This window comes from Schistocerca gregaria, chromosome 7 (genome assembly GCF_023897955.1).
Source record: "Schistocerca gregaria isolate iqSchGreg1 chromosome 7, iqSchGreg1.2, whole genome shotgun sequence".
NCBI classification, from domain to species: domain Eukaryota; kingdom Metazoa; phylum Arthropoda; class Insecta; order Orthoptera; family Acrididae; genus Schistocerca; species Schistocerca gregaria.
In genome coordinates, this window is record NC_064926.1 from 289,958,787 (window position 1) to 291,112,219 (window position 1,153,433).

The 1,153,433-nt window shown below is 42.1% G+C and overlaps 1 protein-coding gene and 1 pseudogene across 1 annotated transcript; one reads left to right on the top strand and one right to left on the bottom strand.

Moving 5' to 3' along the window:
- Nucleotides 1-324,150: 324,150 nt before the first annotated feature.
- Nucleotides 324,151-893,081, bottom strand: LOC126281673 (protein O-mannosyl-transferase TMTC1-like). Its single transcript, XM_049980827.1, has 16 exons — nucleotides 892,647-893,081; nucleotides 626,922-627,099; nucleotides 596,392-596,465; nucleotides 511,405-511,536; nucleotides 505,064-505,136; nucleotides 499,829-499,932; nucleotides 484,569-484,758; nucleotides 453,820-453,941; nucleotides 437,134-437,307; nucleotides 417,472-417,585; nucleotides 387,655-387,795; nucleotides 349,460-349,671; nucleotides 347,347-347,482; nucleotides 341,410-341,557; nucleotides 329,862-330,134; nucleotides 324,151-325,673 (listed from the first exon to the last, which is right to left on the bottom strand). The coding sequence occupies exons 1-16, from the start codon at nucleotides 892,979-892,981 to the stop codon at nucleotides 325,581-325,583; spliced, it is 2,499 nt and encodes an 832-aa protein (XP_049836784.1). The 5' UTR covers nucleotides 892,982-893,081; the 3' UTR covers nucleotides 324,151-325,580.
- Nucleotides 893,082-1,147,165: 254,084 nt separating this feature from the next.
- Nucleotides 1,147,166-1,147,283, top strand: LOC126282561 (5S ribosomal RNA; annotated as a pseudogene).
- The last annotated feature ends 6,150 nt before the right edge of the window (nucleotides 1,147,284-1,153,433 follow it).

Consider the following 1,153,433-nt stretch of genomic DNA (forward strand, 5'->3'; position numbering starts at 1 on the left):
CAGCACCTCCACGTGAATTACGTGATCCGCCCCTCTAAACTTTAGCATGCTTCTGTAGCACCACTTCTCGAATGTTTCTATGCTCTTGTTAAACGTTTTATCGTCCATGTTTCACTCCCATACATGGCTACACTTCATAAAAATACATTGAGAAAGGACTTCCTGACACTTAAATCTATACTCGATGTTAACAAATTTCTCTTCATCAGAAACGCTTTCCTTGCCATTGCTAGTCAACATTTTATATCCTTCCTACCTCCACCATCATCAGGTCTTTTGCTTCCCAAATATCAAAACTCGTCTAGTACTTTAGATGTGTTTCTTCCTAATCTGACTCGCTGAGAATCACCTGATTTAATTCGACTACATTCGATTATCCTCATATTGCTTTTGCTTATGTTCATCTCTCATAAAAAAGTAAACTGAGAGGTGTTATGATTATACTTAGTTTTAATATACTGAAAGTTAGCCCACAAAGAAAAAAAAAGGAGTACCAAAAATTGATAGAAATACAACAAATTAAGCGCTCTGTGCACTTGCATGTACATGAGCACGCATTGGTGTGTATGTGTGTGTGTGTGTGTGTGTGTGTGTGTGTGTGTGTGTGTGTATGTGTGTGTGTGTGAACAGATATGCTATACGCATAATAGAGCAATACGTTTTCTTTCATATTTCCATGACCGAAATGCGGTCTTTCTGTATTACGTGTTGTTCCCTGGTGAAGACCTTACAGAATTGGTTTACTATAGTGTTTTGAGAAAAGAACCTAAGGCCGTAAGTGCACTGGTTGTTGTTAAATTCTGAGTACCTGTAAGAATGTGTACAGAAAATTGCATACATTTGAATTGGGAATAATGACCCATGAAAGTATTACTTTGACGCTATCTGAGTTCATTTCATACCAGATTAGCACAGGGAACAGTTACTGCACAGAAGAGTTAATCAGTGGACTTAAATGACTATTTAAATACCCCTTAACTGTCCAGTTTCCTGTCAGTGAAACGACTATTTGACCAACGAAATGTATAAATGCTCCATCTTACACACGAAGAATATGCGAGGAACATACTTGGCCCACAACTTGAGCTTAAATACTATTCCATATGAAGAATAAACGAAATAACGCTGAAAGGCTTCCGCGAAATCTTTAATTGCTGAAAAAATCTGAAGGCAAACTTCCGTTCTCAAACCTGGAAGAATTATACGAAAAGCTACTAACAGTCTCTTGCTGAATAAATAACTGTCGACTGTGCTAGCAAATATCGCTCCATAAACGCATTTCCTGAACGTTGATGGCCGTAGTAGAACACACACTACCGTCTCATTTATGTGGTCCATGAGCACGTGAGAGGTAAAATAGAATCGTTAAACGAACGCTGGTAATTTAATAATGAAAAAGAGTGTAAATTATTTTTAACTCAAAACATAGGTACCGTAGTAGGTTAGAAAACGTAGTCAGAGTTAAAAGAACCGCATGACATTCCATACAATTATCTAACAAAGATTTTACTCATGAAATATTTATGAAATCAATGAAAATACTAAGAGTCTCTACACGACTGTCGAACGGTTTTATATATAGTAGTTCGTCTCGTTTCAAATGCGTGTTATAGATAAAACTTATTATTGCCCATACGGCTAGAGTCTGGATGCTCCACACTACAAAAAATGTTGAATAGTATCGCTCATAATGGCTCAAAACGTACGAAAATACTTCGCACTAAAATAACACGCGAGGCTGCGCTTTCGAGTATCTAACTTATAACTTGTAATACGTAACCAGGGAATACAGGATGCCAATCTCATTCGCAGCCTTAACAAACAAACCCAAGCTGCAACGGCCGGCCAGTCACTCCATAAAACAAACATAAACCACCCACAGATAAGAACCAGACAACACTCTTTGTGTCTCACTCTAATAACGAACACGTTGCATTTGCATAGGTTCGATGATATCGTATTGGTTGAGACATACAGCTGGCCAAAGAGCGTCGTTTGGACTCCCAATCTCGACTGAACGAAGACTTCCTTCGCCACCGTCATAGGTTATTGGACAGAGATTTAGGAAAATTGCTCGCACGATTCTCACCTTATAAAAGACTCGGATATTATGAGAAAGTTAAATCTGACATACGATAGAGACTACTTTCGTTTATTCATTTTGTCTAAAATTGTGTGTGCTATTTGGTATATATTCATGTAAATGCAACATAGTGTTGTCATAGTACGATACCTTCAGACAAAAAGCTAAGAAAAGTTTTGTCACCCACATAAAAAAGAGTGTTTTCATATATGAGCTACACATGAACTGTTGAAGTGTTTTATGTGAAAGTTTTTTACCATAACCTACAAGTGAAAAAAATTGCTATTTTGACACACGAAAAGACACTGCCAGAATGAATATACAAACAAAAGAAAGGCACAAAGCAGTCAGATTTAAATATAGTGTCATCTGTTTTTGTCAACAAGTAAACGGAAGTATTTTGGTTTCTCAGCGCCTGCAGTTCCAAACACGTATGTAATATTTCTAAACACTGACAGAAGAAGTTAGGTAGTGCACGACTGAAGAAACTGAAAGAATGAAATAGCCACAAGACCTATCAGCGTCGAAAATAACAATATACTCTGATACTGTATAACAAAATAGTATAACTAAAAAAAAGTAACTGGAAAAATTTTACGGAATTTTTAAATATTTATTGCAAAGGTATCTGGTCATACGTGAAGGACACAAAAACTGTATTTCATGGTAGAGCAGTATTGTGTAGTTTCTGGTGTTACATAACGAAGTTGCTGTGAAATTAGACTTTAACAGTAAAACGTGAAGTCTATTGATATGGTTGCTAGGAGAACCCTAGGGTCATATTCAAACGTCTAAATGGAAAATGTTTTCCTATATATAGTGTATACTGGCACCTTATCTTCAAGAAAGTGTGAGAGGTGCGTGTTACGTGTATCTGATATGTGTAGAGGACAGAAATATGTTTGTTTTTGCTGGCCTACATCTCTGGAAGAGCACAAAGGGGGTGCGATCTTAATGTCCATATACGAAGTACATATTAACATCAACAGCATCACATGTCCTTATTCTGTGAGACACTGTTGGGAAGGGCGGAATTTAATTCAAGGCGTCACTGCAAAATGTGGTGACCGTGAATTCTGCCGCACAAAGCTCATTTCCTTTGCTGAAATGGCAAAGCAAAGGAATAGCATCCGACACCGGTTGCGTACCCAGGTGGTTATACATACAAGTGCCGGCCACTACTGACGGCGATTAACTTGGTGACGATACCGGAACCTGTGTACTGAACCAGGCAAGGCCACTGCCACATTAAAAGTAATTTTGCTTGTTCAGTCGAATGGTACTTCGTATTACTGGATATAATTAAATTTAGACCAATTTAGACAACAAATAATTAGTAAATGTCATTACATTAGGTCAGATTTACTCTTCCAGACGGGACGCATAGCTGAGTGAATGTTTTATAGAATGCTTTTAAATTATGACATTCACTCTGGCCGTCAATAGAACGAGATGTCAGCGTCAGGATTTCCTAGGGGGTGGGAGTGGGGGTGTTGTGGGGGCCGATGGGGGGGGGGGGGTAATTGCTGACATCGGAAGCTGAAGCTGATCTAACCTCGTTAATGGTACGATAGTGGATTTTGTGCTATTGTATGTTATTGGGCTCTATATTATTATTTTTCTCCACGTTCAAGACGTAATGTGGACACGTACTTTGAAAAAAGAAAGACAGTAGATTTGGTAAAAAAAGGACCTAGGTATTCCGTACCAAATATTCTTTGATAAGCTTGTATGCATATCTTTTCTTTATCATGTAAATGTCGATTATCTAAAAAGTCTGGAAGAGATTTTTCCTGTTCTTTCAATTTCTCACCATCTACACTTTCACTATCGCATCCGTCGTAAATTTCGCTTTCCTTTCTCACTGACAACTTCTTAACTCTGATAGTACTGGGTGGGCCATTAGTCAATTGTCATTAGCAGTCCTTAGATTATGTTTCTGCTAGGTACAGTGGTAGTCAGCTGTGACCTTGACTAGCACGTGGTACCAATTCAACAGATGGCATTACTAGTCTGAGGTTACATTGTTCTTTGTTGTCTAAGAAACAATGACTAGGAAGTTAGTTACACAACAGCGTATATTAGTCTTGTAAACGTGGCAATAATTACAAAAATGGTTCAAACGGCTCTGAACACTATTCGACTTAACTTCTGAAGTCATCAGTCACCTAGAACTTAGAACTTATTAAACCTAACTAACCTAAGAACATCACACACATCCATGCCCGAGGCTGGATTCGAACCTGCAGACTGTACCGCACGGCCACTTCGGCCGGCCCATAATTACAGTTATGTTTGTGATTTGTTTGCGGAACGTATTCCAAACATCCAAAACCCATCTCAACAAGGTTTTAGAAAATTAAATTTTAACATTTGATACCGTATCGGTAGCGAAGCTTCCTCGTTCAGGTAGGCCATAGGCTGTTATTACAGAAGTGAATCTCAACGTTTTTTCGCAATTTTAATGGAGTCCCCGACTAAGTCGCAACAAAAGCGTCGAAGGAGAATTCAATAACAAGATAAAGTCCACGAAGGATTTCGAAAAAGCTGAAATTGAGACAATATTGGCCTACTTTACTTAAAGATCAAAATGATGACCACCCAGAATTTTGCGAGCCATACACATTCCGACAATAATTCGATCCCAAGTTTAACATACATGTTCTTTGGACTGACTAAGCAACATTTAAACTGAGTGACGGAGAGGAAATACAGAACTATGTTTATAGATAGTGATTCCGAAATCAGATATTGGATTGTAAGATGTACCCAGAAGCAGACATAGACTCAGATCACAGTATCATAGTAATGAAGAGTAGGCTGAAGTTAAAGATATTAGTCAGGAAGAATCACTGCCCAACGAAATGGGATACGGAAGTGCTAAGGAATGACGAGATGCGGTTGAAGTTCTCTATGGCTGCAGATACAGCAATAATGAATAGCTTAGTAGGCATCACAGTTGAAGATGAATGGACGTATCTAAAAAGGGCCAACACAGAAGTTCTGAAAGAAAACATAGGTGTAAAGAAGGTAACTGCGCAGAAACCACGGGTAACAGTAGATATACTTCAATTGATCGATAAAAAGAGGAACAACAAAAATGTTGTAACAAACTCAGGAATAGAGAAATACAAGTCCCTGAGTAATGAAATAAATAGGAAGTGCAAGGAAGCTAAGACAAAATGGGTGCAGGAAAAATGTGAAGCTATCGAAAAAGAAATTATTGTCGGAAGGTCAGACTTAGCGTACAGGAAAGTCAAAACAACCTTCGGTGACAGTAAAAGCAAGGGTGATAACATTTAGATTGCGACGGGGGCTGCACTGTTAATCGCAGAGGAGAGAGCGGATAGGTAAAAAGAATACATTGAAAGCCTCTGTGAGGGGAAAGATTTGTCTGATGTGATAGAAGAAGAGACAGGAGCTGATACAGAAGAGATAGGGGATCCAGTAATAGAATCAGAATTTAACAAAGCTTTGGAGTACTTAAGATGAAACAGAGCTGCAGAAATGCATATTATTCCGTCAGAATGTCTAAAATCTTTAGGGGAAGTGGCAATAAAACGATTATTCACGTTGGTGTGTAGAATGTATGACTCTGGTGACATACCATCTGACTTTCGGAAAAGCATCATCCACACAATTCCGAAGACGGCAACAGCTGACAGGTGCGAGAATTACCGCACAATCAGCTTAACAGCTCATGCAACCAAGTTGCTGATAGTAATAACATTCATAAGAATGGAAAAGAAAATTGAGGATGCACTAGATGACGATCAGTTTGGCTTCAGGAAAGGTAAAGGCACGAGAGAGGCAATTCTGACGTTGCGGTTAATAACGGAAACAAGACTAAAGAAAACAATCAAGACTCGAGAGAGGCACGAGAGAGGCAATTCTGACGTTGCGGTTAATAACGGAAACAAGACTAAAGAAAACAATCAAGACTCGTTCATAGGATTTATCGACCTGTGAAAAGTGTCCGACAATGTAAAATGGTGCGATGTGTTCGGAATTTTGAGAAAGTAGGGGTAGATGAAGTTAAGGAATTCTGCTACCTAGGCAGTAAAATAAACAATGACGGACTGAGCAAGGAGGACATTAAAAGCAGATTAGCATTGGCAGAAAGGACATTTTAGGCTACGAGAAGTCTGCTAATATCAAACATCAGCCTTAATTTGAGGAAGAAATATCTGAGAATGTACGTCTGGAGCACAGCATTGTATGGTAGTGAAACATAGACTGTGGGAAAACCAGGACAGAAGAGAATCGAAGCATTTGAGATGTGGTGAAAACTAGGTGGACTGCTAAGGTAAGGTATGAGGAGGTTCTGTGTAGAATCGGAGAGGAAAGGAATATGTGAAATACACTGATAAGGAGAAGGGACAGTATGATAGAACAACTGTTAAGACATGAGGGAATAACTTCCATGGTACTAGAGGGAGGTGTAGAGGGCAAAAACCATCGAGAAAGACAGAGATTGTATTACATCCAGAAAATCATTGAGGACTTAGGTTGCAAATGCTACTGTGAGATCAGGACGTTAGCACAGGAGAGGAAGTCATTCGTGGTGGGCTTCATCAAACCAACAACAATCTACAGTCATTCTACGAATCTCAGTCTAAATGGACACAGAGTAGAACGTATCTGGACAGAATGTATAGGCAGGCTTTTCAGTGGTGGGCTAATCGAGTTTTCTTTATGTAATGGTACTGTCACTTCCATAAATTACCTACATATGCTTTAAGAAATCTCGTTAGAATTGAAAAATAGTCCACTTTTTCGTATGTCCAGGCGGTTAAAGAAAATCTGATAAGACAACAGGATGGAGCTTACTTGCATTACAGAGCTATGGTGAGAAACTTGGTAAATGAAAACTTTGAAGAAGGGACTAGCCGACAGGGTACTATTTAATGGCGTCCACTTTCCTCAGATATCATACCCATGGATTTTTGTGTCTTGGGTTTACTACAAAATGAGTCAGTAGACTTGAGAGAAAATTCGTAAATAATTATTGAAAAGATATAGCATTATCTTAGTACACACACACTTTGAGCGTCAAATGTTATCTTCAAGGAACTGTTAGCAGTCGTTAAATGTTTCAGGAAATTCAGACGGTTGGCTGCATTGTAAGAGTGTTAATAGCTAGCAGTGGCTTAAAACGCTTTAAAATTTTTAATTTTATGTTTTTAAGTTATCCATTTATTGGTCACACACTTCGTTCCATTCAAGACAATCGTTAATTCCATAAACCTGATGACCATGATTCTTGTCTGGTTTTGAATAACATTTATGTGCTCTGATGTTCCATATTGATCTCACACATTATGTTATTGTGTATTGATCCTCTGAAGAAATATATTCCTTGTATCTCCTGTTTGCCTATAAGTCAGTCGAGTGTGATACATTATTTTAATCACAAATATGGACACGAAAAATACTTTTATTGACAGATCTTCAGCCTACTATCACCAGAGTACCCTTTATTCAGTCATCGAGTTTTAGCAGTGTGTACCTTATACTTGTTAACCCTGTGTTTCTTTTTTTCTATGTTGAAGCAGCTTCTTAGTAACACACTTGGAATCTTAATCATAATCATGTGTTCCTGTGTCCCTGCCTGTTGTGACATGTGATGCATTGGTTTATATGTTGTACCTAGAATTTGGCGCACTTGTTTTAATTTGTCATATTTGTCATAGATCACTTTATTTACATCTCTGCCATGTAAACAGACAGAAAAAGGAACTGTGTTTGGTAACTGACGCTCGTGGTGTTGCACATTCTTTTCATACGACTGTACTAAAAATGTTGTAGTTACGGCTGCTTTTACCTTTAAATTATCTTTACATGTGGTTATTTATATCGACTGGATATCTCCTAGTACTGTCTTTAAGTTTAGATGTGCTTTAGTTTCTCATTCTGTGTTCTGACTACAATGGCTAGTTTCCTTTAGTGCGTCCATGACGAAGGCTGTTGATGACTGGAGAGTATTGTTCTTCTATGTGATTACTCAAACCGACAGTTAATACGATTTTGTAGCTCAGCATGATTGACATGCAACTTGCATTAGCCAATTTTTTGTCCATTACTTTTTGTATTTCGTGTACTCATGACATTCTGCTTATAAGGTTTCGTAATTATTCCTGTTTTATTATATTAATTCTAGTGCCAGATGATGACCTGCGACCAAACCCAATAGCAAATGAATAAATTGATATATGGCAGCCATGTGTCATGAATTGCATGAAACACTTTGGACGTATTTTATCGGTTCATTAAACTCTACTTGTACTTCATTGTAGGTAATAAATTTGTATTTTCATGAGAATCTCGGTTAAACACCGGAATGAGAAAAGTGACAATGATACCGTTATGTGCCGTGTAAAGGCACCCCCATTTCAGGGTGACATCGCCAGCCCAGCCGTTTAAGTACAGTGTAAGTCGACCTTTGAGCTTAACATACAGTGTCTTACAAGAGTTCGCAGCTGCAGACGCTGAAACTCATCTTGGTCTTTTTACGACGTAATGAAACATATTTCTAGGGTTTCAGTAGAATGACGCACTGCATGCCGGTTATATGGAACCCGGAGACACATTTATCCTCGCAGACAGCACACCTAAAGATTCCGGGTGGCAGTTCACCTTACCCTACTTGTTAGCTTTCCTCGGCAAATGAGGAGCGAAGTCAGAGTGGAAATGGAGCGCTGCAGCCGATTTTCTCTGAGAAACAGGAGAAGCAGTCAAGGAACAGGTCGGGTAGGTAGGTGGGGACGAGTGGAGGGGGAGGGCGAGGTTAGGGGGTGGGAGTGGGGGCCGAGGAGGCGGGCGGGATTCGGAGTGTAAGTGGTGGATCAGAGGCAGCGAGGTGATGCAGTGGCCCCCGCGCGGCGGAGCAGTTCCTGGCACACACAGCCCGGCGGGGGTGTGGCGCTGTGTAGCGAACACACCTACAGGCAGGTTGCCGGCTGCGGGCAAACAGTTAACTGTGCCGCTCCCGCGGGACCGCCAGATTTATCTGCCCGCTCGCAAAATATACGGCTGCCGCCAGCCAAGTCACTGCCAACTCTGTACAAAGCGTCCATCTACTGCAACTGTCCATTTTCGTGGGGTCAATTCCACTACAGAGAAAAAACAAACGGGAGGGACGGCTAGCTACCAAGGGACTTCTCAGTGAATGCCACACAACGACAATCTTTCACCACAGAACGAAATGATACCCTTGCGTCAGCTAACCTGTAATCCGTATGTTCACGAAACTTAAGTTGGGAGCCAGTCGTGTTTCGAGCTGCTGGCTGAGACTTGACGATAATGCCTCAGAAGGGGATAAAAGGATAAACTGCTACGGGGCAAAGAGGATAGGAATGTAGAGAACATAATATCCCTTTGACACATAGTTAATTAGGGTAGAAAAATCAGAAAGAACTTCATAAAGAAAGTTAGACATTATTAAGATAGGCCAAGTGACTTTTACGGAATGCTACACTGCATCTCTAATTGACCCAGATATACGACACTATTTTTCTACGTAGTATTCACATCTCTTGACATGAGCTTTCTAGCCACAGAAAATTCTGCGAAAGACTAGTCCTCCGGCTAATGAAAATGCGAATGATTCCAAATTTTTTGCAAATGTACTTTGTCCAATCAAGTAGGCGATGGGGCCACATTTTCTCTTATAAACTGCATTAATATCTTTTATGAGAGACCTTTTGTGATCTTCAAAGACAAAAAAATCCTAGAAATAATCATTCCTATCGACGAACAAAGACAATGATAATCCCTCAGGCCAGTGATTTTTGATTTTAGTCATCGTTCAGTGACTCTGTATTGTGAAAGTTTAGTCTAATTCTTACACCGAAGTGTTTACAAATTAGTGTAGCCGGACTACGATGCTGACAAAGATAGGTTCAGTTTCTGTTGAAAGAATAATTAATGAAGGAGGACAGATGAAGCTCGGATTGTGTGGAGGCTGAAAAATCCCGTTCCAGCCGTTTCGAGACGAGCTCTGAAAATAATAAAAAGCGCATGTACCCCAAAAGTGCTTTTCAGATACTATATTTCGTCTGTTAATATGAAATTAAACAGAGTTAGATAAATAACACAATCAAACCATGGAAAAACGTTTTTACAGAAAATACCTTATTCCTGTGTTTTTTATGGTGGAAACTCCAAATATGATACTTAAAAAAACTGTATCGCCTACCATTTCTTCACATTTTACAGTTAAATTTATTAAATTCTGCGATTTTTAAAGAATTTAACAGCTTTTATATAGTTAAAATAATTTAAAAAAAGAAGTGTAATGAATGTAGATAACATTGGTAGTACTGCCGAAAGGATTTACTGCCAGAAAAACATTGATTCTATTTCCATGTTAATCGATAGTGTTTTGTTTACTGTCAACCTAACCTCACCTTTCCGTTTCCTGTACATGTATTCAGTACAACGTAAATGTGGTTGTAAAAAGTCTGATGACAATTTTGGTTATATTGTTGGTGAATTTGTGATTAAAAAACACCAAAGAAGCATTACAGACTTAGTGAAAAAGGTTTATCTACCATACTTTGGATCTAAAGTTTGTGATCAAGATAAATCTTGGGCACATCATAAGGTATGTTACGAGTGCGTTGAAGATCTGAGAAAATGGTGCAAAAAGGTGAAAAAAGCCTTTAGATTTGCTGTTCCTGTGATGTGGATGGAGCCAAGAAATCATTTAGATGTTTGCTACTTTTGCAGCGTTGATATTACTGGTCATGATTCGAAAAACAGGAAGGTAATAAGCTACCCTAACCTTCCGTCTGCCCGACCAGTAGGGCATGGTGTAGATTTGCCGGTTCCTGAACCTCCAGATGATTTAAATTCTATTCCAACAGTAGTGGTTTCGTACATACAATCTGATTTAGATCTACATCTACATATATACTCCGCTAGCCACAAATCGGTGTGTGGCGGAGGGCACATTTTCGCCAAACTCATGTTTCCCCCCTCTGTTCCACTAGCGGGTAGCGTGAGAGAAAAAAGACTGTCTGAGCGCCTCAGTACTAGTTCGTGTTTCCCTTATCTTTGAATGATGATCATTACGCGATTTGAAAGTTGGTGGTAATAATATATGCTCTACATCCTCGGTGAAGATTGGATTTTAGAATTTAGTGAGCAGCCCTTTCTGTTTAGCGCGTCGTCTACCTGCAAGTGTGCCCCAATTCAAATTTTATTTGAGATTTGTAACGCTCTCCCGATGGCTAAATGTACCAGTCACGAATCTTGCCGCTCTTCTTTGGATCTTCTCAATATCTTGAATGAGACCCAACTGGTAAGGGTCCCAGACATACGAACAATACTCCAAGACTGCACAAACTAACGTATTGTAAGCTATTTCCTTTGTTGAAGGACTGTATCACTTCAGGATTCTACTAATAAACCGCTGTCTAGTGTACGCCTTACCCGTTACTTGTGTAATCTGATGATTCCATTTGAGATCATTTCGAATAGTCACACCCAGATATTTGACTGATGTTATCGCTTCGAAAGACTGATCATTTATTTTGTACTCATTAATTAATGGGGATTTTCGCCTTGTTATACGCCGTAGGTTACACTTACTACTACTGAGAGATAACTGCCAGTCATTACACCACGCATTTATTTTCTGCAAATACTCACTGATTTGTCACAACTTTCGTGTAAATCCCCAGATTGTCCACGGAGCAATGCGGGAACCGATGTGTGAACGTCTTAATCGTTAGAAAATCTCTTTCTCCTCGGATGTTCTTTCAGTTTGTCATGTGCTTAAACCCCTTCTTGAGTCTTACCATAAGATCGGTTGCCGTACGTCAGTGAATGTCCTCCACCTAATCAATCTCGGGAGCATACTTACCGTAGCCGAGTGAGCGCATCTATCAAAAGGTTAGTGAATTCGAAACGAGATACCAATGAACAGCAGTACGGCGAACGGATGTTTGGTGATTACATATGTGTGTGGATGGGAATGTGACACAACGTGCAAGAGTACAAATGGAAATCGTATTCAGTTTTAGGTGGAAAACTGGTGTGCTTCGCAAGCATCGTCAGTTTTTCGCTACTTTGAAATGATGAGCTCACAGCTAAGCTAATAAAATTTCTTAGGTGCTGTATAGACATTTTATGACTCTTGCGGTACCAGGAACATTCGTCTGAGTGATTTAAACCAGATTAGTGGCATTTGCATTTAGTTTTATTCTTACACTGAAAATATCTGCACAACAGTGGAAATATGGACGGTACGCGTTGTATATCTGGTTTTAAAACAAAAATTATCGTTCACAACGCTATTGGCCTCATAAATATTTGCACCCAAGACTGCATCTAGAACTGCTCAGTATTTGTTGTACGTTAACAGTGACAAACGCAGTATGACTGGTTTGTCTTTGTCGTAATACATCTCGTACGTGAATGAGAATCTCAGCTACCCAAGCACTACTCACTCGTCGTCCTCACAGCTGTAGATCTGGCAGTACCTAACTTTACAGAAGCCCTCCTGCGAACCTTGCAGAACTAGCATTCCTGGAAGAAAGGATACTGTAGAGACACGGCTTAGCCAAAGCCTGGGGGATGTTTCCGGATGAAATTTGTACTCTGCAGTAGAGTGTATGCTGATATGAAATTTGGAAGGTAAGAGACGAGGTACTCGCAAATGTAAATCTATGAGGACGGGGCGTGAGTCGTGCTTGGGTAGCTCAGATGGAAGAGCACTTGCCCGCGAAAAGCAAAGCTCCCGACTTCGAGTCTTGGTCCGGCACACAGTTTTCATCGGCCACGAAGTTTCATATCAGCGTCCATTCGCTGCAGAGTGAAACTCTCATTCTGGAAACATCCCCCAGCCTTTGACTAAGCCATGTCTCAGCAGTATCCTTTCTTCCAGGATTTCTTGTTCTGCAAGGCTCGCAGGAGAGCATCTGTGAAGTTTGGAAGGTAGGAGACGAGATACTGGCACATGTAAAGCTGTGACGACGAGGACTGAACCGTGCTTGGGTAGCTCAGAAGGTAGACCACATTCCTGGGAAAAGCAAAGGTCCCGAGTTCGAGTCTCGGTCCGGAACACAGTTTTAATCTGCCCGCAAGTTTCGTCTCTTACATGGTTTCGCAGAACATGATGGACGTTTCTCACAACGATGTGTTCCTGCAGCAACGGAAGCCACATCACTGTACTGTTGCCTCCGAAAGTTGTTGCATTATTCGGAGTTTGTGTTGCGCTCGTCTGTGAATGCATAATACCAAGTTTTTCACTGTCTTTGACACATTTTTCATAGAAGCAAAGGTTATTGGAGCAAGACACTAAACAAATTATACTTCCCTAATTACATGGTAACGAATGGCCTCAGGCCACATGCCGATGTTACGAATAAGCTCTCGACAATGGTGTTCCGACTCATCGCGTATAGTTTTTAAAGTTGTTCATGCCGGCGTATCTGCTACTGTTTCTGCTTCGTGTACTAACACCTTTAATTGCGTGAGAACTGCAGAAGAGCGTTCGGTGTGATATCTGGCGGCAACGACCTGGGTAAATGTGTTTGCTCTGTGAAGCGGAATGTCCTGTAACATTGTAACATTATCGTAACTCTGGCACTACCTTCATCAGTGGCACTCCAACAACGAAGACACGAGGTGTGTGTATTTCAAAATAATACACACAGATAGCCATTTAGCACACAGGAAGTGCTGACAACATCCTTTGTGGCCGGTTACAGGAGGTATTCAGCCAGGTATGGATTCAGAACATGAAGATATCAGAGTAAATTAGTTATGTTCAACGTTCATTACGTTAGGATTATACACTGAGCAGACATATTAATGTGAGCACCTGTCAAAAGCCTTAATATCTATCTTTTGCCGATGATAACCTCACTGTTGGGTGCGTATAGCACCAACCACCAAACAGCATTTTGCAGTGTGGCTCTCTGCGAGATATGCAGGGAGAGAGCCAGTGAGGTACTGGTAGGTACCGACAGAAATGTGAAACCATGGGAATCCAGTGCAGCGTCCAGCTGCGCTGGGTTTCTCGGTTGCGGACTCCTGTACGGAACAGTATGGCCGAGGCTGTCCCCCAGATTCTAGATTAAGAGATCAGGAGTTTGGTGGCAAGGGGAGTAGGGTAAACTCACCATGGCGCTCTTCAAACCACGCACGTTTACTATGAGCTACACTACGTGATCAAAAGTATCCGGACACCCCAAAAATATACGTTTTCAAATTAGTTGCATTGTGCTGCCACCTACTGCCAGGTACTCCATATCAGCGACCTCAGTAGTCATTAGACATCGTAAGAAAACAGAATAGGCCGCTCCGCGGAACTCTCGGACTTCGAACGTGGTGAAGTGATTTGGTGTCACTTTTGTCATACGTCTGTACGCGAGACCTCTACACTCCTAAACATCTCTAGGTCCACTGTTTTCGAATGTTGGTGATGTGGAAACGTGAAGGGACACGTACAGCACAAAAGAGTTCAGGCCGATCTCGTCTATTGACTGACAGAGACCTCCGACAGGCGAAGAGGCTCGTAATGTGTAAGAGCAAATATCAAATCTTTCGAATGGCTCTGAGCACTATAGGACTTAACATCTGAGGTCATCAGTCCCGTAGAACTCAGAACTGCTTAAACCTAACTAACCTAAGGACATCACACACATCCATGGCCGAGGTAGGATTTGTACCAGCGACAGTATCAGTCGCACGGTTATGGAATGAAGCGCCTAGAATCACTCGGCCACAGCGGCCGGCTATGCAAACATCTATCCAGACCATTGCACGGGAATTCCAAACTCCAGGATCAACTGAAAGTGCTATGACAGTTAGGCGAGAGGTGTGAAAACTTGGATTTCATGGTCGGGCGGCTGTTCATGTGCCACACATCACTCCGGTAAATGCCAAACGACGCCTCGCTTGGTGTAACAGATGGAAAAGGTCGTCATCTGCCAGCGTATGTAGTGCCAACAGTAGAATCCGGAGGCAGTGGTGTTATGGTGCGGTCATGTTTCTCATGATGGTGGCTTGCACCTCTTGTTGTTTTGTGTAGCACTATCACAGCACAGGCCTACACTGACGTTTTAAGCACTTTCTTGTGTCCCACTGTTGAAGAGCAGTTCGGGGATAGCCATTGCATCTTTCAACACGATCAAGAACCTGTTCATAATGCATGACCTGTGGCGGAGTGGTTAGAGGACAATACCATCCCTGTAAGGGACTGGCCTGCACAGAGTTCTGACTTTAATCCTATAGAACTCCTTTGGGATGTTACGGAACGCCAACTTCGTAGCAGGCCACACCGACCGTCATCGATTCCTCTCCTCAGTGGAGCACTCCATGAAGAATGGACTGCCGTTCCCCAAGTAACCTTCCAGAGCCTGATTGAATATATGCCTGCGAGAGTGGAAGCTGTAATCAATTCTATAGGTGAGCCAACACCATATTGAATTCCATCATTACCGATGAAGGGCGCAACGAAATTTTAAGTCATTTTGAACCAAGTGTACGGATACTTTTGATCACATAGTGTATTTAGAATGTGGAACTCTTCAGCCAACAGGAAGAACAACTGCATGTTGGCATTGACATGGTCCTCAAGGACAGATGCCGTCTGCTCTGGACCCTTCCGACGACTTCTGCGGGGTGTTTTCTTTCAGAAGTTTCACGCTGTACACGCCAACGTCAGTCTCTCCGATGGAGTATAAAACGTGATTTGTCTGTAAAGGCCTCCTATCGCTATTCAGTGGACGCCCAGCCGAGGTATTAGAGTGGAAATTCCACCTTTCCGCTCACAACAGCAGTCAGCATAGATGTATGAAATAAGTATCTCCTGCAGAGGGTCACAGGCAGCTACCACGTCTATTCGGCCGCACACATCTCCACAGCCCGTGGTTCACCAAAGCTGCCCCAGCGCCGTTTTTATGTAGCCCCACTATTCCATGTACAGTATTCTTAAACTATGGCGGCACGCGAAGGTCTTACCAACTTAAATGGTTCTGAATTGCTTCCACCCTTAGGCCGATTGCCAGTGATCATTCCTCTTTGGACATCGGAAGAATCGCTCCATTTCCACATCACATCAATGACTGCACTGTTTGCCACGTTACCACCCACCCCCTGCCACGTTTTATATACATGCCCCTGCTAGTAGTTCCAACTACCGTATGTGAGTGGTTACTGCACGTTGACTGACTTCGTATGTAGACGGTGGTTACATCAGTGTGAATGGACTGTGTAGGTCTAAAAGTACAGGCGTGTTTCTAGTTCCTGTACGCACACCGTAACTCCTTCTAAACACATGCACACGTTGCTATTTCAGAAATTCGACATACTTTTTAGCAACGAGAAGTGCCGCCATAAGGTAATTATATCTCAAGTTTTTAGAGCAACAGTAATTGACAGCTTGCAAGGAAATCATTGAAAATAGTTTCACAATTTTAAATATGGCTGACAGTAGCAGCTGCAAATAAATATTCAGTGAAGACGTATGCATAAGTTTCCTGTGGAAATTTTGACCACGTTTCAGTACCACTAAGGGTATCTTTTTCAGCAGGAAACTCACGTAATTTACATAATGTTAAAACTGTAAATGTTCCTGATGAGCTAAGACGTTCAAGTCAGACAACGGAAAATATGGAATAAAGTCCTGTATTGAAACAGCAAGGCAACGGCCTTGCCGCAGTGGATACGCCGGTCCCCGCCAGATCACCGTGCTCACGCGCTGTCGGGCGTGGCCGGATCTTTGATGGCTGACCATCCGGGCTGCCACGCTCTGTTGCCATTTTTCGGGGTACATTCAGCCTCGTGACGCCAATTGAGGAGCTACTCGACCGAATAGAAACGGCTCCGGTCAAAGAAAACCATTGTAACGACCGCGAGAGCTGTGTGCTGACCACACGCCCCTCCTATCCGTATCCTCAGCTGAGGATGACACGGCGGTCGGACGATCCCGATGGGCCACTTGTGGCCTGAAGACGGAGTGCTTTTTTGAAACAGTAAAAATTGCTAGACGGATACCGCTTATTTAAGGAGCAAACACTGAACATTCTGCTCGTTTTACAAGCTGTACCTGTCAAGCTTTTTTTACTGTTTCATTGGAGGACTTCATTGCTTATTTTCTGCTGTTTGCCATGGGCTTCTTAGCTCTTAAGATATGTTTACAATTTTGGCGTCAGGAAATTTAAGTGACTTTCCTTCTGAAGGAGATACCCTTAAAGATACTGAGACATGGTCAATTTTTTTTACAATAAACTTGTACAGTCGGATGGCTGTATACTTCATTAATTTAAAGATAATGAAAAGATTTACGTAATATGATGTTAGCAGCGAGAGTAGCTACATTCGTCTCCAGGGCAGATTCATAATTTTTACTTTACTATCGTTATTCATCAGGTTCTGCTTGGAAGAAGCGTCGACTGGGAAAGGATAACTAAACTATGTAACGAGTTTTCAGCGAGGTAACGAATTTTTAAGTTGATGCTACGTGGAGTCGCACGCTGAAACTCCCAGAGTTGTTAAAGCGAACACGAGACTGCGTAGGTCCGCGCACGTGTTTTCGCCACACGTAACATTCGCGAATTAAGGCCACTTCTTTTAGCAGTTCGCCCGCGCCCTTCAGCAGTTTCTAAAGGTGCTCTCATGAGCGCACCGCGGCGCCGTCCTCGTCTGGCGTAATTCAGCGCCGGCCTTCACAAACGCGGGCGTCCCGTGCCGTGCCACCAGCGGTCCATTCACCGTCGCCGGCCGCGGCGGCGCCTGTTGACTAAATTCCGGCGCCGCCGCCGGGCCTCGCCAAAAAAACCGCAGTAACTCATTTATGCCGGCGTCCAGTCCATATTTCTCCCCGGGGGCCACCTCCGGCTGCAGGAGTCCTCAGGCGGGCCGCCGTCCGGCAAAAATTCCTCATCTGGTCGCCTTCTGACGAAGCCGTTAACCTGCCTGTGATGTATGGACTCGTCTTCGCGGTGAAAACACTACGGATAGTCATTTTTCGGTGCCATCCGCCAAGAGCGAATAAATAAAAAAGTTGCGTGTCTGGTGCAACGAGACATCAACAGGACATGCTGTATCTGCGAAAACTGAACCGCTTTATACACTCTTGTCACAACGCACTCGTTATTCACAGACAAAATAAGAGTGATTAGTTATAAGCAATAATGTAGAAAAATTCTGAATAGCATTGTAATCAGTCACGTGGTAGCTATAAGAAAAATAATAGTAAACTGCTCCACAGAACTTAGTGACGAAGGAGATAAAGGACAATATTAATTACTCGGTGGAATCCAGTGAAAGTCCAGGAGCATGGTGCTTGAGAACAGCATTAAAGTGTCAATTAGGAGCAGCTACGGTAAACTGTGAAGATGTTCTACATTTCAACGTCTCCCAGAGACAACATCAGACTTCTGTGTACATTGGAAGGCAGGAGATGAGATCCTGGCGGAAGTGAAGCTATGAGACGGATCGAGAGTCTTGCTTGGGTAGTCCAGACGGTAGAGCATTTGCCCATGAAAGGCAAAGGTCCCGAGTTCGAGTCTCGGACCGGCACACAGGTTTAATTTGTCAGGAAGTTTCATATCCGCAAAGTGAAAATTTCACTGTGGAAACATCTCTCAGGCAGTGGCTAAGACATATCTCCAAAGTATCTCTGGCACCGCGCGCCAGGGATTTGAATCCCCGCCAGACGTCATGGACGTCGAAGACCCTTAGAGGTCTCTGTACCATTGTGCCGTAAGCTGTGGCGGCGCGCGCCTCCTGGCCCGCATTTTGAGTGAGGGCGTGACAGGGGAACACGTGGTTGCATTGGCCAATAGCGCCGTCCCCGATAGCGTATTTAAGCGCCTACCTGTCACTCAGCCTGCTCCTGCCAGTCGGCGTCAGCTTCAGTTTCCGCGCCAGCAGCGTGGGACTTTGGTCATCGTCCGTCTTCGTCTTCGTTCGTCTTCGTCTTCGTCCGGCCGCAGTTTTCTTCTTCTTCTTCTTCTTCTTCTTCCCCTTTCCATTTTGTCCTGTGTACATTTCTATATCCTTGTCATCATGTCAGCTCCCACCACCACTACGACCACTACTACCACAGCCATAGTCTACACGTCCCCCTCTGCCGTCACCACCACCGTTACATGGTGTGCCCAGTCACACCCCCCTCTTTCCATCCCTCATCTTCTCACTCTCCCTTCGCTTTCGCTCTTTGTCGCCCCCTCTCCAGCTTCTTCCTCCCACTCCTCTCCCTCTGATCCTGTCCCCCCACTCCCCCAGCCTGTTACTGCGGCTCCAGCTAGGGTGGTGGCCGGTCGGGCCACTGCCCACGCGCAACTCTCCCCATCGCCTTCGCCGTCACCGCCACCGCCGTCGCCTTCACCGTCACCATCTCCGGCGCCATCTGCTGCGTCTACGTCGGGACCTGCCCGTTCCCACCACCTCCCTATAGCTCCTATCCCTCATGTCACGACCCACCCTTCTGCCGCCGTTAAACGCCCTATTGGACCCGCTACCTCCTCTGCTCCCAAAAAGGCCCCGCCCCATCCTCCTTCCCCCTCCCAGGGTGCCATGGATGTCGCCCCACCTGCCCCTGCTCCCTCCACTTCCTCCTCCTCCCCCCTTTCTTTATACAAATACCTCATCTCCCGTCATCTTCCCTTCTCGAGGCCCGGAATCTCTCCCTCCTCCTCCGTCAACACGTCCCTGGTGCCCCCATCTCTCTCCTCACTCCCAGATGGGATTCCGTTCTCATCTCCTCCCCCAGCCCTACCCTCCATACTGACATCCTCTCCCGCCTCCCCATCACCTGTTTTGGCCCCAATGCTTCCCTCACCCCTGCTCCTTCTCCATCCCCCAACCGCCAACCCCAACCCCCGCGTCGTCCGCCGACCCTCACCGCTCTGATCACTCGGCTCATTCCGACAATCACAGACGAGGAGGTGTTGGCAGAGCTCAAGGCGCATCCCACACTGGAGGTGCGGGCGGTCCACCGCATTTTAAACTCGTCCGGCTCCACCCGCCTTATGCGGGTTTTCTCTGAGGATGCCCCCTCCATTGACCGTCTATTGAAGGAGGGTGCCCTCCTCTTCCACCAGCGCTATAAGGTCGGCCCCTCCCATTCTCCTCCTCAATCCCTGCGCTGCCAGAGGTGTCTGCGCTATAACGCACACCCAGCAGCTGAGTGCGACGAGGCCCCCACCTGCCGCATTGTAAACAAACGCACTTCCTCTGGCAGTGCCCTAACCTACAATCCCCTCCCTCCTGCAATACCTGCAATCTCCCCCATCCCACCTACTCCAAAAAGTGTAAAGCCCGACCCCCTCCGACCACTCCTGAACTCACTGTACCTGTCCATCCTCTGGACGCTCCCACCCCTCCTGGCAATTCCCTTCGTCCCCCCCCTCCCCACCGCTCAGGACATCATCAGGCTCCTCACCATTGTCTTACAAAACGTCCACCCTTTCCAGCGCCCTCACACCCTTCAACAGGTCTCCCTCGCCGCACGTTCCATTTTCCACTTGAAAGTGTATGCCACCTACTCCAACAACCAGGCCCATTTCACCTTCTCCCATCTTGACACCCTTGTCTAAATCCCTGTCATGGCGCGACAGCACCGTATCCCTTTCAACAACACCCGCTCCATTCCCGCCAACAAGAACCTCTTTCTGCACACCCTTGCCACCCACAGTGTGGATGCCTTCCTCCTCAATGAAACTTTCCTCCAACTCCACCACACCGTCCACACGTCGCCCTACCTCCTTCACCGCTCCGATAATCCCCTGCCGATTGCGCGTGGCTGAGTTGCCATTGGTCACCACCGCCAGATCCCAGTACAGCTCCAACCTCTCCTTCCTGACCCCACCGAACACCTGATCGTTAGTCTCTTCTTCCTTGGCCTTACCGTCCCCTGCACCACCATCTATGTTCGACCTAACGTCCCTATTCCCTTCGACTTCCTCTCCCACATTGACCGTACCTTCTCCTCCTACGTGATCGCCGCCGACCTCAACATCCATAGTCGTTCCGCCGCCCAGTTACGGCGGTGGCATCAGTTCCTCTCCTCCCTTCAAGGGGACCTCATCCCCATCCCCCAGCACACCCGTCCCAAGTCCTACTCCACTCCCGATGTTATCCTTTCCTCCCCTAACCTCCTTGGCCGCATATCGGTGGATGTCGTGGAACCTATTGGTAGCGACCATCTCCCTGTCCTCCTCACCGTTTCCGACAGTCGTAGCCCCCGCCCCAACCCTCGTAATGACCCTCCCCCAAAGTATATCCATGACTATTCCCGTGCCAACTGGAATGCCTACCGGGATACCCTCTCCACCCAGGTCGATAGCCACCCCTTCACCTACCGCCACCCTGACGATGTAGCCCATGTCGCCTTCTTTCTGCAGCAGACCTTGTCTGAGGCCGTGGAGGCCCACGTCCCTACTGTCGCTATCCACCCCCACCGTCCTACCTTACCCCCACAGGCCGTCCTCCTCCTCCGTGAATCCCGTCGTCTCTACCATGCCTTCCTCCACACCCGTGACCCGGACACACTCCGACGCCACCGGCAACTCCAGCGACACATTCGTAAATTACTTGCGGCCAAGAAACGCCGGGACTGGCGACAGACATGCACCCGTTCGAATGCCACCCTACCTATCAACTCATCCAAGTTCTGGTCAGCCTTCCGTCGCCTTACCGGAACTAAGCCCTCCCCCTACTATCCTCTCCTCCATGATGATCACCCATTCCCTGACACCTTTAGTAAGGCCAATCACTTTGCCTCCTACCTCTCCGATGTCTTTTCCATCCCTGCCGATCCCCAGTTCAATTACTCCCTCTCCCGGATGTCCACGATCGAACTGACACCTCTGTCCCTCCACTAGCGCCTGCTTTCCAGTACTTGGACAACATAGCACACACAGAACTCAATGCCCCTATCACTACAATCCGCACCTGGTCATGATCGTGTCACCTACCATCACCTTCATGAAGCTCCTGTCTCTTTCCTCTCCACCCTGGCCAGGCTCTACAATGTAGTCTTGTCCACCGGTTACTACCCCGACCTGTGGAAAACCTCACGTATCCTGATGTTCCTTAAACCTGGTAAACCGCCATCCGCCGTCTCCTCCTACCGTCCCATCAGCCTTACCTCGATCTTCAGCAAGGTCCTGGAATCTATCCTCACCCGCCGCATCCACCAGCATCTCCGCCAGCACCGCCTCCTTCCCATCCCCCAGTGTGGCTTTCGGTCATCCTTCTCTTCCGATGACCTTCTCCTTCAACTCACTCATCTCCTTTCTGAACAGCTTAATTCCCGTCGCTCTGCAATCTTCCTCTCCCTGGACCTCGAACGTGCTTATGACTGTGTATGGCATTCCGGTCTCCTCTTCAAGCTCCAAACCTTCGCCCTTCCCATTAATTACGTCCGTCTGATCGGCTCCTTTCTCTCCCGCCGTCCTTCCTACGTCACCATCCATAACACAGATTCCTAAACCTTTTTTCCCTCCGCCGGTGTGCCCCAAGGCTCCATCCTCTCCCCCCTTCTGTACCTCTTGTATACGGCGGATATGCCGCCGCCGTCACCCCCCGCCCACCTTCTCCAGTTTGCCGATGACACCGCCTTCCTTGCCCTTGCCCCCACCCTGCAGCGCTCCCAACACCTTCTCCAATCCCATCTTGACCGGTTCACCGCTTGGTTCAACCAGTGGTTGCTCAAGGTCAATCCCTCCAAAACCCAGGCGATCATTGTAGGCAAAACCACCCCTTCCTTCCGCCTCCTTGATTTCTATCTCACCGTCTATGGCCGTCCTATCTCACTCACCCCCACCCTCAAGTACCTTGGCGTCACCCTCGACCGTTGACTCTCCTGGACCCCACATCTCCAGACAATCCAAGCCAAGGCACACTCCCGTCTCCATCTCCTCAAGCTCCTTTCCGGTCGTACGTGGGGTCTAGACCCCTCCACCATACTCCACACCTATAAATCCCTCATCCGCTCTATCCTTTGTTACGCCCATCCAGCCTGGATCTCTGCCCCCGCTACCTTTTACAAATCCCTCCAAATCCTTGAACGCCATGCTCTCCACCTCGCCTATCGCATCCGTCTCTCCTCCCCCACGTGGATCCTGTATGATCTCATTCCATTCCCCCACCTCCTCCTTTTCCTTGAGAGGCTAAGGATCCAGTACACATCACGCAAACTCGATCCTCCTCACCCGCTTGTCTCGCCCATCCTCTCCCCCCCCACCCGCTGCTGCGCCTGTATTCCCATGTCCCACCCGGTCACCATCTCCCTACCCTCCTTGCCCTCTCCCAAGGTGTCTTCCGCCAGCTCTCCCTCCCTGATGATGTCCTCCTTCCCTCCATATACCCCTCCTACCAACTTTGATCCTGCTCTCTTCCTGTCTTTGTTCCTTTGGGCATCCTCCCTCCCTCATCCCTTTCTCCCCACTCCTCCCCCAGGCTTCCCCTCCCCTGTCCCTCTACTCCTCCTCCCAGGTCCTCAGCCATTGGCGTCTTTGTTCTCCCCTCTCCACCCCCACCACCCCTCTTCCCCTCTTGGCAGGTCCCCAGACTCGCACACGAAACGTGGACTTTCGTGCGCCGGAGATCATCGCCATCAGTGTCTCGTGTGTGCCGTCGTGTTTAGTGTTCAGTGTTCACCGTCGCACTCCATCGTTCACCCGTGCCCTCGCCGTCTTCCGTGTTTGTGCGTCGTGTCACCAGTTTTCAGTGTGGACTATCGTCAAGTGTGAATGGCTCCGTGTTTGCCTTTCTGTGACAACTGCTTTCTTGCCCACCGTTCTGTAACCTATGTGTAATCTTTCCGTATTTCCTCATTGTGTATCCTCTGGCTGAAGAGCAGCATAGAACGTTGCTGACAGCCTGCCTGTTGTACAGGCTTTAAAATAACAATAAAGAAAAAAAACTCAGCCTGCTTCACCGCCTAACCTCTCCCTTCCTCCCTCCTCCCCCCACCCCGATTCCTTTTCTATTACCCTCCTCTGACTTCCCCACTCCCTGTCATGTCTGCCCAGCACCCCACACCCCTCTTGGTGTCCTCCTCCTCCATCGGTTCCTTTCCCCTCTTCCCCCCTTCGCTTTTCCTCTCCTTCCCTCCACTATTTTATTTTCCCATCATCTGTCCAGTTTCCCCCCACCTGGTCTCGGCTGTGGTATGTCATATTTGCCAACCTTTTAGTGCAGTCTTCCAGTAAATGTTGAGTGATGTTCAGTGTTGTCTCATCTTTCCAAATGCTGCCAACAGAAACCATGCTGTCGCTGGGTGTGAATTTTATAACTTTTGCGAACAGAAACCAGACTGTAGTCTTGTTTTTTAATTGTCTGTCTATTATTTTACCTGTCTGATTCATATGTATTTTATTAGCATCACCATCCCTTTGTTCTATGTTTTAAGTTCCACGATTTTTTCGCCATGTTACCACTTACGTCTCCAATTTTATCGCCTGTATTTACTATATATTCTCTTCATCTTTTAAAACAAAGTCTGTAGGCTGAAGAGCGGCATCCTACGCTGCTGCCAGCCCGCCCCCTTTGGGGGGGTAATCGAAGTTCAATAAAGGAAAAAAAGCTCGTCCTGCCAGTCTAGCTTCGCGTGCGTCTCAGGACATATCCCCTCAGACAGACTATTGACTATCGTTTTTCTATACGAGTGGATGTGATTGTCTTGTTTGGTTGGTGACTCTGTTGTCGGGTTCTTGTTGGGTCTACAGCTCCTCCGTTGGTCGTGTCCGTCCTCTTCCGTTGTGTTGTTGTTCACGGGCTGCTTCGCTGGTCCCGCCGCGTTTTCGTCACAACAACCCCGCGACCGTTCCCGTCGCCGTTACAACAGTATCCTTTCTTCCAGGAGCTCTAGTCTTGGAAGTTTCGCACGGGAGCTTCTGTGAAATTTGGAAGGGAGGAGACGAAGTATTGGCGGAAGTAGAGCTGTGAGGATGGCTCCCGAGTGGTGTTTGGGTAGCCGAGTGGGTAGATCACTTGCCTGCAAAAAGAAAAGTTCTCAAGTTCGACTCTCAGTCTGGCACACAGTTTTAATCTACCATTAAGTTTCATGTCAGTGCACACTTCGCTGCAGATTGAAAATTTCATTCTGTTTGAAAACAGCTTAAAACGTCAGTAAAATTTTTTACTATACAGGTTAAAATTATGAAAAGGGTACTGCTCAGAAATCGGAACTGTTTAGTCCGACTGATAATGTTTGCCATTAAATCCTCATAACTGTGTATATGATGAGCACAGTTTCTCATAAGGAGTTGTAATAAGGAGACAGTTGTGTGTCGTTATTGTAATTAAGAAAGCCAAAGCCACTAATTGAAGGTCCAATAGAAATGTCTTTCTTATGGTTTTTGGGAGTCCGTAAAGACTCCAACAGAGACTAAATCATTGGCATTTCCTTTATCAGCTGGAGAATCCGCCATCTATCCCGTAGGATTAGTGCAAATATTGCCTGGCCAGTCACAGTTTTTTCATGTTTTGCAGTTCACTAGCACATAGTATGGGAATAATTTTTCACTGCAGCACTCTGCCATGATTAACGTGCTTTGCCTGCAGGTATCATCTTTATTATCATCAGTCACACTGTGTTATCTTTGTAACCTACATTATGAAAAGCAATTCCGACAAATTTGTGCTACTTTTAGTGGTCTGCGACATATTACCAAGAGTGTCATTGTCAGAATCTCGCTCCACGCCACTACTTAAATATCCTAAGAGTGGGCAGCTGCACAGCGTCGTGCCTCTGCGGCATGGGTCCGTGTCGTCCGCGCCCGATCGCGACGTTGTTGTGGCCACTGCGTAGCTCGGGGGGAATAGGAAAAGGTCTCTTGGTCTTCAGTTTTAAGTACAGAGTGGAGAGGATGTTTTCATCATGGTAAACAGCATTGGTGCTGTGGTGGAATCGTCACTGTGCTGTGGTCAGTATTAGTGGACAAGTGTCCAGAGTAAAGGAGCAACTGTGTGTTGTAACCAGGCGTGGAATAGAAATTTCGGAGTTTTTGGAATTTCAGCATTTACATGTGGCAATAGGAAGCTTGTAACGCCGGAAATGCATATCCCCCTATTTCCATCTATTGTACTATGAATTTTTTCCTTATTTTATTACCTGAAGATATGACATTTTGGTGCCTTTATATATTGCAATTCTTTTACAATTTGTATATATATATTTATGCAATTATGACGATGTATAATTAGTTTGTTTTGTAAATATTATTTGTATTTTTTCGCTGGGTCTTGCCTAGGGAAAACTATGCTATCGAATGATTACATCGATAGGTCGTGTGGAGAACCAAAGTTTGTAGGATCTTTGGTAGGGTTAACTCTGCCCCATTGAGCGCGGGCAGAGAGAGTCTGGCGGGAGAAGGGCAGTGGAGCAGGTGTGTTGAGTGATGCTCCCGCGCGTTTCCGCGCTTTCGGGGTTTGGCAGCATGTAATTGCGCTCGACCTGCTGTGATAGTTTCTGACACTGTGTCGCGAACAGGAAGCATTAGCTGGCGCACATCAAGAGCCCGTTTCACCTGGGACCGTGTCGAGAAGAAGGCGCACCAACATCCAGCTTCTGCAACAGCGGCGTCCGACAATGAGTGACTGTCGCCACCTCCCCGATGGACGACTGCAAACCTTTAATCAACCAACAAGGAAGATTAAAAGCACGTAAAGTTTTAGAACTGTATGGCAGACCTCAGCTTTTCAAACTGTTAAATTTTTCTCACTAAATTACAGCAACGTAGTATGAAACTTTGTTGCTCATTGTCCCAATTGCATTACCAAGCAGGGTCCCTTCCTTTTCCGGAATGAACCCGAGTGTCGTTGAAATTCAAACGCCAGCATTAAAGTAATATCATTCGATTTCACTGCTTTAATTTCAAAGTTCAGATAAGGTATTCATAGCTGGCTACAATATTTAGATTACACAAGCACAAATTAAGAGTGCGAGTTTTGGTACCATATTTTAGCTTACCTGTGACTGCAGCTCAGCTTGGTACGTACTGAATTTTACTATTGTTAATGGTTCTGAATCATTTAATTAAGGTTCAAAGTTAAATCTCTTATTTCTAAATTGCTTAGATTCAAGCAGCTTTTGAAATGATTGTTTAGGTAGCCCAAGACTAACCTTATTTTATTGAATTTCGTAGAGCTTCAGAAATAAAGTTCACTGTTAATTTCAGTCACTAAATTAACTTTCAATTTCCCGGTTTTATTAAATCTTTTGCTAAATTAAGTCAGAGTGTAGCGAAATTAATTACGTCTCACAAACATTCAGTTTTCACACAGCACGTGTCAACCTTCAGTTGCCACGCTTTTAGTGCTAATTATATGTGCATTAATCTTTCATTTTCAGTTATTATAGTAGTTGTCCATAGTACTGGCGACCGTAATTTTTCCCAAATCTCAAATATCCAATTAACGCCAATTAATTGTTAACGTAACGACCACACATTTATTTTCTTTATTAATTTTACGCTTTTCTCAAAATTAATTTCCACCGATTTCATGTGAATTTTTCCTTTCAATTAGATGTAACCCTTTCCTCCCTCTTTACCGACAAATTAGCTTCGGTGACGATTGCTTTTCCCAAATTTCCATTAGGTGCTCGCGGTTTAATTATTCACTATCATTAAGGTCGATAAGTGAGGGGGAGGTTACAAACTGACTAAAAGTAAGGTTAACGGTGTTTTATGGATTGCTTATCTTTTGCGTTTAAACTTCAGGCAAGGGTAAGTATGGAAGCATGGCATTCATGGATGTTTACTTGTTGTCATTTTCTTATAACTAGATTAGCTTAAAGAGTTGTAATTACGTATGTTAAATTTTTTACCCATAGCGCTGAGTGTGAGCTAATAAGTGCTCATAATTGTATGGCCTGACACCATACGCTAAATTCTTGACAATTATTTATTCCTATGTTCCCGTGAGACATGGTACGCTACTCTCTCACTTTAACAACATTGTAAGTCACTTTAATATTCGTATTTTAGGTAGCAACATCGGTGTTACGCGGTACTACATTTGGTATTCGTGGCCGATGACTTTTTTACATGCGGAATTGTGGCCAGAATGTTCATATAACCAGTAGAGAATTTTACCCAAGGCGCCGTAGTGAGGCAATGGACCACAGGAAGGGATAGGTGGATTGGGGGCCATGAATTCTAAGTGCTGCGACTAGGCTGTATGAGGGACTCTGGGGAGGAGCCTTCAATCGATCGTACCTGCAGAGGGGTTCTGGCCATAGCACTCTCCGCCTTCCACTTAGGGTCTGATAGGAGGACATCAGTGCACAAAATATTTTATCTGACCAGGCATCAGTCGGTCGTGAAGGTGGCCAGTTAGTGGAAAGTGGGTGGGAGAAGCCATTTAAAAGAAACTGCTACAAACAGTGGAAAGTGGGTGGAGGAAGCCATTTAAAAGAAACTGCTACAAACAGAGCATTTGTGCAAACAGTTGGAAGGTCATAAGACTCGTTGCATTCTAATGTTACATGCTGGGATTACATGGACAAAACAAATGATGCGCATGTTTAGTGGAGGCAAAACTGTGACACTTCCCAATCAATAGGAAGCCGTCAAGCCTTTTAAACGAGTGGCGAAAACATATATCTCATAGGCACGACAGTCTAAGAAGCTCAAAAGCATTCTTTCAGAAATTGGTCAGTCAGCCCATAAGGAATATATTTCTCTTTAAATGAGGGACTATGGTCCCGTATAGGTAGATTTTTTTTTCTTTGCCTAATCATGGCCATGCTTACCGTGAGAACAAAGCCTCCCTAGTCAAAAAATTTCCTTTCTTCAAACAAGAGAGATTTGGAGTCGTGAATTGGCTTCTTTCAGGATATGGAAAGTGGAGGCTTCCTCCCGCAGCCGGCCGCTGTGGCCAAGCTATTGTAGTTGCTGAGGTTTGGTGGAAATTGCTTGTGATTCCTTACCATCGTCTTCTGGACCTCTCCTTTTGCAGAACTTCACGTCTTTCCTTACTGGGTCAGATTTGTGGTCTGTCTCTTGTGGTATACGAGGAGCCAGTAGCAGTTTCAGACTATACTGACAGTCGAAATTCACATCATCTCGGATGTATCGTGCGCCGCAAGGGTGAAATTATCCGTCGTGAGTTAGCCGTCTGGCGTTTGAGAATTCCAGTATGCACAATTGCGCCTGTGAGTTTCCTGCGTTTTGATAATGAGAACGCCAGACCACGAAGTTTGCAAATACTCGTGGACGCGTCAGAACATTACATCTGCCAAAGCACGCGACTCCTTACCCACAGGCGCCGTTTTCTGCTACCGCCTGAATCATGGTGAAAGGATGAAACGCTGCTCAGCTGATGTAGGGTTGTTAAATGATATTGACGGCTTCCCGTTATCTGCTGAACCATACTTTGCGATATACCTGATCGTAGTTGATTCCATTTGAATAGAGTTGGGGCTCACAGGGGATTGATGGAAAGAGTCAGATTGACTTGTAAAAAGGATCAAGTCAGCGGAGAAATTGCCGTTTTCTGCTACCGCCTGAATCATGGTGAAAGGATGAAACGCTGCTGAGCTGATGTAGGGTGGTTAAATGATATTGACGGCTTCCCGTTATCTGCTGAACCATACTTTGCGATATACCTGATCGTAGTTGATTCCATTTGAATAGAGTTGGGGCTCACAGGGGATTGATGGAAAGAGTCAGATTGACTTGTAAAAAGGATCAAGTTAGCGGAGAAATTGTATAGCTTTCACCTCTACGTATACTTGGACAATCAAACACCATTCCTTTTATGATCTGTGTTTATCATCAACTTAAGATGCAATCTTGTTAAATTAATTATTTTGATTATTAGTTTGACTTCTGAAAGCAGCCACAGCCATTGACAACAAATATACCATAAGTAAATTCACTAATTTCATGTATAATAATTAAGGGTGTAACTAATGAAGTTTATTGAGATCATACGAGTAAAACTCTTCTTTACGTAAAAATGATAACATTTAGCCTCACTCATTTTTAATTAAAGCAAGTGATGCTTGCAGCCTGTTAAAATTTGTTGGTGGCTTATGACCGTTTTACAATTTTCGTACCAGTCGATGTATGTCTGTTTATTGGCTCTTCGTTTATGAGCGTCAGGACATTGCTTTCCTGACTATGCTAAGTGCGATCTGAATTATTCTGGTGTCGCTAGTCATGCCCATTGCCTGAATTCTTCATACTTTTTGTTAGTAAGGGGAAAGACGTACTGTATTTGTTAGTCAATAAGGTCCAAGAGTTCCTACTTTAACTAAATAAGAGAGAAATGTTCTCTGTTTTAAATGTTCCTTCTGTAGTGTCATTTATTTAAGTTCTTGGAAAATATGGATGAATGTAACGTTTCTAACTAACGCATAAATAAGAAAATTTTGTAGTGGAAGAGACAACAGTAGCAGATCTGTTCTTGGAGCTTTATGTATGTTCTGTTTGAGTAAATATCTAGGTAACTGAAATAGGTTATGTGCTAGTTGCTGAAGCATGACTGAAATTAAGATCATTTGTGTTTGGTTTGATCTAGTGTTTTAATCGTGCTAAAGAAGCTTGGTAATTTCTAGATGAAAATTCACTTAAAGGAGCTAGTAAAGTGTTCAGATGTTCTTGGAATGTGCTTATGGTAGGATTTTAATAAATGTTTTAACTATAACTAAATTTTGGTATAATTCCTTTTAATCCGGCAACAGCGACCACAATTGGGATTCTATCCCTGCTACACCCTGGTAACAGAGAATGGTTCTGGGTTGGTGAGAGGGGTACCCTACTGGACTAAGGAAATTATTATTTTAACTGCTGTTTTTTTAATTGACTCTGGGAGTTACACCGTCATAGGTGGATGGTATACGCAGTTACTACTTGTGTCTATTGTTTTCAGGATGGCAGCAAAGGAGCTGACCAGCGATGCTGATCTCAGGATAGGTGGGGTGCATTACGAGTTGTCCATCAGAGACGAGGATGTAAGCGCGGTTGTCACCCTGATGATGCGACGATTGTGCGATGTTATGGACAAGGTGGTAACGGTCCTGAAGTAGAAGCCGTACGAGGTGAGTGCTCTGCCGCTTGCACTGCTGCTGTGTTGCTTGAGCTCCATTCGTCGGCGGTGCTTTTAAATTGGGCTTAGCCGTCTCGGAATCAAGCAAGTATTTAAGGGTGCCAGGACTACGTTGTAACACAGGATTACTCATTTGCATGTGTCAGTGTGTCGGAGTCAAATTATCATCCATTGCAGGTGCAGTTATAGGAATGAATGACATGAATTCAGCAGTTACAGGACTGGGTAGTTAAACCTCTCAGTGACATATAAGGCAATTGGTAAACGAAACCTTAAATATGGTCCCATGGGTGAAAACTAACATAGAGGGAAGTTTCAGTAAACAACCAAATCTCCTGATGACACTATTACACGCGGGAGCGAATTATCAATTCAGTAGACCAAGTTTATCGGACACTGAATTATCTATTGGTGCTGCAAGAACGTGGTGAGGGCTAAGTTTTCCTAGAAACTGGTTGTATCAGATGCTAGTTCCGATGGCTGCGATAGACAGGAGAGTCTAGTGCGACAGGCAGTCCAAAAAAACCACCGATTACTAATTTCAGACGTGACATTAGCGGTTGTTTCTTTTCGCCACGCGCACGTCAGAGTTGATTAGTAGGGAATATTATTCAGTGCAAAAGAAACGACAGCTTATCTGAGAATTACATGATGAGAGTATCCAGGGTCCTGCGCGTTCTCTTATTAGGCTTTAGTGAATGGGTGATTGTTGAAAACATCTTGTGGGCACGCATCCGAAAGACAGATCACACTTTACATTCTGGAGTAAGTCAGTCGGTTTTTGAACAGTTACATGAACAGATTAGCTTGGGGGAACCTGATAGGCACGTTAACCAGTCCAATGATGATGAGGGGGAACTGCGGCAAGAAGTAACGTCAAGTACCCGCTAGATGGAGGTCGGCCTTGCTGTTATAGATGTCAGCGACAAGTATAGTTGATGAATGACTGTACTCTCCCTCGCAGCGGAATAGTTGTTTCACATAAGCAGCGGGGAAAACTAAATTCTGTAGGCGCATCGTAGCCGAGTTTTGCGCATAGCGTGCCATTTGTGCGTGCCAGTTCTAATGAGGAAGTGCAGCGGGACTTAGCGGTTTGCAGAAGCTCGCGTAGTTTGATGAGTGAGGCATGGTATAAAGAGAAGAGGTGCATTTGTAAATTACTGATCTAGAGGACGTACTGGTGACTATTACGGTGGCTGGTTCTAGGAATATGGTTTGACAGGAAGTGTTTGGGACTAGGTTCAAGTTGCAAATTTCACTTGAGAGATAGATATGAGGGTGACACGTGGTGTGACTTGGTCGATAATCCTGGGGTCCTATTATATTCATCAGGTATCTTCATCCAGGGTGGGAGGAAACATACGGGACACTGTCCTTTTCCCATTACCATTTAGATGCACAGGAACGAACGAGATCAATGGCAGGAGAGGAAGGAGTAACTAAGGTAGGGGGTTTCAAATTTCATCATCTCAAGGCAAAACAATGTCGGCGAATTCGGGAATTGTGTGATGATTTCCGGGACGTGTTGTCCGGTCGATTGGTAGAAGTACGCGAGAGGGGGGAGGCGGTAAGAGTATGACATCGAGTGAGATCCCCTTCCTCACCGACTATCACCCTCTCGCTTAAAATAGCTAAAAGCTGACGTCAACAAAATGTTCAATCAAGGCGTTGTCCATCAGAGACGAGGATGTAAGCGCGGTTGTGACCCTGATGATGAGACGATTGTGCGATGTCATGGACAAGGTTGTAACGGTCCTGAAGTTGAAGCCGTAACTGCTTTCATTACCGACTGGAATCTGCATGAACATAATAGACTTCCCTTTGGGGTATCGACAGATGATGACGTGCTTTCTCGTATATTTGACAGGATGTTCCCAGGGCTAAAGTTCCACAGTATCTACCATTACCTCAATGGTGCGGCGATATTTAACGAGAATTTTGAATAAAATTTGTTTCATGGTAGGCAGACTCTGGAGTAACTCCGGCAGGAGGGTCTTACCGTTAAGCCATCGACGGTGAAGTTCGCTCAGCCAGAAATATCTTTCCGGGGGGCACTTTATTTCTGAGGAAGGTGTCCAGGAGGATCAGGAGGTACGAAAGCCAACAATTCGTATCGTTCTCCGAGAAATGTGTAAGAGATGGCGTATTTCGTAAGAATGACTAATTTATATCGTTACGTCGTCACAAATTTCGCTCAAGTTGCTGCTCCTCTGAACGAGTTCACAACCAACGGCCGGAAATGACTGAGGATCCTTCCGGAATTCTGCTTTCAATGGTTTGAAGGCAGGGTTAACAGGTGCTCTTGTGCTCGCGATGTCAGATTTTAATAAGTAGTTTATTGTACAGACCAACGCTTCGCTCACGGGAGTAGCTGCTATTACAAGAGCTGTAGTGTGCCTTTTGCAATATTCACCATTATCGAGGTGAAACATAAATAAAAATTACTGTATGTAACTCAAATTGAATTGCAAACATCGATTTATCTGCGAAAGGTAATAACAGTAACTGTAAAAATATATAATATAAATCGATAGATGCAGAAAAGACATTATTGTTATTGTATGAGATTATAATGTGTAACTAATTAAAAGAAATATTATCTTTGTATGCTCATTCTTCTGTCTAGTCGGTTTTGTTCTGTTCGTTCTGGCGTTAGCTGGAATAAGGTACGCGAGCTATTGTGCTGCGCTAGCATTTGTTTCTGTCGTAATGTAATTGCAAATATTTAATGGTGTAAACTGTGTCCTAGTAAGAATATATTAGTATAAAGTGATCACCGTGTGTTATTTTGAGAAACTACTCCACATTTATCATATGAAAAGAATATTTAATGAAAATTATTTAGCATGTTTCCAGCTGCTGCGAAGCGAGTAACAGTGATCTCTGACTGTTAACAATTAGCCGCCATGACGCGGCACATTTAAAAATATTTTTTCACAGCACAATGTCTGATAGCGGTAGCGTAAGAAATTATGTAAAAATATTCAGTGAGATTAATTGAAGGAATCCAGTGAAATAATTTTATTAAAACTTGTCTATTTTCGGTGATAGTGAACTGGAGCTCAGTAATACTACGCTACTGCATTTACATTAATATGCAGGGAGCCTGGCGCTCGATAAAACGACATATAATACGTAATCGGCAACCAACGAAATTCATTATTTTGCTTATAATATCTCTTTTGTATTTTTTCTTGAAAGCTAAACGTAAAAACTAAATTCACTAAAAATCAGTATCACGATAAATCAAATGACAAACAAATTTACTAGGAGAGTGTTTCCTCTAAATAAATAGTATACCTTTTTAAAGAGATATAATAGAGTGCATGGGCGTTCTTGAAACAGGAAGGTGATGTCTTGTTCCAGCACGATAGTGCTTTCCCATACACTGCAACGGAAACTCAACAACGTGCCCTGTGAGACGTGCAGGAACTGTCCTGGCCAGTACAATCTCCTGAATTGTCTTCAGTCCAGCAAGTGCGGGATATGATGTGACGAGATGTGACTCATGCGACTTGTCGAGCAATAACTCTTACGGAACTACATGAACAGGTGAAGCAGTCATGACATAAGGTATCCCAGGACAGTATTCGTACACAGTGATGGGATGGCGAGGCGCGGGGACTCGAGCTCACCGAGAATTTCTCGAGCCTCTAGTTCTCAAGCAATTCTCGAGCTCACGAGAAATGGCTCGGTGGCGTGTGCCGCTGCGCGCCAGTTGGCTGCCACAACATACGCCGCGCCGCTGTTGTTTTATGAATTGAATGCCGCCGCTAGACAAACACGCTCGCTGCTCGCTGTGCTCGTAACTAGTATGTCTCAGGTTTAATTCTAATCAATATGGACACTCGAAAACGAACGTCATGGTGCTGGCAATACTTTACGGAGGATGGAGATAATGTTACTTGCAACATTTGTCGTAAAAATCTCCGTAATGTATCAAAAAATACAACGGGCATGATTAGACATCTTAAACTGCACAATTTATCGCGCAACAAAACAGCGACGTCCGTGGATGCAGATGCTCATTCTTCTAATAGTGCGAGGCAGACAAAATATCCAGGTACGTGTGGTGCAAAACATGAATTCCGTGCCAAAGTTCGGATAGCTTCCAAAGCGGTCCGCCACGCTTTAAAAAAAATGATAATCTACAACATACCCCAAAATCAAACCTATACTATCCTAGCTTTTGCACGATACGATATGTAATTTTATTGTACTAGTTGTCGAGCATACTGTAGCCTCTCGCAGGAGCACTGATCTAAATCTTACGTTTCTCTTCATAGAGGGAAGTAAACGGCAACAACAGCTAGATGAAGCACTAGTGGCCATGATAACAGACGATTTTAAACCGCTTTCAATCGTCGAGGACACTGGTTTTCGACGTTTTGTTTCACTGTTGGACCCACAATACTCGATACCAAATCGAAAAAAGTCAATCACGAGTACGATTACAATAAACAGAAAGAGGCTGTAAACTTGGCCGTGGAAGACTCTACTTGTGTTTCTTTAACGACCGATATTTGGACCTCACACAATAGTGAAGCATATATTGCTGTAACTGGTCATTTCATTAACACTAATTGGAGATTGAAAACTTAAGCTCTCGAGACATTCCGTTTCCCGGAAAAGCATACAGCGCTAAATATTAGTGAGGCGTTAGATAACGTGATTTCAAAATGGAACATTGAAAACAAAGTTGTAAGCATCACAACAGACAACGCCAGTAACATGAGGGCGCCCGCACAACTTATTCACAGTGGCAACATAGATATGCAACATGTGCCTTGTTTAGCACACACTATCAATTTAGCTGTGAAAAGTTCTTTGAACAGCAACAGTGTGCTCTGCATAATGCGGGAAAAGGTCAGAAAAAATTTTAGCTATTTTAAAACAAGTTGCAATGCTAATGAATAACTCCATGAGATCCATGATCTAATGAAAAATCCTGTTTATAAATTGATTCAGGAAACCGAAACCCAATGGAACAGTACGTCTAGTGGAGCAAAAGGAATGCATTGCAGCCTGTTTACCAACTTTGTATTCAGGTGTAGAGAACCTCACAGCTGACGAGTGGCGAATTTTTAGCGAATATTTATGTGTACTAGAGCCATTTGAAGTGGTAACAAGTGAAATCTCAACTGAAGACTACACCTCTCTTTCGAAATCTATTCCAATAATCAGACAGCTAATCATAACCGTATGCAATGGGAAGTGGGCTACCACGACAGCGCAAGAGCTACAGCAACGTCTGCACAACTCACTAATAGCCCGGCTAGGCTTAATAGAAACAAACAAAGTGCATGTCGTTGCCACAGTTCTCGACCCAAGATTCTAAACGTTACCATTTACGAATCCCATTCACTCAAAACATGCCGTTGCAAGCCTAATTACAGAGTGCACAAACGTGGTAGAGACCGTACGATCTCCTCATTCGACTGCTAACGACACTAGCCACGAGTACCACGTCGTACAAAACGCCAGTAGTTCCTTATGCGCTTCTTTCGATGAAGAGGTTTCCAATAAAAATCTAATGAAAGGCGGTTGTGATAGCATAGACCTGGAGGTTTAACGATATTTGGAAGAACCGTACCTACAACGCACGGATAATCCTTTACACTACTGGAAAAAAATAAAAACAGTTACCCGGGTCTATCTGTCGTGGCAAAAAAATATCTTGCAATACCTGGAACTTCTGTTCCCAGTGAAAGAATATTTTCGAAAAAAGGACTACTTATAAACAATCAAAGAAGCAGACTAAAAGGCCAATTGGTTAATAAAATCATATTTCTAAACAAAAATCGACGGCAGTGTAGCAATGCGATGTAAAAATGCCTTATGCTGAACAACTTTTGTTTACAGAATGAGATTTTCACTCTGCAGCGGAGTGTGCACTGATATGAAACTTCGTGGCCGATGAAAACTGTGTGCCGGACCAAGACTCGAACTCGGGACCTTTGCTTTTCGCGGGCAAGTGCTCTACCAACTGAGTTACCGAAGCACGACTCACGCCCGGTACTCACAGCTTTACTTCTGCCAGTATTCGTCTCCTACCTTCCAAACTTTACAGAAGCTCTCCTGCGAACCTTGCAGAACTAGCACTCCTGAAAGAAAGGATATTGCTGTGAGTACGGGGCGTGAGTCGTGCTTCGGTAGCTCAGTTGGTAGAGCACTTGCCCGCGAAAGGCAAAGGTCCCGAGTTCGAGTTTCGGTTGGGCACACAGTTTTAATCTGCCAGGAAGTTTCAACTTTTGTTTACTTTGTTTCTTCTGTAAGTGAACTCATGTACGCAGTTTCTTTATATAAATGGCTATAGTACCTCTCTTTTACGTTTAAGCACACATGCATACATGCAGAATGTACAAGGTAATTCATTTTGTAAGAATAAAGGTCCTGTTTTATGCGAATTCTGTGCCTTGTTTTAAACAACATTCTGTAATTTTTATCTTATGGGTCATATACTAATACTTCCGTAAACATTAATAACGGTAGTACAGTTAATATCAGTCATAGAATTTCAAAGTTTTCCGAGCACGTACGTACGATGAGTACGATCGCTGCGGCTCAGTGCTTCGTGTACTGAAGGTTTGCGCAATTTCTCAGAGAGCGCAGCTCTGTAAATTTCTCGAGCGTACCCGAGAAATTCTCGAGAAATTGCCTTCGCGTCGCGCGTTTCTCGAGCGCGATCATAGCCCATCCCTAACCGTACAGGCCGTACCATGGATTGTAAGAGTACATTCAGTCCGTGGATGCTATACCAAGGGTCAGTACCTGGTACCTTCGAACTGCTTCTGCTATCGATGTGGAAATGCAGTCATTTCATGTACTCCATATGAACTACTGCAATAATAAATTTTGACTGAATCGGAAACCTCTAAAAGGATGTACTAATTTTTATTCAGAAAGAATAAAAATATATAGCAGTATATTGCTTAAATGAAGATATTGCTACTTTATGAAAGCTTCTGCACTGACAGCAATTACTACTGCATATTCTTTACAAAATGTCAGCAATTTTCTTTAACTTCAGGTTAGGATTATTTTTGTTAATGTATAAATTTCTGGTAAGCGAGCTGTATAATTTTTTCAATGCAAATGGAACTTAGCGGACATAAGAGCTAGCTTGCCTGTCACAGCAACGGACTCAGTACAGGTTCAGACGAGCATGCGTGTGTGTGTTCGAACGCAGTCGGCGAAAGTTGGGTGGCTACACGATTATAACTAGCCCTTTCATTAATAACAATCTGATTGGTTGTGTTCTAACTGCTGGTACAGATCGCGTTTCCAAAAATATGGGGCGTTGTTTTGAGAAATAATAGATGTTACACTTACGTATTTCATGTCTACTGGCAAAGAAAATATATTTTCGAACGCAGTTTGTGTCTATGTAGTATTGTTGATCCGAAAACGACAGCAACGTTCTGTTGAAACCAGTCATCAGCTCAAAATAAAAAAAAAAAAATGTGATCTCTTTCTTAAAATATTACAATCTGCACATGGCCTTCCGATCAGGTTGCCAGTAATACACAGGGTGGTCCATTGATAGTGACCGGGACAAATATCTCACGAAATACGCATCAAACGAATAAACTACAGAGAACGAAACTCGTCGAGCTTGAAGGGGCCCTACAGATGGCGCTGCCATCGGTCAAACGGATATCAACTGCGGTTTTAAAAAAAAAATAAGAACCACATTTTTATTACATATCCGTATAGTATGTAAACTAATATGAATGCTTTAGTTGGACAACTTTTTTTTCCTTGCGATAGATGGCGCTGAACAATCACAAACGTGTAAGAACGTGGTATCACGTAACATTCCGCCAGTGCAGACGGTATTTGCTTCGTGATACATAACCCGTGTTAAAATGGACCGTTTACCAATTGCGGAAAAGGTCGATATCGTGATGATGTATGGCTATTTTGATCAAAATGCCCAACTGGCGTGTGCTGTGTATGCAGCTCCGTATTCTGGACGACATCATCCAAGTGTCCGGACCGTTCGGCGGATAGTTACGTTATTTAAGGAAACAGGAAGATTTCAGCCACATGTGAAACGTCAACCAATATCTGCAACAAATGATGATGCCCAAGTAGGTGTTTTAGCTGCTGTCGCGACTAATCCGCTCATCAGTAGCAGACAAATTGCGCGATTATTGGGAATCTCAAAAACGTCGGTGTTGAGAATGCTACTTAAACATCAATTGCACCCGTAACATATTTCTATGCACCAGGGATTGCAAGGCGACCACTTTGAACGTCGTGTACAACTGGGCACAAGAGATATTACGGGAAGATCACAGATTTTTTTCCCGCGTTCTGTTTAGCGACGAAGCGTCTTTCACTAACAGCGGTAACGTAAACCGGCATAATATGCATTATTGGGCAACGGAAAATCCAGGATGGCAGCGACAAGAGGAACATGAGTGACCTTGGCGGGTTAATGTATGGTGTGGCATTATGGGAGGAAGGCTAATTGGGCCCCATTTTATCGATGACAATCTAAATGGTGCAATGTATGCTGATTTCCTACGTAATGTTCTGCCGATGTTACTACAAGATGTTTCACTGCATGACAGAACGGCGATGTACTCCCAACATGATGGATGTCCTGCACATAGCTCGCGCGCGGTTGACGCGGTATTCAATAGTATGCCTCGTGACAGGTAGATCGGTCGTCGAAGCACCATACCATGGCCCGCACGTTCACCGGATCTGACGTCCCCGGATTTCTTTCTGTGGGGAAAGTTGAAGTATATTTGCTATCGTGATCCACCGGCAACGCCTGACAACATGCGTCAGCACATTTTCAATGCATGTGCGACCATTACGGAAGGCGAACTACTCGATGTTGAGAGGAATGTCGTTACACGTATTGCCAAATGCATTGAGGTTGACGGAAATCATTTTGAGCGTTTATTGCATTAATGTGGTATTTACAGGTAATCACGATGTAACAGCATGCGTTCTCTGGTTCTCAGGAATGATAAGTTGAGAAAGGTACATGTATCACATTGGAACAACCGAAATAAAATGTTCAAACGTACCTACGTTCTGTATTGTAATTTAAAATCCTAGCTGTTACCAACTATTCGTCTAAAATTGTGAGCCATATGTTTGTGACTATTACAGCGCCATCTATCACAAAGCGAAAAAAGTGGTCCCTGTGGGCTCACCGCGACACCACACTTGCTAGGTGGTAGCCTCTAAATCGGCCGCGGTCCGGTAGTATACGTCGGATCCGCTTGTCGCCACTATCAGTGATTGCAGACCGAGCGCCGCCACACGGCAGGTCTAGAGAGACTTCCTAGCACTCGCCCCAGTTGTACAGCCGACTTTGCTAGCGATGGTTTACTGACTAAATACTCTCTAATTTGCCGAGACGATAGTTAGCATAGCCTTCAGCTACGTTATTTGCTACGACCTAGCAAGGCGCCAGTATCCGTACTATTTATATTGTGAATCATGTACCATAAAGAGCGACGTTCTTCATTAATGGATTAAAGTTAAGTATTCCACCAGCAATGTCCGTTTTCTCAATTCTAATTCCGTTGTCATGTTCCAGACCTCAGGCCAGCCTGCGTGCGCTAAAACGCGTGCATTTCGGCCTCCTGTTGTAACGGTGTTGGCTCTCCTGCCAACCACAACAGTCCCACTAACACATTCATATTTTTTTTACGTGCTACACGAATATGTAATAAAAATGGGGGTTTCTATTTAAATAAAACGCAATTGACATCCGTTTGACCTATGCCAGGGCCATTAGCGGGCCAACCATAGCGCCATCTCGTTTCCCCCTTCAAGCTAGGCAAGTTTCGTTCTTCGAATTTTTTTAGTTTGACGCTTATTTCGTGAGATATTTGGCCCGGTCACGATCAATGGACCACCCTGTATAACAAATCTTACACTTGGGGCGCCTCTTCCAACTTGGCGCCCCACACGCCGACTCGTGTCTCTTTGACCTTAGACCCGGTCATGAAAATGGAAGGCTTTTTCTGTGGACCTTGTAAGAATTGCGACCATACGAGACACTCAACGGACTCTTTACATCGCGTCAACTGGCGTTGACTGCATCTATTCTCTACCCATGGTGAGACAGAGTGTTCAGGTGTTACATTAATACAACAGGACACGTAAATTGAAGAGCACCAGAAATCAGAAACTGACGAAAATTCACTCATCATTGTCTTACCTGTTGCCCTGATAGAACCCTCCGTAATCATCTTAGGTCAGAATTTACAAAACGTTGTGAGAAGATGGGACGTAACTTTGCCATTGATCTTGCACATTGCTGCTAACACGAGGTACGTTAATAATCTCTGATGTAATCAGTTTTAAGATGATGACGCCATCTCCATTGTAAATGCATCAATGTAGTATGTAATTGTTGCCTGGGATATCCCACTAGGTCCCACTGGTCCCTTCTTTGAGGATATGCGTTACAGTATCGCATGTCTGTGGAGTGTGGGTAAGTGTAATGGATGTGCGTGGACTGTAGGGTTATATTTATGTCGTATGATGATGATGAGAGAAGGAATGGTGTGAAACATGGTGCTGGCACATAGCCTACTTCTCTCGGTTAGCACTCAGGTTGCAACCGTGCTTAACGTCTTTACCCAACGGACGGCTGACCATCAGTACAACTGTCATATGCCACACTGGCACAAAGTCTGGTAATCATTGACTGTGTACCACTGCCTCTTCACCCCCTGCCGGCGAAATACTGGCAAGGAGCATTTCCTCCACCACCAGAATAAAAAAACATGTTACATTCGACTAGAGCATCATTGCACAGGCGTCTGTTAGCTCCCTCAGCAACGAAGGCAGGTAACACATCATAAACATTCAGTCACTCAACTATTTCTAATAATCTGCCCCACTTTATTTTAGTATGTACATTTCTCAATCTAATATAATTTTGATAAAAGAAAAATGACTTCGTTAAGTGATAAGTTTCGGTATGAAGTTACTTCTTCAATGTAATAAGACTAAATTTTTGAATATTATTTCCAATATTAACACAATAGTATCTCGAACATTCGACCACAACGTAACTATTGCTCAATACAGGAATAATTTTAAACACTTTATTAGTGGAATACCCCATCTGATGAATAACGACTTTCAACACATGGTGCGGACGATGTTTATTGCGAACAGAGCCCAAATAAGTTCGTATTCTTCCTTCATTTTCTTCATCAGATTCGTTCCTCCACTGGATTTACAAACATTCGTACACAGATTCCAAAAACAGACAGTTGTACATATTAAGTCTGATAGCTTTTAGTGTTACATATTAAAGATACAATGTGAACTGCACCCAAAGATTGAAGCAAGCCAGAAACAGGAATTGCACCGTTACAATAGATATCACGAAGCAACTTCTACCTGAAACTGATATGCACATTTGGACTCAGTTATGGGTAGAAACACATGGATACCTTTTCCATAAGATCAATAGCCGTAAAAATCAGTTTATCGTTCGTGAAACCTTCACAAAAGCAGGGAGACATACCGTTCATAGAACTCTTGGAAAGAGGACAATATCAGCCAACAAAAATCTTAATTACAATTTACATTCAGAGTGTCAATAAATAAAGTAAGTTCTCTGTTAGATAATAATAACATCCATCACTTTGTTCGGAAACGTTCGGCAGATTGGCGTGTTTAAAAAAGTAATAGAGTAATAATTGAAGAAAAACATTAAGCGAAAGAATGAAACATGTGATCGGAGCAGATTATAGTGCCGTTTGTGTGTTAGAGGTGTTAATCCTAGAGCCTCTATTAACAGGAAACTGAATCGCACAGCTGCCCTCCATTAGGGACCATATCGACGACCCCCCTGTCCTGAAGAGGTTAATCTAGAGGTGACGAGGACCCTCGGGCCGAGCAGTGTCGGGACAGTGGCACCTGAGTGAGCATCGAGAGGGTTTTCATTAAGTTGGTACTGAGTGGAGTACTCGGTGGAGGACCTCCGTGGTCTTGGCGCAGCGTTCGGATCCGATTGGGGCTGTTGCCTCTCATTTACCGCCACAGCTGATTAAGATTCTAAACCCAGTTTCACGTTCCATTGTTCCATATACTTGTCAACTCTATTCAGTTTATATTTTTCCCTACTTATATCAAAAACAGGCCTCCACAAAGTTTTATGACCACCGTCCACATTTTTTTTCCTACTTGCATTTCTAAATTATTAGACGAGTTTCTTCGGGTAAGTATTTTTATATGACTTTATAACTGTTTTGTATTTGCACTTGCCTGAAATACCCAACCTCCCTTATCGTACTCGGATACAAAAGATATCCTTTTCTCAATCTCCGAATGATTCTCACTTACAAACCATGTATCTTTTAATTTTCCCTACTATTAAGGTATATTCGCGCAAAGTCTCCTTAGATATGAGGTTATCTTTAGGTATATTGATGCTCACCTTATCTTCATGTTTTGAGTACTACTTTTAATCCCTTTGCTATTATTACTTTTGAAATTTTCAATCAAAACTGTACATTACTAACACTTGTGAAACCTTAGTCTTCCGTCTTTACTGCTTCTTGGTAGAGTTCGTACCACACACACACACACACACACACACACACACACACACACACAAATTTTAATCTATCAATTTAATTTCCCCTGCGCATCAGTAGTTACAAATATTGAACTGTTTTAATTTATTATTTTCCAACTTAACAGTGATCGACATTCCTTTCGCGTACCAAGCTGCGTTACAAAGAAGCAGAAATGTGTTCTACAGTTGCAGTGTTTTGCACCGTATACTTTTGCTGAAGATTTCTTTCGCTCCAATCTCATCGGCTTATCATGTCTGCTGTGGTAACTTTCTGTACTCATAAAGTAAGAAATCAATACACTTCTCACAGTTCGTAGCTACAACTCAACCTTTTTCCACTGGTTTCCTTTTGTGCATAATTCTACTGATCTACACAGTCTCCTAGTTTTCTTTTGATAATTATAATCTGAACAACCTGTTTTCTCGTTATCTTAGACCAAACGTGCTATGGTATGTGAGAGGCTGTTTTCTAGATATTTTTTGATCTCTTGTCAACATCTCTATAGATGAAACGTTCTATGGTACCTCAGAACCTCTACGTTGGCTCATTATTTTTCTTTATATCAATTTCCATATTCTCTTTCTTCTATATCTACATCTACTTGGTTACTCTACAATTAACCACTGAGTGCTGAGGCTTCATCGCAACATCTTCAAGTTATTTTTCCACTATTCCAATCTTGAACAGCCCACGGTAAAAACGAACTCTTAAATCCTTAAATACTTCCGAGTTAACTCTCATTTCTCTTATTTTATTATGGTGATCATATCTTCCTACTACGCGGGCGCCAACAAAATGTTTTTGCGTCCGGGTGAGAAAGTTGGTGACTCAACTTGCATCACAAGATCCTACTGCAAAGAAAAATGCCTTTGTTTCAATGATTGCTTCCCCAATTTGCGTATCATATCCGAGGCCCTCTTTCCCCTATTTTGGGGTACAACTTCTTGGGATGTCCTCCGCCAATCCTACTTGATGAAGGTTCCACTCCCTGCAGCAGTATTCGAGAAGAGGGCGGACAAGGGTAGTATAAGGAGTCTCTTTAGGAGACCTGTTAGCTTTTTTTTCATTTTCTAAGTGTTCTGACAAAAAAATGGTAGTCTTTCCACGCTTTTCCCCCCTAGAATATCTGTATCCTTTCCAATTTGAGTTATTCGTATGTGTAATACCACAGCTATAATACAGTTAAAGCTGCTAGACCACGAAGACGGCGAGCTACAGACGCGACACTTAACCGACAGGAGTACGATGCTGTGATATGCAAATTATTGGATTTTCAGAACATTCACGCAAGGTTGGCGCAGGTGGCGACGCCTACAAAACGCTGACATGAGCAAAGTTTCCAATCGATTTCTCATACACAAACAGCAGTCGACCGGCGTTGCCTGGTGAAACGTTCTTGTGATGGCTCGTGTAAGGAGGAGAAATGCGTACCATCACGTTTCCGACTTTTATAAAGGTCGGATTGTAGCATATCGTGATTGCAGTTTATCGTATCGCGACATTACTGCTCTAGTTGGTCGAGATCCAATGGCTGTTAGCAGAATATGGAATCGGTGGGTTCAGGAGGGTAATACGGAATGCCGTGCTGGATACCAACGGCCACGTATCACTAGCAGTCGAGATGACAGCCATTTTATCCGCATGGCTGTAACGGATCGTGCAGCCACATCTCGATCCCTTAGTCAGAAGATGGGGACGTTTGCAAGACAACAAACAGTTCGAAGACGTTTGCAGCAGCATGGACTAACAGCTCGGAGGCCATGGCTGCTGTTACCCTTGATGCTGCATCACAGACAGGGGCGCCTGCGATGGTGTACTCAACGACGAACCAGGGTGCACGAATGGCAAAATGCCACTTTTTCGGATGAATCCAGGTTCTGTTTACATTATCATGATGGTCGCATCCGTGTTTGGCGACATCGCGGTGAACGCACATTGGAAGCGTGTATTCGTCATCACCATACTGGCGTGTCACCCGGTGTTATGGTATGGGGTGCCATTGGTTACACGTCTCGGTCACCTCTTGTTCGCATTGACGGCACTTTGAGCAGTGAACGTTACATTTCAGATGTGTTACGACCCGTGGCTCTACCATTCATTCGCTCCCTGGGAAACCCTACATTTCAGCAGGATAATGCACGACCACTTGTTGCAGGTCCTGTACGGGCCTTTCTGGAAACAGAAAATGTTTGACTTTTGCCCTAACCAGCACATTCTCCAGATACCTCAACATTTTAAAAAAACTTCTGGTCAATGATGGCCGAGCAACTGGCTGTCAGAATACGCCAGTCACTACTATTGATGAAATTTGGTATCGTGATGAAGCTGCATCGGCAGCTGTACCTGTACACGCCATCCAAGCTCTGTTTGACTCAAATGCCCAAGCGTATCAAGGCCGTTATTACGATCAGAGGTGGTTGTTCTGGGTACTGATTTCTCAGGATCTATGCACCCAAATTGCGTGAAAATGTAGTCACATGTCAGTTCTAGTATAATATATTTGTCTAATGAAAACCCGTTTATCATCTGCATTTCTTCTTGGTGTAGCAATTTTAATGGTCAGTAGTGTATATAAGTATTCATTTGAATCCACAGCCCTTAGATTTATCGTACAGCCGATATACAGTGGGTTCCTTTTAGCACTCTTGTGGATGACTTTGCATTTTTCATTAATTAGAGGCAGTTGCCACTTTTCTGACTATACATATATCTTCGGTTTTGGTTACGTGATGACTTTTCAGGACATAAATGACAGCATCAACCGCAAACAATACAAGAGGGCTAGTCAAATTGTATCCTAAATCGTTTTTATAGATCCGTTACAGATAATTTGTTCTGACGACGCCAGATATCATTTCTGCTTAACTGGGATATTTTTTACTACGAGCTGTGACTCTTCTGACAGTGAACCACTAATTCAACAGCACAACCGAGACTCTACTCCATAGGCACGCTGTCTCATAGAAGTCGCTTTCCAGGAACATTGTCAACAGCCTTCCGATAATCTAAAAATAGAGAACCAATTTGACATTCCCTATCGGTAGTTATCATTACATAGCGAAAATAAAGAGTTAGTTATATTTTACACAAACTATACTTTCTGAATCAATGTTGGCTACTTGGCAGTAGTTAGTTTCGTGATTATTCATGATGTTCGAGCACGATATATGTTCCAAACTCCTACTGCAAATGGAAGTTAGTGATATGTGTCAGTAATTAAGCAGATTACTTCTATTTCCTTTCTTTCGTATTGGTGTGAGTTTGGCAACATCCAGTCTTAGGTACGGATGTTTCGAAAAGCGAACGGTTGTATTTTAGTAGTATGTATGGAACAGTGGTATCAGCCTATTTTGAAAGGAACCTGACTGATATACAGTCTAGACCAGAGGTCTTACCTTTATTAAGGGAGATAAGCTGCTTCGCCACAGCGAAGGTATCTAGGTCTGTGTATCTCGTTTTTGCAGTTCTAGATTCTAAATCTGAAATACTTACTTCGTCTTCTTTGATAAAGAAATTTCGAAACACCGTGTTCATTATCTCTGCACTTTCATCAGTAATACTGCCATTGTTATGAGGTAGCGAAGGTATTGCTTGCGTGTTGCCGCTGGCATTCTTTAGATCTGGAATGCCTTACTCGTTGTTTCAGTAAGTGTTCTGACCTGTTTTGTATACCATGGGGAATCAATACCATCTCTCATTCATTTATTTCATACATGTCGGTCAACTGCCGTTGATACTATTTCTCTGAATGTTAGCCCAATTTTTTCTACCCGTACGTAGTCTGGCTGGAAGGAATAAAGACTTACTTTTAGGAAGACATGAAGATATTTTTTATTTGCTTTTCTTGAATAGATACATTTACTGTTTATTTTTGGTGGATTTCAATGTTACTGTAGCTACAACAAACGTGCTATCAGTATTCTCTGTATCCGTCATGATGTTCCCTATTTGCTCAGAATTATTTGTTGTTAAAGGTCAAGTATGTTTCCGGACTCATACTCGGAGTAGACTCTGAAACTAACTGTTGAACAAAGTTATCGGAGAAATCATTCAGTACGATTTCGGGCGACGTTTTGTGTCTACCACTGACTTTAAACATGTACTTTTCCCAGCATATTGCCGATAGTTTGAAGTTACCACAAACTTCATTTGCATATGTGGGGTACCTGTTTAAAATGAGACTTAAGTTTTCTTTGAACTGTTTTGTAATTGTACCATCTAGTATGGGAATCGGTAAAAGGAAGCAGTTATTGGTTTTGGGTTGCTGAGTATAGCCATTACCCACAAAAACTCACAGGAACTAAACACTTCAGCTTCTCTACAAGGTAAACTACCTCTGACGGCGATAAAACACTCCACTACGAACTATCCTTTCTGAACATTGTTGTGTGCTTCGCAAAACATTCGACTGAGATTACCTCCGGCTTTAGACAGCTTTCAGCACCCATGACGATTTGAGTTTCACTTCTTTCTATTAGCGCTGGGAGATATGGCTTTTTCCCCAACACATCTACGGTTAACAACTAAAATACCGATTGTGACAAGGTTTGCCGTCTTCCTGTGTTTGATCAGCACACTTTCTGTACTTTCTTGGGATCTTCTACCTAAATAACCCACGTGTCCCTCGCACACAGCCACCACTACCTCGGTAACCGCTTCGAGGAGGTGAGTATAGTGGACAACCGGCCTATTTAGCGGAACTCAAAACACCATCACGCTGTGGCGCAAGTCAAGAAATCTGTAGCTTCCACTGGTGCCTCTTACTCTGAGCCTCTATACGGCTCTGCATTAAAGAATCACAGTCAGTCCTGTCGGCGATGCTACTTCATGGTGAACTCCACCTTCATCTCGCAACCAAAACTGGCAGTCTTTACCACTTCAGCTAGTTACCCAAAACCAGAGAGACTCTCTTCCAGTCCAAAGTGACACACATCGTAAGTGCTGACATGAGACACTACCAAAATTTTTTTGCACCCCGCGCTCTTAATAACATCCGGAAGCACCCAATCCCTGTCAGAAGGAACCGTCGCTACTGCGACTACAGCCGTTATGAAATACAGAGCGGTCGTTTTGGCCGATTTGGCAAATCGTGCACGAATCACGGCCTGACAAGCTTCCATTTGTCCTCGTCCATGCGTCACAACCTGCACTCGTACACATTATCTAATTCCCGCACGGGGGAGGACATGCTTTCGCTGCCTGGTAACGGCGAATAAGTACTTTACAGTTCCTTTGTTGTTAAGAATTTCTAACGCTTTTCTTTAAACTTCTGTGATTGTTCATTTTAGAAATAACCATTCCTCATTACCTGAACCGAGTACTGATGTATTCGGTATCACAAAATCTATAGCCTCAGAGAATTTAAAGCGCTTCGATTCATTCCTTATTACTTCTGTATCCCGTTTCTTTTCACATTAATTCCTTTTGACTAATCTTTCAAGCCTTAGCCTACTCTTCAACATTACTACATTGTGATCTGTGTCTGTATCTGCCCATAGGTACGCCTTAGAATCCAATATCAGATTTAAGAATCTTTTGCTAGGCCCTGATGTAATCTATCCGAAAGCTTCTCATATCTCCTGGCCTTTCGTAAGTACACCCCTCCTCTTGCGATCCTTGAACAGAATATTCAATACTACCAGCTTAAATGTATTGCAAAACTCAATCTTTCTGCTCTCTCATTCCTACTACTATTCCCATACTCTCCCGCAACTCTTTTTTCTATTCCGTCGCGTAGGATCGTATTACAACCCTACATTACTATTATATTTTCATCCCCCTTGCTTGCGACGTCGGCTTGAATATCAGAACCATCGTTGCCAATGCTGGTTTTCTGTCGATTGTGATGGGAACAGCTCTATCACTGAACTGTTCATAGTAACATCCTCCGCCATACCTCCCTATTCACAACGAATTCTACTGCCGTTATATCATTTCCAGGTGCTTTTGTCACTACCCTACACTCATCTGTTCATAAATACTTGTCCTTTTCCTGTGTCACTTCACTGTCCCACTCTATTTATAGTTTGAGACTTTACAGTCTTTTTTCAGATTTTCTAGCTTCCCTATCCCCTATCACGTTTTAACTTCTAACATTCCCAACCTCGACTCGTTAAACGTTATCCTTTCATTGGTTATTCATCTGCTTCTCGCCGTCACCTCCTCCTAGGTGATTCCCCTCGAAAAGGTGCGAACGTTGGATATAATCCTTCGTCATAAGAACAAACGTGATGTAAACAAACGTAAGTGCGATGATTGGTCAGAAGGCGTAGCACACGTACACTGGTGTTGTTACGCTCTCGGAAGTAGGTCCTCCTTATCCCTTAGATATATTATTACTAAGTTATGTTAAATGAAACTAAGATATTGATATGTATTAACAGCCATAAAAGTTTTTCTTCATCACGCCTTAGCTACATAGTTTTTATTTCAAATATTGTGTCAGTCACAGCATCTGCACTTTCGTGCTCTGATTGTCGCGCTGTTAACGTATGGAAGTGGCTCAGGCTAATTTCTGTCTCGCAGTGAAACACGCTTTTGGAATAAGGTTAAAAAGTGCCTAGAAATAGACTGTTCTTCATGTTTTTCATAAATTTACGAAGATAATAGGCTTTGAAGCTACTGCATCTAATACGGTTTATTCCCAGGTATGTGTTTCATGCATAGCGCAGTCGGTAGCATAACGAAATGCGAGTGAACTACAATTCAAGGTTCGTTGGTACGAATCTTCCCAGTGTCATTTTTTTCTCCTTCAGTTTCAAATATTGATTATGAAACTCATCATAATTTTTTATCAACAATGCACGTTCTCTTGTTTCTAATTACATATTGGACGCGCAATTACTGTTTTCATTTGAAATACAAATTCTTAATAATCGATGTTTTGTGAAAGACTTTTCATAATAGTCGCTTGAATTAAGGAAATTTTACAATTTAATTTTTAAGGCAAAAGTGAAAAATCATATCCTCTTTATTTGGACTATGTCCATCGTTTTATACCACAGAAGTAGATAACTATTGTAGAAACATGAAAAACAATCATTTTCACAGCAAAGAGCACATCATACAAATGCTGCATTTCTACATTTACCACTGTATTATTGCAATATGAACACAGCAGAGCTGATCAGGAGCCAGGTTGAGGGATTTGGCCCGAGAAGTAACAACACTGTTAAGCTTCCAGACGTACTGGAATTAAAGCGCGCAGCTTTTTTTACATGTCACTGCCGAACGATGTCGGGATATAGAACGGTTCGCCATAAAAGAAGAAAAGAAAATGCGGCGTGTGGTTCGATTCAGTTGTGTTGACAGGCTCGTCATCAACGTAGCAGGTCCGCCCCGAGAGCAGAGTCGTTAGCGTGACGGATTGCCGTCCTACGGGCCCGTGTTCGATTCCCGACTGGGTCGGGGATTTTCTCCGCTCAGGGACTGAGTGTTGTGTTGTCTTCATTATCATTTCATCCCCATCCGGAGTGCAGGTCGCCCAATGTGGCGTCGATGTAATAAGACCTGCACCGAGGCAGCCGGTCCAGAACTGAAATATATTTCACGGATTCGGATGAGGAAGGAGCTAAGAGATTACCAGTCGACTGTCTGTAATCAGTGACTTCAGTACTAAACAGCACGGTGAAATCCCTGCAGTACGCTTTTGCATTACACACAGCTCGCGCAGAAGAATTACCGTATGTTTAAGCTACAAACTTTAATCACTCTTCTTTGTGATTAGAATACTATGTCAGGAGAGAACGAGTGCATCTTATGCTTTCCACCTGGTCACTTAAGTAGCACGCGGTAATGCTGGAGTTTCTTCAAATGTTATACCACTCTCTTTAAAACTTAAATGACATTCGAAGCTGTATTGTTTCTTTTCCTGTCTCTTTTTACGTCTGAACTGCTACTGCTCACATCATTGCAGCTTAGATGGACCGCTGGCTGGCCAATAATGTCCATGTTTAAAGCGTCGGTAAAGCTATTGTCTCGCATTATCGCTCAGTCTATGTGCGTGTAAAACAGTATGAATCTTATCCTTACGATCGTACTTCACTGTACTGGTCACAGCTTTGCTTCCGCTCGACGCGAAACGAAATGCAGTGAGGTTCAAGGGAACACAGAAGAATGCATGGCGTAATGTTTACATCAGGTTTATTGTTATCATGAACAGAGTGTAGTCCGGAACCTTTTGACCATGGCGAGATCATCGTGACTCTTTTTCACTTACAGACGACGTGTCGTGCGGGTACACATGAAGTGTCTTTATTGCAATGTTTTCTATTTCCTTCTGCAGCCTCATACCGTTGATCATTGCTGATTCGTATGCCTTTTAAGAGGAGTTTACCGCTCCAAGGGCATGAGTGTCCTAAACCTCTGTACGCTCCTCCGTCGTCTTTGACAAGGCCGTTGGTGGAACGAGGGTGACTTTTTATGCCTGAAGTCTTCGGCCGGCTTAGGTAATGACTTTTATTCAAAGTATAAGCAGTTACCAGGTTCAAACCTGGCCTGCAGGTAGTTCTTCGTACTAGGCAAAGACACTACCCCAAAACTACAGTTACCGAACAACGTACAGTACTATAAAACATATTGTGTGTTTCCTGAAACCTTGGGGTACCTTATTTCTTGATCTAGTATTTTTGGGGCTCTTCGAAAACATTTTACCGTAATTAGTGATATAGTTCTGGCTGTGGAGGTTGTTTGGTGCTTTGAGCATGTGATCATCAAACTTTTTTTTTATAGGTATGCCTCAAGCTACTGCAACAAGCCTTAGCTTCTTCCAGACTTTTCTGTGCGGTAAACAGTGTGAGTGTTTATCAGTCCTTCTTCAGATGTCTGTTATTCGTTTTTAATAATGGTTCAACTTGTCTGTCCTTTCACTTAACCTCATCGTTGTGTTTCATTCTGTTTTCACTCTGCGAAATGAATCACAAGTAGCAGAAACTAGTCTCTGCATTCCTCTGGGGTGGATTACAGGTGTGGTGAGATTTACTGTGTGTTTCAGATGAAGGTCCAAATTAATTTGTGTGGTAACAGAAGTCTTAACACTCGTTTTCCTGAATACAGAGTCTCTGTCTATGAGCTATTTCCTAAATAGGAATGGAAGTTGGTTAAAAGAATTAGGACAACGCATGTATCAGCATCAGGTATGATAGAAGGAAGTATGTACCGGTGTCCCAATGTTTTCCACTGAGTTATGCAGACGTCATTTGTCATCTATGGACGTTGTATTCAACCAAGCACATGCAGTGTGACATCATAATGCAGTGTGCGTTACTAGTGCGACCTCTTGGTTCCAAAACCGATGGATTTGCGGTCGTGTTTCTACACATGCCAAAGAGTCAGCATCTGTCATTCATAGGCTGTGGACACGCTAAGGGAGACAGGTCAGTACACAAGGCAAGTTGGGCAGCGTGACCGAGGCGTTACAACCCCACGTGAAGTCCAATACCGGGCCGTCTCTGCACTGCAGCGCCGTACGGATACCACTAGAGCTCTGCAACGCGGCCTCAGGAGGACCACCAAAGCTGATGTGTCCGACTAGACTGCAATGAACACGTTGCGAGAAATGGCTTTGTTGCCAAGACGTTCCGTTCGAGTACCACATTTCACACCACAATACCAAGCAGTAGGCCTTCACTTCTCCCGTTTCAATATCAACTGGCATCTTCGACACTAGCAAAACGTGTTAATCACAGAGGCGTCCATATAACCTCAGATATAAGGTGATGGCCGTGTTCGTGTGCAGAAACTAGTGGTGAGCGGTATCGCCCAAATGTTGTCCAGAAAATCGACAGCTTCCCATGGCTGGTTGATACTGTGGGGAGGCTTCATTATTAGTAGTCATACAAATCTTGTTATTGTCCACGATCGTCTTACAGACGGGCTTACATTGAACAGATCCTGTTGTAGCATGTGGTGGTTGCGAAAAAAAAAGTTCAAATGGCTGTGGGACTTAACTTCTGAGGTCATCAGTCCCATAGAACTTAGAACTACTTAAACCTAACTAACCTAAAGACATCATACACATCCAGGCCTGAGGCAGGATTAGAACCTGCGACCGTAGCGGTCGCGCGGTTCCAGACTGAAGCGCCTAGAACCGTTCGGCCTCTCCAACCGGCGTGATGGTTGCAGCATGTGGTGGTAGCCCTCAGTTACTTCTAATGAAGTACGAGGCGAGTTTTTCAAGTAAGTACCGTTTTCAAATTTTCTTTTTATGTGAAAGCCAGTACCTTAATCCACGCACTGAAGCCATTACAGTCTGATTCTTCCTTGTTTACGTTGTGTACTGAGTGTTTAAGATGCTTCAGATAATCGTGAGTCCCACGGACTGTGAAGTACGGGCTGTTATAAGATTTCTTAGTGCTAAGGGCCTAAAAGCGATCGATATTCATCGTGAGATCTGAGCAGTGTACGGAGAAAATATTAAGAGTGATGTAATCTTAAAAAAGTGGGTGAGAGCATTTAAACATGGCCGCACAAACGTGCATGACTAACAACGAAGTGGGCGTCGTTCGGTCGTTAATGAAAGTTTGGTGAAGGAAGTGGACAATAAGGTGAGAGAAAACAGACGCTTTGCGATTTCCTTCTTGCGGGGTGACTTTACTATTGTTTCTCGTAGTGTCTTGTATGGCATTGTGCACTTGAATTACCGAAAATTGTGCGCACGTTCGTACCGAAAATGTTTACGGGTGTGCACAAAACCAAACGTTTAGACAGTGCATTGACTTTGCTTCAGCGGTACCACAACGACGGTGATGATTTCCTAAGCCAAATTGTTACGGGCGATGAAACATGGGTGGCCTACGTCACACCAGAATCAAAGCAAAAGTCCATGGAAGTTGAGCAAGGGTATCGTTTTGCTGCAAGACAATGCCCGTCGGCATGTGGCGAATCAGACCAAAGGTCTCACTCATCACATCTTTTCGACGGGAAACTCTACATCATCCTCCGTACAGCCATGATCTTGCGCCCAGTGACTACCATCTGTTCCTGCACTTGAAGAAACACCTGGGCGGTCAGCGTCTTCAAGACGATGACGAAGTCAAAACAATGGTGATGCAGTGGTTAACAAGTCAGGTGGCAGACTTCTACGAGGAGGTTATTCAAAACTGGTACAAAGTTAAGACAAGTGCGCAGTATTAACTGAAATTATGTAGAAAAGTAGATTAAGGTACAGGCTTTCACGTAAAAATAAAATTAGTGAGATACCTTAGCACGTATTTTTTAATTTCAAAACGGTACTTACTTATAAACACGCCTCGTACCTACGTGGCGGGCGTCAGCAGGAATGCCTTGCGAACTCTGGAGATTGCAGTAATGGAATGGTCGGCGTTGACTCCCGATCTAAACTTCATCGTGCCTATAAGGTACATGCTTGACAACCGTGGTCACCCTGTTTTACCACAGACTATCAAAGAGTTAAGAACTCTCATAGGCGCCGGCCAGAGTGGACGAGCGGCTCTAGGCGCTTCAGTCCGGAACCGCACGACTGCTACGGTCGCCGGTTCGAATCCTGCCTTGGGCATGGATGTGTGTGATGTCCTTAGGTTTGGTAGGTTTAAGTAGTTCTAAGTTCTAGGGGACTGATGACCTCGGATGTTCAGTCCCATAGTGCTCAGAGCCAACTCTCATGGGTTCTCATTGAAGATTTAGATGGAGCGGGCCACGGAGGCGTCAGACAGTAATAAACTATCACTGAGGGAATACATGTCATTGAAGCGTTCAGTGTCGAATGTGAAGCTTCTGTTATGGCAGGTTGAATGGTTGATTCCATTTTTTTTTCAGCATCTGTCGAACATTTCAGATATTTTTATGTGAAAGATCGATAATGTAATGATGTTTTGTTGTGTACTTAATTTGTAAAAAGATATGGGTATAATTTGGTAACATACCCAGTCCTCAATTATTGCTGAGTGGAGTATGGCAGACGCCCAAAGTCATGTTCCCATAATTCTCACAAACAGGGTATATTAGTGTGTACTGGATTCTGAAGGACAACGTTCCAGTTAGCTTTATGGTAGACCTAGGGTTTTTTCTGTGATATTTTGTGTTTTTCTGTTAACATGTATTGATTCAAAGGGGGAGTTTTTGTCCTGTGTAACAAGAACTTCAATTCTTGTTGTTTGCTTATGTGTGGCCCGTGTTAAGATAAATCTCTTGTGATGTCTGTGCTTGTTAGTCTGATGTTAACTGGCAAAAAGATAACTTTCCATTTATCTATTTATTTTTGAACTGTGTGGTAATTTCATTTCACTTTCCACAGTTAACTCAACATTTTTACAGAGTAAGTTAAAATCTGTAATTTCATCAGTGTCAATGACAAGTAGAAATGCCTTATTACCGTGTCCCTTACAGTAATATTATCTCAATTGATTTTCGATCGTAGATTAATGAAGGCATCTGCGAGAAGGACTAATCTCAGCAAACGCCTTCTGCACTTATTTCTGCACATTCTGACCACGTTGTGTCTCGAACCGCTTGCTATAATGAAACTTCCTGGCAGATGATAACTGTGTGCCGGACCGATACTCGAACGCAGGACCTTTGCCTTTCGCGGGAAAGTGCTCTACCAACTGAGGGATCCAAGCACTACTCACTCGTCGTCCTCACAGCTGTAGATCTGATCTGGCAGTACCTTGTCTCCTAGTTTCCAAACTTCACAGAAGCCCTCCTGCAAACCTTGCAGAACTAGCAGTCCTGGAAGAAAGGACACTGCGTAGACATGGCTTAGCCACAGGCTGGGGGATGTTTGCTGTAATCTTTCCTAACGATTTTTTCTTTAACAGACTCTACAAATCTAACCACCATTAAAATACTACAGGATTCTAAATGCACAGTAAATACTGAATAAATAGTAAATGATGTAGTATGTCGATTTATTACACTAAAAAATAGTAAAAGTCTCTCGACAAATAAACGTGATACCTACGCTCTTTATGTTGGTTTCATTATGAGAAATAGGTCCAAAACTCTTCCACGCACTTATTATAATTTGACCATTCATCTATCTACGTCATAACACGTGGAGGATATAGACTAAATAGAACGGATGGAACTGCGCTTACGCGTAGCACATCCAAGGGTCGGAGTGAACTCTCCTTCCATGCATAAATAGAAAACTCATATGTAAATTGAAGCTTCCTGACAGATTAAAACTGTGTGCCGGACTGAGACTCTAACTCGGAACGTTTGCCTTTCGCTGGCAAGTGCTCTACCAACTGAGCTACCCAAGCACGACTCACGCCCCGTTCTCACAGCTTTACTTCTGCCAGCACCTCGTCTCCTACCTTCCAAACTTCACAGAAGATCTCCTGCGAAACTTGCAGAACTAGCACTTCTGAAAGTTTCATATTAGCGCACACTTCGCTGTAGAGTGAAAATTTCATTCTAGAATCATCCCCACGTCTGTGGCTAAGCCATGTCTCTGCAATATCCTTTCTTTCAGGAGTTCTAGTTCTGCAAGTTTCGCAGGAGAGCTTCTGTAAAGTTTGGATGGTCGGAGACGAGGTACTGCCAGAAGTAAAGCTGTGAGTACCGGGCGTGAGTCGTGCTTGGGTAGCTCAGTTGGTAGAGCACTTGCCCGCGAAAGGCAAACGTCCCGAGTTCGGGTCTCGTTCCCCCCCACAACAGTTTTAATCTTCCAGGAAGTTTCAAATCAGCGCTGTAGAGTGAAAATCTCATTCATATGTGAATTGTTTGTTTCTTTATGTAATGCCTAGGAAATAGCTTATTAATTCCGTCAGTGCAAGAACATGAATCATTTATAACTTGTGAGTATGGTCGGTTGGTTTTGGTTTCACTTTTGACCCAAAAGATAGAAATATTCAAAAACTAGGCTCATGAGATGGCTCATGAGAAGATGGTGTGTGTCAAACTTAAGTGAAGCGTGTAGAGTAATTTATTTTTGTTGCATTCCTGTAATCATTGTTCTTTGCCTACAGTTTGACAATCTAATCACAATACTTCCTCGGGTAACTTGAGACGCCAACAGAATCTTTCAACGCAATATTACTTCTAACAACGTATTAATGTGAAATTTACCTGTGGTGATTGATAGCAATCGGTGGTCGACAGCAATCAGTCATTTTGGGAAAAGAGGAACCTACGTTGTAGATATCCTCACTGCACTGCTCCAATTTAGGAAATCATACCAGTAACCAATATGGATATGCATGTGAGGATGTTGTACGTATAATGACACATTATGCACCTAACGACAAAAAGAGAACGTTATGTGTCGTAATTGTTAATGGACTGCATGTTCTTGTCCTCTATAAGGAAGGAGAAAACATTATCAGAGATTTAAGCTTAACTATACAAGCCTACTGGGAAAAAAATGAGCTTCTCTTTCACAAAACTTTAGAATTAGTTGTAATAAAGACAATCAGATGAGTTTTGTATCTGACATATGCGTGTGGTACGTTAATAATGATATTACAGTTCAACAAAAAAGATAATAATACATGTAATTTGTTCTGAATAACATTATATACACATTTCATTGGAAACATCATATGTAATAAAATAGAATGACATGAAAATGAAAATTTTTGCCACAGGATTCAGGAATTTCACGCAGAATGTTTGTGGAAAAACACAGACATCATGAAACACATTTAAATCTGCTAAAAGTTGCAGTTTTGCTTATATCTGCGTTGAATTATGAAATTCGCACAGAATGTCGGCACAAGTATGCAAAAAATCCGGAATCCAGGAATGCTATTGTCAGTGCACATGTCACGGCTACTTTTCTACGAAAAGCTTGATGCAGTAAAAGAGGACTTTTTGAATAGCTTTAGGGTATTGTTCTTGACGTACGTATATTTCATGTTATAATTGCTACCATTGCCAGTGAGCCAATCTATGGAACAAAGAATGCAGTTCGTCGACCTCGTTAATATAAAGAGGTGAAAGGCAGAAAGATATACAAAGTGTGTACGAAATACGTACAACGTTATTCCAACATTTTTTTTCATCGAGGAAACTAACTTGAGTCACACACAGTGCTCGTTTACAATGCACTTAATCTCTGCAGTTGCTGAAAATGTCGATCCTGTATTTTATATTAACTGAAATATAATAGGAGTGAATTCCTTTGCTATGCTTAATTTTTCTTCGAAATGAGGAGAATAAGTTTCCTTCGGCTGGTTGCCATAGATGAATGACAGCAAGTAATGGATGGTTAAACCAATGATGTGTCACCATCACTTCCACTTACAAGAATTATTCAACTGTTTCAGAGGTTTATGAAGGGTACGTCAATGCACTTACCGCCCAACACATGCAAACTTATTAACGTTAAGTAGAGCAAGGACACATTACAGATTGTTTAGGTAATAGGATTTTACATTTTATGTACAACAGATTTATTATGTCTGTAATAATTGTCAGTACTAGTGATTCATTTATGAATTTGCTAATCTATATCCCGAAAAAAGAGAAATATTTTACTTAAGGAAATTGGAAATTAAAAGGAAGTTACATAGGAACTTTCAAACAAACCATTATATCATTATTTTATTTATTTTATTTTATCGATATTTGTGACATATAATACGTAACCTATCCACTAATAACGATAGCACTGATGGTAAACATGGAGAAGAATAACTATTGCGACATACAGCCCATACAATCAATGGAAATTTTGCCATGTACATGCTTTTTTCAATGTGTCTGTTGCAAAACAAACTTGGTTCAGTCATAATCGGCTCTCAGCCGTCACACAATTTCTCGACATTCCCCACATATCAAAGATTATCACCGAAAATTAGTGCAGATAGCTCATAAGAACGTAGTACCAGCAGCGAGATTCGATCCAGAGACGTCACTCTTATGAGACTAAGCGTTTACTCGCTAGGCGGCGGACTCGAACCGCAGTGACCCTACAAAGCATACAAGCATGCCTAAGGTTTTCAAACTCAATTTCTTTGAAAACGCTTGAGAGTTGCATCTTCCGGGTTAAATGCAATGAAGCCCTAGTCGTGCTCTCACACACTGTCAATCATATCGATGATGGGGAGTTAGTACGGTCTCCTCAAGGCCTTATAGGAGAAACGTTTCAGCAGTACATTGATAGGACGATTAGCATTCCGGAACAGCTAGGTCACTGCAAATGACTAGAACCCAGTTCACTCCAGAAAGGACGCAGACTCCTGTTAAGCACCAGCGAACGTCTGCCGCACCGTGCACCAGCGACATGTCACATCAACGCACTGCCGCATGCCATGCGGATTTCGCGCTAAAGATGTGATTAAAATGGAAACGAACGGGAAAACTGAACGATCTGAATATTATATCGGAATTATAGGGAATGATATTATCTCTATCTTTACTCTCGACGGGAAGATTGTTGTGTGATAAGCCTGTAGTTCAATTCATCTACAGACCAAAAGTTTCTTTTATTGAAGCAATTGTGTGACCTAGCAGCATCGTCGTTAGCAGCTGCACGATCCTCGTCGTATTTCGATAGTAAACCCTCAGATTTTATGTGTATGTAGAAGCATATTATGTGAGAGGTACCTATGGTTGAATCATTTATGGTTAGTGAATTTATTGCCATTAATGTTATTTACCTAAGATTTTCCGACGCGCATCGGAACCTTTCACACTCTCTTTGGCTGTACTACGTGGCAAATATTAACTTACAGCCTATGTTACTTCTTGCACGTCTTTCTCCTGCTAATTAACCCTGCTAATTATTTCCATTGTTTTATGCGTCTGTTTCAACGAAAATTATTTTCACGTATACTGATAAACTGTAACCGTTGACCAGACGTATTGTACGTCCTGTGGGTCTAATCACATAACGATGTCTAACGACTGATACAGAAAATAAGAAAAAAAAATAAAACTGAAAATTATGGAAATGATGTAAAGACTACTTGCGAATAGTACTTAAGTTTCGAGAGAAGTGAGAACGCCAGATATGAGCACCTTAGTCGTGGAAGACCTCCAGAACGTAGAGGTTTGGTACATTGACTGATAGTTGTCACTTGCAGAACATACAGATAAGCGAAATTGCCTCTCATTGTTTTGTTACACTACTGGCGATTTATCATTATAAACAACTACTGCCTTCAAATTAAGAGGAGTCTACTGGGTCACCAGAATATGATAAGGATAGGAATATAAATTAAAACGAAACGAGTACACTATAAACTATGCATGTCTCTGATAGGCTTTATAATGCGGATCGCTGTGTGGAACCGCAGAGCCAAAGATAAGTGCTTCTGGTCTGAGATGGTAGCGTTGGAGTAAGAGAGCACAGGGTACTCAGTTGTAGGTAGCTGTCTCTAAGGGAATGACGATGAAATGGACAGTTTTTGCGGTGTGGTGTGTGAAGCCACCAAGTGTTAGATCAATTTACGTATGTCAATATTGTTGAACTAGGAAGCAGAAGTCTTCATGCAAGCAAGGGAAATATGTTAAATAATAATGATTTCGTTTTTGCTAGCGCGTTGTTATAGATAAGTTGGCTGATAATTTGTAATTGTTGAGTAACCCCAAATAGTACGTAAACATATTTCTTAAAAAGGCTAGTCAGATATTTCATTTTGTAACGTTTCTAAGGTTTGTTGACAGAGCTATAGGTAATTTGATGATTTGCATTTATGCTGACTTATTGTCATTGTCATTGTTCGCGAATCAATTAGTAAATATGACGTATTTTTCTGACCAAATCCAAATGTCAGATTTTATTGAAAAGACAAACTTGACTTGCAATATGATTTGACAAAAAGGCAAAAAAACTCAGTGTTCGTAATTCACCATAATCAGTACCGCCTCCTTGTCCACGTCATGTGTTTTTCAAAGAAGATGGATTTTAATAAACGTTTTCATTTATCAGCCAAAACAATTTCTTGTACATTTCAAAGTATTACAGCCAGCATTGCACATCGCTGAACCTGTAGCTAGTATATTTTTTGATTTTCATGAGAGACCATAATATACTGCGTTTCTCCGTTGCTGCTCTAGAGATAAGACAATTTACTTGTTATGAGCACAGGGATCAAATTTATCAGTTTTGAACTGGGCCACAGGTCGCAGTGCCTAAGGGGCTTAAAACAGTTTGCAGTGACTTTATTTCTTTATTGTTATTGGGAGCTGCATTGCCCAATCGATTCGTACTAAGTTTTGCTAACAATGATACTCAACAAGCACATCACTTGCAATTACAACACGCTACACGATAATTCGAGTACAGTACCCATTCTTAAGTTCATACATTCGTTCAACATAACGGTTAAGCTTTTTATATTTCTAAAAAAAAAGTTACAACATATCTCAGAACATGAACGCTAGCTGTTCTGAACATGTGTCCGGAATGAACGACGTGCGTGTGACAACTGGTAGTCCCAGAACAAAAAAACAGAACCGCATCGTATCCAAGTCACAACAGATTATCAGAGTTGCCTCCATGGAATGAAATACCCGCAGGTTACACATATTCGTACTTTGGATTCTAGGACGGTGTGGCAGTACGGTTCAAGGCGCTTCAGTCTGGAACCGCATGACCGCTACTGTCGGAGGTTCGAATCCTGCCTCGGGCTTGGATGTGTGTGATGTCCTCAGGTTAGTTAGGTTTAAGTAGTTCTACGTTCTAGGGGACTGAGGACCACAGATGTTAAGTCCCATGGTGCTCAGAGCCATTTTGAACCATTTTGGGTTGTACGACGCTGGAGGGCGCTGGGGTTCGTCTCAATATGCTGTAGAATTTCAGCCTCCAAGTGTCATGTACGTCCGACGCCTCCCTGACCCTTCGTCTGACCCAAAGGAGTCATGATCACACCAAATTCTGTAAAAGGGCTTCAAATGTTGCCTCAACGGTGTCCATCTGCATGGATGTACACAAACACCATATCGGCTTGTTCGCGACACGAATACCAGACCATTCTGCTGTTTACAATATTATGCGCCAGTCACACAGACTAGAACATACAAGTAACACACGGCATTCGTCAGTGCCGTCTACCATGGCAAGAGATGCATTTGTGTTGAGAACACACATTCATACGACCTTTCTTCCTGCGTTTCGAGTTATATATCAGAACAGAAGTATCCATACATAAATCTGCAATGAGGAATTGACCATTAGATATCATGAACTCAGTGATTTCGAATGTGAACCATATCGCCTGAACAACAGATCCATCAATAACATATCAGGATTTCTAAAAGTGTCGAAGCAAACTGTTGCCGACGTGTTTCTGGTGTGGAAACGCGACGGAAATACCACACCTAAACCGAGAGCAGTTAGAGCTTATCTACTGTCGAACAGTGACTATCGAGCATTGGAGAGGGTCCTTGTACAAAATCGCATGTAATCATGGGTAGGAATCGCTTGTCAGTTCCAATGTTCTGCAAGCGGCTCAGGTAGCACAATGTTTGTGCGTAGCTAGCTAAAATATACTGGTATAAAGCTCGATTCGTTTTACACAAGTCACACAGTTCTGTTTACACCAAGCAGCGTTTGAGGAGATGTAAAGAGCGATGTCACTGGACTGGCAACTAATGATGTGGTGAATCACGCTGTGGCACTCCTACGGAGAGGTTTGGGTTTGGCGAAAGTGTGAAAAACCGTACCTATTTTCATGTGTACTGCCAGCAGAGAAGTACAGAGGACTTGGTGTTACGGTAATGGGTCGCGTTTCGTGGTTGAGGAGTAGACTCCTCATTGCACTTAAGAAAACGCTAGATACGAAAGGATGTGAACACATATTACACAAAAAAGTGTACTGTGTACTGTAGAGGAGCAGTTTGGAGACGACTATTGTTTGTATCATCTTGACAATGCAACTTGTCATAAAGCAGCATCTGTTAGGCAATGGTTTGTGAAAAACAAAATCTGTAGAAAGGGTTAGCCTGCCCAAGGTTCTGAAGTGAACCAAACGCGATATGTATGGGATCAGTTAAAACGTCGACTTCGCTTTAGACCACAGCGTCCATCATTTCTACTGTCTCTCATTTCAGCTCTTGTGGAAGAGTAAGCTATCATTCCTCCACAGACCTCCAGATTCCTCATCAAAAGAGTTCCCAGGCGAAGGGTGGACACATATTAATGTCCATTACTAGGTGTCCGGATACTTTTGATTGGGTGGTTTATTATTATTATTATTATTTTTATCAGGTAAAATTGGACTCTTTTAGTTCCCACAAACCTATCATGTTTCCACTTTTCAGAGTTTCCTAGCAATTCTCATTTTTTCTTCAATTTTCTTTGTTCCTGGCCTAGCGGTGACTGCATGCTGTCAGTATTACAATCTTGCTGATTTTTGTCGGTATGTGTTTCTGTTCAAAATGTGTTATGGAATTGGCATCGCGGTTGTACGTTACTTCTATCTAGACGAATATACCTGTCTTCTCTAACAGCCAGCTGCCGCAGCGAGTGAAACTCCGAAGGCATTCGGGGCCTAAATTGCACGTGGACTGCCTGGCAGCCGCATCGGCCGGAACGCTGTCGTACGACTCGCACGCAAATCTCGGCGCAGGGAGTTTCTCAACTTGGAGCGGGAGCTGCACTAGCAACTCGCCTGCCGATGATAAACAGATGCTCCTCACCGAGAGGAAAGTTTCCTCGTTGCTGTAAAATTCTCCGAGTTCTGAGCTATTTACAGCAGACGTCTGTGAAAACTTCTGAATGAAGCGCGGCTGTTGGTAAACTACTTAGCGAAATTGGTCTCCCAGCACGTGTCAATATTTCGAGCCTCAAGTCGGTTTAGTGAGGAACCGTCTATCGCCGGCGACAGGTAGCTCTGACACGTAAAATCCCGCCGACGGAAGTAACGGTTGAAGGTACTTGAAATACGGAAATACACGTTCCGCTGTCAATGATCGTAACAAAATAACGTAACTAAGGAACGAAGTAACCTCATTACAAATTTTCATGTTTAATTTCGGTAAATGTTCGTATGCTTGCTGAAAATCGATAAAATTTTGATCAGATTTGAGAGAGTTGGTTCCGTCACTATCACCATCAACCATTCCACGGATCTGTAAGGACTCTTGTAATTGATGAATCGATTTTGACATTTGTCTCAGAAATTTCCTAAAAAATTTCGTTCATTAATTTAGCGTTTTTGTTTTTGTGATTGGCACGACGTATTTGCAAAAATAAGTTATAAATGTTCTCCAATTCAAAGATCATTGAGACTTTAAGCTCTGCATTTTCTATAGATACAGTTCTACTGCGGTACTGAAATACTGCTGAATCACAAGATGAAAATGAAATGGTGTGGCCACTGGAAACGTCGATGAAGGTTCGAGTAAACGGTTCAGTACAATTCTTATGTGGAAGGCGCCAATACTGCTTACAGATTCATCTTGAAACCATAGCTGTATAGCGGCTGCTCCCGGTGGGGGTTCGAGTCCTCCCTCGGGCATGGGTGTTTGTGTTTGTCTTAGGATAATTTAGGTTAAGTATTGTGTAAGCTTAGGGACTGATGACCTTAGCAGTTAATAAGATTTCGCACACATTTGAACATAGTGGTATATGGACCAAAAGCAAGATAGCGTCTAGTCAAAATTGAGAAGTAGCCAACTGGACGAAAGCCACACAGACAGGGAAAGTGCTGATTGAGAAGTGTAGATCTAGCACAAAGTGATTTATACCTTTTCGGCAAGCAGACCAACATTATGGTGGAGAAGAAAATTCCCTAAGGTGAAGGCTTTCTTACTCCCGTTCTCGAATGCTCCTCCATGACAAAGTAGCGTATTTCTTTCGTTGACGGACAAAACGATTGGTAGAGGGTCCCAACTGTTGTTGTCAGAGACTTGTTGAGTATGTTCAGATACTGTGTCAAGTAAGTGTGTCACTATGAAGCGTAGTGAGGGATGCAGTAAATATTGCTTTGCGTCTCATGCAAAGGGCGTTCAAAATTTTTGCACAATCATCACTAATTTCTTTAGTTTTTGCAGGAGCAGAATGAAAATGTTTGTGAACATTTGGCTATAAGTTGGTGTGTAAAAGAGTTTTCTGTTATTTGAGGTGAGCCATAACGCACCGTGAAGTAGATGTCAGGTGGCGACAATGGTCGGTGACGGAGTTCCTCTTCAAGACCGGCGATGACTCTGCCACATCGATTCAGTGGAAGTTGCTCTCTGTTTATGGGGAGGACACAGTGGATCGCAGCAGTATCCAGTGATAGTTGCACAGGTTTAAAGAAGGTGATTTCTCTCTACTGGACAATCCACGATGCGGTACACCATCGACGGCAGTGAGTGATGTGAATAAGGAGACCACTGATCAAATCATCAGAAATGTCAGATGTCTGACGACACAACAGTTTGCTGAAATGACTCGTTTGTCATTGGGTAGTGTGGTATCGCTGGTACAGTCACACATCTGACATTTCTGGTGATTTGATCAGTGGTCTCCTTATTCAGATCACTCACTGCGGTCGATTGTGTACCGCATCGTGGATTGTCCAGTAGAGGGAAATCACCTTATAAACTTATGCAACCACCGCTGGATGCGGCTGCTATCCACTGTGTTCTACCCATAAACAGGGAGCAACTTCCTGTGAATCGATGCGGCAGAGTTCCCGCCGGTCTTGAAGAGGATCTTCATCACCGACCGTTGTCGCAACCGGACGTCTACTTCACGGTCCATTCTTTCTCACCTGTAAACAAAAGTCAATACTTTTATAAATCCACTTATAGCTAAATGTTCCGAACATGTTAACGAAAAAATTCATTTTCCTCATGCAAAAAATTGAAAAAATAGAGACGACTGTGCAAAACTTTTAGCAAGCCTTTTGTAATAACGTGTAACTTACTGTTTGAAGTCCACTCGTGTAATCTGATACGGTGATTTCCGTTGTCATGAGCGCTTTCGTCGTTCCTAAGCAGATCACTATACCTATGAATAATGTAGTCCTTCCCATATTCTTGTAGCTAAAGAATAGGCCTTCTAAAAATGATTTCCTCTCCCTATGCGTTACATCACGTCCAAGGGACTGCGAACATGACAGCTTTCCCCTATCTTATCGGTATTCATCAAACTGGTCATACGTCAAGGAAATCAATTTATAAGTTGGCATGTAAACCGTATGATTATAGATTAACAAGTGCAGCAAGTATACTGCCTTTTGCACCTGAAGTACTTTCTATTTTCATCGCTCGCGTAGATAGGTTTACGTATTCTCAGTCTCAGTTTATTGAAGTAAGTGTGCCGTTTGCCTCCTTCTTCTTACTAACTCATCAATATCTAATAGGATATATTGCTTTACTTTCCACCTCCCCAAATCATGCTTTCTTTTACTATAGTTAATGACTCTTTGATGTTATTTACGGCGTCAACACAGCGTTGACAATCTTTGATGAAGGATAGAGTACAGACAAATCCGATCTGTCTTAAGAAAGTACAGCAGAGAGTCGATTATCCGAACCAACTGGGTGATGTGGATATCGAACTGCATACCTTTGTTAACCACACATTTAAAAACTACATGTATTTATCATAACATGAAACTCTCCCATTCTTACAAAGGAAAATACAGTAGGAATATACGTAGTGCAACCTGGTACACATAAAATGTGACACATATGCATCTTTAATGTACAGTATGTATGTATAGCTGGCCGGAGTGGCCTAGCGGTTCTAGGCGCTACAGTCTGGAGCCGCGCGACCGCTACGGTTGCAAGTTCGAATCCTGCCTCGGGCATGGATGTGTGTGATGTCCTTAGGTTAGTTAGGTTTAAGTAGTTCTAAGTCTAGGGGAATGATGACAACAGCAGTTGAGTCCCATAGTGCTCAGAAACCATTTTTTTTGTATTTATAGAAATAACGCTTTAAGATACCTTTAATTTTGTTGTGTCTCAGGAACCTTACCCGCTTACGAGCAGCTATGTCACATACGTCTTTCAGGGCGGATAACTGTTAATGGTTTCTTTCATGTAAAGCTTCAAAACATCGCAAGGCAGAATATAAACACGTAAATGCTTCAGAAGCAGCAGGTGTATTTTCATCTTAATTTTCTGGACCGCTAGTCGACGAGATACTGTCGGCGACAGATGTATCAGCCACGAGGATTACAGTTTCGCTACGCGGCTTGATTTGGAGCCCTGGGTATGCTTCCTCGATACTCATTACATTCACTGCATTTGAGTTCTTTTAGCACAAAGAGCATTTCGGACATTTCAGTGAGACTTTCCGTCACACCAAAAATTTTATACTGGGATTATTTCACATTCTTGTCCTACACACTATCCCATGCTGCTCCGATCATGGAGTATGCATATTCCGAGCCAAAATTTACTATTTTTTTAACGTAGTTTCTTGTCCCTCTTTTCGACAATAACTCACGTCCGGTGGAAGAAACAAAACAAACATCACTTTCATGACCACAACCTTTTAACAAATTGTAAACGGTTGCTGTTGCCGACAATTCAACATTTGCGCGAGGGTCCAGGGTGTTGCTTGGGGTGGCGGGAGAGCCTTGACGTACATTATCCTCGTTGTGGTGCATTATGTGTCCTATTTCTCGCGATACTGCATCGTCTGTTGTACTGTCCTCTACTCTCTCTCCGTCTTCAAGCTGGGTCTCTACCTCAATTCGGTCAATGTCTCGATCTGCCATTGATAATCTTTCCGAATCCCTTATTTTCTGTTTTAAAAGCAATTCACGCGCCCTACTTCGCGTCAGCATGCGCTCGTACGATCTCACGCGTTTCATAAACTTTTCGTTCACACGACTTGACACTTATTATACCCAAGACTGACAATCCATTCACTCACTTGTTGGGTCAGAACCAACTTGTCAACAGTTATCCACCAACTGCGCCCTTGCGCAGTAATTCTAACAATATTAAACATTATAACTTAATTATGCTATTGTCTCTGCTAGAATGTTTCACTTCCTATTGAATACTTTTTTACTATCTGTCGCTGCAGCTACTGTTTTCAACTATGTATACCTTTCAGAAAAAAATTTATTACGAAAAAATTTTTTACAGGATAATTTTCTGACCTAGTTGGGCATGTGGTCGACCTTGAAGCATGGTATTTTACCATCCTGGTAGGGTTGTCATTCACTATCATTCTATGTGGCATCTGTTTCTTCTAAGTCGTGTCTCCCTACCACTTTCGCGCAACGATGCTCTGAACGCGTTTTTTAGGGAATTGACTAGTTTGAACCTGGGACCTGTTGCTGGTGAGGAGACACCATACCACACATGACATGTAGAGTTCATAAGAGTTCAGTGAGACTAGCTATGATATAATCAAATACTTAATGAGTTCAGTGTCAGCTCCACTGCACTCCCTGTAAAAGAATCTTAATACTAACTAAATTTAATGGAAGGGGTTCAAGGCCTTCCTATGTTAAGTTTACCATTGGAAATTTTATTCTACTCACAAAACATTGTTTTTAAATTGCACTATTGGTAAAGGAAATATTTTAATACAGGATGATAAAAACCAACTGCGTTCAACAAAAATGTGAACGAATATTCCCTGAATGGGTTTCTAAGTTCTACAATGGATCGAAGGATGACCTATGCCATATCATATCTATAATCTAGATTTAAATTAAGTCCCATAAAAGAGAAAAATATCAAAATGGTCTACAGTGATCCTCAGTTATCTTTAATTACTTATCTATCATATCGTAAATTACAGTGGCCTATGTGGCTTCTCAATAATTATATAACAGAAAAATCATTGCGTTTCAGATTTTTACTTCACGTAGCAAATGTGAACACCTTCAGATTCAACTGACGATCGACTCTAATGTTAAGTAAAAAGGGGCTGTAACAGATGAGACTTCTGCAGTTCTGAGTGAAGCTTTATGGACTGTTATGCGGCATCACATGCGTTCATTACCCTGTCGTTTTTTTGGCAGCGTCAGGGGGCGGCGGGCTTCGCAACTCCATACAGCTCGCCGCCTCGGAAGCAACTCTCTCCTAACTTCTCCTTACTACAATTTACCGAAGTTGGTTTAAAAAAAAACTATCTGGCTGTGTTTCCATATGACCAGTCAGGATCTCAATGTTAACCTTAAGCTCCGCCTGGAAAAATTCTGCCTATCCAATGAGAAACGTTAAGCTTTTCGTGGTGGGGCAATGTTATTAACGTTTGCAACGTAACAGAGACGGGAAAATGTCTCACGCTACAACTTGCAGCTGGTGTGGCCCTTTTAGTGTTATCGTAAGATCTATACTGTTCTTCTGGAATGCTCTATTTTTTAACATGGGCTGGGGGGTGGTCCTGGCGGTTGGCTGGCGACGTCGGTGTCCGTCCCTTATCGTAGGGCCTTCTAGCTTAACACGGTTCAGCTCTCGGCTTCTGTTCTTGTTTCTACCCTCGGAACTGCATCTGTTTCACGTTTGGAAGGTATGACATGCCTTTAGGCATTCTTGTGTTAGTCTGTGGTATTGCATTTGCTCACTCGTTAATCGTATTACTTTGGTTAATTTAATGTTACGATTTATTCGGAGCTATGTGACATACTGCTGGATTTGCTTATCATGTCAGGGTTTGCATGGAAGGTGTTGGATTTGCCTGACACCTTACAAGCCATTTGAACCATGTGTAGAGGTGGATAGCCGTAGCGGGCATTGTGGACATGAAGTCGCCTGCAGCGTGCAATGTGCCCCTTGCTCACGCCCCACCATACGTGAAGCAAATGTGTATATAAAAAAAGGTAGAGGGAACGCACCAACTTTGAAGTCTTGTTTACAAGCACAGTAGAGAGACTGTAGCGACGCCAGCGCTCGAAGCAGTTACATTTCACTTTGCAGTGAACAGAAGACGAACGACTCTCATGATCAAATCTACGCGAGGCCATACGTTTGATGATATTTATTTGATGACAGGCGAGATTTCACCAAATTCCGTATTATACCATCAAATTTCTTTGATTTAATATTTCGCATATCAACTTTGACAAAGGAAAATGATAGTGTAATACCGGCCTAAGCAACCGCCTGCTTCGTGTCTCGACAGGCAGCAGTGTGGTATTAACAGAGGCCCCATCATCTTCGCTGTAAGACGTTTACCACCGATAACTGGAGGAATGTGGGCTGAGAGTAAATTAAGAGAGACGAAGGTAATGAGGAGCAGCAGAAATGAAAGCAGCAAGAAGCTTCGCATCAGATTTGGTGATCATGAAGCAGACGAAGAAATTTTGCTAGATAGATAGCAAAATAGCTCATGACGGACAGAGCACAGAGGACATCAAAGGCAGATTAGCAGTGACAAAAAGGGCATACCTGGCAAAGAGAAGTCGGCTAGTATCGTGTGTAGGCCTTAGTTTGAGGGAGAAATATCCGAGAACAAATGTTTTGAGCATAGCATTGTACGGTAGTGAAACAAGGACTGCGGGGAAAACAGAAAACAAGACAATCGAGGCATTTGTGCTGCTGCAGGAGAATGCTGAAAATTAATTCTACTTGTAAGGCAAGGAATGGGGAGATTCTCCAGAGAATCGGTGAGGAAAGGAATCTACTGCAAACACTGATAAGAAGAATGAGCAGGAGGATAGGACATCTGGTAAGACATCAGGTAATAACTTTCATGGTACTAGAAGGAACTGTCGAGATTATAGCTGTAGAGGGTGAAGACTGAGGGTAAATACAGAGATTGGAATAAGCCCATCATATAACTGAGGACGAATGTTGTCAGTGCTACTCACTGAGATGAAGAAATAGGTACAGGAGAGCAGTTCTTGGCGCGCCGCATCACATCAGTCGTACATGCCCGAGAAATTCATTCATCGGCTTTCGTGAAAGATGAACTTTGTTTGGTATGTGCAGAAATCACGGGCAGACTAGAATGACTTACAAGTAATTGACTTAATTTGATGAGCCCTCAATGAGCAGACTTTGCTAGGTGATATATCCACAGCATCGTACGGTTCTTAATATTATGTGTTTTAGGCTTGAGTTCACCCGGGTGTTTTTTAAAGATTATATCGACTGTGATAACCTACAATGCAAAAGTTCTTTGCATCACTGTTATCTCCATCTATTGGGTTTCAGCCATGTTTGCAAATTAAGAAAATTATTTCTCCTACCTCTGTACTCAGAATTAACTTCACAACTTGCAGTCTTAAGTGAAGGCGCGAGGGAGTTCTTGTTTATATTTCATGTACATATTCTTTTAAGGAAATAGCCTGAGTATTCTCAGTTTAAAATTAAGCTGTGTAATAGACCCTTTTCTTGGTATGAGGCTGAATTTCACTTGAGAGTCAACGAGTGTCGTAACTATATATCTCTGGTATATTTCACATTCTTTGAAAGACGTTCCTTTTCTGATTTTCTGCCTTTACGCGTGTTAGCTGAGCATTCGACTAACCATACTTTTTACACCAAAGATGCATTTTGGGGACATGTGTTAATTAAATAGTTTTTGTTTGTTTTAACAGTCAATGAAATCATTCGGTGATTTATTGAACTTACGTAGTGGCAGAACCACTTGGCTGAAATCAAGGTATGTGCACCTCGCTATTTCTGTTCTAACTTAAAATTCAAATATTAAATATTTATGAGTGATTCCCTGCATTTATCTCAGCACGCTTTTTTTAAATTTTATCCATTTATTTCACAGTGTTCTTATAGGAGCCCACTGCCGTTTCTGGTGATTAAATGCTTAATCACAGTTTATTATGAAAGAATATTTTCAGTTAAAACTTCCGGGTTAAGAGGCCGTGGTCGATGTATAAAAGTTCCACTCAACGTTTCGTCTCAATCGGCGGGATACATCTGGTGCCCTCTATGCGCTCTATAAATGCGAGAGTATCTGGAGCCTTACTGGCAGTAGCCGGACGACCTCAGAAGATGTCTCCCACATATGGAGACGAAAAGTTAGGTGGAAATTTTATACACCGACCACGGTCTCAGCCCGTAAGTTTTAACTGAAGCCACCACCGGCCGTGAACGTTTGTTCATACGTTTATCTGTTTTAATAATAAATGAGCTCGAACCGTACTTTCTTTAGTTTATGTTGAAATAGAAAAGCAGGAGTAGTTGTGAATCTCTACCATTTGATTTTTCATGTTAAAATGCTCAGTTTATAATCAAAATCTGTACTGTTGATAGCCGGCCGTGGTGGTAGAGCGGTTCTAGGCGCTATAGTTCGGAACCGCGTGACTGCTACGGTCGCAAGTTCGAAACCTGCCTTGCGCATGGATGTTTGTGATGTCCTTTGGTTAGTTAGGTTTAAGTAGTTCTTAGCTCTATGGGACTGATGACCTCAGATGTTAAGTCCCATAGTGCTCAAAGCCATTTGAACTATTTTCTGTACTATTGATATCAACGAACTCAGTAGAGTCCTCAGACCTTGGATGTTACATCACACATAATAACTATTAGGATTAAATGTTTAAAAATTTGTGTGTCTTTTCCATTTAAAGTACTAATTTTTTCCGTGACCTGACACCTTACCACTTCCGGATCCTCTGTTTTTCTCGTATTTCATTATATGTCCGTAAATGGGTAACGCCACACACTGCATTTAATGAAATACAGGTTTGAATAAGTGTACAACATGAGTTCAAACTGTCTGTTCGGCTCCCCACTAAATGTTTCATACCTTAGCAGCAATGACTGATCAAAACGGTCGAGCATCCCAGACAGTTCAACGACGTTTGCTGCAGCATGGACTATCAGTTCGGAGACCGTGGCTGCAGTTACCATTGACGCTGCATCAGAGACAGGAACGCCTGTGATGGTGTACTCAACGACGAACCTGGGTGCACGAATGGCTAAACGTAATTTTTCTGGATGAATCCAGGTTCTGTTTACAGCATAATGATTGTCGCATCCGTGTTTGGCGACATCGTGGTGAACGCACATTGGAAGCGTGTTATCGTCATCGCCATACTGGTGTATCACCTGGCGTAATGGTATAGGGTGCCATTGGTTACAAGTCTCGGACACCTCTTGTTCGCATTGACGGCACTTTGAACAGTGGACGTTACATTTCAGATGTGTTACGACCCGTGCTCTACCCTTCTTTCCATCCCTGCGAAACCCTACATTTCAGGAGGATACTGCACGACCGCATTTTGCAAGTCCTGTACGGGCCCTTGTAGATACAGAAAATGTTCGACTGCTGCCCTGGTCAGCACATTCTCCTGATCTCTCACTAATTGGAAACGTCTGGTCAATGGTGGCCGGGCAACTGGCAGGTTACAATACGCCGGCCACTGCTCTTGATGAACTGTGGGATCGTGTTGAAGCTGCATGGGCAGCTGCACCTGTTCACACCATCCAAGCTCTGTTTCACTCATTGCCCAGGCGTATCAAGGTTGTTATTACGGTCAGAGGTGGTTGTTCTGGGTACTGTCTTCTCAGGGTCTATGCACCCAAATTGGGTGAAAATGTAATCACATGTCAGTTCTAGTATAATTTAATTTTGTCCAATTAATACCCTTAAATCATCTGCATTTGTCCTTGGTGTAGCACTTTTAATGGCCAGTAGTGTATGTAAACACAGTGTATTTGACGAGTACACGTTGTAATAGTGAAATATGCAGCTAAATTTTATAAAACTGAAATATAGTGGCGAAAATGATAATAAGTGTGCAACTAAGTGGAAAAGCTGTCACCACAGCGTAAATGTGATAATGGTGCTTCATTTTTATGTAAGTACAGATATATTTTCGACAAATGCTGTTTTGCTGCTTACATTTGTCCCACTTGTGTCTGTTTAGTCACCAACAAATATTTTTATTGTATTTTTACAGTGATCTCCAGAAATTTAAAGATGTACATGAATGTATAAACACATGAAGATGGGCACAAGCCCGAAACCGGTCATGCGACAAAGAAATAATCTTTTATTTGACTGGTAACGGAAATTTTTCTACTCCCTATAAACGAACAGTCACGGAGTTCAACAGTATCCACTACGGATAAAATTCATCCTTAAATTCATTTCATTTCCAGAAATGCGACGTTGATTCAAGCAGCCGGATTAGCTCTCATAAAAACTGCAGTTAGTTCCACTACACCCACTATATGCTGCGAAAACAATAAGGAAGAGGCATCAAATTGAGTGAACAGGATCTGGAAAACCTGTTCAAAGTTCACCGTAACTGTTTATGCGCATCTATAATAAAACGCGCTTGTGCTGCACACTGTAGGTTTTAATGGTAACTGCACTACCTCCACAAGCTACTTGGATCAGAAACTGCATCAGCTGTGTGTGTTTACGGACGTATAGGTCGTACAAGCCAATTACCTACTGATACAGCGAAAACTTTCGCTAAAAAACAAATCTCATGTCGGTTCTCATAGGCCCAAATTTCAAACTTAAACAGCACCAACAAATTTGGCACCCTCTAAGAAAAACCCGTGTGTATTTAGAAGTATTGTTAGAACTTAGATGAACAATTCCTCGAAATTCGCATTCTCTAAAATTATAAAGTTAAATAATATTTAATATTCGGATGTAATAATTTATTTAGATGCTAATAATACTGCATACAGGCAACGACAGTGCTGTGCACTTGCCTGTGAAAGGCCCCGAGTTAGAGTCTCGAGCAGGCACACAGTTTCAATCTACCAAGTAGTTTAGTATAAGGACACATTCCACAGCAGAGGGAAAGTTTTATCCTGAATAATGTTCTTATTTGTCTATGAATTTCAAAATGTTACAGTTCTACTGGTACCGGTGAACTCCGTATGTTACAGCCCAACACTATCATCTCACAAATGATTATTTCTTTGCCACTCTTGTCACTCCACAGTGCACTAATGAAGCCCACTAATTTTCACAAAAAGGTACAGATAAACATTCGTGACACCTGGAAGATGCGGTAAGTCGTGTGTAACGTAGTCTGGAAACACTATTTATCGCCGGCCTATTTCGCCGAGCGGTTGTAGGCGCTTCAGTCCGGAACCGCGCTGCCGCTACAGTCGCAGGTTCGAATCCTGCCTCGGGCATGGATGTGTGGGATGTCCTTAGGTTATTTAGGTTTAAGTTGTTCTAATTTATAGGGTACTGATAAGCTCAGATGTTAAGTCCCATAGTACTCAGTGCCATTTGAACCATTTGAACCACTATTTATGGATATTGAACTCGTTTTCCGCAACTCTTTGTAGCACAGTTATCATTGGAAAGGTCGCGGAAATGCTGGTTGACTATGAAATACCTTCCAGACGGTTCGACAAACCTTTCAGTGTGAAAACTGGAAGTAAGGAGTGGTGAAAGAATGAAACACAATACTGTCCAGGAGATATAATCTGGTTTACTGACGGGTATAAAACAGACGAAGCCGCTGGGGCCGAAGTATACGGGTTACAAACTAGAATAGAAAGCACAGACACTCTATGGAAGCTGACACAATATCCCAGGTGGAGATATTCAGAGTCTGAGAGCAGAAGAATTGGCGAAGGTATTAAAATATTAAAAGGCCAGTAGCATCTACATTCTTTCTCGCAACCAAGCAGATTTGAATTATCTGTCATCCACTCCAGCACGATCAGAGATGTCAAGAATCCCTAGTAAGGCTGAGGAAAGCAACGGGCAAACCTGCTGTGGGCACTGTTCACTCAGTTTCACGGGATCTCTCTTAACCGTCACTAATCTTATCTGTGGAGCTGGATCAGTCGCGTCACATAACCCTACCTATATTTCCAGATAGGTTGTATTGTTCATATACACTCCTGGAAATGGAAAAAAGAACACATTGACACCGGTGTGTCAGACCCACCATACTTGCTCCGGACACTGCGAGAGGGCTGTACAAGCAATGATCACACGCACGGCACAGCGGACACACCAGGAACCGCGGTGTTGGCCGTCGAATGGCGCTAGCTGCGCAGCATTTGTTCACCGCCGGAACCGTGTCAGCCAGTTTGCCGTGGCGTACGGAACTCCATCGCAGTCTTTAACACTGGTAGCATGCCGCGACAGCGTGGACGTGAACCGTATATGCAGTTGACGGACTTTGAGCGAGGGCGTATAGTGGGTATGCGGGAGGCCGTGTGGACGTACCGCCGAATTGCTCAACACGTGGGGCGTGAGGTCTCCACAGTACATCGATGTTGTCGCCAGTGGTCGGCGGAAGGTGCACGTGCCCGTCGACCTGGGACCGGACCGCAGCGACGCACGGATGTACGCCAAGACCGTAGGATCGTACGCAGTGCCGTAGGGGACCGCACCGCCACTTCCCAGCAAATTAGGGACACTGTTGCTCCTGGGGTATCGGCGAGGACCATTCGCAACCGTCTCCATGAAGCGGGGCTACGGTCCCGCACACCGTTAGGCCGTCTTCCGCTCACGCCCCAACATCGTGCAGCCCGCCACCTGTGGTGTTGCGACAGGCGTGAATGGAGGGACGAATGGAGACGTTTCGTCTTCAGCGATGAGAGTCGCTTCTGCCTTGGTGCCAATGATGGTCGTATGCGTGTTTGGCGCCGTGCAGGTGAGCGCCACAATCAGGACTGCATACGACCGAGGCACACAGGGCCAACACCCGGCATCATGGTGTGGGGAGCGATCTCCTACACTGGCCGTACACCTCTGGTGATCGTCGAGGGGACACTGAATAGTGCACGGTACATCCAAACCGTCATAGAACCCATCGTTCTACCATACCTAGACCGGCAAGGGAACTTGCTGTTCCAACAGGACAATGCACGTCGCATGTATCCAGTGCCACCCAACGTGCTGTAGAAGGTGTAAGTCAACTACCCTGGCCAGCAAGATCTCCGGATCTGTCCCCCATTGAGCATGTTTGGGACTGGATGAAGCGTCGTCCCACGCGGTCTGCACGTCCAGCACGAACGCTGGTCCAACTGAGGCGCCAGGTGGAAATGGCATGGCAAGCCGTTCCACAGGACTACATAAAGCAACTCTACGATCGTCTCCATGGGAGAATAGCAGCCTGCATTGCTGCGAAAGGTGGATATACACTGTACTACTGCCGACATTGTGCATGCTCTGTTGCCTGTGTCTATGTGCCTGTGGTTCCGTCAGTGTGATCATGTGATGTATCTGACCCCAGGAATGTGTCAATAAAGTTTCCCCTTCCTGGGACAATGAATTCACGGTGTTCTTATTTCAATTTCCAGGAGTGTAAATATTCCAGCAAAATTTCTATTTTCTGCAAACTTTCAGGGCTCGATATTTGACAACCATGCTCATCCACGGTACCACTTGGAGTATCAAATACACTTAGCTATATTTCTCCCTTGTTCGAAGGTTAATTAGATAATTAACATGCATAGACAGCAAGCACACAGTCTTTAGGATTTTAAATATTCTTTAATATACAGGTTCTTTACTAACGAAGTTCTAGTTTCAAAATGAAGTAAAGAGAGAACCTCTGCTCAGAATGACGTCAAACATTAAAGGAATGTTATCGAAGATAAACAATGTCATGGAAACAAAAAAGGAAACTAAATTTTTACCACTACATGGTGCTGTAAGCAAAAAGTTATGCAGAATAAAAGACACGGGAAAATGACTGTTCCTCACCTTTCAGCTGAGATGCTCGGTTTCACTGTATCACTGGAGGATCGCCCTGAAGGTAAATCACTTTTATAAGAACTTCGAATTTTGACCAGTACCTATGCAGAAGTTTCGGACACTCAAGAGTACGACGAAAGGCGTCGGTCCATTGTCTATGAAGAGCCTCGAGAAAATTAATACGAAATTCGAAAAGACTGTTTATTTTAAAGGGCAATGTTGCAGATCGAGGGAAACTACTGACCCGATATCTGTATAAAATGTGGCCACAGCATTGCAGGAGGGGTCGAGGGGTCATGTGCAAACACGCAGTGCAAAGGAAACTGGCCGAACTTTGGACTTCCCTGTGAGCACGGTACGTGAAATTCTACGAAAAATGCTGTTATTGGCCAAAATCACTCATACTCAGGAGGTGCTTCATGCTGACCTGTTAGTTAGGCAAACGTTTGATATAGAATTTCCTGTTCGCAAGGAATTGGACTATGAATAGCCAATTAACGTTCTAGGTTGTTGAAGCCAGTTCCGCCTCCAAGGAGATGTCAGTACACAGAATTGCAGAATATGAGCAACGTAAAATCCGCTCATGCGTCAACTGGTACCGCTTCATTCTGCAAAAGTAACTGAGTGCTGTGGATTTACCGTATGGCCATATTTTTTATTCGAGACGAAAGTTCCTGCGAGTCCTGATAACTGTAGGTCTACCATCACTGTAAACCGCTATGAGAATCATTTGTGCATCAACATCTTGCCAGCTCTACAACAGCATGGGGGTGGTACCATTATTATGAAAGATAGCGCTCCGCACATTCCAAAACTGGGAAAGCAGCTGCTGCGGAGGAATTTTGTAAATGCTGGAATTATCAGTCGTCATTTCCCTAAAGTCAGTCCGTCCAGAACGCCTAATCTTAATCCGGGAGACTTCAGTCTGTGATGCTAGCTGAAATATGCTGTGTTCAGTGCTCCGATTACAAACTTAGCTCAACTGAAGGCCCCCATTGCGGAGCGCATTCTGAACGTGACCTCTGAGACACTCCGATCTGATGTGGAGCACACTCTTTTTTGTTTCAGCTTGTGGTAGAAGATGGTGGAGAGCATACTGAATATGTCTTGCGGCAGTATCACGCAAGTTATTTCACGAAGCTATTTCACTGTTGCTATATCTGCGGTTTTTGGCCTCAGGACAAATAGAAACCGATACCATTGCTGCTTTTTATTCTGCTTTTGGCCTCAGGACAATTAAAAACTCATTATTCCGATACGTCGTGCTAGATTGGCTTACCAACTGACAGAGCCACAGCTGTTGACTGCCGAACTTGTGCTGGAATTATTGGTACGAACGAGACTTGCTGTCGTAAAGGATGGTGGGAAAACGCAGAATCCGTCTTTGAATAAGACTGTGTACCGTTTCATTGCCTCTGCCATCGGATGTTCTAGTTGATTAGCATGAGAATTGTGTAAATTATATTTAGGAGTATACCTACGATTATAGATCATGTTTTATTCTTCCCTTCTCAAGCAAACAAAACGGAAAGTGACAAACATGCATATGAACGACACCTCCTTCCGTATTATAGTATTATACAGCTAAGTTTACATGTGTGTGTGTGTGTGTGTGTGTGTGTGTGTGCAGAGTTCACATGTCTTCAGCCAAAACAGATACGCACAAATAAACCATCCTTTCGAGAAATACGCAAAAGCCAAACAAAACTTAAAAATTTTTCTGTAAACAAGGTTAGTCAGTTACAGTCATAATCGAAAGTAGTAATAGGTGTCCCATTCAGTAAACTAATACCTACAAAATTCATGTCATTACAATAATTATTGTGTGGCTCGAAGAAAATCTAATGTGAAGAGAAACACCATTAATCGCGCAAGGAAGCCTATGGGTTTGTGTTATTAATTTCGTTATACGTGCTTTATCACGGGGTTTTTCGCTATTGAATTTTGCGTGATTCACACATGTATTCGTGCCATGCAAACTGAGGTGTCTACATGTAAATTAACCCAAAAACGTAGTTCGCTTCAATTTAAAATTATGTGTTCATATCCCCAGTTATGGTGCCATGTGTTATTTCATATGTTTCATATGTAGAAGTATAGTCGCGACAATTCATTGCCATGTCAGCTGTATATTTTATAGACTTATTCCTAGAATGTGATTCGACAACACGCCTTATTAAACTTACATATTTCATTAGTAGTGGAGCTCCAACCTGGATTTACTGATGTTTCAAATGCAACAACCAAATATGAAATATCAAAATCCTGACTCATAACGTAAACATGAAGTATAATAAAATCGAAATAGTGATAATACATATATACCTGAAAGAATACCATACTGTTATGCACAACTACGAAATACTGTAGAAGCAGTAGTGCTATTTTCAAAGGTCCATAATGGATTCTCACTGATTTTCAACAATGCTTTATGACTGTAGTAAATGGAGAGTAATTTTTTAACTAGTTTCTTTCACGTTTGCTAATAATAAAAACCAATGGGAATTCCTCCATTTGAATTCCTTTTTGAAGCGACCTCTGTCAATGTGACCTTATCACCCATTTTAAAAGTGTTTTACTGACACGTTCACGTTATATATATTCGTTACCCATATTTTTGTGACGTTTAAGTGTTCTTTGATGAGTTGTTCCTCAGCGACGTGATTCGTCATGTTAGCACCCGACATATTGTTACAAAACTATGGAAATATTATTGTTTTTATCTCTGTTTTAATATCCGAATTAGCCTACAAACTAAAGTACTTCGACAGAAGTAGTAAGAGTGACCATGTTCCGTATACATCAGTGCATGTGTTCTTATCGAAGGCTACTGTATTTCTTTCGAGTCACCAAAAATGATGATATGTACTCCAGGTTCAGCGTTTAGACGCTGAGATGGCTTCGTTAAATGCTACATAGATCACGTATGTCTTGTATATTTTTATTTATCTCTTCAATTTTAGTATTTTGTGTCTGTATTTCCAATATGATTTCACGTGTTCCCCAAAGAAGCGTAATGAGAGATTTTAGTAGTCACACTATAATAATCAAATTTGATAAACGTCATGAAAAGATTATTCGCAGAGGTTTACAAGATGGAAAAATTTTGGAAATTTGTGGTAAGGTCTTATGGGACCAAACTCCTGAGGTAATCGATCCCTAAGCTTACGCACTACTGAATTTAACTTAGACTAACTTACGCTAAGAACAACACACATACCCATGCCCGGGGGAGGACTCGAACCTCCGACAAGGGGTGAGCAGCGCGGACCATAATAAAGCGTCATAGACTGCGCGGCTACCCCATATGCGGCTTACAATATGGTATCGTCATAGGGGAATCCATACAGACATGGATGAAATGATGTTCTTCACAACTTTGTCACTGATAATACCCTTGGACGTTTCCACCCTTGTCTAAGGACGTTGGAGGGCTGTATCCTTATTGAACGTGATCGTACTCCTTTCAAATGCAGCGCTACCGCTGCTATTACTTTAGTGTATATATTAGAAACAACAGTGACCGTTCAAAACTATTCTACGAATTATGAACGTGATCCGAAGCACGGAAGCGTACTTACATTTTTCTTCTACACTCCTGCAACCACCCTCCTGTGCTGCGATCACACGGGAATTCAACATAAACATGGGCGTGAAGAAAAAGACAAAATCTCTTTCTAAGGCGCCCAGTTCGGCAACACCCTCTGTGCCACCACGCACCTATGTTGAGCACGTTACAAATGTACCCTTGAAGGTAGGCAAACCGCACCAATAGGATTTCGAACGGGCACGTCCATAGAGGCAATGGACGATACTGTGGTAGGTAGCAGAATTCCTTAACTTCATTGACTTCGTGACCATCAATCCTGATGTTAGGTTTCTCGCTGTTCTCATTTCTACTACTTCTCATTACCTTCGTCTTTCTCCGATTTACTCTCAAACAATACTGTGTACTCATTAGACTGTTCATTCCGTTCAGCAGATCATTTAATTCTTCTTCACTTTCACTCAGGATAGCAGGAAGTAGATGTGTACTGCGTACCTAAAAAAGCTGAAGTAAGATCTTATGTAATTCAATGTATACACATACGCAGGTTTGTGAGAACCCTGTATTAATTTTTAAATGGATACATGTCTTAGAATTTAGACTTCTTTCTCTATACCTGATGCCCATTTCACTTAGAATCTAGTCGAGGATAATTAGAACATTGTTATCATGAATAATTCATGATACCTTCTATATCCTTGAGGACCTCGTCAGTATAGATATGGTGCAAAACATGTATCTGTCTCCAGCCTACAATTTTGTCAAAATTAAATCTTTTTTCCAACAATACGTATAATAGCTAATTAGGCTCTGGTTCATTTTTCATGGCGTATAAAAAGTAAGTGGTTTATGTAGCTGTTATGCATTTAAGAGCCTTTAACAAGGTACGGTCTGTGAGAGGAATAATCTGGTTTCTACAGGTATCTAGAATTTTTCAGTAGTTTACCTAGTAACCATAATCAGGAGACAAGGGAGAATTAGAAAATCAGCCCTGAGTGAGTGGACTTAAATCGTGAAGCATCTTGCTGTCTCGTCTACAATCATTCCTTCCGTAAATATAGGAGGGAACGCCTGCTTAGTTAATAACTCATTGTACGTACCTGTGAGCTCATTCCCTATTACATCCCATATGCGCACATAAAATTCAAACGTGAGCTCATCGGGACCAGCTGACTAGCTTTTCGGAGCGTTGTTTTTATTTCGTCCTGAGTTATATGTTCGATTAGACGGGCATTATCCTCCTCACGTCGCCATCGAGGACACAGAAGACAGCCCAACTGCAGGGAATTATCGCTGGCATGCTTCCTGTGAGACCCAAACTTCCCACGTACTGTCCACACACTACATTTGCAGTGGCCCTACCCACTATACTAATTAATGGTGGCAGTCAATCTACCGATTCCCGGCCAAAGTGAGTACATCCGCACCGAAGAAGATCACTAGCCGGTAAGCCTTAACTATATGAAGATGGTATCTGTTCTTTCTGACATGTTTGGACATGTCCGAAAGAACAGGTACCATCTTTCTATATTCATATATTAAGTTATAAAGTCAACTGCTATGGGTACATCTGGAAAATCGCTGGAGCTGGAGGCATATTGACAGTAATGCGTTGTCTTTCTTCAGCGAGTAAACAAGAATCAGCAAGGTCGATCTTAGAAAAACATTCACCTCCAACAATCTTTGAGAAATCCTCTTGACGTCGTGTGTGTCAGGTTTCCATCAGAGTTTGGGCATTGATCGTCGACTTAATATCTCCACAAAACCGCACAAAGCCATTTGGATTTTGGACCACCACCAGGGGCCTGGCCAAAGCACTTGATTTGCCTGGTTCTACGACTTCAGACGACTAGACCGTACCCGTGGTCTAGGGGTAGCGTCTCTGATTCAAAACGTCTTCGCTCCCGGGTTCGATCCCCGCCACTGCCTAAATTTTGATAAATAATCATGCTGATTCCGGCATAAGGAGTCAGCCTCATTCTGCCAACGGCCTTGTCAAAGAGGGCGGAGGAGCGGAGAGAGGTTCAGGGCACTCTCTTGTCCTAGGGGTGGGAAATTGCCCCTAAAGGCGAACGAATCAGCAATGATCAGCGACATGAGGATGCAGAAGGCACTGCATTAAAGACACGTAACGTGTATCCACAGGACATGTGGCCTGTAGTTCAAGAAGTGTCATGATGATCTCTCCATTGACAAAAGATTCCGGAATAGTCCCCCATACGGATCTCCGGGAGGGGACTGCCAAGGGGGAGGTTACCATGAGAAAAAGATATAATAATCAACGAAAGGATAACGTTCTATGAGTCGGAGCGTGGAATGTCAGAAGCGTGAACGTGGTAGGGAAACTAGAAAATCTGAAAAAGGAAATGCAAAGGCTCAATCTAGATATAGTAGGGGTCAGTGAAGTGAAGTGGAAGGAAGACAAGGATTTCTGGTCAGATGTGTATCGGGTAATATCAACAGCAGCATAAAATGGTATTACATGTGTAGGATTCGTTATGAATAGGAAGGTAGGGCAGTGAACAGTTCAGTGACCGGGTTGTTCTAATCAGAATCGACAGCAGACCAACAACGACAACGATAGTTCAGGTATACATGCCGACGTCGCAAGCTGATGAACAGACAGAGAAAGTGTATGAGGATATTGAAAGCCTAATGCAGTATGTAAAGGGGGACGAAAATCTAATAGTCATGGGCGACTGGAATGCAGTTGTAGGGGAAGGAGTAGAAGAAAAGGTTACAGGAGAATATGGGCTTGGGACAAGGAATGAGAGAGGGGAAAGACTAATTGAGTTCTATAACAAGTTTCAGCTAGTAATAGCGAATACCCTGTTCAACAATCACAAGAGGAGGAGGTATACTTGGAAAAGGCCGGGAGATACGAGAAGATTTCAATTAGATTACATCATGGTCAGACAGAGATTCCGAAATCAGATACTGGATTGTAAGGCATACCCAGGAGCAGATATAGACTCAGATCACAATATAGTAGTGATGAAGAGTAGGCTGAAGTGCAAGACATTAGTCAGGAAGACTCAATACGCTAAGAAGTGGGATACGGAAGTTCTAAGGAATGACGAGATACGTTTGAAGTTCTCTAACGCTATAGATGCAGCAATAAGGAATAGCGCAGTAGGCCACACAGTTGAAGAGGAATGAACGTCTCTAAGAAGGGCCATCACAGAAGTTGGGAAGGAAAACATAGGCACAAAGAAGGTAGCTGCGAAGAAACCATGGGTAACAGAAGAAATACTTCAGTTGATTGATGAAAGGAGGAAGTACAAACATGTTCCGGGAAAATCCGGAATACAGAAATACAAGTCGCTGAGGAATGAAATAAATAGGAAGTGCAGTGAAGCTAAGACGAAATGGCTGCAGGAAAAATGTGAAGACATCGAAAAAGATATGATTGTCGGAAGGACAGACTCAGCATACAGGAAAGTAAAAACAACCTTTGGTGACATTAAAACAACGGTGGTAACATTAAGACTACAACGGGAATTCCACTGTTAAATGCAGAGGAGAGAGCAGATAGGTGGAAAGAATACATTGAAAGCCTCTATGAGGGTGAAGATTTGTCTGATGTGATAGAAGAAGAAACAGGAGTCGATTTAGAAGAGATAGGGGATCCAGTATTACAATCGGAATTTAAAAGAGCTTTGGAGGACGTACGGTCAAATAAGGCAGAAGGGATAGATAACATTCCATCAGAATTTCTAAATTCATTAGGGGAAGTGGCAACAAAACGACTATTCACGTTGGTGTGTAGAATATATGAGTCTGGCGACATACCATCTGACTTTCGGAAAAGCATCATCCACACAATTCCGAAGACGGCAAGAGCTGACAAGTGCGAGAATTATCGCACAATCAGCTTACCAGCTCATGCATCGAAGCTGCTTACAAGAATAATAAACAGAAGAATGGAAAAGAAAATTGAGAATGCGCTAGGCGACGATCAGTTCGGCTTTAGGAAAAGTAAAGGCACGAGAGAGGCAATTCTGACGTTACGGCTAATAATGGAAGCAAGGCTAAAGAAAAGTCAAGACACGTTCATAGGATTTGTCGACCTGGAAAAACCGTTCGACAATATAAAAGTAGGGGTAAGCTATAGGGAGAGACGGGTCATATACAATATGTATAACAACCAAGAAAGGATAATAAAAGTGGACGATCAAGAACGAAGTGCTCGTATTCAGAAGGGAGTAAGACAAGGCTGTACCCTTTCGCCCCTATTCTTCAATCTGTACATCAAGGAAGCAATGATGGAAATAAAAGAAAGGTTCAGGAGTGGAATTAAAATACAATGTGAATGGATATCAATGATACGATTCGCTGTTGACATTGCTATCCTGAGTGAAAGTGAAGAAGAATTAAATGATCTGCTGAACGGAATGAACAGTCTAATGAGTACACAGTATGGTTTGATAGTAAATCGGAGAAAGACGAAGGTAATTAGAAGTAGTAAAAATGAAAACAGCGAGAAACTTAACATCAGGATTGATGGTCACGAAGTCACTGAAGTTAAGGAATTCTGCTACCTAGGCAGTAAAATAACCAATGACGGACGGAGCAAGTAGGACATCAAAAGCAGACTCGCTATGGCAAAAAAGGCATTTCTGGCCAAGAGAAATCTATTAATATCAAATACCGGCCTTAATTTGAGGAAGACATTTCTGAGGATGTACGTCTGGAATACAGCGTTCTATGGTAGTGAAACATGCACTGTGGGAAAACCGGAACAGAAGAGAATCGAAACAGTTGAGATGTGCTATAGACGAATGTTGAAAATTTGGTGGACCGATAAGGTAGGGAATGAGAAGGTTCTACGCAGAAACGGAGAGGAAAGGAATACGTGGAAAACACTGATAAAGAGAAGGGACAGGATGATAGGACATCTGCTAAGACATGAGGGAATGGCTTCCATGGTACTAGAGGGAGCTGTAGAGGGCGAAAACTGTAGAGGAAGACAGAGATTGGAATACGTCAAGCAAATAATTGAGGACGTAGGTTGCAAGTGCTACTCTGAGATGAAGAAAGCACAGGACAGGAAAGGAATTCGTGGCGGGCCGCATCAAACCAGTCAGTAGACTGATGACCAAAAAAAAACTACTCCAGCGTCGTGAAGACGACCGAGTTGAGCTCAGCGGCTTCTGTAAGTAGACGAAGAGGATGAGCTCGACAGAAGTGTAAAGAAAAATACGCCTCAGAATTGCTGGCGCACCCCACGTCAGTCTAAAACAGACGCGTGAAAGAGGCACAAAAGTCATGAAGCTCGTGAAAAGGGATTTTTTCCGAGACAACCTGAACTTCGTCCGTGGCAGAGTACTCAAAGAGCGGGAAATAGAAAATATTGCCAGCGGAATAACAGTTGATAACATAAGCGTTAGTGACCGCGTAACCGTCTTTCATGTTGCCGTAGCTACGAATTGATTTCTGAGAGTACTAGAGCTGTCACCATAAGCAACCAACTTGCGAGACGTCGGGGTCAACGCCGGGTAACGCAGATGAGCGTACGTCTGGAGACTGACCAGGGAAACCGCCGCTCCCGTATCCACTTGGAAACGGTCGTCCAGACGAGCAATCGTGAGATCAATAAACGAGTCGCGGGCACAAGGACTGCTCTGGGGAGCGAGGGCCTGAAATTCAGGTACCGTCATGTGGTAAAAGTCAGCAGTGCGTTTGGACTGACTGAATGCCCGACAGCAGAAAGTTCGGAGATATCCGATCTCTTCACGACGTGTGCAGCGCGGGCAGCGACCAGGGCGGTCTGCATGTTGATGCGTTACAAAACAGTCAGGACAAGAAGTCAGACGCGGCCGATGTGTCTGCTCAGAGATCACTGGTACTACCAAAACTGATGAATCACGACGCCGCCGTCGGGAAGAAGGCTTCCGAAAATTTCGTCCCCATGGTGGTAGTTGAACCGCTGCAACCTGGGGACGAGCCTTAAGACGTTCATTTGCTGCCTGTGCGATATCGAAAGAATGCGTGATGTTCAGTATGTCGTCCAAGGAAGGATTTTCTAGTGCGACGGTTGCAGTGCGAAATTACGGTTCTGGAGCTAACTGGGCTACTACGGTACGAATCAGGTAACCATCTTCCCAGACGGGTTGGGCAAGTGAAATTACAACGACGACTCATACCTTGCAATTCCTTCACCAAAGAGCGACAGGACAGTCCGGGTTGCCTGTGGTACTGGTGGAAATCGAGGCGAGATACGACCGCGTGGAACCGTTGTGAATAACATCTCTACAGCAAACGAACCCATTTCCTCGAAAATGTGTGCTGACTAGGATAATCCGGAGTTAAGGAAAACGGGATGGACCGGGTCCACAAATCAATTGGTTATTATCACAAGCAAATAACAATGTATTGTTAAGTTAAAATTAAAATAGAAGAAATAAATACTGCAATTCAAATCTTAAAGCCACAGTTTGGGGAAATATAAGATGCTTTTAATAGTAATAATAGGAAGAAAAGAACCAACTAAGTTATTTTCCGATTTGAACCCTAAAGCCACAGTTTGGAGACATTTGACTACAAGGTTGCTTTTTTCAGACTACTGTAGTCAAACGAAGCCACTTAATACTCATCTTGTGTAAGGTGCCGGTGCTGCATGGATGCAAGAGGTACGTTGAGACAGCAGTTTCTAAACAAACAGTCGGATTGCGTATCCGGCAGACGAAGAGGCTGCGAGCAACGTGAAGCGGCAGTCCATACAACAAAATTAATTGCGGTGTCACTAACCAACCATCGGACGGCCACAAAGTTGCCCCGTTCTCCACGAATCGAACGACACACCCCACACACCACTCGTCCAACAACCAATTTCCTGTGTCTGACGGATGCGGCGTACGCAGACCAACTTGGCTGAAACAGCCCAACTCAGCTCTCACACAGAAACTTGGCTCAAACAGGCCGACTCAGCTCTTGCGTAGGAACCCGATGTGGCAGACATTTCGGCTCTCACAGTGTAACCCAGCTGCCTTCCTACCCAGAGACACACCACTCCGCCAGCACTTCCTCCTAGGTCAGCTTCCACAAATGACGTTTACTGAACAAATAGTAAATCGATAGCAAACTCGAGCCACTGTCGCCAGACAAGACCCAAGCGAAGTAAAACAGTGTGCCACGGCCAAATTCAACCGAGTTTGAGGGAGGAGCTAACTTCTTAAGTAAGAAAAGTGTCTCCAGGGAAGCCAAGGAGAGGAGGAGTGACCCTTGGAGATCATCATCAGAAACCCGAAGAGCGGCGAAGTGTTGTTTTAGCCGCAGCAAATTTGTGTCCCAATCCTCCTTGGTATCGTTAAACGGCAGAAATGTGATTGGGTGGGACCATCTGGGAGGTGACCACAATCGGGACTGGTTGTGAAACTTTTATCTATAATCTCCCTGATAGAAGCAGAATTTCCTGACGCGAAAGGTCGGTTCACTCTGTAATGGTTCTTCATTTACGTGACCATTACGGCACTCCAACCCCAGTTCTCGATACCAGTAATATCGTACTACTTTTCTGCGAAGTAACAGACATATTTTTGTGACAATATTCACATTTGTTTTTATTAATGTATAGGTACTGCGATGTATCGATATATGACAGTGACATGGTTCTGTGAGACTGTCATAATCTTTGACTTACTTGTAACAGTTTTAGCTCGAATGCGCACAGAGCAGTCTTTGTTTCACTTTGCAGAAGTTAAGTTGTTATTTCGCTTTGTAAAAGAACAGTAAAGCCTTTTGTTTGGTTAAAGTGGAAATTAAATATATGAATATTGATACAAAACTGTTTTTTTGATGATGTGACAATTAAGAAGAAGTATATGTGAATTTACAAAAAGTTTAATAAAAATGTGGATCGTGAACACCAAGTCAAAAATTATTTCTACCATACCACTGTTCTGATCTGGGATTGTTTGATCATTAAGAATTTCCTGAAAAACGCATTTGTTAGGTTTTCAAATATTGCTAAAATACAGATCTGGACCTTCTAGCAGTCAAAGTGGAATCACCCTAGAATCAACAAGATGAGCCATAACAACTTCGACGAAATCTACGTGGGAATCCTTTCAAGATAAGTCCCAAAATCAATGACTTTTTTACAGTGACTTCATTATTTCCATTCTGACGATACCATCCACAGTCAATAACATTGTTGTAGCCGATAATGCGAACATATGCTGCGTGAGCAACATTATTAATCTGTTTTCTAACCTACTTTAAAAGTGGTGGTATTGTTAGAACTGCTGGAACTGATGTTGGAACTGCTGTTGCACATTCCTGCTTCAGGAGCAGCTATTGTTCACGAGTTGTACAGGTTTTGCGCCCATAACGCACTGTTGGCCCTTTACCTCGGCACCAGTCCCAGGAACCGGGATCAAGAGAGACCGGAGCTCGTCGGCCGACGGTCCGACAACGTCAGCGTAGAATCACCGGTTCAACGCAGACACAAGCAACAAGGGCGACTGACAACACAGACCACGAGGTGAAATACTAAAACCAGAGAGCAAAACCAAATCGGATACAAAGACGTAAATACTATCAGTGACCAGAGTAACGAGCGTTGTCGGAATACGACTGCGGTCTGAAACCAGGCGCTGCTTACAGGACTACGTTGAGCGCCGAAAGGACGTCGCGTCGGGCGTGGCCCACCCACAATTTATGTCCAGCCTGTATCATGCTCCGAGTACTGTATCTAGGTTGACACTGATGGCCCCAGCAGCTTCTCAGCGTTCAGGTGAATTCTAGTGTAGGATGTCAGAAATTGTATCGCATTCACCTCCTGTGACACCCTCCTGTTTTATCGCTGATCGACCCATTCAGTGGCAAATGAATTGCAATTATCTGTTGAAAGCGCCAGAGATTGCACCAAAGATCATTATTCCGCCTCCACTGGTGCAGTGGTAGTTCAGAGGTTGTCGAGGCGGTAGTAGTTCAGACGATGTCGAGTACAGTTGTTTTTCTGTTGGGCGAGAGAGTAGATGATTTTCGGTTGGTGTAGTGTATAGACAGAAGATGTTGCAATGATCTTAGTGCATTTTTCGTCAATATATATACTGAGGTAAAAAAAATATTACAGGTTTCTTTAATGACAATGCCTCTTGGTCACAGGTTCAGTCAACAAAGCAGCTTTTATAGTTGCAGAGGACTTAATTAATCAATTGTGTTAATGGAAATTTCTTGTCATTCGTTATTTTTATTTTATGCAGTCAGATTGCGTGCTAATACTACTCAGAGACACACAACTACTAAAGTTATTGCATTTATTCATTATTCTTTTTAATTAAGCCCCCATGGACTGTGCCACAAAGAAATCTCAAAGTCACAGTTTCCGCCTTATTCACTAAATTTCTTTTCTTGTCCCTAAACTGAAAGTACATCTCAAGGATTCACATTGAGAAAGCTGTGACCTACAAATAAAAGATAATTCCCAAAGGCGAGCTCAAACAGAAACTGATATCTTTTCCTTTGGTGCGTATCACTTCAAGTGGATCGTATTTGTCACTTAGTAAATAGAAAATAGTAATTTCTTTTATGTCGAATTTATCATAGCCTTACCCGCGGAAAAAACGTACCACTCTGTGTTCAATCCATACTCATGCCCAAGGTGAGATGCGAACCCACGATCTGCCTCCAAGAGGCAGTGACTTCATCCTGAGATCAGGCAGTTTCCAAACTTTGGTCTCACGCGTAGTTTTGCCCTTATTGCTGCTGACGGCTACTTGAGTACTGCAATTTGTTAGGAACACCACAATTTGTGGATTCACCTCATACGTATTTCTTCAATTCTATTATCGTAGTTTATCGGCCCAGTTATATTTCAACTTAGCTCTGTAAGACTGTTTTTAGAAACTATCGTTTTTTGTACTTAAGTTTCCCCATAGGCTTATTTTCACATCTGTACAATGATGCATTGTTGACATAAAGTTTCAGAAATTTCTTCCTTAGTTGTGTATTATCTTACCGCAGGAGTCTGTAGATCTCATAATGTGTCTTGTCCGATTTAAACGTTTGGTGAATTGTTAATGTCCGCTGCACTACTATTTTTCACAACTCTTCTTCGCTTGTGACTCCACAGTTTGCATCCTTTCCCAATTTTCTGTGTGGAGTAACAAGTCGATTCAGTTTAATATATGCTTCTTCGAATGCTGTATAACAACTAACAACATTCAGACTTTAATGATAACGGCCTTTCAGAATTCACACAGGAATCAGACAGGGCAATTGTCTGTCATCCATCCTGTTTAAAACCACATTGGAGAAAGGAAGATTGTAACACGATTGTAATACGATGGAGGGATAGAGGAGTACTTGTGTAAGGGTGAAAACTCGTTACCTATGTATTGGAATATCTATCATTCACGGAATTCTAAGATTACAAGCTACAAACATAAAACACTCAAAACATGCTTACGAGTACTCCTTTCTGGTTGCAAGAAAGGTGGTACCTAATAAACGATAATAGCATCCATTACATCAGTTTGGAAAACATCTGTTAATTTACACGCAGTGCAACTGAAAGAAAAGTCTTTGAGGCATTTTGTGACAAAGTCATTTATACAGGAAAAAGATCGTTACAAATCGGAGCCAAACATCTTCGGGAAGCACACAATTTGCGAATAACCTCTCATCCATTAGGATAACTCACTTCTATCTCTGCAAACAGTTTTACGGCCAGCTTGTTTTCTCCAGGCCCTATCTTGAGGAAAGGTGGTAACCAGAAGGGATTAAGTGAAAACAGGCAACGAAACAACTAAAAAGGTGAACCTAAGATGTAGGTTAAAGCAAAGTCTGTACACCATGAATAATTATGGCGTACAAAGCAAAGATAATATCGTTACACACATAAGTGCAAATCAAAGTGCAATATTTTTCAGTATGTTTCATCTCAAGGAAGGAAAGCAAATTGTAAAATGCAAAGGTAATGTCGTTACACACATAAGTGAAAATCGAAGTGCTGTAGTGTTCTGGATATTTCGTGTCAAGTAAGAAAAGTAAAGTGGCTCTCGAAGTGAAGGGGAAAAGAAAAAAACGGTACATTTTAGGACATGAAGGAAGAATAAAACTGAATATCTCCACAGACAAATTGAGATGGTACACGATCTTCAAGAGAAGGCTTTGATTCTGTGGGCATATTATAACAGTCATCAACAGTAAAGCAAAGAAAATTTTCAACTGTATGTGTTCATGGCTTATTTCATTTTAAAAAGCTCTGTTAGACCATGTCAGCTAAAAGTATTCTGTGAGAAAACGAGTAACCTCAAAATTCGCATAATTATGATAAAATCTTAAATCTTAAAACTTAAAACAAATGTTTGGTCCGAACCAAGGAAATTTGGACTAAGGAAGTGTTACGAATCTCAATGACATCTAAAAGGAAGAAGAACAAAACCAGAGTACACCTGATAAGAAAGAAAAACTTCAGTGGACAAATGAAATTCTGAGAGGCTGAAAGTAGATCATATCACCTGTTCTATCCCGTCCGATACAGACGAAATAGAAGGGGGTCAGAGGCACGCGTGGTCGTGTAATTCACAGGGGAACGTAGACGACAGAGTTATTGTAATGCTCCATCATCGTCTGCATACAGCAGTGCATTCGATATACCTGCCTGTCAGGGAACGTTTCGACCACAGGAGCGCCGGCCGCGACAGCGCCTGGTCCGCTCTCTGCCTCTCTCCAGCGGCTGCAGCCGCCGCGGGCTGCCTTCTAATTGCAGCACTCGTCTCGCGCCGTCCACAATGGAGCCAGCTCGTCCCATTGTTCTCCGCGACGTGCGAACTCTTTTCTTCTCGTCTCCCCGCTGCGCCCTTCTTCCTACTTGACACAGCGGTCGTTACGATGGCCTATGTGCTTCCTTCTTTCGCCGGCTCATTTCCTTGTCTCTATCCGAACTGTTGTGAACATCGAACATAGTCACCTGCCGAATTGTGCTTTCTTTTCGAAAATAATACTTTATTTTCGAAGTGTTATAATTTTCACGTCTACTTCGAACAGGTACCTATGATTAATTGTAATTTTGTTCCATTTATTATGAATAGTTCGGAAGTAATTTATCTTGATATCGAATGATAAAATAATTTAATTTAGTGCACTTTGTGCGGATCATTTTCGCGAAATGTCACTGTAATTTGCACTACATTAATAGGTTTGCAAAGAAAATAAATTTTCCCTGTGCTGGCAGCTATGGCCGAGCGGTTCTAAGCGCTTCAGTCCGGAACCGGGAAATTGCTATGGTCGCCGGTTCGAATCCTGCCTAGTGCATGGATGTGTGTGATGTTCTTAGGTTAGTTAGGTTTAAGTAGTTCTAAGTCTAGGGGACTGACAACTTCGGATGATACATGTTTTATGGGGTTTTAGCGCGCAAAACTTCTAAGGTCATAAGCGCCCAGTATAGGACCACAGAATGCTGGGACCGCGAAGGGTAAAACACAGTTGCGAAGTCCAGTACAAAAGAGAAGAAAAAGAAAAAAAACAAATCTAAAACATCAAGACGATACGGAAGAGTATCTAAAAGACGTCGACAAGACACCGGAGTCACTAGGTTGAAATCAAATCTCTTTGCCATATTGCTGCTTTAAAAAAAAAATTTAAAACGCGATCCACAGCTCACACGTCAACCGCTAAAATGACCGACAAAGCGGGTGGCAGCCCGACCCTGAGACGTGAGTGGTTAAAATAGGGGCAGAGGACCAGGAAATGTCTGACTGTTCATGTCTGGCTACAGAAAGGACATCTGGGTGGAGGGTTGCCACTCAATAAGTGGCGGTGACTAAAGCGGCAGTGCCCTATTCGCAATCGAGCTAACACTGCTTCCTCATGGCGTGACGTCCGGCAGGAAGTCGACCACGCTGTTGGGAGAGGTTTGACTTCTCTGAGTTTGTTCCCATGAAGGGAGCACCAATGGTCATGCCAAAGTGACGTGATACGCCGATAGACAAAAGTACAAATATCTTGCGAGGGAACAGAGTAAGAGGCGGGCCGACCGAGATGAACTGCGGCCTTGGCTGCACAATCGGCAGCGACATTCCCAGGCACGCCAACATGGCCACAAACCGACATGAACATGACTTGGGCTCCCCCATCCGGGAACAATTGGAGGAGTCCTGGATCCGTCGAACGATTGGGTGGACTGGATCGGTATCATCTATAAAATTGTTCAAATGGCTGTGAGCACTATGGGACTCAACTGCTGTGGTCATTAGTCCCCTAGAACTTAGAACTAATTAAACCTAACTAACCTAAGGACATCACACACATCCATGCCCGAGGCAGGATTCGAACCTGCGACCATAGCAGTCGCACGGTTCTGGACTGCGCGCCTAGAACCGCGAGACCACCGCGGCCGGCGGTATCTTCTAGACTCAGAAGGGCACTGAGGGAGTCAGAGCAGATCACACATCGAGTGACGTAGTGAACAGCCCGACAGAGTTCAAAAGTCCCATATTTGAAATTTTCCCTGTGAAAACGTCGCTGTATGCTGGCTACTTTCGTAACTCGATTTTTTGAAAACAACACAGTTTCATAAAGAACCTCAACTAAATGTAACTTTTTACTTGGAAATGTATCTATGGGGAACAATCAGTTGTCATGCAAAATTACTTTTTTTAAAAAAATACTATGTAACAGCATCTTTAACTAGTTCGATGAACCCTCTCCCAGGCACTTCAGTGTGAGCTACAGGGTAGTCTTATTTATTGCTCTTTCTGATCTATTGTGCTAGATAATGATGCTAAAATCATCAGCAATGACCACAATTTCGGTTTAATCAGTATAAGTTGGAAGGTCATTTATAAGCGACAATAACGGCAGTGGTCCTAGAACTGATTCCAGTGGTTATTATGAGTAACATAATTATTTTTTAAGCTAACACATGATGTTTCAACATTTATAAACCTGGAAACAGAAATCTTTAAGCAACAACGATCTGAAGTGTGAAAGAAATTAACGATTTATAGATGAAATTGCCCTGTCATAATGATTTGTATGGTACTCTCATTTTCGCTACCATACTGGAAGGAAATAAAAGTTGTAAAGCAGAGAAATGGTGCTTTCTCCTAAAGCAGAAGGCAGTAGTGCCGTAATCTACGAAATTGTAACTTTGCTCAGTTACGAAAGAGCATTTGTCACACATTCATTCAACTTAGCCTTTGTTAGACGAGAAAAATTGGTAAGCACGAAGACGTTTCTAAAAGAAAGCTTCGAGTTTGAACCACATCTTCACCTTTTGTGATGAATCTTGGAAACCTCTCTCGACACTGTTTGCATGACACCTAACCATTTTTGGAGCTTTCCTCCAGTAATATCCTCAACCTCCAGCTCTTGCTAAATATATGTGTAAGTCGGCTCCCGATAGTTAAGGAGCTTCTAATTTGTTCTTATTAAAGAAAAAAATAGAAGCATTTGTCTTAAGAATTGTACTCTGAGTCCCTACCAGCATGTCGTTTTTTCAGAGCACATGTATCGCCATCCGCGAAAAAGAGGGTGTTTCTCCTAAGAAACGTCAGGCGTGTTTTCTCTGGTGTTTCGGCAGATATCTGCTATTTTGTTTTTGCAGCGAGTAGCTGGAGTCAGCCGAAAAAAATATTGCTCATCATGTCTTTCGTGAGAGGTCCAGTACCGGTGAGACGCGTCAGTTTGAGTCTTGTTGCATGCAAAATGATTTCTGATGTGGCATTTTACTTGTCCATTAGACAGAGTGGTGTCAAAGAAGTCTGTTACGATATTCGTTTTACCATTGTGTAGGGACTGTAAAACAGGAGTAACGAGTACTCCAGCAGAGGCAACACTGCAATGAGCCGCCCTGACTGCTATTGCCATGCAGATGCGCGCTGCTCAGTCGCTACTAGAGTATTGATTATTCATCGGGCTTCACTATCAGTAAAACTAATATCGCGCTATGCTAAACTACCAGTGGTCCGTCGAATGAGGATTTAAAATTCATATGTAACAATAATTTCGTTCGAAACGAAAAGGCAGACACTAGGGAACGTATGAAAGACGTGAAAGCCGAATTTGTTTCTGCTGACGCCAGCTACATCTTGCGAAATCGAAATTGCAGTTATCTGCTGAACATCAGAAAAAGTGCACCTGATATCGCACAGCAGAGACATCCAGTACAAACTATACAGGGTGGGTCATTACCTGTTGCCACCAAGAATAACTGCGGAAGTATGGTATGAGCTGAAAAGTTTGTGGGACAAAATTTGTATGTGACAAAGGGGACCATAATATGACATTTGTTTCTGTAGCTAGGTGGGCTCGCTCCAGAGATATGAAGGACAACATTGTTTTCTTAAATGTAATCCTATAGTTTGTTAATTATTTTCTGATACAGGCTAACGAGACGAATCGATTGATGTGTAACAGTAAGGTCTTTGAAGGTCAGCTAAGGTCACAAGGGTGGCATGAACGTCCATTGGTATCAATACAGTGGTGCAATCTTCTTATCATGGACTGAGTGGTATTCCTTACCACATCGGCACTTATCGTAGCACATGATCTGGCAGTTATCTCTCGCAAATCTTCAGGTGTATTTCAAACGTCTATATAAACAATATCTTTTACGATTCCTCACAAGAAAAAATCCAGAGGCGTCAAGTCTGGCGACCGAGCTGGCCACGACACATCTCTTCCACGTCCAATCCAAAGATCTGGGAATTGTCTCTACAACTCATTTCTAGCCATCAGCGAAAAATGTGCTGGACACCCACCGTGTTGATACCACATTCTGAGCATCGTTCCTAACGGTATTTCTTCCAATAACAGACCTCATGTTTCCTGCAGGAATGTTGTGTACTTCCTACCATTAGGATTTACTTCGATGAAATAGGGGCCTATAATTCTGTCCTCCAGAATCTCGCACCATACAAACTGCAAACTGCAAACTGCCGCAGCCAACATGGATTTTCAGTTGCCCAATAACGCATGTTATGCAAATAAATATATCCATGGTTCGTGGATGTAACCTCGTCAGTAACTAAAATCAAATTAATAAATGTACCATCCCTCTGCATCTGAAGTTGAGCCCATCGGTACAATTCAATGCGACGCATACAATCCGTACCAGTTAATTCTTGGAGGAGACTGATGTGGTAAGGATGATATCTATGGCGAAGCAGAACACTAACAATTCTGTTCTTGCTCATGCCGGATTTCCTTGCGATTTGACGCGAACTAACACAATGATCTCGAACCATAGTGGCAAGAGTACCACTTTCCGTTTCCTCGTTAGTAATTTTTCTTTACCAGATATGTTTTCGAAGTGTTGAAGATTCAGTTGTTCTCAGTTTCTCATACACATATTTAAGTGTACTACGTGTAAAATGAGAACGCTGAGGAAAATCTTCAGCGTGTAAGTCTCTAGCTCTCACTGAACTTCGTTGGCATTCTCCGTAGATGAGAAGCATATGGACTTTTTCTTCGAAGGAATGCATCATTCACATTCGCTTGATTCGACGATACTAATCTTACCGTTCCTATTAGTGATGTACTGTGTAACCGTCGAATGGAGTTTACATGTCAATGGCACGTTAGACGGATACGCCGTATTCAGCGAATACTTACTATTTGCTCGATATACGAGAGAGAATTGTCAGAGCATGTGCTTCTATAAGTCATATAGTGATAAGGAATACCATTCAATCCGTGATATGAAATTCCAGTACTGCATAGCTGCCATTGGTCATCATTTCGAACACCTTCCGTAAATGGACGTTCATGCCACCTTTTTGTCCTTCGTTGACATTCAAAGACCTTACTGTTACACATCACTAGATTCCTCTCTATAGCTGCTGTCAGAAAATACGTACCAAACAATAGCACTCAATTTATAAAAAAGTAAGTTGACCTTTATATCTCTGACGCGACCCCATTTAGAAACAAAAACCCAACCTCATATGATGGCCCCCGTTGTTCCATGCAACAGTTGTCCCACGAACGGTTCAGCTACTATCTTATTTTCGGAGTTATTCTAGGTGGCAATAGTGACCTAACGTGTATGTAGAGTGACAGAATGCCCCTAACCGCTGTCGTTTTATGCAGCCCACAATTTTATAACTGAACGTTATCAACTACAAGCGAGATTTTCACATTCTCGCACTCGCTCCTCGAAAACTGTTATTCCAAAAGAAAAAACTGATTGAAACTTGTAGGAGATTTAACTCAGTTGAATTCTGTACTGGTGATATGTGTTTGCTAGAGGCTATAGTTTTCGAAGTGTTCAAAAAAAATTATGCAAAACAGACCTCAAAACGTACGCTCACTCCCACACTTAGGTCCCACCGGTCAGGTTTCTAATATTTTGTTCATGGCTCTGCCTCATACCACTGTAGATATATTTGCGACTGCACGAATTATTTACCATGCTCGACCTCTTTTGATGTTCATTGCCCGGCACTGTGACACCACCAACTAGGCCGAGCATTTACAAATTTGTGAATTTTAATAGTACAAAATAAACAACTACATCGTCGTATTCGTCAATCGACTACGACGCTACTGTGCTGATGAAGATTAAGTTTGGTTCAAAATGTCGAAATAATCAGTTTTAGCGTAAGATTACAAAAGTACGTTTTATTCATTACCCTCATGGGAACTTTTAAACCAATAATATTGACGAAGTAGCCAGCTGTGCTGGTGGCGTAATGGTCAAATCTATAGACACTAAATAAATTGCATACCGGGAGAAGTTAATGTAATTACAAATTTTGGTAGAATGGTGAGAGGGAGTGCAACAAGCAACATACTAAAAATCTACGTGGGTGTAAGTGTGAGGTGGAGGAGCATTTTGAAGGTCTCTTCTGTACTTTTTCTTGAATAACACGAAAACCGCAACGAAAACGTATCCCAGCACAAAATTTTACATAAAATTTCCTACGAAGAGTCCCTGCGTATATTTCCTGGAGGGCTAATAGCTCGCGGATAGCAAGCAATGAATTATGACAATCTCCGACGTGGTTTATGACGGCCAGGTATAACGTTTCTGGTTACATAAAATTACAGCGGAAGGGGCAGCTGAATCACCACCTGTACATCAACTAACTTCCTTAAGTGATTTCCTACACCTTGAATACTGTAAGTTCAGGTTAGGAAAAATCTGCATAATCCGATATTGTGGTTCACAGCTTTAGAAACCAGTTTTTTTTTTACCTCATGTTTCGTTTAATGCGAGATCACTCTAAAGAAAAACATGATCCAGCAACAGCCACCGAGCTTCCAACACTGAAAACTGTTATTAACTTCTCTGTGTTCGGTGAGCACTGTTGCTCCACGACTTTGTACGAATTTCCGAATAGTCGCTACAGTTGCTAAATTCTACTCCATTTGCTCACCTACCGATTTCGCCTTTAATAATGAAGCCATTTTGTAGATGAATATTAAAATTGTCCTATTATCTGTGTTTAGCTGGCATTGCGGTGCCAGTTCCACCACCAAATGCGACCTTGCAGCGAGTGGTCTTCTATGTAAAGATGGTGAAACAGATTCTTCATCTCTTGTATCAATAGCTCCATACTTTACAGAGTTATTACTGTATCTATAGCCAACTGCCTTGCTGCAGTGATAACACCGGTTCCCGCGAGATCATAGCAATTAAGCGCTGTCGGGCTTGGCTAGCATTTGGATGGGTCACCGTCCGTGCCTGCCGAGTGCTGTTGGCAAGAAGGGTGCACTCAGCCCTTTGGGGCCAACTGTGCACCTACTTGACTGAGAAGTATGAGAACCGGTCTCGAAGACCGACAACGGCCGGGAAAGCGGTGTGCGAACCACATTCCCTTCCGTATCCGCATCTAGAGTGACGCGTAAGATTCAGAATGGTTTAAATGGCTCTGAGCACTATGGGACTTTTAACTGCTGTGGTCATCAGTCCCCTAGAACTTACAACTGCTTAAACCTAACCAAAGGACATCACACACATCTACGCCTGAGGCAGGATTCGAACCTGCGACCGTAGTGGCCGGGCGGTTCCCGACTGTAGCGCCTAGAACCGCTCGGCTAATTCGGCCGGCTGACGCGTAAGGGCTGAGGATAACACTCGGGCCAGTCAGTACAGTTGAGCCATCAGGGCGTGATGGCAAGGCGTTTGTTCGTTTTATTGCGTTATCTGTGTCCTAGTTTATGGAACTTGATAAAGAGCAGAAATTGAAAATTAGGAGACATAATATGGAGCTTGTGAACTCTATTCGTATGAGTACGGAGGACGAGGAAGAGTTTGTTTGTAAAATAGAGGAATGTGGACAGTCGAATACTTTTAATTTCAATGAATAACGCTACCAAATGTCACTTTAACTTCAGACTTATTTGGGTATCCCATTCATGAGTACCCTGCTTGTATTATAGATGAGTTTTCGGAGTTTCTGCTGTACAGATATGTGTAACTTTTGAAGCAACAAGAACTATTTGGAGGGGTATGAACTATTATGATAGGAATAAATCGTCCTCTTTAAGTTCATGCCCTTCAATCCAGATGATTATGAGAGACTTGGTGTCAGTATAAACACAGAAAATTACATCCAAATCCAATTGTAAATATGACCAGAAAACCCTATTTGCTTGTTCCTGCAGACGGTGGTGATTTCAGTATTTCGGTTTACCAACTGGAATATAAGTTTGCTGCATAAAAATGACGTGATGAAGGAGCTGCCACACCAAGTGTCAATAATTACCATAAGCTACTGTCTACTAAGGGAGGGTCTGCTATTTCACGGCTTCAGTTTCTAGGTAATGTCTTACCTGCGAAATTTTGAACAGTATTGAGTTCCGCAGGCTTTGGGACATCCTGGATGTCTCAAATCCTGAAACGCAAGATTATAAAGACAGTGGACGCTCCTAGAATAAATTGGAGTTCATGGTCGCACGTAAGTAGTTTTCCTTTCTTATTAATATAACTGACTTACACCTTAAAGCGACAATTTAAGCTCACAGCAGATGTCTCAGGTGATACCCATCTGTAGCAACGGATGCGTACAACACAATCTATCGACATTACTGAACTGTCGCTACAAAATCATTTTAGATTACTACTAGCACCCATTTTCTGAGACACATGTACCTACTGCTCCAGTAGTGTTTTCTACTACGTTACTTAGATTTACTCTTCATGAGTTACTTTTCTGATGGTATTCGATGAAAATTATCCCACAGGAACTCGTATAAACTCCTGAAATTACAATTTGCTAGAAATTCTTTGTGTATTTTGTGCTGCTTTCTGTGATTTGAATGACTAAGATTCCCGTTACTTACTATCAATGACGATAGACCTCTTTCACTTATGATAATGCCTGGTTATAAGCTTTTCCCTATACACCCTTTCGGCGTTTTCGGATCTACGATTTGCTGCACCATACATTATACAGACATCTGAAACTTATTGTAATGAGAAATTGGTCCAGTGACGACAGCCACTCATAAATTATACACAGTCGTTAACTAATTTATGGACCCATCATAGGCAACTGTCCATTGACTTTAGAGGCAGCACCAGCAACATCGACACAGCAGTCATTTGTTATGAGATTTAAGCAGTTCACAAATTAGACCCTCGCAAAATTTCGGGCGAATTGCCGGATCTCAGTAACTTCGATGCAGCGTATTTCTGTGTGTAAATACGAGTATATGGGCAGCAAGTTACTGACGTCTGACAGTTCACCTGATATTTTGTGGAACAATTTATGCGCCGGAAACGTTTGAACATGCTCCGTATCGTTTCAACTAAATGCTTTAATTGTTTTTTTTTTTTTTCGAAATAATCAGCCTGGGATCATCTGACGTCTGGATAATTTTGGTTCTCCAGGTTTGAAGGACTCCGTATACAAGAGAAAACTTTCACAACCAGGGTCGACTTTAGTAACATTTCTGTTGTAAATCAAAGCAATGTACGCTTTTGGCTGCTTTTTCCGAATGCTTAACTTTTAATTTATCACCATTAAAAGGTACAATTAGGTTTTAATCAACATTGCGAATAACGCAATAGTTTAAGCTCCGGATTCATGTTTTGGAGTCCAGCATCATGTGGATTTCGTGAGGCAAATCCTTCGGTGGCCAACTGTTAATTTCCCAAGGTCCTCGCTTACATAACCGACGGAATGATCTGACAATCTCGGCGCCAAAGGGACATTTTAGTCTCTTCAACAATTTGCATTCAGTTGTATATCTTCTTCACTGTAGCCCAAGTATTTCACTAGCAAGACGACAGTGTCTCTGAATTTATGAATCCACAATGTTCTCCGAGTGTTCACGTTACCTTCTTAACACGTTTTCATTAGGTCTGTCTGTTCGGTGGAAATTATACCATTGATTGTAAACTATCTTCCCGATGAGGTAAAGATGTAATACGTTCAGCATAGCTCAGAACTGGATAATAAAGAAATATTAACTCGCTTTCGTGTCTGGTGTGTGGTGCGGATTACTTTGTACACGACTGCTATTTCCTCCTTTTTTTCTAATTTAGTCGAAACGAGAAGAATGTTTGCTGGTAAGCCGCCGTGTCAAATCTGTCTAGCTTTTACTTTCGCTGCCTCCTTACGAGATAAACACAGGAGCAAGCAATTCATTAATTGTCTCAGTTGAACAGGAATTGAAATAAACATGAAAATTGCTCTATACCTCATATATAATTTCATCAAAATGTTTGAAATCTACTGATAAATTTTACACCCTGAAGACCTTAACGAAGAAAAGGATTATTAAAAAATCAATTTTTAATATAACGCGTTTTTAAACTGGATTAAAAAAGTATAAAATAATTTCTCCCAGCCCTGGACAGCTTCCCACACACCACAGATATCCCGGAATGTATGTGATTGTAAACTTTTGATAACTATGAATGTTAATGTGGTTTTCAGTCCTGAGACTGGTTTGATGCAGCTCATGCTACTCTATCCTGTGCAAGCTTCTTCATCTCCCAGTACCTACTGCAACCTACGTCCTTCTGAATCTGCTTACTGTATTCATCTCTTGGTCTCCCTCTACGATTTTTACCCTCCACGCTGCCCTCCAATGCTAAATTTGTGATCCCTTGATGCCTCAAAACATGTCCTACAAACCGATCCCTTCTTCTAGTCAAGTTGTGCCACAAACTTCTCTTCTCCCCAATCCTATTCAATACCTCCTCATTAGTTACGTGATCTATCCACCTTATCTTCAGTATTCTTCTGTAGCACCATATTTGGAAAGCTTCTATTTTCTTCTTGTCAAAACTATTTATCGTCCATGTTTCACTTCCATACATGGCTACACTCCATACAAATACTTTCAGAAATGACTTCCTTACACTTAAATCTATACTCGATGTTAACAAATTTCTCTTTTTCAGAAACGCTTTCCTTGCCATTGCCAGTCTACATTTTATATCCTCTCTACTTCGAGCATCATCAGTTATTTTGCTCCCCAAATAGCAAAACTACTTTACTACTTTAAGTGTCTTATTTCCTAATCTAATTCCTTCAGCATCACCCGACTTAATTCGACTGTATTCCATTATCCTCGTTTTGTTTTTGTTGATGGTCATCTTATATCCTCGTTTCAAGACACTATCCATTCCGTTCAACTGCTCTTCCAAGTCCTTTGCTGTCTCTGACAGAATTATGATGTCATCGGCGAACCTCAAAGTTTTTATTTCTTCTCCATGGACTTTAATACCTACTTCGAATTTTTCTTTTGTTTCCCTCACATGCTTGCGCAATATACAGATTGAATAACATCGGGGATAGACTACAACCCTGTCTCACTCCCTTCCCAACCACTACTTCCCTTTCATGTCCCTCGACTCTTATTACTGTCATCTGGTTTCTGTACAAATTGTAAATAGCCTTTCGCTCTCTGTATTTTACTCCTGCCACCTTCAGAATTGGAAAGAGAGTATTCCAGTCAACATTGTCAAAAGCTTTCTCTAAGTCTACAAATGCTACAAACGTAGGTTTGCCCTTCCTCAATCTATCTTCTAAGATAAGTCGTAGGGTCAGTATTGCCTCACGTGTTCCAACATTTCTACGGAATCCAAACTGATCTTCCCCGAGGTCGGCTTCTACTAGTTTTTCCATTCGTCTGTAAAGAACTCGCGTTTGTATTTTGCAGCTGTGACTTATTAAACTGATAGTTCGGTAATTTTCACATCTGGCAACACCTGCTTTCTTTGGGATTGGAATTATTATATTCTTCTTGAAGTCTGAGGGTATTTCGCTTATTTCATACATCTTGCTCACCAGATGGTAATGTTTTGTCAGGACTGGCTCTCCCAAGGCCGTCAGTAGTTTCAATGGATTGTTGTCTACTCCAGGAGCCTTGTTTCGACTCAGGTCTTTCAGCGCTCTGTCAAACTCTTCACGCAGTATCGTATCTCCCATTTCATCTTCATCTACATCCTCTTCCATTTCCATAATATTGTCCTCAAGTACATCGCCCTTGTATAGACCATCTATATACTCCTACCACCTTTCTGCTTTCCCTTCTTTGGTTAGAACTGGGTTTCCATCTGAGCTCTTAATATTCTTACAAGTGGTCCTCTTTTCTCCAAAGGTCTCTTTAATTTTCCTGTAGGCAGTATCTATCTTACCCCTAGTGAGATAAGCCTCTACATCCTTACATTTGTTCTCTAGCCATCCCTGCTTAGCCAATTTGCATTTCCTGTCGATGTCATTTTTGAGACATTTGTATTCCTTTTTGCCTGCTTCATTTACTGCATTTTTATATTTTCTCCTTTCATCAATTAAATTCAATATTTCTTCTGTTACCCAAGGATTTCTACTAGCCCTCGACTTCTTACGTACTTGATCCTCTGCTGCCTTCACTACTTCATCCCTCAAAGCTACCCATTCTTCTTCTATTGTATTTCTTTCCCCCATTCCCGTCAATTGCTCCCTTATGCTCTCCTTGAAACTCCGTACTACCCCTCGTTCTTTTAGTTTATCCAGGTCCCATCTACTTAAATTCCCACCTTTTTGCAGTTTCTTCAGTTTTAATCTACAGGTCATAACTAACAGATTGTGGTCAGAGTCCACATCTGCCCCTGGAAATGTCTTACAATTTAAAACCTGGTTTCTAAATCTCTGTCTTTCCATTATATAATCTATCTGAAACCTGTCAGTATCTCCAGGCTTCTTTTATGATTCTTGAACCAAGTGTTACCTATGATTAAGTTGTGCTCTGAGCAAAATTCTACCAGGCGGCTTCCTCTTTCATTTCTTTGCCCCAGTCAATATTCACCTACTACGTTTCCTTCTCTCCCTTTTCCTACTACCGAATTCCAGTCACCCATGACTATTAAATTTTCGTCACCCTTCACTATGTGAATAATTTCTTTTATTTGATCATACAATTATTTAATTTCTTCGTTATCTGCAGAGCTAGTTGGCATATAAACTTGTACTACTGTGGTAGGTGTGGGCTTCGTATCTATCTTGGCCACAATAATGCGTTCACTATGTTGTTTGTAGTAGCTTACCCGCATTCCTATTTTCCTATTCATTATTAAACCTACTCCTGCATTACCCCTACTTGATTTTGTGTTTATAACCCTGTAGTCATCTGACCAGAAGTCTTGTTCCTCCTGCCACCGAACTTCACTAATTCCCACTATATCTAACTTTAACCTATCCATTTCCCTTTTTAAATTTTCTAACCTACCTGCCCGATTAAGGGATCTGACATTCCACGCTCCGATCCGTAGAACGCCAGTTTTCTTTCTCCTGATAACGACATCCTCTTGAGTAGTCCCCGCCCGGAGATCCGAATGGAATATTTTACCCAAGAGGATGCCATCATCATTTAATCATAGAGTAAAGCTGCATGCCCTCGGGAAAAATTACGACTGTAGTTTCCCCTTGGTTTCAGCCGTTCGCAGTACCAGCACAGCAAGGCTCTTTTGGTTATTGTCACAAGGCCAGATCAGTCAATCATCTAGACTGTTGCCCCTGCAACTACTGAAAAGGCTGCTGCCCCTCTTCAGGAACCACACGTTTTTCTGGCCCCTCAACAGATACCCCTCCTTTGTGGTTGCACCTACGGTACTGCTCTTTGTATCGCTGAGGCACGCAAGCCTCCCCACCAACGGCAAGGTCCATGGTTCATGGGGGATGGATATACATGTAACATATACGCCGAAATCTTGTGGCGCATGCATACATACTTGATGCAAAAATAATTCTCCTCCTTACTATTTTCTACTGCTTGCGCAATCGCCAGTTTTCAGCCTTTAGCCTGACATTATCAGGAAAAGAGACAGTGGTCATCTAGTAAAGGTATCAGATTTTTTTAAAAAGTACGAAAACTTCTACCGCATAAAACGCAGTTTACTTTATACTGCTGAAACATGGTGGCTAGTTTCGGTTGTGTTTAATAACCATCCGCAGATCTGTAAACCATCGGAAAAAGAAGTAGCCTCAGAAGAACATACAGTTTAAAAATGTTAATGCCGACACAGTATACTTATAGAGATCCTGATCCCTTAGTAAAAATAACATGTTGCACAGTGAACAGACTGATACAGTTTTACTTTTGCAACTGCCCCGTTCCCCTCTTTTTTACCTAGGTCTCGAACAATTATCGTACGTATTTGAAAGCTACACTATCGTTTTAATGTCTTTTGACAGTTCTATAAGATTTGCCTTTGTGTGTGGAATCTTGTTGTGTGGGTTGGATCCAATTCTTGTAATTGTGTCTCTTGCTGTTACTGCAAAATTTAGAGATTATGTAGATTAACGCACAACAATTAAGTTTCTAAGATATTTGTCGTTTATTCTGCAGGGTGACGACCTCGCTTGCACTTGAAGACGCTTTTAATGTCAGTATTTGCTTAGTGTGGTTTGGTTTTTTGAAACGAATGCATGTTTTCCATAACCTCCACTACTGATACACATCCGCACTTGCAACTTGAACGGTACGTTACTCTAAAAGCAGTAAACTATTATCCATACAACGCTGCAAACTCGACTCTGTTGTATGTTCGTTTTACTAATTGAGAATCCTCTCCCTATGTGTATAACGTCAGGATTTACCATTTTTAAGCTAAATAATTATTACGTTATTAATAATTTTTCTGAAGTGAATCCTTTTTCAGTTTCTTTACTGATATGAGACTGGTTATTATGTCCAACCGACACCAGTCATAATGTTTCCATTGTCTAAAGTAAACCGGGCTTTAGGCAGTAAAAGTATATATATATATATATATATATATATATATATATATATATATATATATATATATATTTTCTGGACAATCTCTAGGGTTAGTAGGAACAGTATGGGGCTAAGAGAAATTATTTTATACTCTTTAGCCCTATTTAAATGCGTGTTAGGTTAGTAATTGATTTTTACGTAAATAATTATTTAATTTCCATTTCCCAATAAATAATTATTGTTCTTGTAATATGCTGAGGAGACCAGTCCGTTTCTGCTCTCGTATGTTTCTAAGAGAATAACACTATTCAACCGAATAATTACTTAAGTGCATTTAAGTAAAAAGAAAACATTGCTCTGGCTTCTAAGCTGATCAACAGGGGAAGGGAAGTTGTCTTCTAAGGACGTAGCGTCACTTATGTAGATAATTCAGGCAGAACCCTGTTGTTCCAGTGTGACTCTGTCAATTTTGCAGAAGCTTGGGGCGTGAGTAATTTCCCCTGGTAGCTACAAAAGGATCAGCAAGAGAAGGGGACATCAAGTATTCACTGCTGTGCTTCCCCGTTAGAATAAATAAGTCGGCAATTTTCCTTCAGCAGCTCAGCCGTTTTGCCGCCGAGAGGGCAACGAATTAAAAATAAAATTGCTGAAAACAGCTGCACTCACTTAAAAGAAGAACAGTGGCTCTGTACCAATCTTTTTCATTACAGCCATATTTTCTCAACCAGTTTCGCTTCCTATGGGAAATTAAAAATTTTTGATAATATTCTGTATTCAGTTTCCTTTGTCAAACGAGTCCTTTCTGTGCCACCTCTTTCGATAGTCGATATTCTGAGTTTTTTACGTTCACTCTATGCTCACATGAAATATTGCAAGCAATTTCAATACATGTTATACTCTATACTGAAGTTTTACTCCTCGTTCAAAGCTAGTTTTTCCCATACTTCCAACTATACTATAATCATATTTATTGACAGACAAATTATTCTTTTTCTGCGTTTCTAATTAATTCGTCCATCGTTCATATAATTTTAATCCCTCTGAAACTAACGTAGGCATGAAGAAGCATTGTAGCGTACAAGTTCATTGCCACGTAGACTTCAGTTGTAGATGCTCAGCACGCGGAACATAATTAACTCAAAAATAGGGACATATTTCCAATTGCGTGTTCTTAATTTGAAATGTGGTATTTCAGAATAGTTCATATTAGACAGACCGAGTTCTGGTTACCTTTTATTGGCCGTTTTTGTGTGTGATAGAAATAAAAGGAGCATGTTTAGTTTAAAATAATGACTTCTAGTCAACTGCAAAAGAGAAATAACATTTAGTCCCATCGAAACGATAAACAGAATTTTTGAAGAGGTGACATTTGAATTTATGGATACTAAGTTACGGTCTAAGATATATTAAGTGATATCAAATTGGAAAGGGCTTTTGGCACAATTCGACTAAAAGTAGGTATATGTGATTAGTGCACTCACTGTACCATCGAATAATCTAAGGAACAGACCCCACATATATATAAATAAGGTGATGACAGCCATCTATCCATTCAGAGCAGATGCAGACCAAGCTCGAATTCCTGGAGAGTAGTCGAGATACCGTAAGTAATGAGACTAATGAGCTGGAGCACTGCATCTGTAGTGTGTGCTGTAAGTTGGGTATTTAGGTCCGGTGGGAGGTGTGCTAGCGTAGTCTGTACAGTTCTGCAGGTCACTGTCTGGGTAGCGTAGTGATCAGCACATCTGCCTCGTGAGCAGGAGACCCGGATTCGAATCCAGGTTGGCACGAATTTTTAACTTGTCCCATTGGTATAAATCAAGGCCCACAGGCAGTTAATGTCTTTAATTTCTTTTTGTATCGAAGAAAGTAACCGTTGTTTATTAAAGGGGGGCTAAAATGCTAAACGGATAACAACGCCTGAACACATTTGTAGGTTCAGACACATGCAGGTTTTAAAAATGACACAGATATTAAATGACTCAGGCAAGGTATAATAGCATGCAGAGCCTCAAGAAACATCTCGTCGGATTGAAGAATACAGTAATCAAGCACTGTCGCAGTTGTATTCATCAGGCTTATGATAAATCATTGTTGAATATGTGGCTCAATTTAGTCTCTAATACATCTCTAGTTTTAGTTAGCACATGACTGTTATTTTGTTTACAAGTAATCCACCGAATTCCGTTATTTTCATCTCAAACAGAGATCGGGTAAGCAACAAACTTTTCAGGGATGTATGATATTTTCTGTATTTCAGTTTGCTCCGGTATGACGTAAGACCCACTTTTTTGTTTATTTACAACATGTTCCATTACAATATTTGTCATACTACATATATGTATTGTGTGTGTTTGTGGAATGTAGTATAATGTTTGTGATGTATGATGATGATGATGAAGTTGAGAAGAGAGTGTGAACTCCTTTGCTGACACATAGCTTATTGCACCCGAAAAGCACGTATGAGACCACCGAACAGTGTCCGCATCCGACGGACGGATTACCATGAACAGTGTCACACGCCCTCACTTGATGGGAAATTGTGAAGATGTTTGGTTTTTATAAGAGGACACTGACCCAAAGTCTGGTGATCAGGAACTTGATCAGGAACTTTACCCCACAGTCTCTCCTCCCCTTCCCGCCCAAACAATAGGTTATTGTAAAAGTGTAGAAAAGCGTGAGTCGCCACTGTTGAAAGCCTCGTCATCCAAGTAGGGTTTGGAATGGTACGCCGTTCTGTCATATTAACACATGTGACGTTCTCATTTGAATGGAACTCTGAGAAAGGACACACTTGCAGCTTTTTACCGGACAGCACATACGTATTCGCCAAAGATAAGTTAAGACAAACACGGAAGATCTAAATCAGGATGACTGGCGTCCATACTGGATACAGGTACAAGGCTCGCGTTTTCCTACAGTTACATGGTATTGGATATCCTGATACAGTGTACCTATTTTATTTAGATGGACAGTGGCACAATGTCGCAGAATACGACGTAACGCAGTCATGAAATATTAAAATGAAAAGAAAACAAAAAATGAAAAATTTGAGAATGTATTCTTACTGAACAACGTCATAGAATTGATAAAGTGATTTAGTTAAAGAATTTAGTTCATTTTATAAGTTTTTGTAGTAAGAAAGGAAAGAGAAAAGTGTCAACCATGACTTATTAGAATCAATTATCGTGATATTCAACTGGAATGATTTACGAGAAAGATAAAACAGAAAAACTTTTTGACGTGAAATAGCTTGTATATTTTATGTATGGACAGATCTTGCTCTTTCCATTGTCCACTTGCGGCAGAAAACGACAGTAGCAGAGTATAGTACATTCAGGCCTTTAGTTGAATATGTGTACTGCATAATTTATCATATCTTGCATTTGAGAGAACTGACTTTCCATAACATATTTAACAGGACCTAAAATAATCCTAAAAGTCTTACGGAAGAAAAATATATGAATGTGCTTTAATATGTGCTGTTTGGAACCAGAAACCCTTTCAGTTATTGTGAAATCCTATTGACAATATAAGTATCAGAGTGCTGCAATCCTCTTAGACACTTGACAAAGAAATACCTGTAGCACGAAAGTCTTTCTTCCACCTTTCTTCACCGAACTGGTGGCATCACACAGTTTCAAGTAAGAAATAGTAGTCATTTATAACAATTAAAGTTGGTCTGTTGGCTGTGAACGAGGAGGTACGGAAAATTATTTTCTATACAACCTAAAGCTGTAACAGCTAAAGTTAAGCATCCACCTACGAAATTGGTTTATGCTTTACGGCGGCATGTTCCCTTGCATTTGTCTACAAATCTCGCAGTTTATGAACCTTGAGGAGTTCTTCAGCTGTACGGCAAGTCCTCATGCGGCGTATAATGTCTTTCAAATAAGAAAACCTGTAATAGTCAGCTACTCTACAATGTCAACACGATGCACATTGTTATTTCACTATCTGATATGTGGAATTTCAGTGGGTCTGGCTGTAGCTACTATAAGGGAATTCAAAGGGAAACGAGTGACGGGGTGTGTTACGAAAACCGTTGAAGGGATCATAATGCCTTTGGCTAGGGAGGATGGTGTGGTCCCCAATAACAGCGGTGAAACACCAACTCGCCGCAAGAGGGCAAGAGCAGGCATCCCATTGATGACACACCGAGCACGTGAACGCACCGACCGTCCACCGCACACACTAGTGCTGAAGACAGGGAAATTAAGGTCTGGTAAGAACAGCAAGGGAATGTAGTGCGAATTTTACAGCGGAAAGACTACGGGGAACGGAAATTCGTCGAAGAATGCCACAGGTGTACAGAGAGCACTGCAAGTCTGTTGCAAGAGTCAACGCGTGGTACAAGCGATTGAAGGAAGGAGTGATGTAACTGTCCATTGAAGCAAGATTTTCAAGAGCGCACACCATCACCGATACCGCTGTCTCATTATTGAAGACCGGCGATTTACGTTGGCAGCTACTCCTAACTGCAAAGGACGAGCGGTGCCCTCTTCACACTTGTGCCACTTTTATTTCCGTTCCCCACAGTCCTACAGCTGTAAGGGAACTCACCACACACCTTTCCACTTCTTTTGAAAACTTAGTCCTTCTGATCTCAGCGCTACTAAATACAGAGGACCATCGAAGCGTGCACGTGACAGAGGACCATCGAAGCGTGCACGTGCTCGATCTGTCGTTTCATCATGTGTGTGTGTGTGTGTGTGTGTGTGTGTGTGTGTGTGTGTGTGTGTGTGTGCCCGTGACCGTCTAGCGACGAATCTGGGGCCTCAGGGCTCCAGCAGGGACTTTACCAACTTCCGCAAACAATGGCATTACAATCCCATCAGGGGTTTACGTTTTGCAGCCTCCGATTCGTTTCTTTTTTAATATCCCTTATAAATGAAGAAAAATCCTTGCATAAGATATCTGTTCTGCACTGTCGATTTGAGCACAAAAGTTGTGTCCTCAGCTGCTCCAATTTCTCTCTCTCTCTCTGTGTCCCACTCTCTCTCTCTCTCCCTAGTAGTCATTTTTACAATACAGCTCGTACACATGACACACTCATTTTGAAAGCGAGCTTGATGAATGCGTGTCAGAGGATGGTCTGGTAATGATATCCAGTAGACAAAACTGAAGGGTAAATTATTGTCCATATTTTTCTCAATAAATTCCAATATAGGAGAATTACAGTGAGGGTGTTTTTTACTTTGCAGAAATACACCAATGGGTACCAAGCAAGAGAGAATGGACTAAGCGGTGTTTATTTATGTATTTTGTTTGGTGTGTGCAACGTTTCCCAGCATCCTTTCCCTTGTGTGACCAGGGCTGTATAAATATTATGTGATGTAGCAGAAACCTTTAGTCAGAGGTTGTAGCATTGCATGAGTAAAGTGGTTCTTTGGTAGCATACTACCAACCCCTAAACTCGAACAAATTTGGCAAAAGAAAGTGTGCAAGTCAGCTCGGAGAGGTCGCGTAGGCACGAGTATAGGCTCTGTTAGGTTGGGGAACCACCTCCTTCACCAACGTTCGAATGAGCAACGGTTAGGAGATGTGGCAACAGGTCCAAATTCCATTTGTTCCTAGGTAGCGGCGCTGGACAGACGGAAGACACTGCTCTCGACTTACGGTAATGTTATAAAAGCTATTAGAATGTTTCAAATCTATTCGTTACTAAAGTCCAGATGTTGAAATCAGGCGTGAGTCTACCACGAAAACCCCCATAAGGGAGTTTATTTTCGTAATTTTGTCAGATTTCAGTAAGAACGTTGCGTTTGTTCCTTGGTCAGGCACGCTCATGGGCCTTAAGATTAGCGTCGTAATACTCCTCGATGCGTGACAGAAGTTAACTCATTTAATGTATTTCAATGTGGTGTTTCTTTCACAGTAATATTTTGTTGGATTTTTTTTTTTTATTTCTCATATGTTTGCTTTGTGTACTTGGTTTCCCGCCACGCGGTCGGCGGGAGCAACCGCCTTATTCGTAAAGTGCAGATTTGGTCGGAAAAGGTACAGTAGGCTGGTCATGGGCTTAAAGACTTGCAAAATTTCCTCCCTTATGAAAGTAAATGTTCTACCCCACCCCCTCCCCCCTTGCTCGGTAACGTGGTGTTGTTTTCGAATGCAGGATTACAAAAATCGGCAGTCATAGTCAAGTGCACCACTTGCTACCCCCTCTTCAGCGTACGTTTTAATGAAAATTGTAATATTTAGGCAGATACTATTCCCCCCTTACCGAATTCACTATTGGTGTCTTTGCTGAACTTCTTCTGCGTGACCTGTAGTAATTCAACGTGATATTAATAGAAGGCTCGGGTTTAAGTATAACTGTGCGCCTGCATAAAATCCCACTGAAGCCAGGTCAGCGCTCCCCTCTCACTTTTCCTAATTAGGTGGCGAAAGTAAATGATGTTAACTAGATAGACCAATTTTGATTATGTGTAATATGAGAGCCCCGGCTATTGCATAAGAATGGGCAGTAATTATTCCAATAAATGCACGGCTAGTTTTCGAAATACAATAGGCATTAAATAAACATAAATGAATCTATATCCTCGACTGATTATTTTCTCCCTTGACCATAGACAACATTAAGTATAGGTGAAACCTAAAGTTAGTCACTACCTCTGTCGCATGCTAGGTCGAGAAATGAAAGTAAATATAAGCTCTGTCCTGCATATTAAACACTGCGTAGGTGCATTCTGTAGTGGTTATAAAGACTGCGTTATCTACTTCCTTCAGATTTTTATCGGTTGGTGAAACCCACCCGCTAGAAATTATTAAAACCCCAGCTGTAACTCACAGGGGCCGGTAATTTCGTGGAACACACGAATTTGTTAAACCAGTACTAGAGAGGGTAACTTGCAGACGCTGTAAAACGTGATAAGCGACGGTTATCTACCTACCAGGTCGAGTTTTACCTGTACCACCGTTAGTAAGATTTCGTTGCAAAATAAAATTGCGACTAAATACTAAAGCCAGTAACTGTCCCTGATCGTGATGACTGTTTTTCCCACCGACAGAAGTCGGGAATATCGTTCCTATTTAACATGTATTTCGCATTCACTCCTTCATTCATTCAGACAGCAAAACAAACGATAATATTATCAAATAACAGATACAGTAACAGTTGTGTAGGTTAAATACGATCTTTTGTTACCGTAATGAAAGACTGCTTAACATCAAACGCGCTTCGCTTTACTTTAAAGTATGTTCAGTGGTCATTGTAACAATATCTTTATTCTCTTACAGCTTTGATTGCCAGGATTATGAACAATTCGGATGCCTTACCTACTACTACAAACAGAGTTGAATACTATTGTTACTCATGAGTTTTTTGTTTATGTCATTCTTCCTGCTCTTCCACATGTAGAGTAAAAATAACATTGTGTACATCAGTAAGTAAAGCAATCGAACCGTTAATGATCCTAGCAAACAAAATAGTAAGACCAAAAAATATTGTTACAATGACCACTGAAGACGTCTTAGAGTAAAGAAAAACACATATGGTCATAATAAGATTCCTATTACGGATTCAAAAGACAGTGTTGAACCTACAAAACCTTTAGAACTGCAACAATGGGAGAAACACTGAAAAGAAAAGAAGACAACAATAACAGTATCTGGCTAAAACTAAACTCTTACGCAAATTATAGCTTTATATTCAGATCGCAGTGTACTGGCTTAACCGTCAAGTATTTAGTTCAAGTTCTTCTCTGGATCTTACACAAAATATGTAATATGTCTGGCAGCTCTTTATCAGCGGAGCAATAGATTCTGTGTTTTGGCTTATTACGTGTATTTCAAAAGTTAATTTGGATATGAAACAAACACTAACACTCTCTTTAATTATTGTCATTACAAGAGATTATACAAAGTTTCATATCAGCTGGGTTATTAGAAATTTCTTTTTTAAATCACGGTTCCAAACGTAATGTTTGTTCTTTCTTTAGCACAAGGGCAAAGCTTGCAAGGAAACCGCACGAACTTCCCCCCAATCGATTTCATTCTTTATTCACAGGGTGCGTGTAGTACGACTAGGACTTGATGATATGTAAACAGAAAGTCGCACTCTCAACTTCTTTTCGGAGAAAACTAGATTGGAAGTTTTAGGTATGCTTATATTGTCCGTATGGTCGCCTATGATCGCCGAGCCTGCAGCCAAGCGAGTAAAAGCTTCGTTTCACGAGCGGTAGGTCTGTGTTTCGAATTTATCATCCGCTACATTGTTGCTTTCATTTCCATGTTATTGTAACAACAGTTTTGCTGTTTTTCTGAAATTGTAATAATTTGTTTGTCTGTTCTTCCGCAGCGTTAAAGCTATTTCCATACTAAAATTAATCGAAGTAGATTTAGCGGTTTCATCGTGAAAACAAACGGATAGCGTTAGTTTCCCATTTATAGTATTAGCATGGGTAGATAATTTTTATGCAAATGACAATGCAGGTATTTTAATGAAGTAGACGCTAGGAGATCACAGTTTGAAGCACTCTGAGTTCGAAAATGGTCAGAAGGACTTCCTAGAAAAGACATGCCATTGAGAGGTACAGATAAATCATGTTAGTATAATATCGACAGTAACTGATTATTGGGCTGGCACTGATGGCAGTGTAGCAGGAGTATAATAATATTTCTGCTACAATGGCCCTGGCGGACCCAGCTGAACCGACCGAGAACAAACATTAATGATCTGCTGCGGCTGGAAGCGTCTCAATATGTCATCACCCTCTGCCAGTGGCGTCGTTGGAAGCGATACGGAGGGGCTTGGGATCAGCACAGCGTTTCCCTGGCCATTGACATTTAGCCGCTACTAGATCAAGTAACTCCTCTGTTGGCTTCGTGAGGCAGAGTGTACCTCGTTCCACTTCACACACCTGGGATAAATCCCTGGCAATACCGCGAATCGAACGCATGGCCTCCGCATGCCAGCCCATTGCTCTGACCGCTGACCTACGAAGTCTTTGGAAGGGACATGTAGTTAAACGGAGTTCCCTATATCTGTATTAAGAGATATAAAGCCTGTTGGGAGATTAAATAAATTATAAAGGAAGCAACTTACGTTGACGTTTCTAGATTAGGGGGCTTAAATGAACAACAGGAGCCTATTTATGCTAAGCTTATGTGTTACATTGTATTACAAAGAGATGAGGTTACTGAATTTCTGCTGCTACTGATAAGAAGAATAAACCTCTAAGGTCATCAGTCACCCGTTCATCCTCCACGAGGGAATCGATATACTCCAATCTGTCTGTGCCTGGAGTAAACTGTACGTGCAAGTGTCATAAAGGGTTCTAAATGTTGGCTCAAGTATTTGAGGCGGGACGTGCGTTCACCTTGTGGGATGTGGAAAACCACCTGAAAACTAAATCCAGCCCATCAGAATAGCTATCAGCGCTCCTCCTCGTGCACGGGAACGGACACCTTAACGTGGACGGCTATCTGGCAATGTGATCGGAAGAGTAAAGCTAAAGCACAAAGCAGAGAGTGTTGACAGATATTAACTTTTCGCTCAGAGATTAATTCAGTGTAGGAATCGTACATGAGGAGAATGCAGTTGAGTCTACCAAAAAACCAAACTTAGTCCGAAGAATGGTACTTTACTTCGGAAGAATATATGAATGAGAATTTAGTGGAACTGATGAAAAGGTTGATGAAACCCCAACGAATTGACAGAGAAGAGTGACAAGGCTGCTCATACCTACTATGACACTAAAACAAACTGTTTTGAGCATACCAGTTAATACAATTAACTTTGAACACCGTATGAGAATTGTTGCTGAGCTCTTATAAGAACTAGACACAGGATTGTGATTTTGTGTTCAATGCAGCGACATTGCTTATTCACATTAGTGAACAAGGTACAGTCATAGTAATGTGACCATTACCAATGTTCGACGTCAATATGCAATAGACGACCACTCACAGAGGGCAGGTGGCAGCACTAGCGGTGGAGGGTATACACAATGTGTCGGGCACATGGATTGGACAGTGGAGTCGTAGTCGTAACGCGGAAACGGAGCGGTTTATCTGACGTCCAAATGGACATCCAGCTAAGCTTTTACGAAACGCCTAAAACTGTAAACTGGCACGTGACGCCATGATTGTAGTATACCGTGCATGGCAAAATGGCACTACCCAAAACCAGGGAAAGGGCAGCTGTGGTACACCACGGGCGACAGATGACACGGGTGAACCCATAGACTTACTAAATAAAAACTAGACCGCGCATTGACGCTAGTGTCGCGTCCCCACATTGAATGTGATATAAGCCGCCATTTGCAGGGAAACAGTGCGTAAACGGGATTCGTACGTGTGCTGCTTTTAATTGTAACAGTAAGAATGGAAGCAAAGACTAAGACGGAAACAATGTCACATTTCACAGGTCAGCCACTTCTGGTTGTTTGTTACTTTCTATTACTTGTATATATTATTTCCATGGAGGAATAATACATCATGAGCGTTTGTTTTTGTTTAGGTTTCCCCTTACAAATGATTTTCTAAATTGGAAATGGATTGTTGATACTCGGAGAGAGAGCTTCCAACCGACATCAAATCATTTGCTGTGCTCTCTTCATTTTGAAGAGAATTGTTACATGGAAAATTATGTTAATAGACGTCAACTAAAGGACGATGCTATACCGACAGTATTTGGATTTAAAACTCACTTGCAAAAGGTATAGTGTTTGCAAAGCGAATTAATGCAAGTGCTAAATGTAGGTGGTAAAATAGTCCCCCATTCGGATCTCCGGGCGGGAACTACTCAAGAGGATGCCGTTATCAGGAGAAAGAAAGCTGGCGTTCTACGGATCGGAGCGTGGAATGTCAGATCCCTTAATCGGGCAGGTAGGTTAGAAAATTTAAAAAGGGAAATGGATAGGTTAAAGTTATATATAGTGGGAATTAGTGAAGTTCGGTGGCAGGAGGAACAAGACTTCTTGTCAGGTGACTACAGGGTTATAAATACAAAATCAAATAGGGGTAATGCAGGAGTAGGTTTAATAATGAATAGGAAAATAGGAATGCGGGTAAGCTACTACAAACAGTATAGTGAACGCATCATTGTGGCCAAGATAGATACGAAGCCCACAACTACTACAGTAGTACAAGTTTATATGCCAACTAGCTCTGCAGATGACGAAGAAATTGAAGAAATGTATGATGAAATAAAAGAAATTATTCAGATAGTAAAGGGAGACGAAAATTTAATAGTCATGGGTGACTGGAATTCGGTAGTAGGAAAAGGGAGAGAAGGAAACGTAGTATGTGAATATGGCTTAGGGCTAAGAAATGAAAGAGGAAGCCGCCTGGTAGAATTTTGCACAGAGCACAACCTAATCATAGCTAACACTTGGTTTCAGAATCATGAAAGGAGGTTGTATACATGGAAGAACCCTGGAGATACTAAAAGGTATCACATAGATTATATAATGGTAAGACAGAGATTTAGGAACCAGGTTTTAAATTGTAAGACATTTCCAGGGGCACATGTGGACTCTGACCACAATGTATTCATTATGACCTGTAGATTAAAACTGAAGAAACTGCAAAAAGGTGGGAATTTAAGGAGATGGGACCTGGATAAACTGAAAGAACCATAGATTGTACATAGTTTCAGGGAGAGCATAAGGGAACAATTGACAGAAACAGGGGAAAGAAATACAATAGAAGAAGAATGGGTAGCTTTGAGGGATGAAGTAGTGAAGGCAGCAGAGGATCAAGTACGTAAAATGACGAGGGCTAGTAGAAATCCTTGGGTAACAGAAGAAATATTGAATTTAATTGATGAAAGGAGAAAATATAAAAATGCAGTAAATGAAGCAGGCAAAAAGGAATAAGACGTCTCAAAAATGAGATCGACAGGAAGTGCAAAATGGCTAAGCAGGGATGGCTAGAGGACAAAAGTAAGGATGTAGAGGCTTATCGCACTAGGGGTAAGATAGATACTGCCTACAGGAAAATTAAAGAGACCTTTGGAGATAAGAGAACCACTTTTATTAACATCAAGAGCTCAGATGCAAACACAGTTCTAAGCAAAGAAGGGAAGGCAGAAAGGTGGAAGGAGTATATAGATGGTCTATACAAGGGCGATGTACTTCAGGACAATATTATGGAAATGGAAGAGGATGTAGATGAAGATGAAATGGAAGATACAATACAGCGGGAAGAGTTTGACAGAGCACTGAAAGACCTGAGTCGAAACAAGGCCCCGGGAGTAGACAACATTCCATTGGAACTACTGACGGCCTTGGGAGGGCCAGTCCTTACGAAACTATACCATCTGGTGAGCAAGATGTATGAAATAAGCGAAATACCCTCAGAATTCAAGAAGAATATAATAATTCCAATCCCAAAGAAAGCAGGTGTTGACAGTTGTGAAAATTACCGAACTATCAGTTTAATAAGTCACAGCTGCAAAATACAAACTCGAATTCTTTACAGACGAATGGAAAAAGTAGTAGTATCCGACCTCGGGGAAGTTCAGTTTGGATTCCGTAGAAATACTGGAACACGTGAGGCAATACTGACCTTACGACTTATCTTAGAAGAAAGGTTAAGGAAAGGCAAACCTACGTTTTTAGCATTTGTAGACCTACAGAAAGCTTTTGACAATGTTGACTGGAATACTCTCTTTCAAATTCTAAAAGTGGCAGGGGTAAAATACTGGGAGCGAAAGGCTATTTACAATTTGTACAGAAACCAGATGGCAGTTATAAGGGTCGAGGGACATGAAAGGGAAGCAGTGGTTGGGAAGGGAGTGATACAGGGTTGTAGCCTCTCCCCGATGTTATTCAATCTGTATATTGAGCAAGCAGTAAAGGAAACAAAAGAAAAATTCGGAGTAGGTATTAAAATCCATGGAGAAGAAATAAAAACTTTGAGGTCGCCGATGACATTGTAATTCTGTCAGAGACAGCAAAGGACTTGGAAGAGCAGTTGAACGGAATGGACAGTGTCTTGAATGGAGTATGTAAGATGAACATCAACAAAAGCAAAACGAGAATAATGGAATGTAGTCGAATTAAGTCGGGTGATGCTGAGGGAATTAGATTAGGAAATGACACTCTTGAAGTAGTAAAGGAGTTTTGCTATTTGGGGATCAAAGCAACTATGATGGTCGAAGTAGAGAGGATATAAAATGTAGACTGGCAATGGCAAGGTAAGCGTTTCGGAAGAAGAGAAATTTGTTAACATCGAGTATTGATTTAAGTGTCAGGAAGTTGTTTCTGAAAGTATTTGTTTGGAGTGTAGCCATGTATGGAAGTGAAACATGGACGATAAATAGTTTGGACAAGAAGAGAATAGAAGCTTTCGAGATGTGGTGCTACAGACGAATTCTGAAGATTAGATGGGTAGATCACATAACAAGTGAGGAAGTATTGAATAGGATTGGGGAGAAGAGAAGTTTGTGGCACAACTTGACCAGAAGAAGGGATCGGTTGGTAGGACATGTTCTGAGGCATCAAGGGATCACCAATTTAGTATTGGAGGGCAGCATGGAGGGTAAAAATCGTAGAGGAAGACCAAGAGATGAATGCACTAAGCAGATTCAGAAGGATGTAGGTTGCAGTAGGTACTGGGAGATGAAGAAGCTTGCACAGGATAGACTAGCATGGAGAGATGCATCAAACCAGTCTCAGGACTGAAGACAACAACAACAACAACAAACTTAACATGTGTTGTTAGGTGCTGATTATACTTCTTAAATGGTCAAATATTTGATGAAGTGTTGCAAACTCAACCACTTTCAGAGGTGTTATCAGTGTTAAAAACTAATGTGCGAACGGAATTCCTACGGTATTGAAAGTGATATGGGTTATTACAATTAATCATACAAAAATTCGAGTGTAGACAATACTGTGCTAAAGAAAAGTAAGCGTGCATAGTGTACACAGTATTCGGCAAAAAGCAAACAGGACCTGACAGGAAAGTTATGTGAATTAAATAATAATCGTACTGTCTGCTACTTTAAAAGTTTCATGTAAACTCCCTCCGCCTTGTCAGGAGAGAGCCTTAAATTCTTTAATTTCGCATATCTATGCAGACGTATTTCGGAAATTAGGAAACTTCATTCATTTAAGTATACTTTTAAAACAGACACGAATACTCAGTATTTTTTTTAACAAACGTGTTTTTGATTTGTGCTTCAATTTGCTCTTGTTGCGCCTCATATACTTCAAACCACAACCCCAGTATTAGGATTCATCCCTGTAAATGGCGGCAGTCAGCTGCTTCAATTGTGGGACTGTTGCCTCACTCTCCGCTACGGCGTGGTAGTGGCTTGGGTGAACCACGGCTGCGGAGACGTGTACGGGAGACTGGACGTGCAACTGTTCCGCAACTTATCGCCCAGATGAACCAAAGGCCTACCAAAAGAGTCTCCTCAAAAACCGTTCAGAATCTGTGGGACCACCTCGATCGGGATGTTCGCGCCATTGATCTTCAACCGAGATAGCTAGCGCAGTTGCCACATCCCTGGCACTATGTTCCAGAACATCATTGACTCTCTTCCTGCATATCATGCAGCGGTTCGCCGTGCAGAAGGTAGTTATTCAGGCTTTTGACACACGGTCACATTAATGTGAGTGACTGCGTATAACACTCAATACGTGAACAACTTTGCAAACATGAGGCTATTCAAGCCTGGACATCGCTATAGAGGATATCATATTTTAATTAACATGCATACGAAATTTATAGCACCAGTGGCACCTCCCCCCCCCCTTTTTTCAACACAAAAACCTACATGAAATGGTCATAAAAGGCAGCAAATACCGGGAGGCAATACAGTTTATGTCGTCTGAAACAGGATGACTTATAATCTGAGAACTACTGATCATACGGCTCTATACTTTTGACCCCATCCACTACTTAGCTCTTCCTTTTTTTTTGTATTTTTGCCTGCTGTTACTTATATCTGCATTAAATATTGTACATTTCGAACAGTAGGTTATGTTGTGGAGGCTATCGTTACAGTGAGATAGAATGGGTGGCGTATTATGTATAAAACCCTCTCCGTTTCTCTCATATATTTAATATGTTGCAATTAAGAACATTTAGGTCGACAGAGAGGTTTCTACAAATTTTACTACTTTTGATGACAGGAAATGCAACTTCTGATCAGGCACACATTCTGCGAGAATTACTCTCTTTTGCTCAAGTTGCCATGTTTAGGATACCCGTGAAATAGTCTTTAATTTTACGGAAAGTTTGAATTTTTTCAATTTTTTTCAGACGTCGGATAGGAAGAGACAAAGAGTACTGCCATTAAACAAGTTGACTTGTTAAAATCCGGTGCCATTAAACAAGTTGACTTGTTAAAATCCGGTGTGTTAAGATCTTCGTGAAACCAACTGCAGATGTGTTGCAGAACCATCAACTGAGACGAAGACATATCAAGTCACGTACAGCCGCACAACATTATTAATGCTTTTTCACGATAATATATCTTCACCACGACGTTCGCATTGTTTTGGAAATCTCAAAACTGTGAGTAGTTTCTGAATGAAATAGACACTTAAAAAAACCGTAAGTGGAGTTTAAACGATAACCTACATATAAGTCAACCCTGAAAACTAAAATAGCACCACTACGTGGAGTTTGCTTGATTGTACGCGTGGTAAACAAACTTAATTGTTCAACAGCCAACACTGACATTGTTTGGTGGCACCTGGGGTAGCATATGTGATGGATGCTGTTATTAATTGGTAACCTATGTTGTGAGCCCTAGTTATCCAAGCCGTAGTAAGGGTGCTATAAGTTGATCAATAGCCCCAAAGTACCGGTAATTGCATGTCGGGAGCATTCGGAACACTTGGTTTCTACTGTAATCTGATTCAAATTGCTGGTAACCTCAGCGATCTAGCTGTTGCATGATAAACGCTGTTTTTTTTTTCAAACAAGTGCGAATTACTATGATTAATAACAACATTTGTACACTCTGAATTGTATTGCACAGCCTTAATGTAATGTTATTTGCTACAAATAAATAGCGTATGTGAATATAAGCTCTGTAATGTGCATTCACGAATCCATATTTCGTCCGTGCCAAAATTAATGTAACAGTAGCTGATAGGTACGATTCATGCACGCCCTTGAGTTTTCAGTGCTGGAAGATAAACAAGAAAAACACCGCTGCCGACGCGCTACTTACCCTGCGCAACCTGAGAAATTAACAAATAGCTGCGGGAAAAAGTGTGAATCACTCTTTGTTTTAAGTTATTGTTTACAGAGAAGGCAACTCTGTAACCGTATGTTATTGGGGCACGGGAAGGACGTGCCATTAAATAGGGAGTTTTCAAAATTACTTGTAATGACTGCCCCAACTATTATGTTGGACAGACAGGTAGACCCATTAAAGTAGGATATAAAGAACACATGCTAGGTAAAAATGGGAAATCATGTACAATTCCACGTTAGCTGAACATCTATTGCTATTACAACATTCGCCACGTAAACTGGAAGACGTAGATTTGCTACACGGAGTGAGTAAGAGTTACATACTGGCTGGACCTGTCCGAAGAACTAGATATTTTAAAATAGTTATCTCAAAAAGAATGATTTATTGATAAGTAACAAGTGCAGCTTAGAATCAAATAATTCTTGGATAGTTTCAAACCCCTTTTTGCTCTAACGTAATATAGCCTAGCTGACTAGAATCTAGTTTTCTTGTCTGTTGATGCTGATGAGATGCTACTTTCCTGTGTTATTGGGATTTTACGTATTTATGATGACTGTTGTTCGCGGTTTTTGATATGTATGTGTAGCTTAATGATTCTGTTACGTTTTTTCCTTCATGACGCCGGATGGTTTCGATTTACTACAACAGTAGTTTTCGTTTTCGCTAGTGTGTATCCTTAGCCTTTAATTTGCGCGAGATTCTCGCGCGTCACACTAATGCCCCTCTCATTAGATATGTTCCTTCGCGCAAGCTTCATCTGCTTGACACTAGGACACACACAAATTGGTGTTCATATTTTCTATTGTATGCAGGTGTTTTAAATGGTTCTGACCTCTTTTATTTATTAAGACAGATGATTTGATGTAACATAACCTTTAAAATTATGATGCGCATGAGTATGTATCCCGGGTTTTAATGTGCGCGATTGTCTCGCGCATCCCACAAGTGCCCTCTCTCCGTGAAATTGTCTGCCCTAGTGCTTCCACACACTCTTCACACTATTTCACAGGCTAACTACTGCTACTATGCCGTGTTCGCATCGACCGTCTCTTCATAATTATGTTGTACAGATGGAGGTGACATTTTAATATTAACTACTGGCGACGACTTTGGCACGATTATTTTATGCACCTCCACCCGATGATGTGATTTTAGTGACTAAATGTTTTTGTGCTTGTAATATTTTGGTAAATTTCATGGTACTTAAAGCTGTAAGTGTTTTTTTATCTCAGTTATGTTGCTAAGTTTATTGCTAACGAAATTGCCTCGTTGCTCAGGTGTATTTTTGTTTCTGATGATGGTATATTTAGATATACCGAAACCGTGGTCAAGGATTTCAATAAAACATTATCTTTGGCTGTTATCAATTACCGTGAATATTTTCAACAGTTGCTGCTTCAGAAATGGTTCAAATGGCTCTGAGCACTATGGGACTTAACATCTATGGTCATCAGTCCCCTAGAACTTAGAACTACTTAAACCTAACTAACCTAAGGACATCACACAACACCCAGCCATCACGAGGCAGAAAAAATCTCTGACCCCGCCGGAAATCGAACCCGGGAACCCGGGAGTGGGAAGCGAGAACGCTACCGCACGACCACGAGATGCGGGCAGTTGCTGTTTCAGTCATGTTCAAATTGTTGTACAAATAAACGCAGGTTACTGCCAAATTCACGAAAGTGAATTAAAATTAACCACATCTATAAATATTACCATCTCTATAACAGTTTTTGTATGTTACTAACCAGGAAAACAGTACTCTTCAGAGGCTCAAAGTTAGTTGAACTCTTTTGATACTGCCATTAGTTGCAAGATGAATATTACTATGACATACAACCGAGAACTGCGAGCTACCCGAATTCTACACTACTGGCCATTAAGATTGCTACACCAAGAACAGATGTAGATGAGAAACGAGTAATCATTGAAAAAAATATATTATACTAGAACTGACATGTGATTACATTTTCACACAATTTGGGTGTATAGATTCTAAGATATCAGTACCCAGAACAATCACTTCTGGCCGTAATAAAGGCCTTGATTCTCCTGGTCATTGAGTCAAGCAGAGCTTGGATGGCGTGTACAGGTACAGCTGCCCATGCAACTTCAGCACGATACGACAGTTCATCAAGAGTAGTGACTGTCGTATTGTGACGAGCCAGTTGCTCGGCCACCATTGACCAGACGTTTTCAATTGGTGAGAGATCTGGAGAATGTGCTGGCCAGGGCAGCAGTCGAGCATTTTCTGTATCCAGAAAGGCCCGTACAGGACCTGCAACACGTGGTCGTGCATTATACTGCTGAAATGTAGAATTTCGTAAGGGTTAAATGAAGTGTAGAGTCACGGGTCGTAACATATCTGAAATGTAACGTCCACTGTTCATAGTGCCGTCAATACGAACAAGAGGTGACCGAGACGTGTAACCAATGGCAACCCCATACCATCAAGCCGGATGATACGACAGTATGGCGATGACGAATACAAGCTTCGAATGTGCATTCACCGTGATGTCGCCAAACACGGATGCGACCGTCATGATGTTGTCAACAGAACCTGGATTCATCAGAAAAAATGACGTTTTGCCATTCGGGCACCCAGGTTTGTCGTTGCGTACACCTTCGCTGGCGGTCCTGTCTGTGAAGCAACTTCAAGGGTAACAGCAGCCATGGTCTCCGAGCTGATAGTCCATGCTGCTGCAAACGTCGTCAAACTGTTTGTGCAGAACGTACTTATCCTGCAAACGTCCCCATCTGTTGACTCAGGGATCGAGACGTGGCTGCACTATCCGTTACAGCCAATGCGGATAAGAAACCAGTCGTCTCGACTGCTAGTGATAGGAGGCCGTTGGGATCCAGCACGGCGTTCAGTATTACCCTCCTGAACCCACCGGTTTCATATTCTGCTAACAGTCATTGGATCTCGACCAACGCGAGTAGAAATGTCACGATAAGATAAACCGCAATCGCGATAGGCTAGAATCGGACCTTCATCAAAGTAGGAAACGTGATGGTACGCATTACTTCTCCTTTCGCGAGGCTTCACAAAAACTTTTCACCAGGCAACGCCGGTAACTGGTGTTTGTGTATCAGAAATCGGCTATATACTTCCCTTATGTCAGCACGTTGTAGGTGTCGCCATCGGCGCCAACCTTGTGTGAATTCTCTGAAAACTAATCAATTGCATATCACAGCACCTTCTTCCTGTTGGTTAAATTTCGCGTTTGTAGCACGTCATCTTCGTGGTGAAGCAGTTTCAATGGCCAGTAGTGTAGATTCCGGCTGCATGCGGCCCGTGGGCAGCATTTTGAGGATCACTATAGTGTGCTCTTTTCGCAGACGTATTCATTAAAGAGTGCAGTTTACCGGTTCTGTGATTTTCTCGCAGTCGTATCTATTAACAGAACGTATAAGTAAACAACACTTACAATATCCGCAGGTATGGAATTATATATTTATTGTTGATCAACAGTTCACGTAGATGTATTACTTGAGTTTCTTTATTTCTTGGCGTTAACAATATAAGTTGGCACAGAGTGAACCAAAGTTATTGAGTTTGTTTATTATGTTACCATTTCTTGCCGTTACCAATTCAAGTTGGCGATGAGTGAAGCAACGTTATTAACGGGACGGGCTTGGTAGTACATGTGCGATAGTTTGAGATAGTGAGTGAACATACGATCCGCTCTTGGAATCGCTCTTCTTTTGTACTTCTATCGATTTCCCAAGACGAATCTCCTGGGGAATTCATGGTAATTATAGCTTTCCACACTAAACGATGTATATACAGGGTGTTTCAAAAATGACCAGTATATTTGAAACGGCAATAAAATCTAAACGAGCAGCGATAGAAATACACCGTTTGTTGCAATATGCTTGGGACAATAGTACATTTTCAGGCGGACAAACTTTCGAAATTACAGTAGTTACACTTTTCAACAACAGATGGCGCTGCAAGTGGTGTGAAAGATATAGAAGACAACGCAGTCTGTGGGTGCGCCATTCTGTACGTCGTCTTTCTGCTGTAAGCGTGTGCTGTTCACAACGTGCAAGTGTGCTGTGGAGAACATGGTTTATTCCTTAGAACAGAGGATTTTTCTGGTGTTGGAATTCCACCGCCTAGAACTCAGTGTTGTTGCAACAAGACGAAGTTTTCAACGGAGGTTTAATGTAACCAAAGGACCGAAAAGCGATACAATAAAGGATCTGTTTGAAAAATTTCAACGGACTGGGAACGTGACGGATGAACGTGCTGGAAAGGTAGGGCGACAGCATACGGCAACCACAGAGGGCAACGCGCAGCTAGTGCAGCAGGTCATCCAACAGGGGCCTCGGGTTTCCGTTCGCCGTGTTGCAGCTGCGGTCCAAGTGACGCCAACGTCCACGTATCGTCTCATGCTCCAGAGTTTACACCTCTATCCATACAAAATTCAAACGAGGCAACCCCTCAGCGCCGCTACCATTGCTGCACGAGAGACATTCGCTAACGATATTGTGCACAGGATTGATGACGGCGATAAGCATGTGGGCAGCATTTGGTTTACTGACGAAGCTTATTTTTACCTGGACGGCTTCGTCAATAAACAGAACTGGCGCATATGGGGAACCGAAAAGCCCCATGTTGCAGTCCCATCGTCCCTGCATCCTCAAAAAGTACTGGTCTGGGCGGCCATTTCTTCCAAAGGAATCATTGGCCCATTTTTCAGATCCGAAACGATTACTGCATCACGCTATCTGGACATTCTTCGTGAATTTGTGGCGGTACAAACGGCCTTAGACGACACTGCGAACACCTCGTGGTTTATGCAAGATGGTGCCCGGCCACATCCCACAGCCGACGTCTTTAATTTCCTGAATGAATAGTTCGATGATCGTGTGATTGCTTTGGGCTATCCGAAACATACAGGAGGCGGCGTGGATTGGCCTCCCTATTCGCCAGACATGAACCCCTGTAATATCTTTCTGTGGGGACACTTGAAAGACCAGGTGTACCGCCAGAATCCAGAAACAATTGAACAGCTGAAGCAGTACATCTCATCTGCATGTGAGGCCATTCCGCCAGGCACGTTGTCAAAGGTTTCGGGTAATTTCATTCAGAGACTACGCCATATTATTGCTACACGTGGTGGATATGTGGAAAATATCGTACTATAGAGTTTCCCAGATCGCAGCGACATCTGTTGTTGACAAATTTGCAATTTCAAAAGTTTGTCCGCGTGAAAATGTACTGTTGTCCCAAGCATATTGCAACAAACGGTGTATTTCTATCGCTGCTCGTTTAGTTTTTATTGCCGTTTCAAATATACCGGTCATTTTTGAAACACCCTGTATTTGTAAGTGAAAAGGTTGAAGTTAACTTGTTGGCTCAGGCGAGGACATTAAGCGACTTATAAGGTGTTAAGCAGTGCAAAATTGGGTCAAAGGACCCAGAAAACAGTGATAGTGGTCCTGATACACTCAAGAAATCTTCAGCGGCCTTTTTTAAATGCACAAATATAAATCAAAAATTTAGTTTTGGAAACTAATCCTGAATTTAACGATTGGTGGTAAATTCATGAAAGGAACGCTGAAAGGAATAGATGTAGAATCCATAACAAAACTTTTGCCACTGTACTAGGATGGGTTAAAAAACATTCCAAGTGAAAAACATATAAAAATAGAGATGGTGGTGCCATCTAAAAGCCGGACAATTTTGATTACGTAGGATTCGTGCAGAACACAGTCTTCCTTTCAGTGCTTTAGGTCACCTGGAGGGCGTAGTTACGAGTTGCTTTCCTAATTCTAAAATCACCAACGCTGTACATTTGATTCGCGCTGAATGTTTCCAGATTGTAAAGAACGTGATACTAGAGAGTCATAAGAACGAACTGCAGAAAAACGGAGAGGCACAAATCTCAGGGTTCTTATTGAGAAGTCAACAGATGTAGCATCGGTTAAAACGTCGTGTGTCGTGGTTTGGTATTTGATATAGACACAAAAGAAACTGAAAGTGATTTTTTGACTTTTTGTGAAATTTTTAAGCACGGTGATTATGGTAAAGCAAACGAAAATGCAATAAGCAAAAACTTTTACTGTAATCTAATACTTTCATTTTCTGAATACAATATTTCTGAAAACGATATAATAGGATTTGCCTCTGATGGTTGTAGTTCTGCAAGAAAGTCCGTTGCTACCCGGTTAATTGAAAACTGTCCTAGACTAATTATTCTCAAAACTATACTTCATTTATTTACATATGTGCCAGAAAGGTTTGTAAATTTCTTCCCAGACGTAGTGAAGACCTAGTCAGGAACATTAATAACCGTTTTAAAGCTAGGGCGAAGAGAAAGACAAAACTACACGAATTTCAAAATTCGTAATAAATGTAAACGTAGGTTTTCGCGGCCATTGTCACAGTTAATAAAATCCTTCTTGGTTTGTGACTGCATTGTAAACTATAAAATTCCGACATTTCGGTGACTATTGTAAGACGCCTTCCTCGGAATGTATTGCTAACTGCTGTTTGGGCGCTAGTTTAATTACTTATATACTATGGAGCAGTGCCCTCATTGGATATTAGGGTGAGACGAAGAGTATTAGATTTCCTTTTATTGGTCTTGACATTGCATCTTGTCATTGGCAGAAATAGGCGTTTTCCATTGGAGTTACTTTATTGTCTGCCACTGGTGGAAATCGGTGAATAGGTAACTGAGCGGCGGCTGGAGCGTAGCGATTTTTACTTACTGCGTAGTATCAGCAAGGGCCCGCCAGCATTGTGTGTACCCACCGCCACTGTGGTCTACCGCGCGCCTGTTACTTTGTGAGAGCTGTCCTTCCTTCAAGCTGTCACTGGCAAGCCAAGACTCTGAGAGTCGACACTTGTTTTCTCTGTTCTACCGAGTCGCTTGGCTATTTCTATAGCCTCTCTGATCTTACTCCTCAAGCTAAATGGCTATTTCATCAGTAAGCGGGTCTTCATCCTGCACTGTTCCTGGTGTTCTGCCACCGCTGATTTGTTGTAGAAATATTTGCATCCATCACAGGAAAGATGGCTGTCTTCGCGGGTCGCTGTAGTGAGAATTTTAGAGCAGTGGAATGCATTGTGACTATTTTGATTCTAAACAGCTACAGGAGAGGCTGGTTGAGGCAGAATAAATTCACTGTTCCGTCAATGACAATTTTTTTAAATTATTTTGTTTGAAATTTCCTGGCAGATTAAAACTATGTGCCGTACCGAGACTCGAACTTGGGACCTTTGCCTTTCGCGGGCAAGCTACCCAAGCACTACTCACGATCCGTCCTCACAGCTTTACTTTCAGCAGTATCTTGTCTCCTACCTTCCAAACCTCGCAAAAGCTTTAGGCTCATATTTTACTTAAATTCACACATTTATATTTTCAGAGAGGTAAAGTTTTTACTAATGACTTACATGAAAAGATGGCACAAGGGTGCAAGGAAATATTGCTTTGCTGCATGGACTGGCAGTACGTCGTAAGTAATAAATTGACTGATATTGACTCTAAGAACAGGTCAAAGTGTTTAGGAATTGAAGTTCGGAAGGCAGTTCATAAACTAAAATACTAAAAATGTATAATGAACGGGAAGCCGTGAAAGACTTGAACTGAAGAGCAGATTTACCTTTGATGATGATTTATTGCCTCTGCTTGTAACGCCTGAAAGACCTCCTTAAAAACAAAGAAAGAGGTAAAGAACTCCCCCTGTACCTCTTATGTAGGAATAATGGTTCTAATGGCTCTGAGCACTATGGGACTTAACATCTATGGTCATCAGTCCTCTAGAACTTAGAACTACTTAAACCTAACTAACCTAAGGATATCACACAACACCCAGCCATCACGAGGCAGAGAACATCCCTGACTCCGCCAGGAATCGAACCCGGGAACCAGGCCGGGGGAAGCGAGAACGCTACCGCACGACCACGAAATGCGGGCTATGTAGGAATAGGCTCGTTACTTCCACAGTGAACGAATGTTTCCTTGCCAGCCATTGCATGAGCAGCAGAAGCACAACCAAAAATTGATTGCTACTGAAATAATGCTCAATGGCATAAAGAAAATGCAGCTATATTCGCTGTCATCCATTACAGATCTTCCGTTCTTGACCCTCCAGAGGAGGAAGGTAATAATGATGATGATGTTGTTGATGATGATGATGATGCAATCCATTTATAAGTCTTCTTCCAAGGTAACCAAATAACGCAGCCATATTTTATATAATTTTGTGAACCATATTTAATTTTTATAAAATATATCCGAATAAAAAAATAAAAAGGAACAGTACTAAAATGTGGAGAAGTTAACATAATATAATCGGTCACGTTAATTTTTATGTGTTGGCAGTATTAAACCCCGGCCTAGGCCGGCCACGATTTCTTCCTAATGCACGGCCACAATCACAATAGCGCTCGAATTCGGTTATTCTGGACGATAAGCATGTTAGTGACAGAAAGTTAAGAAAAGAATTGAAATGTTCCTTGAAGTTTGTTGAAAAAGTAGCTAAGGGCTTACATTATGAAATCTGGATGATGATAGGATACGTAACATGCGCTCCATTTTAAAAAGAAGCACGTTTTTTACTCAACTCTCTATTTCTGGCGTTATATCTCCTGTACTATTTGGTCTCAGAAATATTATGTTGGAGGTGCATTCAGTGATATATGTAGGTATTATAGGCAAAATGTTTTTAGCATGGCATTAGTAGTAGAGAAGTGATAGATTAAAACGTCACGGCTGATACTGAAGTTTCACTGCACGCCAATATAAGCAGCAGCTAGATTTTGACACGTCGTACCTCCCTGACCCATGTGCCTTACAGTGACATAATTTGGCAGGTGAAATCAGTGATTTGTGTAGATACTGTCTACAAAGCGTGTCGCAAATAATACTATTAGTAAAGAAGTAAAATATTAAAATGTCATGGCAGATGCTGAAGTTTGACCACATGAACAGGTAAAACGTAGTAAGAGATAAACTTTTTTCCTTCCGTCATTTTGTGGGGACTGTCAGCGAGAAAAAGTTTCGTAAAGGTCTGAAGTTCCATGTGAAGTTTGGGGGAAGTTGCTAAGTGTTACACTTTCGAGTAATGGATGAACATAGTCGACAATCAGCATCGAGGAAAATACCTACTTTCTAATTGTAATGCTTAATGTGTTGAGTAGAATATGAAACATGTTAAATATTTAAACTAGGTCAACAATCACTCGAAATACTGAAAGTGAACTTTTTGTTTTTTGATTGGCCACCTCAAATAAAAAGACCACTAGAGACACCCAAAAACGGATTTTATATTGTATATTGCAGTTACGTACGATCCCGTCACAAAATGTACGATAATTTCCTTGCAATTATGACGTCCATTAACACTGAAAGTTTGGCAACGCTGTACCGAAGAATAATCATTGGTCTTAGTGGCTGGTTTGACACATCCCGGCAGGAATTACTTTCATCTGGCAATCTTTTGATCTCAGAATAGCACCTATAACCATCGCCCTCTTTCTTTGATGTACATGTTATAGTGGAAGTGGAACTTTCAGGGGATGTATACAATCATTGGTGATGGTGCACCTCCACTGACCCATATAGTGAAAGTGGATTACTAATTCCAGTTTTGGCTAGCAGTACACAATCAGTAGGGATAGAGCACTATCACTAGTGAGAGTATACCTTCACTGCCAAGAGGTAAAGAATGTGAACCAAGGTTGAACTTCGATTTGAAAACATAATCAAATTACAAAAAGCTCATCGTACTGCAATAACAAAACACAGTCACATTTAAAAGTTGCAATTTGGAACATGTTGTTGTTGTTGTGGTCTTCAGTCCTAAGACTGGTTTGATGCTGCTCTCCATGCTACTCTATCCTGTGCAAGTTTCTTCATCTCCCAGAACCCACTGCAGCCCACATCCTTCTGAATCTGCTTAGTGTAGTCATCTCTTGGTCTCCCTCTACGTTATTTACCCTCTACAGTGCCCTCAAATACTAAATTGGTGATCCCTTGATGCCTCAGAACATGTCCTACCAATCGATCCCTTCTTCTGGTCAAGTTGTGCCACAAATTTCTCTTTTCCCCAATCCTCATTAGTTATGTGATCTACCCATCTAATCTTCAGCAATCTTCTGTAGCACCACGTTTCGAAAACTTCTATTCTCTTCGTGTCCAAACAATTTATCGTCCATGTTTCACTTCCATACATGGATACACTCCATACAAATACTTTCAGAAATTACTTCCTAACACTTAAATCAGTACTCGATATTAACAAATTTCTCTTCTTCAGAAACGCTTTCTTTCCCATTGCCAGTCTGCATTTTATATCCTCTCTACTTCGACCATCATCAGTTATTTTGCTCCCCAAATAGCAAAACTGCTTTACTACTTTAAGTGTCTCATTTCCTAATCTAATTCCCTCAGCATCACCAGACTTAATTCGACTACATTCCATTATCCTCGTTTTGCTCTTGTTCATGTTCACCTTATATCCTCCTTTCAAGACACTATCCATTCCGTTCAACTGCTCTTCCAAGTCCTGTGCTGTCTCTGACAGAATTACGATGTCATCGGCGAACCTCAAAGATTTTATTTCTTCTCCATGGATTTTAATACCTACTCCAAATTTTTCTTTTGTTTCCTTTATTGTTTGCTCAATATCCAGATTGAATAACATCGGGGAGAGCCTACAACCCTGTCTCACTCCCTTCCCAACCAATGCTTCCCTTTCATGCAACTCGACTCTTAATAACTGCCAATCTGGTATCTGTACAAATTGTAAATAGCCTTTCGCTCCCTATATTTTACCCCTGCCACCTTCAGAATTTGAAAGAGAGTATTCCAGTCAACATTGTCAAAAGCTTTCTCTAAGTCTACAAATGCTAGAAACGTAGGTTTGCTTTTCCTTAGTCTTTCTTTTAAGGTAAGTCTTAAGGTCAGTATTGCCTCACGTGTTCCAATATTTCTACGGAATCCAAACTGATCTTCCCCGAGGTCCGTTTCTACCAGTTTTCCCATTCGTCTGTAAGGAATTCACGTTAGTATTTTGCAGCTGTGACTTATTAAACTGATAGTTCGGTAATTTTCACATCTGTCAACATCTGCTTTCTTTGGGAATTATTATATTCCTCTTGGAGTCTGAGGGTATTTCGCCTGTCTCATACATCTTGCACACCAGATGGTTGAGTTTTGTCAGGACTAGATCTAACAAGGCCGTCAGTAGTTCTAATGGAATGTTGTCTACTCCCGGGGCCTTGTTTCGGCATAGGTCTTTCAGTGCTCTGTCAAAATCTTCACGCAGTATCATATCTCCCATTTGTTCTTCATCTACCTCCTTTTCCATTTCTATAATATTGTCCTGAAGTACATCGCCCTTGTATAGATCCTCTATATACTTCTTCCACCTTTCTGCCTTCCCTTCTTTGCTTAGAACTGGGTTTCCATCTCAGCGTTTAATATTCATACAAGTGGTCCTCTTTTCTCGAAAGGTCTCTTTAAGATCCCTGTAGGCAGTATCTATCTTACCTTTAGTGAGATAAGCCTCTACATCCTTACATTTGTCCTCTAACCATCCCTGCTTAGCCATTTTGCACTTCCTGTCGATCTCATTTTTGAGACGTCTTATTCCTTTTTGCCTGCTTCATTTACTGCATATTTATATTTTCTCCTTTCATCAATTAAATTCAATATTTCTCCTGTTACCCAAGGATTTCTACCAGCCCTCGTCTTTTTACCTACTTGACCCTCTGCTGCCTTCACTACTTCATCCCTCAAAGCTACCCATTCTTCTTCTACTGTATTTCTTTCCCCCATTTCTGTCAATTGTTCCGTTATGCTCTCCCTAAAACTCTGTACAACCTCTGGTTCTTTCAGTTTATACAGGTCCCGTCTCCTTAAATTCCCACCTTTTTGCAGTTTCTTCAGTTTTAATCTGCAGGTCATAACCAATAGATTGTGGTCAGAGTCCACATGTGCCCCTGGAAATGTCTTACAATTTAAATCCTGGTTCCTAAATCTCTGTTGTACCATTATATAATCTGTCTGATACCTTTTAGTATCTCCAGGCTTCTTCCATGTATACAGCCTTCTTTTATGATTCTTGAACCAAGTGTTACCTATGATTAAGTTGTGCTCTGTGCAAAATTCGACTAGGCGGCTTCCTCTTTCGTTTCTTTGCCCCAGTCCATAATCACCTACTACGTTTCTTTCTCTCCCTTTTCCTACCCCCTAATTCCAGTCACCCATGACTACTAAATTTTCATCTCCCTTCACTATCTGAATAATTTCTTTTATTTGATCATACAATTCTTTAATTTCTTCGTTATCTGCAGAGCTAGTTGGCATATAAACTTGTACTACTGTAGTAGGTGTGGGCTTCGTATCTATCTTGGCCACAATGATGCGTTCACAATGCTGTTTGTAGTAGCTTACCCGCATTCCTTTTTTCCTATTCATTATTAAACGTACTCCTGCATTACCCCTATTTGATTTTGTGTTTGTAACCCTTTAGTCACCTGACCAGAAGTCTTGTTCCTCCTGCCACCAAACTTCACTAATTCCCACTACATCTAACTTTAACCTATCCTTTTCCCTTTTTAAATTTTCTAACCTACCTGCCCTATTAAGGGATCTGACATTCCACGCTCCGATCCGTAAAACGCCAGTTTTCTTTCTCCTGATAACGACATCCTCTTGAGTAGTCCCCAGAGATCCGAATGGGGGACTATTTTACCTCCGGAATATTTTACCCAAGAGGACGTCATCATCAGTTAATCATACAGTAAAGCTGCATTCCCTCGGGAAAAATTACGGCCGTAGTTTCCCCTTGCTTTCATCAGTTCGCAGTACCAGCACAGCAAGTCCGTTTTGGTTATTGTTACAAGGCCAGATCAGTCAATCATCCAGACTGTTGCCCCTGCAACTACTGAAAAGGCTGCTGCCCCTCTTCAAGAACCACACGTTGGTCTGGCCTCTCAACAGATACCCCTCCGTTGTGGTTGCACCTACGGTACGGCTATCTGTATCGCTGAAGCACGCAAGCCTCCCCACCAACGGCAAGGTCCATGGTTCATGGGGGGAGGATTTGGAACATAGTCATATTATAAAATTCAGTTGTTGCAGCAAGGATATGTGCACCATGGCACTTAGAGCAGCGCTACATATTTTTTTTTTTTTTTTTTTTTGCACAAGTATCTCAGAATGTGACATTTGTGTTGCCACTTGCATTGGAGGAATCTCTGGCCGCCTTCTGTCATTAACAACTTACCACCGTCCTCAGGGAAACAGTTTTCTCTGGTCGAACCTCCTCCTCTGACATTCTAAGAGTGCATGTAATGAAGTAAGACCTGAAAGAAAGTGCTGTCGCAGTCCCTCCCTCAAATATGTAATTGTCTCGAGGATGACACACAAGATCATCGAACCTGCGTCTCGCGATCCTCTTCGAAGTCAGGAACTGAAACTCTCACTGTCCTTAATTTTTCAACCGGTGCCAAACGATGATCTGAGCACTGCTGCTTTATTTGTTCTTGTTATTCTAAGCATTTGTAAGCCTTAGTGTTGCGATTCTTTCTAGCACGAGATGTGTCGTCAAAATCAGTCAGGAAGTATTCATCATTGTCTGGAACACGTTCTTTCTCTCAGCCTCTTTTGCTGTTGGTCTGTTATCTTCCTACAGTATTATCCTGCAACGACTCAGTTCCTTCCTCTCTACTAAACTCACTTAATTCATTATATTTTCAAAGTGGTCCTCAGAGTGACTGTTCGCCAATGCCTCACAGGTAAACTAGGAACAGAAAACATATTTATGAGGACATCCAAACATCGCCTCATATGAGTACCTTTTAATTAAAAAATGCACAGTGATCTTGATCATTAGCTGCACAAACCTTAGTACATAACTCCACTCTGAGGTCTTGTGCTCCTACATTCATATAGTTAGGATATTTCCTGTCTTGATTTGCACGCTCTACGCTGCCTTGGCTCTGGCTGTAGTTAGGTCTACTGGCCACGCCATGATTTTTACTGACCGGTCGGACAACCCTACACAATCCTGAAATAACCTCATGAAAGACAAATTAACTGTAGAAGATGATCAATGTATGAAAGTGACAACGCCTCAGAAATAAACAAAACGAAGGAACATGACCTACATGTGTCGTGTGAAACTACGAAATGCTGAGTTGTGAAACGTATGTAAGAGACTACAACCTCAGAAGCACATGAAGTGAAGAAATATGATCCGTGTGTCGTGTCTAAGTATAAAATGCTGAGTTGCACACTGTTGAGGGGCATACTTATTTCATATGCTTAAAATGAATGTCCAATACGAGTTAAAGGACTAAGTACAAGACCAACTTCAGATCATAGCATATGTAGAACATATGAAAAAACCCCACAAGGAACTGTTCACGACGAAAAACATTCATGAGCGAATGGATCCGTATACCACGTACTGCCATAAAACAATAACACACAGGGATACTGAGTAGTCCGCGAGGATACATTGCACCATAAAGGCGGGCTCAGCAATATATGCATGAAATATCAGAAAGGCTTTTTGACTAGCAGGTTGCTGAAACAGTACTCCTACGTATGAAACATAAGTGAGCACAAGTAAGTAAAATGAGATGTAAAGTAGCATATAGTTATAAATACATGTAGTGTAATCAATACAAATCTCGGTGTCTCGATGATATTGAAGCCAAAAGCCATTACATTCATGGAATTAATAATTTAATGGAAAATACCGGCCGTATATACCTTGTAAAAGTTAATCAACATTATTAAATGACCAGTGCGGGGGCCACAAAACGTGCCACTTAATAAACCACAAGTAATTCCTATTCGTCTGTTAAATGTAAAGCTGGGGACGCTTGTGACAGCAATCTACAAGTTGGCAATACATACACTAATACAACAGAGACACTCGCAGTGCCACGAGGAGCTTAAGTGAGGGTAATACAAATCTATGTAAAATCGAAGACAGGTACATAAACACTGATTATGTCACATGTGACTAAAGTAATTGAAACTTGAAGAGAAGGAGACATTCAAAGATACCTAGTTTTAATTCTAGGACTGTCATATCATATACAGTTCTATCAGAAAAAAAAAATGGTTCACATGGCTCTGAGCACTATGGGACTTAACTGCTGAGGTCATCAGTCCCCTAGAACTTATAACTACTCAAACCTAACTAACGTAAGGACATCACACACATCCATGCCCGAGGCAGGATTTGAACCTGCGACCGTAGCGGTCGCGCGTCTCCAGACTGTAGCGCCTAGAACCGCTCGGCCATTCGGGTGGGCTCTATCAGCAAGCATCTAAATAGAGATCAGTGTCAAAAACTTACATATCAGCTAGCTTCCTGACCAGCAACCCACTCGAAAAGTAGATGTATTAGGCACATATGGAAGTCGCTAGAAATTATAAATTTTTTAGACAAATGTTACACGAAATGAAGTCATTTACCTTGTGGGACAGAATATTAATTAAGTACTGACATTTGTCCATACGTGAGTTTGATAACTTTTTTAAATTTTTAGAACTAGTTCTGTCACACAATTACTTCTCATTTAGAGGCGAATTTTTAAAGCAGCATAATGGGATTAGCAATCGTGCGTCACCTGTCGGGAACACTAGCTCAAATTTTTATCAATCATTTGGAAGAAAAACTATATAAAGCTGTATATGAAGAAAAGCCTATATAATAAATAAAATCATAAGGATGGCCGTAGGCGTTTCATTTTAGTACAACAATTAAATTCGTCCCGACGTCGACCATATTGAAACAAAGGAAAACGATCTTGGGACAATTGGACACTTTTTTATAAGTAACGATCGTGGTAACTTTACGACTAAGAATACGTCTATTTTTGATATTCTCAAGTATGATTTGAAACAGAGAATATTGTGCGTAAATATGGACCCGCACGCTATTACTCTCGTCAAAAAACGACGACCCGTGAACGCCTACTGTTATTTGATTGAAATGTAAACCGTACGCAGTTGTTTTCTCGGAAAAATCGTCACGGGCGTTTTGACTTCGTGTTATCAATGCGATCGTTCTGTAAAGAGATAATTCAAGACAATGTGACACGCTAGTTAAACAACATCCCAATGGAGGACTTGTCAGACACTTATATACGCTTTAGCGAAGAGATAGCATGCAGAAGACATAAAAGCGACGTCCACACTTATCCGGCTGCAGGGAAAACGGTGCCCGAATGCAAGGCTGTCGGGTACGTGATGTTACCCTGGTACGGCTGCCGTGCAAACTGCGCGCTACCTTCCTCGAGTGTCGCGACTCCAGCACTTCAGATACATACTCCTAAATACCGATTTCTCAATATTGACATTGATTAAGCAAATGTGTCGCAACAAATTACTGCCTTGGATGATACTGCTGAGACGCCACAGGCAAAAAGTATACAAAAGACGCTGTGGATGAATCCAATCAATACCAAAATAGATGCTGTTGGCTGATTGTTATACACCTAAGGACGTGAGAAATAATGATCTTAATTTTTCAACTATTTTAGGACAAGTATGCAAATTTTGACGATCTACGTGTCAGAAGAAAGGATTTAATTCTCTCCTTCTGAGACTGTATCCTGCCTTGGCAGTGACATTTGAGTGGAAAAAGTGAAACATAGTAAACTTTTTTAATTTATTCCTGTTTCAGATTACTTCAATAATATTACGTATTATAAAGAGATTTTACAACAAAAGACGTATGTATCGAGAGAGATAATACTTAAATTCATAACGAATTTTCAGAAACACTAAATCTTTAACTTCAAAACAGAATGAGTCAACTGATGTGGTTTTAGAGTTGTTTGAGACATTAGGGAACGTGCAAAACGTGTCTGTGATTTCTTGGTAGCGGAATTGTAGGGTAACGTGCTGGCTATCCTGCGCTGAAAGGAATTCCCGCGATGTGCTAGGACAAGCAGCCACACTTGGCGTTTTTTTTCTCTTATTTTTAATTTTAGAAATGATTTCTAAAAGGAATTCCTCAGTCACATTGTCGTAGGATGGAATTATTCCCTTCAAAAAGACTTACGCCAATGTGGCTTTTGTTTCACAGCGCTAATAAGTTCATCTGGATCTGAGTTCCTTATTCGGTTTAAATTAGTGATGCTTTACTTTGATGTGATTAGTACTTCTAGGTCTACTTCCACCATCAAGCAAGTATAATTTCACATGAAAGAACACACAAGCAGTGAAAAGATTAGAACAACAAACGTCAAATACAGTCAGATTTGATAGCCAACAATGCAACTCCGTTGGTCGGTTTGGTTTGGCTCCTCAGGCAGCCAGCTGTGGTAGTGGGGGCTGCAGGCTTCTCACAGCCGCAGAACGGCATCCGGCACGGGCAAGTGTGAAATGTCTCATACAAAGCACCTCCCCATCAACCGGGTACCGGTGCCGTTTACGATGCAACCGGACAAATGTGAAATGACCCTAAAACTACCTCATTAACGTTTCTCTTCTATCAATCCAGTCAATAAACTTGGCCGTAATGACTGATGACGCATAGAAAATGTCTGTGAATGCACAGCAAAATTAGCTTCAGGCACGAGTTTTGGGAGGAAACTTAAGAACATTCTTTCACCACGGCAAAAACGATTACTTTCCTAGTCAGAACATGTAACACTCTAGAGATCGTACGCGAAATATCCGACAGCTATTTCGGTTTATTCTCTTGGACAATATTCTTTCACCACGGCAAAACCGATCACTTTCCTAGTCAGAACATGTAACACTCTAGAGATCGTACGCGAAATATCGGACAGCTATTTCGGTTTATTCTCTTGGACAATCCTTTACTCCAATTAATTAGTGTGTGTTTGTATGTGCATTAAAGCGAATTGTTAAATCAAATTAAGACCAAATTAGTAGGTTTGATTTCGAAAGTTATTTATACATTTACTTGTTAGCTCTTAAAACTGGGTATGCTTCATATTATAAAATTAGGATCGATAAGACAGGTGTTTAAAGATGGTCTTACATTTAGTATGCAATTTAGCTCAGACAAATAATTATCTGTCGTACGATGGGACTTTTCAGTCTGCTCGTAATGTAGCTGTGCCTCACGAATAATGTAAGGATTCGCCAGTAACGACACGTTGGACGGATTCCGCGTTAATCGACATGGCAGTATCAAGGAGCACACTACTAATGCTGTTTTTCGAACATTATGAGGCTGTTTTTCCGACTCATCTGTATTAAAAATCACTTTTGTACCTTTAAATAAACGTGTCATTCATCATAGGAACTGTAGGTCCCCTTTCCATCGTTGGAAAGGTGGATAAATTAGGGACACGCAAGTCACTATGTGGCGTCGAGCTACACGAAATCATTATTAGTACTTAAACTTATATTCGGAAGGGTATTAAGAGAAATAACGCGTAGAGTGCTGTGTATGCAAGCTTCCAGGTTGTGCTGTTGTATTCAACCACTAACGGCAACTGTGCAAAATCCTCAATACCACGTCTGTTTAAAAAAATCCGGAACTCTGTCCACAAACTTTTTCACTCAGTGGCATGATCTCCTTCGAAAGACTGTCCTACACAGTTGATACACCGCTCCCAACGTCGTTTGCACTACCGGAACCAGGCTTGGTACGTTTCTTCCTGGATCGCGCAAAGCGCCGTCTGCGAATTTTGGTTTATCTCGTCTATCGTTGCAAATCCTCGACCTTTGAACGGGGTTTTGAACTTTTGAAATAAATAGTAAGTCCGCAGTGTCTAGGTCAGGACAGTACGAAGGAAGAGGCAGCAACGTGGTTTCGTTTTTTGTGCAACGGTCACACAGCAACAGAGATGAATGTGCGGCTGCATTATCGTGATGCAGGAGCCATGAATTGTCTCGTCACGTTTCAGGCCGTTTCCTTCTCACATTTTCTTGAAGAAGTCGCAACACGTCCCGATAGTACCATCGATTAACAGATTCTCCCTGTGGCACAAATTTTAAATGAAGTAAACCTTCAAAGAAAGGCAAAGAAAACTGTCAGCATGGCTTTGACATTTGACCTGACCTGACGAGCTTTTTCTTGGTCTTGGAGAACCGAACACTTAATCTTGGTCTCAACAACGCGTTGGTTATGATCCTCCTAAGGAACATATCGTTCTCATTTGCGCGATCCGAAAACTCTTCACAGATCGCGAGAGGAAGATCTTTCCTGTCTTGACTCATGAGTTGAAGGACGAACTTAGCGGCAACACGATGCATTGCGGTAAGACGATGCATTCTAAGATGCTGTGTCAGGATTTCATGACATGATCCAACTGAAATGTTCTATCCTTCTGAAATGTCTCGGACTGTCATTCTTTGATTGGCACGCACAATTTCGTTGACATTCCTGACATGAACGTCGTCGGTAGAGGCCAAAAGGTGTCCTGAACGAATACAATCTTAACTTTCGTCCGTATTTTTTTTTTAACGGTGTGAACTATTCTAACAGCGAGTACAGCTTAAGCATTCATCACCGGAGGCTTCCTGCATCATTTGGCGTGTCTCTGCGAAGGTTTCCTTGAGTTTCGTGCAAAATTTAATGCAGGCTCGCTGCTCCTCTAGTTCTGCCATCTCGAAATTCCCTAACTGTGTGACACAACCGTCTACTCAATACGGCAATGAAGAATAACTAACAGACATACGTCAATGAAACATCCGGTAGTTACACATTAAACACAGGCGTGTGCTGGGTTAACAACGCCATTTCGCTTCAACACACGACTGGTGCGAAGTTGCGAATATTCTGGTGATTTTTGAACAGACTACGTACGCTGCAAGGGTCAGTCGTGATCAGAAAAGTGTTCTCTCTTATTGTGAGCTCATTGTGTCGGAGCTGCGTGAATTCGAACGTTGGCAAGTAGCTGGTGCTCTTACGATAAGCGCTTCTCTAACCAAGACAGGCCACGTGTCTGATGTTACAAGAGACCTGTAGTGATGATTTATGCCGCTGACAGGGAAATCGGAAATAACATTATTTGTTAGTCACAGCGCGGACGGTAGTGTGCGGCAAGTGATGGCGGTGGACGGGCATTTAAGAGGTATGTGAAGAAAAGTGAGAGGATGACAGCTACAAAAGTCACTGCAGAACTGAATGTAACACTCGTGAACCCTGTCAGCAAAAAAAAACAATACGAAGGTCACTCAAGAAGCCGGGAGTTAGAAGCTAAGCTCGAATTCTCAAACCATTAACTAGAGATTCAAAGGCGTGCAACAGGGAAAGGACGCACCGACACAATAAATCCTGGACTGTGGAGCAAGGGACGAAAGTCATTTGATCGAATAACTGTTGCTTGACACTCTTGCCAAATTCTGACCGTGTTTACATCCGAAGAAGTGAAACATGGCAGAAATTCGATTATGATTTGGGCAGCCACATCGTGGTGTTACAACGGCCTCATGGTTACTCTGCAAGTCACGCAACTGCCAAGGATTATGCGATCATTTTAGCTTATCAGGTCCACTCAATTATAGAGTGTTTGTTAACCAATAATGATGCTGTGTTCCAAGTGAAGAAAGCCCTATTCACACGTTTCTCACTGCTCAGGACTGGTATTGTGCGCAACAGCATGAATTGTCACATATCCTCTGGCCACCAGTCACCAGATCTCACTGAGTCCTTGTTGACTACTTTGGAGAGAAGGGTGCATAATTGCTATCCACCTCCATCATCGTTACCTGAATTTGCAACTAGTTTTCGGGAATAATGGTGTAAGATTCCCCGGAAAATGATATAGGACTTGTGTTTATCGATTACGAGACGACTGTAAGCTCTGTGAAAGCCCACAGTTTTTCCCTATAGTCCACTGGATATGCCAGTGTCTCGTGTATGTGGTTTTTCCTTACTCCTTTCCGCCCTCTGTAGCTTGCCTGGTCACCACAATAACAACCAGTTGTGGAGATATTGATATTTACAACCGCCTAGATGATGAAAAAAGGGTTAGCTCAATAGTATTTTGTATTTGTTTAAGTAACACTGAATTTTCCCTGAGGTGTAGAATAACGTGGTACTTTGTTCGGTTCCTTCGCATCACATCCGACTTAAGTATAGTAAACTGATTACAAAACACTCCTACACAAACAGCACCCTTTACTGGTGAGAGAGGTACGAAATACCTTGATGTTTATAGCTAGAAGTACGGAAATTTAATTTATAATTTTGGATGTTGCAAGATTACTTTTAATCGAGGAATTCAGCAGTAAGTTGTATAATTGCGGTTTAAAATTCTTTCTAAGGTCCCATTGGAGGTAATGTTGCAACACGCTCATCCACAGTGCATGACGTGCACTTTAACATTTAGTACGTGTTTGAAACTATTTTATCTAGTAGTCTTTTACAACCGCATACGAGGACCTGACGCTCGCTCGCATTGTCGAAACTATCTCTTCTCCGTTGTTAGTTGCTGGCTGTTGATTCAGAGAGACGGAATAAACAGCTCACGAAAGACCTTCCTGCTTTCAGAACTGTACCTTGCAGTAATTTTAAAACGTACTTCACGAGAAGGAGGGAATGTTCTCTGTCAATCGATTCTCCTATTTTCAGTAAGCTGTTTATGCCGTGTTTTAGTTTCCTTGAAGCCGGCGATGGAATGTGTCAATGCGCAGTAGAAAGGCAGTTGTCAGGCGCGCATACATTCAAATACAATGGAGTATTCAGAGCGTTGTGACAACGGAGGAAGAAATCGCACCCCGAGAGAAGCGAGAGAAGCACTACACGAGGAACGACGGACGATATTACCGCGGCCGCTGTCAGGGAGCTAAGAAATGCTTTCCTTCCTTTATAACTCGTTTTACTGACGTATCGATTGTTTGTAATGCCTACAATAGAGTGCAAATCAACGATAAGAGTGAGGAAAATTTTACGTCGTGGCATAATGAAATATTTCCTAGTTAGTGGTCTCTCACAGCTGAGAATCGAGAGATTTGCGTACAGAATAAATGTGTTGCCATTAGTCCCAGTTAGTGGTCTCTCACAGCTGAGAATCGAGAGATCTGCGTACAGAATAAATGTGTTGGCATCAGTCAGGCAAGTACTCTATGTCTTTAATTAATCGCCTTTTTTTCCTAGCCAGATTTTAACACTGAAGCCCTTTCTTCACGTCGGCCACATTACAGATCCTAAATATGCAGACAAGTAGTTAATATTCACAGACAATATATACAAATAAATAACATATAAACGACTTACATTACTATTATTATCATTTACTGTGTGTAACATTATGATAAATAATTTATATTTTTATTATAATCTTCCTTAATAAGTATTGAGAATGGAATGGAATCAGCAGGTACAAAACAGAAAACTAGAAACAACAAAATAAATATAAAAAAGGAAGAAGGAGGCAAACAGAACTGACAGTCTGTATCCATCCAGTGTAAGCATAGGAAGTGAAAAATTATTTCTTGATTAAATGCGTACCTTTTCGTATTTAATGAGGCACGTCATTTCACAGTTCAGTGCTTGCAACGCAGAAAGTGTTCGCGTAGGTGAGATAATTAAAATTTAAATATATGGTTGTTTGTGCATGTAGAAGATGTAAGGAAGCATCATTGTTATTTCATTGAGGTTTCGGGATAGCAACCAGATAATGTCAACAACCACTCAGCTATCTTCAACTGAGTATTTTGCAAAATCAGCTTTGCACTGAAGGCGGCTACAACAACAACAACAACATGTTGAATTTTTGCTTGAACTGCTTTTAATTGATGAAATGACACCTTGCAGAGTGCAGTTTAATCAAAATCAAACCCATGAAAGGACTGAGCCCGGCTTTTAAGTACGCATTATTCACCATTTGACAAACATAAATACCAAGAATTTATGGGATAAGCAACATTCACCTTAAACTACAAGTAAGAAGAGAACAATAGTTCGGATACAAACAACAATTTAAAAACGAAACAGGGCTTTTTATTAAATAATAACATTTTATAGGCAATTCATAAACTAGAAATCTTTAACGTCCAATAACCACCAAATGTTATGATCATTTAAACCACAGATTGTATATATTCTAACAAAAAGTACAGCTTGGGAAAATAGAAACAGAGCACAAATAAATGAAATGCAGTTCCTTTAAATTTTGACAAGAAAGTTCCGAACTTGCCACACAGGGCTGACTCAACATTGAAATAATCATGACCTACAATGCAACAGCTTGGATTTTAGAATTAAAAAATATTACAAAATTGAAATTTCAGAATTAGATGCTGCCATCATATCTTCAGCGAGAAACGTTCTGGCGCCGTAGCTAACCTCCAAAGTCCATGAGTGAAGAAACTAATTACAGATTTGTTGCCGTGGGCTCCTCTTCTCCAACTTTTCACTTTTCCTTTTTTTTCCCTTTTGAAACGTTCAGTACCAAGGAACTCTACCACTCATGCTAGATCTGTCTCAGTTAAAAGAATGAGCAGTTCAAAACAGGGCAGCTTCCCACAGTAATTAAAACACTTTGCCATGTTTAAAAACATATTACGTTGTTGAAAGAATTAAGACAACGGTTACATAAGAGAACTACTAGATTAAAATTACGAATGTTATCCCATGGGGACCTACACTGACCGCTTGGGCGTTTAGAATGAGGAAAACCGCTGTTACATTAAAGAGTTAACAAATCACAATGACGTAACTTGGCGAGCGCAGACTTCCTTGACGAAGGTAGTGTAGGCAGACGTGACGTTTATAAGCGCAGTTGTTTATATCCCCTATGTCTGACAGAATTCGCATTGCAAATAGAGATTTGTTAAGACACTTTAGCTGTTCTGTGGTGGTTTCCTCGCAGTTGAATTTATTATGCCCTCATCTCGTGGTCGTGCGGTAGCGTTCTCGCTTCCCGCGCCCGGGTTGCCGGGTTCGATTCCCGGCGGGGTCAGAGATCTTCTCTGCCTCGTGATGGCTTGGTGTTGTGTGTTGTCCTTAGGTTAGTTAGGTATAAGTTGTTCTAAGTTCTAGAGCACTGATGACCATAGATGTTAAGTCCCATAGTGCTCAGAGCCATTTTTTTAAATTTATTATTAAGCTATGGTCCGCAAAGGCAGGATGCAGATAGTACGAAGTGGTGGTGATATGGTTAAGAGCGTTCTCAAAACAAAACCTTTTAAATTATTTGGAAGTGAAAGTTTACTGTTATCACTCACATAAGAGACCTAGCTGATCAAAAGGTGGAAAAAATACAGAAGGCGGTGAAAGGTCAAAGGAGCTGTAACCTTGTTGCACACAATCTACCAGCAGAAACGGAAAAACGCATCGACAGCCACCAGGATTGGCCTCAGCACGAGTATGAAGGAGAGGTCTTTTGTAATCCAAAGAAAGTTTCTCTATAGTGCCAATCTCCATAGTATGCTGCAAAAGCTCCCAAAGAAAGTTATAATATGCCATAGCACTCTTGCAGTTTTCACTTTACCACACCAATCTCCGAATAGCCTTATAAAACGTAGACCAAATAATAATCTCCTTAACCTTAGAAATGGTTTTCTAAATACTCAATCGGCCACCCACCATGGCATCGTGAAAGTAAAGGAATGCGGAAATGACAAGCTCCACCAACAAACAAATCACAGGTTCGCACTCGCATTGGCGACTATAACAAAAGAGGCTTTTGTGCATACTACACTCCTGGAAATTGAAATAAAAACACCGTGAATTCATTGTCCTAGGAAGGGGAAACTTTATTGACACATTCCTGGGGTCAGATACATCACATAATCACACTGACAGAACCACAGGCACATAGACACAGGCAACAGAGCATGCACAATGTCAGCACTAGTACAGTGTATATCCACCTTTCGCAGCAATGCAGGCTGCTGTTCTCCCATGGAGACGATCGTAGAGATGCTGGATGTAGTCCTGTTGAACGGCTTGCCAAGCCAATTCCACCTGGCGCCTCAGTTGGACCAGCGTTCGTGCTGGACGTGCAGACCGCGTGAGACGACGCTTCATCCAGTCCCAAACATGCTCAATGGGGGACAGATCCGGAGATCTTGCTGGCCAGGGTAGTTGACTTACACCTTCTAGAGCACGTTGGGTGGCACGGGATACATGCGAACCTGCACTGTCCTGTTGGAACAGCAAGTTCCCTTGGTGGTCTAGGAATGGTAGAACCATGGGTTCGATGACGGTTTGGATGTACCGTGCACTATTCAGTGTCTCCTCGACGATCACCAGAGGTGTACGGCCAGTGTAGGAGATCGCTTCCCACACCATGATGCCGGGTGTTGGCCCTGTGTGCCTCGGTCGTATGCAGTCCTCATTGTGGCGCTCACCTGCACGGCGCCAAACACGCATACGACCATCATTGGCACCAAGGCAGAAGCGACTCTCATCGCTGAAGACGACACGTCTCCATTCGTCCCTCCATTCACGCCTGTCGCGACACCACTGGAGGCGGGCTGCACGATGTTGGGGCGTGAGCGGAAGACGGCCTAACGGTGTGCGGGACCGTAGCCCAGCTTGATGGAGACGGTTGCGAATGGTCCTCGCAGATACCCCCGGAGCAACAGTGTCCCTAATTTGCTGGGAAGTGGCGGGGCGGTCCCCTACGGCACTGCGTAGGATCCTACGGTCTTGGCGTGCATCCGTGCGTTGCTGCGGTCTGGTCCCAGGTCGACGGGCACGTGCACCTTCCGCCGACCACTGGCGACAACATCGATGTACTGTGGAGACCTCACGCCCCACGTGTTGAGCAATTCGGCGGTACGTCCACCCGGCCTCCCGCATGCCCACTATACGCCCTCGCTCAAAGTCCGTCAACTGCACATACGGTTCACGTCCACGCTGTCGCGGCATGCTACCAGTGTTAAAGACTGCGATGGAGCTCCGTATGCCACGGCAAACTGGCTGACACTGACGGCGGCGGTGCACAAATGCTGCGCAGCTAGCGCCATTCGACGGCCAACACCGCGGTTCCTGGTGTCTCCGCTTTGCCGTGCGTGTGATCATTGCTTGTACAGCCCTCTCGCAGTGTCCGGAGCAAGTATAGTGGGTCTGACACACCGGTGTCAATGTGTTCTTTTTTCCATTTCCAGGAGTGTATATCCATAGACCTACTCTCCTTGTAACAACCTCCTTAATAGCGGAAATTCTAGAGTGAAAATCTTGCTTCTCCTTTAGATTAGTAAAGAAGTCATTGAACTGCGTCATCAGCCCTGTTGCCCAATCCTCGGAAGCCATGTTCCTCCCCCCCCCCCCCCCCTTCCGCTCCACCTTGATCCTGGTCACTCTGAACCTCACTTTCGAAGGCATCCGCCACCTGATTGGCTGGACTCCTAAAATACCTGACGTTACAAACGAAAGGCGGAATTCCAAATAGCGCAATTCGCTAATAGCCGTTTTCAAAAGTGGTTCAAATGGCTCTGAGCACTATGCGCCTTAACTTCTCAGGTCATCACTCGCCTAGAACTTAGAACTAATTAACCTAACTAACTTAAGGACATCACGCACATCCATGCCCGAGGCAGGATTCGAACCTGCGACCCTAGCGGTCGCTCGGTTTCAGACTGTAGCGCCTATAACCGCACGGCCACTCCGGCCGGCTACCGTTTTCCGGGAACAAGCTAGAATATATCTCAGCGTCACGTTATAATTTTACAAGATACATTTGTCGAGGCATACGGAACTGCCAATGCTTTCCATTTATTAACGCAATATTTTCTCTTAGAGTTAACAGCTTCCTTGAAACTAGGCTGTAGGACGCCACTCGACGTTTTTTGTCACAGAAGAACGACATCTATCCCACAAGTCTATGTATCCATTAGGACAGCAACTGGGTTATTTAATAGGAAGAAGGGGGGAGGGAATTACGAAGACCCTTTTAATTGCCTCAAAAGACGCCTTGATTCCTGTCCCGGTGGATGGTTCAAATGGCTCTGAGCACTATGGGACTCTACAGCTGTTGTCCCGGTGGAAACCAACCACTTTCGTACGATGGTCATTCAGGGGTCTTAGCTAACTGAGCAAAATTTTGAACAGACTTAAGAAAACAGTTGCAATGGCAACAAAGTTAGTCGTATCACTCTTATTGCCGGCGCATGAATTCACACAAACCGATAGTGCGATCCTGAGCGGTCGTAATACCATCAGCAGAAACTAAATGATCCAAAAATGACATCTGCATCCCAAAGGCGCTCCACCTGTTGCAAATAAATCACCACATCGGCAAAATTGTTATACACACATTAAAACTTCACACTAGCTAAGACACAATCTAAAAGGCGGGACAAAACAACCGGCCAGAATATAAATTGTAGTCTATGCAGAAAACGCTAATACGTTTACAATCCGTGGATCTTGTTGTGGTCTCCAGTTCAGAGACTGGTTTTATGCAGTTCTTTATGCTACTCTATCCTGTGCTAGCCTTTTTCATCTTCAAGTAACTACTGGAACCTACATCCTTCTGCATCTGCTTAGTGCATTCATATCTTGGTCTCCCTCTAGGAATTTTATCCTCCACGCTGCCCCCAATACTAAATTGGTGATCCCTTGATGCCTCAGAACATGCCCTGCCAACCGACCCCTTCTTCTAGTCAAGTAGTGCCACAAATTCCTCTTCTCCCCTATTTTGTTCACTACCTCCTCATTAGTTACGTGTTCTACCCATCTAATCTTCAATATTCTTCTGTAGCACCACATTTCGAAAGCTTCTCTTCTCTTCTTGTCTAAACTACTTATCGTCCATGTTTCACTTTCATACATGGCTACACTCCATACAAATACTTTCAGAAAAGACTTCCTAGCAATTAAATCTATACTCGATGTTAACAAATCTTTCTTCTCCAGAGACACTTACCTTTCCATTGCCAGTGTACATATAACATCCTCTCTACATCGGCCGTCATCAGTCATTTTGCTTCCCAAATAGCAAAACTCATTTACCACTTAAATGTCTCATTTCCTAATCTAATTTACTCAGCATCATCTGATTTAATTTGACTACATTCCAGTATCCTCCTTTTGCTTTTTTTGATCATCTTCTATTCTTGTTTCAAGACACTGTCAATGCCGCTCAACTGCTCTTCCACCTCCTTTGCTGTCTCCGACAGAACTGCAATGACATCGGCTAACCTCAAAGTTTTTTATCACTTGTCCATGGATTTTAATTCCTACTCCAAATTTTTCTTTTGTTTCCTTTACTGCTTGCTCAATATACGGATTGAAATCCTTGGACAAATGAATCTAATAATATGCCTGATGACGAGTATGACCAGTAAAGAACTAAGCGCCAGTGAATCACGTAAAACATATATGAAAATCAGACAAAGATACAGATTCTGCTACAGTCTTTTCATTAACTTAGCTGTAGTCAGCCACTGGACAGTACTGCCTACTCCTGGCTACAGGTATCAGAAATTTGGGCGACACACGTGGCGATATAGAGGATCTGCTCACACCATCATGCAACATGCCATCAGCTAAAGAACAGTATTTCTTCATTTTCGGAGAGAACAGCCATAATAGGGCTTGCCGAAGTGGCGTCTCATTAGTAAGGAGACTTTTTTTTCTTAATTTTATTCGTTATGCCAACCTTGTCATTTAAGACCTGTGGGAAACGACTAGGAAGCTGGAACAACTGATTGGCCTCACTCAGACTCATGTGTCTTTCTTCACATTTTTCAGAGTGATACTACACGCAACAAACTGAAAATACCTCTTTATTTTGTAATTAAAGATCTACCTACAGAATTTTTCCTGACAAAGACAACTCAAACTTAACCTATTGATTTATTACCCACAATATACAAGCCCAACGCAATGTGACTGCTATACATTGACAACATGACTTCCAATAATTAACACAAAAAATGACCCTGAATTGCGAGAAATCCTAAAAATTACACAAAGCCAAAAACTATAAAATTAAAGAAATATGAAACTACCTACAACTCTCTTAACTGCCTAAGCTCATTTCAATCACGAATCCAAGTAGTGGAAATCTCAATCTTTTTCGTAAGTCACTTACCTCACAGAAAATCTTCATCACACGAACCACTATACAGTAAAGGTATGAGCTCTCTGATTCAGTTCGATGGTTCCTTATTCTTCAGTACAAGAATAGGTTTAAAGCAATGGAGTCATGAGCATTTCATTCCGTACATTCTGGAATAAGTGTGTCTATCCCAATACCGAAAATTCCCTTGACAATGAAGTCTGAAAAGCTTATTAATTTCTTTCATAACGTGTTCAGACGGTTTACAATGTGAAGAGTACAATGAAATAAAACAGGTTTGATTTTGCGATTCCGAAGCATACGTGACCAAATAGCAGATCTGAATTGACATTGTCAATGTGTCCCACTCCACGCAAGTAAGTTTTTAACAAAGGCGATGGATACAGAACGTCCAGTGGCTTTGTGTAACGGTGTGAACGAAACCAATTTTCGAGTAACTTCAACAACGATGATAACGTACGAAAATCCATTCCATGTTTTAGCAAGGAGTCCCAGAAGATCAACTGCAGCTAATTCTCTTAATCTAGTTGGAATAATAGGAAGCAATATAGCACGATATGAGGTGGTAGACGGTTTAGCTGTCTGACAAAGTTTGCAAATAGACAAAACTCTCCAAATTCTCTTTTCCATGATGTTAAAATATCAGCTGGTCGGAAGTATATAATAACATTTTTGTGGACCAAAATGTGCGTAGCTGAAATGAATGTACCAGATGAGCTTATTAACTAAAACGTCACGAATACAAAGTACCCACAGTTTCTCATCAACAGTGCAACGTTTAAAGAGTATGTTACTTCTAACTAGATAATAATGACGAATCGGCGTGGGTGTCTTTTCATGCCATTTACTTTTAAAATCTTTCCAAATCAGATCCTTGCTCATGAGAAATGTCCTTTAAAGATGCCCTGACGGAGTTTTCAAAAGCTACTTTTTAAATGTAAGGAATACTGAAATTTCTCTCAAGCTTAGCTTCTTTGTTGCCTTTCTCAAGGCCAGCCGGTGCACGTGACAGTGCGCCCGCAACAATGTTTTCCGTTCCGGGAATGTAGACTATGGTGAGCGAAATTCTTGCAGAAATACTGCCCAACGTTTGAACCTCTCATGAATAAATTTTGAAGACATAAGACACTACATTGCTCGATGACCAGCATAAACTCTTACATGTTTGCCAGAAAGAAAGAAACGAAATTTCTCAAATGCCAAAACGATAGCTAAATCTTCCAAGTCAGCGATGGAATGAATTTTCTCAGATTTTTTTAGCTCGCGTCTGGCAAAAACGATGGTTTTCTGAACGGTAATGTCATTTTCTATCACTTCTTAAAATAAATGAGCAACAAGACCATCTTCAGAAGAGTCCGTGCGTAGATAGAAACCCTGTGACACATCTGGGTGAGCTAAGATCGGAGCTTTAAGTAGAGCTTCTTTCAAAGAATCGAATTCCGACTTTGCCTGTTCGTTGCAGTTCCGAAGAGTGTTTTTGCCAATGAGAGATTAAAACGTTGGAGTAACTAGAATTTTCATATTCAGAAAACGATGGTAAAAATTCATGAGAACTAGAAAACTGCGAACTTTTCCGTTTGTGGATGGAACAGGAATAACTCTGATTGCTTCCAACTTTTCCAGATCCTGCTTAATACCCTCAGAAGAAATTATGTGACACAAGGATTTGGCCTTTGTCGTACTGAATTTATATTTTTCCAAGTTAACTGTAAGTCCACATTCAGCAAAAATACGCAAAAAACTATTGAGGATAGGATTATGTTGTGCCAAAGAGACTTCCGCTATTAAAATACCGTCCGCGTACGAGGTGATGTGTCGTTTTAAAAACTCAGATAATACGGAATTCAGTCGAAGAATGAATGCTGCCGAAGAAATGTTAATACTAAAAGGAAGTTTCAGAAATTGTTAACGAACACCGAAACGAAGAAAAGCCGTATACTTTCAACATTCTTGATGAAGTTCAGTTTGCCAAAAGCTGAATCTCAGATCAATAGAAGACAAAACTTTTACGCCATTGAAATTCTGAAGAAGTTCTTCGAACGTTTGCGGCCTGTCTAATTCTGGAATGATTATGGTATTTATTTGTCTGGAATCTCAGACAAGCTTGATCGACCTGTTTCTCTTCTCAGCATGTAATGGTTTATTGTATGAGCTTACCGCTAGGTCAATAATGCCCTCGTCAAACATAGATTTTATTTCCGTTCTAACACGGTCCCTATAACGTGCTGGAATGAAGTAAGGTCTGACGCAAAATTTTTTTGCTCCCGAACACGAAATTTGTACTGAAATCCTGTAATTGTTCCTGTTTTGTGAGTAAAAACTGTGGAATGTGAATGTAAGACGTCGAAAAGGTCCTGCCTATTAGTGTTATTACAGTTCTCAATTGTTTAAATTTTTTCCTGAATCACTTGCAAAGTGATCATTAGCGTCCAATTCTGTCGGAAGTTCCAAACTGTGATCTGACAAAAGGTAAAGCCGATTGATTTTCTCGTCATAGTTGGAAAGCCAATGTCAAAATTTCGAAGCTGTTGACTTACTTTCTTTCTCTAAACTTGTTTCATCGTCGTAAAAGTCTAAAATTGCAATATACTAATTAAAAAAATTTACACCTAATATAAAATCCGTCGACAATAGTGGAACAATAACAAAATTCACAATAAATTTTGGTTTTGACAAAGGTGTTCTAAGTTAGCTTGTGTTCAACTTTCTCAAACTTCCATGCGATCATGAAAGCTGTCCAACACATACTAAGTATTATTTCGCTAGTTGGTAGCCTAGAGGACAACACGGTTAAGTCATCTACGTTCCTACACTCCAACAAGCCTCTCCATTCAGGCAGCTCCTACCGTTAATAGGAAAAGTGAATCATCCCTGTACAGGAGCGCTTCACGCCAAGCACACACAGGTAGCATCATCATCCTTAGAAATCGGTCACATACATATTTTGTCCTTGTACATAGAACTAAAAGTTACGATCGTTGTTTTAGTTGGTTGCGCCCGGTGGGTAAGTGGTAAGCGTGACAGAATATGAAACCTAAGGGCCCGGATTCGATTCCAGCCTGAGTCGGAGATTTTATTCGCTCAGAGACTGGGTGTTTTGTTGTCCTAATCATCATCATTTCATTCTCATCAACGCACAAGTCGTCGAAGTGGCGTCAAGTCGAAAGACTTGCACCCGGTGAACAGTCTACCCGACAGGAGTCACTTGACATTTACATTTTACGGTTTCAGTTGAACAATATTCGACAATGAGCGAAGTATCGCAAATACACTCTATTGACGGCTCTGGCTCTGGAAACAGAAATATTAGTACCATGCTTATGACTTGACATACTCTTCCTTTTGCTATCACAATACTCGGTACTCGATGTCAAATCCATACCTTCTTTACAAATTGATATAGTCATTTCCTTGGCACATGTCACAATACAAATATATACTTTATAACTTGATGCTTAAGGCGATTGTGTCACATACCCTCTACTACTATTGCTGGTGATACGAAATAATACTGACCAATAATCAACATTGGGTGGATATGTCTCATAAGTTTTTCTTGCTAGTGCTGCAACTGTGTCTTAGAAAGAAAGGTTTAATAGTCTACCAAACCTCCAGATGTTAAAAAACCCGATCCCAACAACTAGTGTATGTTGCTGTCACAAGCAGTCTTGGTTCTACATGTGCACACATGTATCCATGTTAAAACTATATTGGCTTCATAACTCCACGTGTGGCATTACCTACGAATCACATGGTTTTTAGAGATAAATACCGAGATGGTGATCTACGGAGTGTATATTATCAGACCAACAGTCCGGTTACACGTAGCCCACGATGCAATCTAGTCATAAAATCGCTGAGTTGGGAAAGGAACGTGGAACGTGGTATGAAACCACTGTTTGCAACATTCTCACGCCACTGCCACTAGATATTTCTCCAGTATTTGTAACATATTCTGGCTCGATATCACGCCAGAGTTTGTGCGATATATCCACTGAGTTATAGGCGATGACTGATTGAGAAGGATCAGAAACAGTAGCAGACGGTGTGCTGCTTGAGGGTGTAAGAAATGTACACTAGCTCTCCAGATTATAGTGCTACGCTATCTGCTAGATATGATGTATACAACTTGGAATCAAGTCTTTCCTTTCAACCACATACCTGCGATGGATATTATGGAGAATTCTTTTAATGATTACAGCCACAAGTGAATCATATTTCTGGGAACCTCATGTCTCAAAACGAGTCACCCTTCTGGAACCTATTTGCTACAGTAAAATTGCCGCCACTTTTTAGGTAGCCCCTATGCATCCTGCAACCGCCCCCTCAGACGTTGCGCTACCAGCCCTGCAGCTTTGCGCACGTGATCGTTCCAACGTAAGTCGTAACTGAGTAGGAGTCGGAGGAAACTATATATACCACCTTCTGCAACGGATGTAGAAACAGGCAAAGCTGAGTTACTGCCACAGAACTGTGTTTTGACCATTTGATGGAAATGAAGCCCGCTCCTTCAACACGAGGCAGTATAAAGGACAGTATAGGAACTGGGTGCTGCTGCATTATGATGCTTCTCCAAACTACAAGCAGGTAATGTAGATCCACGTCCCTCATGGCCCATTCACGTCTATCACTCCAACATTCTGTCATCATTAATCTATTCCATCCACCAGAGAAAAATTAAGAACTATAAACGCATCTCTCTCCTCCAATACATTGAAAACAAATACTGTATGCGTGCCAGCATCGAGCACAAGTGACAATCCTATTAAACATACAGGTATTGATCCACTGCACAGGCCAGTTTAAAGTTTCATCACCTGTACTGTAGGAGAATGACCGTATCCCGCAGACCATACTGTAAATTGCAAGAGATGCATGTCACCCTTCATCGTCGTTTGAAATAATGTTTGTTTTCTGCTGTAACACGCTTTGTACACTGCCATACATTTTGTTTTCCCGTCACGACTTCGAGGTGTGCGTCAGGTTAAAAACTGACATTAACACGCTCTGGTCCATTGCCTCTCGCTGAAAACTAAACGTCACATGGTGTAAATCATCTTGTTACTCAGGCTACCGTAACACGATGCACACACTGGGTGATTTTAAATAACAGAGAGTTACAACATAAGGAAACTGGAAAAGTTTGGTGGCCTTATGGAGTGTTTCCAAACTGCTGTTCAAAAGTGATTGATGACATCTACATTTATATTCATCTGTCTAACTGACGGAATGGCTGATGGCTCAGCTTTCCATTTCGACTGATCTATCATATTACAGTCGTGTATGTGATCACCGTTTCGGTGCTATCCGTCCTGAGAAGGAGTAGACCCTCCACCAAAACTCTTTCTCCGTCTCAAGGAAGCGATGTCAGTCAATCATTATGTGGTAACCAACAGTGTACCAGTAGACAGATGGAATGGAAAAGACACTCTAGATGCACTGAATTAACAAGGATCATAGATGATTATATGAACAGCTTTACCAATTTTACAGTAATTTCAACACCAACCAATGACGTGACAGCATGTTTCCCACCTTCAGTAACATAGCTAGACCCCCCCCCCCCCCCTCGCCACTTTGCAAGTATCACTGTGAATGTGGATAGATGACTGCGCAGTACGTCCATTAATTGTTAATTCTCAAAAACATCCACCATCAAAGTATATCAGACAGCACATAACATATTTCGAACACTTCGATCATAGTGCTGCTGATGAGACTCACAGAGCATTCTCGCAGTCTTAGGGCAAAATTAATGACAGTAAGACCTCACTCATAATGTCATTGACCAATCCACCCTGCAGCACCATTACAAATTTAATCTTTAGTCGACCAGAAGTAGACCGCTAGATTCCACATCTCGTTAATGAATGGAGCTTGCCGATTCCTTTCCCATCCAAGTGCACAAGATTTATGTAGATGCGCCCATGTCGAGGAAGTTAGCACTGCTTATCGATGTAAAGTAACAGATTTGAAAGTGTTGTGATGTAATATCAGAGAGTGTAGAAGAATAAGAAATGGGCGATTTTTATGCGCAACGGAGCTCCAGATGGCTGAAGTCTGAAGCAGTTTTATGTAAATCAACAAAGCTATCAACTTTAAAGTATTATTCTAGAGTCTACGATCAGTACCTGGAACGTATTGATAATAAAGAACATAAACAAATGCACTACTAAGGCTACAACGGTCCACACTTAAAATGGACTATATTGTGAGATCGGTTGCGTTTCCGACCTATCAGTCATATGGCGTGTAGTGCTGTTAATATTCCAATCTAAGAATTATATTTCAAGTGCGTAACATACGTCCTTCTTCCCTGTTTCTCTACGAAAAACTATGTTATCAAACTGTAAGAAGAGAAAACTACTTCCTTAATACATTGGCTCTGTGTGATACGAGCACAATTTAGCTTTCGAGAGATGTACAGCGTCCACAGTTCAAATCAGATCACGCTTCAGAAATTATACTATGTCTCCATCAGCCCTACATAAAATTATGGTTAGTAACGTGGCATACCTCTTACAAGAAAACAGATAAACACACAGCAACAGTGTCCGACATGTGAAAATTACAAGTCATTCAGCCACTAACTCTGTAAACAGCACATCTGTCTTGCAAATGTATACACAGGGATTGCAGTGCCTCACAATCACCTATCGCTAACTTAGTTATGAAGCTGAAGTTTTGATTTTACACCCAAGATGCGACTGGGGGATGAAGTACATCGCATAAATCACAGTTTGTTTAGAGGAATGTGTCACGTTTTATCACACGTAAGATGGAAGTCCTCTGATGACCGACAGGTTTGGCGTTAACGATCGCAAGTAGACAGTGGTTTGAATCACAATCAGAACACGTGGCTGTATACGAGTCAAGCGCAGGCTTTGTCTCATGACTGATGCATCCTCACAGAACTGACTTACAGCAACTTCTCCCTCTCTACAATGCATCATCAGTCTAAAATAAAATCGTACAATCTGCTGGACATAAGTCTTTATTTGAATGCACTATTTATTTAAACAACGCTGTCCACTCTCTGTCATCCTTTAACGCACATGTATGTAAGCTTAAAGGCAGATGATTCCCTGTGTTCCTGAAAAGCGACAAATACAGTAGTCAACTCACGGGTATCACTGGTACCTCAATAGACATACAATATAATGCTGCCTCGACGAAAAAAAAAATTACCAATTCCCTGATTCCCTTCGCTTCCATATCGAAGTTTTTTTGGAATTCCTTCTGGTACCACATACTTGCTCTCGTGTTCAAATTTCTCTGTGCCAACCAGAAGATACACAAGTACTTTCTTATTTTCCCTACATTTCGGTGTATTTTCTATTAATTTATAGCTGTCCCCCCATGATTTTGTGCAATTATATCCATTTTTGTTAGTTCCATCTGTACGATCATTACAAAACCTCTCGTTCTGTTTTATAAAATTGCTTGTAAATATACATCTGCCAACAACTAGCCCAAATGCATTGATTGGGAGGCACAGTATGACACTCTACTGGATTATATACAGTCACCTCCACATTTGGAGAGCGTTTGCTCTCTTTTTTGTATGTCTAAATATATCCATATGTTGCAGATAGCTCCCAGGCCCTGCAGTAGACTCGAGTTAGCGTTCGAGTGTGGATCCTCTGAGCGTTATATCCAGAAATTTGTTGCGATTTGGATTCACAATATACTGCGCACAGGATAGTGTGGTAAGGTCTATCTGTCACACACAATGTATGGAGCAATGTTGCGATGCAGATCGACAATATACCACATTTGAGATAACATTCGAATATGCATCTGCCGTGCACTGTTCGGAGGTGGATCCACCACATATCACATCTGGGGTAGGGCCTGCAGGTGGACCAATCACGTGTTACGTCCGAACACGTGCTCTGTGTTCGAAGTATGGTCCACGAGCGGGGAACAGGATCCTGGGAGTAGTTTACAGGTCTGTAGGCTGTGTGGTGTGACCGCAAGTATCTCAGAGCGTGTGTTTTGTATCAGATAATAAATAAATTACCTCAAATCCATCCCTAAATAAATTGTTCCAAAGTAAATAAAGTACACTCCAGTGCAGGCTGTCATTTTCCTCTCCGGACAGCCATCTTGGGTTATGTCACAGAATGGACAACAGTGCCCTCTGGTGGCAGTACAGTGTACTAGGTCAGTTGGACTCCAGACCCCATGGCGACTAGACTTGACGGTGGTAGTGCCTTTAATTTTTTAAATAAATAGTGCATTCAAAATAAAGACTTATGCCCATCAAATGTCAAGTCCTCTTCCGCCCTTTCCTAGGACAAGGTGGCTGTCTGATGACTAAGGTTAGTGGAGGTAAGTTAGGGGAGTTAGCCCAAGTGACCTATCTTCCCTCTATTCTCTTATGTTAGTAGCGGTGTTTTGCATTATCCTGATGTAATTTGAACTTACCGCCATTTTCAGGGGGAGGGGAGGGCGAGGGGGAGGGTTTGGTTCGTGGAGGTAGCCGAATTGACTTATCGTCCCGCCGAATATCAAACTTCCTGCCAAAATCCGCCATCCTGGGTGACGTCATCAGATCACGTCATGGCCGCCATCTTTGATAACGTCATCGCCGCCATCTTGGATAACCGTACTTTGGGACACCCCCCTTGTCCTTCTGTCCTCCTACTATCGTTATTATACTGTGTTTTACTCGATCTTGTGCATCCTGAGACCAATGTACAGAAAGGAAGGCATGACAAAAGTCTCCTTCAGTGTGACAGTCGCAAATAACCGATCGCATTCCTACAGCTGGTTCATTTTATAAGTAGGCATTCTCTAATGATCAGTTAGAGGAAAAGAATAAGAAATTGATGAAGCCAAGCTATTGGGTGTACGTCAATACTAGAATTTTTCAATGTTTTAAATTTATGCGTTGTGATAAAGAGCTTATATTCAAAGTGATCCTGTTGGCGAGTCTCAAATCGGTCATTGTTACGTCGTGTCGGCGGTTCCATCTCAAGGTTCGGTGGACCCAGCCTGTTCGTTTCAAGATCTGTGAAGGTCCTTGTATTATTACCGCGTGACTTTTCCGAAATTCTAAATTCCTCTTTCAGTGTCGGAGCGCAAGTATTCTCTGAAATATCTAATTCTTTTATCATCTGTGCTAACTGAACTTCACGTATTTCTCTTTTGTGTAGCGTATAATTTGTTTCTAACTATTTAAATTTCCTCGTACTCCTCTGTGTCAGTGAAGGTTACTGATCTTGTATCATTGAAGTCATCATATACCTTCGTAGATAAATTTGCTGACTAAACCGAAAGTTCGGCTATCTTTTCGACAAAGTGCTGATTTCTCTGAGGCATGTTTTAGAGTGTCCATTTGTGTCGCAATCGTATCTAGTGCGTCCTTCAAGTTTTCCTGATTTTTTACAAGTTGCGCAACCGTATCGGTAGATGCAACAAATTCAGTTTTAGGCTGCAAGATGTCGTGATTTTCGTATACAGTGACCTGCAGTTCTTTTATTGCTGCTTCATGATCCAGTAATTTGTCGCAAAAATTTGGCTGAAAATGCTCACAAATTCGTGTTTCTACATCTTCAGATATGTGTCGATATTTCGATTCGATTTTTTGTATCTCAGCGGTTAAGTCTTCACCTGTTTGTTCAAGTGCTTGTTTCATTTCGTCAGTTGTGTCTAACTTTTGAAGTTGTTAACGTGATTGTTTCTGATTTTGTTCCATTGTGTCTAACGTTTGAAGCTTTTGGTCTGTTTGTTCAAATTTTTGAATTAATTGCAATAACAATGCATTAGTGGCTGAAACATGTTCCTTTGTGTCTTATGTCAGTGTGTTTACATCGGCAATAATCGTATTTTATGAAGCAGAGAGTGTGTCTTGACTTAACTGAGAAAAGTTTATTCCTGAAAAACCTGAATCTACAGCATTTGCAGGATTTTGTTCCGTTATTTCTCATTCCTGAGACGATCTGTTAGCGACCGATCGATCGTGAAAAGTTCCCTGTTCACTGATTGTTTGAATTTCTACCATGTTATTTACTGTATGGTCCATGTCTCTATGCACTGTTACCAAGATATTGTCTTGTACAATTGCCGGTTCGTTGCTGGATGGTGCTAACTAGCTACGCTCGTCATCGCGGTCATTTCTCAATTTGCTTTGTAGCCTAGTATTACGCTTTTCTCTCACCATGATTATCACACTATTTTTCACAATAACACACAAAAAACAATTAGAAAATCAAAAATAGGAAGAAACATGAAAATGGAACTGAAAGTAATAAATATATAGTTAGTTGCGAAAGCTACTGCGGGATACTTAGTGCTAATGGTCGACAGCTTCATACCCTCCAATATATTATCATCTATTTGGGCTTCGGTACCTGCAAATTCAATGCTGTGGTGCTGTCCGAAGTTTCTCAATATACCTTGTCACAGTTTCATTGGTGGCCTGAACACATCAAAAGTGTATTCGCTCGAGTTCATTTTTAAAGCGGGGTGAAAGCTTGAACTCAACAGTACGCTTTTATCCACCCTTCAAAGCATCTTTCTCTTACAAAACTAGGGAAAATATAAGGCTTAACACGCCACATGTCAAAGGATACATAAACTGAAGCAGAGTATCATATGGCTTGCCCAAACCGTTAGAATAGAATATAAACTTAACAGTAAGTCGCAAAATGGACGCTGGCCAATTCAGATTCTCCAGTGAGATTAGCTTAGTAACTGGAATAAAAAGCCCTTAGGGTGACACAGTATGTTAAAGTTACCCCAGCTATCACCTCACCACTGCCTTCGAGCAGTAAAGCGGGCGTCGTTTACAACGGCGTCCGAGTTTAGGTTCGTTCTGCGCATCTCACGTCACAAAACACAGTCAGCCAATGAACAGAGAACGACTTTGCCAGAGCTCGACTGCAGTGCAGAGCACGGACGAGTGTCTTCAGTTTTAGAAACGTTCAGTGATAAATAAAGTAATTGAATAAAAGCAATGTCTTGATGGCAGACTTTCTTTTATAGAAAGTTTGGAAAAAGCATTCTTTATACCAGTTGCTTCATATTCTATTAACAAGCAGTAAGTCTTCTAATTCCTGTAGCACTTCGACGAAACGTGAGTAATTCAAACTCATACCAAGTGTTTGTCGGTATTTTGCGTGATATTTTCGATACTCCCAGGAGTCTTGTTGAATTACGAGCTGCCTTAGCGTAATGGTTAAGGTGTTTGACTGCTAAGCGAAGGTTCTGAGTTCAGACCTTGTTCGGTGCTTCAAAACAATATCGAAGTGTCTTACTTCATGAATTTTATTCGTTTGAATGTAATTTTTTGATATTTCTAGTGCTTTGTCTCTTCATTATAATCATAATAAGTGTTCGGTTTTTCTAATTGTGTTCTCCAATATTTCTTTTCACAGCAATTAAAAACAATGAAAAGACACACATACAATATTCATGTTATCTATTTTGCTTGTATATCTTCTCTTCCGGAGTCGCTGTTTTACTATTCATATTGAGATATATTCTTTTGTGGCAGTATTAAAAGTATTATTTAGAGTAGAATTTCGGCTCGTACGTTGCCGAGCTACTTGATTGTCTGACGCTATTCTTTGCTTCGCTGCTTTGGCAGCATCAACGTATTCAATGTTTCGTCGACTGATCTATGTTTTGACAAGTATTTGCTGTCAGTTGTGATAAACAAATTGTTTGCGCACGGCGCCTCACTGACAATATATATTAGTTTCTATATTTTATTACAGCCACAATTCAGCTTTGTGTACTTCGCCAACTTTGTTATAATCAGAACGTTTTAGCAAAAAGCGAAATGACTCTGGTATAAATAAAACTTTTATTACAGTCGCGAGAGACGGACTATTTCTCAATATTACTTACGAAACCTATCTGGTACTTAAATTAAATGAGATAATTTTATACTGTAAATGTTGTATTAAATTAAGGTATCTTGTCCACATTTCATTCTTGACATTGTGGCAATTAAAATCGACCATACGGAAGGTATACGCAATGGACTTTTACCTCTGCAAACTCTTCAAAATTTCGTGCAATGGTTTACTACATTTAATGCTGCACAATAACTGCATTGAACATCGAAACTAAATGAAGTCATTTATGGGGGTAGGTATCAGTCAAGAAGATGAGTATAAATCAAATTTTTGGGGCAAATAGTTTCGTGAAATCGAATGATAAGTGTGTCAAAGCAGTCGGAACGCCATGTGTCAGCACAGACAAGCAGTGCCGTGCTACAAATCGCTCACAGCGCTGAATGCGGGGAGCACGTCTCAATAGCAGCGAAAGAATTAATGCGGCCGTGGTGACTTTACCTCATAAACTGCGCGCTCCCCCCTAAACGTAAGTTAGCGAACTAAGCTATATTATGGCGCTGCTTCTCTTGGCGCGTGCGTCATTTTCAACCGGCAACGCAGCAATCTCCCGAATCCGGGCGGGCATGCGCGAGCTGCCAAGATAAAACAATTGAACTATAGTTGTCCAGAAGAAGATTCTTGGCCGCTACTCACCGTTCCCAAGTCCTCTAAACGAAAATGGCCTTATACTACATTTAAATGACGAATCTGCATATGGAAATCTTAACCGGGTTTCCCATTTCAGAATTAAGTTTGCTGCTGAACATCGCTCTAACCGCTGTTACAGTGATTCACATGGGCTTGGACCATAATAAGTTTGGTTATGGGTGAGTTGACTACATTTTTGGCATAAGCCTGGTACGGTATCCAGCTCATGTGGCACCTGCCTCGCCAATAGCATCCAAGGTGAGATTTAACGAGCTGTCCGATGCTGTATGCAAACGAGCCACTAACACAGTGACACTTCCATCGGAAGGTAGCTGTGTACCCAGGCCTCAACGGCCCAAAGATCTTCCTTAAGGAAGGAAATAACAGGACAACGGCGCAACACCATGCTTGGCAATACTCCTCCAAGTAGGACATAGTTTATTACTACAGTGAACTAAAAAGCAAATACAATAAAAGAAACAGCAATGACTAAAAATAATAACTCGGGAAATGGTAGATGGTGCAATAGGGAAAATTATCACTTAATCCTGAAAACTTAACTTCCCCTGGTTATTTCTGTCTTCAGTCTAAACACTGGTTTGATACAGCCCTCCACGTCCCATAGCAACTAAAAATACTGTTAAAAGAATGGGTACCAAACTGGCATAAAGTAACTTGCCTCTTAGGCCCTTAGAACGATACAAAACAGCAATCACACACAAGAGCAACTAGATTACAATTACAAAAGTTAGCGAGCGGCGACCTACATTGACCACGTAGGCCTTTACATTGAGGGAAGCCGCTGTTACTTGAGGCAGTTAACAGACAACAACGACGCAACTTGGCGAGCGCCGCTCTCCTCGGCGAAGATGGTGCAGGCCGGCGCGGCGTGTAGAAGCACAGCTGCGAAGACACTAAGGTCCAAGTGTCCCGTAAGGCGTCATACCACACCGTCTATGACGCTGGAACAGACTAAAGGCGCGTCTGTGTCCGGCCCACTACTACACGCTCAGCGCAGCAGCTGTTACAGCGCTCAGCACTTTTGGTATCACGAAAGATGATAGGACAGAAAAATAATTCCTGAAGTACTGCCGAGCATGGACTAAGAAACCTAAACAGCCAGAAATTCGCTTCTCATCTCCGTTAGAAAGGTACCGGTAACACGATTGGTGGGGCAGCCAGTCTTACACGGCCGGAAATATGACGCTCACTTCTTAACGTTCGATCTAACCCTTTGAGAAGTGTGTCGGAGACAAAATAATCACTGGGTGAACAACAACACGGGGACTTAAATCTGCTGCCACAAATCTGCTACAGTGCGCAACTGGTTTATCGCACAGTAAATCAAAAAAAGAAAATGGCTCTGAGCACTATGGGACTCAACGGCTGTGGTCATTAGTCTCCTAGAACTTAGAACTACTTAAACCTAACTAACCTAAGGACATCACACACATCCATGCCCGAGGCAGGATTCGAACCTGCGACCGTAGCAGTCGCACGGTTCCGGACTGCGCGCCTAGAACCGCGAGACCACCGCGGCCGGCAGTAAATCAATCAGTTCCGGAAGACTTGAGTGAGCTCTGCAGTACGAAAGTCGTTGTACACACACACACACACACACACACACACTTCCCTTGTCCAAAGTCAGTATGCCTCGCCACAAATTCGAGCCACATGACCACTTGACACCATGCACCACCCGTCCCAGCTCCCTGCTCCCCTCCGCAACGACTCTCTTCACCGACCGCGACACCACAACCACGCATCCTAGGTGTACAGCGCACCCTACACCGCAGCTGCGAACTCATGCCAACGAATCGGGCAATTTGTAGAAGGAAAGGAAGCCGACACGGCTTAGTTGGAAATCAGTTATTCTTCGTATCAGTTATTCTGCTGCCCAAATAGCAAAACTCATCTACTATTTCAGTGTCTCGTTTCCTAACCTAATTTCCTCAGTATCAACTGATTTAATTCGATTACATTCACTTCTCATTTTGTATTTTGATGTTCATCTTACGTCCTCCGACTCTGTCTATACCATTCAACTGTTTCAAGACCTTTGCTATCTCTGATACAAGTACAGTGTCCTCGGAAAATGTGAAGGTTTGTATTTCTTCTATATGAGCTTTAATTCCTTCTCCACATTTTTCTTTGCTTTCCTTTAGTGCATGCTCAGGGTATAGGATAAATAACATCGAGAATCCGCTAAAACCCTGCCTCACCCATTCTCAAACGGTGTGTCCGTTTCATGTCCCTCGACTCTTATAACTGCCGTCTGATTTCTGTGTAAGTTTGTAAATAGCATTTTCCTCACTGTATATTAATTCTGCTACAATCAGAATTTCAAGTAGTATGTTCTAGTTGACAATCCAAAAAGTTTTATCCATATCTGCAACACCCATGAAAGTAGGTTTGCCTTTCCTTAGATTATCTTCCAGGATAAATCTTAGGGTCAGTATCGTCTAGTGTTCTCCTACATTTGTGTGGAATCATAAGTAATCTTACCCGAGGTTGACATCTATGAGTTGCTCCGTTCAAAATAATGGTTCAAATGGCTCGGAGCTCTATGGGAGTTAACAGCGGAGGTCATCATTCCCCTAGAACTTAGAACTAGTTAAACCTAACTAAACTAAAGACATCACACACATCCGTGCCCGAGGCAGGATTCGAATCTGCGACCGTAGCGGTCGCACGGTTCCAGACTGAAGAGCCTTGAACCACTCGGCCACTCCGGCCGGCAGCTGCTCCATTCTTCTGTAATCAAGTTGGGTTAGTATCTTGGAAACATATCTGCTTCAACTGCTAACTCGCTAATGGTCACACCTATCAGCACCTGCCTTCTTTAGAATTGGAATTGTCATTCATCCTGAAGTCTGAGGATAATACCACTCTCTCATACATCTCCCAAACGAGATTATATAGTTTCGTTGTGGTTGGCTCTCCAACGAGTATCAGCAGTTCTGAGGGACTGTCATGTACTCTGATGGAGGGGGGGGGGAGGGGGAGCTTTTCTTCTACTTAAATGCTGCAGTGCTCTGTCAGATTCTTCTTACACTGTCGTATCTTTTATCTCAAGTTCACCCACACCCTCTTCTCTTCCTATAATATTGACTTCTAGCACATTTTATATGTTTAGCACTTATGTGTATTCCTTCCACATATCAGCTTTCCCTTCTTTGTTTAGCACAGGTTGTGAGTGTGTATGTGTGTGTGTGTGTGTGTGTGTGTGTGTGTGTGTGTGTGTGTGTGTTTTAAATTGGTGCTTAAATATGATTTCGACTCTCAATTTCGGTGCCCTAATGACATTTCGACGCCTAAATATGTGTAACTAGAAAATAATGTGTTAAACAGGAAATTAAACTTGATGATTACGTTTGAATAAAGTAAAACAGTTAAAGAAACCTACTGAAGCTTATAACTGTAGAAAACATGTTGACTGAAATACTATGTTATGTAGGATTGCACACACATACGTCGTCCGAATTACTATCAGCTACTGGCAGAAATTAATTAATTCCTTTTTCTTGACCTACACATGCTGTAAGGCAAAATGGAAAACCAAAATGTTTCCACATCTAAGTTCTTCAGTTGTTCCTGTGCGGTGTTAGAGTGCTATCTCCAATTCTTAAATACAAAAGGGGCATTGGCATTTCAGTTTAATCAGATCTTAGCAACTGCATTACTCCACTCATGCATTTACCTTACTGGCAACTTCTGGTTAAGGGGTACTATTTCATTTCTCATTGTCTATTTCTTTGTGTCAACAGTCATGGCCTTACCTGCTTATCGTTATCAGCAGGAGCTGACAAACGTTATTTACTGTCAGATATAGTTAATATCCCAATAGTTTATCGCTAGTCTTGTGTGAATTTGAAGTATAGTAGCCCTCATTTCTTTCCTGCATGATTGTTTTTGTTCACTATGCTATTGCATCAATGTGTCATGCTGCTTCCACTGTATGGGAACAAAAGATGACAAAAAATTTTGCCTGAAAGATTAAGTCCATACCCTAGCATTTGTCAACCATAATGTTTGGCTGAGATTTGATGAATTTAGACATGAGAATAAAATGGTTTCTTCTGGAAATTCTCCATGAATAGTACACATTAAGCTATAACATGGATCACAAGCAGTGCTCATGCGCGTCCTGCAGTGTTACTGCACAAACTTTTATGTTTTTGTGACTATAATGCATTGAATTTTTGCATGGGAGAGAGATCTAGCTACACTGATCTACTAAACTATACCTTATTTCATTAGTGACGAACCCAATTTATTCGGATTTTAACAGTTAATATAGACAATTTACACGTGAAAATATTTCATAAGATGGTTCAGATGCATACAAAGTATGGTATAACACTCCAACTTCGGTTGTGCACAAGTGCTGCTTAACCCACATGTTTTATCAGTAGTAGCAACATGAAAATCATGTATTTCTTAAAGCTTACATAAAAATGCCATGTGTATCTTGTGCTTCAAACCTTACATGTGTTGTTGAATAATACAATTATGTCTAGATGCAGAGTCTGATTTTTTTGCATAATAAGAAAATCTAAAAACCTTGTCAATGTTGCAGTCTCTCTCTGCATAGCTGCTAATCAAATTGGAGAGAAATTCTGCCTTATGCAGGACACTTTTGTTTAACTTTCACCCAGACATGTTTCATCATTTTTTGTGCTACCTGCTGTAGCTTTATTTGTTCATTTTCCTTCTGAAAAATTGTTACCTTTTAACCCAAAAAAACTTTTTGTACATAATATTTACACTCGTTAAACGAGCGATTGTTCTAAAATATTTTTACATTACTTCATACAATACAAAGTAGAGACATGTCACTGAATTGAGGCGTTCTGTGTTGTTCACTTATATGTCTAAAGTTTCCAGTTGTATAGTGTATTTGCAAATAATGTGGATGTATGCATTTGTTTACATAATTCACTTGAAGCTTTTATCATCCATTTTCGACCGAGAATCACTATGTATCATGTTGTTGAGCATCTTACCGTTTTTGATGTTGTGGTGTTCATGCTTTGTGTCAAGGTAACATTCCCATTCATACTAAACAACACGATATATAGAAGCGTCAGTCAGAAGTGCATTATAATCATAAATATAAACTAGTATTTTGCTGTTTGCATATGACAGGCTGAACACTGCGTAGTAGACTATAAGCTACTATCACAAATTTCCATTTGATTCGTGTGAGAAACGTAAACATATACATACATCCATTTTATTTCCAAATTTACTATAAAGCGAAAAACATTACACATGTCGTAAATAAACAACTTCACTTGTGAATCATCGGTCTTCCTACTGATTCCATGTAGCACGCAGCAAATTCCTCTTCTGTGCGAAACTCTTCATCTCAGACTATCCCTTGCAGCCTTCATCCTTGGTTGTTTGCTGGATTTATTCCAATCTGTGTTCACCTCTAGATTTTGTACCCTCTGCAGCTCCCTCTAATTCCATGGAAGACATTCCATGATGTCTTAACAGGTGTCCTATCATCCTGTTCCTATTTCTTCTGAGTTTTTTTTCATATATTTCATACCTCCACGAGATTCCAGAGATCTCCGCATTCCTTACCCTATCCGACCGCCTAATTTTCAACATTCTTCTATAGGAGCATATCTTAAATGCTTCTGTTCCTGTCTATTCTGGTTTTCTCTCAGTCTACGTCTCAATAACATCCAATACTGTCCTGAAAACGTACACTCACAGAAATTTCTTCCTCAAATTAAGGCCTATGTTTGATACTAGCAGACCTATTGTTAGCAGGAATTCCCTTTTTGCCAGCGCTAGTGTGCTTTTTATGTCCTCCCTGTTCTATCCGCCATGCGTTGTTTTGCTGCGAAAGCAAAAGAATTCTTTAATGTAATCTACATCGTCAACACGAATCCTGATGGTAAATTTCTCCCTGTTGTCATTTCTGCTACTTCTCATTACTTTCATCTTTCTTCTATTTAATCACTTTACATACTCTCTACTCATTGAACTGTTTATTCCATTCAGCAAATCCTGCAGTTCTTCATCACTTTAATTGATAATATCAATGTCATAACTGAATCTTATGGTTGATACAATTTCACGTTAAATTTTAATCCACTCTTGAAGCTTTTTATTTCCTTCCTTGTTTCTCCGCCGTATAGACTGACCAGTAGGGGTGAAAGACTACATACCTGTCGCACACCCTTTTTAATCCGATCATTTCGTTCATGGCCTTTCACTCGTGTCATTCCCTCTACGCTCCTGTACGTGTTGTACGTTTCCCACCTCCGTCCTAACGTTCCTTATTTTCCTCAGAAATGCGAATGTCTTGCGACATTTGACATTATCGAACGCGTTTTCCCAGTCGACAAATCCTATGAACATTTTCTGATTTTTCTGTAGTCTTGTTTTCATTATCAACCGCAACGTCAGAACTGCCTCCTCAGAATTGCCTCTATGGTGCCATTCCCACATCTGAAGTGAAACTGATCGTCATCTAACAGAACGTAAATTTTCCTTTCATTTCTTCTACGCATTATTCTTTTAAGATACTTGGATGCATGAACTGTTAAGCTGACTGTGAGATAATTTTCGTAACTGCTGGCTCTTGCAATCTTCGGAATTGCGTGGATGACGTTTTTGCGAAAGTCAGGTGGTATTTCGACACACTTACACATTCTACAGACCAACATGAATAGTCGTTTTGTTACCACATCCCCAATGATTTTAGAGATTCTGAGGGAATGTTATCTATACGTACTGCCTCATTCCGTATTGTCTTCCAAAGCTCTATTAAATTTGGCTTGTAATACTGGATCCCCTACCTTCTTCCGCATCAACACTTGTCTCTTCTTCTATCACTTCTTCAGACAAGTCTTCTCCTTCATGGAGGCCTGAAATGTACTCTTTCAACTTATCCTCTCGTTCTTCTGCATTTAACAATGGAATTCCTTTTGCGCTTAATGTAATGCTCCTTGCTTTTAATTTTACTAAAGGTTGTCTTGAGTTTTCTGTACGCTGAGACAGTCCTAATAATCACTTCTTCTTCCATTTCTTAACGTTTTTCATTAATCAGATTTTCCGTGGCTTCCCTGCACATCTTATTGGTTCCATTTCTAAGTGTCTTATACTGCTATATCCCTGAATTTCCGAGAACATTTTTGTACTTGCTTCTTTCGTCGTTCAACTGAAGTCTCGTTTCCGTTACCCTTGGTTTCTTCACAGTTACCTTCCTTGTACCTACGTTTTTCTTTGCAAATTTTGTGATTACGCTTTTTAGAGATATCCATTCCTCTTGAGCTGAACTATAAATTAAGCTACTCCTTATCGTAGTATATATAGCCTCAGAGAAATTCAAGCATATCTCTTCATTCCCTAGTACTTCCATACCCTGCTTCGTTCCACAGTGGCCATTCCCGAGTAGTGTCTTCAGTCTACTCTTCATCACTACTACTTCGTGGTCAGAGTCTATATCTGCTCCAGGCTATCGCTTACAATCCAGTATATGATTTTGGAATCTCTGCCTGACCATGACGTCATGTAACTGAAATCTTCCTGTATCTCCCAGCCTTTTTCAAATATACTTCCTCGTCTTGTGCTGCTTGAACAGAGTATTCGCTGTGACTACCTGAAATTTGTTGCAGAACTCTATTAGTCTTTCTCCTCTCTCATTCCTAGTAACAAGCCCATATTCACCCGTAATCCTTCCTTCTACTCCTTCCCCTAAACCATGTTCCAACCCCATATGACTTTCCAAACTGTACTTCATTAACCGTTCAAAATAACCTAACTTTTCATCTTCTGCTTGCGACATCAGCGTGTATACCTGAACTATGGTTGACACAGGAAATGGTTGAAATGGCTCTGAGCACTATGGTACTTAACATCTGAGGTCATCAGTCCCCTAGAACTACTTAAACCTAACTAACCTAAGAACATCACACACATCCATGCCCTAGGCAGGATTAGAACATGCGACCGTAGCAGCAGTGTGGTTCCGGACTGTAGCGCCTAGAACCACTCGGCCACAGCTGAAGTTTTCATAGAAAGCCTCAATTCAGAGACATGTCTCAACTCTGTATTGCATACAAAACGACGTAAAAATATTTGACAACAATCGCTCATTTTACAAATGTAGATATTTCGTCCGAAAAGTTTCAGTAAAGCTTAAAATGTAACAGTTTTCCAGAAGTAAAATGACCTCACTGAAGATAGCACAAATAGTTCTGAAACATGTCTGGATAAAAACGAAACATCAAAGATATCTTGTGTGATGTGGAATTCCACTACAGTTTTCTTAGCAAGCAGGGAAGGAGGAACTACAACATTCAGAAAATGATTTTTTCTAAATCAAGTCAGATATTTTCTTGACAGTTCTTCAACAAATTCCGGAAGAAAAACATCAAACCTCAAGAAACAATATTTAATACTAAATTCAACAAAGCATGTTTCGCCTATAAAATAATATCCAGCCATGCATAACTGTAAACATGTCATCTGTAGCAGAACAGACAAAACGTATGACTGAAATAACTTGGACAAAACAAGAAATCTCGTCTTTGTTTTCCAGTAGATTGGCACTGAATACTAAACTATGCACATTGCTCATAGAAGTGGCAGATTATAAAATACACACCATTTTTAATGAATTAATGCATCCAGTTAGAACATATACAGATACCATAACAAAAAGAAAAGAATGGTATATCACACCGATATCCATCAATCACAACATCAGTACAATAACACACACCATGTAAAAGAGCATGATTAGTCTGATGACATAAATTTACCTGATGAACGAAACAACCTGCTTGATAGTGGTCCCAAACGTAACATACACACAAAGGTGCCACGCAGGATAGTGGTGAGTATCACAACAGAAACGAAACACATAATAAAGCAAACAAAGGACTGAACAAACCTGAGTTCAGCCCTAACATTAAAAAGAGAGGTAGGTACCGAGGAAATAAAGCACATTATGGAAACGAGCAAAACTACCATAAAAGAAAACACCATAACAACTGAAGAAAAACTTACAGGAAGCTACAGTATAAATTAACACAAGAAAATGTCACAATCACAAAAACTGGCAAGGGCAACCAGACTGTACTCATGAAAGGGAAGGGATACATTGAAAAAGCATTAGAATTCATACAGAGCAACAAGATCACAGAGTTTACAGAGGTTCTGCAAATACGAATATACCAAAGAAATTTAAGAAAACTCTGAAAAGTATAGAAACAATCTTCACATGTTACAGATTGAAAGAATGACAGAGAACCATCCTAAGAGCCCCACTCTAAAAGCATTGCCTAAAAGTCACAAACCATGGATCACTATACACATGCTGATTAGCGTTACCAAAGGAGCAACATACTACGTAGCCAAACAGACACACAATCACTGGAACAAAAAATATACAAACACACAGAAAACAAAAGTCTAAGGAACTGAAGTGACTTAATGAAAAAATAAGAAATGATAACATACTAAACACAGTAACATTAATTACATTTGACATAATTTCAATGTAGACACACACATTCAAATGGAGGACACCGTAAGCATCATGTACAGAAATATCCATATCCATAACAAACCTACAAGAAATACTAGACGTACTCAAGCTCATCATAAATCAAAACTATTTCACATTCAACCACGAATTTCTGTCTCAACAAGGAGGACTGTATATGGAATCCCCTGTCGGGGCTCTCCTAGCTGACATTTTCATCAGCCAGATAGCAAACTATATATTCAACTAAATACTAATACCAGAGTAGTGCAAAATAAAATATTAGTACACATATGTAGACAATGTGATTTGCCTAATAGATGAACCACAGTCTCACATAAAAGAATTTCCTGAGTACATAAGCACCATCCACGCATAAATGCCTTTCACCATTGAAACACAGACAGATGAAAAGCTCAGTTTCTTAGATCTACCATACACAAAACAAATAACAAACATTAGTTCACAATTTATGGGAAACTTGCAACCAGCAAATGTCAGCACCTTCATAACCAATCTTATCACACCGTAACTCACAAAGATGCCAGCTTCAGAGATTTACTACACACACTGAACAAAACACACGCACGAACAAACATGATTGCACGAGAGAATGGGAGTGATACTAAGATTGTAGACAAAATAAACAACGAAATATAAAATCAGGCAATACATAATCATGAAACCACACACACACACACACACACACATACACACTAACACACAGACACAACACTACTCACAACAAATCATGAGGTAGTAAGCAACAAATGGCACATTTTCACTTCCAACAACAAAGACACACACAGGGTGGGCAATATACTAAAGAAATAGGACCAACGGAGCACACGGAACCAACAACACTACACATAAGAGACTTGGAAGAAATGCCACCAACACTGACAAATACAGCCATTCTTGTATACATCAATGTACTTGCAACTGTGTACCAATACACGGTACAAAATATTAAGGCTTCCGACGACAAGTCGGACACAAAACGAAGTAAAATGAATATTTTTAAACTTTAATCACGCGGTGACTCTGAAAATGCTCGTATAATGAACAGGCAGAACGGTAATTTGTAATGAAACAAAATAATAACCGCACAAACCGACTCTATAGGATAACTGTATAGAATCTATATACGTATATATTTGTTCTTTTAGTCGCTGGGGCAACAAACCAAAAAGACTAGCGTTATTACACTCACATTCTGTTCTGGTCTTGAAGAAAACGCACTCTACCGTCGCCATTTCGCATTGTAAGTCGTGAATTTAAAATAATACGTTGTAATTTACGCTAACGGCGATTTCTCTTTCATATATACAGAGACCTTCAACCAGAAGTAAAAATAAGGTTCATTTTCAAGGTTTTCAGTGCTCTGGATGAACTACAAGAACGGTCGAACGATTGACCATTCTTGGTAGACACCTTGCGTAGGAATAATTTAAGTAGAATGCCATTGCGTTCCGTCATCAACGGCCGCTTCAAAAGCCTCATATCATAATTCGTAAAGAAAACAAAGGGCATAAATTAATTTTTTGTATTAAAATAAAACCTAAAACTTTCAGTTCAGTACAGACATTAGCCGCTTCTCGGCAAAACAAAGATTATTCCGTTTTTTAAAAAAGAAAATACTTTTTTTTAATTCGAAAGTTTAATTAAATTTCGCTACCGTAAAAACATCCTGCAGCAATATTTTAATGTGATAACAACGAATATAATCTCCGACATTACGTTTACGTTTTTATCTCTGTGAACGCTCCACATAGACGTCAATTTCAACAGATTCTAAAAGCGCCTCAAGCAATCCTGTATTAAGAAGACGATGAGTCGCGTGCTGTTAAATAGTGAGGGCTCAGAGAACTATTTTACGTAAGTATAGATTCCGCTCCGCTCATATTCTCATCATTATTTCCTGTGTCCGCTCCGCCAAATAAAGTGCTATACACACGTTCTTGCCGGGCGTAAATATCAACAAAGTTAGGCGTTAAAATTTTCTTACATTCTTTTCGTCACATTCGTTGAGGACACCGTAAGCACCGTAAGTATGCTTGAGCGGTGTCCAGACTTGGTCGGTAGCGTACAAATGGCACTCAGCGTGGGGCTCGAACAAAACATATATTGCGATTCGGTAACCAACTTATAGGTCAGAAACACTGCTGTAGCGAGTGCAATAATTGTTGAAAAATTGATAATACCAGATTATGTTTACGTATATATAATAACAATTTTTTAAAGTGTGTAATTCAGTACGTGTTCTCTACCATGTACTTATTATAACTACAATCCATTAGTGAGCATGGAAACCCGAGCTGCTGGACTGGTATAAACTGCAGTGCCATAATGTTATTGTACAAAACAGATGTCGCAACCTTAATGTGGGGTGACGAGTAACAGAGATTGCTTACCAAGGTAAGGATGCGATTGAGTGAGCTCCCTAGTTCAGTGTTAGGTAACTTGGGGCCATGCAGAGTGCTTACTGATTAAATAAAGCGTGATATTCAGTAGTTTGATTAGTGCAATCGTCTACATAAGTTTAAAAAGATGTTTGTTTGAATACAGTGCTAAAGTTCAAGTGTAGCCACATTCTTTCTATTGACATCGATATTTTGTGAAATAAGCTACGCCGTCAGCTGTGTGGCTACAGATCATTTAAGAGTTGTGTTCGAGAGTAATTTTAATTTTTCTTGCCAAGGTGCTACGACTAAGTTTTTCAGTGTGAGTTTGTTAGGATATAATGTATTATTGTGTGTACAGTGTATTTGTTTGTGTTAGACTATAGTGGTTTCTTTTTCTGTTTCTGGTATCTTTTGGGGGTTACAGTGTTAATACAAGTATGGTTAAGACCAACAAAGAGAGAAAACTAGTCATGGACGACACAAGAGAGATCGATGGCGAATCTGTTTCAGCAATCCACAATTTGTAAACTGAGCAGAGCAATGTAGAGGAAATATTGCATGTTGCCAGCGGTCAACAGGTGGAACAACATACAGGCGTCAGCTCAGCTTACGACTCAAACTAAGCAACATCAGTTGTAGGCGCAGCTGATGTGCTACCACAGCCAGCACTGGTGAATGATTTTCTAGCCGTGTTGCTGGAAAATCTCCAGTTGAGAGAACTTGGAAGAGAGAAAAGCGAAAAAGAATAACGTTTAGAAAGATAGAAACGCATAAAATAAAAACGTTTAGGAAGAGAGAAACACAAAAAGAGGAGCGCTTTGAAAGAGAAAAGGCTCTAATAGCTTAAGTGAATAGTATATTAGACGCAGAGCGTGCGCTAAATGACAGATCGATAGTTAATCAAGTTAAAACGACAGTATCAGCTTGGAACGTGATGAACCTTTAGTCGGTCGACTAAACAAGATTTTAGATGAACGAGATAAAGTCATCGTCTCACGTCTGAAGGGAGAAATAGATGGTTTGTGGGATTGGTAGTACAAAGCAAAGGTATTTCAAAGAGCGTTTAGAAACTTGACGAGAAGGTAACAAAACTAGACAACGCAACAAGTACTGGATGGTCAGATGGCATCGCTTGCTAAAAATGTTGATCAAATTGCTGACAGTATAGAAAGAAAAGTGGAGCAAGAAGTAACGAATTCGTTGCAGGGATTAAATTTAGGGGCTCAGTGCGAGAGCTAGGACTCGAACACGCTCTTAAACCTTGAACTAAGTGAGATGCAGCAGCGCACTTTTGCTTTAGAAAGGGAAAGTAGTCGTAGGGAACATAGTACCCCACCAGACGTTAGTATCCGGCACGGAAACGTACCTGTGAATATGTCAAACGGTGAGCGGTTGGCTTGCGATATTGCCAAACAGTATAGCCCGTGATCTTATGGGAGTATTGTTGGTGCGACAATTGTGGGTGCAGCGTCCACTGTCGCACAGGTAAAACATGAGGAGTCGATAATTAAGCACATGCACTTTCAGATATTCACCGAGGAACGAAAGTCAATTCACCCAGTGATATTTATCAAGAGTTTTAGATATGTTTTACCACTTTAGTGGACGGAGAAATAGAAAACACAATTTGTGAGTTCTGTTATAAACGGAAATGCGGCTCTGTGCGCAATGGAGGCTCCAGACAAATGTCAGGTATATTAAGACTTTGAGAAGATGTTTTTAGTTCGCTTCCGGTCGTCATGTGTACAAGAACGACTCAAAAAAAGCAGGTGTATAACCCGAGCCTCTCCGTCCTCCGGAAACATACTCTCAGATATTTAAACAAGACACGATACTGGGCTTAACTCATGCTTCCGAGAGATGTATTGCGTATATTAAAGGGCAAGTTACCAATTTCAGTCAAGGAAAAGGTGCCCAATACGGACCTCGAACAATTTATGGCCACCATAGATTCATTGAATTTAATAGAGCCATGCAAACCGAACTTGGCAATGGTGGGCCAGGATCGAACAGTAGTAACAATAAGCAAAGAAATCTGAATGCAAAAAGTCACAGAAAAGTGGACAGAATAGAGAAAGTGATTACCATGCCGACCACAGCAGCAACAAACAACATAATCACAGTGGTTCGGCTGGATACCAATAAAATGGAAGTAGTATCCGTTCCCCGAATAAAAACGGATATTTTAATAGGAAAAGAACGAAGGAGTTTTAACACATCCTTTGCTAACAAAAGTATGCGAATTTCAAATGAGCAGTGGCACAAATCTGGCCTGCGGATTGGCAGACACGCCATGTTTTTGCCGACTGGAGCGTGCCGGTGAATAACATAAATGTTATACCAATGCCGCCGCCACCTACGCAGCAGCATGGGACACCACAACCGCAATACGTGCCACAGTAGCTACAACAGAAACAAAATGAAACAGTACGCATTCTGTAAGTGGTTGAAGAGCCGCAACCCGGATTTTCGGGGGCAGTGAACTCCAACTGACTTGTGTAGGCCTTCCACATGGGGTTGGTATGGCACAGGGGGAAAGGCAGGTAAAGCGTGCAAGCATTTATATTGAGATGTAATGATTGTGAAAAACTCAGGGAGGATATCATTGCTGAATCGAGACAGACATAGCAACCAAAAGTTGAGTTAGTACAAGCTGCTATAAGACTCAGACAAACGGGATACCCGTGACTGTCATTATTGATACAGGAGCAAATGCTTCAGTTATGGATCATGAATTTTATAAATCCTTAGACCAGGTTAAGAGACTGCCAATTTTACCAGCGCAAAGCTGTGAAATTGTGTGGGGCCTTACGTGGCCAGGTGCAGACCATTAAAAATCAGGTACAGGCCATCCTAGATATAGAAAAAGAAGCGATGAAATGCTCATTCTTGGTCGTTTGGAACTTATCAGTATCATGTATCCTGCGTTTGGATACGTTGCGTGTGAAGAACTCCTAGATAGACCCCTCTCGTGCGACATGCATCCTGAAAAATTACAATCAGGTTACTGAACCAGCACTGATAAAGATTGCTGCCACATATAATAATTACTGTAGGCAGGTTCAGGTAGATATCTCCAACCTAGATATCAAAAAACTTCTACAGAGGGACTTACAAAAAGGTAGTCCACGGTACCGTCTCTGAAACAATCGAAGAAAGACAAGGTATTGAAGTAAAGGGGATGGAATCGAATTACTTGACCGTAGTCTAAAGAATTAAGTGGCTCACCTGCTAAACAAGTATAGTCAGGTATTGTCCGAGAAACCTAGTATAACAAGTGGATACACTTACGACATGAAAATTGAACCACATGATACTTATTGCCAGGCCACGTATTCTGTGCCATGGGCTAAAAAGCAAGCCCTACCAAAAATATTCAACCAATGCTTAAATGGCAAATAATAGAACATTCATTGTCACCAAATAGCAGCACATTGCTCGCAGTCACAAAAGCAGATGGGGGTATGAAGTTAGTGCTGGATGCCCAAGACATTAATAAAATCATTATATCTGTAAGAACCCGACCTGAGAACCTAAACGAACAGACTCAAAAGTTCCAAGCAGTTAAATTCCTTACTATTATCGATCTCAAGCCGTCCTAGTGGCAAGTGTTACTAACAGAGGCCTCGCGAAAATATACAGCCTTTATATTTGCCAGTGGTAGTTAACAATTCCGAGTGCTGCACTTTGAGCTTAACATAATGGCAGGTGTCTTTATTGAGGCTCTTGATACTGTACTCGGGCGGACGTACTTGAAAAGGTGACTTTGTATGTAGATGATATATTAATCGCCACTAAATTATGCGATAAACGTTTAGAATTATTAGACCGGGTGTTAGCTAGGTTCGCAGAGACGGGAGCTACCGCCAACATGAAGGAATGAAAGTTTGGCCGGTCTGACGTAAAGTTTTTAGGACATATAGCGTCACCAATAGGCATTATGCCTGATCCAGGCAAGTGGGAAGCTTTTCAACATTTGCCATACCCCACTACGAAGAAACAATTGAAGGCATTTTTGGGGATAGTGTCATTCCTTAGGTGTTTTGTGCCAGTGCAGCTGCTTAATAATGAGGCACTGCTACGATTGCTACGTAAAAATAGACCATGGTTGTACACGGAGGATTGTAGAAAGGCCTTTGACAACATAAAACATACATTGTTGGAATTAAAAATCCTTCACCACCGAGATATGGCCAAGGACTTTTATCTGGCAACAGATGCTTCCTTTTCTGGGCTCGGAGGTCGCCTAGTCCAAGTAGGAGAAAATGAGGGACACCCTGAAGTGAGAATAATTGATTTCACAATCCGCATACTAACTGCACGTGAGCGTGAATATTCGTCTACTGTATAAGAAGCTCTCGCTGTAGTGTGGGCACTAAAGAAGTATCACTACTACATTTATGGAAAGAGGGTGATTATCTTCTGCGACCACCTAGCTCTAAGTTACCGACTTAAACGCCGATTATTACACACACGTTTAATTAGGTAGGATCTTGCATTGCAACCCTAGGATTTCCATTTTAGGCATGTCAAGGGATGCATAATCCAGGTTACCAGAAGGTTCGCCGAAATTCACGTAATTCATGGAATTATCAACAGAGTATAAGATCTTGCTGATAAATGACGCAAGGGGTAAACAGGCGTTCTTACGCATGTGCAATAATACACAAATCCAACAGCAGGCAGACTCTGTAAAGAACAAAATAAAGACTTCGCTCGAAGAAAACCCGATTGGGAGCTTATACAAAAACTATAAAGTACATGATCTCTTGTATCATAGGAACCGAGAGGGATCGGAACAATGGTGCATAGGTAGTCCTGCAGATGCTATCGACAATGTAATTTTATACACGCACCACCTCTGGGTCATTTTGGCATTTGAAAATGTTCGGAGAAATTTTCAAATATTGCTACTTTCCGAACTGGAACCGACGTTTCGGAAAACTGGTACGCTCGTGTGTAATTTGTCAGAAGGCAAAACCTATAAATACGAGCACTCGCAACATTCTACACTCGATAATCCCAAAAAAAACCACTCCAAATAACATCAGTCGATGTCACAGGACCCTTACCGGTGGGTAGAGGCGGAGTCAGGTACATCGTAGCCCTCTATGACATATTTTCAAACTATGTAAAGATGCATCCGAGAAGAAACTACACGTCGGCCACCATAGTCATAAAACTGGTCGCCGACTACATTCCGCTGGTCGGAAAACACGTGATTTTGTTCTCAAACAACGCGGCATATTTTAAAAATAAAAAAAAATGGAATCAGTTTCTGCAAGAGGCAGGCATCAAACACATAGTAGGTAGTATCTGTTCCCAACAGTACAGATGCCATTGATGACGGTGCAGCTTCTCTAGGATGAAACAGGAGTTGATATACATCATTGGGGACATGTTGAAAATGTGTGTCCCGACTGGAGATCGAACGCTGGATCTCCTGCTTACATGGCAGACGCTCTATCCATCTTCGCGACCTGGGACACAGAGGAAAGCGTTCCTGCAGGAAATTATCCCTTGCACACTCCCCGTGAGACCCACATTCGCAACACGTCCACACCACTACATTCGTAGTGCGTCTAATACATGTTTTCCCTTCACAATAATTACTAATGGCAGATTTATCTACCAAGTCCCATACGAGTTGGGGCATAGTGTTTGCGTTGGCACAAGAAGGTCAATGGCCGAGTAGTCATTCTTGAACTCTGTATGAAGGCAGTATCTGTTCCCGAAAGAACAGATACAATTGATGACCTTGCAGCCCCGACTGTGGCACACATTTTCAAGATGTCCCCAATGATGTATATAAACGCCTGTTTGCACCTAGGGTGTCCATTTAATTATCGTTTCATTCTAGAGAAGCTGCACCGTCATCAATGGTATCTGTTCTGTCGGGAACAGATACTACCTTCATATATAGTTAAAATATGGCTACCCGGCCATTGACCTTCTTGTGCAAATGCAGACGCCATGCCCCAACTCGTACGGGACTTAGTAGATTAATCTGCCACGAGACTGAGTGTGACGGGCAAACATCTATTAGGCCCACAACGAAAGTAGTGGTGTAGACATGTTCGAAATGTGGGTCTCAGGGAACGTGCAAGGGATAAGTCCCTGCAGGCGCACTATCCTCTGTGCCCTCGGTGGCTCAGATGGGAAGAGCATATGCCATATAAGCAGGAGATTCCAGGTTCTAGTACCGGTTGGAGCAATCATTTTCAACATGTCCCAATGATGTATATCAACGCCTGTTTGCAGTTAGGGTGTCGATTTAATTGTCATTACATATTAGTGTCCCGTTTTATTCCGAGTATCAATCCCATGGTACCATGTTTTCCTGAGCTTAGTTGGTTCATAAGGATATATGCCCCACATCAGCATACAAACTGGGTAGCTGTACTACCACCTTTTCTTTTGTAAATAATTATAATAACCTACCACATGAATCGATTGTGTATACACCGGCCTAAATCACGACATCATCAGTTATGCTATATGATTAGGTGAAACGTTTCCCTAGAATACCCAGGTATGACTCGTAGGAGGAAAGATTACAACTAGTCTGGGTGACCTTGGAAAAACAAGCTGACGTAAGGCAGTGGAAACAGAACGAACGGTTAAGCAAGGTACACAAGTACCACGTGATAGATTTTGTATTACTGAGGACACATCCAAAAGCACCAAGTATAAAAAAAGTTAACCAAAAGTGGCAATACACACATCCACATCGGATTATTAACATACCATATGAGGGATGTTATGTTTTGGCAAATCCTGAGACACAAAAGGTGCTTGGTCTCTACCCGCACAAAGACTTGAAATCCTTTGTATCAAAGGAATGAATATGATTAATCATCGTAAAATGAAGATCACGACCAAATTAGTTACAGTAGTGTAAGGTTATTTAATTAGTTTCGGTTCATTCTTGTATTTTTCTAGTGCGTGTATTGTTATTGTATGTCTGAATTTTTATGTACACTCCTGGAAATTGAAATAAGAACACCGTGAATTCATTGTCCCAGGAAGGCGAAACTTTATTGACACATTCCTGGGGTCAGATACATCACATGATCACACTGACAGAACCACAGGCACATAGACACAGGCAACAGAGCATGCACAATGTCGGCACTAGTACAGTGTATATCCACCTTTCGCAGCAATGCAGACTGCTATTCTCCCATGGAGACGATCGTAGAGATGCTGGAGGTAGTCCTGTGGAACGGCTTGCCATGCCATTTCCACCTGGCGCCTCAGTTGGACCAGCGTTCGTGCTGGACGTGCAGACCTCGAGAGACGACGCTTCATCCAGTCCCAAACATGCTCAATGGGGGACAGATCCGGAGATCTTGGCCAGGGTAGTTGACTTACACCTTCTAGAGCACGTTCGGTGGCACGGGATACATGCGGACGTGCATTGTCCTGTTGGAACAGCAAGTTCCCTTGCCGGTCTAGGAATGGTAGAACGATGGGTTCGATGACGGTTTGGATGTACCGTGCACTATTCAGTGTCCCATCGACGATCACCAGAGGTGTACGGCCAGTGTAGGAGATCGCTCCCCACACCATGATACCGGGTGTTGGCCCTGTGTGCCTCGGTCGTATGCAGTCCTGATTGTGGCGCTCACCTGCACGGCGCCAAACACGCATACGACCATCATTGGCACCAAGGCAGAAGCGACTCTCATCGCTGAAGACGACACGTCTCCATTCGTCCCTCCATTCACGCCTGTCGCGACACCACTGGAGGCGGGCTGCACGATGTTGGGGCGTGAGCGGAAGACGGCCTAACGGTGTGCGGGACCGTAGCCCAGCTTCATGGAGACGGTTGCGAATGGTCCTCGCCGATACCCCAGGAGCAACAGTGTCCCTAATTTGCTGGGAAGTGGCGGTGCGGTCCCCTACGGCACTGCGTAGTATCCTACGGTCTTGGCGTGCATCCGTGCGTCGCTGCGGTCCGGTCCCAGGTCGACGGGCACGTGCTCCTTCCGCCGACTACTGCCGACAACATCGATGTACTGTGGAGACCTCACGCACCACGTGTTGAGCAATTCGGCGGTACGTCCACCCGGCCTCCCGCATGCCCACTATACGCCCTCGCTCAAAGTCCGTCAACTGCACGTACGGTTCACGTCCACGCTGTCGCGGCATGCTACCAGTGTAAAAGACTGCGATGGAGCTCCGTATGCCACGGCAAACTGGCTGACACTGACGGCGGCGGTGCACAAACGCTGCGCAGCTAGCGCCATTCGACGGCCAACACCGCGGTTCCTGGTGCGTCCTCTGTGCCGTGCGTGTGATCATTGCTTGTGCAGCCCTCTCGCAGTGTCCGGAGCAAGTATGGTGGGTCTGACACACCGGTGTCAATGTGTTCTTTTTTCCATTTCCAGGAGTGTATATGTACGTTTATGTGAACAATGACAATATAAAGTGAATTACTAATGAGGACAGTTTACTTCGTGTAAATTTCATAAAATCACAATCTGAGTAAGGAAATGGAAACTGAGTAAGGAAATGGAAGCAATTTGCACGGTCCCTAGGTGACTAAAATGCGCCTGCAAATCCTAAAAATTATCAAAGAATTTTAAAATAACCATAATGCCAGAACTGTCAAACATAAGTATTGAACTTCAGCTTCTATCACAGTGGAAGATATGAATCCTTCACAAGTTAAATACTTAGGAATAATGTACTTGGATCCTATTGTCAGAAAGCAAGGTAAACAATAGAGAATGAATCAGTGTTGACAACAACGACGACTGTGAAATATACTGAACGGAATAGTTCAGGTCATCAACTGGTCGAACTTTCTGCTCGAGGGGACACTGGCTAGATGAATCTTACCAAAATATAGACTTTTATTGTGAAGTATGTACCATGAGGGATACATAATGTAAAAGTGAAAGTACTTCTAATGGGCTCTTCACACGTAGAACATACAAACTGTGTGCGAAAAGTGCTTTCAAGTGTCGAACAATTTGGACGCTAAAGTAGCGACGGTAAGAGGTCGACACCTTTTTATAAACAAAAGACAGATCTACGAAATTTGTAGGTGGAAAAAAGCTGTGAGCAAACAGCAAACCAGAGTAAGGAGTAACTTTGGCCGGTGGCGGTGGCCATGCGGTTCTAGGCTCTGCAGTCCGGAACCGAGGGACTGCTACGGCCGCAGGTTCGAATCCTGCCTCGGGCATGGATGTGTGTGTGGTGTCCTCAGGTTAATTAGGTTTAAGTAGTTCTAAGTTCTAGGGGACTGATGACCTAAGATGTTAAGTCCCATAGTGCTCAGAGCCATTTTTGAGTAACTTCGATACACAGGAAAGACTATGAAGATGTTAATAGTATGTAAATTATGGCCAAAGTCCGTAGCGTCTGGAAAAATCTAAGCATTAATGTGAAGTTTCACGCACAAAATAGTTGTATGCAGTGTACAAAACTGTGAACATAGTACATGCATGTAAGTGTTAAATGTATTGCCAGACTGTGGAAAGTGTAAATCATAACGGACCACAACGACTATATGAAAGCTCTAGGAAGTGGAAATGCAGTGCGTATGTGACGGAAGGCGTTGACAAGCTACGAGCTGTGCATTTTATCTATCAGTGATATGGTAGAATCCTAATCATAAATGATGTAAAGTACTAGTCGAGTGACGTCAAAAATAAAGTACATACACCAACAATAAGAATTTGACACCCGATCGTCTGCCCATCATTCCAGCGGTATTAAAGTCAGGCGAATAGGAGCACCGTATTAATGTGATGTAAAAATCCATAAGCACTAATTATTGAAATAATCTTTAGCATTGACTGCGAGAGACGCGAATGAAAAAGTTTTTGTGCTATATATATCCCCTAAAAACTATGTTAAATCTGTAAAGTGGACGTACATCGGAAGATGATGCAATATAAAAGTGATCGAACTTTGTCAAATTAACCATCAATTGCATATTTTCATATTTAAGGCCCGATAAACAGATTTAAATATTTAACTTGTAAATATTGTGTGAAACTTTTTTCTGAAGAAATGATCGTCAGTAGTACATGGTAACCAAATGGTAACTTCATTCATAATCAGTACTTCATAGTAGAGGACGTGTGAACAGTTTGAAGACTCCGGGCGGTTTTTTAAATCCTTTTTTAACCCGGTTATTCCCGTCACCAGTAACTTAAATAGGGGAGTAAAGTTTTTGCTTAGAGGTATTATTCAATCATACCAAGCTGTTCTCACTCGTCAAGTAGTGTAATGGCGAAACATAGACCAATGCCCATAGTAGAAATAGCTGAAACTTTGTAAAAAATGGCAGGATGGCAATATACAAAAGAAATAGACTCATAGCACACAGAGCCAACAACGCAATACATAAGAAACCCAGGAAGAAAAACCACCAACACTGACAAATGCAGTCATTCTGGTATACATCAACTAACTTGCAACTGTGTACCGATAGGCGGTTCTAAATATTAAAGCATCCTACGGCAGGTCGGACACAAAACGAAGTAATATGAAAATTGTAGAACATTAAATTACTGAAAATATCACGCAGGGGCTCTGAAAATGTTCGTATATATAACTGTCAGGACGGTAACTTGTAATGAAACGAAATAATAAGGGTACGATCAAACGAAAGATAGCTGTATAGGATCTATACAGCAATGTTACTGTTCTTTTACTCGCTGATGCTAGAAACGCAAAAGGCAAGCGTTATTATACTCACTCTCTGTTCTAGCATTTAAGAAAACGCACGCTACTGCGGCCATTTCGCATTGTAAGTTGTGAATTTAAAATAAATATTATAATTTATGCTAACTTTATTTTTCATTCATGTATGTTGTCCTTCAGGCAGAAGTAATAATAAGGTTTATTTTCAAAGTTTCCTGTGCGCTGAATACACAACAAGAATGGTCGAACAGTCGACGGTTTAAAAGACTCGCATCATTATTCGTAAAGAAAATAAATGGAATAAATCATTTTGTATTAAAGAAAAAACTAAAAACTTTCAGTTCATTACTGACATTGGCCGCTTCTCGGTAAAACAAGGATGACTCCGTTTAATACTTTTTTTAATTCAAAGGATTCTTTTAGTTAAATTTCGCTGAAGGAATATTTTAATTTGATAACAACAAATATAATCCCTAACATTAAGTTTATGTTTTTGTCTCTATGAACGCTCCAAATAGACCAAAATTTCAACAGATTCTGAAAGAGCCTCACGCAATACTGTATTGACAAGGCGGTGAGTCGCTTGGTGTTAAATAACCAGAGCTCTGAGAACTATTTTACGTAAATACAGATCCCGGTCTGCCCACGTTATAATTATTCTTTCTCGTGTCCGCTTCGCCAAATATGTGCTCTATTCATTCCCTCGTCGGGCGTAATTATCAACAGAATTAGGCGTTAATACATTTTTACACTCTTTTCATCAAATTCGCCGAGGACGCCGCAAGTATACTTGAGACGATGTCCCGACCCGGAAGGTCGCGATAAAACTGCCGTCAGTCTGTATGTCGGTCAGCACGGGGAATTCTAGAACCCAGTATTGCAAACATCTCGGAGCACTGAAAAAAATTGTAGCTCATAGTTAACATTTGCAGCTCGCGTGGTTGGTCGTGCGGTCCAACGCACGACTTTCCAGGCGGGAAGGAGTGCCGTTCCCAGGCACGAATCCGCTCGGAGGATTTGTGTCGAGATCTGGTGAGCCGGCCAGTCTGTGGAAGGTTTTTAGGTGGTTTTCCATCTACCCTCTTTGCTACAGCAGAACAACTACATAAAAAACACCCACCCCACAAACTGCTTATGTCCAGCATCTAAAATCGTATACCCTTCTCCCCGTAGTGCACACCATTAATTCCACATGCCTATCCACAATCTCTCTCTATCTCTCTCTCCCTCTCTCGCTCGCTCGCTCGCTCCCTCTCGCTCACTAAATCTGGGAAATACGAACACAAACACACACACACACACACACACACACACACACGAACGCCCACACTAAAGACCAAAAACGTCAGCAGTGACATGTAATGGCGACAAAAGATCTGTGCTTGGGGAAGAAATTATAAAAAATGCATGTTTGACGCCAGTATATCTAAAACAGTGAGTAATGTACCAAACAACAGGTACATAGTGATTCTCAGTCGGAGGAGCGTAATGAAAGGAAAAGTAAAATAACTTTCTCCTTTTTGCCAGTGAAAAGCTTAAGATTGCGTGATAGACTAGAAGCTACTAAAATGAATATCCAATAACTGCATGTACGGTATGTGAACAAATCTATACATCCACTTCATTTCCAATTGTACTGTAAAACTAGAGACTTTAGAAATATTGTAAATAAACAACAGATCTCCTGAACTCAGTGATACATGTCTCAACTCAATAATGTATACGAACCAATGTATAGATATTTGACAGTAATTGCTCATTTCACAAAGGTAAATATATTCTACCAAAAGTTCGTTTAAGTTCACACTTAACAATTCTGCAAGAGAAAAGTAAAAAAAGAAACAAAAAAAAAAACACTGGAGATAGCACAAAAATTGGCCTAAACAACTCTGGGGGAAAACGAAGCAGCAAAGATGTCATGCGTAGGAAGGAATTTATCTAAAAGATATATGTAATTGTACGTACATATTACATTAAGCAATTTCTGCTTGTGCATGTGTGTGTGAAGTACTCCAAATCATTGTTATTATAAGAAATAATGTTGTCTGTGTGGCATGTATTGTAGACAAACGATGATGGTGCTGGGACAGCAACCAGCAACAAATTTACTTTCAGTTACTTTATTCAAAGGGTACCGTTACCGGTTTCGTATCGTTATGGTTCATCTTCAGACGGTTTACACGCTTTCCTTATAACATGTGGTGCGTTTTTTTACAGATTAATTGTCCTAAAATATAAATAATCGATAATTATAACATGCCACACACAGATGCTTGCGTTCCAGATTTTCGTTGGCTTTGACTTACGTGAAATGTCGGTCTTGAGGGTTTGTTTTCATAACATTCGTCCAACAGATGTGGATACATTCCCACTGCATTATTATTGTTGCACACGTAAATTTCTCTCACTAAACACTTTAGATTTGTAACTGAAAAGATTTCTACTACCTACCACATATTTTGATACTCAAAAAGAGCTTACAAACATAAGAGTATCAAAGATGCTATGGTACATCATAACATTTGATGATGTCCAATATTTGGAACAGGATCATATATTCACATATGCAACTGAAATGACTCCACACTAGTACAGAGACATTGATATTGATTCATTAATTATAAATTTGTTCCACTATTTTTATATTTATTTTTTTATTACCATGTAGGCAAAGTAGTACATTATTTAATTACATTTAGCATCATGAGGATTATAGTAATATAAATTTGCTATTTGATCTGCAGATAGGCGTAGGAATATTATTTGCTTTGAAGGCTGGAAAACAATTTTTGGAAATTTTTCAGGAAAGGGTTGTTGGCTAACTCTTTTCGTTAAGGATATAGTCGGGGGTGCTGTTTTCATGTGTGTATTTGTATTTCTACTAATATATTCATAGCGGTCCCTTTTTTGCTAGATGTAAAAACGGTGTCCACAGCCAAAGATTCATAAAGAAAATTGTCCCATTGTTAAGTCAAGAAACAGCCATGCATACTTTATAAGCCGTAAACTAAAAGACCTCATTACCAAATACTATACATTTGCAAATAACTGTACCATACACAACACTTATGAACTCATGAGCTTAGTTAAAGACACCCACATCCCACCTACAGCTAAGTTAGCATCACCACACATAGTCAACCTATACACGAATATCCCTGTCAAAGAGACTATTAACATTATAAGAAACTAACTGCTTAAATATAAGAAAATTAGTATTGCGGAGACCTGTGAACTCATAGAAATACTTTCACTTATTCTAGAGCGTAATTACTTTAACTTCAACAACAAACTGTACCAACAACCTGATGGTTTGGCAGTGGGAAGTAGCTTAGCTGTGATATAGGCTAATATTTACATGAACCATATTCTTCTCAACCAACCAGCACATCTGAATCAACATAATCTACTACAGAAGATAAGTTGATGATACAATCTTGCTTTTCGATGATACAAACAATGACATAGATACATTAGCAGCAGATCTCAGCAAAATTGACAAAAATGTTAAATTGACAGTTGAACATGAAGCTAATAAAAGCATTAACTTTCTTGACCTGGAGATCTGCAATAGGAACAATAAACATCAATTTAGTACTGGCAGAAAACCTTTCACCACAGATGTCAGTATTGACAACTCATCTTGCCACCCCCACCAACATAAAATTGCATATTTCAGAGTGATGCTACACTGAATTAAAAAAGTAGCAATGAGTAACACAGACAAACAAAAAGAAATCAATATAATAAAACAGTTGCTCATACTAATGGTTATAAACCCATAATAATAGAAAAACTCCACAACAAAATGCAGACAAAAACCACAGATCCACTCCACAGCAGTCACTTGAAACCAAATCAGTGTGCCACAGAATGCAAACCTAAATATGCTACTCTCCCATAGATCGGCTCACTATCATTTAAAAATAAAAATATCACAATCAGCTTTTCCACAAATAATAAATTACAACAAAAAGTAATCCAAGAAATCAATACCTCCAAAAGTCCCTACTGTAAATCAGGAATATACAAATTCAGATGTGATACAAGCCCAAAAATCTACTTTGGACAGACAGGCAGAAGCTTTGAAATTATATAAAAAGAACACGTTGATGCTTTAAGACTTGGAAACTTGAACAAATCTGCATTTGCAGTCCTTATTGCTGAAGAAAACCATTCAGTGAGAAACATTGAGAACAACTTAAAAATTTTACATCCAGCAGAAAAAGGAGCCGCTATGAATATATTAGAAGAAATACAAATATACACACACAAAAACAGCACCCCAGCCTATATCCTTAATGAACAAACGGAGTTAACCAACACCCCTTTCCTGAAAAATTTCCAAAAATTGTTTCCCAGCCTCCAAAGCAAATAATGTTCCTACACCTATCTGCAGATCAAATAGCAAATCTATGTTACTACAATCCTCATGATGCTATATGTAATTCAATAATGTACTATTTTACGTAAATAGTACTAAAAAATAAAAATAAAAATAGAGGAGCAACTTTATAATTAATGTAACAATATCAATGTCTCTGTACTAGTGTAAAATCATTTCAGTTGCATAAGTGAGAATATGATCCTGTTCCAAACATTGGACACCTTCAAATGTTATGATATATCACAGCATCTTTGATACTCTTATGTTTGTAAGCTCTTTGTGTGTATCAAAACATGTGGTGGTAGCAGAAATCTTTTCAGTGACAAATCTAAAGTGTTTAGTGAGAAAAATTTACGTCTGCAACAATAATAATGCAGTGGGAATGTATCCACATATGTTGGACGAATGTTATGAGAACAAACACTCCAAACCGACATTTCACGTAAGTCACATCCAACGAAAATCTGTTACGTAATCACCTGTGTGTGGCGTGCTTATAATTATCTATTATTTATATGTTAGGACAATTAATCTGTAAATAACGCACCAAATGTTATAAGGAAAGCGTGTAAACCGTCTGAAGATGAACCATAACGATACGAAACCGGTAACGGTACCCTTTGAATAAAGTAACTGAAAGTAAATTTGTGGCTGGTTCCTGTCCCAACACCATCAACACTTGTCTTCAAATAACATCCACGGCCCTCAACCATGTCATCATATGACGAAATTGTGGCAAACATTGTATTTTCGAGACAGATCTTTCACGTCTTTTTTGTTGCAACATTATCTTTGGACATATTTCATTTTTGTGTTATTCCACCACCGTCCTTGGGTAGGATATGCAGTTTGTATACATTTTGTATTATAAAATCCATTTTGTGTGTTATGAAAATAAAGTAAAGCAATCATTCGTGTGAAGAGTACTTTGCACCACAACGCCTCATTAGACACAGTCAAGTTGGAGGCGGAATGCCGTTGCCTTCTGCTGACCTTGAACTGACTTGCACTACCAGTTATACGGGTCATGCGGGTTAACGTGGTTTCATTTGGGTCTTTCCTTTTACCAACACTACCAGAGGTGAAAGAAATGGTAAGTGACAGCTAAGTATCTTAGGACGCTTGACTGGTAATTGGACGCGCGACTTCTGCATTTGTAGTGCAGCAATTGTCCTGCTCTTGTAGCAGAGTGGTCATCTCGACGGAATGTTATGCGTAACAGCCCGGGTCCGGTTCCCAAATGGCTCGGAGGAATTCTCCGGTTAGGTACTAGTTGTTGTGCAGTCCTTATCATCATCATTTCATCCCCATCGACACACAACTAGCGGAAGTGGCGTCAACTCGAAAAACTTGCTCCAGGTGAACGGTCTACCCGACGGGCGGCCCTAGCCACACGGCATTTCCATTTTAATGCAGCACTTGACCACTGAGTCATGGAGGCAGATGCAGTTAAAATATGATATTACAACCAAAATCTAGTCAAACACTTTCTTCCTTCCTTATTTAAATTCTGTCTGTTTTAGTTCATTTGTCGTTTGGTTATGCTGTCGATGGATGTGCGTGCGTGCGTACGTGTGTGTGTGATTTTATATTGCATATTTTGATTATTGTTTGGTGATATTAAATAGTTAATTATAAGAAATTGTTTATAAACCATTTAGTGAGCTTAGGCTCCATTGTTCTGCTATGTAAGTATTGGACCCTTCCTAGAAAAATATTTCTATTTCAAATTCAAATAAAAAGCAATATTTACTTGTTAATATCACTGACGACATTTATATAATCTAGGATATGAACGTTACATTCTGCCTCTCTAAATTTGTGCTTGCTAAGGTGAAGCAATAATGAAAAAAATTTAGACTGTGAGAATTATTTTTCTGGAACACCATTAATATAACGTTATGTGCATCTTCATGTTTTTTTATGACACAAAAAACGCTCCACTTTGTTTCAGGCAAGCACCTGCAAAAATTCCAGTTTTCTAATATTTTGACGTCATACTGTTCAGCAGTCTTGAGAGAAGATTGACAGATGAATTCTGAAGATTGCCGAAAGTTTCATGGCCGAAAAATTAGAAATCGTCCAAATGGCTCTGAGCACTATGCCACTTAACTTCTGAGGTCATCAGTCGCCTAGAACTTAGAACTAAGTAAACCTAACTAACCTAAGGACGTGACACACATCCGTGACCGAGGCAGGATTCGAACCTCCGACCGTAGTGGTCGCTCGGCTCCAGACTGTAGCGCCTAGAACCGCACGGCCACTCCGGCCGGCGAAAAATTAAAAGAAAAATTTTGTTTTGTGCGGCTGCACACTTATTTATAGACTTTACAATCATATGATATATATCAACCTTGACGAATACTCAGTCTGTGTGTGTGTGTGTGTGTGTGTGTGTGTGTGTGTGTGTGTGTGTGTGTGTGTGTTTGAGTTTCAACTGACGTTTTTTAAATGTGGAAATGCTACGAGTTACATCCTTTATGAAAGTTTCTGAATAAATAGTTGAGAAAATTATCCTTAAAAATTTCAGTTCCTTTGAATAGTTTGACCGCAGCCAACATGATGACTCTGGCGTTTCATTGTGAATTTATTTTAATAGTTTCTGAAATACTATGATGTGACTGGCTGTTTCGTTTTAATACCGTACTGATATTAGCAGGAGTGGCGAAGGAGCTGGTTGTGGGGATGGGAACTGGAGAGACGTGGGGTGTCACATGAGGATGATAAAGACATCGCAGATTAAGATAGCGTAGCTTCGTCACATGGTGGACAAGCGACCATGGCTTGCCGCCATCTTGGGTTTCTTAATTTGTTACCATCGCCACTGACTGCACCGTCACGACAGCAGTGCCTTCTGCTGGTGGAAACTTCAACTATGTGCCATAGCTGGTAACTACACTAACGTAGGACTTTTTTTTAGGGCTAAAAGAATTACAGAGACATAATGACACGTGTACTCAGACATTATACTGCTGCATGTGAGGGGGGAGTTTTCTATGGATTTTGGTCCTGAGTACAAATGTTGACTCTTAGAATTAGTCATGGCAGAGTGACCCATGGTCCTTAACGGCCCTGCTGCAGCCACCATGTACAGAAAGCTGTTGCGCTCCAGAGTGCGAAACCCAAGCATGTCGCAGCATCCCCAAAGCAACTGCTTAATGTTATAAGCAATCATTTTTGTTGAAGGGTTTGCCTTAAGGTATCAAGAGCTCACTGGAAACTTAAATCTCATTGACAGGACGTGGATTTGAACAGACGGGCTCTCGAAAACTTAGTTTTGGACGAAGAAAAGAAGGTGCAATAATCATTCCACCCATTATAGTAGCTGACATATCGAGGCGAATAAAAGAAGCTGCTATAATCCTGCCACAGCTGGTGACATATGTAACACATTTGTTCTTACTTTCCAATGCCACACACAAGTTCAGTACCTTTAATATTCAGTCTGATTCAAATAATCTTCACTTAAGTGCACTAATTACAAATAAAAATCCATCTTCAAAGCAGAACAGGGTAACAAAGCTGACCATTCAATGGACATGTTGCCCAGAGTGAGCTATAATGAAAGGTAAGAGATAAATTCAGTCGGATTTATAAACACTGTTTAAGTTATTAAAACTCATTGGTACCGACACGTTAAGCTAACTAAAACGTACAATTTTGTACTTATATTTTATGGTGTTTTCACTTACGCTATCGACGTTTCGCGACGTTTTACTATCCTCAGGTATCACATCTGGTATTGGACTTTCAAGAGAACCTCCACAACGTACTCGCGCTTAATAAACGAATCTGTGGAAAACCTTGAAAAAATTGTCTATTGTCCATGGATATTCCCTACCCTGTACTGAGGTAACCGGATAAGAGTTCAAGATTGAAGATGAATATTCAAAAATCTGAGCATAAGGGTTTTATGAACAGCCTCTTTCTTTACTTAACTTAATTTCTAAAGGTTCCTCCAAGGAAACTGTCAGGTTCTTGCTTCTCTCATAACTAGATTTGTGTGAGGGTTCTACCACATATCATTCAAGACTCGTATAAATGTCATCGTTATCACTGTTTTGACCCATCGGTCATCCATCCATTACGTACTCGCAGTATACACTTTCGTCTATTTACATGCAGTAAGTACGGTTATATACATTCAGGGACAGTCATTTGAGCAACTCATGCAGTTAAAAACAACGTGTTCAGTTCTACCTTCATGGAAGTTCTGAACGTAATCCGTAATCAAACCCGATACTAAGTAAGCACACAGAGCACAATTATACTGTATACCTTATGAAAGTCACCAAGTATGTGACGGGCATTTCGGCGTCCGTCCAGTGCCTGGAAACGAACCGCTCCACTTTCTCCAAGTTATTCTATGTTTCAGTAGAAGTATGATCACTGAGCGACATTTCAGACAATTTTCATCCGTTCAGTAACGTTAGGTAGCACCGAAATTCTTAGGAACATTCGTCAGAGGAATAAATTAATTTCTATTGTATAATTCACTGAAAGTTTCTTGTTTCTCTCTTTAAGTTTATTTGCTGTGAAAACTTCTGCTCGCTCTTCGGTCAAATTTCTTGTGTGACAAAATATCGTCATATTTTAATCGCTAATAACTACGAAATTAAGAATGCGTGAACAATATTTGAGCCCGAACGGAAAAGTCATGTCACGTTATTTCGGTTGCGATGACACCGTGACACTATAGGTGCTTTTCCGCCTCTGTTGCAAATTAGCTTTGTGTGAAGCTCTAAATTGATGTAGCGTGGAAATGCGGTAAGTTACACTGCGAAAAGTTGCGATGCACTAAGAGGACCCAAAGTGCTACCACAAAAATATTCGCCGGAATGTAAGTGAAAATTTGTATTAAATTAAAATTCGAAAATACTGGAAGACTTCGGTTCATGTGACTCAAAAATACGCCCAGAAATGTAAAGACCGCAAGTCTGAGGAAAACTAGTGTCCAAAGACATCCAAAGAACCTAAAACGTCGAGTGCCGAGCGAATGCAACAGCTATGGCAGAGTCGAAAAGCAAATGAGAAAACAATGCATCGCTATTGCGTAGCTGGCCCATCGCGCAAACAGCGGCAGATGCCGATCCAGATTCGTGATTTATCTATTCCCTGACCATTCTACTACTTGGTGTGGCTATTGCCTTAGGAGGAAGATGATTAACTTACATACTAATTCGAAATACTTGTTATGATTTTATCTCAGCGTTTTCATGAAGAAACAACGGCGAGGCGGACCTGCGGAAACAGAAATTTTTAAAGCTGACATTTACGTGCTCACTCAAAAGAGCGGTCCCACATATGTCTAATGAAATATTCGTTGTCGATGTGTATCAAAAGTGACACTAAAGCACGAAGAATAAACAGTTCTCAAGCAGCACTTTGTGTTATTGTGACGCAACACAGCAGCTCAGTCGCTGCAGGAGTGTTGTTGATTCTTCTTGTTTAAGTGTCTTCGTTTTGGTTCTGTTTCTAGACACTGTGCCATTTATTTTCGTTACATAAGTGAGAATGGTGACTTTGCATGTCTAGAAACACGTAATACATAAGTCGTGTCGGCTGCATCGATTGCAATCTGTAGATAGTATTTCTGGTTCGTTTTCTGTCTGGTCGCCGGGCGGCGCTCTTGCACTCGGTCTTCCATTTTGAAACGTTTTCGAAGCAGGTGAGTGAGGAACGGACAGCCATGAAGTCGGAATGAAGTCGAGAGGATCAAATGAGTGTGGTCACTCGCCGTTGGACGGTACCTTCACTAATTCGCGCCGAGGGAACCATTGGAGTGGGAAAGACTTTACGGTTAGGCCATGCTCTGAAGGGGTACCTACTTCCTGTTGCAGTCCGTGTTGTGTGATCTGGTTTGGCGGCGTTAGCTGGCTCTGTTGTTACTGCCCTGCCCGAAGTGATTCTTCCCTGAGTAGTGAATTTTTTCAAAAGGTTCAAATGGTTCTGAACGCTGTGGGACTTAACATCTGATATCATCAGTCTCCTAGAACTTGGAACTACTTAAACCTATCTAACCTAAGGACATCACACATATCCATGCCCGAGGCCGGATTCGAACCTGCTACCGTAGCGGTCGCGCTAGTCCAGACTGAAGCACCTAGAACCACTCTTCCACCAGACCGGCAGTGAATTTGTGCTTTCCTGGAAGTTAGATACGCCATAGTATGATATGCACCGCTTGTAGAAACTGTTTCAGCCTGGCCACCTCTCCGTTCGCTGAGTGCCCTGTTCTGCTGTCCTAAAAAGTAACTAAGATGGTGTCCTCGCTTGTGATGACCATGCTGATAGTTTTTTATTTTTTGGTTTTAATAGCGCTTCTCCTTTGCAAATGATGCTTAACATTATTGCTGTCACCGTCTGTGCAAGTGGTGGCGCTGGTGCTACTGGTAGCGTCACTATAATTTATAATTGAAGTAGTCTTTAAATAATGTTTTAGATACTGATCTAGCCAGATCTATATGAATAACAGGTGCAATGCCGGAGAACTCTGAAAATTACCGTGCTGGCACCGTTGGGTGTTGTAAGCCGAGACTGTTGGAACCTGGTTGCGTGTGCGGCCGTCTTTTACTAGTATGTGGCGTAGCCACTGCCTAGGAGAATGCTTCGATAACGAATTTTTACTGTGCAGCAGTAAGTGCACTGGTCGTATCTTGTGGTAGATTGGAACTGTGTGGCAGACACTCTGTCAGTAAGTTTCCAGACGTTCTTTATGTGATTCTGTCATCTCTGCATGTCGGTCCATCTTAATGGGCACATTTCATATATGTGCTTACATACACGCCACTTCACTGCCGTGACATAGATCAACGGTAGAGTGTCACACGACAACCTAAAACCAGTTCTAAACTGCCTACAGGGGTCTAAAGCAACCAGCGTGCTTTTATAACGGTCTGAAAAATAATTAGTCTGATGACCTTATACGAAGACTGAATGAAAAGTAATGCCTCCACCTTCTTTAACTGGGTTTGGATGGGAATATTTTAATAAACCAAAGACAGAAATAATCCTTTGAATGCAATCTTAATTACCAATATTCATTTTTCCACATAATCACCAGCTAATTGGATACATTTCTGTCAACAATGAACAAGTTTTCTGAAGCTATCATGGAAGACGTCGACACTCTGTTTCCGCAACCAAGTCTGACAGTTCCCTCAACCTGTTCATCAGTAGCATAATGATGTCCCCGCAGACAGTCTCCTGTCACAATTGAATGGAGAAAGACGTCACCTTCATTCTCGTAACGCGAGAGGTGTTCCTGAAAAAGTTCAGGCTTGTGCACTTTCGTTTCAGGAGTCAGCATCCGAGGTAAACATCGTGCACAGGTCTTCCAACAGTCAAACAAAGCCATAATGTGACCCACACGTTCTTGTGAAACGCCGATGGACCGTGATTTATTTTCAAAAAATATTTCAAGAATTTATTTTATTTACTAGAGGTTTACCAAGAACATTAACACTATGCAAGCATGGAAGTAGTTGCCAGGGAGCAATTGATGAAATCATAACGAAATTCCTTTTAACAAATGGGAATTTTATTCACTTTAGTAGTGCCTAAAAGGATTTTTAAAAGAAACAGATTTAAAATTATAATCAGAAAACACCCTCTAAGTATTAAAGTTACAATTTATTCAGAGGCAGAAGGAAACAAGTTTTGACTGTATGGGCTTTCGGGTACAGAACCTTGCTGCTCACTTTTGACACGACCAGTCCGCAGCTCGTGGTCGTACGGTAGCGTTCTCGCTTCCCGCGCCCGGGTTGGTTCAAATGGCTCTGAGCACTATAGGACTCAACTTCTCATGTCATTAGTCCCCTAGAACTTAGAACTAGTTAAACCTAACTAACCTAAGGACATCACACACATCCATGCCAGAGGCAGGATTCGAACCTGCGACCGTAGCGGTCCCGCGGTTCCAGACTGCTGCCCCAAGAACCGCACGGCCCCTTCGGCCGGCGCCCCCGGCTTCCCGCGTTCGATTCCCGGTGGGGTCAGGGATTTTCTCTGCCTCGTGATGAGTGGGTGTTGTGTGCTGCCCTTAGGTTAGTTGGGTTTAAGTAGTTCTAGGGAACTAATGACCATAGATGTTATGTTCCATAGTGCTCAGAGCCATTTGAACTTTTATTTTTAATTTTTTTTTTATTTTAAAGCCATAGTTACGATCGCTCACAACAGCCTCTGAAAGACTATACTGGTGCAAATCTGCAACACACCAGATAACTTTAAACTTAGAGTTTTAGGAATTTACTCAAGCACACAAACTATGGACCCTGGACCCGCCGTAGGAGGGATGTAAATGGTACAAAATACTGACAATTAAAATATTAACCTTGCCACCGAAGGTGCAACTTGATTTTAACTTCTAAGAAAAGACTTACAATGAGAGGGTTGCAACTTTATATACTAAAATTATCGTTTAAATAAAAGCCCATGAATGCAATCTTATATAAAATTCTACATGGTTGGCCAAACAATATTTAAGATGATCCACAGTACACAGATATCGCCTCTCCAGATCATAGGCAATAATATTACAGTTTGCAAAGATCAAAACATATTTCAGATATTAGGCCGTTATACTCCAAGCAATAAATTCGTTAACACACCAAATCCTTAAAACATTACACAGGCAGCTACTAACGTACGGTAGATTGATAGGGAGATTACCAAACAACCCGTACCGCAGGTTGCTCTAACGCGCCCCTACTCCATAAGGGCCGGCCGCGGTGGTCTCGCGGTTCTAGGCGCGCAGTCCGGAACCTTGAGACTGCTACGGTCGCAGGTTCGAATCCTGCCTCGGGCATGGATGTGTGTGATGTTCTAAGGTTAGTTAGGTTTAAGTAGTTCTAAGTTCTAGGGGACTGATGACCACAGCAGTTGAGTGCTCAGAGCCATTTACTCCACAAGGGAGAAACGGACCACCCAAATTGTAAACAACCTCCTTCCCGCGGGTGGGCAGACGGAGAAGAATGGTGGGACGACCCCAAAGCAAAACGGCTAGTGACCTCACCAAGAGAACAAGTAGTATTTTACTAGAGTATATCAAACAACATTTCACCAATCACTTAACTTCTAATAAACTGCGATTTCTCGAGAAGACCTAGCGCAGCACCCCCAAATCGCTCTTCCGAACCGACCGCTGCCAGCAGCTTCAACGGACGCAGGAAGGCGCGTTGATCTCCTGTCTCACGGCGTGGCAGCTCGCACCGGCCAGACTGATGTCGTGGGTTGACTCCTGTTGCTCTCGTGTCGACCGCGAAGTCACTACCCCTCGCTATACGCCGCGGCCCACTGGACTCACGTGGCGACCTCACATGCGCCGACGCTCAAGATGGAAAAATCATCTTGTCTCACAGTGCACGACCAACCAACCGATCGATCCAACCGCCAATGACCATTGCCTGAGCAAACTCGAGCAGAATGGCGGCTTAAAGCGCAGACTCAGATGAAAGAACTAAGCCCCGACCGGACGACCACTCGCTGTGTTCTCTTACTGGCCGAGTGGAAAAACTCTAATTTTGCCGGCTGTAATGGCTGATCCGAACGACAGACACACTAGCACTCCGAACGACCGACAGACACTAACTGCCTAACAAATATGGACGAGAGACAGTCTAGCAATCTGGGGACGAGAGACTGATCCAGACTGACCCACTAGAGAACTCATAGCGCTCCTTAATTGCACGTGAACAGGCAACCTTTCCTCTTTCCCGCCAGAGGGAGACACCAAAGCTGCGACTCCCACAGCTGCGCCACACCCATAAAAAAAAAGGGCGACGGCTTCGCACTACATGCTGCGGCGCGCTCTACAAAACAGCTATTTTTACCACGGCTCAGCCGACTGTGCTTGCAGTTTCTCTCTGAGTGATACTACGATTATCCTAAATCAAACTGTCTGCAGTTTGCTTGCGAAACTCGGTGGCTGCTGTCACAGGACGTCCCACTATTTGTTTTTCACGCATGTCAGATGTTCCTGCCTCAACATTTTTAAACGTATTCGCCCAACGACGCACAGTACTCCCATCCACAAATCACTAAAAACTGCTTTCATTCTCTGATAAATCTCCTTTGGGTTGACAACTTCTGCTGCCAAGAATTCAATGACTGCACGTTGCTTAGATCGCACTGACCGAACGTCTACTCAGGGTTCGATACTATATAGTGTAACAACAACACCGTTGAATGCTAAGGCTTCCCGCCAACTGGAGCTGTAGAGAAGAGGCTACGGAACAAGCCAGTGCCTGCCGCATACCAATGCTGCCAACCGTTGAAGAGTTAGGAAGGTAGAGGCATTATTTGTTGTTGTTGTTGTGGTCTTCAGTCATGAGACAGGTTTGATGCAGCTCTCCATGCTACTCTATCCTGTGCAAGCTTCTTCGTATCCCAGTACGTAATGCAGCCTACATCCTTCTGAATCTGGTTAGTTTATTCATCTCTTGGTCTCCCTCTACGATTTTCAAACTCCACGCTGCATTCCATTACTAAATTGGTGATCCCTGATACTTGAGAACATGTCCTACAAACCGGTCCCTTCTTCTAGTGAAGTTGTGCCAGAAACTCCTCTTCTCCCCAACCCTATTCAATACCTCATTAGTTACGTGATCTACCAATCCAATATTCAGAATACTTCTGTAGCACCACATTTCGAAAGCTTCTATTCTCTTCTTGTCCAAAGTATTTATCGTCCATGTTTCACTTCCATACATGGCTACATTCCATATAAATACTTTCAGACACGCCTTCCTGACACTTAAATCTATACTCGATGTTAACAAATTCCTCTTGTTTAGAAACGCTTTCCTTGCTAGTGCCAGTCTATATTTTATATCCTCTCTACTTCGACCATCATCAGTTATTTTGCTCCGCAAATAGCAGAACTCCTTTACTACTTTAAGTGTCTAATTTCCTAATCTAATTCCCTCAGCATCACCCGACTTAATTAGACTACATTCCATTATCCTCGTTTTGCTTTTGTCGATGTTCATCTTATATCCTCCTTTACGACAGTGTCCATTCCGTTCAACTGCTCTTCCAAGTCCTTTGCCGTCTCTGACAGAATTACAATATCATTGGCGAACCTTAAAGTTTTTATTTGTTCTCGTTGGATTTTAATAACTACTCCGAATTTTTCCTTTTGTTTCCTTTACTGCTTGCTCAGTATACAGATTGAATAGCATCGGGGAGAGGCTACAACCCTGTCTCACTCCCTTCCCAACCGCTGCTTCCCTTTTATGTCCCTCAACTCTTATAATTGCCATCTGGTTTCTGTAAAAAGTTTAAATAGCCTTTCGCTCCCTGTATTCTACCCGAGCCACGTTCAGAATCTACTGTGATTAGGAAGGCATACTTTGAGTTTGAAGGTTTTCTTCGATTTTGAAATGGAAACGCTTCCACAACTTTGAACGGTGTTTTAAGAATGATCATACAGATGCCTAATGGTAGGTAAAAATGAGAAGAGATTAAATGCAGTACCAGCTGCAGCCCCCATGCTCTACCTCTCGGTGCGTCCCATTGTGCACTGTCTCTGTCGTACTATGCAAGCAGACGACACGAATGCTGTACAGTGGTTTCCGTGCCACAGCAGAGCTATCGGCTTTGAAGAGAACCGGTGTCGGCCGCGGCTGAGCCGCTGCGGCGCCGCCCGCCTCCGCCGCAGGCCAGACGAGCGAGCAGCGGATGCGCGCGGGCAGCTGCGATCCGTGCCTCGGAACGCGCCGCCCGCCGGATTGCCCGCGCAGTCCCTCCCTATACATATTAATAGGCTTAATGTGCGAACTGGGCGCGCCGGCACGCCCACCGATGGTGCCGAGCGGGCCCGCGCGCCGACGGCCGCGCCGTTCATCTCCTTAATGAACCGCCGGTGTGGAGCAGCGCCCGCTCACCGCCGTTTTTCACTGGTTTACAGCGGCTTAGAGCTCCCTTCAAAACGCTATTTACAGTGTCCTACGTGCCACCGAATCGTCTGGCGCATCTTTTGCAACGCAGATGAGCAAAATAGTGCCTTTTACGGTACCGTTCCCTTTGAGATGGTTCTTCTTATTGAACTAACTCTAGGAACGTGTTCGAATGATCTATATAGTTCACTTTTCATGTTAAAAGAGGAGAAATAAGTGCATTTAGGAAGACCCTTCAACTAATAAATAAACCTACTACAAAAACTGAACGACCCTTGCGAGAAACGTTGCTGCGTGCCGGGGCTAGCAGTGTATTTAACACTAAATTCTTCTAGAATTTTCATATGGAAATGGTGCTCTAAGCTCCCCTTTTCTAACTCCGACTTTTGCTGTTGCACATGGATTAAGAAGAAACGCGAACTGACTCTAATCGACCCTGCAAGTTGAGTAGAAAAGAGTTTGCCATCTGCAATAATTTAATTTGATGCAAATTAATTTGATAAATAAGTTTCATTAACGTGGTGAGAAATGAAAGGGTTGCTCTACCGATCTAGAGAATCAAAGTTCTGTCCAAAAGAACAATTTCATTTAGTATGACTAAACTCAAAATAATAAAAACAACACAACAACATTTACAACACGTCAAATTGGATTTATCAAATAAATGATGTGAAGGTGAAGTTGTTCGTAAACTAGCTTGTGACGTTTATGACAAGTGGTATGTGGAGCCAATTCCTTGCAACTGAAATCTTAGGAGAAACACCCACCCAACCCAACATTAATTGCTGTTACAGTAGTGAGAACTCAGACAATGAACATCTAAGACAGAACCACGCAAGAAAAGACGGGAACAGGCACGCTCTGCTTAACTCTGATTATCACATAGCAAAATTCCCTAGTCTGCCAGTGTTGCGGACATACATTACCAAGCTGTCTTCTTAACTACAAGGACACGATGTGGCGTGCGGCTGGTTGCTTCGACGTCCAGTCGTGGTGATGATAAGGTCACGAGTTTACCCCGAAACAAATTATCCTGGTCTGTTTGTTCCAGACTAAAGACTTCCTAGCAATACAAAGGCGCCTCTGAGGGAGACGAAGAAGGCTCGCCACACAATCACTGACGGTACAATGATTGATTTTAATAATCGAAGTCACACAGTAACTCCGATACAATCAACTTTAGCCAAAACTGGTCAAGACGGACAACATAGGCCGCTTGTAAGCAGAACGCTCAATTGCCAACTGTACTCGGAAGGTACGTTGAAGTCGAAACTTCAGCAACTTCGTCAAACAGCTACAACGCCAACGGAAGGCACGCTGTCCAGACCAGCGAGAGCTCAGTCATGCAACCTACTCCGACTGAAAGGTGAGAGCCGACCCCCTCAAGAGCATCCGTACAAGCCGAACACAGAACATTGCCGCCCCCACGACAATGGCCGCGGTTAAAAGTTCCCATCAGCAACTAGAAAACCGGTGAAAAATTCCACTCTATTGCCGACGCACTACTATTTCACCAATGGAGGTACTTGGAGCCAATTTCTGCGCCGAATTTGCTACGACACGGATCTATCCCGTGAGCAAGCCATTAACAGTTATGATTTCGCAGAAAACGCGGGAATTTGCCCGTCAAGACTGCCTGGGAACACAAGTCATATCCACACCTCACTGGTAGCCTGCCAGAAAGTGTTCTCACTACGTTTCTGCGAAATAACGGAATCTTTAGCCCAACCGCTCCGTCAGGCCCCCGTGGGTGCGTCGGTCCCGCCCTTATGACAATGTCGGCGCCTGGAAAGCATCCACTGGACTCCCTCACACCCGTCGTCTTCACCCTTTCAAGATCAGCAGAACCTGCCTGTCACAGGATCACCCGTGTGAACACAGACGCTGCGTGGGAAGTCCGCGTGTGAAGGAATAGCAACTTTTCACCGCATATAATTAGAGAGGAAAATCGAATTACTCAGTGTAAGATTGAAATATAAGGGGGCTCATGCCACCTCTCAACGTAGTGTGCGTGTTTCTAAGAACTTCAGTTCTGGTCTGGAACTTCAGCTCTGGTCTCGAAAGCTGGCCACATACCCCTCAACATACGCATCCAGTGACGCCTATCGACTAAGGATGACACAGTGATCAGTCGATACCATTGAGCCTTCAATGCCTGTTCGGACAGTCCGTTCTTTGTTATTTTGCTTTTTCTGCCTGCGCGCTGTCTATGACACGGCGAACGGTCGATACCGATGAGCCTTCAGGGCCAGTTTGGGCAGTGAGTTTTTTGTTTCTCGTATCTCGCCTGTGGGCTGATGAGGATACGGCGTTCGGCCGATACCGTTGCGCCTTCAAGGCCTGTTCCGACAGTGCGTTTTTTTACGCGTGTGGGGTGAGGATGACGGGGCGATTGATCGATACCGTCGAGCTTTTGAAGCCTGTTCGGACTGTGCGTTTTTTGTTTTTTTGTTTTTTCGCTTGTGGGGTGAGGATGACACGGCGATCGTCGATACCGCTGAGCCTTCGAGGCCTCTTCTGACAGTGAACATTTTGCTTTTCGTTTCTTCAGCTGTTTTCTGAGGATGACACGGCGGTCGGTCGATACCATTGAGCCTTCAAGGCCTGTTCGGACTGTGCACTTCTCCTTTTCTTTTTACGTGTTGTCTCTTCAATTTCTTTCTCATCTTTCTCAGAAGGCGCTGAGTGCTTTAAAGTTCAATCCTGCACTTAATTTGTGAACTGGGGTATTAGGAAGCACTTACTCTTAAAATATTGTCATTGTTACTATGAGTGTTCATCTGCCATCTAGCTCTTTTTCTTATCTGAAGTTTTGAAAAGCAAACATTCGTTCTAATTTAATTGTTCATAAAAAGTAATTCTTAACGTGAGAAATAAATATTTACGTAGAGAGTAAATAAGTTGCAAAAAACCAAAAATCTGTGAAATTTGTGTAACAAACGTTTGTCAAAAATGATGTTACACTTATCTTAATAGCATTAATAAAATAATTACATTGTTTAACATTTCAGAGTTTTAACTGTTACTGTAGAAAATGTTCTTTAATATAATTGTGTGTGTACCGTATTTCCTTTTCCAGTCATTGTTTGATGTAGTATCAAAAGAATGGGTTTGCAGTGAGCAGGACTACCCGGTATGAATAGCCTTTTAATTGTATTTGTACAAGTAAAGGAATATTAATATTGTTTGTTCCCACCAAAGTAACGGGTCACACAGCCTGGTAGTCATGCTAAGTATTTGTCGGTTTCTATAATTCTAGCTGCTTTTGGGTTTTGTTTTGCACCTATAGCCACAGTTTATGTATAGAATTTCGCCCAAATCTGTAATACGTTTAGTGCAGCCAGGTCAGAGGGCGTAAAAGCAAACTTTTCAAAATTCGGTCAAGGAATGCTCAGTGAAGAATTAATTCATGTTCCTGTGATATCAGCTTGTCACTGATATCCTGTAGCAGTTTAATGCATTCCGTTCCGGTATTTGATCCGACGTAGTTCGCACATTTCGGAACTGGAGCCTGAAATGAATAATATGAACTAACCGAACGGTTTCGGTCTTCCGATTAGACGCAATTCGCATAATTCACCGTGAGGAATCAGAACAAGGGAGACTGAGTCTTGTGTTTTGTACTCAGTATCAAAGGAAGGAAGATTCATGCATGCACATTATGGCTTCCTGGAAATAGGGACAGCTAGGAGTAAAGGAACGGAAGTTCATTGAAAGAAAAACGGCTCCCAACAGTTCATTTCTCGTAATAGCTCATTTGAACTAGTTTCTTCATAAACTACATATCCGTACTTTCCAACAGAAGGTTCCTTTGCTTTTCCTTGGGGACCATACAAAAATTAGTCACGCATTTGATACCCATGGCCGGATAAAGCGCAGCTCCAATCTTTCCCATGCATTATGGTCTTCAGACATATGTATTCATGTAACTTCTCTTGTCTGCTAGGGACATCCATACTTATATCTGTGTCTACATCTATATTCCACAAGCTACTTAACAGTGTGTGGTGGAGAGCGCTTCTACCAACTCCTCCACCTCTACTGTTCGATTCAGGAATGACGTGAGGAAAGAATGACTGCCGGTAAATGTATTCTTCGATTTTTCGCGAGACTTATGGGGGAAGAAATATGTCGCGCGACCCTTCTTGGAGCACACGCAACAGAAATTACAACAGTTAATCTTTACGTCATGCACAATGCTTTGTATATTGCCTGTCACTGGAGTTTGTTGATCACGCTCTACTGCAGACTAAACTATCCCGTGATGAAACGTGAAGCTGTTCTTTTGATCATCACTGTCTCTTCTGTTAATACTACATGGTAAGAGTCCATCACTGATGAAGCATAATCAGGAAAAGTCAACAGTTTCTTCCGCCTTAGTTCCTTCTGCATGATTACTCATAGATACTTTACGGTACTTAAAGCTTACTGTGATTTTTCGTGTGGAGTATAAACCAACAGGAATGGATCTAGTTTCCTATTTACGGACAACATGTTACCTTTATTTACATTCCTGGTCAACTGCCAGTCCAAAAATCAATCGTCCACCCTCGGTAGGTGCTCCTTCTTGAACATAATTTATTCACCCTCCCTCCTTCTTGAACATAATTTATTCACCCTCTTCCTAATTCTTCTTTCCTTCCTCAGAGATTCTCACATTTGACACGGAGAGGGCCAGTGATATCTATTTACTTGTAACTATGGCAACTAACAGTTAGAATAATAATAATTAATTGAGCGTGCCCTTCGAAACACATCAGCGTTAAGGATTATTTTTAAACATTACCAAGCATTTGTATTATTCAGATTGGTGAAACTTAACTATTACAACTATTTTATAAATAACCACAGCTGCTTGTGCCATTATTGAAAATGAGCGAACAGTGTATTTCACAATTTTTTTTTAATTTGTTCACAAATCGGATTTATAGTTTAAGTGCAACTGTTTCAATCTACACCGCTTTTATATTTGGAAGATTATAACGTACAAATGCTGAAAGAACAATAGGCAACGTTAAGAGACTGTTATCTTGAAACTTATCGTGCAAAAGGGAAATAACAGGGACAACAAAGCAGACGGTTCAGAATTGTGACGTTTGCACGTTTAGTGTGATGAAGAAAGCAGAAGCGGTGTTGATTACATCTTTGAAACATGAGCTTGCAGATCCTCTTGCAGCTGCTGCTGAAACCGATGTTCCATCTTGAATGAAACCACAGCGAAAATGGTGCCTCACCCAAGTAAATTGATTTGACGGATAACAACACGTCCATTGCCCTTGTTGCCAAATTGCGATACTCATTCCGAATCTGCACCCAAAAGGTTTCGATAGGTCAAAATTTACATTCATTTAGAAGAGTTCTGTTAGCTCTTCCTGTTCTACTGCTGACAGATGGTCGGTAATGACTGTGTCGAATGTACTGTGGATCCAGCCATATTGAAATAAAGGATTTGTAGCCTGCCCCGGAAATCTTGACGAAGATTTTATGGATGTATACAGCAGTTCTACTACATCTACTTACCTTTAGCTTTCCTTCACGAAATTATTCAGACAGGAAAAAAAAGTTTCTAACGGTTCTGACCACCATGCGACTTGACGTCTGAGGTCATCAGTCCCCTAGAACTGAGAACTACTTAAACATAACTAACACACATCACACACATCCACTCCCGAGGCAGGATTAGGGATTCCAACCTGCGACCGTAGCAGCCGCGCAGTTGCGGACTGAAGCGCTCAGAACCGCTCGGCCACCGCGGTCGGCTCAGACAGCAAACCATCTCCCAGTTACCCTTCTCCGTCTGGGTTTTCCTAAGGCGAAGTTTTCTCTTAAACGGAAGCACTTAGGAAGATGATATTAATATTTCGGCTTTGAAGTGTTACCGTAAGATCATTCAGTTTCTCAAAACATTTGTCAGGTAGCACAATATCAGAAACCACTTTTCATCCATAAAAAGATGAAGTACCTCTTTGAGCTCCACAACGCGACGAATAACTTTACCAGGATGCAACCAACGTATCTCCATGGGCAATAGGAGCGGACTATCAGCAGAACTATCTCCTCGCAAAGAGTGCTACATGATTAAAGTGTGTGCCTTCATAAAAATTTACAACAGTGACTGCAACGTTCGGCACTTCATTATTTCCAGTTGCACAACTTTTAAAGTCAGTGCCTCCCTGTGTATCATGCTGTAAGTGATTTTTACAGTAGAAAGTTCCCAAACAGTCTTGTCGTGCACCCCTTAGTAGTTGCAATAAATGATGCTGCCCACCCCAAAGGTATGTACACCAATACAATTTGTCTACGACAGGTGGTCGGAAAAACAGTAATTCACAAGGATGAAGATATCTTCCTCTGCAGTCCCCTCTTCAAAGAACATTAGAAAAAAGAAAGTCGTCATGTATCTCACTTTCATAACAGCAGGGTACAAAAACAAGAGGCTGGGAAAGACTTCCGATGTTATGACTGTAATAAAAATTTGCAGGACGAATTTCGAAGTATCATGAAGACGTGGTAGCAACTGATTTAATGACAGTAGCTGTTGTGTCAGTATGAGGCCTCACGGTATATTCTGAGAGGGGTGCCGGCAGACTGTCGACAAACTTCCTCCAAGATGCATGATTTTGCACATTTTGAGAGCCTCTGTGCACCACGCTCCCCCCCCCCCCCCCCTTTCCCTGCGCCACAGGTGGCGTACCCAACAACAGTTTGAGCACGCCGGCTATTGACAAAAAGCGTCGTTCGCTTATAGTCTCACAGAAACTCCTACGTTATCCACCATTTCATTAACATAAATTAAAAGAAAGAAAGACCCTTTAACACTTCCTTCGGTTACTGCCGAAATTACATTAGGGGATTTTTGTTCCGCTACAAACTTGTTGAGTTCTTCACCCAAGGATGTCTTATATCTACTTACACATCTGGGCCGATATTGAATACCCGATGAGCTTCTGTTTTGTTCAAACATCAGTAAAAGAAAGAATTTGTTGTGCCTCATTGGTCTGCTGCTGGTCATCCAAGTGGACGCTACTTCGGCAACTTACGTGTCCCCAGCCTAACCTACATTATCCAACTGGGGAGAGGATCTACTGTTTAACATGGAATCCGGACCACGTGCCCTTTCTGGCGATTTCTCACATAATAGTGAGGTGGAGGCTAAGTTAAAACGCAAACTGAAAAATCTTAGGTCCGAGGGGCATTCGATTTCCAGTCAAGCACTTTACCGTATTTTTTTTCCTGCTGCGTTTGGTCTGGACTGACGTCACATGACACTCCTTCACGTTCGTCGTTCAGTACTTTAATTTCTGTTTGTTACAGAGGTCAGCCAGTTCTCTGACCGAACACGCTGAGCTATCTTGAAAACTGTTAGCCCACCATGCCGAACTAATTAATAACAGTGCGGAACTGTAGCGAATGCTTACTGGAAGTAAAGGAAAAAGGCATCAAACAAAGAGCGCCTTTGTCTATGGTCCTGCGTATCGCATGGGCGAATAGAGCGAATTGTGATTTGTAAGGTCTCTGTTTGCGTAATCCATGTTGACTGTCCTAAAGTAGATGTTTGTTCTCAAAAAATGTCGTAATGCGTGAGAATAAAACATGTTCCGTAATTCTACAGCAAACTAACATCAGCGATATTTGCTTTTAATTACCCGCGTTTGTCCGGCGGCCTTTATTGAAGCCGGGAATGAACTGCGCTTTTTGCCAGTCTCTATGTACCTTTCGTTGCTACAGACACCAACGATAACCTACTGCTAGAAGAGGCGTAAGCTGTTTCATCTAAATTCTGTAGAACTTCACTGGTGTCTCATTAAACCAGCTGTCTTTCCACTTTCGAATACATTTAGTTTACTTTCTATTCCATGGCCATGTATCTCAATTTTTGCCACTGCGGAATTCATGTACACACCTCAAGTGGACCCACATTTTCATGTTTTGTATAGCTAGAGGCAGAGTAAATTCTTCGTCCTACTACAGGGTATTCAAAAAGTATCTCCGCAGTGCCATATGATTGTTAGCCGCACGTGCTGTATGATGGTTTGCCTGCCTGGGTTAATTCCCTTCAAGTGGACTCTCCCAACACTCCAAAAGTAGTGACTGGCGTATTGTGAAGAGCCAGTTGCACGGCCACCACTGACCAGACGTTTTCAGTTGTTGAGAGATCTGGAGAATGTGCTGGCCAGGGCAGCATTCGAACATTATCTGAATCCAGAAAGGCCAGTACAGGACCTGCAACACGCGTTTCGTTTGTCTCAGCCAGCGTCAGTAGTATCGTTGGTGTGTGTCGTTACGTGTTGACGTGAACGTTTAAGTGTAGTTCCTTTGTTCGTTTCTTTCGTTTTTGTCACTGTTAAAATGCTAACCATTGAAGAACGTATGTTTTTTGCCGTAGTAGTGTTCAAAGCTGGCGGTAAATACACAGTTTCAGTTCGTCTAACCCTTCAATCAGTTTTCCCGGAGGCAACAGTCCCACATCGCGATACTGTGCGAGATATGATAAACAAATTTCGAAGTACGCATTCAGTGACAGAGGCACCGAGAAGTCCTAGAGTTTTCTCTGAGGATAAACTGCCCTATATTTCTAATAAAATGTTCATGAGACCGAACAAGTCAGTAAGAAAACTCGCCCAGGAATTCGATGTTAGTGTGGGAACGGCCCACACAGCAGTAAGGAAAAAATTAGAACTTTTCCCAAACACAGTGACAGTCGTGCAAGAAATGAAAAATACTGATCATGGCAAGAGTCTGCATTATTGTCAATGGTTAAAAAATTCCGTTATACAAAATGAAAGGGATATTCTTAATGAAACCTTTATTACTGATGAGGTGTGGTATCATTTATCCGGAAACATGGACACGCCAAATTCACGGATGAGTACTGCAAATCCATAGTGCATTCATAAATTACCACTTCATTCTGTGAAAATATGAGTTTGGATTGCAATTTCTAGACGTCGCATTGTGGGTCCCATATTTTTCAACGAAACAATAAACGCACAACGATACTGCAGTGATATTTTGTACCCATTCGTAGGAGAACTTGTGTTAAGTGAAATACTAAACGATTACATTCAACAAGGTGGCGCAACCGCTCATACAGCTGGCGTTTCAGTGTCACTAATTGTTCTTGGTGATTGCATACTTTCACAGTGACTTTGGCCTCCACGATCGCCTTACCTGACACCACCTGACTTTTTCTTCTTGGATGCAGCGAAAGCAACTATATATAAAAACCGACCTAAATTCATCGATGAATTGAAAACTGCAGTATCCACTTTCACTGCTTCTGTTAAAGAAGAAATGTTACAACTTGTCTCTGGAAATATGATCAAATTAATTAAATTGTGCAATCATCAGCAGGTGTACACTTTCTACATTTAAAGTGAAATTTTGTAAGAAGAAATGAATATTAAATAAATTGATAACTTGTATATCACTGGGTTTCGTTTCAGTATTCATTGCGGCATACGCCACACTCGGCTTACAATCATACACCCCGTGCTTGTCTCGACCACCTAAGTTTCATTAACATGCGCTGACGAGCCAAAATATTATGACCACCTGCTTCGTAGCTCGTTTGTCCGTCTTTGTAAGGAAATACATCACTGATTCTGCGTATCAGGGATCCGAGAGTTTGTTGTTGGTAGGTTTGCGCAGGTATGTGGAATTAGATGTCTACGCACAGGTTCGCGTAACTGGCCGCTGATTTGCGTATTCGGCGATAGCGCTCGATAGCGATCTAGATGGGTTCCATAGGATTTACATCAGGTGAATTTGGTAGGCGATACTGACAATTACACTGCTGAAAGATGACATCGACGTCGCGGAAACCACCTAGCATGAAGGGACGCAGGTGGTTCGCAGCTGTAAGCGTGTCTTCAATTACAACCAGAGATTCCACGCAAGTGCCTGTGTCCTTGGCACGCTTCACGTTTAAAGCTTCTGTTCATGTCAATATCGGGGTTTGTGGAGATGACCATCAAGATAGTAACGAAAATGTGATTCACCCGAAGAGACGACACGTTTCTATTGATCGGCGGTCGAATCCCGATGGTAAGGTACCGACTGCAATCATACACTACTGGGCATTAAAATTGGTACACCAAGAAGAAATGCAGATGATTAACAGGTATTCATTGGAGAAATACATTATACTAGAACTCACATGTGATTACATTTTCACGCAATTTGGGTGCATAGATCCAGAGAAATAAGTACCCAGAACAACCACCTCTGGCCGTAATAACGGCTTTGATACGACTGGGCATTGAGTCAAAAACAGCTTGGATGGCGTGTACAGCTACAGCTGCCCATGCAGCTTCAACACGATACCACAGTTCATCAAGAGTAGTGACTCGCGTATTGTGAAGAGCCACTTGCACGGCCACCATTGACCAGACGTTTTCAGTTGGTGAGAGAACTGGAGAATGGGCTCGCCAGGGCAGCGGTCGAACATTTTCTGAATCCAGAAAGGCCTGTACAGGTCCTGCAACATGCGGTCGTGCATTATCATGCTGAAATGTAGTGTTTTGCTGGGATCGAATGAAGGGTAGAGCGACGGGTCGTAAAACATCTGAAATGTAACGTCCACTGTTCAATGTGCCGTCAGTGCGAACAAGAGGTGACCGAGACGTGTAACCAATGCACTCCATACCATGACGCCGGGTGATACGCCAGTATGGCGATGACCAATACACGCTTCCAATGTGCGTTCACCGCGATGTCGCCAAACACGAATGCGACCATCATGATGCTGTAAACAGAACTTGGATTCATCTGAAAAAATGATGGTTTGCCATTCGTGCACCAAGTACACCATCGCAGGCGCTCCTCTCTGTGATGCAGCGTCGTGGGTAACCGCAGCTATGGTCTCCGAGCTGATTGTCCATGCTGCTACAAACGTCGTCGAACTGTTCGTGCAGATGATTGTTGTCTTGCAAACGTCCCCATCTGTTGACTGAGAGATCGAGATGTGGCTGCACGATCCGTTACAGCCATGCGGATAAGATTCCTGCCATCTCGACTGCTAGTGAAACAAGGCCGTTGGGATCCAGCACGGCGTTACGTATTACCCTCCTGAACCCACCGATTCCATATTCTGCTAACAGTCATTGGATCTCGACCCAGGCGAGCAGGATTGTCGCGATACGATAAACCGCAATCGTGATAGGCTACAATCCGACCTTTATTGAAGTCGGAAACGTAATGGTACGCATTTCTCTTCCTTACACGAGGCATCACAACAACGTTTCACCAGGCAACGCCGGTCACCTGCTGTTTGTGTATGAGAAATCAGTTGGAAACTTTCGTCATGTCAGCACGTTGTAGGTGTGGCCACCGGCTCCAAACTTGTGTGAAAGCTCAAGCTAATCATTTGCACATCACAGCATCTTCTCCCTGTCGGTTAAATTTCGCGTCTGTAGCGCGTCATCTTCGTGGTGTACCAATTTTAATGGCCAGTAGTGTAATTTATGCTGTCGTTGAGTCAACGTGTGAACCCCTAGGGATGGTCTGCTGGGGAGCCCCATGTTTGGCAGTTTATGTGAACGGTGTGCGTGCACTAGCATTGTGGTCTTCTGGCATAGATGTCACGGATCACAATCTGTCATACTATACAAAGTAGACAAGCCTTCGAACCCCACTTTCTATGAACAACAGTACGCCTAACTATTTAGCACCTAGCGGTAGTTTCGCTGTCCTTCTACCTCCATCCATAGCTGCTCATGACATTAGTACGTCAACAATCGAACGGCCTCACCTGCCGTTCATAGGCTCCGCGTAATGATAATCTGCGCTTTGTGAAAGTCGCTTGTCTCAGTTAATTTCACCAACGGCAGCCAATATCTTCGCTACGGTGATCCCTGTCCGTGTCGGCTCCGATTAACTACTTTTGTTACCGTGCCACGTGCCCGCGAGGCCACGACGTGGGTCCTACGTCGCGTCACTGGTCATAATATTCTGGCCTGAATGACCTATTCCTCTCTTGTATCTGATTAAATTTTTTCCTTGTTCGTCTTGTTTCTATCCAATCGTCTCTGAGCCACCCTCAGTTTCTGAATATTTCTCTTATAAAGGCCCATTTCTCACAGCCCTAAAACAGAACTCATAACAAACATTGACTATATTACGTTCCAGACTCGCCAGGGACTTAGTACAGCAAACTGTACTTTGTTTTCCAAAAACACTCTTCAAGGTCTTCCCCTTCTATTTATATGTTTGATTTCCATCTATTTTTTGTCTTAAGTTGTCCTAAATACAGCTACTTACCTTATTTTTTATTACTCTGCTTTTTATGTACATTCGAGTCAATGTATTGACTATAGATTATCCCGATATTTTATACTCATCTTAAGGTCCTAATTTCTAAATTTCTATTTGTTTCGTTTTCAGGGGACAAAATTCGTCAACTAAAAACGCGAAACTCTTATTATTCGAAGATATCCCGAATGATGCTCGCAATCTAGTGTAGAATAATTGAGACCAAACACATGAAGGGACGTCCAGCACAATATTATAAACCCTATTCTAATTTGTATTCCAGTTTAGTAAAAAAGCACAGTTACATTTATGCGAGAAGAACGACTTATTTATGACCACGTTCCTCATATAGAAATAGAAATATTTCATTTCTGGCAGATAAAACGTGAGAGAAATATGTAAATTTTGATGGCAATATCCAGAGTACGAATAAAGGCTTGCCTCGGAAAAGACACGCTACGAATGCAACGGCACAACGTGGGATCAACAAAATTTTCTTCCGTACTCAGTCAGTGTAACTACATATGCCATTGCGCGTCATGATCTTTTGATGTAACAGGCCCTAGTGGCTATTGAACAGCATTATTGTTAGAAGATTCGCTGAACGTAAAAATTCTATACTGATTGCTACGTAAAAAAGTGATTATGAATATTAATTCGAGCATCGTAAAAGCGGATTTGAGGTTCGATATGTGGCGAACACAGCGCATGAACGACGGAACGCGGTAAGGAATCGGTCGTTCGACCTTCAGACAATGTGTGCGCAGTTTCCTGGTTCATGTACCTGAAACATAGATAATCAGAAATAATCGTTATGGTAATGACAAAGGTTTTTACAATAACTGGGGACGTCAGCTATTTTGGACAAAATAATTAATATTCGATAAATCAGATATGACACTCAGCTAAGTTGTGCCTCCTATTGCATTGAGAGCTGACATCTAAGAGACTAGTCAGAAGAGGATGTCTTCGCTTTCTAAAGCGCAGTTTGCCTAAAAACAAGAGTGCTATACAGAGGTTAACTATTAGGCCTCATGCCTATTGCCTGAAAGTCAAAATCACTTCTTCACTCTTCAAATTGTTCAAATGGCTCTAAGCATTATGGGACTTAACATCTGAAGTTGTCAGTTCTCTACACTTAGAACTACTTAAACCTAACTAGTCTAAGGACTTGACACACATCCATTCCCGTGGCAGGATTCGAACTTGCGACCGTAGCATCAGCGCGGTTCCGGACTCAAGTGCCTAGAACCGCTCGGTCATCACGGCCGGCTCTTCACTCTTGGATATTATATATATATATATATATATTTTTTGAGATGCACTTACAAGTGGATTATTTCTTTGTAAAAATAATAAAAATCAAAACATCATTTTATGAGGTACGCTTCTGAATATAAAATACACACATACATTTTAATGCAAGTATGTTTCGACTTAGCAAAATAAGTTACACATTCATATAGCAAGCCAAGTAAATTCTATTGAATGCTGTGTTACACTTGGAAGTGACGCAGACAGACGAAGTTAGTTTTCAACGTACTGATCATGTGTCTGTAAACTACAGTCAGAACGATGTAATAATCGCTCAGTAAGACGGCAGTACAGCTCACGATCACAGAAGTTTGCGAGACGTGTCCGAAAGAGCATAATCCATCTTCGTGTAGTTAAGGCTAACCGGCCATTGACCTTCTGTACGGATGCACACGCCTTGCCCGAACTCTTACAGGACTCGGTAAGGTTGTCTGTCGCGATTAATGTGTATAATGGGCAGGAGCACTACGAATGTAATGTGTGGACATTACGTTGTGAATGTGGAGCTCACGGGGAGCGTGCAAGGGATAAATCCCTGCAGTCGCACTATTCTCTGTGCCCTCGGTGGCTCAGATAGTTACCGGCAAGGTAGCTGAGCGGGCTCGTCCAGAGGGTTAGATGCCCTCTGTAATAAAAAACTGAGTCAACGGCTCAACACTGCACTTGAATTGGTGTCCTGGGACATCGGCATCGAAAAAATGCAACGAACAACATCAACCAAAAAAAAAAAAAAATAATAGAGCGTCTGCTACGTAAAGAGGAGATACCGGATTCGAGTCCCGGTCGGGTCACACATTTTTAACTGTCCCCGTTGATCTATATCAGCTCCTGTCGGCAGCTTACGGACTTGATTTAGTTATCATTTCATTCTAGAGAGCCGCACGGTCACTAATGGTATCTGTTCTTTCGGACATGTCCGAAAGGACAGATACCATCTTCATACACTGTGTGAATGTCTTCGCCGTCGGAAAGTTGCTCATTGCTGCTTATTGGTTCCTCGACTGGCTATACATTTGTGGTCTATGTCGATGTTCTTTCTTCTCGGTGAACATCACGCACGTATGTGTGACCTTGGTCAAATTGTTGGAACAACTCCTGTATGTCTGGGAGATAAGGCACTTTGAACCATTGTACCACCAGAATGTCACGGTAAATCTGTGTGCAGTTTAGATGTTTTGCCCACAAAAATCGTTCTGTCCGCGTACTTCGACACTGTAGTACGTTTCTACTAGCCGCGCTACGTCACTTCCAAGCTTGCACATGATACCCGTACCTTAGCGGAGCTATGTCTACAGGGAACCCAGACACGTACGATCTTTTGGAAACACGCCACACTTGTTGCACAGTGGTGGTCTCTGACGAAATATTTACTTAGTTTTTGAAGTCCCGTCGTCCATATATTCGAAAACTGAGTTCAAACGGCACATTGTTAGCACGTTCATGAACGTCCAGAATTGTTACTCATGAGAAGAAAGTAGTTAGGAGTGGACCCTATGGTTGGACGTCTATTGGTTTCGTGTTCTATATCCTTTAGCAGTACTCTGTTTTTCTTTTTTTTCAAATATAGCTTTGTTTGAGGAAAAACTTCAACAAATACTTCCAACATTTCTTGCTGCAGATGAAAGTATTTTTATCAACAACCCATTTTGTTTCGTGCGCCAGCAGTCCTTCCGACTTGCCCCTACAGTTTCTGTCGGAACGAACATCCGGGTTTCTAGATGGTGCAGTGCCAACTGTGGAACTGTGGAACTCGTGAGGGCGGGGAGATGGGGGTTGGGGGGTGGGGGTGGGGGAGGTTGGGGAGTAGGGCCGTAGGTCGGCGGGTGACTGTCGAGTACGTTTCATACTACTTTTTTGTAGGAAATGAAGCAGTCGTGATTTGGTGGCACTCACTGCAAGGGTGACGAGAAACGAGATTATCGATTAGCTATAGCGCTGAGCTGATGTTTATGGACGTGTTAGTGACAGCAGAATCTCACAGTTATGGCGAGAACTCTTTATAGAAATGTATTTGTGTACTTTCAACATTGCAACCCAGTCATCCATCGTGACAAACTAATATATAAGAAAGTATCAGCCTCGATTACGGTAATGAAACCAACTCTTACTTAAGTTTCAGCCCAAATACTTGAGCCTTCTTCAGACGATATACCTGAATCTATAATATTTCTAAGAGGGCATGGTCCAGAAATAAAACTAAAACAGCCTGAATAAGCGTAGCCACGTGTTAAAAGTGCGGTGCATAAGTTGTTAACTCAGTATTTATGTACTGGTTGAAGGAATGCTCTTTTTATTATTATCAGTCGCCTACTGTGCAAAATAATACAAGTTTGTTTCCTTCAGACCCATCTGCTGTTGTAATTGTGTTGCAAGATGTCTAATGGATCCTACTAAGTTGCTGCTGGCCAATTAGCCTGATGTATTGAGCTCAACAAATACGGATCGTATTATCTCGTAACTGGTCCGTAGTCAGAAAATATGGTAAAATTGTTGAGTCATTGTTCCCGAGTCTTGGCACTACTGTCTATGACAAACTTAAGCAAATTTAATAGGCATATTTTCGTAAAAGTAAATAATAATAAAAATTTTGTCACACTAAACTATCAAGTCACCTAAACATTTTGCTGTGCCAAATTTCTGGCAATGATCTCAATTTTTAAGTTTCATTTATCAAATAATTTAAAACTATTGGAAGTCTCGCCTTGGCCACTTGACCTCATACATGGTCTTAGGTATCACTAAAGCTGCCTTAGAAAATAAGACTGCACCTTTAATAATTCTGAATATTCTACATTTAATGTCATACGTGGTTGCATGGTAAATTTGCTCATGGCCCGTAATTAAAAGTTATTCCGCTGAAAAGGCGGTTAACTGAAAGCTAGCGAATTTTTAAATAGTTGTTAGAATAACAATTTGTGCCGTGACTATATTCCATCAGACAAAAACTTTAACTTGTCTTCAGTGAATATTTGTAGTTGTGTATTGGTATCACTTATTATAATAAAGTTTTAAGATGTGTTTTCTTATTATTGTTTGTTATGTTTTCTAGTCTTTACATTTATGTGCTAGGTCCTTCATACTTTATTGCTTGGTGAAAGTTTCCAGTACTTTCTGTTTGGTATATCCAATGGGGCTTCATCTAAAAGATCAAGCGTCTTCCTTATTAAGAAATTTTTTCGGCTGCCTGCATTTCGACTACCCACTCTTTTACAGAAGACAAGTAACATTACTTTAAAGCTATTCTTGACCACCCTAATGCATACAGCTATGAGAGTAATTAAGTCTAACTTTAGATAAATACACTGAAGAGCCAAAGAAACTGGCCTAATATAGTGTAGGGCCCCCGCGAGCACGCTGAAGAGGCTCGGTACGACATGGCGTGAACTGATGTATGAAGTAGTGCTACAGGGAAATGGCACCATGAATCCTGCAGGGTTGTCTATAAATCGGTAAGAGTACGAGTGGGTGTAGATCTCTTCTGAACAGCGCGCTGCAAGGAATCCCAGGTTCATGTCTGGTGAGTTTGGTGGTCAGAAAGAGTGTTTAAACACAGAACAGTGTTCCTTTAGCCATTGTGTAGCAATTCTGGACGTGTGGAGTGTCGCATTGTCCTGCTGGAATTGCCCAAGTCCGTCAGAATGCACAATGGACATGGGTGGATGCAGGAGATCAGACAGGATGCTTACTTATGTGTCAGCTGTCAGAGTCTTATCTAGATGTATCAGAGGTCCGATGTCATTCAAATTGCACACGATAATCCATTACCAAGCCTCCAGCAGCTTGAACAGTCCAGTGCCGACACGTAGGAGCCGTGGATTCATGAGGCTCTTTTCGTGCCGATTCACGTCCATTCGCCTCGATACAATTTGAAATGAGACTGTTTAAAAAAATGTGTGTGAAATCTTACGGGACTTAACTGCTAAGGTCATCAGACCCTAAGCTTACACACAACTTAACCTAAATTATCCTAAGGACAAACACACACACCCATGCCCGAGGGAGGACTATAACCTCCGCCGGGACCAGCCGCACAGTTGATGAGTGCAGCGCCCGAGACCGCTCGGCTAATCCCTCGTGTGGAAATGAGACTCTTCGGAGCAGGCAACAAGCTTCCAGTCATCAATTGTCCACTGTCGGTCTTGACGGGCCAAGGAGAGGCGTAACGCTTTGTGTAGTGCACTCATCAAGCGTACATGAGGGGCCTTCGGCTCCGAAAGCCCACATCGATCATGTTTCGTTTAATGTAGAGCACATCAAAACGCTGCTCAGTCTCGCTCGCTTCTCGCCGAGCACGCGGCTCATTATCGCTGGCACAGGCGCTGTGGTGGGGATGACTGACGTCACGCTACGAAACCGAACTGTGACGAGGATTGTCGAATAGAAGTGCCGGCCCGAGACGGCGAGAGCGCGAGCCGGCCGAGAGACTCGCATTATCGTAACGTAGCGCTGGGCAGTAAACTGTCACGGGACCAAACTCAGCATGAGTGGTTCCGGAACCGGGACTAGTGCAATGACTACCATCACAAAAGATGTTGTGTTGAAGAAACTTGCTGATGGGACGTACATTCTGATAAATAATGTGGGAGTAAGGAATGGCAGTGTCAGTTGGGAAAAATTTAAGGTAAGCCCTTCAATTATTACTAAATAATTACAGAATAGAGCTTCCGAATTCTACACGTGATAGTATTTGATTAATCGAATCGCTTCGTTGTCTAGCATTTTTAATGAGTTGATACGTTCGTTGTGTGCATAAACGAAAAGAAAAATGGTCTTCGTGAAACATACATGAAGGTGTTTATTACGACTGATTCAGGTAGTTGTTGAAAGAGATACACATCGTCCTGTTGGTTACGTTCAGTGCCAAAATGGAAGTTGTGGAGCATTGCTTGCTTACAAAGGAAGCACAAATGGAATGAACAGACATAAGTGTAAAGATAATCGACACTTGTCAAGCGTTGCAGCTCCCAGTGCTGATAAAATATCTATTAGGGACAAATGTGTTTTAATGTGTGCAACAGACCTCCGACCATTTAATATGGTAAGTGGCGAAGGATTCATAAGCTTCGCTCAGGAACTGATGAATACAGGAGCAAAATATGGACAAATAACCACCCAAGACGTGCTACCTTCTCCAAGGATTGTAGCTCGACATATTAAGGAATTGGCTGATGAAGTCAGAAGTGAATTTACTCCAGTAGTGAAAGACACAATTGGTAAAAATCAGTGTTCAATGACGTGCGATCTGTGGACAGACAGTTATCGTAAGGCCCATTATCTGACTGTCATATCCAGCTATATTGATGAGTCGACGGACAAATTGATACTAAAAAACAGTGTACTCTTAACTACGAGGTTTCCAGATGTTGCCAAGACTGGTGAACATATCATTACGGAAATATATGAACAAATGACAGAGTTGCAGATAACTTCCTCGGAACTAAGACAGATTACTTTCGTTACAGATCAATGCACTAACATAACGAAAGCACTAGAAGCCCACAAATGACTCCCATGTGTGATGCACTGTATTAATACAGCACTGAGGCACACATTCAATGAAGGTTTCTTAATGGATGAGATTCCTGCAGTGTTTGACTCCATCCTGACTGTACGCTTTATGAAGCGATCTGGTCTAGTCGCGAGATTAAATAAAACCTTACACCATGATGTAGAAACCAGATGGAACAGTGTGTACATGAAGTTAGACTCATTCCATTCACAGAGAGACCAATAGAGACCGTTTTGCGTGATTCAAACAAACACGAGGTGATGACGTCGTATCAGAATGGAAAGCGTTATTCAATTTCTGAAGGTTTTCAAAGAGGCCACGGAAGATTTGGAAGGAGACAATGAGCCAACACTGCCATTTGTAGTGCCGTGGGTTTTGAAACTAATAGGTCTCTGGGAAACTGGAACTGACGATGTTACAAGGTGTAAGCTAAAGAAATGGGCAGAACTGTTTATAAAACAGAAAGTTCTAAAGGAACTACATGACATTCATTACGTGGCAACGTTCTTGCATCCCTGTTTCAAGGAACTATTAGTTTTTCCAGAAGAAAGAAGAGAAAAGATTCATCAAGATGTGCGAAACATGTTAAATAACGTTGTTGATACGAACGTAACCAAAGATGTCATGCCTTCTCCCACAAAAAATTTCTAAATTGGCCATCATTCACTTCAAAATCGAAAGATGAGATTGAGAAATATATGAACATGGAGAGTCCAAACGATGAGTTCACAGACCTTCTTTCATGGTGGAAAATAAATTCGTGTACCCTGTCGAAACTCAGCAAAGAAGTTTTCTGTATACCTGCCAGTAGTTCCTCGAGTGAAAGAAATTTTAGTAAGGCAGGGTTGGTGAAGACTCAGGATAGAAGTTGTCTAGATTCCGATCGCGTTATTGACATTCTCATCATCCATAACAGTAAGAGAACCAAATAACCTAAATTTGAATCACAGAAGCTAAGGCAACTGACAACTCGTCTTCTGAGGTGTGTACATAATCAAATATAATACTGAGTAGTGATAAGTAATGACTGCACAATTACGCAGTGAATATTACATACTTCATACTAAGTAAAGTAAATTGTTTTATAACTATGGTACTAACATGTGGTAAACAAATTCGTGTACCCTGTCGAAACCCAGCAAAGAAGTTTTCTGTATACCTGCCAGTAGTTCCTCGAGTGAAAGAAATTTTAGTAAGGCAGGGTTGATGCTGACTCAGGATAGAAGTTGTCTAGATTCCGAACACGTTAATGATATTCGCATCATCCATAACAGTAAGAGAACCAAATAACCTAAATTTGAATCACAGAAGCGAAGGCAAATGACAGCTAGTCTTCTGAGATGTGTACATAATCAAATATAATACTGAGTAGAGGTAAGTAATAACTGCACTATTGTTGTTGTTGTTGTTGTTGTGGTCTTCAGTCCTGAGACTGGTTTGATGCAGCTCTCCATGCTACTCTATCCTGTGCAAGCTTCTTCATCTCCCAGTACCTACTGCAACCTACATCCTTCTGAATCTGCTTAGTGTACTCATCTCTCGGTCTCCCTCTACGATTTTTACCCTCCACACTGCCCTCCAATGCTAAATTTGTGATCCCTTGATGCCTCAAAACATGTCCCACCAACCGATCCCTTCTTCTAGTCAAGTTGTGCCACAAACTTCTCTTCTCCCCAATCCTATTCAATACCTCCTCATTAGTTACGTGATCTATCCACCTTATCTTCAGTATTCTTCTGTAGTACCACATTTCGAAAGCTTCTATTCTCTTCTTGTCCAAACTAGTTATCGTCCATGTTTCACTTCCATACATGGCTACACTCCAAACAAATATTTTCAGAAATGACTTCCTGACACTTAAATCTATATTCGATGTTAACAAATTTCTCTTCTTCAGAAACGCTTTCCTTGCCATTGCCAGTCTACATTTTATATCCTCTCTACTTCGACCATCATCAGTTATTTTACTTCCTAAATAGCAAAACTCCTTTACTACTTTAAGTGTCTCATTTCCTAATCTAATTCCCTCAGCATCACCCGATTTAATTTGACTACATTCCATTATCCTCGTTTTGCTTTTGTTGATGTTCATCTTATATCCTCCTTTCAAGACACTGTCCATTCCGTTCAACTGCTCTTCCAAGTCCTTTGCCGTCTCTGACAGAATTACAATGTCATCGGCGAACCTCAAAGTTTTTACTTCGTCTCCATGAATTTTAATACCTACTCCAAATTTTTCTTTTGTTTCCTTTACTGCTTGCTCAATATACAGATTGAATAACATCGGGGAGAGGCTACAACCCTGTCTCACTCCTTTCCCAACCACTGCTTCCCTTTCATGCCCCTCGACTCTTATGACTGCCATCTGGTTTCTGTACAAATTGTAAATAGCCTTTCGCTCCCTGTATTTTACCCCTGCCACCTTTAGAATTTGAAAAAGAGTATTACAGTCAACATTGTCAAAAGCTTTCTCTAAGTCTACAAATGCTAGAAACGTAAGTTTGCCTTTTCTTAATCTTTCTTCTAAGATAAGTCGTAAGGTCAGTATTGCCTCACGTGTTCCAACATTTCGACGGAATCCAAACTGATCCTCCCCGAGGTCCGCATCTACCAGATTTTCCATTCGTCTGTAAAGAATTCGCGTTAGTATTTTGCAGCTGTGACTTATTAAACTGATAGTTCGGTAATTTTCACATCTGTCAGCACCTGCTTTCTTTGGGATTGGAATTATTATATTCTTCTTGAAGTCTGAGGGTATTTCGCCTGTCTCATACATCTTGCTCACCAGCTGGTAGAGTTTTGTCATGACTGGCTCTCCCAAGGCCGCCAGTAGTTCTAATGGAATGTTGTCTACTCCGGGGGCCTTGTTCCGACTCAGGTCTTTCAGTGCTCTGTCAAACTCTTCACGCAATATCGTATCACCCATTTCGTCTTCATCTACATCCTCTTCCATTTCCATAATATTGTCCTCAAGTACATCACCCTTGTATAAACCTTCTATATACTCCTACTGCACAATTACGCAGTGAATATTACATACTTCATACTAAGTAAAGTAAATTGTTGTATAACGATGGTGCTAACAGGAGAACAGACTCAACTGTAGTGCAATATCTTCAGAAATGGGACTGCTGAATTAAGGTTTCAGATTAATTTGCGAAACTATAATCTACATTATTCGTTTTGAAAATGTACACTTTCTTTTAATAAAATGAATTTATTATTGTGTACTACGGTCATTTACATCGCTCGAGTAGAAGAAAATTGGTTGGGTATAAGACGCTACTTCCTCACTAAATAACAGATTTATTCCAACGTACTGCTTAGCAGGTGGATCTGTTCCTCAGCTGCTGCTTTAAATCGTTTTTCTTTTGGGTGCTATTGTACGACTGCCGGTACAACAGTCTTTGGTTGGTCAGTTAGTTAAATTTTCGATAGATCATTTGAATGATTGTTTTATGGAAATGATGTGGAGGCTACCACCTTTCCAATAGACATTCGTCCATGGAACAGAAGGAGTTGTCCAGGAGACGTTATTTTTAAAATACACTCCTGGAAATGGAAAAAAAAACACATTGACACCGGTGTGTCAGACCCACCATAGTTGCTCCGGACACTGCGAGAGGGCTGTACAAGCAATGATCACACGCACGGCACAGCGGACACAGCGGACACACCAGGAACCGCGGTGTTGGCCGTCGAATGGCGCTAGCTGCGCAGCATTTGTGCACCGCCGCCGTCAGTGTCAGCCAGTTTGCCGTGGCATACGGAGCTCCATCGCAGTTTTTAACACTGGTAGCATGCCGCGACAGCGTGGACGTGAACCGTGTGTGCAGTTGACGGACATTGAGCGAGGGCGTATAGTGGGCATGCGGGAGGCCGGGTGGACGTACCGCCGAATTGCTCAACACGTGGGGCGTGAGGTCTCCACAGTACATCGATGTTGTCGCCAGTGGTCGGCGGAAGGTGCACGTGCCCGTCGACCTGGGACCGGACCGCAGCGACGCACGGATGCACGCCAAGACCGTAGGATCCTACGCAGTGCCGTAGGGGACCGCACCGCCACTTCCCAGCAAATTAGGGACACTGTTGCTCCTGGGGTATCGGCGAGGACCATTCGCAACCGTCTCCATGAAGCTGGGCTACGGTCCCGCACACCGTTAGGCCGTCTTCCGCTCACGCCCCAACATCGTGCAGCGCGCCTCCAGCGGTGTCGCGACAGGCGTGAATGGAGGGACGAATGGAGAGTCAATATTTTTCCCACCCAGTGTGTAACACGGAAACATTCTCAAAATATAAACTATTTCGAAAACACCCACCTACATAGGGAGAAATGATCATCACGACAAAATAAGAGAAATCAGGACTCACACAAAAAAACAACATTTGTTAAATGCAAATCTATCTCAGTTAAATACATTAGATTATTACATATGCAAAAAAAAAACTCTATTAAGAAAAATATTCATCATTAAATATTCATAGAAGCGCCAAAGAAACTGGTATAGAGGTTGCGTATTCAAATACAGAGATTTCTAAACAGGCATAATACGGTACTGCGTCGGCAACGCCGACATAAAACCGCAAGTGCCTGACGTAGTTGTTAGATCGGTTACTTCTGCCACAACGCAGGTATAAGTGACCTGTAACTTGGTGTTATAGTTGGAGCATGAGCGATGGGACTCAGCATCTCCGAGTTTGCGATGAAGTGGGAATTTTCTCGCACGTCCATTTCACTTGCGTATCGTGAATATCAGAATCGTGTAAAACATCAAATCTCCGACATCGCTGCGGTCGGATAAGGATTTTCCAAGAACGGGACCAACGACGACTGAAGAGAATCGTTCAACGTGACGGAAGTGCAAAAAAAAAAAAAAAAAATCGTTAAAATGGCTCTGAGCACTATGGGACTTAACATCTGTGTTCATCAGTCCCTTAGAACTTAGAACTACTTAAACCTAACTAACCTAAGGACATCACACACATCCACGCCCGAGGCAGGATTCGAACCTGCGACCGCAGTAGTCGCGCGGTTCCGGACTGAGCGCCTGAACAGCTAGACCACCGCGGCCGGCACGGAAGTTCAACCGTTCCGCAAATTGCTGCAGATTTCAGTTCTGGGTCATCTGCAAGTGTCATCGTGCAAACCATTAAACTAGAGGCCGTCTACTTTCGCCGTATTCCAGTTCGTTCTCGTAAGCGAGACTGAGCAGCGAGAATGCTGCCTGCGAGATTATCGTGTTCCGAGAGGGCGGTCTCGAAAACGTGGCGACCCGACACTCTCGGCTGGCCACCTGCAGGGCCACCGGTCGCATGGGGCCTTTCCGAACGCGGATCGTACTGTGTGCGGCTACCCGACTTACAAGTGTACTAGTAAGGAACATGTACGTGTGATATGCCACAGTTGTGATGGTATGTATGAATGCATTTAGAGAGATTTAAGACACTTTTCGGTCGACCTAATCAAAACTGAGACATTCGAACAAATCCAGTATACGTAATTACAAAAGTAAAGCCGCCAAAGTTGACTGAAAATATACAAACCACAGCAACAGGCATAAGAAAAAGCTACAAAAAGTCGGATCCACCTGATGCTAAAGCTGAAAGAACCTTAACATTATGATGCTTGAACCCAACAACGAGAAATGCGCTACGGAACGATGTTCTGAGGTAACTCATCACTTAGAAAGAAAATACTGATAGCACAATAGAGACCATTAAACATAATATGCGATGTTCACTCGCGGAAATCATGTAGGTACAATAATCTTCAAGGAGGTTGGCATTTTAACTGCGCCGTCAAAATACATATATTTACTAATGACATTCGTTGTAAACAGCCCATCACAGTTTGAGAAGAACAGTGTTGTCCATATGGAGAACACTAGAGGGAAAAAAGATCTTACCCATTGTTAAAGCTGTCAGTGGCTCGGAAACGAGTTCAATATGCAATAACAAATATCTCTGGTTACTTGCGCAATAACATAAAATGTCTGTCAGGTAGCAAAGTGAGTTTTAAAAATACACTCCTGGAAATTGAAATAAGAACACCGTGAATTTATTGTCCCAGGAAGCGGAAACTTTATTGACACATTCCAGGGGTCAGATACATCACATGATCACACTGACAGAACCACAGGCACATAGACACAGGCAACAGAGCATGCACAATGTCGGCACCAGTACAGTGTATATCCACCTTTCGCAGCAATGCAGGCTGCTATTCTCCCATGGAGACGGTCGTAGAGATGCTGGATGTAGTCCTGTGGAACGGCTTGCCATGCCATTTCCACCTGGCGCCTCAGTTGGACCAGCGTTCGTGCTGGACGTGCAGACCGCGTGAGACGACGCTTCATCCAGTCCCAAACATGCTCAATGGGGGACAGATCCGGAGACCTTGCTGGTAGAGATGCTGGATGTAGTCCTGTGGAACGGCTTGCCATGCCATTTCCACCTGGCGCCTCAGTTGGACCAGCGTTCGTGCTGGACGTGCAGACCGCGTGAGACGACGCTTCATCCAGTCCCAAACATGCTCAATGGGGGACAGATCCGGAGACCCTGCTGGCCAAGGTAGTTGACTTACACTTTCTAGAGCACGTTGGGTGGCACGGGATACATGCGGATGTGCATTGTCCTGTTGGAACAGCAAGTTCCCTTGCCGGTCTAGGAACAGAAGTAATATCCGGCGTTCCCTAAGGTAGTGTTATAGGCCCTCTATTGTTCCTAATCCAAATTAACGACATAGGACCATCTGAGTAGCTGTCTTAGACTGCTTGCAGATGATGCTATCATTTACCGTCTTGTAAAGTCATCAGATGGCCAAAACGAATTCGGAATGATTTAGATAAGATACCCGTTTGGTGTGGAAAGTGGCAATTTACCTGAATAATGAAAAGTGTGAGGTTATTCACATGAGTCCTAAAAGAAATCCGCTACATTTCAATTACGCGATAAGTCACACAAATCCGAACACTGTAAATTCAACTAAATACTTGTGGATTACCATTACGAATAACCTAAACTGGAACGATCACATAGATAATGTTATGGGTACAGCAAACCAAAGACTGCGCTTCATTGGCAGAACACTTAGAAGGTGCTACAGGTCTACTATAGGGACTGCTTACAGCACGCTTGTGCGCCCTATTCCGGAGTATTGCTGTGCGGTGTGAGATCCGGATCAGGTGGGACATCGAAAATGTTCAAAGAAGGATAGCTCGTTTTGTTTTATCTAGAAATAGGGGAGATAGTGCCACAGACATGATGCGTGAATTGGAATGGCAATCATTAAAACAAATGCGTTTTTCTTTGCGACGGGATCTTCTCGAGTAATTTCAGTCATCAGTTTACGCCTACTATTTCGTATGTCCGAGAGTGCAACGGTAGAGAGACATATTGAACCCTCGGCCGGGCACATTATTGTGAATAGCAGAGTAATCACATATACGTAGATGTAGATGAGAAGAAATCAGAACACAGAATGGAAAGTAAGGATACTTGGATTACTCAAACTTAAACTGTAGTGAGCGGGTTGGGAATTGGTTTTGAGAGGAACCCAGTGAAAATTACAAAAATTTACATCATACCCATTGAATTACAAACCCATATCCCTAACCTCAATTTGCAGTAGGAGTTTGGAGCATATACTGCACTTAAACATTACAAACCGCCTTGCAGAAAATGACTTGTTGATACACAACCAACACGGTTTCAGAAAATGTAAAACAGAAGTTATATCTGGCGTTCCGCAAGGTAGTGTCACAGTCCCTCTGCTACTCCTGATTTACCTAAATGATGTAGGTGATAATCTGAGCAGCCCCCTTAGATTGTTTGCAGATGACGCTGTAATTTACCGTCTAGTAAAATCATCAGACGATCAATTCAAATTACAAAATTATCCAGAAATAATTTTTATATGGTGGTAATTGGCACTAAACAAAGAAAAGTGCGAGGTCATCCACATGGGTACTAAAAGAAACCCGATAAATTTTGGGTATACGATAAATAGGGCTGTGAATTCGAATAAATACCTAGGAATTACAATTAAAAGCAACTTGAATTGGAAAGACCACATTGATAACATTGTGGGGAAGGCGAAACAAAGACTGCGCTTTGTTGGCATAACAATTAGAAGATGCGACAAACCCACTAGAGAGACAGCCTACATTACACTTGTCCGTCCTCTGCTGGAATATAGCTGCGCGGTGTGGGATCCTTACATAGGATTGACGGTGGACATAGAAAAAGTGCAAAGAAGGGCAGCTCGTATAGTGTTATCGCGCAACAGGAGTAAGAGTGTTACTGATTTCATACGAGATTTGTTATTTCTTTGCGGCGAGATCTTTTTATGAAATTTAAATCACCAATTTTCTCTTCCAAATGCGAAAATATTTTGTTGACACCCACCAACGTTGGGAGAATTGATGATCATAATAAAATAAGAGGAATCAGAGCTCGAACGGAAATATTTAGGTGTTACGTTTTCCAACGTGCTATTCGAGAGTGGAATGGTAGAGCAGTAGTATTGTGGTGAGCGATGATGTACATAAAACGGGCAGCTAAGCCATACTTCGTCGGTCATGCGCCTTGTTATACTTCCAAAGAGAAGATTTTTTATCACGGAACATGAACGGAGTTTCTATAATATTTAAATACTATGTGTCTTGAAAATGGAAAACGTCAGTATCCAGTAGATTTTATTTGAAAATATACTTGACGTTGTTTAAGTAGGCTGTTCAGGTTTTTATGCTGGTAACGCCACATAGCGCTCTGTATGAAAATCATTGACTGTGATGTGTGCAGTCTTTGGCTGGTTTGCATTGTTAGAATATTTGCTATTGTAGTGTTGGTCAGTTGGATGTGGACAGCGCGTAGCGTTGCGCAGTTGGAGGTGAGCCGCCAGCAGTGGTGGATGTGGGGGGGAGAGATGGTAAGAATTTTGAGAGTGGACGATCTGGACATGCGTCCGTCAGAAAAAGGAAATATGTTAGACTGGATGTCATGAACTACATTTTTTGTTCTCTATCAAAATCTTTCGTTTGCTAACTATGCCTATCAGTAGTTAGTGCCTTCAGTAATTAGAATCTTTTATTTAGGTGGCAGTATTGGTGCTCGCTGTATTGCAATAGTTCGAATAACGAAGATTTTTGTAAGCTAAGTGATTCATGAAAGATATAGCTTATTGTTAGTCAGGGCCGTTCTTTTGTGGGGATTATTGAAAGTCAGATTGCGTTGCGTTAAGGATATTGTGTGTCAGTTTAGTGATGATCAGAGTAAGTAAAGAGAAAAATGTCTGCGTACGTTCAGTTTTGCTTAGGTGTTTGAAAATCAAATAACGTAGAAGTTTTATTAGCACAGAAATTTAAAATTTTCCAAAGGGAACGTTTCAACGTGCTTAATTTGATTTCATCTTTTGATGATTGTTATGTGGATGGACTGTTAACGATATAAGGGACGATCAAGAAGTTTCCATTCGATGGCCGTACAGTCCAGAATCGGTGCGCCAATCTGGCAACGGCACCGTGAGCACTGACCCGATCATCCCACCGTGCACGTTGTTGAAGATAACCGTTTGGTAAAACATCGTGTCCTGCTACTTGAAGATTTCTGTAACGGTTTGCTACACATTCTCGTCTGACAGGAATCGTCACACCTTGAAGACCGTTTTTTAAGGGGCCGACAGCCTGACCGTCGCCTGGGAGAGACCAGCAATACATGGCGAGTATTTGAGCGTCTCCCGCTTGAATTAACGAAACTTCTCCGTTACGATCGACTGACATCTAGTGTCAAATGGTTTTCGAGAGACATGCTGCCCCATACTAACTCTTCATTCTCCAATAGAAGTCTACCGGTGCTTGTCCTTCGGCACTCAAGAACAGAATAAGAGACCGTTGCTCTTGTTTGAACGCATATGGCAATGATGTCATCATAGTTAACGTTTTTGCATTTACCGCACGCACGTCGGAAAGACACTGATGCCACACAAGTCCCTTGCATGTGTGACGGTGCTTATATACCCGCATCGAGGTCGCGCTATGTTGCATTTACGTTGCAGCAACGCCCTCAATCGGAACATTTTGGGTTGCCTCTCATAGTATCTACAAGAAGTTCTCTAATGCAACACACTGAAATTTCAGTGAAATATTTGTTCCTAGATATATGACCATGCTACTTTGCAAAATGTCTATGAGAGGAGATTGGCCACCGGCACTATGTTCCATGGCCATGTTTACATTTTATGCGCGTTGTCTTACACTATGTTGTTATGACTGATGACCAGCCAGATAACTTGATGATGCGTTACTCGGTTGAAATGCGTGGTTCTTGAACCAGTAAAGAGCATTATGGAACCTATGATTGTTTTTTAATGTGAAATGAAACATGTTATCACATTAGGAAAAAACCTCAATTTCCCGGAATAGTTTTTGTAATATCGGGAAAATATTACATCACATAAAAAGTGAATGCAAAAGGAGTAAGAAAATATATTAAATTCTAATACGAGACGGAAGTCAGTGTGACATTTTAGAGAATCCCACAGTTAAAATGTTAATATTTAATCACTCAGTGCCTCACTTATCTAACCATAACTAATCCTTGGACATCTTGTATCATCTTCTTTAACTGATTCTTACCTTACATCAAATGACCTGCGATATTTTGTCTTCCGTTCACTTAATACCATCCACCATATCCACTAGTAGAATAAGCCTTAACGTACCCTTTTGGAGTTTTCTATGTTCCATACCAAGTTCAGCTTTCTGACATTCCACGTTCCAACTATAAAAATGCTACCCTTTCTTTGCTTTTTCAATCTTCTTGTCACGGTCGCCTCTGTCTTGACAATCTTCTTTTCGGAGGTCCGAAATGCGTACTAGTCCTCAATATTTTGCCAAACGAGTGATCATTACGGCATTTCGTCCAATTACAAGCCATATTTCCTGTGGTTACACACTATATGGCTTTAAATGTGTAGTTTCCAGAGCATTCTGGGTCCTCATGCTGTTGCCTGCTGTTCAGTGTTTCGCCCTTTCACTAATTTTCGTACCTGCAAGCAAGAGGGTGTTCTGAATCTCTACGCGCTATTCACCGTTTCTTCGACGAGGCCGCTGGGAAAAGGAAGTTAACTGCCTATAGCAGAAGTGGGCGACCGCTATGACTGAATTTTATATTCGGGATTTAGAAGTCGTTGGTTGCGATACGCATTGACCCGCACTTTCGGGTCAGTGGTGAAAGACTATATTAGTAGACCATGGCAGCATTTTGAAAACCGCTATAGAGTGTTGTCATACATCACCTTTCAACACCAGTAATTTACCGCACGTTTCACCTGCAGAGGGGACATGGAGGTGCAACTGATTGTAAAGGAAGGGAAGATTACACAGGGAAGTGGGCCCTGGCAGTAGGCACAGTGGCGTAGCTGTCCTATAAAAGGTTAACGACCGCTGCCCGGCCCACAACAGGGCGCTCTTTTCAACAGCAATCAGCGAGAAGTGTCCTCCCGCTCCCAATCTGGGCTGCGGCCCCGAATTATTCACGCCGTGACCCAACTAAGCCGCTGCGGATCGAAAGCTTCATTCATTCTGCACAGCAAGAGCGTTCGTTGACAACTGTGTGACAGTTCGCTTCCGTCCGCCTCTGGACTACAACAGTCAAGCTGTTAAGCGCATTTACGTTAAAATCCCTGGAGAGGTAGGGGGATGAAGCAGAGCGGAGAAGCAATAAAGCGAAGAAGTGCTATGGGGATTAGTTTCAGTCACGAACTGCTTGTGACTGCTTCACTTCTTGAGCACGAAAGCGATCACATGAGGTGCGGGTTCACTCATCCAAAAGAACAATAACAGTTACGCATAGTGTGTCGCCGGCATATAACTGATTGGATCAATCCTGATTACTTTCAAGTGCTTCTCGCAGATTCAGACAATGCTCAGCGGCGCATTCTCATTGTTAATCAGGATGTGCAGAAAAGTAAATCGAAATTTTTAGTCCCTAAAACCGTAAACTCCTTTTTCTTCCTTTTTCTTTTTTACACCAGTGCTATAACTGGTTTGATGCGGACCACCACGTATTTCTCTCCTGTACCAACCTTCTCACCTCAGAATAGCACTTACTAGTTACGTCCTCAATAATCTGCTAGATGTTCTTTAGTCTATGTCGTCCTCTACAGTTTTTACACCTTACAGCACCCTCTGGTACCGTGGAAGTTATTCCCTAATGTCTTAACAGGTATCCTATTATCCTGCCACTTCTTGTTGTCATTGTTTTCCATAATTTTTTTTCTCGCTGATTCTTCGGAGAAACGTAGTGGCGCCAGTGAACACACTAAGAAAATGAGACGCCACTATCGTATTGCAAGATGCCAAGCTATGATCGGCATCAACGCGAGCCGAACACGGCTTACCCACAGTTGCACTATATTATGTTTATTTTAAACCTTCACCTTGATTTCGGCTGTAATAATGTAGCCTTCTACAGAAGTCCTAAAAATGATCAAAATAACATCTAGACCAGTCATACAATCTACACATAAACTTCAAAATTAGGTAAGTGATAACATTTTATTTATTTGCACACTAATAAATGGAAAGAGTCTTAGCCCAGTGGCTGCGTCAAAACCAATAAAATACCTGCAATAGACATAAGCCTGTTTGCGACATAAGACACGAGACTCTCATATGCAAACATAACTTCAGCTTACACTACACGCTCTAATAGCTTATAGGGATAATTCTACCAGCCGACGGTAGTCGTTGTACATTGTGTTACCTCCGAACAGAAAAATAAAATAGTGTAACCTCCCCACAAAATAAAATAATATGAATAATACTCTCATTTAGCGTAACTACCCAACACTGAAAATATAATACAATGTGACAAACCTATAACCTTTTAATAATTGACTGTGAATTTAACGTGGTAAATTTTGGACGTCAGCAGTGTTGCGCCATGGCCCTGATATATCATTCTGAGTAAACTGAAAAATCTTACCTTAATTAGATCGCCGGATAACGCGTATATATCTGCTCGTATAAGAAATTTTCCTGGCGCAGCTAAGTGCAATGCTGGCCGATAGATTTGTCTTATAAAAAAGGAAAGAACTGACTTTTCTTTTCAATAATCGGGATTGCCAAGGATTGGAGAAATTAGTGAATTCTTTAAATTGAGATAAATGTCAAAAGTTACTTATTATGAGAAAGATTATTATTAACAGATTTTTTTTAAACATTTACATGGGACTTGATGTAACAATACTATATATGCGCGAGGCTTCTTTTACCTTATCCTGCAATGCTCAGGCTCTGCCATCGCTGCACACGACCGGCCCAGCCAACACGATACACCAGACACGACTGCTCGCTAGCAACAACTTACTCCTACAGCTAGACAGTTCCTACTGCAGTCAATACTGCTCTTTGGTCTCAGATTCTCTTCTAGCTTACATGCCGCTCGGCAACCCTAGCCGGCCGTTGTACATAGGCACACTACATTATTATACTAGAAACCATAGTCTAGTTTTTAAATAAACATAATTTAGTGCAACTGTGGGCTGTTTTTATTCGAGACCATTTCTTAACGGTTGCTGTTGTCGCTGCCATGAAAAAATAATTTTATTTCTCGTTCTTAATCGTCAAAGAGTTGAATGATGTCTAGAATCCTTTTGTGTTCAATATTTCAATAATGTTATCTTGCTTTTGGTAAACTAACAAAAATGGTTGGAGTGGGCCTTAATGTGCAGAAGGTGTGGGTCCCATCCTCGTCAGGTGCTTCAAGTTTTCTGAATTATTGATCGAAATGCCTTTGATCATTGTTTTTGTTAAAAAATTAAAAATACCGTGTATTCAGTGATCGTATTGGCGATAAGTTGTCCATCTTTCTACACAGTTCTGGCTTGCTTCCTTTCATATCGATACTTGTGGTCTAGGTAGAAAAAGTAATGGACTAGTAGTAGAGCTTCTGGCCAAGAACCGAAAGGTTGCGGTTCGAATCGCGGCCGGGTAGCTTGGTTTCACTCTAAATTTAAAAAAAGAGGTAAGGTGACTGCTCGCATTATGCGGGAACTCTGAACTCAAGTCCCATGCGGCCTAAAATTTTCATTTTTGTCATTCCATTACACAGCTGATGAACGTCAATATTCACAGCTTCGAATACGTTTCAAACGTTTTTGTACTCACTAACTTACCAATCTAATCTGAACTCTATAGAACTCATCTGGAGCCAAGTGAAGGGATTTACCACGAGAAGTAATAAGAAATTTAACCTGCCGGACGTACCGGGACTAATGAAGAAAGCTTTGTCACAGTGCACTGTCGAGTGCTGGCGGGATGCTGAACAATACATCATAAATGAAGAGGAGAAAATGTGACGCTTAGGTAGCGTAGTGGATTCTGTTGTTGATCGCCTCATTATCAACATAGCCAATGACATTTCCAGTTCTGAAATACATTCTTCGCAGTTGTATATGGAAGGATTCTGAGATTACTAAGCGATTGACTGGAAGTAATACTGCAAGTGGTTTCAACGTTTAACAGTGCGGTGAAATCCCTGCAATACGCTTTTACATCAAATATAGGTCGCCTCGAAAAATTACCCGGTGTTTACTTTAGGATTTTCCATTACTCTTGTTTTTAATTACAGTACTGTGTTAAATAAGAATGGGAGCATAATATGTTTTCCTTCTGGTTTTCTAAGAGGGTTATTACCAGAGTTTCGCCGTATATTATTTCCTGTTGTGTAAAAATTACATAACATTCGAAGCTGTATTGTTTCCATGTTAGTCTATTTTTCACGCCACAACTGCAACTGTTGGCATCATTGTAGAGCAGTTGGACCAGCTGTCTGGCCAAACCTGTCAAAGTTAAATCCGGCGCTAAAGCTGTGGTCCCGAACTACACTATGTGATAAAAAGAATCCGGACACTTGACTGAAAATGACTTACAAGTTCGTGGCGCCCTGCATCGATAATGTTGGAATTCAATATGGTGTTGGCCCACCCTTAGCCTTGATAAAAGCAAAGCTGCCACTCTGGCAGGCACACGTTCAATCGGTGGTGGAAGGTTTCTTGCGGCAGCCCATTCTTCACGGAGCGCTGCACCGAGGAGAGGTATCCATTTCAGTCGGATAGGCCTGGCACGAGGTCGGCGTTCTAACACAATCCAAAGGTGTTCAATAGGATACACGTCAGGACTCAGTGCAGGCCGGTCCATTACAGGGATATTATTGTTGAGTAACCACTCCGCCACTGACCGTGCATTATGAACTGTTGCTCGATAGTGTTGAAAGGTGGAATCGCCATCCCCGAATCGCTCTTCAACAGTAGGAAGCTAGAAGGTGCTTAAAACTTTAATGTAGGTCTGTGATTTGATAGTGCCAAGCGAAACAAGAAGGGGTGCAAGCCCCTCCATGAGAAACACGACCACACCATAACACTACCGCCTCAGAATTTTACTTTTGGCACTACACGCGATGGCAGATAACGTTCACCGTGCATTCGCCATACCCGCAACCTGCCATCGGATCGTCACATTGTGTACGTGAATTGTTACTCCACACAACGTTTTTCCACTGTTCAATCGTCCAATGTTTACGCTCCTTACACCAAACGAGGTATCGTTTGGAATTTACCAGCTTGATGTGTGGCTTATGAGCAGCCGCTCGACCATGAAATCCTAGTTTTCTCACCTCCTGCCTAACTGGCATAGTACTTTCAGTGAATCCTGATGCAGTTTGGAATTCTTGTGTGATGGTTTGGACAGGTGTCAGCCTACTACACATTACGACCCTCTTCAATTTTCGGCGGTCTCTGTCATTCAACAGACAAGGTCGGCCTGTACGCTTTTGTGCTGTAGGTGTGTCCCTTCACGCTTCCACTTCACTACCACATCGGAAACAGTGGCCCCAGGGACGTTTAGGAGAGTGGAAATCTCGAGTACAGACGTATGACGCAAGTGACACCCAATCACCTGGCCATGTTCAAAGTCCGTGAGTTCCGCGGAGCGCCCGTTCTGCTGTCTCTGATGTCTAATGACAACTGAGGTCGCTGATATGGAGTACCTTTCAGTAGGTGGCAGCACCATGCACCTAATATGAAAACCGTATGTCTTCGGGTGTGTCCGATTACGATCGATGCCATACTGTATCACTGAGGCGACGCGCGAGTAACGAACAACATAAAACGTATTCGCATTGTCTACCTTTTCTGTAGCCTAGATAGCTAGTCTTCCGTTCCCCGTGAAACGAATCCCAATGAGTTTCCAAAAAAAGCGGAAAATTACATTGGGTAATGTTTAGATCAGTTTTATTCTTACGGTAAACACAGTATAGTAACTGCAGATATCTTTTTTTATCCATTATCTCAAAATGTAGCCAACACACAAACAACAGGATGTGTAGAAAAAACATGGCAACATTTTATTACGCCTTTAAGGTAACTTCAAATTTTAGGAGGAGACGCTACAACAGCATCGGCCGGCAATGTGAAAGCACACTACGTTGCTTGAAGAGCAGTACAATGAAGACATATTGTCTGGAAGAAATTCACGGCTTTTGATAATTATGTAGGCAATTTAGTAATGAGGGGAGAAAGAATTTTGAAAGCTTTCTATAGAATATTATCTGTCTAAGAGTAAACTGAAGACACTGATTTCGAAAACTTCCTCCTCATGTAACATGTAATTTAGTATCGTATTCAACTGTTAAATAGAAGTGACTGTTGATTAGCCCTGTGTTGAGCATGTGAACAGTGTCATAAAATAAGACTTTAAACTTAATGAAATGCAGAATTTGAAATGAAATGAATCCCGTTAAATGCCAAAAATAAATTAAGTACATACTCAAAGAAACTATTAAACTAAAACTCAGTGTCGACGTACGTTATGAACGTTGCGTGATATGAAGTGCAGTGTTTGATTTGGAATATACACAAAAAATTACTGTTCTACTCGGTAGAAAATAACAGTTGGAAATTACCAATACTGTTCACAGGAAATTAATCTTCAAATCCTTGTTCTCAATGGAGTGGACAAATGAAACAGAAGAAACCGGCGAGGTCGCAGGAATGTTGGAGACCTCTTAAGCAGTGGAAGAAGCAGTAACAAGACAACGTATACTGGAGACGAGCAGAGACGACAATACATTTATGAAACGGAAATCTGTGATAGTAGTACCAACCGTCTCGGCGAAGGAGAATATTAACAACTACTCACAGGAAAAAGTATGTGTGTGAAATCTTATGGGACTTAACTGCTAAGGTCATTAGTCCCTAAGCTTACGCACTACTTAACTTAAATTATCCTAAGGACAAACACACACAACCATGCCCGAGGGAGGACTCTAACCTCCGCCGGGACCAGCCGCACAGTTCATGACTGCAGCGCCCAAGACCGCTCGGCTAATCCCGCGCGGCTACTCACAGGGAAGAGGACATGAACTCGCAACAAGTATACAGAGCTGCGGCAAGTAACACCAATAAAGTGCGTTCAACACTATACTTGGGTAACCTACAAGACTTCTTATACTCCGCAGAAACTGAGATACCCTTGAGCAGAAAGTAACATGTATCCAATTAGAAGAATTAAGAGCTTATAATTTATGCGGGAAATGGGACTAACGTGGGACAGCCATTCTCTAAACAATAGGAATATCATTAAAAGAAACAGAACGGCACACAAACAGTAGAGGAATTGCAGGTTCTTTTAGCCGTAACCATCAATATCTACGCACCTTCCAGAAGCACTAATAAGCTAGGGAGAGCGGAATTTTAAAGGTAAAGAGTTCTTCCTTTCGGGAAACACCAAGAAAAAGTAGTCTTCACAGAAGACTTCACTTGCCTGCTCAGAGGTAGGGACCAGACACCTAACATTAGTAAATGCATGGCACACAACCTGGATTCACATATGTAACCAGTCACAACCAACTGACTGGACAATTAGCCGACTGAACCGAGTCTACATCTTAAAAAATAAATAAATAACAGTTACACAGTCCAAATTCTGGACCATAATTTTTCTTACCACGTTGCATTCATAACCACAATAAACATGGAGAAACAAGAAGCAGATCGAAAAAAGAATTGCGGAAACTATACGTCACACATCTGCAAGGCATAGAATGTCGCGGTGATTTCCGTCCGATTTGCATAGAATTTGAGATGAAATTGCCGAAACATAATTCAGCAATAGAATGGTAGTTCGAATACCCAAAACCGAAGTTAAAAAAAATTGCTTATGCCAACGTTTCTGGGGCAGCAAAACGACGAAATTCTACATCCAGTCCCCCAGAGACCTGAACCATTTCCGTTGCACGTAAGAGTAATAGTAAACTATGAAGATAAAACAAATAAAAGCAAAACTATTGACACTAAAGAAGCGGCAAACAAAAGACCACACATTAGGATGTAGAATGAGTAATGCGATACAAGGAGATGGGGCATTCACATGCCATCTGATACTAGGGACGAAATGTGCTAATGGGAAAATATTCACGGAACTTAAGCTAAACTGTGGGACAACGCTCACGAAACAAAAAAAAAAAAACTGTGATAGATACATTTAACCAGGTCACAGCAGTGATGGCCGGTCAACTCGTTGATTAAGGTGCTCAGAAAGTTTTAACATGCAACTTATAAAGAAGATTCAGTGCCGAGGAAATAGGATATCTAACTATGGAAATCTGTCAAGACGAGATGGAAGGTGCTGTCTTACAAAGTCTGAAAAACAAATCACTGGACTGTATCGTATCAGAGCGGGTTTTTGAAGCTTTCGGACCAGAAATAAACAGCAAACTAATTTGCATTTGTAATTAGATGATTAATCTGAACAGTGGGATTCCGAAGGATCTCTTTGTTGGAATAACGCTCTTAGACCCCAAACAAATAGGAAACAAAACAATAGGGAATCAAGACTGATTAGCCTCTCTGATAGCTACCATAAGACTAAAATGTGCATCATAGCGAAAAGTTTAAAAAAGCAGTGGACAGATAGGTAGGATGGTACCAAACAAGCTGCCGAATCCAGAGGAGACACAAAAATACTCACAAATATTTGCGAATACAGAGACATAATATCATCTGCAGAATACAGTCAAATAAAGTGCACAATCATCTCCATAGGTTCGGGGAAAGCGTTTCGCAGATTAACCATCCATTTTTGCTTAAACGTGGTAGGATCCCCACGAATCACCAATATGATAAAAATATTTTATGCAATGCTACAACCAAAATGATGATCCATGGACAACTAAGCGCAGATATCAAGATCAAAAGCTCTCCAAGGTAGGAATACCCACCCTCTATGGCACTCTTCGCCGTTGTTGAACCTCTGCTTGCTACTCCTACTGAAAAATTGCAAGTATTGCTTATCGACGGGAAAAATCGTATGTAATGCGTATGCAGATGATACAGGTCTCTTCTGGAATTATAGCGGAAGTATACTTGTATTACAAACAAGTATTAAGACGCGTCTGAAGCAAAAACAACAAAAATTAATCGTGTGGCAGAAAACGTGCCTCTACCGCGGAGCATAGCGAAAAGAATCGCTTAGTGTTTCTGGGTCATTCTTTTAAAGTAAAATGCGACACACATACAGTCGCTGCTAATAAGCAAAGACTTAACCTCACCGAAGTATTTAAAAAGTCAAGAGCGTTATATAGCATGTTTGCAATATGTATATGTGTCCATATGTGTATGTTCAGCCACATACTTTGAGTTAGTTTACTTCCCTCAATTAATGGTCAACACACATCCAGTGCACTCTTCTATCTCAAACTCTTCTTCATAGAATATAGCTGCATTGCGCTAACAACTCCAGAAATGGCAAGGGGCAAAGAGCGAGAGGTATATATGAACCTAATGGAAGGCAAAGATAACAATGTAATTGGACACAAACACGCAGATTTAGATTGGCCATCGATCTGGAAAGACATCAGCACTTGTGACTTAACATCTAAAGTGAAATCTACATGACTCCTCGATTAACAGGAAAATAGCTACCAACCCAGAAGTACACAGCATACATTTAGCGGATTCACCGACTTGTTCCATATGTAGTTTAGCAGACGCTGAAGAGCACAGATTTGTATGCAAATGCATGGACGAAATGTGTCACTGTGTAAGGCAAAAAGTCCTCTCCATCAATAGAACGTCCCCAAACGCTATAAAACCAGCAGCTTTCCTATATCCAGACGAGATACCATTCCCAAAAGCAAAACGCAATGCAACTGACTGGATTAAGGGACAAACTATTTACGTTATTTTAAAAGTGCGACACAAAACCAAGGATGAAAACTGTATCTACCTCGCCACATAATGTCATATGTTGGCTAAGACGAAAAAGTACAAGGAAAAACTCGCAAAATTTCCTAGTATAAGTCATCTGAACAAATCAACAATCGTATGGAACGTACTTGGATGAAGTACGGAAGATAGATCAAAAGAAGGTAGTTACTACGTTACAGTTTTTTTTCTTATATCTTAATCTAACACATGTAATTTCTTTTAAAGCCATATAATTCGCAGCCTCATCCGGTATATTTTAATTTATTTTTTACGAAGAAAAAGTAATTTTGGTTTTTTTGTGATACAACTATCACACCAAAAGGAAGACAGATTTAGGTTTGAAACAGAAATGACGATTTTAAACTGTCTAGCGAAGAAGTGTACCGAGTTGTCGTAATTAAATTGCAGATACTCAAACAGATCCACTATTCAGATCGTGGCAGCGGACCTTGGTAGATAGGCTATTGTGTTAATGCGAAACCGATTTACACTGAAACAAATTAGTTCCAGTTTTGGCTACAAGGTGTAAATCTGGCGCTGCACACTGTATAACGGCAGGACAACAACTTCGTCATCTGACAAATCATACAGTGGTGATGTCTGACATTGTCAAACTTTTAATGTCTATACAACAATTTTCCTATCATAAATGTGAGGGGGAGACTGCTGTCTAGGCATTAAAAATATTTTTAATATACAAAATTTATTTAGTAAGTCATACAGCGAGTGAGCAATATAGCTAGTGAGAAGTGAGACCATTCGCTTTTAAAGAAACTGTAATTTCTTTTTTGTGAATTGTAGCAAATACAGTAATGCATTTTTGATGTTTGGCTTGTAGGGCGCTCAACTGCGCGGTCATCAGCGCCCGTACAAAGTCCCAATCTTTTTGCATAGTCCAACTAGCCTCTTTTAGGAATGACGATCCGAGCAGACAAAACCTCCAACCTGGCCGGGAATCCATCTCGCGATCAGAACTATGGTAAGTGTTGCGATGTTACACTGATACCTATACAAGACCCAGACGGTACAGAAACTGAAACGTCATGTTCTGAAGTTGCTCTTCAATTTTCGGCAAGGATAGAAGATGACATGTCGCTGGGCATCATTCTGTGGACTAGAAAGATACGTTTTACATTACAGGGTGCGCTGAGTACACAGGTCTGCCGAATTTTGAGTTCTGTTAAACACATATTATTCAACATAAGCCATTGCACTCGGCATATGCAACTGTGTGGTGTGGGGTGACTAGCACATTTATTCTCGGTGTCTTCTTTTTTGGAGAGAATACACCAAGCAAACTCGTCAAGTGTGCCATTATCGAGACTTCCTTATACAACTTACGATTCCTGCTTTGGAAGAGCCAATACTTGTTAACACCACTGTCATCATGCACGATGGGACAACACCTCCCGTCGCTCGCCCAGTGAAAGCTCTGCTTAAGGCAACTTTCCACGAACGTGTTGTGTCCAGATGTATAGCGTGCAAGATCACCTGCTCCGAATTCATGTGCTTTTGGCTCTGGCGATTTGTAAAATAACGCGCTTACCAGGAACACGACCGGTCTCTACCTGATCTGAAGGTCAGTAGACGGGAACACGTAGCTCACATTTCACCTGATCCAGTGCGAGCAATGTTTTAAGGATGGTTTAAGGATGCAGGATCTCGTCGAAGTCTCCGGTGCTCATACTGAACAAACGGTGTGAGCGGTGGTTAGTAATGGAACCAGTATTATGCTTTCATCACTTGTTTGCCTTTTTCTGCCCATGTCCATCTAATCCATTACATTTGGAAACATTTCGGCAACATATTTGCTCCTGATGGACAAAATTGGTTCAAATGGCTCTGAGCACAATGCGACTTAACTTCTGAGGTCATCAGTCGCCTAGAACTTAGAACTAATTAAACCTAACTAACCTAAGGACCGCACACACATCCATGCCCGAGGCAGGATTCGAACCTCCGACCGTAGCGGTCGCTCGGTTCCAGACTGTAGCGCCTAGAACCGAACGGCCACTCCGGCCGGCGACAAAATTGGAACGAATTTTTGCCAGCGTAAATATGTTCCGCATTAACACATTAGAATATCGAAGACGTTTCCCTGCCACACGATAATTACAGCTCACATTCGTCCTCAGTGAGTAGCTGCACTTTAATTATAACCACCCGGTATCATTTGTTTAATAAAATATGTTTCAAGAAAAACATAAACGTTAAAAAGCTACAAAGAAGTGATTAAGTCGTGAACAGTAGGAGTTAGCGTCTTTGACTAAGAGAAAGAGATCTACGGATGAATAAAGCTACTACTACTATTACTAGTACTACTAATACAAAAATTGGTTAAGGCGAGCAATAAGCGAGAAATCCGGCTTGGAGTCCCGGTTAGGCACAAATTTTCGTATTTCAATAATCATTTGTAAAACTGACGACTAATTATACTTTTAATTTTCTATTATATCTCTTCAGTCTAATACGGTTGTAGGTCGTCGACAGTGTCTGCTCCAAGAATGCATGCCCGAAGAATACTATTGAGATACATGTTTACGACGCTGGTCAGTGGAAGCGCGGCCACCGATGACAGACTCACATGGTAACACGAGAAAGAAAAAGATGTAGCGCTCTCTTCAAGGATACCGGCGTAACGACGTACGAGGGCATGCTGAAGTGTAGTGCCTCTGAATTTTATGTGTGGAAATTTTTAAGGATCTTTAAATAAAATAAACATTATTATTATTCTTCATTTGTATTCTTTATGTGTTCATATTTGTTTCTTAGCGTAGTCCCCCTAGCGAGAAACACACTTCTCCCAACGAGAGGCTAGTTTGTAGATGCTGTGACTGTAGAATGTTTGACATAGTAGACGGAGCCACAACCTCACCTCAGGTTGCATCGGCTCATCACTATCAAAGTGACGACCGCGAAGATGTTCTTTAAGTTTTGGTAACAAATGCTAATCGGATGGGGCCACGTGGGGTTTGTATGTTGGGCGACCGATGGCAGTGATCGCAAGACGTCCGATTGCTGCAGATTTCGTAGCGCTCGTGCACGGTCTGGCACTGCCATGCTGAAGGAGGACGGTGCTCCATGTGTGGTTGAACTTTTCGAATACGTGCTTTCAGTGTTCTAAGCTGTTTCTCGTTAACTGACGTATCTACGTTACACACACCTATGTTACACAACACAATTCTCAGCCCTCAGGCGGCAGATAATTGAAACGTGGGACTTTGATGTAAGAAACTCGAACGTCTAATATGCATGAGATGTCATACCTCAAACGATACTGAAAACAGAATAAAAAATTCGGAACTATTCGTTTCCGGCACGCTCTTGTACTTGGCGGAAGAGCAACAATACGGGAAGTGTTTATGTTTATGTTTAATCCCCATCTGCAGAATATATTTTCAGACGGGGAGGGGGGGGGGGGGGGGATTGTACCTTCTTTGAGTGTACGATTCACTCCCTGTCTCACTAATGATTGCAGCAAAATTCCGTTAACCAGTGCATCCGCGCTGTGGCGTGACGTACATGATTTGAATACTTGAACGGAATCGGCCGTGGTCGACTGCCATCGTCGCTGTGCAGTCGCCCCAAGATGGATCACTGGTACACATCTTCTTCAGCATGGCAATGCAAATGTCATTCAGTTTCACATCCTCCTCTTTCCTACGAAATTAAAAATTGTTCAAGTGGCTCTAAGAACTATGGGACTTAACATCTGAGGTCATCAGTCCTCCAGACTTCAAACTACTTAAACCTAACGAACGTAAGGACATCACACACATCCATGCCCGAGGCAGGATTCGAACCTGCCACCGTAGCAGCAGTGTGGTTTCGGACTGAAGCGCCTAGTACCACTCGGCCACACCAGCCGGCTTACGAAATTCTGGGGTGTTTTGCAATCTCTGTGGGCTCACTGTGTAGCCCTTCGTGGTATTCGCTTTTAGCTGACAGTACCTGAGTCCTATCGGAATGAATGGCGTGGTCTCCTGGCTGCAAGCTAAATTCCGCAACAGCTGATCTTCCAGTCTCCCCCTTCTGCAATTGCCTTTGTGCGCTTCTGGTCGTTTTATGATCGTCCTTATTGTAGCAACCGTGTACACCTCCCCACAGCTACACGGAATCCCATAAAATCCTTGTTTTTTCGGTGGTTTACTAGCATCTTTGCCGACCGGTGAGGCCCTGTGGTTCTAAGCGCTTCAGTCTGTAACCGCGTGACCGTTGCGGTCGCAGGTTTGAATCCTGTTTCGGGCATGGATGTGTGTGATGTCCTTAGGCTAGTCAGGTTTCAGTAGTTCTAAGTTTTAGGGGCTGATGACCACAGATGTTTAGTCCCATACTGCTCAGAGCCATTTGAACCATTTGAACTAGCATCTTTGGTTAATTTTACATGACTTAGTATGTTCGTGGTGGGCTTATGGATTACCTCGATGTTCCGTTTATTCAAGCCTTTTTTCCTGTGCCGTCAGTTACGTCTTTAATGAAAAGTAGGAAAATGTCCCATTTCCTAGAAGATTGTGCGTCGCTAGGATTTTTGCTCGGTTGTGTTCCTTGAAAGTATCTTACGCAGAGTGGGACGAAATATGGGATTTAAATTTAAAACCAAATCGACCACGGCATAATATCGCGGATTATTTTATTAACTGTGAAATTTCCGGTTCATATGGTTCAAATGACTCTGAGCACTATGCGACTTAACTTCAGAGGTCATCAGTCCCCTAGAACTTAGAACTAATTAATCCTAACTAACCTAAGTATATCACACATCCATGCCCGAGGCAGGATTCGAACCTGCGACCGTAGCAGCCGCGCGGTTTTGGACTCAGCGCCTAGAACCGCGAGACCACCGCGGCCGGCTGAAATTTCCGGTTGTGAAAGTCTACAATTTAATGTCGCTAATCTGTTTTATTTTTAAAACATACGACACCACACAATAAAGACGTTGACAAGGCGGATACTGGTTTTGTTGCGACGTAAAAATTTCTGTCGTATCTTAGATATGTCAGACGAAATAATTGTGGTGGATGGTTCTAGCCGACTGACATATCACTAGCGTGCAGTGGATTGTTTGACAGTATTATAAAAACTTTGTGGGTTTAAGACACGCACTGAAACATTAGAGAGAGGACAGGCGGGAGGAAAACTGAGCGAATGGAGATGCGGCGAGAGGCGGCGGACAACGGAGCGCCCTCAGCCCTCATTGGCGGCCCGGCTGGCGCTCGCAGACTTAGGATTATGCGCAGCGTTTCATCAGGCACGGCGCAGCCTCGTTGGTATTCAGGGACACGCCCCCAGATAGGGCGGCCGCCGACACCGCCACCGGCTCCTGAGGAGGAGCCGCGATTTATCGCTGGAGCGCCGTACGGGCTGTACGTTGCGGCGGCGGCGTCCGCACTTGCGACTGCCGCGTCTTGTTGCCGCAAAAAGTGCCCCCATGCGTGTTGCGGAAAAGAAAGGGCCTAATTAGGTGTGCTCGAATTCGTGATGTACCGCTGCAATAAGAGGAGTTTCATTCATGAAGCTTCCGCTGCATAAATTGGAGGAAAGAGCAGCAATCGACTACGAAATCCATCGTTTTATTACCGCAGAGCTAGGTTTCAACTACTACATAGACATCTTCAGTGCAAAAAGTACAAAACAGGACAAACAGGAACAAATATACTTGACACCCTCTCGTAAGAGCAAACTTCAGCACCACATCTACATCTACATGACCACTCTACAATTCACATTTAAGTGCTTGGCAGAGGGTTCATCGAACCACAATCATACTATCTCTCTACTATTCCACTCCCGAACAGCGAGCGGGAAAACGAACACCTAAACCTTTCTGTTCGAGCTCCAATTTCTCTTATTTTATTTTGATGATCATTCCTACCGATGTAGGTTGGGCTCAACAAAATATTTTCGCATTCGGAAGTTTGCATTGGTGACTGAAATTTCGTAAAAAGGTCTCGCCGCGACGAAAAACGTCTATGCTGTAATGACTTCCATCCCAACTCGTGTATCATATCTGCCACACTCTCTCCCCTATAATGTGATAATACAAAACGAGCTGCCCTTTTTTGCACCCTTTCGATGTCCTCCGTCAATCCCACCTGGTAAGGATCCCACACCGCGCAGCAATATTCTAACAGAGGACGAACGAGTGTAGTGCAAGCTGTCTCTTTAGTGGACTTGTTGCATCTTCTGACGTTTACGTACCATATAACACATGGATATGGTGTCGGTTCTTTCGGACACACACTGCAGGAGGAGCAGGAGTTGACGCCACACAGTTGTGGCTGTTGACAACATTGACATTAATGTTCATTATGTTAATGGGCAGGTATTTTTTCATGGCCCATCTGTTTTTTGTGGAGAAGTGTTTAATTTCACTCTACATGACCCGCAGCTGTCTAGAACGAAATTAGAATTATATTAATACCTTCAGTTGTTGACGGGCGTTGATTTATATCAACGCTGGCAGGTGAAAGTGTGTGCCGCGACTTTGACTCGAACCCGGGATCTTCTGCTTACGTGGCAGACGCTCTATCCATCTGAGCCACCGAGGGCAGAGAGGATAGTGCTACTGCAGGGACTATCTCGCTGATGCCTCCCGTAAGACACACATTGCCACCTTGTATGTCCACACACTACATTCGTAGTGTACGCAAGAACAGACACCTTATCCATTTAAGTATGTAGTTCTGGCAATACCGGCCATGACCTTCTTCTTCTGTACGGATGCACACATATTCCCCGAACTCTTACGGGACTTGGAAACAATGTATTCAATGAGTAATGAGTCTTTTGGGGTGGGCCACTACGAATTTTGTGTGTGGACATACAAGGTGGGAATGTGGGTCTCATGGGAGGCGTGACTGAGATAGTCCCTGCAGTCGCACTATCTTCTGTGTCCTCGCTGGGGCAGCTGGATAGAGCATCTGTCATACAAGCAGGAGCTCCCAGGTTCCAGTCCCGGTCGAGGCAGACATTTTCACCTGTCCCCGTTGATATATATAAACGCCCGTCAACTGCTGAAGGTATTAATATAATTCTAATTTCGACATATAACAATTGGTGACTTTAGTCCAAACTGTCACGCAGTAAACACTGGGATAGAGCTTACAGGAGTCTAACAAGAACTGAAGCCATTGCTTACATAGTTGAAGATGAGGAAAACGTGACGTCCAAGCCTTGTGGTGCCGTTGAATAGTTACACAAAAGTAAAGCTAGATAATTTTTAAGAAATTACAGAATGTACTCAACAATCTAAACATAAGTAATGCTTCAACATGGAAAGAAAAGCACATGTGTCGAACCATATGTATAGCCCATTCGATGACAGTAAGTACACTATTTTTTTTCATTACAAACTAGTGGAAGAGAAGCGAAAAGTTCAGTGTTAAAATAATGTACCAAAACAATTAAAATTCTAAAGCAATGAAAATAGTACAATAAATGAAAGTACGCCCTCTCTGGGTATGAACTAACTTCATACATCTCGTAATAGTATGTTGGCGCCATCTCTGGCTTATGATACGATCACGTAGTATAAAATAGCACAACAATTTTGAAAGGCATGAAGCTGGCCAGTGGCGCTTAAATGAACACAAAAGTAAAACAAACCATTCATGATAGTACTATAAAAAATGGTTTCGAATCTTTGCTCTTAAACTAAAGTCACACAAATCGTAAAAATTCATTTGCGCCATCCCTGGCTTCAAAATACTAACATGTGGAAGAAAACAGCATACAATATCGAAAGGTATGAAGCTAGCCAGTGGTGCATAAAAAATGGACAAATAAGTAAAATAAAGGAATGTAACAGAGTTATGAGAAATGAAATATGTTCAGACAATTGGTATTAAGTGACAATCCGGTAAGTAGCAAACGTGTGCCCCCTATGAGATGATACAAGCCATAAACCGCGAAAAGGAACAAGATGACTAAGCTTACTACCATCCCACATGTTTGTATTCTAAGCCCAGAGATGGCGATAACGTAGTCTTATGATTTGTATAATATACATTATGTCCTGCGATGGGCATATCTTCTTTTACTATTTTATTTTCATTTATTTCAAATTTTGGGCAACGGCCTTGCCGCAGTGGATACATCTGTTCCCGTGAGATCACCGAAGTTAAGCGCTGTCGGGCGTGGTCGGCACGTGGATGGGTGAACATCGAAGCCGCCATTGCGCTGTTGCCATTTTTCGGGGTGCATTCAGCCTCGTGATGCCAATTAAGGAGCTTTTTTTCTTCGTCTTCAGTCTAATGACTGGTTTGATGCGGCCCGCCACGAATTCCTTTCCTGCGCTAACCTCTTCATCTCAGAGTAGCACTTGCAACCTACGTCCTCAATTATTTGCTTGACGTATCCAATCTCTGTCTTCCTCTACAGTTTTTGCCCTCTACAGCTCCCTGTAGTACCATGGAAGTCATTCCCTCATGTCTTAGCAGATGTCCTATCATCCTGTCCCTTCTCCTTATCAGTGTTTTCCACATATTCCTTTCCTCTCCGATTCTGCGTAGAACCTCCTCATTCCTTACCCTATCAGTACACCTAATTTTCAACATTCGTCTATAGCACCACATCTCAAATGCTTCGATTCTCTTCTGTTCAGGTTTTCCCACAGTCCATGTTTCACTACCATACAATACTGTACTCCAGACGTACATCCTCAGAAATTTCTTCCTCTAATTAAGGCCTATATTTGATATTAGTAGACTTCTCTTGGCCAGAAATGCCTTTTTTGCCATGGAGAGTCTGCTTTTGATGTCCTCCTTGCTCCGTCTGTCATTGGTTATTTTACTGCCTAGGTAGCAGAATTCCTTAACTTCATTGACTTCGTGACCATCAATCCTGATGTTAAGTGTCTCGCTGTTCTCATTTCTACTACTTCTCATTACCTTCGTCTTTCTCAGATTTACTCTCAAACCATACTGTGTACTCATTAGACTGTTCATTCCGTTCAGCAGATCACGTAATTCTTCTTCACTTTCACTCCGGATAGCAATGTCATCAGCGAATCGTATCATTGATATCCTTTCACCTTGTATTTTAATTCCACTCCTGAACCTTTCTTTTATTTCCATCATTGCTACGCTACCGAATAGTGGCGGCTTCATTCAAGAATACCGTCTTACGACAGGGAGAGCGGTGTGGCTACCCCACGCCCCTCCTATCCGCATCCTCCAGCGAGAACGACACGGCGGTCGAGTGGTCCCGGTAGGTCACTTGTGCCCTGAAGACGGAGTGCTTTTTTATTTTAAATTTTAATTACTCCGGTACATTATTTTAACTTGTGCTTTTCGGGTTGTATCGAATTGTGAATGGTGCCTTCGCCATTAGTTCAGAATTCAAAAATACACTCCTGGAAATGGAAAAAAAACCACATTGACACCGGTGTGTCAGACCCACCATACTTGCTCCGGACACTGCGAGAGGGCTGTACAAGCAATGATTACACGCACGGCACAGAGGACACACCAGGAACCGCGGTGTTGGCTAGCTGCGCAGCATTTGTGCACCGCCGCCGTCAGTGTCAGCCAGTTTGGCGTGGCATACGGAGCTCCATCGCAGTCTTTAACACTGGTAGCATGCAGCGACAGCGTGGACGTGAACCGTATGTGCAGCTGACGGACTTTGAGCGAGGGCGTATAGTGGGCATGCGGGAGGCCGGGTGGACGTACCGCCGAATTGCTCAACACGTGGGGCGTGAGGTCTCCACAGTACATCGATGTTGTCGCCAGTGGTCGGCGGAAGGTGCACGTGCCCGTCGACCTGGGACCGGACCGCAGCGACGCACGGATGCACGCCAAGACCGTAGGATCCTACGCAGTGCCGTAGGGGACCGCACCGCCACTTCCCAGTAAATTAGGGACACTGTTGCTCCTGGGGTATCGGCGAGGACCATTCGCAACCGTCTCCATGAAGCTAGGCTACGGTTCCGCACACCGTTAGGCCGTCTTCCGCTCACGCCTCAACATCGTGCAGCCCGCCTCCAGTGGTGTTGCGACAGGCGTGAATGGAGGGACGAATGGAGACGTGTCGTCTTCAGCGATGAGAGTCGCTTCTGCCTTGGTGCCAATGATGGTCGTATACGTGTTTGGCGCCGTGCAGGTGAGCGCCACAATCAGGACTGCATACGACCGAGGCACACAGGGCCAACACCCGGCATCATGGTGTGGGGAGCGATCTCCTACACTGGCCGTACACCTCTGGTGATCGTCGAGGGGACACTGAATAGTGCACGGTACATCCAAACCGTCATCGAACCCATCGTTCTACCATTCCTAGACCGGCAAGGGAACTTGTTGTTCCAACAGGACAATGCACGTCCGCATGTATCCCGTGCCACCCAACGTGCTCTAGAAGGTGTAAGTCAACTACCCTGGCCAGCAAGATCTCCGGATCTGTCCCCCATTGAGCATGTTTGGGACTGGATGAAGCGTCGTCTCACGCGGTCTGCACGTCCAGCACGAACGCTGGTCCAACTGAGGCGCCAGGTGGAAATGGCAAGCCGTTCCACAGGACTACATCCAGCATCTCTACGATCGTCTCCATGGGAGAATAGCCGCCTGAATTGCTGCGAAAGATGGATATACACTGTACTAGTGGCGACATTGTGCATGCTCTGTTGCCTGTGTCTATGTGCCTGTGGTTCTGTCAGTGTGATCATGTGATGTATCTGACCCCAGGAATGTGTCAATAAAGTTTCCCCTTCCTGGGGCAATGAATTCACGGTGTTCTTATTTCAATTTCGAGGAGTGTATATGATATATTATCATGTACTCACTGTCATCGAAAGAGCTATACTTAAGGCTCCACACATGTGATCTGCTATCCATGTTTAACAATTAGTTGTGATTTCGTTTTTCTGAACATCAAAAAATAATTTAACATTGTATGGATTTATTATCAAGAAACTATTCACCTGCGTCTCGATGGAGGACGTCACATGGCTCTTGTGCCACTTATTCTTCCTGTTCAATCACGTAAGGAACTGCTTCAGTAAGCTCTACGCCAAAACTGTTAACTACGTGACACTTTCGACTAATGTCACCAGTTGTTATACAGCGTGTAACTGTGTGGTGCTTAGGGTAAGGTCGGGTAAGAATACGCGTCTGGTAAGAGTTCGCAGTGCCATTTTCTTTATATTGGCAACACTAACCGAAAACGAGAAACTACATTCAGCTGTTGGTTCTAAATCGACGACATCAAATGTAATCTTGAAGAGCTCCGACAGATTTATTGAAATGTAGCCTGTAAATATTAATTTTTGTTTCAAATGTGTAATCTTTAAATTGTACATCGTAAACAGTAAGCACCATCCAGGTGTGTACCATAAAATAAAAATATTTGGCAAAAGGATCACTGTTCTGTGGGTAACAAATTACGACACGACAAATGGCGGAAACAAGCAGATTGCTTTTGTCATATTTTTTTGAACTGTGTGAAGGATCGATTACGAGTACGCTATTTGAGAGCGGGAAAGATTACGCGGTTACTTTTAACACCCCTCCCTTTTCGTTTCTAACCGTTACTGATATAGGACGACCCATTAGGCAGACAGATGTGTTTCGTTTCTAGCTGCATATTCTTGAACATCCGCAATCCAAACAGCTGAGAAACACTCCGAGTGAACGGAACTACTCCCGTTCAATCAGGATGTCTTCACAACAGAAATATTTACTCCACTGAGGGAGCCGAATTTCCAACTCAAGAAGGCAAAGGAGATTAACAGGAGCCGATGGACACATGCCGTTCCTTAGTGACGGATGATCTGCCTGTGCATTCACCAGGAAAAAAACCAAGTACGTAAAAAATAATGATTCATATGGCTCTGAGCACTATGGGACTCAACTGCTGTGCTCATCAGTCCCCTAGAGCTTAGAACTACTTAAACCTAACTAACCTAGGGACATCACACACATCCATGCCCGAGGCAGAATTCGAACCTGCGACCGTAGCAGTCGCACGGTTCCGGACTGCTCGCCTAGAACCGCGAGACCACCGCGGCCGGCCAAGTACGTAACACTAATGAAGTCCACAGAACTGGTGTGCAAATAGTTGTAGGCCTATCCAGTATTTATCTACTGTTAAAATATGATCGACCCACAACAAGGAAGAAAATGTCAAAGAAATTCGAGAATACTGCATTCTTAGAGAAATAAGGTAGACCAGACTAAACGATTAGAGACAAAATACCAGTACTAACAACGCAGAATCTCTAGGGCTAATCTGGACATAGACTTGCCATCAAACTCAATGACAATCCTATGAGGGACCTGATGTCTTGAACTGTCCAGGATGTGGTGAAGTCTACAAGGAGCGTATCACGGAAGGCTGGATGAGGTGTGACAATAGCTCCCAGTAGTGGAATGAAGTATGCACAGCTTATGATGGGCATGGTAAATTTTCTGTCGCGTATGTTGATGCAAAATTCGGGGAGTGAAAGGCAACTTACAATTTGTACAGAAAGCAGATGGCCGTTATAAGAGTCGAGGGACATGAAAGGGAAGTAGCGGTTGGCAAGGGAGTGAGACAGGGTTGTAGCCTCTCCCCGATGCTATTCAATCTGTATATTGAGCAAGCAGTAAAGTAAACAAAAGAAAAGTTCGGAGTAGGCCTTAAATCCCATGGAGAGGAAATGAAAACCTCTAGGTTCGCCGAAGTCATTGTAATTCTGTCAGAGACAGCAAAGGACTTGCGAGAGCAGTTGAACGGAATGGACAGTGTCTCGAAAGGAGGGTATAAGATGAACATCAACAAAAGCAAAACTAGGACAATGGAATGTAGTCGAATTACGTCGGGTGATGCTGAGGGAATCAGTTAGGAAATGAGACACTTAAAGTAGTAAAGGAGTTTTGCTATTTGGGGAGCAAAATAATTGATGATGGTCGAAGTAGAGAGGATATAAAATGTAGACTGGCAATGGCAAGGAAAGCGTCTCTAAAGAAGAGAAATTTGTTAATATCGAGTATAGATTTAAGTGCCAGGAAATCGATTCTGAAAGTATTTGTATGGAGTGTAGCCATTTATGGAAGTGAAACATGGACGATAAATAATTTAGACAAAAAGCGAATAGAAGCTTTCGAAATGTAGTGCTACAGAAGAATGCTGTAGATTAGATGGGTAGATCACATAACTAATGATGAGGTATTGAATATAATTGGAGAGAAGAGGAGATTGTGTCACAACTTGACCAGAAGTAGGGATCGGTTGTTAGGACATGTTCCGAGGCATCAATGGATCACCAATTTAGTACTGGAGGGCAGCGTGGAGTGTAAAAACCGTTGAGGGAGACCAAGAGATGAATACAGTAAGCAGATTCAGAAGGATGTAGGCTGCAGTAGGTATTTGGAGATGAAGAAGCTTGCACAGGATAGCGTAGTATGGAGAGCTGCATCAAACCAGTCTTAGGACTGAAGACCACAACAACAACAATGTTGGTACGGTCCCTTTGACTACATATCGCGTAGTAGTGCGAACAAGTAGTATCTCACATACGTTGACTTTTAAGGTTTATGTTAAAAATCATGCAACTGGAACTGATACATGTTGTTCGCAAAGATGCTAGCCATATTCTGTTATAAGAAAAGTTTGTTTTATCGTTCTCGGCTACTAGGGTAGACCGATTAAAACACTAAGTGCGTACTCTTTTCCGAATTTCCCCTATGTCTGCACTTACGATATTGTGTCAGCTGTCTTAATATATTTGTTCCTGTCCGTCCTGTTTTGTAGTTTTTAGCTCTGAAGATGAATATGTAATTGTTGAAATCTAGGTCTGTTGTAAAACGACGGATTTCACGATTGATTGCTGCTCTTTTCTCCTTTGTCTATATTCAACTATCGCTGCACGCAATGGGATGAAATGATTCCGATCTCTTTAAAATAGTGTCAAGCATCTCTACAGAAGATTGTATTGTTCAAGGTTGATATTGTCCGTTACGACCTGTCTGTTATGTAAAAGTAGACTCTACAAAACTGCATATGGTTGCCACCAGTCCTGCCATATCTTTCGGACCTTCTTCGCAGTTTATCATACTGCTAAATAAACCTGGGTCCATCCGAATTGCGTCACACGCAATTCTCATATGCTCCTGTAATGTCTGCACATTGTGGATGGGTTGGGCATACACCAGACTGTTTAAATGTCTCCTTAGTCACAAATCCAACAGACTCAAGCCCTGTGTACGGGGAGGCAATGCTACCGAACCTCTTCGATTGCCTCACAGCCCATGAAATGTTGCCGTAAAGTAGTGTCGCACGATCCGTAGAAAATACTGTTGCTCCCCGTAGTGCTTGCCCAACAGTCGTTGCCCTTCTGCGCGGGAAAAGTGTAGTACGTGCAATACTGTTAATTCCTTACCCATAAATCGGAGATAAACAGAAATTATTAATATGTTGGGTAAAGTGCATGGCCCGCGAGCCCGTCAGCGATAATTTGTGGCAATAAACTGGTACTGAAACGATCCTGCTCGAGGATTCGCATTTGTCGAGACGTCTGGTAAATTACTGTGCCATCTCTTGTGACGGTCTACATCACCAAACACTACACGTTACTCGTCGCAAGCAGAACGGCGAACAAATCAGTGCGTATTGGTATTTGGACTTACAATTGTAAGAACTTTTATTTTAGTTTTGACCAATACTATCTGCTGTAGGAACACGCTCGGTTCAAAAGTATCCCGACACCGCTGTGTAATGCGGAACTGAATAGTAGATGTCACGAGAAACGGACCTTCCAGTTCAAAAACAGGTGGCGAGTATCTAAATTATTCCGAAACGCGGTAGCAGTTGCAGCGTAGGGGCAAAAAAGCTCTATTGTCAGTATTTCACGGAACATTTTACTGGATTTAAACATTTAAAAGGCTGGCGCAGTCCACTGGTTAAGATATATAATCTGACATTAAATTTTAACTCTGTAATAACAGTATTTGGTCAGAAGCAATGTGATTGTCTTGAGTCTGTGTGTCTGACAGCATGCAAATACATGGATCTCATTTAATCAGTATTTGAGGATCAGGGCACTTAGCGGCATCCAACGAAATGTAGACAAAATTTCAAACATTTACGAAACTTTTTCTCGCAGACACTCGCCGCAAAACGATGAAAAATTAAAGGCTTATCGCTTACTACATTTTCACGGTTTGTACAGTAAACATTCAGAATTTGCATGACTTGTTACTTTATTACTTCTACTCTATTCGCAACATAGTTTGCAGGCGGTACCCACTTACACCATTAAATGTACCAAAAATTTATATCACTGTGCGACACAAAGTTCAGGACATATTATGCCATAAATAGTAGATGCGTAAGAAAAACAGCCTTCGCTTAAATTGGCGGTTAGTAAAACTACAACATCATGCGTGGCATGTAGTTTATTACTTATTTACTAAAACACTACTCTAAACGCTCATTTCACACAGTATCTCTGTATTTCATTTAACACACCTACAACATTATAACATTTTAGAACGCCTTTCAGGACATATGACATCATAAATATTGAGATGAGTGAAAAAGTAGCTTTTGCTTAAAATTGAGCGCAAATTACCAATGTTTCATAATGAGGACATTCAGTGAGGTCCCACAAACTCTAATTTCAAACCCTTACCCATCTCATTGTCACTTATACACATAAAGCAAATATACTGCAGCGCCAAATAAACTGGTGTAGGTATGCATGTTCAAATACAGAGATATGTAGATAAGCAGAATACGGCGCTGTGATCGGCAACGCACAGATAATGCAAGAGTCTGGCGCAGTTGTCGCATTGGTTTCTACTAATACAATTGCAAGTCATCAAGTTGCTGCAGTGGCAAGTTATCAAGATTTGTGTGAGTTCCGACGTGGTGTTAAAGTCGGCGCGCGAACCATGGGACACAGCACCTCCGAGGTAGCTATGAAGAGGGCATTTTCCCGTAAGACCATTTTTCGAGTGATGCTGAGTGAATTAGATCAGGAAATGAGACACTTAAAGTTGTAAAGGAGTTTTTCTATTTGGGAAGCAAAATAACTGATGATGGTCGAAGTAGAGAAGATATAATATATAGACTGGCAATGGCAAGGAAAGCGTTTCTGAAGATGAGAAATTTGTTAACATCGAGTATAGATTTAAGTGTCAGGAAGTCTTTTCTGAAAGTATTTGTATGGAGTGTTGCCATGTATGGAAGTGAAACATGGACGATAAATAGTTAGGACAAGAAGAGAATAGAAGCTTTCGAAATGTGATGCTACAGAAGAATGTTGAAGATTAGATGGGTAGATCACATAACTATTGAGGAGGTATTGAAGAGAATTTGGGAGAAGGGGAGTTTGTAGCACAACTTGACCAGAAGAAGGGACCGGTTGGTAGGACATGTTCTGAGGCATCAAGGGATCACAAATTCAGCATTGTAGGGCAGCATGGAGGGTAATAATCGTGGAGGGAGTCGAAGAGATGAATACACAACGTTGATTCAGAAGGATGTAGGTTGCAGCAAGTACTGGGAGATGAAGAAGCTTGCACAGGATATAGTGGCGTAGAGAGTTGCATCAAACCAGTCTCAGGACTGAAGACCACAACAACAACAACAACAACCCGGGAATATCAGGTATATGTCAAAATATCAAATCTCCGACATCGCCGAGTCCGGAAAAAGATGCTACAAGAACGGGACCAGCGACGACGGAAGAGAATCGTTCAAGCGGAACACTTCCGTAAATTGCTGCAGTGTCAGCGGGCGAGCCATTCAAAGAAACAACATCGATTGTGCATTCGGGACCGAAGGCCCACTCGTGTACCCACGATGACTGCAGGACAGAATCTTTACGCCTCGCCAGGATCCGCCAACACCAACATTGGCCTGTAATACTGCTATTTATTTAGGTAAACAGCGCCGTTATAGGTTTAGAACTGGCAGGTTCATCAGACGGCTGTTCACGTGATTTTAAAGATACACTTTACTTTATCCTCCGTTTTCGATTTTTGTCTTTCCACTGTGGCGAAGTATTTTTAGTATGTTGTTGCTCTACAGTAGAAAAATAGTGTTAGAAGCACCCTATGCGAAAATAACTGACCTCAAAACGTAGAAATACAGCGTAAATAAATATGTGAGGTTAAGTGGTTATGGTAGTTACGTCGAAAATTCCGCGCGATTTTGTTGCGAAATTGCAGGATTGTATTTTTCGCATATTCCTAAATACATCCAGCACTTACGTAACTTGTATATCACCATATTATGCAAAGCACCACACACACACACACACACACACACACACACACCAAACAGAATTTCCCACATGTGAAGTTATCACACAGATTACAGATGTACAAACTCAACAACTTCAGAGACGTTCTCTCTCATAGACATCACAATGTACAGGTTGCTTTGATTTCACAGAATGACTGTTTTTAAAGAATGCCATAACTTAATGAAAATTAAAAAACAAAGATAAACCTTACATTTTGAGCGTATAATATTACAAATGAAGTTGACTGATGTTAGTAACCATTTTGTGTGAATGCTACTTACATGGTATTATGTAAATACTCTGCCATATACAAGGAGCAACATAGAGGTGACATAAAATGAATAATATGACAGTAACAATTTTATTAACATTTATCTAGGTGCACTGAAATTTAGAATCAAGTATAGCAGCAGTAATTTTTTTTTCAAGAATCAAGGTAGCATTACGAGTATATTACAAGAATTTATATTACAAAGAATACCACATTCAGTGATCATTAATTACAAATAAATTGGGAAAATGTGATGGGAAGTTGTATGAATGTTACTTGTATGGTATTGTGTAAACACAGTGCAACCAACAGGTGACAACATATATGCGAGATACATGAATAATGTGACAGTAGTAATAATATAAAGGTATTATGGCACACCACTTTTATTTTTAAAACAATTTTACAGTTGCAGTAATGTGCGATTGAGCAGGCAGCTATATTATGATTTAATACTTTGGATTTTAGATTGCATGTTGTTGTTAAAAGGAGTAATGTTTATTTATGTTTTAGACTGGATAATAGGTGAGTGAAGCTTTGTAGAAAGGTTGCATTGGTTTGCTCTGTCTGTTTATTAAGAATATGATGTGGTGATTTGCTTTCATGTCTATATATTTCTATTTCTTCAAGCAGATTTATGAGGCTACCTTTCTCAACATGATGTAATATTTGAATGTGGTCTTCAATGTTTTTTACTCTATGTTTACTGAGAGTTGTGAGCATTGCAAATGCAAATTTTTAAGGATTGTTCAGACATATGGCATCTAAATGTTCTTTGATTGTTGTACTTTAAGTTATGAATGGTTAGCTACTGAAGTTTATGGTTTGTGTGGAAACTTATTTTAATGTTTGTGTTTTTGAAGAGATTACTTATTTTATTGGATATGCTCCCTAGAAAAGCAAGTTTGACATATTTTCTGCAGCTTTCTGCAGATTTTTCTGTTGACTGCATAGGTGTCTGGTGTGGAGCTTTGCTGTTTTCTGTTTTTAGGATTTTTTGTCATACTTTATCAATCATTTGTGGGTTATATCCATTGTTTAGAGATATGGCTTTGATGATATTGGTTTTTTATGTTGTTCAACTGGTTCCAGTGGAATTTTATGCAGGCGATTAAGCATGGACCTGAAGTATGCCATCTTATGTTGGTTTGGATGGCAAGATGAGCTGTTGATGCACACATCTGTGGCTGTTAGCTTTCTGTAAATTTCAAAATTATGTTTCTGGTTTTTGCTGTAAATTTTTAAATCTAAGAAATTGATGCTGTTATTAGATTCATGTTCAGCAGTGAATTTGATGTTACTGTGCATGCTACTCAGCTTGGTTGCTAATGTATCAATTTCTTCATTAGTGCCATCAAAAAGAATAATTGTATCATCTACATACCTTTCATAGTAGATGATTTTGCTGTTGATGTGACTGTTAGTTTTGAAAAACGTGTGTTGTAAGTAGATGTCTGCTAACTTATTTGCTAGGCTGCTGCCCATTGCCAACTCATAATTCTGTATGTAAAATTTATTATTAAACCAGAAGTAATTGTATGACAGCACCAATGTGAGTAACTCAATGAACTCCAAAATTTCTGCCATACTCAGTTTCTTGTGTTTAAGCAGATTGTTCTTGATTATATTTATGGTGTCCTGTATAGGGATGTTAGTATAGAGATTTACATTGTCAAATCTGGCTGTCGGTGGAATGTGTACATCCTTAATTTTGTCAATGAGCTCAAAGGTGTTCCTAATAGAGTAGTTGGGTGCAAAAGTATAATGTTTATTTAGAAGAGCTAACAGTTTGTTATTTAATTTGTATGAAAGGCTGTTCCTAGAGCTAACAATAGGCCTGATTGAGCAGTGCTGTTTATGTATCTTCAGCTGCGACCTAAGGCAAGGAGGAGTGGGGTGCATAGCAATGCAGTCCCGTACTTCCATTTACTTCGGAGGAAATTACAGTTCTTAACAGTTTTCTTAAGTTGGGCTTGAAATTTAGAAGTGGGATCAAAGTCTAATTCGATTATATTTTTACCACTAAAAATTCCATGGTTTTGTCAACATATTCATTTTCATACATTACAGCTGCACAGTTACCTTTGTCTGCCTTCACTGTTAGAGCTTTACTGTTATAACCTTTGGAGTAGATACAATTCACTGTCTTTTGGTCACTGATTTTATGTGAAGTATTTTGTAGGTACTTGGCCTATCAAACTTACTGACTACCGAATTCTATTGCAAATAACTGCTCTGATATTTTCTTTCATAGTACATTATTTAGGGTCGCCACCAAACGAAGTTGGGAATAAGTTAATTACAGGAAATCATTAACTTGTTACATGGTAACCATTAAAATATAAGCACTCTCATCAAATGAACACTCAAATTAAGTTACTGAAAAGCGTGACCATACTTAATGAAAGAAGTTTAGAATCTAAATAAAATTCGGAATTTGGGCATGCAAGAATACTGCGCTTCGGTAACGACAGGTTTGATGTAGTAAGATCGATTTCGGAAGGGGTGGCTGCGTTGATGGACACTCATGAAGTATAAACACACTGTATTTTCAAGCAAAAACACAAGTTAAACACCTTACAATAAACAGATTGTAATAACACTTGCTGTAGGCTGAGTTAAATTTAACACTGTTTCAAGAGATTGAATGGTGACTGACCAGATAAATGGGAAGGTATGTGAAAATTCTGGGAAGAGGCTAGGATGAATGCACGTACTTATGCGAGATCCATAGTAAATAACGAAGGTCACGGCACACTACGCTTTCACCAAAGAGTCAGGGAAAGAGATTCGTGCCTTCCGAAGTAGTAATATTTCGACAGATGCAGTTCCTTAAAATATTCTCACATAAATAAAACCGTTGCGAGTGGGGGGGGGGGGGGGGTGGAGGGGCACGTGGCTACTAGTCTACTACATTAAAAAATTGGTAGCATATTTACCAGGTGCCTGAATATTTTCACAAGACGGCTAAATTATATGCGCGACGCGAAAGAGAGACATAAAATAAAGTATAAGAAATTTATCCCTCGATGGGCAGGGAGAGCTTAGGGCTCGTCGAAGCACCTAGTTGAGACAAACAATTTCTATCACACGATTTACCGTCTTGACACTACGAAAAACATCGTGACGTACATCCGTCGCTTGATCAGTGTACAGGAAATCACGGGAAGTAAACAGAATCAATTTCATCTACCAAGTTGATAATTGTGAAGGCAAATTCTACGAGAATGCTATGACAGAGTAAATCATTGAATTGCGGAAATTGGATAACAACTGTAAGGCCCTAAGAAATAATAACAGTATTCAGCTGTTTGGAGCACTCAGTATTGCAACGTGCCTGGTTTTGTATGCCACAAAAATTGCCATCCGATGATTACATACAACTGGGAACGGAATTTTAACTCAATCTGACACATTCCAGTAAATGTTGGCGTGAAGATGTCACAAATACGCAACTCATTTGACCATGTACAACAAGGACTCATGCTGAAAACTAACGGAAATGACAAACAAGGATAATAACACCGAAATACAAAAAATGGAAAATTACGCTGTGAAACACAATATCACAATTAAATTACGTTAAGCAATTCGTCCATGGAGACTATTTACGCACTGCAACTTTTCTTCACATTGAAGTTCCCTTGTATTTTAATACTCTAACAGTTTAATATCGGTCGTTCCCATAGTTTCTGCGGCATTGTTTCGAGCTGAATGGCAGCGGCTGTGTGTCAATTCCTGTTTGAATTTTCCCTGCGTGACCCCTGTGATGAGTTAGGCGCTCCAAATCTACATATTCGCTACGTTGGTCATTCCATTGACCTTGACCGCTGTATATCCTGCTATTGCTTTTCTGTTTGTCCCTAGAATCCTGTTGGCCCTGGTTCGAGTTCTGTTACTCCTCCATTCCTGTTTCGTCGGTATTTGTTGTTTTTATGATTTTAATTTCCTCCTCTTTTTCTATTTTCCCAAGATGGCTGGGTATTCCAAGGGATGTTTGAATTTGGGGCTACATTCGATCGATGTTTTCCTCCATTTCGTCCATCGTCATTCCTCTCTGGTAAATCTGGCCAGTTACGGTCATTATGTCTACTTCTTTCACGCGACTTGAGAATTCTATTCACGTACTCGAGTTCACACAGCGCACTCTTGAAAGCTTGGAGTGAATCACAATATCTACCGATGAACATTTTCTGGTAACGTAATGGTGATTTAATGTAGTCGTGCCTTATAATGTCCTTGGCACTGTGTGGCTGATCCAAGAATCGGGTCTTCTTTAGCAGAAATTCGATGAATTTGACAGGACTGCGGAATCCCGACGCTTCTAAGTCTTTTCCTAACATTATCTCCAGTTTTATCCTGTGTGTCATGCGACCAATATGTGCTAAGGAATGCGGCCTTATATTCCTTGTGGAAGGGACAACTCTCCGCAACTCCGCGCATATGTTCTGAAATCGACCCTTCTATTAAACCATAGATAAACTGGAGTTTGTACTCCAGTGGCCAAGATTATGGTAGCACGTAATAGTGTTGTTCCATCCAGGTCTTTGGATGTAATGCGTTGTTTGCCTCCCTGCCGATTTAAAAATTGTGGGTGGTCAACAAAAGTTTGTTTTCTTAAGTTTCGACGTATCCACCGTACGAATTTTTCCTCTCGTCAGTAACGAGTGATTCCATGTATCTGTGCCCAAACAATCCTCGCGCACTGTTACGGTATCCCCTCGTGTTGCGAGATGCTCGCAATAACGGTACTGACACCCGTAGACATGTACATTGTTTTCCGGCTCGAACTTTGACATGGTGCGTATTACCGACGGAGCATTTTCTATTACGCGTTCTGTCGCGGCAGCAGCATATTCGTGCTGTATTCGCGCATGTGCAGGGGATGTGTTCTCATACAGCGATTCGGAGAGTCTCAAAATTCTCTACACTTTTGTGATGCTCTCGGTGGCGCTCTACCGGACGAGATTGTGTTTGCAATTGCACGACCCGTTAATGTGCCTGCCGAAAGTCCTTAGCCAACTCGTATTGTTGCGCGGCGACTCGGGTCTGCTGATCTTTAACTTCACAGATTTCGGCCTGTTTCATTTCTATCTGTTCATTTCGCTTCGCAGTCCCACTCATTTTTTCCTGCGTTAAATAAACAATTTTTTTTATGGAGAGTTGCAAGTGCCTTTTTTGTCTTGCCAGTGTAACTTGTTCTTTAGCCACTGATGCGTCCTTTCGTGCAACTAGCGCTATCGATCGCGCTGTTTTGGCATCGCGCTCCGCCTGATTAGTGACCACATGCGTTTCTACTGTCGATTTCTTGACATTCTTTAGCTCTTCGTCGATTCCGGCGATCTCTATCTTGACTCCGTCTATACCGTCTGTGACCATTCTCTTGACTAATTTGTGTCTTTCTCCTCTTCCTCCCATTTTTTTTTCTTTGACTTTTGTGTGAACTGCATGAGAGCCTCAAACTGAGATCCACCGTTAAAATCGCCAGGGCTAGATGAACCATATTCCATCATTGTGTGACATTTCGTTAGTGATTCTGGTCTGCCAGCCTCACTCATGGTGCGTCTCGTACCAGCAGCTCCTACATTTCGTTCTGCTGCGGTCTCCCGTTCACTTTCGTCATCTGACTGAGGCATGTCGTCATACTCTGCAGATACGACGTTCGACATTGCTGCCCGATCTGTAACTGCATTTACCTGACAATCCCGCGTATTATCTGACTGGTCACCGCTAATAATCTGACGTGGATCCATGGTTAGCAAAACACAATTAGTTCCGCTACTCTGTATTAAGCATGCACTTTAAAATTCTGACCCAAACGAATTAAAAAACTACACATTCCTGTACCACACAGATTCTACTCTAATTTACGCACCCGTGAGCTACTCATTCCTACTTTCTAACAACCAGTTCAAATAACAGCACGCTTGTCTATACTCACAAACGAAGAACTAAATCTCTCCTAACAAATCTGAACAACGTCGTTCGACGTCAGAAACAAACAATAAACTGACTCAGAAGTCACAACCACAACATGAAAATACACAAGTACAATAATTAAATATTAATACTATGTCTAGACGCCAGTAACGCTTATAAACTGTACCCAGTCAAAACATTAACATCGGAAAGAGAAAATTCACTTGGCATCACTATCTACTATCTCGCGGTCACAGAAGGTGCCATCAATTGAAAATTCTGCCAAGGGACGTCAAATTGAATGATTACGGTAGAAAGTGCCATCAATCCGAGATCCTGCGCAAGGGACGTCAAATTGAGTGATTACGGTAGGCAACACGATCTGACGTTTACAGAAGGTGCCATCAATGCGAGATCCTGGCAGAGGACACCACAATGAAAGATAACCCCTAGGGCTGACTATATGTTATAATTATTAAAATAGCCTAAAAAATTAAGTAAAAACATAAGTCTTGTGCCAATGAAACAATTGTCAATGGCAAAATGTATTTATGAAGTTCAGGTGTCGTATAACGTATTGTGTCTTCACGTTCCATGCAGTCCACTGAGGAATGCCTAGCTTGAATATAGAATGTATACTAGCATGTATTAATGCATTTTCCTCTTGACGACGATTTCTGTAACACCGGATGGTATTTGTTTTTGTTTTTAATGCGTCAAGAAATACAATAACGTGCAGCCTGATGTAAATAAGTTTGTCTTACAGATGATGATCTTTTGCTCGAAATTGGCAGTTAATTAACATCTGTTACATGAGCAGCTCTTGGTAGTTCTTAAATATGATTTCCTTCAAATATTTATTAGCTGTTGGGCACCATTTGCGCAAAGTTTTTTTTTTGGGGGAGGGGGGCGGTGGGGGCAGGCGGTGATTGTATGCTTCATCGAAACTGTTTTAAGTGTATCATCGGATTAGATTCTTTGAGCGAACAGATTTTGGGGTTCATACACATCGGCCTACTTACTTGCTCCAAACAATATCGTCGTGTTCTGGCTTTCACTAATAAAGACCGTATATAACTGCTATCCTACGCTCTGCAGAGAATTGTACTATACCACTGTATCGCTATGTAAACTTAAACTGGATGTAATCTGCTGTGATGGAAACCAAAATATGTTGCTTTATAATGGCAGTGCATTTGTAGCGTTAGCTTTGATAATAAAAAAGAGAATGATGTACGCTCTGTAATATCTTTGTGTGAAAACACAGAAGGCCCTTCTTTTTATCAGAAAGGCCGCAGGCTGGGTACATTCTACTCTAAATGCAAATTAGAAATGTGAGATGAGGTCAGTTAGTGTGACCAAAGTCTGGTTCTTATACGTGCGTCATGCTGCGGGACACCTTACTGCCGGCATTTACTCGTTCATATGAATACTGCAGTATCTCCAATTGAGACAAGTGTAAATATATTTTGATTCAGTTCACTATTATTTAACCTTGTCGTTTTTTGACTCATACCATTGAGATATGTAGATATTTCCCTTTCACATACGTATCGAATATTCAGCCTCTTTATATTATTTACGTAATTCATCATTTGTAAGTTTCGATATGAAAATCTCACCAGGATTTCTACACGTCTGTAGTCAAAAAGGGGCGTAATAGCTCAACTTCTAAAACCAACTACAAAACAAACTGAAAGAAAAAAAAGTTGATAGAATTTACACGCCCTGTTTCTGAGGTTGCGGTGGCAAATAAGCACTAATCTCCTGTTTAGTGTCGGTAAACCTTCTTATTTACTCAGACTGTTCGGAGTTGCAACAGTCAAAAGCTTTTATAGAGTGAAAATTATTTTTTGCGAATATTCTCGACGAGTAAAAGATTGTTTTTACATTGTCTGACTGAAAGTGATGGTAATAAATGGCCAAGATTAAAATGAACAATGTGCTCCAGTCGTAAGCAACTGAAACACCTGGACAGTCATATTTGAAAGTATGGATTATTTTTTTCAGCACCTGGACTACTGCAGTCACTCACAAGATGAGACTGACTTCCTCTACAGCTGCAAAACATTGTCAATCCACTAAAGGTTGCATGCTACAAATTTTGCCCAGTATTATCAGTGGTAGTATTAGGTGGCACACCTATAAGGTCCACACAATTTCTACATCTACATCCATACTCCGCAAGCCACCTGACGGTGTGTGGCGGAGGGTACCCTGAGTACCTCTATCGGTTCTCCCTTCTATTCCAGTCTCGTATTGTACGTGGAAAGAAGGATTGTCGGTATGCTTCTGTGTGGGCTCTAATCTCTCTGATTTTATCCTCATGGTCTCTTCGCGAGATATACGTAGGAGGGAGCAATATACTGCTTGACTCTTCGGTGAAGGTATGTTCTCTAAACTTTAACAAAAGCCCGTACCGAGCTACTGAGCGTCTCTCCTGCAGAGTCTTCCACTGGAGTTTATCTATCATCTCCGTAAAGCTTTCGCAATTACTAAATGATCCTGTAACGAAGCGCGCTGCTCTCCGTTGGATCTTCTCTATCTCTTCTATCAACCCTACCTGGTGCGGATCCCACACTGCTGAGCAGTATTCAAGCATTGGGCGAACAAGCGTACTGTAACCTACTTCCTTTGTTGTCGGATTGCATTTCCTTAGGATTCTTCCAATGAATCTCAGTCTGGCATCTGCTTTACCGACGATCATCTTTATATGATCATTCCATTTTAAATCACTCCTAATGAGTACTCCCAGATAATTTATGGAATTAACTGCTTCCAGTTGTTGACCTGCTATTTTGTGGCTAAATGATAAGGGACCTATCTTTCTATGTATTCGCATCACATTACACTTGTCTACATTGAGATTCAATTGCCATTCCGTGCACCATGCGTCAATTCGCTGCAGATCCTCCTGCATTTCAGTACAATTTTCCATTGTTGCAACCTCTCGATACACCACAGCATCATCTGCAAAAAGCCTCAGTGAACTTCCGATGTCATCCACCAGGTCATTTATGTATATTGTGAATAGCAACGGTCCTATGACACTCCCCTGCGGCACACCTGAAATCACTCTTACTTCGGAAGACTTCTCTCCATTGAGAATGACATGCTGCGTTCTGTTATCTAGGAACTCCTCAATCCAATCACACAATTGATCTGATAGTCCGTATGCTCTTACTTTGTTCATTAAACGACCGTGGGGAACTGTGTCAAACGCCTTGCGGAAGTCAAGAAACACGGCATCTACCTGTGAACCCGTGTCTAAGGCCCTCTGAGTCTCGTGGACGAATAGCGCGAGCTGGGTTTCACACGACCGTCTTTTTCGAAACCCATGCTGATTCCTACAGAGTAGATTTCTAGGCTCCAGAAAAGACATTATACTCGAACATAATACGTGTTCCAAAATTCTACAGCTGATCGACGTTAGAGATATAGGTCTATAGTTCTGCACATCTGTTCGACGTCCCTTCTTGAAAACGGGGATGACCTGTGCCCTTTTCCAATCCTTTGGAACGCTTCGCTCTTCTAGAGACCTACGGTACACCGCTGCAAGAAGGGGGGCAAGTTCCTTCGCGTACTCTGTGTAAAATCGAACTGGTATTCCATCAGGACCAGCGGCCTTTCCTCTTTTGAGCGATTTTAATTGTTTCTCTATCCCTCTGTCGTCTACTTCGATATCTACCATTTTGTCAACTGTGCGACAATCTAGAGAAGGGAGCACAGTGCAGTCTTCCTCTGTGAAACAGCTTTGGAAGAAGAAATTTAGTAATTCGGCCTTTAGTCTGTCATCCTCTGTTTCAGTACCATTTTGGTCACAGAGTGTCTGGACATTTTGTTTTGATCCACCTACCGCTTTGACATAGGACCAAAATTTCTTAGGATTTTCTGCCAAGTCAGTACATAGAACTTTACTTTCGAATTCATTGAACGCCTCTCGCATAGCCCTCCTCACACTGCATTTCACTAATTTTTGTTTGTCTGCAAGTCTTTGGCTATGTTTATGTTTGCTGTGAAGTTCCCTTTGCTTCCGCAGCAGTTTTCTAACTCGGTTGTTGTACCACGGTGGCTCTTTCCCATCTCTTACGATCTTGCTTGGCACATACTCATCTAACGCATATTGTACCATGGTTTTGAACTTTGTCCACTGATCCTCAACACTGTCTGTACTTGAGACAAAACTTTTGTGTTGAGCCACCAAGTACTCTGAAATCTGCTTTTTGTCACTTTTGCTAAACTGAAAAATCTTCCTACCTTTTTTAATATTTCTATTTACGGCTGAAATCATCGATGCAGTAACCGCTTTATGATCGCTGATTCCCTGTTCTGCATTAACTGATTCAAATAGTTCGGGTCTCTTTGTCACCAGAAGGTCTAATATGTTATCGCCACGAGTCGGTTTTCTGTTTAACTGCTCAAGGTAGTTTTCAGATAAAGCACTTAAAAATATTTCACTGGATTCTTTGTCCCTGCCACTCGTTATGAACGTTTGAGTCTCCCAGTCTATATCCGGCAAATTAAAATCTCCACCCAGAACTACAACATGGTGGGGAAATCTACTCGAAATATTTTCCAAATTATTCTTCAGGTGCTGAGCCACATCAGCTGCTGAGCCCGGGGGCCTATAGAGACATCCAATTACCATGTCTGAGCCTGCTTTAACCGTGACCTTCACCCAAATCATTTCACAATTCGAATCTCCGTCAATTTCCTTCGATACTATCGCACTTCTTATCGCTATAAACACGCCTCCCCCTCCACTGTCCAGCCTATCTCTGCGGTATACATTCCAATCCGAGTTTAGGATTTCATTACTGTTTACGTCTGGTTTCAGCCAACTTTCTGTTCCTAGTACTATATGGGCGTTGTGACCGTTTATTAATGAGAGCAGTTCTGGCACATTTCTATAGACGCTCCTGCAGTTTACTATTAGCACATTAATATTGTTATTCCCTGTTGCATTTTGCCTACTCCTGCCTTGCCGCGTCTCAGGAGGCGTCTTGTCGGGCCTAGGGAGGGAATTCTCTAACCTAAAAAACCTCCATGTGCACTCCACACGTACTCCGCTACCCTCGTAGCCGCTTCCGGCGTGTAGTGCACGCCTGACCTATTCAGGGGGACCCTACATTTCTCCACCCGATAGCGGAGGTCGAGAAATTTGCACCCCAGCTCTCCGCAGAATCGTCTGAGCCTCTGGTTTAAGCCTTCCACTCGGCTCCAAACCAGAGGACCGCGATCGGTTCTGGGAACGATACTACAAATAGTTAGCTCTGATTCCACCCCGCGAGCGAGGCTTTCCGCCTTCACCAACTCCGCCAACCACCTGTACGAACTGAGGATGACCTCTGAACCCAGACGGCAGGAGTCATTGGTGCCGACATGAGTAACAATTTGCAGTCGGGTGCACCCAGTGCTCTCTATCGCCGCCGGTAGGGCCTCCTCCACATCTCGGATGAGACCCTCCGGCAAGCAGACAGAGTGAATACTGGCCTTCTTCCCCGACCTTTCCGCTATTTCCCTAAGGGGCTCCATCACCCGCCTAACGTTGGAGCTCCCAATAACTAATAAACCCCTCCCCCCGTGTGCCTGCTCGGACCTTGCTGAAGGAGCAGCCACATGTCCACTCACAGGCAGAGCGGGCGATGCCACACGGCCAGCCTCCACATTGACCCTCCGCCTCGTGCGCCGCGAACGCCGCTGAACCCGCCACTCCCCTTGGGGAGAGGGTGGCCCAACCGCGCCCGGTACCCGCGAAGATGTCTCGACAGCAGGGACAGTGGGTGAAGCATGTAACACCTGGGGTGTACCTTGCGACGCACCAGACTCCCCACTGCCGCTACACTCCGAGGCAGCAGCCTGAAGACGGCTGACCGCGGCCATCAACACGCTCAGCTGTTCGCGAAGAGTGGCCATCTCCTCCTGCGTCCGTACACAGCAGCCACACATCCTATCCATCCTAAGAAATCAATTTACTATAGAGTGTTAATAAACTTTTTAATAGACTGCTAATTCACTAAAGGCGGTTGATTATTGACTAAACTGTGATTACTAACCACTTCTTGTAGAAAACAAGGAAAATAGCACTACCTGTCTCTGGACTGTATTCAAAACAAACATTAGCACTACTAGCACTATGGCTGACTAAAGGGACTCTCTGACTGTATTCAAAACAAACACGAAATCTATGGAACACTTAATAGCACTCGACTATTAAAGCTTCCTAAAAGCAAAAACACGCAGAAGAAGAAGTGACAAGTAAGAAAAATACAGTTAATACTTAAATTAAGGTAGCTCGCTGCACAGCAGACGTGAAGCAGACGGCGGTTAGGGCGACACTTTAAAGAAGTCCATGTTTTAGTTAGACAACCACTTCCAATAAGCAAAAATTCAGAGGCTGTCGTGACAGCAAAGCGGCTCTTTATCATGATCCACATGGAGACTACCAGATTTAGCACACCAGTGGGCTGGCGGAGCTTGTGGACTGCGGAGCCGCCCCGCGCCCCCTTCCGCATCTCCTGATGATCCGTACCATACCCCTTCCCTCCCAGCGACACCATGCGTTGTAAGTACACGAATGGAGAAAATAGGAAACGGCTAATACGTTTGCACACCATGGGAGGACAGCATCTTCCATCAGATTTCTCGATGACAACCAATTTAAAATTAAAAGGTGGCTATTTATTCTTTACTTTAAGGGCTCAATTTCCTGTCCCCTGTGTTTTGATTTGTATGCCTCCACAGCTGAGCGGTTATCGTGAGTGACTACCCTGTTCAACACTCATAATCGATTCCCGAAATTGCCGGCCGTGGTGGTCTCGCAGTTCTAGGCGCGCAGTCCGGAACCGTGCGCCTGCTACGGTCGCAGGTTCGAATCCGGCCTCGGGCATGGATGTGTGTGATGTCCTTAGGTTAGTTAGGTTTAAGTAGTTCTAAGTTCTAGGGGACTAATGACCACAGCAGTTGAGTCCCATAGTGCTCAGAGCCATTTGAACCATTTTTTGATTCCCGGAATTGCCAGAACCACTTCTTTTGTGACGGGATTGGGAGGGGTTGCACTGAGTCCCACGGTAGCAGTGAGGTGCCTCTTGACCATCCGTAGTTACTCCAGATCAAGGAGACGAACAACTGCCGTGAGAACCGTTTACTGAGCCGACGCTCCTCCATGCCGCAGGCAATGATGCCACTGGGGAGGACGACGCGGCTGTAGGTTGATTCCGTTGACCCTACCAGAGCTTGTGGACGGTGAGTATTTTCACTATTTCCAGAAATAGTTGTCTCAGAGTTAATGCCAAATTGCTTCTGTAGCAATTATCGACTGATGCATTCGCTGTCTTTGAGGTTCTTATGTGTTGGGTTGAAACTTATCCTGGCATGGGATGCCACAATGAAAGTTAACCCGTGGCGCTGGCTATATAAAATGATTCACAATGTAGTAAAATTTACTAACGACATTTATTTTTTTTAAAGAGAAACAGACATTAATTTTACTTATTGATTGAATACAGTGAACAACTAACAGTTGAGTTAGGAGAACAATGGAAAAGGATCATGGGTGGCAGAAGTGAGTGAAGTACTCTGGCGATAAAAATGTAGATAACGCAATCTGAATTGATCTGACATTGAGCAGACTTTTATTGATAATTTACACACGTCTATATATATATGCAGCTGAGAGCAATTGGCGATTGGGATCTGTACCCGTTGACAAGGTTGGAGCAGCATTATGTTACCCTGTTTGGTTTGTACGGCGATGTAACTTGCAGCTGGCGAGATGTGCGCGGCGGAGGCGAGGCGCAGGGCGGCACCTGTGAATCGATCGCGGCCACGAAAGAAATGCAAAAAATCTCATGGTCTAGCGATCAGGTAGACGGATCACAATTTAGTCTCCACCAGAGCCCTCAAATGACGGTGGATTTTAGTGCGTGACACAACCCTTCGCTGATCGTACCAAGGACCAATTGGGCTCACTTATACGACAGAACTCACAAGGATACTAACCGTCTAGTCTGGTAAACCAAAAACAAATAAGTGTGCCTTCAGCAAAGAGGTGTTCGAAGTCACACCGTCGATACAGTAAGAACTTCACCACAAGCTCTCCAGTCTAACTACCTGCAAGTGAAGTCTGTCTCAGGACAAGTCCCAAGCGCCAACCACACCTGCCAGAGCTTCGACCAGAAGATCCCTTCCAGACAGAAATCCAGAAAACGAGTGCCTCGCAACTCTCCAGATAAAAAAAATCGCTTTTCCGCGGAGTGCACGAACGACACCACCTTCATCTCACCTTGAGCCAATCACAGGGCTTTAGAGGCGCTAAATCTCCCCTCCTACACGACAGCACAAACTCATGTCGAACCAGCGCAGGAGTTAGGAAACCTGCGTCACTGGAAAAAAAGAATCTACTAATTACTTTTTTTTTTAAGTTTTCACGGAGGGTGAAGATGCTCTTCTCTGGAGTCGCGTCGCTTCCTGTGGCAAAAAGCGAACAGATACAGTCTTAACGATCTTTATCTAAATAACCTGTACCTTGGAGCATTTTAGTCCTAGCTGTGAAGTATAATAAAGATTGTATCTCTAAACGTTTTTCAGACGCCGTAGTTTCTTATAAAAACCGAGGCATTCGATGGAAGTGAGTCACAGGCCTATTTGCAGTATCGGCGAATACGAGAACTGGTAAATTTTATTACGCATGGCTCTGCCCACAATGCCTGCTTTACGACTCCACTGTGTAGACTCATCCCTTCAGTCTGTAGGCCCCAGTGCAGCCTTCGGCTGGCGCCAGTGCAGGTATAGCAGCATCATTCTATTGGAGACCTTCTCCACAAGGGGCTGCTCTATCTGCCCTACATGGCTATGGGCCTGTCCGGCAATATTTAATGAGGCATGGGCGCGCCACCAATATTTTTTTCATCTCCAAACACGCCGTCTCCGCAAGGAAAGAACCATAACAATACCTCATTCTTTTAGCACCCTACCAGGCTCCATCAGCGGCTGCTCAGGCCGTTAACTTTCTAGAGTCTCGCTGATGTGCGCAAGGTTGTAACAAAATCTTTAATAATTTTCCATGTATGAAAAATAGGTGAGAGAGTGGATTGCCCTCTCTCAGGGTCTGCAGAAGCATTATCACACGCTTCTTGGAGGAGCAAGCCAGTGAGCACCTTGCTTGGAACTAACTCATACTGTAATGCAGCGTTTCCAACACTTGCTTTCTTCTACTTCCTTGGGGCGTGCAGTTTGATATGTGGAAGCATGGCTGGTGAATACAGCGTATTTTAAGTTGCTGCTCTGGTGAGACGGTTCGTAATATTGGGTTTATGCGTAGGCATTGCTATCTTAAATGTTATTTCGTTAAATAATTGGCTTGGTGATATCGTATCAGATTTGAAGTGGTCAATAATTCACCTTGGCATATACGCTATTGCAGGAGGACTTGTGTTCTATATCTACTCTTTGTGTCTTTTCTCTTTGTTCCTTTGTGGTGTATGTAGCTACGAGAGGTGGGAAAGAATCTGAGTAAAGTCAATTAATTTGAAGTGTTGAACAGTAATTTATATCACTATTCTCTTCCTTTCTGCATATTAAGTACTCTGTGTAGTGTATGGTAACATTGTTTATGTAATAAATACATGTATGCACTTTACTCAGCAGGTCTTGGTATGCATCAATACGGTGTGTATGATTGTGTTTAGTTCATTTTACAGGCAAATTACATGAAATAATGTTCGAAAGATCATGGTTATTTCAGTTTCCTTGGTCACTTAGTTCCAATTCCAAAGAAAGCAGGTGTTGACAGATGTGAAAGTTATCGAACTATCAGTGTAATAAACCACGGCTGCAAAATACTAACACGAATTCCTTACATACGAAAGGAAAAACTGGTAGAAGCCGACCTCGGGAAAGATCAGTTTGGATTCCGTAGAAATGCTGGAACACGTGAGGCAATACTGACCCTACGACTTACCTTAGAAAATAGATTAAGGAAATGCAAAAGTACGGTTCTAACCTTTGTGGACTTAGAGAAAGCATTTGATGATGTGGACTGGAATACCCTATTTCAAATTCTAAAGGTGGCAGGGGTAAAACACAGGGAGCGAAAGGCTATTTACAATTTGTACAGAAACCAGATGGCAGTTATAAGAGTCGAGGGGCACGAAAGGGAAAAAGTGGTTGGGAAGGGAGTGAGACAGGGTTGTAGCCTCTCCACGATGCTATTCAATCTGTATATTGAGCAAGCAGTAAAGGAAACAAAAGAAAAATGCGGAGTAGGTATTAAAATCCATGGAGAATAAATAAAGGCTTTGAGGTTTGCTGATGACATTGTAATTCTGTCAGAGACAGCAAAGGACTTGGAAGAGCAGGTGAACGGAATGGACAGTGCCTTGAAAGGAGGATATAAGATGAATGTGTATGGAATGTAGTCGAATCAAGCCGGGTGATGCTGAGGGAATAAGATTACGAAATGAGACACTTAAAGTATTAAATGAGTTTTGCTATTTGGGGAGCAAAATAACGGATGATGGTAGAAGTAGAGAGAATATAAAATGTAGACTGGCAAGACCAAAGAAAGCGTTTCTGAAGAAGAGAAATTTGTTATCGTCGAGTATAGATTTAAGAATCAGGAAGTCGTTTTTGAAAGTTTTTGTATGGAGTGTAGCCGTGTATGGAAGTGAAACATGGACGATAAATAATTTTGACAAGAAGAGAATAGAAACATTCGAAATGTAGTGCTACAGAAGAATGTTGAAAATTAGATTGGTAGTTCACGTAACTAATGAGGAGGTATTGAACAGAATTGGGGAGAAGAGGAATTTGTGGAACAAAATGACTATAAGAAGGGATCGGTTGGTAGGATACGTTATGAGGCATCAAGGGATCACTAATGTAGTATTGTAGGGCAGAGTGGAGGGTGAAAAATCGATGAGGGAGACCAAGAGATGAATATACTATGCACATTAAGATGGATGTAGGTTGCAGCAGGTACTGGGAGATGAAGAAGCTTGCACAGGATAGAGTATCGTGGAGAGCTGCAACAAACCAGTCTCAGGACTGAAGACCACAACAACAACAACGGTCACTTAGTTTTCATTTAACTATATCAACTTAACTGATATTCTGTAGCCGTAATCTAATAGTGCAGTACAATATGAAAGTATTGGCAATGTATATTGATGCTTTCTAATACATTCATATTTCATTTAACGTAAAGTTAGGTCTCTATTTTCTAAATGTAGGTTTCCCGATCTGCCTCTCAATTGTTGAGCAAGTACGATAACTGTGATGCTGGTATGTCGTGCTGAGAAAACGAAAACCCGTCAAGAACATGTAGAACTCCTTCTCTGAGGGTTCTGTACAAACTTAATTATGTTTGTAGTCAGTTCATCTATGGGTGTTGATGAGTTAGTGCTGGTATCAAAGTATGTAACGTAAAAGGCTGTATCTTTTGACTCCATTGACTTAGGAATTTACATCACTAAGAGACCGAGACCTTAGTATTCGACATCGTGTCAACTTGGTACTGTACCCTCCCGCACAGGCCATGAAGGCCCAAAGGTACTTACCTGCCGTCGTGTCATCCTCAACTCACAGGCGTCACCGGATGCGGATATGAAGGTGTCGGTGGTCAACACACCGCTCTCCCGGCCGTATGTCAGTATCTGAGACGGGGCCTTATCTTCTCAGTCAAGTATCTCCTCAGTTGGCTTCACAAGGGCTGAGTGCACCCTGCTTGCCAAGAGCGCTCGGCAGAATTAATGGTCATCCACCTGCTAGGCCATCCCGACAGCACTTATCTTCGGTGATCGGATGGGAACCTGTGTTACCACTGCGGCAACGCCGTTGTCTGGTACTGTGCCCGGTACTAAGAAAATGGGGTCTAAACACACGAACGAACAGATGCACAGAAAGTTATGCTAGAAGGGTCTCGTTTTTATTGACTGATGTAGGAAATCGTAATAATGAAAACTCGCATAATGGCCCTGGCTGGTCTATCGATAGTGATCGACCGCCGTGTCATCCTGTGTAAATGGCGACATTCGATGCGTTACGGAAGAGGAATCAGCAGACCTGTCTCCGTGCACTTGTCAGTTTTAGTGAACTGGAGAAGCTACAAATCGGGCAAGTAGCGTCTCAGTTTGCATCATGAAGGAATCAGGAAGAGAAACTGGATCCTCCGCATGGCAGGAAGGTGCGGTAATCCTTCAACTAAGAGACAGACAAATTTTTTTCTACATAACAGCGTCTTTTCGCTGTTATGTATTTGACTGTGATAATCACAGTATGAGGTTTCCTTTGCCAGTGCGTTTCCAGTTACAATCGAGTTCCTAAAACACATTCACTATTGCTGGAATCTTAGAGATGATCTTTAACGTTCACGTTGTCCAGTTTCATGTTTCTATGTCTGCTATTTAGCATAGCGCGGTTAATCTTAGGTGAAAACTGCGAAGTAACTTTCATTCATGTGCTTTAGTCATACTGCGTTTTCTAACTAATTACACGATTAACAACTTTGCCTATGATAGGCTGTGGCTTGTTAAATCAGATCATGTTCGTATTCAGTTACAGCAGTAATAGGCTATATACTTTAAGTTGAGTAGTTACCTTACAGGTTAACACGACGTACTTCAAACAATAACCATCCCTCTCACTTGATCACGTGGCCCAACCAAGAAACAGTGTGCCAATACACTCAGCAGTAACCGAATAATACGTTCGAAGCAGTAACCAGAAACAACAAGTTGAAAACCTGACGTAGCGCTCACAGCAATAATAGCTGAGATGTCGGTAGCTGCATCACGTATGCCACGTTCAAGAACACGGAAGCATTTCATTGAGAAAATCCTCTGTAAAGATGGCAGAGCACGAGAGATGTGTCGGCCCCGGTGAAGTATTGAGATCGGACTGTGAGTCATATCTGCATAACTCAGTTGAAAAACCATGTAAACCAAGATCACAGATTCGAGTCTTTATCTCCGAGATAATTCTAACATTGCTTCCTGAGACAGTAATTAAATTAATAGATAACCTAACATTACCACTAGTATTGTTTTCGTGCTACAATGCTGAGCATTTCTGTGATTCTGTAGGATCTGCACCACAATTCAGCTAAAGTATATGAATCTGCGTTACTTTTCCGTTCAGCTCAAAAGTACCTCTGTGTCTGGCACGGGAAGTGCTACTTTCACTTTTATAAATATTAGGGATCAAGCATCTCTTTGCGGGCAAGGCGTTATCAAAATTCTAAACATTGTGCACAAATTACACTTTATAATCTACACTGTACGCTGTTAATGACGTTGCCATTTTTCCCATTTCATTCAAGCTGGATACACCTTGCTTCATTCTTCCCTCATAAACCTATTCCGGTTGTCTTGTGCTATTGCTACTGCACGAAAGGTAAGTGGCAACTGGTACTTTTGGTCTAAAAACCTGGGGAATTATCATAATATTTGTACCGTATTTCTTCACAATTTCAGATTTTTCCTGCTAAATGTATTTTTTTTTATCTAGACTTATCCAAATATTTGAGGAGTAGTGCAGATGTTTTCTTATAGTGTAGATCTTCATCTTAGTAGAGTTTTTTTTATTCGATATTCTGGGGGCCTGTGTTAAAGTCTTAGAATATTATGATCTAATTTTCATATCACCCATTTCACTTGTCACGTTACAGAGCTTCAACCAGTTGCAGCACATGTTGAATAATGTTCCCGTTTAATGAGATAATTACGACAGTTACGGGGAACAGTTTCTTCTGTTGTAGACTTTTGAATCAGAATTTGCCGAACACAGTGTACAAAAGGAAAGAGACTAAAATCTGCGAGTATTAGTTTTGACTGTAATAAAAGCTCGCATTATTCAGCAAAATAAATTTAAAAAAATCCATCGTGGACTGGTATAACAAATGAGCTACAAAGCTCTTAAAAGGCCGCACTAATATTTATTGAGTCGAAAATGGAAGTGAGTGTTGGTATACGGAGGCTAGCGATTACTAAAAACAAAGCCAGGCAATTTAAAACGAACTGGGACGAAGAGTGATTGGGCTCGCCCCTGTTCATTTATCCCACTCAAGTACTGGTGCTATGATTGCGGGGGAGGGGGCGAGGGCAGTCCGCACCTTTTTGATTAATAGGCAGTGAGCGTTTGAAGTTCGATCCTGTTTGCATCTCTTTACAATTATCTATCTATATACGAAAGCAGACAACGATTTTTTGCCTTTGCAGTCCGTTTACCTTCTGACAACTATGGTATACACAACTGTAGATAGCGCCAATGTAGGTGCGGTTTATATTACAACTTATTACTGAGTGCCAATATAAGAAAATACACAGACTGAAAAAATGCCCTAATACTGAACATAATTAATATAGAGTAACGAAATTTCGGGAATAGATTTGTCTAGGTCACAGGTTAATTAAGCGCGAGGAGCCAAAGCAAATAGGATACGTTAGTGCATTAATAACCAGTGTAACGCCAGAATGTTGAATGCAAGTGTGCAAACGAGTATGCTTTGTGTTGCACAGGTGCCAGAGGTCAGTCTGTGGGTTGGAGTTCCATGTGTGATAAACTTCTTCGTTCAGTAGAGGGCGGTAAATGCTAGTTTCTGATGACGATGTAGTTGTTGACCGATGATGCCCCTTATCTACTGGACTGCAGACAAATCTGGTGATCGAGGAGGCCACCTATCGACGTTCTGTAAGGCGTGTTGGGTTGCAAACAGTGGTAAATAGGCGACCGTTATCCTGCTGGAAAACATCCCCTTCAATGCTCTACAGGAATTTCAGCATAACAGATCGAATCACCAGACGGGCGTAGAAATTGTCAGTCAGGGATAATCACTGGAGTACTTCCACTGTCCTACGAAATCGCACCTCAGCCCCTAACTCCAGGTGTAGGTCCAGTGCATCGAGCACGCAGACAGGTTGACTGCAGACTCTCAGCTGGCCTCCTGTCAAATGGCCAGCACTGGCTCCGATACAGAACCAGATTTCATCAGAAAACACAACAGACATCCACCCAACCCTCCATTAAACTCTCGCTTGACACCACTGGTGGTGGCTTCGGGTGAAGGAAACGCGAGCTAGCTGGGAGCTGTCCTTGAAGTAACCAATTTGTAACAGTTTGTTGTGTCATTGTGGTGACGACTGCTGCTCAAATTGCTGCTGCAGTATCAGTACGATGCGCTGGAACCATACGCTGAATATCAACCCACCACTCTATTTTCTAAGGTAACTAACGCTCACAACACTACAGCGTGTATTTAGAGCAAACCTGATTTTGATACTGATAGTGGCACTACTAGCGCCTGTGTTATGGGACTGGCACGTAATTTGAATACACATTATCTTTCAAATGAAAAAATACACCTACCATCTTTCGTTTATTTAGCACAATTCCTTATTAGTGTTGAGATTTTTTTCCGTCAGTGTATAGGCCGATGTCAACTTCATTTTGACGCAAAGAGCTACGAAAATTTCAGTGATAGTTAACCCATTACATGGTTCGAATGACTTACAGAATACCTCCCGCACAGATAGTCTCGTCTTTTACTGTAGACCATAGAAATTTTGGAATGTCTATAATCTCAACTCTAAGAGATAAACTGTTTTTAAACGTTGTAAAATGCGTATCTGCTTGAGAAATTAAGCAAATATCTAAGGATTACAACGTTATTGGTATGAATCTGGAATCTTCCATCTCAAATTAACACCTTCAATAATACACGCAAAAACGTTGTGTGAGAATGAGTAGTCAACTCAACTAAAGTACGTTGAAGGTATGAGCAGTATACCATAAATGAAGTTTTTCTGACTGCTGCTCGAGCGAATGAGGTCTTCAGTCGTCCAGATTAAATGGGGAGACTGGCTGAAGTAAAAAGCGTGCTGGCTACGAAGGTGGTACGAAGCTGTCACGAATGTGTTCAAACACTTCACACATGACTCTCTGGGAGAAAAGCGGCTACCTTTTCGTGAAACTATTCACTCTATCGTGTAAATTACGCAGGAGTTACCTAAAAAAGTATTACATGTTGGAAGTGAAACATGGGCGATAACAAGTTTGGATAAGAATAGAATATAAGCTTTCGAAATGTGGTGCTACAGAAGAATGCTGCAGATTAGATGGGTAGATCACATAACTAATGAGGAGGTATAGAACAGGATTGGGGAGAAGAGAAGTTTGTGGCACAACATAACTAGAAAAAGGGATCGGTTGGTAGGACATGTTCTGAGGCATCAAGGGATCACCAAATTAGTATTGGAGGGAGACCAAGAGATGAATACACTAAACAGATTCACAAGGATGTAGGTTGCAATAGGTACTGGGAGGTGAAGAAGCTTGCACAGGATAGAGTAGCATGGAGAACTGCATCAAACCAGTCTCAGTACTGAAAACCACAACAACAACAACCTAAAAAAAGTAAGTTAAGTTAGTCGTCGTAATTTTTAGTGGTTTGCAGTTGTAGTAATTGTTGTTATATTTTATTACCTTTCCTAATCGATCGAAGGTCTCTACTTACAGATGACTAAACCTTTTAGTCTTACATCTGATATTTAAACGGCGTGGGTGTGCAGCAACTGGAATGCTGGAAGGCAGGGAGCGAACCGAACTAATGACTATCGTGCGCTGTGTATGAGTGTCTTCACTACCGGTTGCTGCATTTGCCGTAGTAGCCCCGGCTTCTTCAAAGCATACCTCCTCCTCTTGTGATTCTTGAACAGGGTATTCGCTAATACTAGCTGAAATTTTTTGCAGAACTCAATTAATCTTTTTCCTCTCTCATTCACAGTACGAATACCATGTTCTCCATATCCGTTTCTTGTACTCCTTCCCCTACAACCGCATTCTAATGTTTCATGACTATTAGGTTCTCATCTCCCTTATGTACGGAATTACGAGGTCACTATCCTCCTACACTTTCTCTCTTTTACTTTCTCTATCCCTCACGACATCGGCATTTATAGCATTGTTGTCAGTGTTGGTTGGCAGTCGTTTTTGAAGCGAACCCTGTCACTGAACTATTCACAGTAACTGACTCTCATCCCTACCTTTCTATTCATAATGAATCCTCCTGTAATACCATTTTCTGCCGCTATTGATAAATTCCTGAAATCTACTGATATTAACTACTTCTAATTTTTCCATTTCACTTCACTGACCCTCGCTATATTTTGATTGAGGCTTTACATCTCGCTCTTCAGATTTTCTGGCTTCCCAACAACGTTCAAGCTTCTAACATTCCACGGCCCGACTCACAGTACGTTATCCCGTCCTTGATTATTCAGGTTCTTTTTTCTCATGGTAACCTCCCCGTTAGTATCCCTTCCCGGACACACGAATTGGGGACAATTACGGAATATTTTTCCAATGGAGAGTTCATGACAACACTTTTTAAATCACAGGCCACATGTACTTTGCATACAGCTTTTTAAATCACAGGCCACATGTACTTTGCATACAGGTTATTTGCCTTTAATTCTGTGGTTTCCATTGTCTTCTATATCCTTATAATGTTGATGATAGCTGATTCTTCCACCTTTAAGGATATTCCCATTACATAAGTAAGAGTGTAGCCTGAACCTCTTTACGCTCCTCTGCCCTCTTTGATAAGGCCGTTGGTAGAATGAGGGTGTTATGCCGGAAGTCTTCTGCCACCAATAATGCTTTTTATTCCAAATGTAGAGGGTGGTGGGGTTTGAACCCGTGACGGAGGACATTTTGATTAATAATCAAAGACGCTACTCCTAGATCACTTGTGACATCCCCACAGTTGCTTATGTCTGAAATTTAGCACAAATTTACCTGCACCTCTATAAATGTCTACGAATTAACTAAACTTGGTGTTCATGCACAGTTATCCTACTTACATTCGTGAGCTAACCTTTGACTATCAGACACTAATTTGAAATGAACTCTAACTGAAGTAAGACAACGAGCTGGCCCTAATCAAAATTTCCACTTACCCCCCGTCCTTTTAAGATTATTACAGATTTCTCGAAAGCACAACAGCAAACAACAAGGAGGTGCCGACGCTAGAGATCTATATCTAAATACATATTCAAACTGTTGCTTGTGGTAATGCGTAATGATAAACATTGGTGTTGGGAGAGTAAATATTTCTATTAAATGAGAAACCAAGATAGCGAATTTAGAATGAAATAAGTATTCAGAAGTACAGAGTAAAACGTCTCGTGATCTTCACACGTAATATTGATTTGAACAATACTTTGCTTAACAAAGTGAACAATGATTTTAAAAGGGTTTAGTGTTAACAGAGAATTCAACAAAAATCGAACGGTTTAATCAATTACTATGTTAATCAATGATTCAGGGAAGTGGGATGGTGTTTCTCTCAGCTCTTCCCAAGTGAACTACCAATCATCTCGACATTAGGTGTGCAGTGCTGCAGTCTTACCTGAAACTTCTTCTATTCAAAAACAGCTACATTATTTAAAATTTATATTCCTTTCGCCTTTCATTGTACAGAACGCTCATTCTTGCTGTCTTTTCTTCATATGACACAATCACCTACCACTCTCAAACTAAGAAAGTATGACACTGTGCAGTGGCAAATACTGGGCCATGAAAAGAACTAAGATTGTTTAACAGTAACGTAAGTTGCTCTCTCTCTCTCTCTCTCTCTGACGTGCACATCGATGTCTTACAAAAATCAAAATGAGAGGGCCAGCTTATATATCCTCCACCTTACCGCAGTAGAATTTTATGTGAGGGTCAATTCAAATAGGAATGGGACGAGAACATTATGGATACGAAGATAAAAAAATATGTTACAAATGAAAATGGAAAAATAGTTTTACAAGAATAGGAGCTAAATAGCTTTAAGTAAAAAAAACTATACCAAATTCAAGAACGTGTGAATGGTAACTCAATAGAATTCACCATTGATTCAGTCTTTTATGATGTCTGTGAGAACTTTCTGCACAGGGCTATTTTCAAAGTTCATGTCTCACATTTTGTATTGAAGTAGTATTGGCGTCTATACTGTTTTTGTAGCACACAAGAAGTACGTTAGAGTGTCTATATCACACAAGCCCTACATTTATGAAGCATTGTCGCTTATGGCAGTAGAGATTGGCGCGATGAAACTAGGTAGAAGAATGTCCTAGTTACATTATGGATACGAAGATAAAAAAATATGTTACAAATGAAAATGGAAAAATAGTTTTACAAGAATAGGAGCTAAAGAGCTTTAAGTAAAAAAAACTATACCAAATTCAAGAACGTGTGAATGGTAACTCAATAGAATTCACCATTGATTTAGTCTTTTATGATGTCTGTGAGAACTTTCTGCACAGGGCTATTTTCAAAGTTCATGTCTCACATTTTGTATTGAAGTAGTATTGGCGTCTATACTGTTTTTGTAGCACACAAGAAGTACGTTAGAGTGTCTATATCACACAAGCCCTACATTTATGAAGCATTGTCGCTTATGGCAGTAGAGATTGGCGCGATGAAACTAGGTAGAAGAATGTCCTAGTTACAAACGATCAAACTTTCTTTAGCTCGTGGCAATAACGTCACTGTTGTGGCAAGTTTTCTGGATGAGACTCAGTCACACTAAGCACAGGTCTCAGCTGTCAACTGCACACACGCACAAACAGTAAAAGTGTCGCAGTACTGACTTAACGTAGACATTAGGTCGATTGATAACTCCAAAGCCATACTGTACTATCAAAACGTTCCTTCGAAAGTTAGCTACGGCTTGTGTCAGCAAAGATGCCAATATGTGACACGCAATTTTTCAGTATATAATCAATAGATATATTTATTCTGCCCTGACATGTCTCAACCATTTGTAGTGAAAGGTGAATCAGTTATGATTTGTTACATTTACAATATACAATTACCTGTGTTAAAACAGCAGTACTAATATTTTACATCACTGTATATGTGGAATATAGTTGTAGTGAAATGGCAACAACGTCTACATAAAAAACCTAAGAAAAAATAGCATGATGGTTTTGCAATAATAACTTACAGAAACAGCAGTAAGTAAATCATGTGAAACAGTGCTCAGTAATAGGAATGATAAGAAACACTTATTATTTGTGTACAGAATGAGCTACAGAAAAATCTAAACATATTGGAATAAATACATATGCATACAATCCGTGAAAAATACACAAAACTATGAGTGAGCTACGAAGAGACACGCAAGGATAGTGAACACACACAAGAAATAGCCGCATAAAGATAGTGGTCTCACACACATAAATAAGGAGAACAATATATAATTAGGGAGAACACGGTTTAGACAGTAACCAAGGTCCACATCAATGAATATTTATGCAATCAGTCAAACTTCGGTCTATGAGCATTCAATGCTGATATATTTCATCCTTTAGTTTGTGCTCCATTTAATGCTATTAGCTATAATTCCAATAAACTTTCATCGAGTACCACTACTGCACTCTTTGCTTCTTTCTGTGTTTCATACATTCTCATGGTTCATGTTATTTATCCCCATTGCCCTTCCTATCCATTTGTCATCTTTGTCCTACTTAATCATTTCTCATATTTAATTTTTATTATCATTTCTTTACTCTTTCTTACCTTTTTCTCTTTGTTTCCTCCTCACACATCTTTCATGATCTCTTACATATCTTAAATGACTCACGAGAGCTGTCTGCAGTACTATGCTTAACATAATTACTGTAATAATGGCGCCACATCCTATAGTAGCAATTTACACAGCGAACATGCATTATGAAGTAACTCTATGAAAGACGTCAGTGTAAATGGCAAATACAACCTGAAAATTCTGTAAGTTAAGGCAGTGCATGTTATTAGGTTCCATCATATGTAAATACAAGAGGACAGTTTGGAATGGTTAAAAAAAATCGTTCAAATGACTCTGAGCACTATGGGACTTAACATCTATGGTCATCAGTGCTCTAGAACTTAGAACTACTTAAACCTAACTAACCTAAGGACATCACATAACACCCAGCCATCAAGAGGCAGAGAAAATCCCTGACCCCGCCGGGAATCGAACTCGGGAACCCGGGCGTGGGAAGCGAGAACGCTACCCCACGACCACGAGATGCGGGCACAGTTTGGAATGTCACACATGTTAGTAGAAAAATAGATATAAAAGAATCTTATCCTACAACATGGCAAAAGGCAACAAAGCTGAAAAATAAAATATTATCATCAATATCCCACATACTTCTTGCAAGTCCTTTCTTTTGTTAAGTGTACTGTCTATCCATGTCACACCTCGTGAGTCATGAGTCGCATCTTCACATCCAAAGAATTTAAAATTTCCTAAACTTCTAAATTGTTACAAAATCGTTTCATACATTCGTGAAGTTTGTCCTTTTGACAAAGCAAAGGCAGATTAGTTCTACAAAATTCAGTAGAAGTTAAATTTGGAGTGCTTATAGCTATACACAAATCAGAAAAAACAATGTCATTCATCTGGATATACCAGATGATAGACACTACCAGAAAGACAAATTACAAAAATACAGTGAAGTACGATTTATTAAAGAGGGTGTCACAGTACAGGATATGAACCAATACTGAGCCAAATCTTTGCAAAACTTTTTTCGTACACAAATCGAGACAAAAATATACACTTCTCGACTTATTGCAATGTATGACATGCATGTTGTTTTGGTCGAATGAAAAATGACAGCATATGTTTAGTAAAAGGGTATTTACATAGATAATTATACACTCGACATCAAAGAAGTAACTGTGTTGTAATTAGGTCACATTACCTTCATTCAGTATTGTCATCCAGCATATATTTCAAAAAATTGTCTTTTACACTTATCAACATGGCATGCCTGCACATGGCATAACAAGAAACAGGGTCCCTATGCCCTAACCATTACTCACATTAATCATCATCATCATAATTGTAGTCTGATTCTACTACAATACACATCATAATTCCCATAATTGTCATTGCATGTACCTTATCCACATAAATCTCATTATCTTATTACAATAGTAATCATATTCACTATTTTCATCTTAATATACACTTCAAATAATAAGTCCTTGCTCTGTATTCGACCACTTGTTTCCACATAAACAACATTTCATAGCTATAATCGTAAAAAATTACAGTTCAGTAAACATGGTATCACTCCCTCACAACAGATCCTGAAAAACTTAAATCAAAATACCAAACACTCTTATTTCCAGACAACACAATTACCATCCTAACAGTCTGCACACCTCATAAAAAGTAGTAGCAAGTGTTAAATGTCTCTGTACTATCATCACTATTTACAGTCAGAAATATTCCTCAAGTGAACAACACATTGCTGATAACCTATGTATGCACTCAGAACTGGTTTAAAAAATGCTACCAGTGTTCGTTTCATTACGAAATGTTTATTCTTATACGAATTCTAGGTGCAGCTTAGAGATTGGTAAAGTTATTTTTAGCGTACGTGTCATGACAGCAAATCGCTCGAGTTCTTGCGCGATAAATGAGGTTTTTTGCTCGACGATAGTCGCTCAATTATTGTCAAAAGTAGACTGCTGCATGACGGGAGTTGTTCTGGCAAGCGGTGCAATAGCATTGTCGCTAACTGCTGTAGTTTGTCACCTGGGTAGAACTTTAGTATATAGGATTACTCTATTTATGGTTTGAAACGGGAAACATGAAGTCCCCTGCTCTTGTGTGTATGAATCATATCAGTTTCCACACCATTGTAGTGTACCATTCTACGAATCCTGGAAGGTCCCCTATACACAAGAAGGAATTTGTGAATAACATGCTTGCTTTTACAAAGTCAATGGCGAATTTAACCAGAATTTTCTGTTCTACATGTAGCTCTTAGGTGTTTACTTGTAGCTGCTCAGATTTCTTTCTTCTTTCTGAAGCCTTTTCGATGTTCTTCAGCACTATATCTACTACTTCCTTAAGAAGTCCTTTTTCGCATCTGGAAATATTAGCTCCTTGATACGAACTAGTCGTTGTTGGTTTTTGAGTACAAGTAGCGGAGATTACGATGTTGAATCTTATGGTAACTCACTGAGTATCTCTTGGAAAGTATGAATGTGTTTCTCCCGGGTCTGGTGTTGACGATGACAATATATTATGCCAAGCTTGTTAATTCCTCGCATAATGAGTTCTGAAGGAAAAGAGGACTGAAATAAAAACACGTCTAATTTTGTCACGTCATAAAGTGCGTAACCAAATATTTGAGGGAAATTGAGGACCGTTGTCGGAAATGACTTTATCAATGTGACCAACTTGTGCAGAAACTTATTGACAATGGCTTTGCATACGGTTTGGGCACTAACCTTTCGTGTAGGAGTAAATGAATCGATTTTTGAAGTCAATTCAAAAGCCTCAAAAACGTTTGAGAACCCATTGACAAAAGGTCTACTGCAGCTACCTCATTTAGTTTATAATGAATTATGGGAAATAGTGGTGCTCGATGTGTAATGGTTGATGGTTTGGCTTTCTGACACAATTTGCATTTTGCTAAAACTTCTATATTCTTTTCCGCATGTTATTAAAGTAACAAGTAGTAAGGGGTTTGTGGAAGCATTTTCCCAGATCAAAGTGAGCACAGTTCAGATCTGAATGCCTAATAAACTTATATACAAAATCATCGGGTATGCACACAATCCAAAGAGAGTGACTCACTATTCATAATTTGAAGAGAATGTTGTTACCTGCCAAATAAAATTGTTTTATTGGAGTGTTTCTCTTTCATACCATCTACTTTTTACATCCTTATAGAAAGTATTTTATCCTCTTCCTGGGCTTTGGCTCTTAAAGAAGAGGAGATGAAATTTCAAAGGCTACATTTCGTATATACAACAAACGGAAGTTGTCCTCCAAATCATTTTCAGAAGTGTTCTTGACAAAGCCAACACAGGAGAAAGTGTCCGCTACAACATTTTGAGTAACAGATATGTGACCAACAGCGAAATTAAACTCTTGTAAACAGAGAGTCCATCGTTTCAAACGATAATGGTTTAGTTTAAATGACATTAAAAACTCTAGTGCTCGATGATCAGTGTACACCTTAGTATGTTTCCCAAATAAGGAGAACCGAAATTTAAAAAATGCCTTATAATTGCCAATGCTTCCAAGTCGGTTACAGAATAAATTCTTTCAGATTTAGACAAGACACAACTAGTAAAGGCTAAACTTTTCTGGACAGATAAATCATTCTTTTCAAATTCTTGGAATAGATGAGCGCCAAGCCCAAATTTTTATGAGTCCGTTGATAGTCAAAAAACTCCTGATAGATCAGGATGATCAAGTACTGGAACATTAAGAAGGGTATATTTCAAACTCTGAAACTCTGTGTTCGTTCATCCCAGCGCCATATAATTACCAATAATGGAACAAGATTTAGAAGTGGCAAGAATTTTCATATTTCAAGAACGGCAATTATATCTTGCTAAATCAAAGATACTTCGGATTTGATGTTTTGTGGTAGGAGGGGGAGATTACCCCAGTTCCTTCAAGTTTCTGTGGGTCTGGTTCAATGACTCCTGATGACCAAGTGTGTTTGCGTGGCCATCCTCCGCAGCAAGCACAGAAACACTTGTTTTGTAAACAAAACCGCCTTCTCTTGCTGAAAATTAATTTATTTTTCTTAGAAGTGTTTCGGATTTTTCTTGCTCCAAGGCATCTTCAGTGAGACCTATATCGAAACAGTTTTGTTATTTTTAGATTATAGAACAGTTCACGTCACATTTTTATATAAAAAATTAATTACTTATTTACGCAAAAAGTAATTGTTTACATAAAAAAGCACAAACTGTAAATTACAAAACATTATCGTTATAAATACCACTGACGATACCTTAGAGTTAGATAAAGGCGATACGAGTCTCGGAATAGCGAATTAGTTGGCTGCAAGAAAAGATGGTATTGTTTGCAACACAAGTACCTCCAGATGAAATTATATGACGGAGAAATTTAACTCCTGTTTTTCCTAACTTTGATTATTTTAAGTTGACAGTGATCCCCGATTCCTTGAAAATGCACAATAAGCTTCTCAAAATATGCTTATGCTGTGGCCAAGATATTTCTGCTACACGTTTGTCATCAACAAAGGATTTAATGCGTCTTTTCAAGTAGTCAGGTAAAATAGTCTTCAAACCTCTAATGAAGTCAGCTGACGAGATGTTGAGGCCAAAAGGTATTTTACGAACCTGGAAGAACACAACAAACATAAGAATGCAGTATGTTCTCTATAATCTGGGCGTAACTATTTCCCAAAACTTACACTGAGGTCTACAGAAGATAAAATTTGCACAGCACAGAAATTTAGCAAGAGTATTCGTAATTTTTGTTGTCCATGTGGTTCAGCTGAAATGATAGTGTTAATCTGGCTGGAGCTTAATACAAGTCTAATCGATGTATCATTCTTTTTCACAATAGGGCTATGTAATGGGTGTTGTATGGACTGACTGCGGGCTCTGATTCCCTGTTCTAGCATGGATTGAATATCTGCCTTCACCTGGTCTCTACAGCAAGCTGTAATGATGTATGGTTTTGCTCTTTGACCTGGAATTTATATTGAAAATGGTTAATAGTTCCGACAGGTCTGTAAGAACAATGGAATGTGTGCGCAGAATGTCGAGAAGATCCTTTCTGTTTCTGTACATTGCTCTACTGTGTCCACCTTTTGCTGAATGAGACTCAGTATATCGATTTCCTGATTCATTTCAACGTAAGAGGATTGTGTACAACTTGTGTCATTACGAAAGTGCTCGTTTGGAATTTTGCTATGCGTTATTTGTCAAAAAAGAGTAAACAATTTATTTCTTCTTCTTATTTCGAGATCCAGTCTTGAAAATTGACTTCCCTTCAACTTCCATTACTACTTCGGCGTCATTAAAATTAAAAACAGTTTTCTATATTTTTTTAGAAAATCTACTCCAAATAAATATTATTTCTGCAGACAAGAGAGGAACAATCAAGATTTTCATCGAAAATTTGCGGCCTTATCACAAAAAGGCGAAAAATAGGTTTCACTCTTCACGTCAACACTTTTTCTAGAAATCGCCCCTTACATTTTAATCTTTCGAAATGGTACAGTTGGACAATCTCTTGTTGTCATACATTTGTGGAACGTGGTTCAAATGGCTCTGAGCACTATGGGACTTAACATCTATTGTCATCAGTTCCCTAGAACTTAGAACTACTTAAACCTAACTAACCCAAGGACATCACACAACACCCAGCCACCACGAGGCAGAGAAAATCCCTGACCCCACCGGGAATCGAACCCGGGCGTTGGAAGCAAGAACGCTACCGCACGACCACGAGATGCGGGTGTGGAATGTGGTGCCACTGATCACGTAAATAGGCTTACCAGAGTCGAGGACAGCGGAGAGTGTGTTGTCTACTGAAATGTTTTTCATCATTGCATTTACTACACTGTTTTGTTTGTCATCAGTCTCTTCCCGTGAAATGTCTCTAATATCTTCAAAACGCACGAAGCTCTAAATTTCAGCAGCGGCATGTTTTCTGTGATATGCAGAATTGCTTGATGCTGGAGTCGCGAGTCATTGTCCTGTTTTGCTTCCTCGCCTTTAATTATCTGTGGAATTGGTAATCTAACTTCAACTATGTGTAACTGTCGTGCCGGGATTGCTCTTCCAGAAAATTTTTTTCACTCTGAATTAAGACGTTAATTACTGTGGTTCTGTTGGTCGCTGTGCTGATCTCATGTATCTAAAACTGTACCAATGGGAATTTCTATGACTACCATTTGAATGGTAGTACTCTATGCAAAATATCAGAGTTACTCGGAAATATTACTCCTAACTTGGTCATATTTCCGGAAAGTACTTTTATCACAATAACCATTATTCAGCTGCGAGAACTGGGCGTCATATGGACGATGTCGGTTGTCCAGTCTGTAATTGATTCTGGAGTTGTGTTTGTTATGCGAGTTCCTATAGTTTTGGCTTTCTCGCGGTAAAAAAGGCGTCGTGGGTGTCCTACTTCCTGTTGTGGTTGTTATTCTGTCTTTTCGTTAAATCGTTGTCATTGTCCATTTCTATTCTCTGGAGTAACGTTTGAAATGCCTCTAAATCATCTTTACATCTGCCGCAAAAATTACATGTGTTTAAATGTATAGGCAACTTTGTTCAGCAAATGCGAATTAGTTCTGACGGATTGTATGGCTTTTATAAGTGCTGATTCCTGCGTACCATGTCTTCGAATATTTTTCTTGGCTCAAGGAGTCAGACAGTTGAAAGTTCCGTAACATTATGATGCTTTGTTTTACTCGATCTTGTGTGGCCTGAGTCATCGACAAAAATGCTCGACAGATATCATTTTCACTATCGTAATCCCTAACTATTGAGAACATTCTTGCTGCAGATTCATTTTCGAAATAACCGTAGAGAAATTCTGATTTGTGTTCAAGAGGCCAGTTTGTTAGTAAAGAATATAATAATATCACTCCAAGCGGGGGGTAGGGTGGGGGAGGGGGTGGGGAGGGGGGTTGTGTTAACTTCATCACTGTAATTCCTAGGCGCTTTGAATTTGCGTACTGTGAATAAGGGTTTTTTATTCGAAATTACCATTTCTGTGTGAACCAGACTGTCTTCTCCTGCACCATGTCGGAGATTCGTGGTCGTATCTAGAAGTGTGGTACTGTTCTGGTGGGAACTCGCCTAAACGGCGTAAATTTTTATGGTCACCAAAGTTTTCTGTACATGAATGTAAACAGTGAAATCTATCTTTCTTATTCTCTCATTTTGCGCCCCTAGGCACACCATATTAAATGCGCCCAACCCCATCTAAAAAAAAAAAAAACTTGTTTTACATAATAACTACTACTCGATCACTTCACAATTGACAATTCCAGTTTTGGGTGGGAGTGCTGTGAGCTGCACGAACTTCTTCAGAGTCCGCTTCTTCGTCATCATGAAGTTTGCGTTTTCGTGATCTTTTGCAGGTGCATTCATAGTCTATATCAGTCACAATCTCCATTAATTTATTTTCGTAACATTCGAACATGCCCCGAATAGATGCAATAAATCTACAAGTGATTCATATAATTCGTGCACTCTTTCAGTATGAATATTTACACTCTGCAATTTCAGATTTACACTATTAAATCTCTGGTGTATGTCCTTCCTAACCGTCATCATGAAATACTGTTTCTAGTCTGATGAGTTGTTTCAATAAAGCTGAAGCCTCATTTCGCACAAGTGGTTTTTCAAACGTATTTGGCAATATGAGTGAGGGCACTGATAACGCCTTCCCAGTTTTCATATTGACTTACACACGTTTCCTCTCTAGCTGGCCCACGTGTTTCTGATATACTTTTTACCGTTTTGCTTCCTAGTTTCATGAAAGAAAGAAGTTTATCCTAGCTATGTGTAGAAGGAGAGAAAATTTTTTTATGGTTTTGCACCACAATGAAAAATGAACACGCACTAGTGCCGACTGAATGTGCTGCATAAGGCACATAATGCGCTTGTGTCCCTGGTTTGGGAGAAACAGAAGAAAACGTTCGACAGCTTCACCATTCCCGTTCACATATCGTAATATAACAGATAATTGATGAATATGTGAAATGTCCACAGGAGAATTTAATTTTATAGAGAAATATTTGGCCTGCCTTATTTCACTTAGGATAATTCGTTTTATTCGTTCAGAAAGAAGCTTTCTTATTTCATCACAGATTGTTGAAGAAAGATAACTTGTATGTACCTGCCCTGCATTTCCATGCCGTTCAGTGTGCTCTGCTCGGCTATAAGTTCAAGAGACATAATAAATTGATCATTATGTAATAAATGGAATCTTTCAACATGTCCACGTAGGGGAAGTCCACGTCTTGTTAGCTTCCATACTATTGCAAACACCCTTTTCAACACAGCGCCAGTACATTTTTTCTGTCTCAACATGTAACTCGAAGTGGTTATCTATTGTTCAAAGTTACTTTTTTCTTGTAAAGGGTGATAATTCAAAATTTTTGTGTTCAAGAGAATTCTCATGATGATATTAGAAATATTTTTCCAATCTGCAATACCACTAGTAGCAATGGCGGCCTTACCCCTCAACAATTTACACGGTGCAAAAAAAAAATAATTAATTAATTAATAATAATAATAATAATAATAATAAAGAAAAGAAAAAGGAGACAGCATCGGTGCTGCAAGAGTATACTAGAAAATCACCCAAAGTAGATTCACAATTTAAAAGTTTACACTAAAATAATTGTTGTTCCAATATCTGGTTTTATCGCCTATTGCTCTTCTTGAATTAGAAAAATCACGGTTACACTTTTGATTAATGCCACATTGTACGACAATGTGGATTGTTGATTCATGGACATACCATTCCACAGGATCATCACTAACGAGCTTATTTCTTTTTGTAACTTGTGACACTTAGTTTCTCGTGAAAATCGAAATCAGGAACAATTTGGTTTTCTACATTTTTAACTTTTGTTTCCTCTGTATTCAGTTCTTTTACAAGAGCAGCAGTGCCAGAAATATCATCCGTACTACCTGAACTGGAAGTAGAACCAGAAACGTTTTTGGTGAAAAAATTATCTACTCTGCTAAGGATTCTTAGAACATTTATTTCTCGTTCTCGCCTTTCCTGCGATAATTCCCTAAATGCCAACGCACTTTAGTTGCTTGCTTTTTTCACTGTTATTCATGTTAAGGCACTTACAAATTAGTCAGCCAACAGTCAAAAAAGAAAAAAAAATTGTGAAAGGAAAGAAATAAAGAAAGAATGTATATATTTCCAATCGTACTGCACCGCACATGAATACAAAGCTTGTTACTTTAAACACGGCGCACGAGAACAAGTATTTTGCCTTTAAACACAGAGCGATGAACTGACTAACTCCGGTTACTTGACGTACTGTGTGTGCTATGAAAGAATGACAACGCAAAATAATTTAACTTCACTGTCCTCTTTTTCTCTGTTGTCAGAGAACAGTAGAAGCACACCTGCCGGCTGGAATTAATCTCTTAAAGAAAATGGGACAGTCCCTTTTTTGGCTTCTGTTTCCCTCGTCGCCGGAATTTTAGCTGGGATGCAAATGTGTTCTGAATATTCTTGACATTGTCTTTCTAATTTAAAAAGGAAATAATTTTTGCAATTTCTTGCAGTGAGGTGTGCTGGTACGACTCTCATCCCACTTACTCTTACAACATTTTAGCCGTTTGTGTGCGGAGAGAAGACAGACTACAAAGTTTAAGTAGTCTTGTTGGCAGTTGATGTGGTGTGTTCTAATTTGTGTGAACACTGCTGTTATGCCTACAAGCAAATGCACCTTTTGTAGCAACCAAAAATTAAAATTACCATTCCTCGAAGAAAAAAAAGAAGTTTTGTATTATTTGCAATGCCACGTACTATTCAATTGTACGGAATGGGAACTTTGATATCGTGCAGGCTGCAGCACAAAAAATGAGAGAAACGAAAGTTGGCTTCTTCTTCTTTTTTCACCAAAAATAGTAATTAAGTAAATAAATAAATAAAATTTTTAAACTGTTGTGAAGTGTATTTGACACATTATTAGGTATTCTGCTTATGATCTTTTCGTAAAAAGACCTGTTTAAAAACGTAAAACACTCTCAGTATCAACATGTTACGTTAAACGGGTGTCAGTAAATCAAATCTCAGATATTGAAGACCACAAAGATTTCACATTAATTACAGTACTGGAGAGTTATCTTGATACTTCCCCGAAATCTCTACAACAAATTTAAATTTAGGCAGGTTTTATATACTCAGGCCCACATATGTTAAAGTATATAAGAAACTACTGATTAGTTTGTCACAGCTTTTCAGCTGTACCGGTATTTTCATGGGGAAGGTATGATAGTGTTAAATAGAAGCCGACAATATTCTCGGAATAAAAACGTGTCAAACATTGTATTGTATATTCCCGTCCTGACAGCTTACTTCGAAATATTTTGAATAATCATGAAGATGATACCAGACAGGAACCCAATGTTAAATTTCCATTCAGTCAGCAAGTAAACTATGAATGTTTCCAACCTTGTATTGTCGAATTTCGTTTTTAAGGCTCATTTAAACTAGCAAGTTGTTTGACAATATTAAATGTTTTGGTCATTTGTAAGCGCAGTTATTTTAAAAGGTCAAAATGAGTACAGAGCCAAAAATGCTGCCCTCCTTAAGGTGCCTTCCCCAGGCCAGTGCCTAGTGGGCCTGTATGTAAATCCGCCACTTTAGCTGCCTACTGCAGTGCCATCTGACACTACCTAGCCAGATAAAACGTCAAATAAATGTTACTATATAGTTTGTTGCTAATCTGAAGACACTGTCTTTATTTAATTACTCGAGCAAGCAGGTTCTCAAATACCTGTTCAGAAATTAGTTTAGTGTGGTCAAAATTCAGTTAACTCCCCTATCCGCAGAAAGCTACCTGCAGTCAACATACAATTGCTGACCAACTCACTTAATAAATACTGCTTCTCCTTTTAAACATAGACTGTATACACATATACATGCATGCATACAATCAAGCATACCATAAGTAGGTCTTCATTAGAGAAATCTCTTATGAAAAATCAGCTATTGGCATAAATATTTCTCTGTGGATCAATTTAAAAATGAATACGAAAATCTGCGTTTGAAAAAAGCTGTATACTATGAATTATTATATTTTTTAAGTTGCTTATTTATCAAATCACAATGTAAATAAGTTTTGGTGTAGTTTAATACATTCTGCATGCCAAGGCTAAGCCGAAACGTTAATATATAGAAGAAAACCCTCTAACAAATGATTAATTTCAGATTTTTTCTGAGATATTTTCTACTATCCCCAACTCCTCAAAAGCGTGCGAAATTTTTCGACCATATGCCAGGCAATGAGGTAAAAGTGAATACCATCTGGGAGCGTTTGGGAGGAGTTTCCAGTTCGGATATGTTCCTTACAACCTCCTGATATATTGATCACAACAGGTAAGTCGGAAATGATTTTAAATTAATTCTAATCCAATTAGACCCTGACAAGAAATATGAAGATTAATCGACAATTGTATCTAGAGCACTTATCGCGCACAGTCACGGCAGCATATATTCGTAAACTACAACAACAACTAATTACAAATTAAACAATTGAATCGTACAATCTGTTGTGTGCAAGTGCTGTTTCCTCTGCTGTTCTATGATTTGACTACTGTTGCAAAGAAATGGAAACAAATTATGATGATTTAAGGCTTACATGATCTGTTTCAAAAAAATAAACATGCTTGCTCAATGGACAGCTGACATGTATTGTTCCTCAGCTCTGCGAACTGGCTCTGAGCACTATGGGACTTGGCTGCTGTAGTCATCAGTCCCCTAGAACTTATACCTACTTCAACCTAACTAACCTAAGGACATCACACACATCCATACCCGAGGCAGGATTCGAATCTGCGACCGTAGCGGTCACGCGGTTCCAGACTGTAGCACCTAGAGCCGCTCGGCCACCCCGACCGGCAATTCTGAGAACTGCTAAAAGTAAAATAGACATCTCTGTTTAATGTCGTGACCGCATGATTGTCAGTTTCCGCAGCTGCTTTGGGCAGTGAGATATCTATCGTGTCCTGATCAATAGTGATTTTCATGTTCCAAAGCACTGCACAGTGCTTCCATATATAACTTCCAGACCACTCCTGGTCTTCCGTCATTTACATTTTTCAGAATTTTTGTGCCGAAATTTGTTCAGAAGGAATGGAAAGTTCTGTTGTGAACTGCGCAATACCATCCTTACACGGTACAACGTATTGATGGACGTTAATATTTGAAAAGCACTATGAATTTCTTCAGTACGCTGCGCAAAACGTTAATGCCGATCTGTGACGATCAATATATGTGCACAATATTCAGTAGACTGCGTGCAAGATACGATGGAGCAGGGCGAGTTCATCCTTTTGTTCGGAAGGGCAGGCCAACATTGTTTGCACGTTTTCGGCCGGTCGGCGACACACTGTGATGAAATCGAGACGTATGCCCAGCAGTCTCCCTCAAACGATTTTCCAGAAGCAATTCAGAAATTCATTATTGTGTTACTTGTTACTTTATATATGATATTCATGATGACTAGCCCATCATTTTCTTAATGGTCATAGCTACTGTGATAACTGCAGTTACGTAAGAAACTGATCGAAAGTAGAATAAGTTTGCAATGAAAAATAGGGGTCGTTATGATTTAGCATGTGGTGCAAATAATACACTGAAAATCCAAAGAACTTGGTACACCTTCCCAATATGGCCACAGAGAGCACGAAGAAGTACCGGAACGACGCGGCATGGACTCGACTAATGTCTGAAGTAGTGCTGTGGAGAGCTGACACCATAAATCCTGCAGGGCTGTTCATAAATCTGTAAGATTACGAGCGGGTGTAGGTCTCTTAAAAGCACGTTGCATGGCATCCGAGATATGCTGAATAATGTTCATGCTTGAGGAGCTTGGTGGCCAGCTGAAGTGTGTAAAGTTAGAAGAGTGTTCCTAGAGCTGCTCTGTAGTAATACTGGACGTGTAGGAAGTCTCAATGAACTGTTCGAAATTTCCAAGTCTGTCGGAATGCACAATGGACACGAACGGATGCAGGTCATCACAAAGGATTCTTACGCATGTGTCACCTGTCAGAGTCGTATCTAGACGTATCAGGGGTCCAATGTTACTCCAACTGCACATGCCCCACCCCACTGCAGAGCCTCCATCATCTTCAACAGTCCCCTGCTGACAGTGTTCATGGATTCATAAGGTTTTCTCCATGCCCGTACATGTCCATTCACTCGATATAATCTGAAGCGAGAGTCGTCCGACCGGGCAACGTGTTTCCAGTCATCAACAGTCCAATGTCGATTGTGACGTTCCCAGGCGAGGGGTGAAGCTTTTCGTCGTGCAGTCATCGTGGGTACACGAGAGGGCCTTCGGCTCCAAAAGTCCATATCGATGATGCTTCGTTGAATGGTTCGCACGCTGACACCTGTTGATGGCCCAACTCTGAAATCTGCAGCAATTTGCTGAAGGGTAGCACTTCTGTCGCGTTGAACGATTCTCTTCAGTCACCGTTGGTCCTCCGTTCTTGCAACATCTTTTTCCGGCCGCAGCGATGTCGGAGATTTGATGTTTCACCAGATTCTTGATATTCACGGTACACTCGTGAAAAGATCGTACGGGAAAATGACCACTTCATTGCTGCCTCGGAGATGCTATGTCCCATCGCTCGTGTGCCATCTGTAACACCACGATCAAACTCACTTAAATCTTGATAACCTGGCATTTTAGCCGAAGTAAGCGATGCATGAACTGCTCCATACACATGTTGTCTTATGTAGGCGTTGCCGACCGCAGCGCGTTATTCTGCCTGGTTAAATATCTCTGATCTGAATACGCTTGCTTGCCTATACCGGGTTCTTTGGCGCTTCATAGTATGTTGCTATATATATGGATTTTTGGTAACATATTGAATTTCTCTTTAGAATTTGGTAGATATTTCTGTCACCACTGTAGAGAAAATTGGTCTTATGTAGCACTTTCATTCGCGAACGTGTATGCCAGTGATGAAGCCAGAATGAAATATCCATAAAATTCATCATATTTAATAAAGGAATCGAAATACTGAAAAGAAATTCTGATAAATGATAGCGCACAAAGAGAAGAGTATTTTGCCTCATTGTTAATGTGCAAAATTTCATTATATACCATATTATTCCACTAACTATAGATGAAATAACACAATTTTTAAGAGTCGTTGATAACTGGTGAAACGAGTAATTCTATGAACTTTGGAGCAACATAAGGGAGGCGGTTTTTCGTAACATATTGAACTTACTTGTCATCAGTTCCTCAGTTAAAAAGCGACTGTTTCAGAATTCTCTGGTAATTGCATCAGCACAACATGTTACTGAGGTGACATTGTGTAAACTCCGCTGTCTTTTAGCACAAGGAGCAAATTTTAACATGGCAATTAGAGAAATGTTGGTTTTATTCGAAATTTACAACTGATGACGCTACTCTGAAAGTTAAATGGTTAGCTAGGCAGATGAAAACAAGTCGGCGATCTTATTGCATTTTCAGCGAAACTCTTCTTAGTTAATAACCAAAGGAAAGGTCTTTTTGGATGGTCACCATGCAAGTGCGGGCATTGAGGAGCTGCACTTCATAGTTACAACAAAATGTAAGCATAGCCTCGTTCAGAATGCCACTTCTCTCCAGTGCTCGACATTTCCCCTACACCTTGTCGACTACCTGCCTGCGATCCCCATCACTACCACTCTCCAAATGAGTTCCAGATTGTAGAAACGAGTAATCTTTGAGATTTGTCGTGGAGAAAAAGCGGTCTGGCTAAAATTGCTTTAAAAATGTAGCCAGCCGCTGTGGCCGAGCGATTCTAGGCGCTGTTTCTACGGCCTCAGGTTCGAATCCTGGCTCGGGCATGGATATGTGTGATGTTCTTAGATTAGTTTGGTTTAAGCAGTCCTAAGTCTAGGTGACTGATGACCTCAGATATTAAGTCCCACAGAGCTTAGAGCCATTTGAACCATTTTTTAAAAATGTAAAAACGGTCTCGACAGTAATGAAATACATTTATGGGAAACCTTTACTGTTTACGGTAAGAAATTTATTTATTTGTGGTTGGCGGTGACGGTGAATAGAACAGGTGTTATGACTGCACTAATGTCAGTTTTATTGTGGGAATGATTTGCATACCTGTTTGACAATTTATTTTGTAACATTTAAATTTCAAAGTCATCCTTTGATTACGTTAGTAGATGGGTTTTTCTTTTTAGATAATTTCCTCCTGATTATTTATCCTTAACCAATTGTGATCACTTGATTCACATACTCGTACAAAGCGTGATTGATATCTACTTTGTAAAGGCGTTACTGGAAAAGCGAATCCTGATGTCAGTGACATTCATGTGGAATTTCAATCTGGTGAGAAACATATCTGTATTTACCAAATTCTTTTGCTGCTTATGATAACAGGATTATCCACCTCGTTAGGTGGAAATATGTAATGGTAAGGAACATAGTACTCAATAGAATTGAAAGCAACCCTGTAACATTTTTCACCGGTGAATAATAGTTAAATAAAAGTAGGAATGTAATACTGAATCACTATGTAGATACCTAATAGGCAACATTATTACTATAATTTAAATATTCAGAGATACACACATCAAAGAACGTTCTGCATCAAGACGGTTTCGAGAATTCCGGAACCTCTACAAAAAATGGAATAGAGATCAACATAAATTTATTTCCGCCCTTTTTATTGCTCATGAAAACCACACATTGCATATTGTATCACCATAGAGCGAGACCTTCAGAGGTGGTGGTGCTGATTGCTATACACACCTGTACCTCTAACACTCAGTAGCACGTCCTCTTGCATTTCGTCGGGTATACAATCCACAAGTTGATCAAGGTACTCTTGATCCAGATTGTCCCACTCCTGAAGGCGATTCGGCGTAGATCCCTCAGAGTGGTTGGTGAGTCACGTTGTCCATGAACATCCCAGGCATGTTCGATAGGGTTCCTGTCTGGAGAATATGCTGGCCGCTCTAATCGCGATGTCGTTATCCTGAAGGAAGTCATTCACTAGATGTGCACAATTGGGGGGCGAATTGTCGTCCATGAAGACGAATGCCTCGACAATGTCATGACTATATGGTTGCACTATCGGTCGGAGGGCGGCATTAACGTATCACACTCGCCTTCCATGACCACCAGCGGAGTAGGTCGGCCCATGCTCGTGTACTGTTGTTTACATCTTTTTGGAAGGGACTGTGTCTGTGGTACAATATCCACAGTCAACGTCTGTCTTTAGGAGTTCTGTGAACCGGGGAGATGAAAAACTTTTTGATGTGTGTATTATACATCGACAGAGACTAGCTCTGCCAAGTTATTATAGGAGGAGAAGGTACTCGCGCCTTACAGTATATAAAGCTATTGATAACATTCCTATCAGTATGAAGAATAGAGCAGGTGCGCATGTTATTCCGCATGGGCCTTCAGTGCTTTGTCGATGCGTACTGAATTTTACACTTACTAATGACGATGCTTTGCACATGGTATTGACTGAGTTACTGTGGCTCTAGTACGTGGTGGTAAGGTGAAGACTGTGTCAAGGTTGGAAACTTTTAACAGCCGAGAAGTTATTGCTTATGACACATTTTAGATATGTGAAGTGTATAACAGAGATCGTGGTACATCTTACTATACGTCTACAACGCCGTTGTTTCTTAGGACGAGGACTTGTCGTAAAGTACATGAATCACAGCCTGTGTTGGTACGGGTTAAATGTGCGCTGGATTGTGATAAGATTAAAGTTCTTGATGATGTGAAACATTATTATAGAACCCGAAGAAATACTGTCCTTTCTTTATTTGACTTTGAAAAAATAGTAAAAAATTATAAATGCTGCACGACAGCAAAAAAAAAAAAAAAAACCTATTGGGTGGTGGTAAATGGCCCATCCCAAGACATCCAGATCCTGATTCACCAAGAACCACCGACACCGCAGAGATGGAACCATGTCAATGGGGCGTCTGAGACCCCTCTTAAATTATGTGTGTATTATACACACATCAAAAATGGTTTAGCACCATCTCAGTTCCCAGAACTCCAGAAGATATAAATTGACTATTGATACTGGATCACAGACACAGTCCATTTGACTGTTCAGAGATGTCACTAAAGCCGCCCATGCATTAAAAGCGTCTATTAGATGCGGGGGGTCTGACAGCCGATCAGTTCCAGTCATTCCACCAAGAAGCAGGGACACGGTTCGTGTTGTCTTTAGTTCAACCATGCCCAGACGGTCAATACCGCGATTCGAACGCGGCCGCATTGTTACTTTGTGTCAGGAAGGGCTCTCAACAAGGGTAGTGTCCAGGTTTCTTGGAGTCAACCAAAGCGATGTTGTTCAGATATGGAGGAGATATAGAGAGACAGGAGAAAATCCGTAGAGAAAGGAACTGTCGATGACATGCCTCGTTCAGGCCACGCAAAAGGCTGCATGATGCGCAACTTCACTCCCGATGTCATGGCGTGGTTCATTTTTGCAACCACGACACCATGCAGTGCTGTACAGATGGCCCCAACGACATTCTGAATGGTTCGCTAAGGACTGTCATCACACTCTCTTTACCCATGAGAGTCGCAGATGCCTTGAACCAGACAATCGTTAGAGGCAACCCGGTCATGCTGAACGCATTAGACACACTGTCCTGCGAGTGCAACAAGATGGAGGTTCCCTGATGTTTTGGCGTGGCATTATCTGGGACCGACGAACGTCGCTGGTGGTTATGGTAGCACCGTAACGGCTGCACGAAACGTGAGTGCGATGCTTCGACGACAGTGCAACCATATAGGCAGCATATCGTCTTCATGGACGACAATTCGCGCCTATATCGTGCAAAATGGTGCGATGTATACGAGAAGAGTCCCAATGCTGTATCCATGCCTAAATAGGTACGAAGGACAGGGATTCAGTAATCAGATGTAACAGAGTGATGTCTGGAAACTAATATGACTAGGCTTATAAATGCAGCAAATTAGTTGAAATACTCAGCTAAGCAGGCAACCACATAAAGAAATAGTCAGTCTGATTTAAAAGAAGAATGTAATTAATTGAGCGTACTCTTCATTTAAGCAACAACAAATGCTCAAATTCAATTATTCCATATCCAAACTGTCCTGAGCCACCATTTTAGAGGATGAAAGATAATGTTCACCTTAGTTGTTGGATAAATGTAACCTACGATACTGTCTGACAATTATTGCTTTTGTTATACGTTATTTATGATTAATGCAGGTTATATACAATTGTTGGATAAATGTAACCTACCATACTGCCTGACAATTATTGCTTTTATTATACTTTATTCATGATTAATTCAGGTTATGTACAATGAAAGTTCTCAGCAAAGGTTGCAGTAATTACCAACAGAAACTTTTATAATCAACTACAGAATAACACCATCCAATAAAAATGTCTAAGGTGTAATCACACATTCACACACGCACTACATAGCCAAAAGACAAACAAACTGAGAAAACAGCACATCAAAAAGGGATAAGGTCCCTTGAATATTTTATTGTGATATAGCGCTTAAACTGAATATTTTTTTCTTTATTCGTAACGAGAACCTCTCTTGTGTTTAGACACACATCACAAGCAAAGACGATGACAGAAAACGAACTTCTACAAAGAAGATGGCCTAACGCAGACTGCTTATCGAAGATGCAAGTATAACTACAGATATCAATGAAAATTAGAGCGAAACAGTTGTATTACTTCTCGAAATATTAAATATTTAGCACACTTTGCAACCTATATTTACCTCCAAATTATATATTTTCATCTGTAAATGGTCTGCATTACCTTTCAAAACTTGCACAACTCTCTTATTGCTAATGTTTACATACCGTACAGGTTAAGTACTGCCTTAAGCAGTTTGTGGGTGAATATTTGTGAGCTTACATAATATTTTAGGTAAATACTGTCGAATGTGACGCAGAAAGAGCATTCAGATACTTCTGAACACTTTTTAGGTACTCATTTGTGTATGTGTCTTACGTAATTCTGAGCCAGAGCGTTTAGCATGAATTTGCCAGTTTTATGGACCATTTATTACTTCACTGCTGTGAGGAAAAGGGGGAAGTTGGGGAGTGGGGTACATGGCTTGCTTGTTCTTTAAATTTTCCCATCAGCTCCATTGTACTCGTTCCACCACCTTCAATTTTCATTGGATGTTTCATTTTAATACGTCCTCTGACTTGCTGGAGGGGCTTGGTGAGAGGAGTGTCAGCGATTGTGTTTTCAGTTTCATACTAGCACAACTGGAGTACTCCTACCATCTTAGTCGTTGGTTAGTCGTTTCATTTTAGTACCATGTTGTCAATGGCTAGAGGGATGGTAGGGAGCAGAAGAGGGAGGGGTGAGATTCAGGGCTAGCGGACGGGGGTGCTAGAGGGGTGTGATGATATCATATGTCCCTGCCTGTTGACAAACCCACTGAAAAGCACAATATGGGGAAGAAGCCCCCAAGCCATACCACTCGAGTTAGTATTCAAGGGTTCTTTGAAATAATTCAAACTGCACGTAATGAGTCAGGACAGATAGTTGCAGGGGGTACTATTTTATTAGTTGTTCCTATTATTTGTTGTGTCGTATCGTCCATTATCACAAGCCAGTTCATTTAAAGATGTAAGTGGAAAAAGTCGACGTCTATCCCTTGGCCAGGGGAAAGTCGTATGATGTCAGCCATGAGAAATAGTTTTCTTGTTATTATCCTACTTCGGGAATGTAGAATTTAATGGTGGTCAACTGGTCATCATTAACATGGTAATGTGTAGAATTTTAGCAGTTTCGAATATAAATAAAAACACTTCAGTGAAGACTGTTAAGGAAATTTTCTACAATCAAAAAGAAGTTGAAAAAAACCACTGAAGCATGAAACTCCAGGAAAAAAGTTTAAATCCGTCAGTCAAATGGTGGACTGACACACTTCATTATCATTGCGATTGTTTCAGAATAAAAATATTCTTTGTTGCAAATCGAAATTATTTCATATCAGTGACGCACTTCAAATATTTGGGCATCATCACATTGTATAAGAGTTGCGGAATATGTAACCCATCCGTCATAATGCAATATAGAAAGTTAACCCTTGGGGTTGTTATATAAAATGATTGATGACGTATGCAAAATTTAGTTTACAGACAACATTTAATTTCCCTAAACAAAGACAGATATAAATTATGCTAACAAGTTGTGACTGAATACCGTAAACAACTAACAGGTGGTTTAAGACCCCAGTTGACAATGATCCTTGGTGCCAGAAGTGAGTCAAGTACCCTGACCCTAAAAATGTGGATTACGCAATCCGAATTGATCTGACGCTGAGCAGACTTTGATTGTTGTACAGAAGTTTATATAGGTGTGATTGAGCTCTCTATGCACTGACAAGGGCTGGAGCAGCAGTATGTTACCCTGTTTGCTTCATGCAGCGATGTAACTTGCAGCAGGCGAGGTGTGTGCGGCGGAGGCGATATGTGAGACAGCACCTGTGAATAGATCGCGGCCAGAAAAGAAAAGCCAAAATTCTCACTATCTAGCGATCTGGCAGACGGATCACAATTTACTTTCTACCAGAGCCATGAAATCACGGTAGATTTCAGTGTGTGACACACCCATTCACCGGTTCTACCAAAGACCAATTTGGCTTACTTATACGACAGAGCGCACAAGTATACCAAACATCATGACTAGTAAACCAAAATCGAGTAAATGTGCTCTTGACAAACAAGTAGTCTGAGACGTTTTAAGTCACACTGTCGGTACAGTAAGAACTTCACCACAGGCTCCCCACTCTAAACTACTCACAAGTGAAGTTAGTCTCAGAACAGGTCGCAAGCACCAACCACACATGCGAGAGCATTTACCAGAAGTTGCGATTATCAGATCAAAGTTCAGCACTTCAGTGCTTCGCACTTCCATTTTGCCGCAAAGTGCAAAAAACGACACAGCCTTCACGCTGTCTTGAGCCAATCATAGGGCTCTAGAGGCGGTAAACCTACCCTCCCCTCCCACACGACAACACAAACACATTTCCAATCAGAGCAAGAGTTAGAGAACATTCATATCTGAAAAAAAAGAAACCACCAGTTACTGGCTTTTTTAAGTTTTCACGGAGGGGGAATATGTTTTTCTCCGAAATCATGTTGCTTCCCACGGCAAGAAGCAAACAGATACTATCTTATAGGTCTTCATTTAAATCGCCTGTGGCTTGGAGCTTGTTAGATCCTAGGTATGAGGTGTAATAAATATTCTACTTCTAAACGTTTCTCAATTGCCTGAGTTTCTTGCACAACTGAGGTAGCCAATGGAAGTGAGTTCAAATGGCCAGAGCACTATTGGACTTAACGTCTGAAGTCATCAGTCCCCTATAACTTACAACTAATTAAACCTAACTAACCTAAAGGCCATCACACACATGCATCCCGAGGCAGGATACGAACCTGGGATGGTAGCGGTCGCGCGGTTCCAGACTGAAGCGCCTAGAACCGCTCGGCCACTCCAGCCAGCTGGAAGTGAGTCACAGGCCTATTTGCAGTATCAGCGAACACGAAAACTTGTTAATTTTTATGAAGTGTGGCTCTGCACACAATGCTCGGTTTACGACTCCACTGTGTAGGCACGTCCCTTCAGTCCGTTGCCCCATCCCAGCCTTCAGCTGGCGCCAGTGCTTGTATTGTGGCATTGTTACGCTGCAGACCTGTCTGAAGGAGGGGCTGCTCTCTCTGCCTTGTATAGATGTGGGCCTGTCCGGCAAGATTTACTGAGGTACAGGCTCGCCGCCAAATTCTTCCAACTCCCAACATGCCATTTCTACAAGCTAAGAACCATAAAAATACCTCATGCTTTTAGAGCCCTACCACGCTCCAACAACATCTGCTCAGGCTGTTAACTTTATAGAGTGTCGCCCAAGCTGCGTCATGCTGTAACTAAATCTTTAATAATTTTCCATACAAGAAATATTTGAGAGAGAATAACTTGTCCTTACTCAATATAAGAAGGTAAATGGCCGTAATAGTACCTGTATGTGTAATAGACTTGCCATAAAAACAAATAACATATGATGTAGACCATGAGTACACCAGCATTCTCTAAAAAAATGGTTCAAATGGCTCTGAGCACTATGGGACTCAACTGCGGTGATCATCACTCCCCTAGAACTTAGAACTACTTAAACCTAACTAACCTAAGGACATCACACACATCCATGCCCGAGGCAGGATTCGAACCTGCGACCGTAGCAGTCGCACGGTTCCGGACTGCGCGCCTAGAACCACGAGACCACCGCGGCCAGCCAGCATTCTCTGCTGTAGCAGTAAAAAGTATGACCACACTTACAAAACACTTCTAAAAATGGCATGAGCCACACACAGCACACTATCCCTTTGGCGTGCACAGAAATACTACTAGCATTTGCATGCATGCCAAAGGGAGACTGTATTATGTGTGGGTCATACCCCATAAATAAGCATGAACCTATATTGTACTGCTATGGTGGAGACCTGGTGTGCTCAAGGTCTACCTTGCATTTTATAAGTTTTTATCACTTATGGTTATAAATACAGTAACTGCGACATACATTTTCCATTTTATATGACTTTATGACGGATGCATTACATAACCAGCTACTTTAAACACTCTGATGGTGTCTCAAAGGGGTGAAACAGTTAATTGATATTACATTATTTCGCAAGCAATACTGTTTCTTTCTGAAATGATTCGAAACGCTTTGCAGGAGATCGTACCACAATGGAATGGAATAATTTTTTAAATGCTGTTCGTTCACTTCATCATAATCCACATCACGTTTCTACCCGTTGGTGATTATCTGATGCTGATAATACGGGTGATATACTTCATGGCAAAAATCAAGACAGTAACACATGTCTCAGTTTTCCTCTATCTCTGTAGTAAATTGCAATGTCCTGTACTTGATGTGCTGTGTGCGCTGTGCGTTCGTGATGCAATCCAATTGGCAGAATAGTCAGCTTCCAAGGACTAGGCAGGGGCAGAGACCTGGACACTGACTCACATGCAGGCATTTACTGTCTGTCTTGACACCGATAGCACGTGCTCATCACTCCACAGTCTGCAGCCATATACTTCGCGATCCCCGATTCTGGCTAAAAAGGATCAGTATAATGAATCATGTCACGGGCTCAGACTGTGCAGATTAAACTGTTTCTACAAAAAAGTTTCTCTCCTCAGAGAACATTGGTGGGGTGTCGTTTTTCACCAGTAACACTTTTCCTGGATAACTGGAGAGTGACCAGCTGGTTACGAGTGCCCAGCTAGTTAGGAGATATTTATCTCTAATTTCTAGTAGGACGCTCAGTGGCTGTTTACTGTTACATTTGTTCTTCGCACTTTTGTGGAGCAAGTGTGGTAGACCACTCCATGAGGGGTAAAAAAGTCTCTCTGTCACTAGCGGGAAAATAGCTCATTGTATCATCTAGAACTGCATCGGTGAGTGTGAGGTCAGGATGCCATATTACAAAAATTTCAGACGCAGGCAAAGAGCCTACTGGGTGACATAAACAGATGTCTGAGAAGTGGGTGTTTGGGGCTCGGTTCTCTCAGAAATGTGTACACTGGAAAGTAATGCATTGGATAACTTACGCAACCTTTCCTAGGTGGGGCGTTCGATCACAGTTATAAATGGATATCTCATTGTCCTGTGTTCAGGGGAGTGTTTCATTAGTGCAGTACGTTTTGCATAGGTCTTGTGCAGACCAAGATTGAATTTTTGGGACGCGCTGGATGGAGACGTGTAACCAGACAATAATATAGGAAAGTGGGCGTTCTGACTTTGTAGATGGAGCAGAATCTCGGCTTGCATCACTCTATGGCTGAAGACTAATGGATGACTAGTGGCTGGTAGCGGGCCGCACAGTATGTGGTAATCGACTCTCAGTCTCAACAACTATAGGGAGATTATCCTTCTGCACATGCTACCCCTGAAGGAAAGTGGTTAGGCGTTATTCTGTTAGCTTCTTCCAATTAAATCCTGTTATTTAATACATGGTTAATTAGTCAGGGATTCATCCACAATGGAACATATTATGTCATCTAGATGCAGATTTCAAGCTTCCTCATTTCGTGATCGTGTCAGTCACTGCACACCCATCTGAATCCAGGCTTCTTCAAGAAAGGCATCTTGAGCAAAGATTCCTCTCATCACACTTCTTTGCTGGAGGCTTTTCTAAACCAAACTGCCTCCGACTGAAGTTCGTTTCAAGGTTTATTATTGGCATTTCCTTCACTTTGTAATTTATGACCATGGTAATAAGTAATTATTGCTTTCTTGTTTCTAAATCTGCTTTCAAGGAGTAATTGCAATAAACTGGGGTTCAGTTGGGCCAAGTCTTTCAACTCAGTTGTTAGATGTGTTCTTTCTAATTAATTAAACACCTAATGGATAATTTTAGAACCAATAATATTATAGGGGCTACTCTATTTGTATCATTATATCAGTTTCGTTACTGTTTCATTTCTGCATCTGGATTCATGGCAAGCGATGAGTTTCTCATTTGACCCTACCAGTACTGATTATTACGGCAGCCAAAAGGCTTGTTATGTTCGTTAACATCTCTCATTTTTGCGCAACCCTCCACATAATCTCATTACTGGGATATTCTGATGTACTGTCAGAGCAACCTGGTAAGATTCACATTCCTAAATTTTTGTTTATTGCGTAACATTTAGTGACACTAATTACGACTCACTTGAACTAAGCTTACAGCGAATTTTTAGGAATGCTTTTAACAGATGTTGCAACATGGGGAATGTTTAATTTAAGTTGCTGGTACATTTAATGAAAACCATGTTTCCTTCCAGAATTTTTTTCTATCGTATTTTTGGCTCATTTAGATTTCGTTGCCAGCATTGTACCAGTGTTGTAAAATTTTTTAAGTATTTCTAGTGTGTGATACTTTGGGAGTGTGTATTGTTTTGTCATGTACTGATTAGTTAAGTAGCTACAGATTTCCCTTTTCATTTAACTACAAACAAATGCAGACAGGGAGTTAAGAGTACGGAAAAGGAAAAATCAGGAAAAGAAGGCGAATTAAGAAACACGGAGGTAGCACTTAGTCAAAGTGCAGACAGTGCTCCTAGGAGATGTGAGTGCGCAAGAAGTTGATTTTTACTCAGAGGCTAGAGGGGGAACTGCCGAAAGCAGTGCCGATGTAGGCAGAAATGAAAATTCGGTAGTGTTAAAAAATGAAGATTCAAAAAAGATTCATAAAATATCCTGTTTAGAGACTGTTGCTGCATGTAATTTTTCCATACCTAAAGACACCCAATTAAGGCAACCTTGCCCATCATTAGCAATACTGTTTATGGGAAAGAAGAAGTTTGATGTATTACTACAGTTCACAGTAGAAATGAATGAACGTACACTCCTGGAAATGGAAAAAAGAACACATTGACCTCGGTGTGTCAGACCCACCATACTTGCTCCGGACACTGCGAGAGGGCTGTACAAGCAATGATCACACGCACGGCACAGCGGACACACCAGGAATCGCGGTGTTGGCCGTCGAATGGCGCTAGCTGCGCAGCATTTGTGCACCGCCGCCGTCAGTGTCAGCCAGTTTGCCGTGGCATACGGAGCTCCATCGCAGCCTTTAACACTGGTAGCATGCCGCGACAGCGTGGACGTGAACCGTATGTGCAGTTGACGGACTTTGAGCGAGGGCGTATAGTGGGCATGCGGGAGGCCGGGTGGACGTACCGCCGAATTGCTCAACACGTGGGGCGTGAGGTCTCCACAGTACATCGATGTTGTCGCCAGTGGTCGGCGGAAGGTGCACGTGCCCGTCGACCTGGGACCGGACCGCAGCGACGCACGGATGCACGCCAAGACCGTAGGATCCTACGCAGTGTCGCAGGGGACCGCACCGCCACTTCCCAGCAAATTAGGGATACTGTTGGTCCTGGGGTATCGGCGAGGACCATTCGCAACCGTCTCCATGAAGCTCGGCTACGGTCCCGCACACCGTTAGGCCGTCTTCCGCTCACGCCCAAACATCGTGCAGCCCGCCTCCAGTGGTGTCGCGACAGGCGTGAATGGAGGGACGAATGGAGTCGTGTCGTCTTCAGCGATGAGAGTCGCTTCTGCCTAGGTGCCAATGATGGTCGTATGCGTGTTTGGCGCCGTGCAGGTGAGCGCCACAATCAGGACTGCATACGACCGAGGCACACAGGGCCAACACCCGCCATCATGGTGTGGGGAGCGATCTCCTACACTGGCCGTACACCTCTGGTGATCGTCGAGGGTACACTGAATAGTGCACGGTACATCCAGACCGTCATCGAACCCATCGTTCTACCATTCCTAGACCGGCAAGGACACTTGCTGTTCCAATAGGACAATGCACGTCCGCATGTATCCCGTGCCACCCAACGTGCTGTAGAAGGTGTAAGTCAACTACCCTGGCCAGCAAGATCTCCGGATCTGTCCCCCATTGAGCATGTTTGGGACTGGATGAAGCGTCGTCTCACGCGGTCTGCACGTCCAGCACGAACGCTGGTCCAACTGAGGCGCCAGGTGGAAATGGCATGGCAAGCCGTTTCACAGGACTACATCCAGCATCTCTACGATCGTCTCCATGGGAGAATAGCAGCCTGCATTGCTGCGAAAGGTGGATATACACTGTTCTAGTGCCGACATTGTGCATGCTCTGTTGCCTGTGTCTATGTGTCTGTGGTTCTGTCAGTGTGATCATGTGATGTATCTGACCCCAGGAATGTGTCAATAAAGTTTCCCCTTCCTGGGACAATGAATTCACGGCGTTCTTATTTAAATTTCCAGGAGTGTACAAAGGAGTTTAGGAGGCAAAATAGTGTAACACAATAGGCGATGAGAAAGCAGATGAAAACTGGAAGAGCTGAGTAAGGAGAGTAAAGAGACAAGAAGGTTATTTAGTAGATAGGAGCAAATTTGTTCGAAACTGGGTTCCCACTGGAGCAAATTACAATAATGTAGTAGCTGATTAATACTGTAGAGCACCACCAAGGGAAACAAGAGAGTCATGTAGACAATATGGAGAAGTGCTAAATAATGTAGAGAAGAGACTCAGTAAGATGATCCATCAGACAAAAATCAGCTTTGTAGAGCAACAGAACAGCTTATGATCAGCATGATGGGCCAACAGGAAGTTACGAATATGTGAGAATGTCACACGGTGTGTGGCCCATGTTAATAGCAGAAAATATAGAAGTGAAATAGTTTCTCACATTAAATCAGAGACAGGAAAACGTAGATCAAATACGTTGCCAAAGGAGTGAGATTTCGGCAAAGAGCTGTGAAGATTTTAAGGTAAAATTTGTGGAGGTGTTAGGCTACTGAAAAGTGACCGATGCACATAATTGTGTGCATCTTTCAGATAACCTTGTGCGTGAAACAGGACGTGTTTGTCCAGGAACAAGTCGTGAACGGGAACAGTCCGATGATTTGGCAATCACAGCGAACTAGGTCACTAGAAGAACAATCTTCTGATAACAAGCACTTCCTTCTTCTGCGGAAATTTCAAGCCTTTAAAGATATTGGTAATGTATTGAATCCGAAGATTTGAACTGAACAGTTTGAACACACATTTTAACTTTTATGGCCGTCAAGGTATCGGTAGGAATTTCTCTGTTGATACTGCAAGGGGGCAACAGTGACATGAAAGCGACCAATAGTGCTACAGTGCACCTAATACAAGGAATTTAAGGATGAATTATTAGTTAATTACTGGTCCATCGCACCACAGAAGAGAATCAAGCAGGAGATAATAATCAGACAGTACCTTGAAGGATGTGGTTTCGACAGTTCACGAAAAATCATTGAAGCTATGGAATATTCACTTCTTCAAAAATCATACGGTTCTGTTACCTCAAGCTACCCGCCATGTGCAAGCGTGTTCATGCTGAATGTGATGTTTGCTTCTAGAGTTAAGAGTTCACCCAGAGAGAAGATGAAGCTTGAGACAGGCACTGGGAGCAAAAATGCTATTTTATTGGGCCACTCTACCATGACGGTGAATGTGTGAATAATCGATTCTGATCTCAAGATAAGGGATATTTTCTCCCCTATAAAAAGAGCAAAAGTAACTGGTACAACTACCAACAAAGTTGTTGTTACTTATTATGGCTAGATTTGAACAAGCAAGAGAGGCCCAGCCCTCAGACTGAGATCATTGACATTCAATCTTCCATTTCACAAACATGTGTTAATGCAAGGAAATCATCACTGCAATTATGGGGAGATACCATGAGAATCGAAATGGGAAAACCCACGAATGGCATCGCTACCTGACTGAGTACGATGTTGTGAGGAAACTACCTTTACGACATGGATTTTCTGAGGGAAAATCAGATAGTCCTACACCTTCAAAATGGTGAAATAGTATTGCAAAAAGATTATCCTGTACGCATCTGTATCGAGGAACACGTTATCTATGTTTATAATCGGAATGCAATGATGAAAGGTTAGAGAGCTTTTAATTGCGTCTGTAAGTGTATCTTCCAGGTTATGAACGTCCCATGGGAAACGAAATCCAACTAAGAATACAGGAGGAAGTTGGGACAATTAGAAATACCAGTTCACTTTAGAAGGAGTGGTGTCGGAAATTTTATAGGGTATTTCAACGGTCTCCTTACTTAATCTGGGTGTGTTAAAGAACTTCCATTATAAATGTGGAGAAACGTGCAAAGCTTAATCTGCAGCCTTACATGATACCACTGGTGAACAAACAAATAATTTTGAGTAGATGTGGATAATGCTCGTCCAAGTCTTGGTCATATCTGCCGTTTTATTCTTTAATATCCCAATTCTGTAATAACCCACTGCTGGTACAGCAGAAAAACAATGACACAATTCACCTGGTACTTGATTCGTGCCAGATTAACACCATCATTGTTCCAGAAACTGACCGACCAGAAACGTGTTACAGCTGTTAAAAAAATTCCTTGGTTTACAAGTTTTTTCGGCGATTGATATGCACTCTAGTTATTGGCAAATCGAGTTCGACACTGCTTACAGTACATTATATTCCTTCCTGTTAGCCAGGGATATCAATGTAAGCATCTCCCCTTTCGACTCAACATTTGCTCCACTCCATTTATTTGTGGTTCAGATGGTGTCGTTTATGAGTTATTATGGCACTGTGTGACAAAGTACATGGTTAACATCTAAGTAGTGGAAAATTCTAGGGAAGGACGCCACCAAATACTAAGCACAATGATCCATGAAATTTAGAATCACAGAATCCCTGCAAATGTAGACAAATCCCGTCTTGGAACTATCCATATCAAATTCCTGGGACATCTAATCACCAGACAAAGGGATTTCATGTGGCTCATGCAAGATCGAAGCCGCTGATAGCTCACTTCAAAATCAAGAAACAGATTCATGGATAACTTGGCGTAGTTAACTTTTAACCTCTATACACGCTTATTACTGTGGAGACCTTACCGATACTTCACTTTTGTGAACCTACAGGTAAGAAGAGGTTTTGGAAGTTGGATATAGAAGCCGAAAGCGAATTCCAGTTGTTGAATAATGCACTCATGACTGCCCAACTTTTGAAACACCCTTATTTATTCTGTGATTTCGGCTTGATCATGCGTAGCGACAAAACTAGTTTGGGACTGGTTGTATTTCACGAATTTGAGAAGGTGAAACCATGACGAATATACCTGTCGTGTTTGGGAGCACAGTAACATAAAAACGGACAAGAATTTTTACATTACAGAATTAGAACTTCTCACCATTACACGTGGTTTCCAAAAGTTCTGATGCTTCTTACTTGGATGCAACACCAAAGATTAAATTGAAAAGAGAGGGTTATAGTTCGTACTCACATGGAAATTATTATATGGAAACTTGCCCAGTGGCTGCTACATCTCCAGAAATTCGTCGTTATGATCACACATACACATGTGCTGAGCTCTACCAGTATCATAGCAGATGCACTGTCACATTCACATATTGATCTAGCCGAGTGAATGGAAGGAGATCCAGTAAAAAACCATTTTAGCCTTTATCATCTAGAAAATGTTGTATTTGAAAATAATATATTCGCATCCTTGCCAGAAATTTCTAGAGAACAGTGGAATGACCCTGCCCTCCAGCATATCACAAACAAATGTATGAGCTGAGTCACTGATTGGGCTAACATTAAATCCTCTCATCTTGCCCTCACCGCTGTTTTAATACTCCCACCTTTGATTCCATGTACGAACTCTGCTCACACCAACGTCGCAGTTAGTTCTAGGATGCCGGGAATGTTTTATTCCCTCATCAGTCCTTGGATGGATTAGCGAGATTTGTGCTACAGTGTGCCATAGTTTCGGCCACGTTCTGCCTACTACAGCAAAATAAATGTGCTTGTTAATCGAAAGTGTGTTTTGACTTGTATTTGTCCAATAATGTTTCTTTCACAAGTTTCTGTCAAATCGCTTACGAGTAGTTCATTTCGAGGTACACCTACAATCCTGGTTTTAACGAATTTTAATAAAACACTATGACTGAGGCTTGGTATTAGTTCGACTGATAGGTCATAGTTCTCTATGAAACAGAACTATTTTCTGAGTGGGACCTCAGTACCTTCCACATTCATATTAGATGGTTTTTGGTCCTTCCTCGCGGCTGCAGGCCTTAATAACTTTCTACGTTGTGATCTGTTCACCACGTTTGTTGGTCAGGTGGCGGGACTGTTCTGGTGCCTCGTGCAAGTGTAACGTTGGAATCCGATGCAGTCAGCACATATTTCCGTTGATTGAAGTGTCGGTGGCCCTGATCTCCACTATCGGAACTGTTCCAAAAGCCATCTTCTGTTGTTTACTGCAATGGGGTGCACGCTGTGGTTAGCTGATTCTGTGGTAAAGGATGTTATCTTCTTTTTCTTTCTTCTTTCTTACTTTTCCCCCGCTATACAATAAAAAGGGATGTTCTGCCTTTTCAGTGCACCTTATCTACTACCTCAGATTTTAGTAAAGGTACTCAGCCAGACTTCGAATCCTGGACGCCACATCTGAAAACAGTTTTATATGTCTTAACCCGATGTCTTAACGTTCCACCACATCCAAGGTATTTGCGATCTAGTTCAGATTTGGCAAATTGGATGAGCAGCACATCAACTGGAACTTGCCACTGAATTCCTCAAACCGCACCATCACTCTCCTGGCCTTGTGACATGGCGCATTATCTTGTCGAATATGGCACTGCCGTTGGGAAACATGATCGTCTTGAAGGGGTGTACATTGCCTGTAGCCAGTGTAAGATACTCTTATGCCGCCATGGTGCTTTGCTCGAGCTGCACTGGACCCATTGAAGCTCACTTGTACCAGCATAATTAGGCCGCCGTCAGCTCATGTCCTTCGTGCAGTGCTGTTGTCAAGGAGCTGTTCCCCTGGAAGAAGACGGATCAACACCCTTGCATAGGCTTTACGAGTAAGGTATCCGGATACATCAGCCCGTACAACGCGCGGCCATTGATCCGATGTTCAGTTATGATGGTCACGTATTCACTTCAGTCGTACTCGCTGACGGCGTTGTGTTAACATTGGACATGCATAGATCTTCGGCTGCGATGGCCCATAGTTAGGAGTGTTCATGCAAAGTGCGTTCTGACACATCATGCATAGATCTTCGGCTGAGAAGGCCCATAGTTAGGAGTGTTCATGCAAAGTGCGTTCTGACACATTAAAGTTTGATATTAGGTCCTCCGCCTATCCTGTTTTTCCAGTCTGCCCCACCCACGACGTCCGACGTCTGTTCAAATAAAGGGGGGGGTGACCGCCCTACCGCAGGAAGTCTGGACATGATTTCACCTTGGTTTCGCCACGTATTGAAGACACTCACCACAGCACTCCTCAAACACCCAACAAGTATTGCAGTTTCCGAAATACTCTTTCTGATCGCCGGCCAATCACAAACTGCCCTTGGTCAAACTCAGTCTGATCGAGCGTCTTCCCCATTTCTACACACGGACAGCACGCTCACTGGTACTTCATGCACCTTAGGTATGTCTGACTAGCAGTCATTCCTCGCTAGGTGGAGCTGCTATCTCCTGGACGGTTTTATATAGATAGTAGGTCGGTAGTCATAATGTTCGGGCTGTTGGTTCTTTGAGGACAAATATACAATGGAAACTAGTAACCCTAGTCCAGCGGTACGTGGAGGAAGCCTTTTGCGAGTCTTTAGCGAACAAGTTTAACTGGAGATAATGCCCACTCGTGTGGTATCCTCCGTCGGCTGTCGGTCATCTGAGGCTAGAACTCTTCTGATCACAGGACTCCGCTGCTTGCTGGATTCTGCTTGCTTGGCGTTTGAGGGCCTCTACATACGCCGTTTAGAGCAGGTTGCTTAGAGATGGGAATTGATTGTGTCGCTTTTTATCTGCAGCTCGCTATCAGTGTGCGTGAAATCAGCAGCTCGTCACTGATCATGACCTCTTAATGGAATGTCGAAGGCGGCTTGTGCTGCTACGTCTCTACCTAAGGTTTATACCTAATTTTCATACTTAGATAATTTCCTTTTCTTCTGGCAAGCCGTCATTGTACTGTCGTTACTGTGTTGTTATTGACACCAAAACTTTTAAAACACTTGGATCACATAGGTAAAGTCCTTCACAACCTCCGGGAAGTCGAGGTAACTCTAAAACCTGCTAGGTCAAGCTGATCTAGAAAGAGATCTCATTCATCAGTAGTGTTGTGTCCAGTGGAGGTGTGAGTGTGTACCATGACCATAGTGAAATTATTCTGTTCCCCACGCCCAAGGAGGATAATGATGTAGCTAGACAAATGATGTAACTAGCTTTATGGGCATGGTGAATGTTTTTTACAGATTCATTCTCAGTTTTGTCTAGCTGCCGTAAGCTCTGCCTTCTCCGTCGCGGAGTAGGCTGGGCCGTCTGGTCCTTGTAACGTGGGAATGTAATGTTTCTCCCTGGTGAAGTGTCTGGCCAGTTGCCACACGCCAGGACGTGTGGTATCCAGCCCAGCGAGTTTCTGTCCCCAGTCTCTGCTTGGCCACCGCGGCCGGGTGTGACGGGATTGTTTGTAAACAGTGTCCCATATGAAAGTTGTTGTTGTTGTTGTTGTTGTCGAGTTATTTCGTATTTAGTGCTTCATTTTTCGCAGTGAAAATGCCTAGAGCAAGAGCAAAAGTGTTTAAAAAGAGTGTAAACTGGCAAAAGAAAAGAAATGATGATTCATTAGCAAAGCAAAGCAGTTCTTCCTCATCACTGTTGAAAAATGTGAGTCGCCTTACTACTGTTTTGCCGAACGAACTTACTCCAAATGTTGAAATTTTGGAAAGCAAACCATGTGGGAACAGTGTAAATAAAAGCCAACTTGAGTGTATAGGACATGTGCAGAAGAGAATGGGTGCCAGGCTGAGAAATTTAAAATCAGTTATGAAAGGGAAAAATCTAGATGATGGGGAAACCTTGCATGGCAAAAGAAGATTGACTGATTCCATAATAGACAACATCCAAAATTGCTATTGCCTTGCAATCAGGCAAAATACAGGCAATCTTGAAGAAATGAGGAAAGCTATGTGGGCTTTGTATTTCCACACCGCATCCACAGATGAGCATTCAGAACATGGTTTGTGCCCCGAAGGATAATAGAGATGGTGTAAATAGAATAGGGGACTAACAAGCGGAGAGAAATACATTCACCACCGCAGTCTACCATTAGCCACCATGGAAGAAATAATGACCCTTTTCAGAGATCTGGCTGACAGAAATCTCTTGATGAAATGTCTTCATGGAAAAACGCAGGACCCCAACGAGTGCTTGCATAGTGGGATATGGCATAGTCTCCCAAAAACAGTGTCTCACAGAATTAATACACTACACTTTGGTGTTTATAATGCTGGGGCAACCTTCAATCTTGGGAATGTAACTAAATGTCAGGTCTTCTAAAGTTGGCTTTGCGTGTTGGTTCCCGCACAGTACGTGCTATGTTGACTATAGATCAGCACAGACTACGGTATGCTGACAATATAATCATGACATTATTAAAAAAAGCAAGACAGGTGCAGAGGGGTGCCAAAAGAAGACTTGAAGATGATTATGAAGACTGTGAAAGCAGTATTAACTATGGATCAGGAATGTTTTAATCTTTTTCCTCCGTTTCCGGTAAGTTCGCTTTTTACTTCTTCTAGGAACATTATCTCAGGTAATGGTGAACCTAGAAGTCTGAAATTTTTATGACTTAGTCACATGGGTTTCATTTACATACTAAAACAACGATTTTTAATTACATCATTTATAAAAGACTTAGGGGTGACAATCGAGGAAAAAGTGATGGAAAAAATTACTTAAAAATAAATTTAAAATATTTCTCTAAGAAAATACTTTGACCATAAACTATTGTTTCAGTATTGTTATAATATGTCAATGCACATAGAGTAAAAATGTTATCTCTCTGTCTCCAGTAGTTTGTGAGACAATGTTCCCTACAGCAGGCATATTTTAACATTGCGGGGATAGGCGATTCAGTATACATTTTATTCTCCACTTCTCAAACTGTGGTCTTCCTGCAGACCTTAAGTTTATTAAGAACAACTCGGTGTCTTCAAGGAAGAACAGCAGGCTTGTACACTGAAGGGAAGCAGCCTTTTTCTAACAAGGCAGGCGTCCGACCTTGCTACGCCCAGGAGACAAGGTGTACCTTAATAACCTTTGGGCACATAGCAAGGGGGGTCACGGTCACTTATAAAACATCACTAAGGCTTGTGGGACAGAACAAGGTAGTACAAATCACTTGTCATGTGACATTCTTGATCCAGAACCTCACGTCAACCAGCTGAAACCAGGATGCTAGTTTTTTTTTTTTTTCATACTTTGCCCCTCCCATCCTCGCAGGCTCCAGTTTAAGGAGAAGGGGAGGAGGATTGCACTGTGCGCTTGCAACTTGTATCGATAGTACCTACACTAGGCATATTTCTGGCCCGTCGCTGGGAGAGCAGAGGACGTTCCGCCGAAAGAGTGCGCGCATAAACAGCGACGGAAGGGATATGAGCCACTGCACGTCTAGCTATTGAGGGACTAGGTTGCATCTGTGGCAGTTGAAGGTCCATATTGTTTCAGGGCGTGCGAGTACTCCGCATTGGCCGAACCTTGACGGATGATAGCCGTCTCGCCTGGAGAATCGTATTGACACGCAGACTGGGAATTGGGCTGTCATTTAACCGACCGTTGCCGGGAGTTTGGCTGCTTGGGGAACTCTGGCGTAGCAGTGTTGTGGAGTATGCTGACAGCTTTCGTAAACAGACATTAAATTTTGGGCCGTGTTGTGGCATCGTGATATCACCCATACCTGCTTGAAATATGATCAGTTAATACGGTCGGTATTGGTAGTTAAAGGAGCTCTTCGGAGGTTTGATAGTCACTATGGTTAGCACATTAAGTTAAAGATGCAGTAGAATGACAAAAGTCATGGGTAAGCTGGAGGTAGTATCGCGTACACGAAGTATAAAAGAGCAGTGCACTGGCGTAATGCATCGGTCTAACTGTCATTTGTAATCAGGTATGCATGTGAATAGGTTTCCGATGGCACGAGGGGAACTTCGAACGCGAAATGATTATTGCAGCTAGACGCGTGGGATAGAGATTAGTAACGTGAAAACCAAAAGAAACAGCAACCACACTCCCTTAAAAAGAAATAACTGTACCGTTATTCCATGTGATATAATGTTTGTCATCATATCAATAATCTTCAAGGGGGAAAGCGTAAAGGCAACATATGTCAACAGGTGCGAACTCCCGGACCAATGGTTTTCCTTTTCCCTACGGGTGAAGATAACTCAAAATCACTTCTTTTTGTATTCTTCTCCAAATGATTTACGCAGAGCCATCGCATAATATTAGTCACTTACAATTTCTTCTGTACCATTTGAGTAACTTTCACTGCACCTAGCCATACCATGTGCGTAATTCTGAAAAGATCACGAGACTATACTCTACCCCTGGCAAACAATACGGTTAGCATCTTCATTTTGTCATATCTGGCCGGCGTCAAACTGCTACCAACCACTCACCCTGCTATTGTCAATATCCACAGACATTACTCACACTACAGTATGAATTTCTGGAGCCCATACTTGCATAGCAAACAATTATTTCTCTTGTGGTGAACGAAAGCTTTTATTCGACTTCTAACAATATTATTTCCACCTTTCGCTCTTTGGTCTAAGTGAAGTCCATTAAGTAACGAAATGGTCGTTCCTTATCACGAAAATTAAAAAAGAATGCCTGTCTTCCAACAGTTCATCCTACCGTATGTCCAACGAATAAACATTTAATTTGGAAAATAGTCATCATAAGTTTCTGAATGTATGTTCTGATGTCTATCGATTTATTTACCTTACATCGATTCTTCCATATTTCATTCAATTTCTCGCATGGAAGCTCAAACACTTCTCAACCATTTCATGTACTTTGATAACTCACTTTTCAACTTACCACATAGTGAGTTTCATGCTAGGCGAGGTTCTAGACTTCGAGCACTGTCATATTACGCATATTACGTGTACACAGTAGAAGTGTTGCGTGTGTATTTAGTGGGGGGGAGGGGGGGGAGGGGGGGAGGGGAGGGGTAGGGAGACGTCATACAAATAAAATACATTTAGTTTTCTGAATATACACTTTATTGTCAGCTTCCTGTCTGTGTAAACATAGCATTTCATGAAATACAAACAGTGCATTTTCGAATGCTGGTCATTTACAAATAAACGAAGCATTGTGTTCAATAAGAAACTCTGAAGGGTTAAGTTATAAAAGCAATTTTACTTGTAATAATTTCACATTATTTAGGAACATCTATGGGATTCTGAATAATGACGACTGCTATGAAACAAGACGGCATGCTATTTCCTTTAGCCTTCATTTCCAATCAGATGTGATTTTGATCTTACAATGCGTCGCTGCATTAACTTAGCTGCCCCATGTTTCTCAGCCCCATCTCATTTTCTTAAAAACGCGTACTTTTATTTTAAATTTAGCAAAATTGAAACCGATAAGGAAATTTTTCACTATAGTCTTAAACTGTAATAATGATATTCATTTAGTAGGATAAAATAGTCGCTTAATACAAAAATTTTCCTCTCCGAGCCTTAACTAATTAATACATCTGTACAATATGTGGAGGAAATTATCTTCACCATTTGCTAAATTAATGAATGAATTTAGTGCAAATTAAGAGGCAGAAGGGAAACTTGTGCTTGGCAACCAACACTCGTACATCAAACTAAAAAAAGGGTGTCGTGCTAAAAATGCGGTTACAAATTTAAACTAGTGATTATATTATTACAGAAACGTTACGCTTTCAAGTAAAATAATTAAAAGTATGCCTTTTGGACAACAGATCTCCTTCTACAAACAGATAATTGGTGCCTGTCTGGGTAAAAAGCGCTTCACAAAATGGGAATGTAAGGAGCGAAAGAGCATGCCTCTTCAATACGTTAATGGAATCATTAGGAGGCACAAACAATTAATTCTTATGTTTAGGATGTGGAGTTGTCTCACAGCGACAGTTTTTCGCTACGTCCAAACTTCACAGGTACTGAAAACTGTACTCATTTCCTCACACGTTCACATACGACAGTATCTTTATTCATTTGGCATATTCCTTCGCTCCCATCAATTGGACCATGTCTTCAGTCGCCTGTACCATTTGTATTCGTATCACAACTTCTCCCCATTTTCACCAAAAGTTACAAGTTGTATACAAGGAGAATTTTAAGCTCACAATGTACGAAGGTGTTTATTTATGGAAAAGTAGAACAGGAGTTTGTTAAATATGTGTGTACATAAATAATGTATCGTAGATTGTTTCGCTACGTATCTTAGGATAGAAGAAGGGAGTCACTCCTCGGTTATTGAAGTGGTGAGAATACACACCCAAAACTAGAGCTATAGAGGCGGGGCGGGCAGAGAGGAGGTCCAGGGGTGAGGGGCGGGGGCGGGGGTGCCGTCGGCGGCTCAGTCGCAGAGTGTGGTCCTCGTGTGGCGGCGCCACGTCACAGCAGGTGGCGGCGCGGCGGCGGCCGGCCGCGTCATCCCGTGGTCAGCTCCGTCGAGAAGTCCTCCTCCGTAGGCAGCGACAGCGGCGGGAAGTGCTCCTCCGACCAGTAGCTGTAGTGGTAGCCCTGAGGACACACGGACGTTGTAAGGAAAACGCAGGCAGGCCTCAAGTTACCTAAGTGAAGACACGTTACAGCTGAGGTTGCCGGGCATTGTGGCCGTGCGGTTCTAGGCGCTTTAGTCTGGAACCGCGCGACCACTACGGTCGCAGGTTCATATCCTACCTCGGGCATGGATGTGTGTGATGTCCTTAGGTTAGTTAGGTTTAAGTAGTTCTAAGTTCTAGGGGACTGATGACTTCAGATGTTAAGTCTCATAGTGCTCAGTTTCTCCAGGGAAACTGAATCCGAATGCATCAAATAGTTCAGTGTTTCCCACAACTCTTAATACTGAGAAAATGTCAACGAGAATTCTTCTCTTTGAGAGTATGTTACTTACGAAAATGTTTCAAATTTGAGAAATATTCCTAGTTTTAGGAAACAATATCGTTATTAAAGCGGGTTATCATGACTATAACTGTTTTGTTTGGTTCTTAATGCTTTAGTTCAGAGTGTGTAAATCACTGAAATGAAATGCTGGCACATGTCCGAGGATACCATCATTCTTGAAAGCCAAGTAACATCAGTTAACTATGACTATTGGACAATTTTTGGTTCGTATTGTAGCCGGCCGATGTGGCCATGTGGTTCTAGGCGCTTCAGTCTGGAACCGCGTGACCGCTACGGTCGCAGGTTCGAATCCTGCCTCAGGCATGGATGTGGGTGATGTCCTTAGGTTAGTTATGTTGAAGTAGTTCTAAGTTCTATGGTCAAAGCCATTTGAACCATTTGGTTCGTACTGTAAAACAGCCAGATTTCTTCCAAAGAATCCACATATTTTTTATGTACGCTGCCCCTACTTAAACAACGAATGTTGTTGTATGTCAGTACGCCGTTGTACGCCAAGGTGACTTCATATAATAACGCTTCGGTCTTTCTTTTCTATTAGAAGCTAGCGACGATGTAAGGTTTACTACTTTTTTTGACTAAAACTGTTATACTATCAAGGAGAATCAAATCTCCCTTTGTACATAACCCTTCCTGATTAATGTTGCAATGAAGAATAGACTGTCCAATATGCGCCGGAAATGAAGTAAATAATTTGCATACAATATTGGGAGCACTATCATTCGCTATAGAAACAACTTTCCTAAATCTATTTATTTTCAGTAAGTGACTTGTTAACATCCTTACAAATGTCTGTGCCCTCAGCAAGTGTTGGTAAAGGTATAGTCACAATCAATTCTTCTTGGTCGTCATTCGTAAAACAATATCGTAGCTATGAAGGAAGTTTACATGGTTAATTTCAATGGGTCGTCCGGTGACCTTCATGTCGCCATCACGTTGTTCCCTTAGACAAAATATGTGCACACCAATTGTATGCGTGTAGCGTTATTTATCTGAAATAAGCGAAATATTTGTAAATGTTTGTGAATTGTTAGGTGGGATATGGCTACAACCTCGGTATTGAGCTAGTGGGACAGAGGAAGCCACCTAAACGTCACCTATGTCGGCCACCCACCAGCCCCTGTCGTTCATCAGAGGGTTGAATTTGATTCGGGTCCGGGGTACCTCCCCGTCCCTGTAGCGTCCCTTTAACACGTATGAATATCAGGGCGTGTACCTGTGAATTAGTTTAATAATATCTGCTTATCCATTAATACCGTACACTAGCGATGTACTTTTCCTTTGGCACAATATGAAGCCATGGCGAAGCTACGTAAATGCTTAATACAAATTTTTCTATTAAAGATACTGCGAGCGACGGTGTGCTAAGAGCACCAGCCTTAGAAGACTGCATGTCATTGGGTGTCTACAAATCCTGAAAGTAGATTAGTGTGATAGCGTAAATCTGTACCCAACACTAGTATGACGATACAAGTCGGATGGACACAACCTCAGTGACCGTTCACTTCACATCACCAAAGTTGGGCCTGTAAGATTAGGTGGAGAAACGTGAGTTGATGTTGTGAGTTTTCCACCTACACATTGATCATTATGGTTTCCAAGATATTTTGTAATAATTATCACAAGCACATACAGTCATTCATACATGTCAGGAGGATAGGTTGATAATCAGCTTAAATCAAGAGAGCACATAATTTTCACGTTCATTGTCGTAAATTACTGCCGGACTGCCAAAACCTACATGCCACCGAACTAGAAGTGTACACCTATAATATTGTACAACAATCGAGAACCTTTTGGGTAACGAAAAGGGCAGCATACGTGCCAACTGCAGTAAAACCTGTAACTATGCTTGCAGCTTCTTCGCGGAACAATATTACTAAGACATGAAATTCTAGTATCTAGCGTCACTAACACGGAGAGATGTATAGACAGAGATGTTCGATGCTCTTGATGTAGTCTCTCAGTCTGGAGAATGATTTAATGAAGCTTGTGATGTCGTCTTCAGTCTTCAGTCTGGAGACTGATTTCATCAAGCTCTCACGTAGGCTACCCTGTGAAGCGTCTTCATCTCTGCTTGAATAGTGCAGACTGCAACCTTTTGAATCTGTTTAATGTACTAATGCCGTGGGCTCGCTCTACATTTTTTGTCACTCATAGTCTTCTCCATTGCGAAACTGATTTATTGAAGCCCCAAAATGTGTTTCAGCACTTCTCCTAGTCAATCTGTCATCGAAACTTTCTTTTTTTTTCTCACCAGATCACTACTTTCTACTACTTCCATGTCATGTCCTTCGACTCTTATAGGCCACACTGCAGTCTATACATAAGTGCCATATTTAGGCAGTTATCTGACAGCACTGATGTAGAAATACATCGATCCTAAAAGGTTGTAATTTTAAAGTATCTATGAGTGCTATTTAGAGCTAATAGCTAGTTTATGGTGTTGGTCTTTTACAACTGAATAACAGAAGGAGGTACACAACCTTCGTAAGGAATAATAATTTGAAATTACACGCCATGAACACTTTTATATAGCATAGTCGTGAGTGTACACGACCTTTAAATATATACCCAGAAACTATAATGGCTCAAATGGCTCTGAGCACTATGGGACTTAACATCTATGGTCATCAGTCCTCTAGAACTTAGAACTACTTAAACCTAACTAACCTCAGTCATCACGAGGCAGAGAAAATCCCTGACCACGCCGGGAAGCGAACCCGGGAACCCAGGCGTAGGAAGCGAGAACGCAGCCGCACGACCACGAGCTGCGGACCCAGACACTATACATGATCGGTAGTTTGTGGAGACATATTACCCTCTCCCATTGTTCATCTCCTTCCTATCGACATGGAGCAGTAATGAAAAACTGATCTCATGTTTGTGTCACTTGTTGGATGAACTACTGGCAAAATGAGATGGCTATTTCTTTTCTCAAGACCCGATCGAATACGTAATGGAAATCACAGTTTATACGCCATGTTTAGCTACATCTTGCAGCCTGCTTCTCTACTTAGTTGCCGGTCAGACTTAGATATTTGCCGTGGCGTGGTACGTACTTTTCAATGCCTTAATCATAGAAGGCAGCCACTTCTGCATGCTTCCAATTATCTACGCTCGTTTACAGGTCGTATGTGCCTAAGTGTTGTCCTCACAGCCAGCGATTCATGTGGGGAAAGAAGTGAAAATCAAAGAGAGCCAAGTCGGGGTTGAATGTCTGGTGCTCAAACACTTCGCTTTGGAAACTGTGCAGGAAGCCACTTGTTGCAGCTGCAGTGTGCAGCCTAGCATTTTCGTGAATAAGGGCAGTTCGTGATGACGACATTCCATCGCTCGTTCCCAGATGCCCTTGGTAGACGACTTGCCTGATGTACTCGCTGAACAAGGTCGTCGGTTGACCGCCGCTTCCTTCCCCCGACAGCCAGCGTAGTAGCCGTCTGTACGTTCTGTTTCAAAGTTCCTGCACCACAGCCTCACTTTGAGGTCACGCATGTTAGTTACGTTATGTGACCTGCATGAGAGCAGGCGCATACTCTCAGCACGAAAACGTTGAATCACAGCGCGCACATCACACTTGGTGGGAATCAGTTTTCTAGGCATCTTTACGTGTTCACTGTATTCTCTGAACTGAAAAGCGCTACGTTACGCCATCGACTGACGCGCTAGAGACACTGCACAACACATCTGCACCAAGGTTCACCGGATTTTCACTGTAATACTAATTTTGCGACCGACCGGACCTTGACAAGAGGAAACTAGCCCTCGCACGCGACTGGCAGACGGGTGCAGAGTGGAGACACTTGCCTGGTGGAAGACGGCGGTGCCGGAGTTCTGCCCCACGTGGTGTAGCCAGAGCGGCCGGCTGGCGGCCGTCGCCGTCGCCGTCGCCGCCCCAGTCGCTGCCGCCGCCACCGCGACGCCTTCCGCCTCGGCGGCAGGCCCGGGCCGCGGCGCTGAGCCGGGCCGCAGCACCAGCGTGCGGTTGCGGCTGGGCGCGCGCCGCCGCCACTTGTCGCTCGCGCCGGGCCGCCGGCTCGTCTTGGGCCTCTCGGGCGGCTGCCTAGCCGGTGCCGCTTCCTGGAAACGTGCCAGCGTCCTTCATAAAAGGCTCTGCAGCGGAGCGTCGGAAATTTGTGGCACTGTTCCACTTTTCACATGTGACACAATACACGGAAAACTGACAGTAGCAACGCAGAAAATATTTGATGCAGGGGTACAACCATTTTACCACGAAAGCCAGTGATAAGTCGTCCCACATTATCCACCACGTTCCATGTTTCACGACCCCACATCAGCACGTGTGTGAAAGAATTAAGGAACCATAGGCGACATCACGCTAGTACAGACTCTAGCCCTTTCCCTGGAGAGCACGTCATTGTTACTGTTATCTGCACTGAGAAACGCAATTGCGGCTCCTATGAAATACTTATCAAGGGATTTTAAAGAACTATTACGTGAAAAAGTCTAATTTTTGCACTTATTACGATTTGATATCTCCCTCGACGAAGGTAAATTCCATTCGGTAGTCATCATACTTACTGTGATGCATCAAATCAAGGTAAATATTGGACAGAATTTTAAAGAGATTGCTGACGTAAAAAACACTGTGTAAATTTTGTTTATGGCTGATTTTAGTTCATACACTGAAGCACCAAAGAAACTGCTATAGGCATGCGTATTCAAATACAGACATATGAAAACAGGCAAAAAACGGCGCTGCGGTCCGGAACGCCTACATAAGACAGCAAGTGTCTGGCGGAATTCTTAGATTGGTTACTGCTGCTACAATGTCAGCTTATCAAGATTTAAGTAAGTTTCAACGTGGTGTTAGAGTCGGCGCACGAGCGACGGGACACAGCATATCCAAGGTAGCGTTGAAGTGGGCGTACCACCTTCCACAAATTGCTACAAATTTCAGTGGTGTGCTATCAACAAGTGTCAGTGTGCGAACTATTCAACGAAACATCATCGATATGGACTTCGGAGTCGAAGGCACACTCGTGCGGCCTTGATGACTGCACGACGCAAGGCTTTACGCCTTGCTTGGACCCATCATCACCGAGACTGGACTTTAGATGACTGGAAACATTTTGCCTGGTCGGATGAGTCTCATTTCAAATTGTATCAAGTGGGTGGGCGTGTACTGGTGTAGAGACAACCTCATGGATCCATGGACCCTGCATGTCAGCAAGTGACTGTTCAAGCCGGTGGAGAGTCTGTAGTTGTGTGGGACGTGTGCAGTGCAATTGATATGGTACTCCTGATACGTCCAGACACGACTCTGGCAGGTGATACGTAAGTAAGCATCCTGTCTGATCACCTCAATCCATTCATGTCCGTAGTGCATTCCGACGGACTTGGGCGATTTCAGCAGGACTTTGCGACACACCACACGCCCAGAATTCCTACAGAGTGGCTCCAGGGACACTCTTCTGAGTTTAAAAACTTCCGCTATCCAACAAACTCGCCAGACATGCACATTATTGAGCATATCTGGAATGCTTTGCAACGTATTGTTCAGAAAAGATCTGCAGCAACCTACCCCTACGGATATATATACAGCTCTGCAGAATTCCTACAGAGTGGCTCCAGGGACACTCTTCTGAGTTTAAAAACTTCCGCTGTCCAACAAACTCGCCAGACATGCACATTACTGAGCATATCTGGAATGCTTTGCAACGTATTGTTCAGAAAAGATCTGCAGCAACCTACCCCTACGGATATATATACAGCTCTGCAGGATTCATGGTATCAGTTTCCTCCAGCAGTACGTCGGACATCAGTCGAGTCCATGTGATGTTGTGTTGCGGCAGTGCCCCTACACGACATTAGGCAGGTGCACCAGTTTCTTGGGCTGAGCAATGTATATTGCTATGTGTGAAATGAAGATAAGATCTTGAGATTTCACTTAAAATGAGAGCAGAACAATATCTCTTTTCTTTTTCTAGTTATTGGTCTTTCTATCGTGTAGATAGGAGCGCGCAATCCGACCATTTCTGGCCTTGCACATCGGGAATCATGGGATCATACCAATCATCAAATTTCAGAAATGGTTGAAGAAATCGAATCACCGTTTTTCTGCAAATAACAGCAAATAAACAGGTATGTAAGTTGTACAACAAATACTCAAGGCATTTAAATTCACTGAGATATGGAAGTAACTATTTCACAGCATTGAGATGTCGGCAGGCGGAACGTAGAACCACATCAACAGCACTTCAGGGAAAACCCTTGGATAATTTTCTTTCTTGACTTCCTCAGCACGTGGTAAAAAGTGTATCATAGCGAGTTAACTCGTTTACACCACTTAAAGGTCTAACCTTGATATTGGCTTTCGTCTGGTGCGCCACATCCACTTGAAGTCTGTCGTTTATAATTAGGTCCCAAAGAGCTACCAGGATGTAGATATGTGAATTGTTAATAATGAACCACTGTTCGAAGTAATCCCAGACATTCTCTGTTGGATTAATGTCAGATGTTTCAGCAGGCCATTCCATATTTGGCAAGATCAAATGTATAGTTTCGAGGCAGGCCCGTAAGACACGAAAATAAGCTGTGCGATAAAAGAATGAATATTGCATGTATGCGAATGAGTATTGCATCAAGTAATATACAACTAAGGGTGGTATAGCCAAAATCATGGTATGTATCGATGTGCTGGAATGTATTCACATTTCGCACACATGCTGACACTAAGAGGATGCTACATAAAATACATAATGTTTTTCAGCTGCAGCACTTAAATTAGGCGATGGAGGTCATCACTCGATTTTCATTCAGTTGCCCGATGGAAGCCCTTCAGACACACCATTGCTCAGAATCTGCACGAAAAGGCCTCAAAGTGTGGCATTAAGGGCGTCAAAGAAACAATCCTTTCATTGGGGCGTTGATTCCCCAAACAGTTTGCAGTCAAAAATGACGGTTAACTACGAGAAGAGCAACAGGAAAACTTCTTAACAACATCTGATTCTGCTGACACCCACGGACATTTGGACCCTTCTCTAAGGACACGTGGGGCTACATCCCCATTGAGTGTGATCGCACGCCTTTGGAGTGCATTGCGCCTGCCAGAGTGGCCGAGCGGTTTTAGGCGCTACAGTCTGGAACCGCGCGGCACCAACGGTCGCAGGTTTGAATCCTTCCTCGAGCATGGATGTGTGTGATGTCCTTAGGTTAGTTTGGTTTAAGTAGGTCTAAGTTCTAGGAGACTGATGACCTCAGAAGTTAAGTCACATAGTGCTTAGAACCATTTGAACCATTTTTGAAGTGCAATGCAATGCAGCCAAAAATTATGCTCTAATGTACAGTTTGGAACCACTTGGGACCGATCTGTACCATTAGACGAGATATGAAAACGATCCAAAGCAGCAAAGGGTACTTACGCGTTTTCATTGTTTCTGTTTTGCGCTCTCCTGTGGCATTATGATGGCGTTTGGTGGGGTTGTGAGGGGGGAAAGGGAATACGTGCACACGCATGAATAAAGATTTTGGTAACACCCTCGATGACAGCTGCCTACCTTTACTAAGAATTTTAAAAGTGTGCCAACTGAGAGACAACCTGTGAAGTAGTACTAGGTACCTGCAAGCAGGCAACGCCTTGATACTCTCTGGTTCCAGATTATTAAAGCAAAGTCACAGTTTAATGTCATACAGACATTTTTGATTTGTTGCATGAAACTACTCATAATCCCATTTCCACGCTGCTGCAAACAACAGCTACGACACAGTTCCTGAATCGGTTGGCAGAGCCGACAAGCCATAAACTGCTTAGTGACGGAAGATTTTCCAAAAGAAAAAGCTTACTTCTGAAACGGGGGCAGAAACTACTGAAAGAAACAGCGCACCTCGCAGTTACATGTTCGCGTAACTAGAGTCTTCAGACATCTTCAAAGTCTTAGACCTCAGTGAAATACAGACAACAGTCAATGCTATGATCTCACATTTTGCAAAATATAGCGTTGCCAAGGTCGTGTCACTTTACTTCTATTACAGACCTTAAACTGATGGGATGAAATATGTGTCTTCTTTCTTTTGGTAGATTGCCTTTGATATTATTTATTACGTGTCAGTCACCGATATAAACAAATTATTGGTATTACATTATAATATTCGTATAAGGGGTGATAAAAAAAATTTGAAAGCTGTACAGTCTAGAACCGGTATGATGATCAGGCATAGTCGCCGTGAGCTTTAAGGCAATCGTCTCACTGACGCATCATGTTGAAGGTACGCCTTCGATAAGACAACATATCCTTCTGTGTGAAGAGGTTCATAACTGCGAGCTGCACATGCTCATCCGAGAGGAATCGTTGTTTTTCAAGGCTTTTCTTAAGTGATCGAAGGCGTGATAATTGCATGGGGAGAGATCAGGACTATAAGGAATGAGCAGGAGTACCTCGCACTTGAGGTGATGTAACTTATGCATAACTCCTATGTTGGCTGGCGCCTTGTGTCAAATCTTGATCAGCATTGAACTTGGTGCACCATTCCACAATGGCGACGCTCGGTAGACATGCTGCCTCATAACGCATTCTTCACTCTCTAATTGATGTCTACTGTTGCTTGTCCTTCACCACCCAAGAAAAGAATAACAGCACTTTCGTCCTGTTTGAGCGCATTTGGTAATAGCGTCACTAAAGTTCTCGTTTCCGCACAACCACGTGCGTGTTGAAAAGACACAAGTCTTGTCTACATGACCGTGCATATATATATATATATATATATATATATATATATATATATATATATATATATAGACATTCAAGTAGCATGTAAGCTGCAGCAGCAACCTCAGATGGAAACTCTCTGATCGTTTGTTCCACAAAATTTCGGGCGAACTGCCAAATGTTTGCAACTTCCTGCGACAGTATTTCGGCGGAGAGTCTTCTGGCCATCTTCAGGTGATCACTGATCGTTTATTACATATTGTATTTTCATTATTAAAATGATAGGCGGGTGTTTCTCATTAAAAGGGCGCTAAGAAATGAAAATGTAAGTCTGCCGGTCTGGCCGAGCGGTTCTAGGCGCTTCAATCTGGAACTGCCCGACGGCTACGGTAGCAGGTTCTAATCCTGCATCGGGGATGTATGTATGTAATGCCCTTAGGTTACTTAGGTTTAAGTAGTTCTAAGTTCTAGGGGACTCATGACCTCAAGTGTTAAGTCCCATAGTGCTCAGAGCCATTTGAACCATTTGAAGATGTAAGATTCATGTATGGTTCGAAGTGCTACTGCGAGGTGCAGAGGTTGACACAACAAAGGAGTTCATGGTGGACCGCATCGAACCAGTCACTGCAGCCGTGCCCCCCCAAGATCTAACCTGGATCCATGTCTGAGCCTTCCTTTTCGTAGTCATTTTACAAATATAATAACCTCAAAGATGATATAAGCAATTCAGTTACGTTAATACTATTGAAAACAATAGAAAATTTAATTTTCTCGTGTCGTTAGCGACGATATTGGAGTTGGTGTTCCAATCCGTTTTGGACAGTGTAGGAGAAGGAGACTGGAAGTTCCTGTTTCAAACGAACCATGAAAGAGTTGCCTTGATCTTTTTGAGGATAGCATATTAAATTTCGGTCAGAGAGCCTGAATGTTATTCACCAACTTTCTCACAGACTTGTCGTTCACTACAATGTGAATTTTTAAGACTGACAGACTTCGCACGGTGGTAACAGTAACGCACGACCCGAGACGCACAAATTTTCTCTCGCGGTGCTCCTGAATGGAAACGGCCCTCGCGTCACCCAACGCACTCCGCTCTGCCGCGGTGTCTCCTCCCCACACCAGCCCGTATTTAATTAATATTTCCCCGGTGCCGCAGAAGAGCTCGTCTCGTCCCGCCGTTGTCGCTGCTCGCGCAGCCGTAGGACACGCGGCAGACACAAAGAGATGTGGGGAACTTGATTAGTGTGCGCAAGATGAAAGGAGGCTCCCGCAGGCTGCCGGGGCCCGACCGCGGCCCCGTGCTGGACGAGCCAGCGGCAACTCCTTTCCCCGGGCAGGGAGGCCTTAAGGGCGAGGCGAGCGCGCACAAAAGAATTCTGGCGCGTGCGAAAGCGCCGACTGTCTGACGAGAAGACAAACTGCAGGAGCAGCAAATGGCGCGGCATGCGGGCGGCGGGCGCCGGCAGGAATTCGGGACTTCCCCGGCGTTGCGGGGGAAGCAGATGCGGGTCGTTCCGAGAATAGCGCCTAATTGGATAGCGGCGGGGAACGGATGGGCCGGTACTCGCTGCTCCAGCGCGCCGTGCCGGAATGCGGTGGAGGGCGCCCTCGGCCAGAGGACGCCGCCGCCTCGCCGCCTGATTGCGAGGGCTCGCTGTCTCCGAGCAGCGCTTTTTCCTCCCCCCCGCGCAGTGAGAAGTGCCGATTCTTCCATTCTCCGCATATGTTAATGGAGTAATGGTGCTGGCGCGTGCTTGTGCCTGTACGAGGTTTCGCATTTTCTGTTCAGGTCAGGTGTGGTTCGAGACGCTCCTAACAACAGACAAGGTTTTTTGAATGATTTCGTGATGCCTTCAGCTGCCATCCTTATTTCATAAACAATTGTGTACAGTTTCGTTCTTGAGCCACTTTCAAGTCTTAGCACAGATTTTTCCCTATTTTAGCAGCACGTTACTTTCGAGCAATTGCCTTAGACTGAAATTGTGCAATCGTACTTGGAATAAAGAGAATGGTATCTGAAGGCATCACGAAACCATTTAAAAGATTCATCGCAGTTGCAGACCGATCGCAAAGACAATCATAAAATAACAAGTGAAGTATTTTCACAGATACAGATCGGATTTCCAACTAAATGTCCGCAGCTTGTGGTCTCGCGGCCGCGTTCTTGCTTTCCGAGCACGGGGTCCCGGGTTCGATTCCCGGCGGGGTCAGGGATTTGCAACTGCCTCGAGATGTCTGGGTCTTTGTGTTGTCCTTATCACTTCATCATCATCATTCTTGGATGTGGCGAGATTGGACTGAGCAAAGGATGCGAATGTGTACGGGCGCTGATAATCGCGCAGTTGAGTGCCCCTCGGACCAAACATCATCATCAACATCATCCAACGAAAGGGTGAGTATACTGAGAATGTTATATAAACATAAGGCGTAATTTGCTTAAATACTCAGACAATAAATTATAGGCTGATGGTATCTTTTGATTGTGTAAACCACGATATACTTTTAAGTAATTTAGAATATTACTAAATAACAGGGAATGCTTCAAAATGTTTCAAATACTGTATCTCTGACGACATCAAAGATATCATTAGGAAGGAGACATTTCTTAAGCAACACAGTACGTACAATTTAGAAGTTGACAGTCATATTCTTGGGATTAGAACTTTATAACAAACTCAAATGGGAGGAGCATGTTACATATATGTTAGAGATATGTTACAAGGTACTGCGCTTACATAATGCAGTATGGTACATTTTTTCCCTTGAGGGCTAAGGTTCACCAGCGCCAAAAATGTGTTATGATAGTACTTTGTGATGTGGGCTCAAAAGAATCCCGCAAACGCCTGTTTAGCGAACTACGGATACTGTCACAGGTGCCCAGTATATTTATTCCTTTATGAAATTTGTCATTAAAACTGTAACTCTTATTCAAACCAACTGTATCAGTATTAGAAGTAAAAATGGTCTTCATAAGCATTTGAAGTCATTTACTTTGGTTCAGAAAGGTATCCATTATTCATGAACAGACAGTCATAAAATGTTTAAGTACAAAATGTTTAGTTGAAGAAAAGCCTACAGGATTTTTTGGTGAGCAACTCGTTCTACTGCGCTGATGAATTTTTTTGGATGAGGCTGTATGGCTGCAACAGCGTAAAAATTATCACATGAGTGGGGGAATGGCCTCGCGGTTTGAGGCATCATATCATGGACTGCGCGACCCCTCCCACCGGAGGTTCGAGTCCTCCTTCGGGCATGAGTGTGTGTGTTTGTCTTAACATAGGTTAGTTTAAGTTAGTTTAAGTAGTGTGCAGGTCTAGGGACCGATGACCTAAGCAGTTTGGTCCCTTAGGAATTCACACACATTTGAAAATTTTTTTTGAATTATCACATGCACCTAGGAGTACCGACATCTACACGTTTTGGGACAAGTTAATTATTACCATTTCAATGAAAATAAGTGTGAGGTTCCTTCGGTCCCATCGGATTGGGAAGGAAACGGAAGGAATTCGGCCGTACCCTTTTAGAAGAACCATCCCGGCATTTGCCTGATGCTGTTTCGGGAAGTCGTGGATAACCTAATTCAGGATTCCCGGACAGGATCTTATCTCTGTACTGGATTACATCAAGGTCGTGGGTCACTACTGTTCTCATGGGATGAACCCGGATGTATTGTTTTGGATGTAATATGAATCCTAACATCTGGCTGTCTTGACATTTCCTCGGCTGTAACATGCAAATATCGGTTTGGATTCACCGGCGTCGATTTGTTGATTTCTCGACGCAGGTTGGGATTTCTTGATATTCTGTTGCCGTTCTGATGCCTTACTGACGTTGTAATTTATAAAAATGAAAACTAGCGTTATTAGCAACAAGGGTGATGTTATATTTTTTTTAAGAAATAATAGTTAGGAAAAATTGAAATTTCAATGCAGCGAGTCTAGAAGATTTTCACACTTCCTTATTGAATTAAAGGAGATGCTTTTGACATTTAAGTTCTACTGTAACAAGTATCCCTATCACTCATTGCTACTGCGCGTAAGCGCTTTATAATTTTCTGTCGTGGAGGCTGGGAGTCTGAACCTTAAGAACCACAATGACTAATTAGCAGACGAATGTTGATGTGAATTTCATTACATGATTATCTAGTGAAAGGCTTGAATTGCAATGCCGCTCAAAGAAAGGAAGTATTTCTCTTTGACGTTTGTTTATGTAAGTGATTTTGGACACACAGTACAATTTTTTCTCCAACTGGTTCGTAGAGGAATAATCAAAAGGTTTTCCGATGCGTTAGGAGACCACATACCGCTGTTCGTGGGAGAATCAGGGATTTTCCAAATACGAGTAAAGACCACACACTTATAAAGATTGACACTGTGTTTTGTGATGGTCATTTTCGTCGCAAACTGGAAGCGTTTGAACTGGTATGACACGTATACAGGAATCTTTGGGATGCGTGGCAGCATACCTTCGTTTGTAAATTATCCGTTTAATATTGTAACTTCCCTCATGACGTTCATCATATTTTTCACTAAAAGCCTGGTACCATTACAATGCCAGGGTGAATGTCTTTTTTAAGGCAGAATGACAAGAATGCGGATGTTCATTGTTGAACAGTGCGGCGGCATGTTTGGTAAAGCAACACAGTGAATTAAGTTCAGTTGTGTAAGCGACAATTTCATCACTATTCATTATTGTGTCGTTACATCACCTGGTATTTAGTTTTGAATGCTGAAACTGAAGACAATGACATTGTTGTTTACGGATGGTAATATAACAAATGCGCGAGCCACGGATGAGTTCTGTTATTCGGTGCGATATTTGCGAAAACTTTTTCAGTGAGTTCATCTATTATTGCACTCATTTTATAGAAGTTTTGACAATGTGATACGTTGTGTGGATTAGTCGATTTCTATTTCCGCAGTATCCTGCAACGGTTTTCCGAAACTCTCAATGGATGCATCGTGTTGTAGTTGTCAATTTACTTTCGTCTTCAGAGTCAGTTTCTATATGAGTCACCTTAAAAGCGATGATATTTGATATGCATTAGGTTCATCAGTGGCTGTTAAATACGATATATCAAGTAGAGTTCTTTGAAGAGCTGTTCACTTCTTCTCAATATTCTGTTGTGTGATTAGGAGCTTGGACACAGTACTTTATCCATCCCATAATTTTTGTTGATACTGCATGTTGGTATCTCCATTATTAACATATTCAGTGGCAATTCCACCCAAAATCCTTGCAGCAAATTCAGATTATGACATTGGCAGGGCTACATTTTTTTTGTGATCTAATGAATGCCAGGGTAAGCGAAATGACGAAAGTCTTGCTTATGCCGTCGGACGCGTCTAGGATATAAGGGCCGTCTCTTTGTCTTTTAATTGCGTGCATAATTCAATCATTCGCTATGCGTTGTTCTTGAAGCAGTTTAGGAAGATTCGAGTGAATAAGTGTAACCAATTCGTCATCAAAGTTTGTTTCTCTTAAAGGTCATATGAAACCGAATCGGTGCACACATTCCTAGTTGTACCAGCGCTTTGTTAACGATTGCCAAACATACGCCCTCAACTGGAACCAATGTCTCATTACACGCGTTTGACGTGAAATGAATGTCTGTATTTTCATTCATAGTTCGCTAACGATGTAGAACGTCTTCACCCATGTAATCATTGTAGTTTTCGAAACCACTTTTAGGACCAACTGCAAAGAATGTGTGCATTTGCTGCAGTTGACCGTTATTAGATGCATCAGCGAGAGAAGGGTTCGTGTGCACGTCGTCTTCAGGAAGATTTAATTCTTGGCAAGTGACACGATAAGTTGTACATATCTGTAAGTTCATTGTTCTCAGTCGGAAGAATGTCAGGCCACTTACTGTGATTAACAGAAATGGAAAATAAAAGCATTATACACTGTTAGAGAGAGAAGTTTACAGACGGGATTACGCGTCTGTCGAATATACCCCGTCAGTACCAAAAGTTTCGAGGCTGGATTAGTAAAAAAAAAAAAAAATAAGTCAAAGGTAAGACACGGTTTAATACTATAGGTGTTCCACTTAGTCGTCCCCACATAAAGGTCGTATAACAATGTGAAACTTTCAGAAGAGTCTTTCCTCGGTATGTCGTCCTCCTCGTGCGTCACATTCTTATCTTCTTCGATCTTTGTAAACCATCAGGTACATATTCTTCAAGTTGTCGTTTTGTGGTAGATTCTTATTGACACCACCAAACGTCGACTTCCGTAGTTACCTTTTCCAGGAAAGAACTGACCAGGTTTTTCATGTCAATCAAGTTATGGAAGGCGGCGTTTTTCTAGAGAGTCAAGGTGTGCTGTATGTACTTAACATGAACGTTTATCCTCTTCAAAACAGTCTGTGGACGTCTAGAATACTTGATTTAGAGACATTGCTCCACTGCAATTTGTGACTCAATAACGTTGACACACTACGACCCAACGTCAACTACTTAACATTGCCTGCTCGTAACTCAACGTGCTGTATCGCATATCGTATCGCCTCAATTTTTCTATGTTATAAGGGGGCTATCTACGAGTCATTGCATCGACACATTTTTGTGGTACCTGCTGGACAAAAGGGAAAGAAAGACCTTCACTGTTTCAGATAGATGGTCATTAATTGAGACATAGTGTACATATTTTTCGGTATCGGAGAAGAAACCCATGCAGCCACTCACATGTTCGCTGTAGGTGTCGTCCGCGTTTCTAGGAGGATGAGAAGGGACGTTCTCCTGGTGGTAGGCGGAGCCCAGCTGCCACGACCGCAAGAGCAGGTCCCCCGTGTAGACGAGGCCGCCACGGTGTTGCGGAGACATCGCCAGGCTCCTGCGAAGCAAACCGCCGCACGTCTCACCTTCTGCTACACAGTGCTGCATCATTCAGTTATCAAAAGAGTGATGCATGTCGAAACGTTGCTCTGTTACTAGAGTGTCTTTAAATGTCTTAAAATACCATGAATACCTAACATCCAGGGCCATACAGAGGAGGTGGTGAGATAGGCTGCTACCATGGTCGCAGGAACAAAAGGGTGCAGAATACTGACTGTAAAAAGATACAAACTAGAAAGCAGGACAAGCAAAAGATGTACATGAGTTCTCGTTTCTCTTGTGTTTCTTTCACCTGCTCACGAAGGAAACTCTTTTCCCTTCGGCCCTCTGCCGCTCTTGTCACAGCGTCATTTTTAGTACGATTTCGTCTAACGAAAAGAACAAGGCAATAGCCATAATCGGATATCCAAGAAAATTCGCTTAGCGGAAAAGGAGTCAAAATAAGCAAATATATGTCTCGGCTTATCCGAAGATAAACGACCGTTTCTGAGAATACAACAGTCAAAGTTTTCTATGCAATATAGATGTCTTTTAGCGCGCCAAAGAAGTTAGTGACGCGGCACCTCACCCTTGTGCCCAGTGTTCGAAATCTGATTATTGTTTTTATCTATTTCATTACATTTCATATGTCTACTCACGTCCGCACACGATCACTACACAAATGTCTCTTATCAAGTTAGGGGTTAGAAGTGTTTCATATTAAATGCAAAATTACAACTGGCTTTCACAAGTCTTTTTTCCTTAATTTTTTCATTGTCTGAAGAAACAGACATTAGTGACGACCTTGCAGCTATACTGCAGTTCTGAAATTTATTCGCAGTTTCGATACCTTTCTAACTTTAGCTATTCTAGGTATGAATACATTACCTATTGGTGGCACACGAAAACTTTTTCTGCACCGGGACACGATTCCAGATTCCCCACTTCTCACGAACGCTCACGTTAACAGCTTCGGCTACACGAGCCACACTTGCAAGACCGACCCAAAGTTTTATGAAAGTGATACGTTTATTATATAATATATGTCTGTGTGGTATTCTCACGGTCTGCAACCTTTTTACATCCCCATGTTCTTATACTTCATTCATCCATGAATTCCTATATTTTATTCTTATGTTTATTCTTAAGGAAGATTTTATGCATTCCCTTGGATGATACCCGCCGTAGAAATATTCGAAACAGAAATTCCGAACACCACAAGCACTGCTCGAAGGTAGGTTTGCCACAGTGATATTTTATCGTATAAATCTCACTCGGGAAGGAACTTCGTTAATGCTGCTGAAGATTTCGACGTTGGTAATAATTTCACGGCAAACCAAGCATAACAGATCGCTTTAGCGAAAACTGGTTCTTGCAGTTGAACATGAATGAAGATACTCTGCATGAATTTCTCTGAAAACGGCTTCAAATAATTTTTCATTCTTTTTTCTTAATTCATTCCTCAGACATACAATCAGTAGACGAGAAAGGGCAAAGTTAGTTAATTATACACTGGAATACACTCGTTTACTAATCTCCTTCGGACATGGGTGGATAAAAGAAAATAAAGTAAAAATAATAATCGAGTTTTGAACACGGGTCCGAAAGATGTGAAGTCACGACGCTAGACACTGTGCGACCGCTTCGATTGACTCATTTACTCGCTAGAAGTCATAATGTATAATACATCGTCAACTTTGAACTCGTTTTATCTGAAACCGTCGAGCATCTATGGATAAGCTGAGACACATGTTCCTATTTTTACATCTCTTTCGATGAGCGACGTTTCTGGGAAGTCGGGTTATGGCATTCGTCGTGTTCTCCTCGTAATAAGCATCATAAAAGCGACTGCTTAGGAACAGTGTAAGTAGCTTATCTAGCAAACGTGTGCCAGGTCCATATATCTACTGCCTACATTGCTCACTAATCAACAACAGATGCGACTTCGCTGCGGTATTATAGAACATCAAAGTTCTTCGAGCAGGTGCTGCAGCAAATGTTAGTCGGTTGTTTCCGAATGAGGACTGGAGCGAGAGTCGACAGTCGAAGCAAAAAGGCTGAATGATACGTGTGATTTACTTGTACTTGCTCTACTGGTACGATTTGCTGTGAAAATTAAATAGGTATTACAGAATAATTATTCTGTGGTTGAAAAATAATATGCAGCTGTTGTGCTAATAGAAGGCTACTGTATATTTTGTTCATGTATGCTGACTCCCAGTGTAACAAACGTAGGCTTTGCCACTGATCATAGTCAGTAACATAACCAATGAATTTCCTTTTCTCAGAGCAATAAAATGTACAGTATATCAAAAGTAAAGCAATATTTTAAGTAAAAGAATATCCATATTTTATAGTTTACGGCAGGCGCTATCCAGTGGTTTTAGGATAATTATAGTGAAGAACAGAAACTCTCGGATAAGAATATTTTCTCAGCTCATAGCTATTAGTCTTTCACGTTCTGATGTAATCGTCCACGCACTATTAAATTATTTACGTGGATCAGCACCGTCTCCGTAGCGGAGCGGTTAGTGCCGTTGTCTTCGCTGCGGAAAGACCTGCGCTCGATTCCGCGACTCCCTCGGATTCATATCTGACGTTGGGAGTGCAAATGAGGAACTGCTTGAATGAAGAAACAGTGGAAACAGGATTCATCTACAGGCACTAATGGTTGGAGGGACTGGTGACCTGCCGCTCGCAAGTCCCACGATCATATGGTTCAAATGGCTCTGAGCACTATGGGACTTAAACATCTGAGGTCATCAGTCCCCTAGGACTTAGAACTACTTGAACCTAACTAATCCCAAGGGCAACACACACATCCATACCCGAGGGAGGATTCGAAATTGCGACCGTAGCGGTCGCGCGGTTCCAGACTGAAGCGCCTAGAACCGCTCGGCCACTCGGCCGGCGACCACGATCTTAGATCGCTTCTCGTAATACCCTGTAGGGAATAGGCGGCCAGTAGTAACAGGTGTAGGTCCCAATCCTGAGTGTCACCTACATTATTTACAGGAAGCAAAGAAAATGTGATTTTTACCACACATCAGAAAGCTATACAACTTCAAAATTAAATATCTCAAATAGATGAATGCAAGAAAAGGTATGTTAAGTGTAAAGGCTGTAGGAATTTTATACACAAGTTTCAAAACTGCTTGAAAAGTTGCTAGGAGATGTCGCGGTTCTCCGTGCAGCTCGTACAGTATCAACTTGCAAAATTAAACTCGTCTTCTGCAATCAGTTTTTGCAGCCACATCTTAGGCTATTCGAAATATTTACCTCTAGCAGATAGGAGGTGGTGCAAACGAACAATGAAATTTGTCATCACTTTCGATAGTGTCTCAGTGTAAAAGGGTTCCACACAGATCGCTTATTCAAGCTCGTCCAGCGTGGCTAGATGCTTCCAGTTACCAGTGTCTTTCAATATGCCCCACAGAAAGTAGTGACAAAGAGTCACGTCGGGCTAATATGGAAGCCAATCCACCTTGCGTCAGTAACTTTGCTATAATCCAACGCAATGGCTCTGTTTCCGAATTGATCATTAAGAAAGTCAGACAGCTGTTCGGTGCGATGTGCTGTGGCCCCTTCTTGCACAAACCACTCAGCAGCTGGTCCAGCCTCCAACGCTACCTGTGTGACGACACATTGCTCCAAACTTCCAACGTAACGTTCACTACTGGTGGTTTCTCACATCAAAAACGACCAGCAGTGCATTATTAATCTCGGCAGCACGCCACAGACCAAACAGTAACTGTTTGAGAATATAGTGCTTTCGATTCAGAAAAATGTGGATTGTCGATACCCCAAAATCGCTAGGTTTTTTTTTGTCTTAATGACTCTATTGAGGCGGAGGTGTGCTTCATCTATGAATGAGATGCAGACTCCATCAAATCCTTCTTATCAATCATTGTGAGAATCTAGTTCGCAAAGTTAGTCCTCTGCGGGTAGTTCGTACTGGTATAGCCTTATAGCGTTGGATTTTGAATGGAGATAGGTGTAGGCTCTATCTTAGCACTTGCAGGACCTGTCTCGGTATGTTATGCATGCTGGATCACTTTAAACCAGTCTGTGTTGCAAGTATTCAGATAGGTTTCCTTGAATATCACTGAATAATTCCGTAAACCGTGACGACTGTTTCAGGTGTAACTACAGTTTAGTTGTGGCGATGATTTCCCGCTGGGTCATCAACCACGCTGCCTGCCCATTGATATTTGTCGTCGAGCCTGCGTATGGTTTTCCCGTCGGATTCTTTTGGGACATAAAATCGTGTTTGAAAACTACGCCTTGTTGCCCGATAACTGTGTTGCAACCTGTGGTACTTCAGTAGCAAAAAAACTCGTCGCTCAATGGAATACATCATTTAAACCACATCAGTCAGCACGCTAAGCTCCGTTCTCGTTCTAATGGTGGAACTGACCTCACTGAACTGCGGTGTATTATTAATAGGCATTACGTATTGCGACTTCAGTGCTATCTATTACCAGCTTTATAGACTATTTTGAACGTTATATATAATACCTGTATAAAATTCTTACAGCTTTCACTCTACACATACCGTTTTTGCACATATCTAACGGTCTTCATTCTAGAGACATTTAATTCCCAGGTTTCATTGTAGGTTTACTTTTGTTGGTAAGTTTATACTATTTGCAATTTCAAAGAATCCTGTTGGTGGAACATCCGCAACTGAGCATTATACCAGAGGTTGAAAATACCGCTTAAGTTATAAAGTTCTTTTATTATCACACTACCGGTTTCGGTCTCTTATGTAGATAAGCACAAAATGAAAGATCTTTGTGGCAAGCAGGTAGAAGACATGCTTTCCTGCCAATTGTCCAGTTGTTTTATGGCTGGAAAACATGTGTGCTACCTGTCTGCCACACATTTGTTTGATTTTGTACTTATCTACACGCTGCGACATGTAGCCCAATAGATCCTGTCCACGACTACACGTGGTGAAGTCTAACTGTATGCAATATTGCTGAACTTGATAACGGCTTAAGGTCTAACTCATGATCGTAATATGAAATAAAATAAGTTTTACAATCTGATGACGGATATATCATTCAAACGAAATGTGACTTTGAATATTTATGTACCAGCGCTCGACAGCGACGTGACAATCTACTATTGTACAAAGATAAGATTCTCATAACGACTACTTATAGTGGAAACTGGTTCTTCTTTTTTTTTTCATGGCCTTATTCTTTATCCTCACGACGGGGTGTGCATGTTAATCGGGAGTTGGCAACGTTCGTGCTACAGGATGGCCGGATTCCCTTGCTGCTGGCACCGTCTCCCCCCTGGGACGGAATCTGTGCACGCCATCTGTCTGGGTCTAGTGTTAGCCCGTGTAAGTGTGAGAACATTTTCGAAATGTCTGCTGATTGTGTAACTAGGACGAAACGTGGGTACTAGCCCGGTAATCACAGGTTGCGAAGTGAGAAACCGCCTAAAAACAACAGCCAGGCTGGCAGGCCACCTGCCCTCGTCGTTAATCCGCCGGGAGTATTCGGGCAGGTGGATAAGGCGGCTGGTGCGATTCGCCGAACCCCGAAGCGGCATAACATTGCGCGTGCGTGTCCGAATGGGTCAGGGTAGAACTTCGTTATCTGTTACAAATCTGAACACAAGAGTGACTTTTACGTGTTAACACCTGTGGAATGAGGCAGGCACACTATTCTTCGTTCGCTACCGTCAATATGAAACACAGGACAGAGACCTCTCTTCCAAATACAGCCATTGGTCCACATCCCTTGTGCAGACTGCAACATCTCTGATTTTCAATGCACAATAAGGCCTCCTCACCTGAGCAGCAGCTGGTGCACACGCGCAAGCTGGCCCTGCGATCGCAGGATCCTGGCCGCCCCTAGCAGCGCGGCCCGGTGCGTGCAGGACACGGCCAGCGCCCTCTGGTACAGCTGCAGCGCCTCCATCCGCCGACCTGCAGGCAGAGTAACAATACGCTCTGCTAGTTCCGCTCCGTCCATCTCAATACTGTGCGGGCATAGGGCTATCTGGCCATGTGGATTTTATCACACACGAAAGGATTTCACCTTGCGCAGAACATATATGTAAACATATTGGCCATAGCAGCGATCACAATGAACTGTTATTAGATGTTGTGTAGAACAGCATTTTCAGCAAAAAAATACTTTTATTTGGAAGTTGTGAGTGGTTTCGACCCGACATGGATCGTCTTCGGACCATGCCTGTAATTTAGGGTGCAACGGAATAGAGGGAAATACACTACTGGCCATTAAAATTGCTACACCAAGAAGATATGCAGATGATACACGGGTATTCATTGGACAAATATACTAGAACTGATATGTGATTAGATTTTCACGCAGTTTGGGTGCATAGATCCCGAGAAATCAGTACCCAGAACAACCACCTCTGGCCGTAATAACGGCCTTCATACACGTGCATTGATCATGAATTTCGTGGCTTGTGGCTTCGATATACTAGTCTATTACATTTGCACCCGAAAAGGATTTGGTGAAAGGTGGGGTGAGGGGGGGGGGACTTACTGTTCCACTTCTTTTTTGAAATGTATCTTGTCATTTAGTTTTCCCCTGTGACGGAAATCATTACTCTGTGACTAAGATCTGTCACAAGTAGCAAAAATCTATTGATTAAGGAAATAAAAAGTGATGATACGAGGCAGTTAACGTGATATAGGGACTATGGTGGCGAGATCTCTTGATATTACTTGTCACAAATAGGATGACGGGAGGATGAGAGACGGGAGGGGGGGATGGACGGGGAGGGGGGGGGGGGGTAGGAGGTATTAGAACTGATATGTGGGATCGGGTAGATGTTCCTGTGAAATTAATGTCAAATGAATGAATGGGAAGGAACTGACGGATAGAGTATAGGTATTGTACAAAGTTTTGGAACGTGACTGTATTTGGTGGGTGGATGCCATTATTTAGCATAGAAGTATGCTACAGTTGGTAGCACTCCTAAGTCTTAGGAGTGTGGGAAGGGGAGGGGTGGTTAGAATTACATGGAAAAATGCATGATTGATTTACAATTCAAACACGAAACAGATGTTTAAATATAGGTGTTAAAACGATTAAACACAAAATTGAATAAAAAGTCTAGTAGTCACTGTAGTTGTATTTACTTAAGTCGATTCTACACCCACACTACGGGTTTCGCAGCTTTTAAGTTGCATCTTTTTGTTTATATAAACACTATTTCACGTGGTATACACGTTTCCGGATTTTAAATGAAGGCTGGCTTCCCAAATTGGCAAAAGCAAAACAATATTCTCTTGAAATCGTTATTTTAAATAATTCTAGCATCAGCAGATTTACACCATCTATTCACTACAAATGTTGGAGATTTTTGAAGTAAAACCCATCTCTTAATATAAAAGTTTTTGTGCATGCTAAATGGTCAAATGTGTGTGAATTCCTAAAAAACCAAACTGCTAGGGTCATCGGTCCCTATACTTACGCACTACTTAAACGTACTTACGCTAAGAACAACACACACCCCGTTGCCCGAGGGAGGACTCGAATCTCGAGCGGGAGGGACCTCGCAGTCCGTGACTTGGAGCCTCCAACCACGGGCCGCTCCTTGCGGCTGTGCATGCTACTGCATCTTGTTGTGAAAGAACTATTAACTGAATGAAACTGACGTTTCGACCGCAGTTACAATGGCGTTTTCAGTGGCAACTGGCAGAGAAATAGACGCCGATGAAGGTCGCTGTATTATTGCCGAAATGTTGGTTTTATTCAGCGTTACCTATTTCCATTTAGACGCCGTACCATACCAAAAATCTTTTATGTAAACTGACTTCTACTGCGGAAACCTATTTCATAATATCAAAACAATTCGTCGCACAGTGTACTGATTCTGTTGAGAAGAAGCAGATGTTACCCTGTTGGAGACACCGTGGGTTGCCTACCTTGCTGCAGCAACCAATCGCCGTAGTCGGCGAGCCGGTCGGCTGACAGCGGCTGCAGGCGTACCAACTGTCGCAGCAGCTCGCCCACCCTGGCCTGCAGACCGGCGCCTGCGTACAGCCGCGCCAGCAGCAGATAGGCCGGCGTGTAGCCCGAGTCCAGCCGGATGCAGCGCTCCAGCATCACAGCCGCATCCTCCGTGCGGTTGTCCCTCCTGCACATGAGCAATACACTTACTGCACAACATGTTTGCTGGAGCAGTTAAATCCTTAGTATTCAGCATGTTGTTCGTTAATACTGCAAATTTTAAGAGCAGGAATAGATCTTAAATAAAAACACCACTGCTCCTGCATGGTTACTTCATTACAAAGCACGATCTGTTTCCAATTTGGTTACATCATCATATGAGGCCCTGTCGTAAAATAATAAGAGAAAGTGACAATCTTGAATACAAAGGAGGTCAATTTGGTATCTTAGAGTTCCACAACACGGTAGGGTTTCATGCTGTGTTGGCAAATAACTTTCGACATACAAGATTATTTCGGCATATTTGATTCCCAGGCATATTGGGGTGAGGTTCAGGCATAGTGAAGAAATGAAGGGTGATCCTTTCAAGTCTCCGCGTGTTTGGTGAATTACCTGTAATGCCTGCCCTTGTACGTATATCGACCAGACGGATGGACCATTTTAGGTCAGGTTTAATGCACAGTCATCTGATTCGGTTCTGAGTCGGTCTTCAGTTTTGACTTGGGACGTAACGGGAATGTTGTCAATTTTCTGGAAGACCTAGAGATTTATCGTGCCTTGAAGCCATCTCCTAGTAGCACATAGAACTGAAACATAAATGGAATAAATCGATTTTAGCTAAGTTTGATTATCTGAATGCATTTCCCAGCACATTTGCTTGCTTGTGTATGGCCTCCTACTGCCTCCCCCATCACCCCTCTTCGGGTCGTTTTATGGTCTTATATTTTGTAGATACCTCTCCTCCTAGTTTTCAAAGACTTTTCAACATTTTAATAGTTTACCACAGTATGCCGTTCAGGCTATCCAACGAAATCTATTTTATGTTCTCTATTATAATATTTTAGGTTGAAATCTAGTGTACACCCGATTGCTGGTAATTTTCCCACACCCACAGTCCGCCTAGCGCTGCTGGAAAGTCTAGAAAACATCGCATCAGTCTGGTTCTATCAGTGAATTCCACTCAGGGGAATGTGTTCTGAAGAGTGAGACTTGAGTCTTGCATCATTTCCTTGGAAAATACTGCTTTATTCCAGATTCGTCGTAATGTTTAAAATCATGATAGTCTATCTTCAACTAATTCTGCTGTATTACGATGTGAGTGTTACAGGATTACGTGGTGTTCAAAGCATTATAATAGTGAAACTTCCTGGCAGATTAAAACTGTGTGCCGGACCGAGACTCTAACTCGGGACCTTTGCCTTTCGCGGGCAAGTGCTCTACCATCTGAGCTACCCAAGCACGACTCAAGCCCCATCTTCACATCTTTATTTCTGTCAGTACCTCGTCTCCTACCTTCCAAACTTTACAGAAGCTCGCCTGCGAACCTTGCACAACCAGCACTCCTGAAAGAAGGGATATTGCAGAGACATGGCTTAGCTACAGCCTGGGGATGTTTCCAGAATGAGATCATTCTGGATCATAATAGCGGCTCAACGGTTTACATTGTTTTTACAATGATGAAGTGAGGTCAACTGTGTCACAAGAAGTTATTATGTAACTATAATCATGATAATCAAGGGATTATCTCGAAAATTTCTGTAGGATTAAAGGCGGTTATAGTGTAATTATACTTGATTTCTGCATCTGGAACACCAGATCAAATTACTATTTGTGACTACTAACGGTACGTACAAGGTATTACTATGCAGGGTGGTTAGAAACAATCTCTAATGCTTGTAAGGGTGTTTCAAGGTAATTTGTACTGAGAAATAAATGTTAAGAAACAATTACTTACATTGCGTCGCTTCGGAGTTTATTAGATTGAAGTTAGCCAATCAGGTCGTTGTGCGCAAATTGAAGCAGCCTCTCTGAGACGGTATCGCTAAATGTTTACTTCGTTTGGTTTCCTAAAACCGACCAAGACAGCGATACAAAACTGGATATGAAGTGGTACTAAGAATGGAGCCCCAGGCAAAGGCTCAGCACTCTCGTGCGTTATCAACCACCCTACGAGAAAAACTGACACTAAATGTCTGGCGGGCAGTTCGCCTGATTGGCTGTCTTCAGTTGTAATTATCACGGTAACGGTCCAATATATCAAATTTTTATCTTAACAATTAATTCTCAAGACGACCTACCCTGCAACAACTTTCCAGCTTTCCAGGGACGACCCTGTATGATGATTAGATATACCGTGAATTACGTAAAATAGCTTTTAAGACTAGCCGACGCATTAAATCTGTCTGGGTAAGTGGATTCCAAACACACGCTTACTCTGCACCGTTTAGTTCCTTGGTAGTTTTAACTTTGCCGAGAAATTTGCTTCTATTTCGAGAAATATTGTAATTGATTGTTATCCTTTGTTCGTGAAATAAAAGTATAATGCTTGGAGATGATACCGTTCATTATTGAGTCATTTATTAGGTAGATTACATATGTAGTCATTCATATTGTAACATCATAATGGAGTAATGCAATAAATGTCAAACTGGCATCAAATGTGCGACTTGCTTGGGTGTGGAAATTAACATCATTTTCAACGTCATCCGAAAAAGTAGCAAGGAGTACACTGTGTACTTAAAGAGAAACTATGCAGCAGTTTTCTTACAAAACTCGCATTTGAATGTTGGATATCCGTGTCATGATCGTATTATGCCACTTGCGATAAGAAGTGTCGACAGCAATGTCGGAAGCTATTTATCGAGATTTCCGTTACGTAATTCCACGACATTACTCTCTATCATTGGTCAGCAAGCCACGATTATTGTGCAAACATACAATCGATGGGTCCACTAGTGCCTTACTCAACGTCATGGAGAATCACAACTATCACGTGACAGGATGGACACTTTGTTCACTCGGTCTTGCAGAAAAGTACAGCGACGTCAGATAGCGTCAGTCAAGAAAAGATCTTGTTTTGTGCAAGACGCGTATCTGCACGGATATCGCGACAGCGTGTGGAACACCACGGACAATCAGTACGGCGATGGTTGTTCCTCTGACTGGGCAACACGTAGCGCTGACAGTTTAGCTCTCAACAAGACCAGCGGAAATGGGATGAGCACCAGGATATCTTTCCAGGTAAGTCCCGTTTCTAGAGATTGCATCATGACGGAATTATCCAAATTTAAGGCTCAGAAAAGAACACATTTTTCCATCATATGGACGTTGTCGTATCGGCTGTCACTTGCTACCCACGATATTCTCCACTTCTGTTCAGTAGCCTCTGGTTCTAATGTTTTGTGGCCTTATACAAGACCACACGTGGGCCATGCTATCTTGGTGAATCTCCAAACAGAGGATGTTTCCAAGCGGTCCTTGTCAGCACCTTCTTTAGATGCCTCGTCAACTGAAAACATTTTGTCGTGAGCCGCCGAGAAACAGCACGTCCCCACTCACCATCCACTATGAATGATGATCTAGGCATACATCTGAAGCAGCATGGGACAACGTAACCATATAATTCAGCTACGCTTGCTTTGATATATGCCCAGTCAGAATATGAAACCTTTTTTTTTGTTCTCACTGATGGAGCTGCGTGAAAGGAACAGAATACCATAGAGATGCAACACTACTACCATAGTGAAAAAAGTTTAACAAGACTCCACTACGTTTTCGCAAGTCAGAAGGAAGGGGCGTCATGACGGTAAATAGTGATTCAAATAACTACAAAATGACGTAATAACTGTTCATGTTTAGTAAGCTGGAAGCGAAATTACCCATGATTATGACCGACGAACACTTGGTATACGTCACCTTTGAGCAATTACAGTAACACATACCTACAAAGACTCCAGTCCCAGAACATCAATTGCGTTAACTTTAGAATACGAAGATATGGTCAGCAAAACACTGTTGGCCATCACTCTTCGTGTGGTGTAATACAGCCTTCATTATACCTAAGAAACATCCAAAAAAGAAAAATTCTAAAACGAGTTGGAGTTAAGTGCAACCTTCAAGTAACTGGGAACAGAATTAAGAGAACATTCTAGAAGACGTTTGCCTTTATATGTAAGAATATTCTAAGAAGCATACCGTTAAATTTTTACATGTATTTGAAAGAAGTGAAATAAACCTTGTGTTGCGTGCATCAAACGCATGATGTACGACTCGTATCAGATACAAAAAATGGTTCAAATGGCTCTGAGCACTATGTGACTTAACTTCTGAGGTCATAAGTCGCCTAGAACTTAGAACTAATTAAACCTAACTAACGTAAGGACATCACACACATCCATGCCCGAGACAGGATTCGAACCTGCGACCGTAGCAGTCGCTCGGCTCAAGACTGTAGCTCCTAGAACCGCACGGCCACTCCGGCCAGCTATCAGATACAATATGTAGCAGTATATACATACCGCGAAGATGAAGTTCGGTAAATTACAGCTCGCAAAGAGACTTGCAAGAAGACACATTTTACACCATTAGATCGTGAAATGAACAAGGATAATTATATTGTACAAACAGATTCCCTCTACCACATAATTAACAGCTATTCGCAGCGTATACAAATAATTACTCAAACATCAACAAACAGTACGCAATTCATCTATTTACTATGTAACAGGTATGTAATAGTTTCTGTAAAATTTAGATCTACTTGCTACTAATCTCCGCGGATTAACTTAGGAATTACCTTTATACGAATGTTTCTTTACAGCTTTTCACAAAGCAATATAAAACCATCGAACTTAGTTACTTCGCTTCCGAAAAACTTAGGGTAATTCACAAGTTTCATTTAACAAATGTTACCTCCATTCCTTACACAATCAAAGCCCTCTAAGAATCACTGCCGTTTCACAGGTAAAGTAGTTTTACATATCACATATTTGAAACACCTCTTAATTGAATTCAAACTGTTCTGATTCTGTGCCTGTTACTTCCAGCAAAGCGTTACATACATTGCTCTTAGATACGTTATGACCACTCTCAAGCTTCTGTTCGTACCTGACAAAGGAAGCATTATTTAATGTATGACTCACGAAATGGAGTGAGGTGCGGATGAATTCTCGTCTATTAATATTTCTTTAAAAAATAATTCTAATTTCACTGACATTTACAGAAGCTTTTCCCTCTGTAGTAAGCTTTCAATCAATCAATTCAGCTTTCATTTTAAGGCATTTCTACTGGCAATAGAATTATGATACGATGACAAAGTGCTACGTGCGTCTTCGGCTCCCGCCAAGAGTGTATGCCAAGCGAACTGTTTGGGGCTGAAATACAATTCGATTGCAAGCTAGGAACCGCACGATTAATTTCCAAGACGTGCTACATGTATGCAGGTAAACATGATCTTAATAAATTGCAACTCAGCGATGATTGCAAAGAGAATACAGAAGAGGATGACTTGTGACTAAAATTTGTACCTCATATATCATGGACAAGAATTTTAAACGTGACGAACTTCGGCTGCGTTACTTGTTGCATTCTAAACGTATGTTCGTTAATTTGCTTGTTAGCCGTTAATCACTATCTGCTACGTGCTTTGGCGATTTAAAGCCATTGGCAACTCACTTGAATTCGAATTTTCAATACAAAGACTAAGCCAGCTTGGTGCAATTCTTACACTCTCACATCACCATCTACGCGTCTGTTACCTGCGCGCTTCTACGCGCTGACATCTTTAGAGGACACCGGCTGGGTGGACTACTCCGTATTCTGCTTTCATGAGACAGAGTAAAAATGGGCCCCTCACACATCCTGCATTCCCAGAATAGATTGGGCTGTTATGTGTTATCTGTGGTAACACGGGGTGCAGTTTCCGCCGGATACTGACTGAAGTCACACTCAACTGCAATAGATTTTCCACCGCCTTTCTGTAGCATTGTATCGTCACACTTCTTCAGTTTCATAACCATTCCTCTTTTTCTGTCACATACAGGGTGGTCCATTGATAGTGACAGGGCCAAATATCTCACCAAATAAGCATCAAACCAAAAAACTAAAAAGATCGAAACTCGGCGGTTTTTTAAATAGGATCCCCCATTTTTATTAGATATTCGTGTAGTACATAAAGAAATATGAATGTTTTAGTTGGACCACATTTTTCGCTTTGTGATAGACGGCGTTGTAATAGTCACAAACGTATAAGTACGTGGTATCATGTAACATTACGCCAGTGCGGACGGTATTTGCTTCGTGTACATTATCCGTGTTGAAATGGGCCGTTTACCAATTGCTTAAAACGTCGATATCGTGTTGATGTATGGCAATTGTGATCAAAATGCCCAACGGGCGTGTGCTATGTATGCTGCTCGGTATCCTAGACGACATCATCAAATGCCCGGACCGTTACGTTATTTAAGGAAACAGGAAGTGTTCAGCCACGTGTGAAACGTGAACCACGACCTGCAACAAATGATGATGCCCAAGTAAGTTTTTTAGCTGTCGCGGCTAATCCGCACATCAGTAGCAGACAAATTGCTCGAAAATCGGGAATCTCAAAAACTACAGTGTTGAGAATGCTACATCAATATCGATTGCACCCATACCACGTTTCCATGCACCAAGAATTGCATGGCGACGACTATGAACGCCGTGTTCAGTTCTGCCACTGGGCACAAGGGATATTATGGGATGATGACAGATTTTTGTCTCGCGCTCTATTTAGCGACGAAGCGTCATTAACCAACAGCGGTAACGTAAACCGGCATAATATGCACTATTGGGCAACGGAAAATGCACGATGGCTGCGACAAGTGGAACGTCAGTGACCTTGGCGGGTTAATGTATGGTGCGGCATTATGGGAGAAAGGATAAAGGACCCCAATTTGTTCGATGGCAATCTACATGGTGCAATGTATGCTGATTTCCTACGTAATGTTCTACCGATGTTTCACTGCATGACAGAATGGCGATGTACTTCCAACATGATGGATGTCCGGCACATAGCTCGTGTGCGGCTGAAGCGGTATTGAATAGCATGGATTGGTCGTCGAAGCACGCACGTTCACCGGATCTGACGTCCCCGGATTTCTTTCTGTGGGGAAAGTTGAAGGATATTTGCTACCGTGATCCACCGACAACGCCTGGCAATATGCGTCAGCGCATTGTCTATGCATGTGCCAACATTACGGAAGGCGAACTACTCGCTGTTGAGGGGAATGTCGTTACACGTTTACCAAATGCACTGAGGTTGACGGACATCATTTTGAGCATTTATTGCATTAATGTGGTATTTACAGGTAAACACGCTGTAACAGCATGCGTTCTCAGAAATGATAAGTTCACAAAGGTACATATATCACATTGGAACAACCGAAATAAAATGTTCCTACGTCCTGTATTTTAATTTAAAAAACCTACCTGTTACCAACTGTTCGTCTAAAATTGTGAGCCATATGCTTGAACATTACAGCGCTATATATCACAAGGCGAAAAATGCGGTCCAATTAAAACATTCATATTTCTTTACGTACTACATGAATATGTAATAAAAAATGGGGGATCCCATTTTTAAAAAAGAAACGCAGTTGATATCCGTTTGGCCTGTGGCAGCGCCATCTAGCGGGCCAACCATAGCGCCATCCGGTTTCCCCCTTCAAGCTAGACAAGTTTCGTTCTTTGTAGTTTTTTCGTTTGACACTTACTTCGAAAGATATTTGGCCCGGTCACGATCAGTGGACCACCCTGTATAGTGTGTTTTAGTTTATCTCGTTAGAAAGTCATTGTGACAGGACTGAGTTGCACTGCGCAGAAAACAGGTTACGCTTATCCTACGATCTCTAGTTCTGACGAGTTCGCTGACTTTACAGAAATGCACTTGTCCATATGGCTAAAAAAATAAAAAAAAACCATGATTCTCTTTTTCTTACCACTTATTTTCACTTCATGACAGAGAACAGTAAAGCAGACAATGTTATATTTCTTACTGTATATTCGAGAAACCTGTTTCAGAGGCAGTTTTAATTTGAGATCACTGTAACTATGTATTTAAAACGCTTTTTTCAGTGTGATTGATTAAGAACCCGCTGCGTAACTAAGTCGTTTGGCATTGTTTACTTTACCCTCCCTCTGTAAATTTGGATTACCGCCACGTTCTTTCCCTATTTCTGGGCCTAATACATTCTGGCAATGAACTACCACAGTTGTAATATTTAATGCGCGCTGGTATAGACGACACCATTCTCAGTATAGTTATGTGTTTTATAGATACCAGCAGGTAAAAAATACGTATGCAGAAGTAAATTGTCACTGACTGTAAATGTTCTGCCTTTTCCTGCTGCAGCAGGAAAAGGCAGTTTTATTTTCAAAATAAATATTTATGTGCTTGCTGCGGACGATGGCCACACAAACAAACTCAGATTTCATTGATTGCATGGGAGTCCGTACATCATGGCTGTATCGAGCATTTGATGTGTCGCAATGAAAGCCTTCAGTCTCAACCATATAGGTTTGTATACATGTAGGTGAACAAAACATTTCCCTCAGATCTACTATCTCCTTAAATATTTACTCCCCGTCTTGAAGGTGCCTCCTTTCACATCCAGAAACGAGTTTCTTCAATACATCGCAATGCGAACTCTCAAAAGAGAAGAAGGATGATTCTGTGGTTGTTGTGATGGAGCTCATGAATCCACCCACTTAATTCGAGTGACGTTGGTAGAGGTTTTGTATCGCTGTGGCGGACCCAATATATGGCCACTGTTAGTTGAGAGCACTGCTTTGTAAAGAACACTGTCAGCAAATGGATAGCTCGCATTTACTGACTGCTATAGGGCTGTTAGCCGGGAGAAACGTTTTGTACACAGCGCTCTTTGTGAAGGTCACTGTGTCTACAGACGGGTATGTGCAAGTACTAAATAACCGATAACATGAAGTCGGCTTACGTAGCGTTTGGCTAATTATCATGTTTAAATTACCTATAGTTGCCCTTGTGCGTTCCGTTAATAGAAGTTTTGAAGGACATTAGTAAGGCATGAGGCACGCAACATGAAGATGGCAATTTGATGTCCATTCTTGCATATCAGCAACAGAGTATCATGTAGGGAGAGAATCCCGTCCGAATGTACTTTGCCAGGGTCATCAAATTGTTATTGTTTTTCAGTGACAAATGGCGGTTAATACTACGTTTCTTGAATTAAACGATTCCAGCGAACGTTATGGCAAAAATCAAGGTCACTTAATGAGGTTGGGGTGCGACTCATGCTCAGCGAGAAAGGTAAATTAAATAAGTACTAAAATATCCAAAATGAGGTTATAAGTGTTTTATTAGTGAGAGCGACTCATTTGATAACATTTGAAGTTACGTGGAGAAGAACTTTTGCATGATTTTCTCGCTCAATATTTTTCAGTTTATAATGATTGGTTTGTATGAAGGGAGTGGTGACAGCTTCCTTTATATGAAGGAGGATGAAATGAACAGAAAGATATCACAGTTGTCGGGTAGTTTGCTGTAGGAGAAGCCAAGTAACACTTACTTAACAGAATTGTAGAGATCGCCAGCAACGTACTTTTTAGGATCCTCTGTTTACGATGGACAGAAGAAAATCTACTTCTATCTGTACTTCTACATGGTACTAACTACGACAGCATGTTCATTTCTTCCTGGGAAGGAATCCTTGAATTAAACGCACTGTGATCACTCAGCCCCACTTCTGTCAGTTTTGTAGAGCTTCTTATATGTAATATCTACGAGGGATGTCACTGTTAACAACTGACCTCGCTGCCAAAAAGATTTGTACGCTTTCATAAGACTATACCTGCTATTTCAACTTGAGCTGAATTTTAACTTAAGCGTTGAAACTAAAGGTTTATTTTGGTGCTAGCTGAAGTTGCTTGTTGACGTGGCTGCCGGTAGGAGATTCCTTGTAGATAATAGCTTGCTCCCTCGCTCGTTAGCCTACGACAATAGTGTTGTGGCGACAACGCAGCAACTATGTTTCGCGTTCCCCGTTCCGACAGGTACCATTCTCTTTCAATTATGTGGTGTACATTCCACCGACATTACAGCACTCCACCTGCGGCAGCGTAAGGGCAGTACGGTTCCCTTATTTCACCACAATCTCATAGGATGCTTGATCTCATGGTATGTGATTCCCTTCTGTAGTTTTTTCGTAGGAAGCGGTACGCCGTAGCTGAATAGGAAATCTCCTGCAGTTAAGATTGCTTTTATTTTAATTCTATTTCACAATGAACGGTTTCGACAGAATCCTTCTGTTATCAGCGGATCTTCAGAAAGATCTTAACTGTCATACATGCCATCAATACAATGAGAACACTTTCCACTCACAGGGGACGACACATTGTTTCCTTGTCAAAAAGATAAAAAGAATGTATAAAATACCCACGGAGTTGGTGCAATGGATATTTCATATATTCCTTTTTATGTGTTTGACAAGGCAACATGGTGTGGCTTCCCGAGAGCGGAAAGTGTTCCTATTGTATTCGTGACATAAATGCGTTTTAATAATAATTTTCCGAAGATCCTGGTGGCACAGGAATTATGCCTAGACTGGTCATTGTGAAATTAAAACAAAATATCAAGTGAACTTCGCTGCAAAACATTTTCCTATTCTGTTTCTTTTCTTTTTCGTGGGAGGGGGGTTGTGAAAGATTTCCCCTATGTGTGTCTCTCTTTCCTCCACTTTAGGTGAGCAGTGATGCGACATAGCAACATCAGTGATTGCAATAACCTGTGTCCGTAAGATTATGTCGCAAATTTGACTCATCTGGAAGTATTTCTATCGTCCGGTGCGTGCCATGTTGAAAAATTATTGAAGACAATAGAATGCTTCTAAAGTACGGTGCATGAAGCACTCATCTCAACTACTCAGTGCATTTCCTAACATAAAATGTTATTAGTTTTATAACTTTTTCTTCATTGAGGTTTTTAATAACCAGTGGAACTGGATGATAATTGCTAGTGTATTCATTTCCTGTTATTAATATGCAAACAAGCTTGTTTGACTGTATAAATGAAAATCTTGCCTGCTCGATATACTTCAATCACCAATTTAAATCTGAACTCTTCTGGATTTCATAACTACATCACGCCCACTTTTGTTAATCGTGATCTCCTTATTAAATTCGATTATTAGTTGTGATACTTCACTGCTTAATGCAAGTCTGTAATAGTAACGAGAACAATAGTGTAGGCGGCACACGGAACTTGATCTCTTTCCATGGCTTTCACTTGTTATAGAAACACACTAGTGACACTCAACAGCACATTTACATGTGATGTATATTTATAAAAATTCGGTAGCGTTCTCGCTTCCCGCGCACGGGATCCCGGCTTCTATTCCCGGAAGGGTCAGGGATTTTCCCTGCCTCGAGATGACCTGGTGTTGTTGTATCGTCTTCATCATCTTCATCATTACCTCCTGTTACGGTCGGAGGAAGGTAATGGCAAACTATCTCCTCTAAGATCTTGCCTAGTCGTCAAGTCGATACGTCTCCTACGCTCCTCGGAGTATGGGACCTCATCATCATCACTTTCGTTATAATATTAGAATGTTTTAGCATGTAATGTATGATTCCGTGTCATATTATGATATAAAGTCACATAACAAGTTATTTGCATCAAAACTAAGAGTAGAGGAGACAACCCGAAGAGTATTACCCACTGATAATCTGAAGAACAGTGTATGATCCCTCGAAACGCGTCGAGGAAGAAAATAAAAGTGAGTGACACATGTAACTTTTTTCGTTTACGATGTAAATTAAATACATGTTAGGATCACCATAGGGGCAGACTGGATCATCGCCAAGAGTTTGCTTCAGAAAGAGATTGACAATCAACTTACCTGATCCACACACACATTAGAAATACTTATCGAAGAAAAATTAATGCAGTCTTTCTTAGACCACGACTAGCTAATCAAAGGCAGCAGCAGTTTTAAGGAAGAAAAATATATATGATTTCCTATGGTTCAAATGTTTCTGAGCACTACGGAACTTAACTGCTGAGGTCATCAGTCCCCTAGAACTTAAAACTACTTAAACCTAACTAACCTAAGGACATCACACACATCCATGCCCGAGGCCGGATTTCACCCTGCGACCGTAACGGTCGCGCGGTTCCAGACTGTAGCGCCTAGAACCTCTCTGCCACCCTGGCTGGCCATTTTCTATGAAAATCATATTTATGTAGCTACAGCACAAGCTGCTGTCAAAACTATAAACTCGCAATTAATTTTGATCTGAACATGGTCCATGGTGGTGGTTAAAGATTTCTTTATAGCGTTTTGCATTCTGACGCATTACCCAAAGTACCCTGAAGTTAAACAGGTAAGAATCATTGCTGTCATTACATGTCGCTAATCGAATAATGCGATAGTGACATGTAATAACAACACTGATGCTTGAGTGTTAACCTTGATGCTAATATCTTATGCATACTATAACAAACTTTTTGACCCGCGCCAGAAGATGGTCCATTATGGACAAACACTAACACCGACTTAAATAAAATGTATAAAAGCAGTTGATGGTCTAGGAACATAAACATGTCTTTCACTGAACCATTGCAGCTGTGGAACATCAGTTCACAAAAATATGATTTACTAATCATGTATAGCAATAATCATATTTAGAATCTTGGAAATTGAAGATTTTTAGTGGCAAATCCTGATTTAATTCCTGTACAAAATTTCTGATTTATTAGAAGTCAATGGCATGGAGAAGAATTTTCCACTACTCATTGACTTAGTGAATTACGTCTAAAGGGTGAACCGGAACTCCACCCACAAAATTTCGGAGGTTGTTCGGGTATATTTTCTAAGTGTTTTGGTATAAGGGACCGTAGCCTCAGATTGCTTGCTACAGAGTAATGGCATTTCGTCTGGTTCCTTGCCCTCATTTATCTTCGAACCTCTTTTGCACTGGAAATATCTCCATAACGGTGCAGACGTCTACTGTATGCACTGTGTTTCTTATTTTGAAACGCTTGTTCCATTTGTCGTTAACAAGAGTAAAATTCACTTTACTCTTAAACTTCGAGACTGCATTCGGTACTGGTCGGTACTGTTTCGTTGATATTTTTTCTTTTTTTCGCCTGAACATTACAGATAGATTTACTGATGTACAGTTGGTCAAAGTGCATCTAGTGTATGGGTTCACTAAATGCAGTGGAAGGCACACAGTGCGGCTGTTTTCATATTTTCTTCCATCAACGGTAACCCCATAACACTACTTTTTCCATCTGTTTGGGAACTGTTGCAGTATTCTGTGCTTTGTGTTGAAGTATTACACATTTTTTCACTGTTTTGAAGGTATTTCCATATAAACAGAGGTAACTGTGGTGCCACACTGAATAAATAATTACTCTGTAACAAGTCACCCGAAACCACGGATCTCTTGTACCAAAATACTAAGAAAAACTCCGAAATTTTTCCGATGGAATCCTGGTTCACCCTGTATATACCCAACCAGCTAAAAACACCAAAATTCAGTGGAAGGTTTCCTCTCTAACGGCTTCCAGGTGCAACAAAGATTTGGTTATCAGATTTCATACAATTATTGACCGAACCTAAAAATTTGAAATGCTGCCATAATCTAGTCATCGAGAGGTACGATCTTACATTTAATGTTTGAGCGCAATGAGACAAGTATTAAAGCTGAAATTGTGTATATATAAGGTTATTATACATGACTGAAGCGATTACACAGATTTGCTACAGTTACATTATTTGATATATTTCGTAGTGCTCTGTGCACAGAGAAAAAGTGGAAAAGCTTTTTTACTTGTTAAAAATGCTCAATATGTGCCCCCTATTTACTATACAGACATCAAGCCGACAAGCAAATTCGTCCCAAGTTCGGCGCAGTATGGCTCTGTCAATTTCTTGAGAATTACTGTTGATGTGAGCTAACAGTAGATATGTTGGTACAGGAGGCGTAAACACTAAATCTTCGACATAATACCACAAAAAAAAACAAGGTGTCGATGGGAGTGCGTGAAGTCCCATGAAATGAATTAATGATCGTGTCAGAACACTACCAATCCATCAGTTTCTCATTGTCTTGTTTACGCAATCACAAACATCATGATGGAAATGGTGTGGAGTACCATCCTATTGATAGATAAAGTCCACAGTGCCAGTGTCCAGCTTTGGCATCAGTCAGTTTTCCCTCATGCTCAGATACACGTGTCCTGCTACGATCTTTTTGCATAAGCAAAAGGGACCATAAACTTTTAACCGTGAGACTACACAGAACACATTCACTTCTGGTGAATCTGGAAGGTGATGTACGATAGCGTGAGGAATCACTGCCATACACTGTGCCTGAACGTTCTCTCTTTCGCAAAAAGTATTACTGCAGCACTGATAAGATTCTCTCAAAACCCAACCTCTTGCATACGCCGTTGCAGTTGTGCCGAAAATGGCCACTGACATTGTCATACGGTGTCAGGGCATGTACCAGCTGTAAGACTTTAGCCTCCGTCATTTTCTTAAGATACTCCAAACTGCCTGTTGTGATATATTCGGCTTTCTGCCTGCTCTGTTCGTCGACTTCTGTGGGCAATGTGCTGAACTCGGCCGCAAGGGGTCAAACATTTCTTTACTCATTGCAGGCCGACTTTTGTTTATTTCCCCTCTCAGAGATATCCTGAAACTTTAAACTGCGCGTACGATTGCCGCATGGAGAATGGAGCTGGGCGTTGGTAGATCTTTGCTGAATTTCGTTCTGAAGCGTCATTGCATTGTTACGGCAGATTGATACCAATGCTTTCTCAGTGCCTGTCGTCATCTTACCTAGCTGCTCACTGGTGCACTCTAGTGTCAAAAATGTGAAGTGCAGTTGCAACAGTACAAACGTATTCAGTTTTTCTCTATGACTGTTGAGTTTCATGATCAAATGTCAGTTTATGCGGATACAGTGAAGTTATGAAGTCGCTTCACCTTGTATTTTGAGCAGTGTAACTCACAGCGCGGAACTGACCCATACTACATTTTTCCAGTACTGAAAATTGGGAGTAGTTAGTGATTTCCCAAACACTTTACAGCTGGTTCCAAACCATTTTCAAAACTTGTTTCCTGTGACACCTCGCACATGTTGATGAATGGAAGAAAAATAGTCTCTTAAGCATTTCCGCTATTTATACAGTAAAATTTCGGCATCAGCCACGATGTTCCAATGTGTTACTTCCTCACCACTAACTCCTATGGAAACTTTATTCTTCAATGACACGGGTCGTAATTTATGAGTTGTGCGTTGTCACAGGCTACCATAATGCTTGGTTTCCACTAACATTCTGCCAAACTTTATCATGAGTCATTCCTCTGTCAGGGAGCTGAGACTACGATATGCCAGTGAAACTGCTAAGACCATTCCCAGCAGCAGGTGAATGGATGCTACGTAGTCGCGGGACGACGTGTTCTTGGCGTATTGCTCTCCTTCCCTCGGGCGCGCATCGTTCATTGGGAGGCGGCCAGGGTGGATTTATCGCCTGCTGGCTGCCTCAATTGGTGCGCGCGCAGTCGGCCGCGGCCCCACAATGCATTTAATTGATTAGCTAATTACGGCGGCGCAGCGCAGCGGACCGCGTCGCAGATATATTGGTGCCCGCGCGGGGGCGTTGGGGGGGGGGGGGGGGGGGCGAAGCAGTGAAGCGAAGGGAGTCCCGCTATCAGCTGCCGGAAGCTACGCCTCCCTCCACCTCCACCTCGCTCCGCCCCCAGCCTAAATGTAGGACGCTGCAAAGTGTATGAACCTGCAGCTCTGGGAGTGAGCTGCCAGCAGTGTGTCATTTCACACCATCCCGTCTCCGGTGTTACAGTTCTAACTGAGCCGTGTATCGACTCGTGCTACACCTTGTGTTTAGGTTGCATTGGTTTTCCTTTTCTTCCTCTGACATGTTTGTTTGATATGTAGTCTGTCATTAAGTAGCTGCTTGGCTGTCTTTTCCCTCTGCTATCGATATCTGCGCTTTTGCTTCCGGGAAATTGCTTTGGAGGAAATGAGATCATGGACCGTATGTAACCTCGTTTGGTGGCGTGGATGTAGGGGGTTGCGCGCAGAGAGTGTGGTGGAAACAGGAGGGCAGTGTGGCTCTCCAGCGCGAAGCAGGCGTAATCGTTTGTACCGAGTCGCCACGTGATGTATGTCGGTTGTGTGTAACGAGCGGTTCGAGTTGACGGAAGAGCTTTCCACGTGTTGGTTGTATACAGAATCGCCCCGCGAGTAGTTGCTGTTCATTTCGCCTTGGTGGGACGTTATCAAGCTTCTTTAAATCCTCCGTTTCAACACTGGAGTTTAAAAGGAGACATTTAACATGAAGGAGCGGTCACTACCCGTCAGCGTTGCAGTGAAGACGTGAACTCCGGTGACAGAGAGTGTCGTCGCGTGACCGTCGCGTGTTGGCGACGCGTGCGCAGTCGGATGAGTGGATCCTTGCCATCGGAGGTCGTGTACTGCCTGTTCGAGTATAACTGCAAGTTAAGTTCGTGGGAGGTCTAATCATTAAGTAATAATTTTGTGTAACCAGCGTCTCTTCTGCCTTGTGAACTCCGGCGACCGGGTTTCCTGTCCCTGGCACCGGTGTAATTGAAGACAGTGACCTTCCCTCCACCTCTCGTTACTGTCCGATGGGAGGTGTAGTTTTGGCAGTTTAATTCTTTCACTATTATGTCGTGGGTTATGAGAAAATTCATGCTTCTTGTTGGATGGTCATGTGGTCGCTCATTCAGGACTGTGTGGTGTAATGTTTCCTTGCTCTAGGATAGCTCTAATTCTGTCAGCAAGTTAAGCCATCTTGTAACAAGTTTTTGCTGGCTAAAAGTAGGTGCGGTTACCAGCCTGAGAGTGGCAATTGTGTTTACGGGCGTATTTGAATTGGTCAGTATTCTGTCTAGCCTGAGCATCCCTGGGTGGGTGATTTGTGGCCGACTCACACGGGTCCGTCATATCTGTTATGTTCTAATGATATTCCAGGACACTTTTGCTTAAATTTTTTTTTAATTCCTCCAAGTTTGTAAATTCATTTTGCTGCCATTAATCGTCTGTTTGCTGAGACCTGTTTAATTTTTTTAATGGCTGTGGTGATAGCTTCACTACTTCACCGTACCTTATTAACAAAGTTTTGTATTTACTTTAGTAGCCTGTTTACTAATGTTCTTAATTTTTTTTATAAATTGATGTATTGCTATAAATTACTTTGACTGGCGATAGAGGTGTATTTTAAAAGGTAGTGTATTGCCGTACTGCTAGCTTTTGTGTTTTTTTAAGAACTTTTTTTTAAAATTGCTGTACTGCTACAAATTACTTGATTGCCGTTAGCGGCGTGCTTAAAAGGCTTTTTTTTCAGTAGTGCTAGTTTCTGTAAGGTACGAATAAAACATTTGTGAAAATCTCAACTCTACAGTGATCTAATAGAAATTTGGTCCCGTTTCCCAACTTCTGGTGTGGCTTGTAGTAACCGTAACCACTGTGTGTGTCATAACTGCTAAAGTATCTGACAAAATTTTGCACAAGAACCTACACATAGGTTGTTGGGTTGATATAGGAGGGACGGGAGGGGGGGGGGGGGGGGGGGGGACGGCGGGAGGGAATGGGACCAAACAGCAAGGACATCGATTGTATTGGATTAGTGAAGTATGTGGAACCGTTCTGGCACTTGGCTGAAGCGATTTAGGGTAATCACAGAAAACTTACATCAGGACGGTCGGACAAGGGTTTGAAACACTGCCCCACCTCGTTCGGTGCACACACAGAGGGCTGGGCGATAGTGAATGGTAAAGTAAAGCCTTTCACGAACTGGGTTATGAAAAGTCTTGATTGGAGCATTCTTTATTGCATGTTGTGCTTTTCCAAAAATCACTGTCAGACTAAGATGTACTTCTAGTTTTAGGCTAAACAAAACAACTTCTGCACATGGACTGCAAGCAGGACACTATTTTCATTTAATAAACGCTGCATATGGTAGTCTACAGCTGTGAATTCAATGAATGTATTTATGAAATGAGAAATGTATAACAGTATAAATTCAGTGTGCTCGTTTTGTTGAGCCTAAAAACACATCTGTATCCTAGATCAGACTATGATTTTTTCTACATGTGTAACATTTAATGGAGGACAGATCGACGAAGACTTTTCCATAATTTCAATATGTGTCAAATCGGAATAGTCGCCTACGTCAACTGTGGGATAATTCTTGGACCATGTTCTCCAAATTAAAGTTATTGGTGCAAGCCCATAACCGGACTATTAGCCCGACTGCCGGAACAGTGCAGACGTCGACACGGCACCAGGAAGGGTCGGGTGGGGAGCTCATCGCCTCAGCAGGCTGTCTCCACTGGGGAAGAACCCCGGTACGTATTTAATAACAAGCAATGTGGTGCTGAGACCATCCTGGACGAAGTGGAATGGCCTAAGCTTCCCGCTCCTACCGAGGATTAAATACTGGACATCCAGGGCTGGGGTGCATGTGAACGGGCTGCAGTACGTCTCACAGACGCATCTCGTGTGTGCTCGATAGGATTTAAGTCGGGGAAATGGGTAGATCAAGCAATTTGCAGATTATGGTCATGTTCCAAGAGCTCCTCCAATTGCGTAGTTCAGGGCGGTCGCGCATTGTTATGCTTACAAAACAAGTCGCGCTGAACGTACCCCTCAAAAGACACACATGTGGAAGGAGTACAGTGTCACAATAACGTTGACTGCTGAGTATACCGTGTTCAAACATTTAGATATCAGTAAGGTCATGCATTATTATGCATCCCCGCAGCTTGCCACGTGGAGCGCCAAAATGATTTTGTGCAACACTACTGAGCGAGTTCTCATATGGTGAGAGCTGAGGACACGTAATGGATCCAGAAAATATTATAGATCATGATTATTTGGACGTCTAGGTATTGTAGTGTAGGGAGGTGTAATGTTGCATGGACTTACTGACCTGCATATCTTTGAAAACGGCACTCTCACTGGTCAACGTTATTATGACATATGTATTCCTTTCCCATGTGCATCTGTTCAGGGGTGCAGTCGGCTCTGCCTTCAGTTTTATGGATGACAATGCGCGACTTCGTCGAACATTGCAGGTGACGGAGCTCATGGAGCGAGAGGATATTAGGCCAATACTGTTGCCTGCTCCTTCTCGCGCCTTAAATCCATGCATGGAGCACATGAAGGACGCAGTGGGGAAACGTATTGCAGGACTTCCAGTTGTACCAGTGATCATCCAACAGGGTCAGCCGTGACAGTGGAGGAACCGAACGCCTTACCACAAGAACATCATACCAGACTTGTGGCTAGAATCTTAGAACCTTACAGAACATACAGTGCCATCCACGGTGATCACACAGCATATTATGAACCATGCCCCGCCTTTTAGTGACAAGAGAAACAATATTAAACAATGTTACTTCAGTGTAATCATTGTCCTTGAGCAAAAGTGTTATTTTTGTCAGTCTCACTGGCTATTGCTTTGAGCTGAAATTTGTTCTACGCTGTAGCAGATATGGTCCATGTTTCATTTACGTATGTTTTACGGCAGCAACAAAGTAACTTTTTTCTTGCGTTTTTCACAGCGCTGTATCAAAATAGCATTGCTCCCGAGTCGTACCTGTTAAACGAATATTACATTCCATGCTGGACCACATTACACTTTTTATTGACTAACAGTAAATTAAATTTTCAGATGAGATAATTGTTCTGTTTTCATCATAACGTCTTTATCGCCGCTGTTAACATTTTTGTAATTTAAAATAAATCAGTCGCTTTCGTGACTTGTCACTGAAATAGCCTTCCTCAGAATTCCACCTCGAAACATTTGTGCAGAGACAGCTCTGTGCGGTCAGCGTGTTACAAGTGAGCCTGCAAGTATTCGTTACCTGAAAACACTCCATTGCAGTGAATTCGAGCTGTACTTCTGACTCAATCCTGGCAATGCTTTATTTGCACACCTGCAACATCTTGAGTTCCCGAAATTTTCGATCGCAGCAATTTTGTACAGGAGCCGATACTCATTAAAAGCTCCATCCGGAAAGGGTCTAATACATGGCCGAAAGTACTTCTTCTCAACAGCGGCCAGTGGCGGTCTGCCGAGTACCGAGTCTTTTCACTGCACACGACATGTCATCGTTCCCCTTCACATTATTAAGTAAGTGATATTCAAAATCCTTTCCTTAACCACATAAAAGGCATTGAAACCATTGATGGTGAGCGGTGAATTGTGACACATTCGTCTTCCCCGCCGCTGGCAGTGCGTGTCTACATTAATTCGGCGGCCATATAAGCGAGAGGTCGAGAGCAGAGCACGGCAAACACTCAGAGTGCCATGACGGGCGAGCAACAGGCACCCTTGGTGGGACGGAGGAGAGGATAATTGCCAGCGAACTGAAGACTGGTAGCAGCTTGGAGGGCGACGATCTCCTTTTGGACCCTTGTTCGGGAGGACGATGGTTCAAATCCGCATACTCCCATCGTGATTTAATTTTTCCGTAATTTCCCTAAATCGCTTCAGGCAATGGTCTCTGTGAAAGGGGCACAGTAGATTTCCTTCCCAATCCTTCCCTAATCCGAGTTTATGCTCGTTGTCGACGGGACGTTAAACACTAACCTCCTCCTCCTATCCTTTTCGAGTGACGAAACAGAAACTTGTGGTGGGGCAGCGAGGTAGGCTGGTGGGCCGCCGGCCAAGGCTGATAGGCGTTTGGTTTCGACACGAAACTTCGTTCCGGCTGTAGAAGTGGATGGCTCTGGGCTTCGCGGATCCAAGGAATGGTGCTGGTGTGTTTGCTGTGGTAAGTGCTGGCTGTAGTGCAAACGGCTGAGGCACTGGCTTAGTTACTGTGGTTAAGTTGCCAAGTGATTACGTGGTGGATCTAGTGTACTAAACTGAAAGGGTGCTAGCTGAAGAGCGTGTACATAATAAATTTAAATTCTCGTCGCTGTTGGATCTCATTCTTTTGCCACTGTGATATTCCGTGGAAACCGGAGTATACAGACACTTGTGTTTGTCTGCTTAGTTTTAAGTACGGTGTCAGCTTTGGTTGTGTATTTTTGAAATTCGATTTGAGGATAAGATTTTTTATCGAGTGGGTCGTACGCTTTCACTGTGTGTTGATATTTCGGTCTTGCCAGAATGAACTGGAAAGGTCTGAATTATTGGTATTCTATTTGTTGTTATACTGTGTCGTTCAACTATGTACCCATTTGTGGCCCCATATCGTAAAGTTGAGTTGTATAGCGGAAAGCTAATTAACATGCTTTATCTGTGTCAGTTCGTAAGTTCTGATTTGTTTTTCTGAGAGTTGAGTTCTTCGTAGGTTGCTTATTCTGCGTGTGCTCTAGATTGTTCGTATCTATTAATAAACAAATTTACACCAACATGACCTCCAATCCTTACCACTGCCATTAGATCCCTGCACCACAACACAGCATTGCTAACTATTTTTCTGTGCTCTGTGTACTTCAATGTCTTTCAAGAATCTATTAAAATAAATAAAGATTAGAATCATGAAATTGTAACCCTGAAATTGTAACTTTGAACATTATTGAAGGGCTAAGTGTGCCGATGAACAAGTTTGGAAACATGTTGAGAAGAATGGAGGAGAGGATGGACAGAGACAGGGGAGGAGATGCCCGAGGCAGGTGGGAGGTGTAGACAAGTATTGGGCAGGTAGGGAAGGAAGAGGGACAAGTAGAAAGAGAGGCAAGAGAATATGGTTAGAGAGAGAGAGAGGGAGAAAGATATAGAGAAAGGGTGGTGGAAATGGACGAAGGGGAGAATGAGAAAAAGCAACAGGGAAAGTTGGATGAGATGCACAGATAGAGATAAGAAGATGAGGTGGCAGACAAAGTAAGGAAGAAGTGACACAGAGATGGGCAGGAGGATATGTGTTCAGTAGGTGTGTCAAGCGCATTTTCTTTTTTGAGTTGTCATTCTTCTGACTGGTATCATGCAACCTATATCCTCAATTATTTGCTGAATTTATTGCAGTCTGTCTTCTTCTACAGCTTTCACCCTTTACAGCTACTCTTAGTACCATGAAAGTTATTCCCTGATGTCCTAACAGATGTCCTACAATCGTGTCATTTCTTCTTGTCAGTGTCTTCTTTATATTCCTTTACTTTCCAATTCTGCAGAGAACCTCCTCATCCCTTACTTTATCAGTCCACCTACTTTTCAACATTCGTCTCCAGCACCACATTGCAAATGCTTCGCTTCTCTTCTGTTCCAGGTCTTCCACACTCCATATTTCATTACCATACAATACCGTGCGCCAAACTTACATTCTCAGAAATTTCTTCCTCAAATGAATGCCTGTGTTAGATACTAGTAGACTTATCTCTGGCAGGCTTAACCTTTTTGCCAGTGCTAATCTGCATTCGATGTCCTCCTTGCTCCGTACGACATTGGTTATTTTACTACCTAGGTAGGAGAATTCCTTAACTTCATCTACTTCATGACCATCAATTCTGGTATTAAGCTTTTCGCTGTTGTCATTCCTGCTGCTTCTCATTTTTTTCGTCTTTCTTAGATCTACTCTCAGTTTATATTTTGTACTCAGACTGGTTATTCCATTCAGGAGATGCTGCAATTCTTTACTTCCACGGAGGATAACAATGTCAGCAGTGGATATCACCATTTATACTCTTTCGGCCTCAAATTTTAATTCCACTCTTGAACCGTTATTTCATTTTCTTCATTGGATCTTCGGTATATGGATTGAACAGCAGGGGCGAAGACTACATACCTGTCCTTAATTAGAGCACTCTGTTCTTCTACTTCCACTCTTATTACTCCCACTTGGTTCTTGTACATATTGTATCCCTAAAGCTTATTCCTATTTTCCTCGGAATTTCAAACATTTTGCTACATTTGGCAATGTCGAACGCTTTTCCCAGGTCGACATATTCTATGAAAGCGTCTTGAATTTTCTTTAGTCTTGCTTCCATTATCAACCGCACGTCAGAATTGACTCTCTTGTGCCTTTACCTTTCCTAATGCCAGGCTGATCATAATCTAACACATCCTTAATTTTTTTCACTGTTCTTCGTATTATTCTTGTCAGCAGCTTGGGTGCGTGAGCTGTTAAGCTGATTGTGCGATAATTCTCGCATTTTTCGGTTCTTGAAATTTTCGCAAATGTGTGGATGATGTTTTTCCGAGAGTCAGATGGTGTACAACCAGCCTCATACCATCTACACAACAACTTGAATAGTCGTTTTCTAGCCACTTCCCCCAATGGTTTTAGAAATGACGATCGAATGCTGTGTAGCCCTTCTGCCTTATTTGATACTGAGTTGTCCAAAGCTATTTTAAATTCTGATTCTAATACTGAATCCCCTACTTCTCCCCTTCCTATCACGTCATTAGACAAGCCTTCATCCTCGCAGAGGCTTTAAATGTAGTTTTTCTACCTACCCGCTCTCTCCTGTGTATTGACAGTTAAATTCCCATTGCGTTACTAATGTTACCGCCCTTACTTTTAATTTTGTCTGATTCAGTTCTGCCGGCAATAATTTCTTTCTCGGTTTCTTCACATTTTTCATGCAACAATTTCGCCTCAAAGCTTCCTATTTATTTCATTACTAAGCGACTTTTATTTCTGTATTCCTGAATTTTTCTGTACATTTTTGCACTTCCTTCTTTCATCGTTCAACTGAGGTAGTTCTTCTGTTACCTACGTTTTCTTCACAGTTACCTTTCCTGTACGTATGTTTTTCTTTCCAACTGCTGTAACTGCCCTTTTTCGAGACGTCCAGACCCTCTTAAACTGAGATGTCTAATTTACTTTTGATGCTCTCCTTAGAGAACTTCAACCCATCTCTTCATTCCTTAGTACTTCCATTTCCCACTTCTTTGCATATTGATTCTTCCTGACTAGTCTCTTAAACATTAGCCTACTCTTCATCTCTACTAAATTGTGAGCTGAATCTATGTCTGTACCTGGGTATGTCTAATAATCCATTATCTGACTTCAAAATCTCTGCTTGACCATGATATAATATAACTGAAATATTCCTGTAGCTCCTGGTATTTTCATTGTATACTTCTTCCTCTGGTGGTTTTTGAACAAGGCATTTTGTTGTTACTAACTGAAATTTATTTCAGAACATTCCTAGTATCAAGCCCATATTTTCCCATACCCTTTCTTCGGCTTCTTCACCTGGCTGGCTGGCTCTGAGCACTATGGGACTTAACAGCTATGGTCATCAGTCCCCTAGAACTTTTAACTACTTAAACCTAACTAACCTAAGGACATCACACAACACCCAGTCATCACGAGGCAGAGAAAATCCCTGACCCCGCCGGGATCCTGCACCTACAACCGCATTCTAGTCCCACATGACTATGAGATTTTCAGCCCTTTTTATATGCTGAATTTCTCATTCAGTATCATCATATGTTTCTTCTGTCTCTTCATCTTCAGTTTGCGATGTCGTCACGAATACCTAAAGAATCGTTGTCCGTGTTGGTTTGCCATCTATTCCGCTGGAAAAACACCTATCACTGAATTATTCACGGAAACACATTCTGTGCCTCACCTTCCTATTCATTATGAATCGTGCTCCAGTTATATCAATTTCTGCTACTGTTCATATTACCCTATACTCATCTGACCAGAAATTTTTGTCTTGTTTTCATTTCACTTCACTGAGCCACACTTTATCTAGATTTAGCCTTTGCATTTGCCTTTTCAGATTTTCTAGCTTTCCTACCACGTTCAAGCTTCTGACATTCCCTGCTCCAAATAGGAGAACGTTATCCTCTCGTTAGTTGCTCAATCTTTGTCTCATGGTGACCTCCGTCTCGGCAATCCCTTCCTGTAGATCCGAATGGAGGACTATTCCGGAAACTTTTGCCAGTGAAGAGATCATCATGACACCTTTTTAATTACGGGCCACATGTTCTGTGGACACACATTTTATGTCTTTAATGTAGCGGTTTTCATTGACGTCTGCATCCCCATACCATTGATCATTGCTGATTATTCCACCTTTTGGGGCTGTTTCCCACCCCAAGGGAAGAAAGTGCCGCGAGTCTTGGTCCACTCATCCATCCTATTTTACAGGGCCGTTTGCAGAATGAGGGTGACTTATTATGCCGGAAGTCTTTGGCTTGCAAAGCTGATAATTTTTATTCTAGATTTCAGCGAAAGAGGTGTTCGTATTCGGGGATGAGAAAGCTTTGATTTCTAATCAAAGATATTACCCATAGGCCACGGGTGCAGATGTGGGTGAAATAGCCTGGAAAAGTCTAGTTACATCATTAAGTTCTTTTCGATGTGCGACAGGATTAGATGTGATAAGACAGCCAAAGTGCCACCTGTTATTGAAGGTAGCGTTTGTCAGAGTGAGTACTTATTGCTTGTACTTGCAGCTTTATGTTTATTAAGAGAAAACTGGTAACGTTTTGGCTTTTATTTGGTGACATGATGAAGGTGAAGGGTTACTGTTGAGTGATTTGTTGTTTTCAATGGTTGTCCTCAGCGTATCTGTTGTAAGATGGCGTGGTGCGTTGGGTACCTGATGTAGCGGCCACAGTCCCGTGAAAGCTTATCCAAACTTGACTGGTTTGATTTATATTCATTTGGTCACTCAGCGAACCTATCAGAATGACCTAGGATTTGTCATTATAATACAATGAAAAAAAAGCTCAAAATATACATTCATACCCAATGTATGTTTATCATCAGCGGAAGAGTCAACTATATATTATGCATTCTTTTTTCCAGGGGAGACCGGAATCACTCATTTGTTGTTCCTCTTCCATCTAGTGCTTGTAGCTTGTTTAGTACTATTTTATGGCCAACAGTGTCACAAGACTCGGACAGGTCTGAGACCATGTCTGTACCATTGAGGCCCACCCGGTTGGCCGTGCGGGCTTGAAGGAGCGCCTGGTCACCGGCACGATTCCGCCCGGCGTATTCGTGTCAAGGTGAACCGTCCAGTCTGTGGTTTTTAGGCGGTTTTCCATCTGTCTTTGCGAATTCGGGCTGATTCCCCTTATTCCGCCTCAGCTACACTGTGTCGGCGATAACTGCGCAAACAAGTTCTCCACGTACGCGTACACCACCATTACTCTACCACGCAAACTTAGGGATAACACTCGTCTGGTGTGAGACGTTCCCTGTGGGGGTCCAACAGGGGCCGAACCACACAATAGCCCTGAAAGAGTGGTTCGGTGTGGGGCGGTGGCTGGGTGAAGTGGACTGCGGTAGTCGTCGTGGGGTTGCGGACCACTGCGGTTGCTTCGGGGATGGAGCCTCTCCGTCGTTTCTATGTCCCCGGTTAACATACATACATACAATACGTATTCCACTGTCGTTCACGTGAAGAGCTTCAGGTACCACTTCCATTAACTCTGTAATGGGCGATATTGTACTTCTCTCACTTCGGAAACCAAACCTTGCCTAGTTAAAAAGGTTGTATTTCTTCACGTAACTAATTAATCTATATTTCATGGTTGTGTCAGTTATATCTTTGTTTCCTACTGTCTCCAGTGTGATGTTTGAGTAGCATGATGAGCCAATCATGTAATCTCTTGTACCTGTGACTCCTGGATTAGAGACTGCTTCTGTCTAACTCATCTTTGTCATTGTCTTTGTGTTGATAATGAATGAAGCGTTACCCATGTAAACTAGTAACGGTACAAAGTGGCGACTGTTTCGCAGTTCTAACGTTGCACGTTGTTCATCATTAGCGTGGTGCGTCACTGCACATACCACAGTCCTGACGATATCTCGTCTGATTTTCTGTGCTTCTGCCCAGGGTACTTCTCAGAGAAAGGCTTTCATTTATGATGTGTGGACCTAACAGAGCCCCAGCGTTGATGAGTACTTCGGATAGCTGTGTCACTGACAGTGTGGTTGCAGTGTTCACAACCACCTGCAAAGTGTGCAGGACAGGGTTTTTGCTGTGGTCATGTTGTGCTAGCCAGGCAAAGTTCAAATCTATTGCACTTGTAGCTGTATTGGTTTGTTGACTTTTTCCCATTCCATTGCCTTTTTTTTTTTTTTAGCCAGGAATAGATGCAGGCTCTACAGCCCCATGTAATTGTCTTAATGCAGAGAAATTCTACTACATCATGTAGCAGGGCTCAGCTAGGCCATTGACATGTGCTCTTCGCTTAGTTGGAACTCAGGCTGATGCTTATCCAGAGAAATATAAGTATATTGTCGATGTCTAGATACCTGTCTGGAAACGCAAGAAGCAGTTCACTTTTCTGTCTCTTGATCACTGTGTTACGTGGCAGCTTATACTCGAAATTGTGACACAACATATTTTATAATGTAAATTGCACTTCCCAATAGTCGATCATTTAATGCGTCATTTTAACTGCAGGCAGTATTCAAATAACGATAATAATTGCTTAGCTAATCACTTCTTTTCTTCATTTCCCCACAGTATAGAGAGAGGGTACTCTTACTTTCTCCAGGCTCAGGATCCCTTTCAAGATAGCTAGTGCAACATAGAAGTTTACTTAAGAGGATCAGAGAGCATCATAGAAGCGTTCAGAGCTTAAACCTGTCCGCCCTAGAAGGTAGGATATGCAGAATTCAGTTTATTCCACCTCATCACAGCAGACGACGTGGAATGGCGAAACTGCTGTAGCACTCTGTTGTACAAGCTGCTTCGAGCAACCCCTTGGAAAGGTAATGTAAAGCGATTGTAGCGACCAGAACAAGGACTTGTGAGCCTGTCCAGCTCTCTTCGGTCATTTCATGAAATAATGTTCATTTAAAACCATAGCAAAAGTGATTCTAACAGGGTCGCAACAATTATTTCTTTAGGAGACACACTATCCCCAATGCGTCTATATGTAATCCCTTTAGTTAGCCAGCTTTATATACCTGTCATGAAGTGGGAGAGATTTTCTGCCTTCCTCCAAATGACAGACCATCATTGGTAAATCATGAGGAAATCCGTATTGTAGGTGTTTGTTAAACTTATTTATAAGATATTATTGGTTGGAAACCACCAGGTCTGCTGCAACTGGCCAATGACATTCCCACATGGGCAGAAGCAACCAAGTTTGGAGTAATTAGGTCAGAAGAGACTTGTGGCCAGGAGATTAATCAGTACATCTTGGCTGCCGAGGTGTCACACAGAAGGATTTCTCCATATACGAACGGAGTGCAGAGCGCAAGCTGAACTCAGAATTTCATGCCGTTACTGCCACTATCTTCCACATTAACACCATATAGCAGCGGTAACAATGAGCTAGATAACTTAAATCAGGGCTTAACCGAAGTTTCCACGTTTGAACCCAGCTAGTTGCTTCCACTGTGCACTTCGGCGTTCCTTCTAGTGTTTTTACTTATTTTTCCACATTATTATTTTTTGGGCTCTTTCTTTTATGGTTAGATGGGCCCTTTCAATAATATATCCATGTATGGTGAGGTACCCATACTTTCCGTAATAATGGGGACACCACTAGTCATTTTCCTTCAATGACAAATCTCCATTCTCGTTAAATTTGCATCCTTTTGTAGGGTGATTACCTCCTCTGTAGGTTACCAGTGACCAGACTTACAAATTCTTACGGATATGCTTAACATTTCAACTGACACTCGACAGCTACTAATTTCTGTACATTGTTGCTCATCTCCGCCCTATAAATGTTAGTAATAGTAGGCATTTCGGCCTGCACACATTTTAATAAAATCCTTCTTAGTTTGAATTTAGCTCATCATCTTGTCAGGGCCTGCAGAAGGTGAGTGGTCGAAGCACATTCGCGGTAAGATACAAAATTTTAAACTGACAGGAAATTTAAGAATTATACACACTCCTCTGATGAATAGAATATTCGTTCTAAAACTGACATATCTTTGGCGTCTAAGAGTGGCATTCTCACCTTCAGTAACATACTGCTAAGATACTGATTCACAATCACGAACCAAAATAAATACTACAACACTTATTTGTACTCGAGAGTAAGAGTTATACGGAATCTAAATACACGGTTGTTTGCCATCTTCAAACAGTCGCTACCGATTGTCCCTATTCTGACCTGTAACAGCAGACAAGTAGGCTAAAGTTACTTTGTGAAACAGGTTATTCAGGACCAGGAAAGTTCTATGGAAGAGCCGAGTGTTCGTTCTGAAATAGTCAAAGGCGTCTGCCATCGATTATTTCTCTACTGCGAAAAGTGCTTTCAGCAGTGAAAGCATTAGACCTCTTTCTTTCTCAGACAGAGAAGTAGAATTCCTGTTAATGAGACTACCAAACACTTAACACTCGAACTTCAGCGACCACATCGAAAAATCAATTACAGAACGAAGACGATGCGCAAGAAATGGTGACACCGAAAGAGAAGGCTGAAGTCCTCCGCCTCGTTCTCCTAGGAATCCGATACATATAAAAGACCGCTGGCGCGCCGTCGGGTACCTCATTAACAGGGTGCAGTCCGTAAGCTTGATGGAGCTTGGGATCGGGCGAATTCAATGGAATTACTTCAGTTTCGGGGGGAAGGTGTCAGTCTGTAAAAAAACCTACAACACCAACTTTTTCCACAAGGCCTCGGAATAAACTTGCGGTCCCGTCTAAAGACATGCCAACGCAGAGCGTGTTGCTTATAAGAGTACAAATTAGCAGCTTCATACCTGACTGTATCTGCAGAAAGCAATACAACACCAGAAAAATCTTTTGAAATTAAATGATGTTGCCCGATTACACAACAATTTGTGTTTTGTGTCATCATAAGGGAATCAGCTGTAGTATTAATCAATTGACTGAACGGTCATCGTATTATAAAGTACACTTTCCCCGGATTCCCTTAATCAAATTTTTCACAGTATCTTATAAGTTAATTATCTTACTCAAAGTTCTAACAGTTTCCTACTTGTCCTGTACGCCTCAGTAGCTTTTCATGGAAGTCCCGTACTCTCTGAAACACGGCGCAGAGGGCAGAGGACCAGTATTCTGTTGAACAGAAATCGTAGACCATATAAAGAATCCTCTCCTCGTGTGTGATATCGAGATGAAGATTTATTCTGGTAACGGACGGAGCCTACCAGCATCCAAAACCGAGGCTGCCAAAACGAGCTGTTATTGTGCTGGAATCGTACTTAGTACGTCAGACTCCTGACGGTGAAAGAAGTTATCACCACCACTACTTTGCCGACGAGGGTTGAAAGATGGGGTCCCCAATTTTGCTCACATGTCCAGGGTTAAATTCCAAATCAGTCTCTGAAGTGATGGCATATGAAAGTAGGCGATTATCCACCAGTCGGCTGAGGACAAGCTTGACAGTCACGTCGGTACTATTCGAGATAAGGTGGTGTCGGCGCCGGGTTTAACCTTCTTGCATTCCATTCTCTATCTGACTAGGGGACCCTTCCTGCTAGTTATCAGCGATTTCCCCAAAATGTATGATATGTTAAGATCTTGGCCACAAATGAAAGTGACAGTAGTGGAAGCTCAGGATGTCCAAGCGTATATATCGCCGGTCGGGCGAAGGATGAGCCATGTGTGGGGCGGTATTCGTAGCGTCATGAAATCGGGCCCCTACGCAGAAAGACACTTATTTTCGATTTTTACATTACTTGCACTGAAAATAAAGCGAAATAGTCCTCAGTTGATTGTATTTTCTAATGCCTTTATCAAAGGCATAAAAAAGGAAAGTTAATGAAAGATTAGGATGATAAATAAATTTCGAGGAGTGGACTGTTCTTTAGATCCACGGAATCTCTGCATATAAATTTCCACGTAAAGAATGAAAGGAGTACACGACAAATTCTTATATAAAATTAGATCATTTTATTATTCTCCAGTTGACGATTTACACGTCTTGGGGCTATACTCACCGGGAAACCGGGGAAGCAGTTTGTCTTTTGGTAGCTTGCATCCATTATAAACGCTGAATTTTCACAAAAACATTGTTGTTTTAAGGTCTCTATAGAAAACCAAACTTGGTGTACGTTCATAAAAGATTTTCTCTCATCGCACAGTTCGTGGCAAACGAAGCGCAACGCGTCTCGAAGGTCCTAAGAAACTAATGGAATATGAAGCATTTTACACTTTAATTAACATCCAGTCTTGGAAAGTTATTTGGACAGTCGTCATGGACGCTGTAATTACAATACCTTAGTGAAACTACATTTTCTATCTCTAATTTTCATTTACCTTTCTTTTTCATGCCTTTTCTGAGGATGCTAAGGAATGAATTATTGGGAAAATTTAGGTTTATTTGCAGTGTAAGTAACTTAAAAATTAAAAGAAAGTAAAAGATCTCGTGTAGGGACTGGACCCAACGACACTCGTCTGGTCACTGTACAGAGCACAGCTGTGGTTACTTTCTGTCACTGTTATTCCATTCCCTAGTCCATTTCCGAATAGAAGGAAGTCATTGTCTATGGGAGTGTACGATGCCAAATCGGTCCTTAATTTTCCTTAAGCAGGAAGTAGTTGACAATTTCTCCTATCTGCTGAAAATTCTAGTTCTCTGAACTTGGTCAGTATCGTTTCTGAAAATGATCGTCTTCTTCCCTTCACTGATTCGCACTTAAACTTTGAAACGTTTCTTTCGTTCCTAAAACTAAGTTTCTGAAGCGCGGCCGCAGCCAAAGCCCAAGCACGCTTGGTGTATTACCTGGCTCCAATTAAGTCTCTGCTCTCCTACACTACCAAATCAATCTAAATAACCATCGAATGCCTCATTTCGAGCCGAGATACACTTCACAGTAAGTAACTTGGTTGATCATAACGTATCAGTTGCCCCCCATCTTCAGAAATACATAACCAAAGCACCACCTCCACCCAGAGGGAACACGAAGTCTGCCGCTCACATGGGTCGTCGGCGACGCCACCAGTTCTATAGTCCCAAGCCGCTCCATTAGATAAATTTACACTTATGCCTTTCAGCCAATCAGTATCACAGGCAGAATGTAATAATTTTCACTGGCCAGTTCCTGCTCCCGCTAACAGAACTTGTAAAGTGCAGACTTTTCCTGGACCGACCACAAGGCCTGCCACCAGTTCCGACAGCACCATGGTCCAGCTCAGTGACAAATTGAGAGAGCACTAAATAAATTAATTCAATACTTTTAACATCATATCCGGGTTATACCGAAAATAACATTTCGTTTGATACGCATCCTCAAGATATTTCAAAAGTCTTTCCAATTAATCTTTAATTATTCCTTGTCATATTAATGTACTCTGAAGATTCGATATCACCTTCAACATGCCTGATCAACTATGGGCTCCTGGGACGGGCGAATTTTCCGACTCCTACTTTGATTAATTCTGCAACACTGCAAGATGGCGAATATTGGCAGAGGCCATCTAGCCGTCAGTTTGAAATTGAAGGCAATGCTACCTGTCGCGGAAGGCCACGAAAGTGCCCTCCGTTTTCAAGGAATTTGCCGCCTCTGCAGCATTTCCAACAAGTAGGTTATGGGCTCCGATCGCTGTGAAGGCGAGCTAAAGATAACACCAGCGCTGGTTAGGTTTGCTATACGGAGGAAGCCTACTGTGTGCACGACTCCTAGGACACAAAAGTAAACAGAGGTGCGATCATCGTCACAGCTGTTAGGAGCCGATCGAGTTGAATGGTGGTGAGCAGTTACGACGGTCGTGGGTTCAGGACCAGCTATCATCATAGCGTCCGTGCGCATTCGTGATGCGAAGTTTGTCGCCACGGGAAGTTCATTTCGCGAGTTTGCTGACAGTTGATTGCATCTCCGAGTTCACCCTCAGTAGCGTTCGTTGCTACGTTGCTAATTGTTCAGTACCCAATAGACCGAGCACTATTCAAGGTGGCAGCGGAATAGTTACTTGAAGTGCCCTAGCAGGCTTCCGTTATCTGTATTCTGTTTGGAGAGAATACAAGGTCACATGTGAGTTCTTATCAGCGACTGACGTTGAATGCACAGCTACGCTACAGTTGTCAGTGTATTGAGGGGTTGTGAATGTATGTTTTGATTTGTTTTCAGAGGAGACCACGTTTGAATGTGCGAGTACGAGCTGCACTAACCACAGCAGAAAAGTAAAAAAAGTTAAGAATTAAGTTTCGTGTGTGTTGTAAGAACATTGAAGCGAAATAACAGTGCATAAATGCTTGAAAAAGTGCCGATTTGTATTTAGTTGGTAGTGCTTATGCATTTTCAGTACATCTTGCAGAATCAAAATACGCATTCGATCTAAAAAGTGAACTATTGAATCCCTCCGCCAAAACGCGGCTTATAGCCTGCTGCAATTCGTGCTCTAGCTTCTAGAGTTAACTTAATAGGTACCAATGAACCTAATAATTACAGAAACGTTGTTACCATAACAAAGCAGAAGTCATTTTACAGGCAAATACATATTACAAAGTGATGTCAGCATAATAACCGCAAGAGCGAGCAAGTAACGAAATGAATTCTGTCGAAGGAACAAAATGGATTCATAACAGAAGAAATAATACACTGAACACATTTGTACCTCAACAAATTTTATGGAAACAGTGCATTAAACAAACGAACGTCTACCTTATAGAAAACAGAAAGTTGTTCGATAAAGTAAATAAACAATTACTACGGAATACTTTAAGAAGAGGGATACCAATACATCTCATAAAGGTGCTTCAAAGTACAGTGACAGTACAAGGCCCTGAGCACTATGGAACTGAACGTCTGAGGTCATAAGTCCCCTAGAACGTAGAACTACTTAAACCTAACTAACCCTAGGACTTCACACACATCCATGCCCGAGGCAGGATTCGAACCTGCGACCGTACCGGTCATGCGGTTCCACACTGTAGCGCCTAGAACCGCTCGTCTACCCTGGGCGGCGACAGTACGAGGATCCAAATAATTTGGGAAATAAGAATCGACTCCTTATTTCAAAAAAGGTTGTGCCTTTCACTATTGTTTTTCGATACATACGCTGCCGAAATTGTTCGGCATAAAATCAAACTACAGAATTACCCTTACGTTCTTAACCAACAATATTATACAAAGACGATTTGATTTTCAGACGAGGAAGTTTTAATATCGAAGACTAAAGGTAGACTACAGATAGCCGACTATGAACTACAGAAAATATACTGTCAATTACGCTGCAAAGACAAACGCCAACAATATTTGCAGGAAAAATCAGTAACGTTACTAATAGAAAACAGGATCACACAGCAAGTAGATAGATTTACATTTTTAGGAAGAATGCTAACGTACAAAGGACAGCTTGGTCACAAGTTGACTTAATATCTAAACGGAACCATTAGAAAGCGTCTCCATTACACATTAAGCACAGAAATTTATTCTAAATGTCATAAAATTTGCTATGTACCGTTATTGCTTTATGGAAATGAATCTCGCGAGAGAAAGATAAAGCAACATTACAGACCAGCGAAATGAAATACCTGAGTAACATCGGAGGATATAGAAGTTAAATTACGAAACAAATATAGATATTCGGTAGAAGTTGAAAGTATTCTACATAAACGAAGAGGCTGAAGAAGATCTACATGACTACTCTGCAATTCACATTTAAGTGCTTGGCAGAGGGTTCATCGAACCACAATCATACTATCACTCCCGAACAGCGAGCGGGAAAAACGAACACCTAAACCTTTCTGTTCCAGCTCTGATTTCTCTTACATTATTTTGATGATCATTCCTACCTATGTAGGTTGGGCTCAACAAAATATTTTCGCATTCGGAAGAGAAAGTTGGTGACTGAAATTTCGTAAAAAGGTCTCGCCGCGACGAAAAACGTCTATGCTGTAATGACTTCCATCCCAACTCGTGTATCATATGTGCCACACTCTCTCCCCTATAACGCGATAATACAAAACGAGCTGCCCTTTTTTGCACCCTTTCGATGTCCTCCGTCAAGCCCACCTGGTAAGGATCCCACACCGCGCAGCAATATTCTAACAGAGGACGAACGAGTGTAGTGTAAGCTGTCTCTTTAGTGGACTTGTTGCATCTTCTAAGTGTCCTGCCAATGAAACGCAACCTTTGGCTCGCCTTCCCGACAATATTATCTATGTGGTGCTTCCAACTGAAGTTGTTCGTAATTTTAAAACCCAGGTACTTAGTTGAATTGACAGCCTGGAGAATTGTACTATTTATCGAGTAATCGAATTCCAACGGATTTCTTTTGGAACTCATGTGGATCATCTCACACTTTTCGTTATTTAGCGTCAGCTGCCACCTGACACACCATACAGCAATCTTTTCTAAATCGCATTGCAGCTGATACTGGTCTTCGGATGACCTTACTAGACGGTAAATTACAGCATCATCTGCGAACAGTCTAAGAGAACTGCTCAGATTGTCACCCAGGTCATTTATATAGATCAGGAACAGTAGACGTCCCAGGACGCTTCCCTGGGGAACACCTGATATCACTTCAGTTTTACTCGATGATTTGCCGTCTATTACTACGAACTGCGACCTTCCTGACAGGAAATCACGAATCCAGTTCCACAACTGAGACGATACCCCATAGCTCCGCAGCTTGATTAGAAGTCGCTTGTGAGGAACGGTGTCAAAAGCTTTCCGGAAATCTAGAAATACGGAATCAACTTGAGATCCCCTGTCGATAGCGGCCATTACTTCGTGCGAATAAAGAGCTAGCTGCGTTGCACAAGAGCGATGTTTTCTGAAGCCATGCTGATTACGTGTCAATAGATCGTTCCCTTCGAGGTGATTCATAATGTTTGAATACAGTATATGCTCCAAAACCCTACTGCAAACCGACGTCAATGATACAGGTCTGTAGTTAAATGGATTATTCCTACTACCCTTCTTGAACACTGGTGCGACCTGCGCAATTTTCCAATCTGTAGGCAAAAATGGATATGTCATCTATTGCGAATGAATGGAGCAGTTACGATTACTACTGCAAGTTTGACAATATGTTACTGAATGTGAAAGATGCATTTTAATACCAGCAAAAAGATTGAATGATCAAATTTAGCTGCAACAGGTCGAGAGTAGCCCAATGCGTAACAGGAGAAGAAGGAAAAAAAGTATCTAATGAAAAAACTACTAGCAGAGACTATATTAATTACAAAAACAAATATTACTGAAAATGGTGCATTGCTTGTCTGTACCAAGAATTGAAAATTGTGAAAAGAAACAAGAGAACTTAGGCAAAATAATGCAAACTTACATCATAATTCCTGCCTGTGTTGTGCTGAGTTACTCAAAACAAAAATGTTTTCAAAATGTGGATCAGGGCTCTTTTTCTGACCGTCAACAAAGCTTGTATGAAAGGACCGTAAGGCGACTAGTAATCTGAAGATATATATATATATATATATATATATATATATATATATATATATATATATATATATATATATATATAATGGATGCCCGTGCATCTTTATGTGTGTGTGTGTGTGTGTGTGTGTGTGTGTGTAAGTTCCAAATCTCGCCCGAGACAAATCCGCCGATTTCATCCAATCTTAGTACTGACATCACTCGCTGTCTGGAAAGCATAGTTGTGGTGGTAAGAACCACCTTCCTATTAAAGACGCGGAGGGGGTGCCAAAGCACTGTACAACACGACGTGCCAATACTCAAATTTAGGTCATCCAGTATTTGAGAATGCGAGCACTTAGAAAATTGCGACAAACTTCACACATAATTTCAAACCTTTACTAAACTTTCTCCCTCTAATGATAAAAGGGAAAAAGTTAATCTCCTACTGCATTTTTCGCTCTTCATGTTGTAACACTGCTGTGTGAAGCATGATGTTTTAACTTAACACTTATTTACTACTAGCTACACATTTGCGTGAAAAACGGCCGCATTATGCAAAACATTTAAAGTTATTACTTCTTTATTACCAACACTATTAGTAACACATTTGCCAGAAGGTGTCCACATATGTTGTTGAATGTAAGTATAAAAACATATCATTTTGCGATACATTGTTTATGAGATATGATGTCAAATACTGACAAGCATAACAAATTGCGGCGTCGTGTATGACCTTTTAATCTATGACTTCATTACTATAAGCTCTATTCGCAACACTTTTCCCGAATGAAGTCATATACACAAATAGACGTACAAGCAAAATTGTAACATTTTACTGCTCATAGGTCAGGAGACATGGTGTCATAGACTTCGAGTTGCGATAAAATGAACCTGCAGGGTGACGTTCGCTAAAGATACAGGTGAAATATGTGTACAAATACTGGTGAAAAATGTTAAATATATGTGAAATATATTAGACATGTGCATATATTGGGATCACCATGGGTGAGAAGCTCATTCTAAACCGCATGATCGATTTCAACCAAATTTGGTACATATATTAGTTTAATCTGGGAAGAAATACTGTGGCTGGAAGAACCACCAGCGTGCTATAGGGCTGAGCGTGATAATGTGCAGAGAGAAGAGGGAAAGGGGTCGGGGATGGACAGACAGTGAGGGGTAAGTAGGGCAATGACACAGGTAGGAAAGACTAGGATATAGAAGAGAGAAGGAGGGGGTGAAATGGAGAGAGAGGTGACTAGAGGAGAAGATGGACAGAGAAAAGAAAGAGAAGGAGCTGGACGGAGAGAGGGGAGAGGAGATAGGGAGAGATGGGGGGAGGAGAAGGAGAACACATGGGGAAGAGAAAATGTACAGAGAAAGGAGATGGACACAAAGAGGAGAGGAGAAGATGGACAGGAAAGGAAAGACGAGGAGATGAACAATGAGAGTGGGAGGAGGAGAGGGAGAGAGTGCGAGGAGAAGATTTACAGAGAGTGGGTGGTGAAAGAGGTGGACAGGGAGGCTAAAGGGCGAGATGGAGAGAAAGGGGGTGGAGGAGAGAGAGAGGAGAGAGAGAGAGAGAGACAGAGAGAGGGAGGAGAAGATGAACTATTAGAAGACAGGAATAAATACATATCCAGGCAGGTTCTCAGCTAGTACCTCATAAAGCGGGCTGTATAGAAATTTTGTCCATTTCGTAGGGAATTGAGTATTAGAAGAACACTTCAGTGGTTAAAAGTCACTAAAAATAATTACTGTATTGATACGAGGTGTATCATGTATTGTAGAGACCGTGGAGTGATTGCATCAACACTAGAGACAACTCCGTAACACTCAGTGTCTTCGTGTCTAGTTTCCCGTACCAGCGGCTAAACTGCTACCGGTACGGAGGTACCAGGGCGAGGCGCGGCACTCACCGGTAGAGCTGTCCCAGGTTGTAGTGGGCGTGCACGTGGCCGGGCGCGTGTCGTATGGCGGCCAGGAAGTGCGCCTCCGCCTCGTCTGCACGCAGCAGCGTCCCCAGGTTGTTGTGCGCGCTCGCGTACGTCGGCCACAGCCTGTGGGCAGCACAGAGCAGGTCTGCTTAGTGAAATGCTCAGGTCTCCACCACACAATGTTTGTTCAAATTTAAGTAAGGACAGACTTGGTGTTATGCCTACATGATGTCATCTGCATTATCTGTTCAAATTTAATAAGGACGGATCGAGCGTTATGGCCAGAAGAGGTGAGCTGGAATATTTGTCAAATTTAAGTTAGGAGTCCTATGACTGGCTAATAGTAATTGTTAGCAGGGGGAATATCCTACGCGTATGCACATGAATGCCTTCTCGACGGCCATTAATATAAATCTGTTACATAATGTGTGATATTTTCTGCCTTCCTGCCCACACCAAGGAATAAAATGCATCATTGGTTCACCATGGCATAATCCATAAATGTAGAATGTTTGTTAGTACATTTATTAAATTACCTTACTGACAACCATCACCTGCAGAATGAAATGACGACAATAAAAAGTTTGTACCGCACTGGGACTCAAACCCTAGTTTTTCCGCTTATCGCTATCGGTAGCTTTATAATTTGCCTGTCCGTACACTACTCACGGCTGTGCTTAGACTTCCATACGTCGTGAACAATGTGTCAACAACTTGTATTCCCACAACCATTATTTATATTCCCGTTTAGATGAGACATTTTACTTGAAAGTCGCTTGGTCTGCGTAGGCTTGCATGTCCAAAGGAACATTGCATCGTAGATAGGAATAACACAGACTCTGAAATATCGTATTAAATTATCGTTAGTCGTAACTCATAAGGTCTGTCGCAGTTGTCCGGCTACATATTGATGCTGTCAGAAACCAGCTAAGGCCTGTAGAGGAGAGAAGGGCACTCAGGGTGTCATAGAATACATTTAGTTCGGGGTGCTGTAGAGAAAAGTTCTTCTTGGAACGTCTTGCAGGTGCAGAGCGAGATGTGTCTGATGAAAGCAGAACTCAGATGCTGGTGCTGTCTTACAAGGGAACCTCCCCATCGCGCCCCATCAGATTTAGTTATAAGTTGGCACAGTGGATAGGCCTTGAAAAAGTGAACACAGATCAATCGAGAAAACAGGAAGAAGTTATGTGGAACTATGAAAAAAATAAGCAAAATATAGAAACTGTATAGTCCATGTGAAAGATATGCAACATTAAGGAGAGTGTGAGCTCAGGAGCGCCGTGGTCCCGTGGTTAGCGTGAGCAGCTGCGGAACGGGAGGTACTTGGTTCAACTCTTGTGTCGAGTGAGAAGTTTACTTTCTGTATTTTCGCAAAGTTATGATCTGTCCGTTCTTTCATTGACGTCTCTGTTCACTGTAATGAAGTTTTGTGTCTGTGTTTTGCGCTCTCTCGGCAAAACCGTGATATTAGTAGACGAAAGGACGTGCCTCTGCAATGGGAACCTAAAACATTTGATCGCCAGGTCATAGTGCAACCGATTCCTCCACAGGAAAACACGTCTGATATACTCTATACGACACTGGTGACGGTATGTGCGTCACATGACAGGAATGTCTTGTGTAGCGTCCCCATACTACGGCGCAGTTACCTCGCATCGGACGGACGGACGGGCAGATAATAATTGTCTGAAAATAAAAAATTTAACTTTTCCCTCGAGGGAAGAGTAGAACCAAGGACCTCTCATTCCACAGCTGCTCACGCTAACCACGGGACCACTGCGCTCCTCCGCTGATATTATCCTTGATGTTGCCTATCTTTCTCATGGACTACTCAGTTTGTATATTTTGCTTATTTTTTTCATAATTCCACACAACTTCTTCCTGTTTCCTCGTTTGATCTGTGGTTCAGTTTTTCAAGGACTATCCACTGTGCCAACTTATAACTATATCTGAGGGGGGTGCGATGGGGAGGGTCCCTTGTTAGAATACTCAGCCACTACTGCGGCAATATTCTGCTCCAGTACATATTTAGAGTCGTTAGCATGGGATATATTTTCATTCACCAAGCGAGGTGGATGAAAAATCGTTTATTTCGCATCATGTTTTCGTTTTGCTGATCTCATTATCACAGCCCGCTAGATGAACCCACCATAATCTAACGCAAGGTACTGATGTTTCTTCCTACTTTTTCGGGGCCCTTATTTAATTCATTAACTTTATTCCACATTCATTGACCTTGTTGGCAACACGGTTTCTATCCATTATTTACCCACCTGTTCCAACGCCATAATATGTACTTCCAGTCTGCTGTCCACCTAGTAAATGACTGTATTCTTGATTCAATGAACAAAACACTTTGAGGTCTTTTTGTAATAAATTACATTATTATAGGGACAGTTTCCTTCCTTCCATAGTTTGTTGAATTTCATTATCAGTATGTCTCTGGGAGGCGCATCACCCAAAATTTGATGCTTGCTTTCTTCTGATTTTAATGCTGTTATGGGGAGGTAAATAGTTCAGCCGAAATGTCAAAATTAAATTGGCTGTTTAATGTGTAATTGTGGCACTTACGCCCATAATCAACCCAGCTTTATACTAGCGGGGATATGGAGCCATGCTGAATCCAGTGCGATGGCGAGCTGCACTTGGTTTCTCCATTGAGTATCCATGGCTCACACATTACGATCGATGTAGTCCCACAGATTTTTGAATATATTTAAATCCGAAAGCTCGGAGGTAACGGGTGTTTGGTAAACTCGTCTTTATGTTCTTCGATACAATTATGTACGTTGCGAGCTATGTGACATATTACATTGTCCTGCTGGTAGATGCTGTCATGCTGAGGAAAAAATAAAATGAATATAGGGGTGGAACAGGGCACCAAGGAATAGATGCACACTTGCGTTGATCCATTGTGCTTTTTAGAATGACCAGATCAGTCATGGGGTGCCACGAAAATATTCCCCGACCACAACGTTGCTGCAGGGATATGTTTCAATTTTTTCACGCTTCCTCGCCAAGGCCATTTGTCCCTTGGAGTGAGAAACATGATTCTCTTGAAAAGACCACTTGTCTCCCCTCAATGGACGTTCAGTTTCGGTACCTAGTGCAGCTGACCACGGCAGCTGGAGTCGGCGTGGCTCCATATCCCTGGAGATATTTTCCAGATCGCCACTGACTCTCTTCCTGCAGGTCTCGCAGCGGTCCACGCTGCAAAAGTTCAGGCTTATGACAGGTGGTCACATTAAATGGTTCAAATAGCTCTGAGCACTATGGGACTTAACATCTGAGGTCATCAGTCCCCTAAATCGTAGAACTACTTAAACCTAACTAACCTAAGGACATCACACACATCTACGCCCGAGGCAGGATTCGAACCTCCGACCGTAGCGGTCGCGTGGTTCCAGACTGTAGTGCCTAGAACCGCTCGGACAATCCGGTCGGCCGGTCACATTAACATGACTGAGCAGTGCAGTAACTGTTTGTTACCTCATTATCCGCAATTGGCTCAGCCGAATATGTAATATCTGAATAAACCTTTGGGCCCTTCATGCTTGACTTGAGGTCATTACTACGGCTAATGGTGGTGTTGCGCAATATTAGCATAATGTCCCCTGCGATAGCAAATTACGAGGGCCGTTTTATTTCCGACATCCGATAGGCTATAAATAAAAGTCAAGTTCATAAAAAAATATTTTATTACCAAATGTTTTGTACACTTATGGTTACTTTTCATCATAATTACCAAAAAGTGGAGACATTTATCGTACCCGTGAACAAGCTTTGCAATACCCTCTTAGAAAAATATTGCCGCCAATGACATCAAATGAGCATTGACAATGTTTTTCAAGATCTTCGTTTGTTGAAAGTGCTGCCCTCCTATCCACGTCTTCAGCTAAGGAAAAAGGCGAAAATTACTGGGTAACTGGTCAGCACTGTAGGTTCAAGGAGCTGTTGGGTTGTGTCAGCAGTGTGTGGACGAGTGTTGTCACCGATCAACACAATTCCGGATATCAGCATCAGTCTTCTTTGTTTTGAATGGCACTCCACAAACGTCGTAATCTTTCACAATAAACAGCTGCATTGATAGTTGTTCTGGGCTGCATAAACTCTACAAGCAACACCTCTTTTGGTCCCACAACACGGTAGCCATAACCTTTATGATGTTGAATGAGTTATTTTGATTTGTTTGGTGAATTTGGGTGCATACATTGTTGTGATTTTTGTTTTGTTTCCGGTGTCTCGTATTGGATCCACGTATCATCTCCAGCAACAATTCATATCAAAGAGTTCCCTCCTTGATCGTGATAACGGTGAAGGAAATTCAAAGCTGACGCCATTCGGTGACTTTTGCGGGCATCCGTCAACATTTTTGGAACCCAACGAGCACAGAGCTTTTGTAGCCTAAATGTTCAGTAACGATAGAGTTTACGACAGATCTTGAAACTTCCGGAATTTCCATAGACAAAGCAGTTATGGTGAACCTACAATTTTCTGTAACCATTGTGTCAGCTCGTTCAAGAAGGTCTGCTGTGACGACAGACTTGCGTCCTTGGCCCCCTTCATCATGCACGTCATTTCGGCCATCTTTAACCTTTCGTCACCATTCATGAACAACACCATCAGTCATGATGTTATCACCATACACTCGGCCTATTCTCCGATGAACTTCTGCTGCACTATTCCGTTCTCCTTTCAGACACCGAATTACACTTCGTAATTCAACTTGATGGGAGCAACGCAGTCTGATGTCTTCAGGTCAACAATGGCGGAGTGTGCAGTGCGAGAGTTGCGCAGTAGCCTACAGCGAATGTCCACTTTCTGCCTCTCGCGTGCCTCCTATAGTAAGCGATCGGCGGTTGAAAAAAAACGGCCCTTGTATGTATCTCATGAATTATCAACGTTCATTTAATTAATGTAGCTCACATGTGCTGGGTTTAATAGAGAGAACGGCTCATAACGTTACGGAGTTGAAAGGTGCACATTAATAAGGTGACGTCAACAATAAACCAGGCACTTTTCGCGATTTAACTGTGGAACAGACAAGCTACAAGAAATGGAATGTAGGAAGAACGGAAAGGAAACACACCCCATTAAAAACTACGAACAAATCGTAGCCCAGTAACTCAGAGAAACAGCATACCCATTCTTTACCCGATTTGATAGTTTACACATATGTTTTCTCAGTTATAGTTCTGTATGAAATAAAGTACAGAGACCAGATGGCATTATAAGAGTCGAGGGACATGAAAGGGAAGCAGAGGTTGGGAAGGGAGTGAGACAGGGTTGTAGCCTCTCCCCGATGATATTCAATCTGTATATTGGGCAAGCAATAAAGGAAACAAAATAAAAATGTAGAGTAGGTATTAAAACCCATGGAGAAGAAATAAAAACTTTGAGGTTTGCCGATGACATTGTAATTCTGTCAGAGACAGCAAAGGACTTGGAAGAGCAGTTGAACGGAATGGACAGTGTCTTGAAAGGAGTATGTAAGATGAACATCAACAAAAGCAAAACGAGAATAATGGAATGTAGTCGAATTAAGTCGGGTGATGCTGAGGGAATTAGATTACGAAATGAAACACTTAAAGTAGTAAAGGAGTTTTGCTATTTGGGGAGCAAAATAACTAATGATGGTTGAAGTAGAGAGAATACAAAATGTAGACTGGCAATGACAAGGAAAGCGTTTCTGAAGAAGGTAAATTTGTTAACATCGAGTATAGATTTGAGGGTAAGGAAGTCGTTTCTGAAAGTATTTGTATGGAGTGCCGCCATGAATGGAAGTGGAAGATAAATAGTTTGGAAAACAAGAGAATAGAAGCTTTCGAAATGTGGTGCTACAGAAGAATGTTGAAGATTAGATGTGTAGATCACATAACTAATGTCGAGGTATTGAATAGAATTGGGGAGAAGAGGAATTTGTGGCACAACCTGACTAGACGAAGGGATTGGTTGGTAGGACATGTTCTGAGGCATCAAGGGGTAACCAATTGGAGGGCTCCGTGGAGGGTAAAAATCGTAGAAGGAGACCAAGAGATGAATACACTAAGTAGATTCAGAAGGATGTAGGTTGTAGAGATGAAGAAGCTTGCACAGGATAAAGTAGGATGGAGAGCTGCATGAAACCAGTCTTAGGACTGAAGACAACACTAATGTAACAATGAAATAAAGATAAAAGGGGATATATAAGTTTTTTTATGATGTAATTTATGATGTTGATAGAGTTGCTCCAGTTTGTTGCTCTACAGCTCTCATGTCAGTTGCATCACATGTTTAGTTTTGAATGAGATTTTGAAGTATTTCTCTGAAGTGATATTACTTGGAAGTAGTGTTTAAGTCATCTCCTGAGGTCTGTCATAGATATATAATTACTATCTTAGAAATTTTTCGTGTAGTTAATTATTATTATAGTTTCGGGCAAATATGACGTTTTGAAACTGAAGAGAGGACAACTTATATATTTAGATGGCGGCGTGGAACAGCAACAGACTGAAGTGTCGTCAGGTTCGAAACCTTCCCGTAACTGGGGAGATATGGTGTGAATTCCTTCGTTTATAGTGAACTGACAGGAAGCCGACAGTGTCTGGTTGCTTCTGGAAGACTAGAACGCTGAGCTACAAGAGGCGTCGGATCTCTTGGCGAAGCGTCAGCTGTTTGGGAACCCTGTGCACCGTATTTCCTGGCGCGGGGAAGAAAGGACGCATAATAAACTGCGCCCTTGCACTTCGGCGACACGCGGCGTACATCGCGCTCACTGAAGTGCCGGCGAACAATAGCCTCTGTGGTGGAGCCGTAAGTAATGACCGTGCCTCGGGCAGCCTGACACACACACACACACACACACACACACACATACAGAGAGAAAGAGAGAGAGAGAGAGAGAGAGACAGAGAGAGGGAGAGGGGATGGAGGATGGCGCAGGAGGTGTAGTGTAAGGGATAGCGGAGAGAACGGTCCAGGGGAGGAGCGAAACACGCGGAAGCCGGAAATTGCATGTGTCTGTCACGGGTGGCGTTCTATTACGAAATACTGTCAGAATTGTAAACAGGAAGCGTGACGTAACGCGAAGCGACATCTAACGCGTTTCGCGGACGACCTCCGCAGTAACAACATCCGAATACCGCTGCCAAGCCAGACGCGTTATGGGTTTGGAATTCCTTTCAACCCGTCTTCAATAGTATAAAACTCATTTAGTGAGTGACATGGTGACATCAATACAAGAAGTGATGAAATGCCTGAAACTATCGCGAAAAGAACACAATTTTAGATATACATGCATCACATACAATCCACAGCTCGTGTCTAGTGGTTAGCATCGCTTTCGTTCGGTTGCGGGCTCTTGGGTTCGATAACCTGAACGGTCGGAAATTTTCTTCGCTTGGGGATTGGACGTTTGTTTCGTCTTAACCTCATCTTCAACACAAATATGCGCAAATGTGGCTTCAGATAGAGTGATAGGAGGCCGAACAACGCTAATTGGGGCGTCATGCCATACGGTCCTTTCATTTCATGACATGCAGATTCAGTAGTGGAGTGATGGAGAGCAGGATTTGTTTTAGTACATTATACAGTTAACAGGCCACAATGAACGGTACAAGTATATTGTATTGCTTGGCATAAATTCTTTAGAGAATGGAAAAATTCACATCTCGGTGTCTTCCTTTGTCTCCCACAATTCCGGAACCCGAAGGTGCGTTATGCAACGCTCATCGGAGTTATTATTAGCTATCTTATGACAACGAATTAGTTTCAATGCTGAACAATACATGAAATTATGATTTTATCTAATAGTAAAACGTGAAGTTATCTATGTATTCCGTATGTATGTTGTCAAGTTTTACGTAACATAAATGTTGGTGTCTCGCGTTCTGTACGATTTCTATGTAATGTGCATGAGGAAGAGATTATTTTCGACCGATAGGAGAAGTGTTATCTAGAAAATAACTGTTAGGAGAGAAGTGACAACTGAAAATGAATAGCTGATGCCGGGAGAAGGATCTGCAACGTTGGATGCAAGGGATGTGTCAGTAAATAAAAAATCTGTCGTTTTTGTGAAAAGAAGATGCTTTCTTAGCAGTATCGATGTAATGTGCAAAAGAGAACTCCATATATTTACGCGAATTTAGTTGAAGCTTGAACGCGGCTGTGTAAGGAAGGACATAAGGGGCTGTTCTTACAGTTAGTACTAAACAGCGCTAACTTTGCAGAAGGAGGCAAATTTTTTTTTGCTGTAATAGTCGGAAGATGTTACGTGGCAGTTCTAACTTTGCAGAAAGAGGCAACTTTTTTGCTGTAATAGTCGGAAGATGTTTCGTGGCGAGATAATTATAAATGGCTCTGAGCAATATGGCACTCAACTTCTGAGGTCATTAGTCCCCTAGAAATTTGAACTAGTTAAACCTAACTAACCTAAGGACATCACACACATCCATGCCCGAGGCAGAATTCGAACCTGCGACCATAGCGATCTCGCAGTTCCAGACTGCAGCGCCTAGAACCGCACAGCCATTTCGGCCGGCAGATAATTATAGCATCTGTTTAAGCTTGCAGAGGCGAATGGAGCGTCGAAGTTGCCAGCAGAGGTGAATGGAGTGTCGAAGTTGCCAGCAGATTATATAAGCACTACTGCAGTGCGATAACAAAATTTGAGATGAGGTCACGATTTTCGAAATTCATCGCTGAAGAAGAGGAGACAGAGGAGAAAGAAGATGCAAGAAGCTAGGTTTTGACAGCTTCAACTTTAGCAGCAGACTGATGCGAAAGAACAGAACTTTATCGGTACGAAGAATCAACATATTGAAAGTTTAAGAAGAGACATAAGGACAGACACACGCACCATGCCCGAGGGAGGACTCGAACCTCCGCCGGGACCAGCCGTACAGTTGATGAGTGCAGCGGCTGAGACCGCTCGGCTAATCCCGGACGGCGAAGAAGGATTTACTTTGCTGGAAGGAGTACGTTTATGATGGGGAGGTTACAGATGCAGCAAGACTTTGGCTCCGATGCCAATCAATAGAACGGTACCCTGTGCACATATGGGCCCTCTCTGTAAGGTGGCGTAAGGACTTTGCATGAACGGAGATTATGTTGGAAAATAGGGCATTGGAACAACAAGATAAAAATGTGTATTGTAATCCAGAACAAATCCAAGTTGCTTTCAGAAAAAAAGCCATTGCATTAATTACTTAACGCCCCTCGTACCTTGTTCAGGATACCTTGTTAGATAAATTGCATTTGATTTTCTTCTATTAATCTGCTATATTCTAGTCCAGTCTACATCTGTGTCTAGTCGATTCTCTGGAGCTGTGCCATCACAAGACGTCACTCAGTCGTGGCAGTTTGTAAATCCACATGAACAGATTTGCGGATGAGGCAGCATGATTGCGCTGTTACCGTGAGCGTCATGACACCAGCGCAGGTCCGAAGCAGCTTGCGAGATAATGGACACATAGAGCAGAACTGGGAGTACACCGTACATTGGGAATCATGAAGTACCACCGAGCAGCCGAATGGGACCGATTTGAGTAGACGCCGTGATAGCTGTGTTCTAGTCGGATGCCCATACGAAGAGTGTGCTGCTTTAATGCCCGGTGGTGTTTGCTACACATGAGTCTGTTCCTGGAGGTTCCTGGAAAGCTCTAATTGGGCAGCGTCTCCAGCAGTGTGTGTGTGTGTGTGTGTGTGTGTGTGTGTGTGTGCGTTTGTGTGTGTGCGTGTTATCGTAAACGCTTCCCTCATTTCCGGTGCCAGCTGTTCAGTATCTCCTCATGCGACCAGTATCGTACTTATAGGAAGGAGCTAATAGTGTTATTGGTGTGTACATATGCACAACCATTTTCCGTACATGCTCAACACAGAAGCACAGGAAAACACGACTAGGTTCATCGTATCGGAGTTGCTCGTTCCTAAGTGCTGTATCGTAACAGGATAGGTTACGTTAGGTTAGGTTAGAATCTGCCATTATGTCACCATGTTTCCCCTTTTGCTGCCAGTAACGTCGCTAGTGTAATGCATCGGCGATCCTGTCTTTACTATTAGCCAGGACATCGCATCTGCTCGGAGTGGCGTATGTGGCAACTGCGAGCTATGTTCTACCACTTCCGCTGTTAGGGTAGAGTCAGGGAAGCTCATTTAGTATACACGTTCTTCATTCATCGCAACTTCCATAGAACAGGCTTTCGGCGTTCCAGCAGCGTGTGTGTGTTCATCCTATCAGCGGAATGCTACTTCTGCATAACTCTCCAAAACGTACTTGACCCAACCGCATTTGGTGTGAACGTCAGGCATTGGGTTGTCACACCTCAGCAAAAGATGAGCGGACGGCGAGGTGCTGAATCAAGGAAGTTACCACCCAGCAGCTAGCAAGCTTACGCTGTAGGCTGTTTTCAACAGCACGGAAGGCGTGCAGAGACGCTTCGCCGAAACGAGTACTCCTGTAACTACTCGAAATGCTATACAAAGACACCCGAAACATGGCCTTCACTTCGTTGCGCTGGCTCGAGACCCAGTCTGGTGGCAGGTCGTAGGACAGCAGGTAGGTGATGACGTTTCTTGATTAGCCTGAAGGTTCCCAGCGCTACAACGGATAGACAGCTGGTGTGGGGAATATCAAGATATCGGCTGTAGTGCAAAAACCACGCCAAAGTGCTAGTGCTGTCAATGGCTGACCGGCGTGTATTTACAATTGCTCTGACCAGCTATTCTGTAACAGGTGGCCGCCTCGTGTCACGTACGTGGTTCACGTAGATGGCTACAGAAGAGCAGCGTTGTGCAAAGTCTGGTCTGCAGTTGTTGCCGAAACACGTGGATGCTACCCTCTTCGTCTCTGCCCATCTACATTCTTTCCTTATCGCTTCACAAGTCTGGCTCAAATGGCTCTAAGCACTATGGGACTTAACATTTGGGGTTTTCAGTTCCTTTAACTTAGAACCTACGACCGTAGCAGCAGCGCGGTTCCGGACTGAAGCGCCTAGAACCGCTCGGCCACAGCGGCCTTCACAAGGTGATATAAAAATTTCCTGATGGACGGTACTCACAATGTTTTGGCCAATCGGCGTATATCTGTTTCCCCATTTCACAATTAATTTTCGGGGAATAATGTAACATGATAACTGAGTCTCTAGATTATCAAGGGACTCTTTAAACCACCATCTACGTGTAGGGCAAGTTACTTTCCGATTGTGCTCGTTGAGACCCTGCCCACGTGGGCTCACAACCTGACTGGTAACATTCCAGTCAGGTGAAGGCCTGACCATACCTGTTATCGACAGCAATGTCGACACCGTTCGTATGTCCACAGGCAAAACCGACAACTACGGGAAATATGGGAAGACAGAAGTGGAACGACATTCCAATTACAAAAAGGAAACCGGTTGACTGACTTTCCGAACGTAGACGCAAACGACTGAAAAACACATGCATTTCTCTATTTACCATCCATACCTTTCAATCTGTAGTGCCAAGTGAAATGCTGATACGGTGAGTGGACTCTTCGGTTTCGTATTGTGTCACTTATAACGATTCCAAAGTTGCTTGACTGTCTTAGCTTTCACTACTATAATTCGTAAATTAATACCATGGCACATGTTGTTCCCTTGGATGTTATGATAAAGCGCTGTATGAAGCAATAATATAGACTAATTGTTGTTATCAATGTATTAAAACAAACTTTTAAACGAAGGGCAACCATAGCGAAAATACTCACACATGGTTTACAGAACTTTCAAGCAGTATTATAATTTCCATTGGACTGCTTTTAAAATAAAACTCATGTTAATTATAAAAAAATGGCAGTTGTAATTTCAATGTAAAAATCATATTAATAGTTCATAGCATAAGTTACTTTCAGCCAATTTGGTTGCAGCTACAGCGCAGGTTCAGTTACTGTAATTACACTGTATTTAGTTTTCTTAGTAAATGTAATCGACCGTGTAGTACTGGAATCTAGGTTTAATACTTGGCGTTTTCGTCTCATCCCTTCAGCACGTCGCGCCAAGCGCTCTTCCAAACCGCTGGTAAGTTTGTTCAACTATTGCGGGAGGTACCCGATTCTGCGCCCTCATGACAGATCACCAGTTTGACATGGTCTGCATGGTAATATTCTGGGACAGCCGTCGCAACCATTTTCATCGATTAAGGTGTCACCACAGCACCGGAAATCAGTAAGTTCATTTCAGCATGTATTTGCTAGTTCAGAGATTAATCCTGCTCCACCTGTCTAATATAATTATCCTTTATAGTTACCATTTTACAATAAAAGTTTTATTATAGGGTTATTAACGTGAACAGGACGAAGTTTTGTTCTATTCGTAAACGACATCGGCACGTTTGGTATTCAGCGGCTGGTTTTAAAGTAAGTTAAACTAATTTTCGTGTGAATAAGCCATAGGTACTTACCTCAAAGCTTGCCATTTCTATCGCTTTGTAGGATCTCTTGTCGGTACGACATATGAAGCAAAGGTGGTCACCCATGATTTAATATTCATAATTGCTGAGGATATAGCGGGTCGGCGTCGACCATTACACCCTGCCAATAGTAAACTGCAATGATTACATGTAATTGCAATGTAAGTCCGCAACACACCAGTACATTTTCATATCAATGATAGAGGCTCATAATGCAACCCCTTTATTCAATGTTAAGTAGATTTGTACTCTGGTTAATCCACGTCCAGCTTTTTAAATCAAACAGTCCATAATTATTTTATTCCTACTACGTGCTTATTTATTCGCTGTTATAATAGTAATGATGATTTCTATACACAGATGCACCAGAAGATGGAACTAAAAAATTTGCGAAACCGGTGCAAGGACCTTATTAAATACAGTTTTAGTGTGTTAACTGGTTAACGAGCTTGCATTTACCTATCTGTTCACCAGTTTCAATCCTTTTACCATCTGTATTCTACTGCGTGAAACGTCTATATTTTTTTTTCCCTGGTCATCATTCTTCTGAGTGGTTTGATGCGGCCCGCCACGAATTTCTCATCTCAGAGTAGCACTTGCAACCTACGTCCTCAGTTATTTGCTACGTATATTCCATTCTCTGTCTTCCTCTACAGTTTTTGCCCTCTTCAGCTCCCTCTAGTAACATGGACGACATTTCTTCCTGTCTTAACAGATGTCATACCATCCTGTATTTTCTCCTTATCAGGGTTTTCCACATATTCCTCTCCTCTCCGATTCTGCGAGAAACCTTCTCATTCCTTACTATTTGAGCCCATCTAATTTTCAACGGTCGTCTGTAGTACCACATCTCAAATGCTTCGATTCTCTTCTGTTCCGGTTTAACCACAGTCCATGTTTCACTGTCATAAAATTCTGTACTGCTGACGTACATCCTCAGAAATTTTTCCTCAAAATAATGCCTATGTAGACAATAGTACACTTCACTTGGCATGGAACGCCCTTTTCGTCATTGCTAATCTGTTTTTTATGTCCTCCTTATTCCGTCCCTCATTGGTTATTTTAATGCCTAGGTAGCAGAATTACTCATCTTCATCTAGTACGTGACCAGCAATCCTGATGTTACGTTTCTCGCTGTTCTCATTTCTGCTACTTCTCATTATTTTCGTCTATCTTCGATTTACTCTCAATCCATATTCTGTACTCGTTACACTGTTCATTGCACTCAGCAGAAAATGTAATTATTCTTCACTTTCACTAGTGATAACAGTGTCATTTTATCACTGAAATTTCTTCGCTCTGTATTCTAATTTCATTGTTGAAACTTTCTTTTATTTCCATCATTGTTTCCTCTATGTAGACACTGAACAGTAGAGCCGAAAGACTACATCTCTTTATTACACCCTTTTTAATCCGTTTGTTCTTGGTGGTCCACTCTTATTTTCCGTCTTGGCTCTTGTACATATTATATCTTATCGGTCTTTCCCTACGGCTTACCCCTGTTTTTCTCAGAATTTCGAACATCTTACACCATTTTAGATTGTCGAACGCTTTTGCAGGTAGACAAAACAAATGAACATGTCTTGATTTTTCTTTAGTCTTTCTTGCATTATCAACCCAAAATCAGAATTGCCTCTCTCACGCCTTTACCTGTTCTAAAGCGAAACTGATCGTCATATAACACATCCTGAAATTTCTTTTTCATTCTTCTGTCTATTGTTCTTGACAGCAACTTGGATGCATGAGCTGTTAAGCTGATTGTAGCATAATTCTTGCACTTGTCAGCTCTCGCAGTCTTCGGAATTGTGTGGATGATATTTATCCGAAAGTCAGATGATTTGTCACCTCACTCATACATTGTGCACGCCAACGTGAATAGCCAATTTCTTGCCAATTCCCCCAACGATTTTAGAAATTCTTAAACAATGTTACTTAACCCTTCGGTATTATTTGATCTTAAGTCCTCCAAAGCTCTTTTATATTATGATTCTAATATTGGATCTCGTATCTCCTCTACATCGACTCCTCTTTCTTCTTCTACCACATCAGAAAAATCTCCCCCCCCCCCCCCCCCCATAGAGGTTTTCAATGTATTGTTTCCACCTATCCACTGTCTCCTCGGGATTAAACAGTGGAATTCTGGTTGTTGTCTTAAAGTTAGAACCCTTGTTTTTAATGTCACCGAAGATTGTTTTCACTTCCCTGTATATCCTTCTGACAAGCTTTTCTTTTTCGATTTTTTCACATTTTTCTTGCAGCCATTTCGCCTTAGCTTCCCTGCACTTCCTATTTATTTCATTCCTCAGCTTTTCGCATTTCTGTATTCCTGAGTTTCCCGGAACATTTTTGTACTTCCTCCTTTTATCTATCACCTGAAGTATCTTTTCAGTCAAGCGTGGCATTCTTACCAACTCCTATCATGGCCCTTTAGAGATGTCCATTCCTTTTGAACTGTGCTGCCTACTGAGCTTTTCCTTATTGCCTTATCCCTAGCCTCAGAGAACTTCAAGTATGTCTCGTCATTCCTTAGTACTTCCGTATCCCACTTCTTTGCATATTGGTTCTTTCTGACTAATGTGTTATTCAGCCTATTCTTCATCACTACTGTATTGTATTCTGAGTCTATATCTCCTCTTGGGCACGCCTTAGTATCCGGAATCTGATTTCGGGATCTCTGTCTGACCATGATGTAATCTAACTGAAATCTTCTCCTATCACTCTGCCTTTTATAAGTATACCTCCTTCCCTTGTGTTCCTTGAACAGAGCATTCGATATTACCAGCTGAAATTTTTTAGATAACTCAATTAATCTTTCTCCTCTCTCATTCCTTGTCCCAAGCCCATATTCTCCTGCAACCTTTTCTTCTACTCCTTCCCATACAGCTGCATTCCACTCTCCATGTCTACTAGATTTTCGTCTCATCGTGTTATCCTTTCAATATCCTCATATACTTTCTCTATTTCTTCATCTTCAGCTTGCGATGTTAGCATGTATACCGCAACTATTGTTGTCGGTGTTGGTTAGCTGTCGATTCTGATAAGAGCAATCCTGTCACTGAACTGCTCACAGTAACACACTCTCATCCCTACTTTCTTGTTCATAACGAATCCTACTTCCGTTATAACATTTTCTGCTGCTGTTGATATTACCTTATACTCATCTGACCATGAATCCTTCTGTTATTACCGTTTGACTTCCCTGACCCTAGATTGAGCTATTGCATTTCCCTTTCCAGATTTTCTAGTTTCCGTACTACGTTCACGCTTCTGACATTCCGCGCCCCGACTCGTAGAACGTTATCCTTTCATTGATTATTCAGTCTTTTTCTGATGTCACCTCTCCTTTGGCAGTCCGCTGTCCAAATAGGGGACTATTCCGTAATCTTTAGCCAATGGAGAGATCACCATGACACTTTCTTAATTACAGGTAACATGTCCTGATCCACGTAAAATATGTATATTAAAAAATTTACATCTTTTATTAGTAATATTAAATTCGTAGGCAAATATGGTCCGCCAAAACTGTGACTGACGTAAGAAAAATTGTGTGTTGGGTGGGGGTTTGGGGGTGGGAGGTGGATCTGCGTCTCAATGAGGTAAGTGTAAACTGCTCCACTCGAGGGTGAGTTAGATTACTTTATAATTCTTCCAATGACGACTGGCCTATATACCAGTATTCTAGTCTTCTATTTCGCGTGCTATAGAACTGCAGATATAGCAATTTAACGATAACGTCTTACCGTAAATAATCTCAGTAAGTTTGTACGGAGTTCCGATTTCGTCGCTAGTCCCGAACCATGACAAGGTGATGTATGTACACTCCTGGAAATTGAAATAAGAACACCGTGAATTCATTGTCCCAGGAAGGGGAAACTTTATTGACACATTCCTGGGGTCAGATACATCACATGATCACACGGACAGAACCACAGGCACATAGACACAGGCAACAGAGCATGCACAATGTCGGCACTAGTACAGTGTATATCCACCTTTCGCAGCAATGCAGGCTGCTATTCTCCCATGGAGACTATCGTAGAGATGCTGGATGTAGTCCTGTGGAACGGCTTGCCATGCCATTTCCACCTGGCGCCTCAGTTGGACCAGCGTACGTGCTGGACGTGCAGACCGCGTGAGACGACGCTTCATCCAGCCCCACACATGCTGAAAGGGGGCCTTGACTTACACCTTCTAGAGCACGTTGGGTGGCACAGGATACATGCGGTCGTTAATTGTCCTGTTGGAACAGCAAGTTCCCTTGCCGTATGCCACGGCAAACTGGCTGACACTGACGGCGGCGGTGCACAAATGCTGCGCAGCTAGCGCCATTCGACGGCCAACACCGCGGTTCCTGGTGTGTCCGCTGTGCCGTGCGTGTGATCATTGCTTGTACAGCCCTCTCGCAGTGTCCGGAGAAAGTATGGTGGGTCTGACACACCGGTTTCAATGTGTTCTTTTTTCCATTTCCAGGAGTGTATAAACAACTCTCGTTAGCGTAACGCAGATGCGAGGTGTGATTGTAGTATGGAAAACGGTGTTGAGACAAAAAATATTCATATCACGCTCTTAGAAAGATCACCGCTGAGATACATCCTAGAATTCGAACATCGAGCAAGACACTCGCTCTGAGGGGTCGGTACATACGAGTATATATAATTAAGTTTTACAGATCAAAAGAGAAAGAAACACCGTCCGAACAGGACTTGAAGGCCAAACGGTACCTACCGGCCGCCACGTCATCCTCAGGGTTAGGTAGGTACGGAGGAGCATACGGTGAGCACACCGCTGTGCCGGCTGGCGCCAGTTTTCGTGACCAGTGCCACTACTTCTCAATTGGCGCCGCAAGAGCTGAGTGCATTCCGCTTGGCAACAGCACCCGGCAGAGTCGGACGGTTACCCATCCAAACCCTAGCCAAGCTCGGCAGCGTTAACATCGGTGGTGTGGTGCGAACCGGTGTTAGCACTGCGGTAAGGCTGTTATCTATGTACATAGATACGTGATCGATAGGTTTTAAAGAGTGAGTTGGTGAGGATCAGAATGTGTGTGACTAAGCTGATTTTGAAGCTTAAGTTTTTTACATTCCCAATAATCTGTACACTTTAGAATTTGACATAAATTTCGACTTGGTACGTCTACCCACCCTCAGAAAAATGGAACTTAGCAGGTGGGCAGAGAGCTGGACGATAAAATGATGCCATATGATTTCCGTTTTTGCAGATCGAGGTACGGAAACCTAAAGAAAATACAACAGGCCATAATGTAAGAACCGCCATATTTGTAGGAGAACACAGTCCTAAGGTAAATGTTCGACGTATTTAATTACTATACGACTTCCAAAATGCAAACTGTAATTTGCTTGCTGTGCTTTATATTCAGATGTTATTTTGCCTTATGCGATCGTGGACAATGTGTCTGATGTCAACCTCAGAGAACAGATTTTGAAACAGTCCGATCCATCATTTCAGCAGGTATTGCACATACTAGATCAGTACGATTCCGGTGCCTTGTCGGCTCATAAATTGAGCAGCCAGTTATTTGTCGGGTTGCTTCCGATCACCCCATTCCGTACCAGCGGTTCGCGCTAGCCACACCGAATAACCAACCTTCCGCGCCACGTACATAGTTCGCCAAACAGGCAGCTACACAGGCGCGCAGAATTAAGACTTGCCCTTGGTGTTATTCACGGCGCAGTCGCCACGACTGCCCCTCTAGACAAGCTCAGTGCTACACTTGTGGCAAGAGAGGACATGTAGAATCCGTATGTTTGCAACGGAATACACATAATAATTCGACCCACTCATAAAAATCTAGTCACAAGGCCCATTCATTAATGCAGTATGTTCCAAGTCCGCAAGAGGCAAGCGTGCAGTTTCTACAGTGATACACCAGTCAAACTACCTTTTTATTCACTTACTTATTTGTGAGAAACGTGTGAAATTTCAGTTGGACGAGCGTGCCTCTGTCGCATTGCTAAATCGCCACACATATGAACTGTTAGGCTCCCCACGCCTTTCTAAAACTAGCACGCAACTGACGGCTTATAATAGACAAGACATTCCCGTTCTCGCTCACATACGCGAACAGTGACTTTTACAGTGCTACAATCAAGTGAGTCTCAGAATATATTTGGTCTTGATACTTTTGATTTGTTTGGATTTAATATTCAGGACAATGTCTTGTCAGTGTCTGCATTCAATGTAAAACACAGTCTAGCTAGCTAGCTAAAAGAATTCCCAGAACTCTTTGCTGTAGCTTTAGGCAAAGCTAACAAATTTGCTTCACTTATTACGATGAAAGACTATGCTCAGCCAGAACTGTTCCCATTGCATTACAGGACAAGGTCGCTGCTGAACTTACAGAATTGCAAGAAAGTGGAATTATTGCATCCATATCAGCTAGTCATTGGGCAAGTCCATAGGTTTTGCTCCCCAAATCTTAAGGTGGTATCCGCCTTTTTGTTGGCTTAAAGTCTACAGTCAACCGAAAAACCGTTATTGATACTTATCCATTGCCACGTCCAGAGGATCTCATGGAGAAATTAGGCGCTGGACGCTATTTTTCAAATACTTATTTGCGCGACGCGTGTCTTCAAGTACCGCACATTGAAGAATCTGAAAAGTGTGTGTAACAAATACTCATTGGGGCTTGTTTCAATATTTGCGTTGGCCTTTTGGCAGTGATTTCGCACCCACCATTTTCCAACAGTATTTGGAAAATTTGACTCCACAAGTGCCAACCGGTTCAAACTATTAGGACGATATTGTAGTAGTAGGTCGTACACCTGAAGAACATATTGCAAAATTTCCGTGCTTTGTTTCGTGTGTTATCTGATGCAGGACTACAGTGTACACTGGACAAATGTGATTGTTTTTAAACCTGGGATGTAGTATCTTGGTCACCTCATAAACAGACAATGTATACATCCTCTTCAGTCGCACTTGTTAGCCACACGAGACTGGCCACTTCCTCACAACGTCACAGAGCTGCAGTCAATCTTAGTGAGAATGATCTATTATATTCGGATCATACCGAATGATGCACAAATCGCAGCTCCACTGCATCGCTTGCGTTACAAGAATGTCCCCTTTGTTTGTACAGATGAGTGCCACGTAGCTTTTCAAAAAGATAAAGATCCATTGCTCAGTGATAGATGCTTAGTTCACTTTGATCCGGACAAGTGAGTTGAGTCGTATTGCAAGTTGATGCTTACTCTCACGTAATCTCTGCAGTGCTTTCGCACATAATTGGTGATAAAGACAGGCCTACTGCCTTTGCATCAAAAGTGTTGCCCACCACTCAAAGTAACTACTCACAAATTGAAAAAGAGGCTCTCGCTATTGTGTATGGTGTCACCAAATTTCACCACTATTTGTATGGCAGAAAATTCTACTTAGTATCGTATCACAAACATTTTCAGTCCTTGTTTCATCCGACAAAACCGGATCCTGTACGAACAGCCCAAAAATTGCAATGATGGGCTTTGTTGTTATCTCAATACCAGTACGAGATTGTGTAGCGTCCGACAGCTCGACATAATAATGTGGACTCGCTTTCACGTCTTCCGACTGGCCCTGATGCATCATGTTGTCACATCGATGAATTGCATCAGAATTTTGAGCTGAACTATAAGAAAACTGTACAGGCCAAGGAAGCTTTTGTGTTAGCAGAAGAGCCAACACCGTGTTACGAGTGAAGGCCAAAATGCACGCGTTTTAGCTCACGCATTCTGGCGTGAGGAGGGAAGAACTATACTGACGCGAGTTCTGGAACATGACAAAGAATGAGAATTCAGAAAGCGGACGTAATTAGTTTGATACTTAACTTTAATCCATTAATGATGAATATCGCTCTTGACGGTACATGATTCACAATTATATCTGTGAAGAAGTGAAGTGTCGTGTGACGAGGGCCTCCCGTCGGGTAGACCGTTCGCCTGTGCAAGTCTTTCGATTTGACGCCACTTCGGCGACTTGCGCGTCGATGGGGATGAAATGATGATGATTACGATAACACAACACCCACTCTCTGAGCGGAGAAAATCTCCGACCCAACCAGGAATCGAACCCGGGCCCATTGGATTGACAGTCTGTCGCGCTGACCACGTTCTTGAAGATAGTACTTACAGTAACTGAATATGGCGCCTTGCTAGGTCGTAGCAAACTACGTAGCTGAAGGCTATGCTGATCGGTCATCTTTGCAAATGAGAGCGTATGTAGACAGTGTACCATCGCTGGCAAAGTCGGCTGTACCACTGGGGCGAATGCTATGGAGTCTCTCTAGACTAGACCTGTCGTGTGGCGACGCTCGGTCTGCAATCACTGATAGTGGCGACACGCAGGTCCGACGTATACTAACGGACCGGGGCCGATTTAAAGGCTACCACCTAGCAAGTGTGGTGTCTGGCGGTGACACAACAGAAGTTGATTCCGACTTGAACATTTAACTGACATACATTTGCACATCTTGCCCTGCCCGTCGGTATTGCCTCGCTGTACAGAAAAGTGTAATTCTTGTTCAAAATGATAGTGGACAGTCACGTGTGTAGATCCCTAAATCTTTGCAAAAGGAAGTGTGGCAGTTACTTCATCAAGAACACTGGGGGATTGTTGGTACGAAACAGTTAGCGCGTCGACGCTGTACTAGGAAGGGTATGGACGCCCAAATAGGACAAATGACGTTACAGTGTCACGCATGTGCGGAAAATCAGTCTGCTCCGCCACAAAAACTCTCTGCTTGGCGTACGTTGCAATCGCCATATCAACTTGTGTACATAGGCTTTGGGGGACCTTTTTGGAACACTCGCTGGTGGATTGTGTTTGACTCGTACAGCAAGTTTCCTTTTGCTGTGCCAATCAACTCGACAACGTTACGTAGCACAAATCCGGTGTTGTCATCGATTTTTTGCCTAGAATGTTTACCTGAAGTGATAGTGTCACACAATAGACCACAGTTCTCGTCAAATGAATTTGAAACATTCTGTGAACGCAATGGCATACAGCAACTAACTATTGCGGTGTTCCATCCACAGTCAAACGGCGAAGCGAAACGTTTAGTCTGAACCTCCAAGCAGCAGATGACCATACTTCGTTCCGCACACACCAGGGATCAAGCACTGCAGCTGTTTCTAGCTTCAAATCGTTCACTCCCAAGAGATGGACCATCGCCGGCGGAACTGCTTCACGGCCGCCTCCATCGGACACTGTTGTACCTGTTCCACCCGCCTCAGCACCCGGCGCCGAAGGATGGCCGCACGTATCGCTTCGCTCCACATGATACTGAGTTTTTCATGGTTTTTAATTGCAGCAGACGGTCGGCATGAGGCGACATCGTCCGTCGCTTGCATGTATCTTCTTTCAGGTCCTGATGGCTTGCAGCACTGTCATCAAAACAAACTTCGCCTCTGTCGTGTAGACGATGATCTTTCAATCTCTCTTCTCCCAGATTCACAGATCCAGAGGACAGCACGGCCACAGGAGCCACCAGAGGGTGTCCTCATGACACTGCGGGTCGACCTCATAGACACGGAGCCTTTGCCTCCTCCGCACATCCGGAGGACAGCGCGGCCACTGCAGCCACCAGAGGGTGTCCTCATGACACTGCGGGTCGACCTCATAGACACGGAGCCTTCGCCTCCTCCGCAGATCCGGAGGAGAGCGCGGCCACAGCAGCCACCAGAAGGGGTCCTCATGACACTGCGGGTCGGCCTCGACACGGAGCCTTTGCCTCCTCCGCAGATCCGGAGGACAGCGCGGCCACAGCAGCCACCGGAGGGTGTCCTCATGACACTGCGGGTCGACCTCATAGACACGGAGCCTTCGCCTCCTCCGCCTCCTCTCGTCCTACCGATGGACCCGCCCACACCGCAGTAGCCACGTGTTCTTCGTCTGTTTCATGACAGCAGCAGATGGACGCGTACCGTTCAAGTCGTTTTCAGGGGGATTTTTCTGGCAGAGCGCAGGCCGGATGGCGGGGTATGGCTGGAAGCTTGACGTCCCCTGCAGCCACAGCTTCCGGCCCGGTGATGTGTCCACACTCCTGCCACTCCCGCAGTGTGGTCGCACTCCCTACACTCCTACGAATCATTGGTTTTGGGAGGAGGGGCGGGGGGGGGGGGGACGATGGTGGGGGAGAGGAATGATCTACTGTACCCAAAAACGCCGGAACGAAGATGAAGAACGCAAGAGAAGAGAAGGCGGTGAAACAACGTAGATCAATGGTGCAGCAACGGCCTCTACAAGAGGAGAATATAATCGTCGAGCCTGTCAGCTGCGGGCGCTCAGTATTTACTCAGCATTCGGACATTATAGGGCAGACCTAGCAGAGAACGCTACAATAGCAGTTATTAGTGATCCACAAACTGTGTGTCATCTTGCACGAACATTGTATATAGCAAAAGACTCGGATTTATTTGGCATGTCGCCCATCGCTTACGACACCATTGTAAATTCCAGTTTAAGTATTGTCAATCTGCTTAACTGAAATAAAACTACTAATGTTATTAGCTTGAATTGTTGTATAGCCTTTCGAGAACGCAGCATCCCTTAGGCACGCTATAAGCGACGAGTGGGCAGGACGCCACAATTATTACAATCTGTTTATTTTGCAACGGAACGAGCCACTGCCTACCAACCCATTCTGTGAAAAGCACTTTCCATGCCGGCAGCATTTGTGGTGCAAGTTTTAAGTGATTCACCCAGTATATTATAAATGGTTCTAATGACACAGAATGTTCATTGTCCGCTTCTATATGAGCAAGTAATTTCAGAGCGAACGTTTGTCTTGTTGGCAGGTCAACAGGAAGCAACTTCTGAACATGGGTGATTTTGTATGGATAGCAATGCATGATGGATCAAATGGCTCTGAGCACTATAGGACTTAACATCTAAGGTCATTAATTCCCTAGAACTTAGAACTACTTAAACCTAACTAACCTAAGGACATCACACACATCCATGCCCGAGGCAGGATTCGAACCTGCGACCGTAGCAATCCCGCTCCTCCGGACTGCAGCGCCTAGAACCGCACGGCCACCGCGCCGGCAGGATATTAAAAGCCAATGTACCATTGCCCCCCCCCCCCCCCACCACAACCCCCCCCCCCCCCCACACACACATGCTGCATTTTACGACCGTGAACAAACATTTTTATTTTCTTGTTGTTCTTCCCGTTTGTTTCTTTATAAAAGAATGTGTTTATGGAATGTGTTTTGTCTGCTGCAAGTATAGCTAGTCAGTTCAGAAAATATGATACATTTTGATTCAGCACAGCTATACCGCTCCTGCGTCGTTCGAAATAATCACTAGCAGAACATGTTAACAGTTGGCAGCAATCTCATCTAAAACAGCGATGGTAAAGTGAACGGGTTATACCTCACAATGATGCATTTTAACTTGTTAACTTCGTTCAATAATTTTAAGATGTAGTGAAAAAATCAAATTTCGTCTCTGGAAGTTGTTACCTACGTAACCACCAAGTAGGATTGGTGAACATTATAGCTCCTATGGACTCATCACATTCCATTTTGTCATGGTTTCGCCTCATGACAGACAGCAGACGTTATTCGTGTGTTCCGTTTTGGGCACCTAAATGACGTCTCTTTGTGTATAGATACACACACTCGCTACTGCACTGATGCAAAAGAATGCAAGCGAGCGCTGGCATCGCCATACGTCCTCGGGCAATGGCTACCACTGCCCCTGTGAAAGTCGCTACATCACTTATGCACCTCTACAGAGTTAAACCTCCAGTGCTATGGCTGTACCTAGTTTTGTTCTTTTAATTTGTGGCACGTCATATGAAGTATGTTAATATTCATTGAACAACTGTCATGTCTAGTGCTTCCCGAGGACTAAGCAGATGTAGAAGTGGAAACGACTTACGAAATATGTCTGATGCTGATGCCAGTATTAGTGCTTTTCCCTCTTTTATTATACTGAGCAATGATCACAATATTACCTGTGCAGGTGCATTTGAGTTAAGAATGTCAGTATGTATTTGTCGTTGTACATTTGTGTAAAGGAAGTCAATCTCTGTTCGCAGTAAAATGTAATATAAAGAGGTCAGTAAATCACTGCTGAAACAGGTAACAGTGAATGTAACAAACCAGTGATTGCCATTTGGCATGTGAAAAGATGATACAAAATAAATTACTTCTGAATCTTGACAACTTCACCAAAGCAAAAAGCATCGGTGGCAGCACCGTGCAAAGTGACCCTCAACCACGTACCCTCTGACTCAGAGTTGAAATATCAAAAGTTTTGGCTGGTTTCGTGGTCTAGGGGCTGGGACACGTAGTTTCAGCAAAACAAGCCAAATACTGATTAATCCACAGTATCTAGTATGAATGTACACATGAATCGAATGGTCGAAGGTTCCTATCACTCGGCAATTGCAAATTGTGAATGTAACATAGAAATTTATAAGTAAAATTTGCAGGTACTATTTTTAACGACTTTAAATGATGAGTACGATAGAACAAGCACCTTTAAGAATACCGTTTATTACTGCAAAACACTTACTGGCGTCGATGGTCCAGCAATTAAATAAAATACAAGTTGAATAACAGTGAAAGAATAGATTCCTACTTCAGGTAATTAGTTATGAACAACAACACAGCTCGCGAGATATTCAGTTCTAAACGCATACTACGTCTTCACTGCAGAAGCGACGGAAATCTTAGAAGTGGACAAGTCAGCACTATGAAATATTTCTATCTTCCGCGACCAAGCGGAAACTGCTCAACACTCTCCAAGTATTTCCTGTGACTATCCCTTGCGCCTTCCTGTCCAGCACTCCCTGCCTCCTGTGCGACCCTATGCTTCCCCCCCCCCCCCCCCCCCCACCAATTCCATCCACTCTCTCCATTGACTTCGGTAGTCGCCTGCCATAGAAACGAGCGCTGTGATTGGCCTAGAGCGTTCCCGCCAAGTGTCCGAGCCGAACCATACTCAGAAACACATTGTAACACATAGGAAATACTGGATTTACACTTAAATAACTTGAAATAAATTAAATATTCCTTCGGCTGGACCATAAACATGCTCTAACGCACATTATTAGATATACAAACAAATCAAATAAACGTATATCAAAAAAATAGACGCAAAAGTACTCCAGTATCCTAATGTCTCTGTGCTTTCTAAAACACAGTAAATATTTGGCCAATTTCGTCATGAATAGTATATATCGGATATAAACAAAGACATAGACAAATAAATATATTTATAAGCATGCTGCTACTGTTTTTTTTGGTGTAACTGTGGAGTACGTATGGCCTGACTCGATCAATGGAAATCAGCCACTTTGACCGCCTATAACTTATGTACTATTCAAGTGACATGCCTGTAATTCGTATCAATTTATGTTTACACTAATAGCTTTCTAAAGACAAATCGATCGACAAAATCGGGTGAACCGTTTATTTTTGGAAATTCGTTGCTAGGTGTTAGTCGCATAATTTGCAGTCAGATACTAACTGTAAATTAATAAAGATACTGAAAATCTGATTACACCAACAGAATCGTTGTGCAAATAATGGTAATGGACTTGTTTCTTTTTAAGGTAGAAGGATTTCTCTGGCTGTTATTAATTTCTACACGAACTGTGAAATGTCTGCCACTATTGTTTCACAAAGTCCACCATCTATGGCACTCCTGGCATACAAATTTCCTTGATTGACACAAAACACAGTCCTTGAAACAGCGTCAACATGGAATTCCCAACCATGTCGTCGGTGTGGACCACGCGCTGGGCTCCTCTTGCTCCAGCTAATGTTCGGCACCACTGCGATTGCTGACGCACCCCGGCTTGCCGAGTGGCCGGTGTGCCTACGCCAGTTCCGAACTTAGAATATTTTCAGGGCGCCACAACTTGCCCGTTACCTCACAACAGGCACTTCAGGTACGTTCACAGGGGCCGCAAGTGACGGCACTGTGTGGCTGCAATAATGTTTCCATGAAAATTGAAGCAATGTTGCTGCGATACACGGAAATTTATGGTACAGGCGGCCTTTATAGGTGAGGAGGCTCCTTCTGCGTTCAGCTGCAAGCATACTGTCAACGTCTTGCTGTTGTCCACCGAGATTGAAGAATATTTTATACTGTCTCACCATATGGCCTTTGGTGTAAACGCTTCTTTCTCTGTCTGAGCCTGCAATGCCGCAATGAGAAGTCACGTAATCTGTTAGATGTAATAGTATTTTCTTATTCGTTCGCAAGTATGCGTGCATACGTGGAGGCACAAGTCGGCCTTTTGTTGTCTACAGGAATGCAGAGGTGTGTAAACGAGACAGCTATGGACTCCATATAATTATGTGTTATCTCATCACTACCAGAATTCTGGAACACCGATAGTAATGTATACAAACATTTGCAATTGTAAGCCCAAATTTTCTTCTACACAGGTTCTTACGATTTCGAAACTTTTATATAATTTAATTACTGTCTTCGTGTGCGTGGGCAGCAATTTGCCAGTTGTCTCTTTTTAGTTATGTTAATTGTGTACAATACTTTCATGTCCCATAACGGCTGTCGTACATGTCTTGTATTTGTGATAGTCATAGCTTTACTACTATACAGGTGAAACACAATAACATGTAAACATTAAAATCTCATTGTTATTTCATAGCAGTCTAATGAATTTCTAGTTTCTTTCCACTAAAGCGTTACAAACATCCTGGTATTAAGAGGCATGTCGATGAGAAGTGAACTTCACAGTGCTACATAAAACCTCTAGGTTAATCACTAGTAGGCAAAAAACTGAAGCGTTGTGGTCAACTACTATAAGGAGATTCAAAACTGCGATTGGTATTATCAATACTCCGACAAGGTTCCAGCATTTTGTAGAAAGTATGTATTCAGTACCAACACAAGTGTTAGGTTCCCAGGCAGTTTCCTACTTAAAAAGAAAGCATTGACAAACGTCAATTAAGCTTTTTCTTGTTACCTTTTCTTCTTGTGGAACGGAAATTCAGAAGAGCCGCACTCCCTTCAAGTTTTTTGCTGTCGCACTTTTCATGGCCATAGTGAAGTCCGCGTAAAAGCTCCTGACTCGGAAATTACTGCCCCAAGCTTTGTAGGTCATCAGTGGCAGGCAGTATTGCCGAGCATTTGACTACAATGGGTGTGGCCAAAAATAGTGCTTAATGTTGTTGGGAATGAGCAAGTTTTATAGCCCGAGTAAACTTAGTTTCAGCAACAATATACGGCCCAGCCAGCATTGATTTTTCGTGCGTTTTAACCAACTGATGCTGGCCACGTTCACTGAATATATTTGCTGACTCTTTCATATAGACCTGACCTTACGACACCTGTTTTGCCTATAAACATGTCACCTTATTACTCGCCAGTGGCTACGACCTCTACACATGTGCCGACGCTATATAGGTGTTGAAATACACTCCTTAACCATGACACCTCTAGATTATAGTAAATGGTTCATGTGTTGTTTTACGTTAGAATTATTGTTTTACGTTAGATTTAACCATAGCAACGCCAGCCCATTTTCTAAAAATGGTTCAAATCGCTCTGAGCGCTATGGGACTTAACATCTTAGGTCATCAGTCCCCTAGAACTTAGAACTACTTAAACCTAACTAACCTAAGGACATCACACACATCCATACCCGAGGCAGGATTCGAACCTGCGACCGTAGCAGCCCCACTGTTCCCGACTGCAGCGCCTAGAACCGCACGGCTACCGCGGCCGGCAGCGCATTTTCTGTAACATTTACTACCAGTTGGGTTGGGGAAGGGAAGAGAGAGAGAGAGAGAGAGAGAGAGAGAGAGAGAGAGAGTGAGAGAGAGCAGGACTTTGTGTAATTGTTCTGGTCGTCAGTCCAAAGACGGGTTTGCTGCCTGTCTCCATGCTACTCTATTCTTTGCGAGCCTCTTCGTCTCCCAGTATCTACTGCAACCCACATCCTTCTGAATCTGCTTAGTGAATTCATCTCTTTGCCTCCCTCTACGATTTTTAGCCTCCACGGTTCCATTCAATACTAAACTGGTAATCCCTTGATGCCTCAAAACGTGTCCAAAGAACCGATGTTTTCTACTAGTGAAGTTGTGAGGTGGACTTCATACCTACCAAAAAATTGTTCCTTCCTGTTATGTTTTATCAACAACATACTTTATAAGTAGATAATGAAGTATAAGTATGGTCCAGAGCCTGAAAATGTTTTAGAAAACCTCAGCAATACCAACGAATTTTCCATAACGTGTAACTGACTGAGGGGAGTGGTTATTTTATGAGCACCACAAAAGTATTAAAAAAACAGAAATTCCGTTCATTGTCGTTGAGTTTTGTTCACAACATGCCTCTTTAACTTATATACTGATGTATAATAACAGTCTTGAACCTGAAAATAAGAATATGACTATTGTTGCGAAAAGTCTATTCACTACTAACACTTAAGCTTTTGGGTTAAGTCTCGCTGAAAATTTGAAACAATAGCGGAATCTGGCAGAAGCAATCACTAAAAACAATATACTTTTAAAAAAATTTAAATTATCTACGTGACTGCATCATTATATTTCCATAACATGGGCATGATGTACTCCGCCCCCACCCCCCGGGAGTCCACTCCCTCGTTTTAGTATTGCGAGGGTAAAAGCCTCCATGTAAACAAAACTTCTACAGCTACGACTGTCTACACAAGGACTTATAGGGGCTAACCCCAGTGAGCCCTATAGTAGAAGCCTCCAGGAAATGTTGATGCCCAGCATATTTTCATGCGATATTTATGGTATTACTTTTAAATCTAGTGAAGTATTTTATAGTCGGCTAGCGTGATAGCGCCCTATACGTACTTGCATAGTGCTTCTTACTTTTATAGGAGTTTTCGTAATGACTAGCCACTTGAAACCACGGTCAACGGAATTTACTGGCACCAGAAATCGGCTTCATTCCGGAGCGTAATAATGATGTTTTATATGATGTCGTATTTCTTATTTTTGCTGGGTTATTGATAATGTCTACACAGTCTAAACCAATTATAAAAGGAACCTATTGATTACAGACGTAGTCTTCATATCGTAATATAACGTCGAGGATTTGTGTGACGTCATAAACAGAAAAACTTAAACATTTCTTTAGCGTCTGCATTAGTTTGTAAGAGGAAGGTTGTGGTGACAGAATGACCTGTAGCAAAGCCCGAAGTCTATGTTAGGAAGAAAGCTGACAATTTAATTGACTAAGATAAATCTCATAGCGGAAAGTAACATGCTCACTGTGCCCTCGGCCCGTAGCTTGGTAAAAACGAACACTTTCAGGAAGCACAAGTGGCGTTAGCTAGCTTGTCTCTCCTGTAGGACACAGCTTTACGGCGCAGTGAGGGGACCGCTGCAGCCCGTGCCCGCCGGTGGCTCAGACTAATTGCGCAGCTGCGGCGCCACTCACCTGAGAGCCTCGCGGTAGTGCTCGGCAGCCAGGTCGGCGTTGCCGGCGTCCCGCAGCACGTTGGCCAGGTTGTAGTGCATCTTGGCGTTATGGGGCAGCGCTCTCAGGCCGGCCCTGCAACCGATAGCACACACCGGCTCAGCTCCTGGCCACCAGACACTCCAGCAGCGGCTGCGTCCTAACGTCTCACACGTGGATGTATTAACAATTGCTGGCAAGTCCATTCCACCCCACAACTGCAAACATTTGGTACAAAGGTAAACATGTGTGGTTGTGGGTTTCGGGATAACGATTTCAGAATGGTTCATCTAAAGTCTGTATAACCTGACAATTATTAAATCTCTACAAGGACTGAAATGGGTCTGCACCTTCGATGGCCCACCAATACCATTATTTCTACAAGGACTGCAGTGGGTCTGCACCTCTGGTGCCCCACCAATACCATAATCTCTACCACGACTACAGTGGGTCTGCTCTGTGATTACATACCTACCAATAGTCTTCAACTTCGACTGACTCTGCGGTGGGTTTGCTCTGTTTTGGCCCATTACCTGTCAGCATGTCAAGAGTCATCACTGTCTTTCCGTTAGAAGGACAACACTACTTCTTCAAGACTGGTTGGAAATCCACTACTTCCGTGTGCATTGCATTTTACTGCTCAGACTTTGAGAAATCAGTTTTACTGTGATAGATGATCAGGACTGTCTTTATGGACTGTGAGAAAATTTTAGCTTTTGACCAACATTGTATGAACAAGTGTGTGCATTTGATATCTTTGTTATTGTAATCATGAAAATGTTTTTCAAATCTGTGTTGGCCACTGCCCAAAACAATTTGTAAAATTTTTTCTGGTGAGCATGGTGGCTATGTAAGTAGGCTGTTTAGGTTTTCTTATAGGTAACGCCACGTAGCGCTCTGTATGAAAAATCACTGGCTGTGCTGTGCGCAATCTATTGGGAGTTTGCATTGTTGTCTGCCATTATAGTGTTGGGCAGCTGGATGTTAGCGCGTAGCGTGGCGCAGTTGGAGGTGAGCCGCCAGCAGTGGTGGATGTGGGGTGAGAAATGGCGGAGTTTTGAAATTTGTAAGACTGGATGTCATGAACTGCTATATATATAATCACTTTTGAACACTATTAAGGTAAATACCTTGTTTGTTCTCTATCAAAATCTTTCATTTGCTAACTATGCCTGTCAGTAGTTAGTGCCTTCAGTAGTTTGAATCTTTTATTCAGCTGGCAGTACTGGCGCTCACTGTATTGCAGTACTTCGAGTAACCAAGATTTTTCTGAGGTAAGTGATTTGTGAAACGTATACGTTAATGTTAGTCAGGGCCATTCTTTTGTAGGGATTTTTTAAAGTCAGACTGCGTTGCGCTAAAAATATTTTGTGTCAGTTTAAGCACAGTCATGTATAATTTTTCTAATGGGACGTTTCACGTTTTCCAAGGGAGTGATTGAACAAGATAATATTTGCGTTAAATGTATTCGCAATTGCGACTGCGAACGAGAACTAGCTGTCCGAGGGAGTGGTGAAACTGAATTTTTTTTTCGGATCGAGACTCGAACCTGGATTTCGCTCTTTACACGAGCAGTCACGTAAACCGCTTTGGCTATCCGTGAAAGACTCAGGGCTAGACCCAAACTTCGATATGTCGTCGTTCCTGCGTCCCAATCCTCGTACACACTTTATATAATTCCCATACAGGGGATGACATTTTATTAAAAGTTGCTCCCTAGTATTGGTGTAGAAATATGGTATTGTAGTGTCTGTGTTGTTAACGAAGAACGTAGAAATATGGTATTGTAGTGTGTGTTGTTAACAAAGAACGGCGCACTGTTCCTTCGGACACACTTGCAACCCCTTTGGAAAGAAACAGAACGTCGACTTTGCTCCACACCCTAGCGTCAAGCGTCCCTGGTTGCCAACCCTACACAGGCGTTCAGACACATCAATGAAAGTGTCCCCATCAAAGTTCCAGTATTCATAAAGGTGAAGGGTGGACACAACACATAGTAATATTTACTAACAGGTGTCAGGATACATCTGATTAGTTAGTGTAAAGCCACATAACCTGAAGCAAAAAATGCTGTATCTCGCCATTCAAGCAACGACTACTGTTAGTCGTGGAGGTCTGCAGAAGGACAATTTTGGAAATTCTGCCCCACTAACCTAAGGAGATGGAGAGTATGGCGGTACAGGACGGTAGCTTGGGGCGAAACGGAGAGAGAGTGTATGGTGATTCCCGGCTCAGTGCTAGATGTACGTCTTCTCGTGTGATCATCGCTCAGACCATGTAACAGGACAGTAACAAGGGCTGGTTAGGGTCAGGAGCTGTGTCCGTTTGTCCTAGCTAGAGACTGGAACTGAATGGTAGTTGTAGAAACACCTGCATACGCTCCCTCGTTTTCTGACTCATTACTGTCGCGAGGCATGGTCGAATAGGTATAGTAATTTCATATTATAATAGTAAGTAGTATAACAATGCCATATATGTATACCACAGAGCATATCCCAAGTAATTGTATTACATTATAAATTAATTCTAACTTAAATGTAACGTTGTGACACACAAGCATACCACTATGTGACGTAATTGTAGTTACCTGACACATAATTGTAAGAGCTGGATTTTGTTATAATTCCATTGACCAAATACATGTAGAATAAATTAAAAGTAACAATCGTAGATGTAACATGCCTGAAACTCAAAGTTCATAACAATAAATAAATAAATATTTACCAAATATTTACCAACATAACGCTCAGTTTTCCAGCATCTGTACAGAAATCAGCTCCTCTTTATTCCTCGGTGGCAACTCGTGATATTGCTAGATATACAGGGTATTATGGGCCTAGGTACAGGTATTGTCATCATTGGTATCTTAAAGTGTAACACTTTAGTTTGTCACATGTTTTTTCTCCGCGTCTGACAGTCTTCGCACCAACACATAATGCACTATCTGTTGCTTTCTGAACGGTCGTAACTGCACCATAAGGTGGACTATGCCTATCAGTATAGACTATACAGTGTTGCTTCTGCACATCCACATTTCACTACCTGGTCTACTGGCCAGTGAAAAGAAGCATTAATGGCTTGCTTGTGCCCCTCACACTTGGTGGTACTATCAAATTTAAGGCCATACTACTTGTGATAGCTGCACTTATTACTCTGCAAACAAAGTCAACACGGATGTAATGTTGTTCAGTTCACTGGTATCAGTCATTAATATATATATATATATATATATATATATATATATATATATATATATATATATATACCTCGATTTGTAACCCTAACACTCAGTACGCAGGATGATAAAAATTTATGTTCCAGGTTTATAGGGTTATAGAGGAGACTTAATAGATGAAGGTTTGATAAGGAACCCATCTCTCTCCAGCATATAAATCAGTTTGGATATTGGATCACTTTCAGTGCTGCCACTATACGCTATGTACACAATCTGAGAAGAGGGCACCTTCATCAGTCTCTCATGTAGTTGTTACATCACATAACATCTTGGTCTGACCACAACAAAGGCTACGAGAAATTGGTATGTTCGAAACTAGGAGGTTTGGCTGTGGTGCTCTTTCGATGCATAGAAGAGCACCTGAGGGCATGTACTCAAAAGGCATTATGCCCATAGTGCGGGTATTTCGATGCGAGAAATTTAAATTGATCCAATCTTCAAACTGATTTTACGTCCAAGCGGTACATCTTCAGACATCGGTTCTTATGAAATCCTCACATAGTAAGTCCTCTCCACAATCCCTACAAACATGTAACAGGAATTCTGAATCACTTTGTATCGAAGATGTATTACATATGAAAGCGAAAACTCTTACCAGTCATAGTATGCAATAATAAAAAGAAAACAATTCATTAAATGTGAATCCACAAACGAACCATTTACGAGACAATTGTGGACTTGTGGTTAAGAGCCTCTGCTATAGCGTTAGTTAATGTTATTTCTTTTGATTGCGTCTTCTTTTAACTGGTAACAAATTTAGCCCTTGGTCTGTGGCCAGGGTGTGTGGTTGGTGCAAGGCGGGATACGGGGAAATTTTACTGTGTATGTAAATCTACAGCAGCAGTACGGTACAAAATCGATATGGCGATCGTGGCTTATTCCTCGAACTCTATAATCGTCAAAATTAAATATTCTAAATTTCTCTGCCTGGTGTCATATCAAATGTCAAGTGCTCAGGACTTTCGTTCGTACGGTGGACAATGTGGAGGAACAAATTATACAGGCTTGTCTAGATTTACGTAACGATCCACGAACGTTTGAAAGAAATCGTAATTCACAACTGACACAAGTTCATTATTGCATCCAAATGCAGTGAAAATATGTGGAACACCTGGTTTATATCTTAGGGGTGCGCTTTTAATTGTAACACACAACGCTCGAAAAGTCTATTTAATTTCTCTTCAATAATTTTTTCATGTATGGGTCTACGGCCTCAATGGATCGTATAAATGAAGGAACTATTTTATCCACCATAGGCTGTTAGTTTTACTCCACTTACCCACTAATATTTTACTTATATACTGCAGAGGTCTAACAAGGTTCTAACGTCGAAATTGACATTCGTGGCCTATTAAAGGATTAAAACTAACAGCCTACGGTTGTTAAAAATGGTTCGATCATTGTTTTTCAAGGTAGGCCACTTATGAAATTTGAGACAAATTAGATGCGGACTTAAACGAAACGGTAACATTTCAGATAAATTTGTATTATGTAGGCCAATATTTTATGCTGAAGGCAGTACTGGTTTGTAGTTTCAATGCTTAATGATTTCGCAAACTATTTCCATCTATTGTCGTATATTTTCAATTGTATCTTATTTCGCTATGCACTGTAACACATATTGTATATAGAGAGACTCTGTCGTTAACATCCTTCTATGCATTTAAATTTTCTATGACTCATATTCTCTGTGTATTGATCACAGAGAGGATTTTGACATTCTTCGTAAGTCCCAAATATACATACACATATTGATCTGAAACAGTCTGAAAATCTTTTAAGTGCGTTGCAGGGTAGGTTGTTCTGAGATATAACGGACTAAAGAAAAATTCGAAAACTTGTGCCGTTTCACAGCACTGAAATTATCCAACAGAATAGTATTCAAATAAATATAACTGACACCCAAAAAACAGGGACTTACATGCATCTAGAATAGAAAGTAGTGCATTCAGAATGGCTATCCACTAGCGGAAATCTGGATTTGTGTTTAAAATCTAAAAAAGGGCGACTGATTGCTACACTCTATGATTTGTAAAACTTGATTTAGTGATGTTACTGCATTGAGATTTGTGACACTACGACGCTGACACACTACGGCCACACATCCTCTACTTATCACTGACTGCCACTTTCGATTGCTCATCTGTTGTTTGGCTTTGTGAATTCAAGTCGCCAGCGTAGTTAATGTGCTGCCGTCGCTTGTGCCCAAGAATGAGACCAGTTTGGGAACTTTTTGGGCGGATGATGTATTTCTGACCACACGCTCTAAACATGTGCCGCAGACCTGGCGTTGACATATGCTCACTACAACCTGTCGATAACTGACTTCTGTTTTAATTAAGCATGCAAACATGTTCATTGGTTTCCGATGTTGGCCTACGTATGAAAGGTAAAAGTTGTTTCATTGTCCGTGATAGTGCTACCCGTTATATTATCACTGACGTAAATTTTAAAGGCGTTATACTCGTAACTGAAGTATTTATGGCATCGTGTTGCTCAATCCACTGGGCTTCTGTAGCTCACTTAGGGCTGCGATAAATACAAACTGACTTTCCATGACATATTTGTAATACTATGTGACAACTGAGAAGCTAATAGTCATATCGGGATCTAATAGATCAGTTTCCGTAATAACCGACGATGGACGAAGTAGAGAGAGTACAAAATGAGAGCATTTCTGAAAAAGAGAAATATATCTGAATACAAATTTCAGTCTTAGGAAGTGTTTGCCAAAAGTCTTTGTGTGGTGCGTAGCGCTCTTCGCGTATGAAACGTGAACGATGAACAGTTTAGATAAAATAAAAATAGAAGCGTTTGAGATGATATGAATGCTGGAGACTTGTGTGTCAGATCTTATAGCTATTGAGGGAATATTAAATCAAACTGGGAGAAAAGAAATTTATGGCACAACTTCAGTAAAAGGAAAGATCAGTTGATGCCACGCATTCCTTTTCATCAAGTAACATTAATACTGTACTGTAATGGAAAATTGAGGGTAGAATTTGTAGAGACAGACCAAAGCTTGACTGTAGAAATAAGATTAAAATCGATGTCAGATGCAATAGTTATGATGAAGGTTCCACAGGTAAGAGTAGAGCGGAGGGCACCATCAAACCAGTCTTCGAATTGAGACAATATCTAAACACGATTGCATTAATTTATTTTAGTCACTATCCGAATGCATGTTTTACGATATCATGTATGATATATGCTCGAAACTTTTAACAAATGAAGTATTACAACAGAGCATCGGAATTTTATCACTGATTCCTTATTTCTACTTCGTCTGTCTTTAGTTTATTAGAATTTCATATTCGTTAATCAGCAGACTATCCGTTCAACAAAAATTGTAAAACTTCTTCATTTTCACAGATATTATCGTTTGTATCCTTTCACCTCTAATATTCTTCCTTTGAAACTAAGTTATCTTTCCTTTATTTATATTTCCTTTTAGCTGTTTTATTTTTGTATTGATAATAAATAATAGCCTTACGAATTTTCAATTGTTTTTGTACCTGTTCCTACAAATTTTCTGGCACTGTTAATTGAAATACCTAAATCTGCTTGAAGCTGGTACATGACCGCCGCAAGTGGATAAGGGTGATAGGCTCGGAATTATAAATGTTACAGCAGTATTAGAGGGCTGCATGCTCAACGGTGGGAATTTAGTTTGCATAGGTCTAAAAGTCCGTGATGTGTTTTAATACAGACAAATGAATTTATTTGTTAACACAAATGTGAGACAGTCAGTTGTTCGTCTCAAAAAACTAATGAGGGGTAATCTCTACATGGGTCAAAGTCAAATATTAATCGTCATACTCTCCACACTGGTGACCCACGTAACATGCAGCACTGCAGTCCAAGAGACACGGCAGTGTTGCATGTTATGTAAGTCAGCACAAATTCTGATTACGGCTATTATTGAGGGTCTGGCCGCGGTGAGGGCGACCGTACAGACTCTGTGTTTCGGCCACTACCGTTGACTTCCATTACACGACTACCGTAAAGCTAACATCACTGACACAGTGCACGCAGGCGCATCGACCTCCATAATCGATACCTACGAGCAGTCGTGACCTTACCGTTGTGTATTTACTAGTCACAGCTTCGTCAACAGGCTTTTAGTTATTTCGTAAAGAACGTAAATGCGATCAGTCCGCCAAAATCACGTAACTGTGATTGCAAATATTGTTAAATCTTCTTATATAGCCAAGTTTTTCAATTATTTCATTGTCTCGATGCCACTCGTTATTTTTTTTCTTTTTTAAAGCATGAGATTTTCAGTTTATCTTCCTCTTTCGATGTTTACGCTTTCTTTGTATCTTATTCTAACGTATGCTTTGGCAACTAATCTTCTAACGTCGATTCTGGCTAACTGTATACAATGTAAGAGAATTACCTAGAGCAATTGTTTCTCAATATCTTCCCAGTACTTTTTCACTCCATTGCTCTGCTGTTGGTTTCGTCCCTTGGTGAATATTTTTCCACATTTCTTGCCTTTCTCTTGAAGGTTATTGAATTTTCTTACTTTACATCGGAATTTTTTTAAGTTTTGAATATTTTCTTCGGTTATGATCATTTCTTGTAAGTATTCAAGAGCATCTTTGCTCTATTGATGTTTCTTTTCTCTGTTAGAGAAATATTGGAAGTTTCTTTTCGTTAATATATTGTCCTCAATTATTTTCACATGTCTAAAGAAACTGACCTGCATTTTCAGTACTGTGTCTACATCTACATCTATATGGTTCCTCTGTAATTCACACTTAAGTGCCTGTCAGAGTGTTCATCGAATCATTTTCATACTACTTCTCTTCCATTCCACTCTCAAGTGGCGTGCTGGAAAAAGAACACCTAAATCTTTCCGTTCGAGTTCTGATTTCACTTATTTTATTACGATGATCACTTCGCTCTACGCTGGCCGCGGTGGCCGAGCGGTACTATGTGCCCAGTCCGGAACCGCCCGACTGCTACGGTCGCCGGTTCGAATCCTGCCTCGGGCATGGATGTGTGTGATGTCCTTAGGTTAGTTAGGTTTGAGTACTTATAAATTCTAACGGACTGATGACCACAGCTGTCCCATAGTGCGCAGAGCCATTTGAACCATTTTTTTTAACTTCTCCCTACGTAGGTGGGTGTAAACAAAATATTTTCGTATTCGGAAGAGATAGTTACTTCTATTTCCTTTCTTGAATAATGGTGTAACCTGTGCTACTTTCAGGTGTTTAGGAACAGACCTTTCGTCAAGTGAGTAGTTGTATATGTTTGCTAAGAAAGGCGCTATTGTGTCTGCATACTCTGAAAGCCACCTGACTGGTAGACCATCTGGACCGGAAGACTTGCCTCTCTTAAGTGATTTGAGTTGTTTCGCACACCTAAGATATCTATTTTTATTTGACTCATGCTAACAGCTGTTCTGGATTCAAATTCTGTAATATTTACTTCGTCTTCTTGCGGGAAGGAATTAGGGAAAACTGTATTTAGTAACTCCGCCTTAGTGACACCTTCTTTTTCTCCTCCTATGTCGTCGCCTTGTAGCTCGTCGCGTAGGGTCGGCGTTGCTTTTCTGGATCCTTCTCCTCCATAATACTCCATCCATTGTCTCTTCCTTTGCCTCTTCCTTCTTCCATCCTTATCCCTTATGTCCCCGGATATCTTATCCTTCCAGCTCATCTTCGGTCTTCCTCTCCTTCTCGCTCTTTCAATCTTTATATCTTCAATTCTGTTTCCGATATACTCTTCGCCTTTTCTCTGTAAGGGTGCGTACCACCTTAGTATGTTCTCTTGTATCTATTTCCCCACTTTCACAGCTCCTCTAACAGATTCATTTCTAATCCTGTCCTTCCTTTTACCCCACAAATCCACCTCAGCATCCTCATTTCCGCCACTTCCATCTTCCTCTCCTGGGCTACTGTGATTGGCCATGTCTTTGCCCCGTATATCATAGCAGGCCTTACCACCGACTTGTACACTTTCCCTTTCAACCCAATGCTCACCTTCTTGTCACACAACACTCCACTCATTTTCCTCCAGTTGTCCCAACAACAATTTATTCGGTGTTGTATCTCGCTTTCCAGTCCTCCGCCCCTCTGTATGTACGACCCCAGGCATTTAAATTTGCAGGCCGATTCTAGCTCATTATCCTAAATCTTGCAATACCTCGTCTGCACATCCTTCAGTGCTAAATATTCTGACTTTGTCCTGCTAACTTTCATCCCTCTTTCATCTAGTGTCTTCCTCCAATACCTCAACTTTAGCGATACCAACATCCGCGAATTTGAGAATTTTTTTAAAAATTAGTTGTTACCATTTTATTCTAAGGTAGGTACCAGAAGTTTCGAAAGATTATCATCTCCTTTTTCTCTATTTCAATATGTCTCCTACTTTAATAGTGGTATGCATTCCGCTGCATACAGCGCTTTCGATTTTATAGTTGTTTAGCAGTGTCTCGTTTTCAAGTTATGATTGATTTTTTCTGTATGTGCCCTTGTAGAGTCGATGTGCCATCTCTGTCTCAAAATTATGTTTCCTTCCTTGATCAGTCGTAGCCTTGATCGATTTCTCCGAGGCATTTAATGTTTTGAACTTTTTTGTCGTTTTCGAAACCTGTTTAGTGTGATTGTATTATATTTTATGCTGCTTTGGATGTCGAATTTGTGGAGCTGCTTTCTCTTTCACCCGAGAACTTTTATTTGGGTGATAGCTCATTTCATGTCTTTGCCAATGACTAAAAGTTCAATCAGAAAGGCCAGGCTATTATTTTGGATTGCTTTGAAGACAGCATGCGGGGATTCAGAGCACAAGGGAATTATGGTCATTCTGGACTTATCCCACTTTTATATACAATTTCTGAAGTACAAAAGATTCATATCCTGATATAAACAGGTGCAGCATTATTGACAATATTGTTCAGCATGAAAGGAAGCAGTCTTTTGTTCAAAGCACAAAGGGAAACTTTCCAGTGCCACAGTGTCCAAGGCTTTGTTTGTCGGTATGTGAGGTCAGATCAAAGCACACCGATGACGATTATGAGTATCGCTTCTCAAGATATAGAATACATCGTAATATCAGCATTCTACCACAGTTAAGCTAATAACTACTTTCCCCGTTTGACAAGTGCGACTTACCTAAGGAGTTAACAGCCAAATGTGGCTCTTGAGCTTCAGTTTTATAAAAACAATATTTTATGGTACTTCCGCAGTTGTTGTGAACTGTATTAGCACCTTTCACTTCGAATGCAGGAGAGGACACCGTTGCTGAGGAAGGTGGTGCGTCTACAGCAGTTGAAATTATGTCTGTAATCAAGAAGGAACGAACAGTGGACGAAGCAGACATTTCAGCATCCTAAGAAATGGAAAAGGAATACTAGGCATCATTTGTGGAACTGTGGGCAGGAGGATGCTACAAGAAAGCGCGTGGAAGTTCGAGTTAAAAGCCTTTCTACTAACACCCACTCTTGTAAGTTGCAATGACTATCAGCGTTAAGAAGAGGAGAGAGAAAGAATAAGAAGGCGATTCGGAAAGTTAGGAACAGTTGGTTGCGAAAGGCAGCCTCCTACGCTTTTCTACAATTTTCTACACGGGACTGCAGTTCGTTGTCTGTGCCAAAATATTGTCTTTATAGACAGCGGTTTATTTGGGCCGAGATCAAAACCTGAGGGAGCCAAGTCCATGGCCCTATGGTACGTGATCATACACTTCCCGTCGAAGAGGCTTCTACAGTGTCCTCACTGCCACTGCGGTGTACGGCCGAGAACTACGGTATCACGTAGAAGGAACTGCATGACAGTTATGTTAGGTGGGGTTGCATGAAATCAGGGGTAAATCTGTCGCGATGCACCCACTCTTGGCTGAGACAATATTTTCTAGGCATCTTTAACACACTTTCCGAGAGATCTCACACATTGGGTCGCATTGCAAACTTACCACAAACGTTCTGCTGTGGAATGTAAATAGGGCGTTTGTGATCATTGTCACTGAGCTCACATCTACATCTACATCTACATCTACATCTACATGACTACTCTGCAATTCACATTTAAGTGCTTGGCAGAGGGTTCATCGAACCACAATCATACTATCTCTCTACTATTCCACTCCCGAATAGCGAGCGGGAAAAACGAACACCTAAACCTTTCTGTTCGAGCTCTGATTTCTCTTATTTTATTTTGATGATCATTCCTACCTATGTAGGTTGGGCTCAACAAAATATTTTCGCATTCGGAAGAGAAAGTTGGTGACTGAAATTTCGTAAAAAGGTCTCGCCGCGACGAAAAACGTCTATGCTGTAATGACTTCCATCCCAACTCGTGTATCATATCTGCCACACTCTCTCCCCTATAACGCGATAATACAAAACGAGCTGCCCTTCTTAGCACCCTCTCGATGTCCTCCGTGAATCCCACCTGGTAAGGATCCCACACCGCGCAGCAATATTCTAACAGAGGACGAACGAGTGTAGTGTAAGCTGTCTCTTTAGTGGACTTGTTGCATCTTCTAAGTGTCCTGCCAATGAAACGCAACCTTTGGCTCGCCTTCCCGACAATATTATCTATGTGGTCCTTCCAACTGAAGTTGTTAGTAATTTTAACACCCAGGTACTTAGTTGAATTGACAGCCTTGAGAATTGTACTATTTATCGAGTAATCGAATTCCAACGGATTTCTTTTGGAACTCATGTGGATCATCTCACACTTTTCGTTATTTAGCGTCAACTGCCACCTGACACACCATACAGCAATCTTTTCTAAATCGCTTTGCAGCTGATACTGGTCTTCGGATGACCTTACTAGAACTGCTCAGATTGTCACCCAGGTCATTTATATAGATCAGGAACAGTAGAGGTCCCAGGACGCTTCCCTGGGGAACACCTGATATCACTTCAGTTTTACTCGATGATTTGCCGTCTATTACTACGAACTGCGACCTTCCTGACAGGAAATCACGAATCCAGTCGCAAAACTGAGACGATACCCCATAGCTCCGCAGCTTGATTAGAAGTCGCTTGTGAGGAACGGTGTCAAAAGCTTTCCGGAAATCTAGAAATATGGAATCAACTTGAGATCCCCTGTCGATAGCGGCCATTACTTCGTGCGAATGCACAAGAGCGATGTTTTCTGAAGCCATGCTGATTACGTGTCAATAGATCGTTCCCTTCGAGGTGATTCATAATGTTTGAATACAGTATATGCTCCAAAACCCTACTGCAAACCGACGTCAATGATATAGGTCTGTAGTTAAATGGATTACTCCTACTACCCTTCTTGAACACTGGTGCGACCTGCGCAATTTTCCAATCTGTAGGTACAGATCTATCGGTGAGCGAGCGGTTGTATATGAGTGCTAAGTAGGGAGCTATAGTATCAGCGTAATCTGAAAGGAACCTAATCGGTATACAATCTGGAGCTGAAGACTTGCCCGTATCAAGCGATTTGAGTTGCTTCGCAACCCCTAAGGTATCTACTTCTAAGAAACTCATGCTAGCAGATGTTCGTGTTTCAAATTCTGGAATACTCCATTCGTCTTCCCTGGTGAAGGAATTTCGGAAAACTGCGTTCAATAACTCCGCTTTAGCGGCGCAGTCGTCGATAACAGTACCATCGGCACTGCGCAGCGAAGGTATTGACTGCGTCTTGCCGCTTGTGTACTTTACATAGGACCAGAATTTCTTCGGATTTTCTATCAAATTTCGAGACGATGTTTCGTTGTGGAACCTATTAAAGGCATCTCGCATCGAAGTACGTGCCACAGTGCTATACATGTCGAGACAGTCATCGTCGTTATTCTTTACATGAAGTGGTGTTTTTACTCTCTGTCGTAGACATATTGGCCCACAATAAAAGTAAAATTATCTCCAAGCTTCATTTCCTAAGAAAGTTATTGGAAGGATCCATGGATAACGGTGCTGGTAATCACCTCAAAAATATTTCTAAAAGTGAATCACTTCACAACCCTCTCAGCTTGGTCGTATTTCTCCATCTTAAGGCTGCTGACACCCAGAGTGGGATAAGACATTAATAAATGGTACTCGTCATCGATTCAGGAGATTTTTGGGTATATGGAGGAAATCATCAATATATCTACACCAAGGGAAATTCTGATTTGGAAATCGCCTCCCATTCCATCGCGTCTGGGAAATTGTCTGAAACAATTCCAACTCTCTAGGATCTCACCGAAATAATGCAAACTCTACAGACTGTCGAGATCATAAACGACACACTTTGACTCTTCTCCAGGGAATCAAATATAATGCGAAAAATCTGAAAAGACCATTCTGTTCTTAGATTAATCTGTGTTGTTGACATCTCGCCAACAGGAATCAATATAACTGACAATAAGTGAAGATACTCAAGTGCTGGAGAAATTGAAGAGCGCACGTGTGCAAAGCTTCATCGGATTCTTTCTGTGGTTTCCATTTCGCGTCCGATAGTTCTTTACTCTCCGAATAGCCCTCACATTTCATTCCTTGTGGCAACTCCGTGATTACAGTGGATAAAATATTTCTTTCTAGGCCTTTTTCAGTGAAATCCGTTTATGAGTTATCGTAAGAAAGTTGACTTCGGAATTCTTCAACGCATTAGTTTCAAAGATCTCTTAAGTATTGGATTGAGATTTCAACCGATACACTCAATAAAATGATCTCTTATTCCGACTGTTGTATTGGACAAAGTAGGATAATTAAAATGTTACTGCTTCTTACGAATTTATGTCAAGATACGAACGTAAAGTTTCAGCCATCGATAACGAATTCCTGATCTCAAGAGATCCTTACTTAGCTAAGGCTATTGATTTCGGTTTGTTGGAGAAATCGAGTGGGAAAATGTCGAACGTTTAAGGTTTATCGCTAGAAAATCGTAGAAAATGCACCGTAGGTTTCAGGTAATTGGAGTAAAATTCTCAGACTTACTATCCACCAGAAACTTAGGGAATACCGTAACAAGAAGGAAAAAGATTGATGGTTGTGGCCTCAACTGGCTGACCAAGTGATGGATTCATTGTGAAATATAATCTTCTTTTGCTGTAATGTTGAAGCAGACTGAATCCTAATGCAGAATTTAACTAAGTTGACATAAAAAATAAGCCATCCCTTGACATACTTTGCAACATATATCTTGATACAAAATGTCCAGCATTACCAAAAGAGAAGAAAAGAAAACATTGAGGATTTACTTCTATATATTCTCTCTGTACATCATTGTTACAGTAACCGACCATGTCACACTGCTACAGAAGCTTCCTCAGCTTTGTAAGAGCAAACAAACGAAAGTGAACAGACTTTTCTTTGAACCTTGCACAAGTTCCTGTTTGTAAATATTTGTTGTAAGCAGGCACAGGAAATATAATTATAATTATGTATTCAAGTAATGTACTTTATTTACTGTTTCCTTAGTAAAATCTTTAGAGTAGTATAAGGAAGAATATGCAATTACATATGCAAGTGAATTCAGTATACAAAAGAATAGAGTTCAAAAGTCTTGTTTCCTGTTCCTGGTAGTTTGTAAAACACTTACAATTACCCTACTTATGTGTAATAATACATGATACAAAATATCTTCTGTCATTCACAAATGTTAATATGGCGTAAAATTTCTTCTCTAATTAGCTATTCAATAAAAACTTTATTTTGTTCAGAACTTGGTTATTGTTTCGAATGAAATGATCCACACTGCCTGTCAAAAACAAAATAAAACTGGCGACCGGATTCTCATAAACTGAAGACTCTTCCTCATATGATTTGTACAAATGAGGATTTTCTTACAAGGAATTCTTAACCATGTTCTGAGAAGTAGTATTATAAAAAAATACTTGAGAAGACTCACTGAGATTCCCTTTAACAAGTCATAGCGTACATATAACAGCACTGCGAAAAGGTAAAGATACTCCCCATCATTCATGCCAAGTTTAAACAAATAGCGCGCTAAAAGCGGTAATCTATAGTTCAACTGAGGGGCTAGCAGAACCTATAGGAATAAAACCTGGTTGAAAACCAAAGTAGCCAAACAAACCTGTAGACTAATAGCGCACCTAGGCGACCTCTTTGTATGAATTCCATAAACGTAGGGTTCTAACACGTGACGAGCAGGAAGGTGCCCGAAGACTCTTCTTATAGGGGAAACTCAACGGTATAAGTTGTTTTTGTAAAATGAAGAAACCGCTGATCAGTAGCTTAATACAGAATCTTTTAGCCGCATACTTCCTTATCTGATGTTTCAAACTCGAGGATGCACCCCCACTCTCGTGTAACACAACAATTTCATTATTACATGTTACAACAAATGCTGGAACCCTTTGTGCTCCGATATCGGCCAAGTACAAACAAAAGATTGCGGATTAATCAATTGTTGTGCGATTCCTTCATTTTACAAAATGGACAGGTAGGTGGCTGAGCGGCAACAGGCAAGGCAATAAATGTTCAAATGTAGAAATGTCTGTAAATTCCAAAGGGATCAAACTGCTGAGGTCATCGGTCCCTAGACCTACACCCTACTTAAACTAACTTATGCTAAGAACATCACACACCCATGCCCGAGGGAGGACTCGAATATCCTGCGGGAGGGAGTAAGGCAATACTGATGGCTCTGCAATGAGCAAGACGTTTACAGATGGCGGGAGTAGCGACGGAAACAAAACCGTCGCTGAAGAAAGCATGGGATCCTAAACTATTTAAGATATGTAATACAGTGTAGTAAGGATTCGAGGCCGTTTATCGGTATATTTAAAGTGGACGTCTAAAATTTAAAATACTGATAAAATCAAAGAAAGACCTTGTATCATCTCTCAGGCAGTATGAATATTTTACATTCTAACTATTCACTTTCGGTACTCTTATGAATGGAACTTCATTTTTTCTCTATTGTGTAACACATTCCCGCCCCACTTTTACGCATACGTTAGCGACGATTTGGTTCTCGTAGCCGCTGGAGAATCTGTAAACATTTTTCGCATTGCAGAGCCATCAGTACTGTCCTGTCTGCTACTGCTCAACCAGCTCTCTGAACATGGCACGGTGACGCTATTCTTGTTTGTTGCGGTGATACATTGATATTACGTATGCGCGTAACTAGCCTACAGACTCGTTTGGCTAGTTTGGTGTTTCGTCAGGTATATTTTCTACAGCTTCAGTGAACCCCTTAATGTGCAAATGTGTGCGAAATCTTATGGGACTTAACTGCTAAGGCCATCAGACCCTAAGCTTACACCTTACTTAGCCTAAATTATCCTAAGGGCAAACACACGCACTCATGCCCGACGTAGGACTCGAACCTCCGCCGGGGCCAGCCGCACAGTCCATGACTGCAGCGCCTTAGACCGCTTGGCTAATCAGGCACACCTGTGACCCCCTTAATTATAAGTACTGACTACTGCGGCTAGTTGTGCGCTAGTTGCTTGTACCTTGATGTGAAGGATGCGGAGTGACTCTAAGGTAGTTACCAATCCTCTATCAACTGTTAAAAAGATTCTCTGTGAGTACTCTTTGAGTACCACTTTTCAGTATAACTTTAGTCTTCCGACTATGATAAAGAGTTCTTAGGTAAGAAATATTTCCTTTTAAATTTTGCACATATCACCTGAGGAAGCGTCTTCAACTGGCGCAAAATGGGTCGTGACTTTTTATTAAAGTGCGGATCATTTCATTCAAAATGTGGAAATCTGGGTCTGGTTGTCACAATTGTAAATAACATTGTAATGTGAACCGGATTCTTTTGTGCACTGAAAGCCCATAATGTAAATGTCACGTGGTTACTTTAGAATTCGTACTGAATCCCCTCCTAGACATAACCTATTTGGAAACTTCCTGGCAGATTAAAACTGTGTGCCGGACCAAGACCCGAACTCGAGACCTTTGCCTTTCGCAGGCAAGTGCTCTACCAACTGAGCTACTCAAGCACGATTCACGCTCCGTCCTCACAGCTTTACTTCTGCCAGTACCTCGTCTCCAACCTTCCAAACTTTACATAAGCTCTCCTGCGAACCTTGTAGAATTAGCACTGCTGAAAGAAAGGATATTGCGGAGACATGGCTTACACACAGCCTGGGGGATGTTTCCAGAATGAGATTTTCACTCTGGAGCAGAATGTGCCCTGATATGAAACTTAGTGATGAAGAGTAGGCTAAAGTTCAAGACATTAGTCAGGAAGAATCAATACGCAAAGAAGTGGGATACGGAAGTTCGAAGGAATGACGAGATACGTTTGAAGTTCTCTAACGCTATAGATACAGCAATAAGGAATAGCGCAGTAGGCAGTACAGTTGAAGAGGAATGTACATCTGTAAAAAGGGCCATCAATGAAGTTGGGAAGGAAAACATAGGTACAAAGAAGGTAGCTGCGAAGAAACCATGGGTAACAGAAGAAATAGTTCAGTTGATTGATGAAAGGAGGAAGTACAAACATGTTCCGGGAAAATCAGGAATACAAAAATACAAGTCGCTGAGGAATGAAATAAATAGGAAGTGCAGGCTCTCTAAGACGAAATGGCTGCAGGAAAAATGTGAAGACATCGAAAAAGATATGATTGTCGGAAGGACAGACTCAGCATACAGGAAAGTCATAACAACCTTTGATCACATTAAAAGCAACGGTGGTAACATTAAGAATGCAACGGGAATTCGACTGTTAAATGCAGAGGAGAGAGCAGATAGGTGGAAAGAATACATTGAAAGCCCCTATGAGGGTGAAGATTTGTCTGATGTGATAGAAGAAGAAACAGGAGTCGATTTAGAAGAGATAGGGGATCCAGAATTAGAATAGGAATTTAAAAGAGCTTTGGAGGACTTACGGTCAAATAAGGAAGAAGGGATAGATAACATTCCATCAGAATTTCTAAAATCATGAGGGGAAGTGGCAACAAAACGACTATTCACGTTGGTGTGTAGAATATATGAGTCTTGCGACATACCATCTGACTTTCGGAAAAGCATCATCCACACAATTCCGAAGACGGCGAGAGCTGACAAGTGCGAGAATTATCGCACAATCAGCTTAACAGCTCATGCATAGAAGCTGCTTACAAGAATAATATACAGAAGAATGGAAAAGAAAATTGAGAATACGCTAGGTGACGATCAGTTTGGCTTTATGAAAAGTAAAGGCACGAGAGAGGCAATTCTGACGTTACGGCTATTAATGGAAACAAGGCTAAAGAAAAATCAAGACACGTTCATAGGATTTGTCGACCTGGAAAAAGCGTTTAAGATTCTGAAAAAAGTAGGGATAAGCTATAGGGAGAGACGGGTCATAGACAAAATATGTACAACAACCAAGAGGGAACAATAAGAGTGGACGATCAAGAACGAAGTACCCGTATTAAGAAGGGGGTAAGACAAGGCTGTAGCCTTTCGCCCCTACTCTTCACTCTGTACATCGAGGAAGCAATGATGGAAATAAAAGAAAGGTTCAGGAGTGGAATTAAAATACAAGGTGAAAGGATATCAATGACACGATTCGCTGATGACATTGCTATCCTGAGTGAAAATGAAGAAGAATTAAATGATCTTCTGAACGGAATGAACAGTCTAATGAGTACACAGTATGGTTTGAGAGTAAATCGGAGAAGAATGAAGGTAATGAGAAGTAGTAGAAATGAGAACAGCGAGAAATTTAACATGAGGATTGATGGTCACGAAGTCAATGAAGTTAAGGTATTCTGATACCTAGGCAGTAAAATAACCAATGACGGACGGAGCAAGGAGGACATCAAAAGCACACTCGCTATGGCAAAAAAGGCATTTCTGGCCAAGAGAAGTCTACCAATATCAAATACCGGCCTTAATTTGAGGAAGGGATGTACGTCTGGAGTACAGCATTGTATGGTAGTGAAACATGGACTGTGGGAAAACCGGAACAGAAGAGAATCGAAGCATTTGAGATGTGGTGCTATAGACGAATGTTGAAAAATCGGTGGACTGATAAGGTAAGGAATGAGGAGGTTCTACGCAGAATCAGAGAGGGAAGGAATATGTGGAAAACACTGATAAGGAGAAGGGACAGGATGATAGGACATCTGCTAAGACATGAGGGAATGACTTCCATGGTACTAGAGGGAGCTGTAGAGGGCAAAAACTGTAGAGGAAGACAGAGATTGGAATACGTCAAGCAAATAATTGAGGACGTAGGTTGCAAGAGCTACTCTGAGATGAAGAGGTTGGCACAGGAAAGGAATTCGTGGCAGATTAAAACTGTGTGCCGGACCGAGACTCGTACTCGAGACCTTTGCCTTTCGCGGGCAAGTGCTCTAACAACTGAGCATCCCAAGCATGATTCACGCCCCGTCCTCACAGGTTTACTTCTGCCAGTTCCTCGTCTCTTACCTATTTTTTTCCTTGTAATTTACAGACTGACACTAGTACAGCACCCCACATTTGTTTAGTACCTGTTTTTTTTCTCAGTACTGGCGCACAGGCACGTGCTCACCTGACGAGCGTCTCCCTGGAGGCCCAGTCGCGGTTCCTGAGCAGCGAGCGGCCGCAGAAGGCGGCGGCCAGCAGCAGCGAGGCGGCGCCCACGGCGCACAGGCGCGCCCTGCAGCCGCCGCAGCCGGCCCACAGCAGCTGCGCCCCATAGCAGGCAGCCAGCACCGCGCCCAGGCTGCGCACGGCACGAGGCAGGCGTCAGACACCACCAAATGATTCAAATGGCTCTGAGCACTATGGCACTTATTATCTGAGATCATGTCCGCTAGAGCTTAGAAGTACTTAAACCTAACTAGCCTATGGACATCACACACATCCAAGCCCGAGGCAGGATTCGAACCTGCGACCGTAGCAGTCGCCCCGTTCCGGACTGAGGCGCCTAGAACCACTAGGCCACCACCGGACTGGCGACATTTACACTCGCCTCTAGAGTGCGGTCAATCGACAGTAGTGCAAGTCGAGTCATGTAAAGTTTGTTTTATAGAACCATAGGTCCTAAATGCGTCTTTGGGGAGCCGCTTCCAAAAAATGACAGCCGAAAAATGACGAGCGTATGGAACTTTTAGCAGTAAGTGAATCTGTTTGAGTGTGTCCAGCAGTTCAGTATTTTTCGATTAAGTTGCTGCTTCGTTATGCTGCCGTCAAATTTCTAGACTTTATCAAGTATGTGAGGACTACAGCAGTTTTCCTAGTGGCTTTGGTCAGTTAGCATTCTGGCTTTAGTACTTGTACACTAGGTGTGTTGCATACCTATCACACTCCGTCTTCAGGTCACAAATGGGTCATCGGGACTCACTACCGTGTCATCGTCAGAAGGGGATGCGGATAGGAGGGGTGTGTAGTCAGCACATCGCTCTCCTGGGCGTTATGGTGGTTTTCTGTAAGCGGAGCCGCTACTGTTCGGTCGAGTAGCTCCTCAGTTCGCATCACGAGGCTGAGTGCACCCCGAAAAATGGCAACAGCGCATGGCGGTTCGGATGGTCACCAATCCAAGTGACGGCCACGCCCAATAGTGCTTAACTTCGGTGATCTGACGGGAACCGGCGTATCCACTGCGGCAAGGCCGTTGCTCCCATACCTATAGAGCGTTATGGAATTTCGATCGCTTTGTTTGCGTAAGCGATCAGTGTCTTACCAGGTTACCAGAGAAACAGGAACAAATGTATCGTCTGGAAATTGATTGGGGATACACAAAGCGCCACGTAACCTTCGGAACATTATTGTCCTACTCAGTTATCCTCCAGTCTGTTACTTAAACAGCATTGATAGCAAAATGAAATTTTCAATATTTAACACACGTTTCATTCGAAAATAGTAACGCGAAACACAGGTATGTTGTAGTAAAAGTACAAAAATTGTGCAAATTTATCATATAGTGGTGGAAGACGTTATTACCCAAAAAAATATCGCTTCACTATTTCGCAGAACTTACATATCTACACCTACATATATACTCCGCAATCCACAATACGGTGCGTGGCGCAAGCTACCTCGTACAAGAACTAGCATCTTCTATCCCTGTTTCACTCCCAAACAGAACGAGGGAAAAATGACCGCTTTTACGCCTCCGTACGAGCCCTAATCTCTCTTACCTTATCTTTGTAATCTTTCCGGGAAATATAAGTTCGCGGGAGTAAAATAGTACTACAGTCAGCCTCAAACGCTGGTTCTCTAAACATGTTTCTGTTAATCATAAACCACTTTCGCTCTTATCAATAATAACATGAATCTCACTTTGCTCATAAAGAAGAACATTCTGTTTCGTAGGAAAAACAACAATACTACGAGCACCGTTCTTTAACGAATTAAACAATTTTTTTTCTAGGCCCATTTCGGTTGAAATATGCAGATTTAGTTGTGCTACATCGTGGAGTATTTCCGCCTCAGCCGCTATAGTTCCTTAAAATTCTGATAGATGTTGGCGCTATACGTAGCCTCTAAAAAGCCTTGTCTTTGGCTGGTGCATTCCAAGCAAAGAGCTGCCAGTGAGTTTCTTTAGGCGGAAAACCAGAGGCTCACAAATATTCACAGACACCCATAGAATGTCTACGCAGACTGGCAGTGAACAAAATCCCGGTGCGTCGTTGGGCGAGGTCGTGCAAACTAGTCCGAGCTCCCGCAGGCTGGCCAGTCACACACAGCTGTGCTGTCCTCAGGAAACTGAAGAATCGGCTTCATAGTGTTCATCGCCACAAAAATGCAAACGAAATTCTCTTGTCCAAGACAACGCAAGGCCTCACCCGAGCCTGCGCACTCGAGAGGGTTAAATGGTTCAAATGGCCCTGAGCACTATGGGACCTAACTTCTAAGGTCATCAGCCCCTAGAACTTAGAACCACTTAAAACTAATTAACCTAAGGACATCACACACATCCATGCCCGAGGCAGGATTCGAACCTGCGACCGTAGCACTCGCGCGGTTCCGGACTGAAGCGCTTACAACCGCTGGGCCCCTCCGGCCGGCGCACTCGAGAGGAGGGCGCAAAAACTTCATCGGACTGTTCACCCTCTTCTACCCTGCATCCCTGCTCTCGCACCTTCCAATTTCCATCATATTTAGTAATGTTATGGAACACAGAATGGACTAACAGTTAACGATGTGCGGTCATAATAATGTGAAAAACGACGATAAAGCCAAGAGAAGTAGCAGGCTCCTAGTTTCTCTCTTATGTTACTTTCCCTAGCAGTGCCACTAGCACTACCGGTAACTCTACGATTTACTACGTTACTTACGTACGTAGCAAAACGACCCAACTGTAGTCTTGGTAGAGCGCAACTCTAGGTATGGCTGTAGTGCTCCACTAGTTTCTTTTATTTACACTTCGCAAAAGGATTTAAGGGTAACTTTTTTTAGTGCCTCGTCATTTTTCTCTCTTGCTGTGCAGAAGTGTGAAACTTAGTTCGAAAGGGCTTATTGTCTTCGAAAGTGTGAGGCCCTGCTATCTTACCCTTATGCTCGGCGACGCTTCAAATAGCCAAGTGTCTACACACGCCTAGAAAAGACCAGAGCTCAGAAGGTTATGTATAGTGTTATGTTAAAGGAATCACACTGGCACCTAATTTCACACAATTCTGCCTAACGCCACAGTGGACGTGTCGCACAATGATAAGGTCGTTACACCACACCCTAACCTCATCTGACGCTTTCTATTGAGTCCTACCGATTGGCATCAGCACTCCGTTGCTCACTGCTCAAATCACGAAGTTAACTTCTGAGGAAAACATTTCAGACACATGCCACGCGAAAAGGCATCATAAAATTGCATATAGTGTGTCAAGAAAAAAAACCCACATCTCTTGCCGAGTTTGGTTTACACACATTTCGCATTCAGCATCGATAATTAGCAGGGCGATGTGCGAAGGAATGTCGGTATTGACAACCTTATAGAATGAGATCATAACAAAGACGAATCGCCCCTTACCTAAAGATAAAGTTGCAGCTACTCGAGTCCTTAGATAAGATTCAAATCATCTGTGGGGTGTCTAAGGTGTCAGACGTTGTGAAGAACGTCGTTCCGTTGCACATCGCACTGAAAACTGTTGTTTTCAACAGCAAAATGTGTGTAAACGAAAGCCCCAGAGAATGGGGTGTTATTTCATAGACGCCATTAAGCTTCCTCCTAAGACCTTTTTTATGTCGATTCTGAACGGCTGATAGGTTTTCCTCGGTCATCTATAAGAAAATCGCTTGATTTCCATAACGGGCATCGCAGTTCTGACCTCACCCGCAGAGGCGCGAAGAGAAAAATGAAATGAAGGAAACAATGGGTTTGACGAACTTTGCATCGTGTGGCACGTTGACGGTGGTGTTGTGTGGAGTTTTGGTGCCACTGTGACATAATTAACCGGCCCTACACTTGCAGAAACATCCTACCTCTAGCCTTTCTTCTCCTTGTGTCGACACCTCGCTGTTTGAAGAGCCGCCAAGCCTGTGGTTGACGTCGTAGGGTGCACCATTAGGGGGTGTGAGATAATGAGCATTGCGCTCTCATTTAAATATATGGCTGAAAGAGTCAGCCTACAGGCATTGTGAAACGAACACTGTTGTCTAGTACCGCTTGCCACAAAGGGCACAGATTCACCAATAGATGGGGAAACTCATGCGTCTGTTGTCTATTGAGGCCTAAATGCTCAAGTGTGCGAGTGAGATAGACGAGAACCTACGTCATAGGGAAGCCCAGGGGAGCATAACAGTGTGAAATATGACAGCCCTACGAGCGGCCATAAAGAGAAACATGTATGAACACTATTTAACTCTGTAATAATTCAGGGAATTAAGCCACAGTTATTTTAATCTATCATCCTTGACAAATTTTCGTGGTGATCCCAATAAAACTTGAATACTGATCACATCTATAACAGTTTAGGATTTACTGTTAAAGTGAAATTAATAAGTTTTGTAACAAAGTCTTGAAGGCTAATCTCTGAACGCTTTGGTCGATCTTAACGATCGAGATTTCATATAGAAGCGCAACATTAAATTGACAAACGTTGTAAATATCAACTCTGTAACTTTATTTGGCTAGAAGATATTTTAAATTTAAATTATCTGTATTTTCAGTGAAGCATCACACCATCATTTCCTCCACAGAAAACACACTGAACGACGACAGCATGACGCCTTATTGAATCATTAGGTAATAGAATATTTGTTGAAATATTTAGTGCAAAATATTTACTTTTGTTCATTATTTATTTATCAGAAAGCACAGTTCTGCAAGGCTACTGGCCGTTACTTTCAAAGTTAAGAGGGAAGTTGTATTGGTTTTATGTAAAATATATATTTTTGTTACTTTATTTAGAACGTGGAAGTGGTCAAATGCAAAATAATGTAGAATAAGAAGTAGTCAATCAGATGGACGGCTTCAGGAAAGGGCACTGCCCTAATCAGTTGAGCGAGGATATTCGGTGCGCGGGAAACGTGGCCGGGGATGGGCAGAGGGCAGTGCTAGTGCAGACGGGAAAGCGGACAGTTCGGCTGGAGACACCGAAGGCTACAGTTCTGACTGAGACTCGCAAGCGGACAGTCTGTCTTTACGCAACTGTAAAGCGAAACGACTTTGAAAGTTTCGCGTTGTTTGGTATCGCTGGACCTAGTCTCTGAGCGGTGAGCAGCCGCGCGCCTTGTGTGTACTCTTGACTTTTCGCGTAGATAACTTGTATTTCGCGATGAGGTTGTGAATGATCGAACTGTATCAAATGGATATGCGGTCTACTGCAATAGTAGTTCTAAATGCGACCACTTTCGGTATTAGTTTGCTTTCTGAATAAACATAACTCTAACCAAATCGCAACTTTGTGGCCTACATCATTTATGAATCGTTAAATTAGTTCCCGATGTTACTTTTGCGGTTATTGATGTTATATTAACTTTGTATTTTGCAAACTTGCCATCAGCCAGACAATTTAAACAAAGAGTCACAGGTGTCAAAATTAGGGAGTGTAATGCTACACGTGCGGTTCAACCCCTAGACGAGTTTGAGCCAAGACATTTCGACGAAGATGTACCGTATGTGAGCCCGAACATCTTTGGGATGTTAGCTCTCAAAAGGAAGGTTGTATTCCCTTTGAGCCAAATTTCAAACTTCTCCTTCGAATTTGGGAAGATGATGGGGTTTGAAAGACGTGACCCTTGCCAAGTTTTTCAGTGTTTACGCTGATGCATGTTTGTATCTTTGGTCGCCTGAGAAGCACATAAGCCAACATGAAACGTTTGCAGTGTCGAGCCCTAGACGATATTGTTCAAACGAGCTCACGGCTTTCTTTTCTGTTCTCTGCATTGTCTGGTGTGTTCTGGGGTCGACTCAAACTGTTTCGAAGTGCACGCAAGTTGTAGATTTTTGGCGAGATCCTTACAGTTACTTTCAGTAGTGAACAAATGGCGATATGCAGCTTACTGCAGTTTTGCACTCTAAATCTTCCCACAGTTACTTTTAAATCATTCTACATGCAGAAACTGAAGTTATTAGTAACCTGAAATAGTATCCTCGCACGTGGTGGCACAAAAGCTCATAAATTGCTTCCTTTGCTGAAATGGTCGCATATTACATACTCGAGCAGTATCTTTTCAATCCGTTGTGTTGCAGATGCAAACTCACCATCCTTTCCTGGAATACAAATGGTTTGATGTCTTTCTGGAAGTCGTGTCTTCACAACATGCATCTGAGCTACTTCTTTCGACGTCCTTACGTAATACACCTACTTTCAAAACCTATGTGATCTGCGTCATTCTCTTGCACAGTTTTGAGGTCAAGACACTGATTAATAGTAATATTATCTAAATAATTTTGCTCATCTTTAGTCATTTCTTTACTATTGCAAGTAAGATAGTTCCATGCTGCCGTTCTGTAATCCTGTGCACACCTGTTACTACAGGTTTCATCATATCAGTGTACTAATTGATAAATGGTTCAGTCCTACTATTTTATCTTTGGACTCGTAGCTACATGTATTCATCTCCGTTGCGCGCTCGTTATCAGCTGTATACGGCATAGGGGCATATGTTTTAATATACACTATAGTGCCAAAGAAACTGGTAAAGGCATACTTGTTCAAACACGGAGATATGTAAACAGGCAGGATACGCCGCTGCGGTCTGCAACGCCTATATAAAACAGTAAGTGTCTGGCGTAGTCGACAGATTGCTGCTACATGGCAGGTTATCAAGATTTAAGTGAGATTGAACGTGGTGTTATATTCGTCGCACGAGCGATGGGACACAGCATCTGCGAGGTACCGATGAAGCGGGGATTTTCCCAAACGACCATTTCACTAGTATACCCCGAATATCAGTAATAACTGTTAAATGTTAATGTTAATGCCTGTATAACCTTTGATATCGAATTGAGTGAGCCGTGCGTGGCTCGTGTTCCCGCCATCATATATTTTACACCCTGTTTATAAGGTACTTCCACCTCACTACGTTAATTTAAATTGCTACTGTCACTGAGTTGCTGCTTTGCCTCACCGCGAGAGGCATTAGCAGCGCTTATCGATATATCTCCTCTCATACAATCTTTGATCGACTGCTACTACTCCCTGGTCGTTGTCTGGCGTAAGCCAGTTCGGATAGGGTGTTCGAGTCGCCAGTTCGGGTCTGCCAGTCAGTTGGAACGCGTCTGGAGCGCAGTCCGGACCTGCCAGTCGGGGAGTTACAATGCAGCACTAGTGCAGTCGGGTTGGACCAGAAGTGAGGTCTGCGTCAGCATGGATCGCCCGACCATTGCCGCCACACATCACTTAAGCCGGGCCACGGTCTTGGTGGATCGTCGGTCGGTCGTCCAACCGGACGGAGCGTTTAGGCTCGCCGATCGTTCAAGAGTCGGCTGTGTGTGTGCATCGACTCCCGATTTGCCTTCGTGCGTGCTTAGTTACTGCTGAGAATTTTTCCGGGTTGTATGGCCGTGGTCCATAGAACTCTTCAATGCCTGACGTTTCGTCCAAGGCTTCGTTGGACATGTTATCCCTAACGGAACGAAGTCCTTGATCTATATATATGAGATCGGCAAGATTCTAAGTAAACATGTCTTTCGACCGATTTTCAGGCCAACTAAGAAAATAGGCCAAGCACTTCGATTCGTTAAAGATAAACTTTCCCCTCTGTCTGTAAGTGGTGTATACAAGATTCCGTGTACGTGTTGCAAGGTCTACATTGGAACTACAAAGCGAATTGTGAATACACGGTTGAAGGAACATAAAAGTCTTTGCCGACTAGGGAAAACAGACAAATCAGTTGTGGCGGAACATGATCTTCAATCAGGCGATCAGGAAGTGAACTTTTCGGAAACTGAAGTTTTATGTACTATGACCAACTATTATCCACGGCTATATAGAGAAGCCATCGAAATACATAAACATGGGGATATTTTTAAAAGAAAAGAAGAAGCCACGAAACTCAGTGATATACGGACTGTGACGCTACAGAATCGATGAGAAGTTTTTAACTTCGAAGAACTATAATCGATTGTTAAAATTTTTTATCTTTGACAATGTTAATATCTGCTATCACGTGAAATCCAGAGCACGCCCACTTTCCACGGTATTTGGGCTGCTCTTCGACGTCCGACTCGTCAATCGGCAAGACTCAGTGCAACCGGGAGCACCTCCGAAGATGTCCAACGTAGCCTTGGACGAAACGTCAGGGATTGAAGAGTTCTATGGACCACAGCCATACAACCCGTAAAAATTCTCAGCAGCTTAAACATCCGGTCGTGAAATCATTCATTGTATGCTTAGTTACTGTTGGGTATCGTTCAGGTCTTCGCGCAAGTGTTTGTCAGTTTGTGTGTGTAGTTGGTGTTATTTCCACTGACGACTATTATAGATGTTGTCGGCATTCTGCGGGCAATCGGTGGGTTAGTGCAGACCAGGGAGGATATCTCCGTGCAGCGCAGTCGGCTGGGTCCGCTGGAGCAGTTTCGGGGCGTGTGCGGAGAAGTCCGATCGCTACGAGAATCGTGGCTCACCGACCAAAGTCGTGGAAGTTGACAGGTGTCGTAAGTACCCAAGCCACGTCCATTCATGTTGTGTGGATCGTTTCGGTGGTTCACTGGTGGGGAGATTTTCCTGTGAGCAACACCGAGTGTTTGCATTGCTGAAATATAGCCCCCATGCGGTGGAATTAACTATATTGGTTGACTACAATTCAGCCGGCCAGTGTCGCCTAGCGGTTCTACGCGCTACAGTCTGGAACTGCGCGACCGCTACGATCGCACGTTCGAATCCTGCCTCGGGCATGGATGTGTGTGATGTCCTTAGGTTACTTAGGTTTAAGTAGCTCTAAGTTCTAGGGGACTGATGACCTCAGAAGTTAAGTCCCATAGTGCTTAAACCCTTTTGACTACAATTAAAGTGCAACAGCGGAATTTTCTGACTTGTCGTCAGTGTTCCGGTTACCTGCCCTGGCCACTTACGTAATTTCAGGCATTGTCCTTTTTCTCACCTGTTGTCGCTGTCCAACACGGCGTGTAGTTTTGACAGCTCAGTACATATACATAATTTGATTGTGGATAATTACGTCCGTAACATTTTGGTATTCGAGTTCTCCTGTAGCGATTGGTGGCAAGCAAGTCATTTTGTCGGTCGGTCCGTGGCTGTCCTTTGCTTGGGTTTCCGACGGATCAATTGTAGTTGGGGTCATCACCTGCCTCACGTAAGTGAACGAGGGCAGACCGACCCCCTGGAGGCTTCTGAGTGCCATTGTTTTTACTGTGTTTACTGTGTTTAATTATCTGATTATATTCTATCATACCCAATGATTAAAAAATTTCTTCGTTTTACTGTGTATTATGTAAGTAAGTTTGAATTCCGGCAAGTGGATATTTGCTGAAACGTTATTGCCGTTCCGTTGTCTTTTCTTTTAGTCCGGTTTCAGGTACATAAATGATTATATTTTTTAAAATTTTGCAAAATTAATTGTTGGCCTTCAGCCTTGGAATCGTATTCCTAAAATTACCTTTCAAGAATAAACATTACGGCCTTCTGCCTTTGAAAGGTTATTGTAATTTAGCTGTTTGTATCGCATCTTGTCCCCTTGCCTTGATGCTTTCAGCCTAGCTGTGATATACAGATATATTTTATTATTTTGATTGTAATTGTAGCTGCATGTTTTCAGTCACTTGAAATTTACCTTGTTGACTTTTTAGATTTCTTGTTTAGAGGCCTTCAGCGGCGAATGATCTGGAGTTCGAAACTAGTATTTGTAAAAGTTCGCCGGCCGGTGTGGGCGAGCGGTTCTAGGTGCTTCAGTCTGGAACTTCGCGACCACTACGGTCGCAGGTTCGAGTCCTGCCTCGGGCATGGATGTGTGTGATGTCCTTAAGTTAGTTAGATTTAAGTAGGTAGTTCTACGTCCTAGGGGACTGATGACCTCAGATGGTAATTCCCATAGTTCTCCGAGCCATTTGAATCATTTTTTTGTAAAAGTTCGGCTATATGTTGTTTTGATTTAAAGGTGTTAGTAAATTACAATAAATTACAATTTTGATTGAAACTGACCCCAACCTTATTTGGACCTTTCCACAATCCTAATCACCTGTTCTGCCCAGCGGGTTTAGCTGGCGTCGCTGTTAGACATAGTATCCTAAATTAAATTTGCCTTACTAGTTTACGTACCGTGCCTAAAGATAACCAATTTATTATGTTTGCAAATTAAAGTATACCGAAAGAGAAGATCGATCGCAAGGCTGTGAAGAAAATAGCGATGTTATGTCCTGTTGACTACGATAACGGTGTCATTGGAGATATAGGGCAAAGTTGTAATGCTAATTGTGGCTCGAATACCAAAGAAATATGACACTAGCACACATTAGCTTACATGTACGCCATATTTTTCTGGAACACGATAGAAAAGAAAAAATTTTGAAAATGAGATGGTGGCGTCCCACTGTGCTACATGTGATATCTGAAAAGTGAGTTCGTTGCCTGACAGCTCGATCGGTGGAGATGATTATATTTCCTGTCGTCGCAGCGCTCACGTCCGCTGATTGCTGCTCATAAAGTCTTCTGAAGGGTGAGATTTTATCTACGTACGAAAAGGCACGCGAGATATCGATCGCACTTATAATGGATGTTGCCGCAGAAATAACTTTCACTTGGCATTTTCATTGCTGCTGAAGACAAGAGCTCATTCAAATCAGTCTTCATTATCGAAAATTCCTGACCGTTATCCCTCCTTGTGGCAAGAAAGTAATAAATTTAATGCTACAGCTATCAGCGGGAGCCTCAATGCTATACGCTCATGATATGACTTCTCTTCATGATTCAGATGTTTTCGACGATGTACTGCTTTGTTATTACTGTAATTATTTTTAAAACAACAAACTTCTCCCGGTGTTAGCCAAAGTCATATTATTGTCATACTTAAGTTGGAAACATTTTTGAGAAGGATTTATTTGGCACTTAACTGATTTCGTTATTCGAGAAACTATATTCACGTTCATTTTAATAACAGAAGAATAATGAAAAAAAAAATTATTTGTGGACCTACGAAAGACTGTAAACTTGAGACACAAACAGATGTTCAAAATCTTGAAAAGCCTAGTAGCAAAGAAGAAACTGTATAACATTTAGTAGCTGGCTCAACGACTACTGATAAATGGATTCCACTTTTATTAAACATTTAACAAAAATTTTTCACATTTCTTAAACGTTTGTTTCTGCTTTCCGTGGGATTCTCTGGGTTCTTGCTTCCCAGATATCTACGCTTATATAGTAATTCTTGTAGACATAGCAAAACGGTATCCGTTAGTTACTGTAAATAAAAGGAACGCCGACATAGTGACATTGTCAGTGCCTCCCAGTATCCACTACTTTGAGTAATTTGGGGGAGGGACAATAGTGCGTGAACGAGAAGGTTATACAAACGACAGATTGTTATGAACAAACAAATTTAAGGCAAAATCAGACTAAAAAGCGGATAGGATGATGGAACACATCCTGAGACATCCAAGATTAGTTACTTTGATAACGGAGGTAAAGATTTGTAGTTTGCGGTCATGGCCCGACTGCAGTGAACATTGAAATTCACATGGGTTGTAGTAACTTTGTAGATATGAATAGACATGCACAGAGTAGGCTTATACCAGTCAGACTGAATTTACATAAGAGATCGACAAGATCGAATGAAGAGCGGCACAATTCGTCACGGAGCATGTAGTCAGCGAGAGAGCTTTACGAAGATGCTCCATATACTCAAGAAGCAGACGCTACAAGACAGGCGTCGTTATTCAAAGAGAGATTTACTATTGCAGTTTCGAAAGAATACGTTCTGAGATGATTCGGACAATACATTACATACTTCACATTCGTCTTGCGAGATCACCACCAAGAAAACAACAAGTAATACTGAGGTTTACCAAAAAGTAATTCTTCTCGCGCCATTAGAGAATGGAAGAGGAAAAGTGGAGCCAGATATTGTGGCAGAAGCACCTACTGCCACATACCTGAAGATAGCTTGTCGACTGTCTACATCTACATAAATTACATACACTGCAGACTACCGTACGACGCAAGATACCTTGTAAATACTGGTAGCCAATCCCCTTCCTGTTCCATTCGAAATTGCAGCAAATGATGAACCGCTGGCTACATCGCTTCATACGGTATCTTATATCTCTTATTTTATCAACTCGATCCTTATGCGAAATTCACGTTTGTGGCAGTAGGACCCTTCTTTATTAAAATGATGCGCTGCTTTTCTTAATTTTCCCAACAATGTTTCACCCAATGGATTCCCATCTGAGATCACAAAGCTTATCCGTAGTACTCTGACCGAATGCAACGGTCACAAATCTAGAAGGACGCCTCTGAGTTGTTTCGAAGTCTTCATTTAACCCGACCTGATCACGATGCCGAACACTCAAACAGTACTCAAGATTGGGTCGCACTACTTTCCTGTACGCGTTCTTTTTAGTAGATGAGTTGTACCTTCCTAAAATTCTCCGAATAAATCGAAGTCGATCTTCCGCCTCCCATACTACTGACACTGCAATCTCGTATTAATTCATGTCCTTTGCACCTTTATGTCTGGATGCATAGCGGACGTGACTGTGTCAAACATTACATAATATGCGAGGGTCTAATGTAGAATATAAAGTCGTTGTCATTTTCAGACTATATTTTTTTTATTTCAGTTACACCATTTCCTGTTCTTTTAATAAGATTAGATCTAGAACAGAAAAAGTTTATTCAATTAAATACAATTAAAGTAGTTGCATTACATTTTTCCTACTCATCTGCGTTAACGTATATATTTCGAAATTTAAAACAAACTTTGTTTCATCAAACTACATTGAGATTTTGTTTACGTTATCCTGTATCCTCCCACACTCACACAACTGTACACTGTAGAAGCAGCAAACACTCACAGCTTGCGGCTCACACTATGCGTAAGGTGTTTATCCCTTTGGAGAGTAAGAGCGTATAGATTTAGATCTACCTGTCTCTGTGAATGTAGAGGTACCTTCCTCAAACCAGTCTTTTGACACACAATTACAATAACAATAATATCAACAACAACAAGGATGATAGAAAGTACTCGAACGTACAAGGATTGTACAAAAACATGGATGACCACGAGAAAAGCATGGTAAGACTTAAATTCAGATGGCAGCCAAGCTTGCTCATTGCGCTGAATGTTTGACCACGAACGACAAATGCGCAACATCCTATGTTGCAATGTCAGTAGAGGTCAGAACTGTGTTCTTTGTCATGGTGAGTGCATTATGACGCAGCTAGGTGAATCCAAAAGTGGGCAAATTCCTGGCCGTTGTAGAGATGGTACTTCTGTCCTCAAGTGAGCCGAAGTATTTAGAATTTCAAGAGGGGCCATATTGAGGGATAGTGGAAAAACATCAGTGATTTAGCCACGATGATGGCGAAAGTGTGTGCTGAGTGACTGCGAGGAAAACTAGGAAGATGAAGAAATCAAATGTCAGTGTAGAACTTAATGCCGCACTCGCGTTAATGCAGGGTGAGATGGAATTCCAGAATCATTCACCAGTGACGAAAATGCCCCAAAAAGGAAAACCGGGCGCCGATGCTACAAAATCTGGACAGTAGAGCAATGGAAGAAAGTCATTTGGTCGACTCAGTCTTGTTACACATTATCTTCTGGACGTTTTTACGTCCGAAGAGTGAAATATGGCCGGGATTCACTGACGATTCGAGCATCCATATCGTGGTGTTCCATGGACTCTATGTTCATTCTTCACGGATGCATTGCTGCCAAGGATTATGTGAATGTGTTAGTTGACCAGACTCCACATATGGCACAATGTTTGTATTTCAATTGTGATGCTGTGCTCCAAGACGACACACAGCTCGCATCGTCCAAGCCTGGTTTTTTGAGCACGAGGATGAACTGTCGCGTCTCCCCCAGGCCACAACTGTCATCTCAATATTATTCACTCTTGCGGTCTACTTTGGAATGAAAGGTAAACCTCCATTATCGTTACCTGAATTTGCCACTGTTTGTAGGAAGACATGTATAAGATTGCTTTGAAAACTATGTAGGACCTAAATTTATTCCATTCCGAGGCAAGAGGAACCTCATTTGCATACCAACGGTCTTCCTACACCGTATTAAGATAGAGGATCTGTTATCCTTTTGCTGTTTCTATATTTTTGTCCACCTCCAGTACATCCATGCTCATCAAACCATTCTGAAGCACGAAGAAGAGGATGCTTTCCACAGCAGCGCTACATACAGTATCTACGTCTTTCATTCGCGTCTGTTTCAAGGTATGAATGACTACTGAAAATTATCCCTGCTCGACCTGGCTAATGGCCCTTGTGATCTTTTCATTTCAGAGTAGCGCTTGTAACGTATGTTGTCATTTATTTGCTGGATGTATTCCCATCTCTGTTTACCCCTACCATTTCTAGCCTCTACAGCTCCCTGTAGTACCATGGAAGTTATTCCCTGAGGTGTTATTGTATTGTATGTTAACCCGCGGGCCTAGAAACGACGGAGAGGCTCCGTCCCTGCCGCAGCCGCAGTGGTTCACAACCCCACGACGACTACCGCAGTCCACTTCACCCGTCCGCCGCCGCACACCGAACCACACTTTCACGGTTATTGTGCGGTTCGGCCCCCCATGGACCCTCCTAGGGAACGTCTCACACAAGACAAGTGTATCCCCTATGTTTGCGTGGTAGAGTAATGTTGGTGTACGCGTACGTGGAGTACTTGTTTGCGCAGCTATCGCCGACATAGTGTAGCTGGGGCGGAAAAAGGGGAAGCAGACCGATTTCGCAGAAGCAGATGGAAAACCGCCTAAAGATCAACCAAAGACGGGCCGGCTCATGGACCTCGACAGAAGTCCGCCTGGCACATTCGTGCCGGGGACCAGGCGCTCCTTCCCAATCCGGAAAGCCGTGCTTTAGATCGCACGTCTAACCAGGGGGGCTCTGATGTCTTAACAGACGTCCTGTTATCGTGATCCTTCTTCTTGTCAGTGGTTTTTAATATGTTGTTTTCCTCACCGTATCGGCGGGAAACCTCCTCATTCCTTACCTACCACATTGAAAATGCTTCGATTATCTTCTGTTCCAGTTTTCCGACAGTCCATCTTTCGTTGCCACACAATACTGTGCTCCAAACGTCCATTCTCAGAAATTCCTTACTCAAAGTAAGGCCTGTATATGATACTAGTGGACTTCTCTTAACAGGAATATTTGCCAGTGCTAGTCTGCTTTGTATGTCCTCATTTTTTCGCCCGTCTTCAGTTATTTTATTGCGTAGATAGCAGAATTCCTCAACTTAATTTACTTCGTGATCACCAATCCTCATGCTAAGCTGCTCGCTTTTCTCATTTCTCCTACTTCTCATTAGATCTTCCGGCCGTTGTGGCCGAACGGTTCTAGGCACTTCAGTCCGGAACCGCGATGCTGCTACGGTCGCAGGTTCGAATCCTGCTTCGGACATGGATGTGTGCTGTCCTTAGGTTAGTTAGGTATAAGTAGTTCTACGTTTAGGGGACTGATGACCTCAGATGTTAAGTACCATAGTGCTCAGAGCCAATTTTCTCATTATATGCGTATTTATTTTATTTTCTGTCCATATTATGTACTCATTAGATCGTTCGTTCCCTCAAGATATTCTCTAATTTGTCTTCACTTTCACTGACGATAGCTGTATAATCAGCGAATCTTATCATTGATTTCCTATCCTCTTGAATTTTAATTCCACTCTTCAACTTTTCTTTTGTCTTCGTCATTGCTTCTTCGATGTACAAGTTGAACAGTGGGGGTGAGACACTAAGTCCTTATCTTACACCTTCTTAATACAAGCACTACGTTCTTGGTGTTCTCTTATTGTTACCCCTTAGCTCCTGACATGGTATATATTACCCGTCTTTCGCTATAGCATAGCCTTACTTTTTCTAGAATTTCGAACTTATTTCACCATTTTGCGTTGTCGAATGGTTTTTCCATATCGAAAAATCCCGTGAACTTATCTTGATTTTTCTTTAGGCTTCATTTCATTATCAGTTGCAACTTGCCTTTACCAAGGTTATTGGGAAAATTGAAAATTTGTGGTAAAGACTATGGGACTAAACTGCTCAGATCATCGGTCCCTAGGCTTACACTACTTTATCTAACTTAAACTAACTTATGCTACCAACAAGACACACGCCCATGCCCGAGGGAGGACTCGAACCTCCTACGATGGGAGCCGTGCGAACTGTGACAAGACGCCTCCAACCGCACGGCTACCCCGTGTGGTAGGAGTTATCTGGCAGCTCTCTTGAAGTTACTGACAAATTTTTCACCTTGCTGGTGTGGCTCTTTATGTGATAGATATTGGAGAGAAGCGTACTGGTCACAGGAAGATTGGGTTACGGTTCCCTTGAAAACCGTACAGGAACTGAATTTGTGGTTTCCGAGAAGACTGGAAGCTTTTTCTCACTCTGTACTGGGCATGCTATTGTGTTGTGTCTGTGATTTTTTTCCATATTTTCGTCCACCGTCTTTCTAAATGCTGAGATAGAAAACAGAAATTTTGCGTTTAACCTGCTACATATACATAGCACACACGCCTAAAAGTCTTATAGTATCGCGTCATTAGGTATTACGGGGACTTTTAACGACAATTTTTCAATAAAGCTAAGTATGTTGATAATGTTGACTACTGCTACGGCCAGAAGCGAGTGAGGTCGACAGAACGTTGCGGCTGTAGACTTTACCTGGGCATGTAGAGGACGCGCTCCGCCACGACGAAGCCGACGGTGAGCAGCAGGTTGGTGGCGGGCAGGAAGGGCAGGGCGAGCAGCAGGACGCTCAGGAAGACCGCCGGAGGCCGCTGGTGCTGCGGGAAGTCAGACAGGCGCCCACGTAAGACACTCTGCGCGGTTGCTGCCCCACAGCTCGCAGTTATTTGACAAAAAATGGTTCATATTTCACAACATCTCAAAATGCTGATAATTTCTTACTGCCAGTTTTGACCACTTCCTCATCTTCAGTCTTCATACACTCCTGGAAATTGAAATAAGAACACCGTGAATTCATTATCCCAGGAAGGGGAAACTTTATTGACACATTACTGGGGTCAGATACATCACATGATCACACTGACAGAACCACAGGCACATAGACACAGGCAACAGAGCATGCACTATGTCGGCACTAGTACAGTGTATATCCACCTTTCGCAGCAATGCAGGCTGCTGTTCTCCCATGGAGATGATCGTAGAGATGCTGGATGTAGTCCTGTGGAACGGCTTGCCATGCCATTTCCACCTGGCACCTCAGTTGGACCAGCGTTCGTGCTGGACGTGCAGACAGCGTGAGACGACGCTTCATCCAGTCCCAAACATGCTCAATGGGGGACAGATCCATAGATCTTGCTGGCCAGGGTAGTTGACTTACACCTTCTAGAGCACGTTGGGTGGCACGGGATACATGCGGACGTGCATTGTCCTGTTGGAACAGCAAGTTCCCTTGCCGGTCTAGGAATGGTAGAACGATGGGTTCGATGACGGTTTGGATGTACCGTGCACTATTCAGTGTCCCCTCGACAATCACCAGAGGTGTACGGCCAGTGTACGAGATCGCTCCCCACACCATGATGCCGGGTGTTGGCCCTGTGTGCCTCGGTCGTATGCAGTCCTGATTGTGGCGCTCACCTGCACGGCGCCAAACACGCATACGACCATCATTGGCACCAAGGCAGAAGCGACTCTCATCGCTGAAGGCGACACGTCTCCATTCGTCCCTCCATTCACGCCTGTCGCGACACCACTGGAGGCGGGATGCACGATGTTGGGGCGTGAGCGGAAGACGGCCTAACGGTGTGCGGGACCGTAGCCCAGCTTCATGGAGACGGTTGCGAATGGTCCTCGCCGATACCCCAGGAGCAACAGTGTCCCTAATTTGCTGGGAAGTGGCGGTGTGGTCCCCTACGGTACTGCGTAGGATCCTACGGTCTTGGCGTGCATCCGTGCGTCGCTGCGGTCCGGTCCCAGGTCGCCGGGCACGTGCACCTTCCGCCGACCACTGGCGACAACATCGATGTACTGTGGAGACCTCACGCCCCACGTGTTGAGCAATTCGGCGGTACGTCCACCCGGCCTCCCGCATGCCCACCATACGCCCTCGCTCAAAGTCCGTCAACTGCACATACGGTTCACGTCCACGCTGTCGCGGCATGCTACCAGTGTTAAAGACTGCGATGGAGCTCCGTATGCCACGACAAACTGGCTGACACTGACGGCGGCGGTGCACAAATGCTGCGCAGCTAGCGCTATTCGACGGCCAACACCGCGGTTCCTGGTGTGTCCGCTGTGCCGTGCGTGTGATCATTGCTTGTACTGCCCTCTCGCAGTGTCCGGAGCAAGTATGGTGGGTCTGACACACCGGTGTCAATGTGTTCTTTTTTCCATTTCCAGGAGTGTATATGGATTTACAACATTCGGCATTGCAGCTTTCTACTGTTGCTTCAAATAAGTTGAAAATTATCCTGCTTGACAACGTATTTAGTCAGATCCATCATCCAGAAAATTATGACGACAGATCCACTATCTATATAAGTCCAACCAGGTGATAGCAGCGTCACCCGACGAGGAATGACTGGTAGTCAGACACACGGACTGTGGCTATAGTATCAGTGAGCGTGCTGTACGTGTGTAGAATGTGGAAGGCGTGATCTGTCTGAGTTTGACCGTGTGTGGATTGCGATGGCCCAGGGGCTCAGCACGAGCATTTCGGAAACTGCACAACATGTCGGGTATTTGAGGACTACTGAGTTATTACAGATATTGGGCGTCATAGGCTGGGCAGACTGATAAAACTGGACAGGCGGGTAACTGTGTTGGAACTAGACTACTGGCCATTAAAATTGCTACACCACGAAGATGACGCGCTAGAGACGCGAAATTTAACCTACAGGAAGAAGATCTGTGATATGCAAATGATAAGCTTTTCACAGCATTCACACAAGGTTGGCGTCGGTGGCGACACCTACAACGTGCTGACATGATGAAAGTTTCCAACCGATTTACCATTCACAAACAGCAGTTAACCGGCGTTGCATGGTGAAAAGTTGTTGTGATGCCTCGTGTAAGCAGGAGAAATGCGTACCATCACGTTTCCGGCTTTGATGAAGGTCGGATTGTAACCTATCACGATTGCGGTTTATCGTATCGCGACATTGCTGCTCGCGTTGGTCGACATCCCATGACTGTTAGCAAAATATGAAATCGGTGGGTTCAGGAGAGTAATACGGAACGCCATGTTGGATCCCAACGGCGTCGCACGACTAGCAGTCGAGATGACAGGCATCTTATCCGCAGGGATGTAACGGATCGTGCAGCCACGTCTCGATCCATGAGTCAACAGATGGGGACGTTTGCAAGACAAAAACCATCTGCACGAACAGTTCAACGACGTTTGCAGCTGCATGGACTATCAACTTGGAGACCATGGCTGCTGTTACCCTTGACGCTGCATCACAGACAGGAGCGCCTGCTGTGGTGTACTCAACGAAGAACCTGCGTACGCGAATTTTTTCGGATGAATCCAGGTTCTGTTTACAGGATCATGATGGTCGCATCCTTGTTTGGCGACATCGCGGTGAACGCACATTGGAAGCGTGTATTTATCATCGGCATACTGTCGTATCAACCGGCGTGATGGTATGATTACACGTCACGGCCACCTCTTGTTCTCATTGACGGCACTTTCAACAGTGGAAGTTACATTTCAGATGTGTTACCACCCGTGGCTCTACCCTTCAATCGATCCCTGCGAAACCCTACATTTCTGCAGGATAATGCACGATCACATGTTGCAGGTCCTGTAGGGGCATTTCTGGATACAGGAAATGTTCGACTGCTGCCCGGGCCAGCACATTCTCCAGATCTCTCACCAACTGATAACGTCTGGTCAAAGGTGGCCGAGCAACTGGGTCGTCACAATACAACAGTCACTACTCTTGATGAACTGTGGTATCGTGTTGTAGCCGCATGGGTAGCTGTAGCCGTACACGCCATCCAAGCTCTGTTTGACTCATTGCTGAGGCGTATCATGGCCGTTATTACGGCCAGAGGTGGTTGTACTGGGTACTGATTTCTCAGGATCTATGCACCCAAATATCGTGAAAATGTAATCACATGTCAGTTCTAGTATAATATATTTGGCCAATGAATACCTGTTTATCATCTGCATTTGTTCTTGGTGTAGCACTTTTAATGGCCAGTAGTGTAACATCAGACTTCAATGCTGGTCAGAGTACAGAAGTGTCTGAACACACAGTGCACCGAATGCTGCTAGCGATGGGCCTTCGCAGCACACGACGCGTGCATGTGTCAACCTTAACACCACGGCAATAACAACTACGATGAAATAGGCACGTGGCCATCGGCACTAGAGGTTGGCACAGTGGTTGAACGTTACATCATGATCTGATGGAACCTGGAACCTTCTTTATCATGCCACTGGGGGGGGGGGGGGGGGGGGCGAATCTGTCGTTTTTGAGCGGAACCCGTACGGCGGGTCGGAGAAAAGCGGGCGCCGGCTCTATTATTCACATTCACATGGGCATACATGGGCCCAGTGGAACTAGCGCAAGTCACCGTGGTGGCCAAGACGTATCGTACATTGGTTGCAGACTGCGTGCACTCTTTGGTGACAATCATGCTCCCCTACGGCAGTGGCATTTTTCAGCAAGACAATGCGGCATGTTGAGAGGCCAGGAGTGTGATATAGTGGATCGAGCAACATAGTGGTGTCTTCCAATTGATGTGCTAGCCCCCCAACTCTCCAGATCTCAATACGTCTGTATGTGAATGATCGTGGCGTCCCGGAATAAACGGGAATTAGGCGACTTGTGTGAGCAGATGTGGTGACAACTGCCTCCAGCGACCAACCAAGGTCTCGTTCCTTCCATGCCAAGAAGCGTGCTGCCGTTATCTGTGTCAGATATGGAAATAGCGACTATGTGGCAGGCGGTCATAATTATCTAGTCTATCAATGTATACACAGTGGGGACACTAGATTGTTTTTATTTATTTGACGTCACAGTGTAAAGTTGCTCTATAAAAGTAAAGGCGCTGGCCCGACACCGTCAGATTGCAGATACAGTACATCCCTACTTTTCGTCACGGCACTAGAGAGTGGAGGGGTGGCGCGTACTTCGCCCCGGCCGACATTAATTACGCGGAATGATAGCCGGTAATCATTTGGCCGGCACCCTCATCCGAAACCTACACGGCCTCAATGCAGCTGTAGAGGCTGTTGTAAATAACTTGATGATTGCTGAAGGGAGTCAAATGCCCGAAACCGATGGCTAATAGAAAATTCATTTTCCAGGTGGCTGACTTTTTTCCAGTAATGCTTATTATACGTACAGGGGTCTTTAGTAACTCCCTGACCGGGCTGTTCCTTGTGCGGCTATGCATTCTCATGTGTATAATTATTCCTCTAACTTGCGGCGCTTTCTTGCAGTTTCGGTGCACTTTTCTCAAATAAGGTGATTGCTGCGATTGTATGTTGTCAATAATTTCAAGCTTTTGGCAGCAAGAATGCATGCCGTGAAGTTAAGCACGTTGCAGCTGATTTATTTTGACAGTCGCATGAAGCGAACGCGTACGTAATACCTTTCGGAAAACAGATGTTTCAAAGATTTTTTTCCTTGAGTAGTACATTGGCTGAGGGGGTTTCTGAACATTGCCTTGTAGGAATAACATGGCGAACAAAGAACAGAAATAGGAATTGTTGGCTGGTACCCATCTGTGCACATACGACTGTTGTTTCAGTGTACCTACATATGAACTTATAAACTATTCGGAACATTTGTCTCTAATTAATTATATCGTTAAGAACTTATCGTCAAAATATAATGTGAAAATATCAAATGAATCCTTTCGCCTGGTGCAAAACTCGAAATACACATTGTAGAGCCTCCCGAGTATTGCCAACTGCGGACCCGAGCGCCGTTCATCGAGCACGCAGCGCTACACCGCCAGGCAGCCTCTATTCACAAGGGAATCTCCCCTTCGCACTCCCATTAGATTTAGTGGTAAAATGCCTCGTTGGATAGTCTGTCAAAAACTGAACACAGACCAAGCATGAAAACAGGAAGAAGGTGTACGGAACTGTGAAAAAAGCAGCGAAACAGAAACAGCGAACGATCCAACTTCAACACTACAACATCGAGCAAATGACAAGAACCGCAGCGTTGTGGTGTGGTCATGGAGTGGACTGCGAAGTAGGAGGTCCCTGTTCAAATCTTCCTTTTGCTTTCTAGACATATTTTTTTCACAGCATTATCAAGTTTCCACCCAGTCATTAACGTGCCTGTTCGCCTTCTGTAGTCATACTACAGATTGGATATAGAACATGAGTCTTGTGGTAAGAATATGTTATTGTCGCAGGTAATTGTAACGAAAAAGTGAGAGCAGGCGAGACTCCGCGTACACCTCTCACAGAAATGAAAACGGATGTGAACTATTTTACAACAAAGAAATTGTGGAGTTTAAACTTCCAAAACGGAACCCAAGAGTCGTAACATGTAATGCTTGTATAAGACAAATAGGTGGTATGTACGTGTGGAAGTTCGTTCTTAGCACCTCACTGTTGCAACGGAACCCGAAAGTCGTAACATGTAATGCTTGTATAAGACAAATAGGTGGTATGTACGTGTGGAAGTTCGTTCTTAGCACCTCACTGTTGCAACGGAACCCGAAAGTCGTAACATGTAATGCTTGTATAAGACAAATAGGTGGTATGTACGTGTGGAAGTTCCTTCTTTGCACCTCACTGTTGCAAACGGACGTTAAACCATGACACAGACACAAAACTGAATACACCGAGCAGTCACATCGATGACCGGGTGGACAGCTCACAATTTCGTGAGGAAAAAAAAAAGGATCGAGGTGGGGAGGTAGGGTATTTCAGCAGAGATCTCTCCATCCGCAGTCCAACACCGTAGCCACAAAACTACGACGCCGTCGCTATACAATTGCGCTCAGTATTCCACATCTTGAGCTTCGGCGGTCCAGTGGTTTGATTATGCTTATTTTTTCGTAGTTTAGTACACGTTTCTCTTGTTTTCGAGATTTATCTGTGTTCATTTTTGATAGGTTGTCCACTGGATCATTTTCCCACTAAATCCGAAGATTGTGCGATGGAGAGGTTCCCTTGTCAGTTCGCTGTATGAGGTCGAGGGGTTAACATTGCTTTGAGTGTAAAGCTCACAATGCTTGTGGTAGGCCTTTCCATTGTGGTAGAAAATAGTGTACTTCTAGGACTTCCGAGTTGTTGTTTCCTTCTTATGTTCAACGACCGACATGACCTTCATTCTGCTACGTGCACTCGCTGCGTCGTCTCCGACGACTCTGTGAGTTGCTGTTGGTCTCGCACTGCTCTTTGTATCTGAATTCGATTCCCACCGCCCACTGCGATGCTCTTTTGTTCTTCAGAGATCATGTGGTACACAGATTATCTCCCCGTTTTCCAGCTCTGGTGGATGTGATGACCCTCGAGATCTTATTAAAAAGGAGGTTTCAATATAAGCAAATCTTGGATACGGCACTCAATTTGTTCATATCTCACCTTCCAGCACCTTCACCAGGCACACAAAACGCTGAGAGACCTCACGTTTCACGGAATGACAATGCCTGCTCTGAAAAACAAAGGTGCGTCAAAGGTCGCTGTGGGCTTCGGTAATCGAACTTAGATGTCATTGGGTCGTGAGACCAACAGTACTCCAAGACTGGTAGAGTAGCAAGACGCGCTTACATCTAGCAGCAAAACTCACTGTACCTGAAGAAGGTGACCGGGCTGTTGTCGAAATACTGTGAACAAATGGTAAGTAGTAGGGAGTTAGCGGTATTAGCACACTTTTGATATCAAACTGATGTGCAAATTAATTAAATTGATCAATTAATCAACCCTGCTCCCACCCCCCCCCCCCTCCTCCGGCCGAACCTAGTCTCGCCCCGGATAACGTCACGTGTTTTTCTTAATTGCACGTGTGCCCCAGTCCTCTCCTCCCCCTCCCTTTCCCTTCCCCCCCTCTTCCTTCCAATCTATCCTATTGACGGGAATTTCGAATTTTAGTAGGAATTTATTTATCCTACCCGGGAAATGGCGGGAAATTGAAATTGGCGGTATTCTTTCTAGGACTCGAAAACTGGTCCTGCTGGGCGGAAAGGTCATATAGGTACAAAAAGGCCGTCACTTTACTTTCAAGTACCTAGTTTGAACTACTTTTCAAGGTCATACGACTACCCACTTTCCACAACAGCAATATATGGTTCCATCTATAATCAAGTATATATATATATATATATATATATATATATATATATACACACACACACATATATATATATATATATAGTTGCGACCATAATAAATGTCTTCTTTCCACGAAAATAGGATAGGTAAAGTCCGTTTTCTTTATTTTTATGAGCAAAATTTGTATTGTTTTTACGTTCGACTGCAGTCGCATCTCATTATTTTGTGACGTCTTGGGAGGTGTACCACCACCGCCCACAAATAATCAGCAGACACATGCCCACCGTACAAAATCAGGAAAAAAAAAGTAACTTCGACTATTTTTACTCGAAAGCTACCAATCACCGCAGAATATTATAGTTATTTCGAAACCGTCATCAGAGTAAAGAAAAAGCGAGAATTTAAACTCCAAAGAAAAAAAATCGTTGTTTAGCAAATTCTTCCACCTTGTTGAACAAATTACATAATTTGACAGTGTCTTTCGCGTTCAGTGTCTGTATATAAGCTGTCATGCAAATGTGTATTACAAACCTTTCAGTCAGTCTTTCACGCCATAGGCAAACATGTCGGGAAAAAAAACATTCATTTAACGGTTGACAGGAAGAAGCTATAATTCAAGAGAACGTAGCTGTTTTGTACACTATGACAGGACTCCTTTTACCAGTGCGATGCTATATAGGGGACGGGGGTGATTAATTGATCAATTTAATCAATTTGCAAATCAATTTGATATCAGAATTACGCTACAAATTCCACTGCCCTACTACTATCGGAAAAGACAAATTGGCGACACACCCGAGAGCAAACGATTATTCACTGTCCTCTATTTTTTCTTTATTTTTATTTTAATACCTTCACAATAAAGGTAGGCCAGCAGCGGCCTATCTACGCCGCTCTTCGGCCACTGTGAACACATACAGGAAACAGAAAGACAGAAAAGCGAACATTGTGGACAGAAATGGGAGACGGACATAGTAAAAATAAATGAAGCCGTTCACGGCCGTACTGATTGTATAAAAAGCATTCATCACTGTACACAACGGAGAAGAACGAGTTTACACACGTGAACGGAGGAGTACAAACGGAGGGACACTGAAGCACTAACGCGAAGACACACACGAACACTGGCGACGACCTGCTGCGCACGAAGTGAACTGTTCACGCATAAAGCCGGGGACCTCCGAAAAGGAAGAGGTGCGGGTTCACTGTCCTCTACTCATTGAAGTATTCTTATAAAGAGTGAACTCGAACTTCAGCAACATTTCGTCGATTCTGCAGCTATACATTCGGCGTATTTTGCTGTAAGCGACCCGGGACCTCAATGGGTGAAGAGTAATTTCTTTTCGTGTCGTTTCTTACTATGTGATAATAATTAAACTGATTGTGCTACAGTTCTGGTTGCCTACATCGCAGGATGCTGAAACATCGTAAGTATCTTCATTAATAATAGGTCCTAATTCTGCCACAGGTGAAAATATGGTGACGTAAAGTAGTGAGAATGTGAAGTATGTCGTGTTTTCAAGTTACTATACTGCATATCGCTTGGCGATGCGTGCTGCTCTCTTTTGTGATTTGGCTATTGCTGTAAAAGATTAAGGAGGTTGAAGTTTTCTATGCGGAAGATGGTGGCTATTGACAAGTGAGACCATGCACTGCTGGTAAGGTTCTGGCATCAGAACGGCAGCAATAGCACCGTGGCATTGCAGGAACATAGTCGATATAAACAGCGGCAAAGGGGCTCCATATCAGTATATGGGCTGAGGAATATGATCAAAGATTTAGAATAAGCATGTGAATTATGTGGTGCAGCAGGGATAGGGGGGCGGCCAATTCCCATACCAGTTGTTGATGGACTTACTGTAGCTGTGGCCGACCATGCTGGAGCTGTATCACGGGTGTCATCTCTCGCCAGTTCAACAGATCAAACGGGTTTGCCGTGTATATTACATTGGTGTCCCTAGAATATTGAGGAAGTGCACCAAATTAATCCGCAAGATATGCTACAATGCCATGACTTTGCTCTTCGTTTTTGGCACGCTCTGAAACGAATGATCCGTGGCTGGAGAATATTCTTTGGACAGACGAGGCACATTTTGCCTTGCGTGGTGCCGTGAATACACATAATTGGCTCATATAAGGTTTTACTCTGGCACATGTTGTGCACGAGCAACCACTGCTACCAGCTTATGTGACTGTGTGGTGCCGTGATAGTGTCTCATCCTCCTTTATTCTAGGTCCATTTTTCTTCGGGAAGACGTTACAAGGACCTCTCTGTGCAACATACGATTCTAGCTTTGTAGTAATACAACTGTGTCTATTCCACTGTTTTCATGAAAGACGGGGCAACACCTCTTGCTGCTTGCCAGGTGAAAGATCTGCTTCGAACACATTCGGTGAAGACCTCATCATCTCTAACCATATCCTAACAAACGTGCCAGAGCCGCAGTTATCCTGTGCTTTACTGTTCCTCGCTTTATCATACACCCAAAACACATTCTGACAGTTCACAGCGCTATATTCTCACCTGGTGGCAGAAGATGGCACTATTATTTTTTACTGCGAACTCCGAGAGTGTAACTGTTAATGGATATACCTGCGATGTTCCAACGTCCTGCAATATTTTCAGCTTGCACTGCAGCACTCGGAACACTGTCCTATCATTATAGCCTTCAGGTATCTTTGTTTCGGTACTGCACTGACAATACCTGCACAACAGTGGAAACATTGACGGTGTGTGCTGTGTATCTCGTCTGGAAACAAAATTGTTCCAGTCATTCACGGTACACGCTGTTGACAATAGTAATGTCCACTTCACACATCACTATCGAGCTTGTGTACTGCTAGGTTTTGTCTCGAGTTTGTTTTTCCAGCATTATTAATTATAGTTAAATGATACACAGCAATACGGATTGGAAAATTGGCCAATGCGTGAGGTCACTAAACTCAAGTGTGCAAAATGACACTTGGCTGAAGTGTTTCCACAGTGACAACATCAAACTATACGTGGTCTGGGGGAGGGTATTCACATTACTCAGTGTTTTATGTTCTGCTTTTCGTGATTGTATATTACAGGATTTAGCGCTGTTGTGAAGGTGTTTCACAGGATCAAAGGTAACTGGCGATACAAACCAAATATATCAAAATTGCATAACTATTCTGTCGCTGTCCACTGGAGGTAACGAGTCCCTTATACAAAAAAAACTCTGAAAGTATTCGTGACGAGCCTCCGAAATTGTATCGATTGAGTTAAAGCTCTCCGGATATAAATATGTTTATTGTAAGAAATGTAGCAGTAAACAACGATTCGTTTATGGAAAAAATAGTTGTCTGTTGTATAGCATAGACTGTAGCAGCACAGCGGCGAAGCAGACTTCATATAACATGGCATGCACTCACAGATGTGAGTAAAATATCCCAAGTTCCACGATCTGATCCCACCTCATACTCCTATTTATTATACACGTTCTGATAGTACTGAGTGTTCTAGACGATTTTGAGAATTTATTCATAACTAAATACTACGATGTTTTGGGAATATTTTATGTGTTTTAATGACGGAAAACACTCCGGCGTTTGTATTGTGGGTACGTAATGAACAAACATACGGAGAGAAACTTTGAATGTAACTGACGACTATCCTCTCATAATCAGTAAGTGATACAACATCTGCCACCACGGCGAATGCATTAAATTTAAAAGTGGAAGTACTAGTAAACTTATCCTGTAGAAATGAGTTTAGCATGGACAACACAATTTCTTTTCCTTGCTGCAGAAAATTTCTATGATGATAAATCATGTACGTCACTACAAGACAGAATCCCACAACTGTGGAAGATGCTGCTCATGGATTATAGCTGGTTTTAATCACATCTCAACTATAAATTTGATAAAATAAACGAACAGATACATCAGATCCTGAGAGGAGATAAAACTCGAACGTTGTAAGTATGGATTCGTGTATCACATTTTATTTGTCACCAGCGGAGCAATAATTGCGCTAAAACAAAGAAAAAGTATTTTAATTTTGATTTTGACCAAATACTAAAACAGTAATGAGTTTTCTAGTATTAATTTGCATATAAATTATAAATGAATCATGCAAGAAGCTTAAAGTATGTAATGATCGCAATTATGTAGTTATGACTAATATATTTGCAGATTAAAATGAAGTGGAGTTATTAGGTGGCATCGGACGGAGAGCTATGCTGTTTACAGTTCAGTAAATGGAAAACAGATAAAATTATTTTTCTATAGGACATAAGCTGGATGCAGAAGAAACGTTATTTGTTTTACAGATTTGTAGATTTATGGGACGCGGTTTTTAAACTAACATAAACCCAACGACGTGATAATCTTACGATGGACCAGGTATGCAATCAAATTATTTCAGTGGCAACGATACCACCAGTGCCATTCTTGTTGTAGTTGCTGACGTGATTGCCTTCGGAGCTAGGGTAACAGATATAGGATTCCGAATTATTGAGATGAAAGTAAGTATACAGTTCATGGGATGAAGTGGTTGTGAACGAATCCTGACGCTTTCAAATTGAAATTTCTACATGTTAAACAATCAACTTTCTACCTGTGGCACACAACACAACTAATACGATATCTCAGGTCACTGTTATCCATATTGGACAAAAAAAGGTAGCTGAGAACTGGGGGAGTTTTATAAATAAACTGTGTAAACCATTGGAAAGTGGTAAGTAATTAACAGATAACTACTTTCTGTCGGAACTTTCACCTTAGAATGGAAAAAATTATGAAAAGCTTTCTGAACAGCATAACTAAAAAATTAATGAAAAAAAATGGTTCAAATGGCTCTGAGCACTATGGGACTCAACTGCTGTGGTCATTAGTCCCCTAGAACTGAGAACTACTTAAACCTAACTAACCTAAGGATATCACACACATCCATGCCCGAGGCAGGATTCGAACCTGCGACCGTAGCTGTCGCACGGTTCCGGACTGCGCGCCTAGAACAGCGAGACTACCGCGGCCGGCAAAAAAAAAAAAAAAAAAAAAAAAGGTCACTGTAATATGGGTAAAATTACTCTATAGATATGTATGGAATGTCTGTACAAGGAAACAGCCACCAAAAACCGGACCTCTGGTGTATGATCAAACTGGTTTTACTAAAAGTATTACTATCTGCGTAAAAGAAACATTTAACTCACATCTAAAAAGGAAGGGTGTGTCGTCATTAATTGATCCAGTATTATGGATCATTTTAAGTTGTGAGTGGTTTACACTATCCGATCAAAAGTATCCGAACACACCCGTGTGCTGGGGAAATCTCACAATAGATGAACGCGCCTGTATAAAAGGAGGCGGGAGTACTGTATTGCCGGTAAAGAAGCACGAACAGCAGATTGGGATTTTCTGGAGAGCTCAGTGATCCAGAATCTTGATTCATTATTAGATTTCACCTGAGTAACTCCAGCATTAAGGACGTTTAGGCCTTTCTCAGTCTACCCAAGACGACTGTTAGTCAGGTGCATGTGTACTAGAAATGCAAGGGAACAACCAAATTTAAACAAAGACCAGACAAACCACATGTACTGAAGGGCAAGGACGATCAAGCGTTGCGGAGGGTGAATTCCAAAGTGGTGCCAGCAGCCCAGCCAACACAGTTGCAGAGTAGGGAGCCAAAAACAAATTGGTGCAATGGTCAAGTAGCTCCTCATAAGTTGCATGTTTCTGTAATAAATGCTAAGCGACACTTTAGATGGTGTAAGGAGCGAAACCACCAAACACTGGATAGCTGCAAACGACTGTTTTCGAGCAACAAGTCACGGCATATCCAGATGCAGTTCTACGGAAGAGTTTGTTTGGTGAATGGCTGGAAAGCGTTACCTGCGATCGTGTATAGGACCAACAGTGAAGTACGGAGGTAGGTGGTGTTTCAGCGTGGAGGTGATTTTCGTGGTTATCCTGTGATCAACTTATAGCGCATGAGAAAACGCTAATACCGGAAGAATATGAACTCATTTTACAACATTGCCTTATGCATATAGCAGAAGAACTGTTCAGAATCTACGACCATATTAGCATCACAATTCTCTTTGCCGTAAAGCAGGATATGCGAGCGAATGGTTTGTTGACAATAGCACACTTGATAATGACTGCCATGTCTAAAGTCCCCAACTTTATCCAATGGAACAATTCTGGATGCGTTAGGTCTAATTCGTTCCAGACCCCCAGCGTCCAACATTACTATCTGCCTGATATCGAGTCTTGAGCAAGCCTAAGAATGGCGTGCTGTTCCTCCACAGACATTCAGACATATCACTGAAAATATCCCTAGCCGGTTTCGAACCGTCACAAAGGCAAATGATGGACACACACTCCATATTAATGTCCACTTCTAGGTGTCCAGATACTTTTCATCTGATAAAGTCCTACGAGCCGGTAATGGGAACTAAGTCCCGGGAAAAGCTTTTGAAAAACTTTTTAAACTAAATATTTGCAGATAGCCTTCGATAACCGAGTAATTAATTCAACCTATTTTAGTACTCTGAAAAATATAAACATACACCACTGTTGTAATTTCCACATCGCTTCCGCAGCGTAATCTGAAATTCTGTATCGATAGTGAAATGACACAGTGATAATCCGTACTAGGAAGTTACTCCTAGGTGGCATAGAGTATTATCAAATACTAAAACGAGGAACTCGATGAGAAAGTGCTGCTTAATGGAACAAGTCTAAGCCATATGCGTTTGAATGAGAAAAAGTAGGCTACCATCACAGCTGTATCTTGAGAATGTCTTTTTCTGTCACACGACTAGTTATGGTGGAACATTACCGCCATCCTCAGGCCCTGTTTAACAAGGAACAGTAGCCCAATGCCCATATTTGAAAACTAAATATCTTTCAAACAAAAATATATGAAACTATGGTCCTGTAATGTATTCATTGAAATAACGTTAAGGCAATATTCTACGAGGTATCAATATAACTACTTCGAATCCATATTTCGCATACTTCAAACCAGTGCTTAAAAGTAGTGATTAAAAACAGTCTTGGTTTCAATTTTAGTTTTTTAATTTTCGACGACGCGTTTCGCCTTATTTAGGCATCTTCCGTTTATCTTTTCTAGATGGACGCGAGAGGCACCAAGATCTGCATAACGCGTTCCCGTTCACAGGAGCGAGTAACAGAGTAAGACGGGGGCTCCTGTGAACGGGAACGCGTTATGCAGATCTTGGTGCCTCTCGTGTCCATCTAGAAAAGATAACCGGAAGATGCCTAAATAAGGTGAAACGCATCGTTAAAAATAAAAAAAAATTAAATTGCATCCAAGACTGTTTTTAACCAATACTATCAATAGAGCATGTATACCAATACCTCCGTTTTTTCAACCTGCTATAGTCCAGAAATGTATAAGCGTATAAAACATAAACACAAAATACACCTGAAACACAGTCATAAAACGGACGAATGTCGTCATATGTAAAAACAAAGGACATCTAAAAAAGGCATCTTCAATCGTTAAAAAAAAACACGAAGTACCACGGTTACAAATTTAATAATGAGCCCCAAATATCGAACATGAAAGATCCATCTAAAAATGTTCGTTAATGTTTAAAGACCTATGTCAAAGCCGTATACCTCATGTAAGCACCTAACGGCAAAAGTACAGCCAACCTGGTACAGGTCAACTATGGACCCAGTGGAACTGTAAATGAACCACACAATTTTGTGACAACCTATCTCCATGAACTGAAAAGCCTTTAATAATTTTGTACCCTTAAATAAAACATACATACCAGGCCTCAAATATTATGTTCACCACTGCACCCTTGTGTGATAACCACAAACGCCTAACCGCAAGAAACAAAACAAAAATACCCACTTTAAGCAATACATCCCTCCATATTAAAAACCCTTCTAGAAATAAAACCTAGGAAACCGAAAACACGTTTGGATATCTGCAACCTAACTGCTGCAACTTAATTGTCTCAGTGTTGGGCACGGGTGCCTAAGACAGTCTGGCACCCTCTGATCTCTAATCATGCAAGATGCAAAAAAATTTAAGCCAGATAAGGTGTAATAGCAGTAAAAAATGTGGTACAATCCCTTCTGAAACATCCATTACCTATTACCAAGACTGTAAACCATAATAACTGGTTTGGCATACCGATGTAACTTATATAGAGTCAAAGGGAAAGAAGAAATGCAAACTAGACTTTGACCTCCATGATACCAAATCGCGAAATATCATGCTGTTAGAAGTAGAGTCTGGGAAGACTAACCTATGATAAAAATCTATGGCCTCAGTAGACACAGACAACTTGACAGGAGTTCCAACGCCCTATTATAGTAGCATGTGCTGCATGCCATGAGAAGAACTACTAACCCTAAAAACCACTAAACGAACTCAGGAACTTATAATGTGTTACGGAACGAGTACCCTTAGTAATCATTATACAACGGCTGATAAAATATAAATCACAGCTGAAGTCTTTATCATAGTTACACCATGATGGTAAGACACGAACCAGCAAAATACCAAATGATTCACGATTGTGAGTATTTTATCGACCTGTTATGTGGTATGGATCACCATCATGGTGTAATTTTGATAATGAGTTCAGGTACTGACAAATGTGCTCCATTGCTACTTCATACAATATTATCTTAAGGGTACTTCAACTAATACAGCTGAGTACCATAGTTTAATGTGTTCGTTTTTTTAATAATTGTTTAGTTTTCAAATATTGGCATTGTGTTATTGTTTTTTCGTAATCAGGGTCTGAGGATGGCAGAAATGTGCCGCCAAAAAACGTCGTGTCATGGAATAAAGATATTCTCAAGATATATCTGTCGTGATACTATTTCTCATATATATCATCAGCTGAAGTCCGTCGTCCATGCAAAAATGTGGACGTCCATAAATCGATCATTTCCGTTTTGCTGGTGCTACTGAAAAGTTAGCATGTGGTGTCAATAAGCTGCTACTACTACTGGCCGTATCGGATATTACAAGTGTGAACTGACGTCCGAAAATCAATGATAGTGGCACTGAAATAATTTGTAATCAACAAACTCGTAAGAAAACAGTAGAAATTCTCAATGAACACATAGGAACAGTTGATTGGATTTTGAGTTTGGTACTATTGAAGCAAATGTAGAGTCGATTATATGTATTTCACTGGAATTAAAAAAAAATTAAGTTAGGCAATGCACGTAGTCATAAAGCAGATATGCTAGCGAAGTTATGTGATGGATTCTAAGAGATATATAAAAGAACGAAAGGAGATTAGATTACATTACGAAATGTGCAGGAAAACTATGGACGATTATGGATTAAAACAAAAATACTTTGGACGGAATGAGAACGAATGTATCGACCAAATCATATCAAACTGCTGACCAAGAAGCCCTATAGCATAATATTTTGAATAAATTGATACCTTCTTTCACTGTTGCACGTGTCTCTTGTAATATTTTTAACATGGCATGTCTTTGTTCTTACTTGTGAATCCGGGCATTAGTGCGACTAAGAATATTATCTCCCTGAGGCCCTTCGTTCTGTAACTAGCCTGTGTAGCGTGAATAGATGTCACCTCCTGCAGCTGACAAGGATATCTACTGACTGCTTCATACATCCTTTGTGTGAGTTTTTATGGATCAGCCAGTGATCCTCCTTAGTACATTCTTGACATGTCTAATACATAACGCACGTAACGACATCGCTAAGCAAGATAGTATGTACCTGCGCATCGAACACCCTCAATATCACTATAAATTCCTATGCAGAGATTGCTTTTTATTATACTACACATTAAGGAGCTCCATTCACTGATGGTGCATGTGATTGTCTGGATGTACGCCTCTATTCAAGATTCAGTTTAGAAAACGACGTAGTGGTCGTGATGGAGATGGCAGTTAGTGTTTATCTTGTTAGAAATGGTATAGTTTTACGCACAATCATATTTCATTACAGTGGGTATCCCATAGGCTTCGACTTTTGCAGAAATTGCTTTATGTTAATGATCTGCAGTTTCATTTAAATTTCGGGAAAGAATTTGGCCACGAGGAGGAAAACTTATCCTCATTTTCTGATGATACAAGTCATTTTGTTGTAGAATCGAGCAACGAAACGTCAACAGAGTAACGAATGAATAAAGTTCTTGTGGTGGGTACCGACAGGTAATTTAGGATTGGTTCAGGAGTCGATGGGCCTCGAAATTTTGAACAAATACAGCTCGTCCAATAATCTACTGTCTAAAATATCCCACCTACAAATAACAAATAATAAATAATAAACTGGCTAGCGTTTCTAAGTTCTCAGTTGTGTGTATTGATGAAAAATTAAACTCAAAAGACCTTATAGTAGATTTTCTGAAATGCGTTAAGAATCTTATGCCATAAGAAAGAGTGTCAACTTTGAAGATATGGAAGCGGAGAAGTTAAGACAATTTGCATATTATATCAACAACACACTTGAAACTTCCTGGCAGATTAAAACTGTGTCCCGGACCGAGACTCGAACTGGGGACCTTTGCCTTTCGTGGGCTAGTGCACTTGCCCGCGACAGGTAAATGTCCCGAGTTCAAGTCTCGGTCCGGCACACAGTTTTAATCTGCCAGGAAGTTTCATATCAGCGCACACTCCGGTGCACAGTGAAAATCTCATTCTGGAAACAACACACTTGTTAAAAAGGTACTAACACGTAAGTAGAGTCCAGAAACTGAAAATATCCTTTAGCACTCTGTTACCAATATGAGCTCTCATTCAACAACGTGTAGCACGGACTTCATGAACTGTTCGTCTCGGAAGGCCCAGCGCTACAGACCGACAGCTGGGTCATCCTTAGGCGGCAGACGTGTATGTTCTTTTTTGGTTGCTGTTTATTGGCATAACGTATACCCCCAACCCCTTTGTCATTGCTAGAGTTACACTGCACGAGTGTGTGAAGGCGCACAGGACTGTAGCGACTGGCTTACACACAACTCTTCACTGTAATGAGAACCTGAAACGAGCGATCTGTAGCAACCAGTGAGCTACTTTAAGGTGATGACAGCTACACAGGATGATTCTTACTAATTTAAAAAAGCCCTGAACCAACACAATTGACGCTGAGACAACTCATTTAATACGAGACACACAGGACAGCAAATATCGGAAAATACCACAAAAGTGGGTGACAAATGTTGAACATATGAGATTACCGGATGACGTACCTTGTCACTAGTACAGCGGTTGGACTTCTCGGTTCCATCCTCGCCGGTAGAGTGTAGTATTACAGGTTACTCCTTTGGGCTACTCAGTTTCCATTCTTCTAATATCCGATGTGATATGGTAGTTCTAGCATTACTGGAGCGTACAAGACTGCTATAAAACGGTCTACATTTAACCAGCTTGCAGCAATGCATCTCTGCTATGCTGCTACTGATTCCAATGCGCTTGCATCACGACGTATTTAGGAGAAAGTTTCCAATAGCGTCTTTTACCTTCTCACGTATTGTTTTCTTCTGTGAATGGAGAATGCGTGAAACAAGGACCTTGTAAGTAAGTGAACACTAGAGGCAAAAAATATACTGTAGGAAACTAACACAGGGCCGAAAATTGTGTCTTCAGAAATCAAGGTTAGTTATCAGACAAGATCTAACATATGTGAATGTAGGCTTTTGCGGTGTATACTGCTGATGAAACCTTGTCGGGCTTCCACCCGGGTAGCTGCGTCGAAAATCAGCGACGTTTCGATGAGTGTCATTGGCCAGAAGATGATGAGAATGACACTCATCTAAACGTCGCGGATTTTCGACGCAGCTGCCCTGGTGGAAGTCCGAGAAGATTTCATCAGCAAGATCTAGCATATGAGATGATTTATACGTCGGTACTATGTGCGAACACCACCGTATCACATCGGATAATGCTAGAACGAAAATAGAGTAGCCTATCGGGGCGATTTGTAGCACTGTGCCATACGAGTGAGGGTAAGATGGACAAGCCAAACCGCTGACGTGCGGCAAGATGCGTCATATGGTGACGTTAAAATATCAACATATGTCGTCCACTTTTAGGTACAGGGTGATCAAAAAGTCAGTATAAATTTGAAAACTGAATAAATCACTGAATAATGTAGATAGAGAGGTAAAAATTGACACATTTGCTTGGAATTACGTGTGGTTTTATTAGAAATGACAAAATACAAAAGTTCAAAAATGTACGACAAATGGCGCTTCATATGATCAGAATAGCAATAATTAGCATAACAAAATAAGACAAACCAACGATGATGTTCTTTACAGGAAATGCTCAACATGTCCATCATAATTGCTCATCAATATCTGCAGTCTAGGAATAATGTTGTGAACAGCACTGTAAAGCATGTTCTCAGCTATCGTGAGGCATTGACGTCGGATGTTGTCTTTCAGCATCCCTAGAGATGTCGGTCGATCACAATACACTTGCGACTTCAGGTAACCCCAAAGCCAATAATTGCACGGACTGAGCTCTTGGGACCTAGGAGGCCAAGCATGACGAAAGTGGCGGCTGAGCACACGATCATCACCAAACGACGCAAGCAAGAGATCTTTCACGCGTCTAGCAATATGGGGCAGTTCTAATAAAACCCCATGCCATTCCAAGCATGTGTGTCAATTTTTGCCTCTCTATCTAAATTATTCCGTGATTTATTAAGTTTTCAAATTTATACTGTCTTTTTGATCATCCGGTATTTCCCGACATTTGTGTCCCCACGTCTCTTATATGGAATTACATCTCCCAGCGTCAACTACGTCACTTAAAGGCCTTTTAAACGTGAATAGGAGTCATCCTGCGTGCTATTGTGAACGTATATGGTAAACTTCGGGGCAAAAAATTTTCTCGGCATGAAGGTTAAGCAAAAACTACTCAAGTCTGTGAAGGCCGCACTGGAGCGCTGGCATCTCCAACAACTATCGCCAACATGGCGAACTGACTGCCGGTTTCTCACTGCTTCGCTGATACATCCGCAGACTGCTGCAGAGTTAAGCGGACTGCCATTAGAGCTTTGCCGTCGCTGATCCACCGTGTTTTCGCGGTTCCGGCGGCGCGCCCGCCCTGCCGGCTACCTGCCGGGCTGGGCGCTATCGGAAACCGCTCGCGGCGGTGGGTGCGGCCGTCACAGGGCGAACCCTTTGAGGTGCCGCCACAGAGAGACCGCAGCCGCCACTGCTGCCTGGTTCACACCAGCTGTTCTGCACCACATTCGGCTCACCGCCGAGCGGACGCATCATCTCACCGCCACACGGCAGCTGTCATTTCGCCCTAATCGATTACATTTTTGATCAGTGAAATTAGATTTATAAGTTAATTTATTAGCTTCTGTCACTTTTATTTGCGAAGAGTTTTTGGCATATAGCGTTTCGGCAGCATGCTTCCGTCATCAGTTGGCTTAAAATTACGTGTACATTAATTTTTAATTAAAGATTCCGCCCAGGACGAGTATCGATGTGGGGGAAAGGTCAGAGCAGCATGCTCTTCGCGGAGAGCATCGCCGCAGTCGCAACTTGTCAAGTCCTGGACTGTTTACGCACAGTTGAGAGTCGACTACGAGCTACCTTTCACTTCGTGTATCCACCATTATCGACCACTGGTCTCTGAATCGCTGCCAGTTCGAGTGATCATGAACTAATATTTGTGTTCCGTCTACGCCGAGCGTCTAGCGCCGAATATCTCTTCCAAGAGTCGCCATGTGCATTTTCACTGGTGCTTCAGCAGATATTGGTTCAAATGGCTCTGAGCACTATGAGACTTCATTTCTGAGGTCATCAGTCGCCTAGAACGTAGAACTACTTAAACCTAAGCTAAGGACATCACACACATCCATGCCCGAGGCAGGATACGAACCTGCCACAGTAGCCGTCGCGCAGTTCGGGACTGTAGCGCCTAGAACCGCTCGGCCACTCCGGCCGGCAGCAGATATTGGCTGTTTAGTTTTTGCAATATGTAGCTGGGGTCAGCCCAAATAATAACTATCGTCACGTCTTTCATGCAACTCTCAGTGTCAACTTCCACTAAACTGGCGAAAGTCATGGTTTAGCGCTATGAACATACACAGACGGCGGTGGTACCGTGTGCACAAGACAAAGGCCAGTGCACTGGTGGAGCTCTTATTTGTTCTGAGGTGGTTCACGTGAAAAGCCTTCCGACGTGATTTTGGCCGTATGACGGGAATTAAATGACTTCGAACGAGGAATGGTGTTTGGAACCTTACCCACGGGACGCTCAATCTCGGTAATCATTAGGAAATGCTACTTTCCGAGATCCAGAGTGTCAAAAAATGACGAGAATACCTCATTTCAGACATTACCTGTACCACAGACATCGCAGTGGCCGACGGCCTTCAGTTAACGACCGAGAGCAGCGACGTTTGCAAATAGAGAAGCAACACTGTGTGAAATAACGGCAAAAATTAATGTGGGACTGACGAGCCTATCACTTAGCATAATGCGGTGAAATTAGGAGTTGATGAGAGCTGATGGTAGGGTTATAGTGTGGCTCAAGCCCATAGGAAGCCACAGAGACAATGTACACTGTGCACGCTATTGGTGGTTCCGTAATGGTGTTGGCTGTTTTTACGTGGAATGGACTGGGTCATCTGGTCGAACCGAACAGATAATTGATTGGATATGGTTATTTTCGGCTACTTGAAGACCGTTTTCAGCCTTTCAGGAAATTCATGTTCTCAAACAGCGACGGAATTTTTATGGATGACAATGTGCCATGTCATCGTGCCACTATTGTTAGCGACTGGTTTGAAAAACATTTTGGATAGATCGAGAGAATGATATGACCACCCAGATCTGCCGAAGTGAATCCCCTGAAATGTTTATAGGACATAATCGAGAGCTCAATTCTTGCACAAAATACTGCGCCGGCATCATTTTCGCAACTGTGGATGGCTATAATGGCAGCATGATTTAATGATCTGTAGGGCACTTCCAAATACTTGTTGAGTCCATGCCACGTCGAGCTGCTGTGCAACGCCGAGTAAAAGAACGTCCGTTACGATATTAGGAAAATGTGCTGTTAACTCAGCGTAAAACATCGGTTTGTTTTTGTCATTACAAACAAAATGAATTTTAAATCGTAATTTTGTATACCCATAGATTGCTTCCAGATTAGTCTAGTCAGCTATTCGTTTTATCGATATATGTTAATAGGGACAGTAAGAAGCTTAGATTAAACGGCAATCCAACAGCAAATAACAGCGCTGTATGCTTGGCGGTACCGGCGGGCCCAGAAAAGTGCTAAGTCGTTGCTGCAGTGCTGGTTATTCTTCGTGTTTTACTGTTGTGGTTAACACATATCGATAGAACGAATATCGCTCTAGAAAAGTCATGGAACGCTCTCTGGGATGGGCACGTAAAATTCCGCTTTAAAAGCGTTTTCTTTGCAATAGGGAACACTCCGAACACATTACGTCAACACTCGGCGTGGCATGAAAGACGTAACGGGCCCTATTTGTTTGGAATGACTGCAGCGTCCGACGATTCGTAGGAGATACACCCCATATAAATCCTACTCGGCGTTGTTAGAACACCTTTTATATCTTATGGTCACTTACAGTGAGACGGACCGTTGGTCGATGACGTAGTCGATGGCGTGATCGATGGCGAAGAATACACACACGATGCCTCTCCCAAGAGTCGTCAGGGGCATTTTCTCTGTTGTTTCGACACGTGTAGCTCGAGTCATTACAAGCAGGTACTGTTTGTTCTTCAACTGTTTCATGCGACGGGAAGCGGCGACTTATTTCTATTTACGAGTAAAATGATTATTCCTATAATAGAGCGATTCCAATTCAGATTAGTACGACATTCGTTTTGTCGTTGCCAGTTAACGGGGTGCGGCTGGTCCCGGCGGAGGTTCGAGTCGTCCATCGGACATGGGTGTGTGTTTTCGTCCTTACGATAATTTAGGCTACGTAGTGTGTAAGCTTAGGGACTGATGACCTTAGCAGTTAAGTCCCATAAGATTTCACACACATTTGAACATTTTGTTAACGGGGACATAAAAACACGAAGACTAGCAAGCACTCCAGCAGCTACAGCACCGCCCTGGCTCTTGCTCACTGCTAACGCCATGCCGGAGCGCTCATCAGTCGCTGGCGTTAAGCTCTCCATGGAAGACGTGACAAGCAGTACTTCTCTGGTCGAGTCCAGCAATATACCGCAAAAATACACAATAGAAATATCCGCTGAAATTTCAGAGAAACTGCGGCTGACGACTATTTCCCCTTGATATCACAAAATTAATAAAGTACCTATAATATAATCCCGGGTTCGATTTCCGGCGGGATCAGGGATTTTCTCTGCCTCGTGATGGCTGGGTGTTGTGTGATGTCCTTAGGTTAGTTAGGTTTACGTAGTTCAAAGTTCTAGGGGACTGATGACCATAGAAGTTAAGTCCCATAGTGCTCAGAGCCATTTGAACCACTTGAACCTATAATATTAATGAGACAAGCATTCCGCTCTGGAGATTCTTTTTGAAACGCTTTACATTATTAGTTTCTAGCCTACTACTAAGCAAGACCTTTTATTGTGCCACAATTCAAAAATTTATAATTTTTCATATAAGCTCACCTATGGTCCTATTTCCGTAAAGTGTATAGAACAACTGCGATAAACTGGCGTGGGTGGTCAGTGTCCTTAATGTGGGTGGCTATTACTGATTAAGCAAAATTATTTTTTAAGTGATAGGTGTTTGTAAGAAACTTCCTGGCAGATTAAAACTGTGTGCCGGACCGAGACTCAAACTCGGGACCTTTCCCTATCGCGGTCGACTTTGAGTCTCGGTCCGACACACAGTTTTAATCTGCCAGGAAGTTTCGTATCAGCGCACACTCCGCTGCGGAGTGAAAATCTCATTCTGGAAACATGCCCCAGGCTGCGGCTAAGCCATGTCTCCGCAATATCCTTTCTTTCAGGAGTGCTAGTTCTACAAGGTTCGCAGGAAAGCTTCTGCAAAGTTTAGAAGGTAGGACACGAGGTACTGGCGGAAGTAAAGTTGTGACGACGGGGCGTGAGTCGTGCTTGGGTAGCTCAGATGGTAGAGCACTTGCCCGCGAAAGGCAAAGGTCCCGAGTTCGAGTCTCGGTCCGGCACACAGTCTTAATCTGTCAGGAAGTTACATATCAGCGCACACTCGGTTACAGAGTGAAAAATCTCATTCAGAACTTAGAACTACTTAAACCTAACTAAACTAAGGTCATCACACACATCCATGACCGAGGCAGGATTCGAACCTGCGACCGTAGCGGTCGCGCGGTTCCAGACTGTAGCGCCTAGATCCGGTCGGCCACTCCGGCCGGCTATTTTATAGTGGAAGTCGCTCGCAGATTGCCTACATAGATAGCTTTGTAACAGCTTTCCATGTATAACACATTTTTTTTAATGCATAATGGTATACGATTATCTGTTTGTGTCTGCTGTGTTTGGTTGGTGAAAGCAGTGCTAATAAATGTTAGTAAACAGAAGTGATCCATTGCCCTTCTTCAGAAGCTATTATTTTAATAATCGGATTATTTGCGACCGCAGATGTATGTAGCACATTATTTACTTTTGAAAATCGCGGAAAATTCCATAATTACGACTTCTGAAGAAAGGCGCTAGGTGCCAGAAACCGGTAAAGAGATTAAATTTAATTTGTGCGACTGTTTGCTGATTATTTCAATAAAGTTGAAGATGGATAAAATACTAGAAACAAATGTGAATGGACACGAAATATTATTTCATAAACTTCATTTACAACTGTAGACGCCGACAAATACCATACAATAAGAATAAGTGTAAGTTAAACGAAAACAGATATTGTTAAAAAGATGTCTGGCTCACTTTTCTTGAGTGTATGACTCTTAAGGAGTTATCATTACAAAAATCTTATTTCCAACGCTGCATCTGGGAACTGAATGCTTTCTCTAGTGACTATGTGGACACATGCATGCTGATCATTTCCCATCTACAGAATTTTAGTGTGAGGGGTGGCAGGTGTTATTCTAAAGACTGACTAATTCATAGTGAATTTTATATGTTGATACATTTGACTAGTTATAATCTGATCTGCTGTTATGCCAGAGTGCCTGTTGTTCAGTAAGGAAGGTTCTGAAATATATTCAGTTTGTTGTGCCGACAGCTTTTAGCTATCGAAAATAAAACTGAACCATTGAAGAATGTATTCAACAACAACCTTCCTTTGCTCAGATTAAGATCATGTTTTCTTGTAGTTTACGACGTCACGCAGATTGTACTGAACGTCATGTAATTACACACACAAATACTATGTTCAAACAGCTTCCTCCAAAGAATGTGTGTCATTGCCTGCAAGTTGCAGAGGGGAATATTCGCGTGCAATGACCCCCTTATTAAGTGTGTCTGTTGAGAATAGGTGAGTGAAATATGTGTGTATACAGAATGTGGGTATAGAATGGTATCATTTATGTGTATTATTTTGATGAGACAAGGAGAAGGATGAAGTCGTTTGGAAGTACTTCAGTAACATCAAGATTATTGACGAGGTTAGAATACCCAACCGACTTGTTGTGCAGAGGTTTAGGTTTTAATTCCGGACGGAGGTGAATACCACCACCAGGACCCGAACTGCCTACCTCCGGGACGATCCCCACAGTACAGACGAATGTAAACGAACTCAGCAATGGTAAGTGTAGACCTTCATGGACTTGATGGTGATTTGTGACATTTTAATTAGAATATTTAGTAACAGCAGATAGTGCTACAACCAGATTTTCAACATCTGAAAGTTGGGGAACATCACTTTTAGAAAAGTGTCTGATTACCCCATTCGTCGTCTCTTACTTCTACTAGCTCATCATTTTGTATTTTATCCCCTTTGAGGGTAAGTTAATAAGTAAAGTCAATTTTTTCTCGTTAATAGGTCGACAATGTGACAGCCGGCCGGGGTGGCCCAGCGGTACTAGGCGCTACAGTCTGGAACCGCGCGCCCGCTACGGTCGCAGGTTCGAATCCTGTCTCGGGCATGTATGTGTGTTATGTCCATAGGTTAGTTAGGTTAAAATAGTTCTAAGTTATAGGGGACTGATGACCTCAGATGTTAAGTCCCATAGTGCTCAGAGCCATTTGAACCGACAACGTGACAAAACTGCAACGTGCCCTAAACTCGCTGTTGTTCTTGAGTATTAGTTTCATTGGTTCATTGTTCTATGCGTAGTTAGTTTAAGGTGTTTCTTGAGCACCATATTTTCCATATAGCCTATCGACTCTGTGTACCAAGAGAGAAATTAGTGGAATGATTAGTTCTATGGTAATCTCTGAAAGGACTGAAGCTGCCGAGATTATTTACTGAATATAGCTGCAGAGAGACTGGAAATTTCGAGCAGCTAATTATCTTTAGAAGTGGACAATCGTCAGCAGAAGATACTTGGCGGGTATCCCCCCCCCCCCCCCCCCACGTCCCACCCGCCGCCACGCACTTCGAAACGGACATGAATGACGAGGCATGTATGCGAATGATCCACGACGATAGTCGGGCCACAACTGGTGACATTGCCATGACATGCATATTCGCCACGGTTCAGCGTTTGCACCTGTTCATCAGTCTCTTAGCTACTCCAAAGTTGAGCACCACTTCTACTAGCAAACACAGACAATGAGTTACCTATGGAAATTCCCAAATCAAATTTAATGTTTCCTGTTAGTAACAGTCGATAAAATACAATGTAAGTGGCATGAGATATGGAGGAAATGTCAATTTGGCCGGCCGCGATGGTCTAGCGGTTCTAGGCGCGCAGTCCTTAACCGCGCGACTGCTACGGTCGCAGGTTCGAATCCTGCCTGGGACATGGATGTTTGTGATGTTCTTAGGTTAGTTAGGTTTAAGTAGTTCTAAGTTCTAGGGGACTGATGACCACAGATGTTAAGTCCCATAGTGCTCAGAGCCATTTGAACCATTTTTTTGAAATGTCAATTTTCGCCAACGGCGCCTAAGGAAAAACTTCTGTAGGAGAGTTCATGATGACAGTGCTTTTTCATAAGAGAAGTATACTGATGATTCATTACACTCCTAAAATGTTGATAGTGACAGTGTGAGGTACTTCGAAATATGAAGCCAAAAATCAAAAGAAAGACGAGAGTTGAGCTAATAAATGTGTGATTTCGCTTGACAGGTGGAAGCGTATACAATTTACCTCTGTCAGCTGCCACTTTCGCCGGTTCAAAAACCCAGCCATCCAGGACCAAGGAAACACACGTAACCCATGCTGCGAGCACCCGAAACGCAGACGTTGGAACCATTTCTCAAACACACATAGGGCAGCCTGTCAGATGCTCATGCCTCACTTAAGAATTGACACCTTGAAAACACACGTAACCCATGCTGCGAGCACCCGAAACGCAGACGTTGGAACCATTTCTCAAACACACATATGGTAGCCTGTCAGATGCTCATGCCTCACTTAAGAATTGACACCCTGGAAACATCGTGGCAGACTAGGAGAAATCCGGCGGTAGTGACCGAGCGGCTCTAGTCGCTACAGTCTGGAATCGCCCAACTGCTACGGTCGCAGGTTCGAATCCTGCCTCGGGCATGGATGTGTGTGATGTCATTAGGTTAGATAGGTTTAAGTAGATCTAAGTTCTAGGAGACTGGTGACCTCAGAAGTTAAATCCCATAGTGTTCATAGCCATTTGATTTTGACTAGGAGAAGCCTGTTAAAAACTATGGATCCCTCCAATCACTGCGACGGAGAGTCAAGAATGCATCCGCAGTGACGTGTGAATTCTTGGTGCTCGAGGCAGCCGCTTTTACCTGTCTTAGAAGGGAAGAACGTGTTGATGATTCGAACACCTCACAGACTCGGGAAAGGAGCATACACAAAGCGCCAAGAATTCACAGAGGGAGGTTTGTGAAGCTATAGAACTGCGATAGATCTCAGAATGCTTAAAATGACGTATTCTGGACAATAAGGACTTCATTATAAATCACGAACGCCAACAGATTCTTAGGCGAAACACAAAACACGATATTGTTCAGGCCCCTCACAGAGAGAGCCATTACAAAGGAATGTTACGTGGCTGCTAGGAAACTTCCACCCGGCACTGGCAGGCGTGGTCATGAAACAGTGGTCAGTCAGTGGGCGGCATTGACAATTTATTCCGGCAATGCAAAACGTCGAGAGGAGAAAATCTTCGACAAATCGTTGGGCTGAGAGATGGACGAGAAAGGAGAGAGAGCGGGTCGTTGAGACAGCACTGAAGTGTGAGGACATGGAAGCTTTTCGACCAAGCGTCCACATTCTGACACCAGGATAGCGTTGCTTCGGTTACGGGATCACACGGCAACTTGTCAACGTGGATACCGCTGGGGGCCACGTTGCACAGGCGTCTAATTGCGCCACACAGCTACGAGGCGACACGCCTTCCAGAGACAGCACCTGCCACCGTCATCACCACACACACACACACACACAAATGGTTCAAATGGCTCTAAGCACTGTGGGACTTAACATCTGAGGTCATCAGTCCCCTAGACTTAGAACTGCTTAAACCTAACCAACCTAAGAACATCACACACATCCATGCCCGAGGTAGGATTTGAAACTGCAACCGTAGCAGCAGATCGGTTCCGGACTGAAGCGCCTAGAACCGCTCGGCCACAGGGGCCGGCCATCACCACACAGATGATTATGAAAAATTAAAATGAAAGCAGGCAATTCCAGAGATTTTACTGATCTCATACGGATATGATTTTATGCTCAAAGACTGATACAGTGAGTGAGAATTTGTACCAATGCCAGGAATGGTAACCGGGTCTCCTGCTTACAAGGCAGGTGGGTTAGCTACTAAGCCACCTTGGTACAGCTGCTCACTCAACTGTACGGATTACCCTGGCACGGTTCCCCTCCTCGATCCACATTCCCACTGCCCTCCAGTCTATCTTATATTGGCTCTTAAACACGATCTGAACTGACGAGGCTCTCCATGTTCCTGTAATAGCAGCTCAGCATCGAACAAAATGGGGGACCCAGTCCGAAACCCATTTGCAAATGAAATAACACAATTTCAGAGACTTTGCTGGTCTCATACAGTTATGATATTATGTACATAGACTGAAGCAGCGAGTGAAAATTGGTACCAAGACCAGGAATCGGACCCGAGTCTCCTGCTTTTTAGGCAGATGCGTTAGTCCCACCAAGGTGCCTTGACACAGTGGGTCCCTCAGCTGCATGGGTTACCCTGACACGTCTCCGTCCTCGATTAAAATTCTCCATGCCGTCCCGTTGTATTCTCCACATGACTAGAATTGGCAGGAATCTCCATGTTCTGGAGTAGCGCCCCAGCATTGAACGTAAAATATGAAAAATTGTAAGATGATTCGTTTCTCCCTGATTTCCCTTAATAACTGAGTCTTGTCCATGCCCAGTGAAGTCGGTTCTGAGATTTCAATTCTTTTGTTCTGCTTTGCGTATAAAAGTTACTGAAATAAATGGAGTCATTTCATGTTTTATTCGTCGAAATCGTGTGCTCTATTTTCTAATTCCTCCCTTATGTCATAGCTTTTAATTTTTGATTTAACTTCGTTACTGATGTCACTTAACTATGGACACGTTGTGCAATATGAAAGTTTAGTGAAGGTAGGGTAGGTGGTTAGTGTTTAACGTCCCGTCGACAACAAGGTCATTAGAGACGGAGCGCAAGCTCGGGTTAGGGAAGGATCGGGAAGGAAATCGACCGTGCCCTTTCAAAGGAACCATCCCGGTTTAGTGAAGGATTCACTACATTTTGGCCCTCAACGTCGGCCGATTTTATGAGTCATCATGTCAGATAGAAGGATTCTCAGTTCACAACAGTAATCAAAATTTTGAATTCTGTCTGTTGGGGTACCTATCGTTCTGTACTGACATAAGACAAAGCGGTTTCCACCTTTAATGCCTGATGCAAGTGACTCTAAGCTTGTTTTGTTGGATGAAGAGGTTGTGTAACGATGAAGGAGTGTATCTGCGTGACTCTTCCACCTCGGTCTCATGAAGCCTCCCGACATGGAGCAAGTGCATCAAGGCTGAGGGACATAAGGTAGAGAATTGATGTTACTTAAGACGTTTTTCCAGTACAAAATTAAATTTTAAGAAATTTGATATCAGAAATGCACCTGTTTTGTGCCGTAAAGCAGTGAAGTGATGCACCTAATGCTGGCACTGCGGCACGCTGAAGGTTGTTGTGCTCACCTCGAGGTCGCTGAGCCCGCGGTAGACGACGGCGAGGCTGCAGACGAAGAAGACGGCGGTGGCCAGGTTGCGCGAGTCGGACAGCTGGGTGACGAGCGGCACGGAGCCCATCTGCCAGTCGTGGCTCAGCGTGGCCGGGCACAGCAGCAGCCAGCAGTTGAACGCCGCCAGGTAGCAGAAGGTCAGGAACCTGCGCACCGCCACGCTTACTGCCCGCCCACTCCTACAAGGAGCTAATGCTGCATCAAAATCAGTTTACAGAAAAATTTGTACAACTGAATGGGTTAGGATTTTGCTCTGATCTGCGAAAATAGCCACCGGTGTGACCAGGGTCGCTTCTACCGTTAGGCAAAATTATGTGGCCGCCTAGGGCGTCAATGTTATAGGGGCGGCAAAGGGTGGAAAAAATAATTTCAAATCAGATAGCTAAAAAGTTGAAGAAATGAGGAGAAAAACTGAAAAAGAGGAAAAATTAAAACACCGAACTCTTTTCAAAATCCTTCGTAACAATCGCTTAGTAAGTCTTTACTTACTTTGACGAAGGTAAATACAGTGCCTTACCTACTCAGAACTAAAGCAGCCGCTACTGAGAACGAAACTTGAACAGGTGCGACCTTGATTCATCTCTGTCGAGAGCTACAGCGGGCTACGTGTGCTGCTTTGCGATCGTATTGAGACTTGATACAATGCCTCCTTCAGTCCCTCTGTTTGTTTACGTCTCTGCAGACCATTTGTGAAGCGCCAGTTGTATTGAATCTTCAGCGGATTCATCTCATTTCAATGATTTTGGGAAATTTCAAAAATTAAGGACAAAAAATAAGAAACTAAGGACATTTCTTGTCCTCGATCATTTTTAAAGGAAATGAGGTCAAAGCATGAAAACTGAGTTTAGCAAGAAAATGAGCACGTCAGATCACCTTAATTTCACAATCAAAATTATTATCGTAGGTCTGTATTGTTGTGACGTTCGATATTGTATTGGTGGAGGGGCGGGACGTCGGGGAGACCGGTGTTGTAAAAAAGAGGTCGCTTGGTTTTTGAATTCTCACCTAGGGTTGCATAACACCTTGCAACCCCTGCTGTTTAATACGGAAGAGACTGAAATGCGGGACCATAGCACTAACTAATAAGGATGAACAAACGCTGTAAGGGACAACACTCTTTCGTTAGGTCCCACCGTCTATAATTGGTAATCAATGCTACTGGCCGACTGGAGCTTCTAAAGACAAGTACTACCTTAAACATTTTTTTAAAGATCGACATTAGACATTTCTGTGTTGTCGTCAGTCAGTTATTTTGCACCCAACCTCTGACGGGCTAGTGGTGTTCTAGATGCGGCCGAGGCATTCGCTTAGAGTCTAACCTTCATCACCACAGACTACAGATCTATGCCGGAAATAGTTTATACTTATTACACTCTGAAGGGGACCAAACGTAACCTTCAAAAAGGGCGCTTATGCCATTCCTTCAGAAATGTCACTTGTACCACTTGTACCCTCAGTCCAACAACTGTTTATGCTGATAGAACGTACATAACTACTAACCTTGGGGTTTCCGTTTTCTTCGAAGGTATTCTCTATTAGCCAACTCTGCTAAGCTGTCACTACCACAGTACACGTAGCAACTTCAGTTTTCGACATTTACCTTACTGCGTAGCCTATAGGAGCTGATCCGCAACAACGCCTACAGGTGATGTACAGACCTTCCGGTCACAACAACTTAACCGGATAATAAAACATTATGTGAGAATACACCTAATCTCCCCAACAGTACCTACAACAAGCGGAATCTAAGACGAATATTCCGTCTCTTGTAGTCTCGCTTTCATCGTAATCGATTCTAGTTATGCGGGTGAGCCATGTCAGCTCTTAACGAAAGTCGCAACAAGGGCCAGTGACCTCTCTTCGATGTGCGAAGCTCGGGTGGCAGATCAGTGGTGGTATCCTCCGTGACGAACAAAGTTCACAGGAACTATCCACTTCTACTTCACTGCAGGATAAACTACTACTAACAGCGACAAACACGCCACAACCGGTTTCGAAAGTCCGTTCTTCTGTGCGGGAATGTAATTCCGATTAGTCATTTTCCTTCTTTCTGGCCGAGAGTTGTGGCTTATGGACAATCTGACTTGACTGCATCTTCTGCCTAACAGTATCTTTCTCCAAGAAGTACTGCCGGAAATAGTGGAAAATACCCTGACAGCAGTCAGGTAGCGATATTGACGCGAACGCACCACAGTGTGCCGTTGATGTCACAGAACATTTGGACAAGGTTTTTCCCTAATATTGAGGTTTTTTTGGTCGGGGGCGGAAGGACTGGCCAGTATCGTTGCCGCCATATTTCCCAGTCTAACTCCTATGCATTTCTTTTTGTTTGGCGAGATGGAAAGTTTGGTGTACAAGACAGTAGAAGACATTCCAGAGGAGCTGGTTGCCCGTTTTGCTGAAGTTGCAACAATTGTTCACTAAACATCTGTTCGTTTTGAGCCTATTAGGCTATGACTGGTACGCAAATGTCGTTTGTAGCAACATCTATGGAACAATATTTATCGCATGGCTACTTGAACACTGTCTGTGAACATCACTAGCGACGAAGCGGGAAACGTAATGAAATGGAACACCTACAGCCATCCTTTCGATGTTTTTTATTATATGGTCGCCGTATCATAAATAACGTTATAAGGACGGCTGTATGTGATCCATTTTACTACATAAGTGAACAGCCGAAGCCCTCAAACCTCTAGTCAGAAGAATGGACATGCACATGTGGTGCTTACGTGATACTGTTATCACATAAAACAGTGTTTCTTTTATCTTCTGTACCTACTTGCAAGGGATTTCTAGGTTTCGGCAGTTTTTATCAATCGATGTAATCATAAAAAACATTGGTTTCAATCGGGGTATTTCACCTATTTTTAATATGTTCCTGAGAAATATATGCAGGGAAAGATGTACAGGGTGAAAAGTATTTAATCTGACAAACTCTGGGAGGTTGTAGGGGACATCAAAACAAATATTTTTCCCTAATGTCATTTTTTCCTATGAGGATTATTTAAACCGGTGGAGGCTGTATTACGCTCTTCAGTTGTTAGAGGCCGTAGTACGATTTGTCAGTTGTTAGAGGACGTATTACGCTCTTCAGTTGAAGGCAGCTGCTGTCCACCAGTGTAGTAGTGCATTGTCTGTTTATTAATGGAACGATACACCTGGAAAGAGTACACTGATGTGGTTGGTGCGTACTACATAGCGTACCACAACAGACGAGCTGCACAGCGGGTTTATCAACAACAATATCCTAATCGCCGTATCCCGCATCATACGACCTTTGAGGCTGTGTACCAACGTCTGCGTGGGAGCAGGTCATTTAGCAGATTACCTGGAAAGGGATATCGTCACACAGTAAGAACCCTGAAATTTGAGGAAGCTGTCTTGCAGCATGTGGAGCAGGATCCTTCAATCAGCACTCGTGCAATTGCACGTCACATGGGGACGAATAAGAAGAATGTAAGAACAGTTCTTCGAGAGCAGTTGTTACGGCCATTTCACTTACAGCGTGTCCACAACCTGGAACCAGTTGATTATCCACCCAGAGCACAGTTTTCGCAGCGGTACCTGGAACAGTGTGAAATTCATCCTACATTTCCCTCCTCCGTGTCGTTTACCGATGAAGCAAAGTTCTGGCATGCTGGAGTCTTCAACATGCACAATTCGCATGTTTGGAGTGAGGATGACCCACATGCCACAGTTACTGGCGGTCATAAAGTTCAGCTCTTCGTTAATGTGTGGGTCGGTGTTGTTGGAGACTGCTTAATTGGACCGTATCTGCTACCTAGTTGTTGTCTCTTGGTCATAAAAAAATGGAAAGGTGTTTATTGGTTTAGTTAATTTGCCGCTAGAGAAATCTTCGTCTACCGGTTTAAATACTCCTCACAGGAAAAACGACATTAGGGAAAAATATTTGTTTTGATGTCCCCTACAACTTCCCAGAGTTTGTCGGTTTAAACACTTTTCACCCTGTGCACTATATACGAGTGCATTTCATGATGTATTAATTTTAATTGTAAATGTATGTAACTATTTTTGCTGTTCTGTGATTTATACATTGTGGTTGTACTTTCATATCGATTATGATTTATTTATGACGTGTTTTCATGAGGCATTGCAACCGAAACCGGGAAAAATCAGTCATCGTTCCTATCAGAAATGAGATGTGATCAAAAGCTGGTGGACTGAAGTAAGCGAAATGTAAATCACTGTACTTGGAGGAAAAGTTCGATCATTTAAGAATTACTTTCAGTAGAACTGGCTAAAAACCAAAAAGAGACGTAGGTCACTACACCCGAAAAGTACTGGTGCATCTAGTGGAGAAGAACCAACCAAAAGGGAGTTATGTGAATCGTATTAAAAGGAAAGTTTTGCTCTATTTCGAAAGAAGGTCACAGATCGTATCGGTGAGATACGGTGTTCACACAGTGTTTAAATCAACAAGAAAGGTGCGTGGATGTGTGAACACTTGAAAGGACCAACGATGCCCGCTTGCACAGCAGGAGTACATAAAATCCTTGGTACATACTGTAAAACGCACGTAGGAAATAAAAAAAGGAACTTAAACGCCACGTTTAAGTAACATAAGAGTAACTGTCGTCTGGGAAATACCGCAAATCAGGAGTAACAGATCAATCACTGGGACAGGGGAATCACCAGTACGTTTCTCCAATATTACAGTTTTATCCAAATCGACTCATAGCTATGCTAGGTTTGTAAGGAGAGGTCACAAAAATTCCAAAACTCAGAAACAACGTTAACAGAATGGAAGAAGAAATGATATTAGACTTTTGTGAGCGTTAGTGCTAAATACAGCATATATCAGCTCTATCCTACAGCAAGCTCCATAAGATATGTCCGAGCGACTCTGCAAATTCAGGGAACAGACTGATGACGCCACGGGCAGAGTGTTGCGTGGTAGAGCAGTTACTTAGCTTGCATAAGTTTTAAAGTTATATCAGAGTATATATAGGCTCTGACGATGTTCTTTGCTTTTGGAGACAAACGTTAGGCACAGAAATATGATTGTACGAGAGCCTAATGCCCATAAAACAATGATATCCAATTTCCGTACATCCATCTGATTTGTACAGGGACAGCAACTGTTGTATTTATGTGAAATAATGATAACACCTCCAGCTGTACGTACTAGATTTTACATATCTGTGACTGGTTTCGGTGATGTAGTCCATGTTCAGGCTCCTAGATACAGCAAACAATTCATTTATCATGCTATATAAAAGACAACATCATAAGATCTACACATACTTTGTTAAATGATGAAATGTTAACTATGTTACACTGAACAAATTTTCATTATCTATGTGTGTGTGTGTGTGTGTGTGTGTGTGTGTGTGTGTGTGTGTGTGTGTGTGTGTGTGTGTGTTGAAACACCCCCAATTAATTCCTTTATTGGGTTTTGTGTAATTTATCGTAGCCCCCAAACAGTTAATTATTATGATTATATGACCACGTGCTTAATGGGTGAAGAATATCGGTTTTCCTTCTGTGGTTTTGCGAGTATTTCAAACGAGTGCGTCTGTTTTGCGACTGAATAGTGGAATGATTGAAAGTTTGCCTATTATTAAGGACCACAAAACTAGCGATGTACAAACTGATATATATTTCCTACTAACACACAAAATCTGAGGCAGTTGGTACCTTCGCCTTACACGTCTAATTACAGTTATATCTCTTATTGGTTGCTGATTTTCGGGTATTTCGTCACACGCAATGATGATGGTTAACATCCACAACAGTCCTCACTGCAGTCCAAGGTTATTGCTGGCCGACGCGGTTGACGCGAAACACGCAATTCGGCACCTGTCACTTTCTGTTTCATATCACTCGCGAATCGGTATTAGTGAGTGTCAACACCACGACGATCAGGGGGACGTGCTCACTCGTCATACTCTGGTGAATTTCACCCTTTACAACTCACTCGACCACCATTCTTGCCTGTCTCTCCCGCACTACTTCTCACTCGACCCTCTCCAGTACTACCCCTCACTCGACACTCGACTCACTGCCTACTGCAGATTTCGACATTCGATTCCTGTCTGCTATCGACCTGGGCGTCGGATACTAGCATCTATGTTCGTGGGTTCACGGATCCATTACAGTGTGTGTGTGTGTGTATATATGTGTGTGTGTGTGTGTGTGTGTGTGTGTGTGTGTGTGTGTGCGTGTGTGTGATTATTATAGTATTAAAACTTTAAAGAGATCGTTAATAGCTATCGGAAGCCGAAATAGCTTACCCTCTTTTTTTTGGGTTGTTGGACATGGTCTAAAACCTATTTAGGGCCGGCAGCGGTGGCCAAGCGGTTCTAGACGCTTCATTCCGGAACCGAGCGATGCTACGGTTGCCTCGGGCATAGATGTGTGCGATGTCATTAGGTTAGTTAGGTTTAAGTAGTTATATGCTCTAGGGGACTGATGACCTCTGATGTTAAGTCCCATAGTGCTCAGAGCCATTTTTGAACCTATTTAGGCTACGGAGGAGAATTGTATTCCTTGGCCCCTGCCGCAAAAAGCCGTCAAATTCTGTGGTGAACAATGTGTCATTGGTATGGAATGGGATATAAAGATATAAAAGTTGTTTGAGAATGAATCATCTGGTAGAAGACATTTCCATTTATGGTCAAGATATAATCTGCGAATATTCAGATGGTGTACTGTGGTTGTACATACGATTTGGTTTCTAGTTGTGAAACTAGAAGGTATGTAATGAGAACATATGGGATAGTTAAGTAGGCATTCATGGAGTAATCCTGTTACACTTTCGCATTAGATGTGCCTTCAAATCGTAATACATTATATAGTGCATTATTCTATTTCAATTTTTACCAGTTTACAACTGTTCACTTATATGGCTAAATCTTTTACCATGCAAATGACACACAACATAATTTGACAGTTTTATATGTGTCACACAGGAGGAACACTGTCCTGCTCCTAAGACTATTAAGGAGTGCTGTATAGGATATCTGGCTTCGCAATAACTGTTACAAATTTGATACAGTGGAGGCACTATCTCTAGGTGATGTCTTTACAGTTTTAGTACTTAACTGGTGACACACACAGTAGAAGTGTGTTATGGATACAAATACAGATATTTTTATTAGTGAGAGAATACAATGTACTCAATAATATTACATCAGAAGTTTCTTAATTTGTAGACTAATCATTATAGGTATTACAAGTATGTTTTTAGTTTGGTTAGTATCACCAAGTACATGTGGCTGGAGCAAGCCATTATATCTTACTTTCTCCAGGGCAGCAAGTCATGCGTTGTAATGTGGATGCCAAACTGTTAGTATTTACTGCAGGCGTGGTCCAATCTGCGGTTCAGTTAGGACCACGTGGAAAACACCAGGTAGTAATTTTGTGATATGTTTGTATGAAGAATATTTGAGGCAAAGGAAGAAAAGAAGCGGCACACTGATGTGTGGATGTCTTAATGAATCACATATAAAAAAATCTACTTATACCTGTAAAACCCTTTATAATGAAAACTGCTTTAGTCTATTGGATTAAAATTTCATCATTTAAAATGTAAAAACAGGTACCATAATCATGCTTTTTGTACAGTAATTAATGCAATGTTTGCAGTATCTATGGACTGAAGATGGTGGATTGTGGAGAGTATCACCGAAAATGATCACAAATAAATAAAAACTCATGCATACTTCTGAAGGAAATGGAAATTTGTGGTAAGGTGTCATGGGACCCAACTGCTGAGGTCATCGGTCCCTAAGCCTGCACATTACTTAACCTAACTTGAACTAACTTATGCTATGGACAATGCACATACCCATGCCAGAATGACTCCGAAGTGGGGAGCGGCACGGAGCGTGATAAGGAGCTCGTGACCGCCCGGCTACCCCGCGCGGCTACTACAGAAGGTATTATAATTACTCCATACAAGATTCCCCAAGGACGATGACTGCGAGAATTCAGTCGCGGACAGTTGCAAACCAACAATCTCGTCAACTTACGCAGTACGTCGGGAAAACTCGAATGTTGAATTGAGGCCTCAGGTCCACTTGTAACGGAGGAGTATAGGCGCGACCGTGGTGGAAGTCCAATTTATCGCGTGTCCGCAGCTCGTTCTCGGTCAGAGATTCTGCTGACACCTTCTACGGGGTAGCAAGTGGGGTAGGATCGGCGCAGTAGACGAGGCGGGAGGATGGTTGGGGTGAGTGAGCGGTGAGGGTAGGAGGAGGCGGCAGGGAGGGGAGTGGAAGTGTGGAACGGGGGTGTCTGCTAAGCCAAGAGCAGGAGGGCGCGGCGGACGGCTTAGCGGCGGGAGGCCCGCGCTGGGATCGGGGGTGGAGGAATCGTTATTTAATTCCAGCGGCGGCTCGCAGCCCGCGCAGCGCTTCGAGAGATATCTGCCCCATAATACAGTTGTCAGAGGCAGGCGGAGCGGCACAATAGCGCGCTGCGAGCAGCCGCGCCGCACCGCACCGCACCGCGCAGCGCAGCGCAGAGCCGCTGCCAGGGACTCCGCTGGAGGGCCGGCTCTGTCAGCGGGCGGCCGTCCGTTCCGCTCTCACTGCCCCGCTCTCCACGCTCTCGCTGCGAGGCCACCGACGTCGGCTCGTAACTGTACGTGACGTCACTATGACAAGTAACTCGGGCAATTCTCTCACCACATCCAGAGGACGGGCAAATTAGTAGGTATAAACTGCTCCAGAAGCATGAGAGTTTCTGGCAGAAACGGACCTCAGTACTGTTGTTATCGCAGTGAAGGTGAAGCCTTTAATTACTCTCTAACATAACAACAAGCACAAGCCGTCGCTTTGGAACGTCAACTTCGAGCGTGCCGAGTTCAGCACGCACCTGAACCTTCAGAAACGATTTGCACATGCGGTACGTGTCCCCAAAGTGGTATAGGAGATCGCAGCGGGTCCAGAGGCAGTTATCGGCTATATCTGGCTCACAAATTATACCGTTTACAAAATGAACTACCGTAAAATTTCTTCGTTAGTTCTGTTGCCATATATATGTCCTTAAACATGTTGTAGGGTAAAAGGGAAAGTGCCATGCCCAAGTCCCATTAAAAATAGAGCTATACAAGTTCATTCGTACGTGAGCACTATGTCCATTCAGAATCCTTACAACCTGTCAAATACTACACGTAAAACAAGGAAATGCAAAATATTTAGCTTTCTGTATATTAAGCCATTCGCACTAAATCACTTCTCAAAAAGAGCACACTTATATTTACGTAGCATTGATCATAACGAACCTATTTTTATAAGAAAGTATCAGAAAACACAAAGGTTAAATAACAAAATTTTTCGATTCAGAAAGACGCGAAGCAGCAACAATTCACGCAATGTTTTACAATTCTGCGACTCTGCTACTCCCACCGTGAATGATTTACGACGATACTTTGCATCTTACCTTCTACTGAGAGCTTTAATCGTAGAATATTATTGACAGACATTTAATCAAAAATTTTACCAAGAACAATCCGTTTTGGATGAATCATCAATGTTCCGTTGCCTTGAAATGTACGCTTTCGTAATACACAGGTTACAATAATTCTTTAACCACAAGTACGATTTCATTTTACCACACCAAATAACATAATTAACGTCGGGTTTTTGGGAGAGACTAATATTGTGATTTTGAGGGAACGGCATAAATACATGTGGGCTTCAACTGAAAGCCAAGATGCCTTATCACCACTCTATACTGAAGAGAGATGGCGTTCATGCGACGTAGGTGCCGTTTTTCCATTTCATTGGTCTACGTTGAAACATACGTTCAGAATACACGATACGCTAAATATTGCCCTGCAGGTTCGGAAATACACTCCTGGAAATGGAAAAAAGAACATATTGACACCGGTGTGTCAGACCCACCATACTTGCTCCGGACACTGCGAGAGGGCTGTACAAGGAATGATCACACGCATGGCACAGCGGACACACCAGGAACCGCGGTGTTGGCCGTCGAATGGCCCTAGCTGCGCAGCATTTATGCACCGCCGCCGTCAGTGTCAGCCAGTTTGCCGTGGCATACGGAGCTCCATCGCAGTCTTTAACACTGGTAGCATGCCGCGACAGCGTGGACGTGAACCATATGTGCAGTTGACGGACTTTGAGCGAGGGCGTATAGAGGGCATGCGGGAGGCCGGGTGGACGTACCGCCGAATTGCTCAACACGTGGGGCGTAAGGTCTCCACAGTACATCGATGTTGTCGCCAGTGGTCGGCGGAAGGTGCACGTGCCCGTCGACCTGGGACCGGACCGCAGCGACGCACGGATGCACGCCAAGACCGTAGCATCCTACGCAGTGCCGTAGGGGACCGCCCCGCCACTTCCCAGCAAATTAGGAACACTGTTGCTCCTGGGGTATCGGCGAGGACCATTCGCAACCGTCTCCATGAAGCTGGGCTACGGTCCCGCACACCGTTAGGCCGTCTTCCGCTCACGCCCCAACATCGCGCAGCCCGCCTCCAGTGGTGTCGCGACTGGCGTGAATGGAGGCACGAATGGAGGCGTGTCGTCTTCAGCGATGAGAGTCGCTTCTGCCTTGGTGCCAATGATGGTGATATGCGTGTTTGGCGCCGTGCAGGTGAGCGCCACAATCAGGACTGCATACGACCGAGGCACACAGGGCCCACACCCGGCATCATGGTGTGGGGAGCGATCTCCTACACTGGCCGTACACCTCTGGTGATCGTCGAGGGGACACTGAATAGTGCACGGTACATCCAAACCGTCATCGAACCCTTCGTTATACCATTCCTAGACCGGCAAGGGAACTTGCTGTTCCAACAGGACAATGCACGTCCGCATGTATCCCGTGCCACCCAACGTGCTCTAGAAGGTGTAAGTCAACTAACCTGGCCAGCAAGATCTCCGGATCTGTCCCCCATTGAGCATGTTTGGGACTGGATGAAGCGTCGTCTCATGCGGTCTGCACGTCCAGCACGAACGCTGGTCCAACTGAGGCGCCAGGTGGAAATGGCATGGCAAGCCGTTCCACAGGACTACATCCAGCATCTCTACGATCGTCTCCATGGGAGAATAGCAGCCTGCATTGCTGCGAAAGGTGGATATATACTGTACTAGTGCCGACATTGTGCATGCTCTGTTGCCTGTGTCTATGTGCCTGTGGTTCTGTCAGTGTGATCATGTGATGTATCTGACCCCAGGAATGTGTCAATAAAGTTTCCCCTTCCTGGGACAATGAATTCACGGTGTTCTTATTTCAATTTCCAGGAATGTATTTCCCAACATACTTTTTCCGGTCTATGACGTCAGAAATGCGGTACGCTCAACGCCCAACGTGCGAACGCACGGCCAGTATGAAGTCAGCTTTAGCAGTAGTTTTCCTGTCTGAGTGTTCCCCGAGGTCAGTGGATTACACGGGTGACCATTGGCACAGACCAAATCTTTTTTTACCTTTTGTTGTTGTTAGATCAAATACTGTGCTAGCAAATGTAATGACCTCTCACGTAAATGTTTTGTTTAGTCTCCGCTGGAATCTTTTTATCTTGCTTGGTTATTGAAACTGATATTTAGTTAAAGTAGTCACTTTAGTTCTTACCATAAATAACAGGCCAATGGAATATTGGGAAAGACATCCATACGTGAAATCTGTACATTTTATTTGGAAACGTTTCGTGTTTATGTGTGACCTTTCAACGTTTTCATTGTGGAGATGCCTTCCTATTTTGAGTGTAACGTTACACCCATTACTCTCTGAAGAGAACGAAACATCACTTGTTTGCTTTTGACCGAAGGCTTTGTTTTAGAGACACTCGTAGTTGTTGCCCTCCTCTAACTCGTCAGAGTCATAAAGAGCTTCAAAGTATCTGAGTTTAATAGCCGAAGAACTCGTAATATGTCAATCATATTTCACTTGAAGAAAAAATAGAATTCTGGAAATTTGTATCTCACAACGACAATGACGGCGAAATAAAGAGAACAAATGAGAATAACCTAAGCTGCGGAAACCTTTGGTTTACGATTTTGTCAACAGAATATCTTTTGCGAGATAATGTAGAAACATGGATACAACAAAAGCAGCTGAGTGTAATTGGTACTGTGGAACTTCACTGAAACAGTGTGATACGTTGTGGAAGAAACTTCTCGTAGATAAAGCAGTCAAATGATTCGTGAAAAGTTATTTGGCAGTGTAATCGTGTGTAGATGAGACACAGCTAGTTAGAACATTACAGTGGTACTGGTTGTTCTTTCTGTAAGAACCCCCAGCCTTCTCACCACTCAAATTTATTGGAGCAATTTTGTTTTTAATTCCAGTTTGTATCGTTACTGTTACATTCAGTCAGAAGCTCATGCTGCGCGATAATGTAGGCCACAGACTACCTCGAAGTCTAGAACGCCGAATGCACGAGCTTTACTTAAATTGTTAATGTAGCACGAAGAAGGGCTCAATAAAACTACGACGTATGATCTACACGTTTCTAATTAATCGCAGTGGCACATATTTACGTATCAGTGAACTGGAATAATTAAAGTAGAGGAATTAAAGTGGAGATTGTTGTACTGTCATTCAGTATTTGCGTACTGTCAACCATTGACCCGCAGTATGGAAGATACTTTAACCACCCTTCAATATATGGGGCTACCTGTCGACAGCGCGATATTTTCGTAATAGTATAAAGAAATTCTGTTGTTTTCTTTTGTTTTGTATCAAGGGAAATAGTCACATACACTTTCTGCTTTTTACCAGAAATATCTATTGATTGAATTCCCCTAAAAATCTTCAGACACGTCTGAAGGACGCTATACATAAATACTGGATAGAAATCTCTTATTTTAGGAAAAAAAAAGGATTTTCTCTTTCGAACACCATAATTCCAGCTTGGTTGTTCATCCTCAGTTAAATTTTCCTTTTCGGTTGCGTATTTACTTTGTGTGATTGTTAAAAAAAATATTCATTTCCAAGTTATATATTATTTAGTTATAAATGCTGTATCTAATGAACGTGCTGAATATTTACAACGTACTAAGGCAACAACATTTGTCAATTCCTTGTACTAGTTATAAGATGTAATTAGAAAGCTGCTTCCTGTCCAAGTTAAATTACAAAGTAAAAAGTAATTTTGTTTTAAAAAATTGCAGCTACATGTTCAGGTAATAAACATTAGGTTCTAATGTGGTGCCAACCCTCAAGGAACGACGATATATTGCCTGTAATTAAACAATAGAAAGAAACAAGAGGAAAATATACCAGCTAAGACGGATGAGGACAACGTAACGATGTTCCTCAACTACAGAGTATTTCCTCCAGACTGTCATTTGATTTGAAAGGTAGTAATTAACGTCAAATAGAGAAACTTTTTAAAATATGGCCCTTGCTCCTTATTTCTGCAAGCTAAATTCACCATCATTAACTTCAAAACTACTAGAAACTTTTTAAAATAAGGCCCTTGCTCCTTATTTCTGCAAGCTAAATTCACCGTCATTAACTTCAAAACTGCTGTAAAAGTATCCAGTTATAATCACTTAATCAAAAATAGCTCTACTCTTATCAACTGTGTGGTTTTTATGGGAGGGATTGAATAGGGGTCAGCAAGACCACCATACCTCACTTTTTAGCTGAACATGCGCAACTTAGATCGCTTGGCAACACGGGCGTCGAGTCGCTTGCAACAGCTCGGTAACGCGTTGAAAGCGATTTATTGGTGAGTCACCGTGCAGTCGCGCGAACCAAATTTAACTACACGGATAGTCATCGCTAGTGACCGGTTACCAACTCGCGTCACCAACGAGTTTCATTTCAGTCGCTCCCTTTCTGGTCGGCCTAACAGTCACGAGCGAACGGATTCACAGACAGACTAGCACAGCAAAATTTATCCCATTATGCAGAATCTGTTACGGAGTGATTGTACGTCCTAGGGTGACAGTGTTATAATATCAAAATTTGTCATTTTATTCAAATACTCGATTTTATCGGAGAATTTTGTTTGTAACTCAGCACACAATTAAAGAACACAAGAAACTTTTATTGTTTTGGTTGTGTATGTGTTGAACGTTATCGTTGGAAAGCTGCAGAAATTTCATGTTTGTACATTCAGTTCTTTTAGGGATGATTGGTCGTGTCTAGCAGAAAACTAGTTCCGAGATACTGATGTTCGAAGTTTTTTAATTGCTATCCTTCACATACACGAATAGTTCTGATTCTTTCACGCACTAGAACTGCCCAGGATCATTTTATTTGTTCTATTCATTGTCGCAATTACCTATTGCCTGCCTTCTTCTTTTCGTTATTGCTTCTTGTGTCATCTGCTGAGCATGAAACTCTGCTTGGCGTACATAAAGTACATCCAGCTGTCGCACTGCTCGTGCTATGTTCTGCCCTAATCTCATCCCCAACTTCTACTGAAGCTTCATTCTTTTATTGCCCCAACCGTTACAATTTTTACAGCATCAGGCACTGGTAAACTTAAAATCAAGATGCCAACGAAACATTTTTAAATAAACGGCACCACACAACGTCACTGAAGGAGTGGTTCTCATTTTGTGTCTTTTCCTGCAAACATTCCTTTGGTACCTCCAGATTTGAAAAATCTGTGATTATATGTTTGATTGCCTCCAATACTGGTAAAGAAAGAGAATTTTTTGTGTAAATGCATCTATCTACCTTACTACAAAATTCAGCTTGCCTGTTCTTGCAAGAGTCACGTTATTCTGTTTATTTAATTCTCCCTCAATATTTACACGCATTTTCTTCTACTTCAGATGCAAATTCAGATCTGACGTACCTGTTTCCCATAAATTTGCGTTTCTTTTTCACTTATGTTGTTTACATATAAAAGAACAATATATGATAGTACTTAACAGAAACTGCTAGCTAGCACAGTATTTTCAAATAAACTTACTTCTACCAGAAACAGAGCACTGATTTGCTTATTCTTAATTGCAACTTCTGGGAGGTAACAGCTGCACCAAAAGAGGGAAATTCACCACCTTCTACACTGTGTGGTTCCCAAGATATGACTGTCCAAATTCGGCAGTGTATACAAGTGTGAAAATTGTCGGTCGCATATCAAATTTAAAAATATTATATGAAGGTCTCGAAATCATCTGACTTTCAGGAGAGTCTAAACTACAATATGGAACAGAGAACAGAAATTGTCATCTTTCATCGGTATAGATACACGAACTCCAATTGAACAAACCACGTGACTACTTGGAATCGTAAGGAGCAAATTGTATTGGTACTCACCGGACGAGCCTGCTGGGGTGGAATGCAGCGGGGTTGTCCTGGCTGGAGAAGCGTGGCAGCGAACCTTGGAGCAGCGCCAAACGGAACACAAGCAGGGCGCTCAGCTGTAAACAGCACCACCACACTGTGAGCAGTCTCTCACATGTAACAATTTTATGTCGATTTGTTGCATAATGTCTCCATACATGTGGGACTTCAAGCGCTTTTCTAAATTATACTCCGTTGTGTACGTGCAGGCAGTGTTGTATGTGTGCGCGCGCGTGTGTGTGTGTGTGTGTGTGTGTGTGTGTGTGTGTGGATGTGGGAGAGAGAGAGAGAGAGAGAGAGAGAGAGAGAGAGAGAGAGAGAGAGACTCGCTGTGTGGGAATATGGCTGCACGTTTAGGTTGTTCTCAACTGGTAGCAGGCCACATTGGTCTGGCACGTTTATTGTTCAGTACAGGTGTTTTCAAACTGTGCGTCGCGGTTCCTAGGCGCATCGCGGCTTCAAAGTAGGGCCGTCACGTTGGTTACATAAAAATAATGATTTAGTGTATTCTTTTCCTGAGTAAAGGATCAAGATGGGCACTAGTTGTGATATCTAGCTAGCAGGCAAGTAACTGTTGCTACTATAGCTGCATGGTCACTAGCAGGTTAGTGCAGTGAAAGAAAAAAATTGTGTGATGAAGATATACATTACGTTTCCCTCTTCTTGGCATCGGTCTAGGAGAAAATGACGTTCAGTTGAGTGAAGAACGAGGCCTTAGTGGATCCTTTAAATGAACTCAGCGATTACTTTCTGAATTGGTTCAAATGGCGCTGAGCACTATGCGACTTAATTTCTCAGGTCATCAGTCGCCTAGAACTTAGAACTAATTAAACCTAACTAACCTAAGGACACCACACACATCCATGCCCGAGGCAGGATTCGAACCTGCGACCGTAGCGGTCGCTCGGTTCCAGGCTGTAGCGCCTAGAACCGCACGGCCACTTCGGCCGGCTTTCTGAATTACGTTCCAAAAGAAGTTGATCAATACAATTGAATCAAAATTCTTTCAGTACAGAGCTCCCATAAATAATTTGAAAAACAAAATTGGTATATTAATACTTTTTCAGACCCCACACTGAAACCTAAGTTGGTTTCGTCATTACTGCTTTAATTTTGTATCTTGATGAAGTAAGAATATGAGCGAGGCTTGGTACATTTTGTAACATCCTACTCATGTGATGTACGTTTTTCAGCATTGGTGGTACTGAACACAAAATACAGATCGCGAATAATGAAGAAAGAAATGTGAATCGCAATTTTGAATCTTGTGCCGGGACTAGAGAAGCTGATAATTGATGTAGTTGCATGAATAAGATGTAATAAGAATAAGTGTTACGTGACATGTGTTATGTGAACAACTAATAAAGAAATAACTAGTCTTCTTCACCTTAATGGTAGCAACCGAAGAAATAAGTTAAAATTTGTACTGCAGCAAAGACCTGAACCTAGGTGTCTGTACTTGCTAGGCAAACGTACTAGCCATTACATCACCACAGCACTACAGCTAACACCGCTGCACGGACTAACCTAGCCTACTGCCCTTCATAACACCAACTTCAACTTACGTCTTCAGCCTATTTCCCCCTTCTTCATCACTGTTTCCGAGGTTCTCCAGCATTGGAATAGCACCCCACAATTGGACGTAATGGGAAAATCATTTCTCCGACTTCTATCATTGTTGTTGATAAAAATGTCTCATGTCTCAAGGAAAATTTAACTATATCAGATCTATAGATACTCTTACTCAGTTTTCGCACCTACCGTTTGTTTATATGACACTTTGGAGAAGGATGTCATAAGCGAAAGGAGCCACGGTGGCTTGAGTTTAGGTCAATTCTGCTGCGGAAACCGGTGGTGTAATACTATGTATTTTACGTGTAAGACTGTCAGTACAAAGTGGCTTATGGTCTTTAGAGAAATTAATGGTCAAGGTGGGTGTCTTGTGGAGACGAAGTGGCCTTTTTTCCTTTTTTTTTGTAATTCTTAAGCTGTACTTTTCTGAACTTGGCAGGGCTCCACCCTACCATCAAAGTTCGTGAACTCGCTCCGTACGAAGATTGAATATTAGGAGCATTTGAGTTTTATCCAGGGACCAACAACACATTCGATACTCCAGGTACGCATTTCAATTTGCATCTAGTCCTTTCGAGTTCCGGAAGTCAAAATTCAACTGGAGAAATAATTTATCCAATAATGAAATTCGCCTTGTCACCAAATACAAAAATGTGTTTATTCTTTGGGTCTACGTCTGAAAGGATGGAAATACAACTAACACAAAAAAAGAAAAAACAAGAGTTATTTGCTGTGATGAAATCCTCCTGTATGTTGTATTAAGTAGTGATTATGCTTAACGAGTAGCTTTGTGTGATAAGTTTCTTAGTTTTGTTGCTATCTGATACTTATCTTGAAAACAAGGAGTCTTCGCAATGGGCATACGTGAAATGAAGTCACGCTTCCGCGTTAGGGACAAACACATAACTATTTTGATGAAAAATTCTATAGTAATTAATACCTCCTGACGATAAGTCTTAAATCCTTATTGTGAACTTTTATTGGATCAAAAATTAATGAATTAATTTCTATTGAATTAAAATGGTTCGTTTTCTTTCAAGGACCCAGTTCTGTTTATTTCTCCCCCCCCCCCCCCTCCCGAATCATGTTTCACCAACGTTGTGGAATTTTCCTACTAGTAGAGAATAATAAAAAATTTCTTTCAAGAAGGCAGACACTTTCATTTCATTAATATTTCCTGCAAGCAAAAGACTGATCTTAAATTGCAATATGATAATAAAAGAAAGTTGGTGGCCCTAAAAATTATTGTTCCAATATTAGACCCTTCGTTATCAAAGTTACCGTTGAATACTGAATCGAGATGGAGGCAGGAGGGGAAAAGTTACAGATCGTAAAGTGAAACGCAAGTCGGTCTATTGACATCTGAAGTTCTTCCTTGCCAGGGGTGTAGGAATCCAAGTTTATATGGTGTGTCTTTTCTTACTTAACGCTTTTGGATCTGCACTGCCCTCTATAGACACTGCTGCATCACACAAAAATTGCATTAATATCCACTGAGCTCTCTTGAGAAGATCTGCCCCAAACAAGAACGGACGACTTTCTCTCAGTGTTGAGAAATGCGAAACTGTGCGGTTTATGGGACCTTTGAAACAGTCACTGTCTTGAGTTCCGAAAATAGAGAACATCATTAAGTGGTTCTGTGGTTTCGTTATTCATTTCTGCTACTTCATGACCGACGACCTAATTTTTTATGTTATTTTAACAGCTTATTTTTTGATCTATTTTAAAACTTGCTTTCATATCTGTAGAAGTACATCTACACTAAAATGCAAATAGTACAATGAAGTTAATTCAGATATATTACACTGACGCGCATTTATTCTGTTTCGCACTGTGAGGAAGCGAAAGTTCCTGCAACTCTGTTGAACATCCTTCTTGGTGGTATGGAATCATCTTGTCTAAATCCTTAGTCCACTACATATTATACTGTATTCTGATGAAGTCTGTTGGAAGTTGTATCATCAGTAGGTTACAAATCCTTTCTTGGAAAAATGATCAGATATGCATTATGCTGCTTTGGGAAAAGTTTCACTCTTCGGAGATTCTGAAAGTAATTTTGCATTTGGTTTTGTGTACTGTATTTGACCCAGGTTCAGTGAGTTATGAGTGACAGAATGACTGCTGCGTCAGTTGTAGTAATGATTTATTCAAATCATGATTATTTCAGGCTATAAAATCCCCATTCTTAGATTATAAAATTGTTGTATTTGGTCATGCGTAATATGTGGCCGTGACAGTCACTGCGCCTTAGACTGAAATCGACTGTCTGAGATGGAGTGGTCTGGAACATTGACTAGCCTCACCTAGTATTGTGCATGACCAAATGAAGTAATTTTATACAAGAGAAAATGCGGTTTTAACATCTAGAAACCGGTCCTGGTTTCTATGAACAATTATTACAGGTAATTCGGGTGTCATTTTCGCTCAGTTGTCGGGGTGCTACAAACAAATTTGGTGTCCGTAATTTCTAATGTAACACTGTCACGTGTAGGCACCTATTCTACATCTACATCTACACCTGAATCTACATGATTACTCTGCAATTAACATTTAAGTGCTTGGCAGAGGGTTCATCGAACCACAATCATGCTATCTCTCTACCATTCCACTTCCGAACAGCGCGCATGAAAACGAACACCTTAACCTTTCTGTTCGAGCTCTGATTTCTCTTATTTTATTTTGATGGTAATTCCTACCTATGTAGGTAGGGCTCAACAAAGTATTTTCGCATCCGGAAGAGAAAGTTAGTGAGTGAAATTTCGTAAATAGATCTCGCCGCGACGAAAAACGTCTTTTCTTTAATGACTTCCATCCCAATGCGAGTATCATATCTGCCACACTCTTTTCCCTATTACGTAATAATACAAAACGAGCTGCCCTTTTTTGCACCCTTTTGATGTCCTCCGTCAATCCCACCTGGTAAGGGTCCCACACCCCGCAGCAATATTCTATCAGAGGACGAACGCGTTTAGTGTAAGCTGTCTCTTTAGTGGACTTGTTGCATCTTCTAAGTGTCCTGCCAATGAAACGCAACCTTTGGTTCGCCTTCCCCACAATATTATCTATGTGGTCTTCCTAACTGAAGTTGTTTGTAATTTTAACAACCAGGTACTTAGTTGAATTGAAAGCCATGAGAATTGTACCATTCATCGAGTAATCGAATTCCAACGGATTTCGTTTGGAACTCATGTGGATCACCTCAAACTTGTCGTTATTTAGCGTCAACTGCCACCTGCCACACCATAAAGCGGCTTTACACACTGCTTGAGGCAGTACTTCCGGGATATCCAAATTTATCTTAACTGTTTCTCTCAAATTCGTTTTGATTTTTCTGCCTACTGAGTTTCTCTTTCAAACTAAAAAGCTCATCTGAAAAAACCGTAAACAAAACAACCCTTTTGTTTAACAAAGGAACTCTTGTAGTGTGATATACTGTTTCATAACTGAGTTTGCAAGTTTCTCGGATTGTCTGTCCTGAATACACCACTGTGTAGTTTGCAAACTTAACCATATGATATCACTTAAGGGAGAACATGGAAGCACTTAAACGTGATCTGGAGAGGGATGTTGATAGTGATGAAAATAAGAGATACTTGGAAAGACGGGCCAAGAAGCTGGCGCGCGTACATTACTTACCGCCATCAGCAATTTGGCTGCCCTTCGACTAAACAGTACCGTCTCGGTGTTGCAGCGCGCCTCCACCAGGCTCCTAAAACAGTAACAGGTTTATGGAAAACACAGCGGAATTGAAAAGATACCTTGCGCCTAGCTACAGACAAGTATGTTCTCCTCTGATGTACCTCTGAATTCTCGCCCTGGCTAGTTGGATCTTATGAATTGACTATACCAAGCATTGTTGTATAGCTGTCATGGAAAACACTGTACTGAAAAGTGGTAGCAACTGTTCCTTTGTATCGTAAGCCCAGAAAGTGGAACTTGTTATTCGCTCTCGGTGTACTCAGTGACACGATGTCGTATAGGTATGAAATACCTATCCCTCATGCGAACTCTACGACAGTAATAATAATAAAAACTGAGTAAGAATGGGCCCGTGAATGTAACGAAATTCGTGATGGAAAACTGAAAGGCTGTGAGTGACGCAAATGTAGTGACAGACAAACAAAGCCAACAGGCATACGGGCAGTTCCATTTCATTTCAGAGTGCAGGAAACAATGCATTTTTTTGTGGAGGCTAAGTTTTTTGTAATCTAAAGTAGACGGTTAATTAATACCTTTTGAGACCTTCCATCTGTGATAAGGAAGTGTTCCGTATTTTTTAAGAGTTGAAGTTACTGTAATTTAATAAAATCACGTGATTCTGAGACACGTAGCTCTGCAACTACATAAAGTAAAATTCTCAAATGAAATTCAAAATTTAAGTAATATTGTATAGTTTGAGGTGGTATTCATGCAGTACTTACAAAATTTAATGTTAATTTTCATAATATTTCACATTTAATCTGAAAACGCAGTTTTAAATTGGAATGAAAATTATGTAATTTTGTTCAGAATTGGCTTTAAAAACAATATTTTTTTGCAGTATATTCAGTGGAATGCTGTAGAAAAATAAAAAGTAAATGGAAAAAGCAGCATCACCTCTGAACTATCACGAGGCCGTTGTCGATATCCTGTTGCTTTTGTTTCAAGGCAAACCAGCTCACACCTAAGTACAGCGTGAGCATAACTATTTATTACTAGCTGGCGAACCTGGCATATCCCGGATATTAAATTTGCTAATGGTCTATTAGAAACGAAAACAAATGAACTGTATTTGCATTGTAATGTCCCGAAGGGTTTCTGTCCGCTTGGCGCATCTGCTTCGAGTGTCTACTACGTGAATGTGTTAACATCTCTATGGCGACACCTCTTCACAGCTCCCATATACCCATTTGCGCTTTGCATCTGAAAGTTGTCGAAAGCGCTGCCAGGTGTCAGGGATTTCCTTAAGTTGACTCGACTGTAGAGTATGTTGGTAATAAAAACTAAAATATTAAGAAATAATTCATGATGCGGCACTTTTTTTATACATTCCAGTGTTTATGCAGTCATCTTTTGAACAACGTGTCGTAAAATTATATGTTTCTGCAGGTACAATCAGTGGCATATGCAAAATGCGCTGTGATAGAGTTAGTAGCAAAGAAGTAACAAATTTTACCATCATAGACAATGCGGCAGTTTTTCACGAAACCTTGTGTTTATGACGTCATATCTTCTGAACTACGTGCGGTACCACGATAGAATTTTGTAGATACATTTAGCTACATAAGTAGATATTGTCTGCGCCATTTATTGAGAGTAGAGTTAATAGCACGGAAGTAATAAACTTCAATGTCAAGCATGATGGGGCAGTTTTCCATTCATGTTATTATTTATGACGTCATATCTCCTTAGCTCTGAGAAGCAGGAGGTCCTTTACTGAAATTAATGTTTAATAAGAAGAGGTTAAAACTAAGTATGTTCATGAAAATACCCTAAGGGACTTTCTTTATCTTGTCGTGTACATTAGTCGGCAATAAACATTATATACAAAATTTTAGTTGCTGAACTGATGCATACAAATGAACAAATTAGCCAGTAGGACGCTAGAATACGTATTTCTCATTGAGTCGTGAACAAGCTCTGCTAAGAACTTTACAACAACTTTTCAATCTCGCTGTCTTTAAAGCCAAAGACTGTTCAAAAATGTGGCACCGGAAAATTGTTTCAGTAATTGAGAACGTAACTAAGTGATGATAAGAGTGTGCCGCACAGCCTGTGACCGGACTATTGGCGTTACTGTAGATCAAGATCAGACTTCCTTCGGCCCGGCATTAAGAGGTGGAGGGGTACAGGCTCACTGCCCCCGGGAAAGACGCCGATACTCATGTGACAGCAGGCTGTCTGGACCTGAGGCCGTCCTGGAAGCAAGGGAACGAAGAATCGCAGTCCCTCCCCTTCCTATGCGGGACTGAGCCCGGGTCCCTCAGTGCCGCAGAGTAGCACTCTACTCGCAAGACCACCACACCAGAGATGACTCACAAAATGACAGAGGACGTATCACGCCGAACATATACGAGAGTTGTATTTGAATATCCTATTAGAACGGAAGAGATGGAGTGGAATCGCGGATTACGAAAGGACGGGAAGGATACTGGCTAAGCCCTCTTCTCGGGAACCATGCCAGCATTTGCCTGGAGGGATTTAGGGAAATCCCAGAAAACGCAAAGTTGGTTGACCCGACGGGGATTAATGCCGACGTGCGCCCGAAAGCTAATCCTATTAGTGAATGACAGCATCATTACGATGGAAATACACCGCTTGACAATTGACAAGGACAGGATGGTGGTCAATATGGAATACGATATATTCATAATAGAGGTGGCGTGGTGTATAACAAAATTGGTACAAATTTCACCACTTGTGAAAGCAGGATAACAGACATAACCATTTCATGTTTGACTCAGGTGAGACCCCCAAGTATAAAGGTCGATATCACACTGTCAGTAAGGAAATGCCCTCCGCGGGCCCTAATACACATTTCGCGCCTGTTATTCCCGCTGGCTACAAAACTGTGATGATGTCCTTAGAGGATGTTGTCCCACGGTCCTCATAAGACAATTTTCAGTTCTTGCACTGTTCAGGGAGGGGGAGTTCGTTGACAGAGACGTCTGCCAAGAGCATCCCGGGCATGCTCCCTAGGGTTTAGTTCCGGGAACTGTACAGGCCGTTCCATTCATTCAATATTTTCACTTTCTAGTGTGTCCGACACCTCAGCGGTGCTTTGAAAGCAGGCATTGTCGTTCACAAACGGAACGTAACGCAACCCTAAGCAGACGAAAATCATTCAGAATGATTTCACTGCAATCCCGCTGTGTTGTGACGATGCCTCACTCTAAGGTATGCAGCGATGTTTTGCCATTGTGCATAATGCCTATTCACACAATAACACTTAGACCGATGACGTTCATAAGCGTTCTGCTGTGTGTAACTTCTTCCCCTCTCTGTCCACACAAACTGGTGGCCAAAATACTTGCTACAGTGTGAACGAGGGCTCGTCGGAGAACACACAGGACCACTATTGGTGGACCTATCTGACATGCTCCCTACACCAACGAACTCTCTCTCTCGACGATGGCGTAGTGGAAGAGGGGTGCCTGTAGCAGTTCCGACCACACAAACCAGCCTGATTTAATCCTCACGAAATGGTTCTGGCATAGAAACATGTACCAGTAGCGGCTGGAAGGTCTGCACCGATCTGCCTTGGAGTGAGACCTATTCCCTTCTCCGCCGCTAAGTCTACGTATCGATCATCTTGTTCTGTGGTGGTCCATTTACAACCATCGGCATGCTTTCGCATGGCATTTCCACCTTCATAGGCCTTTTAGATTCACGAAATGACACTATCTGACACACCCGTTACATTGCCGGCAGTAGTGACGTTTCGACCGCCTTCGAGCCGTCCAGAGGTTCGTCCAAGATCGTATGTACTCAAATGATGTCTTGCAGACGTGTCATCGTACCACACGGAAGGTCCCACTAATCAGTTCCATAACAACTTGCGCCAAACACCGTACTGCGTGAACTGTGAACATCATAGAAAGCGTTTTTGCATTGCCTTCGTTGTGTTCAACACTTCCACATTCGTTAGGAAGTCTCAGTTGCTCCTTGTAAATTGTCAAGCAGTGAATAGTACTTGTACACTGAGTGGTGGCAGATGCAAAGGCGAAGGGACACGGATACGTCGTAGCTTCTGAAGCCGATGGAATGCATTTGCCTCTGTCGAGTCCAGGTATAAGGGATTTCCGACGTGCCACATTTAAATCAGCGGATATTTGACACGCATCAGACTGTCAATCTCGCCTTACGGACCTGCGTAGGCTACGCGTAGTCCGATCGTCAAACGTAATGGTCATCAAGTGCAGCATTTTGCACGTGTGGGAACGTTATCTCTGAATTCTTACTGATGGTCGACCCGGGACACTGTTAACCTATGACACACGAAATCGTGGTATAATCTCTAATAGGTCGCGCCCACGCGAGTTACATTAGTGTTGGTCACACGTTTATAGTCGGCCAACTCCGCTGTTCCGTGTTAGCTACGCGCCTGCCTGTAACAGACTGCGTGGATATCCTGTGTACAGTCAAGGCAAAAATCGCATACAACCGAATAAAATGTAGCCTCATACCATGCACATATTCAAACGGGACAACTCTCATTGTGACCCTTGGCAACTCAGACTAGCACACTCTAATACTAAACATATATACACCAGCCTTTCATTCCCATGAAATAACCCAGTTTTATTGAGCGATTCAGTTTTTTATTGAACTCTTGACTAACGGATATTTTGTTAAACCACATTTCCATAGTTATTTCTTCCTTTCTTCCTTATACCTTAGTAAGCTGCATATGCAGACAGAGCCACCTAAGCAGCAAATCTTTTTCCTTAGCTTGTGCTATAGCTACAAACACAGTGTGCCGACGCTGACACCGCTCAGACAGAATCTTTGACATTTTACATCATTTATTCCGTTATGACGCTGACAATCTTGGCAAAATATTATAATATTTATTATTTGCTAACATAGTTACCTCGCTCTACAACGATATTGTTGTACTCAAGTCATAGTTGTTTCACGTTATATGTAAATATTATTTCTAATAATTTATAATCAGGGTACCCGTCCTACCCTTATAGCCATGTACTCTTTCGTTCGTTGCGTATCTTTATCTGAAGATGATTATTGGAAGTAAAATTGAATATCAAATTAAAGGAAGAAAACCTCTTGAGACGAAACGGTGCTATAAACGCTATTACACTCTACAAGAGTCATGACTCATTTACCAGGTCCAGCTGAAATTTTAAACTGTGGAAATAAGTATTGACATAATGTCTTGTGGGAAATGGATGGATTAATATTAGTAGACTCCTTGGTCAGAATAGCTTCGAAAGCAAATCTTTGTTATTAGTTAGCCGTTTCAACTCAATCCATCTTCAGATTCGATTAGCGTTAATTGACAAGTTACGTCCAATAATGATGTAAGCTAGCAACATCTAATATCAGCTGAAGTGCTTTCTTCACACTGATATTATGGACAATGTCCGCACGTGGTAGCTGAGTGGTCAGCGCTACGGGATGTCTTACCGAACGGCCCGTGTTCGAATCCCGGCAGGGTCGGAAATTTTCTCCGCTTCGGGACTGGGTGTAGTGCTGGCCTTATAGTCATCATTTCATTCCCATCGACACGCAAGTCGCCGAAGTGGTGTCACCTAGTCTACCCAACTGGAGGTCCTAGCCACACGGCATTTCCATTACAGACAATATCCGCTTTTGTAGATGGTTAAGCCAGAACAGGTAAAATACAGAAAAATACTTTGTTTAAGTCGTCCAATTTCAGTGCCCGTAGTATCTGAAGGTAAATTCGTCTATGTTATTAGGCCATGTCGTGTTCCTTTCTGAATATTTCTTCTTCAGCAATCGACGTTTCACACCCTTCTGTTGGCATCCGCTTCAGGAGTCTCCGGTTCCAAGTCATTAACAGGACAGTCAACGTATATTATCCTGAAGAAATAAAGCGTTCTGCTTTTAAAATGTCTGTTAACGGAACATTGGTGTTTGACGGAGTTCAGATTACTCTGAATGCTAGAGAAGTCCCGAGAATGAAACTTGCAGAGGAGTCGAAACGTCTCCATTTCGAGAGGATCATGAGGCTGTCTTACAACTTACAATATTTTATATTCAGTAAAATATTTCATTAATATATGCGATCCAGATTATAACTGACAGTGAAGAGTACATGAACAAGTTTGCACAATTTTTAAAAATGATAATTGAGGATGACTACGAAAACCTCAAGGAGTGCTGGTTGAGTGTGAAAGAAATTGGTCAAAGTAAACGTTCTCAAGAATGCTACCAGAAAATTTTACGTTGTACGGGACAATTCAGTATGCCAATGCTAGTGCTCTAGAGAATTCCAAGATAGTCGGAGTACTTACTTCTTGAGGGAGCTCCAGGAGCGGTAGGCGTCGAAGAGCAGGTTGACGAGCAGGGCGGCTACGCCCGTCTCCTTGGCCAGCATGGACAGCGCCGCCAGCAGCACGCTGGTCCACAGGCGCGGCTGCTCACGCCTAGGGAAAACACCACGCCTCACTCGCTGCTCACAGGGGGGAGTGCGTTGCTTTCGGAGCTCTTTGGAGCTCAGTTTCGGGAAGAGACCAGTGACGTTGTAGCTCATTCTCTGGCACGCTCACTCCAGCAGTAGAAATCTCTGATGTGTGAGAGTCTTGCCTTGTACACTGAGGTGACGAAAGCCGTGGGATACCTCCTAATGTCGGTCGGACCTCTATTTCCTTGGGTAGTACAGCAGCTTCATGTGACGTAAACTCAACAAGTCATTCGCAGTCTGCAGAAATACTGAGCCGTGCTGTTACCTCTAAAGCCCACAATAATTGCGAAAGTGTTGCCGGTGCAGGATTCTGTGCACGAACTGACCTTTCGGTTATGTCCCAATAATTTTCAGTGGGATTTATATCGGCCTATCTGGTTTCCTAAATCATTCACTCGACTTATCCAGAATATTATTCAAACCGATCGCGAACAACTGTGACCCACTGAAATGGGGCATTGTCATCCATAAAAAATGCTTCGTTGTTTGGAACATGAAGTCCACGAATGGCTGATAATGGTCTCCAGGTAGCCGAACATGACCATTTCGTGTCAACGATCGGATCAGGTGGATCAGAGGACATCTCAAACACACAAATGGTTCAAATGGCTCTGAGCACTATGGGACTTAACATCTGAGGTCATCAGTCCCCCATAAGGACATCACACACATTAATGCACGAGGCAGGATTCGAACCTGCGACAATAGTGGTAGCACGGTTCCAGACTGTAGCGCCTAAAACCGATCGGTCACACCGGCAGGCCCCAAACAGACACAGTGCACACCATTATGGAGCCCACACCAGCTTGTACAATACCTTGTTGACAACTAGGGTCCATTGCTTCAACGGGATCAACTTAAATCTGGACTCATCTGACGAGGCCATGGTTTTCTAGTAGCCTAGCCTACAACCGATATGGTCACTAGCCCAGGAGGTGTCGTGCTATTCGCAAAGACACTCGCTTTGGTCGTTTGCTGTCGTAGCCCATTAATGCCAAATTTCGCCGCGCTCTCCTTACGGATACGTCAGTCGTACATCACACACTAATTTCTGCGATTATATCGCGTAGTACTGCTTTCCTGTTAGCAAATGACGAATCTACGCAAAAGCCGCTGGTATCGGTCGGTAAGTGAACGCAGTCGGCCATCGCGTTGTTCTTGGTGAGAGTAATGTCTGAAGTATGGTATTCTCGGCACACTCTTGACACTGTGGATCGCGGAATACTGGACTGGCCAACGATTTCGAAATGGAATGTCCCATGCACCTAGCTCCAACTACGATTCCGCATTCAAAGTCTGTTAACACACGTCATGCTGGAATAATCATGTAGAAAATGTTTTCATATGAATCACCTGTTTACAACTAACAGCTCTGCCAATGTACTGTCTTTTTATACCTTGTGTAAGCGTTACTAACGCCACCTGTAACTGTGTATATCGGTATCCGATAACTTTTGTCCCCTTAGTGTATACGGTAAGCAGGCCACGGAAGCAGTGGAGATGAGGTGGTGTTAATGAACAGAAGCCAAACTTGTGAATGGATAAGTTTTCGCAGCGAAATGGCGATAATTTTAAAGAAAAAGTATTTTTTCTTAACTATAACAAAAGCGAAAGGGATATCATACATAAAAATACCGTAAAATCAATAGCAATGCGTATAGAGGACAAGCCCAAGATCAACAAAGAAATCCTAAATTAGTTTAATATTTTTGAAAGATACAAAGGAATCCCCTGCCAACAACTCAGGCCACCGAGAGCGCGGTCGTTAACAAGAGAAGGATAACACACGGTGACACTTGTGGTAATGGCGTAATGGAGTGGCAGAAGAAGCGTTTAAGTAACAGTGTGTGTGTGTGAGTTTGTGTGTATGTATGTGTGTGTGTGTGTGTGTGTGTGTGTGTGTGTGTGTGTATGCGTGCGTAATAAGAACGCTCCGTTACCTTTTTAAAACCGTGCATCGCAATGTTATGCAGTATTGGTTTTGGCATATTAGGGGGCTCCTGCCGAGTTATATACGTGTGCTTCTCAGTTACTTGGTTGTTTATTCATTCACAGATCATTTACAAAAAGATACCAGACGTCATCTTAAGTGACAAAGGAAACAATTTCTAAAAAAAAATTAAGTAATTTATGCATACAGTAATATAATGTAGGTCTTAGTTACCAAGTGGTGTTTTTAATTTTGATACGGTTTGTGTTGGAATGGCATGAAGTGTGTATCCTCGACCCGTTTGTTAAGAGCTGAGGTATTTTTTCACAAAAGAGAATTTAAGCTCAAAAAAAAGGAAGAGTTACCCACATTACGTCCTGGGCATAGGATTTTAGAGCAAAATTCATTAAACTGTTAGCGTTTGCTGTACAACGACAGTTATTTATTATTAAATGATGTTAATTTTTATTGTTCCCTACTCTGTTATATAAGTAAACTCTGACTTTGCGATATAAATTGCTTAAGAGGTATACTTTAACAGACTTTTTAAATACTTACAGTTTAGCTATCGCCTTAATCACATGGAAAAATTGATTCTACAATCTTATCCCTTCGTAAAAAATTCGGTTTTGGTTTCTGGTTCGCTTATTCATGGTAAATGTAAGTTTAGTCTCGATATTGTCTCATGACCAAGAGGGTTGCTATTTCTGATATTATACTGATGATCTTTCTGAAGTGCATAAGGTATTTGTTGATTTTCTCAAATGGTGCAGTTTGAATCCACAGCCGTTTAATAAAATCTTTACAGGGAGCTTGGTTACTGCTTTTAGTTATCGTTGTAATGGGTCTTTTCTGCAGTTTGTGGAAGTCATCAATGCTTGAGGCCAGCCCCCCCCCCCATCCCCCTTCTCCGCGCCGCCAAATATGATTCCATAGCAACAGACAATGTCTGAATAGATACACCGATTAATAAGCTTTGTCTCTTACAGACTGATAAGAGAGTCCATGTACGCTAAAGTTTCAAATTAATTTTCGTAAATGGATTACGTGTTTCAGTGCTTATGAATTGTTAATCATCGCTTCCGTGAAAGGCAACAATCCTACTAAAGAGGTGTGTATTTTTTAGCCCATGTTTATGGAAAGAAAAGAGTTTAGAGATTTCTGGCGCAGCGTCGAAGATGAAGCAGTGATCCTCGGTCTTGTGGTGTGCATTTTAGGGCCTTGCTTCGAATGATCGTCCCTGTATATAATGAATATGAATTTTTCGCATGGGCCAATACTATTTAATCACCAATGTAGAATATTCCCTATGGGACATGACTTTTGAACCACCCTTTATATGAGATATTGAAAATGATTAGTAGAAACCGATTTAGCTACTGAAGGATTCATGTGAGCATTGACTGAAATAAACTTCACATTGTATAGCGGCATTCACTCATAATAAAGCCATATAGTCTCAGTTATGCGCAGTACCGCGTACAATAACCAAAATGTTCATCAAATTTTACATTACGCATAACTGAGATCGTATTTTCGCACGCTGACGAGAAAAATGGGGCGCTTGTAATTTTGATTGCAGTACCCCTTGACTGACACTTGTAGATAAACTTAACAATTTAAGAGCAGTGAAACATGTAAATCACGGTATAAAAGTAATTTGAAACCTTCATAAGCTTCGAGTTCTGTCATCAATATGTAACAGACGTGCCTACTAGTTACACAGTACTTCTACATATACAGTTCCATCTCGGTGTACTCTTTATTTCACGGAACATGTTTAGAAAGCTGCTTCCAGCTGCTTCCAGCTTACGTCTGAGCGATGGGCTGTCTCAATATATTTCGTTCACTAATTTGTCAATATTATTACAATATGATCCATAAGTACACTGCAAGACATAAGCAACCAGTGTTGAGGGACAATCATACATCAGACACAATTTTCGTGTGTTATTGAAAGTTCCCTATTAATAATTTTCAGTTGTGGTCCAGCTTTGAGTATCGCTGAGAGTTAATGGGGAGTCCTTAAACGATAACATACAGAGCGTGTGATTCTCCCACAGGTACGACATATGCGTAGGACAAGAAAGAAACAGTTTCAGCTGAGCTTCAAGAAAGTTACATTTGTGACGCATTGTGGTTGGTGTCTTGTGTGAAAACCTAATTTCAAAAGAAATGTGAATCATTTTCTAACTTCTGGGTAGGAATTTGGGTTACTCGTCTTTCGCATATGTGTGCTAGAATTTTACTCCAGTAATTTCTCCCTCAGGCTACCAAGAGCGGGTGAATAGCATTCCAGACCACAGATAGCTGTCTTCTCATTCACAGGAGCGTGTTAATGGCAACCACTTCCAAATCAATGGATTAGGTATACTATCTGCCCTCTAAACCTACAGCTACGTTCTCGAGAAAATGGAAGGTTTCAGAGAAATAGAAAAGTGCAGTACATTTTTACTTAAGTATAAACATACTGAAGCGGTTTATACACGCCCTTATTGAACTGTTCCTGAAGAAAGCGGAATAACTCAAAAATTTTAAACTGACTGCCATTTACAAAGTAATAAAAATATATCACAATAAAATAAATGCACAATATTATACTGCACAAATTCTTCTGAAGCCAAAAACTCAGGAAAACAGTGCTATTCCTCTAAGCTAGTGCAGCGTTAGAGATAACATTAATTTCAAGTTCAATGGCATTTTTCCTGCATAATACATCATTTGTTTCCATCCTCGCTATTGGCCACAAATAAATCTTTTAGGCTATTCTTAAACCACATTCCATAAGCAGCTAAGCTACTAAGAGTAGCCAACAAGCTATTGAAAATCGACTTTCTACATACACGTTTTCTGCTTTTGGACTTTATACTAACGAATCAGGGACTATAGTTTCAGAAGTGAACGCATTATTGTGGCCAAGATAGATACGAAGCCCACACCTACTACAGTAGTACAAGTTCATATGACAACTAGCTCTGCAGATGACTAAGAAATTGAAGAAATGTATCATCAAAAAAAGGAAATTATTCACATAGTGAAGGGTGACGAAAATTTAATAGTTATGGGTGACTGGAATTCGGTAGTAGGAAAAGAGAGAGATGGAAACGTAGTAGGTGAATATGGACTGGGGCAAAGAAATGAAAGAGGAAGCCGCCTGGTATAATTTTGCACAGAGCACAACTTAATCATAGCTAACACTTGGTTCAAGAACCATAAAAGAAGGCTGTATACATTGAAGAAGCTTGGAGATACTGACACGTTTCAGATAGATTATATAATGGTAAGACACAGATTTAGGAACCAGGTTTTAAATTGTAAGATATTTCCAGGGGCAGATGTGGACTCTGACCACAATCTATTGGTTATGACCTGTAGATTAAAACTAAAGAAACTGCAAAAGGGTGGGAATTTAAGAATATGGGACCTGGATAAACTAAAAGAACCAGAGGTTGTACAGAGTTTCAGGGAGAGCATAAGAGAGCAATTGACAGGAATGGGGGAAAGAAATACGGTAGAAGAAGAATGGATAGCTTTGAGGGATTAAGTATTGAAGGCAGCAGAGGATCAAGTAGGTAAAAAGATGAAGGTTAGTAGAAATCCTTGGGTAACCGAAGAAATATTGAATTTAATTGATGAAAGGAGAAAATATAAAAATGCTGTAAATGAAGCAGGCAAAAAGGAATACAGACGTCTCAAAAATGAGATCGACAGGAAGTGCAAAATGGCTAAGCAGGGATGGCTAGAGGAAAAATGTAAGGATGTAGAGGCTTATCTCACTAGGGGTAAGATAGATACTGCCTACAGGAAAATTAAAGAGACCTTTGGAGATAAGAGAACCACTTGTATGAAAATCAAGAGCTCAGGTGGAAACAAAGTTCTAAGCAAAGTAGGAAAAGCAGAAAGGTGGAAGGAGTATATAGAGGGTCTATACAAGGGCGATGTACTTGGGGACAATATTATGGAAATGGAAGAGGATGTAGATGAAGATGAAATGGGAGATACGATACTGCGTGAAGAGTTTGACATAGCACTGAAAGACCTGAGTCGAAACAAGGCCCCCGGAGTAGACAACATTCCATTGGAACTACTGACGGCCTTGGGAGAGCCAGTCCTGACAAAACTCTACCATCTACTGAGCAAGATGTATGAGACAGGCGAAATACCCTCAGACTTCAAGAAGAATATAATAATTCCAATCCCAAAGAAAGCAGGTGTTACCGAACTATCAGTTTAATAAGTCACAGCTGCAAAATACTAACGCGAATTCTCTACAGACGAATGGAAAAACTGGTAGAAGCCGACCTCGGGGAAGATCAGTTTGTATTCCGTAGGAATATTGGAACACGAGAGGCAATACTGACCCTACGACTTATCTTAGAAGCTAGATTAAGGAAAGACAAACCTACTTTTCTAGCATTTGTAGACATAGAGAAAGCTTTTGACAATGTTGATTGGAATACTCTCTTTCAAATTCTGAAGGTAGCAGGGGTAAAATACAGGGAGCGAAAGGCTATTTACAATTTGTACAGAAACTAGATGGCAGTTATAAGAGTCGAGGGACATGAAAGGGAAGCAGTGGTTGGGAAGGGAGTGAGACAGGGTTGCAGTCTCTCTCCGATGTTATTCAATCTTTATATTGAGCAAGCAGTGAAGGAAACAAAAGAAAAATTCGGAGTTGGTATTAAAATCCATGGAGAAGAAATAAAAATGTTGAGGTTCGACGATGACATGGTAATTCTGTCAGAGACAGCAAAGAACTTGGGAGAGCAGTTGAAGGGAATGGATTGTGTCTTGAAAGGAGGATATAAGATGAATATCAATAAAACCAAAATGAGTAGAATGGAATGTAGTCGAATAAAGTCGGGTGATGCTGAGGGAATTAGATTTGGAAATGAGACACTTAAAGTAGTAAACGAGTTTTGATATTTGGGGAGCAAAATAACTGATGATGGTCGAAGTAGAGATGATACAAAATGTAGACTGGCAATGGCAAGGAAAGCGTTTCTGAAGAAGAGAAATTTGTTAACATCGAGTATAGATTTAAGTGTCAGGAAGTCATTTCTGAAAGTATTTGTATGGAGTGTAGCCATGTATGGAAGTGAAACATGGACGATAACTAGTTTGGACAAGAAGAGAATAGAAGCTTTCGAAATGTGGTGCTACAGAAGAATGCTGAAAATTAGATGGGTAGATCACATAACTAATGGGGAAGTATTGAATAGGATTGGAGAGAAGAGAAGTTTGTGGCACAATTTGACCAGAAGAAGGGATCGGTTGGTAGGGCTTGTTCTGAGGCATCAAGGGATCACCAATTTAGTATTAGAGGGCAGCGTGGAGGATAAAAATCGTAGAGGGAGACCAAGAGATGAATACGCTAAGCAGTTTCAGAAGGATGTAGGTTGCAGTAGGTACTGGGAGATGAAGAAGCTTGCACAAGATAGAGTAGCGTGGAGAGCTGCATCAAACCAGTCTCAGGACTGAAGACCCCAACAACAACATCAACAATCTCAGAAGCTACACCACGGTAATGTTCTGAACTACTTAGGTAAAGAGTATCTCTCACGATTTGGAAAAGGCCTCGAGCGGCAATGGGATACGCAGCCCAGTGAAATATTACAAAACTGAACTACCTCCAGTTTTTCCACACTAGACTCATTTAGTACACCCTTCTTAGAACATCGAAAATCGAAATGGAATTCTTCATATTATGATCTACTAGATTGTCTATAGCATTAACATACTCTTTTCTAGGGTATGACACTTTGTAACTAAGTATTTTTCCTAAATAGTTATTAGGTTGAACGATTGCGCGATTCACCAACACCTCCTGTTCAGTGGGACAACCCCCCAGCCCCCACCCCCCGCCCACCATTTATAATTAAAGAAAGTCATATAAACTTTGTATTTACGGATATTTTAAATATTCCTTAAATGCAGAGTCAGAGGCAGATATTTATCTGGTCCCTGGACCAGAGAAAGCGGAAGAAATATTATGGCCAACATACCGATTGTAAATTATTCCAATAGTGTTCAAATAGGGAAGGGGCAACACCCAAGTCAATGACGCAAGGCATCATGGAGCGCGAGAGCGGACACCAGAGAGCTTGAACACACGGAGACTGCAGGACAATATCTCCCTAAGTAAAATACGTCACGTTCATAGTAGCAACTTCTGTTACAAAAGGCTCAGGAATATAGTTTAGTAGCTAACAAATTTTTTGGACTGTACAAATACAACTAACTTCTTTTCCAGTCTTGTTACAAATGCATCTGTAGCAACTCAAGCAGAAGAATCACAAACGCATGGATTTTCTTGACAGTAATATAGTGCTGGTGACATATAAGACAGGCATACACGTTAAATACAGTGTAATGAATTGTGGCTCTCTCCACATATTTTAATATTTAGAACATACAGTTGGAACACACTGAAGCTAGAGACTAATTATTAGCCCCTTCTAATCTTGTTGAATTATATTCATTCCGAACAGGGTCTGCATTTTGTGCGCCTTAAGTTACAATGAAAGTGTGTTCCACACCTATATGGACGAGTGTAAATAAAATCATTACAACTTTTTGAAAGCATGTGGAAAACAACACAGCATCTGCCTGTCTTCTACGAGGGAAAATTCTTAGTGTTGTTCACAGATGTATCAAGGCTAGTTAATGGCGCTGTGTAGCCATACAAAAAGGCAACGGTGCTAGACGTTCTAACTCATTTGCTCAAAACTAAAGAAGACCCTCTTGTAATCACCTGTTACAAAATGTCGTATCTATCTTTAATTTTATCGCCTGATAACGGCTGACAAACAAATAAGTGTCTTTTTCGTCACCGCCTCATTCTACCAGAAATCAGGGATTCGAGATTACAGAGATGGGTAATATACTGAAGTAATGAAACGGAACTATATGGTTTCAACTACCTATGCAGGTCTCATAGATCTATGATGTATATATGTAGACCAAAGCGACGAATAATATTTCTACCAAAATCGAGTTTCAAACCCGGATGTCCTGCTCTCTAGGCAATCGGGCTTACCACTACGCCCCCCCCCCCCCCCCCCTCAATCCAAATTCACATTCATGCCTCAGCCCACTTGCTATTCTCCGTAAGCTCGAACAGCATTGTAATGGCTCCTCAACTGTATAGGAAAAGTACCTCAGTCTCGAACGAAACGAGGGATCCTCCCTCAAACCGAGGCATATGTGCTTAAATAAATTGAAACCACATGGTTGCAGAGACATTTTCAAGTCTCAAACAATTATGATGCATTTATGCCGACTGGAGCGACGAATCCTGTTCGAGTTTAGAGGGAATACAAAGTGGGCTGAGGCGCGAATTGGAAATTGAATTGGGGAGAGAAGCGTGCTCAGGTGGTTGCTGCAGTTGCGCAAATTCACTGTCCCAGGCCGGCGTTATACACTCCTGGAAATTGAAATAAGAACACCGTGAATTCATTGTCCTAGGAAGGGGAAACTTTATTGACACATTCCTGGGGTCAGATACATCACATGATCACACTGACAGAACCACAGGCACATAGACACAGGCAACAGAGCATGCACAATATCGGCACTAGTACAGTGTATATCCACCTTTCGCAGCAATGCAGGCTGCTATTCTCCCATGGAGACGATCGTAGAGATGCTAGATGTAGTCCTGTGGAACGGCTTGCCATGCCATTTCCACCTGGCGCTTCAGTTGGACCAGCGTTTGTGCTGGACGTGCAGACCGCGTGAGACCACGCTTCATCCAGTCCCAAAGACGCTCAATGGGGGACAGATCCGGAGATCTTGCTTGCCAGGGTAGTTGACTTACACCTTCTAGAGCACGTTGGGTGGCACGGGATACATGCGGACGTGCATTGTCCTGTTGGAACAGCAAGTTCCCTTCCCGGTCTAGGAATGGTAGAACGATGGGTTCGATGACGATTTGGATGTACCGTGCACTATTCAGTGTCCCCTCGACGATCACCAGAGGTGTACGGCCAGTGTAGGAGATCGCTCCCCACACCATGATGCCGGGTGTTGGCCCTGTGTGCCTCGGTCGTATGCAGTCCTGATTGTGGCGCTCACCTGCACGGCGCCAAACATGCATACGACCATCATTGGCACCAAGGCAGAAGCGACTCTCATCGCTGAAGACGACACGTCTCCATTCGTCCCTCCATTCACGGCTGTCGCGACACCACTGGAGGCGGGCTGCGCGATGTTGGGGCGTGAGCGTAAGGCGGCCTAACGGTGTGCGGGATCGTAGCCCAGCTTCATGGAGACGGTTGCAAATGGTCTTCGCCGATACCGCAGGAGCAACAGTGTCCCTAATTTGCTGGGAAGTGGCGGTGCGGTCCCCTACGGCACTGCGTAGGATCCTACGGTCTTGGCGTGCATCTGTACTTCACTGCGGTCCGGTCCCCGGTCGACGGGCACGTGTACCTTCCACCGACCACTGGCGACAACATCGATGTACTGTGGAGACCTCACGCCCCACGTGTTGAGCAATACGGCGGTACGTCCACCCGGCCTCCCGCATGCCCACTATACGTCCTCGCTCAAAGTCCGTCAACTGCACATACGGTTCACGTCCACGCTGTCGCGGCATGCTACCAGTGTTAAAGACTGCGATGGAGCTCCGTATGCCACGGCAAACTGGCTGACACTGACGGCGGCGGTGCACAAATGCTGCGCAGCTAGCGCCATTCGACGGCCAACACCGCGGTTCCTGGTGTGTCCGCTGTGCCGTGCGTGTGATGATTGCTTGTACAGCCCTCTCGCAGTGTCCGGAGCAAGTATGGTGGGTCTGACACACCGGTGTCAATGTGTTCTTTTTTCCATTTCCAGGAGTGTAGTCGGAGCATCTACGAAGTGGGTAGGAGACAAGTGTTCGAGTTTCGGAGTTGCTGCAACTAGTCCATTGTAGCTGAAATGGTCACTATCACAGTTCTTTGGGAGGTACGTTACTGTGACCACCAATAAGATTTGGCGTCAGTCGGTGGTAACTCCTAGTATTTTCCTGTTACTTACTGCTAGTATCATAGCTGGTAATCATTTGCTAATATGAAAAATGTTGTTTGGAGTAAACGTTAAACTGTAGGCATTTGTAAAGCTGATTAAGTCAGTTCCAGCTTTTAGAGGTAACAGGATCATAAACTTTCAGTTAGTGCTTTAGAGTAAAACACTGCAGTGTTCAAACTAATCTTCAAGTTGAGGTCAGTTTAGGTCCCAATTAAGGTAGACCCTGTGGGTTACGCTAAAGACAGGCATTGGTTTCAAGTGAAGAAATTTAGCAAATACGTTAAATGGTTTTTCACTTGCAATCCACCATGTGAGCCTGGGGAAAGCAGTAGACCAAGATAACGGAACTTTAAAGCATTCGCTCATTAGGCTAGACGGCTACCAGACGTCACCTGTCTGACTCCATATCGTCTGCACCACCGACTGAAAATGTTTCGTATGTTTATTGTGTGACCACCATAGAACGCATTCAAAATTCTTGAATAACGGTCATTTCTGCCATTCAGGAATTGAGAATCTAGTAGGACGTCATCTGTACTGGCCGAGGACGATGTAAGTAAGAGGCGAATACTTATGTGTGCCTTGTACACAGAATGAAGCAGCTCCTCTGCTATCTTTTGATTGTTTTCAAACATCCCCCTTCGTCAAAGCCTCAAGAACCTTGGGACCGCCTTCTTATTGACTTTTCCGGCCCTTGTATTGCTCATAGCGGTCGATTAAATCCGGGACCGTCTTCTCGGCTCACAAGTTTTCTCAGAAAAGCTTTCGAATGGAAGAACAATTACTTGGCTCGCAATAGCTTGTGATGTGGCAGATTATTTAGACTTAGTACGACAGTTTTGTTAACGGAAATGTAATTCCTATGTAACTCCTTGCAATATCATTAGTCAGAACCATACAGTTACTCATGAAAATCTAGTGGTGAACGAAACATATTCGTACATGTCTCATTGAATCCTTAATCAAGAGAAACGTCCGGAAAAACCAAGTGGCATACCGACTGGATATCAATGAGATGTATTTGAAGTTGTCTAAGGCTGTAGATACGGTGATAACGAATATTTCAGTAGACAGTTCAGCAGAAGAGGAGTGGACATCTCTAAGAAAAGGCAGTCACAGGAGTTAGATAGACAAACATAAGTTCAAGACAGGTGCTACGAAGAAATTTTTGGTAACACAAGAAATACTGCGGCTGGTCACCGAAGGAAAGTAAGAAAAAAAAGCCTTAAAGGAAACAAAGGAATACAGCTGCAAAAGTCACGTATAGGTGAAAAATAGAGAGTGCAGAAAGCCAATGGTAAGTAACTGTGGCAAAAAAATAAAGAAGTAGTAAACGAAATAGGTATGGGAAAGTACTGCTTAAGCAGATAGAACGGTTAGAGCAACCTACAGTTAAAGTAAAAGTAAGGGAGCAGCATTAAGATTCCAAAGGGTGCTTCATTGTCAAACAAAAGAGGAGAGAGAGAGAAAGAGAGAGAGAGAGAGAGAGAGAGAGAGAGAGAGAGAGAGAGAGAGAGTTGATGGAAGGAGTACGTTGAAGGTGGAGGTTTTAGATGGAGGAATGTGAGTCACTATGTAAGGCATAGAGAATCCAGTAATATAGTCACAACTTAAACCGGGTTTGGAAGAGTAGTGATCAATAGCGCAAAAGGTATACAACACATTTTTTCGGAATTTCTAAAATCACGGGGGGAAGTGTGAACCCAACTACTTTACCAAAAGGTGTGTAGAGTGCATGAGACTGGAGGTAAAACTGTCACCTACAGATTTCCGACAGCAGCAAGAGCAGATAAGTGCGAGATCTACCGCAAAATCAGGTTAACTCATGCATAGAAGCTACTGAAAGTAACAACATACAGGGAATCTCAGAGGCAATGGTAAATCTTTCGGCAATCTTTAGGGGTATGACAGGAATGATCAACCGAAACATAAGGCCTAGTAAACATTGACTCTAAAATTCATACCTTAAGAGCTATGAGCCCTTCTTCCACTTCAGTTATGTGAAAGAAGCTTCTTCTATTGGATGCTCTTTGTTTTCAATATTTTGAGAGGTGTAAGTGTAGCACCAAATAAGAAAGAAATTTGTAGTAAATCAGGGCTCTAATGTGTGCAGGAATGAGAATAACGAGCAACTTAAAAGATGTTGACCATGAAATGGACGAAGTTAAGCAGTTCTTCTACCTCGGAAGCAAAGTTAAATATGAAGCAGCGAGATCACAAAAAGTAGACTAGCACAGACAAAGAGGAAATTTGTGACCAAATAAAAGGTACTACTATCTAACGTAAGTCTTATTTAGAGTAAGAAATATCGATGAATGTAAGATTAGATGACTGTATTGTGTGACAGGAATCATCGACTCGAGAGAAACCGGAATAGAAGTTAAGTAAGCTTTTGCGATGTAGTGCTGCAGGATAACGTTGAAATTACGTGGAGGACGTTGGACGCAACTACTACTCTAAGATGAAGAGGTAAGGACAAGAGAGGAACTCGTTGCGGGTATCACTAAACTAGTCAGAAGACTGATGAATGAAAACAAAATACCATGAGAGACATCATCATTTCATCCCCATCGGTACGGAAGTCCCCGACGTGGCGTCAACTTAAAAGACTTGCACAAGGCGAACAGCTACCCGACTGGAAACCCTAGCCACATGGCATTTATTTATTTACTGAAAATTCAAAGTATGCACAGCAGAGACGACAAAAAGTTATCACTGCTTTATAGAATTTTAGTCCTAATCACCTCATAACCTAATAGCTAAGTATGTTTACCTAACATGTACCTCTCTTGTCAAAGAAATTCAGTGCTAGTCGTTATGAACGAAAAATTGTTTCTATCGACTTTAGCATTTTTCACAAAACAGGTAGCTACATTACATACGACGATACTTAAAATGCTTACCAATAGTGAGGGAAGTTCGTCTTGGAAACAGCTTTCGACGACAGATTTTAAGTTTTCACTACTATATTACCATAATGCCCTTGTGGCTGGAAGTAATGAATTCCCACCCATTCCTCCCCTTTCTCCGCATTTTGTATAAACTCATTCGAAGTCTCTCAGCTGCTAGAGTGACCCATTCTGCTGTTCTTGCTTCTCTAGTGACAGCACAACACTCCCAGCCTCCTTGTAGGCACACTGGTCTGCCTCTCGTGATATCTAATGGTGATTTTCGCATTACATAGTGTGGCGAAACAAGCGCTCTATCATTTGAGAGATACAGAAGGGAGCGCATCTGACGGGACTTATACCGGTTCAATGCTACTAGCGCCACGTCACCATAATACGTCTGTGCGTACCGTACAAATATTGCATACTAATTTTATTTTATTTATTTATTTATGCATTTATTTTACCTGGCAAGATTAGGGCCTTCAGGCCCTCTCTTACACCTAACCAGGCATACTCAGATTGAACGAGTTACAGTTTCTAAATAACATTAAGGACATTTAACGTATTATGCAGTATTGATGTTAAACAAAAAAAATTGAGATTATAATAGTAGTACAATGGTCGTTATAACAATAAAATAATTATAACAATCAAGAATAATAATGATAATAATAATGATAATAGTAATAATAATAATAATAATAATAATAATAATAATAATAGTGACTAAGTATATGAAAGTAAACATACATTTCTTTTGTGAATGTCAGTTAGTTGGGAATTTTCTCGTTATATTCTTGCAGCTTGTGAGTTATTCTCATCGAGCAGAGACATAAGACGATAGAATGGGGTGAAAGAGATATATAAGAGGTATATAGGTTAGAGGAAGAGAAAAAGAATGGTAAAATTCGAAGCTGTGATGGAGAGGAGAAAGAAAGAGATGGGAGGGGCACAACAGTGGTGGCTATACCGTCCCTAATATGTAAGTTTTGAGTTCCCTCTTGAACGTTGAGTAGTTCTGGAAAAGACGCAGATCACAGGGGAGTGCGTTCCATAGTCGTATGGCTGAGATGGAGAATGACACGGAGAAAGATTTTGTGTTATGTAAAGGTACAGCCAAGATGATAGACGTATCCGATCTGGTATTGCGATTGTGGAATGATGATAGATGTTTAATGTGAGAAGTTAAGTATTGGGGGCACCAGTGGCTAAGAAATCGATGAAGTAAGCACATCGTGTGGAGATCGCGTGCCTTATGTGGGCGTATCAACCTAGCTGGGAGTATGAAGGACTGATATGATCATACAACCGAATATTGCACACGTATCTGACGCAAGCATTTAGCACTAGCTCGAGGCATCTAGAATTTTCACTATTTGTGCCGTGTTGAACTACATCGCAGTAGTAAAGATTAGGCAAGACTAGTGTTTGGACTAATTTTTGTTTAACATGGGTTGGAAATATTTTTCTAAATTTTTGAATTGCATGTAGGGAGGAGAGCGATTTCCGGCAAGCTGTGACTGTTTGTTCTTCCCAGTTTAGGTGTTCATCCAAGATTATTCCAAGGTCTTTTACTGTTTTTTGGTATGGTAGTTGGGTACCATTGAGGAGTATTTGAGGGACCGTTTCGCGAAAGTACCGGCTGATTAACTTTGGATGAGATATAAGTGTGACCTGGGATTTCTTGGGGTTTAGTTTCAGACCTAGGTTCTGTGCCCATCGAGAAACAGAGCAAAGATCTGCGTTCATACTCGCTACTGCGCCAGCAATGTTTTTGGGGCTTGCACTTATGTTCAGTTGGATGTCGTCAGCATATAGATGGTAGCTGCAGGAGTGAATCACTGAAGAAATATCATTAATGTACAGTGAGAAGAGTAGTGGACCAAGGACGGAGCCTTGGGGAACTCCAGAGTGCACGCTTTTCCATGATGACTTTTCCGACCCACAAACGACTTGTTGACTTTTGTTTTTGAGGTAGCTGTCGAACCAGTGTATTGCGCTGATTGAGAAATTCAGCTGTTTAATTTTAATTAGTAATATATCGAGGTCAACTGTGTCAAAAGCCTTGCTAAAGTCAAGCAGTGTTAGGATAGTAGCTTCACGTCTGTCCATAGCATGTTTAATGTCATCAGTTACTTTGATTAATGCAGTTACTGTACTATGGTGCTTTCGAAAGCCTGACTGATATTCGTCATGGATGTTATGAGTTTTGAGGTAATCCGTCAGCTGTTCATGGACGATGTATTCTAGGGCTTTAGATATTGCAGGTAGTATGGTGATCGGCCTGTAGTCACCTGGCGACTTAGGGTTGTCAGTCTTGGGTATAGGCTGGATTAAACTTTGTTTCCACTCAGTAGGATATATACTACTGTCAAGAGACAGGTTGAAGATGTCTGTGATAACTGGAAAAATAGTGTCTACGACGTTTTTAATCATGCCAATGCTCACTCCATCATTTCCTACTGCCTCGGAAGAGATTCTCATAATTGCCTTGTGTACTGTGCCGGTAGTGACATGTTTTAGGAAAAACTTGTCTCTCGAGAGATTGATATCTTGGGGCTGGTAATTTGTCACTGCGTGGCAGATTACAGCTGTTGAGAAGAAATCGTTTAATTCTTCTGCAGACGCTTGATAAGCAGCGTCATATATTCGCTTCCCTATACCGAAACTGCGCAGCTTTTTCCACAGTGCAGCAGGTTTTGATATGCCGCATACGACAGAGCGGGCATGTCTGATTTTGGCATTTCTCACGCTTTGCTTCGTTCTGTTTCGGAGTTTCCTATAAGCTTCGTACGCCTCGGGAGTTGGGTTACGCTTGAAGGCCCTGTGTGCGGCATCACGTTTATTCATTAACTGGCGTAATGCAGTGGTGAGCCACGGAGCAGGAGCTCTCTTTACCTTGACAGTGCGTTGAGGAGCATGTTTATCGTACAGTGCAATAATTTTGCTACATAATTGCCGAATTTTTCCGTCTAAAGTCGATTCATTGCTTATATCATGCCAAGGGATGTCTGAGCAATCCTTTTGAAGAGCGTCATGGTTAACATTTTTTAAGTTTCTGTAGGTTACCAGGTGAGATTTTTCTTTGGTAGTATGCACTGAGTAATTTAAGAATATCACGTCATGAGCAGAGAGTCCCGGAGCGGATGTCTGATTGGCGCGGATTATTTTATCTGGTCGCTTTGTTGCTATTATATCTATGAGTGTGTGGCTGTGTGGCGTGTGATGAGTTGGGTCCAGCGGTGCTAAACTCATATCATTGGAGTGGAACAGTCGCCTTAGTTTTTCGGCAGAGGGAGATTTTAACTGTAAGTCGATGTTTGTGTCGCCCATAATGATTATATGTTCATACTGTGTCACGAGTGAGGACAGTCGACAAATGCTTCAGTATGTTAATGTTCAAATTGTTAAATCTCAGAGTGATTAGATGAATATGTTTCCCTACATACATCGTTTTAAACAAAAGCTCAATAGCGCTAAATAACAAAACTAAAACTAAACTACACTCTATCCGAGCAGGCCTCGTAAGGCCCAGCGGTACCGACCGGCCTCGGTGTCACGTTCAGACCACAGGCGTCACTCGACGCGGATACGGAGGAGAGCGTGGTCAGCGCACCGCTCTCCATGCCGCATGTCAGTTTACGAAACCGGAAATAGAAAAGCTAGGAAGCTAAAAATTGTTCAGAATGTGCAAATTATGACCAAATCAATTATTTCAGTTTTCTACTTTAACAGAACAATATTTTGGTGAAAATCGGCGTTTTTGTTAAAAATTGAAGGCGCTGAATATTAGACTTAGAAAGATGAAAATTGGCATGAAGCGTCAGTTTCATATAAAACCTTTACTATGTGACCCCATTAAGCTACCTCTGAAAACTAAATTTGAAACAAAAACGTTCTTATTTGTTCTAGATCAAATACCTTTATGCTAATGATAGAAACTTTTGATTACAATACTTGATTACACCCATTAAATAGTAGAGCTACAACAAATCTCAAGACTTTGATGCTGTTGTTGTATTGGACTTCAGTCCAGAGACTGGTTTGATGCAGCTCTCCATGCTACTCTATCCTGTGTAAGCTTCTTCATCTCCCAGTGCCTACTGCAACCTACATTCTTCTGAATCAGCTTAGTGTATTCATCTCTTGGTCTACATCTACGATTTTTACCCTCCACGCTGCCCTCGTATACTAAACTGGTGTTCCCTTTATGCATCAGAATATGTCCTACCACGCGGTCCCTCCTTCTGGTCAAGTTGCGCCACAAATTTCTCTTCTCCCCAACTCTATTCAGTAACTCCTCATTAGTTATGTGATCTGCCCATATAATCTTAAGCATTCTTCTGTAGCACCACATTTCGAAAGCTTCTATTCTCTCCTTGTCTAAACTATTTATCGTCCACGTTTGTTTTGTATTTCCCGTCGATCTCATTTATCTTCAGTTTTAATCTACAATTCATAACCAATAGATTGCGGTCAGAGTCCACATCTGCCCCTGGAAATGTCTTACAATTTAAAATCTGGTTCCTAAGTCTCTGTCTTACCATTATACAATCTATCTGAAACCTTTTAGTATCTCCAGGGTTCTTCCATGTATATAACCTTCTTTCATGATTCGTGAACCAAGTGTTAGCTATGATTAAGTTATGCTCTGTGCAAAATTCATTTCTTAGCCCCAATCCATATTCACTTAGTACGTTTCCTTCTCCTCCTTTTCCTACTGTCGAATTCCAGTCACCCATGACTATTAAATTTTCGTCTCCCATGACTACCTGAATAATATATTTTATATCATCATACATTTCATCAATTTCTTCCTCATCTTCAGAGCTAGTTGGCATATAAACTTGTACTACTGTGGTAGGCGTGGGCTTCGTCTCTATCTTGGCCACAATTATGTACTCACTATGCTGTTTGTAGTAGCTTACCAGCACTCCTATTTTTTTTATTCATTATTAAACCTACTCCTGCATTACCCCTATTTGATTTTGTATTTATAAATCTGTATTCAGCAGACCAAAAGTCGTGTTCCTCCTGCCACCGAACTTCACTAATTCTCACTATATCTAACCTTACCGTATCCATTTCCCTTTTTAAATTTTCTAACCTACATGCCCGATAAAGGGATTTGACATTCCACCCTCCGATCCGTAGAACGCCAGTTTTCTTTCTCTTGATCACGACGTCCTCTTGAGTAGTCCCCGCCCGGAGATCCTATTGGGGGACTGCTTTATGCCCGTAATATTTTACCCAACAGGACGCGATCATCATTTAATCATACAGTAAAGCTGCATGCCCTCGGGAAAAATTACGGTTGTAGTTTCCCCTTGGTTTCAGCCGTTCGCACTACCACAACAGCAAGGCCGTTTTGGGTAGTGTTACAGGGCCAGTCAATAATCCAGACTGTTGCCCCTGCAACTACTAAAAACGCCGCTGCTCCTCTTCAGGAACCACATGTTTGTCTGGCCTCTCAACAGATACCCCTCCGTTGTGTTTGCACCTACGGTACGGTTATATGAGAAGGTATATGCTAATATTGTGTTGCTGGTATGGACTAGAAGGAGGGTTACGTGACAAAATGGGCTAGCACCAACGGATGAGCGAGAAGGAAGACTAACTGACCTCTGCAATAAATTTCAGATGTTAATAGAATCACGAGAGAAGGAAGTTTACTTGGGAAAGATTTGATTTGATTTGTTGCTCATGTAGAGACCTTTTGCCTTGGGAAAGACCGGGAGACACAGGACGATTCCAGAACTATTACCGAAGTCAAATATAGACTTAGATTACAATTTAATAGTGATGATGAGTAGACTGAAATTTAAGAGAATCGTTTTGAAGAATCAGAGTGAAAATTTGTGGATTACTGAACTATAAGAAATGATGAGACTCGTTTTAAGGTTACTAAGAATTTGAATACTGCAGTAAGAAATATCACAGTAAGCAGTTCACTTGAAGAGGACTGAACATCTCTAAAATGAGCAGTCACAAATGTCGGGCAGTCAGTCATAGGTATAAGGAAGGTAACTACGAAGAAATTGGGTAACAGTTGAAATTTTCAGTTGATCGATGAAAAAAAGGAAGTACAAAAATGTTCAGGGATATTCAAGAACATAACAATATAAATCACTTAGGAATGAAATAAACAGGCACTTGAGGGCTGTCAAGAGGAAATGGCTACAGGAAAAATGTGAACAAATCGAAAAAGAGATTATCGTCGGAAGGACTGACTCATCAGTAATAAAAGTGAAAACAGCCTTAGGTGAAATTAAACGCAGGGTTAGTGACACTAATATTGCGTCTAGTATTCCTCTCTAAACGCAGAGGAAAGAGCGTATGGATGGAAAGAGTACAATGAAGGTCCCTATAAAGAGGAGGAACTCTCTCATGAAATGATAGAAGAACAAACTAGAGTCGATAGAAGTCATAGCGAATCTAGTATAAAAATCAGAGTTTCCGCAGACCTGAAATCAAAGAAATGAGGAGGGAAAGATAACATTACTCCTGAGTTTTAAAAATCATTGGGGGAAATGAGCAACCAAAACTTTATTCAGTTATCTGCGTAGAATATATGAAACTGGCGATGTGCCATCAGACTTTCGGAAAAATATCATACATGTTGTTCTGAAGATAGCCAGGGCAGAAACCTTCGCACAATGAGCTTAACATGCTATACATTGAAGCTGCCGATAATAACATATACAGAGTGATTATTTTAATTTAGGCAACTGAATAACTCGCGAACGACGCAAAAAGAAACGAATAGAAAGTACATCTGTCTGTGCTATAACTGGCCACTTCAAAACCACTCTCCCACGTGGATGGGTCAACTTTGTTTTTTCTATTGGAATTCCCCCCCCCCCCCCCCCCCCACTCCCACCATTTTTTCCCATGTTCGGATTGTACGTCAAAAGAATGTACGGTTTACTCAGACCATTGTATTTTATTCGTGGTAGATGGCACTGTAATCGATGAATCTAAAGTGTGCCTGAGAATGCAGTTAAGAAGCGAGGCATGCGATTCTGAGTTTCATTTGTGATGTAAATGTAAACTTATCTGTCCTATCGGTTCATATTTATGTTCGAAATTTACTTAAGTGTTGCAAATTTGATCGCAGAGTACAATATGGTTATACGCTTGTAATTAGGCTGGTTAGGTTTTTGTGTTGGTAACGCTACGTAGCGCTTTGTATGAAAATCACTGGCTTTGCTGTGTGCAGCCTGTGACTGGTTTGCATTGTTGGAATCTGCTATTCTAGTGTTGGGCAGTCGGCTGTTAACAGCGCGTAGCGTTGCGCAGTTGGAGGTGAGCCGCCAGCAGTGGTGAATGTGGGGAGTGAGACGGCGGAGTTTTGAGAGCGGATGCTCTGGACGTGTGTCCATCAAAGGAAGAGTAAATTTGTGAGACTGCATGTCATGAACTGATATATATATATTATAACTTTCGTACATTATTAAGGTAAATACATTGTTTGTTCTCTATCAAAATCTTTCATTTGCTAAATATGCCTATCAGTAGTTAGAATCTTTTATTTAGCTGGCAGTATTGGCGCTCTCTGTATTGCAGTAGTTCGAGTATCGAAGATTTTTGTGAGGTAAGTGATTTGTGAAAGGACTAGGTTAATGTTAGTCGGGGCCATTCTTTTGTAGGGATTCTCGAAAGTCAGATTGCGTTGCGCTAAAAATATTGTGTGTCAGTTTAGTGTTGATCAGAATAGGTAAAGAGCGAAATGTCTGAGTACGTTCAGTTCTGCTCAGCTGCTTGAAAATCAAATAGTATAAGAGGTTTATGAGCACAGTAATTCATAATTTTTTCTAAGGGGACGTTTAACGCTTTAATGTCTGGAACTAAGTTTTCCGTGCTCAGGGAACATCGACACGGTTGTAATAGCTTTCTGTATCCATTGGGATGCATAATGTCAGTTAGTCCCATTGCCCCACACCATTTTGATGCTTGATTTCGATGAGTTCCAATGCCTCTCATGATAACAGTATTTCACAATGGATTTACGTTGTGTAAGTACAGTCCACTCAAGAATTAATGAATCTATCGAAGTGGTACTCGACGATTTGAGCATTTCTTGTTAGTTACGGTTATGGTGACAGACATGGTGACTCATCTAAATCAAACACCGAAATGGAGAGAGGAAAGGAAGTACAAATCGAATATGCAATCAAAATAGAGGAGTTACCATTTGAAATAACAAATTTCACTCCTTTCCCCATGCCGGAGGAATATTCAGAGAAAATCAGTTGTAGCACAGTCGGATGCCCCTATGCTAATGTTTTCGAGATATTTTGTTGTCTCGAGTATATGCGAAAAAAAAAAATACAAAACTAAAGATTGTTGCATGACCATACGTTTCGCTTTAGGATAGGTACTGCTGCCGAATTATAGTTTCGTAGTTGTGCTTGACAATAGAAGAAAGATTGAAAGAAAATCAAGGTACGCTCGTAGGATTTGTCAGTCTACGAGTAGCATTCGACAGTGCAATATGATGCAAGATGTTCGAAATTCTGAGACAAATGCGAGTAAGCTACAGGCAAAGATGGGTGACGTACGATAAGCACAAGAACCAAGATAGAGCAAAAAGATTGGAAGACTAAGACCGAAGTGCTCGGTTTAAAAAGGATGCATGACAGGGATGCAACCTTTTACCCCTACACTTCAATATGTACGAGTGTATCGAAGAAGCAATGATGCAAATAAAGAGAGGTTCTAGAGTGGAATTAAAATTCAGGGTTAAAGGACGTCAGTGACAAGATTCGCTGATGATATTGCTGTCCTCAGTGAAGGTGAAGAAGAATAATGTGTTCAATGGAATGAACACCCTAAGGAGTACAGAATATTGACTGAAAATGAGCCAAGAAAAGACTAACGCAACTAGAATCAGCAGAAATGACAGCGAAAAGAAAACAGAAGTAGTGACCACGAATGCGACGAATTAAGAATTTCTGCAACCTTTGAAGCAAAATATACTATGACGGACGAAGCAAGAAGGACATACGTATATTGAAGGGGGTCACTGTTATCAGCTGCAGTGCGGCATCAAGCAGAATCAGCGGCGACGATAACATTGTGTTCTGAATGGCACACTAGTTACCGCTCCTCCCTAGTAGGACGAGCTCCAGGGTTCGAATCCTGGTTCGGTACACATTTTCATCGTCGCCGCTGATTCTGCTTGACGTCCCCCTGCAGCTGATAGCAGTGATAATCCCTTCAATCTACATATAATGTTTCACAGCTGCTAGATCTGCGTGGTGTACATTCTTTCGAAGGAACAGGCACTGGGCATTCAAATAAAGGACATTTGAAGTGAAACAGCAGGGACCAAGAGAGGTTTCTGGCCAAAAGAATTAATCTATTGGTGTCAAACGCAATTTTACGCAGAAAGTTTCAGCATTTACGTCTTCAACACCGAATTGTACCGTAATGAAATGTGGACAGTGGGAAAACCGAAATAGAAGTGAATCTAAGCGCTTGTGGCGTATGTTATAGACGAATGTTGAAGATCAGGTGGACCGATAAGATAAGGAATGAGGAGAATTTCTACAGAATAGGTGCAGAAAGGAATATTTGGTAGACACTGAATACAGCAAGGGAACGATGATATGACTTGTGTTAAGGATCGATGAAATAATCTTCGTGCTACTAGAAGGACTTGTAAAAGGTAAAAAATGTAGAGATATATAGAGAGTGGAGAACATCCAACAAATTTAGGACGCAAATCGAAAATGTTACTCTTGGATGAAGAAATCAGCGAAGGAGAGCAATTCGTCGCAGGACGCTTCAAACCAGACTGGTGGCTCAAGGAAAAAAGGAAAACAGTGCCTGATCTGCGTGGTATTGATCAACAAGTCCTTGGTTGGTTTATGATATACCACAAGATGTCTCCACACAACCTCAGCTATTCCTGTAAATTGCAGGCCGTCGGTCTGTGCTGTGGAGCTGGCTTCCGAGAGGATCTCAGATTTGTTCCTTCGGGTTCACATCAGGCAAATAAGATGGCCAGACATCAGCGAGAATTCTTTGTCATGCTTCTGAGCTCATTGCAGCACGACTTTGATGGTGTGACATGGATAGTATATCTACTGGAAAATACTGTCGCCGTCAGTAAAAACATCAAACAGAAAGGGATACAGGTGATCCACAATAACGCAATTGTTCCCCCGCAGTCATGGTGTCTTCGGTGGGTATCACACGTGCCTTAAAACAGGTAAGTATCCCCTATAAAATAATAATGCAGCCACTGGTCTGCACCAGTTGTACGTTTCATGTTTGAGCAGCTGTTCGATGGAAATAATGCGTATCGGGACACAGTCATCCAACTGTTGTCCGAAGGAACGTGGTTGTCAGATACGTTGACAAGTTTCCATTGATACATGGCCCAATGTCCATGATACTGTGTCAGATGCTATCGTAAATGACTATGTCGTTGGGTGTACGTGTGAAGACGTGGTGGCGTCTTTCTTGGAGCCCAGTATTCATGAATGTACGCTAAACAGTGTCCTCTGGCGTTGTACCCCGTCGTCAGACCTCCCACTGATCGCCGCCTAACCTAGTTTACAGAGCGAGCAAGCCTTCACGTTGTCTATTGACGCTTGGGCTTCGAGCACTCTGGTCGCCTATTAGAGTTTCCACCCTCTTTCAGCCATTTTCTATAGACGATCACAACAGTGCCACACAAACAGCCGCTCAGCTTCACCGTGCCCTAACAATTAGCCTATTGTCAAAGTGATTTATTTCTGTGGATTTCCCCATTTTCAAATTTCTCTATTCTTTTGTCGCTTAAATATTGAGACAATAATTTATTGCGCTATAAATGCCACTAATCTCTATAAATACGCACGTTAACGCCATTGGTGTATTAACCTCCATCTTTCATTTTAACAATTATCGACAAATAATTTTGTTATGATCTATAAACACGAATTACGTGCACACTACAACCATGAAAACTGGAGGTTTTGCCGTCGCATGGTAGAAGAACCCCATACTAGAATGATTCTCCACTTGTTGCTATTCCAGTTATGGACTTACGACACTTGCTGTCTACGCCGTCAGGGGATATTCAGTCCCGGGTTTGCTGAGATGATAACGTTATGACCCAACAACGTAACTCATCATAACAGATCAGCTGCATGCTTGCGGTTCTGCTGCATTTACTACATTCCACACAGGAGGTAGAAGACATGAGGACATAGCTTGGTCACGAAAGAATAATGCACCTATCCTCATCTTTAGAATAATAAATACTTTTTTTCTAATGCTGTTGATGGCATATAATTCCGAATACGGAGGCCAGTCTACTACGAGCTAAGGTTGGTTCTCACTTCATCACAAACAATGTCCAGATAATAAGACAAACTTCTAAATATAATGTGCCTAGTTAATTTCCACTTACGAAATTATGCGAAAAGTTTTACAACTGCTGTTCTCAATCCAAAAAAATCCAGTTCATCCTGCTATGTAATGCAGTTGTTGGAATGAAAGTATATCTACAGGGGAATATTTTGCAATTAATTATGACATCACGCTCATGACTTACAAAGAGGTTTGTAACCCGAAAATTTTGACGGTAATCAATTGAAACTATATGGCACTAGATACTTTTTTAGGTATTTAGCATCTATGATGTACGTTTGCAAACTGAAGCGACGAATGTCAATTTCTACCAGAGCCGGGATTGAAATCCGGTATCTCTCGCTCACGAGGCAGATGCGCTGTCCACTACACCACCCTGGCAAGTAGTTTTGTACAGCTGCACAGATTACCATAGCATGCCTCCTTCTTCAATCCAAAATTCCCATTCACACCTTAGGCTACTTGGTATTTCCCCTACTCCAAACAGCAAAGGATGCATATGTGCATACTCAAATAGCATTGCATTTGGTTTGAGCCAGCATACATATATGGATGAATGGATGCAATGTTATTTGAATTTAGGGGTAATACCAAGTGGTTGACGAGTGAGTGGTGATTTTAATTGATGAGTTAGGAGTACTAGGGTAATGTGTGTAGTTGTGCAAAGCCACTGTATCAATATGGCATAATGGTTGCCACATCTGCTTCGTGAGCAAGACACGCGTTCTAAAACTCGCTTTGGTAGAAATTTACATTCTTCGCTTCAGTCTGCACATATTCATCTACATGTATCTACGTCTTTACGGATATTCTGCAAATCACATTTAAGTGTCTGGCAGAGGATTCATCGAACGACCTTCACAATTCTCGATTATTCATATCTCGTATAGATCACGGAAAGAACGAACACCTATACTTTCCGTACGACCTCTGATTTCCCTTGTTTTATCGTGGTGATCGTTTCTCTCTATGTAGGTCGGGGTTATCAAAATGTTATCGCATTCTGAGAAGAAAGTTTGTGATTGGTATTTCGTGAGAAGATTCCGTCGTAACGAAAAAGCCTTTCTTTTAATGAAGTCCAGCCCAAATCATGTATCATTTCAGTGACACTCTCTCCCATATTTCGCGATAATACAAAACATGCTGCCCTTCTTTGAACTTTTTCGATGTAGTCCATCAGTCCTATCTGGTAAGGATCCCAAACCGCGCAGCAGGATTCTAAAAGAGGATGGAAAAGCCTAGTGCAGGCAGTCCCCTTAGTAGATGTGTTACATTTTGTAAGTGTCCTGCCAATAAAACGCAGTCTTTTGTTAGCCTTCCCCACTACATTTTCTGTGTGTTCCTCCCAATTTAAGTTGTTCGTAATTGTAATTACTAGTTATTTAGTTGAATTTACGGCCTTTAAATTTGAGAGATTTATCGTGTAACCGAAGTGCAACGGATTCCTTTTAGCACTCATGCGGATGACCTCACACTTTTCGTTATTTAAGGTAAACTGCCAATTTTCGCACCATTCAGATATCTTTTATAAATCATTTTGCAGTTTGTTTTGATCTTCTCATTACTTTTTAGTCGATAAACGACGGGGTCATTCTCAAACAACCTAAGACTGCAGCTCAGATCGTGTCCCAAATGGTTTACGTAGATAAGAAACAGAAGAGGGCCTATAAAAATACCTTGGGGATGCCAAAAATCACTTCTGTTTTACTCGACGACTTTCCATCAATTATTACGAACTGTGACCTCTCTAACAGGAAGTCACAAATCCAGCCACATAACTGACGATATTCCATAAGCACGCAATTTCACTATTAGCCGCTGTGTGGTACAGTGTCAAAAGCCTTCTGGAAATCCAGGAATACGGAATCGATATGAAATCCCTTGTCAATAGCTCTCTACACTTGATGCGAATAAAGAGCTAGTTGTGTTTCAAAAGAACGATGTTTTCTAAATCCATGTTGACATTGTGTCAATACACCGTTTTCTTTGAGGTAATTCATAATGTTCGAACACAATATATATTCCAGAATCCTGCTGCTTATCGACGTTAATGATATGGGCCTGCAGTTAAGTGTATTACTCCTAATACCTCCCTTGAATAGTGGTGTGACCTGTGCAACTTTCCTGTCTTTGGGTATGGATCTTTCGTCAAGCCAACGGTTGTATATGATTGTCAAGTATGGAGATAGTGCATCAGCATACTCTGAAAGGAACCTAATTCGTGTACGGTCGCTGATGATAATCGATTAGAGAAAACTTAAATGTCCTTGTAAACATATTTTGTTTCCCATAGCTACACAACTGGCGCTTGTGTAAGGGTGCAAGTGTCGTGTGTTGCGTAAGTTGAGTACTCCGTATGTTTTTTAATTCTGACGTACGAAGCATCAATGTGCTATTCAGTACGAGGAGTAGTTCATACTGTAGCAAATATAACAGCAGATTTTCAGTCTTAATAGCCATCGTGAAAATTGCAAAGGGCTGCACTCATTGTGTTAGCATTGCGTACTCAAGCGTCAAGTGGCAATGAATTCTAGCTTAAACCTCGCGCCAACAGTGCTACAACTTTTCCAGTGTATTGGATACTAATAATGCAGCCGTTTATTGTACATCAAATCACAGTTTTCTCTATTTCAGCAAACTGCATAAATAAAAAGAAATTTCCGTGACAACGATAAAAGAGATAAACAGGGCTACTGTATCAGTTTCAGATTGAATACCGCTGCTTCATTCCTTTTTCCTTTATTTTCAACTGCAGAGCGCATTTATTTGGTGTAAAATAAAGGGAGCAACACCTTATCCATAACTGTTATAGAAAACAGACCACGGTAAAGAGATTCGAACCGCATTCCAACGAGAAAGTAATTGAGAAAGGGTTGAGAGAGATTTGTAACCTATCTTTTTTTCCTTTAAGTTTTATATTGAGCAAGCAGTGATACAAATTAAGGAGAAATTTCTAGAAGTAATTGTAGAGCACATTGTAGTTCTGTCAGACGAAAAAGGACTGGGAACGTCAAGTAAATGGTTAGAGCTGCAAATATTATATGAATGTAATCGTCAATACCAGTATAACAGTGATAATGAAGAGCAGTGAACAGAAATCCAGCGACAATGAGAGAATTAGATGTGGAAAGTAGACAAGAAAAACCGACCAGTGTTGCTACTTTGAGAATTAACGTAACTGACTTCGGCAGAAGTAAATGGGTTATTAAATGTAGACCGCCAATAGAAAGGGAAACTTTCCTGAAAAAGAGGAACTAGATCGAATACTAATTGAAAAACTATTTTTATCGAGTATGTGGAAGATAGCCTTAAATGTAAGTAAAATGGGATGACAAACTTTACAGAGAACCACGGTATAGAATATTTTGGAAGCTGAAGAAAGCTTAGGTAGGTGGTATAACCAATGTATTTGAAAGAATTGGAGAGAAATGAGTGCACGACAGCTTGACTATAGGAAGTGGTGGGTTAATGGAATGCATTCTGTGATATTGAAGAGTAAGGACGGGAGCACGGGGACCCCAGATTATAATTGGAAACCAAGACTCGACTACAGCAAGCAGGTTCAAAAGGGTGGAGGATGGAGTAGTTACGCTCATCCAGAAATGAAGGGACTTGGGCAGAACAGAGTACCATGGAGAGCTGCATCAAATCATCCTCCTGGCGCGAAAGCAACTTAGTTCACAACTGCGAAGTTGCCAATAGGGGGCCGTAACAAACTAATCGCTATTTGTACAATAATAATTTCGTTTATTGCGTACGTTGTTAGTAACATCGTAGTGTAGGTAAACTTGTGAATATATGCGCCTTACTTTCTCTAAAATGTAGAGAGGAAAGGGAGGGTCTTCTTCGCAGCCAAGTTATTCATATGGTGCGAAACCCAATTTCATTTCTGATTGCGGGATCATTGTGGGTACTCCCATAAACGAGACTCCTCCTGAAGTTGAAGAGGATATCCTGGCACACATTCTCGGGAGTTGATCAGTGGCTCGTACGAAACTGAGGTTTCGTACCTGCACATAAGCTTTGGGATAACATTTCGAACAACTTTAGCGAATCTAGTACTTCGTACAAGCTGCGAGGACAAATAAAATTATGAGACAAATGAATCAATGACATTAGCTGCCAGTGGCCATTGATTACATCAATTGGAAAAGTTGAAATGTTGTGCCGGACCAGGGTTCGAACCGAGGTCTCCTGCGTACTAGGTTGATGCACCGATCACTGCAGCATCTTCACACAATAGGGTTCGCCACTGCATGGACTGTCCTAGCGCACCGACTGCTAGACTCATATTCTCAACTTATCCACACAATGCTAAGGTAGTGCCATTTTCCCATTACCAACGCCTTAATTATATACGTTGTGCCTATTTTTCCATACAAGTCCTAACAATTTGTAAGCAGATGCTAGTGAAGCCTGCATGTTGCTGCTGTAATTGACAAAAAACTGCACCTCTGCACTGTCAATATGTTGCAAGTTCCACATTTGTTTCAAGATTCAAACATCGCGGATGTTCGCCAATAATTTGGCCATCCATGTCGTGGTATTGGTTCAAATGGTTCAAATGGCTCTGAGCACGAATGTAAAATTAGAGAGATTCGAGCTCGCACGGTGGCTTTCCGGCAGGCGTTCTTCCCACGAACCACACGCGACTGGAACAGGAAAGGGAGGTAATGACAGTGGCACGTAAAGTGCCCTCCGCCACACACCGTTTGGTGGCTTGTGGAGTATAAATGTAGATGTTGATGTGGTCATAACAGTGGTCTGTGCATTATTTCTAACCTCAGTGCATTCTAACGTGACGAAATTGTTGGTACTTGATTGGTGTGTGCTTCCGTAACCAAGGAGGAGGAAGTTTTTATTATTTCAAGAGGCATCGCATCGAAGATATGTCATTCGCTAAGTGACAAAATGGACGAAAGTGTACGTCGAATGATCGTGCGGACGGTCATTGAAGAGGATTGTGACGAAAAATAAGAAAGCGACAGTGGCGAATTCATTGCATAACTGAATGTTACATTCGCGAACCCTTCGAGCATCAACACGAAGGCAGCTCCATGAGCTGGAAATTACAGGGCTAACTGGAATTCTGAAACCTCCCTTAGCTGATTCCATAAAATCAGGACTTTGGAGCAGTGGAAGGAAGTCTTTTGTTCGAATGAGTTTTGTTTCACACCGTTTCCAACTTCCGACTGCTTCTATGTCTAGCGAGTGTTCGCTAATGATTTGGGCATCCATGTTGCGGTATTGGTTCAAATGGTTCAAACATGGTTCAAACGGCTCTGAGCACTATGGGACTTAAAATCTGAGGTCATCAGTCCCCTAGAACGTAGAACTACTTAAACCTAACTAACCTAAGGACATCACACACATCCATGGCCGAGGCAAGATTCGAATCTGCGACAGTAGCGGTCGCGCAGTTCCAGACTGAAGCGCCTAGAACCGCTCGGCCACACCTTCCGGCTGCGTCGTGGTATTCCATGGCATACATGTTTACTAGTTACTCTTCTACGTTGCGTTACTGCCAAAAGTTATGCAACCGTTTTGCCTGATTAGTTCCATCCTACAGTACAATATTTGCTCCCCGACGCTCATGAGGTGTTCCTTGTTAACATAGCTCGCAACATCTAGGAATCGTTTTGTGAGCACGGTGATCAATTGTCACATCTTCCCTGCCCAACACAGTCAGCTGGTGCCAATATTATTGAGTCTTTGTGGTCTACCTCGGAGAGATCGCTATCCACTTCCATCAACTTTCCCCAAACTAGCCACTATATTGCAAGAAGGAGGGTATAAGATTATTTTGAAAATCTTGCAGGACCTGTATTTACACATTCCGAAAGGACTGGAAGCTTTTATTAATGCCAACAGTTTTCCTGCACCATATTACGGATGGTAACGTGTTCTGTTTTTCATGTCCTATGTCTTGTCCGCCACCTGTATGTGGTGTCTAGCCATACTTCATCGCACCTAATCTGACGCCTTGACCCAAACAGTATACAGATTTGAGCTGGTACCGAAATATGCCTATATCCTCCTTTTGCGTCATCTGCAAGTGTATTCTGGTGCATGAAATACAATCCACTACAAAGAGAGTGGGATAAGCTGAGTGGTAAACATGAGTGGGTCAACTGAGGTAGACTTCACAACGATTTGCATTGTGTAGACGTTCGTAGTGGTGGGCAGTATTTACGTTCCAGTCAACAGTGGAGTGTGCGCTGATATGAAACTTCCTGTCAGATTCAAACTGTGTGACGAACGAAGACTCGAACTCGGGACCTTTGCCTTTCTCGGGCAAGTTCTCTACGGACTGCGCTCCCCAAGAACGAGACAGAACGCGTCCTGCTTTCAATTCGATCATATGTGAATCGTACAGTCGTAAATTTCTAATGCTACCACTACACTTAAGACTTTTTGAGGCCTACTGTTCATCATCACTAAATTCTGGTCTGAGTTTATGTATCTCAGATGATCGACGAAAGAAGGAGGCACAAAAATGTTCAGAGAAATTGAGAAATACTGAAATACAACTCACTTAGGAATGAAATAAACAGGAAATACAGGAAAGCTAAGGCGCAATGTCTGCATGGAAAAAGTGAAGAAATCGAAAACAAAGTTATTGTAGTAAGAATTGACTCAGTAAATAGAAAAGACGTAACAACTTTCGGTGAGATTAAAAGAAAGTTCGGTAATATTAAGAGTACAAACGGAGTTCAGCTCTTAAATGCCGAGAAAGGAATGGATAAATGGAAAAGATATACTGAAGGCATCTATGAGGAGGAGGACTTCACTGATGACAGAAGAAAAAACATGAATCCATAGGGACGAAATAGGGGTCCCATATCAGAATCAGAATTTAAGATGGGTTTGGAAGACTTAAGACCAAATAAAGCAGAATGGATGTATAACATTCCATCGGAGTTACTGAAATTACTGGTGGAAGTGGCAACAAAATGACTATTCACGTTGGTATGTAGAATATATGAGACAGGCAATGTACCATCAGACTTTCGGAAAAGCATCATCCACACAAAATTGCAGGAGCCGACAAGTTCGAGAACTTTCGCATAGTCAGCTTAGCAGCACATGTATCCAAGTTGATGACAAGATTTCATATATAGAACAATGGAAAACATAAAAGAGGATGTGTTAGATACCGAAGGGGAGGTAAAGGCACCAGAGAAGAACTTCTGAAGTTGCGGTTGATAATGGCAGCAAGACTGAAGAACAATCTAGACACCTTTATAGGATTTGTCAACCTGAGGAAAACCGTTCGACTATGTAAAATGCCGCAAGATGTCAGAAATTATCTGAAATCTAGGGACAATTTTTAGGGAAAGACGGGCAATATACAATATGAACAAGAACCACCAGCGAGTGGAAGGCCAAGAACGAAGTGCACGCATTACAAAGTGTGTAAGACGATGTAGCCTTCCGCTCCTGCTGTTCAGCCTATACATCGAAGGAGCAATGACGAAATTAAAAGAGAGGTTCAAGAGTTGGATTAAAGTGCACGAACATCAATAATAAGATTCGTTGATGACATTGCTATACTGAGTGAAAGTGAATAAGAATTACAGGACCCGTTGAGTGCAACGAACAGTTTAATAGGTACAGAATATGATGTTGATGAGGTCCCATACTTCGAGGAGCGTAGGTAACTACGCGGGCGACCCTCCCGCCGACTAGGCAAGGTCGTAGCGGAGGTGGTTTGCCATTGCCTTCCTCCGATCGTAATGGGGATGAGTGATGATGATGAAGACAACACAACAAAACAACACGCAGTCATCTCGAGGCAGGGAAAAAGCCCCGATCCCTCCGGGAATCGAACCGGAGACCCGGTGCACGGGAAACGAGAACGCTACCGCAAGACCACGAGCTGCGAAGAGAACATTATTCGAGCTTAAATCCAAGTAAGACGAAATTAATGAGAAGTAGCAAAAATGATAACAGCGAGAAATTTAACGTCATAATTGGGAACTAACCAGCTGATGTTATTAAATAAGTCAGCTATATAACTAGGATTCTATAACATGACGGACGGAGCAAGGAGGACGTAAAAAGGAGAGTAGGGCAGGCAAAAAGTGCATTTCAGGTCAAGAGAAGTAGTAATGACAAACATATTCCTTACTTTGAGGAAGAAAATTCTTAGACTATTCGCCTGGGTCAGAGCATGAATAATATGGAACATGGAATATGGGAAAGAAAGAACATGGTGATAGAACATATTTTAAAGCATCATGGAATAACTTTCATGCTACTAGAGGGAGCTGTAGAGTGTAAAAAGTGCAGAGGAAGGCAGAGGCTGGAATGCGTCCAACAAATAATTGAGTACTCTGGTTCCAAGTGCTACTCTGTGGTGAAAATGTGTCAGACGAGGGGAATTCGCGGGTGTCCACATCATGCAAGTCACGACACTGATGATCGAAAAAGAAAGGCCAATTTTTTTATGCCATGTCTTCGGGGACTTCATGTGTTTCAAAATGATAATCCAAGACGCAAGTTCTCCGTGCCTTTCTGGCCTACCCCGATACAGAGGGTGTTCACTGCACTTCCGGCTTGTTCTTCCATTCTCCCACTCATTGAATACATCAAGTATTGGCTGTTTCTTGCCAGGAACTACGACAGATGACTGGAATCGATTTGAGAATCTAAGGAATGTGTAACGTGTACTGTAGCTACTTCAGTTCGATTAGATGCACAGCAAAGGCTAGAGCTGAAGCCGTAAGCTCTATCTTAGACGTAGCAGCAATTGTATCTCAGATCATCTAAAAATTTCATCATGCAGGCATCCTACTACTTTTTTTATCCAGAAAAAGACAAATTTCATTTCCGATATCCTTCATCTTGATGCAATTTTATTGGCAGGCTGTGTGTATAGCACATTGTTATCACAGTCGTGACAGCTTGGGAAACGGAGAAGAGCCACTGAAAATATTCCTACGGTGGACGTACGCACACGTGTGTGGAGATGTAAACGAGTGCGAATGACTGCCGGGATGTCGGAGTGACGCGGGCGCTCACCGCAAGCCTCCGGGCTTATCAATTATTAGAGCACAATGGCGCACCGACGCGGCACATAAACAGCGCCAGAAATATATGAACTTTAGTGGACCTCTGGCGCTGGCGGCGCCAGCATTACGCGCCGCTCTAAGCGGCGGGCACCCGCCCGCGGAGACTCGTAAAGACGGCTTTATTACAAGTTGGCCGCTGGTTTATGTATGGCTGTTCGCAAATCACCGCGTTTGCCTCGCAGCGGCCTCGGCGCCGCGACGCGACTCTGATAACTAGCGGAACACGTGCGTCCCCCACACGAAGGGTAAGCGGGGAAGCGTGTGTGGATGACGCTGCCGAGGCGTTCGGCTCTCGTTCGAGTGAATCATTTGAGCAGCATTTACTGCAGTCTTCACCTGTAAAATGCCTGCTACCTCAGAGGTAGTCGAGCCATCCCACCACCTTATCTCTAGAGTGCACTGAAGCTAACGCAGGACACTTTCCGTAGGATGTTGCCATGTGAAGAAAAACATGTGGAAGATATCGTCAAGAAGAAGAGACCGTATGACAGGACATGTGTTAAAATATCAAGCCAGAACTCTATAATGATACAGATACCGCTTGTGTACTTGACGGATCGAATCTACCCATACGCTTCTTTGCTACAGTGCAGCGGCATCACTGAAGGTAGTGCCCCGTAGTTCTAGCACGGACGGGTTGGCAGCTGGAGATCGTTTGGCGTTGAGGGAGTGAGTCAGTCGCGCCAGAGCTATCACGATAGTGGTACGTGTACGTATTTGAGAAAAGCGATAGCTGTTAAAGTAATAATTTTTGATGCACAGGATTAATTTGCTGTTAGGGGAGTTGTTATACAATAAAAGGGCCACCGTACTGTAATGAATCGGCAATGGTGAACTAATGTAAGATCGTGATATAAGAGTGATTTTAATAGTAGTGTGAATACGATCAGAACAAGCACGGACGTGATACTGGAAATTACAATGAAAGAAATTGAGTGCTTCGTACAAAAGTGTTCATATATTGCATCTTCATTATTATTAGAAAAAATGAAAATTTTAGTAAAACTTTAAACTACGATCTGTGAAGTAAAGCCTGTACATTGCCCCAAGCAAAGCTAAAGTTACGAGAAAAACTCGATAGAAATCCATATATTAGATCTGGAGGTTAACTTATTCAAAGGCAAATAGACAGAGACGACGGTTTCGTGGCAGGAACTGAGTGAAGTGTGAAGTGGGTGAAAGTTGAGGCACGCTTCGTAAGCACAGTGTCAGAAATTTGGTCATCGGATCATGTACATTAGGAGTAAGTAAGTTCTCCAAAAATGGTTACTTATGAATATGCGATGCCTAATTTTCCAACCAGCCACAATATAGCAAGTAGTAATTAAGTGTCAATCAATAAATAATACGAAATGGTGCCTTACAACTCTAATGATACTCGAGGAGAGGAAATATGAAACTATTCGTTCCTGGCCATATCAGACCAGTCAAAAGACTGTTAATAAAATGCAAAAAAAGTAAATAAAATCGCAGAAAGTAGCTATCGTGATTGGACGTTCCAGTGATCCTACTGTGAATGAAGCATTCTGATTTGTTGGTGAATCACCACTTACTATCCGACGTGTGTACAAGAAATGGTGTAGCACTAGCAATCTTATTACATGGTGTAAGAACAGCCCTAAAAATATTCTAAACATCTTCGATCAGAGATTAGTATCAAGCCTTGTGAAAGATTATTGGTTTCTGGTCCAATTAGCGAAGGGAAATCAGCAGTGAGGAAAAGTTTTACTTAGATTCTGGCCATATACATTTCTTTCATTGGTATTGTTAGTGATATATAGCAGTATTCCATATGCTCTTGACCCATCTTAATGGTAATAAACACACCTACCGCCCCCCCCCCCCCCCCCAGGAATGTCTGCGCACTGCGTCACCAGTGATTCGTAAGACGCGCTGCGGGAACATACTGTAGTTGCTTCTCACGACGTCGTCGCTTAGAAACAGACGGGGCTTGCCTGCACCCTCTTTAGTTTGCACATCTATGAAGTAACGAATTCATGACCACAATCCCCCGCGGTTTACATTTCTTCACACTTCTCCACTCCATTCCTCCCCTCCCTCCAGAAAAAAATCATATAAATTTTAATTCTCAACGGTGAGTTCACTTAATTAAAATTAATCATTGATATATTATTTTCAATATTTCTTTCACAACTAATAACGAAAAATACACAGTTGTCTAAATTATTTTGAAAACATTTTGGCTTTTCACCATCATCTGTATCCTCTGCTCTCCTGCCAACGTTCCTGTTGTGGGAAACATTTCCGAACGCACTTTCAGAAGTTTTTCAGGGTCAGCACACGCTATCTCAAGCCCACTGCTTTACACTGCCAAAATACGCAATGTCCTTAAATATAACCGAAAGTACTGCCAACCACTCAACCTGAAGACCACTGTTGTGATCGTCGCAAATCTAACAACAGAAGCCTTCAACGTAGAAGAAAAAGGCATGAGCAGCAGTACAGCTTACGAGAAGTTAAACGAGTAAAGAAAGGCAACTACTCATGAATGTCTCACATTCAGTAAGAAATAAGATTTTCAGCTGTTACTTCAAAGCCTGACCAGGACGCCCCGGTAAAAAATTTGTCTACAACTTTGTGTCACATTTTACGAGGTGAAAACGAGATTGTTTTAACTGTTGCACGGACAGGCATTGCTGACAATCTCCTACCAGGAAGACACATCACATTCGACTTTCAGACTATCTTTAACGGTCTCCAACATACCGGTCTCATCTATTCGCACTCACACCATGGATGAACAACCCCTCAGTGACTCTGACCTCGTCATTTGGTACGAGATTTCACTGGTTACCAAATACGCAGTAAGAGTTGTGGATCGACATTTGGGTACAACGTGACTAATAATCTCCCAAGTGGAGGCAAAATAATTCTGTTTGGTGGAGATACCCATCATGTATTTCTCGTCGTTAGACATGTCAATAGAATAACCATTGACGAAACTACTGATGAACGATAACCGTTACGCCTTCATGTCAAAATTCATGAGTTGGCTCAAAATAAGAGGGCAAACGGTGATTCACTGAATTACTAAAGCTGGATAACGGTGATTTGGAAAATCATGCAGATTACTTCAACGAAGTTATGAAAACTTCATTGTTATTGTAATAATCTTCAAGCTTTCTACAATATTTCTTCGGAGCAACTGTCTGACGTCTTCGTGTGGTTCACTCTTGCTGGTGGCTAGGTGCGACTGACGGTGTCCGCAAGTCGACACCCCGTTCCTAGAACACACGTGCGAAGGGCGTGCAGGAGCGAAAATCACCCATGCGCAATGATTTGGAGATAGATGGTGCCATACTCAAACTACCTCTGCTCTCCTACTCGTGCTCTGTACGCTGTGTTTACTAACAGTGAGGCCAGACGTTACTCACTAAAGAAACCGTAGTATACCAATGTTACGACGGATCTGTATTAAAAAAATCTTGATTTTCGACTTGTGATTTAATAGCACCCAATGCAAGATTTCGGGATGTGCTCAGTTGAAATCCCTCATCCATTTTGATGTGTATTGTCACCTAAAGAATATATCTCAGAAAGATGATGCCGGGGATAAAACTCCCATCTCTTCATTCACCATGCGATGTCCTGTATTCAGATAGAGTTCCGCAGTTGCCGACTTTTCGGACGACAAAGGCATGTATGACGCTGATGTTCAACGCAGCGTTCTTGTATTGTGTGACATGTCTTGCCTATATGTACTGCCCAACAGTGAAAAGGAATCTTGCACACACCACATTTGCTCAGGCCAAGATCATCCTTAACCGAACACAACAGGTTGCAGAAGGTCGAAAAACAAACTTAATTCCTTATCTTGAGGATGCCACATGTGCTCTATGAACTAACGTACGTAATGCACTACCGTATTGTGCAGGATGATGGGAGCTTGTGGCTTGCAGATATAGATCTGTATACATTGGCTTGCGGTAGACGCTGTGTCCCAAGGTTACATCTGATTTCCTTCGTACTCAAACATCAAGAATATTTCTAATACAGATCGGTCATAACATTGGTCTAGTACGGTTTTATAGTGAAGAACGTCTGGCCTCACTGTTAGTAAACACAGCGTACAGAGCACGAGTAGGAGAGCAGAGGTAGTTTGAGTGTGGCACCATCTATCTCCAAATCATTGCGCATGCGTGATTTTCGCTCCTGCACGCTCTTCGGGCGTGTGTTCTAGAAACGGTGCGTCGACGTGAGGATACCGTCAGACGTACCTAACCACCAGCAAGTTTGAACCACCTGAAGATGTCGGACTGTTGTTCCGAGGAAGTATTGTGGAATTGGCACAACGTGATTCGGCTAGAAACCTTTGAAGACTATTACTATTGTAGTTACTATAGTTTTGATACCACCATATTAAGTGCCACAGATACCAATGAAGAAAACGTTTCGCAGTTCCATTCAACTGCGATTCCATGTCCAGAAATGATTATTGTAGGTACAACACTTAATGAATATGTAATTTCTAATGTGTTAGCTGGAGTGCCAATGCTTTCTTTCAGTACTGACCCTGTCCAACTTGAGGATAGAACCAACGTACAACTTTACTCCGTATAACTTTCGAAGTCTTTAAATCCATCCGATTTATAACGTCATCATATGCTTTAAAAATGCTATTATTGTGTAATTATAAAGCTTAACGCAAATCAGACATTCATTAATGGTGTAAGATAAGTGATAACTCACTTATGCGAGGACTTCATGTATTCTGAATTTATTGAATCCGAAACTGTGCTCATACCTGCACCGCCGTGCGATCCAACCACACGTTTCCCCAGTAAAAGCAGCCTTCGCTACTGCACTTAGACGTGGTGCATGTGTGTAATAATTATTCTTTACGCACTTCATTTAACAGTGAACATAATTTTTACACCATTAAGACTATATTTTTATGTATTTACGAAGTTCTCCGTCCCTGCAACGCGGGGAATTAGGATTTTACATTTAGGAAATTTGATACATTCAATTTTTAACTGGGAAACAATTTCACTATAAGCTACGGTTTCAGAGTTATTAAAAAATGAAAAAGTGACTTTTAAACGCCCGAACCCCCCCCCCCCCCATCCAACCCGCCCCTCACACCCCATCTTCTGGGATTTTAAGAATGTTGTTCATGACACTCTCTCCTACCGTCATACAAGGAAATATTCCTCAAAAGAACTAAAGATATTAGCAGCCTATGGGCACTGATTTAAATCAATGGAGAAGTTAAAAATTAGCTCATAACTGTGATTCGAATCCAGGTCTCATGCTTACTAGGAAGATGCACAGGTCACTATGCTGCCTGGACACAGTGGTCATTGCATCAACAAGGACTACCTTAGTACGCCTCACGCCAGACCAGAATTCTCGACTTACACACTACTGATGTAGTGCCCCTTGCCCACGATCATCATTAGTCGTCGCCGATTCCTGCTTAGTGTTATCTACACTGAATGTGTCACTGGCCGTTTTCGTCTTCGTTATATATGTGGTGTGCGTTCATTCCGTCATATAAAATTAGAAAAGCCAATGGTTAGGAGTCCTTTCAGTCTGGTATTGACACTCAAGTTTTCAGACTGAATAAACAAATGGTGGTGATAAAATGAACGTCTTACACGCAAGAAAATATTTAATAATTATTCCTCTTTATATGACCAGCGGAGTGCACGCTAAGCAATGTTCCATAACGTCAGAAATGTTCGTCTTCTGTAAATAATATATCCGACCGTTCTCCAAGGTAGAAGGTATTTCACTAACATTCCTTTTTTTACCGCTAGCGGAATGTGCATCTTATCTTGCCCACCCATCATATTCATGCGAATTCGCGATGAAAACGTGTAGCCGAATTTACCGTTGACTATTTTTTCTTGTTGCAGAATGTGTGCAATCTGCTGCAAGTGCACCGGAGTGAAGCATCAGATATCTGTTTCACTGTGCATGGCTTCGCTGAAAATGCCGTTTATGTTCACTCACCACTACTGATCATCTAGATATGATACGATGTACGCTTTCAGCTCTTTCCACATCTCGAATTCCGGATGGTTGCATTTTTGTCCGAAGTTTTTAATACACTGAAAAAAAGTGCCCTCGTTTGTCCCGTGTGCAAGAGTTATCTCCAGCAGCAGTTCATTTCAACAGTGACACATTATCAAAGTTATTCGTAGTGATTCTACAACTAGCCCCTACGCTTTCACAACGTCGTACAAGGCAAATCACGGCACTGTTCCGTTGGAAGGATGTCGACCGACTTCCTAAGTACTCGAACTTGAACTTCTTGCCTTACCTAGTCACTGACGGAATGGTAAAAATTTTTGTACCTGCCTTACAACTAACCTGCGACAACTTTGTGGAAATCTCATGTCGCCATCAGTTGGGCGGTGCAATTGTAGAAGCTGGCAGGTGAGGATAGTGCCGCCTTGCACTCTAACCGTCAATTTATCGAGCAAAACAGTGATGAATTAAGACACAAGACTTTCAGTCACCTACCCAAACGTGTATTTACTATGACTTCCCTAAATTCGTAAGTCAAATGTTGGGATGAATCGTTTGAAATGGAAACAATCGATTTCTATGTCTTACTTTTCCCAATTCAAGGTTCTACTCCTTCTTTAATGATCCCATCGTGGACTGGAAGTAAACTGCTAGTTGCATTACCTCTCTTTCATTCCAAATTGAAGTTAATAACTCTTACTATTTTCGGAATTTTCACATGAACAGTAAGCTGTTAATTACCTAGGTTATGATATGTAGCAACACTTTTCCGTACATACCAGATATGTGTTAAAGGAAAGCTTCTCAACAAATATCAAAAGAAAGAAGTAGCACATGTAACTCATTTGTTATTTTCAAGCAGTGTTTTCTCCTTAGTGTTGTGGAAAAGAAGAGTGCTCTTTCCACTTCATGCGACAATCAGTCTGTTTTAAAGATATAAGAACACATCAAGATCACGCTTTCAATCGTGGCAGGTATTAAAACATTTGCATTAGTTGTTCCCATAAGTCTGTCGAGTTCCAGTTTTCTTCTCTCTCTCTGTTACAGGCGGTGTCAGGTCAAAGCTTTTTACTGTAGTAATACGTACAATTATATCTTGCAGTCTATGTTTTGAGGTTATTCCCCAATATTGTTCAATCTCTGCATTGAGCAATCAGTATAGGAAATCGAGGATAAATTTGGAAAGGAACTTAAAGGTCAAGGAAAAGAAATAAGTGCTTTGCGGTATGCCGATGTTCCTATAATTCTACCAGAGACAGCAAAGGAGTTGGAAGAGCAATTGCTCGGTATGGATAGTGCTTCATAGTGGTTATGAGATGAACATCAATAAAAGTAAATCAAGAGTAATGGATCATAGTCGAAATAAATCAGGCGATGCTGAGGGATTCGGTTTAGGAAATGAGGCACTAGAAGTACCTGAAAATTATTTCGGTGGCAAAACAACTGATGATAGTCCAGGTAGAGAGGATGTAAAACGCTGACTTCCTATAAGAAGAACATTTCTGAAAGAGGGATTTGTTACCTAATACAAATTTCAGTGTCATCGTGTCTTTTATGAAAGTGTCTGTGTGGAGTGGAGCCTAGTACGGAAAAGATTGCGATAAGCAGCTCACACACGAAAACATCAAAAGCTTTTGAAATATGGTGCTACAGGAAAATGTTTCGATTCGACGGGTAAATCGAAAATTGATTGAGGGTTATTGAACTGAATTTAGGAAGAAATAAATTTGTAGCACAATGTGTCTAAGAAAGGGATCGGCTCATAGGACACATCCCAACGAATGAAGGAATCTTAGAATCAGTATTTTTATTTATTTACTTATTTATTTACTCTGAGAGTGCGCTACTTTGAAATACAGAAAAGTTTTCATGGCTCAGGTCGTTATTAAGCGTTAGAGTTTCAAAATTTCATCATCAGACTGAAGCTTTGGAATGAAGTGTACAAGAAACTAATGACATAAAATTTACTTAACTGTGTATCTAAGTATTCCAGTACGCAGAAATGCTAAATAATATCGAACTTAGATAGAAAACAAATTTTGCTGCAAGGATTACGAAAGTGAGCACATAAACTGAATACAATACAGATCCACTGTCATAGAGGCTTATTTCACAGTGCCGTCGTCTCCCTAGGAGAACCAGTGGTAAACTGGGTGTGGCGATTCAACTATCAAAGAGGTAAACGATGGGCAGTAGGTGACCATGGAGAGCAAGTCAAAGAGTAACTTTACAAACTTCTGTACACTCCGATGAAGTACATGTCAGGATCTCGTGAACAAATTTGACAAATACATTTTTGCTATTTTTATAGAAGAGTAACACTAACAGCATGAAAAGTTTATGGGGCTAGATGTAGACGAAGTTTCCAGATTGAAGATGGAAATGTGAGTGAACTACTTTATAGGTTGCATCGTGGGCACTGCTGCCTTTAAAATGAACAAAGATATACACTAAAATAAGCAACATTAAATTTTACGCGGAAAACAGATTGTCCAGAGAGTTCTGAATTCATATTATAAGATATTAATTAGAGAAAGTGAATTTGAAACGAAAAAAACATTATTATGTGGCAACACAACTTCTTAGTTGCTGTGGAAGCACCTTCATTACTTGAAAGACACATTAACAGCGTTCAACATCCGGTGTTTTTCAATAAATTTAGTATTTTTTGAGAACACTGACTATTTTAGAGTGTTCCGCAAAACTGCCCACTGGCGCATGCCTAAGTTGCGTTCATGAATTTCAACTGATCTACATAAAAGCACAATTTCAGCAACCATTCGCGTTATTAATAGTGTGTTAATATTGAAATGGTCGCTTACTGGCGGTTATTTAGCTTTCTTTGGACAAATTTGTTTTCTTTAAATTTTTTTTGGTTCAGTTGCACTAAATCACTCACCGTTTTGTGTTACAATCAATAACTTGTTGTACACATTCAGTCTCCTCTTAAGTTTCGTATTGCGGAAACTATTGCCCTAAGCACCAAATCACACTCACAGGGTCAGTACCGTATGCAACCGAAATGAGTGGATTACAAATAAAGGAAATAAAGAAATAAAAAAGAGCTGAATCGATGTTAGTCCCTCATGAATAGTGAAAGTTTAGAATATTGTATTAGCTACTGAAACTTGTTATCATCCGCCGCCCCACTGCACATGTACAGGGTAATTATAATTGAAGTTAAACTTTCAAAACTCTGTAGAAATGGCACCACTGATCAGAATGACGTTAAACAGCAACTGAACATTAGCTACGAAGAGGTAACACGTACGTTAGAAGAAAACAATAGTGTTAAAACCGATCAACAGACGCCGCTGCATGTGTCAGAATACGTAAATGAAAACACCTGACATGCGCACGATCCACTGAAGTTGGTGTAAACACACCGGGTACATGGCTTTTTCTCCTTTCACGTCTGCGACATTCGCCATTACTGTCTCAATGCAGGATGGCACTCTGCTTGTAAAGCTGTATTACAAACTCGAGACTGTGCACACGTCACTCTGCAGAAGTCCCGGACACTGAGGGGTTTGCAAAAAGACGTTGGTCCGATGACTGCTGTGGGTCTGGAGAACACGATTCGGGAATTCGAAAAGACGGGCTCCTTTTGTGTGCAGCCTGCTACAGGGAGGAAACGAACTGATTCGACGTCAGTGGACGCAGTGGCCACAGCCATATAGAAAGAGACGGGTGGTGGTGTGCAAATGTATAGTGCACGGAGGATTGCCGGAACATTGTACATGCCTGTGAGCTTAAAATCCTACGAAACATCCATTAAAAATTACCCAAGTGCACGAGTTGCTTACTGTTGGCGTGCCAGCAGGAGAGACCTTTGCTTTGGAGTTTCTTGCTCGCATGGAAGTGGACAATGATTGGCCGTGGAAGATTTTGTGGACAAACTAAGCCCACTTCCATGTAACAGGATATGTCAATACACAGCATTGTCGAATATGGGCAACGGAAAATCCACACGCAAAACATCCAGTACCACTTCATCCTGAAAAGCTTACTGTGTGGTGCGGGTTTAAGGCATAATTTGTCGTAGGGCCATATTTTTTCGAAGAGATGGTGCTTCCGGTCCTGTTACCTGTACAGTCACTGGTAAGCGCTATGAGTGTGTTTTGCGCAACGACGTCGTTCCAGCTCTTCAACAGCGTAGATGTGTGGATGGGATCATTTTTATGAAAGTTGGCGCATGTCCGCACATTGCAAATCCAGTTAAGCTGCTGCTGAAGCGCCGTTTAGGAAATGCTTGAATTATCAGCCGCCATTTCCCTGCAGCCCGGCCATCCCTATCACCTGATCTTAAACCGTGTGACTTTTGCATGTGGGGTTATCTGAAATATGTTGTGTTCAACGTTCCTATTGCCAACTTAGCTGCATTGAAGGCACGCATTGCGCAACACATTTTGAACGTGACCCCGGAAACACTTCGATCAGTTGTAAAACATTCTGTTTCTCTATTTCAACATGTTGCAGAACACGATGGACAACATGTGAAACATGTTTTGCACCAGTCACATGGAAATTAATAATCCGATCTGATTTAGATTGGTGCTTCTTAAGTGGTGTTTTGGCTCAGGACGATTAAAAACTGATTTGAGTGATGCTTTTTATGCAGTTATTGGCCTCAGGACAATCAAAAATCAATTTTTCCCATCGGATGTTATGTGACATTGCTGTGGCGATGTCGTCAGTTACGTAAGCTCTTACGTAACTGACAGTATCACCCCTTTACACCCATGCAGACTGAGTAGCACAGTTTAACTTCAAACGTACAGCTTAGGCATTGTTGTGTGATTCATCTGTCATTTGTACTCGACAACTGCAACATTTAGTGCTTAAATTTGTCAAATGAGTTTTTCTAGCGGCGTTTGCTTAATTTGTAGTTTTTATTACTCTGCACTTATTCAAACAATGACCGGAATTTTAAGAGACAGTGACATGTATGCTTATCGACAGTTTATTATTTATTGCGTGAATCGGTTCGTGTTTATGTAATGCATGATTCATTGCACAGTTTCATGTTCAACATTTCTTTCACAATATCATAAGGGAAAATTTTCAAATGTTTCGAGATGTTACATTCGCTTAGAAGATAGGTAAGCTATTTTTAATAACAGATAGGTAGGGTTCCCAATAAGCTGGGCATATTTTGGTCCATCAGTTAATTTGTCAACAGTTTAAATCCTCAGTTGTGCGGTTGAGTGGACTGTTAATGAGTCAAATTAATTAAAACGCCAGTTCGTTCTTTTTGTGTCTAGGATGCTTCTTCTTACTGGTCATCAGACCTTTGAACATCGAAGAGCCAGCCTATCCTAGAGCATTGTTGCACTCATTTCGTGATTCATTATAAACATACTTTCACATCTCATAATGGTTGACTGTAACTTCTTCTAATAATTATCTCGTACTATTTCGATGCGTGGTAGGTCACATGGTTATGGCGGGCTACTTTGCAACTAATTTTAAGAAGCAAAATAATGTACAGTCTTGTTCTGCTATTAAATTAGGCGAAATCCTTTCACCGTCCAGACACCATTTAACAAGTGGCCATATTTAACAGTAGTATGTGGACACGAAGAGAGTTCCACAATATCCTAAGTCTCGAAGTTACTACTTCACATGACCCATGTAACCGCGTCTTTTTTTGTTCTACCATTCTACATTCTTTTTTGTATCATACGTTTATCCATAATATGGTCGTGTCGTAAGTTTAAAACTCTTCACGTACATTAGCCACTGCGGTAGCCGTGCAGTCTCAGGAGTCTAGTCACGGTTCGTGCGCCTGCTCCCGTCATAGATTCGAGTCCTCCCTCGGGCATTGGTGTGTGTGTTGCCCTTGGTGTAAGTTAGTTTAAGTTAGATTAAATAGTGCGTAAGGCTATGGTCCGATGACCTAAGCAGTTTGGTCCCATAGTTCTTACCACGAATTTCCAATTTTCACGTACATTTTTACAATAAACATCGCACAGTGTGATAGGTGTGGTATTTTTGTTTGCTGTTATTCTGGGCTCTGTATTAAGTATTTATGATTATTTTCCACATGTTTGAGCATATACCCCCCTGCGTAGCTGTATATAAGTAAAATCTGTGTATCTGTAACACACAAAAAACCAATTTAAAAAATAAAAAAATATAAAACAGAATAAGGGAAAAAAAATAAAAATATGAGAAAATAAAAAGAAACAAAAAACCACCAACAAACATATCACCTTGACATGGCGCTGAGGCTTGTGCGCTCTAAGAAGACAGCATACTATACTGGACAAGTTCAATCGTACCAGGAAGGAAACAGTAGAGGATCCAGTCTGACGACTCGCAAATCAAGCAATATGGTTCGTAAGACAATAATAAAACCTATACTGAATCAGTAGTCGGTGGAGTCAACAAAAATGTACATCGCTTATCGGGCTATGACCGTCTAATGGCAAAATTATGGTGAAGTGAAAGTTCGGAACCAGAATGAGAAATGCTTCCTTCAAAAGCAAAAAAAGGTGAATAAGAAGGGCACTAGCTTTTCGACATATTTGGCAGCTTTAAAAACATTTAAATCAAAACATCTTGACATACTTGCACTTTTTCACGAGTTACCGTAGTTCCCGAGCCCGAGAATTGTCTTAGCAACAAGGTGTTGGAACACTTGCATTTTGCATTGTATAGGCTAAAGTCCCTCATCCTGTGCCAAAAAGCAAAAGATTCGTTAGCAATATACAATATCATTTAACTGAAGAGTATACATGTAATAGCTAAAAAGGTTTCTGTGAGGATAAAATTTCTAGTGGTCGATTTGTTTCTTGGGGGGGGGGGGGGGGGTACGCCAAAACAATTATTGGATGTGAGGAGGGTTGAGGTTTAATTTCATCTGCGTACCACTTCTCCCCCCAACTCACCACCTGTTATATGGGTGTAAGAACAAATAGAATATATATATATATATATATATATATATATATATATATATATATATATATATATATATATATATATAACTAAATGGCTAACGTTAGACACCAGAGAACAAATAGACAAACATTTATGTGCTCCAATTAGTGGAGAGCATCTATAGTAGGAAGTACCCCAGAACGGGAATTCATGCATCCTAAACTCTAATAACACGTTGTGTCATGTTCCATGACATAACAAACGCCATGTTGGATGGCATAATGGCATGTGTCATGTAATACGACATGACGTCATATATCATGTTATTTCACTTGACACTGTGAATTGTTTTACATGACAAGACTACTAATATTAACAACTAAAAAGAAGCTCCAATATATGAAGATGTTGTGATTTAGATATCTTTAAAGCTGTAGATAAGTCGAAAAGGTAGCTCCCTTCCTTTACAGCGCTAATCCTGCCCAGCACATAGTCGCCTTTTTGTGCTCTGAAAGGAGCAATTTTCATTCTGGTACATGTATATGTATGCATGTACCACATCTCCTCCTAAGCAACTGGACCAATATCTACCAGACTTATTACACGTATGACCTACAGTCTGGGGAGAATTGCTGAGGGACTAAGAACCACCTACCTATTACAGGGCTAGGTGTGAGGATGAAAAAGTAGTGTAACAAAACCTGAATTGCTGGAAGTTATTCATCCAGTGTTTGAGAATGAAAACACTCAGTGACTTATAACAAACTTAGCACATAATTTCAAACCTTTACGAAATGCTGTGTCACTGACAAATCAGATAAAATTATGAAAGGAAAAAAACTTTATCGCTTATTACGTATTCGCTGTTCACGCAATAGAAATGCAAAATCGTGCGTTTATTAGTTCTCTGCTCTTGACTCTGCTTGCAACACATTTCGTTTATGGTATCCACATATATCACAGAATGTACCTGCAAAATTATACCATCGTACGATCGGATTTCAGGAAATATGATGTCATAAACACCAAAATGCGAGAAAATCTGCACCACCATGTATGGCGTTTTAAAGTATGAGTATTATAGTATACCAATTAATGTACTCACAAAGTTATATTATTGTTTGATACATTGTTGAGAAGATATACCGTCATAGAGATCGAACTGTGTGAAATCTGAACTGCAGGACTGTTTTAGCTACACATAAAGCTGAAATGTGTGGAAATATGTTAAATATATATGAAATATCTGTGACATGTCTTAATCAGGCAAAGCCATGGCTGAAAGGATCCTCGTAAACGTCTGGATCGACTTCTACCAAAAGTACTACACGTGTTATTGGCAAGAAATACAGTGGTGGTAATTACCAGCAACCTCATATTGTGGTGGGATTATAAGGTGTAGCAAGAAGGGGGAGTAAGAGATGGACAGACAGAGAAGGGGAAAGATGACGTAGACACATCTATCTGGGAAGCGAAAGAACACAGTGAGGGAAAGGGGGAAATGGACAGAGAAAGGCAAAAGTAGAAGGTAATCAGAGCGACAGGTGGAGGAGGAGATGGACAGATGAAGGAAAGAGGAGGAGATGAACAGAGAAAGGGGGAGGTGGAGGCAGACTAACAGAAAGTGGAGGATGAGATAGGGAGAGAGATGGGGAGGACGAAAAAAACGGAGAAAGGGAAGATGATATGGAATGAGTGAAAGGTGGGAGTTGAAGAGCTAGAGGGGGGGCGAGGACGTGGAGAGAGAGAGAGAGACATTGGAGTGATGAGGAGACAGAAGGGGAGGAGGAAATGGACAGAGAATTGGGAAGACGGAGATGGATAGAGAGAGGGGGAGGAGGAGGTAAAGAAACTGAAGTGGAGATGAACAGAGATAGTTGGTAGAAGCAGATGTTCAGAAAGTAGGAGCAGCAAATGGACAGAGAGAGGGACTGGAGGAGATAGGCAATGGGGTGTAAGAGATGGACAGTGTGTGGAAGAAGGTGGGCCTAGAGGAGGGCGAAGGAGACGGCGAGAGAGGGGGGAAGGAGGATATGGGATAATGGAAAGAAATACTTACCCTGGCAACACCAGGTACTCAGCTAGTACTAACTACGACATAAAGTAAATAACGAAGACCATTTCATAATTGAAACACATATTTATGATATAATCACTACAACAATTCGAATTACATTTTACGTCTAAATGATCGTTTTTCTTTGAAATATACACTTTCCCAAAGTACGTTTCACCAGCCGGAGTACCGCACTTACTAGTTATTGCTCCAGTTATCAGTAGGTAATCATTCAGATCGGAGTACTTCGAATAATATGTTGCTTCGTTAAATATTTTTGCAGTACACGTGTATCTTTACAAACAGCTTGTAACATTTCTTTTGTTGCTATATCATACTGTAGCGTGTTTATACCAGAAATAAAATGTAACGACAAGACCATTCAGTCGTTTTTTAATATTTTATTTCAGCTACCTCTGTTGCACTGAATACGTGTCGTATGTCTGTCCTGCAAAGCGCAGAACTATCCTAAGGAATTCTGAGCAGGGTATTCATTTAATTATTGTAAATAACTCTTAGAGCACACTAATGGTGTGGTTTCTTGACAAATTACAAGTGTTCTGTAATATTAAATCTGACCAGTGGCTAAACTACTACATACGCAGCCACAGTGTAACAACATCAACATGAATCGATAGGTATCATTTGTCCTTCTATCTGAAAACAGAGCAGGAACTGTAATTGTGTTTGGCCAAATAACCAATTACCTCCCAATAGCTCAATATGTATAACACCGGAACTCACAAATCCCAAGTGTCATAGCAGCTGTATGTGTACAATCACTTGAAATGGCGAGCTTTCATTCCAGCGAGTAACACTGGATATCGATTATTAAATATCTATATACTCCTGTCGTTCATGTGCTGCTGTTATAGCACCTTTCTACAGAACCGAATAAACGTTTGTCAGTTTCATTTATTATATTTGTGTTTAGTAATAAGTTTACTGTTATTTTACACAATTTAACGCCATCTTGCTTTTATTACAGACTGTCAAAGTAGAATGGTTCTTATCGTTTTTCACGTGTGTTTTCCTATTATATTAACATTTATTTTTACATTTCAATGTACAGTAGTACTCTGCTCACCACTATGAAGTTTTTAGCAGAGCACTTAGCATTGCTCTAAATATTAGGGCTCGTGCGTAGTGAGCGCTGAAACAATGACTGCTCGAATCCCCCCGTGAGCGCTTTAATTCCCTATTCCTGTCAACGCGACCTCTGCGGCACGTTACTTACTAAGCTAAGGAATATTATTACATTCTTTTCTTAATATTGGTTCCGGATACATTGTAAATTTTTAGATGCTAAATAGCATACCTCATGAAGTGCCTGCTAACTCACTTTTATCAGCAGTTACGTGACGCTCTTTCGTGGTTATTGCTTCGTTGGCGTAACTTATGACGATCTTTAGATATACGCCATTGGGGAAGAAGATATATTTAGCGTAAGCATCTAAATAAGTGCTTGGGATTATGGTGAGTTGTGGTGATTCCTTGCATTGTTAGATAATACGTTGTCCAGTTACTTTAAGGTGATCACCTGCCAAAAGCCTGAATAAGCACCTTTTGTGGTACACACCGCTGCGAGGTCGGCAGGGAGAGACAGTAAGGTACTGACATGATATGGAGCCAAGTTGACACCAGTGCCATGGGCAGCTTTTTTAGATTTCTCTGTTGATGATCCTCGGCGTGAAAAACCTCATCGAGGTGGGCTCACAGATCTAAGACTGGGCTAAAATCTGGGGAGGTTGATGGCCAGGTAGTTCGGCACAGTTATCCTGATGCTCTTGGAACCACGCACATACACCCCGCGAGCTGTGAGACACATTGCATTGTTCTGCTGGTAGATGCCATCGCGCCGAGGAAAAACAACTGCATGTAGGGGTGGAAATGGTCACCAAGAACAGGTACGTAGTAGCGTTGATCCATTGTGGTTTCAGAATCGCAAGGTCACCCAGGGAATGCCCTCCGGCTTGGATCTTTCCAACGATTGTTGTGGCATATTTGCTTTCAGGTGTTGCACGCCGCACTCGCAAAAGGCCATCCGTGCAGTGATTCCTCTGAAGAGGCCACCTGTTGCCACTCATTGGTGGTCCTGTTGCGGTATTGGTGTCGCAAATTCCAAAATTTATCGCTGATAAACAGCCGTCAGCATGGGTGCATCAAACAGGCACATGCTGCGGAGGCGCGTAAGCAACAACTTTCTCTGAATGGTCGTTGAGGAGACACAGATGGGAGCTTCTTCGTTCATCTGGTGACCAGTTGCTTCACAGTTACAGGTATGTATGCCAGTAGACATCTCCGTCATTCACCCCTGTCATTTGTAGCCTGTGGTGCACCACTGTTGCCTTGGTGCCTATTTTGGATAGCTTTAGTATGCCATGCACGGTATACTTTAACGAAGGCGACATGCGAACAGTTTACCTTCCTTGGCATGAAAGCTAATTATCATGCCCTTTTGGACATAAATCACTCCGTTTCTATACTACGACAACCACTGTACTCCTTTCATCTGGCCTGACGATACGCTTCATATCCTTTCCACTGATAGTGATGAGACCTATCGTCTATGAGTGTTTGTTGCATGTTGACGTCGAACGTACACGGTGGTCAGTCATAATGCGAATGAATCGTGTATTTTTATTTTTAAATTTTTATTTGTCTCGACCTTTCCAGCCAGAGCGTTCGAAGGGGGAATTGACCTAATCCATGGCACTCCATAAGCTATACATACACCTACCTCCTGAATCATGCCAAACGGCGACTAAATCATGGTACCCAGAATTCTTTGTCTGGATATGGGTCTGGGGACCCGGCATACCCTGCGCTCGGTACTGGTGTGCACCGACATAACCACTCGGAATGCTTCCGCTAACGCCGTGACGTCAAATGGTGGAAGGCTGTGTTTCTCAGGATGTGCAGATCTCAAATTACATACACACCTCAGTAACATAAACCCTAATCTCCAGTTTTTCTGCTTACCGATGCGTCCGTCTGGGGAACCTGTCGCAACTCAGTTTTTTGTCTCACCCAGGATAGCTCGGCTCTATCTGATTGGAAGACTATTTCCTCATTTATTGTGGGACTTGAATGCTCACTTTACACAGAACTAAAAATCCCAAGAAAAATTTAAGACGCTTTATCGTCCAGCAGATGGAGGTGTTGTGCAACGAATAATCTATGAATCAGGTTACCTACCTTGGTATCAGCTGTGTCAGTAGGGGTGAAAATATGAAATCTTGACTTGTAGTATCGGTTAACAGCAGCCAACGCAAAATATTTAACACTTAGACGGTCAGAATCAGAACTGAATTTCATAGCAGCCCATACCGCGATATGTGACATTTTCGGTTGAGGTTCTATAATGTAACTGAGCCGTACCGTTACCGTTATCGATATCCGTTCTACAGCTGTTGTGCAGCTGATGTTCTAATGTATCCAAGAAGGTACAATTACGCCCTAACGGTCGAGGAATCCCAGTTAGAGAGCGTGATGGTAGTTAGAAGTTGAAGTGAATCAGTCGGTGGCTAATGGTCAAGGACGCTTATCGCACTGGGTGGACACAAAATTAATTTTGAATATGAAAACGAATCCTGTGCTAAGTAATGAACTAAATTTTGTACCAAGACCAGAACTCGAATATGTTTTTTCTGCTCATAGATAAAGATGAAATTTTATATGTCTCTTGAACATACACTGATGTTCAGGAAAAAAGCAAACCACCTTGAATGACTAGAAGCAGGACGTTCATATTCACGGTACATGTATATTAGTATGTTATGCAGAAGTGATTTTCATATGACGCATGTTGGCCCGCTGATTCAACGTCAACTTCCATATCGTGACGCGACACCACCTACTGTTAAAATGTGCCTGCAGCTCTCGTTGTCGCTATGAACCGAAGGTAATGAGCCTGTGTGACTTGAGCAGACGTCCAGGATGCCTCACAGACGTATACGTGAATCCTACCGTCAATCAGTGTGTTTCAAGGAGAGCGCATTATTGGCATGAGAGAATGTCAAGAATCCATCCGAGAAATTGCTGCTCTTGTAAGACGAAGTGTTTCCGGCAGTGCAAAGGGTGTGTGAGAATGTTTCTTGGAAGGCCGTAGAACACGACAAGATGGGTCCGATTGCACCATCCAGACCACCTCCAAGAAGATCGGCATCTCATCCGAATGGCATTGCACAACGGAACTGCATCCTCCTCCTACCTGGCACAAGAGTGGAACAGATCGCACCCTATCAGAGATAAGAGTCCGTCGCCGTTTATTACGGCATAGGTTACGTGCTCGCCGTTAATTTGCCCGCCTACCTTTGGCGAACGTGCAGAAAATTTCTAGACGGCAATGGTGTACTGGTCGTCACTGGGGCAGGAGCGTCATAAGACGGTGTTTTAGGATAAATACAGGTTCTGTTTGTTTGAAAATGAGGGTAGTATTTTCGTTCACCGCAAACAGGGGGCGCGGCATTCCAGTGACTGCATTAGCACAAAACATACAGCGACAGCTTAAGGCCTCATGCTGTCGGGAGCTATTATGTACAGATACAATTCACATGTGGTGCCTGGCCAGACCACAGTGACCAGTGTGACCTATTGAATGACATCCTGCCACCCGTAGCCATACTCCTTCTGCTCAACACCGTAGACGCCATTTATCAGCAAGACAATGTACGACCACATGTTGCTGGAGAATACACGCCTTCTTGGTGTCACAGGAGGCCAGCCTTTTTCAGTAGCCCGCCAGATCACAAGTCACAAATCGGAAATGTGTGAGATATCGTGAAACGGAGCAACGACGACACCCAGTGCCAACCACCATAGATGAACTTTGGAACCAGGTGAAAGCAGCATGGATGGCTATACCATAGGACATCATTCGCGCCTTACCGGCATAGATGCTGTCATGCATGAAGTTATCAGGGCTTATGGCGGATCCTGCGCCTACTAGGGGACAGTACACATACTAAACCGAGGTTGCAAATCATTTCTGCAGAACGTATTACTATCCACCTCCTGTGAGTATGAAGGTGTTCTGTTTTTCAGAACGTGAGCGTATAATTTACTGATGAATTAGTTATGATCTTATAAATATGTTGAAAGTGATGTGAATAAGTGACTCCTGACAGTGGCTGAATATTTGTGGGAAATAATTTTATGCATCTGTTTGTTTCTGATGAACAGTTTGAAGGTAGCGAAATTATTCGTAGATATCGTTATTAGTAGCACATGGCAAACTAATTTCTTAGGCGACAGTGTTGAAAATTTGAATAACAGAAGCATTCTTAAATAATTTTTGATGAACTTATTATCCCACTGAAATATTTGTAGCTTCAAAGTGTTGAAAGAAACGGAGTAATGTTAGACAGAGGGACTGGTGAGGGATCATAAACTTGCTACTAGTAAACACATAAACTGTGGCTGAAAGGAGTGACGTTAATCGTTTCAGAACAGCCACAGAAATGTGCACGTTTCTCTTGACGGGACATCCACAACTGTTATTCATTATCATCTATGATAAGATCCGCTAAATAATTTTTACAACTGAAGTGGGTTTTATCATTGATCCTATACATAAAGGATACAATGACCACGTTGATCTAGAGAAGCGGTTAAATTCAATAGCGACTCTTACATCTTCTGTAGCGAACCCTTTTCACTCGTCCAGTTTACGTTAACCGAAGTGAACACTTTCAGTACTAAAACAGGTAGATAACGGAGCTTACAAATCTGACGCTAATTTGTAGCAACATCAGCTGTGAGTACAATGAATTGTTTTGCGTTGTTAATCTTTAACAAATGCGTTCCTCTTTGAAACCAAATTAACGAGTTCCATTCCTGGTGTCGTACTTCATCCTCCGTGGCTATATAGGAGCTACCGATACTGCAGCGGTTTCCTAAACAAAGAGGACGGTCATAAATTGCGGTTTTCTGCTGTGTGCCAAGGAACACTTTGTAGCAAGTTCACACAAATCGCACGTTTATGACGATAAACTGACCCGCATGCTGCGTACCCAATACAATATTTTACAGAAGGGAAGGGAACTCCTATTCTAGGATTTCGAATGCGCTTACGATTTTTGTTGGCAAGTGGAACTAATACTTTACAAAGTACATTCTGTATCCACTCAATTTTCTATTGAATCGTGTAAACACGTATTACCGAACGGGTAAGGGGAACACGTCAGAAGAAGACCTACAAATTACCTCATTCCTTTTTACAAGCCGATAACGTTCGCGCAGCTTCCGTTGTGTCAACTCACTCTCCTGATTGTGAAAGCATAGAGCACTTTCATAACGCAAATGGTGGCTTCTCAGATAGTTTGCATACGTAGAATAGGTAGACTGGATGGTTCCGACGTAATTGATGGGATGGAATAGTTCTGTATTCGATATATAAACACAAGTGTGTTGCGTAGCCAGTAATATCAAAATGAGAGCAGACGAATTGCAGTCGTATCATGTAAAAGGAAATTTAAAGAACAATACGCCGTCACATGATAGAAACCTAAAAATGACGCAAACTCAGAACATCAATTCAATTAAAATTTACGATGTTTTACTTTAAATTCAACATGATTACATGCTGAAATTCTAAATGAAAGAGCAAAAATTTATGAAAGGTACTAAAAATTAAACTTACGTTATAAGAAACAGTTTTCGAAGGATATAATGTTTACTCAACATCTACCACACCACAAGGTAAAATTTGCACACTCAAAATAATCTGTAGTGGCAACAATTATTGTAACAACACGAAATGAAATAGCCATTTCCATACTTCTATGCACTAAAACTATTTTTGAACCATATTTGGGGAAAAAGACTTGCTTTTCTTTCAGTTATTTCGACAGATACAACATAAAAGTGGCGTATGGCTCACTCACTGATCTGATTCACAAAAACACTTTCCTCACGGTCTTCGAACAGAGCGAGGAACGCAGTTACACAGGGAAGCTGCGGTTCTTAAGCGAAAACAAATCTCAAAAATTCCTGTATAATGTTACATTATTTTTTATTGTTTTCATCTACCTCCGGTCTTAAATTTGAGACCATAAACGTTTTTAGCATAACCTAGGACACAATGTAGACATAAACGGCAAATGCAGAACTCAAGAGTATTTTTGACATCAACCGAACGTCCATTCCAGTTACATTCATGCTAATTATCTACCTTACGGTGATAAAAGACTGAAATTAATCGAACACAATAAAAATTAATACATCAGATTTTGACACTTTTAATACGTATTTTCTGAATCAGTCAAGAACTGCGGACCACTGGCAGTTGACAGTATATTAGCTTCCCTGCACAATTTTTAGTGATAAATCAACTTGTGTATGTCCTACATTCTTGATTAATTTGATACGTCAACCTTAGGCTTAAAAGACATGAGTTTACAAGACATTTATGACTGAACAGTCTGGCAGAGGTATGGAAACTAGAGTAGCTGTAGGTTCTAGAAGTCTGACACAACATTTAGTGAGCAACGTACTGAATGAATATCATAGGTATCAGCCACAGTCCTATGTGTTCCACTAGAAAAACTAAGAAGAAATGTGACTGTGTTAGAAGCCCATTAGATCAAGAAACATATGGCACAAATTCCACAGTACATTACAAAAGATAAGTTTAATACTTCTCTTCTGCTGAGCGTCGTTACTGAATATTTTTCCCTTCATACTAGATTCTTATAAGCTTAAAGCTGTAAAACTTCAATTGCTATTACGTTTGTATTTTCCCCTATTTCTCGTCCTCCTGTTCATTTAGTTGCACTTCGATATGTAGTTCACTGCTATGTCACAGTAAGGTTACCAGGGATGACCAGCTTTTGTCTTAATTTGCAACACATTTCAGAAGTCATAACTTTTCCAAACTAAACAATCAACTTCCTGACCCTTTAGATCTGTCTATTAAGACAGTTGTTATTTTGTGGCAAACCGATGTAAGGTAAGTGTTGTAGAGAATAAATGTTCTTATTGACTAGTACGTTGGTCCGTCAAACTGAAGAAAGAGCTTGATAAAGTAACATGTTGTGGCCAGATCCCTCCAGTTGTGCACAGAAAGGCTAACGTGACGTGATGGGTACAGGCTCAAATGGAACTGGTCCCACAACACGAGGCAGTTCAAGGCACGGGAAAAGGCAGACTTGGTTAAACAGCGTGCAGTTACGGTGTAGTATGGTGGTTTCTTCTTTTCGACCTGTCCTGGTGACATAATATGGATGACTCCACTAGGGGAAGAATCACCGGGAAACTGAAGGAGGACAAAGAGTGATCGCTACATTGTTCCACGTGCATGCGGAGCGGTCCCAACAATACGCACTGCCCCGAAGGACAGGCAGTTGTTGACCACGGTCAACGGCTACATTTTGGAGAAGACAAACAGAAGGTGCAATTGCAATCACATTTAACAAGACTACAAGGTACGCAATCTCGCGCCCTACAGTGCCACGATGACTACACTGGACTGGCGTCCTTCGCCGACGAATAGTACATTGTTTTCCGTCGACACAAACGCATCGGCGGTACCTTTTGCGACGGTGCCAGGAGCAGAGTGACTGGCCAAACGAAGAGTGGTCATGTGTTATTCTTGGATGAGAGAAAGTTGTCTGATTATTGATTCTGGATGTATTCTCATATGGCAAGAGGTGGTAACAATTAATGGACACATGAACAACGTCGAAAATGTCGATTTTGGTCGTCCAGGTGGAGTGGTGTCGGGAGGCATAGTGTGTCATTGGCATGCTGACCTCCAAATGTCAGAACACGTCCACTTACCGGTCACAGTTTTTGAGTCACAGTACTCCTTAACCGTGTACTTCGCCATGGCGGTGCATTTGGCCCTGACTTCAATTTTATGGATGAAAATGCAAGGCCGCAGCGAACGGTGCACATGGAGGTCTTGTTAGACTGAGAGGATATTCAACGAATAGCTGGCCGGTGCGGCCGAGCGGTTCTAGGCGCTTCAGTCTGGAACCGCGTGACCGCTACGGTTTCAGGTTCGAATCCTGCCTCGGGCATGGATGTGTGTGACGTACTTAGGTTAGTTAGGTTTACGTAGTTCTAAGTTCTAGGGGGCTGATGACCACAGATGTTAAGTCCCTTAGTGCTCAGAGCCATTTGAACCATTCAACGAATAGACTGAGCTCCCCGCTACGTCGAGATAAATCCTATGGAGCAAGTGTAAGATGCGTTTTGGAGACCTATTGAAGCACTTTCAGTTCACCAACAACCATGCAGCAGTAGTCTACTGCACTGGTGGATGAGAGGAACGCCCAACCGTAAGAACTCCTTCCTACATTGTGGCCATTGCAGAGCGTGCATCGTTGTCCGTGTTGATCACACACAGTGTTAAGTGTCATATCCCACCTTTTATAACGTCCAGCAGAACATCATGAATCGCAGTAATTTCGGTGTCAGTATTGTCTTTGAATATTTAATCGTCTTGTTGCATATCTCTTTTCGTTACCTTGTGTACTACACTGTAGCAGCTATGGTCCAAGTTTCATTGAGCTCTTATACCTGGCAGTGACACGTGATGCGAAAGCTACTCTCGCCCTGTACCGGGTGCGAAAATGTATTACCGTGTAAAAAAAAAAAGGTGAAAAAGTCAATTTTACTTTCTACATTGCTCTTTGATCTTGCTACTGGTTAAAATGGGCTGTTGTGTGTCACCCTCCTAGGGATGTAATGGATGGTAGTAATCTGAATACATTTCATCCAACATAGCAAATTATGAAAAAAGACTCATGTGAATAGGAATCAGCTGCTTTTGCGACAGGGAAAGTCGGATGTGCAGGTCGCGTAAAATCAGTGCTTTTGATCACGGCCATGACATACGGATCATGGATTTACTTCGAACTCTGGCGATTTCGAAAAAATCGCAACAGAAGTGTGACGCGTCAGTGAGATGTAGGACCCCTACCGGTGCGTTGCGACTATGAATACCAGTTGGAGGTGGCCATAAGGTTAAAGTTCAAGCCACGATCACTTTCTTAATTCATGTTTTTCCAAAAATTTTCATATTATTTCATGCATTATACATTTCAAATATAATATGACAAAACACTTGTATTTGCATAAATATGTAATGAAATTCCAGTGTTACATGGTTGTTAGTTTTTATTATCACAACAACTATTGTGTTTTTAACTATCGATAATTAAACGACCAAATGCAAAGTTTCCTGAAGATATATGCCAGTCGTGATTTCCAAATTCTCTTAGACCACCAGTCGCGTAAGTTACTAAGAACTGCCTTGCACCTGGACCCTTAGATCTGCAGGCACAGATTTCAAGGACAAGAGACAAGCTTGGATAACCCAAGTTAAACATCAATAATGAGTCATTTAAGTTATTTTATTCAATAATAATGTATATACCAGAATATAAGGGGATTATAGGATTAATCGTCGGATGTAATTTCGACATGTTGCAGTATGATTTTTAAATACAGACACAAAATCCATAAACTATAACGTCACCTATTTCATCAAATGAATGTAGTTTTCTTCACATACACAAGGAATCTTCAAAGCTTCAGGGAGGACGATGTTTCTTGAGGTTCTGAAAAATTTACCTATCTTCCCACAATTCGGATGCAAACCATGCTTAACATAACAATGTCACGAACACAACTGCCAAGAATTGTAGCTGTACGATTGAAAGCTATTTTTCGTTCGCTTTCAGTCATAAATGGACAAGTTGGAAGACACTTGAGAAAGCTATTAACTTCCGCATAGAAATAAAAGCCACATAATATATATTGTAATATAGATTATATACAGACAATAACATAGAAAATTCAATACATTTCATGCAAATACACGTGTATTTTCATTATATTACGTTTGAGCCTGTCGGAGTGGCCTAGCGGTTCTAAGCGCTTCAGTCTGGAATCGCGCGACCGCTACGTCTCACACCAGACAAGTGTAACCCCTATGTTTGCGTGGTAGAGTAATGTTGGTGTACGCGTACGTGGAATACTTGTTTGCGCAGCTATCGCTGACATAGTGTAGCTGGGGCGGAATAAGGGGAATCAGCCCGATTTCGCAGAAGCAGATGGAAAACCGCCTAAAGATCAACCAAAGACGGGCCGGCTCATGGACCTCGACACAAGTCCGCCGGGCACATTCGTGCCGGGGACCAGGCGCTCCTTCCCAATCCGGAAAGCCGTGCTTTAGATAGCACGGCTAACCAAGAGGGCTCTGATGTCTTAACAGATGTCCGGTTATCCCGACCCTTCTTCTTGTCAGTGGTTTTTAAAATGTTGCTTTCCTCACCATATCGGTGGGAAACCTCCTCATTCCTTACCTACCACATTGAAAATGCTTCGATTATCTTCTGTTCCGGTTTTCCGACAGTCCGCCTTTCGCTGACACACAATACTGTGCTCCAAACGTCCATTCTCAAAAATTCCTTACTCAAAGTAAGGCCAGTATATGATACTAGTAGACTTCTCTTAACAGGAATATTTGCCAGTGCTAGTCTGCTTTGTATGTCCTCCTTTTTTCGTCCGTCTTCAGTTATTTCCTTTCGTGGGTAGCAGAATTCCTCAACTTAATTTACTTCACCAATCCTCATGCTAAGCTGCCCGCTTTTCTCATTTCTCCTACTTCTCATTAGGTTCTAGGCACTTCAGTCCGGAACCGCGATGCTGCTACGGTCGCAAGTTCGAATCCTGCCTCGGGCATGGATATATGTGTCATCTTTAAGTTAGTTAGGTTTAAGTAGTTCTAAGTGCTAGGGGACTGATGACCTCAGATGTTAAGTCCCATAGTGCTTAGAGGCATTTGAACCATTACCTTTGAAATGTAATACGTACAAAATAGTATAATTACTTTTGAAAAAATTCAAACTAAAAAAGTACATGGGCGGGACCAGCTCCAGCAATCCACCGGTTACGTAGCTTCTACACTAACCACGTGACAGCTGGCAGCTAGTGCGCAGGGTCGCGGCACACCAGTACATCACGGACTCGTTACATTTCTCTTGCGACTTTCTCGAAACTGAGGAAGTAGTAGGCTTTACTACTTTCAAATTATGTTGTCCTAACGGGCTATTAAAGTTGTAGGAAGTCTGAAGCAAATCCGTGATCCGAACGTCGTGGCATCCGCTTGTGAGATAATCACCTAACAACCTGTCAATGGCGTGCAGTTCTCACCTTGGTTCGGTGTAAGCTCTCTCTAATTGCTACTATCACAACACGACATGTGGGATGGCTTTAGCAGAATACTGTCTTAGTCTTACTCGAATAGAGGTTCTGTATGCTTACCCCATACGTCTCCACCAAATCTACGCAGCTCTTTTCCCAAGTATTCCTATTTTAATTTACTTAACAATTTCCTAAGAGCTACACCGTACTAGTAGGATCATAACAGCGTTTCTGAACACGTTCGAAGGCTGTTTTCATGACTACTTGAAAAGAAGTCCCTATTCTGGAACAATATAGTGAAACTTTTTCACACTGGCATATTGCATACCGTTGCTTTCACAGGTATGTTGCATTTTCCCAAAAATGTCCAGAAGTTTCAAATTTTCCTTCCGTGTTCCCTAGTACTGATGTCACGCAAACATCCTTCTTCGTACGCTCCGTACGAATGAACGTGATGTGACGTGCTCAAGACTCACCTTTAATTTTGTAACCAGGTTCTGTCAGGCACTTTTTTTTTTTTTTCGTCGGTGACTTGACATTGCATTCATTCGCAGTTATAGATTGCTACCAAGTGAAAATTGGCTCCTATGACTATTCTAGCTGATACATGGAATACGTATACTGGCCACATTAGTCCAGTTGTAAGACTATATATGCTCACTAGACAAAAATTAGTCACACCAGTGCTCAAGCTCAGATGAATCGTTAAGCCTTTGCAGGTGGCGCATTGATCGAGCCACGTACTCAGCCGCACGCATATTGCCTCCACGCTAGCACAAGGCAACAGCGATCAGTGAGACATTTATGTTTCAAGAAATCGATGTGCGTAAACGTGGTTAAATCTATCGACGTAACAGAGTGGCAAAAAGCGCCAATAGTGTTTCGATGAGCACGTTGCTACACGGAGTGTGAATTTTTTGACTTCGCAGCAGACAGTTCAAAGTGTCTACAATCAGTAGCCTAACACGAGGCCACGAATCGCAACGTCAGAATTGTTGTCCGAGTAAGATCCTCACTCACGAGAAGAACACGGGAAGTGCCATAACCCCATTTCCCAGAAACATCACTCAGTGGAACAGGAGTGAAAATAAGCAAAATCGTTTCTCGACTTGTCCGTAAATATTCGACATTTTCTGAGGAAACATCGATCAACATTTGTGCGGTAATTTATGTACCTTCTAGCCCATAAACATTCAAACTGAAATGGTAGCACAGTGACTACTGCAGTGAGTGATTCCACAAGTTTGCACCCCGTGCTCTAAACCGGATTATTATTATAAGTATTATTTTGTTTTTCATTTATTTTCCCATGTCCGTAGAAGATTACTAGACGAATGTTTTTTATTGTATATTGAAATAACATTTTCCTTATTCGTCCACTAACTGTATGCCTGGTGAATAAATTGAAAGAGAAGAAAAAAGGAAAAAACAATAAATGAACGTAAGAGTTGTTTGAACTCGTTTTGGGTGGAATTCTTGTAGTGTATCCTGATTCATAATCAATCGCAAGCGCGAGTTTTCGGGAAAGTGATCTATTATGCTTTATTTGCAGCGAAACTGTCAATGCGTGATATCTTCAGCAGTGTTAACGACTTATCTTTCCCAAGTGAGATTCGTACGAAGAAACGTCGCTGTGGCGAACTTGCCTTGGCGCGGTGCTCGTGTTGTTCGCAATTTTATGTTTCGAGTGTTTCCATGATCGGTATCATCCAAAGGAATGCGCCAAATCGTCCCCAGGAACAAACATAAGAATAAAATATAAGAATTAAGACTTGATATAGGAATGAAACATAAGAATACGATTATCTAAAAAAGCTTGTATGCCTTGCAAATATTACGCACCTACATAATATATAATAAATTTGACACTTCATGTGAAAATTAGTTGTAATTTAACAATAAATGTAACGCTCTTGTGTCCATTAACTCCATAAGAAACGTTCGTGCTGTAACGTTCTACGGACATTGATATGAGTGAATAACAAAACAAATGTTCTTGTTGTGGTCTTCAGTCCTAAGACTGGTTTGATGCAGCTCTCCATGCTACTCTATCCTGTGCAAGCTTCTTCATCTCCAAGTACCTACTGCAGCCTACATCCTTCTGAATCTGCTTAGTGTATTCATCTCTTGGTCTCCCTCTTCGATTTTTACCCTCCACGCTGCCCTCCAATACTAAATTGGAGATCCCTCGATGTCTCAGAACATGTCCTACCAACCGATCCCTTCTTCTAGTCAAGTTGTGCCACAAACTCCTCTTCTCCCCAATTATATTCATTACTTCCTCATTAGTTATGTGCTCAACCCATCGAATCTTCAGCATGCTTCTGTAACACCACATTTCGACAGCTTCTATTCTCTTCTTGTCTAAACTATTTATCGTTAGTTCGGTAATTTTCACATCTGTCAAAACCCGCTTCCTTTGGAATTGGAATTTTTATATTCTTCTTGATGTCTGAGGGTATTTCGCCTGCCTCATACATCTTGCTCACCAGATGGAAGAGTTTTATCAGCAGACTGGCTCTCCCAAAGCCGTCAGTAGTTCTAATGGAATGTTGTCTACCCCTGGGGCCTTGTTTCAACTTAGGTCTTTCAGTGCTCTGTCTAACTACTCACGCAGTATCATATCTCCCATTTCATCTTCATCTACATCCTCTTCCGTTTCCATAATATTGTCCTCTAGTACGTCGCCCTTGTGAAGACCCTCTATATACTCCTTACACCTTTGTGCTTTCCCTTCTTTGCTTAGAACTTTGTTTCCATCTGAGCTCTTGATATTCACACAAGTGGTTCTCTTTTCTCCAAAGGTCTCTTTAATTTCCCTATACGCAGTATCTATCTTACCCCTTATGAGATAAGCCTCTACATCCTTACATTTGTCCTCTAACCATTCCTACTTAGCCATTTAGCACTTCCTCTCGATCTCATTTTTGAGACGTTAGTATTCCTTTTTGCCTGCTTCATTTACAGCATTTTTATATTTTCTCCTTTCATCAATTAAATTTAATATTTCTTCTGTTACCCAAGAGTTTCTACTAGCCCTCGTCTTTTTACCTATTTGGTCCTCTGCTGCCTTCACTATTTCATCCCTCAAAGCTACCCATTCTTTTTGTACAGTATTTCTTTCCCCAATTCCTGTGAATTGTTCCCTTATGGTCTCCCTGAAACTCTGTACAACCTCTGGTTCTTTCAGTTTATCCAGGTCCTATCTCCTTAAATTCCCTTTTTGTAGTTTCTTCAGTTTTCATCTACAGTTCATAACCAATAGATTGTGGTCAGAGTCCACATCTGCACCTGGAAATGTCTTACAATTTAAAACCTGATTCTTAAACCTCTGTCTTACCAGTATATAATCTATCTAATACGTTTTAGTGTCTCCAGGGTTCTTCCATGTATACAACCTCCTTTTATGATTCTTGAACCAAGTGTTAGCTATGATTAAGTTATGCTTTGCACAAAATTCTACCAGGTGGCTTCCTCTTTCATTTCTTGCCCCCAATCCATATTCACCTACTATTTTTCCTTCTTTCCCTTTTCCTACTACCGGATTCCACTCACCCATGACTATTAAATTTTCGCCTCCCTTCACTGCTTGAATAATTTGTTTTATCTCATCATACATTTCATCAATTTCTTCATCATCTGCAGAGATAGTTAGCATCTAAACTTATACTACTGTGGTAGGCGTGGGCTTCGTATCTATCTTGGCCTCATAATGAGTTCACCATGTCGCTCGTAGCAGCTTACCTGCATTCCTATTTCCCTATTCATTATTAAACTTACTTCTGCATTACACCTATTTGATTTTGTATTTATAATCCTGTGTTCACCTGACCAAAAGTATTGTTCCTCCTGCCACCGAACTTCACCAATTCCCATTATATCGAACTTTAACTTAGCGTTTTCCCTTTTAAAAATTTCTTACCTACCTACGCGATTATGGGATCTGACATTCCTCGCTCAGATCCGTAGAATGCCAGTTTTTTTTTTTTTTCCTCCTGATAACGACGTCCTCTTGAGTAGTCCCCGCCCGGAGATCCGAATGGAGGACCATTAATCATACAGTAAAGATGCATGCTCTCAGGAAAAATTACGGCTGTAGTTTCCCCTTGCTTTCAGCCGTTCGCAGTACCAGAACAGCAACGCCATTTTGGTTAGTGTTACAAGGACAGATCAGTCAATCATCCAAAGCTGTCCACGATGCCACCAGTTAGTGTTATGCAGCTGTGCTGATTGGGATATGAATTAAATTGAAAACTTTGGTGGTTTTTTCCTCAGAAAAAACGGATACGCCGAGACAAGTGAGGAAAGTTTCCTGGAATTCAGATTGTGGCACTTGCCGTGTTCTACTGGTGGAAAGGAACAGAGTCGTCTTTCACTGCTCGTGAATCAAAATCCGTTCCAAACCCGATAGTAATTGCTGTAGGTAGTGAATGAAACCCCATCCCAACCTGTTAGCGAGAGAACATTGCGACAGGAACTGAACGAAGCTAACATTTAGAGTTGATCACCTAGCAAGACACACAAAGACACATAAAGACGACAGCCGAAAACTTCACCACACAGGAAGAATATGTGAGCGGTTTCTGAACACTCGTCAACACTATCACTTCTCGACTGGCGTGTAAAATCGTCTGACTTGAACCCCACAAAAAATCTGTAGGACATGTAGGGAAAGCGGGTGAATAGCAGACATCAGCATCTCCGCTATTTGGTGCATATCAGCATCCTCGCAATTTGGTGCATAAGTGTAATCAAATCCTCAGCGAGTGGCTTAACCTGGATGCCGCGTACTTGCGGAACCTGGTGGATCCACATCCTAACCGAATACAGACGATCATCATATCCAGGTATGGAATTAAACAGTATTCAATGACGTTTGCAATGATTTCTATGTGGGTGACTATATACATTACTTTCATTTTACTATATACATTACTTTCATTTCACTTTTTATTTTTGGTAAGCTTAGCTGGTATGCAAAGAACGCGGCCGGCGGACCATACACAGTCCGTTATTGATTCTAGTGGCGCCCCCCGCCCCTCTGACCACTATTTCTCATTATATATATATATATATATATATATATATATATATATATATATATATATATATATATATATATAGCAACTGTGAAATCAGTGGAGAGTCACCTTTCAAAATAAATTGTTTAAATATTGCTTTCTTAAAAATACGTTTTGTAATTACATTTGTTAAATAAATCGAATATGTGTGACAAAAAAGATGTGAGCTTTGTTTTCCTTTCGGCCCTTACGTAGTCACTGAGATAGGTTTTTGCGGCCCGGGTTACTAACAATTATGTCCTTCCCCCTTAATTTTAAAAGGAAGGATGGGGGTGTGGAGGTAAACGATTTTGGATTTCGGTGTTGAGGAAGGTGGCAATAGTCTCCCACAATGTCTTGATAGCAACAGCGAATGACACCACCCGACAACGGACGATTGCGTTCGAGTCTTCAAAACATATGAATTCACGCCTCTGGGCGGGAACACGCGACAATGGAAGTTTACTTCAGTCGGCAACGATCCGAAATATGCATAGGACTTCGAAAAGGCTACAACCGCCTTGAAGACGTTCTCCGTAATCGGGGACGAAATGTCGGATTAAATAAGAAATTCATTTTATCACAGCATAATAGCCAGAAATTCATACACCAAAGAGCCAAAGAAACTGATATAGGCATATCACTGTTAACACTGACGTTGGAATGTTGATGACTGGAAATATGTTATCTTGTCGGACGAGTCTCGTTTCAAATTGTGTCGAGCGGTTGGACGTGTACGGGTATGGGGAGAACCTCATGAAACCATGGAGCCTGAAGGTCAGCAGGGGAGTCTTCAAGCTGGTGGAGGCTGTAATGGTGTGGGGTGTATCCATTTGGAGTGATATGAGACTCCTGATACGTCTAGATACGTCTCTGACAGCTTTAAGCACCCTGTCTGATCACCTGCATCCATTCATGTCCATTGTTCATTCCGACGGATTCGGGAAATTCCAGCAGTACAATGCAACACACCAATCGTTCAGAACTGCTACACAGTTTTTACAAGTACACTGTTCTGTATTTAAACACTTCCTCTGTCCACCAAACTTCCTAGACACGAACATTATGTAGCCTCATCTGGGTTGCCTTGCAAAGTGCTGTTCAAAAGATATCTCCAGCCCCTCGTACTCTTACGGATTTATGGACTGCCCTGCAGGATTCATGGTGTCAATTCGCCCCAGCACTACTTCAGACATTAGTCGAGTCCATGACGCCTCGTGTTGCGGCACTTCTGCCTGCTCGCTGGGGACCTACAGGATATTAGGCATGTGTAACCGTTCCTGTATCTCTTCCTTGTAAACGGAAAAAATGTTCTGAAAAGCTATGTTTTGCGTGTCGTAATATTCAGTCAGGCTCGTATACGAAATATAAGTCGCGCACATCGAGCAAGGATATTTTTAACAGAACACAGAAGGAAAATATCTTGTTAGGGAACACGGCTTAAGCTTTGCCCACGGATAGAACTGTCTCTACAGAAGAATAACGCGTAATTATTTACAGTATTGACAATAAAGAAGGATGCACTCAACAGTCAACGAAAGAACGGAAACTGTCGATAATGAAGCACAGCACCTCTGGCGGCTGGCTCGTAAATATTTTGACAGCTGCTACAAAAGCAAACACACAACACAAAAGCATGTGACAGCAATCTTGATCGCTACAATGTTTTCCTCTGCTATCTTTCCACAACTAAAGCACTGAATCAATTTTGATGAAATCTTGTGTGGATATAGCTGGAACGCAGAGGCTACTGTAGAATGTGTGTAGTACAGATTACTGATTTCAGAATTACAACGAGCTTAGGAAAAATAATAGCTCTTTCAAGAAGCAGTTAACTCTTTGACTTTATCATATTCGTGAAAATGCTTTTTTTGATTGAAAAGCTGTACATAATACGATTCACTGTGATCGACACAACTCTTAAACAATCGTCAACAAGTTGAGTCTATGCATTGGGACGAATATTATTAAATGTGAAAGTTCCGTCTTTTATGTATCCACGATTAAATTGCTAAACTGATTTCCATGAAATGTGGTTTGGTGGTAGCCTGATCCCTAAGGAAGAACGTAGGCTACTGAAGAATCCTCGGACCCTTAGACGGTGAAACAGGGACTGAAACATATTTTATTACGTCAATGAACATACACTACGTTAAAAAGTTATTAAAATTATCCATAACTTACACGTTGTATAAGTATAATAATTATGGGTCATAGATGCACGCCCGTGATCGTGCCCTGTTGTCGTGGGTTGCGCATTTTGGTGGCGGGAGGTATGGAAAGGGGAGATACACATCAGCTATGCAATCCTGAACAGGCAGACACGTGAGGCTACCTGACTTTATAGCTTTATTTCACGTACAATAGCTTACTTACTCACCATCGTTCTTCACAACAAAGCTAGTCATATTCCGTTGTCACTGCATGTAACATCTAGTATTTTAATATCTATGACAATTTCGATAGCTTACATTTTGCTATTAGATGTCGTCATGATTAATTAGGGCACAAGCGATGTGGTTTTCTTTTCTGTGAAAAATTCGCTTTGTGGTGTACGGAGACACCAATCTCCCCTCGCATATTTGAACTTCCAACAAGATTTCTCAGTTCTGTTGGCATTGCGTAGAAAGTGGTATAGGTGACGTACAGCCTACGGGTCAAACTTTCCCGGCAGAGACTATGCTTGTTTAGATGATTCTTCCTTGGATTACCTAAGTGAATCGGCATGTACTGTTTCCTCACACCTGTACTGTATGATGTTCTCGTACATGATGCCCCGAAAAGCAGATCTAGAAGTGCATCGAATTCTTCAGGAGGTGCAAGCAGGCGGTTTGTGATTCTTATTAACGGCAGGGGCAGCTAGTTTCTATGAAATAAGTTCCAGGATGCCACAACCATGTGTTTACTCGCCAACACAGTAAATTGTTGACACTTTAATACGCAGAGGTGAAGAAAGTCAAGGGAAACCTCCTAATATTTTGTCGGACTTCCTTTTGCCCGCTGTAGCGCTACATCTCGGTTGGACATGGATTTAAGAACTCGTTGGAAGCCCCTGCAGAAATGGGGAGCAATGCTGGCTCTATAGATTTCCATAACTGCGGAAGTGTTGCTGGTGCTGGATTTTATGCAAAAATAGACCTCTCCATCAGCTCCTTAGATGTTCGACGGGATTCACGTCGAGCTATCTGGTTGGCCAAACCACTCACACTGGCCGGGTTGGCCGAGCGGTTCTAGGCGCTACAGTCTGGAACCGCGAGACCGCTACGGTCCCAGGTTCGAATCCTGCCTCGGGAATGGATGTATGTGATGTCCTTAGATTAGTTAGGCTTAAGTAGTTCTAAGTTCTATGGGACTGATGACCTCAGAAGTTACGTCCCGCATTACTCAGAGCCATTTGAACCATTTTTGAAACCATTCACTCTAATTGTCCAGAAAGTTCTTCAAACCAAACGCGAAGAATTGTGCCCTCGCGAAGAGTTGTGGCCCGAAGGCTCGGCGCACTGTCATCCATAAAAATGCCGTCGTTGTTTCGCATCATAACGTTCATGAATGGCTACAAATGTTCTTCAAGTAGCCGAACATCCAATGGGACCAGTCTACTCCGTGTAAACGAGAGCTGTACATTTATGGAGTCACTACCGAATTGCAGGGTGTCTTTTTGACAACTGGGGTCCATGGTTTCGTGGCATCTGAGCAGCAGTCGAACCATATCATCAGCTATTACCAACCGAAACCGGGACTCATCTCACCAAGTCACGGTTTTCGGGCCGTCTACGGTCCAACCAATACGGTCAAGAGCCCACGAGCCGGGCCGCAAGCGATGTCGTGCTGTTAGCAAAGGCACTCTCGTCGGTAGTTTTCTGCCATAACCCATTAATGGCAGGCTTTGCCCTACTGGCATAATGGATACGTTTGTCGTACGTTCCACATTGATTTCTGGGGTTATTTCACGCAGTGATGCTTGTCTGTCAGCACAGACACATCTGGCAAACATCGCTGCTGCCAGTCGTTAAGTGAAGGCCGTCGGTCACTGCTTCGCCCATGGTGAGATGTAATGACTGGAATGGGGTATTTTCGCCACACTCTTGACTCAGTAGCTTGCGGAATTTTGAATTCCCCACCGATATCCGAAATGGAATGTCAAACGTGTCTAACTCCATCTACCATTCCGCACGCCGAAAGTCATGTCTGAAACCTTTCCACGCTTATCACCTGACTATAAATGACAGCTATTCCAATACACTACCCATTTACACCTTGTGTGTGCGATATTACCGCCATCTGTATATGTGCGTAACTGTACTCCATGACCTTTGTCACCTCATTGTATGGCAGACCGATTTCTTCCACAAGGTTAATGTTTAGTAATTCCAAATGTGTATACGAACAGTATCGGATTACAGTATATCGCTGACTCTCTCATGTGAACAGGCTGATAATGGGTCGTCTTGCCGTCTCGGGAGCTTGGCTTGCAAGCGAAATCTATTACTCACATGGTAATACTTCTTACTCGTGTTAATTTTCGGTAAGTTAACAATACTGATTGGTTTATTTAATTAACTAGATTACTGCATAGCGTTATTATCGTGATGAAGGTCTGATGACCTGTAGGCTAGCACCAGTTATGTCAAAAAGAAGAATTCTGTTATTAATATTTAATAAAGTGTAGTCGTCAGTTCGCACCAGAACACACTAGTGGTTGCACTGCATTTTTACTTCAGTTAAATCCGTTTCAAGGCTCACGCTTCCCTTCACACTCTGGTGATTCATCGTCGTGTCGTATGGTGTGGTTGTTCATACAATGTAGGCTTTCACGAGTAGTACCGACTTCACTTAAAACGTCCGGGCATCGATCACAGCCTATCAGCACGGAAGTTTTAAGTGAAGATATTCAACTGTTGCTACCTCTGCTTTTGTAGGAACCAGCTTCAGGTTCATTGTCGAATTATTCTGCAATGCTGCTTAATGCAACGAACTGACTTCGGCATATGCTGAGTTTCGATAAACACAAAATTTGAAAAAATGAGTACCCCTCAAAAAAACGGGACGCCTCACAATTTCTACTACTCAAATGTCAGTCGAGACAGTGATATGTTAGCGAAGATACTCCGTAACATTTTGTGTTGGTTAGTACTCGCACAGTGCTGAACGCTTTTCAAGAAGCTTGGTAGATGCTCTCATCTGCCACTACTGTTCGTTAAACTTCGTGCTTCAATAAAGCAAGCTCTGTTTAATATGACCCGTTTTCTCTCGATGACTGTTATACTATTTGACCAGAGAAAATGTTGTAGGATCCGAAAGAGGCTGACGTCACTGATATTTGTTTGTAATGCTGCTTCTAAATCCACATACATAATCCACAAGCCACCGTACACGGTGTTTGATCGGGGTACCTTGTAATTTTCCTGTTCCACTAACAAACAGACCCAGGGAGATATACATGTCCATATGTTTCGGTACGAGCCCTAATTTGTCTGGTCTTATGTTGAGGTCCTTACACGAAATATACGTGGGTGGCAGTAGAATCGTTCACCATTCAGCTTCGAAAGCCGGTTCCTTAAATTTTGTCAGTAGTCTTCCTCGAAAAGAACGTCTCCTTTCCTCCAGGTATTCACGTTTGAGTTCCCGAAGCATCTCCGTCATGCTGGTCTAACCCACCGCTAACAAATTTAGCTGTACGTCAGGAGTGATTGCGTTCCTTTGTATTCACGTTGGACTAATTGTTACGGAACAGATTGTCTGTAGATATAAGCTGTAGAAGTGGATAATTTTGCAGGCTGTTTAAAGTACAGTTTTGTCACAACACCGTAAGGACTGCTGCTTCGTTCGCATTACGTTTTATTTATTTATTTATTTTGATGAAACGACAACCTGCAGCAGATACTTAAAAACTGTAAGCCAAATCAGTAATTGATTTGCAGTAACTAGTGAAACTGCTGTATTGGGACTCTGTTATATGCATTTCTGGAGTTTGTACATACTTTGGATGTCTCAAAGACTAAGCGACAATTTTGAATCGCTAATTATTCGCTCACATTCTTTAGTCAGAGTAGCTGCGTCGTTGTAAGATGTGTTTCTTCTGTCATAGCTGCTAAGCAGCGAGGAGCCCGGGAGTTCTATAGTTTGGGTAGTAATCAGAAAGACGCCGAGAGGAGAACTCAATGGTAATGTAGACGTAAGTGCTTCTGTGTTTAAGTAAAATATTTCCTTGAATATTGTAATAAGAAATTTGAGGTAAGGTCTTATGGGACCAAACTGTTTAAGTCATCGGTCCCTAAACATATGCACTACTTAATCTAACATAAACTAACTTACGCTAAGGACAACACACACACGCATGGCCGAGGGAGGACTCGAACCGCCGACGGGGTGAGGGGGTGAGGGGTGAGGGGGGTGGGGGGGGGGAGCCACGTGACGAGAGGCCCTAGACCGTGTGCTTTGAATATTGTGAAACAGAAGGATTTGATTAGTGGTTTGGAATGTCACTAGATGTAAGGATATGGGTATGAAGAGGAATGAAGTAATATTTTTTAGTTACTGGCACTGCAGTTGTGTGTAGTTAGGGTTCATTGTTGAATTAGACATCCAAATCATGTTGTATACTCGCTTTCAGATATATTTGATTTCTCTCTCAATTAGAATTCACAAGGTACACTGACAGTAAAGTTGCAACCAACCAGCCAACACAGTACGAAATCACAAACCAAACGAAAAAGTTATAAAAGACTTTCTCTAGGGCACCCAATATCTGTGCTCTGTGAGTCTGTAAGACGGTAAAATATATGTACAGATGTAGTCTTTTCCGTATTTTCTTTCAAATGACTCCAGCTTCAGCACCATCCCATAGTGATGGTATGTTTGGATCCACTCCTTGGATTTACGTATGACAAGATATTCCTAAATTTTTGCCAGGTTGTGAGAGGAGGTTTTCATGTACTGTATTAGAAGATAGGTGCGCCATAGGGGAAACAAACCGAGCTCCAGTTTATTATGGGTGCCAACAATCGGTATGCAGCCTCGTTATTCAGAATCTAGCCTTTACTAAATGGTTCAGATATCATATCTTCTACTGAAACACGTAACTAGGGGTAGAAATTAGCTTGGGTGCAGAAAAATCGCCTTTCGACTCGCGACTCATGGAGAAAGGTGTACTAAAATGAGAAGTGGGAAAGGTTTCATCTTGACGGTTATGCGCTCTTGATTCGGGTGACTGAAATATTTTCATGTGACGCAGGTTTTGATAACTGGGTCATCGGGAGAAAATCCGTTTTTCTAAATACATCGACGCACTGTACTTGTATTTTCCAATCGCTCCCGAGTTGGATAGCAATAACGCTAAATGCACACCCCTCAGTCCATCGCCTCAGACCACTCTCTTGGTTAGATGCTGGTGCCAAAAGGTATGTCGATATTGACCAATATAAAGGCTGACTGATTATTCATTCATTATCCGATTATTAATCTGTCGTTGTGGTCATCAGTCCTAAGAATGGTTTGGTGCAGATCTCCACGCTACTCTATCCTCTTCAAGCGTCTCCGTTTCCCAATAACTACTGCAACCTACACTATGTGATCAAAAGTATCCGGAAACCTGGTTGAAAATGTCTTACAAGTTCATGGTGCGCTCCATCGGTAATACTGGAATTCAATATGGTGTTGGCATAACCTTAACCTTGATGACAGCTTCCACTCCCGCAGGCAAACGTTCGATCAAGTGCTGGAAGGTTTCTTGGGGAATGGTATCGACGTCGGTCGTTGAGGCGTGGAGGCGTGGCATGAAGTCGGTGTTCCAAAACATTTTAAAGTGTGCTATAGGATTCACGTCAGGAGTCTGTGCAGACCATTCTATTACAGGGGTGTTATTGTTGTGTAACCTCTCCACAACAGGCAGGACATTATGAACAGATGCTCGATTGTGTTGAAAAGTGCAATAGCCATCCCCAGATTACTCGTCAACAGTGGGAAGCTAGAAGGTGCTTCAAACATACATGTAGGCCTATGCTGTGATAGTGCCACACAAAACAACAAGGACTGCAAGCCCCCTCCATGAAAAACACGAACACACCATAACTCCACCGCCTCCGAATTGACTGCTGGCAGTACACATGTTAGCAGATGACATTCACTGGATATTCGCCACACGCACACCCTGCCATTGGATCGCCACATTTTGTGCCGTGATTCGTCACTCCACCCAACGTTTTTCCACTGTTCAATCGCCCAGTGTTTACGCTTCTTACACCAAGCGAGGCGTCGTTTGGCATTTACCGGCGTGATGTGTGGCGTATGAGCAGACACTCGGCTATGAAATCCAGGTTTTCTCATCTCCTGCCTAACTGTCATAGTACTTCAAGTGGATCCTGACGCAGCTTGGAATTCCTGTGTGATGGTCTATAAATACGGTCTATAATAAATTACGAACCTTTTCAACTGTAGGCAGTCCCTGTCAATCAACAGACGAGGCCGGACTGTACGCTTTTGTTCTGTACGTGTCCCTTCAGGCTTCCAATTGACTATCACATCGGAAACAGTGGACGTAGGGATGTTTAGGAGTGTGGAAATCTCGCATACAGTCGTATGGCGCAAGTGACATCCAATCACTTGACCACGTTCGATGTCCGTGAGTTCCACGGAGCGTCCCATTGTACTTTCTCACGATGTCCAATGAGTACTGAGGTCGCTGATATGGAGTACCTGGCTGTAGATGGCAGCACAATGCACCTAATATGAAAAACGTATTTTTATGGGAGTGTTCGGATACTCTTGATCTCATAGCGTACATCCTTCTGGAGCTGCTTACTGTAATCACCTCTTGGTCTCCCTCTACCATTTTTACTCCCAATACTTTTCCTCCAAGACTGTACTTGTAATCTCCTGATGTCTCAAAATGTGTCCTATGAACTGATCGTTATTTCAGTCAAGTTTTACCACAAATTACTTGTCTCCCCTTTACAGTCCAGTACCCCCTAACTGTACCGCATTTCAAAAGCTTCTTTCTCTTCTTGCCTAAACTATTGTCGTCCATGTTACACTTCCATACAAGTCTACACTCCAGACAAATCCCTTCAGAAGCGATTTTCTAACACTTATGTCTACATTCGATGTTAACATATATCTTTTCTTAAGAAGCGCTTTTCTTGCCATTGACAGTCAACATTTCATATTATATCTACTCCAGCTATTTTGCTGCTCAAATAACAAACTTAAATTCTCGTTTCCTAGCCTAATTCGACTACATTCTGCTGTCCTTGTGTTGCTTTCGTTCATGTTCATTTTGTATGCTCCTTCCAAGACACTGTCCAGTCCCCTCAGGTGCTCTTCCAAGTCTGTGAGAGATTTGCGGTGTCATTGGTAAACATCAAAATTTTATTATTTCTGCAAGAACTTTAATTCCTACTCCGAATTTTTCTTTGGTTTCCTTTACAGCTTGCTAAATGTAAGGTTGAACAACATCCGGGTAGGCTACAAGCCTGCCTCAATCCACACTCAACCTGTAATGTGGTCCACTGCTCCTCATGCTTGGCCTCTTCTTTCTACTATTTACTTTCTGTCGTAGTCATTGCTCACACAGCAATGCGGTAGCGACGCAAACCTCCCCCCCCCCCCCCCCACCCCACCCCCCCAATTAGTGACGCACGGTGGTGTTTAATTTCACTGAAATACATAGTTTTTAATTTTTAAAATTTTCGGCTGGACGAGTGAGGCTTGGCACTGGAGCGCAACGTGCAACGCATGACGCTCACGCGTGAGATTTATGTTAAAAATATTTATTAAAATTTTTTCATGTTTCACGTGGAGTGCGTGGTGATATTTATTTACATTCAGCAGATATATTCCACCATTCACATGAGGATGAATGGCACCACACGTCGTTCTCCTGCGTCACCAGTGATGCTTTCCACCGAAACACACGGAGTAGATTAGACATATTCACAAACAAATTACGCCACGGGTCACTACGGACATGGACACCGCTAGCAAAGTATTCCAATAGAAGCTGTTAAAAATTACGTCCACGAGAAAGCAATAACAGTAATTAGTACTATTAGTAGTAGCGGACGTAGTGCTGTTGATGGTGGTCGGATGCCGTAGAGAAGGCGGAAAGAAATGGGAGAAGTAGGAGGGTGAAAGTCGGGTGTCGTTATTATCAATCAGTTTATCACTAACTAATCCGTATATCAATCAATAATTAATCACCCCCCGCCTTCCATGAACCACGGACCTTGTCGTTGCTGGGGACGTGCCTCAGCGATACATAGAAGAGTGCCGTAGGTGCATCCACACGGAGGAGTATCTGGCGAGTGGCAAGACAAACGTGTGGCTCCTGAAGAGGATAGCAGCCTTTTTCAGTAGCTGCAGGGGCAACAGTCTGGATGTTTGACTGATATCGCTATGTATCATCAACCAAAACGACCTTGCTGTGTTGGCACTGCGAACGGCTGAAAGCAAGGAGAAACTACAGCCGTAATTTTTCCATAAGGTATCCAGCCTTAATGTATAGTTAAATGATGATGGCGTCCTCTTGGGTAAAATATTGCGGAGGTAAAATAGCCCCCATTCAGATCTCCGGGTGGGGACTACTCAGGAGGACGTGCTATAAGAAGAAACAAAACTGGCGTTCTACGGATCGGAGCATGGAATGTCAGATCCCTTAATCGGACAGGTAGGTTAGAAAATTTAAAAAGGGAAATGGGTAAGTTAAAGATAGATATAGTGGGAATTACTGAAGTATGGTGGTAGGAGGAACAAGACTTCGGGTCAAGTGAATACAGAGTTAAAATACAAAATCAAGTAGGGGTAATGCAGGAGTAGGTTTAATGCTGAATAATAAACAGGAACGCAGGTAAACTACTACGAACAGCATAGTGTACGCATTACTGTAGTCAAGAATGGCGCAAAGTCCACGCCTACCACAGTAGCTCAGATTTATATGACAATTAGTACCACTAATGTTGAAGAGATAAAAAAAAATTTATGATGCGAGAAAAGAAATTATTCAAAGAGTTACGGGAGACGAAAATTTGACAGTCATGGGGTATTGGAATTTGATAGTACGAAAAGGACGAGAAGGAAAAGTAGTTAGTGAAAACCGACTGGGGGTATGGAACGAAAGAGGAAGCGGCGTTGTGGAATTTTGCACAGTTCATAACTTAATAATAGCTAACAGTTGGCTTAAGAATTATGAAAGAAGGTTGTACCTGTGGAAGAGGCCTGCAGACACTGAGAGGTTTCAGATAGATTGTATAGTGGTAAGACAGAGATTTAGGAACCAGGTTTTTAATTGTCAGATCATTTCCTGAGGCAGATGTGGACTCTGCTCACAATTTATTAGCTATGAACTGTATATTAAAACTGAAGGAACTGAAAAATTTACGAATTTAAGGAGATGGGACCTGGATAAACTGAAAGAACCAGAGGTTGTAGAGAGTTTCAGAGAGAGAGAGAGTTAGGGAACGATTAACAAGAACAGGTGAAATAAATACAATAGTAGAAGATGGGGCACTTTTGAGAGATGAAATGGTGAAGGTAGCAGTGGTTCAAGTAGATCAAAGGACGAGGGCTAGTAGAAATCCTTCGGTAACACAAGAGATATTGAATTTTAATGACGAAAGAGGAAAGTATAAAAATGTACTACATGAAGCAGGCGAAAAGGAATACCAACGTCTCAGAAATGAGATCGACAAGAAGTGCGAAGAAGGGCTAAGCAAGAATGGCTAGAGGGAAATTATAAGGATGTAGAAGCACGTATCACAAGGGACAACATAGATACTGCCTACAGGAAAATTAAAGAGAGCTTTTCAGAAAAGATAACCTCCTATATGAATAGCAAGAGCTCAGAAAGAAAACCAGTCCTAAGTAAAAACTAAGCAGAAGGACAGAAGGAGTATATAGAGTGTCTATACAAGGGCGATGTTGATGAGGGCAATATTATGGAAATGTAAGAGGACGTAGATGAAAATGAAGTGGGAGATGTGATGGTGTGTGAAGAATTAGACAAATCACTGAAACACCTTATTCGAAACAAGGCTCCGGGAGTAGACAACATTATATTAAAACTACTGATAGCCTTGGTGAGCAAGATTTATGAGACAGACTTCAAGAAAAATATCATAAGTCTAGTCCCAAAGAAAGCAAGTGTTGACAGTTGTGAAAATTACTGAAATTCAAGTGTAATATACACTCCTGGAAATGGAAAAAAGAACACATTGACACCGGTGTGTCAGACCCACCATACTTGCTCCGGACACTGCGAGAGGGCTGTACAAGCAATCATCACACGCACGGCACAGCGGACACACCAGGAACCGCGGTGTTGGCCGTCGAATGGCGCTAGCTGCGCAGCATTTGTGCACCGCCGCCGTCACTGACAGCCAGTTTGCCGTGGCATACGGAGCTCCATCGCATTCTTTAACACTGGTAGCATGCCGCGACAGCGTGGACGTGAACCGTATGTGCAGCTGACGGACTTTGAGCGAGGGCGTATAGTGGACATGCGGGAGGCCGGGTGGACGTACCGCCGAATTGCTCAACACGTGGGGCGTGAGGTCTCCACAGTACATCGATGTTGTCGCCAGTGGTCGGCGGAACGTGCACGTGCCCGTCGGCCTGGGACCGGACCGCAGCGACGCACGGATGCACGCCAAGACCGTAGGATCCTACGCAGTGCCGTAGGGGACCGCACCGCCACTTCCCAGCAAATTAGGGACACTGTTGCTCCTGGGGTATCGGCGAGGACCATTCGCAACCGTCTCCATGAAGCTGGGCTACGGTCCCGCACACCGTTAGGCCGTCTTCCGCTCACGCCCCAACATCGTGCAGCCCGCCTCCAGTGGTGTCGCGACAGGCGTGAATGGAGGGATGAATGGAGACGTGTCGTCTTCAGCGATGAGAGTCGCTTCTGCCTTGGTGCCAATGATGGTCGTATGCGTGTTTGGCGCCGTGCAGGTGAGCGCCACAATCAGGACTGCATACGATCGAGGCACACAGGACCAACACCCGGCATCATGGTGTGGGGAGCGATCTCCTACACTGGCCGTACACCTCTGGTGATCGTCGAGGGGACACTGAATAGTGCACGGTACATCCAAACCGTCATCGAACCCATCGTTCTACCGTTCCTAGACCGGGAAGGGAACTTGCTGTTCCAACAGGACAATGCACGTCCGCATGTATCCCGTGCCACCCAACGTGCTCTAGAAGGTGTAAGTCAACTACCCTGGCCAGCAAGATCTCCGGATCTGTCCCCCATTGAGCATGTTTGGGACTGGATGAAGCGTGGTCTCACGCGGTCTGCACGTCCAGCACGAACGCTGGTCCAACTGAGGCGCCAGGTGGAAATGGCATGGCAAGCCGTTCCACAGGACTACATCCAGCATCTCTACGATCGTCTCCATGGGAGAATAGCAGCCTGCATTGCTGCGAAAGGTGGATATACACTGTACTAGTGCCGACATTGTGCATGCTCTGTTGCCTGTGTCTATGTGCCTGTGGTTCTGTCAGTGTGATCATGTGATGTATCTGACCCCAGGAATGTGTCAATAAAGTTTCCCCTTCCTGGGACAATGAATTCACGGTGTTCTTATTTCAATTTCCAGGAGTGTATTACAGTTGCAATATAATAACACGAATTCCTGATACACGAATGGAAATACTGGTAGAAGCCGACCTAGGGCAAGATGAGTTAGGATTCCGTAGAAATGTTGGAACACGCGAGGCAATACTGACCCTACGAATTATCTTAGAACATAGGTTAAGGAAAGGCAAACCTACGTTTCTAGCGTATGGAGACTTAGAGAAAGCGTTTGACGACGTTGACTGGAATACTCTCTTTCAAATCTAAAGGTGGCAGTGGATAAATACAGGGAACGAAGGGGTATTTACAATTTGTACAGAAACCAGATGGCAGTTACCAGAATCGAGAGGCACGAAAGGAAAACAGTGATTGAGAAGGGAGTGAGAATCGCTTGTAACTTACCGCCAATGTGGTTAAATCTGTATTATGAACAAACAGTAAAGGAAACAAAAGAAAATCTTTGGGAGGGAATTAAAATCCATGGAAAAGAAGTAAAAGCTTTGAGGTTTGCCGATGACGTAGAAATTCTATCAGAAACAGCAAAGGATCTTGAAGAGCACTTCAACGGAATGGACAGTGTCTTGAAAGGAGGATACAAGATGAACATCAACAAAAGAAAAACGAGGATGACGGAATGTAGTCGAATCAAATCAGGTGATACTGAGTGAATTCGATCAGGAAATGAGACACTTGAAGTAGAGGTTAGTTTTGGTATTTGGGAAGCAAAATAACTGATCATGGTCGAAGTAGAGAGTCTATAAAATATAGACTGACTATGTCAAGAAAAGCGTTTCTGAGGAAGAGAAATATGTTGACACAGAGTATAGATTTAAGTGTAAGGAAGTCTTTTTGAAGGTATTTGTATGGAGTGTAACCATGTATGGAAGTGAAACATGGACAATAAATAGTTTAGACAAGACGACAATAGAAGCTTTCGAAATATGGTGCTACAGAATAATGCTGAAGATTAGATGTGTAGATCACGTAGCTAATGAGGAGAAGAGGAATTTGTAGCACAACTTGACTAAAAAAGGTGTTGGTTGTTAGACACATTCTGAGGCGTCAATGAATTACAAATTTGTACTACAAGGGAGCGTGGAGAATTAATATCGTAGAGGGAGGCCAAGAGGTGAATACACTGAGCAGATTCAGAAGGATGTAGGTTGCTGTAGTTACTAGGAGACTAAGCGGGTTGCACAGGGTAGAGTAGGATGGAGCGCTACATCAAACTAGTCTCTGGACTAAAGACCACAACATCAATTAGCAGAAATAGTTAGTGACAACCTAGCCAGATTTTGTTCCTAGGGCTCCGACTTCCCGAGGGATGCCGTAAAAAGATTCCCTACACTCCTTAATGGTCAAACGTACTTCTTAAGAAGGCAGCTCTGACTTGAATGTTCTCTACGGACTCCTGCTTATAACGTGTTTTGTTCAATCAAGCATAGTCCAACAGTCTTGGATCGTTTTCCGACCAATCTCCTTGAGCGTAGACGACGATTCAGTTCTATTGGATTAGAATGACTCTTCAAGACTCTCAGTATCTAGTCTAGACCAGTCCAAAACATATCTCTGCCGACAACAGAGTGAGATGAAAGTTGTCCTTTACAGCGTCGATGTGCATTATTTGCCAATGTACTACTCTAGTATTAAAGCCATAGAAACTAATAAAAGTTGGAAATAATTTTTGCTGCAAACTTATTCTGAAGAATTTATACAATATGTTTCGAATCCTTTTACCGCTGAGAAACAAAATGATCTTAGTATTTCTCTTAAATACTTTCACCTTGCTTGTCTAACGACTATTATAAGCGCTCGAGTATGTTCTGGTGTTTTCAGATCATAATACTTGCGCTTTTCTCTTGCAGAAGCGGAAAGGTATTGTGCTTGGAGGGCTTAAGGCTATCGCCCCCCCCTCTCCCCTCCCCCCATCCCGTTCCACCGAAAATGTGTCCCAAAGTAGCGTTCTTTACTTTCTGAAACCTAATGTATAGCCGTTCTAGCTGCTTTATTATAATTTACAGAGTCCAAAGGACTTGTTTCCGCCTTTGTACACGGTCTATTCACATTAAGGTGACCTCCCCCTATTTTCGACATCAGCGTGCAATAACAAACTACAGAACAGCATAAGCACTGGAGGGTATAAAAGGCATGTTGGATGGACTCGGAAAACAGTGCAGTCTTTGTTGGAATGTGGAAACGGAGTGAGTTAGCTGACGTCTAAAAGAGTCTTTTGGATCAAGGTTGGAGGCGTTTCCGAAGCGACTAATTCTGTAAATTGTTCGCGTGCCACCATGTTTAAAGTATAACGTGAATGAAGAAAGGTTGATATCCAAAACCGCCGCTGAGGCAAATGAGGTCCACGACGAGTTATAGATGACAGGGGTAAATGACTGCTTCAGTGATGTGTACTGGCGAATAGACGTGCAACGGTTGACCAGACTATAGTGACTCTTCAACTGCCGTCCGACGAACGCTGCTGCTTATTGGTCTCCGTAGCACACAGCTTGTTCATGCAACATGCTGACTGCTGATCATTGGCAACAAACTCTGTAATTTGCTCGCCAGTACCGTAATTGAAGACTAAGTGGCTACATGTGGCCGTTACAGATCAATCATGCTTTCTTCTTCATCGGAGAAGCAAATACCCGGCAAGAATCTTCGTATGTGTCGATGTCTCAGGGCATTCCGTGGGAGATTTGGTTATTCTGCAAGGCGCAGTGGATTAATACTAGTGTGTGTGTCTATCCTTGGGAACCATGTCCATCCCTACGTCCAGTTTGTTTCTCCGCGGCACGATGGCTCCTGTCAGCTGGACAATGCAGTGTGTCGCCGCGTTCGCAGTGCACGTGTGTGGTTCAATGAGGACCAGGATGTATTCACCGTAGTCACCTGGTCACCAGACTCTGCAGATTTAAACCTGATCGAGAATCTGTGGGAGCACCTCCATCGGGCTGTTCGCATTATGGATCCTCAACCGAGAAACCCAGTGCAGTTGACCACCGCACTGGAGTCGGCTTGCCTGTATATCCAGGTCGGTATCTCCCAGAACTCTCCTGCACGTCTTGCAACCGTCCTACTGTGAAACATGGTTAATCAGATTTTTCACAGGTGTTCACATTAATTTGCTGGATAGTGTATTAGGCCGTCAAGATGCGTATCCGAAAGTTATGATGTAAAGAAACAATGTCAAATCTTTTGACGTGATCCTGTACAGCATAACTTTCAAATATACGTGAAAATGAACTAATATAAAGGCCGAAAGAGGCCGAAAGTTTCTTTAAGCAACTGGAGTGATTTTTCATTCATTTTTTTAAATTTTTAATGAATTGAACAACAGTTGAGGAATCAATCCAAACTCGGAGATACTAAGATTTGACCTTCTTCATAGAGGAGAAGACTTACTTCTCTAAGACCATAGTGAGGTTTACGTTTTGAAACCATCACTTCTATCCTCTCAGTTGCCTTTCGTATTCGGTACGTTAACCTGCTGAACTATTCGTAAATTTACCAGCGAAGTATTCCTGAAATAAAAGCTGTTGGGTCGGTTAATGAAACGTGCTAAGTCCGTTGTGTCCATGTAAGAATTGCCTTGGAAAGTTAGGAACTGCAGATCAGCGTACTGCTCCGGCAAGCAGTTACTAACCGTTACGCAGTTTGTAAACAGTGAATGATTATCCTGATTTGAGTTTGCTGGTCTTTTACATCCGCTTCCATGTACGTAGCCCGCAGTTAAGTATATATTTTACAAAACAGAATAGAATCAATTTCGTTCACTAACGGAGGGAAGGCAAAGAATAAAGTTTGTTGGAAATGAGTGTATGGCCTCTCCAGTTGATGATGAGCTCTGCTGTCCAGATCTCAACATGCCAGTTTAAGTTACAGTGATGACATTTCCTTACGTTCACGGAATCGGGTTATCGGCTGAAGTACAGAATATTTCGAAGCAAACTACCGTCATGTTTCCTGCTGTTTATTTTCATATGAAAGTTCAAAACAACAGTCTATTCCAGTGTATGATATTCAGAAGTTTTCTGTGACAAGCACGTATCTCCGTGGGTGAATGTCCCAAGTACTGTGATAAAGTTTGTCGCAGTCAGTTTAAGCGCTTCGTCAAATTCCAACACCCTAAACATTGAGACGAGTATGATCAACAATACAGGTCGATTCAGCTGCCCCCATTGACGTTGTTTCAAGCATCCTGTAATGTTAAATTTGACATTCAAAAACCACTCACTAGATTTTCCTATTTTCACTCTCGGTTATTGCAAACTGCATGCTCTACAGAAAAAATGAACAGGGTATTTTTATACGAAATAGGAAGTAGTTACATTTTGTACTAGTATACGTTTTCACTACAGGCAGCGCTTTTCGAACAATTCAAGGAAAACGTACAGAAGCGACCTCCAAACAAAACTCCACTCCTACACTTAACCTCACCAGGGAGGATTTATTCTATATTGTTCGTGGCTCTCCTTCGTACCGCTATTAAAAAATTTCCGACGACGCGAACTGTTGACTATAATTTTAACTTTATTGGTCTCTATTGACTGACCTATTACGCAAAAAAAGTGCGTTTGAAGACTAAAACACATATTATTTCTTGAGTTTATTAGTCATTGTTCCAACCGATAGTACATCGAAAATATGCTATAAAATCAAAGTTTGTAAGAGAATTATCTGTTGCTAAGGAAGTGTTTAAATAGGAATTTCAGAGGAAATAATATCTTCATATTATTGAGATATTTAGTGACGCAAAACAAGCAGAAAAATTATTTATATAACAAATGGCAGTTAAAGAAGATTTCCCATCAATACTCACCCGTGATAGGCGAGCAGCGACAATAATAAGAAAACACACGCCAGCACATCGGCGCGACCCACGATGCCTGTCACCTGCAAAGAAAATAGACACTTTTAAAATGGCAAACGAGAGATTCTGCTTTGCTTGTTGCTGCAGCAAGACATCATTAAAAAAATATCTCATTTCATCACCACTGAAGAAGAATATGTTGAGACTTCCGCTCTCGTATGCTTCATTTACGCCATATCTAAAGACGTAATTATTTACAATGAGACGACATTTCACTACATTTATTGTTATTATTATAATACAGTAATTTGTATTTAAATATTTAACGAATGATACATACGTAAAATTCTATTCCAACAAAGAATGTTGCCACGAACGTATTTGTAAAACAGGATATTAGAAGAAAATCAAATACTTCGTTAGCCTGTCTGTCTCTCATACATGAAAGTCCAGTTCTCGCTCCCGAGTACCTTTAGAAGATTTCACACCCACGCTGAATTTTTTAATTTTGTCGAAAAGCAAATTAAAAATGGTACCAATACATTGGTTCCCATCAATGTTTTCAGGGGATTATCCTTGTTTCAAGACGAATACCACCATTGGTAATCTAGTGATATTCATTTCTAGTAGTGACTCCCTCTGCTATACTATCAGCTCACATGGTATATGGAAGGAGGAAAAGTAAAAAAGAAATAGAAACAAAGAAAAGAAAACAAGTTCTTAGAACTTCCCAGATCTCAAACTACATAGCATACCCTTTGCTGCAGTGTCTGAAAAATAAATAAGTATGCTTCACACGTCAAGTTGGTCATCGACACATGAAGACGGATACACGCTGCCAGCCGAACTAGTACTATGGAAAGGGCAGACATAACAAAATATACGAGATTTAACGAAAATAAATTATGAGAAAAAACTAAATTACACTATAAAATAATCATTAACCTGAGAACAATCTGAACTAGTTGGGTTCTCACTGTCAGGCAGCATACTCTGTCCTTCAAGATGAGTGCAACAATATAAAGGGTGTTTCACAGTCTGTAACTGAAACTATAACGGGTGACAAATCAAGCCTTGGGGAAAAACTTTTGCTAGAGACGCTGACGTTAGATGCCTTATTATTGGTTGTGCCCCTGACTAGTGGCCGGTATACAGTGTGTGTTGTCTATACTCCAATCATCTGCTCCACGTTAGTGGGGAGGTGTCAAGCAAAATAAACCTCCTGACTCTTCTAAAATATATTTCTCTGCTTAGAGACGCTTATTGTTAGGATTTTCTAACTGAAAATCACTCGGTCAGTTTACTGGCGTAGGTAGCATACAGTCAGCAGAACATGATAGTTCGGCGAAATATCCTCCTCCAAGCGGCAGCGAGGTCGCTAAAAAAGACCCCTAGCGTCAAGTGCGTGAGAAGCTCAATTTTGCCCAGGTACGAATTCACTTAGCACCGACGTAATGCGCTCACAACTGCACAGTTCTGAACAGTACCGTCGTTTGCAACATACTAAGGACTTAGCATAGGCGCCGTTCGTAGTTAAATACAATAGCATGACACGCCATGTTGCTAGCAGCTGCATGCATTTCTCAGGTATTTCCTCGTATTTGTCCAATTCCTGTAAGGGTTCGCTAGCAGATTTCGACACACAATACATTTGAAAGGGTAAAAGAAAGCAGTAATTATCAGCTGGAAATAAGGGATTTGAACCATAGTCGTTAACGCTCAGTTGACCACTGGTGTATATTTAGGAAGTTGATAGTTGGAACTTTGGTGCTACATACAATATTAATCAACTGTTACCTGGTCGATGAGTAGTGAAAATGTCTTGGTGTAGTTTCCTCGCCATGTTCTCTGCAGGACACGTAGATTAATTTCGGATATCTGCGTTGCGAGTCATGAGTACGTATCAAGTGACACACTTGCTTGTGGTAGGGACGCTAATTTGGGATACGTGCATTGTGGTATTTGAAATTCGTTAGCTATGAGTTACCACCGTATTTCAGACCCTCCAGAGTTTCTCATTATATCCGTGAACTACAGTACACCTCCACCTAGCACAGTCATTTACATGGAAACAGTTACACCTTGATCAGTGTACACTCGTGCGTTTGAGTTGACAAGTACAGGAACTTGTGTCCCGAAAGTGAGCCATACGAAGAAATAAATTAGTGAAAAAATATTTATTTCAATACATGGTAGAACAGTGACAGACTGCAATTTCAAACTTTCACAGCATTTCAACTAATCACAAGAGCGCATGCCACGAAGGAGCTATCCGAATGGTACGAAAATTCGATGTAGAAGTAGAGAGAAACAAATAATTACAGATTCAGAATAAATGGATGATTTAATCAATAGAAAAACTTAACAAGTTGAGCAAGTCAAAAACGCGTTGCTTCACCTGCTGCCATTTTGTAATCAGTTGTTTGTTTTGTCATTGATTGATAGAGTTGTTGGATGTTCTCCTGAGGAATATCGTGCCAAATTCTGTATAACTGGAGCCTTAGATAGTCACAATTCCGTGGTGGTTGGGGGCCCTACCCATAATGCTCCCAACCTTCTCAACTGGGGAGAGATCCATGAAGCATGCTGGTCAACTTAGGGTTCGGTAAGCACGAAGACAACCAGTAGAAACTTTCGCTGTATCCGGGTGAAGATTATCTTGCTCAAAGGTAAGCTCAGGATGACTTGCCATGAAGAGCACAAAATGGAGCCTAGAATGTCGTCGACGTACCGCTGCGCTTTATGGGTATCGCGGATAACAACCAAAGAGGTCCTGTTGTGGAACGAAATGGCACCCCCTTTTGTCGTATGGCAGGGTACGGTCAGGTTGGTATCCAACCATTGTCTGTGGCGTCTGCAGACACGTCTTCGCTGGTAATCGGGACTCACTTCGAAGCGGGACTCATACCTGAAGACAGTACTACTCCATCCAATGGCATTCCAGCCAGAAGACACATCTGGAAACAGCTGTGGGGCACCAAGATACCAAGCTGATTGTTGCCCACCACGATGCACATCAATCAGGAGTGATGGCCTAGGGTGCCATTTCCTTTCATAGCAAGACCCTTTGGTTGTCACAAGCGGCATTCTTACAGCACAGCGGTAGGTCTTCTACTCCTCGTTTTTTTCCCTTAATGGCAAGCCATCCCAGGCTTATATTTCAGCGAGATAATGCTCACACGTACATGCCCAGAGTTTACGTTAATAGTCTTGGTCCTTGCGCCAAATCGTATCCAGCGTGATCACCGGATCTTTCCCTAGTCGACAACGTGTGGAGCATTATGGGCAAGGCCCTCCATCCTGCTCAGGTTTCCGGCCATCTAACAATCCAAATGGACAGAATTTGGCACGATGTCCGTAAGTTAACGTCCAACAACTGTAACCATAACTTCCAAGCCGAATAACTGCTTGCACTAGGGCCAGAAGTGGGCCAATACGTTAATGACTTGCCCAATTTTTGAAGACCTTTATTTTGAGTAAATCATTTTTTTCTGTAATTGTTATGATTTGTTTTTCTGTTTTCCTACTGCCTTTTGAACTGTCTGCCTTTTATTGTCTAGATATGCACTTTTTGTTCCTATGTACGCCCTTTCTAATCTATATGTCTTTGGATTTACAGCAGATTTTCCTGTGCCATTATGTTGTATTACCGCTAATATCGACCACCAAGTTATATGTACAGTAGCATTTATGAATTAATAATTAAACCGCTTTTTATGAGTCGTCCTCTTGAGGCGTTATGGAGTACATTAATGTAATTTTCAATTTGACTGTGTATACAATTTATGGGAGTAAATGAATTAAAGTTTTTCGTTTCCGCGGGGCTGGGGGTGTAGAGATTCAGCTGTGCGAAATGTTTCTGTTTCGAAGCGCCAGCTTTCTTGGAGCGTGACAACGACGCCCGTGATGACGACACCGCCACGGGCGAGACACGACTGGTGTGAGCATCGGCGCTATCGTCGACGAGGAATTAGCGGCAGACGCGGCGTGCCCCGAGTGGGTCCGCCGTAAAGATAACACCAACATCGCCAACGAGCCAGAGGGCGAGAGGGCGAGCGGGCGGCTCTTGAGCTCTCGATTGCGGGCGCAAGTTGCCCGAGATGGGTGTAGCGTGCCGCCCCGATGTTTATTATATGGTAATCTCATGCGGCGCATGCAAATCTCAAATGGGCCTAATTTCTGGAACACGGCGCCAGTTAGCGCCTTCATTCGAGGCGCCTCATTAGACGGGCATCCGGCAGGGGCGCTGGCAAAGAACTTTGACTCATTACCGCCGAGAGTGCTGGTGGAGGATCCGCATTCGTATCAGGAGCGAATAAAGGCTTCCCGCTGTTCCGAGAGTGAAGAGCCGACTGTCCCGCTGGCATGAAGTATGCCAATTCATAATACAGAGCGTTTCAAAAGTAGTCTTGCTATTTCACAACGCCATATCTTCTATGGACGTTGCCCCGTTGTTTGACTATTTAATGAACTGTTCATTAGGTCATTAGAAAATTTTGACCTGTTGTTTTCAGTCTTATTCATTCGACATTGGACTATTTCTAGACAGCACTACCTGACAATTCACCACCGAGATACACATATCACTGAATAACTACCATGGACGTCTATCTATGTGATACATGTCTCCTCAGTCTGTTGCTATCACTCTTCAGTATAACTGACTCACTGAACGTAGTATGTTGAAAAGTGATTTTTAAATTGAAAAATCTGGTTAGTTAATTAGTTACACGTTCCATAGATCATTTGAAAGATTTTTTTATCGAAATGATGTGGAACGAGTCAGTTTAATGGATGCCTGTAAATAGTGTTAAAATCAACAAACCCATTTTTATTTTAGTCCTACTCATGCAACAGTACTTAAGAATTTTTCTTTTACATGTTACCAATTTTTAAGCAGAAATCAAGCAGAAGTAGTTATTCACGAGAAATGATTTTAACTTAAATTTAAAACTTGATTGTTACCTGTCAGTCATACATTATTTTGTAAAAGATCAAAGAGTTTTCCCTTTTCATATTGAAGTGCTTTCCGAGCCTCTGTCAGCTTTAATAATGGGTAATAAATGCCGTTTTTTCCATTAGTGCTTCAGGTGCGCACATCTCTGTTCTCCTCGAATTTTAATGGATAATTTATGAAAAATTTCATTAGCAAAAATGTGTTGTGATAGTGCAGCTAAATCACCTTAATCCTTGAAGAAGTACGTACATGATTAATGCAGGGGAATACCGTATACTATTTCTACCGCTCGCTTTTGTACTGTTTATAATTTGGTTTTGAAGAGATTACTTACCCCAGGATGCTATTCCATAAGAAATCAATGAGCGGGAATACGTAAAACATGTCAAGATGTTAATTTGTTTGTTTCCACGAGTACAAATTTTACTAAGAGCAGAAGTAGATGAACTCAACTGTGTGAGAAGCTGAGTATATGCTTCTTCCAGTTCAAGGCCTCATCAGTATAGGAACCCAAAAATTTTCAGGATTCTACCCTATTTATTGATTACTGTTGTTCTCCTACGTCAGATGTTGGTTTGACTATGTGTTCCACAGAATGGAATATAGTGATTTTTAATTTAGGGAGAATATATTTTTAGAGAATCACTTAATAATTTTTTTGAGAATGTCCGCTAACAATCTCTTTTGTAGCTTTATCGCTAATGGGATTTATTTTAACACTAGTACTGCCTGCAGAAACAATTCTGCTTGTTGAATGTTAAGTGGAACATCAATGACGCAATGAGGAGTCGGAATGGACCCAAAATTGAACCTTGTTGGTGTACCCTTATAATTTCTCCCCAGGTACTAAAATTTTCTATCCTGACATTATCTGGATTACTCGCACAATCTTTAGCATTAGTTTCTTAGGTATGATTCAAACTAGCAGTGCGTAATCTCACAATTTCCAGAAAACTTGAGTTTTTCTAAGAGATTAACATGATTTATATACCAACTGGTGATATCTTGTTACTTAAAGCTTCTATTATTTGATGAGTGAATGTATGACTAGCAGTCTCACTTGAGATTAACAATGTGTTAATTATGTGTTGCCTTCAAGAAAAAGTCTCCATGTCGATTTAAACTCTGCTCAGAATACATGACCACACACATTATTCATATTTTCAGGTGAGTAGTCCTTGTACTTTTTGATGCTGTTCGGTCACCGTGATAACAGTCTTCCTTTCCACATTGCACTGGGTTGGTATAAGGATGGAGCGGCAGAAGTGGCCGCTTAGGGCGATAAGCTGAATGGGGCTCCAGAGACACCTGTAGCGAATGAGATTTTCACTCTGCAGCGGAGTGTGCGCTGATATGAAATTTCTTGGCATATTAAAACTGTGTGCCCAACCGAGACTCGAACTCGGGACCTTCGCCTTTCGCGGGCAAGTGCTCTACCATCTGAGCTATCGAAGCACGACTCACGCCCAGTCCTCATAGCTTTACTTCTGCCCGCGAAAGGCAAAGGTCCCGAATTCGAGTCTCGGCCGGGCACACAGTTTTAATCTGCCAGGAAGTTTCACCCCTAGCGAAATTTGCACGCCAAGTGTAACATGTTAGTAGGGACAACATGTGATTTCCACTGAAGTGGATTTAGAGCGGAAGGAATGGTAGCTAAAGTATGAGGAAGAGACTGAAAGCGGAGGGTGGTGGCAAATTATAAGTAATTCATATGAATATACAGAGGAGGAGACCCGAAATGATATGTCTCTAGTCGCGAAAAATTTTCTCTAACCGGTACTGGACAGCAACCATGGAATAAATTCTGTTTCTGATATTTACACCACCTACTCTACGTCCCGACTCGAACGCGTTCACCCCACCAGCCGCCTACTCGGAGAAACGGTCGCCTTTCGTGCACAGGCCAGAAACACTCAGGCCTCTCCCTACCCGAGGGGGAACCTCGCACTATATGGGGTTTTTGGTCCAGGGGAGATCGCTAAGGATAAGATTCGATACATCGTAGCGGTATCGATATCTGTCCCCTTTCGTATACATGAATGAAAGAAGAAACTTGAAGTCACTACCAACTTCTCCAAAGAACTACAAAGCTATTATTTTCAAAAGAAGAGTCTGATTTTAAAGGTGAATATCTCGGGTGCATGCGAATGCAACGTTGATGAACATTTCAGATATTCCCCATTGCTCTGTTATCAAGGTATTATTTTATAAAAATTTCTCTATGCACATACACCAGAAGATGCAACTCAAAAGTTGTGAATCGGTTGTGTGAGACCCTAACGAACTTCAAATACAAATATTGGGAACTATTAGACTTTTCCTTTAGTCTTATACCATCATAGCTTTGACACCTGTATGTAACTATCTATGGAATAGAGTATGAATTGTCAATTAACAATCTATAATTTCAGAAATAAGTCTGGCATCACAGTTTTCATTTAACTTTTAGATATTAAACGTGAACCACAATGGCGTCAACAACTCGTACACATTTGTTGTGCAATTGTCGGAGACCATGAGTAAATACATAACATTCCACTACCAACAATATTTCAGTAAGGTTCTCACACATCGTTTAAGGGATATAGCGGTTCCTACAGCCTAGTCAATATCAATAGTCCATAAATAAATCTTGATCGATAGCTCTGACACGCCCTGGTTCCAGGGTTCGATTCCCGGCGGGGTCAGGGATTTTCTCTGCCTCGTGATGGCTGGGTGTTGTGTGATGTCCTTAGGTTAGTTAGGTTTAAGTAGTTCTAAGTTCTAGGGGACTGATGACCATTGATGATGAGTCCCATAGTGCCCAGAGCCATTTGAACCATTTTTGATAGCTCTGACGCCCATATCGTCCAAGAAACCTGTGCCAATTGATAATGTCTAGATAGCCATTAAATAATGTGTGTGAACCTTTACTGAAATATACTTAGTAGTTGATAGACCAGTTCATTCTATAATTTTACGAGTGTGTATGGAGCTACCGAGTTATCTGCAGTGGCTAGTCGGCGTTGCGGTTCACCAGAGTTGTTGGCAAGGGAGGAGGCTACATGAATTATCCCCCCCCCCCCCCCACCACAAAAAGGGAAAGCAATACTTGTCGTGAAAATAGGCGCCGTTGGAGGTCATTGATGCAATGCGATACCCATACGCCTCCTGCGCTGTAGTAGGTACAGTGCATAGTCCAGATGCAAATCACGTCGTGGAGTTCTAACTGAAATGCAACCTGTTGAAACGGATGACGCAAAACACAATCTGTTGTTACATGACCACTGTCACAAACTGACGCACACAGGGTAATAAACGAACGGGGATCTAGCTACAGCTGGGAGACCCCTAAAAACAACCATAAGAAACTCCTTCTGAATAGACGGCAGAGGTCCCAACGGTACCGACCGATCGCCGTGTAATCCTAAGTCGACTAGGGTCACTGGATGCGGACATGGACAGGCGTGGGGTCAGCACACCGCCCCCAGGCAGCTGGCAGTCTTCATAGCCTGGAACCGCTATTACTCGGTCAAATAGCTCCTCAACTGGCATTGCGAGGATAAGAGCAGCCCAGTAGGTCAACATCGCATAGTGGCCCTAATAGTGATCCATCCAAGTGCCAACCACGCCTGGCAGTGCTTAACTTTGGTGATGGGATAGGAACCGGCACACCCACTGCCACATGAATGTTGAAAATCCTATGAAGAGGCAATTTAAAATTGGAGCTGAGCCAACCCTTTATTTCCGCAGCGTATGCTACTATTCACCTCAAGTTTTTATCTCCATTCATCTCAAAAAATAGTCACATTATATCGAATTAAGCATTTGAAGTTCCCTGAATACTGGCCTCAGCTACGAAGAGCAATTTTCTTTGTTTTTATTTCAGATGTGCCTATTGGCTTTAGTTCTGCACGCTACCGATTTCGAGGACTGATGGCCTCATTATACGATACACGAATCAATCGAGATCCGAAATATGTGCTGTCTCATACAAACATGTACGTCCCAGATGGTTTTGATAAACAGTGGAACTATAAAACTGACTAATGGTCTACCCTGGGGCGATGCGACAGGAAAACGTAATTAATCGCACGAGATTATTTACTGAAAAAGTTTTATATATCAATTTTTGTTATGAAACTCAATATTCTGTTGTGTGAAATCGTCTGTAAATGGCCAGAATTGAGATATTTTAAATGCAAATTAAGTTAATAACTCGTAAATTTTTTCCTTCCTCGGCATTACGAAACGTTGTGGAAATGTTTCATGGAACAAGTGACTAATTTACGAACTAACTTCAATCGTTTATCTAACTGCTTGAAATGTGTTGCCTAGGTCAGACATGCAACGACTATAATTTTAATATCTCTGACGGGAGATTACTGCCTTTAAGATAAATGACCGCATACGTTCCAAAATAGCAGCAGATGGTCCTGTTACTCAATTTGTAAACTTTATTTGCAAAACAGCACCTGAAGATGCTTCAGAAATAAAGCAATTGAAACAAGTTATTCCCCAATTTCATCTTGCAGAGAAAAAATGAAATGAACAAAAACGAGCCAACCACTGCATATTTAACAGTATAAAAGGATATAATATGAAAAAACAGATCAAGAGCATTGTGACTTACCCAAAAAGGTACTCAACGTTCCACACAGTGTATATCGTACGATAACACTGCTCTGGAACATCACGCCTAACTTAAATTTTACCTCCAAGACCATACATAAAGGCACTTAAGAAAAAACTTTATACTAATGTACCACACGAATTTTCTTTACGAAGTTTGAAACTGATATGTGTACTATGCTTAAAAACGTTGGAGATATTAATGACTAATTTCTTTTCTGTCTTATACTTAATGCAATTGATGACAGTTTTACGCCAGGCGTGTTAAGTTTTTATTGACAAAATATCTCAAGTGTGGTTCCACAAATATTGCATACATAATATGTCCTGTATACGCCACAATAAAAAAACCATCACCTATTAATTGAAATTGCGTTTGGTTTAACATTCTCCTAAATTACAGTAAGTATATAATAGAAAAAAATGCAAAACCCATGACCTATTAATTGAAACTGCGTTTGCTTTAACATTCTCCTAAATTACAGTAAGTATAAAATAGAAAAAACTGGTAATTTATGTATAATGACGACCGTAGAAGATGGCCATCCAAAGGAGCGTACGAGGTAAATATTTAAGTTCATAACAGTACCATAAATAAATGTATATTATTGACGTTCTCCAGATTTATAGCTCTTTACGAAATGAATGTCGTGTTTTATTACTTTAAATTCATCTCTCTCGATTTCAGGTCTTGAGAAGTAATTTGTATTAAACAGGCTAAAGCGAAATCTAAGAAAATTTCTATAGCTACATACACCTTTAAGGAAGTGGCCAGTGCTGCTCACGTGTAACTACCGCAAAATGGAATGCATACTGCACTGTACTGTTAAATAAAGAGTTGTATGTTTACTTTACTTACATTAACGTTGTTTAGCTTACATGTGTAGTATAAGAGATGACAAGAAAGTAGCCGTTCGAAGGTCGTAGAGTCGAGAAGAGGTAAGCTGGTGAGGCAAAACCACCGTGATCATTGAGGCAATGCTGCCATCGACGCACCATGTTCAGAGGTTAAGATACTTGACTGGTAAAACGCCGTGTCCTGCTGCGTGAAGAAGTCCGTAACTGCCTGCTGCACATCACCATCTGACGGGAACAGTCGACCATTCAAGGCCTTCATTAAGTCATTGAAGGTATGATAATCATAATGGGGAGAGATCAGGACTGTAGGACAGGTGATCGAATGTCTCCCACTAGATTTGGCGTAAGTTCCATATTCCAACATTTACTATATGGGGACTTGTTTTATCACGAACTTGGTGCACCGTCCGGTAACAGTGGTTTTCGACGTGCACGAGTACACATTCTTTATTCTCCGATGGACGTTTGCCTATGTTTATCTTCCGGCACCCAAGAATACAATAATAGAAAGTTGGTTCTGTTTGGGTTCATTTGGTAATAAAGTCGCCATTTCCATGTTTCTACACTTACCGCACCGGGGTCGGAAAGATACGAACACCGCACTAATCACTTGCCAATATATCGGTGCTGATATAAGTGCACTGGGGTCGCACTATGTTGCATGTACACTGCAGCAACACAATTAAACGTAAAAATTTTGAATGTCCCTTATATTTTTGCTTGTTTCATCACTTAAATAAAACATATGCTAGAGACAAGTTGTAATACTTTTTGACAGAGGTGTATGTAGAAATATTTGCCGTGCTTGCTGCCGCTGAAGTTGTGTAGAAGAGTTAGAAATAGTGGCTCAGAAATTTCCACGTATCGGTAGCAGTCACGAACCTCTGATAAATATCTGGCGTTGCTAAAATATACCTGTCAAGACTTCCGGAAGGTTTCCCTACTTCATTAATATTTAATTCGCTGTTTCTGTTCCAAGTGAAGTTGCTGATAAGGGAGAAAATATACTGTTACCTAAGTATGGGAATTACTGGTTTTTCGATTCGTTTCCGGAGGCCTTTTTCTGAAAAAGAATGCCAGTCGAACAGACTGGTTCCTGCCATAGTTTACAATCGTATCAATGTAATATGGGACTACGTCACAAATTTTGGTCATTATGTCTTTTTCTGATGATTTCCGACCTTAACACCATTCGCAAATACGGAGCGTACCGGTTAAAAATTTGGTGATAAATAGGTAAATTTACTTATACCATTTATCCGCTTTATTTGAGAAGATTCGTATGTATTTAATTAGTGTCTTATACAAATTGTTACATGGAAGAGAGTTCATGCAGTCGTAGTGTCACTCGTTCAGTCATAACAAATGTGTATAAATGTAGCTCAACAGTCATGAGGAGAAAATGGAAGAGAGGGTTCAAAGGATCTATGATTTACTCCAACCTAATGGCATTACAAGTACCGACTTGCAGTCTAGAACTAATTTTCTACCGTAAGCCGTTATAAGGGATACCAAAACTAGCCCGAAGCACTGATTTCGTAACAATGTAAGGATTTATGTATACAGACGCTTATTTTATCGACGAAACTTCTCTTTATATCTCGCAAAATTACGGGACTTTTCAAAAATTATTCATATAACGTCAGAGAAGTGTCTATTACTCTGATAAAGCGTAATCTGCAACGGTGCTGGAACGTTGGGAATAAGAGCTAGTGACCCTGTAAGATATGATAAAAGTTTTAACTAACAAGTTACGTGGTTTCATATAATTCGATTTAGACAGTCAGATCTAGTCACTATTGCGAAAAATCAAGTGGAATCCAAAATTCTCTCGTAACAAAGATTTTGTTCGCTTTTAAGGCATCTTAACAGAACAAAATAAAAAAAAAATTTACTTACGCAGTATTCAATTGAGGAAACAATGTGTACTAATAAAATTACTACAAGATTCAGTGTTTTCCGTTCATAAAATATCGATTGTTTCATGTAAGTACAACCTAATGTCCGTCAGAACCAAATTGCTTTATCATTCTCATCTTCTAAATAATTTTTGTCTTCAGATGAAGTGTCTCAGAGTTGCATTCTATCCTTCCCTGACACAAGTGAAGGTTTGTTTTTAAAAACGTTATTTAGTTCGCTAAAACTTTAGTACCGAATGTCATCTGATTATATGCCAAGATTGCAGGCAGACTAACAGACGATTCATAAAATCCCTTTTGAAACGATAACATGTTAGAAAACAATTTACGATGCCAATTTCGACGAGATATTGCCTTATTTATATTCAAATATGGACTGAACGAGCATTTGCAGTGTTTACTAACGTTACAACAAAAAAGTACATTCGAATGCACTAAAATATCGTTTTTGATAATCGTTAATTTCAAGGAAGTATGTGATACTAAAGGACTACACATAATATGCATAGCGATGCGATGAAATTATTTCATTATAAAAACCCACGATTCCTTCAACATCCGTTAAACTAACTGTTTCTAATTACCTGACAGTCAAACGTCAAGCGTTACAGACGCTTTCTACAGGCAGTCCTCTCTCTCTAAAATAATTGAAACATTTTCAAACCAGTATAATCAGCTGTTTTTAAAAATTTTATTGTTTTCAGCCTTGATCAGGGTGGCAGGTATAATCAATATAATAAGGAAGGACGGTTTTTTGACATCAAATGTACGTACGAGCACTGGAGCCCATCATATCAGACATCATTGTTTTGTAATATACTCGAAGTTTATTATTTGTTTCGAATTCGCTTTGTAATATGATTCGTGCTGCTAAAGTCGACTGCTTACTAATGTTACCTAGAGCAGTCGCAGCCAACTTACAAATCACAAAAGACAATATCGTATACTATAATTCCGAACTGAGCAGAATTTCACAGGAGTTTAGTGACCTTTAAGAAAATGATAACGTACCACGACATGGCATTATAGAGACACATACACAAAATGTGGGGATGAACGAAAAATGTACACCACAAGGTGACGACATGAACCAGGATGTATGAATTGATGAGTCGAATATGCTTGGGAACACTGAATTCACTTTTACGTTTACAACCAAATAATCTAATTTTACTTTACATGTTGTTGAGTACTTCGAAGTTTATGTCCAGTGTCTGTTGTGTTTGGAATGTGGGGATAACTGAGAGTCCAGACGCCTCGTCACCTTTCTTTATATATCCCCCAGGTAGCCCGCAGTACAAACGTAGAAAATTTGGTACGTATTCTTTCTCGAATAAGAGTTCCAAAGTTATTCCTTTAAATCAGTATTGCTTTTCTTCCAAAGTTTTCAGTTAATGTTTATCACATTTTCGGACGTACTGAACAGAGCTTTCATGGCCTCATATGTGCGTCTCATTTGATGTCTGCTTGACATCTTTCCTGCTTGCTAAGAGGGACAAACACTGTAGATACACTAATGACCTTCACGCTGATCCCTTTCGGATTCGACACAGTTGTCCTGAATTCGCACAAGTAATCTAAATTTCCCATTAACCAGTTTAGCCATGGATGTATTGTATTCTTTCCATTTGGCATTGTTTTCTTTGTGCATCTAAATCTGACCGTCAAAGTATCCGTTTACAGGGTGTCCCAGATGCAACGATCAGTATTTATGGATATGACACACAGGATCAGTGTGCTAAACATGTGGACTAAAATGAATATCTTAAGACATATGAGCACTTCCTCATCTTCGATACTATAAGACAAATAGTTTCTGCTGCAAGATCTTTGTTTTTTGTATTTTGGTAGGAGGCAGTATGGACAAAATCAAGAAAAATATTCCGTAAACATGAGCTCTGAAATGCATGAGCTCTGCAACATGCTCGTAGCTGTTAAGGTATGCATTTTACAGTCCATGTTTACAGAAAGTTTTTGTTCAGAATGATCGGTGCTTTCATATCCGACGATGTGACAATCTCCGGCAGTTTACTAGTGATATCACAATCGATTAATGTTCGGTTCTTTCCCTTTGTCACGGATATCGTTTTAGGTTAATCTACATTTAAAGACAAAGACTTGAATTAAAACTGGGAGACCAGTAGGCTGTAACAGTTAAAAAAATTTAACTTATTCTTGTTCTGTTCTATCAAGGAATCTGCTAGAAACTTTAAGACAAAATGCAACGAGACAGTTTCAGTCAATAGAGAAATATGTAATGCTGCTTTCACGGTCGGTGTTTTCATGATTTGACCAGCCTTGCCTGGTCAAACGTTATTGTGATGCCTCGTGTAAGGAGGAGAAATTGAGTTCATGGTGATTTTTATGGGCATTAGACCGTTGTACACGTTATAGTTCTCTGCCATTGCAGCAGACATCAGAAGAGGCTATAACCGCTTAGAAAGCCTCGGTTATAAGAAACAAGCTCAAAAAGTCAACGTTGGCATGACACCGTAAACAGCGAACTCATGATATTATGAACTGATCGTTGCATGAATGTGTATAAACAGTTCGGCTTGCTGAGCTTGTTTCAGATTGTAGCTGCTTTCTGAGTCGTTGCAGCATATGATGATGTCTTCAGCATCGGAAGACAAAATTTCAGAGAAATGTGTCTTGGAGCAGGGCCAAGTACGCGTAAGACAAATATCATCAACGACAATTCTGAAGGCATGGTGCTCCTCAACTTCTAAATATTTCATAAAGGGCATCACATACACGTAGTTAGGTGCACCTAAAATGTGTAATAGGTAAAGAAGGACAATTCTGAATGCTTGGCGCTTTGTACCTTTGGGCTGTGTATCCATATCTTCTGAAACACCTTCCAATCATAATATGTTCGCAATAGATTTCTCTAACGAAATTTATACGTATTTATAGAAAGTAGTTGCACGTTTAATATTAAATAATGCTGTATTAATTGAATAAGTGTTATGTGAGATGTATTTGTAAGTTGCTTTTTACGCCATTTTATAAATTAATCATTAAATGTCGATGTTTAAAGCATCGATGCTTACAGGGCCGTTATTAACGACCATCAATATTTAGAATGAAATTATGAACTCTAAATCAGCAGCGTGACCTTCCAAGATCGAATATCCCCTGGTAATGATTAAATGCTCGTTTAGTAAGTGTTTTTCATTATATGTGAAATTGAACCAGCTCAGGAATTGTAGACAAGGCATGTCGTCTTGTGCAGCGAAACTACATAGAAGTACATACACAGCCAGACAAATTATTCGAACATAAACATTTTTAACAGTTCCGTGGTTTCTATACTTATGCCAGAAAGTAGACAAAAATACAATTGGAATAAAAAAAACTTGAGTGTTCTACCAAACATATAAACCCAAGACAATCAACTGGAACACACTTCCACTACCAGAATGAACGAAAATAAGGTTTTTACATATGGACAAATGTACTCGAATAGCTAACAGCCAGTATCATCTTTTTCTGTGAATTATTACCATTATTCTTTTGGACATTGAATGCACATGCTTTTTGGTGACTGCAGAGTCTATATTTCTCCACTCTGTTTGAATATGTTCTTCCAGATGGTCTTTATTTCTGATGTGATGTTTGCTAACACTCTCTTCAAATTCATTCGAGACGCTCTCTATAGGAGTTAAACCCTGCGATTGGGTCGGTGTGTGCAAAGTGGGGGGGGGAGTTGTACTCTTTCCAGAGACTCACAATTTCAACAGTATGCTTTGGATCATTGTTGTGCTGGAACTAATTACTCATTTCCTAATCCCAGCCTTTCTGCACACTTCGTAATATCATTATCGAGAATCGTCTTGTGTTCAAATTTGCTTATGATCCCATCTATCCACATTTCTCCACCAATGCCTGATGAAACCAAACCATCAAGCTGCTGTCTCCATGTTTACTGTAGCTACCATGTTCTCAGGTTACCTTTCTATAATTGGTTGCCTCCACACTATACCACGTCCATCAACCTTTTGTAAGCAGAAACTGCCCTTCTCCGACCAGAGAACGTGATATCAGAATTTTGTTGGCTACGTCATACACTAGTTAGAAAATTCAACTTGGGTTTTTTGACTGACACGACTGACATGGTTTCCTCCCAGGAACACGGGAACTGTAGCCGGTATTATTTAAGACCCGTTCATTTATGCTTGAGTGGACCACACTGCCAGAATATGGTTCATGGCTTCGTCTAATTTCATATGCCATCGCCCTTAGATTTTGCTTCGGACTGTTCATTATTTGCTTCCTGTCTGTACTAGTAAGCTTAGAAGGAGCGGCACAGTTCGATTTATTTACAACACTATTAGTATGTTTGAAGCTCTGAATGGTGCAGAACACCATAGTTCGGCTTCTGTCGAATGCACTGGCAATTTCGGAGGGAGATTTGTTTCATTTGTACAGATTAATTACAACATGTCTCTCTTCAGCCGTTGTCTCATTACCTTTATGCCCCCTTTCATGAGTACGCCAAAACTGCGAGCAATTATTGCGAGGGATAGTACGAATACAACTGATGTATGAGGGGGGGTATAAATCACAAATATAATTAAGCGTCTTTTTAGTGGTCTGGGTATGTTCGAAAGATTATGACGTACTATAAATGGGACGGCAGGATAAATACGGCATCGATTACGTGATAAATACGTCAGTTAAGAGATCTGAAGTGTGATTTTTCTGAAAACAGATTGATTTCATTCAGAAATCCTACACGACATTATTCTCCACTCTTTTGGCTACAAAACCCTATTTTTCAACATAATTTTCTTTGAATGCGACGGTCTTATGCCACTTTACTGGGAGAGTCTGCATGCCCGCATGGAGCCATCCTACTCGCTGACGTCGGAGCGAGATCTTCCTGCGTCATCACCTTCGTACTGCTTCCGGCAGACTGCGTCCTTGACTGGGCCAAACAGATTGTAGTCTGGAGATCTGAGATCTGGGCTGTAGCGTGAATGAGGAAGAACAGAGTAACTAAGTTCTGTGACCTTCTGTCGGTGGTTCTCAGACGTCAGTGCGACCTTGCATTGGCGTGGAGCAGGTAAAGTTCGTTTCCATTCTTGTGGTGGCGAACACGCTGAAGTCGTTTCTTCAGTTTCAGAGTTGATGGTTGCACCATGAGAGAGGACATCACTTTAGCTTGTATCGCACCTGCAATACAGTCGTCATTTAGGAAGCTTCTTACAGGGTCGATACCTGAGTGAACTTAATGAAAGCACAGGAGCTGAAATGGAAATTTTCCACTATGTCCTACAACACGTAACTGTTGTAACACCGAAAGTGACCGAGAAAAAAAGTGTTACTTGTTTATTGTTCCTGATACACAAAATGTATGTTTATAAGTTCAACACTACGAAATAAATACTGAATTATTTATAATACGTACTATGTAAAGTACTGTAAGTTTCGAATAATTCTGTCGGCCTCCGCATATAAACGTCAGTCTTATTAGATTTGCAAATGACAGCACTGGCCTAGATTGAGTCAAAGCGGCCATGGTGTTCGACGCAGCCTCCACTTCGACCACGACGGGTCGATGCCGCCGGACTCTCCAGACTCGCCTGTCAAGAGGGAGACAGGTGTCTATCGCTCGTTACCAGCGCTTCTGCCCCTCTCGCGTCCCACACGCTGACGCGATCTCTGGCAGTGACAGCTTCCAGCGACATTGTGCTGCAGTCCCTAAACGCCCTCAACATTTCAGCTTGTGGCTCGTCAGGCGTCGAACTGTTCTCTTTCAATCATTTATATCTTTTTCATTTCCAGCCACTGGCCATCAAAACGGAGACCGCTAAGGCACTCTTTTACAGCTGCGCCTGACAAAGCGGTAGCCATTCAGAGTCATTGGGACGTGATAAATTTTCGTCGGTAGTATTTGTGCTACAAGGAGAAGAGATGTGTCGGAGTACAGTTCTGAATCATTAGATATCGCAGTAATGTCCAGTGTTAAAGTCCTAATCTCTCCGACCACAAGTACAAATACATGGTGTAAACGATAAATGTTTACAATGTACGGCAGTGATGTTGCCTTCTGTCGGCAGGTGGTGTCACTTTGGCATCACCATTAGTCTTCTCTTCACGGGAACAAGTTCCGGGGAGTTAAACCTCTCCCAGCGGCTTGGCCGACCTCCTCTCGATCCTCTCGTTGCGGGTTCATTTTAGCTTGTTTGCGTATTGGGGACTCTCTCTTTAGCCGTACAGTCCAGAGTCGGAGTACCAATCAGGCAAAAGCGCCATGAGCTCTGAAACATTATCCCAACCACGCACCACGTTGATTATACAGGTTTGGCAAAACAGCGTCACCTGATGCCTAGTGAAGTCTGTAACTGTCTGCGTCACATCCTCGTCCGACAGGAACCGGCGACCATTCGAGATCTTTTCTAAGTGACGGATTCTTACAGGTGAGGTGGGCTCCAATTATCCTGTGGCTAACTCTCTTCAAGTATATTGATGAAAAACCATTACACTTAACTACCATCACAATGGTTAAAATAATTGTACCAATTTAAGTTAGCTGATTCGAGATTGTTAAAAAATACAAAACGAGAAAGTCTCCAGGCCGTGTGTAAATTAATAATTGATTTGTATGGTAACATGTTGGGAAATAACATATTATGACTTACACTTGTGCCACAGAAAGATTTCCATAAATAGATATAGTGTTTCGTCCACAGCTCCGTTAGTAGGAAAACAACGGGAATTTTATATTGGCGATGAAAAATCTTTTGAAGTTCAAAAGACTGGAGCTGATATGATTGTAGCTTCATCCAATGTAGAAAAGAATAGTGTGGAAAAATGGAAGACAGCTGAACCTTTCAAACGTGCATTCCTATACTTGATCGCGATTTACAGTATAAAATTCCTAATGACAACCTACAGTTTGACTAATACTGATTCAGTGGCGCGAACGTGAACTGATGTTTGACTAAGAAGCTAGATGCGGCGCCTATCTTGAGAGTTTCAAACTAAATTTAATTAAGATTCTTTGTACAGGAAGTTGTTTTCGGCGTTTACTTTCGCAGCAGACGCTGTTAACTTTTAATAGGATCAAGTTCTGTTGCCGGATTTGGACCAAGTTTGCTCTCAGCAGCATCCGCTTAAATGCTCTCGTACATGATGTTCCTTGAATGTCGATCAACTCTCCGCTGCAGATTCATTGTGCGTGACTGAGCTCCATTCACAGTTTGAGAAGATTGGAAAAACGTTTTATGACGAGTCACTGTTGGGACATGATACGTAGGTCACGTAGCAAGGTACTTTTTCTATTAGTGGGTTTGTTATTTTAGTTTGGCTTAATGTTGTCCAACTAATGTAAGAAGAAGCTCACTGTGGGTCTAAGTAAAGTAAAACAAGTTTATTCCGCTAGTCACCAATTGAAGTTTTGTAATGTTGCCGCCCAGGGAAATGAGTTCTAGGAAAAAGAAAATTGGGAATGTAATCAGAGGGCATCTGTATGTTAACAGTTCGCAAACAATCAACACCGTTTTGGCCGAGCTTGTGGCCGAGTGGTTCTAGGCGCTACTATCTGGAACCGCGCGATCGCTATGGTCGCAGATTCGGATCCTGCCTCGAGCATGGATGTGTGTGATGTCCTTAGGTTAGTTAAGTTTAAGTAGTTCTAAGTTCTGGGGGACTGATGAACTCAAAAGTTAAGTCCCATGGTGCGAAGAGCCATTTTTGAACACGGTTTGGTAACAGCGACGACCTGTAGCTTAGCCGTTAGCTATTTCAAGTTGACATGATTTAGGATCTTCCGATCCCGTCTTTATGTCAGGTAAATTGATAGTGATTAAAATTATAACATCACGACTTGGGTAGTTTTCCGTTCTTACTGACCCATAGGCCATTGTTGGTTTCCAGTACATGTATTTGTTTGTTTATTTATTTGGTTGTGAAAACTTTGGAAGGGGGGGTGGGGGTGGGAGCCGCGTGTTGGTGGTGAATATCGCGGTAGTAGCTGTTGCAAGCGTTCAAACGTGAATGCTAGTTTCTTAAGCAAAATGATATTATCCAAAGCTCGGTCCTGAACTGTGCGATGCGGGTAACCAACTCGTTTCAACTCGGGTGCAACCAGTTCACATACTATAATGAAGTAAGTGACAACACTTAAGCTAATGTGTGATTTTGCTTGATAATTATTCATTTCGTTTCAGAAAACAAGTTCTTCTAGCAATTATTCTTGCATGAAACTACTTCAAGTTTTATCAAATGGAGCCGGCTATCAAATGGCAATTTTTCACTAAGAGAAGCAACAGCATTTCGATATCACTAGTTTCCATAATTTTAATAAAGGTGCTTAAATTACGTGACCTCATGACTTAGAAAGTTTTAACCACTGTGCCTTTCTTTCTATTGGAAATTGTCAAATACCCATTTCCGAAGCGTGTACGAATACATCAGTGATTTGAGGACCTGAATAACTGGTATCATCTCTAAAATTACACCAATTAAATTCCGTGTACTTAAAGAAGTACGTAGTGAATAGTCTCGAAGAACCTTCTAACGTCTGACATTCACATGTGCCGTAATTCGTTTAGATGTATTACTTAGCACCAGTATGTTAATCAAACATACCATAACGTGGCTAACCAAAAGCTAAATCTCGGGTAAAAAACTACATTTCTCAAATTCGCAGGAATAGTATAGACTTTCAAATATATTCTTATCTGAAACATTTTTTTGACTTTGTAAACGAAGTTCCAATCGGCTTTTCGCGGATGAGGCTGTCGTATACAGAGAAGTTGTAGCATTAGAAAATTGTAGCGAAATGCAGGAAGATCTGCAGCGGATAGGCACTTGATGCAGGGAGTGGCAACTGACTCTTAACGTAGACAAATGTAATGTATTGCGAATACATAGAAAGAAGGATCCTTTATTGTATGATTATATGAAAGCGGAACAAACACTGGTAGCAGTTACTTCTGTAAAATATCAGGGTGTATGCGTGTGGAACTATTTGAAGTGGAATGATCATATAAAATTAATTGTTGGTAAGGCGGGTACCAGGTTGAGTTTCATTGAGAGAGTTCTTAGAAAATGTAGTCCATCAACAAAGGAGGTGGCTTACAAATCACTCGTTCGACCTATACGTGAGTATTGCTCATCAGTGTGGGATCCGTACCAGATCGGGTTGACGGAGGAGATAGGGAAGATCCAAAGAAGAGCGGCGCATTTCGTCAAAGGGTTATTTGGAAACCGTGATAGCGTTACGGAGATGTTTAACAAACTCAAGTATCAGACACTGCAAGAGAGGCGGTCTGCATCGCGGCGTAGCTTGCTCGCCAGGTTTCGAGAGGTTGCGTTTCTGGATGAGGTATCGAATATATTGCTTCGCCCTACTTACACCTCCCGAGGAGATCACGAATGTAAAATTAGAGAGATTAGAGCGCGCACGGAGGCTTTCAGACAGTAGTTCTTCCCGCGAACCATACGCGACTGGAACAGGAAAGGGAGGTAATGACAGTGGCATGTAAAGTGCCCTCCGCCACACACCGTTGGGTGGCTTGCGGAGTATAAATGTAGATATAGATGTAGTATTATCTGTCTCTGCAGCTAAGCATATGTTGTATTCAGGTTTTAGATCAATTATACTGTCTGATTCATTAGTTGAAAATGCATCAGATGTCACTTTTGTAACTATAGTGCGAATCAATGGGTACAATTTGAGCTTCATTCACGTGGTTGTAGTTGGCTGACCTAACGCTGGGTGAAAATGTATGCAGTGTTTTTTGGTTTTCTATCCACATGTTTGGTGCCAAATTATGTAGTATCCATCCAGCACATCAACTGTATCAACGATGGCCGAACACTAGCCCTTTGAACCATCACCAGATTTATAGAATCTGTAACAGGTAACATGAAGCCAAAGCTGTTAATAACAAGCAACGTATTTTCAAACAAATAAATACATGAAATATGCGTAATTCCCTTTGAAAAAGATAGTTAAATAGACAGTGCTGCACGAAGCAGAGACGTTTCATCTGGATCGGAGATCTATCGTACATTAATTATAATGTGCGCGCAGCTCAGCATCTCATGAGCAGTCGGCGCGAGATTAAATGTGAATAGTCGCTCCTGGTAATCAAGAACCATTCCAGCAAATATTCACTGTACACCTTCAAACACGGCCGCGCGTCGTCCACTGAATATCAGTCAGCCATCTCTTATGACCCTCGTTTGAAATCAGTCGGATAGTAACCAAAATACTTGTGTGTGTAACCAAATTTAATTACTTGGTGCCACATTCTCATATAGACAGTGAGACGTCAGCTCTCTTTAGTTTTATGCCACTGATCGGAAGTGAGACATAATTATACCAATAATGAAAGCTGCCACTGCTCATTCAAACTTCATACTGCCTCTCAGTTTGTTGAGAAATCTCTTCCACCTCCACACTTCGTTGGAGTATGTCTAGGCATTTGAGGAACAATGTTGGCCATTTCTATCGTTTCCCAGTCGTCAGATGCCTTTTGGTACTGGGAATGTGATCTGCATACATTATTTTTATAGTTGGATGAGTTGTAATAGCACCACACCGAGTGTGTTGTCCTAATATCTGCTAACACTAACCTGTAAAGCAAATGCGAAAGGGTAAGGAAACGGTAGGCTGTCCTTGGCTTCGGAAAGCATTGAGGATGATAAGCTATCGAGAAAGATACATTAGATGATAACGATTTTGTGGCTTCCTCGACGAAGAGATTGGGGAAACTATGAACGCCTGCCAAACTAAATGCTGCCCTCACCCACCAAGACGAGCATAATATGCTCAAACAAAAAGTGTCCTTTGACACTCTTAAAGATTTCGAAGAACGTGCGTTAGATCGCTGGCACTGAAACCTCGTTGTTCTTTCAGATATGAAGACGACTCATATATCGTGTGGTGTCACGGTAGTCAGGAATTAAACATTTACTGTCATTTTATCCGAATTTTTGTTTCATGATAGAGCTGCAAAATAAGGGATCCTTACCTTCCGAGACGTGTTGGTGAGCATTCCGTGTACAGGAGGCTAACCCACACCGCCTTGACTATCACCATCTGGTTCAGCCTCAAGACATATTTCTTACCCTGATTCACAGGTGCCACAGCATCTCAGACCCTGAATGTTGAACAGCTGAGCTTTCCAGTCTTAAAGTAACCTTTTGTCAGGGTCGTTATAGTGAAAGATAGATCAGACGTGCATTGGACTACCGATCAACCGAGCATAAGCTAAGTGACATTAATACCGAGGTAGCACAAAAGTCTACGACCTTTTTGCCTTAAGTACGGAGCATTTCCAACACAATTGCTAGTATTTATAGGGATTAGGATGTAAAGTGTGTTTTTCGATCACCAAGTAAGAGTGAGGCACATTTAGAGTCCATAAGAATGATCTTACTTTGCGTAAAGTGGGGGTCGGTCGTATTCTTTGCAATTGTGAAATGCGATATACTAGTCAGACCATCAGGGCCGTGGAGGATCGTTGTACAGAGCATAAGTGTCAGGCACGCTTACAACAGCTGAGCAAATCTGCTGTTGCAGTACACTGCCCTGGCACTGATCATTCAATGGGGTATAATGAAACGTGGATTATGATATGCACGTCCAGTTGCAGCGATTGTATTATTAAGGAACCAGATGAAATTATATGAGCGATGAACTTATGAACAGATATGGAGGATTTTTCGTAAACTCTGCGTGGAACCCTGCCTCTTTTAATTTGAAAAAGATAGAGTCATTGCTGCTCACCTGTTGGTTATTAATATTCGCTATCGATAACTTCTGACGTCGGTTATCTCTGGTTGTGTGGTGGCGCTATTGCGTACAGTGTGTGTGTGTGTGTGTGTGTGTGTGTGTGTGTGTGTTTAAGTTAAATCTCTGGAAACGCTCGGCAAAGCGATGATTTAAATTCCCTTGCACAGCGCTTCCTCGCTATATGTGTGCCCCGTAAATGACAGGGTGTGCTCCTGGCGAAATACCGTCTATCACCTGGTTACAACAAGAAGAGCATTAAAGATCCAGAACATTTGCTGCCAACATTCTATTGAACAACATCGACATTAATTTTTATTTCACAGTCACATGAAATACGAGAGCTTCTGAACGAATGTGTAAACGCTATTACAGTCAACTACGGGAAAGTTACGAAAAATTCTGTTTCTTCAAATAATTAGAAAAATATTTCCAGTTGAAGCGGTAGTAATATCAATGAAATATACTAACGTATGTAAGAGCACTAGCAAAAATGATGTGGTGGCAGAAACAGTTTAGTATGTATTCAAATGACACAAACTGCAAAAGACATCTTTAAGTATTAGAAAAAAATTAATTGGTAGAAGTTACAGCCCGCCATGTCCTTTCTTTTACACTTTGTTATTAATTATATGCCGGCCGAAGTGACCGTGCGGTTATAGGCGCTGCAGTCTGGAACCGAGCGACCGCTACGGTCGCAGGTTCGAATCCTGCCTCGGGCATGGATGTGTGTGATGTCCTTAGGTTAGTTAGGTTTAATTAGTTCTAAGTTCCAGGCGACTGATGACCTCATAAGTTAAGTCACATAGTGCTCAGAGCCATTTGAACCATTTATTTCATTAATTATACGACAATTTTCGAGATTGGTTTCCAACTTGAACTAGTAACAAATTAGATATGATATGAGTGTAATAGCACTTATTTATGTCTCTCCAGTCTATTGCCACGCTGCTCCTATGAAAAACCACGCTATCTTCGCACAATTTTAGGTATATTCTCGACATCACTGTTTACAGACATAATTTGTTATCCGCAATTGTCTCTCTAAAACAGCAGCAGCGATAGTAATGAAAGTGATATCATTTTAATAGTAATTCAAACTTTAATCTCATTCGACTGGTATCTGGGTCTCCTTGCGTGCGGAAGCTGTGCAAATTTCCATGAGTTTGATCTGAGTGTTCCTCTAATTAGTCTTCTCCACCTTACACAGACGTGGTAATTAAGCCCTCACGACCTCTCCTTTGTGTTCCTTCTTTGTGTCACAGAGAACTGAACAAGCTGTCCTCAGAAGCAACGCTCAAAGGCTCCCGCTCACCTAAAATAGATGTGCTTCTAGAATTTGGAGCAGTCTATCTGAAAGAAGGTTTATATAAATTATTAACATAAACTGACCATTAGAAAGCATAAGTAATTTAATGTTACTGAACAATAAGTTTTAATTTTTCTTCGCGGAAATTATCTTTCAAGTAAAATGTGAGATTCTAGGCCATGATCCGAACATATTGAACTATTCTCTGGACTCCGATCGAGATATGTTGTAGCAGTCTTTACACAGATTATCATTAGAAGGATTTACAGCCTATCAGTGAGCGTATTCTGACAGTGTAGCCACGAACGTCGCCTGTTGGGCAGCACTTTGGTTCACTTGTATGCACATTTCGTAAGGAGTTTCATCTTAGCCCTGTGGAACCTTTAAAGAGCAAATTATACGCGAAAGCTCACCTTATAAGCCTAATATATTACATGCAAACAGTGGCCGCATAATGAACTACTGCACTGTTAAAACAATGAGCTCTGCGTAGCATATTTGTTTAGAATATTTATACATTGATCGAAACTTTGCTAAACGACGCTATCACAAATGTAACACAATAAAATAAACAGTTAAATATTTAAATGCACATATTATTCGGAATTTATCGAGTACCTATAAAAGTATGCCGCCACGTCAGCTATATACGTCTTAGTTCTTGTTACAGTTAACAATTATGTACAGAGAAAACTAAACTTGAACTTTGATTAATTATTGAAATTTTAGACAGATTACGACGAAAGGTGTGTAATGAGTTACAGAGCCCGAACAACAATTTAAAATATTGATTTGCTAAGTTGTGGTATGCCATCAACGGTCCCCGATAATTTTTTTTTTTTTTTTTGTGATCAGTCTTCTGACCTGCCACGAATTCCTCTCCTGTGCCAACCTCTTCATTTCAGAGCAGCAGTTGCCACCTATGCCCTCAATTATTTGCTAGATGTATTCCAATTTCTTTCTTTCTCTACAGTTTTTGGCCTCAACAGCTCTCTCTAGTGAGAGATGTCCGGTCATCCCATTCCTTCTCTTTGCCAGTGTTTTCCACATATTCCTTTCCTCTCCGGTTCTGCACAGAACCTCCTCATCCCTTACCTTATCGGTCCACCAGATTTTCAACATTCGTCTGTAGCACAACATCTCAGAAGCTTCGATTTTCTTCTGTTCCGATTTTCCCACTGCCCATGTCTTAGTACCATGCAGTGCTGCGCTCCAAACGTACATTCTCAGAAATTTCTTTCTCAAATTCAGGCCTATGTTTGATACTAATAGACTTCAGTTGGTCAGGAAGGCCCTTTTTGCCAGTGCTTGTCTACTTTTTATATCATCTTTGCTCCTTTCCGTCCTCAATTATTTTGATGTATGGGTAGTAGAATTCCTTAACATCATCTTCTTCGTAACCATCAATCCTGATGTTCTGTTTCTCGCTGTTCTCAATTCTACTACTTCTCATTATTTTCGTCTTTCTTCGGTATACCCTCAATCCATGTTTGTACTCATGAGATTATTCATTCCGTTGAACAGATCATGTAATTCTTCTTCACATTTACTCCGGATAGTAATGTCATCAGCAAATCCTATCACTGATGTCCTTTCACTCTGAATTTTAACTCGACCCTTGAACCTATATTTTATTTCCATCATTGTTTCTTCAATGTACAGACTGAACAGCAGAGGGAAAAGACCACATCCCTGTCTTATACCTTTTTAATTCAGGCACTAAATATTTGGTCGACCACTCTTATTATTCCCTCTCAGCTCTTCTAAGTATTGTATATACACGTCTTTCTATATACCCCGCCTCCAGTGGTGTCGCGACAGGCGTGAATGGAGGGACGAATGGAGACGTGTCGTCTTCAGCGATGAGAGTCGCTTCTGCCTTGGTGCCAATGATGGTCGTATGCGTGTTTGGCGCCGTGCAGGTGAGCGCCATAATCAGGACTGCATACGACCGAGGCACACAGGGCCAACACCCGGCATCATAGTGTGGGGAGCGATCTCCTACACTGGCCGTACACCTCTGGTGATCGTCGAGGGGACACTGAATAGTGCACGGTACATCCAAACCGTCATCGAACCCATCGTTCTACCATTCCTAGACCGGCAAGGGAACTTGCTGTTCCAACAGGACAATGCACGTCCGCATGTATCCCGTGCCACCCAACGTGCTCTAGAAGGTGTAAGTCAACTACCCTGGCCAGCAAGATCTCCGGATCTGTCCCCCATTGAGCATGTTTGGGACTGGCTGAAGCGTCGTCTCACGCGGTCTGCACGTCCAGCACGAACGCTGGTCCAACTGAGGCGCCAGGTGGAAATGGCATGGCAAGCCGTTCCACAGGACTACATCCAGCATCTCTACGATCGTCTCCATGGGAGAATAGCAGCCTGCATTGCTGCGAAAGGTGGATATACACTGTACTTGTGCCGATATTGTGCATGCTCTGTTGCCTGTGTCTATGTGCCTGTGGTTCTGTCAGTGTGATCATGTGATGTATCTGACCCCAGGAATGCGTCAATAAAGTTTCCCCTTCCTGGGACAATGAATTCACGGTGTTCTTATTTCAATTTCCAGGAGTGTATTAAAACAGCTGACACAATATGGTAAGTGCAGACATAGGGGAAATTCGGAAAAGAGTACGCACTTAGTGTTTTAATCGGTCTATGGCATGGATGTGTGTGATGTCCTTAGGTTAGTTAGGTTTAAGTAGTTCTAAGTTCTAGGGGACTGATGACCATAGATGTTAAGTCCCATAGTGCTCAGAGCCATTGAACCATTTGAAAAGTCTTCGAGGCATTCACATATCTGGAAAGTTGCTCTGCATGCTTGGACCTTCGTTAACAGTCTGCAGTGGGACACCGTGTCAAACGCCTTCTTGAAATCTAGGAATATGTAAGTTAAGGAAGTTTTACAGTCAAAGTTTGTTGTTTTCCAAGTGATAATTTAAATAGCACCACCACCTCTTTCACGAGTAGTTAGAGACAAACTGATGTAGTACTGAAGTTTTTACTGTCATGTCTTTAGGTTGGCATCACTGGGATAAGCTGAAAACAGCTGACGGATAGAAACTGTTTTGCTTGTATCGTCAATAGTGCTTTTAATGATGACGTGTCCACTTAAAGCTTGCACGTTCGTTGAACAAGGTTCAGTGATCTGTTTTATGATTTCCGAATACGAGAAACCTGCAAAATTAATTTCTACGATGATTCTGCAGTTTGGTTAGAGTTGTATGGACCGCGGAATTATTTTTAAGTGGCTACGATTTAAAAACGGTTGATCATGAGTGACTGGCGAACAACGTGCTGGCCAGACAGTCTAAGTGTCAACTCTTTCGCTTGAAACCTGTACTGACGACAGTATTCCTGAATACTGATGTGTTAAAGCTGAACATATATGAAAAACAGTTGCAGTAAGTTCACAGCTTTATCAGTAACAAACTCAATTACAACAATAAAAGTTCAAAATGCGTTCCGTAAGAGTTAACGCGACAATACAAGGAAGTAAGAAAATTTGGAATTTTGTAGTAAGGTCTTATGCGGCCAAACTGCTGAGGTCATCGGCCCCTAGACTTACTCACTACTTAATCTAACTTACACTAAATTACGCTAAAGACAACAAACGCACCCATGCCCAGGGGAGGACTCGAACCTTTGACGGGGGGAGCCGCACTCACCGTGACAAGGCGCCTGAGACCACAGGGCTACACCACACCGTAAGGAGGTAAGATATGGTTCAAATGGCTCTGAGCACTATGGGACTTAACTTCTGAGGTCATCAGTCCCCTAGAACCTAGAACTACTTAAACCTAACTAACCTAAGGACATCACACACATCCATGCCCGAGGCAGGATTCGAACCAGCGACCGTAGCGGTCCCGCGGTTCCAGACTGTAGCGCCTAGAAGCACTCGGCCACTCCGTCCGGCAAGGAGGTAAGACTCATAGTGAGTACAGACGTCAAAGAACGCTATGAAAGGGAAAGTAATCCTTCCCTAAATAAGGTTTTATAGGCATGAAACTTGGGTTCGCCACTTTCAACCAGAGTCCGAAAGATAAAGAGTGTAATGGAAGTACACCATCTTATCTGGTCGAAAGAAATTCAGAGCGCAAGTAGTGATGTTGACGATCTTTTCAGCGCACAATAAACGACGCCTATTACTCAGACGGATGATGAGGTAAGTGAGGCCAGATATGAGAGGAAAAAATCTCTTATCTCAAAGGAAATTCTTGGTATTGTTACGCGACAAGGCTCGCCCTCTTAACGCCCCGATTTGTTTCTCTATTTTCAGTTGTTTGGTCCAAGGGGGCATTAAGTTCAGTAACAAAGAAGCGGTCAAAGAATTTTTGGGAAAGTGGCTCAAACAACCTGACAAAGCCTTTGTTACGTGAGGTATAATAAAACAAGTCTTAGTTAGGTCATGAGAATTAATATTGTTCCCGATTGTGCTGAAAATAATAAAAGTCTCCAGAATGAGATTTTCACTCTGCAGCGGAGCGTCCTCTGACATGAAACTTCCTTGCAGATTAAAACTCCGTGCCGGACCGAGACTCGATTAGTCCCGAGTTCGAGTCTCGGTCCGGACACAGTTTTAATCTCTGAGCAAAATTTCATATCAGAGCACACTCCACTGCAGAGTGAAAATCTTATTCTGGAAACATCCCCCAGGCTGTGGCAAAGCCATGTCAGCGCTATATCCTTTCTTTCAGGAGTGCTAGCTCAACAAAGTTCACAGTAGAGCTTCTGTAAAGTTTAGAAAGTAGGAGACGAGGTACTGGCAGAAGTGAAGCTGTGAGGACGTGGTGTGAGTCGTGCTTGGGTAATTCAGATGGTGGAGCACTTGCCCGCGAAAGGGAATGGTCCCGAGTTCGAGTCTCGGCCCGGCACATAGCTTTAATCTGTGAGGAAGTTCATATAAAAGTCCCATTTTGTAAAAATGGACTACATGGACTTGTCTCCTCAATTACTGAACGTTCATCGAAGAGCATGAACATCCAAAGCTGCAAAATGTTACTACGAAAGCCGACATTTGAAGGCGGTCTCTAGCGGTTACTACCAGCTACCAGTTCAAATAGTGCAGAGCGTTAGTTGTCGCATCAGAAAGCAGAGTAAAGTAGGGCATTCGCGTTTCAGACTCACCGCTTCCGTGTGCACGGGGTGCGCAGCGAAGATGACGCCGGCGAGGGCGGCGAAGGCGGGCGCTAGCCCCGCGACGGCGCAGCAGGCCCGCGCGAACAGCAGCGACGCGGCCGCGTGCAGCAGCACGTTGCTGGCGTGGAACCAGGCGGGCGCCGCGCCCACCAGCCAGTACGTCGCCCTACACAGCACGAGCAAAGACACGCTGTTAATATCAGCGCTCGCCACGCTGCTCAGGGTTTCATCACATACAAACATACACCGAAGCGCCGAAGCAACTAGTCCAGGCATGTGTATTCAAATATACGGCGCTGCCGTCGGCAACACATATGCAAGACAACAAATGTCTGCCGCTGTTGTCGCATCGGTTACTACTGCTGCTGCGGCCGGTTATCAAGATTTAAGTCAGTTCCAACATTTTGCTATAGTCGGCGCACGAGCGACGGGACCAGCATCTCCGAGGTACCGATGAAGTGGGGAATTTTCCCGTCCGACCATCTCACAAGTGTACCGTGAAAGTTAGGAATCCGGTAAAGCATCAAATATATGACATCGCTGCGGCCGAAAAAAGATCCTGCAAGTGGGGGACCAACGACGACTGAAGAGAATCGTTCAACGTGACGGAAGTCCAAGCCTTCTAAAAATTCCTGCAGATTTCAATGGTGGGCCATCAGCAAGTGTCAGCGTGCGAACCATCCAGGGAAGCATCGATGTGGGCTTTCGGATCAGAAGGCCTGCTCGTGGACCCTTGTTGACTGCACCACACAGAGCTTTACACCTCGCCGGAGTGGCTGAGCCGCTCAAGGCACTACAGTCTGGATCCGCGCGACCGCTACGGTCGCAGGTTCGAATCCTGTCGCGAGCATGGATCTGTGTGATGTCATTAGGTTACTTAGGTTTAGCAAGTTCTAAGTTCTAGGGGACTGATGACCTCAGATGTTACGTCCCATAGTGGTCAGAGCCATTTGAACCATTTTTGAAGCTCACCGGGGACCGTCAACACCGATATTGAACTAACGATGACTGGAAATGAGTTGCCTGGTCAGAGGAGTCCCGTTTCAAATTATATCGAGCTGTTGGGCGTATAAGGGTATGGAGACAACAACATGAATCCTTGTACCCGGTATGTATGCAGGGTACTGTTCAAGCTGGTGCAGGCCCTGTAATGGCGTGCGGCGTGTGCAGTGGATGATATGGGGACCTCGATACGTCTAGGAAACGACTGTAACAGATGACACGTACGTAAACATCCTGTCTGATCACCTGCTTCCATTCATGTCCATTGTGCATTCCGTCGGACTTGAGCAATTGAAGCAGGACAATGCGACACCCCAAATGTCCACAATTGCTACAAAGTGGCTCCAGCAACACTGTTCAGAGTTTAAACACTTCCCTAGGCCACCATACTGCCCAGACATGAACATTATTGAATATATCTTAGACGCCTTGCACCTTGCTATTCGGAAGAGATTTCCACCCCGTCGTCCTCTCACGAATTTATGGACAGCCCTACACGATTCATGGTGTCACTTGCCTCCAGCAGACATTATTAGAATCAAAGCCACGTGTCGCGGCACTTGTCCATGCTCGCGGGGGCCCTCGAGATATTAGGCAAGTGCCCCAGTTTCATTGGTTCTCCAATATACATCCACGTGAATACTCTAAAAATCACACTTAAGAGCATGGCAGGGGGTTTATTGAAACACGTTCACAGCAACATTACACTCTCGAAGAGCTCGGAAAGAACCAACACCTGTATATTTCCATGCGTGCTCTGATTCCTCTTAGTGTATTATGATGATAGTTTCTTACTATGTAGGTCGGCCAAAGCAAAATATTATCGCATTCGGAGGAGAAAGCAGCTGATTGAAATTTCGTGAGAAGATCTCGGCTGAAGGAGAAACCTCTTTGTTTTAATTATGTTCACTCCAAATCCTGTATCACGTCCGTCACACTCTCTGGCATATTTCTCGATGGTATAAAACGTGCTGTTCTTCTCAGAATTTTTCTCGATTTTCTCCGTTAATCCAATCTGGTAAGGATCCCACACTGCGCAACAGTGATCCAAAAGAGAACGGTAGTCCAGTATACCTATTGCATTTCCTAAGTGTTGTAATACCTAGGTATTTAGTTGAATTTACGGCCTTTAGAGTTGATTGAATTGTCGTGTAACCGAAAATTAACGGATTCCTTTTAGCACTCACGTGGATGACCTCACACTCTTCATCACTTAAGGTGTATTCTTCTGTATATTTTATAGACAGGGTGTCCCACAAAATCCTCGACTAACTTTAAGGACAGGTTCCTTACACCAAAACAAGAAAATAAGTCTAGTACAAAAACGCTATGAAACACATCTCTTCTAATTTCGTATATTGGAAGGAACTAATATGGAACAAAACAAGATAAAAATGTGTAGTAAACATGGCCTCCAAAATGCATACCTTAGGAGCAATGATCACTTTTTCAGTATAAAAGACCTGTATCACACTACCTAAGATGAACTAGTTCCCGACAGCTTTCAATGTTTATCGAAGACGAACAAGAGCTCATACCTCTTAAGGAACTCATTTTAGAGCTCATATTTACTAGACTTCTTACTTATTTATATAAGAACCTAAGGTTTGTCGGTCTTCCTTTGTGACATCAGGTATCACACACACAAGAACGCAAAAACATTGCCATCTTTTAGATGACGAAGAGTTTGGCTTTAGGAAAGGTAAAGGCAACACGGAGGCACTTCTGATGTTGCGGTTGATGCTGGAAGCAAAACTGAAGAAAAATCAAGTTCATTGTACTGGTCGACCTCGAAAGAAGCTTTCGACAATGTAACATGGAGAGAAGTTTTCCAGAGGCTGAGGAAAATGGGGGTAATCTATATTGAAAGGAGGGCAATATGCAGTATGTACAACATCGAAAAGAGCACAGTAAAAACGGAAGAACAAGACCGAAGTGCTCGAATTTAAAAGGGTGCAAGACAGGGATGCAGTCTCTCGGCACTGCTGTTCAAACTGTACATCTAAGAAGCAATCACATAAAATTCGAGGCCAAATAATGATAAGATCTCCTGATGACAGACAAATCCTCAGTTAAAGGGAAGAAGAATTGCCGCGTTTATTGAATGGAATGAAAAATCTAATGCATATAGAATATTAGTTGAGAGTAAACAGAAGAAAGGAAAATGTAACGAGAAGCATCAGAAATGGTCACTGAGAGACACTAAACAGCAGTATTATTTAAGGAATTCTGCTAAGTACGGAGTGAAGTAACCCTTGACGGACGGAGCAAGGAAAATATAAGAAGGAGAATAACACTGGCAAAAACTTGTTGGCCAAGAAAAGTCTACTAGTATCAAACACAGGCCTTAAGTTGACGAAGAAAATTCTGAGCATGTACGTTTCGAGCACAGTATTCGGTGGGAGCGAAATACAGACTCTAGAAAAAATAGAATAGAAGCATTTCAGATGTGGTGCTACAGAAGAATGTTGAAAAGTAGGTGCACCTATAAGTCAAGGAATGAGGAGGTTCTCCGCACGAATGGCGAGGAATGGAGGACAGGGAAAACACTGATCAGGAGAAGCGACAGGGTGACAGAGCCGGTGTGAATACCAGAAATAACTACCATGGTGCTATAGGCAGCTGTAGAGAGTAAAAACCGTAGTGGAGGTAAGAGACTGGAATACAATTAGCAAATAATTTAAGATTTAGGTTTCAAATCCTACTCTAAGACGAAGAGGTTGGCACAGGAGAGGAATTTGTGGCGAACTGCGTCAAACCGGTCAGAGGACTGATAACTCAGAGAAAGAATCTGACCCTCTGGGCGCTTATGATACGTCACATTCCTCTACCATGGTTGTTGCTTGAGTATAGTGTATAAAAAAAGGCAAGAACAACGAAATTCTGCTCGTCTCAGTGCAAGGAGTATAATTTGTCATTAGTGTAATCAACCGCATTGCATTACTACTTTCGAAAAATGTTATAAACATTAATGATTCAGTAAGTGCTAATAAATTACTTTTTACGACCTACAGAGGAGGCGTCTGAACGCCTTGAAACTCTCCAAGCGTCTAGGAAGGGTGGCTTTTGGAAAATTGTATCCAGCGTAGATACTGAAGTGACAAAATTTATGGGATAACGATAGGCAAATGTACAGATGGCGGTAGAATTCCACACGTAAGATGCAAAGGGGCAGGTCGCAGGTGGAGGCGTCATTGGTACTCGGGTGTTTCACGTAAAAAGCTGTCCGACATGATTACGACCGCACGACGGTAATAAACACACTTTGAACGCGGAATGGTAGTGACACCTAGCCGCATGGGACACACCATTTCGGAAACTGTTAGGAAATTGTGTATTCCGAGATACATAATGTCAAGAGTGCACCGAGAATACCAAGTTTTAAACATCATCTCTCACCACGGACTTTGCTTAATGATCGACAGCAGTGGCGCTTGAGAAGTCTTCAGTGCTAACAGACAAGTAACACCGAGTGAAATAACGGCAGAAATCGATGTGATACGTATGAAGAATGCATCCGTCAGGACAGTGCTGCGAAATTGGGCGTTAATGGGCTTTAACAGCACGCGACAGACTTGAGCGGCTTTTGCTAACAACACGATATCGTCTGCAAAGCCTCTCGTGGGCTGGTGATGATCTGTGTGGTAAAGACCCCACGAAGCGATAGACCATGGTCATCAATAAGGCCATGTGCAAGCCGGTGGTGGCTCTATAGTGCCGTGGGTTCTGTTTTAAGGAATGGACTGGGTTCTCGGTTCCAACTGTCCAAATGAACCGACCGTTGACTAGAAATGATTATATTCGGCTTCTTGGAGACCATTTGGAGCCATTCATGGACTTCAGTTACCAAACAACAATGGAAATTTTATGAACGACAGTATCCAAGTCAGCGGGCCACAGTGGTTCACGACTGATTTGATAAACAGTCTGAACAGGTCGAGAAAATGATTTGGCCACGCAGATCGCCCGACATGAATCCCATTGAAAAGATATGGGACATAATCGAGAGGTCAGTTCGTGCACAAAATACTGCGCCAGCAAGACTTTCTCAATTATATACAGCTGTAGACACAATATCACTGGCACTCCCAACGACATGTACAGTCCATGCCACGGCGAACTGTTAGATTACACCGGGAAAAGGAGGTTCGCCACGATATTAATAGTTGTCCCATATCTTTTGCCACCTCAGTGTACATAAGAACGGAAAACAAAATAGAGTGTTGTTAGATTACCATCAGTTCGGCTGCAGGAAATTTAAAGGCACCAGGGAGACAGTTCTGACGTTGCGTTGATAACAGAAGACAAGAAAAATGAATAATTGTTCATACAGTGTGTCGACCAGGAAAAAGATGTTCGAGAACATGAAATGGTAGTAGATGATCAAAATTCCGAGAAAAAGTGTAAGATATGGGGAAAAGGGTAATATACAATGTGCACAGGGAGCAAGGAAGAACCATAAGAGTGTAAGACCAAGAATGAAGGGCTCATATTAAAGAGGGCGTGAAACAGGCGTATAGTATTTCACATCTGCTGTTAAATATATACATCGATGACGCCATGATAGAGATAAAAGAAAGGTTGAAGGGTGGATTTAAAATTCAAGGTGAGGAAATATCAGTTCTAAAACTCGCTCATGATGTTGCCATTCTCAGTGAAAGTGAAGAATAATTACAGAATCTGTTGAGTGGAATGATCAGTCTAATGAGAAAAAAAGAAGAATTGAGAGAAAACTGAAGAAAGGTGAAAGTAATGGGAAGTAGCACAAATTAGAACAGCGAGGAATTTAACATAATAACTGGGTATGACGAACTACACAACATTAATGATTTCTCCAGCCTGGGCAGCAAAATAACCGGTGATGGACGCAGCAAGGAGGACATAAAAAGCAGACTGGCGCTGGAATGAAGAGCATACCAAGCAAAGAGAAGTGTACTGATATCAAATATAAGCATCAATTTTAGGAAGAGATTTCTCAGAATGTACTTTTGGAGAATAGCATGGTATGGTAGTGAAACACGGACTGTGGGATAGCCGGAACAGAAATTATGGTAGCATTTGGAATGTAGTGCTACAGATAAAGGCTGAAAATTAAGTGGACTGATAAGGTAATGAACGTGAAGTTTCTCTGCAGAAAATGATGAAGAAACGAATGCGTGCAAACACTGACAAGATGAAGGGACACGATGATAGGACATCTGTTAAGACGTGAGGGAATAACTGGATGTAAGTTTCGCCTTTTCTGCAAAACACTGTTGTTCTTCTTTATTGTAATTTCTTTATTTCTTCTTCTTTTTCTTCTTTTCTTACTCAGAGAGGAAGTATTTGGCACAGAAAGGAATTCTGAGCCGGCCGCATCAGACCAGTCAGATCAGTGATGAGTCAGATTCTGTGTAATTATGATCCATCACATTCCTCTACTATGGTTGTTCAGGGTTATCATCTACCACAAACTAAGACTAGAAGAATGAGTAACCTCCTTCTCACATTGCAACAGTAGCGCAGATATGTTGTAAATATTAAAATCTGCACGATGTGCAAATAAGTTATTCTTTACGATCTAGAACGGAGGCGTGTGAACAACTAAACGCTGCAAGCGTCTCCGGAGCGTGGCTTCTGGAAAAGTGTATGCAGTGTCATTAAGTTTTGCCTACCGCTATCGGTTTATGCAACACTCAAAGCTTTAGATGGCATTCATTGGCTCTGAGCACTATGGGACTCAACATATGTGATCATCAGTCCCCTGGAGCTTAGAACTACTTAAACCTAAGTAACCTAAGGACATCACACACATCCATGCCCGAGGCAGGATTCGAACCTAAACTACGCACGAGATTAACGTATTCTGACTTTCGCAACGCGAAAACTGTTAGTCCTAAAGGAGAAATGACCAGGACCTTTCCGTAGGAAACTTGATATTGTTGAATTTTGTACCGCAGTATGTTTGCACTAGAGGCCGTACTGTTCGAGCTATTCCAGAAGGACGTACAAAGGTGACCTTTAAACGGACCCCCACACCCACTCCAAGGCACCGGCGGTCAGTGTTTTGGTATACTGTTCATGGCACTCCCTTTTACGACTGTACAAATATTTTTGACTGAAGCCATTCTTTCCCACATTAGATCCTTTTTGGTCCTCATTGACTGGCCTTACTATGCCACCGGCTTACTTGAGTACTTACAAATTGTAAAGCTGACCTTTGTGTAAATTATACCTAACCATTTCGTGAATTATAACACCATACAGTAAACAATTACATTGTAATACGTGTCAGGTCTTCAGATTACGAAGCTACTGTACTAGTAAGGGTTTAGTTTGGATCGAATTGTCGACATACTTAGATTTAGTATAATGATTTCCAAAGTTGTTTTTCCTGCATTACCCTCACTATGTATCCGACTATGCTGGTGGTGCGACAGTCCAATCAATAAAGACTAAAAAATGTGGAATATCTGGAATGTTTGCGTTGCCGGAAATTTTTGTGCAGTGGTAGTAGGTTCTACCACCAACAGCATATCAGAAATTCTGAATGGTGCGGGATTAGTTTGGTGTGGAGGAGCGTTTAGAGGTCACTTTTGGACGTTTTTCGTGAATAACTGAAAAACGTGGTCTCCGACGAAATGTATCCCGGTGTATAATATACAGGGTGTTTCAAAAATTACCGGTATATTTGAAACGGCAATACAAACTAAACGAGCAGCGATAGAAATACACCGTTTGTTGCAATATGCTTGGGACAACAGTACATTTTCAGGCAGACAAACTTTCGAAATTACAGTAGTTACAATTGACAACAACAGATGGCGCTGCAGTCTGGGAAACTCTATAGTACGATATTTTCCACATATACACCATGCGTAGCAATAATATGGCGTAGTGTCTGAATGAAATTACCCGAAACCTTTGACAACGTGTCTGGCGGAATGGCTTCACATGCAGATGAGGTGTACTGCTTCAGCTGTTCAATTGTTTCTGGATTCTGGCGGTACACCTGGTCTTTCAAGTGTCCCCACAGAAAGAAGTCACGGGGGTTCATGTCTGGCGAATAGGGAGGTCAATCCACGCCGCCTCCTGTATGTTTCGGATAGCCCAATGCTATCACACGATCATCGAAATATTCATTCAGGAAATTAAAGACGTCGGCCGTGCGATGTGGCCGGGTACCATCTTGCAGAAACCACGAGGTTTTCGCAGTGTCGCCTAAGGCAGTTTGTACCGCCACAAATTCACGAAGAATGTCCAGATAGCGTGATGCAGTAATCGTTTCGGATCTGAAAAATGGGCCAATGATTCCTTTGGAAGAAATGGCTGCCCAGACCAGTACTTTTTGAGGATGCAGGGACGATGGGACTGCAACATAGGGCTTTTCGGTTCCCCATATGCGCCAGTTCTGTTTATTGACGAAGCCGTCCAGGTAAAAATAAGCTTCGTCCGTAAACCAAATGCTGCCCACATGCATATCGCCGTCATCAATCCTGTGCACTATATCGTTAGCGAATGTCTCTCGTACAGCAATGGTAGCGGCGCTGAGGGGTTGCCGCCTTTGAATTTTGTATGGGTAGAGGTGTAAACTCTGGCGCATGAGACGATACGTGAACGTTGGCGTCATTTGGACCGCAGCTGCAACACGGCGAACGGAAACCCGAGGCCGCTGTGGGATCACCTGCTGCACTAGCTGCGCGTTGCCCTCTGTGGTTGCCTTACGCGGTCGCCCTACCTTTCTAGCACGTTCATCCGTCACGTTCCCAGTCCGTTGAAATTTTCAAACAGATCCTTTATTGTATCGCTTTTCGGTCCTATGTTTACATTAAACCTCCGTTGAAAACTTCGTCTTGTTGCAACAACACTGTGTTCTAGGCGGTGGATTTCCAACACCAGAAAAATCCTCTGTTCTAAGGAATAAACCGTGTTGTCCACAGCACACTTGCACGTTGTGAACAGCACATGCTTACAGAAGAAAGATGACGTACAGAATGGCGCACCCACAGACTGCGTTGTATTCTATATCTTTCACATCACTTCCAGCGCCATCTGTTGTTGAAAATTGTAACTACTGTAATTTCGAAAGTTTGTCCGCCTGAAAATGTGCTGTTGTCCCAAGCATATTGCAACAAACGGTGTATTTCTATCGCTGCTCGTTTAGTTTTTATTGCCGTTTCAAATATACCGGTCATTTTTGAAACACCCTGTTAATACACTAAATTACCTAAAAAGGGTCCTGCTCATTTTTTTCCCTGCAGGATTAATACTTTAGGCGTAGCGAGCGGGAGAATATGAAAATCTCGAGCAGGGGTTACCAGGTCCAGCAATAACATCGCTGGTTGCTTAAAACTACAGCGATAGCGGCAGCCTAATCATCCTGTATAGCCGAAACAGAGAAAGCGACAATATCTCCACCAGGAGTGAAACCGCAATTTACACCAATGAGCCAAAATCATATGACCACCTGGATAATAGCATTTCTGTCTCCCTCTGAAACGCAGTGCTCCATCTATTATCGTTTGCATGTGTTCTAAAACCCTTGGTAGTTTTCGGGAGCTATGTTGCACCAGATGGCTTCGCCAACTTTTACGAGCCGGTCGTTTGTGGGCTTGGAGGTGGTTCATGATGTTATCCCCTAGTAGTGCCGTCAGATTACAATCAGGCGAATTTCGCAGCCGATACGGGGGTTGTACAAAAATGTGAAAGCACCAGAAACATACCTAATATTGTGTAGCATACCGAAATAGCTTCCAGTCGTCCTGTGTGGGTTTCAATAGAATCTTATACTACTTTTCCAGAAAAATAGTGACAAATGCCTCACCCTGCTCCCCAAAGCAGACCACGAAGGATCAGTAAAATTAATATTTGATGACTGTGGTGGCCAGGGTATATGCGACAGTTCACTCTCTTCTTCTAAAAAATCCAGCTATCGTGTTGTAGCACACAGTCACCACTGGGGAATAAACATTGTACAATGGGGATGGACCTGATCGGCCAAAATGATAACAAAATTCTTTACAGCAATGCGACCTTGCAGAGTGACCATGGGGCCCATTTTGTACCATGATGTGCCAACTCCAATCGTAGATGAACACCAGCCATGTTTTACTCTTGGAACGTAACCTTGGCCATAAGTTGAAGACTGTGTTAAGTAAGACTCATCCGACATAATGACTTTCTTCCATACTTAAAGGCTTTGGGACCACATTTCTCCGGTTACAGTCATTTTCATCACGGATGAGTGGTTGTGGAGTTCCTGATCGCCCTACAATTCACTCCTAATGGAGCTTCATATTATTTTGGTGTTGTTTTGTTACTGATAGGGTTCGCCAGTGCGATATTCAATATGCCAATGCCTCTTGCAAATGCAGTCCCCTTACTTTCCGTCACAATCCTCTTCAGTGACCGTCCGTCACGATCACTCAACACACACTTTCATCCGCAGTGTTACTTAGCGATTGACGTTGGTCGGCTTATCCTGTATGCGGTTTAGATCTTCGACAAGGTGGTTCTTCAAACGCAAAACACTTCAGCGACCTTGGTTACAGAAACACCCACCCAACCAGCACCAACAATTTTCCCACGTCCAACTTCCACAGAAGGCACTCACAACTACACAGATCAATGTTATGACCAACACTTGCACCTTATGAAGGATATTGCACAAATTCCGCCGTAGGTGAGAGTCTTGGCTTGCATCTGCACTGAATTCAACCAGGCATTGCTCATGGTGATTACATATTTTTGTCCAATCCCCGTAGATCAACGTTATGTTCAGTGTCATGCTTCTCAAAGCACTGCAGCGTGATTGAAGTCTTTTGACAGGGAGAGTTACCCTGAGAGAAGACACTTTCCCTTTCAAGGAAGACAGCAATAGCGAAGAGGTGCTGATTGTGCACAATGTTATCTCGACGTCCATGGCTGTCATAGTCTTTCCTAATGGCTTGATAGCTCAGGTGAATATTCTCAAAGCCTAATACTGTCCACAATGGCCTGAGTCCGTGATACGATGCTTGTTTCGATCAATCGTTCGCCGCCATTACGGCGTATCCAGATACCACCATTGAAGCGATGTCACAAGAAACGTGGCTCCTCCTATAAGCAATACGGTTTGCTGTTCCGCGGCCCTTATTGCTACGTGTCTTATCGCATACCACATAGTTGCCTATGTTGTAGAGGGACGTGTTCTGATTACCTGGATAACGGCAGTTCGCGCCAGCAACCCTACCAGGCAGTGTTCAGTCTCGCTGTGGACAGGGTAAGAATGTATTGGGTCATCATATTTTAATGACCCACCAGTGCTAACTTTAGAATTTATAGAAATAAACTCCTCAAAGCAGATAAGACATCTAAAAATGGGTATAATGTCAACAGAAGGGCCAACTATATCTTCTAAACTTCGTGCCTTCCCGTCACCAGTTAAGTATGTACCCAGCCACTGCATTTCGGTAAAAAGACAATCATCTGGAAACCACCTAGTGCTCATTAAGCCACGTAAGTACACACACACACGCGCGCTCGCGCGCGCGCTGAGCTAGCAGAGCGATCGAAACTTTATATTCTGGACTTAGAATTCTGGAGTAATGTGTGATGACAGCTGAACCTCCCGCAAAGTTTTACTTTCATATTCGTGTGTATCTCTAGAAAGAAGAGGAATTGAGAGTTACAATTCCGGGTTTCATGTACTCTCCATAATAAATGGAGTACGAGCTCAATTGGACAATAACTTCATGAGGAATTAGCGCCGGAAAATTGGAAGGGCTGATCACATGTGTGTGATCTGATTCTAGAGTAAACCTACCTTCATAATTTTGCAATATTTTATTTTTTCATCTTCCTTCGATATTCTGAGTCAACTAGTATGTACGGTTTCCCGACTATCGTGATGCGACAGTATACACTGTTCTTCTCCTGTGCGAACGACATTCATGTTAAACACTATTAATACTGATATGCACTGAGGTGACAGAAGTCATGGGATAGCGATATGCACGTATACAGTTGATGGTAGTATCACGTACACGAGGTATAAAAGGGCAGCGCATTAGCGGAGCTGTCATTTGTACTACGGTGGTTCTTGTGAAAAGGTTTCCGGTGTGATCGTAGCCACACGACGGTAATTAATAGACTTCGAACGCGGGATGGACGCACGATGGTAGACGCATGGAACATTCTGCTTCGCAAATCCGTAGGAAATTCAATATTTCAACATTCTCAACGGTGTGCCGAGAATACAAAATTTCAATTACTACCCCTCACCCCCCGACAACGCAGTGGCTGATAGCTTTCAGTTAACGATCGATACCTACGGGTTTTCGTAGAGCCGTCAGTGCTAATACAAAAGCAACAGTGCGTGAAATAACCACAGAAATCAATTAAGGATGTATGACGAACGTATCCGTTTGGACAGCTTGGCTTTGATAACAGCACGATGTCGCCTGCAACGCTTGTCCTGGGTTCGTAACCATATCGATTTAATTATAGAATTCTGCAAAGTCGCATGCTGGTCAGATAAGTCCCTGTATCAGTTGCTAAGAGCTGACTGTAGGGCTCGGGTATGGCACAGATCCCATGAAGCTATGGACCCTATGAGTGACGATGCAGCATATCACCGTGCCACAATTGCTAGCGACTGGTTTTAAGAACATTTTCGTCAAATCGAGAGGATATTTTGGCCCTCCACATCGTCCGACATGATTCCCATCGAACATTTAGGTGCCATAATCGAGAGATCAGTTCATGCGCATCATCATGCACCGGTAACACTTTGGCAATTATGGACGGTTTCAGAGACAGCATGGCTCCGTAGTTCTACAGGGAACTTCCAACGAATTTTTGACTAGATGCCACATCCAAGTGGCCGCCCTACAGCAGGCAAAAGAGGACCGACGCGACGCTAGGAGGTATCCCATGACTTTTGTCACCTCAGTGTACATCCATGAAGAGGGATCTTTAAATTATAGATGGGATACATTCCACGTAACGAGTGCTTTTTACCTTGTGGTCAACCTAGTGGATAATGTTTTACTAGATGGTATATATCGAAGTATTTTCAGTATAAAAAGTACTGAATTTCGGAATATTATATAACGCCGAATATTTGTTGTTTTGTTGTACACTAGAATGTCATGTCATGGAATGAAGTGGGTGGGTGGGGAGGGGTTGTCTGATATCTTGGGAGTGCCACACAATTTACAAATCATGTCTCTTTTTATTACAGCCAAGCGGTTCTAGGCGCTTCAGTCCGGAACCGCGTGACTGCTACGGTCGCAGGTTCGAATACATCTTCGGGCATGGATGTGTGTGATGTCCTTAGGTTAGTTAGGTTTACGTAGTTCTAAGTTCTAGGGGACTGATGACCTCCGATGTTAAGTCCCATAGTGCTCAGACCCATTTGAACCATTTGTATATTACAGTATCGGACAAAGGCAGTGGGCTACCGGCATCTAGGAAGTCCACATTTTACTAAGTGCTGGAAGAAAAAATGGTCTAAGGCATTGCACAAAGTGTAACGTGCAAGCATGCTTTGTAGAGCATCAAGCCTGTAGATTGTTCACGCTGAGTCTATACGATACGTGGTGCGACTCTTGATACAACGCAGCGCTTAGAGGCATAGTTTAAGGGACTTAACGGGTTCACACTGGAACGACAGCGCCACAAACCTAACACCTATGTACGTCGCATTCCTAGGAGCGATAAGGATGATGATGATGATGATGATGATAATTGGTTTGTTGGGCGTTCAACTGCGCGGTCATCAGCGCCCATACAAAGTCCCAATTTTTACACAGTCCAATTTTTTTCACAATCGAATTTAGCTGCTCTCACGAGTGCTGATGATGATGAAGTTACGAAGATAAACAAAGACCCAGTCCCCGGAAAGAGAAAATGTCCAAACCGACCGGCAATCGAGGCACAATATGGAGTGCTAGTCGCTCCACGCGACATGTGTCATATACGGAGAGGAAAATTTAATGCCATTCGAAGCGCATAAAGTAATTCTTTTATGTAGATGAAGTAAAGTTACATCCGTCTCTGTACTTAGTTTCTCAGTAAAACTTTTACTTTTCGCGTAGAAAACCGAAAGTCCCTATTTCGGGAGGAGCAGGCGTTCTTCGCTATGTAGCGGTTCTCATACGATTTTGAGGAAAGCACCCAGGGAAAAAAAAGAAAAAAAATAAAAGAAACAAACTGATAGTCAAGTATCAGATTTTGATAATTAACTGATTTACTTTTCGTTATTCCAACGTAATTACTGGGATACACCACAGATAAGTAAGCCACTGGGCACGTTTTGAAGAGTTTGCAGCGAAGATGTCGTCGCTGGCCATTTTACGTTTCATGGGTTTCAGATCGTAGACTGATGGATACATACCTAATATATCAATTTTGCCTTTAACGCTAATGGAAGAAAGATATCTCTTTCTGGTCTTGAGAAACTACGTGAGATATTTTGGAGTCGGTCCGCGACGTGTTCGGTAGCTATACTCCACACGCACTGGTGTTGCCTGCCACGTGCAGTGGACTGCACTGCGAAGTGCGGAGATGCTCCGTGTTTCTCGTTTCGTATGCTGCCGATACAAGCCCATGCTAGAAAAGAAATATTTCTCAAATGAAAAGAAATGAAAAGACAGCTGATGATGCTGTCTGGATGTTTTTACAGTCTGTGCTCCTTGATTTAAGGAAACTTTGTGACAGGCATAAAGGGATCTGAAAGCTAAACTCCCGTTGCAAAGGTGTGAAATTAAGTCGAATCGGAGCCTAACCACGGTTCTAGTAAATATGCGTAGATTTTTAGTGAAGCTGTCTAGGTGGCATAAATAGTCATACAGTAGGTTACGAATTACTTTATTGATCTCAAATATGCATTATGCGTTTCGGAATTATTTCCATCTTCAGAAACTCAAGTGCGAAGGTTACACAAGCACTAGAGCCTTACTAGTTGTGTAGGTAACATGAGACAAGCAGACCTTCTTTACTACGCAGGTACTAACGCTCAAGTCCTTGTGCTACCTCTGCACTGGGATTTCTGAAGATGTAAATAGTTCCGAAACATTTCACACATTGTGGAAACGGAAATGCCGTGTGGCTAGGGCCTCCCGTCGGGGAGACCGTTCGCCTGGTGCAAGTCTTTCGAGTTGGCGCCACTTCGATGACTTGTGTGTCGATGGGGATGAGATGATGGTGATAAGGACAACACAATACCCAGTCCCTGAGCGGAGAAAATCTCCAACCTAACTGGGAATCGAACTTGGGCCGTTAGGTATGACATTCCGTCGCGCTGACCACTCAGCTACCAGGGGCGAACATACATATTTTGTTATCAATAAAGTCATTTATCACTTTCTGTATGAGCTTTCATGTGACCTAGACAACTTTACTACAGATCTACTCGTCTTTATATTACTGTAACTTTTGAATGAGAAGCTGGACGAAGTCCGAGAAGGACACAGGATTTTTCATATCATCGTGAGCTTCTTCCATTTCTTCTAATACTTTGTCTACCTCTATGCAGATATTACCGCTAAGCTCAGTTACTTTTATCTGAATACTCCTCAAGATGGATCATATACTACCCAATAGTGAATAATGAAGTGTTTGTTAATCTGTAATCGTTATTTATATACAAACATCAAAAAAAGATTTTGCATCACCCCGGTTACCAGAGGTCCTGAAGATAGATATTGACTGTGGATTTTGTCTCTTTGACAGAATCACTTTGACTGTTCAGAGATGTCAGTAAAACCTCCCAAAGACGTAGATAACCTTACCTGATCAGCGCCTATTAAACGGAGGGGTCCTACAGGCGATCAGTTCCAGTCATCCCACCTGAAAGAAGGTACACGGCTAGTGATGTCTATAGGTCAATCATGCCTAGACAGTAAATACAACGGTTCGATCGCGTCCGCATTGTTACTTTGTGGCAGGAAGTGTCCAGGCCTCTTGGAGTGGACCAATAAGATTTTCTTCAGACATGAAGGAGATATAGAGAGACGGGAGCTGTCGATGACATGCCTCGGTCAGGCCGCCCACGGGCTACTACTGCAGTGGATGCCCGCTACCTACGGATTATGGCTAGGAGGAACCCTGATAGCCACGCCTCCGTGTTGAATAATGCTTTTCGTGCACCCACAGGACGTCGTGCCCAACAACATGCCGAATGGACCGCTCAGGATTGCCATCACGTTATCTTCACCAATGAGTGTCGGATATGCCTTCAACTAGACAATCGTTGGAGACGTGTTTGGAGGCAACCCGGTCAGGCTGAACGCCTTTGACACACTGTCCAGCGATTGCAGCAAGTTGGAGGTTCAATGCTGTTTTCGGGTGACATTATGGGGGGCCGGCGTGCGCCGCTGGTGGTCATGGAAGGCGCCGTAACGGCTGTACGATACGTGAAAGCCATTCTCCAACCTATAGTGCAACCATATTGGCAGTATACTGGAGAGACATTCATCTTAATGGCCTTCAGGATAACGACATTGTTAGAGTGGCCAGCATGCTCTCCAGACTTGAACCCTATTGAACATGCCTGGGATAGATTGAATAGGTCTGCTTATGGACGACGTGACCCACCAACCACTCCGAGGAATCTACGCCAAATCACCGTTGAGGAGTGGGAAAATCTGGACCAACACTGCCTTCATGAATTTGTGGACAGTATGCTGCGACGAATACAGGCATCCATCAATGGAAGAGGAAGTGCTACTGAGTATCAGAGGTATCGCCGTGTACCACCACCCCTGAAGGTCTCGCTGTATGGTGATACAACATGCATTGTGTGGTTTGCATGAGCATTAAAAAGGGCGGAAATGATGTTTATGTTGATCTCTATTCCAATGTTCTCTACAGGTTCCGGAACTCGAAACCGAGGTGATGCAAAAGATTTTATGATGTGTTTATGTACCATAATGAATAAAGGACAGTGGGTGGTAAAAAAAATAGTATTTTCGTGGTGAAATTTTTAGCATAATTCATACGATTTCACCATCTTACGTAATTGTAATGCTTAGCGCTTCAGTAGCAGAAAAAACAAGTTCAAAATTTCTCTCCGCATTTGGGAGTAGCTGATAGCAGTTGCTCCAAAAGGTCGAAAATGTATGGAGTCATCCTGTAGAATTCGTGGACATTTTAGTGTTGAGAGACCTTATGACAAACCACAGTCGAACTATGAATTTTTTAGCATTATTAAATGCACAGAGTATTTTCTTGTCTTTTCATTTGTTTGAACTATAAATAATATTGAACCTCACAATATCCTGTGGGGAAGGGTTTTACTATATGCCCACCTTTTAAAAATACTGCCATCTAGTCGTTTTTTATTATGTTTTAAGATTTTGAAAACAAAATATTTGTTGTTTTTAATCAATTCTTCTAACAGATTCCTGAATTGCTTTAAATTTTTCACTTAAACTTAAAACAAAAATGTAAGTTATGATACTGAATGTTACTTTCCCAATGAAAGTTAAATTCAAATTTTCATGTTCAGGAGCGTATTTATAAATCAGTATGTCTCCAAAAAAGGATGTTTTGACTTAGAGTCAATACAAATTAACGTAATTTGCAAAATTAACGGAGTTTGCATTCAGACTTTTTCTCTTGTGGTCATACTACAGCTGGTAGTATACATTATTGGAAGTGTCTGGATATTGCTAAGAGTGTGGTAAACTACATTTTCAGGTTCTGGAACCTACGTCCACATAAGTACGTATTTAAAATGTGAGTTATTATATACGTTAAGAACATTTTACGATTTTGTTTCTTTTTAGATTTTTTTAATGCGCGTGGCGAGAAATGCGTTGGCATTGCTAGGGTTAGGGCACAATAAAGCCCTCTTTCAGAGGAGCTCATGACTGCAAGTGAAAGAAAAACAGGAAAGTGATTTATGCTGCCTTGGTGTCTGTCGTATGGCGAATCGCATGAATTATCGTATCCCATATCGAATCATCCAAATCAGGTCACGAGTACCGCGTTCCGCGGCCCTTATTGCTACGTGTCTTATCGCATACCACATAGTTGCCTATGTTGTAGAGGGACGTGTTCTGATTACCTGGATAACGGCAGTTCGTGCAGCTGCTTTTCTCAGAAAATCGATACTGAAGTTTCCTGCGTATTGCCTATACCCGTAACGATAGCTGTGCTTCGGCAACTGACCGTATCGCAGCTGCTAAGGTTCGCCACTTCCACGTTGGCGTTAAGGGTTCAAATCCAGCCCTCTGTCCCCCTCCGGTGCTGAACAAGGAGCGAAAATCGTCACCGTACAGTAGAAATGATTTGAACAAAATTAGTCGTTTCTTCACACGACAATATACAGGATGATCATAATTAAACTTTCAAACCGCTGCAGAAATAACACCACTGGGCAGTTGACGTGAAATTGCTACTGAATATTATCGGAGAAGGGGAAAACGTATGGCAGAAGAAACATAAATAGTTACAAAATTTAGCAATAGATGGCGCTTTAAGCATAATAATTTAATCGTTGTATACTCGAAGTGAAAAACGAATAATATAACAATGCCTACGGTGTACTTTTGACATTAAAGTGTACTACTCAGTGTGCATGGACTTACAGGTGCGATACTGTTAGTTACGTAAGCCCCACCACAGCAAGGTTATATCACATCGGATGCGGAAAATCGGTTTTTAACTGTCTAGAGGTCAACAACCGTATAAAAACCTACAATCGCATCGGTTTTTAATTGCCCCGAGGCCAAAAACCGCATAAATAGCATCAATGAAAGTAAAATATGATTATTAATTTCCGTGTAACTGGCGCTAAACATGTTTAGAATGCTGTCCACCGTTTTCTGCAACAAGTTGATATCGAGAAACAGCATGTTCCACAACTGATTGAAGTGTTTCCGGGGTCACGTTCAGAATGTGTAGCGCCATGCGTGCCTTCAAGGTAGCTAAGTTTGCAATCGAAACGCAGATCAAAACATCTTTCAGCCCCACTGCCAGATGTCACACGAATTAGGATCAGATGATACGGACAGCCAGGCTGTAGGGAAATGGTGGCTGATAATTCTACCAATTCCGAAATGGCACTTCAACAGCTGCCTAACTAGATTTGCAATCTACGGAGGTGTGCCATCTTGCATAAGAATTATCCCATCCACACATCCACGTTGTTAGAGAGCTGGAATGAGGCGGTTACGCAAAAGACGCTCATAGCGCTCACCAGTTATGATACAGGTAACAGGACTGGAAGGACGTGTCTCTTCGACAAATTTAGCCCTATGATAAATGATGCCATTAATCCGCACCACACAGTGACCTTTTTAGGAGGAAGCGGTACTGGTTGATTTGAATGTGGATTTTCCGTTGCCCATATTCGACAATTCTGTGTATTGACATATCCTGTCAGGTGGAAGTGGGCTTCGTTTGTCCACGAAATCTTCCATGACCAATCATTGGGGGCAAGAAATTATAAAGCAAAGGTTTCTCTTGTTGGCAAGTCAACAGGAACTAACTCGTGCACATCGGTAGTTGTGAATGGATAGCAAATAAGGATGTTTCGCAGGACTCTACGTGGTTACTGGTATGTCCAATGTTCGGGCAATTCTTCGTGCACTACACGTTTGCACGCCACCACTAGTCTCCTTCTGCATTTCTGTGGTCACTGTTTCCACTGTCGTCGAATCAATGCGTTTCCTGCCTCTACAAGGTTGCAAATAAAAAGAACCCGTCTTTTCGAACTTCCGAATCATTTTTCTCCAGACCACGGCAGTCATCGGATCAACTCCTTTTTTCAAATCCTTCTCTTCCCGGAACTTCTGCAGAGCAACATGTGCACAGTATTCTTTCTTGTAATACAGCTTTACAAGCAGAGCGCTATCGTGCATTGAGACAGTCATGACGAACGTAGCAGACGCGAGAGGATTAAAAGCCGTTTACTCGGCGTGTTTACACCATCTACAATCTGTCGTGATCATGACAGGTGTTTCCATTTACACATTCTGACACATACAGCGCCATTTATTGACCAATTTTCACTCTATTTTTTTCTTCTGCCATACGTGTTACCCCTTCTTCGATAATATTCCGTTGCAATTGGACTTCATTCTGACTAGTGGTGTTATTTCAACAGCATTTAATTATAATCACCCCGTACTATATTAACGTCAGGACAGATATTCCCTTAACGTTTTAGTATGTACGCAAGAACCATCCGGAAAATCTTGTCGGATTACCCAAGAAAGGACGATTTGACTTATATGTTAAATGTTGCACAGGAGACTGGCTCCTCGCCTCTCCCAACCTCCTTGAGCGCATCGCCATGGATGTCGTTGATCTCATTGGCAGTGACCATTACCCCGTCATCGTAACTATGACGGTCGCCATTCGCGCCCCGCTCCTCGCCTCCTAAACTTGTCTACGATTACTCCCATGCCAACTGGGATGCTTACCGGGACTCCATACACACACAGGTCGAACGCCACGACCTTACTCTCCGATCTCCTGATGACATCTCTCGCACTGCTGCCTTCCTGCACCAGACCTTGTCTGACACCGTCGCCACCCACATACCTACCAAAGCAGTCTACCGTCACCACCCAGCCCTGCCCCCAAAGGCCGCCCTTCTCCTTCGTGAATCCCGCCGACTCTATCGTTCTTTTCTCCGCACTCGTGAACGGGACACACACATCCGCCATCGGCAATGACAACGACACATCCCCAACATGCTTACTGCGTAGAAATGCCGTGCTTGGCGACAGACATGTACACGGGGCAACACCATGCTCCCAATAAACTCTTCTAAGTATTGGTCTGCTTTCCACCACTCAACCTCACAGTACCCTCTCCTCCTTATGACCATCCCTTTTCTGACACCCTCAGTAAGGCCAAACACTTTGCTCCCTTCTATCCAATGTTTTTTCCATCCCAGATGATCCCCAATTTGATTATTCCCACTTCCGTGATGGCATTGACCATATGGATACCTCTGTTCCTACCCTTACTCCTAGCATCCAGTACTTCGGCCACACATCACCATCTGAACACTCCCACACTATACAGGACATCAGCTTCACACTCTGTACTAAACACAACACTGCTCCCGGCCATGACCACTTTAACAAATGCCACCTCTAGCACTGCCCTCCCTTGCACTCCTTGCCACCCTCTACAATGTAATCCTTGCCACCGGTTTCTACCCCGACTTGTGGTAAATCTCCCATATCCTGGTCTTCTCCAACCCCAAAAAGCCTCCATCTGATGCCTCTTCCTATCGCCCTATATGTCTCACCTCAGTATTCAGCTAGCTCTTGAAATCCATCCTTAACCAGTGAATCCATCACCATCTCCTCCAACGCCGACTCCACCCCTAAACCAGTGTGGCTTTTAACCTTCCTTCCCTGTCGATGGCCAACTCTTACACCTCACTCATCTCCTCTTCCTCCAGCTTAGCTTCTTTCACTCAGCCATTTTTGTCTACCACGACCTAGAAAAGGCATACGACCATATCTGGCATCCCGGCTTCCTGTTTAAACACCAGACCTTTACCCTTCCTATCAACTATATCCACCTCATTGCCTCCTCCCTCTCCTGCTGCCCCTCCTATGTTACCATCCATAATGCCGATTCCCACACCTTCTACACCTCCGTGGGTGTGCCCCATAGCCCTGTCTGCTCCCCTCTCCTCTACCTCCTGTACACGGCAGATATGCCCCAACTGCCAACCCCCCCTTCCTTCCAGTACACCTCCTGCAGTATACCTATGACACCTCATTCCATGCCTTCAGTGCTACCCTCCAACTGTTCTGTCACCTTCTCCAGAATCACCTTGACCTTTTTGCCACATGGTGTAACCAGTGGCTCCTGAAAATCAGTCCTTCCAAACCCAGGCAATCACTGTAGGTTGTACCATTCGCTCCTTCCAGCTCCTTCATTTCTCCCTTACCATCTGCACTCATCCTGTCCACCTCTCTTGCACCCTCACTTACCTTGGCCTCACCTGGATCCCTCATCTCCACACTATACAATCCAAAGCCCACAGCCACCTTCAACTCCTCAAACTCCTCTCCCGGTGGGCATGGGGGTTGATCCCTCTATCATCCTCCTCACCAAAAAATCCTTACTCCTCTGTTATGCCGGTCCCACCTGGATATCTGCTCCCCCCTCCCCCTACCCCAATTCTATTAGTCCCTCCAGACACTCAAGTGCCATGCACTACACCTCACCTTCCATATATGCCTCCCATCCCCCATGTGGATCCTCTATGACCTGATTCCTTTCCCCCATGTGCTTCTTATCCTCTAACATATCCATGTTTCAACACCTCCTGCCGCCTTGATCCCCCTCATCCCATGGTAGCTCCTCTCCTCTCCTCTCCAACCCCCGCCCTCTGCCTCACCTTCACTGTTGTGGCCCCCCTACCCCTTCACCTCTACACCCTTCATCTCCTTTCCCAAGAGGGCTTTCATCGACTTCCTCTCCCAGATGATACCCTCTCTCTATTCATTTATCCCTCCTACCAACTCTGATCCTCACCTCCCCTTCCTTTCCTGTGTCCTTTTCCCGGGCTCCGTCTCCCCCCTTCCATCCCGTTTTTTTCCCCATCTACCCTCTCGCTGCCTCCCTTCTCTCCCCTGAGCCCTTTTTGCTCTCCCCTCCACTGCTTTTCCCACTCCTTTCTGCACCCGCCCAGCCCCCTTTTCTATGTCCCCTCCTTTCATTGGTTCCCACTTTTTTCTTTTCCTCTCCTGCCACTTTTTCCCCTCATCGGTCTGGGACCTCCCCTCCCCGCCCTTCCCCATCTGCCGCCATGTCACCTGTATAGTGCTGTTTTAAGTGAGTGTTCAGTGTTGTGCATCCTCTGTCAGTGCTGGGAACAACCACCATACTGTCACTAGTTGTGTTTTTTATCTCCTGTGAACAGAAATCAGACAGTGGCCTTGTTTTTTTAATTGTGCCTATCTAGTTGTTGTCTTCATCCGCATCGTCACCGCGGTGTTTTTATATTTTAACTTCCACAATTTTCCGCCATTTTACAGTTTTTTTTATAAATTCACCGTTTTATCGCCTTTTTTCTTGTTTGTTTATATTCTCATTATGTTTTTTAACTTTTCTGTAGGCTGTAGAGCAGCATATTAGGCTGCTGCCAGGCGCCCCCCCCCCCCCCCCATTGAATCAAAACGAACCATCTTTCCAGCGCTATCTTTCTGAAAAATCCTTGTGCCTGCAAGGCAGCAGTTTTCATTAAAAGTTCATAGTGCTCTACGAATTTATGTTTCGGTTGTGCAACGAGTCCCTTGCGGAATTCTGCTCTAGCGACTGAGAATAAGACAATTGTGTTATCTGTTTTGTAACAAATGAAACCCAAATTTCAATGATGTAATGATTGATTCATTAATGAGATAACTACGTCAGAAATGACTATTTTAGAATACCTGTACGTGAAACATACTATTTAGTGACTTCGTGTATGACGAAAGTGAAAAAATAAGGATACACGGGCAGCGTTAGAACCCACACCTCGATCGTGGTTGCGGTGAAAGAACCAGTGCGCTGTGCTCGCTCAACTGAAGCAAGACTGACGTTACAAGTGTAGCATGTACGCGTAAAACTTCAACATCGATTTTCTCGCAAACTAGGGGCCGACGCATGCAAATATTCTAGTCGAGTACATGGGATACGTCCCTCTACAACATATTTTCATCAAAATTCGTGATAGACGGGTCTGATGGCTACCCTGTCAGTGTGAACAGCATCTGATATTCCACTGCCAACGCAATCTATTCCCTTTATTAAAACGTGCGGTCGCGTTTCCTCGCATATCAGTGACGACACGTACGTAAACGATATCATAAGACGGTTACGACCCAACATTGCAGATTGTGACAGACCACCGAAAAGAAACAGCGCTGTGGTATACGGAATTCGCACGCCGACTTTAAGCCGAGGATTCATCAAAAGAATTAATTTTGCTTTGAAATACCGGCTTCGCAATTAAAGTCTGGTATTAAGAAGAGATGGACGCTAATATTATGGTATTCCAGAGTTCTTAGCTTCATAAAGAGGAAACATTGAGGAGAATAAATTTTAATATCGCTGGAAGGCCGGTGGCAGCGGGGCAAGTGCCTCTCGCCATACCGCTTTCATCCTACGCGGTAGATGGCGCTTCTTTGCCGCTATGCACCCCGCCGCCTGCTTTCAAAAATCACCGCGGTACCTTCTCGAATACAGCTAGATGCTCCTGTAGGCAGTAATATCATTTACAAGTCCACATCTTTACTCCAAACACCGCCGTATGTTTTGCAGCGTTTCGTGTATGGTGTACTGCGCTCTTTCTTTTGCAGTTGCGATTTGTGTGAGGGAGAGAGAGTGTTGGTAGCCCCTTGCACACGCCGAGATAGGTGGGGTATCTTTTGAAACAACTGTACTCTCGTTTGAACAGAGTTCGGGCATCCAGCTTTTTCAAAACTGCTTAAAACCGGTGCCAATACTGTTCTTCTGAAAGGAGCCAGGCTCATTTCTTCCGCTTCTTTGCCCGTGAGTGAGATGGTGCATCAACACTCTATACGCTAACGGGACGTTAAACACATTTCCTTTCTTCCTTCATACGTATTAGAATTCACGCAGCTTATTCCTCGTGGCTATTACGCGAAATATAAATCTGAATATGTGGTTTTGATTTAACGGTCACTTTTGATTTAACGGTCACCCGCGTAATCTTCGTCAATAAATTGTTTACGGATTAGGGGATGATGCAGGCGACTTTGTTACCAAAGCGAAGGAATGGATTTTGGAAAAATTGGAAATTTGTGGTAAGTTCCCATCAGACCAAATTGCTGAGGTCATCAGTCTCTAGGCTTGTAAACTACTTAATCTAACAAACTAACTTACACTAAGGACCACACACACACCCATACCCAAGGGAAGACTCGAACCTCCGACGGGAACAGCCGGGCGAACCATGGCGAAGCGCCTTTACACAGCGGGGATACCCCGCGTGGCATGGATTCTGATTGTGTCTGTGAAGGAAACTTTTGGGTCATTTACCGAGAACAACGTCACTGAACTCGTAAGGGGCATAGCGCAATGTTCCAAACGAAAAAAATAGAGACGTATTCAGTGTCGTTATCTTCTGCTGAACGACGCAATAAAGAGGTACTTTATGTTCTAAACTGATAGTTCACTAACAGAAAAGCATTAGATGAACAGTTAATTAAAGAAATAGCTCAGCCATAAAATAACTAGGATATGCACTCAATTAAAATAATACTTTTTTTTTAAAAAAAACGGCCTTTCGGTCCGTAACAGTATGGCCTCAGAGTAAAGAAAAATCTATTTGTCAGCACTCCAACAATGTGTCACATAAATTTATTTATTTTCACGTCTGTGATCACAAACTCGTTAGTTCCTGGGACTACCAGATTCGGTCAGGAGAGTCCATCATCAGACCTGTTTTAAAACCATGTAATATAATGGAGTCGTAGTGGAATCGTAAAATGATAAACACGAAATCAGCGCGAGCATTGTCACCCACGTATAAAATTTGGTATGTGCTAGTGTCATCTTGCTAACAGAGCCTAACCAAATGATTCTATTATATACCACATTTTAAATGAGTCTGGCGATGATTTTCTGTTTATCATTTGACAAAGCCATTACGGCTACGTTATATCGGGACATGTTTTTAAAACAGATCTGAAGATGGTCGCTGCTGATCGTAACCGATAGTCTGAGGACCTGGCAATTCTGTGATCATAGACGCGAAATAAATAAATTTACTCTACACTTTCTAGATTACTGTTCCATTCGCGACCATGTCACATCTTACGAGAATGTCTCACATCATTACTTTATACATTAGATTATTCGCATACATTAGATTATTTGCATCAAACCGAACTAGGGCCCACGAGAAATGTTTTTTAAACGATAACTATCAAAATCGGGTAGTAGTACGAAACCAGGCTTCTGTAAAAAAACTTATGTCAACCAAAAATCGAAAGCTTTATCATATGTATAAAATGTCTGAAGGAGTAAGTACTTTCTTTGGGCCACCGTCTATCCTCCCAGTGAGAGCTAGAGGAATAGTGATTAAGGGCATTTCATACACCATCGTCTAATCAGTTTATTCTGAGATAGATGGCTTGAAAAATTTCTGTAGTCGAATTTATCCCGGTTCTGTAAGTAATAACAAGCATTTTGGAAATGTTTTTTATCATTGTGAAATTTCGGTTGTATACATTACGATTTACATTATCCTATATTCAGCGTCCGATTCCGTCCTTGTATGTAACCAACGATCTGAGTGTTATTTACAGTTACAATTCTCCATGACCATTATTTACTACGATTTTAATTCCCTTTATTTAACAGTTCATGTGTTATATTTTTCAACGGACATCAAGCATTCTGTGGCTAACGCTTCTTCTGTTTCTTTTTGACAGAATATTTTTAACTTCTTACGCGTTATAATCAAAGCAACTGTTGTTGACAAAGTATTGTATTTATTTACCAATCATTTTCGTTATCCTCTCCCACTACAGCTCTTTTTGTAACAAACTATGTGACTAACGTTATTTTGTTGTAGAAAGACAATAGTGACATGATGTAAAGAGAAACTCACTGATGCAAGCTCTTGTGTAGATTTTTTTTACTTGTTTTTACGGCATGTGCAGCTCTATGAAAGGAAAAGATAAATCGCATGAACGAATGTCTGCTTTGGCCGAAGTTTCTGTGGAGCTTGCATGAAGTGGATCGTGCAACTGTATGCAAAACCTCACAAACCGAGTCTGGCCAGGTTTTGCAGTCTGCGGTTGGAAGCAGCGACCGACACAATTTATGACGGCAGAGGGTGGAAACTGAGATTTACGACAGCACTCGCGTTGCTTTAACACGAGTTTTCAATACAGCGCCATACGAAACGATTGCTAAACTTGGTACGGTTCCAGCTGCGATTGATACATCCGTCTTCGTTTGCCGTAATGGGCGCATGTTAACGGGTAATGCCGTCCTCCTAGCGTTAATCAAGATGCACGCACATATTCGCTTGGGAGCGGGCTTAGTGGGGCCACCTGCTCCAATAGAATAACCTCGATTTCGAGGTCTGCCGTGTGTTCAGAGCGTGGCAATAGCAGTAATGTCTTCTCCTTGAAAGGCAGCCCCTTAGCCGTTGCTAGTGACAGGGTCAGATGCGAGAATCACACCATTTGAGCTGTTTGTTCGTGTGATGTAGCAACAGTTTACGTACTAGATGAAATATTACCGTGTCACAGTTCAACAAAAGCGTATGATACCAGTAGGTGTGACCTATTTATTCATCCTTTCCCTATAGGAGACAAATACTTATGCACAGACTAAAACAAACTTTTAGAGGTGGTTCTGAGAAGGAAAGTGGAATCGCGTCGGAAATACAAATACTGGTAATGCTCTGTTTCAGTCCGTGACTCTTATTGAAATACTCAGACTTATAAGACATAATCATCCACTTGGCGGCAAGTTTCTTAAATTCTACGCTAGCAAATTCTAGTTGAGCATGTTATCAAGTAAAGTAACTGGCTATATCTACAAACTTGCTTGGTTTCTGGTATAATACTGTAGTGTAGTTCTCCGTGGTTGTAAGAAACATACAAGCGTTGATAGCATTTTTTCTACAAAAATTACAAGATATCGGTAAATTGGAGAAAATTAGAGATTGTCTATGGAAGGTGCTAAACAGTAATCAATTTTCGCTAGCCACAACTAATTTTTCACCTGAAATAACATTCTTTCATGACGGAAATGTAATCATTCGTTGTTAGTTATCGGCATAATCGTACACATTCAGTCATATTTTTCACACTACGCATTTCTAGTGCCTCCACAATGCTACAGCTAAAACTGACCTCTTCCTTCCGTTTGTAGTAGACACTGGAGACAATGCTACGTAGTGAAATTGTCTACTTTCGTCCACGCAATGAATGAAACGTATTAGAAAAGTTTTATAAGTCTGACAGATTGCACCACGCTGACGGAAATCAGTTACTGAAACAATATTTCTACAAGGGCATTTACTGTAGACGTATCTATCTTCACGTTCAGAAATCCACTATTATTTACGTGATACAGTTAATATGGGACTTAAAAACCTAAAAAAAGACAGGTTTTCCCATTAAAAACAATTTCATTAGTGACATAAATAGAAACTGGTAACACACTTTAACCGTAGCCGTTTCATTTGCGCTATAGTTTAATTACGGAAAATCTTTTTGATTTACTAAAAACACTTCTTGGCGATTATGAATCGTCTGATTCGGTTTTTCTGGCAACCCTTTCATGATTAGCAGCACTCTTACATCCAAAAACGACTCCTGGTTCTACGATTTGCTCTTCAATCGACACTGTTTTCTGTTCAATGTGTTGATTATTCACTATTTTCGCTGTAAATATTTTCATAGGCCTCACGTCAAAATTTTCTTGTTGTGTTCTTCATTTTTATATTCCAGCTGATTGAACTAAAGATTTGAGAATATATTTGGTTATATTATTTGCTTTATTTCAGAACACTTAAATTTCTGAGGCAACTAGCAAGGCGTTCGTCGTCACGTATCTCGAAGATATATACGAATAGTTTTGTTAAATTTTATGTACTGTGTCATGCTACTGTTACAGTTTGGTTGAAACCATCGGTTCCCATATAAAATCTGCGTAGTTAAGCCGGAGATTTGCTTTTCGTTTTCGTACCTAAAACATAATTTAGTGTTTGAACGTGTACCTTTGGTGAATAATCACAGTTTCTATTTTCATCTCTTGCAATCGTGTATGCCTAAGTTTCTGACAGAGTGCCTCATATCACTCTGGTGCGACATAATTTCTTAAAAAATCACTCCATACGTTATTGACTTCCTTCCTTATGAGACTGTTTATTCTGGCAGTACAACTAACTTTGCTTTGTATCTTAACAGATAGGAAACGTTTAGGAGAGTCATGTCCCCGGTATTCGCTTTATTTAATTTTGGATAGGAAATGGTATAGGAGAGTCATGACCCCTATAATCATTATTTAATTTTTTGTTGCATTTGGGAATTACCTAAGCAGTTTTATACTCGTTTACTTTTGGATGTATCATCATATTGCAGTGGAAAATTGCCACTATTGTATAATTTCTTTCAAATGATTCAAATGGCTGTGAGCGCTATGGACTTAACATCTGAGGTCATCGGTCCCCCAGAACTGGACTCGCATTCGGGAGGACGACGGTTCAATCTCGCGACAGGCCATCCTGATTTAGGTTTTCCGTGATTTCCCTAAATCGCTCCAGGCAAATGCCGGAATGGTTCCTCTGAAAGGGCACGTCTGACTTCCTTCCCCGTCCTTCCCTAATCCGATGAGACCGATGACCTCGCTGTTTGGTCTCTTGCCATAAACAACCCAACTCAATCCAACCCCTAGAACTTAGAACTACTTAAACCCAATTAACCTAAGGACATCACACACATCCACACCCGAGGCAGGATTCGAACCTGGGACCGTAGCAGTCACGCGGTTCCGGACTGAAGCGGCTAGAACCGCTCGGCCACGACGGCAGGCATAAGTTCTTTCACTTATGAAATAATACCTAATGAGAAATTGTTCTTTATTTATTGCCAGACCTTCATTTCAGCTCATCACCATCATGTATTTGGACTTCCATTCATTTATCAGTATCATGCCACTGTGAATATAAAAATTTGAATTATTAACCAAAGATACTTAAAAAAACTTACATGCGTGTTGTAGTAATGAAGCGTAGAAGGAAAGAAAGTCTGAAGAATTAAGTTATAGATGTTTCACGGAAGGCAAGAGTTTCATGCACTATAAGAGGAACATGATAGAAGATATAAAATTAATTTAACTTATTTGTGAATATCTTGGAGACGTTGTAAGAGGATATCGCAAAATTGAGTAATAATGGAAAATCTAAGAATATAAACAAAAGATCAGAAGAATATATTAGGCAGAAAGAGTAATTCTAGCTGGCAAAGCAAATACCACTAGAAAGAAAATTAGATAAACAGTTAATGATTTTTACAAGCATTTGAACAGTTCAAGGAGTGATTATAGACGTCTTCCACAATCTCGTCAGAATTTTAGGATGTAAGTGCATGGACTTCAACGCTTTCTATGAAATACCTTTAATTTTTATATTTTAAGACATGATGTGAATGACTGATGAGCGAATGCTTAAGACAATTTGACTGACGATCATTTCCCACGGAAACCAAATTTCCGTTCAGAGGCAGATGTTCATTCAATATAGTTAAATAATCCATTTTCATAATCCATTGCCACACAAACAACAAATCGAGAAAAATAAATTGTGAGACCAGCCGCGATCCATATACGATTAAGAAACCACTCCACATTTTTTAAAGAAACTGCAGCTATTATATATAGAGTAATATTCAGATAGTTTTATGAGCCCTCTTGTTTAGTGAAACTTTGTGAAAGATTAAAACTGTGTACCTCACAGTGCCTTTATTATTTATCCGATAATTGTAATTGAACGAAAACATTCTGAACTTTCGTCCTAGGTGGATGTAGCACTCCCAACCCTGCAAGCATGCTTGTACTTCCAGTATGTATATTCGTGTGTTATAAATGACCATAAGAAGGCAGTGTCATTTAACAGTTTTTGTTATTTCAGTTATTCTTCGTCCTGAACGATTTACTTCTCCGAAGGTCCTGTTTCTAGATAGAACAGGAAGTTGAAGTTATTTCGAGACTTTTAAACATCGAAACTTCACTGCGGGTCACGCACCGTACTCATGAATCTTTCTGTCGTAAATTGGTCTGCCTTCTAGAAACGAGAGGTTAATAACAACTATCTGATCTTAGCTTACTGGGCACAAGATCAGAGGCATCGATGTAGTTGCCAAGAACAAGGAAAAATTCATGGCTCTTGAGCGGTAGTCCACTCAGACATTTCTTCGCCGTGCTCTCTTTCCGTTTGCGTGAGTGCAGTAATTTCTTAGCGAGAATATATCAATACCTAGCCCTGTAAGTTGTGTCACTTCGAAATATAGATAACTTGACACACTTTCAGACAAGTTTCCTCATCTATAACAAACTTTAGTTGCCACATCAAATGACATAGACGTACCATGGACGATAAACATTGAAAATGCAGGAACATATAAAACAGTGAAAGAAACCAAATTACAATCCTTAGAGAAGCTGAATAAGTTTCTGCAATATGTGCGAGATATTAGTCTTTTGGTAAACTGGACTAAGATTCAGTCCGATGCGTTAACAAAAACCTCAATCTGCATGATTAAAGCACATCTTAAGAGAATTTAAAGATTGACTATCCTCAGTTAATTAATTTGCTACAGAACTGATAAAATGGTATACTCGTCTGGTATTAACACAGCTAAATTTTTAGTATTTTATAACAGCAGTGCAGTAATTAAAAAATAAGACTTCTGCTAGACCATTGAGTTACTTTAACTATGAAATATAAATTTACATTTCCTAAAGTCGGACCTACATTTAATCGACAACATCTGTTAAAGTTTCATATGTTTTCGTGACAAAAGTCAGTGTATATTCAAAAACGTAGTTCGTAGAGAAAGTGAAGCTGAAATAAACCTGTACACGAGAAACATGATATCTTATGTTTTAATGTGTACTCATATGACGAAAGTTAGAAAGATAATCAGTTTTTAATTGTAAAGTATTACAATGGAATTTGATAGTTAGCTAACTGACTAGCATAATCAGCTTGGTAAATGTTGCGAAGAGGAACGAGACAGGTTGTTAGATTTATGGGCTGGACAAAGTACACGTTTTCCATAAAGGAATGTGCCGGTGATAGATTTTAATAGTATCAGCTGTAAGAGTTGTACAGTGTTGGTTGACTGTCACAATTAAGAGGTACTCAAACAGTTTTAGCTAAGTTCATAAGCGATGGCTGCTTACACTTGCTGCGTCAAATATGCAAAATGGCGAATCCCGAGCGTCAAACGCTCTGTGTTCTGCGGTTTGATAAGAGAGAATATGTAATTTGCGAATCGATGTGCATTTGATTTGAAGTTTAATGGTGATCGCCGATGAGGCGAAAATGTCTGATGATGGTATAGACAGTTCGAAATGGCCGGATGTGCGTCTAAAGGGAAAACAAAGGGAAGACGAAAACTATATGAAGAGGATGCTTGCCGTGTCGGAGTATCTTACATTCGTAGTCCCAAGACATGTGTTAGGAGAGTAAGTCTTCAACTTCAGCTACCAAAGATGACTATATGGAAGATTTCATGCAACCTTTTTCACATGCTTCCATACAGGTTGCTTCTGGTACATGCTGTGCAGCCCGATGACTATGGCACTTTTTTAAACTTCGCTGGTAAAGTGTCACAGGGGGAAAATGATTTTCACGCTCGCGCGGCGGATACTGCGGCAACGTTTGATCTAATTGGGAAGCTACATACCAATAATGTTCGTTTCTGGAGTCAGAGCTTCTTCAAGAACCGATACAATATTCAGGAGATTCGCCAATATTAATTGTTTAATGGGGTGTGTTCCAATGTTGTCCGTTTTTCCACTGTAGCTGCCGTTATCTAGATGTGTTGCTCGAATGGCTCTTCCCCCCATTAGAATTTGAACCTGAAACATTATTTCCCGATAAGATGCAGCCCCTCCCCACTCTTTACATGAGAGTGGTTGGACGTCGCTGTAACTGATTGTTGGATTGACCATAATGGTCAGTACGGCAGAGATTTTTTCTTGTGCCTCCACGTTCACCTGACCTTAGGGTCCTTTTAAATGATCGTGTCTATGTTCCGCCTCTATGCACTGATGAGCCTGAGCTGTGACACTGAGCAAAAGAGGTTACTCCTTCAATTACTCTAAACTGAAGTGTTACAATACGTCAGTGAAATCGGTAATCTTTTAATGTCAGACTGTAGGTACAGTGTTCCATGTGACTAGTAATCCGAGCGGTCTAAGGTGCTGCAGCTATGGACTGTGCGGCTGATGCCGGTGGAGGTCCGAGTCCTCCCTCGGGCATGGGTGTGTGTGTTCGTCCTTAGGATAGTTTAGAATAAGTAGTGTGTAACCTTAGGGACTGATGACCTTAGCATATCTGAACATTTTTGACTAGTAATGTTCTGCCCCACTTTACTATTGGAGTGTGTCTCCCATTGTGACAGAATATACACAAGGTTCCAACTATGAAGCCCAATGAAACCTTACTCTCATTATCTCTCGGGAAGCCTCGTACAGCTGTCTCATGAATCGGTACTGAAAATGTTGCCCTCCAAATTTCAAGACAGTGATATTCCTACCACAACTTGTTCCGGGACTACGTTATCCGATTACGAAGCGTTATGAGACAAGGAAACAAATCAAAACATCACAGTACTCCTCGAACTAAAAATCATGTAAAATTATTTATGTCGTCGTTTGCAATTAGGCACTGTCAAATGGTAAAGCTAGCAGGAAACATATATTTGTTGAAGGTAAAACTCTTCGTAGAGCATGTCTTGTTGGAACCTTACGGTCTTCTATGACCCCTTCAGCGATGAACTCCTTGGGAAGGAGTTACTATTTTATTCGAATTAGCGGAGTAACATTTTCTGTTTGTCCATTCCACACGTATGCGTGCACTGAAAGATTTGTGTAGTATTAATTTTCAGAGTTTACTAGGACTTGACGTATTCGCTCTGTACCGTAGAGCAACTGTTACAGTATTTGTTGAGAATGGTTTACACGTTTCTCAACGTATGCGTGTACGCTCCGAAGCATGTTCTGCCTCACACGTTCACATTGGACAGCCTGCATCCGAACAGCGTCAAAGGCAATAAGAATACGCTGCTTCAAAGTCTCCATATCTGGAATGGGCTCCACATACATGGTATGTTTCAGATGGCCCGATAATCGAAAATCGCACGGGTTGAGATCTGGTGAACGAGCAGACCATGCGACTGGACCCACCTGTCCGATCCATCGACCAGTGACGACACGATTGAGATGCGGACGTTAATGGCGAAGTGGGCTGGAGCTCCATCATGTAGCTGCCACACAAGCCTTCGGATCATCAATGGCACTTCTTGTAGCAGGGGAGGCAAAGTCATCGTAAGAAACCCCGGTAGTTCCGGGCTGTTAGGTGACGTGGGAGCAAAACTGGTTTCAAAATACGGTTACCATTTTTCCTAGCACACACACTCCGGCTGTACCGATATTGATGATTCGCTTTCACTATACAGTGGGGGTTCTACATACTATCCCAAAGATGACTGTTACGGAAAGTTGAAATGCCACTCCGCGTAAGAGTGACCTAACCTGTAAATATGATGGATGACACAATTTGTAATCCGGGAATCGTAGTTGCCCGGGAAGAAGTCAGTGAAAAAACTGCTCTCGATATGACAAATCTGTCGCTAGTAAGCCCTGTGATAATGGTAGTAACAAATAATGGTAGTAACAATTGGCATGGAGGATTTTAAACATGGTCATCTGGCTCACCCTGAACTGGCCAACCAACTGCCTGGCACTGCCATGGTGGTCGCCTTCCACACTGTTAATCTTATTTTCTGGTATCTAAACATTTCGTGTATGTACTTCATGATTTCATATTTCCTGGGACAAACCTGTCTCAGACAAACGGTGAAACGCCGTTGCAAACACTGAATGATGTTGTTGTAGTCGGCGGCGTAGGTCTCCTTTGCCATTTGTCTTTCCGTGAGCAAACACCATGTCGGCAACTTCTCTATTCGAATACGGAACCACTGTGTGCAACGCTGTATTACACCCATCAATAGATGAGTCAGCAAAAGTGAATCGGGCGCAACATTATCAATTACTAAGGCAGGAGAGGGCATGACGTATGAGAAGCAGTACCACAATATAGGAGGAAACGACGTATTCCGCAAATAAGGCTGCGTGGCAAAACCCGCAATAGACCGCAGTCTCTGTAATAAAGTATGATTGAACAAATGGTCTCCGCATGCAAACAATGCACTTCCAGACAAAATTTCACTGCACCTTTTTTGTTCTATATCCTCTCATCGATCAATCGTTAGAGTTTGAACACGAACGTATTACTTTCTACTGCAACGCAGAAGTTTGACGTTCGCTTGTAAAAACGGCTTTCTTTTGTTTACAGCTTTGTCTCGAAGGAATAAAACGCAACCACGAGATGTTCTAGGAAGAGTTTTATGTCTGACAAAGTATGTTTCCAGCTGACTTTTACTTTTGACTATGCTTACCGTCATGACGTGTTGTGTCATACTCACGGACGATATTAATATTTTATATAGTTGATATTGCAAAGTGTTTTATATAGTTGATATTGCAAAGTATATATTTGTTTCCTTGTTTTGTGATAACGCAGTGAGCGCGGGATTAGCTGAGCGGTCTAAGGCTGGTCATCGACCGTGTGGCTGGTCCTGGCGGAGGTTCGACTCCTCCGTCGGGAGTGTGTGTGTGTGTTTGTCCTTAGGATAATTTAGGTGAAGTAGTGTGTAAGCTTAGGGACTGATTACCTTAGCAGTTAAGTCCTATAAGATTTCACACACATTAGAACACTGATAACGCAGTCCCTAAACATTCTGTGGTAAAATATCAATTGCTCTCGTTCTTTGTTGAATCATAGGAAATCGCTACGTACAGCCCTCTATGTGACTGAGGCAAGACCAAATCTTGCGTTCAAAGTGAATTGTATGAGCATGTCGATAATCTTGAACGAAATAATGCAGCTTGTGTATGGTGTTCAGTCTGCCATTAGTCTCCAAGGATTACGTCAACCTGGCTACAGTTGTGCGTACTTTGTCACTGTATGACAAGAAGCGGTATCAGCAAGATACGTTGCCTGACGTAATGGCATCCACCACTCAATCATTCAGCCACTTTGAAGAGTGACGATATACTCCAAATCTACCTCTCGATTGTCGCCTACGGTAATTTCTATTTACAGAGATTTCCTCATAGTGTTCTCGAGTAGGGTGCAACAAATCATGAGCGCTCGTGAATTGGAGGAAGCGAGGATGTCGACAGGGCCAATGCGAAACGGTCTCCAACTTATTATCTTTGCTGCTAGGCGTCCACGACGAACAACAGTACAAAACATTCACCCATGTGCGGAACGGAACATGGGATATGAGTTGGTGGCACCGGATACTCTTCAGCGAATAGTGCATAAGCAAAGTGATGCTAGATGATCGGTGTCGTAGAACGCACGTGGGTTATTCAGTATCGGACCGGTGCCATATGAGGATGTCGGACGTCCCTCACCTACAGCTACATGGCTTCATCGACACATCTTTCGGAATATTTCTGTGTCAAACAGCCGCCACGATATACCAATTCCTAACTCTTTAGGTGCGAGCTCTGATTTACTTTGTTTCGTTAATATTTTTCCCCGTTGCAGGTGCCTGCGAATAAAATATATTCGTATTGGGAGGAGAAAAATTGGTAATTGAAATTAATTGAAAAGATCTCACTTCAACAAAAACAAATATTTCAAATGATTCTGAGCACTATGGGACTTAACATATGAGGCCATAAGTCCCCTAGACTTAGAGCTATTTAAACCTAACCGACGTAAGGACATCACACACATCTATGTCCGAGGCAGAATTCGAACCTGCGACTGTAGCACCAGGGCAGTTCTGGAATGAAGAGCCTGGAACCGCTCGGTCACAGCGGCCGGCTTGCTTATTATATTAGTGACACTCTTTCCCCTATTTAACGATAATGAAATTGAGTTGTCATTTGCAATTCTTCGGTGGCCTCCGTCAATTGTATCTGATGCAGATCCGTGACGTGCATCAGTTCTCCAGGAAAGGACAGACACGCGTAGTGTAGGAAGTCTCTTTAGTAGACCTGTGGCATCTTCAAAGTGTAGTGCCGATAAAAGGTAGACTCTCATTCACTTTCCCCTCATTATGTACATCATAGTTACAGTTTAAGTTATTCGCAAATGTAATTCGTATACGTTTAGATGATTTGATAGCTTTTACAATTCTGTGATTCATCGCGTAGACGAACGGATTCCTTATAGTACTCACGTACATGACGTCACAGTTTTACTTATTCAGAGTCAACTGTCACTTTTCGCACCACAGATTTCTATCTAATACATTTGGCAATTCGTTTTGATCTTATTAGAAATATACTGCAGCGCTGTGGTACCGCGTGGTCTAGGGTGCCTTCCCATGGTTGGCGCAGCTCCTCCAGTCGGAGATTCGAGTCCTCCCTTGGACATGTGTGTGGGCGTTGTCCTTAGCGTAAGTTAGTTTTAGTTAGATTAAGTACGTAATGTGTAAGCGTAGGGGTCGATGACCTTAGCAGTTTACCACCACCACAAATATACCAAACGGCCTTTCACCTAATACGAACAGTGACCGTTCAGATAGGAAATCGCAAATCCAGACGCATATTGATTAGGTTATTCTTTAAGGATGCCAGTCGGAACTCAGTCTCGACTACAGCCTCACCTTTGTAAAGTGACTTGTGCTGCTTCGCTATACCAAAGATTTCTACTTCTAATTTATTCGTGTTGGTCGCTGTTCTTGATCCGCTGTTCTCACTCGCTATATACAGCTATTAAAGAGCTGTGCGGTATCGCAAGAAGCTGCTGCAACTTATTGCACGTTCTAGAGTCAACATCGTGGCGATGGGTTCATTTCTCAGAATAATAATGATGGAAAACACCGCTTTCAACTTGTGAAAACATTCCTCCAGAAGACAAGAATCGACCGAACAGAATAGCATGAGATTGATTGGAACCAGTTTAACCTTCCAATGCTTCGTCGCCGGAACCCTCTTCACTGATTGGATGGCTTCAGAAGGGCCACCGTAAACAACGGTTCAGGACAGAAAATCGTCTCGACTGCCTTGAGGACGGCATTCTTGGAGAATTCAAGCGTATTTTACGGCTGTTGGTGTTGTAACACGATACTAAATGTTACATAGCAGCAGAATTTGACTTCAAATAAGTGCCAAAATCACCGCAGACTGCCCCACTCATATCCGCCATTATGCTGCTGATACAAAACCATTTTTAGAGCAATTTATTTTGCTTTATTAAGTTTGGACAAGAAGAGAAAAGAAGCTTTTGAAATGTGGTGCTACAGAAGAATGCTGAAGATTAGATGGGTATACCACATAACTAATGAGGAAGTATTGAATAGGATTGGGGAGAAGAGAAGTTTGTGACACAACTTGACCAGAAGAAGGGATCGGTTGGCAGGGCATGTTCTGAGGCATGAAGGGATTAGCAATTTAGTTTGGGGGGGGGGGGGGCAACGTGGAGGGTAAAAATCATAGAGGGAGACCAAGAGATGACTACACTCAGCAGATTCAGAAGGATGTATGTTGCAGTAGGTACTGGGAGATGAAGAAGCTTGCACAGGATAGAGTAGCATGGAGAGCTGCATCAAACCAGTCTCAGGACTGAAGACCACAACGACAAGGACAACAAGACTTCATAATGACCTCTCAGATATCACTTGTCATAATGGTTTGACCCTATATCTCTGGTGCACACGTAAATAGCAATGACTGATGTTGTTGTGGGGAGACGTGATGTAGTTAACACAATGATAGCCCTCATTATAAAGGGAATATCTCCATCTGTCAAGCACTTACCAAGCGGTGGCAGAAAGTCGAACCCGACTTCAATGAGGCAGGAGGGCTGAAGCGGATTGTAGCCAAAAACCATTATATCGTTGTCTAACAAATGGCAACTACAAAAAAAAATTCTAAGTTAATTCGCAAATGTATGTGATGCGTAATTTACAGCCATTTTGTACCTGAGACCATGATGATTCAGTTACTTTTGTTTACAGTAACTGTGGTCCCCAGAAATATTGGAGACTTTGCAGTACTCTGACAAAAATAATTAACGTTTCAGTACACGTGGCCCCAACAAAGCCGTCATTTGAGTGAACTGAAAGATCAATTATGCCTAAGACAGCCAATGAAGGGCGGCCAAACGGTGAGAGAGTTTGAAAACAAGTTCCAGAAAGCGTCGCCGAGTGCTGCCTCTAAAGAGTTGCTATATCAGTTTTATAGCGACACATTGAGTTGATTGTTACGGTTGATGGTGACGGTGATTTTCATGATAATTAACATGATATTGAGAGCAGTAACAGGGTGGCACCCTATGCCGAACCATAGTTATAACAGAGTTATTCTCATCCATTTGCTTACAGCACAGCCATTATAGCAACAACCAGTCTGATGAAAAGCATTGTCACTGTTCTGTCCACCGTTTTCAAATCGCTCCATTGCCTCTAATGCTAATAATTACAATCCTGCTTTCGATAATCTGGGCCGGTGGCGTAGCAGTGGTGATCTGTCTAATGCAAATATGTTGTTGTCTTTGTTATCCTGGTCCAGATCCAATCCTCTTCATTATAAACAAGAGATCTGCATGCTTAACGTACTCTAGCAAGAGAGATATCGCAAGCAACCGTGTCACATTCTCATACGTGGAGCAACAGGAACGTGCGTTAGAGACCTCCGCTATGGATACGTGCGCTTAAAAATATAACCAAGGAAAAAACAGCAGTATAAATCAGAGTGGCGTTTAGCTGAAAACTGAATTCCAGCTAGCGGAAATGTGTCACATCTGTACCTACACCTACACGCTGCACGTGTTGCAACGTTCACCTCTGGTACTAATTTCATATCCGCCCTCTTTTGTTCCTTTCGCCAGTCGTGCATGAGGACAACTATCAATAAACGTCCGTATCATATTTAATTTATCTAATTTTCCAGCTGTAGCAATTTCGCTAAACGTAAGATGGTAAAGTACCGGTATTATGTTCCCGGACTCACCTTGCAACTTACACTAGGAACTTAAATAGCAAATCCCCCTCTGTTACATAAGGCCTCTCTTCTATAATATGCACTGGAGTTTACTGAGTGTCAGTCAGTATTAATGTTGCAGGGAATGCATCCGTATGGGACGTTAATGCTGTCTGCGAATACACTGATCAGCCAGACCATTATGACCACATACCTCATAGCCGGTATGCTCACTTATGGGACCGATAAGAGCGCCAACGTGTCGGGGCATGAAAGGAATGAGGCCTTGGTGGGTCGCTGGAGCGATAAGGCAACACATTTACAAGTACAAATCACCTAATTCCCGTGAATTCCAGGAAGGTGTCGAAAAGCTCTGACGTCACGTTCAAACACAGCGCAGATGTGTTTGATCGGGTTCAGATCTCTCGAGTTGTGGGGCGACACGTCAATTAAAACTCGTCACTGTGTTCCTGGAACCGCTTCACGACACTCACGGTCTTGCGATATGGTGCATTATCTTGCCGAAAAATGCCACTACTGTTGGGAAACATGACCTTCATGAAGGGGTGTAAGCGGTCTGCAATCAGTGTACAATACTCATTGGCCATCATGGTGCCTTGCACGAGCTCAGCTGGACACATGGATTCCCATGTGAATGTTCCCCAGAGCTAACAGAGGCTCCGCCAGCTTGTCTCCGCCACGCAATACAGATGTCGAGGCGCTGTTGCCCTGGAAGACGACGGATACACGCTCTCCCATAGGTGTGATGAAGAGGGTATCTGGATTCATCAAACCATGCAATTCTGCCACTGAGCAGGCGTCCAGTACCGATACCCACGTGCCCATTCCAGTCGCGTTTGCCGACGTCGTGGAGTTGACATTGGCAGTGCATGAGTGCTCGGTTGTGGACGCCCATTGTTAGTTCAGTGCACTGTGTGTTCAGACATATTTGTTTTCAGCTCAACATTAAAATCTAATGTTGGTTTCGGCACGGTTCAGCGCTTCTCCTGTTTCACCAGTCCACTCAGCCTTTTACGTCCAGAATCTACGAGGGTTGGGACTTAAATACTGACAACTATTAATTCACAACCGATACAAAAGAGTTACTTCTTTGCACCTGTTACTGTTCTTGAGAATAGTTACCAGCGTTGTGTAGAACCCGTTGCCAGCGATGTGGAAGGCGTAGTATACCGTTAGTAGAGCCTGTTCTGTTGACAGTGAGAATGGAGCGGTCTGCTGTCTGTGGAATCTCTGGAACAGTTCTGAAGCGAATGCCACCAAGTTGTTCATTCATCTTCCGAATCAAATCAAAGTAACAAGGACTTAAGTCCGGGGATTATGGTGGATGGTACGTTAGTCCCATCGACCGAACAGGACAGCCGCAGCTTGCGCTGTATGCGCCTGCGCATTGTTGTGCAATATGATGGGTGGGCTGTGCAGAAAGTGTCGTAGCTTCTTTCGCAAAGCTGGTCACTGGTGATCCTCCAAAAAGGAAAAGTAAAACTGTGAATTGACGGTCTGCCGTGGAGGAACGTAATGGATCAAGAAACCACCATCAGTCGTACACGAGAATCACCGTTACTTTCACCATACTGGGAGTCTAACGCACTTTCGACTTTCGCAGCCATTCGGTGGATTGGCGTTACAGTTTTGGCTCGTACGATGTGGACCATGTCTCAGCCAGTGTTGCGATACGGCATAAGAAATCCTCTCCTCCGTGCTCAAAGCGCTCTAAGTGCGTCCGAGCAGCTTCGTAACGCACCCATTCCTGCATTTCCGTCAAGTCATTCGGAATACATCGTGATGCAATTTTTCGCACGCCCAGGTGTTCCTTCATGATGCGAAGCACAGTCGTGTGTGCTAATCCGGCTTCGTTGGCTCACGAATCGTATGGCATCGATCACTGTCCAATAACGCGACAAAAGCTTGCTCTTCTTTTTCAGAGACGCTAGGACGTCCTGCCCGTTGCATGTCTACCCTAGTTTGCCGACCTTCGTTGAAGGCTTTTATCCAGCGTGCCACCGTTCCGCACTGCAATGCCGATTCCCTTCAAGTGTCTTGAACAACGTGATGACACGGTAATGCTGTACGATCTCTGGAACATTCAATCTTGATCCAACTACGGTATTCCTGTTTCGAAAACATAGTGATACCGTTACGTTAGACCGCTCGTGCTAAAGTGACTGTGTTTCCTTCGATTCTGCGCAGGCCGGTGACGTGGGACGGACGAGTCTTTTTCGCTCGGAGGTAAGATAGGTGTGTAACCAACGTGTGCTATCAGCGACAATAGAAGATTCCATTGCGTAGTGTCTCCACAGCAGTGTTGCCACTATTTAAGTTTAAAAAAAATGGCTCTGAGCACTATGGGACTTAACTTCTGAGGTAATCAGTCACCTAGAACTTAGAACTACTTAAACCTAACTAACCTAAGGACATCACACACATCCATGCCCGAGGCAGGATTCGAACCTGCGACCGTAGCGGTCGCGCGGCTCCTGACTGTAGCGCCTAGAACCGCTCGTATTTAAGTTCCAACATACGTATAATAATGGAAGGGATCTCCATCCGACGATCTCTGGACGTGGCTTGACATTGGTTTCACCACATGTTGAAGACATTCACCACAGCACTCCTAGAATACCCGACACGTAGTGGAGATTCCGAAATGCCTCCGGGACAGCACAATCTGCCCTCGGTCAATCTGAGATAGGTCGAGCGCCTTCCCTACTCTACACGCTCACGGATACTACGAGAGGGAGTTGGAAAATAAGTTTCCTCTCTCCACTGTGGATGGGGTTGTGTGATATGGGCGAATGACGACACGCCAGGTGAACGAGCACGTGCAAGGCACTTATACACCATTGGGAAGAGGTCGACCGCGATCAAGCAGATGGCGCTGTGGCAGTGCCTACGCAAAGCGGAGGCCAGCCGCTCACTTTTGCCGGAGCTATGGAGAGAACACGTGTTTTGGATTCGTGGTCATAGGCGGAAGTAACAGCTGTTATCCGCTTTGAATGGGCACGTGGCGTATCCGGCACAGAAATTCATAACCGCCTTGTTGAGGTGTATGGGTCAGATGAGATGTTGAGGAAAATGGCGCGGAGATGGTGCCAGCAATTTAGTGATGGACGGCAGCAAGAGCAGGACATATTGAGACCTGGACGCACGCTCACGGCCACTACAGATGCACATGTCAGGAAGGTAGATGAAATGATTAAAGCAAACCGCCGTATCACCATTGATGTAGTAGCGGCAGAACTTGGACATGAGCGAGCTCACAGGATCATTGACGACATTCTTCCATACAGGAAGTGTCAACACGATGGGTGTACTTCCAACTGACCTCGACACACATGGAACAACGGATGGTGTTCGGCCTGGAACAGCTCGTGCTTTCCCATGAATCTGGCAATGACCTTCTGTTTTGGATTGTGACGGGGGATGAAACGTGGGTCCAACATTACACAACCGAATCGAAAGCCGCATCCATGGAGTGGAAACATCCGTCATCACCTGTCCGAAAGAAGTTCAAAAACACTCCGTCTCCAGGTAAAGTGCTACTCACCGTTTTCTGGGACGCTAAAGGAGTTTTGTTACAGGACTTTCTGGAGAATGAACCATCAATGCTGTCCGGTGCTGTGCCACTCTGTCGAAATTGAATGAGATGATTCCTAAAAAGCGACCTGGCCTTCTCAAATCTGGTGCTTTGCTGTTGGATGGCAATGCGAGACCACAAACGGCGACGGCAACGCAACACCATTTTGCAACTCTTGGTTGGGAGCGCCTACACCACCCGCCTTACAGTCCGGGTCTCGCACCAAGTGACTTCCATCTGTTTCCTGCTTTGAAGACTCTCGCCGGAAGGCGCTTTGGAAGCAGTGCAGACGTCAAACTAGCATCCTCTCTCCCCGTTCCACTCCCCAACAGAACGAGGGAAAAATGACTGCTTATATGCCTCTGTGCGAGCCCTAATCTCTCTTATCTAATGTTTGTGGTCTTTCCGCGAATATAAGTTGGCGCCAGTAAAATTGTAGTGCAGTCAGCCTCAAATGCTGGTTCTCTAAGTTTACTCAGTAGCGATTCACGAAAACAACGCCTCCTTTCCTCCAGAGACTCCCACCCGAGTTCCTGAAGCAATTCCGTAACACTCGCATGATGATCAAACCTACCAGTAACAAATCTAGCAGCCCACCCCTGAATTGCTTCTATGTCCTCGATCAATCGGATCTGATAGGGATCCCAAACGCTCGAGCAGTATTCATGAATAGGTCGAATTAGTGTTTTATAAGCGGTCTCCTTTACAGATGAACCACATCTTCCCAAAATTCTACCAATGAACCGAAGACGACCATCCGCCTTCCCCACAACTGCCATTACATGCTTGTCCCACTTCATATCGCTCTGCAATGTTAAACCCAAATTTTTAATTGACATGACAGTGTCAAGCGCTACACTACTAATGGCGTATTCAAACATTATGGGATTCTTTTTCCTATTCATCTACATTAATTTACATTTATCTATATTTAGAGTTAGCTGCCATTCTTTACACCAATCACAAATCCTGTGCAAGTCATCTTGTATCATCCTACAGTCACTCAATGACGACACCTTCCCATACACCACAGCATCATCAGTAAACAGCCGCAGATTGCTATCCACACTATCCAAAATATCATTCGTGTAGATAGAAAACAACAGCAGACCTACCACACTTCCCTGGGGCACACCATATGGTACTCTCTCCTCCGATGAACACTCACTATCAAGGACAACGTACTTTGTTTTATTACTTAAGAAGTCTTCGAGCCACTCACATATTTGGGAACCAATCCCACATGCTCGTACCTTAGTTAGTGCAGTGGGGCACCCAGTCAAACGCTTTCCGAAAGTCAAGGAATACGGCATCCGTCTGATACGCTTCATCCATGTTTCGCAAGGTATCATGTGAAAAAAGAGCTAGTTGTATTTCTCAAGAGCGATGCTTTCTAAAGCCGTGCTGATGCATGGACTGCAACTTCTCTGTCTCAAGGAAATTCATTACATTCGAACTGAGAATATGTTCGAGGATCCTACAACAAGCCGATGTTAAGGATATTGGTCTGTAAATTTGAGGATCCTTCTTATATACGGGCGTCACCTCCGCTTTTTTCCGGTCGCTCGGAACTTTACGTTGGGCAAGAGATTCGCGATAAATGCAAGCTAAGTAAGGAGCCAATGCAGTAGAGTACTCTCTGTAAAACCAAACTGGAATCCCATCAGGACCTGGTGATTTGTTTATTTTCAACCCAGGTAAATGTGGCGCTCGTCGAATATTTCCGAGCTATGGGGCAACACCTTAAAATAATGTTCGATGTTCTCGGTAAATCCAGTCTGGTAAGGGTCGTAAACCGCGCAGAATAGGATCTCAAGCGTGGTTTAGGCAGTCTGGTTAGTAGATTCATAGCGCTTTCTAAGGGTTCAGCTAATAGGACGCAGAATACGTTTCGCCTTTCGCACAACACTGTGTCCTAAGAGATTGAAAGTCGTGAACTGTGACGACCTGCCACGGTGTCCGCTACATCAGAGCCTCGTGAGGCGTCGGCTATCCCTCAGCCGCTGGTGCTGACCCCTCGCTACGCGCTAGAGCAGCGCGCCGGCGGTGACGCCCGAGTTGCGGCTCCGCTCCTTGAAGTCTCAGTCAAGGGCCTTCGGAAACTGCTGTCGCCCGTGGGTCTCGGGTATCGACCGGGCCATCGGCGCTCTTGTGTGTCGCCTCCGCCGCCGCCGCCGCCGCCGCCGACGCCGCCTCCGCCCCTGCGGCTGCCGCCTCGTGAATAATGTCGCGGCCCGAGCTAGCTGCGCGGCCGCAGGTGTCCGCTCGCACACGGCGGCCGACCTTCCCTCCTTTCCGGAGGAAGCTCTGCTTACAAAAGTCACGGGGACCGCCCCCTCTCGACCAGTTTAACATCAAAGCCCTTTCAGGCGCCAGGTCATCTTTATCCCTCCCGGATTTATAATACGCGTTGCTCGCAGTAGAAAGAAATCCGCCAGCTTTTCTCTCCTGGCTTTCTGCTGCCTTTCACTCCTCGTCCAACGCTAACGTTGCGTCTAAGGTCGACCACGTTTTTTTCCCTGTCAAAGCTGGATTTTTACTTCACTCCTTTCTTTTTTTTCCAACTTATCTGTTGCTTGTGTCTACCTTGTACCTTCGAGGTACAAAACGGCTAGGCGACCCGGCTCTTAAATAATCCGATTGGGAAAAAGGCAGCTGATTCCTTTTACTTCACATAAGAAGCATTCTGTCGCCAACTGCCGTAAATCAGCGAGGATGGACTTAGTGTGTACTTTCCTTACAGTATTCTACCACATAAATTATTCTTCACTTCGGGAACGTAAGCGCTCGTATTCAGGTTTCGTCAAAGACACTGTCCCAAAAAAAAACGTCTCCCATCATCACCTGCCCTGCTCTAATTTTAAAGTTGCTATCCAATGGTCTAAGTACATGCATCAGCTTCGTATGCCTCATACCAAACACACGTCCTTCTGGGTATAAGCGACTGCTGACTTTTCCAAAGCGCTCTACCACAGTGGATAACAGAATGACGGCACCTTTACGTCAGGCAGCCATAGCCTTGGCGAGTAGTGGCAGGAACAACCCGTGTTCGCTATTAATGTTCAACAACTGCCCTGTCTGATGAAACAGAATATACTTCTTTGAATCCATTCAGTTACAGAGAGTCAGATCAAATGAGAAATATTCTGCTCTGCTGAGTGATCGAATGCAGCGTTTCGGGAGATAATGTTAAAACTATGACAGCCACAGCTCAAGTAGTTATATATAATTGATTGTCCAATTGATAGAGTATAACTGACCTTTATATACAGGTACTGGCAGTGTTAAACTGTAAAACTGAATGAGAAGTCCAAAAGTCCTCTGCAACTGCATTTATCTAAGTCGGTTATAGCAACAGAAATCGGTCTCGGAACTGGTAAGTCGCGAATGGGGTATCAAATAATTCGACTGGGAATAAGGTAGGTGTTTCCTTTTATATCACATAAGAAGCATGCTGTGATCAACGGGTGTAAATCATTATACCACATTCTGCCACAAATTATTCTTCACTTCCAGCAAGAATGCGTTTCGGGAACGTATGCGCTTCTCTTCAGGTTTCGTCAAAGACACTGTTCCACAAAAAAACGTCTCCTATCGTCACCTGCCCTCGTCCAATTTTAAAGTTGCTATCCAATGGTCTAAGGATATGCATCAGCTACGTACCACTCATTCCAAACACACCTCCTTCTAAGTATCAGCGACTGCAGACTTTTTCAAACCGTTCTAGCACAGTGGATAATACAATGACCGTGCCTCTACATCATGCAGCCCATACCCTTGGCGAGCAGTGGCAGAAACAACACGTGTTCTCTATTAATGTTGAACAATCGCTATGTCTAATGAAACAAAATATATTTCTTTGAATCCATTCACTGACAGACCGTCACATGAAATGAGAAATACTCTGCTCTACGTGTTATTGAACGCAGAGTTTCGGTAGATAATTTTAAAACTATGGCAGCCACAGCTAAAGTCGTTATACATAACTGGTTGTCCAACTGATATAGTATAACAGATATTTAGATTCAGGTACTGAAACTATTAAAACGTAAAACTGAATAAGAAGTCCAAAAGTCCTCTGTAGCTGTATTTATCTAAGTCCGTTATAGCCACAGAAATGGGAATCGCCACTTGTAAGTCGCATCTTCTGGTGAATATAAATGCTATGACATATGGTATAGCGAGTAGTTACAGAATGCCGCAGAGTAATAGTTAGTGAGGCTGGCCAAAGTTCTCAGCCTTTGTCAGTTGATGGTATGAGTGTCCAGTCTGTGTTTGGATCACAAACTTTCATAACTTTAGAGATTACAATCTGTTCTTGTTGGCCTATGTTAAGCAACAGACGATGACCCTCTTAAAATATTGCGTCTGGAAGCAGACACACTTACGTGTGTTTCTTATCAACAAATAGTAACCCTAGCACCTAACAGCACAAGATATGTGTGTGCCCAGCGTGTTGATGGAGCTTGTGCGGTGTTTCCCGTCCGTGTACTAAGACAGTTAAGGAAATTGAACTAGCGCAGGCAACACCAGATACTGGACTCGAATACCGGCCATTCAGGTTTAATTTTCCCGTGCTTTCCCCTCGGCAAAGGAAAAATATCGGTTATCTCTTTGAAGCCGACACGGCCGACTTTATACCTCGCTCTGTGTATGTCCTTCGTCTGTAACAACGTCCTCATCGTGACTTTAAAACCAGCTATTTCCTCTTTCACTGTGTTGGTCTGCCAGAATATTTACACACTTCAGGCATCTTTCTTGTTCGTCCACCGAACTAAAATGCATTCGAATTTTCTGATTCGAGAAATATCGTTTTTTTTAATATCTTAGGTGAAAAAGCCTCTCCTAAAAGGTGTTGCTCTAAAGCTTCTGAATCCTTAGTGAAAGTTTGTTCAGGTTCCACCAAAAGCTATTGATTAAATAAACCTATTACACAATAAGAAAAAAGTGAAACTTGAAATTGATCCAATAGAACGATCTGAACTTCTGTTTATGATAATGAGCACTATCTGATTTCATTTATCTGTTTGAATAAAGTACAGGTGTATTTTAGGTATCTCAGCAGTGACAGAGGGAAATATTTAAGCTATATTTACGGCAACAGTCTGGTTACTGGCTAGTTTCTCATCATGAGTTATGTAAACACTACTTCGATTATTTCAATACGGATTCGTGATGTCTGGAAATGGAAGGTGCTTTCTGTTGAACTATGACCGCTATACGTGTCTAATCTCTCTCAAGGTGTTAGCTGCTATATTTTTGCGATAGTTTGCTAATGAGGTAAATTCGGTTACACATAATCACGCCAGATACCTGGTATAATGGTAATCTCTACTTACCAGCTAAGTAAGTGAGTCACTCTTGGTTATACCAATAGCACTTCGTGTTACATATTCATTGCTTCTATATTTTATTTTCTAGTGGAACTGTTACATCTAAATTAATTTTATAAGGTCTCAACAAAAGGAAAGCTCAGTAAGTGATGCTTTATTGTATTAGATATAGAGCTTCTGTAATCTGAGGTACGCGTAATAACTGTTTCATATCCTTCGATAGGAATTCAAGCAAACAATGTTTTTTACTACAATTATGTATAAATATAAGGTCGTGAATATATTTCGTCTTCCTGTCTCTTCTGCTTACTCTTATAAAAACTAAGTGAAGTATGACACAGGATATAACGGATATCCTTACCCTGGTTAATACTAGTTTAGATATCTCATAATATTCTAACAACCATCGACGTATAATGAGTGCGACCGATGTTCATTGGTTTCAGATGTAAATGGAAAACTGCTGTAACAGGGAAACTGTTGACAGGCAGGTTGTATTGAAGACTCATATATCTGAGGACAGTGCATCTCATTATTTCAAAAAAATTGAGTATGAGATTATTTTCCTTTCGGTAGGATATGCAAAACTGGCGTTACGTGAGTTTAATATGACTGTTCTGCTAATGATTGTCAATCGAGTCGCAGTGGCTAATAGATATTAAGATTTATATTTCCTTACAGTGTTCCTAGTTAACCTCAAATGTATGCTATGTCGATAATGACAACGCTGGTTCCATACTGTCCATCTGAGCAACTTTTCGATCTGTAATAGAGTATATGTAGATGGTATGTTAATTCATAGCTTTTGTTCTTCCTTAGGTTCCGCCTAGCATTTCCTTCTCCTCAGTTTTTGGCAAGCACGTGTCTCGGCAATTTCATGTGACACTTTAATTATGCTCTTAGCTATGCTAGGAAATTATTGGTCCCACATAAAGAGATGAAGTATTGAAGACAATAATTTAGTTGCGAACCAACATTAGGATATCTCATTGTTATGCCTTGGAATACTCAATTCAGTTTTGCGAAAAGTGTGACAAACGTTACTTATGTAAATGACGCCTATTATTCACACCATCAATTAGTCTTCTGTTGTTAACGGGACGGTAACCTTTAATCTTCCTTTCTTTTTGACATAACGTATTCCAATGTAACACTGTTTGTGGGATGAAAACATACGCTCCTAATGTGGAAGTAACTGCCTGGTGGAGCTGGAAGCAGCGGTCAAACTAAGGCAATAGTAGGCAGTGGCCAATGTGCGTTAGTGTGAAATAGTCACTTCATAGCATTAAAGTTTTCTAGGTATAGCACCCTGATGTAAAAAACTACAAATGTTCTGCCCAAGGTTAGAGTGGTATTTTTGTGAGTCCAATTACTGGCCGAAACATTGGTTTCATAATTAACATACTTTTTACGATATGACGCGGTACAAGAGCTAGAGAACTTTCATGTTAGCTGACTCTGGCCGCGAAACCCAACACAGTAATTACAGATATAGGACAAAGAAACATACACCAAAACGCAATACATTACCATATGTAACAATTTTTGAGAACTGTTGGCATTCAAAATAGCTTCCAGTCCTCTAGGAATGGATAAATACATATCCAGAAAGTTTTGCAAGAGAATATTATACCATTTTTCCTGCAAAATAGTGGCAAGTTCACGTAATGGTGAATGACCGGTAACAATCATGCACTTTTTTCTCCAAAAAGAACACAAAGACTCAACAATACTGCGATTTGGTGACTGGTGGCCAGAGGAGATGCGAGGGTTCATGCTAGTGCTCTCGAACCAGACCTAGAAGGTGCGAGCTGTCTGAGTGAGGCTCTGTCAAATCGAAACACAGTATCACCATTGGCGAATAAGTATTTTATCATGGGATGGATATGTTCAGCGTAAATGGTCACCTAACCCTTGGCAGTAATGCGACCTTGTAGAAGACCCATAGGGCTCATAAAACACCACTATGTTTTAGTTGTTGTGGTCTTCAGTCCTAAGACTGGTTTGATGCAGCTCCCCATGCTACTCAGTACTGCGCATGCCTCTTCATCTCCGAGTAACTACTGTAACCTACATCCTTCTGAATCTGCTTACTGTATTCATCTCTTGCTCACCATTAACGATTTTTACCCTCCACACTTCCCTCTAGTACTAAATTGGTGATCGCTTGATGCCTCACAATGTGTCCTACCAACCGATCCCTTGTTCTATTCAGTACCTTCTCATGACATGCGTGATCTATCCATCTAATTATCATCATTCTTCTGTAGCACCACATTTCAAACACTTCTATTCTCTTCTTGTCCAGACTGTTCGTCGTCCATGTTTCGCTTCCATACATGGCAACACTTTATATAAAAGCTTTCTGGAAAGACCTTTAGACACATAAATCTATCATCGATTTTAACAAATTTCTCTTCTTCAAAAACTCTTTCTTTGCGATCGCCAGTCTACATTTTATATCCTCTCTACTTCAACAATCGTGAGTTATTTTGCTGCCTTAACAGCAAATATTTGTCTATCCTTTTGTGTCTCATTTCGTAATTTAATTTCTTCAAGATCACCTCATTACATTCTACTACATTCCATTACCCTCTTTGTGATTTTCTTATACTCATTTTATAACTTCGTTTCAAGACACTGTCCATTCCGTTCAACTGTTCTTCCAAGTTCTTTGTTATCTGTGACAGAATTACAGTGTCATCGGAAACCTCGTTCTTATTTCTTCACAATCTTTAACTATGTGTGAATTAATAAGGGACCAAACTGCTGAGGTCATCTGTCCCTAAACTTACACACTACTTACACTAACTTACGCTAAGCACAACACACACACGCATACCCGATGGGGTGACTCGAACCTCCGGCGGGAGGCGGCCTGCGATTCGTGAGATGGCGCCTCTAACCGCTAGGCCACTCCGGACGGCTTTTGTTTCTTCTCCCTTGATTTTAATTCCTACTCCAGGTTTTTGCTTTGTTTCCTTTACTGCTTGCTTAATATACAGATGGAACACAACCCGGGAATGCTCCAATATGGATGCCCAAATCATCACCGCATGCTGCCATGTTTCATTCATGGGGCGGAAACTAGCCCAGAATTTGGCGACAGTTTGCTGCAAGACCCATCCGACCAATTTACTTTCTTCCATCGGTCCACAAGCTAGGTTTTGCTGCTTCGGCACCACTCTTTGCTGTTACATCATTTTGCATCACTATTGAGTGGTTTTGAAATTCTAGCTCGCTCAACAATAATTCCCTGTTTACGGAGCTCGCATCGGATTGTTTTAGTGCTGACAAGGTTTGCGAGTGCGACATTCAGTGCTAAGGTGATTTTTACAGCCATCTTCCTCTCACTTTTGCACACTAACCTCTTTAATGACCAACTGTTGACCAACTGTCTCACTTTTCATGCACGTTATTACTTGGCGCACGATGTCTCTTCATTTCCATTGCTTGCGGGATAAATTCTGGATAAGGTGTGTGTTCGTACACCAAACACTTCGGCTACCTGGGTTACGGAGCACCACCATGAGACCATCAACAATGTGTCCCCATGAGAAGCCTCTTAGCTACGACATAATGAACTCACAAATGCACAGAACATTGTTCTGACCACGACTGGTGCTTACAGCACGTAGAGAAGATTGCACAGGTCCTTCTAGTGGTCAAAGACTACAGTGAAACCTGCAATATAGGCTAGCAACTGCAGTTCTGTTGAAGCTGCATTTATTGCGGCGTTTCCACGTTTTGTTCCAATTCTTTTAAGTATCACTTCATAGTTAAAAAAAAAAGAAACAGAAAATAGAAAAAATAATTCAGACATCGGTAAGTATTTCTGAAATGTGTATTATAAATTACTTAGGGAATACTTCTGCTAAGAAAATTCATCACATTAATAATTCAAAACATTTGAATTTGTACTTTAAGATCGAAGGTAAATCATGATCTGTCGAGTTGGTTACGAATTTAGGGCGACGTGGGAACTACAGTTAGTCAATCCTTCCCCAACGGAAACTGTTTCAGCACCACCCAGACACACACGCCTTAAATCTCGCCCATTTAATGCTACTAATCTGTAATGATAGTGGACTTACAAAGGGAACTTGTCATTTGTAGCCAGCCTGTAATACATGTAAGAAAAAAAGCAAAGCACTAAGTCTTCAGGCCACAAGGGGCCCATTGAGAACATCCGACCGCAGTGTCATCCTCAGCTGAGGAATCGGATAGGAGGCGCATGTGGTCAGCACTCCGCTCTCCTGGTCCTTATGATGGGTTTCTTTGACAGGAGCCGCTACTATTCGGTCGAGTATCTCCTCAGTTGGCATCACAAGAATGAGTACACCTCGGAAACAGCCCTGATGGTCACCCATCTAAGTGTCAGCCACGCCCGAGAGTGCGTAACTTCGGTGATCTGAAGGGAACCGGCGTATCACTGCGGCAACTCCGTTGCCGTATGTAAGAAAAGGCATGTTGTCACTTTTATTTTCTAATGAAGGAAACGAAATCAAATGAACTTGTCAGTGGAAGGAATACTGATCGGACATGACCTTCTTAAAGCTCCAGAAAGAAACGGGAACAATATGGTCCCATTTGATTCTCTAACTATAGAACTGCGCTGAATCCGCAGCCACAGACATTGTAATTACATAGCCACGATGATAGCTGAACATCACGCGTTCATTGTTTGAGCCAAATTTTATTATCTATAACAGTATGGCACCACGATATACAGTATTTTAAGGTATTCGAATCTTTTTGTTTTAAGTGGTTCAACTCGGGTGGCATAAAGTAGCCTATAATCAGAATTATTCAAATGATAGTTGCACATTTCCTGAGGCAGGGAATCAATAAAGGTTGTTCTGACTGGCAGTGAATTTTCCCCGATAGAGAGGTGTTAAGCAAGGAAATGTGACAAATACATAGGCTGAAATCCCTATGCAGAATGAAAAATTCATTCATAATACGAAAGTTGCCTACACTGATATTTTGTAGGTAAGTTTTCATACTTTCAAGTTTTACATAAAAAATAAATCTATAAACCGCTTCGTGGCAAGACAGGACAAGCAGTTGGAAATGTACTCACTTCAAATTCTCTAGAATCCCATTAACAAGAACAAAATTCAGCTTTTATAAGGACTGCTTCATCGTACATTTCTCTTAATGCGAAAAACATATGAGAATACCCCATACAGTAAAGTCACGTCTCTTTGTGCAAAAACTCTTACGCAGAAATTTGTTTCAATGTCTTCAGCTTTTGAAGGAATGTTGTTGTTGTTGTTATGGTATTCAGTGCTGAGACTGGTTTGATGCAGCTCTCCATGCTACGCTAACCTGTGCAAGCTTCTTCATCTCCCAGTACTTACTGCCACCTACATCCTTCTAAATAAGCTTGGTGTATTCATCTCGTGGTCTCCCTCTACGATTTCTACTCTCCACGCTGCCCTCCAATGCTAAATTTGTGATCCCTTGATGCCTCAAAACATGTCCTACCAACTGGTCCCTTCTTCTGGTCAAGTTGTGCCACAAACTCCTCTTCTCCCCAATTCCAAGCAATACCTCCTCATTACTTATGTGATCTACCTATCTAATCTTCAGCATTCTTCTGTAGCACCATATTCTCTACTTGTCCAAACTATTTATCGTCCATGTTTCACATCCATACATGGCTACACTCCATATAAATACTTTCAGAAACGACTTCCTGACACTTAAATCTATACTCGGTGTTAACAAATCTCTCTTCTTCAGAAACTATTTCCTTGCCATTGGAAGTCTACATTTTATATCCTCTATACTTCGACCATCATCAGTTATTTTACTCCCTAAACAGCAAAACTGCTTTACTACTTTAAGTGTCTCATTTCCTAATCTAATTCCCTCAACATCACCCGATTTAATTTGAGTACATTCCATTATCCTCGTTTTGCTTTTGTTGATGTTCATCTTACATCCTCCTTTCAAGACACTGTCCATTCCGTTCAACTGCTCTTCCAAGTCCTTTGCTGTCTGACAGAATTACAATGTCATCGGCGAACCTCAAAGTTTTTTTTCTTCTCCATGAATTTTAATATCTACTCTGAATTTTTCTTTTGTTTCCTTTATTGCTTGCTCATTATATAGATTGAATAACATCGGGGAAAGGCTACAACCCTGTCTCACTCCCTTCCCAACCACTGCTTCTCTTTCACGCCCCTCGACTCTTATAACTGCAATCTGGTCTCTGTACAAATTGTAAATAGCCTTATGCTCCCTGTATTTTACCCCTGCCACCTTCAGAATTTGAAAGAGAGTATTCCAGTTAACATTGTCAAACGCTTTCTCTAAGTCTACAAATGCTAGAAACATAGGTTTGCCTTTTCTTTATCTTTATTCTAAGATAAGCCGTAAGGTATTGCCTCACGTGTTCCAACATTGCTACGGAATCCAAACTGATCTTCCCCGATGTCCGCTTCTACCAGTTTTTCCATTCGTCTGTAAAGAACTGGTGTTAGTATTTTGCAGCAGTGGCTTATTAAACCGATAGTTCGGTAATTTTCACATCTGGCAACAGCTGCTTCCTTTGGGATTGGAATTGTTACCTTCTTCTTAAAGTCTGAGGGTTATTTCGCCTGTCTCATACATCTTGCTCACCAGATGGTAGAGTTTTGTCATGACTGGCTCTCCCAAGGCAGTCAGTAGTTCTAATGGAATGTTGTCTACTCCTGGGGCCTAGAATGAATAATGTACATTAAGTGAGCCACTCTGAGTAATAAAGTTCCATACACAGTGGCTCAGAGAAAAGCGTTCCTTCATAGTTTATTCATTTATTTGTTCATTCCTTGTCATGTATTTAGCCATTCACTAACGTCTTTTATTTTATAAGCTTCATCAGGAAAGAATACCTTCAGGTATGTGAAACGATTCAAGATACCCCTGATTATGGAGAGACTGGCACTGCAGACTTCTATTGTAAAGCACACCACAAATTAGTACTAAAGCTAATCTATCCAATAGTTACTGGTTTTCTTGCTACAATATGTTTCTCTAAATATTTTAGGAGAAAAACAGAAATGTAAAAAATGACACTGATCTTACTCTTAAGGCACTCAACTACTGTTTTCACTTAAAGCGTCAACCAATGCACTTACGACTTTCCACTATATTTGTTTAATACAAGCATTAAAATTAAATTGTGACTGATTTAACTATACCTTGATTTCAGTATCATGCCTCTTGTCTGCCGGCCAGTGTCTTAGACTTTAGACTTGTCTTTTAACTCCATTCTGAGTCAGTGTTAGGTACTTACATATGACGACTATTTCTTCTTCTAGTAATGGTATATTTTAAGTGGAACGAGATACTTATTTTAACGGCATTGAAAAACTCTAGAAAAACTCGAGCTGAGTAGTATAGCCAGTCATAAAACGTTTCATAAAATTCACAGAAGAGTTACGTTTTATCGTTTTCACTGTCACTTCTTTCGCAAGAGTTGTGAGCACATTTATGACACGAACCCTAGTCCCCAACCTTCAGTCGACCATGAGTATAAATCGTTGCGGTGAAAACACTCAGCGTCATTCCCGTTTGCTCCACTTTGGATAGCTGTTTAATATTAGTTTACTTTTTCTTGTTTATTTTCCTTTCCTAAGAATAGATTACTCGTTTTGGCATTTCCATCTTGCTCACACGTTTTTTCTCATAAACATTAGGAATTACAACAACGTATTGTGGAGAAACATGGGCAGATGTTGTGGAACATGGTTACGATGCTGTAAACACGGTCAAACGGGACATCGTGCCGGGATCCATCGTCAGAAGCAGCAAGAATATAGGCCTAAGCCACTGTGCTAAAACTTGTTTCCTTCTTTGCCCTACTTTATACGACATAGAGAATCAGGTACGCTTGTTGTCAATGGAACTATATAGTAACTTCTAGCGAATCAGGAGGCGCTTAGAACAACTATGTCAAACGTGCGTACCGTAAATTCGACTAGACTGCTGCCGCCGGCCGCGGTGGCCGATCGATTCTAGGCGCCTCAGTCCGGAACCGCACTACTGCTACGGTCGCAAGTTCGAATCCTGCGTCGGTCATGGATGTGTGTGATGTCCGTAGGTTAGTTAGTTTTAAGTAGTTCTAAGTTCTAGTGGACTGATGACCTCAGATGTTAAGTCCCATAGTGCTCAGAGCCATTTGAAGCATTTGTACTGCTGACAATAGTCTTCACTCTTTTCTATTTGAGGATTTGGAGTAACTGATACAGAGAAAGTGGAAATAAAATCCTGCAATAGCTACAAATGTTGGGAACAATAAAGCTATTAAAGCTTGACATTGGACAGCATGGGGTAAAAAAGAGTGACTTTTCATAGCATGGAACGCTATTAATATTCTGCAGAACACTAAAGAACATTTGACAGGGGGGCTTAGAACATAATTGTATACTGGGGAATGATGTAGCCCCAAACTAGGGAAATTGAGATAAAATTTCAACAGTGGGACTGGGCCCTATCAGAAGACTTGTGCAGTTATGTGGCAAGATAGTATACGAAATGATGAGATACAGAAAAAAGGGAGGTAACGTTTGCCCTAGGGCCTTAGATAGCCAAGGAAGATTTAAAATTGAGAGTCACCCGGGAGGACGTGCAGTTGAGCGCTGTGTCCGGATGATACAAATCTGTATCTAATGTCTTTATTTCGTAGTGGTTGCAAGATCAAAATGGTGTCTGTTCTTTGAGACATGTCCAGAAGGAATATCAGGGCGTAGATATTTACAGAGACTAAGCGACAAAATTATCTTACTGTCTGCATACAATCCTTTACCGAAACCTCTTCAATATCTTGAAGCGTTCTCAGAATAGGAGGGTTGTCTGAAGGGCCTCATCGTGCATGTGTACGTCAGCTGATGTATAGGTATGCGAAACTGAAAGAATTCACTGAGCAGAAAGTTTGTTGATGCATATGAATCTGGAAGTACCATTTAATATTGACATTCAAGTCGATATAGTCGTTCATTGAAACTCATTATGTTTTATTCTTGACAAAATTACTTTGGTTGTTGGGATTTTAATTTTCAAGAAAACCCAACACAAACACTCTTTGTGACCTGTTCAGGAACTGAGATAGGTGAATGGTAAATTCACTACTTTATTTTTCGAATATAAACTGATGTAACCTTCACTCAACTTCAGTGTGCTGTTCATACCCCGTTTTAACTGGCCAGGAAAACATCCGCATGTGCGCTTGCACGCATTCGACTCTGTACTGTGCAGGCGGCTACAGTTTGCCACAGGAGGTCCCCATTAGGAGACGCCACTCGGCACACGGCACACGCGTTATGTGGCCGTGTTTCAGGGCGTCCCCTGCCCTGGCGGGTGCTCTTTCACAGGCCTGGCGTTTCAAGCCACGCCGGCGGACAAGTTATACGCCCGCCGCAACCCCGGGGCCGTATCTGGCGCAGTGACAAGGTGTAACGGCGTTCTTTACGACCATTAGCCGTGCCGCCGGGATTAGGAGCCCAGATGGCATCTGCGACACGCGACCGAGCCGCCGCTTCCACCAGCGCAGCGCAGGGCTGGCCGACTCCTGTGTCGGCTGTGATACGACACCAACGTTGACTGTGTTGTATGCGAAGGGTTGCGGAAGCAAGAATACTTTGGGGATTGTAGCTAACTGCAGATTGTGGGGCAGAAACACATGTCACTTTCACTCTGAATGACTAATTATACACTCCTGGAAATGGAAAAAAGAACACATTGACACCGGTGTGTCAGACCCACCATACTGGTTCCGGACACTGCGAGAGGGCTGTACAAGCAATGATCACACGCACGGCACAGCGGACACACCAGGAACCGCGGTGTTGGCCGTCGAATGGCGCTAGCTGCACAGCATTTGTGCACCGCCGCCGTCAGTGTCAGCCAGTTTGCCGTGGCGTACGGAGCTCCATCGCAGTCTTTAACACTGGTAGCATGCCGCGACAGCGTGGACGTCAACCGTATGTGCAGTTGACGAACTTTGTGCGAGGGCGTATAGTGGGCATGCGGGAGGCCGGGTGGACGTACCCCCGAATTGCTCAACACGTGGGGCGTGAGGTCTCCACAGTACATCGATGTTGTCGCCAGTGGTCGGCGGAAGGTGCACTTGCCCGTCGCCCTGGGACCGGACCGCAGCGACGCACGGATGCACGCCAAGACCGTAGGATCCTACACAGTGCCGTAGGGGACCGCACCGCCACTTCCCAGCAAATTAGGGACACTGTTGCTCCTGGGGTATCGGCGAGGACCATTCGCAACCGTCTCCATGAAGCTGGGCCACGGTCCCGCACACCGTTAGGCCGTCTTCCGCTCACGCCCCAATATCGTGCAGCCCGCCTCCAGTGGTGTCGCGACAGGCGTGAATGGAGGGACGAATGGAGACGTGTCGTCTTCAGCGATGAGAGTCGCTTCTGCCTTGGTGCCAATGATGGTCGTATGCGTGTTTGGCGCCGTGCAGGTGAGCGCCACAATCAGGACTGCATACGACCGAGGCACACAGGGCCAACACCCGGCATCATGGTGTGGGGAGCGATCTCCTACACTGGCCGTACACCTCTGGTGATCGTCGAGGGAACACTGATTAGTGCACGGTACATCCAAACCGTCATCGAACCCATCGTTCTACCATTTCTAGACCGGCAAGGCAACTTGCTGTTCCAACAGGACAATGCACGTCCGCATGTATCCCGTGCCACCCAACGTGCTCTAGAAGGTGTAAGTCAACTACCCTGGCCAGCAAGGTCTCCGGATCTGTCCACCATTGAGCATGTTTGGGACTGGATGAAGCGTCGTCTCACGCGGTCTGCACGTCCAGCACGAATGCTGGTTCAACTGAGGCGCCAGGTGGAAATGGCATGGCAAGCCGTTCCACAGGACTACATCCAGCATCTCTACGATCGTCTCCACGGGAGAATGGCAGCCTGCGTTGCTGCGAAAGGTGTATATACACTGTACTAGTGTCGACATTGTGCATGCTCTGTTGCCTGTGTCTATGTGCCTGTGGTTCTGTCAGTGTGATCATGTGATGTATATGACCCCAGGAATGTGTCAATAAAGTTTCCCCTTCCTGGGACAATGAATTCACGGTGTTCTTATTTCAATTTCCAGGAGTGTATAACCCAGTTACTCATAGTGCTCGTGTTTAACAAACACCAGAATAATATTTATTTCTACTAAAGTAAACAAGTAAACATGAACTATATACATTACATCAAATACCAGCTCAATGAATTCTTAACACTTAGATGGTACTTTACAGTGACAAGGAGAGAGTAAGATAAAGTCGAGGTTTCTACAAATAATAGACTATACAAGCTAAGGAGCAATTATGAAAGAAGATAGTTAGGCACAAGTTCAGGACACCACTCCCAAGTAAAATACAAATGAGAGCTGGTCTAAGACACTGGAAAGCTTAAAGTAATACCGCCAATCAACAACAGGTAACAAGAAACTTACAGTCTGATCAACGCAGGAAAAGCGTACACAGGGGTGGGATATAAGCAAGATACTGTGGGGGATGTGGCAACAAAATGACTATTCATTTCGGAGTGTAGAACGTATGAGACCGGCGATATATCATCACACATTAGGAAAAACATCATCCACACAATTCCGAAGCTTGCAAGAACCGACATGCGCGGGAATTATAGGACACTCAGCTTAACATCTCGTACATCCAAGTTGTTTATAGGAATAATATACAGGAGAATGGCAAATAAAGTTAACGATGCGTTAGTTGACGACCAGTTTGGCTCTAGGAACGGTAAATGCACCAGAGAGGCTGTTCTGATGTTGTAGTTGATAATGGAATGACAACTAAAGGGAAATCAAGATACACTCATAGGATTTGTCGACCTGAAGAAGGGTTCGGTAGTGTCAAGACGTTCGAAATTCTGAGAAAAAATAGGGGTAAATCTATAGAGAAATCATGATACTACACAATAAGTAGAAGGACCCAGAGGGAACTGTACGACTAGGACCAAAACCAAAGAGCTCTGATAAAAAAAATTACAAGATTGGGGTTAGAATTCAAGGTGAAAGAATATCAATACTAAGATTCGCTGATTATATTTCTATCTCCAAGAACAAAGAGCTCTGATTTAAAAATTTACAAGATTGAGATTCAAGGTGGAAGAATATCAATACTAAGATTCGCTGATGATATTAATATCCACAATGAAAGTGAAGAAGTATTACAGTATCCGCTGAAGGAATGAACAGTCTGTCGAGTACAGAATATGGATTGAGAGCAAATCGAAGGAAGCCGAAAGTAATGAGAAGTAGCAGAAATGATAACAGTGAGAAACTTAACGTCAAGATTGTTTATCACGAAGTAGGTGAAGTTAAGGAATTCTGCTAGCTAGGCAACTATATAACACATGAACACGGAGCAGACTAGCACTGGCAAAAAGGGCCTTTACTGGCCAAGAGAAGTTTACTAGTACTAAACATAAGCTGTCATTTGAAGAAGAAATTTCCGAGAATTACGTGTGGATTGCACAGTTGTGTGAAACGTGGACTGTGGGAAAACTAGAAAAGAAGAGAATTGAAGCATTTGATATGTGATGCTACAGAACAGTGCAGAAAATTAGGTGGAGTGATAAAGTAAGGAGGTTCTCCGCAGATTCGGCGAGTAAAGGAATATACAGGGACACTGCGGAGAAGATGAGGCAGGAAGGTAGAACAGCTGTTGAGATATCAGGGAATACCTTCCATGGTATTAGAGGACACTGCAGAGTGTAAAAACTATAGAGGAAGAAAGAGATTGGAATGCATCCATTAAATAACTGAGAACGGAAGTTGCAAGGTTGCAAGTGCTAGTCTGAGATGAAGAGGTTGGCATAGGACAGTAATTCGTAGTGAGCCACATCAAACTAATCAGAAGACCGTCGATCCCCTCCCCCCCCCCCCCCAAAAAAAAATAGAAAAGACTCCCTACAGATTCATATGCATTTAGTAAAAGGTGACAGACAACGGATAGCTAATAGGACAGGGACGGTCCTAGAAAAAGTGAGTCATGACTGTTGTACGTCACAAATGATAACGAACAGGGTGATTATATATTAAATGAAACAACTGGCAACATTACCTAATTTTTATTATAAAGTTCGCTGCAAACATACGCACGTGTTCGATCTCGAGGAATGCGTAGAAAGCTAAAACTGACAATTATTGACGTGGGGCAGTACCCATAAAACGACTCAATATCCCAGCAGAGAATGGAAGGGATAGAACGGTAATTAGTGAGTTACAGTAAGAAAAACCTCCATTGGACGCTTAGAGATTGGCTGAATTATCCAGAGAATGAAAATCTACCACATGCGAATAATATAATTGATCGAGTCACTGAAGAAAAGCGTAAGATTCGTGGAAAAAATCATCCCTAACAGCAAACTTAGAAACCCTTCACTCAGGCCATCAACAATTTCTCACCATATTCTGCACTCAGTGACCACTGTGATCTTCTGCAGACTGCAACACGTCAGCTGCCAATAGCAAGAATAGGCCTTCGCTTTATTTGCAGGTGCTGTCCTCTCTTCTGCGTCCCTAGGTCAAGTGCATCGTTTCGCATCTCCAGCAAAAATGTCCCTAACCAACACATTTCTCCTCTATATATGCTTGCACAATTCTCATATGCCATTGAAAAATACTCTGAAAAATGCTGTCCAATGATATTTTTGCTAACAAGATAACAATCTCCCCGCCTAGCAAACGTTTTACAGTGTTAACCAATCGTTTCACTCGCACACATGCAGTTCCTAAACAATTCTAAGATGCTCTCAGAATCTCCAGCTACGTTTTATGCTTCTGCCAATACACTAGTCCACATGTCTGCATTTCTCGGGGACTGACATCCCGAATAGCACTTCTCTGCTATTTTTAAGACTAATTGGCGATGAGTACTCTTACAACGGTTTAGACAAGAAGTTGTTCGTCGTGTGTAAGGATGTGCCAGAAGGTTAGCCCATCATTTTCCAGGGAAAAAATTATTTATATCCACAATGTAGCTCAGCCACTTCCCACAGAACGCAGAGATCTCTGAAGTTAAAATCTTCTGGCTTGCTAGACCGCGCCATATATCCGTCTAAAATAATCGATGTTCCGATCCCTCTTCTGGGATCTTCTTCAGGATTTTTCGGTGTCCACTTTTGCTAGAAAACTGTTAGAGACTAATGTCGCTTTCTCTTATAGATACTTCCCTCGTTTGTGCTGGAGAAGCGGGGATATCGGTTAAAATTGATGTGACTACCTTTGGTGGGCGATCGTCACAGGCTAGTATTCCTGCGTTGACGCAGAACAAGGGGCATTATTGGCTAAACTCTTATGGATACTCTTAGTGACCATCTCTGTTACTGACTTCTGCACAGAATTCTTGAAAGGAAACTCGTCGACACAAAACAAAGTTCCTCTGAAATGGATTTTGTCAGTATGGCACTGCTTCAAAAAATTAATATGCTAAGTACACAAAGGCGTTCCTCACACTACGCTACACGACTTCTGTGAAAATAGATCTGGACTCCATACTACCCAGAACGCCAGAATGTGGTGACCACATGCCCAGCTTGAATAATGCCTGTGTTGCAGCACGCATTTACCACGAGCCGGTACTTTGTCCCATCCCACTCCTCTAAAAGCCAAGCTGAAACTTTCAGGGGTCAAAACGAGACACCAAGTCAGTGCAATGGGCCCCTCTCGCGACCCTGCTAAACTACAGAAAATATCACATACAAAAGGGACGTTAATAAAGAGAAGGAACTACTAGCAGTATAGAAGTAGATCTCAGAATCCTCGGAATCACTGAAATTAGTTGTCACAACCATTAAATATATTTGGCTGGAGTAGAATTCGCGAGTAGTGATATAAAATCAGTTATACGTGACACGTGAGATGTGTCAGTCCAGCATTGTGTTGACGCCCATCAACAGTCAAGTTCAACAATTCAATCACTAGGCGAACCGACTAAGAAGTAAAACGAGTTATCCAGTTAATATCATCTTAATAATAAGAAGAAGCATAATCTGTGTGTCTAATTCACATAGAATAATGCACAACTTCATCGCACTGCAGCCAAACACAATTCGGCATTGCAGCGGTTCTACTATTAGGGCAGCAGTAAAGAGGAAAACATTGAACCATCAATTTCTGGCACGGATTAAGGTGATTCTCAGCCAGAGCGCAGGAGGCTGTACAATCAGCCGATTTTCTGATCACCACCAGCACGACTCTCCTCTTGTGCTTCTCCATTCAAGAGTCCAAACAATGGCTACCATCGACGTGTGTCTCACCAACACAACCTTCCCAGGAATCAACAGATGTCAGCATGTTGATACCAATTGCCACTAGCCCCTCACTCAGGCTGCCTCTCAGCTGACCATTAAACTTCCAGCTCCACATGTACTGATCACACCCATCTCAAGTGCTTTATTGCTGTCGTTCCTTATTAACTCTCCATGTTATGACTGACATCTCCTCCTGTTCCCATGATAGTGCAGGGTTACTATTCCCCATTTCCAGCAGACAACTAGGACTTGTCTTCTCAAGCAGCTGCTACAGATTCCATGGCTCCAGTGTTGCATGAGTAACTCCTGGATCACGTGACGGTGCAGGCCGGCCCACGATTCTAACCTACGAGACTGCTTGATTATGTTGTCAGTTGCTACCAAGACTCACCTCCCAGGTTCTACTCCGATACGAGGAACAGCTGCTGCTTGTTGTCAACTCCAGCAATCAATAACTTCAGGATGTAATAATCACCGGACAGTGCGTCTTATATGGACCAACATAGCTATCAAGAGTTTGTCCTGCCATTGATGCCCAAAGGATCCAGTGCTACCTCCACGTGTGACTGACTCCCTGTCCACAGGGAACTCCCTTCAACTGTATTCGACTACTTGGATGTTTCCAACATGTTCTGTCACGGTGAGATCACGTCACCAGCTCTGATACCTAGTCAGCCAAGACTTTTACTATCCCGCGTACCGCCAAATATAGGCACAGCCTTATTTACATGTACAGTTGAGGTCTCAGAAGACAACTGTATGAATACATATAGACAACAGACACAGGTCATTCGATAGAGAATATTTACAAATTTTAAACTTACACTGTTTGATCGAAAGTATCGGGACACCTGGGTGAAAATGACTTTCGTGGCCCCCTCCATCGGTAATGTTGTAATGTTGGAATTCAGTATGGTGTTGGCCCACTCTTAGAACTCATGTCAGCTTCCACTCTCCAAAGCATACGTTCAGTCAAGTGCTGGTAGTTTTCGTGGGGAATGGCAGCCAATTCTTCACTGAGTGCTGCACTGAGCAGAAGTATCGAGGTCGGTCGGTGAGCCCTGGCACGAAGTTAACGTTGCAAAACATCCCAGAGGTGTTATATAGGATTCAGGTCAGGACGCTGTGCAGGGCAGTCCATTACAGGGATATTACTGTCGTGTAACCACCGCCACAGGCTGTGCATTATGAGCAGGTGCTCGATCATGTTGAAGGATGTAATCGTCATCCCCGAATTGCTCCTCAACAGTAGGAACCAAGAACGTGCTTAATACATTTATGTGAGCCTGTGCTGTTACGGTGCCACGCAAAACAACAACGACCACACCATAACACAGCCGCCTCCGAATTTTACTGTTGGCACTACACACGCTGGCAGATGGCATTCACCGGGCATTTGCCATACTCACACCCTGCCATCGGATCGGCACATTGTGTACCGTGATTTGTCACTCCACCCAACGTTTTTCCCCTGTTCAATCGTCCAATGTTTACGCTCCTCACACCAAGCGAGGCGTCGTTTGGCATTTACCGGCGTGATGTGTGGCTTACGAGCAGCCGCTCGATCGAGAAATCCAAGTTTTCTCACCTTCCGCGTAACTGTCAGGGTACTTGCAATAGATCCTGATGCAGTTTGGAATTTCTGTGTGATGGTCTGGACGGATGACTGCCTATTACACTTTACGACCCTTTTCAACTGTCTGCGGTCTCTGTGAGTCAATAGACGATTTCAGCCTGTGCGCTTTTGTGCTGTACGTGTCTCTTCACGTTTCCACTTCAGTATCATATCGGAAACCATGGATTTAGGTATGTTTCTGGAATGTGAAAAACTCTCCTACATATATATGACACAAGTGACACCCAATCACCTGACCACTTTCGAAGTCAGTGAGTTCCGCGGAGCGCCCCAATTTTGGTCTCTCACTATATTTAATGTCCTCGATATGGAGAACCAGGCAGAAGGTGGGAGCACAGTGCACCTAATATGAGAAACGTATGTTTCTGGGGTGTCTGGATACTTTTCATTATTTAGTGTACATAGTATACATAAGCCTTCTGTGTTTCAGGAGGCATCAAGACGATAGTCAAAATCTGTCATACAATTCCCAAAATATAATGATCAGTATCAGCGAAGGCATTAGTTTTTCTTTCTTACAACTCTTTCGAGTTACAGTGGAAGCGAGAACATATGATCTTTAACGTAACCCCATGAAACCGAAATCACAGGGCCCTATTTAAGCTCAACCACCACCTCGTTCCAGGATTAAGTCTCCTCTTTGCTGCAGCACATCCAGGTTCACGAAACCAGTCACAGTTTCCTCCATAAGGAAAAATGGTTAATAAACATCTGGAGATGACATGAAACAAAAGACGTTAACGTTGGCTGAATAACGAATGTGTCAGAATCTTGCTTGGATGTTCTATTCCACATGCTCGCACATTATGATGATTAACCTTTCCAGATGCATCAAACGTGGTGTTGTCACAGAAGAGTGTCTACCTCCAGTAGCCGCGTCAAATCTTTGGGAAATCCATGATGTAGCTCGTTGCACCGAGTAGTCAGAACACGCAACAACTCAGACTTTAACGAAGTATGCTCGAGACAGTTGACTGCATTGTCTGCAGTTTCGAGCTCGAAAGTGTCGTTGATTTCTTCAGGTTCCTGGCAAATGTTTCCCACACACAACTCCAGCTTCTCCGCGGCTGGTCCTGCATGACGTGTTTTCTTCGAACTACATACACACTCCCTCTCACTGAACGTGTTGTACAATGCTCGGTTGTACGATTTAATGGAGATTTCAAATGTTCTTTGGTACAAAATTATCACTGAACCGCTCAACTGCTTCACATTTAGGGAATTGCAGGATACAAAATCCGCCCATATCTCCGTTATACATCAAGCCTGACCACGTCTGCATCCACAGTGGCGAGCTCTGTAGCTACGCGATGGCGTGTGTTACGAACCGCTGCTTGAGAGATGATCCATTCTTTGATATACGGCGTTTCTCAGGAGCAGTAGTGAATATTCAGGGGTATGATAGGAACGCTCATTTGAAGCACAAAACTTCATATGAACATATGCCCCATTCCGAATGGTTTGTGGCATAGGAGACATTTAGTGAACACCTGTTTTTGGGTTTGAGGCGCGCACGTATGTGTCTTACCCACCCAACCTCAAAGAAATTTGATTTTAGCCTAACCTACCTCATTGTTATCAACGTCTTTGCACTAGATCTTTTCTGCCCTTAAACTCGCCCGCTGATCCAGTGACCGTTCAAGGTGTGTTCCGAGTAAAGTATTGGAAGAGATTGAGAGTGTACCGGACAGGAGCTTAGAGATGGATGTGTTACATACACATATCATGCAACTGATACTTTGTTATACGCGTGTTGTAATGTTTACTGTTGTACATTTGCATATATGCAAATCAGTGCATAAAAGAAGACACTGTACATTAAATGTGTTCTCTCTAGGAAATCATTCGGAATATGGCATATGCCCATTGAAGTTATTCCCTTCAAGTGAGCTTACTGTCATGTCCATTTTTACTGACCATTCGTACTAGGACACTGCGTAAGTCATTTTCCTTTATGGCTTGTAGCTTTCCTGCAGACAACTATTGAAGCCCTGGAGATACATATGAATATCCATAAAAAAGAAATTTGTTATGTCTTAATACTCTAGAGTTCCCCCTGTGCTAGTGGGTCCACCAGGGAACGATGTTGTCGTTGTGGTGGGCTTCACTCCAGAGACTTGCCTGATGCAGCTTTTCACTCTCGTATATCCTGTGCGAGTCTCTTCGTCTCTGCATAACCGCTGCATGCAACATCGATCTTAATCTGCTTATTATGCTCAAGCCTTGGACTCACTCTACAATTTCTTCCCCCCACACGTCTCTCCACCACCTAACTGAAGATTCTTCGGTGCCTCAGGATGCACCCTGTCAATTGAATTCTTCTTTTAGTGTAGTTGTTCCAGATATTTAATTTTTCTGGAATTTGGCTGAGTATTTAATTAGTTATTCCGTCTACACTAATTGTTTCCAGCATTTTTTACACCACCACATTTCAGAAGCTCCATGTCTTATTGAACAGTTTACTAGCTTCAATTTCTTTACTCCTGTCGAAGATCTGAAATTTTACCGATCCTAATGAATACTACAGCAGAATACAACAAACAGTTACATATTTGTGAAGTAATACCCAGAAATATGAATCAGACATACTACAGCAAAATGCGATGACAAATTATATGTACGAGTTAACCACTAGTTAAGAATAGCGAATGCTAGATTAATCGTAGTGTCAGGTGCTGGAAATCTAGCCAAGAAACCACTTAATGTCTTACATGGATGAATACCTAATGTTATGGTACAGGATTAGAAATACCATTTCTCTACTACTGATTATGAAGTACTTGTTGTTACTGACGGACAAAAGCGCGAAGAAATCATTCCGAGGTATTCATGGCTACTTATAATTGATAATGACACTAACAAACTTGTTCTCTGTCATGTCTTTACTAATTCTTCTTAAAGAAACTAAACTTTACGTACATTTCAACCTCAAATTATGAGTAATTCCAAAACGTATTTATTTTGTGTCAAATGTTGCAGGCAATACAAAAGGAAAATTAGAAAGAAGATACGAAGTAATATGTACGACCTGTTTTAAAAGATCAGGTAACAGGTCTTTAAATTTGCACATAAAATCATAAATAATATACTGGTGAAATCAAATAAAAGCACTACCGGTGAAGTACGTCTTCTTCAGTAATGTAGACCGAATCAGTAACCTGTAACTAATCGAATGCTGGTAATGATTTTCAGAAAACAGATTCAAAATTTTTCATTCTAAATAATAATTATATGCAAAGTGTTAAGTCATACTCGTGGTTCCTTTCCATAATTTCGTTCAAGAAACGAAACAGTTTCTTGAGCAATGGTCACCTGCCGGATTAAAACCTTAAACTTTCAATAATTTTAGAAATATCTTGCGCTTTATGAATAGGGCGCTGGCAAGCGTATCGTTTCTCTTGCCTCTCCCATCTGTTGTGACGGTAAATAATAATACACAGCGCGTTGTTCCAGTTTTGAGGAATTGTTTTATTATTTAGTAGACATCCTGTAAATAACTTTTTAGATCCATTTGTATATATTGTCTGTCAGCTGTAATAATTTCTACTGTGATGCTATAACCTCCAGGAAAACAAAAGCTGAAATAAGAAACTCCATGATCTGACCCCGAGAGAAACGAGATGCCGACCGACCGCCGCGCCATCGTGTGCCATTATGTGTCGTTTACATGCAAAGTAGAGTGGTCTGGGATCAGCACCATTCTATTCAGACCTCTGTCAGTGTTCCACACAATTACGCAGGTCGGGAACCAGTACTTCTCATTCTCCTATCACACAGACTAGCATTAGGAAAAATTGACTTGAACGATCGGGAACTAAAACCAGATCCTTTGCATGGCGGTAAAATTACGGTGGTGGATATTATGTCACACGCCTTTCTTTTTTTCATACCTGCGTGGACTACACAAAGCATGTCAGTTTCCCTGTCAGTCGAAAACTGCGTGTGGCATCGGGACTCGAAAATGAAGACTTGCCTCTTAACCAACACAGGTATGCAAGCACGACTCCCAACTCCCTAATGGTTCCGCTTCGGCCACTATCTCTCCCTACTTTCTAAAAGTCACACTGCCCCATGATATCTCGGTGGACAGCACTGCTGCTAGAAAGGATATTGCGGAGGAATGACTTTCCCACAGCCTAGAATCGTTTCCAGAATAAGAGTCACTGTTGTGAAACATTCCTGGCATACTGTTTGCCGCTCGGGGACCCGAACCCTAAATCTGTTTTCTCGCGAGCAGTGTTCTTACCGACTGAGATATTTAGGAACGACTCACCACCTGCGATTGCAGTAACTCTACCGAACTCTCCAGACTTCACAGCCAAAATTAATCTTAAGGGAATATTTTTGTAATAGCTGAAAACTGATTGAACAATTTAATTATTTTTTAGTTGACTCTACATTGCCTTATTTAAGTTGCCTGGGAAAACTCTTAAGTTTATACAGGGATGAACCATAGTCACAGATCATACTCCGCTATAAATTACTGATTTGCTAGTTATTTGCGCATCAAAAACCTAAATGAAAATTCTCTCACATATCACTAATATTAATAAACAATTTGCCTATCTATGTAACCCAGTGAACATTAGTTTTTGTTACTACCCGACCTAACAGAAAATTAGCTTCAGGAACTTTCTGTACGTGTATGGAGAGTAAAGACGATTTTCCTTTTTTCCAGGGGGTATCATTACTCGTCTACTGTATAACACGAGTCTTGCTAGCCGGAAGTAGCGAGGGCATATAACACCATAAACCGTTGCTTGACAACTTAAGACGCCGTTTCATTATCCCACGCACGTGTCGTTAGCTCGGAGCTATTTAAAGTGGTGGCGTGGACACAGGACGTCGTAGGTCACGCAATACTGTAATCGGGTTCCTGTGTACGTAATGAAGACAATGAATTAATTAAGCGAGGCCTTAGACAAACATTCATTACGCCAGAGGGGGCCGATGCTTTATGCTCAACTGCTGGACCAATTAGGTTAAAAAGGGAAAAGAGTTCAAACGTCAACTTTCGTAGGGCTTTGAGGTCATTCGATAAGAAATACTAACTCGGCGGGTGGGGATGGAGTAAGCTCTGTTACAGTTTGTTTTATTTTTACTCTGACGACTGATGCCAGGGTCTGCGGCTAAGTGAAAGTCACTGAATAACTCGCATTCGGGAGGACGGCGGTTCAATCCCGCTTCCGGCCATCCTAATTTAGGTTTTCCGTGATTTCCCTAAATCACTCCAGGCACGTGCCGGGATGTTTACTTTGAAAGGGCACGGGAAACTTCCTTCCCTAATCCGATGAGACCGATGTCCTCGCGGTTTGGTCTCTCCCCGAAACAACTGAATAACTCACAGCTACTGATTAAATTTTGTTTGTCAACTATCTAATGCGACGTGAGTCATGGACAAAAAAAGAAAGGAAGGACAAAGTGATATGGTTCATCCGAATTTATTTCCCTTTCTTGTTATTGCGTGACCCGAACATGAACGAAATGGCACTTTTTCATCAAGTGTCTCTGAAACACTAGGATTATGTCCCTGGTGACTATGATAGGTGTGATTTTTAATACTGCCAGCTGTTCACTATTTATTACGAACACGTGATACTTGATAATCTGTTATACTGTACGACTATAACGGGACCACATTCTGTTTTCCCCGGCACTCGCATAGCAGTCTGTTAAGTATGTGCACGCTACATTTTATGGAATATCTTTGTAATTCAACGTAACCGTAAGCATTTGTTCAACCAATAGCTTATTTCAGAGAATAAGACGTTCTTTAAATATATATTTCAATGCTTTTCCAGGCAAATAATGAGATGATTGCAGATAAAAGGACAAAGCTGATTTTCATTTGTGTCCCATCCGATATTCTTCCTAATGGCCTCACTGTCCACAGACCGTTAATCCTAAACCGCCTTACTTTCTGGCACTTGCTCTTGTCACCACTACAGAGAGTAAAAATATTAACTTCTTAATTCTTTGGGTATTCCATTAAATTACAGAAGAGTTTGTTTTATAGTTGTTTCCACACCTCGTAGTTTTATTGGTATTTCTAGCAGATACCCCGATGAGTCTAAATTTTCACTGTTCGTAGCAGTAGGCCCATCCACAACTATCAGTTTCGGGGCGTTGCTGAAGCCTTCGTAGAACGTCGCGCGACTCATGCTGGCGTATAAGCACCAACATAAAGGTAATGGATCTGTATGGCATTCATCTCTTTCCGACTCGCGTGCGGTAAATGCGGAAATATAAGATTATGTAGTAGTTATTACTAAATTCATCCGAAAAAGAGCAACATGCTCTTATTGTTTTCCTGGCTCCCGAAGAACAAACACCGGTAGACATACATCGGAGAATGAAGAATGTGTGTGGGTGGCATGTCTTGAAAATCATCATTCCCAAATGGAACGCAAGGTCTGCGCTACTACCGATGTGACAAAAGTCATAAGACATAAATCCAGTAAAGCGGAAGTTCGGCAAACTCAAGTGAGAGACACTCGAGCACCCGCCCTATGGTCCTGATATCTCCCATTCGATTATCATCCCTTTGTTCATTTAAAAAGGCCTTGAAAGATCGGAAAATCCTATCGGACGAGGGTGTGCAACAGTCATTTACAGTCCTCTTCACGCAGCAGGATGGTGGTAAACAAAACAGGTATCTTCAGTCTTGGATGCCGGTGAGATGATTGCTTCAGTGCTGACTCTGATTTTGACTGATTGTCGTACTGATTGGGGATTGTACTACCTCCGAACTGGAACTTTTCGATTGCCCTTTATATACACTACGTGATCAAAAGTATCCGGACACCTGCCTGAAAATGACTTACAAGTTCGTGGCACCCTCCTTCGGTAACGCTGGAATTCAATATGGAGTTGCCCAACCATTAGCCTTGATGACAGCTTCCACTCTCTCAGGCATACGTTTAGTCAGGTGCTTGAATGTTTATTGTGGAATGCAGCCCATTTTTCACGGAGTGTTGCATTGAGGAGGGGTATCGATGTCGGTCGGTGAGACCTTGCAGGAAGTCGGATTTCCAAAACATCCCAAGGATGTTCGGCAGGATTCAGGTCAGAACTCTTTGCAGGCCAGTCAATCACAGGGATATTATTGTCGAGTAATCACTCCGCTACAGGACATGCATTATTAACAGGTGCTCGATCGCATTGAAAGATGCAATCACCATCCCCTAATTTCTTTTCAACAGTGAGAAGCAAGAAGGTGATTAAAACATCAATGTGGGCCTGTGCTGTAATAGTGCCACGCAAAGCCACAAGTGTTGCAATTCCCCTCCATTTAAAAACACGACCACACCATAACACTACCGCTTCCGAACTTTAGTGCTGGCACTAAACACACTACCGTCGTGATGTGTAGCATATAGGCAGCCGCTCGGCCATGAAATCCAGGTTTTCTCGCCTCCAGCCTAACTGTCATAGTACTTGTAGTGGATCGTGATGCCGTTTGGAATTCCTGTGTGATGGTCTGGATAGATGCCTTTTACACATTACGACCCTCTTCAACTGTCGGCGGTCTCTATCAGTCAACAGACTCGGTCGGCCTGTACGCTTTTGTGCTGTACGTGTCCCTTCACATTTCCTCTTCACTATCACATCGGAAACAGTGCACCAAGTGATGTATAGGAGTGTGAAAATATCGCGTACAGACGACAGACGTATGACACAAGTGACCGCCAATCACCTGACCACGTTCGAAGTCTGTGAGTTCCGCGGAGCGCCCCATTCCTCCCTCCCACGATGTCCAATGACTACTGAGGTTGCTGAGGTTGAGAGTACCTGGCAGTAGGTGGCAGCACAATGCACCTAACATGGAAAATGTATGTTTTTGGAGGTGTCCGGATACTTATGATCACATAGTGTATTACAGGAGAAAAGACTAATTGGTAACCGTCATTGCAACTATACGGCCCAAAAATGGAGAAATCGACTCCGACAAGTAGAACATTGTCATTTGCCGACACATTGAAACGAGTTTCTTGGAAACGACGAAGCTTATCGCTCTTCGCGTACTATTGCCAGGAGTGTCTATGAAAGATGATTGTACGACGGTAGTAGGCGAGAAGAAAGTGGAGGTATGACACTTACCTACTTTATAAAGTAGAAATGGTGACGATCTCCGGTCGATATGACTACAGAGTACAGTGCTGATGCAGGTACCATTGTTGGGAACAACGCTTTCGGCTCACTTTATTGAACTTGAGGTTCCGCAGGAGACGACCCCTCCATCTTCCCAAAGTCCTCAGCTCGTGGGCTAGTTGCTTGCGTTGCTACGCTTGGATCTCGCTGTCCCGGGTTCAATTCCCGGCAAACCTGGGCGTTTTCTACTGCTGACCTCTCATGACTGTGGACTAGTTACTTCCATATTTTGGTGAATAAAAACGCTCCGCGCATATATCGTACAACATATTTCTCTCATTTAGCGCTGTCATTTGCAGAAAACCTCGTTTTCATGTGCTGAATCGCTCATGATATGTATGAGGATTGTTAATGACAAAATATTTTTCGATGCGCAAGGACGTGAATGGGTGCGCCGTGTGCGACCGAAATTCGGGTATAAAACCCAATGACTTACCGTTATGATCTCAATTTTGAACGTTTAATGGCTCTAAGTACTATGGGACTTATCAACATCTGATGTCATCAGTCTCCTAGACTTAGAACTACTTAAACCTAACTACCCTAAAGACATCACACGCATCCATGCACGAGGCAGGAATCGAACCTGTGACAGTAGCAGCATCAGGGTTGTGGACAGAAAAGCCCAGAACTGCTCGGCCACAGCAGCCGGTTCGATTTTGTATAAAATTTAGATATATTCTCCACATTTCTTCCACTGAAATGTAAGTGCTAAAAGAATCGACCATGTGAAAAGTTACACAACGCGTTTTTACCTCTGTAAGTTCTTTACAATTTATTGCAGTGTTTTACTTAATGTGATGCAGCACAGTAAGTGTGATGGATAACCAAAAACTACTTGATTACGTGAAGATATCAGACTATAAGATTTGCACAAATAAAATTTTCACTTAATAGTTTTCGAATAATGGGATGACATATGTTCCATATATGTCGAAACTACGTCTCTCAGTGCAGGAAGAAGCATTTGGCCAGCAGCGCAATCATAATAAAAGCAGCCTTAGCACGGAATGCAAAGAGCACATATGTAGCAGCGAAAGGTTAGAAAGTTTTGGCTCATCAGCATATGGACCATTCGGACCGTAATGCATCACTCCACTCCACTCGTGTTCAGAAAAAACGGAACACCCTGAACGTGTAGTGATAGGAGGTCCATATCAACAGGACATGTATATTAGTATGTTCGGCAGAAATGATTCGCATTTGAACCATGTCGGCCAGAGGGTTCACGGTCAACGTAGATTCGCGCAGCAAAACCACCTACCGGTAAACTGTGCCTGTCGTTGTAAACTGAAGAGAATGGATTCGTGTTACTTGATCAGGATGTCTCGCAGACGTATGCGTATCAATAATGGTTCAAATGGCTCTGAGTAGTATGAGACTTGGGTTGCCGTTTATTAAGATCGGGTTACGTGATTGTGGTCAGCTTCTCCGCCTGCCTTTCACGATTGTGCCGAAACATGCTATACGACAATGTATGGAGAGACGTCCGCGCCTGCTAGCTGAGTGGTCAGCGCGACGGGTTGTCGTACCCAACGGCCGGGGTCCGACCCCGGCGGGGCCGGAGACTTTTCTCCACTCAGGGACAGGGTGTTCTGTTGTCCTTATCATCATCATTTCATCCCCATCGACACGCCAGTCGCCGAAGTGGCGTCAACTCGAAAGACTTGTACCAGGCGAACGGTGTACCCGACAGGAGCCCCTTGTCACACGGCAGTGTATTGTATTATTATTATGTAGTGAGGTCATGGGGGCAGGAAGGGAATCGCATAGTGTTTTCAGACGAGTTAAGCATGTATTTGATACGGAATAATGACCGCATTTAGGTTCGCCTCAGACAGAGTGAGCGGCGTCACAGTGGCTGCATTCACACAAAACATACAGTGCTGACTCAAGGCCTCATGGTGTGGGGTGCCACATATCACAGTTGGTGTGTGTCCAGGGGAGTGAGACCTGTGCGACCTACGCGAATGAACTTTTGGGGTCTATAGCCATACGCTTTCTGCATAACATCCCAATTACAATTATTTAGCAAGACAAATGCACGACCAAATGTTGCTGCACCAAAAAGTGCCTTCCTGTGTTATGGGATGCCAGCCCCTTGCCGTGGCCTACCATATTACCAAATTATCAGGGCTCACGGCGGATCCTGTGCCTTCTAGGCAATAGGACACATGCTGGACCAAGGTGACTGAAATGATAATCATTTCAGCAGGACATAGAAATGTACGTGTCCTCTGAATACGGAGGTCCTATCTCTAGTCCTTAAAGGTGTCCTGTTTTTCTGAACACGAATGTTGCATTACATTTGGGAGAAGTAATTTCATAAGCTACAAACGGCTGCAGCTAGGGTTTTTCTGCTGTAGGGGTGTGATCATTTTGGAGAATTTTGACAATAATGACGCTGGTTCCTGATACTTACGGAATAGATGGTGTATGTGAGCCACATTCGGCATTGGCTCTGTGAAGGCACGGGTCGCAACGGCGACAACGAATACGACGTCCGTGCCGTGGCGACGTTAATTCGGTACTATCTGTGGCCGATAGCGTCACGGCGCTGCACGGCACGAGAGCCGCCGTCCACGCCCCCATGACCGGTCGCCGTTGGGGAACTCGACAACAGTTTACTGGCCTACATATCTGCTCCTCTAGCAGCAGTGGTAGCGCAGTGGGGATTAACGCCGAATTCGTTTTGATCACAGATTGTGAAACGATAGCAACTTTTTTACATATTTACTTACTATGACTTATCGTTTAAAGGCCGTGCAGCTAGCTGATATTCACTTGAACACGAATCTCTTCGTTGTATCACCTTACATGTGAAAGCACTTGCATAAGGATGCCCCAAATGCTGACCATTTGTGGAAAACATCTACATCTATTTAGGTAGTCTGTAAATGACACTTCAATGCGTGGCACAGGATTCATCGAAACACCGTCACAATAATTCTCTATTATTCCACACTCCAACAGCGCGCTGGAAAAACGAACACCAATATATTTCTCTGCGAGCTCTGATTTTCCTTATTTTATTATGTCTCAGTATGTAGGGCAGAGCCAACAAAATACACTACTGGTCATTAAAATCGCTACAACAACAAGAAATGCAGATGATAAACTGGTATTCATTGGACAAATATATTATATTAGAACTGACATGTGATTACATTTTCATACAGTTTGGGTGCATAGATCCTGAGAAATCGGTACCCAGAACAACCACCTCTGGCCGTGATAACGGCCTTGATACGCCTGGGCATTGAGTCGAAAAAAGCTTGGATGGCGTGTACAGGTACAGCTGCCATTGCAGCATCATCACGATAGCACAGTTCATCAAGAGTAGTGACTGGCGTATTGTGACGAGCCAGTTGCTCGGCCACCATTGACCAGAGCTTTTCAATAGGTGAGAAATCTGGAGAATGTGCTGGCCAGAGCAGGAGACGAACATTATCTGTATCCAGAAAGGCATTTACAGGACCTGCAACATGCGGTCGTGCATTATCCTGCTGAAATGTAGGGTTTCGCAGGGATCGAATGAAGGGTAGAGCCACGGGTCGTAACACATCTAAAATGTAACGTCCAATGTTCAAAGTGCTGTCATTGCGAACAAGAGGTGACCGAGACGTGTAACCAATCGCACACCATACCATCACGCCGGTTGATACGCCAGTATGGCGATGATAAATACACGCTTCCAATGTGCGTTCACCGCGATGTCGCCAAACGTGGATGCGACCCTCATGATGCTGTAAACAGAACCAGGGTTCATTCGAAAATATGACGTTTTCCCATTTGCGCACGCAGGTTCGTCGTTCAGTACACCACCGCAGGCGCTCCTGTCTGTGATGCAGCTTCAAGGGTAACCGCATCCATGGTCTCCGAGTTGATAGTCCATGCTTCTGCAAACGTCGTCGAACTGTTCGTGCAGATGGTTGTTGTCATGCAAACGTCCCTATCTGTTGACTCAGGGATCGAGACGTGACTGCACGATCCGTTACAGCCATGCGGATAAGATGCCTGTCATCTCGACTGCTAATGGTACGAGGCCGTTGGGATCCAGCACGGCTTTCTGTATTACCCTCCTGAACCGACCGTTTCTATATTCTGGATCTCGACCAACGAGAGTAGCAATATCGCTTACTATAAACCACAATCGTGGTAGGCTACAATCCGACCTTTATGAAAGTCGGAAACGTGATGATACGCATTTCTCCTCCTTACACGAGGTATCACAATATCGTTTCACCAGGCAACGCCGGTCAACTGCTGTTTGAGTATGATAAATCGGTTGGAAACTTTCCTCATGTCAGCTCGTTGTAGGTGTCGCCACCGGCGCCAACCTTGTGTGAATGCTCTGAAAAGGTAATCATTTGCATATCACAGCATCTTCATCCTGTCAGCTAAATTTCGTGTTTGTAGCACATCACCTTTGTGTTGTAGCAATTTTAATGGCCAGTAGTGTATTTTCGCATTAGGAGGAGAAACTTGCTGACAGAAAGTCCGTGAGAAGATTCTGCTGTCGTAACGAGAAATGCCTTAGTTCCAAAGATATCCACCCCAAATCCTGTATCATGTCCGTGATACCCCCTCTCTTACTTCTCGTTAGTACAAAATTTGCTGCCCTTCTTTTCTCTGTAAATTCTTTTTTTCAATAATCCCACACCACGCAGCAGTACTCCAAAAGAGGACGGACAAGCGTAGAGTAGGCAATCTCTTTCGGGGATCCGTTACATTTCCTAAGTGTTCTCCTAATAAAACGCAGCGTTTGGTTCGCCTTCACAACAACATTTCCTCTGTGTTCTTTCCAAGTTAGGTTTTTCGTAACTGTAATTCTTAGGTATTTAGTTGAATGTAGGGCCTTTAGATTTAATTGATTTTCTGTGTAACCGACGTTTAACGGACTCCGTTCAGCATCATGCGGATGATCTCAAACTTTTCATTATTTAAGGTCATCCCACACAGATACCTTTTCTATGTGGCTTTGAAATTTGTTTTGATCTTCTGATGATATTTATAGACGATGAACAGCATCGTCTGCAAAGAACGGAACAAGGCTGATCAGATTGTCTCCTAAATTGTTTATATAGGTAAGGAACAGCAGAGGACGTATAACGTAAATTCGGGAAATGCCAGAAACCCCTCCTGTTTTACTTGATGACTTTCCCTCAGTTAGAAAGAACAGTGACCTCTCTGACAGAAAATCATAAATCCAGTTGCCTAACTAAGACGATATTTCATAAAGACGCAATTTGATTAAAAGCCGATTGTGAGGTACGGTAGCAAAAGCATTCTGCAAATCTAGAAATAATGAATCGATTTGATATTCTTTGTCGAAAGTACTTAGCACTTCGTCTGAATAAAGAGCTAGTTGTGTTTCACAAGAACAATGTTTTCTAAACCTGTGTTGACAGTTTGTCAATACAGCGTTCTCTAGGAAGTAATTCATTATTTTAGAATACAACATACGTTCCAAAAATCTGCTGCATGTTAACGTTAATGACATGGACCTGTAATTCAGTGGACTACTCCTATTGCCTTCTTTGAATACTGGTGTGATTTGTGCAGCTTATCAGTGTATGAGAACGAATCTTTCGTCGAGCGAGCGATTACATATAAATGTTAAGTATGGCATCAGCATACTCTTAAAGAAATCTAAATGGTATAAAACCTGGACCGGAAGACTTACTTTTATGAAGTGATTTATGTTGCTTCATTACCCCGAGGGTATCTACTTCTACGTTCCTCATGTTGGCAGTTTTTTTTTATCGGATTCTGGACTATTTACTTCGAGAGACGCATTTAAAGTGCCACAAAATCTTGTAAAAGATAACATCGTTTCTTCCGCTATAACAAGTGACTTTCATTAATGTGAATATTATTAGTCAGCACTAAAATTTCGAAACCCTTACATTCTAACTGCAGTACTGTCAAAACTTACAAAGAGATGGAAGCAGGGGTCCTGCTTGTCTCGTACACTGTTGAAAACATGCATCCAGCAAGTTTTAGGCTTTAGCATTAGGAAAATTTCAGGATTGGGCATTCAAAGATCAAAGGATCAATGTATGTACATATTGTTTGAGGCAGATGGTCACATAGTGATGGCTAATGAAGAGGATGATATCAACTTTGTGCTAAGAAAATTATTAGATGATATTTATTTTTATTGGCAATTTATAGAACTGTTACCTGATGTTTTAAAACAGGTCGTACATCTTACAATTTTCGTTTTTCATATTTTTGCATTGGGCATTTCTTTTGTTTTATCTACAGCACTATTAGATGATGCGGTAAGTGGAGAATGAAAGTAGATTTTCGAAAGACTGAATTCCCACGCAATGGAGAATACGTAGGAGGCATAACAGTAGACCACCAGCGTAATCAAAGAATGTAAAATACTTAAAATTTTGGGTAGCATCCTGTTAGAAGATAGAACTAGTAATTTAAAATACAGCTGCTGGTTTCAATGGGAAGAAATCAATCCGGAAGATAAACCATCTTTCATGATCTTTTAACACAAGTTTGAAAGTACATAACAATGTATGGATGCGAGTGGTATGAAATGACTAGAAAAAATAAAAACAAACTCGTTTTAGAAAAGTTCAGTCTCAGGTCGTGTATAATTTCTCAGAGAGAACACGGAATCTAGCAGAAGTTACCTTTACACAGAAGCTATGTTTAAATATTTTGGCGTAGCGTTGCAAAGCGATATGAAATGAACGAGCATGTGAGGATTATGGTAGGGAAAACGACGTCGGTTTATTTTAAGAATTTTACGAATGGGTGGTGTAGGAGACCGCATAGAAGACACTAGTGCGACCTATTTTGGGTGCTGCTCGAGAGTTCGGGATCCGTACCAGGTTGGATTAAAGGATGAATTCAAAGCAATTCAGATGCTGTCTACTAGATTTGTTACTGGGAGTTTCGAACAGCACGCAAGAGCTACGGATATGCTTCGGAAACTCAAATGAGAATCGCTGGAGGGAAGGTAACATTCTTTTCGAGGAACCTTAGTGAGAAAATCTGAAGAATCGGCGTCTGAGGCGGAGTGACGAATTATTGTGCTGCCTCCAGCAAATGTTGCGCATAAGAATCATGAAGATAAGGTAAGAAAAATCAGTGCTCATACGGAGGCAAATACTCAGTCGTATATTCTCGCTCTTTTTGCAAGTGGAACGGGAAAGGAAATAACTACTAGTGGTGCGAGGTATCCTCTGCCAGGCACTGCAGTGTAGCTATATAGAGGTAGGTGTAAGAAATACAAAGATTAGGAAAGTACAGAGTAGTAGAACGGCAGCTCACCTGATAAGAACATGTAATGTGAATGACAGATGGTAGATGGCCACAGAAGCCCTTAATGTACTATTCTCATAGAGAACGATGAAGGCCGAAGGTTGCCTGGTTGAATGGGCAATGGAGACAGTTAAAAAGAGAGGTATAGATTTTGACGAGATGAAAGCCGATGGTGACAGATATATAAAATGCATACAGCTGTACGAACCCTATAGCAGAGAGAATATTCTCCCAACAGTTGCGTAAAGGAAGCGCCGATAAAATTCGTCACGGAATCATCGATATGTCTGCTGTTGGTTCACATCAGCCAGCGAAACATAATCTGTCCGATCTTCGTAGGTGAACAGCTGCCTACGGGAAGCCTGTAACCAGCACTCCACTAACTCTCCACTCACAAACTGAGTTATTACAGTGTGGTGGGGGCTTCCCGGGCCATGTTATCTACACCCTATTGACCACACTTCAGACACCATTGTGCGAAATGTATGATAATTGATACCCGTCGAGCACCTGTGGAACGAGACGCATTACCTGTGCACAAGATATTTGGTGAAGTTGACGTCACACTTATTAATCGCGGTCATTAGCACGAATGGGCATGTTACAAATTATTTGACAGAAATAAACGACTGACTCTCTCGTGTCTACAGTTTTTAACTCGTATAATATTTGACACCTTTATAATCCTAAGCCACAAATTTGTTTTCAGTCACCTCGTCGTTCTCCACCAAGTTCTTACCGCCGTGGTAACATCGGTTCCCACCATTGCTGTCGGACTTGGCTAACACTTGGTTGGGTTACCGTCTGGATACGCCAAGTGCTCTTGCCAAGCGGGTGATGCTCAGCCCTTGTGAAGCCAATTGAGGAGCCACATGATTGAAAGTAACTCTGGTCACGAAAACTGACCACCGCCGGGAGAGTGGTGTTCTGACCACAGCGGACCTCCACATCCTCATCCAGTGACGCCTGCGCGCTGAGATTGCCTTGCCATCCCCGTCGGTTTGTACCTGTGGGTCTTCCGAGGCACACTCGGCCGGAGTTTAATTAGCCGTTCTCTAATGTCGAGCTTACTACTTAGTAAGACAATCGCATTTGTTACCTAATCATCTGAAGTTCGCATACTATTATGCTTCCAGATGCGTTACAACACCTGCTGAATTTATTTCGAAGTTTGTCCTTGTATTAACACAGAATTTTATTAAGCTGTCGAACCAAAACAGACTCTTCTTAGCGCACCACTGTGCTGATACAGCCAATTCTTTTACATCTTCCTCTCAAGGACATTGTGGGAAGAACTCAACTAAAATTAGTTAAAAGTCGCTCTACCTTCAGAAGAACATTAATTAATTGATTAATACTGATCACACGGGGTATGACTTACAACTTGCTCTACATCGCTTGGGCTTCATAGGCAAACTCTGTAACACGAAAATATCAGAATGTGTACACAGATTTATGGTTTTTAGAGAAAAATATCCAATACGTACTGAAATAATGCTAAATGGAAAATAAGTTGAACAGGTACCTTACTTTTAGAGGATACGATTTGATACAAATTATGAATAATAATAATATTACCACCTATATTTTAAACAAGTATCAAGTAATATGCGGCCTTATGCATAGTACACTAGTCGATAAAACCAGCAGAGACAATCAGACAAAATTGTGCAAAGTAATGGCAACACCTGTGCTCATATACGGAAGTGAGACCCGGACTGTAACCTACACTAAAGAAGGATACAGTCAGATTAAATGAAATTTTTAGAAAAGTAAAGAGATGTATGCTGAGGGACCAAATAAAGGATTCTGAAATATGGAAAGAATTAAATACATTTTACATGGTTGGGAGAAAGGAGTACGGAGTAACAAATTGAAAATAGCAGGTTGAAAGAAGAGGGGCAGAAAGAATAATCAGACACGTAATAGACTTAGATCTAAAGGAAAGAGATACACGAGCACCAAAGAAGATGAGACTTTTGCGAAGATGAACAGAGTATGAGGCTGTTCCCTACGGTGAATAAGGAAAAGAACATTATTCAGATGTCAGTTACCATTTCCTTTTCTAGTTACATCTTGTTTTCTATTTGATCAAAAATATGCTTTACACCACCTTGCTGAACGTCAGAAAATGCGGAGCGCCAATGCAGAGCGCTTACAACGTCTTCATAATCATTCTACGTGTAATACTCACTTCAGAGAGAAGGCGTTAAAACAATGCTATATCCCTATTGGTGACTTCAGGATATCATTCTGAAGACGTTACTCTAACAGATTACTTAATGGGAGGGTCATTCAATAATCAAAGAGACAAATTAGTCTGGAGAAGAAAGCGTTTATTTCTAGAAAACAATACTTTTTCTGCTTTTCCGATGTAATGGGCTTGCACATTTATGCACTTGTTCCAACGGGCTACAAACTTTTCTATTACGATTGCAAAGAACTCTTTATCTTGATGTTTACACCAATTTCCCCCAAACTTTTTCACGTTCTCGGTGTCCTGTAACCTCTTCCCACTTAATGCCTCCTTAAGTGCACCAAACAAATGGAAATCACTAGGAGCTAAATCAGGACTGTAAGATGGATGATGCAGTACTTCCCAGCCCATTTTGTCCATGGTTTCTCGGGATAGTTGAGCAATATGAGGACGTGCGTTGTCTTGCTGGAGAATCACACCTCTCCACTGAGATCCACAACGTCTCTCATGGCTGGCTTCACCTTATTTAAAAGTAAATCCGAGTAGTACTGGCTGTTCATTGTACGCAACTCTTCGAGATAGTCACAAAAAAAAAAAAAAAAACTGAACCTTCAGCATCCCAAAAACACTGTCAAGATGAATCTTCCTGCTTATGCTTGGGTTTTGAATATTTTATTAACATGTGAGTTGGTGTGCTTAAACTCCATGCTTTGTCATTTTCATAACGTTCCTTTAGCTCTGTGCACACTCTCAACCTTGATTCCTTGTGTAGCCGAGTAAACTCCTTTGGGGCCCATCTTGCGTATGTTTTGTGGTACTTCAGCTTGTTACAGATAATGTTATGAGCTGTACCAGTATGAACTTGACCTTTCCACAGTCACAAGGTGGTCGGCACGAAAAATGTCATCAATTCGACTTTCAAGTGAACGAGTTGAAACTGCCACTGGTCGGCGAGAACTATGTTCGTCAATCACTAAGTCGCGATCATTTCTGAACTGCTCCACCCACTTGTAAAAATTTTCACGATTCATACAACCTTCAACAAAAAGTTTATAGAGTCTACAGTTTACATTCACTGGTTCCTCGCCTTCAGAAAGTGAAAAACAGATGACAGAACGTTGTTCAACTAATGTGTAAGTTTCAATCGAATTCGTCATCTTGGTATGTATTTTTGAGGCTATAAACAAAACAATGCTGATACATCAGCTGGTCTGGGCTCACCCCAGTAATGACAACTTAAAGCCATGAAAGTAACAAACTTGCCGTACTAAGAGATTTTCCCCAGACCACACTGTCTCTTTAATTATTGAAAGGACCTCGTATATTACTGTGAGCATCCATTATTAAGTATACAATCAACAGACCAAAGGAAAATATACCCTAATGCATTGATGGCCACGTTCAGTGAGTTTAAATTCAACGGAACAAATATTAGTCACTTGGTTTAGAGGAGGTCATGTGAATTTCCACAGCTTATATTAATCAGTGTTTTCGTATGTATGTGCCAGTCAATAGTATGTAATCAGCGCAAGATAGAAGGCAGAGAAATGACAGAATAACACGAGAGAGCAATCGTGTTTGCACGCGTCCATGAGTGAAGTTACGCGATCTGTTGTATCAGAGCGGAATGTCGAACTTGTCTGCAAGGAATGGTGTGCCACTCGATGTAACACCGCGTAAGATCAGCGGTGTCAAAAATATATGCTAACCGAAACGGACTGCACACTTGTATCACGCCTTGTTTACGACAATGGATTTAAAGCCCAAACGGGCCAGTCAACACATTACCTGACTGGTGACGTGCATTATGCTCAGCGAAATGACGCAAGACTTCCAGAGCACCGACTTCCCAACATGGGTTTCAGTCCGCAGTGTGAGGAGAATGTATTAGGTTGATGAATAAGTTAGTAGCGTTTTTGTTTTGCAAGTTGCTATTCCGGTTGCTATGTGTTTATTTGTCGATTGTCATTTTTATTTGTAGTTGCTATATGGGTTTACATATTGTCGTGTTGTTATTTGGAGATAGTGAGTGGAACTATGGACGCTAGAAAATGTAGTGGCAAGTACAAAAATCGGAGCGTTTTCGAATATTCTTCTGTTTGAGTTAAATAGCGGAGTGACAACAGTGGATTCACGCAAAACCATTTTTACCGTGTATGGTGATAACGTCACTGGACACAGAATGGTTTGAATATCGTTTTCTATTTTAATGGATTATCTTTTTGACGTTAGTGACTCTCCACTCTCAGGAGGACTTTCGGAGATTGATCAAGATCGTTTACAGGTATTGATCGACAATGACTCACACCAGTGTACTCAAGAATTACAAAATTTGATGAACTATGGTCAGAAATCGCCTGGATGGGTACCTCATGCTTTAAGCCAAAATCACCGGGTGACCATAAGTGCATCTCTGCTTGCACATCATCAGTTGGCTCGTGAACAACACCGAATAATCCTATCCCGTATCGTTACTGGTGTCAAGATATTGTGTCTTTATTCTAACATAAGGAAAAGAAAGAAATGACTGAACCAAAGAAAACAGCAGTTCACCGTACAAAGTCCTGCGTTTACCTACAAACGATAATGTTATAATCAAAATATCCACGGGTGTACTGCCAGTCTATAGTGTCCAGCGGGCGCAATATTTCGGCGATCAAACATGTCACCATCATCAGGTGAACTGACGGACTGAGCTCCTTTGAACGCGCCGGCCCGGAGATCCGTACGCTATGGCTGCTCAGAGGGAACTGGGTTCGGTTGCGGCAGCGGCCGATTTAAATACCCTCCGCCAGCGGCGCGCTCCCTCCGCCGTCCGCGCCCCGCGCCACGGTATCGCGGTGGAACAGATTGCGACGGCGTCTGAGATGACGTCGGTGTGATGGCTCTGTCCGCCGTGGTCGTCACAACTATACGTTTGCTCGATTTACTCTTGATTAACCCAATCGCTGGTTCCCAAGCCTTGCTAAGATTATAGCCACAGTCACGGTTTATGAGGTCGTCATTGGTGCGAATTTCGATGGCCTCTCTAACAACGCTGTCCCAGTATCTCGACGTCTGTACCAGAATCCTCGTGCGGTCATACTCCATAGCGTGGTTTTCCGACAAACAATGTTCAGCGACCGCCGACTTGCTCGGATACATCAGTCGAGTGTGCCTCTGGTGTTCACGGCATCGATCCTCGACGGTACGCATCGCGTGACCAATATACGACTTGCCACATTGACACGGAATCTGGTACAAGCCGGCCTTCCTCAAACCGAGGTCATCTTTGGGGTTCCCAACCAGTGCACGAGAGCCATCACACCGACGTCATCTCAGACGCCGTCGCAATCTGTTCCACCGCGCTACCGTGGCGCGGGGCGCGGACGGCGGAGGGAGCGCGCCGCGGGTGGAGGGTATTTAAATCGGCCGCCACCGCGACCGAACCCAGTTCCCTCTGAGCAGCCATAGCGTACGGATCTCCGTGCCGGCGCCTTCACAGGAGCTCAGTCCGTCAGTTCACCTGATGATGGCGACATGTTTGATCGCCGAAATATTGTGCCCGTTGGACACTATAGACCGGCAGTATACCCGTGGATATTTTGATTATCAAATACGCCGGGAGAAACTCAAGAATCAGATAATGTTATACATCTGGTGGAACAGTGAAGGTCTTGTGTATTATGAATTGCTGCCCCTAGGTGTAACCATCACTGCTGACCGTTATTGTCAACACCTGAGGCGCCTTGCCGACGTAATCCAAGAATAACGATCAAGAATTCCGCGTGAAGTGATGCTACTCCACGATAACGCCCGCGCAAACTGTGACAGACTGACGAAAAAACACCATACGGGAGTTTGTTTGGGAAGTCGTTCCGCACCCGCCCTTTTCACCTGATCTAGAGCTCTTGGAGCTTTCAGTTTTTTCGCTCTCTCTCATGCAGTCTTCATGGAACTTACTTTCCGGATGAAAGTGCCCTCCGAAGATGGGTCGAAGGTTCTTCGTCTTGAAACCAAGTGATATCTACAGCCGCGGAATCGAAATGTTACCCCAGCTTAGGCAGACTGATGTAAATAGTGAATGAGAATATATTGTAGATGACTGAAGTCTCTGTTAGGGGTTATTTACGGGAAAAGGCTACGAACTTGTGCACCAACCGAATAGTTCAGGCCTCAGAAGGTTCCATGATGTTTAAGAAGACTTTTCCGTACCAAATCATTTCCTGATTCATTTATGTTATCTTCAATAGGAGGATGATTCAGTCAGCTTTTTCTGTGACTATGTGTTGCACTCGATTCAAAATTTTCCTGATCTTGATTGTTTCGATACTCCCTTATTTGGAAATGATATCAGCAGCATTGTTTACAGAGTTAAATATACACTTCCTTCCTTTGCCAAACCCTAAGGCATCTTATTATACCTCGACTGGTCCCTTAAGGCATCTGATCTTATTCCAATACAGAGCATCTACTGGAAACAGTACTTGGAACATCCTCGGAATTTCGCAGCTCTCCGGGATCTACTCATCAACAAGTCTCTTCGGTTGTATAGAGCACTACTGGAAAAAAGTTCTGGACTCAGTTCCTGACTGAAGATAGACTGTTATCAATGCAATACGCTGTGTTAGATGGTATTAACGTGAAATTTCTTGGAGAAGTCAAATTATTTTTCCGATATGCATAATGTTCTACCTATTTGTGACAATTAAATAAGATGTTAAGCAATCACCTTACCACTGTTTGTGAAAAATTTTGTCATAAATAATTATTGGAACAAACTTTTATGTCATCCTACGGGGTGGATGATGTGGTTAATAAATAATTACGACATTCCAAACATTATATGCTTCATGCAGTAGAAAACTAGTTGTGCGCTTCTACATAGTGAATACCACCCTTCAAATAATATACATTTATGAAAATAATTCTTACATCTTAGATTTTCAACGTGTTACTTGGGAATTGTGCTCGATGCTATGAAAATTAGATCCACTTTCGTTGTACCAGGACGCTGAGATGAACTAATGTTTTCTGTGCCATCGTACATTACCGCTGACGTCCTCTGCTCTTTTACTCGGAAACTTTTGTGCAGTGCATGTAACAAGCACTAGAAAAATTCCACGAAGTCCCTTGCAGCTGCTACCCACTAACATTGGGATTTGCGTCATCCACCGCTCCCAGTCCCTGCACAATATTACTCTGCGTTATAACGAAATTTTTATTCTACTTTTATGTGAAACGTCAGAAGATACTTTTACATTAGCGTTGAAGTTCAGACTATGGTCCTTCCTCTTTGGTTCTTTTAGCTCGTAGTAACAACTTCGCTTGTAAAAGCAGTGGAAATGTTATACCCATTCGTTGTTCAGTAAAGGTAGAATCAAAATTAAACTTCATTGAGGCAAACATTTATTTACTTCTTTATTAGCATTTGTCTTAAATATGTATATTCTCACGTGACTTCTTGTCTGGATACAGTTTTAACTTCCTCTCAAGGTAACAGTCGATTTTTTACGTCAGTTTGGAGTCTCCCTGAATAAGGTTATCTGAACTTGATTAATTAAAGCTGAAATAGTTTAGGAAGCGTGATAGCGAGGTACAAAATGTCCGTATAATCTATCATACTGAATTACAAAAGAATATTTATTTCAGAAGAGAAAAACTGCAACAAGAAATGACCTTCATTGCACGGCGTAGTATTTTTTTGTATTTCACACGTAATACATTATCTGCTGACTTCTGTCAATATCTTACTTTCATGTAATAACTGATAATGGTCATGGTTACGCGTTAATAAATGCGCTATCAAAATAACTGATGAAAAAAAGAATAATGCAACGGAAAACTTTTGCAGGTAGTGGATTTTAGGTCGTAGGACTAATTACTTAAGATTTAGGAGGGCTTGAAAGTTATCACTATGCAGTGACTATACTTTGGTATTCATAATACTACAAAGGAACCTTCCTCAAAGGTACCAAGGATAATTTTAAATATACAGAGACTGATCTAAAGGCGAATTTTAATCAAATACTGATAGCATGAAAAATATAAACGTCAAACAAATTGTCCTCTGTTTCTGAAATTCCAGGGTGTTTTATCTGTAACATGAATAACCTCTAGTGTTAGTGTCTCCTTTCATGTTACGTTAATCCAATCTATTGTTTACTAATCTGTGAAAGGCCAATGTATAGTCATGTAGACAAGTAATACGTATGCTATAAACTGAATTGTGGTACATGATTTCGAAAGAGGGAGTGTACATGATCTGCAATTGGAACGTTAGCTTTTGCGGCTTAACGCGTGTTATTTTTATGGGAAGAACGTTTTGCAGGAGACCAATACCAAATTAAATACGAATTTTGCCAATAACTGGTTGCCATGCAAAAGTTCATGAATGAAGACTGAGTTGTTGTTTTGTTGTCTCCAGTCCAAAGACTGTTTCGAAGCAGCGCTCAATGCCCCTCAGTGCCAGTCTATCCTATGCAAGAATCATCATGTCTGTATAGTTACTGCAATATACATTCACTTGAACCTGCCTAATGTATACAAGATTTCGTCTCCCTCTACAAATTTTACCCTCGTCTCTTCTTTCGAAAGCCAATTTCTTATTTGCGTGATGCCTCACGATGTACTTCGTAAACCAATTTCTAACACTTCAATTCTTTGGCTTGTCTGAACTCCTTATTTTTCAGAAATGCTTTTCTTGCTATAAACACTCTGTAGTTTATATCATCCCTACCTCGAGAATCATCAATCTACCTCGCTAGAACGAAACTGATCTTCTACTTTCAGTGTTTCATTTCCTGATCTAATACTCTCAGCATTGCCTGATACAATGCGACACTTTCCAGAAACTTTGTTTCCATTTTTTTCATGTTCACCTCATTATTCCTTTTAAAGATACTATGCATTCCATTCGGTTTAAGTCCTCTGCCATCTTTGACAGAATTACTAGGTCATCGGCTAACACGAACTTTTTTCTCCAGGAAATTTATTCCTTTTCTAAATTTTTCGTTAGAACTAACTCAGTGCACAGATCGAATAACATAGCTGTATGTTATGCAATGTGAGAAACATTCTTGGTCTATGTATCACCATTCTGAGATTTTGTCTTCACAGACGCCGTGTAGAGCACATTGTCCAACAACAAAACATTATTTTGTAGTGTGGCTCAGATCTGTGTTGAGTGTTGTTTGGTCGTGGGATTGTGCGAGCATGGAGTCATTCTGAATTAATTTTTGTTAGCAACCACATATCATAACATAAAGGCTCAGACTGTGTCAAAAGAAAATCATCTATAGTTTAATAATCAAATAATCGGTATTCTGGCCAAGAATATTGTTTGAAATTTGCACAGAAAATAATAATAATAATAATAATAATAATAATAATAATAATAATAATAATAATAATAATAATAATATAGGTTGATTCTTACACTGAAGATTACAGCAACCAGGCACTTTTTTTAATGCTATATGCTTATTTAAACAGCGCCATTACCGGTTTTAAACCGAAAGGTTCATCTTCAGATGGCTAGCTCACGTTTTACATTACATTTTTGTGTTTTGTTTCCCCATCTGATGAAACTTCCTCGGGGTGGTGATGCCAATGTAAATCCACGCCATTATGTTCCCGTGCAGGTTTCTCATCGTCTTGCAGCATCGGAAACTGTATAATGCACTTTACTTGGAAGTATGACGAAACTTTTAAGTTTGTGATTGGTGCTTAACATTCTGTGCATATACATAACAAAAAATGAATTGTACTGTTTTCGATGGTGCAAGATGAACATAATGGTGCGGGTTCTTCATTGGCATCACCGCCCCAAGAGAGTTTCGTCAGGTGGGGAAACAAAACACAAAACCTAAAGTAAAACGTGAACTAGCCGTCTGAAAATTAACCTATCGGTTCAATACTGGTAGCGGTGCTGTTTAAATATATATATGGTATTAAAAAGTGGCTGGTTGCTGTAATCTTCTGTGTAAGATTTAACCTATATTTTGTACACAGCCACGGGCTCAAAATGTCAGTTTTTAACAAAATAGCAATAATAATAACACAAAATTATCATAATGGAAATCTGATATTCTTCAACAATAACTGCAGTCGGTTCAGGCGACAAATAAATGGGCATCAGTCAAGAAAAGATATCACAATAGCTTTACAAGTGAATACACAGAATAACACAATATAAGTAAAATGAGCAACTGACACAGATCAGAGCTACACTCTATCAGAATCCACAGACTGTCAAACATGCTACAGAAACTACACACAGTTACGTATTATACTGACAAGATTAGACGCACAACACAGAAAACTTATGGCATAATATAAAGGCTGAATCACGATATCTACAGAGGTACAACAGCTACAATGCGATCTCTGTATATAAAAGAAAATGTCCTGCCTGTTTCACTGTTACACTTCGACCAGTTCAAACTGCCAAAAACAGATCTGGAAAGAGTGTTCATCTGACACTATAGGCAGCGTTTCAATAGTACTTTACGAAATTTCACATTCGAGGGTGTGAAACAGGGTTGAAATGCTTTATGAATATATATCACAAGTCGGAGCCCGGAATGTCAGAAGTTCGAACTTCTTAGGGAAGCTAGAATATCTGAAAAGGGACATGCTATGGACCAATCTAGATACAGTGAAGATCAATGAAGTGAAATGGAGAGAAGACGTGGATTTCTGGTAAAATGAGTGTAGGCTAATATCAATAGCAGTAGAAAATCGTATAACGGGATTAGGATACGTGTTACTGTGAAAAGTTCAGTGATAAGGTGGTTCTCAGAAGAATCGACAGTAAACCAACAAATACCAAAAGATATACATGCAGACGTCGCATGCTGAAGGGATAGATGAAAACTTGATATTCATGGGGGACTGGAATGCGTTTGTAGGGGAAGGAGTAGAAGAAAGGGTTACGGGAGAGTTTGAGATTCTTACTATGACTGAGGCAGGAGAAAGACTAATTGAGTTCTGTAACTAATTTCCACTAGTAATAGTCAATACTTGTTTCAAGAATCGCAGGAGGATGAGGTTTACTTGGTAAAGGCCCGGAGATATGGGAAGATTTCAGTTTTATTACATCATAAAATACCCAAAGAGTGGGACACGAAGGACTAAGAAATGAAGAGATATGATTGAAGACGGAAGTTATACGGAATGAAGAGTACACTTGAAGTTCTCTAAGGCTATAGATACTGCAATAAGAAATAGCTCAGTAGGCAGTACAATTGAAGAAGAATGGCCATATCTAAAAGGGAACCACAGAATTTTGATAGAAAAACATTGGGACAAAAAAGTTAATAGTGAAGAAACCAAGTGTAACAGAAGAAATGCTTCAGATGATCGATGGAACAAGGAAGTACAAAAATGTTCACGAAAATACAGGAATACAAAAATGCAAGTCGCTAAGGAATGAAATATATATGAAACACAGGGAAGCAAAGGCGAAATTGCTGCATGAAATGTGTAAAGAATCTGACAAACAAACGGTTGTCCGGAGGACTAATTCAGCATATAGGAATGTCAAAATAACATTCTGCTAAATTAAAAGCACGGCTGATAACATTAAGTGAGCAATGGGTATTTCTCTGCTAAGAGAATGGGAGAGGGATACGTGTAAATGGTACACTGAATTCCTTTAAGAGGGGGAATAAGATAGATTTGTGTGATGTGATAAAAGAAGAAACAGTAGTGGATTAAGAGGAGATAGGAGATTTACAGTTATAATCAGAACTGAAAAGAGCAGTGGAAGACTTACAATGAAATAGGGGACACGTATTATTCCACTATAATGCCTAAAACCAGTGGAGGATGTGGCAACGAGGCGACTATTCACGTTGGTGTGTAGAATGTATGAATCTGGCGATATACCAGCAGACTTCTGGAAAATGTCGTCCACACAATTCCAAAGACTGCAAGAGCTGGCAAGCGCGAATGTTCTGGCACAGTCAACGGAACAGCTCATGAATCTAGGACGTTGTAGGTGACAATGAATTTGGCTTTAGAATGATAAAAGCACAAGAGAGACAGTTCTGAGGTTGCGGTTGATAATGGAAGCAAGACTGAAGAGAAATCGACACATTCATAGGATTTGTCGACATGGACAATGCGTTAATCGATGTCAGATGGTGCAACATTTTCGAAATGTTGAGGAAAAAGAGGGTAAGCTGTGCGGAGAGACGGTTAATATACAGCATGTACAAGAGCCAAGAGATATAATAAGAGTGGAAGACCAAGAACATAGTGCTCAGATTAAGAAAGGTGTAAGACAGGGATGTATCCTTCCGCCCCTATTGTTAAATGTTTACATCGAAGAAGCAAAGATGAAAATAAAAGAAAGGTTCCGGAGTGAGGTTAACATAAAAGGTGAAATGATGTCAATGATACGATTCGATGATGACATTACTGTCTTCGGTGAAAGTGAATAGGTACATGAATGAAGTGAACTGTCTGATGAGTAAAGAATTGAGAGTAAATCTAAGAAAAAGTAAACGGAAAAACCTCATTATGGAAGCATTTTGAAAGGTAAACTTATGAAAATTTCTGTTTGGCTTCATGGTTTCAAATGAAAGTATACGTGTGACTGCGTTTTTTGGAAATTCTACTATTAAGTGGATGATAACAATTTATGCAAAAGTAATTTGTTATATTAAAAAAGGTGACATTGATTATGAAACCTTTGAAAATATGTCGCAATGGAGATAATTTCACAGCTGGAACTACGAAAACTAATATTGTTTTTTCGAATAGAAATTTTAAAAAAATACGGTTTCCATCACTTTTAGAAATTCAGGCCCTAAGTGAGTGAAATGGATGCTGAAACCTGTTGTGAAAATATCTTGTTATGGAAACAGAATAGCTGTTTGTTCAAAAGTACATTTGGAGATGGCTATGCACCTATGGCCTTAATTGGCGTGAAAATTTCATAAGGTAGTTTGTGAATAACATCAAAGAAAGCTATATAACAGTCACAGGACAAATTGTCTTTGTCGGAATTGGAAATAAAGAGAAACAAATCTTTAATTCATTAAGTTTTCAATAGTTCTAATTTATGTCTATAACTTTACCTTTGAAATACTATGCAAGCTAACCTTTACTGATAACAACGCTTGAGATGAGAGAATTCAGTACCGGGTGTAACATTATCGCCAATAGTTCTAGGACCACTTTTCAGATTTGTGTCTTTCTTAGCTCACTATATGGAATTAAATTAAACCAGTTGGCCACTTCACTCACACAAAGACTGTTAGTCTTGTAAAGAGTCACTAATTCTTTTATAGTGTGCAGTTTTACACACGAGCAATTGGCCTAACACCGCACATATTAGATGAAAAAAAAACAAAATTAATATAAAAAAAAGTCTTTGCAGACCATACAATGTTTGTGAACGATGCTGTAGGGGCTAAAATATGAAAATATAGCTCCTTGATATGCTACAGCCTCGCCTTGACGTACAAAAATTCCGCTTCTAAACTTATAATAGTGTCAATACGTTTGAACATACTGCTACAGACATCAGCTGATGTCACCACGTTTGACACCCTCTCCACTATACTTTACTCTACCAAAAACATTCAACTGCCCACCAATGGATGTGAGTTAGAATAGCATAACAATTGGTACTCCGCAAACTTGTTGAATAACCAAACTCTCAAAAGTTTCTTGTCCCTGGTTGTGGACTGCCATTTCGTGCTGGACACTAGGAGAAGACACTGTCAGCTCTCCTAGCAGACAACGTGCACATACAGGTTAGTCACGCCGGCACTGATCATTTTGACTTTGCAAACATGTTCCCCGGCTCCACAGCGCTCAGGTTCGAACTACCACTCGCTCCGTCATGCAGTTGGAGGACGTATCGAGCATAGAAATGCATAGCAACTACCCTCTCGCTGTGGGCGCCAGCGGAAGCTACCTGGTGACTCGATACAGGTGGCGGTGTGTCAAATGTGCAGCTTTACACGGTGCAGTAGCGACATTTTAATCTGGCTATAAGCTAGCTAGACATGATCGCTCATCTCGTTGAAACAGGGATCCTAGCACAAGTCAACCAACAGATGGTACAGGCTATTTTCTTCTTACTGGTCTCACAAGAAAAGAAATACGACTGCTTAGAGCAAATTACTAGTAATCACGGAAGCACAAACGCACGAGTGAAAACAAGGATTGTTACCAGCTGTGCATGATATCGTTGATAAATTGTTTCTAATAGTTAACTCTACATAAATTACTATTAAGAACTTTTTTATAGGTAGTATGCACGTACAGAAGGTTTGAATATGGTAATGGGAAGAAGTTATTAGTAGTTGTTCCAAGATAACTGCGTTTTACACGTGTGCAACTAACTACCCGTGCAAACTAGGTGCATGAAGAGACAGGGAGGCCCATACATCGATGCAAAGCCTCAAGAGTCTCCCCATCCTGCAAAAGGAGAAACGTGCAATAGTCTTCAATGTTCACAGTTTATGCCCCTTTGCTGCTTCGTTTCACTACGTCTCACTCTTAATTCAGTATTATCATACGCTTACTTTTCTCAGCCTGATTAATTCCATGGATGACAAAGACACAGTAAAAGTAAATAAGTGTCTACAGCTCCTCACAAATAAGAACAATCTGGCAACAGCAATGGCAGAGTTGAACAAATAAAGCCTTCGATCGTACTTACAGAGAAGTGTTTGATTGTTGGTTCTTGTTGCGCCGAAGCCGTCCTGGTTCAACTGCGAGCCGCTTTGGTTCATAAATAGTTTGCGTCGACCAGAGAATATAAAAGCGTACTGAAATCTCTACTAGAAATGCGAATCCATAAATTTGTTTTTGATTTGCAGATAGAACGGTAACGCGAAATATACCGCCTGGTATTTCTTCATTAGCTGCCAGGCAATACCTGTATGTAGAAGATCCATACAATGTAGAAATTGCTTCCTTTATATTTCACCAATTTCTGCTCCCAATGCATCCAGCTTACTTGTTGAAAGTCATTGCCTACGTAGGCCGCTTTATTTTTGAAATAAACGCTGTATTTCCTGATTTTTAGTTGTTAGGTAATCTTGCCGGCTTGGGCATTTTCAAACTATTTCGTCACATTCAAAAAAGTGATCTCATTTGTTTCTTACACATATTTGTGAGGAGGAAGGCCCATTTAATACTATCTCTAATAAATGTTACTTACCAATGTGGTAGTAATGGGCACAACAAAGATGGGTTTCCACATCTGTGTTGTGACCGTTATCGCCACGCTCCTAAGTAGTCTTAGAGATACCATTCTTATTAGGGATACGTTAGACGACGCTTCCTCCACACCAATGTATGGAAGATAAGAAATTTGAACACAGTCTTCTATATGACTGAGGTAGCGTGAAAACACCCAGGCGGCGTAATTAGCTAATAGCGAAAAAGCATTAAATAAAGTGTTTATTTCATAAATAAAAGCAGCCTACGCAAGTCATTGACGTCTCTCAATAAATGTACAGCAGCTTTTTACTCACAAATATGAAAGAGTACATCCGACTTAGACACAGAATCGAATTTATAAAAGCAACAACAAAATCTCCAGATGTTTCAATAACTTTGTGACGCTTCTATGTTCTCTCCAACACACCTAAAAATATCTAACAGTGATATAAAATGAAGAACTCTGAAAGCATGTTGTTTTAGTGATAGTACTTTTTCTTAATATTTAGTTTCATGGTTTTTAGAATCAGCATCTACGATTACACGTTTTTCTGGGTAAATAAAATAATTGATCTTTAATATTGTTTACCTGCACAATAGAAATGCAAACAAATGTTGGCCCCAGCCAGCCTTTAGCGAGATTAAAGGAAACCACTGTCCATTGACCAGTCGTAAGACTATATTTAACCTGCAGCTGCCTTTTTATCTTGGGGTAGCGTGGCTGGTTTCATCTAGGAGTGAATGGGATCATTCATGTGCAGGTGCTGAGAAAGATTTACGCACCGAGATATGTGCCTCTAGTTGTGTACCGGAGGGGGGGGGGGGGGGGGAAGGGAGAGGGGGGGAAGCACAGTCGCACACTAATAAGCGCAAGATGCTCTGGTGCGAAAGAGGGTTTTTATTGTTACATTATTGTTAATGATGAAATAATTTCAGAGTGGAAATAAGACCAATATAGAAGGAAACACTTCTCATTATAGTGCCATAAAATAAACAACGATTTGGACATATAAATAACTGTACAGTCACTATTTCCTTCTAAAAGTACAGTAATTGTCTTACGCGTAGAACTAAGAATAACAGTTGATCTAGTTCGGAGTTCCCTTTTTTTTCAGGTAACTCTAGAGATTCCACGTCCGACTAAATCATGAATATCATTCGACTGAGGTCTTATTTAAGTTAGTCTGCCGATGGAGATGACGGCAATGAACTGTCCATTACGAGAAGGTCTATTTTTAGGTCTCGACGAATTGATGATTTTTAGTTAAATAATATACAATGAATCAAAATTTTGTACTCTCCATTCATGATAGTGTAATATACATACCTGAGAACACAAAAGGCCTATTGATAAACAAATGAAAATAAACGGTATCTACTAACTACGTTTAGTAAATGTAGGTATATCAAATCATAAGTGTTAGGCGTATCTTTGTATCATCACAGAGTTTTAATTGGCGTATTGCTTAATGAATAACAGCAGCTACAGCTTCTGTGAAGAATTTCTCCACAACAGAAAAATAATTATTTTCATTTTTTCAGTAGTTGACTATCTTCATTCGGTGGTTCTTACTCCATGCATAACCATTGTCTATCAGTATAACTGTAAATCTGAAGAGGATCATGTCGTGAACGGAACGAGTCACCTTTGAATAAATGTGCCTTGAAATGTAGACTGTTATAACTAATTTTAATGATTATCCTTTGGTCGCTGAAATTTCCTGTAGTGTTTGTTTTAAATAGATTTGACTTTGGTGTTTGACTTTTTATCGTTTGAAAGAAATGTTCCTGACGGGGGATGTTCTCAACGCTCCGTCAACGTTGAGAACGTTAGAGAAGTAGCAGTCGAATTAGGAGCTTCTAATTGTGCTTGTTAATGGAAGTAGTGACAATTAGTGTACAGTTGTGTGAGTATCTCGAGACGAAAGGTGTAAAGGAGGACTACGGTCCCAATGGCACCGTGGCCAAATGGCGAAGAACAATAATCGTTCCATGAGAGACTGGGGAAGTGGAACTGCTCAATATCTAGCGTGGGGACGGCAATATGTGCGGAATTCGACCAGAGTGGTGGTATTAAACCCGCCTTATATTACGCGGACGGAATCTAGGACCGCGGTAAAGGGTACGCCGAAGCCGATGAAAAGATCAATAAGTATGTGTATTGGAATCGGCCGAGCAGCCGGGCGTAGTATTGGATTCGAAATTCCTAGCCAGTAAGACGCTTGCCCGGAGAGTAGCGGGCGAGTCGGTGGCGACTTGGGCGCCACCGCCTTCTATATTAAAGAATAATCTCGAGATCGCGGCGCTGGGCGCCCGTATCATTCATCGCTCCAGGTCGTGCCAGCGTCGCCGCCTCAGAGGTAGGCAACCTCGCGACGCGCCTCACCCCTGTCTCCCGTCTGGCGGCGAAGCCAGCAGTATCGACCTTTTTTGAGACGGCTCCATTCTACTATAGCGTCCAGATTTTAACGTGATTCCATTTCATGACTTCGTGGAGAGGATTGATCTGTCCGTCGCGAAGTGAGATACTTTAAAAATAAGTATAATACCCGAAAAGGAATCAGTAATGTATTTTACGTTATTTGACATAATCAACTCGGAGATAAGCGATCTGTGTTTATTGTAAGATGTCGATTAAGAAACAAAGGGTTTATCATTCAAGATCGCTAATATAATTTTTAGTGGTTATTAGTTTCGGCAAATTAATTAACCATCTTCAGACCACAAGAAATTTTTATTTTGTGTTCATCATCACACATCGTCGTAAATTTGTTTAAGCTGCATTGGTTGTTACATAACCTCACAATGTTTTTTATCGTCCCTATTTGTCTGGCGTTGTTGTTATTTGTTATTTGATATTTTATACAGTCAGTACGAAGATCTGACAAAGATCGCTTAACTGTAATTTAACTATTACAATAACACTATTAATCTGTAAATTTGCTAAGTCAGATGAATGGAGACTATACAAATATTGTAAAATTGTATGAGAACCAATGCAGCTAAAGCAAAATTATGACGATGTGGCTCACACGATTGTGATACACACACCAAACAGTTATGTGAAGATGACTAAATAATTAGCTGAAACTAGTAAACAGTAAAATATTACACTAGTAAGATTAATTCATGAAAATTTTCAATATATACCTCTTAAATTAATTTAAAATTTTATGGCCTGATAACAAACAGGAACATGAAGTAAAAACCAATACCAATGGCCCTGCAGATGTGGTATCAGTGAAAGAGCTGCGAAACGTCACAAAAAAATAAAAAATGTAGGCACTTACTAATAATATAAACAGTGTGCTGATTAAATGTACATCTTATCAACGAAAGATTGCTAATTTTAGTGAATGCTTGCTGACTGAACATACATGCTGCAGACAAATAGAATGAAGCTTTGCCATTCTCTGTTTCGAGAAAGACGATAAATGAAAGTGAGCAAATTGCCAAGGAATCAGTCTGCTATATTGGTTTTACAAGCTCTATGTTAATATTATAAACCTGATATTAATACTCTTACGCACTAATGTCAGAGAAACAACATGGTCTCTTTTCACTTAGGCGCAAATAACAGAGAAAAGAACGGGATTTGGATATGTTTTCATCGATTTTGAAAAGGCGTTTCACAAGGTAAAGGAAGAAACCATCTGGGAATCGGTAAGGGAAATGGCGGTTCCAACCCTTCACGGTACTTTCACTATAGAAAAACAATAAAATAGAGATTCACGTTGTAAGCAATGGAACATTGACATTGACTTCTGATCAAAAACTGTTTAATTTGTCAGATGTTAACAAGGACGCAACAGGAAAACATTTTATACAAGTCTTATGCATTTCATTCGTAACTACTGATCACTGTTCGCACAGCTATTCTCTTACCGTATGACTGTATGACGAGAGAAGGCACTGTGGAATATCGTATCTCTAAGTTGTGCTGAGTTTATGTAAACAGTCGACGAAATGGACTGGCCAATGCAAAAATTTTGTCTATGTGATTGATCTGAAGATGATGATTTAATTTCTCTGAAACTTGTAACCATTGCGTATATTTGTGCGATCTGGGCGAATAAACTTTTGTAATAAGAAGAACAACCGTGTCTTATTGTTGTCTTACGACAGATTTCATATCAAAAGAGACCAAAGAACTAATGTGACTCCCTTAGATTCAGACTACGCATTTTTACCACACAAGAAGTATGAAAATGATAAGAGCAAACATCGTACAAAAGATAAGAGCATGAAGTGTTAACATCTGCTCAACTGCTCAACTCTATACTTTAAGTCCAGCACGATCAGGCGAGGGTAATGTGTTAAAATCGCAAATTACTTAACTAAAATTGTTAGTACACGTATTGATAGGCTCCCATCCTAGTGATATGTCATCCAGTACAGTTTGGCAACTATTAAGTTTTATGTATTGTGAAATCTGTATTCTCAAATACGTTCTTTCAGCAGTTAAAATATCGAGTTCCGACACAAAATAACACAAAACACAGATAACCTAAGACTGTGGAATCTTTTGTGATGTTATACTGGGGGTGATATACTAATGAACTGAGAAAGATAATTTGAATATGTAGATGAGTTCTCGAAACACATCGTTGAAAATCTTAGTGAATTTTTACAGGGTAATTTTGTTATATTAACAGTTTATAAAACAGAATGTGTTACTTAGATATGTGCCGCGTGGGACTAGCCGATTGGTCTGAGGCGCTGCAGCCATGGACTGTGCGGCTGGTCCTGGCGGAGGTTTGAGTCCTCCCTCGGGCATGGGCGTGTGTGTTTATCCTTAGGATAATTTAGGTTAGTGTCAGCTTAGGGACTGATGGCCTTAGCAGTTAAGTCCCATAACATTTCACACACACTTAGATATGAACCAATGTCTGAGGTGATTTAAGTTATCCGAGTGTAAGATGCTAGAGTCCACGCTTAGATCCCTTTTTCTTAGTGTGAAATAAATGTTCTAACACCCTTACGTTACTGTACAAATTAAATGACAGTACATTCAATAGTTATATGAAGTATGAGCAGTGGAACCTCCATTGACTAATGGGCTGATGTTTTATACGTTCATTTAACTATATTATGAACACTGAATGGTTTTGTTGTTACTTTAATGACTGCAAATACCTATGGCTGTGAATCATCTAGAGGGGAAATATTTCTAAGTTTCAAGTGTCCGTGAATGAAAGAAGGTAAATGTATGCATGTTTATGAACTAGGCGAGTCGTAGATGTACGCTACAAGAGCTCTCATTTAAAGTCTGTGGTTTCCGTGAGCTCGTACTCGTCCGTATCGATTTCTCATCGCCGTTTCCTGACGAGCCAGATAAAGTTCCTTCCAGTTTTCTTTACGTCCCGCCGTAAACATTGTGGAGTGCCTGTTAAAACGTACGGCTGCTGTGTTGTAAAGACGTAGCGCATCAAATTCACGGAACTACCGTGACAGAAGCGACGTATTCATTATGAAGCGACAAGTTTTCACTCTATGTCACTGGAACAGAAAACACAGAGCAAAGTGGAGAGTCTGCTTATGATGATTCCGACAAGGATATTCTGCTATTACATCGCTACGAAGCCACACGTATTTAATGAGATACAGTTGGCTGAGTCTCTTCTTGCTTGCCCGTCTGAAACTTTGCCGTATACTTTCTGAAAGACGCCGCAGAACAATTTGCCATTGAGGCTTGGTTCCCGAGCTCCTGTCGATACGTTTGGAATCGACATTAAATAGTCGTTGTCACTGAAACTACTACAGTATTTAAGTTAAAAGGTCAGAGGGAGGCAAGAGAGTACGACCTTCAATAGGACGATGCCAGGGAAACATTTCGATGTTCGAACTCGCATTCGCACCGAGATCATCTTACCTTGAGCGACAAGAAAAGGAAGACACCAGTTGATTTTTGTTACAACGGCTCTATAATAGTAATTATATGATATACAATACAGCTTTTGGGATGCCTTTACGATGTCCTTTGTTTCTGTGATGATCTATAGTATATTTTTTCCACATGAAATGTTTTGAACGCCAGCGTGTAGAATGACTTACTTAAGCTTAGTGTTAACACACCACTGACGTTTCGTATTTCACCAGTTAAACGATTTTCCTTTCTCGACTTGTACACAGTGCACATTTAGTTAGTTAGTTACATGTTCCATGGGTCATTTGAACGATTCTTTCGTCGAAATTGTATGGAACAAGTCAGTTTAGAGGATATTTATTCATGCTTAATGTTAACATTAATGAACATATTACTGCTTACTTCTACTGCTAGATTAAGAACAAGTTGATATTCGTCAATGGAATAGGAGGAGTCGTCCGGTAGAAACGATTTAAGTCACTTTCTTGCGTTTGCATTTTGGATAAAAGACACAAATCTTGCTTTTCTGCGTACTGAACCACTTTCTGAGCCACTCACGGCCGAGCCACATTCCCACTTTGCTCCACCTATCCGCAGTCCCTGTCTCTTCCTGCTTTCTACCTACTCTGAAGTTCCCCTGGAGGTCGGACGTACTTGTGCATCCACGCTGAAGAAGGTGGATCGATTGTCCTCCTAGGCGAAGCAGTTATATGAATTCGTGCTGTCTGTTCTTCAGACATAACCGAAAGAACAGACACCACGCTTTCATATAACGAAAAGGTGTGTGCTTACGTTGGCATATTACACAGTCCGTACTGTTCAATGACGCAAAATGACATCGGTTTCTAACTGTCGTGAGACTGGCGCAATACATATTCAGTATACTGCCCAACGTTTTCTGCCGCAATTTGAAATCTAGAAACAGCATGTTCCACAACAAATCGGCGTGTCTCGGGGGTCACGTTGAGATTGCACTGAACACAATGTCTTTCAGATAACCCCACAGACAGGAGGCAGATTAAGATCAGGCGACCTGGACGGCCGGGTTGTAGGGAAGTGGCGCCTAATAATTGTAGTACACCCAACTTGCCTCTGCAGCAGCCGCTTCGTAGGAGGAACGCCATCTTGCATAAAAATTATCCTACCCATACATCCAGGCCGTGGAAAGGTTGAAATGATGTTGGTGCGCAAAATACTCACATAGTGTTTACTAGTGCCGGTACAGGATTCATACCTCGAAAAAATACGCCCCTGTTATAAACGATGCTGTCTATTTTCACCACACAATCACACTCGCAGAATGAAATGGTACCGGCTGAGGTGCATGTGGATTTTGCGTTCACCCTGTTCTGCAACTCTGCGTATTGACATGTCCTTGGAGACGTAAATGGGCTTCGTCTGTCCCCAGAATGTTCATATGGCCATTCATTCTCCTGTTCCACGCGAGCACTAGATTCCAGAGCGAATGTTTGTTCTGCTGTCAGGTTAGCATGAAGCAAGTATTGACCATCGCTAATGTTGTATGGACAGCACTGCTGGATGTTCGAAGGATTTTATGCATAGTGCTCGCAGGTACGTCCAACACCCGGGCAGTTCCCCTTATTCTGCATGTTTGTGCGCCACCGTTTGACACCTCCCGCAATGCTAAGACCATATCTTCGACAGAAGTCGGATCACTTTTCTCCCTCAGCTACATTTCGCTGGAAAGGAATCTGCCTTTTCGAATTTTCTAATCATTTTAGGACATCAGACCACTGTCTTTCTTTGGTACCTTTGAGTATAGGGAACTTCCAGCAGGGCTGCTGAGGCACAGTCACCGTTCTTGCTAAAGAGCTTTACCAGCAGAGTGCGATCCTTTATATACAGTCATGTTGGGCACCTCCGACGCAAACTGAGGAACATCAGTATGCATCTCTTCTGTTTGTCTGCGTATTCTGACGCATACAGTACCAGTTATTGGTAAATTATTTTTTTCCCTGCGTCAATAATATGTCACACAAATTGGACGTCATTTTGAGCAGTGGTCCTCCTTCTACAGCGTTTTGAAACTGTTACTTCAATTATGTAATGTGACAGTTCATTTAAAATGCTTACTCATTGAAGAGGCACCTACATGGCGCCTATGGGTGAGCGCCTCAGTGTCAAAGCCCTGTATGATTCTTACAGCTTGCTTTTGTACAAAGACAAACTGTTCTTCTCAAATTGTGATGGAATAGTCATGACAAATATCATCGTATATATAGAGTGTGCATAATTAAAGTGTGTGTAATTAACGTGTGCAGAATTAAAGTTTTCAGATGAGTTACGCAGAAGATTATTCTATAAGACATTATTGAGTGTAAATATGCAAAATATGTCAGGAGGTTGCTGATTCGTACGTTTCACTCCTTGTTGTTGTTGTTGTTGTTGTTGTTGTTGTGGTCTTCAGTCCTGAGACTGGTTTGATGCAGCTCTCCATGCTACTCTATCCTGTGCAAGCTTCTTCGTCTCCCAGTACCTACTGCAAACTACATCCTTCTGAATCTGCTTAGTGTATTCATCTCTTGGTCTCCCTCTACGATTTTTACCCTCCACGCTGCCCTCCAATACTAAACTGGTGATCCCTTGATGCCTCATAACATGTCCTACCAACCGATCCCTTCTTCTGGTCAAGTTGTGCCACAAACTTCTCTTCTCCCCAATCCTATTCAATACTTCCTCATTAGTTATGTGATCTATCCATCTAATCTTCGGCATTCTTCTGTAGCACCACATTTCGAAAGCTTCTATTCTCTTCTTGTCCAAACTATTTATCGTCCATGTTTCACTTCCATACATGGCTACACTCCATACAAATACTTTCAGAAACGACTTCCTGACACTTAAATTTATACTCGATGTTAACAAATTTCTCTTCTTCAGAAACGCTTTCCTTGCCATTGCCTGGCTACATTTTACATCCTCTCTACTTCGACCATCATCAGTTATTTTGCTCCCCAAATAGCAAAACTCCTTTACTACTTTAAGTGTCTCATTTCCTAATCTAATTCCCTCAGCATCACCCGACTTAATTCGACTACATTCCATTATCCTCGTTTTGTTTTTGTTGATGTTCATCTTATATCCTCCTTTCAAGACACTATCCATTCCGTTCAACTGCTCTTCCAAGTTCTTTGCTGTCTCTGACAGAATTACGATGTCATCGGCGAACCTCAAAGTTTTTATTTCTTCTCCATGGATTTTAATACCTACTTCGAATTTTTCTTTTGTTTCCTTCACTGCTTGCTCAATATACAGATTGAATAACATCGGGGAGAGACTACAACCCTGTCTCACTCCCTTCCCAACCACTGCTTCATGTCCCACGACTCTTATTACTGCCATCTGGTTTCTGTACAAATTGTAAATAGCCTTTCGCTCGCTGTATTTTACTCCTGCCTCATTCAGAATTTGAAAGAGAGTATTCCAGTCAACATTGTCAAAAGCTTTCTCTAAGTCTACAAATGCTAGAAACGTAGGTTTGCCTTTCCTTGATCTAGCTTCTAAGATACGTCGTAGGGTCAGTATTGCCTCACGTGTTCCAACATTTGTACGGAATCCAAACTGATCTTCCCCGAGGACGGCTTCTACTATCTTCTAACTAGAAAAAAGTAATAATTCTGTAACAGTGCTTCTTACCACTAAATTAATGTTGATAGACAATACTGCTTTTAACTATATACGCTCTGTCATTTGTTCACGTTTATTCTGCTACTCTTTTCTCCTTCATTCAACCACTACTCTACTTAGCTTCCTCATAAGCGTGTTACACAGTCATAGTTAAACGAGACTACAGGTCGTCGAAGGACCTCAGAGATAAAGCTTTCTATAGGAAATTTGTACAGAATCGGTCCAGTGTGACGTTTTGAGGGAAACAAAGTCGACTCAGTACCTCTCTCATTAATGTCAAAGTTTGTTATTACAATCAGACTACCCGTACTGTTACCTGACAAGATCATCTGATGCTATACATTTTACTCTGCCACTCAGCTTTTGCGTTTACTTCCCATTCTCTATTTAATCAAGGTGGTCCATCATTTTAGTTTGTATACATAATTATTCGGATTTAGAGCAATCATTAAATTACGGAATGCAAGGTAAGTACTATAGAAGATAATCGTGTACACTGAGAGTATTTTCTACTCCAATGACGCCATTCGCACTAGTATTTCGAGAGAATAAAAACTCTTTTGGGAAACCTGGACGTTCCAACTACATCAGGACAATCTGCAGTGGTCCTCGGAACAATAACAGTGTTTCATTTGAAGTGTATGTTTATTGTCTATGAAATTTAGACACAATCGATTACTTCATATTTGGCATTGAAATACAGCCTGGGTTGTTCTACATAAGCTTTTGTGTCCCGCACATGGCAAGAATGATACACGAAAAAGTCGTTCTGTGCTCACAGAATGTCTGACACGTAAATTCATGCTACTCTTATCTATTTCTAAAATTGTGGACATGTTTATACATTATCATTTATTTTTTAATTGTCTATTAAGTTTTTTGACGAGTAAATACAGCATTGTTTATTTTAATATGCTGTTTTTGTGTTGTTTGTGAACGAATTGTTTTTCAATATTGTTTATTTTACTAAGCCTACTGTTGAGGTGCACTTTGACACATTCTTTTCTATATAACTCTAGTGTACTTTGACCTTAATTAATACTATTTAGATAACCAAGGGATCATGGCCTTGGGGACCGAAAGCCGATGTGATTGTTAATGTAAAAATAGTAGTGTAACAGGGACTGTGAGTTTATTCCAAATCAATACTGCAGTTGTGGAACCAGCACCACCATGCTTCATATGCTGGACAAGAAACATTTCCACTTCTGTGGCTTGCATGATAGTTTGCCAGATTAAATTTATATATTTCCTTTCCTTATGTTTTATGGAAAGATTTCAATGATTATAGAGATGGATCAGAAAGGCTTAGAGAATTTAATAATTTTGTATGCGGTTCTGCATATTTATAATTATTACATACTGTTACATTTTTAAGGAAGTTATTCCCTTGCAGGCATTTTGTAAATACTTCGAAATTTATCATTAAAGCACTTTTACTTAAGTTATTTTCAATGACGACCATATCCCAGACTCTTTGCTTGAGCTCTGTTGGATTTAAGGTACATCAAGAATGTTTCAGTTATCAGCGGCCATTAAATGTTCATTCACCACAACATGCTGTAAGCTGCATATATTGTCGATATCGATAATCGAGCATTGCCGTTTACGTTGCTGTTGTTTTGTTGAGGAAGCCATAGCGGCTGACTCAAAAAGTAGTAAGAGTTGGGCTGTATTCTTAAGGAGTGCTACTGGCTTCTTCACTGGTTTGAAGCACGGCCCAGAATGTGATGCAAAAGATTGAAATTTGCGGGTAAAAATACGTATTGACGTGCGTCTTCGCACCCGAGTCTCGTAACAGTGCCAAAGGTTCACGGGAAGTATATGTGAATATGTTCACGTCCGTGCATATTTGCCGTGCCGTGTGGGTGGAACTAGTGAACAGTGTATCAGCAGACTGGAAATTTGATTCTGCAACAGATTGTAACCAACGAGTAAAAGGCAGCTTGGTTACAGTTTAACCGTGTCGCGTTTATTTGCGAATATACTTAAAGTTTATTTGCAGCTATTTCACATTATTGATGGTAGGGCCTGTAGTACACACTAAATCCCTGCGTATCGAACTCCAGCGAACCCAGCAGTGCCCCACAATTGCTGAATATTTATGGAAATTTGATATACTTCTTAATCTCCTTCGTACCTCTCTCTGACCTATCCCTCTCTCTGTCTGCCTCCTTCCTCTCCCACTGACCATCACTTCCTCCTCAGCACTCTCTCCATCTCCTCCTTCCTCCTCTATATCTCATCTGCCCCACTCTCTACATCAATTTTCTCCCTTGCCCTCAGTCCATTTCCTCTACCCCTCCCCCCCCCCCCCCACTCACCCTTCTCCGTTACCCGTTTCCCACTCTGCCTGACCTTGAGCTCAGTTTGTTGTTATTGCAAATTCCGATTGTGTAGTAGTATTCTAACGCTGGTAAGACAATTCCAACTGTCGTGTTTTCTGCGATAACCGACTGTAAGAAAGAAACGTTTACTTAAAGATGTACTTAATGAGAATAATATGTATGGGAGAAATAGTTAGTTAATGATTTAAATGCCCTGTTATCGTAGTTAGAACCAACTGCCAGAAAGAAAATAAAAATCACTTATTTTCACAGGAGAGCACAGCACCGCATTTTCTTTCTGGAAGTCGGTTTCAACTGAAAACCTGTACACTATTATTTTAAATAATATATATAGCATATGTCCGTCTGAAAGATTTTTTTATCATTTTGTAAACGCGTGAAATAAATTGGTCAAGTAATTCAACATTAGTATATAATTCAAAAATATATAATTTGAAGGAAATTGGTCAGGTATGAAAATTCAGAAGTACATAGGCAAATATACATAACCGAATTTTCATTATAAAATCGTGTAAAATTTTGAAGTAGATTTGATAAGGTGTTTCGAGATTTTTGGTAACAACGGTAATGGCCGTCTAGATATTCAATCCAGTGTCATACAAAGATCTGAATTTTTTTAAACAAGGTTAAACAACGACTTGATTTTATCCAGTACCATATACTTCAGCAACGCTGTCCGAACAGTTTTTCGGAGGATGAAGCAGTCTCATGCACGATGTGTCAGGTAGGTGGGGAAGGCACGTAGTTGTAAAACATAAACTCCCTTAACACGTAGAAACACGTTCTATTCCAGCTGGGCCATTTACAGTATCTCGTTAATTTTTGGCGTTTTCGCTGACAATACTTCTCCCCCAGCCGGCTAATGAAAATGTACATCTCTTACATACACAGCAACTCATTGAAGAGTGCTCTACGCTCAAAAAACAGGGACATAATTGAGACATCAAAGCTCAAACGTTGTGCTAAGTGTCTCTTCCGCACGACGAATCTCAGTTAATGATATTGCCAAGTTGCAGCTTGGTCAACTGTTGAGCACAGTAGCTGGTACTCCGGTCAAGTATGAATAATTTGTTTGTGGTCCCCGCTCTGGCCTACTTGGCTGAATGGGCAATGGGACGTTTGCGAGTAAAGTTGCTCCAGACGCAGACGCGGGCAGAGGGGAGAACAGGTGCGCCGGCCAAGGAGAGCAAGCCAAACAAAGCCCTCGACAAACTCCAGCCTGGCGCCAGAGGGCGGGACTTCCCCAGGGCTGAACTATCCCCAAACGCCCTCCGCCGTGTTGTAATATTGTTAGAGCAAAGTTCAGAAGAACTGAGTGCTTGAGAAGATCAATGGACCTGGCTAGATTCCAGAAACTTCAAACACGATTCTGCCTCGGGACGGAAAGGAAAATTCGGTGCAGCAGAAACTGAAGTTTTGGCAAGATTCACTGTCATTCCTTCTCACTTCACTGTTCACAGTTCGTTGTTTTAAACACCTATATTTTTACGCCATGTTACTTCTATTTCTTTTCTTTCTTTGTTTGGAAGTAATCGATATACGAGTACAGAAGGGAAAGAAGTAAACACACTAGACGAGAAGTTAGTATATTGGTCGTCATGTATTTAAAACTACTTTGTAACAACTGTAGCATGAAATGCTACAGTGGGGATACTATTTGTCATACAGGCTTCACTGACTTACGAAATTGTAATAACATTTCATCGACCCTTGTGGTTCACGTAGCCTTACTTTTTAATGAGCCCTATATACTCATCTACTTATTGCTGTAACAGACTCTCGATAGGTGATGCGTCCTTGGTTTCTTCCCGCAAAAATGGTATATCTGTCGTATCCAATGTAGGGGAACTTAATGTTCTCAGGAAATTTATTCTAGGGAAGAAAATAATCAGAACAGGGGCTACTTTTACTCAATACATATTAATTAATGTGTATCATCATAACAGATTTTTTGAAATAAATTACTTACATGCCGAAACAATAGCATATCTTAAATACTCCTTGTTATTCTTCCAATATAGCTAAAGAAGTACAGTCTGAGAAGCAGTTATGACTAATCACATTTTAAACTGGATGTGTTTCTGTCTGAATGGTCCACGAAAATGCTCATATCTCTATGTCAACTGCTATTCAGACTACTCTTTTAGAAACTGAGATATTTGGCTGCAGAAAATTATTTTTCACAGTTGGAGCCCTTTTAAAGGCCTGCTCGTTGAAAATGTTGTGACAATTTTTTTTTCATTACAGCGAAGATTGTTTTGATAAAATTCTGCTCGCAAGTCATCTCTGCTTCACTACTACAATGCACGTTTTCAACATGCTTGCTGAAGGAAGGGTTCCGTTCCCCTTTACAGTTTACCTCCTCCACCCGCTCAAAGAAAAAAAAAATATTGCGCAATCCTCCTCCACCACCTCCTCTACACACACAAACACATTTCCCTCCTTTATTATATGGGCTGTTACTTGGTGAAGTCCAAACTAGTCAAGTGTGCCACAAATTTCGCCCCATAGCCCCCTGCCCTCCCCACCCCCCAACCAAATTCGATTTTGAGCCTCTTCAGTACACGATAACCCTCCTGTCATCTTTCATGGATAGCATCACATTACAAAAACTTCTGTTTTGTTAGTGTCTGAACTGTGAATTGTTCACGTTTCAGAAAAATGCCGTAAGAAAAGATTTCCTCATACTTGATGTTAATTGACGTTAACAGATTTCGCGTCGCTTGTTGTCCCCCGTAGACGTCTCATTTACATTGACTCTGCCATTGAACTAATTTTGCTGCCCAAATAAATATATTTCTAGTTTCCTTTATTATTTGCCCAATGTGTGGATTAAGTAATATCAGGAATGGGCTACAATCCTGTTTCTCTGCTTCTCAGCTACATCTTTCCTTTAATATAATTCGAATCTTGTAACTAATGTATGGTTTCTCCAATAGCGACAGATATTTAGATCCCTGTATTTTGTTCGTGCTAACTGCAGAGTACTGCACCCAGCACACTCGCAATTTTTCTCCAACCTCATTACAACGGTAGTCGACCATCTGGATATTCTCATTTATCTGAGCTAACAGGGCGAGAAATATTGCACTTTGAATCCTCTGACACATAAACAGAGATATTTCTATATGTCTGTAGTACTTTCTGCAGATTAGCATCATCAGAAGAATTGTTTTCAAAGTGAATTTTGCTGCTGGACTGAAAGGGGTTTTCAAACATGTACTGGAACATTGCATCGAAGCATGTCAGGTAAAGTAGTCGCTAGGGGTCAGGCACGTTCAGGTCTAAGAGCCTGGTTCCACTCAATCACGGAATACGTTTCTAATTCTCTAAAATTGATTGTGTAACCGTGAAATAGAACTGAACACATCCCAATAGTATGTACTTTCAGTTTTAGCGCTGACTACCGATTGATAATGTGAACTACAATAGTGAGCCAAACATTATGTTCAGTGCCCACCTGAAGACTGAATGACACATGACGGTGACATAGCGGGCACAGACCGTGGGAAGTATACAGTTTAGCAGAGGCGAACGGAGATTCATTCCATCGACGAAGCTAGCCACGAATAAGGCAATCCACTGACATAAGCGACTTTTATAGGTACACGTGATGTGCTATGGGACGACTTTGAAAAAGGGCGGGTCGTTATGGATCGATACCTGGTAAAGAGCATCTCGGAAAAGGTGATCATGGTAGGTCGTTCGAGTGCTACTGTCGCGAGCAAGTGTGGAAAGTGATTAAAGAACGGTGAAACCACGAGTACGTGACAAGGTGACGGACAACCACTCATCACCACTGAACGTGGAGGTCGGAGGATTGCCTACTCTGGCAAGTAAGCGAAGGGCTGCGGCAGAGATGGCGACGGGGAACAATGGTGGTGCTGACACATGTGCCTTGGAGCACACAGTTCAGCGCACGTTGTTGAACATATTATGTTACTCTATGAGTTCCCATTTTCACCCAACTATACCATGAATAACGACTGGTGTGAACGCGGAATCCTCGACAATGGGCTATTATTCAATGAAAATGAGAGGTCTGTTCGGAAGAACGACGTTTCTTGTAGCAAAAGGGTCTGTGGTCGGGTTCGCTTCCACCGTCTTCCAATGCAACTGCTGGCTTCCTCGAGATCCGTGTTAGTAATCGAAGGTGCCTTGCCATCTGTGGTCTACTTTAACATTACTATTTACCATCTGTATACGTTCTTGCCGGATGTCTTCCCTGACAAAAAAGATTATCAATGTCACGCCGCTGGAACCATGCCACTAAATGCTCCTGATCTGAATCCGGTTCAATGCATCTGAGACGCCTTGGGGCACGAAGCTCCACGCTTAAAAACAATCTGCCCACAATTTACGGGAATTGCGTGACTTGGCTGTAGACCTCTGGTGCTACACCGCTAGGCGCCTAACTAGGTCTTGTCAAATCCCTGCAAATCAGACTCTCTACTGTACTGCGTTCCGAAAGTGATCAAGTTTGTTTTCCTGTTTTATTTGTCAGTTATAGTTTGTAACTGTTCGTTGACATTTGCTATATATATAATGCGTTTAAAAAAGTGTCCACAATTTTAGAGGTGATAGTACTCACCACAACAGGAAAGAAAGTCCAGTAAACATGGGCTCTAAAACAGATTCCTTAAGAGCTATGGAAACGTGTTCACCTTCTTTAATATGAGAGAGATTTCTTCGATTGCAGGCTCTTTGCTTTCTATCTTTGAGATTAGATAGTGTGAAATAAAAAAAAAGTAATAATGTTCAGTAAACTTATGCTCTAAACTACGTATCATAAGAGCTATGAATACTTGTTCAATAGAATAGATGTGTTTCATAGTATCGGAGATGAACAAGTGGCCGTAGCTCTTAAGGTATGCATTTTAGAGGCGACATTTACTAGACTTCATTTTTTGGTGAGTAAAACGAGCTCTTAAAATATTGAATCCTTTTTTTTACAACGTTTATCTAACCCCCAGCAGTTTCTCATGGAATAAGGACATGTGACACTATTGATAATGAGCTTACAGCAGTTTTGGACGTTGAGCACTACTGGCCCCGTAGGGACTAATTGAGAGGGCTACTATCAATCGGTAACAACTTTAACCTTCTCTCTTCTCTCCATTGGCATCTGAAATACACGCCAGACTAAAATATCATCGCATCCCGCAATACTCAATACTCACATTTCTCGAGGGATATGCAATAACGTGTGCGAAGAAAGAAAATGTCTTCAATTACACTACTTAAACTGGACCATAGGATCTTCCATCCAACAATGGCATAACACGCAAACTTCATTTGCGTTTATGAACACCGACTTCGTTTCTAATCTTAAGAGTGATCACTCAGGTGCATTACGAAAAGTAGATGATTTCCACCTCATTTACTAAATGTATTAAGGAGACTGTAGAAGAACATTATTGCAACAAGGGGGTGGGATGAAAGTGTTGTTTATCACGTCAAGCTTTTAGCATTTTGAAAACAATGCGATTCGTAAATGGTAAACAGTTTCCAATAAGGATATTATTACAGGTAAAAAAATTTATATTGCCTTTTAAGTGCCTTCGAGCTCACGCTACTGACGGCACACGAGGTTGACCCATATATCCTTTAAATAGTATGGACAAAATATCAGATTTAGTTATCATAGATGCCTCAGTCGGTAAAAACGGAACCCTTATAGGATCATTTTGTTGACTATCGACGTAAAAGTTTTCTGGCTATGGTACCGCGTAATGTCTAGAAGACCCAGAAGAAGGCCGCTGCAGTCGTGGCCGAAACGTTGGCTATCTTCAGCAGTAGTTTTATACAATATGACACAGTACCATGTTTAGAAAACTTTTATGTCGACTGGCTCTGGTCGCGAAAGCCTGTGAAATTATGTTTTATTGACTGTTTGTCTTTCTGTCTGTCTCTGCGACTACTAAAAACCGTTTTTCTCAGGAAAGGTTTGACGTACCAATTTAAAATTTATATTGCATTGTAAGGTCTACGGTTACTTTACGATGTAAAAAGTTGAAGCCTCTAAGTCAGTTTCTCAGAAGATACGGCCATGTACGTCACATTTATGGTCGCAAACTCGCTCATCAAAATCTGTAGCGTACTTCTCGTTGACCTATAATCACGAACTTTGGCAAGAAGTAGCATTTCGCAGTACAAGTAAGTAGAAAAATTCAGAAAATTGTGAATTTGTACTTATATCACACGAAAAAGCTATTTTTTTCCATTTTCCATCTGAGTTCACACACAAAATTAAAATTGCCAATACCTTGCGATTGCTGGGACTGACGTCTTGCCATTATCAATGACGATAACAGGCAGAAATCATCGAGATTATCGCTTTGCAGGAAGGATGATCTATCTGTGTATACAGTTTAGTTTGTACGGAACCCTCAGTCTGCGAGTCCCACTCGGACCTGATTTTCTTCTTTTTGTATACGAAACATCTCAAAAACGGATACGTAAAACGAGACTGAAGCGATCAACAGATTAATTCCTACACGTGGTGTCCCGATATGAAACAAAACAGGTCACTACCCTTCCGCCATGAGTCAGTCTTACACCCCTACGCAATGCACCATCAGGAATAACAATCACTACAGCCTATACGTGTGCAATAGCAACTAAAGACCCTGTGTGTGTTTGTGTGTTTGTGTGTGTGTGTGTGTGTGTGTGTGTGTGCGCACGCTCGCGTGCGTTGTTTGTATGCATCTCGATATGTGGGATTTCTGCATTTTAATGTAGTTGTCTATGTGTATCTAAGGATTTCATTTCTGCTGGGAAGAAAAATTTAATTTGAATAGTAATTACTTCGCTATGAGAAGAAAGCAAATTTAAAGCGTTTGCATACGTTCAAAAGCTAGAGTGAAATTGCTTTTAAACTTCTGTCAGCGACTGCGTCGAAGAGAGCTTCCGAATAAGGAATTTTCAATCCAATTTACGCTGCGCGCATCAAAAGGAAGCGCCTTGTGAATCGTGAATTGCTGCATCTTTCCGCGGGATTCAACAGGGTGTTACAGGTCTCGCAATCGCTTTTTCGTCTCCTGCATGGTGTGACGAAATGTGCGCAGAATTCTCCGAGAGCTTCCAGGAAACATTTTTGATTATGTACGGATACAATAAAACTATTTAGAATTATCGGTTATTAAATTTACTTTGCAGCCTAACGATTTCGATGTACTTTATAAGCACGTATTGATTTCCACTTTATGTTACAAAACCCTGTATTCCTACAAAGTTCTGCTTGGAAGACATAAAAGGTACAGAACGGTAATGATTCTTGTATGAGACTGGTAGCACTAATACCTTTTGTAACACCCCTAGTCATTAATATTGAAGTGATTATTTAATGAAAACCATTGACAAATTCCTGTTGTTAGTCCAAAGTAAAAGCTGTGCGTATGTGACTCGAAAGGAACTTGTCCGTGAAAAATAACACTTCCTACACTGCTAAATTTCTCTGTGCTGTAATGATTATTTATCTTTCTTTTTCTTTATTTTCCACGATACCAGATCAAATGTGAGAGGAAAGAAAATCAACTGTTCTTACTAATAGAAGTAACTTTTATTCCAAGAGCATTATAAGTAGAACAACCGCGCACCTAGAAGCCACTATACGCATGATATAAACACCTATTAACATGTAAGAAGAAACGCCATCAGCCAGTGATAATGACGTAATGTCCCGAACCACTTGACATCACTAAGAAAGATAAGAAGTCGCTTGTCTTTAAGCTTAGAAAAACCAAGGTATTTTAGGATACACGGAGGACCAACCAAGGGCAAATTTTGCCCGTGTTATAATAAGTTGTAAATCTTCTAATTTGTTGTAATATGTATTTATTTTATGTAGTTCTGTTTCCACAGAGATTTAGTTTAACAGGAAATAGTGAAAAAATAATTGAAAGCTTAATTTTTTAACACTCATAGGGTGAATATAACAACCAAGAATAGTCAAATCTTGGTCAATGAAAGTTTGTGTAAACAAGATAAGAAGGTTTGTAGCTGAATACAAAGGGTGTCTAAAATTTCTATGGACTCTTTCATCTACTAATTGAATAATACAGCTTTGTCATTGAGAGAAAGTTTCAAAAACAGAAATGGAAACATTTGGTAAAATACATGTATGTTGAAAACTCTCGGAAAACACTTTTCACTTGGAGAGAATATTTTCGCTTAGAGATGACATTTACCTCGTGCACACAAAATGGTAGATTCTTAATGAGTCTTACATAGATGGCGCCCACAGCTTCAAAATGTTAACCTGCTTTCTGTGATGTTGTCTCTTTTTCTCTGGTTACTTGCATTCTTCTAGCATAAGCAGCATCTTACTTTCCTAGTTGGTTCTTCATTTGCAGCAATTTTGTTTGCCTCTAGTTTCTTTCCTAGGATGTCTCCCATCGCGCATGTAATGGGCAACTGTACTCCTTTCAAATAAATGGCTCGCTCTTCCACGCATTGTTTCAAAAGTTCGTGGCCTAATTCATGGAAATACAGTTCTCTGGCGTTTGGTTTCCCTTCATTCCATTTAGGCGCATTGATCTTGAACAGTGTGTATGAGCTATATCAAGTAGGCTGTAGAACACTGACAGCGGCCATCTCCCCGTACCCCTTTTTGTAGAGTATGTACTAACCATTTGATTTAAGGCATCCACTCCTCCCTTACTGGAATTATAGTACGGGTTTATGTGTGTTTTCTTTTTTTGGTGTATCAACTTCTACTCCTGTATTACGATGTTGTGTAGACTACATCAACAATTTTTTCTTAGCCTTTTTCCTTTGTGATGTAAGAGACAATTGTTACTAGCGGCTTCTTAGAAGATGGGTCTGTGAATGCGAATTTGGAGGAATATACCTCTCTGCCTGCTGTCGTCTTAAGTCCGTGCTGTACATGTTTTCTGTTTGATTTGAGTGTCCCAACCAATGTAAGTTTGTAGTCTTGACTGAGAATGTCCGCCAGCTCCACAGAAGTGTAGAAGCGGTCAGTTGTGACACTGTGGCCTGTATTCCTTATATTCTCAAGAGGACCTCGTTCACTGGCAGGTCTACTGTCTTTTCCGACATAAACTTCCATTTTTATTATGTATCGTCAAATGCACTACAAAGCATTCTGACTAATATTCCATAATTTCCACGTTTGTCTTTGAGGAAAACTTTGAAAGGATAAAGACCTCTGAAAAGACACAACATTTCATCAATTGTATTGTCAGGTCCACTTCTGAAGTACCGTGGGAATATTCCATTCAATACTCCACGCAGTGGCTGAAATTTGTCACGTATACGTCTTTCTGGCCTGGTGCCTTTATCATCAAAGAGAAGAATTTTCAACGGCTGATATGCTCTCGTCTTACTCTTAGCTGCTCTATAAATTGCTCTTCCCAATAAGTTTGACCGTAAATCAGATAAAGAAATGTTGTTGTCCAATCACTAACGGGAGATAAATTTTCTCTTTCAGCTTCTTATTTCGTATGGTCAAGTATTCTCCGTACTAATTCAGGAGTCAAAATTTTTTTTATATGATTCACATACGCTTGTTACTTTCCCAGCACTGGTTATTCCTTGATGTTCACGGACTATGTTACCAAAATCCATTTTACTATGTCTCGGAGCTTCTGCAAGATACACTCTGCCAGAACTTATAACGTATTTATTTGGAGCGTTTCTTTCTTCTTCATTGTCCTCCACTTCTTCACTGGAATCCTTTTCTACTTCTGTATGATCTGACTCAAAATCACTGAACTCTGATAATTCGTCGTCAAGAAACAGTTCTACAAGTACTTCTCCGTCATTCAAGCCTCTATAACCCATCTTACAAAAGCTACATTACAACAAAGGTGTCGCTCTACAGTGACAAACTGCTAATAGTAATAATGGAAAGTCTAAAATCGACAATGAACGTGAAACTCAACAATTAGACACTCAACAAACCACTGTAAAACTCATGTTCGACGTTGCCAACTGAATAAAAGAAAGTAAGACGTACGGGCAAATTTTGCCCATGCTTGGTGGTTGTAGGGAAGATAATAAGAATTATGGTAGCGTGGAGTACCAAACCCGGGCAAAATGTATCCTTGAGCTTAAAATTCCTGTTTTGTACTTGCAATTATAAAAATTTAACCATAGAAACATACAGAATGGTGTGCTATAAGGTAAAAGACAAATAGAAAGAGACTAATAAACATAGAAGGATATTTTACATGACATTTAAAAAAAAAAAATGTGCTGGCAGTTTTTGTCCGTGCTTGGTGTTTCTAGGGTTAAACATGATGTACATTTCTTCACCGATTTAATCTATTCCGTACGTCAGATTTCTCTTTACCACCGATCCCATTTTTTAACATTCTATCACTGAGGTTTCTTCTTTTCTGCAAAGTAGCTTTGTTTGGATTTTGCTATTTCTGGAACTCGTTAAAGTTATCGTGAGGCAGTGGTCATGTTACTCATCTCGTATTGGTGAGCAATGGGCTCAAACAATGTCCAGATGTCCAAGGGTTTTTAGGAGTTTAGATGAATGCTAGAATAGCTCCTCTGAATGTGACCGTTCCTATTCACGTTGTTACTGTAATTATATTATTGGCGACGGATGTTAAAACCCGACTGTAATCTGTCTTCCATAAAGTTATCGGTTTCAGTTCGAAACAACTTATTTAATGAGGCCAAGGAATAAATTTGTGGATATGTCAATACACTTTGTCCAGTGGCTATCACTGTGTCTGGTTTGCGTTCTTGAGAGACAAAAGTTGCCTCTACGGCTATGATGGCCTCCTTCATGGATTCAAAAAGGTTTGTAGAGGCAGATTTATATGTGATAATTTGTAAGACTCAGACGCTCCTAATCTGGGGACTAGGACGAAAGATTCAACAATTCTCACCTCAAATACAACAGATTCCAATGACTTTTTTTTCCTGCTGGACATCTTCATAAACTTTTGTTTCTTCTTGCTGTAGCTTAGTATTACCCAGTTATTGAAAATAATAGAAATTTATTGAGGCAACCTATGTGGGTTTCATTTGTTAATACTTGTCATTTGTTGTCCGCCTGTGTTGGTGAGTGTTCAGCGTGGATGGCGGCCCTGCGGAGGACTCATGTTCGATACCGGATACTGGCAAGGGTTTTTCCTTTGTGAGAGGCCTCAACCTTTTGAGGCCAACTGAGGAACAACGTGACTGAGTAATAGAAAATGGTTCAAATGGCTCTGAGCACTATGGGACTCAACTGCTGTGGTCATAAGTCCCCTAGAACTTAGAATTACTTAAACCTAACTAACCTAAGGACATCACACACATCCATTCCCGAGGCAGGATTCGAACCTGCGACCGTAGCAGTCACGCGGTTCCGGACTGAGCGCCTAGAACCGCTAGACCACCGCGGCCGGCGAGTAATAGAAGCTCCAGGTCACGGAACCTGACAACGGCCAGGAAAGCGGTGCGCCTCTCCATACCACCTCAAATGTCCGCAATGGCAGATGATGACACGGCTTTCGGTAGGTGCCTGTGGAAGAAGTATACGTTAGTACATTTATTTGTTAATACTATTTACTTGTTATTTCTTTCAGTTTTGTAATGATATATATGCCGTAACTTGATGCATAAGTCGTACATATCTATGAGGTATAACAACTGTGTAATGCCCCCACCCTGCCGAGACAAACTTGGCTGCATCGGATGGAAATAACTTGATATCCATCGTTGTATGGAACCTATGCACCATATTTCAGAAGGCAATGCACACAGTCACGATTTTCTACCTCGCAGGATAACATTCAGACTTCGCGCTGTTATTTCTGAAACAGTTGTCTCTCTCTAGAACCATATGCAAGAATCTGAAGTTTTCAATCGTTCTTCATTCGCCTAGCATACAAAACTCCTACTTTTCGGTACTGATAGCACTTCACCCGTCTTCCATGTCGACTATTGGTAGTTCCACAGACTCTCTCTTTCCATCATCCACGTGAGGTTTTCATTGAGAAACAGATACCGATCCAGTTCGGCGAATGTTATATGGCATCTCACTGTACTATGATATGATTTGAACCCATTCAGCGGTTATTAAGTATAAAGTTTCTGCTGCGTACTTTGTGTTCCGACACGAAAATGAGAAAGGACCAATACTTTCTTAAATCATCATATAATAATTAAACACGATCCTTTTCGATTCTTCACTGTTTCATATTTCACTAAGAACTGATTTAAGCTATAAGAATCTTGAAATTTAAATTCTTTGTTGATTAACTGTCTTTTTGCAGTGGAAAATTTTTCAGTGTCATGAACGGTCATGGACACTACATCATTAAATCGCGATGAAAGTAAGCCATTTTCTTCATCTACTACGTCAGACAGTCGAAGCTTCCAGGCAATGAGAGGAACCTTGTGGCCTGAGGAAGGGGGGGAGGGGGAGGGTCGGAACGAATGGGGGAGCAGGAATTGGTTCAAATGTCTCTGAACACTATTGGACTTAACTGCTATTTTCATCAGTCGGCTAGAACTTAGAACTACTTAAACCTACCTCACCTAAGGACGTCACACACATCCATGCCCGAGGCAGGATTCGAACCCCCGACCGCAACGATCGTGCGGTTCCACACTGTAGCACCTAGAAACGCCGGCCACTCCGGCCGGCGGAGTAGGCATTCATCTACCACAAAACGTAAACTGAAAATCGAGTAAACATAATGCTTCAGTGCGCCAGCAGGTACGCCAAGTGGAACAAATCCTAGACCTTATCTACTAAGAAAAAGCCGAAAGCACATGAATTAAGTTTTCGTGTAATAACTGGAACAAAGTTATGCGATTTCTGTTGGTTCATTGCGGGCCCTGGACAGCCACTGGTCCATTATTGATCAAGGGCTATCGTCCAACGTATTTGAGAATTTCTTTTATTTTATTATGACCACCAGTTTCGGCATTTCAGTACGCCATCTTCAGGCCACATATGCACTTAATTTACAGATATTAAAATGTTTCGATAGTGGTAAACTGGAGCCATTAGTGTCTGGATATCGTGAATTCGTTATTCGAATGCTTCCTTCGTAGACATGACAACAGTTGTGTTCTCAAACTCTTACGGCTGTTTGGCGATCTCCCTTGATAAAAATTTGTCAAAGTTCTAAATTGCTTCTACCTCTACACTATCATAATTAAACTGGATTACAAATTATCCTAGTTCAGAGCTCCGTTCTCCATACGAATAATTCAACTGTACCATAGCCATGGGTGGAGTTCTAAAGCTGTTTGTCGCACTCAGTTGGGTAGCGAACGAAAGAGAAAAAACTGAATTACTTACAAGCACAGCAATAGATCGACTTATAGTACAAATTCCTTAGCAGTGATGTACTACGTTTACACAAACGTGTAGGTTCTTTGATACCTTATTAGTCAATGAAGAAATCTTTAACTAGTTTTAGTGTTTTAATGCACATTTTCTGCGTAAAATTGTTATTCGCTATCTTGGACGTGAAAAAATCAATAAATATTGTGCCTTTTAGAACTGTGCAGATTTTTGAAAAATGGTTTAAACGGCTCTGAGCACTATGGGACTTAACATCTGAGGTCATCAATCACCTAGAACATAGAACTACTTAATCGTAACTAACCTAAGGACATCACATACATCCATGCCCGAGGTAGGATTCGAACCTGCGGCCGTAAAGATCACGCGATTCCAGACTGAAGCGCCTAGAACCGCTCGTCCACCGCGGCTGGCGCAGATTTTAATAGAGTTTATTTTTGTGATGTATATTGTCTACTACAGACATCATCTTCGTCCACAAGTATCATCAAATATATGAGCAAGAGATATTAATCACCAATACGGCAGTAAATTGCACTACAGCCACACAATTTGGCATTACCGAATACCCAACTAGCTTCTGTCACAGAGATAAATCGTACTTCTCAATTTCTACTATCGTATCAGACTGAAGTTTTGGGTTTCCCCGATGCCTGAAATTAAATTGTCAGTGGTGACGGGCACGGCCGACAGAATGGAAAGCACTCCATTCCATGCAACTGGAAAGCACATAAAGTAATGTAATTGGCGGTCAACGTACTGCGCAATGTGATTAATATCTGTGGCAATTAAGAGCCGCGCGATTTACTGTGTCCTTATTCACTCATGTTGCCCTTTTAACATCTGTCAGGTTTTGAGCTTCATACATTTAAAAAAGCCAGAACTCTTCTTATCTGAAGGAACTGAATCCTGACAAAGGGGAAAAACCACGACAAACGCTATAAACTCTCAAATTTAACAAGTTTTAATTACCTTTGGACACAACGTTTGAAGGAGTTCTCCGTCACGAAGTATTAACACGGATATTCTAGAACTGTAGGACAGCACCACAAAAGTCCTAATGTTTTCACAGCTTCGCTACAGCTAAATGTACTGAGAATGGTAGCCTTATGGATAAAGAAGTGTTTCATTCTGATGTAGCGGGCCTGAAGCCCAGTCATCCCGTTTAGATTTTCTGTGGCGAATACCATGACATTTCATATGAGTCACTACATAATTACGTGTTCCATCCGCGTCCAATCTCTGCTTCTACTTAGTCCCTACGCACTTCATTGTCCACAAGACATTAAAATCTAAGTACCCTCTCGTTGTCCCTCAGGAAACACATACTGAAACAAAACGGTTGGATACGTCACAGAAATGGGAAGTATTTTTCTTTTATTTCCTTTTTTGCTAGCTTATTCTAATACGCTACTCAAATGTTGTACCAATCACGTATTGGAACATTGGTAGCTGTCACACACTATGTAACATTTAGAAGTAGGAAAGCTAATCCTCGCAAAAGTTATTCAGCCTTTTTAATGTAATAACAAAATATATCTTGTGGTGTAAGAGGCAGAGAGATGCCTTGGACTTCTTCGGTCGGCGAGCAACAGTTCACTCCTTAGACAGTAAAATTATGTTTCCGGTAACTATTCAATATACTGTACAGCAAATATATTTCTGAAGATAAAGCGCTACAGAAGAAAATGTGAACTAGATTACGCTTTTAATAATTCCCCCCATCTATAAAAAGAAATGCCACGCTTTACGTATTGGGTCTTAAGAGTGCCTTATCTTTTGTAAGGAATGACATGTCAGACGATCTACAGACGCACCTGTAATTAATTGTTTTGAAAATAATTAGGAGACAGTTGCCTACATTATATTCGTTTATAACCAGTGCAACTGCTATAAAATTTGTATATATTGTAGTCTCTGTCATACACCGAGACCGCAGAAGACAGGGGCTACCTCCTAATGTCGTGTCGGACGTCTATTTCCAGGCAAAGTGCAGCAATGTGACGTGGCATGTAATCAACAAGTCGTTGGTAGTCCCCTGCAGAGATATTGAACCATTCTGCCTCTATATCCGCCCATGACTTTGAATGTGTTATCGGTGCAGGACAATGTCCTCAAACTAACCTCTTGCTACCGTCCCGTAAATATTCTACAGGATTGATGTCGGGCGATCTGGGTGGACAAACTATTCTCTCGAACTTTCCTGAATGGTTCTCAAAGTAGTCGCGAACAGTTATGTCCCAGTGTCATAGCGCATTGTCGTTCATGAAAATTTCATCGCTGTTTGGCTGCAGATTGTCTCCAAGTACCCGAAAACAGCCATTTCCAGTGAACGATCGGTTCAGTTGGATCCGTAGGCCCAGTCCATTCCGCGTAAACACAGCCCACACAATTACGTAGCCACCACCAGCTCGCACGATGTGTTCTTGTCAACTTCGGTCCATAGCATCGAAGGGTCTGCGGTGCAACTGAATCATAAAATCAGCTCTTTCCATGTCAATTAATGATTGTGTTGGTCAATAAACTATTTTCTTCTGTCTTAACTACCATACTAGAAAATTTGTCTAAAGAAAAAGTAGATCGGCGTTCGCCTTAGTGTATGTCAACGCACGCCTTCACATATAGTATTGGGTTGTGTCATAAGTCGTTTGCTTTTCGTTACAGTGCAATCACAAACAAGCCTGGGAACACACCTCCCCATAGCAGATCTGTGACAGATTGATTGCCGTCCTGCCTGCTTACACACTTCACACACAAGCCGTTCCAGAAAAAAAGCACTCTGATTATGTCTCGGTAAGAAGTCACAGATGGATACATGCTGAATCAAATTCTCTTCACTCAGTTCATAAAGAACCCATTCATCTCGGATATTTACATACTCCAAATTCTTCAAGTTCCTGGCCGTAGTAGCACGACCGACATGGAGCTCCAGTGCCATCACTCTCTTTGTCATCCATGAAGTTTTGACCATGACGTCATTAGGCAGATTCACTCCGTAACCGTTGGCCGTCCAGACAGAGGCTTGTCTGTTAGGACGAAATTCCAGGCCCGAAATCGACTAAACCACTTTTGACACTCTTGATCCATTACTGCATCGTCCGCATATACAGCACAGTCTTCTACCGGCATTTTCAGGCTGTTTTACCCTTGCGATAGTAAAACAGCTTAAGATGTTTGAAATGTTCCTTCTTGCTTTCCATAGCTTGTAAGAACACGACTACGCTGTTACATCCAACATCAGGCTCAAACGCACACTGACATATTCAATGGCGCATCATTTTATTGACCTCTACGTCCCAGGGGCAGTTACGGAGCCTGTTCCCCTGGGGGAGACGCCGGGTGCAAGGTTTAAAGGCACTATATATGGAATGCGAGAGCAAAATGAACGAAGTTAGAGACAATCCAATATAACCAAGAAGAAAACAGTCAAATGGTGATAATTTCCTAGTGATCTGGACTCAGCTTCCATCGAGGCGGGATGCCTCAGTGTCACCGTAAATTTGCTGCCATGGTTTACTTATTTTTCACTTTAGTTTTTCAAACAACATTCCGTTCCAACTCGAATCGTAATAACTTAGAGAACAAAAACAAGTTGATTGAGTTATTTTGACGACCATACCCAGTTGAAATTCTCTGACACCATGTCCCTTTTGTTTTAATACTTGAATTCGAACAAAAATAACAGGCTTCATTACGTCCAAATTTCTATTAGGAGAATGGTTACAAGGGCCTTGTGATTAATAAATACGACCTCGAACGTTCGGTGCTGATCTCTAGAGGCTTGTCTGTGCAAGAAAAATAAACGTCTCTTTTATTTGAGCTAAAGTTGACATAAGCACCACTGGATTGCTAACTCACACCATTTACTATTAGAGTCCATTGTGGCAGCTGAGTAGCCACTCAATATTCTTTTGCACGCTGCCGTAATTTCTCGTTTGCATCCAGTAACATGTCAAGTAAACACCGCAATGACATTTCTGCAGAAACTGAGAATTTAATACACCATATGACTTACTGCCGATGTTGATGAAAATGAAACCAATTGTCCCTCCACATCAAGTGGGTTCAAGGAAGTGTGATCTTCGCAATTATTGACATCCCAGAAAGAGTATGTAACGCTGCTGCAAGAAATCGTGTAAAATATTTTTTTCGGAGCCTCTTCCAGTGAACTTCATTTTTTCCACGTGTCCGCTTAGAAAGACACTTTCACTGCTCTTCTCAGTGGTTTGATGTGTTGCCTAGCAGTTTTCGCCTTTGCAGCAAGACATGGCCTGCACGACACATCTATTCACTGTGTGGACTCAAATCACTGCTCGCACATAAATATCATTACTTCGCCATGTGAAGTATAGGGCAGGAAATAAATCCTCAACCGTGGAGAAAATACGACAGCGGGTCATATTTATAGAAACCAACCGGATAAATGCTACCGAATTGCATATTTATAGGCAGCGGTTATCTTCAACGAACGAAATAATTTGCTAAGACGCAGCGGACATCTGACATAGTCATATTGTCTCGTGTTAACAGCGACACGTGAGGAAAGTACTTATAAATTCTAGTTTCACATATTAATTAACATGTGGATTATTTACTGTAAACAATTTATTTGTACTGGAAGACAAAAATTCTGTCCCTGTCAAAACCTGATTTACGATCAGTTTCTATTGCCAGCCTCTGTACTTTAATTTTAAGGAATCTCTGCAATGGATTTGTGCTTTCTCCAAATATATAGTGCTGTCAATCTGGCTGTATTACATTAATCAGAAAAGTAACCTTGTCTTAACTTCTCTTTCGCCAATGATCCTACTTTAGGCTGCTCATCCACGTAAGAGGCTGAAGTATGGAAAAAGAGAAATTTCTTCTGCTGGCTGCTGCGTATATATGCCTGTATTCTGCGATGGACTTTTTTTCTATCCTAGTTAATATCCATTTCGGTAGAAAAAAGAATATGAAAAATCTAGCTCTATTATATGAGTATTTTACTTCTTTATTTCTACCATGCTGCGAAACGTTACAACATCGTTAGCCATTACAATTGTAGAAGAATATTGGTGATTTTTGGTAGTATGTAGGAGAAAAAAATGCAGTAAATGAATCTGGCGAAAAGGAACAAAAACTTCTAAAAAATGAGATCGACAAGCGCAAAATGGCTAAGCAAGGATGGCTAGTGGACAAATGTAAGAATGTAGAGGCATATTTCACTAGGGGTCAGACAGATAGTGCCTGCAGGAAATTAAAGAAACATTTGAAGAAAAGAAAACCACTTTTGTGAATATCAAGAGCTTGGACGGAAAACCAATCCCAAGCAAAGATGTGAAAGCAGAAAGGTGGAAGGAGTATACAGAGAGTTTATTCAAGGGCGATGTACGTGAGGACAATATTATGGAAATGTAAGAGGACGTAGATGAAGATGAAATGGGAAATATGATAGTGCGTGAAGAATCTGATAGAGCACTGAAAGACCTAAGTCAAAAATTCATTCCATTAGAGCAACTGATTGCCTTGGGAGAGCCACTCACGACATAACCCTACCATCTGGTGAGCAAGATGTGTGAGACTGGTGAAATACTCTCGGATTTCAAAAAGACTATAATAATCCCAATACCAAAGAAAGCAGGTGTTGACAGGTGTGATAATTACCGAACAATCAGTTTAATAAGACATGACTGCAAAAGACTAACAGGAATTCTTTATAGACAAATGGAAAAAGTGGTAGAAGCCGACCTCTGGGAAGATCAGTTTGGATTCCATAGAGATGTTGGGACACGGGAGGCAATACTAACCCTAAGATGTAACTTGGAATGTAGATTAAAGGAAGGAAAACATATGTTTTTAGCATTTGTAGATTTAGAGAAAGCTTTTGACACTGCTCAGTGAATTACTCTCTTTCAAATTCTGAAGGTACAGAAACCAGGTGGCAGTTATAAGAGTCGAAGAACATGAAAGGGAAGAAATGATTGAAAACGGAGTGAGACAGGGTTGTAGGTTATCTTCTATGTTATTTAGTCTATATATTGAGTAAGCAGCAAAATTAAATAAAATTAAAACCTGGAGTAATAACTAAAATCCATGGAGCAGAAATAAAAAAAAATTTAGGTTTTCCAATGACGTTGTTATTCTGTCGGAGACAGCAAAGGACCTGGAAGAGCAGTTGAACAGAATGGACAGTGTCTTGAAGGGAGAATATAAGATGAACATCAACAAAAGCAAAACGAGGTGAATGGAAAGTAGTCGAATTAAATCAGGTGATACTGAAGGAAAAAGATTAGGAAATGAGGCACGTGAGGTAGTAAATGGGTTTTGCCATCTGGGGGGCAAGATAACTGATGATCGTTGAGGTAGAGAGGATGTAAAATGTAGACTGTCTCTGGTAAGGAAGCCTTTTTTGAAGAAGAGAAATTTGTTAACATCGAGTACAAGATGTCAGGAAGTCTTTTCTGAAAGTTTTTGTAAGGAGTGTAGCCAGTATCGAAGTGATACATGGACGATAAATAGAAGAGAATAGAAGCCTTAGAATTGGTGCTACATAAGAATGCTGAAGATTATTTGGGTGGATCACGTAACTAATGCGGAGATACTGAAAAGAATTGAGGAGAAGCGGAATTTGTGGCCCAAAGTGACTAAAAGAAGGGGTCGGTTGGTAGGGCACCTTCTGAGGGATCATGGGATCACCAATTTAGTACTGGATGGAAGCGTGGAGGGTAAAAGTCGTAGAGTAAGACAAAGAGCCGAGTACACTAAGCAAATTCAGAAGGATGTAGTTTGCAGTAGTTACTCGGAGATGAAGAAGCCAGCACAGTATAGAGTAGCATGAAGTGCTGCATCATACCAGTCTCTGGTCTAAAGACCACCACACCCACATTCACTTATCACTTAACGAAAAGCGAATGGTAAATGGGAAGGTTTTTTCTTACCTATTTAATCTTTGGTCTATGCGTCTTGAAACTGAAGGAGTCAAAAGTTTCAATCTTTACTCGATTCCTAAGGTTAATACAGGAAGTAATAGGGATAAAAAACCGAAAACCTTGTATTTCAGAAAGTGCATGAGATACTGCCCATGCGAGAGCAATATCGTGGAAAGGTAAACCTCATTCTGGATTCTGAATGTGAAACCTTTTGCATAATATTTCCTTCGGTACATTAGCACATAGGCTTATAGCGAATTCCCAAAAGTTTAATAAACACTACAGATACACATAACAAAGACTTTGGTCATTGATAAGTTATTCTCCTTCACTAATTACAACAATTTCCAAACCTGGGGTAATTTTTCGAGTCCGCGACTGTGGATGTCAAATGGTTTTGATTCGAAGAATACGTCGAGCAGCGTTCGGACGGAATTTTCATCCGGAAATGAAGTTCCTTCAAAGTTGTTCGATAGAATCCGAAAAATCTGAAAATCTGGAATGCAAAATCAGATTAATATGGTGGGTGCGGAATAACTTCCCATCTAAATTCCTGTGTAGTAGTCTGTCGGTTCAGCAGAACGTGGACGGGAGTCATCGTTGAGTAGCATCACTTCACTCAATCTTCCTGGTCATTTTTCTTGGATTGCGTGTGCACGACGTTTCAGTTGTTGCGAATAATTGTCAGCACTGAGGATAGCACCTCGGCAAAGCTATTCGTAGTACACCCCATCGTCGCAGTTCCACCAGATGCGTAACATTATCTTTTGTGGGTGCACCGATGTCTTTGTACGGGGAGTTGCTCCATTGTTTGGGCTCATCCATTCCTTTCTTTTCCTTACTTTAGCGTTAGGACACCATTTCTCGTCACCAATAATGGTATAGGATAGGAACGGTTAGCGTTATTCACGAGCAAACTGATGATGTGCAAGTAGAGATGCTCGTATGGCCACCCACTGAATATTGCTATTTTGGTTTAGAGAACCGGCTTTTGAACCTCCGCCACCGCATGGCATTGTCACATAATAGTGAAATGATCACTGTTTATCAGATTTGTCAGTCCTCAAATACAGTAACGTGATCCACTGTGAATTAATGCTCTTTAACGATCTTCATCAGATCCGGAAAGCCTTCCCGAATGTAGAAAGTCGTTAACGTCAGAACGATTGACCTTAAAAATAGAAATCCGCTTTCTTGCCGTGGTCTGCCCAGTGATTTTATCCTGACACACGGCACAAATATTTCAGACTGCCTCCGCTATTGTCACCCCTCTGCTGAACTCAAACAAGAGAATATGTCGGGAATGTTCCAAATTATCTACTTGACACTCCATTTTCTAGCGTCCATGTCTCCAATCACTATCTCCAAGTGACAATATGACAATATGTAAACTCAAACAGCAACAGTGAACTACAAATTAAAACTGACAGTGCATAAACAAACTCTTAGCTAGTGGAAGACCAATATGAAAACCAAAATCATACTAATCTATTCGACATCGTAACAGAATAGCTATAGCCCTTTTGTGCGATTGCGCAGATACGTTAACAGTTTCCATATCGGAGCATGTAGTACGCTTCACGCGTTCAGAGGTTTGTTGAGTGGTATTTCATGGTACAGCATTTTCAATTTCCACTTACTTATAGAATCCGTAGCCTGATGCAATTATGTGCTATGTATGTTGAAATGTCTCTGATTAGTCTGAAGTCGCTCAGTTTATTCTGCTCTTGGGTTTCGCTGTAATACACAACGTAATAGCACAGCAATTAGTCATTTGCGGTTATGTGTAGAGTTTCCGTGAGTAATTGTACTCAGCAGCCGTAAATTGCTGGCTGCACTGCAGCTCATATAATCTGGAGCTACTAACTACTTGAACGAAACTACATGTTAGTGGAAGAGCAGATGTTAGACATTTCAGTAATTCAGGTGTCGCAGATTTCTCTGTTTGACACTACGTGGAGCCACTATTTCGTAGTCCATTTTTTGTTCAGTTGCACCTTGCAGAGGTTTACTATACATCCGTTCAACCAACAACTCCTCATTGCAAGATTCTTCTCAAGATTTCCGTCTTTGCTTCATCATCATAGTAATTCTTCACATTCTACCACACCCAATCACTACTTCTTCATACTCATCCGAAAATAATAATTAACTGTTTGTAGTTTCTCCTACGATGTGTTCTATTTTCCATTCAGTGTAGAACTCGCCGAGAAGTATCTCACTTAATTCTATGTCTTTTCACACCTATAGATTTCCTCTGTTCATTTCATTTTCATATGAACCTGCATCGGTAAGGCATTAAAGAGCCTGTTGTTTACTTTTCCCCTTCATCGCTGTTCTTCCTGAGATCGATCATAGTGTGGTTACGATGTGTAACAGGAACGTTGACAGCATTGCTTCCGATGCTCATTACAGTGATGTTATTGTTCCTTCTTGATTGGTACACAACGTGTGTACTAAACTTCGTATAACACTGAAGTACTGTGAAGCACGGACATCCACTGCCGTTAGCAATGAAAGTGCCCCTAATATTCAAGCATTGATCCACGGCACCAACGGCTGAATCTGTTTGCCTATTACTCTATCGTGTTGAAGTTTGACGTCCTCGCGTTCTATTCATGGGCCCCATAATTACTACGTTGTTGCGCTGGGCTTTGTTCTTCAGTGTGGCTCTGTCCAGTGGAGTGTAACCTGTAGTAAATGAGTCTCTTAACAGACGCATGGTCAGACACCACATCTTTGTACATCTACTATCTGCCTTCATTTATAATTGTTCTTAGTTCTGATGGAAATAAATAGCAAACATTTTTCCAATACGTTTCAAAACTCTGTTCTTGAAGGAAAATCGATGGCTGTGTAGATACCGCTACGAACGCAGACATTCTCCCATTAATTAACGCCATATACAGCAACTGACATTAGCTTAGAGAAATGTATTCTCATTCGTCACAGGTTTTTTTGCACTTAATGGGGAATCGAGGTTGTGCACCGCTAGCACTTTTAAGAATTTCATTTGAGTTGCAGGCAACTTTCAGTACCAATGACATTACCAATTGAGTCTGAAATGACCGATTTCAGCAGCACGTTCGTGTCTCTACACAAGTATGCTATGCTGTGTAGAACATATTCAGTGCTCCCTAAATCACATTTAGAAACAACAGGTGCATGGAGAGAATTTTGAACCGTTTTTTTCGAATTTTCAATGCTTTATCACAATTTATTTCGAATTTTTTAAAGCTTTGATTAAGTCAGAATGTAATTTGTGATGGTTTAACGATTTGCTCGGCAACAAACATGGTGTGCTTCACCACAATTTATGTCAAAAAAGGTCTCTCTGGTGAGGACATGAGGACTTCAGCGAAAATTAATATCCTGCGATACTTACATTTCATCTACAAAGTAAATGTGCAGCCATTATTACATAGATTTCAAAATATTGTGTTGAGAGTTGACTCCGTGGCCCGTCTCGTTACAAAACTGTATAAAAATTATTTAATTTCAACTTCAGTCCCATTTTAATGTCTTCAAAAGTTGCCACACATATCGCATATTAATCGTGAAAACAGATTTCTGCATCAGACTTTCTTGGCAAGATTTTTTGTGAGGAAGTGTACTATTTTGATATAACTAAGTGAACAATATAGTGCTATACACTGATCAGCCAGAACATTATGTGCACCGACCAACTGTCGATACATACCCACCCAGGTGATAGCAGGGTCACCTGGCGAGGACGGCCTGTTGTCAGACACATGCACAGTGCATGTAGCATCAGTGAGCGTGCTGTGCGTCTGTTGAATGGAGATGGTGTGAGATCTATATTAGTTTAACTGGGGGCACATTGTAATGGCCCGGATTCTTGGCGCGAGCGTTTCTGAAACTGCACGACTTGTCGGGTGTTCGAGGTGCTGTGGTGAGTGTCTTCAACACGTGGCGAAAACGAGGTGAAACCACGGCCACGCATCTTGGGGCTGGGAGGACACCCATCGCTACAGATATCGTACGTAGACTTATACCTCATACAGGATAGAACACTTAAACTACTACATAAATTGCGGAATATATAGAAAACGAAGCGGAATTAGTTCAAGGGAGGTGTAACAACAAACGCAGATAAAGATTTGCTATATTTAAAATGAAGGCATTAATAGCTGTAAACACTAGAAAAGTAGGACAGGGAGAGGGATAGGGAGAGAGAGAAAGAGAGAGAGAGAGAGAGAGAGAGAGAGAGAGAGGAAGAGGGAGAGGCAGAGGGAGAGGGAGAGACAGGAACGTAGTAGTGATCAATTAAATGAGAGAGTGGGGAAAACAGTGTGAGCGAGAAACGAAAAGAGAAAGTAGCATGACTGAGAGAAGACGAAGGGAGAGAAAACTAACCACCCTTACTTCTTTATCCTGGACGCATTGTGCTGTATTTGTCCTAAGAAACCGACGAAGCCGATGTAGCGTACGCTAGTTACGTACCTTTCTTACAGCAAACATCCAAACTCGGCATAATAAGCACAGAAGGTGTCAAAAAGACGGGTGTAGCAGATATAACGCGCTGGTAGTCACTGCTAATTCAAATTATCAGCTTGACGTGTAGGAGTAATTTGATATAGCGGAGAGTCAGCTTTTTGCGTTACAGTTTCTGCGAAAAGGACAAACTAGAGAGCATCGAGGCAAACGTAATTCTTCTTGCACATGACGACTTAACACTACGGTACATCACCGATTCTGATAAAGTACTGGTATTCCTCCGAGGCCATTTTTCGCGGATATCAGAACTAATGAATTTTGTTTTATATGCTGACATTATGATTTCTTCGTATTTAAATTAGCAGGCCGGAGTAGCCGAGCAGTTCTAGTGCTACAGTCTGGAACCGCGCGACCGCTACGATCGCAGGTTCGAATCCTGCCTCGGGCATGGATGTGTGTGATATCCTTAGGTTAGTTAGGTTTAAGTAGTTCTACGTTCTAGGGGACTGATGACCCCAGAAAATTACATTCCATAGTGCTCAGAGCCATTTGAACCATTTTTTTCGTATTTAATTTAAGTTCTAGCTTTTGTGCACGTCTGATCACTAACACAGATTATTATGTGTGCGGAAGCATGGATGGCGGCCTCGTAATATCCTCTAGTGTTAAGATCTATCTCTACACACTTTGACACTTGCTTCCGATAGTGACGATATCTCTCCTCCAAGACGATACTTACTGAACTCATATCGTTAATCTTCGATAAGAAAAGAAGCGGAAGTAATGAATTAGACTTTATGGCAAGGTTGGGAATTGGTTTCCTGCTTTTTGGGTAGATGTGTTTCTACTACACCACAATGGCATTGTGGAAATTGCAGCTGCAAGGAACACCCATGTAAAATGGCTCATCAACGCAATATCGGTGAAATTAAATACAAAGATGGTAATATTAAGCGTGCAATGGGGATTCCACTGTTCAATGCAGAGGAGAGAGCTGATATGTGGAAAGAGTACATTGAAGCCCTCTATGAGAGGGACGGCTTATCTGATGACGTGATAGAAGAAGAAACAGAAAACGATACAGACTAGGGAATCCAGTGTCAGAATCGGTATTTAAAAGAGCATTGGAGGACTTAAAGTCAACTAATGCTGAGGGGTACACAACATTCCATCAGAATTTCTGAAATTATTGACGGAAGTGGCAACAAAACGACTATCCACGTCTGTGGGTGGAATATATGTCTGGCGTATACCATCTGGCTTTTGGAATAACATCACCCACACGATTCCATACACTGCAAGAGTTGGCAAGTGCGACGAGCATTGCACAATCAGATTAGAATCTCATAGACTCAAGTTGCTGACAAAAATGATGTACAGATAAATGGAAAAGAAAACTGAGGATGTGTTAGATGACGATCAGCTTGGCTTAAGGAAAGGTAAAGGTATCAGAGAGACAGTTCTGACGTTGCTGTTGATAATGGAAGCAAGACTATAGATAAATAAAAGGGTTATTCATAGATATTTTCGACAGAGAAAAAGGTGTGCAAGAATGGTGCAAGATTTTCGATATTCTTAGAAAAATGGGGGTAAGCTATACGAACAGACGGGTAATATACAATATTTACAAGAGCCAAGAGGCAATGGAAGGCCAAGATCGAACTGCTCGGATTAAGAACAGTGTAACACCGGGATGTGCACTTTCGTACCTACTGTTCTATCTATACATCGAAGTAGCAATGCCGGAAATAAAGGAAAGGTTCAATAGTGAAATAAAAGTTCAAGTTGAAAGAGTATCAATAATAGATCAGCTGATGACATTGCTATCTTCAGTGAAAGTTAAGAAGTACCACAGCATGCGTTGAGCAGAATGAACAGTGTAATGGGTACAGAACATGGATTGAGAGATAATCGAAGAATGACTATGTAAAGAGAAGTGGCACAAATGAGAATAGTGAGAAACTTCACACCAGTACTGACAGCCACGAAATAGATAAAGTTATGGATTTCGGCTACCTAGGCAACAAAATAACCCATGACGGGTGGAACAAGAAGGACGTCAAAAGCAAATTAGCAGCGGCAAAAAGGGCGCAGGCCTTAGTCTGAGGAAGCAATTTCTGGGAATGTACGTTTGGAGTACCAAATAGGAAAGCATTTGAGATGTGCTCCTACAGAGAATGCTGCAAATTAGATGGACTGATTAGATAAGGAATGAGGAGACTCTCCAGAGAATCGTTAAGGAAATGAATACATGGAAATTGGTTCAAATGGCTCTAAGCATTGTGGGACTGACGTCATCATTCCTCTAGACTTAGAACTACTTAAACCCAACCAACCTAAGGACACCACATACATCCATGCCCGAGGCAGAATTCGAACCTTCGACTGTGGCGGCAGCAGCAGCGGGGTTCCGGACTGAAGTGCCTAGAGCCGCTCGGCCACACCGGCCGCCTATATGGAAAACACTGACAAGAAGAAGGGACATGATTTTACGATATTTATTAAGGCTTTAGAGAATAACTTCCATGGTACAGGTTGCTAATGCTACTCCTCTGAGATGAAGAAGCTGGTACAGTTTGGGAAGAAAATGAGAACTACTTTCATTCACTCATCAACCCATCTTGATTTTCCCCTTCTTAGATAGTGAGTTCACGGAGGCTCTGATCTGGAATAGCAACCCGCTTTGTACGCAATGGGGAAATGATGCTTGTACCTCAGCCGCTGGTGTTCTCTTGGTCTAATATATTTACATTTTCCCGGAGACATGTTGAGTATTATCTTCGACATGGGCTGAAACTGAAGTAATGAATTAAAATTTGTGTCAGTATTACGTCACCTTTTATCCTTATTGAAGATAATGTTAAGACTCAATATATCTCCAAGAAAATGTAACTACTTCGGATCAGTTACCTTGTACGACTACAGCAACAGTGAGCTTCGAGTGTAGGCACCATTGGCACTCCGTGTAATTGCACAATTGAGACCTCTAGATACTTACACTAACTCACAAAATGCGGTGTGTAAATGGATATCTCTAGTACAAGCACAAGCAACCCACAGCCGTGTCCTAGAGCGAGCATATATGGGAGCAGGTTAACTCTATACCAGTTGAGAAGCCATCTCCAGTTGATGCGAGTTGAGTAGCGGGCTGAAGCCATGCCGGCCTCGCCTGGTACGCCGCTATGATCACAAAGGCCCCTCTGTGCTCTGACGTGACCCCTCCCTCCCTCATACTGCACCACTGCGACCCACCCCCGACACCAGCCGCCCCCAGCAGCTAAACACCCCCGGCCGGCTCGTGCCTCGCCTGGTACCAGCACCGGAGCACGACGCCCTTGGCGAATTACGCCAATTCCGCATTCGGCGCCGCCTCCGCCGCGCCGTCGGCGGTCGCTTTGCATTTCGACGAGGTGATTAGGGCGGCTGTCTCTCCCTGAAGTGAGGACGGCAGAAAAGGAAAGAAACGCAGCGCCCCCCGCCCTGTGACTAGCGAGTACGATGATTAAGTGCCGCGACGTCTGCGCCAGTACACGCGAGAAAACAGCGTAAACCGTCACGGCGCTTCGCCATAAATCTTAGTTGTACGGTAAGCTGTACGGAGAGGGGAGAGCTGTTAATGAGAAGCTAATTCCCCACTGTGTAATCTTCTCGCACAAAATAAAAACAAAAAAGGATTGCGACGTAACAACAAAGCATTAGAGGGAGATCATTACCAACTTGTTTAAATAATAAATTTTCACAGTCTAGTTCGTGCACAGCTACAAAAATGCTGGCAGCTTGCTGTTTCCTTGTCGGTACCTTTCACAAAAGAAAAGTAATACAAAGACAAAGCGCGTACTGAGTGTGGTCGAAAAAAGCAAATTTTTTTTCAGTGGGGAGTGTCTTGTTATTGTGATTTACCCTAAAGTGGGAAAGGAGATCAAGAATAAATACGCGAATATAAAACCAAAATTTAATCCAGTACGTGAATTGCAATAGATCTATGAAAGATTTGCGCCGAGTAGGCTAGCGTGTGGATCTGCACGAATGTTTTTTCGAAGTGATGAGTACAGGATAACAGCTACTTTGAACCTATTGCAACGGGGTGTAAATCTTTTGAGGACTCGTTATTTTAAAATGTAGTAAAAAAAAAATTTTAGAATTTATTTCCACCCAGTACTCCTTATCAGGTATACAGTACTAATGTCTTGAATTTCTCATGTGTGTGCCGGTTTTTTGTGGTTATTGTAGGTATTTTCAATCTGTTCCTGCAAAGAAAATGGATATTTTTGTTAACAAACACATTTGGTTTTATTGATGAAAAATAGCATCATCTGTCTCTGGTGAAACATATTCACAAGTTCACATGCTTTCTAGCTTTAAAAACAGTTCGGTGCAAAAGATATAGCGTTTATTTGTTCAAGTCTTAGCTCACTACTGAAACTGTCGTACGCTTGCACATAGTGTTTTCCTCGTTTGGCAGTGCCGTGTTTTGCCTAATCTGACATACCTTTTCAACACTTCACTTTTTTTGGTGAAACTAGCAATTTAGTACCGGTGTTGTTTGCCTGCATACTTCAAGGCTAAACATTTCTCTCTGTGTTTCTGTGTGGCTGGTGTTGCCAACTTGACCTTCGGTTTAGATATTCACTTGATCTAAAATCTTTCTCTTCCTCTGCTCATATATGTAATGCTTCATTTAATTACCTTACGATGTATCATTTAATATGCAAGTGTAGTGAGGGGGTAGTCATGGAGTGGTTGATCGAAATGCTGAGTAGGTGGGGAGAAGAGAAAGGGGTTTGGGGAATGAGTGAACAGTGAATGCGAAGTTGGGGAAGGGTGAGTGAGTTGTGAAATGGCTAAAAAAGCGGAGTAAGAGAGAGCTAAAGAGAGGAGATGAAGTGGAGAGGAAGGCGGCGGAGAGAGAAAGATGGAGGGAGGGACAGAGAGAGAGAAAGAGAGAGAGAGAGAATAAAAACATGTCAGACAGGAGTGGGAAATGAAAAGTTCCTTTTTGTTTCGTTTAATTTTTTAATATGACTTTGCTGTGACTTTGTATAGTGATATATATATATATATATATATATATATATATATATATATATATATATATATATAGTGTTTAAGAAGTTGTTTATTGTGTGTCAGTGCTTTTTGTATGTGATAGTTTTGTTGAAAGGTGAGGAGGTGTCTGTTTTCAGCTAATTTTATAATGCTCATATCTGTCTGTATTGTTAACTTATAATTTTTAGTACAATGTCTGTGTTCATTATCCACATTATACATATTCCTTCAGACACACAGACATGTTTAGACACTGTTGACGAGACGCAGATGCTCTTTCAGTACTTTGAATTTTTAATATACGAAGATTTGTGTCTGTCGAAGGTGCATGCACGGATAGACGAGATGTTCGTGTTTTCACGTATCATCAATAAACAGTACAGTTAAAATCAATTTACATTCGCAATTTGGGACTAGTATTTCGAAATATTTTCGTATCGTGCTTGATGTATAACATGTCTGTTTAAGCTGGTCCGAAGATGAGCAGTTTGTACTGTATTTCCATGCCCTGGTGTGCTTTTCATTTATCATGTCAAATGTCCTTCCAGTCATTCCAATGTAGATTTTTGTCACCGTCTGTGCAACTCAGTTGCTGGAAAACAGACGTCTTGTTTTTGGTTTTAGTTTTGTGGTGAGTTTCTGTACTGATCAATATGTTTTGTAGCCAATGTTTGTTACAAGTTCCTTTTTTCAATATATTACCTACTTTCTATGTGAAATTGTTATGGTAGGCCACTGTATGCCAGTTCCTTACGATTGTATTCCTTGCATGCGTATTTGTGTCGTTTGATCCTTTTTGATTCACTTGTTGTCTTTATTATTCTGTACAGTTTCTACTGTAATTTCTTTGTTTCCATTTTAATGCTGTACGCTTTATAACGGCTAACTCTGCTTGGTAATAAAAGGTGTTTGGGAACTCTCATTCGCAAGACTTTCGGTGTCATCCCATAATGATCAATTTCAGCCATCAGGGCAGCACAAAGTGATCAGCTACAGGAAAAGCAGGTCACTGCTTGCTCTCCGTATAATGTGTGGTTCCTACATATGGATTATTTTCTTGGCTCCCTCAATTCTCATTCTATATTTCCTGCCTGCTCCTGGGAGGAACTGTTTGTCTGTTTGGAATTCTTACCATCCTGCTTCAAAACTGGAATACCTGATATTGGAGTGTCTTTGTTGCTATAAGTAGAATCTTCATATTATATTTAAAAATGAATTTTGATTTGCCCCAGTCCTAAAAATGTATCCGCTTTACTATCTTTTTGTCATTTGTTACCTTCAGTAATATCTACAGCGAAGTATTTATCACCACATTGTTTAATTATGGAAACATAGCGACGCTGGTCACTTTTACGCTGTGTTTGCTACTAATTATATTTATTTTCTTATCACGTTTACTATTTTAATCTAATCATAATTCGTTAACTGAAATTAACTGTGTTACAAAGCAGATCTACGTACAGCTCCGTCATCATTCTAAGCAATTGCACATAGAATTTCTGTAGACAGCTGTTTGTTTACCTTTGTTGTCGCTTTCCCATCCGTAGCCGTACGCAAGTGAAGAAAAATGGGACTTACAAGGAGTAATTCATTTTGAGCCTATGTGTGTTTGCTGCATGACTGCAGGAGTTATTTCTAATGTTTACCTCCGACTTGCTGCAGTTAGCTGTTGATTCCTGAGTCAACTTCGAGTTCACTCTGGCTCGTATTACTGCGGTGTACGTCCTACGTATGACTCAGGTTTTATTTTGCGTATGTGTTAATTGCGCAACTGGTTTGTATGTTATATCAGAATGAACTTCTCCTGAAACGTTCATCTTTATCTTTATACAGATCTGATGACGGTTCATGCCGAAACGGGTCATAAGTGATAACAAACACTTTACTTTCTAGATAGATTCTGATAAAGATTTTAGGCATCAGCTGCTGAAATTTGCCTCATATATTTTGAGAATATAAATTGTTCAGCCTTATCGATGTACCCTATGCGTTCAGCAACTTTCTAAACTCTCTTTCTATTCCAAAGTGTAGTTTTTGTGTGTCGTTTTCAGTCGCGAATAAAGCTTCACATTAGAAAATTTTTTGAACAAGATAGATTGTACGTCAAAGTGTTGAAAGGGATCGCTCGTCTGTTATACTGTTTCTCTTTGCCATACCATCGGCGCCCAAAGACAATTTTTGGGTGGAAACTACCCGGCAGACTCAAAGGAGGCGCACCACCACTTTCTTGGGGACCCTACATCAAGGAAATAACGGAGCACCGCGATGTACACGAGGACGATGTCCCGGTTAGAGAAGCATGGCGGAAGATAACAGGAATACAGCAAAATGTTGTTATTAATTAAATTTTGTATTAATTATTCCTGTAATAATAAGAATTCTTACAGTCAGTCTCGATGGCAGTTTATGGTGGTACTTGGTACAACTGATGTACTCCCGCTAATGCCATAGTAAGAATCCATAGTAATCACAGTACAAATTACGTATTACCTGAGGATTAGAACTTCGACCTACCATAAATAAGAACAGCATCGAATTGCCATTGTGAAGTAATACACTACGTATGCGGCATTTGTTTGTGGTTGTGATGACGACATTCACCGTAAAACATGAACTGCAGATGATAACAGAGTTAAAACAGAATTAGACTTAAGCTCAAGGATTTCTCAACAAAATAAACATTCAATTTAAACTGTAAGAAGTCGTCCTAGAAAGGCCTCTTAAGCACTATGGGCTGTCCCAGTCAAGTCGCACGAAAACTGCATAATTAAGCTATGCATATACAAAAATAATCCGTTAGGGAAGTGCCACAGCCCCTGTGGCGTTCTCGGTGGCAACAGCTGTGTCATTTAATTTCTTTCTTTCTCATCAGTAATTATGTTCCATCTACATTAAGTTTTTGATACAGTAACGAAGTTAAGACCAACATAAAGGTTTGCGAGAAAGATTATAAAGTAAGATAATGAATTAAAAGAAGCTACACAACGGGAGAAAGAGTAATGAGAAATTCAATAAAAGCTTTTCCACTCCATGACGTGGTGATACAGCTACTAGTATGTAGAATGAGGAGAAGGAAGGTGTGTTGGTTGCGATGTTGAAATTACTGAATGTTTAATCGTCAATGACGCGTGTTTTTCGTAATTGAAGGCATCTTCAGATTCGCCGAAAAATGTTGATAAGCAAGTTGTGGATTTCGACAGAAAAAAATCCTCAAAAAATAATTTGCCTTCGTCATGTGCAAGGAAAATATTCCAGGTAAATATATGCTGTCGTCATATATTAAAAGGGTATCATCACATAACCATGCCGGGACGCGTAATGTGGTCCAGTTAGTACAAGTAGGATCAGGCCTGTACAATCTGTCAAATATTAAATATGCTGGAAAATTCGTTCTACAAATGGTTCAAATGAACCTGAGCAACATGGGACTTAACTGCTGTGGTCATCAGTCCCCTAGAACTTAGAACTACTTAAACCTAGCTACATAAAGACATCAGCCACATCCATGCCCTTAGCAGGATTCCAACCTGCGACCGTAGCGGTCGCTCGGTTCCAGAATGTAGCGCCTAGAACCGCTCAGCCACGCCGGCAGGCGTCGTTCTACATCCTGCAACCTGAAACAACATTCATCGGCCAATTCAAGATGCCTTGAATTAGATGAAACGCTCGTCATTTATGAACAAATAAACGATATTTTCAACTTCGAAACCAATACTGTTTTCTTCTCCCCAGGTAAATGAATGTGAACTCTTGCTATTATTTCATTTAAGTCCTTTTCATCGTGACGTGTTAGGATATTTTATGTCAAGTAACTCTGTAGACCTATTTAAATTTCTGTTTCGTATTTTATATTTATTAGGTTGTTAATTAGTAAATTCTTATCAGAAAAAGGATTTAATCATCATAAGACGTCTCATTTTTGCTTATGTGGTGGTGGACCTGGGAAAAAGTGCAGAAATGAATGAACAATTCATCCGAATTTTAGTCAAGTTGCCTTCCACTCAGATATGTGATTCTATATTGTCCCACGAAGACCGGAGCTTTTCTCCCACTCCTACATCTTTAGTACACCAACATATTCGTATTGTTTTACCACTGACTGCTAATATCAATCAGCGTTAAGTAGCAAGACAAATAAAATACACGAATCCTTCCTATCTCAAAATAACATCAGCTCAGAGTCATTAACGTCGAGCTATTGATATTAATTCTTTCATTGAATCTCTGTTAGCTTCATACAAGCACCATCAATTAGCTTTGATGTCCCACGTGCATCAAAGCTGTTTGAACTGATTTGCTAAGGACACGTTTGCTGCTTCCTACTTATCTGTTCCAAGGTAACCAACAAAGCGTTTCGTTCCCATCTACTGATAAGCAGCGTCAAATGGGAAGGTCGCAACAGTGGTACACAAGAGGTTCTCGTTTGGAGGAAGGCAGCTTTGAATAATAACCACTACGTACTATGGTTGTAGCTCAAAATGAACCTGTTAGCTTGCTCTCTAACTCCATTTTTTCTTCTCCCAAATCGCGGCAAACTGAATAGCTCCTCGACCTTCCTCTGACTTTGCAGATTTGTCTAGTAGAGAAGCAGATCATTGGGATATTTTTTTTATGTTGGGGACTTCAACCCTGCACTTCCAATTTTCCGATATCTTTTCTTCTAGAGTACCAAGTGGACATAGGTGATTATTCGTAGCCAAACTTATGCTCACGTGACAGCGTGTATGTGTGTGTGTGTGTGTGTGTGTGTGTGTGTGTGTGTGTGTGTGTGTGTGTGTACGTGTACGGACGTGTTTATATGTGTGTCTGTCTGTGTGTGTGTTGTGTGCTGATATTGGACGACCACTCGCTAAAAATATGTTTTATGTAGACAAATGTACTGACGCAAGTTGATTAGTCGCCTAAGAACTAAACCGAACCACTTAAATGATGAACTAAATCATAAAATGTCGTAACATTCGGCGTTTTTTGAGTTTTATTCCTGAGATCAATGGCACATCGAGGTCGGCTTTTCCTCTATTGCTCTTCATATCCCATCTGGCCTCTCGGCGTAGAGATACATGAACAGTCTTTAAACTTCAATATTTCATTAATATCGAACACTTTATCCAGATGCAGATTACCATTATTTCTGCAGCTGTGATAAATTTTACCATATATTACTCGCTACTATGCGAAATGTGTGCAAACAGCATGGTGGTATATGGTTGCCTGTGTCTCCAGGGCACAATACGATACTTAACTATAGCAGTCGTCGTGAAGTTATAACTACCATCTTTAAAATATCAAGCAGCGACCATGAGGTGCCTGGTTATGGTTTCAGTCCTTCCCTATACATTTACCCTTCAAAGCGACAGACGTTTTCGACAAAAGATGATATTGCGGATGACTTGGTTATTTAAGATTATGTCTTTTCACGAAATGTTCCTCTTCGAAAATCAACTCGTCACTACCTGGACATTTCTGCCACGCTATCATCTCTTCATTGGAGAACAGAAAAGGAAGCCATTGTGTACCATGTCAAGAGGGCTTGAGTTCTAATTTGGCCTTCCAAACTGGTAGCATATGTCCTCATGCAGAAAGATCTGTGATGTAGAAGACCAGTGGAACCTTGTGTGCGACGACATTTGTCGTGTTCAAAATGCTTTGCACGTTATTCGAAAGAAAGCCATGAGTGATTTCCCATTTTTCACCGCTCCGATTTTCATAACACCAGGGCCTTAACTTTTCCAATTCTTCATATAATTGTGAGTTTAGAGTCAGGTACCACTAAGGGATACTGATTCATTCTTGCCACGATTAGGCAGTTAATTTAATTTGGGGTTTATTGGGCACATTTGCGGTGGTCGTGGGGCTTCTTCGTTGTGGTCCCTCGGTATTCTTGGCGAGGAGGTGGTCAGTGAATCTCACAAGGAAAGGCGAATGTTCCCTGGGAGCTCGGCATTTTCACTAACAGGCTGCAGCCTGTTTCTGCTTTTGTCGGCACATCCGATGCATTTCCTGCAATAAGCAGAGGGCGCCGTGCCACCATGGCCACCTTCAGAGGCACAGATACCGGTAGGTTCGGTCAGCATGCAAGGATTATAGAGTGTGGGAATCCCTGGAGGGAAGACGATGCTGTTTCTCGCAAATTTAGCGAACCGACATTTAAGACCGACTGTGTAAGTATTCTACTGCCGCCAAATTACATCTTTCGTAGGGATTTTAAAGATGAGATGGGAGAAATTACGGCTCGCACAGAAGCATTTTGGAAGTCGTTTCTTCCTTCCTCCATTTGCGACTATATTAAGCAAGGAAATGACTAGTAGCAGTACAACGTATTCTCCATCGTGCTCCGTACGGTCGTTTGCGGACAATGAATGTAGATGTAGATAACCGAACACTTGTTTTTTACCTATTCCGCTTAAATGACGAAACACAGAGGAATCTCCGGACCAGCGTGGGAACTGTGTTGCACTGTCCCTAAACCCTGATGTATACAGTCAGACTGAGTGGCACCTCCGCCGTTCCTGATACGAAGAGGCTGACCAATCGATGAAACACTGCTCCGTCCCTGTACCAACGTCTTTTTGGCTAAGGTGTCTTTTATATGCTACGAATGAACAATTGTTGCCCATTTTCCCCCATTTTATCATGAAATAAACAATATTTTCTTGTCACATTGGATACGGAATTGAATATCTCCCCTCCCACCCCGATATGGAGGTTTTCTTAATAGCAGAGTGTTGTGAAGAGAAATCCGTGTTTCGTGGTCATTCGATCGCCGCCCACCGAGAGGGCTCACGCATCTCCTGACTGCCGTTAGGTACCAATAGGCTTACGGTTTGCTGATTTTGGGGAAATGTAAGTATTACAGTTGCAATAGTGCGATCCAAATTCTGAGCAACTCACTAGGTACTTACATTGTCACGCAACATACATTGCTCCACACAGTCTTCAACGCTATTCGGTACCTCCAGAAACGCAGCGTCAGTTTCTAATTTGATTTGCGGTTTAGAAAATTTTGTTCTCCGTTAATTTTTATCATGATTTTTGTCGTTTACTAGAGCTGTGTGGTCACGCTTAGCCTTTACTTTCCTGGACTCGGGTTCAGAACTGGAATCCAGCTTTCTAATTACACAAGACGAGTTACCGGATGACGCTCTTTCTATCAATGCGGTGCCCCATTTGGCTTCTCTAGCGGTTTTGCTGCTGTGTTGTGCTGTTTGCAAGAACTTCAGGCAAGAACTTCTGCACAATCAAAATTTTATGTTGTACGTATCACTTAATAGAAAGCAGTGTCTACATCTCTTACTAATGTGATTTGGACACTGCTGTCTGTTATGTTTTATGAAGCCATACAACGACAATGACGGAAAAAAATCAGCACAAAAAAATTGATGTTGAGTAATGAAATTTCGGTAATACATCTGTCTAGGTATCACATTTAAGTGATTATCATTGCAAGGTCACAGGTAAGCTCGAGATAAGCCATTGAAAATATGAAATGCTGGTACTTTATGAACCCGTGTAACCCCTAGAATGTCGCAACATGCAAACGCGCATGCATTGTTGTGTTGTACAGGTGCCGGACGTCAGATAGTGGAATGGAATTCCATGCCTGTTGCTCTTGCTCTGTCAATACAGGGACGTTTGATGCTTTTTGTTGACGATGATGGAGTTGTCATCCGATGATCTCCCCATTAGGTTAGTTAGATTTAAGTAGTTCTCAGTTCTAGGGGACTGATGACGTCAGAAGTTAAGCCCCTTAGTGCTCAGAGCCATTTGAACCATTTTTGAACACCGTTCGTGAATGACAGCACAACAGGTCGAATCACTAAACTGACGTACATATTAGCAGTCCGCATGCTTGGAACAATAACGAGAGTGCTCTTGCTGTCGTACCAAATCTCACTCCAGATCATAGCTCCAGATGTGTGCCCAGTGTGTTTAGCAGCAGACAGGTTGGTTGCCGGCCCTCAACTGGCTCCGTTCTAACCAATACACGGCCATTACTGGCACCGAGGCAGAACCAGCTTTCATCAGAGAACACACCCTGGTCTCGCTTGACACTACTGAAGTCGCAAATGGCGGTGATTTGGTCTCACTGGAATACACACTACATTGTGCCTTGCTACCACTGTTCTTCAAGTAACCGATTTGTAACAATCCGCCTGACACTATGGTTCCAGCTGTTGGTCTCATTGCTGCTGTAGATGCAGGACGATACTCCAGAGCCATAAGCCAGACACGATGATCTTGCCTGCCTATAGTGCTACGTGTCAGTCCGGAGTCCAGTCTTCTTGCGACTGTACATTCTCATGACAACCACTGTGAGCAATCGTGTATAGTGTCTACGTTAATGCTAAGTCTTTCGGAAAAACTGCATAAGGAGCACACAGCTTCAAATTCATTGAGGCATTAATGATGGCGTACTTTTCGCCTTACAGATATTCTTGTCAAATTCACCACGTCAAATCTCAAAGATAACTAAGACGCACGACCGTTACAGCGTGAACTTAATCCAAATCTGATTTACATCCTCACAGTGGTGTTACTAGCGCAAATGTTATACGACGTCGCATCTTTCGGATGTAGAAACGTGCCTATAGATTTATTTCTATGGCACACAATGCCTTCTTCTTATGGTGATTTTTTTCCGTCATTGTATTACGGAGCTCCGGTACTGGGTGTTGTTCTGTTATTACTTTCGTATCGTCTGAAATGACATTACACAGTTATGATGGCAGTAAGGGCTCGTTCCGAAATCTAATAATTACAAAACTACAACGTAACAATTATTTTCATCTTTTCTTTGTATTATCAATATTGGCTTGTAGCCTTCTGTATATTTTCAGATCTGAAGATGGCCATTTAACTGGTAGAAACCAGGAATAGTTATATCCCCCTATCGATATTGTAAAAAAGAAGACTACAACACTATATTTAAAGATCGCCTCCTACAAAACCTAACGATTTCCTGTATTTATAAACAAAATTGAATTTTGAAACTTCCTGGCAGAAGTTTGATATCAGTGCACACTCCACTGCAAAGTGAAAATCTCATGTAATGAATTTGCGGAGCGTTGCAATAATGAATGGTTAAGTGCCTAACCGCAAGGCGGTACTGCTTGTGTAGAAAGATTATTCTTAGGTAGTCAGCGAAAAAGTGTCACCAAAGCTGGCAACATTTCATTCCAATGTTGTTGTTTTTTTTTGTTTTAGCTGTGTGCCCTTAACCGAGAAGTAAATTGCAAAAAGTACCAGCAGCTCGTAAAAGTAATGACCGCTATTTGCGGGGCCTTAACTGGTGGCTCGTACTTGGACCCACGCGTCCTGCGAGAGATGAGTAGGAGGGCAGTGCGTCAGCTACCGCACCCGCATCGCAGCTGGCTCCGACACTGCTCTGGTGACGAGAAAGAATTTTATGGCTTGCGCTGGGCAGCTACGAGTTGTCTGCTCTCCAGTGGGCAACGTAATTAATTAAGATTCGACGAGGGAGGAACCATCCTTTAATAACGCGGTTATTTGCAACGGAATTGCTTCATTAAACGGCAAAGTCAATACGTCACGGCGAGGAAGACCGTGAGAGGGAGCGCGAAAAAAAAAAGTGACAATCGTTCACAATCAATAACCCATTAAATTAATAAAGCAAGTGCTGCTGCGCGTCCGAGCGATTTTTCAGGGTTACCTTTTTTTGCGCTCCCATTGGTGCAGTGACAGGCGGCGTGAAATCGTCCGCGGGAGCCATAAAGGATGAAGACTCTGGACAATGGGGAGTAATTTGCAAGGGGCGGGAATCCCTTGGGCTGCTGCCTTCGCCGCCGGCGATTAGCGGAGCACTCGCTGGCGTTTTTGATTGGGTGCGGCCGCCCCTACTGGCGCCAACGCATGCGGCGGCGCGCCAGCCAACGCACTGCGGCCGGCGACAGCGGCGCCCCTGGCGGTGCGACGTGGAAGCTTCGGGCTCGATAACCCGCCGATGCAAAAACAGCATCGAGGGCCGAACAGTCTTGGATTCTTGTTGTGTTCTGGCACTCTCGTGAAACTACTGACACTACAGATTGCTACTTCCGGAATGGGCACAAAGGTGCTGCAAAACGCCTGTGAATAAATAGCCTCTCTTCATGGCACAATGTGACTTCTCATATTAGAAGGCGGCTTCTCTAAGCCAATCAGATCATCCAGATATATAAGAGGCAGTCGAATGAAAACGAGATGGATAGAAATAAAGGCGCTGCAGTCATGGACTGTGGGGCTGATCCCGGCGGAGGTTCGAGTTCTCCCTCGGGCATGGTTGTGTGTGTTAGTCTTTTGGATAATTTAGGTTAAGTAGCGTGTAAGTTTAGGGATTGATGACCTTAGCACTTAAGACCCACAAAATTTCGCACATTTGAACATTTGGAACTAAAGTACGAGAAGAACTCAGTAAGGAACGCAGTACACTTTTTCTGAAAGCAGAATTCCAATACACCATAATCTTCCCCAATCTTTTAGGTACCAAACCCTATTTGTCAACAATACCCCCGTTCAGTGCGCCGGCCTTATGTTACCTTACTGGGGGGGGGGGGGGGGGTATGTCCGCATGATACCACTCTGTTTGTCGACGCCCGAGCGAACCAATGCCTTTCTATATTAATAACCTCCTCTTTATCCACGTACTGCATACTTCATTGGACCAAACAGATGGAAGTCGGAAGGTCAGAGATCCGGGCTGTATCGTGGGTGAGGAAGAACAGTCCAATGAAGTTTTGTCAACTCCGCTCTAAGGCGCTGAGTTGTGCGAGAAGAAAGGGAAGTATGTCTGCATTTTTGTGGTGCAGAGAAAGCTGAAATTTCTCGAATTTACCGAGGATGACACAATACTCTTATCGTTGCACTATGAGAGAGGATACCAAACACAATAACTCCTACAATGACTCAGAAGGCGGTCGCAGTAACTTTACTAGTTGGGGGTGCGGCTTTGAACGTTTTCTTTGGAGGAGAGATGGTGTGTAGACACTCAATGGACTGCCGTTTTGTTTTCGGTTCGAAGTGATGAACCCATGCTTCATCATCTGTGACGATACTCGATAAGAGATTGTCACGTTCCGCCTCGTATCTACGCAAGAAATTCGACGGATGTCGTTCGTTGCTTTTTATGATCATCTTTTAGTTGGCGAGGAACCGGACGGGCACAAAACTTTGAGTACCGCAATTTGCGGATGAGTTTATCAGCACTACCAAGAGATACATCCAATTGAGCAGCGAGCTCTTTGATTGTAAGCCATTGATAACAGGAATGACAGTATGCACAAGTTAGTGGAGTCACAGTTGTGTGCTGTCGGGGGATGGGACAGATTGCGCTACCTTGTTGAGGTAATAACAGACGCTCCGTCAAACGAGTCACCGTGCTTTTGTTCACTTCGTGGTCTCCAAAACATTTTGGAAGCGCCTATGAATATATGCGATGCTCTGTTTCTCCACTAAAGGATAGTTTGTGACAGCTCTCTGGTAGGAAAGCACTTCCGTTACAGACGCCGCCTTGAAGGTTACGTACAGCGACGCTCCCTCTCATACCTTCGAAAACATATATGGGCTGAAGCTGGAATATTCCACGATAACCCGAAACTAATTCCACATTTTTTCAACCGTAATTTACCGAGAAAAAATTAAGTTGCATTGGATACCGAACTTCCCTTTCAATTAAGCTGTTTATTATCTCAAAAGGAATCGCCATAACTGTACACTTACCTAAGTGTGAGACAAAACGGTCAGTGCCTTCATGTAAAACTGCCTACGATTGCGTAGGTAGTAGCGAGGGTACCCAGGCGTATTCATCTTCGTCCGAAGCAAATCGCGGCCACTAATGTCTTTCTTCAGGGCTCCAACAATGTGGAAATCGCATAGGGAGAATTCAGCAATGTGTTGATTACATGTACAGGCTCCCCAACGAAACTTTTCGGCGTACTGGAAGCAACCATGGGAACATCTGAGCGGGCGGTTGTGCTCGTGCTTCCGTAGGCAATAGCAAACATTTTTCCATGAAGCCACTGACAATCTTGTCACACAGTCCGATAAATGTATTAACAGTTATGGCAATTATTTTACAATAATAAATAGTTTTTCCCAACTCTCTCTTCATTCGACTTCCTCTTATAGGTTATCAATAATCATTTGCGCCACTCTTCAACATACTCCTAACATTACTTCAGCCACCATGTGTACAAGCCAGTTTTAAATCCCAAATGCTGCTTCAATGCTATTTTTTTTAACAATTTTAAATTAGATCACGCGTAGGAATCACATATTTCTTCCGCTGTTCCACAAACAATTGAAATTGGTTTCAATGACGACACACTCTGGTCCAATCTGCACAATGAAAATCTTGATAAAGGAGCAAAACATAAAATGATTGCAAGTCGGAGTCAGTTGCGGTGCAGACCAACATCGTAGCTAGTTTCAGCACAACAGCAATTTGATTAATGCTGCCTTTCCTTTGGTTTGACTTTTCATTCAACATGCGGCTCCGTGACAATTGCAGGCACAGCGAAATTATGGAAGTTTCTTTGCTGGCAAGATATCTCCGCCAACGAACGTCGTACCGACGAAAGAGAACTATCTCTACGTCACACACGTAGTTACTATAAGTCGATTCTCCAGTGTACGTTGCAAACTGTTTTTTCAATTTACCTATGGAATTCAGATATGATATTTATGCTAGTATATTCTATGGTTATAAGGGACATCACCTCATGTTATTTTCTCCCTAGCTGCCCGTCGATAATAACACACTGTGAATGTAAGGCCCATTTTCGTGCGACATAGCTTGCAAATGCCCAATCGCTCTAAAATTATTAACTAAATTATATCTTTCGGAAAAAAAAGAATCTCTTACGCAGGTAAAAGATCGTGTGGAGAAATTACACTGAAGCGGCAAAGAAACTAGTGTAGGCATGCATATTCAAAGACAGAATACGACGCTGCGTTCGGCAACGCCTATGTAAGACAACACGTGTCTGGCGCAGTTGTTAGATTGGTTACTGCTGCTGCAGTGGTAGTTTAACAAGATTTAAGTGAGTTTGGAAGTGGTGCTATAATCAGCGCACGAACGACGGAACACATCTCCGAAGTAGCGATATAGTCGGGATTTTCCCCGTACGGCCGTTTCACGAGTATACTGTGAATATCAGGAATCGATAAAACGTAAAATCTCCGCCAAATCTGCAGCCGGAAAACGATCCTGCAAGAGCGTTATCAATGACAACTGAACAAAATCGGCCAGCGTGACAGAAGTGCAGAAGTGCAACCCTTCCGCAGATTCCCCCAGATTTCAGTGCTGGGCCATCAGCATGTGTCAGCGTGCGAACCATTCAACGAAACATCATCGATGTGGGCTTTCGGAGCCGGACGTGTACCCTTGATGAGTACGCGACACAATGCTTTACGCCTCGCCTGGACCTTTGAACACCGTTGATGACTGGGAATATGTCGCCTTGGCGAATGAATCTGGTTTCAAATTGTATCGAGCGCATAGGCGTGGATGGGTATGGAGGCACCCTCATAAATCCGTTAATCCTGCACGTCGGCAGGGGATTGTTCAAGCTGGTGGGAGCTCTGTAATGATGTGGATCGTGAGCAGTTAGATTGGGACCCCTGATACGTCTAGATACGACTCTGACGGGTGACACGTACGTAAGCATCATGTCCCATCACCTGCATCCGTTCATGTACATTCCGACCGATTTGGGGACGTCAAGAATTTCTACAGAATGGTTCCAGGAACACTCTTATGAGTTTAAACAACGCAGACATGAAAATTACTAAGCATATCTGGGATACTTTGCAATGTGATTTTGAGAAGAGATCCCCACCCCCACTTTATCTTACGCATTTATGGACTTTTCTGCATAATTCATGGTCTCATTTCCCACCAGCACTATTTCATACATTTGTCGAGTCCATGGCTCGTCATATTACGGCTCTGCTGCGTGCTGTCGGGGGCCCTATACGATATTAGGCCAGTGTACTAGTTTATTTGGCTCTTCAATCCAACAGCGGCTGTGGGAAAGAACTCAGTGCATTAAGATGACATTATATACGGAGAATGATCTATTAGCGCGTATTAAATTCTAGGGAGGCGTACGCTTGAGACTATAGATTGGGGTGGGAGTGGGGGTGGAAGGAATTTAAGCATACAGTTTCACACATCACCGGAATAGGATATGCCCCGTGCATTTATTGCCTCGTTGGTAGCTACCAGAGTATCGTTTGTCAGCTCGATTCTCACTAGAGGTGATTTTTCGCACGGGAACCATCACAGTGTTGTAGCTAATCACATCTCTAAAACTAGAAGCGTCAGGCCCATGTAGATCGGCGCTCCCTAGACCAAGAATGCTACGGAGCACCTGTCAAACGGAGTGAAATTTATACGTGCACCGCATGCTGCTATTTAATACCATTTATTAGAACGTTCCGGCAGCCTCTAAAGTCTAATTGCGAGTAAGTGGAAGAAATGGTCGTCAAATTAGCGGATACCAGATAAACACTTAATCTGCTGAGGGGGCTGGACGGCCACAACCACTCTGTTGCGTACGACACGCAGTGTGTGTAAACGTTATTCGACAACCGTGAGTAGGTCCGCGTCTGTCGGATAAAAGCGCATTTCCGCGTTAAGGGAAGGTGACTGTTTCGGCTGAGGAAACGTCTCACGATGGATAAAGTAAAACTTCTCGGCAGATAAAAACCGTGTGCTTGACCGGGGTACATGATGACGTACTGGTGGAGTGAAACAGTCATAGGGGATTGGGGAGGGTGTGTAGTGGGGTGTGGGCTTGTGCATAGTGCTTGGATACCCCAGCTGGTAGATCACTTACCCGTAAAAGGCAAAGGTTCTATTTTTGACTCTGGGTCCGGCACACAGTTTTAATATGTCAGGAATTTTCAAATCAGCGCAATCTGCTGCACAATGAAAACTCATTCTGGCACTATATATTTCCTCTGGAAAAGTTAGCGAAGGAAGTGTGGACCAAAGAATGATAACAGTCTCCCAAATGGGCTGAGAGTGGGAATGAGAAGGGGGAGAGACGGGTGGCAGCTTACTCAAAAGGTATGGACATTGTTTCAAAAACATTCATACGATTTCACACGACTACATGTTCTAAGTGAACTAAAATAGACACTTGACGTAGATTTTAACTTAAGCATCGAAAATTTTTCTTTGGAGCGAGTTTTAAGTTTCCGGTTGATGCACTTGTTGGTAGGGGTTTCTCTGGCTCTGGTGGACCACTCTTGCTCGTGTAATACTAATCGGTCGTAGGGTAGAGGGACTGCTTCTGATCTTGCAGCAGTCTGCAGTGTAACCTAATGCCGCGGATTTTTCATCTGCATCACTAGCCCAAGGAAAATTCGTCACTTGGGGAAATAAAAGACGATAGCTACTGTAAAACGTGAACTACCTGTCTGGAGATGAAGCTGTCGGTTCGAAACCGGTAACGGCGCTATTTAAATAAATAAACAGTATTTTAAAAAATAGTTGTTTGCTGTTATCTTCCGTGTAAGAGTCAACGTAAATTTTTTACACAGCCACGGGCTCAAAATATCATTTTTAGACAAAACAGCGTTATTAGAATAACTTAACAGATACTGTGAGAAAGAGTTATATGTACTATCATACATTTGAATCTGGTGCAAGAGCTACATGAAACATGTGTATAAATGTCATTGTCAAATATCGAATGTTAAACTCAAAAAGGGCATTATTCAGCGGGAGCAGAAGCATAGTAGTAGGTTTTGTGACGAAAACCCGCAACAATTCGAAATAAATGGAGAGGTCGTCTGTCAAATACTTTTGCACATTCCAGTAAGAGGAGACTCAATACACAGTAAGAACTTACATTAAAGACACACAGTCTTCAAAGTGGAACCGTTGTGTGTAGAGCAAAATTTACAAATGTTTTTACATTAATAATGTAAGAGGCAATGAGACATGTTGCCGCTATTATAATGAACTATTGTGATTCCAATATACAGAGTACCGAAGACCTGTTTATTCATCGTAATATTTGTACTTTATGTTTTGACTAACAATGTACTTCTAACAATGCGAGGAAACTAATTACTTATTTTAATATTTGGGTCCGTATTTTGAATAATTATTTACTTTTAGCGCTGGTAGTGGTTCGATAATAAAAGGAAACGTTTGAAAGTAGTCACCAATAACGCAAATTGTCAGTGCAACTGAGACAGTATGGGAGAGGAATAATAATGAATAAAACAGTTGCCTACCAAAAGCTTTCTCATCCTTCCGATGTTCATTATAACTTTCATATCGAAACGGCCGATGGAATAACCGAGCAACTACGTCTCTCACATTACGGACTGCCGGATCTGAGATAACGTCTGTTCGTTAAGTCAGGCCCGTTTTATTTCTTGATATATTACTATTTTATAACACAAAACAGCAGGTTCAACTTACACTTTTGGAGATTGCTATTTTATGGGCATTTGGACGTGGTCTGAGGCATGTCGCTTTGCCGTAAGTCTCGTCTCACATAGTCCGAGACATCTTAAACAGGTATAAAGACTTAGTCAATTTGCGAACTAGAACAAGCTAAGCAAGTCACTCTTTATATGTACCAACACAACGACTCCTTTGAAAGATCTCAGAGTAGCGACTAACTTTCTTATGCAGCTTGGGCTACGGAAAAGTATGGGGTGGTTGCCTTATTTAGTACCAAAAGGCAGAAGCTTGCCTAATTTCAGACCTTCTTTTCTGCAAAATTTTATTGTTCCACAATTTATATGGCTCTTCTATACGTCATAGGATGATAATGATTAGACATGAAACGTGTCAGACGAACGAATTCGGCGGTTCTCGGTGCAATGAATGATCTGCTGCTGCCGATTTACACTGATCAGACAAAAAATTATGATTTTTAAATGACCACACCACCAAGTGACTGTACTGTTGTTTATTTGATTATGACATAGGTTTCGGCCTTTTATAGCATTTTCAAATGATTCAGTTTATGTCATGAACATATACTGCAGGACATCAAGCTCAAAATTTCCATAACGCCGGCCGTTGTGGCCGTGCGATTCTAGGCACTTCAGTCCGAAACCGTTCAGCTGCTACGGTCACAGGTTCGAGTCCTGCCTCGGGCATGGATGTGTGCGCTGTCCTTAGGTTAGTTAAGTTTAAGTAGTTCTAGGGGACTGATGACTTCAAATGTTAAGTCCCATAGTGCTCAGAGCCATTTGAACCATTTTTTTGCCATAAATTAAGAACAATATTTGCTCCCCACGAGATGCCAGATGTAACATCATCATATGTTACAAAAATCAATAACTAATGAGTAATAAATAATGACACCGACCTGCTATCGATATAAACAGTCCACGCGATAGCAGTTTCACCTGGTGAGGAATGACTGCTAGTCGGACCCACGCACAGTGAATTTAGTATCAGTGAGCATGCTGTCCAAGTGTAGATTGGGGAAGGCGCGCGATCTATCTGACCGAGGCCACATTGTGATGGCTAGGAGACGCAACACGCGCATTTCAGAAACTGCACGACTTGTCGGGTATTCGAGGATTACTGTGGTAGGTGTCTTCAACGGATGGTGAAACCAAGGAGAAACCATGTCCAGATGTTGTGTAGTTGGGCGGCCACTCCACATTATAGGTTTCGGACGTCTTACCCTGGGCAGACTGATGAAACAGGACAGGCCGCCAGCAGCAGACTTTCATGCTGTGTATCAGAACACAGAGCACCGGACACTTCGGACGATGGGCCTCCGAAGCTGACGACCCATGCATGTGTCAAGGTTAACTGCACGAAATCGGCAACTACACCTCAAAAGGGCATGCGATCAACGGCACCGGACTTTGGCGCAGTGCCAGAGCATTGCATGGTCTAACGAAACCTACATTCTTCATCATGCCGTTGGGAGGGTGTGAATCCGTCGTCTTCCAGGGTAACAGCTCCTTGACACGTATACTGTGGGAAGAAGACTAGCTGGCCAGGGCTACATTAAGCTCTGGAGAACACACACATGGACTTCCGTGGGTCCAGTGGAGCTCTTACAAGGCACCATGATGGCCAAGCTGTATCGTAAACTGGATGCGGTATCACCTACACCCCTTCATAACGATCATGTGTTCCGACAGCAGTGGGCCAAATCACAAGGCAAGGACTGTGATGGAGTGGTGCCAAGAATACAGTGGCGAGTTCCAATTGGTATGATGCCTCCAGCCCACTCCCCTGTCAAACTAGCAAGATCTGAACCCGATCGGACACATCTGGGATGTGAACCTGAATGTGACATCAGAGCTCATTTCCTCCCTCCCCAGAATTTACGAGAATAAGCGGCCTACCGAGGCCTCTTCACTTCCATGCCGCAAGGCTTCACCACTGTTATCCGTGCCAAAGGTGGAAATACCAGCTGTTTGGTAGGTGGTCATAATGTTCTGGTTGACTAGTGTAGCTTGCCCTGATGACAACTGATTTTGTGAAGATGACTATTGACATTTCCTTTAGTAGTTTCTAATGCGTTTGCTCAAATTGGTAGACGAAATGTTAAGATAATAAATATGCCTTAGGGCACGCCTAGTCCGCCAAAAATGTTAAGGAATGCTTCTATTTTTATGTCATAGATTCAAATGATTAATTAAACCCAAGATGCACTTTAAGTTACGGTACATGAAAATACACAGTAGCATTCATGTGAACAGCAACTATGTTCGGCCTCAGTAAGGTTCGACTGCCGCGCGGGATTAGCCGAGCGGTCTCAGCGCTGCTGTCATGGACTGTGCGGCTGGTCCCGGGGGAGGTTCGAGACCTCCCTCGGCATTGATGTGTGTGTTTGTCCTTCTGAAACTTTAGGTTAAGTAGTGTGTAAGCTTAGGGACTGATCATCTTAGCAGTTAGGTCCCATAAGATTTCACACACATTTGAACATTTAAAGTTTAGATTTATCACGGTAGGTGACAGTACTAGCAACGGAGGGTACATAAAACGAGTCGGGGGAAGCGGAAGACTATGCTGTCGCTGTCGAATTGCGGAAACGGAGCAACTCATGTGACGTAAAGCCGGCAAAATCTTTGACTTTCGGGTCAAGAGTGGAAGCATTTTCGTAACGGGTCAGTCTGTACACTGTTCTCATGCCTCCGTGATTAAAGCGTACCGTGCTAGGAACAATGGCCCTACGTAAGACATGCGCCGCGACAACTCTGGTGTATCGTAGGCCTTTGACGAGAGAAAGGCTGCGGAGATGTGTAGGCGTTAATAGCAACTGACCACTAAGAAGAAGCTGGCCGGAGTGGCCAAGCGGTTCTAGGCGCTACAGTCTGGAACCGCGCGACCGCTACGGTCGCAGATTGGAATCCTACCTCGGGCTAGGATGCGTCTGATGTCCTTAGGTTAGTTACGTTTAAGTAGTTCTAAATACTGGGGGACTTATGACCTCAGCAGTTAAGTCCCATAGTTCTCAGAGCCATTTGACCCACTGAGAAGAACCAAGGGGCTACCAACAGCGAATAGTCCCGCATATGGGCCTCCTCAGTATATGTCCGGTCCATGCACCCTTGATGGCTGCTCCTCATCAGCGAAGGAGCCTGGTATTAGGTCGCCAATACTGTAACTGGACGACCATTGAACGGTGACATGTTGCCAAACAAAACCCGTTTTATGTTCCATCGGGCACGAAAGGCGGAAGAGTTCACGAGGATTAAGAAGTGTTGATGTGAGGGGAATGTTTCTGTGGCATACCCTGTGCGATTTCGTCATTCTGGAAGTCACAAGTATGCATCTCAGCTTGGGGGCAACGTCCAACGACACGACGACAGGACAATGCAAAGTGTCACACCGTTCGCAGTGTACTTGCTTTGTCAGAAGGGCACCAGGATTAGTTTAATAAACTCTCCTAGCAACCAACTACCCTGATTCCAACCCAGTCGGAATCTGTGGGACCATCTCGACCGGACTGATCGTCTCGTGGATTCACCACCGAGAAACCTTCCATAGCTGGCCACAGTTTTGCAGCCAGTACGTCTCCAAATCCCTGTTGCTAGCTGCCAGAATCTCAACTGATGCTCATTCTGCACGTCTCGCAAAGGTACGCGCAGAAAATGATAGTTGTTCAGGTTTTTGACGGGTGGCCACTTTTATGTATAAATTTGACAAGACCGTAACAGTACATTAAGTAGCCTACAGTTTTTCTCATGGCACACCGAAGTTGGTACATGAAGCTCTGCTATTACTCAACAGGCTATATCGGTTCCATTAATCGAATTACAGAGCGGGACCTACAAGGCGACTGAGGTAGGGAATGAAATTCACGCCGAACATCTCTCACGTACACGCTCTCCAACAAACGTACTGCGATATGTTTAACATGCACGCCTCGCTCATGTCATTACCGACGTCATCCCGCCATGAGCATCGGATGGGCTTAATACTCGGGATGATTAATAAACCAATTAGGGAATGTATGTAGCAGCAGGCTGCCGCAGTGGAACCTCCCTTTCACTCTATAGGCTCTTCATTAGTGCAGTCCGTGTTAGAACTGGAGGTGCACTAAATTCTGACTGCCATTATTTCACGAAAGTTCACTACCACGGAAGTTTTATGGTTTGCTTCGAAAGAATGGAATTCATGAAATATCAGATATATGTGCATTTTACTGTTGAAACTGCGATGCAATACATCACTGAGAGACGTTAATAAAGAAGTGGAATTCAGTGATAAAGTAAAAGATGATAATTGTCCCTCACTGCAGACTAAGAACCCTCCGATCCTCACTGTTTTTCTTTTCCTAGCTGCATTTATTTCTATGTCGTCTGTTTGCTGGTATCACATTCTTTCTCTGGGCTTCTTCTCAGCCACCATTCCTTCTAATGCCTCTTGTATTATAAAGTCTCTTGTCATCTAGTATCCTAGTCAGTTACATTTTATACTTTCGTTTCCAGTACTTGCTTTGTCTCGTTCACGCTGTTCTCTCTATCTCTCTCTCTTGTCTCTTTCAGATACACACACACACACACACACACACACACACACACACACACACACACACACACACTCACAAGGGCCTCATTCCCTCAGGCGACGTGCCCGTGTATAACGTATACGGGTCTTGTCTACGGCATGTGTGTTTTCCTGCTAGTATGCCTGCCCTTTTCAGGCCAGAGGTTGGTATTTTCGTGGAAACCTGGGTCTGTCTGTACCCTGCAAGCCCGAGGGTGCTGCATGTCGGAGAGTACACAACTTCCATGTTTCCTTCCCCATCCTATGTCATGAACATATGATACGCCGCGAGAAACTCCGGCACTACTCCTATCAATTTACCTACATTTAGCTTCATATGGATTGCTTGATATTATGATGCAGAAAGTTTGTATAAGGTCTTTCGTTTGTAAGTAGATTCGACAGAATTCTGAAGTGTTTTAATATTCAACATGATGCACAATATCCTTCTTGCGAGCTAACACCCGAAGGATGTTTGGGCACACATGCGGTTACTCGTCGTCAGAATGTCTTTGCTCAAACTCGCCTAGGGGTTGAACCGCACGTGTCGCATTACACGCCCTAAATTAGACACTTCTGACCCCTTGATTAAATTGTCTGGCTGCGAAATACAAAGTTAATATATAATAACAGTAACAATAATATCGGGAACTAAATTAACGATTCATAAATGATGTAGGCTGCACAGTTACGATTTGGTTAGAATTATGTTTATTCAGAACTAATAGCAAACTAATAGCGAAAGTGGTCGTATTTAGAGTTACTCTCGGGCTCATATCCATTTGACAAAGTTCGGCTATTCACAATCTCATCGCGAAATACAAGTTATCTACGGGAAAAGTTAGATTTCACTCCAAGCGCGCGGCTGCTCACCGCTCAGAGACCAAGTCCGCGATAGCACACAAGCGAAATATTATAAATCGTTTCACTTCCTAGCAGCCTGCAGACTGACCGTCCGCCTTTGTGTCTGTGCCCTAACTTGTAACATTCCATTAGAAAAAATTTATGAATGACTGTGGCGGCGGCTGGTCCCGGCGGAGGTTCGAGTCCTCCCTCGAACATGGGTGTGTGTGTGTTTGTCCTTAGGATAATTTAGGTTAAGTGGTGTGTAAGCTTATGGACTGACCTTAGCAGTTAAGTGCCATAAGATTTCACACACATTTGAACATTTGACTGAGCTGGTAAACGTTATTTGATTTTCAGACAGCTGAGCAAAACTGAAACGTACTCAGACATTTCTCTCTTTATTTACTCTGATCAACACTAAACTGACACACAATATTTTTAGCGTAACGCAAACTGACTTTCAATAATCCCTACAAAACAATGGCCCTGACTAACAATAACCTATACTTTTCATGAATCACTTACCTCACAAAAATCTTCGTTTCTCGAACTACTTCAATACAGCGAGCGCCAATACTGCCAGCTAACTGAAAGATTCTAACTACTGAAGGCACTAACTACTGATAAGCATAGATGGCAAATGAAAGATTTTGATGGAGAACAAAAAATGTATTTACCTTAATAGTGTTGAAAATGGTTTAAATGGCTCTGAGCACTATGGGACTTAACTTCTGAGGTCATCAGTCCCCTACAACTTACAACTACTTAAATCTAACTAACCTAAGGACATCACACACATCCATATCCGAGGCAGGATTCGAACCTACGACCGTAGCGGTTGTGCGGCTCCAGACTGTAACGCCTAGAACCGCTCGGCCACTCCGACCGGCAGTGTTCAAAAGTCATTATATATCTCTCTCCCACATCCAACACTGGTGGCAGCTCACCTCCATCTGGGCAACGCTACGCGCAGTTCACATCCAACTGACCAACACTACAATAGCGAATATTCCAACAATGCCAACCAGCCACAGATTGCACACAGCACAGTCAGTGATTTTTATTCAGAGTACTACGTGGAGCTACCAACATAAAAACCTAAACAGCCTACTTACAAACTGTACCGTTTGGTGTCTCCAGCCGAACTATCCACTTTCACGTCTGCACAATCAGTCCCTCTCCCCGTTCCCGGCCGCGTTTTCCCTCGCGCCGGATATCGTCGCTCAGCTGATTAGGACAGTTTCCTTTCCTGAAGCCTTCAAGCTGATTGGCTACAGCTTAGTCTACATTATTTTACATTTTATCACATTTAAATGATCAAAGCTTGACCACCTCCACGTTCTAAATAAAGTAGCAATAATATCCATTACATAATAAACATTAAATTCTTTTACATAAAACGTATACAATTTCCTTTTTTATTTTGAATGTCACGGCCACTAGCCTTGTACCAGTCTGCTTTCTGATAAATAAGTGAAAAACAGAAGTAACTATTATGCAATAAATTTTACAACTAGTATTCCATTACCTAATGATTCGATGAGGTGTCATGCTGTCATAGTTCAATGTGTTTTGTGTGGAGCAAATGATGATCTGATGCTTAACTGAAAATATTGATAATTTAAATTTACTATTTCTTTTAAACAAATGATGTTACAGAGTTGATATCTACATTTGTCATGATGCGCTTCTATATGAAAGGTCGAGCGTTAAGATGGACTAAAGCGTTCAGATTTTAGCATTCAGGTGTGTGTTAGAAAACTTGTGAATTTCACTTTAAGAGTAAATCCTAAACTATTATAGATATAGTCGATATTCTAGTAGGTTTGGGATCACCACGAATATTTATGGAGGATGGCACATAAAATTCTCTTGACTTGATTCCCTGCATTACTACAGAGTTGAATAATTTTCATAAATGGCCGATCTTAGGTCCACCATATTTAACACTGCTACGTCTCCTCAGCCACAAACGGCCTCCACTGGGTCTTCCCATAATGTAGGTTCTCGTCTGTCTCACTCGCTCACTACAGTGATCATGCCTCAATAGACAACAGACGCCTGTGGATTTCCACGTCCTGTGGAAAATCTGCGCCCTTTGTGGCACACAGTACTCGACAGCAGGGTTCGTTTCATAATTCCTGTAGGCTGACTCTTTCGGCCATGTATTTAAACGGCAACGCAATGCTCGTTAACCCACATTCCGAAAAATCTCCATTAGTGCTTGTTAGCCATCTCTGTGGTATTCTCACTCGCACTAATGGCATCCACGACAAATCGTGCAGTTCTGATGACAACGTTTCTTATTTCAAATTTGTCCCTGACAGTCAGGCAATAAGTACATATTACTAAATAGGCGTATGTATGTGTGCACATGTGTGTGTGTGTGTGTGTGTGTGTGTGTGTGTGTACGTTCTTGTACGTTCTTCACATCTCCTAAACCGCTGAACTGATTTCAATCAAACTTGAGTGTACTTACTGTCAGGTAACAATCATTGTGGGGGAAAGAAACACCTACCTACAGTAGTTCAGGATATAGGACGTTGTAAACACTCGGATACGGGGAAGAATTCCGCATCGCGCATGAAGGTTTAATACATTTACTCATCAGTACTAAGATACTCCTACAGCCGCCATTAGGAAATCCCTGACTCGTGGCAACATCTTCGACAGCTTTCAGCTGCAAAGTGTAAACGTCTGTAGGGTCTCTACAACCGTATTACCTTTCACGACGCATATACACACACCAAAGAATGTTTTGCATCACCTCGGTTCCGAGATTTGCGGATCCCGTACAGAAAATTGGAATAGAGATCAACATAAACATCATTGCCCCCCTTTTATTGGACATGAAAACCACACATTGCATGTTGTACCACCATACAGTGAGACATTCATAAGTGGTGGTACAGATTGCTGTACACACCGGTACCTCTAATACGCAGCAGCACGTCCTGTTGCGTTGATGCAAGCTGTTGTTCATCGTAGCATACAACCCACAAGTTCATCAAGGCACATTGTGCCATCCCTCAACGGCGATTCGGCGTAGATCCCTCAGAGTGGATGATGGGTCACTTCATCCACAAACAGCTCTTTTTTGTGTATCCCAGGCATGTTCGATAGGGTTCATGTCTGGAGAATATGCTGGCCACTCTAGGCGAGCGATGTCGTTATCTCGAAGGAAGTTATTCGCAAGACGTGCACGATTGCGCGCGAATTGTCGTCCATGTACAAATGCCTCGCCAATATGCTGCCGATATGGTTGCACTATCGGATGAAGGATGGCACTCACGTATCGTACAACCATTACGGAGCCCTCCATGACCAACAGCGGCGTACATCGGTCCCACAATAATGCTCCCCAAAAGAGCAGGGAACTTCCACCTTGTTACACTCGCTGGACAGTGTGTCTAAGGCGTTCAATCTGACCGGATTGCCTCCAAACACGTCTACGACGATCGTCTTGTTGAAGGCTACGCGACACTCATCGACACTTCGCTAAGTGAACAGAACGTGAAGTCAGTTCTGAGTGGTCCATTCGGATGTTGTTGGACCCATCTATACCCAGCTGCACAGCGTCGTGGTTTCAAAGATGGACCTCGCCATGGACATCGGGGATGAAGTTGCGCGTCATGCAGTGGATTGCGCACAGTTTGAGTCGCAACATGACGTCTTGTGGCCGCACGAAAACCATTAGTCAACATGGTGGCGATGCTGTCAGGATTCCTACGAGCCATAATCCGTAGGTAGCGGTCATCCACTCCAGTAGTAGCCCTTGGACGGTCTGAGCGAGAGGTGTCAAAGACAGTTCCTGTCTCTCTCTATCTCCTCCATGTCCATACAACATCGGTGTGGTTCACTCCGAGACCGCTGGTCACTTTCCTTGTTGAGAGCCCTTCCTGGCGTAAAGTAACAATGTGGACGCGATCGAATCGCAGTACTGACCGTCTAGGCACGGTTGAATACAGATAACACGAGGTGAGTACCTCTTTCCTGTTGGAATGACTGGAACTGATTGGCTGTCGGACCCTCTCCGTCTAATAGGCGCTGCTCATGCATAGTTATTTACATCTTTGGGAGGGTTTAGTGATATTTCATAACAGTAAAAGGGATTTCTGGAGTTCTGGGAACCGGGGTGATGCAAAACTTTTTTTCGATGCCTGTACATACGTCGTGAACGCTAATATGGTTATTCGGTACATAGTACTCTTCGACCGATCTCGTTCGGGGCTTTGCGTGGCGAAACGAGCAAACAAAGGAAAAAGAGTTAGGGCTTGTTGTTTTCGTACTGTGCGGCAAAGGGTTGTTTGGATAATGGGGGAAGCGGGATGTGTGCTTGGATAGTTAGAGCAGTTGCGCCTAACCACTGTCCCAAGGTGGCGTAGATGGTTAACGCATCTGCTTTCTAAGCAGGAGAAGCGGATATGAATCCTGTCCTTTCAGACATGTCCGAAAGAACAGATACCACACATAAAGATATAAATGCTAGTCTCTTCCCGTGCTGGATTAATGCCTTCGCAGACCCCAACGGAAGCATGAAGGTTTGTAGACTGGGGATAATGCTGTTTTCATCTGTTTAGAAGAAGGGGCATATTTCTCTTGCATCCGAACGCAACAAGAAACGTCAGTACCCGTACTTCACTTGCAATTTTGCCTGTATATGTGAACGAATAAAGATCTTTTGTTTGTGGACCTGATAGTTCAAAGAACAGATTGATCTTTTCATACAACGTGTGTCAATGTTGCTGGTTTTGCTGGTATATAAGTGGAGAATGTATTGGGCGCAATGAGGAATTAATTATTATGGGAAACAAACTCTATATTCCTTTAATATTTCAGTGGAACAGTATGCACAAATGAGTGCATTTCTGTGAATCTCTTTAGTTACATGTGACTATGTCGCTGTTTTCCCATATGTTTATCCAGATGAACTAGTATTATAACAACGATCTTGGCGTGTGTGCAGTATTAAAAAATATCATCTCTTGTGGACAAATTTCAGTCAACCCTTTTTTTAATGGACGAGAAAATCTGTCTGTCACGTAACAACCTTCTACACACATTTCAGTCAGTGTTATTATAAGTACAAGCGGCTTTCATAAATTATATGTTGACAGCTGGTTGCCTCCATACCCTTGTGAATAGCTATAAAGGTTTATCAATTTCTAAACGTAAGCACATGATATCATTGTTATTTAATAGCAGAGAACAACTTTTGTCGAGAAATTTAGACTAAATCGTGTGATATTTCAAAAATTGAAATTCCTATCCCTCACCATCAGCCCATATATCTTTACTGTGTTGTTCATTGATTCTTTGATGTAGATTACATCTACTTTAAAGTATCCTCCCCATCACAACAGGAGATATGTGAATGACATCGAGTGCCTAAATGTGTAAACTGAATTAAACGCTACTCATGTTATTGCAGCGCGTGAAGGCGAGGCGTTTTAATCTCACGAATCGATGGTTCTGGAACATTGCGTAATCGCATTCAGACTGCGGGGTTTTAATCGACACACGGTTTCGTGGCTCGGCGCAATGTTCGTTACGCACAAATGTTATATCGCCGGTACTCCTGTTGTATGTTCAGTAAAATACACGTTAGTGAGGCTTAGTGCAGAGATACGTAAATGGGAGGATTCTGTCACTCACGTAAGGTATAACGGTAAGAGAGATTATTAATTCTTCCTAAAATAACCATTTTAATCGATAATTATTTTTATGTTCCACGAAGCGCTAAACCTAAAGCACAAGTATGCTATTATAAAAACGTTTTACATTCAGTGGTTGACTTATTATCTTTGGTACGTAGAGTGAGTACAGCAACAAGCGAATGAAGAGTAAAATAGTTTTATTGTGTCGATGTCAGCTCTTGAAAGAATACTAAGTGAGTCACAGAACAAAACGTCTCTATCCAGTACAAAAATCACCTGCTGTCCAAATGAGAGCGCAAGAAGTTTTCCGATTTAACGCAGGTAATCGTGATAGGTACACCGCTATTCCCACTGTTGGCATAATTGTTACTGCCAAAAATATCTTTCACCGTTAGAATATGAATCACCCACCACCCAGCAAAGAGCAACAGGTAAGTTCAAATGTTTCGAATGGCTCTGAGAACTATAGGAATTAACTTCTGAAGTCATCAGTCCCCTAGAACTCAGAACTACTTAAACCTAACTAACCTAAGAACATCACACACATCCGTGCCCGGGGCATGATTCGAACCTGCGACCGTAGCGGTCGCGCGGTTCCAGACTGAAGCGTGTAGAACAGCTCGTCCACTCCGGCCGGCTAACAGACAAGTGCTGGATGAGGTTTAGTGTGCCGACGTTTTTCTCACAGACATATTTACCTATTGTGGGAGATAAACTACATCAACTGAAACACAATTTTCTAACCAATGATTATTTAAACCAGTGACGGCTGCTAATAATTTAATGGTTTCACTTCCTCTTAAACCGACAATTATAGCACCAACAGATATATGACTTTATGAAAAGGATCTCGTATAATTCACTTCCCACAGATCTACGTAAAATTCCAAGCTGAAACCACTAGCACGAATTAGGAAAATATCACCAGAAATGGACAACATGAATTCAGCCTTACAACCAACTGCACAAGGGTCACAGCACGTCAATATTAGTAACAGGGTAGTGGATTTATTATAGTCGTGTGATGTCAATGGAGAAACACAAACTGTTCTTTAAAGATGCAATAAATAAACCCTTACTGGTGATGCCAAGATTATTTGTAAAGGTTCGTCTTGATCATACAAATTTTACAAATCACAAGTACCAGTTCCGACTAAGTGCACATAATGTGTAACAACGTATAGAGATTTTGACGTCGATACCTTCAACAGAACTATATAACTGCGTGTGCAGATTTTGACGTTGATACCTGTATCAGCATATCTTGTGATCGGAAGACAGCAGAAGCACAAACTGGTAATTCTGAATTGAAGAAAAAAACTGTGTGTCCAAGACGGATCTTTAGAAGCAAAATGTCATAACATGATTGCGGTCACATGTACAGACTTCATGTCATTAGTTGGTAGTATGTTATTCTTGGATGAACAAAAGCAAACAGAAGGATATAATTTTGTGTTATGAAGGAAGGAGACCCTGTTAATCATACTAATCAGACTTCATTGCTGTTTACCCGCTTGATTTGCATTAACTGATACATCTACTTATACACTCCGCAAGCAAGTTTATTGTGTATGGCTCATGGTACTACCTGTCTTTCGTGTTCCGAGGGTACAACGCGCGGTACAAACGGTTGTTTGTGAGCACTACAAACAACTCCATGTGAGCACTAAATTCTAATTCTGGTGGGGTCTTCTAGGAAGATAGGCTCTAAGAATTTTCACTGCCGGCCGGAGTGGCCGAGCGGTTCTAGGCGCTGGAACCGCGCGACCGCTACGGTCACAGGTTCGAATCCTGCCTCGGACATGGATGTGTGTGATGGTCCTTAGGTTAGTTAGGTTTAAGTAGTTCTAAGTTCTAGGGGACTGATGACCTCAGATGTTAAGTCCCATAGTGCTCGGAGCCATTTGAACCATTAAGAATTTTAAGAATAAACCACGTGGTGATGCACAACGGCTCTCAAGAAGCGTCTGCCACTGGTGCAGGATACGCATTTCCTGGGCGCTTTCGCTCGGTTCTTCTCTCGATCCTTCTGTTTCTTGTATCAGTCCAATGGTTTATATGAGAACTAAGCCTGTACGTGAAACATCAGTAGGTGTAAGTTTGCGATCATTTAGATTATCCGTCTTTCTATTATGCAGGAAGTTTTTTATTTACATTATTAGGGTATATGCTTCCTGAAACAGATTTTCCAACACTGTACTCACAAGTATCCTCGAGGCAACGGCTTCCTGTGTGGAAATAATCTGGTTCGTTTCCGTGTTTATGGTCGCAGAATATTTTGGCAATATTCGCTACAGTTATATCAGCCTCTGATCATTCACAGTTCACAACGAAATATATTGCTGGCCGAAATTTTAGTACAGATCCAACATAATAGGTGTGTGATTGTGGAGGCGGCAAAAGTGTTGGAGGTTGGTGTCAGTGTTACCGGCGTAAAGCCATATACTACACTGCGTATGCTAGACGCTGACAATTTATTTGCAGCTACTCACACAGGTCCATTGTGGGCTGTAATAATAGTGTGACAGCGGATCTTCATAGATATTGCAATGCGTTACTACGGATCCGATTTACGCTGAAAAAAGGTGGTTCTAATTTAGGACACCAGGTGCAAACCCAGCTCTGTGAATACAAAAGAGAGAGAGAGAGAGAGAGAGAGAGTGGGGGGGGGGGGGAAACGGTATAGGAATGTTCTTATTATTAATCGATTGAGAATGGAACAGGGGAAGAAAATGTCAAACAGTTGAGGAAGCCATAGTTTATCAGTAACCGTCACTTACGCAGTTATTTGATCAATGCGTGCACCGGAGACACGGACAACATGTTTCGCAGCGCCTCTGTGAATACAAAAGAGAGAGAGAGAGAGAGAGAGAGAGAGAGGGGGGGGGGGAAACGGTATAGGAATGTTCTTATTATTAATCGATTGAGAATGGAACAGGGGAAGAAAATGTCAAACAGTTGAGGAAGCCATAGTTTATTAGTAACCGTCACTTACGCAGTTATTTGGTCAATGCGTGCACCGGAGACACGGACAACATGTTTCGCAGCGCCAGATTTGAGTCAGGTGGCCAATACTGGAATTATTTCTATTTCGGCGCAAATCGGTTCCGCATTAATGCACCTCCGTGAGTAGTTACACTTTAATTATAACCAGCCAGTACCTGCACAACGCCAAACACAGTGAGTATGTTACCATCGAGAGAGGCTGACGGCTGACCCGTACTTCAAAATGGCTCTGAGCACTATGGGATGTAACAGCTGAGGTCATAAGTCCCCTAGAACTAGGAAATACTTAAACCTAATTACCTAAGGACATAATACACATCCATGCCCGAGGCAGGATTCGAAACTGCGACCGTAGTGGTGGTGCGGTTCCAGACTGAAGCGCCTAGAACCGTTCGGCCACCACGACTCTGACCCGTACCACTGGACTTGCTGGAATGTCTGTCAGAAATATGCTTCAGTCGATGTGCAACTTCACTAACGTGCATCGATTTGAAAACTAGCTCCTTCTGAAGTTGATAACGTGCTGGCGGTTTCAGTAACTAAATCCCACCGTTCTGCCTCTTGACACGCACTGACAGCCACCGCATTCTTTCTGTTTAAAAACTTTTTACCTCTTCCAGAATGAAGTCTGCTTGTTGCTATGATATTATATTTCATTAAATATTAAATTCAAGCACTGAGACTTTTCTTTGTTGGTTTTCGTATGAACGAGACCGTACCGATTTTATACCACAGTGGGGATATCAGTGTCATGGTCAATAACGGACAGAATTTGTAGCGTGCAATAACCGGAAGTAAACTGGTAAAAGGCTTCGTTTCCCTTTGTTCTTTGTTTCTGTAGAGACGGGATCTGGGAGTGTGGGCAGATACATTTTTCACATTTCACCGACTATTGCAATTCGTCTTTATTTTGTCCGTCTTCTTTTTTCCCCTTAGCGGCTTTCTGTACATTGTCTTGGGAGAGATCCTTATAAACAGATCATTACTGAACAGAGGGCTTGATACGGAAGGATGGAAGTGTCCCTTTGAAGTGGAGAGCAACACAAGGGGATGAAAGGAGAAATGTTTTTGATAATGAAGATATCAATAACAATGTGTCTGCAGGAAAAGCCTACTGTGGTGTCATATCAACAGCTTCTCGGATTTTCCGGAAAATTCAAACCGTTCCTTTTGCTATGATGTCTTCTTAGTAACCTCTGCATAGTTTAAGTGAACACAACAGACAGAGATACACTGATAAGCACAAACATTTTGACTTTCGGCTTAATACAGTGATGTCAAGTTTAGAAATACAATATAACGATTCTGCGTGGCATAAATTTTGCAAATCCTTGGTGCGATTCCAGAGGTATTGGCACCAGATGTCTACATTATATTCACGTATTTCCCGCGAACTACGGACCGGCTGTTTTGAGTGGAGCTTGTACTCGGCAGCATCCCAGATGTATTCCATTGGACGCAGACAAGGTTTATAGGACGACCATCAACGTGAGCCCACTACCACGCCCCTCAAACTACTTTGCCAAGAATCTGGTGGTCTGATGTGGGCAGTTACCTTGCTGGAATATGTCATTGCCTTTGGAGAAGAAACCGAGCATGAAGGGAAGCAGTAAGTCCGTTCACATATTCTACAGCTATCACGGTCTCTTCGACTGCTGGTACAGGCCCCTCTGACGGACAAGTGAATGCTCCCACCGGCCTGCGTACGTGGCGACGTGCATCTTTCGAAAGGCGCTTCGGTCCGATTATGGGGTATCCAGACACGACCATGATTCTGGTGTAACAAGAAACATAATTCACATGGCGAAATTTTCCATTAATTCAGTGTCGAACACGATGATTCCGTGCCGTGTGATTTACTTCCAGAAAAGCTACATAAATAGCACTCGAATATACTGAATTTCAGTTTCTTTTAAAGCGAGAAGATATGATGGATTCTTTGACATATTTCGTAAGACTTCATGACGTTCACAATTCATTACTGGAATTGTTGTATGTCTCAGTGATAACATTACCGAATTAACACGTATGAAAGCTGAATTCACATATTGAAACTGGTAATGCGAATACTGTAATTTGTAAGAAATTCTGGACCTAATAATTTATTACACGAACATCTAAAAGTTAGCATACTTCAATCTTGCCAGTACGTCAGATTTGAAAACAAAGCGACTGGATGGTTGTGCCATATCATCCAGTATTAAATGCCCATTCAGAGAAGTTTTAACTGCCTACTTTTATGCCCAGAAAATTTAGGCATAGTATATTACATTTACACAGGTGTAAAGTATCTTGGAGTTCGGGGAAATTTGAGGTCGACTATTAATTCTAGCAGCAGGGAAACCAGATAGCACATGCGGATACTTGGAAATATCCCAAACAAGAGTAATTCCCTCGCGAAATTAGTGGTTTACAAAACACTTGTTTGGCTGATCCTTTACTACTTACTAAGATGGGTTAATGGAAGAGATGGATTAGAGGTGCACGATTCTTCGTGTGCTTGTTTCGGCAGCATGTGAGTGTCACAAAGATGCTCGATGAACTTCAGTGTCAGACTGCTGCAGTAAAGCTTTGAGCACGGTAGAGAGACTTAGTAAAGCATCCTGGGTTCAGGAGCTTGCTACAGCGGCTCGTCGATGAAACGTAATAATACTATACCCACAGTTGTTATTTTGGTATTTTTTTTTCATTCGGCAAGCAGTTGTTGTCACATGTGTGAAGTACACAAAAGGTATAAAGTTAGGATATCTACGTAACCAGAAACGATTACTTATGCGTTGTATTATACACGCGTGAGTGGAGTTGGTTTCATTCATGGGACAGGTCTGCAGATGTGACTGAATCGTCGTAGTTAGTCTCCCAACAAAACAATATCAAAATAACGGCTGTTGGTAGGGTATTATTACGCTTTAGTAAGTCTGTGTCGCCCACGGAGTTCCAGACAGCACCCGAACACGATGTACAGTCTGGTGTGGACCGACGCTCTGTCTATCTCGGGTTTTCTAGGTCCTTCTCGGAACTCCTCGAAACGGGCGACCACATTTCGCAATGCTGTGCGACTTGGTGTGGTCAGCATGATATACTTCAGTTCAACGGATCCGTGGTGTCACCATTGTTTACCTTTCGCTATTTGTTTGTGGTATAAAAGAAGTTCACAGCTCCAGCGGCTCCACGTACAAAAAGAGGCATTCTAGCAATCTATAGTAACAAGCCTTTACAATTAAACGAATGGAAATGACAGAAAAGAACATTTATTGTGAAGTCGCGTAATCGTACTGTAGAACGGAATTACAACACCATACAGAAAGAATTGGAAGTTTTAATTGACAATGAAACAGCAAAATATTACGTCTGTCGACGGACGAGATCCATGGTCTTGTGTACATGAAAAATCTCATTGTGCTAATTTTGTGGGTATGGAACATGTGATGGAAATAATCATACGAATAGAGAGTTTTCTGAGGTCTCACGCATTATTATAAAACTATTCATCAACCAGACTGCGTTGCTGGAGTCGAAGGACGTGAAACGGAAGCAGTGGCTGAGGAGGGACAGAGAGAGTGTTGCAGCCCAGCCTAGATTTATTTAATCTGTACACTGAGCAAGCAGTAGAGGAACCAAGAAAATAGTTGTTTTCTGAAAACAAAGTTGAGGTTTGAAAGACTCCTGAACACAAAACGGTTTTGGAAATTGTGAGTGTAGGCCCTGAAGAAAAAATATTGGTTATCTATTTTTCGAGGACAAATTCTGTAGCAAACACTACCCCGTATTTACGCCCCCGATGGTTCTAATGTTGATGCCTTCATGCGGCGGAAAAGCGAAATGCACGTGCGGGTGGACATGGTCCCCTAAGGGTAGACGCATACTTGTGTCAATCCAATGCGCCTTTCTGAAAGACCAGATCATGAGGCGAATACCAAGAAAACTTTAGCCAGAGCAAAATTCTTCCTCTTCCTGGATGGACTCTTCCGACGATTGTTGCAGCATATTTGGTGCCAGCTGTTTCAAGCCGTAAACGCCAATGGTCATCTGTCATCTGGAAAGGTCACCTGTCGCCACACATTGGAAATCAGATTACAGTACTAGCATGCAAATTTCAGCCCTCGTTGGCGATGAACAGTGGTCTCAGTATAAACCCATCTAGCCCATAGCAGCGTCACTTGGTGAGGAATGACTGCTAGTTAGACACACGGACGGAGCATATAGCATCAGTGAGCGTGCAGTCCGTGTGTAGAATGGGGAAGATGTGTAATCTATCTTAGTTTGACCGAGGGCAGATTGAGATGCATGAACTTTTCGGCCACTGCACAACTTGTCGGGGACGGCCGGTGTGGCCGTGCGGTTCTAGGCGCTTCAGTCTGGAACCGCGCGACCGCTGCGGTCACAGGTTCGAATCCTGCCTAGGGCATGGATGTGTTTGATGTTCTCAGGTTGGTTAGGTTGAAGTAGTTCTAAGTTTTAGGGGACTGATGACCTCAGATGTTTTGTCCCACAGTACTCAGAGAAATTATAACTATTTTTTTGACTTGTCGGGTGTTCGAGGAGTGCTGCTGTTGGTTTCTTCACGCACAGCGAAACCAAGTTGAAACCAGGAGTAAACGTTCTGGGGTTTGGCGGCCACCACTGATTATATATGTCGAACGTTGTTGGCTGGTTCAAAAGCACTATGGGACTTAATTATGAATTCATCAGTCTCATAGACTTAGAATTACTTAAACCTAACTAACCTAAGAACATCACACACAATCATTCCCGAGTCAGGATTCGAACCTGCGACCGTAGCAGCAGCGTGGTTGCGGACTGAAGCGCCTAGAACTGCTCGACCAGAGCAGCTAGCTACATCACTGTGACTTGGACGTGTGTTAGCAGTTCAGAAAAGATGAGTAGAAAAGATTAGAAATGTGATACTATACAGTAACGCCGAAGATAAGATGAGTAGACTGAATAAGTAATGAGGTGGATCTGAATCGAGTTGGGGAAGAAAGAAACCTACAGTAAACCTTGACTGTAAGAAGAAATTCGATGACGGGATAAATCCTGAGGCATGAACAAACATCAATTTAGCAATGGATTGAAGTATGGGCAGTGGCGTCTGCTGCATGAGAGCACAAGAGCACATTAGCATACAAACTTTTGACTATTTGCGGATTTGCTGGTTGTTTTCCTTTGACTGCTGTTAAATGTAATGTAGATACTGTAAGTCGAAATACACAGCACTGAACTTACCACGCTGTGCTATATATTGCTCGACTAAATTCGGCGAAATTTGGCATCAGGGTCGTGAGTACACCTTAAGTTGTGCAGACATTAACGAGCTTCTGCACATGAGCAACTGGCATGACGTGACTGCCTTATGGGTGAAGTACATATGGATTGCCTTATGGGTGAAATACATACGGGTTTGATAAACAATGTGACAGTTCATAGCGTGCACTGCTAGCTTACCACTCAACTGTTAGTTTACGTCAGTGCCACCGTGTGGTAAGCCGGCCACTGTGGCCGAGTGGTTCTCGGCGCTTCAGTCCAGAACCATGCGGCTGCTATGGTCGTAAGTTCGAATCCTCCTTTGGGCATGGATGTGTGTGATGTCCTTAGGTGACTTATGTTTAAGTAGTTCTAAGTCTAGGGAACTGATGACCTCAGATGTTAAGTCCCATAGTGCTTAGTGCCATTTGAACCACTTGAACCACCGTGTGCTAGCACACTGCAGCAGACTTCTATGCCTACGTTCGCTGTAAATCCCCCTAGGGGGTAGAACACTTCAGAGATATACTAGTTCACACACGATGCACTAAAGTTTGATGGAACATCAGTATATATAATAGTTACACTGAGATAAAAACCTATTTTCATTCTGAATGAGATATGGTACATAAAGATTTGGATTTCATTGTAGAGTAATCCATTAGAGGCGCTGAGAACCACAAAGCACAATATCGTCAATTGTGAGACTGTAGCATTTATTCGTGCTTTTGGTATCTGTTGATCTTATGGTTTATCTGTACTGTAGCCCCCTTTGTACACATATTTTAATATTGAAAGAAAACTGTCGCACTGGTTTCTCTGATATCCACTTAAATACGGGAGGGGGGGGGGGGGGGGAAGCGGGGGCGGGGCGCCTGGTAGCCGCACGGCCTGAGACGTCTTTTCACGGTTCGAGCAGCTACCCTCGTTGGAGGTTCGAGTCCTCCCTCCGGCATGGATGTGTGTGTTGTCCTCAGCGTAAGTTAGTTTCAGTTAGATTATGAGATCTTACCACAAGTTTTTCCCAAGTAGCGGGGGAGGGGGGATCGAAGAAGGTCTGCTTTTGACTTATGTCTCTCAGCGCCTCATTTGTATTCCAGTCAAGTGACCGTGTTGGTAGATACTACTTGAATTCAATCATTTCCACAAACGGCAGTCTGTGTTTGGAGTTGGTTGTCTACTGTGCAGGAATCAGCTTTTCTGTGGAGTATCAACATTAACTCTGTTGCACCTGTATTAAGAGCTAACAGAGAAGAAAACAATCAGGAAAAATTAGCAGCAAAGACCATAGACCAAATTCGTTGCCTGAGAAATAGCGACATCAAATAAATAATCGTGACTACAAGCGAACATTTAATAAGGAGTGTATAATAAGCGTAATTCGTTATGTGGGTGCTACGTAAGAATACCTGATTTTCAGCCCAGAAGTTAATTCGTTAACTAATACACGATCTATCTAATACGGGATCTTCTACATTCCTCCGAAAGAATTAGAAAGCACGAAAACTCCCACATGCATAAAAATGCGAAACGGAGAATAGCGAAAGCTTAAACATTCCCTACTTGAGATAAACTGCACAAAACAACAAAATTCCACAAAAGCAATTCTTCTTTTTTCAGACTAGTTATGCACATTATTATAATTATTATTATTATTATTATTATTATTATTATTTGCCGTCCGGGTTGGCCGAGCGGTTCCAGGCGCTACAGTCTCGAACCGCGCGACTGCTACGGTCGCAGTTTCGAATCCTACCCCGGGCATGGAAGTGTGTGACGTCCTTAGGTTAATTAGGTTTAACTAGTTCGAAGTTGTAGGGGGCTGATGACCTTTGCAGTTAAGTCCCATAGTGCTCAGAGCCATTTGAACCATTGTTATTACTAGTAATGACAAGAGTTCGTGTTGTACAAATATGTTGATGAGGATAGCTTTTATACAGCCGATGGTATTAATTTCCCTCTCTCATATTTATGTGAATTTAAAAATTTTGTGAACACTCAGAAAATATCTACGAGCTACCACTGAGTACGAGGACAAAAGTTTTAAGCCGTGACAAGAGCAAGAATACTGTAAGCAGGTCCAGTTGGTTGTAGTTTGCGCCGGCCGGAGTGGACGGGCGGTTCTAGGCGCTTCAGTCTGGAACCACGTGACGGCTACGGTCGTAGGTTCGAATCCTGCTTCGGGCATGGATGTGTGTGTGATATCCTTAGGTTAGTTAGGTATAAGTAGTTCTAACTTCTAGGGTACTGATGACCACAGATGTTAAGTCCCATAGTGCTCAGTGCCATTTTGTAGTTTCCAAAAATTATTCAGAGAGGAGAGGCATACACAAGAGAACTTCTACATCTACATCTACTACATCTACATTTCTACTCAGCAAGCCACCCAACGTTGTGTGGCGGAGGGCACTTTACGTGCCACTGTCATAACCTTCCTTTTCTGTTCCAGTCGCGTATGGTTCGCGGGAAGAACGACTGTCTCAAAGCCTCCGTGCGCGCTCGAATCTCTCTAATTTTACATTCGTGATCTCCTCGGGAGGTTTAAGTAGAAGGAAGCAATATATTCGATACCTCATCCAGAAACTCACCCTCTCGAAACCTGACGAGCAAGCTACACCACGATGCAGAGCGCCTCTCTTGCAGAGTCTGCCACTTGAGTTTGCTAAACATCTCCGTAACGCTATCACGGTTACCAAACAACCCTGTGACGAAACGTGCCGCTGTTCTTTGGATTTTCTCTATCTCCTCCGTCAACCCGATCTGGTACGGATCCCACACTGATGAGCAATACTCAAGTATAGGTCGAATGAGTGTTTTGTAAGCCACCTCCTTTGTTGACTGACTACATTTTCTAAGGACTCTCCCAATGAATCTCAACCTGGTACCCGCCTTACCTCGAGTTGACGATCACAAAAAAACAGCACCGTTATATACCTTACAACGCACAGTAGTGTGGCTAACGGAGTTGATATGCGAATGCGGAGGAAGAAATTCCATGCGCTGACGCACATAGTCATGTACGTTCATTGTCATCCATCCAGTCCCAAGTGTCGAAGCTTCACTCGAGCGAAACGATCCGAGAGGTCAGCGTTTTGGAGGAACGAAGTCTACGCAGGTGGTGCGTGCCAGACGCATCCGCGGCGTGGCCTGGTGGCGCCGGGGGACCCGGAAGCGGCGCATTAGCTGGCGCCCCGCTAACTGGCAGGAAGTGGGCCGGCGCGCCGCGCCGCTCTGTGCACCCTGCGTGTCCGGCCGGCGCCCGCGGACCCACCGCTGCCGCGCGCCCTGCACGGCCCGCCGTTCCCGTTCCGCTATCGATTAGCATCCGCAACATACCGCAGCCACGTCCGCGGCAGCGCCGCGTGCGACCTGTTAATGCCACCCAAACCGCGCGTCCCCTCCTCACCGCGGCCAGCGCTACTTCGAGGTGTCTTCGCCGTCCTCTCGGTCGCTCCGGTAGCGTCTGGTAAAGTTGGATTCACACTGGTCGACACGTAACGGACAGTTTAGGCAATGCACTACGAAATCGATTCCTATTCTGCTACTATGCTTTAGCGTTAGCTATTTGCGACCGAGGCCCACGAGGAAGACAGGCCGCGGTGCGTACGTCACGGAGGTAGACCTGACGTGACGCTTGTTCGTGACGTCACGTGTTAGGCACGGCGAACGCCTTGTCTCTTGCAGGCATACTCATAATGCTGGTGTCTCCTTCTCTGACACAGGAAAATATGAAACTATTGGCGGTAGTTGACCAACATACATTGTTCTGAGAGATTTCTGCAATCAACTAATTGTGCAATTCACTACACTTCTTAACAAACAGTGTACTCCTGAAGTTAAATTTCCAACTGTTTTAAGGACTGACATACAAAAACAACTTCATGGTCCAGCAGCAACTGAATTCGTGCTTCTTTGCCTTATTTGTAAATCTGACGAAGGTACCTTTGTACTGGGTTGCTTTTACAAGAAACTGTGAACAAATTGGGGCTCTTCTTCAGGTATCTTGGTTGACTATGGGTGAGGAGCACTGAATGTTAATGAAATATCCTGCAATTGTACATGTTGGGGGAGGGGGTGGGGGACAGAAGAAGAGGCAAAAGAGAGATACTTGTCTTATCAAATAAATTTTTTTTATCTTATAAAGTTTCTCGATTCAGTCGCAAGAGGGAAATATTTATCTTTCCTAATGTGCATGTTTCAAAAAGTTTAAGCTCAGCATTATTTAGCTATTTTGTTTCCTGTTTAGAATTCATTTCGCTGAAAACGACTGCAATCTGATGACTGGCAACAGTTGGACATTTACACATGTAACTTAGTTCACATTTCCAGTGACGATGTCAAACGAAAATAAATAAATAAAGAAAGAAAAGAAACAAGTTAATTTTAAGGGGGTTCGGGTAAGTTTCGATACCAAAATGGATCAAGTAAATATAGTTACTTGAATGTAAAATTTCCGAAGCATGCAATGGGGAAAGCATCTTCTCATATTGATCTGCGTTTGTTTCGATAGGAGTCAGTAGTAAAGAACTATGATCTTCATTTATAGCTTTACGATAGTAAGAAAATCTTTCATCTAAATAAAATTGCAGAATCCAAGCAATAACAAACATTTTGTCCAAACATAAGAAATTTATAGTGATAAGCACGCCCAGGTGTTTCTGCCTTCAACAGACCTGGAGTTCGCTGTGCCTAGTTGACATGACGTCACCAACATACGCCGCGGCCTTCCATTGAGTCGGTGTTGGTACGTCACGGAGGTAGTCCTGAACTCGCTCGCTCGCTCAGCCAAGCAGACAAAATGCGTTTCTAAACCTGTTAACTGGCAGCTGGGCGTTGTAGTGGTACTTGAATTACGTAACCATTACGGCACTGCACCTCAGCCTCTCGATACCAGCAAATTCTACTGAGTTTCTGTAAAATAGTAAACATATTTCTCTGACAACATTCAGAATTGATTTCATTAATGTAGAGGTACTTCGATACATCGATATGTATACAGGGTGTTACAAAAAGGTACGGCCAAACTTTCAGGAAACACAAATAAAGATAAGATGTTATGTGGACATGTGTCCGGAAACAATTTCCACGTTAGAGCTCATTTTAGTATCGTCAGTATGTACTGTACTTCCTCGATTCACCGCCAGTTGGCCCAATTGAAGGAAGGTAATGTTGACTTCGGTGCTTGTGTTGACATACGACTCATTGCTCTACAGTACTAGCATCAAGCACATCAGTACGTAGCATCAACAGGTCAGTGTTCATCACGAGCGTGGTTTTGCAGTCAGTGCAATGTTTACAACTGCGGAATTGGCAGATGCCCATTTGATGTATGGATTAGCACGGTGCAATAGCCGTGGCGCGGTACGTTTGTATCGACACAGATTTCCAGAACGAAGGTGTCCCGACAGGAAGACGTTCGAAGCAATTGATCGGCGTCTTAGGGAGCACGGAACATTCCAGCCTATGACTCGCGACTGGGGAAGTCCCAGCACGACGAGGACACCTCCAATGTAGGAGGCAATTCTTCGTGCAGTTGAAGATAACCCTAATGTCAGCGTCAGAGAAGTTGTTGATGTACAAGGTAACGTTGTCCACGTCACCGTATGCAGAGTGCTACGGGAGAACCAGTTGTTTCCGTACCGTATACAGCGTGTGCAGGTACTATCAGTAGCTGATTGGCCTCCACGGGTACACATCTGCGAATGGTTCATCCAACAATGTGTCAATCCTCATTTCAGAGCAAATGTTCTCTATACGGATGAGGCTTCATTCCAACATGATCAAATTGTAAATTTTCACAATAAAGTTGTGTAGGCTGACGAGAATCCCCACGCAATTGTGCAATCACGTCATCAACACAGATTTTCTGTGATCGTTTGGGCAGGCATTGTTGGTGATATTTTGATTGGGCCCCATGTTCTTCCGCCTACTCTCAATGAAGCACGTTATCATGATTCATACGGGATACTCTACCTGTGCTGCTAGAACATGTGCCTATACAAGTACGTTACAAGATGTGGTTCATGCACGAAGGAACTCCTGCACATTTCCGTCGAAGTGTTCGTACGCTTTTCAACAACAGATTCGGTGACCGATGCATTGGCAGAGGCAGACCAATTCGATTGCCTCTACGCTCACCTGACCTCAACCCTCCTGATTTTCATTTAGGGGGCATTTGAAAGCTCTTGTCTACGCAACCCCGGTACCAAATGTAGAGACTCTTCGTGCTCGTATTGTGGACGGCTGTGATACAATACGCCATTCTCCAGGGCTGCATCAGCGCATCAGGGATTCCATGCGACGGAGGGTGGATGCATGTATCCTCGCCAACGGAGGACATTTTGAACATTACCTGTAACAAAGTGTTGAAGTGACGCTGGTACGTTCTGTAGCTGTGTGTTTCCATTCCATAATTAATGTGATTTGAAGAGAAGTAATAAAATGATCTCTAACATGGAAAGTAAGCGTTTCCGGAGACATGTCCACATAACATATTTTCTTTCTTTTTGTGTGAGGAATGTTTCCTGAAAGTTTGCCCGTACCTTTTCTCAACACCCTGTATTGCAATGATATTATTCGTATGTGTATTCTTTCTTTTCCACAATGATCATTGACGTACGTATAACTAAGATTTTTTGGGCGCTTAAGCGATTATTAGAGAGTGAAGCTTTGGTCGTCATGTTAAAAAGACGCAAATTGTAATCAGTTTACGAAATGTGAGCTTTAACAGCGAGGAAGATATTTTCAAGTATGCTTGATATTGTAAACTAATGTTTTGGAACGAGTTACGTAATAAGCCAACAAAAGTAATAAAAAAAGAAGTGTAACTATATGCGGAGTACTGATTACTTTTTTACATCACCATTGTCCTAACTTGCAAAAGTTTAATCTTCAAGAATGGTTTATGAAACACATGTATAAAACTGTTGAATATCGCAGAATAACACCTAGGCCTCTGCATCTGAGCTTGGAATCATCACTACCTAGATTTTCGACGATTGAGCCATGAGTTCACAACGAGACTAGCGGGGGAAACACGAAAAGATGAGTGCCTAGTTTATCCATTATTTCAAGAAACGACTTTATTAAATGTGCGCTAATGGTATCTGCCACATAATATAACTTTGTTGTTGCCCGAAAATGCAATATTTGGCAGCATGAGCAACACTACAATCATAATAAAATTTTGACCTGATTAACAGTATTACAGTCAAATTTAATTCAAAATCAGTGCTCGATATAAATGGTATAACGGCTTGTTTATAGCATTTAGTCTCTTCTGCTTAAAAGTACTCATTACATGCTGGAAGTAGTGCCTTATGCCAATGATAATCATTTTAGCGTGGTTTTATTTTATTGTATGCCAGTACAGCCGTAACAAATTATAAGTGGGCCCTTGGACTTCCTATCATTATAAGACTAATAACAGTAAGATTCCATAATAGCGGATTCTAGTAGATGATACAGTTTTCGTTTGTACGGACATTCCTAGTTACGAGTTAACAGGTGTAGAAACGTAGTTTGTCTGCTGATCTGAGCGTGCGAGAGAGAGCAGGACTACCTTCGTGACGTACGCGCCGCGGCCTGTGTTTCTCGTAGGCCTCATTTGCGACACATAAAAATTTGTGCCAGACCGTGACTCGGAATCTGATTCCCCGCCTACCGCGGGGGATCGCCTTTACCACTTCGGCTATTCGAACAGCCCTGCAGGACAAATACACAAAGCTTCTTCCCTCTCAGTTCGTGATTTCCACACAGGAAGACTAATTGACAATACAATATTTACCCCCTAGAGACATGTATACATCATTAATGGTTGTAATGTCTATGTTTATATAGAGTCTGTATTTACACAATACAAAGTCCTTCAGAGCTGTATTATGTCTGAAGGATATTGTATTGTGTAGATACACTGTCTAAACAGAAACATTGTAAACACCAATGACGTGAACACTCCTTAGTGTACTTCAAAATGCGTTATTCTCACAGACCATCAGAGCAACGGAGTTACCATTAAGGAAAGTCGCCAGGACTGTTTTAATGTCAAGTTGAATGCTGAAGGCGACTCTGTGTGCTAACATCGGAAATTGATACAAACTTCGGCGACTTCACTGATGTTATAACAATAGGATTTTGTACTTCCGTCATTCTGAGTCAAATATCCTCCGTAAATCTTCCTACAGCTTACACAATAGTTGTTTCCCTGCATTTTCGTAATCAAACGAAGAGTGGGAGATGGACGAATGAAATATCAAACTATAGGTCTAGTTTGGCAGAAAACGGGTAAATTCACCGACAGTAGTCAGGATTATTAAGTAAAAATTAATCACAGAACTGAGCGATAAATTTTTTTTCCAAATTTTCATAGCCAAATGAGGAGTATGTGATGGACAAATGGGGTACCAAATTGACCAGCGTCAGATCTAGGTTTGCAAAAATGTATGCTGTTGCTTGAAAGTAATCAGGGTATTGAGAATAACTTAATATTTGAGGGAAAATGGAAATATTTTAGGAAGAGCTGCTGCTAACTACGTAAACCGTCAAAAATTTCGTGTGTTCGAGATGTAATATTTTTACAATTAAAAATATTTACCTATTAAAAAACTTCATTTGAATCAAATACAAAATATTGGAAATTCCAAGAAAAATGACTTATCAAAAAGTTTATCTGTTCAATGCGTAGCTATCTTCCTTAAGAAAAACTATGCATTTGGGCGATATCTGGTTTTTAAGATGGGCTCCTTCCGATTAAATACATGGATGACATTTAGAGAACAGGAGACACGAGGGAGATAAATTTGGTGCCCAAAAGATTGTCTTTCTAAGAACTTCCTAATTTGGTCACATAAGTCTATATTCATCTTATGGCTGAAGCTCTCTTCTTGTCCACGTTTGCTCCCTGATGTGCAATAAGGAAAAGTGGTTCCGCCTTGGGCAAACACAATTTTTCTTGTTTTAATATCCAAACATGTTTCGGAGAATTTTCTCTATTTTTTTTATAAAAGAGAGGCAATTTGCCTCTATAATGCATTTTATCTCTCCGGGCGCGTTTCGAATTTTACTTTAAGACATCTTCAGTGGGATAGTTATTCGCGTTTTTGGGGCACGTGCGTTTCCTCTCATCTGTTCACGTGCTGGAGGCCGCACTACTACTTCACTTACGAAACATTAGCATGTTTCCGTGGTTCGAAATGTTTCTTAATAGTGTTAGCTGTTAGTGCTGTGGAGTCGTATTAGTCTTCAGGACTAGCTGCAGATATTAGATAGAAATCTATGATATACAGTCGTAACTGCTGTAAGTTCACTTCATGTCTTATCCTATTTGGTTTCTCTACTTTCAGTGTTTTTTTCTTTCTTATTCTCTGTTAAATGACATGTGAAGAATGTATGCATTAAAACACAAAACAGTTTTTGAGGTTATAGTATCTACATTAATAAAAATACTGACTGAAATATTAACAGGAAAAAATAAATGTACCTTGGTGTTCACTTGGCTGTCTGATACGTGCATCTGCAAGTAAAAGCTTTTGTCAAGTTCTGTTACCTAATATGCCAAAATGTTTGGGCTAGTATGAATTTATCGATTTTTTTAGGCTCTCTAATACATCGACAAATTCATATGGGTCTAAAATTTGGCGTATTACGCAACAGAACGTAGAAAATCATTTAATAAAAGCACGTGACATAATGGAAGGCAATAATTGTAGCTGTGCTGAAAATATCAGACAGACGTGTGTGCATAAATGTATAATACTAAGGTACACTTTTTTTTATTCTTGTAACATTTCTGTCCGCACTGTTATTAATGTAAATTGTATAGCCTCAAAAACTGTTACATACACTCCTGGAAATTGAAATAAGAACACCGTGAATTCATTGTCCCGGGAAGGGGAAACTTTATTGACACATTCCTGGGGTCAGATACATCACATGATCACACTGACAGAACCACAGGCACATAGACACAGGCAACAGAGCATGCACAATTTCGGCACTAGTACAGTGTATATCCACCTTTCGCAGCAATGCAGGCTGCTATTCTCCCATGGAGACGATCGTAGAGATGCTGGATGTAGTCCTGTCGAACGGCTTGCCATGCCATTTCCACCTGGCGCCTCAGTTGGATCAGCGTTCGTGCTCGACGTGCAGACCGCGTGACACGACGCTTCATCCAGTCCCAAACATGCTCAATGGGGGACAGATCCGGAGATTTTGCTGGCCAAGGTAGTTGACTTACACCTTCTAGAGCACGTTGGGTGGCACAGGATACATGCGGACGTGCATTGTCCTGTTGGAACAGCAAGTTCTAGGAATGGTAGAACGATGGGTACAATGACGGTTTGGATGTACCGTGCACTATTCAGTGTCCCCTCGACGATCACCAGAGGTGTACGGCCAGTGCAGGAGATCGCTCCCCACACCATGATGCCGGGTGTTGGCCCTGTGTGCCTCGGTCGTATGCAGTCCTGATTGTGGCGCTCACCTGCACGGCGCCAAACACGCATACGAGCATCATTGGCACCAAGGCAGAAGCGACTCTCATCGCTGAAGACGACACGTCTCCATTCGTCCCTGCATTCACGCCTGTCGCGACACCACTGGAGGCGGGCTGCACGATGTTGGGGCGTGAGCGGAAGACGGCCTAATGGTGTGCGGGACCGTAGCCCAGCTTCATGGAGACGGTTGCGAATGGTCCTCGCCGATACCCCAGGAGCAACAGTGTCCCTAATTTGCTGGGAAGTGGCGGTGCGGTCCCTTACGGCACTGCGTAGGATCCTACGGTCTTGGCCTGCATCCGTGCGTCGCTGCGGTCCGGTCCCAGGTCGACGGGCAAGTGCACCTTCCTCCGACCACTGGCGACAACATCGATGTACCGTGGAGACCTCACGCCCCACGTGTTGAGCAATTCGGCGGTACGTCCACCCGGCCTCCAGCATGCCCACTATACGCCCTCGCTCAAAGTCCGTCAACTGCACATACGGTTCACGTCCACGCTGTCGCGGCATACTACCAGTGTTAAAGACTGCGATGGAGCTCCGTATGCCACGGCAAACTGGCTGACACTGACGGCGGCGGTGCACAAATGCTGCGCAGCTAGCGCCATTCGACGGCCAACATCGCGGTTCCTGGTGTGTCCGCTGTGCCGTGCGTGTGATCATTGCTTGTACATCCCTCTCGCAGTGTCCGGAGCAAGTATGGTGGGTCTGACACACCGGTGTCAGTGTGTTCTTTTTTCCATTTCTAGGTGTGTATTATAATGTATAAATTCTTGATATTTTATTTAAAAGGGAATAAATGGACCCACGGAAGACAGAAGAACTTCTATGAATCGTGTTTGGTTGCTAAATCACGAAAAACTGTGTTTTCGCAAGGCAGATCCACATTTCCATACAACATGAAGTTACGTTAGTGTCATGTACTTTCTGTGCCTCGCGGTGACTGGATGTTGTGTGATGTCCTTACGTTAGTCAGGTTTATATAGTTCTAAGTTCTAGGGGACTGATGACCATAGATGTTTAGTCCCATAGTGCTCAGAGCCATTTGAACCGAAGTGTCATGTTCGACTATGAAAATTGTTTTCTTCGAGTCAGGTTCTAAATTCAGGGCATTTCGAGGACGGAAGACTCTAGGAAAGCAAATGGTTTGGCAATAAGATAATTTTTTCTGAACAAAACTTTAAAATAAAAAGAAGATATGAAAAATCCTTCAAAAGTTTTGTGAAACGATTTGTGTAAAATTAAGAAATAAAACAGATTGGATAAATATCTTACGCGCCTTTCAATGGAGCTTGAAATCATGTAAACCAAATGAGGTGCGTCAAGGTTTCTCTAATTTATTTTTTCCATCTTTTAGAACGCAATTTCCCAAAACGGTTAACTGACTGCCCTTTTCCAATTCCTTATTAGGTCTATTTTCATGCCTTTTGCAGATGGCAAAATTTTCCGGTTGGTCTGTCGTCAAACACGGGCGTTGTGGTCTAGCGATTGGAGTGCCAGACTCTGGCCGTGAAGGTTTTGGGTTCGGTCCCAGGGAACGGCAGAAATTTTTCCTCGTTCCACTCCTTTGAGGACGCCGGCACGGTAGCTCAGCCCCTTCAGAGGGCTGGCTGGCCTCTGTAATAAAAACGAAAAAAAGGGCGGTCTGAGGCCTTCGGTAGAGAAGAGTACTGGGGTCTTTCCTGTGGATAAGACGCGGCCAAACAGAGGAACCGGCCACCCACCTCCCTCCAAGATCCGCAATGAAACGAAAGGATGTACTTTATCCGAAGTGCGGCCTGCAGTCCAGTCATGGGTTTGCGCGACTGAAAACTTTACGGTTGTTGAATGTATTTATACACCATGACCTCGGTTGACATTTATTATGCTGTTATCTAGTAATAGCTAATCATCAAATGCGTGATGATTAACTTTAGAGAGGACGCTGTATCCTTGCACACCTTGTTTACATGTCCTGCATGCATAATAAGAAGATGTAATTAGTAAAAGAACGTAGCAATTCATTAAACAATTACTATCAAATCTTTGCCATCCGCGAACACAATATCGACTGTGAGTCCACCAAGTGTGTCTGAGAACTACAAAAATAGGAGCGTAATTGTGTCTAACTATATGCAAGGAATATGTAAACGTGGTTAACACGAAAATAGTCTCCTCTTAAAACGAACGATATGCATTGACGCCCTTCGTAGTGAGCTGTCGCATGAGAACAGTAGGACAAAATCGCGAGCCAAGTGAATAAGTATGTTTAATAACATCGCTAGAGGAAAGAATTGCTCTTCCGAAAATATTGCAGGTAAACAAAAAAAATCTCGTTTTCTCGCTTGCTATGTTCTATGAGACATGCGAAGGTTGATTTCTATTCTTCAGACAAATATTCGTCCACAACACTGATTACAAACCTGCAACCGAAAAACTATGCGAGGATATCTGGATACAGAGGAAACAGTTTTTAGTAACAATTGTGTCAGCGGCGGAAAATTTTTCTATTGAGGCGATTTTAATTTTTTCTATAGATTTTGAAATTTAGAAAGAAACAGGGACGCAAGTGTTGAAGTAAAAAGACGCTATATATTATCTTCTAACTATTTTGTACGTATATATTTTCTTGAGAATATAAATTGTGATGACCGTTTCCGTTTCTAATGGTTCAGGCCGTTTGACTACCATACGGAAGAGCCACTTTCAGCTCCCGGTACTGCCAGGAACTATTCCTTTGTGGGATTCCTGGAAAGGAGTACATTCAGCCTTGAATGATAAGTATTGGCTCCGAGGACTGGAAAACCGACAATTGATGGAGAGCGGTTTGTAGATTTTGTTCCCCTCCACACCGCATCCGAATGACGCAACCGGGTGAGGACGACGCGGCGGCCGGTCGGATACGATTCCTGATTGAATTTTTTTCGTAAGGTGGATACAAATGTTCATTAACTTCTCACAACTTGGTTGAGAGGACATCATGGTCGTCATTGCTTGTAAACACTCCCTGTTTAAAAAAATCCTCTATTGTAATTTCAGCGGCGTGTCCATTATAAACTGAAATAGTGCGGAATCGTGCATCAGCACTTGTCAGGCCTTAAAAATATGTGGCGTACATAAATAACATCGTTACGTTTTGACATGTTGGGTATTTAATGTTGGTTCCGTTCATGTAAAATAGTATAACAACGTTACATAAGCAACATATGGAAACGAACTATCTCGGATATCTTTTAAGGGGTTAAGTTAGGTTAGTGCTGTTTAACGTCCCGTCGACAACGAGGTCATTAGAGACGGAGCGCAAACTTGGGTTAGGGAAGGATGGGGAAGGAAATCGGCCGCGCCCTTTCAAAGGAACCATCCCGGCATTTGCCTGAAATGATTTAGGGAAATCACGGAAAACCTAAATCAGGATGGCCGGAGACGGGATTGAACCGTCGTCCTCCCGAATGCGAGTCCAGTGTGCTAACGACGGCGCCACCTCGCTCGGTGTACATCTTTTAAGGATAGCCTTTTGATGATATACTATTTCCCTGCATTCCACTTGATAATGACCACACAGCCGAAATCGAAACGATAGTTTTTTTTAAGTAAATAATTTTATAACAAAATGTGACCATCTTGTACTTTGATAAATGCTAATCCTTTTTACATATCTGGGCGGTACTATTCCTATTCTTGCAACACCCACCAGTTCTAAAATGCACAAATTACGAATTTTGCGTCGACCATCTTAACTCTGCTACAATTTGTAGTTCCGTTAAGGTGAAAGTACCTTCCCTTCCGTCATTTGGACGTTAGGTCAAGGGTAACTTCGCTCTCATCGTTCAGTATCCTTAACCTGACGTATCTTCCATCGAGAACAGAGCGCCATTTCGATACGTGAAGGGTCCACGGACATCTGATATGAATACTTCTTAAGTCTTTCTGTATAGTGTAAATGTAGATAGTACATCGCCAATGTTATCTTTAAACACTTCTCACTGACTACTGAATCGGCAGCTTCGGAAGGTGTTCTGATTTGTGGCATGACGTGTGCTCGTTTCGCATACTCTGGTCGAAAACATTAAAGTGAGATGCTCAGAGTAATTGAAGGAGAAAGCTAGGAAGGTCGTTAAATATTTTCTTCCTTTATTGTGACCTGTATGAACTACTGGTCTCCATCAGCCTACCACGCTTTAATATTCTCGTAAAATACAATATCCAGACAGCGTTGGTGTGCTCTTGCCATGTCTGCACGATAAACAGTATCATTGTGTTGGAAGGTTCTATAGTCTTGAGATGATGGACTTGTCTGTCTCTCATCCTCTTAAGGGGTCTGTAGGACGAATAAATTTCCTAGTATGGTTGGTGTTTTCAATCACTAGCAACGCTTGTGAAGCCACAACGGGACGCACTATTTTGCAGTGGGAAAATTAGCGCGACCCGGACACGTCTAATGAAACTGCATGCATACGAAAACTTAGTCTGGTTGTGCGAAAATTCTGAGTGTTGAATATTTTCTTGAAGCCGTCTGGAGTGGCGGCCATCTGGGGCAGATGTGTTTTCGTAGTGTGAAGTCGAGAGAAGGAGATCCCTTCCGGGTTGAATTACTTCGGTTTTAGAGACTGTTGACATTTATTAAGTGAGCACAAGGTCAATAGGGTGATACTTAGTATTGGTTCAAATAGCTGGCTGGACATTGGTGTTTAGTGAACGAGACGGAATTGATTTTCACTAAAGAAAATAAATTATGTTCACGCGGAAATTTCAGAGCAGTGTTGCATTGAGGGAAGCCTAACACTGTTTTGTGGACCAAACTGTGTTTGGCGACCCTTATTTTTAATGATTTTACACACGTTAGAGCCGGGCGCACACATATACCTTCCTGATAAAATCTGTTGAACATTACGTCGTGTAATTAATTTCGTTAGTTGCACATCGCCAAGAATGCTTCGATTCTGCCCACGGCCACGACTGTTATTTAATGCGAAGCCTTGTAAGTTCGAAGACATGGATGAAAGGCACATTCGCCATTTCAGAGTCCGATTTACTTTTATCGACCTCCATTATTTAATGTGTACTGGATGCCTGTCCTGAAACTCCATCGATACTTCCAATTTCGCCTTAACATTGTGCAGGCACAATCAGCTCAGACAAATACTGTTTTTCGTGAGTATCATGCAGCGGCATTGGAAAGGGTTCTCGTTTTCCTCTTTACAAAGTATTGTATGGATTTTTCTGTGACGACATTGATTCATTTACGTTTGCAAAGTATTGTATGGATTATTATGTGAAATTTGATGTACTGTGGTACAATCAACCCTGAAACTATTCAGAATCCTTCGATACCATCGCGTATCGATTTTATTGCAAGTTTGTGTAAATCAATACTTACTAAAATTTATTATTTCTGGCTTAATCATCAACACCTAATGTGTGCAGAATGAATTTTTGAAATTTAAACACAAAAACATATAAATTTAAATGAAACAAGTTCTGAAAACCATTTATCAACTAATCTCTTTGACAGCGAAGTAAATATCTCTGCTTCAAATGTTATCTTTGTAGTATGTCTTTATATACATAACGAGAAGGTGTGTTTTGTGATGCAGTAGAAAGTATTGTAGTTGAACTTAACATTTTATGGATGTGAATGCATGTTCAGATATTTTTCATTTCGTAGCCAGTGATTCACCAGACTTTTCGCACTCCAGCATCGGTGAATGTTTTTTGTATAAAGTGGACCTGTGGCATAAGATGATAACGCAGCCAACTTCGAGAGTATCAGCTAAGCAAAAACTGTAGTATAGTGAAGTGAATATACCCTTCAGCACAACTCCATTCAGAATAATAGCAAACGTGCGTTCCGTGGACAGTCACTGTGTAATCTGTGTTAAAAGGGAATATTACGTTACCTATTTCACATAACGGATCCGTAGTTCCCTACTTAGGTCACCAGCAAGATGCATGCCGGCCACTCGCACATGCAAAACGCCAGAGAAATCATCAAAGTGACCAACAGAAGATCGAAATACAACATGAAGTACGACAGCGAATGCCAAGTTCCTATTTTTAGTGATGATGGTGATTATGATGATGATGATAATGTGTACTGTGCGGCTGGTCCCGGCGGAGGTTCGAGTCCTCCCTCGGGCATGTGTGTGTGTGTCTGTCTTTAGGATAATTTAGGTTAAGTAGTGTGTAAGCTTAGGGACTGACGACCTTATTAGTTAAGTCCCATAAGATTTCACACACACAAGATAATAATGGAACAGGGCGTAACGCTTTCGCCGCTAAAATCCTCATGTTTATTGTTCGATATAGTAGCAAAACTAATATGAATATTTATGTAGAACTTTTTTGTGCGCTATAATTACGGGTGTACTTTGTGGGAGCATAAAACATGTGTGTACCAACCGTTGCACAAGGAATGTCGCAGTTGGATATACAGTAGTAAACAGGGATGGAAACCATGTTTTTCTGGCTATCACCTATAAGGAGGACACATTTTCTGACATTATGCATAACATGTAAAAATCTTAGATGTATGCGGATCGTGTGTCAAAGTGTTTGCGACGAACGTCTGTGTGTGATACATCATGTAATGAGAACAACTCTTGTTAGGGACGGTATGTTCACTGATTCCTTGTATTTTCCGGCGCTGAATTGACGAGATTACACTGAATTAGCAGGGCCGACTAACCAGTTGTTCAGCACGCTACCCACATCAGTAAATTGACAGAGTGATTTTCAACAAGAAACCGTAAGGAAGAATGTGTCCAAGTGGATAAAGATACACTGCATATGAAGGCAGAAGAGCGCCTAAATAGTGCAGCCTCCGATGAGGATAACCACTTTTAAGCGGGACCAACTGTCACCTAGAAGCATCAGAAAATATTTTGTTCAAAAATGGTTGAAATGGCTCGGAGCACTATGGGACTTAACACTGAGGTCATCAGTATCCTAGAACTTACAATCACTGAAACCTAACTAATCTAAGGACATCACATACATTCATTCCACAGGCAGGATTCGAACCTACCACCGTAGCGGTTGAGCGGCTCCAGAGTAAAGAGCCTAGAACTGCTCGGCCACAGCGGCCGGCAAATATTTGGTCTCAAACAATAATTTTTCCCCATGAAGTGATCTATCATCTCCAGACGTTTATCAAAAATACTTTGAAATATTTCGTATATTGAGAGAGAGAGAGAGAGAGAGAGAGAGAGAGAGAGAGAGAGAGAGAGAGAGAGAGAGAGAGATGTTTATATATATATACAGTGACACAGACATGCACACACACACACACACACACACACACACACACACACACACACACACACACACACACACGCACACGCACACACGCACACTAAGAGAAAGTTCAGTTCAAACGTCACAGAGGGTTACCTTGCATTGTAATCGTTAGCCGTACCCAATCAGTGACAAAAATCATGGTAAAACAAAATATTATATTCAAAAGACAGTTAACATAACGTCTGATGGAACAGAAGAGAACGAATGGAGGACAGTGAATCTTGTCAGATATAACTAGACTGTATTCGCATGCACTCATCTGAGTGGAGGGAGTCGGATTAGCGATACTCCAGCGACCACAGCGGCAGGACGCTGTACTCAACGCCGAATCGGATTACGGCAATTAATAGCTGCTTTATTTCTTTCACAAATTCAGTTTCAAATAACCGGAAAAAAGCCAGAGCATTTACTCTGTTAACATTCTATTTCGTTTCTTTTAAAGAGGATATTGACCGCCTGTCAGTATAGCTGCAAAAGCCACCACAGTTAAAGGTAAATACCAGATTTTAATGATCTCTCTTTTTATGCACATAAATGAGAGAAATCAGACGTAATTCATGCAACAATATGAAATCTAATAGAGTTCGTCATTTTTTTCTGTGGAGTTATGATTAAACGATATGCCTGCCACGAAATAAATATCTTTACTGTGGCTCTACAGCATTTACCACACAAGGCATTCTCTAGGCTATACAAACAAAGGTGGGCAGCATTTACGAAATTTGCAATTCATACTTAAATATCTTTTGCGATTTCGGTGATAAATTGACACTATCGTTCCCTTACGTTCACTACCATAAGAAGTTTAAAGAACCATTCATTTCATTAGATGTTGGGCGCAGTGGGTCTGCTCCCGAAAACTGAAAGATAGGTCGAATGTAGGAAGCCAGGAGGAGCAGGTGAGGTAGAACACTTTGTACTGCAATTAGGTTATAACTCTTTTACTTAACTTTGCGTACAGATGAGCACGTAGGTGCAAAGTCGTTCATCCATCAATTCTAACAGCGACTAGAAGTTACCAAGGCAAAATGTGTAGTGGCTTGCCCACTATGAAATAGAAACCATGTTGCGTGGTCGTCTCGTCGGAATCAAATGGGCTTAGTCTGTACCGCCGGCTAGAGGGCGCTGTCGTCGGTGTTTGTCGTAGTGCCAACCTAAGAAATTGAACCTACGCCGTGGCATCGTACCTATCAATACTACACTCAGTTATTCCGAAGTGAATATTTTTGAACAGTTCGTTCACTTATGTTTTCCAGACATACAGATTTCCTTCAGCGACGCATCTGAAAAAAGACGTGTAAAAGTGTGTCTTCATGATAGCCTTAATTAGTAGTCTCTCATCGATTCAATTAAATGTAATGTGGCTAAATATTTGCTCGGAAGTTATATTCTGTCAGTCACATTCGAGCGCTGTTAGCTCCTTGTATCAAAATACTGCCTTATGCTGCCTGAAGAGGAGGCAAGGCATTAGTTTTAATGAAGTGAAATTGCTCAAAATTTTTCTGGGCAGCTGTTTCATTGCTGATTCGTTCTATGGAGAAAACTAATAACTTTCAATTGGTAGGTACTATTGTGATAAGCCCTAGGGCATTACGTTACACAAGCATATGTCACAAAATTTCCTCATCCCCCTGCCATCTCATCAGATGGCAGATTAATTGCGTAACAGTAGTGTCTTACTAGTTCAAAAACTATCATTAAATTGTGCATCAGTATGGCTTATGTCAATCGTCGTCATTAACAGATGATCTACATTGGTTTGCCGTACTCCCCACTGTTCGTACATTCTACATATATATTGTCCTCTTCCTTGAATCTGATTTTGGGTTATCTAAGAGTTATAAGGCACTTTGTTCAACAGGACCCTACATTTGCTATGTGGAGGTCACAGCAACCCTGTTCATTCCACAGGTTTTCATGAACATAGTGATATCACGGTGAAGATTCCCTGGGTTAAATATCCGTCTCTGACGCGAGATCTGAAGCAAGGATGGGAGTGAAACTCAAATTTTTCGATTATATCTTAATTTCTTCACGATTAACAGCAGTTGTCTACAGTTGTGAACTCAGACTCAATGCCACTTCTATTGAACATTCCATGGCGAGCAATAAGAAGAGGTGTTTAACCAGACTACGACGATTTATCGTGGAAAATTAACATTCCTTGCAGGTCATGCTGTATGGTGTCTGTTAAATTAGCTGTGACTTGTCTAGTAGCAATGAACATGAAAGCTCCACTTCAACAATTGCCCTGATTAAAGTTACTCTGTTTTTGAAGTGAACAGGGCCCAGAGGAAATAATATTATTACGCTGACTAATTATCCTCAGGAATAATTAACACTGGCACACTTACGCAGCTATTCTCTTGGCTTCTGAAATGATTTAATGTCTATGGCGACATATTAATGTAATGTTATTATGTTCGATTACGTGGGAGTGGCTGTGCCCTCCTACCGTGATATAATCAGGACGGAAAGAAGGTCAGCATCGCTCGTAATATGAGCAGCAATTTTTATTGCATCGCAGACCTAAATGCCATCTGACGATGCAGCTATCTTCACTGAATTACAAGTAGACAAGCAGCCTGAACGCAATTACAACGATACATATTTCAATCTAACTTAGGCACGTACGAGTCCAACTAATAATTGTATATGCCTGAGTTAGACTAGAATTTGTGTCGTGATAATTACGTTCAGTCTACATGACTGCTTACAACGCACAGATAATAGCTGCACAGTCAGTTGAGTCCTAGGTTTGCAATGACATAAAAGAGGCAGACGATATTACGAGCGATGCTGACCTTCCTTCGGCATTAATTTGATGATGTTACACAGCGTAATAAGAGATTATGAAACCGCTACTGTCCAGAAATTGTCTAGGCAAACTTACCTTCCCCAATCTTAAAATAAGTTAATAATGCAAAAAAGAGACATTGAAATTCAATTAATTTCTTAGAAATGCGTCCAAATTGAACTATTCGTCGAAACACAATAATATATCTGTTATTATCAGTGCTATGCTCCCGAATAAAAATGTTCAAATGTTTGTGAACTCTTATGGGCTTAACTGCTAAGGTCATCAGCCCCTAACCTTACACACTACTTAACCTAATTATCCTAAGGACAAATACACATACCCATGCCCGAGGGAGGAATCGAACCTCCGCCGAGATCAGCCGCACAGTCCGTGACTGCAGCGCCTAAGACCGCTCAGCTAATCCCGCGCTATCTAGCAAAGTAATGCTCCATCAAATTAAAATGAGAGAAGGAACGGAACAGCAATAATGATATGAGATTTTCTTTCAGCATCAGGTTTATTATTTAATCATAAAAATGTCAAGCAATCTACACAGAACTATCAGATTATGTCACACGATTTTTTTTGTGCTCTCAGCACACCACACAAAGACCTGCTCCACAACATAGATTTAAAAAAAAAACTTATAGAATGAAAAACACCCTGTTTCAATACAGCTCGGCAGGACTGGGCAGGTTGCAAAATAAAGAAGTACATCAACTTGTGTTGCACAACTGTCACAGAGAGAGGAGCTGTTCAAATGGTTCAGAAGGCGTAGCGCCTTGAATTGCACATACTGTATGTAAGTCTGACACAGTAGCGAGCAGACAACTTCATACATGAGTCACGGTTTTAGCTCGGCAGATGTGCGATGTGATAAGAGCAGCAGTTGTAAGTGGTTCCGGCTGTGGCCGAAATGTGTCAACTTGTTATGGACTTGAAACGTATGTACTTAATCCAGTATTTCTAGGAAACCAGACAGTATCTTCTGTGAATATTACGCCTTATATTAATTACTATTGTTTTAATAAGTTTAATTAGTATGAATGACAATGTGATTGGTATGTAATATAATAAATGAATATTGTTATTATAATTGCATAGGCTTCCGCGGCCAGAGTCAATCGACATAAAAGTTTTCTCGTTACGGTACCGTGTCATAATGTAAAAGCTACTGCTGCTGGAGAAAAAAACCTACGTTTCGGCTACGATTGCAGTAACTACCAACTGTGCTCAGGCAGGGTGCCGACTCCAGCGAGCAACCAAATGGTGTAAATTGCCCTGAAGATGACCCCATCGCGGGTTGAAGCCGGTTGGCGGCAAAATAAATAATGTGATTGTGACTGTCATTTTGAATAATTGAGCCAAACTAGGCAAATACTATCCTACAATTAAAGGTTTTTTATGTCTATCTTTGTGATTGGAGGTCTGGGGTACCCCCGCCGTTCACTAATGTAAGAAAATGAAACACCTATAGCCGTCCTTATAATGTCGTTTTTTGTATGGCTACCAGTTTCGGTGCTTCAGTGCACCATCTTCAGCCTTTAGCCGATGTCGAAAGAGTTAACACCATCCGTGCACACGATGTATCACAGGCCAACATCTATAACATGTTTTCGCAGGCCAACATCTGCAAAACCCATCGTATTTACGGATGGTGTTAACCTTCTTGGCTTCAGATAATGCCTGAAGATGATGCACTGAAACCCGACACTGGTAGTCACACGGTAAATGACATCATAAAAACGGCTGTAGGTGTTTCATTTTCTTGCATATCCCACACTTAGGCTGTCGTTGACACAACCACACAAACGCCCCTGTTTTGAGTGACTAGCAAGCATGAACTGGTGGTGAATGGCGCCGTATTGTATTGAGCAATAATTACAATGTCCATCCTGGCTGGCGGTCGACTAGTAAAGCGGCAACCTGAGGAAAGGTCCCATTCTCTCCCCGTGTAAGAGAGCCACTTCTGGAGTATGCTTAGCCATTGCGTCAGCCTTTGTACAGATTGAGTGAACACTGCCCAGACAACGGTATGTCTCGAACATCCTGCTTCGTCGTATGCTACCTCTCATTCAACAGCACCTTGTTTGCTTTTCTCAACAGGACAATGTTCGTCCACATATGCGCTTGTTATTGAGAAACTTTGTAGCCAGCAGGATCCCCAGTTCTGTCCCTGGGAGATCATCTGTAGGAGGAGTTCGAACGTAAATTCCTTCCCAGTGCCAGTACTGGGTAAGATATCAAAGACCAATTACACTAGTCAGTTTGAGTCGACGGCTTATGACACCCCTTCGATCCGAATCAGTTTATGCATCCAGGCTACACATGACACAACATCGCATGGATAAGTGGGCTCATATTGCCATGTTCTTTGTAACGCTGACTCGAAGTTGTAATCGCCTAAATAGCGTTACATACTCTCTCAATCCGTGATTTTATTTCCTTTCCTCTTCCCTTCCTGTTGCCTCACTTTTTCTGCTAGGCAGTGAGTTAAAAACAAGACCGACGCTACATTACCAACAAATTGGCTACAAATTGGCCACTTAATATTTACGAAACCAGTCACGCAAGTAGCTGAAGTGTCCATATCTATAAAAGGGATTATTACTTTAATTAAAAGTACGGTTTCTCTGAAACCGGTACAAATGTCTTTCTTAATTACATTCGGGACTAACACAACCTTTCCTGGCTAGAGAGAGAATTGTTTGAGTGCGTTTCATACAAACATGTTAAACATATTGTGTGGTGCATGCTTTTCTCATTTAACTGCTTCCGTAGCCTGCAGCTTAAGCGGAAGCGGTGCCAACGCGGAATTAGCTAAGTGGTGTGGGAAACAGCTCAAATACATTCCTCTCACGCCAGCGTGAAGTAAACTTTAAATGCCGTACGGTTTCGGAGCTGCTATTAGCACCGCACTACGAAGTACTTGGGTTTAATGGGAGGGAAAGTTTCGTCTATTTCTCGATCCATGCTGTTCGTTCAACGTGCCAGATCATTTACGATGGAATAGTGAACCTAGGTGGTAAATAATTGGAACTAACTGGGAATAGTGAGAACAATACGAAGTTGAGTATCCACGTTCTGTATCATGCAGTTTGTACCTTTTGCATATAAAGATGAAAATTTCAAAATATGACGAAGTGAGAAAAATAAATTTTATTGAAACATGCAGGGAGACGATCACAAATATGTAACTGGACTTTCAGGAACAGTAATGAGGAAAGTTTGTGATAGCACATGTGGTAAGTGGTCTGTGTGACAAATCAGCTAACTCGTATTTTTCGGAGTCCAAAGACGACGAAGTAAGCAAGACGTTTAGCGCAGCACCATTCGAGCACAAAAATTGATACCTCTGGAAAATCAGTGTTGCTGAAGCTAGGCATTATCAAACTGTAGAACGCCCTATACATCAACCTGTTCTTAAAACTTGTAGAATCCAAAACGTTCTTTGACCACATTCATTTTTCTTTTTTATTTAGTTTGAAATTTGGTACTTCATTGTCATCATCCGATGCCTTTGAGTTCCTGAACTAGTAAGCAAAACATGTGAAAAGCAAGCTTCTAGTAATTGTGCAGGAATTTTAACCAAAAAATTTAAATTTTTGTTGTTTTATAAAAATGAAATCAGGAAATTAAGTTAATAGTGTTCATAGATGCGACAAAACGGAGGACGCCTAAAACTTTCTTTTGTAAAACCAGCTTAGAAACCTGTGTCTTAGGTCGCAAGATGTTTTAGTGGCAGCATGTTACGTTTTTCAGATCTAAAATGTAGTTGATGTACCGAGTGATCAAAAAGTCAGTATAAATTTGAAAAGTTAATAAACCACGGAATAATGTAGATAGAGAGATCAAAATTGACATACATGCTGGGAATGACATGGGGTTTATTAGAACAAAAAGAAAAACAAAGTTCACAAAATGTCCGACACATGCTGCTGGACAGCAAAACGTCGGTAACTGCGCATGACAATCGGGTATAAAAGGAGCTGTAATGAGAGAGAGAATCAGATGCGCCAGCAGGCGCAGCATGTTGACGTTACCTGAAAAGGCGCTTTTAGTGAAGCTGTATTATCAGAATGAGGAATGTGATAGTTCAGCGTTATGATCCTATCCCCATAGGAAGGGCATTCGAACGGGTAAACGTCCGTTGACAAATGCAGCTGTGGTGAGAATGATTTCGAAGTTCGAAGCCACGGGTTGTTTAGACGATAGACCCCCGTAGTGGCCGACCGAGCACAAGGCGTAAGGCTGCTGAGTCAGTTCAGGAAGTCGCAAGTGTATCGTGATCGACCGACATGTCTAGGGATGCTGGAAGACAACATCCGACGCCAATGCCTCACCGTAACTCCGAACATGCTTTACAGTGCTTTTCACATTATTTCTCGACCACAGCTATTGATGAGAAATGATCGTGCACATATTGAGCATTTCGTATAAAGAACATCATTTATGCTTTGTCTTAGTTTGTTATGCTAATTATTGCTATTCTGATCAGATGAAGCGCCATCTGTCGGACATTTTTTGAGCTTTTGTATTTTTTGGATCTAACAAAACCCCATGTCATTCCAAGAATGTGTGTCAATTTGTACCTCCCTATCTACATTATTCCGCGATTCATACAGTTTTCAAATTTATACTGACTTTTTGATCACCCGGTATATGCTGCCTAGGATGCCCACGTTTGTAAAACTCAATTGCACCAGTTTCAGATACTTTCGAAAGTCTTTGTACAAAAAGAGATCTTAACACACCTTTTGCAACATGATACATGGGAGTGTACTCCCTCTGCACGAAATAAGAGCAAGTGCTTCTTCATTCTTTGAGTGGTTCACGAATTCTGGAAGAATTGTTACAACATCGATAAAACCGTGTCCTCTATTTGCTGTCAGGGCAGAATATTTTAGAAGTAAGCACAACAATATTTAAAACTGTACACCGAGAGGACAGCTAGTCTCTATTACGTAGATGATAGCGCAAAATACTGCTGAGTCTTTGGGTCGGATTCGATTCTTAACGTCCCATGTCCAATTTTTCTATCGCTAATTTGTTTGGTTTAAGGAAACAAAACAAAAAGAAGATATTTTCGACACCTTCTCAGGCAGGCCGCTTCAAAATTACATTTTCACTGATAGCGATTGATCACTCTCTCTCTCTTATTTTTTATTTTATCTATTTATTTATTTCATGTCGTCAGATTTCGCTATTCTGCCTTTCTTTTCCTGATATCCAAACACAGAAATTTTTGACAATGCTTTTAGGCTACTTACTTAATACTTTTCTTAATAGTGAAAGATTTTTAATTAAGTAACTGCAGGAGTCTAAGTAATTACAGTTTCGGTATAATGCTTTAACCCTTTCAGACTCTTTGGCTACAATTTTGTACATTAACTCTCACTGTGTTGTAACTCCAACAGATATGGTTGTTTGGGTTGTTTGGGGAAGGAGATCAAACAGCGAGGTCATCGGTCTCATCGGATTAGGGAAGGACGGGGAAGGAAGTCGGCCGTGCCCTTTGAAAGGAACCATCCCAGCATTTGCTTGGAGCGATTTAGGGAAATCACCAACAGATGTGTTTTTTCCAATGGAAAGTTGATGTACACATTTGTGAAAGCTGAATCTTTTCATCATGCAAAAGCTCTGCCAACTGTGTTGGGCACTACTACGACAATATCAGGAAGTCAATGTCGCAGAGTGCAGCAGCTCATGACCACCAGAATACATGCATGTGGTTGATTCCCGATATTCCACTCTGTAACTGAATACTGTAATCGTTAGTTTGCATGATTATTATTGAATTGCCACTGTACTGTTTATTGCAATAGAGGATATTTTGTGATTAGTTATTTTTCATAAAATGAAGCCAAGTGTCAAAATATGTTTTGAAATAGGGTACATATTTTTGTATAAATCTTGCACCTAGAATCACCTAAGAGCGTTACCACATAATGAAAATTTTCCTCCCTCCAGAAAAAATTCAGGTCTGAAAGGTTTAAGTTAACCGTGAGCTGAGGAATACTCTGGAAGGGTATAAGCCTTTTTACCTGTTCACGTCAAACATCGCCTTTACCAAACAAGGGTCACTAATTGCGGTAGCCAACAGCACTAACAAGGTTGCATAACGTTAAACTTTTTGATTCCATTCGTACAGGATTAAAGTCGTGTGCGCCAGATGATCGATTTTCATCAGTGGTGGGATAACGCTTACCAAAGTACCTAGAGCTTCCAAATGTGCACTGAAGTGAAAAGTTAACTCTTAAAATAGAAATGTTACCGTAGTCACTAGATGTTAATGATTTTATTCTCTCGTTCGTGTGATACAATTACATGCGGATCAGTCTCGATTACTAAATGTCATTGAACAGTCCAAAAAATAGAGGTCAACAGTTGGTCACAGTCGACGCAAAATGTTTGCGCTGAGGCAGATATTATTGATGTTTTCTTCTGAGGTTACTTGCGGCATTATCCTTGCTCCACATCTCAAACTCCTCTACTTGTCAGCATGTATACATCTGCTTTTTGTCACACATTTACATTATCTACATCTACATCCACATCTACATCTACATCTACATATACATGACTACTCTGCAATTTACATTTAAGTGCTTAGCAGAGGGTTCATCGAACCACAATCATACTATCTCTCTACCATTCCACTCCCTAACAGCGCGCGGGAAAAACGAACACCTAAACCTTTCTGTTCGAGCTCTGATTTCTCGTATTTTCTTTTGGTGATCATTCCTACCTATGTAGGATGGGCTCAACAAAATATTTTCGCATTCGGAAGAGAAAGTTTGGGTCAGGATCCCACACCGCGCAGCAATATTCTAACAGAGAACGAACGAGTGTAGTGTAAGCTGTCTCTTTAGTGGACTTGTTGCATCTTCTAAGTGTTCTGCCAATGAAATGCAACCTTTGGCTCGCCTTCCCGACAATATTATCTATGTGGTCTTTCCAACTGAAGTTGTTCGTAATTTTAACACCCAGGTACTTAGTTGAACTGACACCCTTGAGAATTGTACTATTTATCGAGTAATCGTATTCCAACGGATTTCTTTTGGAACTCATGTGGATCACCTCACACTTTTCGTTATTTAGCGTCAACTGCCATCTGCTACACAATACAGCAATCTTTTCTAAATCGCTTTGCAACTGATACTGGTCTTCGGATGACCTTACTGGACGGTAAATTACAGCATCATCTGTGAACAACCTAAGAGAACTGCTCAGATTGTAACCCAGGTCATTTATATAGATCAGGAACAGCAGAGGTCCCAGGAGGCTTCCCTGGGGAACACCTGATATCACTTCAGTTTTACTCCATGATTTGCCGTCTATTACTACGAACTGCGACCTTCCCGACAGGAAATCACGAATCCAGTCGCACAACTGAGACGATACCCCATAGGCCCGCAGTTTGATTAGAAGTCGCTTGTGAGGAACGGTGTCAAAAGCTTTCCGTAAATCTAAAAATACATAATCAACTTGAGATCCCCTGTCGATAGCGGACATTATACAGGATTTCCATAAATTATCTTTACAGTTTTAGACTCTTTTGATTTTGAAAACATACCAGATAATAACAAATGTTTTACAACAAACTGACAAGGTAAATGAGAAAGCAAAATTTTAATTTTAGTTTTAGTTTTTCCGGATGTCAGGGATTTGACGAAAATTGTGATGCCTATCAAAAAGCGATTGCGTATACAGAGATGAAGTCCATCAACCAAATGCTACGAAACATTCTAATAAAGAATGGGTGGAAAACATGATCCCGAACAACTGTTGATGCTTGGCACTCGTAATTTATGGAAACAGAGTGATAGCCACAAATAAGAGTCGGGTCTCTCATTTAAGTCGCCCACGTGGCGAAGTACGGCAGGTGTTTTCAAGATGCCCGAAAAGTTGAGAAGCTTAGAATTAGAGGTTATGTTTTCATATCTTAAAGTTGTAGCTGCTTAATGAATTAAAGCTGAAGGATAAACGTCAGCCCGAAGAGTTTGTAGAGCATATGATAGCCGAAATTGACAAAGAGTATGACGTTTTGCAAAAGATTTATTTATATACTAAGCTAGCATCTGTTCTTTCGGACATGTCCGAAAGTACAGTTACCATCTTCTTATATATGTAGTTAAGGCTCACCGGCCACATGACCATTTGCATGCGCGCAGCAAAATGAACAATTATTCGTACTTGTTGATCAGGGAAACCTAACGTAACAAATGAGGAAGATCGAATCACGCGGTCTATGGGCAGTGCGCTGTCTTGAATATTTGTATCACACGTTCATTCTTTTACAGCGAGTCTATCGTTGACAGTGATATTAACCTAGACATGTTGCTGTGCCACAGTTGGAACATCGGCAACCTGATCTCACATGCCAGTGTGATTTGACTCGGCCTTATGTTTCTGGATGATGAATTTACTGATAGGTGGACTGGACAATATAGTCCGATTCTGTGTTTGCCACCATCTTCTGACATCACACCAATAAACTTCTTCCTATGGGGTTTTCTAAAGGGTCTAGTGTAATGAACTAATGTTATAGACGTATGGAACATTCACAGTGCATTTGAACATATCGCCGTGGAATTCCATAGATGCACAAGGAGAGAAACTGAACACCGACTGGATGTCGTTGGATGTCATCCGCGACAGTAGGGCCGCACACATTCACATGTATGAATGAAGAAACCAAACTATATAGATTATATTAACATATACCGAAAACCAGCTATTATTGCTTAATAAATCATTACAGTTGTTAAATCGGAAGCTGTACAGAAAATAGACACACTGCTGCCGTTTTCAATTATGTCAGTAATTCCTCGGTACTTATATCGAGACATTTCCTTAGAAGCATCCGTTGCGACGTTTCTGACTGTTTGCCGAAACATTCTTCCGGTAACTGGCAGCACATGTAGTAGATCCGATTATTCATCAGCTTTAGTTTCGCTTTGAAATCAGTTTCTCGACCTGTTTTGTTCTTGAAGATTTTGTGAATACGTATAATACAGTTTACGAAATAGATGTAACATAATATGATGTCCTAAACTCCCTCATTTTCTCTGACTGGCAGGAGAGACATTGAAGGTCTAGCAAAAATAATACCAATTTTAAATTGAGTAAATATTATGTAGTATAATAATTAGGAATAATTAGTAAATCGTTTTCCTCTCTGATTTTTAGAATGACGAACAGTGCAGCAAACGTTTTATACAACACTGACAAAATATTCCACTTTCTGGAAGTACATTCGCCGTGTGATTTCACTTTGAATCACAATCACAAAAGCATCACCGCCACTCACCGTGTTATTTCTAAAAATAGTTTCTTTCACACTGCACTAGACTGGCAGATACTTAATAGTTCTCAAATTATAGCATCCGAATCTACACTGCAGAGAATATGACACATTTTCGAAATATAATGTAAAAGGTGAAACAGCAGGTTCACGGTACCATAAAATAGTTCAGCCATATTTAACGAAATACTTTTATTTTCAATCGGTTTCAGTAGAAACTGATGGCATAGGTCCTATGTCCAAGTATGAAGCAGACAGTTACAAATAACATACTAATCCAGACGAATCATTTTCAGAGCGACACATTTGGTTCGACTCCTTTAGATGGATTTCTATTTCAGGAATGCTTACTAACATGTCCTCCAGACGGGAGTCAGTGCATCGGTCAAAAGAAAGTATGTTTATAAGAACCTTCAGCGTGAATGATCTCTTCAACATAAAATTTAAAACTTCTGTCGTCTTCTGTTGGATTATTGGACTCGTCAACAGACTGAATGTAAGCCTCCGACCCGCTGAAAGAATTTACGCAGTACCAGAATTTTCTAGGGTTCTCCGCAAGAATTTTTACTAAAGTATTACGGTGGAACTAGTTGTACGCTTTCGCATCGTTCATTTCATAGACGCACGGGCATCTCGTAACTTCGCCTGTCGTCATTTGGGCGTTCTTTTTTGAACCGAGAGTGGAACAGTCTCGGCTTCTTCAAATCTGTCCGATTTTTGTGATTAAACTGCGGTGGGTCGTTTTCAGCATTAATCCACTTACTCGGCTTACATTTCTCCAGAACGTGATTTTAAACTTCGTCCATAACTACTCCGCGTGAGTCATATTGGAACTAAATGAGGTCTATTCCTTTCCTGAGTGAAGTGTTAACAACTGCTCATCTACTCTTTCTAACGAAAAATACTCATTTAGCTTTCTTGATGGTTTCATTAACATAATAACCATTGTCGCAGCGTTGATATCATGGTCATTAATCCACGCTATTATACTGGCACTGTCAGTAAGATTAGGCCTGTCCGTAGCTACAGAGTTTCACATAGCTGTCAGGATTACCATAGGTGTTAGATTAGCTGCTCAAAACAATTTTCAGAAGAAAAAACTGCTTCACAAGATAGTCTACCGTACCAACTGCAGTGAACCCATAGACTTCCTAGACTAAATTTGGCGTGATTTGTGTATGTCAGCATTGCTATACTTAGATTTTCTCTTAGTGAATCAATGTCACGGTGTGATCAGGTGGCCGGTAAAAGACATCCGACAGTTAACTTCATACCTCACGAAAGGCTGTTACTCTCGTCCAGATACCTTCACAGTTTGACTCAATTTAGAGCTCAATCACCACAATACCTTTGTCGATTGCAGCGAACTCCTCCTATGGCACATAATCCGGCTTCACGGTATACCTTCCATGCTCCGCTAAATGTTTCGGAACTGTCTACATTGAGTTAGAGGCAGCTCTTGGTCAATAAAATAAATTGAGCCAGATTAAATTCCTGGAAGGCACCAAATTCAAGACCTTTACTACGAAACTTTCGACAGTTTAATGTTCAAATTCTGGTAATTAAAGTGTCATTACTTTGTACGCGTCTGATTTCGCTCTCTGCCGATCGACTTCTGTGCATTCAGTAGAAGACTTAAAACTATCACCCACCCTAAAAAACTGTTACGTGCTCTCCAGAAGTACTCTGCTACGGAGAAGAGGATTCCTTTGTGTAGTGCACCACTGAAGTCCGAAGGGGCGTTCTACAGTTCTCCATCCGATGTTGCAGGTCCAAATACAGGGTGTTTCAAAAGTGACCGGTATATTTGAAACGGCAATACAAACTAAACGAGCAGCGATAGAAATACACCGTTTGTTGCAATGTGCTTGGGACAATAGTACATATTCAGGCAGACAAACTTTCGAAATTACAGTAGTTACAATTATCAACAACAGATGGCGCTGTGGTCTGGGAAACTCTATAGTACGATATTTTCCACATATCCACCATGCGTAGCAATAATATGGCGTAGTCTCTGAATGAAATTACCCGAAACCTTTGACAACGTGTCTGGCGGAATGGCTTTACATGCAGATGAGATGTACTGCTTCAGCTGTTCAGTTGTTTCTGGATTCTGGCGGTACACCTGGTCTTTCAGGTGTCCACACAGAAAGAAGTCACAGGGGTTCATGTCTGGCGAATAGGGAGGCCAATCCACGACGCCTCCTGTATGTTTCGGATAGCCCAAAGCAATCACACGATCATCGAAATATTCATTCAGGAAATTAAAGACGTCGGCCGTGCGATGTGGCAGGGCACCATCTTCCATAAACCACGAGGTGTTCGCACTGCCGTCTAAGGCAGTTTGTACCGCCACAAATTCACGAAGAATGTCCAGATAGCGTGATGCAGTAATCGTTTCGGATCTGAAAAATGGGCCAATGTTTCCTTTGGAAGAAATGGCGGCCCAGACCAGTACTTTTTTAGGATGCAGGGACGATGGGACTGCAACATGGGGCTTTTCGGTTCCCCATATGCGCCAGTTATGTTTATTGACGAAGCCGTCCAGGTAAAAATAAGCTTCGTCAGTAAACCAAATGCTGCCCACATGCATATCGCCGTCATCAATCCTGTGCACTATATCGTTATCGAATGTCTCTCGTGCACCAATGGTAGCGGCGCTGAGGGGTTGCCGCGTTTGAATTTTGTATGGATAGAGGTGCAAACTCTGGCGCATGAGACGATACGTGGACGTTGGCGTAATTGGACCGCAGCTGAAACACGGCGAAAGGAAACCCGAGGCCGCTGTTGGATCACCTGCTGCACTAGCTGCGCGTTGGCCTCTGTTGTTGCCGTACGCGGTCGCCCTACCTTTCCAGCACGTTCATCCGTCACGTTCCCAGTCCGTTGAAGTTTTTCAAATAGATCCTTTATTGTATCGCTGTTCGGTCCTTTGGTTACATTAAACCTCCGTTGAAAACTTCGTCTTGTTGCAACAACACTGTGTTCTAGGCGGTGAAATTCCAACACCAGAAAAATCCTCTGTTCTAAGGAATAAACCATGTTGTCCACAGCACACTTGCACGTTGTGAACAGCACACGCTTACAGCAGAAAGACGACGTACAGAATGGCGCACCAACAGACTGCGTTGTCTTCTATATCTTTCACATCACTTGCAGCGCCATCTGTTGTTGAAAATTGTAACTACTGTAATTTCGAAAGTTTGTCCGCCTGAAAATGTACTGTTGTCCCAAGCATATTGCAACAAACGGTGTATTTCTATCGCTGCTCGTTTAGTTTTTATTGCCGTTTCAAATATACCGGTCATTTTTGAAACACCCTGTATCTGCAGCCAAGATCGTCACAGAATCATGTCAGTCTTTTGTTGAGTCTTTCCACTCACTTCTAAACCAAAGAACACCTATCAACACTGCCTACGAAGCTACAAATTGTGAGCTCTGATGGCACTCGGCAGTGAGTCCAGCTGCCTTTACCAATTTCACCATTTGCCCACTGTACCTGAGAATGGCCTCAGAACACAAGCGACAGACATTTCTAGTACCGACGTTAGCCACAGCCTGCGGACGTCTTCACCGTGCACGCCCGATAGCCGCAAGCAGGGTCTCTCTGAAATCTCGGATAATCTCATTTCACTAAGGGACTCCACAACGAGCCTAAGATTGGATCTCACGACAACTAGCGAAGTGTCCCTCTGTGCCTCCTCAGACCCTGTTGAAGGATCGGTTACTTGTTCACTCACATGGGCGACGGTCAGTCTCCTCTTTGATTTTCGTTGTCGAGTCAGGTACGATGCACTATATCTCTGCAGCAGAGCCCCTGGGCGAAACAAGCGACACCTGAGATGTCCCTTACGACGCGCCAAATTCTCCGCCACCGATACACCCTGAGGCTGCAACCTGAAGATGATGACTCTGGTTAGGACTCACTTCCGACCAATGCAGTGCTCCGTACGTACATTCTCAGAAAATTATTCGTTAAAACTGAGAAAGTTTCACACTTCTTTTGGCGAGAAGTATCCTCTATACTTGTGCTAGCCTGCTTTTTGTGTTCTTGCTTCTTCCGCCATACTTTATTTTACTTCCAAGGTAACTGAATTCCTTCACTTCGGCTACTTTGCTGTCTCCAAGGTAAGTTTATAGCTAATCTTATGTTCCCTACTAATCTCCGTTGAGCTACTCCTCATTTCTTACGTCTTTCCCCGGCTTACGCTCAATTCAAATTGTGTTCCCCGTACTCCAATCCATTCAAAAAGTCCTGTAATTCTTCCGTGCTGTGATTTAGGTCACCAATCGTGGCAGTGAAATTCTTTCATGTAAGTTACACTTGTTCGTGTGATGGGAGCTGGCTGTCGATTTAATAGGAAGAAATGTCATACGAAGTCAGGATACTAAAATATTATTTATTTCATCATGACTGGGTACGACGATTCAGATCTTCGGAAATTTAAAGTGCATACGTATGAATCACATACCGTGTAAGCACATAGATTTGTTAGCAATGAACAGGATGAAAATGTGAAATACACATCGAGCCAATGTATCCGCTGAAGAGGCATGGGTGTAAAATATCATGTCGTAAACAGACATCAAGGTAGGAAGTCAAGAACTCATTTTAGGCAGGAATTCCTGCCTAAAATGAGTTTATACCTTAATCGCCTAAGATATCCACAAGTTTCTTTTTGATTCCACTGTACATTATCTTGTCGGCAACTTGGAAGCGTGTCCTGTTTGCCTGATTGTTCGATAATTCTTACATGTATCTGCCTTTGATACTCACCCCGCGTACCACACCCATACATTTCTACGACCGGCGATCACCCCAGGCTCCCTGTCGCTGTGCGTGGTTAGTAGAGGCAGAAAGAGCAGGCAGGTGTATTTTTTCAGCCGGCAGCGCACGGTTATGGGCGCCCTGGTCCCATTTTATTTCCGAAAGCGGCGGGCGATGATCGGGCAGACCGTCGGCCTCGGCGAGCAGGTGAGCGAGTGCGGCTCTAATTGAGCCCGTGCTGGAGCGCCACGTGAGCCCCCAGTCGATACGGCGACGCCTCGACGCGTCCCGCCGCACCGCGAATGCCGTAACCGCGGAGGATATAGGGGACATCCCCGGGCAACCCTGGATAAACTACGGCCCCGCACGGCCATCGGGGCATGCTCGCATTTTGCGCCTGACCCTTTTGGCACTCGTCCAGGTGGCGCCTGCGCTAAAATAAGTCACTGCCGGTCGCCCACCCCACGGCTTCCTCGCGCCCGCCGGCCATTGTGTTCTGTGGGGCGCGGCGCGGCGCTGCCCAGGAGGAAGTTTGAGCGAGTGCGCATACGCCCGCAGGTCTAATAAAACTTGCTACTGAGCCGCCTAAGTCTTCAGCGGGTAGCTAGACGTGACACAGCGGTAGTCCACCTGCAAATATGGGATATCGAACGTTCGTCCCCTGCATGCCGACTAGCTAAGTCAACGTTTCGATTCTGACTCTCAACTGTCTTTCACGAAATGACAGTTATAGCTGAGTGAAATGATCGATTTTTATACAAATGTGATAGAAAATGTGTTTCCATTATGAAGCCCGCATATTATTTTCGTCACTCTGTAAATTAGGTTTCTTACGTAAATATCGATATCTAGTCAGTCAGCTTAGCTGGCCTTCACCCGATTTCAGACTACCTAACAGATCAAAATGAAAATTTCTGTTCCGGCACTGACAATGTTGAGTGTTTGTGGAAAAAGTTCAAGGCAATCGTAAAACGCGTTTTAGACATGTACGTGCCGAGTAAACCTGTGAAGGACAGGAAAACCCCACCGTGGTTTAACGGCAAATTTATAAAACTACTGCGAAACCAAAGAGAGCTTCACTGCAAGTTTAAACACAGCCAAAACCTCCTAAAAAAACAGAAGCTAAATGATGTCAAAGTTAGCCTAAGGAGGGCTATGCGTGAAGCGTTCAGTGAATTCGAAAGTAAAATTCTATGTACCGACTTGACAGAAAATCCTAGGAAATTCTGGTCTTACGTCAAATCAGTAAGTGGATCGAAACAGACAATCTGGGCTGGTGATGGCATTGAAACAGAGGGTGACACGCGTAAAGCTGAAATACTAAACACCTTTTTCCAAAGCTGCTTCACAGAGGAAGACCGCACTGCAGTTCCTTATCTAAATCCTCGCACAAACGAAAAAATGGCTGGCATTGAAATAAGTGTCCAAGGAATAGAAAAGCAACTGAAATCACTCAACAGAGGAAAGTCCCCTGGACCTGACGAGATACCAATTCGATTCCACACAGAGTACGCGAAAGAACTTGGCCCCCTTCTAACAGCCGTGTACCGCAAGTCTCTAGAGTAACGGAAGGTTCCAAATGATTGGACAAGAGTACAGTTAGTCCGTCTTCAAGAATGGTCGTCGAGCAGATGCGCAAAACTATAGGCCTATATCTCTGACATCTCTCTGTTGTAGTATTTTAAAACATGTTTTTTGCTCCCGTATCATGTCATTTCTGAAAACCTGGAATCACCGTGGATTCCGGAAACAGCGATCGTGTGAGACCCAACTCGCTTTATTTGTTCATGAGACCCACAAAATATTAGATACAGGCTCCCAGATAGATGCCATTTTCCATGACTTCCGGAAGGCGTTCGATACAGTTCCGCACTGTCGCCTGATAAACAAAGTAAGAGCGTATGGAATATCAGACCAGCTGTGTGGCTGGATTGAAGAATTTTCAGCAAACAGAACACAGCATGTTATTCTCAATGGAGAGACGTCTACAGACGTTAAAGTAACCTCTGGCGTGCCACAGGGGAGTGTTACGGGACTATTGCTTTTCACAATGTGTATAAATGACCTGGTAGATAGTGTCGGAAGTCACATGCGGCTGATGCTATAGTATACAAAGAAGTTGCAGCATTAGAAAATTGCAGCGAAATGCAGGAAGATCTGCAGCGGATAAGCATTTGGTGCAGGGAGTGGCAACTGACCCTTAACATAGACAAATGTAGTGGTCCTCAGAAAATGTTGTGCATCAGCAAAGGAGGTGGCTTACAAAACACTAATTCGACCTATGCTTGAGTATTGCTCATCAGTGCGGGATCCGTACCAGGTCGGGTTGACGAGATAGAGGAGATCCAAAGAAGAACGTCGCGTTTCGTCACAGGGTTATTTGGTATGCGTGATAGCGTTACGGAGATGTTCAGCAACCTCAAGAGGCAGACTCTGCAAGAGAGGCGCTCTGCATCTTTGTGTAGCTTACTTTCCAGGTTCTGAGACGGTGCGTTTCTGGATGAGGTATCGAATATATTGCTTCCCTTTACTTATACCTCCCGAGGAGATCACGAATGTAAAATTAGAGAGATTCGAGAGCACACGGAGGCTTTCAGACAGTCGTTCTTCCCACGAACCATTCGCGATTGGAACAGGAAAAGGAGATAATGACAGTGACACGTAAACTGCCCTCCGCCACACACCGTTGGGTGGCTTGCGCAGTGTAAATGCAGATGTAGATGTAGATGTATTGAATCTTCACCTGGGTGACGGTCAACGCAAGGAGTAGCCCGAAGCCTTTACCTGGCATGAGATCTTTATGTGTATTCATAGAGACAAAATGAGTAATATATGAATGACTGAATATTAATACTGTATCTAGTTATACTTTGGCCAAGATAAAATTTATATATATGTTTTGCATTACTGAAAGTTTTCTAGTATGTGGTATTATATTTTAATCTGAGGTGACAAATAAATCAACTTTTAGAGAAAAAAAAGAGTTGGTGAAGTGCTTGTCTCCCGTGCAGCGGGCCCGGATTCGAGACCCGGTCGGGTTGGAGGTTTCCGCCGCTCGTGGACTGGGTGTTGTGTTTCCCTCATCATTATTTCATCTTCGTCACAGGCGAGCAGGTCGGCCAGTGAGGCGTCGACTGATATAAGACTTAGACTTGTTTGCCGAATTTCCCCGGACGGGGCCTCCCGTCCAAATGTCACAGGCTCAATTCATTTTATCGACATGTACAGCTCATGCAGAGCAAAACCTTGAAGCTAAGTAATCTTTGACTACTATAACAATATCTTTGTGTCGTATTGGAACACCGCCTCCACCTGAGAACGCTAGCAAAGTTACGCACATGCTGAAATGAACGCCATAGAGCAGCAAATATTTTGAAGAAATTTTCTTCATAAGTGTGATACGACATTGGTAGAATCGGAGTACAAATATTTTTGATGCAGTTAGGAAGAGAGAAGCTAAGGAGACTATCTGTGATTTTTCTGGACTATTGAGAGATTGAAGTAAGCGCACAAATAAGTAGCATTGTTTTGTGTTACTGTTACGAAGCTCAGATAGTAAGATTGTTATATAGATTGCCCTGATAGGAAGATGGGATTCCCCTTGCACAAAGTTATTTCTTAAAGTGATGTTACGTAAATAGTATTGTGAACATAGTTTATTTTTAAAGCATCACTTTCGAATATAATGTTTCATTTGAATTTTGGCAGAAGCCATTTTCTACCAATTACAATTCCCACCCTTCAATTAGTTTATTATGTACGTAGGCCTACGCACATTGCACTTAGTGATACGAAATTTTCACACGTAATTTTTTATCTTACTTTGTTGCTGTGTGTTGTGCGCTGCTTTCCAGAGATCTGCATAAATGTGTGTCAACACGTGAGGTAAGTGAAAATACAGATTAAGGCCAGGAATTTCTTTGTAGGTTCAGTTTCTTTTTTATTTCAGAAGTCAGGATACATTCAGGGTAGCAGTACATTGTCATAAAAACAGTTAGCTTCAATTTGTAGACAGTGTTCAGTAAATCATAATAAGTCTTTGCGTGATTCAATATAGTCAGTTTAAGTTAGGAATTCGTTTTTCTAGTAACAATTTTTGAGAAGTTTTGGTAGGCAATTTTAGGAAGAGTTTTGCACGATACGCGAGTTTAAGTTGGGAATTAGTCTGTTTGGTGATTATTTTTGGGAAGTTTTGGTACAAAGTTTTAGGAAGATTCACTCAGATACAGACAATCAAACAAGAGGTTACGTTATAACATCAGACAGTATTCCCTGGGACTGATATGTTTCCATTGGAAGCCCCTCACAAATTATGTTATAAATAAATTGACGGCGGAAGACTTTTTTCTGGAGCCACAGGCATGGAAAATTGAGGGAAAGATATTTCCGCCTTTGGACTGCATAGAGTGTGTTTATTTCATTATTTAGATTTCACCCGTGGGCCATTTTCAAATAGGAAAACATCAAAAATCATGTGACGTGTTAAAGAAACACATTATCTATAGGCAATTGCCAGAAATATCTTTTCAATAGTAAGCAAACGCTGTCTGGTTCGTTTCTTTTACTACCGACTACTGGTTTCAATCTGTGATGCAAATAATCTTCATGTCTAGTTCGAATTTGCCAAGAGCAGCAGGCATTGTCTGCAGGGGGAGCGACTGTTAAAATTAAGTTTTCGGAATCAGCCACAAGTCACACTTCATATTTTTAATCGACCGGTTTCGCTCTTCAAATGAACACGAGCATCATCAGAATGTACAGTTCAAAGTGGGCTGACAACATTAAAGATTGCCTTTAAAATTGGCTGACAGTTCTAAAGAATAAACTGGCTGTACTACAGTACTTCAATTTACGTTTAAGGTACAGTAGTAAATCATTAAATTGATACTGACAGCGCCAAGCGTGAAATCTATCTACGGCGCTGTCAGTGTCAATGAGATCATTTACTACTGCGCTTTAATCGTACCTTAAACTGAAGTTCAACTGCTGTAGTACAACTCGATAATTATTCGAGGTGTCCGCTAACTTTAAGGACAATCTTCAATGTTATCAGCCAACTTTAAACTCTATATGCTAATGATGCTCTTGTTCATTTGAAGAGCAGAACCGACCAAAAATTCGACTTGGTTTTTTTTTTAAACCTAGTTGCAATTCAAAATTCAGATGGCTCGAAGCATTATGGGACTTAACATCTAAAGTCATCAGTCCCATAGACTTAGAACTACTTAAACCTAACTAACCTGTCACGCACATCCATTCCCCAGACAGGATTCGAACCTGCGACCGTAGCAGCAGGGCGGTTCCGGACTGAAAGGCCTAGAACCGCTCGTCGACAACGGCAGGCAAGTTGGAATTAATGTTTACACAGTCTTTTAAAGCACACAAATGAGAATGAAAGTATACCATGCACACTCTATTGTGCCATTGTTTTGAGATTTGATTTTATCTTTTATTGTATGATGCATCATGCATACGGGTATATGTTTAATAATTACACTTTTCAGCACTAAATTCCATTTTCTATTTTTGTTGATTAATTGACGGAGTAATCTCATTGGCACTGTTGTAATATACTGGCCTACGTCCTATACACACGCACGTGGCTATACAAATTTTTGTAGGCTCTGACATAAGCACACACCAAGTGAAACTACAAAACTTTTTATCCTGCCCACAACCTTTCTATTTTACGTTAGTTGAGGAACTGTACTTTGAGGGGCCAAGTAGGTATATATTTACATAATATTTTGTTGTTGGTTGTGCTGTCCCTGATGGCTATATTTCTAATGCCACACTTTCCTAATATTGTAATGTTTATTGTTGTTCGCCCTTTCTACTGATGATCTGCAGCGCGGACTGAAACTCTTAGTCATAATAAAAGAGGTGACACAGACAGTGTCTGTTTATTTATTATAAAAACAGAGAACATCGCGCTACCGTGCCTCTCCAAAACATTGGAAAAATAGGACCACCACCAGATCGCAGCCACACTTCCCGACGATAGTCATTTGGGGTAGTAAATAGTCGCGACTCATCGCTGAACGCAGTGCAACACAGCAGATCATGTTTTCCGGTCACAGCACCATTGTATACGCAGCCGTTTGCGTTAGGGTGTTAACAGGGCGTTACATATGATCCCACAATGAAACTTTCATTCTGCACCGGACTCTGCGCTGACGTGAAACTTAGTTTCGATTATAACTGTGTGCCGGACCGATATTTGGTCCAGGCACCCTTTTTCATCGCGGGCAAGTGCTCTGCTAAATGAGACACCCCAGCACGACTCACAATCTGTCCTTAGAGCTGTACATGTACCAGTACCTCTTCTCCGCACTTCCAAACTTCACAGAACCTCTTGGTTGGCAATGAACTTATGCGCGAAAAGGAAGGGTCCCGAGTTCGATTCTCGGTCCTGTACACACTTTTAATCTCCCAGGAATTTCATATCTTCCCATCATTCGATAATTTTGCATTTATCTAGTCTGGTTGCTTTTAGTCTCCTGAAAGTGGCATTAGATGACACAGAATGTTACAGGAAGTTCATTACTTGTTCATGCAAAGTAGACATAGATATGAAGCCATTACGATGTACTTGGTTCCCAATTGAATATCGTTAGTGGTAACCAGATGCGGGCGACCAGTATGCGTGCCCTGACGTTCCGGTGCACTCCAACAACGGGCCACTGTCACATCTGAAAGCCGCACAGACCTGGAGTTAGCAAAAATAGACCGGCCGACCAAATAGGGACCCACAATGGGGCCTCTATTAACCTCTGCCAGGTGCTCATAACACTGCCTCACACGAGTAAACGGAATTTTGACAGTTATTACTATCTAACGCCGTTGACGCCCCATAGTATCAGTCAGGCCTCTAAACAACATCAACCACTGGCAGCATTAACATACTTGGATGGCCGATTTACGTGTCGCAGAGCTTAGCATAGCTAATCATTTACATACCTGTCGATGTGTACCTGTACGAAATTGCAGCGTGATCCAGTTACACTGTGTGATCTAAAGCATCCGGTCACTCCCAAAAACATATGATTTTCATATTAGAGGCATTGTGCTGCCACCTACTGCCAGGTACTCCTTCTCAGCGACCTCAGTAGTCATTAAACATCGTGAGAGCAGAATGGGGTGCTCCGCGGCACTCACGGGCTTCGAACGTGGTCAGGTGATTGGGAGTCACTTGTGTCATACGTACGTATGGAGATTCCCAAGCTCCTAAACATCCGTAGGTCCACTGTTTCCGATATGATAGTGAGGTAGAAACCTGAGGGTGCATGTAAAACACAAAATCGTACAGGACGGCCTCGTCTGTTGTCTGACAGAGACCGTCGACAGTTGAAGAGGGTCTTAATGTGTAATAGGCAGACATCTAACCAGACCATCACATAGGAATTCCAAACTGCATCCGGATACCCAGAAAGTACTATGACAGTTAGGCGAGAGGTGAGAAAACTTGGATTTCATGGTCCAGCGGCTGCTCACAGGCTACACATCACACCGGTAAACGACAAACGACGCGTAGCATGGTGTAAAGAGCGTAAGCACTGTATAATTGAACAGTGGAAGATCGTTGTGTGGAGTGACGAATCACGGTACACAATGTGACGATCGGAATTCAGGGTTTGGGTATAGCGAATGCCCGGTGAACGTCATATGACAGTGTGTGTAGTGCCAACAGTAAAATTCGAAGGTGGTGGCGTAGTGGTGGGTCGTATTTTCCATGAAGGGGCTTGCAACCCTTGTTGTTTTGCTTGGCACTGTCACAGCACAGGAGCACAGGCCTACACTGATGTTTTAAGCACCTTCTGGCTCCCCCTCTTGAAGAGCTAGTCGGGGATGGCGATTGCACCTTTCAACACGATAGAGCACCTGTTCATAGTGCACGGCTTGTGGCGGAGTGGTTACACGAGAATAACATCACTGTAATGGACTGGCCTTCAAAGAGCCCTGACCTGAATCCTATGGAACACCTTTGGGATGAACGAAGACCTGCCTGTGTGGCGAAGATGTCATGTATCTTGTGTAAGAGAGACGGTGAGGTATTATGAATTGCTTCTCCGAGATGTAGCCATCACTGCTGACATTTACTGTCAACAATCGAGAAGTCTAACAGACGCAGTCCAAGAACAACGACCAGGCAGACTGCACAAAGTAAAGTTACTCCACGATGACGCCCGCCTGCATTCTGCTAGACTCAAAAAACCTTACATAGGAGTTGGGCTGGGATCTTATTCCGTACCCACCTTATTCCGCTGGTCTTGCGCCCTCAGATCTTCATCGTTCTCGTTCTCTGTCAAACAACCTTCAAGAGAACTACTTTCCGGAACCGCTCCGAACATGTCTCGTCGAGTACTTCGCATCAAAACAACGTGATTTTTACGGTCGCGGAATCGAAAATTTACCCCAGCTTTGGCTGACTTTTGTAACTAGAGAAGGAGAATATATTATTAATGACAAATGCCTCTTCTGCGTGTATCTGTTGCTTTTGTTAAACCTATGGAAACCGATAGGAACTTACGCACATAGCCAATAATAATGTCCTGTCTGAGCATATCCATTTTACCCACGCTATCCATACAATGATTTTTACATAACAATCATTCCTAAGTGCATCAGGACAAGCACCAGATGCTCATTTGTTTTGTCTGCCACTCCCTCCATATGTAATGTGAACCATACATAGTATTAGGTTGCCGTAGAAAAAGCAGTATCTTGTATAACAAGACTCTCTCTATCTCCCCCTTGTATTGCTGAAATATTAATGACAAATTTTGATTCATGTGAATACATAGGTGTGTACCTTTCTTTGTAATCAAGAATTATAGATACAAAGTATATTCTTTCACTGAGAAGTCCATCTAAAAAGAACCAATCGCATAGCTGAGTACTTACGCAGGGACACATTACTGAACTATTAATGTGACTCGCCATGACTGATTAAATTACGCTCGTTCCCTCTACCAACTTGACACGTCCTGTCGAAAAATCCGCCAGAACAACGCCCATTGGTGAAAAATTCGCCGATGACCTCTGACCTTATGAACGCGGTATTTCTCCGACGTCGTAGTTCATAGCTTCGTTTAACAACTGCAACAGGCTTCTCCTTTACATACATAAACAGAAAGATTGTATCAGAGTTTTGAAAAATTATCAACCAGCTATTTAGCATTCATGAAGGTCTACAGCGTGCAACTAAATTGTATTTATATTGAATTATGTGTCCTAGTGGTTAAATTCCTGGATACAAAAGGTTCACTCACCACAAAAGTTTTGAAGCTGATTTTGAAAGTGTGCGAACATTAGTATTCTATAGCAGTGGAAGTTACTATTGATGTTATTACCGATGAGAGTGAAACGAGGTTGTTTTTACTTTATGTGGCACCATAGTAACAAAAATACCCCATAGACAGGTGTGAACATTTTTACGATACCTGAAGATGATCAGATGATCCAAACGGTAAAATTATAAAGATTTATTTCATCAGCAGAATTCGGCAGTTCTGAAATATTATTATCCTCGAATGATTGCATAAACAATTACAAATAATCTGTACAGACTTCTGTTTTCCTCATTGAAAATAGCGCTGAAAAATCTAAGTTGTAAGATATTTCAAATGCAAAGGAGACTTATTATAGCACTTTTTAGGTTTTATAGTAGAGAGTCTCATTTAAATTACAACGTAACGTACTAATAAGTTACAATCAGGTCAGTGTTTCATGGTTAATTACGTACATATTCTTTGAAATTCCTATTTTATAACTGTTATTTATAATACCTGTAGAATATACGAGGAAAGAAATATAGACTCCCAGGATAACCGAAAATCACGTATGATCCAAAGTGCGTTTGTTTACGGCACAAGCTATTTACTCTATTGTCGTTTTTTCTGCAGCCTATAGTAACACATGAATACATTTAAGTGCCTCGGTGTGCGTGATAACTGGTTTCTCAATAGCTACATCCGTTTTCGGCCTCTTCCTCTACCGAAGAGGCATAGTTTATTACGTCTGCTTCATTTAGCTAATCAAATCCCGGTTCATGGGCATCACTATTTATCCTTTCAAGGATGTTTAGTCATCTACGTCTTAACAACCAGAAGGTTTTTTTTTTTTCAAAGAAACCTCCGCTCGGGCTGTATGGATGATTTTTATTGAATCTGCGACAGGTTTTTCACCATTTATCGGTGCATCCTCAGGCAATATACGCTATTTATAACATACTAACGTTGAAAACTGCCCTGCAGCCACTCCCCACCGTTCACGTCCAATATACCTCCACTTGGTGAAAATGTTCAACGTTAGTGTGTTATAAAAAAGTGTATACTGCCTGAGGATGCACCGATAAGTGGTGCGAAACCGATCGCAGATTTAATAAAAATCATTCATACATCCAGAGCGGAATTTTCTTTGAAAAAATGTCTACGTATGGCTGTGGTTATACTCCCTACAAAACCACATGAACCAGAAATTTGTTTTATATGTTTGTTTTAGCCATGTTACAATCGAGCTTTACGTATAGCTGTAATCTCAAACCCAACTTTAGAGAGGTTGCAACTTTTTCCATGAGCGAGCAGCAGTTTCATACGTATCACTGATGTCATCGTCAACTACTTTAAGCGGAAGTTGTTGCAGTTTTTTCCACGAACGAACTGTGGTTGTTGTCCTCAACATGTCGAAGCAAAAAGTTTACAATCGACTCTGTCAGACACGTTCAGAAATCTTCAGAAATTGAGTGCGCCTGATTACTTTGGCACAACCAATTTCATGAGAGCTGGTCGCACTTGGTCCACTGACTCTCTCACTGAATTAACACAAGGCTGAAAGTACTTCAGTTCAGGAAGGTTTTTTTTTATTTTTCCGAAAAATTGCCGAAACATGCACGAATAATTTACAGTTCGAATAATTCACACACTGTTTGGTGCAAATGTAGTTTTGTTTCACAGGAAAGCTTTGTGTTGGATGCCCGTTGGTCCGTATTGTCTCTTTAATCTGCCGAGAAACTTCACTTTCGAACTTTATACGTATTATTGAAAGTCAGGCAGCAAGTGAAAATGACACACTCATGATCTGATCTGCATATGATCTAGGAATTCATTTTTATTTGTCTTCAGATAATGTTTCCTGTTGGTGAGCTACTTGATACTGAATGTAACGTTTCCAATGACAAAAATACATAGCTCCTTTTCATCCCTTGAAAGTAATTGTGGCGAGATGTAGAACGTGTGTGTTAAGATGCGACTTACGTAGTAGAAGCCATTCGTTTCTGGTATTCGTTTCTTTTTCTGTAGCTGACAACGTAATTTGTGTACTAACTCAAATATCCCCGCAATATACTATTAGTGGGTTGTTCATATATAATGTGTAAAGAACTGTCTATTCAAAATGCTAGAATGCATAGAGGAGATGGAAAACAGTTTTTTACGTGACGAAAATTTTGAGCTAGGGCTCCATGGAGGTTTTGACGCTAGTGAGGTTCAAAAACAGTGTTGAAACTCTCGTTCAATAGGGTAATGGATATCGTTAAAGAGATGGTGCTGACCTATGGTTTTCTTTTTATGTGGAGGGGATAGAGAGTTTGATGTATGAGACGCCGATGTATTTTATGTTTTTAGTAATCAATCTATTAATGTCCACAATCAAGCCAAATGCCACTTTGTCTTGTAATACAAGGATAAACAAGTGAAACACTAAAACTGAATTGACTCTGAAAATGCTGGAAGGAGGATGTAGCCTCACCAACAAACCTGAGCCGTAAACCAACGTAGGACGTAATGGTACCAGAGCGATAGACCTCGAATTATTCCGAGGCAAAAACGTAAAGGCAATTAACCAGAAAGCACTCTGTAGATCAGCGATATCAGAAAACACACAGCAGTCGCAATAGCTTTTGAATTTAATCATCCGTTTCCAACAACAAAGCCCAAGTCAATCAGGGTGTCCAGGAAATTAGACGTATAGAAATTAAAAGAACCCAATAAAAAATGCAAACATGTAATACAGGCAGTGTTAGCATTGAAACTATGCACAACGGTTCTGCAATAGTGTCAAACAAAGATTTAAAAGAAATTAGAAATCGAAACATGTATCAACAAGGAATATCGTGATGAACGGCAGAAGACGCTGACAGTAATACTGCGAGCCAAAATGGCAATTCACAGTATGACTAGTCACTAGAGGGGCCACTGAAAGTGGCCCAGACGAATGGGTAGGATAAGACGTGAATGTATGCATACAAGCACATCCCGTAACGCGCACATCGCATGTGCGCCACGACCGAATTCTGGAGCACATTTACACAGTCTTCACAACTGGTAGAGTTGCTAGCAGAAGTCAGTCTGGTCGTGGCTCTAGCTGGCTGCCCAGATCACCTGATCTGACAGTGTGTGATCACATTGTGTAAGGAGCTCTCAAGTCTAAGATATATCGCAAAAATACTCATAGTCTTCAAGAATTGCAGAAGAAAATTCCGGATAAGGCATTGGCAACTCTGGCAGTCTAGCTTCAATTTCCCTTCAGAAACTTGCTGAACAGGGCCTAAATGTGCGAAGAGATGAATAGAGGTCACTTTTAACACCTGAAATTGTCAGGTTACTACTGTATTTCCTTTCCGCTGCTGTGTTTCTATGTAAATGGAACTTAGTTCTCCGGACGACTTTCATTTGCCCCAACCTCTATACGTTTCAAGAAGAGGAAGGCAGATGACATAGAAGAAGAGGCTAGATGACGATCAGAAAGCGCTCAAAGAGACTCAGCCATAGCGTTCAAAAAACCGAGGTCTCCAAGTTCATTGACACATGGGAAAATCGTTTTGAAATCACCCTAACCGTCAACAGAAGGGAAGAGCCCACGAAGACGATACAACGTAAGGAACAAAAAGTCACATCCCTATAACAAAACAAGAAATACATCAAGTGATAACGAAGATAAAAAGCAGGGTGAGAAACTTTATATACATAAGACTTCAAGGAATGCTACCACATGACTGAAGACCATTGGATGGTACTCTTCAACAACTGCATGAACGCACGAGAAACGAGACAACATTGGAGAACATCAACGATAAAATCCGCTTTCAAAGAGGAATAAGTAGACCGTAACCCCGATTCGTACAGAAGTATACCCCTCGAAAACACATCTTCCAAAATTTTCAAGGGAATGTTTACCTCTAGGCTTACCGGTGAAGTAGATTCCCAAATACTAAATATCCAGTTCGGTTTTATAAAGGGAATGAGAACCTTATAAGCAGTGAACTGCTTCATAGGGCAAGCTCAAAACACACTAAAAAATACAGGGAAAAAGTATTTTAGTTTCTTAGACTCTAGCAAATTCCTTGACATTGTTAACATTTGAAAACTCAGCCCGTTAATTCGTAACACATAACAAACGACGGAAGTGCTGTCAGACATCTTAAGATACAACCACATCTTCGTATCTAGTTATATCACCTTATCCAATAATTTGACATAAAGAATGGGAGTAGTACAAGGAGACCCATTCAGCACGATACTGTTCAACGTCATACCAGCAGACATCACAAAGACGGTTTTGTACAGCTAAGCAACACTCATACTTTATGTAAATGATGTAGTAATAGTTTCACATGACCAAGAAAATCTTTAAAAGGTGTTGGCCAGGTTCACGTCATGGGCTTTGGGAAATGACCTACGAAAAAGAGGTTGGAAACTCTCACCAAAAGACACGCTGGCCCTTCAAAATAAACCACTAAAAGTGGTATAAAAATAAAAATATCTTGGACGTAATCGAAGGAAACACCTACAGCTGTAGGCTTGATGTTCTTTGTCACATTTACCATATCTGTCTCGCTGTTCGCAAGAAATCTGGAGGCAGGTGACTTCGACATTGGAGTGGGAATGACGTCACAGCCCTATCGATGCCTTCCAGAACCTCAATGACCTTCTTTCTGCACGTCCGCACTGCAAATGTTGTTTACACAGTCTTTTGATAGGTGGTCACATTACTGTGACCGGACCGTACAATAACAGTACTGTGTGATACCTGATACTCTTCGGTGAACGAAAAGCACTTATTTTAGTCATTCCTGAGTTCTCTTTCAGACGCTTTTGAAATGAAATACATTAGAACGTCCCACTCTGGCAGTAGCGCACATGAATTGCACTGTATGAATGGAAACACGTTTGCCTGTGCATCATATTTACGGATAATTCCGCCCGCCTCATACATGTTTCATGTGCTACCATTGCATTACTAAAATTTATTATCACGCGGCAGTAGCCGGCGGCGACACGCCGTATGCATGTCACGAAGCCGCTGAAGCTGGAAAACATTGAATTTATGGATTATACGCCGATGAATCAACGGTATGTTGAACGAGCGCCGTGGTTCGCATCAGTGGCTGCCTTCTGGATCTGTGGCTTCGTGTTCAGTGGCCGAATAATACTTCCCAAAAGGATAAAAGAATAAAGTAAACTCAGAAACAATTCACATAAAAATCCTAAGCACTTTATTGACCTGCGTTATTATTAATACTGTTACACTTTCTATTACAGTCGTACTTCAGTCCTTTCCGAAGTTTAGAAGACATCCCTCTTACAATAACATTTTATTTCCTAAATTCATCTCAACACAGCGTCTATACTCTCTCTCTAATATCTGTTCACCGTTAAAAATTTTCCCATATACTTACGCATTGAGTCTAATTATTTCCGAGTGCCTTACGTTATAGCCCTGTAACGTAACTGTTATTCTGGTAAGGGTTTACTATATATCTCAGCTGCTTGTTACATGTACGAATTTAATATCCTACATATTGGATGAATGTTTTGCTTCTCAAACAGAAGCCATATTTCAAATGCTTTCGGTTTATTTGTATTTTGGGCTTTCCAAGGGCTGGTTTATAGGTGTAAATTTAGGAAATCTCAGATACCTTTACCTTTCAAGAGGTGAGGATCATATACGTGTATTCTGTCTCCTGTCCCGTATATGAGTACTTGTAGTCGCCTTGACACAGAGGTGGCCGTAAGTCTACAGTTCGTTCTGACTGATGCCGCTGATCAACTTCTGATACAGCACGAGTAGAGGATTGAGAGCCTTTTTTATCCCACGGAAGCACTATGACCATCATTTCACAGAGCAATGAGGAGGAAAGAGGTAAAATTACACAACTTAAATATTGGAGAAACGATTAAACTCTTTCCCTCGTAACACAAACAGCATAATGAAGTTAAACTTTTACTATCACGAAAGCTGGAAACAAAGGTGTAAGTTGTGAAGTCTCTCATGTCTTAGACTGGGTACAGTACTTTCCACTAGTTTTTGTGATTTTAAGTAAATTTTTCCAGCAGTTTTGGAGAATGGAAGAAAACTATATTTTAAAATCACGATGCACCACAGTTTCCCTCAGTTATTCTAGTAGATGCATCTGCTTGTGTTGTACAGCATATCTACGGGCTTTGCTTAAATACATTTAGCACTTATGATTTAATTTCTTCTGGGTGTTTTACAACGTCTTTGTACAAATATAAAGTCTTTTAAAATTTTATAAACTATAAAATCTACTAAATGTAAACGTAGGCTTCCGCGGCCGTTGTCACAGTCAATAAAATTCTTCCGGGTTTGAGGCCGCATTGTCATCTGTAAAATTCCGTTTCGGCGACAGTTGCAAGGCGCCTTCTTCAGGGTGTATTGCTAATGGCCTCAAACACAGAAGAATTTTATTGATTATAAAATCAACGTTTCACCAGTATTACTACGGCCTGCTTCGGGAAAAGGTTGGTTTTACCCGAGGAAAGATGCCCTCCTTTATCGCATACTATCGGAGTCATTTGTCATATTTCTGGAAGTATATTGGCCCTATAATAGGCTACTCATTCCTCATAGCAAAATTTTGGCGTCGTTAATAATCATGCAATTATTACGTTTCCAAAATTCCTAAGGAACTGAATGGAAATGCTAATAGTAGTCTCAGTGATCAGGAGTTGTGATCAGAGTAATGCTTTCACGGCTGCCGTAACTAGCCATTATTGTTGTCCTCATCTTTGTGTATTTCATCTAAAAAGTATGCTCACAAGATACATAAAAATACTGAATATCGTGAATGACATATACATCATTGCTTAATACTCTGGTGACAGAATTTCCGACAGTTGTACTTAAGTAGAAAAGGATACTACTCCAAAAGTAGTACACTGACGGAAAACACTCGCGTTGACAAGCAGAAGTTTTACGACATGAATGAAAGTTTGTAGGCTTGTTTCTACATTTGAAAGATGATGTCTATTCACATTTCGCGTCAGTAACGAAAGAGTGGCACTAGTAACTTCTGTACATCAAGTTTGCTTCAAACACACACTGTAACGCTCTTGAAAGTTAGGTACCTTTGAGATTGGGCAAGGTGATGTGATCTTATTCAATAAATCATTTAAGGGACAAAAACACCTCACTGAGTTCAACGGTGTTGTGTAATTGGGCTAAGAGAGGCTGAAAGTTCCTTCGGTGATATTGGAGAAAGATTTGGCAGGAATGTAGCCACTGTATATGATTGCTGACAACATTGGTCACGAGAATGTACGGTAGAAAGAAGTCCGAGCTCTGGGCGGTCACGTGGCGCGACCGGGATGGAAGACCATCGTGTCTTGCGTGTGACTCTGTGGAATCGTACTGCATTTGCAGCAGCAATTTGAGCAGCAGTTGTCCCCACACATAAGGAACTCTTACAAATTTGTTACTTCATCTGCTCTTCGGACCCAGACACTCCTAGCTTGCATTAAACTGATCCAAAACAACTGTTATCTGTGACTCCAGTGGTGTCAAGCAAGAGTTCATTGAAGGACAGGGTGTCGATCTGTTGTATTTCTGAGGTAAGCTGGTTCCACCTCGGTTCCAATGACGGCCATGTGTTTGTTAGAACGAGGCCAACTCAGGGCCTGCAACCAAACTGTCTGCGGGCTCTGGACCTACACCTGAAATTGTGGGCTGGACTGCTATTTTATGTGACAGCAGAAGCACTCTCGTGGTTACGCCAATCACCCTGAGAGCAAATTTGTGCGTCAATCTGGGGATTTGACCTCTTGTGCTGCCATTCATGAACAGCTTCCAAGCGGGCATTTTCCAACAGGATAGAGCTCGCCCACACACCGCTGTTCTACATCAACATTCTCTTCAGAATGTCGACATGTTTCCTTGGCCTGCTCGATCACCATATCTGTCTCCACTAGGGGGCATGTGGGACATCTAGTTGTTACACTAGTTCCTAATGTACAAGCATTATAAATTTTCAATTTCTTATTTAGCTCTTATATTAACGTTTGATCTTCGAATGTTAATCACTTAATTATGTTACCTAGACAAATGTATTCCCGAAATTTCATTATGTACGTTAATGATTTTTTTGGTGCTGCGAGTTATTTTTTCCGTCAGTGTATTAGTGACTGATCTTAACTGCAGTAATAAGCGTAAATTTACTGCCTTCCTTACTCTCTACGAAAGATCATATTGCATATGAATATTGCTATATCAGAAATAAGGGAGATTTTGAATTAGGAATTTAAAAGTTAGATACGAATTTCATCTACGATGATTATAATGTCATCTGCTTCCCTTCTGAGGAAATGGCCTTATGAAAGACGAACCCTTCGACTACATCATCTCTGTACGACTTAACAAAGTCTCCTAGGAAGAAAACTATAAATAAATCAAGGTCAGAGGATGTTCGCTAACTGTGTGCGAAGCTCTGTATTGCAAAAAGAGGTGACCCTTTAATGACCGCAATTACAGCAGTTTACACGTACCCAGCAACAAATCTACTGAAATTGCATTGCAGTTGGAAAAACGTAATATTGGAGCGTTGATTTCTAAACGGTAAACATTCAGAGTAAATAACGCTTATGCGATAATTTCCGTTGTTTTTGACAGTTTAACTTCCTGATAATTGTCAGGAGTGCCACAATACGTAAACACCTTTGACAAACGAAGTACATTTTCATTATTTCTCACCAGCTTTAACAGAATTGTTACTGAATATTTGTAAATTAGACTGAGGTGAAAATAGTCATGGGATGGCGATATGCACAAATACTGTTGGTGGTAGTATTGCGTACACACGATAGAAAAGGGCAGTGCATTCCGTAGCTGTCATTTGTACTCGGGTGATTTATGCGAAACGATTTCCGATGGGTTTATGGCCGCACGAAGGGTATGAGTAGACTTCGAACGCGGAGTAGTAGTTAGAGATAGATGCATGGGACATTCCAATACGGATATCGTTTGGGAATCCAATTTTCCGACATCCACAATGTCAGGAATGTGGTGAGAATATCCAATTTCAGGCATTAACTGCATGCGACACACCCATGGGCTAGAGTTAGAGTCTTCGATTAGTAATTAGAACATCCTTGGTCACGGATTCAAACCCACCACCGCTTGATTATTGATTGATAATTACCATTGGCGGCCGAAGACATCCTGCATAAGAAGTCACCTTCACTCTGTCAACGGCTATCTCAGAGAGGACGGAGGAGGGGACGGAGGATTAGGGCACTCTATTGCCCTTGGGATGGGAAATTACATCAAAATGAAGAAGAATCACCAAGATCAACGGAATGAGGGCGCAGAAAGCAATGGAAATCACTGCATTATGAGCACGTACCGCGTATCAAAAGGATACGTGGCCCGTAATTGAAAAATGGCCTCCATTGGCTAACTTTCCGGAAAAGAACCCATTCGGATCTCTGGTAGGGGACTGCCAAAGTGGAGGTGACCATGAGAAAAAGAGTGAATGAACAAGGAAAGGCACAGAGCGAGGTGGCGCAGTGGTTAGCACACTGGACTTGCATTCGGGAGGACGACGGTTCAATCCCGTCTCCGGCCATCCTGATTTAGGTTTTCCGTGATTTCCCTAAATCGTTTCAGGCAAATACCGGGATGGTTCATTTGAAAGGGCACGGCCGATTTCCTTCCCAATCTTTCCCTAACCCGAGCTTGCGCTCCGTCTCTAATGACGTCGTTGTCGACCGGACGTTAAACACTAACCACTACCACCACCAAGGAGAGGATAACCTTCTACGAACCGGGGCGTGGAATGTCAGAAGCTTGATCGTGGTAGGAAATCAAGAAAATCCTACAAGGGAATTGCAGAGGCTGAGTGTAGATATCGTAGGAGTCAGTGAAGTGAAATGGAAAGAAAAGATTTCTGGTCAAATTAGTATACACTAATATCAACAGAAGCAGAAAAAAGTATAACGGGAGTAAAATTCGTTATGAACTGCAAGGTACGGCAGAGAGTGTGTTACTGTGAACAGTTCAGTGATAGGGTTGTTCTTAGCAGTACCGACAGGAAACCAACACCGACAACGATTGATGTACATTCCTACGTCGCAAGCTGAAGAGGGAGAGATGGAGAAAGTATACGAGTCTACTGAAAGGGTGATTCAATACGTAATAGAAAAATTGTGCAAGACTGTGCTTAAGCTGACACACAATAGTTTTTAGCGCAACGCAATCTGACTTTCAAAAATCCCTACAAAAGAATGGCCCAAACTAACATTAACCTATACGTTTCACAAATCACTTACCTCACAAAAATCTTCGTTACTCAAGCTACTGCAATACACCGAGCGCCACTACTGCAAGCTAAATAAAAGATTCGAACTACTGAAGGCACTAACTACTGATAGGCATAGTTAGCAAATGAAAGATTTTGATAGAGAACAAACAATGTATTTACCTTAATAGTGTTCAAAAGTCATAATATATATAGCAGTTCATGATATCCAGTTTTACAAATTTCAAAACTCCACCATCTCTCTCCCCACATCCACCACTGCTGGCGGCTCACCTCCAACTGCGCAACGCTACGCGCAGTTCACGTCCATCTGCCCAACACTACAATGGTAGAAAATAATGTAAACTAGCCACAGACGGCACACAGCACAGCCAGTGATTTTCATACAAAGCGCTACGTGGCGTTACCAATAAAAAAATCTAAACAGCCTACTTACAATGGATATAAATATATAATAGGAATGTGGGACTGGAACGCAGTTTTGGGTAAGACTATGGGCTTGGGACGATACACTAGAGAGGAGAAACAGAAATTGAGTTAAATAATAAATTTCAACTAAAAATAGCCAAAACGCTGTTCAAGAATCACAGGAGGAGAAAGTATGCTTGGAAAAGGCCGGGTGATACGGGAGGATTTCTGTTATATTACATCATTGTCTGGCAGAGATTCTTAAATAAGATACTGGATTGTATGGTGTACCCAAGAACAGGTATAGACTCAGATCACTGTGTATTAGTGACGAAGAGTAGGCTGAAGTTTAAGAGATCAGTCAGGAAAAACCAGTACGCAAAAAAGTTGGATACGCAATTATGAAGAAATGAGAACGTATGCTTCCAGTTCTGTAAGGCTACAGATACCGCACTAAGGAATAGGGCAATAGGTAGTACAGTTCAAGAGGAATGGACATCCTTAGAATGGGCAATGACAGAAGTCGGAAAGAAAAACATTCGTAAAGAAGTGAAATGCGAAGAAACCATTGGTAACAGAAGAAATACTTCAGTTAATGGATGAAAGAAGAAAGCACAAAACTTTTCATGAAAATTTAGGAATGTAGGAATACAAAACACTGAGAATGAAAGAAACAGGAAGTGCAGAAGAACTAAGACAAAATGGCTGCATGAAAAATGTGAAGAAATCGACAAGGAAATTATTGTCAGAAAGACTGACTCAGCATATAGAAATGTCAAAGTAATCTTCGGTGAAATGAAAAGCAAGGGTGTTAACATTAAGAGTGCAACGGCATTTCCACTTTTAAATGCTGAGGAGAAGGAGGTTAGGTGGAAACAATACACTGAAAGACACTATGAGGGGGAATATTTGTCTGATGTGATAGAAGAAGAAACAGGAGTCGATTTAGAAGAGATAGAGGGTCCAGTCTTAGAATCAGAATTTAAAAGAGCTTTGGAGGACTTATGATCATATGAGGCAGAGGGGACAGATAACATTCAATTCGGAGAAATGGGAACAAAACGACTATTCACGTTGGTGCGTAGAATGTATGGGTCGGGCGACATACCATCTGACTTTCGAAAAATATCATCCACACAACTCCGAAGACTGTAAGAGCTGATACGTGTGAGAATTATAGTACAGTGACCTTAACACCTCATGCAGTCAAGTTGCTGACAAAAATAATATACAGAAGAATGGAAAAGAAAATTGAGGTTGTGTTATAATACGATTTTTAGGTTTAGGAAAGGTTAAGGCACCATAGAGGTAATTTTGGCGTTGTGATTGTTGATGAAAGCAAAAGTAAAGAAAAATCAAGACGCCTTCATAGGACTTGCCGACCTGGAGAAAGGGTTCGCCGATGACAAATGGTGCCAGATGTTAGAAATTTTGAGAAAAGGGGTAATTTATAGCGATAGAGACAGGTAATCCACAGTATATATAAGAGACACGACGGAATAATAAGAGTGAACGACCAAGAACGATGTGCTCACATTAAAAAGGGTATAAGATAGTGATATAGTATTTCACATGTGCTGTTCAGTATGTACATTGAAGAAGCAGTGATGAAAATAAAAGATAAATTCCGGAGTGGAATTAAAATTCGGGGTGAACGAACATTAGTGATTTAAGATTTGCTGATGACACTGCTGTCCTGATCAAATGTGAAGGGGACTTACATGATCTGCTTAATGGAATGAACCGTCTAATGAGTACAGAATATTAATTGACTGTGAATCGAAGAAAAATGAGAGTAATGAGAAGTAGCAGAAATGAGAACATCGAGAAACTTGACATCAGGATTCCTGGGCACGAACTAGATGAAGTGAAGGAGACCTGCTACCTAAGCAGCAAAATAACCAATGACGGACAGAGCAAGGAGGACGACAAAATCAGACTAGCACTGGCCAAATTATTTTCCTGACCAAGAGAAGTCAGATAGTATCAAACGAAGGCCTAATTAGAGGAAGAAATTTCTGAGAATGTACGTCTGGAGCACAGCATTGTACGATATTGTAACATAGACTTTGGGAAAACCGGAACAGAAGACAATGGAAGCATTTGAAATGTGCTGCTACAGACATATGTTGAAAATTAGGTGGACTGATAACGAAAGGAAAAAGGAGCTTCTGTGCAGAATCGGAGAGGAAAGAAGTATGTGAAAAACACCGACAAGGAGAAGAGACGGGATGGTAGGACATTTGTGAATACATCAAGGGATGACTGCCATGTTTCTAAAGAGAACTGTGGAGGTAAAAACTGTAGAGAAAGATAGCGATTGGAATATATCTAGCAAATAATAGAGGACGTAGGTTGCAAGTGCTACTCTGAGATTAAGAGGTTAGCACAAGCCAGGAATTTGTGGAAGTTCGAAGCAAACCAGTCAGAAGGTTCATGACTAACAACTCATAGAGTTGTCAGTGCTAACAAACAAGCAACACTAAATTAAATAATCGCAGAAATCGATGTGGGACGTAAGACGAAATCATCTGTTAGGGCTCCTCGGCGAAACTTGGCATTAATGGGCTATGGCAGCGGACGACTGAGTGTATTTACTAACATCACGATGCCTCCCGCAGCGTCTCTCCAGGACTCGTGACCATAACGATTTTAACCTAGACTACTGGAAAACCGTTGGCTGGTCAGATGAGTCCCGATTTTAGTTGGTAAGAGGTAACAGTAAGGTTCGAGTGTGGCACAGACCCTACGAAGCGATGGAAACAGATCGTCAACAAGGAACTATGGAAGCTGGTGGTGGATCCACAGCGTTGTGGGTTGTGTTTACATGGAGTAGATTGATCACTGCTGCAAATGATTATGTTTCGGCTACTTGGAAACCATTTGCATCTGTTCACAGACTTAATGTTTCCAAACAACGATGAAATTTGTATGAATGACAATATGACATGTCACTGAGGCATAATTATTTGCGAATGATTTGAAGAATAACCTAGACGGTTCGAGCGAATTATTTGGCCACCCACATAGCCCGACATGAATCCCATCGAACGTATATGGGATATAATCGACAGTTCAGATGGTGCACAAAATCCTGCACCGGCAACACTTTCAAAGTTATGGAGGGCTATACAGGCCGCATGGCTCAAAATTTTTACTGGGTATTTTCAATGTTTCGTTCATTGCATATTGGTAACTTTTAGATTCGATGACTAGTAATCACATGGTTTTGAGGCACGTTCGGAGCGCATTTTCATCCGGAAAGGAAATTTCTTGAATGTTGTTCGATAGAGAGCATACAAGACTAAAATCTGACCGTGCAAGATAAGGTGAATAAGGTAACTCCTGTACTGTATTTTTGCCAGTCTTTCAGGACACGGGGGGGGGGGGGGGGGGGGGGGAGGGGCAGTGGGGGCGGGGTTATTTGCGGAGCAGAATCACTTCATGCAGTCATCCGAGTCGTTGTTCTTGAATTGCGTCTGCAAATCGTCTCAGTTGCTAAGAAAGAACGTCAGCGGTGATGGTTACACCTCAGCAAGCAATTCGTTGTATACCACACCGTCACTGTTCCACCAGTTGCATATTATGTAGATGTTCGCAGATATTTGTACGGGAAGTTACTGCTGTCTCTGGGCTCAGCCATTCTTTTCCTTATGTTAGCATAAGGACACCATTTCTTGTCAGCAGTAATGAGCCAGAATAGGATTGATCGGTGTCGTTCACAACACAACTGATGACGAGGAAGCAGAAACGCACGTATAGCCACCTCCTAATTTTTTTGATTTGGGCTTAGATTTTTGAACCATCCCCGTTTCATGCATATCTCGCACGATGGCGAAATGGTCAAAGTGCATCACATTTACTTGTTTTAGAGAAGACTGACGTGGATCATGGTCAACTAATGCTGGTAAACGATCTTAATCAACTCTGTAAGTCTTCCTGAAAGAGAAGAGCAAAAAAAAAAAAAAGTTTAAATGGCACTGAGCACTATGGGACTCAACATCTATGCTCATCAGTCCCCTATAAGTTAGAACTACTTAAACGTAACTAACCTAAGGACATCATACAACACCCAGTCATCACGAGGCAGATAAAATCGCTGACCGCGCCGGGAATCGAACCCAGGAACACGGGCGCGGGAAGCGAGAACGCTACCGCACGACTAGAGAAGAGTCACTTATGTCATAACGATCCTCGGTGAAATGAGCCGTCTTCTCTATAGTGGCATTGTGCCACGCCCAGCGCAAATATTTCTGTCTGTCCCCGTTGCTGCCACCCCTTTACTTAATGCAGATATAGGAATATATCATAAACGTTCCGATTCCTCCACTTAGCAGTCTATTTTCTAACGTCCACACCTCCACTAACAATTTCAAAGTGACTAAATGAAAATACGTTTACTCAGTAGCAAAAATTTAATACAAATAAAGAATAACAATAGGGAATCAAACGCATAGCCAAGCGGAACAGAAGTATGTAAAACAAAATCGCTACGAACTTATACACGAACCTAATACTTTCGATCACCGAGGAGAAAGTGAATGTAGTCTCATGTTACGTGAGTGTGTCATTGCTTTCCGAGGTAAGTCATGACCAACTGAATTAATTATATTTGATTCGATGCGTTATGGAGAATGAGATGAATCCGAGCGTCAAGATTTCGATTTCTCAATGTTTTCCTAATTTAATTGCGGCGAATGTATGGATGGTTCCTGTGAACACATTACTTTCCTCCTCCATCCTTGTTCACGGTCTCTAATGACTCCTCCATCAATGAGTCGCTTTTTCGACGAGTCACTAATCCCTGTAACGTGCCTAGCTTACCGGCGCGAGAAGTTCCTAGAGATTTGGCGAATTCGTGTTACTTTTAGGTAATGCTTTTAATGCATTAGGGTCATAGTGGCAAACTGAATTGCGCAACTGCGTTTATTTTCTCTGTTGCTTGTCACCGAGAGAGCGAGAAGAATGTCTGACAGTTATCGTTCCGTTTTAATGGACCCGAGTAGCACCGCTCGCGAAAAAAAAGCTACCAGCCAACGGAATAATGACAGGTGACAACATAAGATATGCTTATGTCATAACATTCAATTGACCACCGACCAAATTTCAAAGTTAAAGATATTACGTCGAATGGATTACAACAAGAATGGCTTTAGAAATACTAAGTGTGATTGGGTACAGAGAAGCTTAAATGTATTAATGGATTCCAGTTTCAGCATGACAGGCAACACGCTGTCTGTGCAACAGGAAATAGGAAATCACTTTCAAACATCTCTAATACTGATCTGTCAGACATAGTAAGAATTATACCTTTTGTTGGCATACGTTATACGAACAGTCGTTGCATTTTTACTTCTGGACTATACAGCCCATTAATTCGTATGAAGCGAAACGGTCACGTGTCTTGTATGATTTTCTGTACAGTCATTACACGTGGATTGAAATCTTGACCGATGGAGGTCACATTAACACTCTCGGTTAAGACCACACTCGATCTGGATTCGTGACCTCCGTCTTCACTAGACTTCAAAATACAACTGAAATGTATCGCAATGAGGAAATGACGTTCTGAATTTGGAACGTTTCCATCGATTTCCACAAGTGACAACTACTTCTATAACTACGAGCTGTTTGCTTGAAATTGTGTTTCCGCCGATAAAGTCTCATGAAAAATGCACGCACGAAATGCCAAAAGACCGTTGTAGACGCAGAATTTCTTCTAGAGTTACTATTATTACAAGCAATCAGCCGCAAAATGCAGTAATTTCATAACAAACAAAATCTAGAGACGTAGCGTCAATACCATACCTAAACGACCAGTTTCAGACGAAGCAAAATGATGTCATATAAATCATTTACCCTGTTAACACTCTTACAGGATCAGTGGTACTGGCGAAACTATGAAATATTGTAATTGTACTAAAACTATTTCAGCACTAGCAGAAACTTGTGATACGACTACTGTATTATTACAGACCCATACGAAACAGTACTAATGTATATCTTCGCTTTGATTTGTTATACACGCTTTTCTATCTCACCTATCACCAAAGGAATATGTAGTAGCAGTATATTACATTTCCGCATTTCTTAATTTTTTCTGTAAGCTATAACCTATAAGGGGCATATGTCGGCAGAAGTGGATTGTCTATTACAAAAGTAGAATGCAGAATACAACAAAGCAGAAAGCCAATAGAGTTTAAGATATTTTCTTCTGGAACAAGATCATTTACTCAAGAAAAGAGTAGGTAGGCAAATGATTGAGTCTGTCCTATGCTATGGATAGGACTATGGTTATTATAGACTGATAGCTCTCGAATTTTTTTTTTTTTTTTTTTTTTGCCAATGTGCGCCAGAATATCAACAACCGAGAAAAAACTGTTGATGAAGCAAGAGTCAGAATAAGCACAAATTAAACTGTGATAGGATTGAAGAAAACCATTAAGCTACTATGGAAGTTTGTTGTTAATTCTGTATCATCGGTGGATAAAGAATATACTTCAATGGAAACTACATGGCACGCGATACATGACACTCCACGAACTTATTGGTAAGGACGTTGACTAAATAATAGTGCATCACGAAGTGCACAAGGATGATGCACTGAATTGAGGAGCTTGGCAGAAAATAACAGGTATAGAGGAAAGTGTTGTTATTAATCCCACATTATAATGATAGTAACATACGTGATACAGAAAAAAAACCTGCAATATCTGTCCCAACTACGTATATTATTTAAAAGAATTAGGAGAACACATGTAACAACGTTCAGTAAGTTAAATTTATTTTGATACATGCGGTACCTATCGTCTGACTGCAAGACTTGAGATCTTGGCTTTCAATGTAGACAAAAATTAAAATCATTCGCTGCGTTATGCATCACAGTCTCAGGTGACCCGTCAGAAGGAAGTGCTTACCAGTGCCCCAGTCGCTTCTAATGAGGTATACAGATAGCAGTAGCCATTTGTGGACGTTGTATTCAACCAGGCCCATATAATGCGACGTATTAATTGAGTAAAAGCTGCAAGGGCGGTCTGTTTGATTTTAGAATGCTGCAATTTCGGTCGTGTTGCTACAGATTCATTCCAGTGCCCCTCCATGTGACATCTGTAGGTTGTGATACGTTACATGGAGACAGGTCACTACAGAAGGCGAGGTAGACTAGGTCTCCGTCGCATTACAACCGCGCGTTAAGACCGATATCTGGCAATGTCTCCGTTGTAGCGTCATACGGATACCACCCGAACACAGCAAGACGATCTCAGAAACTCCACTGTAAGGGTAGTGTCAGATCAAGGATCTTGCGAACCAGACGTCCTATCTGAGTACTGCGCTTTACACGACAACACCTGCAGCTCGCCTTAAGTTCTTCCGTTCCCATGTCAAGTGGCAACTTCGTCACTGGTGAAACGTGTTATTGACAGACGAGTACAAGGTGATGGCCGTCATGTTGTGTGGAGACGCGCGGCGAGCGACAGCTGCCAAATGTTGTCCAGGAAATCAACAGATTTCCAAGGTTCTGCGATGTTGTGGGGAGGATTCAGTGTTGACAGCCATGCGGATCTTGTCTTAGTCTATAGTCACCTTAAAGCAAGGCAGTACATCAGACATATCGTGCTCAACCATGTGGCTGTAGCATTCGGTGGTGGCCCTGAACTCCTTCTAAAGCTAGGGTGTATAGGCACACTTCAGCATTGATGTCTTGCGAAGCCTGGACATTGAAGTAATGGTATGGCCGGTGGTGTCTCCCGACATAAGCTCCATCGTTCATAAATGGGACATGCGTGAGAGACGTGATTGTTGTCGTCCTGTTCCACCACAGGGCCACCTAGAACTATCATGGCCTATCATCGAAAAGTAGGAGCGGATAACACAGGATGACGTCTGTAGACTTATACGAACCATACAACATAGGTGTCATGCAGTGATAAAAGCTCACGAAGGGTATGCACGTAACTGAAGCTGTCGACGTTCAATAGAAAGCATCGAGGATGATGGTTTGAATGGTTGTTTACACTTTGTTTTCGGCACCTGTGAGACATTTCAGTTCTTTCTCGTGCAAACACTTGAGAATATAATTATGACTTGCTGTGTATATAATCTGCGAGAGGTTAAAGAGAATTTTTGATATTATGTCCAGCCCTAAATTATTGGCCGATTATGGTAGATACCGACACTCATGTTTGTCTAAGTCTTCTGAATTGTGTGTAATCGGGAAAACGACAGCAGAGACCTTACACTCGGTTGCGCTTGGAGCTGCTGCTTCGCTTGCGGGCTACGACCAATTAGGTAACGCTATTTTGCTTTTTGTTTACACAGCAGCTCCCCATTACGGTTTTCAGGCAGCCTTTTACAACTCAGGCTTGAAAATTTTCAGCTCTCCCGCCTGTTCCTTTGGAGTACAAAGCATATTCAGTGAAGATACTATTCTCATGCCGTTGAAGCGGCTAGCTCTAATAGTCGGGCGTGGACGAATTTGTGAGCATGAAGAAATTGAGTGTTCTGATTTACTTGCTGCCAGAACATCAGTACATAAGCGAAGCAAGCTTACATTATTTTCAGGAGTTAGTTTTTCCTATTTCAAATCACGAAAGAAGCCTCTCTTTTTGCTCCCGCATGACTGAAAAGTACTGTAGTTGTTCTCAGTTATTTCTGAGGAAATCAGCCTGTGAAAAGATCAGTTTTTTAAACGTTAGTCCAATCTCTGATGCTGTGCTTTGTGACGAAGTAAGTATAATTACAGTAGTATTTAGACAATTAATCGAGAGTGTGCAAGCCATCGCTTACTTTAATCTTAAATATAATGATGTCTGAGTGATGATAAGTATTATTTTTTTGGCATAAAACAAGCAGTATCTTCTCAATAACCTTCAAATCGTGAGCTAAACCCTAAATTTTGGTATATGAATTAGTAAATTTACTCACGGTACATTTGTTACTGTGTCTCTGGTTCCATTCAGAACTGAAATTAATGTTCAAACTAAATGGTTTAAAAATATTCAATCTTCAATTGCTCGCGAACCCATGTATCACCACAATGAAGTAAAACATAGTGAATAGTTGAGGGAGTATGAGTGAGTACAGTGACGTATTTATGATGAAAAAATAATGAAAAATTTTATTCATCCTTTTATAACTACAAGAAGCTGATAAATATTTAAAAAGTGACAGACACAAATCAGAAAAGTGATGGTGCTTCATTGGCAAAGCAACTGTTGCCGGGAGGGTGGGAGAGCTATACAAATTCTCCCCTGCCGAATTAATCCCTTTTGTAATGGAATTTGACTTTGTTTACATGAATCCACAGTGAGGCCCAATTCCATTCAAATGAAATAAACTACGATCAGGTACACCACAAACTATGGTTAACCGGAGAACAGGGAGCTGTGAATGTCATTTAACAACCCTACTCTGGTACAGTACTTGATTCAGGAAACAGCAGAAAATGGCGTGTTTTGGGAAACGGGTGGTGTGCTGTGGCAGCTGTAATGTTCTGAAGCGTCCACAAAATATTGCAGACTACGCGGTCTGGAGTTCTGATGATAAGAGTAGCGAAAATTTTACTATTAGAGCCCTGGCATCCTAGCAGATTTTAATGTAAGGTGCTCCTGTTCGCTGGCCTGGCCAAACCAGTTTGCTTCACAGGCACGACAGTGCGTGCTGGAATTGTCAAACGTCAGATGGCCGACTCAGGACGGATAAGTTCACTCTCGTGACACACGATAAGTCAGAGATGATATGCAGTTCCCCTATCGGTAGAGTTGGAAACTGGATCTTAGACTAGCACAAGATACGTCTCACCACTTAGAGAAAGACCTGAAGTTCTCCACCAGGGGAGGATCAAAAGACGAATAAGGCAACTGTGGTGTCACCGCCAGACACCACACTTGCTAGGTGGTTGCTTTTAAATCGGCCGCGGTCCGGTAGTATACGTCGGACCCGCGTGTCGCCACTATCAGTGATTGCAGACCGAGCACCGCCACACGGCAGGTCTAGAGAGACTTCCTAGCACTCGCCCCAGTTGTACAGCCGACTTTGACAGCGATTGTTCACTGGCTTCTAAGCTCTCATTTGCCGAGACGATAGTTAGCATAGCCTTCATCTACGTTACTTGCTACGACCTAGCAAGACGCCAGTATCCGTACTATTGATATTGTGAAGCATGTACCATAAAGAGCGACGTTCTCCATTAATGGATTAAAGTTAAGTATTCCACAAGCTGCGTCCGTTTTTCTCAATTCTAATTCCCTTGTCATGTTCCAGACCTCACGCCTACCTGCGTGAGTTAAAACGCGTGCATTTCGGCCTCCTTGAGGAACACGGTTGGCTCTCCTGCCAACCACAACAGCAACATATCATAATAACTTTCCCCCAAACCTTGGTACAGAAGTCGAATTACTAAAAATGAAGCTCCCACGACATTGCTCAAACCAATCGAATTATCCTCTACTCATTGAATCTCCCCTGTTAACAGTTCTATTGGCCTGGTAGCAAATATGGACACAGTGCCGGGGCTTCCACATTGGGGGAGCAGACCTTCACTTTGCGTATCTTGAGAGGAGCCAATCAGCGACTCCAAATCCCTCGTATTTGATTTTAGACTAGGGAGGCGTCGTTCCCATGGTAGGCATGGCCATGTTTTGGTAAAAACTTCTACGTAGATGGGACCACAGTCCCTCATTTACAGACAGATCTAATATTTCTGGGCCAATAATTTACAGGACAGTCGTGCCCATAAAATATATGTATTTTCCATTCGCCAAAATAACCTGACTAATTCCTAGCCTCCACCAAACACGTACTTGTACATCATCTCCCTTGTCTGTGAGGTTGCAGCTTCTAACACGTGAATGCATGGCGTTTTACGACATTCCCTTGCTCAGAAGTCCAGTTTCCAGTAGTCTCTCTTAAATGGCTTCTTCCAACCACTTTCCACTTTCGCGACGGCCGGAGCGGCCAAGTGGTTCTAGGCGCTACAGTCTGGAACCGCAAGACCGCTATGGTTACAGGTTCGAATCCTGCCTCGGGCATGGATGTGTGTGATGTCCTTAGGTTAGTTAGGTTGAAGTAGCTGTAGGGGACTGCTGACCACAGCAGTTAAGTCCCATAGCGCTCAGAGCCATTTGAAGCATTTTTCTTTTCCATTTTCGCAACCGACTGCTGCCTGACCCAAGTGCAATGTTTTGCGAGCCAGCGTCCTTCTGCCTGACCCTAAGCAAAAGAAGGAGAGGGCTTCGGCCAGAAGTCCATCTGCAGGTAGCATCCGCTGAGCGCTGCTTTCTTTATCATACAGCCAGGTCGCCGCACTCAGTATTTATGGTCACCAGTTCGTCACTCTCTCTCTCTCTCTCTCTCTCTCTCTCTCTCTCTCTCTCTCTCTCTCTGTTCTCTGTCATCTCCGTCACGGCCCCTTGTGTACAAGTTCTCCGCAGGCTGCACATGCATTTCTAAGAACATTCTGCCGCAATTTCCCCACGTATAATGTCATAAACCACACATACCAAATGTAGTACTGAGGAACATCAAGACCATGTCGTAAAATATGAATGCTAATCTGACTAGCAATGTTGTTGAAGTGAGAGGGTGCCGTGCCACGTCTCTTTAGTTTGAGCAAAGTCACTTCGTTTATGGATATCATACTCATCATATGAGTGCTGGCTGTTCTTCGAGCAAACGTGAGGAAATCCTTTTCCCCGCAAGTTGTGGGCGTCGACAGCTACAAAGTGTTTTGTTTGAGGCGTTCATGACCGACTATTTATTTACAAAGTTCTCTGGCGCTCTCGATGCAGTTCGCGCTGAGGTGTCCGACGGCAGCACACAATATGACTGACAGCCTTGGCGCGTGCGTCGAGGCTGTTGGTTCATCGTCTGACAGGTGACATAGCTGTCCCTCCCTCTACCGATCAGGATATCTAAACTATGGCTCACCGAGTTTGTCGCGTCCACGGCCCTACAGGTTTTTCTAAGACTGGCATAAAGAGAAGGCTTCGGTCACAGACTCAGCAGCGTACTCCCCGTACTTAAAGAAGTTGGTCACTTGCATCACTGAAACACTCTGGCAACTTCACAGTGACATCCGACGTCGCGCCCGAAAATCAAATCTACAGCTACAAAATGATTCTCGCTCTGGAAACACCTAATTTTGAACATGTGAAGCACGCCGCTGACAATCATATTTAAAGACCGTAAACGTCTCAAGCAACAAACGTCAAATTGACGTGACCCTTGCTCCGTGATTGGACATATGTATCAGCATATTAGTAGGTACAGTTGAGATCGTATACACTATTCATGTAATAAAAGCTCATTTCTCAATCAGATATCTCAAATGTGTATTCGTTGTTTAAGAGAAGGCTGTGTCATGGTGGGAATCACAAATGGGTATCCGTTGTTTAAGGGAAGGCTGTGTCATGGTCTATACCTACATCTACATACATACTCCGCAATCCACCATACGGTGGGTGGCGGAGGGTGCCTCGTACCAGCAGGAGTCGAAACGTCGTCTCATACACGTCAGTCTTACGAAACTCGAACGGTAACCACTTCTTATTTTATTTATTTATTCATTTATTGTTCCGTGGGACCAAATTAAGGAGAAGTCTCCATGGTCATGGAACAAGTCAATACATGAAATTATAACACGATATTAGAAAAAGATAAAATGAAATATAAAAAACCATTTTCTGGTGACAAGTAAGTTTAAATAAAGAAAATCAACAATGTAACATAGGAATTGGCTTAATTTTTTAGATCTTCCAGGAGCTCCTCGGCAGAATAGAAGGAGTGAGCCATAAGGAAACTCTTCAGTTTAGACTTAAAAGAGTTTGGGCTACTGCTAAGATTTTTGAGTGCTTGTGGTAGCTTATTGAAAATGGATGTAGCAGAATACTGCACTCCTTTTTGCACAAGAGTCAAGGAAGTGCAATCCACATGCAGATTGGATTTCTGCCTAGTATTAACTGAGTGAAAGCTGCAAACTCTTGGGATAGGCTAATATTACAAACAACAAACGACATTTCAGAAAATATATACTGTGAGGGCTATGTCAGAATTCACAGACTATTGAATAGGGGTCGACAATATGTTCTTGAACTTACACCACATATAGCTCGAACAGCCCGTTTTTAAGCCAAAAATACCCTTTTTGAATCAGAAGAATTACCCCAAAAAATAGAACCATACGACATAAACGTATGAAAATGCGCGAAGTAGACTACTTTTCTTGTTGAAATGTCACTTATTTCAGATACTGTTGTAATGGTAAATAAAGCAGCATTTAGTTTCTGAACAAGATCCTGAACATGGGCTTTCCACAACAGCTTACTATCTATCCGAACGCCTAGAACTTGAACTGTTCCGACTCGCTTATAATATGCCCATTCTGTCTGATCAAAATATCGGTTCTTGTTTAATTGTAAGTTAGAAACTGTAAAAACTGTGTCTTACTGTGATTTAACATCAAAATATTTTCCACAAGCCACGAACTTATTTCAAGAACTACATTTTTTGATACTGTTTCAATATTACACACTAGGTCCTTCACTACCATGCTGGTGTCATCAGCAAACAGAGATATTTTAGAATCACCTGTAATACTAGACGGCATATCATTTGTATAAATAAGAAACAGCAGTGGCCCCAGCACCGACCCTTGGGGAACGCCCCACTTAACAGTGCCCCATTGGGACTGAACATCACTACCACTGTCAATGACACTTTAACCACCTTTTTCCCACAGATTTCTTCCACTTCAGGTATTGGCCCCTGTCACTCTTACTACCCTCAAACAACTATCTAACCTAAAAACGAAAACAAACCTAGTTTCGTCGCCACTTTCGCCCTAAAAGCTCACTCGGACGGTTATTTGCCACCACTTCAGTCCAACCCATGAAAAAAAAAATTAAATACTCCTCTGAATGTTTTCTTACGAAAAGAAAAGTTACAGAAAAGAGTGCAATACTCGTATTATATTTTTTAAATTTTTTGTGGCTATGTTTCTATCTCTAACATTTTTATCTTTTTTTATCGTCTTTCGAGGGTGTCCACAGCAGGCAGACGGCGTGTTGGTCACGTAGTCTTCTCGTGCAGCGGGGTGAAACATTACTAGTACCGTTGATGTCTCTCATCAGTCCATCATGAGCTATATCTCAATCTGTTCTCACACCTGGCACACCCCAATGGTCTGGAGGGAGCTTAAACAACGACACCAAGTAATTCGCAAAGAGCGAACCATACGACGCCTTGAGCAGTAAAATCGTGTAGTTGCTCGTTAAATAGTGCTAAAACTCTAACAACCCTGCAACACTCTCAGTAAAAAAATATGACGGTTCCTTATCCTTAACACACACCGTGGCGTTTTGACGAGTAGCAGGGTTATAAGTGACGTCGGGATGGATCACTTAGGTGGGTTCTACATACTGCAGCAACAATGCCAACATGCATCGCGTGAGGAGCCAGCAGTTGGCAGCCGTATCAAAAACGAAACTATACATGTCTGTGTCGACAGCGGCTCATCTGCGCACAGAGTATCCTCGGCAAGAATTATAATGCACAAACGTTGTCGGACGGGGAATTTTTCAGTCGTTTTTCAGTATCCTCGGCAAGTTTTATAATGTACAAACGTTGTCGGCCGGTGAATTTTTCAGTCGTTATCACATTCAACAGCGCCCACACTGCGGTGGGAAAGAAAAGCGGGTGTATGTCATTCACAAACGCTTATAGCCAAGCTCCGGATGTCGACATTCAATCAGATTAGCAGGCAGTGCCCTTTGAATGTAGCGGTATAAGTCCTTGCTTCTAATATTCCGCGTGGTCGCTAGGACATCCAACAGATAACTCATGTCGACTAGATAGGTGCGAATGGGACACAGTGCTGGCGCGATATGCCCAACAGGAATCAGCGGCCGGAGGGACTGAGACGCCACCTCCTCAATCAATGTACCAGGGAGGGTGTCCTTTTCCGAAGTACGTAGACGATGCATCGTCCGTAGAAAGAGGGCGAGTGCCCTATTGGCCAACGTTCAGCATCCCAAAGCCGCCTGCATATGTGGGCAATGTTAGTGGTTTTGAACACCTTACCGTCGCTGACGAAATATCCTAAGGCCGCCTGGAACATGGTAGCAACCTTAGCTGCCATTGTCAGAAAGTGTTTGTTATCATTATATCTTGGAGCGAGGTAGACGTTGACAACATGTACAGGCATGATCAAGTGTTCCAAGGGTGTGGAGACGAAATTGCAGATCACATTAAGTACCCTGCGAAACGTACACTATGTTATCAAAAGTATCCAGACACCTGTCTGAAAATTACTTAAAATTTCGTGGTGCCATCCGACGGTAATACCGGGATTCAGTATGGTGTTGGCCCAGCCTTAGCCTTGATGACAGCTTCCACTCTCGCAGGCATACGTTCAGTCAGGTGCTGGAACGTTTCTTGGGAGTGCTGCGCTGAGGAGACATATCTATGTCGTTCGGTGAGGCCTGGCACAAAGTCGGCGTTCCAAAACTTACCAAAGGTGTTCCGTAGGATTCAGGTCAGGACTCTGTGCAGGCCAGTCCATTACACGGATGTTATTGGAGGGTAACCACTCCGCCACAGGCCGTGCGTTAAGAACAGGTGGTCGATCATCTTGAAAGAGGCAATCGTCATCGACGAATTCCTCTTCAATAATGGAAGAAGAAGGTGCTTAAAACATCACTGTATGCCTGTACTGTGACAGTGCCACGCAAAACAACAAGGGGTGGAAGCCTCTTCCCTGAAAATCACGACCATACCATAATACCACCGCCTAAGAATATTACTGTTAGCACTACACACGCTGGCAGATGATGTTCGCCGGGCATTCGCCATACCCACAAACTGCCATCGGATCGCCGCATTGTGTACCGTGATTCGTCACTCCACATAACTTTTTTCTACCTTTCAGTCGTCCACTGTTTCCCCTCTTTACAGCAAGCGAGGCGTCGTTTGGTATTTACCGGCGTAATGTGCGACTTGTGACCAGCCGCTCGACTATGAAATACAAGTTTTCTCACCTGCCGCCTATCTGTCATAGTACTTACAGTGTATCCGGATGCAGTTTGGATTTCCTGAGTTATGGTCCGGATAGATGTCTGCCTACGACACATTACGACCCTCTTCAACTGTTGGCGTCTCTGTCAGTCAACAGCCGAGGTCGGCCTGTACTCTTTTGTGCTGTACGTGTCCCTTCACGTTTCTAATTCACTTTCGCATTGTAAAAAGTGGGCCTAGGGATGCTTAGGAGTGTGGAAATCTCGCGTACAGACTATAACACAAGTGACACCACATCAACTGATCACGTTCGAAGTCCGTGAGTTCCGCGGAGCGACCCATGCTGCTCTCTCACTATGTCTAATGACTTCTGTGGTCCCTGATACGGAGTACCTGAAAGTTGGTGGCAGACAGATGTGCTTAACATGAAAAATTATGTTTTTGGGGGCGTCTGGATACTTCTTATCACATAGTGTATCTGTTGCTGTACGCTGCACGTTCCCATGGCAGGTCACTCCGAAACATTTCATCGCCAGGGCATTGGTAATGGGTATTTGTGTACTCATATTCAATCCTCTGCCCAAATCAATGTAATGCGACTTCCACAGGCTCGTACTGGTCCGGTCATCTAGCCGTAGCGTTCTCGCTTCCCACGCCGGGGTTTACGGGTTCGATTCCCGGCGGGGTCAGGGATTTTCTCTGCCTCGTGATGGCTGGGTGTTGTGTGATGTCCTTAGGTTAGTTAGGTTTTAAGTAGTTCTAAGTTCTAGGGGACTGATGACGGTAGATGTTAAGTCCCATAGTGCTCAGAGCCATTTGAACCATTTGAACCTAGCCGTATCGATGAAGCCACGCGATCTCCGTACGTATATCTTCTACCAGTCTCGCCAAGAAAGCAACATCATCCACGTAGGCACAACATTTAAGGTGCACATTGCGATTGTGGAGGCGGATGCTCTTTATACGTTGTCGTAGACCATGAAGTGCTGGCTTGAGAGAAACTTGTCTCACTGATCGCTTAGCAGTGAACGGAGCGCTCACTAATGAACGGTGGCGATCGGTAGCCACTGACCAGGACTGGGGAAGGGGCTGTGCTGATGAGACGGAGAACCACACCTGCCGATATTGGGGACAGTCCCATATTCTCTAAGACAGCCGGCAGGGAATGGTGCTCAACTCGGTTAGACGGGTGGTCTAGGTCATCTGTTACCAAGGGGCCTAGAAGTGGCGTGCCGGCATGAGCGCCACCACATCTCTACAAGAGGTAATCGCCGTCTGCCATCTGTATAATACTACCCCCCCCCCCCTACCACAATACATGTTAGGTCGGCATGAATGGCATCTTCGATAACGGCGAGAGGGGAACACGAGGTATGCAGGCGAACAGCTTGAAATCCGAATTCATTAACGACAACGTTTGACTACCATGAACTCTTAACGTTTGGCACCTACTTACAGGAACGCTAGTTACATAATAGGCACGTCAAATTTCCTTTTCAATTTTCTCGGAATTGCCATAGTAGAGCACCTTTCTACTTGCACAATATGTTGTTTTAATGGCGTACTACAGACACACAAAATCTGAATTAAATGCGTGATCCCAACGTGGACTGCCGTAGTGAGATCTGTGTCGCTGCGGTCGCCTCGTACTCGTCAACTCGCTCTCTCTTACTGAAGCGTGAAAGAGTAAGCCTTGTCCTGACTTACAGTCCATGCGGAAAATGAGTACACAAACTTGCTGTTGTAATGTTGCTCTGACAAGACGAATTGACCGATTGTCGGAATCAGATGGTCGTTAACGAAGCTTTGGAGGGTATAAGACCAAAATTGACCGATCTAAACTACAAAATTGCAAATTTTTTCCATTATAGGAGGACTGATATCTGAAAAAATTTCATTGTAGTCCACGCCTCAGAAGCAAAACATACAAATTTGGTCGAATGCAAACAAAATAGTTGTAGAACTTCCTGGCAGATTAAAACTATGTGCCAGACCGAGACTCGAATTCGGGACCTTTGCCTTTCATGGGCAAGTGCTCTGCCAGCTGAGCTACTCAAGCACGACTCACGCCCCGTCTTCACATCTTTACATCTGCCAGTACCTCATCTCCTACCTTTCGAACTTAACAGAAGCTCTCCTGCGAACCTTCTGAAAATAGTTGTACTTTTGTTCATTCCACCTTCACCATGAGAAGGGATATGTGCTGCATCAGTCGAAAAGTGGGACCCGAACGAAGGCACTGTTGCATCCCTCAGGAAGAAAAACGCGTTCTTTCCGTATTCGTTTGGTCATGGCAACTTCCGTTTTTGGGCTAACAGTAAGTTGTGTAGGTTATCACTTATATCTATCTATTGTAATAATTAATCAACACTGAAATTGCACTTCTTCCTCACATCATGTTTTCCCTAATTGTCCTTACAGTCTCTGTAACGACTCGAAAGTATGTATATGCCAACGTAATTCTCTGAACAAATATTAAATATTGAAACCAAAATATAGGCGTCTTTGAAAAAGTTTTATATATGTAAATCTGAATAAAAACAGAACAATATACACTGCTAGCTAATCAGTCGTTGCACTGGTATATTACTTGCTCCTGTCATTTATGATGGTCGGGCGTTTGTTACATTTCAACCTGCGCCTATGAATGGCAATAAAGCCGAAATCATGATTGTGTGAAAATAAATGAATAACAATTAACAATTTAACGGCGGAAACTTCTTTCGAAACTGTAGCTTATTTATGAATAATGACTGTACTCACTCTCCTTCCGAGCGGGTCGAGTCCACTTGTACCCGTTTTAGGGCGAGTATACGAAGGTCAATTCTGACCTCTGTTAAAAAAGCACTCCGTCTTCAGGTCGCAAGCGGCCCATCGGGACCATCCGACCACCGTATCATCCTCAGGTGATGATGCGGATAGGAGGAGCGTGTGGTCAGCACACCGCTCTCCCGGTCGTTATGATGATTTTCTTTAACCGGAGCCGCCACTATTCGGTCAGCAGCTCCTCAATTGGCATCACGCGGCTGAGTGCACCCCGAAAAATGGCAACAGCGCGTGGCGGCTTCATGGTCACCCATCCAAGTGCCGGCCACGCCCGACAGCGCTTTACTTCGGTTATCTGACGGGAACCGGTGAATCCACTGAGGCAAGACCGTTGCCCCTGACCTCTGTTAGCAGGTAATTATATCTGTTCTGAACAATGTTGGCACGTAATAATGATCTAAGTAGGAGCAGGAGAGGCTGGGGAACGTATGAAAATGCTTGGTGCATGGTATAACGACGCAGGATAATACGTGGACTACTCAGTAGAGTGTGACGAGATTTTTAAAATCTAGGAGGAGCACAGAAAGAGAAAGGTCTCATAAACTTTGTACCTCTTCTAATCACTTTACGTTGACGAGAAACCGAATAAAAGAAGTGTATAAAGATGCTGCAATCCTGTTTATCCAAACGATTAAGTTACACGAGACTATTTAAATATTCTTGTAATTAATAATTAAAAAATATAAGTTATGCTATTTAGAAAAGTGTACCAGCATAGAATCATTAACGCTTTCTTCGTATCACCGGCGTCTGCTACTACGAAGTGCAACTAGAAATGCGTTCTACAAAAACTACGATTCGGATGCTATTACGAGTAGTGGGGAAGAAACATAAATGAATCTGTAGTAGATAAACTGGAAGCCGACCAGTTCTCTCTATTTACCTGTTTATTTTGTTGCTTGTTTTCTGCGTAACTGGAACCGCAAATCATTCAGTGTTAGTCCATTGTGTGTTTAATATCGTTAAAGAATATAAATTGTATTCTATAAAAAATAAATATTCTTAAATCACTTAACTTCTACGCTTTTAAGTAACCAAAGCAATTACTTTGGATATAAATGGAATCTTCATGCACAAACTTAAAAAAATACAAACAATGTAATTATTGTTGTTGTTTTGTACTCGATAGAACGTTCTTCCTCCTGTTGCTATTGATAAATGTGGAAGTTAATAACTGGCAACCAATACTGTACAATCGCAATAAAGTCATGAGATGTTCAATTGACTCTTTAATTAGAACAAGTTACACGTTTCGGGTTTACACCCATCTTCAGACATCACAAACTTCAATTTGTTCCTAACCAACCAAGCGTACAGCCTTGACAACTCAAAGGAGGTGTCCAATAACATATGTCTATAATTGCGACACAAGCAGTCTTGTGCATATGCTATGCTTCAAGACTGCTTGTGTCGACGTTATAGTCATATGTTATTGGACATTTCTTTTCAGTTGTCAGTGCTGTATGCCTGCTTGGTTAGGAACAAGTTGAAGTTTGTGATGTCTGAAGATGGGTGTAATCCTGAAACGCGTAACATGTTCTAATAAAAGAGCCAAATGAAGAACTCATGACTTATTGCGATTGTACAGCATTGGTTGCCAATTATTAACATAAAAATGATCGCAGGCCTCAGAAAAGATTTTATGTCTTGTATATCAAATGTGGAAGTTGTTTATGAATACCAGACACTTGTTTTGTATAATTTTGGAGAAGTATTGGAACAATGTTTGATATATTTTTGTTTTTGCTTTTTTAATATTACGTTTTTGGTGAGGAAATTGCGTATTCTAGCGCTATATGATAAATCTGTATTGTTTTCCTTTATTTTACTGTAACATTTCTCTCTTGCATGGAACAATTCCAAATCTGAATTAAACATTGACCATTTCAATCTTGTTATAAATAATGTCTAGTTTTAGGTGGCAGACAGGAGGATAACTATGTAGAACAAATATATTCCGTAGGTTATCCGGTCCTTTACAATCCCCACTCAGTTTGTTGGTGGTTCACCGCTTCTGATTTTCTGGGGATTCCAGCAAATCATTTGTCGCATGCGCAAAGAAAGCGATCGTTAGGAGGTAACGCCCGTTATATACGCAATAAGCCTACCGTAGAGGTAACGCTGGCAGAACTTTAACTGACCGAAACTATAATAAAACTGCCATAGTCTACGCATATTTATGATAGCCTACGGTAGTTTTACAATTCTACCAACAACTGTAAGCTTTGTCCTCCTAGTCCAAGTTTCGGCCGAGCACGGTGGGCTGTGGTGGCAGTACGTGTGCCGTGTCAGCACCTCGGCGAGGCAGAGTGTGGATCACGGCGCCTTGGCCCCTGGCTCGGCCCCGTGCTTCTGCTTCTGCCTCGCAGAATTGGGCGGCCGCTGACCACTGGTATCGATTGCCGCGCCACGCCGCGGTTGCGACCCAGGTCGGTGAGCGCGGCCCGCGTGTCTGCGGCTTTCGCGCCGTCTCTGCAGCGGGTCTCACAGTGTCTGCACGCTCCTCTCCTCGTGTACGCCTAAGCTCTCCCGCTCCTAAGACGCCTCAGTTGTCACGAAGTTCACCAGTGAATGATTTCCCGAAGATCTGAAGTGTGGACGAGAATTAATTGTCTTTTAAAAATTATTAACATCTTTTTTAATACTTAACTAATAATCCTCTGGCGTTATCAACTACACTACTGGCCATTAAAATTGCTACACCAAGAAGAAACGCAGATGACAAACGGGTATTCATTGGACAAATATATTATACTAGAACTAATATGTGATTACATTTTCACTCAATTTGAGTGCAAAGGTCCTGAGAAATCAGTACCCAGAACAACCACCTCTGGCCGTGATAACAGCCTGGATACGCCTAGGCATTGAGTCAAACAGAGCTTGGATGAAGCGTAAAGGTACAGCTGCCCATGCAGCTTGAACACGATACCACAGTTCATCATGAGTAGTGACACGCGTATTGTGACGAGCCAGTTGCTCGATTACCATTGACCAGACGTTAACAGTTGGTGAGAGATCTGGAGAATGTACTGGCCAGGGCACCAGTCCAACATTTTCTGTATCCAGAAAGGCCCGTACAGTACGTGCAACATGCGGTCGTGCATTATCCTGCTGAAATATAGCGTTTCAGAGGGATCGAATGGAGGGTAGTGCCACGGGTCGTAACACATCTGTAACGTAACGTCTACTGTTCAAAGTGCCGTCTGTGCGAACAAGAGGTGACCGACACTTGTAACCAATGGCACCCCATACCATCACGCCGAGTGATATGCCAATATGACTATGACGAATACACGCTTCCTATGTGCTTTCACCGCGATGTCGCCAAACACTGATGAAACTATCATGATGCTGAAAACAGAACCCGAATTCATCCGAAAAAATGACGTTTCGCCATTCGTGCACCCAAGTTGGTCGTTGAGTACACAATCGCAGGCGCTCTTGTCTGTGATGCAGTGTCAAGGGTAACGGCAGCCATGGTCTCCGAGCTGATAGTCCATGGTGCTGAAAGCGTCGTCGAACGATTCGTGCAGACGGTTGTTGTCTTGCAAACGTCCCCATCTGTTGACTCAGGGATCTAGACAAGGATGCACGATCCGTTACAGCCATGCGGATGCCTGTCATCTCGACAGCTAGTGATACGAGCCCGTTGGGATCCAGCACGGCGCTCCGTATTATCAATCCTCCTGAACCCACCGATTCCATATTCTGCTAACAGTCATTGGATCTCGACCAACCGCGTGCGGCAATGTCGCGATACGATAAGCCCCTATCGCGATAGGCTACAACCCGACCTTTATCAAAGTCGGAAACGTGATGGTACGCATTTCTCCTCCTTACACGAGGCATCACAACAACGTATCACAGGGAAACGCCGGTTAACTGCTGTTTGTGTATGAGAAATCGGTTGGAAACTTTCCTTTATGTCAGCACGTTGTAGGTGTCGCCACCGGCGCCAACCTTGTGTGAATGTTCAGAAAAACATCATTTGCATATCACAGCATCTTCTTCCTGTCGGTTAAATTTCGCGTCTGTAGCATGTCATCTTTGTGATGTAGTAATTTTAATGGTCAATAGTGTAATTTTCTTTTTTCTTCTTCTTCCTTCTGTTAGTTTTCTACGCCATGCAGTATCTCTCGCACCGAAGTTTCCATCTCCTTCTATCTTGCCAGTCTTTTCCTTGCGGGGCCTCGTCCTTCATCGCAAGTCTCATTCTGTTGTTCCAATGAAGCCACGTCGTTCTCTTTTTATTAGTTGTGATCGTCCCCAGTGCCTTATTAGAAAACGTCATCTTTCCTCTGTCATCCTTGTAAGATGTCTATACCATGTTAGCCGTGTATTTACAATTGTGTCTAGAGTATTCTTTGTAACTCCCATCTCTTCTCAGAGCACTTCATTTCTTATTTTGCCTCTTCTTATTACTTCACAACCTCGTCTCCAAAACTCCATTTGGCCAAATGGGTTAGCCGCACGCTCTATGGCCGTCTTGTCAAGATTCACGCGGTTCTCCGCGTCGGAGGTTCGAGTTCCCCCTCGGGCATCGTTGTGTGTGTTGTCTTTAGGTTAATTTAGTTTGTGTTTGAATATTAAAAAATTTCGCAATCTATTTTTAATTGAGACCTACTTCTCCCCAACCTTTTATTGACCGCACAACTAATCGACTAAATCGGGACCCTATTCCCCTTGCAGGTTGCCTAGCTAATGGATTCCAGAGACAAGAAAAATTTTACTTCCAATATTTAGTCTGATTACAGACCGAGTTTAAATGTTTAAAATGCTGTCATAATCCACTACTATAGACATGTATAGCCCTCTGTAAAAAGTTGGACTCTATCTGACCAGTACTACATTTTTCAATGCAGTGTCACTGACGGAGGGCAAATGCCCGGACTTTATTTATCCGGTATATAATAGTGAGAGCACTGAGCGACGCCCAAAAAACTTTTCACCTAATTTTAAACCCTTTCTCGCTGACCCCCCCCCCCCTCCACCCCTCCTCACAAATTAATGAAAGGAGGAAAGTTCATTGTTTTCTAAGTCTTCGCTGTTAATGCAGTAAAGCTAAAGCAGTACACATGACGGTTTAATTTGTTACACCTGTACTGTTTGCTCAGTTCACAGCTCATTTTGCATACAGTACCCGCATATCCCACTGAATGTACCTGCAATATTATATCGTTGTATGTCAGGTAACTTAAGAAATACGACGTCGTAAACGTTGGGATGCACTGAAAACAACTTTTTCTCGCTTGTAGCCTTAACGGCAATTATGTAACTCATTAACTCTTTTCAAAAGTGGACTACCTGAGTAAATAATGTTGAAATATATCTTTAGACGTTGTCATTGTTCTTAACAGTGTATGCAAACAAAAGAAATCTAGTATCAGTGGTACGTTTTCACGGCTTAAATTTTATTACTATAAAGTAATTTATGTTCTTATAGACTGCAAAATTCACGTTAATATAAAGACAATTTCCAGTTTACGGATAATGTTAAGGATCTAAAGATTATTGTCTAGTAACTAAGACATTTACACAGTTTTAAACTAATTTATTACTGAAATTAAAACATTTCAAAAATTTGATAGATATTTTGGAAACTACTAACTGGCTGAACTTGGAGACAGCATCCCTCCACTGTTCTCCATACCTACAAAACTGTGATCAGACCCATCCTCTCGTTTGCACTGCAGTATGGATATCCGCTCCATCTAAGTTGTAGATATTCCTCAAAATCGTTAAACGTCACGCACTCCACCATGCTTTCTGCATCCGTGTGTCCTCACCCTGGTGGATCTCCCAACAAGTCATTTAATTCCATAGATTCCAGCTCTCCTCACTACACTGAGCATCTTCGTATATCCTTTCTTACACGATGCGCAATCTAGGATCCAATAGCCCCATTGTGTCCTCTCTGATCAGCAGACCCGGTGTGCTGCTGCGCTTCTACCAGCAAATCAAATCCCACTACCACAGCACACGCTCCTATCGTAATAATAAAATCTCAACCGACTCCCTCTCTGTTCAGATATTTATCAGTCCTACAAACTGTAAATTTTCCTCCCCTCCTGTCCCACTCCACACCGACTATCCCCCTCTCCCTCTATCCTCTCCATCACTCGCTGTCCCTCCTCTTCTTGGTAACACTGTCCTACTCACTCACCAGACACGTTCCTCACCTGTCTTCCGACATCCTCCTCCCCTCCCCAACCTCCAACATCATCTCCATAGTTTCCTACGCAGTGGATGCCTATATTTTTATCCCTACCCTTCTACCCTACTGAAGGCATGTCTCTCTCCACTAATCCTTTTCTCCAAGTGCTGGCCCTTCAGCTATATACACACACACAGTATTTTATATTTTTAATTTAAATAACAAACGAAATTAACAATTCTAAGATTTATGTAACAATGTTCGAACTATTTACTTTTTGAGTAAACCGCCGAATGCCCAATCTCCCCTATCGATATAGGGCGAATTGTTTGAAACATGAATAAATGAAAAAAGAGCACTTCACGACGAGAAGATAAAATGATTAAAAATTTATTACGTTCTGTACACAAACTACAAAAGTCCAACAAACATAAAAGGAATAAGGAGCTGAGGTGAACACTCAAACTGAAAGCACTGACATGTTGAGCGTGGTCGAAAACTTCTGGTTAACAGTTAAAGATGAAATCATCGTCGGTTTAGTGTCTATTTTCTCTTCAATAGTCCCAGTATTTTCAATTTTTTCCAGGCATCATTCATCACAAGTTACGATGGAGAATATCGCTTTTTGCCTTGTCTCATACAAAGGTCGACAGTGTCGATGCAAAATTTAACTCCATGTTACTAGATTTTCAATGGGCAGTACCTGCTTATGGCATCAGTCAGTGGAAAAGAAATCTTATAACCACTGATAATGTACGTTCGTTCCAACAGTACTTAAATGTAACGCACTGACATGTGTACTTTTCTAAACATTGGCAGAAACTTATGAAACTAAAATGCCATGTTGACAATTTATACCAACCAACACAAAAATATTACAGTCTGGGGACCATCACATTAGGCAGGGGTACTATAAAACAAATAAAAGGAGAGGAAATGTTTTCAATTCCTTCAGTAACAGACGTTAATGATATTTTCGGATAAAATATTCAAATATATGAACTAAGAAAAAAATTGCAACGTTTTAAATGCACTAGTTAACGACACAGCCTGTGAAGGTAATCTGTACGAAGAACTGCAGTCTTAACGCGTTGCGCCACACAGCCTTCACGTTTTTCTTTTCTTTTACCATAAACGATTTAAAATTCGGCAAGACTGCTGCCGGAACAGTTAAAGGTCTTTCTTGAAATCTATTAATTTAAGACATTTAGCCTGTCATTGGGAATTATGATGTGCTTAAATTCTGCTCTGAGTGGAACGACGTAACACGCAGACAAATGGAAATATATAATGCAGATTTTGTGTCAAGGGAATTAAATACGTTCATGAATGCATAAACAGCTAATCTCCAATGAAATTGCGACTTCTTTATTGAGGAAACAGTTCTTCATATAATGTTGAAATATTATTGATCTGTCAACTAATTCAAACCTTCTGACAATCATCCTGCCTAAATAACATGCCAACCTGCTCGTTGTGCAAGAATTCGTAAGTCCGACTTAAATAATAGAGTCCACACACGAATATTGTAACTACGCTTCACTGCACCTCACTTGACGTCACAGACATTACCACCAAAACTACGCCGTCTGACAAGGTACGTTGTACCAGGGATCGTGACGGTAGTCAACAAAAGACAATAAGATTTCAGTAGCGGTGTCTAAGCATTTCTTTGAAGGTTTTGGTACTGTTGGTAGTTACCTTGGTAAGGTATGTAAATGCCGATATATATTGTAAATTAATGTTCTCAGGAGCAGCAGTCGTTGCGACTGGTTTTTAAGATTAAAAGGGATATATACTGCCAGAAACTGTCATTGAAAACAAATAAAACTGTGATCTACACGGTGTTACTCAATTTGTAAATAGCAGATGATGTATGAAACTATGAATATGAGAGAACGAGTTCCCTGACCAACACACCGCGAGAAAAAAATCTACACGGTATCACTTAATTGAATTCTTATTTATAAACAAATGGCAAGGAAGCACTAATTTAAAAATAAATGTATGAACTCAAGAATGGCAACTTAATATTTTATGCTGGATTTGAGCTTGTGGCGCAGTTTGAACACAAGAAATTAGCATCTCTTTCCCGACTTCATCATTTTTATTCTCACGATATCTCCGAGTCACTTAAAGCATGACTCACAGGATGGTTGTTTCTCATGCCCAGCACTGAATTTACCTTCGAAATGTGCTGTCTATTAGGACTTCTGTGTCTACCGTGTAATAATTTCTAGTCTTCCTTTCTTCTTTTCCCTGTCGTAGTAGGGAAAATCGCAGGGAAAAGTCTGTTCAAGCAGATAAATCTTTCCCATTTCAGTAATCTTACTCACCTGAATCTACTTACAGAAGCATTCATTACCCAGATTTTCGAAAATTATGCTACTGTGATAAACAGTTACTATGAGCGAAAATACATCAGGAAATATTGTTATACCTTTAGACACAACTGAACCATCCCTATGACATCATTTTTTAAACCAGTTTCAGGAGTATGTCTGAAAGACGCTGTCCCAACTTATTACCTTAACGCATTAGCGTGCGCAGTTCAGTGTTATCATACACTGAGCGTTAATTTGTCATGTTCTCATTCGCTTACAGAAAAAAACTGTATATCGTCCAAAGCACTGCCAAAGTACGTCCTTCGAGCCCCTGGAACTAATAAAATTATAGCGAACTCTTAAGGACGTACTGCTTTTGACAATAAATAACCACATTCGTATGGTATTGTGTGGTTCTCTGCATTCTACTCAAACTGCTTTTCAAGCTTTTACAGCTTGTCACTTCTTTTACCTTTGAGCGGTGCACATAAATCCCCGGCCCAATATTCATTACAGTAATAATAGTAGTAATAATAGTAATAATAGTAATAATAATGATACTCCCTATTACCCGTCTTTCCACAATAACTGATGGATAATTAGACATCTGTGCTTCATTCGTTATGGTTCCCAGCGATTAACATAAACGTAACTTCTAAAAATGTTATGAAGCCTCTAACCCATCCTCCGTTAGGTCGTATTCTCGTAGAACACATCCGAGAACTTGACTATCCACCTTAGTGGATTCATGGGTACGGCAGCCGTTAATTCTAATAACAATAAATAAAATAAACTGCAAGGACTTTTTTGTTCCGTGATCGATGTTGAGTCTCACCCACTTCCATACCAGTTTCATTACAGTTAAAAATAGCTTGTCCATTCTGTTTCCTGATCATTCCGTATATTATTATGTCTCTCCCAGTATATCTTAACATTAATCTCTTTGTTGCTGCATGAGCTATCCTCAACCTTCGATTAGCTTTTTCATTACAAGTCCATGTCTCACAGCCACACCACTGCTAATATGCACTCGCTGTTAGGCTTTCTATTTCAGACACAAAGACTGGTTCATTTTAGAAAAGCCTGCTTAGTTATCGAAATGTGCTTCAAGCAAATTTAATTGGTTTACTGTCTGAGTGGAGCGAAAACAAGACTCTTTAAAAGTTACATAATGAATTATTTTCTGAGATTTCATAGTGAGACTAACGTAGAGAAATGGACAAATCCGTTATCAAACTGACCAGTTTTGTTGGGACATAATTGCATGAAAATTATCTTGGTAATGAAGAAACTGTATTTAGTGACCTGAAGGAAAAATTAAATACTTCATGAGCAGCTTTGCTAGCTATAGAAACTTTTCTCCTGTTTATTCGTCTATATACTCCCAATACTAATGGAATCGATACTTAAGTATATTGTATTTAATGCCTGCTGAACAAAACTTGAAAATAAAAGATAAATTCAGAGAAATAAAATTTTAAGTGTTTTGGGCATTGATTGTTATAAAAGAGAAACAGTTGACTCGATCTTGAATGAATACGCTAAGTCATGTACATCAAACGAGGTTACGATTAAGAATTTAAAATGAATTGTTTAAGACCTTAAGTACTAGAGCACATCTGTCTCATGGGAATTCCCTTAGTGGTCTCCTTATACCCTTAACGTATGAGCGTTTCAGCTGCTGTATCTGATTTCAAACATAATTCAAAAGCGCGGCAGACGATAGTGTATTTTTGGTGTTTTTACTTTTGGACAAAGTTTCAAAGTTTTTCTTCTCATGACTCTGTTTGACGTTTTGGTTTTGAGCCGCTATAAGTAACTGTATAAATATCTGTTCTGAACAGATATTATGTTCTGAAGTATTTAGCACGTTACGCTTGGCAGTAGTCAGACGATGATAGAAAAGAGAGGTGGAGGCTGTGTTTATCTGTTTTCCTTAGTCTATGAAGATAAAACCATGGATCTGGAAGTATACGTTTGATTTTTTGCCCATAATGAAATGTATCTCATTTCGTATAATCTACGTGACTATTGAACACTGAATGGATTTTATTTTGCTGTTTTTACTATTTCTTATTTAACACATTTTGCTTATTTTCGAATCATTTGTGTACGTTTAAACTGAGAACTTTTAATAGGATTTAATAGTGCTAATATTACGCAGATTGAGGATTTAGATGCATATCAATAAACAGTGAGCCTTGATATAATAAAGGAAGGACGGGAGTAATTATGAAAAGTTGGCTTTCGGCCGATGGACGGACAAAATTGTAAATGCGACAAATAGTGTGTTTACTGGTGTATTGTGGAGTGTAGAAAGTATGGACAAATTGTATTTAAATTAAATGCACAGTGGATTGATTTTCCACATAGTATCACAAAAATTACGTCTGAAAGCGCAGACAAGCGTCTATTAGCGGATCTTCGAGTCTCAACGTGGACTGCCATGTTAAAATTACAGTGTGCCGATGAGTCTGTTATAGTGAACTAATTTATATCATGGAAGAATATGAAAGAAATGTCTGTAAAAGGGCAGATTTACTAAGTGAACTGGTGTTAAAATTTCTTATATATTCTTACCTGTGTATCCTATATTCGACCAGGTGTTTAATATGATTATGATATACAGTTCTCAGCATCGCCTTCAAGAGGAAAGCTACAGTGGAATTCTTTAACAAGGATCACAGTTACTGGAATAAGTATGTGGGTCATGGCGTGGGACATAAACAGGCGTTTCTCACAGCTTAGTTCCTATGGCCAAAGTTTAGAACTGTTAGGAAGGCTCCTCTCGCGACTGATTTATCTGAAATAATTGATCATGATTAGTCGTTGTGGTTATCCACCTAAGGAAATAGTCACTCTCGAGTCTCTGCAGTAGCTAGAAACGTCCTTTTTTATTTTGAACTGTTGAGTGTTAATATATGAAAATTCTCATTAGCGGTATTTGTGAGTGTTGTTCTTTCTTTCATACGTATGGGGAGATTCTGCATCTGCTATTGAATTGTCAGCAGAAGCCGTGCGTCGTAAAGTTTTCGCCATTACGATAGTCAGCATCAAACAATCAGAGCAGAGTGGATAGATATTCATTGGTAGAACGTTTACAAAGAGGGATAGCTTTAAATTCGACAGTAGCGTGCTGAAAAAGTTTTGTTTACTCTATACGAACTTATTATATTGCATCATTCCAGAACCACTAACTTCTTGGGACGATGCTTTGTTAGTATATCATTTTTATGTATGACGCATTTTTTGCTCGCTTCATTGAAGCGTAATGAGATTTTTTCTCTTTTTTTTCAACGCCACTTTCCAGATTCCGTCTTTATTTACCAGATGAAATTACGTTTTACGGTATTTCTCCGTGAATACGGTCTTTATTGGTCGAAAGATTAGTTAGGCAAAATTCTGCTTCGCTAAATGTGCCAAACAGTGTAAAAAAGCGAAAAAGTGAGACTCACATCTCAAATGGTATATCAGCGCTGGCGAATTTATCATATTCTTCAATGAACACCTTTCTGAAGCAAACGGTAATACAAGAGATGCCAAGTATTTAATTACTTTCAGCAAAGAGTTATTATATTAAGTGTGCAGCAAAAGCTAGTAAATGCATATTTATTTCGCAGTTGTTGATGCTATTCACTGCTAGAAAAAACTGAAACACGTTTGTAATTACTCTGACTCACATAGAATAAACGATCAAACATCGTGTATATTTGCCTCAGCCGCCAGGTTGTAAAGACCTAACGAAGGTCATTGTGATCAATGAATTATAACTTAAAATTTAGCATTTGGCAGCAGTATAATTACAAACAGTTGTGTTATAGCTGTTAGGTAGATGTTAATTTCTAAGGAAAACATGCAAATAATTCGAAATTATTTTTTTACTTTAGTTATTGACCTTAACTGACATGTCTGACAAAACTATCATTAAAATTATTTACTTTGGATATCTTCATTATGACACGTTTCAGTTGTCGTCATTGCTATAAATAAAATATAGATCTAAATTATTTCTACAGCTATGCGTGTTCAGATAGCGTCCTGAGATACACTGTGAAGTACAAGTGCTATTATGTTAGCTCTGAGCACTATTGGACTTAACATCTATGGTCATCAGTCCCGTAGAACTTAGAACTACTTAAACCTAACTAACCTAAGGACATCACACAACACCCAGTCTTCACGAGGCAGAGAAAATCCCTGACCCCGCAGGGAATCGAACACGGGAACCCGGGCGCGGGAAGCGAGAACGCTACCGCACGACCACGAGCTGCGGACTGCAGTATAATTCTAAAGCAATCTGATAATATTATCCATACAAGGTGGTGTTAACTAGATCACCTCTGTTCTGATTTCGAATAAGTTCGGACCCATTTTTCTGATCCATATATTTTCTATCACTAAGATAGAAACTGCTTAGTTATATTGCTTGTTGAAGATGCAATGTCCCGTTAACAAAGCGTTGCTGTTTTTGGAAATGTATAGGTTAATTGTTAAGCTGTATGTAATTCAAAGGAGGTTTTAATTTTCCATTTCCAGATACTGTATTGATTACCGTAAGAATGTGAGTGATTGGTCTACATTGCTGATAACTAATTGGACGCCCGAATATTTCCTTGTGAATAGCGTATGTTCTTTAATTGTATACGTTTTTAACGTCTACCGTAGCTATAATTAATTAACGCATTGTAAGCATCACCACGTTCTTCACTAACGGAAATAGTATTTGTGATATTAATATTAAAAAAAAATTGCAGGTCTGTAAACAGATTTTCTGTACTCGACCCATGAGAAGAGGAAAGGAAGACACGAGACGAAAATATACAAAGGTACTTTTTTGAGGCACTCACCTGTTTTGCTATAGCCGCAACTATGAAGCTACTTGCTTTAACCAGTGAAATACTTTTCAAAAAGAGTTACTGAAAGAAATCCAAAATGATTTTATTAAGTGAAGCCGGAATAGCAGAAGTCTATATACAATTGAAAGCATGGTAACGTTTGTAAAGAATTGTTTCAGAATATTAGGAGGTAATGAGGCTCGTAACAGCGCCACTCTCTTAAATTTCGTTCGCAGTACCTCACAAATTACAATAATAGGCTTACGGGATTCTGAATGCTCTTGTCCAATTCGTCGTCAACATTTGAACATATTACACTTTGTAAACAAAACCAGTTGCCTGCCGTAAACGTTTTGTCGTGTGAACAATGGAGCTTGTACTGTGATATTTTTAATGCTGTTGTTAGGTTGACTTTGTTTTCGAAAGGTTGGTAAACATTCAAAGCGGGTCCGTTTAGAGGAAAATGAAGTGACCTTATGCACAGTCGCCGATATGGAACGGAATGCGAGCGTCAAATAAACCACTAAAAGCGGCCCAATCCGTGTCTGAAATTACTTTGTGTTTAATGAAATGAACGTGTTGTTGGCAAAGAACGTGAAGTCATCATAATGCAATATACGGGCTTTCAAGTGAGGCATGTTCAGCTACCGCCTCTTCATTCACGGTTTATACGATTACAGTTCTCTATGACAGCTCTGCCCCCATTTATACAGATGAAATTTTGGACTTAGCTACTACCTGTTACTGATATCGGCTGAGCTGATACCTGTTTCCCATGTCAACTAAGTAACACTATATAGTTAAAGTAAGGTTGATATTTAATCAACCATATTAAATCTATGCATCGTTGATAAATTTCCGAAAGTGTGCGAAGTATTATCAAGTTCCTATTATTATTCTTTTTTCAACGCAATTTTGTCGCCACTATTTTACGTAGCCCCATGACATTTTTGACTTTCATTGTGTACACTGCTCATCGTTTACTTATAAAAACTGAATGTGAATGTCATGAAGCCATCGAAGGCCTTGTGAGTTTCAGGAACAAGCTATCGGAGACCAAATTCGTTGCCATCGCCAGTTGACTGATATAACTGGTGTTCTGATATCTTCTGTCTAATAACCTCCTTAATGAGACAGTGATTACGTCATGTAAAAGTCTATTAATTTATTATACTGAGGTCTTGCATGAAAGGTATTCCAAATTCTTTACCTGTCTCACTGGAGAGTAATGACTCACTGGACTCTTCTGTACCATCTGTGTCGAACGTACGAGGGTGTTCTGAAAAGTAATGCCTCCATATTTTTTACGTGAAAACTTAAGGATTTTTAAATAAACCAACTTCGTTAAGATTCTATGTCTTTATTCTTTACGTCTATATATTTATTTGTCAACGTAGTGATCTTGGCGATGAACACGTTTTTACAACCCGTGACATGTTTGTTGATCCCGTCACTGAGGAAAGTCTTACAACTAAAACGGAATGATAGCCTCACGTCTGCTTCATCACTATCAATTTGAACTCCCCGTTGATGTTCTGTAAGTTTTGGAAACAGATGAAAATCGGATGGACCGAGTCCGGATCGTATGGAGGACGACCGATGACAGTGAACTCCAGGCGTCCGATTGTTGCAGACATAGCTGCGCCCGTGTTTGGTCTGGTATGGCATTGCCACGCTGGAAGAGAGGATGCTCTATGTTTGGAGTAACTCTTTCAGCGGTTAGAAACTCGATTAAAGCATGTTGTTCCTCAGGCAGCAATGTTATCATTTTACACACATGCAGGTTACAAGCTACAATTTGGAGCCTTTTAGCGGCAGAGGGATGCAACTTGAGAACAGAATAAATGATTCGGAGGGCATTCTTTCTCAGCACGTCGTTGCATGTTTTCTACCACTACTGAAGGTAAAAGTGCAATTTAAGTTACTATTGGCAGTCAACAGTCACCATAGTTTAATCCTAAGAAAACGAAGGAAGAACTGGATAATGCAAGAAACGCAGAAAACTTAATCCACGAATGTCACCGTGAAAAACGAGATCTCAGCTTCAGGCCAATTGATTAGAGTAAGCTGGTTACATATTTAACACATCGAAACAAAAATTACAGAAGAACAGCGGCTGTCCATATAATTTTTTCATATTTTCGTTGGGCCTTTGTCCCACTGCAACGCGGGGTCGGCCTTGTGACTACGGATTTGGCGATGTTAGTGTCTGAGTAAGCCACCAGGAACGGAATTAGTGTACCCCAAATGTCTCGTCTAGTGTAAACCATGAAACAGAACCATCGTTTTCCAGATGTCTGCGAGTCGTGTAACTGAGGCGGGATGTGGGGACCAGGCCGGTATTCATCTAGTGGGATGTGGAGAACAACAATGGTTGTACATAATCGAGTTGAAATGAGAGCGACTAGGTAACGGGGGAATGAAGTCGGGGTTTCTTATGCAGCGCTAGTGACTTAGCCTTACAGTTATATCAGCTAGAAATTCCTCAACATAATAGTTATATACCGTGCTGGCTGCAACTAAAATAATTCAGCGATTTTTGGCAGAACGCATGCGCCCCATTACATTCAACGTTTATTACTTAGTACTGGCAGATTGACTGTGGTACAATCAGATAATCTTTGCACTAGTACTAATTTTGCCACATTTTAACTTAAAGTCACCTAGTGAAATATTACTACTGTGTTTTGCACTAATATCAATTAAAAATTTAAAATCTTTTCATCGCCAGTTAATGCTTGTGGGCATTGTTCATAAGAAAAAGTTATTCAAAATTGAATATTGAGTCTGCTTTTAATGTAGGGCTAACTTTTCTTTCCTCTACCAGCAAGTTGCAACAACAAAACTTTCGTTATCATACTCCCAAGACGACGTCTATTTTTTTAACAGGCACTACTTCAAATAAGATAAGAATAAAGGGAGGTTAAAAACTGAATATTCCTCGTCATCAGTGCAGCATGTCAGCTCAGTATGGACTATTGACAACAGCGAACGCTGTTCATGCTTGTTGTCCACATGTTCTCTAGCTTCCCAAAAAATCAAGATAAACAGACAAGATTTTTTCAAAAAAAGAAACACGGTGTTGGCTTCACTTTGAAATTTCAGCTGTATGATGAGTATTCGATAAAATATGAGACGGAGGTTGTTTCTAATGTCGTCCACAAGCACATAAATTTACATTCCTCATAGAATATGAAAATAATTCTTCAAATTAAGAAACACAGTTGTTCCCAGTGCGCAGCTGCATCTGAGAGCAACAGCGAGTATGGTAGATATGTTTCCGTACTGCAACAAAAATAGAAAAAGTTCAGAATGGTGCGTTGTAACAAAATAAATTACGATTGCCGAAAAAAAACCGAATGTTGCCACGGGCGCTCATGGTACGACTCTCGCACGCCTTTTTATATAGGCAGAATCGTTTTCTACCTGCCGTGTCATTCATTTGTCGTAAAACACAAAGAAAAGTACTTAGAAATTCCCTTCACTTGCGGCTACGCTCTCTCCATCGTACAAGAGGACCGTGTTACGAACTTGGTCGATTATAGCGTCATTATTGGACGATTTGTGGTTACGGGGCGCCCATCAGCGCTATAGACCTATTACGGCGTAAAGGGGATGAAAACCAACGAACTCTGAGCAGTTCTGTAGGCACAGGCGTCAGACCACCTGCCAAATTTACGAAAATTCTTGTATAGATTTATTTTTCCATTTGAAATATCTCCAGCGCAGCGTTACGCTTACTTATACGTCCTAAAGAGGTAGTTTCTAAGGACAAAATATTGTTTATTAATGACCTTAATTAAAGTTGTAGCAACGAGATATTTTATGGCTACCTGGAGTTTCACATGTGTTAGCAGTTAGTAAGTAATTCCGTCAAAATGTGAATTTCTAGAATAAATAGAAGTAAAAGGGTACAGAACACAGAGACAGTTAATTGTTACACGTCCACGTAAATGAGTGTTAGTAGTGGAGAGGGAGGGGAAGGGGGGGTCTATAATTTACAGAGGACTTTGAAATTAGACCTCATGCTAGTAAATGAACGTGAGAAAATTACTCAATTAAGAAAAGAATGTTTCTTGTGTATAAGTATCTTCTGCCTTTTTTATTTGGAATATTACTGTTCGATGATTGTATGCAAGATGTGTTTTGTTTAAGAGTCCTGATCTTGGAGAAAAATAGTGCTTATGACGTTTTTAGTCTCGCTTTTAGATCTAAAGATGATAAGAGTGTGTAACTAGAGAAACGTCCCGCAAGAACTAGTGTATATAACCTAATATAGATAGTTAAATGATATACATGTCCCTCAAAAAATGAGAGGTGGTCTTGTTTTTGAGTGAATAAACACTTAGGTCATTTGAACCGCGTGGTACATAAAACTTCCCTAAAATAACAGAAACTCGTTTGGTTGGAGATAACTAGAAACCAAAATTTTTCAGAAAAACTTTTCGTATTTGAAACCATCTCAGGAGTATTCCTTAGCAAATGTGTAGAGACAACGACAGTTTTTTGATAGTGACACGAGTGAATAAAACAGAAAGCTCGTGTTTTTTGAATTCTGAATGAGACAGGAGCTTGATTACTAAGTTAATGTCGGCAAAAAAACTCAGCCTCCGAACCTATGTTTCTATAGTTACGGTTGCTCCTTAGCGACTGGCGTCACAATATGTTCCTGCTTTATAATACAAACGCGTGACGATGTGGCTAGCGTCGGTGATTTGGGTTGTTAGAACAAGTGAGTTTGCGGGCATTAAGATTCTTCTTTCAGTCACTTGTAAGGAACAGACTCCTTCATGCAAGGTGGTGGAGCGTTACGTGTCTGAAATGATGAGCGTAAGTTCGTGCAGTGGATACACAGAACTGGATATAGTTTTCTGAATTTGAAACAAGAGAACGGTGTTACTTGGAGTACTCCTCAGCAATTATCTAGACACTTCGTAGATTTCAAATGCTGTTTCAAGTATGGGAACATTTCATAAATATCTATGAGAAAGGGAAGTGAAAACAGTACACTTCTGTAGTTGCACATAAGAGTTTTGCTTCACATCGCCTTCTCAGCAGCACACTGCGCATGTTTGGTAAGAAAGTGTGATGAGATGCTCATAGGTGGTTATTCGGGATTTTCGGTCAGTTTTGTTACATCAAAAGTAAGGTCTCTTCTTTCCGTTAGGTGTCATGGATTGCTTGCTTTACGTGGCAATGGCACACCGTCATGTAGCTGAATGAGAAGCATATTTTTGTGCATAATAGGCGCAACGAGTAGTGGTGACCGCGTCAACAGTAACGAACCTGAAAGTGAGAGTGGTGAGTGGCCGATAGGACTTGTGGCTGGAGGCATCCGCCATGGGCGTGCCCCAGAAGTCGTTGCGGAAGACGTCGGGCAGTGGCGTCAGACCCAGAACGTCCTTGTTGCGCGTCACCGCCGGGATGTCGTCGTGTACGAAGTCTCCGCCGAGCGCGTTCGCGTAGGAGGCTAGCGCGACGGCAGCGACGGCCGCGTAGCCCTTGGCGCCGGGAGAGGCAGGGGCCGAGGCGGGGGCGGCAACGGGGGCCGGCTGGTGCAGGGGGGCGGGCGCCGAGGCCCGCGGGTGCCGCCGGGGGTGGCAGCCCCCGCCGCCTCGCATGGCGCGGCCTGGGCGCGCACGGGTCGCCGCGGCTCGCCTCGCCTCGGCTCGGATCGGGTCGGCTCGGCACCGACGTCGCCGTCGCCGTCGGCGTCGCGCACTGCCCAGCTGCGGACTGCGGCCCGCGGACGCCGGCGCTGCCGCTTATAGCGGGCCGCGAGCCGAGCCGAGCCGCGGAGGGCCGGCGCCACGGAGCATGCGCCGCGGCGCTCCTGCTGCCGAGGCGGCCACGGTGCCCGGCAGTCTAGCGGCGCCTCCGCCGGTGAACCCACGCCGACCGGCGCCTCGCACTGGTCGTGCGGCGTGCTGCGAACACACACAGTCCCTCAGTAGAGTCTGCCACTCGCGATCGTTGTGATGGCCTTCTCTGGTCAGCAGGAATATTCGATATGAGTTACCAATTTTGGCCAGTGACGTAAATTTAAGGGCTGCTCTCACGCACATTTCGTGCATATATTCACAGTCTTTGTTTTAGCTGCCGATGCCAACGAATTTGAATAAATAAATGAAAATAAAAATTAAAATAACTGATCACGGTGACACTGAACAGAACTAAGGTGAGATGTAATCTACACTGGAGGGTGAAATTTGTGTGAAATCTTATAGGACATAATTGCTAAGGTCATCAGTCCCTAAGCTAACACACTACTTGACCTAAAGTATCCTAAGGACAAACACACACACTCGAGGGATAACTCGAACCTCTGCCGGAACCAGCCGCATAGTCCATGACTGCAGCGCCGTAGACCGCTTGGCTAATCCCGCACGGCGCACATTGGAGCGTAACAAGTTGAATGTGAGTTGGCGGAGCGAACGAATTTGATGTTAAAGAAAACATAGTTTAGTGACAAATTAATCTGTACTGTAGCCCTTTCGAAAAAATCGTCAGTAACATCACGTTACATTCTCAATATAATATGTGGCATTTGCCACATGTTTCCTAATTTACTGGTCAAAGCCGACAAGCATACCTCTATATCTAGTCTCCAGGACCGGTTGGCTTGATTTCTTGTATATCTTCAGGGTTGCGCAATTGTGGTGCACGAAATACTTTCGTTCCTCACGTTTCAGGAAGATCTGAGTAGGTCATCTTTAGAAGTTAGTCTGGTTCCGGGGAAGTCGATGGTACCAAGTGGCCTCTGACAATATCCAACGCAGTTCAGGATAAAACGTCAGGAACGAGGATAAAAACAACACAAGGAAAAAAATCATACTGACAGGAAAATTCATCAGCTGTATCCGTCAAATGCTCGAACAGGAGATCGTGACCACTAAACGAATAAGTTCGTTCCTTAATTGGAGGCTGTTCATTTACTAAGCTCCGATCGGTTGCAGTATGGATACCTCAATGAAAATCGACAATGTTTTGTACTGTAGTCTTCTTTATTTGCAAAATCACCATGTTAGCACGATTACTGGATTACCAATTTCGGCAATACGTGTTGCCCTCTTCAGATATTTTTTTTTTGGTCATCAGTCTACTGACTGGTTTGATGCGGCCCGACACGAATACCTTTCCTGTGCTAACCTCTTCATCTCAGAGTAGCACTTGCAACCTACGTCCTCAATTATTTGCTTGACTTATTCCAATCTCTGTCTTCCTCTACAGCTTTTGCCCTCTACAGCTCCCTCTAGTACCATGGAAGTCATTCCCTCATGTCTTAGCAGATGTCCTATCATCCTGTCCCTTCTCCTTATCAGTGTTTTCCACATATTCCTTTCCTCTCCTATTCTGTGTAGAACCTCCTCATTCCACACCTTATCAATCCACCTAATTTTCAACATTTGTCTATAGCACCACATCTCAAATGCTTCGATTCCCTTCTGTTCCGGTTTTCCCACAGTCCATGTTTCACTACCATACAATGCTGTACTCCAGGCGTACATCCTCAGAAATTACTTCCTCAAATTAAGGCCGGTATTTGATATTAGTAGACTTCTCTTGGCCAGAAATGCCTTTTTTGCCATAGTGAGTCTGCTTTTGATGTCCTCCTTCCTCCGTCCGTCATTGGTTATTTTACTGCCTAGGTAGCAGAATTCCTTAACTTCATTGACTTCGTGACCATCAATCCTGATGTTAAGTTTCTCGCTGTTCTCATTTCTACTACTTCTCATTACCTTCGTCTTTCTCCGATTTACTCTCAAGCCATACTGTGTTCTCATTAGACTGTTCATTCCGTTCAGCAGATCATTTAATTTTTCTTCACTTTCACACAGGATAGCAATGTCATCAGCGAATCGTATCGTTGATATCCTTTCACCTTGTATTTTAATTGCACTCGTGAACCTTTCTTTTATTTCTATCATTGCTTCCTCGATGTACAGATTGAAGAGTAGGGGCGAAAAGCTACAGCCTTGTCTTACTCCCTTCTTAATACGAGCACTTCGTTCTTGATCGTCCACTTTTATTATTCCCTCAAGGTTGTTGTACATATTGTATATGACCCGTCTCTCCCTATAGCTTACCCCAACTTTTTTCAGAATCTTGAACAGCTTGCACCATTTTATATTGTCGAACGCTTTTTCCAGGTCGACAAATCCTATGAACGTGTCTTGATTTTTCTTTAGCCTTGCTTCCATTATTAGCCGTAACGTCATAATTGCCTCTCTCGTGCCTTTACTTTTCCTAAAGCCAAACTGATCGTCACCTAGCGCATTCTCAATTTTCTTTTCCATTCTTCTGTATATCATTCTTGTAAGCAGCTTCGATGCATGAGGTGTCAAGCTGATTGTGCGATAATTGTCGCACTTGTCAGCTCTTGCCGTCTTCGGAATTGTGTGGATGATGCTTTTCTGAAAGTCAGATGGTATGTCGCCAGACTCAAATATTCTACACACCAACGTGAATAGTCGTTTGGTTGCCACTTTCCCTAATGATTTTAGAAATTCTGATGGAATGTTATCTATCCCCTTTGCCTTATTTGACCGTAAGTCCTCCAAAGCTCTTTTAAATTCCGAATCTAATACTGGATCCCCTATCTCTTCTAAATCGACTCCTGTTCCTTCTTCTATTTCATGAGACAAATCTTCACCCTCATAGCGGCTTTCAATGTATTCTTCCCACCTATCTGCTCTCTCCTCTGCATTTAACAGTGGAATTCCCGTTGCACTCTTAATGTTACCACCGTTGCTTTTTATGTCACCAAAGGTTGTTTTGACTTTCCTGTATGCTGAGTCTGTCCTTCCGACAGTCATATCTTTTTCGATGTCTTCACATTTTTCCTGCACTCATTTCGTCCTAGCTTCCCTGCACTTCCTATTTATTTCATTCCTCAGCAACTTGTATTTCTGTATTCCTGATTGTCCCGGAACATACACTCCTGGAAACTGAAATAAGAACACCGTGAATTCATTGTCCCAGGAAGGGGAAACTTTATTGACACATTCCTGGGGTCAGATACATCACATGATCACACTGACAGAACCACAGGCACATAGACACAGGCAACAGAGCATGCACAATATCGGCACTAGTACAGTGTATATCCACCTTTCGCAGCAATGCACGCTGCTATTCTCCCATAGAGACGATCGTAGAGATGCTGGATGTAGTCCTGTGGAACGGCTTGCCATGCCATTTCCACCTGGCGCCTCAGTTGGACCAGCGTTCGTGCTTGACGTGCAGACCGCGTGAGACGACGCTTCATACAGTCCCAAACATGCTCAATGGGGGACAGATCTGGAGATCTTGCTGGCCAGGGTGGTTGACTTACACCTTCTAGAGCACGTAGGGTGGCACAGGATACATGCGGACGTGCATTGTCCTGTTGGAACAGCAAGTTCCCTTGCCGGTCTAAGAATGGTAGAACGATGGGTTCGATGACGGTTTGGATGTACCGTGCACTATTCAGTGTCCCCTCGAGGATCACCAGAGGTGTACGGCCAGTGTAGGAGATCGCTCCCCACACCATGATGCCGGGTGTTGGCCCTGTGTGCCTCGGTCGTATGCAGTCCTGATTGTGGCGCTCACCTGCACGGCGCCAAACACGCATACGACCATCATTGGCACCAAGGCAGAAGCGACTCTCATCGCTGAAGACGACACGTCTCCATTCGTCCCTTCATTCACGCCTGTCGCGACACCACTGGAGGCGGGCTGCACGATGTTGGGGCGAGAGCGGAAGACGGCCTAACGGTGTGCGGGACCGTAGTGCAGCTTCATGGAGACGGTTGCGAATGGTCCTCGCCGATACCCCAGGAGCAACAGTGTCCCTAATTTGCTGGGAAGTGGCGGTGCGGTCCCCTACGCACTGCGTAGGATCCTACGGTCTTGGCGTGCATCCGTGCGTCGCTGCGGTCCGGTCCCAGGTCGACGGGCACGTGCACCTTCCGCCGACCACTGGCGACAACATCGATGTACTGTGGAGACCTCACGCCCCACGTGTTGAGCAATTCGGCGGTACGTCCACCCGGCCTCCCGCATGCCCACTATACGCCCTCGCTCAAAGTCCGTCAACTGCACGTACGGTTCACGTCCACGCTGTCGCGGCATGCTACCAGTGTTCAAGACTGCGATGGAGCTCCGTATGCCACGGCAAACTGACTGACACTGACGGCGGCGGTGCACAAATGCTGCGCAGCTAGCGCCATTCGACGGCCAACACCGCGGTTCCTGGTGTGTCTCTGTGCCGTGCGTGTGATCATTGCTTGTACAGCCCTCTCGCAGTGTCCGGAGCAAGTATGGTGGGTCTGACACACCGGTGTCAATGTGTTCTTTTTTCCATTTCCTGGAGTGTATTTGTACTTCCTCCTTTCAACAATCAACTGAAGTATTTCCTTTGTTACCCATGGTTTCTTCGCAGCTACCTTCTTTGTACCTATGTTTTCCTTCCCAACTTCTGTGATGGCCCTTTTTAGAGACGTCCATTCCTCTTCAACTGTGTTGTCTTCTGCGCTATTCCTTATTGCTGTGTCTATAGCGTTAGAGAACTTCAAACGTATCTGGTCATTCCTTAGAACTTCCGTATCCCACTTCTTAGCGTATTGATTCTTCCTGACTAATGTCTTGAACTCCAGCCTACTCTTCATCACTACTATATTGTGATCTGAGTCTATATCTGCTTCTGAGTAAGCCTTACAGTCACACTTTCTCTATCTGTTCATCTTCAGTTTGCGACGTCGGCATGTATACCTGAACTATCGTTGTCGGCGTTGGTCTGCTGTCGATTCTGGTTAGAATAACGCAGTCCCTGAAATGTTCACAGTACCACACCCTCTGCCCTACCTTCCTATTCATAACGAATCCTACACCTGTTATACCATTTTCTGCTGCTGTTGATATTACCCGACACTCTTCTGACCAGAAATCCTTGTCTTCCTTCCACTTCACTTCAATGACCCCTAGTATATCTAGATTGTGCCTTTGCATTTCCCTTTTCAGATTTTATAGTTTCCCTACCACGTTCAAGCTTCTGACATTCCACGCCCCGACTCGTAGAAAGTTATCCTTTCGTTGATTACTCAATCTTTTTCTCATGGTAACCTCCCCCTTGGCAGTCCCCTCCCTGAGATCCGAATGGGGGACTATTCCGGAATCTTTTGCCAATGGAGAGATCATCATGACATCTTCAACTACAGGCCCCATGTCCTGTGGATACACGTTACGTGTCTTTAATGCAGTGGTTTCCATTGCCTTCCGCATCCTCATGTCGTTGATCATTGCTGATTCTTCCGCCTTTAAGAGCAATTTCCCACCCCTAGGACAAGAGAGTGCCCTGAACCTCTATCCGCTCCTCCTCCCTCTTTGACAAGGCCGTTGGCAGAATGAGGCTGATTTCTTATGCCGGCAGTCTTCGGCCGCCAATGCTGATTATTTATCAAAATTTAGGCAGTGGCGGGGATCGAACCCGGGACCGAAGAAGTTTTGATTATGAATCAAAGACGCTACCCCCTTTTTTCCCCCTCTCTCTATTTTGTTCGTTGCTGATCGTTGTGTTTCTTCGTTGCGGACGTCACATGACATCCGGTTAAGTTCGTTTGTTGATCGTTTCCCTCAGTTTTTTTATTGCAGAAGCCAACCAGCTCTCTGACCGAACACGCTGAGCTACCATGCCGGCTCTCTATCCGTTCACCCCTAGACCACGGGTACAAATGCTTCAGATATATGCAAGGAAAATAAGCGGAAGTTAGAGCCTCACAATACAAATCTTGTATGTAAGAGTGTGGGGCGTACAGCCGCTGTGACAGAGCGGTTCTAGGCGCTTCAGTCGGGAACCGCGCTGCTGCTACAGTCGCAGGTTCGAATCCTGCCTCGGCCATGGATGTGTGTGATGTCTTTAGGTTAGTTTGGTTTAAGTAGTTCTAAGTCTAGAGAATTGATGACCTCAGATGTTAAGTCCCATAGTGATTAAAGCCATTTGAACCATTTTTAGGGAGGGGCGTATGTACAACAGCACAGTGATAACAATTACATACTCATAACACCGGGCAGGAGAAGTTACATCACACAGTGCTTACAAAACAACGTGAAAGAGTGGTGTTCTGGTTACACCACACAATGCTTTCACCACTCTCTGACAGACTTAGGTAAGCACTGTATGATGTAACTACCACTGCCCAGTTTTATGAGTATGTAATTTTTGTCACTGTACTTTAAGCCTGTAACCACGTCATATTTTCTTTTTGTAGATCTGAGGTTGAAAATACATTTTGCTGCAGCTGATAATCCAGTATTAGTGTTAACATAGCTATCCTAGCTAATAAATTAGCCTTCAAAAGAAGGCTACAATACAAAATTATAGACAGCCTCCTGCATTGATCGGTCGTATCAGGAAACCACAAAAATATTTTACTTGGAACAATTAGCTACAACTTCCGGTTACTTTTCTACAATAATAGCCGATCCGACGTAGACATTTGGCCAAGCATTGTACCAACTTTACCGGCCGCTGTGTTCGAGCGGTTCTAGGCACTTCAGTCCGGAACTGCGCGGCTGTTACGGTCGCAGGTTCGAATCGTGCCTCGAGCATGGCTGTTTGTGAAGTCCTTAGGTTATTTAGGTTTAAGTAGTTCAAAGTGTAGTGGACTGACGACCTCGATTTAAGTCCCATAGTGCTAGAGCCATTTTTTGTACCAATTTTCCGATAACTTCGTCATAGTAAGCAGGCAATGGGTTTTCCGCCACGTCTCTTCGCCGGTGTGCAGCTCGTTGTGTCAAAAAGTTGTCGCCATAGCCAGTTGTTTTCGTGAGCAGAGGGAGTTAAATCCGCCCTGTATGGTGGGTGCTCAAACACACCCATCGAAAACCCTGCTGGTATATCTTCATTACTCCGCAATGCGCGGACGAGAATTATCTTCCAGAAGGAAATGCATGGCAGTTAGGTGGGAGGGCATGAAATCAGGCGGGATCTCTCAGCAGGCACTTATACTCGGCGGGAAACTCTACGTTCCAGAAAATTTGACATTCTCACTGTCCGCTCAGTAATGAAAAGCGCGATTTGACTCTATCAGGGGTATACTAGAGATAGTGGCCAACAAACCAACCAACCAACCAACACATCTGTGGAAATCTTCAGACGAATTTCTTTGTGATTTCTTTCCCACGACCGATCGGGCCTTAATAAAGACATGGCTCTCGTTCCATAGATGATTTGAAAGATTTTTTATTGAAATCATACAAAACGAGTGAGTTTACATGACAGTATACATCATGAGTTTATTTTCATGGCTAGACACTGATCTTTACGACATTCTAAATTTAATATTAAATTTTACATTATTTTTCAGTCCTGTTCAGACTTAAAATTAGGTTACCTATTGTTTTCACAGGCTGCCCGTTATTAAATGAAACTTCTTCTGTGTAGTGTATTTAAAATTTTCTTTACTGCCTTTCAGCCATTTTGTGTTTTACTTGTACAATTGGTGCAACGACCAAAATTTTTGTCGAAGGATACTGAACTTCCTTTGCAGTAACTGACAGCTTTAATAAGGAGCAACAAAGTTGGAACATTCTATTCTCTTTAGTGACTCCTTGCTACGTGCTGCATCAGCTGATGGTATGACTACTTGTTATAGATAACTGAATATAGTGTCTTTCTTCAAAATTAAGGGAGATGCCATTTTAAGGGCACCACCTAACACCTCTTTGAAAAATATTAACAAATTCTTCTGCTTCTGTGACTTTCTCTCTAACAAGGTTTTCTTGTAATATTAACATCAGCTAATTGGACGGGCCCCCAGCTCTGATTCAGGTCACTAAATAACTAAATATCTCAGATTTTCTATCCATGACTTATTACATGGAATTCACAACTAGTATTAACGTATCAAAGCATAGAGCTAAAGCAATTTCAGTAAGTATTTTACAGTCGTGTTACGGACATGGCCCATCCACAGATTTTGATACCATTTACTGCGTCAAGCTATAACTCCACCAACTATGAATTATTACCTGTCACAGACACTTAGGGGATAGTAAACTGACTGCTGGAGTCGGCAGGGTAAGCTCCGAGTGTTATTGTACTATACAGCATGTTCATTTTAACAGCAGACGTTGAAATATTTCGAAAACTGCACATCGGATAAAAAAATATAATTGTTATTAGTTTGTCTTGTAGGGGGAATCTAACGATACCACAATCGATCCGTCACCCAACACCGTGCGTGGGTGACGGGGCACCACTTTGAAATCTTCATTGTGACCCCCAGATTTTTATTGCAGCTTACTATTCTGCTGCAAAATCTACTACATTTTGTCTGAAGCATTTTCTCCGTTTTGCCATAGACAGCGCTGTAATCGGAGGAATAAAAATCGATACATAATCGTATTTCACGACATGCTACTTAATGGCCGTTAAACATCCAATGGCACGTAGGACACCACGTCCGTGCTGCTAAGGTAGGACAGGTCACTGGATCATAGCTTCTAATTGGAAACCCCATTCACTACGTTGTATTCCTCCACCATATCGAACACGGCGCTACTCGACGTGCCGCCGGGGTCGGGTAGTGAACTAATATTTATAGTAACACTCAGTGTATTGCGACAGGAGCTCACGTACCGCCCACACGTGGAACCGATATCGGCTCTAAGCAAACACTACTTGCGCAATGTCTATTGCCTGCACACCTACGTATCATTCACAGGACAGACGTGCAAATGGACGATGAATCTTGCAAGAACAGAAGAAAAAATTGAAATGATACCGATTCACAGAAAACCTAGAATCCGGCCGCGGTGGTGTCGCGGTTCTAGGCGCGCGGTCCGGAACCGTGCGACTGCTACGGTCGCAGGTTCGAATCCTGCCTCGGACATGGATGTGTGTGATGTCCTTAGGTTAGGTAGGTTTAAGTTCTAAGTTCTAGGGGACTAATGACTACAGCAGTTGAGTCCCATAGTGCTCAGAGCCATTTTTAGAACGTAGGAGACAGGATGGGTCTGCTGTTGCCTTTTATGTCGAGCTCTTTCTCGTTTGTTCTTTTGCGCAGTTGCGAACGCCTTTATGTCTGATGGTAGCGTACAGACCGCAAAAGGAAACGATGCAAACGTGTTACAAGAGTAGCTAACGAAACTGCTATACTGGTGGCAGTGCGCCGTAACCTAGGGAAAAGCACCCGGCAATTACCCCATGAATCTGGTATGTGCGTAGGAAGTACTGTCACAGTACCGCATCGTCATTATTATCAGTTATACCACGCATCACAATATCAAGAACTTCATGGCACCGATTTCCATAACTAGGCAATGTTCGTGAACCCCCACGTTCTTAACTGAAGTACTATTTTCCGATGAGTCTCACGGTAGCATTAACCAGCATAGCGTGCAGTACTGGAGAGTAGACAATCCCCACTGGTTAACGGCAAGTTGACTACCAACATTCTCGGTTGATTAAGATATGGTGTGGTATTATGGGGAACAAACTCATCAGTATTTTATCGGCGGCAGGCTGAATGGAGGTAAATATCGAACGGTTTTCGAACGGGAACTACCAGTACTACTGCAAGATGTTGCCCTGGACGTTCGACACCGTATGTAATCTCAGCACGATGGTTGCTCAGTGCGTTACCCAACTGAAGTACGGGAAACACTAGACCGTGTTACGCTGGTCGGTGGATCGGAAAACATGGCCCTTTTAATTGACTCGTTAGATCGCCGTATTTGACGCCGGCTATTTCTGTGGGGATATTTCAAAGATGAGGTGTCCCATAAAATGTCAACACGCCGTGAAGAAGACATGGTCGGCCGCATCAGAAAGGCCTATGCTGACATTTCCGCATATATGCTTCTATCATGTGTACGGCCATTTGAGAAACAGGTCACTATCTTGAAGTTGGTGGGACTACGTCTGAACGCCTACTGTAATTGGAAAAGAAGGGTAGCGTTCGCCTCGAGCCACGGCCGCAGTGGCACATCGAGTAGTCCCTTGTTCTATGTGTTGGAGGAATACATGCTGCGGATGGAGTTTCCAATCTGAAGCTATGAAATACCGACCTGTCCTACCCTCGCATATGCCATTGGAGAAGAATGTCGTAAAAATGTGTACCGATTTCTGTTGCTATGATTACAGCACCATACGTGGCGAAACGAAGTAAATGCTTCAGAATAAGCGTTTGTAGATTTTGCCTCGGAATCGTAATCTACAATTAAAAAAAAAAAAACAGGGGTTCCAGCACAATATTTCAAACTTTTCCCCCACCACCCACACACGTGGTGGTTTGGGGGGGGGGGGGAATCGAGTGTGCTATCATTGGATGTTCTCCTCCGAGGCAGACGAATTGGAGTTACGTAGTTTTCCGAGATATTTCAGTGTCTTCAGTTAAAATGGACACCCTGTGTATGAAGTCGGCGTTGCACTAGCGTGACAGTTTGCGATAGTAATTGCAACAGAAGATTGGTTTTCTTCTGTCCGGTATTCGGATTAGCGCCCACCCTGTGGATGTTCCGAAGCAAACTTCTCAACGAAACCTTGAGGTATCTACTTGAGGATTTCCAGAAAGAAACATGTGCATAGATAGATATGTGGTAACTTCCTTTGGGACCAAACTGCTGATTTTATAGTTCCCTAGGCTTACACACTTCATAGTATAGCTTAAAGTAACTTAAACTAAAGACAACACACACACCCTTGCCCGAGGGAGGACTCGAACCTCCGACATGGGGAGCCGCACGAACCGTCGAATAGCGCCTAAGACCGCGCGGCTACCTGGCACGGCTGTTGTGCATAGATGCACTATACTCAGCGAAATGCAGATTTCAAGCATTCCTTTTCACTGTAATGTATTGTGGACTTCTGAACTGTAGTCTTTGTTTCCCAATTCCCTAAAGCTTGTGCGCTTGGAACTGCCAGTGTTTGTTTAAAGACTTTTGGTGTTTTGGCTTGGGGAAGCGAACTAGATCTTATCGCAGCCGGCGCCATTCAGCTTGGTTATAATCATCACGGACCCGGCTGAGTAGGGACTAGTGTCAGTGCTGTTGGTGTTTGTTGCTACTGTGGCTGTGGTGAGTCAATGAGACATGGATCCACCGTAAGAAGTGGTCTATCGACAGAACATTTAACCTGCTGTTTACTGTATGAAACTTACATAAAAAGTTCGAGCTGCAGGTCTGGCCAGTAAGTATTATATTAGTCTTCAATTTAAATATTTATATGTGTGACAGGTTATAAGTGATAGCTGATGTTGTTTTGAGGGACTGAAAGTTACTGTACCTCTACATACAAGCTATTTTATGGGAGTTAAACTCTGAACTAGGATCGTGTTCTTTAACGCCATGTTCTCCTACACGGGCTTATCTTTTTATGAGATAATATTTGGTGTTCACTAGCTTGCTATCTTTCCTTAAAACTTCTAGTCTGGTGTATGTTATTAACATATGAACTATTTTAACAAGGTGGGAAGAAGGAATTTAACTGCCACACGTGTGAATGCTTCGTCAGTCGATATATCATATAATGTTTGGCTACGACAAACCATAATATCATTTGTTTTGCAGATCATACGAGTAACAGTTCTATATAATGTTTTATGAGTGGTTATGAATGACCGTAAATATTGACTGACTGTAACGGGTGGACGAACGTTCTTTCAAATGAGTGAAACAAGCCATTCATTGTAGACTGTCTATTGTTCCAACTGCTGTGATAGGATGTGTTATTTAAATTTTGATTCTTTCGTCAATGTAATCTTTTCAATTAATAAATGCTAAGCAGTCGTTGTGCACTTTATTAATACAGTTCCCGCTCCCACTAGCGACCTGTGGTACAATTTGTTGACCACTGTTCACGAAAAGTTTAATTGGCTTAGCATTTTTGTGCGAAATGGGATTTACAATGTTATGATGAGGATCTAAACAACATTTGGAAGTGGTTCGCAATACCAGACGACACGTAATGCAGTATTGTGATAGGGGACGAACAATGACTGAGAGCTACACTTGTAGAAATGTCATGCTACGTATAATGATCAGAAAAGGATACATCTACCCAGTGCATCAGACTGTTAATCCATTCTGTATGAACGATAGACCGTTGTTAGTCTCTAAAGATCGTAGGATGAGGCGTCATCGACGCACCAAATCTGCTCCGAGCGCTTTTTTAAGACTTTCGTATGTTTCGATCATGCCCTGTAAGGTACGTAGGCGGAAAGGGTCCGGTGGGTGGGATTATAGTACGTTATATTTGGCATGCAATCATACAGCCCCTAGGAAATTTACAATCCTTCTTTAACTCCATGCCAATGTACTGAAAATCTCAGAATGCAACAATGTGTTGTCAGTTATCATGTTTCTTACATTTAGTTGTATAAATCCTTCTTTTTATTCAAATTCGGAAAAATACTTTGTAAATATAATGATAAAAGTTAATAAATCGTACTTTCCTGGTGCATATAACTTAAGAAAGGAGTTCGTGGATGTGTTACGAGGTCGGTCATTCACACGAGAACTGTTTCGTTACACGAGCATCAGGAAAATTCTCGGAAAACTGTAATAAGCTACTTATTAGGATGCACATTCTACATCTTGTGAAGGATAATGCTTTAAATTCGCAGAACGTAAGTTCAGGAACTTAATAATGTGCCAGATCTCGCTGCTGAAGTTAATTTGAGCTAACGCTTACCGGAAAAGCGCGTTCCCTATTGCTAATGATGAAAGAATTAGTAAATGAGACTTCTAATTCACATATTGTTGGGATTAGCTCTACCATATGCCAAACCGAACTGAAAATTTCCAACACCTCTAGTAAACAAACAGTCGACTACACGAATGTTAGTTCTACAAGGTACGCAGGAGAGCTTCTATGAAGTTTGGAAGGTAGGAGACCAGCTACTGGCAGAAGTACAGCTGTGAGGACGTGGCGTGAGTCGTGCTTGGGTAACTCAGATGCTGCCAACTGTAATTTAAAAAAAAGTTAATGGATCAGCGCTGAACTTGAACAAGTTTCATAGGACGTCCATCCTGAACAAATACAGCGCTAATTACTAAAATAAGGCAAAGATCCAGAGTTCGAGTCTCGTTCCAGCACACAGTTTTAATCTGTCAGGAAGTTTCAGGCGACTTCACAATAAAAATAAAATTAATTTTGAAGGCAACGTAAATCAGTTTGTAAATATGGAACCTTTACAACATAACTCTGTTGTCCATTCGTCTACCTTTCTGTCCGACTCTCAGGAAAGAATTGATCAATCAGGTTCACATTTACGTGAGACACTGAAGTCAACGATCCCTTGGCGGTGTTAAAACTGAAGTTTCTACGTCAAAGTAATGATACAACCAAATCTGTCACATATATTGATGCTTGCAAACTCACTCACCTATAGGGCACTCCCCGTTGACTTAGAACCATAAAATTTAGCAAGAAGCAAGCTTTCACAGTGCAAGTAATGGAAAAAAACGAAAATTGTTAATATGTAGTTATATGATCAAAAATAGTTTTTTCTAATTTGCTGCCCGAGTGTCTGTCTGTTCACACCCGCTTTCCTATGGAACGGGTTGCCGCAAGTTCAAATTTATCTTAAATACCAATGTCTACGGTACCTTTGCGGTGTCAAAATGTTAACTTCCACATGAATGCAATAAGGATATACGACCATTTACATCACTTTTAATCCATAACTGCATCACGCTAAACAACCGTTGGTCTATCTGACTTTTAGGAATCCTTTACCTCAGGGACATATGACATATGAACATATCTAGTTGAAATGTGTGCCATATATTAAGTTCTACGGTCCCTTGACGGCGTACAGGATTTAGAGGGAGTCTATGGAATCAACAGTTAGGGCTATTTGTGTCACATATTTCAATACTCAGGTACTATCTTATCAAAACCTATAGAACACTCTCGTCGACCTAGAATCAAGAAATTTGTCAAGTAGTACTAGCAGGAGTAGAAAACCTAAAATAACTAATATATACCACACGAATACAGTTTTTAACCATAATCCGACTATCTGTCTAGCCTTGTGTTAAGACCCCTTTTTCTTAAGAATGGGTAGACTTATATCGTGCCCATATCGACCTCGCTAACAGGCAAAAATCTTCGAGATTCTCGATTCCTGGGGTACATGAACTATCCATATATATAATTAAGCTTTTTACGAAACCCCCGGTCCGCATTTTTTCGTCTGTAAGGAAACTGAACTGTCTTGCAGCAACCTGTTGAGTTTACTACTCTACCGTATAGGTTTGTCATCGAAATATCATTAGAAGGATTCGAGTATTAAATTAGGTAGTACTGTAGCAACAAATTTTGCGAATGGTTCTCAGGGGCTGACAGAAGCGACCAATCGAATGGTATTGTTTAGTCGCGTGATTTGGCAATTCCTTCGTGTACTAGGAAAATTTTATCTTGGCGAAATGTTAGAATAAAGTCTTCAAGACGTGTGTTATTCACTGAGTGTTTGTAAAGTTTTAATATTTTTGTGTTGTCAACAGGGACTGGATATAAGGGAGAGGGTGAAAGCTGATATGGCAGTTCGCCTACTCCTCTGGCATAGCAGGAAGAGGAGATTCGAGCTTAACGTCGTTGTCCAACAGGTATCTGAAAGTATATATATATATATATATATATATATATATATATATATATATATATATATATATATATATATATTATCAGTCTTTCGAAAACTTTGGAAGACGGTGTCTGTTTACCTGGTTCTACAATTTACTACGTATCGCGAGGAAAAAAAAAAAAAAGAATAAGATATCACATATACGAATGGTTTTTTCGTAACACGCGCTGATACGTTGAGAGCAACTTCATATCTTCCAGCAAAGTCATTATGTTCGCATTCACAGTACCTCTCGGTTCCTGCCACAGACTGACGCGTTTCCGAATATCCTGACAAGAAGTGTAATTGCTTACCGGGAGTGCTGTTTGAAATTTCTTAACGTCTAGTAAAACGCGATGGTCCATATTTCATTGCGTTTAATGCAGTTCATCACAATCTGAGTTATATTCCTGCTGATTATGAATAATATCAGTGACTGCAAGGATTAACCCGATAAATTCTACGTTAATATTCAAATGGTTCAAATGGCTCTGAGCACAATGCGACTTGACTGCTGTGTTCATCAGCCCCTAGAACTTAGAACTACTGAAACCAAACTAACCTAAGGAAACCGCAAACAGCCATGCCCCAGGCATGATTCGAACCTGCGACTGCAGTGGTCGCGTGGTTCCAGACTGTAGTGCCTAGAACCGCTCGGCCACTCCGGCCGGCCTACATTAATATTTGCTCCGATCTGGTGATAGCTTGCATGTTGCGTATTTCTGAAGTTGCACCTTTTAGCTGGGCCAAGATGGGGGAGAGAAGAGGTTTAGGGTACTGACGTGGCCCCCCTGTGTGTTCCCAGGGGAACGCAGCCCGACTGTCAACAGAGAAAGCGCGAGGGGAAGTTTCCCGTCTGGTCACCGAAAGCAGCCGCTGGCTACGCGTCGTCAAAACAGATGCCTGGCGGTCGGCGTCCGCACGTTTCTCCGCTAGCCGTGTCCTGTGCAGTAAATGATGATGTTGTTTCAAGCGCCGTGCCGAGAACCTAGCTCTGTGGGGTACTTCCATTAACAAGCTACGTTGCCGGGTCAAAGCGTAGTTGAGTACTTCGACGAGATTTATGTGTGATTATATTTCTGGGAGATCTGTGAATCTGTGGATGATAGATGGATATCGTTGAAACTAGTCGTAACATAAAGCGATCTCAGCTTCTAATATTATAAATTACAACACGAGATCGCCCCAACAACACGGGTGAACTATACATACGGCTGCACCATCCTCACGACTTCTTTTCACCTTTGTTGGTCGTTGTGCTGCGGTTAGTCTGAGGTTTTCATATTAACGCAAACAACCTTACAGAACTGAAGTAATAGCCGTGAATCAACAAAGTGGCACAAACGAGCAGGCGATCATACTCAAACACGGTGAACAGTTCATATCGTCAAAAGGAAGTGAAACCAGACCACAGCTACAAATACACTGTTGCACTCTCAGTGTACTCGAAAATATCTTTGAGTCTAACAATCGATAGAAAATCGTACACCATCCCTCCGCCACACACCGTCAGGTGGCTTGCGGAGTATGGATGTAGATGTAGATACATGGCTTTCAACCGATTCAATGCAATTTTCGCAGAAATAGAAATGGTTTACGTAGGTCGTGAGTCCGAACAAAATAGAATAAGCGCACAGAGTGCAGAAACGCCGTGACTAGAAGAAAACGTTAGAGTCGCCTCTATTGGTCGGCTGACGCGGTGCGGAACGCCTAGTACAACATAGGCATAAATATCGGACACATTACGCTCTGGAATGAGTATAAGACAGCACATGAAGAAGACTGCTAGTCACTCAGTCGAAATATCGTGCAGGAAAGACGTGAATGACAGACAGAAACCCTATTATTCAACATAAAACACTCGAATTTACCACGGCAACAGTTGAACTTTATTAGAATTAAACATACATGAAATTAAGTCGCAACTGCGAATATGATCAAACATCAGCTGCACAACCTGAATGACGACGATGAAAATTTTTGCAGAACCGTGACTCGATCCTGGATTTTGCGCTAATCGCGAGATTAATCCATTTGGCCATCCGACCACGACTCACGTCCGAATCCAAAATTTTATGTTTCGTCATCTATATGTCTAAAAATCTGTATTCATGCATCCACTATGAATATTCCCGTAGAGGAGGGACATTTTTACGTGAAAGTCGGTTACCTGGTGACGGAGGATAATTGTCTGTGCTATTCCAAATCACGACTCAATGTCCGTTTGGATATGCATGCATGTCTGACGCAACAGGCACTGCACCGACTACAGGGTTTGTGAAATACATGACATGAATTGTCAGTTGTGAGTATTAACAATCATCAGCTGGATAATGAGTTGACAACCAAGAAAATTTGTGCAGAACGGGGATTCGAACCCGCATTTCGCGATCATCGTGAGTGATCGCCTTACCATTAGTACCATTAGACTACCCGACCACGACTCACGACTAGATTTAAACTTCCGTATGTCCTCAACCATATGTCTACAAGCTGTATTCGTACATCCCTGAATAAGTCTGCCTTAGCCATGACCTACATTATAGATACGTGTAATTACTACTATGAATATTGCTCTTAACGATATTTCTCATCCTAAAACACTTAGTCAATACAAATTCATAAGCAGGGCTAGTCACATGAGAGGTCATACTCACTTTATTTCGTGAACAGTTACATATCGAACTGCGGATATCGGCAAATGTTAGAACATCGAGGGGAACTCTTTTTTGTTTGCTTACAGTTTTTAGCGATGGTATCAAAAGAGATACAGAAGCAAGTGCGTTTTTTTTTAATGAAACCGTATAGTTTTTACAACTGCATTCGATAACTCTTGAGAACAAAATTAGAGTGATATAGCGTTTTTTAATGTTGAAATTGAAACCTGTCGTATAAAATTCGAGATATGTGTTAGAATTTGAAAACACGGTGGCTGCAGTCGCCATTAGCGGTGCAAATACCCCCAAGCAGAGCTCTCGTGCGACGATGTGTCAGAGAGTCAACACATTTCTCTGTTTACTTGTTTGCTCTACAGACCACTCATTTCTTTTTGAAAGTTCATCGCGTGCAGGCATGTACACCAAGGAGGACAAGTTAGACATACTACTTTTATATGGTGAGTGTAAAAGGAATTCCGTAAAACCAGGATAGCGGTTTAGGGCTATCTTTCCGGATAGTCAGTGTCGGACGCGCCATGCAACTACACGAATTATTATGACGCCTCCGCGGACTGGCTACTTAAACGTCACTAAGAGGACAAGAAGGGCCGGCCGATGTGGCCGAGCGGGTCTAGGCGCTTCAGTCTGGAACTGCGCGACAGTACGGGCATGGATGTGTGTGATGTCCTTAGGTTAGGTAGGTTTAAGTAGTTCTAAGTTCTAGCGGACTGATGACCTCAGATGTTCAGTTCCATAGTGCTCAGAGCCATTTTTTTGAGGAAAAGAAGCTATACTGCAAGTTACAGAGACCATGAAGAAGCTGCTGTAGCTACGTGCTAATGAATATTTTCAGAGGTACCAGACATACTGGTAAGGAATGTGGAATCAGCCAGACGAGTGTCATTCGCATCCTGCGTCGACAGAATTTCCACCCCTATCATCTGTCACTACATCAGGCGCTCGATGACCGTGATTTCGAAAGTCGTATAAATTTTCGTTGGTTTGTACTTCAGGAACTGAGAGAAACCCCTACATTATTCCATTGTGTTCTCTTTACCAATGAAGCAACGTTTACTATCCACGCTAATGTAAATTAGCATTGCAGGCATCACTGGGAAGCTGAAAATACGGCCTGGGTTCGTCAGGTACAGCATCAAAATGGTTCAAATGGCTCTGAGCACTATGGGACTCAACTGCTGTGGTCATTAGACTCCTAGAACTTAGAACTACTTAAACCTAACTAACCTAAGGACATCACACACATCCATGCCCGAGGCAGGATTCGAACCTGCGACCGTAGCAGTCGCACGGTTCCGGACTGCGCGCCTAGAACCGCGAGACCACCGCGGCCGGCGGTACAGCATCAACTACCATGTACCGTAAACGTATGGTGCAGCAGAATAGTAAATTACATTCTGAGACCTTAATTCATCTCAGGCTTTCTAAATAGACATCCGTACGCACACTTTCTGACAAACATTCTCTCTGCACTTGTGGAAGAGTTACCACTCGATATTCGTCAGTATATGTGGCTGTAACACGACCGTTGTCCAGTTCACTTCTCCCTTGTTGCAACGTAAATACTGAATGAGAAATGTCCTGGACTTTGGATAGGACTAAATTCTGTTGTTAAATAGCCTGTGAAGTCCCACGAATAGGTTCCTCCTTATATCCTTCTTTGGGAAACACTCCAAGAAGCTCCATCTACGCCAGACGATGTGTGTCGTCGAATTGCCAGTGCGTGGTCTAACCATATCATCCACTGTGGTTACGTCTGTACATCTCCTTTCAAACGGCTATTGGAAATGTGCGTTTCAGTCCATGGTCAACATTTTGAACACATTCTGAAATGATAAAGTTATTATTTGAAGACAAAATTCATGATTTTGGTGGTTACCAAATCACTGTTGGTAAATTGTTCATTTCATTTACGTGTGTACGAAATTGCACTCCAGTGTCAAGTAAGTCGACAGCACGTATTGCACGTAGCTGGTAACACTGTCATTACGTGCTTGCGTTCAGCATGAAACAACTTCTCGTTAAGGAAAATATTTATTTAGTGATGTACAGGTGGTCACCAACGCATTTGTAACAAATGTTTAGTTCAATGAATGTATCCTACATTATATAACTTATAGCAGTGCAGGTAGAGACTGTTGTCTGGCAGCATAATATTTTACTTCTAAGAAGCACACAGCGACGTAAGAAAAGATAGGCTAACTCTTCTTTTTAGGATTTGGACATTTAATACAGTAGTTGCTTTTTGCAGCGTATAAGAAATCTTTATTTTTGAAGAAATAATAGCTGATTTCTGTGTTTCAGCTCTCGTAAATCTGGGAGGATACACAAATATGGCCGCGTGGTAGCCACGCGGCCTAGGGTGTCTTGTTACGGTCTGCGGGGCTCCTTCCGTCGGAGGTTGAGTCCTCCCTCGGGCATGGATGTGTATGTGTATGTGTGTGTGTGTGTGTGTGTGTGTGTGTGTGTGTGTGTTTGTGTGTGTGGGTGTGTGTTCTTCACGTCTGCTAAACCGCTGGACCGATTTCAATCAAACTTGGATGTATTTGTGTGCGCGAGCGCGCGTGTGTGTGTGTGTGTGAGTGAGTGACTGTGTGTATGTGTGTGTGTGTTGCCCTTAGCGTAAGTTACTTTTAGTTAGATTAAGTGGTGTGTAAGCTTAGGGACCGAAGACCTAAGCAGTTTGGTCCCTTAAGACCTAGCAACAAATTTCCAATTTACACAAAACTGAAATAGTTTCCCTAAGCCCAAGGTGATCAGCTACAATCTAGGCTACGTAGTTATTCCATATACAACATTTATAGGAGAACCCGTTTCTAGATCGTATGTTGGATCAAGTGGAAATGAAGCTTCATTCTCGTAGCGCAGGCCTACCTGACGGTATACTACTACACTGCCTGGTCCGAGACGCCAGCTCAGCAGTATTTGCTCCACAAATGGCATTTCCACCCACTATGATCTCACATTCTAGGACATTTCTCGAATGTTTTTACGAATGATTTCAACGTCAGCATCACTGTCGAATGCAGTTGTAAAAACTATACGGTTCCCTTTAAATAACGCACTTACTTCAGTGTCTCAGCTGATACCACCTCTAAAATTAACCAAATAAATCACACGTGTCCCTCGACGCTCTAACATTCGCCGCAGCCCGCGTTTCGAATTGTGTAACAGCTCACCAAATAAAAGCCGAGTTACGTCTCACGTGAGTCACCCTGTATACAGCAAAAAATCCATATGCCTCTTCTGGTTTATCCTTGTGAAATTAACAAAGTTTTCAGGGCGCCCACATGAAGCAATCAAATGTCTGTATTGGATTCGTGATAACCCCGTTTACGGCAAACCTTTCATGCTACAAGATGTGACTCTGTGCCAGGGGCGATGTTTTCAAACTGCAGTGTTGCATATTACTGGTGTTCGGCCCTTGATCCCTTACTGAACGCCGCAGCGGTATTCAATCCCGACACTGCAGAAAAAAGTAATGGATGATCCAGTCAAAGGAAGTATAGTATCGCAACAATAAAGGAAAAAGGTAGGGCTACTACTTAGATATGTTACTGTCCCTGTGGAATCACTGGTGTGCCGCATCTTCTTGGTTGTCGTTGATCCGTCAGTTCACAACGGTCTGTATTCTGTTACTGAATATAATGGCCACAGCAGGTCTGGGACAACTGTGAGAAAATCTAAGTTAAACATGAGTAGCTTTTGCTTGTCAGGATGGGTTCGACTCTTCCTGTGGGCATTTTGTTGACCGTAGATGGTTTGTGAGGCAGGGGAGATGCGTGTGGAAGCAGGAGACAGACCAGTGAAGGCCGTATACTCAGTCTCACAAGAAATCATACAACTGCATTCGTCCATGGACAAGAACTAGTGTTTAATTATTTCTTTCGGCTCGTGCTCTTCCTTCTTCACTTAACATTCCGGCATTGCAGTTGCAGGCGATGTCGTATGGTAACTGGTAGAAAAGGACTAGCGGTCTACGCACTGGAGTGATGCCCCAGAGGGGTGACTCGACGACGGTAACGGAGATGCCACTCGAGGTTTCGTACGGGCATGATGGTGTTTTTTACGTGAGTCCACGGAGATCCTGGAGGCACAGCTATGGCGTTGCCTGGGGTCGACCTAATGACCGGCAACTGGAGAGCAGGGGCGGGCTGCTGGTGTGGATTGGCTGCCCGGACTTAGCAGACAGGCGGCGTTCGTTCGTTGGCGAACCGGTGGCGATGATGTTTCCAGTTCATAGAGACCCGGCATTACACACTGCCCAGGTGGCTGAATGACGACGGTCTGTCTCGACAGTCATTAATTACTGCTTTTTCTTCTGTTGTTTACATTAGTTAGCGTGGCGCGCTGAATTGACTGGAAGGTCAATTTCGTAATTAGGTAGCAGTACTCCTACAGAGTAGGAGTTCTGCTCTTGTATCGGCAACAAGTGTGGTCTGTCGTCACAGAAGCGCTGCGAAGCCGCTGACCACGTAGTCCCCTTGACAGCTGCAACTGACTTGGAGGCGACCTTGTTTCGACGTGGCTATCCTCCGCTATTTCCATGTCTCGTTTATAGCTGTATCCGTTACAATCTGGGGAATTCTGCCAACAGTTAATAATTTTCCTGGGTTTTTTTTCGATTTAATGACGGTATGGAAACTTTCTAATCCTTAATTTAATGTAGCAGAACTGAAATCATTCCCTAATTGTTCTTAACCTCACAATATACTATAAGCGTGTTAGACTAAAGCTTGTAATCGAGAATAAAAAAATTCACGACACTTCCTGAGGCTTTTTCGATCGTCGGAAAGAGTTAGGCCCTGAAAAATAGTGCAAAATGTTCCAAATTCCCAGGAAAATAGATGTATATCACAGGAAAATACGATTTATCCACAATACATGCAATAACAAAGAAAGAAAAAAAGTGTCACCAAGAATAAAGTTATCGCATTAGAGAAGGTGAATGACAGAAATACGTTCAATTGGGAGAGCAGAGAAGCAATGACGGAAATACAAGAAAGTTTCATGTTTGTTGTTGTGGTCTACAATGCAAATCCTCGTTTGATGCAACTCTCCACGCTATACTATCCTGTGCAAGCCTTTTTATCTCTGAGTAACTACCGCAACCTACATCCTTCTCAGTCTGCTTATTGTATTTATCTTTTGGCTTGCCTTTATTGTTTTCAGTACCCCTCCACACACCCCCCCCCCCCCTACACACACAGCTTCCCCCCCTCCCCCCTCTCTCCCAGTACTAAATCGGAGATCTCTTGACCCCTCAGTATGTGTCCTACCAACCGATCCTCTCTTCTACTCAGGTTGTGCCACAAATTTCTCTTTTCCCTAAATCTCTTCAGTACTTCCTCATTAGTTTCGTGATCTACTCACATAAATTGAGCATTCTTCTGTAGCACCACATTTCAAAAGCTTCTATTCTCTTCTTGCCCAAACTGTTTAACGTCCATGTTGCACTTTGATACATGGATAACCTCCATATACATACTTACAGTAACGACTTCCTGACACTTAAATCTATAGTACATGATAAGAAATTTCTCCTCTTCAGAAATGCTTTTCTTGCCATTGCTAGTCTACATTTTATATCCTCCCTACTTCGTCTACCATCAGTTATTTTTCTTCCCAAATACCAAAAGTCTTCTACTACTTTAAGTGTCTGGTTTCCCATTATAATTACCTCAGCATCACTTACATTCAGGGAAGGGATTAAATTTCATAGTGAAAGTGCATTCATGATAAGATTCGGTGATTACATGCTGTCCACAGCGAAGATTAGAATCAATGTAGGACCTGCTGAACGGCATGGTCCGTCAAATGAGCACGCGCTGTGAGCTGACAATAGACCGAAGAAATACTATAGTAATGATTATTACCAGAACTAAGACTAGCGATAAATTTAACATAAATTTCTGGGAGTCCCGAAAAGGATGAAGTAATGGATTTCACCTACACTGGAAAGAAAATAATACATGATGGTGGCTGCGTAGCACAAGCAAAGAGGGCATTCCTACTGTTAGGGTATCAAATATCGATCTTAATTAGAGGAAGAAATTTCTGAGAATGTGTGTTGAGAGCACAGCGTTCTGTGGAACTTGATCATGAACTGTAGGATAACCGGAAACAAGCGAATTGAATTGTCCGAGTTGAGGTATAAATGGAGCGACTAATATGAAGTGATGAGGTTCTCCACAAAATCGGTGAGGACGCGGCATGAGGAAAACATTTACCAACGGTACAGGATGACAGAGCATGCGTTAAGACATCAAGAAACTAATTCTGTCGTACTTAAGCGAGGTACAGACGGTGAAAGCTGTAATGGAAGGGAGAAAGATGAAGATTGGACGTACTGTGGAATGGTATTGTAAGATGAGTTTGGATACTTAGTTGCGGCGGGATGCATCAAACCAGGCGTGGAGCGTCCAGAAGCATAAAGTAAAAATCACCTAAAATTCCTTGTCCAAATTCGACTGCTCGTCTATACGGACATCCTCCAGAAAGCAGGTGAGAGTTAAAATGTACCGAAATTATTCGTTATCTGACTAACAGACAAAGTAAAATCTGATAACGGGACATTAGGATCCTGGACTGTAAACCACTGAGCCCATATATGCAAATACAATAACAAATTTTATTGCCAGCAAGAATTATTACGTATAAACTAGCAATAAGTGCTCTTGAACTTGTAAAGGTGCCACACCACCTTTCTCAGGTAAAACAAGACGGCATAATCAGCTTTAAACCTTTACATCCTGATATAAACGCACATATATTAATTAATTAATTTTCCTGTTAAAGCAGCCATCGTAAATTACTTAATAAAGAGACTAGCAAAAATGCTTAGTTTTTACTCAACTGCAGTATTTTCAACATCCAAAGCTCAATCCTTACGTTTGAAATCCAAAACTTGCAAGCATTTTTAAAAATTACCCATACGAAGAGCACCTTGGGCATACCAGTTAATAATCTCATGAGCTGTGAATGTAAATCGATTAAACAGTTAAAAAAAACAAAAAAGACAACATGTAGTAATATCAAATATATGACAGCCCATCAATGGCCCTTATTACTGTGACTCAGATGAACAACCTTACACCTCCACTATCAATAGATGCCATTACAAACTACGGCTAACATTGTCCTTTAGCGCGCGGTAAAAATTACTGTACAGGTACATTCACAAATCGTAGGCACTTCGTCACTGTTTTGAATGAGAACATTAATTACAAGAGTACAGCAAACGAGTTCAAGATAAGAAATACTGCGCAGTTTTGCTTGTGGCGTGCCTCTTCCCTTTAGAAAACATGAGCATTGATTACCACAATAAACACCATCATTCAATGCACTAAAGGTACCGCGTAATTAAGCTTATTACCTCAAAACAGCTTGGCTCACAACTAGCGTTAACCTTCTTTGAGGAAAAGGAAGACATTATTTAGGGACCGGATGAGAAGCTATCCATTTTCAATAAATTCAGGAACAATGCCGTTGAGGGCGTTGTAAAAGAACAGCATTTTGAAGTCTCAACCATGATGAGTCGCAAGAGTTCGTAACCTCGGCTTAGCACACTTCGCGCACCGGCAAAGACGGAAAGGCGGCAACGCCATTTAGCTTGATGACCAGTTGCCACACTGTAAAGACATTCGGAACTCAATTAAACAAGGCTGCTGACCGGAAGTCCACATGTGCTGGTGCACTAGGAGGTGAGTCGCAGGTGACAGACAGGCAGACACACACAAACATACACACACGGACACTTACAAACACACTTCTTCGATCGTTCAGAGACACGCCACCATCGTCGACAATACTCTTGTGTTCTTCTAGCATGCCTTCCTCGTGTACCAGACTTCAAGCCTCACATCACATCTTGCCGCGTCCTGTCCGCTGACTTTACTTGGCATCCGTCCACTGGCGTCCTCGTCGTATGAGAATCCTCCCAGTCCAGCGCCTGGTCTGGCCCTTGCATTCCCCCGCCCTCAAAAACACGGAACCCGAAAGTCAGCAATGCGTATAGAGACATTTTGAGCGCGAGTATCGATAAATCAGTATCATTAAAAACATCTCAAAATATTAACAATTCATGTGCATTGGAGGAGATTAAAAATGCAATGAAGGAAGATAATTTCTGTGAGGAAACTGAAGAATTAAGAAGAGCGAAACACATCTACTGACTAATGTTAATATTTATCATGTAAGTGCAGAAATACTGAACACAAAGAAGCAAGCTATTGCTTTTGAAGATTACGTTTTAGTTGTTACACCTGCAGTATTCATGAACTGACAACATCTGCAGAGCTTAATTTACATCGTAGCTCCATTGCTTGGTGGTACCTCGGAGAACGTAAAATTGTTATTGTGAATGTCTATCGTAATATATCACAGCAATCAATCGTTATTAGGTAGGTCATTAATAGATATATTCAATTTAGGTAAGTAAGTTGACAGTCACGAAATTATCTGATAGTCGCTTTGTGGGTAAAATGGCTTTAATTGCAATGAAAACGTCCTACTAAACTGAACGCCACAAGTTCATTGTCTTCAGGGACTGACTGAACGCGAAAGAGGAAATCACAGAGGTAAAGACAGCTTTTACAATTTATTTTATGTTTCATACTCTTTGTAAGTCACCTGGTCTTAGCCAACGTGACCAATACGTGACCAATCCGCTTTCAAAGGCTCAGGCGATGGAAAACCGTGAGCATGCAACAAAAAACAAAAGGTGAGAGTGACAGGAAGCACTCGTCACGATTACGCTTAGTGACACAACGAGAAAGGAGGGCATTAATTTAATTGATTGGGAAAGTACCGCAGCGAACAGAAAATCATCCTGCCGTCAAAAGCAGCTTCCTATGAGATATACAAGTTGGCCCTGCAACCGATCGTTACTTTTAATGGAATAGCTGGAATTTCCCTGGGAGACATGAGTCAACAAGTAGTTTACGTCTAGTGTTACAGCTATATACAAAGAAGCGATGTACGGCTCCAGAATATTGTTGACGGCGTTCACGTGTCAAGTTTTCGTTGATTCTTCCAATTATTTTCGTCACACAACGTCAGTAGCATATGATTTTATTCCGAAATGTAGATTTAGTTCTACTTTAGGTTGAGATATTTCTTTATTTAAAATGTATTGCCCTTTCTGATCCCATGTGAGATAGTGTCCTGTGTAATTTGCATTTCAGGCAGACGTCACACTACAACTGTAAATCAGTAACAAAATTTGTATGACAATGAACTTCATTACTTACATTTTACTTGTAACACGGTAGAGAATACGAAGCCCTATTTCAAGCTATAAAATCAATGCTCAGTATGGCATACTGAACATCTGTGCAGTATTTTGTGAAGTAAAGGGTTGAGTGAATTTCCTCTGTCCAATGAAGACGATAAGTTACGTAGTCTCTATGTTCTATTGCCTGCCAAAAGTCTACGCTGCAGTTGCTATAACTTTCAGTGCGAAGACAGGTGTGATGAATCTCTTTTCCATCTCCTGCAGACCTCTTCATCTATGCGCAACTTTACCAGCCTACATTCATTTGACCCTGTCAACTACAGTTAAAACATGATCTCCCATTACAGCTTCAACTCCTCACACTTCTCCCCATTATTAGTAAAGAAAAAGTGACACAGACTTGCAAATCGTGATGGGTAGCATGGGGTTATTTGGAAAGGTGTAAGAGATCAGGGAGAAGAATTAAAGCTTCTGAGGCGCTTATGACTTTGTAATTCTGCCTGCGATAGCAAACGGCGTGGAAGAGCAGGTATACCCAACAAATATCGTCTTAAAAGCTGTATTTCAGACGAACATTAACAAAAGTAAAACAAAGGTATCGGAAAAAACCAATTAAATCTGACGACCTTGATGAAATTATGTTAAGAACCGAAGTACTGCAAGTACATCTACATTTACATGACAATTCTGCAATTCACATTTAAGTGCTTGGCAGAGGTTTCATCGAACCACAATCATACTATCTCTTTACCATTCCACTCCCGAACAGCGCGTGGGAAAAACGAACACGTAAACCTTTCTGTTCGAGCTCTGATTTCTCGTATTTTATTTTGATGATCATTCCTACCTAAGTAGATTGGGCCCAACTAAATATTTTCGCATTCGGAAGAGAAAGTTGGTGGCTGAAATTTCGTAAATAGATCTCGCCGCGACGAAAAACGTCTTTGCTTTAATGAATTCCATCCCAACTCGCGTATCATATCTACCACACTCTCTCCCCTATTACGTGATAATACAAAACGAGTTGCCCTTTTTTGCACCCTTTCGATGTCCTCCGTCAATCGCACCCGGTAAGTATCCCACACTGCGCAGCAATATTCTAACAGAGGACGAACGAATGTAGTGTAAGCTGTCTCTTTAGTGGACTTGTTGCATCTTCTAAGTGTACTGCCAATGAAACTCGCCTTCCCCACAATATTATCTATGTGGTCTTTCCAAATGAAGTTGTTCGTAATTTTAGCACCCAGGTACTTAGTTGAATTGACAGCCTTGCGAATTTTACTATTTATCGAGTAATCGAATTCCAACGGATATCTTTTGGAACTCATGTGAATCACCTCACACTTTTCGTTATTTAGCGTCAGCTGCCACCTGCCACACCATACAACGATCTTTTCTAAATCGCTTTGCAACTCATACTGGTCTTCGGATGACCTTACTAGACGGTAAATTACAGCATCATCTGCGGAACAACCTAAGAGAACTGCTCAGATTGTCACCCAGGTCATTTATATAGACCAGGAACAGCAGAGGTCCCTGGACGCTTCCCTGGGGAACACCTGATATCACTTCAGTTTTACTCGATGATTTGCCGTCTATTACTACGAACTGCGACCTTCCTGACAGGAAATCACGAATCCAGTCGCACAACTGAGACGATACCCCATAGCTCCGCAGCTTGATTAGAAGTCGTTTGTGAGGAACGGTGTCAAAAGCTTTCCGGAAATCTAGAAATACGGAATCAACTTGAGATCCCCTGTCGATAGCGGCCATTACTTCGTGCGAATAAAGAGCTAGCTGCGTTGCACAAGAACGATGTTTTCTGAAATCATGCTGATTACATATCAATAGATCGTTCCCTTCGAGGTGATTCATAACGTTTGAATACAGTATATGCTCCGAAACCCTACTGCAAACCGATGTCAATGATATAGGTCTTAGTTCGATGTGTTACTCCTACTACCATTCTTAAACACTGGTGCTACCTTCGCAATTTTCCAATCTGTAGGTACAGATCGATCGGTGAGCGAGTGGTTGTATATGATTGCTAAGTAGGGAGCTATTGTATCAGCGTAATCTGAAAGGAACCTAATCGGTATACAATCTGGACCTGAAGACTTGCCCATATCAAGAGATTTGAGTTGCTTTCAACCCCTAAGGTATCTACTTCTAAGAAACTTATGCTAGCAGCTGTTCGTGTTTTAAATTCTGGAATATTCCATTCGTCTTCCATGGTGAAGGAATTTCGGAAAACTGCGTTCAGGAACTCCGCTTTAGCGGCACAGTCGCCGGTAACAGTACCATCGGCGCTGCGCAGCACACGTATTGACTGAGTCTTGCCGCTTGTATACCTTACATACGACCAGAACTTATTCAGATTTTCTACCAAATTTCAAGACAATGTTTCGTTGTGGTTCCTATTAAAGGCATCTCGCATTGAAGTCCGTGCCAAATTTCGCGCGTCTGTGAATTTGAGCCAATCTTTGGGATTTCTCCTGAACTTCGCATGCTTTTTCCGTTGCCTCTGCAACAGCGTTCGGACCTATTTTGTGTACCATGGGGGATCAGTTCCATCTCTTACTAATTTGTGAGGTATGAACCTCTCAATTGCTGTTGCTACTATATCTTTGACTTTGAGCCACATCTCGTCTACATTTGCATAGTCAGTTCGGAAGGAAGGGAGATGGTCTCTTAGGGAGGCTTCTAGTGACACTTTATCCGCTTTTTTGAATAAAATTATTTTGCGTTTGTTTCTGGTGGATTTGGAAGAAACGATATTGAGCCTAGGTATAACAACCTTGTGATCACTAATCCCTGTATCAGTCATGATGCTCTCTATTAGCTCTGGATTGTTTGTGGCTAAGAGGTCAAGAGTGTTTTCGCAACAATTTACAATTCACGTGGGTTCATGGACTAACTGCTGGAAATAATTTTCGGAGACAGCATTTAGGACAATCTCGGAAGATGTTTTCTGCCTAACACTGGTTTTGAACAAGTATTTTTGCCAACATATCGAGGTAAGGTTGAAGTCCCCACCAATTATAACCGTATGAGTGGGGTATTTATTTGTTACGAGACTCAAATTTTCTCTGAATTGTTCAGCAACTATATCATCGGAGTCTGAGGGTCGGTGGAAGGAGCCAATTATTAACTTAGTTCGGCTGTTAAGTATAACCTCCACCCATACCAATTCGCACGGAGTATCTACTTCGACTTCACTACAAGATAAACCACTACTGACAGACACAAACACCACCAATTCTGCCTAATCTATCTTTCCTGAACACCGTCTGAGACTTCGTAAAAATTTCTGCAGAACTTATCTCAGGCTTTAGCCAGCTTTCTGTGCTTTCTATTAGCGCTTGTAACTCAGGGACTTCCCCAGTACAACTACAACAATTTAGAACTACAATACCGACTGTTCGTTGATCCAAGCACGTCATGTCTCTTCCATGCTCCCTTCGAGATTGCAGCCCACCCCGTACTTTCCCGAGGTCTTCTAACCTAACAAACCGCCCAGTCCACGCCACACAGCCTCCGCTACCCGTGTAGCCGCCAGCTGAGTGTAGTGAACTCCTGACCTATTCGGCGAAACCCGAAACCCCACCACCCTATGGCGCAAGTCAAGGAATCTGCAGCCAATACGGTCGCAAAACCGTCTGAGCCTCTGATTCAGACCCCCCACCCGGCTCTGCACCAAAGGTCCGCAGTCGGTTCTGTCAATGATGCTGCAGATGGTGAGCTCTGCCTTCATCTCGTAAGCAAGACCGGCAGCCTTCACCAAATCAGATAGCTGCTGGAATCCAGAGAGAATTTCCTCTGATCCAAAGCGACTGTCGTCATTAGTGCCGATATGTGCCACCACCTGCAGTTGGCTGCACCCTGTGCTCTTCATTGCATCCGGAAGGACCCTCTCCTCATCAGGAATGACTCCACCCGGAATACACACGGAATGCATACTGGATTTCTTCCCCTCCTTAACCGCCATATCCCTAAGTGGCCCCATTACTCCCCCCGACCTTGAAGACTGAGAATCATCCTCTGCAGTAGGACAGGCAGCTGCATCTGGCTCAGCCAGAGACAGTGCCTGAAACCTGTTTGTCAGACGCACTGGGGAGGCTTTCTGATCTGCCTCCAGGGACGTCTTTCGCTGCCTGCCACCCCTTGGAACGACCTCCCAATCGACCAAGGCGATGGCTCAGCCCCACTGCGGGCAGCAACCGGGGCAACCAATCCGGCAGACTGATCTGAGGACAGACGGGACGAGATGGACATCCCCGTGATATCCAAGTCCGGCTCCCCACAGTGGTTCCCATTGGTAACAGCCTCAAGCTGCGCGACCGAAGTCAGCGCCGCTTGCAGCTGTGAGCGGAGGGATGCCAACTCAGCCCTCATCCGAACACAGCAATCACAGTCTCCGTCCATTCTAATCGACGTTGAACAACAGTTACTGAAACACGAGTCCGTGCAACGCAATGCAAGGGAAACACGCAAAGAATGTGTGAACTAACCTGTACAAATGCCTAACGATTGCTCTACAATCTGCCTGAATTTACGATTAACTAAAACTCGAAATTACACCTCCTATACGAAACTCACACGCAATTTAAGTAAGAATATACGAAGTAAACACTAAGGCGCGATGTTACAACTCTCAAATACTATAATACGCCCGAAATTTATGAATTAAACAATGCAAGTACCCGAAAACACGCAAAGAAATTAAGAATACAAATAAGTAAGCTAGGGGTATACGACTTGCTGCTGGCAGCTGCTTATCCAACGGCGTCAGGGAGATGAGTTCTGCTATTTGGCTCGCCAAATAAATCATAACTGCCGAAGAAGAGAGTACATAAACTGCAGAGTGGAAAGTACAAGAAAATAAATTCCGAAGAAGAGGAATTTGTTAATGAATATAGAGAGATTGGCAAAAATTATGGAAACAGATATGCAGGCTTCAGCATAAGTGGAGATGCTACCCAAGTCTGCCGGTGGCACCGTTGTGGTTAACCCAGACTGTACTTGCACAATACCCTAAATACGTTTCAAGTGTCCCTCGTGACCAGAAAAATGTTCTGTGTTGTTGTGAGTGAATTATATCGGAGCTATGTAAATTCAAACGTGGGCAGATTGTTGTCTCTCGTTTAGTGGATGCTTCCGTACTGACGTCGCCTGTAGTGTTTGGTGTTTCAAGATGCACCGAAACGAAGATTGAAAGCGCTTACAGAGAAAGTGGAAGAAAATCATGCCCTAAGGGGCGCAGCCCCGAGTCCTCCAGCGGCCAGAAAAATGGTACCGAATGCTCTGAAACCCGCAATAGTCTGATAAACGAAGGGACCGAATCCTCTCGTTCGAAGCAGGTAGCAGGTCTAAACGTTATTAATACTCCAAGAAGGCAAAGAAAAGCATTTGAAGTTACAGAAGAAGATGTAAAAACTTTTCGCGTGTATTGTATATTTAAAAGTTTTATCTTATTGAGATAAAGTCCAGCCGGCACAGCGCTAGCGACTAAGTGCCGCTCAAGCTCACGCGCATAGCGTGCATAAGTGAACCAATATTTTTTGTTTAAAACGTGGGAGGGGTAGGGGAAGGAGATAAAGAACATGGCAGAGATAATTATATTATTGTCTATAATACGACATGTAATGTGTCAGTTTGGGAGGATTCGGTCCTGTTACCTGCTTAGCTTCCTCGTTTGGGGAGGATTCTGGCTCCTCCCGCCCTAAGTCGCAGCGCCGGCGATAATTTGTGTTGAGTGATCGTGTCAGACTGTCATTGAGTAGGACTGTCCGCAACAGGAAAACGTGGAGCCGAGGTCATAAAATCTTGACTCTTCAGCAATGGGAGAGAGTCATGTAATCGGATGAGTATTGTGTCACTGTTCCCAGCTTCTGGCCTAGTGTGCGCCCCAAGAGTGAAAGAGGGCGGATATTCTATGATGATTTGGGAAGCCATATCATGAAATTCCATTGGCCCCTTGCTTACTCTTCAATGTCGCAATACTGCTAAGGATTTTGTGACCACTTTGGCTGATTAGGTCCATCCCATGGAATATTTGGAACGTACCTGTGCTGACTGAAACAATAAATAAAAATTTGCACCCAGGTTGGGATTTGAACTCCTGTTCACAAGACAGATGCACTAACTACACAGTGATTCTGCACCATTGCATGGACTACCATAGCATGTCACCTTCCCCAATACGAATTCCCATTCACGTTCTGTTTGAGACTTGGGAAGGTCTCCTGAGCTATATAGTTTCATCTGATTCAAGAACCATGCATGGGACCGAGCGAGGTGACGCAGTGGTTAACACACTGGACTCGCATTCGGGAGGACGACGGTTCAATCATGTGTCCGGTCATCCTGATCTAGATTCTCCGTGATGTCCCTAAATCATTTCAGGCAAATGTCGGGATGGTTCCTTTGAAAGGGCACGACCGACTTCCTTCCCCATTTTTCCCTAGTCCGATGAGATCGATGACCTCACTGGTCTCCTCCCACCAAACCAATCAACTAACCGACCATGCCAGGGGTTTCACGCAGGATTCCCTTTTCAGTCTATGCTGAGATACTATATCAGTATAGTTGGAGATTCCATGCAATGGTGTCTGAGTTTAGGGGAAACCATAACGCGCTGAGGGGTGAATGGTAATTAGTAATGGGGAGGCGTACTAGAGTAATCCGTGCAGTTGTCCCTGAGTGGGATAGTGGTTAGCACATCTGCCTAGGGAGCAGGAGATTCAGTTTCGAATCCCAGACTCAGTGCAAATATTCAATAGTCGTTCCAGTTTGCATCCATATTTAATAGATGGTTGAGACTGGAAAAGGTCTCTGGAAACATATGGCTTTATTTTATCGTGGTCCATTGGTTTTTCCCCAGTTGTGATGGTATGTTTGAGAAAGAGAGGGCCCCTGTTCAGAAGGTTTGCTACGTCTAGAATTGGTTTTGTGAGCAGGAGATGAATTATCGCAGCTCCCCTGGTCATCACAGACACCAGATCTAAATATCTTTGAGCCTTTGGGGCCTACTTTTGAGAGAAGGATCCTCAATCGGGGTCCACCTCCACCTTTGTTTCCTTATCTTGCTACTACTCTGCGAGGGAAATACAGGACCTATACTTATACATTACAAGAACGACACGACGCTGTTTTGATTGCCAAAATGGTTCCACCACAGTATAAGACACGATCGTATTTTATGATTATTGTGTCAACATCTTTTAGGAATTTGTTTTTCTCCTTTTTTTTTTTTTTTTTTTTTTTTTTTTTTTTTTTTTTTTTTAGGGTGTAGCCTTGCACGAAAGTGGGGTATAGAGAACAAGCAGTTGAGTAAAGAAGAAAATATAAGCTTTTCGTATGTCGCACTACAGAAAAATGTCGGTGATTAGATCAAGTAACTAATCAAGAAGTGTCATAGAGAATTAAAGGAAAAGGAGTTTATGACACATCGACACATCGTGATTCGAAAAAGAGATTGGTTCATAGGACACACCTTGAGACGTCAGTGAACCTTTTACTTGATACTGGAGAGAGACAAGAAGGTTCATATGGGTGCAGGTTGCAGTACTATTGCGAGGTGATAATATTGGCACAGCCGAGTGAAACCTGCTATCAGACTGAATAACCGCAACAACCATATAACTATCGTAATTATTTTTCTTATTTTCTTGTTTATTCCTGCATACTTCTTAGGCAATATCTTCTCTCTCATAAGCAATGGTATCTTCTGTGTAAAATAAGTACGTGCTCACTACTCATTTCCGTCTTGAATTATGGATCCAGTCCATTAAATACCTTGTAAGCCTTTCTTCTTCGATCGTATTACTTGCTCATGACACTGAATTTACTTATATAGAATAAATTTTGTCTCGGACAACATCGCTTGCTACGTCTGAATTCGTGTCCTTCCCCTCCTGTGTCGTTTAAATTCAGTTCGCTGTACCACAGAGTTCTAACGCGGAAGCAACGTGAAGAATTAGAAGTTTATAACTGCAAGAGGACTCAGAAGGCAAGGGGTAACTGGGATTATGGATACCGTCTGGTATCACCACCCGGCAAAGGCGTGACGTAGACGTGCTCTGTTCAAACACGTGATCAGGCAGACTTTAACCTGACCCAAGGCTATAAGTGCTGAGAGTACATTGCGTGCATATGTGAATCTTCCTGCTGCGACTGTTGATCCGAAGAAAACCTGGTGAACTGAGACTGGAGTGGCTGCGACCTAAGGCAATATCACTACAGAACGGTTGCATGATGGTGAGCTTCTGACTTCAAAAAGTAGGGCTAGTACCAACAGCAGGAAAAGTATTGCCAGATGGCACTCAGACAACCGAGAATGACTCTTTTACACTGAATTTCCTATCCTGCTTTGACTCCAGCCGTGAAGAAACGGTCACTTTTGCAGCAATTTCCAATGTATTCTGAATTTAATGGTTGCTGCCATTTTGAGCAAATAATCAACGGACTCGAACATAGAAACTGATAATGTGATTATAAGTTCACTAGTAAGGTAACATTAAAATTGAATCTGGATTTTTATTTATTTGGAATTATTATTAATCATTTTTAATTATCTGGCGGTTTTTCTTCGCTAATGACGTGTGTATGAAAATGTATGTGTCACAAGCTTTGCTAAAGTTGCGGCCCCACAGTTTCCAGATATCATTGCTCAACTTTTTCAGAACTGATCTCTCTTCCTAGGAATTTGGAAACTAATTGCTATTTCATCGTCAAGAATTCGGACCTCTTTATAGTAATGTCAGTTATCACTTTAATTATTCTTGTTTTAGGGTACTACGTTGTTATCACAGAGAACTGAATTTGATAAAGAAATGCAGTACTCCTATTTCTTCAGTTAAGTTTTTACCTAATTTTTTGATTTGGTTCCTACCTTTTGAACCAATATTCGCCAGTAGCTGTTACTGTTCCATACATATCTTAATACCGAATATTCGTTTATTCTGCTAATTGTCATGTATTACAGTTTATCGATTTATTCCACCAATTACTGTACGTTACGGCTTATGAATCACACAGTCTGTACACCTATAACCGTTTACTGGACACATGTTTAACATACTTTTAGTTTGAGGATAAAACGATTAGGTATCTGAAAGCTGCAATGAGTACAGCATATTGCTTTGTAATGGGCTCCCCATATTTTTACAATGTATCTTCCACTGAATATATGGCATGAACGATAACAATTGAAGCAGAAGGAATCAGAAGGAATAAATTAAGATTGATACTACGGCCGTGACTCGCACCCGGATCTCTTTGCTTGGTAGGTAGAAATGGTAACCATTACACAACCGCAGCACTATCGTTAGCATTGCTGCACGAACTACTCAAGTTAAGTCGTTGGAAGTCCCCTGTAGAAATACTGAGCCATACTGCCTCTATAGCCGTCCATAAATGTGATACCGATGCAAGTTTCTGTGCACGAACTGACTTGTCGATTATATCCCACAGATGTTCGATGGGATTCAAGTATGGAGATCCGGGTGGCCAAATCGCTAACCTTAGAATGTTCAATCGCGATCAGTTGTGGTCAAGTGACATGGTGTTTTCTCTTCTATAAAAATAGCGTCGTCGTTTTGGAACATGGAGTCCGTGAATGGGTGCAAACGGTCTCCAAGTAGCTGAACATAATCATTTCTAGTCAACGATCGGTTTAGGTGGGTCAGAGGACCCAGTGTATTTCAGATTGATCCTGTTTCTGCTTCCGAACATATCAGAAAGTCCTCACTTCATTATTCAGTGATTAAGACGATAAGTTTCAACGTATTTCTCAGTACCATATCGATTTACGAAAATTTTACAGGTTTTATACTGGATAGAGCTCTCTTCACGTGGCCAATCTAGTTCTAATGTTTACTTTTGCCATTTGCCATACAGTATAACATTCCTTTGTAGATAAAACATTCTTTTCTTTCTACCACAGCTGATCGTTCCTACTACCCGTTGCTACTGTCCGCCACCGTAGCTGAGCGGACAGCCTGCCGTTGACCCGGATTTGATTCCCGATTGTATTAAAGATTTTCTCCGCTCGGAGACTGGTGTTTGTGTCGTCATCATCATTTCATTGTCATCGAAGAGCAAGCCGCCGAAGTGACGTCAACTCCATAGACTCGCGCCAGGCGACCTGGTCTACCCGCCGGAAGGCACTCGACATTTCATTATTTTTTCTTCTACTATTCATCATCTTCTACGTTGCTTTGTTTATCTTTAAGACATGTTCTGTAGTTTTGTGCTGCGCGAGATACCCATATCTTTCAAGTAGCTTTAATTCACCAGAATATTCTACCAAAAAGCTATACTATATGTGAAATTAAAGAGTTAATTTTGATCCCACTGCACATCCATTTCCCGTTAGAAATACTCTTTTAATTAATTATTTCCTTGTTCTACGTAAAAACAGCCATAATAAGCTGCAACGCTGCGATGATTCACCTTAATAGGAATTTAGCCTTCATCTTCCAGTTTCATTATTCGCACCTGCATTTTGTAGGCATCTGTCCCTGTAATTTGACCCAATCATATAAGAAATGTGAAAATTTAATTCAACGAATTTTAGGAAGATACCCCGATTTTTATAGGTCTTCTGTTAGTAAGTAAGAACCACTTTCCGGGCAATTTTCCGTTCGTATAACCAACCTGATCACCTTCAGTAGTATCTCATTCTGGAATTATGTTGTCATGAAGAGTCAGTCAAAATAAGCCTTTCAAAGAGTACCGAACTGGAGAAACAGATCTCTCCCAAAACTGATTATATGTCAGGCGCTGGACTACCACAATAATGTTTCTTGTTACACAAAACAATTAAAAGTAGAGAAATTAAAAATCCGGTGATGGGTGCACAATATGAGCTCAAAAATGGCTCTGAGCACTATGGGACTTAACATCTGTGGTCATCAGTCCCCTAGAACTTAGAACTACTTAAACCTAACTAACCTAAGGACATCACACACATCCATGCCCGAGACAGGATTCGAACCTGCGACCGTAGCGGCCGCGCGGCTCCCGACTGAGCACCTAGAACCGCTAGACCACCGCAGCCGGCCACAATATGAGCTGTTTATAGTGAATTGTATGTTATATTGTTACACTTCCACTGTGTTATGTCACAAAACGTCAATATGTTGCTATACTGAAATGTGATTGCCTAACTGACACATACCTCGTGACAAAGCTCAATGGATTCTGTCACCATCTCCTGTCAGTACCCACGTCCTTCAGAAACTCTTATACATGGATGAAAGATTGAAAAAAAGTCCCCTTACTTACGAAGTCATTGAATACAGAGCATTATCTCGTACGGAACAAAGATGGCTCAAATGGCTCTGAGAACTATGGGACTCAACTGCTGTGGTCATTAGTCCCCTAGAACTTAGAACTACTTAAACCTAACTAACCTAAGGACATCACACACATCCATGCCCGAGGCAGGATTCGAACCTGCGACCGTAGCAGTCGCACGGTTCCGGACTGCGCGCCTAGAACCGCGAGACCACCGCGGCCGGAACAAAGATGGCAAAGTCAGTCGACCCTTTACTTCTTAACGAACTTATCAAGTTCTTTTTCGACGAATACGCTTGATGTTAATTTTAATTGGTCTGCTGCAGACAGCAAGACCGAAAAGGTGCACTGTGTCTGTATAACATAAATGAACGTTGGAACCGGCATTAGTCAGCCACTGGGATGTTCACCGAAAATGATAAGATGTGGTACGACATGTGATCAGTAACGTAAGCAAAGAATATGTATTCAACATCTCACTCATACGACTATACTTCAATGGCAGCGTACTATACATACACCCACGAGAACATGAGAGCAACTGTGAACAGCAACACAAAGGTATTCGCTAAACTCTGTGTTAATATGTGCAACAAAATGCATACATACAAAAATTCTAAATGTAACAATATAATCAGGGTATGTCAGTTTCGGACTGCATGAAGAGCACTCGCGTAAAGTGCGGAACGTGGTATTTATACCAGGCGTCTCCCTTAGGAGTTGTCGGGCGCATTTTCTCCGGTGTTTCTGCGGATATTTGCAATCTCGTTTTGGCATTATGTAGCTGGAGTCAGTTGAAATAATTACTGCTCATTACGTTGTTCATGCCTCGCCCAGTGTCAACAGGAAGCATTGGTTTGTTCCCATTGCAAACAGTATTATTTTGATGTCGGAATTTTACGTGCCCATTCGATATAGGCTCCCCAGTTAGTCTAGTCCGATACGAAAAATAAACAGCAATCCTGCAGCGACTCACTATCGCTGCATGCTCAGGAGTAGTAGTCAACGAGCGCCATGGTAGTGCTGGCGCTGCTGGAGTACTGGTTATTCTTCATGTTTTACTATCCTTTTAATACATACCAATAAAAGAAACGTTGCTGAGCCGTGGCTGGCTTGCCTTGATGCCATTTGTTCTTTGGCATTTTGTCACAATCAAGTGGTGTCTTGTTTCTCTCTGTGTTACTACCACAACGAGTTGCTAACTTGCCTCCATCAGTGGCAGCAGCAGCCCTTATCGATACTACTACTGCTCTACCGTCTTCGGTGTGACCGCTATATTTCCTTGTGGTGCTGTGTGTGTGGCAGTCGGTCAGTTGGGGGTAGAGCAGCGAGGAAGTCTCCGCGGCACGGGGTCTGCCCGAACTGCTGCCGGCATGCACACACAGTCGGATTGTAGGCGCTAGCTGCGAGATCTATAGAGTTCGTTGCCCACCGAACCTAGACACTGAAGTTGAGTGATCAGTTAATCTTTTATGAAGTGTCAACTGCTGTCACATTGCTGGTTGTTGCTTCCTAAGCTGTTGTGGCCAGCAGCAATGTATGGTGTGTTGGAGTCGGTGAAATTTTGCAGCTGTCTTCCTGTATGTTCTCAACTTTTAAATTGGTTGTTACTTATCAGTGAAGTGCACCAGCGGTATTTTATGCCTTGTGGCCGTTAATACCCCAGTTACCGCCTTTGTCGTTAGCGTAGTTTTTTGGCAGTGTGTTTTTCCTCTCCATGTTGTTGCAGTCCAGCATGGCTTATAGTCCAACAGCATTTCAGTTGTTTGTTCATCTTTTTGAAGGGGTTATTATGACTTGGCTGTTTTTAGACACCAATTTTGAAGATGTAGTGCTGCTGGTATCTTTGCCCTCGTCTGATACTTTCCGTTGTCGTGCCGTTGATCGGGTGGAGGGGAATTGATTAGGTTGTTGGTCGGTCCTTCAGCCGTCCCGGGGTCGGGTTTCCATCCGACTACTTAACCTTACTCTTGGCTACCTGTCTCACCTCACCTTATGTTAGAGCTACCTCCTCAGGCCGACCCTTGGAACACCTCAGAGCCCAACTGTTCTGTAGGTTTTAGATTGTGATTTCCATTTCAGCCTGAAGTACTGTACGATGCCCTCAGCTGTCTATTAATTTAGTTTGCTTTAATTTTAAAATAAGACGTTCAGCTAACATAAATTAAAATTTGAAGATTGATTTGTTTACAAACAAAATGTTGAAAGTTTGTTCTATCTGAAATTCTTGTTATCCAGGCCCTAAGCCCTGAGTTGTTCTGTTTTGTGTGTGGCCTTCAGCCGAGTATTTACGTGAAATATTTTTTAGTAATGCCTTCAGCCGCGTGTGCTCTTTAAAACATTTTTTATAGCTTGTGTTCAGGCCTTCAGCAGTTCTTATTTTTGGTGTGGTTTAGGGCCTTCAGCATAGGAGGTATCTAAAGTTTTCTTAACTAGGCCTTCATCCATATTGTTTTATTTTGACCCCTTTAAGGCAATATGTAATTAAGTGGTTCTATTTTTGTATTATTATTATTTTGAGCTTTTACTCATTCCAGGGGCTTACCTCCAACATAATAATTTACTTTGAAATTACAATACAAACAATAACCGTTCTTAAACTACACTCCTGGAAATGGAAAAAAGAACACATTGACACCGGTGTGTCAGACCTACCATACTTGCTCCGGACACTGCGAAAGGGCTGTACAAGCAATGATCACACGCACGGCACAGCGGACCCACCAGGAACCGCGGTGTTGGCCGTCGAATGGCGCTAGCTGCGCAGCATTTGTGCACCGCCGCCGTCAGTGTCAGCCAGTTTGCCGTGGCATACGGAGCTCCATCGCAGTCTTTAACACTGGTAGCATACCGCGACAGCGTGGACGTGAACCGTATGTGCAGTTGACGTACTTTGAGCGAGGGCGTATAGTGGGCATGCGGGAGGACAGGTGGGCGTACCGCCGAATTGCTCAACACGTGGGGCGTGAGGTCTCCACAGTACATCGATGTTGTTGCCAGTGGTCGGCGGAAGGTGCACGTGCCCGCCGACTTGGGACCGGACCGCAGCGACGCACGGATGCACGACAAGACCGTAGGATCCTACACAGTGCCGTAGGGGACCGCACCGCCACTTCCCAGCAAATTAGGGACACTGTTGCTCCTGGGGTATCGGCGAGGACCATTCGCAACCGTCTCCATGAAGCTGGGCTACGGTCCCGCACACCGTTAGGCCATCTTCCGCTCACGCCCCAACATCGTGCAGCCCGCCTCCAGTGGTGTCGTGACAGGCGTGAATGGAGGGACGAATGGAGACGTGTCGTCTTCAGCGATGAGAGTCGCTTCTGCCTTGGTGCCAATGATGGTCGTATGCATGTTTGGCGCCGTGCAGGTGAGCGCCACAATCAGGACTGCATACGACCGAGGCACACAGGGCCAACACCCGGCATCATGGTGTGGGGAGCGATCTCCTACACTGGCCGTACACCTCTGGTGATCGTCGAGGGGACACTGAATAGTGCACGGTACATCCAAACCGTCATCGAAGCCATCGTTCTACCATTCCTAGACCGGCAAGGGAACTTGCTGTTCCAACAGTACAATGCACGTCCGCATGTATCCTGTGCCACCCAACGTGCTCTAGAAGGTGTAAGTCAACTAACCTGGCCAGCAAGATCTCCAGATCTGTCCCCCATTGAGCATGTTTGGAACTGGATGAAGCGTCGTCTCACGCGGTCTGCACGTCAAGCACGAACGCTGGTCCAACTGAGGCGCCAGGTGGAAATGGCATGGCAAGCCGTTCCACAGGACTACATCCAGCATCTCTACGATCGTCTCCATGGGAGAATAGCAGCCTGCATTGCTGCGAAAGGTGGATGTACACTGTACTAGTGCCGACATTGTGCATGCTCTGTTGCCTGTGTCTATGTGCCTGTGGTTCTGTCAGTGTGATCATGTGATGTATGTCAATGTGTCAATAAAGTTTCCCCTTCCTGGGACAATGAATTCGCGGTGTTCTTATTTAAATTTCCAGGAGTGTATATTCTCAAAATATTTCTCCAGGTGTTTCGATCTTTTGTGTCTTCTTCCTCTGCGCCCATTTGCTCATTGTGTGCTGTACGTTTTGGATACAGGTGACCACAGGGCGTCCTCTTCTTCTTCTCCCTCCGGTTCCCACTCCAGTATCAATTTTGGTATTCTGGTTTTCTCCATTCGTCGTACATGCCGGTACCACTGTAATTTCTTCCTATAGATTACGTCATATATTCTTTCTTTTATTTCCATTCTCGTTGTTACCTCGCTGTTCCTTATTTTTTCTATCTTGGAAATTCTTGCCGATCTTCTCCAAAAGTCCGTCTCTAGAGCTTGTAATTTTTTAATGTGCTTCATGTTAATTGTCCAGGTCTCCGTTCCATACAGAACCACACTCTCTAATATGGATTTGTAAATTAATTTTTTAGTTCTGCTCATTACATTCTTGCTCCATAAGACTGAGTTAAGCATCCCAATGACCCTCCGTCAGCTACTAATTCTTTTATTGATTTCTGACTCTCATTTTCCCTCGATTTCTAAAATGGATCCAAAATAACAGAAAGTGTTTATCTTTTTGATTTTCTTTCCTTCAATGTATAGCTCATCTGAATCATTACTCAAGTATTCTGTTTTTTGGTAATTAATCTTCAGATCCCAAGTTTTGTATGCTATTGCTAGTTGATTGCACATATAGTTAGCATCCTCCCCATCTTGTGCTACGACTACTTGATCATCAGCAAATAATAAATGGTGTAACTAAACTCCATCTCTCATTCCTAATCCCATACTATTACATTTACGAGACCATGTCTATGGGTAATATCTATATAGATTATAAATAGTGATGGTGACATGGAACAGTCCTGTAAAAGTCCTTTGCTTGTTCTAAATTTCTGTAAAAGTTTATTACCAACTTTCACTTGGAAAATGTTATCTTTATACATCTGTTGTATTATTTTAATCAAGGAAGGGTTTATGTTTGCCATATGTAGTGCTATCCAAAGTAATTTTCTGGTAACTGTGTCATACGCTTTTTCTAGATCTATGAAAATTAACCCTACATTTTTTGATTTTTCCCTATGTTTCTCCAAAATCTGTCGTAATGTGAAAATATGGTCTACACATGATCTCCCAGCCGTGAATCCACATTGTTCTTCTTGGGTTATAAATATTTTTTCCAGTTTATTTTAAATTACTTTCGCAAAAATTCTCATTAATGACTTTGTAACAAATTCGTCGATAGTTTGAACAATTTTGCGATCCCCTTTTTTAAATATTGTATTAATGTATTCTAGCTTCATCTCGTTGGGTATTACCTCTCCATGTATCATTTTGTTGAAGAGCTGTGTTATCAGTTTCACAATTTTGTCACCATCATATTTCAGACACTCCAGACTGATATCTCCTGGTCCCGGAGATTTACCATTCTTTCCTGTTCTCAACGACGGAAGTACTTCACTTTCTAAAATCTGGATCTCATCATCTTCATGTCCTTTATCTTCCCCTGTTCCTTCTTCTAGATATTCTTCTCTGTCCTTTTTTGTTATCAGTTGGAGATTAGTTTTGCTTTTTGTATCCTGTCGAAGCCCTTTCAATACTCACCATGCTTCTTTTGCTCTCCCAAATCCTAATTTGCTATTCAGCTTGGCACATGTTCTTTCCCATGCTTTATTTTTTGCCTTCCTTATTTTTTTCATCACTTCATTCTTCTTTTCCTTGTATATTGATCTTGTTTCTTCTGATTTATCATTCAACCACTGAAGGAACGCATTTCGTTTTTCTCTAACGAGGGCCTCTAGTTCCTCTGACCATCACTCTGCTGCACAGTCGTCGTTGCTATCTATTTTACCCAACACCTCTATTGCTATGATTTTGACATTATTTTTTATGTAGTCATATATTTCCTCTGTTCAAATGATTAAACCAGTTTCCTTTCCATCCTGGCCGCAAAGAGTGTTCTGATACTTTCGTCTTGTAGACTGTCAATATTAAAAGGCAAATTTTCATCTTTCTCAGTCTGGTTCGTTTTATTTATGTTACTTGTACCACTCCTTGCATTCTTCCATGACCAAAAAGACTTAATTTTAACTAGATAGTGGTCTGATCCACACTGGGCTCCTCTATACGATCTGACATCTACTGCTTTGAAACTACTTGTTTGCCTAATGATAATATAATCTATTATAGAACGAAGTTCTTTGGTGTTCTTTTGCCAAGTACATTTATGAATGTCCTTATGTTTGAAAAATGTGTTGGTAATTTTTAGATCAAATTGTTCACAAATTGCAATCAATCGTTCCCCATTGTCATTATATTCGTCCTCTCCATGTTTTCCTACTATTCTACAAGATTATCTAATTCGTACCCCTCCATTCAGATCTCCCATGACAATCAGTTCCTTTCTTCTTGGGATTTTTTCAATAGTCTCCCTGAGGGTGTCCCAAAATGTATTCTTCTTCTTATCTTTTGTGTCGTTCGTGGGTACATATACGCCAATAATCGCAACTTGATTGATGAATGCCCAATTTGTGATTCTTTCTTTCCATGATTTCTTTATCATAATGGAGACTCCTGCTTTGGCTCTTACTGCTTTTGATACCCCACTCCAGATATGTACATAATTATCCAGTTTTTCTTCTCCTTGGCCTTTCTTCTTTGTTTCAGAGAGTACGACCACATCCATGTTGAACATGTCAAGTTCTGTAGGCAGGAAATTTATTATAGTGGAAATACCTTGCACATCCCAGCATCCAAACATAATTTTCCGTTTCCCATCGCCAGTTCGCCGACCAAACTTCCAACTTTTCCGCTGCATATTATTAGGTTTTTTAGCATTTTTATGTTTTTATGCGAGTCAGGAGCTGGCCCACTTCACAACCCCCAACCCGGAGGACCAGGTAATTTTTACTCAAGGTTTTCTTCCTTTAGCCTTTGATAAGCCAATATCATACTACAAGGCAGCAGTTGCTAGTTTTGGTCCACCCCGGGTATTTTATTTCCCCAGTACCCTCCATATCTGGTGAGCATTCCCCTATCCGCCACCTGGGGAGGCGCCCGATGTGAGACCAGCAAACTCCACACGGATAAGTGGTTCTGAGGAAAATAAAAATTTGTTTGTTTTGTAAATGATTACAGTCCCCTCCACAACCATAACCTGATCCGCTCTATCCTGCGAAACCAGATTTCAGTCGCACTAGACTAATGTGGGACCGCTCTGTAGGAGGAACGGAATAAATTCGGCTTGAGAAATTTCTTTTTTATAATGGATAGCAGGCCGACTCTTTCCGTGTACACAAAGCACCGCTTAAAGACATCTTTTTGTCTGGGTTGACGCAGCAACACAATGTAAAACTGAAGTTGCTAATATACGTATGCTGGAACATCAGAGGAAGGTCATGTGACAACTCTTAGGAGAGGCATCCTATAAAGCAGTGCCCATGCATTAAACGCTCTGGAACACAGATTCGCACTAAACATTAGCCAACAAATCCATTCCTTCTTTAGTTTTATTTCGTAAATGTAACGACGCAACATAGCCGCGATTAACGGCTCATAGACAAATATTACTGGATGGCCACTTCTTTATTCAGAGCTGTGTGCAGGATGGGTTCTACAGTACCGCATTGCGTGCCAGAGTAATTTGTACATCATTTATTGACCGATTACTAAATAGTCACTACAGAGAGATACCTGCTGAGCTGCTCCGCGTGCCTCAGAGTCAGCGTGCAACTTCAGTACAGCAGTACGCTGAGGCTGCACCAAAGCTACTGGTGGCATTCCACCGTTGCTGACCATGTAGTATGGCATATCCACGTGGCATAAGCCACCTGCGTCCTGTGGTGATTGGCAAGGACTTGCAGGCGTCCTGTGGCAATGGCCCTCGGAGGTTGGCCGGTGTCATGTTATAGTGGTCACGGAACAACTCTCCACAGTGGATCCTTTTCGCAGTCTGCAACCATTTGGCTGGTTTGCGCCTAGAACCGCTCTGCCACTCCGGCCGGCTGTATCACAATTAACAGCGAACACTGACATGGATGTAAGTCTACAACTGACGAAAAACCTTTCCGCTAAACATGCATAGGCAAACTAACCTTTTGCGATGTAACTGCCAATGCGTGTTTATTAGCCACCTCTTTCCGTTTGGAATGTATATCCTGTCTGTACAAATGAGTTTGAAACGCAAGCTTTTGGTTTAGTACCCTTTTAATTGGACTCAAATTTCACCCATGGCCCACTTTCACAAGAAATAAACCTCTCAATCAGTACATTACATATTTAAGTTTCGTGTTGTCTCTTACCTCTTAGAAGAAAGGTTTATGTGTCGTCTTCGCATTTGGATCCTATACTGCATTTGCCTCTTAGTGAATTTCAATTTGTTTCAAACACCCCCAGATCATCTTGTGAAACTGGACAATATTGTATAGCTTGCTGCTTCAGTTCTTCGACTGTATCAACGAAAATGCTGCATATTTCTCTTTGAGGAGGCAAAAAAAATTCAAGACGATTGCGGTCAAGTGATCGGAGGAGCCGAGGTATAGGTCCATGTCAATCTAGAGCCATACTGGAGCATTAAATTTCGCCTTATATCACCACCAAAATTTACTGGTACCGCATCATACATGTCGTACGCCACTTAAATGTGGGCCATATGTAATTTCTTTTATCTCCGGGCGGGATCTACTCAGGAGTACGTTGTTATCAGGAGAAAGAAAGCTGGCGTACTACAGATCAGAGCGTGGAATGTCAGATCACTTAATCGGGCAGGTAGGTTAGAAAATTTAAATAGGTAAACGGATAGGTTAAAGTTAGCTATAGTGGGAATTAGTGACGTTCGGTGGTAGCAGGAACAAGACTTCTACTCAGTTGAATACAGGGTTATAAATACAAAATCAAACTGGGGTAATGCAGGAGTAGGTTTAATAATGAATAGGAAAATAAGAATGCCGGTAATCTACTAAGAAACAGCATAGTGAACGCATTATTGTGGCCAAGATAGATACGAAGCCCACGCCTACCGCAGTAGTTTATATGCCAACAAGCTCTGTAGATGACGAAGAGATTGATGAAATATATGATGAGTAAAAGAAATTATTCAGATAGTGAAGGGAGACGAAAATTTAATAGTCATGATTGATTTGAACTCGATAGTAGGGAAAGGAAGAGAAGGAAACGTAGTAGGTTTATATGGAATGGGAGGAAGGAATGAAAGAGGAAACCGCCAGGTAGAATTTTGCACAGGGCATTACTTAATCATAACTAACACTTGGTTCAAGAATCATAAAAGGAGGCTGTATACATGGTGGAAGCCTGGATATACTGGAAAGTCTCAGATAGATTATATAATGGCAAGACAGATATTCAGGAACCAGGTTTCAAATTGTAAGACATTTCCAGGAGCAGATGTGGACTCTGACAACAATCTATTGGTTATGAACTGTAGATTAAAACTGAAGAATCGGCAAAAAAGGTAGGAATTTGAGAATATGGGACCTGGATAAACTGAAAGAACCAGAGGTTGTAGAGGGATTCAGGGAGAGCATTAGGGAACGATTGACAAGAATGGGGGAACGAAATACAGTAGAAGAAGAATGGGTAGCTCTGAGAGACGAAATAATGAAGGTAGCACAGGATCAAGTAGGTAAAAAGACGAGGGCTAATAGAGATCCTTGGGTAACAGAAGAGATATTGAATTTAATTGATGAAAGGAGGAAATATAAAAATGCAGTAAATAATGCGGGCAAAAAGGAATACAAACGTGGAAGGAGTATATAGAGGATCTATACAAGGGCGATGTTCTTGAGGACAGTATTATAGAAATGGAAGAGAATGTAGATGAAGATGAAATAGGAGATATGTCATTGCGTGAAGAGTTAGACAGAGCACTGAAAGACCTGAGTCGAAACAAGGCCCCGGGAGTTGGCAACATTCCATCAAAACTACTGACAGCCTTGGGAGACCCAGGTCTGACAAAACTTTACCATCTGGTGAGCAAGATGTATGAGACAGGCGAAATACCCTCAGACTTCAAGAAGAATGTAATAATTCCAATCCCAAAGAAAGCAGGTGTTTACAGATGTGAAAACTACCGAACTATCAGTTTCATAAGCCACGGTTGCAAAATACTGACACGAATTCTTTACAGACGAATGGAAGAACTGATAGAAGTCGACCTCGGGGAAGATCAGTTTGGATTCCGTAGAAATGTTGGAACACGCGAGGCAATACTGACCCTACGATTTATCTTACAAATAGATTAGGGAAAGGCAAACCTACGTTTCTAGCATTTGTAGACTTAGGGAGAGCTTTTGACAATATTGACTGGAATACCCTCTTTCAATTGCTGAAGGTGGCATGGGTAAACTACAGGGAGCGAAAGGCTATTTACAATTTGTACAGAAACCAGATGGCAGTTATAAGAGTCGAGGGACATGAAAGGGAAGCAGAGGTTGGGAAGGGAATGAGACAGGGTTGTAGCCTATCCCGGATGTTATTCAATCTGTATATTGAGCTAGCAGTAAAAGAAACAAAAGAATAATTCGAAGTAGAAATTAAAATCCTTGGAGAAGAAATAAAAACTTGGACGTTCGCCAGTAACATTGTAATTCTGTCAGAGAAGCAAAGGACCTGGAAGAGCAGCTGAACGGAATGGACAGTGTTTTAAAAGGAGGATATGAGATGAATACCAACAAAAGCAAAAAGGGGCTAATGGATTATAGTCTAATTAAGTTCGGTGACGCTGATAGAATTAGAGTAGGAAGTGAGTCACTTAAGGTAGTGAATGAGTATTGCTATTTGGGGACCAAAATAACTGATGATGGTCGGAGGGGATTTAACATGTAGACTGGCAATGGCAAGGAAAGCGTTTCTGAAGAAGAGAAATTTGTTAACATTAAGTACAGATTTTAGTGTCAGGAAGTCGTTTCTGAAAGTATTTGTATGGGGTATAGCTCTGTTGGAGGTGAAACGTGGAAGATAAATAGTTTAGAGAAGGACAGGAAAGAAGCTTTTGAAATGTGGTGCTACAGAAGAATGCTGAAGATTAGATGGGTAGACCATGTAACTAATGAGGAGGTATTGAATAGATTTGGAGAGAAGAGGAATCTTGACTAGAAGAAGGTTCGGTTGGTAGGACATATTCTGAGGCATCAAGGGATCACCAATTTAGTATTGGAGGGCAGCGTGGAGGGTAAAAATCTTAGAGGGAGACTAAGAGATGAATACACTAAACAGATTCGGAAGGCTGTAGGTTGCAGTAAGTACTGGGATATGAAAAAGCTTGCACAGGATAGAGTAGCATGGAGAGCTGCAGCCAACCAGTCTCTGGACTGAATACCAGAACAACAACATGTAAATTTTGACCTCATTTCTGAGGAGAGATGCAATCGTAAAGTTGGAATTTTAAATTGTTTGAGTTAATTAGTATCACTCTTTATACTGAAGTCAGCTTTGGTTCAGTACCATATATTCACAATTACCTCACATACTTTGTTTTGGAAAATTTACATACGCTTTCTCCGTGTCATTATTCATATCGTCGTCCTGCATTAAGTGTTCCAACTGAGATTATCTTCAAATTACACACGTACTCGTAATTGCGTTCTGTGTCACGAAACGATAGTCTAACGTACCAAAACAACATATTTCATGTGGTCGCTTCATTGCCACATCAATTAAGGAACCCCCTTCCTCCCCCACCCCCACCCCCCATCGTCGTTTCTGCACTACACAACGGTGATGAGTAAACTTCCTTTCCTTCATCTCTATAGTCACAATTTTTTTTTCATCCGACTACCGGTCTCGGTCTCTAACGACAATCATAAGATCTGTGATCTGTTTTATAAACCACATGATGGTGGTCACTATAAACCGAAACCGGTAGTCTAATGACAAAAAACTTGGTGACCGTAGACGTGAAGTAAAGGAAATGTATTCTATATTCGTGTCACTGCTTTATTCGAGACCGTGTTGTAGCTTTTGATGATGAGTAGGTTTGAGGTGGGGTAGAGGGAAAGGGGGGGGGAGGGTATTATGTATCGATACCGCACTACGGGTGTATCGCAGAATTGCCAGTTTCCGTCCAATGTCAACAGCGGCCAAGTGGAATCTAGCTGATCAAATGGATCACATCCGCTGAGCCACGTTTCCGGTGGCTCTGGACTACAAGTGCCCTCTGTCACGTCTGTTTACAGACACAAAGCCGGCAGAAACACAGCTCCTTCACGATTGAGTCACTTCAGCACTTGAAGGTACGCAGATGCCACATAGCTTCAGCTTCAACATTATGATTCATGATTAGCACAGTGACACTGATAGCAGGACTCTGTATCATGATGCACTATTATGTTTATTGTTACAACTTGTTCGATAATAATTTCTGCTCCTGTCCAGCTTCCCTACGATAGCGAAACGTTCAAATGTGTGTGAAATATTATGGGACTTAGCTGCTACGGTCATCAGTCTCTAAGCTTAAACATTATTTAACCTAAATTATCCTAAGGACAAACACACACACACCCACGCTTGAGAGAGGACTCGAACCTACCATAGCAGTTGATCCACTAATCTGTAGCCGTCCTCTCCTTGCTATCGTCTACGAGGATACACAACACTGAGCAGTTATTTCAATTTTTTTTTATTCACCACAGACTCCGTCACGCACGAAATCTTAACTTCTGTAATGCACGTTGAAAGGATAGCGAGCTCCAGAAGCGCTCAGTTCAATCTCCACTGGCACGGGGACACGATTGTCGCCGAGTGTGTTGTGTTTGCTTATTGAAACCACTGTGCAGTCGACCGACTCGTGCTGGTGAGCGACGTCGCTCGGCAGAAACTCGCCGTGTACGTCGCAGATGGGAAGCGACTGAGCGAGACTGGGTCGCACTTGCCGCGGGTGAGTGTCAGGCCGCTATTCAGCGAGTCGATACCAGCGGCAGCTGGCGGCGGGGGCGTCGGCGTCGGCGTCGGCGTCGCGGCGCCGGCCGTGGCTGCGCGCCCATCACTTATTTAGCCGGCGCCTTGTTTATTCACGCGCCAACGATCCGCGGGGGCACTCAGCGCGGTAACAGTTGCGCTGCGCCGCGCCCAGCGGCCACCAGACACGCTCGCAGCGACCGCAAGCTTCCGCCCCTGTGGAGCGCGCTGCCCACGCGGAATCACTGGTGGCCTAATCGATAGACAGGTTACGTAACGCGATGAATATGCCGGGCACGCGGAAGTCCTCCGGCTGTAGGCTTTCTCAGGATTAACCAGTCTGATAAAATAAACACAAGCTTTAGAAGTTGTTGTCTATTTAAGAGTGCCCCAGCGGATATTTCGTGCACCTGAAGGTAGGCGATCAAGCTTACATCGCCCAAACTCAAGACGAAAGATATAAAATCGATCTGCCTATCTTAGGCAGGGAGCTCACTGAGGCAATACGAAATGTGATACATAATTGATGGTTAACATTTCTATGTTTATAAAGTGTCTCTCTCTTCAAATCACATTGTCCGTCAGGCATGCATCCATGCATGCATGCATGTCTCAGTGAACAGATACTGTTCTGACGATCAAAGCTGTAGTAAACATTACAAAATTGATTGTCATTTTCGAACCCGGATTCACGTTAGCTGTTTATTACGGAACATAATCTGTGCTGGAACATAACTCAAACCCGCATTTCTCGCTTACCGTAAGCAGTCGCCTAGCCGGCCGCGGTGGTCTAGCGGTTATAGGCGCTCAGTCCGGAACCGCGGGACCGCTACGGTTGCAGGTTCGAATCCTGCCTCGGGCATGGATCTGTGTGATGTCTTTAGGTTAGTTAGGTTTAAGTAGTTCTAGGTTCTAGGGGACTGATGACCACAGATTTTAAGTCCCATAGTGCTCAGAGCGATTTGAGCAGTCGCCTTAACAACCTCTGCTACCCGAGCACATCTCCCGGACACATTCAAACTTCTATACGTCACGGAGTTGGCAACTTTTACTTTCATAGAGGGTGGTCAATTGATCGTGACTGGGCCAAATATCCCACGAAATAAGCGTCAAACGAAAAAACTACAAAGAACGAAACTTGTCTTGCTTGAACGAGGAAACCATATGGTGCTATGGTTGGTCCGCTAGATGGCACTGCCATAGGTCAAACTGATATCAACTGCGTTTTTTTTTTTTTTTTAATAGGAACCTCCATTATTATTATATATTCGTGAAGCACGTAAAGAAATATGAATGCCTTAGTTGGACCACTTATTCCGCTTTGTGATTGACGGCGCTGTAATAGTCACAAACATATGGCTCACAATTTTAGCCGAACAGTTGGTACCAGGTAGGTTTTTTAAATTAAAATACAGAACATAGGTACGTCTGAACATTTTATTTCGGTTGTTCCAGTGTGATATATGTACCTTTGCGAACTTATTATTTCTGAGAACGCATGCTATTGCAACGTGATTGTCTGTAAATACCACATTAATGCAATAAATGCTCAAAATGATTCCCGTCAGCCTAAATGCATTTGGAAATACGTCTATCGAGTACTTCACCTTCCGTAATGTTCGCACTTGCATTGACAATGCGCTGACGCATGTTGTCGGGCGTTGTCGGTGGATCACGACAGCAAATATCATTCAACTTTCCCAACAGAAAGATATCCGGGGACGTCAGATCCGGTGCACGTGCGAGCCATGGTATGGTGCTTCGACGACCAATACACCTGTATGAAATAAGCTATTCAATAACACTTCAACCGCAAGCGAGCTATGAGCCGGACATCCATCATGTTGGAAGGACATCGCCATTTGTCATGCAGTAAAACATCTTCTAGTAACATAGCAGGAAATCTGCATACATTGCACCAATTAGATTCCCATCGATAAAATCGGGGCCAATTATCCCTCCTCCCATAATGCCGCACCAGACATTAACCTACCAAGGTCGCTGATGTTCCACTTGTCGCAGCCATCATGGAGTTTCGTTGCCATATTATGCCGGTTTCCGTTACCGATGTTGGTGAATGACGCTTCGTCCCGTTATTTCTCTTGTTCCCAGTGGCAGTAGTGTACACGCCGTTAAAGTCGTCGCCATGCAATTCCTGGTGCATAGAAATAGAGTACGGGTGTAATCGATTTTGACGTAGCATTCTCAACACCGACGTTTTTGAGATACCCGATTCTTGCGCGATTCGTCTGCTGCTGATGTGCCAACTGGAATATTAATTTTTCTTTTCGTACTACAAGAATATGTAATAAAAATGGGGGTTCCTATTTTTTTAAAAACGCAGTTGCTATCTGTTTGACCTATGGCAGCGCCGTCTAGCGGGCCAACCATAGTGCCATCTGGTTTCCCCCTTCAAGCTAGACGAGTTTCGTCTTTGTAGTTTTTTCGTTTGATGCTTATTTCGTGAGATATTTTGCCCGGTCACTAGCAGTGGACCACCCTGTACATCTTGATTCTCGACTGGGAGGGACAAATTATTATCTGTGTCTCGACTGTCTAAAATGATAAAATATTAGTTTCTCCCTGTGGGAGATCACAAAATGTGTAAGTCTCAAGTTTGTGGGCTCCATGGAATAAGGAATGTTGGGTCGGTGTTGGAGGCGAGCTCGGATAGCCCAAGTGTTTAAGGAGGCCAATCTCGTTAAGAGAGAAACTGTGGTTTGAGTCCGGTCGGACACAACAGTGAAAAGTACGGTACATCATTCAATGTGGTATATACTCAAATAATGATCACAAAGTAACAAAGGTAGTATTTCTACAGTTGTTCAATTTCGCAAAGTAGTTTAGGAGGCAGTATGAGAAGTACTCAGAAGAAGTATTGCCAAATATGAAGTGAGATCAGTCACCGACGGTGTTGCAGTGGGGGTGTGAACTCTTCTTAGGTGCAGATGTTGCTGGTGAAGAAATCGAGTGGGCCCGTAATGATAAGGAAACCCACGCCACATTCATCCAGGTGCTACCTCAGAATTATCAGGAATTTAGCTTTGAGATCTGTCACAAACATTCTGCAAATCAGGGAGCGTAGACAGCAAAACATCCAGTCAGTATAATCAGCTGATGGCTCCCAGTGTCTTTTCAGCAAGTTTTTCATTTTCAGCACGTCTTGTATCGGCAGAGTGCAAAAGAGTGGCTACTCTGCATTGAAGGCCATTTGCTTGTCTGTCAGTATTGACAACTCTACGCAACCCTACGCAAACGTCGTCAAGTGAAGGCTATGGTGAAATGTAATATCAGAAATTTGGTATTATCCGCACACTCTTGACACTATGGGTCTCGGAATTTTGAATGCACTAACGATTTCCGAAACGGAATGTTCCATACCACTAGCTCCATTCCGCGTTCAAAATCTATTAATTCCCGTCGCGTTGCCATGGCGACGTCGGAAACATTTTCATATGAATCACCTGAGTACAAATGACACTTCCGCCAATGCGCTGTCCTTTTATACCTTCTGCATGCGATATCGGTGTCATCTGTGTAGGTACATATCGGTATTCCATGGCTTCTGTCACCTCGGTGTATATCTCACGTATTCTCGCAAATATGAGTAGAGGTCGGGATCTCCTTCCACTATTCTAAACTATTTCGATATGTTAGTTATATTTCGCACGCATCAATGTGTCACCTAAAACACACTATACGTAAAGTGGAGAGCGACTACATTCTTCAACGCAAACTAATAAAAATGTGTTCGCTCCTTTACTTACTTACGAAGTATCACTATAACTATGGGCAACAGCGAAAAGAAAGCCAAGCTTTCTTACATAATATGATATTTTTGGAGACACATCTGATGATCTGAAATTTGCATCTTGTGACATATTTGTCTTGAGCAAACAGCACTATCTGTAGCACCGAGCGATATGATACAGGTAAGTGTCGGCATCGTACCCCTGCCGTCCTGGTGCGAACCGTGCAAATCGTTTCAACTACTTTTCTATGAGCTCCCTCAATGTGGGTTGCTTGTGCGTCTTATCGCGAGTTTCGTCGCGTATCGCGTCGCATATAGTATAATATCAACGGAATGTGTGTCTTATGTTTGGAAGGTGTGCGTTGTGACAAAAAGATTGAACTACTCCCATCAGTAGTGTTAGTTAAGCCGTAAAGCCTTAATCTGTACAATAATTACAAATCTTATAACCCAGAAAACAATTTTGATACACAACATGACACGTGAAGTTTAACACAGTAGTAAGGACACACCGTGCCAACCTCCCATTCACTTACCCACCCTCCGTCACACACGCACACACACATTTTCATTTCTTATCCAACCGAGAAATGGGTTTCCGTTGCTACTACTTGAGTACTAATCAGAGAAAGTGATTAACAACTGAACAAATGTTTCTGCCTGTAGGGTCCAGCTGCGCAATGAGGATGTTTCCTCAGTTTTTTATTTATTAACTTCATGTTTAAAGGACTAATTAAGCCATCATAATAAACTTATAATTTATAGATATTATTGCCACGTAACATTAGAGTACATGCAGTTAGCAGTGAAAGTCGAATTAGCATTCGTGGAGCACCATGTCTGCATCTGCAACCCGATAACATTCCAAGAGAAGCTGCTTATTACTGATGTTTGGAGTGCAACTTAATGCGTGGTTTCCGATTCACAAGAATATTTGTGGAGTCTATGTCGAGTCCATGAGAGACAAAGGAATGGTGGCCGTATAACGTAGCACAATTGTGTGCTAGCAGTAAATAATGACTGAGTTTGGATCGATGAAATTAAAGAAGATGATAATTTGTAAGTATTGGTATAATACTTCCAAATTAAATAAATTGGTCCTCAGAGTGGCAGATGTAATATTAAAAATTACAATGAGGAACCGGTATACCACGAGTCCAGTATACGACTTTACACAAAGCCATAACTCTTTCATAGTTTAGGAGGGAACGCTAACTTTGAATCTGTAGCATGATGGATGAAAAAGACAATGTTCGTCACTATGTTTAGCGTTTAATGAACTCTGAGCAACCTACAAGGTTCCATTCATCGTGTGTAAAATACAGTAACGTACCTAAAAGGTTATGATACAGAATTTTAATCAGCAATTCCGTAAATAGCCTAATTACTTCAAATAGACTTTAACACAGCAAATAACTGAAATGTTTTCAACAACTCCTTTGGTCATTGTAGACTCTCGACACCAGAAGTTATCGCCTACAGACAGAACCAATCTATCTCTCATGTTGGAACACGAAAAGTCCTAATACGATACCAGAGATATGAATGGCGAATGCTGTTTGGAACAAATACGATCGCCTGTCTTCTAATTCCACGGTGGCTTCCCACAGGCCGAAAGACAAATAGATTCCCCAAAGGTACTAAATTGTTTCAGTGGCCACGCAGGCTCGTTTCTCGAAGAGATGATGTACAGTAATAGAGGTTGAATATGGCGCATATGAGTGAAGTATTACAAAATATCTGTCGCGATCTATTAAAAGAAAAAGGTAATGGGAAGAAACGAAACTCCGAATGATGAGGCAACTTTCAAGTAGCATAAATACTTTAAGAGCCACTGTATTTTACCAGTGAGGTTTGTTAACCCATGTGTTGCGAGGATTCAGTGTTATTTTTGGTGGCAGATTATAAACGTACTTGTACTTAAAGGAATAGTATCCTCTTTCTTTCTCCATCCCAGAGATGTTCGTCAGCCTATGTCCTCAATTATATGCTGCATGTATTCCAGTCTCTGTCTTCCTGTAGAGCGTTTATCCCATACAAGTTCCTCTAGTACCATGTAGTACCATTGAAGTTGTTACCTGATGTCTGAACAGATGCCCTATCATCCCACCCCTTCTTCTTGTCAGTGTTTTCCACATATTCCTTCCCTCTTCGATGCCCAACGGAGTGGCCGAGCGGTTCTCGGCGCTTCAGTCTGGAACCGCGAGACCGCTACGGTCGCAGGTTCGACTCCTGGCTCCGGCATGGATGTATGTGATACCCTTAGGTTAGTTAGGTTTAAGTAGTTCTAAGTTCTAGGGAACTGATGACCTTAAAAGTTAAGTCCCATAGTGATCAGAGCCGAGTCCTCTTCGATTCTGCCCGGAACCTCCATATTCCTTAACTTCTGCCCACAGAATTTTCTACAGAATCTCAAATCCTTCGTTCTCAGTCCATGTTTCACTACCATACTGTACTCCAAACATACATTCTCAGAAATTTCTTGCTCAGATTAACGTCTGTGTTAGATACCAGTACATTTCCCTTGGCCTGGAATAGTGTTTATTTATTTATTTATTGCTAATACTTGTCTGCTTTTGATGTCCTCCTCGCTCCATCCATCATCGATTATTTTGCTGCCTAGGTAACAGAATTTCTTAATTTCATCTACTTTGTGACCATCAATCCTGATGTTAAGGTTCTCGCAGTTCTCGTTTCTGTCACTTCTCATTATTATCGTCTTCCTTCGATTTATTCTCAGTCCATGTTCAGTACTCTTTAGACTGTTAATTCTATTCAGGAGATCATATAATTCTACTTCACATTCACTGAAGACAGCAATGTCCTCAGCGAATCGTGTCATTGATACCCTTCCAACCTGAATTTTATTTCCACTGCGGAAGCATTCCTTTATTTCCATCATTGCTTCTTCGATGCATGGATTGATCAACAGTGGCAAAAACCTGCATTCCCGTCTACCACCTTTTTTTTAATTCGAGCATTTCATTGTTAATGTTCCGCTCTTGTTTCTCCCTTTGGCTCTTGTTGTACATGGTGGTTCATCCGAAGTTCCGAATGAGTTTATCTCGAAAACTGTACATCGGTTAAAAATGGTGGATAAGAAAAGCTTGTAAGCTCAAAGGGAGCCAATGGATGGGGTGCGGCGAAATTTTTAAGTCTTACATGGAAACACACATTTTTTATTGCAGATTCGGATTCTCCATAAAAAATTAATCAAATTTTGTCTGAAACATTTTTTAAACCATTGAAAGAAGGAGCTGAAATCGATGAAAAACTAAAATTGGGGAAGAACTCTGATTTATTTAGAATCGTCCGAGAAAGACGCATCAAATCTATAAAAAATATGCACCAATTCTTTCGTTACGCCAAATTAAGCTACTTTTGTACAAAATGTACTGCATCTAACTTTTAGCGTTACCCAGGAACAACGACATGGACATAGTAGAATGACGTTCACACGGGGTCCTTCATTAGTGTGAGTCCTCTTGCCTCTCACATGTTGGGGTGCTTCATTGGTGTGAGTGCCTTTGCCTCTCACAATTTGGGGTTCTTAATTAATGAAATTAGCCATGAAAAAATTGTTCCAAATAATCTCCATTTGCTTCGATGCATAAAGTCAACTGTCTGTGAAAGTTGTCCACAGTTTTGAGCAGCACATCCCGTGGTATGGCTGCACACGCTCTTCGAATGCGTTGCTCCATATCGTGTCGGGTTGTGGGCTGTCTTTCATAAACAATATTTCTTAAAAAATCAGGAGATGTTAGGTCTGGTGAACGTGGAGGCCACTGAAATGGTCCGCCACGTCCTGTTCACAGACCAGGGTACCGTAAATTTAAAACGTTCCGCACGTTTTTAGGATAATGGGGAGCTGCTCCGCCCTGTTGGAACCACATTCGTTGCCTAGTTTCTAAATCAACATCTTCCACTAGCTCCAACAAATCATCCATGAGAAATTGTAAATACGATTACCCATTAAAAAAACCGGTCTTATCAAGTAACCGTTTAAAACTCCACACCAGACCATTACGGACAATTTGTGTTGATTGTCGACGGGTATGTGCCAGTGTGGATTGACAGGGGACCAGTAATGACAATCATGACAATTTAATTAGCCATTGTTTTTGAATGTGGCTTCATCGCTGAACATAACGTGCCTAAAAAAATCACTGTCACCTCTTATCATTTCCAAGGCCCATTGACAGAAACGCCCTCGTATTTGCATATCTTTCGGTGTTAATGCCTGTTCAACGTGATATGACATGCATGATATTTAAGTGCCTCAAAACAGTTGAGTTCGGTAATCCAGTTTGTCTCTGAATCGCACAAGTACTAATTTCGGGATCCAGTTGAACGATCGTCATTTTCATTGTATTCGCAATGACGATGTGTACGGGGCATGTATCGATTTCTAGCTCGTTGAGTGCAATTTAGAAACGTGTTTTCGTCTGGATGTGGTCTGTTTGGGATAGGATCCACATACAATTGCTCAGCTGCAGCGTAATTGTCATGGCATTCACCTAAAATTAACAGCATATCAACAATCTCTGTAGGAAGACAGTGAGCCACGTTTCGCTAAAGAATAATTTACTTCCGTCAGTTGATGTTTACAGTTCACAATCTGAAAGTGAAGGGACGTCTGATCGCATTACACCGACCTTTATACTGAGTCATTGTTTGCAGTTTGGAAACGATAGCGCGACAGTCCGGTGAGTAATGCAGTTGTGAAGATTTCCCTAACGAGATTTGAATACCATTCCGCCTCCCTCCATCAAAAACTGTGGGGGGTAAGATACATTTTTCAGAAAAATAGCTTAATTTGGCGTAATGAAAGAATTGGTGCGCTTTTGTATCGATTTGATGCGTCCTTTGTAAGTAGGCTGTTTAGGTTTTCTTATTGGTAACGCCGATGCCACGTAGCGCTCTATATGGAAATCACTGGCTGTGCCGTGTTTGCATCGTTGTCTGCCACTGTAGTGTTGGGCAGCGGCAGCTGGATGCTAACACCGCGTAGCGTTGCGCAGTTGTAGGTGAGCCGCCAGCAGTGGTGGACGTGGGGAGAGAGATGGCGGAGTTTTGAAATTTGTAAGACTGGATGTCATGAACTGCTACAAATATTATGACTATTAAGGTAAATACATTGTTTGTTCTCTATTGAAATCTTTCATTTGCTAACTATGCCTATCAGTAGTCAGTGCTATCCGTAGTTTGAATCTTTTATTTAGCTTGTAGTAGTGGCGCTTGCTGTATTGCAGTAGCTTGAGTAACGAAGATTTTTGTGAGGTAAGTGATTTGTGAAACGTATAGGTTAATGTTAGTCAGGGCCATTCTCTTGTAGGGATTAATGAAAGTCATACTGCGTTGCGCTAAAAAAAAAAAAAAATTGTGTGTCAGTTAAAGCACAGTCTTGTAGAATTTTTCAAACGTGACGTTTCATATGTCGACCCTTAGCCGAGGATACCTCACTGGAATGTTGTAATTTTTTTCTTGTTGTTTGTGTAATTAGTGTAGATTTTGTTTATTGCTAGCGCGTAAATGCAGGGAGAATCTCCTTTGTAGTGGTAATCTTTCATTGTTGTACAGTAAAACAGTTGTGGCATGCATGTAGATTTGCACCAAGTATTTCGCAGCTGCGCTTGCAATTAACTAGATATTATTTGCTACGTCAATGTGTTTTCTTATTTTTGCTCTTCAAATTGTGCTTTTCTATGTTATCGTGTGAAATATTGTTACAATAATGGCGTGTGAAAAACGTAATACTAGGCTACAAAGTAAACTGAGAAATGACAGTGAAGACGAAAGCAGTGTTAGCGCCACCGTGTAATGAATTAACTAATGTTGAAAGTAGTAATTTGGTAATTGTGCATTCGGAAATGGAGCGGGCTGCAAATAATGGTGTAGGCAGTGAAACAGTTTGTGAAAAGGGAAGCTTTATCGATCGATCGGTCGGCAACAGCTCGCGTCAGGATTCCGAAATGACAGGACACAATCTTGCAAATACTGCACATTCAGGTTTTGCGTCTTCACCGTTTTCTCAAATAAGTCAAGAGACATTTTCTGCTTGTCAAAATGTGACTGTTGCCGGTGCAAATGCACTGCAGAAAATCATAGAGGAACAGATTCCATACACTAATACTTTATTATTGCAATTAATGCAACAAATGAAACAAAACCAGAGCCAAACACCGTAACAGTTATACACAATGGAACAAAATCTTCAAAAGTTAGACACAATGAAACAAAAGCTTCAAAAGTTAGACTCAGTGGAACATACTCTTGAACAAACACATGAAGATTTAACTACTGAGTTGCATAAAATCGATCGTAATGTCAAAACGTCTGTAATGACGTAAAAACACAAATTTGTGGAAATTTCCAACCTATTTTTTCGCGGCATAAAAATACATTACAGAATCACGAGTCAGCCATAAAAGAACTGCAAACTATTATTCATGAAAATCATGAGACGTTGCAAGCTAAAATTGGCTCAGTTGCCTCAACCGATTCGGTTACACAACTTGCAATAACTCAGCAAAACTTAAAGGACACAGTAGATACGATTTCAACACAAATGGACACTCTGAAATTTGGTTCAGAATAACACACTGAGGAAATAAGTACACTATCAGAGAAAGTAGCCGGATCAGTTCATTAACTTATCTGCAAAGGTAGATGATGATCTGGATGATAGAGAAGAGTGCGAACAAATTAGGAAATTCAAACAGAATCAGAATCAAATTAATACGCAACACCAAAGAGAAATCCGGGAAGTACAAGATCAGATGACACAGGCAATACAAGAATTACGTATTTCAGAGGACACTCGCGCTCCAACACGGGAAGAGGGACTTAGAAATACGCAAAAGCCACAAAATAATAACACAGGGCATTTCGGAAATTATGAAAGAAATTGGCAAGGTGCACCGAATTTTGAGATGGAACCGCCGACACGACGTAACAATGACCGATATGCTACCCGCCGACACAATGATTTTGACTATAAGCTGTTCATTACTGCACGTAAATTCAAAACATTTAAGAATTCTGGCAACGACATTCATCCACAAGCGTGGCTCCATCAATTCTCTCATTGTTTTCCTCCCAACTGGTCATAAGAGCACAGATTAGGATTTATCTGTGGCTACTTGGAGAATGAACCAGCTGTAAGAATGCGATCGGTCATTCACGATTGTCACAGTGAAGGATAATTTTATCATGCCTTCCTCTCAGCAAATTGGTCTCAAGCTACACAAGACCGAGTAAAACATAGCATCATTATGATGAAACATTTCGAACAATCTGAATTTTCCAGTCTTGTGAAATATTTTGAAGACATGTTACATAAGAATCAGTACCTGTCAAACCCATACAGCCCTTCAGAACTCATCCGCATTTGCTTAACTAAATTACCTGAACATTTACGACATATTATTTTGGCAGGACGTTGCAAGGACGACACTGAAGATTTTTAGGGACTGTTACAAGAAATGGAAATTGGCAATGACAATAGCGGAACGCGAAATCAGAAGCACAACAATTACAGGTCATATCCGTCGCAATTCCGTGCTGAAAGAAATAATAACTAGACACGACAAGGCTATTCTCACAACACAAATCGTGACCAAAACAGACACCACCCATATGACAACCACTGGCAGAGTAATAATTACAGGGAAAGATCACCTCTCTGCTGTAATGACTATCACAGAGACAATCAGAGAAACAGACAATATGGAAACCAAAATAATTATTATCAAGGGAGACAGAATAACGTCAGACGCAACGGTCCACCACGCAGTTACGATTCAGGGAGAAACTCTTTACCACGAGACCGACAAGAAAGAAATTATGGAATCTACCGACATGACGACAGACGATATAATCGTAACGACAGACCTGAATTGCATCAGAACTGGCGAGATTCAAACAATGCACGCCGCTCTCGGCAAGGTGAATTTGTAGAAGTTAGGTCTCCTAATCCCAATAACGGCGCGCGCCAACAAAGAGACAGACAATGACTCGCACCGCAGGCAGCCGCGTGCGCCGGCTGGCTCGGAGAAAAATAACATAGATGCTAACCTTGAGAAAAATTCCTGTATTCTTTACCGACGTATACGGCATGATAATTGCGTTCAAGTTAACCCTGAGCACTAGGAACAGTAAAGGATTGTACTACATTTCACATGTAAAACCGTTTATTGAAAGATAATCTGCTTTTTAACTTTGTCTTTGCCATAAAGCTGTTAACTTCACATTACCAATGTGCTTTGTCAGACTTATAAACTGTTAATATGCTACAATGTTTGAAGTTTACTATCCAGTCTAGAACCTACGGAACATATTTAGACAGTATTTACGAGTGCATTGTTATCGTGAACAGACGTCACAGTGTTATTGTGTGTGTACATTCTTGCTTGTTAGTTGCACGATTACGTAACGACTATAAGGCTTGCATACTTAGAACATTTACCAGTACTGCTAATGAGATTTTAATGCAACATTTTGTTTTTTCTGTATTATTCTGGAAAGTAAAACATGTTTTAGTAGTAACTTTTGTGGTATAGCTACAATGAGACAGCCCTTATCGTAGCACAACAATACGTTACATTATAGTACTTTCATGATTATTAATTAGTAATTAATAACTACGATATCTATACGGAAAGCATTTCACTTTCGTTTATGATGAGGTAAGTACATTGACTTCAACAGAGCTTTGCTTACAGAGGACGATAGCTACGACAGTTCCACAGAATTATCTTACAGCAAAACGCACATTTAGCACTACAGGGCACGAATTTGAGTGATTAATTTGGTACTTAAACCATTTATTTTTCAAGATTGTTGAATTACAAAGAAAGTTAGTCTCTTTCCTTTTTCTTTTATATTACGAAGCCCATATTCTGCCGTAACCCTTTCTTCTACTCCTTCCTCTACAACCACATTCCATTCCTCCATTACAATTGTATTTTCACTCTCGTTACGTAGTGAATTACCAGTTCAGTGTTGTCCCCATAAGGTATCCCTCTCCCTCTTCATTTTAAGCTTGTGATGTCTGCGTGTATACCTGAATTACTGTTGTCGGTGTTGGTTTGCTGTCGTTTCTGATGAGAACAATCCTATGACCGAAATGTTCACAGTAATACACTCTCTCTGCCTTACCTTCTTATTCATATCGAACGCTGATCCCGTTATACCCTTTCCTGTTGTTGCTGATATTACCCTAAACTCATATGACCAGAAATCCTGGTCTTCTTCTCATTTCAGTTCACTGCCCCCACTGTAAGTAGTTTGAGCCCTTGCTTCAGATTTTCTAGTTTCCTTACCATGTTAAGCTCCTGACATTCCACGTCTCAACTTGTACAACGTTATCCGTTCGTTGGTTATTCCATCATTTTCTCATGGTCACCTCCCCATAGGCAGTCCTCTCCTGTAGATGCGGAAAGTGGAATATTCGTGAATCTTTTGCCAATGGAGAGATAATAGTGACACTTTTTAAATTACAAGGCCTCATTTCCAGTGGATACACATTATGTGTCTTTAATGCAATAGTTTCTATTGCCTTTTGCATCCTGAGGTCACTGACAATTACTCATTCTTCCACTTTTGGGGGCAGTTTCCCACCCCTAGGGCAACAGGGTACTCTCAGTCTCTACCCGCTGCTTAATTAGCGATACCATTAAATGCGGCTTCCTCCATACGGAAGATATGTGATTGCACTTTTTCACTCTATGGGAGATATCATCCAAATGCAAAACTAGCTAATAATGCAAAAGAAAGAAACGAAGTTTTTATTTGAAAAATAAATGAGAGCATATGCAAGCCAGTGACTTCTGTTAATTTATTTTTCCAGTCACCATTTTACCTTTGCTGCCCATACTCTGGCTGCACGTGTGGTTGTGACTGAAATTTGAAAAATACCAGGAAAAATTGTGAACCTGTATGAATGTCTGTTGCAGGCTCTTGTCAGATGTCTTGCATGAAAATTGCAACTCCACAGTCACTGAAGCTCTGTTACACAATTTAAGACTAGGAAAGGAAATGTTGTCTAGTAAAGCACTGAGAAAAAAGAAATAAAGCCAAATTTAATTATTAGTACAGGTAAGATTGCAGAAATTCTGCTACCTTGGAAGCAAAATAGCATAAGAAGGGCGAAACAAGAAGGACATAAAAAGTGTACTACCAAAGTGGAGGAGGGGATTCCTAGCCAAAAGAAGCCTCCAAATGTGGAACATAGAAGCTAATCTGAGGAAGAAGTTTCTTACAATGTACCGTTGTATGTTAGTGAATCCTGAGAATTTCCTCATTCCTTATCTTATGAGACCACCTCATTTTCAACAATCTTTTGTAGCAGCACACCTCAAAATCAAGGCAGTAAGACAACTGAAAAGCAAGAGAATCGAAGCTTTTGAGATGGGGTACTACAGAAGAGGGTCGAAAAGTAGGTGGTCTGATCAGGTAAAGAATAAGGACTTTCTCAGTGGAATCGACGATGAAAGGAAAACTCTGACAACCAGAAGGAACAGGATGATAGGGAATGTTTTAAGGCACTAGGAAATAACGTCCATGATACTTAGGCGCGTGTCCACTACGTGGTCAAATTATTTTTCCTTCGTTGGGCACCTCAGTCATAGAGAACTTTCGAACGATATTTCCTCCGTTTGACGGTAACTTGTCACAATAACTGAGCCACTATGGGAAATATTCAGGAAAACGGTTGCGTAAGCCGATTAATTTCTCAAGCCATTTCACCAAAGAGATGAAAGCAGAACTCCTCTGAGAAGGACAAGACTGCACTTTTGTTAGCATACGACTAAGTTATCGGAAAGATTATCCTGTTTCTGAAAAAAAATACATATGGTCTAGTCTTTTGATCTACGTCTAAATTTTACTATTTTTCAGGTCTGTGATAGGATATGTAGGAATCACAACGTGTATAATATTTAAAATAAGGTGCCGTTCTGCACATATTTACGTCGACGAAATTGTGTGCAGTATTGAACAGCAACTTACCGAATACGAGAGGTGTTTCTACCTACAGTAACAGTAGCAAAACGTCCTCCATAAATATAAAACCATCTTAAGAATTAATACCTAATATTTAGAAACTTTTTCCCGAAATGAAGAAACCTGACATGAGACGGATCTTCGCTAAATTCAAACTTAATATTCCTAGTTGATGTGACACGAAAGGGAGAAACTTACATGGCCTACACACTGATTTCGAGAAAAAATATGTACAGATTAGGCAAAACTAAATTTAGTGAAGTTGTTTCTATCTCTTTTAATGATTTGCTCAGAGCTACAAGTGAGCGCGCACCCACAAAAATAGCGGGAGAATCAGTGGCCGTGATGCGGAATATGCCTGATTACTCTTCACCAAATAACTAATCGCTTAGGACTTAGGAATAATATGGCTCGTTCCCATGATAATTACCCCTTTTGCTCATCTACCGGTGTCTATGCTATTAGGTGCATTTAATGCCTATTTAACTGCCAAGCAAATGCAGAGCTATGTTCTTTGATATAGTACTGTCAGTTACAATGATAAAGGACATTTCAAATGAAATGGACATTAATTAATCGGTCAACGAGGTGCAATTTAATGCAGTGCCTCACGCAGTAATTACATCAATCTCCGACGCGCTTAACTCTGGTGAGTGTGAACAAAAATATTTATAGTAAAACATCATCAATAGCGCTTAGGGACGCAAGCCAAATACGTAGAAACATGCTGATTAAACATTCGGGCGGTCTCCGGGACATTATAATTGGCGCAATAGCTTAGTCTATCGAAGGTATAAACAGCTGCCTTTTGACACTAATATGTCCTCCCTCACTTGAAGCTATAAAAATATTGATGAGGGATTTCTATACTTCTCAACACCTTGATCACTGTCTTCGTCTTAGACAGATTAAGTAGATGTCAATGAAATTCTTATGGGTTTGAGACTTATTGTCAGTTATAAAATCCAACGTTTCGGCGACTATTGCAAGGTGCCTTCGTCAGCACCAACTGATAATCTGATGGTCTGTTTTGACGTAAAACCTTTATTCACGAATGTACCCGCGACGGAGACCGTTAACATCTTAGAGGAACGTATGGCACCTGGTATCTACAAGCTAGTGCGTCACTGTTTGACAACTACCTACTTAAGGTGGAAAGGGGATTTCTATGAGCAAACGGACGGTGTCGCTGCAGATATTTTTATACAAGCGTTGAAAGAAACAGCACTTCAGTCCGCACCATAGCGTCCACAATTCTGGCTACAATACGTTGACGATACCTTTGTCATCACTTTACCATGGAGATAGAAAAAAACGGGGTATTACCTTTTCTCGACGTGGAAGTTTACCGTAAGCCTGACGGAAAGCTTGGACACGGAGTTTATAGGAAGCCCACCAACACGGGCAGGTACCTGCATGCATCCTGAACGAGAAGGAACCAAGCAGCCAATTGCAATAGCGTTCATCTCAACACTCAAAGCGGACTGTGCTGCAGAAGCCAGTCCCTCCGCCGACACAAGGAGCAGCAAGTAAAATGACGCCCACAAGTCGCAGTACTGCAGTCGGTGCTCAACCAACCGCCATGCTGTAACTCTTGCGTGGTTCTTTATTCACACAGAGTGCTAGGTCGCTGCATCCTAGTGGAGCGCCCAAGGCACAGCTACCAAGAACCGGCTAAACACGTGGCGCTACAGTGGCGGATATCGATAAAGGTTGCCATGTAAATTTATGGTTGTTTCTAACGCGGACATAACATGTGGCTGGATTACCTTAAACGTAATCTTTAATTAAATCAGCTCGACATACGTAAGTTACCACACACCAGATCAATGATGAAGGAATTCACCTGACAACGAAATTAAAAATAATTTCAATGAACTCAATCTATTCCATGTACGTAATGTAATTCACAAGAAACAAAGTGAGCGCTCACTGAAATGTATAAACTAATACCCTGGCTAACTTCGATAGGAGATCTGGAATGTCATTGAAGTGTACAGTCATTTGTATACATAACATTTATAATTGTGGATGTTGTGAACATTGGAATAAGGCTGGGCATCTCGAACATATTCTGAGTCATGGTCACCTTTGTGCTCATACGGCAAAGACTACCAAATCCACCGGTTAGTCCCTCAACCGTTAGGGGTAAAACTCAATGGGACTCGGGGCAAGTAAGACTAGCAGCCTGCTTCCCTGGTGCTTTAAATATGATGCTGGCAACAATCAGAGCAAAATGCCTCGGACCTTTGGAGGTGACGGAGTCCCACCTCTAACTTACAAACCAGGGACTCCTAAGATACGACTCAGAAAACAAATGGTAATGAGATGGGGGGCTATTAATATCAATGGGGGCTACTCTGGGAAGAAGCTAGAGCTGGCAGAGGTCTACCTGTCAGAAGTCAAAGCAACAATAGCACAATGAGTGTAGGGCTTTACATCAGGAAAGAAATGGAACCCAGCGTAGTTGCAATAAGGTATGTAAACAAACGACTGATGTCGATAGATTTGACAGTGTCTAGCAAGAAAATTAGGACTGTGTCAGTTTATTCGCATTGTGAAGGGAAAGATCAAGATGAGATAGATAGTTTTTATGATGCACTTAGTGACGTAGTTGTTAGAGTAAAGGACAAGGACGGTGTTCTGCTCATGGATGATTTTAATGCGAGGATTGGAAATCGAACAGAAGGGTATGAAAAGGTTATGGGTAAATATGGAGATGATATGGAGGCCAACAGGAACGGGAAACAACTCTTAGATTTCTCTGCCAGTATGGGCTTAGTAATCACAAACTCCTTTTTTAAACATAAGAACATTCACCGATATACTTGGGAAGGCAGAGGAACCAGATCTGTCATTGACTATATAATAACAGATCAGGAATTCAGGAAGGCTGTGAGGGACACACGTGTATTCAGGGGATTCTTTGATGACACTGATCATTATTTAATCTGCAGCAAAATTGGTATTGTGAGACCGAAAGTGCAGGAGGTCAGGTCCATATGTAGGAGGATAATAGTGGAGAAACTTCAGGATAAGGAAATCAGGCACAAGTACATAACAATGATCTCAGAAAGGTACCAGTTAGTTGAATGTAGTCAATTACAGTCATTGGAAAATAAATGGACAAGGTACAGGGACACAATACTAGAAGTGGCTAAAGAATGTCTTGGAACAGTAGTGTGTAAAGGTAGGATGAAGCAAACAACTTGGTGGAATGATACAGCCAAGGCAGCCTGTAAAAGGAAAAAGAAGGCATATCAAAAATGGGTACATACTAGATCTCACGTAGACAGAGAAAGTTATGTTGAAGAAAGAAACAAAGCCAAACAGATAATTGCAGCATCCAAGAAGAATTCTTGGGAAGACTTTGGAAACAGGTTGGGGACTTTGGGTCAAGCTGCTGGAAAACCATTTTGGAATGTAATTAGCAGTCTTCGAAAGGGAGGTAAGAAGGAAATGTCAAGTATTTTGGACAGGTCAGGAAAACTGCTTGTGAATCCTGTGGATTCCTTGGGCAAATGGAGGGAATATTTTGAAGAGTTGCTCAATGTAGGTGAAAATATGACCAATAATGTTTCAGATTTCGATGTACAATGGGACGGGAATGAGGATGGAAATAGGATCACATTTGAGGAAGAGGTGAAAATGGTCCATCGATTGCAGTGCAATAAAGCAGCTGGGGTGGATGAAATGAAGTCGGAACTCATCAAATACAGTGGAATGTCAGGTCTTACATGGCTACACAGGATAACTGAAATGGCCTGGAAGTCGGGACAGGTTCCATCAGACTGGACAAAAGCAGTAATCACACCAATCTTTAAACATGGAAACAGAAAAGATTGTAACAACTACAGAGGTATCTCTTTCATCAGCGTTGTGGGTAAAATCTTCTCAGGTATTGTTGAAAGGAAAGTGCGAGTATTAGTTGAGGACCAATTGGATGAAAATCAGTGTGGGTTTAGGCCTCTTAGACGTTTTCAGGACCGGATCTTTAGCTTACGGCAAAAAATGGGAAAGTGTTATGAATGGAACAGGGAATTGTATCTATGCTTTATAGATCTAAAAAAGGCATATGACCAGGTTCCTAGGAGCAAGTTATTGTCTGTTCTACGAGATTATGGAATAGGAGGCAAACTTTTGCAGGCAATTAAACGTCTTAACATCGATAGTCAGGCAGCAGTTAGAGTTGACAGTAAATTGAGCTAATGGTTCAGAGTAGTTTAGGGAGTAAGACAAGGCTGCAACCTGTCTCCACTCTTGTTCATATTATATATGGATCATATGTTGAAAACAATAGACTGGCTGGGTGAGGTTAAGATAGGTGAACACAAAATAAGCAGTCTTGCATATGTGGATGACTTAGTTGTGATGGCAGATTCGATTGAAAGTTTGCAAAGTAATATTTAATAGCTAGATCAGAAATGTAAGGACTATGATATGAAGATTTGCATCTCCAAAACGAAAGTAATGTCAGTTTGAAAAAGATATAAAGGGATTGAGTGCTAAATAGGAGGAACTAAGTTAGAACAGGTGGACAGTTTCAAGTACTTAGGATGCATATTCTCACAGGATGGCCACATAATGAAAGAACTGAAAGCGAGTTGTAGTAAAGCTAATGCAGTGAGTGCTCTGCTGCGATCTACTCTCTTCTGCAAGAAGGAAGTCAGTACCAAGACTAAGTTATCTGTGCACCTTTCAATCTTTCGACCAACTTAGTTGTATGGGAGCGAAAGCTGGGTGAATTCAGGGTACCTTACCAAAAGGTTGAGGTTACGGATATGAAAGTAGCTAGGATGATTGCAGGTACTTGTAGATGAGAACAATGGCAGGAGGGTGTCCACAATGAGGAAATCAAAGAAAAACTGGGAATGAACTCTATAGGCGTAGCAGTCAGGGCGAATAGGCTTAGATTGTGGGGTCATGTTACACTCATGGGAGAAGCAAGATTACCCATGAGACTCATGGTTCAGCAGTAGAGGGTAGGAGGAGTCGGGGCAGACCAAGGAGAAGGTACATGGATTCGGTTAAGAATGATTTTGAAGTAACATCAGAAGAGGCACCAATGTTAGCACGGAATAGGGGATCATGGAGGAATTTTATAAGGGGGCTATGCTCCAGACTGAACGCTGAAAGGCATAAAATGATGATGATGATGATGATGATGATGATGATGATGATGATGATGATGATGATGTGAACAGGCTAAGGTTAGTGCACAGACACAGAAAGTACTACAGAAAGATATATATGTGCATCTATTGGCAGAGTTGCAAGCATGTTGAACTATAACTCAAACGTATATTCGGAATGAAGATTGAAATTACTGATAATCGTGACAAATGATTCACATATCTCTATGTCGCTCTTCGCTGTTGCAGCTAGATATCGCCGGTACTCATCGTCTGCATGTGGCACCTGAAGTGGCTGCAGAATCAGTCATAGGCTCGCCGCCAACAATGTCTCTCTGTCTGCTTCTAAGTTTAACTCAGCCAGATGAGAGACTCTCATTCAATATGGTCATAGAAGTGAAGCCTGCCCATGAAGATTGTCACGATGCCTGCATGAGAAGAGTGCCTGGCTAGTAAGTGAGCGTTTGTATATGCCTTACTATAGTTTCATATGGTTAACCAGCTAATAAACTTCGTAGTCTAGGCGCTGCGAAATGTGTCCAACTTACTCTTTCTTTCTCTCTCTCTCCCTCTCTCTCCTTCTCTCTCTTCCCCCCTCTCTCTCTCTCTCTCTCTGCACACTTTCGTGCCCTGGTCAGCACGGTGGAACCACTGTAAGCACAGTTGCACTCCATACTCCTACTTTTAAATAATTTATGGGAACCAATGACAGCCAGTTTTACATTACTTTGTAGATTCGTCTTATTGCCACATGGGCAGATGTCGACATACTGTAAGTAGGCTGTGTAGGTTTTTATATTGGTAACGCCACGTAGCGCTCTGTATGAAAATCACTGGCTGTGCTGAGTGCAGTCTGTGGATGGTTAGCGTTGCGCAGTTGGAGGTGAACGGCTAGCAGCGGTGGATGTGGGGAGAAAAATGGAAGAGTTTTGAAATTTGTAAGACTGGATGTCATGAACTGCTATATACACTCCTGGAAATGGAAAAAAGAACACATTGACACCGGCGTGTCAGACCCACCATACTTGCTCCGGACACTGCGAGAGGGCTGTACAAGCGATGATCACACGCACGGCACAGCGGACACACCAGGAACCACGGTGTTGGCCGTCGAATGGCGCTAGCTGCGTAGCATTTCTGCACCGCCGCCGTCAGTGTCAGTCAGTTTGCCGTGGCATACGGAGCTCCATCGCAGTCTCTAACACTGGTAGCATGCCGCGACAGCGTGGACGTGAACCGTATGTGCAGTTGACGGACTTTGACAGAGGGCGTATAGTGGGCATGCGGGAGGCCGGGTGGACGTACCGCCGAATTGCTCAACACGTGGGGCGTGAGGTCTCCACAGTACATCGATGTTGTCGCCAGTGGTCGGCGGAAGGTGCACGTGCCCGTAGACCTGGGACCGGACCGCAGCGACGCACGGATGCACGCCAAGACCGTAGGATCCTACGCAGTGCCGTAGGGGACCGCACCGCCACTTCCCAGCAAATTAGGGACACTGTTGCTCCTGGGGTATCGGCGAGGACCATTCGCAACCGTCTCCATGAAGCTGGGCTACGGTCCCGCACACCGTTAGGCCGTCTTCCGCTCACGTCCCAACATCGTGCAGCCCGCCTCCAGTGGTGTCGCGACAGGCGTGAATGGAGGGACGAATGGAGACGTGTCGTCTTCAGCGATGAGACTCGCTTCTGTCTTGGTGCCAATGATGGTCGTATGCGTGTTTGGCGCCGTGCAGGTGAGTGCCACAATCAGGACTGCATAGACCGAGGCACACAGGGCCAACACCCGGCATCATGGTGTGAAGAGCGATCTCCTACACTGGCCGTACACCTCTGGTGATCGTCGAGGGGACACTGAATAGTGCATGGTACATCCAAACCGTCATCGAAGCCATCGTTCTACCATTCCTAGACCGGCAAGGGAACTTGCTGTTCCAACAGGACAATGCACGTCCGCATGTATCCCGTGCCACCCAACGTGCTCTAGAAGGTGTAAGTCTACCCTGGCCAGCAAGATCTCCGGATCTGTCCCCCATGGAGCATGTTTGGGACTGGATGAAGCGTCGTCTCACGCGGTCTGCACGTCCAGCACGAACGCTGGTACAACTGCGACGCTAGGTGGAAATGGCATGGCAAACCGTTCCACAGGACTACATCCGGGCATCTCTACGATCGTCTCCATGGGAGAATAGCTGCCGGCATTGCTGCGAAAGGTGGATATACACTGTACTAGTGCCGACATTGTGCATGCTCTGTTGCCTGTGTCTATGTGCCTGTGGTTCTGTCAGTGTGATCATGTGATGTATCTGACCCCAGGAATGTGTCAATAAAGTTTCCCCTTCCTGGGATAATGAATTCACGGTGTTCTTATTTCAATTTCCAGAAGTGTATATTATGACTATTGAACACTATTAAGGTAAATGCATTGCTTGGTCTCTATCAAAATCTTTCATTTTCTATGCCTATCAGTAGTTAGTGCCTTCAGTAGTTTGAATCTTTTATTTAGCTGGCCGTATTGGCACTAGCTGTATTGCAGTAGTTCGAGTAACGAAGAGTTTTGTGAGGTAAGTGATTTGTGAAACATATAGATTAATGTTAGTCAGGGCCATTCTTTTGTAGGGATTTTGAAAGTCAGATTGCGTTGCGCCAAAAATATTGTTTGCCAGTTTAAGCACAGTCATGTATAATTGTTCAAAAGGGACGTTTCAGTACTACTGTCTTCAAAGAAGCTCCAAACTTTCTGTTCTTGTTCTGCTGCCTAAGATGTTAACAGCCCTCATTTTTCAGCCAAGTTTGTCTGCCAAATGATAAGGTACACAGTTAAAGTTATTCTAGGGCTCTCTTGCTGAGAGGCACTCATCCAATGGCCACACTGCTCGTGTCAATCTGATGTCCAGCACATCCTGGAGAAGTAATCAGCATCGACTGACGACTTATATTCAGCGCCTGTGTGGTTCTCTTTAAATTGTTCTCCAAAAATTGAGTCCCAGCCCGACATGTTACCATCCTGCCGTTTCCCTTCGCGTAGGATACAAATGACGATTCCAGAAATAGGGCTGGAACACAAATCCTTGTTGGCCCTACTGCGCTTCCCTTATTCATCAGACAGTCCAGTCTGTTTTTCACAGTGGCTTCTCATTTAGTTATTGATGAAATTTAACTTGGGAAATATCAATCTAAGTAGCTAATCACTGGTACTAATCAATTTTATTTAACCGTTTGAGATTAGTTTATTGCGATTTGGCTCTTTCTTAAGGGTTTTACATACGTTTTGAGACAATTTGGATTAAACGGCTGTAGGACTTCATCCTTTTCTACTGTTTTTAGTTTTATGCATATGCAGTTGACTTCAGTCTTGTTAAGTGCGTAGGCACATCAAAAAAATTTACCTTCAAGTGGCACTGGCTGTAGGACTTCATCCTTTTCTACTGTTTTTAGTTTTATGCATATGCAGTTGACTTCAGTCTTGTTAAATGCGTAGGCACATCAAAAAAATTTACCTTCAAGTGGCACTCACTGTTATTGAAGGAGAGGATTCTGCCAAGGGTACACATGATTTACTATATTCCTTGTCGGTCTAATAAACCACAATACATTTACTGATTTTCTTGCTTGTGTAAGCGGTTCAGCTAATTTTTTTAAACACCAATTTTCATTTAGAGTACCAGCCATGAACCCACTGATTCCTTTTTAAAATTAATTGTAAAATTTATATTCTTGTGTTAACCTAAATTCTCTCTTATTGACCTTCAAAAAACTATGCATTATTGCTTTTCTTACTCATTCACTCATTGATGTCTTAGGCTCTATTACACTTTTCTCATTCTTTTATAAAGTATCAATTAATTGTTAACTATCACTTAAAACGATATGTTTTAAAATTTAACCCTTCACTTTACTTTAGAACTCTATGCATTAGGGCCTGTAAACAGAGTAAAACACACATGAAAGTATATCATCACGCAACAGCAAACGTCGCAGAAAATATGTATGAAACCAAAGACATTTAACTGCAAGAGTACACATAGCCCAATACACTTAACGTAACTTAAGGCATATGCACCACAAAATTTCAAATTTTCGTATAGATCTCACATTTGTGTCACAGCGCATCAAACGTGGTGTACACATATGTAAATAGTGATACAAATGGAATGATCAGATATTAAGTAAATATTGTTATAATGGTGAAGTCCCACATTATATCATATATGTGTTCTACATATAGGGTTATATTCGAAACAAAGAGGAATATTACAGCCTACATTCGAAATACTTTAAATGATGACAATACTGTCACATATTAGCTTTCAGCCAGAGCAAACGTCTCAATAGTGTTCACTGTTCATGATCAAGAACTGCAGGACAGTGTCGCTTCTTTAAATCCTAGGTTTCATAGATTTAACATCAATTTACACTGAAAAAAGAACATGGAAGACCACTGTTCGTATTAGGTATGAAACAAGTTTATCACACAATACTGCCTAAGTTACATGTTTGGTACAAGAGGAACGGAATTAGTTTCTGAGTAAGTTTCACTGTTACGAGCCTAGTTTGTCGTGTAACATTAATATTGGTATGTCAAAAAGGTGAGCCGGATGAAATGCTAGATAGTTCTCAACATAAAGTTTCTCCTTATTGATTCAGTTGCACATACATGGGAAATCATTGCTTCTCTTTTTTTTTCTTTGCAGTAACAGTGACTGTAATCTCTCTGAAAAGAGTTCTTAAAAGAGTTCAAGTTCTTGACATTAACAAAGCTGTTCTTTTTTGGTTTGGGTCCATGTGTAAGAACAATGTAGTAATGACGTCTCCCAACATGATAATGTCATCCCATTTGAGTGGTTTAGTACCATTTTGACAGCCTAACATCCTGAATCTTGTTTAGCGCTCATTTGACGAGCAGTTGCGATCTCCTCTCGCTCTGTCCAAAATGTTATATGTTAAAATCAAATGCACATATCTTTGGTGTACTTCGTTGTGGAACTGTGAGTATGTTTGTGATTGTTTTAGATCTCCTTCTTTATTTAACAAGTCCATTCAGCAAACGGGAGACACAAAGTGGTTCGTTGACAGTAACTACATGCATGATGGACAGGATATAATTATTTTACTTAGGTAAGAAGGACTGCTGGAGCACATGTGTCTTGAGGTTTTTGCGTATCAGACGTCCAGCCGGCCACTCGCTCATGGCGAGGTAGTGACGGGTTCACAGAAATTCCGTCGGGTCCACAGCGTGCAAGAAGACACAATCAGTGGTGAGCTGGTAGCACACATTGTCCTTGCAGTGACTTGTCGTTGTTAGCATACGGCGACGGGTACCATGGCGCGTGCCTCTACTGAGTGCCCTACCGGAGAAGTTCCTCATGCCACAGCGGATGCACCAGACCGCGCCGTAACTCATTTGTTATTAATTCCTCGTGGCCTCTGTCACATTCCATGTGCAGCTTCGTGTCCCTCCCTCCTCTGCTTCACTAGTGGCATGTAACAGTTTAACAATGCATACATTAATACACTCCTGGAAATTGAAATAAGAACACCGTGAATTCATTGTCCCAGGAAGGGGAAACTTTATTGACACATTCCTGGGGTCAGATACATCATTTGGTCACAGGCACATAGACACAGGCAACAGAGCATGCACAATTTCGGCACTAGTACAGTGTATATCCACCTTTCGCAGCAATGCAGGCTGCTATTCTCCCATGGAGACGATCGTAGAGATGCTGGATGTAGTCCTGTGGAACGGCTTGCCATGCCATTTCCACCTGGCGCCTCAGTTGTACCAGCGTTCGTGCTGGACGTGCAGACCGCGTGAGACGACGCTTCATCCAGTCCCAAACATGCTCAAAGGGGGACAGATCCGGAGATCTTGCTGGCCAGGGTAGTTGACTTACACCTTCTAGAGCACGTTGGGTGGCACGGGATACATGCGGACGTGCATTGTCCTGTTGGAACAGCAAGTTCCCTTGCCGGTCTAGGAATGGTAGAACGATGGCTTCGATGACGGTTTGGATGTACCGTGCACTATTCAGTGTCACCTCGACGATCACCAGAGGTGTACGGCCAGTGTAGGAGATCGCTCCCCACACCATGATGCCGGGTGTTGGCCCTGTGTGCCACGGTCGTATGCAGTCCTGATTGTGGCGCTCACCTGCACGGCGCCAAACACGCATACGACCATCATTGGCACCAAGGCAGCAGTGACTCTCATCGCTGAAGACGACAGGTCTCCATTCGTCCCTCCATTCACGCCTGGCGCGACACCACTAGACGCGGGCTGCACGATGTTGGGGCGTGAGCGGAAGACGGCCTAACGGTGTGCGGGACCGTAGCCCAGCTTCATGGAGACGGTTGCGAATGGTCCTCGCCGATACCCCAGGAGCAACAGTGTCCCTAATTTGTTGGGAAGTGGCGGTGCGGTCCCCTACGGCACTGCGTAGGATCCTACGGTCTTGGCGTGCATCCGTGCGTCGCTGCGGTCCGGTCCCAGGTCTACGGGCACGTGCACCTTCCGCCGACCACTGGCGACAACATCGATGTACTGTGGAGACCTCATGCCCCACGTGTTGAGCAATTCGGCGGTACGTCCACCCGGCCTCCCGCATGCCCACTATACGCCCCCGCTCAAAGTCCGTCAACTGCACATACGGTTCACGTCCACGCTGTCCGGCATGCTACCAGTGTTAAAGACTGCGATGGAGCTCCGTATGCCACGGCAAACTGGCTGACACTGACGGCGGCGGTGCACAAATGCTGCGCAGCTAGCGCCATTCGACGGCCAACACCGCGGTTCCTGGTGTGTCCGCTGTGCCGTGCGTGTGATCATTGCTTGTACAGCCCTCTCGCAGAGTCCGGAGCAAGTATGGTGGGTCTGACACACCGGTGTCCATGTGTTCTTTTTTCCATTTCCAGGAGTGTATATAGCTCACAGAAAAAACACATACATCTTTCAACCCCAAACACTCCTTACAAACGAGCATTCTTAATACATGTACATATATGTTATTACAGGTCACTGTAAACGATTTTTTAACGATACTGATTTTTCCCAGTTCAACATTTATTCAAATTTGATCACATATGCAGCTCTGGACGGCAACTAGTGGCAGACGGACTAGGGAAACACCGCCCCTTGCTTAGGTTGCCGTCAACACCATGACACAGAAAGAACTGCGTTAGAGTGGTGACATTACTGGGAAGCATGACCTGCTGATGAGTAGAGTGGCGTTGTGTTCAACGATGATTCACTGTTCTTCATTACGATTATAGTGCCGACCTGCAGGTTGATCCCATTCTTGCAATATTTTGGAAAGGCAGAACGGTGTTACTCCTCGCATTGTGGTGTTGGGAGCCATCGGGTATAACTTCAGGTCACAAATGGAAGTGACTGAGAGAAATATAATGGTGTATGGTGGCTCACGGGCGTCCTACATCCTCATGTCTTTCCTCACATACGACAGAATTGTATTTCCATTTTTCAGCAGGACAATGTTTGGCGACACAAGGCCTATTCTCTATCAACTGGCTATCTGATGTTCAAATGTTGTAATGTGTGTGAATTACTAAGGGACCAAACTGCTGACGTCATCGGTCCCTAGCCTTACACATTACTACTAGCTTACACTTAGGACAACACACACACCCATGCCTGAGGGAGGACTCGGATCCCCGGAGGAAGGGCCCGCACAATTCGTGACATGGCGCCTCTAACCACGAGGCCACTCCGCGTGGCCTTGTCTTCTGATGTTGAGGTACTTAGGTGCCCCGCAAGATTCTCAGATCTGCCCCAACGCAACATGTATGGGAACCATCTTGGGCATCAACTCTGTCCGTATTCCAGTGATGCCAAAGAAAAAGATAGAATGGCCTTGTGTCACACATTGCGTGCGAATCAGTCCATACATCCAGGCAAGAATGAGTGAAACGGCATGCTGGTGATTTCGCTCACACCGTCAAGTTCATTGTAAATTTGACTCGATATTGTACACATTGAGACAACGATGAAGTTTCATTCCGTTTATCTCATCCCGCGCACGTGGTAGCCATGCGGTCTAGAGGCCTTGTCACAGTCCGCGCGGCTCCTCTTGTTGGAGGTTCGAGTCCTCCCTCGGGCAAGGGTGTATTTGTGATGTCCTTAGCATAAGTTAAAGTTAGATAAAGCAGCTTACGGACCGATGACCTCAGCAGTTTGAGCTCGTAAGACCTTACCACCCATTTAAATTTTTTTATCTCCTCCCCTCTCCTTCTAGGCGAATATGTATTTGTGTCGGTATATGTACAAGGAAATGAACTTCGTCTTTCCTCTTCCTGCCAAGAATCACAACCTGAAGTTCGTCCATTCAACATTGATGAACTACAATGTAAAAGAACACCCTCTATATCAAAACCAGTATGTTCCTTTTATTTTGACTATCGGCTTCTATGTGACTGAAGTCTAATATTCAAATCGATAATGCGACAGTTGTTTATTGTCCTACAGACTGTTACTGGTGACTGACGGTGATGCAGTGAACAACACTACATTAGGATTTACGCAGTCTGCAGAACAATAATTATAGGTATTGGAAGCCATATGTTACTATGTTGTACAGTACTTCCAAGTACATTTGGCTAGGGCAAATCATTAGGGCATCTTTTTCTGTGGGTATCAAGTCAGATGTTAAAGTGTTGACACTGACAGGCCTAGTCCATTTCGGTATATAGGCACGACCGTTGAAAGGACATTAGATAGTATATTATGTAACATGTTTGTGGGTCGACTGTTCGATACAGAGAAAACAACCAACCAACAGAATAATGCATGTACTTATTAAGTGGTATCACATATAAAAATATCTGCACTTATAACCGTTACATTTGTTGTTACGTTGTCACATACAAAATCATTATTTTTGTACCTAGATGTGAAACGGTATTCTACTGGGTTAAAAGAAAGGTATTGCTGTTCTGGGAAATGCAAAGAAGGGGACTGGAATGAGTCTAAAAGAAAAATACCTGGTCTTCCAGCCAGAAAGGAAACAGAGCAGAGACCGTGCACGCGCATAAAATAGAGGCGTACGACCGTACGCAGGTGGACACGGCGCTGCGCGGCGCTGCGCGGACTACGTATGTTAATGCAGGCTATCTCGCTGATCCCCCCCAAACGCGGGCTCAAGCCTCCTCCCCCTCTTGAGCTGCACTCTGTGCCGGCACAGCGGGCAGGGCAGGCAGGCAGGGCTTGTTGGTTTTTATTTCGCCTCGGCTGCCGCGGAGCGCTACGGCTGCTCCGCGCTAGCTAGCGCCCCGCTCGCCTGCCCCGCCCCGGCCGATAGGATCAGTGACATATGCGCGCGCAGAATTAGCCGTGTAATAGCAGATAGCCGACGCCTGCAGTATTACCATTACCGCCATTATCGCTCCCGGCTCGCCCCCAAATCTCCGCCGCTACGTTCCTCACACAGGGCCAACCCCTGCGCGCCTTTCGTTCGGAGCCTCTCGTGCACTCCCGGATGCAGAAGTTCGATATGGGGGGGGGGGGGGGGGTTACGTAAGGCTTTCAACTTTAGCTATATACGCTGATAGGCAAGAGCCATGGGTAATCGATATGCACATACACACTACTGGCCTTTAAAATTGCTACACCAAAAAGAAATGCAGATGATAAACGGGTATTCATTAGACAAATATTTTGTACTAGAACTGACACGTGATTACATTTTCACGCAATTTTGGTGCATGGATCCTGAGATATCAGTACCCAGAACAACCTCCTCTGGCCGTAATAACGGCCAGGATACGCCTGGGCATTGAGTCAAACAGAGCTTGATTGGCGTGTACAGGTACAGCTGCCCATGCAGCTTCAACACGATACCACAGTTCATCAAGAGTCAAGACTGGCGTATTGTGACGAGCCAGTTGCTCGGCCACCATTGACCAGACGTTTTCAGTTGGTGAGAGATCTGGAGAATGTGCTGGCCAGGAACATTTTCTGTATCCGGAAAGGCCCGTACAGGGCCTGCAACATGAGGTCATGCATTAACCTGCTGATATGCAGGGTTTCGCAGGGATCGAATGAAGGGTAGAGCCACGGGTCGTAACACATCTGAAATCTAACATCCACTGCTCAAAGTGCCGTCAATGCGAACAAGAGGTGACCGAGACGTGTAACCAATGGCACACCCCGAGTGATACGCCAGAATGGCGATAACGAACACAGGCATCCACTGTGCGTTCACCGCGATGTCGCAAAACACGGATGCGACCATCATGATGCTGTAAACAGGACCTGGAATCATCCGAAAAAATGACGATTTGCCATTCGTGCACCCAGGTTCGTCGTTGAGAACACCTTCGCCGGCGCTCCTGTCTGTGATGCAGCGTCAAGGGTAACCGCAGCCATGGTGTCCGAGTAGATAGTCCATGCTGCTGCAAACGTTGTCGAACTGTTCGTGCAGATGGTTGTTGTCTTGCAAACGTCCCCATCTGTCGACACAGGGATCTAGACGTGGCTGCACGATCCGTTACAGCCATGTGGATAAGATGCCTGTCATCTCCACTGCTAGTGATACTACTATATGAGGCCGTTGGGATCCAGCCACGGCGTTCCGTATCACCCTCCTGAACCCACCGATTCCATATTGTGCTAACAGTCATTGGATCTCGACCAACTGGAGCAGCAGTGTCGCGATACAATAACCAGCAATCGCGATAGGGTACAATCCGACCTTTGAACGCTCAATGGCAATTGGAACTAGACGCATGGGATATTCCACTTCGGAAATAGTTTGTAAATACCAAGTTTCATGCATTACCTCTCACCACGGATAACGCAGAGGCCGACGGCCTTCACTTAACGACCGAAAACAGCGGCGTTTCTTTGGAGGTTGTCAGTGCTAACACTCACGGAACCCTTCGTGAAAGAACCTCAGCAATCAACGTATACGTTTGGAGAGTGCGGCGAATTCTTTAATGGTCAATGACAGCAGACGACGGACGCCTGTGCCTTTGCTAGCAGTCCGATGTCGCCTGCAGCGCCCTTCTGGGCTCATGACCATATCGGTTCGACCACAGACGACTGAAAAACCGTTGCCTGGTCAGATTATTCTCTATTTCAGATGGTAGAGATGGTGATTCAGTTCAAGAGTAGCGCAAACCCCACGAAGCCATGGACAAAAGTTGCAAACAAGGCACTGAGCAAGGTAGTGGCAACTGTCTGTAGGCTGTGCCGGCATCGAATGGACTGGAACCTATGGTCCAACTGAACCGACCATTCCCTGGAAGTTGCAATGTTCGGCTACTTGGTCACTGTTTGCAGCCAATTCTATACGTCACGTTCCCAAGCAACAATGAAAATTTTTTGGATGATAGTGCGCCATGTCACATGCTGCAAATGTACGTGATTGGTTTGACGAACATTTTGGATAATTCTACTGAAAGGCTTCGTTCCCAGATCGCCCAACATGAATTCCGTCAAAAATTCATGTGACGCAATCGAGAGGTCAGATGGCGCACATCTTCCACTGGCAAAACTTTTGCAATATCCACGACACAAAAAAAAAATTTCCAATGTGTGTGAAATCTTATGGGACTTAACTGCTAAGGTCATCAGTCCCTAAGCTTACACACTACTTAACGTAAATTATCCTAAGGACAACCACACACACATCCACTCCAGAGGGAGGACTCGAACCTCCGCCGGGAGCAGCCGCACAGTCCATGACTGCACCGCATTAGACATCATGACAACAGAGGCAGCAAGACTCAGTACTTCTGCAAAGGTCTTCCAATGAGTTGGTGAGGCCATGCGACCTCGAGGTACTTCTCTATGTCGGCCAAAAAAAGGACAAACATGCTATTAAGAAATATCCCATGGCTTTCCTCACCTCAGTGTACAGCTTGAAGGTTTCCGTGGCGTATAGATGAAAAACTTGAAATACTCCCGTGGAAACACCGTACAAATGTAACGGGAACAGAGGCTGGTGCTTAAGATCGCTGACGACGTATCCATTTAGGACCACACGTACGGAAGACATGCAGCGTTTCCAGAGAAGGAGTTCCTGATTTCGGAATTCAATATATCGAAAACTGAGATCGACAGACTGAAATTTCCTCCTCCTTTCCACCCCCCCATCCCCCAACTTTTTATCAGCAAAGCAGAACATCATAATGTAATATTTCCTCGAGACTAAGGTGTGTATCTCTATTAATATGACGCTGAACTTCAAGCAACTACAAATGTAGCCCAATAACAATCATAAACATAAGAGGTCCCATATTATGCCAACAGCGGCTGCCAGCAGTGTCATGAAAAGTCTGGTTACTTGTCAACACAGTTAATTTGTAAAATAAAAAAGTAATGTGCATATAACAACAAAATTCAAATATTTTAAAACCCTGCAACCCGACTCGATCTCGGGTTCTGTAATGAATAATTACAACAGTTATTATTAAATAATACTTTAATGGAGAGGAAGCTTTACATTTCTTTAAAACGAATTTTAAATAAAAGTTTCAAGGCATAAGTTAATGGTAACACAATATTTATTCAAAAGTTAATTTGCTTGCAAGAAATGAAATTCTAGTTGTAGCTGTCCACCAGCAAAACATTTTGCGAACAGTTACTGCCGCTAGTTAATAGAACTGTGATTGCAAGTAGGAGTAATTAACTAAGAGCACAGCACCACCTAAGATAGAATAGTAAAATCTAAATCACTAAAAAAGTAGCTTCAAATAACTTTAATGAGGGACATAAAAAAAAGAACCTATTTTTCAAGTCCAGTTAGCTCATAAGCTGATAAAGAAAACCTACAAAATTCACAGAAATCTAATAGATGTCAGTGCTATTAGGCATACGGCGAAATGTACTAAAAGGATTACATCACTGGCAGTGGACAATGTTTTATAGACTTGCTGGTGGTCATCCTTACAATGGCAAGTGGAGTTCACGTTTATTCAACCTCATAGAATAACTTCCCACCAGGTAAAACACCTTCCCAACTAAAGGCGCTGAGCATCCACCGTATACCATCTATGCGACCAACACAATGCCGTTACCCAGAGCACACAGTTCGCTGCAATGTCGAGCTTCCTTCATACCGGGCGCCGTATCTCCACGGAAGCTCTTCCACGACCGGTTAATAACTCTCCATGCAGAAAAGGTACCCCTGCGCTGATATAGCTTTCAGACATCTCATTTCGAATAGAACTGTTATTAGATAAGCATGCGTACACATTGCTCGATCTCCACTGCTGTCTACCACAACTATTAATGTACACTGAAATTCGAACGTAGCACAGCAAGCGGCGAGCTATACAACGCGGAAGCAAAGCAACGCCCTCTGGAGCCAACCATGTATGAGTGCAGTGGACGGTACGTTTACTGTGAAAGCTGTAAGCGTTTTATACAGAAGGGTCGATAAATCTGCTAACAGCTTGCGCTGTAAATACAATACGTAGTGCCTAGTCATAGCGTACCGCTGCTGAGAGCGTTCCACGTTAGGGTACTGAATGATGCGGTTAAAAATATGTAACAGGCCGCTGTCGTCGAGCGGTTCTAGGAACTTCTGCCTGGAACCGCGCTCCTGCTGCGGTCGCAGGTTCAAATCCTGCCTCGGGCATGGATGTGTGTGATGTCCTCAGGTTAGTTAGCTTTAAGTAATTCTAAGTCCAGGGCACTGATTACCTGAGAAGTTAAGTCCCATACTGCTCAGAGCCATATGAACCTTTTTTTTAAAAAAATATGTATTCCATTGAACGACTAGTTTTTTCTGGTACTGGAATACCACGGGTTAGAACATAGTCCTACGGCTGCAGGCGCAATTTTTAAAATCAATTAAATTTTCTAAAAGGACTCGTTGCGAAGACCATTCGCCTTTAATTATCACCATTCCCAAACCGTTCACCAAATTCCAATAGACGGGCAGCTTAGCTGACTATCCAGGGGGGAATGTTTGCCCCAGGCAAGGTTTAGCTACTTTTGAAAATGTCTTCAAGATTCCTTATTTAGCAAAATCCATGGAAATCCGTACAAAGAATTTTGTCAGGGACTGGTGTGAAGCGATCCATCACGCAGAAAATCGTGAGACAGAGACTAACAATACTGATACAGAGCCTAAACGTGTTTCTGTTCAAAATCAAAAGCAATAAGGCCATATCGGTACGAGCTGTGAGACAGAGAGCTGAATTTACGAACGAGATTCTCACAGTGATTCATAATGAAGGATCTGATGCTGCTCGCATCTGCTTCACAGATGAAGCACGTTTCCATTTGATAAGAGTAGTGCCTAAACAAAACTGATGATTTTGGTGTTTTTAAAATAACCATCTGTGTGAAGCGAAACCACTGTATTCCCCAGAAAGTCCTGTTTGGGCTACGATATGGTTGTTGGTCTTTCTTCCTTTCGCAGCCGCGCTAAAGACATCCCTGTATATGTACGGAACGGGGTGATGGTGTTGCGACAAGGCAACCAGTTGGTTGGTTGGTTTGGGGGATTAAAGGGCCCAGACTGCTATGGTCATCGGTGCGGCAACAAGTGAGTAGGCACTGGTAGTGCTTGACATCCTCCTATCACAGTGTCAGGGGGGTCACGTGACTCGAATTTGTAGCGGGGCAGACTGACTTTGGGCGTTCATAATTTGCCATGCAGTAATCTAGCTGCTCATGATAGCTGATTTGTGAGCGCAGAGTTAAACCTCATTGTTGCTTGATCGCCAACTGTGAATTTCAGCTCTGAGAAAACCACTTCCTGTCTGAAAGGGGAAATTGAACTTTTACAAGTGAGCGCGATTTTTGCGGCCATGTAAGAAATCCGCCTGCCTCGTTCCCAATGCCTTTGTATTTAGGAGTGGAGCAGAGTTGATCTGCAAATTTCTGGCAGTTTAGATTTCTTAGGCCATTCTAAGTGGCAGTTCTGGAATTATTTGCTGATGCTTCATCTTTTGTAATGCCCACATTGCCTGTTTATCTCGCTGTGCGCTGTAACTTTAGCTGATATCAGTGTCCAGTGATGACCTGGACTCAGACGCGCTTTAGTCTGTTCGAGCATCACGGACAATGTGGTATGAAACATTATAGGGCTCTTGGACCGTATTGCCTTCGAAACTGTGCTTCTAAATGTCACGCTGACTTGCACCATGCAGAGTTAAACCTCCTTGTTGCTTGATAGCCAACTGTTGTGTTTGGTGTTACCAGTTCATTCCCCCCTGGATCGTCAGCTAAGCTGCCCGTCTATTGGAATTTGGTGAACGGTTTGGGAATGGTGATAATTAAAGACGAATGGTCTTCGCAACGAGTCCTTTTAGAAAATTAAATTGTATTTGAAAATTGCGCCTGCAGGCGTAGGACTGTGTTTTAACCCGTGGTATTCAAGTACCAGGAAAACTCGTCGTTCAATTAAATAAATATTGTTAAAAAAAAAAAATGTTTCAAATGCCTCTGAGCACTACAGGACTTAACATCTGAGGTCATCAGTCCCCTAGAACTTAGAACTACTTAAACTTAACTAACGTAAGGACATCACACACATCCATGCCCGAGGCAGGATTCAAACCTGCGAGCGTAGCGGTCGCGCAGTTCTAAACTCGAGTGCCAAGAACCGCTTGGCCACTTCTGCCGGCGGTGTTACCAGTCAAATCTTGTAAGAGGTAAAGGCCATCACTTCGTGGCTTAATTCTCCTTAAGGGATTTATCTCACCCATACATTGTAGTCGTGCGATGTTAACTGTGACTGGTCTTGCGCTAGATACTTTTCTTTGATACTGAATTATCTTTTTTTTCTTGCAATGAATAACAAAATGCCGCAACGCCAAATAGTAAATTGGTTTCTTCACTCATAGAATTTTATTCTAAGCTTGTCTATGGCGCTGGAACTAATTTGTCTCTGGAGAGATAGAGGCAGCGTCTAGTCCTGACATTTCGTATTTGCTACTTTTTATTTCTAAAATTCAGGCCTTTGTGCGCTAGTTTCGTGTTGTTTGAATGTTAAATTAGCTCAACAGAGAAAGTTCGTAACATTCCTGTCAACAGTAATGGAAAATTATATTTAATTTATTTGCGCCTGTGACTGTTCGTAAACTGTGCCCTTTGTTAAAATGTATACATGTTGTGGTTTAAATGGCAATAACTTTTGGTCCTAACTTCACACTAAAAGTTTACGGTTTCTGCTGCTGTCTATAAAGAGGTATAATTTGATAAGTGGCCCTGTTTCGTATTATAGCAACAGCGTATCAAGGCTGTTGTTCCCCTTTTAACTGCCTCTTAATGTAATTGTTGCTGAGCTCAGAAATTGTTTCCCTTCGTATATACAGTGTTTTTTTATCGGTAATAAAGTTTGTCAAATGGTGAATGATGTGTACATAAAACCCGGGCCCAATCGTTTTATGTGATTGACTCTCATTAAGCTGCAGACTTGAATGGTGACATTTCAAATCCAATCTCGTAAAATTCCATACTCTACTCTAGCAGCGTACTGTGGGCAGTCTCTGTAGTAGACTCGTTGCGTCTCCTGCGTGCTACACTGAAGCGCCAAAGAAACTGGTATAGGCACGTATATTCGAATACAGAGATATGTAGCCTAAGCAGGCAGAATACGCGCTCCATTGGTGACACCTATGGCTCTAAGTACTATAGGACTTAACATCTGAGGTCATCAGTCCCCTAGGCTTAAAACAACTTGAACCTAGCTAACCTAAGGAGATCACGCACATCAAAACCCGAGGCAGGCCTCTAACCTCTGACCGTGGCAGCGGCGCGATTCCGGACTGAAGTACCTAGAACCGCTCGGCCATATAGACCGGCTGGTAACGCCTATATAAGACAACAAGTGTCTGGCGCAGATGTTAGGTCGGTTACTGATGCTGCAATGGCAGTTTCTCAAGGTTTAAGTTAGTTTGAACTTGTTGTTATTGTCGGCGCACGAGCGAGGGGACACAGCACATTGGAGGTGGTGATGAAGTGGGCATTTTCCCGCACGACCATTTCACGAGTGTACCGTGAATATAAGGACTCCGGTGAAACATCATATTTCCGACAGTGCTGCGGCCGGAAAAATATCTTGCAAGAACAGAGCCAATGATGACTGAACAGAATCGTTCAACGTGACAGAAGCGCAGCTCTTCCGCAAACCGCAGCAGATTTCCATGCTCAGCATCATCAGCGTACGAACCATTCAACGACACATGGCTGCTAGACACCAAGCTTTACGCCTCGCCTGGGCCCGTCGACACCGGCATTGGGCTGTTGATGGCTGGAAACATGTTGCTTGGTTGGACGAGTCTCGTTTCGTATTGTATCTAGCGGATGGAAGTGTACGGATATAGAGACCTCCTCATGAAACCATGGACCCTGAATGTCAGCAGGGGACTCTTCAAGCTTGTGGAGGGTCTGTAATGGTGTGGGTTGTGTGCAGTTGGAATGATATGGGGCCCCTGATGCATCTAGATACTACTCTGACATTTTGACATGTGACACGTACGTAAGCATCCTGTCTGATTACCTGCATCCATTCTTGGCTATTACGCATTCCGACAGACTTGGGAAATTCAAGCAAGACAATGCGATACCCTACATCTCCGGAAATGCTACAGAGTAGCTCCAGGAACACTCTTCTGGGTGTTAGCAGTTCCGCTGACCACCAGCTGCCTTGGCGGATGATGGTTTCAGACACGGGTTACCCTGCGAAGTATATTTTTTCCCATGGGACACTCTAAAATCTCCTGTGCTTTTCGGTCTACGGGTTGGAAGCCCGTGTCCAAGACCGTCATTCACTGAAGTAACAAAGCGTAGCATTCATAGGAGACAAAAACCTTTCTGCGCAGCAGCTAGCTCCTCTTACTCCACTAGCGATCGAGGGAATCAGTCGCCATCTCTGAATAGCAAATAACATTACGAGACATTCCGTCGACGTTACGTCATCGTAGAAAGTCACGTCTGCTGTAGCCAAGTGGCTGGCGCCGGCTCCTGTAACATAGACGCTCTGTAGCGTTGTTCGAAGGTGCATCCGGTCATTTGCTCCTGTAGTATGTGTGTTCAAGACACCTTCTTGAACCGCTCACATTTCTTGGATGCCTAGTAAGTATTACACATAAATGGTTCTGGATACTTTCTGGAGCCGAAAGACTCTTCTGTTTCCTCTTTCTACTTCGCTGACTTTAGAATTCAGCAGAAAGCACTCAGGACCAGCCAAAAACCTCACAACAGCCGAACGTTCGTAATTTGCTCAAAGAACAGAAAAGTTGGTGCTGGTGACATACAAACAACAAACTCATTACTACTCTATCCATATACTCGACGTACGGGCTACTGTCTCATCCTAAGCAATCCAGACCTCGAAAATAACAACATAACTGAAAACAAAACGAAAACTATATTTTCGCCTTCAATATACACGATACATTAGGTTACCCTGAGAAGCCTAATCACCGCCCCACGGCAACAATTCTGCAGGAACAAAACGACACATCTGTTAACAGTATTTATCTTCAACTCCTAATACTAGCAAGCCAAATCAGGGCTCTTGTGGTTGTACGCAACGTAAAATATCTTGTTCCAAAATTAAATAACACACTGCACATTATTAAGACATAATCATTCTTAAAATAACTTGTAAGTGGCCTATAAAACACTGACACTTAAAAGTCGAATTATAGAAGATTTCAAAAGCGTTGTCTCCCCAAAACCCAAAAAAACCTCTCTTGATGTCGCTGTGTAGCAGATGATTATAGTAAATCTGGAATTAAGGTATAACATGCCGGAAGTGACATGTTCGCTTACCAGTACTTCGTAATATATTTGAGTCGTATTGTAATAACACAGAAGTATAACACTGACACCAATCACGCAACTGAGGCAGAACGTAGTTTAGAAGCACCAGTGGATGAGACGTAATACACTGATATACAGTATTTCGTTCGATATTAATAAAATAATTTTTGAATGGTTATGAGATTAGGGTTTTTTACGTCATGAACAACACGAGTAAAGACAAATATAATTTTGCTTTGTTTTAAACAAAATTCCAGCCTCTTAGCTAGCGAGAGGTAGAGATTTCAAACACAGTAAATTAAGATTTACGAATACTGGTACTCTTGCTCATGCAACAGCAAAACTAATTTTGGGCTTTTCCTTCTTTCCGTCGTGGAGGAGGTAATACCTCACAGGCTTCATTCTAAACATCCAGTAAAGTGTCCTTTTGTTGTCACTTCTGCTATACGCACATGACTAAACGAAAGGTTAACTGCCTGATTTAGGTGTATTACATTGCGTAGTGAGGCAGGCAGTTCCGTGTTATTGTTTTCCAGATTATTTTTTTTGAATCATTATTTGCGTTTCATTACAAAATAATTATACTCTGTGGAACTGCGAGTGGAAGTAAACGTGTACTGCAAATATTTACAGATACAGAACAGACTGTTATCTCTGAGGACCTCATTAGCTGTCCACGTGTGTCTCCTGTTACCAGATATATAAACGCACGTTTGCCCTCGTGCACTCACATACATACACACAGACAAACACACTCTGGAACTCACTCTCAGCCATTCTCGCTCTCATTTACACACACACATGCAGAAGAGATAGGACACGCACTTCGTCGTTTTAAAACAAACGCTGGTTGCTCTGTTAATAATAGAGCAACATGATTTTTATTTATTACACCCTGATATTGTCGTATTTTTAGGTTCATTGTGTTACTCGTTATAGAAACCCACAGCGTACAGTATAACATTCTGATGGGAACTCATTTATGCAAACGTGTATGGTGATCATCGTACGTAAATCTATCAAAAGACAGATACCAGCTGAACTCTTTCGTCCACGACCACGTACTCCTTTCCTGTTCGATTGATTCTCGGTACGACATATTTTCTAATCGGTCAGTTTGCCATATAATTGTCGACACCTATGCTTTTGCCTTCTGTTTGGTGTTTAGTGGTACTTTCCGAGTATGCACGCTTTCCTTATCATTTGTCCAAAGCAGTTCATTATCATGCTTTACCTATTTGAAAATTTAAAATTTATTTGGGACCATGGAGCGTACACAATGGAGTCCGCATAGTACGTACAAAAATCGAAGCTATTCAAATTGCAGCTTTACGCTGAAGTGGTAAGGTCAGTAAATGGAAAACATATCACAGAATGTGTTAGTCAGGTTTTCTTGATGGACAGAGAGGGCCGACAGTGCACTCATGTCCAAGACTAACGCAGGGACGAAACCAGAAAGTCCTCCTCCAGAAGAAATTCACACCATATGCTGCCTAAATAAAAACACAAGACAGCCGTCGAATTATAGAATCCTTCAAACGGTTCAAATCGCTCTGAAGACTATGGGACTTAACTTCTATGGTTATCAGTCCCCTAGAACTGAGAACCACTTAAACCCAACTAACCTAAGGACATCACGCACATCCATGTCCAAGGCAGTATTCGAACCTGCAACCGTAGCGGTTGTGCGGTTCCAGACTGTAGCGCCTAGAACCGCTTGGCCACTCCATCTGGCTATAGAATCCTTCTACATATTGTGTATCATTTACTTTCATAGAGGTATTGGACATATAGTCAAGTCATCGACATTTCGAATTACCGCGTTGGTTTCTCCCGTCTTTCTATAAGAGGAAGTGAAATGATGAAGTTTTTACTTGATAGTACACCACTTACATTTCTCAGTTACACATCTGTACTTCAGCGCTTTCTTCTGTAAATGGTAGCAGTTAACGATATCGTCTTATTAAAGAATGGAGAAACTAGCGATATATGTGTTGTACGATATATGCTAGTATATTATGAAATTGTTTGCGAACGCCCTACATCTCTGACGTGGGAATGCACCATCTGCATGGGACACTGAGTGCGGTGCAAGCAATGATTCAGGACACTGTGGTGAGGATGTGACAGGCACCACCTAACGAGCATTAGATTAAATTAGATTACGTTAGTTTCATTGCTTCTTCTGTAGGGAAGTGTGGATGTGTGAGTTAAAAGTGCATAATCTACATCGAATCTGTTTTATTCACTGAGAGTAATTTGTGATTTAGAAAACTTTAGGAATTTACCAGAACGGTATAGGGTATCTCTGTTCCTACTTTTAGCTGATTTCCAGCGTTGTTGTATCGTAGGACTGCAATTGGCTGGACTCTGTATGGTTGCTCAGTATGTTAGACAGAAGTTTCGAGTTTTGCACGAGTGCTAGATTACGGCAGCCTAGCTTCAGTTCCTGGTCAAATGACGGTCACAGCCAGATTAGTACCAGTTACACTCCCAGGGCGACAGTTTTGATTCTCAGGAGTCGCTGGAGCCTGGGATTAGGTGTGCTGCTCTTCAGAACCCGTTACTTCCATTTAACCCTCTTCTGCTGATGTACCGAAAGTCGCCACAGGAGATCTGAATGGTCGATAATTGTGTTCATTGAAAGTACCACGTCTTGTCCAGCCATCGATATGGTCGCTGATGATTAGCGGAGCGAACACTATCGTACCGTATTTGTCAGTGACTTTCAGAACCAATTATGAGTATCATTATGGATGGGCCCCAGCTCTAAAATAACTTCAATTAGAATTACTGTGGGCCCTCTAGGTGTATTGTAGTTCTGTCCTTCCAGTGCGACAAAGAATGCTGGTAAGATACTAGCACAAGACTAAGTTCGTCCCACGAAGCTAAGTTCCCTGTCCTACGGTGACCAGATCTGTCCGTCATGATTTGTGTTTGTGGTGTTTGTGCGGTTTGTCGGTTTATACTCCCCACACAAGCCTCAACCACTTATGACAACAGATCAAGGAAGCTTCAAGAAAGTCTCAAAATGTGCCTTTGCAGATTCCCAAAGAACATTAAATTACGAGGCAACTTAAGTGTTCCACCATTTTGAGGCATTAATCTGCATTATGCAGAAGGAACGACGTAATTAAACGGAACACCGGAGGAAACAGGCAGTCGCGTAAGCAAATGGTCATCAAAGTGAAAAGCGGTTCTGTGCTTAAACTTAAATCTGGTATGCACTTAACAAATATTACCTCTCATGTGAAGATTAAAACGCGCTCCCTGCAAAGGGCTATTTGATATTTCTCTTCTACATGTCCTTACAAATGTTCCACAGAGATTCATTGTCCTACGATCACCAGTTTTTCTTGGAGCCCTCTCAAGTTGTGCAAGTTACTGTATTTCCGCATCTAAAATATGTCAGCAAAACATACACACACATATAGAGCGTGTTAATGCCATGCACGTAGGGGTAAGCAATGTTTATGAATGTCCATAGTTCGATCTCGGTACCATACTGGATGTAACGTACCACATAATTAGATACCTCCATGTCTAAATAGCTCTGTGATGTTTACCAATATTTAATTCAGCCTCCAAATGTCTGCAAAAGAGTGTTGCCACACAAAAATGAAACGTAGATGTCAAGTGTCTGTATGTTATTTTCATCCACACACAAGCAACACACAAACACACACACACACACACACACACACACACACACACACACACACACACACACACTCGCTCACACACTCGCTCACACACACTCATATGCCCCTATCTGTCAAAAATAATGTACAACATGTGATTGTGTCCTCTCAAAATAGCGTCTCAAAGTTATATCTATGTTTTAATTCCTGCAAAAGACATGTAAAAATTGCTGAATGTAACTCCTAAAATTTTATCGAATATCCCCTTGTTATAGCAAAAATTATAACAAATTACGCCATTTTACAGCAAAAATTGAAACATATTGCTCCATGTTACAATAAAATGTCTAACAAAATACCTCATGCTACAGCGAAAGTTGTAAGGGTTGGTTTCATGTTACAGCAAAATTGCCTCCCTTACAGCAAAATTGTAGCTTACATTTACATTGCACACACCCAAATCTAAGCACAAATGGCGTTGAATGTAGCAACTTTGGTGTCATATATGCCAATTCTTTATAATTTTTTGTAATTTTTGGCAATTAGCAATCGTTCTTGCTTTAACATAGGGAAATCTATCACTATTTTTGCTGTGACAGGGACAATTTTTTATTGAAGCAGGGAATTGTAAGGAGAGCTGCGAATCCAGAGTTCCTCATCAATGATGCAAATGCTTGAAATTGGAAAATATAATGACAAAGCCTTAAAATTTGAAGGACAAAGGAATAATTAATTTGCTCGGATATGTCTTGTTTCACATTGTTTCAAATTTCTGACAGAGCTGATGTCCCAAGAATAAAAGGTGGCGAGGGTTCGGTGATGGGCAGCCATATCATGGTATTCCCCGGACGCCATATTTATTTTGCTGGGTCACATTACTGCCATTAATTATGCGACCCTTTCAGCTGATGAGGTACATCTCGTACAATATTTGTTCTGCTATGGTGATGACCTTTTTCAAGATGGCAGTACTCTGTTCACATATCTCTCGTCATCTTGGATTAGTTTCGTGAGCACAAACATGAACCGTCGCATCTCCCTTGACGACCACAGTCACCAAATCTCATTCTTGTAGCTACCAGTAGGTGAATGGTGCCTCTATGGTCCAGAGATGGTGGAGTGTCCGGTTCTGGAGGCTGAAGTGCTGGTCAGGGATGGCTAGGGAAACTCTATTTCAAAACAGAGCATATTATATAACGTTTTCGACTGCTACGTCAGACCGTTGCCCTCCAAGATACATACTCACTACTGGTATGGCTCCTGTGCACTCCTCATTGTTATCTACACTAAGTGATCAAAAGTATCCAGACAACCCCAAAAAATATACTTTCATATTAGGTGCATTTTGCTGCCACCTACTGTTACGTATTCACTTCGAACGTGGTAAGGTTATTGTCACTTGTGTCATACGTCTGTACGCGAGATTTTCACACTCCTAAACATTCCTAGGCCAACTGTTTCCGATGTGATAGTGAAGTGGATACGTGAAGGCACACGCACATCAGAAAAGCGTACAGTCCGACCGTGTCTTGTAGACTCACAGAGGCCACCGACAGTTGAAGAGGGTAGTAATGTGTAATAGGCAAACATCTATCCAGACCATCATAGAGGAATTCCTAACGGTGTCAGTATCCACTGCAGGTACTATGACAGTTAGGTGGGATTTGAGAAAACTAGGATCTAGGGTTACAGGGTCGAGAGCTTATAAGCCGCACGTCACGCCAGTAAATGCCAAATGACGCCTCGACTGGTGTAAGTAGCGTAAACATTGAACGATTGAACAGTAGAGAAACGTTGCGTAGAGTGACGAATCACGGTACACAATGTGGGGATCCGATGGCAGGGAGTGGGTATGGCGAATGCCCGGTGAACGTCTGCCTGCGTATGCACTGCCAACAGTAAATTTCGGAGGCGGTCGTATTTTTCACGGAGGGGTCTTCCACCACTTGTTTTGCGTTGCATTATCACAGCACAGGCCTACATTGGTATTTTAAACACCTTCTTGCTTCCCACTGTTGAAGAGAAATTCGGGGGTGGCGATTGCATCTTTATACACGATTGAGCACCTGTTCATAATGCACAGCTTGTGGAGGAGTGGTTACATGACAATAGCATCCCTGTAAAGCACTGGCCTGCACAGAGTCCTGACCTGAATCCTATGGAATACCTTTGGTTTGCTTTGTAACTTCGTGCCAGGCCATACCGGCAGACACCTATACCTGTCCTCACTGCAGCACTCCGTAAATGAGGGGCTGCCTTTCCCCAAGAACCCTTACTGCACCTGATTGAACAAATGCCTGCGAGGGTGGAACGTACCAAAAGGGCTAAGGTTGGGCTAACTCCATACTGAATTTCAGCATTACCGATAAAGGGCGCCATGAACTTGCAGGTCGTTTTCAGCCAGGTGTCCGGATACTTTTGATCACATAGTGTAAGCCTCCAGTAGTCGGGAGAATCGTGAGCTGGTGTAGTTGAGCTGGCTGCCCGGACCTTTGTTGGCCGCTGGCTGGCCTATGGTGTGCTGGAAACTGATGTGGCCCAATGCCATGATGGGTGCTGCCAGACTGTGACTCACTGTGCTGGAATCAGAGGCTACTTATAGCTATCAGTAGCACACTTGTCGTGCCGTTGTACTGCTTTCAAGCACGTACAGATCGATTCTTCTTGTTCCAACAGTGTGTAAGTATATTACAGGCCGGTCCATCGTCGCAAAGCCTTTCTGCGATGTTGCCCTAACTGTGGGTAATTGCTCGAGTATGAACTTACGTATCTGGCGCGTCTGCGCCAGCCTATTTGCCTCACACATGACTGCCATGGTGTTACATCAATTTAATAACGCCCAAAATCTAGCCACCCATTTACGACGTTATTGAACCTATATAGCTATATAGCTTGCTCTGGGGACTAGAGTGCATGATTCTTACCCACTTCCTTCTTTAATACTTGACTTTGCCACTTATTTCTGAAATAATCGTATAAGATCTGTTGGAAACCATACAGGATCTGTATCTACCATTACCGAGAAGACTGGAAACTGTTTTGAATGCCAGCGGTGTTCGTGCACCGTTTTTAGATTGCTAATGTGTTTTATGTATGGTGTTTTTGTCAATCCCTGTCTCACTGTGTGACGAGAACAGGACGCCGACGCCAGCTCACGATTCTCCCGACTACTGGAGGCTTACACTATGTGATCAAAAGTATCCGGACACCTGGCTGAAAACGACCTGCAAGTTCATGGCGCCCTCTATCGGTAATGCTGAAATTCAGTATGGAGTTGGCCCAACCTTAGCCCTTTTGGTACGACGCTAGCAGACATACAATAAATGCATTCAAATACAAATTCAGGAAGGTGCCGTAAAGGTGACAGCCTACGGGCCTAAACTCCTTGCTCTAGATGAAGTACTCTGTAACAGAAAAAGATTTTCATGCATTTGTTTGGGGCATGAGCAAGTTCGGGCCGTATTTATTTTTGCAAATCACACACCGCACACCGTTCTTATGAACCACCCGTCCCTTATGCCAGCTGACTAACCAGGAGGATATGTGCGGTCGACTGACGAGATAGTCATTATGACTTCAGGAGTACGACGTCACAGTGGTACACAAAAATGTATACAAACACCAGGAAGCTAACTGCCTTTCAACGAATCTTTTGTTGGAACACAGTCAATGTTAGTCACTGATGCACTAAGTGGCACTGCTGTTGAACAAGGGGAAAATGCAGCACTACTAATATCCATGGGAGCCTTGAAGAGCTAGGAACCGCCAAAGGATAATCTCAATTAACAAACGGAACGTTGTATAAGAGGAACAATCATCCCATCGCACACACTCTTAGTCTCTGTAAGAGCCGCCAACATCGGGAACAGGAGTGACGATTACCTTGTGGGTATCTGGTACCCATCCCAGCCAAATCCACCGAATTGGAATCGACCTCTTGGGGAGATTCCTAAAGTCGACAAACCGGAATTGACGAATGATAATCTTCACTGATTAACGCACTAACTCATATATGTCGTCACCAGAAATGTGTTGACTGTTGAAGCTCTGTAAACAGGGAAATTCATCTTAGAAGACATTATTTTGAAGCACGTAGTACCACGTTTAACAGTCTTGGGTCGTGGAAAAATTTTCCACTCGATACTAGCATCAAAGGTAATTTCATGCTGTGACATCACCCACAGGGGCGTAAAATACAACTGTTACACCGCTCCCTTTCAACCAGACGATACTCAGTACTATATTGAATATCTTATAACCATGACCAAAGCAACAAGGAAGCTGACTTGCATACGGATCCTGCAAATCCAGGAGAATGACAGAGAGCAGTATAACACTAAGCACGGGCCTTGAGATACAACATGGGAGACTTGGATTTTGGCACCTTTGCGGAATGTGGGATTATCGGACACCGAACTTCCGGATATGGACTTCAGTCTTGTTATAACGGTATGACACGATCTATTTTTAATCATTCAGCTGTATTTGTCAGTGTAGCGTTTAATGAACGTAGAACTTCATGATCTCTGTTGATTTCAGACTTTTCGTAGCGAACGTGACAACCCAATCTAGTATGGACGGTAATACTATAGTCGAAAGCGAAGCGTACACCAGTTTATAGAAGAAAAAATTATCTGAATTTCCTCATCAGGTTTTTCGGAGGAAATCGAAGGGGATCAGGAAAAATAACGAATAGGATTTCGTAGGTTCATATGGCAAACATTTTCGTAATAATTACCAACATTCTACAAAGGCGTTGGAAAAATGTTTCCTGTAGTCAAGGCCAATGGACTACTCCAGCCACTGTTTAGAGTTTTGACCAGCGGCATGTTACTTGTATGTCCAGTGAAGCTTTCAACGCTATTTTTAAGTGTTTCGCGTAAAAGAATAGAATACATGTGTTGTGTACATAGTTCTGCGTAGTCAGCGTATACACAACTTTCCCTCTAGAGCGCGCCCCGCTAAGCACAACAGCGCAGGCGCAGCGCTCGTCTGTCTCCACACTGAGAGATGGCGCTGCCATAGAGATGGACCAAATTCTGCTTCCGCCGACCCGCGTATTAATATGTAACGCAGCCAATGACATTGCTGTTAACATAGAACGTTTTCTAATCGCAGATCACACTCACACAGTGACACATGATCGCGCAAGGTAGTATAACGAGTGTATAGACCTCCGATTAGTCAGTCTGCATTTGTCTGCACCAGTTGGTACCAGTCTGCATTAGTCTGTATCAGTCTGTACAAATTCTACATTTGTCTGTACCAGTCTATAGCCAAATTTCAGTGTGCGCCTAATAAGATTATCATATTCCTGTACATAGCAATGAAGATAAATGTATAGACACTTTTGTCAAGTATCAGAGATATATGTGAGAGTACGATTAACGTGCCAATACCAAAGGAACTTCAGATTGTCAATTGTAAATAGCATCCAGAACCAAGTTAAGTAATTTTTGTGCTTGTTATTATTTTAATAAATGTTTGTGAAAATTAATCAAGTTCTGTTTAAAGTTGGTCACTGTGAATCTGATACTCTAAGCGTGCAAGGGGCATTTCTATCGTCTGACCTAATGGCAGAAGATAAACACGCCACGATAAGACCATGAGACGTATTGCTGACACTCGCCTACTTCGTTAGAGTGACAAGCCAAATAATCTGATGGTGTGTGTACTGAAGGTCTTACAGTACGTACACCACAACATCGGTCTTTAAACCCCTTCTCTACTTACCACAAGGAATGCTTTCCCAAGATTTTTCAATTATGTCGTAACAGAAATGGCCAGAGAGCTCAGCAGCGTCATAGCAGAGGAGAAAGAAGTTGCTGTGGAAGAAATTGGCGCCAAAGTAAGGTGGACGGAGTGTGACAGAGCGCTGAACAATCTGAGATCAAACGGTGCATCAGAAGTTGATGACACATCTTCGGAATTAGTGAAATCTCTGAGAGGTGTTGAAATTTCAACGTTATCGTGTTTCAGTTGATATCAAATATCCATCATTAACCATTATTTCACATTATCATAGGGGGCAGCTGCGGATAAGTATGTAAATGAATCTTCAAAAGCCTAGAGGTTAAGAGCTAAAGTGCAGAGGCAGATCAGTAATCTACAACAGAAGAATTGGATGAGGCATGATCTCAGATTATGAGTGGTTAATTAAACTATAAGCAGAAAGCATTAATGAAAATTTCGAGGGATGAGGTAAGAAAAATAGGAAAAGAGACCAATTTAAACTACACATAGCAGAAGTACACAGACCACGTCCGGCTGGAAAAAAGAGGTACTTCAAATACCTTTTGAAGGATATTTATAGCTTACGTGGGACAGAATATGTCTTGAGGGTAAAGACAGAAAATCGGACTAAGGACAATAGCGGACTGCTTGATATCAAAACTGAAACGACACAGTACTGAGTTAACCGAAAGTAAAGTTAATGGAAATGAGAAAGACTTCAGAAGTAGATAGACCACGCGAATAACGTTTTGTTCTAAGATCGAGCTCTATTCCTATCAGATGCAGATCTTGAAAAGTAAGCTTTCCTGAAAATTTATGTAGGGAACGTAGTGAAACTTGGATTATCGGACATCCTGGGGAGACTTAGGTGGGAGCATTTGTGCTGTAGAATGAGTTAAGTGAACAGACTGTGCCCTGTGGAACGACACGGCTATGCTTCCCGGCGGCAGAAATCTTATTCTTGGCTATGTGGTGTTGGTGTCGCCAGAGCTCAAGGACGGTGTGACATGTGACCGATGGAAGCCCTGCCGTGGCCGTGCTGGGGAGAGGCATGCATGGCGGCGGCCAGTCAACTGGATTCAGGTAGAACGGATACATTTCCTGGAAGTAAACGCATAGTTTTTGGTTAGGACCGGTGGTGCGCCATCGACAGTCAGCGTTGGGCGAGTAGGGCTGTGGCGGTGGCCGAGGGAGGAGGCTATGCCTGTGCTTAAAGATGGACGGTTGATGACGATCCTGTAGAGACATCAAGAAAAGCAGTTCTGTGGGAAACAAAGACTATTGCTGAGCTGGCGTGCGCATCAGCACCGGATGGGCACTGTCACCGCAAGTGGACAACCTGAAGGTGTGGGTACTGCTTTCTACGGTCACAGACACAACATTACAGGAAGGCGAGGAACAGTTTCAGCAGATAGCAAAGAGCAGATTCAGAGTGATTTGGAGGTAATTTTCTTAGCCCAGGGACTCCCGTGTTCAGGTTGACTCACAGTGCTATACGCAAAGTTCCATTAATTAAAGTTAATCGTAATCACATTATCTGGAAGCAGTGAGCGTTGTTACGGCCTTTTGTGGTTAAATTGCATGCGGGGCAGTGCCAAGTGAATACTGAGTATTGCACGCAAGGTGTGCTAAAATGAATATTTTGTTATAAAGCAAGCCTGTTCACATCGGTAAACGCGGTGCCTGTGATAGTGCCAAAGGTAAACGTAGTTTGAAACCTTGTTGTGTGGATCTTTTTACAGAACATGTGGTTCGTTCACGTGTATTGTGAACTGATATAGTCTCTCGTGTGAAACTGTTCTTGAGATCACGTAAATGCAAGCGCGTGTAGTTGAAGAGTGTATTGATGTTCGGTGTCTTGCTGATTGAGAGTAAATAATCTAAGTAGTCAGTGATGATTTTACGAGTACTCAGCTTTATGTAACTAATGAGTAAATATTTAGTGGTATAATAAGGTACTATTGTCAGAACCAACAAAAGATGAAGGCCACATTTTCGAAAGTGATACGTCGTCATTTTGGTTGTCTGTATGGGACCAGATTGAAGTGTGTTATTATTTTAAGAAGATATTTTGTGTTATTGTAGCCCTGTTCTAACTTATTTGGAGACAAAAATTACTTGCTTTTATAACAGTATTCTCTGGCTTGTTAAATTGACTTTCCATGGTAAATAAAGTAGTAATGAAAATACTGAGACCCCCAGCCGGGACAAGACTCCACGTAAATCGCACGCTACAAGATAAAATACGTAATCAAGAAGTCCAAAGAAACAGAAGAGGACCAATATGTGTTGAAGAAATTTACATGAAACTCTGTGAATCATTAACTTATCGATGGAATCATCATTGGAGTGGCACCATACGTGAAACAGGGAAAGGGCAGAAAAGGCAAAACAGACTGCAGAGGATGCTCGATACGATAGCTACATAGACATCAAAAGACTAGTAACTTACTCTGTAGTTTTCGTACTTCGGGAGAATGGAATAATGACTACATTGGTCTGTCAACATAAATTAACTCTACAGCGGACATGCCTAACCGAGACCGCAAAGAAAAGGTCAGCATTTAGCCTTACGTACGAAAATGTAATGCGAATGTAAACTCACTCGTTGGACATCATAACGAGTAATCGTATAAATGATCAACGTAATACTAGAGTGACTGCAGTATTTTTTGAAGTAACCTGTAGTAGTAGCAAAGAACGAAACTTTGAAACTGGAAGAACAAAATAAGAACACATTAAATGAGATGAACTCCATCAGGTTTGAATGATGATGTAAAGTCATGGGTAGCGGATAGTCAAGAATAATGAGACCAAGTCATGAATTTTATGAACGTGTGAATATTAGCCAGAAAGACCAGTAATTATAAAACGCAAGTCAGAGAACCAGTTGTGAAATCGACAATGAGTACAATTTAATTGTAAATGGCGGCTATAGTCTTCTGTCTTCGTGACTAACCGTTATATCGTAAGTAAACAACTAGGTACAACGAACGAGTGACATAAATATGTACGAGTAAACAACCTATGCGACGCAACAAGAACAATATTTTGAATCCCCCTTTGAGTGTTAACTCAATGACGGCGACCTACCTATGGAAACCTGAGGATTTGTACCCTGTAACTCCTCTGGAAAAACTCAGGAAGATAGCCATTTATAAGTGAAGGTGACGCTGTCTTTAGAAAGTTTTCAGATATCCAGGAACATTGGCTCATCCCTAAATAATATACCCAGTGGAGGGTGTCAAAACTTCGACATTTAGTAGGAAGTTTGAAGACGAATATGACGCCACTTAAGATTCCGATAATTTTATCATCACAGTGCATTATTTTATAGCCTAGTCATTGTTAAGGTTTCTGGGGATAGCAAGTGCCCTCTGTCTTCAGAATTAGGTCTTGTTTCCCCCATTTACCGCAGGAAGAGAAGCTGCAGATCAGTGCCAGCGTGCACCTGAGGTAGAAGGTCGGATGCTCCTCGGTGAACAAGCGTACATGGCCGTGAGCGATGGGCGGCCGTGGTGGCTGCGCCCTCCTACGTAGACCACCGGAAGACGTAGCGCCGGCCAGAAGCGGCGTTGATTTATCAGCCGGCGCTGCTGCCCGCCTCCCATCTGTCAGCCCCTACGGCATAGGCACACCCGGCGAACGGTCTGCCGCGGCACTGGAAGTCCACCGCAAGTGAAGTGGCCATCACCGAGAGTTCTTCGCAGGAGTAAGGTAATAAAAAGGCAGTTTTGGTACCACAGCCAGCGGCAGTTTTCCTGATTCTACGTTGCATTTCGGGTTAAAGGAATTGTCTTAGTATTAGTTTTCAGGAATGATGAATGAGAAAAAATTGTGCTTGCTTCATGTCCTGCTTTTCAGTGTACCGCAGTAACAATGAGAATGATGGTGATTAGGTGTCACTAGTTAGATGCTACTGTAAGAATTTTTTTTCAGCCATCAGTCTTGTAACTGGTGTGGTGCAAAGCGCCACTAATTCTTCTCTTATGTCAATCTCTTCCTCTCCAGCACTGTAAACACTCAAATATTTTTTATGAACTCCAATCTCTGTCTTCGTCAAGAGCTTTTATCCTTCGCAAGTCACTTCAGTACCATAGAAGTTAGTCTCTGACGTATTAACATGTGTCCTATCATTCTATTTCTTATTCTTCTTGGTATCTTCCGTGTGTTCTTTTGCTATCCGACTCTGCGTAGAATCTCCTCATTACTTACCTCATCATTCCACATAATTTTCAACATTCTTCTGTACTACCAAAATGCTTCGATTCTTCTTCTTTTCCGGCTTTCCGACAGTCCACGTTGAAATCCAAGCAAACGTTCTCAAAAAATTCTTCCTCAGATTGAGGCCTATCTTTGATACTAGTAGACTGTTTCTTATCTACGCCTTGATTTCGCCATCATGGATTATTTTGCTTCTAAGAGAGCAAAATTCGTCTCCTACTTTACCTTCATTTGTGGTGTTGAGATTTTCGCTATTTTAGTTTCTGCTATGTTTCATTACATTTGTGACTTTCCGGTTTACTCTGAATCCAGTCAGCAGCTGCCACCTGCTGCAGAGGTCGAGGAGAGATGTGACTCATGAAATATATTTTAGTACAGAATTTAAACAGAATGCGATTTTGTTATTGACCTCGTGTGTGATGTTCGGAAATAGTGAATTTTCTTGATAGGCATACATAAATATTTTCATTGCAAGCTCGAAAAAAATCAAGCTACAGTGATGGAAGTGATGATATTAATTCTTCTGTACACATTCACCTTTCAATGTGGCGTTTGAAAAACTATCTTTGAAACCTTCCACGCTAATATAATCGTTGTCCTTTGCTGTCGTTTGCATCACGCATTGTAAGAACAGCTGTTTCATTTTGGTTCTTCATCTTACAGCCTTAAGAGATATGTTTGTCGGACACCTTTACTGTATTATGTAAATGTTAGTCAAGTATTTGTTCATGTCTGTGTGGTAGACTGATCTCTGGACCGAATAGCCGTCTGCAGCAGCCAACGTTACCGATTCCGGTGGAGCCTGCCAATAAGGCGTGCCGACCATTGCCTGAAGCGTACCAGTGAGCTGCACTGCCAGAGTTCCGAGAAGGTAACCTCGACTTAGCTGCCGCCATCTCGAAGAAGCGATGATAGGCGCTGGCCTCTCCACGAGGCCACTTGCTGAGCTAACCACACTTCCCTGATTGGCGCCAGCCTTTATCTATGGCCATTGGCTGCCAGCAGGCCACACTACGACATCTGTACTTTACACTCATAATAAAGGAATGCATTTAACTGTTTTAAACGTAGCTAGCAACAGCAAACGTAAATAAACTATCAGTACATAGAGTACACAGCCATGTGTAAAAACCTTGACCAGATATGAATAACACGAAGTATATCTTCTTCAGAAGAAATGTCATATAAATTACATGACGAAAAAATTGTAAACATACATGATGGGCTCATCATGTATTAGGTTGGTGTATAAACTTTATTGACACATTCCTGGGGTCAGATACATCACATGATCACACTGACTGAACCACAGGCACATAGACACAGGCAACAGAGCATGCACAATGTCGGCACTAGTACAGTGTATATCCACCTTTCGCAGCAATGCAGGCTCCTATTCTCCCATGGAGACGATCGTAGAGATGCTGGATGTAGTCCTGTGGAACGGCTTGCCATGCCATTTCCACCTGGCGCCTCTGTTGGACCAGCGTTCGTGCTGGACGTGCAGACCGCGTGAGACGACGCTTCATCCAATCCCAAACATGCTCAATGGGGGACAGATCCGGAGATCATGCTGGCCAGGGTAGTTGACTTACACCTTCTAGAGCACGTTGGGTGGCACGGGATACATGCGGACGTGCATTGTCCTGTTGGAAGAGCAAGTTCCCTTGCCGGTCTAGGAATGGTAGAACGATGGGTTGGATTACGGTTTGGATGTACCGTGCACTATTCAGTGTCCCCTCGACGATCACCAGAGGTGTACGGCCAGTGTAGGAGATCGCTCCACACACCATGATGCCGGGTGTTGGCCCTGTGTGCCAAGGTCGTATGCAGTCCTGATTGTGGCGCTCACCTGCACGGCGCTAAACACGCATACGACCATCATTGGCACCAAGGCAGAAGCGACTCCCATCGCTGAAGACGACACGTCTCCATTCGTCCCTCCATTCACGCCTGTCGCGACACCACTGGAGGCGGGCTGCACGATGTTGGGGCGAGAGCGGAAGAGGGCCTAACGGTGTGCGGGACCGTAGCCTAGCTTCATGGAGACGGTTGCGAAAGGTCCTCGCCGATACCCCAGGAGCAACAGTGCCCCTAATTTGCTGGGAAGTGGCGGTGCGGTCCCCTACGGCACTGCGTAGGATCCTATGGTCTTGGCGTGCATCCGTGCGTCGCTGAGGTCCGGTCCCAGGTCGACGGGCACGTGCACCTTCTGCCGACCACTGGCGACAACATCGATGTACTGTGGAGACCTCACGCCCCACGTGTTGAGCAATTCGGCGGTACGTCTACCCGGCCTCCCGCATGCCCACTATACGCCCTCGCTCAAAGTACGTCAACTGCACATACGGTTCACGTCCACGCTGTCACGGCATGCTACCAGTGTTAAAGACTTCGATGGAGCTCCGTATGCCACGTCAAACTGGCTGACACTGACGGCGGCGGTGCACAAATGCTGCGCAGCTAGCGCCATTCGACGGCCAACACCGCGATTCCTGGTGTGTCCGCTGTGCCGTGCGTGTGATAATTGCTTGTACAGCCCTCTCGCAGTGTCCGGAGCAAGTATGGTGGGTCTGACACACCGGTGTCAATGTGTTCTTTTTTCCATTTCCTGGAGTGTAGTTCGTTGATGTTGTAGCTTTAATCCTTTATAATTTTGAAGTTTAGCACACTGATAGCATCTTTTCGTGGTGCTTGCAACCCAAGTTGTATAAGGCTTGTTGTTTACTGATAAATTTTTATCTTCCAGGCAAATGAGTGTTTTATTGAAAATTTCGTTAAATTCCACGTTTAGTTCAGGATGTGCTTGTCGGATTTGGTATGTACGTTATCACTCACTCTCTTTTTGAAGGAGCCCCGCAGCTGTTTTGGAGTCGGTGGGCTACATGTTGCAATAATTGCGGCGAATAAATCTGTCGTTTATTCAGGATTGGCTCTGAATGAGGCATCTTGTAGTGTTAATTCACAGTGATAGTCGTTTTCCAGGAGTGCTAAGGGTTGGCATGGTTCTCTGGACGTCTAGCACTGGCACCCCTCAACAGTGTTGAGATGTGTGAAATGTGTTGGTCCCCGTATTTCGTATAGCATGCGGAGATAGAAACATTCGGTGTTGTTCTGATGTGTAGTGTGTACTCGGCCTAGTGCACCAGTATTCATAATTCTTGCATGATCTTCTACTAGAATTACTTGTTTTCGTCTTTCAAGATAATACAGTAGGTAGGGAAGTCGCCATATAGTAATGTTTTCGCCTATGAATTCGTTTCGCACAGTTACTACGATGCAGTTATGTTGTGTTCTGAGGTGGTTCGCTCGCAATATCTCTGGCGGTGTCTTTCGAGAAGTAAACTCTCTATCCATTCTCCAAATTTACTGCTAGATGATGCACTGTTGGTTCCCGTTAGTGTGTGGGAAAACCGAAAACGCGGCACGCAGCTTCGTTACTGTTGCTGAGGATCTTGTCGTTTCTGTTTTTTTGTTCGCTGTCTTTGGTTATTTGAGATACTGCCGTGTCACTGCCTTTTTTGAAAGGGAGTGTATTACATGATAGTAGCCATTGATTATTCATTTCCATTTCGTCGCTGCCTCCTAGTCGCATTTTTCCTGTGAATCCTCCGTTTTTGGGTGATCTTCTGTATCTGGGATAGCCATCAATCACGGTTTGTATGTCGTCCAAGTATGGTTTTAGTAATTCTTTTTGTACATTTTCCATTACTTACTCACGGCGAATTCACTACTATGTCGTATACTTTCAGATTTGGTTGTTTATTGGGAAATTCAGCTTGGCTGATTTTGTCGATATCCGTGACATTAATTCTGTCATGTAGCCTTATGAAATTGTGTGAGTGAGACAGCCCTCGTGTTTGCTATTCGACTCCACTATAGTCAATGTTTCCGTCATTCATGACTGCGTCTCGATGACGAATGCACTCTTCCGAGCATGGTTTCTTCTGATTCAGTATGATGTAAAGCATCAGTTCCGCTTCTATTTTTTCATATATATCTACCAGGAATTGTTGTAAAAAAAGGGTGTGTTAAGAATGTTTCATTTTCACTGATGATGAAGCGATAATCTTGAACGTGTTTCACGTTAAAATGGTATCCGTACTTTCCGTGCAGAAATATTAATGGGTATTGGAGGGCATCACATGAACGGTGTGGCTGAGCAATGCGTTGTAGTCCTCCCCTTTTTCGTTGTACAGTAATGTCACGGCTTGTTTTCTTTGTCCACAATACGATGGTTCTTCGTCCATCTGAGGTACATAAACTCGACCTTCATGTTTTCCATCTGGTCTTTCGTTGCTCAAATTTTAACTTTATAATTAGCAGAAATCTTTCGGTCTAGTGCTATTCTGAATATGTGAACCATTTGACTTCATTTTTGAGAGACCCTCTGTACATCTCTGACTATTTCTCGTGTCAATCCACTGATATTTGTTTATGGCTCAAATGGCTCTGAGCACCATGCGGCTTAACTTCTGAAGTCATCAGTCGCCAGAACTTAGAACCAATTAAACCTAACCTAAGGACATCACACACATCAATGACCGAGGCTTGATTCTAACCTGCGACCGTAGTGTTCATCGGTGATCAATCTGTGTTTCTTCATTTCCAATGAAATGTACTTGCAAAAATTTATAATCTTCGTTGGGTTGTGGTACTAATGACCCCATGTTGTGACAGATTTGTCCTTGGATGGAACAAAAACGTAATCAATTTCATCTCTTTTAATGTTAATCGAAGTTGCACCGAAAGGAGTCATTTGGAAACAGGCGTTGTATGCTTTAATATACCATTCTGTAGTTTCTCCGGTGATGTAATGTACAAATTTCTGCATAGTTGCTTCCAGTGGTGGTACCGAATTTTTCCATTTATACAAAAAAATCCTGGTGCTTCTCTACTAAATTTTTATACGTTGCAAAATTGTCGTATGTTATGCATTCTTCAGATTGGGATGTATTTGTTATATTCTTTCGTTGGGTCGTATTAGAATACTTCATTTGTTAGATTGTAGTATTTACTTGTGCTCGTCGGCGTTTCCCTTATGGCAGTATTTTCATGGCTATCTTGAGTTCGCAGTCTTCAGCTATAAGACACTGTCGCAATTATTGTTCATTGGCTTCTCTGCTTCTCACGGTGCCCATTGTCGTACGTTGGAAACTTAAACAAGCTTAGCGCTCTTTGTCTGTTTGGCTTTTTCATTGTTGGCTTTGTTTTCAGCGTTTTGCTTTGGAAATGGCGAGATCTCCTCTTTTAAATTTGGATATAGTCTAAAATATAGATCAAATCACCTTTTCATTAACGAAAAAACTAAGTATTCGATTTATATTCAGTCACTGTGTCACTTTTATTACCCACACTTCACTGTTTGTTTTAATTCACTCACTGCACTACTTTTTCGGGTCCTCCCTTCTTCACGGATGAGAAACTGGCGTTCTAAACCACGCTGGGTCTTCCTTTATGCACCCCTACCAATGGGTAGCCCCGCCAGTGGCGAATTCCAGAAAATATCAAAAAGGCTTTTAATTATCCACAATGATCCAGAACGATCCACAACATTCGAGAGTGTTGTGGAGTATTCTACAATGATCTAGGAACTTCCGGGAGGTTCCCGAATATTGGGTAATTTTTACGAATGTTCCAGACTGTTCCCGAACACACCAGAACACCTCGGATCATTGTGGAACATTTCGGAACATTTTGAAATGTTGGGTAATGCTCTAGAATAGTCTCAAATAACCTGGAATTTTCTCGAATACTCTTGTTTGTTCTGGAATGTTCTAAATACTTATAGAGGGTGAAACTTCCTAGCCCCTATATTTTCAAAAACACGCCCTTCAAGTCAAAACAGGAATCTTCTTCATGGATGGGGGATAGAGGGCTACCACACCTTGTAACTCCCTTGATCGTTATGTGTTTCAGCAGCGCGCTCACTCTACTCTTCCTTTTAAAATATAAAATAGAATATTAGTTAAGAGTGCCATATATTTATGACCTCACGAGGTGTTTCACAGTTGCTAATTGCAAGTACAGAGTCTATCTCTCCCCGTATCTCTGTCTTCTGTTTCTTCTCCTACTACTGCGATTCAGCTTGATTATTCGATTTTCATCGCCATTTACATTCTGATTAATCCATTCAGTGCTCTCATATACCATATACGATCATCTTCTGCTACCGACGCCGGTCTATATGTTTGAAATATTGTTGTTGATGATGATTTGCTGTCCATTTAGATTTGAACAACCATGCCATGAACTGTTCACAGTGATTCAGTCTCTGCTCTACCTTCTTATTCTCATTTTTTGTTTTCCATATACTGCCGATATTACCGTATATTGATCTGATCAGAAATCTTTATCTACCCTTTTTATTTCATTGAATCCCCTACATTTGGGGCGAGCCTTTGTATTCTGATGTGGAAACTATTAAGTAGTCATCAAAATAATTGGAACATACAACCTATGGGACAAATAATAACATCAGGCCACCATAATAACTTAAGATTATTTATTAGAAGTGTAGTTCAGGTGACAAGAAATTTCTTCTTCCAAAGAGTTCCATTAGTTTCAAAAATTTATAATTAGGGAGTAATTGCTGATGATAAACATTAGATCATGTTGTCATTGTGAGAATGTTACAAGAAGAAGTAACTGTAATCTAAATGTAGCAATATAGCAGCATGTAAAAACTCAGAAATTAGTTAAACTTTGTGTCGAAAATGTCTGTCGAATTACACTCGCTAAAATAAAATAAACATTTAATTTAAAAAGTATTTTATACCAGGTAATCAAACTCCACAGTAAATTACTGAAGGAAGTCAAGGATGAAATGAAAACCAACCGTTTGGAAGCCAGTCATATTTGTAATTCTTAAAACATTCTATACTTGACTATTTTTGGAAGAGAATCTAGATGATGGCAAAAATGTAACATTAATGAATAATAAAACACCGCTATACGTCTTCCTGTGATAGCATCACATATTTTACTGGAAAATTTTGGGCCCAATCGTTGTGCTCGTTAAAGCTGATCTCCCTTTCTTGAGGTCAGTATGATTTAATATAAAGTACAGCTGGCCTCGTTTTACAGGCAGCCAAATGGAAAAGCATGAAAAATATACTATAAAACCTGGATGTTTCCCACGGCTCTGTTGTCCACGATAGTTGTGTGTGTGTGTGTGTGTGTGTGTGTGTGTGTGTGTGTGTAAAAGAGAGAGAGACAGAGAGAGAGAGAGAGAGACAGAGACAGAGAGATAGAGAGAGACAGAGAGAGAGGGGGGGGGGGGGGAGGCCAGGTGGGATTGCTATGTCTGTTGCGCTTAGTGTTGAAAGCTTAGTGCATGAATGCCTATGAGTAACTTCAATTACAACTAAAGTGTTTGCAAGTGCGTCTAGACAAAACAGTATTTGCATATAGTAAATCAATGTGCTAGTAGATCTGAAAGGAATTTTATGTGGATATGTACAGAATTGTTAACTTCTATTTATACCTTATGGGCAACTTAAGCTTATGCTCATTTCTTGTGTTAAGCTGAAATGTCTGATAGTGTGTACCATGACTGCTCGATTAGTATTCATCTAGTGAGCTTCTATCAGAAGGGGCTTTCCAGTAGGATATTTAGCAGGATGGATTTGCAAAGCCGTTCGAGGAATTCGTAACCGAAGTAACGGTAGGCGTACAACCAGATAGTCAAAAAGATGAACCCGAAATGCGCTGAAACGGCGTTAAACGTGTTGAAGGGAGAAACAGGTAACTGTAAGTAATGACCAGCGGAGGAGGCGGACGATAAAGTCACTGCAGGTCAGCAGAAGGGCAGGAACATCAAAATGGGTTATCTGAAGTTTGCCCTGCTATGATTCTCCGTAGAGAAGTATTATATTACAGGTAGCCGGTATGACGTAGACAGTAAGCGCTGCATTTTACTTAACGAGCAGTCGTAACTTACACAAGTGTTAGGAGGCTGTTTAGATACTTTATGAGCAGCTGTGAAAAGAAGAAATGAGTACAACCCTCGTGGAGATGGGGCACGGAGAGGGGGAGCAGCGCAGACGTCCCAGCTTGGCAATACGTGTGGCAGGGCGCTTTGGGGGAGGGAGAAAATGGAGGGGAGTGGGGGGGGGGAGTGAGGAGAAACGCCCCCGTGGCACGACATCTAGGAAGGATGCCAGGGGAGAAAATTATCTTATTTATGTGTCGGAGCGCCTTGTCGGGACTTAGGGCGTAAGGAGGCCGGGTCTCCATTACAGCGTGTTATGGCCCGCTCGCGTGGGGGGCCGGCGCAGGGATTGGGGTGCAGAGGGGAGGCAGTAAACTTTACGACTGGAGCTTCCGAAAGTGCGGCGCCGTTGTGTTTTCAATTAGCTCGCGCTGCTAAAATATTTGTACACGGTTTGTGCCGCGCCATGCCGCACCGCAGAAACCCCGACGACGGCTGCTCTGGCGTGGGCAGCGAAGCCATTGCCGCGGGGGTGACACTCAGCGTGGGGAGGGGAGCGAGTTTCCAGAGTCTTAAGTACCGGCCTGTGGCACGGAGCGTATATCATATTAAAAGCGAGCCATAAAAATACTTTGCGAGGGTTTCCAAGACTGATGAAATTTGTAAACTTCCTTCAACATTTCAGCATTGCAGTGGTACTTTTTCTTTGTTGTAAATATAGTGCGCCACTGGGGCTTCTGTAATACACTTCCATGATTTTTACTTGAAGGTGATGAAATGCTGAAAAATGACAGAACAGAATCCGCAAGCGCGGCTTCTGTAATCGCTTCGTCACTCACAGATTATTCAAAGTAATTCGACAATGGATGTAACAGCAAATTTTGAGTAAATTGACGTACAAGTTATCGACACCGACTTAGTCTCAGTGAGAAATATGGCAACCATTACGGACTGCTCGGAATGGGCTGTGACTTATTAGATAAAGAGAGTCAAGTGCTTTAGTAACTTTTATTTTTATCACCAAAATACGTTTCTATGGGCAGACCGTCATTGTGTGGTTTAAGATACTTTTATATGGATGAATTTTTCTATAACAGACACGTGTGTTGTCTATTTTGCACACAGGGCTTTGGCGAAAAGGTTATGCCTCGAAGCCCGTAAATAAGAGAGAAAGCGTTTGACTTTGGAAATGAAGGTACTCCAAGGTACCCTATATTGGAATGCCATATCTATGACGATGGGTGACAACAGCTGCTTCAGCACGGAGCACCAAATGTTTGGTATATTCCGTACTTGGCAGATCCTAGACAGTATTGTTGGCACTGGGTACAGGAAAGCACAGGATTAACATGTAGCCGGTGCTCTGCTGGAATAATATTGTCACTGAAGTAATGCGGATGTGGATTACCATGCATCGATGATGAGAAAGTGCGAAAGGAGTAGATAAGTGTGTCCCGAAAATAGAAAATATGGAGAAATACGTGCGCCTCGCTGTAGATACTTAACACTGCTTGAAGAGTCCGTAGTCCAACTTGATAACGCTGTGTCACCGAATGAATGTGAGAAATATTTTATGAAATAACTGTAGAAGAATATAATTGATCTCTACAGGAAAGACAAATTTTAATAACTATCCATCGTAAGAATAGTGATACTCGGAGTGGTGAAGAATGAGGAATCATTGTATTGAAGATAATGTCACAAATTTTGAGAAGAGCCCGATTTTTCTGGCCCGCGCGCTTGGTAACGATCCTGTTGTTTAAGGCAAAGCCATTGACGTGAGTGTTTTTTGGGTCATCGGTCTTCCAAATGGTTTGATGCGTTCTATCACGGATTCCTATCCTGTACCAGCCCCTTAGTCTCAGATCATTGCAACCTACGTCACCAATTATTTGTTGGAGCATCTATGTTAATTAATTGAAGGACGGTGAAATAATGAGATGACGACAAGCTGTAAGACGTCCACATCTTAGTGCGGAATGGGGAGGTCGGAGGTAGAACCTCTCTGTAAAACTAGATGGGTAGCGAGCGGTCCGTGGTAGAGCTGACGTCAGAATATATTGTTGGTGCTGGCAAGAGTGTCGGAGCTCTCTGTTCAGAGAACATTGTTGAACATGCACGTCCGCAGCAGACAAAACTTACGTGTTGCCAAGTTGACCCAACGACATTGTCCACTGCGCACAAGTGAGTGCAGAAACATCGAAATTGGACCCTTGAAAAATAGTAACGTATCATTTTCTTAGGTTACCATGTTAATGTTACAGAACGTTGATAGTCGTGTGTGAATGCGGTGGACGAGCTGCTGGTAGGAAACTGAACTCCTCCACGGATACAAGACTGTTGACTAACTGTTGACTACGTCAGCGTTACTGCGAAGCATCGGCATCCCCTGATGTTTGACGAATTCCCTGATAACGATGGCCGCTTTCAGCAGGTATGAGTTAGTGTCATAGTGTCACAAGGCCAGGATAGTGGTTTGCGGAATATGGTTGTGAATTTACAGTCATTTCTTTTCCACCAAATCCTCCTCCCTTGAACCGGGTGGAAAGCATCTGGGACGCTATTGCGTACTATCCCCGCTCCCACAAACCGGAGTCCCGTAATTAAATTTATTAAGGACTTACTAAATCCATACCGTGTGAAATTGCTGCTGTACAGGTTTCTTAAGGCTGACTAACAGGCAATTAAATTAACTATTACAATATTGTAATTAATCATATACTGTTATAGCAAGGGTGATGTAGGCAATATTCACACTTTCAGAAATAACAATATTAGCAAGCTTTTGTATTATATTTTACTGCAGCCTTACTTTTTTTCAACCTTACATGATATGTTATAGTGGTGAATGACATGTAGCCATCCAACGAATACCAGCTGTTACGAAGATCTTTGAAGAAGGCACCACAATAATTTGATTGAATTTTCTCATTTTGAGAGAACTGAAGGGCGATATTTTCACTGCTGAAAACCATTAAAAAACCAAGATCACAAAAAGTATTAGTTTTAGTTAAAACAACTGGTTTGAACAGACTTTGCAGTCATCTTCAAATCTTATTATTTTTCCTTGTGAAATTAGTTCATTTTATGCTTATCTAATACAAAATATGTAAAGTGGATAAAAACTATATATTATGAAAGGTTTGTCATCGTTAAAATATTTAAGAACATAAAGTACCTTGTACAACAGGCTATGTCCATACACACTTTTCTCACAGTTGCTTGTTGCATCATATAAACAAGGTACACAATAGCACTACTGTTTGCATATGCTGGACATATTCTAAACAGTTTGAATCCACTTCAAAGGGAGTATAAGATACAATCCGTAATAATTTATTATCAGTTTGTATTCCGAACGGTATATCACATCCATCAAGTCATGATACATACCTCTGGGGAGGGATAGCAGACGTAAGACGGACAAAAGTGAACTAGCTTTCGCTATGTAAGGCATGATTCTCTGATGTAAACAAAGAGGCTCCACTTAGACACTACTGGTTTTGTGTCCCTTAGAAACGACTTTAATTCGCACAGAAAGGACTGGCGTGTCTAAACTGAGGCTTCCGCTGCCACTATCAATTAACAATTTCTAGGCATATTTTCGCCCGAGTACAGCCCTTGATGTCCACTCATGACTCTTCGGCTTCACTGCCGGAGTCTTCTTCGCAGGACTACAGCCAGACGAATTAAATCTGAATGAATGTACCAACATCCAAAACGTGTAGCAAACAGACGATACTGTGAGGAAGGGACGCAAATATTAGGAAAAGGAAATATGTCGAAAGGTCTTATGCGACGAAACTGCTGGCGTCATCGCTCCCTAAGCTTACGCACTACTTAATCTAACATAAACTAACTTACACTAAGGACAACACACACATCCATGCACGAGGGAGGACTCGAACCCCCGACGGGTGGAGCCGCGAAGACCGTGACAAGGCGCCCTGAGACCGCTCGGCTACCCCGCGCTGCACGCAAGTATTAGGAAACATAAGAATGTTAAGATTTAACGTCTGGTCGATGACAACGTTACCAAAGAATGCGATTTCCGATACAGCTAGAACATTGTTGAATTCAACTTAAATATTTATGAAAACCAAAGAAATAAGGTTCAACAAACCCGTTCCTCACGAAGTGCGTCAGGAGTCTAAGTACTATGCCACTCTGCTATGCCAGTACTCTTTAGTAGTATCTAGTCGCGACTAACACATCCAGAAATGATGAGCTCAGCTAAACAGGACCAGTAACGTGGAGCACGGAGTAATTATAAGCCTGATACTAGCCCAATTTTGTACACGCTCTGATACGTATACTTAAATCTTGAAACCTTTTTCTCAACTCTCCGTTGACGTGAGAGACTTAGAAAGGGCGGATTCTGTGATTTATTTTGGTCCTGAGCTGTTAAGATTCAATTTCAAAAGCAAGTTATTAAACCTCGGAGTAAAAGTAGCCCTTTGGGTTATTCACTGTATCATATGTGTAATGGCTGTCAAGAGGTGTGTGTTGACTGCTCACTCCGTAACCTCGTTGTACGGATTTATAATGCGCTCTTAAAGGACACACGAAAGTTCCAAAACTCAGAAAATGCTGCAAAGCGCGATGCTGTTAGCTATATTTGAACTTAGACCCATCATCCATTGTTGTATGGTTATAGGAACTATATTCTTGTCTGATTATGCAATCCATGATGTATTCGTCTACCGAGATATATTTCAGCATATTTACGCTGTTGACACTGAACCATTTTTAAAAAAAAGTGTAAGTCTATAGGCTCTCTAGCAACGGAGTAAAATTGATACGATGAGAAGGACTAGACAAAATATGACAAGCTGTGTGGCCATATAATGACTGTAAAAGAAAATGAGAAGAAAATTGTCTCCAATTGCTGAATTCGGTTTTCAAATATTCCATTTTAGATAAGATGCAGAAGTAGTGCCACAGTTTAATGAGCGCTGCAGTGAAGACTAGTGTGGTATAAATATTCTTGACAATGGCATCGGGAGCTGAAATAATGAAATTAAACAAGGCTACAAGGCTAGAAGGCATGCGTGTTAGATGCTATTCAGAATTTCTGCTGAGTTAGCTCCCATTGTGAGCATAATGTGCAGGTGAATCCTTGATTAAAAAACTGTGACCAATGGTTGGGAGTAAGTACAGATACCACCAGCCTACAGTAATGGTAGGAGAAGCGATCCACAGAACTGCAGCCCAAAACCAATGACGTCGATCTATTATGGAAACGAGTTATATGTAACATATTCTCTCAACCATTTAGTTATGGCCATTAACGTTTTGTCAGAGAAGGCAATGGACTTGGGAAAACAGCTGAATGGAGCTAATGCCATGAAGATAGGTTATATGATTGATGTGAATGAAGGTAAAACAAGGATAATGGAATGGAATCAAATATATAAGTACTCGTAGTTGATGAGTTTTGTTATTTGGGGGAAACATAATTGATGACGAAGGAAGTAGGGGGGATATAGAATGCATAGTGACAATAACAAGAAAAACCTTTCTGAAAATGGCAAATTTGCTAACGTGAATTCAAATTTAAATATGAGTAATTTTTTGGTCTTGTTTAACTTGTCTGCAGCCCTGCATGGAAAATAAAGTCGACGATAAACGGTTTAGACAAGAAGAGAATAGACGCTTTTGTAATGTGGTGTTACAGAAGAACACTGAAGATTAACACAGAGATCTAATGAGTAATGAGGAAGTACTATCTCAGTGATGGAAACGGAATGTACGGTATAACGTAACTAGAAATAGGGATTTGTTATTTTGACACATCCCTAGGCCCAAGGAATCACTTGTCTGATAATGTAGATAAGTGTCGGTGTTTCGATTGCAGAGTGTAACGAAGTTTTTTCTACAGTAAGGAGGTTCCGACGGATGTGGGTTGCAGTTAATGTGATACAATATTAACCCTAGACGTTTTGCAGATGATGCAGTTATCTACGATCAAATGTTAGTTGAAAAGCACTACACAAATATCCACGTAGACGTTAATACGATATCAAACTGGAACAAACATCAATAACTTTAAATCGGCAGAAATGTAAAATTTAATATGTACCAATGTAGCATCCTGTGACAAAAATATCACTGAGTTACTACTTGTATCAATCAGATAGTACAAACACGTGGACGTAGCAGTGTATGAATAAGAACTGCATTGTAGAAGGACCTGGAAATGTATCAGATTTTAAGGTTTCCTTCTTTTCCAGTTTCATATGGAACGCCGAAAGTATGACTATTCAAATGACAAGTTCATCTATCTCATGCGAGAATATCCCAGAGTGCTCAAAAAACTGAACTAACAGTGACCCAAAGATATATAACAACTCTCACGCGATCACTTTACTACAACCACGTATCTATCACTGACGTAGGCACTGCGAAAACTAATTACAGCGCTCCACACTCGACTGGAGACGGAAGAAACCCTGTGTGGCACATTGTCAGGCGTCCTCTGCCACGCACATTGTGGTGTATGTACTCGTATGTACAACGCCGGCAAAAGAATGCAACACGATCAAGGCCTCTTCATTGGCACCACTGTATTATATACGCGTACTGAGAGGTTGTAGCTTCAGTGATTCGTTTGTCGCGGTCATCGACAATCAGTTGGCGCTCAAAAGACCTATCTTCGTACCCGGTGTTGACTCTGCTGGCAGTGAATGTGCTGAGTTTAGAGGTAAAAAGTGTTTGCAAACTTCACTCTAGAATACAACCACGCCTCACTGATGTGTATGCATTCCTCTTGAGCAGTTCCAGCCATTTTAGCGGTGTTGGTTTGTGGACCTGCGTGAAACTGGATGGACATATTGACGGATGGCTGCACATCTGGCGAACGGTTATTCGGTGTTGAGTCACTGCTTTTAGGAGTGGTCTTCGAAACATTCCCACACCGGTAAACCGGGTTCTGGATCTCCGTGTAGTACATACGAATGTCAAGATTTGCGCATACTGAGAGCAGTTTTGGTCGACCGAAAAGCGTCCAGAGACGATATCGGAACATTTTTGCACCTGATGTGTCATTGGGGATACCTGGGAACTGTCATAACAGGATTAAGTTTACATGCGCCTTTGGCCAGGCTACCACTCGCATCACGACACCGCCAAGCATAGCTACTCTAGCGTGGTGAAAGAATTGACCGGAGTGGAATGGAGATGTGTTCAGTGATGAGAGTGGGTTCTGTCTGTATGCGAGTGATGGACGTACAGATACATGGCGGAGAGTTAGAAAGCTGCCTATTCCAGAATTCATTCGCCCACAACATAGAGAGCCCAATCCTAGCTTCAAGGTGAGGTTGCCATCAGCTACAACTCGTGGTTACGCTTGGTGTTTCCGCAAGGTAAAGTAACTAATTCCCACTGTATTACACAGTCCGTTATAGCCAAGCTAGTGGCATTTCTTCTGCGCACAGGTAATGTACTTTCATAGCAGAGCAGTGTACTTTCATATACAGCTCCTACGAAGCACAAAGCTCTTCCCAGCGGAGTACAACTTGCCTCGGCTACAGATCACCAGATCTCACGCCAATTGAACATGTTAGGGGCATGATGAAACGGGACCCTACCCGTTCTCCAGAGCCTCTGAGACGTAAGGAACTAGAAGGGGATTTTCTCTCTGCAGCGAAGTGTGAACTGATATGAAACTTCTGGGCAGATTAAAACTGTGTGCTGGACCGAGACTCGAAATCGGGAACTTTGCCTTTTTCGGGCAAGTGCTCTGTCGTCTGACAACCAATCCTTACAGCTTCAATTCTGCCATTACCTCGTCTCCTACCTTCCAAACTTCACAGAAGCTCGTCTGCGAACGTTTCAGAACTAGCACACCTAGGAGAAAGTGTATTGCGGAGATATGGTTTAACCACAGCCTGGGGGTGTTTCCAAAACAAGATTTTTACTCTGCAGTGGAGTGTGCGCTGATATGAAACTTCCTGGCAGATTGAAATTGTATGCCGGATCGAGACTCGAAATCTGGACCTTTGCCATTCGCGGGAATGTGCTCTACCAGCTCTACGGTAGAGCACTTGGCCGCGAAAGGCAAAGGTCCCGAGTTCGGGTATTGGTCCGGCACACAGTTTCATTTTGCCAGGAAGTTTCATGTTTGGGACTATCTATCGAAGGATGCCATTCGACACTTTTTATGATAGTTTGCAGCGAAACTACATGTATCCGTTGCCATCACGTGGGGGAAGGGGTTGCACTGGGTATTGATACAACTGTGGAAGCATCCTTTACTGTAACATATGTGTTTCATTGGGTCTGAATGCATCACATAAATTACGTGTAACTTCATTCGTCAATGAAATGACCTTGTTCTTGATAGTTTTCCATGATTATGTCAGACACATGATTAAGTCTGAAAATAAATCAGAATATGGGAAAGTATTTCGTGACTGTTGGTTCTCGAGTTTCCGAGTTACAGTCCACCGTCGATACTGCATACGTCGTTTGCGAGTAGTCAGCTCTGGCTCCAGTCCTCCACCCCCAAACCTGCCTTTCCCCCTACCCCCTCATACTCCCACTTTCCTTCCTTCCTTCCTTCCACTAGCGGGACCAGCTCACTACAAAGGGAACGTGGGGCGGCTGGCGCGCCACGCCTTCACTGTTAACAGCCGCCGGTATTCATTCCAGAAATTTGTCCGGAAATTTATTCCTCTTGCAGGAAATTGTATTCGTTCGCCAAGCACAACAATATTTTCAGCGGTCGCTGCGCTTGCAGAGAAATCACTCACTTGATATTTCGAACTCCTCTCAAATTTCCGGAGCGTTTGGCATTTTCAATGTGATCCGACAGCAAACAGTATTTCTGGTCTGTGTTCAAGCCTTGGCGTAAGGTTTCTTAGCGAAATACTAAAATGCTACTTTCGTGTATAGTATTAGCATACGTGAATCGACTTCAGATGAAATCAGTGAATTTCCTTCTCAGTTACCTTATTGCGACGTATTAATAGGATTATCCAGAACTCCTTAACTGTATGTGAAGCTCGAAATGGACTGCCTTATTCATTATTTTAGCGGTTTTTAAATATAGAAACTGATATCGGGATAATATTTCGCTGGACAGTCCATTACAAGCCGGATAATTTTCGATTTTCTAAATTAAACATAATGTTACACAAAACGTGTAATGGTTGTTACAGAAATTAGGACTATATGATTAATAATTTCTTGCAATGAAGTTGAGAGCTCTAAATTTTTTGGGAAACGTTTCACTGGAGTACTCGTATTTTCTTGTACAGGAAGAGTCAAAAAGTTTCCATTTGCGCTCTTTGTTGTGGCATACATTGTAACCAGAGCGGCTCCGATGCGGATATGTAACCATCTGCATGTAGACAAGGCGTTACAGTGGCCTTCGAAAGGAAACTTATGGTTGCCCCCTATAAATAATGAGTGATTCGTACATTTACTGATAGCCGGTAGTCGATATAAATAAATGAATAGTAATGTTTGTGATCAGACACAGATTCTTAAATCATATTTTGGTTTGTACGATGCACGCGGAAGCAGGTAGATGGGGCATTCAGAAAGAGAAGATAGTACTGGTTAAAACTGGAAGGAACGCTCCCACAGTAACATATCCCAAAAACAAATACGTGCTGAGATATGGTTCGATTTTTCCTGGTATTGCCGTCTGTCTGTTACGTAGAGGTACAGACTACAAGCAGTAATTCATGTGGTTCCCACATATACCGATATATCTTTCAGCCCTTCAGTCCTCTTGCTAATACAACTGGCTCGTTTTGGATTGCGTCACATGGTATGGGCACACGATCGTGTAAGGTTTGCAAATTGTTGGTGTATTCGGCTTAAATCAGTGCCTCCAAATGTTCCCATAAATAGAAAACCGACGGATTCAGGTCCAGTGGACGAGAAGGCCGTGCTACTAGACCTTCCCTATTAATCCATCGGCCATGGAACATATTGGTGAGCTACATTTATACCATCCGTAGGATATGGAATAGTGCTAAGTCGAGCATAAACGGCAGTCGTCGTCTTCCTGGTGACTCTCTCCAATAGCGATCAGAAATCGGTGCTACACAACACCTGTTAATCAGTTGTGTCTGGTCCTGAAAGTCGGTCACCGAAAATTCCCGACCATACATTTAATAGCTAGGCGATGCTGATGCATCACCTCCGTGACTGTTCGAGCATCTGCATCTGACCACACGTGCGGTATTAAACTAATTTACTGTTCCATTTCTTGTAAATCCTGACTCATCAATACTGCATATACATCGCCCGAAGTGAAACGGCGCATATCTCAACGAATATCGATTTGCGGACATACGAGTATAAATATAGTAACTTATCTTCTAGTTTTAATCAGTACTACGTTCTGTAAGAATATGAGACAAATTTTCTTAAACACAGTGTGCATTATGGTCCAGATAAGCTGTTATTATTGGATATTTGCTGAAGTGCTTAACGCTTTCGTTCCCAAACTAAGGAAACCTGTACCAAAGGATTTAATATTTAGGGAGAATACTACCAAAGCAAAACACACACACACAAAATAATACGAAATCAGATTACGACGATCAAAACAATCACATTAATATCCCTTCACATCATCAGGGCCACATTAGTGTTCTAACAAATTGAAAAACACAGCGGTACGATGTTTCTTCTTCTGTCCTCTGTGGGCAGACGTATTGAACTGCCCCAACCAAGCATTATCCTTTGCTACGAAAGAGGTACACAGAAGTCCCAAAAGGTTTTATAAATTCAGTTCCATGCTGTTCTATAACAGTAGAAGATAGATGGGACTATTAAGGCCCGACTGGCAGAAAAGGGTTAATATAAGGATTAATATATCGTACTTTAGGTTTCAACAAATAACCTGTAAAATGTCCTCACTGGATGACTTATAAACATAGTTTCTTTTCGTAGCTACGTTGACTAAAAGTGATACCGATATCAGCTTCTGCTGCTAGTGTCATAGCTCTACAGGAGACAAATTCAATGACAAGTCAATTTGCAAAATTCGATATATTCAAAGATTGGGATTTATTAGCTTTGAACACTAAAACTGTGGCTAGTTCATCAGAAGTGTCTCCTTACGAAAGCGGAGAAGTGAATAATTGTTTGATTTAACACTGATATTCGTCACACTTGTCAACATTTGCATGAGCCGGTACGCCAACAGGTGGGCAACGAACGTGGCATCTGTGGATGGTGATAGGCAGCCAACAATTAGTGGTTACTTCGGGAGTAGAAAGACCAGGCATTAGGGAACCTAGAATCATTTCTAAAAATAACACAGTTTTTAAATTTCCCAGTGCTGGTAACAGTTTTGAAAATCCTTAAAAAGACTATGTGTTTCAGTGCAACAGGCCCACTCCCCAGTGACGCATCAGGAGACATGTTTCAAACCCAGACGCCGCCCCCTAGTATGGACGCACTACAGCAGACACTGGACATGTAACACAAGCGTTGGGAACTTCTGGAACACATACGTAAACGTATCCTAAAAGACATAAAATTAATGGAATAGATGGTTCAACTCACATTATTAATATATCAATTAATAAAAACATATGAGATGCAAAGGGTGTACCGAATAATTCAGACCATGTCGTCATGGTAGACAGGCGCGTAATCACAAAGAGAGTCCGAGAGGGTTTGACTTTGGGTCCAGTCCTGTTCCTTATACAAGGTGGTCCATTGATAGTGCCCGGGCCATATATCTCACGAAATAAGCATCAAACGAAAAGCTACAAAGAGCGAAACTTGTCTAGCTTGAATGCGGAAACCAGATGGCGCTATGGTTGGCCGAAAGATGACGCTGCCATAGGTCAAACGGATATCAAATGTGTTTTTTTAATAGGAACCCCCATTTTTTATTACATATAAGTGTAGTACGTAAACATATATGAATGTTGTAGTTGGACCACTTTTTTCGCTTTGTGATAGATGGCGCTGTAATAGTCACAAGCGTGTAAGTACGTGGTATCACATACCATTCCGCCAGTGCAGACGGTATTTGCTTCGTGATACATTATCCGTGTTAAAAAGGACCGTTTACCAATTACGGAAAAGGTCAGTATCGTGTTGATGTATGGCTATTGTGATCAGAATGCCCAACGGGCGTGTGCTATGTATGCTGCTCGGTATCCTGGACTACATCATCCAAGGGTACGGACCGTTCGCCGGATAGTGTTCAACCACATGTGAAACATCAACCACGACCTGCAACAAATGATGATGCACAAGCAGGTGTTTTAGCTGCTGTCGAGGCTAATCCGCACATCAGTAGCAGACAAATATTGAGAAAATCAGGAATCTCAAAAACGTCGTTGTTGAGAATGCTACACCAACATCTATTGCAACCGTACCATATTTCTATGCACCAGGAATTGCATGTCGACGACTTTGAACGTCGTGAACAGTACTGCCACTGCGCACAAGAGAAATTACAAGTCGATGACTGATTTTTTGCGCGCATTCTATTTAGCGACGAAGCGTCATTCACCAACAGTGGTAACGTAAATCGGCATAATATGCACTATTGGGCAACGGAAAATCCACGATGGCTGCGATAAGTGGAACATCAGCGACCTTGGCGGGTTTACATATGGTGTGGCATTATGGGAGGAAGGATAATTGACCCCCATTTTATCGATGGAAATCTAAATGGTGCAAGGTATGCTGGTTTCCTACGTAATGTTCTACCGATTTTACTACAATATGTTCCACTGTATGACAGAATGGCGATGTGCTTCCAACATGATGGATGTCCGGCACATAGCTCCCGTGCGATTGAAGCGGTATTGGATAGTATATTTCATGCCAAGTGGATTGGTCGTCGAAGCACCATACCATGACCCGTACGTTCACCGGATCTTACGTCCCCGGATTTCTTACTGTGGGGAAAGTTGAAGGATATTTGCTATCGTGATCCACCGACAACGCCTGACAGTCTGCGTCAGCAAATTCTCAATGCATGTGCGAGCATTGCGGAAGCTGAACTACTCGCTGTTGAGAGGAGTGTCGTTACACGTATTGCAAATGTATTGTGGTGGATGGACATCATTTTGAGCATTTATTTGCATTAATGTGGTATTTACAGGTAATCATGCTGTAACAGCATGCGTTCTCTGAAATGATAAGTTCACATAGCTACATGTGTCACATTGGAACAACCGAAATAAAATGTTCAAACGTATCTAAGTTCTGTATTTTAATTTTAAAAACCTACCTCTTACCAACTGTTCGTCTAAAATTGTGAGCTATATGTTTGTGACTAACAGCGCCGTCTATCACAAAGCGAAAAAAGTGGTCCAACTAAAACATTTTTATTTTTTTACGTACTACACGAATATGTAACGAACAATTGGGGTTCCTATTTAACAAACGCATTATCACAAAGCGAAAAAAGTGGTCCAACTAAAACATTTATATTTTTTTACGTACTACACGAATATGTAACAAACAATTGGCGTTCCTATTTAACAAACGCAGTTGATATTCGTTTGACCTATGGCAGCGCCATTAGCGGGCCAACCATAGCGTCATATGGTTTCCCCCCTCAAGCTAGACAAGTTTTGTTGTTGTAGTTTTTTCGTTTGATACTTATTTCGTGAGATATTTGGCCCGGTCACGATCAATGGATCACCCTGTATATGTGAATGACCTTCCATTTAACACACAACGAGCAAAATAGATACTTTTTGCAGACGATACTAATATTCTAATACATCCCATTACAGAGAAAGCAACAGAATTATTAGTGTATCATATTTTCCAAAGACTTATTTTGTGATTATCTGAAAGTGAACTCTCTCTAAATTTTGCAAAAAAAAGATAAATATACTACATTCAGTCCTGTACAACAAATAGAGTTATACCAACAACTGATATAGCACATCATCATTAGGCAGTAAGTCGATTAGAGTGCTCCAAATTCTTGGGTGTACATACTGATGAAAACTTGAACTGGAAGAAGCATATTACTGAACATTTCAATTAAGTTTAGCCACTTTCGCTCTTCGTATAACTGCTAATCTGGGAAAACAAGCTATCAGCCTCCTGACATATTTCTCAAATATCCACTCAATATTGTCGCACTGAGTACTTTTCGGAGGTAGCCCATCACATAGAAAGGAAGTACTGATTGTGCAAAAGCGAGCAGTAAGTATAGCATGTGGCGTTCGCTCAGGAACGCTATGCTGGTACATCTTTCAAGGAGCTAGGTATTTTAACTTCGTCGTCATTTCACATACAGGTATTTTCACTAGCGACATTCGTCATATGTAGTAAATATCAAGTTGGGAAGTACAGTGGTGTGCATACCTACAACACAAGAGAGAAAAGTGACCTTTATTATCCATTGTTAAAGCTGTCAGTGTCTCAGAGAAGAGTTCAACATGCAACAATAAAAACTGTTAATCATTTGCCCAGTGACACTAATTGTCTGACAGCGAGCGAAACTAGTAGTAAAACTTCCGATTTGAAAACTAGCAGCCTGTAAAAACCGTTCTTTTTATGTGTATTTCTATGAGTAGGAATAGTTGCATCCGTTGTCTAGGTGTTGTGCGGTCAGAGGGTCACCTGCCCTCTATAATAACAAGACTGAGTTAATGGACCAACGATGTACTTGAACTAGCGTCTTGGGACGTCCACCCAGAACAAATACTACGACATTGCGAATAAACTGAGATCAGCCAAAGAGGAAAAAAAAGGGGGTAGCGTCTTGCATTAGAAATGAAAACGTCCTCGGTACCCTGTTCGAATACCACCTGTGCTTAAAGTAATAATCAGATTTGGCGGCCGAAGACTTCCGGCATAAGAATTCACCCTGGTTCTACCAACGGCCTTCTCAAAAAGGGCAGACGAACAGACAGATGTTCAGGGCACTCTCTTGTCCCAGAGGTAGGAAAGTGGCCCTAAAGGCGGAAGAATCAGCAGTGTTCTACGGCAAGAGAATATAGAAGTCAATGGGAACCACTCTATTAAAGACATGTAACGTGTATCCAGAGGACATATAGTTTGTAATTAAAAAGTGTTATAATGATATCTCCGTTGGCAAAAGATTCCGGAATAATCCTCCATTCGGATCGTCGGGAGGGGACGGCCAAGAGGGAGGTTACCATGAGAAAAAGATTGAATAATCAACGAAAGTATAACGCTCTACGAATCGGTGCGGGAAATGTCAGAAGCTCGAACGTAGTAGGGAAACTAGAAAATCTGGAAAGGGAAATGACACTGCTCAATGCAGATATAGTAGGGGTCAGTGAAGTGTAATGGAAAAAAGACAAGGATTTCTTGTCAGATGAGTACAGAGTAATATCAACAATATCACGAAATTGTATAACGCGAGTACGATTCATTACGAATAGGAAGGTAGGGCAGAGATTGTGTTACTGTGACCAGTTCAGCGATAGTGTTGTTCTCATCAGAATCGACAGCAAACTAACACCGACAACGATAGTTCAAGTATATATGCCAACGTCGCAAGCTGGAGATGAAGAGATAGAGAAAGTATATGAGGATGCTGAAAGGGTAATACAGTACGTAAAGGGAGCCGAAAATCTAATAGTCATGGGAGACTGGAATGCAGTTGTAGGAGAAGGAGTAGAGGAAAAGGTTACAGGAGAATATGGGCTTTGGACCACAAGGAATGAGAGAGGAGAAAGGCTGCCGGAGTTCTGCAACAAGTTTCGGCTAGTAGTAACGAGTACTATGTTCAAGAATCCGAAGAGAAGTAGGTATACTTGGGAAAGGCCGGGTGATACGGGAAGTTTTCAGTTAGACTACATCATGGTGAGACAGAGATTCCAAAATCAGATATTGGACATAGATATAGCAATGAGGAGTAGCTCAGTAGCTAGTTCTGTTGAAGGGGGATGGAGATCTCTAAAAAGGATCATCACTTACGTTGGAAAGAAAAACATGGGTACAAAGAAGGTAACTGCGAATAAACAATGCCTAACAGAAGATATACTTCATTTGATCGATGAATGGAGGAAGTACAAAAACGTTCCTAGAAACTCAGGAATACAGAAATATAGGTCGCTGAGGAATGAAATAAATGGGAACCGCAAGGAAGCTAAGATGAAATGATTGCACGAGAGATGTGAAGAAATCAAAAAAGAAATGGTAGTAGAAAGGACAGACTTAGCATACAGGAAAGTCAAAACAACCATAGGTGAGATTAAAAAAAGGAAGTGTGGTAACATTAAGAGTGCAACGGGAATTCAACTGCTACATGCAGAGTAGAGAGCGGTTAAGTGGAAAGAATTCACTGAATGCCTCTATGAGGCGGAAGATTTGTCTTATGTGAAAGAAGAGGAAACAGGAGTCGATTTTTAAGAGATAGGGGACCCAGTATTAGAATCAGAATTTAAAAGAGCTTTGGAGGACTTAAGATAAAATAAGGCAGAAGGGATAGATAAAATTCCACCAGAATTTCTAAAGTCATTGGGGAAGTGGCAACATAACGACTATTCAAGTTGGTGTCTAAAATGTATGAATCTGGCGACATACAGTCTGACTTTTGGAAAAATATCATCCACACAATTCCGAAAAGTGCCAGAACTGATAACTGCGAGAATTATCGCACAATCAGCTTAACAGCTCATGCATCCACGTTATTGACAAGAATAATAGACAGAAGAATGGAAAAGGAAACTAAGGATACGCTAGTAGACGATCAGTTTGCCTTTTGGAAAAGTGAAGGCATGAGAGAGGCAATCTCGACGTTGCGGTTGATAATGGAAGCAAATTTAAAGAAAAATGAAAACACGTTGATAGGGTTTGTCGACCTAGGAAAATCTTTAGAGAGTGTAAAATGGTGCAAGATGTTCGGAAATCTGAGAAAAACAGGGGTAATCTGTAGGTAGAGACAGGCAATATATAATAAGTACAAGAACCAAGAGGGAATAATAAGAGTGGATGACCAACAACGAAATGCTCGGATTGAAAAGGGTGTAAAACAAGGATGTAGTATTTCACCCCTACTGTTCAATCTGTAGATCGAGAAAGCAATGATGAAAAAAAAAAGAAATGTTCAGCAGCGAAATTAAAATTCAAGGTGAAGGATATGAATGATACGATTCGCTGATGACATTGCTATCCTGTGTGAAACAGAAGAAGAATTAGTGATCAGCGGCGCGGAATGAACACTCTCATGAGTATAGTATGTAAATTGAGAGCAAATCGAAGGAAGACGAAAGTAATGGGATGCGGCAGAAATGAGAACAGCGAGAAGCTGAACATAAGGTTTGCCAGTCACGAAGTAGATGAAGTTAAGCAATCCTGCTACCTAGGCAGTAAAATAGCCAATGGCGGACGGAGCAAGGAGGACATCAAAAGGAGACAAGCAATGGCAAAAAGATCATTCCTGGCCAAGAGAAGTCTACTAGTATCAAACTTAGGCCTTAATTTGAGGGATAAATTTCTAAGTACGTACGTCTTGAGTACAGCATTGTATGGTAGTGAAAAACGGATTGTGGGAAAATCGGAACAGAAGCGAATCGAATCATTCGAGATGTGGTGCTACAGATGAATGTAGAAAATTAGGTGGACTGACATAAATTTAGACATGAGGGAACGACTTCCATTTAAGCAGAGGGAACTGTAGAGGGCCAAAACTGTAGAGGGCAAAAAAATTTAGAAGGAGACAGAGATTGGAAAACATCCACCAAATAATTGAGGACATGGGTTGCAAGTGCTCCTCTGAGACGAAGAGGTTGGCACAGGAGAGGAATTCGTGGCGGGTGGCATCAAACCAGTCAGAAAAGTGATGACCTAGAAAAAAATAATTGAGTAGCAATAAAATAACGATGTGTTCATTAATGGTAACACTGTGAAATTTAAAATTTTGCCGGCGAATTGAATGTTCGAAGAGACTTAGGGACAGCAGCCGATAGTCGTAAACTTCACACTACGATATTTCGAGTGGGCACCTACCAGTCATCTTCTGGCGAGCCACAGAACACTGAGGAAGAAGTCTCCCCTCCACCTGGTATAGCGCGCTGACTGTGTTTCCGCTCATGGGTCAGAGCTACAGTGACAGAAGGACCACACCACCCGGCAGCAACGCCTTCGCTGGAGGAACAACATAGGTCAGCTGCCTTCGCTGTTGTCACTCGCCGAGGTCATCGGAGGTTTCTGCCGTCTTCAACCGGACCAAATCTCGTAGATGACGGGATTCCACACATTATCGAGGTCGTAGCTGCTGTCACTGCTTATTAGATTTCTTTTATAATGGAGTCCAAAAAGATGTTACTGTGGCCAAAATTAAAGTTTTGTCATATTCTACTGAATGTCAATTGGAGACGCAATGTTCCACATTTGCCGATTTGCTGAATTGCTGGAGGATAGTGCAGCGTTTACGTTCTGTGCAGCTTCCCTCCACTGCGCGTGTTGTTGTTCTGAGGCCATACCACACTTGGAAGTAATTTTGTTAATTCCCGCTTTCCCTAGAAATAAATTTTGCTTTACTGATTCCAGCAGGTCAGAAATTTTAGATGGTGGCCGGAAAATCGCTTTCACCTGAAAATTGTTAACGATTCTTGCTGCTTTGAAGGAAACATTTCCAACGAAGGAAAGAGAAACTAAGGACTTTGCTGGCACGTTCTCATCTTTATCCACTTTCCGGTACTTCAGATGGTTCCTATGGATCTAAGAACTATGGGACTTAACATCTGAGGTCATCGGTCCAATAAACGAAAAACTACTTAAACCTAACTAACCTAAGGACATCACACACATCCATGCGCGAGACAGGGTTCGAGACTGCGACCGTTCCAAACTGAAGCGCCTAGAAACGCCGGGCCACAACGTCCGGCTCCGGTTCTTAGTTTTAGATCATAATTCCCTGTTAATTTCCCTGGTAGAGCATCCATTTTCTCTTAACACTGACCGTAAATGTGCAAGCTCCTTAGGCAAAATATCTGGACCCGACACCCTATGGGCTCTGTGAACAAGTGTTTTAAGAACACTCATGGTTTTAGATGGGGGATGGTAATTTGAAGAGTGCAAGTACAAATCAGGGTGAGTGGACTTACGACAAACAGAATGGCCCGGAGAGCCGTCACGCTTCTGTCTAACACAAGCTTTCAGGAATGAAAGAACGCCATATTTCTACAGTACCGTAGCAAATCGAATGTTATCATGAATGGAGTTAAGAATGTGTAAAAACTCCATTAATTTATGTTCTGTGCTGGGCCACACTATGAAAATGTCACTCACATACATCCAAAAACAGATACTTTAAGAACTGCTGATTCTAGTGCTCCATCCTTAAAATATTCCATAAAAAAGTTAGCACCGAACGAGACAAGGGACTGCCCATGGCGACGCCATCAGTATGTTCTAAATAATCTTGGTTAACCATAAAATATGTCGAGGAGAGAGCGTGCCGAAACGAAACAGTGAAGATCCGCTGAATAGTTGAAGAGTTCACTACACGCAGGAGGTGGCTACAAGGGTATCAATGGTTGTTTGGTGTGGACTGGGCGGTTTTTTAGGTTAGAGCGTCTCAGGAAAACACAAAACGGGCTTCAGTCACGAAGGACGCGGGACGAAGGAATAACGTAGATACAGAACCATCGGTATAATGGTTGTAAATTGTTGTACCGGTGTTGGAAAAGTACCACAGCTCCAAGCGCCGATACAAGGCACTGATGCTCAAATCGTTGTAGGCACTGAAAGCTGGCTAAAGCCGGAGATAACTTCAGTCGAATTTTCTGCGAAAACTCTAACAGTGTTCCGAAAGGATAGGATGTGAGTTAGTATGACAGAGGTCAATCTTTAAAACGTGCAGGACGGCGAGAGGCAGTCCGTTTGGGGCGGCCGGTGAGACTGGCGGAGTTGTGGCTCGCGCCGGCCGCGATGGTCTAGCGGTTCTAGGCGCGCAGTCCGGAACCGCGCGACTGCTACGGCCGCAGGTTCGAATCCTGCCTCGGGCATGGATGTGTGTGATGTCCTTAGGTTAGTTAGGTTTAAGTAGTTCTAAGTTCTAGGGGACTGATGACCACAGATGTTAAGTCCTATAGTGCTCAGAGCCATTTTTTTTTTTTGTGGCTCGCGCGTAAGCAACTGTGTGATGTCTGTTACGCTGGGGCTGTTTGATAATCGTGACACTCCTGCGGCGGTTACTGGTTGCCTGGAAGGCATTTCATATAAACTGTGCCAAGCCTCGCAGGGAAATGGGAGAACAAATTGAGATGTCTGTGTGAGATGCACGGCGTGGGCCTGTTGGTTGCTTCGTCTTCTGGCAGCCACCGCAAGCGGATGTTCGGCCGGAATGTCTACAGTTTGTGGTAAGCATAGTGGGAACAAGTTCTCGTAGGATGTGCTCCCAGCCTGACTCGTAGCCTGTTTTATCTGTAGATGCCAACCCTTTGTCTGTAACTGCTTCTGGGTGTCCTGTAAGATTTAACAGCAAAACTGTGTTTTTGTGGCATTCTGTATTTCTGGCTCAGCCTCCAGTGTCGGTGTTGACGGGTCCAACCTAGGTGTACAGCTTTGTGCCATTCAGTCATCAAGGTGCTTGAACTGAAAGGAGGGGGGAGGGGTTCGATTGGACATCTTTTGGATTTCCTTAATGCTGTTATTCAAACATGTAAGACAGTGGTTACCTGTGTCAAATGGGGAATTTGCGGAGGACTAGAGACTGGCTACTTGTGCTACGCCGACATCAAATTTGGAGCAAGTGGAAATTCTTTCCATTGAGTTGGTTCATAACCAACGATGGACGCTGGGAGTCACCGAGCCATCGAGGCGTCACGTGCAAATAAAGTGAAGGATGAGCAAGTCATGGTATGGAGGTGATGAGAGAGGAGCAGGAGTAAATTAAGCGGTTTGTGAGAAACAGATTGCCTACTCCTGTAGAAGGTTCATTTGCGTGATTATGTTTTACATCTGATATACTGTTTCCTCGTGTAGACTGAGTTGAAAAATGAGAAAGTTTGTACGTCATCAATTTGTGGCAACATTTTCACTGTGATCAGAGATTTGTTTAGGTGCTTCTGCAGTTCTGTGATTTAATATTCTCAGTTGAATTTATTGTCAAGCTGTAATCCCATGTAGACAACCTCATGAATCCATGGACCCTGCATGTCAGCAGGAGATTGTTCAAGCTGCTGGGGGCTCTGTAACGGTGTGAGGCGTGCGTAGTTGGAGTGATGTGGGACCCCTGGTACCTCTAGATACGACTCTGACAGATAACATGTACGTAAGCATCATGTCTGATCACCAGTATTCGTTCATGTCCATTGTGCATTCTGATGGACTTGGGCGTTTCCAACAGGACGCTGCGATACTACATACATCCAGAACTGCAACAGAATGGCTCCAGGAGCACTCTATATTTAAATACTTCCCCTTGCTACCCAACGGCCCAGATATACCACTACTTCTACAGGTTTGTTATCATATTTAAGGCACATATCCGTGGGAAACCTCTTGCATGTTTTGAACTACATGTAGTGTTTTTTTTTTAAGTTTTGTGACAGAATATTGCCTAGAAACCATTTTTAATGTGCATGAAATTATTATTAACGGATCACTCTAAGACTACACGCGATTTGCTATTTATTGCTAAGTTTGTGTCACGGGGGGAGGCGTTGGCTACAGAAAACAAACTTGGTATTTGACTAAGTTATTGACTGAAGGTAATTGATATACACAAGAAAAGGCAAGGACGCTAAGATGGAATCTTGTGGGATGCCACGTGTAATTAGTTCCCAGGTGGCATCATGGAGAGGGACCATCTTAGCTGTCTGCTGTCGACATTGATGCTGCCGGCCTCTCTCTTCTAACTGGACGCTGCTGGTCGATATCTACACCGATGCGAACACTGGAGGCTGGGCTGGAGAGCGAGCCTCCTGAGCGCACGTATTCGAAATCAACGAGAGCGCTTTGGAGATCAGCTCTCAGACCTGTTGTCCATCATTGTCCAGCACTGCTGCGCCAGGTGCGACAGCGGGGGGCAACCCACGGACCATGACGTAACGGCTGTCACATGAACCATCCACTACGCAGCAGTACTGCCAGGTGGACGGGTGCTTGCTATCGCTGATAGGGTCCATATATCACCCGCCTGACTGAGCTGCCAGAACTATGGGACGACGATTCTATATTTCTGAAAGCTAAATTTATCGCTGTGAGTAATGTTTTCTTGTCGCTCTCCAGCGTAAACAGATTCTCATCACCGCGCATCGCTCGCCACAATCCTGAAGACTGTAGGTGCCTAGGACCGGACCTCTATAGTAGCATTTAACCGTATGTCTGTGGTACACACAGCTCAACAACTCGTTCGGAGAGGCAATGCTCTTATCACATTGTGAAACATAGTTAATTATGTAATTTACATATATTTGACGATGGTGGTGCTGATTTAGCTTTTAAAATTTGGCGATGCCACTATGGTTGTAGTACATTAGGACTTTGTTTTTAAAAAGAGTTCTGAATGATGGTGATTATAAACCGCAACCGGTAATCTGTTAACAAAAAGCTTGTGACCATAGACGTAAATTAAAGGAAACTTATACCTCACGAAGCTAAACTATAAAAAAATTCAACCATAAAAACCATTATGGCATCTTAAGATAAAGAGGAACAAAAATACGTTGAACTGTGAGTTTTCTTCTTACGTTAAAATTTTCGAAATCAGAGTCTATTTCATATCACACCACTCACCACACCGGACTGTATCCTACTGCTCTCCTGAGGGCTCCAAGAATGTCAAGTTGACGCTTATTCAGATGCCTTGAGGTTGTTGTGACATGACACGTACACCCGGCACTACTGTATAACAGCAGCTATTGTGTCATCAACAATGCTGTTCTGTTGATCGCCTTTTCCTCAAAATGTGTGTGAAATCTTATTTGACTCAACTGCTAAGGTCATCAGTCCCTAAGCGTACACACTGCTTAACCTAAATTATCCTAAGGACAATCACACACACCCATGCCCGAGGGAGGACTCGAACCTCCGCTGGGACCAGCCGCACAGTCCATGACTGCAATGCCATAGACAGCTCGGCTAATCCCACGGGGCGCCTTTTCCTCATTTCCTAAGGCTACAATCGTCAGCATCAAAGAGGTATTAGAAATTTGACAGGCCTTATTTTCCCTGAAATAATTCTAGAAAGCCGCAAAGAAATCTCTTTTCGTTGTCTTCCATTTGTGTGTTCAGTTCTTCTAGGAAGTCAAGGTTCCTCCTTTTCTTTTCGATGTGCAACGTTTCCTCTACTCTCCCCTTAACAGGATAGCCTGTATCTTATATATAGCAATGGCTGATTTACCAAAATTACTTAATCTGAATGCATGTTTATGTTGCTTGCGTGAGAATGAAAATTTTCTTCCTCTCTGTTCAGTATAATTTGCATCCCAGAGCGCACAATGAAACTGTTATCTCCAAAGCTTTAAAACTTGTATATATTTTTACCGACATCTTACTTCAGATAATATCTCAGTAGATTGTCTACAATACTTCTTTAAAAGTGCAGTTTAAAAATGTTCGCGATCCTTTAGTCCATAGTACAACGTTCTAATCATTTTCATCTATCTCTTTCTGGGGTTGTTACCTTCACTCTGCAATTTATTACCGATATCTACTTTATATCCTCTGTTAGCCGCTCTCGTTAATGTTATTTAGTGCCGTCACTCTGTGCTTCCTGCTCGTTAGCGTATTGATCTCCCTGTTGGCTAGACTCCTGCATAAGACTGAGGCTGGGATGAACAATTACGAAATACAGTATCAGTTGTTGTCGGTTTTATGTGCTTACCGCCGTGCTTTTTAATGTGATAATCGAAAAGTCTACACTAGTGTCAACTTTGTACCCCACGGTGAACATTTTTACTATATCAGCAATGTCTTCATCGGAACAGCCAGTAACCAAAGAAGTATCGTCTACGTAACCTTTATAACAAAGGGTTTTACTCGTAATGGCTTGGTCAGGCTGTACATCATCGTCTTCTAAGTTTTGATAAGACTGTCAGCCACATTTTCTGAAAGATGGGCCCCAGCTGAGCTATGTGTAGGACTGCAATGAAGCCGAATTCTAACAATTGTTAGAGATTCCAAAAAATATTAACTGGTGACATTTTATGATTTAAGGTTCGTAATATTTGGTGGATGAATATATGAATTGCGTTACCAGTCGAGCAATACTTCTAAAATCCAAATTGCGATATGCAAATTAAACTGATTCTACTTAAATTTGAGGTTATCTTGAATACTTTACTTTTTGGAACAATTTGGAAAAGTATGTCACTAAGGAACTGGATGAAAATAACTGCAATGAAATCGAATTCTAACAATTGTTACATATTCTAAAAAAAACACTAACTGTTGACATTTTATCACCCTTCCTACAAAGATGTTTAACAACCGTTTAATTTAATGCATCCAGAAAAATTCCTTGTGCTAAAGCTGCATAACATATGTGACTAAGGACATTAGATAGCATGTTAGAACAACTTTTCTTAATTCTCTACGAAATTCCATCAACAAAATATTAGCTTTCGTTTCTCAGAAATTTTGTAGTTCTATTGATTTCGGTGAATTTACTGGCGCAACTTCTACTTGGTTAAAGATTTGTGGAATGACATTTTCAATATATTCTCTTGTTCCTTCAGCTCAACTGTTTAATACTTTTCTTGCTGCTATATTTAGAAAATGACTGACAAATTTACTCCCAATTTGTGAAGTACCAGTCACAATATAGTCATTTACCATAATAATAATTACAGTAACTTGTACACTGACTGCCTGTCCCATCATCTATTTGACATTATCCCATACAGTTTTAATCTTATTTTCTGTATTATTTATTTCCTCCACGACGTGCGGGCTTCTGGACATTTTAATGTTTTTCTGTGAATACTACAGTACTGTTATGGTATGCTAGTAGTAGTATATGCGTACGTATGAACCCCCCCCTCTTCTAAGGTTAAATCAACCATAATTCTATTTATTTTTTAAGGTCCTATATAACCTTAAAATTAATTCTAACTTGGCACCACTCCCTCTTCTAGGGTGAAATTTGGCCATAATTCTATTTTTTTTAACCTCCCATTTAACCTTAAAAAATTATTTCACAATTTATTTACTTATACTCTAAGTATACCTTAAACCAATTTTATTCTTAAATCTTATTTAAGATTAAAACCAACCATACCCTATCCAATGAGGTCTCCAAAAATATATCTTGTTTAAGGTGAAAACCAACCAATTTCTTTCACAATTGTGAAATTATTTATGGTTCAAAGTAATCTTAAAATGAGATCAAAAGTAATGCTTACAATCAACCATGAAAAAGTCACAAGATTTCATTAAAATATAGTTCAAATTCACCTTAAAACTGATTGAAAAATGTTGAGAAAGATCATGGTAAAGCTTAATCTTAAAAAGTATTAAAAATTATGGTGAAATCATCCACTTAAAAAAGAAGGTAGTAACAATAAAAAGTGGTACAAATAATGGTTACTCTTAACCTTAAAATGTTATCGAATATTTTTTCAAGAATTATTCCTACACTGAGCCAACCACGTTCTAGGGTCCTATTAACCTTAAAAAATTATTTTACTTATCTTTACAGTGTGCTCTAAGTATACCTGAAAAATTATTTTATTTATCTTCACGGCGTGCTCTAAGTTAACCTTAACTAACCCTATGGTATTATGGTTTGCGTCTACCTTTAAAATTATTTTATTTATCTTAATCTTATTTAAGATTGTGGTTTGTGTCTACCTTACCTTATTATTTCAACTTAATTTTGTTTAAGATTGTGTCTACCTTATTTTCATATTTATTTTTTTATTCAATAACCATAAGGATATGTTTCAATAATACCATCTACCTAAGGCTCAATCATTCTTTTATCATATTCAAATTTGAATTCTTTACCAACATCCTTACTAATCAAGCGTTTAGATTTTGTATCTCTTGTAATCATTTTATATTCCAATTTAACCTTATCTCTCTCCTTATCAACAATATTGTTCATAGTTTCGATGTTCAATGCTTTAGAGTTTTCGTAGTTTAACGTGAAACCTTTCACCTTCGTAGTTTCTTTTCCCTTACTTGTAAAGTACCCATAGCTCTTAGGTCCTGTAGAGGTCCATTCTGTGATATGATCATCCTTTCCCAGTTCATCAGTCCATTCCCCCAACATACAACCTGTTTCAATGGTGTTTGAACCATTATCTATGTAAACAATACTGTCTGTATCATAGTAGACCACATTTGGACCTAATTTGTCTAGCATATCTTAAAGTCTAAGTCTTGCATTTGAAGTAGTGAAGGCGGCTATAAACACGTTAGTAGATAAACTATCCTCGACAAAATTATCTTTATACTTATAGGTAACTTGAGCTATGTTATCATTAATGAATATCATATTGCTTACATCAATCCTTCCATCCAACATTATTTGGTTCCACCTTTTAACATCTACTACGTATTCACTCTGAGTCAAATTTTGTCTTTGCCCAAATTTACCACACAATGAGTTTAAGCAAATCTTTGAAACGGCACGCTTACCAGGGTTTGGAACCACTTTTTCGGGATGCAGATCGATATCAAGATGTTTTTTAACCAGTGCGGAGTACTCTTCAATAGTTTTAAAATCCTCTTTCCACCCACTGGTTTCTAGCATAATTTTCATAAAGTCCTTCACGTACCCTTTAAACAGATCATTACTCTTTTCTTTGAAATGCCATACCACGTATACTTCAAGTATTTTGTAACCTTTCTCTATAGCTTTGTTAACTTCGTCTATGGTCCATGTTCCTGTTATTGCTCTTTCACCATCAGAGTGCTGACAAACACCACATTTCTCCTCAAAACACTTTCCGCACAACCCAAATATCAGCTTCTCCTTCTTAACAGGCACTACTGGATGGTAAAGCTTACGCAGTGCTAATACCTTGCACTTAATCAAACCATACCACTCACCATTGTAGCTCTTAGGTTTGTATATTTTTATAGGGTGGCCGACTGAGTAGTAATCGAAATACTGGCCTGTAGGGTAGAGACTGCATACATCTATGTATCTCCTTTTTTTATTCTGCACTTTAAAATTGCTCGCATTAGTCCTTCCTCCATAGAAAGCATCTCTAGGGTTCAGTGGCTCTACTACGGGTGTACACTTACTCAACACCGATTTGTATTCTTTGCTTTTAACCCATTTACATTCCCACATTTCGATCAAGTTATACCCTCTACTTAAAATCTGATCACTTCTTCGTTTGGTCTACTCCCTCAAGTCTCCCATAGTCTCATTGTTGACATTATTGATGGTATCTTCTTGATAACAATCAGGACAACCGTGGCAAAAGCACAGTATTAGTCTCTTTGTTGAATCCGTCTATGTTTGCTCCACAAATCATGACTTCACCACAATTCAAAATGTGGTGTACGTTCTCAAAGGTGTCTATCCACCCGATTGAAGCTTCACTATACATTTCATTCTTATCATTTTTTATCACAGCCATTGTATTTTCCTGGAGATACTTGGACCTATAAATACCCATACAAACACTGGCAATCGTTATGTATTGGAATGGATCGATGTTAGCAATCTCTAAAAATTGTTTCCTCAGCTCTAGGCAACCTCTACCCAGAATATCTACGTCAGAGTTACAGTAGTCCATAAATTCTTTTTGAAAGTCAAATATATAATTTTCTTCAGCCTTTTGGTAATACCACTCAAGGAACTCTTCTCTAGCCTTCGCCTTCATTGTATCAATTCCATAGTATTTGGTATCAGGTAGAGGTCCAATGTAATGCTGATTCTCTCGTGTATTGAAAAAATGGGGGAAGGAACCTTTCTTAAGTTTTTTCAGTCCGTTGGTTTTGGAAACTCGCTCAGAGGCGGAGCTACAAAATTGTTGCTATCGATAACCTTAATAACCTATTTACCTCAAGCATCATCAGTTTGGTCCCATTGTAAATAGTGTGTGGTTTCAACGTATTCTCCACAAAGTATTTTAAAATGAATTGAGAGTCATACCCTTTTGCATTGTGTGCGATGGTGGTGTACCCTTGATGGTTCTTAGAAATAAGCCACTTACAGAACTCTTCATTCGTCCTGAAGCTTAATTTTGTACCATCGATGTGATGTGCAACTACGAAATTAGGTATGTGGACTCCGGTATCTTGCTCAGCTTCATAATCGAACCAAATATACTTTTCTATATACCTGCAACTATCTAATAGCGTTACAATTTCCATCAGTGTGTTTGTGTAGAGTACTTTGTACTCTTGTTCTGAAATGTCTCCATTCCCCAACTGTTTCTGAAGCCTAGTGAGCTTTGCATTTTTGAGAAGTTTATCCTTGTTTTTGCAGGCAAAACGTTCTAAAAATCTTTCCTTATCAGTCGCTGTGCAAACACACCTTGTATCACATTTTCCTCCTTTCTGTTGCTTCTTCCGTATGCAACATTGATGTTCGCCAGTCTTACTAGGCTCCATACAATTGTAGCAAAATGAGTACCCACATTTGTATTCCTTAGATCTCTGAAGAATTATATTACACCTTCTGCACTTGTAAATTGTCTTACAAACCACAGAGTGATGATTCAGGCATTCCTGAGAGTAACAATACCTATTGCCATCTTCACAGTAAGCTTTAGCTTTATCTTCAGGAGAGTGTGCTGGTTTCGTTCACAAAATACACACCTTTACATCCTTCTTACACTTGTGCTTATCCTTGTGGTCGTAAGGTCAGTTACAAGTGTCACAGTAATAACAGCTTCCTAGAAACGCTTTCATACTGTTTATGACATCGAAATGATCCCCGATTTTGTATAGATAAATTTTTGTTTCCCTGTCTTCACCAGAGTATATAACTGAATTAAAATTTTCGGCTCACACAACCTTTATTTGAATATTCAATAATTTTTCCACATTCTTTATATCCTCTAGCGTGAAACCTTCTTTTTTGCACAACTCTTCAGTCAGTTCTGTTTGAATTTTTCTACCCATTCTGATATGTTTAATATTAATGTCAGTCAGTTGCCTACCGAGAACCTCATTCGAGTGGTATGTCAAAGCGGTGACTATGGCTCGAATGCAGCATAAGTTATCTCTGTTCTTTATTTGAGTGGTGCATCTCTTGGTCCTCACGTCATACGCTAGATTAATTATTTTCCTTGCTTTCTGGCCTCTAGGCATATTCAGAATCTTAATATTGAACCTGGTCTGAGTGATGTCTAGGTTCTAGTTAGAAGATAGAATTCTACCTAAATGGTTCATGAATGTTCTAGCATTGACATCTGATTGAACATCAGTCTAAATGTGGTGGTGAAAATTCGGTTTGCTTGCTACTATAGTCAGTTTGTCTCCTTTTTTTGTAGTTTCCCTTTTCTTTAGCCAGTTTAATCATTGTGTTAATAGCGTTCTCAACTTCCATTATTTTACTTACCTTTATGGTGTAATCCACTTCAGTACCATTAAAGTTCTTAATGAATCGCGAGTTGGTCTCTGTGATGGCGTATGGTGGCTTCCGTTCTTCCTTAGGTGGTTGTGTTAAGTTGTCGTGAAATCTTCTCTTAGCTACCTTATTACAAAAGACAATGTCTTGTGTCTTCAAAATAAATTCAATTATTTCAGCCTTCCTCATCCTAACAGTCAGCTTAATGTTTTTACTTCTTCCTATCTCTAGTAGCTGTGGTACCCTGAGCTTTTCCAAATCCTGCTTCTTGTACAACATGTCCATAGTATTATCCAAAACTTCCTTAAGTTGCGATTTCTTCATTTTCGAAAGGCCGTTAAAATTATAATCTTTAGCCATGTTTCTAAGATCTTCACGGTATATTTTATCCTTCTTCTGCTCCTCCTTCTATTCGTTGTTTGCGTCATTCTTAAGATGACCCTTTGATTTCAAGTGCCTGGACCAGTTCTTATAAGTGATGTCCACCCCACACTTGTTGCAGTGTTTATCTGCATAGTTATATTCATTTCCTTCTGGCATATTCATTTATTATAAGTATTTTTTATTTTAAAAAAATCAATTTTTTTATTTTCGAAAAAATCTTCCTACTTGTACATACGTACAAGTTTCGTAGACCTTAAAAATAATATCTTCATCTAATTTAATTATAATGTGGTATTATTTCAACCATCAACTTCTCAAATTGTTTTTCTAGCTGTGACATTTTTGTGGGTACTAATTTTTACTCACTTATTTTGACTACACATCTCAAACTACGCTAACTTTGTCGTTTATCCACAAACTATTAGGTTCAAAAGTAGACAAAAAGAATGGTTGCTACTCTCTTCTTTTAGACTGTATTTTAAAAAAGTTTTGAACTTTAAAAAGCAATTTCTAGATTTTGAAAATCTTGAATTACAAATTCAAAAAAAGATGAGACACGCACAACTTTTTTAATTTGTAATTCAAGATTTTACTATTGAACATTATTTTGAAGAGAAGTTAATTGGGACTTTAAATTTAACATTTTTATTTCTTTTCCTAGTAAAGACGATTTTGACCTTTCTTTTTCTAGCTACAAGTCTTTGTTTTTTAAAGCTAATTCATATTTTAAATCTTTTATATCTTGAGACTGAAGGTTATTTTTATCTACTAATTGTTTTAAACAACCACCATATTTATCTTGAATATCATTGTACATATCTCTGGTATTTAAAAATTCTTCTTTATTAAGGACAACTAGTTCTTTAATTTCAACCATCAACTTCTCAAATTGTTTTTCTAGCTGTGACATACCTTCACCTATTGCGTTGAGTTCTCTCTCGTCTTCTACATGTATCCATAATAATCAGTTGTAAGTTCTGAAGGCTGCACAGATAATTCAAAACGATATCTCTTAGGTTTTCTGGCACCTTAATTATATCAAAAGGAGGTACTGCTGATTTGTCGCCGCCTTTCATTATAGCCGTCATGCTACAAGGAGGTATTAGTTTATTGCTAACAGACATTTATTTACTGCAATATTTAAAAAAAATAATAATTTTTGTCGAAAAGGACAAAACCTCGGCTCTGAGGAACCCTTTGGGGTCTTTTGTCTGTATCATTTCTTCGTCGTTGTTGTTCTTCTGCCCCCACAGGGTTTTTTCCTCATTGTTACCACGTCTCGTCCCATGCTTCTTAGCTGATGAGGGAGAACGGATCATTGCGTACGTCTCATGATGTCACTCAAAATTCTACGATGAAAACTTTACTCAGTTGTTTCTTCAGAAAGGTGGCCAGTCTTCCTGACAGAACGCGCTGAGCTACCACGCCGGCGAAGCAAATGCATTCGAATAAGGTACTAAGCTTACTCTCAACATTGCGCGAGGTCATCCGACTTATATTTTTACTCACATTACGTAGTGGAACATACACAACAACACACAAAACAACAATTTATCAGTGAAAATATACATTTCAGTTAAAATATTACGCTACAGCATCACTGTTGTGACTAATGCAGGCACTGATGATGTCGGCGGACCGACCTTCACCGCTGACATCCCAGCCTGCTATCGCTACTGCAGCGGCCTTGGCAGTGAAGCTATCGCAAGAGGCGATGCGGGACAAGGCTGCTCGAACCACCGTCAATGAAAATACAGACAACTTTAAGTAAACCATTATAATTTAGAAATATACATGGTTTATTATTCGTATTGAACCCGTTACTATCAGGTTCTGTACAACAGAATAAATTCGATAATCTTCATTTTTAATGTAATTACTTCGTTTGAAATTAATAGTTTTTTGGTAGCATATTCATTTCATTCTAAACGATGCATATATATGTATGCATCTACTTATTACGATGGGATGGAGATTTACAGCCTTAAGGTCGTTGTGTACTGTATCATCCCATCTCTGTCTTTTATTTTCATTTGTTTCACCTCTCACTTCTACTTCTAGTTTGTGCCCATTATCCTTAAAACATTCATCATCTAATAACTTAAGAAGTGGTGGAGCATCATCATATTTGTAAGCACTTATTTGTCCACACAACTTTACTCCTCACCCTTTATTTAATTTACTATACAAACTTAAAATTCAAATTTTTAAATTCTTGGATTTGTAATATTTTTATAATTTCCTTTCAAATAAATGAACAAAATAATTCTATTATCAATATTATCCTTGGTATCTGCTCACAATCAAGCAGCAATAAAATATTCGCACAGCTTTGGGTACTTGGAATATCAAGAAGATCAACTTTCTCAATTGAGTGAGGAAGCGTACAAAGATGCACTTACGTTATTCCAACAGAAATATCATCTCTTGGCTAATGGTGAGCTGACTGATGAAACATTACAATTAATGAAGAACCCGAGGTGTGGCGTGGAAGATAACGTTTTAAGCTTTACTACACGCATCTACAAGTGGAATAAGAAGAATATAAAATGGCATTACTATCTCGCAACTAGAAAAATGTTACAGGTGGCACAATCTGCATTTAAAATGTGGCAAGAATACACGGATCTTACTTTTAAGAACAACAACCAAAGTCCTGATATTATCATTTCGACTAAGAGGGGAGCACACCAACGTCAAAACTCAGCCCTACAGTTCTGTCAACCAAGTTTTGATTGTAGAGGAAGCGTGCTAGCTCATTCAGATTTTCCTAATTTGTACAACGACCTCATAGAAATCCACGTTGATCAGGATGAATATTGGTACATGGAAATGGACGGTAACACACCTTCTTCACAGACAAACCTGTTTGTTGTTCTAGTTCACGAGATTGGCCACACGTTGGGTATGGCACATTCAGATTTCTCTGAATGGGTGATGTACGCATTTTACAACAACACTATCCTGAGCCTATCTGAAGATGATATACGTGGTACTCAAAGTTTATATGGGAAACGTGCTTCTAGCGATACGGAACAGCGCCCTACGTCTACCCAGCTTCACCCTCGCCCGAAGCAGTACCCAAAAAAGAGCCTGACCTGTGCACACTGAAGCAGTTTGGAAGTTCTGTAATTGTGAATGAGTGTCCATACATTTTTTATGGAACGTGGGTTTGGATGACTGCTCTTAATAGTAATGACGAGCTTTCAAAACCGCAATTAATAACAGACTGGTTAACGTTTCTACCTCAACAATTTGAAAATGTATCTGCTGTTTATCAGAGACCATCAGGTGAAGTCGTTCTGATCATTAATAACATGATATACATGGTTAAGACACCGAGCTTAACGTTACAACCTGGTTACCCTAAAAAGAGTATCTGATATAGGGTTGCGACAAAATTCTGTTGTACATGGAGCTGTGAACACTTACTCTGGTAGAACCTTCATTTTTTATGACCATATATATTTTGCAGAAATCGATGAATGTAGCTTTAAAGCAAAAGCTTACGTTGTGATTAGTAAAAGCTTCCCAGGGGTACCTTCTGCCTTTGATTCTGTTTTCAGATACATATATGGTATGCTATACTTCTTTAAGGATGGCATATTTTATGAATACAATGAATTCTCAAACGTACTAGTAAGAGCAGGAAAATTCGAACTTTCGTTATTTGGCATAAACTGTCCCAAGAACTCATCTTCATTTATGACACTAGTGAAGAGTTTAAAAGATACTGTGACTCAGCTAGAAACATTAAAACCCTAACGAGAAATTTTTTAAATAATACAGTAAATAAATGGAACGAAATCAACTGCTATTGAAACTTAACAGCGCCAACAAAACGTTTACAAAGCTGAATGAGTTAGAAAAGGGTCAGACTTTTACCATTACAAATGCTGAGAATATAAGTACAAAATATGGTCAAAAGATTTTTCTACAACTCGACAGTGAATACAAGATTATATTACCCGATAGATACACCAAATTATTAAGCTGGGATGATTGCAATACTTTGATTGGATTAAAGATGTTAAACAATGGTACCAAAGAAACAAACGAAGACAACAAGATACTCGATATTGAGTTCTTTTAAATTGATTTTAATGGTTTTTTACCCTTAAATTCTCCAATGTACCAACGTCAATGTACCAACGACAACGTACCAACGACAACGTATCGATGTCAACGTACCAACTTCAGCGTCCCAACGTCCCACTTAACGTCCCAACATCAACGTCCCAACGTACCAACATCAACGTCTACATCCAATAATTTTTTAGAATTTTGCAGTAAATAAAATGTTTGCAAGGTATGATCAAAAGCTTGTTAAGCAAGCAAAGAAAAACCGGAAAAAGTTTGAACAACTTAAAGACCAGTCCAAAGAATGGAAAATTAAACCTATAACTGAATATGAAAATTATAAAAAGGAGGACCAGCCAGTAATTGACAAAATAGTTGCGTTAGGGAAAGAAGTTATTGATGCCATAGAGAAATATCGTGAGATTGAAAAGCAGCTACTACCTTACGATGGGGGATTTGACGATATATTCCCTATACCGCCTAGTCCTGAGGAGACATCGTTTGAAAGAAGTTTGTTTGTTGATGATCCTATCACACCGAAGGCGCGTAGAAGATTAGAACCCTTGTTGGAACAAATTGAAGATGAAGGACGGAGCAAGATTAAAACAACTTACCTTGGACCAACGGTCTCAAAATACCTAGGTGTCCTCAATGATACAACCTTTGAGTTACGATTTGAACAAGGAAGACACTACATGGGTAACTCCGCAGTAACATTTAACAACGATACTATCTCTATTAATGGTAAAGAATTCGATGCTAGTGCTGGACTGATGAAACTATTGACTTCTAAAAACGTATCCTCTAACGACTACACTGAGTATGATCTCGATGCTTATGTAACAATGCTAAAGGCGACCAATGCAATATTTCAAAATAACGATCGAAAGGGGAATAAACCCAAATCAAGTATTGCACAAAAATACAACACTATTATTAAACCGGTTTGGCAGTCACTCAAGAAACAATGTGCTAACTCACAGGGAACGTCAGCAATGTCAACGTACCAACGTACCAACTTTGACGTCAAGGGTGGTATGGGCTTTGTAAAGAGGTATACAGGCAAACCGGTGGAGTACGTGTGGATGAATCATGTCAGAGACTTAATTGATAGGCTAATGGTGATTCATGGTGAAGAGAATGCGGGAAATAATAACTATCACAATGAGAAAGTCGGAATAACCAAGATGATTACGAGTAAATTTAATGACTTCATAGTAAATAATCCAAAGGGGATACCATACCTAATTCGTTTTCTGAATAATCTTCCCCATACGTTCTGGAAATCAGAGAGTCACTGAAAGGGGTTAGTGAACACGTTGATTAATAATCTCCTTTTTGAAATGCATTTACCTGGTTACAATTACTGAGGTCCTGGCACCAAACTAGAAGAAAGGTTAGCTAGAGGTCGTGCAGGAGTTAATCCTCTAGATGAGGCGTGTAAAAGGCATGATATTGCCTACAGAGACCATAAAGATTTGGAACAGAGACATCAAGCTGATAAAGAACTGCAGAAAGCAGCAAAGGAAAAAATGTTCAGCAAAGATGCTTCGCTAGGAGAAAGACTAGCTTCAACAGCTGTTGCCGGAGTAGTGTTTGGGAAAAGGAAGCTAGGACTAGGCTTAGATGGTAATGGTTGGGCACTATAAATGTGAATGAAGAGGTGTAATTTTAATGGGTTGTTACTTATTAAAATTTAATAAGGATTTTGCATTAAAAATTTTTATTTATTATTTATTTCAGTAAATAAATGAGAGGATTTAGTATTGACTATAACATTCCCTCCAGTGGGAATCCGAGAGCGAAATCTATTAAAATAAAACTGTCCAATGACGACCTGAAAAATCATGGCTTTCTAGATGCTTATCTTACAGATACTCAAATGAAACAGAAAACAAATAAACTTAAAAAAGGTGGTAGCTTGCTGATAACATTTTCTATACCTATCGTGAAGACGATACTCGAGTACCTAAGCTCTAAGCGATTGAAAGAAGGTTCTGGATTGAATAAGCACGAGGATGGATTTCTACCACTTATACTTGCTGCGTTGGGAGCGATCGGGTCTTTAGCTGGTGGTGCTGCCGCAATAACAAGCGCTGTACACAAAAAAACAAAAAGAAGACGCTGAGTTAGCGGAGCAAAAGAGGCATAATCATGAAATGGTAAAGAAAGAGGGTTACGGTATTTTTTTAAAGAAAAAAGTAACAAAAAATTCGTACAAATTGTGCAATTAACCTTAAACAGGATTAACCACCCCTTGAGCAACTATGATGTCAAGAGGTTAGTAAAGTCTTTAAAAATCAAAACCTTTAGAGGTGTATTCATGGCCTTTGAAACCTAAAAAAGTAGAATCAGGTGTAGTTAACTTGGATACATCTGATCATGTAGGTACTCACTGGATATGCTACTTCAAGAAGGGTAATGAAAAATTCGTTTTCGACTCGTTTGGTGGTAGTATTCCACAACTTTAGTGAAATACCTGGGTCCTGACAATTTGTTTTACAACGCAGAAAGAATTCAAAATTTCGATGAGTTTATATGTGGACACTTATGTGTGCTTGTGCTGAAACTATTTTCAGACGGTTGGAGTTTTATTAAAATTCTTATCTCTTTAAGAGATAATAAATGGATATTTTTGGAAACAAGCTAAAGAAAGGTACTGGACAACTAGACGATGTCAGAGAAGTCATAAACAGTCGAGAATCTAGTATCAGTAAACTTAATATTAAGAAGTATTTCCCATTTTCAAGGAACTGGGTATAATTGAAAGGAAGGCGCATTGTAAACATAGCAGATGCCATAGGTGGATACGATACAGTCACCAAAAACCAGCTCGATGCTGTTACTGAAGTTACTAATACCAAATACACAAGTATGCTAACGACCCTTAATAATTATGTAAGTAAAAACGACCTCAACCATTATTACAGTAAAAAGGACGTAGAGAAGGTTTTCTCAGATTATTATACAAAAGGTGATTTATATCAATACATTAACAAAACAGAACAAGGCCTGAACAAAATATGTGATAAACAAACAGTTCAATCTACTTTTATGACTGGATTAGAACAACAAATGTACACCTTCGAGTATGATTTTGTACTGAAAAAAGTTATTGCCATTGGATAAGATATAAACAAAGATTTAAGAGTTAATGATTTTGATGTTGCAGTAAGTGTGTATGACATAGTACACGTAATTGAGAATAAGCATAACCCAATATTAATTCATAAAGGAAATTTTGTAACTGTAAGACTAAAAGAGTCGGAGAAGACAGTCCCCGTTGACGTAAGGCTCTTACTATTTGGAGAACTTGCATCAGTTAAAGATGCTATTGATGGTGAGAGCTTAGAAGTTTGATCTTTAATTTTCTATTAAATAAATGATGGACGAAAAAATATTTGGTGTCTAAGCTGCAAAAAATTTACTGCTACACTTCATCCTAAGAGAGTTGTAGCAAAAAACGGTCGTCAGAGGATTGAGGGTTATTGTGGGGTGTGTGGAAATAAAAAAAGTAAGTTTATAAAAATAAAGTAATTTCTCCAAGAAGTAAAAGTATTTGCGAAGAATTTATACATGAGCTCCACAAACCACTGCGAAATAATATTCCAAGAAAACCTGTTACATCCTACACTATAGACGATCTGTGGCAAGCTGACTTGGTTGAGATGGATTCTGGTCACCTAAAAGGTATATTCAAATTCAATAAGGGTATGAAGTATTTACTAACTGTAATAGAGGTCTTTTCAAAGAATGCTTGGGCAATTCCTGTTAAAGACAAATCAGATATAAGTGTAACCAACGCTTTGAAACGTGTTCTACACGAAAGGAAGCCAAAAAACTTACAAACAGATAATGGAAAGGAATTCTACTATAATAATATTAAGGAGTTGATGAAGCTCGAAGGTGTAAACCACTACTCAATCTTTACAGAACTTAAAGCATCAGTAGTTGAAAGGTTTAACAGGACGCTAAAAGAAAAAATGGGGAGACAGTTCGCACTTCAGAGGAATCAAAAATGGGTTGAGCTACTTCCAAAACTGGTATATGACTACAACAATAGGAAACAAAAAAACAATAGGAATGAAACCAGTAGACTAAACGAAAAGAATGCAAAAAAGATGGTACCTACGTTGCAACTCAACGCAGATCCACCAAAGTTTGTGATAGGTGACAAAGTTAGGATAAGTAAACTGAAAGGCTTGTTCAAGAAAGGCTATACTGCTAATTGGTCGACAGAATGTTTGAAGTGAGTCAGATCAGTTATACAAATCCACCTACATACAAGCTGAAAGACACGGGTGAAGAAAAAATCAAAGGAAGCTTCTACAAACAGGAGTTACAAAAAACGAAGTACCCAGATGTGTATCTTGTAGAAAAAGTTTTAAGACAAAAAACGTGATAAGGTATATGTAAAGTGGTTAGCCTTTGACAGCTCCCACAGTAGTTGGGTAAATAAAAGAAATGTGATATTTTAATGGTTAAAAAACCATTAAAACCTGATAAATGTTTTAATTTTGTTACGGTATTTTCCTCCATTCGATTTTTTAGTCATATCAATAGTTATGAATCCAAAGTCCACGTTCCAAGCCTTACTACAAAGTTCTATAAAGTCACTCCATTTCAAGTCTCCACCCACGAATTCGTCGTAGATATGCTTCAAACTAATGTCATCTTGTCTAAATATTTTCAAACAGTTACGGTTGTCTCTCACTAGCTGCTTCGGTATCTTTGAGTATGTTTGTGCTAAATAGAAGCAGTCGATGTTCTTGTGTCATCCTCTGGTAAAATATTCTCTAACAATATCTTGATTTTCTGATATAAAGTCGTCAAACACCACAACAGAGCACTCTTCATACTCATCTAAGGGTATGATGTCATCACTGTTACTGATAAAGGTAGCTACCATCTCACTGTGTTCATTTTCTATTCGTTTACATTTTTCCATAATATGCTTGTATTTGGTTTGTTCTAAGCTTTTTGTGTAGATGTACAAGTGTTGTATATCATTCCAGTTTAGGCAACCTGGACGTAACAGATAGTTATAAACCATTAAAGTTGTTTTACCACAACCACTTGGGCCACCGATAGCGCAACGAATTGAACTAAGTAATAGCTTCCCATGTTTGTTTTTGATTAGTTTTTCTCGAATTCTGATCTTTGGATCCCAATCAGTTTTATCTTTAGTCATTTTACTTTTTTATTTACTACTTACTAAAGGAATAGAATTTTTGAAATCAGTGGTACATCCTCTAACTTAAAAAAGAGGCTTAATGTGCCGATACGAAACACGTACACAAAAGTAGGTTTGGTTGGTTTTTATTCAACATTTTTAACCCCAAATATCACAAGGATGATAACAGATTACACTATGAGAAAAATGGTGTAGTTCACAGTATAAATATTCCTCCGGGGCAGTATAGTCTACACAACATACAGAAGATTATTCAGAGCCAGGAACCTTTCAATACTAGTAATATAAAGATTAAGGCTAAGGAAATCCTAAACAGAGTTGAGATAGAAAGCTCAGAATTTAAGCTGTGTTTTGACAAGGGAGGATTCTAGGTTTTAGAGACGAAATTGTGGAACCTGCAAATGAGTTACCAAAACTAATACCTTCTGAAAAAATTAAAGTGCGTTTTAACTTAGCTCATGGTATGTTTGTAAAGGATTCTGACCGCTTTCATCGAGAGACAAACATTGTTGCTCCTTTTAAGCCCAAGTTGGAGAGGGGTGGTCATCTTCAGTTTGGTAGTCCAATAATACACTATCCTAGCTATTCATTATTTTTTCCGGTTCATGATAAAGTTCAAAACCTGGAAGTAAGTATAACGGATGAAAATGATGCTGCGATAGATTTTGGAGGAGCGTCAGTAACTGTGCTTTTAGAAATGTTTTAATGCATTTTTTAAAAATATTGCGGTAAATAAAATGAATAAGATAGAAAGCTATCAGTGGCAGTCTTTTCCATTAAATGAGAAAACTAGAAATAATTTGAACCTACCGAACAAAGATGTAGAAATAGACATCAAAGTTGGTGATGGTTGGTTTGACAACAATGCTTACTTGTACATGACATATAATGTTACTCATGCAAATGGCTCAGATTACACTTCTTACGAAGGAAAATCGAATGTGAAACTAGTTGACAACTTTCCGACACAACTGTGGAGTGCAGTGATTGGTAATAAAAGAGGTCACATACTCTATAGGTTAGAGCATCCAAGCATTTCTTCAATGGTTTTGTATCACCTTACGTCTTCTCTCGACGATGACATTAGATTCGAGGGTAATTTCATTAACAATGGTAAGTTACAAAGAAAGGGAAAATGAGCTGTTGTACCCACTAAAAATGTTGGGTGGATTTTTTAAGGATTACAAAGAAATAATGTGAGAAGGTGACTAGACAGTAACTTTTGTGGGAAGCGCAAATGCTGGCGATGCATTGTTCAGATGGTTTTCAAAAAATAATAGTGGTGCATATATTGAAGGTTCTCGACCTGAGTTGGGTAAAGTAACCATTACCAGTTTAGAGATTCGAGTACCCATTGTTAAGTATGAGCCTAACTTTGAACTAGAGTTACACGAAAAGATGCTAAAGGACCCTAAGATTCCGATTTCATGTTTTGATCTTCAAACGCAGGAAATAGCGAGAATTGGTGGTAAAAGAAACTTTGAACTCGATATAACAAATTACTACAATTCTATGGAGTTCGACATGCCATACTTTGTGTTTGTAGTCTTTCAGACCAACAGGAAAGGAAACCAAGATGCAGATTCTTCACGTCAGTCTCCAAAATATTTATCTACAGAATGGTAGAAATGAGATATTTCCTGAAGAATTGTGGAACATTGACCCTCCTGGTAATTGTTTAAAGACATACAATGCATTTGCAGACTTTAAGAGAATAACTGAATTGAAAGATGACCATAAAATTATTCCTTACAATTTCATTAATTTGTACCCTGTGTTTGTCATCCATATGAGTAGACGCAAGAATGTAGTTACTGCACAAAAAACAGCAATGAAATTATCGGCGACATTTAATGAGCCTATTCCTGATAACACTTTAGCATACATAATTATGAATGGTAAAAGAAATCTTATTTACGATCTTAAGCATGGACTAATTACTGAAAACTTTTGATAAAGAAGGTTTAATTTTAATGGTTCACAAGCCATTAAAATTTATGGAAACAACAGGTTTTACAAGAGTTGCGTTTACTCCAGCTATATCTAAAGCTTGTTCAAATCTTTGTTCATCAGTGCCAAGATGAGCTGTATATAATACTTTAGTAGCCCACTTATGAAATCGATATCCTATACCTGAATTAGATAAAAAATAACCTTTAAAAGACCACTATAAGGAAAAATTTTAGTTTGGCTCGTCTTTCTTCTGACCTATCACCGCTAATTTGACGGGTTTGGGCCACTAAAAATTTTCCTGTCCGAAAGGCAAACATTTTAGACTCTTGATTCAGAAGATTTTCTGTCCCATTTTCATCACCACGAGTATATTGGATCATTAACGATTTTTCATAATCTAGGAGATAATGAAGGTGAAAGGTTTCACGTTAAACTACAAAAACTCTAAAGCATTGAACATCGAAACTATGAACAATATTGTGGATAAGGAGACAGATAAGGTTAAATTGGAATATAAAATGATTACAAGAGATACAAAATCTAAACGCTTGATTAGTAAGGATGTTGGTAAAGAATTCAAATTTGAATATGATAAAAGAATGATTGAGCCTTAGGTAGATGGTATTATTGAAACATATCCTTGTGGTTATTGAATAAAAAAATAAATATGAAAATAAGGTAGACACAATCTTAAACAAAATTAAGTTGAAATAATAAGGTAAGGTAGACACAAACCACAATCTTAAATAAGATTAAGATAAATAAAATAATTTTAAAGGTAGACGCAAACCATAATACCATAGGGTTAGTTAAGGTTAACTTAGAGCACGCCGTGAAGATAAATAAAATAATTTTTCAGGTATACTTAGAGCACACTGTAAAGATAAGTAAAATAAATTTTTAAGGTTAATAGGACCCTCGAACGTGGTTGGCTCAGTGTAGGAATAATTCTTGAAAAAATATTCGATAACATTTTAAGGTTAAGAGTAACCATTATTTGTACCACTTTTTATTGTTACTACCTTCTTTTTTAAGTGGATGATTTCACCATAATTTTTAATACTTTTTAAGATTAAGGTTTACCATGATCTTTCTCAACATTTTTCAATCAGTTTTAAGGTGAATTTGAACTATATTTTTAATGAAATCTTGTGACTTTTTCATGGTTGATCGTAAGCATTACTTTTGATCTCATTTTAAGATTACTTTGAACCATAAATAATTTCACAATTGTGAAATAAATTGGTTGGTTTTCACCTTAAACAAGATATATTTTTGGAGACCTCATTGGATAGGGTATGGTTGGTTTTAATCTTAAATAAGATTTAAGAATAAAATTGGTTTAAGGTATACTTAGAGTATAAGTAAATAAATTGTGAAATAATTTTTAAGGTTAAATGGGAGGTTAAAAAAAATAGAATTATGGCCAAATTTCACCCTAGAAGAGGGAGTGGTGCCAAGTTAGATTTAATTTTAAGGTTAAATAGGACCTTAAAAAATAAATAGAATTATGGTTGATTTAACCTTAGAAGAGGGGGGGTGGTCCATAAGTACGCATATACTACTGGTAGTAATACCAGATGGGAGTTTTATATATATATTTCCCTTTGCCTCTTACATGAAATTTCAATTCAGGTAGTTATCTGTGACTTGCTTAATTAATTGATTTACTGGATAGGTTTAGGAAACTCACAAATTGAATTTGAGATTAGCACCTATTTCCATATTTACCTCATATTATATCACGTCTCGTTGATAAGAATCACTGCTTTTACGAACCTGTCTCCAGACTGAGAAGAGCAATATTGCTTGTTTCCGTTAATTGTGCATGATGTCAGTTACTTCATTAACAATTGGGCAAATAATGATCGTATCAGCGTGAGCACTGTCCATAACTGTGATGATGCACTGAGTTGTAAACCTCGCTACTGCAGTAAGATTGAAATACCTAAATATCGATTCCAGTTCATTTTCTCTCTGTCTGTATCTTTTAAGAAAGCTAACTACACACTTCTTTTTCTTTCTTTACAGGTAGTTCAATAATGTAGCTGAAAGTTCCCTATAAAGGTCTGCAAACTACTACAGTTATTACAGAAGTATTCTGTGGGATCAACTCATGAGAACATGTCTATAGGTTATGACGTGAAGAAAAATTATTTGTTTCAGTATTTCGGCTTTCCATAATAACTCTGCAATAAAATAATTTGGTCTACAATCTCTGGTATTTACTTCTCCATCCCTGCTTTGTTGCTGTTGTTGCTGTGGTCTTCATCTCCGAGTACCTACTGCAACCTACATCCTTCTGAATCTGCTTAGTGTATTCATCCGTTGGTCTCTCTCTACGAATTTTACCCTCCACACTGCCCTCCAATACTAAATTGATGATTTCTTAATGCCTCAGAACATGTCCTACCAACCGATCCCTTCTTCTAGTCAAGTTGTGCCACAAACTCCTCTTCTCCCCAATTCTATTCAATACTTCTTTATTAGCTATGTGATCTACCCATGTAATCTTCAACATTCTTCTGTAGCACCACATTTCGAAAGCCTCTATTCTCTTCTTGTCCTAACTATTTATCGTCCAAGTTTCACATCCATACATGGCTACACTCCATACAAATACAGGGTGATCAAAAAGTCAGTACAAATTTGAAACCTGAATAAATTACGGAATAATGTAGATAGAGAAGTACAAATTGACACACATGCTTGGAATGACATGGGGTTTTATTAGAACAAAAGAAATACAAAAATTCAAAAAATGTGTGATCAGAATAGCAATAACTAGCATAACGAAGTGAGACAAAGCAGAGATGATGTTCTTTACAGGAAATGCTCAATATGTCCACCATCATGCCTCAGCAATAGATGTAATCGAGGAAGAATGTTGTGAACAGCACTGTAAAGCATGTCCGGAGTTATGGTGAGGCATTGGTTTCAGACGTTGTCTTTCAGCATCCCTAGAGATGTCGGTCGATAACGATACACTTGCGACTTCAGGTAACCTCAAAGCGAATAATCAAACAGAATGAGGTCTGGGGACCTGTGAAGCCAAGCATGACAAAAGTGGCGGCTGAGCACACGATCATCATCAAACGGCGCGCATCTGTCGGACATTTTGTGAACTTAGCTTTTTTTTTTGTTCTAATGAAACCCCATGTCATTCCAAGCATATGTGTCAATTGTTACCTCTCTATCTACATTATACCGTGACTTATTAAGTTTTCAAATTTATACTGACTTTTTGATGAACCAGTACTTTCCGAAACGACTTATTGACACTTAAATCTATACTCGATAAATTTCTCTTCTTCCGAAACGCTTTCCTTGCCATTGCCACTCTACATTTTATATCCTCTCTACTTCGACCATCTTCAGTTATTCTGCCCCGCAAATAGCAAACCTCCTTTATTACTCTAAGTGTCTCATTTCCTAATCAAATTCCCTCAGCATCACCTGACTTCATTTGACTACATTCTATTATCCTCGTTTTGCTTTTGTTGATTTTCATCTTATATGCTCCTCTCAAGATACTGTCCATTCCATTCAACTGCTCTTCCAAGTCCTTTGCTGTCTCTGACGGAATTACAATGTCATCAGTGAACGTCAAAGTATTTATTTCTTCTCCCTGGATTTTAATACCTACTCCAAACTCTTCTTTTGTTTCCTTTACTGCTTGCTCAATATACAGACTGAACAACATCGGGGAGAGCCTACAACCCTGTCTCACTCCCTTCCCAACCACTACTTCCCTTTCATGTCCCTCGACTCTTGTAACTGCCATCTGGTTTCTGTACAATTTGTAAATAGCCTTTCGCTCCCTGTATTTAACCCCTTCCATTTTCAGAATTTGAAACAGTGTATTCCAGTGAGCATTGTCAAAAGCTTTCTCTAAATCTACATATGCTAATAACATGGGTTTTCCTTTCCTTTATCTTCTAAGATAAGTCGTAGGGTCAGTATTACCTCAAGTGTTCCAACATTTCTATAGAATCCAAACTAATCTTCCCCAAGGTCGGCTTCTATCAGTTTTTCCAATTGTCTGTAACAAATTCGCGTTAGTGTTTTGCAGCTGTGACTTATTAAACTGATAGTTCGGTAATTGTCACATCTGTCACACCTGCTATCTTTGGGATTGTAACTATTATATTCGTCTTGAAGTCTCAGAGTATCTCGTGTGTGCTGGCCGGTGCGGCCTAGCGGTTCTAGGCGCTTCAGTCAGGAACCCCGCGACCGCTACGGTCAGTGGTTCGAATCCTGCCTCGGACATGGATGTGTGTGATGTCCTTAGGTTAGTTAGGTTGAAGTAGTTGTATGTTCTAGGGGACTCTTGACCTCAGGTGTTAAGTCAATAATGCTCAATGCCATTTGAACCATTTCGCCTCTCATACATCTTGCTCACCAGATGGTAGAGTTTTGTCAGGACTGGCTCTCCCAAGACTGTCAGTAGTTCCAATGGAATGTTGTCCACTCCTGGAGCCTTGTTTCGACTTAGGTATCTCAGTGCTCTGTCTAACTCTAAACACGCAGTATCATATATCCTATTTCGTATTCATCTACCTCCTCTTCCATTTCCATAATATTATCCTCAAGTACATCGCCCTTTTATGGACCCTCTATATACTCCTCCCACCTTTCTGCTTTCCCTTCTTTGCTGAGAACAGAGTTTCCCTCTGAGCTCTTGATATTCATACAAGTAGTTCTCTTTTCTCCAAACATCTCTTTAATTTTCCTGTAGGCAGTATCTATCTTACCTCTAGTTACATAAACCTCTACATCCTTACATTTGCTCTCTAGCCATTCCTGCTTAGCCATTTTGCACCTCCTGTCGATCTCATTTTTGAGACGTTTGTATTCCTTTTTGCCTGCTTCATTTACTGCATTTTTATATTCTCTCTTTTCATCAGTTAAATTCAATATTTCTTCTGTTACCCAAGGATTTCTAGTAGCACTCATCCTTTTACCTACTTGATCCTCTGCTGTCTTCTGCACTTCAGAATTTTTAACGTCTTCTAGCTATACATGAAATTCACTATCCTGTTCTTCAGCCCTCAATGTCATTATGAATGAAAGAAATTTTACTTTCTTAACAATAATTAAATATGTTATATATGTTATGTTAATGTATATTGTGTATATTTTCTAATTTCATTCGAGACTACGTCTATAATCTGATTTTTCTCAAATAATGTGCCCCTCCTAAGTCCAGTAAACACAAGAATTTTCTAGTTGCATGTGCCCCCCCCCCCCCCCCCCCACACACACACTTTTACACATTTGACCAGATTCTCAGCTAATATGTCCTTCACCCTCCTATTGAGGTGCAGACCACAGCTTTTGTATCGTGCACTTATGACTGCAGAAGAAGGTACAGCTCAAAAACGAGATTTGGTTGTGATCGAAAACCATCTACTCAGCTCTTTCTTTACACGGCTGATGGCTGATTTAACCCCGGACTGGTCATCTCACTTCACAAATGCCACTCCAGTGTGTGCTGTTGCTGCATTTTTTTCTCCAGGTCACCTTTACTACTGTACCCTGAGTTGCCATGGTAGTCAAGTTGTGTGTTGCTCAAACACTCCGCCCCCCCTCCCTTGCCCCACTGTGAGTACCTTATCCTCTAGTTAAAAATCTCTGCAAAAAAGCCACTATGATCGGCAAAGCTTGGCATTAGGTTTCATGGTGCTTGTGGGTTCGTTCTCTACACCTAGATTCCCTGTACAATTTGGTGTTCTTCTTTCCTGTGACTGCCACGTAGTAGTAGAATTTCTTTCTTTCTACCTGACTTTTCAACCGATCTAGCGTTAAGGTTATTACTACGAACGTGCTGCCCTCTACTTGGCGAAAGATCGATTGATCGTCTTTTCCTATTTCACGTAGCAAGTCAGACTGATCGGTAACTGGAATCTCCTGCTAAACGTATTTTCTTATATAATGCAGACACTAATGGCAAGCTGTGATTGAGCAAAAATACTGGAAATGTCAGAAATAAGAGCATCCAAGAAGGACCAGCTATAGTGAACTAAACAAATACAATACTGGTGTAACATTCTACAATATTTGTTATTTGTTACAAGTACCTGTTTTCGGCTATTATACCATCGTCAGGTGCCAAGGTAAGTATATGATGTACTCAAAGGTTGTTGAATCTAAGGTTTTAAACTAGTGCATCTACAGAGTATCTCCATTTCCAGAGATCGTAAATGTTAACCATAGGAGTATAACATTAACATCTTTCATATCTCCAAAATATTGTAGAATATTACTTAGGGTTTTGCGTGTTTCATTCAAAAGGTATCAAATATTCTACCAAGAACTGTTGAAACAATCAGTCAGCGCAAGAGGAGAGAGCACTGTAGAACATCTTAAGAAATAATGTAAGCTTGACTATAGCATTCCTTCACTGAGATTTAGCTGAATGTCTTGCATCAGAAATTATTATATGACCGTGGTAAGGCAAATTCAGTACAACAGTCGAAACAGCAACATATGAAATCTTAGTTTTAGAGTAAAGGCGTTTCAGTTTCCAATGACTGCGGTATATTCTATGCAATAGATATAACAGAGTTGAGGGTATACTTGAATTCATCTAAATATCCTAAAGAGAACTATTCAGTTAATTTATACTCCGTTTGTGTATGAAATGAACTGTTATTTTCATTCGCCGCGTTCTGTGGAGAAAGAACTATGGCAAAATCCGATCATGCATCGTACAGAGTTCCAGATGTACCCCATAGATTTCGTCGATTATTATCGTCAATGTAAAGAGACACTGAAGTCATCTATGATTCACACGAGATTTGAAATGTGAACAAAGTCACTGTTCCAAAAAAATGTGATACCACACTACACATTTATTTACTACTGTATTATATTTATAAACATTTCAACGATTTCAGCAAGGCATACACATATATGGTACATTAATGCTGTACTTATGAAAAGAGTTTCGCAAATTTCTAGATCGGGAGTGTTGTCACGGTCACGTTATCGGAAATGCCGCCATCTTGGTTCTTAAGAGTATGTGCTTTGCTTTGAGAGCCAAAAATGATCTCTAATTTTTCAGACATCTTACTCAAGGTAAGAAGAAAACACGTCTTTGATACTCAGGAAGAGAGTTGGATTTTTCATGGTTTTACTAATTACTTTTTTTAGGTTTTGGTTCTCGAGAACCGCTTACAATGTCTTCTTTGCTGTCAAGGGTAACGCATCACAGATAATAGATTTGTTCCAATGGAACGTGCACTTCGTTTGATGGGTGGTATTCAGTCAAAAGTGGTAGCTTCTGGTGGATTCATTCTAGAGTGGACAATTTCCCAGTGTCAGTTCGATATAGCTTCTGCAAATAAATATCACTACGATCGCAGAATGAGCTCAACTTGTGTACTGTTTGAGATGGTATTGAATGGTACTCATGCTGTTATTCCACCTGAGTCACCTGATCACGCAAAGAGCTTGGAAAAGCTTACTGGATTAGAGAATTGTTGCCAGAATATGACGTACATAATACTGAGAACAAGGGCTGCAGCTTACCTATAGCATACCGTCCAAAAACGCATGCCAACAAATACGAACTATTTAATATGGAATTAAATGTAATTTTGTTGGTACATAGGTGGCATGATAGTAACTTGAAAGATCCCCTACTTTATGCCAATCAGCAGTAGCCACATGTTGGTTGAACAGTGAATGAAGTGGAATGCTCTTTTTACTAATAAAATTTAAATCAGAGATATTTTTCTTTGTTTCCTGTTTTTTTTCTCTCTAGTAACATAATATATACAGCAATGAATCGTTGTTGACACATGATTCTGACGAGATATTGCTTATGTTACAGCCTTGAGAGGACTATTCCGCCCAACACACAAAGTTGAACTGAGGAGTATGGTTGTTACGAAAGGAATTGTTGACCATCTCATTTGTTTACCCAGATTGCATGTTCCAAATAAAGTACAGGCTATAAGAGTTTATTAATAATTATTTATGTGTACTCCCAATATGCAAAGGTTGTAGCTCTGAAGACTAAAGTAGATGTGTTTAGAAAAAATTTTCTGAAGAGGTAATAGGAATCCAAACCATTTGTGAAAGGACCTAGATAAGGAATTTTACATTTCCAGTTCAAGTAGCTAACAGTAAACATAAGGCTAATTGCTACTCATCGTCTTGCAGCTTCAAAGCTTCAGTTGTGGGGTTATTAAATAAGACTATTAAACGAAACTGCAAAATGTTCATTCAAATGTATCACAGCATGGCCGAGGGGATGACGCTTCTGCACGATGTCAAAAATCGTCTGGAAGCTTTCGTGGCGTTAAGAAAACATGATTATTCAGTGAATCGTTTATTTTGTGAACTTTTACAAAGGGTGGCGCACTGCTGGCTATAGCTGCCTCCTACCCTGGTCATCGACAGACTCTCGGTGTCGTACGCTGCGACAGTCCGTGCGCCTGCGTACTGGCGATAAGTCGTTCCTCTTGGGTCGCTACAGATGCTTATACCAGTCTGGTGCAGCATGCACCGGTGCTACCGGCCGACGGAGTGTACTCTATCCAAGTCCATGCCTCTTCTTCCCTGGACCACCCCATCTGCTGCGTGGTGTAGAAGGCAGGGTTTGAATCCAGTACTGCCGGCTTGGTAAGCCCACTATCCGGAGGCGCTTAGGCGTACGGGACGGTGATCATTTCTGTCTCACACTCGGAGAGTATAGCACCTGGTACTGCACTGCTGCTTGTAATTCATCAGCTCTCCCACCAGTAGTGGTTGGTGTGACACAGCATGAAGTTCGATAGTGGAGTGTAGCTCAGCGGCACTCCACGACTGGCTGGTACTGCGCTGGTTCATATGAGACAACGACATGGTCATGGAACAGAATGTCGTCGACACGGACTCCATCGTTTCCATTGACCTGAACCGTTCTGGTTTGTTAGTAGGACATTTGCTTTTCTAACGAACAGGATACCACTGTGAAGTGGCTGATTCTGTAGTATATAGCTGTGCTAAGCTAATGAGAATTTTTCTGGGTGGCATCACGGCACAGAACCTGAGAGAACGGTAAATATCATCACCCCCTCCCTCCTTTAAAGAATTAACTAAAGGCAAAACAGTATAATAGAAGAAAATCTTGGATTACATTGGTGAATCCTACTGTACTTAACTCCTATATCAAAGTGAATAAGGTATATTCTTCTTAGGTAGTTCTTGCTTTCATCCATCTGATCTTTCGGGACTGGTTGAAGAGATTTGTGGCAATGCTTCAACTACGCCCTTAAATGGTTTGACTCACCTGACACGTGCTATCAAAGTCCTTGTTGGTAACTGCAATTTTACATAGACTAGTGAAGTCATTTAAACAACTTGGTGATGTCGTTCATACTTAGTAAAAAATTCCTTAGTCTGCGCTATCAGAGTGTAATAATTAATTGACAATAATCATTGTCCTATTCTATACTGCGGTAGTTTATTTGTTCTTTGCCAAATATGCTCTTGTTTTCCTGAAACTTTGGCGTATTTCACGATTTTCGAAATTCGTTTTAACGTTTTGGCAATTTCTTTCACCTTGTGGATCCACTTAATGTTGGAGCACACCAGAAGGTAATGACATTTTCTTACCACATACAAATTGGTATGGCGAGAGACCCATTCCAGAATAAACTCTTGCATTGTAGGCACAGAAGACTAGGTTCAAATAGATATCCCAGTTTAAATTCTGTGAGGCAATGTAATGGCTCAACACCGTAGATAACATACAGTGAACTCGTTCAGTTTTCCATTTGCTCGGAAATGAAATGGACTGGTACGTAACTTCTTAATTTGTAATAACTAACATAGGTGTTAGATCACATACCGACATAGTTGTTTCAGTACTTCGGATGCAAAATTTTTTCCTGGTCTGTAATGATAGTTTCAGGCACACGGAACCTCAATAGCCAATTTTTCACCATAGCTTGAGCTACTGTACTACCCTTCTGATCAGGAATAGCTACCATAATGAAATAAAGTGAAAAAGGCCCGAAATTTTCAAAACATCTGTGTTCCCAACAGATATTTTATTAAATGGTCCCAGAATGTCCAATTCTAAAAAATAAAACGGTCCATCTGGTTCAATCGTTTGATGACTTAAATCTGATCATTGTGTGCACAGAACACTGTTTTTTACATATTGCACTATATCATTGCGATGTGTCCACGACCAGAATCTTTCAGCTACTCCTCGATCTGTTGTATGTTTACCTCTATGACCCGATAAAACATGGCCATGAGCCTGACATAACACTGCCTGTCTGAGCGCTGCAGGGATAACAATGCATGGTCCACTCTTAGTAGTTATGCATAGCAAACGGTCTTGTATTTCAACTGTGGCTGCATGTGAAACAATGGCACTCTCTGTCAGAGAATTGTGCCTTTATTCAGTCCATCCAAAGAAAGCCTGTTACTTGTAAAGCTGCGACACTTTTGTTTGAAGTGCCCAATTTATGAATCACTTCATATTCGAATTCCCTGAACTTCAGTACCCATTTCGCCAATCGGATTTATGGATCCTTCAACACTAGTAACCATATGAGAGAAGCACAGTCTGTAACGATTTTGAATTTCCATCCATAAAAAAACAATGCAAGTATTAAATGCCATGTATAGCCACTAGTATTTCCTTCTCTTTTGTGGAATGATTTGTTTCTGCTTTATTTAACGAACTGAAGTCATACGCCAGTAGATGTTCATTCCCATCTATATTTTGACCTAACACACAACTCAGCTCTATATTAGATGTTTCACAAGGCAAATGAATTGACATTCAAAATCAGTAAACAGTAACACAGGATTTCTCGAAACCATCTTGAAACTGTGGTGACCACTGGACACCAACTCCAATCTTAAGCAACCTGATTAATGGTCGTGCAATGTTTGAGGTAACTAGCGAGTTGTAGCGTCCTGAAAATATTTTAAGCTCGGAGTTGGCGTGGCTGCATGGGCTGCTCCGGAAGCTGGGGCTGGTCAACAACCACGTGGTGCCGAAGGTTAGCCGAGGCAAGGAGGGTGGCCCCAGGGCATGATTCAGGCCGACCGTGTTGCTGGGAATTCCATGTTGACCCTGTGATGAGGATTGTGCTTTGTGTCGATGAAGGAGATTTGTTGGCCGGGAGTGCCGAAGATTGCAGAATTTGTAAAACGATAATGACAAACATTTCACAGTTCATGTAGAAATTATTAATAGCCAGAGGCATCATGATAAAAAATGTCTCTGAGCACTATGTGACTTAACTTCTGAGATCATCAGTCGCATAGAACTTTGAACTAATTAAACCTAACTAACCTAAAGACATCACGCACATCCATGCCGGAGGCAGGATTCGAACCTGCGACCGTAGCGGTCGCTCGGTTCCAGACTGTAGCGCCTACAACAGCATGGCTACTCCGGCCGGCGCATCATGATACCTTAAAACGATACATGTACATTACCATTATTTGCACGACAATTTTGATGGTGTAATCTGATTTTCAACATCTTTATCAGTTCAGAGTCTAGTATCTGACGGTGAATTATACAAGTAACACCCAGCAACGAATTTCCTAAATCTAAATGGTTCATGAAACTTTTTTCGGTCGACGTGTCTTTAGAAAGCTATTAGGGTAAACCTAAATTGGTATGAATTACAGGCAAGTAAGTTGAATAGTACATGCGCTATTGGAGTTCAAAGGGGCTGATTACTATTGATCACGTCAGGCAACAATTACTCCATAGTTATACAGAAAACGGTAGCAGCATGCTTACAAAAATATTTATTCGTCTATGTCTTTGTGTATATCCGACATACACTATTCATAAAGAAAGTATTCAAATATTTACTGTGTTTTAGAAAGCACAAGGACATTATGCTACTAGCCTACTCTTATTTCTATAGCTTAGATATATGTTTATTTTATTTATTTATGTATTTAATAATTGTGTTGTTTGTGAGTGTGTGTTGGCTTGGAGACGTCGTGGGAGCGCTCTAGACAGTCACAGCGCTCGTTACTACAGTAGGTGACTACCGAAAGATGGAGAGCATGTATGGAAGTAAGGCAGGAGCTTGGGTCGCACAGGACATGTGGGAGTGCTGGACGGGAAGGCAAGACTGACGATGGCGAGAAATACTTGGAGAGTGGGGCAGCTTGCGCTTGGTCGTGGGAGATATTTCGTAGTGTCGACTTGTGCACTTGTGAGGTTTCCGTGGCTTCTGCGGTGAAGACGTAGTATGTGATTTGAAGTGAGTACTTTACAAGCTATGTTGTTCATAACTAATTACGTGAAGTAGGAATCCATTGTATCCTTGTTATCGAACTTACATTTTATTAAGTTGCTGGACCAACGACACCAGTAAGTATTTTGCAGTAATAAACGGCATTCTTAAAGGTAATTCTGATATTGTACTCATCATTTAAAGTCGTTAAAATAGCATCTGCAGTTTTTATTTAACTGCAATCTTACATTTATAACTTTCTAATTTACATTGAAAATTCTTAATTACCGAGTTATTGGAACCTTGGACCATTCGGTTCATGTGTATATTCATATCGTAAACTGTAGAATCAGCAGTATTTATCTTTTAACGCGGCAAATACGTATCCCATTCCCTAGACAACGAAACCAACCAAAACCTGTCATATTTATACTCTGAGTCTGAGGGTACGTAGTTGAGGGTAAATTTCTTATTTGAAAGCCCGCTAATTTCAGAAAAACCCCTCACAAATTTATAGTAGTAATAACAAAATCCAAGATAAGATTGAATCTTAAGTTTCTCTCGCCGTATTTCTTGCTCGAACAGTCCACAAGTGTACTGCCAGTCCATAGTGTCTAACGGGTACAATATTTTGGCGATCAGACATGTCACCATCATCAGGTGCGCTGACGAACTGAGCTCCTGTGGGCGGGCGGCCATCTTAAATCCTCTCCTCTCGCGAGGCGTTCTATCCGCGGTCCGTGCCCGCGCGTCTGTGGTCGGTGAGACGCTGGCGTCGGCGTCTGTGGTGGCGTCGGTGTAATTGCCTCGTCCGCCCTAGTCGCCCGCTCGTTTCCTTTGCTTAGAGTCTTTTTAATTAGACTCAATGCTGGTTCCCATGCCATACTGAGGTCGTAGCCGCAATCTTGGTTGTTGAGTCCGTCCCTGGTACGAATTTAGATAGCCTCTCTTACGACGTTGTCCCAGTGTCTAGATGTCTGTGCCAAGACCCTGGTATGTCGGTGGTCCATTTCGTGGTTTTCGGACTAACAGTGCTCTGCGACCGCCGACTTGTTGGGGTACCCAAGTCAAGTTTGCCTATGATGTTCTCGGTAACGACCTTTGATGGTGCTCACTGTCTGTCCAATATAAGTCTTCCCACATTGACACGGAATTTGGTATATGCGGCCCTTCTGGAAACCGAGATCGTCTCTGACACTTACCAATAATGCTCGCGTTTTATTTGGTGGGAAAAAGATAGTTCCTACTCGGTGTTTCCTCAATAGTCATAATTCCACAAAGAAGGGGTGCCGTGATGCCCAGTTGTCATCAACATTAGGGCACCTACATATTTGCTGACCAAAATACCTGGCAGAGTTACTAAGCTCTTATGTGGGTAAATGCCCTAATCACGTTCATAATTCTGTGGATTTCGTAAAACGTCTCGACAACTTCAAGCTGAAAGACTCAGATGTCCTGGTGAGTTTTGACGTTGTATCTTTATTCACCAGAGTGCCCCTTCGAAAGTCAGTTGAGTTTATTGCATAGAAATTTGACGGGAAGATAACCGACCTTTTCAAGCACGTTCCGACCTGCACGTATTTTCTCTTTAATGGAGCATACTATAAACAAACAGAAGGAGTCGCAATTGGGAACCCACTACGGTCGCAGGTTCGAATCCTGCCACGGGCATGGATATGTGTGATGTCCTTAGGTTAGTTAGGTTCAAGTCGTTCTCAGTTCTAGGGGACTGATGACCACAGATGTTATATCCCATAGTGCTCACAGCCATTTGAACCATTTTTCTGTTTTTCCGCTGCGTGTGCTCCTTCTCACTCAGTTGTTGCAGAGTTGCCGACTGTGCTGCCCGTCTGTCTGGCATCACCGTGCTTTCCTGGTACGCCGCTAATCGTGGCATAACCATTCTATCTTATGTCTAGGTGGTACAAATCCGTTAAAAATCTTATAACTTGGAGCTGTAACAGAACTGATAGTGTACGACCTAGTAAATCAGTACAGTAAATGAACAAATAGAATAACCAACATGAGACCTGTTGATTTGAAAGAACACAGACTTTGGTCTGCTGTTCGAAATAAGATGAAGATTACTCATCGATGTACAGTGAAATTAAAAGTCAATGATTTAGTCAGCATCGACTGACTGGGAGACTCAAATGTTCATAAGGGGTGGCAGGAACAATGAATCCAGTGAAATTTTTGTAAGTGCATTATCTGAAAACTACCTTGAGCAGTTAAACAGAGAACCGACTCGTGGCGATAACATATTAGAGCTTCTTGTGACAAACAGACCAAAAACTGCTTGAAACAGTTAACGCAGAACAGGGAATCAGCTATATTAAAGCGGTTACTGCATCGATGATTTCAGCCGTAAATAGAAGTATTAAAAAAGGTAGGAAGATATTTCTGTTTAGGAAAAGTGACAAAAAGCAGATTTCAGAGCACCTGACGGCTCAACACAAAAGTTTTGTCTCAAGTAGAGATAGTGTTTAGGATCAGTGGTCAAAGTTCAAAACCATCGTACAATATGCGTTAGATGAGTATGTGCCAAGCAATACCGTAAGAGATGGAAAAGAGCCACCGAGGTACAACAAACGAGTTAGAAAACTGCTGCTGAAGGAAAGGGAACTTCACACCAAACATAAACATAGCCAAAGCCTGGCAGACAAACAAAAATTACGCAAAGTGAAATGTAGTGTGAGGAGGGCTATGCGAGAGGCGTTGAATGAATTCGAAAGTAAAGTTCTATGTACTGACTTGGCAGAAAATCCTAAGAAATTTTGGTCGAATGTTAAAGTGGTAGGTGGATCAAAACAAAATGTCCAGACACTCTATGACCAAAATGGTACTGAAACAGAGTATCACAGGCTAAAGGCCTAAATATTAAATGTCTTTTTCCAAAGCTGTTTCACAGTGGAAGACTGCACTATAGTTCCTTCTCTGGACTGTCCCAAAGATGACAAAATGGTAGATATCGAAATAGACGACAGAGGGATATACAAACAATTAAAATCGCTCAACAGAGAAAAGGCCGCTGGAAATGATGGGATACCCGTTCAATTTTACACAGAGTACGCGAAGGAACTTGCCCCCTTCTTGCAGAGGTGTACCGTAGGTCTCCAGAAGAGCATAGCGTTCCAAAGGATTGGAAAAGGGCACAGGTCATCCCCGTTTTCATGAAGGGACGTCGAGCAGATGACCAGAAATATAAACCTGTATCTCTAACGTAAACCAGTTGCAGAATTTTGCAACACGTTTTATGTTAAAGTATAAAGTCTTTTCTGGAGACTAGAGATCTACTCTGTAGGAATCAGCATGGGTTTCGAGAAAGACGATCGTGTGAAACTCAGCTCGCGCTCCTCGTCCACGAGACTCAGAGGGCCATAGACACGGGTTCACAGGTAGACGCCGTGTTTCTTGACTTCCGCAAGGCGTTCCGGCCAATTGTGTGATTGGATTGAAGAGTTCCTAGATAACAGAACGCAGCATGTCATTCTCAATGGAGAGAAGTCTTCCGAAGTAAGAGTGAGTTCAGGTGTACCGCAGGGGAGTGTCGTAGGACCGTTGCTATTCACAATATACATAAATGACCTTGTGGATGACATATGAAGTTTACTGAGGCTTTTTGCGGATGATGATGTGGTATATCGAGAGGTTGTAACAATGGAGAATTGTACTGAAATGCCGGAAATTCTGCAGCGAATTGACGCATGGTGCAGGGAGTGGCAATTGAATCCCAATGTAGACATGTGTAATGTGCTGCGAATACATAGGGAGATAGATCCCTTATCATTTAGCTACAAAATAGCAACAACTGGAAGCAGTTAATTCCATAAATTATCGGGGGTAGGCGTTAGGAGTGGTTTAAAATATAATTATCATATATAGTTGATCGTTGGTAAAGCAGGTGCCAGACTGAGATTCACTGGAAGAATCCTCAGGAAATGCAATACGAAAACAACGGAAGCAGGTTGCAGTACGCTTGTTCGCCCATTGCTTTAATACTGCTCAGCAGTGTGGGATCCGCACCAGGTAGGGTTGATAGAAGAGATAGAGAAGATCCAACGGAGAGCAGCGCACTTCGTTACAGGATCATTTAGTAATCGCGAAAGCGTTACGGAGATGATAGATAAACTCCAGTGTAAGACTCTGCAGGAGACACGCTCAGTAGCTCGGTACGGGCTTTTGTTGAAGTTTCGACAACATACCTTCACCGAACAGTCAAGCTGTATATTGCTCCGTCCTACGTATATCTCGCGAAGAGACCATGAGGATAAAATCAGAGAAATTAGAGTCCACACAGAGGCATACCGACAATCCTTCTTTCCACGAACAATACGAGACTGGAATAGAAGGGAGAACCGATAAAGGTACTGAAGATACCCTCCGCCACACACCGTCAGGTGGCTTGCGGAGTATTGATGTAGATGTAGATGTAGATGTAGATGTAGATGTAGATATAGATTTGATCAACTATTCGGAAAATAGCTGCCACTCTAGCGTTTCTCGGCCACCATTGACCAGACGTTTTCAATTGCTGAGAGATCTAAAGAATGTGCTGGCCAGGGCGGCATTCGAACTTTTTCTGTATACAGAAACGACCGAACAGGACCTGCAACATACGGTCGTGCATTATCCTGCTGAAATATAGGATTTCACAGGGATCGAATAAAGGTTAGAGCCACGGGTCGTAACACATGTGAAATGTAGCGTCCACCGTTGAAAGTGCCGTCAGTGCGAACAAGCCGTGACCGAGACGTGTAACCAATGGCATCCCATACCATCACGCCGCGTGATACGCTAGTATGGCGATGACGAATACACGCTTCCAATGTGCGTTCACCGCGACGTCGCCAAATACGGATGCGACCATCATGATGCTGTAATCAGAATCTAGATTCATCCCAAAAATGACGTTTTGCCATTCGTTCACCCAGGTTCTTCGTTAAGAACAGCAACGTAGGTGCTCTTGTCTGTGATCAAGCGTCAAGGGTAACGGCAGCCACGGCCTCGGAGCTGATAGTCCATGTTGCTGCAAACGTCGTCGAACTGTCCGTGCAGATGATGTTGTTTTGCAAACGTCCCCAACTGTTCTCTCAGGAATCGAGACGTGGCTGCACGGTCCGCTACAGCCATGCGGATAAGATACCTGTCATCTCGACTGCTAGTGATACGAGGCCGTTGGGATCCAGCACGACTTCCCTATTGCCCTCCTGAACCCCCCGATTCCATATTCTGCAAACAGTCATTGGATATCGAACAACGCGAGCACCAATGTCGCGAGACGATAAACCGCAATCACACTAGGCTACAATCCCACCTTTATCAAAGTTGGAAACGTGATGGTACGCATTTCTCCTCCTTACACGAGGCATCACAACAACGTTACACCAGGCAACGCCGGTTAACTGCTGTTTGTGTATGAGAAATCGGTTGGAAACTTTCCTCATGTCAGCACGTTGTAGGTGTCGCCACCGGCGCCAACCATGTGTGAATGCACTGAAAAGCTAATCGCAGCATCACAGCATCTTCTACATGTCGGTTAAATTTCACGTCTGTAGCACGTCATCTTCGTGGTTTAGCAGTTTTAATGGCGAGTAGTGTACATTGCAATGGACGGGACGGCTACCAGAGTGTGTCCCTGCCACCTAGGTCAAAAGTAAACAGTACAATGGAGATTAGTTGATAACAGCTTGCAAAGTAATGTCTCAGCAGGACACGTTACCTGTAGATATTTGAGAAATTACATAGCACTCAAGCGCATTGAGGATGGCTTCCAAAGAGGCAACTTTGACTGACTAAAATGAGCATAAAGTATGAAGTTAACGCCTTTACTACAGATAAGTGTGAGACTGGATAGTGATACAAATTTTTTTTTTCAGGTTATCTAAATTCTGTCAATTGAACTAAATACCTTGTATTACAATCATGAATAGCTAAAATAGGAACTACCACATTAAAATACTATGGGGGAAGGCGGAACAAGAACTCCATTTTCCCAAAGAATACTCTGGAAAAGTAACAGATCTACCAAAGAGACTACCTGCACCACGTAGGTCCGGCCTCTTCTTGAGTAGTGTTACGCGCTTTGGGATCCTTATCAGATGGGGGATTGACTGGTGGCATCGAAAAGTTCAAAAAAGATATTCGTTTTGTATCAACGCGAAATAGGGCAGAGGAAGCCAAAGCTATTTTACTTTACTTGGAAATCGTTATAACAAGAGCCTGATACGTTTTGCCTCGATTTTCTCACGAAATTTCAGTCACTAATCTTCTCCTCCGAATGGATAGCTATTGTGTTGATCCGTACCTACACAGGAAGAAATTATCAATTTAATTAATAAGATAAGTCAAAGCTCGCATAGAAAGATTTAAGAGTTTGTTTTTGCTGCGTGCTCTTCGAGAATGGACTGGTAGATAAATGTAAGTCGTTTAATGGACTCCCTACCAATACTTATGTGTATATATTTTTTATCTTCTTTTGTGAATTAAAATGAAAATCTTATTAAAACGTTGTAGATGTAACAGGGGATGGGAGAAATCCCCGGTTGTAAAATACGATGAATGATGCAAGTGTCCTAGAGCATGCGCCATGAATGACAATGGATGTCTTAGGCATCGAAGCAGGCTGCTGTAAAATCATTAATCATCAGCCATTGTTGAAAAGTGAAAATGACGTTGTTTCTTTGCTTATTTATACTTCGTGATCAGGATAAGAATTTTTTTCCTTACAACAGCTGAGGCTTTGGTCCGAGTCTCTGTGTTGGTTGGCGAAATATGAGCATCCAAATAGCAACAAGGAATCATTTTTTTAGGGGAAGTGGGGGTGCACTGGCAACGTGTTCCTCTTGCTGTGTTCATTAGTTTATTTACGATTAATTTAGTTTTCCGTTTAAGTTTATGTCAGATTCGGACAGAAGAGGCATAGATATTACTCATTACAAGTATGTTAATCTGCGTAAAATATAGTATATTAAGGAAAAATACTGATTCTAAGTCTATCGTGAAGTTGAGAATGTCGTCAAGGGATATCGCAACATTTTAATGGGAAAGTGGCTCGGTAAGTAACTGTACGGATCATTATCTGATAATAGTAGCTAAGCTGTCTATAAACAGCAGTTAATTTTTTAATTATGTGGGATGTTCAAGAATATGTTCATGCGGAGAACAGTACGACTCAAGGGAAGCAAGCGCACGAAAGCAAAGCAAATGAGAAACATATTCGTTTTTGGTATAAAAATCTAAAAGTTTGTCGAGGTAATTGCATTTGTTCTTACGGTATACTGGTTTTGATATCTGCTTATAAAAGAAAATAATCAAAATGTGTATTTCACTCCCCTCTTAAATGGGATACTTATACTTTAGATGTATTAACTGGAGTATCGTACAAGGATTATTATTTTATGTAATAGTGAGAAACAGTTACGCAGCTACATACAAACCTAGTGCAAATCTTTAGTTAAAAGAAATAATTTCCAGTAAGGAAATATCATCTTGTAAATTACTAAACAACATCGTATAGCAGAAACCGGATATAGCGCGATTTATCTGTGACTAGAGTAATGTCACTAGATCGTTGCTTCCTTTTCAGTGCAAAGGAAAAGTGATAAGAGAAAAGGAACTTTCTCCGTAACCAGTATCAAGACGCAGTATTAAAAAATTAATTAATATTGGAAAAGAAGTGTTAACCAACTATTAAGTACAATAACTTCGTAGATGCACAGTATGTATATTTTTAATAAAATGCCAAAAATAGGTTGGTACACCCTTATAATAATTTGAGATTGATAACAAAATAGTGCAATATTTTAGAAAATAAAATGACTGTAAGGCAATCTGTTTAAATTCCTGCGGCTAGAACACAACACTGTATTCATCGTTAATAACTGCATTTGTCACACTACAGTGCAGTCATTTTACAACAAATAGCTCTGAGTAACACTAATTCACTTTCCGAAGTGTGGCTTAAGGGAATGTATCACTACAGCATTCAAGATAAACGTGGGTCTAAGAACGCGAACGGTGTAACAAATAGTTAAACAGACATAGAGATAGGCGTTTCAGTAGTCAGTTTCCAGCCATAAAACCGGTAGAGATATTACTGCGCAGTGCCTCTCTAGGAGTTTATTGTTTGCTTTTACATCAGAACGCATTTCACACATATGAGCGAAATATATTAAAGACTAGTTCGCTTTCAGTATAGTAAAATGATCATACAGTATTATTGGCGAAGACACCGCATATGGGCTTTTTCAGCCGCCTAGTACAAGTCTTTATATCTGACCCCACTTTGACTACTTCTATGTCGTTGATGATGAGATGATAATGAGGGGAACACAATGCACAGTCCTCGTGTGGATGTAATGTCCGAAGCGTCTGGGAATCGAACCTGGACCTCCAGGAGAGCAAACAACCGCTCTTACCACTCAGCTGCGGAAACAAGACTTTCGCCTTCAGTCTGCGACTGTAGCACACGTCTAGTAACGTGATAAATTCGCAGATAAATTAATGGCTCCATATTGTAAGTTGCGTTTCACAATGAGCGCTAATAAATGAGTCCCCTAAACTCAACCAGACGCAGAGTATTCATAATTAAAGATGCCTTTACTGTAAGAAACCCTTTACCGTTTATATTACCGACTCACGAGAGGCTTCCACTGCGTTATTCGGACAAGAGGGGATACGGAGTCTCCTCGGCGGTTGTAGTTTATAATTCAGAGGACCGAAATTACTGGCTCGTCCGCGGCTCCAGCGCGTTGCTCGCCGGTCCGCTGCCTGAAGAGAGCCGGTGGACTTCATCAGGTGACAGCGACACTAATTAAAGAGCTTCCGGTCGCTCGCCGGCTGCTCCTCCTCGCCCACACTCCGACTCGGCGACATCTTATTCTATTGTACCACCACCGATGGGAAAGCGGACGAAATGAATTCTCCTCTACCAATTGTGCTAGCTGACAATGGTGACAAAAAGTATTCAGCGAGGAATGAAAAAAGACCATTACCAATAAATTTTTAGTATATAGTTATTAGAGGCGTAATGTTTGATCACATCACGCGGCAGCTACTTTCGTAGCTTTACTCTTCCCACACCCTAGGAGATAACTGTTGCACGACCAAAGGATATGTGCTGCACTTAGACAAAATCGTGGACGTGCGACGTATGATAAGTATTCGAGACACCTGTTACTGCAAATTGATGTAGGGTATGTCCACTATTCGCCTTTATGAATGCTAGGATTCCACTGGGGATATTTTCAATTAAGTGTCTGTCTGTGGAGAAATAGTATCACTAAGACTTGAGGCCACGAGATTTATCAAGATCTTATAAGCAATAATTCTGATGGATGTAATGAACTGTAGAGAAAATTCACGTACTGTACTAACACAGAAATAAGCAAGAGTAACGAATTTCGCGTTGGCGTGAAGAGGAAGAATATTACCTCCACGATAATTAATTTACCTCGGGCTGGGATCGTAGTTTCTTTATATTACGTTTTGTTGTGTTTGTTGTTGTTGTGGTCTGCCTGTCTGAGGTATTCCTTATAGTCTTCGCGCGATGTCTCCCAAAAGGCAGCAGAGAGACGTTTGCGATGCACCAGGGAATAACGATGACCCGACCGTCCGATGGACCATAATTTTATGGTAATTAAGACTCCTTTGCGTATCCATGTATAGAGCTTGCCTCTAAAACGCAAACCGAGTCAGTCGTACAAGGATTGAAAATTAAATACTGTTTTATCCACATGTTGTTGAGCTGATACTTCATTAGAGTTACTAATTATTACTGTAAGGAGTAACTTATTCAGTTATCGTCTTCGAACTGTTCCTCCGCTGAACACAAGTTCACAATCCCGTGAAAGTTTGAGAACACTCGTGTCAATGCTGAATAGGTCATTGTAAATGACCTGAACACTTGCTGTTCAATAATTTTTATGCTGACGCATTTTGGTTGCAGCCTATCTTCAGAACCTGTGCCAAACAAAAGTACAAAGTCATAAGTACTTGCTTTCTACACTAATTCATCAAGTACTACAAAAATGTTCAAAACTAATCATACCAAATAGAACAGTCTTCTTATGAAGTATGAAGTCACATGCGTCCTTCCTAACAATCAGTGCTCAGGTGATTGAAGAGTTGCCTAAGCCCTAGATGTAGTACACGACGGGTATACCCTGTCGCTTTGTAAAATCACGTCATTGGCGAACACCTTTTGTAATGGTGTCAAAGAATAAATCCTGACAGGGGGAGCATTATGGAAAAAGTCAAGAAATGTGAAGAAAGTGAATTTTCCACATTATCAACCAGTGAAGTGCATAGTTTCTCCACAATACCGATTATTGCCTAGCGGTCGTCATCACTTCAACAACAAGGCATGTACAGGAGTATCCAGTTCAAATAATTTCAACTCAAAGGTCTCAAAAAACAAAACGAAAAGGTACCACTTCATAAATATACCGTCATCTTTCTCTAATACTGAGAAAGAATCTATACCAAGACTTGCTGTATCGTGGCTATAGTCAGAATATATCTTACATATTGGTATGCTGTGGTATATATTCTTTTATCATTTCTCTATAGTTGTCAATCTAAAGGTGAAGGAAGATACTCTCTGTGTGTCAATTCAGTTAGTAAATCAGTATTCGTATTTCAATATTGTGCCGTAGTACAACGTAACTACGTAAATTCGAATCTCAGGCTTTGTCGATCACCGAATGTACATAGTTTTACTATCTTTGAGATACCTTTTCCACAGCTACCTTGTCCGTAAACTTGTTTTATTTTTTACCCTTTACAAATACTTATCAGTCCACTACTGACCGCCTAAATAACCGCAGTAGGAAAGAGTTGTCTTAATATCGGTCGCGAATTAAACTTTACATCACTGACTATGTACATGACTTGAAACCAAATAAGCCATCAGGACACTTAAAACAAGGTCCTTAACTTAGTGTAAAACACCAAGTGATTGCTGAATATTAATGTTACGAATTTGTTGCTTATTCCCGTTACCGCAAAACTGAATAGTTTTACTCTGTCTTTTCTTACTTAACAATATCAACAAGCACACAAAGATATACCATTTTACTAAGCCTTAAAGATATATTTTTTATATTTACATTGATATTTCATTTAAGTTAAGCTTTAATACGTATCTAGTGTGTCAACAATATTCATTTAACTTGATTATATTCTTTTGTAAAATCCTAATGAACTCTTTTCGTTAATAAGATTAGAATGTTTCTTATGCAAAAGAAAACGAATTACTCGCATTAGAGCTGTGAATTTTCCGAATATTTTGCAGTTTTACTCTCTATAGATATTAGTACTAAACTTTTCTTACTAAGCGCTGAGGAGAATTTTTCTCATATACCCCGATTTTATGCGTTTTCTTTTTAATACTCTCCTTCCACTATTTGCATGTACACTCCTGGAAATTGAAATAAGAACACCATGAATTCATTGTCCCAGGAAGGGGAAACTTTATTGACACATTCCTGGGGTCAGATACATCACATGATCACACTGACAGAACCATAGGCACATAAACACAGGCAACAGAGCATGTACAATGTCGGCACTAGTACAATGTATATCCACCTTTCGCAGCAATGCAGGCTGCTATACCCCCATGGAGACGATCGTAGACATGCTGGATGTAGTCCTGTGGAACGGCTTGCCATGCCATTTCCACCTGGCGCCTCAGTTGGACCAGCGTCCGTGCTGGACGTGCAGACCGCGTGAGACGACGCTTCATCCAGTCCCAAACTTGCTCAATAGGGGACAGATCCGGAGATCTTGCTGGCCAGGGTAGTTGACTTACACCTTCTAGAGCACGTTGGGTGGCACGGGATACATGCGGACGTGCATTGTCATGTTGGAACAGCAAGTTCACTTGCCGGTCTAGGAATGGTAGAACGATGGGTTCGATGACGGTTTGGATGAACCGTGCCTATTCAGTGTCCCCTCGACGATCACCAGAGGTGTACGGCCAGTGTAGGAGATCGCTCCCCACACCATCATGCCGGGTGTTGGCCCTGTGTGCCTCGGTCGTATGCAGTCCTGATTGTGGCGCTCACCTGCACGGCGCCAAACACGCATACGACCAAGGCAGAAGCGACTCTCATCGCTGAAGACGACACGTCTCCATTCGTCCCTCCATTCACGCCTGTCGCCACCACGGGAGGCGGGCTGCATGATGTTGGGGCGTGAGCGGAAGACGGCCTAACGGTGTGCGGGACCGTAGCCCAGCTTCATGGAGACGGTTGCGAATGGTCCTCGCCGATACCCCAGGTGCAACAGTGTCCCTAATTTGCTGGGAAGTGGCGGTACGGTCCCCTACGGCACTGCGTAGGATCCTACGGTCTTGGCGTGCATCCGTGCGTCGCTTCGGTCCGGTCCCAGGTCGACGGGCAAGTGCACCTTCCGCCGACCACTGGCGACAACGTCCATGTACTGTGGAGACCTCACGCCCCACGTGTTGAGCAATTCGGCGGTACGTCCACCCAGCCTCCCGCATGCCCACTATACGCCCTCGGTCAAAGTCCGTCAACTGCACATACGGTTCACGTCCACGCTGTCGCGGCATGCTACCAGTGTTAAAGACTGCGATGGAGCTCCGTATGCCACGGCAAACAGGCTGACACTGACGGCGGCGGTGCACAAATGCTGCGCAGCTAGCGATATTCGACGGCCAACACCGCGGTTCCTGGTGTGTCCGCTGTGCCGTGCGTTTGATCATCGCTTGTACAGCCCTCTCGCAGTGGAGGTAGTATGGTGGGTCTGACACACCGGTGTCAATGTGTTCTTTTTTCCATTTCCAGGAGTGTATATCCAAAATAGAACGTGATTTTAATTTGAGTCTTTTCTTCCAATATTACTAGAGTAATTACGAAATCGTGGACCTCTGATTCTGGTTCGCTGTCTCTCTTCTTAATTTCTTAGTGCGCCAGCACCATCAAACAACTAGGTGCATGAGTGCCCGTGTGCCGCCAAGAAACTACTCACACTAACTGGTTTGCTGTAGAATATGGTGAAAACAACTCGATCACTGAACTGTTCACAGTGGACCACTCTCTTTCCTTATTGCCAATCCGCGATTTGTGCTACGCCTGTTACATCATTTTCTGCTGCTTTTGACGTTACCCTATACTCGTCTGACAAGAAATCCTTATCTTCTTTCGGTTTTACTTCACTGACGCTGAATCGTGATTAAACAATGAATATCACTTTTCAGATCCTCTAGCTTTTGTATGCCGTTCAGAATTTTGCATTACGTGCTCCGACCGGTAGAATGTTATCCTTTCGTTGACTATTGCATCCTTTTTCTTATGATGACGACGCACATGGCAGTTATTCCTGAAGGTACAGTTGGATGTCTAATTCGGAATCTTTTGCCAATGGAGACATCATAATGACACTTTTCCTCACACAGGCCACACGTTCTGTCTTTAACGCACTGGTTTCCAGTGGCTGCTGTATCCTCAGGCAGTTTATCGTTGCTGAATCTTTCACCTTTTTCGAGTAGATTCCAAGCCCTAGCACAAATAAGACCTCTGAACGTCTGTTCCTTCTTCCTTCCTCTTTATCAAAGCGGTTTGCAGAACAAGGGTGACTTCTTACGCTGGAAGTTTTCCGCAACCATTGGTGATAAATTCTATTCAAAATTTGGTTGGGTTGGAAACAGGACATAAGATAATGTGATTACTAGTCTAATACGATAACCTCAGATATGGGATTATGAGTTCATTGTTAAAAAAAGGAAGAGAGAGAGAGAGAGAGAGAGAGAGAGAGAGAGAGAGAGAAATTACGTTTCAAGCAATGTTCACTTTCTTCAATATACGTCTTGGAAAATGACTGCGATGAGGAAATCCGAAAAATTAGAGCTAATTAAAAAGTTTTCGAACAAGCGTTTCAGCACATGTCATTCGCGAATGGAGCACAGACTGATGTTGAATCATTCAAGTACTCATCATTATACACGTATGTATAGAGAGGCAATTGAAATCCACAAACATCAATACAATTTTAATCGTAAAGAAGAAGGATTAAATTTGGACAAAATATGGCGGTCGACGTTGCATCAATCACGTGACAATCGATTGCCTGGAATCGAGAGAACAGACGATAGCCAGAGCTAGCTAATATCGACGCCACGTGACGTGCGTTGGCGCCCTCTACGATCTCCATATAAGCGGCGACCCCAGCTCCTAGCAGCCAGTCGTCGACTCACCTCGGAAGATGTTCTCCGTAGTTGAGAACGAAACGTCAGGGAGAAGAAGTTCTACAGATCGACCACGGCAATTTAGCCCGGAAGTGTTTACTGATTAAGACGCCGGCCGTGAAAGCCTACATGGGATGATTGATTCAAGAACTCTCCACCATACAGTGTAACGTGGCACTGCGGTTATACACATATAATATCATTTTCTGTAAACGGAAGTTTGCAGTGTATTTAGCAGTTACCTAAGTGGTAATTTATCCATCTCTTCGAGACAGGGTTTCAAGGAGAAACTACCATTTGTCCTACACGTGAACAGTATTATGCTAGATGTACTCGAAACTAATGACATTAAATAAATAGGATATAATTTTGAGTAACGGCTGCCATTTATCTTGTACGCCTGTGTGTGTATTAACTATATGTAATGGGTTTTGTTGGAAAATATTTTTTTTAATACCGGTACCGATTTAATATCTTACATAGAGTGTGTCTGTTGACTGGCTGGTGGCGATTGTGATGCACTGTACATCATCTCCTTCTCATACAAGTTGTACACGGGAGCTACAATGCCTTTCTCCCATGAAATCACATTTATGTTCCTACTGAACAGATGGAGGCTGTACAGCACTACTGGTGATCTAACTTACAGTTTAAACTGCTTTAGATGGATCTTTGTGACACGGTAAAACAATGCAATACCATCTGTTAAGAAGGGACGAGAAAACAACCTGGGATTTACCTATGCGGGAATCTGAACAACTTTAAGCTGGGCTGTATGTCAGACAAACGCCCATAAATCTGATGCACGTGTCAACTAAGGGCTGTGCGCTGTAATTCGCTACCTAGAGACATTTTGTTTTGTGGTCTTGGAAAAAATGGAAACTGACAGAGTAATAATTATGGAATAAATTAACAGCTCACGGTTACAGAAATTCACTTCCTAATTACCGTTATATGTCTGTTCAATAATGACACATTTTGTTTGTCACGCCAGTTGTTTAAATAACAGTATCGTAACCTATTGCTACTGAGGTTGTGTTCACTCCCCTAATCTCACCCATAAAGAGCTCTTATTTGTAACTGTGCAGTTCAATATGGATAATGGCTGACACTGGTATACAGTACATACTACATAAGGAATTCATGTCTTAAACAGTTGCATTTTTCCATGTGAGCTTTGATTTCCTTATAGAGTATTTGTGGTGTGCTGCCGTTTCATGGTAGGACGTACATGCTCTGTATAAGTATTTGGACATTATCAGGGTGATATACGCGACTGGATGGGGAAGGGGTGCCGGAGTCGATATAGTGTGGTCATTTCTGGCCAGGAGCGTACCATGAGAGATGTGTAGCAAAGGCATGTTGAGGAGACAATCCTTATGGAATGTCGGCGGTCAGCATCCAACGTTCGACTGATGATTCTGAAAACGTTAAATGTTTAGTAGCAATGTTCCCTGGTGCAAGCAAAGTGGTTGTGTTTCTTTAAAAGTTCCTGCTTGATAGTTTACAATGCTACAATATTATAATACTCTACAGCAATCTTTTTCAATATAAGACTCCTACATTGTCTCAGAAACATTCCTGAATGAATATACATTGAATTTATATTAAGTTTTTAATCTGTCGTCATGCAAGGCATTAAGCGCTAAACTCCTTGGAAGATAAATGGATTATACATTACTGCAATATGATTCATAAATTATAGCAATAAGGGGCTGGGCTGGCAGCAATGCTGGTTGTAATAGGACTGGCTTTGATCTATTACTGACCTACATTACTACCCTCAGCTTGCGGAGTGATTGCTTGAGAAACTGCATAAAACTTATACAGTGTACCAGTTGGCAGAGATGCTTCTCCACTGAGACATAGTTTTAGATTTCTCAGCTTTGAATTTTACACAGGCTTTCGTCACAGGCTAAGTGAAAATTGTTTCGGATCTATCCTTCTGTTTCTCTCTACAGTTCTCTGTAACCCAAACAGGAGGTATTTCAGGCAAAAGAATGGACAAAACACAAATAAGAATTTCTGTTAAATAATACGATGGAATACTTTCTGTAACTGCAATGCATTTCGGCTGAATTGTGTGATATAGTGTTACAAACTATAGAAATCTGAGAAAAGGGCTGTTGGAAATATGTAAACCCTACCAGTACCTAGGTCTTCCCAAAAGTAGTTACCGTATCTTAGCATTTCGCCAGATCGCTTGACCTTGAAAGTTAACACAGGGAGGAAATGCATCCAGGAACCAATCATGACCCATACATTTGAGTCCATGTAGGTCTGGGTCAGGAAGACTTACCTGATGGAGTTATCATCATTTAGTGCAGTGACTGACAGTTTTCCCTTAACACAAAAAAATGTGATCCACTGGGTGTAAACAGAAAGAAAACTTTGTCATTATATGATTAGACGATTTCCTTACTATCACTGGAAGCAGTCATATCCATAAATATTAGAAATTGTGAGAACAGACCGATTTGTAGTAGAACCGCCACATAACATTAATGGTACTAATGGGAGACGTCACTCAGTAAATCATTGGAAGAATAGTCAGTAAAGCCTATCCACAAAGGAGATAGCTTAGAGAACATTTGTTCGACAAAATGTGCGTACTTTTCCTTAGTCTGGGACATTTTCCACACAGAATAGATGGGATTGAAAGAATTGCAATACAGAGCACCGCGTTTTGTCATTGATTGGTGCGGTATCCACCAAAGCGTCGAAGGGATGTTCATCCAACTCCAGCTCCAGACAATGAAAGGGAGACAGTTTGTATCAATGTGTGATTTGCTCTTCGAACTCCTAGAATGTACGCTCCTAGAACATTTAATGTATATACGGCTTGCTATATGCAGCAGGAAAGTAATGTTAGTGAGACAGAGCACTCAAGAAGACTTACCAACAGTGGTTTCTCAAGCATTTTGTTCGCGACCAGAACAGGAAAGGTCAAATTTGGCAGATGTATACAAAATACCCGCAACCGCTATAAGCTAACTTGCAAAGTACAGATGACTGTGTATGGGGTGGTTATAATTAAAGTGCAGATATTTACGGTGGTCTAATGTGGACTGGAATTATCGTATGGTAACGAAACTTGATACATAGGCTACAGCGTTAATACAGAACAGATTTACAAGGGAAGAGAGTCAGTTGCAATTTCCGTCACCAGTTGCAAATCTGGCGCTTTACAGCACCTCGTCGGAGCCTCTGGTGCTCATATTGACCAAACTATAAAAGCGGCCGTTAATCAGTATTACTCCTTTGTCACTTGCTTGAACTTTTCTGTCCAATTCCTGTTCATAAACCATTACATATGGAAACATTTATACGTATATGTGTCTCTTGTATTGAGAGGTCTAGATTTACATACGGCAGCCAAAATTGGAACTAATTTTTCCATTTGAATCGGTTTCGCAATTTCGCTGCCATACGATAATTATAGCCTACACTGGACCTCTGAGACTAGCTACACTTCAATTATAACGACCCAGAAGATGTAAATTATAACACCCCATTTCACAAGACAGTGCCAGTTTTATCAGGCGTGGATAGTTTTTATGTGAATTTCCACCATTTGATGAATACTATGTAGATGCAGATGTAAATAAATTATCAAAGACGAACTTCCGAATTTTCTCTCGCACACTACTTCAGCATTAGATATATTGCAATCTGTTTTACACTGAGAGAGATGTTGGAGACATAACAATACCAAAATATATGACAGCAGAAGAAAGATGAGGAGAAAGAACGTTAACTACATACCAAAAGAAAAATTCTTCCTTTAACATGCCAGCTACATCTTTCAATAGGAGTATTTGTTGTTCACTCAAGCCATTGATTGTTACATGAACAAATATTGAAACTACGGGAAGTTTGTACCACAATATCTCAAACCGTTTGTTGTGGAGCGTCTGTTTGGTGCTACCTAAGGATTCCTCTGTGCATTGGCTACAAGCAATGTCCAACGATATTCCTCGGTTTCTGCCACGCAACAGCAATCATGACGACATTAGAGAATCCTTTTGATACGGGTATACAAAAACGCTCTGACAACGCTGTGAAATATTGATTACGCGTCGTTGCTTGACAGAGGAGCTTCCCTCAAACGACCATTGTCTCTGGATTGGGGGCCGATGCATTCAAACACAGATGTGGAGTCCCTGTAAGAACACAATCCGCAAACGTTATTCATTCTGTGGATTATGCAGGGACATCACTACAGATAAGCTGCTTTCCACTGCGGAGTAATTTTCAGTACTGTCTAAAAGCTTACTTAGTGCACGTACTCTTACTCTGATCCTTCACGCGTTATGCTGTACACGGTGTTACCGTTTGGCGTGTTACATGCTTAACTTGGTAAAAGTGCTTTCCTGCTCTTGTGTTGTGGCGCGCGTTGATAGCAAGAGATATTCTAAAATGAAACATGTAGAAAATTACGTCCACGAATAGCATAGAAGAATTATTCTTGCATGCCAAATACAGCAATTATCGGCTCTAGTTTTTCAGGTCTGTTATAAAGTACTTCAATACATGCTTCGCGTGTATTGTTTCTGACCGCAAAAAAAGTAGTGAAACGCTAGGTGCCGTCGATGTAAAGCACTACGACCAATGGCCGAAAATTAATGGAAGTGAAATCTATTGCAGCTAATGTAGTTACGATTCGCACAATAAGGGTTTCTAACAGACAAGGAAGTCGAAGAATGCAAAACAGAGAAATAGGGACAAGAATATTGCCCCCTACATTCATAATACAAACTTATTTTAAAACACTTCTAAGGAATACAGTTAGGAAATACGTTGAATTGTTCCAGAGAACTGGGCGTCTGAGAGTTGAGGACAGAGTTGTAAGAGTGAGCTCAATTCACAGTTATCTAAAAAAACAAACTTGTTAGTCTGAAACTTAACTGTCATTGATGCGAAAGAAACTTCAAATGGTAAATAAGAAACAGTATGAGAACAATTGATCTTAAACAACGAAATATGGTGGGTAAAATATTTATTGTACCACTAAGAACAGAGTACGAAAAATTACAATATTTATAATGTTAAAAATTGCGAATGTTATGAGAAATTCTTCAATTTTCATTTATCATACAAACTATTTAGATGAAAGTAAAGTAATATATTCATGATCACAAATAGGATAAAGTGCATCATCAAAATTTTCAGCTTTGTTTTCTATACAGTGTACCCTCTCAAAAGGTGTTTTACGTTTGTATGCTCACGCAAACAAACGAAATTCGTTGAAAGGTGGTTTTGCAAATTTTGATTTTCACATTACACACTGTAGCATTTCAAATTTGTCACTCTAATCCCGCCCAGTCTTTACATATGATTTTCTCAAGTAGAATTATATACTAACCGTTGCTTAAATTTTATTTTATTTCATATGTTTATGTCTACAAGATTAGCAAGAGGCGCTGTTCGTAATGTATCAGTCCATTTGCTAAATCTAATGTAGCTGAAGGTGATACATTGAGCATTAACTATGTCATTTAGAAATGACGATGATGGGAATAGCAAAAATAGTAAGAGCTACAACAGAAAGAAACCTACCACGAATTATAGTTGTTTGTAAAGGGTAGAATAATATCTGTAATTTACTGGGGAATAGAATAATATCTATAATTTACTGGGACATAAAGAGGAGCGTGGGTAGCTAAATATTGGAAATACAAAGAAGGGTAACTGTTCCACTGTTCTTAGCTATTTGGGAGGATATTATAAGGATGGAAAAGTGCCGTACTGTAGTGAGTTTACAGGCAGCTCGTTTGGGTGCAAGAAGGTTTCGATATTAAGAGAACGACCTGGTATACGTATCACTTGTTAGTCACGTAAAAGGTCTTGAAGCAACCATACTTTCTAAGGAAATGGGATACTCACAAAGTACAGCAGGAGCAACTGCCAAAATTTTAGTGTGAATAAGTCGCAAACATTATGACGAATATAAATACTAAAGGGAGTTGTGGCAACGTTTTCTGTCCTGTTGAGAAGCATATCCAGATTCTAATTTGCTTTCTGATGAGGCAGATTGCGGAAACATCAAGAAGACTAAGTGTTCTAGGATATCAGTGTTGTTTCAGTTCTGATCAGATAGTAAAAGCTCTTCCCAATTATTAGCATTCAATTATAGATGATACCAATATTTTCAGGATTATACCACTTTTAGGAACGCATTTACATAAAAGAAACACCTATCTTAAAACTGAGCCCACCTGTTATTTACAGAAAGGCAATAGGGATGTGATTTCATTTACATACGAGGACTACAGTCACAGTCCCTTAGGGCTCGTAAGAAAAGTAATGGATATACTACCAACATGAGGTTAGCTAGGTCTTTGATTAATAGTTAAAAACGTCCTATACCCTAGGCTCCACCGCAGCCCCAGATTAAGTCCTTACATTCCTTGGGCTTTTTCGGTGTAACACAGAAGCGGATTCGTGATGCCCCAAAGATGCACTTCGACGGAATTATGAATAGTCCACTCGAATGGAGGCGAGATGTCCCATATAAGCTCCAAGCGTTCAGTTTCGGATCTCGACATCAGCAATACATTCTCAATATACATGTAACAAAGGTCAAGATCTGTAGTAATTTCATCCATAAAACGTTGGCACGACTGCATAGCATAGCATAGTCCAAAAGGCATTATTAGGAATTTTTCTAGCACTGAGATGCCGGTAATTAGACCATGGATGCGAACCGTAGGACTTCTTTCTATCTAAGAGTAATACTGAGACCCACCGACCACTTGACAAGTGGCAGATGTCTTGCACAAATGTAAGGAAAAACTCTTGTTTCGCTAAATTCAACTTGTCTAGTGTTAGGCGACGAAGTCCTACGTGAATTGGCTGCCGTGATGTTGTATGTTATGTACTGTGAAATGTCGTACCGGCGATAGTGCAGTTAGATGCAACTTATCGCCAGGAAGTGACTGTTGTAGCCTTCAGACCGCACAATGGTTTGACCCAGCTCTTCGTGGTATTCTTTTCCGTGCAAACCTTATCATCTCTGAATAATACGGCAACCAAAATGCTTCTGAATTTGCTTACTGTACGGATCTTGTAGCCTCATTCTACGATCCCCTTGCCCCCCTCACCCCTCACGGATTCCCTTCAGTACTAAACAGGCGATCCTTTGATGTCTCAGAATGTATCATATCAGCCGATCCCTCGATCCCTTCTTCTAGTCAAGTTGTGGCACTAATTTCTTTTCTCGCCAATTCCATTCAGTCTCTTCTCATTAGTTACGTGATCTACCCAACTAATCTTTAGCATTTTTCTGTAGCACATCACTTAAAAAGCTTCTGTTCTCTTCTTGTCTATGTTTCGCTTCCATACATGGCTACACTCCATACAAATACTTCAGAAAAAGAGTTCCTGAGACTTAAATCTTTAATCCATGCTAACAAATTTCTCTTCTTCAGAAACGCTTTTCTTGCCATTGCTAGTGTACATTTTATATCTTCTCTACTTCGACCATCATCAGTTACTTTTCTGACCAAACAGAAAACTTCATCGACTATTTTCAGTTTCTTGTTTCTTAATCTAATTCCCTCAGAATCACCTGATTTAATTCTGTTACATTCCGTTTCCTTGTTTTCTTTTGATGATGCTCATGTTATATCCTCCTTTCAAGCCATTTCCGCCCATTGAGCTGTTCTTCCAAGTACTTTTCTGTCTCTGACAGAACTGCAATGTCATCAGCTAACTTCGAAATTTTTATTTGTACTCAATAGACTTTCATTCGTACTCCAAATTTTTCTTTTGTTTCATTACAATTTAATTACAGCTCGCTCGATAAACAGATTGAATAACATCAGGGATAGGCTACAACCCTTCCTCACTCCCTTCTGAAGAAGTGCTTCCCTTTAATGCCTATCGACCATATCACTGTCACCTGGTTTCTGTAGAAGTAATAAATATCATTTCGCTCTCTGTATTTTACCCCCACTACCCTTATAATTTCGAAGAGAGCTGCGTAAGTAGTTTTAAGTATGGAAAATTACCAGCGATCATTTGCACAGTTCCACGGCTGACCAAATCAGTGGTGGTATCGAGGAGACAACGCTGACGAATGTCTGGTGGTAGGATATAAAATCACAGGAAGTCTGCTCCAAGAATAGGGAGCATCACATCTGCACAATAAAAGACCACACAAACTTGTAGCGTAGGCCTGGGTTTAGCGACAGTGTCACACAACCATCCTTCTGGTTTGCTGAACCGTTGGTGGCCAAGATACGACAGTCTTCATTATTGCACCGAGGCAGATGAGGAGATAGATATACTGATACATCGGCTGGTGTGTCCATTAAGGATTGCAGTTTTGTATTGAACTCGCTTGAAAAACACTCATTAACTGATCTCCAGGCGTGTTTCCCGTCTCACACAGAGGACTGCATTTCTGCGCTTCAAAGGCAAACCGCCCCTCGTACCAGCAGATATTCTGGGCTGAGGGCGTTCAGTTGCGTTTTCTCAGTGAAAGGCGGCGCTGTGGCTGGCTTCTGGAACGCTGTGTTTTCAGAGTAGAGATTTGCGAACTGAGTTCAAACATTTGCGCCTGTAATGGAGCGATAGTGTTATCCGACTCTTATTCATTAGCTGATATACCTGTGGACGTGTAAGTGTACTGTCATATCGCTGGATTAGATGTGGAGTATCTTTGCGGGCAGCCGCGTCAGGACACGGAACTAGTATGTGTGTTGTGGGTAGCTCTGCATGAAAATGTATTATTATGCAAGTGCAAGTGTTATTACAGTGACGTAATGAGATATAGATGTGAATACAGTGAGAAGACTCGCAAAGTAGTGATGAAAGATGAGCAGTACCGCCGATAAAGTGTTCGAATATTCGCTCGTTGCGTGCCGTGCCGTGCAACATCAATCATCCGCACTGTGTCCGGTTTCCCAGAACGAACTAATATTAATCAGTAATACTGTTTACCGCAAAAGAGAGCAATCAAGTGCCAGTGTCTTGTAGCGAGCGTGAGAACGATCGTTCGGTCATCGCGTTTACGCATGGTCAACGATCAGTCGCGCAGCGACTGTTACACACACGCTCGTACAAGTGAGAAATAAAGATTTTAACTTTGTGAACAGTGTTAAATTTATTACTAGTGTCAAGGAGGACTGATACCAAATATCTGTGTGTGCGTGACGAGCGTAAGAACTTCTGTCCGATCTTTCGGCTTCCGCATCATCAACAATCACCCACGTCGTGTCGGTTACGCGTACGCTCGTCAGACTGTGGACTGTTAGTCATTCATTAATTGCGATAAACACTTATGACATAGAATGTAAACAGTGCATCCTGCGATTTTCTTTTATCGTCTCAAAAGCAGTTGCTCTTACCAGATGTAGGGCAGTGTTGTGTTTTAACGCTTGCATATTTCGACAGATAATTTCAGACAAGGCAGCAACAGTATAGAGGAGAACAGTACGACCTCCGCGGGATTATCAGGTACGTGGTGTGGACAGGGCGCACGGTTAAGAAGCGGTTAGAAGTAGAAGCGAGATTCAGGTTTAAGGGACATCCGCCATTTATACCCCCGGGCGTGTTACAGACGGGTATACTTCTGCAACGCAGTCTCCAGTTTGTGCAGCTGTTTCAAAGTCACCGGAGTATACGGTAAGTTTAATCTCATCGTAGGGTCTCTTCTTTGACAGGTTATTTACTACAGTCCATAGCTGGCGCAGTAACTGCGAGGGAGTACGGCCACCTAACTCCACAGTACGCAGTAAACGCTTTGCTTCGGGCTGCAAGATGCTAATAATCAGAGAGTTCATCGCCGTCTGGTACTGGTCGATGGCTGGTGGTAAATAAATGTCTTCATGCAACGCGGTGACAACGTAACTGTATTTGGCTTCATCAGCGGTGACTTGGGCTAGCTCACCCTGACTCTCGAGTTGTGCGAACCACAGGACCGGGTTTTGTCTCCACAACGGGCGGGGTTTGACGCTGTCGCTGTTAATCAGAACCTCGGAGGCGCGTCAACATTTGATAGCGGATCCGACACTGCAAAACTACGATTCAGTACGCGGACGTCTGCATGGTGGCTAGTGTGGCTGATTAGTGATTGACGTTCGAAATGTAACTGTACAAAACGTCAGTTAACATTGAAGCTCACGTCAGCTACCACTAGATATGCGTCCATTTGTGTCCGGATCACCGAGATCACGTCGCAGTGACCTAAACTACTGCGGTTTAGAGTATATCTTCAGTACTGCAACATTTAATGGCAAATTGTGATGAGGCGTAAAATAGTCTAACATAGCGAGAATCAATACAATGAGAATTAAAAAAACCAAATAATAAACGACAGTGATCGATAACGTCGCTTAGAGTAATCACTTCTTGCCATAAATATATCTGATATAACAATGCACTATCACAAAAAAAATCAATCGAAACAACATAACGGCAATAGTTCTTCCGCACTGGGTGGCTTCTACTTATGCTATGCAGATATGAAGTACATCATCTAAGACAGAATAAGGAATAGCACATGGAGTACTATAATAAAAACTATTACTCACTGTAAAATGGTACAGGATATTTCTTATTGTAAAAGAAAGTGTGTATAAGTTAAAGGAAAAGACAGGGCAAATACGTCTTGCGTCTTGGCTGCCTTTGGTGTGTCAAATCTTATGGGACTTAACTGCTCTGGTCATTAGTCCCTAAGCTTACACAATGCTTAACATAAATTATCCTAAGGACAAACACACACACCCATACCCGAGGGAGGACTGGAACCTCCGCCGGGACCAGCCGCACAGTCCATGACTGCAGCGCCTCAGACCCCTCGGCTTATCCAGCGCGGCGGCTGCCTTTTGGATGGAATGACTGGGCAAACATGGGTTGGACACTATTCGCGAGAGACATAAATTTTAAACACTCTTTATTCCAATTAGCAAGTTCCTTCCCAAAGTAGAAATTAACCATAAACTAAAAGGTAAGTTAATCGGGGCGCTAGACTGGGCAAGGAACTCAAGCATTATGTCTTTCTAAGGCACAGGCGTAAAACAGCATTGGAATGCATACAATAACAGTACATAAAATTAACACTTTACACGCTGTAAATCTATCACAAAAGTGATTTATTCTTGACTGCAATTAAGTCCAGAGATTTTCTTTTGCAAGGCACAATCATTAAAACAACGAGCAGGTTGCACACTTTAACCACTATTATCAATAGGTTTAGAGACAAGAGCTAGAACTCTCGCTTCAAATTTCCGAACAAATCTGGCATCTATGAAACACCTTGCAATTTTTTTTCAAACCTTAGCAATTTTAATGAATACAGTTGCACTCACACGGCCTGTGCTTAAATAGTTTAAATCAGAACTGTAGAGACAGAAGTTAAATAACAAACGCATAGGCATTCAAGCATTATTAGAACCAATGTTTTGAATTAAATAAAGATTAAAGTCTTCAACAAGGTACGCTAAACCCTAAAAAGTTTACATAGCACGGCAATAAACAAGAAGCGGTATGAGTTCACACGCTTCGACGCATTAAGAACTAGTCGAGCCACAGTACTTTAAGTTACTGCCATGGAAACGTGACAGCTCCCGTCAACACACACAGACATGGAGCAGATTTTATTCATCCTGTTTCACAAGTTACCCAGGACATGAAAAGGAGATTATCATTAGCGAAGGCGAAATTTCTGAGCTAAGAAGATTATAAATATCAAACTTCGGCCTCAATTTGAGAACGAAATTTCTAGATATGTGATTTTGAAATACAGCACTGTTTGAATGCTCTGTGGGAAAGGTGAAACAGAAGAGAATCGGTACGTTAGAGATGCGATGCTATAGAAAGATACTGGGAGTTAGTTGGAGTGATAAGAAGTAAGAAAGTTTCTGCTTAATCTGCAATGAGATACATTGCTGAAAATTTTAACAAGAAGGCACAGGATGATAGAACATGTGTTAACATGTAAAGGAGAAATTTCTATTGTAGACGAGGGAGTTTTAGATTGTAAAAATCTAAAGGAGGACAGAGATTGCAATATATCAGAAATATTTCAGGATGTGAGGTGCAAGTCCTGGTCTAAGATGATTATTAAACCAATCAGAAGACTGATGGCCCAAAATAAACCAATAAGATAGAAGAACTTTAGCCTTACACCTCACTCACCACCAAGTATCGTACAGAGGAAAACATGCACACCCAGAAATGCCTGCATAGAAACGCAAGCCAAACAAAAACAAAACATACACCATACACGAAAACTCACACATACTTTTTTGAATTGTGGAATGGTGGATATTGTCCTAGAAATAAGATAAAACCGGTTCGAGTTCACTCTATCCGACCGGAGTTCTTGGGATGTTTTCCTCAGTTGTCAGGCGAATGCCGTAACTGTAAATCCCCTCCCAGATATTCCGGTAGGTAAATGGGAACGTCTTGAGCCACTCCTAGCCTTCCAGAGTAGAAATCCAAAGTGTCTTTAGCGCAATGGGACTGCATGATGTGAACCATGATTATTCGCCAGGACAGCTATCGTTAACCCATTAGCGCCGTGCCTTGCCATATGACAACGTTTGTACCACTTTTTTAAAATCGTTGATTCCACGACATCAACGAAACGAGAGTGTTGGCAGCACTGGATTCCGTTCCGCAAGACTGTAAAGATCACTACAATGTAACAGTTTTAACAATACATTTCAATTCTGCTTCGTAAGCAGTGTTGGAAGTCGTTGTTTGCTGAATGACGAAGAAAAATGGAGTATAAGTTCGAGTAAGTATGTTTTACACAGTAACTTACGATCTGTAATTTGGGTTTTTAGTATGGTTGTGCTTTAAATACTCAAATATGTATTCTTTGTAGGGTACTACTTGCTGTGAAACAAATTACGTTCATTTAGGCCGTTTCAACGTTGGTGTTGCCATATGGCAACGCTAGGCGCTTGTACTCAGTAAAAAGACAAATTTTCTCTTTTTTGTTTTAGAAGAGGTTTCTCGCTTGCTCAGGTGCTAGAGATGATTCTTTATAATGCCAATAAAAATCGGGAATATTTCGAGACAGCAAAAAAGATGAATGATGGATTGTTGTATGTGCGGTGGCTGGACAACTCAGTTGTCACAATGATCTCTTCTTCATGTGCTGCACAAGAAGTTGTCCAAGTCAAGAGATTCTGGCAACTAAGAAAGTGAAATATAATGATTCCCAGACCAAAACTGGTAGCCAAGTATAATGCATTTATGGGAGGCACTGATCAGATGGATCAGAATCTATCATGCTATCGCATTGCAATAAAAAGCATAAGAAGCAAGAAATGGCACTGGTGTCTCTTTACATGGATGTTATACAAAACAGTTGGATTTTGTATAATAAAGCAAGAAAACAAACTATGTCTCAGCTTGATTACAGGAGAGAAGTAGCAACACTGTACTTCCAAAGACACCAAGCTTTACCAAAAAGAGCCGGGAGATCATCTGCATCACGGGCGTTTTCCGTCAGCCACAAATCAAATTCAATTAGGTTTGATTAGACTGACCACCTCGTCCAGCGCACAGAAGGAAAGAAGAAGAATAGGTGTGCACACAAGGACTGTAAATCTATTGTGAGAACAACGTGTGCAAAGTGTAATGTGAGATTGTGTATTGACTTTTTTATTCCATTTCATGCAAAATAATGCTGAGTTCAAGGTTTGATTTTTGATTATTAATTGTACTGTGTTATAAAGTATCAATTATATGATGAAGACTGGATAATAAATTTGCACAAAACTTATATATGTCGTAAGAAATTGAATAACCTATTTATTTTAGTTGAAGTTGTAATCCACATAAATTTAGGTAGTGAAAGCGCCTAGCGTTGCCATATGGCAACATCAAATATCTCGCTAATGGGGGTAATGGCTTTCGTAGAAACAACTCTGTTGTGCAATTTATGCCTTTTACAGACATAATAACGCAATTTTTTTAAAAAAAGTCACGAAAAAGCTAATTTCGGCGCTAATGGGTTAACGCTGAATGCAGTATGTTGGAATGCACAAAACCGGAAGAGGCAGTCACGGAAAAAGTAGAGCTGAAACGGAAAATACAGTCTTTTACGAAAGTGTTCATGCAATATTGACGGCAGTGACTGAAATCCGTGCATTATCCCCAGCAGCTGTGTCTGACTCAGCTAAGGACGAGGTGTTGCGTTTGGCAGCGATGGGACAAGGCTCGAGGTGTGACAAGCAGTCTTAGCCTAGGATGCAGCATCACCAGCCTTATGCACGTGAATGTGTGCTCCTGGCAGATCTGCAGTACTACACCTCAAGTTTGCTAGACAGGCAGTGGCTCGGACAGTTGGTAAGGTGTGAGATGGACTGGAGGAAAGACTGAACGAAAGACGCCTTGGATGTGCCCATGGGCCAGATAAAGCCACCCTAGAGGAATCTCCCTCACTATGGCTTGAAGCCCAAGAATCATCAGGTCCGACAGCAGCTCAAAGCCAGTAGCTTGCGGCTTCATTAGGCGAAACTGGTTGGCCCTCATCCGAACGTTGGCTGTTGTGATGTCGCATCGTCGGCAGTAGCCGAAGACTAGCGTACTACTAGAGTGCAGCGGCGAGAATTTTTTGTTGATTTGCCCAGCTTTGTTAGAGCTGTAGCGTTAAGCGTGTAGAAGCAAGTTGTTCGGTCAGCTAGAATAGGTAGGAGGTAAGGAAATTTTGTTTTTGCGGCTGACTACAAGCCGATTCAACAAAGTGACCAGTACCTGCCAGCCCACCTATATAGGTGGACAGTGCTGGTCAGAAATGAGTATAAGTGAGTGTGGGGAATGTGGACGACAGTTGTTCACTTAACCAAAGAGCAAGTGGTGCACCAGAAATGGTGGAGTGTGTGACCGTACGTCACATAAATATTGACATTTTTATCGGTTGTAAACAGTGAACAATATTGTGAAGTCTTAAGGGTGAACTAAGTATTATTTGTAAGCACTTAAATATTTTAGGGACATAATTAGTATAAAAGATACAGTTAATGTTCTCGAAAATAAAAAGGATCGAAAAGAGACGCGTTTTCCGCCGAGGAGGGAGGACGTACTTTATGGAACTCACACTCTTTAGTTTCGCGATACGGAAGGCAGCCATTGAGCGGCTATACATATTTTATGTAAGTTAATCGGTATTACGCTAAAACAAACTAATTATTGTTATCACAAAGTGAATTTCTTTGTAACAGTTGTCACCTCAAATGGTCGCAGCGGAAAATTATTTTTAATAAGCAAATATTTAAGTAATTAGCGCAACGGAAAGCTCAGCTTCCGATGCAGCCTATGGTCGGCCATTACGCACCGAAGTATTAATTTTTTTTCAGAGTGTTAATAGTCACTGAAAATGCGACAGATTTCGTTGTAAGAACCTGACGACTTATCTTAGAAGAAAGATTAAGGAAAGGCAAACCTACGTTTCTAGCATTTGTAGACTTAGAGAAAGCTTTTGCCAATGTTGACTGGAATACTCTCTTTCAAATTCTAAAGGTGGCAGGGGTAAAATACAGAAACCAGATGGAAGTTATAAGAGTCGAGGGGCATGAAAGGGAAGCACTGGTTGGGAAGGGAGTGAGACAGGGTTGTAGCCTCTCCCCGATGTTATTCAGTCTGTATATTGAGCAAGCAGTAAAGGAAACAAAAGAAAAGTTTTGAGTAGGTATTAAAATCCAGGGAGAAGAAATAAAAACTTTGAGGTTCGCCGATAACATTGTAATTCTGTCAGAGACAGCAAAGGACTAGAAATAGCAGTTAAACGTAATGGACGGTGTCTTGAAAGGAGGATATAAGATGAACATCAACAAAAGCAAAACGAGGATAATGGAATGTAGTCGAATTAAGCCGGGTGATGCTGAGGGAATTCGATTAGGAAATGAGACACTGAAAGTAGTAAAGGAGTTTTGCCGTGTGGGGAGAAAAATAACTGATGATGGTCCAAGTAGAGAGGATATAAAATGTAGACTGGCAATAGGAAGGAAAGCGTTTGTGAAGAAGAGAAATTCGTTAACATCGAGTATAGATTTAAGTGTCAGGAAGTCGTTTCTGAAAGTATGTGTATGGAGTGTAGCCATGTATGGAAGTGAAACATGGACAATATGTACTTTGAACAAGAAGAGAATAGAAGCCTTCGAAATGTGGTACTACAGAAGAATGTTGAAGATTAGGTGGGTAGATCACGTGACTAATGAGGAGGAATTGAATAGGATTGGGGAGAAGAGAAGTTTTTGGAACAACTTGACTAGAAGAAGGGATCGTTTGGTAGGACATGTCCTTAGGCATCAAGGGATCACAGACTTAGCATTGGAGGGTAGCGTGAAGGGTAAAAAACGTAGAGGGAGACCAAGAGATCAATATACTAAGCAGATTCAGAAGGATGTAGGTAGCATTAGGTACTGGGAGATGAAGGAGCTTGCACAGGATAGATCAGCATGGAGAGCTGCATCAAACCAGTCTCAGGACAGAAGACCACAACAACAACAAGGACTATAGAATTGATACTTTATGGTGACAATTTATTCTCACAGTTAACCTTACAATTAACAAATTTCAAGCAGTTCGTGCGACTTCAACAGACGATATCTCATATGAGATATATAACCAATTGACAATTACGTATCTATACCGAGTTTACTTTTCTTTATAACGTTTTTAGTCGTTTTTCATTAGTCAGATCTTTATACCAGCCACAGTAACACAGTATATGAATGCAGAATGAATCTCTCATTTTTTCGTACTTGTGTACTAATTCACTAAAAATTTTATTGTTTCGCCAGTAACTTTATTTTTATATAATTACAGTCGATATTAAGAACCGATGATAATTTTAGAAGTGGTAAATCGCATACTTTTGCTGATACAACCGTTGAAGAGAGTGCCTAAATTATTGGAAATTTGTGGTACGATCATATGGGACCAAACTGCCGAGGTCATCGGTTCCTAAGGTTACACACTAGTTAATCTAACTTAAACTAATTTAAGCTGAGGACAGCACACACACACCCATGACTGACGGAGGACTCGAACCTCCGACTGGAGTAGACGGGCGAACCGTGACAAAGCGCCTCACAAAGCGCGGCAACCTCACGCAGCCAAAAGAGTGCCAAATGACGCTTCTATAAAGCATACACAAATAATTTTATGCAATTTAACACCGTTTTTTTGTCACTCAATTCGAGTGCACTTGATCAAGAGCGGTAGATTATTTATGTATGAACTATCCTTTATTTGCATTTACTGTGAATGGTCTGAATGAAACAGAATGTTTATAACGTTTGTTTATTTAAATATTGTCATAATACATTAGTTTGGTGTAGGATGTTGTCAAGCTGAGTCAAATTCTTGTCTGTAGAACATAAGAACGATGTATATTTGGTGGTGATGGCCTTCAGCTAATGGGAGCTAGACGCTGGCGAAACACTGCTGGAGTTAAGTGGAGGCAGACACGTGCTGAGTGGTGCACTCCAGAGAGCGATTGCGCACACTTTTACGTTACTTCTGGAAGAAGGTGGATCCGCCAGTGTTAATATTGGTATCATGTCTCAATCGATAGTTTAGGTGACACATTCTGGAGAACGAATGGCTACTACGATATTTTAACTCCTGTTACACTTTAGAATGATAAATGTTGGAACACAGACCTGTCGGTGAAAACGTGACTATTCGGTCGTGTGCGTAATTGATTCTGGGTGATCAGCGATCGCTACATAAATTTAACTTTCCAAGGAACTCAAACAGTGGCGAGATCTGCATGTCCTCCAGTGAAAACAGTTTACGTTTCTACTTGCACTACGGAAATGAAAATAGAGCATGAGTTGCGACTCGTTATGTCTCAATCTCTCACGTGTTATTGTGTCAAACGTCATGCTGAATTATTTCCTGCTGATGAATATTTAGCGTACTGTGATCATGAAATGGACCTGGTTTTTTGGATCGTCTAGGATGACTGTTTGGTTTGGAAACCTCTCTGTTACCACTCTTGTAAGGCTCTCAGTGTAACTTTACTGCATTTCATAATTTTGTCTTTCTGTTTATGTTATGACTGGTAATTTGAGGACCACTATCTGTTTGTTTGAGATCTACGTTATTCATTAGACATAATTGTATGGTGTTGTCTGCGTCTATTACTGACGTCAGAATAGAGTACGTTTTATTCATTATTAATTTGTCTTTTATTTAAAATTTCAGTTTATTTTATTATTTGGCAGTTCTACGAAATACGTAGACTATTTGACTGTATGATCATAGCTTCGTGTTTTTATTTGCAGGGAGTTATCTCCTGAGAATGAAAGCAGACACGTACGGCTCTACTCTACCCTATGACATTGCGGAACTTCATTGTTAAACAGTGCCATGCATAGCTAAATTACCTAATGAGCGGGCAATGTCAGATGGAGTCACTGTTATTATGGAATTATGGTTATAAGAACTACAACTGAGCGGAAAATCCATTAGGTAACGTAGGAGGAGTCGGGACCCTCCGTTGGGTAAGTAGGGGAGTCAGGCCCATATGAGGTAATTTATTTATTTCTTGGCCTTTCTCTTTGACCGTATCAGCAGAGAAGCGAGTAATTTCCGATGTGGTACACAGCATGATGTATATACACAGGCATTCCAAATGACATTAATACCAATTAATTTTTGTGGTAACCTTTATACATTTACACACTCAATACAGTCCATACATCACAACTTCTCCCGCTGAATCTTTTGCTTTCGACTTTAACTCGATATCAGCAGAAACGGGGTAACATTGACATAGTTCGTTGTAGACAGTCGCCGAAATAGATTCGTCACAGAAGCAGGTTGACAAATTTGTGTTCCGATGAAGACCACGAGAAATTTTGGCGGGGTCTGTCATAAAATGAACATCCTAGTGTCATATGGTTAAGATCTGTAAATTCCGTTGGGGGGACTTCGTAGTACGGTCATGGATGAACTTTAATCCTATAAAGATGTGAATGACACCAGCCGTGACTAAGTGGGATGAACGTTATGGTAGTGGTATGACGTCTAGGTGGGTGGATTTGTACAATAAGTCAATTTGCGGAATACTCACTGTATTGCAGCATAATGGTTTCCTTTGGACTATTGCGAGTTCTCCCATGTCTGTGACCATCCTTGATGGACTTTTTTCTTTAAGCCAGAAAAAAAGAAAAATCTCTACGTGGAAGGCAAGTGTGGTGAGGTAGGTCGTCAATCTCACTTTTTAGCTAGGTGTTTTGTGAAATAATTATGTGAGTTACCAGAATGTCCCTTGGTACATAAGAACTGGACACTTTTACGTTGACTTCAACCCTGGAAGATTGACTTCAGTACATTTAGCACACAGTGGTTTGTATTGGAACTATATTTCTGCTTTTCCGGTTTGCAGTGCACTGCTCTAATCCGTGACAGTAAGAATGACGTCGAACTGATTGTGAGGTAATCAGCTCGCCACTGCGGCGGACCGAGGCCCCGTACCACGCCTGCTCAGCAATATTCCGGCCTCAGCAGCAGAATTACGCAGGCAGCTACCTCTCTAACTCATCACGGGTCGTGAAGTCTGCTCGCAACACATGTACGGAATGAAGGAACTACTGTATAAATCCGCGTTTTCGGTGTATACCACACGTCATAATTAATGAATTATTTGTAGAAGAACACACATCTAGCAAAACTGCTGTGGCCTTCCCCACCAGACATCACAGGGCCTAGAGTATCAGCAACCAAACTAACAGCCTGCAGCCGCGGGTTGCCCGGATCGCAGGCACACCAAAGCACTACACAACCGACAGCCAATATTGATCAACGGCCCCAACAACAAAAACAACAACAACAGCACATCAAAGACACTAGCGACCACCAGGGGCCACTACAAGCCCACATAAACATGAGGAAAAGGTCGCTGCAGATCCCAGAACTATTTTCACACTTCAAACCACTTGACGGAAAATAGCTCTGAGGTACTCATCCGCCGAAGCGCTACAAAGGCCGGCGCTAGGCCGCACATCGGCAGTTCATCAACCGCCAGCAGACGTAGATAGCTGCCGCCCCAGCAGCCCGGCTAGGATATTCTGCCTGATCTCTGGATTAGGCTTGGTATATCGGCAGAGACTAGTAAAAAATTATTTCAGCTGTTTTCTACACTCCTGGAAATTGAAATAAGAACACCGTGAATTCATTGTCCCAGGAAGGGGAAACTTTATTGTCACATTCCTGGGGTCAGATACATCACATGATTACACTGACAGAACCACAGGCACATAGACACAGGCAACAGAGCATGCACAATGTCGGCACTGTACAATGTACAGTGTATATCCACCTTTCGCAGCAATGCAGGCTGCTATTCTCCCATGGAGACGATCATAGAGATGCTGGATGTAGTCCTGTGGAACGGCTTGCCATGCCATTTCCACCTGGGGCCTCAGTTGGACCAGCGTTCGTGCTGGACGTGCAGACCGCATGAGACGACGCTTCATCCAGTCCCAAACATGCTCAATGGGGGACAGATCCGGAGATCTTGCTGGCCAGGGTAGTTGACTTACACCTTCTAGAGCACGTTGGGTGGCACGGGATACATGCGGACGTGCATTGTCCTGTTGGAACAGCAAGTTCCCTAGCCGGTCTAGGAATGGTAGAACGATGGGTTCGATGACGGTTTGAATGTACCATGCACTATTCAGTGTCCCCTCGACGATCACCAGAGGTGTACGGCCAGTGTAGGAGATCGCTCCCCACACCATGATGCCGGGTGTTGGCCCTGTGTTCCTCGGTCGTATGCAGTCCTGATTGTGGCGCTCACCTGCACGGCGCTAAACACGCATACGACCATCATTGGCACCAAGGCAGAAGCGACTCTCATCGCTGAAGACGACACGTCTCCATTCGTCCCTCCATTCACGCCTGTCGCGACACCACTGAAGGCGGGCTGCGCGATGTTGGGGAGTGAGCGGAAGACGGCGTAACGGTGTGCAGGACCGTAGCCCAGCTTCATGGAGACGGTTGCGAATGGTCCTCGCCGATACCCCAGGAGCAACAGTGTCTCTAATTTGCTGGGAAGTGGCGGTGCGGTTCCCTACGACACTGCGTAGGATCCTACGGTCTTCGCTTGATCCGTGCGTCGCTGCGGTCCGGTCCGGTCCCAGGTCGACGGGCACGTGCACCTTCCGCCGACCACTGGCGACAACATCCATGTACTGTGGAGACCTCACGCCCCACGTGTTGAGCAATTCGGCGGTACGTCCACCCGGCCTCCCGCATGCCCACTATACGCCCTCGCTCAAAGTCCGTCAACTGCACATACGGTTCACGTCTACGCTGTCGCGGCATGCTACCAGTGTTAAAGACTGCGATGGAGCTCCGTATGCCACGGCAAACTGGCTGACACTGACGGCGGCGGTGCACAAATGCTTCGCAGCTAGCGCCATTCGACGGCCAACACCGCGGTTCCTGGTGTGTCCGCTGTGCCGTGCGTGTGATCATTGCTTGTACAGCCCTCTCGCAGTGTCCGGAGCAAGTATGGTGGGTCTGACACACCGGTGTCAATGTGTTCTTTTTTCCATTTCCAGGAGTGTATATTATTCTTGTATGTAGTTGTGATTCGAAGACGGATCACTGCGTTGTGTTGGTGTTATACTTGCAGAATTTGTTTTGGTTAATTGAACAATCCAATAAACTGTTTTCCTACTTTGATCGTTAGTTTCTTCTGCTCGCGCAGAAATATCAAAGATGATCAAATTATCGTGACCAGCCAGCGCACAAACGGATCCTTTAACTCTCGCATTCGCAGAGATGACGTCTCGTCTTATTACTACTGCAGCTGTGTCGTTAAGACGGGGCAGGCGAAGCAGCGCACAGGCGGTCTGGATGCGGACGGAGCCAGAAAGCGGGTAGCGTTGTTGCCGTGTGTGTGTGTGTGTGTGTGTGTGTGTGTGTGTGTGTGTGTGTGTGTGTGTATGTGTATGTGTGTGTGTGTTCCGCCGTGTCAAGTGCGGCGCGGCGCGCGCAGGCTAACGAGCTGCCGGCTGATGATGCTTGCGCAGTTCTTAAGTCGGCGCCGCGCCGCGCCGAGTCGAGCCTCTCCGTGCTGCCAGCTGCGGAATGCGCCCTGCATTCGTACCGGCAAGGCAGCGGCAGGCAGGCACGGGCGAGTGCTCTGGCAGCCGCTTCACGGCATTCCGGACTTTTTGCTCACCTACTTTTTCGAGGGCATTCCTCACGAGCCACGTGGCTAGGCGGTATCGCCCAAGGGCGTCTGTGTCATTAGAACCAAACACATTTCAGACGAAAGCTGGCAACTGGGGAAAAAAGACAAGCAGAAGAGATACGAGAAGTGGAGATTTCAGTAGAAACTTGGAACTATAAGTGAGATCCACACATTGGTCAGACGAAATACTTTTGAAGTGGTAGGAAGTTAAGTGGCACAGTGGCAAGGAACTGGATGTAAATAGAAACCAAAGTTTTATTGAGTGTAAAAAGAAATTTAGCTTATTTTTGTAATGAAGTTAAATACGTTCGCTATGGGCAATAGAAAAAAAATAGTCTTGATCAGAATGTATTCAATTACAAACAACAGTTGCTAAACTTGTAAGCCATTGCTTGCTTCCGTCATAAACATATGTCTGAGTGGCCGAGCGGTACTAGGCGCTTCAGTCTGGAGCCGCGCAACCGCTATGGTCACAGGTTCGAATCTTGCCTCGGGCATGGATGTGTGTGATGTCCTTAGGTTATTTAGGTTTAAGTAGTTCTAGGGGACTGATGACCTCAGAAGTTAAGTCCGAAAGTGCTCAAAGTCATTTGAACCATATGTCTGAGTGAAGTTAAATGTTATTTGTACAAAAAGAAAAGTATTATTTTCTCAATGACCTTCAGACTGTGAGTTACAACCAAACGTATCATAAATAAATCAGTGAATTTAATCTTTGCATGCAAATTAATAATCAGATTACTAAATTTAATTTGTGTACTGCTGGTGTACCCATGTACCAGGACAATAAAATACAGAAACAAAGAATACTTGAGGGAGAATGAATGAGAACAGTAACGTATTTAAGTTTACAAAATAATGAGTTTTATTAATCTTTTTGTAACTACGACTAGCTGATAAATCTTACACAGAACTGGCAAAAACAAAGATTAGGAAAGGAATGGTGTCTGATTGGCAAAGCATACCTTGGGGTGGGAGCTATATAAACTCTTCCCTGAATTAATCCCTTTTACAATGCAATATGACTTTGTTTACATATATCCACTATGAGGCCGAACTCTATACTGCGCCCAAGTATACCACAAACTACGGTTCACCTGAGAACAGGAGGCTGCGATTATCAAACATGGTTCAAATGGCTCTGAGCACTATGGGACTCAACTGCTGTGGTCATTAGTCCCCTAGAACTTAGAACTACTTAAACCTAACTAACCTAAGGACATCACACACATCCATGCGCGAGGCTGGATTCGAACCTGCGACCGTTGCAGTCACACGGTTCCGGACTGCGCGCCTAGAACCGCGAGACCACCGCGGCCGGCATCCGCGATTATCATTTAACAGCCCTACGCTGGTTCAGTAGTATTTTGCCCTTTCACCTTGATTCAGGTGGCATTAGTAAACGGTGCGCTGAGGCGAGGAGCGGCACTTTGCGGCAGTTGTAATGTTCTGACGCGTCCACGAAAATTTTAAATATACTCCGTCTTTCGTTTTGATTATCAGAACGCAGGAAACTTCGCTATAAGATCCCCGAAATATGGGCAGATTTCGTTGTTAGGTGGTCTGGTCTGATCAAACCAATTTGACACACAGGCACGACAGTGCATACTGGAATTGTCGAAGGTGAGATGGCCAACTCAGGGAGAATAAGTTCACCCTCGCGATACTATATATGTCAGAGAAAATATGCAGTACCAGTGTCAGTGCAGTTGAAAACCGCCAATGGCTCATAGTCCAACTCAAGCTACAGACCAAAAGTTTCGCGCCCTAGGGATAGATGTAAAATTCTCCACCAGGGGAGGACCAGAAGGAGAAGGCAAAGAAACACAACCACTCTCCACCAGTCCCCAGTACTGGAGTTGAATTAGCAAAATCAAAACTGCCCCCACACTGCACAAACCAATTGAACTATCCTCTACTCATTGCATGTCTGCCTCTGGCTGTGCTTTTCGCGTCATAGCTACTCCAGACGCAGCACCAGAGTTTCGACGCTGGGAGAGCAAGTCTGCATATCCTGAGAGGAGCCAGAGACTCCACAACTCTCTTGTCTGAAAAAAGAATCTTTTAGATCAGGGAGACGTTGTTCCCACAGTAAGCATGGCCATGTTCTAGCAGAAAAAAAACATCTACTTACATAGAACCACAGTCCCTCATTCACGTAGAGAACCAAATCTTTGTGGGTCAACTACATCCAAATTCCGAAAGAAGGCTCTTAAGCTTCCCAGACAGATGTGCCTACGAAATATTTGTTTTTGCTGAAACACAATCATGACTTCCAGGGGGTCAAAAAATGATTCAGATGGCTCTGAGCACTGTGGGACTTAACATCTTAGGTCATCAGTCCCCTAGAACTTAGAACTACTTAAACCTCAGTAACCTAAGGACAACACACACATCCATGCATGAGGCAGGATTCGAACCTGCGACCGTAGCAGTGTCGCGGTTCCGGACTGCAGCGACAGAACCGCTCGACAACTTCGTCGGCCTCCAGGGGGTCAGGGGGGAGGGTGTTACAGTCTTGCTTCCACTAAACACATGCTTTTTGTGGTACCCACATATACCTCCCCAAAACTACACGGGATCCTGTAAATTCCTGCTTTTTCCTGCGGTTTACGAGCATCCTTAGCCAATCTCAGGTGTTCTTGTATCTTCCGGGTAGGTTTGTAAATCACCGCGATATTCCGTTTTTTCAATATTTTCCCTATGCGGTCAGTGACGTCCTTAACAAAAGGCAGGAAAACTTTCGATTTTGCAAGCGCTTGTGCATTGCTATGATTTTCACGCGGCGGTCTTAACGCTCTTTTTATCTCAGCAGCCGAGTAACCATTCCTGAGTAATGCATCAGTGAGGTGTTCCAGTTCCGTATCCAGTAGCCCAGGTTCACAGATGTTCCTCGCTCTATCCGCCAACGTTTTTATTATGCCTCGCTTTTGTTGTGGGTGGTGGTTCGAATCCCGGTGTAGATAACGATCCGTGTGCGTGGGTTTCCGGTAAACTGTATGGCCTAAGCTACCATACTGTTTCTTGTAAACTAGCACATCCAGAAAATTTAGTCTCCCTTCCGCCTCCTCCTCCATGGTAAACTGAATCTTCGGATTAATACCGTTTAGATGTTTGTGAAAACGGCCTAGTTCCTCTCTGCCATGCCTCCACAACACAAACGTATCATCTACGTAGCGGAACCAGATATTCGGTTTTTTGTTGGCAGTTTCTAGAGCCTGCGCATCGAATTTTTCCATGAAAAAGTTAGCTATAACCGGGCTTAAGGGGCTCCCCATTGCCACGCCATCAGTCTGTTCGTAGAACTCATCGTTCCATTTGAAATATGTGGTCGTAAGGCAATATTTAAAGAGTTCTGCAATGTCGGGAGGAAAAATTCTATTCAGCTGTTGCAACACCTCATTGAGAGGAACCATAGTAAATAGCGATGCCACATCGAAACTGGCTAACATGTCCTCCAGCTGGACCACTATGCCGCTTAATTTACTGATGAAATGTGCAGAATTCTTGATATAGGAGTCCGATCGTCCCACATGCGGCCGTAATAGCGTTGTCAAAAACTTGGCAATAGAATAGGTGGGCGAACCAATGGCACTCACTATAGGTCTCAGAGGAACAAGTTGTTTATGAACCTTCGGCAAGCCATAGAGTCTTGGTGGCAGCGCAACTGAATTGAACAGACTTTTCTGAACGTTCTGTTCGATAGAGGACTTCTTAATTAACCGCGTAACCGTTCTAAGAACTTTATCAGTCGGGTCTTTACTCAACTTCTTGTAAGTCTGCGGATCTAGTAAGTCATTAATCTTGCTGTGATAGTCAGTAACAGTCAAAACCACCGTCGCATTTCCCTTGTCAGCGGGGACAATGATAATACTATCGTCCTCATTTAGGCGTTTTATTGCATTCCTCTCACCCACGGTTAAATTACTTTTTGGAGGCTTTGCGCGAGCTAATACTCTCACAGTTTCTATGCGGATTTCTTCGGCTGTAATCGCGTCCACACTACGAATGCCTGCTTCTACACTGGCGATTATCTCCTCAGTGGGCACAACTCGCGGACTAATGGCAAAATTTCCACCCTTGGCAAGCACAGATCTCTCATCGTCAGATAACAGTACGAGTAGCGTCTAACTGGCGGATAGTCTGATTAGGATGCAAATTATCAAATTTCTTCCTCTGTCTACTAGACGTTGTCAACATGTGGTTCCTAATCACGCCATGCAACAGTCTGTCAATTCTATCCCAGTCACCACTACACAATTTATTACTGATAGTGATATGGAGAGACATTAACTTACAGTTTGTGCTTGCCAAGTCCCGGCGGGTCTGTTGAATCCGCTCTCGTAGTAAAGCGTCTTCCGTCCGTTTGAAAATACGCTGTGCCTTGGCCGAGCTGCATAGTCGCTTAATCCTCAAAAACTTTGGAATAACACCGACCGCTCTGCAACGAGACAGAAATGTGAGTGAACACAAAAGCTGCACTCTCTTCTTCTCGATATTTTCCATGCGTCGCACATTCCTTGACATCTCCTCCCCGTAGGGGCGTCTAATTGTAAAATGTAAACTTTCACGGCCGGAACTGTCATGATTAATAAAATTCTTTTCCGGGCTATTATGCCGTGGTCTGATGAAGATGTCCTCCGCAGATGGGGACGAAACGTCGGGTTACAATGCGAAATCCATCAGACCACGGCATAATAGCCCGGAAAAGAATTTTATTAATCATGACAGTTCCGGCCGTGAAAGTTTACATTTTACACACAGTACTAATGACACATAAGAAAAAGCGAGCAGTTCTTAGCAAGTTATCTCTGTCATTCTTAGCCGTGTCAGTCAATTATCCGTCTGGTGTTCAAGTTGCGGACGATTATGATGACATTTCGCTCGAATTCTCGACGACTGATATTGAAATATTTTACCTTACCTCATCCATCAAAGAACGTCTCCTCCATTAACCATCCCTCAAATTTTTAAGGTGACACATTGCTTTCTTCATCCTTTTAATGTGTCTGTAGCAAAGGCTTGGCCGTCCCTTTCTCGCCTCCGGGAGCGTATTGCTTTACAAATTACGAATACGACTCTTATTCTTTGCAGTATTAGAGATCAGTCCTATAGGATTTAGGTTCATGTTGTGGTCTACAGTCCTGAGACTGGTTTGATGCAGCTCTCCATGCTAATCTATCCTGTGCAAGCTCCTTCATCTCCCAGCACCTACTGCAATCTACATCCTTCTGAAACTGCTTAGTGTATTCATCTCTTGGTCTCCCTCTTTACCCTCCACGCTGCTCTACCAACTGACCCCTTCTTCTAGTCAAGTTGTGCCACAAACCTCTCTTCTCCCAAACCTATACAATACCTCCTCATTAGCTAATTGATTTACCCACATTTCGAAAGCTTCTATTCTCTTCTTGTCCAAACTATTTTTTGTCCATGTTTCACTTCGATACATGGCTACACTCCATACAAATACTTCCAGAAACGACTTCCTGACACTTAAATCTATACTCGATGTTAACAAATTTCTCTTCTTCAGAAACGCTTTCCTTGCTATTGCCAGTCTACATTTTATATCCTCTCTACTTCGACCATCATCAGTTATTTTGCTCCCCAAACAGCAAAACTCCCTTACTACTTTAAGTGTCTCACTTCCTAATCTAATTCCCTCAACAACAGCCGACTTAATTCGACTACATTAAATTATCCTCATTTTACTTTTGTTGGTGTTCATCTTATATCCTCCTTTCAAGACACCGTCCATTCCGTTCAACTGCTCTTCCAAGTCCTTTGCTGTCTCTGACTGAATTACAATGTCATCGGTGAACCTCAAAGTTTTCATTTTTCTTCTCCCTGGATTTTAATACCTACTCCGAATGTTTCTTTTGTTTCCTTTACTGCTTGCTCAATATACAGATTGAATAACATCGGGGAGAGGCTATAACTCTTTTTCGCTCCCTTCCCAACAACTGCTTCCCTTTCATGGCCATCGACTCTTATAACTGCCATCTGGTTTCTGCACAAATTGTAAATAGCCTTTCGTTCCCTTTTTTTTACCCCTGCCACCTTTAGAATTTGAAAGAGAGTATTCCAGTCAACATTGTCAAAAGCTTTCTCTAAGTCTACAAATGCTAGAAACGTAGGTTTGCCTTTCCTTAATCTTTCTTCTAAGATAAGTCGTAAGGTCAGTATTGCCTCACGTTTTCCAACGTTTCTACGGAATCCAAACTGATCTTTCCCGAGGTCGGCTTCTACCAGTTTTTCCTTTCTCCTGTAAAGAATTCCCGTTAGTATTTTGCAGCTGTGGCTTATTAAACTGATACTTCGGTAATTTTCACATCTGTCAACACCTGCTTTCTTTGGGATTCGAATTATTATATTCTTCTTGAAGTCTGAGGGTATTTCACCTGTCTCGTACATCTTGCTCACCAGATGGCAGAGTTTTGTTAGGACTTGCTCTCCCAAGGCCATCAGTAGTTCTGATGGAATGTGGTCTACTCCTGGGGCCTTGTTTCGACTCAGGTCTTTCAGTACTCTGTCAAACTCTTCACGCAGTATCGAATCTCCCATTTCATCTTCATCTACATCCTCTTCCTTTTTCATAATATTGTACTCAAGTACATCGCCCTTGTATAGACCCTCGATATACTCCTTCCATCTTTCTGCTTTCCCTTCTTTGCTTAGAACTGGGTATCCATCTGAGCTCTTGATATTCATACTAGTGGCTCTCTTTTCTCGAAAGGTCTCTTTAATTTTCCTGTAGGCAGTATCTATCTTACCCCTCGTGAGATAAGCCTCTACATCCTTACATTTGTCCTCTAGCCATGCCTGCTTAGCCATTTTGCACTTCCTGTCGATGTCATTTTTGAGACGTATCTATTCCTTTTTGCCTGCTTCATTTACTGCATTTTTATATTTTCTCCCTCCATCAATTAAATTCAATATTTCTTCTGTTTCTCAAGGATTTCTACTCGCCCTCGTCTTTTTACCTACTTGATCATCTGCTGCCATCACTACTTCATCCCTCAGAGCTACCCATTCGTCTTCTACTGTGATTCTTTCAATCATTCCTGTCAATTCTTCCCTTATGCTGTCCCTGAAACTCGGTACGACCTCTGGTTTAGTCATTTTATCCAAGTCCCATCTTCTTAAAACCCAACTTTTTTAATTTCTTCAGTTTTAATCTACAGGTCATAACCAACAGATTGTGGTCAGAGTCCACATCTGCTCCTGGAAATGTCCTACATTTTAAAACCTGGTTCATAAATCTCTGTCTTACCATTCTATAATCTATCTGATACCTTTTAGTATCTCCAGGATTCTTCCATGTATACAACCTTCTTTTATGATTCTTGAACCAAGTGTTAGCTATGATTAAGTTGTGCTATTCTAAAAACTCTACCAGACTGCTTCCTCTTTCATTTCTTAGCCCCAGTCCATATTCACCTACTATGTTTCCTTCTCTCCCTTTTCATACTGTCGAATTCCTGTAACCGATGACTATTAAATTTTCGTCCCCCTTCACTACCTGAATAATTTCTTTTATCTCATCGTATATTTCTTCAATTTCTTCGTCATCTGCTGAGCTAGTTGGCATATAAACTTGTACTAGTGTAGTAAGCATGGGATTCATATCTATCTTGGCCACTATAATACGTTCACTAAGCTGTTTGTAGTATCGTACCCGCATTTCTATTTTCCTATTCATTATTAAACCTACTCCTGCATTATTACTATTTGATTTTGTATTTATAACCCTGTATTCACCTTACCAGAAGTCGTTTTCCTCCTGCCACCGATCTTCACTAATTCCCACTATATCTAACTTTAACCTATCTATTTCCCGTTTAATTTTTTTCTAACTTACCTGCCCGATTAAGGGATCTGACATTCCACGCTTCACTAATTACCACTATATCTACCTTTAATTTATCCATTTCCCGTTTTAAATTTCCTAACCTACGTTCCCGATTAAGGGATCTGACATTCCACGCTCCTGATAACGACGTCCTCTTGAGTATTCCCCGCCCGGAGATCCGAATGGGGGACTATTTTACCTCCGGAATATTTTGCCCAAGAGGACGCCATCAACAATTAACCATACAGTAAAGCTGCATGCCCTCGGGAAAAATTACGGGGGTAGTTTCCCCTTGCTTTCAGCCTTTCGCAGTACCACAACAGCAAGGCCGTTTGGGTTAGTGCTACAAGGCCGGACAGTCAATCATCCAGACTGTTTCCCCTGCAACTACTGAAAAGGCTGCTGCCCCTCTTCAGGAACCACATGTTTGTCTGGCCTCTCAACTGATACCCCTCCGTTGTGGTTGCACCTACGGTACGGCTATCTGTAACGTTGAGGCACGCAAGCCTCCCCACCAACGGCGAGGTCCATGGTCCATGGGGAGAGGATTGTATTATGTAGTAGGTGACAAATGGAAGCAACAACATCAAATTGTGTTGCGGAATAAAACTAACAGGAAAAGGCTGATACTGCCTGAGCTCCGGCTTTAAATGTATGTAACTGCTGGCCCTCCAGAACCGTCTCACTTTCTATCTAACTACAGAAAGAAGCCTTATTTTCCTGCTTGTACGAGCATTATCGAAAACGACTGTAGCGCAGAGTTGCCTAAGGTGATCCATCTTCAAGATTTTGTTTATATGGGATGATCAAAATTCCTATTTGAGTGTATTGCTGGGAGGTATATGAAACGTAACGGGACCCCTATGCGGATATATACGCACCGACATATAAGCACAAGTGTGGAATTATTTTCTTTCCGACGCTCGTGCAATAAAGGAAGAAACGTGAACTATAGCGATGTTAGAACCAAATTCGTCCAAACAGGACCAAATGAGCAGTTGTCCTTTTCTTGGCTGACGGAGGACAAATCCCGGTAGACATGTATCGGAGAATGAAGAATCTGTATGCGGCACCATGTCCGTCTAAAATCACCGATGTGAAATTGTGCGCCATGCGACAAGGGGTGCTGTCGCTTCATGGTAACGCAAGTCCATATATCACAGATGCCGTAACACAGAAATTACACCAACGCAAGTGAGAGAGACTCGAGCACCCAACCTATAGCCTATAGCTCTCATCATGCGGCTGTCAAGCCTTTGATCAATTGAAAATAAGGCGTTGTATAGTCGACGGTTGCCGTCGGACGTGGATGTTAAGCAAGCGACTATGGATTTATTCAAGCACCAGGACACGGTGTCTTATCAAAAGGGTATCTTCAAACTGGTGCATCGGTGGGTTGATTATCTTAATGATTTTGACTCATTGGGATACAGGTTCTGGACTGTACGGCCCTCGAACGGAAACTTTTTGATATCACCTTATATTATAGCCTAAACAATAAGTTACAATATAATTTAGACAATGCCAACCTCAACTTCTGGATGTAGTTAAGGTATCTAATTTAAATACTTAAAATTCTTAGAAAAAATAAGACTCTACGCTTAATTTGCCTAACATCTGCAACTAGTACAAATTAGGAATCTGCCTTCCTAACATAAGGGGTACTCAAATGAAAAAGACACAAATGGAAAAACGTAAGTAAACTGTCTTATACATCGAAACTAATCACCATAACTTATAATACTCTAGCGTACTGAGACATGACTGTCAATGCCCTCACTGAAGAATATTTGCGGTTGTCTGGTGCCCCACCCATACGTTGCTGAGGTTGTTTCGATTAGGCTGCAGAACTTTCACTGGGAAGGGCCTTACGCCACCTCTATCTTCCACACGCGATTTCCATATTTTGGAGCTTTGAAGAAGGGCACTAGAGGCCGTCGATTTGCTTCCCCCGAAGAGGTTCTCGCCTGAGTAGAACTCTACTTCCGCAGGCAACGGGAAACTAAATTGGGACAAATGCAGTAACTATTGGGCGATAACTTTTGAAACAATGAACAGTTTGTGTACATTTTTTCCCATCTGTCTTGTTTTCATTTGACTGCCCTTTGTATGTACCAGTCACTGCATAATCTGTACCACCCTTATAAACTGTGTTCCTGAACTTAAAGATAGTCACTAGTCCCCTTTTAAGGAAATGTTCCATAGTTTATTTCTTACATCACTATTTTCAGGAACTGCAATATACCATCTTCCCTCTTTCTCCACCCCTGCAAACTATCTATGAATCCACATTTGCATGTCATTTTCCACGCGTAAATCGCTAAGCATCTTGTTGTTTTACGATTCCTCGCAGGGTCTCAAAAGCAATTCCTTAGGCAGACCTGTTGTTCTAGATTTCTTGTCATTGTCTTCGTTTAACATGTGTTTAGCATGCAGCGCATCTCACCTCAAAGGTTTCTGGGCAAGACTTCCGAATTGATTGGAACTTTCACCATTTCCCTCGGATTCAAAGAAATGTCTTGGATTGAGGTCTTCTGCCCACTTTTGGCCAGGAATGGTTTCTTCTGATTTGAAATTAGTGAGAAATCTGTACCTTTCTGCGGTGCCTAGCGAAACTTTTCTTCTGTCCGACTTACTTAAACCGAAAGTCACGTCTCAAGTGTAAGAATATCCTCTTGGACTCGTTTTCAACTTCTAAATCTACATCTACATGATTACTCAGCAATTCACTATTAAGTGTAAGCAAAGGGTTCATCGAACCACCTTCAATGTGTTTCCCTACGGTTCCACCTCTAATAGCGGGCGGGAAAAACTAGCCTTTAAATATTTCTGTACGAGGTCTGATTCTCTTATTTTATCATGATAATCATTTCTCGCTACGTAGGTGGCAGACAACAGAATATTTTCGCGTTCGAAGGAAAAGTTTGTGCTGGAAATTTCTCGAGAAGGTTCTGCAGCAGCGAAAACCACCTTTGTTTTAATGACCGCCACCCTGATTCACGTCGTGTCCGTTACACTCTCTCCCCTATTCAGCAATAACACAAAACGAGCAGCCCTTCCTTGAACTGTTCCGATCCCCTCCGTCAGTGCCATCTGACGTGGATGCCAAATTGCACAACAATGCTCTAGAAGAGAGGGAAGAAGCGTGGTGTGCTCAGTCTCTTTAGTCGATATGTTCTATTTCCCACGTGTTCTACTAATAAATCGCAGTATTTAGTTTGTTTTACACACAACATTATCTATGTGATAGTTCCAGCTGAAGTTATTCGAAATTCTAAGTCCTAAGCATTTGGTTATAGCCTGTAGATTTTTGTGCGTTATGGTGTAACCAACATTAATCGGATTTCTTTTAGTACTCATGTGGATAACCATTTCATTATTTGCAGTCAATTGTCACTTTTTGCTCCCTAAAATACGTTGTTTAAATCATTTTGCAGTTGGTTTTGATTGTCTGATGACTTTACAAGGCGGTAGATGACAGTATTATCTGAAAACTATCTAAGAGGGCTACTCAGATTACCTCCTACGTCGTTCATGTAGATCAGGAACAGCAGAGGGCTTGTAACAGTTCCTTGGGGGACGCCAGATATTACTTCTGTTTTGCTCGATGACTTTCCGTCAATTGCTACGAACTGTAACCTACTTGAAAGGAACTCAAAATCTAGTTGCACAACTGAGACGATACTCCATAAGCACACAATGTGATGAGAAGGTGCTTGTGAGGAACGGTGTCGAAAGCCTTCTGGAAATCTAAAAATAGGGGATCAGTTTGCTACAAAACGCTTTACTGTGGCCAAAAGTTATTTTAGTCTGATTTGCGTTTTCCTTTTTATATTCAGAATGCCTCGTAATTGTTGGCTTAGGGATGTTTTACTCTGACTAATAAATGTAATTTATCTATGCTTCGATGTCTATAACTCTTTTCCTAACTTTCCATGCTGTAATACAAAAAATACATTATTAATTAAATTTTTAAGAAGACATTAGAAAGTTTATCCCATCATTTATAACATTATGTTACACTAATAATTATAAACTCAATTTAAAAGCTCACTATATGAGCAAGTTTCCCTAATTTTACTTGTGTAATATGTGAAAATTATAACGGTATATCGTAGGCATCTTCACCATTTTCTCTTTCTCACTTTCCTTTAAGCGAATAACACATAATACAGATTCATGACTATCTGAAAACTAAGATTACGTTGTGTATTTTCAACCATAAATTAAACGTAATGTTGCCGCTTACCATATAACTGTAATTGTCTTCGTCACATACGCAACAAGGTAGATGAAAACTACATCACAATCAACACTTCAAACGATCTGTCCCTCAACACCCAAGACTCATAGCTGACCGTAATGTCCCAATAAGTACAGTTCGTGCTGACCACACTAAATGAGGTACTAATTTCACTGTAGTGATGCAAATTAAGAATCGGTACAATAGAGGCAGCTCTCTCCCACTTTTAAGATGTAATCCTGGAATGAAGTGTGTCACCAGACAACCATAATTTTTTTTAATTGTTGCTGTGCAGCCCCAGTTGATAATTCGAAGTTCAGGTTTCTGAAAAAAAAAAAAAAAACGATATGAACTGCATTTCGAAATTCATATCTTTGCCTGTGTGCACAACAGCTTAACGTTGAAGGGCACCTTTTTGACTCACTATCAAAAGCTGACTGACGCTTTGTAACATTTCTTCCCAGTGTAATGTAAGTGAATCTATGTTTCGTGTAATCACAGACTGCCTTAATTCTGATGTTCTACTTTTTAATTAAAATAGAATACATAATGCCCTTTTTACCACTGTGGCCTCCAGCAACTTCTACAAATAAATTTCATAAATAAATGAACTTTTCTCAGAGTTTCCTTGTTAGGTTGGAAGTTCAGGTCTGTGCAAATAGAGCTGTGGAAGGAGGAAGTGGAGAATGAGCAGATTAGTGTTTAACGTCCCTTCGACAACGAGGTCATTATAGACAGAGCATAAGCTCAGACTAAAGTAGGATGGGGAGGGAAATAGGCAGTGCCCTTGAAAAAGAACCATCCCGGCATTTCCCAGATGAGATTTATAGAAAAAACCAAAATCTGGTTGTTGAAACGGCGACCGGAACAGTCGCGGGGTCGTAGTGACAGTAACGGAGCGGGACCTGCGGAGTGGCCCGCGAACAACAACACAACAGGAGAGGATGGACACGACCAACGAAGGACCTTACGACACAACAAGAACAGATAACAGAGTCACGAACCAAACAAGACAACCAAATTCACTACTAAAGAAAACACGAAAGTCAATATCCTGTCTAATGCGAGGTGGTATGTTATGAGACGTTAGACTAGCAGAGATGTTAGACTGACAGGCTGAGCTTTTATTTTTTTTTTCCTTTATTGTGATTTCATTCCCCTCCCCATATGGGCAGGGGAGGGCTGTCAGTGGCACAATCCGCCGCTCTTCAGCCGAGTGACATTACAACTAAAACAAGAATAAAATGCTAAATATGTAAGGCGATAAAAAGGTAACATAAAACAGACTAAGGGGAGAAAGCAAAATTACACTGACAGGGAGACGTTCATGAGGAGACAATTAAAAAGCTAACCATAAAATTAAAAAAAACAGTTGGCGAGTCTTAAAACACAAAGAAGACACTGAATGCACATGCACAGGTTAAGTCAGCCACAATATTAAAACACTCAAGAACAACACACTTAAAACACACTTGGAGCACACAAGGTGAAGTGTAAAACTCCCTGGTGGGACCTACCAAGGGAGAGGTCGGACTGGATGGAAAAGGAGGGGAGAGCAAAGGGCAGCAGGGGAGGTGGCAAGATGAAGAGAGTAGGGCTGTCAGCAGGTACACGAAGAGGCAGAATACTGGTGGGGCAGGAGACGAAGAGGGATGCCAAGGCAGGAAAGAGTGCAGAGACACTGAAAGGGAGCACGAGAGAGAGGGTGGGAGTAGGAAGAGGAAGCCGCTCAGGAGAAGGGAGGGGGAGGACAGGGAGCCCTGAGAAAGAGGCAGGAAAATGGGGTTAGAGTTTGTAGGAAGGGTAGATGTCAGGGCGAAGCTCACCATCTATGAGGGGTAGATGGTGGGAGTTGTGTTGGGAAAGCAGTCAGAGGGTGTGGAGATGGAGAGAGGGTGGGACACAGCGGTAAATCTACTGCAACAGGTTGGGAGTAGAGGGAAAGGGAGACACCAAGGGATGAGGGGGATCAAGGTGGCGGACAATATATAGTGTGTGGATGTGTTCAAGGAAAAGGAGAGGGTGAGGGAAGAGGATGAGGTTGTATAGGATGCACAAGGGGGATGGAAAGCGGATGTGGAAGGCGAGGCAGAGCGCATGGCGTTCAATGATTTGGAAGGCTTTATAGAACTGGGGTGGGGCAGAAAGCCAAGCTATGCTTCCATAACAGAGGATGGGGTGGATCAAGGATTTGTAGATGTGAAGGATGGTGGAAGGATACAGACCCCACGTCAGGTCAGACGTTGTGTGAGGTTTGTTTTGCATGGTAAGGAGATGGGGAGTCCAGATGACGTGGCGGTCGAGCGTGAGGCCAAGGTATTTGAGGGTAGGAGTCAGGTGGATAGGATGGCCATAAATGGTGAGGTAGAAATCAATCAGACGGAAGGAGTGGGTAGGGCAGCCGATGATGATCGCCTGTGTCTTGGAAGGGTTGATATGGAGGAACCACTGGTTGCACCAAGCAGTGAATTGGTGAAGATGGGTTTGGAGGATACATTGGGACCGTTGAAGGGTAGGATAAAGGGCTAGGAAGACAGTGTCATCAGCAAACTGGAGAAGATGAACAGGTGGGGGAGGTTTGGGCATATAAGCAGCGTATAGGAGATAGAGGAGAGGGGAAAGGACAAAGCCTTGAGACACACCGGCAGAGGGATAGAAACTACGGGAGCCGGCATTGCGGATAGTCACATGGGATGGAAGATGGGAGAGGAAGGAAGCAACGATGCGGATGAAGTTGATGGGGAGAGCATAGGTCTGGAGTTTGAAGAGGAGCCAGGGATTAGAGACACAGTTATAGGCGTTTTGGAGATCAAGGGAACCAAAAATAGCAGAGCAACAGGAGATAAGTTGGAGGGAAAGAAGATTGGTAAGTTTAAGGAGTTGGTTGTCAGCAGAGAAGGAAGGCCGGGAGCCACATTGGGTTAAGGAAAGGAGATGGTGCCAGTTAAGGTGTCGGTGAATGCGATGAGAGAGGATGGCCTCTAAGACCATACTGAACGTGGAGATTAGGCAGATGGGACGATAGGAAGAGGTATCAGAGGGAGGTCTGTTAGGTTTAGGGAACAGCAGGACACGGGAAGACTTCCACAGGTCTGAGTAAAATCCAGTGGAGAGGAGGACATTATACAGGTTAGCAAGGACAGTCAGGAAGGATGGGGGGGGGGGGGGGAACCCTTGAGGTAGTGGTAGGTGACTCCATCATGACCAGGGGCGCTGTTGCATTTGGAGAGGAGGACGAGTGTGATGTCTTGTGCGGAAAACGGAGTTTTGATGTCTGAGAGGGGTAACTGATCCAAGTACTGGAAGCTAGGGGCGAGCAGGGGGACAGAGGTGTCAGTGCGGTCAAGGATGGTGGGGAAGAGAGAGTAATCAAAATGGCGATCATCAGGAATGGAGAAGACGCTGAAGAGGTGGGAAGCAAAATGGTTAGCCTTCCTAATGTAGTCAGGAAAGGGTCGATCGTCATGGAGTCATTGAGTAATGAAGGGGTGGGATGGCTACCAGTACTTGGAGGAGTTAACAGGGAGGGTGGAGTTGAGGCGTGTGCAGGCTGAGCTTTTTCTTCCCTTTATTCTAAGTTTGCACCTTATACAAGGTTCACTGGCAGCGGCAGTTGTACGCTGCTCTTCAGCCGCAGACAGTACAAATAGAGATAAACAATGAAGACACATAAGTAACAGAAAATAATGTTGGTCAAAATAACAGTAGGCACAGGAATTAAGAAACACGAAGCAAAAGGCTGTCAGCACTGTGCACAGACACTGACGATGGTGACAATACACGTGAACGATGGAGCGTGGGCGGCGAAAAACACTAAAGCACAAACATGACGGCACACACACAAAACTGATGGCGACGATCTCCGCTAATGTTCATGAGGCATGTGAAAGTCCGCCAAAAGAGGAGAAGAGGGTGGGGGAGAAGGGAGAGCTTAGATGCGAGGGTTAGAGGAGATGGGGGAGGAAAGAAGGCATGGGGGGTAGTGGAAGCCTGGGGGGAGGAGAGGGGAGGAAGGGAGGAGGGAAAGAAGGGAAGGTGCCCTTGAGGAAAAAACACAGGAAGTAGGAGGATCAAGGTTGATAGGAGGGGTAGATGGAGGGGATGATGGCATCTTCAGCAGGGGGAGCTGGTGGAAGCCACCTCAGGAGAGGGTAAGGAGAGTGGAGTGATGGAGAGCAGATTGGACATGGGAATACAGGAGGAGCAGCAGATGCGGGTGGGAGAGAATGGGAGAGACTAGCAGGTGAGGTGGCTCTAGTTTACAGGAGATGTTGGGTATCCATATCCATTCGAGGAAATTGGGGGGTGGGGGTGGGAACGGAATAAGGTCGTACAGGATCTGCATGGGGGAGGGGAGATGGATGCAATAGGTGAGGCGGAGAGTATGGTGTTCGAGGATTTGAAGGGATTTGTAAAAGATAGGAGGGGTGGGCTGAGCAGAGGATAGGGCAGATGAGGGAGTAATAGGTGTGGAGGATCGTGGAGGGGTCCAGACCCCATGTGCGGCCAGAAAGGAGCTTGAGGAGACAGAGTCAGGAGTGTGCCTTGGCTTGGATTGTCCAGAGATGGGGAGTCCAGGAGAGGCGACGGTCAAGGTTGACGCCAAGGTACTTAATTCTGGGGGTGAGGGCGATGGGACGGCCATAGATGGTGACATAGAAGTCAAGGAGCAAGGAGACGGAAGGAAGTGGTGGTTTTGCCTACAATGATAGCCTGTTGGCTCAGCGGCAGGCAGGCGCTTAAGTACTCGATCGGGGACCCTGCTATTGGCCGCTGCAACCACGTGTTCCACTGTGGCCCTCTCACTCTAAATCTACATCTACATCTATATCTATACTCCGCAAGCCACCCAACGGTGTGTGGCGGAGGGCACTTTACGTGCCACTGTCATTACCTCCCTTTTCTGTTCCAGTCGCGTATGGTTCGCGGGAAGAACAACTGTCTGAAAGCCTCCGTGCGCGCTCCAATCTCTCTAATTTTACATTCGTGATCTCTTCGGGAGGTATAAGTAGGGGGAAGCAATATATTCGATACCTCATCCAGAAACGCATCCTCTCGAAACCTGGCGAGCAAGCTACACCGCGATGCAGAGCGACTCTCTTGCAGAGTCTGCCACTTGAGTTTGCTAAACATCTCCGTAACACTATCACGGTTGCCAAATAACCCTGTGACGAAACGCGCCGCTCTACTTTGGATCTTCTCTACCTCCTCCGTCAACGCGATCTGGTACGAATCCCACACTGATGAGCAATACTCAAGTACAGGTCGTACAAGTGTTTTGTAAGCCACCTCCTTTGTTGATGGACTACATTTTCTAAGGACTTTCCCAATGAATCTCAACCTGGTACCCGCCTTACCAACAATTAATTTTGCGTTCATTCCACTTCAAATCGTTCCGCACTCATGCGGCCCAGGAGGCGCGCGCCACCACAGCTTAGGGCGCAATGGTACAGAGACCTCTATGGGTCATCGACGTCCAAATTCTGCGGCGCGAGGTACCAGACTGGATGTCCATTGTCCTCCCAAAAGCTGTGAAGATTTCTCTAAACGGTACTCGCATTTTCTTACATTGTCCCGGTTGTAATATTTAGCGTGAAGGCATTGCTATTTCAGCAACAAATATCGTTTCCAGGCAAGTCACACTGCATAACCGTCGTCAGTTGTGATGTTTTCCACAGTTTTTAGACACTTTCAAGTAGGGTGTAAGGCATAGCACGATAGTTTTCGATAAAAAAAGATGAGCCGGAGTTGGGCCGCATCCGTGCGGCGGATTAAAGAGCATGGGCTGGCACAGGCTGCTCTGAGGGTGATTTTTAGGCTGTTTCCCACACGCGTAAAGGCAAATGATGGGCTGTTCTCCAAATTTCACCTGAATCAATACAGTACACAAACGGTTACAAGAGAGTAATTCACACAAAAAGATTCAAACGATTCACAGACACGAGGCGCAAGCGAGAGCCCTCCCCAAGGAGTCTTTCACATGATGAAGAGCACCCAATCAAAAAATTTGATAACAAAATAAAATTGTATCAAAAATAGGATTTCACGTTCAGTTGAAGAAGCAAGAGAATATATTAAAAATATTATTCCACAAAACTTCAAGCAACTAGAAGTAGCCGCAACGGCCTTCATTGAAATACAAAGGATCGTAAAAATTCTTTATGTTAAGTCCCATAGTGCTCAGAGCCATTTGAACTATTTTTTCTTGTGCTCTGCCCCTAATGACTGCGTTGTCGACGGGACGTTAAACACTGATCTCCTTCTCCTCCTCAAACCTGGTCTTAAAAAGCACAGGTAGATTCAGCGGACATACAGAGAAAGGCGTCTATAGACAGTGGGAAGTGATGTCAGAGACGGCAGCACCTAAAGCCCTGAGTCCAAAGTGGACCGAAGAAAGGAAAAGGGCCTTTAGCGAACGAATGTAAGGATACTGGAAGATATATGTATTTATGTGCGTACATACGATCAGTTGTTTTTGTAATCTCACCCTTATCCTTATTTACGGTCTGGTAGAGTTACTCTTTTTAGCTTTCTCACGTCCCGATGTAACATTTAATTCCTTTCTTCATTTCCTCAAATTAACCTCACTCTGCGGACGCATTTGCCGTTTTTGAGCACTCTTCCCACTCTATCTGATTGTTACCATTTTGAGTCATTAATATGCCTGCAGTTACATAGATATATTTTATGGAGCCGGTGATGTACAGTTTATATTAATGCAAAGAACTGCATTATTCAGTACACAGCTGTAACGGAACATTTTATTACAGGATCAGACCATGAACGGGTATAAAAACCCTCAGCTATGAAACTACGTAATTACAGAGCCAGTTATTAGAGGTACAAGGTACATCGAACAATGATCTGATAATAATAATAATAACAATAACGTTGAATATCAGACAACAGGTTCTATAACTGCGCTGATAGATAGCTTAAATGGCTTTTGGACCCAATGAAAGTCTTACCCTAGACCGAATCGATTACTTATAAAATACACTGTTCCAACTGTGTATTAAATAATGGCGTTCTTCTCGGTAAATATATATATTACGTAATCATCTCTAACACGTTTATCGATCAATTACTACACCGACGTAAAAAGTGGTATTTTCTCTTGTGTCTGCCTCTGACGCAGACAAATCTGACAGTTGGTTTTCAGCAGTGAAAGCGAACACTTGCAGTGACTTACAATGAGACAATAGTTTCGAGGATGACTATTAACGCAGTAAGTAACACTGATATTCACAAAACGAAGTGGTATACTTGAAAAAGGCTGGTTGATACAGGAAGATTTCAGTTAGATTACACCAAGGTTAGACAGAGATTCCGAAATCAGATTCTGGAGGGTAAGGAGTACCCAGGAGCTAATATAATCTTAGACAACTGTGCAGTACTGATGCAGAGTATGCTGTAGTTTAACAGATTAGTCAGGAGGAAACAATGCGAAAAGAAGTGGGGTATGAACCCTAAAGCATGAACAGATATGTTTAAAGTTCTCTAAGGATATAGATACTACAATAAGGCATAGGTCAGTGGCAGTACGCCTGAAGAAGTGTGAACATCACTAAGCAGGGCAATAACAGAAGGTGGAAGGAAAAACATACGTACAAAGAACGTACTGCGAAGAAAGCATGGGTAACAGGACAAATACTTTAGTTTATCCATGAAAGAAGGAAGTTCAAAAATGTTCACGCAAAATTAAGAGTAAGGAAATACGGGTCGCTGTGGAATGATATAAATAGAAAGTGCATGGAAGCTAAGACGAAATGACAGAAGGAAAAATGTGAAGAAGTCAAAAAGGCCAGTTGCAAACATCTACCCAATTGTTCTCGTTGTACCACCCGCTTCCTCAATTTCCAAATCTCACTTGCTCTGTTACCTAAAACACCAGAAACAATATACACCCTACTTATACTGCCAAATGCAACGCCAAGCCCATGTAAAATTAATTGTGCCTGCACAACCTTCAGATAAATCTATCTATCTCAGTAACACTCTCTCCCCACCTCACACTGCTGAAGATATCATCGAATTCCCCACCATTGTCCTCCAAATTATCTACCTCTTTCAACAATCACAAACCGTGCAACGAATTTCCCTTGCTGCTCACTCCATATTCCTCCTGAATATCCAAGCCACATACCCCAAAAACTAAATTCACTTCTTACTCTCCAGTTAAATCTTCCTTGTTTGAACCCTGTCAGGGCCTTACATGTGCAGAACACTCCCTAACCTCTCATTATGATCTTCCAGCAATACACCATTCTGTGCCCAAACGTCTATTCGCTATCTCCAGCTCCTTTTAATGTATGCTATTTCACAACATAACACCCATAGCTTCATCAATAATGAAACCTTTCTTCCAACCCTGTCACACCATCTGAACATCTCCCTATATCCTCCAACAAACAGATAACCCCCTTCCTCTATCTGTATCCTACACTGCAATCGGCCACCAACAATATACAATATTCCAAACAAACATCTTATCCCCACATGCAACTCCAAATACAATTAATATTACCCATGTGACCATCTGCTTCTAACCTACAGTAATTAACCCACACCCTATGTCATCCTCACCCATACTAACATCATCTTTACCACCCATATTATAGCCGCTGACCATAGCATCCATACTAGATGCCTAGGAGAAAAACCACTGGTTGCGTCAGTTTGCAGCTACTCATGAAGATGATACTGTCCCTGACTCACAGTACACCTTCTCTGAAGTCATCATCAGATGTAGTCATAAAATCTCCCAACCTCTTTGCAATGCGTTGGTCTTTGTTTCAATTAGAAGTGACCACCTCCCTGCTCTCTGCACAATTTCTCTGCACAGTTTCCTCCATAATAACTCCTCCCCATGCATCCTATCCAATCATGCTTCGAAAAGTTATCAAAGATACTTCTCCACAAACAAGAATGTCTACTGGGAATCCATAGATACTGAGGTTGAAAACCACTCCATCAGTAACCTGATGATATTCTCTATGCCACTAGTTTCCTGCATCAAACCTTGCAAGACGATACACTCACCCTCAATCCTGTCATGATCATAAACCTCTCTTCTCCCGTAATCTCTACTCTTTCTATGATATAGACTTTTGACTGGGATATACTGACGTGTCACTAGCAAGTTCACACATACATGAGGAAATAATTAAATTCTAAATTCCTGGTCACCTCGTTTAAACACTGGAAATCATCCCTTCAACTCAGTGGTAGTTAATCCATCCCTCATAGCATTCCTCCACAACATCCACCCCTAATCTGATAACAAGAGTGGAATTGACCTCTTCGCTCCTGCCTCTCTGACTTTTTCTCAATTCATAATGCTTCTCATTACGATTACTCGCTGGTCCCCACCAGCCGTGAACAATCAATGGTCTTAGCATCCATTCTCTCCAGACGCAACCATCAAAAGGTGACCCACCACTGCCTTCCCACCATTAACTGATGTTGCTTACTTCCCAACTTTTCATCTGATGTGTAAGTCCTGTACCCTACTCATCTCCTACCCCACCATCTCAATATCCATAAATCCCCTGTTTTCGTCTTCCTACACCCAGAGACAGCCTACCAGCATTTATGGCATTCCTATTTCCTTTTCAGTCTCCAGAATTACATAGTCCCCGTTAACTATGCCCACCTTATCGCACATTTCCTGTCTAGCCACTTATCCTTTGTCACTAATAATAATACCAATTCTCACACCCAGCATTACACTGCTGGTGCGTTCATTTATCATCTCCAAGCTGCTGATATACTCAAACCATACTCAGTACGATGATAACACCACTTTCCTAGCACTGTGGCCTGCAACCCAGAAGACCCAGTAATCTCTCCACCTAATTCAGTTTACATCGTAATTTAACCAAAGGCTCCTTACTACCAACTCTCCAAAACCAAAGGCGATGATTACACAACGAATTACTGACACCTTCCTCCTCCATGACTTCTAGCCCACTTTTCACGACTGTCCTCTCCAGTAATGCAATAAAATATCTTAGACTCAGCATAGACTGGTGCCTACATGGAAACTTCACCTACAAAGGAGCCAGCAGAATGTTCACAATACAACTAAATTACTAAAACGTCAAACTGTGAGATTGCACCACTCCACTGCCCTCCACACCTACAAAACCTTGATATGAACCTTCCTCTCCAATGAATAAGTCCCCCCACCCCTCCCACATATTGTGGAATGTCATGCACTCCACCTCTCTTTCTGCGTTCGTTCACCTTTTCCTACATGAATTTTTACCAGTTTATCAAATTCCTATCAAATTCCAGCCTATCTTCACACCCACTGAACACCTGCGAGGATCCTACGCCATAGGCGATCACGACCTCATTTAACATATTGTTTCCTCTCTAAAGCCCAAACCTAATACGCTGTCTGATCTCTACTAACACATCCAACCAATCCCACACCTGCATTGTGTTCCTTCCAAGTGAAGGTCACTGTATTTTTTTCTGCTGAGATTCTGACACGTGTATAACTGATTCTGATAGTACCACAAGGACGCTCGTGAGTGTTTTGGGAATTTCATGTCGAACCTATGGCCTACAATGCAGGAAAACACCTTCTCACACATGCAGAGTTAAGAAGAGTGCAGCGGTGCGGACCATGATGTAATCAAACAATGATCTCAATGTTCGTTCCACTGCACTCCCTGTAAAAGAAACGTTATCGCTAATAGAAATCAGTGTTAGGGTACAGGTGTAAATTATGTTAGCAAGAGAAGAGAATTATAGATTTTTGTTACTAAGGTTTATTTTTACTCTAAGTATGACTTCATGACATAACAATGCTGGAAAAATGACGTACAGGATGATACAATTTTGATATTTGGTGTTCACAACTGTGAAGCCAAATTCCTAACTCTTATAAGGTTCTTTAATGGTAAGATGGTTGATGACCATGTCTGGGGTCTTTGGGCACATTATCTCCAGACGTTTTATCTGGTATCTCCTGCAGTGTTCCTGTAAAAATGCTTTCCGTAGTGTCATCGTTAAAAGCAGGGATAATGGTCGGTTTTGCGCGACATTCTATGCAGTGGTGGTGGGCGTCTCATTGTGCATCACTAGATGCCCCATGGCGAAAGGCGTCTGCCTACATGGAAGCGGCATTGCCGTCGTAAAATTCTCTTTCAGTCAGAACTGCATCTGGTAGCTCAGGTCAGGGAAATTACTTGCAAGCAACTACTAATGTGAGTGTTAGTGTTGTGTATTCACGAAATGCTGGCTTACTTATTGCATCAGCATTTTAATAACTTTCGTTCAATTTCACATAATAATGTCATTTGACATGAATCAACAGGAATTGTTTCAGGAATTCAATGGAAGGTGTGTTATCTATTTGACACCTTACAAGACCTCCATGTCATATTTCCTACATATTTCTTTCTGTAAATTAATTCTTTTCTAACGTCATCATCTTTGTCTGCCAGGACAACTGAATCATCAGCAATAGTAAGTTACTTCAGAAAGTTCTGATTCAAGACACATGACTTCTTGGAATTCTGTTTTTCATATATTCATCATTTCATTTACATAAATGTCGCAAAAAATTGAGGAGGTACAGCAGCCTCGTTCTTTGTTATGTGGTATCTCATAGGCCATTTTCCGTGTCCTGAAATAAACTGTTTATCACATGTGTTAGATGTGAAACGTCCTATTAGAAAAATTTATGAATGACTGTGTCGATAAACCTCTTCAATTATTTGATTTTCAAGCACCTGAGGAGAACTGAATGCACTCAGACATTTCACTCTTTACCTATTCCGATCAACACTGAACTGACACACAATATTTTTAGCGCAACGCAATCTGACTCTAAAAAATCCCTACAAAAGAATGGCCCTGACTAACAATAACCTTTACCTTTCATGAATCACTTACCTCACAAAAATCTTCATTACTCGAACTACTGCAATACAGCGATCGCCACTACTGCCAGCTAAATAAAAAATTCTAACTACTGAAGGCACTAACTACTGATAGTCAGCAAATGAAAGATTTTGATAGAGAACAAACAATGTATTTACCTTAATAATGTTCAAAAGTCGTATGTGAATGACTTTTAATGATGTTGGAAACTCATTACATATATATATGATGACTTTTGAAGATTATTAAGGTAAATACATTGTTTGTTCTCTAGCAAAATCTTTCATTTGCTGACTATGCCTATCAGTAGTTAGTGCCTTCAGTAGTTAGAATATTTTATTTACCTGGCAGTAGTGGTGCTCGCTGTACTGCAGTAGTTTGAGTAACGAAAATTTTTGTAAGGTAAGTGATTCATGAAGTGATTCATTGTTAGTCAGGGTCATTCTTTTGTAGGGATTTTTGAAAGTCAGATTGCATTGCGCTAAAATTATTGTGTGTCAGTTAAAAGTGGATCAGAATAGGTAAAGAGCGAAATGTCTGAGTATGTTCAGTTCTGATCAGCTGTTTGAAAGTCAAAAAATGTAAGACGTTTATCAGCATAGTCATTCATAAATTTTTGTAAGGGGACATTTCATATGGCGACCCTGCCGGGATTCATCACTCGAATGTTCATGACATAGAGTCTTACAAATTTACTCTCTCTGGTGGACACATGTCCAGATCATCTGCTTTCAAAACTCTGCCCTCTCACTCCCCACATCCACCACTGCTGGCGGCTCACCTCCAACTGTGCAACGCTACAATGGCGAATATTCCAACACTGCCAACCAGCCACAGACTGCACACAGCACAGCCAGTGATTTTCATACAGAGCACTAGGTGACATTACCACCATAAAAACCTAAACAGCCTACTTACAAATGATTCATATACACTCCTGGAAATGGAAAAAAGAACACATTGACACCGGTGTGTCAGACCCACCATACTTGCTCTGGACACTGCGAGAGGGCTGTACAAGCAAAGATCACACGCACGGCACAGCGGACACACCAGGAACCGCGGTGTTGGCCGTCGAATGGCGCTACCTGCGCAGCATTTGTGCACCGCCGCCGTCAGTTTCAGCCAGTTTGCCGTGGCATACGGAGCTCCATCGCAGTCTATAACACTGGTAGCATGCCGCGACAGCGTGGACGTGAACCGTATGTGCAGTTGACGGACTTTGAGCGAGGGCATATAGTGGCCATGCGGGAGGCCGGGTGGACGTACCGCCGAATTGCTCAACACGTGGGGCGTGAGGTCTCCACAGTACATGGATGTTGTCGCCAGTGGTCGGCGGAAGGTGCACGTGCCCGTCGACCTGGGACCGGACCGCAGCGACGCACGGATGCACGCCAAGACTGTAGGATCCTACGCAGTGCTGTAGGGGACCGCACCACCACTTCCCAGCAAATTAGGGACACTGTTGCTCCTGGGGTATCGGCGAGGACCATTCGCAACCGTCTCCATGAAGCTGGGCTACGGTCCCGCACACCGTTGGGCCGTCTTCCGCTCACGCCCCAACATCGTGCAGCCCGCCTCCAGTGGTATCGCGACAGGCGTGAATGGAGGGACGAATGGAGACGTGTCGTCTTCAGCGATGAGAGTCACTGCTGCCTTGGTGCCAATGATGGTCGTATGCGTGTTTGGCGCCGTGCAGGTGAGCGCCACAATCAGGACTGCATACGACCGAGGCACACAGGGCCAACACCCGGCATCAAGGTGTGGGGAGCGATCTCCTACAGTGGCTGTACACCTCTGGTAATCGTCGAGGGGACACTGAATAATGCACGGTACATCCAAACCGTTATCGAACCCATCGTTCTACCATTCCTAGACCGGCAAGGGAACTTGCTGTTCCAACAGGACAATGCACGTCCGCATGTATCCCGTGCCACCCAACGTGCTCTAGAAGGTGTAAGTCAACTACCCTGGCCAGCAAGATCTCCGGATCTGTCCCCCATTGAGCATGTTTGGGACTGGATGAAGCGTCGTCTCACGCGGTCTGCACGTCCAGCACGAACGCTGGTCCAACTGAGGCAGCAGGTGGACATGGCATGGCAAGCCGTTCCACAGGACTACATCCAGCATCTCTACGATCGTCTCCATGGGAGAATAGCAGCCTGCATTGCTGCGAAAGATTGGTATACACTGTAGTAGTGCCGACATTGTGTATGTTCTGTTGCCTGTGTCTATGTGCCTGTGGTTCTGTCAGTGTGATCATGTGATGTATCTGACCGCAGGAATGTGTCAATAAAGTTCCCCCTTCCTGGGACAATGAATTCACGGTGTTCGTATTTCAATTTCCGGGAGTGTATGTGTGATTCGTTGTTATCTTCCAAAGTTTCTGGCTATTGAAATTGTCAAAGCTTTCAAAAATCAACAGAAGCAATGTGAATTTCTTTATTATGTTATCTGGTTGTTGTGCGATCTGCATTCTATTGTGGAATGTTCTTTGCTGAAACGCATTTATCCTTATGGGGCACTACTTCCTGCAGCATGAGTGAAGTAACTTACTGCTCTATAATTATGGAATAGGCTACTACCTCCTTGCTTAAAACTGATAACACACTAGCCATTTTCCGGTCTTTGTGGGCACTATTGCTGTTTCGACATTCTATTAAGAGATGTAGCAGTCATAGATGAAACCTCATCCCTTTGTATTTTAGCAATTCAGCATTAACACCATCTCTTTCTGTCGCTTTTCTGTTGTTAAGTCTTGTTAAGGCAGACGTTATTTCTTCAGACTGCACTTCATATCATCCCTTCTGTCACCTGTTGGCTTGTATAAAAGCGGCCTTTGGTTGGTCTACTATGTGGTGCACAAAGAAACTTTCTCGTATGAATGGCAATTTTCTGTTCAGTTTAGTAGATGATAGCTTGAGGTATTTCCTCAGCATTCGTCGTCCTACCGTGCTTGAGCTGTTTCTTTCTCGAATTTTATAACACATTGGACAATTAATTTCCTTTTAAGAGCAGTTAGACTATCGTCTCTCCTGGAAGTTTCTTACATGAACTTGATGCATCTCAGGTAGCCTACATGGGAAATTCTGGTGTTTTTGAAAGTGTGACAGATGGTACAGGCGGCACGACGCGTTGGAACTTCGTCCTTCTGTCAGAGATAACTTGAAAATTTGTTCGCTCCTTGCAATGACGGCCAGAAATAACGGCCCAACCCGTCCTCCATGCAACGGTATACGGTCTTGTGGTCTTCCGCGGAGTTCTTGACAAGGACTGGAAGTTCTGATTTTCAATAACAAACTACATCACAGTGCCGTTTTTCATTTTTTTCCTAGAGGAGAAAATCAGTACTTGTTAATCCAACATGTCTCTCTCAGTCCTTCTGTCAAACTAAGATAGGTATGTCTTTTAATTATTATCATGAAACAATTACTTCATGGTCATAATGCAGGAAACCTCACGAGATTTATTTTATGTGTGCCTTTAGTGAGGGTTCAATCAAGAATTCAAGTAGTTCCGTCTCTAGAGGAAAGAATTGAGAAAAAAGTCATAGAGGCAAGTACACTTCAGTGCATGTCGAACAGGTCATCAGCAATGACTCGAACAGCCACACGCACACATACTAGGAGCACATAATTTGGTGAAATGTTAAGACAATAAGGTAAAGTTATTGTCAAAATTTAATGGCAACCGCTAAAGCCCTGTTACAGTCTTTAAACCTATACAGAATTTAAGACATGACAAATTCATAAAGAATGTTTCCACGCGCATGTATTGCTGAGCGCGACGAATTATCATTGCCTTAAATAAAATAGCCAGCAGTTCTTCGTTCTTCTTTGGAGTTTCATCTAGTTGCAAGGCAAGCCACAGGACAGGGAACACCCTCCAGAATAGTTCCATTAGGGAATTGCGATCGCTCTGCCTACCCTTTACTCTCCTCCAACTCTGCTCTATAGCAGACAGCTTGAAAATAAGAGGGAACTCAAAACTTACATATTAGGGACGGTATAGCCACCATTGTGCCCCTCTCACTTCTTTCTCCTCTCCATCACAGCTTCAAATTTTACCATTCTGTTTCTCTTCCTCTAACCTATCTACCTCTTATTTTTCATCTTTCATCCCATTCTATCGTCTTATGTCTCTGCTCGATGAGAATAACTCACAAGCTGCAAGAACATAACGAGAAAATTCCGAACTAACAATAGGACTGACATTCACAAAAGAAAATTATGTTTACTTTCATATACATAATCATTACTATTAAATTATTATCATCATTATTATTCTTCATTGTTATAATTATTTTTCTGATTGTTATAATTATCATTGTACTACTGGTATAATCTCTATTTTTTTCTTTAACATGAGTACTGTATTATACGTTGTATGTCCTTAATGTTCTGTAGAAACTGTAACTCGTTCAATCTGAGTATGCCTGGTTAGGTGTAAGAGAGGGCCTGAAGTCCCTAATCTTGCCAGGTAAAATAAATGCATAAATAAATAAATAAATAACCTGGTGTATTCGCCTCAACCAATGTTCGTGACATTCATGACAGGTTAATTATGGGTCCTCTAAAGTGAACGGGTGCTTTCAATTTCAGTGCCATCCGCCACGTCTACCAGAGCATTAACAGATATATTCAATAGGCAAATACACTATGTATTTTGCAGATTAAGCAGTTTCAAATGACTTATAATTTGAGGAAACGTAGTTCTCCCCAGCGGCTCTAGACACGAGGAGTCTGCAGGAGAAACAGTGCGGAATTTTCGGTCGCAGGAGAAACCTTAACATATATTTGAAAGAATGTTTCTTATAGTTAAATAAACTAAACTCTAACGTCATCATAGTATAAGCACCTTTTGCATTGCACATCGGATACGTAAGTAAGAATGTTCTGTAAAGTGAATTAACTGTCTTTAACTCGTCATAGTGAACAATTTACTAATTTTAAGCAAACTGAATATATCAGTGAAAACAGTTCTTCATTGCAAGTGAGTTAGTGTCTGTACCTAATTCGACTATCATTTCAGATCAATTAGCTTACTTTTGTTTAGCTTTAAAAGTTAAAGAATTACTTAGTACAACATGGAGGGTTATACATGCACAGTAATTCAGTAAAATCACTTTATTGTGTAGCTGTTTTTCAATCACGTCAGTTAACCCAGTGCTTAGCTCTGTTTCGTTACAATCAGTTTTTCACTTTATTTTTCCCAGGACAATTGTGCCAGGCAACTGAATTTACTGCTGCGATTCCCTTTGACAAGAGGCTAATATTTCCGATGTCAGACTCCAGCGAAGTTTTTCATTGTCAACGCGAGCACTCACCACTGTCGATTCGGCCGGTACCACCTGCAGCGATGTACCTCCAGCTCCGAAACGGGGCAAGCCTCCACTCGTGTACCCTTTGTGGGGGCTGGCATTACCATACAGCAGACATTTTTGATTCGCGTTGCTGATATCGATGTCAAAGGTAATCAGAGATACGACACGCACTGCGCAGTATGTCACACAAATGTAACCTGTCCCACACGCAGTGCTCACTCGATGCAACAAGAGTGGCTGCTCAGGAAATAAAGGCAGCACACACAAGCACAGAAACACACACAAAAACACACGCACACGAGCGCGCACGCACGCTTAATTCTGGAATAACAATTCTCGGTGTAATTATGTACAGCGAGAGAGCTTGTCTTTGAGCAAACATAAATTTCATAACAGCTCAATCTTTTTGCTTATAAAGTATTATTTAAATATATACCACTGGGAAACGCTACTGAACTTTCACGCAAAGTGCTGAGTCATCCGGAATGCTCCACCGGATGGTAGGTAAAATATTCAACTCTGTAATTAAGTCGTTACGGATAAAAGAACTCGAAATTCTTTTATACTATTTTTCAGTTTCGGGTCACACAGGGAGTGTCACGCCTGCTTTCCAGTTCTTAGTCAGTCACCAGTAGCCTCTTCAATTCGTGAGTACACATCTACATCCAAGTCTACATCCACATCTACATGAGCACTCTGCAATTGACAATGAAACGCGTGGCAGAGGATTCATGAACCACCTTCAAGGTATTTCTCTGCCGTTCCGCTCTCAAACCACGGTCGAGAAAAATAAATCTTTCAATGAGTGCTCCGCTTTCTCTTACTTTATTATGTGATCATTTCTCCCTGAATACTTGGGTGCCAACTGACTATTCCTGGTGCCTTACTTGATCTTAAGTCGTCGAAAGCTCTTTCAAATTCTAATTCTAATACAGGATACCCTGTCTCTTCAGTATCGAGTCTGGTTTCTTCTGTTACATCACCAGACAAGTCTCCCCCTTCTAAAGGCCCTCGGAGTACTATTTCCCTCTTTGCGCTATCTCCTCTTCATTTAACAGTGGACTTACCATTGCACACTTAATGGTACGGCCATTGCTTTTAATTTAACTTTACTATATGCTGTCAGTACTTCAGCCAATTATCTTCCTTCGATTTCCTTACAGTTTTCATGCAAGCATCTTGCCTTAACTTCGTAGCACTTTCTCTTTTGTTTCAATCCCAAGTGACTCTTGTTTCTGTATTCCAGATTATCCCTGAACGTCTTTATCCTTCCTTCTCTCGTCAATCAACTGAAGTATTTCTTTTGTACCTATAGTCCTTCAAAGCCATTCTCCCAGTACCCATGATTATCTTTCCAGCTTCGGTTATCATCACTGTTAGAAGTTTCCACATTTTCTCAACTGAACTACCTATTAAGGTATCATTATCGCAATATCTATAGCCTCAGAAAAATTCGAGCATGCGTCTCCTTTCCTTATAAATTCTGTGTCCTACTTCTTTGAGGATTGTTTCCTCCTAATTAGTCCCTTAAACTTTTTTCAGGTGGTTTTATTAAAATTCGGCGTACTCTTCACCATTACCCAATTGTGCTCCAAGTATACCTCCTCTTGGATAAGCATTGCAATAAGATGTCTCGCAGCGGAATCTCCGCCTGACTATGAGCTAATCGAAGTAGAATCTTCCCATATCTTCCGTCCTTTAATTCTCGAACAAGTATTCACTAGTACTAGCTGAAACTCATTGCAGAATTGAATTAGCCTATTCCACTCTCATTCCGTTACAATTTCTTTTGCTCCTTCCTCTACGTTCCAGTCCGTCCTATCTATTAGAATTTCATCTTCCTTTATACACTTAATTACCCGTTCAGTCCCTCATACACTTTCGCTATCTGTTCATCTTGTGCTTGCGACGTCAGCGTATATACCTGAACTATTACTGTCGATGTTGGTTTGCTCTAGATTCCGATGAGAACCACTCTTTCACTGAACTGTTAACAGTAACTCATTCTTCACCTTATCTTACTATTCAAAACGAGTCCTATTCCCGTTGTACAATTTTCCGTTGCTGTTGACAATCCCCTGTACACGTCTGACAAGAAATACTTGAAATATATCCATATCACGTAACTGACCCCCACAATTTCTACACTAAGCCTAAGAATTTCGCTTCGCAGGATTTCGAATTTCCCTACCGCCTTGAAACTTCTGATGTTACATGCATCGACTCGCAAAACATTTCTCTTTCGTAAGGTATTCAGTCTCTTTCACAGGGTCACCTTCCACTTGGCCGTCCCCTCCGGAAGATCCGAACGGGAGACTAGTCCGTAATTTTTCGCCAGTGGAAAGATCATCATCACACTTTTTCGGTTTCAGGCCTCATATCCCGTTGATACACATTATGTGTATTTAACGCATTCGTTTCCATTGCGTTCTGCATCCTCATGCTGTTCATCATTGGTGATTCTTCCCTCATTTACAGGCAGTGTCCCACACCAAGGGCAAGAGGGTATTCTGAACCTCTTTCCGCTCCTACATTCTCTTTGGCAGAACGAGGGTGCCTTCTTATACCGGAAGGTTTTGTCGTCATTGCTGATTACTTTAATATAAGATTTAGGCAGTGGTTAGGTTCGAACCCAGGTCCCAGGTTCAAAACATGGCTCTGCACACTATGGGACTTAACATCTGAGGTCATCAGTCCCCTAGAAATTAGAACTACTTAAACCTAACTAACCTAAAGACATCACACACATGCATTCCCGAGATAGGATTCGAACCTGCGACCGTAACGGTCGCGTGATTCCAGACTGAAGCGCCTAGAACCGCACGGTCATACCGGCCGGCGCGGTCCCAGGTTCCTAATCAAAGACGTTACCCTAGACCGTGTATGCTAAACCCTACACAACTTCTGCATCATAATTTAAATAAGTTACTTTTTGTTCATCACGCTTAGCACAACGCGGTTCACGAATGTACTCTTATTTTCAAGTGTATTTCTTTACATGAATATTTATAGTGCTGTATGCATGCGTGATTTTCCACCTTTCCTGCACCTTTCTGAAGATTTTTTTGCAAATCTTTAAAAATACTAATGTCAGAAATAGGATTTCTGTTTTTCTACTTACAGGTATTGTGCCTCTTTCATTATACAGGCTATTAGACAGACGCAAATCATCAGTTACATTGTTTTAATATTCAAAACATGCTAAAAAGTATTTGGACACTGAGGTTTGACACTGTTTTTGTACAGTCATAGGCGTTACAGTGCTCTTAAATTGCGTTTCATATACACTCCTGGAAATGGAAAAAAGAACACATTGACACCGGTGTGTCAGACCCACCATACTTGCTCCGGACACTGCGAGAGGGCTGTACAAGCAATAATCACACGCACGGCACAGCGGACACACCAGGAACCGCGGTGTTGGCCGTCGAATGACGCTACCTGCGCAGCATTTGTGCACCGCCGCCGTCAGTGTCAGCCAGTTTCCCGTGGCATACGGAGCTCCAGCACAGTCTTTAACACTGGTAGCATGCCGCGACAGCGTGGACGTGAACCGTATGTGCAGTTGACGGACTTTGAGCGAGGCCGGGTGGACGTACCGCCGAATTGCTCAACACGTGGGGCGTGAGGTCTCCACAGTACATCGATGTTGTCGCCAGTGGTCGGCGTAAGGTGCACATGCCCGTCGACCTGGGACCGGACCGCAGCGACGCACGGATGCACGCCAAGACCGTAGGATCCTACGCAGTGCCGTAGGGAACCGCATCGCCACTTCCCAGCAAATTAGGGACACTGTTGCTCCTGGGGTATCGGCGAGGACCATTCGCAACCGTCTCCATGAAGCTGGGCTACGGTCCCGCACACCGTTACGCCGTCTTCCGCTCACGCCCCAACATCGTGCAGCCCGCCTCCAGTGGTATCGTGACAGGCGTGAATGGAGGGACGAATGGAGACGTGTCGTCTTCAGCGATGAGAGTCGCTTCTGCCTTGGTGCCAGTGATGGTCGTATGCGTGTTTGGCGCCGTGCAGGTGAGCGCCACAATCAGGAGTGCATACGACCGAGGCACACAGGGCCAACACCCGGCATCATGGTGTGGGGAGCGATCTCCTACACTGGCCGTACACCTCTGGTGATCGTCGAGGGGACACTGAATAGTGCACGGTACATCCAAACCGTCATCGAACCCATCGTTCTACCATTCCTAGACCGGCAACGGAACTTGCTGTTCCAACAGGACAATGCACGTTCGCATGTATCCCGTGCCACCCAACGTGCTCTAGAATGTGTAAGTCAACTACCCTGGCCAGCAAGATCTCCGGATCTGTCCCCCATTGAGCATGTTTGGGACTGGATGAAGCGTCGTCTCACGCGGTCTGCACGTCCAGCACGAACGCTGGTCCAACTGAGGCGGCAGGTGGAAATGGCATGGCAAGCCGTTCCACAGGACTACATCCAGCATCTCTACGATCGTCTCCATGGGAGAATAGCAGCCTGCATTGCTGCGAAAGATGGATATACAGTGTACTAGTGCCGACATTGTGCATGCTCTGTTGCCTGTGTCTATGTGCCTGTGGTTCTGTCAGTGTGATCATGTGATGTATCTGACCCCAGGAATGTGTCAATAAAGTATCCCCTTCCTGGGACAATGAATTCACGGTGTTCTTATTTCAATTTCCAGGAGTGTATATTAAGGCTGTCAGTTATAAAATTATAAAATGTTTCTTCAGCACTTTTCAGTAGTCAGCACTCTTGATAATTGACATCTAAAACCACTGTAACACCTCTGACTGGGTACAAACACTTCGTGAAACTATAGTATTGTAATATATTTTTAGAACATTTAGATTACTAAAACAAACGGAGTGATTTGCGTATGTCTGATATTCTGTATGCTGGAGAAGGCACTATACCTGTATGTAGAAAAACAAAAATACCATTTCTAACAGTAGAATTTTAACATACGCAGTGACTCTGTTCTGATGGCAGTATAGCATCAACACGACGAAAGGGGGCCTGAAAACTACACGTGCCAACATCACCAAAAATCCAAAATGAGATTTTCACTCTGCGCTGATATAAAACTTCCTCGCAGATTAAAATTGTGTGCCACACGTAGCCTTGAACTCGGTACCCTTGTCTTTCTCTGGCAAGAGCTCTACCATTTTGCACCTTCACTGTCACCTTCAACTGGTGGCAGTTCAGCAGCACATTTTTTCCTTCTGCAACCGGTTCCTCATCACCATTTCCCAGAACCAAATTAGTAATTCAGTAAATCCTTGATGTGGGTTCTTTCCAGGGTAAATTACGTGCACTACCCGAGCATGACCCTTGGTCCGTCCTCACAGCTGTACTTCCGGCAGTACCTCGTTTCATCACCAAAAATATTGACGCGAAAAAATGCACTTGCATGTGAGAATAAATTCGCAAACCGGGTTGTGCTAAACATGAAAAAATTAATAACTGGTGCAGTTTTAATTATTTAAATCATGAGTGACACAGTTACATGCTTTCTGAATAAAAAATCGAAAGTTTCACAGGATGTCTTTGCTGAATCCGAAAGCGTGATAATTCTTGACCCTAGACATGTTTCATAATTCTATAACATATTGACGACAACGACACAGACCTATGATTATATATGTCTTGAAAACGGAAAGACCGACGTTTACTTCTCGTCGGTAGGTACCCTTCGTTTCCCCAGCGATATACAATAAACTGCTGCCAAAATGGAAGCAGGTTCTTTCTGATAAACGTTTCAGAATTTTAAGAGTATCTCATCTGGTCCTGATACCTTTCTACTACAAGCGAATGTAATAGCTTTTCTATTCTGCGATTAGTTGTCTGAATACCAGCGAAGTCGACGTTTGTTCTTTGATTCAAAGGAGGAGCCCGATTAATATGTTCCACGGGAGTCCGAATTAAGGATTTCGACTTTCTCTCTTTATCTTGAGTTTCGGTGCCTTTTTGGTCACTGAGGGAATGTATAGTGGATTTCGTACCGGTTACTGATTTACGTAACATCGAAACCTCTTAGTGTTTTTATCAATTAATCAGATTTCACTTTTAAAGTCATTGAATGAGTCTGGCATTCCTCTCCTTTCACACATTTTCGCTTCTGAGTTAATGACAGAACGTTTGAAATTAATCAAGAGTTATGCTACAGCCAGGACTTGAGCCCGAGTCTCCTTGCTTACTGGGCAGATGAATCAGCCGTTACACAACCACATTAGCTTACCTAACACATCTTGTACGCTAGTCCGACACTCTCCCACAAACAACTTCGATTCACATCATCAGTATTGCCGATACTCTTCGGTATTTGAATAGCACTTCAGCGTTGGACATAATGTGCAAATTCTGCCTGTACCTCAGGTGTTGGTGATCCATAGAGCTCGAACTTCTGTCATTATCGCAGACAAAGATGAAACTCGAATGGCTCAGGTACAGGCAGGATTTCCTCATTACGTGCAACGCTTGGGTGCTATTCCAATACCGGAGATTCTCGGCAATACTGACTATCTAAAGGAGGGGAAAATAAGATCAAGACATTGAAGATAGTGAGCAATGGGCTAGGGTAGACCATTTAGTTTTATCTGCCATGCTGTTGTCGTGGTGTAATGGCTAACAAACCTGCCTAATAAGTAAAGGAACCTGAGTTTGAGTACTGGCCATAGCACAAATTTATTTCATTTCTCGAGAATCTATTATTATCGGAAATATAGTTCATATACAAATACGTCAAACAAAATTTAATGGTCTTCGTTCAGCGTTTGTTTGTCAGGTAGGTTTTGACTTCTCTTGAATCTATGAAGCTCCCTTTGTTTATGGAGCAGCGTTCTGACATGAGTGTTAAATAATAGTAGGTCTTTCCCATCCCTTAAGACCTGAAACACTTTGATAAACATCCCCAGTACACAGAGGCGAAGAATGACTCCAAATGTCGCCATATAGGATACGCTTAAAGGAGCAAACCTTGTGCAAGAAGTTTAAAATATATTTGTGCATGTACTTAAAAACAACTGACTTGTAAAATCTAATAACGAATATTTTGGCGCGAGTTGTCTTATTGGCTATAAAATGAAGTGCACATAATGGCATCCGAAATATTTCAGAAAATAGTAATTTAGAATGTGACAGTGTGTAACAACACAAATTATATGCAGCAGACCGGACCCGACGCCGCAATCAGAATGCATGTCCACACCCTCGAGGTCAGCACTTACGCCATGCCAGCAGCTCCGCAATCACGTCCAGAGCGCTGGGATAGTAACCGGCCTTTCGAGACGTTTCTATTGCATCTGGCGGACAGCGCACATTTTGCAAAGAAGCTGACCATCCGGCCACGCTAACATGTCGGCGCAGCCAGCCTTCGGATCAGCGTTTGTTGTCTGTGGTTTCCAACATGAGGCCACTAACGTTCTGACTGCTGCAGACCGCCGCCGAGTGGGAGAGAGTGCCGAAGCGATGTTCTCCCAGTCATCGAGATTACCCTGCCAGCGCTCTACACTCGCCTCAGCTGTGCGAGAGACACCTACCTGGCCTACAGCGTAACAACGACATTAAGCCGCCACATCAGACGCAACGTTACCTAGGAAGCCGACTATGCAAAGCCTGGGCTGTAGCTACAACCTCTCGTTCTCTCGTGACACCACTTCTCTCCGCAGTAGCCCGCGAGGTCGACGCCCGACCTCGGCCGTAGCACATGTACGCCCTGAATTGATGCTGTACTGCACCTACGGGTGGGAGCTCATACCTGTAACTGCAGGAGATAGTTTGAGTAATGAAGTGTTTACTTGCGCGCCGTCTGTCCCAGAGCCATCACCTTCACCTCCGACTGACTCTCGCAGCCCTGGCCAACCCACCGAACTCCAGTGTGCCGGTGGGAGACCCATCGCTGACGTAACCACTAGAAGAACGGCACTTCCGACCCTCCGTAGCATTCCCCAAACAAATTGCAGATTAAAAAAAAATTGCTTTACCTATCATACCCATTTTATATCGTGGACGATTATGCAGATAGAAACGCAGTCAAGTGTCGAGGTACATTTTTTTTCTGTTTGGTTAATACTTGTACCTCTGGTATCAACGGAGATATTGAGGGAAGTATACATATATATATTTTTTTAAAATGGAACCGTATACTTTTATAACTGCATTAGATAGCCCCTGTGAAGACAATAACGGTGATATAACGTTTTTTTTTACACTGGCCTTGAAACCTATCGTAAAAAATCGAGAAATATCCTAGAATTAGAGAGCATGGTGCCCGGAACCGGCGTTGCGGTGCAAACATCGCCAAGCAGAGCTCTCGCGCTACGTTGTGTCACAATGTGTCGACAGATTGGCTGTGTACTTGTCTAAACTGCAAGCCGCTGATTTCTTCTTTAACATTCGTTGCCTGCAGACATGTACACCAATGAAGAGAAGTTGAATATTCTGCTTTTTTATGGTGAATGTAACAGAAATGCCGTAAAAGGAGTACAGCGGTGCAGGGCGACCTATCCGGATCGCCGATGTCCGAAGCGCACTTACCCGAATTATTATGACGCTAATGCGGATAGGCCTTTTGAACATCAAAAATAGAACAAGAAAGAATCCTGTAAATGACGGAACACGAAGAAGCTCTTCCGGCTCGAAGCTAATGAATTTGCACAGCGGTACGAAAAATATTGCCAAGGAATGTGGAATGAGCACCCTGCGACGACAGCATTGTCATCCCTCTCACCTGCCTCTGTGTCAGGCGTTCGACGACCGTCATTTCGAACATGGTACAGAATTTTGTCGGTTTGCTCTTCAGTAACTGAGATTCGACCCTACGTTTTTCCCTTGTGTGGTCTTTACAGATGAAGCAACGTTTACTAGCCACTTTAATGTAAATTAGCATAACATGTGCTACTGGCAGCCGCAAATCCGCAGTTGCTTCGTCAAGTGCTGCATCAACGGCCGTGGAATGTAAACGTGTTGTACGGCGTCATAGAAAATTACATTGTGGGACCTTAATTCATCTCAGGCATTGTAATTTGAAAATTCGTGCTCACACTTCCAGACAAACGTTTTCCTGGATCTTCTAGAAGAGGTACAACTGCGTATTAGATAATGTAAGTGTCTGCAACAAAATGCTTGTCCAGCTTGCTCGTTCCGTGTTATAACGCAAATACCGAATGCGGACTTTCCTGAATGTTGGGTAGGACGAAATTCTGTTGTCAAATGGCCTGCGAGGCCTTGTTTGGGGAGCACTAAAAGATGAAATGTATGACAAAGCCGCAGCTACGCCAGACAGTATATATAATTACATCTATTCACCGTTCATTTTTGTACACATGCTTAGAAAGGGGATAACGTTATTTATTTAGTAGATAAAATTTATGTTATGTGAGTTAAGTGGCTACCAAATCATTGTTAGTAAACTATTTATTTCATTTACGTGTGTACGAAATTGCATTGCAATGTCAGTTAAGTCGATAGTGTGTCCTAGCGGTAGCTGGCAACACTGCCATTAAGCGCTTACGTTGAGCATCAAACGACGTATGGTTGAGAAGAATATTTGTTTTGCGATGCACAGGTAGTTACCAAAGTATTTTTAACGAGATGTTTACATCATGTAATGTATCCCACACGATATAATTTAGAACAGTCTTGAACAGCATGTATTTTACGTTTAAGAAGAACGTAGGCAGTTACACAAAAAGAGAGGCCAGATCTTCCTTCTAACATGTATTTAATTAATACAGTAGTTGCCTTTTGCAGCATGTAAGACCTCTTTATTGTTGAAGAATGAACAACTGATATCTCTGTTTCGGCTTTCGTAAATCTGGGAGGACAAACAAATGTGAAATAGTTTTCCTATACGCTTTGTGATGCGCTACATTCTAGCACATGTCGAATTTCCAGATACAACATTCGTAGGTGAACCTGGATCTAGGTCGTAATTTGGTTCAAGGGAAATGAAGCTCTAATCTCGTTGCGCAGGTGTACCTTACGGGGTACAACTACGCACCCTGGTCCGAGACGCCTGCTCGGCACTGTTTGTAACGGTAATTCCGATCTCGGCATTGGAATTTATCCAAATTGGAGATAGGAATTTATTCAAAAAATAACTTATGAAGTTTTGTAAAACCAACCAAAAGACTGATGATCAATGGAAAGAATAGCAGATTGCTTTGGCCGAGGCAGATGGATTCTACCAATTGGTGTTACTGAGAAATGAACTTATCACAAATATCGGGCAAATGAAGATGCTGAAAGGACTTTTGCCCATTTCTCGGAATACGAAGGCTCTTACTGCTGGTCAGCTCAGTAACGCAGATGATGAGCATTGCAAAGTAGCTTAGTGTTTTACCAGTGCTGCTGTTTGAAGAGGAAATCTAGAAGAGTAGTGGCCGCGTTGCGAGACCTGATATTAGGAAATGGAGTCTTCTTCAATCCGCAAAGTAAGCACAGATTTCATTCCCAATACAACGCTTTTCCTAGATTTTAGTAAATCTGTACTGACAGATTCCGCCAAAAGTTATTGACCAAGCATCCTTTCCTTCAGAAAATACACAAAAACTAAATTTCTAACCAAATTTTGGGGTTTATACTTGGAATTACCTAACAGGTTACATGATCATTTTGATTGTCTGACTGTTAAAAAGATATTAATAGACACATGCTCACTATTTTGTATGCAGTAATGATGGATCAATATTTTCATCAGGCTCATGATAGTACCTCAGTGTACTGTGATGAGCGATGTGTGACGTGCGACGTGCCCAACAAAAATTTATGTTTATGAGATATGTTTTGATCTTCTTGAATTACACCACACATGCTGTGCAGCATATTGTTTCATACTCTCTGTTAACGAACTGAAGAGCACTGAAAAATATGCAGCTCTAGCCTTACACCTATTACAAGTTTCCACAGGCACCGTGTAGAGTAGTACCTTGCCGTCGATGTTTCTAACAATGATAGTTGAGGGTAATGTTTAGAAATTAATGTGAAGGATTTCACAGTTAGTTTAATATCACTTTATACTGAGTTATTGTCTACTATTAACTTCCTTCACAACTGCGGTACCACTAAATTAATAGTGAATTTATGAGTGACTTCTCAGATATACATAGAAACCGTGGTGAAATCTATTACCGCGTTTTGTGAACTCCTTATGCGTTTTAAAATAAAAGCATGAAAGCATAAAAGCACGTATTCTCTTGCTCCATGGAAAGTCTGGCAAAAACTTTTCTCATTTCACGATGTAGCTGCTACATTCTAGCTGTCTCTTACGGGGTGTGGAACATGAGAGTATCTTAACGTTTGCAGTGACGTGAGGGGAGTGTATGAATGAAAAAAAGGGGAAGGAAAAAAAGGAATTAGAACGAGTTCGGGTGTAATAATATCGAACATTCTAACAAAATTTCATGTAGGGTCTGGAGATAGAGGTGTCTGTAGTTCCAATAACCGTATTCAACTCCCTCTCTCTATCCATGCTGCTTTGTTTTTTGCTATTTTCCCTAATTTACTTCAAGTAAATGCCGGTGAGCTCCAGTGATATGATCAGACACAGTTTATTTCTTGCTTTAATCTTCAAATGAGAAAGCACTCAAAGCATTGTAAACGAGAATTTCAAACCACTTCTCGATTCTTCAGTATTCACTTCATAATAACTAAATACTGCTAACCATTGAATATGTTACGGAATTTAAAGGACGTAATTTAAATTTACATTTCCTGGTTCGGAAAATTTAATTGTTTCGTTTTTTAGGTTAAGTTATTGTTTTTCCCAGTTTATTCACTTCTCTGTCAAATTTTCCTAGTTATATTTGAATAATTATTTAATATAGAGGTTTTGCATGTGGATATTAAATTTTTTGTATTGCTATTGTAATTTCGATACACATTATTAAGCTTTCTGAAAGCAAATGATTACCAAAGAAAATGCGCTTGGGTTAATAATTAAGTAACACACCTGTATATGAAACATACAGCCTGAGAGAGCTTACCACTCTAAAACACTAAGTTGTCACTTGTTGGAACATAGTTTATAGCAGTGTGAAGCCCTAAACATAAGGAAGTATAAATATTCCACACATTCACCATGTGCGAGTACGCCATGTAGATAATACAACAGTGTACAGCTAATACGAAATTAATTAAACTTTTCAGAATATCCACAGAACTCCAAAGGTCGTCTAGCCAACATGGATGGATGGATTACAGTGGTAGTAAAATGACGAAGATGCTAACATAAAAAGAGTTTGAGCATTAGAATGAAAACATGTTAGCAAATGAAGTCAGTACCATGTGGTTTGTAGAATGTGTACGAGCAAAGAACGAATGTGGCATATGTGTATGTGAATTTAAAAGGAGCAAACAAATAAACTAAGAATGTAAATAAATGTGAGTAAACCTACAGACATAAGTACGTGTGCACCTAATCTTAACTGACACCACATATAGTAAAAATAATATCTTCGTGTGGTATTGTTGGCAAGGAGGCCCCATTAAGTGGAGTTAAACTGACAGGTGCAAGACGTAGTTCAGGTGACACCACACTGGGTGGCTGGCACGTCGGTGATGATGAGATGAGGATGGGGATGGGGATGGGGTCAACACAACACCCAGTGCTCGAGTGGAGAATATCTTCAGACCGGCTGGGAGTTGAACCTGGGCCCATTGCATGGCACGCAAGCAAGTAGCCACTCAGTTAAGCTGGCGGACACCTCAGATAGGGACACTGGATAAACGTGGTGGCCACATATTTCAGATTGCGTTTTAACATCCTCACACAAGTACCGTCACGTTTTCAGTTTTATAGATCTGGCACATAATTTTCAACCCTGGTGTATGATACACTCATGCACATAAATTAAGGAGAATTGCAGAATGTGGTGCCACAGGACAAGGCACTACACTAAACTGGCTCTGATACCATAGGCACATAGGGAACACACACGACATAGATCTGTAAGTCCACGGTATAGGTGGTAAGTTGAGAAAACTGTCCCGAAACAGGTGTGCCACAAAATTCTACTGCTTCCTGCGCATGTACCTGGACATCAGTATAGGATATGATCACCATGCACAAGTACAAAGGCCGCACAACGACTTGGCATTCTCTGCATCAGGTGGTCGAGCAACTGGTGGGGTATAGCCTCCCATTCTTGCACCACTGCCTGTTGTAGCTCCTGAAGTGTCGTAGGGGTTTGAAGACGTGTAACGATACGTCGACCGAGAGCATCCCAGACGTTAGGGTTTAGGTCTGGAGAACAGGCAGGTCACGCAGTTTTCCTGATATCTTCTGTTTCAAGGTATTCCTCTACGATGGCAGCTCGGTGGGGCCGTGCGTTATCATCTATGAGGAGGAAGGCGGGATCAACTGCACCCGTTAAAACGTGAACATACTGGTGCAAAATGACGTCCCGATGCACCTGACCTGTTATAGTTCTTCTGTCAAAGACAACCACGACCTTCGAACAAGTCCCGTTCAAGTACGTTAAGGGGATGGTATCTGGTTCCTGGTTCATACCAGATGAAAACCCGGCGAGAATCACTCTTCAGACTATACCTGGACTCGTCCGTGAACATAAGCTGGGACCACTGTTCCAATGACCATGGTTCAAATGGCTCTGAGCACTATGGGACTTTACATCTGAGGTAATCAGTCCCCTAGAACTTAGAGCTACTTAAACCTAACTGACGTAAGGACATCACACACATCAATGCCCAAGGCAGGATTCGAACCTGCGATCGTAGCGGTCACTCGGTTCCAGACTGAAACGCCGAGAACAGCTCGGCCACACCGGCTGGCTCCAATGACCATGTTCTGTCTTCTTGACACCGGGCTTTACGGTCTCTCCTATGACCAGGGGTCTGCGGAATGCACTTTGCAGGTCTCTGTGTGTAGAGACAACTGTTCCAGTGGCTGCGGTAAGGTCTCGAGCAAGGCTACCATGGCTGTCTGCGGCACTGATGGTGAGATATCGGTCTTCTTGTAGTGTTGGACATGGTGGACGTCCCGTACTTGTAGCGCGTGGATACGTTTCCTGTCAATTCGAATTGTTGTGGCACACGGAGGGCCCATGCTGCGACCTGCTGTGTTTGACCAGCCTCCAATCGTCCTAGTATTCTACCGCTCATAATGTTATCAATATGTGTTCTTTGGGATACTTTCAACACACAGTCACCATTAGCACGTCTGAATACGTCTGCACATTTACTCGCTGCATCGTATTCTGACATGCACGAACACACCACTGCGTATGTGGACTGCTACTAGCGCCATCGTGTAACGACCGCAGGTCAAATGCACCGCATAGTCATACCCAGAGGTGATTTAAGCCCGAAAAACGCCCACCAGAGTGTTTTTTCACCATGTATCAGCATTATCCTTAATGTAAGAGCATGGGTGTATATGGTGACTGCTTATAGAATCTTCCAGATGACTACGTGTCGAAAGTGCAATCCTAGAAAATGCAAATGTTTCACAGCCACATGCAGAATGTTATTTATATTAAGACAGTGGTCCCAGCAATCCGCAGAAAAATTCTATATGTGTGTGGTTTTCCATTAGTTAGAAGTGCTTGACGTGCCATAACTGTGTTATCTCTAGTCTGTGGTATCATGGATGCTGTAGCTATATCCGTTAGTGTGACTGTAGTGGCGCAGCAAAGGTGGAAGTAAATAACCACCTGAAGTATTATTGTACGAAATGTAAGTGTGAGCAGATAATAGCACAACATTAGGCGAAGACTGCAAGCTTTCAAGTGTAAATAGAGAAGTCAAGGAAAGACCTGGATAGATTATGAAGAGACCAAGTTAAAGACAGGTGGAGTGGTTACTAGGAAGACTCCTTCAGACAATGTTGCCACTAAAGTGGAAAATTTATTTGACCAGTTGCCCCTGGGGGAATAAATTCTTTCAAGAATAATTGGATAAAGAACTGATTAGAAAAGTCTTTAATTAGAAAGACAAATGTCATTTTGTATGTCCTCACCCAGGGACTAGACACTGTATTATGTTACAGTGTTAGGTTGTCAGTGTCAAGATCTACCTGCAGGTCACCCCTAGCGTATGGGTGACCCATACGACCTTCCCATTGCATGAAGTTGCAAATAAAAGTGCATTAACCAACAAGCATTTGTTGTTCCAAAACATACTCTTGCTTTCATTTATGGCTGCTTTTAGTAGCAGCGGGTAGATGGGTACCCACCACGCCAGTATGCACTGCCACCTGTGCAGACTGTCTGGGCTGCAGCGGTAGAGTTGAGACACCAATTTATGTAGATTGCAGGTCATTCAGCAGTTTTCCCAACTGTCTCTGCTCTTATTAGGTCAGGTAAGTCGGTTACCAGAGCTCTCTCACTAACATTGTAGACAGTACCCCAGTAATATTTACATAGGAACTGTATTGCTTACTTCGCTATTACAAGGCGATAATGACTTAAATTCTCTGGATGCAGCTGAAAGCTGTCTTATCTTTGCCTTTCAGAAGCGGTAGTGGACGTATTCCACAGTGGCAGTACAATTAATAACAGTACTTGTGTATGACATGCCTTATTACTTCACTCTGTGATCAAAACAGTGACAGCATCCTACTCTCTCTACAGTGCTATTCTGTTGTATTGCTGCTTTGGTTACGTAGCTGCTGTGGAGTGTGGCAATGAAATCTGAATGGTGGCCGTATCACTTGTAACATCTGAAGTCCTTCCATGTTGACATTCAACCTTGGTCTTGTGTAGTGACCTGCTACGCACACATCCTGCAATAACAATTAAAGAATTGTAAGTTTTACTCAACTCACAATCTTTATTTCAGAGCGCTTTAGTATGTTCACAAGATAGAGATGTTAACCAGCTGCTTCAAGATTATCTTGATGCAGAGTATCAGATCAGAAACGTTTTTAAACCTAGTGCTGGTCTTAGTTGAGAATACAAGATCATTGACAGAACATAGTCAGAGGGCAGAGATACTAAGCATGCCACAGACAGAGATTCTAAGTATTTAACAGAACTGGTGAAGATAGTATCAGGCTTGAAGGGTGTCAGTATGGGATTTGTCTGCTCTGGGACACCATGATTGATCTCACTTGAACTCCTCCTTGAGGAGAGTTTACTTTTAATTACATATACTACTTATGTCTGGTATGGAGACGCATGTTGATTTGATTTGATTCTTAGGAATATTACTAGTAGGACGGAGTAAACTAGGTTCATTCTTCTCCTTTACGGGGAAAGGAAGTCTGGGCTGACAACAGAAACAGAAGGGATGGGGCGTGGGAGAAGCGCATCATCGCAAGTGCTGAGACAACAGTGTTATAGATGTTAGAGGGGACGTGTTTCTATGGTAGAGAGGGCGAAAGGAAGTGAAATTTTAAGAATAACTAGCGAGAAAACAGATATGCCTTTGTGTTCTTGGGATAGCGTTTTTAATTGTTAAGCAAAATGTCCTAGGTCCCGAGTTCTAAGAGAGCCACTGTTTAAATTTTGATTAATAATCAGCATTGGCATCCGAAGATTTACGGCGTAAGAAGACGCCTCCATTCTGGCAACGGCTTTGTCAAACAGGGTGGAGGAGCGGTAATAGGTTCAGGGGACTCTTGTCCTTGCATTCGAAAATTTCCCTAAAGGTGGAAGAACCAGCAATTATCACTGGCATGAGGATGCTGAACGCAACAGAAACCACTGGATTAAAGACACATAGCATGTATCCACTTGAATCTGTAATTGAGAAAGTGTCATGATCATCTCTCCATTGTAAAAAGGTTCCGGAATTCCGGGAAAGTCCCCCATTCGGATCTCCGAGAGAGTATTGCGAAGCGGGAAGTGAACACGATAAAAAGACTGAATAATCAACTGAAGGATAACGTTCTACCAGTCGGGGCGTGGAATGTCAGAAGCTTGAACGTCGTAGAGAAGCTATCAAATCTGGAAAGGGAAATACAAAGGTTCAAAAAAGCTAGATATAGTAGGGGGCAATGAAGTGAAGTGGAAATAAGACAAGGACTTGTCAGATGGGAATTAGGTAATATCAGCAGCATCAGAAAACGGTATAACGGGAGCATGATCCGTTATTAATAGGAAGGTGGAACGGAGAGTGCGTTATTGCGAACAGTTCAGTGATAGGGTTGTTCTTATCAGAACCGACAGCAAACTAACAACGATAACGATGGTTCAGGTGCACATGACGACGTCGCAAGCTGAAGGTGGAGGTACAGAGAAAGTATATTAAAAGGGATATCTGTAGCATAAGACAGTACGTAAAGGGAGGTGAAAATCTATTAAACATGAGGAACTGAAAAAGAGTTGTAGGGGAAGGAGTAGAAGATAAGGTTACAGGAGGATATGGGCTTGGGACAAGATATGAGAGAGGAGAAAAGCTAACTGAGTTCTGTAATAAATTTCAGCTAGTAATAGCGAATACTCTGTTCAAGAATCACAAAAAGGAGTAATACTTGGAAAAGACCGGGTGATACGGAAAGATTTCAGTTAGATTATATCATGGTTGGACAGAGATTCTGAAATCAGACACTGGATAGTGAGTTGTACCCAAGCGCAGATATAGACTCAGCTCACAATGTACTGGTGATGAAGACTGAATTTTAAGAAATTAGTCAAGAAGAATACATGTGCAAAGAAGTGGGATACGTAAGTACCAAGGATTGATGAGATAAGCTTGAAGTTCTCTAAGGCTATAGATACAGCAATAAGGAATAGCTCAGTAGGCAGTACATTTGAACAGGAATGGACATCTCTGAAACGAACAATCACAGAAACTGGAAAGAAAAACATAGATACAAAGAAAGTAGCTGTGAAGAAACAATGGTTAACGCAAGAAATACTTCAATTGGTCGATGAAATGAGGAGGCACAAAAATGTTCATGAATACAGAAATACACGTCTCTGAGGAATGAATTAAACCAGAAGTGCAGGGAACCTAAGACGAAATGTTTGCATGATAAGTGTGAAGAAACTGAAAAAGAAATGGTTGTCAGAAGAACCGACTCGGCATATGGGGAAGTCAAAGAGCCTTCAGTGTTCATCCCGGGCCATCCTATTTCTTACTTTCCCTTCAAGAATTTTAATTTATGGACATTTTGTGTCTGATGACATGTAAAATATATTTAATTTTTCTCTTTCCTATTTCCTCTAACAATCTTTTCTCTTCGCTGGCTTCTAAGTCGCTTTTTCTTTTCATTCAGTCCGTTCTTGTCATTTCCAACCATATCTGTATTTCAGCAGGTCCATGTTTTCCAATTCATCCAGAGTCCAACTACCAATTCTATGAACAGTGTACCTCATGAAAATGATTTGGAAGGGATATTCTGTCAACTATGTTCACATGTTTGCCGGTTGAGAACGAGTTAGACGAGGATGTCCCTTATCAGCATAAGGATTCAACGTGTTCATTGAGAAACTCTTCAGATGATGTTGGACAAGGCAAAGTGAATAAAAGCCAGTGGTGAAAGGATGCTTTGTATGAAGTTAGCTCATGTCGTCGTGATAGTTGCAAATTCCGAAAAAGATGTGAACAGAATGTTGCGAATATTATCAGACGCTCTTAACCTATGGAATTAAAAGGGAACGAACCAGAAACGAACGTAATGATAGTACGGAAAATATGGAAGAAATTTAAAACCACAGTAAAACTTATATACTTTTGGAATTGCGTCAGCCGTTACTGCCGCTCTGAAAGTTATATCATACTTGACGAATCAAGTTTGTCAAGATCGCTAGTAACCAAGGTGTCAGGTGATTAGTGCATACTGAGACATTAGCACAACTTGTTTTATATTTTAATCATGTGGCATTTTGTTTGCGACATGCTGATGTTTCCTGCCACTTTTTATTACAATTTGGTGCAAGATCACAATGTGAATTTCAGTTTTGTAAAAAGCCTGTACATCTAATAATACTACAAGATCCGATGACGGAATAGACAAGTTAAAACTTGTAAGTGTAATGAAAGGAAATACTAGAGATCTTGGCAAACTTGTTTCTTTAAGAATAATATAATGTAGAAATTGATAACGTTAGAACTGAGCAGGTGAAACAATTTTGCTAACTCAGTTATATATATCACAGAGGACAATAGAAACTTAGGGATTTAAAGAGAAGGTTGGTTCTGGAGAAGCATGCATGACTAAGAAATTTTATTTTGCCTACCTAAGAAAACGTAATTTTTGGCTTAGATAATGTATATAAAATTATTATTATTATTATTTAGAGAATATTTTAATATCTATTCATTATTGCTTTTGGTTATTATTTAGCTCTTCAGTTTTTCTGAGTTAAGTATCAGTAATACAAATTGCAGATGTCCTTTGCTAGGAAATTTTTTTGGAAATTTGTGTTAAGGTCTTATGGGACCAAACTGCTGAGGTCATCGGTCCCTAAATTTACACACTACTTAGTCTAACTTACACACTACTTAGTCTAACTTAAACTGACTTACGCTAAGGACAACACATACACCTATGACTGAGGGAGGTCACGAACCTACGACGGAAGCAGCCGCACGGACCGTGATAAAGCGACTCAAGCCGCTCGGCCATCCTCCATGGCCTATTTTCGTTAGGTTCGTGTTTATATACGTAACATGCCGTTTACTAACTTGTCACAGGATTATTTCACCGACTCTTTTATTGAATTGTTGTAATTATTACTTTCTGTTTGGCTAGCATAAGAGGATAACACACATCTGACACACATCTTTTGCTAGTCCTAACACAGACAGATATTATAACACAAAATTTCATGTGAACTATCTCATCGAAATTAAAGAGCAAACAGTCTGGATTAACTTGAGTTCTCATTTAGTTGCTCTCATACTATTTAACTGAGAAAATAACTACAATGACTCTTCGTTACAATAGCCTGGCCGGCGACGCCAAAAATTACAGGCCAACGATGCAATATCTTTTTTGCCGAAAAAACCTTATTCTTGTGTTTTTTAGGGTGGGGAATCGAAATATAATACTGAAAAAACTATATCACCCACCATTTCTTCACATCTTACAAATAAATTTATTAAATTAAGTGATTTTTAAAGATTTTAACAGATTTTACATAGTTAAAATAATTTAAGAAGGAGGTGTAATGAATGCACTGCTGTAAAACATTTGCCCGGAGAAAAGGTCTATTCTATTATTGTTAACAGATGGTGTTTTGTTTACTTACAATCTAATTTCACTTTCCCATTTCCTGTACATGTGCTCAGTACAATGTCTAATCGTGGTTGTAAAATATCTGCTTACAGTTTCTGTTATATTTGTGGTGAATATGTGATTCAAAAACACTACAGAAACGTTATAGATTTTGAAAAAGGTTTATTTATCATACTTTGGATCTAAACCTGGTGGTAAAGATAAATCTTGGGCGCCACATAAGGTATGTTATGTGTGTGTTGGAGATCTGTGAAAATGGCCCAAAAAATAGAAAAAAGGCTTTAGATTTGCTGTTTCTATGATATGAAGGGAACCAAGAAATCATTCCAATGATTCCTACTTTTGCAGTGTTAATATTACTAGCCATAATTCGAAAAACGAAAAGGCTGTAAGCTACCATAACCTTCCGTCCGCCATCCGACCAGTAGGGCATGGTGTAGATTTGCGGGTTTCTGAACCACTAGATGAAATTGCATTCCAACAGAAGTATTTTCTGAAGTACAATCTGATTTACATGAACCAGATGATGATGAATTCCATTGTAATGCAGAAAGTCTAGAGCCCAAATTGTTTACTCAGACCGGGCTTAGCGATTTGGTTTGGGATCTGGGCTTAACGAAAGAAAATTTTGAATAGTTTGGCTCTAACTTAAAGGAAAAGAACTTACTCGTAGTTAGAACCAGCATATACATGTACAGAATTAGAGAGCAGCAATTTTCCAAGTCCTTTCAAGAAGAAGGTGATTTAGTGTAATACTCAGACATTCCCAGTCTGATGAATGAGTTTGGTACTGAATACAAAAAGGAAGACCAGATGATATTTATTGATTCAGCCAATATTAGTTTATAGGCTGTTTTATTACTCAATGGTAACCTGTATGCATCTATACCTGTTAGACATTCTTTACAAATGAAAGAAAGCTATGGAAACTTAGAAATAGAGCTCATGGTTAGATGATATGTGGCGATCTAAAACTAACATGCATCCTCCTTGGTCAGAAAGGTGGCTTTACCAAATATCCATGTTTCTTGTGTGAATAGGACAGTAGGGCTAAGGATCAACACTGGTTCAGAAAGAACTCGCATCTGAGGGAGTCTTTAAAGCCTGGTGAGAAAAACATTCTACGCAAAACCTTATAGATGTCTGCCAAAAGTTTCCATACCTTTCAGAAGCTAAACTAAAAGAAGACATCGTCGTCGGATCGGACCTGACATTACAAAATTGATGTTTGGTGTTAACTTTGAATCCAGAATGATCTTAAATGAAAATTAAGCCTGAGTATCATTGAAGCAAGTCGTTACAAAGTTCTTAGGGCAATAAAAAGACCCAGAATGTGTTTCCATTATAGCTACAATATTAAAGATGTTTAAAACTTTTGGATGTTTAATGAGCCTGAAAGTTTACTTTTGAACTGTCACCTTCATTATTTCCCGGAAAATATGGGAGACATGTGGCGATCTAAAACTAACATGCATCCTCCTTGGTCAGCAAGGTGGCTTTACCAAATATCCATGTTTCTTGTGTGAATGGGACAGTAGGGCTAAGGATCAACACTGGTTCAGAAAGAACTCGCAACTGAGGGAGTCTTTAAAGCCTGGTGAGAAAAACATTCTACGCAAAACCTTGTAGATGTCTGCCAAAAGTTTCCATACCTTTCAGAAGCTAAACTAAAAGAAGACATCGTCGTCGGACCGGACCTGACATTACAAAATTGATGTTTGGTGTTAACTTTGAATCCAGAATGATCTTAAATGAAAATTAAGCCTGAGTATCATTGAAGCAAGTCGTTACAAAGTTCTTAGAGCAATAAAAAGACCCATAATGTGTTTCCATTATAGCTACAATATTAAAGATGTTTAAAACTTTTGGATGTTTAATGAGCCTGAAAGTTTACTTTTGAACTGTCACCTTCATTATTTCCCGGACAATATGGGAGACGTTAGTGAAGAGCACAGTAAAGTGATGCGAACACGCTAACAAGGACGCTGGAACACCAGCATGGTGGGGGGACTACTGGTGGTCACTACACCGAGAAGTTCAGCCAGCGACTCATCGTAGAAACACCTACACAAAAAGCTTCAAGCAAAACATAGAATGAAAATACAAATCTATTCCAGTTGGCAAGTGAAACATCTATTAACACACATCATTGGTCTAAGTATCTTACTGTAAATACTAAACATGCCTATTTTGTAACAAAGCGTTTCATTAATTTGCCCGTTTACTGTATTCATCTCTTACCCGTTTGTATACTATATAATAAAAAGTATATTGCTCCAAGACTGAGGATGATACAAAAACCAAGGCTAGATTTGCATTCAGCTCATAAAAATCTATAAACATCAGCTAGGAAAGTAAAAAAAAATATATTTTTTTAAATTCCCTTGAGATGTTTACTGGAAATATAGGCTGAGCCTGGCCCGCCTAGTGTCGTGAAACAATGTATTAGTATTTGTTGCACTGATATGAGCGCTGCTGGAAAGAAGAAGATTTAAATTCAATCCTGCCGGTTAATGGCGGCGCTCTGGTCGATCAGACGCTGCTAGATTTTTTTGGCGTGGGCCTGTTGCTAATGCTGAAATAAAGCAGATATTTGACACATGGCTCACGAAACTACGGAATAAAGGCATGAAATAACATATTTAAACAATTATGTTTTTACCAGTTAATCCATTATATATACGGTTACATATCTGATATTTCTATGTAAGCTGTTATCATATCTACTAGAATAAGAGAACCAGAGAACAAGAGAGATGGCGAACAAGAGAATAGAGCGCACATTCTTTCCTCTGTATATAGAAAAATCATAGATAATAACTCTCGTTAGTACAACTCTCATGTGTCTGCGATTCAGTACAGTAATAAGTTTTATAAACTTAATTATCTTTGATAATGGGTTTGACCATACGTCCACATGACGTGTTCCACTAACTTCATACTATGTCATATACCTTTCATTGAACTGCATTTTATGACAACGTATGGGGCGCCGTACTTAGATCAAGTTTAGAAAAACTGTTACCGGTATCGAAAATTGGAGTATGCTGTCTAGATCTGGAGGTACATCAGACCAGAATCATTAACATGCAGGGCTGAATATCAGCGCATTACTGCTGCGTTTTACGATGGGCCGCTAACGGAGAGCCGCCGGGGTCTAGACGCCACAGACGGCAGTAAGTTCACGCCGTAATGGGGAGCGCGCTCTGCAAGTTTGGTGGGCATCAGACCCACGAATCCGCTGGATACGGTTATATTCAATTCCGCGCACTGAGATGGGAACTGCCGAGCGACTGGGTAGTTCTCGTTGCCATGGCGACGGCACTGAAGTCCTTCGCCAGAGCAACGAGCGCCACTATGACATCGCTTTCCGCATCACCTCGACTAGTTCTATCACAGCTGTTGGTATTGTAGGATGAGGAACCGATTTAAAAATTCATTCACACTACTACAACGCCATTCTCTATGACGATATTTATATGTAGCTCGAAAAATTGGAATAAGTATTACACCGGTGATGACCCAAGTGGTCTGTGTCACCCCCAGGTGTCGACACTTGCCAGAAAGGGTTCTACGAAAGCGAAAAAGAAAAAAAAAACAGTGTGGGTCCATTAGGTGCAAATAACTGTCCAAAAGGGTGGATCCAATTAAGGCAGTTCGCAGCTAAAGTTCTTAATTCTTTACAGGGAGCTGAAGCTTGCTCCTGTGTACATCACTGTTCATCTACTTATTTTCGCTCTCCTGCATACAACAATCAGTGACATTATTAACTGACCTGGCTCCATTCTGTAAAGTATACGCATACCTCTTCTCTGGCAACCGCCATACCACAGTGGTTACACCGGTTCTCGTCAGGTCACCGAAGTTAAGCGCTGTCGGGTGTGGCCGGCACTTGGATGGGTGACCATCCGGGCCGCCATGCGCTGTTGCCATTTTTCCGGTTGCACTTAGCATCGTGATGCCAATTGAGGAGCTACTCGGCCGAACAGTGACGGCTCCGGTTACAGAAAACCATCACAACGACCGGGAGACCAGCGAGCTGACGACACACCCCTCCTATCCGCTTCCTTAGCTGAGGATAACACGGCGGTCGGTGGTCCCGATGGGCCACTTGTGGCCTGAAGACGGAGTGCTTTTACCTCTTTTCTAAGGAGTGGAAAGAGTACCTTTCGCTACCCACGACGGAAGTGTTTCCTCAGTTATCTAGAGACGTAATAATAATTATAATTTCGTGTGGTGCACTGGGTGAAGTTTTTTTTCACTGAACGCCAGTTTGGTGATTTAGATGTCCCTAACCTACCCCAGTCATCCAACTAGAATCCATGAATATGCAACACAACGTTACTCGGCAAAGCACAACTATCTTTTCGCAGTGGCTACATACGCAGCCTTCTGTGTTACATCGCTGAGGTTGGCTGTGACCGGCCAAAGAACATGAATAGGCCGCAACTGACTAACTGCAGTCGATCCAGAGCTAAAATACCCTTGTTCATCCCTTTGCGAAAGGATTATAATTAGTTACCATACAAACTGACGTGATTCAATTTCATGTTATACAGGTGTACTGCAGAAAAATAAGTGAAGTATTTTCTGTCATATTTTCTTTTGGTAGCCCCTTTCATTGGATACAGATGCGCCAGTCGTCACCTAAGCTTAAGACGGTTGATTTTGACTGATGCATCTCATCATAATCGCTTAAATAGCTTAATTTTTGTCCACAAATAACTGCCTTTAAACACTGCCGAATCTAAAAGGAACTGTAGACAGTACAACTTTGTTTGTTTAGAGTTTGGCTTTATTACATCACTGTTGAACAAACATTACCTATGTCCATTTTGCGCAACAAAAATCGGGCTACGAAACCATCCAAGGTACAGCATCGCATGAGGTGTCACTCTGATAATGCAAGTAAGAAAGTGAAATACTTTCAGATACTTAAAAACACACTTTAAAAGAGAACCACGCTGGACTGTATGTTCGCTTCGATGTCACAAAAAAGATAATGATCGTTTGTGGGCGTCTTACAATATCTCGATACTTACAGCTAAATCTTGAAAATCTCATACTCTCGGGGAAAAACTACTTTTGCAAATTACTGAAGAGGCCTTCAAAACTCTTGTACACAAACTTTCTTATGATATCCTCTAAAGAATTCCTTTGTCTTATAACACAGTTCAAAGTATTATTCGTGAAGTCAGCTATGATACTGAAAGCCTTTCGTGTACTTACCCGTAAACGAACCATTCCACCATAGCAATGGATGAATGACCTTTCTCAGTTGATGGAGAATTATTACTGCCATACTGTCATTTTATTATGGATCAGGATACCGTTCTTCGCAAAAGCGGCAACAGAAGAAGGTAAAGATGATCGACATTTAAAGTTTTGATGAATTATTTTCTAGAAAAAGCAGTGGCTTTATCTAGTATAATTTCACTAGCAGCAGATGGAGCCTCTAAAATGTCTGGGCAATATCGTATGTGTATAAGTTATTTAATTAAAAATGTACAAGGGACGTTTGCAATACAAGCCGTCATCGATCGACAACATCCAGTTGCTGAAAAACTGGCTGGTGAGTTGTTCCAGTTTTTTTCTGAAAGGGTTTAATGCAGTAACCAAATTTCGAGGCAACGCTTAGAATTCTAGGTTATTTGCACAATCATGTGAAGAAAATAACCGGTACTTCGATTATTCATTCACACGGCTCCTTCACACCACTTGTTGTCACAAGACTTATATCTGACAAGATTTTTCTCATGTTTCTGGGTTGCTTAAGAGTTTGTAAATGCCACAGGTACAATTTTAAAAGACAATTTAAGAGGTGGAAACCAGACATTGCTTATTTAACAGCTTCTTTTACTAAATTCAAATCATGTTAACCTGCAATTACAAGATGACAGTATAAATTGGATGTAAACGAGATCTCTAATTTCAGCTTCTGTGCCAGAATTGGAGGCGTGAATTCTTTATTCGGCACAGGAAAATGCTAGGACGATTTTATTTTAACCCTGGTTACGCCTTTAAATGTCTATCACACAGAATTTTAAAGTAAGTTTGAGAATGACTTGTTTGACGAAATACCACAGTAGATTATCAATACATTTTCTGATATAGAAGAAATGGAAACCACATTGCAAGAATCTGAATAGCCACTAACAAAGAACTTAAGATATGGCCTCGGAAGGGAGTCATTAATTCAGTAATTAATGGGAAGTACCTGTTATTCTGTCTTTTAGACAATCAGGAAAGTTTTTGATAGCTTTTCTACCTTCATGCTTCGTGAAAAGGAGTTTTCTTACATACAAAACAGGTTATAGATCACCGGGAAAGGAGGTTGAAAGTTAAATCTAACCAAATAGAAGCTAAATGTTAAAAATATATTAATAAAGATGAGGGCACATACCTCTCATTACTACATTTGCAGATCCTTCTTCAAAGTAATTTCTATGTTCAGACCTAAATAAAAATATATCTACGTATATACACTATATGATCAAAAGTATCCAGACATCTGGCTGAAAATTACTTACAAGTTTGTCGCGCCCTCCATCGGTAATGCTGGAACTCAATATGGTGTTGGCCTACCCTTAGCCTTGATGGGAGCTTCCACTCCCGCAGGCATACGTTCAATCAGGTGCTGGAAGGTTTCTTGGGGATTGGCAACCCAATCTGCTCGGAGTGCTGCTCTGAGGAGACATTTCGATGTCGGTCGTTGAGACCTGGCATGAAGTCGGTGTTCCAAAACATATCAGAGATGTTCAATAGTATTCAGGTTAGCAGTGTGTGCAGATCAGTCCATTACAGGGATGTTATTGTCGTGTAAGTACTCCACCACAGGCCGTGCATTATGAACAGGTGGTCTATCATGTTGAAAGATTCAATCGGCTTCCCAAAATTGCTCTTTAACGGTGGGAAGCGAGAAGGCGCTAGGCCCATGTTGTGATAGTGCCACGCAAAACTAAAAGGGGTGCCACCACCAACCCCCCTTCCCCACCCGTCCCCTCCATGAAAAACATAACCACATTGTAACACCACCGCCTCCGAATTTTACTGTTGACACTAAACACGGTGGAAGATGACGTTCACCAGGCATTCGCCATACCCACACCCTGCCATCGGATCGCCACATTGTGTACCGTCATTCGTCACTGAACACAATGTTTTCCACTGTTTAATCGTCTAATGTTTACGCTTCTTCCACTAAGCGAGCCGTCGTTTGGCATTTACCTCCGTGATGTGTGGCTTAGGAGCTGCCGCTCGACCATGAAATCCAAGTTATCTCACCTCCCGCCTATCATAGTCCTCGCAATGGACTCTGAAGCAGTTTAGAATTCCTGTGTGATGGTGTAGATAGATGTATCCCTATTATACATTACGACCCTCTACAACACTCGGTGGACGCTGTCAGTCAACAGACGAGGTCAGCCTATACGTGTCCCTTCACGTGTACACTTCACTACCACATCGGGAACAGTGGACCTAGAAGTGTGGAAATCTCGCGTTCAGACGTATGTCATAAGTGACACCCAACCACCTGACCATAAGTCACATACCTGACGAATTTGGTGGAAACTACTGCAGACGTTCCTTCGTTATGCTTTTCATTCCCACCCCTGTGATATGTAGATGGTTCTTAACCTCCAGTGCTTCTGTGTTGTTAGTAAGTAGCCAGTAGAGCCTCACTGACCAAGTCCGCGAGTTCCGCGAAGCGCCCCATTCTGCTGTCTTACGATGTCTAATTACTACTGAGGTCTCTGATACGGATTACCTGGCATTAGATGGCAGCACAATGCACCTAATACGAGAAACGTTTGTTTTGTGGGTGTCCGGATACTTTTGATGACATTGTGTATCTATGTATGTTCAACATGTCCTCCTAAACTACTGGATCGGTACACATATGAGTTGCTGTCAGGAGTAAAGCACTGTTGGTGTTAAGAGTCACTTACCTCTCAAAGTCGTGGAGTGGGATCTATAAAGAAATATAACAAACCGCGCGTAAGTACTCAGACTATATTCATCTAGTATTTAAGAACTGGGCCACTTAGCGACTGCAACAACCTTTAAACATAGTTACAGACCTTTGTGTAAACTTTTTCTTGCTACCTCCAGCCACAATATAACGAAAGGGGAAAAGATTATCAGTTACTAAATTTGCGCTGTTAATGCAATACAACATCAGAATCAGTTGTGGGATTTTGATTTATTACTTCTGGCAGAAATTATCGACGTGGACCACTAAACGTGTGTACAAAATTGTATCACCGTACGACACACAGGTCAGGAGATGTGACATCGTAAACATAGAAAGGTGTGAAAACTACTTCTTTACTACTGAATAGATTCGCAACACATTTGGCATACAGTTTCCATATATACTACTCAATTTATAATTTTATGACATGTTGTTCAGCAGATATGACGTCATAAACTCTGAGATGGGTGCAAAATTATTTCTCCAGACTAAACTCATTCAGTGTTTGATAATGAGAGCACTTAGCAAACTTCAACAAATTTTAAACAGAATTTTAAAACTTTTCTGACCTTTTCCTCCCTCACCTGCTTTATGTCAAATGTTTAACACCTTAATTCATTTCTAATCAGAAATTTGTAGGTGTTTCATGTAGGGGATCAGGATTCTATAAATAACCGGAGCTCTACTGGCTACTTACTAACAACACAGAAGCACTGGAGGTTAAGAACCATGTACATATCACAGGGGTGCGAATGAAAAGCATAACGAAGGAAATTCTGCAGTAGTTTCCACCAAATTCGTCAGGTATGTGACTTATCAGAGGGGTCATTTGAAAAGTAAAAAGTATTTTTTATCTTTTTTTTTATACTGTCTCCCCACCACCAGTACCGCCGCCAACAGACCACTGACATTGGTACTCATCCGCAACTGTCTGGCAGCAGTTACGTAAGAGTACGGTTGCTTAGGTCCTACTGCTTGGCATTGTGTCTTTAAAATTGAAACAAAAATCCAAGAAGGTAGGTAGTTCACAATTAATGGGCTGCACTCATTCTTTCCAGACATTTGTAGAGATTTTTAGTGCAGAATTGGGCTGTAGTAAAATGTATATCAGGTAGGTTCCTCAATTTTATCAGGCACACACAATACGAAACGAATGGCAGCTGCGCTGACATTTCTCAGTCGCTGTAGAAAGTGTGATGATGAATGTTTGACTCACATGGCCACTGGTGATGAGATTAGGAAATCACAAATGGTTCAAATGGCTCTGAGCACTATGGGACTTAACATCTATGGTCATCAGTCCCCTACAAGTTACTACTTAAACCTAACTAACCTAAGGACATCACACAACACCCAGTCATCACGAGGCAGAGAAAATCCCTGACCCTGCCGGGAATCGAACCCGGGAACCAGGGTGCGGAAAGCGAGAACGCTACCACACGACCACGAGCTGCGGGACAGGAAATCACATATCGCACCAGAATCAAGCGCCAGTCAATGGAATAACATCATTTGCAATCCCCAAGAAGACCGAAAGAAGGAAAAAGATTTTTAGCTCCATAAACATAATCGATACGGTGTTTTGGGATCGTAAGTATGTCCCGCTGATCGACCACATGCCTATAGGTGACGTCATAAATGCAGCGGGCTTAGTCACGCCCTGAAAAACGTGCCGTGTTGAATGTTAACTAACGGAGTCATCCTCCTTTACGATAATGCACTTCAGCGTGCAGATGGAGTGACACAGTACTTGGTTCAGCGGTCTCAGTGAGAAACTGTTCAATACCCAGAATACTGCCTGATCTCAGTTCCAAGTGAATGTAACTTGTTCACCAAACTAAAGAATTTTTTGAGAATGCTACGGAAGTAATGATGAATTTAAAGAAGTCGTTTATATGTGGTTCAACAAACTGGTGGTAACCGAGTATGCAGAAGGCACAGACAAGCTACACTTCTATAGTTAAATTATCAAAGTGAGGAGTACTATCAGCTTTCAAATACTCATTTGAAGTTGACGAATTCGTGAAATATCAGTACATGAAAGACAGCGGCCTACCCACAATAGAAAATAATATTGTCACGTGTCTAACGAAACAAAAAAGTTTAT

Bases quoted from the DNA above. Each gene is read 5' to 3' on its own strand.
- LOC126281673 (XM_049980827.1), bottom strand. From the start codon at position 892,981: ATGCGAGGCGGCGGGGGCTGCCACCCCCGGCGGCACCCGCGGGCCTCG. The intron at 505,137-511,404 runs GTAAGTACTCCG...TTACTGTTTTAG, and splicing joins TCCTGGAGCTCCCTCAAGAA to GAGCCTGGTGGAGGCGCGCT. The intron at 417,586-437,133 runs GTGAGCACGTGC...TATCGGTTGCAG, and splicing joins TCCAGGGAGACGCTCGTCAG to GGCCGGCCTGAGAGCGCTGC.